This window comes from Lissotriton helveticus, chromosome 8, assembly GCF_964261635.1.
Source record: "Lissotriton helveticus chromosome 8, aLisHel1.1, whole genome shotgun sequence".
In the NCBI taxonomy this organism is placed as follows: Eukaryota; Metazoa; Chordata; class Amphibia; order Caudata; family Salamandridae; genus Lissotriton; species Lissotriton helveticus.
The window spans coordinates 927,174,926-928,278,077 of NC_136069.1; the positions used below are offsets into that span (position 1 = coordinate 927,174,926).

Genomic DNA, 1,103,152 nt, shown 5'->3' on the forward strand with positions numbered 1-1,103,152 from the left:
TAGGACAGGAAAGAACTGTATGGTTTCTATATTCGTTTATACCTGTCTTGTTGTCTTTCCAGGTCTCCCTCCCTGCTGTCCCCTTCCTTCCCTTCCCCCGCTTGACCACTCCACAGAGTCTGTGTGTATGCATTCAGACCGTGGTGGTGTTGAGAGGTGGACCATTCTAAGCAGCGTACGATCCTGAGGATTCCAGGCCACGACAGACCCGCCCTGCATCCCTTTTCTGCAAGGACCTTCAGCTTGGTTTTCTGCAATCGCCTCCTTCTGGGTAGCTTGCCTCCTGCGCGTGTCCTCTCACATCCTCCCTGACTGGATGCTTTGTTCTGTTTAATTGTTCTACCCCTTCCTTGCTAGTACAAGGTCGGTGGGTTCATGTGCACTTTTATTCTTCCCTTTTTATTTGCTTGGGTTTCTGACTCCTCTGCAGCCCTCTGAGTTGGGGTCTTTTGGCTAATACTTCAGCCTTTAGCTCCTTCCAGGGGATACGACCTTCCTTGTGGTGTTGTCTAGTTTTTTTCTGCCGTTACTCATCTGTTTAAGGACTTGTTGCCCTTTCCTGTGGTGGAGTGTGATTGTAGACTCTCTTCGTCTGCTAGGATGTTCCTCATATGTTTTTTCTGCCTCCAGGGAGGATGTTGCCTTAGCTTGCAAGGTTGCTCCTCAGAGCAGTGCTCTGCTCTTTCCCTGCTATGGATTTCAGTACCTTAGTGCCTAGCACTTTTCCAGATGGTGCTGTTCCTTTTCTATATTCATTTTTTTTTCGCACACCGTTCCTATACTCTCCACAGCTTTGTTTGTGATGGCTCCACGTTGTGGCGCGGAAAAGTTCTCCGAAGAATACTGACTTCAGTGCTCCGGGGTGGGGCTTATGTGACCTCCCAGACGTCACTCCCGCGGACGACGTCTGGGCGGGGTCACGCGGTTCAGCCTCCCCAGCGGATCCAGTCTCAAGCCTGGGGATAATTCTACGGCTAGAATCGTCTCTATCAGATACACCGTTACCAAAGGTAAGTAACTTTTACATCATGCAGGGTGCAATAAGTAGCACGAAGTTGATAATACAGAAGGGTATCAAGGAAGGTGAGAGGTGGAGGCGATAGATCATCAACTTCGTGGAATAAACTGTTCCCAAGGATAGAGGTCTGAAAACAGTTGTATACTGTGTTTATGCACACGAGCAATAGCACCCTTGTCTGAGAATAGGGGTAGCATGAGGTTGTTGGCCAGTGGGATGTAGGGAGCAATAAAGACATTTTGTCCCTGCTCTCTTCCGCAAACTCTTCCAGGCCCAGCATACGCATTCAACGGTGTAGATTTCTGCCTTAGTTGCTTTGTATGTTAAGTATAGTTTGGTCGTGGAGTGGCTCCATCCATTTCAACTGCTGTGTGGGGCAGAAACGTGATAGGGTATAGCCAGTAGTGGGTGCTTAGCGCGAATAATGCCATGTCTGGCGACCCAGTCCACCCTGCGCGAGCGGTAGGGTACGGAGCTCCCAGGAGACCCTCGGCTGTCTATCCACCCATGTCAGAGTCACTAAGTTGGATCGTAAGCACTTGAGGAATAGTGATGTGAGAGGGAGGGGGATATTCAGGAAAAGATAGAGGAACTTAGGAAGGAAGACCAGCTTCGCAATTGCGATAAGACCAGCCAGAGAGCGGTAATTTGGACCAAATGGTCATTCTCTAATCGGGCCATAGCGCGACCATCATTTATTCACCATAGTTCTTCTGGGTCTCAATGCAGCTATACAAGCACTGAACTGGCAGTAATCTGCAGGTTTCTCCGGTTTGAGGTGTGATAATAACTACTTCCTGCAGTGAGGGTGGCAGCGAGTTCGCAGTCAGGGAATCTTGGAACATTTCTAGCAAATGTGGGGCTAGCAGGGAGGAAAAGGTGGTGAGCCAATCAAGACCGAGCGCCCTGTCTCCAGGAAGTGCGCTTATTCCCTTCTTGATTTCTTACTTAATGGTGGGGAAGTCTAACTAAGTACGGTCGACCTGGTCAAGCCGGGGCACTTGTATAGTGTCAAGGTACTCATGTAGCTCGGAAGAGCCGGGAATCGGAGTGGCAGTATAAAGTTGGGCATAAAAGTAGGATATCTCATTCAATAGCTCCAGTGTGGAGGACACGGGTTAGACTAGGAGTCAAGGAGTTCAGCTATATAGCTGGACGCTGCAGTTTTCTCAGCAGACCCGCAAGGATTTGGCCCGGCCAGTCACCCTCTCCGTAACATCTAGCCTGGGCATCACGATGTAGGAAGCGAGTTTCGTGGAGGGCTTCCTTTAGAAACTCTGTGTCATGGAACCCCGATAGCCTTTAAGACCCCAGATTGCTTTGCGATGCAGGCACCTCGTATTACAACTTTGAAAGCCTCCGAGACCACAGAGGGCGATATGACCAAACCTACATTGTAACCAAAGTAGTCTATGATTTCTTTACGGATCTCCTCCCGAAACACTGCATCCTGCAACGCTTCCGCCAGTAAGCGCCATGTAAAGGCACAGGGAGTCACCTTGGGGATTTGAAGGATCAATAGGACTGGGGCATGGTCCGAGAGGGTGCGTGGCAAGTGGGATACCATGGAAGGCCAGGTCTGGACATCCCTAGAAGCTAACCAAAAATTCAACCTAGACCAAGCATTGTGGAATGCTGAGACACAGCTGCCCTCATGCACAAAGGGGTGGTACTCCAGGTGCCACACATCTTGGAGGCAGGTGTCCTGTATTATCCTGTTAAGTGTCTTTGTAGCATGGGGGTGTAGGCATCTGGAGATGCCAGAGCACTCCAGCCGCTCATCTACCTGCGTAAAGTAGTCTCCCCAGAAAATGGCATGAGCACCCAGTTAAGAAATATTCGCCCACATTTTGGAGTAAAACTTGGGGTTGCCATTATTGGGTCCATAAATGGCAGCCCATTCTTCGGTTTTTGGTGCAAGGAGCCCGCTAGGATGAAATATCAACAATATGGATCTTTAAGGGAGTGGGACGGTTGCTATGGGAGCCTTCTATGCAGCAGGAAAAACGCACCCCTGGCATATTTGGAGTAGGCAGAAGAATAGGCATCACCTTACCACTGTGCCCAAAGAGCACGGGACAAGGGATTGTGTATGTGAGTCTCTTGTAGGAAGCAAATGTCGATATTGTGTAGGGTGAGGTAGTGGTGAACAAGAATTGCTTTCCTGCGATCATTTAGACCCCGAATGTTCCAAGTAATGCAATTTAGGGTGGCCATGGTGTCTGCAAGGGAGAGGGGATGAACTTGTATGGCATGTGCAGTGCAATAAGGATTGAGCAGGTGTGGGAAAAAACGAGAAAAGTCTGTGGCATTACCTGAGGAAAAAGAGAAAAACAAGCCAACAAAACCGTATTCTGACAAACCCAACCCTGACCACCCCCCACTGACACCAACCCCAAAACTAGGTTGCAATACCCAATCCCATCCCGATCTAGCAATATATCCCAAAAAAAACAAAACAAGGCGGAAATCATTCCTGGGATGAGGAAACACCAGACATACAACCCCACCATTTGCATCAGGGTTGCTAAACTAGGAACTATAAGGGGCAATTGATGTAGGAGCATGAGAGCCACCACAGAGTATATGGAAACATATATATCAAAGGGAGCAGGTGAGAGGTCCTCAGTATGTTTTGAATATTTGATAGCTACAAAAGAAACAGGCCCCCACAATACTTGTACGTGGCGTAGAAAATGGCAATGGTTCAAGGCAGCAATTGTTCAGTCGTCACTGAGGTGGGTCTCCCGGTCATTTGCAGTCCTTGGTCACATTATTGGTGCATTTTAGAGCAGATTTTGCATTTGTAAAGAAGTGAGACTTGCCCTCGAAAGAGACCCTCGGCTTGGCCAGGAAAAGGAGGGCATAGGTTATGTCTGCCTTTTGAAGAAGTTTCTTGGTAATCAGAAAGTCATCACAAGCCGCTTGAACTGTCAATGTAAAGTCAGGGTAGAAGGAGAGGTGGTTGCCCTGGTATTGGATAGCGCCACGCTCCCTTGCCAGTGATAGGACCGCATCGTGGTCTTGGTAGTTCAACAGCCGGACAACTATGGGCGAGCTGGCGTGCCTGGGGGCGGTCGAGGGTCAAGCGAGCAATGGGTGCGCTCAACTATAAAGACTGTGGACAGACCCTCGCCAAAGAGTTTGCGCAGCAAGTTCTCAACAAAGTCTTCCATTTTGGAGATTGAGGTGGATTCGGGAATCCCCGGGATCCGAAGTTTGTTGCGTCTAGATCTCATCTTCAAATCCTCATTTTTGGCTTTGATGAGGTCAAGAACTTTGTCCATGCACAGCAGTTGTATTTGATAGAGATGTCTAGCCACAGATTCCTTAACTTAGAATATCCCCAGGCGTCAGACTGGATCCGGAAAACTTTCAGCAGCAGCACCTCTGCGCGGGGGGGGCGGCGCTGCACGACTCCGCCCTGATGCCGTCCACGGACATGACCTCAGCAGAGCCATATATGCCCCTCCCGGCGCGCTGACGTCAGTTTTCTCCTTTTCCGTGTCCCAACGCGGATCCTGGAAAACCAGCAGTTCCTTCGCCTGGTTTTTAGGCCTTCTCGACACCTTCGGCGTCCCCAGAACAGTGTGCAATGCCTTCAGGCTTTAAGGCTTGTGAAGCTTGTGCGCGTCAGATTGTAGTGTAGTTCCTATATTCCCAATAGGCTCTATGTATTGGAATAATATACACTATAGATTTGGCATAGGACTGAGGTCAGTATGTCTCTATCGAGTATACTACACTTAATTGTGTGTGTGCCAGCTAACTCAGAGGTCACTAGAAACTTTCTCGAGCAAAACAAGAAGGGATTAGTCTCTGACAACCGCATCAACATGACATCTTTGTTTCCCCTAGAACGAGTTGTGGAAACAATAGGTAACTATTTCACTCAGTCAATCGTGCATGCTTCATTCCTACAGAGTTGCACAGAAATAGTGAGAAGGCCGTTTCAATAAAAGGGTTTATTGAACAAGTCTTATTTCTCATGCAAGAGATATGAACTGCTACAATCGTTAGACAGAATGCGAAGTATAATGTATACAGCGCAAACAGTAATAAAAAATAATACTGTAATAGCATTGTCTGTTGGTATGACATGTATAAAAATACATACATAAATAACACATGCTAAAAATGCTCAACTGGTGTTTCTAAAATATGCCTACCCCAATGACCCTAACCTAGGTCTAGTACCAGGGAAGAAGTAGGTGCTGTTTAGCATAAGTTTTAGTTCTGCCAAGAATTTGCCAATGGTTTCTCTAGGTTCTAATCAGCTTCATACCTTAGAATGAGAGAGGTCGGTATGTCTTTCACGGGACTCGATTTCCCAATACCCCGCAAGGGGAATCAGAAACACTGGAGCGGGATTCTCGGCAGGAAGATGTCGGTGTCTTATCAGTGCGTCAGCTGGAGAGTTGGCTTCCTTTGGCACTTGCTGTATCGAGCTGCGTCGTGCAAGCAGGTAGTCGAACTGCACCGAACCACGCCGTGCTTTGCTATAGCTAGTGAAGGTATATTTATACCTTGAAGGTGTTTAGGAATGCCAGTATTGACGTAAAAGTCGGGCATATGAACGTCATGAATGAACCCCTAAAGAATAGTTGTTCATGCATAATAATGAGTTCTTGGAGAAATCAATATCCAGGCAAGGGGGAAGTCCCTAACGGCTTAAGAGTCTGTGACGTAGATGAACGGATGGAAGTAGCCATGCCTGTATTTGGGTAGCATGGGCTATGCCTTAATAAGGACTGGATTTCTATGCTTATATAAGGGCGATGTGAATTATACCTATATAAGGGCATGAATCAGGAAATTCATTCAGAATCTATAATCAAGCACAACACCCACTCCACTTTCTTATGTACGATGTTATTACATTCTAAACATGTTTGAACATATCTAAAACATATCTACACATGAAGTGTGAAAACCCCATTAAAAAATACATAAAATGCATTAGAATTGGTTGTACACATAAAAGATGCATTAGTGGTGTACGCATTAAAGCAATGTTTCATTCTAAGCATATTTTTACATTCGAATGCTAAATGAACGAAGCACGAAAATATGCATTTATGAAATGGCTGGTAAATACAGAAGAAAAAAGAGGCCGAAACCATGTCAGATTACATAAAACTGTTTGTTTGTGGACAAGGTCAAATATTGTCTCTTGGAAGTATTTCAAAGAAGTCTAGTTCTCTATGAATAGGTCTACTTTAAGCAAATTACTTGTGCCAAAAAATGAAAAATACAAATTTGGGGGGAAAAAATTAATCATAGGAAAAAGTTCTGTGTTTTCAAAAATGAAGGTCAAATTCAAAGTTTCTCAGAACACTGTGTGCTCAAAAGTCAGTGTTACTGCTTGGAGAAAACATGAACTCTTCTAAGTCTGTAAAAAAGTTGTCTATCATTGTAGGTGACAGTTGGATTACCTTAGAAGATTAACCGCACATAGATGTGAAGCATCGCCTTCAGCATTGGTCGTATCAGCAATGTTCGTATCGGATGTTACCTGTGTGCCTGTAGTTTCCTCTCGTACCTCAGCATCAGCATTTTGCGTCTGTGAGATCTCAATTAATGGCTTCATCAGAATTGGTAGCCGCTGGGCACAACACTGCGCATGGGCTGTTACCGGGACCAGCAAAGTATAAACATCCGTTGGCATGACTGATGGGAGTGTTAGGCAGATGTCTAGCACGCATTCTTCTCCACATAGCAGGCAGCGTAGAACAGGTAAGATGCAATCTTGACAGATTGGTCTGAATGACAGGAACCATGTGGTATCTAATTCTCGTAAACAAGTTAATCCCAAAATTTGGACGATGCACTCACAACACTTCATCTCCAATAGAGCTCTCTCTAGGTGCTTGGAGTGGCGCTGGTGATTTGGCTTGCCATATTGTAGCAGAAGGAGCAAAAATAGTATCCCTGCAACGAGTCCCAAAAGGAGAGGCAGTCCGCCAAACACAGAGTGCACGAAGTTTGGAAATATTCCGAGGACTGCTTGAAAAGGTGCTAACAGTCCGGAACATACGTTCTTAAATAGATGTACAATACCACTCATATCAGACATGTTTAAGATACAAATTAACATTTCTGAGAAATGTATAGGGCAGTTTGAAGTTAAGAGGGCATGTATCTCGGCAGAAGTCCTTGCAACTTGTAGATCATAGGTCTCTTTGGCCGAGGTCAGTGGCACAGTTTTTTGTAAAAGAATGACTTTCATTCTGCTTAAAGTATCAATTTGTATATAAGAGATGTTCAGTGAAGGCCATAATGGCGACTCCCTGGCGGTCTTGGTTTTTGGAAACAATACTTGCATACAGCAAGTGACCCTGGCTGACACAGTCACTAGATATGGTGTGCCTGGCAACATGCCACAGCAGCCGTCATCGTTCAACATGCGGTAACTCCCATTTGAAAGTTCTCCAAATATTGGATCAATCACTGCAGCTGGTGAACCTTGCAGGTGGCAGGATAAATTGTTAGAGGAACCATCGCAGGCCCTGTGTAAGTTTATACCCTTACAAAGGAGAGAACCGCTTATTGCGTTTTCAGTTTTTACCGCTAAGAAACACTTCACATCCCCCACTCCATCTGTGTGTGAATGGTAATTCCCAGGATGTCTTGATGTATTCTTTTTCCAACCTTTCCTATGTGCCTGCTGGTATGTGTTTTAGGCAATACTGAAAATGGAAAATTGTAACAGGCAGAGTGATTGTTCCATGTATAATCCGTTCAGTACCTGGTTTCTCTGCTACCGTAAATGGCAATCTTTCCAGTTTTTCAGTGCTCAGCACCGTGTAGTCTGCTCACCTTTGTGCCAATTTGATCTGTTTATCAGTGAGATTAAATTCTGAAAAACAGTAACGTTGTATTGATTAAACGCCAAGGCACATAGCCTGAATGAAGGCTTTGCAACGTCCAGCCTAATAGCATGATAGAACGTAAATGCGTCTGACCATGTTGCAACATGACTAAGTCCTGTTCCATGATGTCTATGGCAGAAGACACTATGCTGTCTAATGAATGTATCCTGGATGACAGAGTTGTTAACCCATTGTCAACTACATAGAGAGTTTTCTCTAAATGAATACAATCAATTTCTCGTATTCTTTCTGCAGTCTCTGCTTGTGTAATCTTCCATGCTTCATTATAAGCAGCATAGATACCGGCATATATAATATGTTTTTGACACACTTTTCTTGGTCGTAGCTAGAATTCCCTAAGGTCTGCACCATCTGTAAGTAAAGATATGTGTTAGTGTTGCTTTACATCCCTAAGTGTAGATCTTTGGAGCCAATCAAGGCAGAGTTTCCCTACACTGTATGTTGTTACTATTCCAGGATGCTGTCTTCGAACCTATCTTGGATCTGGCCTATTGTATTTAATCCCTTGTGTTTTGTTCAGGAATCTATCTTGACAGTTGTTTGTGTCTGTGGGCCAGATCAACCATTTTTTCCAATCTGGATCTGTTCTGTTGTAAGCAAAATAGTATGTACGTTGCCCTCCCCCTCTGAAGTGTCTTCACTATCAGGTGTAGGTGTAGATGAATTGTTCATGTCTTTGATCTTGGCTAACCCAAGGCAAGACGTCTGTTGAACAGTGTCATTCAAAAACATAATTTGCTCAGGTATTTTACAGGCTCTAAATAAACATTCTGACCCCTGCACTTGCGAATCTTTCGTACCCCAGATAGTTTTTGTCTCAATGTTGTCTTTCCAAAAGTCAAAACCTAGTCCAGACAGTTGGTCATAAAAGGCTGCAGAATAAATTGTATTTTTTAACATAGTTTTCAGTCCTGTTTTGTTTACATTTTTAAAGTAAAACGATTCTGGATTGGATAAGTTGAACTCTGAAAAGTATGGAAACTTAATGGCAAAAGTTTTTGAGCTACCCTTTGGTGGTGTAGGACAATGTTCCTATTGGTTATACATTTCTAGGCATTGTTGATTTGTGCAAGAAATGATGACCATAGTGATTATAACAATACATTTGTTCATAGTCTGAAGAACCTTCTAAATATTCATGATTAGTGAACACTGCAGACATTTCTAGGTCTGACATCATATTATTAACAGTCTAGAAGTCCCAATCATCAGAAAAGGTACTTGATTCTCCAACAACTCTGATGGGCCAAAAATGTCTTATTCTGTTCTGTCCCATGCTATGCCATCAGGTACTAACACGGTGGGGGGCGTGGCTAAGCGCGCGATGCAGCAAGACGTGCGTGGGTAGAGCTCTGGCGTGAGCTCCCCTTCCCGGGGCAATTATCTGGCATTTGCCCTACACCAGAGGGCCACAAACTCAGAGGCCGACAAAAGAACACAAGACCTCCCTCTCAGCCTGGCGCCGCGCAGCTGGGAGCCGCCGCACTGCGGCGGGAGATCTGACCTGAGGCTGGCCGAGAACCTGCGCACTGGGCCGGCGAGAGACCTCTACGTGAGGCCGGGGCTTGCACCGGTAGTACAGGCCTTGTGGAAGACGGCGTTGAAGGGCAGTAGCGGCAACCCCTGGACACGGAGCCGGCTCCGAGCGGAGACCCGTGGACAGAAGTGTGCGCTGGACTGAGAGGATCACACTTGCTGGTAGGAGGGTGCCCCGGGCGTTGGTCCCACGCGCCGAGCCTTGGCCCACGCGGCGCCCGGCCGTGGGGACATTTGCTGACTCGCGCGCCCGGCACGCGGCGCCTGAGGGAGACCGGAGTGGGTCGGCGGAGGGGCCCTAGCCTGTGGGGGTTACTACCCAGCTGAAAGCTGGCAGAAGGACACCGCGGACATTGAGGCATGTGGCCCAGGCATCAGGGTGCTGCGCGGCTGCAGGCTTCCTAAGACGCCATCTTGGAGCACACTGCGAGTGGGTAACTGCGGGCCCCACTGCCAGGTGGACATACCCACTACGACCCTTGGGCCTCGGATCCTGTGGGATCCCGGCTGACCACTGGGGAGTCAACTTCTGGGCCGGCTGAGGCGGAGACCCCTGGAGCGTGGCTGCAGACAAAAGCCACGGGCCCAGAGATCGGCCCGCAACGGACAGAGAGAAGCACTGGGGCGTCGGTGCTGACATTGGGACTCGCACCGCGGTTGAGATACGGGCTTCCCCGGAGTGCGCCCACTACTGAGAGTGACAACCTACCCTGCCCCGCAGAGAAGCGGCCTGGGGCCCCACACGGATGGTGCCGTGGGGTCTGCTACCAGCGCTCCGCCGCCGCTGCTGCCGCTGAGAGACTTTCGGGGATTGGTGTTCACAGGAGGCGAGGTGAACAGCCCTCACTGGACATACCGCTGGTCGTCGGCCCTATACGACCGCGCTGAGGAGGCTCACTCGCCTGCCCATGTCTGGAGGGGTCAAAACACGCACGGGCACAGGCGGGACGGGAGGGGCGCAACCTAGAGACAGGATGAGTAAGCTCTCGAAGCAGGGGGAAGCTGACCTAGTATCGGCCAAGCTGGACACCGTCTTGGCGGCAATGGAAAGAATGGAGGAATCATTATTGTCCACACGCACATCCCTAGAAGCAAAAATAGACGGAGTCGCCATTGACCTCACACATCTCAGAGCCGACCACAGGAAGCTCGCGGACCGCACCTCCGCCTTGGAGACCTCTATGTCAGACCCGGAGCCTCGAGTCCCCCAATCTGAAAAACACGTGAGAGACCTTCTCAATAGGGTCGAGTTCCTGGAGGACCGAGCGGAGGACGCGGAAGGACGGGCGAGGCGAAACAACATACGGATAGTGGGAGTGCCGGAGAAATGGGAGGGGAGAGACCCCACGACGCGTGTGGAGGACTGGTTGCGTGCCCTGCTGCCGGAGGGGACACTGTCACCCCACTTCGTAGTGGAGAGAGCGCACCACATCCCAACACGGCCCCTCCCGACGGGCTCAACCCCCGCCCGCTGCTGCTCCGTATTCTGAACTTTAGGGATCGTGACTCCATACTGAGGGAAACACGCAAGCTCCAGAACGTCCAAATTGACAATGCCCACGTCATGTTCTTCCCGGACTACACGATTCAGGTACAGGGCCAGAGGCACTCCTTTCTAGCGGTGAAGCGACGCCTACGCCAATTGGGGCTCAAATACTCCCTTCTGTTCCCGGCAAAGCTCCGAGTGGTGGCACAGGACAAGACTCATTTCTTTTCCAATCCTGAAGAGGTGGATTCCTGGCCAGACAGCGGCACGGATACAGCCCCGCCGAGACACACAGACGCCTTCCACCCGAGGCGTAACAGGGGCTCCAGGCGGAGAAGCAGAAACAAGTCGCCACTGGCGCCTGAGAACCGCCAACAGCCGGGCGCTGGTCCACCGGAGGAGAAGATGCATCGGGAGCAGCGCGATGCGCTACGAGTGGTTGCGGAGATTAGCGGCTCACCGGTCGCGCGGTCTCCCCCGGCGACGGACCCGGTGCCCTGCAAAGTGAAGACGAGGCAATATATGGGATGTCGGACTCGCAGCAATCATCAGATCTTCCTGATATCACACCACAGACGGCGGACCTGTTGGGCTGAGGAACTGCTGCACCACCACCCTCCCTCTACTTACTCCTGTTCACCCCCTCCCGCTGCCAGGCTGGACACTGATCATTGAGAACGCGATGCCTGGTTTGCCAGAGGCTGGCGGCCTGCAGGCACAGGGATTCCGTGCTGCGACTTGCCTGCAGGGAGAGACAGCTGTCAGCCGCAAGTCACAGTGAGTACCATCCCTGACCACATAATTGAGAGCGGCTGGACTGGCGGCCGGTTACAGTGACAATGGTGGATGACGGGGCCTGTCTTGCTGCCCGGCCTGGAGTGAACAGTGCTGCGTGGACACTGGCCCCTCGTATGGTGGGCTGGAACACGCCGGCGGGGAGACACTGTGGAACAATCACATCCCGTTGACGTCTAACCGGCCCAACACACGGCCTTCTGTGACCGACAACCACCTCCACGGGTGGGAGACTGTTTACTCACGTCTGCTGACTGATGCTGATCTTCTAGATTTGCTAAGTGAAAAGCAACCCCCCTAGACTTGAATGTTGGTTATCTTCCTTGAGTGTTTGGACGGCTGCACGTTTGGCAGCTGCCCTTTTGGTATTCTAACCTGTATTTGTTCCCCAAGTTCCACTGATATAGATACGCTCATTTCGGACATGCTATACCTTTATTCCCATAAAACAGATGCTTGTGTTTGTGTTTCAGAGGTGGGGGGAGGAGTGCTCCAGGGGCGGGGTTGGTGCCTTCGCTTCGCGGGTATAGCAGGGGACACTTAAACTAATTTAATGACAGAGTCCAAGATATGCACGTGGAACGTGCGTGGCATGCATACACCCTCTCAAAGGTATCAGATATACGCATATCTGAAAAGACACAAAGTCCAGATAGCGCTCCTGCAGGAGACTCACTTAAATGACGCTGAGACACGCATGCTGAGGCGCAGATGGCGGGTGCAACTTTACGCTACAGGTTACTCTTCGTATGCTCGAGGTGCGCTCATATGGATCCGACCTGGGACCCCCCTTGAAGTAGACCATTCCCATATAGATCGGGAGGGACGACTGGTGATGATACAAGGCAGATTAGATAGGCGCCCCATTGTGCTGGCATCAATATATGCCCCTAATGTAGGCCAGCAGCGGTTTCTCACGGAGCTATCTGAGGTCCTGTCCCCCTGGCATGGTCTCCCCTGGATTTTAGGCGGAGACTACAATTGCATATTAGACGCCGCGCTGGACCGCTCCTTTCCACCTCTCCCGGGGGCACCCATATTAGGGACCATGAAAGCATTCAAATCCTGGGCGACCCAGTGGGACCTGCACGACGCTTGGCGCAGTCGGAACCCTGACACCCGCATATATTCCTTTTACTCGAGCGCACACGACCTACATGTACGACTGGACAGATTCATGCTCACGACCGATTTGCTTCCACAGGTGACAGACACATACTACATGGGCCGCACACATTCGGACCACAACCCACACATCCTAAGCTTTGCGTGGACATGCACACATCCGCCCATCCCCACCTGGAGATTGCAGCCAGATCTGCTGTTAGATGCCCCGTTCCGAAACTCCCTGTCCACTCAGATAGGTCATTACTTCGAGGACAACACGGGTACGGCATCCACCCCCCAGGTGGAGTGGAATGCATTCAAGGTGGTGATTCGGGGGCACTGTCTGGGCACACAGGTAAATCTTCGGAGGCAGTTGGAGAGGGACTTAGCAAAGGTAGAGACGGAGCTACTGCGACGGGAGCAAGCTGTAGTTGAGGGTGGAGAGGGCGGCCCCTTAGAGCTCAGAGAGGAACACGAGCAGCTACTAGAGAGGTTACGATGCCTTAATTATGCAGCTCATTCGGCGCGCACGCACCACAGGGGGGACATACCAGGCAACCTGGCTGGTCAGCAGGGAAGATCGGATGCGCCCGGTAATGGCAATACAGACAGATGGGGAGAACTGCTTTACACACAACAAGAAATTCATGACGCCTTCACTGCCCACTATTGCACACTTTATTGTTCCTACCTACAGGCCCCCACCCACGACATTGTCGATTACTTAGCGGACATACAATTGCCGACGCTGAGTGATGCACAATGTGCAGAATTGGCGGCACCTATCACGGCGGACGAACTCCGAGAGATTATAGCCGCAATCTCCAATGGTAAATCCCCAGGCCCAGATGGTCTACCGGCGGAGTTTTATAAGGCATTCTCTGCTCTGCTAATACCGGAATTGATTTGGATGTACGAAACGGCATTAGATGACTCAACACTCCCACCCACTCTTAATGAAGCCACCCTGATCTCCCTCCTGAAACCTGGAAGAGATGGGAAGAAGTTGGGGTCGTATCGACCCCTCGCACTCCTTAATACAGATTACAAAATGTTAGCGTCTACTCTAGCGCAGAGATTGGCCCCTTTCACACCGACTCTAGTACACACGGACCAAAATGGTTTTGTACCCACTCGCAGCACCTCTTATAACATCCGCAGGTTATTTAGGGTACAGGAATACGCCACGACCCACTGGCCGAGATCGGGGTGCTTGGTGCTTGACCTGGAGAAGGCCTTCGATTCCGTGGAGTGGCCCTATCTCAGGGAGGTAATGCTGAAGTTCGGATTGGGAGACTTCACGGACATGGTCAGTCTATTATACCACGCATCGACGGTTCGTGTTCGCACCAGAGGTTTGTTGTCCGCAGCCATAAGAGTGCGGAGGGGCACGCGACAAGGCTGCCCATTGTCGCCACTGCTTCTCTCCCTGGCGATTGAGCTGCTGGCGGAACTGCTGAGGAGTCGAGGCGACACGTGGGGCATCCCCTTGGCGGACGGGACCCATGCGATTTCATTATACGCAGATGACCTGCTGCTCTATATGAATGATCTCACACAGATGCCGCAGGGACTCGCAGATGCGCTACAAGACTTTGCAGCCCTCTCGGGACTTAAAGTCAACTGGAGCAAATCCGGTGTGTATCCCTTCAGTCCCGACATGCAGGAATGTGAGGTACGACTCGGTGGGGAGCGGTTGGCTTGGCACGCTGCCACCTTCCGCTACCTCGGGATACACATTTACCGTACCCCAGAAGATATACTAGAGGGCAACCTGGTCACGGCCATTTCTTCCCTTCGGGCCCAGATGGCCTTCTGGAGAATGCTCCCCTTGAATGTACCAAGCCGAGTAGCCCTAACAAAGATGATTGTGTTACCCCGACTCCTATACTATTATTCCAACATACCGGTCTATGTCCCCACTCGCATTTTCCAAGAGTTGGAGACTATGGTACGGGGGCTCATCTGGAATGCAGGACGGCCCAGAGTGGCATTGTGAAAGCTTTATGCCCCTACCAAGATGGGGGTTTGGCGGTCCCTGACCAGAAGCTCTATTACCTAGCCGCGCAGCTGCAATGGGTGGTCGGCTGGCTAGCCGGAAGAAACCTGGGTGATACGTCCTCAATTGCCCCGGCCCTGACACACACCCAAGCTCTCGCGTTGTTCCACCCCCTGACCAGGGCCCCTCGCCCAACACAACTGCATCTTGCCGTGGCGTATCGGTGTTATAAGCGATGCTTATGGCTCACGCGGGCGGTGACACCCTATGCTCCTGCCCTTCCACTGCTGGGAACCCCCAGTAATAGAGGGACCATATCGGCACCCATGGTAGAACACTGGGTGCAGGCAGGGATAGAAACGATGGCTGATTTATATACAGATGGTGTCCTTCTTACGTTTGATGGGCTACGAGCGGACACAGGCATACCAGCAAGACAGTTCTTGTTACACGCCTCCATAGTACGCACGTGTACGGCGACGTGGGGAGGCATGTCAGAAGAACCGCAGACGCACCTCCTAATACAATACTTGCACATTATGGGAGGTGGGACGCATGTGATACACTGGCTAACGCAGGCAATGTTGACACAGACTGTTTGTGCCCTTCATTCATTGCGAGAGAAGTGGGCAGCAGATAGAGGCAGGGACTGGTCATACAAAGAATGGGAAAGGATCCTGGAGGGACCAAGTAACATTCCTCGTAACTCCCGATTCAAGATCATTCAGCTCTACATTATGCATCGAGCATATCTGTCACCGGACAGAATAAACCATTATTTTGACACTAACACATCAGAATGTCCACGCTGCTCCCTGATAGGAGCGGATATACTTCACATGCTCTGTGCTTGTCCCAGGTTGCATGCTTATTGGACGGCAGTGACGACACTACTGGTGGAGGGGACCGGGGAGGAACTACCACACACGTGGGAGGCCTGCTTACTCGGGTTGTTTAGGAGAACGAAACACACCAAAGTCCACTCAAGGTTCTGGGACTTAGGCCTTATCACCGCCAAGTGGCTAATCACCAAGCGCTGGAAACACACAGATCCACCACTACTCCGACACTGGTACACCTCTTTTAACAACTGGGCGATGGCAGAGGAGGTGACCCTACGCAGGGAGGAAACAGCAGGCCTAAGAGCCATACTGATAGCGCAACTATGGGGGGATATCCTACAGACTTTCCGCCAAGCATACACCGCCCAGGAAGATGCTCAGATACCGCCCACCCCTAATGATCCTCCCATGACAGCACCGTCATGAAGGCGGGGGGCTGGAGCGTGTGATGGGACAAAGGGGGACACCGACGTGCTGCATTCATGGCGCGACCGATGGCCATCTTCCACTGCTATCCTGAGCTGAGAGGTTCCTCCCCTGAATACACCGCCTGGTGATGCCACCATACTATGCCCCTGCCCCGGAATGGGCCGCCCTCCTTGATTACTGAACCTTCGCCTACACGGATACACGATTACGCCCACACTGCGACGGACTGACACAGCACTCACCTTCACACCCTACCGGACATGTCTCGATAGTGTATCCCCCTCGCTCTTTCCTTCCCTCTTTTCACTTCCTTATTTTTTCCCCCCTTTTCTGATCCACTCGTTCTCAAACATGCCAAGGAGCCTCATCCTGAGCTTCCTCCTATGACATTCTCCCCCTCCCCGTATGTCCAGTTATCGCTCCTGATCCCCCTCCCCAATTACCCCAGTTGGATGTACAGCAGAGAATTGACATCAGGACAACATAGCTAGCCCGATGACCAATAGTTAAGACATAGACACGGGACCTCACTGACAGTGACTGTTGACACACACGCCAGAGGCCACGGGGACACCCCACGCGTAAGCATTGCAGGACGTATCTGTCGCAATGATGCATAGTATGACGTGGACGGCCCGGGACGCGTGTCTATAGGAGTACCTACACCATGCTACATTCCCGTTATAGTTGGGAATGCATCCGCCACTACCTTCTATCATCAGACATGTTAGCGCATCATACATTGGGGCACAACTATACAATAATTGTCGTTAATCAGACAGGATGGAAGTATCAATCTTACTTGGTGGAGTCCACTTGGCCTATTGCTTAGTATCGGCCATATAATGTGGTTTGATTAGGTCGATGGACACACATCTTTTCTCCTTTTTACCAGCAAGGGGCGGCAGTAAAACTGTTCTTGATCTGTGGATTGCTAGGACAGGTACTGGTTGTCTGTGAGAAGGCCCAAATTCCTTCTTGGGGGCGATCTTTTCTTTGACTAGATCACCAAGCTTTGGGATCCAGACAGGCCTTGCTGGGACGGTCAGTTGTTCTCCAGTGGTGGTTGGCTTCAGGAACACGTGGCTTTGTTTCGCTCTTAGTTCATTAAAGTCCTGTAAAACAGCCAAACGATCTTTGAAAGCAAATGTTTTTTGTTCCACCACTAATGTCTGACAATCAAGGTCCGCAACCAACATTCTTGTCCCAAAAAGGACCTCATACGGAGTGATACCCCCTGAGAACTTCTTGGCAAGTTGTTAAGAATACGTTGGACACTTAATAGATGTTTGACCCACCCGTCACCCGAACCTAATACCCTAGCTGTTATAGATTGCTTTATGTCCCGTTTTTTTTCTCTCCACAACCGAATTTCCCTCAGGATGGACTGGACTAGAATACCGCAATGCAACGCCCAAACTGGTCATGGCCTCTTTGTAAGCTCGAGAGCTAAACGCAGGACCCTGGTCAGAATGTAGGGTGCCGATTGCGTATGTGACGATAATGACTCGCAAATCTCTTATAACAGTTTGAGCGCCCGCCGAGCGCTGAGGCCACATCCAAATGAACCTTGAACATGAATCCACTGCGACCATGATATATTTATAGTTACCATCCCTTTGTAAGGGACCACAGTGGTCCAGGTAAACGCACGCTAATGGCTTATCTCAAATTAACAGGGGCGTCTGTGCAGGACGTTTCAGAGTTGAGACTGTCATCTTTTGGCATATTTCACAATCCAAAACGTAGTTTCTGGTTTGTTTCCTCATGCTTGGCCACCAATATCTCTGTTTTAATAATGATACTGTGGCGGAAACACCTGCATGTGCAGAGGCGAGCCCTTCATGTGCTGCTAGGATTAGTCCTAATCTATGTTTCATGTTTGGAGTTACCCTAACCCCCACTCCAGGGATTCGAGCAAACGGAACATTGTTCGCATCAGTTATATATGAGTAGTTGAGTGGAAACCCTCTAGGTAACGTACTACCGCTGCCTTTGCTTGTAGCGTTGACAGCCTGCATTATTTCAATGCCTATTTTTGTTTTTGAACAAGTGATTTCAGCTACGGAAGCCGATTGCACAGCTGCCTTCGCAGCTTCATCAGCCAATGGATTCCCTTCAACGTGAACGCCATCACGTTGATGACTCAGCGTGTGTATCACATGAGTGTTTTGTAGTCCGTTTCTTAACTGAACTACTTGTTCCAAAAGCGTTTTATGTTTATTGTGCCACCTTTTGCATCTTTGAACCTGTTTTGAAGCCAATTCTGTAAATATTCATTATAAGATTGAACAGAATAGTACGAATCTCACACTATTAGTGTGGGGAATTTTGCGATCCGTATTCTCAAGTGCCATCTTGAATGCTTGTAGTTCAGCTCGCTGAGCTGTACACTCTCCTAAGGATTGAGTTTTAGTGACCATTGGTCTAAATTTGCCATCGAGCCAACGACCTTTAACGATCACGGACGCTGCACTATAGGCTTGTTTACCCCTCGTAGCGGGCTGAGCCGATCCTTCAGTATAAATTATACATTCATACTGTTCAAGAGGCAGAATTTCAGTAGACAGAGGACATTCTTGTTCATATTGTAGAAATGCTTGAGTTTTCAAATATGGATTAAAAATGTATTCAACATCTGTTGCAGTAAGAGAATTAACCCATTGTATCCATCTCGAATGTAAAGCTTTAGCATTTGGAATGCTCCCTTTTGTTACTGTCTCTAAGGCAGGTACAGGAGTTACGACCATGATACGTTTCCCCTGTGCCAGGGCTCTTTCTTTTGCTACAGCATTCTGAACAGCTGTCAGAATTTTTTCTGTTGAAGTAAATTTCATTTCTGCTTGTGTATACAAATGTGATTTGTAAGCTATCAGAACTTTTTCACCTTCGTTAAAAGTTAAGTAGGTGAATCCGCATTGACCTGGAATGATTCGGATCACTACGTTGCGTACGTTTACTCGTGTTTGCAAATGTGTAATTGCTAACATGTCTTTTTGTAGTGAACGCAAAATTTCTGTGTGTTTATGTGACCAATTTACTGTTTTAAAATCAGGTTTGATTAATTCGTAGAGAGGTTTAACCCTTTCTGCGTAGTTTAGAATGTAAGTTCTTCCGAAATTTACGAATGCTAGAATCGACAGCGTTTTTGGCGGTTGGAGCAGGGCACATTTCTCTAGAAAGTTTGATGCCAGGCTTTTGCCTTCACTTGAAAGTTCATACCCTAGAAAGAGGAGGTTTAAATGGGCAATTCCAGATTTTTTTTAATTGATTTGTAACCCTCAGAGGAAAATCCAAGTATAATTATGTGTCACGATCTTAGCCAGATAGGAGGTCTGAACGGCATGAGTGGAACAATGGGACTACATGTCCCAGCATGCCTGCATCTCTTTCTGTCTCCTTTCTTTCCTTTCGTTGCACTCACCTTCCTATTTAGGCTCCTCCCCTCGGGTTGCTCGGGGCTTGTCACCTATTCCCTGAGGTGAAGTCTATCCCAGAAGAGCCTGAGCCCGCTACCTGTCTGCAATCGTCTCGTGGACAATCCTTGGGCATTACGCGGCAATTTCCTGGAGCCGCGGGTAATGCTTTATCACCATTGAGCCTTTCCTGGATCGTCCGCTCTCAAGTCCGCGATCGCGCTGGAGCGCATACGCGAACTCTGACCTTTGGCAGCGTCTGAGCACCTCGCTGCGAGTTCCTGTCTCTCTTCACCGGCAGACCGGTGAGAGCTTCTGCCGGGTGCTTGGAGGACGTCGGTTCTCGTTCCTTTTGACCACTAAGACCGTCCCTGAGTTTTGCTAGTGAAGAAACTGGCAACTTCATAGAGGAGAGCGATACTATAGTATTCCCTAAAACTATTGGGCATTTTTTTACACCTGGATATTTGGATGTTTGGGGATACCTCCCCCGCTTCTCACAGCCTGGAAAAACTGCAATTTCCTGCACACCAAATACTGAGGAAGAAGACACCAGTGGCAGATAAGTAAAGGTTTCTAATGCCTTTCTTTTAACTGGTGACATTCCTATTCAAGTACAGGACTAAGCAGACAGTGCACGTTCTTTTGACTTTTCTTTATGTTTTCCTTTTTTGTGCTATTCTTCCTGGATCATTAGTGGCAATATATATAAGTGAGTGCTTGTCAGGAATATATACATATACTGCCAAATCACGGGGAGGTATGGGGGGGAAGTCTCATCACTGTCTTTTTGTGTCTCATATTTAAGGTACCTGATACAGATTATAGAGTGAAGTCTACCCCACCTTCAACCCATGCTGTAGATGGTTTCTGGCTGCCACTGTGTTTTGGTTTATTTCCCCCTTTTTTCCCTTCCCCTGTTGGGGTCTCACCTACCGAGTGTGTATATAACTACTCGTGGGTGTGGCCGCTAAGGAGGAAGGGAGAAACTAGCTACTGCATCGCTCCTGCTGTATCCGGCTTTGTAAGGTTAGTCTACTGACCTCACTCGTGACAGAGTGACAAGCCCACGGTGACTTACAGCCCGAGCGATGGACACTAATACTGTGCTAACTTCAGTATTAGAAACTCTTACCACATTACGTATGGAGGTAGATGCTTTCAGAGGAGAAACTCAAGAGATGAGAAATGAGATGGGAACCTTAAGACGTGAGGTAGCAGGTTTAGTACGGCAGAGTCCAACCAGTACTAGAGGGGCTAGTTACATTAGGGATTACACCTTACCCCCCCTATACATGCAGGTTCCTCTACACCGCAAGGTAGTTCAAACCTTTCTACTATTCAGGTAATCCAGCCTGTACAATTACCATTGGCCCCTCCTGAGAGGTTCTTGGGGGATCCTAAGAAATTCAGCACCTTTCTAGGGCAATGTAAACTGCACTTTATGTGTAAGCCCATGGTGTTTCATGACGACCAAGCGAAGACAGCTTTTATGATGTCTTATTTGGGAGGCAATGCAGCGAGCTGGTCTTTTCCTTTAATTGAGAAAAACGATCCAGTACTGTCCAATTTCTCTAATTTTTGTGATGAGATGCGAAAACTGTTTGATCGCAAAGCACACATGCTTTCACTGGATAAGGAACTCATCACTCTTAAACAGGGATCACAAGACCTCCTTAGTTATATCACGAGTTTCAATCGTTTTGTTATCGAAACTTATTGGCCTGCAGAAAAAAGAACATCCTTATTTTACCAAGGACTTAGAGGGGAATTGAAGGATGTTCTTGCTCAAGTGGTTCAAATGCCCACCACTTGTGAGGAGCTGATTGATTTAACGGTACAGTTGGACCACCGGTTACAGGAGAGAAAGGGCGATAGAAATCGATACGAATCACGGTATACTGCTCCCAGGATAAAAACGTACACCGAAGGAGCCTCTACTCCGAGCGATGCGACCGAACCTATGCAGATAGGAGGCGTGCGTGGCCCTCTCAGTATCGATGAGAGGAATAGAAGACGCAACTAAAAACTTTGTATGTACTGTGGAAAGGCAGGGCACTTCATTAAAGATTGTAAGACTAAATCCAAAGCTGCCAACAAAGAAGACAGAAGCGCGAAAACCATTCCCGCCATGGAGCACCTCTCCTGTATGTCTGGAAACGACCTTGCTCAAGCCTGATAGAGACCCCTTGTTTGAGCCCGACTACCAATGAAGAGGTCTTCCATGCAGTGGCCAATACAATGCAGTATTCCGTACCCCACATGAACGTATGCGTTACTATAGAATGGCCAGGAGTGCACTCCGTAATGGTACATGCATTATTGGACTCAGGGGCCACGTTCAATGTCATTGACCAGCAGTACGCGAAAAAACTGGGAGTGCCTTGTATACGGAAGGAGATCCCTGAGTCGGTGAAGGCGGTCGATGGGTCAGAATTAACATCGGGACCAGTGTGTCTTCATACACGGGTGCTCCTTATGCAAGTAGGGAAGAACCATTACGAGCATATCCGCTTTGATCTCATTGACGCCCCTCAATTCAAGCTGATATTGGGCATGCCTTGGCTTACACAACATGATCCAGTGGTTCAGTGGGCAGATCGCACGGTTACCCTTAACTCCACTTATTGTCTTAACCATTGTACCTCGGATACTGTACATGAATCTTACGCAGAGGAGAATCCAGCTGCGTTCTTACCAAGTGGAGGTAAAGAGCTAAGCGCATGCCTTATTACCACTCTACCAAACATGTATTCCCAATACCAAGGGGTATTCAGTGAACAAGAGGCCAACAAACTACCTCCCCATAGGGACTACGATTGTGTTATTGGACTGGAACCCGGGGCTAGCATACCGTGCCGCAGAATATATGCCCTCACAGAGGTAGAGACCACCTACCTGCAGCAATATCTGAAGAAGATTCTAGAATCAGGTTTCATTCGTCCTTCGACTTCGCCTGCCTCCTCGCCATTGTTCTTCATCCCAAAACGAGAAGGGGGTCTGCATACTCGCATTGACTACAGAGCTCTCAACAGGGTCACTAAGAAGAACAGGTACCCCCTTCCACTGATACCTGTACTACTGGATCAATTAAAGGACGCCCGGTTATTCACAAAACTTGACCTCCGAGGAGCATATCATCTGGTACGAGTCCGCAGGGGAGATGAGTGGAAGACCGCCTTTCGCACTAAATTCGGGCTATATGAATACCGTGTGATGCCCTTCGGCCTCTGTAACGCCCCAGCTGCATTCCAGTTTTTTATGGATGAGGTTCTAAGAGGCTTGTTCGACGTGTCATGCATTGTCTACATTGATGACATCCTCATTTATTCAGCTACACCTAAGGAACATGTCCTCCATGTGAATGCGGTATTGGAACGACTGAAGACACATGCGTTATACGCCAAATTGGAGAAATGTATGTTCCATGTCACAGAGGTGGAGTTCCTAGGTTACGTCATTGGGCCTAATGGATTGCAAATGGATCAAAAGACGATACAGGCCATAATCCAATGGGAATCTCCCTCTTGTGTAAAAACCTTGCAGAGCTTCCTGGGCTTTGCGAATTTCTACAGGAGGTTTATCCACAAATTTTCCAGAATCATACAACCCCTGACACATCTGCTGAAGAAAGGAGCTGTGTTCAAGTGTTCTGACTCCGCGGAACAAGCATTCCAGATCTTGAAGAACTGCTTCACCACTGCACCCATTCTCAGACATCCTGAAGCAAGTCAGCCTTTTGTGATGGAAACGGACGCCTCATGCTACGCCATCGGAGGTATTCTATCCCAAAGACACCCAGACACAGGACAATTATATCCTGTCACCTTCTTTTCCCGGAAGTTATCACCCTGTGAAATTAACTATAGTATCACAGATAAGGAATTGTTGCCAATCAAGAGAGCATGTGAGGAGTGGAGACATCACTTAATGGGCGCTCGACATACAGTGGAAATCTATACTGACCACCGTAATTTACTGTTCCTCAAGAGTGCAAGAGCCTTAACACCGCGTCAATTACGCTGGCCCCTGTTCTTCTCGGATTTCGATTTCATAATCAAATATAGACCCGGGCCCCAAAACGGAAAAGCCGACGCGCTGTCTAGACCCCAGCCAAGCTCCGTTGCTGATCCTTCTCGGATAGAAGACCTACCGCATATCCTCCAGACAACATCTTTTCCATCTACTGTAATGTCTATCACTAGCTCTGCCGAATTCTTGGATTTAGTAAAGGACAAAACAAATTCCATGGACAGACATGCATGGATGGCCCTAGAACCATCACAACGATCAACAAAAGACCAACTACTGTTCCATAACAAACAACTATATGTCCCCGACGGTACCTTGCAAAAACAAGCCTTGCAGTGGACCCATGACACTACGTTGAGTGGTCACATGGGTAAGCTAAAGACATTCCAAGCCTTATCCAGGTATTTCTGGTGGGAATCGATGCGCAAGGACATTAACGACTATGTCGCGAAATGCCCCATCTGCTCACAAGCCAAGGCGCAGCACCAAAAAAGCAGTGGGCTGCTACGATCTATACCTGTACCCCCTACTCCTTGGCACACAGTCTCCATGGACTTTATAGTTGAAATGCCTCTCAGTTTCGGTAACAACACTATACTCGTGGTAGTAGATCATCTGACCAAGATGGGTCACTTTATAGCTTTAACCAAGTTGCCGTCATCCGGGGAACTAGCCACAGTGTTCCTGCAACATATAGTGCGATTACATGGTATTCCCTCCATCCTCATTACAGACAGAGGATCTCAGTTTACGTCACGGTTTTGGTAGGCTCTCTGTGAAATCATGAAGATTGATGCACATCTGTCTACCAGCTACCACCCCGAAACAGATGGTAAGACGGAGAGGCTCAACCAAACACTGCAACAGTATCTCCGGTGTTTTACCTTGGAGCAGGGGGAAGAATGGAGAACATTATTGTGGACTGCAGAGTTCGCATATAATAGCGCTTCACACTCCTCCGTAGGTTGTTCCCCTTTTTATTGCCTACTAGGTTATCATCCCAACTTGCTGCCGTTCGAACAACCAGGGCTTTCCAACCATCCCTCCATCCAGGAACACCATGCACATCTAAGACAAATCCTCCTGGATTCCAAAGAACACTTAGAGGCAGCCAGAAACAGGGATAAGCTGTGCGCCGATAGGAAGAGAACTCCTGAGCCTGATTACAAGACAGGGGACAAAGTATGGTTGAGCACCAAACATCTCAAGTTTAAGGGTAACACGAGGTTGCAACCCAAGTATGTGGGACCTTATTCCATATCAGATGTGATCAACCCTGTGGCTATGAAGTTGAAACTTCCTAACACCTGGCATATACACCCAGTGCTCCATGTGTCTTTATTGAAGCCTTATCTTCAAGGGACCAGGGTTTCTGTACCTCCGGGCCCTGTGGAGGTGAATGGGGAGGAGGAATATGAAGTCCAGGCTGTATTGGATTCAAAATATGTGAGGGGGAGACTGTTTTACTTGATTGCCTGGAAGGGGTATGGCCCCGAGGACCGATCCTGGGAGCCGGGTAGGAATCTCCACTGTCCTGGGCTTTTACGGCGTTACCACGGTTTGTTCCCTTCTAAGCCTGGTGGACCGCCGAGACGTCGGTCGTTGAGAGGGGGTTCTGTCACGATCTTAGCCAGATAGGAGGTCTGAACGGCATGAGTGGAACAATGGGACTACATGTGCCAGCATGCCTGCATCTCTTTCTGTCTCCTTTCTTTCCTTTCGTTGCACTCACCTTCCTATTTAGGCTCCTCCCCTCGGATTGCTCGGGGCTTGTCACCTATTCCCTGAGGTGAAGTCTATCCCGGAAGAGCCTGAGCCCGCTACCCGTCTGCAATCGTCTCGTCAACAATCCTTGGGCATTACGCGGCAATTTCCTGGAGCCGCGGGTAATGCTGTATCACCGTTGAGCCTTTCCTGGATCGTCTGCTCTCAAGTCCGCGATCGCGCTGGAGCGCATACGCGAACTCTGACCTTTGGCAGCGTCTGAGCACCTCGCTGCGAGATCCTGTCGCTCTTCACCGGCAGAACGGTGAGAGCTTCTGCCGGGTGCTTGGAGGACGTCGGTTCTCGTTCCTTTTGACCACGAAGACCATCCCTGAGTTTTGCTAGTGAAGAAACTAGCAACTTCATAGAGGAGAGCGATACTATAGTATTCCCTAAAACTATTGGTCATTTTTTTACACCTGGGTATTTGGATGTTTGGGGATACCTCCCCCGCTTCTCACAGCCTGGAGAAACTGCAATTTCCTGCACACCAAATACTGAGGAAGAAGACACCAGTGGCAGATAAGTAAATGTTTCTAATGCCTTTCTTTTAACTGGTGACATTCCTATTCAAGCACAGAACTAAGCAGACAGTGCACGTTCTTTTGACTTTTCTTTATTTTTTCCTTTTTTGTGCTTTTCTTCATGGATCATTAGTGGCAATATATATAAGTGAGTGCTTGTCAGGAATATAAACATATACTGCCAAATCACGGGGAGGTATAGGGGGGAAGTCTCATCACTGTCTTTTTGTGTCTCATATTTAAGGTACCTGATACAGATTATAGAGTGAAGTCTACCCCACCTTCAACCCATGCTGTAGATGGTTTCTGGCTGCCACTGTGTTTTGGTTTATTTCTCCCTTTTTTCCCTTCCCCTGTTGGGGTCTCACCTACCGAGTGTGTATATAACTACTCGTGGGTGTGGCCGCTAAGGAGGAAGGGAGAAACTAGCTACTGCATCGCTCCTGCTGTATCCGGCTTTGTAAGGTTAGTCTACTGACCTCACTCGTGACTTTATGTTCATCCTGTTCAAGTGCCTATCCAAGTCATCATCTGTCAGATAGATGTCATCCACATATGACAATGCTTCACCATCATAAGTTTGTAGTAACTCTGTTACCCTTGCTGAAAATAACCCAGGACTATTCTTGAATCCCTGAGGGAGACGACAGAAGTGACCTGTGCCCCCATAATTGAGAAAGCGGCCAAATACCTGCTTTCAGGTGCAATATTTTGACAAAAGAAACCGTTAGAAATATCTAATGTAGTTTTATATTTTTTACGCACAATATTTATTCATTATCGCTCTACTGTGTGCATTTTGCACTGCAAATGTTTTGCAGCAAGAATTTAGATGTCTGTAATCCAATACTAGACGATATGTGTTGTCTGGTTTGGATACAGGAAACAAAGGATTGTTCATTGACGAGGTGCATGTTTCAAACAACCCTTGGTATTCAAGTTGATCTAATATCTCCCTGACCTGTTTTTTTGCTTCTTCCTTAACTGGGTACTGCATTTGTGCAGTAGGTTGATTTTTTAGTTGGATTTTATGGTGAGGCGATTCCTCATCCCATCCTACATGATTTTTGTATAATGCTGTGGCTTGGGCCACTGCCCATTTCCTGGCATATGTATACTTTAAATGAATTGGAATATGATTAGGGAAGGCTGGCATAATGATGTCTTCGCCATGTGGGCTCTCCCTGACAAATTGTGGTGGCCAGTCTTTTTCAGCTAGAAGAATGTCATAACCCTTAGAAAGTCGCTCCCAAAAGAGTGCTTTCACTTTTATTGGTATGTCTCCCTCCATCTGGAGTGTTATTTCATATAACCTATGTGGAGAGCTAACCCTGGTATCTGCAGTTTCAACTTCAATGTCTTCATTCAAGTCCACTGTCCCCAGAAGACCCTTCAGGTTCTGGCAAGCTATTGTGTCTTCTGCTGCGCTGTCCAACATTGTCTGAGCCCATTCTCCATTCTTGAGTTGCGTCCTCAAGATCCTCGGCATGTCTGATTTTTAGACCTGCTACCTTCTTTTTGGTGAATTGAGGTTTCTTGTTTTTCTGAACGTGTTGATCGTCTTTGGACTTCACGCGTTCTTCCTTGTTTTCTAGCCCTCCTCTTCTTTCGGATTTCTGTGACGAAGTCTGAAAGATACGAGAAGAACGTGTGTCAGTATCTTGATATCTATCAGGTTTTCTCAAATTATCCCTATTCCTGAGGTTATACCTCCTTTCGGAGGGTTCCTTTTGAGGAGACCTACCTCTGGATTGAGAAAGCTTCTCTTTAGAAGTTTGTTTGCTATTTTCCCCCTACTTTTTAGAAGAGGTAGGAGCGTTTTTAGTAAAGACCTTTTCAGGACTTTCAGACAGTTGGGGTTTCACTGTATAATTCTACTAATCTTTGTATATTACTAAGTAATTTGTCATCCAACATTGCTTCAATGTCAGGGTCAGGTATGTAGCCAGCTATAGCCGACCATGTTGCTCCTGGTCTACCTAGTGGACCGAGCCTGGTAATGTGATTTAAATGTTTTAGGGCGCCTTTAAACCAGAGCTCATGCTCCTGGTATGTAAGTGGAATTTCATTATCCTCGAAAGGAATGTATTACTCTGGTGGTTCGTCTTCTTTGTAGAAGTGAAACAAATGTGTTATTGGATTTGCTTCTGGGAAGATCATCCATGAATAGAATACCTCTGTATGGTGATATTCATGTGCCTCTATCACAAAAACTGCCCTACCACCTCTCGATGTCAGGCCATGTTTTATTAATTTTATAGTGATGGCTTTCCTAAAATTAGGAGGAATGATTACCACATTCTCACCGGTTTCTTGGAAACCTGAAAGGTTGAAAGCTGCATTGGCTTGATCAGCCGCAGCTCCACCGACTTTGGTGTGGTTATCCCCGTTTAGGGACATTTTTGTTACTAAAAGTTTGCAGAGCAAGCTCCAAGGAAACAAAGATAAGGTGCACAATATTTTGGAACACTGTATCCTTCAACGTTGAACAAACCAAAAAGCTAATAAATAGGATTTTTCGTCCTACTCAGCTATGGCGGATATTATGCCTTACCCACTCCAGACGTCTATTGGACTATTAAGAGTATGGGGTCTGAGAAAAGCACAACTGAGTTACTTTAGTATCTAGCGTTAAATTAGTGCCTTACCAAACCGTTGGGTGCCATGTAGTGTAGTTCCTATATTCCCAATAGGCTCTAAATAATATACACTATATATTTCACATAGGACTGAGGTCTGTATGTGTCTATCAAGTATACTAAACTTAATTGTGAATGTGCCAGCTAACTCAGAGGTCACTAAAAACTTTCTTGAGTAAACAAGAAGGGATTAGTCTCTGACAACCGCATAAACATGACAACTTTGTTTCCCTTAGAACCGGAACAATATCTTCAGAATCGTTGAAACAATAGATAACTATTTGGTTTTTCTGTGTTCGCCCTAAGTTGGCAGGGTATGCTCAGACGTGAGTCCCTTGCTCACTTTGCCACTGGAGTCAAGCAAGCCCGGCTGAAGACGGCTGTAATGCCAGAAACCGGTCCTGGGAAGCTTGATTCCGGTCCAGGGAAGACATGGCTTGGCAGTACGGGCTGGACTGTTCCCATGAGGCACAGGGTCAGACTGATTTGCATATGGCCATGTCTGAACTGGGGTGGCGGAGTGAGCTAAAGAACAGTGATGGATTAAACCCAGATCATTTGACTGGGGTGAGTGTTTGTATTGTCAACGCTCCGTCCATCATCACCTTTGGTTTTTCTTTGTTCGCTCCTAAAATACCCCTACCCCAATGTACCTAACCTAGGTCTAGTACCAGTGTAGTGTAGTTCCTATATTCCCAATAGGCTCTGCGCATTGGAATAATATATCCTATAGATTAGACGTAGGACTGAGGTCTACTAGGTCTCTATCGATTATACTAGACTTAATTGTGAGTGCCAGCTAGCTCAGAGTTCACTAGAAACTTTCTTGAATAAACAAGAAGGGATTAGTTTCTGACAACCGCATAAAATGACAACTTTGTTTCACAAGAATAAGAATTATCTCTAGTGTCGCGGAAACAATAGATAGATATTTCACTCAGTCAATCGGGCATGCTTCGTTTCAACAGAGTTACAGAGAAATAGAGAGACGGACATTTTCAATAAAAGGATTTATTGAGCAGTCTTCTTTCTCATGCAAGTAAAGTGAACTGCTACAATCTTTTTGCAGGTTGCAAAGTATAATGCGTGCAGCAAGAACAATATTATAAAATAATACTGTAAAAGCATTGTATGGCTTCCAAACCATGAATAAATACATACATAAATAATAAAGACTTAAAGTACTCAGCTGGTGCTTCTAAAATACGCCTACCCCAATGTACCTAACAAGTCTAGTACGAGGGAAGAAGTATGGTGTAGCATAGGTTTAGTTTGTTTAAGCCAAAAATCTATCCAAGATTTCTCTTAGGGTCTAATCAGCTCCGTACCTTGGTTTTAGATTGAAGGAGGTCTGGTATCTCTCTGTCTTTCGGACTCGATTTCCCAACACCCCGCAAGGGGAGCTTGGAAACACTGGAGCTGGATTCTCAGTGAGAGAAAGGCAGCCTCTCTGTCAGTGCATCAGCTGGAGGGCGGCTTCCTTCGGCACTTGCTGTAGCGAGCTGCGTCGAGCAAGTAGATAATCGAACTGCTCCTGAACCACCGTGTGTTTGCTAGGGCAAATGAAGGCATATGTATACCTTGAAGTTGCCTGGTCTGACGTAAAGTTGGACATAATAACATCAACAAAGAACCTCAAGGGAATGGTCGTTCTTTGAAAACTTCATGATTTCTAGGACAAATCAATATTCAAGCAAGGGGAAGTCCCTGACTGCTGAAGCCGAGTTTTCCAAGAAATCATTGTGGCTTTTTGGTACTAGTGGAAGTAGCCATGCCTGTATTGGGACTGGATGGGTTATGTCTAAACATGAGCATGATTTCTATGCCTATATAAGGGCAAGGTAGATTGTACCTATATAAGGGCATGAATCGGTAATTTCGTTCGTATTCTAAAATGCTACACAACACCCACTCCACTTTATTATGTTCGACATTACTAAATTCTAAGCATTTGTAAACATACCTAAAGCATGATGTGTAGAAATCCCTCCCCAAATACATATAAAATAAATAAATAAAAAGAGCATTAGTGCTGGATGCATTTTAAAATCAATGTTTTCATTCAAAGCATATAGTATGACATTGGATATTCTATCAAAATGAGTCATGAAATAACATTTATAAAATGGCTCTTAATTGTAGAAAAAAAAACGAGACCATTCCATGACAGAATATATAAACTGTTTAGGTTGTGGACAAGATCAAATATTGTCATTTGTAAGTGTGTCAAAGAATTCTTGTTCTCTAGGAATTGTTCTAATTTAAGTAGATTACTTTGTGCCAAAAAATACATTTTAATTTTGGAAAAAGTCAAATCGCATAAAAATAGAGTGCTAAATTTGGAAGTTTTGTTTTGAAAAATGAAGGTCAAATACAGAGTCCCGTAGAACGCTGTGTGCGTACTTCAAAAGTCATTCTTGTTGTTAGGAGAAAACATCAAATCTTCTAAGCTGGTAAAGAAATAGTGTACAACAGTAGGTGAAAGTTGGACCACATCATTAAGTAAATTGATTGCAAAAAATGTGAAGCATCGCCGTCAGCGTCAGCCGCGTTAGCAATGTTTGCAGTAGATGGTAGCTCTGTGCCTGTTGTTCCACGTATCTCACCGTCAGCAGATTGCGTCTGTGGGACCTCAATGAATGCCGTCATCAGGATTGGTAGCCGCTAGGGACAACACAATGCATGAGCCGTTAGCGAACCAAGCAAAGTATCAACATCTGTTAGCAGTGCTGATGGAAGTGTTAGACAGATGTCTAGCATGCATTCTTCTCCACATAGCAGGCATCGTAGAACAGGTAAGATTCAATCTTGCCAGATTGGTCTGAATGACAGGAACTACGTGGTATTCAGATCTCTCAAACGAGCCAAGCCCAAGATCTGTATCAATCGCTCACAACACTTTATTGCCAGGAGAGTGTTCGCTATGGTAATCTAGGCGTCGATGCTGTTGACCGGACTTGCCATATCGGAGCAGGAGAAACAAGAATAGTATTCCTGCTACGAGTCTCAAAATGAGAGGCAGGCCGCCGAACACAGAGTGCATGAAGTTTGGAAAAATGCCTAGGACCGCTTCAAAAGGTGCTAGCAGTCCCGAAAAAATCATCCTAAATACATGTGCAATACCACTGGTATCAGACATGTTTAAGATACGACCTAACATTTCTGCAAAATGTAATGGACAATTTGTGGATAAAAGGTCATGTATCTCTGCAGAGGACCTTGCAACTTACAGTTCATACGTCTCTTTGGACGAGGTCAGTGGAACCGTTTTTTGTAAAAGAATGTCTTTCATTCTGCTTAAAGTATCAATTCGTATAGAAGAGATGTTCAGTGAAGGCCATAAAGGCGACTCCCCGTCTGTCTTAGCTTTTGGAAACAATACTTGCATACAACAAGTGACCCTGGCTGACACAGTTATGAGATAGGCTATACCTGGCTTCATTCCTCAACAGCTGTGATCATTAAACATTATGTAGCTCCCATTGGAAAGCTGCCCAAAAATTGGATCTATCACTGCTGCCGGAGAACCTTGCAGGTGGCAGGATAAATTGGGCGAAGAACCGTCGCAGGCTCCATGTAAATTAATACCCTGACATAAAAGTGTACCGCTTAGTGTGTTTTTGCATTTCGTACCACTAAGAAATACCTCTTTACCCCCACTCCAACATCTGTGTGTGTACGGTAATTCCCAGGTTGACTTTATGTATTCCTTACCCAACCTTTCATAAACGCCTGCTGATATATGTTTCAAATAATATTGAAAGTGGAAAATCGTGACAGGCAGAGTGATTGTCCCATGTATTATCCATTCTGTTGCAGGTTTTTCCCAAACAGTTAATGGTAATCTATCCAGTTTTTCAATTCTCAGCACCGTATAGTCTGCACCTCTTTGTGCCAGAGTGATTTGTTTATCTGTAAGATTAAATACAGAAAACCATGACGTTGTGTTGATTAGATGCCATGGCACATATCCAGAACGAAAGCTTTGCAACATCCAGCTTAAAAGCATTATAGCACGTAATTGTGGCTGTCTATGCTGTAGCATGAGCAAGTCCTGTTCTATTATGTCAACGGCAGAGGATACTATGCTGTCCAAAGAATAAATTCTGGATAACAGAGTCGTTAACCCATTGTCAACTACAGAGAGAGATTTCTCCAAAAGAATACAATCAATTTCTCTTATTCTTTCTGCAGTCTCTGATTGTGTCGCTTTCCAAGCTTCATTATGAATAGCATATATACCTGCGTATATGAAACGTTCATGACGCCGCTTTGCAGGACCTTGTAAGAAGTCCCTTAAATCAATGCCATCTTTAAATAAAGATAAGTGTTGTTTAACCTCTGTAAGTGTAGATTTTTGCAGCCACTCAAGGCATAGTTTTCCTACACTGTATGTTGTTACTATCCCTGGATGTTGTTTCTGGACATATCTTGGATCTGGCCTAGTGATTGTAAACCCTTGTGTTTTATTCAGGAATCTATCTTGACAGTTGTTTGTGTCTCTGGGCCAGATTAACCATTTTTTCCAAACAGGATCAGTTCTGTTTTTAAGTAAAATTGATTTTACGTCAACCTCCCCATCTGTAGCGTTTTTACAGGGAAACATCCTTTACAACGCAACTTTTACCACACAGTGCCTTTACGACGCAACTATTACAACGCATGTCATTACAACGCATTGCGCTGGGGGGCGCTCTAGGATAGGGAATAGATTTAATTTACTATCCAACACCTTCCCTACTATCCACGGGGACTGGAGTTGGAATAGTAAATTAAACTATTCACTATCCAGCACCCCTAAGCGCTATGCGTTGTAACAGCATGCATTGTAAAAACTGCGTTGTAAAGGCATGCGTGGTAAAAGCATGTGTTGTAAAGTCATACATCCGTTTTTACTATTGGGTACAGGGGTAGGTATGGACGGTTTGTTTAAATCTTTGATCTTGGCTAGGCCAAGAAAGGATGTCTGTTGAACAGTGTCATTCAGAAACATTATTTGTTCAGGGTTCATGCAGGCTTTAAATAAAGCTTCTATTCCCTGCACTTGCCAGTATTTTGAGCCCCAAACAGTTTTTGTTTCTATATTGTCATTCCCGAAGTCGAAACCTATTGAGGACAGCTGGGCATAAAAGGCTGCAGAATAAATTTGCTTTGTATTTGTCAACATACTTTTCATTCCTGTCTTAATAACATTTTTACAGTAAAACGTTTCCGGATTTGTGGTATTGAAACCTGAGAAGTATGGACCTTTTTCATAAAATGTTTTGAGCTACCCTTTGGTGGCGTTGGACAATGTTCCCATTGATTATAAGTATAAACATTTCTAGGATTTGCAGATTTGTGGAAATAATGATGACCATGATGATTATAACAGTACATTTGTTCGTAATCTGTAGAGCAGGCGGCCTTTTTTGCACGCTTATCGGGTAAACTGGCAACGGTCCTGGCGGGCACGATTTTACTTGGGGGGGACTTTAACTCTGTTGTTGATGTGGAGCTAGATAGGTCACACCCCCCACTGGCCCAGTCCCCGGTGCATAAAGCGGCGAAGGGGAGGCAGAAATGGCAGGACCCATGGGGTCTGGTTGACACTTGGCGGACGCACCACCCTACTGGGAGGGTTTATTCATTTTATTCTTCACCACATGCCCTACATGTTCGGTTAGATAGTGTTTTATACTCACCAGATATACAGGGGTTAGCTCGCCACAGTGAATACCTAGCGAGGACGATTTCTGACCATAATCCATGTTTGGTGGCGGTCCAATGGACTAGGCAGCGGCAGGTGATCCCCACCTGGCGTTTGAATCCGCTGGCGTTGGAAGATTCAGTCTTTAAATCAGGAGTGCAGGACAGTGTGGAGCGTTACTTTGCTGAAAATGATGGGACAGCATTAAGTAGGGCCCTTGAATGGGATGCCTTTAAGGCAGTGATCCGGGGAGTTTGTATTTCATCCACAGCAGGGGCTCGCAAAACTCTGTTGCAGGATCTTGCGAAGTGTGAGGATCAACTACGCCTGGCTGAGCATGCCAACCATGCAGCTTCAGGGTCTCACGCTGCGGTCTTGACTGCTCGTGAAGAGGTCGCGGTGCACATGGAAAGACTCCGCTGTTTTGACCATAAGGAATACCTTGTTCGGGCTCACGCCGAGCGGGATAAGGTGGGCTCCCTGCTGGCCTGGCTGGCTAATCCGGCTGCCCGCGGTACCCCGATTTTGTCCCTGTCCACTATGGAGGGCCGTTTGGTGTATTCCCAGAAAGAAATTAATGACCAATTCTTTATTTATTATGAACGCCTCTACAGGAGTGCGATACCTGACGTATCTGGCGATCTTGAGGGTTTCTTAGCTGCGGCCCAGCTACCGCGTTTAGATCCGGAGCTGGCGGATAGCTTAGGGAGTGAGATAGCGGAGGGCGAGATTCGAACAGCGATCAAGCACATGGCTCGCCGTAAAACTCCCGGTGTGGATGGTTTACCGATCGAGTTCTACGCGACTTACGCGGACCTCCTTGTTCCACGACTGCAGGCTATTTACAAGGAAGCTTGGGACACCGGGGTGCTGCCTGCAACCACCCGGGAAGCGCTTATAATTCCGTTAATGAAACGCGGGGGGGATGCCGGATCTCGCTCTGCTTATCGGCCGTTATCCATGCTTACGGTTGACTATAAAATCTTGAGTAAGATCCTCGCGACGCGCCTCCTAACGCACATGAGGGCCCTGATCCACCCGGATCAGGCCGGTTTTATCCCCCAGCACACCACGGCGACATGTATACGTCGGCTCATTCGGCTGATGCGGGAAGACTTCGGAGAGCTACCAGAAGCTGCTGTACTTTCCATCGATATAGAAAAGGCCTTCGACAGTGTTGAATGGCCTTATCTGTTCCGAGTGCTGAAGGCGTTTGGACTGGGTGACCGGTTTGTGAAATGGACGACATTGCTCTATACGGCTGCTACGGCTAGAGTAGAAACGGGTGCCACGATATCAGCCGCGTATCCGGGGAATCGTGGGACGCGCCAAGGGTGTTCACTGTCCCCCCTCCTGTTCGCACTAGCCATCGAGCCCTTGGCATCTCATGCTCGGATGGGACAGGCGTACGAAGGCTTGACTCTGAGGGGTGAGGCCCAATATATATCTCTATATGCCGATGATCTGCTGATGTTTTTGGTGGATGTGGGCGAGTCACTACTCGGGGCCAACCGCCTGCTCCATACCTTTGGCCTACACTCAGGGCTGAAGGTCAACTGGGGAAAATCCTGCCTCTTTCCAATATCCCCCAGAGAAGATATCCCCCAGATCACCGGGAACCTCCGGTGGGAGCATCAGTGTCTCCCGTATCTGGGCACCCATATTTATCCCTCTCCAATGGATTTGTTGGAAGGCAACATGAACAGGGCAATCCGGAACCTAAAGAGTTGCATGGGGTTTTGGCGCACCTTGCCTCTCTCCGTGGCAGGGAGGGTGGCCCTGCTGAAAATGGTAGCGCTCTCTCGCCTACTGTATTTTTTCCGCACGTTGCCGATATGGATTCCAGCGTCAATTTTTCGGACGCTGCGCTCCTTGACCACTGGCTTCATCTGGGGATCGGGCAGGCGACGAGTCGCCTTGACCACACTGCTGCGTCCCAGGGTTGAAGGGGGGCTGGCGGTTCCTGACTTTGAATGGTACTACCTGGCGGCGCAATTGCAATGGCTTGCGCAGGCAGTTGCTCGGGAGTTTAGGGAGCCGGATGGTCCACAGGGCAGGATAATCCCAAGGCACGTCTTTTCTTTCATAGTAATGCGTCAGAAAATAGACTTAGTCCAACTCACCCTTGAAGAACGTACCTTTCGGCTCTGCTGGAATCGGTGCCACAAACGATCGGGTGCCACCCATCCGTATGCCCCAGAGATTCCTTTGGGAATGTGTACAGCTCTCCCGCACGGTGGCAGTGGGTCAGCGTTGGCTACTTGGGAAGATCTCGGGCTGCATATGGTTGGTGATTTATATAAAGATGGAATCCTACTGACCTACCAACAGCTGCAGGACTCATACGGGCTCCCGAGGGGAGACTACCTACTTCATGCTGCGTTGCTTACCAGCATTCAGAAACATTGGAGTACGGGGCTCTCTGAGCCACCGACTTCTATGGGCTGCCAATATGTGGTTATGGCGGTTGGTACTTTCAAAGCTGTGACATGCCTGTATAGGAGATTATCGACCGAAACCTTATTACCCCTGGAGGGCTTACGTGGCAGGTGGGAGACAGACATTGGAAAACCCATTCCTGAGTCGACATGGCCCCAATTGGTTCGACGCGCCTGGAAGGGTACTAGAAATGCTAGATTTCAATTGGTTCAGTTTTTTACATTACATCGAGCATACTTGACTCCGATTAAGATCTCACAATATTTTAGCGGCGCGTCCTCGCGCTGTCCGAGATGTGGAGTTGATGATGCTGATTTCCCCCACATGTTTTGGTCCTGTCCGGGCTTGTCGAACTATTGGAGGGTAGTGGTGGATTGTTTGAATACTATAACAGACCGACAGTTGACGGCGGACATGGGCACTTGTCTATTATTATGGTTCCCGCATACCTCCCGAACGAAAGTCACTAGCAAATTTTATGACCTGGGTTTGATTCTGGCCAAGAGAGAACTCACTATGCATTGGAAATCGACCATGGGCCCGAGTTTTTTGAGATGGGGGCGGCTATGCTTCGCTGGGCACAAGCTGAGGGAGTCCTCCGATTGCAGCAAGCCCGGCGATTAGATAATGAGAGATCCCTAGAAACAGCTAGGGCTTGGATGGCTCTGGTAGCAACACTCCAAACCCCAGCAGAGGGTTCAAGTGAAAGGGAGGGGGATAGGGATTGAGGACACACTGCCAATTGCACTTACACGCCGGAGGGAAGAGTTCACCGTGGGTGGTCTTGAGATGTTGCCCCCTTTGCATTCCATACTGAAGAGGATTTGTGAGTTCGAGAGGGTACTCCTGTAGGAAAGGTTTCTTGAGTTGGATTTTGGGCGCGCTGACAGAGGGTGGGATGTGGGGGAGGGGGGTTTCAGTTTACCCTGGCGAGCTCCAATGTCAGTTACCATTCTACGGTATATTATTGTGCTACAGTGCTACGATATTCTGCATGTTGCTTGCCATGTTTTTCAAATAACAATAAAAAATATATTTACAAAAAAAAATTTGTTCGTAATCTAATGAACCTTCTAAGTACTCATGTTTTGTAAATTTTGCAGACATTTCTAAGTCTGACATAATATTATTAATAGTTTCAAAGTCCCAATCATCAGAAAACAAATTCACTCAAGGAAACCTTGAATTGATGTGGAATCTTCAACAGCTCTGCAAGGCCATAAATGTCGTAATCAATTCTGTCCCATGCTATACCACCAGGTATAGGAACGGCTGTGATGTTCACTGATGTTAAGTCTCTTCGTTCGCGATGAGATGATTTGTGTGGCTTGAGGAGTAAGTTGATGATCTTACTTGCTGTGTCCATTTTACTATATTTTCCATCTATCAGCATTCCCAAACTTAATACAAGGATTAGCCAAAGCAGAAGAAAAAACACACTAGCAAAATCCAAAGTTCTACCCATGGTGAAACTAGATAGGTCTTTTCTAGTTGATGGAAAAGTTCTGTTGCTTGTTCTTTAAAAGATTTATTTACTAGGGTTGTTTCGGGCTCACTGGAATCCTCAGAAAACGTATCAAAGTTGATGAAATAGCCAGAGCCAGTTCTGTCAATTGTTGCTATCCGGATTGCTGGAAATTTCTAGAGCTGTTTGATCCCTTGTCATATTTGTATAGTCAGAGGCTATATCATTGTAGACAGGAGTTTCTTGACGAACTGTTATTTGGGTCTCAAGAGGCACAAGTTCCATGGCTTTGTTGCAGAGTCCTTCTTTTTGCACTGCAGATTCTTCAAAGGTGATGAGTCTCTCAGTTTGAACCTCTTGGATAGTAGCAAGATTTGGTCTTCTGCTACATCTTTGGAGTCAACTTGGCCTACTACTTATTATCGGCCACATGATGTGGTTTTACCAGGTCGATGGATCCGAACCTGTTCTCCTTTCTTCCAGCAAGAGGTGGCAGTAACACTGTTCTTGATCCGTGAATTGCTAGCACAGGTACTGGTTTTCTGTAAGAAGGCCCAAATTCCTTCTTGTCCGCGATCTTTTCTCTGACTAGATCCCCAATCTTTGGAATCCAGACAGGCCTTGCTGGGATGGGTGGTTCCCGTTCAGTGGTCGTTGGCTTCTGTAATGTGTTGCTTAGGTGACTTCTTGTTTCATTTAAGTCCTGCAAAACAGCCAAACGGTCTTTGATATCAAAGGGTTTTTGTTCTACCACTGAAGTGTGATGATCAAGGTCCTCGATAAGCATTCTAGTACCGAAAAGGATTTCATATGGAGTGATTCCACCCAGAGAATTTCTTGGCAGATTGTTTAAACTACGTTGGACACTTATTAGATATTTGACCCACCCGTCGCCCTAGCCTAATACCCTAGCTGTTTATAGATTGCTTTATGTCCCGGTTTTTTCTCTCCACTACAGAATTTCCCTCAGGATGGAATGGACTTGAATACCGCAATGCAATGCCTAGATTGGCCATGGCCTCCTTGTAAGCTTGAGAGCTAAACGCAGGACCCTGGTCAGAATGTAGCGTGCCGATTGCATATGTGCCGATAAATAATCACAAATCTTTTATAACAGTCTTGAGCAGGAATCCACTGCGACCATGATATATTTATAGTTGCCATCCCTCTGTAACGGACCACAGTGGTCCAGGTAAATGCACGCTAATGGTTTAGATGAAATTAAAAGGGGCGTCTGCGCAGGATGTTTCACAGTAGAGACTTTCATCTTTTGGCAGATTTCACATTCCAAAACATAGTTTCTGGTCTGTTTCCTCATGCGGGGTAACCAGTGTCTCTGTTTTAATAATGACACTGTGGCAGAAACACCTGCGTGTGCAGAGGCGAGCCCCTCATGTGCTGCTAAGATTAGTCCTAATCTATGTTCCATGTTTGGAATTACTCTATCCCCCACTCCAGGGATTCGAGCAAAAGGGACATTATTCGCATCAGTTATATAAGAGTATTTGAGTGGAAAGCCTTTTGGTAATGTTTTACCACTTTCTTTGATGGAAGCGGTGACAGCCTGTATTATTTCGCCGTCTATTTTCGTTTTTGAACAAGTGATTGCAGCTAAGGAAGCCGTTTGCACAGCTGCCTTTGCGGCTTCATCAGCCAATGAATTCCCTGCAACGTGAACGCCATCACGTTGATGACTCAGTGTATGGATCACGTGAGTCTTTTGTAGTTCTTTCTGTAATTGAACTACTTGTTCTCAAAGCAACTTATGCTTGATTGTGCCACCTTTTGCATCTTTGAAACCGTTTTGAATCCAGTTCTGCAAGTATTCATTGTAAGATTGAACGCAGTAATACGAATCGCACAATATGAGTGTGGGGAATTCGCGATCAGTATTTTCAAGCGCCATCTTGAAAGCTTGTAGTTCCACTCGCTGAGCTGTACAATCTCCTAGAGATTGAGTTTTAGTGACCATAGGTCGAAATTTACCACCGCGCCAGCGACCTTTAACAATCACGCACGCAGCACTATAAGCTGTGCTGATCCATCTGTATAGATTATACATTCGTACTGTTCTAGAGGCAGAATCTCAGTGGGCAGAGGACATTCTTGTTCGTATTGGAGAAATTCTTGTGTTTACAAATAGGGGTCAAAAACGTATTCAACGTCTGTTGCAGCAAGAGAATTAACCCATTGTATCTATCTCGGATGCAAAGCCTTTGCATTTGGAAGGCTTGCCTTTGTCACTGACTCTAAGGCAGGTACAGGAGTAACGACCATTATGCATGTACCCTGTGGGAGGGCTCTCTCTTTTGCTATTGCAGTTTGAACTGCTGTCAGAATTTTTTCTGTTGAAGTGAATTTCATTTCATCTTGTGTGTACAAGTGTGATTTATAAGCTATGGGTACTTTTTCTCCTTCGTTAAAGGTTAAGTACGTGAACCCGCATCTTCCTGGAATGATTCGGATCACTAAGTTGCACATATTTACGCATGTTTGTAAATGTTTTGTTGCTAACATGTCTGTTTGCACTGAACACAAAATTTCTGTGTGTTTTTGAGTCCAATTAGTTTGTTTAAAATCAGGTTTGATTAATTCGTAGAGAGAGGTTTTACCCTTTCTGCGTGATTTAGAATGTATGTTCTTCCAAAATTTAGGAAACAGAATTGACTGTAAGTTTTTCAGCGTTTTTGGAGGTTGAAGCAGCGCGCATTTCTCTAGAAAGTTTGCTGCTAGGCTCTTACCTTCACTTGATAACTCACATCCTAGAAACAGGACGTTGAGGTGGGCAATTCTTGATTTTTTTTAATTGAATTTATACCTTTCAGATGCAAAGCCAAGTATAATGGTATTCACTCTGTTCAAGTGCCTGTCCAAGTCGTTGTCTGTTAGATAAATGTCATCGACATAAGATAATGCTTCATCATATATTTGTAGTAACTCTGTTACTCTGTCTGAAAATAACCCTGGACTATTCTTGAATCCCTGGGGGAGACAACAGGAGTGACGCTGTGTCCCCATAATTGAGAAAGCGGTCAAATACCTGCTTTCATGTGCAATGTTTTGACAGAAGAAACCGTTAGAAATATCTAATGTGGTTTTATATTTTTTACGCACAATGTTATTCATTAGTGCTGCACTGTGTGCATTTTGTACTGCAAATGTTTTGCAACAAGAGTTTAGATGTCTGTAATCCAAAACTAGATGATATATATTGTCTGGTTTGGAGACAGGAAACAAAGGATTGTTCATTGACGAGGTGCATGTTTCAATCTTGGTATTTTTAGTTGATCTAAGATCTCCCTTACCTGTTTTTTATCTTCTTGCTTAACTGGATACTGCCTCTAAGCAGTTGGTTGTGTTTTTAACTGGATTTTATGGTGAGGAGAATTCTCATCCCATCCCACATGATTTTTAGGTCTCAATTAAACAGCATTGCTTTAGCAAAGCTTGTTTGTCGAGATTATAGTGAGGCTTTCAAAAGTCTACCCAAACTGCTGTAGATCGGGTACAGTTCATGTGAGCCAGGCGCGTGCACATCGCCAGCCACATTGCACAAATCGCATACCATTTGTCTGAGCCTCGGCTTCAGACTTCAAAGGAAGCCACTCCCCCGCCCCCCTCCACGCAATGCCAGAGCTTGTTTACTGGACCAGATCCAGTGTCCGCAAACAGGCTTTCATTAGACTTTGATGCCAATTGCATTTTGGGAGCAGGAAGGTTGCTGAAAATACAGCTCTGCTTCGAGATAATTTCTTCCTGTAAGGAGAATAACAAAAACCTTTCTTAGAGAAGCTTTACACCTCCTCACTGAAGGTGCGCAGTAATATTTGGGGGAACAGTAATCTGTTATTACAGGTGGTCATGCTTCAAGCACTTCCGTATTTTGAGAACAGATCAGACGAAGTGCAACAACTTTCATTGAAAAATTGACGAATTTGCAAATAAGAAACACATTGGGTCGCAGCTCGGATTCCCTCAGCTTGTTCTAGAGTCAATGAGATTTCGCCCTGGCAGTAAAGAGAATATAATTGCATAGTTTATCCCACAAATTACCGAGCCCTGCGCATTCTTCACAAACCGTTAGCCCTGTGCTTCAAACACCTCGCCTCCCTTTCTGCGCAGAGACTGTGGATACAACGGTCACTATTTTGAACACAGTGGTTGGACTCAGAATATCTTTGCAGCAGTATCCGCTGGTGCTAAATAATGCCGCATTATTTCACGATGTTGACACAATGCTCGAGGGTGTGTGGTCTAGTGGCTTCAATATTTATCTTTGTGTCCGGAGGCCTTCAGCGAGCGCTGAGGTGACAGGCACAGATAGTAATTGAAAGCTGCCTTTCAGACATCTGGCATGCGTGAGGCAAAAGGACATTGCTGTTCATTGTCTCATGTGAGGATTTCAATTAGCAAGGAAGTCACAAGTACAGCCTGCAGCAATCTTCTGTGGCCTCGGGCTCAGGAACCAAGCCATGCATTGGAGAATGGCTGCACCACAGACTTTCCGAAACAACTGGAGAGAGGTTAAATGCAGTTCACAGACCTATTTTTACAGACGAAGCCAGAAACACTTACAATGCTCTCTTCGTTCACACCTAGGTGACAATTTAAGCTTCTTCAGCACTATTGACAGTGTTGTCACATGCGCAGATGAGTGTTTTTGCCCCATTTCTGGTGGTCATTATGTCTTCGCCATTCCTAGTAGCTGCATTACCGATTCATATTTGTTGGGGGCAGTCGTCACAAAAAACGATGACGATGTTGCACAGTATGTTCTATTGCAGAGCCCTGCATATTTTAAAACTGCTCTTCAATATCATGGTTGGAGGGTATAATCCTATCTAGCACTACTTATCTACATTTCATCCAGCAATGTTCGCTTTCATTTAATACATAATTGTCGATCTTATTTTGTGGCGAAACGTATTAAGATGTCCCTGCCGAACAGTGTTTAGTTATTCTGCATTTATTCTGGCAATTCTGGTTTACAGGGCTGTGCATCGTGCTGTGTGTAAAGACCTTGCTACGGTATCACTATCACATGACTTCTTCCAAAAGAAGTATTCAAAAAGGGTTATAATGTCGTTTTATAATTGGTTATAAAAATGCATGCTTTTCATATAATAAACCTTTCAGTGTGTCTATTATTTCGGATACAGAAGTGAATGGAAGCTTTCTGCAGTGCAAATTTGCTGAAGTTGAGTATATATATATCAGCAACCCCAAAAGATTTAGGGGCACACACCCACAACCCCACACACCCCCACACACAACCCCACACACAACCCCACACACACACATACCCACACACACACAACCCCACACACAACCACCCCACACACACACCCAAACCCCCCAACACCACCCGACACAGACCCCCCCACACCCCCCCACACACACACCCACACACACCCCCTCCCCACGCACAACCCCAAACACACACAACCCCACACACACAACGCCCCATACACAACCCCTATACACAACCCCTATACACACACAACCCCCCCACGCACACCCCCACACACAAGCCCCTACACACACACACACAACCACACACACAACCAGCCACACACAACCACACACACAACGCCACAACCACAAGACACAACCCCAAACACAGCCCACAACCACACACACAACAAACCACACACACAACCCCAAACACAACACACACAACCCCAAACACAACACACACAACCCCACTAACACAACCACACACACAACCACAACCACACACAACCACACACAGAACCATATATCTATCTATGTATCTATCTTTACCCATCTCTCTCTACACCCATCTCTCTAGGACCTCCTTAACTCTCTCTACACCCCTCTCTATCTACACCCCTCTCTCTCTACACACCTCTCTTTCTACACCCCTCTCTCTACACCCCCTCTCTCTAGGACCTCTTGAACTCTCTCTATATCCCCTTCTCTCTATACCCCCTATCTACACCCCCCTCTCTACACCCCCCTCTCTACACCCCCCTCTCTACACCCACCTCTCTCTACACCCACCTCTCTCTATACCCCTCTCTCTCTACACCCCCCTCTCTCTACACCCCCTCTCTCTATACCCCCTCTCTCTACACCCCTTCTCTCTATACCCCCTCTCTACACCCCTCTCTCTACACCCCTCTCTCTATACCCCTCACTCTATACCCCTCTCAACACCCCCCTCTCTATACCCCCCTCTCCACACCCCACTCTCTACAACCCCCTCCCTACAACCCCCTCTCTACAACCCCCTCTCTATACCCCCTCTCTATACCCCCTCTCTATACCCCTTCTCTATACCCTCTCTCTACACCCCTTTCTCTACACCCCTCTCTCAACACCCCTCTCTCTACACCCCTCCCTCTCCCTCTACACCCCTCTTTCTCTCTACACCCCTCTCTACACACCCCTCTCTCTACACACCCCTTTCTCTACACACCCCTCTCTCTCTACACCCCTCTCTCTCTCTCTCCACCCCTCCCTCTTCACCCCACCCTCTCCACCCCTCTCTCCACCCCTCTCTCTCCACCCCTCTCTCTCCACCCCTCTCTCTCCACCCCTCTCTCTCCACCCCTCTCTCTCCACCCCTCTCTCTCCACCCCTCTCTCTCTACACCCCTCTCTCTCTACACCCCTCTCTCTACACCTCTCTCTACACCCCTCTCTCTCTACACCCATCTCACTCTACACCCCTCTCTCTCTACACCCCTCTCTCTCTACACCCCTCTCTATCTCTCTCTACACCCCTCTCTCTCTCTCTTTCTATACCCCTCTCTCTCTTCACCCCTCTCTCTCTCTACACCCCTCTCTCTCTTATTTATTTATTTATTTAAAGAGTTTTATATAGCGCTGGCTAGACCCGGAGGTATCAGAGCGCTTTCCATGAGATTCAACAATGTAACAGAAAAAGATCAACAATTACACATTACATCAAAAAATAGGCAATACATTAGGAGAGGAGAGAAAGAAGAGAGAAAGGTAGTGGAGGGGGGAAGAGGAGGTGAGAAAGGGAGGATAAAGGAAGAGACAACAAGGAGAGACGAAAAGAAGTCTGTCTAAAGACCGACTGGGTAGGTGACGACCAAGGAAGGAATCCACGGCCCATCTCCCCTATAGCTAAACCAAGAAGCTCCATCGGGCATCAGACAAAATAGTTCGGTCTCAAGTGGCGAGGGAAGAAGTTCACCAAAAAACAAATGGGGTGGGGACAAAGGCCAAGGGCAGGTGAGGGCAAAGGACAGAAGTTGGAAAGAGTAGGAGTGGAGAGGGAAGGGGGGGATAAGTTCAGGAGAGACGCAGGAGCTTTTGCCCAAAGTCCGCTGTGTAGGTGATGGTCAAGGAGGGAGTCCAAAGTCCATCTCCCTTTAGCTAGCGAGGTTGCTCCACCGGGCATCAGACAATAGTAACTAGGTCACAGCTGTCTAGGGAAGTAAGCAGGGTAAAGGTCCTGGTGGGTGGCGGGACAGGGACGGGCGAAGGCTGGTTGAGGTCCCGACAGTGATCAGTGAATAAAGACCAGGGGAGGAAAAAAACATTGCAGAGGGTCTCATTGAGTCGGCCATCTAGAACTCAGGCAGGGGTACGAAACATTGCAAGTTCAGATACAGTCAGTCCCCATGGATCTCTATGTCCCAGAGGGGAAGTGTTAGGGCAGCCATCTTAAGATTCGGTCGAAAACGCTGGGGCAGAGACAATTAGAGCCATTTGCTAAATAGGGATCTTCTTGGAGAACAAAAGCGGCCCCACAATGATAGGCATCTCCGAAACAGTGGGCACAGGTACAGCAACGATCATCCCGCGTGCCCAGGTCTCCTCGCACAATTTCAAAAGACCCCTCTAGGTAGTCAAGGACCAAGGGGAACAGTATTATAAGGCAACAGCTGTCCTTAACTTAATTAGATACTAACAAGCAGTTAATGAAATATAGACCACAATGTGTACTATAAGCCACAAAGTACCCAGCCGGATACTGATTTAATCAATGTAGGAAGATCAAAAAGGATAAGGTGAACAATATTTACAATGGGATACAATCCTGTATCCAATACATATATCATATAAGGAAAGGGAAAGAAATCAAGACCGGTAAGGAAAGGTAAGTCAGGCAATTTAGGGAGAGAAGGGACGCTTACTTAAAGGGTTTGTAAATAGCCTAGCTGTCCCCATGCAGTAAACACAATTTAGTGACACAATGGAAACATTGGTGTGCAACTACATAAACAGTCGACGGCGTTTCGATCCTATAAAAATGAAGGATCATCATCAGGACTACGGTTACATTTGCCTGAGTATAGGAATTGTAATTTATTTTATGCAAGCCTGCGGAAAATTGAGGAAAAGGCAAGGAAAAAATATACAAATTGGAATCAGGTGTTAAAAAAAGTGTTAAAAAAGTGTTAAAAAAGCCTACTTGAATTAGCCATACTAAGACAAACCACGCTTAATGTGACGACCTTTCATGCGTGATCGAAACTGTGTAAGGTGTCACGCACTCAGGGCAATTGTGTGACATTGGTGGTCAGCGTGTGAGGGAGGTGGGCCAAGTTAAAGGTGCTGGACGGTGGTGCAGCGAGCGTGTGGGATTACTTAATACTGAAGTCATGGAAGGGTCGGGGTGGCATACCATGCGGGCGAGCAGAGGAAGTAGCAGTGCTGGGAGCCCTGGTCAATGCCCAGGGTGTAGCAGATAAAACCAATAAAACAGTTCCTTGGAATGGAAGGACTGGGGATCCAAAGCGGCGGCGATGATTGCCGGAGGAGAAGGGAACCCGGGAGGTATTGGTGAACCTGTGGGAGGAATAGCGGAGGTGAGCAATTGCAAGGAAGAGCAATCGCGGGGGCAGTGGCGATTAGGGAAACGGCCTCTTACCAAAACCCGTGGCGAGTGCTGCCAATGGGCAGCGGGTGGTTGAAGGAACGGCGGGGATTCCGTATGCGATATTTGCGCCGATCTCTGGGAAAAGGAGGGAAAGGAGGTTAATGCCGTCCGGGTAACCCGGGATATAGGCAATTGGGAAGAGGGGTGAAGAGGGGTATGGCCTACCTTGTTACTCTCAGTCGAGTAATCCAGAGTTGCTGTCAGGCAGAATGGCTCGTGGACCGGTTTTATCAGTCAGAAACTCTTTCTGACTGATAAAACCTACCTAGTCTAGTGTAATGAGACTTTCTACTAACCCCATCAAAGAACTACAAGGCGTCATTTCTAAAATAACTACAGAGGCATTAGAGGAAGGTTTTATCAGTCAGAAAGAGTTTCTCTTTCTCAATGTTAAGTCACCAAGAACACCAAGAACATTTATACCCTCCCTATGGTCCACAAAAGCATCACCAATCCACCTGGTAGGCCTATAGTGTCTGGCTGTGGCTCTATTTTAGAGCCCCTGGGTCATTTTGCCAATTTTCTCATCAAAGACTTCGTGCCAAGTACCGAATGCTATGTGAGAGTTAGTATGGCAATGTTCAATCTGATTGAAGATCTTCCCTTTTCTGAGGGTAATGAACTACTCTGTACATTAGACGTTGAATCGCTGTACACCAATATACTACAAACAGAAGCACTGCTTGTCATACAGAATATTCTTGACTCTAGACCTAGACCCCATCGGGTACCCTCCCTCTTCATTCTCCAGTTACTGGAGTTATGCCTTACCAGGAACTTCTTTACTTTTGACCAGAGATACTACCAGCAGGTCAAAGGTACGTCTATGGGGGCTCTTTTTGCCCCCAATCTGGCTATACTTTTCATGGACTACATTGAAACACACACTATACTATCCCCCACCAACCCCTTTTCGTCTGCCATCTCCATTTGGAGACGGTATATTGATGATATTTTTCTGATTTGGCATCAAAGTATTGACAATCTCCAACTTTTCTTCCACTGGCTCGACAACAACTGCTCTGGCTTGACTTTCACCAGTACTGTGGACAAATCCGCTATTTCCTTCCTAGATTTGACCATCTATCATGTTGACGGTGCTCTCCACACTAGATTGTATCGCAAACCCACAGAGCGTAACACGCTATTGAGTTACTCGAGCAACCACCCAAGAGCACTCAAGGACTCACTACCATACTCCCAATTTCTTAGAATAAGAAGGAACTGTTTTGCCAAAGAGGATTACTTCAGGGAGGCGTCCACACTATCCAACAAATTGAAAGATAGAGGCTACCCCAAGAGACTTGTCCGAAGGGCGGTCAAAAGAGCATGGTATTATCCGAGAGAGGCTCTCCTGAGCCCCAAGCCTAAAGATACCAGCACTAAGATTGCCTGTGTTACCACCTTCTCGCCTGTTTCCAATGTTTTAAGGAAATGCATACTGAAACATTGGCCCCTACTGAACGCAGAGGTACTTAAGATTGAAAGGCCGCTATTTGCATTTCGCATAAGTTCGAATCTTAAAGATCACCTCGTGAGAGCAGCACTCCCTAGCCCCACACAGCGCCAAACACTAGATGCACATTGGGGTCAAACTCCCTTGGTAGGCCATGCGAAATGTGGTACTTGTAATGTGTGTGATTCAAAAATGGAAGGTAAATCCTTCCAATTCAATAATGTACAAATAAATTGTCAATCATTCACGAACTGTAATACCAGTGATGTCATCTACCTTATTCAATGTCCGTGCCTTGAAGTCTATATTGGGCAGACTAAACAGAAAATCAAAACAAGGATCGGACAACACCGTAGTGGGGTTCGATGCAAGACCCCCAGCGCCCCATTGGTTGATCATTTCATACAGGAATGCCACACTGAAAATGACATTAGATGGACTGTTCGGAAAGCTTTGAAATTGCCGCAATGTGGAGGAGACATGGCCCTCCTATTGAATAAGGAGGAACTCAAAATGATCATCCTAACGGACAGCATAAGAAGTGGGCTCAACAGAAATGAGGACTGGACGTCTCTCCTTTAAACCTTCACAATTGCTTTTCTTGCACATTACTGAATCGACTCTACTGTAAATATTGTAAATATTGTCATGAATTCACTGTATATTGTTCACTTCCCTTGCATGTGGTTGCCTTATCTACCCTTAGTGCCCCGGCTAATGTCCCCAATCTCCTCACCACATTGCCAACATATTCCCTAGTTGTGGTTTTTCCACCACCAAGATGGCTGTCTCATTAGTAACTCACGTTGAGACGCCACTCTCCTTCGCCACTCACAAGATGGCCGCCACACGCCTACTTAATCCCCAGTTGGATCCCTGTCTATACCACCGCCGCTAACACAAGCCATTCTGCCCGACAGCAACTCTGGATTACTCGACTGAGAGTAACAAGGTAGGCCATACCCCTCTTCACCCCTCTTCCCAATTGCCTATATCCCGGGTTACCCGGACGGCATTAACTTCCTTTTCCCAGAGATCGGCGCAAATATCGCATACGGAATCCCCACCCTTCCTTCAACCACCCGCTCCCCGTTGGCAGCACTCGCCACGGGTTTTGGTAAGAGGCTGTTTCCCTAATCGCCACTGCCGCTGCGATTGCTCTTCCTTGCAATTGCTCACCTTCGCTATTCCTCCCACAGGTTCACCAATACCTCCTGGGTTCCCTTCTCCTCCCGCAATCACCACCGCCATGTTGGATCCCCAGTCCTTCCATTCCAAAGAACTGTTCTATTGGTTTTATCTGCTACACCCTGGGCATTGACCAGGGCTCCCAGTACCGCTACTTCCTCTGCTCGCCCGCAAGGTATGGCACCCCGACCCTTCCATGACTTCAGTATTAAGTAATCCCACACGCTCGCTGCACCACCATCCAGCACCTTTAACTTGGCCCAGCTCCCTCACACGCTGACCACCAATGTCACACAATTGCCCTGAGTGCGTGACACCTTACACAATTTCGATTACGCATGAAAGGTCGTCACATTAAGTGTGGTTTGTCTTAGTATGGCTAATTCAAGTAGGCTTTTTTAACACTTTTTTTAACACCTGATTCTAATTTGTATATTTTTTTTCCTTGCCTTTCCCTCAATTTTCCACAGGCTTGCATAAAATAAATTACAATTCCTATACTTAGGCAAATGTAACCGTAGTCCTGATGATGATCCTTCATTGTTATAGGATCTAAACGCCGTCGACTGTTTATGTAGTTGCACACCAATGTTTCCATTGTGTCACTAAATTGTGTTTACTGCATGGGGACAGCTAAGCTATTTACAAACCCTTTAAGTAAGCGTCCCTTCTCTCCCTAAATTGCCTGAGTTACCTTTCCTTACCTGTCTTGATTTCTTTCCCTTTCCTTATAAGATATATGTATTGGATACAGGATTGTATCACACTGTAAATATTGTTCACCTCATCCTTTTTGATCTTCCTACATTGATTAAATCAGTATCCGGCTGGTTACTTTGTGGCTTATAGTACACATTGTGGACTATATTTCATTAACTACTTGTTAGTATCTAATTAAGTTAAGGACCGCTGTTGCCTTATAATGCAGGTCTCCTCGCACAGCACCCAGGCGAGGATGAGATGCTCTGAGTAGTCCTCGTTTCGCCGCCATTTTGGGGTCAGGCACCATCCCCGAGGAGAACGTCGAGGGGATGAAAAACGTCCTTGAAAAGAAGCGCTCCTCACAGCCAACTGGCAGCATCAGCGCAACTGTCCAAAGTCGCCCAGATTTCAGCGACAGTACAGTGGAAGAACGCCCCTCCCTCCTCCCCGGGGGAGACCTCACCTCAGCTAGGACTCGGCCAAACCTCCAGGTGTCCCACTCATCATGCAGGCAGCGACCGCAGCAGGAAGTCCCCCGATCCAGAGGTGGGCCCAGGGAGAGGGAACCGCCATATGGGCAAGAACAGAAGCTGGCGGCCGCACGGTGCAGCTCCCACAGCATTTGGCAAACCCTCACCGCTCGGCAGGTGCCATCTTGGTCTCCTCATCGGCGGGGACATCCAGGCTCGTTTCTCCGAGATGTTAGATCGGAGACGGGCGCTAGGGATCAACTCATATTAAGCCCGCACTCTGGTCGCGCCAACGCCTCTCTCTACACCCCTCCCTCTCTCTACACCCCTCCCTCTCTCTACACCCCTCTCTCTACACCCCTCCCTCTCTCTACATCCCTCCCTCTCTCTACACCCCTCCCTCTCTCTACACCCCTCCCTCTCTCTACACCCCTCCCTCTCTCTACACCCCCCTCTCTCTCTACACCCCTCTCTCTACACCCCTCTCTCTACACCCCTATCACCCTACACCCCTATCACCCTACACCCCTATCACCCTCACTCTATCTATCTCTCATTCTCACTCTATCGCCCTCACTCTATTGCCCTCACTCTATCGCCCTCACTCTATCGATCTATCGCCCTCACTCTATCGCCCTCACTCTATCTATCTATCGGCCTTACTGTATCTATCTATCACCCTCACTCTATCTATCTATCGCCCTCACTCTATCTATTGCCCTCCCTCTATCTATCGCATCACCACAGCATCACTCAGCACCACCACAACATCACTATGCGCCACCACAGCATCACTGAACGCCACGGATTCACTCGTCGCCACCACAACATCACTCAGCACCACAGTATCAATCTGTGCAACCATTCAACAACAACTGGTTCAAATATGTTCTCTCAATGTTTCAAGCTTTATTACAAATGTCACAAAAAGATGTTAATATTTCACTTCTGTTCTTGGATTTTCGTCACAATAAAATACACTGAACATAATCTTCACAAAAGTAATTTACAAAAGTTTAAGCTATTGCCATGATAAATTACAATAACTTTTATTTAGGTATTAATTATTTAAAAAAAATAAAAGCCATTGTTATTTGTAATATCAATTCATTCAAGTCACGTAAATACAACACATATTACATTACAAATGCTATAGGTGTCAAATTTGCGAAAGTTAAAACTATTGGCATTGTAAATGACAAAGCTATTAATTTAGCTATTTTCAAAACCAACACATAAATACAAAATTTGTCATTTACAATACCAATAGCTCAAACTTTCCTAATGCGAGACCTATTGCTTTGCAAATGCTTGTTATATAATGCTGGAGCCTGGGCTACAGCCCATTTTCTGGCATAGGTGTATTTTAAGTGAATTTGAATATGATTGGAGAAGGCTGGCATAGTAATGTTTTCGCCATGTGGGCACTCCCTGACAAGTTCTGGTGGCCAGTCTTTTTCAGCAGAATAATGTCATAACCCTTTGAGAGCTTCTCCCAAAAGAGTGCTCTTATTTTCCTAGTTATGTCCCTGTAACGGCGGGAGATTGCCTCCCCAACAAAACAAGGACTCCGTACCCCCTTCTGGGGATTCATGTCATGACCCCCCCTCTTTTCACAGCACGACAGCTGGATGTACCCCGAGGGACAGTGATATTCACAAGACGAGGAAAAAGACGTCGGCGGCACCATTAACTGGCAGGCTCTTGGTGAATGGGCAGAGCCTGCACCGTTCTCAAAGACCGCCGGAGAAGGCGAACAGGGGTGGCTGTTCACCGGAGGAGTTGGAGGAGAGAGCGGCGCAGAGTCGAGTGAGGAGTTGGCGAAGGAAGCAGAGGACGGAGTGGCAGAAGCGAGTGGAAGACACGGAACACCATCTACGGAGGAGAAAAGGACGAGGAAAGACCCGTTGGCGGCGCGGGAGCCAGGAGGCCATCGGCAACACGAGCCGCCCAGCCGCACACAAGGAGGTGTGTGGCTCACAGAGGTACGGAGCCGTATAGCGGGCTGGGTCGGGAGAAAGGGTGGGTCCGTGACCTCATACCCCTGTTTATCCCCGGTACTCCCTTTTACCTGCGCACCCCCCTCACACGTCGTGATAGTCTGAGCACGAGGGGAAATCCCTCACTCCCTTCCCTTGCACGCTTGTATAAAAAAACTGCCAGGACTGATACATATCCTCTCTTGCCTTTCTCCTATACGGCTCGAGACTACCAGACGGCACCACGGAACCGGACGAGCCTAACCCCCGGAGAAGTCCAGGACGTTCCCAAAGAAAGGAAGAAAGCGCCAGGAGGAGAAGTCGGAGAGAACGGAGGGCCCCTTTTTGAAAGACCTGTACTGACTACCTGTTTTCAAAAAGAAAACTAGTGATCACGAAAACCCGTATTTTGCCCTTTTCTACTCAAGCCGCTACACTGGTGGAGAATGCAGGCAGCCCAGCCATCTGTATAACCGAGATGGATGCCGTAGTACAGCAGTTGGTTAAAGGACAGGAACGCCTAGAATGGGTTATGGAGCAGCAATTACGCTCGGCAGAAGCCGATAGAGAGATAATGAAGGCAGCCATGGCCTCCAGACCGGGGGAAGCCTCCGCAACTTGGCCGACGACGGGAGTCAAGGAAGATCGGTGAGTACCACATGGGACGGCCGGCGTCTCGCTGCAAAAATACCAGCCAGGAGAGGACCCGGATTCCTTCATGCTAAACTTCGAGAGGGCCGCCAGGGCATGTGGATGGCCCCCAGCGAAATGGCCCTTCTTTTTGGCCCCTCTCCTGGTAGGCAAGGCCCAAGCGGCCTATCAAGTCACCAATCCCACCGGAAACACCCCATATACTGAGGTCAAGAAAATTATCTTGGATCATCTAGGACTGGATGCCGAGGCCTACAGGTTGCCATTCAGGAGGGAGAGGGGGGCACCGGGGGAAAACCCCAAGACTTTGTTTGTACGGCTCAAGATGGCTGCCGATAAATGGCTCACTCCCAATGTAAGTACAAAGGAAGAGATTATGGACCGCGTGTACCTTGAGCAGTTCCTAGAAGCGTTGCCTTTCGCCACACAAAGATGGCTACGCCAACACCACAACATAACCACTGCACAGGCAGTAGAAATGGCTGCTATATTTTCCCGGGCTCAGCCCAAGACCCCCTCCTGGGAGATAGAGAAATCCTCCAGAGTGGGACCAAAGATAGAGAAGAGGCCGCCCCGGGTCCTGGAACCACCCAGGTCAAGACCCTGGAAACCCGAACCTCCCGTCCATAATGGGCCCCAGTGCTTTGAGTGTGGCAATTGGGGACATATAGCCCGCCTATGTTCAAGCCGGAAGACCACTGAAGAGCCAATGGAGGTGGGATACATCCCAAAGACCGTGCTGTATTCTGCCGAGATGGGGAACACTTTTCGAGTGAGTGTAAGGGTAAATGGGACACTAATACAGGCCCTTTTAGACTCTGGCTGTAGACAGTCAGTAGTGCAATCCCTAGCCGTAAACTCTTCCCCCGTGAGCTCAAATACCCCACAGTTGAAAAAGAGTGTTTAGCAATAAAATGCGCGGTGGAAAAATTGGCCTATTATTTGGAGGGCCGCCCGTTTACCCTCTACACCGACCACGCCCCCCTGCTGTGGATGGCCCGGGCTAAGTCAAACAATGCTCGGGTCATGAGGTGGTTTCTGGCCCTCCAACCGTACACCTTTAGGTGTGTCACCGGAGGGGTGTTGAGAACACAGGTGCGGACTTCCTATCGAGGCATCCCCTTCCCGAATGGAAGGATCCGGGGGGGTGGTGTGTAACGGCGGGAGATTGCCTCCCCAACAAAACAAGGACTCCGTACCCCCTTCTGGGGATTCATGTCATGACCCCCCTCTTTTCACAGCACGATAGCTGGATGTACCCCGAGGGACAGTGGTATTCACAAGACGAGGAAGAAGACGTCGGCGGCCCCTTTAACTGGCAGGCTCTTGGTGAATGGGCGGAGCCTGCACCGTTCTCAAAGACCGCCAGAGAAGGCGAACAGGGGTGCTTGTTCACCGGAGGAGTTGGAGGAGAGAGCGGAGCAGAGTCGAGTGAGGAGTTGGCAGAGGAAGCAGAGGACTGAGTGGCAGAAGCGAGTGGAAGACCCGGAACACCATCTACGGAGGAGAAAAGGGCGAGGGAAGACCCGTTGGCAGCGCAGGAGCCAGGAGCCATCGGCAACACGAACCGCCCAGCCGCACACAAGGAGGTGTGTGGCTCACAGAGGTACGGAGCCGTATAGCGGGCTGGGTCGGGAGAAAGGGTGGGTCCGTGACCTCATACCCCTGTTTATCCCCGGTACTCCCTTTTACCTGCGCACCCCCCTCACACGTCGTGATAGTCTGAGCACGAGGGGAAATCCCTCACTCCCTTCCCTTGCACGCTTGTATAAAAAAACTGCCAGGACTGATACATATCCTCTCTTGCCTTTCTCCTATACGGCTCGAGACTACCAGACGGCACCACGGAACCGGACGAGCCTAACCCCCGGAGAAGTCCAGGACGTTCCCAAAGAAAGGAAGAAAGCGCCAGGAGGAGAAGTCGGAGAGAATGGAGGGCCCCTTTTTGAAAGACCTGTACTGACTACCTGTTTTCAAAAAGAAAACCAGTGATCACGAAAACCCGTATTTTGCCCTTTTCTACTCAAGCCGCTACACTGGTGGAGAATGCAGGCAGCCCAGCCATCTGTATAACCGAGATGGATGCCGTAGTACAGCAGTTGGTTAAAGGACAGGAACGCCTAGAATGGGTTATGGAGCAGCAATTACGCTCGGCAGAAGCCGATAGAGAGATAATGAAGGCAGCCATGGCCTCCAGACCGGGGGAAGCCTCCGCAACTTGGCCGACGACGGGAGTCAAGGAAGATCGGTGAGTACCACATGGGACGGCCGGCGTCTCGCTGCAAAAATACCAGCCAGGAGAGGACCCGGATTCCGTCATGCTAAACTTCGAGAGGGCCGCCAGGGCATGTGGATGGCCCCCAGCGAAATGGCCCTTCTTTTTGGCCCCTCTCCTGGTAGGCAAGGCCCAAGCGGCCTATCAAGTCACCAATCCCACCGGAAACACCCCATATACTGAGGTCAAGAAAATTATCTTGGATCATCTAGGACTGGATGCCGAGGCCTACAGGTTGCCATTCAGGAGGGAGAGGGGGGCACCGGGGGAAAACCCCAAGACTTTGTTTGTACGGCTCAAGATGGCTGCCGATAAATGGCTCACTCCCAATGTAAGTACAAAGGAAGAGATTATGGACCGCGTGTACCTGGAGCAGTTCCTAGAAGCGTTGCCTTTCGCCACACAAAGATGGCTACGCCAACACCACAACATAACCACTGCACAGGCAGTAGAAATGGCTGCTACATTTTCCCGGGCTCAGCCCAAGACCCCCTCCTGGGAGATAGAGAAATCCTCCAGAGTGGGACCAAAGATAGAGAAGAGGCCGCCCCGGGTCCTGGAACCACCCAGGTCAAGACCCTGGAAACCCGAACCTCCCGTCCATAATGGGCCCCAGTGCTTTGAGTGTGGCAATTGGGGACATATAGCCCGCCTATGTTCAAGCCGGAAGACCACTGAAGAGCCAATGGAGGTGGGATACATCCCAAAGACCGTGCTGTATTCTGCCGAGATGGGGAACACTTTTCGAGTGAGTGTAAGGGTAAATGGGACACTAATACAGGCCCTTTTAGACTCTGGCTGTAGACAGTCAGTAGTGCAATCCCTAGCCGTAAACTCTTCCCCCGTGAGCTCAAATACCCCACAGTTGAAAAAGAGTGTTTAGCAATAAAATGCGCGGTGGAAAAATTGGCCTATTATTTGGAGGGCCGCCCGTTTACCCTCTACACCGACCACGCCCCCCTGCTGTGGATGGCCCGGGCTAAGTCAAACAATGCTCGGGTCATGAGGTGGTTTCTGGCCCTCCAACCGTACACCTTTAGGTGTCTCACCGGAGGGGTGTTGAGAACACAGGTGCGGACTTCCTATCGAGGCATCCCCTTCCCGAATGGAAGGATCCGGGGGGGTGGTGTGTAACGGCGGGAGATTGCCTCCCCAACAAAACAAGGACTCCGTACCCCCTTCTGGGGATTCATGTCATGACCCCCCTCTTTTCACAGCACGATAGCTGGATGTACCCCGAGGGACAGTGGTATTCACAAGACGAGGAAGAAGACGTCGGCGGCCCCTTTAACTGGCAGGCTCTTGGTGAATGGGCGGAGCCTGCACCGTTCTCAAAGACCGCCAGAGAAGGCGAACAGGGGTGCTTGTTCACCGGAGGAGTTGGAGGAGAGAGCGGAGCAGAGTCGAGTGAGGAGTTGGCAGAGGAAGCAGAGGACTGAGTGGCAGAAGCGAGTGGAAGACCCGGAACACCATCTACGGAGGAGAAAAGGGCGAGGGAAGACCCGTTGGCAGCGCAGGAGCCAGGAGCCATCGGCAACACGAACCGCCCAGCCGCACGCCAGGAGGTGTGTGGCTCACAGAGGTACGGAGCCGTATAGTGGGCTGGGTCGGGAGAAAGGGTGGGTCTGTGACGTGACCTCTTACCCCTGTTTATCCCCGGTACTTCCTTTTACCTGCGCACCCACCCCCTCACACGTTGTGATAGTCTGAGCACGAGTGGAAATCCCTCACTCCCTTCCCTTGCACGCTTGTATAAAAAAAACGCCAGGACTGATACATATCCTCTCTTGCCTTTCTCCTATACTGCTCGAGACTACCAGACGGCACCACGGAACCGGACAAGCCTAACCCCCGGAGAAGTCCAGGACGTTCCCAAAGAAAGGAAGAAAGCGCCAGGAGGAGAAGTCGGAGAGAACGGAGCCACTCACCCCGAAGGGCCCCTTTTCGAAAGACCTGTACTGACTTCCTGTATTAAAAAATAAACCCAGTGATCACGAAAACGCGTATTTTGCCCTTTTCTACTCAAGCCGCTACAGTCCCCCTCTATCCTGAGTGTTATTTCATATAACATATGGGGTGCGCTAACCCTGGTGTCTGCAGTTTCAACTTGAATGTACTCATTCAAGTCCACTGTCTCCAGATGATCCTTCAAGATCTTGCGAGCCATGGTGACTTCTGCTGCGCTGTCCAGCATTGTCTGGGCCCACTCCCCGTTCTTGAGTTGTGTCTGCAAGATCCTCGGCATGTCTGATTTTTAGACCTGCTACCTTCATTTTGGTGAATTGGGTTTTCTTATTTTTTGGAACGTGTTGATCGTCTTTGGATTTCACGCCTTCTTCTTTCTGTTGTGACCGTCCTCTTCTTTCCGATTTCTGTGAGGAAGTCTGAAAGGTACGAGAGGAACGTGTATCAGTATCTTGATATCTATCAGGTTTTATCAAATTATCCCGGTTCCTGAGGTTATACCTCTTTTCAGAGGGCTCCTTTTGAGGAGACCTACCTCGGGATTGAGAAGGCTTCTCTTTAGAAGTTTCTTTAGTATTCTTCCACTTATTTTTAGGAGTAGTGAGGATGTGTTTAATAAAGACCTTTTCAGGACTTTCTGTAAGCTTAACTGGTTTCCCACCCAAACTATCTCTACCTAGTTCTTCATAGGATTTTTCGATTATTCTGGCTAGTTCATACGGTTGCTCAGTTACATCAAGTTCTCTTAACTTTTGGCAAATCGCCACGGATGCTGCCTCACCTTTGATATTAGCTAATATTATAGCTGAGACCTGTTTGAAATCTTTCAGTAATTTCATACCCAGATTTAAAGCAGGCTCTGCCCCGTATTCGTTTTAAATCTGTTTCAGGACATCTGGTATTACCGCCATGGACGGAACACCATGTGTTTTTGTGTAGATTGCAGCAAAGACTGTACCCCAAGTGTCACAGTCCTCCAGGTGTGGTGCGATCCCCATTGGTAAACAGATTGTTAGAATCCTGTGTTTCTCATGAGGTGTACTATCTGGAAATACTGCCTCGATTTGAGTAATTTTTTGAGCTATCCAGAATGGAATTTGTTCCCGTTTTGCGGGCAATTTACCAGTGACTGATTGTATAGTCTGTGGTGTTATGTTATTTGTGTTCCCCTGGTGAGGGGTTTGTTGTGGAATCCTTATAGGAGGTTGGACTGTTAGAGTCCGTATGACATATTGAACCAATTGTCTATGGATTTTGATTAGTTGTTTCAGTTGAACTAATAGTTCAGCACCTGACATTTCTTAAATGGCAGGATGTGGTGTATAGCTGGCTAGTACCGGCCATGTTGCTCCTGGTCTACCTAGTGGACCGAGCCTGGTAATGTGATTTTGATGTTGTAGGGCACCTTTAAACCAGAGCTGGTGCTCTTGATAAGTTAGTGGAATTTCAACATCCTTGAAAGGAGTGTATTCCGCTGGAGTTTCTTCTTCTTTGTATAAGTGAAACACATGTGATATTGGATTTACTTCAGGGAAGACAATCCATGAATAGAATACCTCTGTCTGCCGATATTCAGTGCCTCTATGACAAAGATTACCCTACCACCTCTTGATGATAGGCCATTTGCTATAAGCTTTATAGTGATGGTTTTCCTTAAATTTTCTGGGATGATTATAGCATCCGGGTCGGTTTCTTGGAAACCTGTAACGTCAAAGGCAGCTGGATTTACTGCAGCCCCTCCGTTCTCGCTTTCGGTCATTTTGTTGACTGAAAGTTTGCAGAGCACGTTTCAAGGAAACAAAGATAAGGTGCACAATATTTTGGAACACTGTTTCCTTCAACGTTGAACAAACCAAAAACGAATACATAGGATTTTCGTCCTACTCAGTTATGGAGGATATTTTATCCTTTTACCCACTCCAGACGTCTATTGGAGTACTTTACGGAAGAAAGGGGTCTCTGTGAAAAGCACGACTGAGTTACTCTAGTATCTAGCGTTAAAGTAGTGCCTTGCCAAACGCTGGACGCCATGTAGTGTAGTTCCTATATTCCCAATAGGCTCTGCGCATTGGAATAATATATCCTATAGATTTGACGTAGGACTTATGTCTACTAGGTCTCTACTGAGTATACTAGACTTAATTGTGAGTGCCAGCTAGCTCAGAGGTCACTAGAAACTTTCTCGAATAAACAAGAAGGGACTCGTTTCTGACAACCGCATAAACATGACAACTTTGTTTCCCAAGAATAAGAATTATCTCTAGAGTCGCGGAAACAATAGATAGATATTTCACTCAGTCAATTGTGCATGCTTCGTTTCAACAGAGTTACAGAGAAATAGAGATACAGGCGTTTTCAATAAAAGGGTTTATTGAACAGTCTTCTTTCTCATGCAAGTAAAGTGAACTGCTACAATCGTTATGCAGGTTGCAAAGTATAATGTGTACAGCAAGAACAATATTATAAAATGATACTGTAAAAGCATTGTATGGTTTCTAAAACCATAAATAAATACATACATAAATAATAAAGACTAAAAGTACTCAACTGGTGCTTCTAAAATACGCCTACGCCAATGTACCTAACCTAAGTCTAGTATGAGGGAAGAAGTAAGTATGGTGTAGCATAGGTTTAGTTTGTTTAAGCCAAGAATCTATCCAAAATTTCTCTTAGGGTCTAATGAGCTCCGTACCTTGGTTTTAGAATGAAGGAGGTCTGGTATCTCTCTGACTCGATTTCCCAACACCCCACAAGGGGAGCTTGGAAACACTGGAGCTGGATTCGCAGCGAGAGAAAGGCAGCCTCTCTGTCAGTGCGTCAGCTGGAGGGTCGGCTTCCTTCGGCACTTGCTGTAGCGAGCTGCGTCGGGCAAGTAGATAGTCGAACTGCTCCTGAACTACTGTGTGTTTGCTAGGGCAAGTGAAGGCATATTTATACCTTGAAGGTGCCTGGTTTGACGTAAAGTTGGACATAACAACGTCACCAAAGAACCCCAAGGGAATGGTCGTTTTTTGAAAACTCCATGATTTCTAGGACAAATAAATATTCAAGCAAGGGGAAGTCCCTGACTGCTGAAGCCAAGTTTTCCAAGAAATCGTTGTGGCTTTTTGGTACTAGTGGAAGTCGCCATGCCTGTATTTGGACTGGATGGGTTATGTCTAAACATGGGCATGATTTCTATGCCTATATAAGGGCAAGGTAGATTGTACCTATATAAGGGCATGAATCGGTAATTTCGTTCGTATTCTAAAATGCTACACAACACCAGGGAAGAAGTAGGTGCTGTTTAGCATAAGTTTTAGTTCTGCCAAGAATTTGCCAAATGTTTCTCTAGGTTCTAATCAGCTCCATACCTTAGAATGAGAGAGGTCGGTATCTCTTTCACTGGACTCAATTTCCCAACACCCCGCAAGAGGAGTCAGAAACACTGGAGCTGGATTCTCGGCAGGAGCATATCAGCGTCTTATAGTGCATCAACTGGAGAGTTTGCTTCCTTCGGCACTTGCTGTAGCGAGCTGTGTCATGCAAGTAGGTAGTCGAACTGCAACGAACCACACCGTGCTTTGCTATAGCAAGTGAAGGTATATTCATACCTTCAAGGTGTTTAGGAATGCCAGTATTGACGTAAATGTGGGGCATATGAACGTCATGAATGAACCCATTATTATGTTCATGCATAATAATGAGTTCTTGGAGAAATCAATATCCAAGCAAGGGGAAGTCCCTAACGGCTTAAGTCTGGTTTTCCAAGAAATCGTTGTGACGTAGATGAACGGATTGAAGTAGCCATGCCTGTATATGGGTAGCATGGGCTGTGCCTAAATAAGGACTGGATTTCTATGCCTATATAAGAGCAAGGTGAATTATACCTATATAAGGGCATGAATCAGGAAATTAATTCGGAATCTATAATCAAGCACAACAAGATGTCTGGCACTTACCCGCACCTCATCTATATGTGGTGCATCGGCGTGCACCACGACTCCAAAGAGTGTAATGCCTTTCAGAGGATGAAGCCCAAGTGCTTGAGAGAGCGTCATATTAAACTGCTGGCCGCATGGCTGTCCGGTCAAGCACCTTGGTGTCAATGATCTCCCCCTCAGGATCAGACTCGTTCCAGAGGTCGTTCCTGCAAACGTCATTCAAAGGCAGGTAAACGCAAGCACAAGCGGCAAGCACGGAGATCTTACTCCTTTACGCGTACAGCTGGCGCCTGCTCCTCTCACTCTATGCCAGGTATGGGCGCCCGGCGGTCGCTTCCTCCATGCCCAAATGGAGGCCTATTCTATTGCACTCCAGTCTTACTTTGGGTCACCCCCTCTCCCTGTAGCGCCTTTGGGTCCCAAAGAGGTGGAAGGCACTCATGTTGGATCCTCACCGGCGGATTCTTTCTCAGCACAGGCTGTGTGCATCGGTTCCAGAGCCAATATGACGCCTAGGACGCGTGTCCTCTGCAGCTTTTTGCCTCTACCAGGGCTAGTATCCGCGCATTGAATACTATGTGTGTGTTCGCGCGTTCATCCACCACACGTTGGGACTTGGTCGAGAACCTTCTCTCTTCTGTTCCAGAAGAGCCGCAGTTACAGTTGCTTTGGCTTCTGCTTGATGGCAGCGGAATGGCACCATTTTTGCTTCGTTCTTCCCTTGATGCCACTGACTCGGTGGGACGAGCTCTTGCTCGGTCTGTGGCTTTGCGCCGCCATGCATGGCGGCGCAACAGTCGTTTCCCGGATAATGTTCGGGATGCCCTCAGAGATCTACCGTTCATTGGTGTGGACCTTTTTGATCACCACATGGACTCGGCAGTCTCCCATCTCTTGTCTGGGTTGCAATTACTCTTTCACGATTCTCTGCCTTATTTTTCCAACCTATATAACACACGGGTATAGTAGGTTGCCCGGTTGATGTCCGCGGCTGTTAAGCCTTCTTCCATTTGTTAAAGTTCATCTGTATGGCTGGTTTGATCTTCTTTTCAGTCCTCTGACTGTGTTTTTTGCCCAAGAGGATCCCCTTATCACGGGTTAACACTTACCCTATGTGGGGTATATGCTGGTACTAGGTGACTGCCTTTGCCTTGGTACGCTCCTATGGAGTATTCCTCGCGGACATCCTTCGGGGAGTACCTCTCTGTCTTTTCATCTTACGATCCTTTTGTTGGCATCGCTCATCGGGTGCCTTTGGTCCCACTTGCCTGTAGTGCTTCTATCCTTTTTTTTATGGCTCACACCTTATCCGCCGATGTGCGGCAATCCTTAGTACTATGAGCACAGACGGGCAATCAGCCCTTATTGGGCTCGTCCTCCAAGGTACTAGATTAGCATTTATATCTCTTCTAAATGTGGCCTCTTTTTCTCACCACTTCTACTACAGGGTCTTTTTTCACATTCCCTGCTGCCCCGCACAGGTGTTTCCATACTTCTGCTTGGATCATACTGTGATCTTTCATGGGGTGTATTTTTTCGGAATACTTGCTTCTTGTGGTTCAGGGCACTTACATTGAGCCTGACTGTTTGCACTGTCGTGCCTGGTTCTTTCCCACCTAGCTTGCAGGGGATTGTGGTTCCTCCTGGGCAAGGGTAGGATGTTGCTTATTACCTTATCTAGTTTCCTTCTTTCTCTTCTGAATCCACCCTGTCTTGCACTGACAGTGCACTGAGGATGTCTTGCACTGAGGATGCATGCGGGCTCTTTCCTTCATGCGATGTCCGTGGTCACTGACTCGGTGTGCTTGTGCCACCACCACTATGTGGTGCCCGGCTGCCTGGTGCCCCAATTTGGCTGTTGCCCTTGTAATGTCGTATGCATCTGAGCTGCTCGCACTGCCCTGCAGGAGGTCTTTCCTTTCATTGTGTGGTTTCAACATCCACACGATGTGCTTAGGTGCCTTCCGGTATGCTTAGATATCTTACAGTGTCGCACCTACTGTGACGCTGGTCTGTGTGCCATTGACCCTTTCGTCGGTTGTAACAGACCGCCTATTTCTTGGCGTGTCTTCTATTTTACTACTGGCCTTTTGGCCATGGATTGGTCGCCTGCCAGTGTTGTCACATGTGTCTAGCTGCTGAAGCTTGAACAGTGCTTCTTCCGCTATTTTACATACTGGGCCAGTATGTGCTATCTGTCATACCGGTTGCCCTCTCTCTGGGTTTTGCTTACAAGCAATACATTGCATCTGGTGGATCTCTCACACCCTAGGTCCAGTTCCACTTCTGGCGGTTTCATGAGATTCCTTTTATCTCCAGGATATCTTGTATGCATTTTTCTTGTTCCATACAGGCACTTGCTGGGCAGGAGTCAGCCTTTTGACTCCGTTGCCCCATATATATTGTAGGTGCCGATTCAACAGTGTTTTTTACACTCTTTTGCCTGGTCGACCGGTAATCATTTTTTGCTTTCCGTCGACACCTTGGATCCGGCTGATCCGTCAGGCCCTAGACTTGGTTCAACTTCCCCTTTCGAAGTTGTGAACTCTTGCTCCAGGACGCGCATTCTGGCTCTGGGCTTTCCCTCTCTCAACCCGATATACACAAAATGGGTTTTCGTGCTGTTCTTGTCGGCTTGTAGTACCTTTGCCTTCCATTGTTCGCCGCTCTCTTCAGAGCTTCATGGTCTAGGAGTTAGCTGCGCTGAAATTACTGTCCCCTCTGTGCTTCGTCACATGATTAACGGCACTGTTTTAGTCACATTTTTTTTTCCATTTTTTTTTTATAATTCTTTTTATTAAAACAAGGCATCAAGAAAAGACACAGTACAGAAGAATCATATTCTAGTGAATACAACACCATCAGGGGTATAGGAAACCAGTATACATACATGTCAAACAAACCCTCACGGGGATGGGGGTATATCAAAAATAGCATCTTTAGGTGGTGGCACACAGATCTCTCCTCGATATTTATTCCAAGGTCCCCATATTGAGGCCCACTTTCGAGGGCGGCCTCTTGCTATGAAAACTGTCTTCTCCCGGAACATACTCCAATCTAGGTTATTCTTCCAGCTCTCAAGGGTGGGAGGCTGTTCGGATCACCACTGCTGGGCAATATCCCTTTTCGTATCATGAAACCTAATGTTGCACTTCTGTGTCTGAGAAGAGTTAAGGTCAGTAGGTTCCCATATGTTAAGGAGGCATCTCCTCGCTTCTGGTAGTAAGGAGACCCCCCAAACCTTGTGTATTGTGTTGTGAATCTTACACCAGTACTCAGTAATATATCGACACTCCCAGATTATATGGAGGAACGCTCCCACAAGACCACACTTTCGTCTACGCAATCCAGTATCCAACAACCCCATCCGTACAAGGCGGGGCCCCGTGACATAAACCCTGTGTAGTATTTTTAACTGAACAAGCCGCAGCCGTGCAGGAATGGCAACCACTTTTGGAGAGGACACAGCCGATTTCCAGTCCTCATCATCCAGTTCTATTCCGTCTCGCACCCACTTATCCCTCAACTCCCTAATTAAATCTGCCCTGTGATTAATTAGCTTCTTATAGATCAGGGAGATTGTTTTTTTCGGGGAGGTGACCATCTAAAGTTCTATCCTCAAGAGGTGCGGCTTCCTGTAGGTCCGCGTCCACGGGCAGGACCGCCTGTAATGAGTGTCGAATTTGCGCATAGCGAAAGTACTCAGATCTCGTCAACTCCAATTCAGCCTGCATTTCCTCAAATGACTTAATCCTCCGCTAGCCCCAGATATCTTTAATGGTGGAGATCCTTATCAGATCCCACTTATCGAACCCTTTCGTCTTCCAAAGCTTACTCAGCCGCTCCGAATCAAAAAGTGGGGTAGCCAGCGTCAATTTATCCCTCCATCCCAAGGAACTCGTGGCATCGTGCCAGATCCGCACAGCATGCTTAGTTGGACCTGTCAAGTCCAACTTCGTTGGCTTAGAATTCAGTGCCCTATTGTAGCTACCTCCAGGGAGGAGCCATTTATCCATAACGTAGCCGGGATCGGCGACTGGGCCATATGTTCCATGATTGATCGCGGCTAGCTGGGAAGCCCAATAGTATTGTTTAATATCTGGGAGGGCAATGCCTCCATCATACCAGGGGAGCGTCAGCTTAGCTGAGATTATACGGGGTCTGCCATCCCATAAAAGACTACGCTGCAACCCTTCCACCTCACGGAAATAACTGGCCGGCACCACATCTAGGACATTCTAAAGTGCATAAAGGAAACGAGGCAGAGACATCATTTTAAAAAGAGCCGCTCGCCCCAACAAAGAGAGCGGAAGTTTGCTCCAGTTAGTGATGTCACTCTTAAGCCTCCGCAAACGGGGAAGGAGATTCTTGGCATACCTGACTGCTGGGTCAAGAGAAATGAAAATCCCTAAATACTTGAACCCCCTAGTATTAATTTGAATGGGACAGTTTTGCGGAGGGACCGGGGGCTCTCGCCTAAGAACAAACAATAGCGATTTGCCCCAAATAATAGAGAGCCCGGAGTTTTTACCAAAAGAGGCAAGGACGTCGCACATGACAATAAGGGACTTCCGAGGATAGGTAAAATAAAGCAGAATATCGTCCGCATACAAGGAGATTTGGTCCTCCCAGTCAGGGGACCACCGAATGCCCCGGATGGATGGCTCCCAGCGCACCCAAGCCGCCAGAGGTTCCAGGGCCAGCAAAAAAAGGAGGGAAGAGAGGGGGCAGCCCTGCCAAGTGCCCCGACCAAGACGAAAGGATTCCGAGAACCGGTTATTAACAATTATTTGGGCGAGCGGCTCAGTATACAGTAAGCGCACCCAGCCAATAAAATCAGGGCCAAATCCAAATTTAGTCAGGACCACCCACAAATAGGACCATTCTACAGTATCAAAAGCCATGGTTGCATCCAGTGAAGCAATTACGGCTGGTTCCCGCAAGGTGTGGGCCCTGGCTATCACGCCATGCAACCTGCGTAAATTCATGGCCGTGTTTCTGTGGGGGATAAAACCTGATTGATCTGGGTGGATCAGTCTGCTGACCACTTTCACAAGCCTATTAGCGAGAAGCTTGGCCAGAATTGTGGGCTCAGCATTCAATAAAGAAATAGGCCTATAAGAGGCACAGTTAGTCTTGGGTTTACCCTCCTTATGGATCACCACCACTGAAGCAACTCTCTGATCCCTGGGCAAAATCCCTTTTTCCCGGGACTCGTCGAATATACCTTTAAGGTAGTGAGCCAGCTTATCGGGTCTGAGCTTGTAGAGTTCAATTGGGAGCCCATTGGGTCCCAGCGCCTTACCCGAGTTCAAAGAGCGAATAGCCTGGGCTATTTTGTCAGTTGTCAAGGCACTATCCATAAAATCGCGGTCCTCACTGGACAGACTAGGGAGTTATATACCACGAAGCAACAAATGGGAGTCCTCCGGACGATCTGAGTCCGAGGTATAAACAATTTGAAAATAAGTCGCAAAGCTATCGACAATACTCTGTGGATTTGTAAGCAACTCTCCCTCCTCTGTAACAAGTTTTGGGACAACCCGCTCAGCGCAGTCCTTTTTGTCCAACCAGGCAATAAGTCTCCCTGCCTTATCCCCGAGGTCGTAAAGCCTGCCCTGCTGCTCCCTATCAAGAACCCTAGCACTATCAGTAACCAGTGATCTATATTCAGACTGGCTCAAAAGATGTAATTTAGCCTGTGTTACCTTCTGTTCCAGTTCCCCTTCCAGAAGACCAATCTCAGTCTCTGCCTCAGCAACCTCTTTATTCCTTTCCTTTTTTGTTCCAGCTATCAGCGACAGAGCCTGACCCCTAATGACCATTTTAAAAGCTTCCCAGAGAGACATGGAGGAGGACACCGATCCTTCATTATCCATAAAATAACTATCTAGAGCCTTAATGAGGTCCTTGCGAAGTTTGGGGTTACGTAGATACCAGGGGTCAATGGGGGCCACTCTACCAGCCGATCCCAAAGCGATACAAAGCCGAAACCAAAGCTGGGAATAATCAGAGATACCCCTGGCAAGCTGAACAGCTTCAGTGATATAGGACGCTTGAGCCGCCGGAACCAGACAATAATCCAGGCGGGAGAGGCAGCCGTGGGCACCAGAATGAAACGTGTATTGCTTCTGATCAGGATGGAGCAATCTCCAGCCGTCCACCAGACCCATAGCATCAATAAATTTGGGTAGCCACCGCTGGGCGCGCCCCATATCCCGTTGGGGATGTCTATCCATAGTTCCTGAAACCACTGCGTTGAAGTCACCCCCCAAGATCAAGAGCCCAACCGGCAGTTCGAGAAGAAGCTTTCCCAAATCAACGAATGAAGTGGACTGCATACACGGGGGGACATTGACAGACAAGAGGGAAGAACACACCCTTCCCAACGACCTGTAATGCCAACATATCTGCCCCTTTTATCGTCCCAAGTGGAATCTATCACCAATGGGAGCGCCTTCCGAGTTAGGATGCCCACCCCTCTTGAACCAGATGTGAATCCCGCATGGGCTACCAACTTGTACCCCATTCTATGCATCGCCTTATGAAATGAAATGAAATGAAATAAAATTTATACCGCGCAACTAAAACCCGAAGGCATCAAGGCGCCTAACAAACAGATCAGAAAACAAAAGGCAGAGCACAACTACAAATATGCCTTCGCGAAAAGCCGAGTTTTCAGCGCCTTTCTAAATGACTGCATGGTGGGAAGGGACTTAAGTTCCATCGGGAGAGTATTCCAAGACTTAGATGCTAGCGTAGAAAAAGCTTTGCCACCCCATTTAGCTCTACGGTTGCGTGGTACAGATAACAAAAAATTGTTGGAGGAGCGCAAGTTCCTAGAGGGACTATAAAGGGACAGGATGGACCCAATCCCAGTAGAACTACCTCTAGCCAAGGCCCCGTAAGTCATGCACAGAGTTTTGAAGCAAATACGATCTTCAATAGGAAGCCAGTGTAGCAGTTTTCTGGCAGAGGTGGCCGAGGCACGTCTAGGAAGATCTAATACAAATTTGGCCGCCGCGTTCTGGACCAACTGCAAGCGCTGCAACAGACCCTTATTTAGTCCCGCGTACAGCGCATTGCAGTAGTCCAGACAGGAGCCAATAAGTGCGACCACGACTTGTTTTCTGGCCTGCTGGGAGAGATAGTGTCTAATTTTCCTCAATACATGGATTATACCCCAGCAGGTTGAAACCGTTCTATTGACCTGTTGACGCATGCTAAGGGTAGGGTCAATCAGAACTCCTAGATTTTTGGCCAAAGAGGCCGGGACAGGACAAGCTCCCAGTGAGTCCGGCCACCAGCTTGCCGGCCATATCTCCTCCTTCCCTCCAAACACCATGACCTCCGTCTTCTCCCCATTTAGTTTCAATGAATTGTGAATCATCCATTGCGCGACTGCCTCCATACAAGATCTAAAATTGGAGGCAGTCGTGCTGGCCGACTGGGAGAGAGAGACGAGGATCTGGGTGTCATCAGCATAGGAAACTACATCCATCCCGAAAGATCTAATCAGTCTAGCAAGGGGGGTCACATAGATGTTAAAAAGGGTCGGGCTTAATGCCGACCCCTGAGGGACCCCACAATGCACAGACAGGGATGGAGATAGGAAATCCCCCAACATCACCCTCTGCTCTCTCTGATCGAGGAACGAGGTCAGCAAACGCAGGGCAGACCCCTCAACACCAATCTCCCTCAGACAAGATGTTAAAACCGAGGGAGAGAGGGTGTCGAAGGCCGCCGTGAGGTCTAGCAGGATCAGGAGGGTGGTCAAGCCCCTATCGGCACGTGTGCGGATATTATCCAGCACTATGGTAAGGGCCGACTCGGTGCTATGTTCCCTCCTGAAACCATGCTGAGAGTAATCCAGCTGACCCGAACTTTCCACGAAACCCGCGAGATGCTTATTCAGATGGGTTTCAAGCATTTTCGCAGGGGCAGGGAGCAGTGAGATCGGGCGGAAGTTTTTTAATACTCCAGGGTCAAGAGATGGTTTCTTAAGCAAAGGCTTTACCACAGCCCTCTTCCATTGCTGAGGGAAGATGCCGTCCGTTATCGCCCTGTTCATAATTTCAACCAGGGAGGGAAGGAGAGATTCCCTGCACTGCTTAAGAATCCTAAGCGGACAGGCATCTAATGGGGAGCCCGACCTGGTTTTATTCAGGAGATTTTCTAATTCCTGAAGAGAGAGAGGAGGAAAGACGGCAAGGCGCCTCTCAGCAGAAACAGGTGCAGAAGCAGAAGGGAGAGAGGGCACAGTGATAAGAGTCCTCTGCAGCTCTAAACCTGAATAAATATCAGCGATCTTGGTCTGAAAGAAGAGCGCTATGTTGTTACAGAGTTGCTGAGAGGTAATAACAGGGTCCGGGGTCTGCAAGGATGAAAGGGAATCGACAATCTTGAAGAGCTCTTTCGGGGAGGAGAGTGAGACAGTGAGGGCCGCAAAATATTCCTGCTTCACCCTTATCACCTCCACCTTATAGCTCCTCAATAAGATCTTATGCGCCTCTTTGTCCCTTAGATCCCAGGTGGTATGCCAGAGACGCTCCTGTCTCCTGACTCCCTGCCTAAGGAGTCTTAAGTGCTCATAAAACCACGGAGCCGACGTTTTTTTCCTCACCGAGTAACGCAACCGGGCAGGGGCCAGTTCGTCAAAAGCCATAGTAACGGCCTTTTCGAACTGCGAAACCGCCCGATGAACGTCTTCCTCTTGAGAGGTGGACATACTAGAAATCCAGGGAGTAAGAGAGCTATTAGAGATGTTTTTAAAATTCCTCCGTAATTCCATTTTACTCAAGATTTTATTGTTTCTGACGGCAGTCGGGCAGATCACTTCAATCGGTACAGCAAAGTGATCCGACCAAGAAAGGGGAAGGGGGGCCTTTACAGCCAGCCTACCATCGTTGGAAAAGATCCCATCAAGTGTATGACCCGCTTGATGGGTGGCACCCCTCACAAGCTGATTCAGCCCACAGGCTGACAAGGCATCCAGAAGGGAGAGAATATCACTAGCCTCCAGGTTCTCTAAGTGATAGTTCAAAACTCCCAGGATCGTTAGATGTTCACTACCAAAATAGGGTTCAAGGATGCGCAGCAGTTGTTGTACATGCCTTACATGAATTACCAACTAAATGTGTTTCTTGAAGCAAAACAATATCCGGCGCCTGACGTTTAAGATACCGAAGGACTACACTTCATTTAATTTTTTTATTTTGTCCCCGAACCCATTCACATTCCAACTCAAATCCTTCAGTTCCCTACCCCCATCATCATGAATGAAAAGGAAGTAACAATCCTATGTCTGCTGTATGCAAATCAAATACCATATACTGATGCCATCAACAATCCCCACAACTGGTGAAACCACCTGAAACATAAAGAAAAAGGAAAAAGAAAAACATAAAAGATAGGTCTGAGGAGGATGTCAGAACCCCGTAACCCGGCCCCCCCTAGGATGTTATGTCTTGTGCTGATCATAATACACATTCTCAGGGAGAAAACCTCATAAAAGATCCTGAGTGCAGCCCCCCAACTCAAAATCCCACACCCCCCGAACCACAACAACACACACTATTCCTGCAAAAACTATCTCCTCCTTCACCACCCCGTCACCGAGGTTCCCTCCGGGAGGGAAGTCTCTCCAGGCAGTCCGAAGCAATTTCTGGATTGTTGAAGAACCAGACCTTTCCCTCGACCTCAACCCGCAACTTAGCCGGAAACATCATGACATACTTCAAGCCTCTATCCTGAGCCTTCTCTTAACTCCGAGGAAACTCTGACGCTGCCTCTGGAATGTATGAGTGAAATCCGGAAAGAATGTGAGCGTGGAATTCTCATATTTCAGGGGACCTCCCGATCTGGAAGCCTGCAGGATAGCATCCCTGTCCCTAAAATTAAGCACCCTCGCAATCATTGGACGAGGTGGGCCCCCCCCCCCGGTCTCGGCCTTCCCCCGGAACTCTGTGGGCCTGCTCTACAGTGAAGAAATTCCCCAACCCTTTCGGCTTCAGATGGTTGAGGATAATGTCTTCCACAAAGAGGTCAGGGGTCAGTCCTTCGGCCTTCTCCGGAACACCAATGATGCACACATTATTTCGCCGGGCCCTTCCTTCATGTTCGTCCAGCTTGGTTCACTAGATTACTAGAGGCTTTGAGATTCCGCACCTCCTGCTGCAGCTGTGATACATCATCCGTCAAGTTCGCAGTTTTAATATCTAGAGACTTCACTTTCTCACTTGTTTTGGTGAGATCGGCTCGGATAAGGTTGACCTCAATAGTCACGGTGTCTAACTTGTGGTCCAATGACACCATCTGCTGCCCAAGAGTAGTTTTAACCCTGTCAATAGCTGCCATCACATCTAGCAGCGTGGGTTCCGACGCAAGGTCCGCAGACTCTCTACTCCCGTCTTGTACTCTCCCCGACCCGGAAGGCGAGCCCCTGGGCAGTGTGTATCGGTCCAACTTATTGGCCTGGACGTACCGAGATCCCTTAGCTGTCCTGGACTGTTGCCTCTCACCCTCCGGTTTAGTAGCCATTTTAAGTTTCACACAGACAGCACTTGGCCTATCTCCACTGTAGCTACGTCAAAGAACACACCAGGCAGCTAGCCCGTCCAAACCTCCACTGGCCCGAGTGGTCGAGTCTCATCCCCACAGGTAATGCAGGTCAACTGCTACGGCCACAGGCGCTGGCAAGTATCTCCACCTCAGGGGGACTCCTCCACTGCTGCCGTCCAAGACCTCTCAGCCAACTGTGTCCAGAACTTATACTTGCGCCACACGTCGGTATTCTGACTGGTCTCCAGTTCACATCAGTATGCGTCCAAGTCTGTCCTCCGTTGCACCCCTAGCCCCCGCACTGATTATCCTCTGCGTGACATAAACGCTCCTATGGAGACCACTTGCTTGGAATCATTCTTCTTCAGAACTTCATCGTCGCCACCTTGCTGACTGTCCCCATCTCGCAGTATACAGAGTGTCGTCTCCGCTTCCCCCCCACTCCACACCCCGTCCGCCAGGCTATCTCCTCTGCACCTGGAGCAGTCCCTCTGCTCTCAGTATGCACCTGTTTCTCTTTCAGGATTGCAGTATTTCTCTTAATTTGCCCTTCACTGGCTTTCTTCTGTCCTTGGGGGGGGGGGTGACACCGGGTCGGGGGGGGGTAAGAGGGCCGCCGGCAAGCAACCCCCGCAAAGCACAAAAGCAGTGCCCCCACGTCAACCCACCAAGTTCAGTCTATAGGGCAGAGCACCTAAGTTCAGCTCGCCGCACCACCCTCTGCACTCACCGGGGGCCGCGGGGGCCGCACCACGCAGCCACAGATCCTTTCTGCCTGATGCTTATAATTCCGCCTGATGTGCCAGTCCTTTCACTGCACCACTCCACGGGCCGGGCTTCCCCCCGGCACCGCCGATGCCACAAACAGAGATCAGGGGGGAAGGTGGGGGCGAGGGAAGACCCTCACACCGCCTCCTCCGCGCACCACAAAGCCAAACCCAGTCGCTAACGGATGTCTTCCGCTCCGGGGCCCGACCGACGACTTCCGGTCACCGCCCCGGCTGTTGTTTAACTCGCGGCCGGCCACCGCCACCACTCGGGATCCCGGCTCCAGTGGTCCACTGGGCCTAAATTGCCGGAGTGCGCCGCCTCAGCCCCCGACCTTACAGCGGGACCGGAGCAGCGTCCACGCACACAGCTCCCCTTCAGCCAGACAATGCCCGATACAACGCCTCAGGATAATTGCCAGGATCGTTTGAGGAGGCGCGGGTCCCACGGAGCTACTGGCCTACGTGGCCATTTTCGATGCTCGCGTAGCTCCTCCTCCTTTAGTCACAATATTGACGGCTAAGTTCTTTCTGGAACTTGGTGGGGTTCAGTTGCAGACCCGCCTCCTCTACGGGTATGGCTTTGGTATCTATTCTAAGTTCCGAAATCTGCAGCTAGACGTCTCTATCAGATGAACGAGTTACTTACCTTCGGTAACAATGTATCTGGGAGAGACATAGTCTAGACACAGATTCCTTAACGCCCACCCGTCCTCCCCAATCTGCGAGGACCTTTTCAGGTTGGGCTTTCTATACCCGCCTCCCTCTGGGTGAATTCCCTTCGGCAGGGTGACATTTTCTTTTCATTCCGACACAAAATGCTTCATCTATTTTCATTGCTACTCCGCCCATTCTCGGGATTGGGCGGTATGCTCATATGTCATGTGTTCTTTCCAGCCCTCTGCCTGGATTGTGTGGTGTGAAATCTTTAATGTTTTTCCCCCCACCCCGCTCTCCCTCTTCGCCTTGGGGTCTTTTACCACCCTGGTGACCCATTGCCACATTCTATGGGTCTCTTATTGGGGTTACTACGTCTCTCTCTGGTAACGTCTTGTGGTGAGTTATCCTTAACCCTGTGTTCTGGACTTGTTGTCCTTCACGGTTATACATTAAGGATGTGGACTTTCTGTCGTCTGCCAGGCTGTTTTTTCACATCCTCATCTCCCTACAAAGGTGATTTGGCCTTCACTTTGTGGGGTTGTTTTTCAGAGCGTTGCTCTGCTCTACCTTTTTAGGTCTCGCTACGCAGTGCGTAAGCACTGCTCAGAGGGACCTCTTGGAATCGCTGAGCACTTTACCTGAAACTCGTGCATGTTTTGCACAGTTTCCTATCAGTACTCGTGCATTTATGGCGATTCCCTTGTGGGAGCCAGCTGCGGCGCCATCTGTTAGCAATTATTGGGCCTGCGCTGCTGGCTCCCATAAAGGAAACGCTGTACATGCACAACTTTAACTTTCGCGGCCACGAGGCCTCGCTTGTCTTTTGGCGCTGAATGCCAGAGTGATTCACGCGCTGAGGAATGTTCGATAGCCAGCTCGCCACCCCCTCGACACATACCAGAGATTTCCCTCCCCCGGCATCATGCCTTGTTCTAAACTCCGAGCCCATGGCGAGAAAGGATGGAAGTTGTCGGCAACCCGATAACTTTACTTCATAATTTAATGATAACATTAGTTTATGGTGCAGAAAACACACCGAATGGAAGTTTAGTTTGCATACACGCAATTAGATATTACTCTTAAATATCGTGAATGAATATACCTAAAGAAATTGTATAACTGGTGAGTGCTAAATTTGAAAAGGGCGCCCTCCGCCTTATTTATAAAATAGCCACCACACAGTTTACAGTTTATGTATCGAAGTGTTGGTGAAATAAACATTCTTTAAAAGAGGGCTAGATGGACAGAGACTTGAGTTGTAGGATAGAGGGACAGCGCAACCCTCATCGCATGAAAGTGAGTTTGCTCTAGTGACCAGGGCCCATTCGGCCTGTTCATTTCCCTGCCCGGTTTAATACTATGCAACATTTCTGTTATGCCGGTATCATTTTGCATAAATTGGTGTTATGCTTGCTATGTAAAATTCCATAATTTACTCTATTATGCCTACGTCAGATAACTATACGCTGTTTGTGACAAAAATTAAGCACCTGGGAATATGCACAAGCAGAACGTGAGCAGCAGATATTTGCGGTGCTTGTGTTTATTTGCTCTAATTTTTCACATGAAATGTGTGACGGTGGATGCAGGTCATGCTAAATTATAGTGGCAAATTCTAGTTTTGCATTTTGCATAAATATGCATAATTTCAGGTCATTTTTCAGAAATGTTGTGTATTTATGCAAAAGAAAAATTGCACACATTTTGCACACCCTTATTTAATACCAGATGGAATGTAGTCTGCATCTCATGCTCAATCTGAAAACTGCGATCACTCTCCAATATCCACAGGAGGTCTACGTTTTATAAAGTTTTATGTTATCAAGTTCAACTGAGGGCAAATGGTTCGATCCCTAGCTGTGCTATTTGAACACCCAAAGGGTCCAGTGCGGAGATGGGGTGTGCTTGCTAGAAAGTGCTGCAGGACAAATGGGGTGCCCTGGGAAGATGCCATGGCTCTGCCTGTGACCTACATCTTCTTTGAACAATGTAGAGCATCTGAGGCAGTGCAGGAACACTGCTATCAAGAGCCTTGGGACTTGTGTAACTGGAGGGGTAGCTGTGCTTTCTGGGAATTATGTAACTTTTGGATAGCTCTGCTGTTCGACGCCTTACGTGTGTTTAAACAAGTGTTCGATCTGTGACCTGCACTTTGGTTAACTGTGAGGATAGCTCTTGAACTTCCCAGACAGCATCCCGACTTCTCAGTCTTACTTCTCATGTAACATCCCTCATCCCTGCTTCTCATCACAACTTCTCCTTATCACCCCTCATCACATCCTTGCTACTCATCTTTCATCCCTACTTCTCATGCCTATTTCTCATGCATCATCTTTTCTTGTAATCCCTATTTCTCATCTATCGACCTTCACCACTGCTTCTCATCCCTACTTCTAATCCACCAGTCCTCATTACTGCTTCTCATCCCTCCTTCTAATCCACCAGTCCTCACCACTGCTTCTCATCCCTACTTCTAATCCACCAGTCCTCACCACTGCTTCTCATCCCTACTTCTAATCCACCAGTCCTCACCACTGCTTCTCATCCCTACTTCTAATCCACCAGTCCTCATCACTGCTTCTCATCCCTACTTCTAATTTACCATTCCTCATTACTGCTTCTCATCCCTACTTCTAATCCACCAGTCCTCACCACTGCTTCTCATCCCTACTTTTAATCCACCAGTCCTCATCACTGCTTCTCATCCCTACTTCTAAACCCCCAGTCCTCATCACAGCTTCTCATCCCTACTTCTAATCCGTCAATCCTCACCACTGCTTCTCATCCCTACTTCGAATCCACCAGTCCTCACTACTGCTTCTCATCCCTACTTCTAACACACCAGTCCTCACCACTGCTTCTCATCCCTATTTCTGATCCACCAGTCCTCACCACTGTTTCTCATCCCTACTTCTAATCCACCAGTCCTCACCACTGCTTCTCATCCCTACTTCTAATCCACCAATCCTCATCACTGCTTCTCATCCCTACTTCTAATCCACCAGTCTTCACCACTGCTTCTCATCCACCACCCCTACTTATCATCCTTGCTACTCATCTTTCATCCCTACTTCTCATGCCTTTTTCTCATGCATCATCTTTACTTTTAATCCCTATTTCTCATCTATCAACCTTCACCACTGCTTCTCATCCCTACTTCTCATCCACCACCCCTACTTCTCATCCTTGCTACTCATCTTTCATCCCTACTTCTCATGCCTTTTTCTCATGCATCATCTTTATTTTTAATCCTTATTTCTCATCTATCAACCTTCACCACTGTTTCTCATTCCTACTTCTAATCCACCAGTCCTCATCACTGCTTTTCATCCCTACTTCTAATCCACTAGTCCTCACCACTGCTTCTGATCCCTACTTCTAATCCACCAGTCATCACCACTGCTTCTCATCCCTACTTCTAATCCACTAGTCCTCACCACTGCTTCTCAGCACAACTTCTAATCCACCAGTCCTCACCACTGCTTCTCAGCACAACTTCTAATCCACCAGTCCTCATCACTGCTTCTCATCCCTTCTTCTAATCCATCAGTTCTCATCACTGCTTCTCATCCTTACTACTTGTCCCTCATCTGTCAACATTTAATTGACCATTTCGTGTTCTTCCTTGCAAGTGAAGTTCCTTGGAAAGCTGTAATTATGGTCAGAATTAAACATAGCAGTCTGTTCTTATTTTTTTAATCCTTATTTATTATAATAATTTTTTCAATCAGAAAGCTTTTTCATTTTTTAAAAAGACATTTCTGTGCATCTACAGATTTAAATATACAAAATATACAACTTTATACAAAATTTACAAACACCATATACAAGACAAATTCTGAAATATGAAACACAGCCACACAAATCTTTCGCACTTCAGTCACTCAATTCGTAATCATAAACATGAAAAAATTAACACAAAAACACAAAAAACAAAATGATACCTCTAAGGTATAGGTCAATGTCAACACAAAATGTTTACTTTTATGAAAATTTGAAAACATGACATAAATTCCAGATTTACAAAAATTCAAACAGTTGGAATGTTTATATTCAGTCTTAATCCAATTTTGACCATCTATTAATTCTGTTGACCATTGACCGTAAATGATCGACGCGTTTCGAACTCCCTAACTTTTGGGGTTCTCCTCAGGATCAGTACGGTTTCTACAACATAAAGAATAATGACCAATTAGGTACACTCTTCTAACAAGTCAGACAACAGCTAACTCGAGCAGCCACCAATCGGCTTAAAGCCACATACCTTGAGAATCCTCTCAGAAAACGTCTCACAGGACTGGTGTGATTCACGATTATATGGACACTGCAACATAAACGATACACCCACATGTCACATGCCATTCCAAGGCGCCTATAAACATCCAAATCAAAACAAACATGTACACATTCGCTCACTCACCTCGCAAGCTGAGATAATCGCTTGGAGTGTCTGCAAAGTGATGAAAAATAGGATCAGTCGTCTGGGCAGGCTTTTTTTTTAAAAGAGTCCAATATGTTAAGGGCTTAAGCCGGACTTTTGTCACTTACCCGGTGTCGGCGCTGACACACGTTAACCCTGGGCACTTCCCGGTCCGGTCTGTATTATGGTGGAGACTCAGTTTTAAAGGCTGCAGTGAATGCGCAAGTACCTGAAAGCGTAGAGATTAAGGACTCGTTATATCGCGGTCTCGTGTTTGTACGTCTTTGCTGTGTCTTGCTGTCCGGCAAATATAAGCAAACATCTGCTAGTTGGAAATTTATCACTCACTTGAATGTCTCTCCAGGATGCGGCGTCTCCAGTCGAAGCTTTTTGCTTGGCTTCATTTCTGGTCATGTGACCTCGTGTCTTTTAAAGGGGAATTGCTCATTTTGATGATCGGAGTCAAATTGAGGGGCAATTTGGCTCGTGTTTGTGGTGAACTTAATAAAAACCAGCGGGATAAATAGGCTCTGAATTCGTATTGAATCGACAAGATCTGATCCTTGTGGGACAATCAGTCAACTCCTCATTTCGATGTTTTGCATGGAGCAATGCATCATGGTCCTTGTAGTTTGATTATGGCATGAAATGGTCCTGGAGGCATGTTTAGGTGAAGGGATAGTCAGTCCATAACCAGTTGCGATGTCTTTCCTGGAAAATGGCATTGTGGTCCTTATAGTGTGAAGTAAACAGGTTCAGATAAAACATCTCCCAGTTCGTGAAAATGGGTAAAAAAAACTGGACACACGCAGTTGTATGCATCTATTGAGTTCTTAATTATTGATTCCCTCGGAATATTTCTGAAATCTCGTTTAGCCCTGTAGTGGCAGTATTAAATTTCATTATCAAGAAAGCCTCACGCTGTGACAGTTTTAATTCTAAATTACCGCCGCGTGCATCCTTTTCAATTTTCGAAATGATCGTCCATCGAAGTTCGTCTTCTTTGTGTCCATGAGCAACCCAATGTTGTACTAATGGTGCGTTGGGGACCTGACGTCTTATCCTTGATTTATGTTCGGTTATTCGTTGTCTTGCCTCCCGGGTAGTCTTCCCAATGTACAATTTTGGACATGGGCACCAAATCCCATACACTATGTTCTTAGTCAGACAGTTCGTGAAGGTTAAGTGTTTCTAATATATTCTCTCGAAAGAGAACACAGACCCTTCCTCTGTTGATGTGCAGCAGGTGCAATTGCCGCACTTGTGGTGTCCCACTATTGGAGGTAATCCCAGCATGCCTCTTAGTGTTGATTTGGGTTCTCGGGGCAGGGCTGCTCTCACAATATGATTTGCCACACTTTTTTCTTTTTTGTAAGCAAACAAGGGTGGTTCTTGCAGTTCACAGTGTAAATCTTTAACTAAATGCCAATTCTGCATTACAATCTTACGTAGTTTGTGTGTATTGGGGTTGAAAGTAGTGACACATTGTGAGAAGTTGGCCTGATAGGTGATGTTTCCAATTCTGGAACCACCTATTATCAGACCAAACAATCCCTTATGGTGTCAGGTTGTAAGTCAACCTTGTTAGACAAGCTATCCTAGGGGTAGCATGGACTAAGCAGCCTAAAGGCTTAACTTAAGAGGTCGTGTTAAGCGAGCTGTTTTACCACATACAATCCTGTAATATCAAATGAAAGGACACCACACAAGTATATATTATAAAAATATATGTGTTTATTACTAAAAACAATCCCCAGTATTCTTTATGAATAAAGGGGCACAAGCGTTAAATCAAAAGCACAGTTTAAACATACAAGTTGCACAATTATGGATGAGGGCGGGTGGCCACTCAAACCATATACTAAACAAGTGGTATAAGAGATACCAATCGAACAGTGGTTAGGCCTAGGGCCTAGGGAATCGCTGGGAGCAGTCAGGACAAGCAGTGCTGAAGTCAGGAGAGGCCCACGGGATTCGGGAGCAGTGCGGAAAGCGCACGCATGCACCAATGTTAACCAATGGTGCGTTAAAGTTACAAAGTTAAAGTTTAAGGACACTTCCGCTGAACCTAGAGGAACAAAACTTAAGACACAGACCCTAGAGATGTGTACCAGTGTGGGAACACCGGCGGAGCAAAGTTACCTCACCCACAGGAAGCGGGTGCACAGGGTCGAAGTTGAGTCGGGTTTCGTCACGCAGGCTCTTGGTGCTTGAAGCTGAAAGGGCTGCAGGCGGGGTGAAAGAAAAGTGTCCGGTGGAGTCCAAGGGTGGACTCGAGTCAAAAAGTACCTGAAAGCAGAGGGGACAGAGTCTGGGTCACTCAGCAGTGACCAGGGTGGAACCAGGACGGAACCAGGCAATGTCGGTCGCAATCAGGTCGCTGTCGAGGTGCTTCTCTCCGCTGTCACGTGGGCTCTGAGGCATCTACGACGTCCAGGAGCAGGTCACGATCTGTCCCACGCAGGCTCTCGCCGTCGGCGCTGTCGGCTTCAAGATTGGAGCAAACAACTCTTGGCAAAAGCAATCCATGCGGAACCGGGAGATTGCTTCTCACTCGAACCAGGAGGGTCAGAGTGGGGGCTCCTTTTCAGGGGAGCTGGTGCAGATCTGGAGCAACCAGATTCACAAGTCGATTTCAAGTTTTCGTCGGCACAGGGGCCACTAGCCGGCTGGCAAGTGACCGGGCCAACGCGTTGAGCCAAAAGAAGCAGAAGGGCCCCACGCAGCACTCGTCGAGTGTGGAGGGCTGAACTTCGGTGCAAGTGTGGCTCAGGGTGGGGGCTTCTCAAACCCCGGTGTACAGCTTCGAGGATCACTCGTGGGCTGCACGGTCAGCGTCTCGTGGTCAATTCAAGATGGCGTGCCCCACGCTTCCGGTCGCCTCCACGGGTCTCAGCTCTGCAGGGACTGTGGATCGGGCTGTTGGAAAGCAGGCAGGCTTGATCTCGTCGATCTCTGTCGCTCGAGTTCCGGCGGGAACTGCAACAAAGTAGACGTCGATAGCTGGATGGTGCCTGTTTGCACAGGGTGGTCACTCCTTGACCACAAGGGAGATTCTTCGGGCTTCTACGTCGAGTAGGATGTCGAAGGGTCCAGAATTTCGTTTCTTATGTTTCTTCAGGATAATCTGAAGTGCATTGGCACTGCTCCCACTCTTATTCGAATCTGGGGGGCGTGATTACCTGCTAGGTCCCCCCCTATGGGTGGGACCCAGGAAGGGGGTGGATACACCCCTTTCCTTTGATCCAGGCCGCCCTGGCACGAGGGCTGGAGTGCCCCAGAACCGGTTTGGCCGGATTATGCAAGGGGCAGCCTTGTGCGCCCCAGGCAGTGTCTGGTTTCTTTCAGACCTCCCTGCTACAATCCACTATCTCCTGTCTGGAGGGTGGTGACACCCTCCTGCGACAGGAAACCCTTTGTCCAGGCCCCATTTGGCTGCGTTTCGGTCAGCTGCAGGGGTCCAGACTCTTGTCTGTGGCAGAGGCATCCATTTTGTGGATCTAAGGCCCTTTTAGAAATTAACCGCATTAAAGTAAAGTAACATGTCTTACCCCTCTAGAGGGGTGGAATGCTATCCCCGTCGCCAGAACTGGCGAGGGGATAGTATTCCAAATCGTATGACACCTTACACGACATGTTTTGATAAAGCCAAACCAGAGTTGCTATATAACCGCGAGGATTATAATGCACTTAAGAGTATATGGTATGGCATTATCCTGAAACAGCTTAGGGAGTTGTTCCCGACAGCTGCAGACAGGCTCAGCTCATGCTAGAGCTCCATCTCACATTAAACCACGCACTCTGCCTCCAGGGTTGATGAGGCCTTCCATAGGAGTGGCTCACAGGTTTATATGTGTCCAGATATAGGTTTAGATATAGGTATACTATATCTAAGTAAGGGGTGATTACACCACCTTACCCCAGCTGAGTGATCAGCCAGTTGTGTCAATTTAAGAACCAGCCAGGGGTGGCAAAAGATATGCTGCAGCCCCTGGTAGGCCTTGGTGGCCCCTATGCCCTGGGCACCTATAGTGCATTATACAGGGGCTGACAAGGAGTCCATTTCCAATTGTGGTATGTGCCTATAGCACAGGTATCATTAATTTAGTGAGAGAACAGCAGGCTGGGGGTCTGATCAGCAGGCCCACAGCCTCAGTAGTCGAAAACCAGTGAAGCAAAAAGCAAAAATTTGGGGTGACCATAGGATAGCAGACCCTACTCTCCTACACAACCCCCCCCCCCCAAACGCAGGGACATTAAACTAACCTTGACCAGATAAGTCTTCATGTTCTAAGTGGAAGTACCTGGAGAGACCATCTGCATTACCATGGTCAGTCCCTGGGCGGTGCTCCACTGTAAAGTCCATCCCCTGTAGGGAAATGGACCACCTGAGCAGTTTGGGGTTTTCACCCTTCATCTGATTGAGCCATAAGAGGGGCTTATGGTCTGTCTGAACTAGGAAGTGAGTTCCAAACAAGTAGGACCTCAACTTCTTCAGGGCCCAAACCACAGCAAAGGCCTCCCTCTCAATGGCTGACCAACGTTTCTCTCTAGGGGTCAGCCTTCTGCTAATGAAAGCAATGGGCTGGTCTTGACCATCTTGATTAAGTTGTGAGAGCACAGCTCCCACCCCCAACTCAGAAGCATCTGTCTGTACAATGAACTGTTTGGAGTAGTCAGGACTCTTCAGGATAGGTGCAGAGCACATGGCCTTCTTCAGGTCATCAAATGCCTTTTGACAGCTAACTGTCCACTGAACCTTTTTTGGCATCTTCTTGGATGTCAAGTCATTTAATGGTATCACTATAGACCCATAGTTTTTCACAAACTTTCTGTAATACCCAGTCAGGCCCAAGAAGGCTCTGACTTGTGTCTGGGTAACTGGAGGAGCCCAGTCCTGTATGGCCTGGATTTTGCTCTCCAGTGGCTGAACCTGACCTCCACCTACTAGGTGGCCCAGGTATACAACCTTACTCTGCCCTATCTGGCACTTGGTGGCCTTGATAGTCAGGCCTGCCTTTTGCAGGGCCTCCAGAACTTTCTTCAGGTGGATCAGGTGATCCTCCCAGGTGGAGCTAAAGACAGCAATATCATCCAGATATGCTGCACCAAAGTCATCCAACCCAGTAAGGACTTGGTTCACCAACCTTTAGAAAGTGGCAGGTGCATTCTTCAAACCAAAGGGCATTACCACAAACTGATAATGTCCACTAGGGGTAGAGAATGCTGTTTTGGCTTTTGACTCCTCAGCTAATCTGATTTGCCAGTAGCCAGCTGTCAGATCAAATGTGCTCAGAAACTTGGCAGAAGCCAATCTGTCAATGAGCTCATCTGCTCTTGGAATGGGGTGAGCATCTGTCCTAGTGACAGCATTGAGACCCCTGTAGTCCACGCAAAATCTCATTTCTCTCTTTCCATCTTGGGTATGAGGTTTTGGCACAAGGACTACTGGGCTGGCCCATGGGCTCTCTGATTGCTCAATCACTCCAAGCTCTAACATCTTTTGCACCTCAGCCTTGATGCAATCCCTGACATGGTCAGGTTGCCTGTAGATCTTATTCTTCACAGGCAGACTGTCACCAGTGTCCACCACATGGGTACACCAGTCAGTCTGGCTGGGTGTGAGTGAAAACAAATGCCTGTGGGCCTGCAAGACTTGTCTGAAGTCCATCTGTTGCTGGTCAGTGAGGCTGCCTGCCAAGGCTACTCCATCAACTGAACCATCATCAGGGTTCTGAGAAAGCAGGTCTGGGAGAGGGTCACTCTCTTCCTCCTGATCCCCATCTGTGGCCATGAGCAAGCTCATGTCCTCCCTGTCCACAAATGCTTTCAAACGATTCACATGGATTACCCTGTGAGGGCTCCTGGGTGTTCCAAAGTCAACCAAGTAAGTGACTTCTCCCTTTTTCTCAATGATAGGATAGGGTCCACTCCATTTGTCCTGGAGTGCTGCTGGGGCCACTGGCTCCAGTACCCACACCTTCTGTCCTGGTTGGAACTCTACCAGTACAGCCTTTTGGTCATGCCAAGCTTTTTGTAATTCTTGGCTGGCCTCCAGGTTTTTGGATGCTCTTTCCATGTATTCAGCCATCCTGGAGCGGAGACCAAGTACATAGTCCACTATGTCTAGCTTAGGCTTTTTGAGAGGTAACTCCCATCCTTCCTTCACCAAACACAATGGACCCCTCACAGGGTGGCCAAACAAAAGTTCAAAAGGGCTGTAGCCAACCCCCTTCTGTGGGACCTCTCTGTAAGCAAAGAGCAGGCAAGGTAAAATAATGTCCCATTTCCGCCTGAGCTTCTCTGGTAATCCTTTTATCATGCCTTTTAGGGTCTTGTTAAATCTCTCCACAAGCCCATTGCACTGTGGATGGTAGGGGGTGGTAAACTTGTAGTTTACCCCGCACTCCTTCCACATTGCTTTCAGATAGCTGGACATAAAATTGGTGCCCCTATCTGATAATACCTCCTTTGGGAAGCCCACTCTTGAGAAAACTGCAATGAGGGCTTTTGCCACCACAGGTGCTGTGGTGGTCCTCAGGGGAATAGCCTCTGGATACCTGGTGGCATGATCCACTACCACCAGTATAAATCTGTTCCCAGATGCTGTTTGGGGGTCCATGGGACCCACAATATCAATTCCAACTCTTTCAAAGGGAACCCCCACCACAGGTAGTGGTATTAGGGGGGCCTTTGTTGTGCCACCTGACTTACCACTGGCTTGGCAAGTGACACAGGAGCGACAAAACTCCTTGACATTTTCTGACATATGAGGCCAGTGAAAGTGTGAAACAAGCCTGTCCCACATCTTGTTCTGGCCTAAGTGTCCTGCAAGGGGAATATCATGGGCCAAGGTAAGGAGGAACCCCCTAAACTGCAGAGGTATAACCAACCTCCTGGTCATGCCAGGCTTGGGGTCTCTAGCCTCTGAGTAAAGGAGTCCATCATCCCAATACACAGTATGGGTACCTTGGGCATCCCCAGCAGCCTCAGCAGCAGCCTGCTGTCTGAGGGGTTCAAGGGAAGGGCAATCTAATTGAGCCTGCCTCAGGTCTGCCCTTGAGGGTCCCCCTGTCCCCAGAAACTCAACCTGGTCAGGTTCAAGTTCCTCAGAGACAGTCTCCTCTTGGACTGCAGAATCAGTTTCCTCTGAAACTTGATCCTCAACCTGGGGCAAGGTGGAAGGCTCAGCCTTTCCTCTCTTGCTCCTTCTCTTGGGTTGTGGTTGGTCTATTGTTCCAAGATCCACCACTGGTTCAGGAAGGCACTTCTTAGCCTGAGACCTTGTCATTGCAAGGACATGCTCTGAAATCCCTAGCATTTCTGCATGAGTCCTGTACTCCACTTCTGACCAAGCTGAGCTTTCAAGATCATTGCCTAACAGACAGTCTACTGGGAGGTCTGCACTCACAACAACTTTCTTTAGGCAATTTACCCCTCCCCAGGAGAAGTTCACAACTGCCACACTATGGGAGGTAGTGGAGTTGCTGGCATTGGTCACTAGGTAACTCTCACCTAGTACAATCTGTCCAGGGTCCACAAAGTCAGGTGTCACCATTGTGACACTGGCACATGTGTCCCTGTAGGCCTGAGCCAGTTTCTCATTAATTAAAGGCGTCTGCCTATATTTGCCCAGGTTACTGGGACTCACTGTAGTGGACAAAGCTAGGTCCACATCATATAGGAGAACTGCCTGAGTAGGGGTTCTGACTAGGCCAGATCCTACTTCAATACCCAGGGTCAACCCTGCTACACCCTTGGACTGTGTTCCACCACTGCTTACTGGACTAGGGGTTGCAGTTGCTTTAGGAGCTGGAGTGGTGGGGACTGGATTTGTCTTGGTGCATTCACTGCCCCAGTGGGAAACTGATTTGCAGTTATTACACCAAGGCTTCTTTGGGCCATTATTCTTCTTCTTTTTGTTTCCATTCTGGGAACCACCCTCCTTACTATTAGTTTGGGGGCCTGAAGACTTCTGGTCTTTTTCTTTATCTTTCTGATTTCCACCCTTCTGGTCTGTTTTCTTCTGGTCACCACCTTGGTTCTGGGGTTTCTGCTTAATCCTTGTTCTGACCCATTTGTCTGCCTTCTTTCCCAATTCTTGGGGAGAGGTCAGATCAGAGTCAATAAGGTATTGATGCAACAGCTGGTTTGTACAGTTATTAAGGATCTGCTCTCTCATTATAAGATTGTACAATCCTGTATAGTCTGAAACTTTACTTCCCTGCAACCAACCCTCCAGAGCCTTAGTGGCACAATCCACGAAATCAGTCCAGTTTTCAGTCTGTGCTTTTTGGGTGTCTCTGAACAACAACCTGTATTGCTCAGTGGTTAGGCCAAACCCTTCAATAAGAGCACTCTTCAAGACAGTGTAGTTTTTGGCATCCTCAGGTCTAACTGTGAGGAGCCTGTCCCTCCCTTTCTCAGAAAAGGAGTACCATAAAATTGCAGCCCACTGATCCTGAGGAACCTGCTGTACCATGCAGGCTCTCTCAAGAGCAGTCATCCATTTGTGGATGTCATCCCCTTCCTTGTAGGGGGCCACAATTTTTGTCAGGTTTCTATTATCATAGCTCCTGTCTTTTTCTCTAGGAATATTGCTGCCACCAGTGGCATCTAAGCCACACAATTTCTGCTCTCTTGCCAAGGCAAGTCTAGCTTGAGCCAAGGCTACCTCCTCCCTCTCTATTTGGAGTTTGACAGCCCTCATTCTGGCCCTATGCTCTAGCTTTTGAGAAGCAGTTATGCCTCTCTGAGATTCTCTAGAGGCACTAGAAATATGAGAGTCCCCTGAGGGAGATCTCACTCTTCTGTTGCCTGGGAGAATGACATGGTTGGATCTGGGGAGGTGCTGGCCCTCTCCATTTCCCAGTAGGTCTAAGTTGGCCTGGTTAAGCCTGGCAACTTGAACCTGGCTACCCCTCTGATCCTGATTCTCTGGGTCCTCTACATCTGAGTCCTCCTCCTCCTCCTCTTCTTCCTCTTCTTCTTCCTCCTCTGGAGTGGTATCAGTTACAGGGGGGTTCACTCCTTCTCCTGATTCTAAGGGGGGTTCATTTCCCTTCTCTAAGTCATCCTGCTCTAGAATGGCTATCAGGATAGGACAGGTGGGACTTCTGCCCCTTTTTAACCCTCTTGATATGCACAAGGCTATCAAGTCCTTTCGGGTTAGTTTGTCATAGCTGGAAGTTGCCTTGGTAAGGTCAACTGTCACAGGAGCAGACCCTGAGGCTTTTCCTGTGTCAGACATGACTGCTAGTGAGGTGTAAGTGGTGCACTTACCTACACTAAGTGTTTTCCTACTGTACCTTGCTAGTGAGTTGTAGTCAGGGTGTGCTAATCCCTTTAATCTACAACTACTAAGTTCAGTAGAACTTAATATGCTAAGCTTTTGATTTATATGTACCTAGAGGTACTTGATGTGATCTTTCAATTTGATAAAAGATTGCAATGGTAAAACAACAGAAGCTCAAATCCGCACCGCTGCTCACGAATGTGAGAAGTTGGCCTGATAGGTGATGTTTCCAATTCTGGAACCACCTATTATCAGACCAAACAATCCCTTATGGTGTCAGGTTGTAAGTCAACCTTGTTAGACAAGCTATCCTAGGGGTAGCATGGACTAAGCAGCAAAAAGGCTTAACTTAAGAGGTTGTGTTAAGCGAGCTGTTTTACCACATACAATCCTGTAATATCAAATGAAAGGACACCACACAAGTATATATTATAAAAATATATGTGTTTATTACTAAAAACAATCCCCAGTATTCTTTATGAATAAAGGGGCACAAGCGTTAAATCAAAAGCACAGTTTAAACATACAAGTTGCACAATTATGGATGAGGGCGGGTGGCCACTCAAACCATATACTAAACAAGTGGTATAAGAGATACCAATCGAACAGTGGTTAGGCCTAGGGCCTAGGGAATCGCTGGGAGCAGTCAGGACAAGCAGTGCTGAAGTCGGGAGAGGCCCACGGGATTCGGGAGCAGTGCGGAAAGCGCACGCATGCACCAATGTTAACCAATGGTGCGTAAAAGTTACAAAGTTAAAGTTTAAGGACACTTCCGCTGAACCTAGAGGAACAAAACTTAAGACACAGACCCTAGAGATGTGTACCAGTGTGGGAACACCGGCGGAGCAAAGTTACCTCACCCACAGGAAGCGGGTGCACAGGGTCGAAGTTGAGTCGGGTTTCGTCACGCAGGCTCTTGGTGCTTGAAGCTGAAAGGGCTGCAGGCGGGGTGAAAGAAAAGTGTCCGGTGGAGTCCAAGGGTGGACTCGAGTCGAAAAGTACCTGAAAGCAGAGGGGACAGAGTCTGGGTCACTCAGCAGTGACCAGGGTGGAACCAGGACGGAACCAGGCAATGTCGGGCGCAATCAGGTCGCTGTCGAGGTGCTTCTCTCCGCTGTCACGTGGGCTCTGAGGCATCTACGATGTCCAGGAGCAGGTCACGATCTGTCCCACGCAGGCTCTCGCCGTCGGCGCTGTCGGCTTCAAGATTGGAGCAAACAACACTTGGTAAAAGCAATCCACGCGGAACCGGGAGATTGCTTCTCACTCAAACCAGGAGGGTCAGAGTGGGGGCTCCTTTTCAGGGGAGCTGGTGCAGATCTGGAGCAACCAGATTCACAAGTCGATTTCAAGTTTTCGTCGGCACAGGGGCCACTAGCCGGCTGGCAAGTGACCGGGCCAACGCATTGAGCCAAAAGAAGCAGAAGGGCCCCACGCAGCACTCGTCGAGTGTGGAGGGCTGAACTTCGGTGCAAGTGTGGCTCAGGGTGGGGGCTTCTCAAACCCCGGTGTACAGCTTCGAGGGTCACTCGTGGGCTGCACGGTCAGCGTCTCATGGTCAATTCAAAGATGGCGTGCCCCACGCTTCCGGTCGCCTCCACGGGTCTCAGCTCTGCAGGGACTGTGGATCGGGCTGTTGGAAAGCAGGCAGGCTTGATCTCGTCGATCTCTGTCGCTCGAGTTCCGGCGGGAACTGCAACAAAGTAGACGTCGATAGCTGGATGGTGCCTGTTTGCACAGGGTGGTCACTCCTTGACCACAAGGGAGATTCTTCGGGCTTCTACGTCGAGTAGGATGTCGAAGGGTCCAGAATTTCGTTTCTTATGTTTCTTCAGGATAATCTGAAGTGCATTGGCACTGCTCCCACTCTTATTCGAATCTGGGGGGCGTGATTACCTGCTAGGTCCCCCCCTATGGGTGGGACCCAGGAAGGGGGTGGATACACCCCTTTCCTTTGATCCAGGCCGCCCTGGCACGAGGGCTGGAGTGCCCCAGAACCGGTTTGGCCGGATTATGCAAGGGGCAGCCTTGTGCGCCCCAGGCAGTGTCTGGTTTCTTTCAGACCTCCCTGCTACAATCCACTATCTCCTGTCTGGAGGGTGGTGACACTCTCCTGTGACAGGAAACCCTTTGTCCAGGCCCCATTTGGCTGAGTTTCGGTCAGCTGCAGGGGTCCAGACTCTTGTCTGTGGCAGAGGCATCCATTTTGTGGATCTAAGGCCCTTTTAGAAATGAACCGCATTAAAGTGAAGTAACATGTCTTACCCCTCTAGAGGGGTGGAATGCTATCCCCGTCGCCAGAACTGGCGAGGGGATAGTATTCCAAATCGTATGACACCTTACACGACATGTTTTGATAAAGCCAAACCAGAGTTGCTATATAACCGCGAGGATTATAATGCACTTAAGAGTATATGGTATGGCATTATCCTGAAACAGCTTAGGGAGTTGTTCCCGACAGCTGCAGACAGGCTCAGCTCATGCTAGAGCTCCATCTCACATTAAACCACGCACTCTGCCTCCAGGGTTGATGAGGCCTTCCATAGGAGTGGCTCACAGGTTTATATGTGTCCAGATATAGGTTTAGATATAGGTATACTATATCTAAGTAAGGGGTGATTACACCACCTTACCCCAGCTGAGTGATCAGCCAGTTGTGTCAATTTAAGAACCAGCCAGGGGTGGCAATAGATATGCTGCAGCACCTGGTAGGCCTTGGTGGCCCCTATGCCCTGGGCACCTATAGTGCATTATACAGGGGCTGACAAGGAGTCCATTTCCAATTGTGGTATGTGCCTATAGCACAGGTATCATTAATTTAGTGAGAGAACAGCAGGCTGGGGGGTCTGATCAGCAGGCCCACAGCCTCAGTAGTCGAAAACCAGTGAAGCAAAAAGCAAAAATTTGGGGTGACCATAGGATAGCAGACCCTACTCTCCTACACACATACAATCCGTTTTTGTTCCTCACGTGTTTTCTTTTTTAACAATGTTTCACTTGGGACCCACCAAGCTCTTTTTAATGAATGCTTAAGCAGTTTTTTGGGGTATCCTCTAAGGAGTAGCCGGTCTAGCAATGCATTAGCATGTAAAGAATGCTCATCTCTGTTTGAACAATTTCTCCTTATTCTTAAAAACTGTCTAAATGGCAGATTCTGCTTAAGTCTTCTTGGGTGGTAGCTTGTGTAGTGCAAGGCTTTGTTCCTATCCGTTGGTTTTCGGAATAAAGTTGTCCCTAGTGTGCCTTCCATAGCGTAAACTTGGACATCTAGGAAGTTAATTGATTTGTTGCTTGCAATGTGGCTGAATTTGATATCTTCAGTGCGCATATTTAACCATGTTATGAATTCATTTAGTTTTTCATATGATTCAGACCATAAAAAGAAAACATCATCTATATAACGCATGTATTTTGTTATATGCTCTGCGTACGGGTTGTTTTTGTAAATAAAGTGGTTCTCATAAAGCCCCATAAATAAAACGGCTAGCTCCGGTGCGAAGGGGCAGCCCATGGCTACCCCTTTAATTTGAAAGAAAAATTCGGTATCAAATTCAAAGTAATTTTTCTGTAAAGCAAACTTTGCTAGTATCATGATAAAGTCTGTAGGGACTCTACTGGGTTGATCTCTTTGATTTAGAAACAGTTCCAAGGTTTCTAATGCCTGTTCTTGTGGTATCTGCGTGTATAAGGACACGACATCCATAGTCACCATTAGTTGTTTGTTCTCATCAAAATCAACAGAAGTTATTTGATTTTTGTAAAGGCAGTTGTGTCTTTAAGATGTGCCTGAACATTACAGACTAGAGGCTTCAAAAAATAGTCAATATATTTAGAAATTGGTTCGGTCAGTGAATCACAACCTGAAATTATTGGGCGGCCGGGGGGCTTTTTGGGATCTTTATGTATCTTTGGTAAAATATAGAACACCGGTGTTCTTGGGTTCTTGTTTTGTAAAAAAGATAATTCTTTTGGCCCAATAATCCCTGGCTCATGTCCATCTTGAAGGATTTTGAAAAGCTAATTTTGTAGTTCCTTAACTGGGTTGTAGGAAATTCTTTTATAACAGGTGGGATCTTCTAGTTGGCGTCTGACCTCCTCCTTATATTTGTTAATGTCCCAGAGGACTACTGCGCCCCCCTTATCTGCTTGTTTTATTACCAGGGTTTTGTCATTTTTTAATGTGAGAATGGCATCCTGTTCATCCTTACTTAAATTGAAACTGACAAAATGTTTCCTTTTTTCCAGAGCTGTAATACCTGATAGGTTAGCCCTTTCAAAAGTCAATACCTCCTTTGGGGTTTTATGAGCTGGTGGGCAAAACGAAGATTTTGGTCGAAAGCCCGTAGTTTCCGTATTACTTGCCTCAGGTGTGTCCATAAAGAATGTTTTCAAACGTAATTTCCTACAGAACTCTATAGCTTCAAGCTTCATTTTCACGAAGTCCGTTGGTCTGACCGGGACAAATGAAAGACCCTTTTCCAAAACAGTAATTTCGGATGGTGTCAGTTCTCGGTCTGTTAGGTTAACCTGTTCAGTGCTCATGACAAGGTCAACTCGTCATGGGTTTTACCTGCACTGTGCTTATGACGAGTTGACCTTGTCATGAACAATGGGAATCTGCAAGGATCAGCACCCAGCGGGAAACCCCCCTAGCAGCCAAGGTGTTAAAGAGGGATGATGTTGCTGCTAGTTCCTGTAGTACTGACGTCTGGTCCTCATTTCCCATAGTTGATTCCCGACACGTGATCTGCCTCTTCCTCGCCGCTGGCCTCTGCCTAAAAAAGATTATGGATTCTGTTGTGGATTCTGTTGGTTTCCCCTAGTGATTGAATTACTCCTTGAATCGCTAGTGTCAGTTTCTCCTCCAGATGACGAGGAAGTAGTATCTGAGAACGTAAGGAACTTATTCCTAGATCTTCCTTGATTGTCTTGGAAGAACCTTCTTTGAGTTGGTCTCGTGTAGAAATCTGGTTGCAAATACGGGTAAACAGTTTCCAAAGTGAAGTTCTTTTTATCCAATTCGAATTTGTTACTTTTCTGAGTGACTGTATAGTCCTTAAGTTCCAGAATTTCTTTTTCTATTTTTTCTAGGAGTCCCTTTGCGTCCGTAATCAATTGATTATTTTGTATTTCCGTTTCAAGGTCCGAGATCTCTTGGAGTTGTTTGAGTGAAATCCTGTGTGCTGTTTCAACTGTAAGGACCATAAGGTCCCTACTGCACTTTGTCTCTATTCCACTGAATCCTTTTTTGTATTCTGGGTCGTCTGTAAAGACCATAGGAGTGTTTTTAATCTGCAGGCCTGAGGGGATTGTCCCAGCTTGTAAATGTTGAACTAAAAAATGACCATGTAGGTCTGTCCTTATTTGTTTCTTTCGTAATCTTATCAGTTTATCTGACTCATTTTGGGTTTTTGCTGTTAAACTCAAGGTAGCGGAGGCGAAAACTGCTGGTGCTCCAATAAGATTCTGGATGTGTTCTTCACTATATGACAGAGTGTCTCTCTCAGCCATACTCTATACAAGACACACTTAGTACAAACAGTTAACACAGCACAGTAAAACACGTCAACGAAAGACAACACTTAGTGTAAAGAAAACAATACGAGGTATATTTCTACCTAAAGTGACCTCGCGAGCAAGTGCCCGCACTAAATAGTAGGAACTAAACAGGGTCTTAGCTCCTCAACAGTAAGGCTGAACCAAACTAAACAACAAAGCAATACAACTGCCAGTACTGGAAAGATTTTTTCTTTTTTGCCTAAGAAAACGCTATGAATTAAACATAGCAGTCTGTTTTTATTTTTTAATCCTTATTTATTATAATCATTTTTTCAATCAGAAAGCTTTTTCATTTTTTAAAAAGACATTTCTGTGCATCTACAGATTTAAATATACAATATATACAACTTTATACAAAATTTACAAACACCATATACAAGACAAATTCTGAAATATGAAACACAGCCACACAAATCTTTCGCACTTCAGTCACTCAATTCGTAATCATAAACATGAAAAAATTAACACAAAAACACAAAAAACAAAATGATACCTCTGAGGTATAGGTCAATGTCAACACAAAATGTTTACTTTTATGAAAATTTGAAAACATGACATAAATTCCAGATTTACAAAAATTCAAACAGTTGGAATGTTTATATTCAGTCTTAATCCAATTTTGACCATCTATTAATTCTGTTGACCATTGACCGTAAATGATCGACGCGTTTCGAACTCCCTAACTTTTGGGGTTCTCCTCAGGATCAGTACGGTTTCTACAACATAAAGAATAATGACCAATTAGGTACACTCTTCTAACAAGTCAGACAACAGCTAACTCGAGCAGCCACCAATCGGCTTAAATCCACATACCTTGAGAATCCTCTCAGAAAACGTCTCACAGGACTGGTGTGATTCACGATTATATGGACACTGCAACATAAACGATACACCCACATGTCACATGCCATTCCAAGGCGCCTATAAACATCCAAATCAAAACAAACATGTACACATTCGCTCACTCACCTCGCAAGCTGAGATAATCGCTTCGAGTGTCTGCAAAGTGATGAAAAATAGGATCAGTCGTCTGGGCAGGCTTTTTTTTAAAAGAGTCCAATATGTTAAGGGCTTAAGCCGGACTTTTGTCACTTACCCGGTGTCGGCGCTGACACACGTTAACCCAAATTGAGTCAAATTGAGGGGGAATTTGGTGGCTGCTCGAGTTAGCTGTTGTCTGACTTGTTAGAAGAGTGTACCTAATTGGTCATTATTCTTTATGTTGTAGAAACCGTACTGATCCTGAGGAGAACCACAAAAGTTAGGGAGTTCGAAACGCGTCGATCATTTACGGTCAATGGTCAACAGAATTAATAGATGGTCAAAATTGGATTAAGACTGAATATAAACATTCCAACTGTTTGAATTTTTGTAAATCTGGAATTTATGTCATGTTTTCAAATTTTCATAAAAGTAAACATTTTGTGTTGACATTGACCTATACCTCAGAGGTATCATTTTGTTTTTTGTGTTAATTTTTTCATGTTTATGATTACGAATTGAGTGACTGAAGTGCGAAAGATTTGTGTGGCTGTGTTTCATATTTCAGAATTTGACTTGTATATGATGTTTGTAAATTTTGTATAAAGTTGTATATTTTGTATATTTAAATTTGTAGATGCACAGAAATGTCTTTTTAAAAAATGAAAAAGCTTTCTGATTGAAAAAATGATTATAATAAATAAGGATTAAAAAATAAGAACAGACTGCTATGTTTAATTCATAGCGTTTTCTTAGGCAAAAAATAAAAAATCTTTCCAGTACTGGCAGTTGTATTGCTTTGTTGTTTAGTTTGGTTCAGCCTTACTGTTGAGGAGCCAAGACCCTGTTTAGTTCCTAGTAATTATGGTCAGGACAGGAAGGACAGACAGGCTTGAAATCTGCAAACTGCAAGGAAAGAAAAAAACAATTCTCACAGGTAAAGCCAACATTTTACCAAACTCTTTCCTCTGTTAGATAAAAAGCTGATATAGCCTCTCTTCAAGGGATGATTTATTTCCTTCATCATGTAGACCCATTGTTTCCCCCCCAAACCATCAGCACTTTTACCAGAGGGCTGTGTAAACAGAAAATCACTTAAGTAAAATTAAATGGAAAGCACTGGACTCCCTGGAGGCGCACACATGGTTCCATTTCCTCTTCTCTGTTCTCAAGCAGTGCGAGAAGTTGAGAAAACAGTTTTTCAGTGGGAAGATTAATGGAATGCAGCCCATTGTCTTAACTCTGATTGGCTGTTGGCAACCACTCAGTAAACAAGCATTTGCAATGCAATAGGTCTCGCATTTTCGCGAGGTTGAGCTATTGGCGTCGAAAATAACAATGCCTTTTATTTTTGTTGTAGACTTAAAAACATAAATAAAAGGCATTGTCATTTACAATGCCAATAGCTTAAACCTGTGTAACTGCGAGACCTATTGCATTGCAAATGCTTGTTCTACTTGTCAACATCCAGTGCCTGGCACTGTCCTTTATGGTGCTGTTTTTCACCTTTCAATTTCTTTTTCATCCTCTTTGCACACTGTTCCCATATTCTCAAGTTTTTGGTGGTGGCTCCGCGTTGTGACGCAGAAAAGTTTCTCCGAAGAAAACTGACGTCAGCGCACCAGGAGTGGCATATATGGCTCTGCTGACGTCCTGTCCATGGACGACATCAGAGCGGAGTCCTGCGCGCCGCACCCCTGGCGCGCAGAGATGCTGCTGTGGAAAGTTTTCCAGATCCAGTCTGACGCCTGGGGATATTCTAAATTAAGGAATCCGCGGCTAGACTATGTCTCTACCAGATACATCGTTACCGAAGGTAAGTAACTTGTTCTTCTTGGAGGCTACCTAAAGGTCCTCCGCATCCGAGAGGTGGTGTTCTAGTAGATCTAGCCTGATTTCATGCTTGTCAACTTGATTTTTTACGTAATCCAATTGACTGGTGAACAAATCCAAATTGGCGTCTATTCTTTCAGTAGGTCTAGTTCCTGAGGGCAATCATCTTTTGGGCGATCAGCAGCACCTAAGGCGTCTGCTCTCGAAGGAGAGTTTGGATTGTTTGACCTCATGTTTCCCTATGTGAGGGCCGCAGCCACAAATGATGAAGGTAAGCAAGGAGCAGGGTCCCGTCTGAGAAATGGAAAAGTTGTGGATCCAGTCGCAGGTGGGGTCATGAAGGAAGTGACCTGATCAGGGTCACCCGGGTCACTCGCGACCACCTCTCAGCCTTCCATACAAATGAAGAGTCGGTCAGACAGCAGAGAATACAAACCAAGTAAGCTTTATTAAGGATACACTCGAGTGGAGTCCAGTCTGAACATCCTCCTTGGATTGCTGGGGAGGAACTGACTTCAGCAAGAATGGTGATACAATGAGTACAGTTCAAAACCAATAAAGACCTGCCCTGACTGGAAATTTCCAGTTGTAGGCTAGTGAACAAAGGAGATGCAGAAGGATGGGTTTCGATCCTGAGACCGGGCACATGCTATCTCAGCGTCAAGTTCTCTTCTGCCGGCACCCGCCGCTCTAAGGGTGAGAGCAGGCCTATCTAGTGAGAAAGGTATGTACAGACAAAGACAGTATATTCATTAGTGCAGCGAAGCTCAACCTTGGAGAAATGAGAATGATTGTAGCTGCTTTCAGCTGGGGCAGAACATGAGAGAGACAGAAGTTAATTCCAATCATGACTCAAAATGGCAGCTGAAAAGAAAATGGTGCCTCGAATGCTAACTTAAGACATACAATGCATGGATAACTCAGCTAAAACATTTTTATTCCAACAGGCGTCCGAAGTGAGTGGTCCACTTCCACAGGAAACATGTGTCAGAGGGCGTGTGGTGCAGCACAGCAGAGATGTCAGCAGACTCCCTTCACTCCCTAGGAGGATGAATACACCAGGAGGCACAAGCAGGTTCAGCCACTGGAACCAATGCCAGTCCAGGCAGCCTCGGCAGGCAGCAGGCGTGGGCGAGGTGCCCTTTTCCCAATAGAGAACTCATGCAGGACTCCAACGAAAGGACCTCTCAGGAGCAATGACAGAGTGCACCCACTGTCTCATAAGACCGCAGAGCGACCTACCAGGGGGTTGCAGAGGAGTGGACTAGGTTGGGATTGGCCAAGGTGATGGTATGCAGAAAACAAAGATTGGGGGAAGCCTGCAGTTCGTCAAGATGCATAGGCACATCAGGGTAATCCCAGGGAACTGGTTAACTTCTGTTCCAGATGGATGGTGTAGGAAGTGCGGCAGTACCATGGGCAGCAAGGCTCTCTGGCTAAAGGATCCTTCTATAATTGACATTGTGGAGCAGAAAAACCACCTCCAGATAGGGGTTGCAAGACACGACGTGTAGCAGCAGACACAATGCTTCCAACAGGACCCAGGAGTTATGGTGATGAGGTCTGCACATGCACAAGGCAGTGGCCAGCAGGGAAGCAGATGCTGGACGGGTTAGCTGTAACAGTGGTTAACTGCAGAAGAGTAAAGGGCTGCAGTCTAACTTCCCAGCCCAGCAGCAGAGAGATGTCCTCAAGCGACACCTTTCCTCTCCTCCCCACCCCGGTGTCGAGGCTGTCACTCAAGGCCCAACGCAGTCCCAGGGAACACCACAGAGGACAGGTCGGAGTCATGGTCCCCAGCCCAAGAAATAACAAAACAAAGGGCATACCGGCTTCAGCGTGGCCCCTGGCCTCGGGAGCCCGCAACACTCATACCACCATGCATCAGCCGGCCCGGAGGTGTGCCACCCAAATCAGCCGATAGGCAGCAGCACTGTCCGATGACTGGCAAACCATCAAAGGGCCCCGCGATCACCTCTGTGCAGAAGCGCCAGGTGCCTCACCGTTCCGACTTCAATTAATGCAGGTGACACCTCCGTGTCATGGACTACAGGCTCAAGCACATGGCTGGCCGTAGCGGGCATCGGGCATTTCCTCGGGAGTCTGTAAGGACGGGGGCCGATTTTGTAGCGACGGGGCCGGTTTTGTTACCGGGTGCCGGTTTTGTGCTTCACTCCTGCAGCCCCCTCCCCCATAGGAGGCTGATCTGACATAATTGCCGGGCTGCTTTGGGTTTTCAGTCAGGCCCTGATCAAGCAGGTACCAGCATTCCCTCCACATAGAGTTATTCTGTCCTTGGCGAATCCCCAAGTGCACTGGTGGTGGCTGCCAATAGCTCACAACTGCGAGGGTCTTCCACTGCAGGCTGTGTGCCCTACTGCCTGGGGCAGCACTCTCTGCTCGACTCCCCCATATGCGGCCAGCGGCACAGTGGAAAGTGCAGGCCCATGGCCTTCCCCATCCATGGAGAAGAATGGAGGGCTAAAGCAGCACAGGAAGGGTCCTGCTGTGAAGAGGCCCCGTGCTGGCGATAGTGGGCAAGGGATCGCCCCAATGATGGTGGATAGCTGACAAAGTAGAAGTCCGGCCAGCAGAGCCCTCTAGAGAGCGGCCATCTTGCTGTCTGGCAAAACTACTCGCCCACCAGAATACAAGTTTGAATGATCATTGCACTTCAGAGGGATACTTCTTCCTGATGATTTCTTCCATTTTGAATCCTCTAACTTAAACTTCATATCGTTTATCACTGTACTGACTTCATTCAGGGTCATGTCTACCTTCCCTCCACAAAGTGTCAGGCTTCAAGCACTGTCATATAAGTCTTAAACAGATTTCAGTCTTGGAACATCGCAACCTCTTTTCTAGTCCCTGGGCTTCGAGCATGACTCTCAGTTCGTGTGAGAAATGAGGCCTTGTGTCATGCTAAGGTGAACAAGGTGAAGGAAGCCGAGCTCTATTTGGCTTACGCCCTCAAGAGGCCATATTATTCCCACCCCATGTCTCCTTCATCAGGGAGGGAAGTATTCTCAAAGGAACTCCTCTAAAGAAAAGTCCAGAGGGGGTGTTAGCTGGCACCTGACTCCACACGTTCATTGGATCTGGTGCCTATTCATTAAAACCTAGCCTGGAATTTTCAGCACCTGCATCTGACCCACAGCAAGCAACATGGTCCACATCTTTAAATCCACTCCACCCTCCTGCGGCATACCTGGGGCCCACATAGCTTTCACAATCTTCTACAATTCCACCCTTCGCAGCTTCAGCTTTGACGTTGGTTGACTTTGTTCAGAGCAGCCCCAACACTGTTCTAACATCACTGCCACCTTCAGCTGCTTTGCCGAAGACATTCCTAGTTTCCACTGGTATTTCCATTGCTACCCTTGTCACTGATGCTGGTCTTGGAGACGACTCTTACATAGAATCTATTTTGACTACCTAGAGAGACTTCATAGTCCATCACAGTGAGGATGATGACAACAAAGAGAATCAAATATTCCTGCACGCTTCACAGATAAAGGCCTTTATATTGATTTGCACATTGTTGGTGGTGGAATTTGAGCTTGATTGCCCTTCCAGCACTTCTAGTCAGGATGTTACTGCGGCTATCCACAAGGCAACACAGTGATGGACTTTTGCTCTGGTTTGAGTGCAAGGGTCTCTGACTAAAACTCTGCAGCCCACTTCCTCCTCCTTGTAGCCTCTTCTGATCTTTAAAGTGACCCTCGTTCACCTATCTTACTTGGAACAAATCTTTTCATGCTCCTATAATGTAACGTTGTTAGGGGGCTTAGTTGCACACCAGGAGATCCTAAGTCCCCTCAGCCAAACTTTCACCTGAAGGTTTGGTGGTGCAGGCCTCTCCTTGCAAGCTGATCTACAATGCCTTCCCCTCCACTCCTGATTTGAGCCCAAGTGCATGGAGAAAACATTTATTTAGCTTTGGGAGCATGGCCCTCTGCTCTCCCAGTGCCTCCCGCTTGTTGCTGCCCTTTGCTATGGCTGTGAACGAAGGCCTAACTGGTGACAAGCAGCCTGCTGGAACACATGTGCAGCACATCCATGCTACTGCTCAAAGATGGATTGATTACAATATCAGGATGATTCTTAGTGATTTAGATCATCTTTGTACTTTCAAAAGTAAGCAGTGTTTCAGAATCCCTTGCAATGCATGTTTCAATCGGGTACAAAAATTAGATAATCTAAAAGGAAAGAAATCAAAACCAAACCAAGAACTTGTGGGTCTAGACCACTCGGTTGATGTTTTGCCAATATATATTGTAATCAAACAGCAACGGTTCAAAATGATATTGACACGATGCTCTCTAAGTGGTATGCGAACAAGTGCTTGTGCAGTGCATAAAGTTCAAAACGTGAACACACAGTCCATATATAATCATTGAACAGCCTGGCCTCATATTCTGAAAAATATAGGTTCGAGGCATATGACCTGCAGATCACATACCATGCATAGATCACCATCTGGTGTTGGGCCCGGATGTTTGCAGTTTGTTATTGTCCTGGAACAAGTCTTTGGAAGTCATGAGATAGGTGACTCCTCCTTTGGACAATAGTGGGCATGGGCATCAACTCCATCTTCAGATTCCACCATCGGGCTCGGATGTGTTCAACGCGTTCAATTTCGGAATTGTTACCGACGTAACTTTCAGCGCTCAATCCTTACCCTTCTTCGGTATTGTTTTCGATCACGTTTCCTTTTTGACGTGCATCTCAACAAGCTTCTACTTTGGTTCCAGTTGTCGAAGCAGGCCTTCTGGTCTATCTGCGCAACAGGCCTTTTGGCTCATGGAAAGGACTCCCTTCAAAAAGTGTCCTCAATGTGGATCCAAGTTTCCACACGCCGATCTTCATGAGGTGTGTAACCTCTGCCTTTCACCTGAACACGAGGCCAAAGACTGTCCGGCTTGCGCCTCTTTCTGCTCCAAAAAAACCCATCAGTGATCGTCGAGCTCGAAGAAGCATGGCTCAATCGTCGACATCGATACTGGACGGTACAAAAGGGGGTGGTGATGGACGGAGCATCTGAACCAATCAAACACACACCGAGTCAAAACATCTGGGTTTGATCCATCACCGTTCTTTAGCCCACTCTGCCACCCCAGTTCAGACATGGCTATATGCAAATCAGTCTGACCCTGTGCCTCATGGGAACAGTCCAGCCCGAACTGCCAAGCCATGCCTTCCCTGGACCGGAAACAAGCCTCTGAGGACCGGTTTCTGGCATTGTAGCCATCTTCAGCCCGGCTTGCTTGAATCCAGTGGCAAAGTGAGCAAGGGACTCACGTCTGAGCATACCCTGCCACACTTATGGCGGCCAAAGCGGTACAAAAGGGGGTGGTGATGGACGGAGCATCTGAACCAATCAAACACTCACACCCAGTCAAAAGATTTGGGTTTGATCCATCACCGTTCTTTAGCCCACTCTGCCACCCCAGTTCAGACATGGCTATATGCAAATCAGTCTGACCCTGTGCCTCATGGGAACAGTCCAGCCCGAACTGCCAAGCCATGCCTTCCCTGGACCGGAAACAAGCTTCCGAGGACCGGTTTCTGGCATTCCAGCCGTCTTCAGCCCGGCTTGCTTGAGTCCAGTGGCAAAGTGAGCAAGGGACTCACGTCTGAGCATACCCTGCCACACTTATGGCGGCCAAAGCGGTACAAAAGGGGGTGGTGATGGACGGAGCATCTGAACCAATCAAACACTCACACCCAGTCAAAAGATCTGGATTTGGTCCATCACCGTTCTTTAGCCCACTCTGCCACCCCAGTTCAGACATGGCTATATGCAAATCAGTCTGACCCTGTGCCTCATGGGAACAGTCCAGCCCGAACTGCCAAGCCATGCCTTCCCTGGACTGGAAACAAGCTTCCGAGGACCGGTTTCTGGCATTCCAGCCATCTTCAGCCCGGCTTGCTTGAATCCAGTGGCAAAGTGAGCAAGGGACTCACGTCTGAGCATACCCTGCCACACTTATGGCGGCCAAAGAGGTACAAAAGGGGGTGGTGATGGACGGAGCATCTGAACCAATCAAACACTCACACCCAGTCAAAAGATCTGGGTTTGATCCATCACCGTTCTTTAGCCCACTCTGCCGCCCCAGTTCAGACATGGCCCGGCAAATAAGTCTACATATAAGCCTTCAGGCCACTCTGGATCGAGCCAGCCTACCGTAGGTGCCAAAACCCAATCCTCGGCACCGACAAAAGAGAAATCGAAACAAACCATTGTCTTTTTCCGCGCCGAAGCCTGGTTACACAGCGGCGCATTTGGCACCGAAACCCTTGGATCCGAAGAAATCCTTAGAACCGACAAAGCCAGTTGTTCCGAAAACCACTAATGAACCCTCGGATCCGAAAAAATCATCGGAACGGAAAAAACAACCGGTTCCAAAACAATCTGGCACGCAAACCTCGGATCCAAAAAAATCATTAGAGCCGACCAAAAAACCGGTTCCAAAGATCCAATCAAACCTTCGGAACCTAACAAATCTCCCGATTCCAAACCAAAGGAGCATAAAACAACTCCAAAATCAGTGCCACACAAGCATTCGGACTCAACAAAATCGACACCGAAACACCATCTTTCAGAGGAGGAGCTTTTTCGACCAGATTCTACACAAAAAACTCTAGAAATAGACCCGGAAAAGGTAATCTCAGGATTAGTCCATCCAACAAAAGGAAAATGGACAAACCTACGCCACCTCCAATTCCTTCAAAGAAAAAAGACATTGCTACTTCCCCTTTAAGGATTCCTTCTCCTCCTCCACCCTCTCCCCCTCCTTATCCATCATACATTTCTCCTATCCCATCTCCAGTACCCTCACAATCTCCTCCACCTAGAGACAATGACGGTACCCCTTGATGACCAAGGGGATGATGAACCTCTAGAGGAACTTAGTCGTCCTTACATCCTTAATGACCCATGGGACCATTATGGCACACCAGATGTTCCTAATGTACCATAAGAGGATGTCTACTCATCTAGGCCATCCCCTCCAGAGGACACTATAGGTTTCACTCAGCTAATACACAAGGCTGCAGAATACCACTGGGTGAATTTACATTCAGACCCCATAGACGAAGACTTCTTCATAGACACTTTTGCAACATCTCAAAGGTCCACCTCTGTTCTGCCAATGTTAAAAGGGGTCATTAAACACGCTCCTGAAGTCTTTAAAGACCCCGTAAGGGCTAGAGTCATTAACCCTAGGATAGAAGGCAAGTACAGGGCTGCCCCAAATGACCCTGCATACATTAAGGGACAGCTTCCCTTAGATTCCTTGGTTGTTTACAACACCAGGAAAAGGGCCAACTCTCAAACCTCAGGCGATGCTCCATCACCTCACAAAGAATCATTCTTTTGGACGCATCTGCCAAAAGAACAGCGTCACAAGCAGCCAACATATGGAGGATTCCCAACACACAGGCTTTACTAGCTAGGTATGATAGGGCGCACTATGATGAACTAGAGACCCTACTACAACATCTTCCAGATCAATATAAGACAAAAGCCCATGATCTCATACAGGAAGGTAAAGTAGTAACTAATACCTCCATTTGATGTACTCTAGATGCCGCAGATAGAGCCTCCCGAGCCATTAAAACCAGTGTTTTCTCTTACGCAGACATGCCTGGATAAGAATATCAGGGTTTAAACCAGAGGTTCAAACAACCATACTAAACCAACCTTTTGACCAAGAACACTTATTTGGGCCTACAGTGGATTCATCTTGGGAAAAGATGAAAAAAGACACGGATACCGCCAAATCTGTGGGAGCCTTGCAATCGCAAGCTCCCAGAAGTTCCTTTTGTCGCTCCTATTATAGGGGTGCCTCTAGAGGCTTTAACACCCATAACTCTGCCCCTTAATACAAAAGTCCCACACAGACCTCCTCTACCAGAGGTTATTACAGAGGGGGCTACAGAGGCAATAAACGCACAGTTAGAGGCAAGACTACCAATACTCGTACTGCCACCACCTCGAAACAATGTCTTCCCGTCGCTCTCCCCGGACTATCCTACTCCAGTCGGGGGACGATTAACTCAGTTCCTACCAGTCTGGAAAAATATCACCACAGAAAGGTAGGTGAGACAAATTATACAGTCTGGTTATTGCCTAAAGCTCACTGCCACAGAGTCCAATGTCAACAGAACATTTAACGCTTCTAAAACAAAAGGTGCTTTCCCTAATGCACAAACATGCAATAGAACCAGTTCCCCTTCACCATCAAAACACAGGTGTTTACTCCCTGTACTTTCTGATCCCAAAGAAGGATGGAACCCTGAGGCCCATCTTAGACCTTAGACCATTAAACCTATACATAACAACAGGACCATTTTTTTTCACATGGTCACTCTTCAACAGGTCCTACCCCTACTCAAACAAGGCGATTTCCTTGCCACTTCAGATCTCAAGGACGCCTACTTCCACATTGCCATTCACCCTGCTCACAGGAAATATCTTCGGTTTGTAGTGGACGGTCAGCACTATCAATTCAAAGTTCTCCCATTCGGAGTTACCACAGCACCCATAGTATTCACAAAATGTCTAGCAATGGTAGCAGCCCATTTAAGAAGACAACTGATTCATGTCTTCCAATACTTGGACGACTGGCTCATAAAAGCCAAGTCACATACTCAGTGTGTAAGTCACACACACCACAATCCAACTACTACACGACTTAGGGTTTACGATAAATCACCCAAAGTCTCACCTCCAACCCTTCCGCATCCAACAATATCTAGGTGCCACAATAGACATCTGAAAAGGCCTTGCATACCCCAATCCAGCCAGGATAGCAACTATACAGGCCCTTACAACAAAGTTCCAACTGCAACACTCGCTACCAGCTCGAGTGTTCATGCAACTCATTGGGATTATTATTATTATTATTGGGGTTGGTAAAGCGCCTGGTGACGCCTCCCGGCATGTCCCCGCGCTGTGGAGAGAGAGTTTTGCAATGTGGATCCAGAGACAGATAATTAAAGAGTAAAAAGATAGGTTTTAAACATTTTTCTGAAGGATGCCTCATCGTTCTCTTGTCTGATGTGCATGGGAAGGGTATTCCATTTTTTTGCTGTCAGAGTGTGAAAGGATCTGCCACCCATTCTAGCTTTTTTAGGGAGCGTTGTATTAAGCAGGCCTGTGCCCGTTGACCGTAAGGATCTATTAGGTACGTAAAGTGTAGCTAGATCAGACATGTAGAGAGGGGCCTTCAAATGAATAATCCTGTGGCACCAGAGGAGCGCTTTGAATAGTATCCTCTTGCCAATAGGCAGCCAATGAAGAGCAGCCAGGGAAGGTCTAGAGGGAGCTCTACGGGGGAGTCTTAGCACAAGACGTGCAGCTGAATTTTGCAGGACTTGTAATTTCCTCATGTTTTTTTCTGAAGTGCCCAGCAGCAGCACATTCCCGTAATCTATACGGGAAGTAATAAGTGCCTGAGTCATGGTACGCCTGGAACTTATCGGTAAGAGATCCAGGGTACGGTTGAGAGTTTTCATGACTCCAAAGCACTTCCCTACTGTTTTTTTGACATGGCTGTCATAGGATAGCTTATTGTCTATCCAGACACCCAAATTCTTGGCTTCCTGACTGGGAGTAGGTACGGGTCCCAAACAAGTGGGCCACCAATTGTTGGTCCATTTTGTGTTGTTCCCACCTATTATGAGCACCTCGGTTTTTGTTCCATTTAATTTGAGGCAGTGCTCATTCATCCATGCAGCAAGCTTGCACATGCATGATTTAAAGTTGTCAGCCGCGGAGGAGGGAGCTTGGGACAGGGAGATCAGAAGTTGAGTATCGTCGGCGTAAGAGACAAGCTCTACGCCGAACGATTGGACTACCTCTGCCAGTGGAGCCATATATAAATTGAACAGGGTGGGACTCAGGGCCGAGCCCTGAGGCACCCCCTGTTCTAAAGACATGCTGTCCGAAAGAAAGCTTCCCCTTTGGACCTGAAAGCTCCTGTTGGTAAGGAAAGCTTTCAGCCATCCCAGTGCCTCTTTGATGACCCCCGCTCTGTTTAGACACTGTAGCAGAATGGAATGTGCTACAGTGTCAAACGCGGCACTCAGGTCCAGCATGATCAAAGCCATGGTCTTGCCCTCGTCTGCTCCTTCCCGCAGAGTTTCAGTAGCTCTCAAGAGTGCTGTCTCTGTGGAGAAGCCAGACCTAAAGCCCGATTGTGAGGTGTGGAAGGCGTTTTGGGCTTCAAGATGGGCCGTGAGTTGGGCATTAGCTACTTTCTCTGCTAGTTTAGCAAGATAGGGTAGCAGGGAGATCGGTCGTAGGTTCTCCATTATGTCCTGGCTCATGTTGGGGTTTTTTTTGATGGGAAACACTATGGCTTTTTTCCAGTCTGCCGGTAGACAGGCCGTAGAGAAAGACATTTGAAGCAAGTGTCTAAAGTGGGGCTCTAGGACCGAGAGACTCGCAGTTAAAATTTTAGGTGGCGCAGGATCTCGCGGAGAACCAGATTTGATACTTTTACACATTTTTATCAGAGTTACAGCGGGAGGTACAGAAAACGCACATAGGCAAGGTTCAGTGCGTGTGTGGTCTACATTCTCTACAAAATCAATGCCAGGTTTTATATTATTGGAGAAATTCACATAGATGTTTGTAATTTTATCCGAAAAATACTTAGCAATTTTATTGCAGGTTTCCACTGAGTCATTGTGGGAGGTGGGATTAGCATCCACTATAGAGATTTCTTTGTAAATCTGGAAGAGCTCCTTCGAGGAGTTTTCAGCTTCCAGAATTCGGTTATTGTAATAAGATGCTTTGGATAGGCGTACCTTTTTGTAATATTCTTTTTGCGCTTTTTTATATCGGGCCTTGATTTCAGGGCAGAAATCCATGCGCCAATCTCTTTCGAGCTTCCTACAACCTGTTTTCGCAAACTGGAGCTCCTGACTAAACCACGGGGCCGTTTTTTTTGTTCTCGTGGCAGTAGTTATAGTGCGAATAGGCGCAGTAGTGTCCAGTGCTTTCGTGATACAGTCTTGTAGGTGAGCATATGATGTCTCACAATCAGAACCTTTAGGAGGGCCTGCATCAAGGATGATTTTTTCAAAGGAATCATTAGAGAAGTTTTTCCATCTCCTGCGTTTGAAACGCTGTGAGTTTTGTATATACTGTTCAGTCTTTTCTAGTTGGAGTACTTAAGGAATTATGAAGTGATCAGACCAGGGTATTGGCTTAGGAGGAGAAGTCTGAACTCCCTTCCAGTTTCCAAATACTGGGTCTAGTAAGTGACCTTGCTGATGTGTTGGATCAGTGTTTTTTAGCTCTAGATTTAGAGAGAATAACTCTGATTTAATGTCAGCCGCCTCCTTATCGAGGGGGTCGTTGAAATGGACATTTAGGTCGCCTAGCATTACAATTCGTGTTTTTCTAAGTGCAAGATGGGTTAGGGCTTCCATAAGAGTCGAAGTGAAATCATAGAGCCTTCCCGGGGGGCGGTACACCAGAATGCCTGAAAAAGAGTGATTCGGGCCAGTAATGATGGTAAAGGATGCCGCTTCGCTATGATCGACCAAGATGGGAGAGAGGGTGCATTCTAGTGGAGCTTTGGTAATAATGGCAATGCCGCCACCTCTGCCATCTTTCCTGTCCAATCTGGCAAGGGAGTATCCGGGTGGAAGGGCTTGAACGATATCGGGATCTGAACATTCATCCAGCCAAGTTTCCGTAAGAAACAGGATGTGAATTTTATCATCTTCAAGTAGATGGAATATTTCTAAACAGTGTTTTCGTAGAGATCTACAGTTAAGCAGAGCAGCTTTTAATGTATTTAAGGCACTGGTAGCAATTACATTACTGACAGGGGAAAATGTGCAAGAGGTGCAGTTTCCTAGCGATAAAGCATGCATCGAGTGGTTGTGGCATGTAGGAATGTTAAGCTGGATATCAAGCAATTCTTGTCGGCCATACCTACAGATGGTAGAGGTAGAAGAGCCAGGGATTGTGGCCCCGCGCCCCGTCCGGCCGCAGACGGGCTTGACTTTGGCTCGACTTCGGCGCGATTACGGCGCGCCAGCTGCACGCGTCCGCTGCGCGGTCGCTGGCCAACACACATTTATAGGAAGTAGGGGCAACTAGAACGCTGACCTGGCCGCCTGGAGCCCGGAAGTGCTCGGCTCCTCCTCACCCTCCGCATCAAACGCCCAGAAATGGACGCGGCGGACCGGGGCGGGAGTAGGCGACAAAGTGATTCAGCTAGGATTAGTAATCAGCCTGAAGGTGAGGTGCAATCAAGAAAAGTAACAGAAATTATTCCACACACAATTTTAAAATTTAGCTTCACTCGCAAAATTAAAATACCACGCTATGCAGTCAGCTCTTTCAGTGTGAGAATGAGGAAGAGACACAGCGCAAGCGGATAGAGTCTGCCACTGCCACCGGCAAGACTCTTCTCCACAGCGCGACTGTGCTCCACTACAGTTTAAATACAGAAGCACCTACAGCGAAACTAGAACGCTGACCTGGCCGCCTGGAGCCCGGAAGTGCTCCGCTCCTCCTCACCCTCCGCATCAAACGCCCAGAAATGGACGCGGCGGACCGGGGCGGGAGTAGGCGACAAAGTGATTCAGCTAGGCTTAGTAATCAGCCTGAAGGTGAGGTGCAATCAAGAAAAGTAACAGAAATTATTTCACACACAATTTAAAAATTTAGCTTCACTCGCAAAATTAAAATACCACGCTATGCAGTCAGCGCTTTCAGTGTGAGAATGAGGAAGAGACACAGCGCAAGCGGATAGAGTCTGCCACTGCCACCGGATGATGGCCTTTTGCATATTCATAGTACTTCATGCAAGACTCCAGATGCGCCTCTTACAGGAATGCTTAGCTCATCAGTGGAACCAAGCTCAAGGTCAGTTAACAGATCTGGTGTTGGTGGACGGCCGCACACATCGCTCTCTGCAGTGGTGGAACACCCAAAAACTTTCCAAAGGGTGACCGTTCCTAGAACTGGTTCCACAAATCGTGTTAAGAGCAGACGCATCGCTCACCGGCTGGGGAGCTCATCTACTACATCACACCATACAGGGCAGGTGGACACCACAGCAAAAGCTACTCCACATCAATCATTTGGAGCTACTAGTGATATTTCTGGCATTAAAAGCATTCCAGAAACACTTATTAAACAAAGCTGTTTTAGTCCAGACGGCCAACAATAGCGATGTATTATCTACAAAAACAAGGGGAGACGCACTTTCTGCTGCTCTGTCAACTAGCACAGAGCATATGAAGATGGGCAATTCCTCAAAACATATTCCTTTTAGCATAACATCTTCCAGGAATACAGAATCAGATGGCAGATCTATTAAGTCGGCAGACACAACAGATTCATGAGTGGGAACTCCACCCACAAGTCCTCCAACCTTTTTTCCAAATGTGGGGACATCCAAACATAGATCTCTTCGCCACACATTTAAACACAAAATGCCCAAGCTTCGCTGCCATATATCCACACCCATTGTCCAAAGGCAATGCGATATGGATGAATTGGTCAGGCAGATTTGCATACGCTGTTCCGCCGCTCCCACTAATTCCACTAGTGGTACGCAAGCTGCAACAGCAATCACTAACACCGATCCTAGTTGCTCCAACATGGGCCAGACAACCCTGGTACACAACCTTGCTGGAACTATCAGTAGTCCCGCACCAAAAACTACATCTCTCCCCACAACTGTTAACACAGAACCATGGTTTAACCTAGCGATCTGGCTCCTGAAGTCCTAGAATTTGGTTATCTCAATCTTCCACCTGATTGTATGAATGTCATCAAAGAAGCTAGGAGTCACACCACTAGAGCCTGCTATGTAGCCAAGTGGAAAAGGTTTGTAATATAATAATCTAATAACACAATCAATCCTCTAGATGTGTTTATTCAAAATATCATACGTTACCTACTACATCTTCATAGATGTGTCCTAGCATCCAATCAATCAGATTACATCTCGCTGTCATAGCAGCCTATCTGCAAAATAGACCACATTTATCATTATTCAGGGTACCTGCCATTAAAGCATTTATGAAAGGCCTCAAAAGAATAATTCCTCCAAGAGTACCACCCTCTCCAGTGTGGAATCTATACATCGTCCTCACTAGGCTAATGGGTCCTCCGTTTGAACCTCTGTATAAATGTTAGTTACAATTTCAAAGTCGCTTTCCTTGTCGCTATCACATCTCTCAAAAGAGTCCGTGAGCTACAGGCATTAACTATTCAAAAACCATTTCTACAACTCCATCATAAAGTGGTTCTTCGAACAAATCCTAAGTTCCTTCTAAAAGTTATTACTCCCTTCCATCTCAACCAATCAGTAGAGTTGCCAGTATTCTTTTCGCAACCACAAACAGTTGTAGAAAGGGCTCTTCATTCATGACGTAAAAAAAGCACTTCTCTACTACATTGATAGAACAAAACCTTTTAGTAAAACAAAACAACTTTTTGTTTCCTTCTCACCACCATATAAGGGTAATCCCACATCAAAGTCTCGAATTGCAAGATATCATGAAAAATATATTGCCACGCCTGCAAGTTCACCTGCATCCGGACCAGCCTCGCACCAGCACCCGCCAAGTCGAACACCAGCAGCACCCACCTCAAGTGCATCCTGCTCAACACCCGCTCCGTCCACAGACACGCCATCGAACTCTGGAACCTCCTAGACGCCACAGCCCCGGACGTTGCCTTCCTCACGGAGACCTGGATGAACGCCTCTTCAGCTCCCGACATCGCCATCGCTATCCCAGAGGGCTACAAGATCGTCCGGAGGGACCGAAACGCCAACCAGATGGGAGGAGGCATCGCCATCGTCCACAGGAGCACCATCCGTCTCACGACCAGCACCGACAACACCCTGACCAGCGCCGAACACCTGCATTTCCAGATCCACACCAACCCGAACACCACCCTCAGAGGCACCCTGATCTACCGACCCCCTGGACCACGCACGCAATTCAGCGAGGACATCGCCGACTTCGTCAGCCCTCATGCCCTCCCCTCCGCTGACTACATCCTCCTGGGAGACCTCAACTTCCATCTGGAGAACAACAGCGACCGCAACACCAGCACCCTGCTCGACAACCTCGCCAACCTGGGACTCAAGCAACTGGTGTCCACCCCCACCCACCTCGCCGGACACACACTCGACGCAGTCTTCTCCTCCAGCCCAGACATCGACTTCAGCCACGCCACAGAGCTTCAATGGACGGACCACAGCTGCATCCACTTCACCTTCAAGAGAACGACGAGCCACCAACACCAGCAACAGGCCACCCGCAGAAGCTGGAACAAGATCACAGCAGACCAGCTCGCCACCTCCCTGAGCCAGCACCCCCCTGCCAGCTCAGCAAACCCCAGCCAGGCCGCCGACAACCTCACGAAGTGGATCAGCAACTGCGCGGACGAACTCGCCCCACTGAGGAGCCCGCCTAGCAGACCCGGCAGCAAGAAGGCCCCATGGTTCACCGACGAACTCAAGAGCTCCAAGAAGAATTGCCGAGCCCTCGAGAAAGTCTGGAGAAGGGAACCGACACCGGACAACAGGACCTCCTTCAAACTTGCCACCCGGAAACACCACCAGCTGATCCGCGCCGCCAAGAAAACAGCATTCAAGGACCGGCTGGACAACAACGCACACAACTGCAAGGAACTCTTCAACATCGTGAAAGAGCTCTCCAACCCCAGCGCAGGAAACAACGACATCACCCCATCGCAAGACCTCTGCAACTCCCTCGCTTCATACTTCCACAACAAGATCGCGGACATACACAACAGCTTCAACAACCAACCAACGCACACCATGACCGAGCAACCACCCCCCACCACCACCCTCCACGCCTGGACCCCGATCAGCACCGAAGACACCATCCGCACGATGAACTCCATCCACTCCGGATCACCAACCGACCCCTGCCCTCACCACGTCTTCAACAAGGCCGACGCTGTCATCGCACCCCACCTGCGAGACATCATCAACACATCCTTCGACACCACCATCTTCCCTGAGAGCTGGAAACACGCCGAACTCAGCGCTCTACTCAAGAAACCAACAGCGGACCCCACTGACCTCAAGAATTACCGCCCCATCTCGCTCCTCCCGTTTCCAGCCAAAGTCATCGAGAAGACCGTCAACAAGCAGATGGCCGCCTTCCTCGAGACGAACGGATCCCTCGACCCCTCACAGTCCGGCTTCCGAGCCAACCACAGCACCGAGACCGCCCTCATCGCCGCCACCGATGACATCCGAGCCCTGATGGACAATGGAGAAACAGCGGCCCTCATCCTCCTAGACCTCTCCGCGGCATTCGACACGGTCTGCCACCGCACCCTAGTACGGCGCCTCAGCAACATCGGAATCCAGGACAAGGCGCTGGAATGGATCATCTCCTTCCTCGACGGAAGAACACAGAGAGTCCGCCTACCACCGTACAAGTCAGAGGCCTCCAAAGTCATCTGCGGCGTCCCCCAAGGATCATCTCTGAGCCCCACCCTCTTCAACGTCTACATGAGCCCCCTCGCGGCCATCGTACGCAAACACAACCTCAGCATAATCTCCTACGCCGACGACACCCAGCTGATCCTCTCCCTGACCAACGACCCCGCCGCCGCCAGAGCCAACCTACACGAAGGGATGAAAGAGGTAGCCGAGTGGATGACGACCAGCCGCCTGAAACTGAACTCGGACAAGACGGAGGTCCTCATCCTGGGCTCCTCACCCTCCGCCTGGGACGACTCCTGGTGGCCTCCCGCCCTGGGCACCGCACCCAAACCGACAGACCATGCACGCAACCTGGGCTTCATCCTGGACCCCTCCCTCTCCATGACCAGGCAAGTCAACAACGTCTCCTCGGCGTGCTTCAACATCCTACGCATGCTACGGAAGATCTTCTGGTGGATCCCCACCGAGACCAGGAAGACCGTCACCCAGGCCCTCGTCACCAGCCGACTGGACTACGGCAACGCCCTCTACGCCGGTACCACCGCCAAGCTCCAGAAGAGACTCCAGCGGATCCAGAACGCCTCAGCCAGACTCATCCTCGACATCCCGTGAACCAGCCACATCTCCGGACATCTGAGAGACCTTCACTGGCTCCCCGTCAACAAAAGAATCACCTTCCGCCTCCTCACCCACGCACACAAAGCCCTACACGACCAAGGCCCGAGCTACCTCAACAGCCGAGTCAACTTCTACGCTCCCAAACGCCACCTCCGATCAGCCAACCACGCCCTCGCCGCCGTCCCCCGCATCCGAAAAACGACTACAGGAGGAAGGTCCTTCTCCTACCTGGCCGCCAAGACCTGGAACTCCCTCCCGACCGACCTGCGCCTGACCCAAGACCACCTCTCCTTCAGGAAGAAGCTGAAGACCTGGCTGTTCGAGCAGTAGCGGCACCCCCCCCCCCCCAGCGCCTTGAGACCCTACGGGTATGTAGCGCGCTTTATAAGTGTCACTGATTGATTGATATATTATTAAAATATTACATTTAAGAGAGACACAACAATCGAGACATACATATTTGTCATTTAGAAACTTGTTAATTTGAAAAAATCAGAAAATGAAAGCGCCTAAATATCGATGATAGTTCATTGTTCCTCAAATTTAACAAAACCAAGGGGGCGTTGATGCGTTTCGGTGGAAAAATAGTGTGGGATCACCCTCTTCAGGAAAACAACATAAATTATCTCTCTAACTGAATATGCAGTGTTCATTTATATTTTATGGTGATTATTATAAGGGTGAGGGACACTGTTGACAACACAGATGTGGTCTTAGCGAATATGAAGCTCTTATCTATTTAGTTGCTCCCATGGATACTAGAGGCCTAACCTTGTAGAAGCCAATGTCGGTGAAGTACATGTGGTTATTTCAGAAAGCTCTGTAGGGCATCACCCCTACGTTCCTGTGCTCAAAAGCGTTATTCCTGTAGGTACATCAATCTTCTACCAGGTATAAGCAGAAGTACTATAAAAAACCTTTATTAAAATTTCAAATTTGGGACGTGGTAATGGTAATGGAGACTGACCAGCCCTCCAAAAGTATCTGGAAATTAACTACCACATCAGTAACATTTCCATCAGTTGTGGTAAATGTCTAATGCTCGCATTCTCGGCGACCCACATCCTACTTTCTTTTGTAGTACTTCGGCTAATGCCTGGTCACAAGAAGGTAAAAAATAACAAGTCAAAAGTATGTTCCTGAAGTCAGCAGCTTTAATGAAGAAAGAGGTAACACCTACACTTTTTTGTAAGGCAGAATGATTAGTTGTGCTGCCAGTCTGGACTTCATTGTTCTTTCGTGAAAGCATGTTTTAAGCTTTACTAGTAGTAAAGTCTGAACCATGCTGCTAAATTACAGTTACGTTTGTCTAAAACAGGGGGTATGTGTAATCTAGTATATTTGTGTGTAGCTATTGTCTTGCTAATGTGTTCTGCCTTCTTTTTAACCAATGTATATTAAAAAGTAAGATCCTAAGGTACAGTCCATTTGCTTCATCCAAGTGTGATATGCTGAGGGAGGTGGTTCCCTGGATTTTTCTGTAAAACTGCAGATATGTGAAGATAATTTGTAGTATTGTGATCGTGTCCCAGGGTCCTGGGGCCAGGCTGTCAAAGCATCATAGTTCTTGCAATCTCCATATTTCAGAATGCCTGTTTTTAAGCATTATGTTTGAGATGATTTGTTAGCATTCATTGGTCAACAGCTAGGACACAGTCATCTAGTTTTGCATTATTGTAATCACCTGTATTTTCCAGTTTGAAGAAACCTGAGTGTCATTTGTGTAGTTGTAGCATTTGATTTTAAATATTTGATTAATTTAAGGAGTGTACTGAGATACACGTTGAAGAGGAGAGGAGAAATGATCAAGCCATGATGTTGTAAATGTAATGGAGGTGATCCTTCATTTGTCACTGAGGTAGGGACTAATTTGGTTCAGCATTGCTCCATTGATGCAAGTATCTCTTAGTCTCTATGAGGGAATGCTGATAGGTTTTGTCAAGCGTTGCGTGTAGCTCCAGCAGAAGTAACACTGCTGCTCTATTCCTATCTTCATCCTTTTTAGCCCTTACAGATGCAGATCAGGGCGGCATAGGTATATCTCCTTGGATGAAAGGGTGTTTCTTGTTTCAACAGATTAGTTGCTAGCAAGGAGTTTGGAGCTCTGAGTGAAAACTTCTCTTTGCCTTAGTTTTCCAAGAAATGGCCATTTAAGATTGTCTGTAATCAGCCGGATCTATTGGGTGGAGATTGTTCTTCTTAAGGAGCAGTCGTATATAGGAAGTCGAGAGCTCTGGTGGTAACAGGGCTGTAGTTAATGAATTATTGTTTATGTTCTTCGCTGGTGTTGCACCTGCAGTTGATTGCACGATATTCTTGAAGGTCTGTGCTCTACTGGCCTTCACTACATTATGGAATGTGGAATTCAGATCATGAGTTGTATGCATGAAGTCGGTGTAAGGTGGTTTTTCTGTTCGATTAGTGAGAGCTTTTTGGTTTCTTGATGGCAGATTGATAGAACGTTCAGTCATTGGTAACAAGTAACCCGGGAGAAGTGTCAAGGTGAGCTGAGGAAACCCAGTCTGGGAGATTAATAGATGGTTAGGGATTGGAGATAAAACTTATATGTTTGAGGGGGTAGATAATATAGAGACCGAGCAGTCAACAGAGTGAAGGGTTGACACAATTAACAGTTAAGGCTATTAGGGAGGCATGTCAAGCTGTGTGAGATGGGCTAGTTATTGCTTATTAGAGGAATATGCAGTAGGAGGGGAGGTTGAAGTAGTAGAGAGTATAGCTGTGTTTGAATCTGAGAATATGTGGAAGTGGAGTACAGTGCATTAAGAAAGAGAGTGGGGAAAAAGAGTAAGACATTGTTTTGATAAGCCAGATAAAGAGTTCCTCATCTAGATAAGTGTTGCGGAAGCCTTGCTAGAGGCAGCCTAACAATAGAGGAGTCCCTCTAAATAGTAGTGAGGGAGGTTTCCCCGTGGGGTGGGGGGTGGTCCTACCCTTTAAAATGTTAAAAGAGCAAAACAATGTTTCATAGTTTTACACAGGGTGGGGGAGCATGTGGGAGAAAACTAAAAAAAAAGTTCTCATTTAAATTTGCCAATTTAAAAATCTCTGGCCTTTTATATCTAATACTTTATATGACAATTACTTGATTTCTTATGTCTAAAAATACTAGAATAAACGACCTGGAAATCATGACATGGAATGTAAATGGACTGAGGGTTCCCTGGAGAAAGGAAAAGATTTTGGAATTCCTGAGATTATCAGAGTGTAAGATTTTCTTTATACAAGAATCCTATCTACTTAAAGAGGATTGGTCATCAATTCTAAAGAATCAGAGATGGATTGAATATTGTATTTGCACTAATCAATCCTGTACGACAAAAGGGGTCACTATATTAATAAAAAAAACGGCAATGGCTGTGTTGAGTGAAAGTATAGTTGATCCAGCAGGGAGGTGGGTTATTGCTAAATTAAAAATTGATGGGACTGGGATGACCTGAGCAAGCTATTATGGTCCTAACTTGGATGACCCAGGTCCCTTGCATACTTTGCTTTCCCATTTAACAGATAACAATTGTACCATCCTAGGGAGCGATTTTAATCTGGCTCTAAATCCAAGCTGCGACTCTACATCCCACAGAGCTTTATCAAGCACACAAAAAATGAGAAGAGCGTTAAGACAACTAATGTCCGATATAGGATTAATAGATATTAGGAGCGATATTGTCACTAAATCCAAAACCAAGGGTGGGAAGTTCACTTTTTACAATAAAAAATGCGGACATAGGTCAAGGATTGATTTTTTTCATAGTCAGTGCAATAGTAAGCAGAAACACAAGCCAAGTAAGTCATGCCCCTGAGCACTTGGTGGACCATTCGGCAGTCACCTTAAAAATAGCTGTTAGTAATGCACTTCTACCTCGAAGATGCACTATTAATCGAGCGTTATTATTGGAACATAATATAATCGAAAAACTAAAAATAGAAACCAAAGAGTTTTTTAACATCAATTTAAATTCTGCCCCAATTCAAATGGTTTGGGATACATATAAAGCATGCTTAAGGGGATTGCTGATAGCCATTTCTTACACACAAGCAAAGAAAATAAAAGAAGAAACTAAAAACACGAATGTCTTGAGAAAGATCAGGAGAACGCTACAACTTTAAGTAATTTAGCTTCCGCTAAACATAAACTAGCTGACTTCCTAGAATCTATTATAAAAAAAGTGGGATGCTTGCAAACTTGCACACCATGAATATGGGGAGGGGTGTAGTAAACTTATCGCCTGGAAAATAAAAACTGACCAGACTAGAAACTGGATAAAAGATATACAATGCCCAGACACCAACAATATAGTCTCAGAAGATGCTGAAATTGAGGAGGCATTTGCCCAGTTTTTAAAAAAACTATATACAGAGGACACGATTATTGAGGATTCCACTGTGGAATTTTTTTAGCAGAGGTGGCCCTTCCCACTCTCCAACATGAAGATAAAGATCTAATAAACTGCCCCATACGGCTCGAGGAAGTAATTCAAGTAATCAACTCCTTAAAAAAGGGGAAAGCAGCAGGGCCTGACTTCATTCCAAATGAAATCTATAAGGTATTAAAGGATGAATTATCACCTATTCTTCTACAATTACTTAACTCTTCCTTTACAGAGGGTGAAAGCCCCCCTCTTTCCTGGGAAGAGGCAACAATTACAATTCTCCTAAAACCTAATAAAAACCCACGTATCTGTGAATCCTATCGACCAATTTCACTTTTAAACTGTGATCATAAAATATATACACAGATTATTACTAGACGACTGGACAAAGTAATAGGCCCACTTATTCACTTAGATCAAAAGGGATTCATGAAGGGGAGACAACTTAGTGAGCTAACTTACGATCTTATTGGAGCTATAGATATGGCCCAAAGGTATAAGTCTCCTTTAGCAGTAATGACATTCGATGACGCCAAGGCTTTCGACCGAGTCAACTGGGTATTCCTATTTAAAGTAATACAGTCCTTTGATCTGGGTGAAAAATGCCTAGCAGCAATCAAAGCTATTTATAAGAACCCCTCAGCAATAATCCTGGTTAATGGGAATTTAACTAGAGCAATACAGATTGGTAGAGGGACCAGACAGGGCTGTCTCCTCTCGCCATTACTTTTTAATATGTATATCGAACCCTTAGCCTGCAAGCTAAGAGCTTCTCAGAAAATCATCCCTTTTAATTGTAATGGATGGGAGAATAAAATTGGTCAGAAATAGGAAACTTTGGAAAGGTCTCAGGATATATCCTTAATCAACAAAAAACAGAGCTAATGAAGTGGAATACAAATTTCAAGAGTATCTACGAAAAAAAGGAGATAAGATATTTGGGTATTCAGATAGTCCAAAATATTGATAAAATTGCACAAGTTAATTTTGAAAGGGTAACAAATGAAGTAAGCTCCCAACTACAATCCTGTGGTGCCCTGTCTCTCTCCTTTTTGGGCAAATCCAATTTAATAAAAATTTCACTTCTCCCACAATTTACCTTTCTGTTTGATAGTATTCCCTTGGAGTTTTCAAAACTCTGGTTTAGAAAAGCCCAGGGGCTCTTCTCAAGATTTATATGGGGGAATAAATCCCGAGGAGTGCTCAAAAGAAACTAAGAAAGAAAAAGGAATATGAAGGGATTGCAAGCCCAGATCTATATTTGTATATGTGCGCATTTCAATTAAAGAATTTCCATCAATTGATGCTGGAGGATTCTAAGTTATCTCCCCCTTTCAAAGCCCTTACAAGAGATATTACTCAACAAGCTGGGTGCTATCTTCTAAAATGTGGTCATCCCAGATAAAAAATTTTTTTATATCAGCAGCAAAGCTTTGGCCCAAGTGAGCCGTCTTCTAAAAATTCCATATTATAATGACATTACCCCAGTTTGGGATTCCCCTGGGTTGCCACTATGTTTGACATATGCTCTGGCGACTCCCTTGAGAAAATGTGGGATCAACACCTGGGGACAACTCCTGTTTAAGGCGGAACTCATTTCCTGGCCACATTTATCAGCTATTACTGGAAATCAGTTCTCAAAGTTTAAATATCTCCAATTGCTAAGTTGGACAAAAGCAACGGAAAAAGAACTGAAAGCGAACTCGAACTTAGCATTAAAGATCTGTTCACATGGTATTAAAAAAAAGAAGTGGCAGAGTGGTACTGGATACTTGCTCAGAGAGGAGAAGAGGAGCAGGCCTCGTTTATGGAAGAAGTACCTGCCAGATGAAGATCTTGAAAAGATCGGGCAAGTATCTATGTCTCTCCTTTGTTCATGTGTAAATGCTGCCTCTTTAAAAAAAATCACCTTTTTACAGCTCATAAGGCATATTAGACCCCTAAAAAATTATCGAAAATGGGAAACCGAGCGACCAAGAGATGCCCCAAATCTGGAGGAGATGAAGCCAATGAGGTCCATATGTTCTGGAGCTGTCCGGTAATAGCTTCATATTGGAACAAAGTGGGTAAGACCATTTCTGGTATTATGGGGCTAGAAATGAAATTAACAACCTTATCTGTAATTTTTGAGTTGCCCCCAAAGGAAGTTGATGAACGAGCATTAACAAAAAACCATAAAGCTTTATTATTCACCTTCATTTTATAAGCCCATAGGGAGCTTTGTATTAAATGGATATTACCATGCTCCCCTACGGAAGAAGAATGGATCCATTCCATTCAGAGGGTAGCTCTTTTGGTTCAAGATGGTAATCCCAAGAAAAATGCTAAATTCTGGGAAATTTGGGATTATTGGGTCGAGACAGGGGCGAGACATATATAGAATCTTCTTTATGAGTAAGGGGCCCTAATCCTGTTTCTTATTTCTTTCTTCCTCCTTTCTTACAATTCCCTTCTGTTTTATATATATATGATTTCCAGGTCCTATGATTAATAATATGCAATAGACAATGTCCAGGGGACTGGTCTATTTGGTCACCCTCTATAAAAGGGGAATATATTGGCTGCTTAATGTTCAGGATTAAGCTCGAAACCTATACAAGTAGGCGAGGGTGTAACCAGACCGGTAATTTAAAACTCATCCTTCAGATACTTGCAAGGGTTAGAGAACCCGTTCCTTGAATTTGCTGAGCATATTATATTTAAATGAGGACAAAAAAAAAAGACATTGTTTTAGATTTATTAATATGATGGCAAGAAGTAGTAGTAGTAGTAGTTTGGTTAACAGGCATAGGAATAGTAGGCAAAACAGAAAGATGACATTCAAGCCAGGAGCATGAACAAAGGTAGGGCGGGTGCTGATGTTTCATGGAAATATCTAATGGGTGGGTATCTCCAAGTAGGCTTGAGAGGTCTAAAATAGATGTTAAGGGACCTACCTGAGAAGTAGAAATTGTGCATTCCAGGTGGGACCTAAAGACTTGTAGGTGGTTCTTGTGATTTATCCGAAATGTCAATAAGGTTGTTTAGGACCTGCAAATACAGTTGGGGTTTACTGTATTAAGACTTTGAGGCGTAACCAGAGGCAGAGTTAGGAGGTCCTACAGTAATGGAACAGTAAAGCAATAGGGCTGGAAGGCCCACCTAAAAGTGGAATAAGGTAGACCTACTGAGGGAACTTAATACCTCAGTATTGAACAAGAAAGGCAGTGGGTAGGAATGAGAGATGTACTCACTAGCACAGTTGATAAAAATCTATGAGGTGTCCTGGCCACTACAGCAGTAGACTAATAAGGTAGTAGGTCTGGGGGCCCACAGAGAAGCGGAATGAGGTGAGCCTAAGGAGGTACTGGGACTTTACAGTAATAAATCAGTAACAATGTAAGTCTGGGGTGCCTACCCAGAAGCAGAGTAAGGCATATCTAAAAAGGCACTTTGACTCTGCAGTAGTAGTATTGGTTACTAATAATTAGAAAAAAGGAAGTCAAATGGCCCTTACTCACCTGTGAAATTAGAGTTCTAGTAGAGTCATTTCCATGTTGTGCGGCAGAATATCTGGCCCTTGACCCTCTTTTAGGCCTAAACAGTGAGGACATCACAGGAAGACACTTATGTCCTTTCCAACCTTTACCTGGATACCCAGACTCGAAGACCTGGTTGCAGGGGTTAAGTGCTTTTGAGGGGGTAGGGGGGACCCGTGACCACAAATACAGCCCTTTCCCAGCAGGTACGCTCTGTGTGAAGTGGAGCGGGGAGAGGTGGACAGGGTGAGAGGAAAACAAGGTGGTCCTGCAGCTGGGATGGAAACGGCACTGAGAAGGTAAATGTGTATATGAGGTAGACAAATTAAAAACATGTCGCCAGGACAAAAACCACAAGGCTTAAGTAGAGGCATGTTTAAAACTCAGGCATTTGAAAGAAACACGTTAGTTATAGCTTCCTTACTTTAGAATTACCCCCAGGTATCTGACTGGATCCGAAAAGTTTTTTCGCCAGCAGTACCTCTGCACGTCGGAAGGTGGTGTCGGTCGGCTCCGTGTCTGTCGTTGGTCTCGTGGTCGCCAGGATGAAGTCGCAGCAGCTACTCAGACGCTGCCCTTGCGCGCTTACGTCAGTTCTTTCTTTTTCAACGCCAGCCAGCGCAGATTCTGAGAGAGCGGTACCTCCAGTCTCTTTTTGACTGACTTTTTTCTCGACTTTTGTCGACTTCTTTTCTGAGTCCATCGACTCCTGGTGCACAGGGGATGCCCGGCTTCATGGCATGTGGTTCCTGTACCTGACTGATGTCGGTTAAGGATCTGCACTGCATGTGTCTCTTTTGCCTGGAGCGCGACCTCGACCCCAAGTCGTGCTCTGACTGCCGGTGGATAGCGCCAAAGGCTTTGCAGGAGCGGTCCCAAAAGTTGCTTGAGCGCCGGCAGTCTAGTCCGCGCCGTTTGAGGTCCCAGTCACAATGGAGGTCGAGGGACCTGTCGCTGAGCCATCACCACTCGTCCAAGTCATCGAAGACTTCGCACTCGGGGTCAGGTAAGTCGAGGCACAAAAAGAAGTCGAAGAAGCATCGTCGCTCTTCCATTTCCCCCCGTCGGTCGGCTGACGTGACGAGGGATGCGGGCAGTGCCCCCCCCCCGAGGAGTCGACTCCGGCCTTCCCTCCCTTCCCGGGACCCAGAGCGACTCCCGCCCAACTTCGTAGGAGGGAGTAAGTGTTATATTGTTTTGGTGGTGCCCACTATGTGGGGACTTGTGGGATTGTCAGGTAACCAATCCCGCCACCCTTTGAAGCACTTACTTACTTTTGAAACTTTACACGAGCCCAGAATAGACGGTAGTGCGCCCAAATCTATACCTGGTTACCATTTTTTTTTGTTTATATTGTAGTAGATGTATATGTTATATTGTAAATTTTTAAGTAATCAAACAATAAAGAATTACAATTACTAGGCAATTAAGGGCTCTGTAAGGCGGACGCAAGGATTTGGACTAGTTTGGTGGATGGCAGTCCCACCACAGACACTTGCTACTGTTCTTCACCGCCGACTCGTAGCTTCTGAAACTCTAGGATCAGCTTGCAGATAAACATTGCCCCACAGAGCACTAGATTAGCAGTGCTTCGGATAGAGCCGGTTTAAGGTTTGTGGACATTGGAACGTGGTGAACCGAAGAGGTAAAGACCTTCTAACATTCGTAGGGCTCAATAGAGTGAATCAAAAGTCACGCGGTGTATATAGATAATGTTCGCTGCGGACACCGCGTACAAAGCAAAGGGAGGTGACACACTGGCAGGCAGAGGAAAAGGTGGGTCTAATGTATGCACAGAGGCGGTAAAAAAAATGCATTTACCTCATGTCCCTATGTAGCATAGTAATCATGCTGGGCCCTGCCCTGGAAACATACATTTTTTTGCTTTGAAAGGCAATTTAGGGTGTTTCCATGGTGCTAATGGGGAGGGAATACCCTAGGTTGAATGAGGGTGTGTGTGTGTGTGTGGGGGGGGGGTGGTGGAGGAGGGGTTAGCCATGCTAAACGTTTTTTCCTCTTTGAAAATTATATACAAAACAAGTTAGATACAAGTGCGCATTTGTGTCACATTTACAAACCCACCACTTTCCATCTGATTAAACATTAAGGGCCCGATGTAGGTAATCCCAGATTACCGATTCTTAAATACCGAATCATACCGATTCGGTATTTAAGAACAAGCAAATGGGATGTAGGTAATTTTACTGAAAAAATTACCGAATTGGTAAGTTTCGGTAATTACCGAATCGGTAAATACCGATTCGGTAATTGCCATTCATTCCTATGGGCCTGGAGGCCCATAGGAATGAATGCCAATTACCGAATCGGTATTTACCGATTCGGTAAAAGGGGGAAACATTGAAGGCTGGCAGGGTGTCACTTTGACACCCTGTTGCACCCCTCAATTGTGTATGGGCGCACATGTTGCAGACATACATGCCCTAAGCGAATGTATGTCTGCAACATGGCACTGTTGGAAAAGCAAAACAAATGCTTTTTCCGAGGTTTTCATTATTTACCACCAACTTGTACTTGGTGGTAAATAACGAATCCTAAAAGGGGAAAAGCACTCATTTGAGTGCTCCCTACATTCCAAAATCGGTAATTTACCGATGGTATTTTAAGGAATCGGTAATTTACCGATTCCTTAAAATACCGATTCGGTAAATTACCGAATCAGTAAAATGCCCACCTACATCTCATTTTCCAAATACCGGTCGGTAACGGCCGAAATTACAGAATTTTGTCCGTTACCGACCGGTATTTGCCTACCTGCATCTGGCCCTTAACATCTTCGTGGCATAGACATCAATTTCCAGGGCTGCACGATCTACAAATAATTAGATATGAGAGCGATTCGAAGGGCAGATGGCTTGTTGCAGGAGTTCATGAATCGGGTGAGCCCCGGATGCTAATTTCAACATCAGATGCCACAGAGGCATTGATTTATTTAAAAATGTTGCTCACAACTGATCCTTCGTGGATTGTACTTGATGGATTGTAAAATAACTATGACACATTTAAAATAATCAGGCAAGCGAAATTGGACTAAAATGTCTAGGGAAATTGTCACTGAAGTACTATATGAATTAATAGTAGGGCATACTCTGAAAGACAATTTGCATGTTCAGAACCCGGATATTCAACCTTGTACTCATAAAAGTGCCAGGTTTTCAACTTCCACTGGTTTCGAGTTTTTCTCACATCTGACTAGGTGCAAGTGATTGAGGTGAAGCTCAAAGCAGAAATGTTCTCTGCTAACTGTCCTGTCATTATGCGTACTCTGTTGCCCTCGGATATTCACCCCTCTCACAGCAGATATTCCAGATGTCATAGGAGAATTGAAGGCACCTTATTACAAATCAGGGCACAAGTCGGGGGTACATGCAGGTACACAGCATCCACCCAATATTTTCACAGGGTGGACGCTGTTCTCCCTGCCAAGAAGTTGGGCCCCAAAGAAATATGCTGTACGTGTCCGAGTGTAAGACACCAGGGCATGTTCAGCAGCTCCTGTGCGTTGTCTGCTTTCCATTCCCAGCAGCAACGTGCAAGCAGCAAGGGAGCTTTTTAGGTCACAACACTCACCCACTCCGCCGGTCACATGCTTGGCCCATCTTCTCCGCAAGCCCCCAAGTCTCCTTCAACCATACCACTGAACTCCACTGGACAAACCATCGCTGCATCCACTTCACCTTCAAGAAACTCACCATGCACCACAGCACCCAACAGATGCCTCGCCGCTGCTGGGGCAAAGTCACCGAAGACCAGCTAACCACGAAGACCAGCTAACCACCACCCTTGCCCAGAGCCCACCCGCCGACCCCACCGACCTCGACAACGCCGCCCGCAACCTCAGACAGTAAATCAACGACTGCGCCAACACCCTTGCCTGGATCAAGAAACCCTCCAACAGTCACACCAACAAGAAAGCCCGCTGGTTCACTGAAGACCTCCGGGCCTCCAAGCAAACCTGCCGAAAGCTGGAGAAGATCTGGCTCCGTGAACGAACACTTGACAGCCACGCAGCCCACAAGAACTCCACCCACAGACACCATCACCTCATCAGATCCACCAAATGGGCCTCCTTCAAAGACCGCCTAGACAACAATGCGCACAACAGCAAAGATCTCTTCAACATCGTGAAGGAACTCTCCAACTCCAGCTCCAACACCAACAACGTCCCACCCTCGCAAGACCTGTGAGACTCGCTGGCCACCTTCCACCGCAAGATCGCAGACATCCACGACAGCTTCAATGCCACGACCGAACCGACAACCACTGAGACCTCCGCCCCCATGACCACCATCCACACCAACTGCCTGCTCTCCTGGACCAACATCAACGACGACGACACCATCAAGATCATGAACACCATCCACTCTGGATCTCCTTCAGACCCATGCCCACACCACATCTTTAACAAAGCCAGCACATCCATTGCACCCCATCTGCGGAAAGTCATCAATTCCTCCTTCGAGACAGCAACCTTCCCGGAGAGGTGAAAGCACGCCGAGATCAACGCCTTACTCAAGTCAAGTCAAGTCAAAGATGCTTTATTCGGTATGTAAAAATACAACCATATAGCAACAGACATAATAAAACAACATATATATATTTCGGTATGTGAGAACGTACTTCCACTAGAATATGTTTACAATGTTAAAAAAAAAAAAAAAAAAAAAAAACACTATACAATTATTTCTATGTACAATATACAAAGCAGCATATGTACAATATTAATATATATTCAAATTGACCTGACAGAATGGAAAAATTCAATAACATCCTTCCTAAAGTGCAATATGCATTTAGCAGCACTAAGTCAAATATAAAAAAGGTCAACTATGTACAAATAAAGTAAAACTAAACACAAGTGCTATACCATTCTAGCAGTGCACATACAGAGTAGCAGTAATTATACAACATTCATATATGTGCAAATATGCTAATAAGGTGCAAAGTGTCAGTACCGTATTAATATATGTATAAATTGACCTGAAAGAATATAAAAATTCGATACCATCCTTCCTAAAGTGCAATATGCATTTAGCAGCAATGAGTCGAGAATTTAAAAAGGTCTAACTATGTGCAAATAAAATAAAACAAAGTGCGAGTGCTATACCATTACCATTCTGACAGTGCACAATATACAGTAGCAGCAGTTATACAGTATTCATATATTTGCAAATTAGCATGGTAAAGTGCAAAGTGTCAATGCCACCTTTCCCAAAGTGCAAAATGCATTTAGCAGCTCAAACCGGAAAAGAGATAAAGGGAATTCATATAATAATTGATTTTTTTGCAGAGATACATTTTAAAATATAAGTGGCCACATGAAAACATACATCTGGAGTCTCTAGATTAAACATCAGTTGCATCGCTGTTTGTATACCACGCGGGTTATATTTTAAAAAGATGGGTTTCAAATAAAATTTTCTAAAAGAAGTATAAAAGTTACAAGATAGCATAAAATGACAGGTGCTCTGTTTAGATTTATCATCACAAGGACACAGACAAGGGGGGCGTGGTTTGGGCGCCGACTGGGATGGCGGCGTGAGCCCGGAGCTCCGTCTCGGATCCCGTACTTATCCTGCCGTACCTCGCCAAAACGCCGGCGGAGAGCCCGGGAACCTTGCCATAGGAGCGGGTTTTACCGGGGCATACTTTGGAACGACGGCGGATGCTCCAGGGCGGGGTAGAGAGCCAGAACGGTCCTTGTCGGGGATCGCGACCGAAACCCCAGGATGGCGGCGGCTCCGGCTGGAGGCGGAGGAACTGTGGACCACGGTGCTTCCCGGCAGAGGTGAAGGGTGCGCTGCTGCCCTGGAGATGCGGCGAAACAGCGGCCCGTTGACGCGGTGGGGGCTGGGGAAATCCGTGAAGAGGTGTGCGCACGGCTGCCCGGCGGCGGGCGACCGGGAGGCCCTTCCCCCAACCGCTGTCCTCGGCTGCTGCATGAAGTGGGCCGCCTTGTGAATAGAGGGACGGAGACGGCGGGACCAGCGCTGGTCAGCAGTAAGGGACGGCAGAAACGGGGGCCCCTGGAGAAGGGGAGCGAACGCATTGAGGAACAGATCCCCGGACCAGCGGCTGGTCGTCCACTCGGCGAGGGGGCCCTGAGAGGTATCCGGCAGCTAGGAAGTGCTGGCAGTGGTGGCGGGAGGCTGGATGCCGGCCCTTGGAGGGTTGAATGTGAGACTTTTGTGGTGACGTGGAGCTGAATTGCGATTGCGCTGCCACCCACAATTAGAGTGGACAGGCGCGGGAGACGCCGGCGAACATCGTGCTGAGCGGCAGGGGCTCCTGCGGGACCAGAGTTGAAGATTGGGGCTGGGAGCTCCGCGGAGATGGAGGGACGGTGAGCTCCTTCCCCCCTCAGGCTTGACGCCCGCGCGTGATACAGAGCGCTGAGTAGCAGGGGTCCAGCTGCGGGCAACGGAACGAAGGGAGTCTGGTCGGGGGGTTTGGTTGCGACGAGGCCCGCCGACTGCCAAGGGGAGGTTGGTCCCCGAGAGGAGCGAGTGGACGTCGGCCATTTTGATCGCCTGAGGGATCTTCCATACACCGGGCGGTCTCTGGCCAAAAGGAGACAGTTAATACCCGGGGCACGCACGGTGCTGAAACGTACGGGGGCCCGTCCCCAGGGAGTTGGTGCTAGGACTGCGCAGGCTGCCTCTGGGTGCTGTCGCGACAGTCCGAGTAGTATCCAAGATGGCTGATGTCGGTGGAGCGGCGGCGGCGGGGCTAACTCAGGGTCACACGGAAAAGCCGAGCATGGATAGCACGCTCCAGGAATGCCCGGATGCTACTGCGCAGGAACGCAGACTGAATGCACGCCTCGACAACATATTGGAAGCGATTACAGCGACCAAGGAGGCGCTGCATCAAGATATTGCGCAGGTGGCCACGGGACTGGGCCTATTGAGGGCGGATCACGCCAAACTCTCGGATAGGGTGAAGGACAACGAACTGCTTCTCCAGGAGCTCAAACCGGCGGTGGTCACTGCGGAGCATAAACTGTCGGACATCCTGGCGACGCTGGAGAGAAGAGCGGAGGATTCCGAAAGTCGCAACCGGAGGAACAACGTACGGGTAGTGGGCCTGCCGAAAAAAATCGAGGGGGACGACGCAGTGGCATATATGGAGCACTGGTTCAGGTCCACCGTTGCTCCTGAAGGCTTATCTCCGTTCTTTTCAATTGAAAGGGCACATAGGGTCCCTTCTCGCCCACCCATGCAGGGTCGGCCCCCCAGACCGATGATTGCTAGGCTTCTGCATTTCAAAGACCGAGACTTGTTAATACAAAGAGCGAGAGCAGAGGGCCCCTTCCAGGTGGATAATAGCTCGGTCACAATCTTCCCGGACTATACACAGGACGTTCAACGGAGCAGAGCTACGTTTCTAGCGGTCAAGAAGGAATTGAGAGAGGAGGGAATACAATACTCGCTACTCTTCCCAGCTAGACTGAGAGTGATCCTAGACGGTGCGACCCAATTTTTCCAAACTCCGGATGAGGCTTGGTCGTGGCTGGAACTGTACAGAGCAGGAACTGACCGTCAGCACAAAAGTGGGAAGGAGAAAAAGGGACCAGTTCAGATCCGAAAGTCTCAGCGGATCCGCAAACGAGACAGGCTCAAGCGGGCGATGGGAGGAGACATGATGGCGGCGGAAAGGAAGGGAGCGCTGGCTGCGACGGCGACCATCACGGGGTCACAGCGTGGAGAGGTGGTGGAGGATTCGGAATCGGAGAGCGGGGGAAGGAAGTCTGGAGGAGAACTGTCGGAGGCGGACAGCTCTGCGGGGCCGACGGTCACACCTCAGACGGCGGATGGACTGTTCAGTGAATAAAATGTGGGCATGGTGGTGGCCCTCCACTGGAGCACAACTATGCTGATGGCTGGCCCTTGGCAGGTACTCTGTTGACACTTTCATATGGGATCACGGACAAGGGGTGAGGGTTGGCCTGCCCCGGGTCGGTGCTGGAGCAGCCCCCGTTGCCCTTAAGGCCTCCTGTGGTGATTGCCACAGGTTAGTAGAATGTGTGTGATGTTACAGGTTTGGATGGGGGCTAAAGCAGTGCTATTAGGTCCTGTCTTGGGGAATGGGGTTGGGGAAGTTTGTTGGGGTGTTTTGGGGGGAGGGTATGGCTGCAACGATGCAGGGGGTAATCTGACGCTGCTGAGGGGGAGGAGGGATGTCGGAGATGGGGTCGTTACCTGATTTGAAGTGTCTCACATGGAATGTTCGTGGACTCAGGAGTATGTCAAAGAGATACAAAGTGCACGCCTATCGTGAGGAGGGGAGTTCAAATTGCTATGTTGCAGGAGACTCATTTAACCAAGCAAGAGTGTGAAGCATTGCAAAAAAGGTGGCGTGGCCAGGTGTTTGGTACCTCGTATTCAGCGTTCGCAAGGGGGGTACTGATATGGATTAGGGCGGGGATCCCATTCCAGATCACGAGTCAATTGGTGGACCCTGGGGGTAGGTTTGTAGCAGTGGAGGGGAGACTATATGGCTGTGAGGTGGTCTTGTGTAGTGTATATGCCCCCAATGTTGATCAGGGCCGATTGTTTGAAGTCCTCACGGGATCGCTGGCCCACTTTCTGGCGGGCCCCATTATACTAGGAGGAGACTTTAACTCAATCACCGATGTAGAGTGGGATAGATCGCATCCGCCACTGGCCGACTCCCCGGTGCGCAAATTGTCAGAGCGTAGGCGGGAATGGCAGAATGGGTGGAGTCTGCTGGATGTGTGGAGAACGCAACATCCTACTGTTAGGGATTACTCCTTCTACTCGGCATTGCACGCTTTGCATGTCAGACTAGATTCCATACTGTGTAGCGCCCCCATAGCAACCATGGTGACACACACTGAATACCTTGCTAGAACCATCTCGGATCACAATCCCTTGCTGATGGCGGTGAGATGGCAACAGGCGAGGTCTGCGATCCCGACATGGAAGCTACGGCCGGATACTCTGGAGGATTTGGTGTTTGGTGACAGGATCAGACAGGAAATAGAGAGCTATTTCGGTGAGAACGAGGGCTCGGCCGACACGAGGTCGGTAGAATGGGACGCAATGAAAGTGGTGGTGAGGGGTGTATGCATGGGCAGCTTCTCGAATGTACGGACAACGGTTCTGGCAGATCTGGAGAAGGCGGAATGCGCGCTGAGAGAGATTGAGCAGTGTAGACCTGAGCGGCTGGATCTGCAGGATCGACTGTTGGAAGCGAAAGAGGTGGTGGCGAGAGAAACGGAGAGATTGCGATGCTACGACTATAAGCTATACCTCATAAAAGTCCACGCGGAGAGGGATAAGGTGGGCACATTGCTGGCGAAACTTGCTAGGCAGGACCCAAGAAGTAGCACGATTATGAGCATACGAACCGATACGGGGGAGGTGGTCCATTCCCCAACAGCGATATTGCAGCGGTTTCAGGCGTTTTACACGGGCCTCTATGATACTCAATTAGAGGTGGGACCCTCTGAAATAAGCGACTACTTAAGCGAGGTTCAGCTCCCGGTGCTAGCTGAGGAGACGGCGAAGGAGTTGGGCAGCCCGATCTCCTTGATGGAGATCAGAGGGGCTATTACGCAGATGGCCAGGAACAAGACGCCTGGGGTAGATGGCCTGCCAATTGAGTTTTATGCGAAGTATGTTGATGTATTGGCGCCTAGATTATTAGCAGTGTACACGGAGGCGGCGACCATGGGATGCCTCCCTGATTCTATGAGGGAGGCGCTGGTGGTACCGCTCCTGAAACCAGGTAGGGATGCATTGGAGGTGACATCGTATAGACCCCTCTCTATGCTGACGGCGGACTACAAGATCCTGAGCCGCATATTGGCCACCAGACTGCTGCCGCACATGACCATGCTGGTCCACGAGGACCAAGCAGGATTCATCCCTACTAGAAACACGGCCATTAACACCCGTAGACTGATCCGGATACTGCAAGGGGCCTTGAGCTCGGACTATGCCTCTGCTGTCTTATCAGTGGACATTGAGAAGGCTTTTGATAGCCTCGAGTGGTGTTACCTGGATGGGGTACTGGAGAAGTTCGGACTGGGTGGAGGGTTTGGACGTTGGACGAAAGTCCTTTATTCTTCTGCCACTGCACGGGTGCGAGTGGGCCCGCTCATATCACCCGCCTATCCGGTGCGCAGAGGGACCAGGCAGGGGTACTCACTCTCTCCCCTTCTGTTCGCTCTCGCGATGGAACCCCTGGCAGCGAAGGCTAGGTTGGGAGATTCCTTTAACGGAATCCACCACGGAGGGACTACTCATTACATCTCGTTGTATGCTGATGACCTATTGCTGTATTTAGAAAACACGGAAGAGGCACTGGAAGGGGCCATGGGGATGCTCTCCTCCTTCGGCGGTATGCCGGGACTTAAGGTGAACTGGGCTAAGACCTGTGTTTTCCTGCTGCGCACGGATATCCAGCGCCCTCCTCTTGCAGTGGATGTGATCTGGGCGGACAGATGCTTTACGTACCTGGGAGTTCGGATCTATCACGATGCGACAAGCCTTTTAGAAGGAAATGTAGGGAGGTGTATCAGGGGACTCCGTGGCTGCATGTCCTTCTGGGCCTCTCTCCCTTTGTCGGTGCAGGGTAGAGTGGCATTGTTAAAAATGGTGGCTCTCCCTCGGCTGCTGTATTACTTCAGAACATTACCTATCTGGATCCCTCAGAGGGTCTTTCGGGACCTGAGGTCGATGATTATTGAGTTCATCTGGGGGCATGGCAGACGTAGGGTGGCGCTGCATACCATGACTAGACCCAAACTCGAGGGTGGGATGGCAGTGCCGGATTTCGAACTATACTACTTAGCAGCTCAGCTTCAGGTTCTGACACAGAATGTCGCTAGAGAATTCAGGGGCCCGGATCGGACCCGTGGGACAGGTATCCAGAGACATGTCCTCTCCTATATAGTTATGCAGCAAAGACTGGCTCTACACGAGTTAACCTTAGAGGAAAAAAACCTTCGGTTGTGCTGGAATAGGAGCTTGAAGCGTGCAAGGGCGGCGCGACCCTATGCCCCGGAGATACCGATTGGGATGCTGACTGCGCTGCCGCACGGGGGAGATTGGTCGCCGCTGTTGGCATGGGAGGAGTTGGGCCTACACGTCATAGGCGATCTGTTTGTGGAGGGTGTGATGGCCCCTTTTGCGGTGTTGCAGGAGCAGTTTGGCCTCCCGGATGGGAGTTATCTCCTACATGCGGCGGTCTCTGCAGCGATGCAAAAACACTGGAGGGTAGGACTGACGGAGCCGAATACGACCATGGCATGCCAGTATGTGGTGATGGCCGCGGGAACGGTCAAGGCGGTAACCTGCCTCCAATCGCGGATGTTGAACGAAGGGCTAGCACCGCTCACGGCACTGAAGACCAGATGGGAGGATAGCATAGGCAAGCCTATTCCGGACGCGGAGTGGGGCCACATCCTGGCGCGAACATGGAAAGGTAGTAGGAATGCTAGGTTCCAGCAGGTTCATTTTTTCCTTTTGCATAGGGCTTACCTGACCCCGGGGAAGCTACGCCGGCACTTTCAAGTGCAGGACGCGGAATGCCCGAGGTGCTCGGCGCCAGGGGTTGAACTGGATCATATGATGTGGGACTGCCCAAAATTGGGTACGTACTGGTCTGAGGTGGGCGCTCTTCTGAACGCGATCACGGATAGGGAGGTGGAGTTTGATATGGCAGCATGTCTGTTACTTTGGTTTCCTCACACAGCAAAGACGAAGGTCACAAGCAAATTTATTGATTTGGGGCTCATGCTAGCTCAGAGGGAGGTTACATGGCGCTGGAAAACCAAGGAAGGCCCGGCGATTAGGAGGTGGACGAATGAGTTGATGAAATGGTCGAGATGCGAAAGTGTACTGAGGATGCGGCAGGCCACCAGATTGGGGAATGAAAGGAGCCTGGAGACGGCTAGGGCTTGGGAGACGATTGTGCAGGCTTTGTGTGATTATTTGACAGGGGATGAGGAGGAGAGACTTTCTGAGACTGCGGTTCCATGAGACCGGAGGCGCGCACACCCGAACGCTATTGAGAGCACTCCATTATGTATGTCACCGATAATCACAACCCGCATCGGCAGCAGTTCGGGGGAGGGCGGGATTGGGGGAGTTCTTTGACCACCCTGGTAGGGCTAGGGACGCGGGTAGCGATGGGAAGGGTACATTGCAAATCAACATCATAGTGTTTTAGCGGAATCCTGACCCGCAGATTAGTGGGTACAGGAGTTGCTCGCATAGTTGGCACGGCTCTTCCAGGGGGGATCTGGGGGGGAAGGGGGGGAGTAGTTGAGGGGACACAAAAAAGCAGATGCATAATTATGTTGTTGACCGGAAACCCCTCTGTAACATGATAAGAGACCTATTAATGGACTTTGTACTGACGCCGCCCGGCCTCCGGGATGTGGGCTGATGGGCTGTGTACAACCTTGAGACTGTATGGTACCTTGTATCGAGGGGGTGATGATGGTTGTGCTATCCCGATGTTTGTCCATAAATCTGCAATAAAAACACATTTCAAAAAAAAAAATCACAAGGACACAGACAAGTGCCGGGTTTCATAACCACGGGAAAAGCCACTAGGTGATGCACAATTCCTAGACGGAGACGAGTCAATACAAAACGATGGGAATTAATACTAACAACAGCAAGGTAAGTTTGGAAGCCTTCATTGAAGTTATATTCCAGGTAGAGATTGAATGTACTTTGTTTTGCATATCTTTCCATTCTAATCCCAGCTGTATATTTAAGGAGTGAGATTTTCAACTCCCGCTTCGATAGGGTAGAACCTGTTGTTGGATCTTTAAAAATGTTTAGACTATACAATATTTTGTACCAATGTTGTATATGGCTCAGCCAAGGGATATTTGATCGGCGGTCAAGTTTAATACAATCAGTAATTACATCCTGCGTAAACTTTGTCTCCTCCTTTGCCCAAATTGAGCGCCATAGGGACAGAGGACGGAGAATAATTAAATCATTAACATGATTCATATCTAATTCCCTGTATATTAACTCAGTTGAAGCCATAGCCGGGGCACTAATTAAACGTTTTAAAAACGCATTCTCCTCGCGCTGGACCAGTTTGGCACTCTTGGCATCATGCCCCCAAACCCCGGCCCCGTATATTGCTGAAGATATACATCTTGCATTAAATATAGTTAACATTTCGTAAATTCTACGGGCCCCTAATTTGGCTGCAAACCTGAAAATACAACTTGTATTCCTAACCATTTTAAAAAGAACACTTTTGTGTTCATTAACCCATCTCCCGTCTCCTGAAAAGGTGATACCTAAATAACAAAAACTACTAAACGATTCTAATCTCTCCCCATCTAAAAAGAAAGGCTTGCATTTTCTTGGTCTCTTGCCACATATCATTGTAACCGTCTTCCCTTTGTTAATTTTCAGCTTCCTACTTTCAATAAATACGTGGAATTGATTAATTAGTTGTTGCAGTCCATTATGAGTCCCAGAAAGGAGGACCGCGTCATCCGCGTATAAGAGGATTGGGATCGGGTTACCATTAATGATAGGAGCATCTGCATTAGTCTGTCTTAAAATTTGATCAACCTGATTTATAAAAAGGGAAAACAGAAGAGGAGCAAGTACGCATCCTTGTCGGATACCTCTCCTGACTTTAAAAAAGGGGGTGCACTCGCCATCTGTTCCGAACCTAACTTTACTAGATAAATTATTGTACAGTCGGGCAAGCAAATGGATGATTTCAGTAGGGGCACCCATTGCCAATAGCGTAGGCCAGAGCAGTGCGTGTTCCACCAGATCGAATGCTGAGCTCAAGTCGGCAAAGCACAGATAAAGATTACCAGTTTTAGCTTTGGTATACTTGCCGACTATGAGTTCCAGGTTCACGCACTGCTCCATTGTGCCCATTCCCCTACGGAACCCATACTGGACTGGGGATAAGATGTTTTTTTCCTCAGCCCAGGCTTCCAATCTCACTAATAGGGCTCGACTAAGGATTTTAACTGTCGAGTCCAAAAGTGAGATGGGGCGGTAATTTCGGGCCTCAGACCTAGATCCTTTTTTGTAAAGGGGTACAATAATTGACTGACCCCATGTCAATGGTAAACTATCTTCCACTGCAGCATTAAAATAACGTGTTAGAATTGGGGCCCATAGGGTCATTTCATGTTTGTAGAAGTCCATGGGTACTCCATCAGGCCCGGGTGCTTTGCCCCCCTTACTATTTGTAATTGCCTCTGTGACTTCATCCAGGGTTAAAAACAAATGCATTTTCTGCCATTTAAAACATAATGCTGTGTCTGTATTAAAAGTAGACCCATCTAAATTAAAATCAGAGTTAAAAATCTCTGAAAAATGGGCAATCCATGCATGGCAGCTGACGTGAGAACTGACTTCAGGGATGTTATCATTCTTTAGGAAGGGACCGTTGATAATTTCCCAGAATAGTTTATGATTTTTTGTTTCAGCGGCCATATCTAGTTTATTCCAGGCATCATTTTGCAACTCTTTTTTCCTAATTGCTAGAGCCAACTTATAATTAATTCGTACTTCTCTAACTCTTTCTCTGTCTCTTGGTTTGTCATCAAGCGCTCTTTTTAGCTGTTTTAAAGTCTGCGCACAATGTTTGTCGAACCACACAGTTTTATTTCTTTTAGGCTTTCTATTTCTTACGGCCAAAGAATTCTCAACCGTACTCGTAATTTTTAGAAAGTTAGAGAGTAAAGCGGGCGCTGTCACTTTTAGTGCTAGGCAATAATCAACCTCTCTACTACATTTACAGATGATATCCTTCGTCAATTTGTTAGGGTCTATTTTAATCCATTTGATTCTCATGCCGTTCGGTCTCACGGCCGTGATCCCTTGGACAGGCCTGCCATACACAATTGTTTTTGGGCCCCAGCCCATTAGCTCCACTGAAATACTATTGTTGTCACTCACAGGCTGCTCTATAACCCAGACGTTGGAGTAAACAGAGCCATTAGACACCAAAATATGATCAATATTTGAGTGGGCGTCCCTCCCTCTAAATGTGGGGCACTTTTCATTGTTTTTATTTTTTGTGCATTCTAGTTGCTCCAGATTTAATTTAGCTACCAGGTTATTCAGTGCACTTCCATAATTACTGTGCGGAAAATGGTTAAAAAAGATATTGTCACCCCCCGGATACTCTTCACGATGTCCACAGATCCCCTTCCGGGCATGACTACAAGCTTGGATGTTAAAATCTCCTGTCCAGAGTATTACAAAGCTATTTTTTGAAAGTGCGATTGCTGCTTCGATTGCACACTCAACATCCGGAACGATCTTATCCCGGTTGTGACCCACAATATTATTATAAAAATTCACAATTATTAAATTCCTGCCTTGGCTGTGTGTTAAGCGCAAGACTGACGCATGCTCACACACCACTGCATATCCCCCGGCATTAAATTCCGTTAATTTTGTGGAAACCAGAGTCAGTAGGCCGCCGTTTGCTCTACCAGCCTTAGATGCTACTGCTGCCACACTGTAGGAGGTGTAGCCTTCAACTTGAATTTGTTCTCTATGCCACGTCTCTTGTAGACATATTATATCATAACCACATATAATAAAATTATCCCAAAACGGGGTGCATAATTTTGCAGCAATTCCCGCTATGTTCCAGGTGGTAATTACAAGGGAGTCGGCATAGCTGCCTCCTGTAACCTCAGGCTGGTTAGTCAAGGATGATGTTTCTAGGCTCGCTGTCGTATTAATCTCATGTGTAACGTTTACGTTTGTCACAATTACATCATTTTTGCATGATTCATTACTAGACAACTTTGAATTTGACTCAGTTACAACTTTTACACAGCTTTGGACCCCCAACTCTTTTTCCATGATTACTGTATCACCTGCTACAACAATTTCAGAATAAAGAGCCATAGATGGCACATTCAGTCAGTCATTCTCCTCTAGTGAGTTGAACAACTGAAATCTGTTGGAAATTGGGACCGTAAAGTTGTCATATATATTAAACAATAAAGGAGGAGAAATGGGGGGAGCGTTAGGATTGTTGATATGGGCAGCTCTTGGATGCTGGAAAGAATGTGTAGTAATTTGTCTTCCCGACTGATTCCTATAAAAATAATCAAGTGGAAACAACGTAATGTTGTATTCTTGATTGGATGGCATGGGTGCATGTAAAATCGAGTCTCTCGCCCATTCTGTAGTCCTAAAATTTATAACTATGCAGTCCCCATTTATCCCCTTTTTGTTTGGTCCCACCCAACCTACCCTCTGTGTAGTAATAATCTCACTAGCCCCTCGTATTGGGAAACCACCATTTTTCACCAACCAATGTAGGGTTTTATTTTTTAAGGTTTCCTGATTTTCGAATTGAGTGGGCAGCAGTTTGGGAACATTTGCGAGTATCGCTACATATGGTCTACATTCCGGTGGTAAATTAATTATGGCTGGGATGATGTTATCTATGTGGCGCCTTGGTACTGGCAGATTCTTATTGTTATAAACGGGGTCACCTGTATTCCTCTGACCCCCTGCGGCTTTCTGCCTGGTTATTATTTTAGGGGGGGTGGTTGCTGACCTGTTCGTTCCACTTGTGGTTACTACCGAATTCACCACCATAGTAGACACACTTGGAGTTCGAGTTGCTATGCTTGATGTGTTTTTGCTCAGTCTCCCAGATGGTACATTGGTTGTAGGAGATCTGGCTTGCGTGCCTAGATGTTCTAGGACATCCAAGTTAGCTATACCCAAATTTTCTAGATTCTCTACTTTTTTACTTAGGATTTCTAGAGATCCCATTACTGGTGCGATATAGGATTTTATCATTTTGTCCAAATATTTCACCAGTACCTCAACATTGGTTGGAATTAGTGTTTCCTCTGGGTGTGTACTTCCCCTACATTGGTGTATCTCACCCTCCCTCTCATGGGATTTGTACTACTCTCTTCTTTTTCCTTCTATATGTTTTACCCTGCTTATTGATTATCAGCCTTTTCCTACTATTAGTAGATATCCTTTTAGGCGGGGCAGAACCACAATCAATTTCACTACTTAGCAAACTGATATCACTAGTTTCTACAATGGGAATAATGCCATTAGTGTCACAACCATCCAGTTCCCCTTTGTCTATAGACACATCATTCCTTGTTATGGGCTGCGGTATGGCATTAGCTGTCAGGTCAGGTGTTATTGACAGTTTACTCTCCCTATCACAGAGAACAGTGGGTTCTAAAGGTTGTGGTACATCAGATTGAATTGGGTCATACCTTGGCAAACCTGCAAAAGATTGTAACAAAAGAGAATCATGTGATATCGTTGTTTCATTTGTGATGTTAACATGTGTATTAGCATCTTTTGGCGATTGGGTTATTAAACACATACTAGCTGGTAAAGAGAGTCTCCTTTCTGTGTTTTCAATAGCGTTAACAACAACCCCAATTGTTTGCTGTAGCATTCTGTCAATTGCGGTTAGAGTGGGTAAGGGGGTTGGCGCCAATGTTTGTTTTCTTGTAGCCGAGCGTGTATGCATAGGCGTTTTTCTTTGCCACCGCTCTGCTTTTACTTTTACCCTCCATCGGAGCTGTTACAAGCTATTACTCTTTATAGTCAAGCTCAGTGGGGGATTACCTAGGTTATGCAGATGAAGACAAAGTCAAGAGGGGTGGCCCGGCCCGGTCTCCTACGGTCTCTGAGGGCCTTAGAGGGCCCGCCCTTTGCCCGGGCTTCGCCCGGCGCGTCCCGCGCGGGACGATGAAGTAGTTGTTGCTTTATGCGCCTCCTGGCGCTGCGCGCTGACGATGGGGGAGGAGACCTGGCCACAGGGCTGCTGGGGGCTGTAGTATCAGGAGCTCCCGACCGGCGGAGCCAAGCCTGGCCAGCCGGAAGAGCAGGATGATGCGCTGCAACGGCGGAGCTAAGCCCGGCCGCCCCTCGCCTCAGTGGTGCCTCGACAAGCAGGAGGTAGGCACTACCGGCGGGTCACACCCAGGGACTGCCACTCGATCCTCGGCAGTAGTTGTTGCTTTATGCGCCTCCTGGCGCTGCGCGCTGACGATGGGGGAGGAGACCTGGCCACAGGGCTGCTGGGGGCTGTAGTATCAGGAGCTCCCGACTGGCGGAGCCAAGCCTGGCCAGCCGGAAGAGCAGGATGATGCGCTGCAACGGCGGAGCTAAGCCCGGCCGCCCCTCGCTTCAGTGGTGCCTCGACAAGCAGGAGGTAGGCACTACCGGCGTGTCACACCCAGGGACTGCCCACCGACAAAAACGCCTTACTCAAGAAACCCAAGGCGGACCCCAAGGACCTCAAGAACTTCGAGCCCATCTCACTGCTACCGTTCCCGGCAAAGGTCATCGAGAAGACTGTCAATGAACAACTGACCCGCTTCCTCGAGGAGAACAACATCCTGGACCCTTCCCAGTCCGGGTTCCGCAGCAACCATAGCACCGAGACTGCCCTCATCGTCGCCACCTATGACATCAAATCCCTGCTGGACAATGGAGAAACGGCGGCCCTCATCCTCCTGGACCTGTCTGCCACCACACACTACGAACACGCCTCCACAACGCCGGGATCCAAGAGAAGACTCTGGACTGGAACACCTCCTTCCTCTTCGGCAGAACACAGAGCATCCGCCTTCCCCCCTTCCGCTCCAAAGACACCGAGATCATCTGTGGCGTACCCCAGGGCTCATCCCAACTATGTTTAACATCTACATGGCACCGCTCGCCCACGTCGCCTGTCGCAGGACCTCAACATCATCTCCTACGCCGATGACACCCAGCTGATCCTATCCCTCACCAAGGACCCCCACACCGCCAAAACCAACCTTCACAAAGGGATGAAGGCCGTCGCTAAATGGATGAGGAACAACCGACTAAAGCTGAACTCGGACAAGACGGAGGGCCTCATCCTCGGATTCACCCCTTCGGCCTGGGACGACTCCTGGTGGCTGACCGCACTGGGAACCGCTCCAACACCCACCGACCACGCACGCAACCTAGGGGTCATCCTCGACTCCACCCTCTCCATGACTAAACAGGTCATTACCGTCTCCTCCTCCTGCTTCAACACCCTCCGCATGCTCCGCAGGATCTACGACTGGATCCCCACTGAAACGAGAAGAACGGTCACCCAGGCCCTCATCAGCAGCAGGTTGGACTACGGAAACGCCCTCTACGCAGGAGCCTCGGCCAAACTCCTGAGGCGGCCCCAACGCATCCAGAACACCTCTGCATGCCTGATCCTCAACATCCCTCGCCGCAGCCACATCACACCCCACCTGAGAGACCTGCAGTGGCTCCTGGTCAACAAGAGGATAACCTTCAAGCTCCACACCCATGCACACAAGGCACTCCACAACACCGGACCAACGTACCTCAACAGACGACTCAGCTTCTACACCCTGCCAGCTCCGCTCTGCCGCTCTCGCCACAGTCCCCCGCTTCCGAAGAGTGACCTCCGGCGGCAGATCGTTCTCCTACCTCGCCGCCAAGACCTGGAACACCCTCCCCATCCACCTACGGCAGACCCAAGACCTGCTGACCTTCAGAAAACTCCTCAAGACCTGGTTTTTCGAGCAGTAGCAGCATTCCCCACCCCAGCAACTTGAGACCCTCACGGGTGAGTGGTGCACTTTACAAATTATATGATTGATTGATTGATTAGGTCGATCCTAAGGGCAGTGCGCATGCGCTGCTCGCTCTGTGAGGCATGCTGGACTGGAGTATGCTATTAAAGCCCCTCCCACTCTCCACCCATATTTGTCAGTGGCTTATGTCATTGCCCTTTGTAAAGTCTGGCTTCTGATTTGTACATAGGCTTGTTAGTCCCTCCTTAGTACCACCTTGTCTTCACTTGTAATCTTCCATGAGGACTGGCCTTTTTACTTCATTTGTTTCACGGTACGATTTATAAGTTGGTGAGCACTACTTTCTTTAATGCTCTTCCCCTATTCCACCCATTGCATTGGAGCACCCGCCGCTTTGTTTTAAATTGTAATTTGTTTTATTCAAATTACAGCGGCCGCGCTTATGCAATTACCAGTGTCAACTGTTTTCACTTTAGCAGCCGCGCTACAACGTTTTTAAATATAATTTTTTTTAAATAAACTTTAAGTGAAAGCACCATAAGTGCTTTCATTATATTGGTGGTCACGCCCCTTTGTTTAGACTCTGCTCTCGGTAACCTGAACATGCGAGCAGCATCTAAAAAAAAGGAGCGTGGCTACCATTATAGGGGTCTTGCATTTGCGAGAGTTTGAGCTCTTGGCTTTAAAAACAACAATGTATTTTATATATGTGTTCCTTTTCAAAACACATACATAAAAGGCATTGTCATTTTTAATGCCAATAGCTTAAACGCTTGCACATGCGAGACCTATTGCTTTGAAAATGCTTGTTGTTCATTATAACAGATGAGAGCACCTTCAAATATGTGAGTTCAGGATGTGCACTGTCCAAAACCTCTCTTGTGTTTGATTTAAAATCCTTGGATAAAGTTGTTCCACGTACAATAAGATAATAGGCCAAAACATAGTGTACACATGACATATAGTATACAAATATAGTGTACGCTTGTCCCTTAGTTTACTAAAAGGATCGTTATCAGGGCATGGGCAGGAATGTTTTTCTCTTAGTTTTTGATTGAAATGTTTCACTTTTAATAAGTACTTCTCAATCCAGATATATAATGGGATGTCCTAAGGTGAAACACTTGAGTTTGTGAAGCATACTTTTTTAATTTCAAATGTATTTTTATTGAATTTTTAGGAGCAAAAAAGGCAGGCAATGCAATGTAGTACAGATGCAGTAGGCAGATATGGCGAGCGAGACAGACATACATGTCTTCTCTATGAATCGACAAAGAAGCAAATAAACCATGCCCATGTAGAGATGCGTTGCCCATATTTCGGGAAAGGAGCCACGGGAAAGTGGTAATCAAACAGAACAGTAAGAAGAACCCAACCCCCCCCCCCCCTAAAACCCAACTTCACCCCCCTCCCCGACCAGTATGCCTATCGTCCAAAGCTTCCATCATAGCACATCCAGGTGTGTGTGCATCACGATGTACAGGTTCACGTTGGGTCACGTGGTTGGTCCGTGAGCTGCAGAATGCGGAGATATTTCAGGCATGTGATTTCATGAAATTCCCTGGACAGGAGTGACAAGAGCGGTTGCCAGGTTTTCTGGAATGAATCAGCAGTGTGTGTAAGTGTGGCCTGGATACGCTCCATGCCCAGCGTGAACCACAGTTTGTGTAGCCAGCCAGTGTGGGTGGGTAATGTGGTAGAGCCCCATAGTGACAGGACGTGTTGTGACGCCGCTTGTATGGCAATGCCCATCTGCTTGCCACGAGGTGAACGTAAGGGAAATGTGAGCGCGTTGGGCAGTCCTAGGATTGTGTATGCCGGAAAGCGTGGGATTTCAGTAGCAAATGTGGAGTCTATATCATCTAAAACAGCTTTCCAGTACCCCTGCAGTTCGCGGCAATCCCACAAGAGATGGGTTAGGGTGCCCTTTTTGCCACATCCCCTCCAACACAGCGCGCTTCGGAGAGGGTTGCCCTGATTGAGTCGTGCTGGGGTAAGATGCCAGTAGATGGCCAGTTTCATCGCAGATTCCCTGGCATGAGTGTTGCGAGTGGTGTGTGCTGCTCTGTAGTATATGGATCCCCATTCTTTGGGCGAGAGTGTCCTACCGAGTTCCGACTCCCAGCGTCTCTGCCCCGCCGTCTTAACTAGGTCTGTCTCAAGGGATAGCATCTTATAGAGCTCTGAAATAAGGTGTTTATCCGAGTCCTTCGACACCAGCCAGTGTTCGAAGGGTGTCATCCGTCGACCGACCAGGGGGGCACATTCCGGGTTCAGGAGCCAATGGCGGAGTTGGAAGTATTGGTACATGTGGGGTTTGGTTATTCCGTAGCCCTGCGTGATATCGGCGAGAGGGAGAAACCCCTCCATGTCAAAGAGATGGCCGGCCGAGCGGCAGTCCGTAGCCCGCCACTGTAGAAAGGCGCGAGGGTCGGTGCCCGGTGGGAATTCAGGGTTATCAAAGAGTGGAGTGAGCGGGGAAGGGAAAGTCATCAGGCCCCTCTTGACTGCCACCGAGTCCCAAATCTTCATGACGGTGCGTGTGATAGGGGAGCGGAGGAGGTATCGCGGTATATGCTGGCGGGCAAGAAACGGGATTTTCCACAGCGACGTCTGAGCCATCGCCCTGTCTTGAAATAGCCATCGCTTCTCGGATTCGGGTCTGTACCACTCCAGTAAGTAGCGGAGCTGTGAGGCCCAGAAATATTGTAGGAGGTTAGGGACTCCGAGGCCTCCCTCATCGACACTTCTATGTGCCACCTGTTTATGCAGCCGTGTGCGCTTCCTTTCCCAGATGAACTGGTGGATGGCATGTTGTAGATCGGCGAGCACGCCTGGCGGTGGCAGTACCGGGAGGGTCTGGAAGACGTACAGGATTTTAGGTAACGCGGACATTTTTACTGCCGCTACACGGCCTAGTAAAGAGAGGGGTTGTTTCGACCATCGCGCGAGGTCGGCTCGGATTTGGGAGGATAATGTTTTGTAATTGAGGGCCACCGTCGAGTCCGTGGAGGAGGTAAGGGTGATCCCCAAGTACGGGAGTTGCGTGGAGGTCTGCAGATCGCAGCCAAAGTCAGGCGTCGGGGCATTAGGATGGGCATAGCTGCCCAGGGGCAATATCAGGGATTTCCCCCGGTTGATTTTGAAGCCAGACACCGCTCCAAAGGTCTCCAGTTCCTCCAGGAAAGCTGGTACGGAGCTGGATGGTTGGTCCAAAGCAACTATAATGTAATCGGCATAAAGTCCCACCACGTGGGGTTCGTGGCCGAAGGAGACGCCGCAGATGCTGGGATTGTCTCGAATTTTCTGCACTAGGGGTTCCACATAGAGGGCGAATAAAAGGGGTGAGAGAGGGCACCCCTGGCAAGTGCCCCTTTGTATCTCGAAGGGGTCCGATTTAAGGCCACCTAGCCTGACCCGGGCCGTGGGGTGGTGGTAGCAGCTTGCGATCCACGCCTGAAATCGGTCGCCCAGACGGTATCGCTGCAGGACTGCTTGCAGGTAGGTCCAGTCGACGCGGTCAAATGCCTTCTCCGCGTCGATGGCCAGCAATACCGATTCCGACTCCTGGAAATGAGTCTTGTCCACGAGGTGCAATAGTCTCTTAGTATTGTCGCTGCATTGGCGGTTTGGGACAAAGCCCGATTGGTCCGGCTCAAGAATTCCCGGGAGGCAAGGGCCCAGACGGGCCGCCAACACCCCTGTGAACAGCTTCAAGTCCAAATTAAGTAAGGAGATGGGGCGGAATGCAGAGCAGTGCGTCGGGGGTTTACCCGGCTTGGGCAGCACTACTATGTCAGCCGCCAGCATGTCCGGCGGGATGGAACTTGGACCTTCAAAGGAATTAAACAACCTCGCTAGTATTGGAGCTAAAGTGCGGCCAAAGGTTTTATAGAAGCCCGACGAGAAACCATCGGGGCCTGGTGACTTGAGCGGGCGGAGACGTGCGATGGCGGCAAGAACTTCGTCCGGATGAATAGGAGTATCTAGGGCCTCCGATTTCGTTGGGCAAAGTGGCGTGATGTTGGCCGATAGCAAATACTCGTCGACAGCGGAAGGCGACACTCTATCCGTGCTGTACAGGGAGGCATAAAAGGAGCGAAAGGCCGAGGCCACTTGTGTCTCGTCTGCAAGGGTGTTACCGGAGTCATCCAGGAGCGTGGTAATTTTCGAGCGATGAGTCTTGGCTTTTAAGGCGCTTGCCAGGAGGCGACCGGTACGATTGCCCCCCACGTAATACGTATGGCGGAGACGAAGAGCGGTAAACTCCGCTCTGTCAGTGTCGAGACTGGCCAATTGAGCCCTAGCAGCTTTCAGCTGGCGCCAGATTCTTGGGGCGCATGTGCGACTATGAACTCTTTCCAGTTCAGCTACTCGCGGGGTAAGGTCAGCCCTTTTCTCTTTGCGAACCTTGGCGTCGGCGGAAGCGATGGCTATCAGTTCCCCTCGAACCACAGCTTTCAAGGCTTCCCAGAGAGAGGATATCGAGACTGCAGGGGTGTCGTTAGCGACGAGGTAATCCGATATGCATTTATGAAGTTGTTGAACAACGGCCGATCTCTGCAAAAGGGGCTCATTGAGCCTCCAAGAGCCAGAGTTGCGTGGACACCTGGGCACCCTGAGTGTCAGCTCCACCGCATCGTGGTCAGAGAGGGCCGCTGGGACAATGGAAATCTCGGCAATGTGAGGAACTAGTTCCGAGGAGCCCAAGAAGTGATCTAGACGCGCATATGTGTGATGTACATGGGAATAGAAGGTGTAGCGCGCTGTGGTAGGGTGCATCGTCCTCCAGAGATCTACGATGTCCCTTTCCTGCAACCATGATCTGCCTGCTTCTGAAAGCGCGCCAGTGTCACCATAGCGGTGCCCCGATCTATCCATATTTGTATCCATGACAAGATTGAGGTCCCCCCCAATGATCAGCTGAGAGTGAGGTGATTGCAGTGTTTCGGAAAGTGCAGCTTTCAGGAATGTTTCTTGACTCGTGTTGGGGGCGTAGATGGAGCCTATCGTGAATGGGCTATTTCCCACAAGGAAGGTGTGTGCCAAGAGGCGTCCCTTGATCTCCCCTGTTTTGGCTCCCACCCGGCCTCGGAAACGTCGGGTCACAAGAATGGCTACCCCCGCTTTCTTGGACGGGAGAGAGGAAAAGTATTGCTGGGGAAAGGCCCGGGAGCGCATCCTGTGCCAGTCTTTGGGTAGAAGGTGAGTTTCCTGCAACAAGCAGATGTCAGCCTCCGAGTTTTCTAAGTATGAGATGACCGCCCTCCGCTTAATCGGGTTGTTGAGGCCTTTGACATTGAGAGACAGTACTTTGAGTGCGTCAGTCATCATGTGGAAGTACGGAAACAATCGAGCACGACAGCGCTGGACGCTGTTGCGCATGACAGAATATAAGTAGCGTTTGAACCCTGTGTAGATCCCTTGGCATACTGGTCCCCACCCTCGTGCCCCGTGCCCTGCCCGCAATACCGGCCCCCCTCCCTGTCCCCCCTACCCCCCAGACCCAAAGAACCTCCCTAACCCCAACAGGACGAGCTTCCCCAGTCTCCACAGAACCCCCCTCCGCCCCGGTGTCCATCCCCCCCCCCTCCCCAAAACAATCCCCAAAACTGGAACTAGTTAGAGTCTCGGGCCTATATGTGTATGACACAGGTCCGTAGAAAGTCATTAGTAAGGGTACTATGGTAGCGGCCGAGTTGGCGGCTCCCCGACCTGTCACCCCGGGTGATTGCAGCGTGAAAGAAAACCCCCAAGATTACATTGTCTTACAGATCTGTCGCGGTGTTGTCCGCTACCTCCTGCACAGCCGCCTCTCGTTCTTGTGCGACTGTAGCTGGGTCCTGCTTTGAGACATTTCTCGGGGAGCGCCTCCGGCGCACCGTCTGCCAACCGTCCCTCGGCCGCTGGGATCAGTCATCCTGTGATCGATGTGGAGATGCGTCTCTGGATCCGGACCCCTCCGGCATTTCAATGTTCAGGAGGGCGCAGGTGTCGCGGAGTGATCTGACTTGATGAAGCGAGCCTTTCCATTTAAAGATCAGGCGAAACGGGTGACCCCAGGAGTAGGGTATACCATTGTCTCTCAAGAAGTTTGTTGCTATCCGAAATGATTTGCGTTTCTGTAGAGTGATGGAGGAAAGGTCCTGAAAAAGAGCCACAGGTACGTCGCGGAAACGGATAGGCTGCGCCCTGCGGGCTTCTCGCACAATGCGTTCCTTGAGGGGAAAGTCCGGGAGGAAGGCCAAGATGTCCGGTGGGGGGGCTGGGGCACGACGCGCCAGGCCCACTCTATGAGCCCTGTCGATTCTTATCGCGAAATCCTGAGGTTCACCCAAGATCTCCCGGAATAGTTCCTGTAAATATGCGACCAGGTAAGACTTTTCAGCGTTAAATGGAACTCCGCGGACCCTTATGTTATTCCGCCTGGAGCGGTTCTCGAGGTCTTCCGAGTGCGATTGCAGGTCCACCTGTTGTTCCTGGAGCCGAAGAATCTCTTGCTGTAGCCTCTCCACTTCCATGCTGCGTGTTTGGTCCGCTTCTTCCACCGAGGCCACCCGCTCGCCCAGGCCGTCCAGGTCTCGACGCAGCTCCCTTTGCTCCCCCGTGAGTTCTTGTTTCAGGGTTTGAAAGTCCTCCCGCAGAGTATTGAAGAGGGAGGCCAGGAAGGCCTTAGTGATGGGGGCGGTGTCATCCTCTTGTCCCTGGGGGCTCGCCTGAGGCTTCGGGGAAACCGCCGTCTGAGTCTTCTCCACCTTTGGTGCAGATTTATGCAAAAGGTCCACAATGTTTCGATTCCCTTTGCGGTTGTAGTGAGCCATGTTGTCTAAGCCAGGAAACTGCGGATCCGGACAGAGGGGGTAAGCGGGCCCGAACGACTCTCCGTGAGGTTCAGGAGCCGCTAGACCCGGTGTGATCACCGATGTAGTCGCAGAGCAGGCGTCCAGAGCCGAATGCAGCTCCCCGGCAGCTGGGCACAGACGTGCTGTAGGCGGCGTGTGGAGTCCAGGCGGGATAGCCGTGCGGGAGAACTGCAGGGGTCCCAGGGCGGGCGTGCTGGATGAGACGTGCAGGCAGCCACGGGCAGCGAGGCCGGGATGCTCTCCTCAGTGTGCTCGGAGGTGGGGGGCCCCGTTAATGGGGGTGTGCGCCGTGCAGCAGCTTTCGTGGGCGCTAGGGACGCCGGTGACCTCCAGGTGCGGATGAGCTGGCCTTAGGCGGGGGGAGCGGGCAGCCGGCCGATCGCCGAGTGTCGCTCTCAGGGCCAAAGTGAGATCCCGGAGGTGTTTGCTCAAGCCCACGTGCAACGTGGTGTAGTTGCGTAGCGTGAGAGTGCACACAAGCCAGGGCTGGGGGCCTCAATAACAGAGCAAGGCCCCGTAAGGTCAGAATCCATGTAGTTGATCCTCCGGCCTCTGAATCCATGGCGGGCCGGGGGTGGCAGGCATGAACCACGGCGCGGCGGGGCTCGGATGCTGGTATCACCGGGTGGGCTCGCAGAGCGCGCCGGCCATGCAACCCGCCTTCAGAGTGAGGCCCCGCGCCGGGGCGTCAGGTGTGGCGTTGTCCCTTCGAAAGAGCCGGCAGCGGCCGGCGGCACTCCGGTTCCGGGGCGAGGTCCCCCGTCGATGTAAAGTCCCAGATGGGGGGCTGGAGGTAGTGGGGTGGAAGTGCAGTGTGGGGGGGGCCCAGTCGCAGATGCCGCCGCCGGGTCCCCCAAGTGCGCCGGTGATGTAATCCGCCTCCACCGAGTCAGGCCCCGCGCCGGGGCCTCGAGTGCGGCGCAGCCCCAGCGGGAGAACCGGCTCCGGCGGGCAGCGCCCCGGCCCCGAAGCGAGGTCCTTTGTTGGTGCTGGGCTTCCGAGGGGGGGCCAGAGGGGGGTGTGCGCCGTAGGCGGGCAGCGGGTGGGATGCGGCAACCCCGATCGGACCCGCTCCCGCCGGAAGAGGTCCCGGTAGTGCGCCGTGCAGGCCTGGAGCCGGGGGCTAGAGTTGTGGGGACCCGCCGGGTCCTCGCGTGATACCCCGGAGCAGAGACCACCGGGCACCGGTCAAGCGGCCACCGCTGAGGCTCAGATGACTCTCACCGTCTCCGGCTGGGTCGCGCAGTCGGCTCGCAGAATGCTCTCCTTCACCAGCTCCGCCGGGAAAGTTCAGTTCCGCGCCGCCATGATGCCGGGTCCCCCGGGCTCCCCAGCGATGATCATAACAGGGTGTCGGGGTCCTCTGCAGCCCCGAAACTCGGCCAGGAGGGTGTCGCGATGGGGTGCCGCCCAGTGGTGCAGGATTAAGGTGGACTTTGGGGGTATTACAGCTAATTACACCGTGCTAAGGGGCATAGGGCCGGGGAGCCACACGAGGCACGTCTGTTCAGGCCGCCATCGTAGCCACGCCCCCCGAAGCATACTTTTTTTAATTTTAAGAATACCTTATCATATTCAAAGGTGAAGTTTGCTGAATATTTTACATGCCAATCATTTTCAAGACTCAGCTTGTGGATCAGCTCCTAGAGCCAAAGACAACCCATGGCTCAGATCTCCCTATTAATTTGTTGGCTTGCCCACCTCTCATTAGACAAGCTTTGGCAAAGCCAATAGGTCTTGCCTATGCAAGTTCTATTGGATTCAGCGTTTTTTTTATTTTAGTTATGTTGTGTGGTATGGTATGGCCTGTCATTGTATTGTATAGTATGGCATGATATTGTGTGGCCTGTCATATAGCATGGTATTGGATGGTGTGGTCTGTTGTATATTATGGTATGGCCTATCATTGTACAGCATGATACGGTATGATACGGTAAAACTTGTCATTGTATGTTGTACGTATGGTATTTGGGTGGTGGTATTGTTAGCGTGCAGGCATAAGAAGAGGAGGAAGGAAGTGGACAGTTCAGGCTTGCTTGCTACACTCATGAATTATACTGTGTTTCCAAATGTGTGCCACCAATTTTAAAATCCAGAAGCCACTGAAAAACTGTACTAGGTTTTCACAATAAATCCCAGAGCTGGAACCAGTGTCATTGAGAACATGGAGTGAGGTGGTCACCCTATTACAGGTAGGTACATACAGAAGCAGCACAAACACCCAGACGCTCCTAGTACCTACAGAGACATAGATATGAACATGCAACACAAATATAACACTTAGACAGTGACAGATAAACCATGTGAGAGCATTGTAATTCTATTGGGAAGTTTTTGAGTGTCACAGGAGACTTTGTGAACATTAAGAACTTTGTACTCCACCAGCCAATTGGCGAAGGTGCCTGACAGAGTGGTACAGTGTATCGAATTGGCACAATGCTTATGCTGTCTGTCCTCCTTCTAAGTGTCTTTAGGAGTAAGGCTTTATAACTCAGTGTGTTTGTGCCCAGATGGCTGACAATCCAGAAAAAAAGTCAAGAACTAAAATAATAAAACAATTAACAGGTGTTCCATTCAATGTGAAAAAGTATAAGTTAGGGTGCCAATAGATGAGTTCACCAAGCCTTGGCGTCACATTATCAGCAGTATGCTTGGTCCAATTGTTTCTATCTGCAGTGGGACAGCAGTGGAGGTCCAAACTGGTCTCACAGTCAAAGCTCATCATAGGCAAACTACTGGCGCTAGATTTTCACTTGCATCCGAAGTACAACTTATTGGTGTGCCAACATTTCAGGTGGCCGCTACACGCACAGACTTGTATGTTTTGGCTCTGAAACTGATATATAGAGATAAGGGCCAAAGCTGACAGCACACATTGATATGTCCATGCTATATGCGCTGAAAGATAAATCAAATGTTGTTTTGACCAGGACAAGTTAAACGCACCAGGACACTGCCCTAAAACATATGCTGAAGAATAACCAAAACCCCAATATTTCCTTAGATTTTCAACATTCCTCCAGTCAATACGTGGGATGCCTACCTGGGTTTTTCAACCTTTTGCCCCAGTTTTCTGGAAGGCAAAGAAAGGTCTGTTAGCTAGTAGTCAATGCCCACATCCTCAGAAAAAGTCTTTTGGTTGCTAGGTGATGCCCAGGACAACACGAAGATCCCTTGAGATTACAATGAAATTGAAACCATACATTTGGTCTCACACCCTATTCTTGAGAACAATCATTGTGAAAGATTTATCCTTTTAACAGCACAACAAGATCATGTCCAACAGCCTTTTACTGTGCTACCATTCCAGCTTCAGATCTTGATGCAGCACTGACACAGCAACTGTCCATGTGTGGACAATGCCCTAAAGGTAGTCTACCATAGGGACCAATGCTTCCTTTTCATATTTATCTCTACCAGCATTCAATATTGCTGCACACCTAACAGTGCTGAATGTCGTAGCTCACAGAAAGTTCTCCTGTGGTCCTGTGCTGCCCTTTTCCAAATCATGGTTAAGAACAGGGGCTCACTTATCCTGGTGGGATCCTTAAGATACAAATCTATTCTGGTGATGTGCAGCATCCCCCAAGGTCCCATCCTCTCAGCAGCCATCTTCACACTTTGCACATAATCTGTGGGACTCTTAGTGGAGGTTCAGGACATAAGCATCCATCAGTACGCAAACGAGAAGTCACACATACAAATCACAACAAAAAATGCCACTTCCTTGTTGAAGACCAACCTCACAACCAACCAAGCATGGATTACTAACTCCTATCTGAAAATGTGTCATCTTTCCCTGCTCATCAGAGTTGATCAATTTCTACCCGTAGCTGAATTCAGAACTTCCATGCGAGCTCTTGTTTTGCTGCCTCTTGATTGAAGTAATGTGATTTCTGCTAGCATCCCTGAAACCTATCTGTCCCCCTCGGCAGTATCCTTCATGATGTGGCTCTTGTCATCAAACGACTGTGAAGGTTCAACAGATTAGCACATGCACTCCAAAATATACTCTGGCTCCCAATATCCACATGTATAGTGATATCCAAATCAGTAAGGGGCAGTATTCGTCAGTACAGAGGTTTCAAAATAAATGTATTAGGAGGTCCTAAAATATCTGCAGCATCATTCATGGCTCAGGCGATGCATGAAAGAAAAAGAAAAAACAAGATCTTCTCATGTAATTCCTTCAAGAGCATAGAATACCATCAACGTAGAAATCTGGGGGATCAAAATCCTACTCCTCAAACATCACCTCATCAATGATCATCATGCCTCCAGAGATCTCCTTTGGACTAATTCTGCCTTCCAATTCTAGACTTGGCCCTCTCCTCCATTCTGTCCCATACCCTGAATCATCTCTGTGACCCTTCCTGCCACTCGTCTCAGCCTATCCCCCAGGGCACTTCCGAAATGTTCCTTACATTTGTACGATCTCCGATGCTTTGTAGCTAGGTTTGCTCTGTGTAAAGCCACCTAAATACATACACATATCATTAGCAGCTAAGAGACAGCTTCCGGCCCGCATGCATTAACTTAAAAATTTGCTGCATTAGAAAGCCGGTCATCTCAACCTAAGGTCCTTCCTTAGAAACACCCTGTGCAGAGTTCCTAGTGGTTGTGACTGTGTTTTAGGTTTGTAATCCCTGTTCCAATGAGGATTTGTCCCTCGAGTGAAGGGTAACACCAGTGGTCAGGAATTTCTGCAGTTCTCTCTGTCTGGATGCTTACTTACAACATGCATCAGCTTGTGTGATTTTCTTTTGGCTGTCATGTGGGTTGAAGAATCTTGAGGAGTTTCTAAGTTGATTGGTGCAAAAATGTTAGGTCATGTGCATGTGGGTGTGTGAATGTTGTAAAAGGAGGGAGATGGGCGGAATGCTGTGTATTCCTATTTTATTCACTAGTGAGCAGGTGCGTGGAGTGAGCGATGTCAGTGATTGGAACGCTCCCCTGCTCCAATTCCACCAGTGGCTGTTAGTCCAGGCATCAAAGACCTAGATGTTGGGCAAGATATATCTAATCACTAGTGGGGTTTCTACCTGTAACCTATACTCGTGGCATGAGTCGAGGATAGACATGGGTAGACACCATCTACCCACTATATTTAAAGGGTAGACGCTATCTACCCTGTCAAGAGGTTAAGCCCCACAGAAATATGCTGAACTTCTACTGGTTTAATTTTCTGACACTGGGACACTTTCAGCAGCGCCAGTGCGTTGGTTGCTTTTGTTCCGAGCAGCGACGTGCAGGAGAGGAAGGGCCTCATCAGATTCCAGCTTCGGCCATAACAAAAGCTGGAGTTGGAGTATCCTGGCTGGGAGCCTCACATCTAGATGCAATGGAAGGAAATCAAAGGCTCACATCTTATCACTTCACAGTACTTGAGAGAAATGCTTTTGAATTTGTTCATTCCCTGTAAATAGGACATATGCAAACACTAAGAATGTCAGATGTGTTGGTCTCCACAGTATTTACATAAATAACAATTTAAATACCACGATTTTGTTTTATTTCTTTTACAGTGCTTTAGCACTCATCCCAATACAGGATGTCAGAGTGCTTTACATCACACATACAGATTATACACTGACAATAAATCATGTGTGTACATCAATATAAAGGATATGTTACATAAGACAGTGAGGGTTACACGGTGTAGGATCCACATGTCCTTCAGAGGTCACTGTGCTATATTAGAAGAATTACAATGCATCAACTGCAAGTAACAAAATGATCTCCTTCTTAAAAGCAGTAACCTACTTGCCTATTTACATAAAATAAAAATCTGTCATTTGCGTGCTACATGCTTTGCAGGAGACATATTCACCTGCTATGCTACTTTGATTTAAAACTAGGACTAGGCAAAACACAGCTCTCTCCAGGAAATATGTTATCCTCCAGTGTTATTTTACCATTATTATTATTACCTGAGATTTAGCTGGTACACAAAGACCTCTGCAACAGGCGCCTTAACCCCATAAGATATTTTAAAATACAGACATTGCAACCAATTAAGCAGGACAGATTTACTGCCACATTTCTTCTTGTTGCCAATGTATTTGTGGCAGGATTTAAAAATATGAAATGCATCAGGGCGGCGACAATATTTTATCACAACCCCAATGCTAAATCTAATTTGTTAAATATTGTAATGCACTCTTATTCTGATAAACATATGTGAGGTCTTAAGATCTGATGTCACTTCCTGTGAGGTCACAGGTTGCGATGCCACTTCCTGGGATGCCACATGCAATGTCATGCGCTGTAATGTCACTTTCTGTGGTAAATTGTAAATTGATACTTGTATAGCACACTACTCACCCACCCGCAAGGGTCTCAAGGCGCTTGTACAAATACTGCTGTGGAACCCATCCTGGCTTTCCCTGTGAGGTGTCCACTCCTGGGCACCCCCAAGGTGGAGGTAAGGCATCCTTAGCGTTGTGGGGGCCGTTGTGGAGATTAAGCAAGCTATTGCCCAGAGTTGCAGAGTGAGACTCCATGATTGGAATAGGCACCGAGGGTAGAATTATCAGGTCCGTGGCATTTTTTGAGCCCAAGACCCGCCGAGGCGGGGAATTGAACCCTGGTCCCGGGCTAGACCTCTGCATCAGAGTCTGCCACTCTAACCATTGAGCCACATGCTGTGATATCAATTCCACTGATGTCACGCGTGGTAATGTCACACCGATTCTCCCTAGCTTGGTGAGGACCCGCACTTCTTTTTTTAGGACGAGCCTTGCCTATACTTAAAGTAAAGCGGTTGAAGCAACACAAAATGCCAATTGTGGGCGGAACCTTGAGCAAGAGAAGCAGGCCCGTCCTCCCCCTCGAAGTTCCATGGACTAAAAGAACCAAGATACTCAAACAGATGTTCCCAACAATCGGCCAGAGAACCTGAAGTGCCTTCCCTAAGATTTGCAGCCTTGCACCCAACCTCGCACCCTTTTACATAGCGCTTACTCCCCACCTCTTCTCCACCCATTTCCTTAACGTTCCACATGCTTTTTCTTCTGCATTTCCTTTCAGAGGACACGCGGATGGATCCCTTCGATGTATGTGCTGTAATACAGTTATTTATGGTTAAACGTTCATTTCACCCATGAGAATTACCGGTCTTTGTGGGAACCCTGTAAGACAAAGCTAGAAACATCTCAGGAACGCACACAACTCCAGTGCCGCTGAAAGAAGCGGTTAATTATGTGTGAAGTGAACTGCTTTGGCCTGGGCCGCCTGTTCACGGCAAGGCAAGCTCCGGTAAAGAGCTTATCGGAGCAGATTAAACCTAAAAAGAATTGTCTCTTCGGCCCCATCTGTTAGCGGCGGAGCGGCCGCACCTCTACACAACCTTTGCTTTCACACAAGACTGCGGGGCTCACGCTGTGAGATGGCGCGAAGGAAAACAAATCTGGGGGACCTCACGGGTGAGTGACTTTTAGGAGTTTCCTGTTAGTGTTTATTGATCTAGGAGCACAGCGTCATTCCGTGCTGTGCTCGTCGTGTGGTTGTCTTGCTGGCAGGTGAATTGAAGCTAATTCGACTTCGGCTGTTTTCTAGGTACTTTTGGAAACATGATGGCCTGCTCTTGGGGTGCAGCGCTGTATATAGTGGTGTTGGCCTTCGTCACAGAGGATCTTGGTGCCTTTTCAGGTAATGAAAGAACCCTGGTTGAACATTGTGCAGAGTTTAAAAGTAATAATGTGTGCAGGTGCTCGAAGATTTCTTAAGCGCTCGCGGCCGAATGTCGAGGTTGCCCAGTATTAAGCCTGTCTATTCTTGATTCAACACCAGACCTATTTCTTCCACCACCTTCCACTTCCTCTGTCTTTACCTCATTTTTACTTCCATGCTTGTTTCTTATTCTTCCCTTCCTCTTTCTTTCTCCTTTTCTTCCTTTCTCGCCCTTACTTTGGGTCTGAGTTCTGATTACCAAAAATAAATGCCGGAGGCTACTACCTCAAGCACAAATGACGTGATATGTAATTTGGAGCACACATTTCATTTTTGCTTTGGGTACCAAAGGGAAAAGGGTGTTTGGATTTTAGTAATGCGAATTCAGAATCGAGCTGCAACTGAATTCACCGGTAGACACCTAAACCCGATTTCGGGACCAGGTTACTGAATGTCTTAGTCGTTTCACTACCTTTGTGCTGAGTCTTTTTTATTGGATTTTGATTTCTTAATCACCGTCTTTTTGTTCTTGGCCCAAAAAAACTTAAAGGCAAGATTAGTTTTCCCCACAAAATATTCTCTCAATGGAAATTGCTTTTCGCAGTGAATACCGTAAATTGCTCCGAATATTTAACCTACGAGTTACCCCACGTTAGGGTTGTTCTAGACTGTTAACCCAGTTGCTATGAATCGAATTATAACTGGTTCTTCGTAATGTTAATTCGTTCATTCATAAATGCAATGCACGCAACAAGAATGTCAATATTTATGGCGCTAATTTAGTACAGCAGAATAGGGTTACTCACTGACTGTATCTTTGCCTCTAGACCTGTACAACACTCCGCTGCGTTTTGACTAAGTTTGCAATTTAAAAAAAAAACAAATATTACATATACATACATCAGAAAACTGATTGCAGCGGTCAAAACACAGGCTTATCCCTTAGAGTCCCAATGCCAGTGGAATGTGCAGAATGTGCTCATATCAATGCTAGATAATTGATTTAGCACACAGTTGTGTTGCACATAATACAAACAAGTCTCACCTTTGTGACCTATTGACTTTGCTAATGAGTTTTAGCCATGCTGCAGAGCATCACTGCTGATGTAGCTCAAAATTAGACCTTTGATGATTAAAGAGTTCTACCCTACCACAACAGTAGTAATGTGGCATGAGCAGAGTTGTACCCTCTCGTTATTTGATAGCAAGCCCCTTAACAAGTCAGAAGGAAAAGTAGACACAAGATCTACACTCCATAAAATCTTCCCACTTGAAAAACATACACACACACACACACACACACATATATATATATATATATATATATATATATATATATATATATATATATATATATATATATATATATATATACACACACACACACATATATATATATATATATATATATATATATATATATATATATATATATATATATATATATATATATATATATATATATATATATATATATATATATATATATTTGTGCAGAATTATGTAGCACAAACTCAACCCAATGACACTAGAGCACTTTACATGAGCATCAGGAACATTACACAAGGTCAGATTGTTTTTTTTAAATGTACGGGGAGTATAAGTGATGTGCCCAGGATCACAGGATATTTATCCGATGCTGGAGCTAGAACCTGGTTCCTCACTCCAAAATCTGCAGCTCTTGCCATATCACTGTATCCTTTGCCTACCACCCTCTTGCTACTGAGTATATTGAAGTAGTTCATTATGCACTCTTTTACGTGAAATGTACCATACAATACAGATTGGAAGTTTTGTAGAGGGCGTACATGCATTGCAGTCTCTGCCGTAGGCTTGCTTGTTGGATGAAAAACAGACATCGTCTTGAAGAAGTCTGGTTGGTCAGTGTGTACATTTTCACCACCCATTATCGGTGACAGGGTTTATCTTTATTGTCTCCCAGACAATTTATGGAGACACATGGTATTTGCCACCCTATATTCATCTGAAAGCTGGTAAAATCACACCGATTAGTCTAAAACAGGTGACAATGCATCTGTGATTGGTTATTATTATGGCTAAATGTCTATGTTTGAAAAAGTCACGTTAAGAGTAGCGCAGCCTGCATACAACATTGTCTCCTAGAAGTCAATGTTTGGCATCTGTGTAGCTCAAATGTTGTGACATGGGATGAGTTAAGAGGGATGGATGCTGCATTAAAATTCAAGCAGCTACAGGCACCGAAGCTAAACACAGGCAAACAGTGTCACCAGCAGGAAACAAAGAAAAAAAACAGTCCCCAAACGAACAGATATACAACCAAAGCATAAATATAAAGTAATTGGTCCCTGCTCTATTGGACTAAACAAAAGACAAAAAGGATGGACAAAGAGGAAGGATTCACCACTAGCAAGCAAGATTTTTGGAAGGACAATCCCAGTAACAAATAAAGAGCAATGGGTGGGATGTAAACTCACAAAGTGTATATAACAGGTTTTGGGGGCTCGACATAAAATGAGTGGCCTCTAGCTGCTGGCTTTAGGTAGTGTACATGCTTTTCTACAATAGGGAATCCGGGCCCATATTTACTGATATTTTGTATCAAGGTTGCATCACTTGCTTGGATCAGCTCCAATGCAATATTTATTTAGGGATTTTCAAATCCACGTAAAGTCTAATTTGTGTGGCTTTGTAAAAAAAATAATATAGTAATGCATGGCAGCCGGTAGAGCTGCTTAAGTTTACCATTAACCATTGGGGAGGCATCATATAGGTGTAGCAAGGATATTCCCATGCATCTATCAATGAAACCTAAAATCTGGAAAAGACGTATAAGAAACAAGAACCTTAATGGATTGATATCCCTCAGCGATAACATCCTACTGCCCCTGAAGACATGTCAGATGTCCAAAATCTGACAAACCACTACACTAGCTCCATGAAGAATAATCTAGACTCAATTGCACCCCTACCACATGTCTATTAAAGACTCGACACCATGGTACAGTGGGAGCTTCAACATCAAAAGACGTAATTTGAGACTAGCCGAACGTAGATGGAGATCCTCACCATCCTTTGAGCACCCCCAAACAACTGAGATCTCTTAGGAACACAAAATCGTTCGAAACTCAAAAGCAAACTTCCTCAGAAACCAACTGGATCAAGCCAAAAACTGACCAGAAAAAACATTGAGGTAGTTAAACTTCAATCTAATGGCCTACACAACTCTTTCCCAGTTGGATCTAGCTTACTACCAAATTGTGAAGAATTTGCCTCCTGTTCCCTGAATAGACAGAAAATATGAAAACTGACTTGCAGAGGGATTCGGAGTATTGTCCTCGCTTACATCACACTAGCATTTCCCCCTCACAGATGGTTGGGTCCACATATCTACCAGAGCACACCCTCAAAAACAATGCATCCTGGGAATCTTTCGGAACATTTGATCAAAGTGCAATTGTCAAAATTCGAACTGATTTGAAACACTCAAACCACTTTAACAATGCATTTCCCCCCAACTTCTTCAAAGAAGTCAAAACGTTGATACTCCCACTTTGAACTAAGATCGTAAATGCATCGCTCCTACAAGGCGCAATCCCAGACTGCCTAATATCTAGGCAGGTTACTCCTATCCTAAATAACAATGACTGATCACACTGACCTACATACATTTTTCCCAATAGCCAACATTCCCAACTCTGGCGAAGCTCCTTGAAAAGTGTGTCTGAACCCACAATGAGAAATTCTGCCTTTATGACAGATTCCAATCTGGCTTCCGTTCTGGGCATAGCACTGAATCTGCCCTGGCACACATAGTGGATGATGCTCTAAAAATGTTGGATTAAAAATAATCATGCCTACTAATCCTCCTTGACCTATGCTCTGCATTCAATATGGTTAAGAATGACTACTTGCTTCATCTACTACAACACAGAATGGGAATCTGAGGGTCCGTTCTGAAGTCGTTCATATAATTTCTTCAAAACAGAATACAAAAAGTTAAGGTAAATTAGACACTCTTTAAGATCACTCTAGTCACATTAAGGGTCCCACAATGCTCCTCTCTCTCACCCACTCTCTTTAACTTGTTCATGGAGCCACTAACGGAAATCCTAAATTCATCCAACATTCACTATCACTTGGATGCTGATGATACCCAACTTAACTGAAAGGCTCCTCCCCTCAAGACACCCAATCCCTCAACTTAACTCTCCAATTTACCTAAAATTGGCTGTCGTGCACCACCTCAAACTTAACACTTTAGAAACTGGATTTCCCCCTAATTGTAGCACCTAATCAACTATCCATCATCCATGAATTAATGAAATAACTAACAGTATTCAATTGCACTCCACAAATTATTGATTTTAGCAAGAACACTGGGAATAACTGTAGATACAAATGTAATATGCAGAAGCACTTTAGTGTGTCCACTAATGGAGCAAAACTCCAAATTAACATATTAAGAAAATTAAAACTCTTCCTCGCTCGCAAAGACTTTAAGTCCGCCATACTGGTCCTCGTGATTCCCAGGTTGGATTATGGATGTTCTACCCTCTCTGGCCTGCCTAGATCCACAATAGCCCCCTTAAGGGCCTCCCTCAACTCTGCTGAAAGGTTCATAACATGATCAAAAAGAAACAATTACATCACCCCTTATCTGAAATCCCTCAACTGGCTCCACTATGAAGCAATAATTCAATTGAACATTGCACGCATGACCCACAAAGCTCTACAATTCAATACCAAAAGCTATCGCTCAGAAACTTGAAGTTTCCGGAGGCAGAAGATTCTCTAGAAGTTCCAGCACATTACTGCTAAAAGCACAAAGATTCTTCAAAAAGAAAATCTACAACAGAGCCTTCACTAGCATCCCACAGAGAATTTGGAGTTCCTCCTCCTGAATTAAAAATTAACCCTTCTACCACATCTTTAAAGAAAGAAGTCAAACATTTATTTATGGACTCATTTCTACCACAGACCCAAAGAACTCCTACCTTCTAGTATACTAGGATTTGTCATCTGCGATAATGTATACTGTTTGCTTGTTTGGCTACCGTCTTTTTGTTTTTTTGTTGTTTTGTTGTTTTCTCTGTTTCAGCAGTGAAGTAACACCACCTTTATGTAGGATGCTGTCTTATCCTGTTCATTTCCATAATAAGTCACTACTATTAATGCTCGTTTAGCATGGTATTGTCTATTCTTATCTATTTGTCTTAACACTTGCGGTGTCACTGCCCCATCTGTGGTATTGCCTTAGCCTGTATTGGTCTAGGTAATAACATTATTACTAGTACTCGCTTTTTACGTTTTTGTCTTTTCTGATCTGTCTGTCTCAACAATGAGGTGTCACCACCCTCTTCAAAAGTGTCATCTTGAACTGTATTGTTAGATATTATGACAATATTGTTTTTTACTTCACTGCCCTCCATAGTTTTTACTATATGAAAAAAAAATCTTTTGACGAAAACCCATATTTACTAAAGTCAGTAAACACATGTGTGCGCCATAATGGTGCCCTCACCTGGGGCTGGTGTAATGAGGAGATATCATTTTTTTTCCTTGTTATTTCCTTTTCGCATGTGTGTTGCATTCTTCAGCAGACATACAAAGAGGAATAATCCTCTAAGAATATTTGTGTGCAGGAAGGTATCCCTTCAGACGCAACAACTATTCTGACCACAACAAAGACACCCTTGCATCGTGGCGCAAGAGTGCCTTAATTGGAACTGGGCAGCTACAAATGCGCAGGTGCTAGATGACAGCGGAACTGCAGCCTATCTTTGTAAATATGGTGCAGTTCTGCTCTCAACCTTCAGGAAACGCAGCACAGCAACTTCCCATGCTGCTTTGCGTTGTGTGAAATCTGAGTAAATATCCCCCCATAAAGGTAAGCCACCCTGACGAGGTCAGACTACAAAATGGATTGGCACCACATGTGGGACCCCACGACTGGTACCCTCTGTGTGTGTGCGTGTATGTCTGCATGTTTTGGAATATGAAATGTACGCCGGTAAAAATCATATCACATTGGGGCCTAAAAATAAGTGTATGAGAAAATAAACAAATAGGATGGATTTGAAATCAAATCTGAGACAACTTGATGGCGGTAGAAAACGTTACACCACCCCTTCTTGAAATCCACGGGAATGTATAATTAACTATTAACCACATTGCCCCATTTATAATTATTCACCCGAGACGCTATTTCAGACAAACACACTCTGTTACTTGCCCCCTAATAAAGCGCCAACCCCGAAGGCATAACCACTTCTGGGAAATTAGCTTCTGACATTCTGGCGTTTCATAGAAAGACATATTTGAACCGTGATTGACAATAAGCCCTGCTTTTTCACATTCGCTTTACATTATTTGTTCTTTAAAGTCCCAGGCCTTTCCTGACCTGTGTTATGTAAATGGACTATCTGTGCTCGTACTGAGCGCACCGGGCGCTCTCTAGCTTTTAACTGTTTGGGAGCCTTAAACACAACGTTTCTTTTTTTATTGTTCTTTTTTGCAATGTGCGTCAACAGTATTACACCTAGGGCACTAGCGTGAGACATAAAACGGTTATAACTAACGAGATAAAACACACATGGTCAGTGATTGGCTGCCGCCCCCTCCCTATGACCACACCAACCCCCGGACACAAGGACATCTGAACATGGTTATCTTTGGAAGGCGGGGGGTCGCGAGACCCCCCGGCCGTATTTATTAAGATATAAAACAACACATTTTAATTGTACGATATGCAGATTATACGAAAAATCAGCAGGACATTAGATACATGATTGTCAACAGGTGTGAGAGACTATCCTTAACAAAAACTCTAATACAGATTGTTTCCTAACCGAATCTAACATCCTCATCTGAAATTTAGTATACTAACATTTCTGGCCATATGGCAAGGTCGCTAACCGGTGTCAGGTCCTACTAGCTGCGCCTCACCACAAGATGTGTGCATGCGCAGCCGGGCCCGGTAATTACCCGGTCCACGCCGTGAACTCCATTTACCCACTTAAGGAGGGCCATTACTCAGCGCCATCTGTTGACATCATAAGTATGCGCGCGCGGGGTGGCTACCAGCCTAAGGAAAGCGTGACTCCTCCAACCCGCGCCCCTTTGAAGCACCAGTTACCTTGCCCCTGAAGTTCTAGGAAGGGCCAATGACCCCTCCCCCTGGGCGGGAACCTCCATAGGATGATGCCCGCCCCCTCAGACCTTAAAATAGCTGCTCACCGGTCATGACCTTACCGCATGCCCCATACCTAATAAATACGACGACCTATGGGAAAAATTCTAATGTACAGCTACCCTGTCTAAATAAACATCACGCATAACACCTTACAGCTAAAACGGGGAAAAAGGCCTAAATACCAATGCAACCAATAACATACACAGTACCATTAGCTAAAAGGGGAAAAAAGACCTAAGAGAAGGCATAACAGGCAAAATACCAAACAATTTTCTAAGCATAGGAAAAATTGGCCTAACAAACATTATATACAAATTATCGACTGAATTTAACTAATAATGCATACAACACCGCAATGTTCCAGGGATGGTGGGTGTGGAAACAACAAGCCCCGAGCGCGGGGCACCACCGGTGTGGGGGGGAGCGTCCAGGAAACAAGGAGTCCCCTGGGCGCTCCCCACCTCTTTATCGACCCCCACAGCCCGCCCCTCCGACCCAGATGTCGCACAATGCCATCCGGGTCGGGGAGGGCTCCCGCCAATCGGTGGCAGGGCGCGCCCCTGAGGACACGCCCCACCACCGAGAGGCCTTGATGGAGGGAGCGGTCGCCGCACCGCCATGCGTGCGGGGGGGCAAGAGCCCCCCCTTTTCACATGGTCAGTGATTGGCTGGCGCCCCCTCCCTATGACCACACCAACCACCGGACACAAGGACATCTGAACATGGTTATCTTTGGAAGGCGGGGGGTCGCGAGACCCCCCGGCCGTATTTATTAAGATATAAAACAACAAATTTTAATTGTACGATATGCAGTTTATACGAAAAATCAGCAGGACATTAGATACATGATTGTCAACAGGTGTGAGAGACTATCCTTAACAAAAACTCTAATACAGATTGTTTCCTAACCGAATCTAACATCCTCATCTGAAATTTAGTATACTAACATTTCTGGCCATATGGCAAGGTCGCTAACCGGTGTCAGGTCCTACTAGCTGCGCCTCACCACAAGATGTGCGCATCCGCAGCCGGGCCCGGTAATTACCAGGTCCACGCCGTGAACTCCATTTACCCACTTTAGAAGGGCCCTTACTCAGCGCCATCTGTTGACGTCATAAGTATGCGCGCGTGGGGTGGCTACCAGCCTAAGGAAAGCGTGACTCCTCCAACCCGCGCCCCTTTGAAGCACCAGTTACCTTGCCCCTGAAGTTCTAGGAAGGGCCAATGGCCCCTCCCCCTGGGCGGGAACCTCCATAGGATGATGCCCGCCCCCTCAGACCTCAAAATAGCTGCTCACCGGTCATGATCTTACCGCCACAGGCCAGCATTGTTGACCGATGATCTGGCCTCCCCCTTCCTAGCCCTAAACTTGGACCGACTTACTTAGCAAATCCCTCTAACCACGCCCAGAGATTATTAGACCACAGGACATTCCCGGCCTCAGTCAGGTGGACCCAGTCCCCCAGATACAACTGCTTGCCCCAGATGCACCCGTGTGGAATCGTCTGCAACCGGGGGGCTCGGAATAGTTTGTCCAACTGTGTGTTGATCCTCTTTACCGAGTGATTCAACGCCCTGACAGAGTTCCCCCCTCGCCACTGCCACGGGGGATAAGTTGCGACCATACTACTGTGCAGCCCGGGCAAATCCTCGTGACCCACCCAGCAGTGGAGATGATTTCCTCAATAAGGATGCGCCTACCTAGTCTGGCCAAATCATTCTCCCCCAGGTGAAGTATCACCACTGACGGGGGGCGGGCTGCTGCGCTAAGAGTCCCTGGAAGAAGCGTCTAAACTGGCTGAGGCACAGACCCCCTCTACCGAAAAAGGAGATATGGAACCCTTTCAGCGCAGCCCTTTTCTTACGGTCTCCTGAAAGAAAAACATGTTCAGCACGCCTCACATAAGAGTGGCCCACAATCCAAGTCACCAATTTCCTGTGTCCTTCCTGTTGCTTGTGCTGCGATGGTGTTGATCGTTGACGCCCGCCGGCGAGTTCCTCCCCTGCGTCACAGGTTTGAGAAACTGCAAAAGACCAGAAAGACACCAGGCGTGAGCACCGTCCTGTCACAACAAGTCAATTCGCACATATCGTTTGTAACATTTTGACGACCATCTCCCAATTCTCTTTACATTCTCAACTGGGAGACCCCTTGCTACTGCTTCAGTTGCTGCCCCAATCCTAAATGAGTGAGTGCCAAATTCCTTGGGGTCATAACCTGCCTGTCCGACTGTCAGCTCCAAGACTCGCCTAAACTGGTACCTGGTCAATGGCGTGCCATCGGCGTGACACAACCGTGCACCCCCCCGTCGTGCCCTCTCGCTGCCTGTGGAGGAACTCCACGTGGGAAACCGGGCAGCAAGGGTTGGCCCGTGCCTGGTGAAGCACTATGGTGTGACCCCGAGACTCCTGGTCAGTTTTTGACCTCTGGATTGTCACCCACATAGTATCCTCTCTGATCTTTACACAAGTCTGCTGCAGGCCGCCCAACTTGTCCCCTTATGACCCTGCGACTAATTCACCAATTCTCAGAGCCCCATAGAAGGCCAGGGAAAACGCAGCTTTAAACAGAAGTACCTCCCACTCGGAGCTACAGACACTGTGAAGCGCTCCCAATAAGGCTGTCAGCCGAGCTAGCCCAATGGGCCTTCTTCCATCTGGTGTGTGACCTTGTAGACGGCGCCAACCCCTCAACGCCTTGCGCACCATAAAGGTGTTAGTAGGATCTCGCATGCCCTTAGCCTGTGCGAAGAAGGCGACCGCCGCCCTATGTCTGCTCGCTGCCGCCACTGAGCGCCCTTGCCTGTGCATTGCTTCTAAGTATGCCACAAAGCTGTCCTCCTGCACCCACCTAGCCTCCCATTCCAGCCCCGAGAAAGCCCGGTAAGACAAAAACGCCCCTTCGTAAGCTGTCTTGGTCCTGGGGGCTATGCTAGCAACCACGAGGTCCTGTAGTCTGGGGCACCAATCTGCCAAAGTACTGCCGGGAAGTGGGCTGGCGAGGGGCCTGCTGCAGGAAGATGCTCCCTGAATACCTGCATTTTAAAGCGAGAAAGGGAATCAGCTGCATTGTTGAGGATTCCTGGGACATGCTTGGCTCTGAAAACCACATTCCATTTTAAGCACTGTAACACAATCTCCTTTATCAGGCGCAGTATGAAGGGACAGCGTGCCCCCTGTTGATTTATACATTCCACCACTGTCATGTTATCAGACCAGAACACCACTGATTGATTACATAGGTGTTCCGGCCAGACCTTCAAGGCCACCCATATCGGGAAGAGTTCCAGGAAGCCAATATTGGCGGTCAGACCCCATGCTTTCCATTCCTCCGGCCACCGTTGGGCGACCCACTTGGACCCCAAGATGGCGCCGAAGCCCACACTACCAGCAGCGTCTGTCCATAAACCCAACTCTGCTGATGTGGCGGGAGGACCGGCCACACTACCCTGCCATTAAAATCCTCCAGGAATGCCATCCATATATGCATATCCTGGCGGACCTCAGATGACAACCTCGTGCGGTGATGTTTCTCCCGTAGTCCGGTCATTGCTTGGGCAATGGAGCGTGAGAATGGGCGTGCCATTGGGATGACCCGCAGGGCAAAGTTCAGTTGACCCACTACTTCCTGGAGCTGTTGCAATGACACCTTGTCTTTGCGTAGGCATTGACGAAGCGCTGCTCTAAACCTAGACACTTTGTCCCTGGGCAACCTGAAGCATCCCTCTACCGAGTCAATTTCGATACCAAGGAATTCCAAGCAGGTGGACGGGCCGACCGTCTTCCCTGGCGCTAGCGACACCCCAAAAGCCCGCATGAGCACGCAAAATTCCTGCAATGCCCAGGCGCACTCCTGAGAGCCCGCCGCACCTAAGAAAAGGAAATCGTCTAGGTAATGCATGACCTGCTGGTGGCTCGTTGCCTGTCTCATGACCCATTCTAGAAACGAGCTAAACGTCTCAAAGTAAGCACATGAAATGGAACATCCCATGGGCATGCATTTGTCCATGTAAAACTTGCCTTCGAAATTGAAACCCAGGAGGTGGTGATCCAAAGGATGGACTGGGAGGAGATGGAAAGCAGATTCAATGTCGGACTTTGCCATCAGTGCCCCTGGCCCCAGAGCTCGCAATAACTCAACAGCCTGGTCAAATGAGGCATATTTTACACTACAAATCCCCTCATCAATCGCATCGTTCAATGATGCTCCCCTTGGTGCCGACAGGTTGTGGATCAGTCTGACTCGCCCCTCTCTTTTTTTGGTACTACTCCAAGCGGTGAACACACAAAATTGGGGACAGGCACCTCCTGGAAGGGGCCCGCTATCCTGCCCAGCGACAGTTCCTTGCTAATCTTCGCACCCACCACTTCAGGGTTATGCTTTACTGACAGTTGGTTCCTGCAATGAGCGTTACCTGTGTACCCCACCGCCGGGATCCTAAAACCTTGTGAGAAACCTTCCTGAAGGAGAGTGGCCGCTGCGTGGTCCGGGTATCTATTCAACCATGGGATTATTGCCAAAACGTCTACTGGCGTGGGAGGGCCCGAATCATCTGCACTACTCTGGCTTCCCCCTTCCCCTCTGACCGTGGTTGCCTTGTTTGGACCTGCAAGTTGTCTCGGGGTGGGATAGATGACCACAGACTGCACATGCATGTCTAAATCTACAGGTGCCCTGGGCCCTTGTGCAGGAGCGCTTATTAAAGTCCCAGCACACGCCTTTTCTCTCCGACCCCCCCCCCCTATTCTTCCCCGGGATCTCACCCCCCTGTGCTGACCGAAAGGGCTGTTGGGGTCTGGCGGTGAACACCCTGACTGTGTTAGTGGCCTGGGATGGGGCTGTGTCTCCTGAGAACTGCTTATGCCAGGACATAGAATCTACTCTGTCCCATGCCAGTGATGAGTCAAATTCATTTGCTTTCCTGAAATTAACATCATACTCTTTCCACGCATCCCCAGTGTATTGATCGCTCCACCCCACAATCCTGCTCTGGTAGCAAGCCATTGCTGCCTGCACATTAGGGGGGCGTTCGGCCGTGATAGCCGTAAGGACGGAAAAGGCCCATATCCAGTTCTTTAAAGTCTCATCAACCCTGAACCTGGAGCACTGTGCCCTCCATTCACTCGGATGCATCCATTCCTTCAATAACTTGGCCTGCTCCATTTCCCTATTGTCTAGCAGCAATGAAAAAATGTAAACTTATTTCCCCGCCCAAATCAACTCTTTCACTGCCTGCGACACATGTTGTGCCAAATTTTCACTCCTGGATGGCACCGAGCCGTCCCCCAAGAGAGGCAGAGCCACCTCCTTACCATTGATGGGCACCTGAACCGGTAAGCCTTCGACTCCCTTCGGTTGGGCGAGACTGGAACCTGTAAGTGAAGAAGATGAGGGCACCGGAATATTGTCAGCCGCAGTTGCAGCTTTAATCTTTTCTACCAACTTCGCCGCTTCTGCCGCATGATCTGATGATGCAGGGAACACACCACCCTTTTGCAACCAAGGTAACAAGGCGGCTATCTGAGATACCAACTCAACAGGGACCGGGTCCGGGTTGCCTACCGGCACCTCTGGGACCCCAAGGGGCATGTCCGGTGGCACTGGCGCCATAGCCAAGGGAGCGGGTGTCGGCGGCACACTCGGGACCGGAAGCGGTACCATGGGCGGGGGGTTACTCCCCGGAGGTGGGGGTGCTGGCGTCGTGTCCAGTACCGGTAAAGCGGGTACCGGGACAACTGGCAGAGGTGCCAGAGGAACGGATGCCGCAGGTACGGGTGTATTTGGGACCTGCACTAGGGGCATGGGGGCTGGGGCACTGTACCTCGGCTTCTTGGCCTTAGATCTCCTTGGTGGGGTAACAAAATCCCCCCTCGGCAAGGGGGCCGCTCTCTGCCGAATGGGCCTGCCTGATGGGCCTGGTGGATCTGCAAACCTCTCATTCATGCGGGCCTCCAATTCATCAACCTTCCCCAACCTCTTATTAATTGTTAGCACACCCCTGCCCTACACTCCTAGTGTTAAAACACAGGGGACCGTGTGCTTTGTACCTTCACCAGCTGGAGGATGCACAGGGGGCTATAAGCACCATGCAACCGCAACCGCAACGCCCCGGCTTCTCCGGTTTGTCAGGGGTGAGTGAACTCTAACGTAGACCCACCCGGCGGCTACCAGAAGCAGTGAAATGCAAGCCCCCGCTCACCTCTTACCGATCCAATCCTGCGTCTTTCCGGGCTGGTATCGGCTGTGCAGCTCCGTCCGCCCTCTCCCACTCCGGGCTCACTGCGTGCAAGATGCTGTGGCTTGTAATGGGAACACAAAACTTGCGATTATCTGTAATAGAAAAAGATATTAACACCTGGGAGAGACTAACTCACTCAGTTGCTGAAAATCACCAAATAAAACGAACTGGGAATAGTGTCCCCAGGGAATGGGGAATTGCTCCTGCCTTTGTTGACCAACTCTATGTCAAAAACGTGTTGTTCAATTAGATTACAGCCCAAAGCCAACACCTGGCTGTGAAATTGTACTAAATTACCGAACCATTCCTAATTAAAAAACCTATTGCCACATGCAGTATTCTCCCTCCAGTCTCCCCCCCAAGCACTGCCCCAGTTGGTCCTGCTTCGCCCCCACCACAAGGGAAACAGCGCCTAACCTCCCTGTTCGAATTCACAACCGCTGTGCGAAGGGCGGCGCTCTAACAGTTTGCCGACTTGGAGTACCCGACGACCGACACTCAGGCTTTTGCAGCCAGCAACGCTGCTCGCCCCTGTCCACCCGACAAATATCTGGTGAAACGCCGGGTAAAAAACTCAGGCGGCGCTCCGCTTTGCTTTAGCTGTAGCAGCCGGCAACGCTGCTCGTCCCTGCCCACCCGACAAATACCTTGGTCAAAACGCCGGGGAAAACTCAGGCGGCGCTCCGCTTTTACTTTTAGCCGGAAACACCTTTCCTTCCCTCGTGCGCGCTGTTCGCCCGAGAAACACCTCTCCCTCAGAACGCCTGCTCCGCTGCTGCAGACGACCGATCGGCTGAGGATCCGGAGCCCCTGAAATATAAACGAGACAAAAATTAAATAAACAACAAGCCCCGAGCGCGGGGCACCACCGGTGTGGGGGGGAGCGTCCAGGAAACAAGGAGTCCCCTGGGCGCTCCCCGCCTCTTTATCGACCCCCACAGCCCGCCCCCCCGATCCGGATGTCGCACAATGCCATCCGGGTCGGGGAGGGCGCCCGCCAATCGGTGGCAGGGCGCGCCCCTGAAGACACGCCCCACCACCGAGAGGCCTTGATGGAGGGAGCGGTCGCCGCACCACCATGCGTGCGGGGGGGCCAAGAGCCCCCCCTTTTCATACTGTGCGATAACGCCAAAATGAATCACTCAGGATAAAATATAAAAACACAAGTAGACAATCAAATCATGTTAAACTAGTTGTCACGTTGAATCAAGTAAGCTGTCAGTGGTGCTTTAAAATTAAAAAAGGGTTTACCTGCAACTGATTTCCATAACCCGACTGAATGCACCTGTAGCCATTTGCCTCTCAATATAGATCTAAAATGTCTGGGATACATCAAATCAGAGTCCACATTTGGTTGTAGACATGGTAAGAGGACGTTGGTAGGAAACAATTTAGCAAAATACTCTGACATCACACTCTCCATCGGCTTTGCTGTCCCACTAGGAATAAGTTTAATTTATTGAGAAGTGGGGTGACGTGCTCAACCTTTCTCCCACAGGAAACCATTCTAATCGCTCTATACTGAAGCTGTTGTAATCTGGTGAGAAATTTAGCAGAAATATTCATCTAGGTAGCCAGGGATTACTTTTGCTGAGGAAAGAATACTGCCTGGATTAGGAGCATCCTGTGGTAACAACGGAGTCCCAGTGCTACTATGGCTTGTAGTACCTGAAAGAGCAACGACCCTGCTCAGCGCTCCTTATTTTATCTCCCACCCTCCTCGCGTCTGCACTGTAACTAATCTGGCTGCTGTAGACATTTGTCTTGTGCTGCTGCATGGCACAATGAAGATCAAACTGCTGTTTTGTTTCACCGTTACAGAGAGCCACTGGGTGAATTCTTTTACGCTACATGCTATCCTGCTCTTTTTAACCACTGTATATCATAATTAGGCCTCCCTGTTTTATGGCATTTATTTTTTTGACATTTCTGTCTGTATTTATCCATATTTAATTTTTATCAACTTTATCTGTATTTATCCATATTTATTATGGGTTTTATGAAAAAAATAAAGCTGAAACTGGTATATTTCTGCATTTATTTAACCAATACATATGCAGTCACGCTTGAATGCCTCTCAGGTTTCAGTGATATGAACACCTGCAGAAGATAAATTAATGCACTTATATGAAAATATTCACATTTCAGTATCAGCCTTGTGCATATCTACTGCTGGTTAAGCCTCTTTACTAAAATTCTTTTTTTTACCCCCTTGCCCATCAATCTACACAGTTAATGGCCTGGCAGTCATGGAAAAGCGTATTTAGAATCACTCAAAAAGCACACATTTTCCGTTTTTATCCACATTTAAAAATAAATACAGACAAGAAATAAATGGTTTTCTGTCTGTATTTATCAGTGAAAATCAGTAAAAACGGAAAACAGGGAGCCTTAATCATAATACTGCCCACGTTTTAGGGGAATCCTTAAATATCAATAGAGCCTTCTTAATCCAGGCTCTGCTGCAAGTGAAACATTTGTCTGGTCACTGGGTGGCCTGCCTTTCACTTTGGAATCGGACTATCACCGTCCGGTCCTTATCGCATGGTAGACCATCCACCGATGAAATCTATTTATATAAATGAACACTGGAAAATTGAGAGCTCCGTTGCAGACAATTGAGTGGCTCAGGGACAATATTGCAAAATTTGTCTTTGTTTTCTCCCTTTTTTAATTTTAATTTTGGAACATTCTGTGCTCAGTGGGTGCAATGTTTTAATACCCTTTAACCCTTTTGTGTCAGGCTATATTGTTTGTTAAAGCTCCTCTCCCTCGTTATTGGACCTCGACTATAGCGCAAGCCTATAGCTGTGGTTCATGGCCTTTAATAACCAATATTGCCTCCGCAGGGTGCTATGTAGCTATATTAGAATACTTGTTCAGACTATTAGCTTTCCGATTCGCTGTCCTGTTAGCAGAGGCTTGGTGATGTCAGCTCTAGTTCTTTCTTTGGGTTTCAGCCATTTATGAATGCTTACTATAACTTCCAGAACAATAAGTGTAGCGATAAAACGCGGAATAATAACACTGTTAGACAAATATGTGCTTCTGATGTTCTCCTGGGTAAACATCCTTTACAACGCAACTTTTACCACGCAGTGCCTTTACGACGCAACTTTTACAACGCAAACCATTACAACGCATTGCGCTGGGGGGCGCTCTAGGGTAGGGAATAAGTTTAATTTACCGTCCAACACCTTCCCTAGTGTCCACGGGGACTGGAGTTGGAATAGTAAATTAAACTATTCACTATCCAGCACCCCAAAGCGCTATGCGTTGTAAAGGTTTGCGTTGTAAAAACCGCGTTGTAAAGGCATGCGATGTAATGTCATACATCCGTTCTCCTGATATGTTCCTCCGTCATCCTTGATACCTTACATTCCATGCAATGGTATAAAGTATGTTATTGAAAGTGGTTAGACCTACTGTCAGTTTATTGCTCCATCTAGTTTCCCTGGAGATGTGCTAGAATGTTCTATTCTCTGATGCTAAAGGCCAAAGTTATTTTTTTCTTTGTATTTCCCCCCTATTACGCAGCCAGATCTCTTTTACTCCCATAAAGGTAGAACCCTGTTTTTCTTTCCACTGTTAGTTATATATTACCAGTCGTGGCCTGCATGATCGAGGGTGGGGGTACGGGGGGGTGCACAGGAGGAGGTTTAATTGTAATTATACAAAAAAATTTACGTTAGCCGTCCGGACCCGGTCCCGCGTTGTTTCTGCTTCTCTGCTCCTTGCAGGAAGCAGGCAGCCTCCCTCCCCTCCCCTAAGCCAATCACAATGCTGCAATGGCAGCGTTGTGATTGGTGGGACAGCGCCCAGCCAGGCGCCTATTATGAGGCCGTTTTCTCCATGTTTGGCTGCATGCAGCCTACATGGAGGAAATGGTAGGGCACGCATGACTGGGTTGGTCGGCCCCAGAGGGCCGACCAAATAGTCGAGGCCCGCAACATTGGGATAGCCACTCCTCCCCTGCCATGTTGCAGGACCTCCCACCCCCAACCAAACCCTTCTGCTTTCTCGCAGTGCGCAGTAACATAAAATGGTATTTATATTATTTTATGTTACTGCTTCTCGCACTGCAAGAAAGCAGTGGGGTGACGCTCCTCCGCCCACATGGAGGAGCCGGCTCGCCCCTATATATTACCACTGCAGAAATCTTTTGTGCTCGGATCATTATTAATGTTTGCTGGTAAATTTGAAACATCGGCACAGAATTACTTTGTTTATTGTTAAAAATGTTTTCTTGTGATCTTATTTTTTAGTTGATGCCAAGATGCCTGAGAAGGATACCCAAGTAGCGGATGGAGCAGTAATACCTCACATCAGTGGCTGGCCTCTGGCACCGCCTTCCTTACCTCGTGGGCCTCAACCAACCCCTAGCAACTGGCAACTGGCAAAGCACTATGGAGTTTTGCATCTTCGGAAGAAGAGGGCCATTTTGTTTCCTAGTGGAGTGAAAGTGTGCCCAGAGGAAACCCTCGAGCAAGCTGTTGCAAACCATCTGAAGTATTTTAAACTCCGAGGTAAGTCGATGGAAATCAAGCAGACCTCATAATTTCACACAGGAAGCCGGTGGCTGAGCTGTATCTGCAAGTGCACCCTTGTGATTTACATAGTACAAATCCGCCATAATATGTGTCTACCAGTATGGTCTTGTAGTGCTATTGTCGGGGCAGAAGATTACTTGCAAAAGCACGTGTGTGTGAGATTGTAAAGGGTGCTGGTGTGGGCAACTCTTTTTGTGAAGGGTAGTGTTTGTGAGGGTCAAGGATGTGGTGCAGTCATGACACAGTGAACCCGACACTACATCCATGTGAACCTGTATCTTAGAATACCATAGAGGATGTGTATGCAATTTGTGATAGTATTGGTGAGGGATTGTTCGCAGCGCTTGCATGTGAGCAAGTTGTAGTGCCCACGTCTTGGAGTATGTGCCATGCATAACTCTGGACGAATCTAGAGGTATTTAGACATCATGGAGAAACTCACTTTGCAGAGCAAAAACAATCAGGTCTTTATGGCTTTACGGGATATGGAGATGTCATGAATAGTGTGGATTCATACCAACAGTGAGTACCATAGGTTTGCATCTATACAGTAAATAAGGAGCCTCAAAGGCAATATATGTTAAACTAGGCGTTCTCATGAGAAGCATGTTCTTAGAGGAAAGGCTGCATCTAAGGAGGCAATTGTAAAAGTTTTGTTTGGTGACAAAATCAAATCGTAAGTTAATGTGACCAGAGCAGTGGTCTTTACCCCCTAAATCTGTTCACAGCTTATGAAAACAGTCATCATCCTATTTTCCTTCTCACTAATGATGCAGATATCAATGACACACCTTGGACTGGACCACTTCCTTCCTTTCTAATCACATCCAGATGGTCTCCCTCCCACCTATAGTTTAGTTTGCTCACCATGTACTCTGTGGTGCCACTGAAGGATCCACCATCCAATGTACATGGGAGGCCTCAAAGTTTATCTTGAAATTGAATCCTGCAACAGACTAGGACTCATGTGTGCTAGGATTCTCCACCTCCTCATAAGCACTTGAATGACCTAGATTTCTATACAACTAAATACTAGTAGGATGGAAATCCTAATGTGTAGCTCAGTGCTTAAAACTCTACTGCCTTCATTGTGCACCCCATGGGCTTTCAGATTAAAAAAAGGGTGTGTCTTAGCTCCCCCTTTTCAATTCATATTGCCGATCTCTCACAATACCTCCTCCTACTTTAAATAGAAAGAAAATTAATCTCTTAATGTATGCAGATAACATCATCTTGTATGACCCATGTTGGACTTCAACATAAATTAAACAATTTTACTCAATACTTAGAAACTTTGAGTTTATCAATTAACATCAATAACATGAAGAGTATGCTTTAAAGACGCTTGATTCGTGTGAACAAATAAATTAGTTAATTAAAGCCCAGCAACAGGAGGTAATGCCTTGCTATACTTATTTAGGGTTATAATTCAGAGATTATTTTTTCAAGTAAAGATTATGCTAAAGTCCAGGAGGCTTTTAAACCCATAAGTGTTTACTGAAACTATTTAGTGCATACAGCAGGCAGAAAATTGATGCTTTTTTAAAGGGTTTACAGCTAAGATACCTGATGTATTACTATATCCCTTTGAATGCTCTAAAATGTCAGATTATTGTTTTTTAACACAATTTGAAAGTTCACTGTGGAAATCTCACGTGATGATGTCAAACAGTTGCTCGATCGAAGCGTTAATATTAGAATTAGACATGGATGGTTAACCATGTCAGGAATATGGCAAATTATTATGGCTGTGGTGTGTTTTAAGAATACACTAGGTATCGTCATTAAACCTTCTAATCCACAATGAACTGTCCAAATTAAATTCTAATTCAACCTTTTATTACGCCTTAAAGAAAACTGCAAATAATCTTTCAATTCAACTCGATGTAAATTCTTATGCAACAGCTAAGTCGATTTCTAAGAAATGTTGAAAAAGGCTTCTAAAAAAGGAAAGTCGATTACATGATTTTTTAATCATTGGCAAAATGTTACGAGACTTCGATTGCTATGTTCTTTTTTGCCGAATCATGATATGCAGTTTGATATAAAATTTAGATATGCACGTTCGGTTTATCTTAATTTTGAAATTGGAGGTTTAGAAATAGCAGATAATAAGTGGTGTAATTTGTTGTCGAAATGAACAAGGGAATTACATTTTTTCCTCCACCTACTCCAAGATTTGCATCATGTACTGTTTGTTTGTCTGGCGCTATCCAATGAGAGACCATATTATATTTTACCCATATTGGTTACATGTGGGATTGAAACAGATGATTTAGCCCTGGTATATACTCCTGTCACCTCTGAATTTTTGTCATCAATTGTACTGTTTTTGAACATTATTTTTAATGATTTAAAGTTGTATTACATATTTTATAGAACACACAATTTGACAAATAAATACATATGATTAGGCCCTGATTCATAAAATATGTTCCTTTACTATTTTGTCTTTGCTTAATTTGACTTAAATGAGCTTTCTTTCTAATAGGATAGCATTTAAAAACTAAGATCTTCTCTGGGTTAGGAGGTTCTGTTTGAAGAATCAAGTCAGGTTGCTAAAGCACGACGATTCAAATTTTACTTTTGAGGAAGCCTTTAGGGTGTTTGTACAAGGAATATTTGATTTAAAAAAATAGTGCCAAATGATTATTTTAAAGCAAATTTGGTCAGTAACATTAGTAAACACAAACATTTAAATACTAGTGCTTGTCGAATTTGTGGGGTCCTCACAAAGGAATGTTTGGGCAAAACGGTGCATAATGGACCATATTAGGACACTCAGTGTCTTACTTGCAGTTTTTAGCAGCAACATTCATTCTCCTATTTACATTATTAATTATTTTTATTGATATTCTGCTGCTATTTGGTTTTAAAATACGTAGCCTTATTACATTCTGGTCATTTTAATTTCTTAGTTTTGTACATGTATGATATGCATGTCTTGCTTTTATGATTATATTTTTTAACCAAATAAAGGATTACTACTCTATAGGACATTCACTTTGGTAAAAAGTGTCATCTTGTGCATTTTCAGACATTTCCAGTCAGTAGTACTAACCACATATGAAAGGTATTAAACTATTTTACACATAAATTGCAGTTCTACTCACAAGGGCGTGTTTAAGAAACATAACTAAAACTGTGCTTTTTAAAGAACGTCAGGATATCTATTTTAGTTGATATTTACTTGTTATCCACTTGTGGCGTGGAGGGAGATATCTATCACACAGGAGGTTTAGTCTGCTATTAGCTCAGGTTCAAGACTGTCAGTGTATGTTTCTTTTGGAGAGAGTAGGCACAACACTGGATCCTCCAGAAACAGAGTATATGCAGGGCCACTGGAATTATGTGATTGTGTGACTGTGACGTTTTTCGCATAATTATAGATTTTCTGCATTTGCCACATAATCCATCATCTGCTGCACAATCTACAGATTTCAACAGAAAAATATTTCTAGCTCAAATGGTTCAAAGTTACTAAATAATCAGTGCCACGTGTTGCTGTGCAGTGGAAAACCCTTTGCAGAGGTTGACTGTCCACCGTTCTGTTACTTATTGCTATATTTGGGTGTTAAAGTGGTACTAAGGAGGTGCAACCAATGCCAGACAATGTTAATAAGTGTAAAAATGTCAAAATAATGAAGTAATACTATCACAATATGTGCCACATTACGCTGCATAATTTGTCTCTTTTTGCCGTATAATTTACTCACCCCTGCCAATAATTTGGCCCTCCCCTGACTCAAAATTCCAGTGGCCCTGAGTATATTGTCAAGGAGCCCAGACAACAATATCATTAAGGCAGAGGAGGAAGATAATAGTCACACAAGCTACAAAAAGGTTCAGGAGGCTGCTAATTCTTTAACCAATCCCTTGCCAGTATAAGTGATAGTGCCGTCCTGGATCGAGAAAGGAAAACAATTTGAGAACCATCCGACAAGTATTAGGTCCTGTTGTAACTTTGATGAAGATGTGGTGTGTTATAACAATTATTTCATACTGGTGATTGGGGACTGTCCAAATATCCTGCTAAAGCAGACAGATCCAATTTTTTTGTTATATCCTGCTGATTTTCTTGGGGCTTAACTCACACTATCAAATAACCTCCTGACAATGACCGGATGGACACCTACTATTGCAGTAAGACAGAATGTGAAAAGTAAAATTATTAGAGTTTGAAAGAGAAAAGCCATGTTTTCAGTATTCTGAACCTGGGTAGTAAAAGGTAGACTGTCTAGTAATAGCACGCATAGTAACGGTAAAGTGTACCCTCTTGTTCCCAGCAAATATACGAACAGTCTTTTCTTGTCAAGTGACTTGCATGGCGAGCTCCCTCATGCTCAGCATCAGGCATGATGAAACTTCCCATACCCAGGAACATGTATGAAAATGCCACACATGTTCAAAAACACATGTAAACGGCCTCCACAGTTCAAACAGCATGTATGTGCAGTCTAAACAGTCCTAACAACTGGTAATCCCTGGCGCCTCATTTGTAGCAACAGGACACACTAGCACCCAGCTGTCCACCAGCATGTTGGTACGTTCACTATGCTATATGCCGAGCTATATCTCTGACAAGCCATGAAATTCCTAGCAGCATATCAGGCCAGTCTCCACTTCCCAAGCGACACCTGTTCCCATTCTAAACATGCCCAATAAATATGTAAGGCTAGCTTTAATATTCCCAGTAAGAGATGCAGCTAATGACCAATAGTGGTAATTTAGAATCTCCATTTTCTCTGCCTGTCATCCAAACTCTCTCCCTCTGATTATGTGGCAGTCTCTCTGTCTTTGTCTCTTCCCATTTCAGCTCTCATTCTGTCCCTTTCTCTCTTGCTCATCCTCCTCTCCATGTCTCTACCTGTCTTTCTTTCTTTTAAGTATACCTTGCTATCAGACTGCTTCACGAGCCTTCTTGTTTCCCAGTCTTCCTATTTCTCAGGTTATCCTCCCTCTCTCTCTCTCTCTCTCTCTCTCTCTCTCTCTCTCTCGCTCTCTCTCTCTCTCTCTCTCTCTCTCTCTCTTTCTCTCTCTCTCTCTTTCTCTCTCTCTCTCTCTCTCTCTCTCTCTCTCTCTCTCTCTCTGTCTCTCTCTCTCGTTCTTCCTCGTTCTTCCTCTCACTGTCTTTGAAATCAGGGGCCTATTTATGAACTGGTGTGCGTCGCTCTTGCACCACGCAAACCTTACATGTGATTTATGAATGCAAAAACAACAATTGATGGACGAAATGTTGCACAATGCCAAACATTCACCCACAGTCACAGATCTGGGTTTGATCCATCGTTATTTTGCTCACCACACCACCTCAGTTCAGACATGGCCATATGCAAACCAGTCTTGACCCTGTGACTCATCGGAACAGTCCAGCCCGAACTGCCAAGCCATGTCTTCCCTGGACCGGAATCAAGCATCCTAGGACCGTTTTCTGGCTATCAGCCATCTTCAGCCAGGATAGATTGACTCCAGTGGCGTAGTGAGCACGGGACCCACGTCTGGGCATACCCTTCCCACATAGGGTGAACAGCAAAACACACAAGATGATGGATGGAATGTTGCGCAATGGCAGAACATTCACCCCCAGTCACAGATCTGGGTTTAATCCATCGTTATTTTGCTCACCAAGCCACCCCAGTTCAGACATGACCATATGCAAATCAGTCTTGGCCCTGTGCCTCATGGGAACAGTCCAGTCTGAACTGCCAAGCCATGTCCATCAACTTGTGTGTTTTTATGTGATTTATGAAGCCACTTTGTGTGGCCCTGAGTGGCTCCATAAATATGGAGTAAGGCAATGTTGGGCAAATTGCTGCATTGCCTTACTTTGCAATGGGAAAGCTTTACATAGGTGTCCCATGGTTTTTGACGAATTCCCAGATTTACCAGAACTAGTAGACCTGGGAATGTGCCTAAAAGATGCACATTCTCAGGTGAGGCGTAATGAGGAGAAATATATTTATTTCTCTTTGTTACTTATCCTTTCTAAGTGTGCAGCATTCTGAAGCGCACATAGAGGAATATGCCTATCAGGTGTGCCTTCCTGCACAAAAAACAATAGTTCATTCAACACAGGCACCCTTGCATCATGGTTTAAAGGTGCCTGCGTTGGCGCTAGGCTTCCAAAAGGGCGCCAGCGCAGGGAAAAAGGAAGGAGTCCTCCGTATTGCTTAAACATGGTGCATTCCCGCCCATTTTCATGTCATGCATTGCAGCGCAGCAAGATGATTTGCTGCCCTGCACTGCGTGAGAATCTCGTTTAGCGGCTCGTCAGCCTCTCTCCTTCCCAGTTATGTTCTCACTCTCTTTGTGAGTTTCCTTCTCACCTCTAGTCATCGTCTCTCTCTCTGTATCTTCCTCCTTCAGTTTCTCTGTCTCTCATTCATTCAGTTTCTCACTACCGGCCTGTTTCTCAGTTGCCCTCTTTCTCCATCTATGTGTCATTCCAACAATCTCTCTCTCACCGTGTCATTCTTTTTATAATCATAGTTCTCTCTGCAGTATTCTCTTCGTTTCATCTCTTTGGGAGAGACAGCAGAATAATCACCCAAGCCGTAGTTAAAGTTCAAAGGGGTGCTTCGATAGCACAGATCTGCAATATATAATTTTGCCCTTCGCACACGTCTTACAGCCCTGCTGTTTCAAATTGTTCTTTACTCAGTTTTCATTACCACAAGAAACAAAAGCACAATTACCATTGGTTCTCCTAAGAGGCCAGCAATCGTTTCAAATGCTTTAGATCTGACATTTATCCCCAGACCGACCAGAGAACATGTATTGATTTGTTTCTCCCCTGCAGCTCCGGACACATCGCACAGGTCACACTTCTCGCTCTTCTCACGAGAAATGTTATTATGTGTTTGTCCTTCAGTTATAATGTTGCACATTCCCCTGCCTTGACTGCTGGCCAAGCATCAGAAGACGTTAACTTTTTTCCTTAGCAAAGGGTTCACAAATGTAAAAGATCGTAGCTCTCTGTTACTTCTGTACCTCACGGCAGATTAACATCAGACATGACCTAAATATCCAACGGGACCGCATCCCATATATCGATGGATGCCCTGTTACCAACTTGTTTGTACAGAACATGCAAAGCTGCAAAATCAGCTTTTTTTAAAACAAATTTTATTGACAGTTTTGAAATCAGCAGTATATATACATAGTGTTATGCAATGATGGAACGTCTGCAAGGTCCTCTCGAGTGTCCAGCCCAACCGGGCATCATCTTCCCCTCCATACCTCCTTCCTCTCTATGACTGTCTGCCGCACTATGCGCTGCTAGCTGTATGTGATTTACATCAACGTTAACAACTTAACAATTCCCCCCCCTCAGTCCCTCCTTGATCCAATCCCCTAGGGCTAGCCGGTTGAGACCCTGCCTGTGGCGTACTAGGCGCACACTCCGGATCCCCATTCTTCAGGTCATCCACCAACTCCCCCCAGGTCTGCACCCTCTCCAGTTGCCCTATGCCTCTTTTTGCATTCCGAAGCAGTATTCTATGTTCACAACTTGCCCACTTCACAAGCTCCCTTTTCCAGTTGCCTAGCCCCGGACCTGCCGAGGCCTTCCTTTTGCTAGTGAGTTTGCGCCTTGCCAATATGTATGCCAGATCTTGGAACCTGGCCGTGACCTCGGTTTTAGCGGAGTGGGGGAATAGGTTGAGCAGCACATGACTGGGGGTGCATGGGATATCCTTCTCAGTGACGCGTGCTGTCTCCCGAACCACTTCTTGCCAGTATCCCTCTATCTGTGGGCAACTCCACATCATGTGAATATAACTAGTCCCGACCTCCTGGCATCGGGGGCAGCTCGCATCCACCTGATTAAAATAGCGGTTAATTCTGTCAGGTGTAATATATGCCCTATGCAGAGTGTAAAAACCGATTAATTGGAATCTCGCGTTGTGGGATACCTTTGTGGCCCGGAGCAGCGTATTCTCCCAGTCCTTATCCGTTATAGGACTCCCAATGTCTGTCTCCCATTTATCTTTCAAACTCTCCAGTGGCCCCATGGAGTACCGCCGGATGGCTCTATAGATACATGAAACCGCTTTAATTACACCCCCAGCTAAACTTATGTATTCGCATGTAGAGTGAGTAGGGGGTTCCAACGCCCCCTGACCCCAGTGCCTGCGCATAGCCCCAGTGACTGCCCCATATAACAGAAAATGACCCTGTGGAATTTCCCAATTTGCTTGGAAGGTCGCAAATGTGAGAAGCTCTCCGTCACCGTATAAATCTCCTATCTTAGTGACTCCCGCTTGCGCCCATTCCTCCAACCCTCTCCTCTGACCCCCACGCTGGAGCGCCTCCAATATTGCCACGGACATCTCTGGGGAGTAAGGACGTTTGGTTTTGGTTTTCTGAAGACACCTGACCCAGCAATTTCTTATTACCCTATGTTCAGAGGATTTAATGGTGCGCTGCTTAATGTCACCCATGAGTGTACTCAGGACATCTGTTCTATTCGGGGTGAATGGGGGTGTCCTCTTGTCCAGATCTAGACTTCCTGCTACCCACTGTGTGAAGCGTTGGAGCTGTCCCGCTAGATAATAATTTTCCATATCTGGCACTGCTAGGCCCCCCTCTGCTTGTGCTCTGCGCAACGTAACCAACGCCACTCTGTGCCTGCTGGGACCCCAAATAAAAGTGGCCAGAAGACTGTAGAGGGATCGGAACCATGTCTTTGGGATCCACACGGGGAGCGTGGTAAAAAATATAACAATCGGGGTAGCACTACTATTTTCAGCAATGATAAGTGCCCCGCTACTGACAGGGGCAATGTCCCCCAGAACGCCATACTGCCTTTTAGAGATCGGCGAGCCCCCCCTATAGTTCCCTCCTGGACGTCAGAGAGATCATGATACACCCTAACCCTCAGATATCTAAAACAACGTGCTTCCCACAGGAGGTACCGCAGGCCCGCTGGCGGCAGAGCCTCCTTTGCTATCGGGAAGAGTCTTGACTTCTGCCAGTTGACGCAGAGTCCAAAAAGTGTTCCGAACTCGTCCAGCATGTGCCAGGCTCCTTCTAATGCCGTGACTGAGTCCTTCAGGAAAAGCAGTAAGTCATCCGCGTATAATGCAATATGGTGCGTCTGCTCTGCCAGCCTAATACCCTCACACAGCGTCCCTGATCTTGCCACACACGCCAGCGGCTCTATCGCCAGTGCGAAGAGCAGGGGGAAGAGGGGACACCCCTGCCGTGTGCCCCTCTCCACCCTGTACTGCATGGAAATGGTGCAGCCCGTACGTACCCGCGCCACAGGGTCCTTATAGAGTAACTTGACCCATTGAATGAAGCTCTGTCCCAACCCCATCCTCGCGAGGACTGCATATAAGAAATCCCACTCAAGACTATCGAACGCTTTCTCGATATCAATGGCGAAAATTGCACCCTCCTGCGCCTCTGCCCCACCCTATTGTAACACCGCGAACAGCCGCCTAATGTTCAGGGTGGTGTTTCTGCTAGGGATGAATCCCGCTTGGTCAGCATGTACCAAGGAGGTCATATGCGGCAGCAGCCTGGTGGCCATTATCTTACTGAGAATTTTAAAAATCGAGATTTAGCATCGACAGTGGTCGATATGCAAAGCACTCTGCGGGGTTCTTATCACGCTTGAGCAGAGGAACCATTACCGCCTCTCTCGTTGTGGGTGGTAGCCTCCCACTCTCCCACGTGTCCGCGTATAGTTCCACTAACCTGGGAGCCAGCTCCACCAAGTATGTGGCATAAAACTCCAGGGGCAGTCCGTCCGTGCCCGGAGTTTTCCCTCGTGCCCTAACTTGGACTGCCCCCGGTTCTCCCGTTCCGTAATCGCTGCTCCTAGTAACTCCGCCTCCTCTGCCTCAACTGTATGGAGCGGAAGACGTGCCAAGTATTCTGTGATTCTGTCTATGTCACGATTGCCAGTGCTTCTGTATAGGCGGGCGTAGTACTCCCTGAACCTGCTACTAATCTCCTCTTGCGTATGTAACGGACGCTCCCCCTGGTCATGTATCGTCAGTATTGTTCTTCCTTGCCGGGATGGGTTAGCGAGCCATGCATGTAATCGCTCAGCTTTATCCCGCTCATCATGTGTCCTATCCATGTATTTCTGGAAATCAAAGCATCGTAGACGCTCTACCTGCACAGCCACCTTCTCCTTAGCCGCCATGAGTTCCTGCCTCAGTTCGGGGTGTTCCGGCTGCCTCTTCTCTAAGTTCCTAAGTGCCTCATCTGCTCTCTCTAAGTGTGCTGTGAGCGTCATACGCACCCCAATAGATGTAGCCATGCATCTCCCCCTGATCACAGCCTTAAAGGCCTACCATTCCGTGATTCTACAGTCCGTGGTGCCCGCATTGTCAGCAAAATATTGTATGATGTGTTCCCTAGTCTCCTGTTGAAAGACCTGGCCTTTGAGTGCTTCCGGTTTGAGGCGTCATGTAGGAATGGGTTGCAGAATCCCCCCCCCTGTATCGAATCATGAGTGGGTTGTGGTCCAAGACCGTTCTGGTCAGGTACTCTGTCCCCCCCCAGCTGGGTGTAGAGGCCCGGTGTGCTTAAAAAGGTGTCTAGTGGGACGTGTAAGTCATGGGTGTGGGATAAGGTCGAGTAATCCCTATCTGTCGGATGTGCTTTGCGCCAGGCATCCACGGGCCCCCAGTGAGCCTGCCAGTCCCTAAAAGCCTGAACCCCTGTATGTACTGGAGATTCCCGAAGCGGTGGGTGCGACCGGTCCATTTGGGGGTCTGCAACACAATTAACCCCCCTCCCCCTATTAAAACCGCCCCAGTCATGTACGGTGCCAGTATCCCCAACAGCGGCTCCAGAAACCTAACGTGATCCATATTTGGGCCATATACATTAACCAGGGTGACATCCTGCCCGTCATGCCTTCGGCTACACGTGTAAAACGCCTGCCCTCTCCAGCGCCTGCGCAGTGCCTCACCCTCCTTGTCCAATGTGTGAGTCTCCTGGAGCATCGCTATTTGCACCCCTCTCCTATTTAGTTGTGAGAATATGTTATACCTTTTACTCATGGAGTGCATGCCCCTAACATTCCACAACATTATATTATAGGGGGTCTGTGTCTGCTGCATGAGTACTCATTTTGACCCCCTGGCATGCCCGAAGACCCAGAACCTCTATGCATAACATGCAAGCACCTCTTGCAGAGTAGCCTGTCTTGGCCTCTCCCCCCGTCGACAGCAGCATCCCTCCCCGTTAACCTTAATACCAACCTCTTCCTAATACTAAAAGAACCATCCCAACTCCCCCTCCCCAGGACAAGTGAGAACATCTCCCCCATCCAAACCGTGCACTTCTGTGCTCAAACAGACAGAGTTCAAAGGTGGTGGTTAGGCCAAAGTCCACCTGGAGGATTGCCGTCCTCTACGCCCCTCCGGACCCCCCCCCCCCTGGCTTACATAGCTCAGGTAGGCATCAGGGAACCCCCCCAAGTGAGATTCAGGGCTATAGTACCGACAGCCCCCTCTATCGCCCTGAGCATAGTACTGGGTATACTCGCGCGCGCGGCCCATCTCACATCAGGTCATCCGCTGATCTGGGAGTCACATGTGGCATGATCTGGCTGGCGTCTCCAACCAAACTCGAGCTGGTTTCTGAGTCCGAGTCCCTTTGTTCTTCCCCGGATGGCAATAGTGGTTCCCGGGTGTCTGCCGCACTCAACGAGGCCACCGCGGCAATCGCACTGGCCCTAGCTCGGTTCGCCTCCTCCGCCGTCGGGTGGGTCTTTGAAGCTGTCCCTCTGTCAGGTGAGCGCAGCAAGGCTTTGTCCGCTGGGCCGTTTTCCCCTCGCTGCTGTCCTCGGGGATCTTGTTCCTCAATCCAGCACTATACGTCCTGGGGGGTAGTAAAGAAGGTAGTCCCTCCATTGTGCACTATGCATAGTTTGGCCCTGAAAACCATAGAGTAGGACACCCCCATCAGGCGCAGTTTCCGCTTGACCACCGTAAAGGACGCTCTTTGCTGTTGCACTTCCGGAGAAAAGTCTGGGAAGATCCGTACCACACTGTTGTCTATTTTAAGCTGCCCTTTAAGGCGCGCCTGCCCCAGCACATGATCTCTATCCTTGTAGAACAAGAGACGGGCCCCCACTTGCCGCGGCGGCCTGCCAGGTTATGGGGCTTGAGCTGGAACCAGTGCGCCCGTTTTAGGGCAAAGAATGTGGACAACCCCTCCTCCGCCACTTCCGTGCGCAACCAGCGTTCAAGGTACGCCACCATATTGTTCCCTTCGACCTTTTCAGGAAGGCCCGTGACTCTAATGTTATTCCGGCGGGCTCTGTTTCCCACATCCTCAGCTCGCTATTCCAGTATCTGTACTCTTTTCTCTATGGCCACGAGTTTTCTTGTCGTCGCCATGACTGGTGGCCGCAAGCTCTCTATCTCCGCTTCTGTGGCCGTGACACGGTCGGCCAGTTTTCTATGGTCCGCTCGGAGGAGGCCCAAGTCCTCCCTGAGGGTGTCCATCTTAGTGTCCACCGCTAGCCTGGAGCGTTCTATGGCCTGCAGGATATCATGGAGGGAGAGTTCTTCTTGGGGCCTCCCTCCTTCTTTCCTGGGCTCAGGGCAGGAATTAGAGTCTCCGCAGTCCTCGCTCGCCCCCTCTTGCTGCTCAGTTTCCCGCATCTTGGTGTTCCGGCCCATGACGCTCTCAAGTCAGTAAGTCTCACTCCCGGCGTAGGCTATGACAGGATGAAGGTGGTTGCCGCCCTACTTGCTGTCCCTGCAGGGTGAGTGGTGACTGGCCCCCCAATGCACACTCCTTCCGTCATGCGATAGCCAAGCCACAATCCCGTTCACAGCAGAATTCAGTGCCAGTACAATAACAATGTTCATACGCCACAGCCGCTCCCAACTCCACCGCTGTGGGACCTCCTCCGACGACCCTGCCTTCTCCGTGTCCCTGACCGGTGCAAAGTCCCAGCCACCACCACCGGAGCACCTACAGCTCAGGAGATCCACAAACAGTTGATCCACGGTCCAGGCCGGCCGCTCACGGCCCTCCGTCTGTCGCTTCGGGGCACTATCTGTATCTCGCCCTCCACTTTATCAAGTCCGAGGAACTATGTGGCCAGCGACCCTGCTCCAACTCCTGCTCACTCCACCAGCCCCAACGTAGCAGTTGCAGCAGTGGAGGCTGCTCTCTGGGCACTTCTCCTGCCTGGCACTTTGCCACCCAACAGTAGCCGGTGTTTCACTGCGCCGCCTAGCAAGTCCCCTTCCGCAGCGGCCTCTCACTTCCCTGTCCCCGGGCGTCCAGGATCGCCCTCGGATACCTGGCCTTCACTGTCGTGCCCCGCCGTGAATCTGCCATGAATCTGTCCTCGGCCAGCACAATCGCCTCTCGGAGGCCTGCCCCACACACTGTGATCCCACCACGTTCAGTTCAGCGGAGGGGGCCTCACAATGCAGCTCGCAACCAGTCCCTCCGCCCCTCAATGCCTCTCTGTCTGGATCCGTTGCCTTTGCAGCGATCCGATCTCAGACCTCACCAAGCACCAGAGCCACCCAGCACTAACTCCTCGCCCTCCTCTGCTTCCCTCTGCAAGGCCTAAGAGCCTCTGCCCCGCAGCACTGCCTCCTCCCTCCTCGCTCAGCGCAGCAGTTCGCCTTCCCCCCTATCCCTCCACCATGAGGGGGGGCACCTGCCGACTTGCACTGCAGGCTGCACTGGTTGTGTTGGGGATCAGAGTCCTCATCGCGGCCGCTGTCCCTCAAGCCCCGCTCCCGCGGCTGGGCACTCACCAGGACCCGGAGTCCGCCGCAGCTCCTCCCTGTGCCTCCTTCTTACGAGCGGTAGTTCGGGCTCCTGCCGCCACCAACTGCACATGTCCCACTCCCAGGGCAACAGTGTAGGCCACTCACTCGTCAAGTCTCGAGCCCCTCTGTATTTCCGGGGCTCCATTTTGCACAGTCTGTTGCCGCAGGTCCCCGGGCCCACCTAGGCTCCTTCGTGTGCTCCCTCCGCACCAGGGACAGTCCCGGTCCCCGCCGCTGCCCTGGTCACCGTGCCAGCCTCCAAGACTTCAACGCAGGTCGACCCCCAAGCAGGTATCTAGCTCGTCTGTACCTCAGGAACCGTCACTGCCGCGCCGCCACAATCTTCCGCGGTCTGGCTAGGAGAGGGCTATCAACTCCCCGCAGCAGATGTCCCCGCCGGCCCTATACTTCCGACACCTCTGGGGCCGGCCTCCTCTGTCGGGGCTCCTCCGTAGCGGTCAGGATGAGGTCAGAGAGGGGATCACCGACGGGAGCTCCGATTCAGGCTCCCGTTTCCATCGGCGTCAGGCCACGCCGCCCTGCAAAATCAGCTTTAACCCATATTTTTATATCCATTAGCCATTTCTTCACATCTGGATCCTCTCTCCCCTTCCAACCCATAGCTATATTTCGTTTGGCTAGTGTCAAAGCCAAATCCATAATTGTATCGAGTTGTTTAGTTGCCTTGGTTCGTACCATATGCCCCAACAAGCAAACCATGGGGTCAAGCAATACTGTTCATCCACTTCCAACCAGTGTTTACATATGCAGGTACATTCCCAGACCATATGAAAGAATTTCACACATGCCTGTATGGGAGCTCAAACCTCAATATTTTACTGAATCCGAATATTTTGATCAGCCCAAAATGTACTTCTGGGGATTGAGCACAAGCGCCCCTGATCTTGCGATAGTCACCACTCTCCACAACTTCAGGCCTCACAAGCAGGGCAGGACTGGCTACCAGGTGATTTGGTGCTGGGGGCTGATTTTGTTGATGGGTACCTGCGTGTGCTTAAAATCATTCGTTTTGCTTTTATTTAGAAGCATACGCAGGTCCCCATCAACAAAATCAGCCTTAACCGCTGAGAAATCAGCTCCCAGCTTGGCAGCACACCAAAACGCTCGGTAGCCAGTCCGGCCATGCCCACAAGATTTAGCAGAGTCTTATTACAAATATTTTAAATAGGCAATACAGAGAAATGTAGTACCATGCCACGAAGGCTCAGATACAGAGTACATCGTCAGAAATCAGAATTAGATCAGGACCCAATAAGCAGGAAAAAACTCTCTAAAATGTAAATGTCGGGTACACAAGGAACACTGACTGCTTCCTTAGAGAAAAGGAAAATCTCTAAATAGTGGGTTCTCAGAGGAAAAGAAAAGTATCCCCCCCCCCAAACCAGAGGTTTTTATAAACATTTTACACATCAACAATTAGCAAAGCTGCAGATTCAGCATGGCATGACATTTGATAGCACATATTGGACAATGAGAACATAATTAACCCCTCCCACGCACATGAGCTCGTCATGAGCACAGCGCCCTGGTGCTCATGACAAGCTCAGCTCAGCTCATCATGCTCAGCTCATCATGAGCCACGGTGGTCGTGTGCTCATGACGAGCCAAGCTCGTCATGACCGTTGGAACGCTCGCACCCTGGGCAAATTCCCCTGCTGTGCGAACGTTCTAATGAAACGGGTGTGGTCATGACGAGCTCAGTTCGTCATGAGCACACGACCACCGTGGCTCATGATGAGCTGAGCTTGTCATGAGCACCGGGGCGCTGTGCGCGTCCCCCTCCCCCCAGCATGGCAGGGGAATATGCCACGCAGCCAAGGGGTTAAAAGACTTATAACACTAACCCATTTTTAAGGTAGAGGAATTGTTCCATTAGCTTCTATAGTAACAGGAGTTCGGAGATCTAAAATACAATATTAAACATTCTCAAAGGAAGACTCCTACACTAGGGTGCTAGCAAGCTGGCATCGTAATTGCCAGTTGACGTGTTCTTTTGAATGATACTTTGGGAATACAATGATAAGTTTCTTTCACAATACGTATTCTCTAACGAAAATAACCAATTGCATCACAGTGTACTGTGCTCTGTGAAAACTGTGGAGAGAGAACACTCACAGGGGGTCGTTGATTGGGAGGGTGTAAAATGAACCAATTACTAGAAACATCATTCATCTCAATATAAATGGTGTCTTTCACGAAAATGTGGCATAACTAAACAACACAAACACAAGGAGATGATGTACGGAGCGCGGAAACTTTTCAGACACTAACCCCCAGTCACAGATCTGGGTTAAATCTAAACTAAACAACGTCAATTTACACACGCCTAAACTTCATAATGATTTTTTTTCAAGTGCAACATCATGAATTCATCAGTTCTGACAATATTCTTCATACAAAAATCATTATTATGCACAAATTATTTGTTTCTTAAAATTGCACATTTGAAAACACTTTAACAACCTGCATTGATCTAGGACAGGTATCCGGTGCCCTTGGGAACGTTTTTACTATATGTGTCAGCAACAGATAAGTTTGATGTAAGTAATTCAGTTGGCTAAGCTGTAACCAAGGGTTTCTAATAACCAGCTTTGTATATTTCAGAATAATATTCCATTCCTTATCAAATTGTTCTCTCCCAAGCTTTATCCCCCAACTTCGTCTCAGCCGTGACATTACATAGACAGCAGGGGCGAAATCTGAGACCAGCAAAGTCACCACATGTCTGCCATGTGTTGGAAATTTGCTATTCCTATAGGGTCTTCCATTATTTTTTTGCCTTTTTATTGAACCCTTTTTTTTGTTGGCTGTAAACCTCTGTGCACTTTCCCCTGAAAACCAATGCGAAAGTGCTTGTACTTTCCATGATAAACATGGCAAAATTAGTATACCCCGATTGAAACATTTCATTTGCTTGTATGATGCTAATATATGGTACCATCTGTCCCCAGGGCCTGCTAATTAAATGCTACTAGTGGGCTGCAGCACTTAGTGTGCCACCTACTGCAGTAGCCCAGTAGAAAATGTTTCCTGACCTGCCTCTGCAGCCTGGTTGTGCAGTTTTAAACTGCCCTTTCAACCTAGCAAAACAAACCACTGACCGTTCTGAAACCTTTATCTTTAATACTAATAAGACACCCCTAAGGTAGGCCTTAAAAGCACACGTGGTGGAGGGCAGCCTATTTAAAAAGTGGGACATGTATATTTAATGTGCTACATTCCTGGCAGTGTAAAACATCCAAAATCAGTTTTTCACTGTGGCAAGGCTGACTGTCCCATAGGTTAACAGTGGTTCACACTATTCAGTTTGGTAATAGATAGGAAAATGGTTTAAGGAATAATTTTAATAGTAATTTAAAATCCATCTTAATAGTCAAGTCCCATTCTCTATTACAATTTTTGACATGACACTTTTGGAAAATTGCCATTTTCCTGCCTAAACCCAAAAGGCTTTCCTTGCTGAGGCCAGCCAAACGCCACTTAGCCCCTGATGGATCCCTTATAGTGATGTGTGTATTGCTCCCTGAGAGTGGAGTGGTGTAATCCTGCCTTGATGGGATAACCTTGGGGGCTGTGCCCAGCACCTTCCTGATCTTCAAGAGATGCCTGCCTTGTCACTGGCAGATGAAGCTGACACCTAGTCCTGCCTCCTCTTTGCTTGCCCTAGTCAGGCTGGCACCAAACCCTGTGGGAGTAGAGGAACTGACAAGAACTGGTTTAGAGGGGAGACAAACCACATTTTGGTAGCACTACTATTGTGGCCTGGTTAAGGCTGGTTTCTCAATTCCACAATTCCAGAATATGATTTCTTATACCCCCCTTTGCAGCCTTCCATTGACCTCACTGTAACAATGAATTTATGCCAACCATTCCCACCCTTAACCTTCAAAACCTCATTGCTCACTAAGGTGATGCCCTGGAGGAGTCCTCAGTTCACCCAAGGGTGCTCACTCTCCCACTCACTCCATTCTACCTCAGGTTCTGGCACTCTTCCCAGACCAGCGCACTACACAGCAGTTTCTCTTGCAGTCAAGGAGATGTGAGAGAAAAGTTGTGCGTGTGTGGCCCCTTCCCCAGTCCGCTTTTGTGGTGAAGTGGAGTTGAGAAAAGAGTCTGGCACAGAAGACTGAACTGTAAAAGAGATAGAATTCAGTGAACACATGCAGTCGTCTGCTAGGCTCTAAATAAATATGTTAGAAAAGGGTTTTCTGGTTGGGTAGGGTATGAACCTAGACCAGACAGAACCCTCCACTCTAGTCATGTAGTGTAGTTCCTATATCCCTGATAGGCTCTGCACATTGGAACACTATACACTGTAGTTATGACATTAGTGTGAGGTCAGTATGTCTCTATCGAGTACATTAAACTTAATTACTTGTGTGTGCCAGCTAACTCAGAGGTCACTAGATACTTCTCGAATGAACAGGGAGGGATTAGTTTCTGACAACCGCATAATTATGACAACTTTGTTTCCCTTGGAGCCGGAACAATCTCAGAATCGTGGAAACAATAGATAACCGTTTCACTCAGTCAATCATGCATGCTTCATTTCTACAGAGTTGCACAAAAAGAGAGAGACCGTCGTTTCAATAAAAAGGGTTTATTGAACAGTCTTATTTCTCATGCAAGAGATATGAACTGCTACAATTTTAAGACCGAATGCGATGTACAATATGCATAGCGTTTGCAGTATGATAAAATAATACTGTAATAGCATGGTTTGTAGCTATGACATATATTCATAAAAATACATACATAAATAACACTGGCTTAAATACTCATCTGATGCTTCTAAAAGAATCCTACCCCAGTGTACCTAACCTAAGTGCAGTACGAAGGAAGAAGTAGATGCTGTTTAGTTATAGTCTAGTTTAGCTGTAGTCCCTCTAGGTTCTAGTCTGCTCCTTACCTTAGAATGAGAGACGTTGGAATCTCTTTCCCGGGTCTCGATCTCTAACACCCCGCAAGGGGAGTCAGAAATACTGGAGCTGAATTCTCTGCGAGGAGGATGGCAGCGTCTGGTCAGTGCGTCAGTTGGGGACTTGATTTCCTTCCGAACTTGCCGTGGCGAGCCGCGTCGTGCATGTAGGCAGTCGAACTGTAGACCGAACCGTGGTTGTGAAGGTATATTTATACCTCGAAGGTGTTTAGGAATGCCAATATTGACGTAAAAAAGTCAGGCATAAGAACGTCATGAATGAACCCCTAAGGAATAGATGTTCATGCATAATAAATGAGTTCTTGGAGAAATCAATATCCGAGCAAGGGGAAGTCCTAAAAGCTTAAGAGTCTGGTTTTCCAAGAACTCGTTGTGACGTAGATGAAAGGATGTAGGTGACCATGCCTGTATGTAGTCAGCATGAGCAATGCCTAAATAAGGGCTGAATTTCTATGCCTAAATAAGGACAATGTGAATTGTACCTATGTAAGGGCATGAATCGGGAAATGTATACAGAATCTAAATCGACACACAACAGTCAAGGTAAGCTAGATACAAACCTAAGATAACCTCTGCTCACCTTCTAGTACCTTGGCACAGAGCAAGCAGGCTCACCATTGGAGGCAATGTGTAAAGTGTTTGTGCAACACACATGTACAGTAACACAATGGATGCACCACAAAAAAGACTGCACACAGGTTTGGAAACATAGGGAATATTTATCTGCATAAAATAAGAACAAAACGATAAAAATCCAATCAGTAGATCAAGAGATATCAAATCTAAACGAAGCAAAGTAAAAACAGTGCTTTAGTTGACTTCACTCCGTTTGGAGACTTTACGGTAATTCAATTTCAAGAAAGTTACAATAACTGTACAATGTCGGTGCCTCAGAGCGTCTTTACTGGATTTTGGGGGACGAAAATGCGGCTAGTTACGTTTGCTCTAGCTGCCTGCGATATGACGTGGTCAGCTGCAAAGACTGTACGGCACCTGTTATTTACAGTACCTCTGCGGTGATGCAAGAAGCCTCCTTTCAGCAAGTTGCGCTTCTTACCTGCTTGAGGACAGAGATGATGCACATAGTCATCTGGCACACCCTGTTTCGGATGAAGGGCACACTCAGTGCATCTTTGGTCATCAGGTCAATAAGGTCGGGCTGTGCACCCTGCGGGGATGTCTGCCCGGGAGGCTCCCACATCGGAGGGCAGGTTGGTGCACACACGCAGATGTGTGATTACAGCAGCTCTTGCCCTCACGTAGCGGGAAATATTGATCGATGGGACAATGGTGTAAAAAGGAGAGCTGCGGGAGCTCTTCATGAGGGAAGTGCTGATCCTTCAGGCGATTGTGTAGCAAGGAGCACTCACACTTGTGGAATGTTGCGAGGGACTGGAATTAAGCACTGCCGCCACTCCTGAGACGTACCAGCTTGTAAACAGCCCCCCCCCCCCAAGTGGAGCTCTTGTCCTAGCAGAATGGAACAATGAGCTGAAATCAAGCAGGTCTTGAGGTCTTTGATGTCCATGAGATCTCGGGGAGAACATGGGGCAAGCCAGCAAGCCAGCGGAATCACTCTGGGGGCTTGAACTCTGGTCCTCTAGCAGGGCAGAGGTCAGCAAGCAAAGGCCACCTCAACAAAGTAGGGAAGCAATTCCTTAGAAGAATCAGGAAATGCAGAGTGGCAATCCTTCAGCACAACAGCGTTTACTCCAGCAGAGTGTCTTCCAAGTCCAGTAGTGTACTGATTTCATAGGGCCATAGCCCTGAAACTTATACCCAAAAGTGCCTCTGATGTAGGCGTGCCTTTGAAAGAGTTCCTTGAAGTCCACAAGGATCTCTTTGAACCCATCCAGCCTACCAGTAGGGGGTAAATCAGCCCTTTGTGTAAGGGCAGGACACAATCTCTTCAGATGTAAATGTGCACCATCTCTCCTTCGCCCAGCCCAGGAAGATTATCAGTACGAATTGGGGATAGAGCATATAGAAGATCGCAAAGCATGTGTCCCTCTACGCCTATGGGCGAAAATGTGGTTATCTGAAGAACTAGCATTCTCTCGAGAAATTATAAAAGATTGGCAAAACTTGGCAAACTCACAAAAAATACCTTGGCTTTTTTTGTCAAAGAGAAATATTAATAAATAGGACTGGAACATTTTTACGATAGCCCTGAAAGCATCCTAGTGAATGCTAAGGTTGCTGTAAAAGAGGCCTTACATTCAAGGGGAAACGTGCGTCATCCCCATCGAGATGATATTGGTCCCCTGTACTTTTCCCCTCCCCCAATGCAATATTATTTAACATTGACCACTAATCTGCAGATTAGATTTTATTTAACTAGATTTTTGATAGGCAACGTGCATTTGTTACTGGCGTTTCCATGCCAGAGTGGTTGGGTTAATGATCTATCACCCTGTCCATGTGATAATTTGACAAGTCAAAGCACTTTGCACGTTCTCCTATTCTGCACTTTATATAAAACGGCAAGGAGCAAATTTGTAATTCCACTGCAAAAGAAAATTCGCCCTTGTACATATCTTGTTAATTTTTGTATTCACTGGACACACCTGATATTTGTAGTGCAGTAGCCAACTACATAAAAGTATCTTTGGCAATTAGAAAAAGAAATGAGTAATACATTTCGAGCAGACTCACCGTAAACACCATATGCAAAGAGTCGCATGACCTTGGTACCTTTACGAATTGTCTTTTAACACATAGTTTAAACTGTTTGTATGTTGTGATAATGTTTGTGGAAATGTTAATGAGGTCACTAATTGATACTAGGTTGCTTTCTCTGTTTTATTTGAATTTTAAGCAATGTGCACATTTTAAGGTTATGGATTCTAATTAATCTGGAAATTCTGGAGGTGTACTCGGCTGCCATAAATGCCACTAGAAAAGCACCTTAACTTAGGAAATGGCATGGCTTATAGTTTCGCTTTGCAATGTTTTTAAATGTCTGTCTAACTATTGTATATTGACAGCTGAAGCCATTATGTTTGACTCAGTGAATGAATTTTAGTAATGAATATAATGTTAGTGTATTGTTAATTGGCCTGGGTTGGAATCAGTTGCTGGCGATCTTGAGGCATTTAATGTTTTTTTTGTATTCTTTTATGGCTGGTTAAGCCGAATAAAGATTATTGATTGATTGATTGATTGATTGACTATCAGTATGCAGATGAATGCTGATGTAGCCCTTGTCACACCCAGCCCTATTTGTGTTGTGACTGTCTAGAGAGTATGCACAAAGTGTAGCTGTCATCCAGCCATGATGTGTATTAGAGGTAGGCTGCAGGCACACAGAGCAAAGTTAAGAGCAGAGAAATGTTCACTTTCTAAAAGTGGTATTACTAAAATGGTAATGTGAAATCCAGCTTTATCATTAAAGAAGATTTGTCAGTACCATTCCAAAGATATCGAACATGAAGTAGCTACTCCTTTCCATTCAGGAATTACAGTTCAAAAGATATTTTAAGTAATCCCTAATGCTAACCTATGGAAGGAGTAGCCTCACAGCAGTGAAAACGCTGTTTGTAACTACCAGGGCATATAAAACTTAAAATGTGCATGTCCTACCATTTTAGTTGCACAGCACCCTGCCCATAAGTCTACCCAGGTCCTACCTAAAGGTTGACTTATGTGTAATGAAAGGGGAGTTTAAGGCTTGGAAGGTGGTTTTACATGCCACGTTGAAGTGGCAGTAAACTGCACACACAGGCACTGAGTGGAAGACCTGAGACAGGTTTGAAACACTACTTCTGTGGGTGGCACAATCAGTGCTGTAGCCCACTAGTAGCCTTTAACTTACAGGCCCTGGTATAACGTATACCACTTTACAAAGGACTTACAAATAAGTAAAATATCTCAATCAGATCTACACCAATTACACACATGTTTAGAAAAGAAGCACGTGCACTTTAGCACAGATTAGCAGTAGTAAAGTGCTCAGAGTCCTAAGGCCAACAAAAAGAATTAATCAAAAATAGGAGAAGGAAGGCTAAAAGTTTGGGGTAACCCTGTAAAAAGTGCCATTTCCAACAAAGTATTACTAGGCGAAGGGGCACATGATGTCGCTCATCAAAGGAGAATACCGGGTTTGCAATTCTGAGAGAATCCTCGTGAGATGTGCCGCATAATAGCTCCTTGTTTTGTGTCATGCACTACTGGTACATTATCAGTAGTCGTGGCATGCAAGCCTCATCAGATAAATATGGAGGGATGTCTCCTTATGTTTGATAGCATCTCTTTTCAGACAAAAACAACAAACATGATTAATAAAGGACAACCATAGAAAATGTATTGTTCTGGCAATTGTAATGAGGAATCTTTGAGAAACAGAATTTACAAAAAGACACAGAAAATAAGTTTTCTGTTTTTAAACCCTATTTGACTTTACAGTCTAAAATATTTAGAGGTTTGGCAGTGGTGCAAAACCCATAGAATTATGAAGGGAAAAAATGATCTATTCTATGGCGTTGAGAGTGTCTGAAACAATGTCAGGAAAGCTTTCTTTGCCCCTTGCCCACTCGGGAATCAATAGGGGAAAGTCCTGGTTGCGGATGATGAAACTAACCTGTGTTTCTTCCAGTGGTGGCTGATAATTTCAGCATACGACACATGCATGCACACTCACTCACACCCATGCATTCACACGCATGCACGCACGCATACCCCCATTCACAGTTCACACTCACAAATACACTTACATTCATACATACACACATGCATGCATGGACCAAACATTAAAAAAACATGAAAAGTTACTGGCTGCAGCATCTAGGGGAGGGACGCTTCTTTGTTTCCAAGAGGGTTGAGACTGCTGCAGAGGCAGTAGTCCATGACTTGTCTTGCCACACAGTGGGATGGAGTCAATAAGAGTTGCTGCCCCTACCCTACTCTGTGATCAGATGTAAGTGATAGACGCTCGGCCTTGGATGCTTCAGGGCTTAAAATTGAGTTGCCCAAGTATGTGGCTCTCAGTGATGCTCCCCATCATTATCAGAGGGAGGTCCTCCAGGCGCTTTGCCGGGCCCACATGACTGTAACATCTTTGGTCCGGTAAAGTTCAGCTCAGGGTGCCAGGTGCCTGTGTTTTAAGCGCATACAGCACCTAGCTGCCTGACCTAAGCAAGAAGAGGGTCTGTCAGGTTGACCTTTGCTCAGCCAGACAGACACTCTTCACATCCGGAAAAAGGTGGACGGGGGAGGCAGGCCTCTGTGCCCTTAAGGACGGGCCGCTGCTGGTTTCTTCTGCTCATCTCAACTGTCCCCACAGACATGTAGATCAGATGTTGAGGAATTGAGTCACGGAGAACTCATACAAATCATGCACAACATGAATATATGATACCATCCCGCAGTCTTTCACTCTGCAGGGAATCACAACGCGGTTGTTACAATGACCGCGTTGTGATTCCGCATACCATTACTCCGCAAGTCAGAACAACGACTTGCGGAGGGGGGGGGCGCTGGATGTTGGAATAGTATAATTTACTATTCCAACTCCAGTCTGTGCGGATCCAACACCTTCCCCCCCCTCCGCAAGTCGTCGTTCCGACTTGCGGAGTAATGGTATACGGAATCACAACGCGGTCGTTGTAACGACCGCGTTGTGATTCCCTGCGGGGAGAAAGATTCATTGTAACGGCATTTACCTGCACAACGTACCTTTTTTCTCCCTCATCACCTCTGCTCCACTTGTCTCATGGCCCCAAAACAAAATAATTCAATAAATGCCTAGTGTAATCTGTCACCTCCATCAACTTAACTTGTGCGTACCTGGTGACAAGCACAAGAATATGGTGTCCTTCAACAACTCCTAGCTCCGTTTTGTCCCTACCCCCAACTCTCTTACTATAGCAGAAATGTAGGGAAGTGTAGGGGCACAAATAACAATTACCTTTTCTGACAAAGCCACTGCCATCTATGCAGCTGCCACTCTGTCCTGGGCTCCTCTCCTACTCTTGTAAGACAGCTAGGTCCACCTGGCTCACGAATTGTAGAGAACAAATCCATCTGATCTGCTGCCTTCTATGAACCAATATTTCTCACAAGGCCGAGGTGAGGCAGCGCCTCTGTCACTCTTTCATGTAGTACAGAGCTTTAAATGGGAAAAAATAAGTGCAGGTACTCATTAAAATGAGCTAGAGGTGTAGTGAGGGGCTGGGCTAAGGGCAAGACATGATGATACTTAACAACTTTTATATTATTTGCAGCACATACCAAAACACATAAGAAATGTGTTTATATAAATCAAAAAGCAACTCATTACACAAAATGAAAGAGAAATGTGATAATATGTTAACATTTCCATTCTTTGCAATAGTTGCACCTTCTTAATGTCATACCGTTAATTGCTGTTTGGCATAATACTATATATTTTTTAGCACAAGAGTAGGAAGAAACTGAAAATACCCCCACATCGTACCAAAGCTCTTATGGCACCAAGCAAATGAAGCAACTCATCATGACCCTCCCCAGAAGATATCTCATGCCTTTTCCATCAATCTATCCATTCATCCTTTCATCCTACCATTTACCTGCTGATGTCCACCATTTAACCTTTACATTCTATTGTCTCTTCAGTCTTTCAATCATTCAGTTTTTCACCATTCCGTCTATTCACCCTTCATATCTAAACCTATCCATCCATCCATCCATCCATCAATCCATCTCCAAACCTATCCATTCAGCCTTTCACTCATCCATCTCTTTATCATCCCATCTCCTCATCCATCAATCCTCTCGCTTATCCATCCGTCAACCCTTTCACTCAATCCCTCCTTTCACTCATGCATCATCCACCCTTTTTCATCCATCCTCCCTACCTTTTATTCATCCATCCGATCTTTCACTTATCCACCCATCATCCGCCCTTTTATCCAATCGTCCACCCTCTTTCACCCATGCATGCTTTCATTCATTCATTCATCCATCCATCTATTCATTCATCCATCCATCTATACATCCCCCCTTGCTCACTCATCCATCCACTTACTCATCCACTTACCCACCCACCCACCAACCCTCCCTGTTACGTTATTTATCAAGCTTTGTTGCAGAGCAGACATGTAAAAAGTGCCACACATTTTTTTTAAATTACCTCCTGAGAGTGTCTTGATTCTCTCTCTCTTTCTCTCACTTTTTTCTTACAAAAACAGGCATACACACAAACATAGCAGACACACAAAAGATTCGGATATGATAAAAGCCTTGTTATACTCTGCACCTACCATGGCTTTTTTAATTGCCACCAGGACCGGACTGGCCATAGCGTGATTGCCACTGCCAGGGGACTGGCCCTGATTCCTGTGTTTGCACGAACGCACAGGATAGTGTGAATGTGATTGACAGCTCAGGGCCTGAACGGACCCTGCTCTGTCAAGCACAGCGTGATGGTGAGCACCCGAACATTATTCAACTGAGCCCTGCTGAATAGATCAACTAGGGCCTAGATCAGGGATACAGAAGCGGCTCCTTGGCTGCCAGAGACACGTTCTACTCCTGCTCACCAGCACAGCTAATGAGCCTACCTTTTCATGAGTACCGGTACTCTCTAGGGCAGTAGAGAAGTGCTGGTACTCAGAGTGATAAATCAAAGAAGTGCCAGTACTCAGTACCGGTGAGTAACAGCCCATTTAAAGCACTGATGTTGTAGCAAGAAATAAATAACTGATGTCCACTGGGGCGGGCATGCACAATGAGCTTCACTTTACTAGGCCTGTCAGTAAATGTTGTGGGTTCTTGGTCTCTAACGTAAAGCAGGCCTTGTGGGGCTCCTGTCTGGTGTACGAAAACCTTGTTCAAAACTAATACAATGTTCTTGGGTATATTTCTAGGCAGCTCCAGTATATGGTGCGACCTAGTAGTTACTGGAGTTCTTGCTTCATCTTGAATATATAATCGAAGCAGACATTTGTATCAGATGTATTAATACATTTATCAGTGGTACTATGTTGTCATACAGAGAATGGACATGGGGCAAACGCCCTGCCTACTCCTCGCTTGTGGTGGCCTGCACTTTTAATTGCTGCGGTCTGCATTTTCCTACCTTGGCTACACATACTATCAGTCATTTTATAGCAGAGTATCGACCTAACTTGGCATATTTTTTTTTAGAAAACCGAGAGAATCATCATGTTGTTTGCAGGTTTTGGCATCATACTATGAATGTTACACTGCAATACTACTTAACCCCCTGCGCTGCATGGTTCTATCAGGGCTGATGTGGTGGTAGGCCAATGCACCACTCAGATGCTTAGTGTAGGTATTTCGCTCCATTTTCGCGATTAAAAATAGACTGAACCGATTTCGAAAATTATATCCCATTACATCTTGCCGCAAAAAAGTGCTTTTGAGAAGATGATATTTGCAACATTACCCGAAATTTTATAGTAATTAGAGGTAGAATGTTTGTTATAACACACTCCTCCTGTGAGCAGCCTTTATGTATACCCTCTTCTAGAGGGATGGACATTTTTCCTTTAATATTATAGTAAGCAGTGAGCAAATCTTTTGCATGTTGCACTTAAGCTTCCTCCTACCTGTATGAAAAAAAGCATACCACAAATTGCCCGGTTTGTAGACAGTTCGGGCAGTTCGTGGAATTCTCATTAGCCCTCATTCTGTTAGTAAGAACCAAAGGAACTGCATAAAATACCTGAAATCTGTATTTTTAGTTCTCCGCTGTAGACAGCGGATGCGCTGTCTTAAAATTACTGCTGAATCTACTTTGTGGGCTTCAGCCCGCTCATAGGCTTCCCATTTGCTGACTCCATGGTCACTCCTTTATTAGTCCTCCCCATTTGTCCATGGCATGCATGCGCATGCCTCTTCCAAGGTTTAGCCTTCCTCGAGAGCAGTGACCAACGACTCCTAAACGTCTGCTAAGGCCATTTTAGGGCATTGTTTCAGCTCCCATTTGTTATTTCTTCATGGACCAGACTCACACCATCTAGTGACATAAGTTATGCTCCCCTTTTCACCAAAGAACGTGAGCGCTAAGCTGCGTTTCATTCCTATTTGGAATCACTCTTTCTTCCATTTACACTCATTACCAATCGAAAGCACAACCTTTCAACGTGTGTCAGATGTACACTAAAGCTGAAGTTGACTAAATGGTTGGAGGCCAGAAGGTCATAAAACCCGGACTAGTTTAGGAGAATTCCTGACTCTACAGGGGTTTGTGTAGCGGCCATCTTACAATGAAAACTACAGTTGAGTCACAGTTCCAAAAAACAACTATAAAGCAGGCAAAGCGATAAATAAGGAAATCATCCATCACTAATGTAGGTGTGTAACTGTGTTTAAATAGGGATAACATTATCAACGATTTATCGTAAGTCGCCTTTACCCAAGTATCTTTTTTGCAGTTGACAAATATAGATTTAGCTACACTTAAAATGACTGCGGCTGCCACAATGCATAGTTTGCGATTCACGATACAGTGTTCTTGACAGTTGCAGTTGCCAAGGCAGCAGAAATGCACCAATCTGCTCAGTGGGCTCTACCAGACAGACAATCTCACTTCCAAAGGAAGCTATTAGCAATAAAGGATGGCCTAAACCAACTCCATGCACTCCCGAGGATGAGGTAGCGGGCAGACGCGGGTCATAGACATGCTTCTCATCTGGATACTCTATGTTCCCTAACATTCCTACAGACAAAAACGGCTAGTGAAACTGGCTGATGGACGACTGGAGGCTTCTAGTTTGGTCAGAGTTTATACATTTTTTTGGGTTTTCCTGAGGGGAGTAAAGGGAACAGGAGGCCGCTGTAATGTTGGTAGTGCCCCTTTTACGTTTATTCCCAGGCTACGTCCTGGCCCAGTTCTCTAAAAGCCAGTAACCAAGCAGTATTTCTTCAGCAGGGACACCACACTGAGTGGTGTCTATACAGTGAGGCATGAGATTGAAGAATAGCGGCAGAGCGATTGTGGCATTGCCTAGTTTTACAGTCAGGAAACCGGGATGGAACCTCGTTCCTGTAGTGGTAAGAAAGCTTAGTTGAAACCTCTCTTCCCCATGCCCGCTATATTTGATTTGGAGCATCTCTGGAACGTCTCTGTAATTAAGCACTACCATCGCCGAGATTGATTGGCTATGCCAATCCTTGTTTTCTCTGCTTTGACTCTGGGGTGAATTTGGGTAGTTTTATAGCCATTTTGTTTTCCCCCGCTGATTGAAAGAAAGGGCAATTTTTAACCATTTCGCAGTTGGTAAAAGCGTTTCGACCACCACTACCTTTACAAGTACTCTAATGTTTTCAATTTGTTGTTCCCATTGACAATGCCAACTTGCCTTTGAACCATCACCCTTGTGTCCACTCCTTTTTAAAGAAAAAAAAATGAGAAGAACAAATCAGCAACTACTTACTTACAGCATTTATACAAAATACCTAAAGAATTGCCTTTTGGCGCTTTTTTATGCAATGGTACAACCACGTGTACAAGCACTGTAAAAGTACTCAGTAATGCCCATTGCAAAACGGAATTTGGTGCAATTTATTTGCTTTGTGAGTAGCATCCCTGATGTTCCATCCAAGATACCTTGCAACCCCTCCATGGTAAGCAGCACACAGATGCACCCTCAGGAATCCCTTCCAACTTTTCTGCACTATTAATGATAAAATGGGGGTTCATAGAATTCAGGCACAACACGATCTTATAAATACACCAAATGTAACCATAAATCGAAAAGTGTAACCACATGACAACTGTTTTCATAATCTGGTTGTCATTTTTACATGCATACTGTAAACATATAACATGAACAAGAATTGCAGATGCCAATGAGTCTAGTTTTTATATGCTGCACCCTACCATCACAGGTGCACCCCGCATACTGCAATCACAGGGTCAGTAGTATTCCACTGAAGCACCTACAGTATGAGCAAGAACCAAGAAAGGGATCTGCTACTCTGGGGCATTGGATCCTGGGTACGACCAAGAGCACATGAGGAGATGAACAATGCATGCGAGACAGCACGTAGTGCTTAAGCCAGGAGCTGAGTTACTTAGTGCGTCTGCGTTATGCAAAGTGTCTTACACAAGATCCAATTAGTCATTGGCGTCCTGTGGAGTAAGTCCAACTGGAATTTAACTAACGCCTGGTAATGTAAATTCAGTAACATACACACAGCTTTGTGTTTACACAATCTGCGTTGATATTACCACCCCGTTGTCCTTCCCACATGTACTACTATAATGTACACCTGTGTGTGCAGGGATCTCTGCCACTGTGGCACAGATCTCCACACAGGAAAGATAGAAAAGCGGAGATGGAGATCTCTATTTGTAGGCTTGTAAATATCATTTTACAGTACATCTGTAGTGGTAGTTTATGTACAACAAAATATAGTTTGTAAATAGGCCCACTAGTATTTGCTGTGACCATATATAAAATAGTCATGTGCTAAATCCCTTCCTATTGCATGTGTCATACAATTCACAGTTTAAAACAACTTTGAGTTGTATGTGACAGATACTTCACAATGTAACAACTATTCCTGATGAGTTTGTTAAGGACTTCACAATGTACTGCCCTTGCTTGTTTCAGAGAGTTCACAATTTAAAACTCCTTCCTGTTGTATTTAAGAAAGCTGGTTGGGGAAGTCCTGGGGAAGTCGGAAGTTAACGGCGCCCCAATAGACTCGCTGGTGACCTTTCATTTCCGTTGACCATCACACTTGTGTCCACCTACTTATTTTAGCACCTAACTCTGAGGGTAATGAGGCAGCACAGTTTAAGGTTACTTCAAGAAGGTATCCTGGACTAGACCTTGAAAACTCAGTAACGTACAAATATAACATTCAATAAATAATTGTCCAACCAGTTATTTTCATTCAAAATGCAAAGTTCTTTAAACCGCATGCGTGCGGGCGGAATTCCGCCCGTACGCTGAGTTTTTTTAAATCGCATGTTACGTGACGAGCTGGGCTCGTCATGAGCGTGCGAGGAGGCTACCTCATGACGAGCCCAGCTCGTCATGAGCGTGGAAGGGGTTAATGCACAACCACTAAACACTACAGACACAATTTAAAATATTTACAAGATTTCTGTTGTATTTACCAATTGGAACCCCTCCTAAAGGAGCCTTGCAGAATACCAAGGGTGTAAATAAGCTGAAAATTGATATATTATATATACATAGAACATATTGTCCAAAATAATAGGCTGTAAATGCAAAATAATAATCATATGGAGATGGTTTTTTAGAAGCCATGAGGCACTACTACATACAAAGGCCTGACAGTGCAAATTACTCAAATATTTTAAAGGTCAACTTTTTGACCCCAAATGTCAACTTGAAGACTTCATCAGGATACAGTCTAAGACAGCCAAAAGAAGTAACATACAAGAGGAAAATAAAAAGTAAACCACCCAAGTAGAAAGATAAGAAGAAAAGCCAAAATTAGGAAAAGTCTGGCTTACCCAGGGACATATCCAACCAAGAATGGATCAAATGAAAAGGAAAGCAAATGCATTGTTATCTGAAAAACAACATGATGGAAATCATTAGAATGGCCAAGGGAATGAAACACTTTTGCATCCCGAATGAATAACTCCCCCCAAAAAAATCTAACTACTGGACATATCCAGAACAGTGAAAGGACCAGTAGACAAGGCCGCCCAACTGAAGCCGGCTTTGATAAAGGGCATATTTTACTAAAAAAAGAACCAATCAAACAGAAACAAGTTACAACAGACATAATCACATGCAATAAACATATTAAAAGATGTAGTCTGCATGAATACACATAACGCACAACATGGACAGAATATAATTGGGAATCATACAATACCTGGATAATCTCACAAATAACATTAGAGTAACACATGGTTTAGAAACATGTTCATTTGATGTAAGAAGGCAAAATCTATATAGTTTCATCTGACACATTGAGTCCAGTGTTATCAGAATCTAATCATTCAATCCAGTGGCACACAAGAATCAGAGCTGTCCTTTATCCCTTGTGCTTGAATTAGGTATCACATGATTGTTGGCCAACTACGTTCATTCTCGGAGTGCTTAGCGTCTTGAAAATGTTGAAATAGTGGGGCATTAACAGGCCCACATTGTAGTCTGCTCTTATTCTGTAGTGGATTTGTTAGGTAGTCATCCCTCTATATATATTATCATAGGAGCATCAAATGGCATAGACTATATTATTTGAATTACAGTTTGTATGACACATAGTTGAGAAAAGTATATCTGCATGCGTAAAGGTCCTAGTATTAAAAGATTTAAGATATACACTGCATGGGCCACATCTGTAATGGCTAGTCAAAGGGGCCAGACCCAATGTTTGAGTTAAACTGCGTAGTATGTACAATAGGGTAACTTGCCGAATGAACCAGATAGTCTCTGATATTTTTTCTATTTTTTTTTTGTTTTTTTTTGTTAAAGACTTTTATTGAGCAATCAAATAAAAATTACAAAGATGGGCCCACAACCACACGGGCTGGCCGCTAATAGCAACGCACAACATAAGAAGCAAACGATCACTTTTGTGGCCAGGCACATATCATATACCAAGTATTGCTCAAAGCATAGGACAGGACATAAAAATTTTCTGTATTAATCACAAAAACAACGAACTCTAAACAAGGCGAATGCACATTAATCAAGTCAGCCCAGAAGGCAGAGGGGAAGTCCACTAATCAGGAAGACAAAAGCAAATCAATGGGACTCGGCAAGGCCGGGGCGGGGGGGGTCAGCGGGGAGGGCAGGAAAATCCTAAAACAACATGAGAAAATTTCGGGAACGTCAGCCTAGGGAGATAAGGCAACATCGGGAGTGTCAACCAAGGGAGGGGTACAAATATCTCCACGATATGCATTCCACTGACCCCAAATCTTCGTCCACGCCCTGGGTCTGCCCCTAGCCACATAGACGGTCTTCTCTCGGAACATGGACCAGTCCATGTTATCCTCCCACACCGAGACTTCGGGCGGTCGGGATGCGCCCCAAAGTTGTGCAATGTCCCGCTTCGCGACCATGTATCCCAAGGTCGCCCATCTGGTCTGGGCCACAGAATAGTCGGTGGGCTCCCACACGTTCAACAGGCATCGTCGGGCCTCAGGTCGCAGGGCAACACCAGTCACATCAGTCATCACCGCAAGCACATCAATCCAGTAGGCTGCTACCACCGGGCACTCCCAAAGAATATGCAGAAACGTAGCACTCATCCCACAACCACGCTTGCATAAGCCATCCGGGGAAAAACCCATCACTACCAGACGCGGACCAGTTACATACACCCGGTGGAGGATCTTAAGTTGAACCAAACGGAGACGGGCGGGGATGGCGACCTCTTTCGGAGAAGAGAGTGCCGACTGCCAATCCTCGTCATCCAAGTCCAATCCGTCACCTACCCAAACCTCCCTAAGTCGGACCAATAAGTCAGCGCGATTATTAATCAGTTTCTTGTAAATAAGGGAGATAGTGCTATCAGGCAGGTGTCCATCCAGTATGCGATCCTCAAGGGGGGAGGACTCGGGCAGGGTCACATCAGGAGTCAGAACTGAGGCCAGGGCATGCCGGACCTGCAAATACCGAAAAAACTCCCTATCACTCAAGTCATATTCTGCCTTAAGGGCCTGGAAAGACTTCACTCTACCCTTCACACAGACGTCACCCACCTTACATATACCAATCATATCCCAGCGGTCAAAGCCCTTAGTAGACCAGAGACCCCCCAAACGTTCAGAAGCATATGCGGAGTCGCCATTGTCAGTCGGTTCTCCCATCCCAAACTCACATTCGCGGCGCACCACACATTGACAGCGGTCCTGGACGGGCCCACAAGATGGCGCCCGGCCGATCTGGAATAAAGCGCTCTATTGAAATCCCTCCCCGGCAGCTGAAGTCTATCCATCTCAAAGGCCGGATCTCGACCCGGGGAATACATTGCGTGGTTAATGGCAGACAGCTGGGCAGCCCAATAATATCTCTTGATATCGGGGAGCGCCATGCCCCCGTCATACCAAGGGATGGTAAGTTTCGCAAGGGCAATACGTGGACGCCCGTCCCAGATCAGCTGCCTCTGAAGACTCTCAATCTCTCGGAAATAGGTAGCGGGAATGTCATCATAAGAATTTTGAAGCGCGTAGAGGAAGCGCGGCAAAGACATCATTTTAAAAAGGGCAGCCCTGCCCAGAGGAGACAGGGGTAGCTTACGCCAACGGGCCACATCCAGTCGCAGTCTAAGAAGCGGGGGAAGGAGGTTACGCTCGAACCGGAGTGAGGAGTCCAGCGTAATAAAGATCCCCAAATATTTGAAGCCAGATTGGACAACCTGGATAGGAAACCTGTCCGGTAAAGGGGGCAAGACACCCGAGAGAACATACACACAGGACTTAGCCCAATTAATAACCAGACCCGAATTAGCACCAAACGAAGTAAGAACGTCAAATAAGACATTTAAAGATTTACGCGGGGAAGTAAGATACAGAAGAATATCATCCGCGTAAAGCGAGACGCGGTCTTCAAAATCCGGTGACCAACGGATCCCTTTGAGTGAAGGTTCCCATCGAAGCCACGCAGCCAACGGTTCCAGGGCAAGCGCGAAAAGCAACGGAGACAAGGGGCACCCCTGACGGGTCCCCCTACCAAGACAGAAGGGGACAGAAACCCGACCGTTTACCACTACCTGTGCCAAGGGTTCAACGTATAACAGCTTCACCCAACCAATAAACTCAGGCCCAAAACCAAATTTCTCAAGAGCCGCCCAAAGATAGGGCCACTCTACCGTGTCAAAGGCCATCGAGGCGTCTAGTGAAGCCAAAATGGCCGGCTCCGTCAGAAGCCCCGCCCTCGCAACAGCGCCGTGGAGACGACGTAGGTTAAGAGCCGTGTTGCGATGCGGGATAAATCCGGATTGATCCGGATGAACCAAGCCACTAATGACCGTCAAGAGGCGGTTAGCCAGGAGCTTAGCCAGGACCTTGGGTTCAACATTCAACAGGGAAATGGGCCTGTAAGACGAACAAAGGTCCCGAGGTTTACCTTCTTTGGGAATAACAACTATCGTAGCCAGACGCTGATCATATGGGAGAATACCCCGTTCGCGGGATTCCAAAAACATGGTACGAAGATAGGGCGCCACCCTGTCAGGACGTAGCTTGTACAATTCAATTGGCAATCCATTCGGGCCCAAAGCTTTGCCCGAACGGAGTGAGCGAATGGCCGTCGCTATCTCGTCCGTAGTAAAAGGGGACTCCAAAGAGACTCGGTCCAAATCGGAAACACAGGGCAGAGCTATATCACGCAACAAAAGGCGAGAGTCATCAACATCCCGTTCAGACACAGGGGTATAAACCACACGAAAATAATCCGCAAAACATTCAACTATTCCAGCCGGGTCTGTCACTCTCACACCGTTCAAAGTTTGAATCACAGGCACCACACGATTCGCCCTCTCCTTCTTATCCAACCATGCCAGTAATTTACCCGCTTTGTCCCCCACATCATACAAACGACCCTGTTGCTCCCGAAACATCAGTTTAGCCGCATCTGTGACCAAAGACTTATAAGCAAATTGTTTCAGACCCAGGGCGTGGAGTTTATCAGATGTAACATCCAATTCTAGGTCAGCCTCTATCTCAGCAATCTCCCTCTCAAGGTCCACCACCTCCCGATTCCTCGCCTTTTTGGATTCAGTAATAAGGGAAAGGGCCTGCCCACGAATCACCGTCTTAAAGGCCTCCCATAGGGACACCGCCGAGGAGACGGAACCCTCGTTGTCTAAAAAATAATTGTCCAAAGACTTAATCAAGAGATTACGGGTCTCGGGGGAGGTGAGATACCAAGGGTTGATAGGAGCCACCCGGCCCGCCGCCTCCACTCCCACCTCAAAACAAAGCCAGAGCGGAGAATGATCAGAGATGCCCCGGGGGAGGTGTCTAATCTCACGAACCGCCGGCGACTGCGCCGCAGGCATCAGGAAATAATCCAGTCTAGACAGACTCCCATGGGCCCCAGAGTGGAAAGTGTATTGAAGCTGAGTAGGATACATAAGCCTCCAGCAATCCACCAGGCCGAACGTATCCAGAAACCCACCCAGCCACTGCTGGGCCAAAGGGGTGTCCCTAGGGGGGTGACGATCATGTAGACCGGAAAACACAGAATTAAAGTCACCTGCTATGAAGAGAGTACTATCTGGGAGGTTCAACAACACACGGCCCAAATCGGAAAAGGTAGAGGTCTGTAGACCGGGGGGCACATAAACGGCAAACAAGGAAAGGGTCCGACCCTCATAGCGACCCACGAGGACGGCATAACGTCCCCGATCATCAAGGATCACCTCATCAATAGCTAGGGGGAGGGAAGCCCGAACAAGGATACCCACCTCCCTAGAACCCGTGGTAAACCCCGAATGCGCGGCGCGGCGATAGCCCCACCTATTCATTGCACGACAGGTATTGCCCACCAAATGAGTCTCCTGTAGAAAAACAATATCTGGAGACAAACGTCGTAGACATCGCAACACCACACCCCGCTTAATACGATCCCCCAGACCATTAACATTCCACGAAATAAACCTCAACCCGCTACCCCCCATCCCACACAGCAACGCCGCAACCCCCTTCCCATGAGCATGACATCAAAAACATCTGTTAGAAGATAGAATCGCCTTGAGAACACAACACACAAACATCAAACTTCCCATCCACCCACCCCCCAACAATAAAGGAAACACCCCCCACCCTGCACCCCTGCAAGAAGCTAAAAAGCCACCCCAACATGCAGTGTGCCTGTCGCCCAAGAACCCCCATTCTACAAAAAGACCCAGGAGGAGGAAAGGCTCTGGCCCGCCCGCCACCCCCACAAAACAAATAACAAGGAAAACACATAGACAATAGAGGCACTGAGGCATAGAATCCCAGAAGAAGTTACTGTACACGAGGACCCGGGCATAGACCAACAGTTCAGCTCTCTACACCACCCTCAGCACCACCCGGGTGGGCGGCGGACTCAGCCGCAGGAGGTCGGTCCGGCAGAGAGTCCAGCCAGTCATTCACAGAATCAGGCCGATCAAAGAAAAAGGTTCGGTCATTGTACTCAACTCGCAGCCTGGTCGGAAAAAGCATAGCGTAGCGCAATCCCATGTCCCGGAGACGCTTCTTAACTCCACGGAAGCCCATACGCTGTTTCTGCACCTGTTGAGAAAAGTCCGGATAAAAGTTCACCCTGGCATTCTCAAAGGCCACCGGGCCCTTCACACGTGATGCCTGCAAGATAGCGTCCCGATCCCTATAGTGGAAGAGTTTCGCAACAATAGGCCTCGGCGGGGCGCCCGGCTTACCCTGGCCTCCCGGAACACGATGGGCACGCTCCACGGCGAAGAACTTACTCAGCCCAGACGGAGAGAGGTAGTTCTGGATCAGATCCTCGACCAGGAGATCAACAGAGTGCGGTTCTGGATTCTCCGGAACGCCAACCACATGCACATTACAGCGACGTGCCCTGTTCTCAAAGTCCTCCAAGCGCCGGGTCATGAAATCGTTCACCCTACGGAGGTTGCCAATCTCCGTCTGTATCTCCGAGACGTCTGCCGTGAGGCTGGATGACTTGAGATCCAATGACTTCACCTTCTCATTGGTTTTAGATAGGTCGGCCCGAATCAAGGTCACATCAATGGCCACGGTGTCGATTTTGTGGGCCAAAGCTTCATATTGTTGGCCTATCGTTTCCTTCATCCCAGAAATGGCGCCCATGATGTCCTGCAAGGACGGCTCCATTGACGCGTCCACATTGTGGTCAACCGCACTTGGGCCAGGCAGGGCGGCTCCGGGGGACCCCTTCGCATGGGTGTAGCGGTCCATAATGTTAGACTGGACCGGGCCCCCACGCAGGGGCGTCTTGGTCTTTCGTGTCTCTCGGTCCCTTCTGCCCGCCATGTCGGAAACCGCGTCACCAGGAGACCCACTCGACCCGATGGAAATGGCCACAGGAAAGCAGGGCGTCGGGACCAAAAGGCAGCTGCAAGGGTACCACTAGGAGAGAACCAGCCTGAAAGAAGAATAAGCCAGCCAAAGGCCCGACAGCCATCTCGTGCGCCGGACCCAGCCCAGGCCAGACTCCCCAGCCAGATGTCTCAGTCTGAGGCCGAATCGAAACCGAAACTTAAGAGGGGGACCCACAAGTCCAATCCCCCTGCCACTGTTGTTCAACTCCGAGACGGCCAGAGAGCCTCACCCAGTCCCGGGCGCACCGCGAGGGCGGAGCCCAAAAGTTCAAATCGCCGTAACTTCGGCGCCCCGGGTCCAAATCAAATTCCAAAAGTCCCAGGAAGATCAGCCCAGCGTCCTCTACATAAATCCTCGTGAAGAATCAGGATATGTTCAGGATATCATGCCGGGAGTGGCGGGGGTCCGGAGAGCGCTGTGCTCACGCGGCCATCACGGATGCCCGCCAAGCTCCTCCCATTTTTTCTATTTTAAACTACAAAGCAGCAGTGTATCGTCTAGAGAACTCAAGGTCTGCCATTTCGATAAAACACTCGTAAGTTTGTTGCTCGAAGGATTGGATTGAGTAGCAAATGCAATCCTCTGTGTTAATACCGTTTTACCTGTTGTTGTCATCATCATCATCATAAAAGCTTTATTCGATCATTAAAAACAATCATGAAAGCACACACAAAAAACATTTCATAAACAATTCAAGAACAATTCTACTACTAAAATATGACCAAGTGGGAGCGTTCATTAGAGGACAGAATACTGGTTATTATAACATCATTCGGGGACAATATCAGTTAAAGAAAATACCATACTTTTCCTAGCAGCCATAGATTTCAGGATAAAAGTTGCCGTAAAGAAACATATATCGGGCTCATCTAGCGCAAATAGTAGGCTCATAGCAGTTTTGACAGTTGATACAGAGTATTTAATAAAAAGCGGCTTAAGATAGGCAATACGAAAATACATATACAAATTACAGATAAGTAAAAAGTGCATAGTGCTCTGCTTTGAGACCCCATCACATGGACAAAATACGGAGGGGTGTTTTTTTATCAAGGGAAATGCCACCAAGTTGTGTACAATACCTAATCTTAGTCTGGTAAGGACAAACTGGTGGGATAGCCTAGTAACCACCCTTAGGTATTTTTGGAAGCCAGGGCTAACCATATTTGAGTGATAAAATTGGTGGGTTATAAGCTGCCTATCAGAGTCACTACGTACTTTGGCTTTTTTCCCCAAATAAATATCTTTGAGTTCCTTCTTTGGAATATCATTAGCACTAGCTGGGTTATCTAATACATTCAAATTGAATGTTTCCCTAAAAGACATTACAACGTAATTAAGCCATGGGATCAAAGAGCGTTTGTCCAGACGAAGGTAGTCACTGATAATGCTTCTAGTAAAACCAGTTTCCTCCTTCGTCCAAATGGATCTCCAGGCCATTAATGGTCTTAACCCAATAAGATCTGTCAAATGCTCCATCCCTACTTCCTGGTGGGATAGCCCAGTAGAGGCTGATGTTGGGAGGCAAAGGAGTTTTTTTAGGAATCTATTTTCCTCTAGTTGCAGATCCCCATGACGACAGTGGCCCCAAACACCTGATCCATATAGCGCTATTGATACGCATCTGTGGCGGTAAATGTGCAGCATATCATATATGCGTCGGCCACCTGTTGGTGTCAATAGAGTGCCCTTTTTCTGGCACAATTAAGAATGTGTTTGGGATACCCAGGCTCTTTAAGGTGAGCAACAGTTGTGCTGTATGCATAAGAATTGGCAATATAGCAATGTAGTGTTCCTTTCACTGTGTTTTCTACATAGGCGCGGCAAGACCAAACTTTGGATTTAATTGTAAGGTCCAAGAAACTAATTTCATTGGTGTGGGTAGACATAGTGAACTGAATGTGAGAAAAGCATTTATTGAGACACCTGTAGATTTGTGATAACTAGTCATATGTGCTTGTCCATATTAAGATAACATCATCAATATAATATATCCATATCGTTATATTATTTAAGAATGGGTTAGTAATAATAAAAATGAACTGTTTCTCATAATGGTCCATATATAGGATAGCTGGATTTGGGGGCAAATCCTGCACCCATGGCTACTCCCATACTTTAGTAATAGAAATTGCCAAGGAATTTGAAAAACTTCCTTTCTGTGGTGATACTTAGTAGATGTATAATTAAATCTGTAGGAATCACCACAAGTGCTAGTCGAGTATCCAAACTACCTCTACTTACACTGATGGCTTCTTGTTGCGGAAAGTTGTTTATTGAGATCAAAGGGAAAGTTGTCATCATAGTCAGTGAAGTCAGTACTGTCTCTTATGTAGGTTGTCGCGTGTTTGACAAAAGCTTTAATTAAACAATCAATATATGAACAAAAGGGTAGAAACATAGAACCGCACCCTGAAAAGGTAGGACAACCAGCTGGGTGGGCGGCATCTTTATGAATTTTAGGTATAGTATAAATTATGGGGACCCGCAGTGAGACTTTGTTAATAACATTATTTTTCATTGAGGAACCTCTTGCTACACATAAGAATTTTCACAAACAACAAGTTTAAGCCTACAAGCTTTGTCAAGAAGCTCACAATGCAAAATGATACTGCCTTTCTCACAACATTAGTGAAGCATAGGGCATAGGTTTTAACATGAACATAAACATGACCATGTGATAATTCTTGGCACACCCTCAATATACACATATATGAACATCAAGGGCCAGTTTTTATCAAAGTTGTATTGCTCTTGCATCACACAAGGAAATGCAAGGGCAACACAACACTAAAGTCATATTTACTAAGTCAAGCACGGCCACCTTGCATGGCCCTGCAGGTGCTTTGTAAATCTGGAGTAACACAAGGCAGCGATAGTCACTGCCTTGTGTTACTCTATCCCGGGGAGGCATTCCATGGGTGGAGCTTGGGTATTCCCACTTATCCACTCATGGATGTCAGCGCATTCCCAGATTCACCATGAGTGGTACACCTAGGAATGCGTCAAAACTCTAGGCCTTAACAAGGAGAAATATCTCTATTTCTTCTTGATTTTTCATCTTTCTACGTGTGCTGCATTTTGCAGGATACATAAAGAGAGGAAAAAGTCTCAGAGGATTGTTTTTGAGCCGAAAGGTATCCCTTCCTGCACAAACACAATCCTGCTAGCAATACAGGTACCCTTGCACCATCACACAAGGGAGCCTGCGTTGGAGGTAGGCAGCCAAAAGGGTGGCAGCACAAGATGAGGACAGGAATGTGCCATATAATGTTAAATATGGAACATTTATGCCCTCTCTCTTTGACGCAGCACAGCAAGGTGGTTTGCTGTGTTGCGTTGCATGAAATATTGGTAAATCTGCTCCTAAGTCTCTTTGTATGACACAAAGCATTTACTGTGTCCAGACCTAAAAAGGTAGACATGTATTAAACCATTCTGTACTGAATTTGAAGGAGTGTTCATAATTTAAAGCCCCTTGCTATTGTATTTGTTCACAAGGTAAAGCCTCTTCGTATGGTGTGGGTCATGGTTTTCACAATATAAAACCCCTTCCTAGTTCAGTTGTCAGACAGTAAACAATGTAAAGCCCCTTCCTATTCTATGTGTCACAGAGTTCACCATGTGAACCCCCTTTATATTGCATTTATGAAAAATATTGCAGTGTAAAACCTTTTCCTAATGTATTTGTCACAGAGTTCACTATGTAAATTCTCTCCCAATTGTGTTCATTACAGAGTTCACAATGTTAAACCCTTCTGCAATTGTCCTCTTCGTATGGTGTTTAGCAAGGAGATTCTATTGGGCCTGTCACAGATTCACAATGTAGAATCATTCCCACTGCATTTGTCACAGTGTATACAATGCAAATCACCTTAGTATTGTTTTTGTCAGACAGTTCAAAACATGAAACCCCTTTCTCCTTAGTTGCAGGGTTACATCATACTGAACCCCTTCCTAGCATGTTTGACATGGTTTCTGTATTTACAATATGTAGAAAAATGGGCTACTGGTTGAGGGGGTTAAAACCCTACCCAAGCAGCAACCTTAATCCTTGTCAGGATGAAGTCACCCCAAATTAACGTATGCTTTATCCTTTGGTAGCTAGGCACAGAGTAGTCCGGCTTAACTCAGAGGCAATGTGTAAAGTATGTATGAAGCAATTCAAACATTGATAATGTAAAAAATCATGCAAGGAAACTCCCACACCAATTTAGAAAAATTGAGAAAAATGTAATAAATAAATTAATACCAAATGACAAAAATCCCATTAGCAAAACTGGAGATAGGCAATTTTAGAGCTATGGGTGAAAATAGCGCCTACAAGCACAAAGCAGCACAGTATTGCCCCTTTCTTAGTATGTACAGATCCAGGAGTGTATTGAAGAGTTGGTGTCTGAGGTCCAATATTTAATCCTGGTGCCTTCTCTGAAGCGGGATAAACATCTAGAAGATTCCCTTTGAAATACTTAGGTTTCCTGCCACCCCTGCCCTGGCTCAAGACTAACTACAGGGGATATGCAGCTCTTTGTGTGGAGGCAAGACACAACCTATTCATGTGTAAGTGGGGCAGTACCCAGCTTTACCCTCTCATCCTACCTGTGATGGCCCATCCACACACACCTAAGCTCTCTAATGTGTGTGGCTGTCTAGGAGAAACGCACAATGCCCAACCGCCAGCTTCACCCTGTCATGTGGCCTAGAGACAGGCTGCAGGCGCTAAAATGCTAGGGCAGGAATATGCCAACCCTGGAGATAGTTTTATTCATCACCATAAGACACTTTTTCTGCACTCTGCCCTTCACTACCCTTTCGCTATGGCTCATCTTTTCAAAAAACACCTCAGCTCCTCCCCTCAGGAGAGTTGTAGTCCAAACCATGGACCCAGCAGTCCAGGTGTGAGGAGGGAACCCAGTGATGAAGAATGTCACCCTCATGCGAGTGAGGGTTCTTGTCCTGAAAAGGTAGCTTTGTTACCCACGATTACTAGTGCAGGTGATAAGATTGGTCGTTCTGAATACACAACCAGGCGTACTATTTGTGCGTTTTTGAAACTGTACCTGTCACCAGACAATTATGTGAGAATCACCAGGATAAGGGCTTTGGCTCCACCCAAATGTTGGGAGCAAGGAGTTGATTGGTCAGAAGCTGTGTGCTTCCACAAAAAAGTGGTTGCCCTCTACGCAGCTGCTTACATTTGTATTATTTATCCAGCTGCCTAAGCTTAAACGTTCAGTGGCAAGCTCATGATATAATTCTATTAAAGTGTCTTGGATAACTAGATAATTTATAGTGTTTTTCTCTAGCAGCATCACAGATGGGAGGAGGGCAGCCTTTAACCTAGATGAATTTTTAGGTCTAACTTGACAATGCAAGTGTCCTTATGTGATCAACATAAAAGTGTTCTCAGATTCCAACTGTGAGAGGGGCTTAGAGTTAACTCGCATGTTGGCCTCTCTTTTTTTTTTTTTTTTTTATAAACCTTTATTTGAGTAAGCAAAAAAGTACAAGGATGGGCCTACAACCACACGGGCCGGTCGCTAAAAGAGGAGTAGACACATATCATATATGCCCGCAGAGGTAAAAGTCAATCAACAATGCAATACTCAACACTATTTACAGGACAAAAACAGATTTTATTTATATGAAAGAACAAACACACACAAAGGCGAAAGTATAGTACCGAAGGTCAGCTCAATGGATGTAAGGGGGGGGACAGCAACAGAAGTACAGTAGCAAAACACCAAGCACTGAGGAGCTCGGAGGGGGGGGGGGGAGGGAAACAAAAGTCAGTTCAAAAAAGGGGAGGGAGAGGGCCGGAGACACCAGCACAACCCCTATATGAAAGGTTCCAAGAACGCTTGCCTATGGAGACAGGGCAAGCCCAACAGTGCCCACAAGGGGAGGAGTACAAATGTCGCCACGGTAGTCGTTCCAGTGACCCCACACCTTCACCCATGCCCTGGGTCTGCCCCTGGCCACGTAGACAGTTTTCTCACGGAACATGGACCAATCCATGTTATCCTCCCATTTCGAGAGGTCAGGGGGCCTGGAGGCCCCCCAGAGTTGTGCAATGTCTCGCTTCGCAACCATATAGCCCAGGGTGGCCCATCTAGTCTGTGCCACCGAATAGTCCGTGGGCTCCCAAACATTCAAAAGACATCGACGAGGTTCCGGACACAAGGACACACCTGTCACCACAGCCATCACTTCAAGCACGGCCGCCCAATAAGCAGCCACCATCGGGCATTCCCAGAGAATATGCAGGAAAGTAGCACGCAAACCACACCCACGCTTACACAATCCATCGGAGGAAAAGCCCATCACCACCAGTCGCGGTCCCGTCACGTACACCCGATGAAGGATCTTCAATTGAACCAGACGGAGACGAGCCGGAATAGCCACCTCCTTCGGGGAGGAGAGGGCTGATTGCCAATCCTCATCATCAAGTTCTAACCCATCTCCCATCCACAATTCCCGAAGTCGGGCCAATAAGTCGGACCGATTGTTAATCAACTTTTTATAGATCAGGGAGATAGTGCTATCAGGAAGATGTCCATCAAGGATACGGTCCTCAAGGGGGGAAGAGTCAGGTGGAATCTCACCAGGAGCAAACACCGAAGCCAGGGCGTGCCTGAGCTGTAAATAACGAAAGAATTCCCGACCACTCAGGCCATAGTCAGCCTGGAGGGCCTGAAACGAACGCACAGAACCCTTAGAGTACACATCCCCCACCTTGGAAATCCCAATCATGTCCCAACGGTCGAAACCCTTGGAAGACCAAAGACCGCCCAGACGTTCTGAAGCATAAAGCGGCGTCGCCAACGTCAAGCGATCCTCCCAGCCCAAGCTCACATTCGCGGCACGCCACACCGTCAAAGCAGTCAATGTAGGTCCCACAAGATGGCGCCCAGCGGAGCGAGAGTAAAGCACTCTGTTAAAGTCACCTCCCGGAAGCTGAAGTTTATCCATTTCAAACGCCGGATTACGACCTGGCGAAAACATAGCGTGATTGATAGCGGACAGATGGGAAGCCCAGTAATATCTCTTAATATCGGGGAGCGCCATGCCCCCATCATACCACGGGATGGAAAGTTTCGCGAGAGCAATGCGCGGACGCCCATCCCAAATAAGCTGCCTCTGAAGGCTCTCAATCTCCCGAAAATAGGACTTAGGGATAGGATCAAAATAATTCTGGAGAGCATAGAGAAACCGCGGCAATGACATCATCTTAAACAGGGCCGCTCGACCCAGGGGAGACAGGGGAAGTCTGCGCCAACGGGCAACGTCCAAACGTAGCCTAAGTAACGGGGGAAGGAGATTACGATCAAAACGAAGGGACGAGTCCAAGGTAACAAAAACCCCCAAGTATTGGAAGCCATCCCTGGCCACCTGAAGAGGAAGTCTGCTCGGCAACGGAGGCAAGACACCAGACAAAACATACACACAGGATTTAGTCCAATTGATGACGAGGCCTGAGTTAGCGCCAAAGGACACAAGAACGTCAAATAAAACAGTTAAAGACTTGCGAGGGGAAGTAAGGTACAAAAGGATGTCGTCCGCATAAAGCGAGACGCGGTCTTCGAAGTCCGGGGCCCAGCGAATCCCTTTAAGGGACGGTTCCCACCGGAGCCAGGCCGCCAATGGTTCAAGAGCGAGCGCAAACAACAACGGGGACAGGGGGCAACCCTGACGGGTACCCCTGCCCAAGGAGAAGGGAGCCGACACTCTACCGTTTACCACAACTTGTGCCAGAGGTTCCGCGTACAACAACTGAATCCAGCTAATAAACTCGCACCCGAATCCGAATTTCTCAAGAGTCGCCCATAGATAGGGCCACTCCACAGTATCAAAGGCCATAGAGGCATCCAGGGACGCCAAAATGGCCGGCTCAGTCAGAAGCCCCGCCCTCGCCATCACGCCGTGAAGGCGTCGCAGATTCAAAGCAGTGTTGCGGTGCGGGATAAAGCCAGACTGATCCGGATGGACCAAATCCCCGAGAACCGAAAGGAGACGAGTCGCCAAAAGTTTTGCCAAAACCTTGGGTTCAACATTTAACAGGGATATGGGTCTATATGAGGAACAGAGGTCACGTGGTTTACCATCTTTAGGGATGACGACAATTGTCGCCAGGCGCTGATCATAGGGAAGGATGTTACGTTCACGAGATTCTAGAAACATGGCGCGAAGATACGGCGCCATCTTATCGGGGCGCAGCTTGTACAACTCAATGGGCAACCCGTTCGGGCCCAACGCCTTGCCCGAACGGAGCGAACGGATAGCAGTCGCTATCTCATCATTCGTAAAAGGGGAGTCCAAAGCAATACGGTCCAGGTCGGTGACACAGGGCAAAGTGATATCGCGCAAGAGTAAGCGGGAGTCAGCCACGTCCCTCTCAGAGACGGGAGCATATACAACACGGAAATATTCCGCAAAACGATCAACAATGGCAGTCGGATCAGTCACATTCTCACCACTCGCAGACTGAATCACAGGCACCACACGATTAACTCTTTCCTTCTTGTCCAACCACGCTAGGAGTTTACCCGCCTTATCACCCACATCGTACAATCTGCCTTGTTGCTCACGAAACATCACCTTAGCAGCGTCTGTGACCAGGGATTTATATGCAAACTGTTTTAGACCCAGGGCATGGAGCTTCTCAGGCGTGACACCAGATTCCAACTCATCCTCCAAAGCAGAGATCTCCCCCTCAAGGTCCACCACCTCCCTCCTCCCGGCTTTCTTGGCTTCAACAATCAAGGAGAGGGCCTGTCCACGAATCACAGTTTTAAAGGCTTCCCACAGGGACACAGCCGAAGGGACCGACCCCTCGTTCTCCAGGAAATATGCATCTATGGACTTGAGCAAGAGGGTACGAGTCTCAGGAGAGGAAAGATACCATGGGTTAATTGGAGCCACTCGGCCCGCTGTCTCCACCCCAACCTCGAAACGAAGCCAGAGCGGCGAGTGGTCAGAAATACCCCTTGGCAAATGCAAAATCTCGCGAACCGCTGACGACTGGGCCGCGGGCATCAGGAAATAATCCAGCCGAGACAGACTGCCATGAGCCCCAGAATGGAAAGTGTATTGGAGCTGAGTGGGGTGCAAAAGTCGCCAGCAGTCCACAAGGCCAAAGGTATCTAGAAACCCACCCAACCACTGCTGAGCCTGCGGAGTATCCCTAGGGGGATGGCGATCGTGAAGGCCGGAAAGCACCGAATTAAAATCACCGGCCAGGAAGAGAGTACTTTCAGGGAGATCTAACAAAACACGGCCCAAATCAGTGAAGGTAGAAGTCTGTAAACCCGGGGGAACATAAACATTAAAGAGAGATAGGGTGCGGCCCTCATATCTACCCACCAAGACAGTATACCTCCCACGTTCATCCTGAATCACCTCGTCAATCGCTAGGGGGAGGGAGGTTCGAACAAGGATACCCACACCCCTAGATCCGGAGGTAAACCCCGAGTGCGCCACAAGGCGGTAGCCCCATCTATTCATCGCATTACAAACATTACCAATCAAATGGGTTTCCTGCATGAAAACAATATCTGGCGACAAACGTCGTATACAATTCAAGACCACACTGCGCTTAATACGATCTCCCAGGCCATTAACGTTCCAGGAAACAAATTTCAACCCTCTACCCCCCATCCCAACCACCCGAGCCAAGACCCCTCATCCACGAGCAAGACACCAGAAACAGCAGCAGACACAGGAGCAATTCGCCTTGAAAACAACACACAAAAAAGAAAGAACTTCCCAGCCCCCCTCCCCCAAACTGAAAGGAAACACCCCCCACCCTGCACCCCTGCAAAAAGCTAAAGAGCCACCCCAACCTGCAGTGTGCCTGTCGCCCCATAACCCCTAGTCTACACAAAGACCCCGGAGGAGGAAAGGTCTCCGCTCCACCCGCCCCTGACAAACATCAAGAACGAAAAGTAACAAAAGAAAGATAAAATAATCACAATGCAGAGGAACGCCGGTCAACATTCCTGAAAATGTATTCAAAATAAGACATGTGAGCCAAACAGTCAGATCTCCACACCACCTTCGGCACCACCAGGGTGAGCGGCGGATTCAGTCTCAGGAGCACGGTCAGGCAAGGAGTCTAGCCAGTCATTAACAGCATCTGGGCGATCAAAGAAAAGGGTACGCTCATTATACTCGATCCGAAGTCTGGTGGGATAGAGCATAGCATAACGTAAGCCCCGATCCCGAAGACGGTTCTTGGCCCCACGAAACTCCATCCGTTGTTTCTGAACTTGTTGGGAAAAGTCCGGGTAAAAGTTCACCGTAGCATTCTCAAAGGCCACCGGGCCCTTCACCCGTGAGGCCTGCAGGATAGCGTCCCGGTCTCTATAATGAAAAAGCTTCGCTACAATGGGTCTCGGCGGGGCTCCCGGCCGAACCTTGCCCCCTGGAACACGATGTGCGCGTTCCACCGTGAAGAACTTCGTAAGGCCGGAAGGGGCAAGATGGTTCAAGACCAGATCCTCAACCAGGAGATCCACCGAGTGGGGTTCAGGGTTCTCCGGTACACCAACCAGGCGAACATTGCAGCGACGTGCCCTATTTTCAAAATCCTCCAGACGTCGGCTCATGAAGTCGTGCACCCGACGGAGATTTCCGACTTCTGTCTGGAGCTCCGAGACGTCCTTCGTGAGGCTGGACGATTTAATGTCCAACGATTGCACCCTCTCATTCGTCTTGCCGAGATCAGCACGAATAAGATTAACCTCAATAGCCACGGTGTCAAGTTTATGGGCCAAGGCCTCGTACTGTAGGCCGGTGGATTCCCTCACGCCCGAGATGGCGCCCATGATGTCCTGTAGGGAGGGCTCCGCCGACTCTTCCAAAACTCGTTCGGACGCTGTACCAGAACCAGGCAGGGCAGCTCCGGGGGACCCCTTAGAATGAGTATAGCGGTCCATGACATTTGATTGAACCGGGGCTCCGCGCAGAGGTGCTTTCGTCTTGCGCGTCTCTCTGTCCCCTCTGCCCGCCATTTTGAAGATGCGTCACAGGACAAGCCACCAGGGTCGACGGGCCCGACACCCAAAGCAAAGGATCAAAAGTACACAAAAATGAGGGGCACAACTTGGGTAGAGGTCGCCAAGCCAGCAAATAGTCCGCAGGAAAACCCAACAGCCGATCCGCCTCCAGGTCTCAGCCGCAACTCGATAGTCACACCCGTGGCCCAAGTCGGAACAGAATCGAAACCGAAACTTAGGAAGGGGGACCCACAAGGCCAGATCTCCTGCCGTTGTTGTTCAATTCCAGGACGGCTACAGAACCGCACCCCGTCCCGGGCGCACCTCGAGGGCGGAGTCCAAAAGTTCAGACCATCATATCTCAGGAATAAGAGATCCAAATCAATTTCTGAAAGGTGCCAGGCTGATCAGCCAAACGTCCTCCACACGGAGTCTTGCAAGAAATCAGGATTCAGTCAGGATAAAATGCCGGGGGCGGCGAGGGTCCGGAGAGCGCTGTGCTCAAGCGGCCATCTCGGATGCCCGCCAAGCTCCTCCTCCATGTTGGCCTCTCTTAATACTGGGTGCACGATTTGATTGTGCAGACCGTGTGGTCTTCCTTTAAAACGAGTGCATGTATTGCACTTTTTGGCTTGTGGCAAAATTTATGATGCAGTAGGTTTGACTTGGTAATGGTAGCAAGTCAATGATCATCGTTATAGGCCAGATCAGTTTGTTATCAAATGTTATGATAAAGGCACTAGGCCCGACGTATTTTTCATGAAAATCTAATGTTAAAGTCTGTAGTCATTTATGTGTGTATGGTTATGATTCTATATTAAAGCCTACAAACAGATATGGTGTTTCGAAGATTACCACAGTAGGCAGGGGTTTTGACATTAGCCACCTACTCTGTCAAATCCTGGGTCGTTTCACTGTAATGATTCTTATTAGGGTTTGTTTAGAGGGGTGGCATATTGTTTTGCAAGTGATATTTTTCTAAATATTAGTAAATACATGACTGTATGCATGATGACTGCCAGCTTATGTGCACTTGAATAGGCCTGTGGAGGGTAAAGTGTAAAGCCTATATTAAAGAATGAAGGCGTCATCAGTTCATTGGAAAAAGCATGTCAGATTTCATATGTTTGATCTGTTTATTATGAAACATTATACTACTAAAGCCATTAGTTCCAACCTACTTGTTGTGAAAAGCATGTATTAAAGACAATAGGCTTTTAAGAGAGGATTGTTATTACACTGTGTAGATGCCTGTAGGCAGGTACTTTGTTACATGGAAATTCACATATTACTATAGTAGGCAAGGGTTTTTGGTGTTGATTATCGACTCGAAAAAATGTGGGGATTGAAGATGTGCACTACATAATCTGTATTAGGCTCTGTTATGAGAGATAGTATTTTGCTTTGATCAATGTAATTTAATATATTTTTCTGACTTTATGCTCTGTACAACGGGGTTAAGTTGGTTATGATGACAAGCCAATGATAAAGGCTAGATCCCGGAATGTTTATTATGAAAAGTTACGCTAAAAACAGTAAGATTAACATATTGATTGTGAAAAGCATCCCATCTGCACCCATCCATGCCTGGACTGCGACAGGGGCCAGGACCCCTGCTGGTGCAGAGTCAGACAAGAAACACTATAATGCTAGGAGATTTTCTCACTTGCCCCTACTACTGGGGGAGATTGTCTGCATACTATGGATATCTTCAAGGGTGATACAGGCTATGGTAAGTGTGGCTTCACCCTCCTAAAGTCGATTTCAGGTGGCCTCAAGGTAGTTACTGCCCCTATACTGCTTAATGTTACTCTTTGATTTGTCACTCTATTGAGAAGCACAGGGATGAGCTATTCAACTTCTTAATAGATCACCAGCCAGATGCGCTCTTCCTCTCCAAAACTTGGCAATTGGCAGACTCGGCCCCTGATATCCTTTCCGCAATTACACAAGGCTATGCTATAGCGATGCTGGATAGACAGCTTGGCAGGAGAGAGGGATTGCGCTAATTTTCAAAAATACTCTTCCTTCTACCTTTACAGAAATAAAGATTGTGGTCTGCAAGGCTGCCTTTTTTACCTTAACTCTATATAGCACTTGTAGCCTAGCGGGTTTCCCCTTCTATCGCTCGCCTGGTTTGGCCTCGCAATTTAGAACTGCTTTAGCAGATATTGTACCAGCTTTTGCCTTACAATATTCTAATTCTTTCATGCTAGTTGGCCTCAACCTGCATTTTGGGAATACCACGTGTTGGTTGGCTGCCTCACTTATTGAAGATCTATGTAGTGTCGTGGGGGCAGGGCTGCCAACATAGACACACGGACATGAGATGTTACAGTGGTGGCCAGCAACTAACTGAAACCACGCCCAGAGCCTTTGGCTATTTATTAATTGCAGTGCGTACATCCCGCGCGGACGCTGGGCCAGCTCATTGTACTCATGTTCTCGGGGTCATTAGCTGCTACCCCCCTTCAGTGCGTGTCAGGTGGGTTGGCCTGACCCACAGGCAACATTACATTCCTTCTTTACCCAAAAATGCAAAACATTATGAACAGCATATATTGCAAACTTTTCAAATAACATCTCTCAGTCTCTGCAACTTAACCATCAGGAACAGTCTTACTTGGTTTGCCCCGGTGCATCATCTCACCAGTTCACCGTGATCGGCAGCGGGCAACAAAGTCCTGGTACCTCTGGGACGGCCGCGGATGGGCCGCAGGTTGTACCGGCTCTAACTGTCTCTAGTCGGAGGGGTCAGGAACATGTCTTCAGAGCAGTCTGCCTTGGGGGTCCCTTGGCTGTTATGCGCTTCTTGCTGCGGCAGTTCTTCCGGCTCTGGGGTGGTTAGGCCGCTCCTTCCGCTCTGGATTGGGCGAGGGCTGCGATCTTCTCCTGCTTCAGACGAGCTTCTAGGCGTCTCGTGGTCGGGTTCACCGGGTGCTGGGAATTCTTCAAAGTCATCCAGGGGAATCCTCTTGAAAAACGAGATGTTACTGGTGACTCTCTCTGGTCCCCGGGAGGCGGTGACGATGGTGCCTTTGATCCCGGTCACAGTCCATGGGTCTACCTCAAAAGGCATCCGGAACATCCTGCCTGGGTGGCGGTCTCGCACTAGCACCCGGTCGCCTACAGCAAGGGGGCTTTCCTGGGCTCTCCTTCTTCGGGGCGCGTCTTGGTTGGTCTTGGTTCTCCGCTCCATTGATTGGTTCGGAGGGGTCGGAGACGCTGCCCACGCTGGGTGGTGTGGGATGGTATCCGTCACAGTTCTGCCGAAACAGAGGTTGCTCGGGGGAATGCCGGTGATGCAGTGGGGAGTCAGGCAATACTCTTGGAGGAACTTATAGAGTGCCAGCTCCAGGGCTTGGCTGTCGGCCAGGGCTATCTGGATTGTCTTGTTTAGTGTTCGCATCAACCGTTCCACCTCTCCGTTTGCCTGAGGGCCACCTGGGGGTCACTCGGCGGTGCTTAATCTGGTGGGACAAAAGATATTCAGATAGTTCCGTGCTGGTAAAGGGTGGGCCATTGTCCGTGCGTAGCTCGCTGATGAGGCCATGAGTGGCTATCATCTTCTCCAGCTTGGGTATGACTTCCGAAGCTGCAGTGGAAGTCATCATTTCCACCTCCAGGAATCTTGAGAAATCATCTACGACCACCAACATGTACTTCCCGCCTGGGAGGCTGCCAAAGTCGGCGCTGGCTCTTTCCCACAGACAGGAGGGGGCCATCCTCCGTGATTACTGGTACACGACGGTTTGGGAGGCTAGTCGCTAGACACACTGGGCATCGTTGGACAATGGACTCCACTTGTCGGTCTAGACCTGGGAACCAGACCTTGCTTCGCAGGCGATTCTTTGACTTCAATATTCCTTGATGCGCTCCATGCGATAGAAGGGCTGCTTGTTGAGTCAGACATTCAGGCAACACGAGATGTGAGCCTCTCAGGAGGTAACCTTCCGTTGAGACGGACAGTTCATTGCCCACTTGATACAACGCCTTCAGCGTGGCTTGTGCTTCCGGGGTGCGGAACGACGTCGGGCTTTGAAGGGGCCTCCAGTCTCCTGCGGCAAGGGCCTGGATGGCAATCTGGAGACAGTTGTCGTCTTTCGTGGCTCTTATCACTTTGTCCAGGTCAATTGGGAGGGGTCGGAATCACTCAATGATCATCCTGACGTATTCTTCTATGGCGGTGGCTTCGGCCACTTACGGCTTGGTGACGGGACGGGCGTGTCGCGACAGGAAGTCGGCAGGGTTACAAGTGCCTGGGCGGTATTCCACGGTGAACTGGAACTCTTGGAGTTGTAGTACCCACTTCTCTATCCAAGGAGGAGGACGTGATGAGGACCCTTGGAATAGTGGGATGAGGGGCTTGTGAACTGTGATTACTACGAATGGGTGCCCATAAAGGTAGATGTGGAAGTGACGGCATCCCCATAAGATCGCAAAGGCTTCCTTTTTGATTTGCGAGTAGCGTTGCTCCATGGGTGTGAGGGTTCTGCTTGTGTAGGTGACGGGTGTCCACTCGCCACAGGCTTGTTGTTGAGCTAGAACGGCACAGAGGCCTGTTGGGCTGGCGTCCACCACTAGCTGTGACTCGTGCCGAGGGTCAAAGTACCAACAACACAACTGCCAGTACTGGGCTTCACTTAATACCTATTTTACAAAGATCTGTTATGAATCAAGCATATCAGTCTGTTATAATTTTCATCACTAGTTTATTTTAGTCATTTTTTTCACTAGTCAAAATGTTTTTCGTTTTTTCAAAGACATTTCTTCTGCATATACAAAATATATACAAAATATGTACAAACTAATACAAATTTTTACACTGACAAACATTATCTTTACAACTGTACACCACATCCACAACATACCATACTCACTCCATACATTCAACCCACATTCACATCACATACAATGTATACCTCTGAGGTATAGGCCTTTGTCAACAGGAGTACTTCATTAAAGACATTCATGGACCCTACGTTTTTTCATATGACTTGTGTGTTCAAAAACAAAATCAGTTGGAATATATCCTATCATGTCCTAACCAAGTCCTTCTACTTTTTATTGTTGACAATGGGCCAAAAGAGGTTGATGCGTTTCGAACCCCCTATTGCAGGGTTCTCCTCAGAACCAACAAGATTTCTACAAGACAAAAAAACACATATATACCAAATTAAAATCCCTATTCAATCTGAAAATGTATTCACTCGTAACAAAGCCACCAACCGGCTCAAGTCATTGTCAAGAGTCTGAGAGAGACAGCTTCGCGTACAGCGAAGAACACATCCAAAATCTTATCAGAGCTCCACCGGTTTTCGCCTCTGCCACCTTAAGTCTGACAGCAAAGCCCCAAAATGAATCGAACAAATTAATTAGGCTACGCAAAAAACAGATAAGAACCGATTTACACGGTCATTTTCTTGTTCTACATTTGCAAGCACGAACAATCCCGTCCGGTTTACAAACACGGAATACCCCAATGGTTTTCATTGACGATCCGGAATACAAGAAAGGATTCAGTGGGATAGAGACTAAGGCCAAGATGTAGGTAATAGCAAATTACCAAATGGTAAATACAGAGTTTTACCGATTCGGTATTTACAATTCGGTAATTGCTATGTAGGTAAATAATTCGGTATTTGCCATAGATTCCTATGGGCCTTGAAGCCTATAGGATTCATTAGCAAATACCGATTCGGTAATTACCGAATCGGTAAAATTACCGATTTTACAAGGGGGACAGGGTGTCACTTTGACACCCTGTTGCACCCCTGTTTCTGGCTTGTGTGCCATGTGACACACAGACATGCCCTTAGGGCATGTCTGTGTGCCACATGGCACAGGTGTACATGCACAGATGTGCATGTACACTGGAATTCGTTATTTACCATGGAATAGTATTCCATGGTAAATAACGATTCGGTAAGGGCCTCTGGCACTGATTACAGTGCCACCTACATCTTGATTTACAGAATCAGTAAATTTACCAATTCGGTATTTTACTGATTCTGTAAATTTACCGAATCGGTAAATATACCGATTCTGTAAATAAAATGCCCCCTACATGCCAAATCCCAAATACCGGTCGGTAACGGCCGAAATCGGCCGTTACCGACCGGTAATTGGCGACCTACATCTGGCCCTTAGTGTAGTAGGGACCTGATGGTCCTTACTGTTGAAACGGCACAGAGGATCTCTCTTAAACAACTTCAAGAAATTGCAGTTCTAGAAACAGAAATACAAAATAACCAACTAATTCCGGATTCTAAAGATCTCCTAGAGAAAATCGAAAAGGAAATCCTAGAATTCAAGGACTACACTGTAACCCAGAAAGGAAATAAGTTTGAACTTGATAAAAATAATTTTTCATTGGAAACCGTATATCCATATTTACAGCAGGATTTTTATACTCGACCAACACAGAGAAGGTTCTTTCAGGATAACCAGGGACGATCAAGGAATAAGTTCCTAACATTTTCTGACACTTCTTCCTCATCGGGAGGAGAGACGGACACGAGTGATTCAAGGAGCAATTCAGCTACTAGGAGCAACCAACAGAATCAGCAACAAAATCCCCAGCCTTTTTTAGTCAGAGGTCAACAGCGGGGAAGAGGCCGGTCACGCCCCCGATACCAACCATGGGAAATGAGGACCAGACGTCAGTATTACAGGGGCTAACGGTATCGTCTTTGTTCAACTTATCAGATCGGTTGTTATCCTCCTCAGAAATAGGCGTCCTTGAAAAGGGACTTTCCTTTGTCGCCGTAAGACCAACTGATTTTGTAATTGAAATTGGAAGTAATCGAATTCTGTAGGAAAATACACCTGAAAACATTCTTTAAAGATACACCAGAGCTAATTAATTAGTACGGACGTCACGGGTCTCCGTAAGAAATCGTAATTTTGTCCGCCAGCCTGTAAAACCCCAAAAGAGGTGATAACATTCGAAAGGGCAATACTGTCAGGGATAACTGCTCTGGAGAAGAAGAAACAATTTGTCAATTTCAATCTAACAAAGAGTGAGAAGGATGCTATTTTTTCCTTAAAAAATGACAAATCGCTTATAATAAAACAAGCGGATAAAGGAGGAGCAGTGGTCCTCTGGGACATCAATAGATACAAGAAGGAAGTCAGACGTCAGCTTGAAGATCCAACCTGCTACAAAAAGATCAATCATAATCCGGTAAGGGAGCTACAAAACGAGCTTTTCAATATCCTCCAAGAGGGTCATGAGTTAGGGATCCTTGGACCAAAAGAACTGGCCTTCCTCCAGAATAAGAATCCAAGAACACCGGTCTTCTACGTCTTGCCAAAGATGCATAAAGACCCAAACGACCCTCCTGGCCGTCCAATAATTTCAGGTTGCGAGTCTCTGGCAGAACCAGTGTCAAAGTACATCGACTACTTCTTAAAACCGTTTGTCGATAAAGTTCCAGCGCATTTAAAGGACACGACAGCATTCATCAACCAAATAAAATCTATTCAGTTTGATGAGACAAATCAACTGATGGTAACCATGGACATCGTGTCTTTATACATGCAAATACCACAGGAACAGGCAAAAGAAACGTTGAAATTTTTTCTGGATCAAAGGGAGCAACCCACTAGAGTCCCCACAAATTTCATTATGAGACTGGCCAAATTTGCTCTGCAGAAGAATTATTTTCAATTCAACACTGAATTCTTCTATCAAATTAAGGGGGTAGCCATGGGCTGCCCCTTCGCACCGGAGCTAGCTGTCCTGTTTATGGGTTTATATGAGAACAGATTCATATATAATAATAACCCATTTGCTGAATACATCACAAAATACATGCGATATATTGACAACTTATTTTTTATCTGGTCAGGATCACAGGACAGACTAAATGAATTCGTCACATGGCTCAACATGAGGACAGAGGACATTAAATTCAGCCACACTGCATCCAATAAGAGCATCACCTTTCTGGATGTTAAAGTGTACGCAACAGAAGGCACACTGCGGACAACATTGTTTCGTAAGCCAACAGATAGAAACAAAGCATTGCATTACACAAGCCACCACCCTAGAAGCCTCAAACAAAACTTGCCTTTTGGGCAGTTTTTAAGAGTATGAAGAAATTGCTCCAGTAAGGAGGAATATTTCATACATGCAAATGGCCTAATTGAACGGCTACTCGAAAGAGGCTATCCTAAAAAACTTTTAAAACACTCACTAAGAAGGGCATGGTGGGTCTCGAGGGAAACAGTGTTACAGAAGAAGATACGACAGGAACAAAAAAGGATTGTTTGTGTTACCACCTTTGGCCCTAGCACACACCAACTGCGTAGGATGGTAATGCAAAATTGGCATTTGGTCAAAGATTTGCACTGTGACTTACAAGAATCGCCCCTTTTTGCGTACAAAAAAGAGAGAAGTGTGGCAAATCACATTGCGTGGGCAGCTTTGCCCCGTGAACCAAAATCGACATTAAGAGGAATGATGGGCTTACCTCCAGTTGTTGGACACCACAAGTGTGGAAATTGCACTTGCTGCGAATCAACAGAGGAAGGTACAGTGTTCACCTTTGACAGAACACACTGGAAACATGTGACTTTCACTAATTGTCTAACAAGGAATATAATTTATGGGATTTGGTGTCCATGCCCAAAATTATATATTGGAAAAACCACGCAGGAAGCAAGGCAGAGAATCACTCAGCACAAGTCGAGAATACGAAGACAGCTACCCAATGCGCCTTTGGTCCAACACTGGAGTTCGCACGAACACAAAGAAGAGGACCTACGCTGGACAATCATCTCCAAAATCGAACAGGATCCACGAGGAGGTGATATGGAGTCTAAATTGGCACAACGAGAAGCTTTGCTAATAATGAAATATAACACTGCCACAACTGGTTTAAATGAGATTTCAGAAATCTTCAAAGGCACTCCCTGACAAACAGAATTTTGTACTGCACCGTCGACCCGACATCCAACCTTTGGGGCTATTCTTTTCACCGGAAGTTGTTCAGTATTAGCACCATCTAAAAAGCCAGTACAACCTGCCTGGTGAATGAGCGCAATCTGTCATTCTTTTGAGAAAGCGCGGCTCTGTAAGCTTCATTACGCCCTGCCACAACCCTATAGGCAGTGTCCAAACTGCATGCCAATTTTGAACTAAACCCTAATGCCCTAAGACTTGCAATATCAGCACTACTGTACACAGCCAAAAAACCTGCATTTGGAACTAGCACTACCATAATGCTTTGCGCCGGTATCAGTCCCTCGAGCAAGGAACAGGCGTTCACCTAGGGTCCAGGAGCCAAACTTTATTGACTAATGACATTACAGTCGCGAGGTATCACCAATAAAGTTGGGACGTTTTTCCCATTTGCACAGCTAGTAATTTGCCTTCTGAACCAGCTTTTCCACAATGCACTGCACCCGCTGAGTTCAAGAAACAGGGATGCACCAAGCACAAAAGTCCATTCATCTATCGCACAACCATTAATAAAGTTGGGATATTATTCAACGATGTGTTTCCCTTTAAGAAAAGCGCGGTCACGTGACCGCACCATGACTTAGAAACAAAGGAGTGTTGGTAGGAACGTCAATTCGCTGCATCGGTTATGCTCGAGACGCTGTAAGAGAAAGTAAGAATGCGGCTCAAACAAAGAAATGCCTTTTTCACTGATATAATGTGTGAATGGCCGTGTCATATGTTTCTGCTTCAATTTCCATAGGACGCAGTGCACTCGTTAATGAAGTTTTGAATCTGCTTCGGTAAAAAAAGACACGCCGGAATGAGTACCGAGCTTGGCTAAGCGACTATAACGCCAAGACCGGGTAAGCTCCGCACAGCCAGGGCTCCATTAATGAGCATACTGCTTGTCGTAATGTTTGGATACCAATCAATCGCCTTTTTTGCTCCCTTTTTCCAGGCACCCCCAGTAAACATACAACGCTTACAAGGTGAGTGCAAGTTTGCTTACTTAGCCCATATCGGGGGTTCAGTACTGATACGGGTAGTGTGTCATGAGTATGTCTGATTCTGTCTTCCATGGGTAGATAATTGGGAAAACACCACAACACCCATCTTATGAGACACCATTCACAGGATTTATAAGGTTGGCGGATTTGAGCCGGTTGGTGGCTTTGTTACGAGTGAATACGTTTTCAGATTGAATAGGGATTTTAATTTGGTATATATGTGTTTTTTTGTCTTGTAGAAGTCTTGTTGGTCCTGAGGAGAACCCTGCAATAGGGGGTTCGAAACGCGTCAACCTCTTTTGGCCCATTGTCAACAATAAAAAGTAGAAGGACTTGGTTAGGACATGATAGGATATATTCCAACTGATTTTGTTTTTGAACACACAAGTCATATGAAAAAACGTAGGGTCCATGAATGTGTTTAAGGAAGTACTCCTGTTGACAAAGGCCTATACCTCAGAGGTATAAGTTGTATGTGATGTGAATGTGGGTTGAATGTATGGAGTGAGTATGGTATGTTGTGGATGTGGTGTACAGTTGTAAAGATATTGTTTGTCATTGTAAAAATTTGTATTAGTTTGTACATATTTTGTATATATTTTGTATATGCACAAGAAATGTCTTTGAAAAAATGAAAAACATTTTGACTAGTGAAAAAAATGACTAAAATAAACTAGTGACGTAAATTATAACAGACTGATATGTTTGATTCATAACAGATCTTTGTAAAATAGGTATTAAGTGAAGCCCAGTACTGGCAGTTGTGTTGTTGGTTCAGTAGATTTGACTTAGCCTTGCTGGTTAAGAGCCAGGACCCTGTTTTGTTCTCCTGAGGGTCAAAGTACGCCAGGGTCGTGTCGGCTGAGAGCACGGCTTTGGTCTTCCGGAACGCCTCTTCCTGTTCCGCTTCCCATACCCAGTGGCTGGTGGACTTGGTGAGGTCACGAAGGGGCCCAGTCAGGTCAGACAGGTTTTTGATGAACCGCCTGCAGTACGTGACCATGCCCAGGAAGCTGCGGACACCGGTCACTGATGTTGGAGCGGGGCGTCTTGAATGTCCTTGACCTTGTCTGGGTCTGGGCCTATCCCTTGGTCGAAGAAGCGGTACCCGAAAAAGCTGATGTTCCTGCATAGGAACTCGCACTTCTCACGATGGAGGGTGAGGCCGTGATCTTGGAGCCGAGTGAACACTGCGTGGAGGCGTCTGAGATGCTCTTCCAGTGTGGGCGCATGCACCAGAATGTCGTCACTGACGTTTAGGACGCCTTCCAGCCCTCAAAGAACGTTCTTGATGATGTTCTGGAACACCTCCGCGGCGCTTGATATTCCAAAGTTAAGGCGTGTGTAGCGCCAGAGCCCAGCGTGTGTGGAGAATGTTGTGATGGGGCCCGATTCCGGGTGGAGCGGAACTTGGTGGTACCCTGACCGAAGGTCCATCTTCGAGAACCACTTCGAGCCAGACAGTTCTCCAATGATGTCGTCCACCGTTGGGGTCAGATGGTGCTCGCGTTTGATGGCGAGGTTGGGGATCCGCATGTCCACACAGATGCGGACAGCGTCGGGCTGCTTCGGTTTCTTCGCCACGACGATGGGTGACACCCATGGGGTGGGGTCGCTCACCCTCTCAATGATCCCTGCTTGCTCCAAGAGGGGCAGTTCTGCCTCTACTTTGGGCCGAAGGTGGAAGGCTATCCTTCGATGCCGGAGGGCAACGGGGGAGACTGATCTGTCGATACGAAGGAAGACAGCTGGGTTTTTTAGACATCTGATCCCATCAAATAGGTTTGCGAAGCCTTGCAGCAGATGGTCGAGGTTATTGGCCTGGACTGTGAGGGCGAAGTGGATCAGGCTGAGGTCTTGTGCTGTTCTGCACCCAAATAGGAATCCCGAGCCCTCCTGTGAAACATATACTTTGGCTCGTTGGCGGGCAGCATCGTGGGAGAGGTCCGCCTGGAATTCCCCGCACAGCCGAAGAGGGCGCCTGGTGCCGTAGGCGTAGACCTGCACTCTGGTGGGACGAAGTGTCGGAGGGTTCAGCAAGGCCCTGTATACGCTGACAGCCATGAGGTTAATGGTGGCTCCTGTGTCGATTAGGGCAGCAACCGCTTGGTCTTGCACATTGACGGTGCACATGGGTGCCGCAGGCTGCGTAGCCGAATGAGTGTTCAGCATCCTGGCCACAAGGACGGTGGCGGCGTCGGCTTCGTCGTCATCTATGTCACTGCTGGCTGGGCTGGCAGGAGACAGTTCCACTGCTCGCACTCTTCGGGGCGGGCCGTTTTGCTTCCTCCTCGGTACCGATCGGCACATCTTTGAGAAGTGGTTCACTTTTCCGCAAGCACTGCAGGTCTTGCCTTGTGCTGGGCAGGCTCCATCGTGGGCCGCGGGCCGCCACACTATCCACAGGGGCGGTTGCGGGATGATTGGGCGGGCTTGGAGGTCGCTTGCCGGGACGGTCTTGGGCGCGGTTCCGCCGAGTTGGTCTGAAGGGCGCACACAGGCTCCGTCTTGACAGAGATGGCAGGTTTAGGGTCCGTATGTGCGGCCCTGGCCTTTGACAGTTCCTTGGAGCGTCCGAGCGTTAGGATGTCCCTCATTGGCATATTGTTCTCTTGTAAGACCCGTTCTCTTAACTTCGAGGATGCACAGCCTTGGATGAATTGGGCGTGAACTTCATCGTCGTCATCCGGGAGGGTGCACGTGCTTGCTAGTTCCTTAAACCTTGCGTAGAATACATCCACCGACTCTTCCGGAAGTTGGCGGGCTTGGCGGAGCAGGAACCGCTCGTAGTCGGGGCTGGTGAATGGCTCAAAATACGCGGTAATGGCGTCGCGCATTGTGGCGTAATTTCTGGGCGGACCGCCTTCTCTGATCCTATTTGAGATCTTGTTAATGTCTGCCCCGCCAAGGTGGAGCAGCATGGACCGCCGCCGCAGATCCGCAATCTCAGCTGCCTGGAAGAAGTTCTCTAGGCGCTCTACCCACTCTTTCCAGCGTGCAGCTTGGGACGGTGGGGGCCCAGTGACAGCGAAGGGCTCCAGCAAGGGTACCGTGGCCATGGCGGTGCGAACCAGGGTGCGTCAGACCTGGGCGGTCGGCGAGGTAGGATGGCAGGAGGCAGGGTCCCAGAGGAAATCCTCAGACGGTGCTTTATAGAGGCCGTGACAGCCCAGCGGCGTGATGAGCAGGGCGGAGGTAGCAACGGCCGCCAGGAGTGCTTTGGGGTGCGCGTGGGCGTGTCAAGGCGCACACTGCAGGTGCAGGACAGGGCACTGCCGTGCCGATGCAGATGAAGAGGGTGCTGGAATGGCTCACTGCAGCACCACAAGGCAAACGCACATCTCATACATCCACTGCTGTTGATTGCAGTCTAAGGTGGTCCTTGAAGGCAGCGTGGGGCAAACGCGGCGCTCGCTGCAGTGCTAGCGGCCTTGCGCACACGACCTCACTCACCGGCGTGGGCAGGGCGTGTCACTGGGCCGGGAAACAGCACAAACTTCTTCCGGGCGCGCGCACATGCGCGGCCGGCTTGCTGCTGGGTGGAGGCAGAGGAAGGCCGCACACGGCCGAGCGCCGAGGCGAGAAAGGCATGTCACAGCGTAGGAGCCGACCGGAGCTGGGGAAGCGATGTGAGGCACACGCGCCTCCGTTGCTGGACACGACCTTCCGGGCTGCGGGGCTGTGCGCTTTGAGGGAGGCGCCACAGGGACGAGGTGGGCCAGCCGGGAGGCGACGATCGTGCCGGTAGCAGGCACGCGATTGCTAGCGAGGTGCGGCGGGGTGGCGAGACCACCTCGTCGTCAGTGTAGTGACGTGGGGGCAGGGCTGCCAACATAGACACACGGACACGAGATGTTACAGTGGTGGCCAGCAACTAACTGAAACCATGCCCAGAGCCCTGGGCTATTTATTAATTGCAGTGCGTACTGCCCGCGCGGACGCTGGGCCAGCTCATTGTACTCACGCTCTCGGGGTCATTCGCTGCTACCCCTCTTCAGTACGTGTCAGGTGGGTTGGCCTGACCCACAGGCAACATTACAATCTATAAGCTCTCCAACTTGTACAATTGGTACATGCTCCGACGCATAGGCTTGGACACACCTTGGACCCGATATTTGCTAGCTCTCCTTGTGTAAGCGTGGCTTCTCACCTGCCTGTGATATGGTCTGACCCCTTTGTCCTCCCTTTTGTGATAACTAGGTCATCTCCCACACCTTTGCCGTCTGGAGGTCAGCAGAATAAAACACTGAAGTGGGCTAAGGTTACTTCAGCTACCTTTACCGCGGCTTTGTCTGCTACTCACCCTATTGTTAGTGATTGTATTAACCCACCTAAATGGACAACTTGAAAACGATATCAGTGAGGCACTGGATGGTTTTGCGCCAACGACTATTCGTACTGTTGTCCATTCTAAGCCTTTGGCAGAAAGGTTTAAAGGAAAACTTTTGACACTTAAAAAGAAATTGTAAACACTTAGAGCATCAGTAGCGCAGAAATTATAGTACTGCAGATAAAGCCAATTACCCCAAGGCACTGAAGGACTACTGTTAGCAGATCAGTTTTTCACTGACAAATTTTTATGCCAAGAAAATCGAGCATCCCCAGACCACCTCACATGAGATTTTCTCTACAGCGAAATCCTTAACCTCCCTGGAGTGTTTCTCCACTCACATTGCCCCATCAGTGGACAGCTGCAGTCTGATTGCCCAATTTTTCTCTGATAAAATAGCTGAGATCTATGCTACTTTCCCTGAGGTTTACTCCATCGGATTCCAGGGATGGCTTTTTTAGGATTAACACTTTGCCTCTGACAGAGCTGCAAACTCTGTTACCTAAAGTAAAATGTGGTGCAACTATTGATCTGGCCTCGCTGATGATTCTGGAGTGGGGCATGGAGGCTATCCTTCCGGGGTTATGCGACCCACTTGACCTGCCTTTCTTGACAGGTCAGATTCCTTTGAAATGGAAACATGCCACAGTCGTCCTTTAGACCTATTTCCCTGCTTCTGCTGTTTTCGAAAGAGGCAGAAAAATATATGAGTCATCAGCTGATGAAACATTTTGAGCCTAAAGATCTTTTGCACAAGACTCACTTTGGTTTCCGTCCTCAGTACAGCACAGAATATACTTTGATGTTAGCATTTGAGTCTCTTAGACTCAATACTGATGAGAGCAAAACAGCAGCTTTGATTATGCTGGACCTAAGTGCAGTGTTTGATACCATATCCCATGGCCTTCTGCTTGAACGGCTGTGGTCGTATGGCACCAGTAATAATGCTTTGAGATTGCTGGTCTCCTTCCTTCAGAACCATACCTTCCAGGTAGCGCAACGTCCTTTCTCATCTAAGTTTTTTCTGCTACAGTAGGGGGTACCACAGGCCTCAGCATTCAGCCCAATGTTGTTTAATCTTTATATGTGCCCTCTAGTTGATGTGATTGAGCGTTATGGCTTTAAAATGGTGCCATATGTTGATGACACACAGCTTATTATTATTCCGACTCAGGATGAGTGATTTTTAACTGCTCATTTTAGATCCTGTATGGTCAAATTGGCTGGAACCTGCCCCGATTCCAAATCAGAAAGTTAAGAATCTCAGTGTCTAGTTTTACACCAATCTTACCTTTAACAATCAGATAGGCAGCCTTGCTGGTACCTGGTTTGGCATCCTGAAAATGCTGCAGAATATTCTAGGTCTTCTACCAGGAAAACAGAGGTCCAGGCCTTGATCACATCATGACTGGACCACTGCAATGTACTATATTTAGGTACCACCGTAGGAAGATTAAGGAAGCTTCAAAGGATGCAGAACGCAGCTGCATGCCTGCTACTAAATATCCCCAGACACTCTTCTATGGGCTAAGCACTTGCCAAGCTTCACTGGCTTCTGATGAGGGAGATCGTGGCTTTTAAAGCCTTATGCTTCTGCCACAACATTTTGAACAACAAAGCCCCCTGCTATCTGCACTCTCTGGTTAAGGCCTATTTCCCTTTTAAAAGTCTCAGATCTTCTGAAGCGGGCCTCACAATAGTTCAGCGAGTGGAAAAAACACATATGGGAGGTCGTTCTTTCAGCTACATGGCCCCTAAACTGTGGAATACTCTCCCTTTTGATCTGAGATTGGAATGCTCAGAACCAGCCTCCATAAAGAAGCTGAAAACGTGGCTATTCAGGCTTGCATAGGTTAGATCTCTCATTTTAGTTCAGGCCTTCCTGGTGTATGAATCTTCAGCACAGGGTTACTTCGAATGGAATAACCAGGCGCTCTATAACATTTTAACATAACATAGCATATATGTTAAAATCAATAGGCATTTAAGGGTGGATTGTTATTACTACAAATTGAAGCCTACAGTCAGTTGTTTTGTTGCACAGAATCTCGTATATTATCTGACTAGTCAAGGATTTTGATGTTGGTTACTCCATCTGACAAACCATGAGTATAGAAGAATTGCGTGGTTAGAGTCCTTGTTAAGCCCTGTTAGGAGAGATATTTTGGTTTGCCAACTGTCATTTTGTTCACATTTGTATTTTTCCAACTGTATGCCTGCCTTGTGGAAAAGCTTACCCTCAGTCCAGTAGGTCTGAGTTGCATATGGTGACAAGTCAACGATAACAGCTATAGTCTTGATTTGTGTGCAGGGAAATGTTATGGCTGATGCCATAGATATACCCTCTTTATAATGAAAAATTATTACAAAGGCAGAGGCCTGCTTATATATTGTTAAAAAAGATTTTGTAAAGCTAGTAGGTCAATAACAGTGGATTGTTCCACATTATATCACAGATTATAGAAAGGTATTTGGTTGCATGTAATCTCACAGATTACAATTGTAGGCAATGGTTACGACGTTGGTCACCTACTCTGACAAACCCTTGGAGTAGATTTTCACCGTGATGATCCTGGTTAGGCCTTAGTGAGAGGGGCTGTACATTGTTTTTCCAACTGCAGTTTTGTACCGATTTGTAATTTTATACATGTATGCCTATTGATCGGCAGCTTCTGCTCACGTCTGTATCCCTGGGTTGTATATAGTGTCAAAACCATTGGTAAAAGGTAGAGGCCTTATCAGTTCATTCAGAAAAGTTATGTCAGATTTCTTAGGTTTTACCTTTTTATACGGAAAAGCTATAACAAAGCTAGTAGGCCTAAGATACCTAATGTGAAAAGTATGTGTTAAAGGCGAATTGTTTTAAGAGTGAGTTGTTAGTACACTGAACTGTACATATTTATAATTTTATTATGGTATACTGAAGTTTGTCTTGTGGGAAGGCTTATGAACCAACACAGTAACTTTGAGTTGCTTATTGTGGCAAGCCAATGATAAAGGTTATAGGCTTAATTGTGTATATTGAAAAGGTACAGTAGAGGCAGTAGACCTGACATACTGATTGTGAAAAGCATATGTTAAAGTCAATATGCATTTAATGGTAGATTACTCTGTATGAAAGACTACAAATAGGTATTGTGCTACATGGAGTCTCACAGTTTACTGTACTAGGCAAGCATTGTGGTGCTGGTTGCCTCCTCTGACAAACCTTATATTCTGGTTAAAGATTTGTACAGTCAGAATCTTTGTTAGGCCCACTTAGGAGAGAGAGTATTTCGCTTTGCCGATTGTAATTATTTTATACTTTATAATTCTATGACTGTATGCCTTATACTTGCCTTTTGGAAAAGCCTATGCTCAGTACAGGACAAAAGGGCTTAGGCAAGAACTTAACGTTCTGTAAACTTGTTAATCGCACAGTTTTGATTGTAAAACAGAACAATATTGACACCTTCACACTTTTAAAGGACAAATAAATCACTCCATGTGTGTAAGGTGCTCATAGTTGTTCCCTTTAATTGTTCTCTGTCCTGATATTTCTTGTGTGATTGACTGGGTACAGGTTTGTGCCCTGTCTTGTATATTGTGTGTTATTCATGTTTTACATTGACTGAAAAGTAAATACCTAGACCTCTGCCCGGCTGGGCTTGTCGTTTTCAAATATAGCAACGACTTCGTCTATGTTTATTGATTAAGCATTATTATTTGTAAGGGACCACTGTTGCCTTAATAATATTGACTCCCAAGGTACCTTGCCGACTTCTTTGGGTTCCCTTGTTGTTTTCAAAAAGTACTGGTTGGCTCACAAGCTCAAAATATTTATGTTGCCATAGGTCTGAACAGTTTATTAGGAAACTTTATGGTAATCAGGCTTGACATATTGATCATGAAAAACTGATTTAATATCAGGCATTTTTGGGTGAATTTATTTCTCAGAAATAAGGCCTATAAATGTTTTATTTTGTTACAGGAAATGTCAAATTACCTTTTATAGGGAATGAATATAACATTTATAAAGCACTAAAACTTAACCCAAGGGCGTCAAGGCGCTAATCGGAACTAGGGGGCAGAGAAGCCGGCATGCTTAAACTGAGATCTGCGAAAAAAGCCAGGTTTTCAAGGCTTTACGAAAGAGCGAAGGAGACACCTGACCCGAAAGCTCTTCCGGAAGGGAATTCCACAACTTGGCAGCAACAGTCGAAAAGGCTATACCTCCCCATCTAGCCTTGTTAAATCTAGGTACTATTAACAGATTGTTATCTCAAGACCGAAGCTGTTTAGTTGGAATATAGCGATGAAATATTGCCTTGATACCCTCAGGGCCTGCCACATTAAAAGGCATTGTGAGTTAGGCAGAGCGCGTTGAAGAGGATCCTACGGTCCAAAGGAAGCCAGTTTAGCGTCCTGAGAGAGGCTGAAACTGAGAGAAATTTTGGAAGACTCATCACCAGTCTGGCTGCAGCATTCTGCACCAGCTGCAAACGTCGCACCAGACCTTTATTAATGCCCAAATACAGGGCATTACAATAGTCCAGTCTGGACATTATCAGGGCACTAACAGTCTGTTTGCGTGTGTCAAAGGAAAGAAAATGGGAGATTTTTCTGAGGATCCCAATAATCCCAAAACAGGTGGACACTGTCCTATTGACCTGCCTTCTCAAGGAAAGTGAAGTGTCTACTAAGACCCTAGGTTTTTCCCATGGGATACCGGGCAGGGGCAGGCGCCGAATGAGTCCGGCCACCAGTCGCTAGACCAAATGTCCAGTTTACTGCCGAAAATCGAAACCTCCGCCTTCTCGCCATTCAATTTCAAGAAATTGGCCGTCATCCAGGAGGATACTGCCTGCATACAATTCCTGAAGTTATGGGCAGAGTCTTTGATATTATGAGTGATGGACACCATGATTTGGGTGTCGTCCGGATAGGACAACACCTCCATCCCGAAGGACCTCACAACTTTAGCAAGCGGGCCACATAAATGTTAAAAAGTGTAGGGCTCAGGGAAGAGCCCTGAGGAACCCCACAAGACATAGAGTTAGAGGCTGAGTAGAATTGGCCACCTTTCACGGTCTGAACCCGGTCACTAAGGAAGGAGGCCAGGAGCCCCAGAGTAGAGCCCCCGACCCCTATCTCTCAGAAACGCTCAACCAGCCTCAGAGGAAACAGGGTATCAACAGCTGTGGTAAGGTCAAGTAGAACTAGCAGCGTGGTGTGCCCTTTGTCTACTTGAGTACGGATGTTGTTAAATACCACAGTTAGGGCAGTTTCCATACTATGAAGGTTTCTAAAGCCATGTTGTGAGCTATCAAGGAGTTGGTGCTCCTTCAGGTAGGCACTAAGATGGGAGTTTAGATAGGTTTCCAAGATTGTAGCAGGAAGAGGAAGCAATGAGATAGGGTGATAGTTTTTCAGTTCAGAGGGATCCATAGAAGGCTTCTTTAAAAGTGGCTTTACCACGGCCGTCTTCCACAAGGTGGGATACTGTCCCTCTGAAATAGCAACGTTTAATGCCACGGTTAGGTGAGGAACAATGCTTCACAACCAATTTTAAACACCTTAAGGGGGCAGAGATCCAGTGGAGAACCCAATTTAACTCCTTCTAGAAGCCGATCAGTAACATCAGGCAATAAACAAGGAAAAGTGAGAAGCCTGGAGGAGTCCTCCGAAACCACTTCTTCGTTGAGAAGAAAGATAGGCTGAGCAGGTAACCCGACGTTGGAGGCTTCAAGCAAGGAGTAGTAAATATCCATGATTTTGGTATGAAAGAAGTTGGATATTTTATCACAGAACACCTGAGAAAACTCTGATGGGTCAGTGACTGGGGGGGACATGAGAGAGTTAATGATATTAAAAAGATCCCTAGAGGTAATTGTCAATAACACCGATTGCTAATGTATGCGTAACTATGAATGAAACTAATAAAAAGAAGTTTTAAAAAAAATAATTTAAAAAAAGATCCCTAGAGGATTTCATTGACTCTGTGATCTTTGAGTAATAAAGCCCCTTTTCTTCCATAATGGTCGCTTTCTAATTCTTCAGGCACTGTTTGTGCAATTCCCTATCTGCTGGTGCTAGATCGATGCACAGTCTTTCCTGTCTGCGGCACGCCTGTATCATCTTTCTGAGTCTCTATGAAAACCAGGGAGCATAGGGCTTTCTTCTAGCTGAATAATGCTTACGCACTGGCACCAGGGTGTTTATTGCTACTGATAGTTGTTGAGATAGTTCGACTGCTGCCAGATATGCATCCTGGTGCTCAGAGGGCTGAAAGTTATGAAAGAGGTTAATAAGTGCCTCTTTGCTAATGAGACTTAGGTTTATCCTTTCCTCCCAATTGCTGTTTTCAGAAATACCACTTTGTGATGTCAAACTGTGTAGGTCAAAAGGAATGGCATAATGATCAGACCAGGCGAGGCGAATGGGTACTCCCACCAGGATTCGAGGGTCATTGACAAAAATACCATCTAGTATATGCCCCGCCTGATGGGTGGGACTCCTAACCAGCTGTGTTGGGTACCGCCTATGACAACCCCTAGGGGGAGAAGATTTGCACTGTAAAAGTTCTTGCTAGAATCTCTCCATAGATTTCTGCCAGGGTTTTGTAATAAAAAAATATTAAATAATATGTACCATCTATACATAAATATATAATGAAAAATGTATACATAGAAGTTCTTTGGGTCCACTCTTTCCTGCCATTGCTCTTTCTGAGTGACCTTTACACTTTGCTTCACCCGTGACAGTGAACTGCATTTGTTAATGGCGCTGTCTTCAATAGTCACAGGCTGTTTGGCCCTCTGAATGATGGCATTTACTGATCACATGTGTACATTCACCTGAAAGTGAATGGGCTTCAATATCGGGGATGGTTGGCCAGACCTTTAGTCTGGAATCTTCTCCTTTTTTTGTTCCCCTTTCATTTGTTTGCTTCTCCTCTTTTTATTTTAATGCTTCTTAAGAGGGTACTACAGCTCTCCAGGCAGTCCAAACATGTTGCTGGTGCTCATTTAATCTCCAGCATGCTGCATTCCACATGGCCACATCCTCTAAACCAGGAGACTAATATGGAATGCTACTGTCTATTGTGTATCATTGTTTTACCATCCCAAGATGGCTAAGACATTGGTTCTAAATGTAGGGGCCCATTCTTGGACACCCACTGCTAAGTTTGTTACTGCAACCATATACCCCATATGTTTAGAAGGCAGCATGTTTTCTGTTTACTATTGTATTATTTTAATTTACCATCTATATAATCTTGAGTTTGCGTTTTTATATTGCAGTTGTGTCAGAGGGTGAATGGAAGGATGAATCAGTGGATAGATGAATGGATGTGTGAGTGCAAACATTAATGACAGAGTAGACACATGATGACTTATTGAGTGTCTACACCTATCAGTACACAAAAGGCACTTTCATTTATAAGCCAGCCCTATTGGCTTTGCTAGCGCTTGTTTTCCATTTCCCTTTAGAGGACTAACCCTTAAAAATGTGAAACTTTGTGACTCCTCTTCTGCTTCCAATGGATGAAAAAAGGTATCAGGCAGCTCTCAAACTGTGAACTGTTTTGGGACATTAGTAGGCCTGGGTGGAGTTTCTCCGCCGCGCTGCGCAGAGTTCCGCAAGTGAGGCTTGCCCTGATTTTTAGTGGTGGAAGTTTGTCCAATGCTGTCAATTCAGCACGAATGGCACCACGGACAGTGCAAGTGGGTGCAGCTTCTTTCTGCCGCTCAAGTAGATGGTCTACTCGAGCGGCAGCTTCCTTAACACAGGTTTCTCAATGCGAGCGGTAGTGGCCTGCTGCAACTGCCCACATTGAGAAATCTCGCTGGGAGGTGGTCTTGCGTATGATTGTCCTCGCTCGTAAACTTAACGTTGGCGAGCCACGAGAGAGGAAAAACTCTGCTATGTAGAGTTTTTCAGAACTCCACGCTCTACGTGGAGCGCAGAGTGGGAAAAACTTTGCAAACTCCATGAGCAGAGCCGAATTTAATGCCAAGTCCTAGACATTAGGTGGTTCTCCGTAGTCCATGTATTGTTGCCAACGGTGATCCACGAGAACCATTTAATTGGCTCCCCAGTATTCTTTCCAATCCAGGTAGCTTAACATTACACGTTTTCAGTGTTTCACTGCTATATATTGACTTCTGACGCCTTATACAATACCTTAGTCAACTAGTACTAACCTAATTCATCAACATACTGAACGCCATTTCTTTTTTTATGTGTTGTTTGTCCCTGGGTAAGGACAGTCTTGCGGCATTCAAGGTGGTGTCTCATCCCCTTTCTTTTCTGGCAGGATCCTTTATATCGCATCTCAAACTCAGATCAGTTTTCTCATTTTTGGGTCTCGATGTACAGCGGTGCATTTGTACTACACCAACTGTTGCACCTCCTCCATTTGATTCCTTTGTGATGATGGAAACGAGCTAGAATTGTGATTAACTTATCTAGCACTTGCTTTTATTTCAAGGGGGTTGAATAGGCTCATTTCTGGTGCGGTCTTTCTGACATACCTTTGATAAAGTACTTAAAGCCCTTAATTATAGGCGAGGCTCTGATTTGCTGCATTTAGCTACTCTGATAATTGCCAGAAGCTTAAATCTGAGACCAGATGGCCTTCTATCCTGTTTCATCCCTGCGACCATTACCTTCCCCGCCCCCTGCATGCTACCCTGTGCTTCTGTGCTCCTTACTCTTAAAGCTGCAGTACTGTAGCAGAAACAGCCTCATTTTGCAATGCAGAAATAATTCTGAGAATCTCAGTGAAACCCATAAAAGTTGAATATATCCTCCAAAAATAGATATAATCATTTTGAAATAAATGTCAATGCTTTTGTCAATTGTCCTTCCTGCCAGTAGAGAGAACAGAACGTGTGCAGAAATGAGGCTTGTTTTGGGCATGCTTCACCTTCCCAGCCTCATTAAGGTACAAGCAAGCCTCGACACCGATCTCTATAATTAAGGGAGTAACTTTCAATAATTTCCTTTCTGGACAAAAAGTCAGAAGATCAAACTCTCTGAAAAAGCTGTACATTTTACAAGTGCATTTGAGGTTTCTTAGATCACTTTCTAAATCTCGTATCCTACAAGAGAAGTCAAATATACTGGAGAATTTGAATTGCTTTCTTTCCTCGACCTCTGTAGTCTGGCATAGCAGCCATTCTACTCTGCCCCTTACCCTCCAGCATTTGAATGCTGTGACAACAACTTATGTGATATCAAATATGTGCAGGCTCTTAGAATCTAGTGACTGAGGGATTTTCGGGACAATCAGATTATTTTAGAATGCAGCTGAATGTGCCGAAGTGATGCTGCTGCCAGCATTGTCAAACTGAAACTGAATGTGAGATGCTGAGGCAGTTAGTAAACATATGGAAAAGGGGTGTTAAGAGTGGGATGGATTGACTTCCATGGACAAGTACTGAGTCTTGAAAACACTGTGGAGGGGCACAGGAACAATGTCCAAGTCGATGCGCGAGAGGCATATCTACGGAAGAGTTGAGGTGAGGAGGGAGGGAGGCAGGGATGCGGACACCGGGACATATTTATGAGGGCCTTGCATCATACTTGCACCACGCAAATTGGTACATGCACAACGCAAAGCCCCAAGTTATATTTATAAAGCAACTCAAAGCCACCTTGCTTGGCTATGAATGGCTTCACAAATATGGAGTGATGCAACACAGTGCAAATCGCTGCAATGCCTTACTCTGCACAAGAGAGGTTTTTGTTGCATTTCCAGATTTACAAGGTCTTGTAAACCTGGGAATTTATCAAAATCTTACATCTCCAGAGGTGAGGCTTAACGAGGAGAAATATATTTATTCCTCTTCATTCTTTCCACATTCTATGAGTGCTGCATTCTGCAGCTCACATAAAAGGAGGAAAACACCTCTATCGATTCTTTTTGTGCAGGAAGGTGCCTCTTCCGGCACAAAAACAATCCTGTCTATCAAACTGACACCCTTGCGAAATGGTGCAAGGGTGCCTGCAATGACACTAGACTGCCAAAACCAAGCCAGTTCAGGGGGAAAGGACAGGAATGCACTGTAATGGATACATTCTTGCCCTTTCCCCGCGGCCACTAATCCCATAAATATGCCCTTCAGTTTCTCATTGAACTCACAGTTTAGGCACCACAGTTACCTGTGTTCTGTTGCAATTCTGGCAGTGTAGGACAGGTGCGTGGACTAGTCTTGCTCCTGCTGTAGCAGCTCTTAAACTGCTAGAGTTGCGGCTATGGCCTAATTTGGAAATCGAAGGTTGCGAGAGATCAGTGCAGTGATTGACAAAGCAACGCTCATTGCTAGTCTCCAGTGTCTGTGTGTCCCTCGTCCATCCAGTGGAATGCAGCTGAAACCTTGCCATGTTCTGGGAAAGCTGTACCCACCCTCTGCCTTGTGCCACGGTAAACCATAGGGCGTTTAATATGTATCCCATTGGATCCAGTGCTGAAACTCCCATCACACACAGAATCGTACTACCATAGATGTGCCACACACTCACTGCACATAAATGCACTCCACACAATCAGCTAAAAGTTCGGAGGTTCATTTTACAACAGAAATGTACTTGACAAATTTCAGTATATCACACTGTCCTTGACTCAGAGAAAAATATTACGCTTTTTGGATGAGAGGCAACATATAAATGACAAGTCACATATACATATTCAATCAGTCGACATTATTCTTGTGCCGTTATCAGTCTTTTATTTCCAGATTTTTTTTGGTATGCAAAGGAATGAGATCAGCCAACGCATTTCGGCCAGATCAGGGGCTTCTTCAGGGCTGTAATGGCATACAATATGAACAAACTTCAATACGTTTATAAAAAAGACTATACAGAGATGTTGCAAAAACAACAGAAGTTATATTAAACATGGGGCTCCATTGATAAGCAAATGACAAGAGAGAAATAAAGAAGAAGGGGTATTCCAGAAATGCTAGCGCATAAGGATCTAGAGTGCTCGAGTAGTGAGAAGGAAAGAACGAAACCTCCCCCAGGGAAAGAAGGGTTGCGTGAACCACTGTAAGAACCAACCACAGTCTCACAATGGAGCACGTTGGTGAGAAGGTGATCGAACAGACGATCAGGAGCGTGAATGTGATCAAAAAGTATCGAAGAACCGTGAGAGAAAAATTTGCAAGCTCCAACAATATATAGCGAGCACTTACAGCATGACAGTGAAGGTGAGTCAAATATTTGTGATCAAGAACAATTTAGGAACATAATAATTCTCTTAGCGGACCTGAAGAGCATACACAAAATGACATACATGTACCAAGTATTCCAAAAATATATGTTTTTATTTATATTATTTCATAAATTAGTCATATTTGAAAAAAAGAAGCGGGGTGTTTTCAAAAAATACATACAAAATATCAATAACCTCTGTGTCAGATGGTGTAGAATTATTTACATGAATAATTACTTCAATTGTTTTGTTACAGAGGATACAAAAAATTGTTTTCTTTTTCTAAAGTTCATCAAACATTTACTAAATCCTATACAAAGTGCAAAATGCTATTAAAAAATAACAACATGATTTCAGGCATGGCTTTTCTATACAATAATTCCTACGCGTGTTTCGGCTGGAGCCTTCATCAGGATCCCATGTACATATATGATTAGAAACCTAGAAAGAGACATATATCAGTATCAGTGATGCAAATTGGTCCTATTTACATTGTTTCATTTTCAATAATATTTATAGAGATCCAACATTATCATTCAATAAGTTTATAAAAAAGACTATACAGAGATGTTGCAAAAACAACAGAAGTTATATTAAACATGGGGCTCCATTGATAAGCAAATGACAAGAGAGAAATAAAGAAGAAGGGGTATTCCAGAAATGCTAGCGCATAAGGATCTAGAGTGCTCGAGTAGTGAGAAGGAAAGAACGAAACCTCCCCCAGGGAAAGAAGGGTTGCGTGAACCACTGTAAGAACCAACCACAGTCTCACAATGGAGCACGTTGGTGAGAAGGTGATCGAACAGACGATCAGGAGCGTGAATGTGATCAAAAAGTATCGAAGAACCGTGAGAGAAAAATTTGCAAGCTCCAACAATATATAGCGAGCACTTACAGCATGACAGTGAAGGTGAGTCAAATATTTGTGATCAAGAACAATTTAGGAACATAATAATTCTCTTAGCGGACCTGAAGAGCATACACAAAATGACATACATGTACCAAGTATTCCAAAAATATATGTTTTTATTTATATTATTTCATAAATTAGTCATATTTGAAAAAAAGAAGCGGGGTGTTTTCAAAAAATACATACAAAATATCAATAACCTCTGTGTCAGATGGTGTAGAATTATTTACATGAATAATTACTTCAATTGTTTTGTTACAGAGGATACAAAAAATTGTTTTCTTTTTCTAAAGTTCATCAAACATTTACTAAATCCTATACAAAGTGCAAAATGCTATTAAAAAATAACAACATGATTTCAGGCATGGCTTTTCTATACAATAATTCCTACGCGTGTTTCGGCTGGAGCCTTCATCAGGATCCCATGTACATATATGATTAGAAACCTAGAAAGAGACATATATCAGTATCAGTGATGCAAATTGGTCCTATTTACATTGTTTCATTTTCAATAATATTTATAGAGATCCAACATTATCATTCAATAAGTTTATAAAAAAGACTATACAGAGATGTTGCAAAAACAACAGAAGTTATATTAAACATGGGGCTCCATTGATAAGCAAATGACAAGAGAGAAATAAAGAAGAAGGGGTATTCCAGAAATGCTAGCGCATAAGGATCTAGAGTGCTCGAGTAGTGAGAAGGAAAGAACGAAACCTCCCCCAGGGAAAGAAGGGTTGCGTGAACCACTGTAAGAACCAACCACAGTCTCACAATGGAGCACGTTGGTGAGAAGGTGATCGAACAGACGATCAGGAGCGTGAATGTGATCAAAAAGTATCGAAGAACCGTGAGAGAAAAATTTGCAAGCTCCAACAATATATAGCGAGCACTTACAGCATGACAGTGAAGGTGAGTCAAATATTTGTGATCAAGAACAATTTAGGAACATAATAATTCTCTTAGCGGACCTGAAGAGCATACACAAAATGACATACATGTACCAAGTATTCCAAAAATATATGTTTTTATTTATATTATTTCATAAATTAGTCATATTTGAAAAAAAGAAGCGGGGTGTTTTCAAAAAATACATACAAAATATCAATAACCTCTGTGTCAGATGATGTAGAATTATTTACATGAATAATTACTTCAATTGTTTTGTTACAGAGGATACAAAAAATTGTTTTCTTTTTCTAAAGTTCATCAAACATTTACTAAATCCTATACAAAGTGCAAAATGCTATTAAAAAATAACAACATGATTTCAGGCATGGCTTTTCTATACAATAATTCCTACGCGCGTTTCGGCTGGAGCCTTCATCAGGATCCCATGTACATATATGATTAGAAACCTAGAAAGAGACATATATCAGTATCAGTGATGCAAATTGGTCCTATTTACATTGTTTCATTTTCAATAATATTTATAGAGATCCAACATTATCATTCAATAAGTTTATAAAAAAGACTATACAGAGATGTTGCAAAAGCAACAGCAATTATATTAAAACAAGCGGCTCCATTGATAAGCAAATGACAAGAGAGAAAGAAAGAAGAAGGGTATTCCAGAAATGCTAGTGCATAAGGATCTAGAGTGCTCGAGTAGTGAAAAGGAAAGAACGAAACCTCCCCCAGGGAAAGAAGGGGTGCGTGAACCACTGTAAGAACCAACCACAGTCTCACAATGGAGCACGTTGGTGAGAAGGTGATCGAACAGACGATCAGGAGCGTGAATGTGATCAAAAAGTATCGAAGAACCGTGAGAGAAAAATTTGCAAGCTCCAACAATATATAGCGAGCACTTACAGCATGACAGTGAAGGTGAGTCAAATATTTGTGATCAAGAACAATTTAGGAACATAATAATTCTCTTAGCGGACCTGAAGAGCATACACAAAATGACATACATGTACCAAGTATTCCAAAAATATATGTTTTTTATTTATATTATTTCATAAATTAGTCATAGTTGAAAAAAAGAAGAGGGGTGTTTTCAAAAAATACATACAAAATATCAATAACCTGTGTGTCAGATGATGTAGAATTATTTACATGAATAATTACTTCAATTGTTTTGTTACAGAGGATACAAAAAATTGTTTTCTTTTTCTAAAGATCATCAAACATTTACTAAATCCTATACAAAGTGCAAAATGCTATTAAAAAATAACAACATGATTTCAGGCATGGCTTTTCTATACAATAATTCCTACGCGCGTTTCGGCTGGAGCCTTCATCAGGATGCCATGTACATATATGATTAGAAACCTAGAAAGAGACATATATCAGTGATGCAAATTGGTCCTATTTACATTGTTCCATTTTCAATAATATTTATAGAGATCCAACATTATCATTCAATAAGTTTATAAAAAAGACTATACAGAGATGTTGCAAAAGCAACAGCAATTATATTAAAACAAGCGGCTCCATTGATAAGCAAATGACAAGAGAGAAAGAAAGAAGAAGGGTATTCCAGAAATGCTAGTGCATAAGGATCTAGAGTGCTCGAGTAGTGAAAAGGAAAGAACGAAACCTCCCCCAGGGAAAGAAGGGGTGCGTGAACCACTGTAAGAACCAACCACAGTCTCACAATGGAGCACGTTGGTGAGAAGGTGATTTAACAGACGATCAGGAGCGTGAATGTGATCAAAAAGTATCGAAGAACCGTGAGAGAAAAATGTGCAAGCTCCAACAACATTTAGCGAGCACTTACAGCATGACAGTCAGGACCAGACTGGGAACGAAAACCGACCCTGGTAAAGTGCTCGGCCGGCCCCCATCCCCCCCCAGGGGGCGTTGGGGGTGCGACCGAGCTCTTTGCCGGGGCCGGATTTCGGCCTATTTTGTTACAGGGCCGATTTTGCAGCTATGCTGCAAAAACGGCCCTGTAACAAAAACGGCCCCCAGGGGTCCAAAACCGGCCCCCATCCTTGCGGCGCACCGGGGGATAGCCCGGTGCCCGCAACGGCCAGTCCGGGCCTGATGACAGTGAAGGTGAGTCACACATGAGTGTCTTAAAAGCTAAAGTGAAAAAGTGCTCATGGAATCCAAGAAGGACAGGGACACAGAAGTGTCCGCTCCGTCAGCACTAAAGCCCATGCCACTTGCAAGCTACCTAAGCATTAAAGGTAGGATGGCTTACCAAATGCTGATGGTTAAGTAAGTAACGTGTCGAAGGTGTCCAGAACGCGAAATCAGCCGTTTCTGAAAGAATATTTATTTATTGTAGAATGTATATCAGGCGTAATAACAGTCAGGAGCTAAGTTTAAAAAATTAAGCGTTTTGAGACATACCTGATCAGAGTGTAAGACACTCTCGTAGTGGAGAGTGTGCCTTGAAGAGAGCAAGAGGACCTATGAAAAAAAGGGGGGGGTTTGTGAGGTGAGGGGTCTGTGGAGGTAACACAGGAAACCGTAGTCTTGGTTGAGGAAGTTTAATGTACTATCTAGTACAGAGACCTCATCCTTCAGCACACATGTTCAATTGCCTAACAGTTTATTTACTAACATTCCAAGATGAACATATTCCAATTGAGAACACTGTAGAGAGAAATCATTTCCATGGCAACAGAGAAGGATGTCAAAGGTAAGGTCAGAACACTACAGTTTGTCAATGATATAAAGGAGTAGCACAATAGAATACAGTTTCAAAGTCAGACATTATGATCTGACCTCATGTGTCATGCAAAGTCTCAGTAACAGAAGACCAACCGTATCTTGACAAACTAATGATTCATAAAAACTTAATATGCTGCCACCCTCACTTATTGTGACGTTGCCAGGCCATGGATAGTAGTTCTATGTACGCTTTGAGAGGATGAACCTTGTATCCTCCTGAGGCGGAAGCCGGGAGTTATTTGCTCTGTTTTTAAAAATTGTATGTCACTTATTTCTTGCTGATTTTAAAGCACTTACCCTCCCCTGGCACCACAGGACTCTGCTCCTGAGCTCACCGCACAGCTGTTTCTTCGCTGACAGCGGATTTCGAGCACCAAACAAATCCCGCCGCCATTGCCGGCGAGACGCGAGGCCACGCCCCCCGCCCTGCACGGTATAAAACGCTGATCACTAGCGTCTTGACCCAGAACCTTGTATACTCCTGAGGCGGAAGCCGGGAGGTATTTGCTCTGTTTTTAAAAATTGTATGTCACTTATTTCTTGCTGATTTTAAAACACTTACCCTCCCCTGGCACCACAGGACTCTGCTCCTGAGCTCACCGCACAGCTGTTTCTTCGCTGACAGCGGATTTCGAGCACCAAACAAATCCCGCCGCCATTGCCGGCGAGACGCGAGGCCACGCCCCCTGGAGGCCACACCCCCGCCCTCCCTTTCCCCTTTATATTATGTGCATTCATCGTACGCGCAGCGGACGGGCGCAGAAGGCTCGCCTAAGGCAAGCCCGTCTACGCCCGTCATCGCCAAGACATCGCCTTTCGCCTGTCCCCCTGCTCAAAATCCTCGGACTATCTATCGCTATGACAGAGAATGTCTCCATGCACTCAACTCGGGGCAGAGATGTCACAAGCTAGCTGGCTGTCTCGGACAGACTGATCTACAATGTGAGTCCTGTAACTTTGTCACACCCAAACCCTGCTTACCTGTATATAAAGCTGGTATGCCAAAGCATACCCCCCTCACGGTCCTCCAACTGAATGTCAGGTCTCTTGTAAAACACCACCCTGAGGTCAATACTCTCTTAACTGATGAGAACCCAGACATTTTATTCTTATGTGAAACCTGGCTTCAGGAAGAGCTGACTAGCATTCCAAGTCTCGCGCTGCCGGAGGGATTCTCTATGAAATCCATAAATAGAGATACCAGGGGCGGCGGCATAGCCGTCATTTATCGAACACTTTATTCCTGCTCCTTCTTGAAGGAAGACATTAAGGGACGTGAAAGTGCCCGTTTTAAAATCACTACGGGCCCCCACTTCTCCCTTTCCGGCCTTTACATCTACCGACCCCCAGGTCCCACCTCTATGTTTATTGAGGAACTCCTAGAGGTAGCTCATGCCCTAGTAGTGACCTCGGCCAATTTCACCATACTGGGAGATCTTAACCTCCACTTCGACTCCATCTCGGACCCCACCATCAAAAATCTCCTGGCAGACCTCACAGCTCTACAGCTTACTCCCCTCATCCAGACCACTACGCACTCTTCAGGCCATTTACTTGACCCCGTGTTTACCAACATCCCGGAGGCCAGAGCTGATCCACCCAAGCCCATGGGATGGACTGACCACTTTCTTATCAAAGTTACGATAATGATAAGAAAACTGCCCAGTAAAGAACTGACTCTCTCTCGTCTCAAGAGACCTTGGCATAAGTTACAAACTGATGACCTTTTCATCACGCTAGGAGAATTCCAGCACGAGGCCACTAATGATATCAATATGTCCTATGCTGCTTTCCAGGATTGGATCACTAAAGGTCTTGATATCCTTATTCCAGCAAAATGGACTAAAGGACGTAGCTCCCCCTCTAACCCCTGGTACAATGAAAATCTGAAACTTATGCGAAAAGAATGTAAAGTAGCCGAACGCAATTGGAGAAAAGAATACAAAGATTGTGACAAAGCTCTCTATCTGTCCAAATTAAAACACTATCATAAAGCCATACGCGCTGCACGTGCGTCCTTCTACGCAAGAGAAATCAACTCCAGCACCAACCCTACCAAAACCATCTTTAAATTGGTGCAAAATCTCCAAAAGCGCGACAATCTAGCCAGCTGCATCACCTCTGCACAGCAGTGCGAGGATCTCACCTCTTTCTTCATAGATAAGGTGAGAAAAATTTACAGCGCCTTCCCACAGCACTCCCCTGACCTCACTACCTCCTCTAACCACTCTTTCAAGGGCACCAGGCTAGCACTTCTACCTGAAATCTCCCATGGTGATCTAGCCAAACTCTGCAGAAAGGTTAAGTCTGGCTCTCCATCTGATCCCATGAGACCAGCTCAATTTCTTGAGTCCTTAGACTTTTTCCTTCCTTCTTTGGCCACGTTACTCAATCTCTCCTTCTCTTCAGCAGTGGTCCCAACCTGCTGTAAGCAAGCATGGGTCACCCCTATTATTAAAAAACGACTCTAGACCCCACAAAGTTGGAAAACTTTAGGCCTATCTCGCTGCTCCCCTGGGTGTAAAAGCTGGCAGAAACTCACACGAACAACGTCCTGTCCCACCACATGGCCCAAAATAACATCTTGGACCCATCTCAGAATGGGTTCAGGCCAGGTCACAGTACCGAGTCTGCCCTTTTGTCCTCCACTGAACATCTTAGGAGAATATTGGATGCCGGTCAGAGTGCTGCGCTGATTCTGCTTGATCTCAGCGCAGCCTTTGACACGGTTTCCCATAGCATCCTGCTTAAACGCCTGGAGGCCATAGGGATCAGTGACCTGGCCCTTGACTGGTTTCGTTCCTTTTTGAAGGACAGATCCTTCCGAGTTTCAGCTCCTCTGTTTATTTCCCGGCCCCACTCCATCGGTCAAGGAGTCCCTCAGGGCTCTGCACTCAGTCCATCCCTTTTTAACCTTTACGGGCAACCTCTCTCGGCTGTAGCCAATGAGTGGGACCTCGCGCTACTGTCGTACGCTGACGACACTCAGCTGGTCATCACTCTTACTGAAGACCCCTCTATCTCAGCTACGAGATTTAGGGATGGCCTGACTGCAGTTGCCCAGTGGATGACGGGCAACTGCTTACAGTTGAACGCAGGGAAGACGGAGGTGCTACTCCTCGGAAAAAATTCCAATGTCTGGAGTGACCACTGGTGGCCTTCCCTGCTGGACCCTATTCCACCGCCAAAAACTCTGGTTAAAAACCCGGGTGTTTGGCTGGACTCCTCACTGAGTTTTCAAACCCACACAAAGATAGTAGCTGCCACTTGTGTGGGCCTGTTGAGGAGCCTCAACCCTATACTCGTTTTTTTTTACCCCAAAACCCGCCAGCTCATAATCCAATCCATTATTTTCTCCCGGCTGGATTATGCAAGTGTCCTATTCTTGGGCACCAATAAAGCAGAGACAGCAAGGCTGCAACGGGTGCAGAACTCAGCGGCTAGGGCCATAGTGGGCCTCCCTCGGAGGTGCTCCGCTAGAGCCACGATACAAAGACTACACTGGCTCCCGATCGAATCTAGAATCCAATTTAAGGCACTCACCACGGCTTTCAAAATCCTCAAATCTGAAGGCCCTGAACTCCTTCGTCCACTTTTGGTACCCTGCACCCCTCACCGCAATTTCAGGTCAACATCTGGTGGTTATTCCTCGAACGAAACTCTGTCGTGTTGGGGGTCGTTCCTTCAGAGTTCTGGGAGCAAAACTCTGGAATTCCCTGCCACCGAACATCCGCTGTCTGGACAATCTGTCCGCCTTTCGGAAGGCAATTAAAACCCACCTATTCCCTCTATCTTAGGCCTTCTATCTCTTCTCTCTCTCCCGCCCCCCCCCCCCCCACTCAGTAGGCTTTTGAGGTTTTTAGCGCCGGGACGCCTCGTTGCTGGGGCAGCTGTTCGCGCTTAATAAACTTGTAACATAACATAACATAACATAACATGCTTTTCCAGTTTCTGGTCCTCGTGCAACCATAGACAGACCTACACCTCAGTGCACATCCTAGATTAGCATGATAGAAGGATCTAAAAATAAAATCAGTTTCACATGTAGTCGAGTATCCAGACCAGGGGAACTCACCCGTTTTACATGCAAGCCCCGTCCCAACCGAGATTGTCACTAGCACACACAGACTCCTGGAGAACACTGCACACACAATTCTTGGACTTTGAAATGTTAGAAGAAGGGTTATATGACCCAACCTACCCTGTGTTGCCCCTTGTAGGAATAACCCACACCAGCATATAATACTGATCGCTCTTACACTGTTCAGATTTAAAGCTTTAGGATTAGTTTTCTCCCTATGCAGCATCACAGTATGGAAAACACACAATCTACAATTAGTTGCAGCTAAAGTGCAAGTGTGCTTGGCTCTGTCTCAGCCACAATGCGCAGACAACATCATGCACACTGAGACTCCCAACAACATTACAAGGGCAAGGGATCAATAACACTGGCGTAAAAATAGCCCCCTGTTAGAACTGGGTGTCTCTAGTTGGCAATGGTATACACCTTTGACCAAATAGGGACCCTTGCTTCTAAGTTAGGGAAAGGGGATTACACTACTGGATAACCCCTGCTCACCCCCTTGGTAGCTTGGCATGAGCCGACAGGCTTATCTCAGAGGTAGTGTGTTAAGCATTTGTGAACACACACAGTAATGCAGTGAAAACACTACAGATGGACACAACACAGGTTTAAAAAAAATAAGAATTCTCTATATAGACTTAACATAAGAACACAAACTACAAAAATCCACAATACTGTACTTAAAATAGACTTAAAGATGGTATAAGTCACTTAGTTCAAGTTAATGATAAATGCGACACAGTTCTCACAAAAGTACCTGGATGCATAACGCAAAACAAGCAAAAGGCTCGCAGAGTTGGAGGTGCATCGGTTCCTTGCTTCGGGGGAGACGATGTGTCGTGCCTCAATGCTTGCGTAGAGTAGGGGATTCATCTTGGTCCTTACCGGAGAAGAGGTGATGCGTAGATTCTCGTACTCCGACCCGGTTACGATGCGGCAAGATGGCGCCTCGATGCGATGTGACAATCCGGTGCGATGCGATAAGATGACTCCCTTGATGCGACGACATGAAGATTTGATTTGATTTGATTTATGATTTATATAGCGCCCAAATCACCGCCATCGGGGTTAGAACAGTGTCGTTTTCAACAGTTTTCTGAAGGCTAAGAAGTTGGGGCATTGACACAGCTGGGAAGGGAGCTGGTTCCAGTACTGCGGGCGAGGTGGGAAAATGCTTTACCGCCCATGCAGGCTAGTTTGAAGCGTGGAACCTGGAGGAAACCTTGATTGCTAGATAGCAAGGTTCTGGGTGGCACATATCTAACCAATTTCTTGGTTAGGTAGCTGGATCATATGTACTTCATGGATTTGTGGACCATACAGCATATTTTAAATTTTACTCTCTGTTTTACTGGAAGCCAGTGAAGTTCTCGAAGTAACGGAGCAGCTGAGGTTCTGGGAGAGGCGTTGTTCACCAATCGGGCTGCGGTGTTTTGAACAACTTGCAGTGTACTGAGGGAGGATTCCTTGGCAGAGATGAGTAAGGCGTTGCAATAGTCCAGGCGACTAAGGATTAAGACCTGGACTAGAGTTTTGCCTGTGGATGTGGGTAGAAGGGGGAAAACCCTACGGAGGAGGCCAAGAGTGCAATAGAATGTCCCTGTGGTGTGGTTAACATGTTCGTCTAGTGTAAGTTTTTCACCACATGTTTGGGGAATGGGGCTGATCCTAGTGCCTCAGGCCACCACTTGGGGAACCTTTTCAATGTAGCTTCTCCGAACAGCATAATTTCTGATTTATCAGTGTTTAGCTGAAGGAGGTTCTCTCTCATCCAATGTGTGATACCCTTCATTCCCTCCGCAAAGGTGGTTTGTATGTTCGTGGCAGTTTTATCAAAGAAGAGGAGAAGTTGCATATCATCGGCGTAGGAAATGGGGATAAAGCCGAGTTGCCTCAGAAGGCCAGCCAGGAGGCCCCCTGGTGACTTTGGTGGTTTCTGAGTTGAATGGACCTAAATTTGTGGTTTGCGTTCTGTTGGTTAGAAAATCAGTCAACCATTTGAGGGCTGTCCCTCGGATGCCTATGTCCTCGAGTCGCTGGAGTAGAATCTGGTTGGAGATGGTGTCAAATGCTGCGGTCAGGTCCAGCAGCATCAGAACTACTGCTCGACCTTCGTCTGCCAGCATGCTGATATTGTCCATTACTTCCACGAGGGCCGCCTCTGTGCTGTGTTTAGGTTGAAATCCTGACTGTGAATGGTCTAAGCGATTTGAGAATTCTACAAATTCCGACAGATGCTGGTTGATATGTTTCTCTAGGAGCTTACTGTGTAGAGGGAGCAGGGAAATGGGATGGTAGTTAGAGACGTCATCCATGGTGATCTTAGGGTTCTTCCTGATGGGGATGATCTGTGCTGCTTTCCACTCTGATGGGAGGCTGCCTTCTTCCATATATCTATTGAAAATTGAACAAATGGGAGCGGCTAGTGTCTTGGATAAGAGGGCAGAGGTTTTGGCAGGTATGGGATCTAGGGGTGATCCATATTTGACCACTTTCAGCAGTGATTCCACTTCGATTGCGGTCAGTGCTGGAAAGGATTCAAGGCTTAGAGTGTCAGTAGCAATATGGGGAGGGTCTATGCTAGGGTCTGATTGGGGATGGGGACTGGAACTGATCTTTTGATAGATGGTTTCGTTTTTTTTGAGAAGTAACTTGCAATGCTGTTGCAAGTTTGGGAGGGGGCTGCCTCAGTGTGACGGGCCTTAGGGTTGATAAATGAGTTCAACACTTGGAACAGGGTGCGAGAGGACTTTCCGGCGCTTTCGAGTTGAGCTATAATGTGCGTTTTCTGAGCTAGTTTCATATTTCTGTGATATGCTGCTAATGCAGTTTTGAATTTTTCCTTTTCTCTTGGATCTTTGGAAAGGTGCCATAGCCGTTCCTGTTTCTTACATTGATATTTTTCGGATCTTAAATTGGGGGTGTACCATGGGGTCTGAAGACGTTTGGTTTTGATAGGTTGTGATTTCAGAGGGGCTAGACAGTCAATAGTAGTTATCATACTGGCTGTGAGGGATGCTAAGCGTTCCTGAGTCATGTCGGAGTCTGAGATTTTGGGAGGAATTAATATTTTGTGGAACTTAGTGGGAGTGATTTTATGCCATTGCCGGTTGTTCTTGGTGAGATGGGTATTGTGGGCTGTGTTGTCTTTCTGGCCGTGAATTTGAAAATCAATTAGAAAGTGGTCAGACCATGTCAGTGGCTGGAAGATTTGTAGGTGATGTTGGGAGAGTTGGTAAAAATTATGTATAGTGTGTGCCCTGCCCTGTGGGTGGGCTCGTTATTGATTTTTGTTAATCCTAGTGTTGATAGGTCCGTTAGCATAGCTACGGCATCTTTTTTCTTGAGATTTTAGGCGTGTATATTAAAGTCGCCAAGCAGTAAGAAATTCCTGGATGAGATTACATGGGGAGAAATGAGTTCCATTAGTTGTGAAGGGAACTTGGAAAGGGGTAAGGGGGTCTGTATACCAGTGCACCTTTCCAGCTAAGTTGGGGATGTAGGTCTGCTCTGAAGATCAAAATCTCCATGGATTCGCAACAGTGTTGGTCAGTCATGGAGATTTTAATCGTGTCTTTATATATAATTGCTAGACCACCTCCTACCTTGTGAGGCCTGTCTATGTTGTGAATATGGTAGCCCTCAGGAACTGCAACAGCAATATCGGGGTTAGAGCAAGGCTTGGTCCAAGTTTCGGTCAGAAATCCGATGTGGGGGAGAGTGGAGGATATCTGATCCCATATGTGAGTGGAGTGCTTGGGTAGTAATCTGACATTGGCCAGAAAGCAGTTCCAGACGCTTATTTTCATTTAGTAGGGGGTGGTGCGGTGTTCATTCCTGTTCGCTGGTAGTAGGACAGGGTTTGAGCTCTCGATTGCAATGGGGGTGGGTTGTGGCGATGCTCGGGGGCCAAGTAGATATTTTGCTCTGAAATTTGCATGTCTTGCAGGTGAAAGGTCCTTCTAGAATTCGAGAGGAGCTACACTCTTTGTTTGTTGGGAGCATAGGACCATTAGTATTCCTGATTCTTACTAGCTATTGTCTGGAATATGTGCAGCCGGCGCTTCCCTTATTTATCGGGTCTGAGGGAGAACCGGCAGGGGGTCTGGCTCCTGGCGATGGCCAGGTGCGGACGGGCGCAGAGGGGATTGCCTCTTGTGACCCTTCTACGCAACAGCCGCGCGCCCACTGCGCGCGTCCGCTGCGGGTTGCGCCCTGCATCTAGTTTTATGGAGGCAGCTGAACTGCTGACCTCCCGATCTGGGCTTCAACGGAAATGAGCTCTGAGTCACTTCCGGTTGGTGTTTCCTCCCTCCACACAATTGGAACGATCCGCGGTGGAATGTGGAGGCACCAAGTTATGAGTGAGCAGCGTGAGCAGAGTGGGAAAGTGCAGTAAGTGAATTAAAAGCGAGATTTTAATAACAGGTAGCGTTTAAAAACTGTTCAAAAACAATGTTGCATTTGGTGTAGGAGCCCTTTACCAGGCACTCCTAATTGTATTAGCAGGCTAGCAGCAATTATCACAAATTACTTGTCACTTTACAGGTAACCACAGTTACAGTTCTAAAGTAGTGTCCTTTACCAGGCACTCCTTGTACTTGCAGTTGTGAGCTGACTGGATTCTGAAATCTCTTAGGTGACCTCAAGCGCGTGCACGCCTGGCGCCGAACTCTGTAACTTTGGAGCCATGACAGGCCCTGCGATACGCTTCTCCAGTGATGCGACGGCGACCTCTGCGGCAACAACACGCTTCTCCGGTGATGCGTCGGGTAACAGCTTTGATGAAGGCACGCTTCTCTGGTGATGCCGCGACGACCTCTGTGGCGGTGAAACGCTTCTCCGGCGATTCAACGGCAACAGCTGCGACTGCAGCATGCTTCTTCTCATTGAGTCGTGCTCCCGGCGATACGCAGGCTTCTGAAGACTAAATTCCCAATAAGGACATTCAGGGGGAGCTGGTGGTGAAGACTTTTCTCCCTGAGACTTAAGCAGGAGGCAAGCACAAGTTCAAGCCCTTGGAGTAATATTCTTCAAGATGGTGAAAGTTCTTTGAAAGTTCCTTCTCCTCTACTTGTTATGTTATGTTATGTTATTTGTTTTTATAGCGCGCGCGAATCACCTGGGGGCATCTCGGCGCTTTACTCTAACTCACCTCCGAGGGAAGGCAGCAGGGAGGTGGATATCAACCAGGTTTAATACAAAAGTGCTTTTAAGTGTTTTCTAAAAGCAAGGTAGGAGGGGGTTTCTCGTAGGGAGAGTGGGAGACTGTTCCAGTATTTGGGGCCAATATAGGAGAAGGCTAACCCCCCGGATCGCTGGCGTCTGATGCGTGGCACTAGAAGCAGCTGCTTAGTGCAAGATCTTAGTAGACGAGAAGGAACATATCTTACCAGTTTGTTCTGAAGATAAACTGGTCCCTGTCCCTGAAGTGCACGGAAGGTGAGGCAGCAGATTTAAAAAAAGGCTCTCTGCTTGATCGGAAGCCAGTGTAGCTGTCTCAATAAGGCTTGAGAGGGGGTGCCGGCAGGCATATTCATAACCAGCCTGGCTGCTGTATTCTGTATCACCTGTAATTTTTTCAAAGCCGTGACTCCCACCTCAGCAAGCAGGGCATTCCCATAGTCCATGCGACTCATTACTAGGGCCTGCGTTATGGTTCTGCGATGTTCCGTGGGGATGAACGGCAAGATCTTCCGTAGTAGTCTTAATCTATGATAACAAGCCCCGGATATTGCGACTACCTGGCCATGCATGGACAGGGACTGGTTTAATTTGATGCCCAGATTGTTAACACATGGCTTGGCACTGAAGACACCACTGTTGGCCAACCCAGCAACACAGCACACTGGCAGGGGGGCAGTCCAACTCCTACAACTTCCTTGGCGCTTCTCCTTGGCAGAGGTTTGTTTTGTTGTTCCAGAAGTGATCTCAAGTCTTGGGGTCTGGGTCCCAATAATTATACTGCAAAATCCTTTGTCCTGTGAAGTCAGATGGTCCTGTACCTAGTCCAAACCAGTTCTGTGCAGTCCTGGAGCACTTTGTTTACATGGCTCCTTCTTTCCTTTGGAAGGGTGGGCCAGGGCCATCAGACACACCATAGGAGGTGGAGCCAGCATTGTGAAAGGTAGGCACAGTCCTATTCAGGCCCAGGTTCTACTACTCCCACCCATCTACATGCAGATAGGTCTATTCAGCCTTGTGCTGACTCCCCCTTTCTCCTGGAACCACCCCAGCCCCTGTCACTCACAAAACAGACATACAATACACAAGCTAGCAGAAGCAGGCTGGATGGTTAGGCAAGAAAATACCTACTTTCTAAAAGTGGTATTTTCAAACATATAATGTTAAAGCCAACTTCACTAAAATATGTATTTTATCATTCGGAGTTCAGGTATCCTAAATTCGAATTTCTACCATGTTCCCTGGGTCAGTTAGGATTATAAGATGTTATAATCAAACTGCCCATTCTGGCCTATGAGGATCAGGTAGCCTTGCAATAGTGAAAAAACGAAAATGGCTGTAATTCACTATTAGGGCATGCCACACACACCAGGGCATGTCCTACCTTTTACCTACAATGCACCCTGCCCTTGGGCCTACCTTAAGAGTGACTAATATGCAGAAAAGGGAAGGTTTGGGGACTGGCAAGTGGGTGCCAAGTCAACATGATAGTCACAGACTGCACACAGGCTCTGCAATGGAAGCCAGAGACACACTTTACAAGCTGCTTGTGTGTATGACACAATCAGTGCTGCATGCCCACCAGCAGCATTTGCTGTACAGGCCCTGGGCACATATGGTGCACTGTACTAAGGTCTGACAAGTAAATCAAATAAGCCAATCATGGAGTCACTAATTAATACATCAATTTAACATAGAGAGCATATGCACTTTAGCACTGAACAGCAGTAGTAAAGTGCCCACAGTCATAATACAGCCAACAAAAACAGGACAGATGAAATACAGGAGGAAGGCAGAAAGTTCAGGGATGTCCCTGCAAAAATGGCCAAGTCCAACACCCCCACAGTGTGGAGGGCCCTCGAGGTCCAGGCCCCCTCCACACCACAAATACAAACTGGCTCTGAGCTGAGAACAGAGCCTCTGTTTCTGGGACTAGGATGGGTGATGACGCTGATGGGGCCAATTCGTTTAAATATTAACAGCAGCAGTGTCACTGACATTGTCACGAAAAGCTGTTTGGCTCGCATTGCCGCTCAGTGCTGCATGCTCACATTTGTGCAAGGCACGTGTCGCTTGCCTGGGCGGTGACCACCATGCACCGTGGTCTCTCTTCAGGGTGGGTCACAGGAGAGTAGGTCAGTGGAAACTGCACAATGGGCGGGGAATCAGTGTCTACTCTGTGCCTGCCACTGCTACCAATGCCACTGTTGTGAATTAAGTGAAGCAGCCTGCAATGCAATTGGTACCCCTACACCCACCAAGATGCAGCATATTTTCAGGCACCCTGTCACAACTACCCAGTAAACCTATTGAATTGTGCTGGTGGCGGTGCAGGTTATCTGGGGTCTGTACCGGGCCGGCAGCAGTATTATTGATGCCACATTCCACCCCTCTCCCCCATTATAATAAAAACATAGCGGCACAGGCTGCTTTTCCTGTGCAGGGCCCAGTTACTGGCCACAGGGCAGAAATGTGCAGCAGGTGCCGCAGGGAGAGGGCGAGTCTTACTGTCAGGGGCATAAAGGCTTATTTGTTGTACTGCAGACATAAGACATTGTGCTTTGTCTGACCTGTCTTGTTAAATGCAGAACATGGAGTCCATAACTTGTGCCCTGTCTGAGGATGGTGTTTACTGGGCATATCAGCTTGACTTGAGAAAGTGTGTAATATGGCATTCTGCCAGGGTTTGGTATCAAAGAGGAGGAGTGAAGGGCTATTACTGCTCTAGGTAGAGCAGAAGGTCCAGTCACGACGTGCCCAAAAGATACGTCTATACCAAAATTATCGTGCTGTTCCTAATGGAAGAAAGAAATTAATACAGTCTGTGATGCAAATGAATTATGGTAGGGTAGTCAGAAGGTAACCCTGGAAATCCATTTTGTTGGATTTAATGCCCTCACACACCCTTTCAGGTGTCATGCTTCATCATTTGGGCCTGCTCCTCGTTGGGTCGGCGGTGCAATACCCAACGGGCAACAGCTCATAGAGGGGCTCTTTAGCAGAGATCTTTTTCCAACTGCCGTATGGATGAAGTGCGGGTATGGGGCCAGAACTAAGAGGTAGACGTGATGTAGTGGGTTAAAATAAAGCCAGTGGTACCGGGAATACTTTATTCAGAATGGCCACTGCCTTAGTTAAAAACGATTATCCTGGAGGAGAGTAATGGAAAATAATGTTTCCAGATCTCATCCAGAAATTATTGTAGTCCGGTCAACATGTTTCTCGCTACTGTGAAGTTTGTCTAGCGATTCTTCAGGACCAAAATGACTAACTAGCCAGTATCTTATGGTGCAGGCTACTGTCTACGCTAATTCCCTAGAGTGTGGTGTGTGTATGCTCGTATGGCTACCGCACTAATGGGTGGGGGGGGATAACAATATTATATTACCCTTCTTCAAGTTGTGATTGTCAGTACCTAGAGTTAAAAACAATCAGACAACGACAGTGTCCAGCGGGTAAAGCTTCAGGGAGATCTTCCACCATAAGGTTGGTATTTCCTGAGCTACGCTGTATGCACCTACCCTTCGCCGCTGGAACCGGGTATCATATTTTAAATATTGTGCTATTATATGTAGGCTACTGCAATATGCGTTTATAGAAGCAAGAAGAAATGTATTCTATTTAACCTGACATATATGCCCCTCCTTGACATTTTCTTTTGCACAGACAAAAGGGGCTTCATTTTAGTAAACAGGTTTGTTTATTATGCTGCTGAAGTTGTTATTGTTTTACCCCCCACTTTGAAATATTTGTGCCTTCATCCGCAAACAAAGGTGGCATTGTTTGACTAGACTTGCTTTTTGTTTATGATCCTGAACTGATTTGACCAAACACTTCATGTGCCTTCATGCTCAAAAAGGGCATATTTTTACTAAACAGGTTTGATTGTTATGCTTCTATGCTTGTTTCACTAGTCACTTTAAAATATTTGCACATTCGAAAAAGGAATTGGTGGTTTACACTGTTTGATTTTTATGCTGCTGAACTTGTTATTGTTTCACCAGTTACTTTGAAATATTTATGACTTCAAAAGGGTAATTGTTTGCGTAGAGTTTGATTTTTATGCTGCTGAACTTGTTATTGTGTTAACAGTCACTTTGAAATATTTGCACCTTCATTCACAGACCAAATGGGCATAGGTTGACTAAACTGGTTTTAGTTTTGTATGCTGCTGACTTCTGCTGTACTTGTTGTTGTTTTTACAGTCGCTTTGAAATATTTGCACCTTCATGCACAAAAGAAAGGGCCACATTTTGATTAAACTGGTTTGATTATTGTAAGCTGTTGCACCAGTTTTTGTCGACAAGTCACTTTCAAATATTTGTGCCTTCATACACAAACCAAAGTGGGAATTTTATGATTAACCTTGCTTCATTTTTGCATACTGCAGGACTTGTTTTAATCGTGTACTTTGAAAATATTTTCACCTTGATGCATGAAGAAAAGGTTTTTTTTTAACAAAATACACTTGATTTTTGTATATTGCTGGACTAGTGATTGTTTTATTATGCACTTCAAAAGTCTTAGCACTTGTTCCGTTGCTTCACTAGCTACAATTAATATAGATTCTGTATTTAGGTACTTGCCAATATGGTTTGTTTTTATTGTACAAATGGAATTATTTATGGTGTTGTTTTTACATGTATGTAATATGTGTGCCTTAAATCTTGTAATTTCATTATTTACACTACAGAAAATGATAAATACAAACAAACATCTGATTCAATGTTCGGAAGCATCCAATCAGTTTTCATCCTCAGCCTCGTTTCCCTGCCTGTTTTTGTTCTGCTTACCAAGAAAGCCATGATGGTGGAAATTGAAATTGCTTTCTCAGTTCATTTTAAATACAATAGAGTGGTTATTATCATACACAACCCCTGACAGAGGCAAGTGTGTGGCATGCAGATAATTCACAACAGTTTATTTCTCTTGGAGCTGGCGGGATGCTGAGTTATATCTTGTGTACTTCTTGTGTATATTGTAGGTCGAATCTGTAAAATTACAGGTTTGGGCTGGTCTTTCAAATTTTCAACTTATTTTCCTTCAATGTCAATTCTAATTTAGACTCTATGTAGTTGTTCTTTGTTCTTCAGCGATTAGCAGTTCCTGAGATAATAGGACCGCTCCTTGACATATTTCTGATTGATGTCTCAGTTAAGTAATCTGTTCTTCACAGTAATGTTACACATGGCCTAGCTTATATGTTAACATTATTTCTCTCTTTCTTATTAGAACTTTGAGCAAGACAATGTAGAGGCATTCCATTAAATTTTGGAGGTTTTAATTAAAAATATACCAGATTTTTTTGGCAGTGGGGCACAGTGATAGCTGATGGGCCAGGAGGAGGCCTTCCGTGTACATTGGGGGGGGGGGGGGGGGCCTCATGTTTTGTTACGCCACTGATCAATGAATGCTGCATTATACAATTATGAAGATAATGTTCCATTCTCCTGACCTGCGCTGCACACATATGTATAAGAGAGGAGACTGGAGAGATACCTCGTTCCTTCAAACACCGTATCAGATGTTTTAGGGTCTCTAGCTTCAAGTGACAGTCTCAAAAGGGGCACTGCAGGGATATTTACATAGACGAGAACAGAGTGAATTGGCTGCCTCACTCTTCTCTGGCACAGTTGATGTCCGAGGAGAGAAATGTGCTGCTTTTAAACTTATAAAGGTGTAATGCAGCACCTTATTCCCGAAAATGTTACCCAGCTTGAACTTTGTATATGAATTCATTGGATGTCATTCAAATTTGGAGGCTCACGGCTAGTTTAGGATATTTATTTTGATTGAAAATTATATTAAATGAAGTGTTTGCCATGCATTTGAATGGCCCTTAACCCCTCCCATGCTCATGACGAGCTGGCCGTGTGCTCATGACGAGTTGAGCTCGTCATAACGGCCACAACGCTCGCACGCGGGGCTAATTCTCCGCTGTGCTGAACGTTCTACAGGAAGGGGTGTCGCCGTGACGAGCTCAGCTCGTCATGAGCACATGGCCACCGTGGCTCATGACGAGCTGAGCTTGTCAAGAGCATCGGGGCGCTGTGCGACCCCCTCCCCCAGCACAGCGGGGGAATCAGCCCCGCAGGCAAGGGGTTAAGAGCTAGCTCTTTGACATGCAGTTTCCTGTCACGGACTGAAAACAGCAACTATGTTCAGCAGTATCTGTTATGCTGGTTTTAGTTCATGCCTGCTGACATCAGCTCTTAGTTTAAATCCTTTAATGGTATGGCATTTATAATAACAAAAAAAGAACTTGTGGGAGTAGGGGGGAGATGCACATGTTCTTGAAACTACATCATGGAAGTTAACCTCCACCTGCTTTAAGGGTATACATATGAAGCCATAGGTCACCGAACGGTTAAAGTACCTGCTATGGCGGGTCATATGTTGCTGGTGGGGAGCTTGGAACTACTCCTCCCAGAATTCTGTTGGTGGAGGAGGAAGGCCACAAGACACCAGCGCTATTCAATGTGCCACTCACTCCAACACCAAGTGTCATCTGTTGCTGCTGTGTCATGCGGTACTCCCGTGCCCAGAATCCTGTTGGTGAGGGAGGTGGACCACACGACACCAGCGCTATTTAGGGCACCATCAACTCCCACAGCCCTGGATGTAAACAGGTGTGCCCAGACATTTTTCTGACCTAGAACAGGCTAAGACCCGGTCCGTCTTCACTCAACATAAGCCGCAAGAAGCTGGTCTGGACCACCCCTCTTGGTTTCAAGACCAGGCATGAAAGGTATATTTCTACTTCCAACTTTAAATTGGGGAAATCTTGCTATCACCCATTGCTTCATTTGTTAACAGGCAAAACAGCTGTCTACCAGTCCTCAGCAAGGGGTTTGCATAAACCTGCTTAGCTCATTGAGTATTGAACTTTGCCTAAACAACCAGGCAGCCTATGAGGAAAGGGAAGGCAGTCAATGCCCTGCCAGAAACAATAATGCCCCAAAAAAGCTAAACCGTCCTCAAGGAATAGTACATTGAGGGAAATTGATTTTTTAATTGAGGAAGTAGAGACTATCCTGAACCCGGCCAGCAATATGTGCCCCCCCCTCCAACTAACATTTTGATTGCTAAATAACTTGCTAAAAAGCCACGCAAGGCAGCTAACCTACAGGAAAGCTCGCCCCCCCCCAGTTACCATTGGTATTGTTCACATCAAGCCTTTTAAATCAGATTCATTGCTTGCATCTAACTTTCCCTTGGTCTCATGTGACCCAACTGTGATAATTGAAAATAGTTTAGACATACTGGCATCTGTAGAAACTGATACCCTGCCTAATGAAAAAACAGAAGATGTATGTTCTATATCCAGTATTCCCCAGGCCTCAAAGAATAGTGATGTATGCTGTGTTGTGAATAAACTTAAAGCTGAGATTATGGAACTAAAGACACTTACAATTAAACTCTCAACCATCATTCCTCTTTTCCGAGACAGAGCCAACATGAGACACTGGGCAGATGTGGCCACTTAATGTGAAAGTACTGTAGACACTGGTGCAACAGACGAGAGTTGCCGTCAGCCACCTGGGAGACTGAGATCCCAGGATTCACCCTTACTGTACTCGTCTGCGACACACCCGTGTGGAAATAATTGGAGGGAAAGATCAAGTAAAATGAAAAGCTGGAATGAGTAGAGAAGATACCCTCCGGGACCAATGAGATGACAAACCAATATGAAGTAGAGAATTGGTGCAACTGTCCTGGTCTGCGAATACCTGTAAAACCGTTAGGAGTCTCATATGATTATGATAATAGGTGGCTGCATTCACGATGACACTCTGGCAGGGGGGAGTCCAGCAAAGTACAATGCAGGGCAAACAAACTGCTCGAAGTGAGTCATATATATACATAATGTGACTAAGCTTCCCAGGGGCATAAAAGAAGATGGTGATTACTTGATCAACAAAGTAATTCTTTGGATTCAGGACATGCAAAAATGTAGAGTAGCGATGCATTAAGATGTTTGCGGACTATACACTGCTCAGTGTCTGGTGATATGTGCAATTACATTAAAATTCTACTATCATCACAAAACTTGGTAGACTGACTGGTAACCATGGAGGTCCGCTCATTTCCCCCCATAGATTTGCAGATTCGTCTTAAGTACAACTCTTGCCAAGAGCCTGTAGATTGACTTAGAAAAGTAGAATATCCACCATTCTGCTCCATCCCCTTAAGTCAAACTATATGATGGCTGGAATATACTCTTATTGAATACTGCAGGGTAAAAATTGAAGCGGTCAGATCCAAACCGGGGGAATTTCATCAAAGCCTTTGATAAATGCTTATTCCAGTAGACCATAAGGCTTGGTGAATTAACCCGGTTCACGGATCTGGCTTTATTAATTCTCATGTTGATGCTGTTTCGCAGGGTTGATGGAGACCATCAGGGGGCTAGTGATTTGGGTTAAAACTTCATTTGATTGTAAAATTAAGTGGCTGGCCCTAAAGTCCCCATAAATCCATAAATCCTGGGTTTAAAGATCAGCTCACCTGAGGGCAACAATCTATTCATCTTCGATGTCTACAAGGAAGGATGGCAGAAATATGGAGTCAAAATAATATCTTGGCTCGGGTCCCATATTACATGTTACCTAGAAAAGGAACTATTGATTGTTACAGGGGACTTCAGGGTCACATTTGAGACCCTTGATAATTCTGAATATTCTTTAACGGAGGACAAAAGTGCGAAGTGGGGAATCCCACAATTAGATTAACCACCTATAATAGATGGATGGCCCTTTCAACCCAACTATTGGGAATGGCCATTAATTCCGGTTTTGGAGCATGCAATGGTTGGTCCCCCTCAGCTATAGCCGGTGCCCATATTTCTAAAGAATAAATCGGTTAAGTAGGATTCATAATATCATGTTAGACCTCCAACGCCAGCCATATATGAAGGACACAGTGGTGCTAGAGAGGGATGATAGTGATCACAATGCTCTTAACTTCACAATGCAAGGGTATTGTTCCATAGAACCAGCTCCCGTCCAGTATGGTAAACAGAGCCTTTTAAATAACAAGCGCAAAATGGTCTTATGTTAAAAGTCAGCCACACCAAATTTCCCAAATCAACTTTAAAGTTGCAGGCACAATAGATTTGATGACAAATACAGGAAATGTAGTAAAGAAGACTGCATTTATTCTAAAGACCCACAAGAAGCTGTTTGACGCTTTAAAAGCACTGTTTATCAGGGAATCGAAATCTACACCAAAACATGGAGTCCCAACCTATTGGTTTACTAAACACTGCCACACAGCTAAGTTGGCCCTCATAGCCTCTATTAAATCTAAAGACGGTGGGGAAATCAAATTAGCCAGTAAAAATGGCATGTGTACACAAACAGCAGCTAGGTCTCAATGGGAGAATAAAATGTGTCATAATTTGACCATAGCAGCTAGAGTGGGGAACACCAAATTATTTTGACATGTTGTAACCCTCGGAAGTCATCATTTCATGTCTAAGATTGACTTTCATGTTCAGCCTCTGGAATAGGTTGAACACTTTGAAGGTCTATATTTAGAAAGTAACAAGGTGCATAGTGCAATAGTAGATACCGATTCCCATGTGACAAAAGAAACATCAAGCCTCTTACTGATGGGAGAACTTGTGGGAAGGCACCAGGGCCTGATGTACAAAGCTTTTTGTTTGTGAATTGGAAAAAAGACATTTTCCAATGTACAAAGGCCCAATGTGTGGTTTGGTAATCTACTAGTGAATCGCAAATAAGGTTTGCGATTTGGTATCAGGATAAGACCTGTTTAGGGTGTGGTGTCCCTTCCTAATACCAAATCTCAGTGGTATGTATGAATATTTTCTGACTGAAATGCGGTAGAAAATCATTTGCATTTCACCACCTATTTCAAGTAGGTGGGAACCAATTCGCAAATGGGAAGAGGTTCCAAAGATACTCCTTCCCCTTTGTGAATGTTTGTAAGAGCAATGTTTGTAAGAGCAGGCAGTGGTCCCACTTATAACTGCCTGCTCATAAAAAATGGAAAGAAACTTTACTTTTTCTTTCAGAAATGCATCCCGTTTTCCTTCAAGGAAACGTGCTGCATTTCTCCCCCCAAAAGTCGCTTAATTGAGAGCACTCACAGACATGGTAGTCTGTTGACCCCAGCAGGCCACTATCCCTGTGATTTTTGTGGTTCCCAATGAGTCGCAAACCGTGACCAATCTCTTGAATATTATTGAGGCAGGTCTATTTGCGACTTACTGGGAATCGCAAAATGTGTTAAACACACATTTGTACTCTGTTGTTTGTGATTACCAAATAGTGAATTGCAAAAAATTGCTATTTGGTAATCTCAGACATTTACTTTTGTACATTTGGCCCTAGATCTTTCAACTAAGTACAATATATTCGAAAACTGTGACACTTGTAAAGGGCCATTTGTATGTGATATTTGTTGATCGTAGATCAGCTTTCGATCTGATCTCTTGCCATAAGCTCTGGAAAGCCATGGGCAGTATGGGTGTTCCTGATAGCATTCTATCAGTATAAATAAGGTAACATAATAGTTTCTATGTCCTAGTGAGATGGTACCGCAAGGGTGGCTCCTACACTAGGGCAGGGGAGCATCGACCCACTGCTTTCTCGCATTGTGAGAAGCAAAAACATAAAATGGTAAAACTACCATTTGATGTTTGTACTTCTCGCACTGCGAGAAAGCAGAAGTGTTTGGTTAGGTGCGGGCGGCCCTGCTCCAGGGCAGGAGAGGAGTGTCTTGACAACTGCTGAGTGCGCTGACAGTTTGGTCGGCCCTCTGGGGCCAAACAAATCAATCATGCACACTCTTCCTTTTTATCCATGTAGGCTGGAGAAAATGGCATTTTCATAGGCGCCTGGCTGGTAACAGTCCGACCAATCACAATGCTGCCATTGCGGTGTTGTGATTGGCTTAGGGGAAGGGAGGGAGGCTTCCTGCTTCCAGGAGAGGAGCAGACATGACACAGGACTGGGCCGGCGAAGGTGAGTTAACTTTTTTATTTTAATATTAAATTGATCCCCCCCTCATCAGCGCGACCCCTTCCCAGCGCAACCCCCCACCGCCCCCCCATGAGTCATGCCAGCCGCGACTGCACTACTCCAACCACATAAGTGAAGCAGACTGCCCTTCTAAAGACCTCCACACAATTCAATGGAATCCTACAATCCAGAATGCCTTAACACAGAAATACCACGTTCACGCAACTTCTGTGACAAGATATCCAATAAATTGATCTCAAACTTAAAAAGATTGAAGATTATCTTAAGAAGAAAGTGAATAACACAACAGTGGATCTAACCACCACAGAAAGAGACAACAATAATCATTCATTGATTAATATTTTCAATACTATATCACAAAAATATTTCCTCTTTATTATCATTGCAGCCAGACCATCATGATGACCTTCAGACCCAGCACAGCTAAAAAATCTTTAAAGATATCCTTTGCTCAATCTGTCCCGGGGAGATAGGCAGATGCCCACTCAAGAAGTCCAGGAACTAGGATAATTCCCAGCTGAGTTGAAACCTCTATGTTAGACCTCTCATCAAAACCCATCAAACTACAGAGCCATATCAAATGGACCATTGTTAGAAAAAAACTTGAGAGAGCAGTGTCTACTCAACTCTCTAGCTTTACTGAATATTACAGCTTACTCTCAGAGCAGGCAGAGGCACAGAGTCAGCCATGATATCCCGGTGGGATAATCTAAAAACTTACCGTGGACAAAAACGGAGTAGCTGCTTTGTTGCTTCTGGATTTATCAGCTGCTTTTGACACTCTGACACTACACACGACTGCAAAGGCTCCTGGAATTCATGAAAATGCTCTTAAATGGGTTGCTCCTATCTCACATACAAAGTGTAGCCTACCTATCCACTTTCACATCACCTCCTCACACACCATACCGGTCCATCATATACCCTCCTATTATTCAATATCTATCTAACCCTGTTACCAAATCTGATTAAATCATACACACTCACCTATTACAACTATGCAGATGGTACCCAAATCATTTTAGAAATGGAATCCCTGAAGACCTCTACAATTCACATCTCATTGACTGCCTTCGTGCCATAACACATGGATGCTGAATAACCATTTAAAGCTCAATACAGCAGAGACAGAGATTATGACCTGCGTACAATGGCAAAAGTGCCAGCCTACTGCCATATGTCCTAAGGAACTTGTAGCCTCTCCAACAAACATCAAGAGGAGTTAAAATCCCAGGAATAACCATGGAGTCAGACCTATCCTTGATACTGCATGCTAACAATGTCAACAAGAGCGCCTTCTACATATTTGAAACACTATGTCACATCTTCCCATATCTTTCATACCAAAATAACGTGCAAGCCATCTTCACTCTTGTAATCTCCAAGCTTGACTATGCCACCAGCCTATACCTTGGTGTCACCACATTCATTTACCGCAAAATACATCTGATCCAAATTGCTGCTGCAAGGCTTGTTCTCCGTCTTCACCCAAGAGAACACAGCACTCCAGTCCTGCAATCGTTCATTGGCTACCTATAGCTGAAGAGCAATGCCCAAGGCACTCTGCATAGTCCTCAGAGCCTTGGAAGGAAAAGGACACATATACCTACACAGTAAATTCAATCTATACAAATCAAACAGAACACTATGCTCCAGGCTTGCACTTATCATCACACCACCTTACCATACGAAATCTGTAGGATGCACTGCTTTCTCAGTCAAAGCCGCCAAGTGATCTGTCACTCAGTGCTGGACTATTCGGAGGACTTTAATATAGTTCAGCGTTGTCGATCACAAATATCTGCACAATCTCACCTCTTGTTTACATCTCATAAAGACACTCAGAAATGGGATTATAATACAAATGCCTATACCTACAGATCTTTCAAATTCTATCTCCCTCAACCATGCCATCTGAGAACCAAAACTGTACACAAAATCTCAGATTAAACAACCCAGTGCAGTAACCAGCTAGCAGACTATAGCATATGAAATACCATAATAACTGCAGAGCTGTCAAAAGCTACCAGAATACTGTAAACCATAAAACTGTGTGTCTGTCTCTCACACTTCATTATCCATATGCAACATACTGCTATGTACTGCATTACATAACATGATGACCGCACCTCAGTAGTCATCAACCAAGACATGGAAACCCTTCCCACATAAAATCAAAACAAAGACAACATCCTTCCAACCAGACATCGTACATGTTGTAGCATGCTACCCATGTAGGAAAGTGCCTCAGCCCCCCACACAGGGAGTGTAAGCGCTATTTAAATGCTGAAAATCAATACAGTACAATATTATTGATAGCGCTTAAAAATATTGGACAGGTCACCAAGAACCCTCCACCTTCCTCCGCCACTCTTCCTCTGAGCGCCATGTTGATCCCCGTCACTGTGCATGAATCTCCCTGTGATGTAAGCATTTTAAGAGTGAAGGTAGGCTGTACATGGCACATAGCCCAAGAAATATAACTGAGAAGTCTCCAAAACAGGCTATATAACTAAGGTCATGGCCTAATACATTTGAGTTTGAATCAGTTGCTTGACAAAGTCACAAAGGAAGTCTTAACCCATAAAGAATAACCAAAAGAGAAGATATTAAACTATTTATTTGTTACACTTAACCTGGGCACAAAGCTAAAAAAATTGGTTGCACTGAAAACAGCGCCATAAATTGCTAAGTTAATTTAAACTACTGCAATCTGAACAGACTTCAAATAAATGAGAGACAGTGTAAAGAGGGTGGTTGAAGAAAGGCCATCCTCTCTAAACAAATCTTTTAGACTGAATTATTATTATTATTATTAAATCGGTTTTGTACAGCGCACAGTTACCCTGGAGCATCCCAGCGCTTTGCCAAACAGAGTATTACTACAAACAGAACGGAGGCAAAGAAGATTAGCAGAAAAGGAAAGTTTTCAATTGTTTTCGAAAACGCAAAAGACATGGTTACGCGCGTAGACCTAAGGGGAGAGCATTCCAAAGGGCAGCGACATTAACGGAGAATCTCCTTCCTCCTGATCGGGTCTTTTTTACCCTGGGGACAACGATCAGATGCTGCTGGTCCGAGCGTAAAGTTCTGCTGGCTTTATACGGGACCACCATCTTTTGAAGGACTGGGGGGCCTTTGCCTTGCAAGATTTTATGCGCAAGGCAGAGGGATTTAAATTTCACCCTTTCCCGTATGGGCAACCAGTGTAGCGCCCTCAGAGCTGGTTTGGCCGAACGAGACATGGGGATGTTATATAGCATTCGTGCAGCCGCGTTCTGAACTTGTTGAAGTTTGTTCAGAGTGATCTCAGGGGTGCCGAGGTAGATCGCATTGCTGAAGTCTAACCTGGACATGATCAGACCCTGGTTTAAGAGTTTCCGAGATAGAGAAGGAATCAGGGGCAGTATTTTGCGTACCGATCGGAGGAGGCTAAAACAGACACCAGCTAGTTTAGAGGCCTGGGTCCTAAAGGAAAGGTCTTGTTCCAACCAAATGCCCAGGCTCTTGATCTCAGCCTTGGGTTCGGGAGGGGATCCTAGGCAACTGGGCCAGGCCGAGCAGGGGAGAGAGGGACTTTTTAGTCCCATCAGCATTATCTCAGTTTTAGACCCATTCAGTTTTAGTGCTGAGTCCCCCATCCAAGAATGGACTTTTGAAAGGCAAGCATGAAGTGTCTGAGAGTTGTCCGTGGATTGGAAGAGGGCGAACACCAGTTGGGTGTCGTCGGCGTAGCTCACGATCTTGATGTTAAAAGGAGCCACCACATCCTCCAAGGGGGCCATGTACACGTTAAATAGTGTGGGACTCAGGGATGAGCCCTGAGGCATACCACAATGGAGGTGGGTGGATGCCGATCGTGCGCCCCCTTCCCAGACCTGGAAGGATCTTTCGCTGAGGAATGACCTGAGCCAGTTCAGCGCGGTCCCCCTCACTCCGGCGTCTGACAGTCGCTGGAGTAACACTTGATGGTTGACAGTGTCGAATGCTGCACTAAGGTCCAGGAGGATCACTGCCACTGATCCTCCTGATTCCAAAATGCAGCGTGCCTCCTCCGTGACTGCCAGCAAGGCGGTGTCAGTGCCTTGGCCTTGGCGAAAACCTGTTTGGACTCGAGGAAATTGGATAACTGAGAGTTAACCAATTTTTCCGTGATTTTACTGAGTCCCGGGAGGAGCGAGATGGGCCTGTAGTTAGCCATATCTAGGGGGTCTAGGCTGTTTTTTTTAGGAGAGCTTTTACTATTGCACTCTTCCAATTGGGTGGAACAATACCCGCGCCTAATGAGGCATTGATAACTTCGGTAATGGGCTCCACAATGGAAGGGGCAATCAGTTTAAGAATCCTCATGGGGACAACATCCCGGGGGGAGCCACTCTTAATGGAAAGGAGGACTTTAAGGGATTCATCATTAGTGATTGGGCCAAAGGATTCCAAGATCCTCTGAGGCAAGCTCTCATCCTCCAGAGGCTCCAGTCCTATCTTGGATTGAGGTAGGGAACTCAAGATTTTTTCAATTTTTGTGTGGAAGTACTCTGCCAAATTATTGCATTTGTTTTCCAAGTTCTCCGTGGGGGCAGAAGGTGTGGGAACCCTCAAGAGTTCTTTAACCACCAAGAAAGTTTCTCTTGAGGAGTTGGAGGCATTACTAATTTTCTCCTCAAAGAACTGAGTTTTTGCTAGCCGGATGGAGAGCTTATAGCTCCTTATCGCCGTTCGGTATTCCGTCTTACTAGCTACTTCCCAGTTTTTTCTCCAGGCACGCTCTAGTTTTTTGCATGCCCTCCGCATAACCCTCAGCTCGGGTGTGTACCAAGGGGCGGTATGTAATCTTTTCTCCTTTCTTCCTGCCGATCTCATAGGGAGGACGGCGTCTAGGGTGTTCGACATCCACCTACAGAGGTCTGCTTCTGCTAAGACAGGGTCCTGCGGAAGTAGTGGGCGTGAGGCTTCCAGGCTTCGTGAAAATTTTTCCACTGATAGCCTGGCCCAAGGTCTTTCTGGTGCACCAACACTAGAGGGAGAGATGTTCTCAGATTTAATTTCCCAGGTAAAAGGGATCATAAAGTGATCCGTCCATGGCAGGGGGATCGGGGGGGCTGCTTTCATGGTGGAAATATTTGCAAAGATGGAATCTAACAAATGGCCCTTGTTGTGGGTGGGCTCCAAATTTATAAGGTCAACCCCACAGGTTTTAAGGTCATGTAGGAGGGCAGTCGCCGACCGATCTTCCTGGTCGTCGAAATGGAGATTGAGGTCTCCCAGGGTAATGAAATTAGTAGCAGAGGCGGCACAGACCATTACCGTTTCCATAAGTGAGCTGGCGATGTTTCCAATATTTCCTGGGGGGCGATAAACTAACAGCCCCGACATTGCAACAGTGGGAGAGATTTGAAAGGAGAACTTGCAGCTCTCACAGTCTTCCACCTCCCCTTTCTGGGTTCTGCAGGTCAGTGAGTTCTTGTACAGAATGGCGACGCCTCCTCCTCGACCCAGTGGTCTATCCTGGGTAAGGATTAGAAAGCCAGGGGGGAGGGCGTTCACCATATCTGCTTCTGAACCTTGCGTAAGCCATGTTTCTGTTAGAAACAAAATGTCCAACTCCTGTTCTAAAATAAGGAGGTTAACCTCAAGCGAGTGCCTGGGGAGAGATCTACAATTCAAAAGACCCAGACGTAGTGTGTGTTTTACCGCTACTTGGTTGGGGGGGTGGCATAGTGTACAGTGAGTAAAAGGTGAAAGATTCGTTTGAAACAGAGTACAATATGAAGGTGGCACGGAGCGAGCGCGAAGTAATGCAGCTCGGGAATAAGTGCGTGAGGTACTTGCTAAATTCGGCAGAGTGACTGGCCCTAGGCTCGTCTGGGCTCGGACGGGCGCAGACGGGCATGACTCTGGCATGACTCCGGCGAAGGTCCGGCGCGTCCGCTGCGCTGAGTCATGACCGTCCTTTATGCGCGCTGCTAGAGCGCGTCACTCAACAGCCCTCACCCAATATGGCCACCACAGTTCTACTAACCAGCCCTCGGCGTCTACGCTCAGCCGAGAGCTGTCCGGGGGCCGAGGGAGGGGGGGGAGGTACAGGGAGCAAGGGAGAGCGAGAGGGAGTCTCTCCACGCTTCTTCAGTCAAGCGTGTAAAGTGCGATCGTATTAAAATGATTAAAATGCTAACGCTAAAAGCGGAAAGTGCAAAGTGCAAGGGAAAGACAAGAGACCTCCCGGCTTTCCGCCTCAGGAGGGAAAATAGTCAGCTGGCAATTCACAGGAACACTGCCTCTCTGCAACCTTTATGCGCGCTGCTAGAGCGCGTCACTCAACAGCCCTCACCCAATATGGCCACCACAGTTCTACTAACCAGCCCTCGGTGTCTACACTCAGCCGAGAGCTGTCCGGGGGCCGAAGGAGGGGGGGGAGGTACAGGGAGCAAGGGAGAGGGAGAATGGCTCAGATTGAATCTGGAAAATGTCCACTTCTTGGGACTAAGATTTAGTAAAACCGGAAATTGACAATTCCAAGTAGATTAAGTGCACTCACATTGGCAAATATCTTAATATTGTTGTATTTTTATTTAAATGGATGAGCAGTCCCGTTACAGCAGCCGGTCATACTTTTCAGGCCAAAATTGAATCTTCAGCAATTTCAGGAGCTGACCAACGGGGGTCATTTAGCCACACATTGATCAGCATTGGTTTAATCAATTTCATGGCTGGACTGCTTGGCCCCGGGAGGCTGCAAACACTTGCTTGCTGCTTTTGTTACTGGGCTCCGATATTGCAGCAACACTGCAAAACTAGCCCCTAGTAACTAAACCGGCCCTCTCCACTGCAAAAACGATATGCTCATCTACCTTCGAGACATCCATGAGGTCCTGGTGGATACATTGCTGACGCTCAATAAGTTTGCGTGTGTATCAAGCCACGAGATTAACTGGGCTAAATGTTGCCTTTTCCCATTTGCTGCTTCTGCTACCGATCCTGCTCTTCAAATAAAGGCACTCTCTTGCCCTGGCAGCCCGTCGCGTTCTACTACTTGGGTATAAGAAAATATCATAGACCGAGGACCTCCTGGATGGCAATTTTACATGTGCGTTGACCTTACTGCAGGCGCAGATGGCTTTCTGCTGGACCCTACCGCTTTCAGAGGCAGACCGTATAGCTCTCACACAAATGGTGATGTTGCCACGCTTACTGTTCTTTTTTGCCAATCTCCTTCTTTATGTCACTATGCCCTTCTTTTGCTTGCTCGAACAACTGACAGGAGATTTTATTTGGCATGTTATATGACATGGGTTGCACTCACTAAGCTTTTTTACTTCCACCGATCATGTTTAAGAGTGCCGTATTTTGAACACTTCTGTCTGGCCACTCAGCTGCAGTAGATGGCCAGATGGCTATTATGCTGCCAGCCGGATGACACAGTGACTGCCTCCCCCTATGGGGGTTAAAACAATTACTACACCTTTTCAACCCTTTTCAAAAACAGTAGTACCCTACTCCCGTCTCATGCGGATCACATGCCGTTGCTTGCAGATAAGCCTTTTCCTTACCCATTTGGTGGCATCATATGCTCCAGTGCTTGGTATATCTCGAGGTGGGTCGGTCACTTCTCAGGTGGAGATGGGCCCTTGGTATGAAGTGGGTTTCCATAGTTTTGGGTATCTTTACCTGAACGCGTTCTCTTTACACTGGAGGACCTTATCAATGATGCCAAGCATCATCCAGGTCAGCTATTCAGTTCCCTTGTCCAGGCGATGGAGGTGCACTGCGGCGCAATACAGTGGGAACACATAATGCACCTAGGGATCCAATATTTGCATGTCATACGGACAGGCCACCATCTAACAAATAGTTTGCTAGCTCTTTACGTACATATGCTGCAGTGCCTCTTACCTCACTATGCCACCAATAGGACCGTGAGCTGGGCTGCCCCTGTTCCGAGAGTGGCAGAGCATCCTGGCCTACCCTGCCTTGGTGTCTCGTACGGTTGTTTCAAGTTAATTCAATGCTACATACTACATGGGGCCTCCCTCACTCCAAACAAAAACCAACCGCTACCTCCACCACACACAAGCTGTTTGCCCCCGATGCCTGTTGTCAGAATCTGATTTGTTGTCTGTACTTTGAGGGGTCTGACTCCTCCCCCACTTTGGATTGGCTTTTGCAGGCGTCATTTAAAAATCGTAGCCTGCAAATGTTTAATGGTGGGGCCATGTCCTACCTTTTCTGAGATGTTCACGTCCATGGAGTATTGCTGCGGGTACTAGCAGCGACGTGCATGCAGTCCCTATGTACAATGCTGACCTGGGAGTGCAGCCATTGAGTGTTTTTTTTTAAAGTGCACCTATGCCGCGCATTCAGTTTAATGGCGCGGGTGCCACGATTGCTTTGAGGTGTCATGCGCAGCCCTTCTCTGGCATGCGCAGAGCCACGGTTCACCATATTTACATTAACAATTTGTAATTTTTTTTATAGTGCACTCATGCTGGGCTTCAAGTTTAATGGAGCGGGTGCCCCGATTGCTTAGAGGTTTCATGCGCAGTCCTTCTCTGGCATGCACAATGCCGCAGTTTGCCATATTTCCATTGACAAGTTTTTGTGCCTTGAACGGGAGCGAGGCACTTTCTTTCACATGTGTTTCTTCTGTGAACCTCACCGAGGTGAGGCTTCCCTCACGTTGTAATTCTTTTCCTATTTAACTGTAATTGATAGCTGAATGGACTAATAGTTTTACAATAAAACTTAGTTGTGGAGTCCTCTCACATTTGCTCTCTGCTGCTCGCTGGGATGTTTAGATCTGGGCATGCCCAAGCAGCTCCTCTCGGGGGTCGTTATTTTTCGAATTGCAGTCTGCATTGCTTCCTTGTCCCGTTATTGACGTTCAGTAGAAGCTCTTGGTGATGGAGAAGGGGCGAGGACCACTCTGATAACCGACCTACAGTCTTGCGCGGCATTTAGAGAGGAGGGCTAAGCGGAAATAAACAAATACAGTCAACGTCATGGATTACCCCCCTTTTCCAGTTTTTTTCATTTTTATATAGCGCAAACTGGTGCCCCTAAGAATTGGAACGGTCTATACGGTCAATAATTACTTTAAACAAGAGGATGTTATTTATGTTGTTAAGGCGTGTGAAGATTGAGTGATTTGCCCAGAATCACAGGATATTCAGTTGGCGCTGTACATATATATTTTTTGTTTTTATTTAAAAAAAAATCTTTTTATTGCATTTGAAGAACAAACAAAAGCTCATGTGGTCACACAAACAAGCTACGAAGGCGCACAGCAGAACACAGGGGGAACGACCTGTCACATTCATGTTAAAGCAATGGGATTTTCGCACATCTAAGCATTTAATCATCTACCTCAAGCGCTGCTCGTCTAGGCTGAGGGGTTTCGCATATGTTGCCTCTATATTCATTCCATTTACTCCATATCTCCCCCCATTTTTGTGGGCACCCCGGGCTAGCTGTACATATTTTTAATACATCTCAGTTTACCCCAGAGGTTAAGTGATTCGTTTTACTATCCCTGCTAAGTACCTTTTATACACCAGATTGAGTGTCATTGCACTTTATTTTACTTTTAAGCCGGGGGGCGCACAGCGGGTCAATTTCTGCTTTAGGAAAGAACCCACCGCTGCCCTTTCCTTTGCCTCTACCCACATAGCTGCCCTCCTGCTCAGCATTCATGCCCCCCTCACCCCCGAAGAGTACCAGCAGTGGTGGTCCGAGAATGAGACCCTGGACGATGCAGGGCACTCCGGCACAACTCGTGGCACTCTGTTGGTGTCAGTCTATAAGAGGATGCTCTTTGTGAGTGGTGTTAATAACATGCTGCCTGGCTACAGAATGATGCCTGTTAACGGTGCTGAGTCTTCATTTACGGCTTTGGCGGTGCATTTGGGTCATATGTGCATCTGTTTTCCAGTGCTACAAAACCCATTCAGGATGGCTTCCTGGTATTAACCCTTGTTTCCTACGACTAGCAACCTCTGGACTGCGTGCCCCATCATGCATGGTCGTATCCACTATGGGCTCACCTACCTAATTCCTATTTTTAGACTCTATCCCATAACATCACTACCTCAAAACGTAATACAGCACCACCTCTTACTGCCTTGAAACGTATTATGCTTAAAAACTCAAGCCTCCCACGTGACTGGTTGGTTGTATGAGCGAGATATACTCTGACCTTACAAGCAGAGCGACAGGAGAGGATCAAATTGTGTGGTATTATTGACTAAATGATGTGAAAAGAAAGGCAGATTATGTGCCATATCTGGTTACAGTATTTTGCTTTTTTTATGTGTTAATAGCACAGTCTGGGCAAAGGTTCCACTTCATCAAAAAGTGTTTAACACTGAAATGCAGAAACAGGCAATTGAAAGGTGACAATTCGAGGTTTGCAAGCGGCCTTCCTTTTTTTTAAAAATGTGTTTTATTCACACCAGAGAAGACGTTTTTCCAAAAGAAACAGATATAATACATAATTACATAGTATTTCACCGTATGAAAATTAATAGTACAGATATACAATACACAATTTCACTATAAAAGAATTAGCACCGAAAAAAAACCCCAAAACAAAAATAAAGCAAACGGGTATATACATAATCTACTGCATGTGGAATACGGTATTGAAATAGAACCCAAAAGGATAGACATTGCTTGTATTGCTCATATCAGAATACAGAGAGATTATCCTCTAAAGAAAAAAAAACACTTTCCTTCGGATGTGCATCTTAAAAGTGGACACCTACATGCTTAATTCATACAGAGGGTTTATTTTACTCTTTATTGTACATTTTGTGAGTGTGGAAATGGCCCCAAAATCAGCGGCAGTATCAACGAAGGTGAAAGCAAGACTCCCCCTGAAGCCCCTGCTGTGGTGAGATCACCGGTAGCGGAAGGAAACCATTTGGCAGCTACAACAACACAGGAACAAAGAGGAGAAGGTACCGGTGCAGTAACCAAATCATTATCTGAGAAGAAGAAGGGAGGAGCAACGACAAGACCAACTGGTCCCTCTGTAGTGGACCTCCTGAGAGGCAATAGCAGCAAAGCGTCGGAGGCAGCAGCAGCTGAGACCAGAGGGGGAAAGAATACAAAGCAGGTACTGGACACACAGGCATGCAGAAGGGCATCTGTGTCTGATGTACAAAGCGAACATGTATCCCTTGTTAAAAAAGGTGGGGGTGGACCTGAAATAACACTAAGCGATGTTGAGACTAGGGCTCACCCCATGGATGCTAGTATTATCGAGAATAACACCAATGTGAGAGTGGACGATGCTGAGAAAGTAGATAATGTCGTCAACACTGGTACTGAGGCTCCGCTTCAGACAATATTGCAAGTAGAGGCAGAGATTGACGAGGGAGGCCTATGTGGTGGGGGGAAACCCAAAAAGGACTCCGAGAAGGAGCTGGATTTCTATTCTGTCTCAGATGGGGGAGAGTGGTCTGACGAGGTTGCAGACAGTAGCAACCCGGAGGCAAGCGACAGCGATCTAGAACTAGAGCCCTTAGAGGACGGAAAATCCGGGACTGTCCAGAGGAGAAGGAACACACGAGAGAAAGAACTCTCATGCGACTATACTCCCTCGGTCCAACTTACAGGCACTCCAGAGATGGGAGTGAAGGGAGGGGAAACTACGGCTGGTGCGCCGACACTAGAGACTATCATGCAGGCGATAGCTGCTCACCGTGAGGAGACCCGACAGGATGGCTGCAAGGCTCAGGCGGCAATGAGGAAACTACAAAACATGTAGCACATTCGGGGAGCAGATGACGGATTTGGAAACATGGATTTGTACCGCAGAGACAGACTTGGCAAGTACCCAAGAAATGGCCAAATCACAGGAAGCACAGATAACGGATATCCAGTGGAAAATGGAAGAAAATGAGAACCGCCAACGGCGGAATAACTTGAGCGTTCTGGGTGTTCCTGAGGGGGTGGAGGGGGAGGATGTCCGCAGATATGTCATTGATTTATTTAGAGAATTGCTCCCTGAACTCACAGACTGGAACTGGTCATTAGAAATTCAGCGGGAGCATAGGGTACCTTTTGTGCAAAAGCAGCCAGCCAGAGCAGGGTCATTCCCACGAGTTATATTGGTTTACTTCGGTAGCTTCCTGCTACGACAAGCAGTGTTTGAGAAGGCAAGGCCCAAGGCAAAACGTACTAGGAATGGGGTCTCATATTTTGTCCGTCCTGACTTCTGCCATACTACCGTCGAAAGACGGTGGAGGATGAGGCAGATGATCAAACCATTCCAAGATAAAAAGGCTCAGGCTTTTTTGAACAACCCTGCAAAATTAAAGGTTATCTGGAATGGGCAAACACACTTTTTCCTGTCCGAGATAAAAGCTAAGGAATACCTGGACAGCCTAATATCATGAGAAGGGTCGGAAAATATATGAAATAGAAATTGATGCCTTCTTTAGCACTCTGTTCTTGGGGGTTCTCTCTATTTATTTTATTTTCCTTTGCCTCTTGTTCTCCCTCTCTTTTCCTTTGAAGGCAAACTATTTAAGGTATCAAGGAAGGCCACCTATTGTAGCTACACAGCATAATTTGAATAAAAATGATGGTTTATTTACGGGCACTCGGGCTGGTGCGATGCACTCATCACACACCGACATATGTCTGAGTGTCTCTCGGAAGGGATGTGGGCGCAGGGAGTGGGGAGGTGGGGAGTGGTGGGGATGGAGGGGGGCAGGGGTAAATTTGGGAAAAAACACACACGGAGAAGAAGTCGGTAAAAGTGGAGAGGTGTGGCGCCGCGGCCAGGGCGACTGACGCTGGAATCTGGGGATCAGGGTTCGATCCCCGGCTCCGGCGGCAGGTTAGCCCAGCACCATGCGACTCTGGGCAATAGCTTGCTTAATCTTCCCGACGGCCCCCCAGCGCCTAGAGACCCTAACGGGTGATTGTGCGCTATACAAATGTGGATTATTATTATTATTATTATTGAAAGACAGATCTATAACTCGCAAAAGTGGTTTAAATGGGAAAATGCTAAGAAAATTACTGGGAAAAGAGGACCAGTATGAGTACTAGAGATGGCTGGAACTGTCAGAACTATTTTAAGATGGGGAGAATAAATATTTGTTCAATAAATGTGGCAGGACTTAATGATGTAGCTAAAAGGGGTAAACTGGGGGAGTTGGTAAAATTAAATGCATTTGACGTCATTTGTCTCCAAGAGGCCATCTCCCTTGGGGCAAAAGGCATCTGATGGTGATACAGGGGTATAATCTATTGGTAGCCACTTCACAAACTTCGAATATTCGAGGGGTAGCCATTCTGGCCAAAACTTCATTGGGCACAGTCAAGCATAAGGCAGCAGATAAGCTTGGCAGGTAGGCCATAGCCGAGCTAGGACTGGGTTTCACTATATGTTCAATCTATGGTTCAAACTATGATGAGCTCCAAATTTTTGAGGATCTTGAGGTAGAATTGGCAGCATGGTCTACACCCCTCATTCTGTGTGGAGATATGAATGTTGCTCTAGATCCATTACCTGGTGTTAATAACCAAGGGAGGTATCAAGGGCGGAAACCAAGGGTATATAGGGCACTTACATCACTTATAAAGAGTCATGGATTAGTGGATATGTGGCAGGCCAAAAAAACACCTCAGAGTTTGGCTAGCACTTATTACTTGTTTCCACATAGGAAATATGTTAGGATAGATTACTTCTTTTGTACAACAGACCTCCTCAATAAGGGTAATATAACAATCTTACCTAAGGTTATATCGGATCACAATCCGCTAGTTCTAGGTGTCCAAGTCTTAGATGGCATTAAAAATAGGGGAAAATGGACTTTCGATAAGAAGTTATTAGTCAACAGGGAATATGTCGAGCATATAAGAATATGGGTAATCAATTATTTTGATATTAACAGGCATAGTGCCTCAAGAATAACAGTTTGGGACGCGTTTAAAGCAGGTGTGAGGGGAGAAATTATTAGCTATGTGGCTAAAATCCGAGCTATACGTAGGCTGAAAAATCTGAAACTAATGTGAAGGTTGAAGGTAGCAGAGGATGAGCACTCACTTTTAATTAGGCAGGGGAGAGAGACAATGCAGAGCCAGGTACAGATACAGACTCTTAAGGCAGAGATTAATGGGTAGCCTGCAAAAAAAGCGGCAGAGGAGTTCCAGTCCCACCGTAACAACTCATATGAGAGCGGAGAGTTAGTTAGGAAGAGACTAGATCTTCGCACTAGGAAAAAGTCAGTGCAGAACCAAATCTTAACTATCAATAGTGGGGGAGGGGAATATACTGATCCGGATGGCATAGTTAAAACTGTATTTTCACACTAGGTACGGAGTTCATCTGGGGTATTAGATGATTAGGTAGTAGAGACCAAGAGAGGGGTCCCGAAGGAGACCGTAAATGTATGTGAAGAAAAGGAGGAGGGCGGCATCCTCCTTGCGGAACTAGTACTCTCACACACCTAGCAAGCTAGGTGTCATGCTTCATCATTTGAGTATGCCCCTCGTCAGGTCGGCGCTGCAAAACCTGACGGGCACCCGGAACTGGTGCTCTTTATCAGGGATCCTCTGTTCCTGCCGGTTGGTGCAGTGGGGGTAAGGGGCCTAGTATGTGTAGATGTGAGGGGAGTGGGTTAAAATAGGTCAGTTAGTCCTATTCCGTAGGTAAACTGCCTAGTTAAAAGGGGTGGAGAGGGGTTGTACCTAGTCGCAATGTGCCTAGATGTGGAGGCCCTACTCTCAAAAGATCAACATGTTTCGTGTCAGAATAGTCAGGAGGATCTGGACACTTCTTCAGGATCTGAGTGTCGTACTATCTACACAGGAAGGTAAGTGTAAAACTACATACCCCCTTGTTCTCATGGTAGACCTAGAGGTGGGATAAAAACAACATATAAGGGAGTGGACAGTACGTTTCATGAGAAATACCCTTAAGTCAGGTCACCAATATTTTCTTGGTCAGCACTTATACATCTGTTCATATGTGAAACCTGTTAAATTAAATTTCTCCTTCAAGTATACACCTTAGTGGAGTCCTTAAACAATGTGTTCAATATGTTCTAATGTGGCTTTGTAATTATTGCTCGAAGTGGTCACAGAGGCATGCAGTGTGCATAGTAAAAACCATTAAAAACAATAGTCAGGACAAAACAGTCATAGAACTCACCTATACTGTATGCAACATTATTTGCAACAGTGCTCGGCGGTATAAAAGACTCCAATTGGGTCCTAATCAAAGGGACAGACAATAGCAGCAAGGATTATCATAGCTGAAAGAATGGCCTGTAATCAGTTAAGTCGTGAGATCTAGGAGCATAAGGAGCGCAACAGCGCCGGTCTCACGATTGTTAGTCTCGGCAGCATGGTGTGCTCAACACGGCAGCCCCCAAGTGGACAAGTCAGGAGCCCATCCCCCGACAAGCCCCATCGCGATGGTTACAGTAGGGGGAGAAATACGATATGCTCGTAGCAGGACGGCGGGTTCCGCCAGCCAGCCAGGGAGATGCCCCAAAAGATGAAACCGCCTCTGCCTTTCACTCACCCATAGTCCTGAGAGTTGTGCGGGTACTCACTTCCAAGCGGATCGCTTCAGGCTGCTTCACCTACCCTGCTGCTGGTACCGGGATGGTAAAGAGTTGCCGGCGGTCGGGGTAGAAGTAAAGCCAGTTCCGTGTCACGTGGCTACAATGACGCGGGGTAGTAGAAAGAGAGGCCGGGAAATGGAAATAGTGTGTTACATGCTATCATGGCGGCCATCTTATAGTTGATGAAGATGGTCTCGCTGGTGGTTAAATAAATGGGTCTAGTATCCCATAGAAGCCAGATGTTAATAACAATGCAGTATGTTGGTGAACGATTTATCTGCCGTTATTAGAGTGGTAACAAGAATAAATACGGCGTGTCACGATCCTATCCTCAAAAATACAGTAAGGTATTCAGTAGGATGTAAGGGACGCCCGGTTTAGGTATAATCGCAGGGTCCCATTAGGGGAACGGGACTCTGCACTTGTGGTACCTCGCTAAGTAACGGTCATTACAAGAAGTGTATGCAGTGTCTGACTTATGTGTGCGTGTTAAGACGCGGTCAAGTGGTGGGGGGTAGATCAGCCCATATCAACCTGACTAAGTCTCCAGGGAGTGTTTGCTGTGGGGTCTGTACTAAGTTGCAGAATCCAAAACTCCGTTAGCCTTTGTCAGAGGTGGTGTCAAGGTTGTGTTTTGAAGTGAATGGAGTTTGTCTATGGAAATCAGTTTAAGGAGCCCCAGGGGATGTCGTCATTAAGGCCCCTGGTGTCAGTCGACAGTCTGTGTACCCATCTCTGTTCAATCCTGAACAGTGTGGCCTTGGTGATGCTTGGAAAGGATTCAAGTATCGTCCAATTTAGGTCATCTGCAGTGTGTGATGTGTCTTTGTAATGAGTGTACATTCTTGTTGTCACTTTCTGACATCGGATGTTGCTCCTGTGTTCAGTGATCCTAGTTTTAATAGGAAGCATAGTCACGCCTATGTATTTCAACCCACATGGACATGTCAACATGTAGATGCATTGTTTGGTGTTGCAATTCGTGTGTCTTTTTTTGTGTCCACGTGAAATTCTTCTGAAGGGGCAATTCCTTGGTTGCTTTTGTGAGTGGGCATACCACACATGTCCCACACGGGTAGTGTCCGGTTACTGGTGGAAGGCCCCATAGAGTCCTCTGAGGATTGGTATGTATTGGGCGTGGCCGAGTGTGTACAAGTGAATCCTTGAGATTACGGGTTCTCTTGTATGCAAATCTGGGTTTTGGAAGCTTTAATTCTCCTGTGTTTAAGATCTCCCAATGTTTGAGGATTATCTTTTTGATCCTAGTGGAATCAGGAGTGAAGGATGTTACACATGTGAGGCTGTCAGTGGGAGTTTTTTCGTGAGTTTCTAGCAAAACTTCCCTCTGGCTGTTCCTCGCCCTTTTCATCGAGTCTCTCACTTGTCTAGCAGGGTACCCCCTAGACTTCAGGTTTGACGCCAGAATCTTGGCATCTGTTTGGTAGTCTCTGACTGAAGTGCAATTGCGTCTGATGCGCATAAACTGACCAACCGGGAGATGTCTCTTAGGGTTCTAGGGTGGTGGCTAGTGTAGAGCAGTAAACTGTTTCGGTCGGTCGGTTTTTTGTACAGAGATGTTGTCAGGTTCCCAGATGTCAGGGTTATGTTGATGTCAAGGAATGGAATAGATGTGTCCGAGATGGTGTGGGTGAACTGTAGGTATTCATTAAGTCCATTAATCCACCTCACAAAATCTTCACATCCACTCATAGTGCAATGCCATAGGGTCAAAACATCATCAATAAACCGTTTCCATAGTTTAAGGTTGTTGTGATATGGATTGGTCTCACTGAAGATGTTAGATTGCTCAAAATCTGACATGTAAATACAGGCCAAACTAGGAGCGAATGTACTTCCCATCGATGTCCCCTGACTCTGATGGAACATTTTTTGTTTAAATTCGAAGTAGTTCTCTGTCAGAGCCAGGGTGGCGCACTCCATGATAAATGAAATAGGGGTGGGTGATAGCCAGTCTCGAGTGTTTAGGGCTGTTTCAACGGCCGTAAGTGTGGCCCTTTGTGGGATATTTGTATACAAGGCCTCCACGTCAAGGGTGACGAGGAGGTTGATGTCCTGAGTGTTTGGTATCTCACCAATGATCTTCAGGATATCTGTGGTGTCTCAGACGAATGATGGGGTGTCCCTGACCACCGGTTGTAAAAAGAGGTCACAGAAAATGGACAGGGGCTCTAGAATTGAGCCAATCCCTGAGACTATAGGTCGGCCAGGAACAGGGGAGACCCCTTTATGAATTTTCGGTAAGGTGTAAAAATAGGGTACCCTGGGGTCCTTGGCAACCGGAAAATCCGCCTCCTTTCGGCTTATCCATCCATTGGACTCCGCCTCATATACTAAGGTGGTAATCTCTGTGGCTAGTCTGGGCGTAAGGTCAACTGTGATTGGGGTATACAGCCAGATTCATCAACGGAAAATCGGCTCGCAAAGGGCCAGATTCTGAGAATCTGGCCCTTTGCCAGCGCAATTTTTGCATTTGGGATTCATCACCCCAAATGCAAAAATCGCAAATTGCGAAATCGCTAAATTGCCAGGAATTGCATTTAAGGAATCTCTATTTGAGATTCCTTAAATGCAATTCATGAACCATTTTTGAATTGCGAAATCGCTATTTTTGGCCGCTATTTACCACGAAGTCTGACTTTGTGGTAAATAGCAAAAACATAGAAAAATGCACTTTAGTGCATTTTTCTAAGTTGTATGTTACACGCACACATGTCCTTTGGATATGTGTGTGCGCAACATCAGTCTACATTCACATTTCAGGGGTGCTACAGGGTGTTCTTTGGACACCCCTGGCACCCTTGAAATCACATCCTTATTTGCGATTAGCAATTTGCTAATCGCAAATAAGGAAGCTGTAGAAATCGCAAATAATATTGCGATTTCTAAATGAATCCCGTTTTGCGAGTCTTTAATAGCGATTCCTTAATAATCGCTATTAAGGACTCGCAAGTCGGGACATTGATGAATCTGGCCGATAGTATCTTACATTAGACAATTGGCGAGTACACTCTATGTCATAGTCGATGGTTGACTGTATAACTGTAGCTCCACCTTTGTCTGCTTGTTTGATGGTGATTGTCTGATCCTCAGAGAGAGACCTCACCGCATCCTTTTCTTTAGTAGAAAGGTTGTAGAAGGGGGCTCGTTTCTGCGGAAGGTTTAATTCTTTGAGCACTGCTTTTTCAAAGGTCAGTACCTCTGTAGGGACCATCGTATCGTAAGGGGTGAACGTAAATGGATTTCTCAAGCCTGAGTCATCCTGCTCATTGGAAGGAGTGTCCTTAAAAAACGCTTTCAGTCTTATGGTTCGAAACCAATTGTGTATCTCACAATGTGTTTTGAAGTTGTCTGGGTGCGGTGTAGGCACAAAACCCAAACCTTTCTGTAGTACTGTCTTCTCATCATCAGATAGAGTACGATGTGAGAGGTTAACTGCTAGGTCTTCCTGCCTTGGGTCTTGCTCCTGGTGTCCATTACGCTGGGGGTTTGGTCTTGCCATTGCACCTGTTTCTTTGTTCCTCTTCTGTTGCGCCCTCTTCCTCTACCCCAACCTCTGCCTAAAAAAGGTGGGTTTCCACTGTTGAAAAACTGGGGACCTTGTTGGTATTGGGGGAATTGCCAGAACGGAGGGAGGGGTGGCGGGCCCTGGTATTGGGGTGGCCCCTGATAAGGTGGTCCATTGTAACATTGTTGGTTGGGCCGTTGGTTCCTTCTCATGTTGTTGTTCCCCCAACTCCCTGTGCTAGAGTTACTGTCGCTAGAGTCTCTCCTAACAGAATTGTCATCCAAGGAGTAGCTTGTTTTATTAGAGGTGTAATCATCTTTGAGGTATGGGTATGCCTTTTCCTTCGAAAATTTCTGGATATCTTTTTGTAATTTGGCAATCTTCTGTTGCATTAGATAATCTTTGTGGTCTGATATTTCAGAATTGATTTCTGCCAGTTTAGTCTTGTATATGGTTGTTACCTGAATGGTGGTCTTCAATGCGCCTTCGGCAATCTGAATTTTAACCAGAAGGGCATCTGCTAATCTCTTCGCAGTGATTATTATTAGTATTAACCAGTCCCTGGTGCATTTCCATGCAGTAAGTGACCACTCTTTTTTGAAAACTGGGTCATCTAAGAATAACCTAGGGAAAGTGTTGACTATCAAACCTGGTGGGGCGATATTGGCTCGCAGGTACTCGGTCATGAGGGCGCTGTGAAGGGTGATTTTTAACCATTCTCTTTTCAAAGATGTTAATGTGTTCCAATCGTCAGAGTTGGAACCAGATGATGTGTTGCCATCTCCCCCTAAGAGGGAGGGAGTTCTATCTAATATGTCCGTGACTGCATCATCACCAAAACTCAATCCTTAAAACTTTCCAAGATTACTATCAAGTGTTGTACTCTGAAGAAGCTGGTAGGGAGGAAGGTATTACATTAGATGATATCAGACAGCTGGTGACAAAAGAAGACCTGGGGCAAGTTTTAAATGACGATCTAAAGGACGAATTGGAATCTGAGATCTCACTAGAGGAAACTGAAATAGCAGTACAGACTCTGGCCACAGGAAAGGCCGCAGGCCCTGACCAAATACCCCTTGAGCTATGCAAAATATTGGGCATGACAATAATACCCCTCTTGTTAGATCTGTTTAGAGGGATCCAATACAATGGAAACATTCCGGAGTCATGGAAAGAAACCAGAATTGTTGTCTTTCCGAAAAAGGGGAAACCTCCAGACAACCCAGTGTCATATAGACCAATCTCTCTAATCAATACGGACATAAAAATGTACTCTAAGATCTTGGCGACTCGGTTAGGAAGGGTCATTGGTCGTCTGGTCTCCCCGTGGCAACATGGTTTTATACCAGGGAGGCAAACAACTGACCACATCCAAAGAGTAATCTCATTGTTTGATATCATGTCAGAGACGGGGGCCAGATGGCCATGATCCTTCTGGACGCCGAGAAGGCGTTTGACCGTGTAACATGGGAATTTTTGTGGGGGATTCTGGAGCTAAGGGGGTTTGGTCAGGGATTTATTAGAGCGATTAGAGCAATGTATCATGATCTAAAAGCTCAGATACATGTAATGGGCAAAGAGTCAGGGGAGGTGTTAATCTGCAGGGGAACCCGGCAGGGGTGCCCCTGCTCACCCATTTTATTCGCTCTATATATCAACCCGCTCGTAGAGATGCTGCTGCGGGCAGTTCAAATCAAACCTATTTGCACTAGGGGGTATCAGACAAAAATTCTAGCCTACGCTAATGACGTGGCAATTGTAACAACAGATCCCAAGGAGGCGCTTGATGAGATTACTATTATAACAGGGAGGTTTGGTAGGCTATCAGGGTATACCCTGAATAGGGAAAAAACTATTGTAGTCTGCACACAGAACGTGGAATTTGAGGATGCAAGGCGAGCAGAATCAGCAGTCTATCTAGGGGTCCGTGTCACGGCAAAAGTGGACAGGATAATTAAAACTAATTTTGACCCCTTCGATTAAAACCATAGCTTTGGAATCAAAGATGGTCGATGGGCTTCATTTGTCAATCATAGGGAGGGGTAATTTTCTGAAAATGAGAATTTTGCCGAAATGTTTTATACCTGTCGAGGTCAATTCCATTAGTTCTGGATGACACCATACTTAAAAACATCAACTCTATGCTCTCTAATTTTGTGTGGCAGTACGGGAAGATAAGGAGGTCTATGAAATTGCTGACATTGACACAAGATCGGGGGGGTTGGCAATTTCAAACATTACATTATATTATTGGGCAGCTCTGCTACACCAAAATTCTTTTTTTTGCAGCTGGATAGAACAGACAGTAGGAGTCTGAGTGAAAGAATCCCTACAATATTTGAATTAGCAGTAGGAAAAGAAGCCGCGGGGCTTCTCTTAAAACAAATGGAGCACAGTTACTATAATAAAGTCTGGTTTAAAATCATAAAGTGTGCATGGTGTATCTGGAAAAAGATATCAAAATTTATGGGAATCCCTAAAGTTGCACAATATACCCCACTATGGCACGGGTCACTCTTTTTGAAGGACACCTATGATATTATGGGACAAGAGTGGGAGAATAAGGGTATAACTACCGTTAGAGAGTTTTACGGTGGAAAACAGCAGCCGCAATTCGTGGATTTACAACAGGAGTTTGGGATACACCCTAATCAGTTTTTTAAATTGGCACAGGTTAGGAGTATCCTTACGGCATACAGACCAAGGGTGATGATCGGGAAGATTCCCCTGATGGATTCGATTAGAACTAAGTCTTGTAGAATCGGGGGCATATACAATCTTTTATTGGCAGGGATGCCCAATGCTTTAGAAAAGAACAAGGCATCATGGACAGTAAAACTGAACAATCCAGATGTAGACATCTATAGGAGTTTAGAGGTATCTGCGGAAATCTTTTTAGCTTCTAATTTAAAAGCACAGCTATATAAGACTATAATTAACCTGTATTTTACACCGGCGAAGCTCTTTTCATGGGTAAAAGAGAGGATGATCGGTGTCCTAGGTTTAGTTTAGTTTAGTTTATTTGTTTAGCATAGTTATATAAAACCATTGCTATAAAAAATCCATATTAGCACAATTATCACATCAAGAAACAAAACTGGAGAAATAAACTGTCATTTTTAAAAAAAAACCTGTACATTTAAAAACGGTCTTATTACTACCAATGTTAAGTTGCTATTAAAAACCAAAAATGAAAAGATTAGGGCAGGCGGTGCTAAACCAGGGGACAAAAAAAGTCAGTAATAAGTTTTTGGGTGGGAGGGGCAGGAAGCGCAGGAGCCGGGGATGGTATTAAGAAGTTAGCCAAGAGTCTCACAAACTTTCCAACCCTAGCAAGCTCTTGAATGTCTGTGGAGGTAAAACACAGAGACATAGCCTCCCAGCATGACCTGGTGCCCCATTTTAGAAATAAAGGTTTTAATAAATGCCTTCTGGGGGCGTCCATGGCAGGGCAACAACACAGAAGGTGCAGCCATGATTCTTTATGGTATGAGCACAGTCTACAGGCCCCCCCCTCCTTTGAAGGGGCCCATCTGTGGGAGGCCGTAGAGCACAGGCCTAAAAGGCGCATAAACATTATATTTTTCCGAGCAACTGCGTTCAGATTTTCCAATAGGTAAAGTTGCGGAACCCCAGGCTGGTATGAAACATTCAAAGGAAGCAAGACAGTTGGTGTATCTAAAGCATTTAGGTCAATCCGATGGGAGATTAGTTTCACCTGCTTGTTGATGACTTTTTTCCACACTGAGTATGGAATTGTGTCTGAAGTTAGCAGGGAGCTGTCAATCTCTAATGATTTGATGGCTTTTGTAATCTGACGATTCCACGGATTTCCAGGGATGGTGAAGATCTCTTTTAGGCAGAATTTTAGGGTGGTATCTGCTGCTTTTAATGACCTTATAAAATATTTCAAAGTGTCTGCCTCGCAGTAGATGGATTGCCTTTGTAGGCCCAGCTCCAGACGTAGTCTTGCCCTCTGAATGAATTTCGGGAGATGAAAGATTTTTTTGTGGATAGAAACTTGGGCGTGGTCAAGACTGACAGAGCATGCACCGGGAAAGGCCTGATGCCCATAGTTTAAGGCGGGGAGTAATGTGGCTTTGATCACTTTCAAGATCGGTTCTGCTGAAGGGCTGCTCAGAGACTGATTCAGTCGAGTCAGGGAGTATGTTATTGCACCTGCTCTCTTTTTCATAGCCGCTAAATGAGCTGTTGATCTTGAAGTCTCGCAGAACCATACTCCCAAGTAGTTATATTTTGCTGTTGAGTTGATCGTTACAGGCCCAATGTGCCACCTTACACTTCTCTTGTTCTTGCATCTGCCGAATATCATCACCTTGGTCTTTTCTTGGTTGATTTTTAGTGCGTTGGCCATAATATATGTATGAAGCTTACTTAATGCTCGTTGAAGCCCCGTTTTTGTCTGGTCCATTATGACAATATCGTCCGCATATTGTAAAATATGCAGATCCCATTTTGCAGAACCCAGCTTTGCGGAAGTAAATTGCTTTTCTTCAGATATGTTCCCAAGTCGGCAGTGTAAAGATTGAACAAAAGCGGGGCGAGAACACAGCCCTGCTTCAAGCTGTCTCCGGTGGCAATTTTTCTGGAGACTGTCTTAGGGCCAGTTTTAATTCGCACCCAGGTGTCCTAGGTGTGGGGGGGGGCCCGGCCACATTGATACATATGTTTTTCGATTGTGATGAGTTGACCCTTTTAAAATCTGGTATTTTGGGTTTTTGGAGATCCCTATTTGGTTCAATCATGAGTTACCTGCTACACTGGCAATCTTGGAGTATGACAGTTCTCTCAGTTGCAATAAGGAACAAGAATATTGCTTGTTTTTGGGCACAGCTATATATCGAATAATGCTGGCTGCAAGATGGAAGGATAAGGAACCTCCCACTGTCCAGATGTGGTTAGCCAGACTTTTGGGAGTCTGGAAACAGGAGGCAGCCCTATATGCATGTAGAGGCAGGAAAGCTAGAAGCCGTGGAATAAAAATATGGGCCTGCATTGCAAAGTGGAAAGGGGAGGCTGGGGGAGGGGGGGGCGCAATAATGGTAAAATGTACAATAAGGAGTAAAATATGCAAGCGGCCTTCCAATGAGCTGCAAGTGTCACTGTAGATAAATAGCAACACTTGGTAGGCGCAGTTTGGTGTGTAGTCCGCAAAATTTAAAAGTATATATGTCATGTCGCATTTGTTAATAATTTATACCTTGCACTAATTGCGAACGCATCTGTGCATCACAAGATTTCCCTGATGCACTGTGATCTGCTGCAGGCTGGAACCATTAGTTTTGGGAACCATGTTTTCAACCCTTCCCACCCTGAAATTGGTGTTTTATAATCCCCCATCCCACCCGCCCATTGCTACTTTCAATTCCCCTCATCCTCCCAACGTTGCTTTCAGTTCTTTCCCACCCTCTTGTAGTTTCTTTCAATTCACCCCCCCTCCCGTTGTTGCTTTAAATTCCCAAATGCCACCAAGGAAGAAGACGCATGCGGCACAGGGGAGCATGTATTCCTGAATCAGACTGCATGACCCAGTGTGTAGTAATTGTATAGCTATTCAATCCCTAGCGACGCATGACCCGGGATAATGTGCTGCATGACTAAATACTTATAAGGTCCCAAAAGTGAGGCCTATTGGCTATGCCAATGCTTGTCTACTCTGCCGCACTAGTCTGCACATATCTATTAACCACTGTTCTGCATGACTCTGTAAACACTGCTATGTCATTAATGGCGTGATCAACGGAAGGAAAACTGTATGATATGTCCGCAAATTGCATACTAGGCTGTATGCAGGGCCGGAATGGCAATTCCGTGCAATCCGTCGGTAGGCTGGATGGGGTGGGGGCCCGTTTGGTGACAGAGGACCAGTTTAGTTGCTGGCGCCGATTTGGACCCTGTCCCTGAGGCGTGACCGAGCAAACAACAAGCACAATCTGCATAAAATGCAGCTGCTGGTGCTGCAAACCCCATCCAGAACAGTGTCTGTGATGTCACCCGATTTTGTTTTATTTATTAAATCCACCTGTGACCTGTGCTGGGTGGCTGCACGTGATGCGCCCCACGCAGCGACGTTTACTCTTAGTGAGTCTGCGCGCCGCGGTACAATCAATCACCCTTAGGGTGGGGTCTGGAGTCCGCTCAAGCGTTACTGCGAGGCACAGAGGACTGAAAGAGAGGCAGGCCTGGAACAGAGCGTGGAGGCACCCCATAATTTAATTATTTCTTATCTACTCTAGCCTGCCCCCGTGTCTGCCGCCTGGCACCCGCAGCCACAGGTGAGTGACCGGCCGTCCCCTGCTTGAGTCTCCACCTGTTTGCATTGAATTCATGGCCAGGCTCTAGGGGTGACGCAAGACGTGCGACCGGGCCGCAATTAAAACCAAAAAAACATTAGGCCCCGGCCACGGGGCCTAACAGAGATGCTCCACCAATCTCTCAAGTTTCCCTAGGTACCTCGTGGGCCGCAGGTTCCCCCTCTCCATGCTCCATTGCCGATTTTCATCCGTTACTGCCCCTAGACACCCACCCTTTTACCCCTGATGACCTTCCCTGGCCATTGTCAATTACATGCTTTCTCTCTTCCTTCTCTCATTGCCCCTTCAACTGGCTCTCTCAGCCACCCGAGTGCCAATCCCAGCACCACGCTGTGCACGGTGCCCTCACTCTGCATCCCGCTGCTCCTTGTGTCTGCCCACGCCCCCGGCTGTCCTTTTATTGCAAATAGTTCTGTCTTCACTCTCTGCTCCAGATGCCCCCACTTAAAACTGCCATCTCCAAGTGTCAACAGGCAACCCCTCACCATGCTGACTGTAAGAGCCCCCGAATGCATCCAATACTCGTCCTAGAATCTTTCTGTATGTCTCTACACATTCCGAGTTACTGCGCCTTTTGAAAAAAGAAAATAAATAACTTGTATTGAACTAATTATAATATCTTAGGGCAAAGCATCGGTGGTATCTGGAAATGGATAAGCGATACAAACCCTGGGAACAAATGTAGGGGGCAATCATGGTATTAGCACAGAGGGAGGAGGCCATTGGTCATTGTGAACATGTCGAGGGCCATCTGTGGCACAGTGACAAAACGGTGAGGACCTCCTTGTGAGGCCCTGGGTCACTGACCTGTAATTAAGATATACACACAGACCAATTTCTCACTTATAGAACAACCACTCAATCTTGCTGGCCAGGCTTAGGGCGGAGCGGGGTGGTAACAGACTGTGTGTATATAATGCGCACAACACATTTAACCGGAGCTTCAGCTTTCGTCTTTAAGTGCAGCTGCAGTTACATTCCCATCATAGAGTCTGTGATCTGCTAGGTGGGGTGTTGGTGCCTCGGCGTTGTTCGTGGGATACCCTGAAAGGCCTCAATATGCCGGCCCGGTGAATAATTTAACCTTAAACATCTGATTAGATGTTATCTCTGGCCACCGATAAACCAATAACTATACAGCAATCAGCCTAAAATCTGTGGATAGGAGAATAAGTAAATCCTTTGGGAAAGGAAGAAATCAGATACTTTGAAACAAGTGGCATACAGCACAAATGAACGCATGACTCCACAAAGGTTTTGTCATGAAAACTAAAACGTTTTGCAAGGGTGGTGTCTTTGGGGTATGTCAAGGCAGAGCATTGTATGTTATTCACTTAAACTTTAGTCATATGCATTTATGTAAAGTGTAGTGAAAGCCAACTGTAACCCCCCAGAAGAAACCAAAGGGAAAACAACAATATTTAATTAGTCATTTAAAAAAAGATCCAGGACACAATAAAAACATTATTTATTATTTTTTTTTTTTGGTTAAAAACTTTTATTGAGTAATCAAATAAGGGTAACAAGGATGGGCCTACAACCACACGGGCCGGCCGCTAAAATCAAGGCACAATGTAAAAAAACATACGATCACTCCCGTGGTCAGGCATAAAGCAGATACCAAATGTTACTCGAAAGATAGAACAGGACATAACCATTTTCTGTTATATACATACAAAAACCAACGAACTACAAAAAGGCGAATGCATACTAATCAAAGTCAGCCCAGAAGGCGGAGGGGAAACTCACTAATCAGAGAAACGAAATCACAATCGATGGGACTCGGCAAGGTGGGAGGGGGGACAGCGGGGAGGATAGGCAAATCATAGAACAGCATAAAATTTCGGGAACACCAGCCTAGGGAGACAGGGTAACATCGGGTGCGTCAACCAGGGGAGGAGTACAAATATTCCCACGATATTCGTTCCACTGACCCCAAATCTTCGTCCACGCCCTGGGTCTGCCCCTAGCTACATAGACTGTCTTCTCGCGGAACATGGACCAGTCCATGTTGTCCTCCCATGCCGAGACATCAGGAGGTCTAGATGCGCCCCAGAGTTGCGCAATGTCCCGCTTTGCAACCATGTATCCCAAGGTCGCCCATCTGGTCTGGGCCACAGAATAGTCGGTGGGTTCCCACACATTCAACAGGCATCGTCGGACCTCAGGCAGGAGGGCAATCCCAGTCACAACAGTCATCACCCCAAGCACATCAGTCCAGTAGGCCGCCACCCCCGGGCACTCCCAAATAATATGCAGAAATGTAGCACTCATCCCACATCCGCGTTTGCATAGACCGTCCGGGGAAAAACCCATCACAACCAGACGCGGACCCGTAACATACACCCGGTGGAGGATCTTAAGCTGAACCAAACGGAGACGGGCAGGGATGGCGACCTCTTTCGGAGAAGAGAGTGCCGACTGCCAATCCTCGTCATCTAATTCCAGCCCGTCGCTGCCCCAAACCTCCCTAAGTCGGACAAGTAAGTCGGCGCGATTATTAATCAGCTTCTTGTAAATCAGGGAGATAGTGCTATCGGGAAGGTGGCCATCCAGAATGCGATCCTCGAGGGGGGAGGACTCGGGGAGGGCCACACCAGGAGTCAGAACAGAGGCCAGGGCATGGCGAACCTGCAGATACCGAAAAAATTCCCTATCACTCAAGTCATATTCGGCCCGAAGGGCCTCGAAGGACTTCACTCTACCGTTCACACAGACATCTCCCACTCTACATATTCCAATCACATCCCAGTGGTCAAAGCCCTTAGTAGACCAGAGACATCCCAAACGCTCAGAAGCATAAAGCGGAGTCGCCAGTGTCAGCCGATTCTCCCATCCCAGATTCACATTCGCGGCGCGCCACACACTGACTGCAATCCTGGACGGGCCCGTAAGATGGCGCCCAGCCGACTTGGAATAAAGCGCTCTATTAAAATCCCCTCCCGGTAGCTGGAGTCTATCCATTTCAAAGGCCGGATCCCGACCCGGGGAATACATTGCGTGGTTAATGGCAGACAGTTGGGTAGCCCAATAATATCTTTTGATATCAGGGAGCGCCATGCCCCCGTCATACCAAGGGATGGTAAGTTTCGCAAGGGCGATACGTGGACGCCCGTCCCAAATCAATTGCCTTTGGAGACTCTCAATCTCTCGGAAATAGGCAGCGGGAACGTCGTCATAGGAATTCTGAAGTGCGTATAGGAATCGTGGCAAAGACATCATTTTGAAAAGGGCAGCCTTGCCCAGAGGAGACAGGGGTAACTTACGCCAGCGGGCCACATCCAGTCGCAGTCTAAGAAGCGGGGGGAGGAGATTACATTCAAACCGGAGTGAGGAGTCCAGCGTAATAAAGATCCCCAAATATTTGAAGCCGGACTGGACAACCTGGATAGGAAATCTATCCGGCAACGGGGGCAGAACACCCGAAAGAACATACACACAGGACTTAGCCCAATTAATAACCAGACCAGAGTTAGCGCCAAACGAAGTGAGAACGTCAAATAGGACATTTAAAGATTTGCGCGGGGAAGTAAGATAAAGAAGAATGTCATCCGCGTAAAGCGAGACGCGATCCTCAAAATCCGGTGACCAACGGATCCCTTTGAGTGAAGGTTCCCATCGAAGCCACGCAGCTAACGGCTCCAAAGCAAGAGCAAAAAGTAGAGGCGACAAGGGGCACCCCTGTCTGGTCCCCCTACCAAGGCCAAAGGGAACAGAAACTCGACCGTTAACCACAACCTGCGCCAAGGGTTCGGAGTATAACAACTTCACCCAACCAATAAACCCAGGACCGAAACCAAACTTCTCAAGAGTCGCCCAAAGATAGGGCCACTCTATCGTATCAAAGGCCATCGAGGCATCTAGCGAAGCCAAAATGGCCGGCTCCGTCAGAAGCCCCGCCCTCGCAATGGCACCGTGGAGACGACGCAGATTAAGAGCCGTGTTACGATGCGGGATAAATCCGGATTGGTCTGGATGAATCAAACTGCTAATAACCGTCAGGAGGCGGGTAGCCAGGAGCTTAGCCAGAACCTTGGGCTCAACATTCAACAGGGAGATGGGCCTATAAGACGAACAAAGGTCCCGGGGTTTACCTTCTTTAGGAATAACAACGATCGTAGCCAGACGCTGATCATATGGGAGAATACCCCGCTCCCGGGACTCCAAAAACATGGTACGAAGATAGGGCGCTACCCTGTCAGGACTTAGCTTGTACAACTCAATCGGCAATCCATTCGGGCCCAAAGCCTTGCCCGAACGGAGTGAGCGAATGGCAGTCGCTATCTCGTCCGTGGAAAAAGGGGAGTCCAAAGAGACTCGGTCCAAATCGGAGACACAGGGCAGAGCTATATCACGCAACAAGAGGCGAGAGTCATCCACATCCCGGTCAGACACAGGGGAATAAACCACACGTAAATAGTCCGCAAAACAGTCCACTATTCCCACCGGGTCAGTCACTCTCACACCATTCAGGGTCTGAATCACCGGCACCACACGATTCGCCCTCTCTTTCTTGTCCAACCACGCCAGCAATTTACCCGCCTTGTCCCCCACATCATACAAACGACCCTGTTGCTCCCGAAACATCATTCTAGCCGCGTCCGTAACCAGAGACCTATACGCAAATTGTTTCAGACCCAAGGCGTGGAGTTTATCAGGAGTTACAGCCGATTCCAAGTCAGCTTCCATCCCAACAATTTCCCTCTCGAGTTCCACCACCTCCCGATTTCTCGCCTTTTTGGATTCAGCAATAAGGGAAAGGGCCTGCCCGCGGATCACTGTCTTAAAGGCCTCCCATAGGGACACCGCAGAGGAGACGGACCCCTCGTTGTCTAAAAAATAATTGTCCAACGACTTGATCAAGAGACCACGGGTCTCGGGGGAGGTCAGATACCATGGGTTGATGGGAGCCACCCGGCCCGCCGCCTCCACCCCCACCTCAAAACAAAGCCAAAGCGGAGAATGGTCGGAGATGCCCCGGGGGAGGTGTCTAATCTCCCGAACAGCAGACGACTGCGCCGCAGGCATCAGGAAATAATCCAGTCTAGACAGACTCCCATGGGCCCCGGAATGGAAAGTGTATTGAAGCTGAGTAGGGTGCATAAGTCTCCAACAATCCACTAAACCAAAAGTATCCAGGAACCCACCCAGCCATTGTTGGGCCGAAGGAGTGTCCCTAGGGGGGTGACGATCATGTAGACCGGAGAACACAGAGTTAAAATCACCTGCAATGAAAAGCGTACTATCTGGGAGGCTCAACAACACTCGGCCCAAATCGGAAAAGGTAGAGGTCTGTAGACCGGGGGGCACATAAACGGTAAACAGGGAAATGGTCCGACCCTCATAGCGTCTCACGAGGACGGCGTAGCGCCCCCGATCATCAAGAATCACATCATCAATTGCCAGGGGGAGGGAAGCCCGGACAAGGATACCCACCCCCCTGGAACCCGTGGTAAACCCCGAATGTGCGACGAGGCGATAGCCCCACCTGTTCATTGCACGACAAGTATTGCCCACTAGATGAGTCTCCTGCAGAAAGACAATATCAGGAGACAAACGTCGTAGACATCGCAGCACCACACCCCGTTTTATACGATCCCCCAGACCATTGACATTCCACGAAATAAACCTCAACCCGCTACCCCCATCCCACACAGTGATGCCGAAACCCTCCCCCAATGAGCATGACATCGAAAACACCATTAGCAAGATAGAATCGTCTTGAAAAAACAAAACACAAACATCAAACTTCCCATCTACCCACCCCCCAACGACCAAGAAAACACCCCCCACCCTGCACCCCTGCAAGAAGCTAAAAAGCCACCCCAACATGCAGTGTGCCTGTCGCCCAAGAACCCCCATTCTACAAAAAGACCCCGCAGGAGGAAAGGCCCTGTCCCACCCGCCACCCCGATCAAGATAAAGAAGGAGGAAAACACACAGAAAATAGAGGCACTTAGGCATAAAATCCCTGAAGAAGTTACGTGGCACGGAGACCGGGGCATAGACAATAAGTTCAGCTCCCTCGGCACCACCCAGGTGTTCGGCGGGCTCAGTCTCAGGAGGTCGGTCCGGCAGAGAGTCCAGCCAGTCATTCACGGAATCAGGCCGATCAAAGAAAAGGGTCCGTTCATTGTATTCAACTCGCAGCCTGGTTGGAAAAAGCATAGCGTAGCGCAGTCCCAAGTCCCGGAGACGCTTCTTGACTCCACGGAAGCCCATACGCTGTTTCTGCACCAATTGAGAAAAGTCCGGGTAGAAATTCACCGTGGCATTCTCAAAGGCCACCGGGCCCTTCACTTGTGATGCCTGCAGGATAGCGTCCCGGTCTCTATAGTGAAAGAGTTTCGCAACAATAGGCCTCGGCGGGGCGCCCGGCTTGCCCTGGCCTCCCGGAACACGATGGGCACGTTCCACTGCGAAGAATTTACTCAACCCAGACGGAGAGAGGTAGTTCTGTATCAGGTCCTCGACCAGGAGATCGACAGAATGCGGGTCCGGATTTTCCGGAACGCCAACCACACGCACGTTACAACGACGTGCTCTGTTTTCAAAGTCTTCCAAGCGCCGGGTCATGAAATCGTTCACCCTTTGGAGATTGCCAATCTCCGTCTGTATCTCCGAGATGTCGGTCGTGAGGCTGGATGACTTGAGATCCAATGACTTCACCTTCTCATTGGTTTTAGATAGGTCGGCCCGAATCAAGTTCACATCAATGGCCACGGTGTCGATTTTGTGGGCCAAAGCTTCATACTGTTGGCCTATTGTTTCCTTCATGCCAGAAATGGCGCCCATGATGTCCTGCAAGGACGGCTCCGTCAACGCTTCCACAGTGTGGTCAACTGCACTCGGGCCAGGCAAGGCGGTTCCAGGGGACCCCTTCGAATGGGTGTACCGGTCCATGACGTTAGACTGGACCGGGCCCCCGTGAAGGGGCGTTTTGGTCTTCCGAGTCTCTCGGTCCCCTCTGCCCGCCATGTTGGAGACCGCGTCCCAGGGGACTCACTCGATCAGGTGAAAATGGCCACAGGGGAGGAAGGCGTTGTAGCCAGAAAGCAGCGGCGAGGGTACCTCTAGGCGTGAGCCAGCCCGGAAGGACAATAAGCAAGCCAAAGGCACAACAGCAGTCTCGTGCCGCTGGACCCAGCAAGGGCCAGACTCCTCTGCCAGACGTTGCAGTCCGAGGCAGAATCGAAACCGAAACTTAAGAGGGGGACCCCCAAGTCGAATCCCCCAGCCGCTGTTGTTCAACTCAGACACGGCCACAGTGCCTCACCCAGACCCGGGCGCACCTCCAGGGCGGACCCCGAAAGTTCGAGTCGTCATATCTTCGGTGCCCCTGGTCCGAATCAAAATCCAAAAACCCTAGGAAGATCAGCCCAGTGTCCTCTACACAAATCCTCGTGAAGAATCAGGATATGTTCAGGATATTATGCCGGGAGTGGCGGGGGTCCGGAGAGCGCTGTGCTCACGCGGCCATCACGGATGCCCGCCAAGCTCCTCCCAATAAAAACATTATTAAGATACCAAAGGGGAAGGCCATTTGGGACGAGCTTAGTAGGAGTAAACAGGAAAGTTAACTCCTTTCCTTGTTTTGGATCTACATCTGACAACAATTATGAACTTGTAAATTCAGTGCTGGTAATGTGCCTTCTAGGCACACATTTGAAGCGGCCTGGAAATTACAAAATAAAGCTATTAGCACAGTACTGCTTATTGGGATTAGACCTGTTTTAGTTCAGCCTGTTTTGTTTCCTGTCCTTCATTTTTCCATAGCGGTCAAAAGCATTGGATACACATTCCAGTTTCCAGTGGCTGCGAAATCTCTGATAAACTTCATCACCATCTTAGAACTGCTGCTGGCAAACACAGCAGCTCCATAGAGCAAAGAGGTATGCAATGCTGAAATATTTCCACTTCACACCCAAATTCCTTTTATTTCACTTTTACGACTAGCAAGAACAGTCCATTGAGTCACGTGGTTACAGCTCTGTCCTGTGCGCTATACAGTTGGCAGGCTCAATTCCCAGCAATGTGATCACTGACTTTCATTTTTCTGAGGTAGATGGAAAATGCTCTCCAGAGTACCGACTTTATATATAAAACCGTCAGTTTGTTACTTTATTGTTTGTACTGTAGCCGTAATTCTAGTAACCGTAATATATTGTCTCGTTTCCAATGTGTGGCAGTGGAGGCCCACTGGACGCCATTTTGGATTTTTCATGCCATCACTTATGCATGCTTCTTCGTGACTGAATTTGAGGCGAGACTGTCTTTAGTGCAAGGTTTAATGTTACAGAAAAGGCAGAGCGGAGGCACAAAAGCATGTCAAAAGTCTCTTTCAACGGTCCTCTTTCACGATGATCTCCACACCTGTTCCACGTAATTAAATCAGACCTGCTTGCCCTGTCGTTAACATCTACCTACACATGTCATGTCAGAGACAAACAGACCCAGTCACGGTATTAGACAGCCATGTGTTAGAAACATGCATGTATCTGTCATGAATTATGCATTGTATCAGAAGAGCAAACACGTGTTTTTTTCTAGATAACAATTAATATGTTGTAACTGGAGCAGAAATGTTATCTTTATATTACCTTTTATACTACATAGATGCAAAATAGCTTCTTTACGTTTGGATACAATTATTATTTAGGTATTTATTGCATTTTATATCGTAAAATTATTATTAACGGTATAAAGAAGTGCTTTAATGAATACTGTACCCGGTTTTAGTATTCTTATAAATATCGATTTCTTCTGATATGTATTGTTTTATAGACTTTTTCTGAGAAAAACATTGGCAATTACGGATTGAAAAACTGTTAATCAGTTCATGTCTTTGCAGACACAAATGTTAAACATATTTGTTTCAGCAATATTTTAGCAAACGTTTATGTTTTAATATAATTTTGAAAGTGAATATAATAAAAGCAACAATATATGAAGTAGGTATGAAATTTTCCCATGAGTAGTTCTGATTGTTTTCTGTTGTAGCGTGTTGCAAATGCGGGGGCAGAGCTATTTGCTTTGAGGTTCAAGGTACTTTATTTATTTCTCGATTAATTAAAATCATTGAAAATCATCACGGGATAATCGATATGCATAACAGACAAAGGATATCAAACGGAGAATGCCATAAAGCCAATATCATATATATCAGTATTGAACTGCCGCAGTGCTAGACATTCCAATAGCGGGTATGGTCACGACGGCTCCCGGCCATCATGAGCACATGCCCACCGTGACTCATGACGGCCGGGAGCCGTCATGAGCATGGAAGAGGTTAAGACCACAGACACTTGCTCCATAAGGTAATCATTTGCTATGCTTTAAAAGTTAATACAATCTAATATGTAATGAAAAATGTGGTGAAAAATGCTCTGTTTTGGCCTTTCTGTCTCCAAAATTTTCTTGGGGGGACAAGCCCCAAACTCCCCCTAGTAGTGGTTGCTCACTGCGCTTGCTCGCTATACACCATATGGGGGCTGGTCTCACTTTTATTTTGTTCTCCCTGATTCACTACTCATGTCTGTTTTTGGTGCTCTCTGTAAGAATGTCTATGGGTACATATGACAGGGTGGGTAACCTGGTGCTCTTTAATGTCATCATCTACTATTTACTGTGCTTTAAAAGTTGATACAATTGAATATGTAATGAAAAATGTGCTGTACAATTCACCATTTTGGTCTGTCTTTTTCCAACAATTTCTTGGTGGGGAACCCCCCCAAACCCTCCTAGTAGTGGTCGGGCTCGCTTGCTGGGTTCGCTCGCTACGCGCCGTTCGGGGGCTGGTCTGTCAAAATTTGCCAGCGTTGCTTTCAGTTCCCAGTCCGGCCCTGCTGGGAGGGTTTCATTGTGCTTCTGGTAAAGAGAACAAGCTTCAGCCGCGGTTGCAGAGGCAAAGTTCCACAACTTTGTGAGCAAAGGAAAGACATTCGTCCATCCTAGTGCATACCAAGAAGAGTAAAACCGAAATAATCAACTTTTAAGGGAATTGGGGCTAAATTAACTGAAACAATGCATGGTAAAACTTGAAATCCTTAAGTTGCCTCATTTCATGTTCGAAGTTCCTCTTTTTTGGCTTAGGTACTTCAATATTTTTGGAACTGTGAAAGAAACTTCTAGCCTGGTCCATCATCGTCACCATTTTACTTTATTAGATTATAACATAAAATAATCATGAAGGTACATACAGTTACCATAAGATTACTTATAATCTCTTAAAATATTAAAACAGCCCTGTTTATATATTACACCGAAAGTGATTTCAAACAGAAAGTTGGCAAATTCCATGTGTTTTTTGACATTTGTACAGCACGTGGTTACCCAGGGGAATCCCAGTGCTAAGACACCAGGTAAGCTACGAGGGAATTACTGGAAGGGGAAAGTTTTCACAAGTTTTCTGAACTTAAGGTGGTCCGGTTCGGAGCGTATATACAATGGAATACTGTTCCAGAGTCCAGGACTGTATGAAAACAATCGGCCTCCACTTCGCGCACATTTGATTTTAGGCACACAGATTAAACCTTTTTTCCCTGACCTCAGGGTCCTATTGGGTACATACAATTGACTCCAAGTACGGATTAATGGCGGGCCCTTTCCTGCCAGTGATTTATGGATGATACAAAGAGCTTTAAAATGTACTCTTTGCTGGACAGGGAGCCAATGCAGAAAGGCCAGGGCTGGTCTAGCAGAAGTACGCTTGGGAACATTCATGATGTGAGGTTTTAAAGAGGTGGTTGAGTAATATCGGTTTGCCAGCCTTAACAGCAGAAGGGAGGGACAGGTTGGTCTCCCCATTTTCTGAGGCAGAAATAAGGCATCAAATAATCCATATGAAGAATGGGAAAGCGGCAGGCATGGGTTCCTTTCCAGCTGAGGTCTATAAGGCATTAACAGAAGAGATAGTCCCAGAACTGAAGCTTCTTTTCAACGCTATATATAAGGAGGGGGAAAAATTCAAAATTCTTGGAGTGAGGCTATTATTATGCTTATTTTAAAACCTGCTAAGGACCCGAAAAACCCTGACTCATATTGCCCGATATCTTTATTAAATGTGGATTTGAAAATATATATGGGGGATACTGGCGAGGCGATTAGCAAAGGTGGCACCACATTTGATACATCCTGACTAGAAAGGTTTTGTCCCCAAGAGACAGATACAAGATTTGACACTTACATTAATTGGAACAATAGATTCAGCGGTCGAAAGATCAGTCCCTTTGGCGGTCATCACAATAGATGCCGCCAAAGCTTTTGATCGGGTTAGCTGGTCATTTCTGTGGGCCGCGTTAGATATAATGGGTTTTAGTTCTAACTTTATTGGTGCAGTACAAAAACTATACGAACAGCCCACGGCGAAAATCCTGCTGAATGGGGTACTGACAAGAGGATTTGAAATTAGTAGAGAGACGCGGCAGGGTTGCCCCCTGTCCCCCCTTCTTTTCGATATATATATATATAGGGAGCCTCTGGCACATAAATTAAGGTTGGATGATAAGATCATTCCCATACACCAACTCCCGACCCACAGTGAAATAGCATTATATGCGGATGACCTGGTAGTATATACCTCAGATCCAACATGAACATTGGCAAGATTAGAGCAACTGACTGCTGAATTTGGTTTACTCTCAGGGTATCTAGTAAATTTAGAAAAAACTGAAGTAATGTGTTGGAATATGGACGGATGGGGGGGCAGAGTTTCCTCAGAGATAAAATACTTAGGGATGATAATTGTAGAGAAGATTGAAGAGATCAAACTGGTTAATTTGAAGCAAGTGATGAAGGGAATAGACAGGGATTTGGCCAGATGGTAAAATCTACCACTTTCTATATATGGCAGGGTTAATTTGATGAAAATGTCAGTTCTGCTAAAATTAACCTAACTTTTTACCGATATTCCACTTAGTTTCCCCAAAAAAGAAATTACAAAAATCCAAGGGAAGATCTCTAGATTTATATGGGCTTCATGGGGAGTATGGTTGTCCTGGAAAAAACTTAGAAGATCGTTAAAAAAGGGGGACTGGCACTTCCAGATATTAGGCTATATTGTATGGACTTTCAATGGAAGAATCTTCGGATGTTGGCCGGAGAACCCGAGACTACCATGTGGGGCTTAATCTTGAGTGAAATGACCAAAGAAACGGGTTGAGCTTTTCTATATGAATTTGGAGCTCAGAAATAAAAATTAAAAAAGTAAGACTGAAAGTACTCAGAACTGCTTCAAATCTATGGGTGGTAATAAAACAAATTCTCAAGATAGGGTATTTCTCAGAGTTCGCTCCAATATGGAACTCCCTGAGGAAAACGGAATGTCTCAAGGATGCTCTGAGTTTACCTCTACAACAGGTAGGAGTTGAAAAATGGGGCGACTTAACATCAGAAGGTACAATGGTCCCATGGGAAGCCCTAAATATTAGGACAGGTAGGAGGCTCTTGAGATTAAAGTATTTACAGCTAACTTCATGGGCTATGATGGCAGGGCATAAAATTGGAGGTAATTGGGAATTTGAGACGTTAAATCAGGACCCTGTACATAAACCAAAAGAAGTAGCAACGTGGTATAGAACCTTTTTGGATGCGGAAGAGGAAAAAGCTCAAGATCCATCGGAGGTATGGACTGAGGTGTTGCAGGATGGAAATAGGAAGGATATGTGGGCGGATTCAGTTAAATTGTTATATGACATAACTCCAGCAAATCTTAAAAGACACAATTTCTTTGTAATCCATAGGATATACTGGACACCACATAGACTCTCAAAATTCGTGCAACAGCCGGTGCCAAGATGTAAAAGGTGCAACTATCTGAAGGCAAATGATGTACATGTCTTTTTTTACATGCCCAGGGATCAAGGGCTATTAGAGCGCAGTAGAAAAAGATATAAACGATATTTTGGGAGTAAATATAATCTTAACTGAAATATTGGTGCTTCTAGGAGTGGATTATGCAACCCAACATGTGTTAGGATCTAAATAGAGGGGATTATTGTTTTACTTAATCCTTCTGGCTAGAAGGTAAATTTGTAAATTATGGTTAGACCCTCAAACCCCTAATGTAATTGCCTGGATGAATGCGGTCAAATGGACATGTAGATTGGATATTAAAAGTGGAAAGAAGAGTCCGGCTGAAGTATGGGCCCCTTTTCTGAATTGGCTGAATCGAAATGATAATCTAATTCGGAGCCTAGTCCAATGATTACATCAATCCATGGATTGGGGGGGTAAGTGTAGTTTCCCGTTTCCCTCCGTGTCCTCTTAAGAAGGACAATGAGGTGCTGTGGAAGGTACTGGTTGTAACTGCTTGGACCATAGAAGGATTAAGGGTGCCTCGGGTTTCGAATTGGCCCAGTGTGCAGTAACTATGGTGTAATGAGGACAAAAAACAACAACTGCAAATCTTCAACATCCATATTGAGCCGGTTCAGAGGGTTGATTTGTTATTGTTAAAAAGCATAGCAGCCCATACTTCAGTGACCTGCCTATTAGCATGCCTTCCTCCCTATTACATGGCATCTTTCACCAATAAGTGTTAATAATTTATTGTATTGTTACCTGCAGATTACTCTCAGTTGTTATTAGTGGGTGACTTCAATTAGTGGGCTAATGGCAGGAGCCCAAAAGACCAAGAATTTCTTGATCTAATGTCTGTCATCTTTAATGTTACATCAACACATAATTGAACCAACTCACATTAAAGGTCATAATCTGGATTTGATGTGGACCTTTAACACGGATTTAGCCAATTTCGGTTTTATTCCACGTACTTCGTTGGAACATTAATTTATCCGTTTTGACCTTCAGATAGCAGGCCTGAGGAAAACCGGTATTACAAAATATAAGACTATCCACAAATGGCAAAATGTAGTGGTTAAAGATATCGGACTTACCTTAAAAGAAAACATGCAAAATCTTAGAAACACATTAAATGAAGCTGAAAAGGAATTTTCAGAATGGCTGAAAGCTGCAGATGATATACATGCCCCTTTAAAGAGATGTTGTGTGCAAAATTACCCCCAAGCTGGCACCCTGGAATTAATGGAATTAAAACAGGATAAACATCAGCTATCTCTCCTGGAGCACATCTCGCAAAGTAAATATAGTGAGGAAAATAGGAAGAAATTAAAAAAGGGAATGTCAGAATATAACATTAAACTAACTTAAAGTAAATCAGCTTATTTTGAAAAAACAATTCAAGACAAAAAGAAGCATTTAAGATAATGTATGATCTGTTTTCAACCAAGAGGGTGACTAAGGACAATAACCCTTCTAAAGCCTTCTGTGATCAAATGAAATACCCTTTTTTAATAGAAAAACAGAAAGGCAATAAAAGAAAGTCTTACTAAAATGAATACTGAGGGATTACTTGTAGAGAAAGACATTAACCCTCATCACCTTACTTTCTCACCATATGATCCAATTAGCCCACAGGAACTAGTAAGAGCACCTATATCTGGTTGGCCACTGGACCCATGCCCCCAAGCATCATGGGAGACGTATTAAAGAGAATTGAGACTCATTTAAAGATATTGCTGAACCAATCTCTAAAGTCCTGCCTTGCACCACAAAACTTTTCAAAAGCTGTGGGCCTTACTTTGCTGAAAGAAACTGGGCTAGGACCCTACCATCCCAAAGCACTACCGCACAATATCACTACTTCTCTTTTTAGCAAAAATTATCATATCACATGTGGCTAGAGAAATCTGCAACCATTTGCAGAAGTCTAATTATCTGGAGCCTCAGCAAGCCGGTTTTCGTCCTGGTCACAGTACCAAATCAGTCATCTTTTTGATAATAAATGACCTGAGACAGGACGGGGACACTTGCTCAACTCAGCGCTAATTCTCTTAGACCTATCTGTGGCCTTCGAAATGGTGGATCATGCAATTCTTTTGAAGCGGGTGAAGGCCGCAAGTGATCTACGGTACAGCACTGGAATAGCTCACATATTCTTTGGGAGATTGGGTGCACGCTGTATTGCTTAAAGCGGATGTAGTACCAATTAAGTGTGGGGTGCCCAAAGGTTCCTCCTTGTCCCTCCACTTATTTAACATCAACATTGGGCATTTCATAAGAGAGCTAACTGCCAGAGGTTGTAGACTTTACAACTACAGAGATGGCTCTCAACTGTTGCTCCGCCTGAATGGATCTTTGGCAACTCAGCTGGAATTCTTAAATACCTTGAGCTTTATTTCAAATTGGATGAGCAATAATCCGTTGAAATTGAATGCTGATAAGATAAAGGCAGTAGTTCTCAGTAACAAAACTAATTTGTGGAGTGACCTATATTGTTCAATGAAAATGAAATTCTTACCTATCCCAAAAAATGCACCTACGAACCTGGGAGATATCATTGATGGCTATCTCGCAATGAAATCCCAAACTGGGCAGTGGTTTCTAGATGCATATTTATGCTAAAAATGTTAACAAAGATAACTTCTCTTTTCCCAGTGGAGGTTCTTAAAGTGATCATCATGGTAACTATTATGTCCAGAATCAACTACTTAAAGTAATATACTTAGGTCTCTCTACCAATGCTATCCACTGACTTCAAATGATACAAAATGAGGCAGCGCATTTGGTTTATAAACTACAGCACAGCAATGAATTCAATTCAAGACTTGCAGCTTCAGCTTCGAGGCATTACATGGTGCGGCCCTCACCTTATGGTTGAAAGAATTAGGAAGTATACTCCCGCCCCTTGACTTTTAAGATTCTAAAACTCAAACAATCTAGTGATTCCAACATACAGGAAGAAATACTTGGGAGGGTATGGTTTTTCTGTTCAAGCTCCAATGCTTTGGAACTCTCTGCAGGAGCAGCTGCCTCATGAAAATAATTTCATACAGTTTAGGGAGTGATCAAAAACTTTTCAAACAGGAGTACCACTGATGACTCTGTTTCTTTTTTTAAAATTTTTTTTCCATCCCTCCAAGACTCAGTGCCAGGAGATCTCATGGTGAACACAAGCTTAATTAACGTTTATTAACATAACATAACATAACACAACATAACAACATAACATGACATAACAAAACATAACAGGGTGTGCTTCCTTCATGCCTTTCTCCCCCTTTCTGCTACAAAAGACTTCAGATGATAAGCATAATGTAAAAACTGACCTATAGTCACACTCATCTTAGTTTACAAAATGGCTTGCAGTGTCCTGGGGCAGTAGTGTCCTCCTATGTCTTTAAAAGGGATTTGAAAGTAACCAAAACTAATGGTATTTGTTACCAGGAAAGAGAGCATTTGAGGTCTCTTCACAGATCCAATGGAGCAAGAGGGCCACCAGTGACCAGAGCCATAGACAACACCACACCGCCTGTGGCCACAGTGAGTACAAAAAGAGGCGGATGTGGCCATATTACCATCCACAATCATCCAATGTGAGCATATTGGAGATAGCAGAGGAACCCTTAGAGGAGCAGTGTGAATCTATTGCTCCTAGGAGTCAGGTACAAGCTGGCCTTTGATTCTCAAGTTCATTTTCAGATGAACTGGACATTTGACTGCATCTATAGTCCAAGCTCCCTGCAGCATGAACATGTCATGGGGTCTGCCCGAATCAAGGGTTGGGCCCATTGGTGATTTAAGGAGGCTGTAATAGGCCTTGCATATTGGACTTAGCAAATGGCATGCAGTCAAAGCTTGTTCACTTTTGGGCCTGATTTGGATGTCAGTTGGAGGTGCCTCTTGACCGACATTCCTGTGGTTTTTGAACCGCCTGAGCTCAAGTCGACGGTCCGAAATTGCAATTTCGATGTGACCTCATATGGTGCGGTCGCAGACTCCCATTTCCCCGGAAACCAGACGCAGCACAAGCTCCTATAGAGAAATGGGAGTTACTGTAAATCAATTCCTGCACCATGTGGCAGGCACCTCACAGTGCCTGCCTCATGGTGCAGGGATTTGCAGGGGGCATCATAGGGGCCTCCTCATCCCCAACCAGAGGCTGTGGAAGAAGAGGAGCCCTGCTAGGGGTCCCCAAAGTCACTTTCCGACAGGCTTTCCATGTCGGAAAGCCTGACATGAAAGCCTGTTGGAGACTGACATTATAATCCAGACGGCAGAAACGCCCTCCGAAGGGGATTATATGGCAGTTCCAACTGGCCGACGGGATCCTGGAGCTCGTCGGTATCTAGTTGGATTGACCGGCCGGTTTCAAATCCAACCGCCGTCATTATAATAAAAGGGTCGGATTTAAAACCTTTGATTCTGGTCGGAAAGCCTCCAACTTGGGGTCAGAGGCATTCCAGCCGACATCTAAATTAAGCCCTTTGTCTGTGTTTGCAAGACTGATGGAATTGATGTCAAAGCCAGGGTGGCTCAGCCTTGTGACCTCTGTAAATGTGTTGGGTGTTTCTTCTGTTGGTTGGCTACAGCAAACACATGTTTTTCATATGTTTTTTAATATGAAGAAGAACTCAAATTTTAACTTGTATGGGGAATAACCTTCATTTATAACCTCATGTAGAACATAAGGCAGCAACTTGACTGGCCCTTAAATCTTATCAAAAATATTTGAAAAACTGGATGGGTCACAGCACTTTAACTGTAAGCAAGAGCATGAAAAAAGAAAACCTCTTACCTTGCGCATGCGCAAGTTAAGTGTTTTTCTTTTTTCCCCCTTGTCGTCTCTTGACTCCCTCCCCACACTGCCTCACCACCCCACCCGCCCCACCACCCTGCTCTGAGCTGTATGGGCCACTCCTGGTTGAGTGTCATCTACGTAGGAGATTACGTTCAGTCCTTGGGATCTGACATTGTCTGCGAAGGGGATCATGTAGATGTTGAACAGGGTGGGGCTGAGGGAGGATTCTTGTTGCATGCTGCATACAATGTATTTGGGTGTTGAGGTGAAGGGAAGCAATCGGATCCTCTGTGTGCAAGAAAGAAGACGATCCACTTGAGGGCAGCTAGTTCTATACCTATGTTGTAGAGTCTGTTGATGAGGGTGTTGTGGGAGATGGTGTCAAATGCCATGGAGAGGTTAAGGAGGATTGGGCCAATGTTTCTCCATGGTTGAGGAATGTTCTGATGTTATCTGTGGAGGTGATCAGTGCGATCTAAGTGCTGTGGCTCGCACTAAGTCCAGTAGGTGGTTTGTTGCAGGAATTCGCAAGCTGCCGGTTGGTGGGTTTCTTGAGTACTTTGGCCGGGTAGGGGTGCAGGGAGATTGGACAATAATGTTTGAGATCGCTGGGGTTGGCGGAGGCATTTTTCAGGAGGGGTGTGACGTCTGCGTTTTTCCATCTGTCTGGGAGATTAGGACACTTTACCCCTGCACACTTTTACTCCAAGTGCCATTACCCCACAGTTTTTTACACCACAAAATCTTTTACAACGCAATGCATTACAATGCATTCCCCATTACAACTCAATTTACTATTCTAACTTCACTGGGGCGTTACTTTGGCGAATGTTTTGTAATAGTTTGCGGTGCAAATCCCTGCATGGTAAAAGATTTAGCGGTGTAAAAAATGCAGAGCAATGCATGCGTCGTAACACATGCGGGCTAACGGATGTTTCCCGTCCGGGAGGGTGCTGTGGAGATAAAGGTGTTGATGCTGGTGAGTTGCGTGCTGATGGTTTCGGTGCAAGGTGGTAGAAGTGTTGGAGGCAGGAGTCGGTGGGCGCTCAGGAGTGGATGGAAGACATGATGGCTGAGGTTGTCAGGGTGGTGAGCAGAGACCAGGCTGTAATGGTTTGGATGATATTGAATGGTTGGTTGAGGTCGTTGAAGGAGGAGTGTTGGTGGTTGAAATTTTTGTACATGTTGTTGATGGAATCATAACATGAACTATACTCCTGCAACCAGATCCTTTACAATAATAGTATTGCTTTCTAGTATTTAATCAATGATAATATCGGTTTAGTTTTCAATAATTTTAATTGGAGCTGTAAGACTTACATAGAAAACTCCATAAAGAAAAATCATGAGTGCAGTTTGATCAAAATAACTGTGAATTTACAGGCACATGTCTAAACTTTTATCACATGTGCATGAATTTCTCAGAAAGCATTATTCATGTATCATGAGGTCCAATGTGAGACCCCCAAATGGTGGTAAGCGGGAGGGAGGCGCAGAGTAATTTATATAGTTTAAAAGAACATATGTCCTCTCTCAGCAAATTTGCCCCAGTAATCATATTTTTAAGAAAATTGGACAAAAAACATCCCTCTGAGCAGAGCCAAAGAGGCAATACATCCAGTTATTGTTGTATTACTAGAATAAGGTATGTTAGTGTTTATTAATAGCATTTGCAATATGATTTACTAGTAAGTCCCCCCTATAAAGTAGTATAGCAGATACAAGGGGCCTGTATGTCAAGTACTGCTAGTGGGCCTGCAGCACTGATTGTGCCATCCACATAAGTCGCCTTTTAAACCTGTCTCAGGTCTGCCATTGAGGTGCCTGTGTATGCAGTTTACTGCCACTTCGACTTGGCATTTAAAACTACTTTCCAAGCCTCAAACTTCACTTTAATACCCATACGTCACCCCAAAGGTAGGCCTTAAGTAACCCTAAGTGCTGAGTGCCATGCAAGTGAAAGGTAGGACATGCGTGGTTAATTTTTATGTGTCTTGGTAGTGACAATCACCCTCTCAGCGGCTAGCAATAGGAATCCCTTAATACACTTTTAAGTTGTAATTCCTGATCAGAGAGGAGTAACTTTTTCATGTTTCATATCTTTGGAATGTTAATGAACTAGTGAAGTTGGATTTAACATTACTGTTTTAGAAAATATCATTTTTCAAACTGGACATTTCTCTGCGCTTACTTCTGTGTGTGCCTGACAGCCTTTCTCCAATACATGCCTGGGGTGGGGGACAGCTACACTTTGTGCATTCCCTTTAGACAGCCACAACACAGGAATAATGGGTGTGTCTGAGTATCCTTCTGCATACATCTGCCTGGGCAGGATGGAAGAGAGGGGCTATCCCTTCACTTGAATAGGCTGTGTCCTGTCCCCAAACAAAGGACTGATTGCCCCCATAGATAGCCAGGCTGACAGGACTGGGTTGAAAAGGATACTTGTTTACTTCATAGGGCTGCTTAGAAGTCACCCCCATATTAAAGACACTTTTGGGTATAAGTACTGGGCCTCTGACCCCCTAAAATCAGACACTTCTGGACCTCTAACTAAGCTCTGCCAGAAGAACTGCTGTGCTGCTTAAATGACTCAACTGGATTGCAGATCTGGGTTGCCTGCTTTTCTGTTTGTTTCTCTGCTGCCTGCAGCGATCTGGCTCTGCTAAAGGAGTGCTGGACTTTGCCTTCCTTCCAAGTGATCTCCAAGGGCTTGCTGGCTTGCTTCCTGTTGCTTGAGACTCAGGGATATCAAAGTCTCTACACCTGCTCCTGTGCCTGGCTCATGGGAAGTGGTCCAGATGTTCACAATGCAAATTTCTATGCATTTCCTGTCTGTGTGTAGCAGAATCCGCTCATCAACCAGGTTGCAGGAGTAAAATCAGCAAATTGCATTGAAACCCGCACTTTACCTCCAGGAATCGATGCATCAGACAGTTTATCGCCAACGCTGCAGCTTGGTGAGATTGATGCATGCCCTCAACTGCATGGCAGAATCTAGCACATTGCTCATCGCCTTTCGTCTCCGGCACCCGCCTTTAGAATGGACACATCAACGTCACTGTGTGGAGAAGATCGACCCATCTCGCTATTTGCGACCATGATATGTACTTGTTTACCAGAGCCAGCGTGGGTCCTGTAGCAAGCTGGCGCTCTAACGTGGTTGGCCTGAACTTTGACTTTTCCCCGGTCAGAACCCTCAACCAGATCGGCCGCAGCTGCCGCTCCTCATAAACATGGGGACAATCCTGCAGCAACAGTATCCATTACAGACAAATGATAAGGAATCAGTTTCTGTCACAGAGTTCCTGTGTCCTATGTTAACACATTAAGGGAGTCCTCTCTTTCAAAACAATACAGTGGGAAAAGTTTTGAATAACTAGGCAAACCAAATGAGGGAGCTGAGGAAAATGCACTTTTTAAAGATACTTTCTCTGCTACTGTGGACCGTGGCAAGGACTCGGGAGTGTCCCACTTAGTGAGGTCTTACATGGTTGAAAATGAGAGCATAGCCTAGAATCAATTGATAACAGTAAACTCTCATATCCATGAGATAATATCTTGAAATATAGCAGCAGGGTGTGGTAGCTTACAGCCTTGATGCGGGCAGGTGTTTTTCTCCAGTACCACTGTCAAGACCTAGATATATTCTTCACTCCATCTTCTTTTCTTACATTAGCTAAATATTTGTCACAAGGCAAGCACATTTTTATTTTTTTCTAGAAGCCTTGTACCCATGTTTAGCTAATTTATTGAGCAATGAAAAGAATCATGTTTGAACTGATCCACAGAATCAGGGGCGGCTAACAGGATGTCTGTGCACTAGGTAAGGGTACAGTCACAAGTAAAAATCAAAATGTCCCAGTCTTTTCAAGGGCGTGTGAAAATATGGATAATGTTAGGCCTATGTTAATTGTTTTCTCTTGAATAAAAATGCACAGTGTAAATAGCTTTTTGAGTGTATATGGATAGAGAAGAAAACAGAACATAAAAAGCAGCAAAAGTAAAATAGTTGCTGAGAGTGGAATACAAGAAAGCAATTTAAAAGAATGGAAATATGGGTTAGACCAAAGGGAAAGACAAACATTATAACTTAATAGCTCTAAGGTCTTGTACAACATTCTAGGTCTCTTGGACAATTGTTTAAATCAGCAGAATCGGCGTATTGCAAATGCTATTAATAAACACTAACATATCTTATTCTAGTAATGAACAATAACTGGATGTATTTCCTCTTTGTCTCTGCCCAGAGGGGTTATTGTGACATACGAAGTAGTTTCTTGATGTGGCACAAATGAACTTTGACAGGGTCAGCAGTTACAATACATCCTACATCAGTAACATGTTGGGACCTTAAAAAAGAAAGGACCTGTACTAAAAGAGCAGACATATTTTAGGTAGAAACATTTTGATCAGCGTTGGTGGGAAGGGAACATTCACTTAAAAAAGCCAAAACAACATTTTCAATTGCAAGAGTACCAAAAAGACACCAACATTCGTGAAGTGCACAGAACAGTTCAGTTTACAAAACTGATTGGCTGTGGAGGTGAGATTTGAAAGGAAGCAAACTTTTCCATGATCAGACCCCGGGACATAATCATTGGGCTTGTGATAGGTTGTGGGAGTCTCTGATTCCTAATGTCAACTGCATCAGCCATTAAGCATAGTTTCTACAGAAGCAGCAGTTTTTGAAGAATCATGCCTCAGGTGCTGCCAAGAGTACTCAATATTTCAGATCAGATACTGAAGCTTCAGATCAACAGGATTAAGTAAAAGCCAGAAAATATGGAGCTATGGGTTACAATAATCTAGTGTTTACATAGGTCAATTAATTCATTCTGACACCTGGCCCTTTAAAAAATAATTGGGTATTAAGCCATGATTATAGGGCGACTGCTAACAGCTATTTCCAGGCGGTGAGACAAACAGAAAGAGCCCTATCCAGACCGAAGAAAACAGTCGGACTGGGCCAAAAAGTGGCACACAGGATCGAGAATTCTGCCCATGGATCCAAAGTAGCCCAAGGTACACAAAGCCACAACAGTGGTGGAAGTAGGGGTAGAGACGTCCTGGCAATTGACTCGCAAGAACCTGCTCCCAGCAAAAGGGTCATTCCTGAACCTACTCTATCAAGGAGAGCAATAAAGAAGCTGAAGAAACAACTGAAAGAAACAAAGTTAAGAGGGAGACAATCGCAGCTAAGGAAGACCAATGACCTACCCCCACAAGGGGACACCAAAGCCAGCCAGCTCTACCCAATCTTCATAGCCAGAAATTGGGGCAAGAAGGGCTCTGCCATCGTCCCGCTTCCTGGAGACCAGCAAACAGCCAATTTTAGCAAGCAATCCCACTGCAACGGGCCAAAAGCCACTTGTATGTTCAGGTTGGCCCACAGGCAATGAATCAATAGCAGGAACAAGTTCTGCACCTGCTGAAAAAACCTCCCAGCCAGCAGGGGTCACAACACCGCTGCAGCCGGATGGTTCAAAATCACTCCAGCTAAGCCCCGTGCACCTGTCCGGCAACAGGAGCAATCAAGGCCAGAGCAAGAGGTCCCAAGTAGGATCTGCATAAGCAAACAAGTAAGCATAAGCCTTGGATCACACTCGGCAGGGCATGCCCTAGGAAGCGGAAAAGCGGCCCAAACCCCCGGGCACACCAGCATTTGTCCATGAGGTAGTTCTCATCCCTAGATTCCACAGCACCGGCAGCACTACATTCTGAACTGGAGCAACATTCTTCGCCTTTTCAAACACCTTGCCACCCTAGACCAGATACAAACTGGGGCTCTATAATGGGTGAGATTCCTGAGCATCAAGGGGGACACACATGGCGACTCAACAGTGGTGGGCCTGAAGCAAAAGGAAATACTACTAGCCGTCCTGAATAACTCCACACACCTCGCCAAGTGGGACATTGATGTTCAGATTCTGTTGCACCCAAAATATCCACACATCTTAGCACCAAAAAATGGGGGCAAGGGTCCTTGGTCAGTCCTGCACTGGACAAACAGCTTAGGATTCATCGGCAGAAGACGGACGGGCTCCAAGGACCCCGTGGGCATCAGGATCTCATGCCGAAATAACCATTGGGTCATCTGCGCAACACACCTCGTTCCAGATCAAACCGGAATTTCAAGAAATTTGCAGCAGCATCCCTAACAGCTGCAACACCAGGCCTGGCAGGGGAGATGCCAGTGGAGGAATACCTTCTAAGCTGCAATTAACCATAATCTCATGGAACATTGCAGGTATCAGCAAACTCGGTGAAAATGAAAACTCGAAGCAGTTCCTGGAAACAGGAGACATACTGTACTTTCAAAAACTTGGGCTTTGTTTAGCACTCCGTTGGCAGGGTACCACGACCACTATGTTCCAGCAATAAAAAGGAATCTCTTTGGCCGTCCGTCTGGCAGTCTATCAGTTTTTATAAAAACATGCAAGCACCCTTACTGAGACAGATATTAATCTGAACTCATCCGGGTTGCAAGCCCTACAGATCAGAGGCCTGAATCTCAATTTACTCCCAATGCGCCTCTTGATAATAAACTGATATATCAACCCGGCACAGACCACCATGAAATACCAGATGGAGGCACTGTCATGACAATTAGATGACCTTTTTCTTAAATACAAATTTCACCAGGTTATTCTAGATGGGGAGTTCAACTTGAAGGATCTTGATAAAGCTGTACCCCCTCCTCAGGAGCCGGGCAGGGCTGCACCCCTTCACAACCTCCTCAGTAATCACAATCTGACCACAACCCATGCACTGAAAGAAGCATGCACGAATTGCGGGCATCCCCAACCGACCTTCCGGGTCAACTCAAAAATCGACTACATCATGGTCAGTGAAGCAGTAGTGGCTAGTTTGGAAGACTTTGTAATCGAGGATAGGACGGAAAGCGATCACAGGACACTAAGAGCCGTGTTGCAGCTGGAAGTACCGTCAGCTACCATTCTCCTAGTCATCGGAGAGTCAAGATGGGACAAAAACATCCAGAGGTGGATCAAATGGTCAGACAAGACAGACATAAAGCTGAAAATCTGGTTGGATCAGAAACAGGAAGGGAGCCTATTAACGTCGCTGTCACCCATAAAGGACTGGGAGAACACTGTAGAGGACCTACCAGCCAAGATGGGTCATCCCAAGTCACAATGCCCTAGGCCCAAAGTGCAACCACGTGTTGGAAGCATTTGCCTAACTAAAGATATACGCGAAAGCAAACGGTTCCTGCGCAAGGCCCTTGCAACAAAACAAACGGAGGGTCCTTCGGTCGCATCACTGAGGGCAGCCCTTAGGAAGAAATTGTGGGAACAGAAAAAAAACCTACACAGAGAGGGAATGTCTCAAAGTTTTCTCCCTGCTTAAACAGAAAAAAAAATCAATCAGGATTATGGAGACACAAAAATCAGCTGAGCAGCAGAGTAGTCCTAAGAGAAAATGGAATAGGAGAGCAAGACTGGCTGATCCACGTGAAGCAACTATATTCAATCGCCCCTTTAAACAAAGGCAGCTCAGAAGAGACCAGTCGCGGGGTGGGACAACTTCAGCAAGTCAGTATAAAGCCAGGAGAAACGCCGCCTAGCCCTGGCAACTCCCTGTGGGTCAGAGAGACCAGTCTGAGGTGCACTGCACACTGCCAGCCCAGATAAACCCTCAAATGGTCATCAAGACCTCCAAGAACATGAAGAACGACGGGGCTTCCGGGCCCAATGGGATACCTGCATCAGTCTTTAAAAAGGCCCCCGACTTCTGGGCAACAATTCTAACTCCTCTCTACAACTATATTTTTTCGACAGCCAAAACCCCTGATTCTTGGAGGGGCTCCATATTGGTCTCTATTTTTTAAAAAGGGGATCGGTTATTAAAGTCATCAAATTACAGGCTCATCACCCTGCTCGATCTCGAAGCAAAGGCCTATGCCTGCCTCCTACTGAAGGATCTGGAGATTTGGGCTGAAGAAACAAGTATCATTCCCATCTATCAGACCGGCTTTAGGTCACAGTCATCGACCATGGGCAATGTACTGGCGCTAGCGCACCTATCAACACAGGCAGCAAAGAAGAAAAACCCTCCACTCTGCTGCTGCTTCATTGATTGTAGCACATCCTTTGACAAAGTTGTACGCAGAAGATTATGGTGGAAATTAGAAAAAGGGGGCATGCCACCAAACCTCCTGAAGGCAATTAGATCGCTATACGAAGACACTTGGGTCCGGGTTATAACAAGCGCTGGCACAGTGTCCCCAAAATAACAACGAACAATGGGCTGAAACAAGGATGCGTGCTGACCCCCATCCTTTTAAACCTGTACACTACGGATTTGAGGGATGCCCTGAAAGGAGCCTGAGTAGTAGCACCAAGACTAGGAAGCGTGAGGCTGCCGGTGTTACAATACGCCATTGCCACAGCTATAATGGTCCACACAAGGTTGGGCCTACAAAGAGCCCTAAACACACTGAATGGCTTTAATAATGACAACAACCTGACAGTTATCCAGGGGAAGACCAAGGTCGTCATCTTTGGGAGCTAAAATCTGAAAAAGAAAGCACAATGGCTAATGGGAAACCTGCAAATCAACACAGTGGCTTTATATAACTACTTAGGGGTTTGGCTCACGAAACGGGCTAAGGTGAATGTCCACCTGAAACAGCAGTGCTCCAAGGTCAATAGGGTTATATACCTGCTAAAGCCACGGAGCCAACACCTGATAAGCCCTCTGCTGGACTAATATTGACCATCTTAAAAGCAAAACTGCTGCCAGCCATTAGCTAAGGCCACCTGGCCTTCCCTGGGTCACAGGATGCCCTCCTTAACTCAGCCCAAGCCTAAGCATAAAAATCAGTTCTCCTCATTCCGAGGTCAGCGAGGAAATCACGGCTAAGATTGGAGCTAGGTCTGGCGAGCCAGACTTGATGTGCCAGGGGGAGATCATAAAGCTATATCTAAGGATTCTAAGAGCTCCAGCCAATTCTCGAAGACAACAATTGCGATCTATCTTCGAGGGGCCACGCTCAGCCTGGCACATCAGTCTTGGCAAAGGGTTCAACACACTGAAGATCGAGGAAGAGATTATACCACGGCAGGAAATTCCACTTAACGCTTAGAAAAAAGCTATAAATCCAGAAGAACGTGATACATCTTTTGACCTTGACCTCAAATCTCTCCGATAAAGTGCCGACTTAGACCAGCTGAACAGCTACTACATCATAGGTAAGGCACAACCCTACCTAAGCGTGGCCCTCATACCATAAGCCTGAAGAAAAATTCTTTCCATGAGATAAAGCATACTAGGAATTGCCGATTTTAACCTTCATGGGCCCGCAGGGGGGAATTCACAAATTGTAGACTGTGCTCCTACATGAGGGAGTCTTGGTTGCATCTCCTATGCTGCTGCCCCTACCTCAACAATGAATGCCGGCGACTCCTACACCCGATTTATATCACCAACGGAACAGAGTCGTGTAGTTAAGTGTCAGCCTTGTGCTTTTCCACAACAATCACGACGACCCTAGGAAGACAGGGGAAATTCACAAATCAGATCAGGATCGCCCTAAAGGCTGCCATTAAACACAATCGAACTTCGGTGACGAGCACTGCAAATCCAGGGGAAGAAAGCAGCCTGGCCCCCAACAGGCACTGAGGCTTTTGCTCTTCTTCACCCACCCCATTAAGACTGCGCTATTTTATGGACTTTATCTGAAGTGCCAAGGTGAACGGCTTATAGACTTTTAAGTAGACTATTTTTATGGATCATTGCAGGCTCGACAAACTTGCGTACGGTCACACGACTAGGATTATAAACCCAGATACCGGCTGATCGGGCAGGCGCAGGTGGGGGCGGCACATCTACCAAACTTAATCTGAAGTTTTATTATTTTTAGTCTGTTTATTTTTCGATTGCTTTTACTGTAATGATTTTAATTAATTGTACAGTCAATTAATACATTTTAAAAATAAATCAATATTAAGCCATTCATAAAGAAGCCGGACATGTCAAAAATCATGTCTTCTATGTCTCTACCCTGGTAAGAGTGAATGAGATCTGGCTTGACCCTTCATCAGCGCCATTGAAGTGCATGTGTTCGGGTGTGTCGTGGGCCTCAGTGCTGCATTCTCTGATGCATCATACAAGCGCATCCTTTCCTGGAAGATTATAAGCTATACTTAGTCTACGTTATTCAGAAAAACAGCAATGGCGCTGTCCCAGTGCTTCCTAAAAATAGAATATTGTGCCTGCTGTGTACTATTAGGTACTGTTTATAATCCATCCCCTTAGAAGTGCTAAATGGATTAAGTGGGGATTAAAACAGGCGGAGACCACTTAAGTAAATGAATTCATAGACACCAGGACAGGTGTTCAGCTGCCATGCTGCCCTCACAATGAACTGCCTAATTCCCAGTGCACAGACGTTTGAGAAGCTAAAGTTATCTTACGCATTATCATCACTAGGGACATCGACACATATTTTAGTCAGAAGAAAGTGAGTTTATTACAAGAGAAGAAATATTTCTCTAACAGGGCCAGATCTTTAAAGTGCATATGTGCCGGGCACTTTTGCACTGGGTGCACTTCATATTTCAGAAACCTATTCAATGACGGGTAGCAGTGCATTGGTGCAAAACTGCCACAAACGTTTGCATTGAGATGATCTGGTATGTTTAGCAACGCTTGCGTGTTTAAAGGAATGGTTTATGGTGAGCTTCACATAGATGTTAACTGTGCATTAACTTTAACAGGGTAACAATATCAATATGCTCACCTCTTTGGACACAAAAGCTGAACAGAGTAAAAAAAACTGAATTAAAATGTAATGTGTACTGTTTGTATAGAATGTTTGGGTGTAATACTTTTTAAATCGGTATACAACCTTTACAATGCAACTTTTACAATGCACTACCATTACAACAAAACTTTTACAATGCAACATCCATTACAACGCATGCATTTACAACGCAGTCATTACAACGCATGACACTACAACGCACACCACTAAAACGCATGCCATTACAACGCAGTCATTACAACGCATACCATTACAGCGCATAGCATTACAACACATAGTACCCTTACACTATCCAACACTTACCCTACTGTTGCACCCCCTGGAGTTAGAATAGTAATTTTTACCCCTACACTATCCAACACTTACCTTACATGCAATGCAATGTAATGCGTTGTAATGGTATGCGTTGTAAATGTAGTATGCGTTGTAGTGGAATGCGTTGTAAAGGTAGTTTCAAAGAATTCGTTGTAATGGCATGCGTTGTAATGGTGTGCGTTGTAATGGATGTTGCGGTGTAAAAACTGCGTTGTAAAGGTAGGCGTTGTAAAAGTATGCGTTGTAACGTCATACATTCTTTAAATCTGAATCTTGAAAAATGACAAGCTAATGGAACAATATACCTGCAAAACCCACCATTTTATTTATACATGGATTAAAGGTAAACACAAAAGGCGACACAATACTGACTTCAAATCAGGTTGCGACCAGACGTTTAAAGTGATTCTAGACCCATTTTTAGCTATCACTCAGAGATACAGTTACCACGAGACTTGGAACATACGTTCATGTGGGAGGAAGTGTGTGAATTTGCACTGGAATGGGAGCTAGTACCATACTGTTTCTGCTTCTTTCTTTTCCTTCTTGATATAGCACAGAGGTGCCAATGAGAAAGGCCAGGTGTTTGGCCGAGGGTGACTGATGGGGTGATGACGTGTAAGGTCATATTGATATTCCACTCGTAAATGAGTTGTTCTAGAATACCTCCATTAATGAGAACAAAATCTGCACAACTGCTTCTCCCCCGCCGCGACACAGCTCCTGGGGGCCCTCGAGGCGTGGGAGGAATGAGCGTGCTGCTTACTCTGTCTCGGAGGTCCGAGGAGTGCATATTGCTCACCGTTGCATTCCTGCCAACAGGGTGAACTTTGTTATAATGGCGGAGGTGGAGGGAGGCACAGAATTTGCGACGTGACTCACGGAAAAGGCGCTTTCAGTCTGTAAACCTCAATCAAACTACTCGGAGCTCCTGCCTCTGTCCAGGACATACGGGTGCCTTTTCTGACCCCAAAAGCATCCGCGGGTTCTATCCCCCATGGCCTTTCCTGACACCAGATGCTTACAACCGGACATTCCAAAAGAGGGTCCAGCAAACCCACCGACTTCATAGGTACCCAAAATACAAACCAACCTCTCCAGCATGGCATCAAGCAAAAATAAGCGCAAGCAAACAGTGGGGGACATGCTCACTCACTCTATGCCGGCCGCCGCCAAAGAACCGGCCTGGGTCTCCCATTACCCCTCCCAACCCGAGGCTGAAGAGGCCTCAGACTCAAAGCAAACTCCGGTGACCTAGGTTTTCCTGGCCTCCCTATTTGACTCAAAACAGATATTCAAGACCTCAGAAAAGCCTCTCTCAAGATATACGTGAGCTTCAACAGGACCTGTCCTAAGTTAGACAGCGGGTTTCTCCCCTGGAGGACAACAACACTACAGGAGACAAAGAGGTGGAGGTGCTGCACCAGGAGATTATCTGTCCCCACGAGCAACACAACATAGATCTTGACTCAACAATATTCCTCTCAGAGGGGCCCTATGGGCTCAGACATCCAAGAATATACCCAGGTGTTATTCCGCTCCACTTAGACTGAGAGGGGGATGCAGACCTCTGCTGGACAGAAAACACTGGGTCGGCTGATCTGCGGGCCTCAATGCTTGACTGCCAGATATACTAGCCTGTGTGCATGAATATCAAACTAAAGAGGACATTCTGAAGAAATTCCAGGCCAAACAATCCTTTCACTTCCACGGCTATTCCGTTGGCCCCTTCCAAGATATATCTCTTCGCACCCTCCAGCACCGCAAGCAATCCAAGCCAATTACAGACTTTCTGCGCTCCAAGGAGGTGTCCTATGGCTGAAGGCACCCTTTATGGTTGGTCTTTCTATGGGAGGGCCAGCAAAATACACTCAGAGATGCCCACTGCATCTTCAATTTACTAGACAACTCGTCTCTTCACTCCACACCTGGCTCCCCCGGTGGCTCTCCGCCCCCGGCGCTGACCTGGCTGAAGGCTGGCAAATGCAAAAAGCATCTCCGTCCTGGCCCTGCAGGGTGCACACAGGACTGCCAGGCAGTGCTGAACAGTCTGGCATCTGGGACTGGCAAGACCACCTTGTGAGTTGCAACTCCACATGCACCTTGGATACAGGAGGCTTAGAGTGAGCTGGGTCACCTCATATTCCTTGGGGCCTGTGGCGGTGGAGGACTAACTGATCACTTCCGAGTCCCATCTGCCTACTGCCCATTGGTACACGCACAACTCATCAACTGTCATTACCAATGGACATTAGAGATTTACAGTTTACTTGTTGGTATTCTTTGGGGAACAGTTTTTTGTTGTTTTTACTCCTTCAGTCCTTCTGGTATGCTGCTGGAGCCAAGAAGCATTCAGAGACAACAGGAGTGTCATCAGCGCAAAATGCTGCCCCCACCCCATGGCATGATGCAGGACATCCCACTATGGTGCCAGACTCTGGTATACCATCCACTAAATCAGGGTAACAAGCCTTAATGTCTGAGGCCCTATCAATCTTACCAAACGAGCTGCTGTCCTGTCTCTCCTAGAACATTCGGGTAGTGTTCTACAAGAGACCCAACTGCTTCCTAAAGACATACATAGAAGGCAGCCTATTGGTTCCCACACCAACTCTGGTTCTCTACCTCTACAAAACGGGGTGGGGGGTTGGTGATTCTTTTATCTAGAGACTTTAAGGACGAGATTCTCACTAAGGTCACCAAGCTTAGACAGTGCCTCCTGGCCTACTTATTCTGTTTGGATTCATTCCATTTTAAGCTGGGTGATATTTATGCACCCAATGAGCACTCGGAGACATTTATTACAGGCACCCTCACACCGGTACTCTGATCCCCCTAAGGTGCTATATCAATAGGTGAAGACATGAATTTAGTAATGGACAATGACCTTGACCTCGCTGGCCAGCGCTTTGACCAAACTCAGGCCTTTTCTGCCAACAGCCTTCTTTGGTTGGCCAAATGATTAAGAGACGTTTGGCACATGGCGCACCCCAAAGTACAGGAATATACGTATTACTCTGCTGCATACAAAACCTATGCCTGTCTTAATCACTTCCTATCGACTCCATCTTTGCAGACCCTCTTTCATGACACCTTCATTGCACCAGGTCACTTTCTGATCACGCCTCCCTCTCCCTCGTAGTGAGACTTGATTCATACCAGACCAGGCCATTGCGCTGACGCCTCAGAGATAGCCTGATCCAATTCCAACCCATGTTTGAGACACTGCACCGGGTGATCGCTGATTACCTGTTTATTAACGACAATGGGGAGACATCCCTTGCCTCCATCTGGGAGGTTCTGAAACTAGTCATGCGAGGGGAATTCATAGCTATTTCAACAGCAGATAACCGCTGCCAGAAGCAGAAATGCCAGAACTTAAAACTGTAAGTCACAGAACTCGAGGTCATTCAGAAATGCACAGGGGCCCCTAGAATAAGGAATGAACTGGAAAAGGCTTGACTACTTCTTAAGTGTCTAGACTTGGATAGAGCAGAATATGCCATGATACATATCAAACACAAATTCTACTTAAGGAGCAACCGCTGTGGTAGGATGCTAGCGCACTGCCTACGAGCCAAGATTCACATTGGTTCTGTCCTCTCAGTCCGAGCGGGCTCATCTACAGAAGTTCTCACCGATTCACAAATCGCCAATGCCTTCCAAATCTTCTACATACACTATATACAGCAGCTGACAATATCGGCTTTGACCCATCACAATACCTCGAGGAAATTTTGCTTATTGCCTCTCTCACAACATTACTCAGAGAGGTTGGATTCACCCATCCGGATCAAGGAAGAAATCTCAGCCTAAAACTGAGAAAATCCTAAGGGCCGGATGGCTTTTCGCCTCAATTTTACAAAGTCTTCTGTCAAGACCTGACCCCATTGCTCACACGCCTCTACAACTCCTTTGCCGACTCCAGCTCTCTCACAGATACTATGCTTGAAGCTTCCATTTTGTTATTTCAAAGTCTGGCAAGGACCCTGCCCTGCCATACAGACCCATTTGCCTTTTGAATATTGATGGAAAACTATTTATTAGCATCCTGGCCATCGCCTCAACCCTCTAAGGCCCGGCTTGGTTGAGCCGGACCAAGCGGGCTTTATCCCCACCCACCAATGTGGTGACCACACCAAACGCATTATACATTTAATAGACAAGATTCCTAGATCCCAGAAAGATCTCTCTATTGATGCTGAGAAGGTGTTTGACAGAGTACTTTGGCCATACCTGTTCGATACCCTCAAGCATTTTGTTCTTGGAGACAAATTTTGCAGTTGGGTCCGCTTCGTCTATAGTGCACCTTGGGTGACGGTGGGAGTCCATGGTGTGATGTCCCAACCCTTCTGAATACAAAGAGGAACACGGCAAGGGTGCCCCCCTCTCTCTCTTATTCACCTTATATGTGGAACCCCTAGCACAAAGAATGATGTCGAACCCAACAATTTCTGGGACACCGTTCGGCGGTGACCATCACCTTATTAGCCTTTACGCAGATTATGTGATCCTAGCCAGCACTGACCCAGTGACCTCTCTACCCTCTCTTGTCATGGAAGTCCAGGCTTTTGGAAATGTCTCTGGGTTCAAGGTTAACATGCAAAAATTCCAGATCCTAAATCTTTCATTAGCCCTGCCCCAAGATGCTAATCGCTGCTCCTTGATCCCATTCCACTCGGCCAAAGAATATATACTCTACCTTGGCATTAAACTGGCTCGCTCTGTCTCTAAAACTGTGACTATTAACTACATGGCACTTCCTCTCAAATACTTATAGACCTATCCACTTTGCACCACATTATTTACCGCTTTCATACCCTTCCATTAGCCCCACTGCCCCACACACTGCATTCCCTACAGCTAGAACTTAACAAATTTGTCTGGGACAGGAAGAAGTCCCGACTTCATAAGCACCTAATTTATCGTCTGATGCAAGATGGCAGACTTGTTGTGCCCCTCCTGGCGCGCTAATATCAAGCCTCGCAGCTCCGCTTTCTAATGGAGTGGAGACTGCTGGCCTCAGAGAAACATTGGTGCATTATTTACGAGGCCGTAGCAGGCTTTCACATATGGAAAGAGACCTGGCTGCCCTGTCGGGCCTGGGAGGACATCTACTGCAGAGCCCAGCGATTCACCCAAAACTTGGCAAGCACCGAAATGGCCTAAAAGATAGCATCCTATTGGTACCTGACCACAGCACTCTCAACACATGGAACCTGGAACGCTCAAAGAAATGCTAGCGAGGTTGTGGGGTGTGGGCACATTTCTCCACTTTCTATGACACTGCCCAAAACTTGAACACTATTGGGAGCATATTTTAGATGACATAGGTACTGCCTTTGACACTATGATACAGATATTCCCAGCCTACACTATCTTAGGGCTTCCTAACCCCCTTACCTACTATATTCAATTCTTGAAAGGGAGACACATGGCACTAGCACTACGTGCGGCCCAGCAAGTAATCATGTTCTTATAGGGCACTGACCCCATCCCCAGGTACACCGCATGGCTCCACAAATTATGATTCATATTAAAAATGGAAAAGCTGTCTCTTTCTGCTGACCAGAAAAGCGATTCCTGTGCTAACCTTTGGGCACCATTCATTCGCATCCTCTCTTCCAAATGTAATGAACGAACCTGCCCGGCTTACCTTAGATTGCTACGCCTACTCCTGATGCCCGCCTCAACGGATCACCCTGATCCTATCTAACCTCTTAGATGGCCACACCTTCCTATATAATCTACATAGCCACTACTTTGGCATGTACTCGCCACATCTCTTGAAGGAGATTGGGGGAGGGGAATTGCTTGTTCGGGGTATTTGTGTTTTCATATCTTGAAATTTTTTTAGTGACACTGCCAGCCCCTGGGTTGTAGGGTGAGAGCTGTGTTAATCAGGGTTTGTCCATTCTTGTTTTGCGCTGACTACCCACCTGGGTTGTAGGCGAAAATCTGTGTAGGTTCATGTTAAGTAAGCTATGGCTATGAATAAACATAATTGATCTATAAAGTGTAATCCGGGCAGTGCCCAACTCCTCCCCAGCCATCCGGTCAGGAAGACCCACTCCCCCTACACTCAGCCCCTTTTGTCCACTGTGTGATTCCAGTGTGCATTTCCCAGTCAGAGAACCATCACTTGCCCAGGCACCTGGAAACTCCCAGAAACTTTAGGTAGAAAAATATCAACTTTCTAAAAGTGGCATTTCTCAAATAATTTAGAATCTGACTTCATCTTTAAAGGAACCGTTTACATTACACTTCAAAAGAGTGTAAGAAGTATTTTTATAGCTGCTACCAATCTGAACTTAGCATTTAATAAATATAACAATGTAGCCAAATGATTCCCTATGGCAGTCGCCAGCTTTGCTCGAGTGAAAATCGCTTTTGGGGATATCTCACTATAAGGACATGTTTAACATTAATTTCTACATATCCTACAAATTTTTTTTAAAACATGTTTTATAAGGCATTTCTGTTACAAACTTTTTATACAGTATCGATGTAGCTCCTTAAACGTCAAACAGGATAAATAAGCGCAGATGGCAAAGACACTATGGGCCAGATTTATAAAAAAATGCTTTTGTAATTACAAAATAGCGAATTTTACTGATTCACTATTTTGGAATCGCAAAATGCAATGTATGTAGGAATTGCAAAAATGTTTGCGATTCCTTAACATTCCCTAATAGCAAATCACAAATTGTGATTCACTATTAGAAAAGGCATTCCCATAGGCCATTAGGAATGAATAGGAATGCATTAGCCAATTGTGAGTAAAAAATTGGTAATCGCAATTTGCGAATGCAAATCCAAGGGTGCTAGGGGGCCTAAGGGCACCCCTGATGCACCCCCAAATAAGGTAAGTGAGCACATATGGTGCACACACATACCCTGAAGGCACTTTCAAAGCAATCACTAATTACCATCAACTTGAAGTTGATGATAATTTGCAATTCCTGAATGCAAATTTGCATTTAGCAATTGCTTAATGCATTGCATTTAAGGAATAGCAAATTGCCATTCCCTAACTGCATTCGCAATTTAGGTAATTGCAACAAATTGAGAATACCCATATTGCGAATGCCAAAGGTTTCATACAATGCAAAAGGCATTTTGCGTTCACAAACGGCCTGTTTGTGAATGCAAAAAGCCTTGATACATCTCACAGTAGGCATAGAAACGATATAACATAATCATATAGAAACTCAGAAGTGAAATAAACTGGGATGAACTAGGTGGTTCGACATGGGCACGAGAAAGGGGGCTGATGCTGATAGAGGGTGTGAATGGGTGGTGGAGGCGCAGGTGGGGGGGGTAGTACGGATAGTGATTTGCAGTCAGCACGGATGAAAGGAGCCGGAGGCAAAGGTTAGTCATGAGCCAGGTTGAGGCACCAGAGCATTGGAGTCCAATGTGAGAATGATGGGGGATGTGGCAGTAGGGACCACTGGGGTCGTATTGAGTTATGTTTGTGGCACATGGGATTTACTGTTTACAAGGCTTTGGAGGTGGATCAGCATGGTATCCCAATCCATCGATATGGGATGTTTGTGGAAGCCTCTTGCCTCCTCTCATCTAATCACCATACTATAGGCCTCTTAATCACCATACTATAAGTCTCTGTTTAGTAGCTCAGCGTATTTCACCAGGAGACTCTAGGAGGAGCTGCTGTGTGAGCCATTTTAGCTAAAATGTCCATGAAGCGAACCACCACCCTACTGCTCTTAGGATGCTTGTATAGTCCCAGGATGCCAACATCCAAGAAATCCAATCTCTCATAGTGGGTGACGTCTGTTATGACAGCCAGAACTGCTCATCAATATTGTGTGAGGGATGGGCAGGCCCACAGAAGGTGTTGAAGATCCACAGTGTCAGGTTGACATTGGGGACAATGGAGTTGAGTATCAGGGAAGGTCTGGTTCAGTTTGGCAGGCATAAGATATGCCCTAAGCAGTATGAAGAATTGGATGTTCTTGAACCGGGTATTCCTGGGGGTTAAGTGAGGATATTCTAGTGCGAGCAACCACTCTGAATCATGAAGCTCCATCCTGAAGTCTGTTTCCCATCATTGCCAAAGCTTTATAAGAGGAAAGTCAGGTGTGCTTCCACAGGGCCTTGTATAGCCATGTAACTAGGTGCTGGCTCGTGCCCATAACAAGTAATGTTTGCCAACTGCATGAGTTTGAGGTTCCTCCTAGATGAATCCCCACATCAGAAAGCAGAACCATTCGAGCTCTCTGTGCCTAAAGAACTGGCCCACAGAGCCATCATGTTCTGCAATGTGGGTGGTCAAAAGATAAGTAGTGGACATCTAGAATGATATCCCAAATGATGGTTTTGTGTTTTTGCAAGGCAAGGACACAAGTCCTTGGATGACAGAAGTCCCAAATTAACAGGCAGACCCTGGATTGGTATTTCAGGAGCGTACAGTTCGGTATGCTGTGTGAAATGAAAGATACGGTTGATGTACTGTTGTATAATAGACACCAATCTCGGAGAGGCGTTTGGTAGTTTTGCATTGAACAGGAGTAGTTGAAGGACTTCTTCTGGTTTTAGTATACCCTGACCCAAAGTGGTATCTCAAAGAAGGGGGCCAGCTAGCTAGCATGACAATCATTGGAGTTGGGCAGCTAGATAGAATTGGTGGAGTTTATTTAGTGCTATTTGGCAGTGCCCCATGCCCCAGATTATGTTGCCGACCATGCTGTCAAGTTCTCAGAAGAATGTCCTAGATAGGATGACCGGTATGTTTATAAAAATAGTATAAGAAACACTGGAGCATTTCTATTTTTGATAGGGGTATTGTACCCTTAGTAGCTAGTGGAAAGCTCTTCCAGAATTGAATATGGGATCGTAATGCAGACCGGGCGTGAACCAAATGACCCTAATAGAGATCAGGGTCCCTAAGAACCTAAAGGCATGTGCCTCCCAAGGGGTCAGACCTCCCCCAAGGTACCTAAGTAGACAGTGGACAACTTTTCTTAATGAGAGAAAACAATTTGCCCCAGTTGACCAGCAAACCAGCCACGTCACAGAATTTCTGCAATGTCAATCTGACGGTAGAAAGCCCAAGCCGGATATCCTTGAGATAAAGCGTCATATCATCTGCATACAATGAAATCACAGGTGTAGTGCCATCCAATAGGATACCCAATAATGCTGACTCTGTCTGGATATGTATTGCAAGTTGCTGCAATGCAATAGTAAAAGTTGGAGGTGGAGAGTATTCCCTGTCTGGTGCCCCTGTTGACCGAGAGGAGGAAGACTAAATTCTACATATTCTATTCTATAATATTAGCACCATGCCTTTATGTACAATAAGGTCTACATATAGGTGACATTAATATTTAAAAGGAAGTGTATTTTGACATGTCAAATTTGCAGTTTAAAGCTGCCACACTCAGGTTACCTGTATGGAGCTACTGGACTGTACACAACTGTAGCCTCTCATACACTGCCTGCTCCTGTACGCACACGCACAAGTGTACACGTGTAACCAGCCTATTGCCCTTTACCCTAGCTGTGTTGCAGTGCCCTTATCTTAAAAGGTGGACAACAGACGCAGTCCAACTTACCATCAAATTACTAGGAATGAGACTCGGGTAGGGAGCCTCATCCAAAAAAAAGGTCCAAAATCAGGTGATCAAAAAGAAAACAGTCTAGCTATACTAAATGGGCAGAACCCATTTGCAACATTGCCACTGTTAAGATTTTAGCATAATAAGAGATATCATTATGTTGATGTATTTTCCTTGTTTAACCTGCACATATGACATGCTCCAATCCTGGCAAAATAGCTCAATGGCAAATTTGTTCCATGCAAAAGCTCGAAGTCGTCTTCAAGGCCTATATTTGAAATCTTTCAGATTTAATTTAATGTGTTTTCCCATGTTGATTAAATGAGTTGAGTTGCATGGTAATTAACATCCATATTTAAGTGACATACAATTTTATATTGCCTGTACGTAAATGGTCATTGTTATTGAAAATATACACCTTACAAACTCTCAGTGACACATATAGACCTAAATACATGACATTTATATAGGGTTTGAGAAACTAAAACAGAAAACACTTTTTTATATGTGGTGCATATCTTAGCTGCCTTGTGGGAAACTTTTATAAACAAAATATGTTTAGTTTGTGTCTGCTGCAGTCGAGAGGTTCTGGCCAAACGGCCAGAGCTGCCCACTTTGGAACCGGGGAACGAGGTTCAAGTCTGGGTGTCAGCTCAACATCCTGTCATTCTAGGCATATCACTTAATTTCCCTGCTCCTTAAAAAAAATGAATGCGGCCTTGTGTAATGCAACTGGTGTTCATGTAAAGCACTCCGAAGTCTTCGGGTTGAGTTCCCGCTATATTAAAAAATAACTGCAACAACACAAACGATTACTTCTTAGGGGTAAGATGTGTACCTCAAATCTTTGAATACTAGTTTCAGCTGTCATGATTTGGGAAAAGCAGATGGCCTCTTAGAATTTGTGTGTAAAGTGAAAAGAACTAACAAACAAAAACAAACAAATCAAGTAATTCACAGCAGTTTAATTCATTACATGAGTTTTGTAAAATCCGAAATAATTTTAGGAAAATCTCCCGATGGCTGTTGAAAATTTGATAGGAGCATTGGAGAAAAAAATTATCAAGCTCGAAAATAGTTTAAACGTAATATAGCTTAAGTCAAAAGAAAATATCAAAATATTTTATTGACAATGTTGTTTATTGTTAGAAAAAATAAAGATGCCCAGTACCTTTGTCCCGTACTGGGCATGGTAATAAATGATGTATAAAAGAGGGAATTACTTTCACAATCCCATTGAAGACTGAAAACATATTAAATATCTGTACAACATCCCCAAAGATGTAGAATTTATTGTGACACTCTGAGCACCAATTAATAAAATCTTGGCTATAACAGAGATCAGAAACCTGTTCAGAACCTTTTGTCTCTCACAGCCTCCTGACTTCAGCATTTTATACAAATATATACCCACTGGCGGTGTTTTTTGACTTGCCTATATCTATGGTGCCGTTTTACGAATCTTCACAAAATTTCCCCCCAAAAGTGCCCAGGTGTTTCTAGTTTTGTGCATAGAAAGTTTCTGGGTGATCTGTCGACCGGGTGCTGAGATAAATGGAGCGGGTCTAAAAAAAGTGTGTCTCTGATGTTAATTCCAATAGAGTTTTTATACTCGCCTGCAGCCTGAACCGCTGGACGGATTTACACCATATTTGGCAGAAAGATAGATCTTGTTGCAGAGATCACACTTTTATTTATTTGGTGTAAATGTGTTCAGTAGTTTTGGAGATATTAACGGAAAACCACATTTGTGTATCTGGGCGGAACCTAAACAAAGATCTCATGGTGGTTCTGATTTCATTTATTTGTTTCCCTAATATTTCATTCATTTGTGTCATTAATATTGTTTGAAGTTGCCCTAGGAATTTACAGTATGTAATATGTCCCTGCCTAGAGGAACTTCTCATTAGAACCAGGGGGCCCTTTATCTTTGCCTGGGTTCTGATTGGCTGCCAATTCTTCAACCAGGAAATGTTGGCTGCCATCTTGGGACCAATATACATGATATCATTCCATTGAAATGCATTGTAACACATGGCTAGTTTTGAGGGTCACAAAAAGGCAAACGTATAAAGGGTGATATCAGATTTTAGCTACCGTATAAATAATTTGTTGATGCTGCCATACTAAACTTAGGAGTTGTGGTGCTTTCTAGGGGAATTTTAAACTGTGGAAAAGCCTTCTGCCAGGATTTCATGAATCATGTTTGGGAGGCAGCTGTTTTTCATGATTTTCCCATAGAGGTTATAAAAGATGCTTACAGAAGCTAAAATAGGTGCACATTTTCTGTAAATTCACACTATGTTTCTCAGCCATGTGAAAATGAAGTCTCACGTTCCCAATAAATAATGTAAGTCCAAAAGGGGCAGCTTGTCAGTTGATTCCCTTGTGTTCTACTGCATTCTCCCAGAGAGTTCTAAAGAACAACTAGAGCGCTAACAGTCAGGGGGATAACACAGCTCCAAGGTGCCCCCTCGGCACTGAACTCTGGCCGGGAGAGCTCTTGATTGAGCCCAGAGGGGGCCCCCCTAAGTACCGTGCAGGGAGGCCTCCTCACTTTTCATTACGCCAGTGCTAACAGTGTTACTTATGACAAAACTAACTGTTGATTGAATCAAACTGGTAAAACATAAAACATTACATTTTGAAAAGGAACAAAATGAGAGGGTTCAGTTTGTCATAGAAATTATGGTTAGTGCTGAAAAAAGAAAGAATAGGAAACATTTTAAGTGAGGTCTCAAATATCTTTATGTTCTATTTCATTAAAACATTCTGACGTGCAGACTGAAACATGCATTTCTTCACCACCAGCAACCGCAGACTGTTAACTCCCTGGTGATCAGCAGCTTTACTACAGTCTTCTAATGAACAACTAGAGTGCTAACATTCTGAATTATGCCAATAGTGTGGCACACACATCTGAACTCAATCTCGATGGAATGAAAGTAGAAAACTGAAAGCCTTTTATACTGAGGATACGGCAGTAAATGAGGAAATTAGGAAACCTCATTAAAAAATAAGTCTTCCAAGATGGCCACCAGAGAAATAAAGATCCCAAATATAGCACACATACCACCCAAATGTAGCCCAAGTATAGCCCAATGACATAGGTGTGCTAAACACTTATTTTGATAGTGTCTTTGCAGTTTTATATAGGACAGACTTGGCCCAAAGGTATAGAAGCGCTTTACATCAGAATGAGTACCATTACATAAACACATTTATTTTGGTTGTAGGCATGGGGAGATTAAGTGACTTGTCCAGAATCACAGGATGTCGATCTGACGCCGAAACTCAAACCTGGTTCCCATGTTGCAAAGTCTGCAATTCTGACAGTAACACCACATCCTCTCCCTTAAGTGTAAAATATAATCAAGTGATCTACTGTATAAAAACCCTAAAGATTGCAAATTATTTAAAAGTGCTTTGCTGCTATTTGCGGAACTCAGAAACTATGTCCTCATTGTATAATTGTTTAGAGCACTACCCATAATTTCTATAGGAATAAGACCCTCTCATGGAGGAGTGTGCAGAGGCAACAAGTTGACCATGCTGTGTTGGTTGGAGGGGCATTGGCAGCACAATGGACCATGGAGGGCAGGGGAAATGGCGGCAGGGGTAACAAACCAACTTTTTTTAATCCCAAAAGGATTTCTTTTATTTGTCTTCTGCTTAAAATATCATTTTAATGTAAGGCAGTGAGGAAAATCAATTTTCCAGGTATTTTTTCTCCAAAATTTCTCTCTTACCAAGTTCAAAAAGTAATGTACATTAGATCACGGAGGGCAGGAGGAATTGGGTAGAGACGAACTTGGATAAGAGACGGGAGGAGGGAGATGGGCGGGGCACCAAACTGACATTACAGGGCAGGCATCAGGGGTTGCAGCAGCACAATGCATCACACAGTGCAAGCAGGACTGCAGTGCAGCACAACAGACAATGGAAATTAATAGGGAGGGGTAGGGCGATGCACATAGACAACAGAGAGCAGAGGGGAAAAAGAGGCAAGTGTAGCAAGCTGACCATACCGGACAGACAGGAGGGACAGTTGCAGCATAACGGAACATGAAGGGCAGAAGGAAGGGGGAGGGGCACAACAGCGGACCAGACAAGGCAGGGGATAGGGGTCTGCACATGGAAAAAGGTTGGGGCAAGAAGGCAGAGCAGGGTCAGCACGCTGACCACGGAGAGCAGGCGGGATGGGCAGTGGAAGAACAACACACCATGGAGGGCAACTGTGAGACTATAATGGCATACACCAGACAACGGAGAAAAGGTGGAAGGGGTCAGGGGCAGCAAGCTGACCATACAGGGCAGTTGGGAGGGGCTGTGGAAGCACAGAAGACCATGCATGGCAAGCAGGAGGGTTAATGACAGCACAATGGCCACAAAGGGCAAGTAGTAGGGGGCAGGGTCATATACAAACAACCATGGAGAAAGGAAGGGATGGTAGGGGCTGGACACAAACAAAAGAAGGCAGGGGAAGGGGCTTCTCAACAGACCATGCAGGGCAGACAAGAGAAGCAGTAGCAGCACAACAGAGCATGGAGGACAGAAGGGAGTGGCAACAAAATGAATCATGGAGGGCAGGAGAGAGGATGGGGCAGGGAACTTGGACAAGCCGGTGGAGGTGGCAGGAACAGGCAGAAGCCATCTGACCCTGCTAGGCAAGTGGGAGGTACATGGCAGCTCAACAGAATACTCCGAGTAGATAGGAGGATGGAAGGTCCATAGAATATGGTGGGCAGGAAGGAGGGAGCAGAGCCATGCACACAGACGTCAGAGGGCAAGGAGAAGCAGAGTGGGGACAGCAAGCTAAGCACAAATGCTAATCAGGAGGGCAATGATGGGGCATAGAATTGGGGAATGGAGGGCAGGAGGAGTGGGCAGGGACATCAAGCTAAACGGAGGTCAGTGCAGCACATTGGAGGATGCAGGGCAGGAGGGAAGGGGTTGGTGCATGGACTCAGATGACAGAGGGTAAGGAGGAGGTGGATGGGACAGCAAGCTAACTGCATAGGGCAGGCGAGAAGAGCAGTGGCAGAACAACGGGCGCACACAGATGTAATGAGGGAGCAGGGTCATGGACTCGGACAGTGGATGGCAAGGAGAAGGGGGGCAATAGCAGCAGGCTTGGATCAGGGCAGCACAGTGCCAGGCCAGGCCCAGCGTTCAACCCCCCTGCTCACTGTGCATTGTGATGGGCATCTTACTTAATGTTAAAAAAACAACTAGAAATTCACTGAAAAACACTAAGGTTACAAGGACGTTATATTTAGGAAATAGAATTTAAAAAACCTTAGAAATTCACTGAAAAAACAAAGATTACATTGAAATTCAGCAGTTATAGTTATCTGAGCTAACTATAACTTACTTTTAAACCATTTTAGTGGGTTTTCCACTTTACAAAATCATAATTTATCTTTGTAACATTAGAAATACATGTGTTATACTGAATCACATTCCATGAGGTTTTGAGTCATGTTTACATATGAGCAAGAATAGAGGTTAGTGATAAGATGGAATCTGGAGAGTGTGGAAGTGGAATTTGCTTTGGCCCCTGTAATGTGTCAGAAAGGTGGAAAATTGGCAAATAGCTGATTGCTTTCTAACTTCAAACTAGGGTGGGTGGTTGTGGTGGGAGTGGAGGTGGGCGGGAATGTATCTATTATTTGTGGCTGTGATGCAGGCGTGCATGTCCTGTCATGGTGCAGTATGAATCTGTTCCAGTAGGGACTGACAGGGACACGCCTGAATGCAAGATGTGGGAAGGACTCCACAGGGGGGGAGCCCATTTGGGACCTCAGCTCTGGGCTCTAGTTTGGGCACCTCAGTTGAGGTTAGCGATGTCATGAGTGGTTGGGCTTTCACCAAGTATTGCCGGAAGCCTTGAAGTTTGTGGCCCATTCTGTGAAGATGTGCCAATGGCGTACTCCACGCACCTCCTCGTACCTGATCGCGCCCTCCTCCGCTGTACCCCACTTGTTGACCGCTCCTGTCCAGGCCGACAGCTGGGGTCCTGCAGTTCATTGTGGTTCCTTGTTTCACTAGCAGGAGAGCTAGCGATGTGAACCGTGTCTGGACATTGCACTGTTTCTGGCGTCAGAACACACCTAGCGAGCAGGCTTCCCATGTGGCAAGTGAGCCAGTGATCTCCCATAGTGTACTTTGAACTGTGTCCCAATAGGATAGTAAGGTGGGGCAGTTCCAGAACATATGCTGGAATGTTGTGATGGTGGCCTGGCAGCGTGGGCAGAGGAACTGCGTCCCTGGCTAGAAGCGTTGGAGTCATGCTGGCTTTAGGTATGCGTGGTGCAGGAAGTTGAATTGTATATTTTAAAACTGGGAGTTCCGAAATATTTTCTTGGAGTACGCTGGGGGGCATTCCCACTCCTTGTCATGTAGTGGATACTCAAATTCTTCCTCCCATTTTTGTCTAAGTTGGGTGAGCGGCATGGCCATGAGTTCTTGAATGGCCTTATACAGCCATGTCATTCAGTGTCATCCAGAGCCCATGTTTAAGATTGTGAGAAGTACCGGCTTCCCCTTCAGATATGTCCCATAGTTATCGGCAGTCTAAGACAATTTGTCTATGTAGTAGGAATTACCCATGTGGGAGTCCACTTTCCTCCACTAAAAGGTCAAAGGTAAGGAGTTGACTGTCTGCGAACAGGGACTCCATCTCAAGGAGGGAGTTGTCTGTCCATATCTGCATGGCTTGTGCCGTATAGTGACTGCTACCTCTGGGCAGGCCAATTAGTGGTAGCAGAGTAGTGTATAGCTGAGTTCCGTGTGATAGGCGGTGGACCCGCACCATGCAGGACCTAGCTACTGCTACCTGAAGTGGATGCATTGAGAAAGGTTGGGTGCTGGGCAGGAGTAGTCAGCGTAGTGCCGGTATCAACATGGGCCCTGTCTCAGAGCTAGCCTCTGCCAGATAGCGCCCTTCCGTCCAGCGAAACAGCCACTGGAGCTGTGCCACCAGGAAATATGCTTCGAAGGATAAGGGCCCCTAGTCTCAATCTATCAGCAGCTGCATCTTGCTCAGGGCAACACTATGACGACCTTTGCCCCATATGAGGGAATTAAGCAGGGAGTCGAGTTCCCAAAAGAGGGAGCGTGGGGGATAACCAGCAGATTTGTGAAGTGGTAAGGGAGACTGGGTACTATGACCATTTTCGCAGGACTGTTCTTCCGACAGTGGCCAGAGGTAGGGTCCTCCAGAAGCCTACCTGGGCTTATATGCCTGCTAGTACCTTGTGGAGGTTGCCCTCATAGAGATCATTAGGAGAATGATAGAGTCTAACTCCTAACTAACAAGGGGCCCGCATGTTTCAGGTGAGCCTGGTGTCGCCGATCTCTCGCGTGGGGAGGTCTGGACTTAGGGGATATATAGCGGATTTCACCCAGTGGGGGGTTTTAACCCAGCTGCGGCCATGAAATCTGTGCGTGTGGTCCAGAGGGGTGTAAGGCTCATCGTGATGTCCTGCATGTATAACAACAAGTCATCGACATACAGGGACACGCTGTGGGTAGTGCCTGCTAATGGGATACCCCATTCTCTTTTCTCCCCTCAGAGGCAAATCGCATGGGGTTCCATTGCTGAAGAGGAGAGGAGAGGGGAGAGCGGGTACCCTAGCCCTGGGCCACCCGGAAGGGGGCTGAGATATGGCAGCCAAGGCGAATTCGGGATGTGAGCTTCATATACAGTAGCCTTGTGTATGCCATAAGTGTGGGACCCACTCCCATGCGCTGAAGCACTGCAAAAGTGTATAGCCAGGTTTGGGTCCCGAATGCCTTCACCAGGTCCAGGACAATGCAAGTAGTGCAGGGAAACCGGCCCTGTGCCTGATCCTAGATGTGGAACAACCTACGGATATTGTGGGAAGTATTCCTTCCAGGCACAAACCCACACTGGTCTGGGCGCACCAATGCTGGGAGGACCCGGGGGTATCGATCCGCAAGGATCTTGCTGAGGATCTAACAGTCAGTTTATAACAGTGTGATTGTTCGATAGTAAGTCAGTAGTATAGGGTCTCGATCGGGGTTTCAGGAACGAAACTAGGATAGATTTGTGCAGAGAACCGGGAAGTTCCCCACCCTTTGGCGCTGCCCTGTACATCACTTCCAACCTGGGTGCCAACTGCGTGGAGAACACATTGTAATATTCTAATGGTCCAGACCTGGAGCCTTGTCACGTGTCAATGCTTGGATCACATTTTGTACGTCTGTTGACGTGAATTGGTCAGTGGGGTCCTGTCAGATGGAGTATTTTGGGGTATGGTCAGAGGAGCCAGAAATCAAACTGCAAGTTCTTAATGTGAATGGCCCCAGGCTCTCATGGCCTCCTCTCGACCCCAGGGATGGTGCTGTTTTCACGGCTGGTCCGCCGTTACACATTTCTCATCAAATTGTCCCTGGTTGAAAACGTACTCCACAAAAGAAGAATTACAAGAATTCTTTATTTCATTCATAACCGGCATCCTTGCATTTTGGATTCATTACTTTGTCTTACGCGTTTCAGAGCTCCAGCTCCTTGATCTCAGTCATGCTTGTTAGTACACAGTACTGAAAAAAAGTAATGCTCCTTGCATGAATTGCCTGTCAAATTACTTAATTTGACTGTCAATGGCAATTTTGACGACCCACTGAGGGTAACAAAAATGAATGTGAATTTTGCACGTTGGCTTTTAAAGCTTGTGAAGGCAGACGTTTATTAAAATGACTATTAGTTTCTCTAGCTGTTGATCGTATGATTTGTATCACGTATTTTAAACTTTTCTTTGTTCCTAGTGTATGACATTTTGCATTGTAATTACTTTTTATGGTCTGGCTTGACAGCATAGCTGCCACCAGACAATTATGTGAGAATCACTAAAAGGGGTTTTGACTCCACCCACACGTTGGCAGCCAGGGGTACAGTATTCGATTGGGTTGAGGTTGGTTTCTTGCTCTGAAAGAGTGCTGGTAGACTCGTTATTTTTCTTTAATTCATGCTCTTCTTTCAGTTACACTTCAGAAACGCCAGAAGTAGTTCTGTATATAATCATCTCCTACTGATGTTCGTGTCTACGCTGTGTACGTCTTCACACCTTTAGTTGTGTGTTTTCTGTTTTTACTCATATTATGTAAATTGTACATTAGCATGTGGTATTTAATATGTCTTGGAAGGCTTTGTTTTGATAATATTTATTTTGAATTTTCTGCCGTTATATCAGCTGTTTACTACCTTCAAGGGCACTATAGTACATTAGTGATACTAAAGAGTGGCTTCACAATCACTGATTTGTTGAAGTGCTGGGAATAGCAAAAGAAGAGCTACATTTTTCGAAATTCCCAGTCTACGGAGGAACCGGTGTTAGAAATAAAAGAAAATAAGCGTTCCTCGTCAAATACATGAAAAGCTGTACTTTTAAAACGTAGGCAGTGAAAATAAAAATAAAATTGTTTGTTGTTTCTGTCCTCTAGCAAAAAGAATTCATGCTCTGTGACTCGCAAATGAAAGAGACAAGCATTTGCAAAGCAATCGGTCTCGCCATTGGGAACTTATATGTATTGAGCTATGCAGCACATTAGTCTGGGTGCTGAAACATCTACTGTTCTTTAACATGGAGGGAAAGTAAGCACCAAACTGCGTGACGCGCCAGGTATGGGAACACATGGCGAGAAATATTGCCTTTCAGCGGGAAATGGTATAGTCCAAGCTCTATTTTTTTTAAGGGTTTTATTGAAGAAAACAAGAGAAATTTACATATATCGGGTGTCATACATAAAATACAATATTGCGATAGGTGAGCGAATGAATCAATATGGAAAATTCAATTCAAAGGAGTATGCAATATCAACTTAGTTCGGTACATCAATAAGGAGAAGTGCGATCAACGATCCAGCAAAGTAGCAGCCAGCAAGGCTCTCCCACCCATAGTTCAGGATAATGAAGACAAATCGGACACCTCGATACATAAGAAAATCGAACAGGATAATCAACCCATCTCTCGTAAAAGAAACAAGCATTTGCAATGCAATAGGTCTCGCATTAGGAAAGTTTGAGCTATTGGTATTGTAAACGACACATTTTTTATTAATGTTTTATTTTTGAAAATACCGAAATTAATAGCGTTGTCATTTACAATGCCAATAGTTATAACTTTTGCAAATGTGACACCTATAGCATTTGTAATGCAATATGTGTTGTATTTACGTGACTTACATGTATTGATATTACAAACAACAATGGGTTTTATTTTTTTTTCAATAATTAATACTTAAATGAAAGTTATTATAATTTATAATGGCACTAGCTTAAAGTTAAAGCCTTACACCTCCCGATTGCAGGCATTCCAAGACACTGCCCTGTTGAAATTACTGATGACTTTCAATGTATTCTCCCGCCCCAATGACTTATCTGAGGCAACAACTTGTCTCCAACTTCTAACTCCTCCATTCACCGAAGGTGGCAAACAGCACTGTGGCTGGAGTGCTTTAAAGAAACTAAAATACACAAAGGTTGAAACCTGCGATGTACAAAATATCTTAAGCAAGGGCCACTATTCTCTTCAGAAAAGTGACAGAGCATGGAACTTGCAAGGTAATAAACAGATTTCTCAAATTATATTGTACTGTGGTAACATTGAATAACACCTTGCAACTTAATGTAATTAATGCATTTCTTAGAGTAGAGCCTTCAAATTACATTTTCTTGATCCATATTTATTTTTAATGCCATTTTCAAGTTTCCCAAACAATAGTGAGAGTTCAACAACGAAGTCACTAGCCGTATATGAGGATGCGTTCAGACCAGTGCCTTACAAGCTTTAGAACCACAACCCACTTTTCAGAACGACAAACTTTTGTGAACCACCTATCTTTAATGGCTATGAGGCAGGCAATATTTTTAATGTAACAAAAGCATTGAGCGGCAGCACAACGTCATTTTCAGACCACACATTTTCTATTGAAATAGCCACTAAATTTGTAGACATAGTTTGACTGATTAAACTATATTGCACACACATGCTAATGTGTGGAAATTGGGTTTCAGTGGATTTTTATCATTAGTGCATCACCAAGTCTTGCTTTGCTTTGATCCGATTAAAATCTTTGCTACCATCACACTGCAGAACTAGAAAAAAAACGTGCTTGATTCTGAACGCGAGCAGTTCATTTAGAGGTATTTAAATGTTGTTGCACTACAATAATCATACAGCCTTTCTGTTCACATTCTCTGTACTTTAGCAAGATTGTCACATATTTTACCTTACTTTTCTTTCTCATATTGCAAAGTTAGAGTTTATAAACAACAATGTGTTAGATCAGCAATTTATCAGAAGACATATCCTGTCATTTGACCGATCTTTGAAGTGCAGCAAATGTAACGAATTAAATACAGAGTTTAAAGGCATCTTTATGTATGTCTTGTACTTTCACTACCTACCAAAAAGGCGAGTAGCAATTCAGTTTGGAAAACACTGACTTCGATGAGTGACCATATCACACCGGAAATGCACTGAGCGACTAAGTTTAATGACTTAATTGTGGCAGACATTTTACATCAGCACAAAACGGCTACGGTAAAAGAAAAATTGAAGTTGTCATTTTCTTCCCTAAGTGGCATCTCCCACCTTACGTGTCTCTTTCATCACCATTAGGAAGAAGATGCCACCACTTTAATTAATCCCATTAAACTGGATCACAGTAACACTTGCCTTTAGTTCTCATCTTGAAAAAAACAGAACGTGAATTCCTCCAATCTTTACTCGCTCTCCTACTCTTTACTATCATTACAATGAGTCAGACACATGTCTTGCAATGCATGTATTTGCAATATAACCTCAAGGCGAGGCGGAGAGTCCCTTTGCATTTACAAAGCAAGTGTATGTAAACTAATTGAATTGGCTTCCGACATAGGTTTTAAACACACATGGCGTCTCATCCGCCCTCCTGGAAAGGTTCCCAGTTGCCTTTACGTGCACTTCGAAAACTGTTCGAGTGCTGGCTCGGCCGGAGACTAGCAGGCTATATTTTCCCTAGGAAGTATTTTTTGGTTTGCAAACCGCTCATAAACAGTGTGATTTTGTTATTTACGCGCAGGCTTCAGTCTCCAACAAGCTTTCATTAGTAGTTACAATAACTCACTGAATATCAAAAATACCCTTTAAAGAAATATCACGGTTATATCATCCACCAATATGTTTTGGCAAGTGCCCAAAGACAATACTAGAACACTTCGCCTGTGATTGTACAAGAGGGACTTAAGAGAAGGCAGAACTGAAGTTGTTAAAGGAGCTAGCAGATCGAATCCCAGCATCTCTGGGTCGATTCCTGTAGCCCTGAAGGTGGACACAATAATAACACACTTGCAGCATGTGGTGTGAGAAATGCAACTGACGCACAATGGTCACTGAAAACATCCGAACATAGTTAGCAATAGATCTACCAGGCACTCGACTTTCTAAAGAATCTATTCCCCATATCTTGACACAACAGAATTATCAGGATCGAAAACGTGACGGCGTTAATGGGCTTCAAATACCTTATCTTCTCAATGTATAGTGCAGTGAAGGGTTTATTTAACAATGGTCGATTTGATGGTTACATTGAACTGGGGCGATGATAAAGGAAGACTGTCATAATCTTGTATAAACAAAGTAAACTTTTAAGCTAGCAATCCTATTACAGGGCTTTTCGTTTATTGGAGTTTCACTCTAAGATATACGAAAAAACATAAAAACATTAGAGCGAATGACTTTAATCAAATGTTTAAGCCCTTGACGCATGCAAATGCGGAAACCGTCAGGTGGGTAGCAATTCTGGGCCAAAGATTTGAAAATGTTGGCCTTGTATAAACGTGTAGAAATGGTGAAAATATGCAGACACTGAGCACAGTCATAATCAGAAAACAGAGCGATGTGATGGATTGAAAGCGTGGGAAGCCAACATCCTGCAGTGGAGGGAACAGATGTGCACAGATGTTCAGGGGAATGATATATTGCAGCAAAGTAATGAGGCGGTGAGCTGACTGATCTTTAGAAGCACTGTTGAAGCAAGTGACAAGAGGAAAAGTTCAGGGGTGTTCTGCATCGCCTGTGAAGCGAAGCGAGATCGATCAGAATGAGGGAAGTACTGAAAGGCTCTGACAAGTTGCATGTGTTCCCACTGAGTCTAGAAACATTGAGTGGACACGTCATGAAGGTAACAAGTACAATAAAAACTCACCGCCGCAGCCCGGCTTGTACAGGAAGCCAGGCAACCTGTGTTGGGACGGGGTCGGGGCCGCAAAAAGACAGGAAGCAGACGGGAGCCTACCCCGCGCTCCTGTGCTGAAGGGCTCCTGTGCCCGTCAGCCGGAAGATTGCCGGAAGATTTGCGTGTCAGCTAGCGGGGCTCCCGTGCTCGTGGAGAGCCTCGCCTGCTGCTGAGGATGACCCGCTGCCTGCCGAAGGAGAGAGGGAGACACGAAAAGAACTCGGTGAGTGGGGTGTGAGGGGGGGACATGTGCGCGCGCGTGTGTGTGTGTGTGCGAGTGTGTCTGAGTGTGTGTTTGTGCCTGTGTGTGCGCGTGTGTCTGTGTGTGTGTGTATGTATGCATGTATGCATGCGTGTGTAAAAAGATCCGATGACTGGTGGGGGGATGTAAAGTGAAAGTAAGCAGCGCGCGTGTGGTGGCTGGCTGTGTGCGCACGCGTGGACGGAGGCGACGTGCGCGTTTGCGCACCCAAATCCGCCCGCTTTCAAGCTCGTAACACCCTCTTGTCCTTCCTCCCCTCGAGACAGACAACATTAGGTCTCCAGCTGGACACCTGCATCCTTTGGATGCAGTTTACCAGCTCGACCTAAAAAGGAAAGAAAAAAAGGCCATAGAACTAAACTAAGGCAAAATAACAAACCCCTCCCCAATCCCCCCACCCTGCACCCCTGCAATGGCTACGGCCCATCCCCACTGGCAGTGTGCCTGTCGCCCCGGAACTAGACCTAAAAGAAGGAAAAAGAAAGAAAAAGTGGAGGAGGAAATATCAAACAGGCCCCCGGTCTCCCTTACCCCCCGCCAGTAGCAACCCGCCCCTACACGTATCCAGAATAATATAATGCAACGATTAAAATCAGACGGGGGGAGCTTGTAAGAACCACCCAGCTCCCGTGCTAGTATAGGTTACAAATCCCGTATCGAGTAAAGTCATTGTTCAAACCCATCCAATCAAAGTCAACCCTGACCACTGCGATTTTTCATGCAAGCCCTGTCCGCTCGATCCGCCATCCCAATGAGAGTATCAAAGTGTTGAGAAAGTTCAAAGTCAGTACGGAAGGATTGAGGCCAGGAAAATAGTACACAAAGTCTAAGAGTTAAACGATGTCCGCTGTCCACCAAAGATAAATCGCAAGAGCGTATTTGAACCATCCAGGAGAAAAAGAGTGAGGTAACAATACTGCAGTCACTGGAGCACTCGCTCTGAGATATAAGATCATCCATGTCCATCTGGGGCGGAATCGACACCGGGCATGATGTAGATCCGATAGTCCGGGGCTTGCTAGCAGTCGTTCGGGGGTCGACAAAAGATACCAAGTCTGGCTTCAGCACGGGGTCCTCCATCTCAGACGCTTCTTGCTCCGCGGGTAAAACAGCTTGTTCCAGAACCAACAAAGGGTCCGGTCTCCGGCAGATGATATCGACCGTTACGACCATCCTCTGGATGGTGGCGGTGACCTGTGAATGGAGCTCCCCAATGGCGGCCATTACAGTATGCAGCGACGGTATACATTCCACCCGCTCCATCGCCCTTCACGAAGCGACCAAGCAGGTCTCAGAACCCCGGAGGTCGACTACTCCGGGGCACCAGGCACAGGCAAATCCGATGACAACTGTGGGCACTCTCAAAAGCGCAATCTCAACACCGTCGCCGCCAGCGAGGAACCAAGCCCATCAACCCCGGGAGCTCAACGGGGCCTCCGGGCAGCGGCTCCCCGACCACAGCAACCGATGCGTCACGCCGCCGTAGCTGAGTGAGAAGACTGCCACCGATCCACCATCCAAAACAGACAAGAAACACTCCACTTCGGGAGACCGGACGCTACCCACGTCCCGCGGCCGATGTTATTCAATTCCAACCCGGCTGGGTTAGAAATCGAGGCCCCGGCTTCAACTCTGGGCTAGGCCGAGAATGGAACACGGCGTATCTTCGTTATTCAAGCAGCTAGAAATTCCGGGATTGCACCTTTAGAGTCAGGAACACATCCGCTGCACGGGAGGCCAGTGAGAAAACAGGATAACCGTCAGGATTTGTGAGCAACTGGCGGAGGTCGGCGGAGCCGGGAGTTTATGCGGCCATCTTGGTTGCTTGCGTAGCTCCTCCTCATCCCAAGCTCTATTTTTAATATAAAATCAGGGCCTTCGGTGGTCATATCACTGAAAATACAAGATTTGCAAAAAAGATTATTGTATACAGGTGCTCGTGTAAGACAATTTCTATGGCCTGGAATCTAGAGAATGCTAAAGTGATTCTGGTATTATACTGACCTCTGCTGGTCGATTTCTATCGAGAAATTTAAATAGAGGCAGTTGCCAGAAAAATTAAAAAAAGAAAGTCACTCAGCAGAAAGCAATTCTGGTATTTTACTGGCCTCTGCTGGTCGTTTTTTTTTATCAAGACAGTTAAACAGAGGCAGTTGAACAGAAAAAAAGTCCCTAAGTGGAAGCAGACAGGTCCTAGGGCTGATCTCCGGTGCCCACAAAGTACATACACATATAAGTATATTTTACTGGCCCCTGCTGATCGTTTTCTAACAAGACAGTTAAATAGAGGCAGTTGAACAGAAAGAAAAGTCCCTAAGCGGAAGCAGACCACTCCTTGTGCTGATCTCCAGAGCCCACAAAGTACATGCACATGTAAGTACATACTAAAGTATATAAGTTTAGACTAAAGTATCTACAAAAGGTCTCAAATGCGTGACCTAAAAAACAATAAATGGCTCCATTTCTTTTTTTAACAGAATAGCACAAGAGAAACAGGTTTTGAAAACGTGTTTCAATTCCATTAAGGCTTAAAACCGGGATGTGTGTATAATAAATATACCTTCTGAGTATCTCTCTCTCTCTCTGCAGAAAGTAAAACTCTGCCTTTCTTGATTATCTGTCCCTCTTGTAACACGGAATTATGCAATAGGTCAGCATGTGAGAGCCTTTAGTCTGTTGGACTCCTCCTGAAATATGGGATGTGCTCTGCTAATTTCTGCATCTTCACCACCTTCATCAGGGATGGGCTACCAATAGTGCCGTAGTGGCACCAGGGCCCTCTTTTCCCTAATGAATGGCGGTAGTACAAAATCAGGGACGGGGGCACCAATATCCTTTCTTGAATTGGTACCCTTGGGGCCGTTGCCACTCCACTGCCTCTAAGCAGGCCCTGTCGATTCCGCCAGAAGGGTGGGCTGATGGGAATATCTCAGCCAGATGTAACTCACTCACTCTTTGCATGAGTTCTGTGGTTCTTGGTTACTAATACAGCAGCACACACATAGGACCGGTCATCTTTGTTTTGTATTTATATGCTGACGATAGGGAAGTGAGATGACAGGTCGTTAAATATATTCCTTTGACCCTCTTAAAAATTAATCTTTTTGGAATTTGTACTCAATACATTTTTTACTGTGGGAGTATTTGGTGGAATAAAAAACTGTTGCTCTAGCCTAGTAAGGTAAACAGTTGATCTTGTGCTTGTAATGTGCCCAACCACAACCAACTTACACACTTTCACAGGTGCACACTCGGATGCACTAACATTAATTCACTGACACTAACTATCTCACTCTCTGATTCACTCCCTAACTCAGCCGCAGAAGGGTTTGCTTGCACCTTCACAAAGCCACTCATACATCCCACAGTCACTCACGCTGTGCACATTCAACTATACTTTTACTTGCACACTGAGTGGCTCATTCAGTTACTCGTACACAATCTTATATATAAGTCAAACACACACTCACCTAATTCCCACATATGCATTCACTCTGTTGAATCACACACTAGCACATGGAAAACACTGATACTTCGCACACACACAGTGTTCTGCGTTCAATTGCAATCTTTAAAATCACCTCTACTCAATCAACACAAACAAGTACACACAACCATTGTCACTGGTGTGCAAATTCAATGTTACAAAACTGTGCTTGCACGCATTTGCATGCACACACACATTTAAAGATCTCTCCCTCCCAGTCACCAGTTCCCCCATACCCTTTCTTCAGTCCTCTCTACCTGCACCTTACAGGGAGCTGCGGATGTCTCGAGCCCCTCTCTCTCCCTTATTCTGTTGTCCCACCCTCTTCTCCTCAATCCTCATTACTATAAACATAACATGTTGGTGTCACAGTGTATATTAGTGTAAGCCTGTGGGTGTCACACACGTGTGAGGGTGCCTCTAAGGCGCATATTTAACAAAAGAGTGGCGCAGGGCAGTGCACTGCACTGCGTCACTGGGAAGGGGCAGGAATGCGCCGTATTTATTCAATACCACGGATTCCTGTCCTTTCCCCTTGCGCTGGTGTTATTTTGCCAACCTAGAGCCAATGCAGACACCCTTGGCCTTCGGTGCAAGTGTGCCTCCCTTTCATGCAGGATTGTTTTTGTGCAGGAAGGGGCACCTGCCTGCACAAAAGCAATCCTGAGAGGTTTTTTCCTCTTTCTATGTGTGCTGCAGAATGCAGCACACGTAGAAAGAGGGAAACACGAGGACAAATACAGATATTTCTCCTTGTTAGGCCTCAACTGGGGAGGCTTGAGATTTGGGTGCATTCCCAGGTTTACACGTCCTTGTACCTTGTATGTCTGGGAGTGCGTCACAAACCATGGGAGTTGCGTGGAAACTCTCACCACTAAATCCATTGAATGCCTCATTTGCGCAGAGTAAGGCAACGCAGCGATTTGCTCTGTGTTGCCTTACTCCAGATTTTTTAAGCCATTCAAAAACACGCAAAATGGCTTTACGTGGCTTCCTAAATCTGAATTAGAGGATTTCCTCAAACATGTACCACTTTGCGTGGTGCAAACCCAATGCAAGGCTCTCATAAATATGCTCCTTAGTGCTAGTGGGTCACAGTGCTTTGTGTTATTCAGTGTATCAATTTGCCTGTGTCACCACATAGATGTTAGTTTGGGACAGGGTAGGGTTGGATCTCAAGTGATACCACCGCATGCCCCCTCTGGGATATTAAGACTACCCAAAAGGCAGTCTTCCAGAGACTCATGGTCTGACAGGTCGCCTTCTCGGTTTGCTGACACCCTTTGAAGCGTGAGATGTTCTGAGTGATGCTTTATGCCCCTCTCTTGTTGGTTACTATAGTGCCTTTTACAGCTTTGACAGTCCATGGCATTGTTTTGAATGGCAGGCGGTATTTGCATCCAGGGAGCAGATCCTTTATGAGTAACTGATCTCCTGGGCGGATGATGTGATGTTTGGAGCTGTACAGGCGCTAATCATGTTAGTTGTTGCTTGCTCGCCAGGCATTTGAGTGGTTTGGGGGATTTGGGCAGTCATTCCACGCGGGGTGGTGGGAATTGATGATTCTTATTGCATGTCCAAGGCACAGGCGGCTAGGGACAAAGCTGGTGGTAGTAGGAGGCATCAACAAATACTCTCGATGAAACCTATAAATGGAACTTTCCACGTCATTGGCTTCCACGACTGCTCTGGGAATTACTTTTCTAAAAGTTCTCAGAAACTGCTCCACCTCTTAGTTGGCTTGGGGTCACCTTGGCATTATGTGGCAATACCTTATGTTATATGATTGAAGATACTCAGCCTATTCCCAGCTGTTCAAAGGTGGGCGTAATCGGTGCAGATTTCCTCTATCAGTCTGATGGTGGCCATTACTATTTCTACTTTCGGTATGACCTCAGATGCAGAGGTGGATTTCCACTTCTGGATATTGAGACAAATCGTTCATAAGTATGAGCATGTGCGAGCCATCGGGTAGGCTGCCAAAATCAGCACTGACACGCTATCATGGGGTGGTAGGTCCCTCCTCTGTGATGACTGGTGCTGGAGGTTCGGATTGGCCAGTTGCTTGGAAGGCAGTGCAGTCTTTGATGTCCTCTCTCACTTGTTGATCCAGGCCAGGCCAGGAAACCAGGCTTTGCTTCTAAGCTGTTTTCAGGTATTATTACCCCTTGGTGAGCTCTGTGAGCCACGTGAACCCCTTGTTGCTTCCGACTGGTGGGGCAGACTAAACAGGGTCCTTGCAGGAGACAGCCTCTGCTGTCACAGAGAGTTCTTGCCGAACATGGTGCAGGGACTGTAGCGTCAGCTTCACTTCCTCAGTGTGATGGGTAGAATGAGAGCCTAGGGTTTCCCATTTGCCAGTTCGTATAGCTCTGATGGCGATCTGTGGGCAGTCGTCTTGTTCTAAGGCCTCCACAATATCTAACAGTGACATGGGGATTGGTTTGGACCTCTCTACACTGAGGCAGACATACTCTTTGGTGTGTTGGGCTTCCTTAGCTTCTGAGTGGGTGGCTGGTCGAGCGTGGTGTGACGAGAAGTCTGCAGGATTGCAGGTGCCTGCCGGTACTACGCAGTGAAACTGAACTCCTGTAACTACAGGATCTACTTCATGATCCTCTGTGGTGTTTTAAATGTGGAACCTTTAAATACCGGTATCAGCGGCTTATGATCCATGTAAATGATGGTGGGGGTCTGTATAATTACATTTAGCAATGGTGGCATGCCCAGTGGATCCCAATAGCCTCTCTCTCTATCTGTGAGTACTGTTGCTCAGTAGGCATGACCATTTGGCTTGCGTAGGTGGCAGGGGTCCACTCCCCCCAGTTTTGACACTGGGATAGTACGGCCCCAAATCTGGTGGTGCTGGTGTGCACTGCTGGTTGAGACTCTCTCCTTGAGTCAAAGTATGCTAAGGTTGTGTCAGCTGAAATGCTTCTTTTGTGTTGCAAAAGGCTTGTTCTTGCTCCTCTCCCCATACCTATGGGCTGGTGGGCTTGGTGAACTCACGGAGGGGGCCATGAGGTCGGACAACTTCTTCATGAACCGTGCGCAGTAGATCACCATGCCTAGAAAACTGCATACCCCTGGCACTGACGTGGGAGCTGGGGCATTTTGAATGTCTTTTACCTTTTCCGGATCAGGCTCAGAGCTGCGTTGGGAGAACTGGTAGCCATTAAAAATGATGCTCCTCTGTAGAAACTCACATTTTTCTCTGTGAAGGTTTAGGTCATGATCCCTCAGTCTGGTGAATATTGCTCATAGATGGGTGAAGTGGCTGTCAAGTGTTGGTGCATGCACCATGATATCATCGCTTACATTTAACACTCCTGGGGGGCCAACTAGCATCTCTTTCATGATGTGCTGGAAAAGCTCAGCAGCACTGGATATGCCGAAGTTCAGTCAGGTGTATTTCTGGAGACCCACGTGGGTGGAAAAGGTTGTTATAGAACGTGGCCTAGGTGTACCGATATCTGGTGGTAGCCCGATCTAAAGTCCAATTTGGAAAGCCACTTTGAGCAAGAGAGCTCCCTGATGATGTAATTATTGTGGGATTCAGGTGACGCTCTTGTTTGATAGCCAAGTTTGGCACCCTCATGTCGGACCAGATTAACATGGCATCCAGCTATTTGAGGTCCTTAGCCATTACAATAGGTAAAATCCACAGAGTAGGACCTGGCACTTGTTCAATTATGCCGGCCTCTTAGAGGTGCTTCGGTTCTTGCTCCACCTTGGGGTGGCGATGAAAAGCTATCCGCTGATGACGGCAAACCATCGGTTCAATTGACTTATTGATATGCAGCTTGACAGCTTAGCCCTTGAGACACATATGCCGTCAAATGGGGGGTGAATTCTTGTGTTCGGTTGTCAGTGTCACTTGCGTGGACACTGAAAGCAAAATACACACTGTTTAAGGTCTTGAGCAGTTTGGCAACTCAGGAGTAAACTGGCACCTTCCTGAGAAACGTAGATTTTTACTTTGGTGGTTGTAGGTTGGTGGGTGACCAGCGTGAAAAACACCAACAAGCTGCAGGGGTGAGCGGGTGCCAAAAGCGTAGACCTTGACTTTGGTGGAGTGGAGAACAGATGGGGCATGAGGTTGATTGAGGCCCCTGTGTCAATTAGAGCAGTGATCGGCTGGACTTGTATCTTTAGGAGGCACTTCAGGCAGATAGGGGTGTGGTATGTGTCGGTTCGACAGATTGCACCATGTGAACTGCTTCCTGCTAATTGTCGTCCATGTCGCTTTCCGCCAGTGTGTTGTGGTGTGTATCAACAGAGTGTACGCTTTGTTTTGGCTGGGTGCAGGGTTGTCTCTGGTTGGTGCTGCATAATTTGAAGAAATGATTCAGTTTCCCGCATGCAACACATTGCTTGCCCCGCGCAGGCCAGTGACCTTGATGGGGGTAGGGACCTCGCACCACAAGCTGAACCAGCATGTCGACTTGTGTTTGTTTGCCTCCGACTTCGTCTACCCAGTGTCCTTGCTGATGGCGTTGACAGGCTTCTCCATGATGGAGGTCTGCATAGCTGTTTCCATGTGGGCCTCTTTTGCATTGGAAAGCTCTTTCAACTGCCCTAAGGAGAGGATGTCCTGCTTCACCATGTTGGATTCTTGTAAAATATGTATCCTGAGTTTTACAGACACCCATCCCGGGTTAAACTGTGCCCTAGCCTCATTCCATCTTCCTAACCAGTGTAGTGTGGCACATGTGCGCTTGAGGAAATAAAACATAGAGAGAACTAAATGCAGGGTTTCAAAACTGACTCCCCACCAAGACAGGTCATATTTATTAAACTCCTGACGTAGGACTCCAGGCAGAACCATTGTCCTGATGCTCAAGGGGGAATACAGGAAGACATGTGTGAATGTCCCAAGTGTTTGTGTCCATCATGGCTCGCGACACTACAGGGGGTAGGTAGTCCTAACTCTGCTGCTATGATCAAGATGTTGGGTGACTGGCTAGGGGTGAATTTGAGAGAAAGAGGCTTTGACCGTTGGGATCGCTTGATGTCCGGCAAGGTAAATAATGTTGGTGGCAGTGAGGGGCCAATGGTACAAAATCTTTTAAGAGACAAAGATATATTGCAAACAATTGGAACAGGAAACTGATTATTGCATCAAAGCAATTGGATGTTAAGCGCTGGGAACAGGCCTACTTTGTAGAAATCCTCATTTTGTTTTGCCTTATTCTGTCGCAACTAGCCAATAACAAAGAAGCACCTTTGCTTTGTCAACCTTCCAACAACAATACCACTGCCTGCTTCCGAACTTCAGCATCCGCCCTTTAATAATTGTTTGATATTTCTGTGTTATCTCTAGTCTTTTTTTCTGCCAAAGGTTTCTGCTCTGATGGTGCTGTAGTTATAATATATACTTGGGGACGGATGTACGACCATGTCATTTAGCGACTCGCAAATTGCGCTCAATTGCGAGTCACAATTTGAGAGTCACTAAATGGCATTTACAACAGTGTCCGAGACACTGTTAGCGATTCCTAATGGGGTCACAAATTGCATGCCTCATACATATTAAGGAGGTACTCGCATTTTGCGACCCCATTCGGAATGGCAGGCCCTCCAAGGTATGGTGGCTTGCTGGGCTCAGCAGACCTCCATGTCTGGGACTGCTTTTAAATAAAGCAGTTTTTTTAAAACAATAATGCAGCCCATTTTACTTATAGGAAAACGGAATGCATTTAAAAAAAAAAGCAAAACGGAAGGTTTTAGTTTCATTTTTTAAGGGCAGGTAGTGGTCCTTGGGACCACTGCCTGCCCCTAAAAAATAATTTCCTTGCATTCGCAAATGGGAAGGACCCCTTCCCATTTGTGAGTGCTTTACCACCATCTTCAAGATGGCGGTAAATTGCGAGTGTTTTGCGACTGCAATTGCGGTTGAAAAACATTCTTACATAGGCCTCTGAATCGCTATTGGGAAGGGACGCCCTTGTAACGATCCTTCCTAATAGCGACTTGCAATACCTATTTAGCGAGTTGCAAAAAAGTTGTGACTCGCTAAATAGGGATTGTACATGGCCCTACTAGATTTTGCATGCGCAAACAGGTCGCAACCATTTACGCGTGCAAAATAGGGTCGTACATCAGGCCCCTATATCCGTGAAGGTAACTTTAAAGAATCCACATTTAATCATTAACATTAGTTTTCATAGCTAATATTTTATGTCTCACTTTCTTCCGTGCTTCCACCGTTTCTAAACACAGTAAATAACATGTTATTATTATAATTAACCAACTTATTTGTATCAATTAATTCCTGTTTTATTTACTTTTAATTATACGTTTGCGTTTGGTACAGCATCCCTTGTTTTTAATTCTGTAAAAGCTGGCTCTTATTGTCTGAACCTCTTGTAAGCTTCTTAGGCCCTGATTATGAGTAGGTCAGTGTTTTCTGACCCCTGCACAAACTCCTGTTGTGCAAGGGTTGGAATTATGAGTTGAGTGTTATTTAATGCACCCAATAATCTCACCTTCGTTAAATTTCGGCAGGTCAAACCTGTCGGATTTCAACTGTGGAAAAATGAAAAGTATTTACCGTACCCTGCCGAGTTTGGTGCCCAAACACCAACATCACGATAAATTACATACCCTGGGGTTATTTATACAGCGCTATCGATATCACCTCGATTCCGAAGAACTCGAAATCAGGACTTTAGTCATTTTCGAAAAGCTGCCAACCTGAGTGATGCAAAGACATTCTCCAGACAGAATTCTTCTCATAGGAACAGGCACTAGAACTGTTTACTCAATGAAGCTTCTGCAGTTCACGATTTGTGCGGTAAGGTCGGGTCGTCGAGTGGACCGAATCTCAATTTATGCGTTCAATATTCCAGATCGCATTCCAAAGCCAGCGAAATTATATCATATAGATGTGCCTCCGGAGAACGAGGGAGCCTCGATATGAGGGGGAAAACCTGATTATTTAAGATTTCACATCACCCCACCATTCCTCTTCCCATTGAAAGCAATTGTGCCATAAAAAGAGAATACTTTTATTTGAGATCATGTCTTTTCCATGAAAGGAAGAAAGACCATCAAAGGTCAGTTTCTGAATTCAAGTATTTCTCTGCCTCTGTGCACACAGGCATGCCAGCTTTGTGGAAGGCTGCGTCATTGCTCAATTTGTAAAAGCATGAGTGCCGGTGCCCAAAGCTCTCTTCAGAAGCCGGCGACCAGTGCAATTAAACACCAGAGCTCCAAATTCCAAGGCTCCATTGTCTTAAATCACTTCCTGACACCATAATCCACTACCAGACCATGCCTGCCACTGTTATCTCACTCTTGCAGGTTCCTGCTTCTCCCTTTGTCACAGTTCCTGTCTTTCTCTTCAGTGTCTTTCCACTTTTTGTGTTTTCCCACTCTTGCTATTGTTCAATGTTTAATGCGGAAAAATAAGTGCTGGTCCCCAAAAAGGTATGTCGGTTCCCCCGACCAGCAACCAGTTGCTCAAACTAAGCACTGGGCTCTGCACACAAAGGTTTAGGGAAAACGCATGTGTCAGATATGTTGAGTTAATGTAATACAATTTCTTTAGCTAATTTAATAGGTACCTGTACACTTGGGAGTTTAGGCACACATTTCTGTGCCATGCATTTAAGAGACTCAAGGAGTTCAAGATTAATTCAACCCTGTTTTTACCAATTTTCTTTGTTTTTTTGGTATGCCTCTTCTTTGCAGGCAGAACATGGTTGGTCAATGGCTGCAGTGGTGCCCGGAGTAAAAACATCCAATGGATGCAGATGCAGCACAGAATGCCAAAATGTGGCTTACATTAATTGAAGTATTCTAACCCCCCAGGTTTTAGTTTTTCTCACTGAGGTACCGGTATGGCCACATTGGGTCCTGTAAATGACTATCTAGGACAAATCCCATTGATGAGGCCCAACATGGCTGAAGCAGTTTGAGCTGGTTGGTCCCATTAAGAGAGGACCTTGGTAATGTGTATATGGTTGCTCCCTATCCGCAGAGGCACAGTGCTGAAGATTACAATGAACTGGAACAAATCTCAAAATAATTACTAGTGTCGGAGATTGGTTCAAGTATTCCACTCATCAAGGTTTTTGTGTTTTCTCTTTGAAATGCCCTGAGTGCGACTGGCATTTCCAGATATGGGTCTTGTAGCTCACCGGGCTGAGGGGTCAAGCTACATATCACTGATGATGCCCAGCATGGCAGAAACGTGTCTCGGTTTACTCGTAATCCTTTTCAGAGAGAATGTGGCAAAGCATTCCTGACTGGACTGTTCCTACTAGAGGGGGATTTGGACAAGATTGTTCCCTGGCATTAGTGGCACACTGAGCGTAAAAAGATGGACTGGAATGTGGTCTCGAGTAATTCTCCGTGGTTGCGATTAATTCACTCATCAATAGTTTGCCTTTTTGCAGGCAGTGCTTCCAATGTAATTGAGAACTCTAAGGATAGCATCCTGTTGTTTTCACTGTTTGCAAATCACAAAATAGAAATTATACTGTCTACTTTTGTAATTTTTGCAATAATGTAAACATGTACAACCAATTTTATGCATTTTACTAAGGATGTTCTTTCATTGGTACTGCACTGCTTTTTGGAATGAAAATATATTGCAGCACCATAGCAAAGTTGAAAAGCCCTGCCTCTCTGTGCATGTTGAATCCAAGAACCAGATTATCCGTTCTTGAAGACCCTGATTAGGAACACGGGGCCAGATGTACAAAGAATCAATTTGCAAAAAGCAGTTGCAAATTGTGCACAGACTTTTTGCAAATCTATTCTGTTTTTTGAACTGGCCTTGTATAAATATATTGGTTCGCAAAATCACCATGCGGAGTGGGTCGCAATCTGACCTACCTCATCAATATTCATGAGGTAGATTACAAGTTATGACTCACTCTGATTGGATACTATCACAGGGATGGTGGCCTACTGGAGTCAGCTGACCACCATGTCTATGATCACAATTAAAGAAAGTACATTTTTTAGGTCTGTTGTTAACCAAAACATTTTGTTTTTCCTAAAACATCTTTAAAAAATGCTTATGCATACATGCATATAATGCTTTTAGTCAGTTCTTCTACAGCCACTGGTCTCTTACAGTATCACTCACATTTTTTTCCACCGGTCACAGCATATAGCATGGGGGAATAGGTCATCCCACTTTAGTCATTGGATTCCCTAACTGTGAATAACTGCATTTTGCTTGTGCACAATGTACACATATAGCAGTAGCGGCTGGTGTGCGGGCCGAGTGGGGTAGAATGGGAAAGGAGGGCAATGGATGAGGAAGACAACACGAAAACAAAAGGGAAAAAAAGAACTTACCTGCCGCCTTTCGCTCTTCTGCTTTGAGTTATCACTGCAGCACATGTTTCCAGATCCCCCTGCGGCCAATTCTGACGCTGCTCTCATGCTGCTAGCAGCATGAAAGCAGCTTCAGGATTGGGCCGCGAGCTCTGAATTTGTGCTCCCAAAGAGACTGGGAGCCTGTGCTGGCTGTCTCCAACCTGGCAACGTAGCACAGGTTGGAGACAGCTTGAGACAGCTCAGTGCGCATGTCGGTTTGGCTGTCCTGAAACAGCCGGCCAAACCGACATGCGCACTGATAGCAGTGCCCACCCACCCCCAGGTGCCTGCCCCTACAATGGCCCGCACGCAAGACTCAGCCCGGCCCTAGAACTTGAAAAAGAAAATGATAATAAACCTGTTTTATTACTGTGTTATTTTTCAAATTTTGAGCCTGGCAAGGAGGGCAACATTCCTTCACCATAGCATAGGAGCTGCCACTGACATATACCCAACAAATAGCCCTCTTCAGTGCCAGGGACTCATGACTCAAATAGCCAAAGGAGCCAATTTTCTCTACCTCACCCGCCACCACACCAAGCAGGCACTTACGACAATGCTCCAAGCCAGTGAAGACACACCAGCTCCACCAGCCACGGTTAGATAATGATGGTGGAGACTGTGCGAATGCTGCTTTGAGAGGCAGCACTGCACATGCTCACATACCAGATCACACATCTAATCATCATAATGCCAAAACATTATTCCTTTTAGTATTAAATATAGAACATGAGTAAACTTTCATTTAAAAAAGTTTTATGGAACAAACCATGCAGTATTAGCACGCTGTGTTCTGAAATGGATGATCATTTTTTTAATTACTAAGAATCGTGAAATGGCCTCATTCCAAAATGGCGGCCATATTCTTCAGTACTGTCCATGTTCACTCTTAAACATACCTGAGAGCAGTGCAGCGAAAAAATGTCATAGCTTTCCATAAATACGAGCCATACCATGCACCAAGTGCATATTCAGTAAGAAGAACATCCTGCCTGGAGGCTGCTATTGCAGAGTCCTAAGGGTGTTTGGTGCTTTCTCTTCATGGCGTTGTGCAGCTCACTTAGGTGAAGTTGGCCATTTTTAAACTACTTGCTGATGGAGCAATGCCTTCCAGAGCCTACCAGAAACTTCCGTAAGCTTGAGTACGTGCAGGGTGGACAAAACAGTAGTACCTCACACCGTCAGCACCAATAAGGATTTGATACATGGAATATCTTTCATTAAAAAAAATACCCACTGATGACCGCATGCTCCTTTTACTCACATGTCAGATGCACCTCACTTTATCGCGTCTTGTAACGGACCAGTAGTGCCATTTACCAGGCGGCCTCATGGCAATGGTGTTACTTTCAGCTTGTGCTACCTATTGTGCAAAGCAGAACTTTGCATGGTGGTATTTTATCACCAACACGTTAGCAATTTTAAAGGAAAACTAATAGGCCCCTAGTGCAAGTGTGATTGGCTACACACGAGAGGGCTACATGAAGGTGTCACGAATGGCTACCTGGCAGTTAAGACAACGATTTACAGGTGCTGTGGTGAAGGAGGAAATCCTGTTTTGAAGTACTACCCAGTAGGCCCATGCAGCCCCTAAATGCAGGGGGGGGGGCAACACTCCAGGGCCACCAAACCCTCAAGGCCCCCCCCCCATTCCGCCAAAGGCCAATGAATACCTCTAAGCTACAGGCGACTCAAGGGCCCTTCATCATACCCTGCAAGGGGGCCCTGCCATTATGTGTTACACCACTGGTACTGCCTTGTTGAAGTAAAGGTGTTGAGGGTGCTGCAGCACCCACTTAAATCCTTGGAGTTCAGATGGAGAAATAACAATGTAGAGCCAATTAGATATTAGTCTGAAGCATTTATTATGTGTTAAAATAAAAACTGTCTCACGATAGGCAACTTCGTTCGTGCTAATTCTTGTAAAATGAAGAGCTGTGTTTACTGTTACCTTCTCTTGTTGCAGGTAAGGACATTTTGCAATTGTAACTAGTAGCACTCTACCTGGGGCACAGGTGAAAGGAGTAGCCTACAGTATTCCACAGATTTTGTAGCACAAACAAAAATATAGATATAGTTGTGTTAGAAATAAAAGTACACATATCTCAAACATATTTTATTATTTATTTTATTTATGCGTTTTTTATATAGCGCAGACTTTACCCGAAGGTGTCAGATCGCTTCACAATAGGAGCAGAACTGATACATGAGAACATTACAAGTGAACAAATTACAAAAGCAAACGATATATTACATGAGGCAAAAGTGACAATCGTGAGCAAATAAAATACAAGAGGTAGCAAACGGTGCATTACAGGAGGAAAAAGTGACGTGTGCAGGTTACAAAAGCATACAAAGTACAAGTAGAGGTATAATACTGCAATAAATGGAGGACACTCAAACACAAGAACAAACGTTACGTAGGCAATGGTGGCACTTGTGCAAGTATCGAAAGCAAACAAAATGTAAGAGGTAGCAAACAGTGTGATACAAGAGAAACGTGACGTGTGCATGTTACGAAAGAGTACCAAAGACAGGTAAAAGGGTGGTACTTCAATAAATGGCAGACTCTCAAACCACAAGAACACACTGGGAAGGCACTTCCATAGTCATGGAGAATAGAAATTTTCTATACTAAAAGGTCTTCCTTCAGATAATAGAGAGGGCATGAATTAACTTTGGAAGTGTCTTTGAAGGAGGATAACTTTGAGGTCAGTTTTGAAGGCCTGGGAGGAGGTGGTGGTCCGGAGCTGAGGCGGAAGTGAGTTCCAGATTCTCACTGCGTTGCCTGAAAAGGATTGGGCCATCAATCTTTCCTTCTTGAAAGTGGGAGGTTCAAGCAGTAGATTTTCCGCATTTCGGGATGGTCCAGAGCCTCCAGAGAGTTTCAGTTTATTCGCCAGGTAGCGAGGAGAGGAGGAGTGCAAGGCTTTGTGGGTGATGCAGGCAGTCTTGTAGATAGATCTTGCCTCGATGGGAAGCCAGCGGAGGGTGGATAACATGGGTGTGATGTGGTCGCTTCTGTTGGCCCCATAAATGAAACGAGCTGCTGAATGGAGAACAGACTTAAGGGGGGACAGGTGGGAGTTGGGGAGGCCAGTAAGAAGAGAATTGCAGTAGTCCAGTCTGGAGAGGACCAGCGATTGGACCCGGGTTTTAAGGTCATGCTCCGGGAAGAAGCAACAAACCCCCCAAAGAAGGCGCAGTTGGTTTAGAGCAGACTTTGCAATTGAATTAATGCTTGAGAGTAGATTGAGTTTTGTGTCGAGTATGACACCAAGGGATTTTGCGCTGTCGACAATGATGGGTTTATTGTTCAGTAGATTCATCTGGTCCATCCATGATTGAACCGGGGGAGGAGAAAGTGAGGAGGAGAAGAGGAGGAATTCCGTTTGAGGTATTCAGAATCAGTTGATGTGTTGACATCCAGTTTTGAATGAAGTCCAGAGTAGAGCTTAGGACGGAGAGATCGTGAGTGGAGGCAACCTTGAGGTAGATTTGAGTGTCGTCTGCGTAGAGATGATAGTGGACCCCGGATTTACTTAGGAGAGTTCCCAGTGGTTCCAAATAGAGATTGAACAATGTGGGTGCAAGTATAGAGCCTTGAGGAACACCTTGACCCACCGCCAAAGGAGATGAAAGACTGTCCACTATTTTGATCAGTTGGGATCTATCAGAGAGGAAGGAAGCAAACCATTTAAGCACAGTGCCCTCCATGCCCATTCTCTGTTGAAGAGTGTTGATGAGGGTGTTGTGATTGACAGTGTCAAAGGCTGCAGAAAGGTCAAGGAGAATTAGAAGACAAGACCCCCCCGAATAGAGTATCCGCAGCACGTCATCAATCACTTGCAGCAGGGCTGTTTCAGTGCTGCAGTTTTGGATGAAGCCGGACTGAAAATTGTCAAGAAGATCATTGTCCTTGTTATGACGAGAGAGCTGTTTCGCAACACATCTTTCTGTGATCAACGCAAGAAAGGGTAGGTTAGTGATTGGGCAGCAGTTGTTGAGGTCATTCGCATCAGCAGTGGGTTTTTTAAGCAGAGGGGTGATCTGCCCAGTTTTGAAGGGAATAGGAAGGGAGCCTTGACAGAGGGAGAGGTTGACCAGAGTGGTCCAATAGGGAAGAGAATGGGTATAGAAGTCAATGGCAATGGCACTAGGGATGGGGTCAAGAGAATGGTTGGAGGGCTTTGTTTCGAGGATGCACTTGAGGAGGACATCTTCAGAGATGGGGTCGAAGTTCTGCCAAATGGCTAGTGATTTGCGCTCCTCTGGAGGGGTAGGATGAGCGACCTGATCCACAAGTGATTTCACTTTTTCGTCAAAGAATTCAGCGAAATCCACAGCTTTCTTTGTAGAATCCTCCAACTTGGAGGTTGGGGGAGAGCAGTTAGTATTCTTGATGAGATCAAATAGTTTTTTGGGTCTATTTTTGGCTGAGTCAAGGAGGGTTCTGAAGTGTGATGCTTCTCCAAGGAAGATGTGCTTGTGGTACTTGGATCTTGCTGAACGAAGCGTGGCCAAATTATCGGTTGAGGGCGCTTGCCTCCATTGTTTCTCCAGGAGTCTTAGGTGCTTCCTTTCTTCATAGAGGGATTTGTTGAACCAATGTGCTGAGGGAATGGGCCTTTTCGTTTTGCTTTGGAAAGGAGCAACGCTATTGATTTCGACTTCAAGGACTGAGAGGCATTGGGAGGTGAGATCGTCAACATCTAGGTTCGGGTCTAGCCTTGGAAGTGACAGCAAAGCTGATTCACAGAGGGAAACAGTGTCAATATTTTTAGTGTCACGGAACCAGGAGGTAGCCCTCTTAGGGTGGGCAAGAGTTATAGAGTGTGTAGGTGAGGAGAGAATGGGATGAGGAGGTGGTCAGACCAGTCTACGTGAATAGGGGTAGCGATAGAAAGCATGCCTGCTTTAGAAATAAAAAAGGTCCAGGATTGAGCCCTTAGAGTGTGTTGATTCTGTGCAGTGTTGGATAAGATCGTTTGTAGAGAGGAAGGTGGCCAGCAAGTGCATGGAAGAGTCTTGCAGAGAGCCCCAGTGGAGATTGAAGTCACCCACGAAGGTCAGATTGTCACTTTGCGAGTATTGGTCGCTGATGAAGTCAGTGAGTTCCTCCATAAACGAAGGGCCGCTGCCAGGTGGACGGTAAATGACATGGAATCTGAGGGGTGAGCGGTGGTGTACATCAGCAACATGAAGTGTACAATCAAGTCAGGTGATAATGCTGGCCACTACCCCCACTGCCTTGTTCGCTATCAATATATTTAAAACGTGGCAAAGCAAACCTGATAAACAAAACTGAAAACACAGGTAGCCAACAGTGCACACTGTCAGATGCCAAGGATACTGTTACTGTGATGTGCTTCATATTTCACAAAGGTGCTCCCTGAGTCACATGTGTTTCTTTTAGGAAAATAAGAATGTACACCAGGGGCGCATTATACATGTTGCGCATTTTCCTTCATTACGCTGTGTGCACCTTTTAAAAGATGCGCCGAGTGCAATGAAGGAAAATGTGCAGTATTATGATGAATGCACTCTCACGAGGCCCTGATGGCAGCACATTCATTTGAAAAACGAATTGGCTCCTTTTAATTCTCTCTGTGTTTTCACAGTGCAGGCGGCAATTATAGGTCAGTGACTGCACCCGCCTGCAAGGGGATGTCTGGGGTGTCCCCTTCTGTACTACCAAACTGACCCAGGGGAGGGCAAAGTGGGCACAAACTCCTGTTACACCCCCGTGGCACTTTGTGTAATACGACCCCAGATGTCCGTTCAACTCTCCCAAAGCGTGCCTCTATAAGGGGGATAGGAATGCAGTCAGGGAAGCAGTTAAAGGAAGACAGGGGATCTGAGGTGCTTGTGAAGCCAACCATTACATCCCTTTTACTACTGCAAAATGTTGTAGGCCTTAACATAACATAACAGAACATGTGTATTTGTAAAGCCCACGTTCACCCATGGGCCTCTTGGAACTGAATAACAGATGTTTATTGTTAACCAACTCAATGGTACTCATTTTATCGACTTCAGAAGGATCAAAGGCTGAGTGGACCCTCCAGGATTTGAACCTGTGACCATAAGAACGAACACATGCCCCATGCAGAGGACGCATTAGTCCACTAAGTCACCAGTCGTGCCAGTCGGCTGAAATGGTTCTCAATGGACTGCCAAACCAAAAAAAGAGAAATAAGGGCAGAAGCTAGAAAACAAAGGAAAGAATTTAATCTAGAGAGGAAAAAATATATAATCTCCCTAAAAGTAGAGCTTAAGAAGATGGCCCTTGATGCAAAAAGGGAGTTTAAAGAGAAATGCTGGGGAGAGCTGCTAGAATCAATTGAAAATAAGAATTTGAAAAAATTTTGGAAATTGATAAAAGCAGCATCGTCTCCCCCTACGGGAGAAATGATATGTGTCATAAGTGAGGCAGCCTGGGACAAATATATAAGGGAACTGTATGAAGCAAGATTAGTCTCAGGAATAAGAGTATTTCCAGAGTGGCAGGAAATCTCAGACGAATTTAAATTAGATTTCACAGAAGACCACATTGGAGAAATAATTAATAAGTTGAATCTAACTAGAGCAGCAGGGCCGGACAATCTCCCAGTTATAATCCCTAAATCCCAAACAAAATGGTAGGCACAGTTTTTCTCAAACCTCTTCCAAATAATCCTAACAGAGGGAAAAATGCCATCAAACTGGAAGGGGGCAATAATCAGACCCATCCACAAAAAGGGTAGCCCAGGGGAACCGCAAAATTACAGATTGATAAACCTCCTGGACATAGGGGCAAAAGTCTTCTCAAAACTTGTCCTTAACAGACTGAATGTCTGGGTGGAGGAGTACTCAATAATACCAATCGAACAGGGAGGGTTCAGAGCAGGCCATTCAACAATAGATCACTGCTTCTCCCTATGGGCAATGGCGAGGAAGTCGACGGAACAGAACGGAAAACTCTGTTGCTGCTTCGTGGACTTCCGAGCCGCATTTGACTCGGTGGACCGGGACTGTCTCTGGGAAATACTAATTAAGAAAAATATCCCCAGAGACTTGTTGACAGTATTAAAAGAATTGCACCGGGAAAATTGGGCCCAAGTTATCAGGGATACTGAGGGGACACTAACGCCAAAAATCCCTATTGGAAATGGCCTGCGGCAAGGCTGCGTACTGGCCCCCCAGTTATTCTCCATTTTTCTATCTGAAGTACCGGAATATCTCGAAGTAAAGGGTAGTGCCAGTCCAAGAATGGATGGCAAAAAGGTGTTGTGTCTGCTATATGCAGATGATCTAGTGATAGTGGATCAAACATAAATTGGCCTTCAAAGGAAACTGAATTCTTTTAATGAATATTGTAAAAAGTTGTTTTTAAAGGTAAATCTAGACAAAACAAAAATCTTATGCTTTGTGAAAAAAGCGATCAAGTTTAATTGGTTTTTAGGGGATCTTAAACTAGAATCCGTAAATAAATACCGATATCTAGGTGTGTGGTTCGATAAAAAATTAAATTGGCAAACACACCTTGAAGCCCAAAAAGTGAAGTCACAAACCTCAATTGCTGGTTTAAAAATGTTTAATCGGGATTATGGGGATAAGTCTCATCGGCCATTATTGAAAGCATTTAATGCGATGATTCCACCACAAGTCCTTTATTTGAGCGGTAAGGGAGCCTGGGACATAGAGGAAGGAAAATGCCTGAAAAAGCTCTTATCCCTACCCCTATCGGCAATGGTACAAGCCATAAGAACAGAGCTAGGGACAACAGCTTGGGGAGCGCAGGCACAATGTGCAGTAATACGTTTCTGGAAACGCCTAGAAAACGATCAAAAAATTGCACATTGGTGCCGGAACGAAATACAACGAAGTGACCTAAAATGGGCTAAAATGTGTAGGAAGAGAATGTTACAGGCCTGCGAAAATATAAAAGTGGATATGTCTTATGAGGCGCTAACTATAGAGTGCTCAAAACAGGAACTACGTACTAATGGACAAATGTTTACAAGAAGTATGGATAGGGAATATCTAGGGAACAAAATATCAGTGGATTTTATGATGAAGGCATGGACAAAGGAATCCTGGTTCCCTTACCTGGATCTATTGCCTAACATGTGGTTTAGACAAGGGATCCTAAGATTACGTATTGGGATCAACCCATGGTTATCAAATAAAGAATTTAAAACCAAAATGTTGGACCCTAATGGGCACTGCAAATGCAGGCTGGGTACAAAAGGGGACATCGTGCACTTTTTGCTAGACTGTTTTAATAATTTAGAACAGCGTAAACTTTGTCTGCGCCCAATATTTATAAAATATGATATAAAGAACAGGAGACAAGCACTTGAGCTAATAACAGAACTTCCAAGCATTGATATTGCAATCGCAGTTGGGAAATTTTTAAAAAGTTGTATATAGTGTTTTAATAAATCAGTTATAGATTTTAATGTTTTAAACAGAATTGTCTAGAGATAATTGGTTTTATGAATTTTATTAGGAAAACCATTGGAATTGCTGATAATATGTGTACCTGGTGTCAATTGCCATTTGTCTGGGGGAAGTCCATTTACACCGTTATTTTAAAGGAATGAAATTTAATGATAACTTTGTATGAATTTTGTTGACTGATAATATTTTATTGCAAGTAAGCACAGTGTATTGGTTTAAAGATTATGATCTAAATAAACTTACCTTTTGACTTGACTTGACACTAAGTCACCAGTCCCTGAGCTCTACCTTCTTGCTGTTAGACAACCTTGGGAAAGATCTCTATTAAAACAATTCCAGTTGAGCTCTATACGCTCCCTTCTTTTTTTTCCGCCAGGGCAGTTTGATCCTAAAATGACTGAGGTATGCTTTTATGACTGCTGTTTCCACAGACTCTGTAACATTTGATACTATTTTATAAATTATATGACTTTTTACGACGTAAGAATTTAGCATCAAGTTTAAAGTCCTGGGGCTTCAGTTGGTTTCGGACAGCTTTTTTACACCTGCAGTTACTACCTGATCATACAGTATTGATGGCTATTTCCTCTTTTCTGAAGGGTGCAGTATACTGGATTAAGATTATCAATTTATAACAAATTTTGTTGTAAATATGTGGGTTACAATTTCGGGTGTACCTTGCTGGAGTATCTCAGAGTTTTTAGTACTGTAATACTGTTATAATGCTGATTTTTATATGCTAAACTTATGTATCATTATTTTATATGTTTTTAACTTATCTTTTATTAATATGTCGCATAATCGAATAAAGATTAATTAATTCATTCCAACGCTTGCCTTAAGTCAACTACTTACCTGAACTTGTTTAATACTTTTTAATAGGTTAACTGAATTTATGCAATTTGGCAGACATGGAGTGCCTTCGGGATGTGACAGATTCTGAGAGAGAGATTCTTCTGTTTCAGTGGAGCTTAGTCTCCCTGTGTTTGCTTTGCTCGCCCTAGGTTGGCAGGGTATGCCCAGACGTGGGCCCTAGCTCACTCTGCCACTGGATTCAAGCTAGCCTGGCTGATGAGGGCTGTTAGCCCGAAACTGGTCCCAGGATGCTTGTTTCCGGTCCAGGGAAAACATGGCTTGGTCGGTATGGGTTGGACTATTCCCATGAAGCACAGGGTCAAGACAGATTTGCCTATAGCTGTGTCTGAACTGCAGTGGCAAAGTGAGCTAAAGAACGATGATGGATTCATCCCAGACTGTGACTGGGGGTGAGAATCTGAAAAGTTTCAGCGCTCCGTCCATCCTTTCCTTGTGTTTGCTTTGTTTGCCCTAAGTTGGCAGGGTATGCCCAGCGTGGGTTCTTTGCTCACTTTGCCACTGGATTCAAGCTAGCCTGGCTGATGAGGGCTGGTAGTCCGAAACTGGTCCTAGGATGCTTGTTTCCAGTCCAGGAAAGACATGGCTTGGCAGTTTGGACTGGACTGTTCCCATGAGGCACAGGGTCAAGACTGATTTGCATATAGCTGTGTCTGAACTGGGGTGGCGAAGTGAGCTAAAGAACGAAGATGGTTTCAACCCAGATCTGTGACTGAGGGTGAGTGTCTGAAAAGTTTCAGCGCTCCGTCCATCATCTCCTTCTGTTTGCTTAGTCTATAAATGGCAGTTTAAAATGGATTCCTGTCATAGTTTAGGTTTTTGACCCCTGAATATTACCTGCCAGTGATGGCTTTGCGGTGAAGAATAAGGAGATGGCTTGCAATAGTTGTCCAATTAATAAAATGACTAAAACTCTTACAGCACACCATCTAACAGGGGTCACCAACATCTCGCAGGTGGCGAAAGGCCTGCCAAATCCCCCAATGAGCAGAAAATAACATGGCAGACAAGTACTGTGAAAAAGTATACATACTGCAATTCCTTATCACACACTGCATAGGAACGTTTTAACCAAAAGGGTCCTTTGCAGCCATCCAAGTTGAAATACAGTGAGAGTTTGCTGATTCATTCTTCCATGTATTTGGTCGTTTATCTATTCGACTACCCACTAACTCATTTTCACATTCACCTATTCACTAGTAGAGTTGCCCCCAGCAGGTGACTCTTGTAAAGCAGGTGCTGCTCTATGTTTTATCCTCTATGCAATGCAGCGCTGTAGTTTTTCACACCGTGCTCTAGATAATACATTCCGTCTAAGGGCCGATTCAAAAAGGGCATCGGTTGCACGCGTGGTAGAGGCACAGCAGTCGTGGCAAGACCTCCGAATTGCAGTTTCTCATTGTGGAGGCCCTGCCACGAGTGCGGGCCCCCCATCGTGCCTTCTGGGCGTCTGCCATGAGTGCAAGCCCCCCCACCATGCCTGAGAGGAATCCGCCACGATTGCGGGCCCCCGCCATGACTGCGGGCCTCTGCCACGAGTGAGGATGCCCTTTGTGGATCGGGCCCTCAGCTAGGTAAGTATATTCAATTACATAGCATACTGTTTCACAGTTTGTTTCTATTGCAGTATTCATGTCAATTCAATTTCATCATAGTCTATTTTGAATAAAGAAATCATCAAAGGTATCGATCAATTCTCAAATTATCTCAGGAATTAGTTTGTTGACGTATATCAACGTTTTTCTTAACAAATGATAGTTGGTACTAGACCAAGAGAAATATCAATGGTACCTAATTTATCCTTTGCTTATCTTTATATGCTTACCTGTATGTACTATGCTTCTAAATGTCTCATTCAGCGAAGTTACCATGGCAACTCCTGCAGTAATCCTGTGATAATGTTGATTTGTTTGCATCCCACTCGGGTTTAAAGGTTTTGCACAATTACTACTCTCATGGATTATTTTTCCCCCGCACATTTCAACAGGAGAAACTAGGTGGTTTGCATAGGCAAATTATGTTGCGAAGTAGCAAGACATGCTCTTCAATACTTCCTGTTAAGCCCCATTTCGACCTCCCCAATTTGAAATGATGCAAAAATTCAGCATCACAAAAGACACCTCTGTGGAATTGGTGATTCTACCTGTGGTGTTACTACATAGGTTTACTGGAGGAGATGTAATGAACACAATAAATGGCAAGCTGCCATCTGCACCCATTGATCAATGAGGTATTGACAATTATCTCAAGATCTAGGTGAAATATATCCCTGGGTGCTGTTTAGAAGAAATGTACTCCTCAGAGCAAATAACGGTCAAAAATGCCTTCCCAAGGTTATGTACGCTCTGGTGGGCTGATCATTTTTTTAGACTCCATGAAGGTCACGGACTAATTCACGTTACAGGATCAAAAGACCAGATTTACAAAAGACACAACATTCAAATTTGCTTTTCTGAGTTGTACGAAGTAAAAACTACAGCACAGAGCCTTAGCTCTCTGGAATGGCAAGTGTCATCCCTTGAACTGGTGCTCAAACAAAGTAGCCTTTTTCAATATACAGATGTGCACCATGGGGCCATGTTGAGAGTGTGCTGTTCAGCATAGGATTTGAATTGGAAGTATACCCTTCCATGAAAATACTCCTAAATACTCCTAGGCATAGAGAAACCCAAAAAGATTCCACACACTGGTAATGTGCTGTGCACTGTAGCACCTGTGCAATCTGTCATTTTTTTGAGAAATGAGCACATTTCTCCTTGTTTCAATTGCACCTGCTTCGGTACTGTGTTAACGTTTGATGAAAAGCCCAGTATTTCTATCTTAGTAAATTGGACTTTGTGTCAAAACCTGTGGGTGTTTGCCCTGATCTACCCCAGATATGCCCCACTGAAGCAAAGTGATGCGACAAGATATCCCAGGTGGGTGCTTAATTTGTAAAACACACGTCCAGGAGCCCAACATTTTCTTAGGAGTCCTCTATCAACACCGAATGCTGGGTTTGCTAAATATACAAAGCTATCCCATTTTGATTCCACTTAATGCCTCTTTTTTCCACTACTCTACATTTCTGGTCTCTTAGTTGCACTCTAATAGGCTCATTTTGATTCCTGTTTTCTCCTTGCGTCACTGCATATCTTTCTTTACTCCCTTTTCTGCCCTTTTCTCACTTTTGCTCTCGGTCAAAGTCTGATTATGAAAAACAACGTTTGTTCCCAAAATGTGACTTCCTGTTTGTTCCCCATATAACACCACCTCCAGAAAGACACTAACACAGACAGCTTGGTGCCAGTTCATCCTCATGCTCAAAACAAAACCCTTTCACCTTTCCCCCATCCTCTGTGAAACCAGGTGGGTGCTCGTCCTATACCATAATGTCCTCTCAGATTCCACACTCACCCCACTCACATATTACTGTATCAGTCTCATGCTGAGAAATCTTGGCTATCAGTCTCCACACTCTCAACACGCATCCTTTTTGAGTCACAGAACAATCTCACCATCCATCAATTTCAGTTGCCAAGAATCCTGATAACAACTTTAAATGAAGTTGAGGAATTGTCATTTAAAAAAAATATATCTTTATTGTATTTTATCTTTTCTGTTACATAAAATCTAAACATCGGCACTTATTGCACTTGTAATAACATTGTTGGTGCTGAATTACTATATATAACAATCAAGATAGTACCTACATACAATCATAGCACAGCTCGTGTTTGAGGAATTGTTTCATGGCACACTTTATAAATCTTTGATTGCAATATATTGGGATTTTTAAACTTGGGCAACTGGATTGGGAATGATTGTTTATTGCTCTTCCTTTCTGAAATTGTGGAATGAAACAAATTAGGGTGACCAGATTCTCAAAACCAAAAACAGGGACAGGTCATAGACATAGAAGTAGTGCCAGAGTTAGCAGGAACCATGGACATAAAAGTAGGACTATTTGACAGCTGTTATCAATATAGAAAAGTGACTTCAATGACAGCCGCCTCTACAGACACAGATGAAGAATTACAGATGACAAATCAGATGTGTGACCCAGACAGCAGTGGATGTTTAAGCTAACAGCATGTGCATTATAGGTTGTGGGGTTTATGCTTTATTAATGCCAAGAACGACCTCAAAACTACTGAAATTAAATGAAATGAAATTTGATTTATAAAGCGCATGACTGCCCGGGAGCGTCCCAGCGCTGTAGAACCAAGAGCAAAACAAATGAGGAGGGTACCGTTAATTAGGGCTCAATGGGAAAAAGAAAAGTTTTGAGGAGCTTACGAAATTTCAGATGGCAAAATTCAGTTTGAATCATTGCGGGAAGAGAATTCCAAAGTGTTGCCGCGTTGACCGAGAATCGACATCCCCCAGAGCGCGCTTTCCTCACTCTGGGGACAGTGGCCAAATTTCCAAAATCAGAACGGAGAGACCTAGAGGACTTGTAGGGGCAAATGAGGTTCCTAAGGATAGGGGGTCCCTTTCCCTGAAGTAACTTGTGAGTTATACACAGGGATTTAAATTTAATTCTTTCGCGGATCGGCAGCCAGTGAAGAGATCTCAATGCCGGCTTGGCCGAAGATCTTATCGAGGAGCCGGTAAGCAGCCTAGCTGCTGAGTTCTGAACACGTTGGAGCATGTTGATGGTGGCTTCGGGTGCTGCCAGGAACTGGGCATTGCTGTAATCCAGTCTAGATAATATAAGACCCTGGATTAACAGCTTCCTAGACTGAAAAGGCAGGAGTGGAAGGACCTTCCGCACAGACCGAAGTAGGCCATAGCAAATACCAGCAGTTTTTTTTGCTTGTGTCCTGAAGGTCAGATCTTGTTCAAACCAAACCCCTAGGCTTTTAATTTCTTCTTTAGGGACGGGGAAGTCACCCATACATGGAGGCCAGATGGACTTAGGTAAAGCTGTTAATTGGTGGCCCAGGAGCATTAGCTCTGTTTTTGCTCCATTCATTTTGAGCCGGGAGTTGGTCATCGAGGAATAAATTCCAGAGAGACAGGGAAATAGATTTTCCAAGCAACTCTCTTGTTGGGATAGCGAGACGACAAGTTGAGTGTCGTCTGCGTAAGTAACTATTTTAATCCAGAACTTGCAAAAATGGGTAAAAAGCTTGCCCCATGCCAGAAGCTGAGAAGGGGAAGAGGAAGAAGAAAGAGAAAGGGAGACAAAAGGCACTATGATGCGGGAAGGGCTGAGATGGTAGGCCTGTCTGTGTCTCTGAGATAAGGGGAGGTATGAGAGAATGCCTGTCTGTGCCTCTGAGGTGTGGGTTGGGCTGTGACTATTGGCCTGTCTCTGCCTCTGAGATAAGGGGGGGGGGGTGACTGTGGCATTTTTCAGGTACAAGGCTAACTCTAAAATTGATGCAGTATATTACTGGTGATGTCCGCACTGTGCACGTGGCTGTCATACATAAGTGTCTCCTTTTGTGCAGCTTTAAAAACACCTCTAGGCACTGTCTATGCATCCATTCTTTGCTATGATAAAACCCGTGACATCATAGTGCTTGAAAACATTTCCCCAAGTGCATTTTAGGGAGTGCCTTTCTTCAGGGGGCAGTTACTTTCCAATTACAAGCCCACATTTCTGGTCATCTGGTAGAACCATACAGCGCATAGCTTCTTTCCAGGTAGGCGGTCTGAGTAGTGTGGAGAAGGGTACTACAGCACTGACATGTTGTAGATCACAGCAAGCAGAGCTCGCCTCTGACCCTGTGCATCTCACCCAACCATGTCCCATGAGATAACTGCACCGCAGGTGTATCACCGCTTCTGCATCACACAGGGCCTTCAGATGTAGAAGAAATACTACCTGAGCAGGCTTGGAGGCTACAGTAATTAGACCACATCACTACTCGTGCACTACACCCGACAGTTCTCCCAAACTCCCTTCAACCACTCATGCACCCTCTGCCCTCCAAGCTCTCCCAAACAAGGCAGTGTGCTGAATTCCCACACTGAACTCTACAAAGACCAGGTGACATGACAGAAGTACCCAGGCTTTTAGTGGGATGGAAAAACTGAGGGGGGTCTCTCAAAGGGGCGTGGCTGATGTAATTAAGGGTGAGGCTCAAAACACATAAGCTAAAAAAATCTGTGCTTAGCATAGTGTCCCGCCCGAAAAAATGTGCTGTTTCTGTCATTGTATCCAGATAAATAATAAAACAAGTAACATTACACACACAACAAGCCAGAACTATAAGCTTTGTCAATTGCTGTTAGCTGCATAAGCAAAATAAGCAACAACTTTGGCTTCTTTGTACATAACAATGAAAGTGCTTCAGTTCTGGAATGATGAGACTGTGAACGAACTATAACTGGTTTCTTTGAAGGCAGTGGAGTGCAGCGGTAAACTTTTTTTTTTACCCTGAGGGCAAAAATGGAGAGCCCAATAGAGACCTGTCACAGGACCTGTGTGAAATAAGTGAGCACCCCGAGATACTATTTAAAAACTGAGACATTTCGCTGTTTAACCCGGGCACTGTACAAATACTGGGACATTTCTTTAATGTGGAGCAAAGTGTTGGGACGCCGGGACACTGCTCCAAAAACTGGGACCAGCCAGGGAAAACCGGGACCGTCCGGGGGAAACCGGGACGTCTGGTCACCCTAAACTTAAAGCCTGAGCAAACGCCTAAAGATTTAGACACTGATGGTGCAATCTGTAGGATAACCATCAATCTAAATTCTTAGTTATGGTTCCTTCTGAGGTAATGTGCTTCTCTATTCACATTTTCAAAACAAAACATACAAATAATTGCCCTTGCATTCCTAAAGCTCGGAAGATTTAACCTGAAAAATAATTTCAAGTTGATTGAACAACTGAATTGTAATTACTATTTTTTTATATGTGCATCTTGCTGTCTATTACCACTAAGGACACATTTTCATATTTTCCCTAAATAGACTGGAATCTGCATCTGAATTTAGAAGGTGATTATGTTCTCTATGATCAGAGTATACCCTCTAAAGATCTGCAGATTCTCAGATTCTAGATGTCTGGATAGCATACATTATTATTATTATTATTATTATTTATTTATTTTGTTTGGTCCTCATGTTCTACCCTGGTCATGGATAGCATACATTATTGTGTTGAAGATCTAACAGCAGAATTCAAATGAATAATAGTTTATAGCGCTGAACAGGCTAAACACCCTATCAAAATGCAACCAATATTGGAGCTTAGAATAACCAATGTTATACAAAGATGCAAGTGTTCAAGATCTCGAAACAACACATTTACTAATGTCTGCGATGTAATACCTGAGATTCACATATTTGTGGTATGTTCTTCTGTTGCACAAATTTGGCAAAATATAGGGATCATCCCGTAAAAGAAAGCGGGGCATCACTCAGTATCTCTTAATTTGTACCAAAATGAATCAACACCTTGTGAGTTTGCTAGAATGCGTTTTCAAATTCGGGACTGCAAAGAAATAGAAAGATACTAGTACACTATTATTTAACCTTTGGCAAAATGAGAGTCATGTGATTTTGGCAGAACATTGCCTGAAGGAAGAAAGATTAGATATTTGGCATATACATAAGGAAATACTGGCACCAAACTAAGGGACAGTGTACTAGTGCTGTCTCTGATGGAGATGGCTGTATGATCTTTCAACCTCTTGACCTCTTTCTCTCACATATTACCTTTATCAATACAATTTTTCAGAACTAGCTCTACTAGAGAATGTCTTTGTAAATCACTGCTGTTTTGACTGTCATATGATTCTTGTGTCTGCATTGGGTAAGCAGTGATAATGTCTATTGTTTGGAGATGCTGTGGTGGAAATGTTGGAAAACAACTAATCTTTATGTTTAGGAAGTGAATGGTGAAGTAATAGTTTGTGACCAAAATTAGATATACTCTGAATCCAGATAGGTGATCTGCTTTTTTCCTTCCAATGTTATGAAAACATCATGGAAGCCCAAGGCTAACACTAGTGATAGGCTTTTCAACAATTATTCTATACTAGTATGAGTACTAAATCAAGCATAGAGTCCACCAGAAAACATTTTCACTCCAATGTACTTGATCAACCTGGTACCTTGAATGCTGGGAAAGAAACAATGATGCATATGTTCATGGATGAATTAAATGATCCAAGCATAAATCACTGACATTCCTTAAACTGAATGACACAAAGACTGTAAATAGTATTGGTTTCTGGGTTCCCAGGATAAAATGGCATTCTGAATAGAGAACCTAAATAAACGGAATCACTTGCAGATGCTGTAGTCTGAATGATTAACAGATCCAGCCAGACGTATCATAAAATATGCTGTGATATTTTAAACAGAGAGCAAAAGTTGAGATCATGTGGTTTTGGACAACATAGCCTTCTACTTGGAACAAAGGGGAGAAAAAGCAAATCAGACCTACTTCGTCTAACAATAAGAGACAAAGTAATAGTGCAATGAGCAACTGTGTCTCTGTTAGGGACCTAGGGGCATATGTATGAAGCCCAATTCCCGTTCACAAACGGGCGGATTCTCAGAATTGGCCCATTTGCGAATGGGAAAAGGCCTTTTGTGATGTACTATAGAAAAAACCCATCGCAAAATGGGGAATCGCCAAATTTGTGATTCCCTATTTTGCAATTGCTTTAAGGAATCGCAAATTGCGAGTCCTTAAATGCGATGAAGAAAGCACCTAAGTTGTGCACATTTGGCATAAGAAATTGCATATTACCACTAACTTACATTTGGTGGTAATTAGCAAATTCTTTGTAAAAAGCACTTTTTTACTTTTTTCAAAGTGCCACGAGGCACACATATGTATGTGCGCCACATGTGCACATATGCACATTTCAGGGGTACAACAGGATGTCCTTTTGGAACCCTTGCACCATAGAAATTGCGTGCGCAATTTGTGAGTACCTGTTGGGTACCCACAATTTGCGCACGCAATTCCCATTCATATGGGCCTATTGGCCTATAGGAATGAATGGGAAAGGATTCCTTAATTGCGACTCACAGTTTGCGAGTCGCAATTAAGGAATGCGTAGGAATCGCAGTTATTCTTGCGATTCCTACCTACATAGTTTGCGAGTCCTTAATAGCGATTCGCAAAAAATCGCTATTAAGGACTCACAATTTGTCTTTTCATACATATGCCCCCTACTGACTTATCTATGTTTTTTAAGAGTTCTAAAAATTCCACCTAGTAGTTTGAGCATTAGAATCAGTCAAATTGAACAAGTTAATATTGAAGGGTTCTTCCAGTGTTGAAAATAAACACAGCTCTCTTTACCCAGACCCACCTCGCTAACACGCACCAAAAATAAGCATTCTAGAAAGTTCTTTGAGTACGTCTGCTGTAGTTTTGAGATGACGTCTGCTGTGGTTTTGAGATGTATTGTTACACCATTTGCTGGATGGCTCGTTAAAAGTGGCCAGCCAGGGTCTCATATTTTCTATACAAGACAAAAGTCCCAACAGATGGAAAGGGGCGTACAATAATCAGGAAGCATTGCGCACCTGCAGAGAACGCACAAATGCAAGGTTACAAGAGTACCTGCACATTGTGTTAACACTATTGGTAGGCATATTGAATAAATGCAAATCAAATTCACACCTTTGATGCAGTATTGTACTCTATCTCATAACATCCCATGAGTAATCAGAAGGGGAGGCTTCATATAACTGTCTATCATGATCCTTTTCCCGGGTTGGTGAATGGGGTGGGTAGTGACAAGGTGGTTGCGGAGAAAGACCAAAATGAGATGGAGGAATTATAGGACAAGAGAAAGCATTTATATAGTGCATGTATTCCAGTCAAACACCCATAGCATCAATCCAGAAGAAATGATCAATTAGGTAATGCATAAAAGTTTAATTTAATATTACTGGTATCTAGCTGCATAAGTACTACAACGGAGTGGTCTTGATATCTTGGTCTTAATAAACGGCATATTATTAATAGCTGAGAACAAAAACTACCTTGGGGAGGGGTCAGCAGGTATCCTGCTGTATGGTGTTAATCAAAAAGAAAGACCAGATATGGTTGAACCCTTCAAGTTAGTCTTGGAGTCTTTGAATTACTCTTTCATTCGACTCCCATTCCTCTTGTGTAAATATGGTGGGTGAACTCCAGAGAGTATGGAAACCATACCTGTCATCAGAGAGGCAGATATCAATTTACTCCAGCTATGAGTGACACCAGCTATACAAGACACAACATATATTATTGCAAGTTTAGTGGTTTAGTACGCTTTTTAAAACAAGGTAATAGGCCTTATTTTAATTTCATTCCTTTTTGTGTTTTCCTAGTGTGCCAGGAAACAATGTGGGAAGTCTTCAAAATATTCTGGGACCGACTCCCTGACCGAAATGAGTATCAGAACTGGATGGAGCTGTGCCAGGAAGGCAGGCTGACTATATTTGACATTGGGGCCAATTTCAGCCACACAGAAGAGCATCTCAGCCTAATTGAGAAGGTACGTTCGGACCAGTGTGATTTAACTTTTTAATAAATACAATTCTGTGTGCTCCTACATTTTGATCAATTTGTACATTCCAGTTGATTAGTATTTCTACTTGAACATCTGCTTTTCTGTCACCACTGTTAAAAATATTTTCGGTGAAAGAATACTTTGAATTGCTTGTTTTTGTTTTGTCATTTGGAACTTCACAGCACACAAAATGTGCACTCTTAATGCGAGGACCTATTTTGAGTATTTTTGGCACACTCCTGGGATTCACTCAAACCAATTACTTCAATCTTAAGCTAGAAATTCTCACCATACTCCTGCAAATGAATTTTGCAGTCCTGAGGTCATTTTAGGGTAGCCTGTCTGGAGCCTTTTATTAGTTTACCTGAAACTGCTTAGCCCTTTTACAAATCACTTACATGCCATTCTGATATGGAAGTGAGACTCCCAGACGTCTGTCACCACTGAGGCTTGCCAACTTGTTCCCCTGGCCGAGGGCGCATTAAAGGCTTATCCATTGTCTCCTGCCGAGATGTCTGCAGTGCATTCAAAGCTAATCTTTGCACATCACGCACACCCTCTTCATCAGTAGTTAAATGGCGTTTGGTGTTGGTAAGGACGTCTGAAAAGTGGAAGTGCAGCAAGATGTGAATGTAGTCAGTGTTGTGTTCAGGCCCGGCTCCAGGATGTGGGATCTGGGTGGGCCATGAAGAAGAATGGGTGGGCCTTGAAAATAAGTAGGGCTGTCCAGAGGCTCCCAGGAGTCTGATAGCTGGGTCTGTGCATGTTGGGTGAACTGCATACCATACTATTGCCTAGTTCTGACTACTAGTTTTGCCTGTGCATTTCTAGAGGTTTAAATCTATAGGTGTGATGTGTTCTGCTCTCTCCACTTCACCCTCCTTTCTCTCCATGTCACCCTCCTCTCTCTCCATGTCACCCTCCTCTCTTCCGACTTCACCCTCCTTTCTCTCTGGTTCACCTTGCTTTCCCGACCACTTCACCCTCTACTTCCTCCCACCTCACTCTCTTCTCTCTTTGCATCATCCTACTCTCTCTCCATCTTAGCTACTTGTGTTTGTATGTCCCTTCATTTTTCCCCACTCAATTTTATATTTATTTTACCTCACCCGCCTCTCTTTTCAACTTATCCTACTTTCTCTCTCTCTTGATCACTTACATTTGTCACTGTGCAGCAGTGTATTCTGACTACACTTCATCCTTCTATTTCCACCTCACTCTTCTGTCTCCACTTCACCTATCTCTCTCCACCTCACGCATCTCTCTCCACCTCACGCATCTCTCTCCACCTCACGCATCTCTCTCCACCTCACGCATCTCTCTCCACCTCACCCATCTCTCTCCACCTCACCCATCTCTCTCCACCTCACCCATCTCTCTCCACCTCACCCATCTCTCTCCACCTCACCCATCTCTCTCTTCCTTGCCCTTTTCTCTGTTCCTCGCCCTCCACTCTCTCTTGCTTACTCTTCCCTGTCTTTCCGACTTGCCCTCCTTTTCTTCCCATCACCGTCCACCTTTTGTTCAAACTATCCTCCCTCTTGCACCCACCTCATCCTCATTACCCCTAACACCTCCCCATCTCTCAGCTTCACCTCTGCTTCTCTCCACCTCACCCTTCTCTCTCTTATAAGTTTGGGGCCTGAAGATCAGCAGGCTCTGGAATTAAGCAACACACTCTTGTACCTAATAGTGGGCTTGGAACCCGACCATAGGTTACCAATCATTGGTATCATTGTCGTTCTTCTTTGCTGCCTTTCTCTAGCTCTTTTAAAAAATGTATTTAACTTATCTCCACCCTCCCTTGTTTATTTCCACCTTCCATCCCATATCACGTCCCTGTTTGTTCTCCCCCTTCCACCACCACCCCATGTATCTTTATCTTCATGAATCTGCTGTCAGAATGTTTTTTTATTTGATTTGTTACTGTGCCACATTTTAATGCTTAATTTACCCTATAATTTCACCTTCTTTGATACACCTCCAATCTCTCTCCATTTTTCCCCTAATGTCTTTCGATCTCTCGGTCTTTCTCTCCTTCTCCTCTTTTCTGTTCTCTCTTGCTTTTACCAACCTTCCCACTGTTTTATTTCCCATTTCCCTCTCTTGTACTCTCTTTCTTCTTTCTTCCTCTCCCCCTCCACCTGCCCCGTTTCTGCAATCTGAACCTAAGAAGCACTAAGAAGCGGCCACTGTAGCCTCTTTATAGTTCTTTTTTGCAAATCCACCCCTCCTCGCCTGTTAGCCACCCATCACCCGATTGCCAATGTTAAAAGCCCTCCCACGGGGCGAGACCAATTGGTTTTGCCAATGCTTGTTTACACATGTTAACAGTGTGGAAAAAAGGCTTTACCTCATTAGTGACACGTAAACCTTTGTGAAAAGCCATCCACTGTGCAGGGTTGTATGACGATCCATCGCAAACACTCACATCGCATGCCCTTACATCGGAATTATTACACCGCATGTGCCCTTAGATCGTGAGTAATCACATCGCATACCATTACGTCGCATTGGTATAGGCATGCATGTGAAAGACCATAACATTGCATACAGACACCCCGCATGGTATTATATAGCAATTTACACTCCGACCTCAACCCTAAAGCCTAAAACAGCCCCTATACTGAAAGTAGCACTAATCCCTAATGCACGCGACGTACCCGACCCTAAACCTTAAACTTTGTACCCTACAATACGGCACGCTAACCCTTCCCTAACCCCTAAGCCCTAAACAGTAATACAAGCCTACACTCCAACCTCAACCCTAAAGCCTAAAACAGCCTCTATACTGAAAGTAGCCCTAAGCCCTAATGCAACCCCAAAAACAGCACCCATTCTCTAAGTAGCCCTAGTAGCCCTAGCGCCACCCCAAAACAGCACCCATTTCCTAAGTAGCCCTAGTAGCCCTAACGCCACCCCAAAACAGCACCCATTTCCTAAGTAGCCCTAGTATCCCTACCGCCACCCCAAAACAGCACCCATTTCCTAAGTAGCCCTAGTAGCCCTAACCCCAAAACAGCACCTCCTTACCTGTTTCACCGTTGTTCCCGCGTTGTCTCCCTCTCGTCTGTGTTCCCCGGAGGCCGCCATTACATCCCATCCCGTTGTGAATGCATGCGTTCTAAATGCGCATGCGACGTAATGGCGTGCACAGACAACGCACGCGATGTAACGTCGCGTGCGTTGTAGGTGCACGCGATGTAAACGCATGCGCTGTAAGGCATGCGCTGAGCTGGTTGTTTCCCACTGTGCAGCAACACATCACTGCGTTTTCAGTAACATTGGATGCATTATGTGGCAAATTCATAATTACGTGTAAAACAATCCAGCAGCAGAATCGCATACAAGCAGTGACCCTGGCTATAATCCATTTCCGGATATTCATGTAAAAAATGAGAGAATTTGTTGGGAGAGAATAAATGCAAAGTCACTGGTGCCCCAAAGTGGGGTGTATGTTTTTTACGTTCCTTCTATTTATATCTGAGAGCTCCGCCTTCTGTGAGTACCTCGGGAGAATTGGTGAGAGTAGGCAGAACTGCTGCAGCACATGTTGCTAGTGCTTTTCTTTGTTGTAATAGGCATTTGCTCTGCTCCTTCCCATTCTGTATGGGTGTTGTATTAGTGAAACTTGACAAGTCTTTTCACTTAAGAAGAGTCACAACTTTGCCATTGCCAGAGTTATTTTTTTCTTAATATTGTACCATAAGCAGGGCCACTGGAAATATGTGATTCAGAGGCGACAGCGTATTCAGCATAATTATGGATTTGTCAAATGTGTCACATAATCCATCACCTGCTGCAAAATTTTAAGAGAAAAGAACGTTTCTACTTCAAATGGATCAAAAGTTACTAAAAGCGCAGTGACGTCTTACGTAGCAGTGGAGACCCTTTTCAAAAGCTGACTGATCAACTGGTCAACTATCAGTTGTCTGTTGCTGCATTTTAGTGTTAAACTGGTACTAACGAGGCGTAACCTTTGCCAAGAAAGTGTTATCGTGTAAAAATATAAAAATAATGAAGACATATTTTACAAAATATGCCCCATTACACTGTGTAATTTGCCTTTTCTTACCACATAATTTAGTCAACACTGCCGCATAATTTGGTTTTCCCCGCCCGCATAATTACTATGATCTCAGACATAAGTAAAAAATAGCGTCACAGCAGAAAGAAAATAAAACAAAAGACTACTAAGATATCTGCCCTGCTTACATGGACATTTTCACTATACCAATATCCTTCACGCCGTTTCTGACATAAATCTGTTTTAATCTCTTAAATACTGTGTGACCAGAGCTTGCGGTACCTCTATGGTGGGGGTGTTTCTAGTACCCCTTCGTTTACACATTCACAGTAAACGCAACGATCACTAGTGACCTCACCCCTGCCTCCAGGCACCTAAAATAGCGCAAGGCGTTTGGCCTTAGATGTGAAAGTTACTCAATGGTGCTTTAATAGCGAGCCTGTAGGCACGCAAGATTGTCCTTGGGTGGGCCTCGGGGCTATCCTGGGGGGGCCTTGGGTGGGCCTCCGGGCTATCCTGGGGGACCTTGGGTGGGCCTCGGGGCTCTCCTGGGGGGTCCTTGGGTGGGCCACGGGGCTCTCCTGGGGGGCCTTGGGTGGGCCTCGGGGCTATCCTGGGGGTGCCTTGGGTGGGCCTCGGGGCTCTCCTGGGGGGTCCTTGGGTGGGCCACGGGGCTCTCCTGGGGGTCTTGGGTGGGCCTCGGGGGTATCCTGGGGGGGCCTTGGGTGGGCCTCGGGGCTCTCCTGGGGGGGCCTTGGGTGGGCCTCGGGGCTCTCCTGGGGGGCCTTGGGTGGGCCACGGGGCTATCATGGGGGGGGGCTTGGGTGGGCCACGGGGCTATCCTGGGGGGGCCTTGGGTGGGCCACGGGGCTATCCTGGGGGGGCCTTGGGTGGGCCACGGGGCTATCCTGTGGGGCCTTGGGTGGGCCTCGGGGATATCCTGGGGGGCCTTGGGTGGGCCTCGGGGCTATCCTGGGGGGGCCTTGGGTGGGCCACGGGGCTATCCTGGGGGGGCCTTGGGTGGGCCTCGGGGGGCTATCCTGGGGGGCCTTGGGTGGGCCACTGGGCTATCTTGGGAGGGCCTTGGGTGGGCCACGGGGCTATCTCGAGAGGGCCTTTCCCACCTGGCCCTCCTTCTAGAACCGGGCCTGGTTGTGTTGTACTGCAGAGCAATGAAGGTTCTGAATATTTAATTAACCCGAAAAGGAATGCATCAGTACCTGTCCCTAACTGGGCCACGAGGAGGTTGGTGGCTTTGAATCTGTAAGGTTTCTTGGCGCATTGTCTCTAGCCTGGGGTCCAAGGGTAATCCTGAAATCGATTCTTCCCGCTGATCAATGGACAGAATTATTGTTTAGGAATAACTCAACTGTCTGATCGCCTCCAGGTCACAACAAGCATTGCCAAAGCCTTCAGGTCTTCCTTGCTTTGAGCTATGTTGTGTTCTTTGGTGTAACAACCATGCATGAAAGGAAACCAGACACAGCTAAGGCCGGACTGGCCGCAGCAGGCACTAGGCGTTTTCCCGGTGGGCCGGAAGGGTTTTAAGTGCTGGGTGTCGGTTTTGCTACTGGGGGATGGTTCAGCAGCAGTGCTGCAATATTGGTCCCCTGTAACAAAAGCGGCAGCAGTGCCAAAGGGGAAGCAGTGCTGCATCTCGCCCCCCCCCCTCCACGGCCCGGGCGGGCAGAATAGCGAGGGCTGGTTTGTGTTCCCAGTCCGGCCCTGCATACGGTCCCTGCCTGCATAGGTACAATCCCCAATTGCGCTTGTGCACACACTGCCATGCCTTCAGCCAGGCGACACACATAGAGGGGAAGGCAGATCTGTGGGTGCTGTTTGCTTGCACGGATGGATCCGCACCTGTGTGGTTTTATACAAGGATGAATGGATGACTGCATGGCTGTGGTGGGATATGATGCTTGCTGTATGAGGAGGTGCTTGGGAATGTTCTTAGGACAGGGAAAATTGATGCATGATTTTGGAATGATAGATGAGTGCAGAGGAGATGAAGCGGGTGATGAACCCGCGTGGGTGGGGGAACGGATTTAAGTTGAACTAAGAGCAGCGGTAGAGAGGAGTAAGAGGGGAAGTATGAGGAATTAGGAGTAAGTAGGTGAGTAGGAGCAAAAGAAGAACAATAGTAGTGAGAATAGTTGTAAGAAGGAGTGAAAATTGGGGTAAGATTAGGAGAAGGCAGGAGTATGTGCGTTTTAAGAGAGTTAGTAGGAGTAAGACGAGCAGGAAAACGTTCAAGTTTAGGTGTTAGTTGAAGTAAATACAATTAACAGTATTGCGTTCTCTAATATTAGTTGTTTATTTGTTTGTTTTACTTAAAACCATTACAATCTATAGCAAAATAAACAACATTAAAATTTCATATAAAAAAACTTCAATACTTTTTAAATTTATCAGTAACGCAAGTGCAGGTAAACTACTTCAGTAGATGATAAAAACAAAGTGCAAAGTGCAATATACGAAAAACAGCAGACTTTTGTCAACAGGAGTTAGGTGCGGGAGCCAATTGTTCCCTTTTAAAACCAACACATAATTTGGCTCAGTGTACCTAGTATAAATAAATAAAAACTCAAAGAGCGGAGGAGGAGCTTCGCGCGCACCCAAGATGGTCGCGTGAGCACAGGGCTCCCGGACCCTCGCCACCTCCATCGACTATCCTGTACTTTATCCTGGTTCGGACGACGGGTGTTTATTGGCGCAGTTCTACTGATCATTTATCTGTTCCCAAAAACTTTTTTGGACTTCGGGGTCCGGAGATACAGATCGCCGCAGTTTTCTGGCCTGCTCCAAGCTGACGCCCCGAGCTATCTTGTCTGGCCTGCCGTCCAGTAAGTGAACAACAACGGACTGCCTGACTTGAGTGGGCTGGCGACCGCTTTTGGTTTCGATTCCTGTCCGGAGATCACCCTGACTTTGTTAGCTACGTAGACGGCCGGACGTGCCTATACTTTTGGTCTATCCGCTTCTGATGCCGATCTGTCGTGGCTTTCTGTTCTGAGACTGGCACCACCTTCGCCCTTTTGGTCCTGCATTTGCCACCGCAGTCACCATTTTCACCCGACAACAGGCGACCCGTACGGGTCCAGGATCTAAGATGGCCACCAAGCCAGAGAGTGAGAGGCGCAAGACTAAACCGGGCGTTCGAGGGAGTGCTTTGCAAACGAACATTATGGACCGGTACACCCTTACTAAAGGATCGCCGGGCGCAGCATCTAAACCCTCGACGGCAATGCCGGAGGACTCATCGATTGAGGAAGAGCCCTCGTTGCGGGATCTCATGGGCGCCATTACCGGTATGAAGGCTTCATTGGGGCAACAATATGAGGCCTTGACTCTTAAACTGGATACTGTGTCGATTGATGTCAATCTGATCAGGGCGGATTTGGCGAAGACAAACGAAAAGGTCAAATCCCTGGATCTCAAGACCACTAGCCTGGTCACTGACGTCTCTGACTTACAGGCTGAAGTCGGGAATCTGTGGAAGGCTAATGACTATTTCTCTGGGCGCCTAGAGGACTATGAAAGCCGTGCCAGGCGCAATAACATCCGCCTGATTGGGGTCCCGGAATCATCGACTGCTGCCTCGACGGACTTATTGGTGGAAGACCTGGTGCTGAATCACTTGGCGCCCAAGGGTCTCAGCAAGTTTTTCGCTGTCGAGCGTGCACATAGGATCCCCGGCGGCACACCTAAATCGGGTGCTAACCCACGACCCATCATTGCGAGGATCTTTCATTTCCGGGACAGAGACGCTATCCTGCAGGCTTTGAGGCAGTCTGGTCCCATTGCCTTTGAGAACTCTACTGTCAGCTTCTATCCGGACTTTACACAACAGGTCCAGAAACAGAGGCTGGGGTTTCAAGGGGTCAAGAAGAGACTCCGGGAACAGTCTATGAAGTATGCCATGCTTTTCCCGGCCCGTTTGCGGGTGGTTCATAGGGATCGTACTTTTTTCTTTGACCTGGGGTCGTGAGTGACTGGCTTGACTCGCTGCCTGCGGATCAAGAACCTTTTGAGGACTCTGGCAGATCGGATCGGGCGGACGGTGGCCCGACGGAGCAGGAGTAGATGTCAACTTTGACCCCGTACCCTTTATGTTGGCTTTGAACTGTGCTATGCTGTGTCATTAATGTTTGCATGTAATAGTCCTTTTGGGGGTGGGTGGGGGGTGAGCGGGTCCTTTCTCCTCCTGGGTTTTCTTTTCGTAGATTAGTTGGGTGGTTGGGCGACAGGCACACTGCAAGTTTATGGGGCTTTTTGGTCTTCAGCAGGGGTGCGGGGTGGGGGGTATAGTTGTTTTGACATTGTTGGGGGGACTGGGTTGTTGGTTTGAATTTTATTGTTATTTGCAAGGCGAAGGAAAGGCAAACTCCTGTTTTATGCAGTTGCTTTGGGTGTGGGGCGGGGGAGGGGCTGAATTCGGGGATGGGGGGTAGGGGACTTCAGATATTGTGTTGGAACGTGAACGGGTTGGGGGATGGGATCAAGAGGAGGGTGGTGCTACAATTGCTGAAACGTTTATCTCCTGATGTTGTCTTACTGCAGGAGACTCATTTGCTCGGCACCAAGTGCTACGCTCTGAATAGGCGTGGTTATCGCCTTGTGGCGCACTCGGGTTTCACTTCGGGCTCCAGAGGGGCGGGCATTCTGGTTCGGACCTCCCTCCCCTTGGCCATTGATGATGTCATACTGGATGATAAGGGACGATACGCCGCCATTGTGGGGCGCTGGGAAGGGAAGGTTCTTATTCTGATTTCCGTGTACGTGCCCCTGGGCCTCCAAGCCACCACATTCGCTGATCTGAGTGGACTTATCCTGGGTCTCCCCGAGGGTCTGCTTTTGGTTGGGGGTGATTTTAATGCGGTGGTCTCGGGGATGTGTGACCGTCACCCTCCCAGGGAACTGCCGAAGGCCCAGACTTGGTTGAGTGACTTCCTAGAGACGCTGGGGCTCACTGATTGCTGGCGCTTGCTTCACCCGGGGCAGTTGCAATATACCTATCATTCTGGTGCTCATGGTAGTCCCTCGAGGTTGGATCATATATTGCTGCCCTCGGCCCATGCATCCCTCATACGGGAAGTTAAACATCTGGCAAGGGGTATCTCGGACCATTCTCCGCTTTGGCTGGTGGTTGATACACGGCAGGGTTCGGCGGGCCGAGTGGCTCCGATTAACCCCTGGTATTTGAAGGACCCCAGGGTCAGGGCTGAGCTGGTTAAAACACACGATTGTTATTTTGCGGAAAATGTGGGATCTGTTTCCTCCCCAAGTTTACTTTGGGAAGCTTACAAGACTGTCATTCGTGGCCAGGCCCTCTCGTTGATTGGTAGCGTGAAGTTGGCCAACCGTGCTGAGATGGTTCGCCTTGAGGGGGAGGTCACAGCCCTGGAGGGGTGCTTGGAATCTGAGGTCACCGCTGAGGGGTTACATCTATTGGAGTTGAAACAACATGAATACAGGGCTCTGGTCACGGAAGCTGCTAAGGAAATGGGAAGGGAACAGCAGGGCCGCCTGTATGATGTATGATGTGGGTGATAAGGCTGGGAAATTACTTGCTTGGCTGGATAAGAGGGAGAATGCAAGTCGTGTCGTCCCTGTGATTGTTGCGGAGAATGGAGAGTGTTGTACTGACCCTGCTGATATTGTCACATGTTTCGCCGATTACTTCCGCGAGGTGTATTCCCAGGTGTCTGATCGCTCTGAGCAGGACTCCCACCTGCTATTGCGGGATATTGCACTTCCCAGATTGCCTGAGATTGATAGGGATGCTCTGGATGCGCCGCCTACGGTGGACGAGATTGCCGCTGCTGTCCGTTCGGTCCGATCCGGCAAGGCTTCGGGCCCTAATGGGCTCCCCATTGAGCTATATAAACTACGCCCGGACACGCTAGCTCCACATCTGCGCTCTATGTTTCTCGAGTCTTTGGAGGTGGGTTCTCTCCCACCAGACCAGAGACAGGCCACTATAGTTGTCATCCACAAAGATGGTAAACCTCGGGATCGCTGTGCCTCTTTTAGACCCATCTCGTTGATTAATGCGGAGCCTAAAATCTTGGCCAGGCTGCTGGCGACACGTTTGGCGACTGTCATTGGGGACCTGGTTCACCCTGATCAATCCGGCTTTATACCGCATCGCAACACGGCGCTTAACCTCCGAAGGTTGCATGGCGTCTTGGCACGAGCCGAGACGCTACGTGAGCCCGCCATCTTGGCGTCCTTGGACGCTACGATGGCGTTTGATACGATTGAATGGCCGTATTTGTGGGCGGTTCTTGTCAAGTTTGGTTTCGGTCCGGAGTTTGTTCGGTGGGTCAAGTTGCTTTACGCCAGTCCCATGGCTCAGGTGGTGGTCAATGGTCGGGTCTCTGCACCTTTTGCACTGGGCAGGGGTACGCGACAGGGCTGTCCCCTGTCCCCCTTGTTGTTCGCTCTCGCCTTGGAACCGCTGGCGGCCTGGTTGAGGTGGGAGCCGTCCCTGAAGGGCATTAGATGGAATTCGGAGTTTGAGGACCGTGTATCTCTCTATGCTGATGATATTCTGCTGTATCTCACATCTCCACGTAAATCCCTCATTGTACTGTTCGATGTCTTAACGTCCTTTCGCAAAAACTCGGGTCTTGTCATCAATTGGTCGAAGTCCTGTGTATACGTCCTGTCGGGAGACGCCCCTCTTCTGCCAAGTGGTTGTCCTATCGCGATTGTGAGGGATGGATTTAAATACCTGGGCATTTTTATCACTCTGAAACCTGAACTGCGGTTTGACCGGAACTTGCTGCCCCCTCTTCAGCGCCTTCGGGCAGATGTTGTCGCCTGGGGGAAACTCCCTCTCTCTCCCCTAGGTAGAGCAGCATTGTTTAAGATGATGTCACTGCCCCGCTTCCTCTACGCATTGCAAAACACACTTGACGTTGTCCCGGCTAAATATTTCCGTGAGGTTGAGAGTTTACAGAGACAACTGGTGTGGGGGGGTAGGCCCCGGATCGCCATCGCTAAACTGTCGCTCCCGTGGTACGACGGTGGAATTGCTTTGCCTGATATCCGTCGCTATTATTGGGCGTCTCAATTGGGGGCAATAAATCATTGCATGTATGGCCCTTTGCCGAATCCGGCCTTCGAGATGGACAAATGGTTGTTACCGGGGGGTGACTATAATAGAGCCCTCTACTCGAAAATCACCCCTCGAAACGTAACGGGCCCCACTAGGACGGCTGTCCAGGTGTGGAGACAGGCTTCCATGGCGCTTGGGTGGACTAATAAATTGACTCGTGCCACCCCACTGTATGCATCCGATAGACTTGGCTCTCTCTGGCAGTCGAAGGGGTTTGATAGGTGGGACGTAATAGGTATCAGCAGGATTGATGATGTTTGGACTAAGGGGAGAATGAAGACGTTTGAGGAATTGAAAACCGAGTACGCTCTGAGCGATCGCGAATTTTTTCGCTATGCGCAGGTCCGCCACACGGTGCTCTCGGTCTTCCCTTCGGGTGTGGAGATTCCGGAGTCGTCCCCGCTTGAGGACAGGGTACTAGACGGACATGTTCCTGATAGTACGATTTCGCTTATTTATAAAAAATTGATCAACTCCAGGTCTGATCTCCTGTTTTGCCTTAGAGAGGTCTGGATTGGTGATGGGCTGGAGCTGGACGACGAGGACTGGCAGGCGGCGATCTCCTCCCCTAAAGAGGTGGCCATCCAGGCGCGCCTTCGATTTGTGCAACTTAAAATCCTGCATAGAGTGTATGTGACTGGTCCCCGTTTGGTACACATGGGCTTTTCTGTGGATGGTTTGTGTCGGCGTGGATGCGGTCTCCTGGGCACCTTTTTACATATCATTTGGGAGTGCCCTGAGATAGTGCGATTCTGGACCAGTGTGCACGAGGTGATGAGTGAGGTTACGGGGGTGCGATCGATGCCGGAGGCTAGGAGATGCTTGCTGAATGTATGGGAACCGAACGACTACTCCGTATCGCAGCTTCGATGGGTGACCTTGGGCAATATGATCGCCAAAAGAGACATTGCGCAACTGTGGGGCGCTCAGGGACCACCCGGGATTCGGAAATGGAAACAAAACATGGACTGGTGCATGTACAGGGAAAAAACTGTATATATTTCCCGGGGTACCCCCCGAAAATGGGGGAAGATATGGGCTCAGTGGAACACTTACCGTGGCGATATATGTACCCCCCCTCTCCCTGACCCAGATGTTGCACCTACGTCCCCGTAACCCGAGGGTTCCTCCACTTCTTACTGTGTATTGGATATATTTTGTTCCTTCTGCCCCCCCACCATGCGAGACTCTTTCTTGATGGAAAATACGCTCATTGGTTGACCTTCCCGCTCCCACACCATGTAATGCAACGTTGTTTATATTGCTGTCTTCTCTTTTTCTTTGTTCCTTGCAAGTTGTTTGTGTTTGTATTTATAAAATTAATAAAAAGTTCCACAAAAAAAAAAAAAACAACTCAAAGAGCGCCACACAGTGCTAATCCCACGATGCATTAAAACGAAAATCTCATAAACAAGAGCCGCTGTAAAAATAAATTATATGAATAACATTGGTGCAGGAGGCAGAGACAGCACTTAAACATGAAACTTAAAACATTTAAGTGAACAAGTTTTCCTCAGTGTGCTGTGAAGCTCACGGACCGTCCGTCATGTAAGGTGCTTGAACTTATGGCTGGTGCCACACCACGGACTGTGACCACCCGCCTTAGTTTCTTAACTGCTAAGGCCACAATCTTGACTAGCAAAGTGTTCAAAGTGGTGATTAAGAGCGTTAACAAGGGCCTGCCGGCATGTTGAAGCTTCCGAAGGCCTGCACCATCTGGCTAGGTGCTTCAATCCCCAAGCTTATGAACCATAAACTTTAATGTTTCATAATTTTGAGTATGTACAGGCCAAGTAGTGTTGTTGATGCCTCAGCTGGTAAAATTTGATGATGGCCCAAGAGTACCTAGGTTTTGTCAGAATATCCATTTCAGCTTGGCGTGAGAGAAGATGTACTCAGATTTTAATGCTTTGCTTAAAGGTGTTTTTGGTCACGTGTGAATCCCAGAGCTCTCTGGCGTTCAAAAGACTTCAGCACTCCTCAAGGTACAAGGCGTGGGATTGGTGAGCACCATCTGATTGAATTTCATTCAACAGTAGGGGTTCCAAACGTCCTCCTCTAGAAAGCCAGAGTTTGTGGCAAAGATTTAGAAACCCTCCTGCCCTTGCCACCGTTGGTCAAGAAGGCCAAGTCCCAATTGGATCTGTGAGGCTGATGAGGATCTCAGCAATTGAAGAGAAGCCTTGTAAGTCTTGGTGACCAGATTATTTAGAAGCTTACCATTCCTCCCCAACAAGATCTCACTGCCATAAACCAAGAAAGATTTTAGCCCCCATTTCCCTCAGAAGTGGATCAGGGTCCCTCCCTACAATGAACTTGGCAGATTAGAGATGGAAGAGAGAAGGAGGACAAGAGCCATTGTTTCTACAGCCTCTATATGTCGAACAAAAGAGCACGTGGAGTCGATTGTAATGCCAAAATATTTGTATGTCTACTATTTCGAGATCTTATTGCCATTGAGATACCAACTACCCACCTTATTGATTTTTCTGGCCATAATGAGAATCTTGTTTTTCCTTAGATTAACATCCAGGTGGTTAGCGTTGGAGTAAGAGTGCAAAACATTTAGCAACCCCTGCAATCCGACTCTTGTGCTGCTAAGCAGAATAAGGCCACCTGCATACAGCAAGTTGCTGATATGTTCACCCCCAATCTTGGATGGGTTGCTATTTGTGTTGTTGAGAGCACTGGACAGATCGGAGATGCACACGTAAAAGAGTAATTGGGCCAACACACACCCCTGCTTGACTCCCAGCAAGGTGCCTATTTTCCTAGACATACAAGTCCAATCACCCAATTTAACACGGATCAACGTGTCAGGGTGTAGTTGTATGATTGCCTCAAGGAGGCTCTGCGGGATGCCCCTCTTCTTTAGCTTTTTCCATAGGGTCCCCTGAGGAATACTGTCAAAAGCTGCCCTAAAATTCACAAAGCAGAGGTACAGCATGGTACGTAATATTACCAACCCCTCCAATACTGCAATTACTGGGGTCGGTTTTGGAGCCTCCTTTATAAATAAGCTGGATGATGGCACCACAAACTGAGTCCAGAATTGATGAGCTCCTTAGACAGTATTCAAATAGTGGTGTGAGTTTGCTGTCCCAAAAGGATGTGTCCTGCTTGGAAAGGACCTGTGGACGCCCATGTGACAACAGGGCCCCATCAGTTTTGGACTTTGCCAGGACCAGGTTTAGCTCGTGCATCAAAAAAAATGATCTTTAGTAGGAGAAGGTGAAGCTTCCGCACCTCAAGTACTGGCAGAGCTAGGAGCTGCCGCAGTGCTTGGGGGAAAGAGATGACTTCCTCGCTGAATAACATAGCAGTCTGATTTTTCTGCAGAATCTCTGGATGCAAAGAGCCTTGCCAGAAAATATGACCAGTCAGATTCAGAGATATTGGTACTGACAGCTCTGCTTGGTTCATTCACCTGCCGATTGATCATGGACCAGAAGTTGTTCAAGTTTCCATTTTTACTCTCGTACAATACTGCTTGCTTAAGGCATTTTTGTGCCAACTTAGATTCAGATTTTTTTTGTTAAACTTTTTATTGGATTTTATATTTTGACATGTCATACATTACTTCATATTGCATATTTGACTGCTGCCGTATTACATTTAACATTAACGTTTTCATGACAATGAACAGCGGGGGTCATTACTCCGGCCATCAATTCGTCGACCTGTGGAAGGGACTTTCCGGGCACCTCTGTCAGAGTTGCCAGGGGACATGGCGAACGTGGACGCTGGTAAGATTATCGCGTGACATCGACCCGTATGTTAGTCTCTAGTCCAGAGGCCCCTGCCAGGGGTGTCAGCAAATGGCTATCCAGGTTCTGAACTGAACTAGGGGGTCCGTAACTCAGGGAATGATGGGTCGGGCTGGCAGGAGGGATGGGCTGGGGGGTCACGCAAGGCGGGGGCTAATATAGTGGAGGGCCGGGTCATGCTCCCTCCTGTGGGCTCTTTTCACCATCCTGCACAATATTGTGTGGCCCGGAGGGTGGTCCGGCTATCTGGCCAAAGTAGTAGAGGAGGTGGAGAAATGTGGCTCACTGGTTAGAGGAGGCAGACCTGGAAGCAGAGGTCAGCCCGGGACCAGGGTTCAATTCCCGGCTCGGCGGGGTCTTGAGTCCTAAAATGTCCATGGACTCGACAATTCTCGCTCCGGTGCCTACTCGATTCACGGGTTCACACTCTGCGACTCTGGGCAATAGCTTGCTTAATCTCCACAACGGCCCCTCGCGGCGGAATGCCTGGCTTTCACCTTGCGGATACCCTGCCGGTGAGGTACTGGGTTTTTAAGAACCGGCACAGAACCGGTAACCCAGCGGTGTCAGGGAATCAACACCCAGAGACCTCGGGTTCTTCCTGATCCAGACCACAGAAACTCAGAGTCTTCTAGGTGAAGTCAAAGATTAGTTTATTGGCTGCAACCAAGGTAACAAGTGTCCTAGAAGTACAATACGGGTATATTCTCAGGAGACTGCACACTATTACAAAGTCAGGCTTCTCTTCTTATACACAATTTTGGGCTCCAGGCAAAACATTCTTGGTTGTAAAGTAAATCGTTAACATATTTCTAGTACAAAGAGAAAGCAGAGTCATGATGACATGTCCATATTTCACTTCGTGCTGCCTACAACAAATCATTTTGGCAAGGCCCAACATTTCATCAGATATCACTGGACCCCTAATAAAAACGGGCACCTCCCCACCATAAAGTAAGTGAAGCAAAAGAGTGGAGATAGATGTGAGCGAGATATGGCAGGTGTGCGCGCTGAAATGGTTTTATGGTTTGTTGAGCCTAGATGCTATCTCGCTCGGCCACTGGGAGGGAACTGACCTAACGAGTTCGGCCTGGGGCAATGGTTCCAACTTGTACAGGTCATGGAAAAGTCGATTAAGGAGTATGTGTCCTTGTGGAGTTGAATTCAACTGGATTAAGGCCTATGTAAAGGGCAACACATAAATGGAAGCCAAGGGTTCAGAATGTAAATGACGATTTCGAGGTGAAATCGTTACTCGAATATGCTGAAAATACATGTACACGATGTACTCGTCATTCTCGGTCTTTTGATACCAAATTCGTCATGTTTCGACGAAGTTTTAATTCTCGTGTCCAGAATGATTATACGAATCCAGATTTTCAGAACCTCAATCCCTCCTTTTGCCCTTACATAGGCAATTAATCTATCCTCATGTCAGTCTGAGTCCAGGTCTATATTCCTAAAGTCATTGAGATGTTGCTGTAACATCATTCTAGTACTTAGTTCATCTTTTGACACAGGCTTCCTTACACATGATGTAACACAGAGGCCACATATTGCAGGAGCACACTGTATGCATAGACAGAACAGGAAAAGAATGGCTAAGACCATCCCAATGACCATCAGAATTTTCCATCCCCAGGCAGATATCAGTTCCCAGAACCATCCCATTAACGACCAATCTCCTTTATCCACATGGATAGATTCAGAAATCTTATGTAGTTTGAGATGGCCCTGTACACGGTTGGAGCATTATCTGGGATGAAAATGCAACAACTAGACTGGATCAATTTGCATACTCCACCTCGGTCTGCAAGTATAACATCCAAAGCGACCCGGTTCTGAAGGGTCATAAGTCGATCCGACTGGAGCTCAGCAGTCAAGTTACTAAGGGCACCAGCAGTTTCAGTCACGGTGGACTCAACTACCCTTGTTAATTGCCTTATGTTTCTACTGTTAGCCATGGATCCCCAGAACGGCAGAAAACCCTTTGCAAAGTCCCCAAATTCTTGACCTGCAGTGTCTTCTTTACTCAAGACACCTCTAACTACCCTTGTCCGGTGGTAATCCGCCGCTGCTGTGTAGGTGGGAGGTAACAGGAATGAAACAAAACATGAGCCCGAGAAGTCAGGGGGCAACCATGTATAGGCTCTATCATGGCAGATGAAATAAGTACCCTTAGCGGCTAAAAACGCAGGGGAAGTCTGAGATCCAAAAACATAAGTTTCTGTACAGATACTCTTCCCTAGCTGAGCTCTGGGATTCTTGCCAACACCTTGCAGACACAGGTGACCCTGATGGGGTACGATCCAGATAAGGGACGATCTTTTGGCTTGCTGTTTCTCACTTAAAGTAGTGCCATATCCGGTCACGTTCCAACCTACATATGCAAGTATCTCATCATCCGGAGTATCTTCATAAGAAGTTACTTCCTTGATCATGTCAACTATACCTTTGACTAGGGCGCTAGTCTTGAGGTTGTCTTTCACAGAACGTAGGGGTTGGACTTCTCGTGCATATATGAACATTGTCCTATATGCCCATACTGAACCATTGTGACTAAATGGCAGGACCAAATAGGGGATACCTTTATCCGTTGTGTGAGGCATGAGACCGCACACCCAACAGTTAGTTGTGTTCATTACAAGTTGGTGTTGGTGTAATAACTGAACAAAGGAGTTATTAATGAACTCTAATCTCCTATTTGATTCGTGGTCAGGCAGAGGGTGGAAAGAATGAGAGGAAACAGTAGGAGGAGGTATGGGTGATGCAGTGGGCGCAAATGTTACATGGAAAGAGAATAAAACATAACTTATCAAAAAGATCATTACGCTGGATAGCATAAAAATACACAATATTATAAAACTTTTCTTTGTCATCGTGTTACACAGTCTCTGCTTAAAGTTCATTGGTTTGGCAGGTCTCTCCACATCAGGAAACTCCATCCTCTCTAAAGTGCTGCCCGCGGTGGGAGGTTGCTTCTGCTAAATGATGCTTCCGTCAGTCTAGGGCAACTCCCTTGGACTGACCAGAACTACCGACCTAACGTCGTCAGCTGCACCCAAAAGACTTTAATCAACCGCGGCCCTAGCAGCGCAACCCGGATGGCGGTTCGAAAAACAAAAATAAGCAAGTTACCTAGATGGGAAATCTGCACTTTCAAAAAATAGGACTTGGGAGGAAAAAAAAGATATGTTTATTAGTCCATAGGTCTTGGTCTCAAATCATAAAAAGGAATCACTTTTGTTCGTTCGTTTTTCTAGGTCGAAAATTGTAGCGTCTTTTTCCTGGTATTGTCTGGTCCTGAAACAGCAGTTCAGGCTCCAAAGAGTTCAATTGTTCTGGTGGTGGCACAGTCTCTTGAAAAATTTTCTCGCTTTCACATTCAGGGTTAGTTTCTTTTACACGGTCATCGCTGTAAGGTATGACACGTGGCACAGTTGTAAGCTCTGAGTCAGTGACACCCTTCTGGACCCACTGGTCATGTGGTGGAGGTGAAGGGATTCTTTTGCAGTGGACCCCGTGGATCCAGTTGGCCTTCCCCTCCACTCGAACGGCTGACCTCGTGGAAAGAAGGACGAGATGTGGCCCGGTCCACCAGGGCTGGTCGTTCTTTGTTCTCTGAAAGTTTCTCACGAGTATCCAGGAGCCAGGGACAATGGAATGGCCTGGAGTCTCAGAGACCGGAGGCAGGGTGTTGTGGACCTGTTGATGCAAAACACGCAATTTAGCCGTCAATTCATACAAGTAATCAAGCAAAATAGGGTGTTGCAGCTCGCTGAACTTCGTGGGCCTAGGCACTCCCCATATGTTGGCTGGCCGGCCAAAGACAATTTCATAAGGGCTGAGTTTCACTAGCGAATGCACAGTCATTCTGGTGGATAGGAGTGCTAAGGGTAGAGCGTCAGGCCATTTAAGACCTGTGCTCGCTTGGGTTTTGGCCAATTTAAGTTTTAAAGTGCCATTGTAACATTCTACTAATCCAGCTGATTGGGGGTGATTTGCAGTGTGGAACTTCTGCCTAATGCCTAGCCCTTCACACGCTCTTTTCATCACACGACCCACAAATTCACTTCCGTTGTCAGACCAGACCATTCTAGGCATTCCAAACCTGGGGAAGTACTCTTTCACAAGGGCTTTCGCTGTGGACAAGGCAGTATTGTCTTTTAGGGGATAGGCTTCTACCCATCTTGAGAAAGCACAAACAACCACGAGCACGTATTTTAAGTTGTTGCACCTCTCCATGTGTATGAAATCTAGCTGCAAAACCTCGAACGGATACGTAGGAGGTGCAAAATGACCAGCTGGAGTTGGGGTTCCCCTACCAGGATTGTGCTTCAGACATACCATGCAATTCTTGACAACATTCTCCGCATACTTGGGAATCCCTGAATTCTTCCACACTGGAGCCAACAACTCGCAAATCCCCTTCACGCTGATATGAGCCATTCCATGAGCCATTGTAACCACTGCAAGCACATATGCATCGGGTAACAACCATCTCTGATGCTCTGTCAATTCAATCCAACAACCATTCGCATCCATTCTACCTGTACTCTCTCTCCACGTGCTCAACTCTTTCTCTGTGGCCTCAGCTTGGATGGACTTCACACTTTCTATCGTGTCCTCACATATTCCAACATCACCAGTCCATCTTTCAGGGCCTGTAACATACATTCGGCTCATCACATTCTTTGCTGTCTCTTTCGCGATTTCATCAGCAAATGCATTTCCACGACCAACATCATCAGTCACCTTCTTGTGAGCACTACATTTCACAATCGCCATTTGCAGAGGCAAGGTAAGTGATTCAAGAAGCTCATTCACCAACTGACCATGCTGAATCTTAGCTCCATGCGAAGTCAGGAACCCACGTTCTCTCCACAATCGTCCGAAACTGTGAGCCACGCCAAACGCATACTGACTATCAGTGTAGACGGTCACTCTCATTCCTTTAGACAATACACATGCTCTCGTTAGTGCAACTAATTCTGCGGCTTGAGCTGAACCATGTGGTATTCGTGCAGTTTCAACGACTGTGTGCAAAGTTGTGACAGCATATGCTGCAGTCACGTTACCATTTGGGAGCTTAAAGCATGAACCATCCACCCATAACGTACCATCACATTCAGCAAGAGGAGTGTCAAATAAATCCACTCTCCCTTTTGTCTCTTCCTCTGTTGTGAGGAAACAATCGTGCTGTTCTAAAGCATCTGATTCCTCTGCAATTGGTAACAACGTGGCTAGATTTAAGGTACTGCACCTTTTTATGTGCACATGGCTCGCTAGCAGCGTCAATTCGTAACTGGACAGTCGAGCACTAGTTAAGTGCTGTGTCTTGGTCCTATTTAACAATGTGTCTACTGCATGCGGGACCATCACGATTAGTGTATTATTCATTACTAGACCAGCAGACTGTCGAATAGAAACAGCTGCTGCTGCTGTGGCCCTTAAACAACTTGGCAATGCTTTAGCTACCAGATCCAAAGTTGACGAAAAATAGGCGCATGGCCGCTGTCTACCTCCGAATAACTGAGTCAACACAGACAATGCACAGCCCTCCTTCTCGTGGACATACAATGTGAACGGCTTACTGTAGTTGGGGGTACCTAACACAGGAGCCGAACATAATGCTGTGCGTAATTCGAGAAAACTTTTCTGACACTCTTCAGACCAAGGAATGGGGTTGGGTGTATTTTTACACGTTAATGCCACCAAGGGTTTGGCCAATAACGAAAAATTTGGAATCCACTGTCTACAGTACGATGTAATGCCCAAGAAAGCACGCACTTCTCTCTGTGTTCTTGGCACACTCAATTTCGCTATTGCCTGAATCCTTTCTGGGGTCAGTTTCCTTCCCTCCTTCGATAAGAGGTGACCTAAGTAGGTCACTTCTTGTCGGCAATATTGAAGCTTGGAAAGTGACACCTTGTGCTGCAGATCACACAGATGACGCAATAATGTCAATGTGGCCTTTTTACAAATGTTCTCAGTGTCTGCAGCAATGAGCAAATCGTCCACATACTGTACAAGAGTAGCACCTTTAGGTAAAACAATCGTGTCAAGCTGTGTTTTCAGAGCTTGACTGTATATTGAGGGGCTTTCACAGTAGCCTTGAGGAGCGCGTTTAAAGTGGAAGCTTCGACCTCCTAAACTGAAGGAAAAAATGTCCCTGCTCTCCTCAGCAATTGGGATGCTGAAGAAAGCATTCTTTAGGTCAATCACTGAAAACCATGAAGCAGAAGCTGGAATCATAGTCAATAATGTGGTAATGTCGGGGACAACTGGGAATTGTGGCACAACTATCTTATTCACTTCTCGAAGATCAATCACGAATCTGTACACAGGTGGCTGAGAGGGGTCAGTTCGTTTTAAAACAGGCAGAACAGGACTATTGCAAACATTGCCTCGTGTTTCTTCAATCACGTCCTTTTCAATCAATTCGTAAACAATTGCTAGCAAAGCTTTTTCACCCTCATTAGATATTTTGTATTGGGGAATTCGTGGCATTTTGACGTTGGCTTTCAATGTTACAACATATGGTAGAATTTCTAAAAGACCTACATCATTAGGACCAGTGGCCCAAAGAATATCCGGGAGAAATGACAATTCTGCTGGAAGTGCATCTCTCGACAAATACATGGGAGAAACTACTTTCTTACCTAAAGTAAGTTGTACTCCTGAAGGAGAACAGTACAAAGTCGCATACAATCTTTTTAACAAATCCAATCCTAGCAAATTTTCACCACAACCTGTTGTCAGAATAAGGGGTGCTTCGAATTCACAAGGACCAACAGAAAGAGATAAAGGGTCAGAAATCGGATTTCTAACTGGGGCACCAGAAAAACCTACAGAAACGTTCATTTCGCCAGACAAAGGTGCGCCAGGGAGTTTGGAGTGCATAATAGAACTCTTTGTAGCACCAGTATCCAACAGAAAAGGTTCTGACACACCTGATGTAATCACCTCAACGTAAGGTCCACTCTGATCTACTGGGACTGAAACAACTCCCTCTCTTTGTCTATGGCTGTCCTAGCAATCATTATTCTCCCACTGCTCATCTTCTGTGTAATAATCATCAACGTAGTATTGAGCTGTCCTGTCAGATACATTATTTTGCTGATCAAACCTGTTCATAGAGTTTTGTGGTGGAAGGGGACGTGTGTCCTGAGGGGCGTTTCCACGCCCTCTACCTCTAGGTGCTTGCTGACTGCCACGACCTCTAACACCTGAAACTCCATTCGCACTGTTCCAGCGCTCCAACAGAAATTCTTTATAAATGACGTCACAATCTACTACTACACTTACCAATCAAAACCAGGCCCATAAGAAACAATAGAGCAGCTGAAACATGAGGCGAATGGATCTGATATGTTGTTATTAAACTCTTTTCAATAAACAAGACCAGCTTGTCATTTTAAAAGTTTATTCAAACATATTCAAGAAAACTTAGGTTTTGGAACTTTATTAAGCAAACATTAGAAAAAGTCATAAAGAGAGTTTTATTTAGCATTTATAAAGAGAGCTTAATTCAAGAAAATATTATTCATTAGCAGAAATAAGTGAAAAAGAGCATTTCCAAACCCTAACTGACTCTCTGTCTCTACCCTCATTGCCTGGAAACAAAGTCTTTAAAGTCAGCTTTCCTTACGTGTATTCATCGGACAGCAGAACACGTCCCTCTGGAATCAAGAAGCGTAAGCCGAAAATCTGCTCCTTGAGCTAATTCTTATACCCTAAAACTACAGCTAAACTAACTAATTTCACATTCCAACAGCTGAATACTGGCTCCCCATTGGCTGAACCCCCCTCACGCCACAGTAAACTGTGACATCTTCCATCACGAGTCCGGGCTTTTTACACTAAGCCATTGTTCATGCACAGAGTCCTGGCAGCACTTCCTTAGGCTGCAACATTTTGTAGCAAAGATTGTTCATGAAGTGCACGAAAATGCCGCGACTCACATTCCTGGCCTTGAGCCTGTCCGTTCTGAGCTTCCCGTGGCACATTAGCAAACCTCTCCACAGAGTGCCTTTTGCAGTTCTTTTCAAAAACTTTTCACAATAAAAGTTCATAGGCTACTCATCCTTTTCAAAATAAGTTCTCATGTGGCTTTACATCAGTAGGCCTCTTTCAGAAAGCGTCAATTTTTCTGCGCCACTTTTGCTTGCGTCACTGCGCCACTTTCAGCTTGCGTCACTTTTTCAGAATGCATTATATGCAACTCTATGCTTCTTTCAGTAAACTATTATTTAAACAAACACAAAAGAATAATTAATTCAGGTAAAATAAACCCTTCTATTACCCACCCTTCCCTGCTAGTATTTAACCCATTAATAAATGACAACTAGCAGAAGCAAACAAATAAAGCAGCACATAAAATATCTACCATTCTTCATATAGTCCAGCTTTATGTTTCTAAAAGAGTAAAAGATGATTAAATGATTCACAGACAGACAATCACAACATAGGATAAACATGTAAGCACATATAATGAAGCACATGCCATGAATGATCAGCCGCATATTAATAGTGACAAAGACAAAAGGACAAACATGACAAACAAAACAATATTAATCATGTGTTATAAAACAGACTTGCAAATGCAACAAGAGCACATGTTATTAGTTCCCGCGTGTTCATGTGTGATGCAAACTTAATCTAGGTTGGATTAATCAAACAAATCATGCAACAATTCATTAATTGATTAATTCATGTTGTAGGGAATTGAATCCACAAGTCAGAATAAAATATTTTCTGAAGCTCGCTTCATCAACTCCCTCATCTGGTGATTTTAAAATCACCAAACAAAATCCAAAAATTTTAGCAAAAATTTTATAATACTTTATAATGAACATGATTCAATTTCACCTGTGTTAGTATTTCTAAAGACTTATCTCATCAGTTTGCCTACAACTCTCATATTCAGTTTTACAAAATCCTTCCAGATCTATTTCTTTCTCTTTTGTAACATGCAACTGATCTTTCAACAAAAGTGTTGCAAAAACTATAACTAATAAAGGTGTCAGTATTACACTATGTTTGTCTTGACTAGCTGACGCTTTGCTTGTCATAAAACTTCTCCTTGATAATTCCAAAAAAGATAATGACAACTAAAACTAACTAAAGCAAAATTATTAGGAACACACATATCAGAGACATCTTACAACATCCCTTAAAGATTGAACATCTTGAACTGTTATTTATAAAAACATGAAAATATTATCACTAAGCTTGCAAGAAAAAAATAAAACAACATTTTTTTAAAAATTTGTCTAAATTTTCAAAAAATTTCTAACACCCCCCTTTTTCAATTTTTTTATTTTTTATATATATATATATACCCTTAAACCTTCTAACACTTTTTCTTCGACCTTGCGTCACAAGTTATTTTCCAGCTAACACAATTTCTTCGACCTTGTGTCACTTAACACATTTTCTTCAGCCTAATGCCAAAAAACAGAAAACTTAAAATTTTAATAGGTAAGTGCTTCAATCATTGTCAATATTTTCTTCAATCTTTTCCTGACTGCTACTATTTACCTCCACTACAGGTATCACTTCTAATTTCTTTCCTGTCTCACTTTTCTTTTCATGATATCTTTGACTTGATATTTCATCAATCTGTTTCTTTGATCTGTGTACCAATTTGAATTTTAGGCTTTCATTTTCTTCTGGCCAGTTATCACCCTTTCTTGGTAATTTCTTCTTTGACTTGATCACATTATTTTCTGTTCTCCAAGCTCTTTTTCTCAATTTTCTTACTTGAGAATCTTCATCAATTTCATCAGTTTCAGTGTCAGAAATTTCAACTTCAGACTCAGGTACTTCTTTACTCGGCAGCTTAACTCCGTTAGGAATGTCATCTTTGTAACTGGTACTTGGCAATTCATTTTCTTCTTTTTCTTCAATTACCTTCAACTTCCCAGTTTTAGAATTCTTGTTCCTTCTTTCAGAGCTACTTTTCTGCTTTTCAATACTCTGCTGGTCTTGAATCGCAATCTGATCATGTTCTTCTTCTGCTTCTTTTTCTAGCAGATCTTCATCATTTTCTGAGTCTTCAGTCACAACTTTCAAGTCTTCTTTATTCAAGGCTTGTTTTCCAATCAACCTTTCCAGATGTCGACCAACTTGTCGATCTTCAAGATCTGGATTTCTTTCAGAATCTTCTTTAGAATCTGAATCAGTAGTGGCGACACTATTGGATTGGATTGGATTGGAGTAGTTTTTATAAAGCGCGATAGTTACCCGCAGGCATCCTAGCGCTGGTAGATTTGCGTGAGTGCATAGAAGAAGGAACCTGCTTTTATCTGCTAAATAAAAAAGTCTTCAGTTTTTTCCGAAATGCGAGAAGGTTGGACTCAGAGCGGAGGGAAAGGGGGAGAGAGTTCCAAAGTCTGGCCGAGTTTACAGAGAAAGTCCTTCCTCCACACCTCGCTCTTTGGAACCTGGGAATGTTTACTCATCAGGACTTTCAAGTGTAGGTACACTAAAAGTATGGCCAGTGTCAATCCACCTCTTCAGTCTTTTGCACTTCATTGCATTTGTTGTGACAAGACTAACTCGCTTCTCTTTCTGCCACCTTGGTACTAGACAATTTCTTTTTAGACGAACCTTTTTCCTGACCTTTTCACCTGGTAACAGATCATGTGCTTGCTCTTTTTCTCTTCTTTGCACTTCAGTTCCATCTTCATTAGTCACAGAAGTTACTACATCTGATAAATCCCTGCAGTACTCCAAATTGATGCTATCATTAATAGTCATCATTCTTTTCACTGGTATGAAAGCCTGTCTCATGACCTTGTCCATTATATTATCACGTGGTCTTAAATCTGTCTTTTTATCTGGTGTGACATCTGTCCATTTTATACCTGTAGCTAGGCACATTTTTGCATCTCTGTTTATAGTATCATTCTCTTGCTCCGCAACACATGACATTTCTAGTCTATGTGTACATTGGAGCTCTTGTTCAATTCTTCTACCATCTGGTAACTTTGTAACAGTAATTGCATCATTATGTAGTGTAAGAAATGCTTCAACCCATCTTGAAAACAAACAGACAATCATAAAAACGTAGCACAGTTTGTTATGCAGTGCCATCTCAATGAAATCCATTTGTAATCTGGTGAATGAATCACTCTCCTGTCCTTCTGTTCTCATTCCCACAATTGTTTTCTTAACTTTGTTCACTTGCTGGCAACACAGCTTGACCATTAAATCTTTTCCAATATGTTCCAAACTATGGTAAATTTTAGCCATGTCATCAATCATGCTGTTTGGTAAAACTATTCTGTCATCTCTGTGTGTCCAAATCTCATCCTCATCTCCATGTCTACATTCTGCTCTCAACCATGTGTTTTTCTCCTCATGAGTTGCTTCATCTTGTAAACCTTTGACTCCCTGCCATGTTTCAACTATAGATGTTAGTATTAGTGAACTCAAAGCATGTTCATCATTCTTTGTGTATGCTGCACATTTCACGTCAGCAATCCTTTCCACCAACTGAATGCCATCAATCAATCCTTTAATTAATTTTGCATTTCTGATAGGTGAACCTGTAGGAATAAATGTTTTAATCTGTTAATCAATTTTATCTGTTACTTGGATGTTTTCACTTAAAAGACCATTATATTCATTCCAGTATACTGGAAGTACACTTATTCCTTGTGATCTGTATTCCTGTTCCTTATTAACAAAATTTTGCAATGGCGGTAAAACCATCTCATTCTGCTGAATCATCACCTGTCGCTGTATTTGTAACTGTTCATTCAGCTCATTTATTTTAAACTCCTTTTCCTTTGACCATAATGTTGACTCATCAGGCTGTGTCAATTCAATCAGATCAATATCAGAATTCTCACTTGCTAGAACTGGAGTCATCACTCTTTCTTGCTGATTTGTAATCATTACCAGTTCAATTTTAAGTACAATAGATTAACGTTTTTCAGTAAAATTTTGAATTTCAGAATTTAATGAGACCTTTAAAACTGAAGAATTAATTTCATCTTTTTCAAGCACAGAGACTGTCACTGCTTCCATATTCCTCATTGACTGTTTTAAATCATTTGATGAATTCACATGATCAGGAATATTAATTCCAGAAGTACTAGGCATCTCATCATATTTTTCCGTTGCGTCACATTGAGAAGAAGTCTGAGCTGTTACTCTATTAATCTGAACTGGGACTCTTGGCATTTCATTGATCTGTTCTGGGGTTTTGCTTGCATATCTGTCCTGATCTGTATTTTCAACATCATTTTTACACTGATCTATATTTTCTACTCTGACACGTTTATTATTTATTTTCACTAATTTGGGAATCATTACTTTGCTCTCACATTTAGCAACAACTTTTTTCATTTTCCTGTACCAGGAAATCTTTTTCTCTTTCTTTGGGTAATTGTTATCCATGTTAAAAATAGTTAAATATAATTTCAATTAGGTAAATGCACTCTCTTAATTGGCCTACAACGTTTACTGATCAATTAATTAATTAATTTAACACTATCAGGTGTAGAAAAACCTTATAACTTGATCAATTTAATATATCTCCTAATTTACCTGCATCACTAATTTTAATAAACCTGGAAAGAAAAACATCAATTTGCAAAAACAGCAATATAAAATATTCAATTTACAACAACAAAACACCTAAATGTGATTGGCTATTTTTAAAATGTATTTACTTGCACTTACACACCTTTCTGCATCAACAGCTGTGGAAAAAAGAAATCCTGATGTGTTTGCCTTTAATTTAAATAAATTGTCTTGTTGTGAAAACCTTTAGACACCTTTTTGAAACCATGAAGACTTTTTCTCATGATCATTCCAATAACTCATGTTTGTGACACAATGCTATGCTGTTGAGGATGTTTCTACTTTGGTGGCCTCTCTAGTATACAATACTAGTTGGTAGGTACTATTTACTAATGTTGCTGTTATAATTTTTATTTTGTAATTCTAATGGCAATTGTTTTTACCTAATTTTGTAATAATTAATATTACCAATATTCTTGCTCAAGTCACTTTTGCTGCTGTTATCTTAATCAGGGTACCTGCTATGTTATCCAGTAATTTACAGCAAATTCCGCTTCCCAATGTTGTGGTAAATATTAAAAAACGATCAATTATTAAACACAAAGCTCTGGGCATTACCAGCGTAGAAAATTAAGCACTCGGCAAAAAGTAAACAATGTGCATCAGCACGAGTGTTTTAGCCAATCAGCGTGTGGCTGCACAGCGCTCAGCCAACCACAGTGCCTGCCAGAGCCTTAACCAATCCGGTCATGGCCCTTCTATGACACTGCACGATTTCGACCAATTAGAGCACAGCAGGTTAGCGTGTCACCAGCCAATGGGTGCGCGACTCTGCTATGACGCGTCTCCCTCTATGACGCGCGCACTCTACGACCGCAGTCAGTCTCCCTCCACACACGCTCCTCTAAATGCGTGCAACACCCGAGGCCAATACACATCCCGAGACCACCCACCAGAAGCAACAACAACAATTCAATACGAGGACATTTACAAATACAAAACTATCTACGGAGCCTCACCCAATCAGAGCGCAGCTCCTCTGACTAACACACGGAGCCTCGCCCAATCAGAGCGCGGCACCGTGTATGACGCGTCGGCGTTTACACGAATGGGAGCGCGGCGGCTGACGTAGACAGCCACTGCAGACAACTCTCCCGAAGTAGCCTCCCCCTCCTTTACAAAATGCTCGACACACACATTAGCTACACGCTTTGTTTTAAAACAATAGTGCGCATCTAGCAACCAAATTAAAACGGGGAATTCACAACTACAACTCAATGAGCCCACAACGCTACGCTTCACTTTAGGATAGTGCAACGCTCGCTAGCATACACAAATCAACTGAGTACAATCAATCATCCACTTCTTCTTTATTCATAGTGCGATCTACGAAACCAGGGAACACTTGCAACTGTAAACAGTATTTCAGGGATTAATCACGCATCAGCCAATGAGAGCGCTGCTGTGCTCTGACACTCCGGGAAACCTGAACCAATCAGGGCACCACTCAATTATGACGCTCCAGACAGTTCTACCAATCAGAGCGCGGCGGGTAATGACGCACACAGCTGCTGCAGCTCCAGGCTCTCCTCACACGGTCTCACTCCTAGATCAGCCCCTCCTTCACAATTTTCGATCGGGGCACTTTTCAATGAATTTAAATAGCGTGTAATGCTTTAAAATGAATTTGAATAATGCACAACGCCTCACAATACTTCAAAATAGCGCATTCTTTACCTTAAAGGCTCAAAAACGCTTTCCAATTATTGTTTTAAAACGCAATTAATAACTACATAAAAGGAAACCATTTGTCTGCTTCTCTAAACAAAGAGATAGTTTTATGCATACATTCAAGGATACGTGGAATAGACAACGCTATTCTCACAGAATAGTTTCATTTGCCAATAGAGTAATTTTTACTCTACCCTTCTAACAGATCTCAATCATTCACACACTTTCAAACAAGAAAAACCTGATCATACACACACGAAATCTTGGCAGGACTTGAACCAACCACAGAAAACGTCAGGCGTTGATAAGAATAGACGACGCTATCTTACCCTTCTCTCAAGCTTGAATAAATCCTACTACTCTTTTCACAGAAAGTTTTAAAACGGGCAACAAGTCCCTATGCTTAATGCTACAATTACATAGGCAATCCTCACTATACATTCAACCATGCAATCTAAGGTCCCTAAACTTGTGTTGTACGTCCACAACACGTGATATATTCTATACCACAATTTTGAAACAGACAAATGCACTGTGTAACTCTTCTAGCTACACTACTCTTGCCATGGCAAACCAGGAATTTTTCACACTGCTGGAAAAACCCCAAAGATTACATACTACACATAACAACCTGACAAAATCAAGATCAACATATGTTAGACATTAATCCTATGAATATACCTACATATATGTAATATGCATGTCAAAAACAACATATAACCGTCTGAATGCTACCATGAATTGTTCCAGCGCTCCAACAGAAATTCTTTATAAATGACGTCACAATCTACTACTACACTTACCAATCAAAACCAGGCCCATAAGAAACAATAGAGCAGCTGAAACATGAGGCGAATGGATCTGATATGTTGTTATTAAACTCTTTTCAATAAACAAGACCAGCTTGTCATTTTAAAAGTTTATTCAAACATATTCAAGAAAACTTAGGTTTTGGAACTTTATTAAGCAAACATTAGAAAAAGTCATAAAGAGAGTTTTATTTAGCATTTATAAAGAGAGCTTAATTCAAGAAAATATTATTCATTAGCAGAAATAAGTGAAAAAGAGCATTTTTAAACCCTAACTGACTCTCTGTCTCTACCCTCATTGCCTGGAAACAAAGTCTTTAAAGTCAGCTTTCCTTACGTGTATTCATCGGACAGCAGAACACGTCCCTCTGGAATCAAGAAGCGTAAGCCGAAAATCTGCTCCTTGAGCTAATTCTTATACCCTAAAACTACAGCTAAACTAACTAATTTCACATTCCAACAGCTGAATACTGGCTCCCCCCTCACGCCACAGTAAACTGTGACATCTTCCATCACGAGTCCGGGCTTTTTACACTAAGCCATTGTTCATGCACAGAGTCCTGGCAGCACTTCCTTAGGCTGCAACATTTTGTAGCAAAGATTGTTCATGAAGTGCACGAAAATGCCGCGACTCACATTCCTGGCCTTGAGCCTGTCCGTTCTGAGCTTCCCGTGGCACATTAGCAAACCTCTCCACAGAGTGCCTTTTGCAGTTCTTTTCAAAAACTTTTCACAATAAAAGTTCATAGGCTACTCATCCTTTTCAAAATAAGTTCTCATGTGGCTTTACATCAGTAGGCCTCTTTCAGAAAGCGTCAATTTTTCTGCGCCACTTTTGCTTGCGTCACTGCGCCACTTTCAGCTTGCGTCACTTTTTCAGAATGCATTATATGCAACTCTATGCTTCTTTCAGTAAACTATTATTTAAACAAACACAAAAGAATAATTAATTCAGGTAAAATAAACCCTTCTATTACCCACCCTTCCCTGCTAGTATTTAACCCATTAATAAATGACAACTAGCAGAAGCAAACAAATAAAGCAGCACATAAAATATCTACCATTCTTCATATAGTCCAGCTTTATGTTTCTAAAAGAGTAAAAGATGATTAAATGATTCACAGACAGACAATCACAACATAGGATAAACATGTAAGCACATATAATGAAGCACATGCCATGAATGATCAGCCGCATATTAATAGTGACAAAGACAAAAGGACAAACATGACAAACAAAACAATATTAATCATGTGTTATAAAACAGACTTGCAAATGCAACAAGAGCACATGTTATTAGTTCCCGCATGTTCATGTGTGATGCAAACTTAATCTAGGTTGGATTAATCAAACAAATCATGCAACAATTCATTAATTGATTAATTCATGTTGTAGGGAATTGAATCCACAAGTCAGAATAAAATATTTTCTGAAGCTCGCTTCATCAGCACGTTGTAATATAATAGGACAATTATACTTGAAATGACCCTCTTGTTTGCAATATAAACACTGGTTGGGGCCTACAGATACACGGGGTTGAGTATACTCTGTTCTTTGCGAGTTTCTCTGATAATGTTGAGGCTGCTGAAAAGTATTTTGGTAGTGATTCTGACCATTATTATTTTGATTACCACCACCACGTGGCGGATAGGCTTGTTGTAGCAAAACCTTCGTTTTCAGTTCTCTAGTTTTCTTTTCTACTCTATCTTTCTCATCTTTGTCTCTATTCTCGTAATATTGTACAGTAGCCAATATCTGGGCTGAAGATGAGACTGCCCAAGAACTTTCTGAATCTTTTAATTTTTTACACAATTCTGGAAGCAGATTGTGCACGAATTTATCGACAAACAATCTCTGACCACCTTCTGTGGTCATATCTTGACCGCTGTGGTCAACGAATGTTTCTTCAAATCTGGTGAAGAAATCTGAAAGTTTCTTCTTTCTTTTGCTTGCATGCAGACAACTTATCCCAATTTACGCGTATTGCAGGCATTATCGTTTTCATGTAATCTACTATTTTACCAGGGAGTTCTGCTATCAAAGGCTCAGGCTTGGCACCACCAACTTGTCGGGCATCTGCAGCAGTAATATTAGCCCATGTGTCACCTAATTCCTGGTCATGATCTATATGACGAATTTTACCCCATAAAGGCTGTGGAACAACATTCCCAAATAACATATCGATATCGGCTAAATTCATTATACATGACCCAGCGGTTTGCGACAACTCTTTATAGTACCCTGCAGGATTTTTACGTGGATCCGGTAATGTTTGTTTGAGTGCTAAAACTTCAGCTCGCTTCCATGGGACATGTACCCATACACGCTGGAAGTGTGGCAGAATAGGTGGGACAGCAGTCGTGTCACCCTCTCTCCATTGTGGGGGAACTTCTCTCATAGGGTATTGTCGCGCCTTTTTCCTACTGGATGTGTTAGATTCAGATGGTGACCCAGAACTGCTTCCCTTACTTCGATATGATAACAACATTTCAACTGCTTTTTCCACATCTGGACCTACAATCATACCCTCTCCGAACCTAAACCGTACACGACACATCTCTCGTGGGATGCATTCCTGATCATTGTCTTCTAAATCTTCGCAAAGGAAAACACACATCTGTTCGAAAACATATCTCTGTGTCGCTGCTTCCCATTGATGGAAGACTTCCATGACAGACTGTACATCATATTTTACGGTGTCCATGACCCATTTCCGTGCTAAACTATTCAGTGAATCTCTCTCTTGATAATCAGGTAGTTGACTTCGCAACTGTCTTCTTCCCATGTTAGGGGTCGTAGTAGGCGACCCGAAAAGAGGTAAAAGAAGGTTAGTAACAGTGCTGGCCATTTTCTGCCGAATGGAAGGTGAAACTGAAGGACAAACAGATGGAAAAACGGGGTGAGATAAGGCAGGGGCAGAGATAGCAGAAGAGGTATCAGGGGAAATAGAGGGGGCACTAGGCAAAATCGTAGAGGGAGCATTAGGAGACGTAAAAAGCACAGTAGGCAAAATCGTAGAAAACACAGGTGAAACAGAGGTGGTCGGTGGGCCTGGAGGAGGCTGCACCGAAGAAGTAGGAACCAGCTGAAGAACAGCTGGTGAGTGCTGTGGAGGAGCAGGAGGCGTAGTTTGCGCAACTAGAGGTTGCGGGGGTGCTGTGGCATTCTGCGCATAGGGGGGTGGTGAATTTAGTAAATGCGACATCAATGGGTCTTTTTCACGCTCTTTTGCTGCCTCTTGCTGAAGAGACGGCAAAACTGGATAACACTTATCTATATCTATTTTACGTTGCCTGTGCAACTGCTCATTCATCTGCTCTTCCTCATTATCTTTAAACTGCAAAGCAGCTTGCATTACTGAAAGTCCCCCTTCTCTCTTATTTTTCTTAGCTAATTTAATTTCTTTTTGTTTGGCTTCTTTACGCCATAAGCGGAAAGAGTCAAACATTGCCGGCTGGGCTTTCTTTTTAAAGAGTTTTACTTCAAGGTTGTCTAAAATTTCGGAATCAAAGCTACCATATTGGGGCCATTTTAGAACACCATCTTTCCTGGTGTATTTAATCCATACTTCGTTGTAGGTGATGGGGCCTACCCCATGTTTCACATATAGCTCGTAAGTCGGAGTTCCAACTGGAGGAACCGGACATGAGTCCTCCAATCGGGAGTCCCTATTATTACCACCAAGACAAAACAAATTTCCAAGTCTAAGACTAGGCATCTTCGCTCTCTAGTCTAGTTCCAAACTTCAAAGGATTATCGATTACGATATTTCTCGTGAATACACGAGTCCTTCGGTTTTGGTGCTTGCAAGTACCAATACAAAACTTTGTATCCCAAAGATACCAAAACTAAGTCCAACTAAGGACTGGGAGACGCTCCACTTATTCTTAACTGAAATATCGATGACGTCACCAGAAGACTCGTCTTAGTGTTTCGCTCTACCAAACTTCAAGGGTCCAAATCAGGGCGATAGCCAGGGCAGCAGTCCTTGTAGCCGTCGGGAAGCGGGGAACCTCGCAGCAAAGACCTTCGGACCACGTCGACATGCAGGGGTCGATGAGGTGGTTGGCCGTCCTCCGGAATTTCCACACGAAGCTCCTCACGATCTTCAGGCTGACTGGTACCACTGGAATCGCCCCAAACGTTGGGCGCCAGCTGAGGTACTGGGTTTTTAAGAACCGGCACAGAACCGGTAACCCAGCGGTGTCAGGGAATCAACACCCAGAGACCTCGGGTTCTTCCTGATCCAGACCACAGAAACTCAGAGTCTTCTAGGTGAAGTCAAAGATTAGTTTATTGGCTGCAACCAAGGTAACAAGTGTCCTAGAAGTACAATACGGGTATATTCTCAGGAGACTGCACACTATTACAAAGTCAGGCTTCTCTTCTTATACACAATTTTGGGCTCCAGGCAAAACATTCTTGGTTGTAAAGTAAATCGTTAACATATTTCTAGTACAAAGAGAAAGCAGAGTCATGATGACATGTCCATATTTCACTTCGTGCTGCCTACAACAAATCATTTTGGCAAGGCCCAACATTTCATCAGATATCACTGGACCCCTAATAAAAACGGGCACCTCCCCACCATAAAGTAAGTGAAGCAAAAGAGTGGAGATAGATGTGAGCGAGATATGGCAGGTGTGCGCGCTGAAATGGTTTTATGGTTTGTTGAGCCTAGATGCTATCTCGCTCGGCCACTGGGAGGGAACTGACCTAACGAGTTCGGCCTGGGGCAATGGTTCCAACTTGTACAGGTCATGGAAAAGTCGATTAAGGAGTATGTGTCCTTGTGGAGTTGAATTCAACTGGATTAAGGCCTATGTAAAGGGCAACACATAAATGGAAGCCAAGGGTTCAGAATGTAAATGACGATTTCGAGGTGAAATCGTTACTCGAATATGCTGAAAATACATGTACACGATGTACTCGTCATTCTCGGTCTTTTGATACCAAATTCGTCATGTTTCGACGAAGTTTTAATTCTCGTGTCCAGAATGATTATACGAATCCAGATTTTCAGAACCTCACCGGGGTTATCTCACAGGGGAATACCAGGACGGGTTCCCTTAGCAAGTGCTTAGAAACCGCTTGGTGATTTGCGCTATATAAATTCCTGTACATTTACATTTACATTTACAGGTGGGAAAGGGTGCGTGCGTGGGCGGATTAGCATGCTCTCGGGCCAGGTGCCACCTGGGTACCTAGCGGGGTCGCTGCGTCACTAGCTTGTGTTTGTTTAAAGTCGTGCAGGTGTGTCGCCCATTCTAGTGAAATGGGACGCCTTCGTATGCCTCGAGCCTCCTCCTGTCGGATGAGGTGTTCTTCAGCCGCAGCCCATTTCTTCACCGCCCCCCACCATGCTGCTAGTGGGAGACCTTCTGCTGCGCACCAGTACATCGCCACACTGCATTTCACTAGCAGGACGGCTAGCAGGGCGAATTTGGTCTCTACTTTCTTTCGCTTATTGGGCTTAAAGATGCCTAGGGCGCATGCCTCCCATGTGATAAAATCTGTGAGGCCTGTGACTGCCTGTAGTATGATGTGCCAACTTAGACTCAGATAATAGGTCTTTATGGCTGGGACTTTTGCAGGCTGCTCTCAGGGAGATGTTGAGGGCCTTCTTCAAACTTACAATGACAGTGGTAGGAAGGAACAATTTTAAGTGGGTCGGTAGCTGCTTTAGCTACCCTTGTACATAAACATTTTGGAAGCAGCTGGGCGGTCAATCTGATCCACTCTGCAAATGGAAATGTGCTTTCAGTAACAACCCCACTTGTAAACCAATTTTAACACATTCAGCCATGATTTTTCAGAGGGAGTCCACCGTCCATTTAAGCAGCCTAAGATTGTCAATGAAAGCTCCTTTGCTGGTGGCGCAGGCCAGAGCGTGCTCTACCATATTGGTGTCCAATCTTGTAACTTGGGGGGGGATGGTCGCTCACGGAGCCGGGCACTACGCCATCACTTTCCACAAGGTTGAGAATTTCCACGTTACATATGGTATAATAAACATATGATTTTGTTTTTTCACCTGATCTTATCCAGTTGGGCGGGACATCCTGTGAGAAACTTCCCTTTAGAGCTTTAAAGCCCAGATTATTAAACTGCTTGGCCAACAGTTCCCCCAACGGAGCTTCACTCTTTCATTGTTTATTTGCTATTTCCCTGGGTTAATAGAGTGGAAGCAGCGACTTCCCTTTCTCTCTGTTTGTTTATATATGTTCCATGAGTAGTTAAGAGCCAGCTCTATGGCCTCATTGTGGTAGTCTTGGAATATTTTAACATTGAAGTCCCCAGTTATAATGCAGTTCATTGAAGGAGGATCCCTGCCCAGTCCGCATACAACAGAAATAAGGTGGTTCACCTTTGACCTTTTTTCCTTCAAGCAAGAATTGATACAGGTATTGGTTAACAGAAGCGAATGGTTAGGTCTCCAGTTTAACAGTTTAGCTGCTTTTAGCCAATTCTGTTGCATGTCTATGGCTTGAATGAGAACCTAAAGATTTGTAGAGATATACACGAAAAGGCCTCCTTTGGGTCTGCCCTTTCTTTGCTCTTTGAAGGTAAATTTGCAGAACTCAAGTAAACCAGTTATACCAGCAATATTTATTTATTTATTTATTTGGTTTATATAGCGCACTATAACCCAGAGGTCTCTAAGCGCTTTGACAGGGTCCGCTAGGCAATTCGGAAGGATACAGCTGGTTACAGATTGAAGACAGCCCCACGCTTACTGGAAGAGCACCGTTTTAAAATTCTTTCGAAAAGACATTAGCTTGGTGTCTTTCCGCAATTCCAATGGCAATTTATTCCACAGAGCTGGGAGAGTATGTGAGAAAGCACGCCCTCCCACAGTAGCCAGTCTGCAACGTGGCTGGACAAGGAGAAAAGCTTCTGCAGATCTAAGCAACCTTCCCGGTCTGTAGGGAAGCAGACGTGATTTCATGTAGTTAGGTGCCCTGCCATAAAGAGCTTTATGGACAATACATAGCCCCTTAAACATTAGCCTCTGCTTAACTGGCAACCAATGTAGTTCACGCAAGAGGGGAGATGCATGAATGTTCCTCGGCTTTTTAAAAATGAGTCTCGCGGCCCTTGAGGGCTCACCTATCTCCGTCTGCTGAACTCTGGGAACTGAATGAGTGCAGCCTAATGCACTTTTCAAGATGGAGTATTTCCCTTACTTAGGCACAGTCAATCTTCTGTTTTGAAAGAACCACGGGGTATCCCTTTTCTTTGAAGCCACTGAGCTTGATGCCCCAGGAGTTAAAAACCTCATCTCTTGACAAGATCTTTTGCATGCAATCCAGGGAGGCAAACATCCCCAATGTCACTACACAAATGTGTGCACCCCTTGGGGTAAGAAACTCAATTGACTTAATACCCTTTGATTTCAAATGGCTGAACACCGGAATGGCCCCATTAGACATAGGACATTTTCCCGGTTTAGTATGTCGGGGGACCCGAGAGTGGTATTCCGGGATGAATAACTGTTTGACATTGGACTGATGCAAGACACCTTGCCTAGCAGTACCTTGGCTCGAGTTTGGTGTGGAGAGAGCCTGGGTACCAGTTGCAGCGTTGTAGCATCCCAAGGCTTCTTCCACCAATGTGCCACTTAGCAGGTAATCCCGTTTTGTGCCCCTCTTAGGCCAGGTGTCCATAAAAAGCACACACACTTTTTATTTTAGGGGTGCCATGGACTGACAAGGAGTCACTTGCTGTGTTGTAACTTGGATGCTTCCTGGGTTCATATAAATAAGGGATCCTGAGGGACCCCACATTACCACCGGTGGGATAAGTTATCTCTACTGGGGTGACATAGCAGGTAGCGTTATCATCAGGTTCCGCACCAGGGTACTTGCTTCAAGCCCCTTGTTTGACATTAAAAGGTAGTGTTTATAGGTATAGGAGGTAATTTAAAAATGTCTGCAAAGATCCCACCAGTATCTCTTCATCTTAACGGAGGTGTCACTTACCTGGAGAAGTGATTACCCAGGTGCCGAACCTGATTATGACGCTACCTACTATGTCACCCCATAGGAGATAACCTATCCCGCTTTTTCGGTTAATGGTGAAGGAGATGGCGATAAGCCCTGCCCACATGCAAACACAGCGCTTATTTCAAGAGACGATGTTGCAGTGACGACTTGTTGAAAGACAGAATGGAATCATCTCCCATGATATGCAGAGCTGTGGCATGAATGTTGCCTAAAAGTAAAATACCCGAGCGCCTGTCTCTCACGGCTTGAGGATGGTGCACTCATAAAGGCAAACAAATCTGTTATCGGTGGAGGATTGAGGGCGCCCAGTGCCCTGCAGCTAGAAATGGCGGGTATGCACTTACAGTGCCTGCCTGGCATTGTTTTTTGTTTATTTTGCACTGACTACCTGCACCCAGAGCCCATTGCGTTTTAGAATTCTGTGTCTTTAGAGCACGATTTGCCACCAAATAAAAATGTTACCTAGCAGCAGCTTAAAGCTTTCTGCTGTCATTGAAAGTTGCATTAACTGTCCACCAAGTTACTTCTAGAGCAAAAACACGGGACTAAGGAACGCAGTTACAGCTCATTTAGATGGTGTTACACCACCCTCGAGAAAGCAAGGCATACTTTGCACTCATAGTGCATTTAAATGAACATACTAATTTTGTATGGCCGACTGGTTTCAGCTATTTTAAGTACAGAAAGTATTGCCTTCACTTTGGGAACGGTTTGCATAAGTGAAGGCAAGGCAAGTCTTATTTACTCTCTCGTTGTCAGTATAGTTTTAGTCTGTTGGACTTTTCCGAGATTCGAAGTTCTGTAGACTGGAGTTGTATTCAAGGACGTGCCTAGAGCAAGTTGCCGTGGGCTTCAAAATATGTGGCGGCCGGCATAGCTCAGGGTGGGGAGGTGGGCATGGGGGTGTTGCGCAGATATTGGGGTGGGGGGGAACAGAAAACAGGCATCCCGGCTCCCTCCCATAAGCCATTCACAGAGCTACAATGTAGCATTGTGATTGTCTTCAGCGCCGCGACATGGCCCTCAGCCAGGGGCTGTAGGGGTGGGCGTGTTTTCCATGCAGGCTTTAATGTAGCCTGCATGGAGAAGGAGAAAGTGCGCAGGACTGGTTTGGCTGGCCCGAGAGGGCCGACCAAATAGTCACTGTGCACTTAGGTGTGGACAAACCACTCTTCCTCTGCGCTGCTCAGTGAGCAGAGCAGCCCTGCCACACGCCCGCCCGCAAAGGAAACATGATAATAACAGGATAATAACTTAAGGTCAATATAATTTTATATTTCCTTTCCACTGCTCCAAAGCAGTGGGGTGACGCTCCTCCGCCATAGCTGAGGAGCCGCCACTGTTCAAAATGATAACTGCAAAAAGAACAATTGATGGACAGAATGCAGAACAAAGTCATGCATTCACCCCAGTACAGAGATCTGGGCCTAAATCCATTGTTTTTTGCTCAGCATGCCATTCCAGTTTGGACCCAGCCATATGCAAATCAGTCTTGACCCCGCGCCCATTAGGAACAGTCCAGCCCGAACTGTCAGCCAGGTCCTACTTGGACTAGGAACAAGCATCCTCGGACTGGTTTTGGGTTTTCAGCCCTCATCAGCCAAGATAGCTTGACTTCAGTGGCATGGAGAGCACAGGACCCACGTCTGGGCATATCCGTCCAACTCGGGGTGACAATTGCAAAAAGAACAATTGATGGACAGAATGCCAAACAATGTCATGCATTCACCCCAGTACAGAGATCTGGACCTAAATCCATAGTTTTTTTGCTCACCATGCCATTCCAGTTTGGACCCAGCCATATGCAAATCAGTCTTGACCCTGCGCCCATTGAGAACAGTCCAGCCCGAACTGCCAGGCCAGGTCCTCCCTGGACTGGAACAAGCATCCTAGGACTGGTTTTGGGCTTTCAGCCCTCATCAGCCAGGATAGCTTGACTCCAGTGGCATGTAGAGCAGGGGACCCATGTCTGGGCATACCCGTCCAACTCGGGGTGACAATTGCAAAAAGAACAATTGATGGACAGAATGCAGAACAATGTCTTGCATTCACCCCAGTACAGAGATCTGGGCCTAAATCCATTGCTGTTTTGTTCACCATGCCATTCTACTTTGGATCCAGCTATATGCAAATCAGTTTTGACCCTGCGCCCATTGGGACAGTCCAGCCCGAACTGCCAGGCCAGGTACTCCCTGGACTGGAAACAAGCATCCTAGGACTGGTTTCGGGCTTTCAGCCCTCATCAGCCAGGATAGCTTGACTCCAGTGGCATGGAGAGCACGGGACCCACGTCTGGGCATACCCATCCAACTTGGGGTGACAATTGCAAAAAGAACAATTGATGGACAGAATGCAAAAAAATGTCATGCATTCACCCCAGTGCAGAGATCTGGGCCTAAATCCATGTTTTTTTGCTCACCATGCCATTCCAGTTTGGACCCAGCCATGTACAAATCAGTCTTGACCCTGCACCCATTGGGAACAGTCCAGCCCGAACTGCCATGCGAGGTCCTCCCCGGACTAGATACAAGCATCCTAGGACCAAGAGTGAACTGATTATAAAGGGTCATTTTAGAAATGATAAGCTACTGTTAGAAGTGGAATGCTGAATTTATAGTGGCAGTCTATGAGTTATATCGAAGTAAGGCACATAGCTAGCTATTGAAATTAAGACCATTGTGGAACACATCAGTTGCCATTTTCGTTTAATTTGAGCACTACACTTGCCAATATGTAATCCTGTTAAATACAGCAATTCCTGTACAGAGCCGTTTTAAACTCTGAAGTCTACCTGTATTTACAGTTGCGGGTGAGGGTCTGCCCCCATTTACCCCTCCTGTGGTGAACGGAGGGCTTGCTGTGTCACACATTGATGTGCCTTGCCCACATTAAAATCCAAATATACAATTAAGACGGACAGCAATTCATTTTATTTTCTGTTGTCTTTTATAATGTAATTGGGTTAGTCGCAGCCCCCCTGTCCAGTGAATTCTAGGGCCCTCATCACTATGTAAGGGCTAAATTCCTAAATTAAAAGCTGTGTGGTAATTATCAGGCCCTTGCAGTAACCCCCTCCCCCTAAAGATTCTTGCAGGTCAAACCTGGCTACAGTTATTGGGACAGGGAGGTGAAGCACAAAAAAATAGTCCCAATGTGTGCAATACAGCGTGTTAAATATCAGGTCTGCCTGTTATGTCTCATATACAAGCTGAAAACTCGGATTGAGGGCATAATTACAGGTAGACCCTGATAGAGCGTGAGGGTGAACCTACTCGTTTTACCATACTCACCTGGGCCCATATACATTTAACAACACTCACACTTGAACAGGTTACCCCAATACTCTACCAAGTTATAATATTTTATTTATTAGGTCCTATACCATTGACTTACCAATCCTCGTCACTAGTACCTAGGAACCTAAGGGATCAACGGATGTTAGAATAATAGGTAGAATAATAACATTTCAATAACCACAGACTCTGGAAATGTTTTAACCTTTTATCTATGTAAATTCTCAAATGTCACAGTCCATACACTATTGATTAAAATTCTTTCAATTATGAGAATGATTATGCAAAGCAGATATGAAACTTAATTTTGGCATTGAAACAAAGAAAGGGGCGAGAGAAGGAAGACGTACGATAACATAACCCACATTTAATATTTACCTAAGATGGAGTGAAGACCAACCCTGGCCACGGGCCGGGATAAAGGACAGAACCCCGGAAATGCAGGTGCCAGTAAGGATAGAACAGGCGCAGACCAGAATCAGGACAGGTACAGACCAAATTTGGATCAGGACAAGACCACCTCAGGCTAGAACTGGTACCCACAGCTGAAAGGCAAACGTCTGCGTTGGGCCCTCTCTGCAGCTATCAGTTGAACCCCGACTGGGTCAGCAAATCTTCTGACAGAGTGCTTCGCCAGCACCCCAGTTCCCGAACCCCCATTGGGTTATCGAATCTTCTGACTGAGTGCTCCGCCAGCAACTCTGCTCTTGATCACCTATGAAGTGCATTGGGTCAGTGACAGTTCAGCTATTCGGACAAGGCGGACAATCTAACTAGCTAAGCCTACTCTTGTTATACTATTTTTCAGGGTAGAGTACCACCCCCCAATTTTGATTGGACAAAAGACGAGGAGAGGTCATCACCACACCATACCAGAAAGTAACTTTCTCTCTTGAATATTGAAATTAGCGTTCCCGCCCATCAATTTTATTTTCCCATGCACTTTTATTCCACCTGGCAGTGAATGTAACAATAACGGTTACAAAGTAGTCCATATTATAGTTTAGCTTCCTCCATAAGGGTCAGGAGGTAGAGTTCCCACGAACATCTTCTAGCAAGTCATGCTTTGGCAGTGTTTCAAAGGTCAGTGCTTCATGGACTTGAGCTTTTCTGCATAGTCGCAGTTCCTCCAAAGATGGATTTCAGAAGTACGTGTCAGTCCCAAAATGTGATACATGCAAGAATAGAAAAGAAACAGTTTTAGAACACAAAAATAAATGAATGCACTTTATACCACTTATCTCTACTCTATTCCCATTACTTTATTTTAACTATTGCGTTCGATATTAGGCAGAACGAACAGCTTAGCAAAAGCAGCGGTGCAAGCTTCATGCATGCTATGATACAGAGCAGCCATCTTAGTTCTAGTGCACAGAAGCAAAAGTTTCCCTCCAAGCGGAGAAATACGTCATGTCACGTAAGTATGATAGATACTTGCGCATTAGGAAATCCCGCGTAGCAACGGCCATTTTAGTGCAAGCGGATTACAGTTAGTAAAAGCACATAGGCAAGCTTCCCTTAGATGCTAATAAATGTCATGTGGTGCAATTATTAGTACACAAAACATGTTAGTTAATGTATTAACGTTATGTCGAGAGGGTTGAGTCCAAGCAAGTCGCTTTATGTGCGAATCTTTGGTCCATCAACCCTGTCATGTGAGATAATTATCGCCACAAATGAAAATCCATCACCAAGGTGTTCGGACCTGGTTGAATGCAACGATTATTACATATTTTGAAGATTGGAAAATAACATGCAGATTTGGGTGCTTCCCACATCAAAGTACACATGTCCCTGTAAATACTTTGCCTTTTCCACATGTTCAGTTCCGACAGGTTGGACCTGCCGAATGTAACAACTGGTGCAATCTTTGTTACACCTTGTAATCACTGGATGCGATGGACATTGCAACACTCATGGGATCACCATTTCACTGGCCACTGGTCATTTGGCCTTAGGTGGAATGTACTTCGCCCTGGGCAAATGGTATTTACCATGTTTAGTAAATACCACACCCTATATTGACTCAACTTGTAATAAGGCCCTAAACAGGGGGTAAGAAAAGCTGCAAGGAGGAAGCACAGCAGGTATCAAAGCGTGTCCGAAGGTTTGATGTAGCTGGTGACTGCCAATAGGCCTTGCTTTCGTTTACTGATTTGCAGTATTTCACTTCAGGTGTTACAGACTTGTTTGCTATACTATGAATAAGAAAAAGGCTAAAATGGTGACATATAAAGTTACACAATACTACATTAACTCTAGAAGATGATCTTGCATATTAGAAAAGTAATTAGCAACTTGCTAATTGCAAAGAATAGGCGGACCTACGCTTTTTAGTGTATATATTCTGTTTCGCATGGTGGACTTGGCCAGCGGTGCACAAAACCCCTGTTAAACCAAAAGCAGTTCATAATTTGTGCCGGTGCTTTCCGACGCTCGGCACCAGCACTTAATTGTCAGCATCGGGTCTATTGACAGTCTAACACATGGTGGCGCTGTTTTGAGATCAGCACAACAGCCATGTTTAGTAAGTCTGATATACATTTAAAATGAATAATACTAGCCTCCCAAGCCTAGTATTATTCGAGTCGAGTCGATAGGTCGAAATAAAGACCTATCGACTCGACTAATACTAGCCTCCCAAGCCCTTATTATAGCTTTGTGGGACCTGAAATGGTGTGAATTGTCACACTTGTAATAGTGCAAGGGTTAGGTGTTATGTTGGTGCTGCCATTTACAGTGCTGGCAGGGTATGGGTGATGCAAGCTGCAGTGGGCTACAGAGAAGGGCCATGGCACTTAAGTTTTTACAAATTAAGCACTGACCAAAAGCTTCTTTCGTGACTCTGCCAGCACGGACTTGTGCCAAAACAACAAACACTCAAGTCTATAGATTGGATGTACTATCAGCAAATCCGACTGAGCGTGTTCAGAACTCATGCGCGAGCCTACATTCATTCAAGAAGGTTGTTGTGTGTCCTGGGATTTGTAGTTCTGTTGATCCGATTACGAAATCAAGACAAGTGCCAGATGTAAAGCAAAAACAACTAAAGTGAATTATCTACTTCTGAATGGACTTGGGAAAAGTAAGACCTCTACCTGTCAAAATGTAAATAACCATTAATGCTTCTATAGCCTTGGTAAAAGCACTGTTGGAACTCTGAGACGCTGTGTGGGGGCACAGGTTGCTAAATACACTGTTACTCTGTGAACCGTATGAACAAGAAATGCTACATACTAGTAACACAATAACTCACAGGGTCATTTAGTGCTTAGCATTCACTGATGGGGGGGGCTCCCGTCCTGCCAAAGCTGTGGTTTAACTGCCTCGTCACTTGGGTCTGCCCTTAGAGACCCTTGTCCTGGCTGCCCATACTCTACAAGGCCACCGTGGCGGACTCCCTGCCCTATTTATGGGAGGTTCTACCCACCACTGATTCTTTCTTGACCAGGTCTGTTATGTAGGTCATAGCGGCCTCGGGCACTCGGGCAGGAAAACAGAAAAATGTCCCTGAAGTGCAGCAAAACAACTCTCTGTATATCAGAGAGTGATTTTCTGTGCCTCTTCCATAAAACCCAGTATGGAGGCTTTTTAGTGAGACGCCCAGTTTAGAGGCTGATGAGAGGTATCACAGTATACTACTGACAGACAATAACAGTCTGAAAAGACTGCATCAACATGGGAGCTTGTTTTGCATGCAACTGTGCTGTAAGTGCCAGGACAATGATAGATGCCCTTTCTGAGCAGAGATGCAAGCCAGGAGGATATCTCCAGATAGGGAGGATGGTCCTTCTCTGATGGGGCTGTGACAAGGGCTTCTGCTGATCCGGCATGCTGGCGGGCTGTCTGCTGAGGCCCTCAGCCTTGTCAGGAGGATTGGACATCCTATATTGTGCATGCAGGAGTCCTTGAACCTCTAGCAACTGTAATCATTCTTTGTTTGCGGACCTTGCTATATGTAACGCTATAATAACTGCATTATTGTGACATGGTGTTCTTTGTTTTAGGTTGTGCTGATGATCACAGTCATTTAGTGACCGTCAGCAATGTTTAGTTACATAGGTATGAGTCCTAGTATTACTCTTGTATTGTGTTACATTGTTCTTGATTGTGTATGGTAATCCGGGTATCTTCTTCCATTTAAGTTCCCTTTTAGACTGTACATGTATTTATTTATCCTCAAGTCAATGTTAAAGTATTGTATACTGCTCTGACTGCCCCTGACACCTTGATATAATTGTAATACAAAAAGGTTTCAGCACTCTATACAATGATATTAATACTTCATATCACAGTTGGCTATGGCTAAAATCAATGGAATTGTGAAAAGAGAATTTACCTATGAAAAATAAAGTGAATACTGCATCAAGAAAAACATACCCCGGATTTGGACATTTGTTCTTTATGTGCTACTCATTTGTGGACTGTGATATGAAGTATTAGTATCATTGTATAGAGTGCTGAAACCTTTTTTGTATTGTAATTTGCTGTCTGAGTCTTTCCTACTTTGTGGGGAGTATAGGGGGTAGTACTCCCTGGTTTCGTGCACCTGCTGTTACTTTAGGACACTATTTCACGTATCTGAAAGAAACAGGTTAGTATTAGATTCCTTACCTTAGAATATCCCCAGGCTTCAGACTGGATCCGGAAAGTTTTGCGTAGCAGTACCCCTGCGCTTCGGTAGGTGTCGTCTGCGGCTCCACATCCGTCGTTGGCGCCGGGATGACGTCGCCGGAGTACTTAGACGCCGCCCTCGCGCGCTGACGTCAGTTCTTTTTTCCGCGCCAGCAAGCGTAGATCCGGAAAAAGCAGTACTGCTTAGTCACTTTTTGATTAACTTTTTAGAACTTTTTGATCCTGTTTCGAGCCGTAAAACTACCGGTGCTGGTCGGGATGCCCGGGTTCAAGCCCTGTGCCCATTGCAACCGACTGATGTCGGTTACCGACCCCCATCGCCGGTGCCTGTATTGCCTTGGGGCCAACCATGATGACAAGTCGTGCCCCGACTGCCGGGCCTTGACGTCGAAGGCTAGGCGGGAGCGGTCCCGTAAGCGCCTCGAGCTCCGGCCACAGTCATCGAAGCTCGGTGAGTCGACACCATTCGTGGGGCTCCAAGTCCTCAGGTAAGAGGCACAAGAAGTTGAAGAGATGACACCGCTCTCCCGACTCCCCCCGACGCGGCCGGGGGTTCGGGCGACACCGCCCACGCGGCTCCGCCGGAGCCGCAGGCGCTGCTGCCAGCTCCATACCCGCCGGTCCCTGGGCTGAACCCGACGCCGGAGGAGATCGATGCCTTCCTCATGGTCATGAGGTCGCTCTCTCCTCCGTCGGGTCCCGGCTGTGGCGCCTTCGGGCCCCGCGGCCCCGACTGGGAGCCCAAGCAGGCCAGGTGCTTCGGCCCCGGCGCCGTCGGGACCGAAGTCGTCGACGGCGGCGGGGTCGAAGCACCCCAGGGCCCCACCGGATCCGGCTCTGGATCCGGGTCGCCGCTGGTCGACCTTACGACCCTCCGCCGGCGCTGACCCCCAGGGTGTCGCCCCGGACGCCGTCCCCGGTCGATGCCGTCCCCGGTCCTTCCATCGGTCCGGATCCGGCGTCGGACCGGCATCCCTCGACGCCGCATTCGACACCGAGAGAAGAGCAATTCTTCTTTGATACGGCCCCATCCTTTGAACCTGACTATCAGGACATGGGAGGGGAGGGGGATTGGGAGGGGTCTGAGGACCCTCTGGCACGGGAGTGCCAGTTGTATCAGAATTGGGCAGTGGATCGAGGGGAGGCCAGTGGTTTGGACACTTCACCCAACACTGGCTTTGTCTCCCCTCCTACCGTGGCTACGGAGGAGGGGGCTGCTTACAGCTTGGTGCTGACGAGAGCGGCCAAGGCCTTGACTCTTGAACTCCCCGTCGCGGCCGTGAGGACTAACCTCCTCACCGAGGTCCTTAAACCGCAGGCAAGCTCTTCGGAGCCTCTACTGCCATTTAATGAGGCCCTTACTGACGTTCTGTTGGGCACTTGGTCCAGGCCCGCTACAGGTCCCCCTGTAGATCGGAACGTGGCCAGGCGCCACCGCCCTGCCCCGGGCGACCCTAGCTTCCTGTCCACCCACCCCGAGAGCCTGGTTATCCAGGCCTCTAACTCCCAGACCGCATTCCCGACTGCTCCACCTGACCGGGAATCCAAAAGGTATGAGCAGTTCGGTAAGAAGCTGTTCTCCTCGCTCTGTTTGAGTTTGCGGTCAGTCAACACCGCTTGCCTTTTGGGCCGTTATACCCACTCTCTGTGGGACACAGTCGCGGATGTCCTGCCAGGCTGCCCGGAGGAGGCCCGGGTCAAACTCGCTCAAGCCCTTGCGGAAGGGCGAGATGCAGCCCGGTATTCTAGCCGATGTGGGCTGGATACCACGGACTCGCTGGGCAGGGCGATTTCCACGACGGTGGCGGTTCGCCGCCATGCCTGGGTGAGGGGCGCCAACTTTTCGGCTAATGTCCAGAATTCCCTCATGGACATGCCGTTTGATGGCCGTCGCCTCTTTGGCGACAAGGCAGTGAGCTTGAGCGTTTCAAGGACTCCAGGGCTACGGCCAAGTCCTTGGGCCTGTCGAGCCAGTGCCAGCAAACTTCTGCCTTTCGCTCCTTTCGTGGCCAAGGAAGGGGCGCCCCCTAACGTCCTGCCAGCCACGGGCCACAGACTAACATCCAGCATGGCGGCGGACGTGGTAACCGCCGTGGCGGTGCCAGGGGACAGCGGCAAGGCCAGTCCACATCCACCCCCACAGCATTCGCCTCAAAGCCTTCCTAGTCCGAGCTTTCAGGCCCATTTGACGCCAGTGGGGGGCAGGGTTCGCCATCACCTCCTCCACTGGCGCACCATCACATCGGACAGGTGGGTGCTGCAAATCGTCCGAAGGGGCTACTCTCTCCCCTTCGAGGCGACCCCTCCAGCCATAGATGCCGCGTTGGAGTACCGACGGTTAGAGCGGTGCTTCACCTTTGTCCTGAGCCGCAGCCAGGTGGGGTGAGGTCTTTACTTCTTACAAATCAGTCAATTACTGAATTGGTAAGAAGTATCGGAACGAGTACACCTAGAAGGTTCAGGTGACATTTAAAATTAACAATGAAATCGTTCCAGTATTCTTCTTTTCTTGTATAGAACACATTATCTCACTTTAGGGTTTTTTTTTGTTTGCAGTAGCGTTAAAATTTAGGTCCTGAAGAAAGCAAGGCCGAAGGGCCAATAATTGCTGAAACATGTCGACCACGTTCCACCGCTAGACAGTTTATTATTTCCCCTGTCTTGGCTATTTTTTAACCTTGGTGTCAGGAGCTGCACTTTAATAAAATATTTTTTGCTCCTCAAACCAATTTTACTCACTTTCCTTATCACTCTTGGTATTACTTATCCCTAGCACTGCACTCTTTTTTACCCCAGCAGCCACGTTGTGAGTATATATCTTTCTAACTCACATCAACCATCCTTGCCCCACAGGAGGGCCAGTCCTTCTCTGTCGGAGCAAATAATAGGTATGGTGTTTGTCCTCGGAGCCCCAAATGATGAAGGGCGGTTCCGAGTGGTGACTGATGGGTGCCAGAGATCGGACACAAACCTGACCTGGTTGCTATAGTTCTCACTGTTTGGCTTTTTGGTAACCACCCCTGTTCTTGGTAATCACCTTTTAGATTCTGACCCTCTAATACTTTTGTGATATATAGACCCCTCCAGCCATGCCACTTGCAACTTCTGCAAGAGGAAGTTACGGCCCTCTTGGCCAAGGTGGCCATCGAGCGCGTTCCTGGGCCAAAAGTAGGGTGTGGTTATTACTCCCACTACTTTCTGGTTCCCAAGAAGGGCAAATGGGGCCTACGCCCTATCTTGGACCTGCGGAACGTCAACGGCTTCCTCCGGAAGGAGAAGTTCAAGATGCTGACTTTGGCTCAGGCCTTAACTGCCCTAGACCCTGGAGACTGGATGGTAGTGTTGGACTTGCAGGACACATATTTTCACATCCCTGTCCTGCCGGCCCACCGGCGTTACCTGCGGTTCACGGTAGGCCACGAGCACTTTCAGTTTACCGTGCTCCCCTTCGGCTTTACCAGCGCCCCTCGGGTGTTCACGAAGGTGATGTCGGTGGTCGCAGCTTGTCTGCGCAGATTAGGGGTGTCAGTCTTCCCCCTATCTCGATGACAGGTTGTTGAAGGCGGTCTCGCCCCAGACAGTCGTCAGCCACCTCCAGACTACGGCCGACCTCTTGCGCCTGCTGGGGTTCTCCATCAATGTGCCGAAGTCACACCTGTGTCCCTCTCAGAAGCTCCTCTTTATCGGAGCGGTTCTGGATTCGGTGCAGTTTCGGGTTTATCCTCCCGAGCAGTGGGTTCGGGATATTCAGGCTCTGATTCCGATCTTTCAGCCTTTATCCTGAGTCTCGGTCAGGTTGACGCTGCGGCTTCTGGGGCTGATGGCCTCCTGCATCCTTCTGGTGCATCACGCCAGATAGCGGATGCGAGCTCTGCAGTGGGACCTGAAGTTTCAGTGGGCCCAGCATCAGGGCAACCTGTCCGACCACGTCCTGATCTCGGACGGCACTGCGAGACAGTTGCAGTGGTGGCTCACGGACCGCGATTGGGTCAGCGGCAGATCCCTCTCCCTACACCGACCGGAGCACGTAGTTGTGACGGATGCATCCCTCCTGGGTTGGGGGGCCACATGGGAGAGACGGAGCTCAGAGCCCTCTGGTCTATAGCAGAGTCCCGGCTCCACATCAACCTTCTGGAGCTGCGGGCGATCCGGCTTGCACTGAAAGCCTTCCTTCCCTCTGTCCGGGGAAGTGTAGTGCAGGTGTTCACGGACAACACCACTGCCATGTGGTACTGCAACAAACAGGGCGGGGTGGGGTCGTGGACCCTTTGTCAGGAGGCTCTGCGCCTCTGGCAATGGCTGGAACACCAGGGCATCTCCCTGGTGGTTCAACACCTGGCAGGTTCCCTGAACGCCAGGGCAGACGAACTCAGCTGTCGGTGCATGATGGATCACGAATGGCGCCTGAACTCGGAGTGGCGCAAGATCTCTTTCAGCAGTGGGGAGAGCCTTGGTTAGATCTATTCGCCACAGAAGAGAATGCGCAATGTCATCAGTTCTGCGCGTTGGAATTTCCAAGGCGGCACTCGCTCGCAGACGCTTCTCGTCCCGAGTGGAGCTGCGGTCTATTGTACGCCTTACCGCCTATACCACTTCTGCCCAGAGTGCCGAAGAAGATCAGGCGCGACCGGGCCCAGGTCATCCTTGTGGCTCCGGACTGGGCACGAGGATCCTGGTAACCCGAGCTACTCAGCATGTCAGTTGATCCCCCGATTCATCTGCCTCTTCAGGAGGACCTTCTGTCGCAGAAGCAGGTGACGGTCCTCCTCCCGAACCTGTCCAGTCTCCACCTACATGCGTGGAGATTGAGCGGCGACAGTTGAGGCCATTTGACTTGCCTGCTAAGTCTGTGATGTGATTCTGGCAGCCAGGCGTCCCGCCACAAAATCGGTATACGCCTGCAGGTGGAACAAATTTGTGGCATGATGCACAGCAAAGGTTGTGGATCCCCTTTCTGCCCCACTTTCAGAGGTTCTCCTCTTTCTTCTTTCTCTTGCCCAGCAGGGCTCTGCTTTGGGCACTATCAATGGCTACCTCTCTGCCATTTCAGCCTTCTTAAGGCTTCCTGATCAGCCTTCTCTTTTCAAGTCCCCTGTTGTAAATAGATTCTTGAAGGGCATCACTCGCATGTTTCCTCCTGTTCCTTTCATGATGCCTCAGTGGGACTTGTACCTTGTTCTTACTTATTTGATGTGCGCTCCTTTCGAGCCACTTCACAATTGCCCTCTTCGTGTTCTCACTTTTAAGACTGCCTTCCTGGTTGCCATCACCTCTGCCAGGAGAGTGAGTGAGCTCCAGGCTCTTTCTTCCAAACCTCCTTTCCTTTCTGTCCATCCGGACAAAGTTGTCTTGAGAACGCGTCCCTCTTTCCTGCCCAAGGTAGTCACAGCCTCCCACATCGGGCAGTCCATCACCTTGCCCACCTTCTTTCCGCCTCAGCCTCCCTCGAAAGAGGAAGAGAGGCTCCACCGTCTGGACCCAAAACGTGTGCTCTCATTCTATCTGGACCGTACACGCCAGTTCCGGGTGGACGATCAGCTCTTTGTTGGTTATGTGGGTGCTAAGAAGGGACAGACGGTGCACAAACGGACCATCTCCGGTGGGTTATGTTGTGCATCAAGGTACGCTACTCTTTGGCTAAAAGGAGCCCCCTGTTGGGCTGAGGGCCCATTCCACTCGGGCCACGGCGGCTACTACTGCCCTGGGTAGGGGAGTCCCCTTGCAGGACATCTGTCAGGCAGCTACGTGGGCCTCGCTGCACACGTTTGCTAGACACTACTGCCTGGACAGTCAAGTCCGGAGAGACAGCTTTTTCGGCCGTTCTGTTCTCCAGGACTTTCTGGTGTGATCATTGGTTTGCAGACCCACCACCGGGGTTGGTATTGCTGGGGTATCTATTCTAAGGTAAGGAATCTAATACTAACCTGTTTCTTTCAGATGCACAAGTTACTTACCTTCGGTAACAATATATCTGTAAGAGACAGTAGTTAGTGTTAGATTCCTTATCGCCCCACCCATCTTCCCTGTTCTGCTGTGTATAAGAACTGACATAGGCGTGCGTGGGCGGCGTCTAAGTACTCCGTCGACGCTGACGACGGACGCGGAGCCGCAGACGACTCCTACCGACGCGCAGGGGTACTGCTACGCAAAACATTCCGGATCCAGTCTGACTCCTGGGGATATTCTAAGGTAAGGAATCTAACACTACTGTTTCTTACAGATATATCGTTACCGAAGGTAAGTAACTTGTGTGTTGGGTGAGATTCTCAACTGCCTCTGTCCTCAGTCTTTGTGTGTTTACCTTGATATAATTGTGTTGTAATGTATGCAGATTTTCCCTACACATCTCAGTTGAGCTAAGCTTGGACTCCTCATCTCTGCCAAATAAAAGAGTCAAAGATTGTTAATGAGCAGGTGCGGCCCATGCAGGTAAGAGCGGGGAGCAGTGGGGGAAGGGGATTTCAATAGATGACCACAAGGGAAAAATAAATAAATAAATATTTTTCCCTTGTAGTCGTCCGTCGTAATCGCCACCAACCCAGCACCACCGCCCTACCGCTCTTACCTGCATAGGCCGCTGCTGTTAATGAGCCCTAGATTTGAACGCAGACCAAGTCCCCGGTGCCCTGGTTAGTAGGGGCCAAACATTTTCAGTTTTAGAGAGACTGGTGACTCATGTGACATGGAGCCTGTTGTAAGGTCATTTCTTGTCTTCCTCCTTTTCACCCTGTCTTCCCTCTTTGTCCAGACTGAGTATATTTAGAATGTTATATGATGTCACAGAATGTAGGGTGACTCATTTTAGTCAGTTGACTTCAGGCTGAGCAGAAGGAAGCTGCTCCTGGTTGGGCCTTCATACCATCTTACCTACTGACCTACCTACCACCGTGGCTACCTAACTTATCACCTCTGTAACTGAACCATCTAATAAACTACAACCTGGACCTACTCCCTTGACTCTTGTGGAGTTTCTACTATGACAGAGCCCTGGAGCAAAAAAGCCTCATGCAGGGGAGGAATCACTAATGTTGAGGTGAGGACCGCATGTGCCTGCTCACATGACTGTTTAATAAGATAATTTCACAACAAATTGTGTTAAATTGAGAACATTTGACAGAAGCTGTATTCTTAGACTAATTCCAAATATCAACATTATTGCATTTGTGAAGGGATGTAGATTTGTTTTCACGGTCACATATGCTTTCCTTAAACCTAGAATATATGATTTGCAAATTGCATTTTCTGCATAGAGCTGTGGCTTTGAAGTAGCACAGTTTTATATTTGTTGAAATATGGCATCCAGATCCGTGCACATCTGTATTTATGTTCAAATCCATGAATATTTTAGTACTAAGCTGCCAGCAGTGAACCATTATGGGAGGACCACACTTTTTTTATGAGGCATAGGGATGGCCAAATCTTCCATTCCAAATACATAAAAGAGACCTCACTATCCACATGGGAGTAATTGTGGTATAGGCACAGAGTTTGCATACATTTCTATAACTACATCACATGGTAAATTAATTCAGGTTCTTCCTCGCTTGAGCACTCTTCTGATATCACGATAATGTATAAATAGTTTGACCAAAGATATGTCAGTTAATTTAGTCTTGATCCCAATGTCTGGAATTGTTCTACTTCATAACATAAGTTATAAAACAAAAATATGATAGTGCATCCGATTAATGGCATTCTCTCAAAACACTTGTTAACATAGTTTATGAATACAAAGGTTGTTCTAGTAATCCATTCAACATCTTGAGTTAAAATAAAAAGAGGAACAAACTTTTGAAATCCCAAAATGTGATTCTCAAAATATAAAACAACTGTGTAAATAGCACAATGCACGGCATGATTCAAACAGGGGTTTAAGTAAAAGTTTCATTTGCTTCAGGACTCCCACGTTTAAGGCAAACTGCTCAATGTCTTGGAATTTTTTCAAGAAGTCCAGGAGATGTCCTTGAACTCTGCAACTGTTGCAGATTTACAGGATCACGCAGAGGTCTTCCACGTTCAGAAGAGGAACTGTCTGGACACTTCTGAATGTGAAATTGTAACTCAATGTACAATTCTGGATGTAGAAATGTGTTGTAAATAGATTAGGTAGGCAGCAGGACACGTCTTCAGGTTATTAAGATCAGGGCTTTAAGTGGGCCGGGTCTCCAGGGGTCTGAGCACCGGCAGTTTTTTAAAAGGGGTCTCGAAACGGGTCTCTATCGGGCTCTGTTTTGTGCGCTGGCACAGACGGTCCTTTTTTTCTGGACTGCAGTGACAGTTCGAAAAAAAGAGCCAGGGCGCAAAACAGCCCGATAGAGACCCGTTACGAGAGAGCAGGCACATCAATGTGCGCTGCCCACACTGCTCACTTCTCACTAGCAGAGAAGTTATGGCATGACGTCATGCCAGGTGAGGGTTTTGGGGGAAGGGAAATCCTTTTAAAGAGTCATTTTCTTTCGGGATTTCCCTTCTCTTTCTGAAACACAAGAGCAGCAACATTGTGGAAGGGTCACCAGTGCTTTAATTGGAAGCGTTTTCAATATTATATGTAACAAGCCATAGTTGCAGCTTATTTATCTTATGCAACTAATAACAATTGACAAAGCCAATAGTCCTTACTTGTTGTAGGTAGGATGTTACTTGTTGTATCACATACCTGGATGCAATGGCAGAAACAGCAAAATATAAGTCGGGCGGCACACTTTGCTAAACACATATTTTTAGCATAAGTGTTTTAAAGCCACGCCCCTAATTACACTGCCACGCCCCTTTGAGAGACCCCCCAGTTTTTCAATCCCACTTAAAGCCCTGATTAAGATAGATTTATTAAGTTAGACAGCAGAGCAGTAAACCTCACAGCTGACCAGACCATCAACTGCCAAGGCAGGAATCTTCACATCACAGATAGAACACTGTTAGGTGGTATGGGAGACTGGTAGGATAAGAACACTAAGAAAGGACAGCGCAGCACGAGCAAGACCTCACAAACAAGAACCCACCTAACTGCTGCCAGTATCAAGAAGATAAGCAATTAAAAACCTTCATAACGCAAGAAAATCGGAAGAGTTTAGCAGCAAATGAATCCTGTGAAACATGTGAAAATATGCATAAAGCAACTGTTAGTGACTGAGAAATTTAAACAAGACATCGTGATACTGCAGCAATAACCTTAAGGTAAAAAATCTGTCATCTCAAAGAAAACCTCCTTAAGGGGAAAATGTTAACTCTAGTAATCTGCCACATGTATTGCCCAGTTACTGCCTGAACAAGTGAAACCAATAGAACCTCAAGAAAACAAAAAAGAGGAAATCAGCCACGAGCAATGAACGTTGTATTCAAAGTAATGCAGCAATCAAGTCGGAGAAAGAAAACTGCCAAAAAATATGACGAATATGAAATACAGTTCCTAAGCAAGCCTATGTCATGAACATGAGATACGCTAATAAATCATTTCAACTAATTGGAGGTTACTGAAGAGACAAGTGCTTCACTGTCCAGTAACTTTCATCCAGAAGTCTCCGTTTCCTGTTTTCTTTATTCGCCAGCAAAGACAAGCCAGGTGAGCGATCTTACTCACATTAACTGTCGACTGTTTTGCCCTTTGCGTGCAGAGAGGCCCTCCCACTGAGAAGTCATCTGTGCTCTGATGACGCATGAGAATGCTCGTAGGTCCTAGTGGTGAGGCTGTGACTTCGATGTTCTAGCGTATCGAATTTGTTAATATTATCAGCGTCTTGTCGGAGCCGTAAGTGACGTAAAAGGTCATGACGTGGGAGCAATGTGTAACGTTACGATGCCACGCAGGTCAGCCATCTTGATGACCGGTCTCCACAGTAATTAGAACAACGCAACATAGTTGTACTTTAAAGCAGCGTGAATATGGTGTGACAAAGTGATTTCCGTCGGGCCTGTGATTCAAATAAGCTGTGCTAGACACTTTCTCAACTTCATGCCAAAAGTAAAGGCAAGCGACCGTATGTATTTAAAATACTCGCGCCTTATTCTGAGAGAGCCTGCGTTTTGTGGAATTAAAAAAAAATGTCCCTTTTTGCACAAAGACTTGCGAGAGGACAAAGCATTCGTTATCTTTACAGCTAAACTTACACCTGTCAAATAGCCGTGGGACAGTGAATTCTGTCATTAGAGTGACATCTAGTGGTTTGTGGACGCATTTTATCTGGTGGCAGTGCGAGTCATCTTTGAAACACAACAAAGCGAAGCCTCACCTGATTGTACATAGTGGCATCACAGCAACTTTGAGAAGACATTCGAAGTTAGAGAATACACTCATGAGGTGTGATGGTTTTGGAGGCGTTTATGTAAATCACATATAAGTATAGTCTCTTAAGAAATGTAATGACAAGAGTGCTATTGTGAGTGAAACTGAAAATAATTTTGAAAGACTGTAAGTCAGCCACCATCAGCTTTTGGAGAGAGTACTTTATTGGATTCCAGTGCTTTACAAAGAACAGTTAAAAAGTTAGTGAAGCTGGAAAAAAAACAGGATGCCACCATTCAGAGAGACTATGAATCTCATGAAAAGTAATGCAATTGGATGTTTTGGATAGTGGCATTGTATATTGAAATATTGACCCGGTGGAAATTATAACAAGTGCAATGTCAATCTAATTTGTACCAGGATAGAGAATATAGAGTTGGATTCTAATTCCAATTCAGGGAAAATGAAGAACGTCCCAGGACCGGAAGGGGACAAAGGCCCCTATAATTAATACCGGGACACGACAATACAAGTCCAGGGACCGGCAGAACCAGAGGGGGACAAGGTAAGGTCCCAGAATCAGTACCGGGAGAGGACGAAGAATGTCCCAGGACCAGAAGGGGACAAAGGTCCCAGAATCTAACCGGGAGAGGACAAAGGACATCCCAGGACTGGAAGGGGACAAAGGTCCCAGATTTACAACCGGAAGAGGACAAAGGACGTCTCAGGACCGGAGGAGGACAAAAGTCCCACAAGCAGTACCGGAAGTGGACAAAGGGAGTCCCAGGACCGGCAGTGTTCACGACCAAGATTCGTGAAGGACAAGAGCTCCAGTACCACGACAAATTTGTGACAAGGTGGTTCTTTGAACCGGGCCCACAGTACTGAGACAGTTTGTCCACAAAAGAAATACAATTTATAAGGGAACTTAGTGGCCCAAACTACAACCCGAGGCTCACATCCCGAGGAAAAGATCCAGAACCTAGACACCTGGTCCCGAACTTGTTTTTGGACTGTAAGTAAACTGGCTCCAAATTTTTCTTCGGGAATATTCTTCCAGAACTTTTTGAGAATTGAAGGCTTTTGTTGAACTTTCCTATCTTCGACAATGAGAGGGAAGCCGTGGCGGACGAAGACTGATCGGAGGAAGTACACTGTCTCTTCCCGTTTTTGCTGGCTACAATGATGGATTGTAGAGAGTAGACTGTCTCTTTTTGTTTCTTTGTCAATTTAAGGGGAGAAGGTGGTCATCATGATCTTCATCATCTTCATGTTGATCCTTGTTTTGATTCTGTCCCTTTGTCTTTGTGATCTGGAAGTCTAAGAGGTTGCTGACCTCTTATGTGTTATATGTTTTCTTCTTCTTGTTTTCATGCTTTAACTCTTACTAGGTGTTTTAGTCTTTCATTTGTGTTTTATCTGTAAAGGGAGAAGATGTGTTGTATATTTATACTTACTTCAATATGAATACTTGGTGTCTGTAGTCCTTTCTTAGTGTTCTTATCTTACCAGTCTCCCATACTACCTAAGAGTGTTCTATCTGTGATGTGAAGATTCCAGCCTTGGCAGTTGATGGTCTGGTCAGCTGTGAGGTTTACTGCTCTGCTGTCTAACTTAATAAATCTATCTTAATAACCTGAAGACTTGTCCTGCTGCCTACCTAATCTATTTACAACAAATTGCAACAGAGCTTGCATATTTAGCTTCGTTTTGTTTCTCATCAGAGAAAATGTTTTTTTTCTGTAGAGAAATATATTTGTCTCTTTTTTCACATGTCCTAGACAGGAAACACACTTACTACTGACACCTTTTACCTTCACACTAGTAGAATTGTGTAATTTTCCAGGATGAGAATCTACCTTCAAATTGTAGATATATACCTTCAAAGGATGTTCTGAATGTTCACCAACTTATAAAGACGGGCCCACCCAGCAACACTCACAAACTTGCGCTGAAACTACATTTGTGAATATGGAAATTCAATCATACAGGTGAAATATCCACATTTGTAAATTCCCTTTGTGCTTCGTCTGCTCCATCATTCCTGATTCTGTGAATCAGGATCATGAATATTTTGTACACCTATGTTGGCCTTTGACTGGTAACATAGGATGGGATCTCCGCCTTTCAACCAGCACTGTGCGAGGGACCCTTTGATTGTTGGAGGGAGGGGGTTGTATTATGACATCAGATTTATTCCATAACTTTGACGTACTAACGTTCGAGAACTGCAATAGAGATTTTCATGTAGCACACAGTGAGCATTACCACTATCTCCAGCTGAAACACAGGGTCTCCGAGCCGCACATGCGTGACGCGGTCACCAGGGAATACACAGCCAAGGAGAATTTGGTCCGGCGGGCGGGTACCAGGAAAGGGGCAATTTCCTCATTATATGCCTTGCTGCTTGATAATATACACGCTCCTAGGGCGCAATACATGTTCTTTTGGGAACAGTTGGTTGGGCGAGACATTTCTGATGAAGAGTGAAAGCACATTTGGGGGGATCTCACTAGACATAATCACTCAGTAGTTCTAGGAGAAGCACATTATAAAACACTCCTAGATTAGTACCTTTACACCACAAACTTAAACAGATCTTCCCTGACATATCAGATCTCTGTTGGCATGGGTGTGGCCTACAGGGAGACTTCTGTCATATCTGGTGGGATTGCCCCAGTATCTGGCCGTTTTGGGAGAATCCTTTCACACATTAAAGACCTACTGGGGTTCCCCTTCCCGACGACTATGGAGGGAATTATTTTGGGCATTAGAGACCCTGCTCTAGAGCACCAATCAAAGGCTGACAAAGCGATCATGTGGCATTCTTGGGGGAGGCTAAACTTACGATAGCAGCTGCATGGAAAAAGACAGATGCTCCGGCAATATCTCTGTGGCACTCACGCCTTTGGAGAATCCTCTCCATGGAAAGGCTTCCTGACATTTTTCGGGATGGCAACAAGAACTTTGAGCATAAATGGGGCCCCCTGGTCACCTACTTGTCCTGCGGCTTACCCTCAGTGGTGTGCCCTGCCTCCTTGCCGGCTATGCACCTCTTTCAATTCTAGACCCTCTACTTATCGTTCAGGAACATAGTATCCTCTTCATGAAAGACCATGATATGCCACCCGTTGTCTCACTTGCTCAGCGTGTCACCACCACCAGGGGAGGGGAGGGGGGATGGAGGCGTTTTCTTTTTCCTTTTTTTCTCTCCTTTTCTTCACTTGTTTTTCACTGGTGTTGATTATACTTAGGGGGTTTCCCCTGTAGCATGTTGTTGAAAACCAGGAACTTCTTCCTATAACGGAAGGGGGAGTATCGAGTCCTCTTGAAATGTGAAACTGGACTGTAATTAGATAACTATTTTGTTTCAAGGTCCGATGCCCTCTTCTGTGTGACACTTACTTGTGATGCTGAATAAAAAGAGTTTGACAAAATAGGATGGGATCTCTAATTAGGTAAGGCATGGCTCTCAAGACATGGTACATAAAGCAGTATAAGTTATTTTAGCTATGGTCCAAATAAACCATGATGGCCCTAATGCGATCTGAATATCCTTCTATGCTGCCATTTGAGGTATTCTGGAGAAATGATGACAAATTTCATGGCGGAAGTCTGATTGGTTATTATTTCTCACACAAAGTATGTGCCTCAGGAGAGGGAGAATAAATGGGATAAGGGACAGCTAGTGTTATTGCCTGAATCCCTAGCCAGTAAGGCTGTTAACATGTGATAGCTCAGTCATCCCTTTCCATTTCCAAACCCTCTAAAAGTGTGTTTTGATCGTTACATCTAAGCGAATCTACTGTCTGAACATTGCAGTGAAAGTGCAAATACAAATTGCACGTTTGTATTTTTTATATCACATTTAGAAAAACGGTTATCTAACTGTGGAATAACCAGAATTACCAGAAGTGACGTCATACCACTTTAATTTACTGGTACAAGGGCATTGCTATGAATTTCTGTGTTTGAAGGACCGGGGCTTGTGAAATAACAACTATGTAATATAATTACTGTTATTCACGTGTGTCGAATAAAAAAATCCCTTTTTTAATGGAATGGAAATGGTCGTCTAATCTGAATGAAATGGGAAAAGTCCATGAGAGTCTCAAGTGTTGAATAATGCAGAATCTACTGTTTCAAAATGTTACAATCTTGGCAATGCCTGTTACTGAAATATATATAGAAGGGTCCATGGATACCTGAACATAGGTCTGCTAACCAACATGTCCACACACTTACTGGAGTATAGAAGTTCACACACATACACACACGCGCACACGCACGCACCCATGGGCTACATGCATGTGATAATTCTGACTTGCACACATGTGACATGTTAGTGTGAAACAGGTTGCATACATTATGTATGTCAACACCCTGATTCACATTTTCTCCAGTTGGTCTAATATACATCTTGGGCAGTGGCAAAAAACAAAAAGATGGTGCCCCCGGTAGAATGTAGAGAGCGCCTCGAGTCTCCCATATCTTATGGATAATCAACGGCCTTAGGCTGCATGGGACCCCCATGAACAGTTGGCGCCCCCAGCTTATCAGGGGCTGCAGGGTCCTGTGTTACGCTCCTGTCTTCGGCATCAAGTCCAAGGTACCCCTCTGCCCACAATCATGTCTTCCATGCATGTATCACCTCATCAGTGCCAGCTCTTCCCTATTATTTCTCTAGTACCACCTTCCCTCATAAGACCCAAAGTGCACATCTGCCGTCACCTTGGAACTGAAGAATCCACCACCCACCCTCACCACATGTGTTCCTGATTCTCAGTCACTGTACTCTCCGCCCCAGAGATAAAATTATGAATAGAAAACCTGGTGTCATATAGAATGTGTTGTGCCACTGAAAATGTATAAAAAGTATGGGAGAGCCATTAGTACAGAGCCATAATGATAACTTCAAAATCTCCTCATGACTGCTGAAGCAGCACCTCTTCGCCCAGGGTGGTGAGAAGCTAGATGATGTCTAGGGAATAGTAGACGGGTTGTCAGGGCCTTCAATGACTCCCAGCACGAAAGTGAATGACGTTTCAAGCTTTGCTCCCTTACTCATGAAGCTCTGCCAAAGTAAGGTTTAAGCTGCCTGCAGTGAATACCAGGGAGAGCCCTTGGTGATTAAACTTTGAACAAAGATGATTAGAATTGGTTAAGTCAGATTGCTACATGCATTAAGTTCACACCCTTTTTTTAGGACCACATGCCCATCAGTGAATAAATGACTCTCTTTCAGAACTCCATCTTTGTTTCCAATTTGATTAAATAAATACAGATATTGAATGTATACATTTGCTCCCTTATAGCCAAACATCAATACCTAAATACCAGGAATTGCCTGGAGCTCTAATAAATGGTAGACACATCACACCTTGTTTATCAACTCTGATTAGAGCAAATCATTCTGATCTGAAGGGCTTAGGCTTTTTCATATTTTTTCATTTTTGTTCCATTACATACGGGGAGATGTAGGGTTCTCTAGGGTTCTCTAATATACTGTAAATTAAATAATTGGAATTTTGAGAGCTCTACTGAAGACAATGGATCTGCAGCTGCCAATATAAACTGGTATTGGGCAGCTATTTTCAAAACTTTAAGGTGCTAATGTCCCCTGTCTCTCCCTTTCCACTGTCTATACAAATATATATGGATTCAGCAGGGGGAGGTGAAAGACAGAGCCTGGGCAGCAGGACACACTGAGCATTCACCCTTCCCTGCTACTGTAGCTCAGTCTCACTGGGGCTCCAGAATGAGGAAGGGGTGAATGCTCCCCAGCTCCTGGGTCTTTCTGGCTTGACTGAACTCCAATAAGCACTTTAGCCGAGCAGGTGAGAACCAGAGGCTAATTTGTGGCAGCCCACTTTCACAGCTCTTGATGTGAATGATTAACATTTAGCTGCTGTGGCCCTGTGCTGGGCTGTTAACTGTTGAACATTTACAGCAAGAACTGTGAAACAAAGTCGTCGGAGCCCCTGGGGAGTTCAACTCCCTCGGTCTCTGATGCCTTTGTTTTCTCAATGAGAACATTCTGCCCTCATGGGACAGAATGTTCTAATAGCTTTATAACCCACCATAGCTGAGGTATATCGGCCATTAATGGCCTACACCCTTGTTAAAGGTCCAAGCCTTGTGCTTCAGACCCTTAATGCTAGAGCTGGCTTTTATTGGCCAGAATACCAGTACGGCGGGCTATAAAGCTAGAATGTAATTGTTAACCTTATAGTAGTAATGGAAGTCTGTATCACATGAAAGCCCATATGCTTGGGTTTAAATATAAATTATTTGAAAGAAGCTGAACCCAAGTCCAAAAAACACTAAGGAGAACCTCTGTCCATATGAGGTTCAGTGGGCTGAATGGTGGTGAATACTCCTTATATTTGGCACACCCCAGACTAAAATATCCCCATCTGGATTTCCAAAAATTCAGTAAATTGGAAGGAGAGACACATTAAAGGGCTTTGCATTGAGTGTTGTAAAATGTGTATGGAGGGAATTATTTGGTGAAGATAATAAATTCCCTCAAAGAAAGTTCCAGGAAGTTGCCTCGTGGCACAGATGTGCTACTTTGAAAATAATATAGCCATATAACAGAGCTAGTGTGACTAAGTGCATTGCATCAGTTATGATAAAGATGGCAGCATGGAGCATAGATTCTATTAGCAGTGAGGAGGGTTTGAGTGGTCATAAATTAGGGCTGTAAAAATAGAATACAATAGTTGTTCTGCAATTTTGTTCTGGCAATATTACATTTACCACCGAAGTGCATATTTTCGATTGTGGTGATTTCTGGGGCAAACGGTCACTCAATATGTCTGATATTTCTTTATTGTACCTCATTGTGTTTGTACGGCACATTGGTACGCCTACCTTTTCATATAGCATGAATACCTGTTTAGATATTGGCTGAGCTGAATGTGGATGTGCAAGAACCAAACGCCTCACATGCACTTTTAATTCGAATGGAAACTGCGTAGAAAAGTGAGTCTCATGGATGTTTTAAGCGAAGTCCGACAACGCCTTGGATTATTCAAAAGGGGATTAAAGGATTATCACCCACTCCTGCTGATATGTCTGGGTTTAATGCCAGCTCTAATAAATTACATGTGTTTCTCGCCCTGGCGTACGTTTTTAGCATGACAAATCTAGTGACGTAGCAAGGGTGCTCTGGGTCCCAGTGCAACCAAGGAAAATGGGCCATCCTACCCAGGGTCGTATGAGATGCAAAATTTCTGGGGAGGACAAGGACAACCATTTAGACTTCCCACTGATGCTATACACATCACCCATTGTCTGAGAGCCACACGCTCCGTTAAACAAATACAATCACATAGTTTTGTAGTGAAACATTGATAAAGGCAAGCATGTGGTCACAGTTTGCGAGTATGCTTTAATTGTTATTTACATCCACAAAGTAATTGGAACAAATGTGAAAAAATATGTTTTTGAATCTTACGTCTTCATGCACCAAGCAAAAAAAGGTGGGACGAAAAAAAGGAAGAATAAACTGAATGCTCTTCACGACATACCTAAACCTCAAAATGCAATTGGACTATTATTGGAGTTTATTGGAGACAGGCTTTAATTGCGCAGAGCTGTAGGAGCTGAGAAATGTACACTTTCTCAAAGTGGCATATCTAAAATAGTAATGTGAAATCCAACCTTATCAGTAAAGGGGATTAATCGTTACCATTCTAAAGATATGAAACATGTAAGTGTTTCTCGCTACGAGGACATGTAAAACATAAAAGTACATGTCCTACCTTTTAGCTACATACTACCCTGCCCTATGGGCTACCTAGGGACTACCTAAGAAATTACTTATGTGTGATAAAAGGTACATTTAAGGCTTGGTAAGGGGTTTTCATACTAAGTTGACATGACAGTAAAGCTGAACAGATAGGCTCTGCAGTGGCAGGCCTGAGACATGTCGAAAGAGTTACTTCGGCGGGTGGCACAATCAGTGCTGCAGGCCCACTAGTAGCATTTAGTTTACAGGCCCTGAGTAAATGGCATACCACTGCACAAGTAAATTAATACACCAATTGTGTAAACATCAAAGTTAACATGTTTAGAGGAGAAGCACATGCACTTTGCACTGGTCAGTGGTGGTAAAGGGCTCAGAATCCTAAGGTCAACAAAAAGAATCAGCAAAAAGGGGAGGTAAGCAGGCAAAAGGTTTGGGGAAAGACCACGCTAAGGCTGGCAGGTTTAATAGTATGGTATAGGATTCTGTGTGTCTCTGAGTATTGAAGTTAGTTGGATCCCTTTTGTAGGCCGCAGGTTTAGCAGGGCACAAAAAGGAGAGCACAAATAGCTTCTCAAACACTGGAAGTTTTTCGCCTGCATTCCTGTGACTGGAGGGTGGGGAAACCCTTAATGCACCGCAAAGTATACAACACAATACAGAAACTTTTGTTGTCTAATCTGTGAGAAACTTTATTGCAGATGGATGATATGAGTGCAGAGAGCACTCAAACTGCATTATCTTGCACACAAATATAGGAAGCCCTGTGAGATAAATTTGAAATACCAATTAGCCTTGTGTGGGATGCTCACAAAAAATAGATATCCAGTCTTTGTGTGGAAGAGAGATGGCTACCAGTGTAAAACAGCCTGCTGTGCGAGACAGATATGAGATGTTCACAGAAGATAGTTATAGTGAGATATACAGAATGATCTGTGTGGGCAAAGATTAGATATGAAGTGTTAGTGATGAACACCAGAAACATAGTGTTTGTGTGTGAAGATTAGAAATTAATACAGTTGGTGGAAAGTCACAAATGAGTAGTGCATGAGATGTACTAAAATACAAAAACTTTCTTATATGGGAGGCTCACAAAAACTATCAAATGCTCAAAACTAGCAAACATGCCTTGTGCTACGATTATTCAAGCCAAAATATTGAGTATTTAATTGAAACCTTGCTAAAGACTATAATGTGTTATGTACAAGTGACATCTGGAGAGTTGTTTATTAACAGTGAAGTAATCTTTGGGGAGTACTTATTGCTACCAAGAAAAGGAGTGACCTGGTTTGGTAGTTCTGATATAGACATAATTTTCTCGAAGTGTATGTATGGTTGATGTATTTGCTTTTATGTTAAGTAGCTCAACGTCAAATCGCATCCTTTGTGTGATAACATTGACAATATTGGGGCGTTAGGAGGTGAATTATTGGTACCTGGCCTCTTTGAGGACAGTATTTGCCCAAAGGTTACAACATTTAGAGATGCATGTTTTGATTGCTTGGAGAAGCTTGAGTGAAGAGGCCCTTGATCTGGTTGAAAGGAAAACATTGAGCCATGGAGGGGTTACTGATTCACTATGCCTTTGTGAAACACTATTTTCCATATTTGATCGAATAGTGCATTGTAGATACAACCAAATAACTTCTCATTTGTGGCTGCGGTACTTTATGGCCTCATCTATTTAACCACTGTTTTTGTAGAACTATGTGTGCTGCACTTAGGCTGATGATTTGTGTCTTGTGTGACAGAGAATGTACATTGAGTTTACTATGTGCGAATATCATATATATATTTAAACCTTTAACTTCTGGAAAGTGTGAAAAGGGAGATCCAGCAGCAGGAAGAGAAAGGATTATATTTTCCTTTTGACCAGCTTTGCAGTAGAGAACATTTGTTTGTAGGAGAATCTGGGATAAGAAGACTTTGATAAACTTGGGCCATGCTTCAGAGAAGAACACAAAAACATGGAGACAAAGTGAAGCCAGCATGCATAGAGATGCGCTCTTCAATGACAAGAAAGAAAAAGAGTGTGACAATAAAGCCAACCAATAGTGAGTAGGGAGGGGGCTGAAAGAGACTTTATATATGGTGCCTGGAACACGTTAACCTAGATGGGTTTGTTTCTTTTAATCTACCTGCTCTGCGTTCTACAGCTGGCAGAGCGAAAGGGGGGTTGCTAACACTTATGTCTATTAAACTGCCCGTAGAAGTTAAAGTATTTATAAATGTCAGATGCCATTCAAAAATACTATGGTTACACCATAAAAATGGACGTGATGTTTTGTTAATTAATTTTTATAACAATTTGTTTGATTCTACATGACATAAAGTGGTTACAGAATTGGAGAGTGCAATTGACAATTTGGGTAATGATAAAGGTATTAATTTCGATATTATTTGGGTGGGTGATTTTAATACGCCTTTGTGCCCCCTGTCCGCTACTAAGGTCTGCGGGTTCAGGAATGACATAGGCGACGACTGTGTGCACTTTCCGCATAATTTGTATGGTGAGCTTTTAAATTCCTTTATAGCCAAATTCGATTTGGATGCATTGTAGTGTGCAAAAGGTGAAGAGGGAAATACCTTGCCAAAATTCACAGGCAGAAATGCCAACACTACGATTGGTCATGTTTTGGCATCTGTAAACATTGTATCCTTCTGTACCACCCCGGTGATTAAAGATCTACTAGTAAGCGATCACAACTGTATCACTTTGTCCCTAACCATATGGGGTAATAGACCCCTAGAAACCCAAACCATGATAGGTAACATAATTCCATGTAGACCTAATGATATTAGGATAAAGGGGAAAGGGGTAAACCCGGACAAGGTATTAAAAAACATTGTTACGGCCTGTCAGACTGAGATTTTTGAGAGCCTGGATGATAATGTTGAACCAACATTGATCTTAACACACTTCGTAAAATAAATGGTAATATCAATAGTATCTTGACTACGACCATTAATAAAACATTTGTGCAGAATAAAGGGTGGTTTGACAACGCATGTACTCACTCCTTGAGCCAGCTAAAACAAGCTCTGTCTAGTAGTAATAGGGACATGTTGCTTGTCAGAAATTTAAGACTGGCTTATAAAGAACAATTAAAACGGAGAAAGAGGGAGCTTCAAGAGGAGGCTTGGGACAAATTAACATTGGCTGTAGATACATCGAACAGCCAGTTGTTCTGGGAAACTGTTAATTCTCCCTTCCTAAAAAATGATGAGGCCCCCGACTTGACATCCCATGTCAGTAGTGAAGCATGGGTTGCACATTTTACCAGCATTTTTAATTCAGGAGGTGTAGTTAGAGCAGAATCCAGGGATACAGACAACTGGCCAATTATACCCCATGATATTACGCTAGCAGAGGTAGAGCAAGGAATCAACAGTAGCAAGGGAGGGAAAGCACCCGGCCCGGATGGTGTACCAGTAGATGTGTACAAAGCCTCACCAGCACTCTGGGGCCCGATACTAAATAGAGCTTTTAATGCTGCCGTAATGGAAGGAGCACCTCCAACATAGGGCGAATCCATAATAATCCCTATATTTAAGAAAGGGAATAGATCTGAAGCCAAAAATTACCGACCGATCTCTCTTTTAGATTCTTCAATCAAAATTATGAGTAGGGTCCTACTTGTCAGGTTAGAGGAGTGGGTCGAGGAAAATGGAATCTTAACGCAGTCACAATATGGATTCAGGAAAGGGCGGGGAACCCTGGAACAATGCATTAACTTGGATCTAATAATTGGTAAATATACCCGTGCAAAGCAAGGGTCTCTTTTTCTTTGCTTTGCTGACCTAAGAAGTGCATTTGATTTAGTGGACCATGCCCGGCTGTGGCTGATTTTACTGGGTCTTGGCGCTCCGCAGTCCATCATATTCTTTTTGGCAAGGCTCTATGAAAGATTATCAACATCGGTGCGCTATGGCCAAAGGGAAGAGTGTACTCCTAAATTTGAGGTCAAATTAGGAATCCGGCAAGGCTGCGTCCTTGCCCCCCTTCTTTTCACTCTCTTTATAAATTAAGTAGACGCAGCACTTAAAACTGTAAAGTCGGCAAATGGAGGGCCAAGATGTGCCGGTTCTGCTTTATCCAAATGATGCAGTACTTTTATCAAGGGCACCAATGGGCCTACAGAGGTTAATAGATAAGTTTACCGATTTTATCAAGGGTAGAAAGTTGCTGATCAATAAACCCAAAACGTACACTATGATCTGTGGCTCGAGCACTGGGAGAACGAAATCTTTCTTTGTAGATCAACAAAAAATGTTAACAGTCGATAAGTTCTGCTACCTCGAGATAATTTTTACTGGTAATGGAATATGGTCACAGGAAGTGATGAATGTTAGGTCTAGACTGGCTAAAAGGGCATACAGGGTTCTCAAGTTTGCTGTTAAAATAGGGGAGCGCCGAATTCGCGATATGTTGCACATTTACCAATCTAGATGTACCTCAATAGCACTTTACGGTGTGGGGGTATGAGGCCATTACCACCATGAAGAATTGCAAATAGAGGAAAACAGGTTCCATAAAAAGTTACTCTGTTTACCCACGTCGGCTTCCTCAGATTTAATACATAGCGAATTGGGGCTCAACTATTTGACGGATTTAATCGGGCTGAGACCACTGCTTGTATGGAGATCTATATGGCTGAAGGAAGAAACTATGTTTAATAGAAGTATTATTAAGGCTTGCCTTCACCTAGACAACTGTTTAAAGATCCTGTGGTTTAAATATATAGCAACAACATTTAAAGATTTATTTAATATAAACATTATGGAAAACCCTAATGGAGTAATTGATATCACAAACCCAGAAATAAAGAAAACATTTTTTGAGGAAGAAAAACTTTGAACGTCAAAAAATTACTGGGCATTTAATACCCAGTACGTTTTAATACTCATATCTGGAAAATGAGGGATTCCAACAATATTTAGGCCTGGTAACTAGAACTTCACATCGATTTGTTCTCACTAGAATGAGATTAGGCATTGTCCATCATCTGGTTGCATTTCCATGTGTAAAAAAGTACCCTGTTTCCCCATGCCCATGTGATGGACTTACTAAACAGAGCACTTTGCACTTTCTCCTTATATGTGACTTGTATTTGCATCTCCGTATTGCCTTCCTTAAACCCTTGTTTAAAAAATACTGCACTTTAACCACGAATGCTGCTAGGAATCTGCTGTTTACATTGCGAGAGCCAGATATCTGTTTTTTTACCGCAACTTATATTTTGAGATCAATTGATGTTAGGAAAAGTATGATGTTTTAAACTGATTTTATAGTCATGTTTGATTACTATTAACCAAATGAAATGTATAGGCTTTTTAATACTGCTTTAAATGTGCTTTTATGGTTGTTTTATTATAATCGAATAAAGCTTATTGAATTGAATTGAATTGACTTCATATATGCCTCTCAGTAGCTACTTTCTAAGACTTTAGCAGTGTCTGAAGCTAATTTAGATTGAAGGACGTGTCCAGGACCACAGTAGGTTGAGTGAAGGTGGAGGTGGAGCCAAAATTAGAATAACAATTTTCACCCTCATTCTGGCTGTGGTGAAGACCTTGTATTTTGCTCTCATTAAACACGGCATTATTCAGACACAAACAGCAATGAGTAAGGAAAAGTCTCAGAAGTGTCAAAGGAAACGACTTCTATTGTCTTGGAAGCGAGCAACTAAATTATGAGTTTGTCTGAGGAGGATCTGTCGCACAACCCAACATATTGTTTTTTAAACAAACATCACTTCTTCTAAACTGAGCAGATAACTGAATGATGGTGAAAAAATGGGTAGTTTCGCCTATTATTATTATTATTATTATTATTATTATGCGTTCTTATATAGCGCTCGATTACCCGTAGGCATCTCGGCACTTGCCTTGGGAACCCGTCCTGGTTTTTCCCTGTGAGATACCCGTACTGGGCATCCCCAAGGTGAAAGCCAGGCATCCCGCCACAGGGGGGCCATAGTGGAGATTAAGCAAGCTAATGCCCAGAGCTGCAGAGTGTGAACCTGTGACTCGAGTAGGCACCGAAACGAGAATTATTGAGTCCGTGGATATTTGGGCTCAAGACCCTGCCGCGTCGGGAATTGAACCCTGGTCCCGGGTCTGACCTCTGCTTCAGGGTCTGCCGCCTCTAACCAGTGAGCCACACTTCTGCTACACAAAGAAAAAGCAGTGAAGAACACCACAAAAGGTTAACGGACATTGGCAAATGTGAACTTTACAGTATCACTGTGGAAAATAAGAACACATGTGTTAATGCGTCACTGTCAATACTGGGCCAAAAAGTGCCCTACTACTCGTCTTTGGACAGTTTAAACCTAGGCAGATGTGAATTCATTTAGGATTCTAGAAACATAGCACATACATGCTATGGTGGGGTACTATGTTCGGACTGTGTTCAGAATATAAAATTATGCTTTAGTATTGGGGCTTGTATTTATTAGGGTTTTGTGCTAACTTGAGCTATCATGAACACTAATAGCAAAGACTGATGTGCTGGCAGTGATATCTATTATAGCTAATCATAAGTAAAAGTATGCCACTGCTGTCACCTCATGTGACAGACAGATTTGTGTGGAAAATTCTGAGGAAGTTTAAAGAGTAGCAAGGTTCACTGAGGATTTGGGGCAACTATCTGGTAGAGTGGGGACTCATATTATGTGTTTGCATTAAAGCTTATGGTCACCAAATTATGTAACTGGTGGAAAGAGTTCTCTCCATCCTACAATACCTAGACGGACGACACCCAAATCTACCATAACATGTCTTCGCTACTGGACATGCTCTTTCTGTACTTGTAAACATTTACAACATTTAAAGAACTTGTTTATTCTAAATCCACAAAACAAATTCAACTTGTTCTTCTCCAAGGACAAAACGTCTTTCAACCTGTAGGAACGTAGGATCTGCTTCTATGGTTACCCACATTTTTCGCATGGTGCAAAGCTGTTATTGACTAGTCTAACTGGAATCCTGCTAATCAGGACCCCAGTCTATTTGCTTTCTCCCTTAAATTGTTGTTGTTAGTACTTAGGTACATCCCAGATTTGATACTGGGGTACCCTTATCAGTCCCTAGTATATGGTACTAAGGTACCCAGGGCATAGGTACCCCAGAGGTCCCCCATTGGCTGAAGCATGTATTATACCACCCATACAAGACCATTCAAAATAGAACAGGCCTTTACAATCCTGAAGGCAGGGTGCTTGGTTCTAAGTGAGAGGGTACCCCTGCATGAGCAGGACACCCCTACAGCGTCCATTCTCCCGGGTTGTCAGTGAAGCATCCAATATACTATATAAAGGGGCATTGTGTAATTATGCGATGACCAATCTTGAAACTGGCTGCAGCCAATCCTATCATGTTTGGTATTAAACATGTTGGAATCGTACCCCCACACTGTAAACGGTGTGGGAGGTATGAGTCCCAGCACTGGAAGAGCCCTCCGTTATGCTCTCAGTGTTCCTGGTACCAGCCTTCTTGACCCGGGCAGCACAAAATGGTTGCTGCCGATCAGAGACATGATTCTACCCTCCTGCTGCTGAGCCAAGCCAGATCAAGGGAAGGCAGAACAATAGGAATCCTGTCACGGAGGAATTTTGTGTATTGGGGTAGGGTGGGTGCGCTTGCCAGTGCTACTCAGTACGAGTCCCAACCCTTTCCTTAGGGTACTTAAGGGCTTACCTCAGTGTAGGTCTCTAGATTTGTCTTTGTACAAAATTCAGATCAGACACCATTTTCTACTGTCTGGGCACTCTGGACTTTGCTGGACTTTGTTTGGGTTCAACTTCGTCTCCCTTCCAGTCTGCTGCATCGTCTGTGCCTCTGCACCATACAGGAACCTTCCAAGGCCTGTGGGCATCAAAGACACCTGAAGGAATCTCCCTTGGAGTGAAGGAGTCACTCCCCAGCATTCACAGGCACCGCTATTAAGTCGACCAGTCTGCTGATCCTGAGCTCCTCTGGATTCTACAAGGTTCTGCAACACAAATGTGGTCTTCCACAGCTCCCAAGGCCTGCTCTGCCTTCTCACCAGGTTTGAGGCCAGTACCCCTCATCGGGGTTGCAATAACCAAACCCCTGTGCACCGCATCAACTTGCAGTTGCAAAGGCTTAATGGTTTCCTTCCAAGAAGATCTCCTGGCTCCAAGTAGCCCCAACCTCAAGCACCTCCAGTGATCAGAATCGTTAGCCACACTGCATTGTGTGCATCGTGGCCTGCATCTTTTGGTGAGCTGTTTGAGGTCCTCTCTTGACTTAGTGCATCTGGCCTGTGGGTTTATTTGAGGGTCACTTGTTTCTTTCAAACTCCCCTGATTGCTTGGGGCCTGCCCTAAATTCCCTGCTTGTGGTGAGTCATCTGGACCTTGCTGGTCCTGCCGTTGCTCCTTCTTCAATGACTATGGTGGTTGCATTTGCCAAGGCTTGTTGGTGTTCTCACCAGACATCGACCCCTCAGCACTCGTCATCCTTCGGGGGACAGCTCGTGCATGGCTCCTGGTCTTCCTCAGCATCGCCTGGTCCTCACAGCTGCAGAGTCAAGAACATTGTCACCCATCATGCAACACCCAGCATCGGAGGGCATTTGTCTTTCAAGTCTCCTAGTCATTCCTGAGTGATATTGACTCTGTCTTCCCTCTCCTTGCAGGCACCTCTCATCTAGAATCCACCATCGGATTCCACTGAACACTTTCTCCTTCCTCAGTAGCGGCACTTTCCCGAAGTCCTCCATTGGGTTCAACAGCGGTGTGCGAGACCACTTCACACGTATGCACCTGGCTTCTGTGGTGTAGGTAACATGGGTAGAGAAGTGTGGCTCAATGGTTAGAGCGGCAGACCCTGATGCAGTAGTCTGGCCGGGACCAGGGTTCAATTCCCACCTCGGCGGGTCTCGGGCTCAATTTCCTCGGACCTGATAATTCTCGCTTCGGTGCCTATTCTAATCATGAGTCCCACTCTGCACCTCTGGGCAATAGCTTGCTTAATCTCTACAACGGCCCCAACAATGCTGAGGATGCCTGACTTCACCTTGGGGGTGCCCAGGAGTGGGCTTCTCACAGGGAAAGGCCAGGAAGGGTTCCTCGGCGGTATTCGTACAAGCGTCGAGATGCCTACGGGTAGTCGTGCGCTATACAAGTGCGTAATAATTTCATCATCATTTCATTCCTTTCATCATTTCATTTCATTTCATCCATGGGTTGGGATGGCTCTCTAACCTTCTGTCTTCCATGGGGTTTCTTGAGGGTCGACTGGGAAGGGTTCTTAATCTTTAAAAATCCAACCGCGACTTACACGTAGAGTTGTACGGAGCACACTGTTGTGTTTCCAAACTGCACACCGTCTCCGTGGGGTCTCTATCTGCTCCCCTTGGCTTTGGCTTTGAGGTGCTGCAGGAGTGTCGAATGTGAGACTGTGCCAAAAGCCGCAGGTAGATCACTGCAGATCGGTCCCATCTGCTTGCCTTGATCTACCGCTAACCTAATTGTATCTGAGATCTCTAACAGTGTGGTCTCTGTGCTAAAATCCGGACGGAAGCTGGGTAGGGTGAGGAAGCGCATTTGGTTCTGAAAAAGGAGAGAGCTGCTTGTTTATGACCTTCTCTAAAACATTGGTAAAGGATGGCAGTAGAGAAATGAGACAGAAATTGGCCATATTGGTCTTGTCTGCTGAGGGTTTGCTTAAAAGAGGAATCAACTTGGCCTGCTTCCAGCCACTGGGCACTGTAGCCAAGCGAATTGACTAATTTAGAATCTGGTTTAGAACAGGGTTGATGGTGTACAATTGGCGGCAACAATGTGAGGAGGACAGGGGTCATTTGGCGACCCTGATTTGCAGGCACTCAAGGCCTGAGCGGACTTCTCAAGTGGAATCAAGGCACATTTCTGTAGCAATTGGCCACAAGAGGGCACTAATTCTACCTGCAGTACTGTGTGGTCACCGATCCTCATCGAAGCAGTATCCGTGAGATGTATAGCATCCACAATGGTTTCGATTTTAGAGTCAAAGAAGTTGGACAATTGGGTACATAAGTTGAAAGAAGATTTTAAAGGCTGAAGCAAGGCTTCTGAGTGTGTAAACATTTGGGCGATTTTGAATATCTCATCTGGCTTGTTTTGAGACATGTCAATCTGATCTGTAAAAAAGTCAGACTGAGCTTTCTTAATTGCACAATGGTAGATATTTAGAGCCTTCTTGCCAAGCGCTTTTTCATTATAAAGGTAATGACGCCTCCAATATCTTTCAGTTTTCTTACAGGGCTTACCAAGCACTTTACGCTCCTCACTAACCCAAGAGGCTGACCGTCGTTTTCCTGAGGAATTAACATCTCTGGTGTTTAATAGATACAATGTGGTTAGCCACCTTTGCAAGCCAGGACTCGACCAACTGACATCGACCTCCATGTTCTCCATCATAGGTGGAGAGTGCTTGCTCAAGGGCAAGGCTAAACTTCGTAGAGGAGAGAGTGGCCCAATTATGAAGTGGTAGAAAGCAGCAAAACCTGTATCCGCGAGGGCCGAGGTCCTGTGACCAATGAAAGTGAATGAGAGCACGTTTGTGCCAAGTCTGTGGAATATTGTTGCATACAGAAACTAGAGTGTTAGAAAAGATGGTGTCTAAGGTGTGACCTGCGATGTGAGTGGGCTGAGTCACAAACTGTGACATATCCCAAGATGACATATGCTCCAAAAGAGGGTTGACCATGCGTGTTAGAAGATGTGTTCGCATGTATATTAAGGTCCCCTAGAACTATGAAATTCAAGTATTTCAACATATACTTGAAAGGAACTGGTCCAGGGAAGGCAGAACCCACCTTGCATGCCTGGGGGCAATAGATAAGTGCGCAAGCCAGGATTATATTAGCAGACAATGAAATTCAAAAGCCCATAGACTCATAGACATTGCTGACTTCCCATCAATCTCATCCGCTGTTTCATCACTCATCATCACGTTTGACTCCTACCTATAAACAAAATCTTTAAAGTGCCAAACTGTTACCGCTGAGTCCTGAAAAGATGAAGCCATTCTTGTCTCTTTTCTGCTACAAATACAGTCATGACTGGATTTCCACCACACCGTCCTTGTGGAAGTCTCACAAAACTGCCTGTTGCCACCGAAAGCTGTCCTACATGCCAAACTAAACTTTTTCTCTGAAATTTGGTCACATTACTCTAATTCAGGTCGACTTACATTGGCCTCTGAATAAGGCAAGAATATCACTGAAATTTGATGCCCAACTTACAAAACAATCAACACCAGTTCTCCATTAGACTTATCCTGCCAGGGCATAAGCCCTAAAAAAAGAAGTAGGGCAGTAACCAAGTTAGGCAGCATGTAACCGATATCACAGCACGTAACATTGCACGTGGCATCACAACCCATGACCTCCCAGGAAGTGATATCACAAAAAATAGCAGAATATTCTAAGACCGCACATATGTTAAGCAGATCTATCATGACTACATTTGAGAACATTGCAATATTTAACAAATTAGATTTTGCATCGGAGTTGTGACAAAAAAGCGATGCAACCCCTGGGCAAGACCACACCTCCGCTTATACATTTATTTATTGATACTCTGCCAGAAAGAAATTGGCAACAAGGAGAAACGTGGCAGATTATCTGTTCTGCTTAACTGGTTGCAAAGTTTGCATTTTAAAATATATTAGGGGCTAAGGCACCTGCTTCATAGATCTTTATATACCCAGCAAATCTCAGGTAATGATAATAAAGGTAAGATAGCTCCGGAGGTTAATGCACTTGCTGGAGAGATAGGTGTTTTGTCTAGTACCAGTTTTTAATCAAAGTAGCATAGAGGGTTAATATGTCTTCCGCAAAGCACATCATGTGACACACAGATGACAGATTTAAATTTTATGTAGATAGGTAAGTGGGTTATTGCTTTTAACACAGAGATCCTTTAGTTCCTTCCAGTTCATAAATAGTAATCCCTTATAATAGAGCACAGTGAACTATGAAGGAAACGACATGTGACTCCTACACCGTGTAAGCCTCACTATCTTATATCACACATTCTGTAAATTAATGCACACACATGTGATTTCTTATCAATGTATAATGTGTATGTGCAATGTAAAGGGCTTTGCCACCCTGGATTGGATTGAGTAGCACTATTAAAGAAATAAGACAAAATAGAGGAATATAAATTGTTATTTATGTAAATACTATGACAGGCCAACACATCTGACACACAGCATACCACAAGATGTGTGCTTAATTGATTTAAGTTGCGTAGGCTATGTCTGATACTAATTGTTCTTATGTTCTGGGGCGAGGTTCAACTGCTCAAAATAAAGCTTTGAACAAAACATTAGCCTTTGAGTGGTTGAACTGCACAGTGTGAAACAGTCGAATAAGGTTGGGTTTGGTTGCGGAGGGGAAGGATGCAGACAACAATCAACAAACTACCTCTCTACCTTTTTCCTGGAAGTGCAGATTGCAGACAGCGAGGGCGAGTCCAGCGTTCCTAGCCCCATAAGCCTTGCACTTCACCGGTTGCTTTAGCTGCTGTCTCCGGTCCTGCTGCCACTGCTCCAAGGGGACTGCAACATCTAGCCTGCTTGGCTTCTGCAGCGCTAGGCTGCCAAAGTCATCTCCAAGCCACAGGTGGGGCTTCAAAGGCGGCCCCGGGCTCCCGCAGCCTCCCGCAGCGCGGGTCCCGCATTCCTAGCCGCATAAGCCTTGCGCTTCACCGGTTGATTTAGCTGCTGTCTCGGGTCCTCCCGCCACTGCTCCAAGGGGACTGCAACATCCAGCCTGCCTGGCTGCTGCAGCACTAGGCCGTCAACGTCATCTCCAAGCACCAGGAGGCGCTCCAAAGGCAGCTGTGGGCTCCCGCAGCGCGGGTTCCGCGTTCCTAGCTGCATAAGCCTTGTGCTTCACCGGTTGCTTTACCTGCTGTCTCCAGTCCTGCAGCCACTGCTCTAAGGGGACTGCAACATCCAGCCTGCCTGGCTGCTGTGGCGCTAGGCCGCTGAGGTCATCTCCAAGGGCCAGGAGGCGCTTTAAAGGCGGTCGTGGGCTCCCGCAGCGCTGGTCCCACGTTCCTAGCCACATAAGCCTTGCGCTTCACCGGTTGCCTTAGCTGCTGTCTCCGGTCCTGCCACCACTGCTCCAAGGGGACTGCAACATCCTGCCTGCCTGCTGTGGCGCAGGGCCACCCCCCCAAAAAGTGAAGTTTTATTCTATCCACCCAACGTTGTGACTATCACTCGGCATTGTGACTTCGCCTTTGGAGGATAGTGGCTGAAATGGGCAAAAGGAAGGCAGGCACTACCCCACCAACCGTGCAAGGTGTGGGAGGGCAGAAATCACTGATGAACTATCTCACATGGGTAAGGGGGCTATTGAGGCACAACTACACTTGGGGGAGGAGACTCTGATGCAAGGGAGGGTGGGTACGCTGGCTAGAACTGATTGCACAGTTAATACATCTAATACCCCCCCTAATGGCACAAGAGATGGACTAGTAGCCCAGGTCCCCCAGAATGGATGCATCCAAGAGACCTCAGGCCATATATATGTTAGTGACCAAGATTGTGATGCACACCCACCACCTAAATGCCCTAGAAACCCTGAGACCCAGGAGGGAACTGGAACCGCAATGTGTGCAAAAACCTGAATAAGCCAGCGCCGATAAAGAAAAGAAAGAACTCATGCAAACAGGGCAAGTTGGGCGAAGGTAGGAGGGCAGACTCTATGAATGCGCTAATCGTGGGCCAGACCACTGAAATTGCCAAAATAATGAGTAAAATAGATGATTTGCATAATTATGTTATTGAGATTATGACTAAACTAACAGAAAGAGTGGGGGCCATTGAAGGTTTCTTGAGAGACTGTGACAGGGCCACCCATGGAATTACAAGCTTACAATCTAATACTAGGCCCTATCTGATAACAGTATTTAAACTGCATGAGGGTAATCCCCCGAAACCTGATGCTCCCCAAGAATCCCTTGCTCGAATTCCTGTGACTGGTAGAGCACCTCTCGATACAGCTATAGCTGTACCATCGACTACTATGTTACAGGCAAATCACAAGGATAATGGACATGTAGGAGACAAGGGACTGAAAGGACACAGGGTTGAGGGGGCCATGGCTAGGCTCGTGGAATCATCAGTAATTGTAGCCAACACACATCTTGAACTTCCTCCGGCCGCAACTCCGTACACAATAATCCTAGCTAATGTCCCGGGTCTGCCTATAACAGAATTTGAAACCTGGGAAGCCCTGCAAAATAAATAAAATAAAATAAAACCGGTATAACGAATGCACTTTTCGCAAAATTTAAAATGGCCAGATGGGTCACTTGAGTGGGAAGAGATCATAAAATTCTGCAGCGTGATTGTGTTGTTTTGACTTTTAGTGACCCATGCTTAGTACATGTTATTCTCTCTGGGATAGGGAATCCACACATTGCATATAGGGGTATTTATGTCCTACCGCTAGGTTTCTTTTGCCAGCCATTAAATGTCAAACAGCACAAAACCCAGTTTGGGGCCCCATATTCAAATGTCATAAACCACTATAATGTCCCGGTTTATAACCGGTTTGATATCCTACCTACATTCGAAGATATAGATTGACCGAGTGTAGTAGGCAAAACAAGCATTCAGGATGGTAGAGGGGCAAGGTGTCCCCTCTTTACCTCAGTAGTTAATTCTAGAGGACTTGAAACAAACAATGGCATCAACAATATTGTCCAGAGGAGTCCCACAATTATAACAACAGACTCAATGGGACTGGATACCCCAAGTACCAACATAACTAGGGAACCTGAGCGGGTTACAACTAAAGTCGATTTACACAAAATAAGTGAATGCCAAATATTATTCTGGAATGTTGCAGGGCTGTCTCTGAAAATATCCGACCCCCTGTGGCTAACTTTTGTTGAAGGATATTCTATACTGTGCTTACAAGAAACATGGATGATGGAGGAAATACACATGGAAGGATATCGAACCTTTCATACACCAGCAGTTAGTACGAGTCATGGACGCAACAAGGGCGGCCTATGTATATACGTCTCAAATACAGTGGGTGTGAATAAGCTAACTCTTAAAGTCGAAACAGTTTAATATCAGATATTAGTACTGTATGTGGAGAATAGCTATTGTGTTGTAATACTAAATTTCTACTTTAACATTCCAAAAGGGCAGACAATTGGTACATTAATGAATTTGGAAAGGGATCTGAACAAGTTGCAGGATGATTTGTCTATTGATATGTGCATAATATGGGGAGGAGATTTCAACCATTTCTTGTGCCAGCAGTGTGGAAAGGGTATCTGTGGATTAGACCAAGGGAAAGATGATGAACAGGCTCACTTTTCTCATACACAGACGGGGGACCTGTTGAATACAATTGCTTGTCAATTTGACCTAGGCTATGCTAATGACGTGTGTATACCATCTGTACCACATAGACCCACATTTAACATTAGAGTCTGCAACTATATCACCGTAAGACCATCTCCCCGCAGCTCCTGGTTCTTTTCAATGCCTCATCTCTCCACAACCCCTGCACTTCTTCACTAACACATATTACCACAACCCCTGCATCTTTTCACTGTTCAATTTCTAGGCAGAAGTACCTGCAACTCGTCACAAACACATCCCTCCATGGCCACTGTATCTCTTCGGGAGCTCATCTTTTCACAACACATGCATATCTGTCTTACCTAAATTAGACAATCAGGGCCAACTTTGGTGGACCCCTGCATCTCTTCATTCCTCCATCTCTTCACAGTCGCCTCTCCATCACTTTACAGCCACATCTCTCCACAGCCCCTTTACCTCTGTCCCATCTCTCCATAGCTTATGCCTCTCATCACTCTCAACTCAATCTCCAAACACTAGGCCTTGAATCTCTTAACTGCCATATCCCTCAACAATCCCAACTTCTCTCCATAGTCTTCAATCATTTCTCCACAATGTCTGCATCTTTTGGGTCACATTTATCCACAACCTCTGCATCTTTTCCACTGCCCCATCTCTATGGAAATCCGATAACTGTCACATTGCTGTATAGCCCCTACAAGTCATCTCAACCTTCTCCATAGACCCTTCATTATCAGACCCTGTCCCATCTCTCAATGGACATCTCATTCCTCAGATTCCCTATAACTTTCCAAACCACAGTCATCTCTTAATAACCTACTATTTTTTTCAGAACTCCCTGTTCTCTCCATTGGACCCTCATTGCTCTAACCTCTAATTTCCCCAAACCCAAGATTTTAATTGGAATTGCAATATTTAATGTTTTCACCTTCATAATGTCTTGAAAGCCCCAGCATCTCTTCACAGCATCAGTATCTCATCATAATCGGTGTAGGAAAGTAGGATCTGCTTCTTCTGGTTACCCCCACTTTTTCCTTGATGTTACACTGTTTTTGACTAGTCTGACTGGGATCCTGCTAATCAGGACCCCTGTCTATCTGCTTTCTCCCTAAAATGTTATACCTGTACTTAGATACACTCCAGATTGGATACTGGGGTACCCTTATAAGTCCCTAGTATATAGTACTCATGTACCCAGGACATTTGTATCCCTGAGGCCTCCCATGGGCTGAAGCATGTATTATGCCACCCATGAGATGCCACGCAAAATGGAACTACAGGTCTGCCAGTGCAATGTGTGTAAGCTGGTGCTTGTACCACATATGCTAGATATAGGTTTACTATATCTATAGGTCACTACACTTAAAACGTATAAGTCACCCCTATAGCAGGCCTTGACAATCCTGAAGCAGGGTGCTGGGTTTTACGTGAGATGGTGCCCCTGCATGAACAGAGCCCCTCTGCAGCCTTCAGAGACCATTCTCCCGGGTTGTCTATGACTCAGCCAGACATAGAGATAGAGGTGCCTTATATATTTGTGGTAAATGCTATCTCAAAAACGGCTGAAACAAAACATGTTGTGTTTGGTATCAAACACCTTTGAATCCTACCCCCACACCGGTAACCGGTAACCGGTGTGGGAGGTATGATTCCACCCTTCAGAAGCAAACTTTGTGGGGTCATTGGTATTTCCGGTACCAGCCTTCTCGACCCGGGTAGCCCAAAATGGTTGCTGCCGACCAGAGACACATTACTGCCCTCCTGCAGCTGAGCCAAGCTTGAGCAGGGGAAGACAGGACAATATGCATCCTGTCACAGGGAAGTGTGACCACCTTCCAGACAGGATTTAGTGTATTGGGGCTGCTTGGGTGCACTTCCAAAGTGCCCGAAAGTCTGCACGAGGGGCACATTTGGTATCCCTGTGCATAGTCCAGCTTAAACCAGTTCTGGGAGCCCGTTAGCTCATGCTCTGGTGCAAAACTGGACAAAGGACATGGAAGTATCCTCCCCACTGTCCTGACCGTCACGTGGGAGGGTCCCCTGAATCTGTCCAACCCTCTCCCGTGGGTACAAAAGGGCTTACCGGGCTGTAGGACCCCAGAATGATGTGGACAAGATTCTGATCAAGAAATAACTGACCTTCTGTGACCATGCACCACACAGGCTCCGTGCAGGATCTGTGGAGCATCAAGGACAACTGAAGGATCTCCCTTGGGGTGAAGGAGTCACTCCCCTACATTCACAGGCCCCATAACACAACTGACCGGTCTGCTGATCCTGAGCTCCTCCAGACTCTGAAGGCTCCAGCATCACAGGAGGTGGGTCTCTACATTCCATGAGGTTGAGGTGCCCTGTCATCACGTTTGAGGCCAACATCACTAGTGGAGACTGCATAACCTGAACCCCTGTGCACTGTGTACATTTGCAAGTGCATATGCTTGTTGGTGTTCTCCAACTTCTTGCATTGGGCTATTGATAGCCCCAACCCCTGCTAGCCGTAGCTTTGTGAAACTGCTAGAGGTCCCCTTGTGGCACCTGTGCCTTAGGCCTGTGGGTCCATTTGAGGAACAATCCTGATGTTCCTGGGCTCCCCTGTTTGCTCCAGGCCTGCCCTGACTCCTCGTGCTGTGGTGAGTCCCCTGGTCCTTGCTGGGCCAGACTGTAACCTTGTTTGACCTTCTTTGTGGGTTGCTGTTGCCAAGTATTGTTGGTGCTCCCGCCGGACACCGACCCCTCAGCACTCGACATCCTTCGTGGGTCTGCTTGAATATGGCTCCTGGTCATCGTCGACATCTCCTGGTCCCTGTGGCTGCAGAGTCAAGGTCTCCTCCTTCTCACCTGAAGCAGCCGACATCGGTGGGCATTCGTCTAACGAGACACTGGTCACTCTTGAGTGACCCAGTTTCTGTACCCTCTGCTTTCAGGTTCTTTCTATCAAGAATCCACCTGCGAATTCCCCCAGACATTTTTCTTCTTTCCAGCAGTGGCATTTCTTTGAAGACTCCCTTTGAGAACGACAGCAGTTTCTAATGCCAGTTTGACCCTTTGCACCTGGCTTCCCTGGCTGAGGTAACTCTGATAATTCGGTATTCACTGGTGGGGTGGCTCTCTAACCTTCTATGTTCCAAAGTGTTTCCTCGTAATCCACTGGGAAGGGTCCATAAAATTTAAAACTGTAATCCGGACTCTCCCATCAAATTCTACATAGCATGTGGTCGTGCTCTCACTCGACATCCATCCTCCGTGGGGTCCCTACTTACTCACCTTGGGTGGTTCCTTGGGGTCCCAGCAATTCTACACTATCTAGACATTGCCTTGACTCAAGTCGTGGTTCTTATACCACTATTTTAGCTTATGGTTTGGTCTCACCCTGGATCCCACTGTGTATTAGTGCTACTTGTATTTGATTCTGTGCTACAGTATTGTGTGCTTTGTGTTTATCTGTGTGTAGCAGATACTGTGAGGTATTTAAGGTGTTATAATAATAAATATATATTCCTATAACTACTGTGTGGTGTTCCTTTCATTTAAACAATGCAATTCCATTCTGGTGAAACAAGCTGCTTAACATTCCTTCAAGACAAAGCCTGAAGGCTGCTCTCCACTGCTACCACATGGAAGCTTTTAAGGTTATCTTTGACCTCTTAAATCAGGGTTGTTTGGACTGGTGCAAGGTGCTTTAATTAGGAACAGCATATACTAGGCCAACTTCTCACAATCGGCGTCTGTTGTCATCCCCACATCTCACCACAGTCCCAATATCTCACTACAATCCAGCAAATCTACAAAGCAGCATCTATTCCATGTCATAGCTCCTATCAACTGCCCAGCACATTTTTACAACCCAATAACTGTTCACAACTTGTTCATCTCTCTACAGGTGCATTTATTTATAGCCACAGCACCTGTCCATAGACTTAGTATCTCTTCCAAGCTCTAAGTTGTCTACAAAGTATCGCTCAATAGTTCCTTCATCTCTGCAGTAAAAGGGGTTATGAAGGGCAACTGGGTTTGGACATTTATTTTAACACAGCGGAATCTGTGTTGAGGAACTCTTTACAGGAAGTGAAAGGCCACTCCTCCATCTCAATAAAAGCCCCAAATCCACAAGATGGCTTCCGCTGGTCACAAAACGTCCCTTCTCTGTGTGTAACTAGCTGTAAGGGAACATTAATGAGTGGTTGAACACCTGGAAACTGGCAGACTCGTGGGCACCATAGTGCTGGATCTTCCGAATTGAGGACTCCTGGCAGGGGTGGGACAGATGAGAGGGGTATCTGTGTTCATTTTCTGGGGCCACCAAATTGACACTTAAACTGACTCAGTTCAGAATCATTTAAATCTGTTGCTGTCCCCATATATTCTTCCAAGCTTGTTCGATACTGCTATCGTGCTCGAGCTTTTGTTAGTTAATTCACTGTCTATCATTTTTGCTGGGGGATTGAGTCAAGCTGTCATTTATTTTTCTTCAAATGAAAATATATTCTCAGACATCATATGTTACATGGTGTCTCATCCTCTGAAAATGGAGATTTTGGCACGAGAAAGTCATGAAGGCCCAGATTCACAAATGTGTCAAACCATGCAGCATAGCACCCAATGTTGTTGCACTGCATTGCAAGAGAAAGAGAGAGCTGTAAAGCGCAATTTCTACTAAAATATAGCTCTAAACTGCTCTTTCTGTAGCTCTGGTGCACAATCAGACTGCAGAGTGCAAAGCACATATGTTTGCACCATAGACCATGACTGTAGCATATGTTTTTGCTGGAAGTTTACACTTCCAATGCAAAATACCATGACTATACAATCTTTAAAGCTTTTCCCACTTCCGATGTGTGCTGTACAGTGTAGTCCGCGTGGAAAGTGGGAAAAAGTTGATGAAATAAATGCATTTCTCTTTTTAATGCCTGCTTCAAACTGCCATTATTTTTTGTTGCACGGCCCTATCTAGTATTGTTAGTAGGTAAGATTTTGCATAAAAAACAATGGTGGGTCTATGGTAATCCCCATGTACCACCCATGGAAGGCCTTCTTGGCATAAAGTGATGCAATGCAGTGCAAGCTCTGCTTTGCTTTGCTATACTTTCAGGCAACTTTCCAGCACAAAACACATTTTTTAAACTGGAAAGTAAATCCAAAATAAATATTTTGTGCAGGTTTGTGTTACTTTTATGATGCAAACTTAGCACAAAATGTTTGCAATTTTTCTGTGAGGTCTTTCAAAAGAATTTCGTATGTGAGGAGCCCTTAGAGTACTCTTTTTCATGGTTGGCGTTAGCCAAAACCTTTTAATTAAGAAAAAATATATATTTACACTATACTTATTTAAAGGGACTTTCAGCAAAGTTGTTCATCCATTGATCTGTTGGTGTGTCATTCAATTTTGCTTTAGCCCAATAAACTGCATACAGCATGGGGTAGGGTTTCAGCCCATCGAAGGCCCTGGATAACTTCTTTTTAAATTACTACATTTTGCTCTTTCACAAGGAGCACATCTGCACAAAAGGTAGTTCCCTTCTGTGCCAACGTTTTTTTTATCCATTACTTTGATGTTGCCTTTGTGTTTAGAGTCTAATGTGACAGCAAGAAGCTTTACCGACTGTGAGCAAAGGCTCTTGACAGTGCTGTTGTAAATTCATTCTGGAGTGTCCTGTGTTTGACTGCTGGTATTTTACAGCATAACAGACTGTGTCCATTTGAAACGGTATGCAACGTTTACGACGCAACCATTACAACGCCGTTCCATTACGACGCAGTCATAACAACGAAAGTTGTTACAACTAATTGCGCTGGGGGGCGCTCAAGGATAGTAAATCATTTAATTTACTATCCCAACACCTTCCCTACTATCCACGGGGACTGGTCTTGGAATAGTAAATTAAAAAATTGTAATTTGTGCCCCCCCAACGCAAGTCGTTGTAACGACTTGCGTTGTTACAACCGCGTTGTAATGGAACGCGTTGTAAAAGTGTGCGTCGTAATGACGTACATCCATTTGAAACTGTTGTGTATTAAGTTATCGAAAGCTATAACCCCTTTCATGCGCATGACGTCTGGGAGCCGTGTGCGCCATGCACTCGAAATCCCTCTGGTGCAGGCACCAGAGGGATTTCCTTTCCTACCCAACAGCCTCTCCCCCTGGTTTCTGTGAAATGACAATCAGCGCGCACGTCACGCTGTCAACATTTCATAGAAACTGAAACTGAAATGAGCCTTTAGGCTCATTTCAGTTTCACTTTCTATGTGCTCATGGGGCTACCTCAGGCCCCCGAGCACGTAGAAAGGCAGGAGACATATCATTGGAAAGGGGAGCATCCCCCCTTTCCAATGGTACCACTCGCTAGTGGATCCCTAACATCATTTTTATGGAATCGAGTCAACCCCACCATGATAAATACAAGGGTTGCCATCACGAAGTGGATACAGATACTACTGATAATAACGCCTTCAAATTTAGATCAACAGTATCTGTAAGAGAATTTGTGAACCATAAACCAAGGTATTTATTCTTGTTTGGATTCCAATGAAAATATAAAACAGAAACATCAGCATGAAAACATAAATTATTTAAAGGAAGAATTTCACATTTATCAGCATTTAATTTTTAACCAGAGACAAGGACAAAGTGATCTACTTCTAACAAAAAAGCTGGTAAGGATGTCTGCGGATAAGAAATAAATGATAACATATCATCTGCATATACTGAGAGTTAAAAACATTTGTCACCATATGGGAAACCTGTAATAGCTGTATTTGATCTGATTTTAATTAAGAAAGGTTCTAATGCAAGAATAAATATTAACGGAGAAAGGGGGCAACCGTGTCAAACTCCTCTATGTAGCCAAAAAGAAGGGGATACAAGACCATTGGCTAAAATGAAGGATTTGGGAGAGGAATATAATAAAGAAACATAATTCATGAATTTCGGGCCAAAACCAAACCAGGCAAGCATTTGAAAAATAAAGGACCAACTGACTCTATCAAACGCTTTCTCAGCATCTAATGAAATTGCTGCTAAAGAGTACTTATACTTTTTGGATTTATTTAATACGTTAAAAAATAATTGGGTATTATCCGATATATGACGTCCTTTAATAAAACCACATTGTTCGTTACCAATCAAATGAGGTAATAACGAGTCTAAGCGCAGAGCAAGTATTTTTATAAACATTTTATAATCTAAATTGATCAAAGAGATGTGTCTATAATTTTTGCATAAAGTATGATCTTTGTTTTCTTTAGGGAAGAGACATATTAAGGCTTCTTGAAAGGGTCCTTCCGATTTCTGAGTAGAGATAAAATGTTGAAATAGCTGATAAAGTTTAGGAAGAAGGATCTGGGAAAAGTGAGAGTAGAATTCAATTTTAAACCCTTCAGGCCCCTGAACTTTACCATTTTTGATGGAATGAATGGTGGTCAAAATATCATTAGTTTGAGTATCATCTTCTAGGGAAGAAAAATCTACTTCAGGAGAAGAAGGAGGAGTGATAGAAGATAAGTAGTGAAGAATATCTTCTTGACGAGAGGGGAATTCAGGGGTATATAGGGAATGTTGAAAGTTAGTAAATTCTAAAAGGATATCTTCGTTTTTATGAATGCAAGTACCAGCGGAAGTTAAAATTGAATCAATTTTAGTTTGTTCTTTTTTAATCTTAAGATAATTTGCGAGAACTTTCCCAGCTTTATTTTGGGCACCATAATATTTAGCGCTGGATTTAAGCAGAATTAAGTTAGCAGCTTCACTTGAAAGTGCATTAAACGAAAATGTGGCTTTCAGAAGTGCATCCAAATCAGATTGGGATTTATTAGAATGAAAGGAAACTTCTAATTGTTTAATATGCAAATTGAGTGTTTGTAATTTTTTGGAAGAGGATTTACATTTCTTAGCTCCAAAAGAAATAATGAAATCCCTCGAAACAGCTTTGAAGGTGTCCCAAATCAGTGATGGAGAAGTATGTGGAGATTCATTTTCTAGAAAAAATGTATTTGGAAAATGTTGAAAGGCTGGGGTAAAGGTGGGGTCTAGGAGAAGGGAGTTGTTAAATCTCCATTGTTTAGAACCCACCATAGGGGGTATCAAATCTAAATTAAGAGACACAGGAGCGTGATCTGAATTCAAAATGGATCTTATGTCGGAATGTGAAATATGTTGTGTGAGGTCCTTAGATATAAATAAGTAATCTATATGGGATTGAGAGGAATGTACAGGGGAGAAAAAGTTATATTCTTGAAGGGTAGGGTGGCATAATCTCCAGGCATCAACAAGGGAGCGTTGGGTAATAGTAGATGTGAATTGAGAATGAATAGTAGAGGGAATACATCTAGATTGTGAACTTCTATCAATAAAAGGATCAACAATCATATTACAATCCCCACCAACAATCAAATACTCATCACTGTATGTCATTAGTTTGGATAAAATCTGGGGCAAAAAAGTTAATCAAAAGTAGTGGATGCATATAAATTAAAAATAGTCAAAGGAATTTTGTTAACCAACAAGGAAACTGAAACCTATCTACCGTCAGTATCCACATCTTGTGCAACAACTTGGATATCCAAACATTTGTGAGAAAGACTAGATACCCAATTACATCTCCCCAAACCAGGAGAAGCAAAAACATGGCCCACCCATTGTCGTTGAAGCTTGGATATCTCTTTTTGGTTTATGTGGATCTCCTACAATAAAACAATATCACCTTTCAAGCCAGCCATATGAGGCAAAACCCTTTGACGTTTTGTAGGTGAACCCAAACCTTTAACATTCCAAGATAAAACTTTTAACGACATCTTAATTTATCTAACAATAATTCAATAAGCACAGTACTATGGAATAGATAAAATAGTGATGAAAGAGCGAACAAGAAAAGAATAGTGTAGATAAATATCAAGGAAGAAGAAACATAATTCAAAAAGATCATGTAATAATCAATGAGAGAAGAGAGATAGAGAAGCCAGAAAGAGAAACAGGAAGAAAACCTTAGAAAATATAGAAATAAGTAGGAAAAAGGACCAGGGAACAAATATATAGTCGAATAGAGAGACCAAAAGAGGATAGGAAAGAGAAAAAATAAAGAGAAAACAAAAGGGCATACCACGAACATACAATGAAAAAACAGGGGTGGTGGAGCCACATAAGGAAGACGGCACAGCCACTCGGAAAGCTCCAGGACGAGGACGGGAAAAGGAGGAGAACATCCAGACTGGATAATAGTCATAAATCAGGAGACCACAAAAATATTACCTAGTCATAAGAAAAAAGAGAGTATATAATACATACCATATAATCTGAAAATGTATAAGAGCTAAGGGGAAAACAAATGACAATAAAGTTAAGACAGAACATTCAATCCAAGAAAAAATGAGTAAACTTCATGTTGTTTCTTCTACAGACAATTAAACTGGAAAAAATATGAATAAGAAGAGAAAAAACTGAGAAAAAACAAAGAACAACAATCTTAACACATCAATCAAATCAACGAAGAAGAAGGAATGTCCATATCTTCTTCTTTACAGTAACCCCCCAAGTGCAGCCCCCCGGGGGCCCGTAATGGGTCCCAAGGCAATTTATGCCGGCCTTTCCATGGCGTATATCGTAGATGTGTCACCATGCAATTTGGTGGCATCCCTGCGTTTTGTGCACACCTTCGGTGCTTGAAGAAACAAGCTGCCACAAAGATGGACGTTTCCAAGATTTATTCACATTTATATCATTGGCTTCATGATTATTTTCAATGTGAGTTAGTTGAGTTTATTGAATGAATTATGCATTTCTTTTAATAGCTCCAATGCATTTCGGTAGCGAACCCTTCATCGGGGAGCTCCTGTGAACAACATGAAAAAAGATGTAGCTCAGGGGGTGTGTCCGTGTTATGCTAAAATAACGTAACATGCGGGGAGGGATAGTGAAGTAGAGTGATCGACTCATGACAAGAATGTGCCTTGGATTCGATCGCGTGGATTCCGTAGTGCTCGTTGTGTGAACGTAAAAGTGATGGTCATGGTGGATTCATAACTTTATTAAGCAATGTGCTCGGAAGTGCAGTTACGTGCCTAAAAAGTGGTAGAGGATATTCATGTGTGGAACTCATGTATATCCTGTGTTGCCGGTCATCTATAAAAAATTAATGTGACGGAATGTTAAAAAACAGTAAACCGGGTCTATTTGCTGCTTGCGCAGAGCGCGCCTATGCAACTCTGTTTTTGGATTACTATAATAAAGAACTCTTAAGAAGAGAAATGGCATGGAATTTTAGATTGCAGTCCATGAAGCCAATGGGACTGAACGACCGTTTGGAATTTGCATGTTACCTTTAAAGGCGCCAACCTACGGTGCCGTATGTCGCCTACAGACCTTCCCACAGTGCAACTGTCTATTCATCTGATTCACGTATGCACTTGTTACCATTGTTGTTATTATTTTCACTGTATTATTATTTTACTGTGTTACTGTTAGCACATTGTATCTTCTTCATCTAGATCATCCATGTAACCTCACATCACCCGGTTAGTACACTTTTTTTGCCCGCCGGCATAACACACTCACCCAAGATGGCCGCCACCTTAGACCTTCTCTATTTCTATTACCCTGAATCGCGTAACCACCCATTCACTTCCTGGTCCCCGGGAGGAGAAACACCGACACAGACGCCGCTTGAAACGCCGAACACCCTAACTTCTAGTAAGTGTCGTTTGAGTAATCCAAAAACAGAGTCGCATAGGCGCGCTCTGCGCAAGCAGCAAATAGACCCGGTTTACTGTTTTTTAACATTCCGTCACATTAATTAATTTTTTATAGATGACCGGCAACACAGGATATACGTGAGTTCCACACATGAATATCCTCTACCACTTTTTAGGCACGTAACTGCACTTCCGAGCACATTGCTTAATAAAGTTATGAATCCACCATGACCATCACTTTTACGTTCACACAACGAGCACTACGGAATCCACGCGATCGAATCCAAGGCACATTCTTGTCATGAGTCGATCACTCTACTTCACTATCCCTCCCCGCATGTTACGTTATTTTAGCATAACACGTACACACCCCCTGAGCTACATCTTTTTTCATGTTGTTCACAGGAGCTCCCCGATGAAGGGTTCACTACCCGAAATGCATTGGAGCTATTAAAAGAAATGCATAATTCATTCAATAAACTCAACTAACTCACATTGAAAATAATCATGAAGCCAATGATATAAATGTGAATAAATCTTGGAAACGTCCATCTTTGTGGCAGCTTGTTTCTTCAAGCACCGAAGGTGTGCACAAAACGCAGGGATGCCACCAAATTGCATGGTGACACATCTACGATATACATTATAGACGTGTGTCGGACGGACACACCACCTGTATGTAGCACCCAACCATCCTTAAAAACGAACTAACATTAAGATAGATTCATTAAAACACGCTGTGCATCCCCCACCCACATTATCAAGTCAATTCGATATTCCGCCCACTGGAGGATAGCACGCCCATTTGAAAACATGCAGTACGACGAAATAGCCAGGTCTACAGAAGCCAGAGCTGATACTCTGGTCTTCAATGAGGACGAAACAGCTCGCATTTATGCTCTGATCAACGAGGATATAGCTACCAACACTTCCAGTCGCACTAAGGAACAATGTATCCGACAACTAATATATCTATCCAAACGAGAGATCAACCAAAAGCTGCATGCCAGCACCCTACTTAAATATCATCGCTCAATGCGGATTCCCAGAGGGTTACGGATAGCACTGAAACCGTCATTGTGCAAGAATTCGAAAACATTCCAAGACAAGTGGAACGCCATTCTAAACAAGTGTAGCCTCGACTTGATTTTACTGATAGTACAAGAACTATCGGGTATACTATCAGAACTCAATAAAGAAATCAAAGAAGTGGAATCTGAATTATCAAACATGGCAACCTCGGATGAGTTGAATAAAATCCTGGAAGACACAAAAGTACAAATCGAAAAACATATGAGGGAAATCAATGACCGAAAACTCCGTAAATTCAGGAGAGATACACAAGACTACAAATTGGGGGAGGTATACACGTGGGCAGACGTGTATGCCCAAAAAAGACGCAACAAACCATTCAACCCCCAAACAGACACATCCTCCTCAGGCAGTGACACCAGCAACAGACCACCAAGAAGAGATAACCTCAATGAACACCCCGAACCCATGAAGTCACACAGGCTACCGACAAACCATCTTCCGCGGTTCCTTTTTTAGAGGAAGGCCAGGACAATCAAGACAACCCAGGAGGGGCCGTAGAAAAAGCCAACGAGAAACAGACCTCACAATCCAACACACGGAGCATGAAAAAGAACAAAAAGAGAAACAACTAGTGATTAATATATCTGACACCATCATGACTCCTCATGAAATAAGATTACTATCCAAAGGGACATCCTTCATACCCACAACAAGAACCAACCATTTAGAACTTCAAATCAGCACATACAAATTCATAAGGAAACTCAGGCTGAGATATTTTTTTGATAACATGATCCCCCCAACCATTAAGAAACCAGACCAATTGATGGGACTTAGACCCACAAGCACGTTCGAAGCTCCCACAAGCCACAAAAGCATAGATCTCTTCGAAACGTTGGTTAAACAAGATATATCGGAACTCAACTTTAATAAATCACCACGTAGCAACATGACGCAGAAGGATCTCGACACCCTACAGAAAATCGCTAGAAACGAACACATCAAGTGTGTGAAGGCAGACAAGGGAGGCGCACTGGTCGTGATGAACTCCAGCATGTATAACCAGAAAATGGATGAACATATCCAGGACGCACAAACATATATGAAACTCCCTAATAACCCCACCAACGAATTTAAAGAGAGACTGGTGCAGATTGTTAATAAAGCACACGAGAAATCCACCCTTGACGACAGAACCAAGAAATACTTGATAGTACCATTCCCAAGAAGTCCAACGATCAACTTGATCCCCAAGATTAATAAAAACCTAATGGACCCACCATGTAGACCCATCGTTTCAACGAAAGGTTCTCTTCATGAACCAGTTGGCAAACTAATAGACCGATATTTACAACCAATCGTAAAGAACATGAAGAGTTATGTCCAAGACACAACAGACTTTTTGATGAAACTTTCGCAAGTGACATTTAACCCTAATCACCAATTGATCTTATGTACTGCGGATGTACGATCCCTCTACACTTCAATTACCCACCAAGGAGGGATAGAAGCCATCGAAAAAGCCATCCTTGAAAGTGACATAGAGGAAGAGATGCAAACATTCCTGATGGAATTGATGATTTTCACGCTCTATCATAGTTACTTCCGACAGAAGGACAACTGTACCTCCAGCTATCCGGGACCGCGATGGGCAATTGCGCCGCACCGACCTACGCCAACATCTATATGAAACTCTTCGAGGAGGAGAACATCTATGACAATCCAACCTGGATGAACAACTTGATAATGTACGCCAGGTACATTGACGACGTTTTTATCATCTGGAATAACTCGGAAGAAACCCTCACACAATCCCTAATGACATTAAATTCCGCAAATGAAAGAATACAATTCACCTGGGAGATTAACCACAAAACTATAACCTTCCTTGATGTAAGGGTCACCATTACAGAAACCGGCATTGAAACGGATCTATTCCGGAAACCCACGGATAGAAACAATACACTCCTGTACACTAGTTTCCATCAAGGATCGCTGAAACAGCACCTACCAACATCCCAAATGTTGCGAGTGAAAATACTTATTTCAAACCAATCAGAGGTTGAAATAGGTTTGAACGAAATGGGCAGAAGGTTTCACGAAAGAGGTTACCCTGAGGATACAATACAGAAGGCGAAAACAAAAGCTCGGGCAACTACCAGAGAAGAAGCACTCACAAGAACACCTAGAAAACATGAAGACAGAATTGTCCTCGTATCTAAATTTTCAACTCTAAGTGCAGCATACAAAAGAATCATTTTGAGACACTGGCCAATCTTAAGAGCAGAACAAGACTTCGGAACCACCTTCACAAAATCTCCCATTTTTGCATACACGCGCAACGCAAACATCAAAGAAATATTGAATAAAACTCCACCTACCAACAGGAAACACAAAGGCACCCAACCCTGCATGAATTGTGGGAACTGTAATTGCATCATCAAGGGCACCTCCATAAACCATCCTATGAAGGGACATGAAATCAAACTGAGAGTTACCACGACGTGTGACACACAGAACGTCATATACCTGATCAAATGCCCATGCGGCATGATATACATTGGAAAAACGGAAAGGAAAATAAAAACTCGCATCAACGAGCACAAGTCCAACATCAGAACACAGAATCCGAAATCCAATGTGGCTGTACATTTCACAGAATCCCGACACAACGTCTCTCAACTTAAATTTTTGATACTTGAGACAGTAGAAAAAGTTGAAGGAAGGGACAATAATAAAGAACTCTTAAGAAGAGAAATGGCATGGATTTTTAGATTGCAGTCCATGAAGCCAATGGGACTGAACAACCGTTTGGAATTTGCATGTTAACTTTAAAGGCGCCAACCTACGGTGCCGTATGTCGCCTACAGACCTTCCCACAGTGCAACTGTCTATTCATCTGATTCACGTATGCACTTGTTACCATTGTTGTTATTATTTTCACTGTATTATTATTTTACTGTGTTACTGTTAGCACATTGTATCTTCTTCATCTAGATCATCCATGTAACCTCACATCACCCGGTTAGTACGCTTTTTTTGCCCGCCGGCATAACACACTCACCCTAGATGGCCGCCACCTTAGACCTTCTCTATTTCTATTACCCTGAATCGCGTAACCACCCATTCACTTCCTGGTCCCCGGGAGGAGAAACACCGACACAGACGCCGCTTGAAACGCCGAACACCCTAACTTCTAGTAAGGGTTGTTTGAGTAATCCAAAAACAGAGTCGCATAGGCGCGCTCTGCGCAAGCAGCAAATAGACCCGGTTTACTGTTTTTTAACATTCCGTCACATTAATTTTTTATAGATGACCGGCAACACAGGATATACATGAGTTCCACACATGAATATCCTCTACCACTTTTTAGGCACGTAACTGCACTTCCGAGCACATTGCTTAATAAAGTTATGAATCCACCATGACCATCACTTTTACGTTCACACAACGAGCACTACGGAATCCACGCGATCGAATCCAAGGCACATTCTTGTCATGAGTCGATCACTCTACTTCACTATCCCTCCCCGCATGTTACGTTATTTTAGCATAACACGTACACACCCCCTGAGCTACATCTTTTTTCATGTTGTTCACAGGAGCTCCCCGATGAAGGGTTCGCTACCCGAAATGCATTGGAGCTATTAAAAGAAATGCATAATTCATTCAATAAACTCAACTAACTCACATTGAAAATAATCATGAAGCCAATGATATAAATGTGAATAAATCTTGGAAACGTCCATCTTTGTGGCAGCTTGTTTCTTCAAGCACCGAAGGTGTGCACAAAACGCAGGGATGCCACCAAATTGCATGGTGACACATCTACGATATACATTATAGACGTGTGTCGGACGGACACACCACCTGTATGTAGCACCCAACCATCCTTAAAAACGAACTAACATTAATAAAGATTCATTAAAACACGCTGTGCATCCCCCACCCACATTATCAGGCCTTTCCATATCGGCATCGCCGCCGTGGAAAGGCCTTTAAATTTGCACATCAAAATATGGATAGCGGTGCCATCATATTATGCCCCAGATCCGCACAACAGGCACGGCGGAAAAGCGGTGGACGGTCTTTCCGTCTGCCGAGGTACCCCCGCCATACTAATATGGCCAGACGGCGGGCGGATCGCCACCTCTGGCCCAGCGGTGGCAATCCCCCGCCATCATAATAGGCCCCTATGTATCCTTCGCTGCTTATACAAAGTTACAATAAAGTCTTGACAGCATACGTGTGAGTTATGCCACGCTTGTGTAGAGTAGCATTCTCTTTTCATGGTCCTAGTCACATGAGTGGCTCAAATACCCATTTATACCACTTCAAACTTAACACCTGCCCACTAGTGGAATAACTGAGTGGAACAAGGCAACTCAGTATTTTTACTTTTAATCTTTTTTTATTGCATTTTTTATATATATGAACAGTACATAGTACATGCATATGCACCAGCAATAGCAATGAGGAGCATCAATGCATTATGCACAAGATGCAATGAATGTTGTATACAAAAAGTGAAATGATAAAAAATGGAGAACAAACAGGGGTTCTTCCCAAACAGGGAGCATCAACAGTGGGATCCGTGCCATTTTTCAACAGGAGGAAAACAACAAAATGCCCCCGTTTGGATGGGGACTGCAACAAAAGTTACCGTATTGGGTGTAAACTCATTCAATGGGGGTTGTCAGGCTCAACCAGAAAACAGATCATGGACTGGGGGGATTGTCGCAGTCGCTGGAGATTCTGACATCTCGGGCAGTGTTTCCATAGGCACTAAGGCTGCTTAAAAGTCCATAAGAATGGCATCTCAGCTGGTTGCTGGAGGGTACTTACGTATGCCCGTATGTCCTCTCTGCTCAATGGAACATTCTTTGCCTTGTCCTAGGCCTTCATGGAAAGCTCCCAAGTAGAGACAGCAGGTGACTTTGACGATCTCCAACCATGCGTAATCAAACAGTTGGAAAGAAGTAATCCCAGGTTTATGAACCTTGTGGGGGCCCTATGTTTCTTGTCTTTGCGAGTGAGGCCCAGTAAACAGCCCTCCCAAGTAGGAGGCACTGATCTCCCTTTGCAGTCTGATAACTGAGAGGTCACACCTAGACAGTATTGGTAAAGTTAGAGACAGTCCCATAGCATGTGCACCAGGCCAGCATCAGGAAGGGAGCAGCTGGGGCAGGCAGCTTCCGTACGTGATAATATTGGTTTATCTTTTCAAGAGTAAGGTAGTCCCTACGGAGTATGTAGTGTTCAAAAAGACAGAAACATGCATTGCACCATACAAGCGCAGGAAATTTCACCATGGCCCTCCATTCTGTGTCCATGCATGGGTGTCCCAGGTCTGTTTCTCAGTAGCAACGTAGCGATGTCAGATGAACAGCAGCGTGTGAGCACAGTGACTCAGCAAACAACCTTGTCAGATGATTGCCTTGCACCCATGCTCTGAAGATATTGGACTGTGACAGGCATTGGGCATTCCTGTTGCATGCCACTGCCACATGCATCCAGTGCCCAATTTATGAAGTTATGGAGGAGGAAGTGGCCGGGCTGGAGTCCCTCATTTTTTATTAAGATTTTGAATAATGTGAGGTAGCCATCTCTGTAAAGATACCCAAGGGTGTGAAAACCTGTTTTGTGCCAGGTGGCAAGTTTCCCTCTCGGAGGTGATCTGATCTCCCCTAGGGATACCCAAGAGTGTAAGCGCAGGGGCATATGCTGGGTGGCTTTGGTTATTTGGAGATTACATTTACAACACAGGTGTGCTACACGTAGCAGCACAGGAGATGGGGACGCCTATCTGATGCCGGGATGGAATAAATGTGATATGTAGAACTGGCTCCTGGCTGGAGTTGTCATGGCAGTATCTGATCATTGAAGTCCTGCCAGCCACTTGGCCATCTTTTGTAGTTGCAAGGTCAATTAGTAATATTCAAAGTTGGGGACCGCTAGTCCCCTTTCAGTGGTTGGCAAATGGATGTTTGTGAAGTGGCACCCTACATCTCATGTTGTGCCATAGAAAGTCCCTTGTGAGTTTGGATATAGGGACATACGGGGGGTTGGCAAAATATTACAATAGGTGGGGTAGCATGACCACCTTGATGAGAGCCATCCGCTCAGTGACTGAGAATGGAAGGTGTCCAATTAAGTTTGAGTCTGGAAATTGTTGCAAATCTGAGAAATGAGGGTGGTATATCAATCAATCAATCAGGGAATTGTAAGTGCTTTACTCACCTGTGAGGGTCTCAAGGTGCGCGGGTCCATTGATCTGTTTAGCTGAAGAGCCAGGACTTGAGGGTCTTCCTGAAGGTGTTCAGGGAGGGTGTACATCTGATGTCTGCCGGTAGCTCGTTCCAGGTCTTGGGTGCAATGTGAGAGAAGGATCTTCTGCATGCTCTGGCTCTGTGGATGCATGGGGTTTCGGCCAGTGTGAGGTTGGAAGATCGGAGGTTTCTATTGGGTACGCGGAAGTTGACGCTGTCGTTGAGGTATTTGGGTCCATTGTTGTGTAGGCATCTGTAGTGTGTGACGACTTTGAATGTGACTCTTTTTTCCACAGGGAGCCAGTGGAGTCTTCGTAGGTGCTGGGTGATGTGTTTGTGTTGGGATGCCGAGTACGAGTCTGACGGCAGTGTTCTGTATTGTCTGGAGTAGGGACTTGTTGATGCCGACATAGAGTGCGTTTCCATATGTCTGGGGGAGTCGGGGGATGCCATGCAGGTATAGAAGTAGGTGATAGACGTAGACTGACACTGAGCGCAACCTGTCTGCCAATGGTTTTCCCCAGGCCTGTCCATGTTTACAAATGGCGACCACTAGCAGTTCAATGGCCAGTGCAAAAAGAAGGGGTGATAGTGGGCATCCTTGTTGGGTACCCCTGTGTATTGGGACTGGGTTAGAAAACAAGGTTCTTGATTTTACCCTCACCAGAGGTTAGGTGGAGAGTAGTTTTCAGGGTTAACACATTTAATGCCCAGTTCATAGCGGGGCAAAACCACAAACAGTAAATCCGACATCAGGCCTTTTCCAAGTCCAGAACTAGGCAGTCAGAACATGGCCAACCCCGGGGACAAGGCAACTTTATATAGTCCTACCCCTTGATATATTTCCATAAAAAAAATTGTTGTCCAGAAATTAAAAATGTTGATGTGTATTTGTATCATTAGAGAAGTCATTTAGCTTGGGAAGACATTGCTTATCCTGGAAGAATTTTTCTGGAAGACATTTTTAAAAATGGTGGATGTGTTGCAGTGATGATGTAATATTTCATGAACCACAAGACCTATATACTTTCTTTTGGTGTCAAAACATAGGTTTTGGGATTCAAGTAGTCTTAAAGAGACAGAAAATAACTCCTCAGAGCAACCCTTCCACCAGTTTCCAAAATGGCGGCTATAATAGAAGAAGAGACATATATAGAAATGAAACAAATAATAATGTTTTTTAAACCTTTCATTTATACATGAAACAATGTTTGTGATCTGAATCTGACAACAAGCACGTTTATCACTTCTGTTTCAGACAGATTTTCATACTTCACTTTATTTGTTTAGGCAATCGCTCATGGTATATGTGCAGAATGTCGAACATTTGAGAAGTTTTAAACTAGGAGGGGTTGGACACATAAGCCGCACCCAAACTAGGCCTCAAATAGTATATAACAAACTGTGTAGTGTCTGGATGCTGCAATTAGATTCAACCTTTCGAAAACTCAACCACTTTATCAAATATAGTGGTCTTAGTGATTTATTTCACTTTCATTATTTACTTCCCTCTTTGAGAAACAGTCATAGACATTGCAAGCATGTTTTACATGGAAGAACAACCTGTTCAAATTATTTGCAAAGCATTTTAAGCAGTTACAATGACACATACAAAGTAATAGACATTCAGATACAAAAACATAACAATTGATAGGCAGACCAGTCCTTCATTTGCTAATGAAAGTAAATGGCACCAATATCCTGTTTACAATAGTCAAAATATGATTCTGCCATTACAAGCTAGTTGGGATTCTGTAATAAAATAACATGCTAATTGCCATGTTTGTTGGCTACTTATAGTCTATACAACTTAATATACCTTCAAACTAGCTCGGTCAACGCGTTTAGAAAACCCTTAGTCTTTGGGGGACTCCTCAGGACCGGAATTGGTCACACACTGCAAAACAATCAAGACATAACATTTTGACGGTGACGAACGTTCTGATGCAGTCATCATTGGTTTCCCTCTCAACGTCAAACTGAGCTCTGCCTGGAGCTTTTTTTTCAGCAAGACGAACCAGCAAGGTTGATCCAATAGGTGAGTATACAACAGCAGCTTGACTCAATGTTGAGCCGGTATCATCCTTGAGCTTCTCTGACACACTTTCCAAAAAGTTTCCAAACTTTTAATTCTTGCAGTTTCTTGGTTCCTTTGGGGGGAAACCAGGGTCCAGTAGCACCAGCCAAGAGTTCAAGGACTCTGGTTTGCCCCTTGGGGGCTAGGACTCAATTTTTCACAATGCACCTGCACAGTCCAGGAAAAATCCAGTTGCAACTGGTTAGCTGGGGTGATCCTCGCTTTGGATTGGCAGGAGACTTCTTCCAGCTCCTGGGGACCTGTTGTTGATCAGGGAGCCCACTCATTTTCACTTGAGTCAGGCACTGTCCTTTCTTTGTGGAGCCTTGTGACTGCAGCCGGTGCAGTCCTTCTGAGGGCAAGCCTTCTGCGGTGTAGTCCAAGGGTCCAGGCAGGCAATCCTTCTTCTTCTGATGTTTCAGGCAGAGATCTGAGGAGCTACTGCAGATCTCCCATATTTGTCCTCCATTCTGGACTGGCAGAAGGGGGGGACACCCCAACCAATAGCGGCACATTTATCTCCCTCTGCTATGAGCACTTCCTGAGAAGAGTGGCATATTTGTGACCCAGAATAAATCTGACTTTAGCAAGGTGTTAGATTTATTGAAACCATTATTTTGAAACTTTGAATGATATGTCTAGCTAGCTCGAGTCAAAAGGTGTATTGAGTTTAATAAAGCCTTCCCATGTTAACCTATGGGGCTAGCAGCACTACAAAAGGGAAAAGTGGATTTGGCTGGTTTTTCCTAACAGGGCATATACAATATGGGTAGATCTTAGGGATGACTGAAATGTAATAAAAAGGTCGTTTTGAACTTTGGAAGTACTTTTAATTCCAAAGTCGAATTTGGCCATAGTTATCATATAAAACCAGCCTGCAAGGCAGGCCTGGCTTTAAAATGACACCAGACACCACATCAGTGCACTCTTAAGTGCATTAAGTCTACTGGTGTCTCTAAACCTACATGCCCTACCATATACTAGGGACTTACAGGTAGGTTGTCTTTGCCAATTAGAACTATACCAATTACCATATACCTTTAGAGCACTGGCCCTGGTCCTGGTTAGCAGAGCCAGGGCACTGTCAAAGTCAGTAACCGCCAGCCTCAGTCAAAAAAATTATGGTGATCAGGACAAAAAGGATGAATTTTGTAAACTGGTCAATGATGCTTGAGAACCTCAACCTAAGAGACTCTATGAGAAGCTGTACGCTGAGTGACAACTTCATATCAGGTGGTCATTCTCAGGTACAATTCAGGACTAAGAAAATGGTCTCAAACACAATTCACATCACGAGTAGCAATGCATTTTATAAATAGTAAATTGAAGATTCCAGCTTCTAGATGTTAGCCTGAATATCTTCACTACAAGTATCACTGTTCCGGTTAGTAATTTTGTCATAAACCTTGCGGTTCTAAGAAAGACGGAGAAAAAGCCTGTGTTTAAAGAGACATCACAAATTGTATATGTTTACAGTAAGATCATTTTCATGCTTGTTGGATGACACAATTAATTACATTTTGGCAACAACAATTCATGGTTCAGATCACATCACATACACATATGTAGCCCCTGGGTCATCTATATCAGAATACGTCTCTTTTACTCACAGTCTAATACCAGTGCTGGAAGCAGGAGTCCATTTTATCTGCAAAAAAACAACACAAAGAAAGTGCATTTATTCTATCATCAACCACTTTTATTTTAGCCTGTGCTTACAAACTCACCTGAGGAATCTACAGATATCATTGGGGTGTGAAAATATGCAGGTGCATGGTTCCTCTCAGCTCGAAGTGTTTAGGAAGACTCCAAATGTCCATAATGGTCAGCTTGTCCCAATTCAATAGACATTCAACATCATCCCAAGCTGTTTTAATATACATTCGGGCATGACTCTGACCACCAAACATACACAACTCTGAAGCGCTGACACAGAATTGAGGATCGCTTATAAGATTTAACCATCCAAAACTGTAAAGATGATATTTCAAGTCAGTTTGGGCTAATAAGTAATTCATACTGCATCTCTGTGCCTATATTTGACTTTGAAACTCTGTGGTGACTGCAGTATATGGATTATGTACATTTTGGGGGGGGGGGGGCAAACGTGCAAATATCACATGTTATGAAATCAGTTGTCTTACTACACTGACTATTTCACCGCCACAGTAAAATGTTTTGGTTTGGAGTATAGTTGCCTCTAAAATGTTGACTGTGACTTTCCAAAGCATTTATATTTAATTGATTACGTTATTCTAACTTAGAATATACTTTTAGTGAGTTGTTTGTGATTTCATTTGAATCCAATATGATTCACAAACAGTGCATATGTAAGAATTTTTGTTAATATCTTTAAATTGTAATTAACTGTCTGAGAGAATCAGCAAAGATATATTACACAAACAAGTTCATCTGACAACAGCACAAATCAATTTACTGAAACAATATAGGAATTAGAATTACATAACACCTCAACAGACTGCTCTGCTTTCAGGTCACACCTTTTTTTTATTATAGTGTTTCGTATTATAGCTATTAAGGAAAGTGATTTAAAGAAGTACGGAGCTCTGACTAAAATTCCCAAATGTGTAATGGCAGCAATTGAACTCACCTGATGCATTTGGGCATCCCTACCTAATTTGTGGACAGCTGCACAATTTATAGAACTATCGTTGATGGAAGTCTTAAATGCGATTCATATTTTGTAACGAGGCACTTGTAAGACCACTATTACACGGTTTTTGTTGGCCAATGTATACAATACTCAGGGATCACTATTTTAAAAAGCATATTGCTGTTGTAGAATATTATCAACTATGTCAATGTGCAATTGCACAAAACATTTAGAAATATGTAAGTATGGGCCTAATGCTCACCATTTGTGACCCACCTAAACCTCCAACAGTCTGACCCATTGCTTATGTACTGCTCAATGGGTTAGATTTGCAAGTCTTTCTTCCAAGAGAAGAACTAGCCAACTGTTTAACCTCAGGAAGGCGTCAAGAGGTAGGCAAAATAAGTTACTCCTTCTCACAAAACATTATTTCTGAATTGAAACCTTTGCTTCTAAAATTAAACTGTTTTGTGAAGAAATATTTCAGACTATACATTGGACGATTAGTAGGTAAGTAAGATTTTATCGCGTATAGTTAATTAAAACCATTACATTATTGTATTAAAAATCAAAAATGTTGTCGAAACTTTCCTATTTACAAAAGAAGGAAGAATTTGTATTGTGTCTAGTTAATTAAAACCATTAGAATTATGCATTAAAAATCAACAATTATATCCAAACTTTCCTGTTTAAAATAGAAAACATCTGTATTCAGATTAGTGATCAGCATTAATCATCCTCAGTTTCATATCTGAATTGATGTGCAAAACTACAAATGTCAACTGGATGTTACGGCTCCTCAGTTTCTTGACTAAAAACGTGTAAAAAATGCAAGTATGATAAATATACAGAATAATGCCAAGCATTAATTATCCTCATTTTCATGGATGGATTCATGTGCAAAATGCAAATATATTAATCGACAAGACGGTAGGAATGACCAAGATCGACATGACGCTAATTATACAAGCTAGTGCTATACATTAAAAGTCCTCGATTTCATGGCTGTAGTCATGTGCAAAATACAAGATGGGCTTTTTACTGGGACAATGAATAAGGTTCAGAGTTCTTGCGCAAAGGGCATTGAGACTTATAGTGTGATATATGACATGGTTGTTAATATCTGAATAGTTGTTCGTCATCAGAGTCCTTCGATAATCATGTATTATAGTTCCATACTCGGCCTTTGGTATCCTTGACCAGGATTCCAACTGTGCAACTGTGTGAGGGCGATATAGCAGTCATGCCTGTTAGTGTTATTTGTTTGATTTTTGTAACAATATGCTGACTTTATGCAAAAATCTGACAGCCATGCACGAAATCTGGAACGACTGGCTGTTCAGAAGTGACTTTACGGCCGGTCGACATGATCTAACTTGGAGAAAGCAGGATGTGTGAAGTAAATATTGCAGTCTCAGATTGTTCACCGCTGGGCAAATACACAAGAAATGTAGAATTGTTTCTTCCGCCTGTCTACACTGCTTTGTTGGTAATGATTGTTTCCAACTTGGGACCTGGCCTTGGAGCTAAAAGCACCCAATCGAATCACAAGTAACAAGTGCTGGACTAATGGTTATGTGTTGGACGAGGTACGGCTGTGGCGCTCAGATCTCGTATGTAGATAAGACCATCCAGCAGTGTTTTTTCTTTGCTATAGCAGCTTTGTCCATTAGCCAAGCTTATTGTTTTGCTGCGTTGATAACTATTTTTTTGAATGCAGTGAAGCTGTGATTGCTGGCCCATGCATCATGCATACTGAGCATTGTCAGGGCTTGATCGAGTACTGGTTGCCAGTCATTTTCTCCTTTCGGCTGGCTTAGCATTTCTGTCCAGCAATGTCAGAGTAAGGTTTCCTCTTGAGCTGCTTTTAATTCCCAACACATTTTTATTATTGCTGCCTGCCTTACCGGATATTGATTGAATAGTCCAAATTCCAAGCAAACTTGTGCTTGCGATGTGAACTGCGAAATCCGAAACGTTTGTTTGAATAGGCCTGATTGTTGAAGATTCAAAACGTTGGCATCTTGACCTTTAAACAATTCTGAGCCATAGGTGAGGGTTGGGAGGAATTTGGCGGCAACAACTTTTAGCAAATGGGAATTCAATGGACACTTTAGTTTAGCTTTTAGTGTGTTTAATGCAAATCGAAGTTTGTTTGCATGTGCTCTTCTGTTGTTTAAGTGATTCTTAAGTGTAAATCTTGAGTCAGCTACCATTCCCAGATATTTGTAAGAGACTCACTGCTCTATGCTTTTTCCTGCTGCACACCAATTTTTTTTTCCCTGTTGGGACCGGTATTTGCTGAGAAGCAGATAGTTTTGTTGTGGTTTAGCGACAGTTCGAGCTCCTTAGTGTATTTCATCAGCTTCGAAATCAGGTGCTGTAAACCTACTGGAGTCTGACTGCATAGAACAATATCATCTGCATACTGCAAACTTCTAAATTGTCGATGGGCTATTTTTGGAGGATCACTTTGGACTTCTGCGAGCCTCTTGTATAAATCTGCAGTAAAAACAATGACGAGACTAGCAGCTAGCATGCATCATTGCTTTAAACCAATATGCGTAGGAATCCTTGCTGTGTTTTTTTCCCCGTTTCCTAGTTTTATCCGAACCCAGGTTGATGTGTACAGGTTAACTATGACCCGAAGTAGTAGGGGTGGAATGCCCCATTTTGCCATCTTCTGCCACAAAAGATCCCTGGGTACCATGTCAAACGCTGCTTTTAGGTCAACAAAGCATGTGTACAATTTGATGGATTTTCGCTTTGCTTTTTCGACTAGGAGAGACAATGTCCTGGTTGTGTGATTGGGAAAATCTTGCTGGAAGTGACCCATTCTTCCAAGTCTTCAAGGAGATTTGACGCATATAATTTTGCCTCTACATCGATAAGTGCGATTAACCTGTAGTTTGCTGGTCCCGATCTAATGCCAGCTTTAAATATCAGATGTAGACTGCTACCTCTCCATGATGCCGGTATGGTATTTAATTGGAAGGCGTGGTTGAATAGTGGAGTGAAGAATTCTGCCCAAAAAGGATTATCTTGTTTGAAAAGCTCATTCGGCAGACCATTAGGGCCTGGTGCTCCACTGGACCTGAGTTTTTTTAATACTGTCTCAACCTGGTTAATTCGTAGCCAATTTCCCTCAGGCTTTGTTTCAAGATGATCATTTTTTTGGTAATGCGGGTGTGCTGATCAATATTCATCACTGAGTATTTATTGTTTTCGGTTAGGTGAGCTATCCAATCTGCCTCTAAAATGTTTGCGTTGTGTTGGTGGAAGGAGCCATTAGCTATGTTATTTATTTCCGCCCAGAACTTCTTGTTATTGTTTGATTTGCTTGTCTGCAGCAACTTTAACCATATTTCTGTTTGATGTAATTTTTTTTCCATCCGAACTTCTCGTTTGTAGGTCTTCCTTAGCTGGTATATTTGGTGCTTTGTCCTTTCTCTCGTTGCTGGAGCATTACCACGTAATGTTCCTATGTCCCAATTTACCTGCCTTTTCTTTCCTGCTAATGCGCTATTCGAATTTGATGTTATTGTCCTGGGTGCAATCTCCTGGGGCTTTTTTTGTGATTAGAATTTGGAGCTAAGCATGTTATGTTATGTTATGTTATGTTAAAATTATTTGTACCGTGCTCGCTCACCAGACGGTTTCATGGTGCTCATGACAAATGCGGAAGGTAGGAACGGGGGTTACTCGAACGCTGACTGAAAGAGGAAGGTTTTCAACATCCTACGAAAGCAATCATAGGTGGGGCAGTGTCGGAAAGCAATCGGGACGGAATTCCAGATTTTGGGGGCCAGAATAGAAAAACAGAGACCACCGTGCTTTATGCGTTTGATTTTAGGAATGACTAGAAGGTTGTGTGAGGTGGAGCGGAGATCTCTCAGGGGCACATATCGCTTCAGGCTGGAAGAGATGAAGGCGGGAGCTTGATCAGACAGAGCTTTGAAAATCGTACAACCAAGTTTAAAGGTGCAACGCTTAGCCACCGGGAGCCAGTGCAGGCTCCGCAACAGCGGCGAGACGTGCTGATGTTTAGGCTGATGGTAAACTAGGCGTGCTGCCTGGTTTTGCACCAGCTGCAACCTGTGGAGATGGTAAGCAGGGATTCCCACATACAGAGTGTTGGCATAGTCAATTCTGGACGTAACGAGACCCATGATGACAAGTATGAGTGCATCTCTGGTGAGGAACCTGCTAATCATACGTATCCTACGCAGGTGGAAAAAGCAGGATGACGTAACAGCATTTATCTGAGGCCTCATGGATAAATCACCAGAAATGACTACGCCAAGGCTCTTCACTGAGCATCTCTATCATATTTTCCCACTTAGCCCATGGCTGAATCAAATGTTGTTCTTGTGTGTTCGCCATATGATTTTTTAGGTAATTCATTACTGTACAAGCATTTTTGTCGTTCCACACAAGCCTTTTTAGATTGTATGGACTGGGGACTTCCAACAGATCGTTGCATTCAGCTGCTCTTGGAATGTGAATGCAAAGGTTGATTACCTGAGGACTGTGATCACTCTCTAGTCCATACATTATTTGATAATTGGAGATCGTTTGTAGTAACTCTGAGTCCACTATTGTATGATCTAGAACCGAGTGGGCCTACTTAGATATTCTAGTTGGTGCAGCTGGTTTATCCTGCGGAAGATGTCCGTTTAAAGTTATCATCCCTATTTCAGAAAATAGTGATGCACAAAGTTTGCCATGGCGATCTTTTTTGCAATAGTTTGTGACTACAGGATGGATGCTTTTCCCTTTAAATTAATTTTGTTATTTGATCAGATTTTGATCCTCTTGTAGTAAGAACATGTTGAAGTCACCTGATAGCACGATGCCTGCATGTGGAAAAGTGAATTGCAGTGATTTGAGCAGGGCTTTAAGGGTCACAATTTTCTCCTGTTTTACCTTTGAACCTGACTGAATATATACAATACATATTAATAGTGAATTTTTCCCATATTTGCGCAGCAAATCATTGGAAGGATTCTGTGGTAATACAATTTTGATGCATTGGATCCAGGTTTGTCCTAACTCAATCAATTCATAGATCTATGGTATGCTGGTACTAAGATATGTTGATAATCCCCCAGAAGCTCTGCCCAAGGCATTTCTCTTGGTGGCACATTGATAGAATTCTTTAAAAGCATTGATCAATGTGGGTGCCATGGACCAAGTTTCTTGAAATAGTAAGATATTAAAATCCTTTAGGAATGTTGAGAGGTCTGCCTCCTCAGTCTTACTGCCTAGCCCATTTATGTTCCTGGAGCACACTTTTTAGTTGCTTTTTCATGCCACATTTGTCTTGGTCTCAATGCCCCATTTGTTTGGAAAAAGAACCTTCCGGCTTTTGCAGGGTGATTAGATTGCTACATGATGAATAATGCACAAATTAGACCAGCTCTCCTGGGTGCTAACAGTGGATCCCACAGCTCCCCGTAGTAGTCCGTGGGCCATTGTCAATATTGGCTCAGCTGTTGAGCATAGTGGGCCAGGATACCGTTCTATTTCCGTTATTTTTATTTCAATTCCCCATTTGGCAAAGTGATCTCTATGGCACCAAATTTCCAGAGTGATTTTTGGGTCGCTCCAAGTTATGTCCGTCATTTCTCTACCATCTGCACTTGCGTGTGGTTTGTATTGTACACTTCTAATATGATTTGTATTTGAATGTTTTAGTGTTTCAATGGAACGTTTGGACAATTAGTATACGTCATTATACATAATACCAAAAAGCTATAATCCTATAACAAAACAAAAAATACGCTTAATAAATCAACTTTGAAGCCTAACCTAAGCCTAATGCTAATGCTAATGTTATGTCTACGCTTATCTGTAGCTCAGAGTTAACTCTAATAATAACCACACACCTAACACTAGTTCTGATCCTAAGCTTAAATCCAACACTAATATCACCCAAAGCCCTGTGATCTCATCTAAAAATCCTAGTAACACTGATGCCTGAAACTAAGCCTAATGCTTACTTTAAACCTAAAGCTAAATCCAAAATGAACACAGACCTTGCCCTTGAATCTAACATTAACCGTACATACCTACTCGTAATGCTAATATTAAAACTCACTCGATCCCTTACTCTAAAAATAACACTTTAATGCTAAGACCTGAACCTCAGCCTAATAATAATCTTTTGTTGAGTTTTTCTTTCATTTTGGGAGGAACTGGATGTGCTTGTTAAATAAAAGCCAGAGATCTCCTCTCATAAGCTTATACCTACAGGTGGAATTTTTTTTAAGGGAATCTCATGAGTTTTCCTGGGATGCTGAGATTGTTGTGAACTCTCAGGAACAGCTCTCGAAATCTTTGTGAGCCAAAAGTCACTCACATGTGAAAGCATTTCTGCAAGCATAAATCAATGGCAAATGTACATTTGTTGAATGCATGTGTAGATATCACATTCATTTGCATTTTCTAAGCATTTATTTTGTTTTCCATTACAAAATCGTTTTTTCCATGGAGAAACCGGCACGTACCCAACAAATACAGCGTGCATTCCCTTTTTTTTCAACTCTGGATAGAGGTTTACTCCTCCCTTTGAGATAAATATACCTTCAACTACATGAACGGTGGGAATATGTCCGCAAATAATTTGTGAATTTGAGAGTGCCCACTTTGTGGGTGTTCACTTCATTAGGCAGGCATTCACTCCCTGGAACACCCCCACAACCTGCCCCTGTGAACAGATTTGCTCAAAAGTATTATTACCTCAACCTGCAATGTTACTTTTTAGCAAATCCAATTATGTGTCAACTCATTCTTTGTGATTCTCTGATAGCTCGTACCAATTCCATTTTTGGACCACGCCCTTTTGTGAAACCGGACCATACATTTTTATTTACCAAATATGTAAATTTAAATTGACTTTACCTTGGTGCTACTAACCTTTTCTATATAACATCCAATGATTTATAGTCCTGCACCTAAATCTGGGATAAAGATGCTGCTCAGGCTAACACAAACTATATTATATTAATATGAAATTCTCCCCGTCTTTGTGGTGAAAAAAATCTACTCCTTGGTAGGAGGCGGATCTAATAATAAGCAGATCTTAAATCTAATTTTATGAAATGGTGACCCCTTTAACATCCGCAACATGTCATTTTTAATAATAATCTAACCTTTCCAGGTCTCTAGATAATACTTTATAGTATGTGTTAATAATTTCGAATCTAATATCTTCCCCCACCGAAACCAGTTTTTTCACACCCGGTTTCAACATTATTCCCAAATTTGCTAATGTCTCCAACAGAATATTGTTGCTCCTTTCTCGGATATAAAAGCTTTTTGATGGCAACTCCTTTCTCTGAAATTCATTTTGGCACTCCAACACTTACGTGAGGTCAATCCAGTATTCGAATTTAAAGGCTTAATAACTGACAGAATCTACTCCCCCGTTTTAGTTATCAGGGATTGTGGAATTAATTACTCTGTTAACTGGTGCATTTATGTTGATTTTTGATTGGCTGTGTATCTGCTTGGAGCTATGAAAATTGCAATAGACCTCACCAATTACTGTTAAAAGCAAAGCAAAGAATGATTCTTAAGTGATCTGCTGGTAATTTCTCTTGCCATTAGAGATTGTATCAGGGCAGGTAGGGCCACAATCTACAGGTTGCATTGTAGGGGTGTAATCTTTCTCTGACTATTAGATTATATTGGTGCAAAATACTATCTTTACACTGGTGCCATTGTTAGACAATGAAAACGTGCTTGAAGAATTGTACCAGCACCAATGAAGTCCATGTAATCCCAAAATGTTGGTGCAATCTTCAATGACAGTGGTGCAAAAAAGCAGAGACCTTGTGTTTTACACATCGAGTGCTTTAAAGGTAAGGCATAATATATGTTTTTTCTGGTTTGTGGCTTATCAGCTTGTACTACAGTGGCTATGATTGTGGAAATGAGTATCCCAAATCAATCATAACTCCACCACAGAAGGATGATGAAGTAGCAACCAAGGTATAATTTGGTACAACGATCAGAGCCACAATGTGTGAATGAAATCACTCACGTTCACTTTTTCTACAAGTAACCCACGTTTTTTTTTATTTCCAACAGAAACTGTCTCTTGCCAAGAAAACTACTGCAAGGTAATAATGAGATTTTTTTTCTTGAAATTTCATAGTATGAGTGGTGTTTCGGGCAGTGGAAACGTTCCAAGGAGTGGGAACTTATTTGAAGGACAACTAATCTAACACTTCAGGGGCAGATTTACAAGCCCCTTGTGCCTCTTTTGCGCCGCCGTTGCGTCACTTTTGTGACGCAGCGGCGGCGCAAAAGATGCACCATGGTGCGGGGTATTAACAACATGACGCATCTGGGAGATGCGTCACGTTGTAAAGCCCTGCGCTATAAGGAGGCGTTCCTGCGCAGGGGGGGCGTTCCTGCGCAGGGGGGGCGTTCCTGCGCAGGAACGCCTCCTAAAAGTGGCTGAGTGAAATCTACAAGATTTCACTCAGTCACTTTTAGGCCAATGCTGCGTCAAAACCCTGCGCCTGCTTGAAGCAGGCGTAAGGATTGACGCAGCATTTGAAGGATCGGGCACCCATGAGCCTTGCTGGAGCTGCGTCGCACTTGCGACGCAGCTCCAGCAATGCGCCACTTTTACGGCACAGATGCGTGACGCATCTGTGCCGTTTTTGCCTCATTGTGCGGCGCATTGTAAATGCGGCGCATCCATTGTGGCGGAGGCATGGCGCACAATAAGTGGCGCATCACTGCTGATATGCAGGGATGCGCCACTTTTTGTAAATATGCCCCAAAGTTTGTAAAGCTGAAAATATCACATGGACTTAGACCAATTGGACTTAGAAGCCCGAGGGGTTGAGTAGATGCCAGCAGGCTCTGAAAATGAATTATCCTTCATGTATGGAGGCACCTGACCTTCCATTTGTAAATAGATGTGGATGTTGTTCATTGCTAAATTAGACCAGGGATTAATGAAGAGCATTATTCCAGGAATGATCCTATGCATGGTGGCCGGAAAGCGAATCCTTGTACTTTCATTGGGGTAAGGGTTATATTTAGTGGAGTGCAGATTTGAAAAAATGACTTTTACCAAATTACTGACTTAAAAAAAGCATTTGCAACTTTATACATTTGGAAACGTTTTAAAAGTGTAATAATTGGGTTAAAAGTCCCTCAAAAAAGTGGGGTTTGCAAGAAAAACGACCTATAAAAACATTTTGTGGAGAATGTTTCCTCCAGTAAAGTTCTACAATGCAGTAAACTATGTAACTTTGTGAAAATACCACTTTTGATCTTCACGACATTTTACGGGTAAAATTAAAATTTCACACTTTGGAGGAAAGGTAAAAAAAAAAGTGAAACTAGAGGAAGGGCTAATTGTTTGGAAAGCAAGCATCTAACCATCCTTTTTTTAAAAAAATGAAACGATCTATTTAAACATCAGATCAATTAGAATTTGCTATACTAATATGGGATTTATAATCAAAGGGGTTTAGTGGTTGTAGCAGCAGAGGCGATACATGGCCTGCACACCCCCCCCCCCCCCGTCCCCTCCTCTCCCGCTGCTGGCTGTAACATCCCCTTACCAGTAACCAATAGAGTGATTTATTTGTTCAAACTAAAGTTAAACTTTACAGCAGGTCACATGTTGCACTGCTGTAAAGTGCAATCCTTCGCTTTGACGACAGTGTGCATAAAATGGAAAGTGTAAGAAGCCTCACCAATGATATCACCACAGAGCACGGATCAATACACTCAAGCTTCTATTAGCAATCAATGTTTATTATGGGGAGGAACAGTGAGGTTGTACAGTTCAAATACAGCCATGGAGCAGTTTGTTCCGCCCTCCTATGAAACATGACTGTTTGAAGAAGAGTTAGGAATTTGGAAGTAGTGGATGCATAGAGATCAAATCAAATGTTAGCATGAAAGTCTATAATTTTTAGTACAAGTACTTCCTGGTTGCACAAATGCACATCCGATGCCTCTTAAAAGTCACCTGGAATTACTTTGATGCCCTCATGTTCATGGGTAGTACTGTGAGTAGTACTGTGAGGATGGTAACTGTGATCATAATAAAAATTAGACTAGAATTGAAAACGAAACTGTGAATTTTTGGATTTGCATTGGATTTCTTATCAATTAACAGTAGTTGGTTTGTAATGCACTCCCACGTGGCCACGTATTTCACATTTGATAACCTGACATAAAAAACGTTATGAATTTGTTCACATGTTCTGATCTGTTCTATCTTTCTATAGTACAGTAGCACATCCATTGGTTAAGTTAATGTAATTATCATTGGAACTAAGTGCAGCCTCGTGCTTTGTAATTCGGAATTTTCTTGCTGTGTTATAAGGGCTAATTGTAGTATAGGTGGGTAGCCTGCCAACTTGCCAGGTCAGTGGGCATCATGTCCCTCCTAAACCCTAGGAAGAGGACTGCTTGCCATATGTACACATCGCTGCCTGTCCTTCATGAATTTCCGTGATAAAAGTGCATTTGCTGGTGCTGTAGATCAGTGGATGCTTTTTCGTTTGTGGTAAATGATACCCACAGCTCCTTATTCATTATTCATTTAGAGCTCTTGACATAGTATTTTGCTTTTCAGCAACAACACCCCCTAAACATGGGGGTTTGTTTGTGAAAAAGAATGCCCCTAACGTTCAGGACATGTCACCCTGTGTGTCAGGGAGATTTCCACAATTTTCCTTCCCAGGTCTGGAGTATATTGCATGGTACCTAGGAAGAAAAAACTGTCTGTGACACTAGCCTTGTGTGTGACACTAGCCTTGCCCTAAATAGAGGGGTGCAACCGACATTGCCAATATCTTAATTAGTATTTAATTGAGGGTATTACAATGACTAAATGGCTTAGCATGCTTTTGTACTAAATTGATAAATGTCTGTCTGTTTTCTCATTTCCCTTTTTATTTCAAGTACTTGCCGGGATTGTGGGTAAGTCACTCCATTTTTGCTTTGCTATCTTCCTTTCCGTTGAAGAGGTACTCACTTTTTTGGCTTAATGATGTGCTGATTTAAATCTCCCCGGTAAGAGAAAAGGTAGATTACTCCCCATGATTTTCAAGTAATTCCTCATTTTTCTTGATTCCCAGAATCGCAAGGACGAGTACGCCATAGCTACTCCTGCTCTCTTACACTTACTGTTGCTAATTGTCCACAGTACTGACAATCTGAAGGTTAAAAATCCTGGAAATGAGCATTTGGTTATTTTACTTTATTTGCATTTTCTTCTCCACATGAAAGACACTCCGACTTAAAGCTTTCAGCCAACACTCACTGAACATAATTGGATGCTTTGGACACTTTCCCATCATATTTGTATTCACAATTCATGTTTTTCTGGACTAGGGGCCAGATGTACGACGCTTGCATTTTGCGACTTGCAAAATGCAATGTATAACAGTGTCTCAAACACTGTTTGCGATTCCCAATGGGGTTGCATATTGCCTGCCTCATCAATATTCATGAGACAAGCACAGTTTGCTACCCCATTGGGAATGGCTAGCATTACCAGGGATGGTGGCCTACTGGGGCCAGCAGACCATCTTGTCTGGGACTGCTTTTTCAATAAAGCAGTTTTAAAAAAAAAAATGCAGCCCATTTTCTTAAAGGACAATGGGATGCATTTAAAAAAGAAAAATTAACCTTTCAAGTTAATATTTTAAGGGAGCTGCTCATAAAAAATATGTTTGCACCCATTCACAAAGGGGAAGGAGTTCCCTGGGGACCCGTTTCCGTTTGCGAATGGTTTACCACCTACTGGTGTTGGTGGTAAACTGCTAGTATTTTGCAGCCACAAATGCGGTCGCAAAACAATAGTACATGGCAGTGAGTCTCACTATTAGGAAGGGATGCCCCTTCCTAATAGCAAGAGTCCCAAACGCTATTTTGCGAGTCAGTGACTCGCAAAATAGCATTTGTACATGCAATTTCCCTTTTTTGTGGTCGCAAACGGGCCAATCTCCTGTTTGTAAGGGCAAACAACGGTTGTACATCTGGCTCTAAACGTGTTGTTTAATTTGTGTGGAGTGTTTATGAATATCAATGCACATCTTTCCTCACATTCTCACCACTAATTCTAAACAGCAGAAAATCCACCATTCTTGCAGATTTTATAGTCATAGGTGATTTTATGGTCTGATGATTACTGCCCCTTTATCTATTTTTTTGTGGTAATATATGACCAGCGACTTTGTGAATGAGGCCCAAGGAGAAAAATAATTGAACAATATTTAGGCAAATATTCTTCCAAGTGCATGTAAACATATCTCCCAGTTGAATTATATGAACTAAACGATTGTAGGGCAGTAGCCATTTTATGGTCCAGGTTTGTCATGTTCTTTTTTTCAGTTACTTTAGTCATGCTGCCTATTAACGCTTGGCCATATGTTTAGGCTTTGGTGTTGAAAAAGGGTCCATTGTTTCATGCTGGGGTAATTTTACTCAATGTCCTAAGATATGCTCATCATTCCCACTATAATTTAACCACTGGTTGGAGAGATAATGTCTAAATAAATAAATGGCAAAGAAGAACTTTAGTAGAAAAGAATTCTTGACAAGGAAAAGTCATCATGTACCCTCTCTCGAGTTGGCATGAATAACTTTTGAAAAAACATCTAAACAGACTCCTGAGGATGGTAAAAATATGAAGGCAGTCGAAACGTAGTGTAAATGTGTACTTGATAATCTACTGGTCCTACCAACTGTTAGAAACTGGGTCTCTAGTTGGCAGGAGTATGCACTCTGTCTAAGTAGGGACGACAATCCTAGTCAGGGTAAACCAGATACACACCCTCACTTAACCTGTGCTCACCCTCTGGTAGCTTGGAAGGAAGCAGTCAGACTAAATTTAAGAGGCAATGTGTAAAGTATTTGCACAGCACTTAATACATTAAAGCAGTAAAAACACCTCACAAAAATAAACAACACCAGGTGAGAAAAATAGAGCTTAATTTAATTTTAAAAAAAGATCACAACAACAAACATCCAATAAGTAGAACCAGAGTTATGAACTTTTAAAGAATATCTGCAAATATAGTGCTTAGAACAGGGTTCTCCAACCTTTACTATAGTGAGAGCTACTTCTGGTCAGTGAAAATCGTCGTGAGCTACTAAAGTCCAAGCATCTCGCGCATTTTTAGAGTCACCTACCACACCCTCATTCATTGCCTTAACGCTATTTTTTTTGTGCCCATACTGTGGTTTGAACAAGATACATAGACCTATGGAGCTGTTCAAAGCTGTCAGCAGACTGAAAACCATAACATAATAAACTGTATATCTGTCTCACACCTCATTCACCACACTGCTACCCACTGTGTCCCATAACATGATAATGATAACTGTGTGGGCGACGAGATGCTGGTAGTGACAGGACTGGACAGAGAGGTGAAGAGCCTGTTGTGGGAGGATCGGATCAGTGATTTCAACATCGGCTGACACTGAGTTTTAAAATTGAAAGAAGACATCATAAAGCACAGGGGCAGCTGAAGTTTATTGACTACAACACAAAGGCAAAGTTTAAAGCTTGCTGTAGTCAGTGAAAGTACTTCAGGACAGGCAAGCACTTTTGATTTTAACATTGGCCCCCTCCACCGTGGTAGCAGCTCAGTGCCTGCAAGAACCTTCGATTTTAAGGTCGACTGCCACCGCGCTTTGTTATTGAAGGCAGATGTAAAGCGCAGTGGCAGCTGATGTTAAAATCAAAGGCCTTAAGGCAGCCTAAACAACGAAGCCACCGAGTAATGAGGGGGTGAGACAGCGTTTCCTTTCGGGCCCTTGAAAGCCCCTTGGTTGGGGGAGGTATCATGGACGTTTCAGGCAGAAAGTTGGTGTTAGTGTACCTCCGAGGTGACCAGCAGGTCAGATAACTGTCCATCCAATGCAGCCCCCCTGCTCCCCCCACCAGCAGAGACGCAGTGCCAACCCTTTCGAAGGCAATAGGGACGAGAGCCCGACCTGTCAGCAGAGACAACACCCCAGCCTTCCTGGAACAGTTCTAATGTGCAGCCCTCTGTGCACATGCACCCCCACCCATGTGTGACCCAAACATTCAGTAGCGGAGGAGCTGCGCAGGCCTGATCTACGAGCAGCAGAAATGGTCTCCATCGCTCCTCGCCCTGGAACATACCGGGCAGACATACTTCACCCCCAGCCGAGGGGAGGGTGGGAGGCAACATTCCGGCCCCCAACACTCACAGCAGAGACAACACGCCACAATGGATGCAGGGGGGTGCTTGAAATGCATTTTAAACGCCAGGTTAGGCCCAGACTGTTTACCACACCGACCAGTAGGGCTGACTCAGGCTTCCATCTTGTAAGTGGTGAGCATCGTGCCCCGTGCTTTACCACTAGAAAGATGAGGAAAACAGTACCCACTGACTAAGCAGTGCTCCCCCAGTCCGTGACATGGTAGCAGAGGCCAAAGAATCCACCACTGTTTACTCGAGCACATCCTTCCAAGCTCCTACAACCAGGCGCTCATTGGGCTCACGGGGCTTCAGCCTACCCCCCCGACCCTCCCCCCGTCGTGTGTGTCAGCCCGGGCTGACACAGCTTTGTGGGCTGGCGAGCATTAATTGCAGCCGCACCCGAGTACTTAACAGGTCTTTAAAAGACAGTTTACTTGTAAGTGAGGCTTTTGTTGTGTGTTCCCACCTTCTTACGGCCACTCTTGTGACGGCTGGAAGAATTAGCCCCCGCCAAAATCTTTTTCAGCCCCCCCCCCCCGAAATTTGGCTCTAGTTGCCCACCTACAACAGATCGTGCGGAATGCTTGAGCCCATCTGAATGCACGCCAGGGGCCTCTTTCCAAAGTTTACTCTGATGGCAGACATTGTCACGGCTCGGCCTGTAGCATCTCTGGATGCCTCGTGGCACTTTTTCAAATGTTCAGGACAGCGCTACACACTAAAAGGGTTCACATTTAAACAAGATATGTAGCAATGCTAAGCGCTATAAGTCTTTGGGTGCTCTTAAAACTCTGATACAGCTTGCGCCTCAAGGCTTTGATTCTGGTTACTTCTGGCATCAAAGTTCAGGATCCCGTGACTACTAACTAACCATGTAGGCTTACATGCACTTAGCCCAGGGTTTTTACAAACTATCTTGCTATATAAATCCAGGCCAGGGGCACACTTACCAGTCCTGCGCAGCTTGTCCGGAGGATGAGACTTCAATTACAAAATGCGGTCCCGTGACTTCAGGAAGAACGTCACGTTCTTTGGCCCGCCCCGCCCCACCCCAGCTAAGCTCAATTCAGCCAATCTCAGCAGCTGGTATGGGTGAGGGCGGGCAAGGGCTGAAAGCCCTAAAAGACAATGAAGGGATACAAAATAAATGCTAACAACAAAGTCTTTAAATTAGAGAGCAGTCACGAGCTACTTCCAGAGGGTCGGCGAGCTACCGGTAGCTCGCGATCGACCGGTTGGAGACCCCTGGCTTAGAAACATAAAGCGCTAACCAGGGCTATCTGATCGCTCTTGACCAGGTCAAATCTGAAAATTCAGGTGGACCACGATGGAGCCTGGGTCTGATACAGAGACCAACCTTGTCCCGCTAAAAATAGTAGCTAGGGTGGAGCAAATGCATTGATGCAGAGGCCCCTCATGAGGAACAGAGGAGGTGATCCATCGGAGTTGATCCCTTTCGCATCAATTCTGATCCGCAAAGTTGGAGATGTGTCGTTGTCGAACCCCTCTCGATTAAGGCGATGCATCATCATCGAGCCGCACAGCTGGGGATGTGATGTCCTTGTCTCCGGTGGCAGCAACAATCGTCGGCGCTGAGGTGAGATGTGTCAGTTGCGACTGGTACAAGGATGGTAATGCTTGGATTTGCTGCAAAAAGATAGTAAACCCGCTTCCAAGGGCCCAGGACTGGATTGGTACCTCTTGTCAGGGTAAGTACACAGTTGGCAGAGTTCCATAAGTTGCAGGAGAATTGACGGACGTCTTTAATATCCCTGAGACTTCAAAACAGGAGACAAGCCAGCAAGCACTTTAGTTTCTTAAATTCTTGAGGCTATAGATATGCAGGTCCAGTCCTTTTAACTCCCAGGCACGGAAGGTTACAGGCAGCAGGGCAGGCACAGCAAATCAGGAGTCCAGCAGAGTGGCAGTCATTTCAGCAGTAGAGCAGTCCTTCTTTCTGGCCGGATGTCCTCAGATCCAGACGTGTATTGAGTTGGTGGTGTAAGGGGTCCAGTACTTATACCCAGATGTGCCTTTGAAGTAGGGAAAACTTCAAAGAGAGCCTTTGAAGTGCACAAGGTCCCTGCCCTTCCTGCCCTGGCTGCAGACTCACTGCAGGGGGATATGCAGCTCTTTGTGTGGGAACAGGCACAGTCCTATTCAGGTGCAAGTGTCAGCTCCTCCCTTCTATCCAGCCCAGGATCGCCCATCAGGATGCAAATGGCCAATCAGACACACCTAAGCTCTCTTTCTGTGTAGCTTGTCTAGAGGGAATGCACAAAGCCCAGCTGTCAACCACCCCAGATGAGTATTCTGGGACAGACAGAGGCACAAAGTTAAAGTAAGAAAATTCCAGCTTTCTAAAAGTGTCATTCTCAGACTTGCAACTTAAAATCTAATTTTACCATTTGTTGTGATTTTAAGTTGCGAGGCCAGAGACATCATACTCGAAATATTGATATTTTCCCAATTGTAAATTACACTTATAACATGTAATAAAGTAATCCCAATGATATTCTCTGGGAGAGATAGGACTTGCAGTAGTGAAAAAATAATTCAAGTGTTTTTCACTACCAGGGCATGTAAAACTTAAAAGCACATGTGCACATTTTTAAATACTCTTTACCCTGCACTTGGGGCTGTCCAGGGCCTACCTTAGGTAAGAACATATGTTTTAAAAAGGAATGTTTGGGCCTGGCAAGAGGGTTAATTTACCAGGTTGAAAAAACAGATCATAATTTCCGTCACAGGCTCAACAATGGCTAGCCTAAGACATGTCTAATGAGCTACTCAAGTGGGTGGTACAATCAGTGCTGTAGGCCCACTAATAGCATTTAATGTACAGGCCCTGGGCACACGTAGTGCACTTTACTAGGGACGTATAAGAAATTAAATGTACCCATCGTGGATATGCCAATGTTACCATTATTTAGGGAAGGAGCACATACACTTTAGCACTGGTTAGCAGTGATAAAGTGCCCAGAATACTAAGACCAGCAAAAATAAAGTCAGCAAAACAGGAGGTCAGAAGTAAATAAGTCAGGGCAAACCATACCAAGGGTGCCAGGTCTAACATTAACAGCACTCTTGGTATTGTATTGTGCTTTGCAGCAACAAATTCCCCAAAACAGGAGTTTTGTTAGTAAAAAAACACAGATTTTCTTTACCAATCTATTACATGGGGAGAACATGAATACTGCCTTAGGTCCTGTTCAAATGACAGTAACCGGGTGTAGAGAAAGTCATTTAATTATGTTGTATTAATTGATTTTAATAGACTTGTAAATCAAATTATTTGGTGAGAGTAAGGAGAACTACTGTATTGTTATCTCTCACGTAATATATTATGGCGCTTCTAAATAAATGTGCATAAAATACAAGACTGATGTGCTTGACAAATTTATGGTATTGCTGGCTATAGGTGTGTGAGGCAGTAGGGAGGAAAGTACACTGGTTGGTGGCGACATATTTATTTCCTTTAGCTAGTTAGAGATAATCAACAGATCATTGCATAATGAAAAATTCTGATAGAGATATATTTGAACACTTCAAGTGTTAACAACCTGTCCTTTAATTGTGTGGCTTAAATCTTTTTATTAGGTACATAGCCAAAGTACTTTCAAGAACAACAATGCAATATTCAAGTTTTCCAGCTTCTCTGTACTCCTATATTTAAAGATTTGCTTGCACATACTGTATGCTCAGTGACAGGAGTGGTGAGAGAAAGAAACAACACTAGCTCATTCCCTGGAGTGTCAGCTAAACCCTCTATCCTCTGTCCACAGTGCTCTGTCAGGGTTAATCTATTCTGTTCTGTTGCTACTCATAGTCTGCAATTGTCTTTTTGTTGCAAAAAAGTCTCTTGTCACCTAGGGGACTATGCAAGTGTACGGTTTCTCATCACTCATACACACAAACCCATGCTGGATACCAAACTGAGGAATAGCATCCTAATGCCACCAGCTCTCTCAGTGATTTGGAACAGTGACCTCTTGTATTGTATTCTGTTGTTCGAAGAGACCAAATGTGTGACTGCCTCCCTCTGTCGTCAGGATTATCCCACTGTCTGATGGTTTGTTCTCACGTTTGTTTGTTGGAAGGCAAGTCATCAGGTGGATTTCCTAGAGGGGTTATGTTGACTTCACTCCTTATTACCACTTTCAGAAATTGCTGGATGAGTACTTAGTTGTTTTCCTCATCTTCCTGTTTAGGGAAGCCCAGTATTCCCAGGTGCGAGGTCGACTATGCATAGTCTAGTGCTACTTTTTCCAGCAGGACCTGAGCTGGGATGGCATACTTCCTGAAGCTGTCTATACTCTATAAATCCTCCCCTATTTTTGAGTGCTTTTTTCACTTTCACCATGTGAGGTGAGACACTTATATCCTTCCCGTCCACCTCGTCACCGCACTCTCGCTGACCGATTTCAGGAAGGGGATCAAGACCCGGCTCTTCTAATAAGACCTGCAGCAAGTGCCTGGATACCCTTTCGGGTGCAAACCACGCTCTACAAATATGACTTGATTGATTGATTAATTGTTCCATCCCCTCATCTTGCTCTTTGTGCCTTCATACTCTCCCTTTGCGTTCTTCAGTACTTCCTTTGATTGTTGTGACTATTCAGTCACGGAGTCCCACGGTTGACTTCAGGAGCCTCATGAGGTCATGGATCACTGGCTGTAGGGGGGGTCAGGCCAAATGTGTGAGGACCCTCCATTTCACTGTCCATTCTATTGTCCTGGTGCAGAGCTGTCCGTGTCTGGCAAAAAAGTCTCTTTCTCTGGAGGTTTTCGTTTTTACTTCTTCAGGCATCATGGTGGTGCAAACTTCCAATGGGAAATACTCCTGTGTGATGTTTCGTCGGTCTCAGTTGCTCAGCTGATTTCCTAACCTATACAGTCACCCTAGGCTGCTGCCATCCACTGGAGCAGTTCATGTAGGCCCTGCATGCCATGCTGCCCCCCATTTTGGCACCTCCTGCTATTCCTGGACTCGAAAATTTGCCGCACTTAACCAGGACTTTGTGCCCTCAGTGCCGATTGACCACTTCTCTCTTTGGGGGATACTCCCCACATCTGCTGGCTCGCGCTCTCAGGCATGTCCTTCAGGCAAGCACACACTATCAGGCCATCCGCTCTCTGAACTGTAGCGCCTTCTTGATATTCCCGCTGGTGACAGGGTTTAGTGTGGTGCAGCACACAGATGGTTGACCAACCAATCCACACCCCAGCCCTTTTGCTCACACTAAGGGCCTTTGCCCCATTTCATTCACTCTGAGGGCTGCCACACCTAGCTCTGCAATGGGAGCAGTGTCCTAGTTCTGCAGAAAACCACCTGCTTAGGAGCCTAGCTAGCTCCATCACCCTCTGCTCTACTTTAGAGTTGGGTTCCCTTTAATTTTCTGGTAGTGTGCCACATAATTTGCCAGCAGCACGCTTAGATGTACAGTTGTGGGACACTATAATGTTCAAAAGGTGTAAAATGACAAAGAGGCCTGTGATTTACTTGACTGTTTGTTGATACACCATGGAGTTGCCCAATTGAGAATTATAATTATCTATCATACTCAAGACTGGTTTGAAATGAGTTTAATCTCATAATTTTAACCCAGATTCATTATTATGTTTTGTCAAGACAGTACCAGTAGTAGTCACCCATTGAGAAAGCTAAATATTGCAGACACCTTCACTATAGCTGAGCAGCATATTATAGGCAATAGTGCTAGAACAGTGTGCTCTTTCTAGCCCCTCTGCTTTACTTCTCTCAAAAGTGGCAACCACGTTAGAAAGGTGGCCACTCCTAACCACTTAGATAGCACAAAATGTAATGGGAGGAATGCATGAGTGAACCATATACACTAGCAATCACTGTGGGCTGCCTTCCAGTCCATCGTTTTGCAGCTAGTCATTGCCATTACAGGGGGTACCATATGTAAATTAGTCTTGGACCCTCTACTTAGCAATGGTCTAAGGCAAACTGCTTGTCCAGTTCCTTTCTGATAGGGAATATAAAAAACCTAAAACAGGTTTTAGCTCTTCTGGGACTCATCATTGAGCTGCAACTTGAGTCCTATGGCTCAGGTAGCTTGTGACACACATCTAGGCATTCCGCTCCTACTTCGGAAGACTCACATGGCACAGAATCGGAACACAAGCAACCCCGCACCTGTCTTTGCCTTCGCAAGCCTGATCAGTGAGAGGCAGTTTGAGCTGAATGATGGAGTGGGTTCGAGCCGGGATGCACATATAGATATATGCATCCTATTTGTGGAATGAGTATGCCCTAAAAACCTTCAGGACCATTTTCTTAGGAAACGGTCATTCGTTTAAGTTATAGGAAGGTCCACAGCATAACGTTCAGCTGGCACTACTTCCTGATTTCCTGTTCAGCATCTCCAGCTCCCTAGTCCACATTGCCTGCTCACTTCCATTCATAGGGTTAAGTTTCACATTGACTGGCTTAAAGAATGCCCACTTGCCACTGGTCTGCTGGCTCTTTTGGAGGTGCTAGTAACTTCTTGGAGGTGGGAGTGATTTCCCATCTCCGTGAGCTTCTGCAATCGACAGCTTCAGGAGAGAGTTTTGACTCATGCTCAGCTGAACATGACCTGGAACTTTGTCCTTGTTAGTCAGCAACAGGCTACGTTCATTAGCCCTTGGAGCTCTTTTCTAATTCAAGAGATTCCGCATGAAATTGAAGACAAAATTGTTTCCACAGCTACTTGTCTGAGAATGTTGTGTCAGGAGATGTGAGAAGGTGAACTCAGTCAGTGATTACTGACAGTGCTTAAGGAAATTACATTCTTACCTCCCAAAGATAAAAGGAAATACCTCCTTCCTCACCAGGGCTTACCTGCTCCCAATCCAATGCTATGAATGGCTCTTCTGTGACCCGGAGGCTCCTTTTACACAAACGTATTGTAGCTTCCACTGAAAGAGAGATGTACCGTGTGGCACAACTTTCCTGCAGTGTATTGCACTGAAAGCCTTTGAAAGCAGGCGTTTGGCCACAGGAACAGAAAGAGAAATTGGGTGTGGAGTGGGAAAATGACTGAGAGTTACAGAGGGCCCTGGCAGAAAAAGGGCCTTAGCGGTTTGCTAACACTATTTAAACTTCGGGTAGGTAGTATGGAATCGTATAAAACATATCACTGTTTTATTGGTTTTGTAATACTTATCTACACCCACTGCATATTGTAAGTTTGTAGTATTTTCCTAACACATTTTAGATAAATAGGGTTAGTGTCATTAAAACAGAGACTGAGGAGGGTGTGCACAATTGTGTTTGTACACATATTACCTTTTTCGGGTGGAAGTGGGATGATATCTTCTTGAGGCTTATTAAAGAAGCGCTCTGGGGAAATGGGGTTATAGATGATTGCACCTATCTCTCGTGCTATACTATGTAGTTTTAAGGTGCTACGGACCGGAGATTCAATGTCCCCTAAATCTCCTAGGGCAGAAAACTGTCCTTACATATACATTACATACAGCGTTGGTCCAGCACACTTATGCAGTAAACTATGCAATTTTATATACACATATCAATCATTTGGATGCAGAATCAATGTTCTTTTGATAATTCTTTCTTTATTGGATCTTCATTTAAAAGTCTGTAGCCAAAGCCAACGCGTTTCGTCCTTCACGGACTTCTTCAGGGCGAATTTACTCTGTATCGTAGAGTATCATGCACCGATGTGTCCTCTATCCTGGACAGGTAAAGTTTTTTTTGAAATATCTCAGTTTGATGGGTATTCGTGTTCTACTTGTAAGTAGGAAACGATCAGTTTTCACGATGAGAAAGAATCTCAGGATTTAGTTCTTTTTAGTAGATAGTTCGACTCGGGATATCGACCGGCTCCATGGCGTGGCGTCCTCCGTGATGGGGATCCCATTAGGGCCCGACGCTCCCCCCCGCAGATCATGGAAGGCCTTTTCTACTTCGGTTCCCCTAATATCGCGGTCCCAGTCGAGACTACTCCTCTGTTAGGACTGGCATCCAAATATCACGCAAGACGGAAGAAGCCTCTTCTTCTGAATAGGTCGTGCTGGAAGAGTATAGGAAGTGGTAGTATTTACCAAATGCATTTGCAATGTCCGGCGGAGCTGTGAGTCTGGAATGGGAGTCCGTAGCAATTTCTGCCACCACACGCCGAGCCTCCTTCCTGCGGTCACACCAGGCCAACAAACTGCATGCCTTATCATCTACATCATAGATTCTACTAAGGGTAGCCCGATGTAGCGCGATGGCTGCCTCCGTGGCGAGATCTGAGAGTTCTTTGGCTTTAACTCTAAGATGTTGGCCCACTACCTCAGAAACTTGCAATCTAACGGCACTCTCCAATTCTAGGATCTCTTCCTCTAGATGCATCATGGTGGCCGCCTTCTCCTTACGCTGCCCTGCGATTTGTCCCAAAAACACCCCTCAAACAACCGTCTTATGTGCCTCCCAGAGTAAGACGGAGGAACTGACTGAGCCCAAGTTTTCCTGGAAATACAGGTCCATTTCGGTCAAGACTTTATCCCTGATAGGGGGTGTTGTGAGATACCACGAATTAAGCGGCGCCACGCGGCCTACCGTGGGTTCCCCTACCTCCCGTCTACACAAATCTGGGGAAGTGGTCCGAAATTCCCCTGGCCAAGTGTCGTACTTCTTTAGCATTGTGTAGATGATGTGTGAGTGTGAGTACATAATCAATGCGTAACATGGTGCCATGGGGGCCCGTCAGATGTGTGTATTGGAGTTCCTCTGGGTGCAGACATCTCCAGACATCCGCCAATCCCATTGCACTTAGGAAGCTATGGATTTGTTTACGGGATAGTGGCAGGTCTTAATGGGGCCAGCGGTCCAGGGAGTCTGAAAAAATGGAGTTGAAGTCCCCCCGATCAACAAATGCTCATCATTTAAAAGTCTGTAGCCAAAGCCAACGCGTTTCGTCCTTCACGGACTTCTTCAGGGCGAATTTACTCTGTATCGTAGAGTATCATGCACCAATGTGTCCTCTATCCTGGACAGGTAAAGTTTTTTTGAAATATCTCAGTTTGATGGGTATTCGTGTTCCACTTGTAAGTAGGAAACGATTAGTTTTCACGATGAGAAAGAATCTCAGGATTTAGTTCTTTTTAGTAGATAGTTCGACTCGGGATATTGACCGGCTCCATGGCGTGGCGTCCTCCGTGATGGCGTCCATATGTAGGCCTTTATTGATCTTGGCGCCCTTCTCCTGTTCCTCCCGGATGAGCATTTGTTGATCGGGGGGACTTCAACTCCATTTTTTCAGACTCCCTGGACCGCTGGCCCCATTAAGACCTGCCACTATCCCGTAAACAAATCCATAGCTTCCTAAGTGCAATGGGATTGGCGGATGTCTGGAGATGTCTGCACCCAGAGGAACTCCAATACACACATCTGACGGGCCCCCATGGCACCATGTTACGCATTGATTATGTACTCACACTCACACATCATCTACACAATGCTAAAGAAGTACGACACTTGGCCAGGGGAATTTCGGACCACTTCCCCAGATTTGTGTAGACGGGAGGTAGGGGAACCCACGGTAGGCCGCGTGGCGCCGCTTAATTCGTGGTATCTCACAACACCCCCTATCAGGGATAAAGTCTTGACCGAAATGGACCTGTATTTCCAGGAAAACTTGGGCTCAGTCAGTTCCTCCGTCTTACTCTGGGAGGCACATAAGACGGTTGTTTGAGGGGTGTTTTTGGGACAAATCGCAGGGCAGCGTAAGGAGAAGGCGGCCACCATGATGCATCTAGAGGAAGAGATCCTAGAATTGGAGAGTGCCGTTAGATTGCAAGTTTCTGAGGTAGTGGGCCAACATCTTAGAGTTAAAGCCAAAGAACTCTCAGATCTCGCCACGGAGGCAGCCATCGCGCTACATCGGGCTACCCTTAGTAGAATCTATGATGTAGATGATAAGGCATGCAGTTTGTTGGCCTGGTGTGACCGCAGGAAGGAGGCTCGGCGTGTGGTGGCAGAAATTGCTACGGACTCCCATTCCAGACTCACAGCTCCGCCGGACATTGCAAATGCATTTGGTAAATACTACCACTTCCTATACTCTTCCAGCACGACCTATTCAGAAGAAGAGGCTTCTTCCGTCTTGCGTGATATTTGGATGCCAGTCCTAACAGAGGAGTAGTCTCGACTGGGACCGCGATATTAGGGGAACCGAAGTAGAAAAGGCCTTCCATGATCTGCGGGGGGGAGCGTCGGGCCCTAATGGGATCCCCATCACGGAGGACGCCACGCCATGGAGCCGGTCGATATCCCGAGTCGAACTATCTACTAAAAAGAACTAAATCCTGAGATTCTTTCTCATCGTGAAAACTGATCGTTTCCTACTTACAAGTAGAACACGAATACCCATCAAACTGAGATATTTCAAAAAAAACTTTACCTGTCCAGGATAGAGGACACATCGGTGCATGATACTCTACGATACAGAGTAAATTCGCCCTGAAGAAGTCCGTGAAGGACGAAACGCGTTGGCTTTGGCTACAGACTTTTAAATGAAGATCCAATAAAGAAAGAATTATCAAAAGAACATTGATTCTGCATCCAAATGATTGATATGTGTATATAAAATTGCATAGTTTACTGCATAAGTGTGCTGGACCAACGCTGTATGTAATCTTCTTGAGGCTACTTCTCAGATTTTAATTTGTGCCTACATTTACGGCTGATTCACCAAAGTGTTAAGTCAGCAGTCTGATGTACCGGACTATTTCCCTCATTATCATTGTGTTGACTTGTAAGACGACATTTAAATGAATGAATCCACTACATCATGATCAAAAAGTGTTTAAAAAGCAGACAAGAGAGTGTTAACTCACACCCACACCCTTTCTCTCCACTGTGCAATTAAAGGATCTGATACAGAGTTTATGTTGATGAATAAGTTAGACTTGCTAATCACCAGGTTGACAACACAAGACACTGTGGATTTGCATGTATGTCTGCTCATTTGACAAAACATATACAACGTTGGAGTTTCAAACATTACCTTTTGGCCATTACTTTTTTTAATTCAAACCAACACCTCCTTCGTGTATGCTGTACACTCAACTCTAAAAGATTGTCAGAGTTTCACAAAATCCATCCAGAGGGAAGAGGGTAGTATTAAACTGAGGGAGGTGATAGATGATTGGGTTTGATTCTTGAATGACGTCACATTTGACCATCTTGATGCCTTGGCTGGGTTCATAGAACTGCTGTCTGCTATCATATGTGATTGTGGTCTGGAAAAGCAGGTTTAGCATATATGTTCATGCTAGTGAAATTACCATTTCCATATTGCAGATGTTTGGGTCTCAGTTGGAGGTTGTATTCATGCTTCAGTCATAATCACTCTTGTGAGGCCCTTTCCTAAAAAAGATAACTGGACACTTTCTGCTTCTTCAGGATCAAGGCATTTCTTTCAAAAAAGGTTTCATGATTGGGCCCGCTGTCTCTGAATATTCATGATTTTCCCATTGTGTTGCCCGTCCAGTCTCCAAAGTATGATTATGCTAACAATCCACAATCTCCACCAACTCCTAGAGGGAGGCAACCTGATTGTTTGTTTGACCAAATGACAAGCTTCCATCATGGATCGCTGGATGCCAACCATTACGAAGAATGACTAACTGTTTGCATTTGATCCATGACAATATACCCCTTTTAAGCTCCTATCTTCTGACAGAAGGCATGGTCATGTGAGCAGCCCCCTTCCATGAGTCCCTGAAATTGTTGGAGGAAAGGTCATTATTCTCTGAATCTGCTTGGCAAACAAGGTTCTACTTGAGTCAAATCCATATCCAAAAAGCCTTTAGGAGACTAAAGACCATTTTAGTTTTAAAGGCATAATCAATCAATCAATCAGTGAACTTGTAAAGCGCACTACTTACCCGTGAGGGTCTCAAGGCGCTGAGGGGAGGGGTGCCGCTACCGCTCGAAGAGCCAGGTCTTGAGGAGCTTCCTGAAGGTGAGCAGGTCTTGGGTCTGCCGCAGATGGGTGGGGAGGGTGTTCCAGGTCTTGACGGCGAGGAAGGTGAAGGATCTGCTGCCGTAGGTTGTTCGTTGGATGCGAGGGACGGCGGCGAGGGCGAGGCTGGCGGAGCGGAGCTGGCGGGCGGGAGTGTAGAAGTTGAGTCTGTTGTTTAGGTAGGTTGGTCCGGTGTTGTGGAGTGCTCTGTGTGCGTGGGTGAGGAGCTTGAAGGTGATCCTTTTGTTGATGGGGAGCCAGTGCAGGTCTCTCAGGTGGGGGGTTGATGTGTCTCCGTCGAGGGACGTTGAGGATCAGCCGGGCTGAGGCGCTCTGGATGCTTTGCTATTGTTGCAGGTGTTTGGCCGGGATACCTGCATAGAGTGAGTTGCCGTAGTCCAGCCTGCTGCTGACGAGGGCCTGGGTCACTGTTCTTCTTGTTTCGGTCGGGATCCACTTGCCTATCCTGCGAAGCATGCGGAGGGTGTTGAAGCAGGAGGAGGAGATGGCATTGACCTGCTTCGACATGGAGAGGGAGGAGTCGAGGATGAATCCCAGGTTGCGTGCGTGGTCCATTGGAGTCGGCGCTGCTCCCAGTGCGGTAGGCCACCAGGAGTCGTCCCAAGCGGTGGGGGCAGGACCTAGGATGAGGACCTTTGTCTTGTCTGAGTTCAGCTTCAGACGGCTGCTTCTCATGCACTCGGCGACGGCCTTCATTCCCTTGTGGAGGTTGGTTTTGGCGGTGTGCGGGTCCTTGGTGAGGGAGAGGATGAGCTGGGTGTCGTCGGCGTAGGAGATGATGTTCAGGTTGTGCTGTCGGGCCACTTGTGCGAGGGGGGCCATGTAGAAATTGAACAAGGTCGGGCTCAGGGATGAGCCTTGGGGTACGCCGCAGATGATGTCAGTGGCTTCGGATCTGAAGGGCGGGAGACAGACTCTCTGTGTTCTGCCGGAGAGGAATATCACATCACGCTACATGTTGCATCAGAAGAGGTCTCCCATCAGGACATTATTCCTATATTATGCTTGGCCTGTTTGTGATGGAATTATTGGATGCCTATCTCCATATTTCCATCACTCAGGATTATTAGTACCTCCTGGGTTATTCCTTTGATTGTTATCATTTCCACTCCCTTTGATTTCACCTTTACAGCAATAATGTTTGCCAAGTTCAGAAGGAGCCACATTTGACTGTTCAGATCCAGCCTCCAGAGAAGGTTTCAACTTCACTTTTTTTTACTTTTTTGGAGAGGGTTGAAGGGTGTTGTCTGAATTATTTTGAAGAGGGACAGGTAGGCCTCCTTGAAGTGACTTGTCCTCATTTGTCATTTGTAGGGTGCACATACAGTTGATTTAGAGGAACTCATCTGACTTAGTTCCAGATCTGTTTACCCATAACCCAAACCATTCTGCCTCAAGTGGTTGTCACATTTTTACTGGTTGCTTATATTATAGATAATGCTTGTAATTATTGTGGCCATTGTTTTCATGTTCTTTGAAGAAAGGGCAAAGTAATTTGATATGTTATCTCAGTAACACAAGAAACCAATGAAGGTCTGTGAGGGCCGTAGTAGTATGGACTGATTTATTCAGGTTCAGAGTATGTCTGCTTGGATTTGGGCTCTCTAAGATTCAGGATCTCCCCACAGCTACAGTAGGCAAGGCATGACAGCACCAAGGCCCTTGTCAGTTCAAGGTGATGAGATAGCTCATGTAGTGGGAGATTTCTTTACAGTAACATAGGTAGTTGGTGCTTTTACCAATTGTGTAATTTGTTCTGCACAGGACAGTTTTACTTCATACCATACTACGATATTTTTGAATAATTGAACAAAGCTTGAAATATCTCTCAATTCCTCAGCCTGACTCAGTGGTAAAGGACTACTTGCAGTATCTCCATCTGTGCAATTGTCAGTATTTGACCAATTCACAAAAAAGCACCTCTTTGTCAACCAGAATAATATGTATTTCAGGCTACCAGTGTTTTTTGTGCACTGACTTCTATGACTATAACTTTAGGTAGTGCTCAGAGATAACCAGCGGGTCATTGGTCTCATTTAAGTGTTCAAGTAGGGAAGAAAATGTTAGTCTCTTCGGGGCATATCATGAATAGCAACTTACTGCCTTCATATTGGTTTTTCCTATTAATTTAGTCATGCTTTATACATATGTGCTGCGGACTAAAGCTCGGTCACATGTTTGAGCTGCTTAGGTGAAGAAAGGTACGTTATTCTGAATACTCAATATTTTGAGATATACGCAACTTTCTCATTACCCTTTAACCATTGACCAAAGAGCTATGGTCCAAATAAATAACAAACAAGACCTTGAGAAGGAAAGAATTCTTGTCCACATGGAAAAATCATCATGCACTCAAAAACTTTCTCTCTCAGTTTGTCAGAAACTCAGAGCATGGCAAAGGCTTATGATAAGTAAGCGCCAATGTCTATATTGCGTAGTCTGTTACTCATTACAATTTATAGATGCATTCATTTATTTATTTTCTTGGTTGAGTAATATGTGCTGATGTATTTAAATAACGTTTATAAAGAGAATCATTGTTTCTATTTTGCAAATAGGTATGTTTGCCTAAATAATGCAATACATTAAACATAGTTTTATGGCAGTAGGCTGCAAAGGAGGATGGATGTGCCAGAAGACACAAGGGCCCAGATTTACTAACAATTTGCTCACAGTATTGCAGCAAGACAACTTTCTGTGCTGTGTCAAAAGAAGCTAGATAGATATATTTTAGTTAGCACAATTAATAACATTCAGTCCTGTTTTTGAACTAATTCATTACCTCAGCAAACACATAGGATTATGACCATAAAAAAACTAACAGTAATCGGAAGGAGCAGCAACCACTAGAAACCCCTGACAGCAGTACGGGGAATCTAATATAGCCTTATAGCTCGCCGTAGGGGGCTATAATGGCCATTACAGGCCTGCTCCAGCCTTAAAGGCCTGAGCAGATGGCGAGGGCCTTTATCAGGGGAATTGGCCATTAATTGACATTATAGCCCAGATTTGACAATATATAAGGCAATTAGAACATTCATCCCCATCAGGGTAGAAAGTTCTAATTACTAAAACAAAGGCCTCACTGAGCCCAAGGGCATAGAAATCACCTCGGGCTCCGTGAAGCCTTTGTTCACAGCTGTAGGCCGGTCAGAGTGAAGCACTTCAAAGGAACTGGGGAAAGGATTAATTCTAAAAGACTGAAAAAGAGTATAAAACATTAAAAATTGCTTAAAATTTAATATATAGTAAACCGTTGGGTTAAAATGCATGCACTTCTGTTACATCATGCAAGCTGACAATGGAAGGCAAAAAATCGCAAAGCCATCAACTACTAAGGGCATGAATTTAGAACTCGTAAGATGGGTTACTCCATTACACCGGTGACAGATATCCAGTCTGCTGAAATATTTTTCCCATAGGAGATAATGGGATTTATATTACGACGGACAGGATATTCACCACCGTTGTGACAGAGTAACCCATCTGCCGGGTTCTAAAGCAGGCCAATAGTTTGAAATAATGAAGTTGAGGCCCAGTCCACAAGTTAATTAAAAGCGAGGTGCCACCCAAATGCTAAAGATCGAGGTGTTGAAAGCAGTACAACAGTAATTTAGAGTCTAACAGATCATTAATAAGATTATTTGTTATCATAGAGGCCTAGGATGTTTATTACAGTCATCAGAAATTCCCAAAATCTTGGCATCTGTTGCGTGGACTTTCCCTTTAGCCAGGCTTTTAGCTCCTCATTACAGGACCAAATTTTGAGGATTCTAAACATGGGGCGTAACCAAACTTTTCTATATGGGGAGAGCTCTTCACAGATACACATGATGTGGATTAGTGATTCTGTTGGATGATTACATAAGCAACATGCGGGCTCCATAGGCCCCTCCAGCCTACCATATCTGTAGCCTTTCAACAGAATCAGTTAGATATGTAGGCAGTCGCAAGGGCTCGTAAAGTTTGAGTGCCCAGCTACCATGTGAGCATTTTACCAGCTCCTCTACATCAGCCAGGGCAAAGATAATTTTTGCCTGCTTGGTGAGTGCCCTTGCTAGCATTTTGGGGGTTAGAAAGGCTTCTCAGAGATCCACCGCATCCAGATTGCATAACGCCTGCTTGAGATGTTTATTAAAAGCTGAACCTTCATGCAATATTTCTCGTTTTATAAGGCTCTTGAGAGATCTGTAGAGGGATATCTTTGCTTTGCTGCAGTAAGATAGAAATCTGGCCATAAGCATAAGTTGTTGTCTCAGGAGATTGAAACTAATCAAATTTGTGCTAACCCGGTGCACGAGGGCAGATGAAAAAGTTGTCAGTAACAGTCGCACTGTTCCCTATCCAACCAGGCAGCAAGTTTATTTGGCAGTGCAAATGGAGACAAATGGAAAGAGTAGGAGTGCCCTATATTTAATAAGATATGACGCATTACGGCTCTCCCTGTGTGCTGGTGCACTAAGTGCTACCTACAGCCAGTGCAGACACCCTGATGCCTTGGAACAAGGGTGCCTGCTTAAAGGATTGTTTTTGTGCAGGAAGGGACACCTTCCTAACAAACACGAGCAGAAATTAACAGATTTCTCCTCATTACGCATCTGTTGGGATGGTATAGCATTTTGACGCATTCCATGTTTATTATTCTTAATACATCTGGGAATGCGCCACACTCCACCCAGAGAAAACCTTCCCAATGCAGAGTAGAGCAAGGCAGTGACTTGTGCTGCCTTGCATTACCCTAAGTCATGCAGAGCTAAGCAAGCTGGCTTAGCGTGTCTTAAGAAAGCTGACTTAAGAGCATGCGTTGCCTTGTGTCTCATTGTGTGACGCAACAGCAGCGCAAGTCCACAGTAAATCTGGGCCCAGGTCTCTGTCGCCACTAGGGTAGAACATTTCTTCTGCTCTACCAGGTCATGAATTTCTAGATTGTATGGGACTGCTGTTTGAGTTTTTATGTGGCTGATCTTGAGTTATTTACATCTCTTGGCTGGTGAAGGTGTGGCAACAACTGGACTTGTCTGGGTGTGCTCTGAATAAAGTTTGGCTTTAGGATTCAAATAAGTATATCCTGTGATAAGGATAGAATGCACAGATGTTTTATCTTGCCCGAGGAGGTTTGATTTAACCTGATGACTAGGTTGTGCCTTAGAGGAAGTCAGCTGGTGGCAGTGTAAAAAACATACCTTTTTTGATTCATTATATAGGTTAAATGCAAAGGTCTGATTTTCGTTAAACTGTGGAGAAAAACTAGGTTTTGTGGTGAGATCTTATGCCTCTAGGCTGGTTGGTTTCAGCAGCTCCCTTGCCAGATTTATGGCTACACAGACAACGATAATATGAGTCGAAAAGGGCAAGTAATTTGTGTTCAGTTTGAATCATCAGTTTGTATGTCTGCAATCATTCATTAAATGTAGTTTTACAGGATTAACTTTTTGAATTTATGTTTAGTATTGCTTGTAGTAATAAAGGGAAAGTAGGCGATTTCCCATGAGTTAATGAATAACTAGGCTAAGACTGCTGAGATTCAACATGTACAAAAAGTGATGAATGGATGCTTGAATGAATCCCAGCCACTGGTAATTACTTGGACCACATCTGAATCCTTCATTAATTTGCACACCATGCCACCTCAGGTTGGACCCAGCTATATGCAAATCAGTCTTGACCCTGCTCCAATGGGAGCAGTTCAACCCAAACTGCCGAGGACTGGTTTAGCCGTTGTCATGGGCTCATCTGCCGGGTATAGTTTGGTTTCAGTGACAGTGTGCATTAGACCCACATCTGGGCATACCTGTCTCACTTTCATCCAGAAAGGCATTTGCACCTGCAGACAGGTGGTACTGGCCTGTTTTCATCCAACCGCCATGCAATACAATTGCCCTTTTACAAAATAGCAGATAGGAGACTGCTTCAACTCTCACTCAGTATAGATAAAGCAGCCGAGTAATCCGGTAAAACACAACACCGCTAACGACTACAGCAAAAGTAAGAGTACTTGTGACGACTAAGAAGAGACTCAAACAACTCACAAACTACAGTCAAACCTGGCAAGCTTGTTCAAGCAGCGATTACTTACTGCTCTAACCCGAAATTATGCTTCTTTAAGGTCTATTTTGCATAGGGCAAATTATTCTCACACAACATAATCCACACCCTAAGCACTGACATTTTTACCAGAAGAATATTGCAATTTTTAAATGCTGAGTGTAGAACTCCAGCTGAGCACCTTGATAACCTTGACAAATAAAATATTGGCACATCTGGTTAAATATCAAGGACCTAAATGATTAAGTACAGGTCAGGGTAATCAGTACAATTTACAAACCTTGGTAAACTCAGTAAGCACGCCCAACCAGTGAACATCTATGGCTCAAATCAATCTGAAACTATGCTTTTAAAATACTATTTTGCACAGCAGTAATTTCAATAAAATACACTAATACTTGAAGTATTGCCACTTTAACCAGGACTATACTGCAATCCTCATGGAAGATGGCCAATATCTGGAGGAACAAGACCCTCCCTAGCATAACTGGTTGATTGCCCCTCCTTCAGAACTTTGCTCATCAGGGGAAATCTGACATTTTACACAAACATTTAAAAAATATTTTTCTTGACACAACAATGACGTTACTTGCTGAAATTGAGAAAAAATGATATCAGATATTCTTACCTTTGTTTTAGAAGCCCAACGTTTTTTTCTTGCCAATTTGCAACAAAAACAAGGCTTTTATTTCTTTTTCAAAAATCTTTGTATAAATTATGTTATCATATGTGCTACGTATATCCAGCGGTTTTATTAATCTTGTATAATAAAGTTACTTACTTACCCACTTAGGGCGACATACTAAAGTAACTTCACTGGAGATATTGGCGGGAATACTTTGACCAGTCTTAATTACCCTGATGCACTAGTGGGGGGCGCTGGAGTAATAACGGGAGATGTTATAGAAACTATAGCTCTGATAGATGTAAATTCACCAACGGCAGTAGATCTCTCACCAGTAGAGCACAGGGGTAGGCTGGCTTTGACATCCTGGAACATAGCGGGCCTGTCCAGTAAAGTAAAAGACCCAAATTTCCTAGCATACATAGATAACTTTGACGTAATTTGTCTCCAGGAATGCTGGGAACAATCTGAGATTCATCTAAATGGGTATTGTACCTTCTTCTAATAGGGGTAGGTGCTCAGGCGGGTTATGCACTTTTATATCTAATACTGCTAACCTGTCAGCTAAATGGTTTCCCAGCAAGGGTAATAACCAGTACTATCAGGCACTTACTCTTAAGGTGGGAGGCAATCAGCTTATTAGATTGATCAACTTATATAATAATATTCCTGGGGTTGATCGCAAAAGGGTTCTAGATGAATTAAAAGAAGATCTATGTGAGGACATTGGCTCAGAGCAAGAGGGAAGGTGTACTGTGGTGACCGGAGACTTTAATTGCCATCTCTGTCCCCACGGTAACCTAGACATATGTGGCGTGGTCAACCTTAAGGGAGGTCCATGTTCTCATTTTGAGCATTCTACGCTGGGGAATTTGCTGAACAATTTGTTATTTGAGCAAGACTTGGGCTTTGTAAGCGAGCTTTGTATCACTCAGGCCAAGTTTCAACCAACTTTTAATGGCAGGGGAATAAAGTCGGTGATTGATTACACCTTGGTCACTACAAGTTATCATTGAAATGTCCTAACGTTTAAAACAGAGGACATTGCTCTTAGTGATCATTTTCCTATCAGCTCAACTTTTAGCTGGGGGGGTGAGCTGTGGCCAACCACCTAATGTAACAGAAAACCTGTATAGGCACGGGATTTCTTTGAATAGAACTAACGGCTATTCAATAAAGTGGAGTAAGGTGGACCCCATAGGGTTTCTTCAAAGCCTGGTAGCAGACTATTTTTCAGACTTTATGATCTGTCTTGGGGAAAACATAAATCCACATGAGGTTACCGCAGCATTTCAAAAAATCACCCTTCAGATCAGCAGTAAATTAATAGGGACTATACGGGGAGGGGACAACCCTAAGGATGAGGGATGGTTTAATTCCAACTGCAGCAAGGCACACTCCCATTTAAAGAAAACTCTGAAGACTGTGCCTAGAAATCCCCTAGATATCAAGTGTGCAAGAGCAACTTATAAATTTGCTCTGCGGAAACGAAAAAAGGAACTGAAAGAGGCCGCTTGGGGAGCCTTGCTTAAGGCATGCTCCTTAAGGGATAAAACCGCTTTTTGGCAAGCAGTAAACGCCCCCTTTTTCGTAGAAAGGAAATGTGACGTCATGGAGATTGCCATTGAGGAGACTGTCTGGGTCAATTATTTTACCGAGCTTTGCAAAAAAGATGACTCGGTCAATTTGAGTAGCTCTAGTACTGATCAGCCCGTTACCCTAGAGTCTGTCTCCCAACCTTCCTTTGGACTGGATATAGTCTTTTCTTTATCAGAGGTGGAATTGGCCGTTACAGAAAGTTCTAATTGTAAAGCGCCAGGTCAAGATGGTATCCCTTTTGACATTTATAAGGCTAACATCGCTCTTTGGGCACCGCTCCTGACCAATGTATTAAATAGTTATAACAAAAGCGGATTTCCTTCCACTTGGCAGGATGCGATTGTAGTGCCTATATTTTAAAAGGGCGATCGAAACGATCCAAAATGCTATCGCCCCTTCTCCTTGATCGACTCCCTAATGAAAATAGCAGGTCGAGTCATTTTAAACAGATTACAGGTATGGGCAAATGATGAGGGTGTTTTATCTAAATTTCAATACGGTTTCAAGTCTGGTCTGGGTACCATCGAACAAGGACATAACTTGGCAATGCTGATAGAAAAATATAAGACGGCCAAAAAGGGAAACTTATTCATAACATTCGCTGATCTCAGTTCAGCGTTTGACTGTCTGAGTCACGATGTTGTGTGGGACACCTTGGCAACTCTGGGCGTTGATGTAAATATTCGAAACTTTCTCAAGGAATTATACAGAGGGGCAGGGGCAAAGGTGCGCCACGGTAAGAAAGGTGAATGCACTGAATTTTTTTTTAATAATGAAGGGTGTATGTCAGGGATGTATCCTTGCACCCTTTCTTTTTAATCTTTATATTAACAGTGTAGCTGACCGTTTAACAAAATTGGCTGTGGACTACCCTCAAATCGATGGTGCTGCAGTCCCCATTCTGCTCTATGCAGATGATGCGGCCATTATGGCAAGAACCCAATTAGGTCACCTGAAGGCGTTAGCTAGCTTTTCAGAATATATGGGATCTAGGGGCCTGAAAATTAATATTGGGAAAACCCTCACTATGTGCTGCACATCAAAAAACAAGGTCGCTTGTAACATTTTTTTAAATCAGTCAAAGATAGAAAACACTAGTACCTTCTCTTATTTGGGGGTTGTTTTTAATAAAAAAGGGACATGGATCACAGCTAAAACTACTAGGTGTTTAGCTTTCTCACGTGCTATTGGGGCACTTATACAGTTCGCCAATAAGCTGGGAGGTAGGCCGACACGCATTCTGCTTGATATTTATAGAGCTAAATGCGTGTCGACTGCTACCTATGGAGCTGGTATCTGGGGTATTTTAGACTGCCAGGAAATCAAGATGAAGGAAAACAGTTTCCTCAGATATTTGCTAGCTGTCTCCAGATCTACCTCAACTTATGTCTGCCATATGGAACTGGCCATGGCTTATATTTCTGATATAATCAGGATTAGCCCTGTGTTGCTTTGGCATAAAATTTGGACCTCCACTGAAACTGACTTTAATAGGGCGATTATCATAGACTGTATGCGACATGAGGGGTCCAAAAATATACAGTGGCTCTCTTATGTCAAGGAATTCCTAATAAATATAGGGCATCAGGAATTTTATAACACGCCCGCATCCCTATCCTCCATATCCAGAAAAATGCTAAAAGAACAATGATCTGACTTTTTGGCTGACCAACGTTGGTCTATTGAGGGAAAGAAGACCTCTGTTCTGCATCATCATTCTTTAATGCAGGATTCTGCCTGGCAGCTTTATCTGTCTCCCGAGCTGGCCAGCTACGACAGAATGCTTCTGGCACGGTTGAGAATGGGTACCTATTTTAGGTTGGTTACTTTTCCAGCCATAAATGATTGGTCCAAAAACTTAATTATTTGCCCATGTGACAATTATTCTGCACAGTCTACAATTCATTGTATTCTTTTTTGTAATTTTTTTGGATGGGGAAGAAAAAGATATCTAATTCCCCTGTTAAAGCTCTGGGGCTTGAGACAGTGTAGACCGGCACTTTTTAAAATCCTTCTGCTTCAGGATGAAACGTGCCGTATCTAAATTTTTAAAATTCATTATTAGATGTAGATCCTCTATGGACTGAATGAATTTTGCACTGCGCACTAGCACTTTACGTGTAATTGAACTGTAATTTACTGAGGTTAATGAATTTGGATAGAGAAAGCTCTAGTTTGCACCTGCTTCCTGTCCCTACATTCTTATGATATTTGCTTGTATTTTCCTTTAATTGTAATCTATGTTGTACCAATTCACAATTGAATTTTAAACTTGTATGCTTTTTTATGCTGTGCTTATATGATCCTTTTAATGGTATCGAATAAAGCTATCTTTGACTTTGACAAACTAAAGTATACAAAAAGTGATGGATTGAATCCTTAAATTATTCGCAACCAGTAGTAATTACTGGCGCTGCACCCCAGGCCATTGTTACTTTGCACATTATGCCACCTCAGTTTGGACCAAGCTACACCTAACTGAAGAGCTCCAATCAGGGCAATACAGGGTTGCTTGTGTTCTGATTTGGAGGGACCTGGCTTGGCTGCTCAGGCTGGACTGTTTCTATTGGAGGAGGGCCAAGACTTGAATGTATATGGCTGGGTCTAATCTGAGCTAGCATGTTGTGGAAAAGAACGGTGGGTTGGAATGCTACCCTGAGGGAATGAAAGTGGGTAGACTTATTTAAATCATCCTCCCATCAACTTTTGTGTGTTTCAGATTCAACGTGTGGCCCTGTGGGTTGCTTTGATTTTGTGTCCATGCTCTTAAATGTAGCAATATCAGTATTTGCAAGTTAATTCGAATTTCAGTAACTCTATTCATAAGCAACATTTTAAAACAGCAACTTCGATCTTGAATATGCACTGAGAAGTGTGTGAATCTGCAGAGTCTGTGTTGTGTAAATTATCATGCTGTATATATCTTTTCAGCCGCGGTCCGTGCAGGTAACAGCGGTGGGGCCGGGTAAGTGGGGATTTCGAGGGACGGTGCAGAGAGAAAATGTTATAAATAATTCATTTTCCCTCAGCCTTGTCCCACGAAATCCCCCTTTACTCGGCCACACCGCGGTTACCTGCACGGACCGCAGCTGTATCTTTTCGACTGCGCAATCCATTATGAGAATGCCTCTCATAATTGAATTATTTTGTACTGAAGCAGCACTATGTTCGTCTTCACCTGGGCATTGTTGTATCCCCGTGCGACTTACTCAGGTCCTCATTCTAAGTTGAGTGCTGCATTGCATCTGTGGATCAGCGGTCCTTTGGCATGTGTTTTACTTATGGTATGTGATTTGGGTGGAAAACACATGCGGAGGACAGGTTGTGCCGCAATTTCCCGTGTTGCTCTGTGGTGTACTTTGCCGGATTAACATATCCCTGGCAACCTTTGTGTCTCAGTTTGGCACAAATTAATGTGAGCGCACTACATACTTGGAACACAAAAGGGGGCAGGTGAAAGTTTAATTTGTTGGACTTTATAGCACATGGGCAATGGATGCTCCTCGAATGTTGCACAAATGCATCACGAATAGGCATATGCATTGGTAAGTGAACCAATACTTGTGGCAAATTACAAACACATATTGGCAGTCCATCAGTACCCATGAGCCCATAGGTGCAAATAGGCAACTTAAGACATGCAGCAGTGGATGAAGTCAGCCTTCTGCCACATCCACAGTCCTGTTTCTGCTGCATGCTAGTCTCTACAAAGGAACTACAGTGCACCTTCACCTTAAACAGCTACAGTGCACCGTTATTCCCCATTTGAGCGGAGGCATGCGCCGTGCTATGCCTCTCTTTCGAGCTCGTTCATATTGAGCTGTAAAGTAAGGAACAGGGCGTGCATGAAACCACCTGTATTCCTAAAGCATGCTCTGCAGCATTGTGTTCAACTTAGAATTAGGGCCTCAGTCTCAAAGCCTTTTGCCAAAGGCATCAAACAATGCTGCGTTTATGTAGAACTAGCCTGTGAAGTCTTGCATTTTCCATTGTATGTTCTTGTTACTATCTGTGTCCTTCTCCTTGCCTCTATATGTATACACATGTATATTTTTGTATTCTGCCTTACGTTCAGCCAAGATGTCCCTCCATGGCTTCACTCTTGCAGGTAAGCAGCTATAGTCATCCAGCTTTTTTACTGCTGCCCAGACCCGTCAATCCTATACATTTAGCTAGTCGAAGGGTCCTGTATGAAAACTGTATATGGTGATCACATCATTCAGTTTCACTTTTCATACAGAAATATAGAGTTATTTTTAGCAATCCTCCAGGATGGTAGCGTCTTGCCTTGTGTTGTGAAATGACAACATACAATGATAAAAGTTCTTGAGCCATTTTACATTGCCTCTGCACTTTAATATCAGACAGTATTTAAAACATTTGAAACCAAGCCAGCAAAATATTACTTTTTTGCTCAGTGGAAGTTGGTGTGGGCAACTGGCCGGAAAACCATCCTTTTACAAATACAGTAGAAGTTATGAAGGTATTTGTAATCGTTTATCTTCAGCACTGACCAGTTGGCCAAATATTTTTTTTTACCTCCATCAAATTATCTTTAGCAATGCTTTACAGTACGGTACAAAAAAGGTCACAGTACAACTATCAAGATAAGAATAACAAGAAGAAAGTGGCTGTCACCAGTTATTACTTCACAACTCAAGGCAACATCCTGTGAGAAAATGTAAGAGCTTTCGGGCTGCCCCATGTTCCACTAGTAAAGGATCTGACTAGCTGAATATTCCCTCATTGTTAAAATGTGAAGGACTGGGAGAACAGTATAGCTTTATTGAGCAATATGTTGTGTAGGTGGCGAAGTACAGCATTCCACATCGTCAAGTCAATATGACAGATAAACATATGGGACCATTGCACTCACGATCACACAGAGAAATGATACTGCGCATAGAAGTAGGATCATTTGAAGCTATGAGAGAATGACTCAACCTTAGAGTGAGCAAAACTCCTCTAGGTATATTTCAAATCCAGTCTCAAACATTTAGACCCTCATTAGGATGTCGTTCAAAAAGCCACCGACAGCGGTTGGAGGCTTTCCGACCGACATCTTCGGATTGACTTCTGACTGCCATATTATGATTATGGTGGTTGGAATTTAGACCGGCCACTCATCCCGGCTGGCTTCCTTACAGACGGTGTTTCCGCCGCCGGGATCATGATGTTGGTTTCAGAAGGCTTTCAATGTCGGGCTTTCTGACATGGATAGCCTGTCGGAAAGCAACTTTGGGGGTCCCTAGCAGGGCCTCCTTTCTACCGCAGCCTCCGGTTGGGGGCTGAGGACCACCTGTGGTGCACCCCTGTAAATCCCTGCCACACAGTGCACGGATACACAGACTCCCATTTCTCTAGGGGAGCTTGTGCTATGGCCGGTTTCCGACCGCCGCACAAGCTCCCATTTCAGTTTGCAACTGCATTGTAATTGCAGTTTCAGACCGCCGACCCGAGGTCGATCAGTCTCGAAACTGCAGGAATGTCGGTTGGAGGAAACTGACCGACATCCTAATTAGGCCCTTAGTGTTTAATTCGAAGTTCATAACTGTTTTCTGTCCTCTTGGAGCAGGGTCCATCGGGGTTCTAAAACAGGGGCCTGCTTTGATCTGTTTCAGTTTTACAGTTCTTTCTTTTGGCTTTGCAGTTGTACTGGTTGCTTTGGCAATGTAGCTATAGTATCTTAAAATATTGCTGTTCTAAAAGTAAAGTTTTGAGCACACCTTTCACCTAGCGCTCATGGAGTATGTCGACATACTAAGGTTTATTCAACAGCTCCTGGATGAAGCCTTAGATTTCAAATGTTGCAAAAGAGAACCGTATGGCCAGGGTAAAGAAATGGTTGGCTGTGTGAACAATGGGTCTTTGGACCAAATATTAGATGAAAAATATTGTGGTACCGAAATACTGTGTCAAGAATCTCGAGACTCCATCCAGACAGTAATATCGAAGGTAAAAATATTGTTTTCAGTGTTGTTTTGAATTTAATTGTTAAAATATTGATGTAGTAAATATAATTGTATATGCTTTTTTGTGTGTTAATTAGTATGTAAAGTATTGCTTTTTTTATTCTTTGTGATTGTAGTTTCTTTTCTTTTATTATTTAGAAATTTCTTTAATTAATAAATGTTTATAATTTGTATTATAAGTTGTATTAATGTTTTAAAATATTTATTGAATACTTTTTTTGGTAGCCGGAAGTTGAAGTATTGGGGGATAAGTGTGGGGAGTTTAAAAAAAATTCTGTATTTAAATTGACAATTTTTTATTAATTATTTGCTAGATATGCAAATTAATTGTTTTGAATTTTGAAGTGTATTTTTTATATTTTTATATAATACTTTACCTTTTTATATTAAATATTATATATTTTAATGGAATTAAAAAAATCTATTTTTTTAAAAATATTACATTATTTTTAAATTTTGTATTAAGTAATATATTTGGTTTTGTTTGGATGTTTAAATTAAAAATATTACATTATTTTTATGAAATTTGCATACTTGTAAGAAAACACTAACAATTTAAAAGATGTTTCTAAAATAAAGTTTTGTTTATATTTAGACATTGAAATTTTTTAAAATATAAGGTTTTTAATGAAGCTATTATTGATAATTTTCTATTTTAAATGTACGCAATTGTATTTTTTAAAGAATATGAATGGTAGGATATATATTTTGGGTCAGATGTACGACAGTTTTTGCAAGTGCAAATGAGTTCGCAAACCCGTTTGCGCATGCAAAAACCTATAGGGGCATGTACCATTCCAAAATAGCGAGTCGCAATTTATTTGCGACTTGCTATTTTGGAATTGCAAGTCGCTATTAGGAAGGGGTGTTCCCTTTCTAGTAGTGAGAGCAACACCACTGCCTGCCCTTAAAAAATTAAATGTTTTTAAAAAAAAAAAAAAAGCAGTCCCAGACACAGTGGTCTGCTGAGCCCAGCGGGCCACCATACCTGGAAGGGCGTGCCATTCCCAATAGGGTCACAAATTGCGAGAGGCTCATTAATATTCATGAGCCTCTCAATTTGCGACCACATTGGGAATCGCTAACAGTGTGAAAAACACTGTTGTACATTGGAAATAGGAATAGGAATAGGTCCATACTTGGGCCTTCGGCTCCCTCTGGGATCCCCACCAATGTTGTTCTTGCGTGCCCTCCCCTTATGGTCATCCAGTCGTGCCACCATAACTTCTGTTGCTTTGTAAGGTGCTGCATCTGTTTCTCGAGGTGCTTCATAGTAGTCTGCAGGTGGACCACTTTGATCTCCGCTGCGGAGACTTTGTCTGATATTTTGCGAAAGTTTGCTTGCTGTAGGTTTACGTCTTGGGTCACTGCATCTATTTTAGGTTGATCATCCTGTTCAGGTCTGCAATTTCTGCCATTATTGCATTTAGTGAAGGTTCTTCTGGGCCCTGTACCTGTTGCCCTGAGTCCCCCATATTCTTCCTTGGGACTGTGTATTTTTCCATTCTGTTGGTATGTGTCCCTGATTGTCCATTGGGCCTCACCCAGCAGCTTTTGCATCACAGAGGCAATTACTACAGATGGGAGCTTGCTGGGCCTCTCTAGTTCCCTGCCCCGAGATCAGGAAATCTCACCTCTGTCGCTCCTCAAATGCTGGTGCCCCCCCCCAGTACTCCTCTTAGCTCTTCACTTACAGGGCAAACTTAATGGCAGGTGGGGGCTAGCCATAAACATGGAAAAGGGCCACTCCCCCCTTTCTTGTCTATCCTATGGGATCTGTTTGGTGTTTTAGGGCCAGTTGGGTGCCACCTGCAGCTGCTCATGTGATCTGGAAGGGGGCTAAATAGGTCCTCCATCGTTGTCTCCGCTCTGCCCTGGACTCCCTGCTCCTGTCGGGCATCAGAGCCCGGGAAGATTCAGAGAAGGGAGTGTGCGCCAACTCCTGTCTCCTATCCTCTTCAGCGCTGCAGCACCGCAGTTCTCTCAACTTACTACCAATGTTATTTATGTCCCAAGGTTAGGGTCTTCGGATTGCCATTCTCAGCACCTATTAACCTTGCCAAACAGGCGCGATTTTGCAGACGGACGGATATTAGGTGCAGCTCGCTTTACTCTAGCACTCCTTTATGGTTTAAATCTTTTATTGAGGTTTTATGAACAAGGAGCTTGTCTGACATACCAAGGCATACAAAATAGCAAGGGCGATGAGAGCCCTGAGCAGCTGAAATACTTGAGCAGAGAAATTGGAACAAACCAACAAAATACAGAACATAAAAATGAAATTTACTCTATCCCCCTGCCCCCAACTCCCTGCCCTTTGCTCGTCCACCGGGGAAATAAAAGTTGTGGGAGCTGGCAGAAAGTCAGCAAGTGAATAGGAAACTATGGCGCAGGCGGTTGCTGTTCAGAGAGACGCAGGAGTCACAAATACCTTGGGCAGGTGAGTCCTTGAAATTCGGAGGTAAGAAGGGACAAGAATCGTTGCCAAAGCTCTCCGAAAGTGGACCCTTTCCCAGCCAGTGTAAGGGACATCTTCTCCATTCCCAGGACATGCCATAGTCGTTGCAGCCAGCCTGTGTATGTGAGGATCTGGGAGGTATGCCAATGTGTGAGAATATTCTAGGCTGCTGAGCCTAGAGCGATTGCGATTAAGCGCCCTCTGCGGGACTTAAGTGGGTATGTTAAGGGGTTCGGAAGACCTAGTAGGACATAGGTGGGAAACCTCGGTATTTGTGTGTTAAATATTTGTCTACCTCGTCGAGGACCTGGGTCCAATATGCTTGTAAGTGTTCACAGTACCAGACAAGGGGCAACAAGGTGCCAAGCTTCCCACAGCCTTGCCAACAGTCAGCGCTGTGTCGTGGGTCCACCGAGTGGATGCGTGCAGGAGATTAGTATCAATAAGTGGCTTTTTTTCATCATAGTCTCGGCCTGTATGGTAGGCGGAATGTCGAACCCTATAGTAAAAACCCTCCCATTCTTTATGACGGAGTGGCCTCCCTAGATCTCGCTCCCAGTGAGCCTGGCTTGCACTGTACATGTATGTGTTCCTGACCAAGAGCATTTTATACAAGTTGGAGATGAGTTTCCTGTACGAATTGTGCGTTAGAAGCCATTTTTCGTATGCAGAGCGGTGTCGGTGAGCATGGGGATTGATGTGTGGGTGTAGTGCCCAGTGTTGGATCTGATGGTACCATAGTCGCTCAGCCTCAGGGATCCCTAATTCCGATTTGAACTGCTGAAACAAAATTATCCTGTCTACATTGAAGAGGTGACCCAGAGACCGGCATTCGGAGGAGCGCCAGCATGCACATGCTTCCTCACTCATACCTGGCTGGAAGTCAGGATTATGAAAGATTGGTGTCAGCAGCGAAGGGAAGGTAGTCAGTTTATGCTTAATGTTAGTACTATCTCAAGCCTCCAGGGTCATGCGGGTGATATAGTATGCATAGAGATTGGGCAACTGGTGTGCCTTTCGAAGAAAGTGGACCCTCTGAAGGGGCATGGCAGCTACCGCGCGATCTTGAAATAACCAATGTTTATCCGATTCCAGACGGTTCCATTCAACCAGATAACGCATCTGTGTTGCCTGGAAGTAAAGCTGAAGGTCAGGAATCCCAAGGCCACCTGTCTCAGGCGAGAGGACTGCTATAGCGTGCTTCAACCGGGGTTTTCGGCCATGCCATATGAATTGTGGTCTGCCGGATCCAGCCAATGGGAGGGCGGAGGGGCAGGGTTTGGAATATGTATAATATCTGGGGTAATATAGTCATTTTGGTGGCCACCACTCTGCCAATCCAGGAGAACGTGTAGTGTTTCCATTGACCCAATTCCTTGTCAATTCGTGAGTGCAGTTGAGCATAGTTGATAGCCACCGTAGCCGGAATGGAGGGTGCCAATTGGATCCCTAGATAGAGGACCAAGTCGTCTGACCATTAAATAGAGTGCTGCTTCTGGAGACGAGCCTGGGTGGAAGGTAACAGGGAGAGGTCCAGTGCCACTGACTTGTCCATGTTAACCTTAAACCCTGAGGCATGCGCGTAGCGTTCCAGTTCCAGAAAACAGGCTCTCTGTGCCGGAACCGCGTTTGATAGTGAAATCAACACGTCGTCCGCATATAAACTGATAGTGTGGATATCACCTCCAAACTTTTTTTAAAACTCTTTATTGATGACTGCTTTCAGTTAATGCAACGTACATACAGGTGTCACACATCTTATACAGTCTTTTCTAGTTTTCTCTCCTTTAATTTTAAACTACTGACACTGTGCCTCTCATGATGGGGGTGCATACAGTTCGTCTAGGATTGCGTGGACAACTCTACGTATTAGTACTATTTCCTTCCAAGTGAATACAAACTGTCATTGCGCAATCAGTCCTCAGCATGTATGCATCTGCGGTCTCATGGTTGAAGGCATCGCCAGTCCCCGTCCCTCCCAACATCCCACCCCGTTCCGTATGTCTCCTGCCATCTCTGCATAGGCTTTGCTACATTCCTGAGCCTAGTGATCGCGAAGGGCTGAAAGATCTAAATAAGTGTGAGCATCATCCCCTGGCCCACCTGAACGCACCCCGGACCAGTCTCCAATCGCGGGCACACCCTCCCCCACCCGGCCATCTCCGCTACGCTCTCACCGTTTGGGGGGGCGTCAAGTCCATGTCCTCCAGCTCCAACAGCATTAGTTCCCAATCTTGTGCAATCGGGTGTTTCCGTAGCCCCCGTTCCTCTTCCCTCCTGAGAATTGCACCCTCAGCTCTACCCCACTTCAATACTTCGGAGCGCCAGACCTCTACAGTCGGGGGTCGTGCAGATTTCCACCTCATGATCAGTGCCCTGACCGCCAGTAATAAGGCTAAGTCCGTGAGCTTCAATGGGGCCCTATGTCCTTTGGGTCTTGTCCTGTGACCAAGCAAGCAAGGTAGCGCCCCCTCTGGTATCTGCATGCCCGTGGCAGTGTAGAGTATGTGTCGGACCTGTCCTCAATAACCGTCTAGGAGTGGGCAGGACCACAGCATGTGGAGAAGACCAGCCTCCTCCTCATGACACCGGGGACAGCAATGGGAGGAGGCAGGAAACATCCTGTGCAGCCTTTGGGGGATAAGGTATGCCCGATGTAGTAACATGGCTTGAATAAATTTAAACTTCACATTTCTGGACACTCTTCTAGGGTGTTCCAGAACAACCTTCCAGGCTCCATCAGTCATAGCCTCCCCTGTGTCCAACGTCCATGTGGTCCTGAGAGAAGTAAGGGGCGTAGCAGCGAGCTCCCTAATTCCAGTGTATAACCACCTCACTAGGTGTCCCCCAGTCCCCATGTGGTGAAGTAGGTGCACTAGTTCGTGTTGCTCTGGTTTGCTATGCTGTGGGGCCCATGTAGTACGTATGTAGTGTGTCACCGTGGCATGTAGGATGTATAGTCGTGATGGGGCACCCGTGGCTTGCACAAAGGAGGCGTGATCTAGTAACGCGTCATCCCCGAACAGGTCACCAACCCTGTCCACCCCCGCATCCGTCCAGGGCTGTAATCTACGGTGTGTCAGCCGACCTTGTGGCGTTGGGATTCCCAGCAAAGGGATGTTATCGGCATACGGTGGGGTCATTGAAGTGTATGCCAGTGCTTTCCGCCAGCATATCAGGGCAGTATGCAACAGAGGGTGGCAGTCTCGGGGTACTTTGGCCTTGGGAAGTAGCAAGGAGTGCAGTTCTCCGCGTACCAACTGTTCACCGGTAAAACCGATTTCGTGCAGGTGTCTGCCTGCCACCCATCGTGATAGCCATTGTAATTGACTTGCGTAATAATAACTGCGGAAGTCTGGCACATCCAGGCCTCCCTGTCTGGTTCCCAATTGAAGTTTCTTGAGGCTTATTCTCCGCCGACCAGGACCCCAGATTAGAGTGATCAAGAGGGTGTTTAATGTATTAAAAATAGGTTGTGGGAGGAGAACCGGTAGGTTTACAAAATAGTAAAGCAAGCGGGGGAGCATGACCATTTTAGAGACAGCTATCCTACCCATGACGGACAGTGGCAGAGACATCCAGAATTGCACACTACTACGAAGACCGGTAATGGCCCGCCGAATATTGCCTTCAATCTGGTCTTCCGGTCGTCTATAAACATGTATGCCTAAATACTTAAACGTAGTCTGTGCTATCGGAATGTGGGAGGCGCCAAATAGTATGTGGGTCGGCCTTTGTCCCTCCTGGAAATAAAACCCCACCCATTTCGCTGGGTTGATTGCCAGGCCTGACACGTTTGCGAACCGGTCAAAGATGGTAGCTAAGGCCGAATGATTCTCCTCCAGATCCCGAAAATACAAAAGGATATAGTTGGCGTAAATTGATATCAAATTGGGTGTGCCACCGACAAAGATGCCCTTCTCAGCCATCCCGGTCTGGAGGGCGATCTCCAGAGGTTCAAGGGCCAAGACAAACAGCAGGGGCGACAGCGGGCAGCCCTGCCGAGTGCCACGATGTATGTTATAGCTAGAGTGTCGGGAATTCAGAACCGGGTGCCAAGAGTCCACAGGAGTGAAGAGAAATCCCCTTAACCTTCAAAAAACAACCACAGGAATGATGTGCAACATACACTCCTATAGGCGGTTCTCTAAAAGTATGGGGGAAAATTCCAAGGAGTGTCCACCACTCTCCCCAAACATGGGGCGGACTCACAGGAGGGAAACAGGTCTGTCTGGTCGCAACGATGCTGCAAGAAAATAATATGAGGGTACCAATACACTGTGCTTAACATTCACCTACAATTACATTGACATGTGATTAGCATCGCAGTTCACTTACCCCAGTTATGTCCCAGAATGTCCTTGAAGCAAGTAGTGGGTAGGGTAGCGGACTCAGGGAAACAGGAGTCCTGATACTCTGGGATGGACTACTCAGTATCACATTCACACGACACTCAGACCAAGGGAAAAATATAAAGAGAAACAAAAGGGGTAACACGGGGACTCGAGGAGCAATGGCCGGCTCTTCTGGGGCAACGAAGAGCGGAGTATCTACTCACTCAAGAGAGGCGAAACCCGGTCCGGGACTAAGCACCAGGCGGAGTAACACTCTCTCCATAGGTAAGAAGAAACTTAAAAGGGCGAGTAAAAATGACTCAAGTTTTATTCACTATGAGCCTGGATCAAAAGGGGACGATTGAAATGACTTCTCGAGTCGGACACAAGTTGTGCAATAAGGCTGTGCACACAAATGCGGGGAAATATGAACCGGCTTCTCTCACCAGCCAGGACGTGCACCAAATGGCGCGGAAAGGAAGAAGCACCGGCCTTCCTCGCAAGCCGGAGGCGAGCACTACCTTACGCGGTGAGGTCCGCGATGTGTAAATAGATCTCCGCTCAATTCTAAAGTGCTCCTCTGAAAACGGAGGTGAAGGGTTCTCAATAGGACGGGCAGGAACAGGGAAACGAGCGAGACGCTAAGGGTAATGGCGTAAGCTCGAAGCAGGAACAAGGAAGGGGGCGTGGTCACGGAAGTAAGCAAAGCGCCGGCTTCCAGGTAGAGTGTCCCTTTACGTTAGTTAGGGACCGCCTCCAAAGTTCATGATCTTTGCTGGCTCTAAGGGAATGAGGTCAAAGAGACATGCGGTTTGCATCTAGCCACATGTCAATGTCTAACTCTCGCTGCAGGTCTCAAACCCCTAACATAGAGGAGACGTGTCGACCCGTACGCGCCCGAGCCGTTGGGCGTGTGTACAACATCCTGATCCATCGTATCAGGGAGTCAGGGAGGCCAAAACGTTTCAAGACCTCAAACATAAACGCCCAGGACAATGAGTCAAAAGCTTGACGGAGGTCGAGAGCGACACAGCCGGCCATAGGAAGATTCGGCGGTGTCGCAGCCATAAGGGCGTGGAGTCTCCTCGTGTTTTGGGACGTGCTCCTCCCTGGCAGGAATCCACACTGGTCCGGATGAATTAAGGTCGGAAGGTGGGACTGTATTCGCAGAGCTATGGCTTTACTGAGTATTTTATACTCCGTAGAGAGCATTGAGAGGGGTCTGTAATTGGTGAGATCAAGGGTGTCCCGGCCGGGTTTTGGGATTGAAATAACGGAGGCTTGCATCGTCGTACTAGGCAGATGACCAATCTCATAGGATTCCTTATAAATGTTCTCCAAGACGGGGGCTAGGGTCGTAGAGTAAGTCTGGTAAAACTCAACCGGCAGGCCATCCTGACCAGGAGTCTTACCTTGGTTAAGAGAGCGGATGGCTATTTTGATTTCCTGCTGCGTGATGGGGCCGCCTATCTCTTCCTCCTCCGCTCGGGACAAGGCTAGGAAAGGCAGGGCCCTCAGGAAGTGTATCATCTCCTCTTGATCTTCCGCGGGGGGGGGGGGGAAGCGTATAGCGTACTAAGATGATCCCTAAAAGCATCATTTATGGGCGATTGTGTAGTCACCAGTCCACCCGTGCTGTCCCTAATCCGTGTAATCACTGGGGTCTCAGGACTGTCTCGTACCAGCCAAGCCAGTAAAGCACCCGACCTGTCTGAGTCAGCCTGTTGTCGTCGCAAGTAGTCTTTGTAGTCAATAACTCTCAGTGTTTCCAAGAGTTCGGCGTGTTCAATATTGCACAGTCTTAACTCCCCTTTACGATCGGGGTTCGCATTTATTTTGAAAAGAACAGTAGTGAAAAAATGATGAACCAAGTGCCAAAAAACCTAGGTAATACAATTAAATTAACATGCAGAGTGACATAAGACCGTGATTAACTGAGACCAAACATGATTTATATATCAAACAAGCTTTTATAAATTTATTTGTATTTTTTTCTCTTTTTGTTTTGTGTGGATAATGTTATATAAAAAAACAATTCAAGGAATAAATAAATAAAACACATATAGTTTTACAATACAGAAATATATACAGACACAAAAAAAGAACCCAAATGACTTGATTGTAATTGGTGGGCTGATGAAGTTAGCAAAGCGGTGGATGGTAATTGTCTAAGGTGACCGACAAGGAAGCGCGGAAGGGGCCGTCCTCCAGCAGTAACGGATTGAGTCTCCAGGTTGGCACCGGGGATGGCACCCGCCCCCAGTGTAAGTCGAGTGTCAGAGGCCTGTGATCGGAGAAGGTTTTAGCCAGATAGTCGGAGGACGTGCATTTGGACACCAAGGAGTTAGTACACAGAAATCTATCCAATCGGGTATGCAAGTCGTGTACCGGGGAAAAGTAGGAGTATTCTCTGTGTGTCGGGTAGAGTGTTCGCCATATATCAGTCAGACCATAGCCCTGCATCCATGTCCTAAAAGAGTCTGCCAGTCTGTGAACACCTGTCATCTGGAGGGGGGGGGGTGCGACCTATCAAGGGCCACGTCTAATACCATGTTCCAATCCCCCCCTAGAATCCAAGGGATGTCCCCCCAGTCAGCCAGTGCTCGCCCCACCCCCACAAGGAATGTGTCGTGATCAAAGTTCGGGGCATATATGCTGCCCAGAACTACAAGTGTGCCGTCCAGTTTGCCCTTCACTAGGATATACCTACCCTGGTCATTAACCCTCCTTTCCAGTTCCACAAAGGGAGTTCCGTATCTCACCCAAATGGTAGCCCCTCTGGAGAAAGCGGAATATGTTGTAGAGAATACAGGTCCCCTCCACTTCTTGCGCAGTGTAAGTGTCTCGGAGTCCGTTAGGTGGGACTCTTGTAGGAATACGATATGGGCGTGTTGTCGGAGCAAGAATGCATGCACTCTGTGTCTCTTGTGTATGGTGCCAAGTCCCCGCACGTTCCAGGTGACCAGCCTATATTTCCCTACAGTGTCAGCCATATTCGGTGATAAGCATCAGAAGAGACCATGTCCTTAGCCGTAGCATAAGTTCTATTAGCAATAAACCAGGAGACGTACTTCTGCCCACCCCAAACTCGAACTCTTGTGGCGCAGCTAAAGCACATTGCTGTGCCGAACCATGAAATGTAAACCATAACAAACCAAACATTGGTGCATTCGCCATTGGGGGGTGGCATAGCTTGGACGCTGTACATCTAGTCTGACAGTGCTGCGCTGCCGGCTCAACAGCGCCGCCGGGGAATTCTTTGTACAATCTATGTTTCTCTCAGTGGCCTCCATAGGGGAGGAGGGGTAGAGGAGACAATAAAGGGTGGGGGGAGGTAGGAGGGGAAAGGGGGGGAGAAAAAAGAGGGGGGGCCGCGCGCGCGTCCCTCTCACCCTCACATGCAATCGTGGGTCACAGTTCGCAAATGCCGGAAAGAACCAGCCAATAAAGTACATCCATCAAGGGTCGGGCTCTCAATGTCTTAGCGTGAATTCAGCCACAAGTGTCCCAGAGTGGAGCGCCTCCCAAAACACAGAAAGTGACCGCCGCCCCCTCCCCGTACCCCCCACCCCACCACATGCCACCATCAAAAGGATATCAGAAGAAGGCAGAGACTTAGGGCTCTCCATAGCAGGCCCCTACTCCAGTCCATTGTCCAGTAGTTCGTCCGCCGCTCTCGCGTCACCGTTGGGAACAGTAGTACACTGTGTTCTGAGTCCGAATGTGGTGTACTGTCTTCCGTGTCCGTGTTGATCAGTACGTGTTCATCGCAAAAAGAGCCCACCATGCTGAGCGCTGTCATCTGGTCTTCCCTTTGTTGTGCGATAGAGGGCTTGCGTCTTCTGGGGTGCGCCGACGATGTGGGTGAAGTTCCTCATCTATGCTCCGAGCCGGGCCCGGACCCACCAGACACCCCCCCTTGTGATGTCTCGACGCCCACCACCTCTAGCCACTCCTCCGCGTCAGTAGGGCTCTCGAAGAAATGGGTCTTGTTGTCATAGATGATCTTGAGGCGGGCCGGGAATAACAGGGTGTACCGGAGATTTGCTTTCTGGAGCTTTTTCTTGACCGCAAAGTAGGATGACCGTTGTCGTTGCACTTGATTAGTATAGTCCGGGTATAGTGAGGTTCGTTGGTTTTCATATTCAATGAGCGATTTCTCCCGGGCTTTCTGCAGGAGCATATCCCTATCCCGGTAATTTAAGATCTTAACGATCAACGGTCGCGGTGGTTGTCCCGCCCTAGGCCGTCCCGTAGGAATCCGATGTGCCCGTTCCACACAAAAAAAACGTCGACAGGCCCTACGGGGCGACATGATCGCGGAATCACTGCTCCATGAATTCCGTTGCGCGGGACCCCTCACTGCGTTCTGGAAGCCCAATGACGCGGATGTTATTGCGTCGGTTACGCCCTTCAGCATCCTCCACGCGGTCCATGAGGGTCGTCACCTGCTCCTGCAATTGCTTGATAGAGTTAGTGTGATCTGCCACCGTCGGAGTCACCTCCGCCAACGTCACCCCCTGTTCCTTCACTTTGTCAGCCAGCTTGCCGTGATCGGCTTTTAACAAAGAGAGATTAGTAGTGAGGGCGCCCAGTTGCGTTTCCATAGGTAGTCGAGAGTCTCTGATCTCTTGCAGGATCAAGTCCAGCTTGTCAGCCTGCTGATCCCCGTCCGAGGCTCGATCCAGGGGGGCTAGTACGGAGCCGTCCTGCATAGCCCCCGTCGCCGGTCCCGTGTTCGCCGGACCATCCTTCCCATCCAGCGCCCGAGCTCCCTTTCGGACCATGGTTGCCCCAGTCAGGCGCGGACAGCCCCCAAGCTCGAGGGGGTACACCAGGCAGCTCCCCGTCTGCTCTAGACGTCCTCCTCCTACCGGATCACCAGGTGGTATGATCACCTCTCTCCCTCTGCCACTCGCCGCCACACCCCACTCCGCACCTCCGTCAAGGTCGCAGCACGAAAGTCCAGGCGGTATCGGCGTCCTCCCTGCGTCTGCAGGCAGCGTGCACCGTCTCAGAGGTCAGCCCACGGGCCGTGGCAGCTCCATCGTCGGCCTCGGCAGCCCCCAGAATGATTCAGAGATGCGAGGGGGACGGCCAATCGGGGGGGGGGGGGTGGAAGAGAGGAGCAGGAGGGACGCAGGCTCGAAATCCGGTATCAGCCCGGATGGCGGCCCCTTCTCGTCCCCACACCCCCGCCAGTGAAGCGAGCAGGGTTGTAAGGTTCACCGTCACAACTCCCCCCTCAGCACCCTGCCACACAGAACAGTTCAGGGGCCTTGTCTCACGAAAGCGCGGCTTCTGGGCTCACCTTGCGCCCCCGCTCCCGTGATGGTCGTCAAGGCCTGGGGGGAACCCCTCCGTCGGACGTCGTACCCAGCTAGTGGGGCCGCAGAATAGCTCCGGTGCCTCTCGATGCCAGCAGCGGTACTCGCAGCCACAGGAGGTGGGGAGAGAAGGGAGACAGGCCGGGGGGGCAAGACGGGAGGCACGTCTCACTATGCCACCCGAGGGTCACCAGCTCCGCACCCCCACCTTCACAGCCTCCGCTGCAGGGGCCCACGCCCACGCCGGCGCTCAGGCTCGCCCCGCTCCCTCCTCCTCAAGGCCCACCGGCCCTTCACCACAACGATCGCGGCTCCCGCCGTCTCCGGGCCCCCTTCAGAGTCAGGACCGCCAGGCTGATCAGCGATCCCGCCAATGTGGGGCCGCGAGGCATCTCTTCCGGTCTGCCGCGACCGAAGCTTCTCGGCGGCTTTTCCAGCGACAGTCCCTGGCTGGTCACGGGGGGGAAGGCCGCACCCGTCGCGGGCGCGATCTCCAGCCGCCGGCTCTACTCAAGCCCCAGAATCGTTCCGGAGCCTCCTCAAGTCCCCACGGCACAGGAACCACAGGCTGCGGTCGGTGTTGGGGCTCCCCAGAGGCCCGATCAGGATGGAAAATCCCCGGCGGCACCGGAGCACTAACAGACTCCGTCCACCATCGTGGCTCGCTAGCCATGCCCCTCATCACCTTCAAACTTGATCCCTATTATGAGCAGGTTATGTCTGATTCGCTGACCCAAGGGCTTCATATAGGGCACAAAAAGGAGGGGCAAAAGGGGACATCCCTGCCGGGTACTCCTACCTATGAGGGAGGGAGTCGATGTATGACCTTTTGCTCGAACCGTGGCTGTGGGGAATCGGTAGCAATTTAAGATGTGCATTCTAAGTTTATCACCCAGCCACAACCCCGTGAGCACTTGTTCCAAGTAGGGCCAGTGGACCCTATCGAAGGCCTTCTCGGCATTGATAGTGAGCAGCATGTACTCCCCGGATGTCTGGGAGGCCTTTTTGATGAGGTGAAGTTTGGTGTTATCGCTCGTTTGGCGGTGGGGAATGAAGCCGGCTTGGTCCAGGTCTATCAACCCCGGCATGTAGGGCGCTAGACGGGCCTCTAAAATTCCGGTGTACAAATTAATGTCAATGTTAAGAAAGTAAATGGGACGGTATGCTCCATAGGCCGTGCCCTCTCTCCCTGGTTTTGGGATCACCACAATGGATGCTTCGAGCATATTGGCAGGGATCGCCCCGGCTGAGCAAAGGAATTAAAAAACCTAGTTAATATTGGGGCCACCAAAGCGCAAAAAGTGATATACAAAAAGGCAGCTGAGAAGCCGTTGGGCCCAGGGGAATTGGCTGGTTTGAGGCACGATATGGCTGATATAACTTCGCATCCTCCCCCTCGGGCTCGCCCGACCTCACGCAAATCATGCAAGAGAGGCGTGATGCCCTGAGAGCGGTGACGGAACTACACACATCCCCCCAAGCATCGGACCTGGAAAGCCAACCGCACCTGTTCACCCCTGAGAAGGACCGGGACAGTGATGGCACAATGTCAGGATTTGGTCCGATTTCGTCCTCCCTCCTTGCCGTGCATACAAAGGACGCTGCCCCGGCTGACCAACCTGGCACCTCCTCATGATGATCTGAAAGACAATCACTGTATCCTCTTTTCTTGGTTGCTTAAAGCGCTGTGCGATGTTTGTGCGCCAATGATATATGACCAGTTGACTGTATGTGCACGCGCGCAATGGACATCTCTCCTACAACAGCCCGATCCGCGAATAAGCCCGGCAGTGACACATGCTGCCTTCCCCGCAGAATCTTGTTATATTTCTCCCCTAGTGGGACACAAGTTTGGATATGCCACCCCCGGTGATATATCCCTGGTATTGGGACTGTTCCCCACCTTTGGTTCTACCTGTTGTTGCCCCCGTTAGACCCTCCCCCGCACATATGGAAGCATGGCGCGCAAGGGCACACGCAACACACATGACCTCACTGTCCTCGGGACCTGCAGGGGGGCCCCGCCCACGAGCACGATATCTCTGCAATGGCGATTCCAAGGTCGGACGTTAACGTCCTCACACTGAATGTACGTGGGCCTTCACACACCTAGCAAACGCTACTCAGTTTACTTTTACATCAAACGTATGTCAGCTTGCGTTGCACTTTTACAAGAGACGCATACCAACGCTACCGAACTGGGCCGACTACAGGCCAAATGGCGAGGGACCTTTTGCGCCACGACATACTCAGCATTCGCGCGTGGCGCCTTAGTGTGGGTTAGGCCAGGCACCCCTTTTCGAACACTCAGGCGGGTGGTTGACAGAGAGGGCAGATACGCACTATTAGAGGGAATCCTAGACGGGCAAGGGGTCCTCCTGGGCAGCATAAACGCCCCTAACACTGAGCAAGATAAATTTTGGGATCACCTCACAGGAGTCCTGGCCCAATTTACTGCAATTCCATGGATTTTGGGAGGGGACTACAATTGCACGTTGGACCCCGCTCTGGACAGATCACACCCCCCCCGCATGCTCCCCAACCCCCCGACAAGCGGAACTCTTTAGAGCCTGGGCTACACACTGGGCGCTCACTGATGCGTGGCGGCACTTACACCCACTGGCCCGTGTTTACTCATTCCGCTCAATTCCTCACAACCTCCGGGTCCGTCTGGACAGGTTCTTATGCTCTGCGCCTATCCTCCCAAAGGTAACTACATCGGACTACCTAGGTCGGATCCTCTCGGATCATGACGCCCACATTCTACGCCTGCTCTGGCGACCCCCACACCCACCGGTTCCCACTTGGCGCCTCCCTAGGGACTGCTTATCAGACCAGGTCTTCAGGGACACACACAAAACCAGCATACAGGAGTACTTCATACACAACACGGACTCTGCAACATCGACATTAGTGGAATGGGACGCATTCAAAGTGGTGGCGCGGGGGGAATGAATTAAACAGATTGCGGGGGTTCGCCGTGCACTAGAACAGACACTCCTCACATCGGAACAACGCCTGGCTACGCTTACTAAACAAACCGATGATTCGGAGGAGCACGCTGCGCTCATGGGCCGAAGCGAAGTCGGTATACCAAGCTGCCTGCGCTGATCTTCGGAAATACAATTTTCGGGCCTATGCTTCCAGAGTCCACAAAGATCGGGACAAAACGGGAGCGATGCTTGCCTGGATGGCAAGGCAGGACACCGAGATCAAACCAATTACGGATATTATCAATCCGGAAGGCGTACTAGTGCGATCTCAGGCCGAGATCCTCCTGGCGTTCCAACACTACTACGCAAAGGTATACGAGGCCCCAACCCGATACACTCCATCATGCGTGGACCGCTTCCTCGACTCGCTGACACTACCCGTGATATCGGACGCTGACAAGCGCACACTCGACACTAAAATAACACCCTCGGATGTCACCCAAGCACTACGTGCCCTGTCGCGGAACAAAGCCCCGGGGCTCGACGGCTTCCCACTGGAGTACTACTCGACGTTTTCAGTCCTGCTGGCTCCCCGATCGGCTCGGATGTTTGCGGCGGCCCTCCATCTGGGAATACTTCCCCAATCACTGCGGGAATCCGTGATTGTGACCTTCCCCAAACCCCACAGGGACCCACTCCAACTGGGATCGTATCGTCCTATCACGCTCCTGTCGGCAGACTGTAAGATCCTCGGGAAGATCCTGGCAGACAGGTACGCCCAGGTCATACGCCCACTGGTCCACCCTGACCAGTGTGGGTTCGTGCCAGGTAGGAACACCTCACAGAACATCCGCCGTGTCTTCCACGTTTAGGATCAGGTTCGGGACAGATTCCCCCGCGCCGCTTGCCTGATTATGGATCTGGAAAAGGCGTTTGACACTCTCACCTGGCCGTACCTCTTTTCGATCCTGCGTCGCCTCAACGTTGGCCCGACACTCATGGCATACACTCGACTCCTATACGCCGACCTAACAACGCGAGTGCGGATTGGGAAACACATCTCCTCTGCATTTGAGGTTCGCCGAGGCACGAGACAGGGGTGCCCCCTGTCACCCCTTTTATTTGCCCTGGCCGTCGAGCCGCTGGCGGTCAGACTGCGCCAGGAGGGACTACACTGGGGCATCCCACTCGCGGACAACACCCATTGCGTCTCTATGTACGCAGATGACCTCCTCATATATGTCCGGGACATCGAGGCGGATCTAACTCCCATAGGAGTGGCGCTGACTGAGTTCGCAGACGCCTCGGGACTCCAGGTGAACTGGGACAAGTCTACGATCTATCCCTCCACCCGCGCTTACCTCCCCGTGACGTTGGGCTGGGAACCCATAGACTCTCGTGGTCAGCGGAAGCTCCCCGGTACCTCGGTGTCCGCCTGTACCACTCTCCGGCAGACATCTTCGACGGTAATCACCGGAAGGTGCTCGCTAACCTGCGCCCGACTGTTGCCTTCTGGAACAAGCTCCCACTGGCCCCGGTAGGAGGGATAGCCCTGGCCAAAATGGTGATGCTCCCCCGGCTTCTCTACCACTTCACGAACCTGCCGGTGGTGCCACCCAGATCCTTCTTCCGGGACCTCGACTCTCTCTTAGGTACCCTTATTTGGGGCGTGAACCGACACAGAGTGGCCTTGAAAACCCTCCAATTTCCCACAACACAAGGTGGGCTGGGGGCTCCTTCCTTCGAGTCCTACTTCCTGGCAGCGCAGCTCCAATGGCTGTCGTATTGGACGGCGGACCGTTACACTCAGGAGACTTTTACCCCGACCGGTAGAGTTCCGACTCCGGAGCTCACCCGTCTTCTCCTCCCGGGCACCAAACCCCGAAGTACGTACCCCCTTCCAGTCACGATAGCGCGTCGATGTATGATGCGGGTCCACCGGATGGCCCCCGGTAGAACCCCATACTCCCCGTTACTACCGCTGGTGGGCTGTCCCAGACAGGACTCTTATTTCTCGGCGCCGATGCTGGCTGAATGGACACATTGCGCCATCACGGATATGGAGTCGTTCTTCGAGGAAGGACAGCTGAAACCGATCAATCAGCTGGTCGCAGAATATGACCTTCCCCCAGGTCAATTCCTCAGACATCGACAGCTGCTCGAGGGATTTCGACCCTACCATAATCTCAGGGCAGGTGAACCAGACACACACCCAGTAATACACGCAATCCTACACATGGAAGTGGGACGCCACTTGGTCACCTGGTTGTATAAGTCGATCCAGGAACTCTCGCACGCCCCCCTGACGGCCCTACGGGCCGCATGGGAGGAAGACATCGGTCGCGCATTACACGACTCAGAGTGGAACAAGGCGCTCGAGGCCCCTAAGCGCGTCTCTAGGAATGCTCGATTCAAAAACATTCAATACTATATACTGCACAGGGCATACCTCACCCTGGCGCGCCTACAACGGTTTTACCTATCTACACAATTCCTATGCCCCAGATGTCGATCCCCCGACGCAGATTTTCGTCACATGTTTTGGAGCTGCCCCGACCTCCACCCCTTATGGAAAACGGTGCACGACACACTGGCGGATCTCACGGGCCTCACAACACTAGCCTCCTGGGAGTCCAGTGCACTAGGCATCTTTCATGTCCCTAAACAAGAACCAGTACATAGGCGCTTCGTATCCTTGGCACTGCTGCTAGCAAACAGATGCATAGCTATGCATTGGCGATCCCCGGAGTGTCCCCCCATAGCAGCTTGGACGGGGGCAGTTTGTAAGTGGGCGGCGGCGGAGGAGGATGCCCTGAGGGAGGAGGAGGCCAGAGGTGCGCGTAAGCATCCCGTTTCCATGGAATGGGCCATGCTCCTGCATAGCTTCCGGCAGTCCCTGCACACAGAAGACCCACCTACGCCCCCCCCCTCACTCGAGTGAGCATATAGTCCCTGGTCAAGGCCCTGTCCCCACACCGACCCTCCCACTACACACACATACGGAACGCCCCCTCTCTCTGACTGCTCTACCTTAATATGAGTGCACACTGAGGGAACCCCCTGTCTCCCGACATCCGACACTTGGTTTTTCCTCTACCGTGCTCTTGCCTACGCCTATTTGCTCCCTCCCACAGTTATGTCCCCCCAGTTACTGGTAATACAGTTATAAGAACTATACAGACCCCGAGCCTATGCCACCAAGGCGGGAATTCATGTACCCACTTGTATCCTCCTTTCTCCCTTACGGAGCGCGGGTATATGACCCCAGCCTGAGAACATATCTGATTGATCTGTACTGTTTAATGGAAGAAATACCAAATTCCACAAGTTTATATACAGAAATGTTGCACGCACGGCTGACCGTGGCTGAATGTTGATGCCACGCCGGCAGTTGATCCACTATATACCCAGGTGTTATGATGCAACAATAAAAACAAATTAAAAAAAAATGGCTGATATAACTTCTTCCAGCCTGATTTCCCTCTCTAAGTGGTCTGCCTGCGCTTGAGTTAAGGTTGGTAGGTGAGCCTCCGCTAGGTAATGCGTGCCAGCGGCGTTGTCCAGTGGCACGCTTGTATAGAGTAGAGTATAGAAGTCGCAAAAGACTTTGGCTATCTCGGAGTCGCCCGTTACCCGCATGCCATCCGCCCTGCAAATTTCCTGCACCCCTTGCCTCTGCCTGGTTTCCCGAAGCTTGTGGGCCAGGAGTCGTCGCACCTGTCTCCCCTGGTGTAATACGTGTGGCATAATCCGAGGGCCACAAACTCTGCCCTATCCTGGTCTAGTGCTGGAAGCTGTTGTCGCATAGCTTGTAATTGACGCCAACCCAGGGAGCCCCAGTTCGCTGGTGCATCTTTTCCAGCTCCTTTGTTTTTTGGGGGAGATCGTCCCTCCTATGCCTACACTCCACGTGGTCTGCGGTGGAGATAGCCACAAATTTCCCTCGGATGACCGCTTTAAATGCCGCCCACTGTGACGAAAGGGAAGTGTCATGATTAGAATTATGTGAAAGGTAATCCTTGATGTCGTGCTGAACCTGCTCTACGACATCTACACGATAAAAGAGAGCGTTGCGAAGGCGCCATAGGCGTGTGGGGCGCTGCAAGGGGGGGGAGTCTGAAGGAAGCAAGGACTGGGGCATGGTCTGACAGGGAGGCGACCCCATTTCAACATCAGTCATGAGAGTGTGCATAGGCATGGAACCTAAGAGGTAGTCTAGCATATGTTTTGTGTGCGTTGGAGTAGAAGTAATACACACAACTTTGGGGGTGGGAGCAGCGCCAAAGATCACTGAGGCCTAGATCCTGCAGTCGCGCTAAGCCAGCAGCAGAAAGCGCTCCCGTCTGTCCCGTGCGCTGGCAAGACCTATCCAGAATGTTATCAAAGACAAGGTTCAAGTCTCTCCCCAGCAATAGGCGGCGATTAGCTGTCGCTGTGGCTTCAGTGAGTGCACTGTGTAGGAACTTCACTTGCCCCTCGTTGGGAGCATACACTGAACCGAGAGTGAACGTCAAGCCTCCCAAAATGAATTGATAGGTAAGGAGCCTCCCTTTGATTTCGGCCTCTTTCTGAAGGACTTTACCCTGGAATGTGCAGGAAACTAGGATGGCCACGCCAGCAGATTTAGTGGGGCTGGATGAGAAGATTTGGGTTGGAAACGTAGGATTTTAGGCGATGGCAGTCTTTTGACAGGAGATGCGTCTCCTGTAGGAGGCAGATGTCAGCCGTGGTAGTATCAAGATATGAGAGGACCGCTCTGCGTTTGACAGGATTGTTAAGTCCTCTCACATTCAAAGTGAGGATTTTAAGAGTGGTAGGCGGCATCTACATGCGGAAAAGACCAAGAACAGCGAGAGCCCGGCCCAGAGGCCATTTCAGCCATTATAGTACATGAGCGCATATATCAAAGGAAGAACCCCAATGGATATCCAAACGGTGGGCAGAGAAGGTGGACGAGGGACCCCTAAACCTAAAAAAAATTACCCCGAACAAAGGATCAAATACAAAACTTCAAAAACAGAACAGAGTCAAGAGTGAAAGTCCTTCATCACAAGATGACCGGTTGAGAATCAGTGTGCGGTCCATGTTGTGTCCAAGTGACAGAGCTCCTGCCCCGCTCGCCACCCGCCTCAGTTGCCATGATGAAGAGCAAGGTCAGCCGACCAGTTCAGGGGTCTTCTGGAGTGTTTTGTGCAAAAGCCTCAGCTGTGGAGTCGAGAACTGCGTGTTGGCCCTTAACGATCTCAGACTGGTCGGGCCCCCGGGTTTATCTCCTGCGCCTCTAGCGCTGCCAGCCCGATGGGGAGGCCTCAGGATTGGGTGCTGTGTCATAGTGCTCGTCTTTGTCCGGGGGTGGTGAGATTCCCAACAATTGGCAAGCCTCAGTGAGGGTGCGCAGCCGTATCAATTTACCGTTGTGCCTGAAGATGAGCCGGAATGGATGGCCCTAGGAGTAGGGAACACCCTGCCATCGGAGATGTTCCGTGACAGGTCGAAACTGCCGTCGCCGATGAGGGATGATGAGAGCCAGATGTTGTTAGAGCACCGGAGATTGGCCTTTGAATGAGATGGGATGCATAGCTCTGCCTTGTTGAGGATCTCCTCCTTGGTCCTGAAGTCGTGTACGCAGACAAGAATGTCTGCGGGCAGTACATTACTCTCTTGTGGGGTACCAACTCTGTGGGCGCAATCTAATTTGATGGCAGCATCAGGTGAGGCGCCAAGAACATGGTTGAATAACTTCATGGAGAAAGTAAAGAGGTCAACAGTATCTGCTGTGACTTTCACTCCCCCGATACGGATGTTATGTCTCCGGGAGCGATTCTCCAAGTCTTCCAGGTGGAGTTGCTAGTCAAGGTGCTGGTCCTGGAGTCTTATCACCTCCTGCTGAAGTGTGGACACCTCTGTGTCTCTGGTGGTGTCCCTGCCATCCTCCAGAGCAGCAACCCTTTCCCCAATGCCATCCACATCACTGCGAATATCCTTGATTTCGGAGTTGAGATCCTTCTTCACCGTTTGGAGATCCTCCTGCAGAGCTAAGGAGAGAGATTCCAGAAACTCCTGTGTTATGGGTTCCTTGCTTGATCCTCCGGGTGTCACAGGTGGCGAGCCCCCTTGGGTAGATTGTGCCGATATGGACATGTTTTCTTGGCGCACGAAGATATCTTTAAGCGACTTTTCTTTCTTCGCCCTCGTTGTGGACATATTCCGGACCTTTGCAGTCCCCAAAGGTGGTGAGGTGAGGTAAAGAGTGGTTCATGGATAGCAGGCCCAGGAAGCAGCCAGCAATGCGTGGGGACACCAGGTTAATAGTACTGACACGGTGCGGGAGCCTCGGCGGTGTATGGAAAGGCGCTGGTATTAAAGCGCGCCAGGTGATACTATAAGGGCCCATCGCTGGTCTGCCCCTTCCACTGCTGCAATGCTGCATTGCAGGAGGGCACGGATGGCCTTTCCGCAGGGGAGAACATGAAGCAGAGCACCTGAGGACGTCAAGGTGGAGCAAGGGGTGCGGGTGATGGGGAAGTGACCAACCCCCAGCTCGAGCGCACCGCAGCCGGGGTACCAGCCCACCACTGGACAATGGTGAACAAGTGGGCGGCCCAGGCGATGGTGTTCAGGGGGGCGGGAGGCCAAGCCGCGCCGGGCTACAGTCTGCGAGGCGCACTTGTATGGTGTCAGCGGGCGTTCCCCCACACCCTGGTACCTGCTAGCGTCGGGCTGTCTTGTCTCTCCCACGGAGGTATGTCGCCTGCTGGTCCGGGCCCGTCGGGGAGTCGTCCACCTGTAGGATAGGACCAGTGGCTGCTTCGGATGGGGGGGCAAGCTGGGGTGGCGACAGACCCACAAACCGCACCCAGGCCTAGCTGGACCGCTTCTGTGGGCCACCGCTACCCCTCTCTGCGTCCACCTCTAACGGTGGCCACGCGCGCCTCGGCTCCACGGTGCCACCAACAGGATGGGCAGTGTCCAGGTGTGCCGCGGAGCTGTGAAGGGCAGGTGCAGGGAGCCACTAGTAGATACGTCTCAGGCCCCGTGAGGATCCAGAGGTTCAGAAGCTGGGGGGAGTAGTGGCCCCGACCACCCAGTGCACGTCACGCTCACCTCACTGAGTAGCGCGTTGCACAATCCACAGGGATCCACAGGAGCGTGCAGGCCTGGATTCAAGCTGTGGGCCCCCTCTAGTCCACTGAGTGTTCCGGAATGCCTTGGTTCAAGGACCCCCCTGGTTGTGGGTCAGTGAGCACCAAGAAGATGGGAGTCCCAGGAGCAACTCGGGATGCGGCACTGCGCCTCTTCAGTGGGCAGTGGTTGGAGGAGCTGTAATGCAGGGTAGGCCGCAATCTCAGCCCGAGGTCGCACATGGCCGCCAGGCGTGGCGGGAACAGAAGACCGGGGGCCAGGCAGGCCCTGCAGAGGTGTACCGCTCCCTTCTGCTGCGCGGCTGTGAGTCGCGTTGGAGCCTTCCAAAGCAGTGGGGAACAGGGAGCCGAGGTCCCCAAAAGTGCGCCTCAGGGAAGCTGCCCGGCAGGTCCCGCTCCATGCGGCCCGCCGATTAGGCCAGGCGAGGCCTGCATGCCATGGCAGGGGAACAGTCATTGCTGGGCAGGGCACCCCAGGTCTCCGACCGCGCCTCGCACATACCGGTGGTGTCCGGGTATCAATATAGCGGTCAACCGGTCTGGAGCTTGAAAAATGCTTTGTGAAAACACTGCTAGGGCAGGCAGCGGGCATTAACTCAGAGCAGACACGTCCTACCTCGCCGCCATCTTGGCCACACCCCACTCTAGCACTCCTTTAGCTAGATATTCTCTTAATGTCACTCTGTAAGGCTGCACCTTTCTCTTCGACCCCTCTGTTCAGTTTGGATCGATTTTGCTGCTTTGTTCCTACGAACTTGTAGGATAGGACCAGTGGCTGCTTCGGATGGGGGGGCAAGCTGGGGTGGCGACAGACCCACAAACCGCACCCAGGCCTAGCTGGACCGCTTCTGTGGGCCACCGCTACCCCTCTCTGCGTCCACCTCTAACGGTGGCCACGCGCGCCTCGGCTCCACGGTGCCACCAACAGGATGGGCAGTGTCCAGGTGTGCCGCGGAGCTGTGAAGGGCAGGTGCAGGGAGCCACTAGTAGATACGTCTCAGGCCCCGTGAGGATCCAGAGGTTCAGAAGCTGGGGGGAGTAGTGGCCCCGACCACCCAGTGCACGTCACGCTCACCTCACTGAGTAGCGCGTTGCACAATCCACAGGGATCCACAGGAGCGTGCAGGCCTGGATTCAAGCTGTGGGCCCCCTCTAGTCCACTGAGTGTTCTGGAATGCCTTGGTTCAAGGACCCCCCTGGTTGTGGGTCAGTGAGCACCAAGAAGATGGGAGTCCCAGGAGCAACTCGGGATGCGGCACTGCGCCTCTTCAGTGGGCAGTGGTTGGAGGAGCTGTAATGCAGGGTAGGCCGCAATCTCAGCCCGAGGTCGCACATGGCCGCCAGGCGTGGTGGGAACAGAAGACCGGGGGCCAGGCAGGCCCTGCAGAGGTGTACCGCTCCCTTCTGCTGCGCGGCTGTGAGTCGCGTTGAAGCTTTCCAAAGCAGTGGGGAACAGGGAGCCGAGGTCCCCAAAAGTGCGCCTCAGGGAAGCTGCCCGGCAGGTCCCGCTCCATGCGGCCCGCCGATTAGGCCAGGCGAGGCCTGCATGCCATGGCAGGGGAACAGTCATTGCTGGGCAGGGCACCCCAGGTCTCCGACCGCGCCTCGCACATACCGGTGGTGTCCGGGTATCAATATAGCGGTCAACCGGCCTGGAGCTTGAAAAATGCTTTGTGAAAACACTGCTAGGGCAGGCAGCGGGCATTAACTCAGAGCAGACACGTCCTACCTCGCCGCCATCTTGGCCACACCCCACTCTAGCACTCCTTTAGCTAGATATTCTCCTAATGTCACTCTGTAAGGCTGCACCTTTCTCTTCGACCCCTCTGTTCAGTTTGGATCGATTTTGCTGCTTTGTTCCTACGAACTTGCTTTTCTGCGAAGGCTGAGGTTCATGCTCTTACCTCTCAGCTCTCTGTCTACACACACTCATTGAGCCCGGCCTCCCTCCGGTGTATTTTCTTGCTTCCCGGTTCACCAGGTCCGGCTCCTTCTCTTCTCCTTGAAGCGACGCAGAATCTTCAGTTTTTCACTGTTCAGGGTCCTGTCACTCCCTCGTGGCGCCACTTCCCTTTCTCCTGTGTCAAGGTGTCAGCAGGAACGGAGATGTGCACAGATGATGGCGTTTTTCGGTGAACGAGGCTTAGAACTCCGATAGTGAGCTGCCATCTTAGTCTTCTACTAGGTCACGCCTTGGGTGGATTTTTTTAGGAATTATTAGTTATGTTGTAATATATATTCAATCAATCAATCAATCATCAGAATTTGTATAGCGCGCTACTCACCCATAGGGTCTCAAGGCGCTGGGGGGGGGGGTCGCTACTGCTCGAACAGCCAGGTCTTGAGTTGTTTCCTGAAGGAGAGATGGTCCCGGGTCAGCCGTAGGTGAGTGGGGAGGGAGTTCCAAGTCTTGGCTGCCAGGTAGGAGAAGGATCTTCCTCCGACGGTGGATTTGCGGATTTGTGGGACAGAGGTGAGGGCGAGGCTGGCGGATCGGAGCTGGCGGGTGGGTGTGTAGAATGTGAGGCGGCTGTTGAGGTACTTCGGGCCCGTGTCATGGAGAGCCTTGTGTGCGTGGGTGAGGAGTCTGAACGTGATCCTCTTGTTGACGGGGAGCCAGTGCAGGTCTTTCAGGTGGGCAGAGATGTGGCTGTGGCGAGGGACGTCCAGGATGAGTCGTGCTGAGGCGTTCTGAATGCTCTGGAGTCTTTTCTGGAGTTTGGCTGTGGTTCCAGCGTAGAGGGTGTTCCTGTAGTCCAGACGGCTGGTGACAAGGGCCTGGGTGACCGTCTTCCTGGTTTCGGTGGGGATCCATCGGAAGATCTTTCGGAGCATGCGCAGGGTGTTGAAGCAGGATGACGAGACGGCGTTGACTTGCTTGGTCATCGTGAGGGAGGAGTCCAGGATGAAGCCCAGGTTGCGTGCGTGGTCCGTTGGCTTGGGTGCGCTGCCCAGGGCAGGGGGCCACCAGGAGTCATCCCAGGCGGAGGGAGATGGTCCGAGGATGAGGACTTCCGTCTTGTCTGAGTTCAGTTTCAGATGGCTAATTTACATCCATTCTGCGACGTCTTTCATTCCTTCCTGGAGGTTGGCTTTGGCAGTGGCGGGGTCGTTGGTGAGGGAGAGAATCAGCTGGGTGTCGTCAGCGTAGGAGATGATGTTGAGGTTGTGTTGGCGTGCGATGGCTGCGAGAGAGCTCATGTAGACGTTGAAGAGGGTGGGGCTGAGTGAGGATCCTTGCGTAACGCCGCAGATGACTTCGGTGGCCGCGGATCGGAACGGGGGAGGCGGACTCTCTGGGTTCTTCTGTCGAGGAACGAGATGATCCACTCCAGGGCCGCTCCTTGGATTCCGGTGTTGCTGAGGCGCTGTATCAGGGTGCGGTGGCATACGGTGTCGAAGGCTGCTGAGAGGTCCAGGAGGATGAGGGCAGCAGTTTCCCCGTTGCCGAGCAGGGACCTGATGTCGTCGGTGGCTGCGATGAGGGCGGTCTCGGTGCTGTGGTTTGCTCGGAAACCGGACTGAGAGGGGTCGAGGGATCCGTTGGTCTCGAGGAAGGCGGAGAGTTGTCTATTGACGGTCTTCTCGATGACTTTGGCTGGAAAGGGGAGGAGCGAGATGGGGCGGAAGTTCTTCAGGTCCGTGGGGTCCGCGGTGGGTTTCTTCAAGAGGGCGATCAGCTCGGCATGTTCCCAACTCTCTGGGAAGGTGGCGGATGCGAAGGAGCTGTTGATGATGTTCCGGAGTTGGGGTGCGATGATGGAGTCGGCTTTGTTGAAGATGTGGTGTGGGCAGGGGTCGGTAGGGGAGCCGGAGTGGATGGTGTTCATCAGGCGGGTGGGGTCTTGGGTGCTGACAGGGGTCCAGGTGCAGAGGGTGGTGGTGGGGGGCGCTGGTTCGGAGGTTGGGTGCGTGGTCAGTGCGCCAAAGCTGTTGTGTATGTCGGCGATCTTGCGGTGGAAGAACGAGGCGAGTGAGTTGCAGAGGTCTTGCGAGGGTGTGATGTCGTTGTTGCAGGCGTTGCATAAGTATTTCCGATATTTTTGTTATCAATGTATGTAAAAATATTTTTGGGGGGGTCAATGATATTTGTGTGTTCGATATTAGTTTTTTTTTTAAATAGGTATACAAAGTCAACATTTTTGTTCTTGATATTTTATTTCCGATAATTGTGTTTAGCGATATTTGTTGGATTGATATTATGTCAATGATCCAAACAATGAACCCTTTCTGTAAGCTAGAATTGAAAAGTAGCTTTCCAGGCAAACTTTCTATTGACACTTTCTTCAACATAGACGATTGGAAGTTTAGATAATCAAAAATCAACCTGTACTTAAACTGACCTATTTGTTAATGTCCAGCGGTCCTTACCTTCAAGGTAAACATATTTCATTTTCTACTTATTTTTCCGAATTGGCGATTCATTAACAAGCAAAATAAATGCAATACATTTACAATGTATATAAGTTAAAAATACAGACTTACTAAAATTGCTTTCGCAGAGAATATTCGGTGTACTTGAGGTCTTCTTGCCAATATCAAATGTGCACATTTATGTACAAGTTTCAAGATTTACAACAATGGCTCATCTTTGGTAACTCTGCCTGATTGATAAGGCAATCCGCAGAGAAATTAAGAGAGGTTATGTGGTTCAGTGCTTAATTAACCAACCAAACAAAATACAGTAAGTAATGCAGAACTTCAAAATCTTCGCGAAGTTCTAGAATATAGGTAACACTCTCACTAGAAAAATAAAATGATTAAGGGATCAAAATGTTAAGGCAACAGACCCCCAGTTGCCCAATAGACTCAATAAGGAAAATGTATGACATTGAAAAATAAATTGAAAACACAAAGCTCATGAAACATGAAAACAGTCCTCCAGAGGGTGAACGAGGACTGAAGTGCACCTGGGCCTAACCCACGAGTGGTTGTGGTTGGATCATAATAGTGGGTGTGCCCTGATGAAGGAGGTGCTCACCTGATTGCTGTATCCAATTTGATTTCCAGGTAGTAAACCAGAAAATGAAAAGCTGTAAACCTCAATGTGGGATAAAGTTAAATATTAGATCTTCAGGTTCGAGCGACATGTGCTGCAATGCACTTTTCCGTTGGTTGGATGCTCCAAGTTAGGACTATGAGTTATGTTTTTGTTATGTTATATGATGTTACACTACATAGGACCCTGCAATCTATATATAACATTTTTTTCTTTATTTCGTTATCACAGTCAAGTTGTCATGTCTCTTGTCACCTGTAATAACACTAACGTTGCTGCTCAGCTGTAATAAGTTATCACAGTTGAGTTGTGATATCATGATGCCGCCTGCCTGAGCTATCAGTCAAGGTGAAGGACAGGTCACAGATCATCATTAGAGGAGAAGCTTAAACAATGAAAACAGGAACTGCCTTTTCAGTCTTCTGATCTGTGTTTCTAAATTGAACAGTAATTAAAAGAATAGAGATATTTATGGTAACATGTTTATTTTTTAAACACAATGGGCAATGACAGGAAAGACAGAATCTCCCTGCATGCTTGTACACATTCTGAGCTACAATATTTTTTTGACTCACAAATAAACTAGTTTTAATAGTGTTTTGCCAAAAATTATAAATTACTTTCTGGTGTGTTTACATTTGAAGTATAGATTCAGCTTTTATTCTTCGTGCCTCTTTCTGGCATATGGTCACCGATCTCCTGTGTGTCATGCACTATACTTATAATGTACTGGTGTGGCTACTTTATATTATATTATAATATGTGATATTATATGATATTATATTGTATTATATTATATTTTAATGAGCTTGAAAATCTTCAACCGGACAAAGCTGGAGGCTGGTAATAAGCTATGTAAATGCTGGCAATTGAGTCAACTTTTTGCCTAAAATGACTTTTTTTCTGAGAATATTTTTTGCATAAACTGACTGCCTGTCAGATGGAAGAACATGTGATCAGCAGTAGAGGATTCTGATGTTCCCATTATCAATAACATTACTGATGATGAAATTACCATGTAGTTCTTTCTATAATTGGCTGGAATTTCACTTTCCTAGAGGGCAATATTTGTCACCCACCCTTTCAAACCGAGCTCTATTTAGACTAACCCATTATCAATAACATTACTGATGATGAAATTACCATGTAGTTCTTTCTATAACTGGCTGGAATTTCACTTTCCTAGAGGGCAATATTTGTCACCCACCCTTTCAAACCGAGCTCTATTTAGACTAACCCATGTCCGAAACGTTTGCAAACATATTTTGTGCAAATAGTGTTAAAGGTGTCCTGAGTTCTGCATGAAATACAATTACATAAATGCCTAGTTGAGGCAGAGCAGCAACAACAAAAAACAGTTTCAACTCAGAAGGTGAGCTTGCGGGGGCACAGGACCAAAGTAGGAGGAGGTTGGATAAGGAGGTAGGAAGGTGTTTAGTTACCTGAAGCGTCTTGATGTTTGTTTACTTAACAATAGGTATAATGGGACCTATCTCCCCTAGAAGGCAAGGTTTGTTCAGAGAGAAGGGTAAAATCAGGAGAATAACTACTTTCTGATATTTTTCTTACTCATTTGTCACTTTTGGAACTTCAAATAACCTTTGAGTTAAGCTGTGGGCAGTGGGAGCATGGACAGAGAATGTGTGTTTATCTGTGAAGTAATCTAGTTGCTGAAGTGGGTATTCTTCTGTGAAACTGACATCAATTTGAATTTTATATGGGCCTTGACATGGAGCCAATGAGATCCTTAAGTGTGGAAGTGATCTGGTCTTATTTGTGTTGTAAAGTGATTGGATGAGAAGTTGCATGGAAAATTACCATAAGAATGACGAGGGTGGACTCTGTGAAGCCAGCCAGCACACCACAAATGTGAAATGGGCAAATGCTGAATTGCGGATCAAAAAGTGTGGGGTGTCATTACAGGTTAGCCCTTGCAGAATGACCTGATCTGATGACAGTACATCTGAGATTAATTTCTTAATTCTCTTTAAATTAAAGGCATGGGTCAATGTACTACCTAGTGACTTGGCATTTGTTGCAAAGTATCAAGCAAAACATTGCCATCATGGAGATGAGTCAATGTTTCATCTTTGTTTGCAGCATGAGGATGTTGCTTTTGTTATACTATGTCTGTGATTAGAAGACTTACATATAACTCCACTTTAATCTTTGGCTTGTTTCAGTGAATTTCTAAGGTTTCTGAATATAAGTTAAAATCTTACAGCCTTATTTACATATACCTCTACTTTAGACTTTGGTTTACTCGGTTAATTTGTGTTTATTTTAACGTAAAGTAATATCTTATTACAATACGTTGGTAGGCAATCCCTGCAGTGCACAGCCTTCGGCCGTGCATTGCGAAGGTTGGCTGCAGGGCCTACTTTCGGCTTGATGCTGTGCCCAACCACATGTGGGCTGCCAAACCCCATGCAGGAGGGCAAGCCCCCATCAGCAGACAACCACCCACAGACCTCCACTCCACATTCTACAATTTTTTTAATTGCTTTCCTGATCCTGCACATCACCTGCAGGAGCCAGGAGCTGCACTGGCTCCCATGAGACTCCTGCAGGAGTCCAGAGGGCAATTGTGGCGCTAGACTTACTCCAGTTCCGTGATGAAGACTATTTTTGGTACTTTTTGGACTTTGTAACTATAGAAGGGCAGTTTGTGAATAGCAATGGGCTTACTCTGTTGCGGGTCGGTGGGTGCCCCATCCTAAACCCCTCCCTTAAACCCTTCCTTTTAGTCATAAGTATTTCGAATTTTCCAGCTACTCCCGTCTACATTTACTAAAGAAACATATACTGATGCGCAAGAGATTTCTAATTTCAAGGAGGAGATCTCAGCACAGAAAAGATGAGTGGCTGAGACCTCCACACGTAAGTGTATGAATAGCATTTTGTAGTACATTACTAGTACTATTTCAGTACTACTAAACGTACTATAAAATGTAGCTTGTGAATAATCACCTAAGTGTCTAGGTCTTTGTAGATAGTTGACTTGCCCTCTTTAGCATGCAATACAGCGCTTAGTCTGCAGATGCCTACATACTCATGCCTTCCATGTTTTCTAGTCTTCTTTTTCAGTTTTCTGATCATTCTAATATCTTTTCCTTCTTTCAGATTTCCAAAAGTGCTGATACCTGTTTGTTCGCCTACCCTGAATGTCATCAATCCTTATGTTACTTGTTTCCCTACTTGTTGTAGCTGTACTGTATTTATTGAGGGACAGGGTCCAGGATTGTTTGGACCATTTACCTTTCTTGTTTGTGCTTAGAACAGGGATTTATAAGACTCTATGGGGCATATGTATCAAATACTGTATTTGCGATTCTCAAATAGCTTTTTAAGAATCGCTATTTTGAGAATCGCAAAACGAGATGTGAAAAAAATTCGCAACTATTTAGCGATTCCTTGGTATTGAGAGTTGCAATTAAGGAATGGCTTCCCATTCATGCCTATGGGCCTAGAGGCCCATAGGAATGAATGGGAAGGCATTCACAATTTGCGAGTACCCATTAGTTACTCGCAAATTGCGACTGCAATTTCAAGGGTGCAAGGGTGTCATAAGTACACCCTGATGCACCCCTGAAATGAGCATGTGTGCACATGTGGCGCACATGCATGCCCTAAAGGCATGTATGAGCACCACATGTCACTTTGAAAAATTCAAAAAAGTGCATTTTTCAAAGATATCGCAATTTACAACCAACTTGAAGTTGGTGGTAATTTGCGATTTCTTAAGGAGAAATCGCACAACTTGGGTGCTTTTTACATCGCATTTAAGAAATCGTAATTTGCGATTCCTTAAATGCTTTTGCAAAATAAGTAATCACAAATTCTGCGATTCCGTATTTTGCAAGGGCCTTTTGGGATGATACATCCCAAAAGGCTTTTTCCCGTTTGCAATCTACCCATTTGAGAACGGGAAATGGGCTTCATACATATGCTCCTATAAGCTGCTAGGAGGTTGCTTCAGAGTGCCAGAGTGGATGAAAGTGTATTAAGTGGGTAGAGAAGGAAGGGGTGCACTGATGGTAGAAAGCAAAATAAATGCAGGGGCATTTGCAGCATCCAGAAAGACTGTTCCTGCTGTAGAAACTCCCATATTATTTTACCCTGCGTGGTGACTGGCTTGATACATTTCGGACTGTGCGTTATTACATATTGCAACTGCTCCTAAAATAACGATTAGGCTCATTGAATAAAATGACACTCCTTTGTTAATGAATGAACCTCCCACTGAAAAAATGTTTTCTTGCATTTTCAGCACAGAGACAACAACATCTTCGCAAGTAACGGAGGCTACAACGTTAAAAGGTTTGTTTACATGTATGAGTGAAAAGTAGGAAGAAGATTATGTGCAAAGGATGCACTGTACGCTTATGGTAGTACGCCTGAGAATCACACCCGATGCATGTGGGAGGTGTGACCCTCGTCAGTGCTCCAAGTCATTATTGCTGACAGAAGGCTGGCAGTTCAGAGCTGCACTTGGAGTCCTGATACAATGGCTTTGCCTCTTCCTGAACCCGCTAAGTACTATAGGGGTAAACATCTTATTATTTCCGGGTTGGTTTTTCACCTCAGTCTGACGTCAGAGTAATTCTGTGAGAGATCACAATGCCAGCAGAGCCCGGTGGAGCCATCATACAAATGAGTCCTGCTAGCTGAACACAACACTCTTCTCCACCTCCTGTGTGTAATAGGTAATCTCATGTTAAAGCATTTAGTACAGTATCACCCAATAATTAAAATGTGGGACACAATTAGTTATAAATTGGGGCTGAATTCACCCAGTTGCACTTCCACTATGGTTATTTTCAGGGAGCACAAGGTACAGTCAATTGTAATGATTTGAACTAACGTTTGTTCCCCTAGGATAGTAAAAATTAAAACACATGCACATTACAAAATGTCAGACATATTGTTTGATTTTTTCCTTTCAGACAAATATTGATCTGTATTCAAATATTCAATGCTTTTGTTCTAATCATGTTGTAATCAATAGTGTTTAAAGAGAAGTACATGTGCAACTTAACCAGTTATGTTGAAAAACGCCACCATCTTTTGATTTGCCGAAAATAGTTGGTGACAAAGCAGTTCGGCATCAACACACAGAATCCTTCCACCATGAATCTTCTCATTACAATTGACTGGAATGGGGCCTTAGTCATTAGCAGTGGCTGAAATGAATTCGAGCGTTCCACCCATCAATGTTTTATTTTACTCAGCATGATTCCTTAATTGCGACAAATGTACCCACATATGCTTCCCATGCTCACTGTAACACAGCATTTTTTTTTATGTGTATTTATAGAGCGCGAATTGCTGCCCGGGGGCGTCCAAGCGCTAAGAATACCGTGAACCCGCACTATGGCCCAAGAGGGGAGAGAAATGGGAATTAATTTAGACTGGATGAAATAAAAAGGTTTTTAGCTGTTTACGGAAGGCTAAAAGATTAGGGTTGGCTCTGAGATGCAACGGGAGGGCGTTCCAGGCCCTGGCAGCATTGTGTGAAAACGTCCAGCCTCCGGATCTAGATCTTTTTATTCTGGGAGCCACTGCAAGGAAAGTCTGACTACAGCGTAAGCTTCTATTGGGCGTGTAGTGGGTAATTAGGTCCCGAGTAATCCTGGGGCCAGTGTTCCAGAAGGCCTGATGTGCTATGCACATGGCTTTAAACATAACTCTCTGGCGCACTGGCAGCCAGTGGATGGTTACCAATCCGGCCTTCACTGACTGTCTGCGGGGGATGTCGAGTAAAATGCGTGCTGCGCAATTCTGGACTGTCTGAAGCCTTCTCAGAGTGGATTCCGGGGCACCAAGGTAAAGTACATTATTAAAATCAAGGCGTGACTGAATTAGACCTTGTACGGCTGCTTGTTTGGCTTCCAGGGGAAGGAGAGGGAGAATTCTCCTCAGCATCCTCATGATGCCAAAGCATGTGGCTGAGAGTTTTGTGGCTTGTACGCTGAAGGACAGGGATCTGTCCAGCCAGACTCCGAGACTCTTGATACTGTTTTTGGGTGTTGGCGGGGAGCCCAGACTGGGCGGCCACAGGGAGGCAGGGATGCTGAGGTCTGGGGGGCCAAGGAGCATCAGCTCGGTTTTGTCCCAATTCAGTTTTAAGGACGATAGGGACATCCAGGTCTTCACTTCCTCTAGGCACTCTCTAAGCCCGCCCAGAGCCGGTGGGTTGGCTTCCTGCGTCAGGGAGACCACCAGCTGCGTGTCGTCCGCATAGCAGGACTCAAGCTGATAGCATTCAAGCTGATAGGCTGATACAATTATTAGAGTTGATGTTTAAATAATGAAAACAGAAACGGACCTTTCAATCTTCTTATTCGTTTCTAAAATGAACAATAATTAACAAAATAGAGCTTTTTATGGCGACATGTTAATTTTTTTTAACTTTTGGACGATTACAGGAAAGACAGAATCTCCCTGGATGTCAGTACACATTCTGAGCTACAATATTTTCTTGACTTACAAACAAACAAATTTTAATATTGTTATGCAAAAGAAATGCAAAGTACTTTCTGGTGTGTTTAAACTTCACTTATAGATTCTTCTTTTATTCTTCGTGTCTGCAACCATGCTGTCTCTGTCATATGAAAATGCAAGTTACTATAGCCTTAAAGCTCTTCCTAGCGGACTATACTGGCCATTAAAGGCCGGCTCCAGCATTAAAGGCCTGAGCCGAAGGCGAGGGCCTTTAACAAGGAAGCGGGACTTTAATGGCCGGTATAGCCCAGCTACGAAGGGCTATAAGGCTATTAGAACATTCTGCCACTAGAGGTCAGAATGTTCTAACAAATAAAACAACGGCCTTTCGGAGCTCGACGGGTGTTAAATCCCCTAAGGCTCCGAGAGGCCTTTGTAAAACAACATTGGAATGTTGCTTTGCTAGCTGTTACTGGCCTGTAGAAGCTCCAAGCACTCCATTGTATTCAATGGAGTGCTCCACATTACAATGTTCTAATAAGGATTAAGTGTTTTTTGGTAAGGGTGATGGTGTGACTATGCATTATGAAGAATGCATGGTCACTGGGGTTGCTTATGTTCCAGTTGAGAAGGTACTCGTTTGATTTGATTTTTTGATTTATACAGCGCACGAATGCCCAAGGGCTTCTTGGCGCTAGAGTCAGTAGGACAGTGTAGTTTTCACTCCAGTTTATGCGCCAAGTCTATTTGTGAAGAGCCAGGTCTTCAATGCTCTTCTAAAAGATATTAGCAAAGTGCTGCTCTTTTTTTTTTTTTTTGGTTATTCCTCATATACCGATGATGGGTATTCTAGATAGGTATCTCCTCCTCTCCATATTACGATGTACCGGTCTCAAGGATTTAATCCAAAATAGGTGAGGAAAGGGAAAACCCCTCTAGGCTTAACTGTTTGCTAGGTCTACTCCATACCCTTTAAACTGGAAGATCCTTGGTTAGGTTGGAGACCAAGCGCCAACAGTACCCAGGTGAAATCATAGGAATACTCTCATCTGTTCCGCCAAGCTTCTAGGGCCGCCCAGGTCTTATCAAGGCTAGAGCTGTCGCATGCTATATCAGATACACTAATATATATGATATATTTTAGGCAGTCAGCAAAGATGGGAGAATTCTCTGACTTCCAGCCCTTACAGGTTTCCCGTCTGGCTAAAATCATTACATAAAATATGAATTTAGTCCTCATATCATTGAGCTGGTACTCTACCCCTAGGCCAAAAAGAATAATCTTGGGGGTGATGGCAAAATATATACCCAAAACTTCTGCTATAAATTCTTCAATTTTAGACCAAAAGAGCGACAATCTTGGACACTCAACAAACATATGTAAATCATCCGCCGCGGAAGCCTTGCAACGTGGACAACAATATTCCAGGTTTGTGATCCTTACCAATTTTTTAGGGGATATATACGCTCTATACAGGGTGAACCGATGATTTCGTTTTAAGGGGGATGATTTCGCCACTGTATTTAGCAATTTAAAGGAATCTCCCCATAAAGCTGGTAGATTATCCCATTGCAAAACTTCCGCTTCTCCCCACAGCTTATTAAGTTCTAGTTCTGTAACTTCATCTTTCTCATTTAGTTCCTCATACCAAAAAGAAATCTCTTTTTTCCAGCTCCCTTTTTTCTTTACCAGTTCAAATTTCGGGTTAGTTGTTAAATCCCAAGGTATGGTAGCCCACCAGCTAGATAACTGATAAAATTTGAACATGGTAAGAGTTCCATTTGTCAGCCTAAAGAGTGGATCCCACCCCAATAACTTTGAGTCATCAAGAAGATCCTGCCACTGCATGATGCCCGCTGTTTTAAGGGGGAGCGATAATTGGTCTCTGAAGCATCCAGGTGTTCCCGGGGAATCCCAAATAGGAGCCAGAGGTGTATAGTAAGGGGTGCCTAGTTTTTTTCTGACAAACACCCAATTTCTCAGAGCTGTGTCCAAAACCTTCAATCTAACCTTCTTTTAGAATTTTGGATCCCCAAATTTAAATAAGAAAGATTCGTGTCCTAGAGGAATATCATGTAGTAACGCCTGAAATAGCCGACCCAGGCAAGATGTATCTGCTTTATCGGCCATTAGTCTAAAATTTTTAAAATGAAAAGAATGGCAGTAGTGGAGAATGTCTGACATAGTGAGTCCACCTGTTTTCATTTTTCTTCTTAATTTTTTCAGGGAAATTCTGGTCGATTTAGAGTTCCATATAAAAGATCCTATTCTTCCCTGTAATTTGGCAATATCCTTGGGATTAAATGACAAGGGTATCGAGTTAAAGAGGATAGTGTTCTTTGGCAGAATGGCCATTTTAATTAGGTTTACCCTCCCGAAGATATTCAATGGCAGTCCCGACCAGCGATGCAAGAGTCCACTGATGTCCTTGTAGACTCTATCCAAGTTTACTTTGGATGTCTGAGAGATGTTCTGAACCAGATATATTCCTAAATATCTCATCCGGGGCTTCGTTTCAGGGAGTAGGTCCTCCTGATTCCACTGCATGACCTCTGTTTTTTCTTTGTTGATTCTATATCCAGAGGCCTCTCCGAAGGCTTCTGCCTGATGGAATAATCGACAGATTGATACACCGGGATTGGAAGTATACATTAAAAGATCATCCGCATATAAAGCGAATTTTAGATCTAGTTCATTCATGCGGAAAGGCTTAATTAAAACGTCCGATCTTAGCTGGATTACTAGGGGCTCTATATATAAGTTGAATAATAAGGGAGAGAGGGGACATCCCTGTCTGGCGCCGCGTGTTATTTGGACCCAGTCCGTAAGTGAGTTGTTAACAAAAAACTTGGCCTTGGGATGGAGATATAATGCTTTCACAGATGCTATAAAATTAGTTGGAATACCAAACTTTGACAAAGCTTCCCACAAGTACAGCCATCTAACCTGGTCAAAGGCCTTGGCGGCGTCGATTGCTACGATAGTTAATGGATTTTTTTTCTCCGTAGCAAAGTCGATGGACGCAATAGCCTGGAAGGTCAGCTCATTCAGCTGCCTGCTAGGCATAAAACCCCTCTGATCCTCGTGGACCACAGACTTGATTACTTTGGCCAATCTCGCTGCCAGGACACCCGCAAAGATTTTATAGTCTGTATTTAGCAGCGAGATTGGCCTGTAGGACTCAACGCTCATGGGGTCCTTATTCGGCTTCAGAATGAATGTGACCGTAGCCTCTAACCAGGTCGGAGGGATAGGCTCTCCAGCCTGATGTATTTTGTTAAATAAAGATGTAAGGATGGGGACTAAAATATCAGAACCTATTTGATACACTTCTACAAAGTGCTGCTCTTGATAGAGATTGGGAGGAGGTTCCAGATTTTAATTGTTCCCACTAGGAAGCTTCTTCCTCCCCACTCGACCTGCTTTAACTTGGGTGTCTGTAACAGTTTAGAGTGAGCTGATCTTAGGTTCCTACCTGGTGTATACCATTTCAAATGGTCTTCAAAAACTGCAGGCCAATGCCTTTTAGTGCTTTGAAGGACAGACATTGAGATTTGAAAATTATCCTTTTGGCCACTGGGAACCAATGTAAGGCTTCTAGTCTGTGGGTGACAGGCTCATGCCTGGGGTTGTCAAGTATAAAACTAGCTGCTGCGTTCTGCAATCTCTGCAGCTTCAATAACAACTGCGATTGCATCCCTACATAGAGGGCATTGCCATAGTCCAGTCTGGAAAGGGCCAGAACTGTAACTAGGGTCTTCAATGCCTCAGGCGGGATGAAAGGCCGTATTTTCCTAATCATTTTGATGATGAGCCAAAAGTTAGAAGTAAGCTTATTGATCTGGGCATTAAATGATAGTTTATCATCAACAACAAACCCACATTTTGGGCAGCACAGTTCCCATTGGATCATGGCCAAGGCTAATTGGCATATGATTTCTTTCTGAGGTGGCTTGGTGGGCAAATAACAAGGGACTGGAATGTGTCCCATGTAATCACCAGTGGCTGCATTTAACTACAGCAGTCCATACACCCTGGTTTGCTATCCTCAGTGCTGTGACCTAATTGCAACGGTATTCCAGGGCATTGATCCAGTGCTCACCATTATGTGCCATTAGATTCAAGCTGCACCATACTTACAAGGTCCCAGTAGGCCAAAACCCGTCTGAGGTTGCTTGTGTTGGTGTTCAGAGGGGAACTGGCTAGGCATTTCAGCTGTTGATTGTCCTTAATGGAGCAGGACCAAGGCTAATTTGTATGTGGCGGTTTCCTGTATGAGGTGGCATGGTCGGCAAAAAGCAATGGACTGGAATGTGGCCCAAATAATTTCCATTGATTAGAATAATTCAAGCATTCCCCCCATCACTTTTCTGTTTTCGTCTGTGCAATGCCCTGAGTGAGATAGGTATGCCCAGACTTGTGTCTCGTGCTCCCTATGACATGGGACTTAACCCCTTGCATGCTGATGACGGCCCCCGTCCGTCATGCACTGCGGTGCTCATGTGCAAGTTGACGGCTGGGGGCTGTCATACACCTGCCCACTTGCGATTTTGCCGCACAGGCGCAGAATCGCGGCCGCATGCAAGGGGTTAAACTGCAACCAACTGACGAACCCAGAAAGGCCAAAACCAGACTTGGGTTGCGTCCGTTCCCTTTCAGAGGGTACCTGGCCTGGTAGTTTGGGCTGGTCTGTTCCTATTCGAGTGGGAATTAGACTAATTTGTGTGTAGCTGGTTCCTGTCCAAGGTGGCATGGTGGGCAAACAAATTGAGTAGAATGCAGGCCAGAGTAAGTCCCAGTGATTGAGTTTAATGGAAATACATATGATGCTTCTTCCTCCTGTACAATACACACAAAGGCACATTTGTATGCTTTTTTTTTCAATACAAGTCAGTGAAAATGTGAACATCTGACAGGAACTGTTACTGCAATGAAACAAAATAATGAGCACAAGGCAGTATCTTCTCAAGAGAAGGAATGCAAAAAGTAATTGGAAAATAGAGATGCATAAATAAATGTTGACTGCACTACTTTTCTAAAATTCACGCCTCATTTTGCTAATCCTCTGATTGAGGCTTGACTTGCTACACAATGCAGCAAATGTGCAATTGTGCAACACTGGATCGAATGGCTTCTATGCCTCAGAAATAAATGACACTTTGCAGACAGATTAAAGTTAATGTGCCCTTCAGGCCAATATAAAAACGACATTTAAATGCAGTCATATAACATATCTGTGTATGTTACCGCATTCATATGCAATGGCATGTTTGTAATAAAGTCCTGCTATTATGGCTTGGAATTTATGTTTTAACTTTCTCACTCCCTTACCTAGTTCTGTGAGAGGAAGGCAGAACGGAAATGTAAACTTTTTAGAAGTTTGAGGAAACACTTAAAAGTCCCATAGTCAGGTCCCTGGGACTTGATCTACCACACATATATTTCTTAGAAACTGCATGATGATAAAATGGATGGTTTTGCTGTGTTTGGCTACATGTCATGGGTTGGTGTATTTTGCCACAAGAGTGGTGTGCAAGCAGTTTTTTCCCAAAAATATCTAAAATATGCTGTTCCTGTGTAGCCAATTTTCAAAATCCCCCATCACTATACTTGTTCCCTTTAACCTGCAGTCAAAGGTAAACAAAACTTGGATTCATTTTCTCCAATAGCAGTTTCTGTGTCAGAGAAGCTGAATAGAAATGTTAATTTTTTTTTAAAACGTTGTTTAAAATTCCGAAAGTCTTTTTCAGGGAGGGCACCATGCAAGCTAACAAGGAAAAGGGGTAACTGTCAACCACAAACATTGTTTCATAAACAGATTTTATTGGTTTTAATGAGAACAAAAGAAAGGATTGCCTCCCAGTCAAAGCCCCATAATCCCACCCATTCAAATTTCCAGCAGATTACAGAGGAGCCGCATCTTCCCCAGGCCCAGCCTCCAATGTAAAGGACAAGCCATAGCATTCCCAGCATCTTCCCCAGCTTTTATGGAACCTCCGAGGACAACCCCATGCAATATATATTGGTTCCTCTTGTTTGGCCCACCAGTTTATGATGGATCTCACATTGTATTGCTAGGTGGCACTGGCAATTTCCAGTTACTTGCTATGTCTGTCTTAGCCACTAATGCCTGCAGACTGACCAACCTCCTATGTCCCCACTCTCCCCCAAACTCATCCATAAGACCCAGAATGGCCAATTTTGGGGTCTGCACAACAGGTCTGGCCAGAATATTATCAAGTGACCTGCCTCTCCGGTGCCAATACTGGGCAATCGCAGAACACTGACAGACCATATGGTAAAAATCTGCAATCGGGGGAGGAGCATCAGTGCAAGTAGTCCCAGGGAGAATGCCCACTTGCCAGAGTCTGTGAAGTGCCATATAGGTTAAATGAAGGTAGTGTGACTGGATTAACCTGAGCCGTGCAGATATCGCGAGCTCCCGGGACCACAAGCATATTTATTAAATTATACAATATACTAAATTAGAAAGTGTGAGTAATTTATTTCGATTCTTGTTAAGTGCTCAGTGGTTGGCCCATTCCACTCTTCCTACCTTGAGAAGTTGTTCTGTTGTTTGTCGGCAGAGCAACATTTCAATCCCTAGCAGGATACTAAGTACTGGCATTTGAGGGAGGGAAAGGTAGCAGAAATAGTTTATTACTGCCATACAGACAGCACAAATCTTTTTTTTACAGGTTGCCTTTCAGTCATAGAATGTAATAAGCTATCTTCACCACTGAACTAGATTTTTGATAATATTAAAAAGGAACTTTTAATCAAGTTTCTAGCATTTTTCCTGAGATAATTGTGAAAATTAACTTTTAGTCACAACAGTGCCTCTCAGTACAAAATTGAAACTTTATATCTAGAGGTCAAGCTTTTATACTGTCAGCTCCCATTCTTGAGGGTGAAAAGGCACACCTAGGGGCGACTTAATACATTTATAAAAGTAGGTTTTGTTTACACCAGCACACTTTACTCTGACAAGTGTTACTTCTGGGCTTTATATCTGCAGCCAGGTAGGCCAAATTAATTTACCTGGAGCTATACTTTTTCAACTGTTTGTATGGGACGTATAAGTATACACTTCAGCCTGCATGTAACATTTAACTTCTCTGCCACCAGTGGATTTTCCATATCAACCTACCACTGCCCTACAGGATAGTTAAATATGCCAACTGAGTGAAGCCCATTTTTCATGCTTACATGTACAGAGCAAATGGTTTTTGACACTGAATTACAGCGCTAGAGTGCACAGACCAAAAGGGCAGTAAAAACAATGCCTAAACATAGAAAGACAATTCACGAAGATGCCTTTTTTTCACAGAACGAATGTATGTTAAGCTTCAGCCATAACATCCATGTCTGCTGACAAGGAAATGTACCCCAACTAGGAAGTCCTATGCCTATTTTGCATCTCTAGCACCTAAAGCCAGTTGAAAACATTTACATGGATGGCAATGAGGCAACCTGCCTAAATCCCGAGCTCCGCATCTCGCTGAGGGAAACCATACAAAATAATCCGTCAAGAGGTCCCAGAAAACCATGAAAACGGCTAAACACATGTCAGAAGGTATCGAGCACTCAACGAGAGGGGTGAGAACACAAACCAGCAAAACGGAGGGGTAAGAGGCATCCCGACTAACATCCCATCGGCGTACCTAAGATAGTGACCACTTTCCTCATCAAAGCCATCGAAGCCTGAAAAGTAGCAGCTGAAAAGGTACCACAAGCGAGCGCAACCGACCAATTGTAAGCGGTTCCAACCCCATACAAAAAAACAGAGACAATCACGCATTTGCGGTGGGGAGGGTACCGAACCCAGTAGCGATACCGAAACCGATACAAGCGTGGGGGCCACCATCTTGGAATAGGTGGGGCCGCAATTAAACAACTAGAACAGAAAACGGACACAAAAAAGAAAGCACGAGGAAGAAGCTGAAAAGGTACCACAAGCGAACGAAACCGGCCAATTGCAAGCGGTTCCAACCCCACACAATAAGACAGAGACAATCGCGCATTTGCTGCGGGGAGGGTACCGAGCCCGGTAGTGATACCAAAACTGATACCAGCGTGGGGGCTGCCATCTTGGAATAGGTGGAGATGCAAGTAAACAACTAGAACAGAAAACGGACACATAAAAGAAAGCATGAGGAAGCTGAAAAAGGTACCACAAGCGAGCGAAACCGGCAATTGCAAGCGGTGCCAACACCACACAATAAAATAAAACAGAGACAATCACGCATTTGCGACGAGGAGGGTACCAAGCCCGGTAGCTATACTGAAACTGATACCAGCGTTGGGGCCGCCATCTTGGAATAGGTAGGGGTGCAAGTAAACAACTAGAACAGAAAAAACGGACACATAAAAGAAAGCACGTGGAAGCTGTGGAGAATAAGAACGAGGAAGCTGTGGGGAATGAAAACGCGCTGATACAGCAACCGCGACTCCTGTAAAATAGAAACCCCGGGAACGCGGTCGAAGGCGGGCGTACAGAGACAACAAAACAACCACACGAGGAAGCGATCCATGCGAGGGAGCGATCCACTCAACAGCCCCCAATCCGTACCCTACTCTAAAAACGAAACTAAGCGCAAGGGGGCCATTTTAAAACCAGTATCGCCACGTGATGGGGAAACAATAGACGGTACAAAAGGGGGTGGTGATGGATGGTGCATCTGAACCAATCAAACATTCACACCCAGTCAACAGATCTGGGTTTAATCCATCACCATTCTTTAGCCCACTCTGCCACCCCAGTTCAGACATGGCCATATGCAAATCAGTCTGACCCTGTGCCTCATGGGAACAGTCCAGCCTGAACTGCCAAGCCATGCCTTCCCTGGACCGGAAACAAGCTTCCGAGGACCGGTTTCTGGCATTTCAGCCGTCTTCAGCCCGGCTTGCTTGAATCCAGTGGCAAAGTGAGCAAGGGACTCACGTCTGAGCGTACCCTGCCAACTTATGTCGAACAAAGCGGCACAAAAGGGGGTGGTGATGGACTGAGCATCTGAACAAATCAAACACTCACACCCAGTCAACAGATCTGGGTTTAATCCATCACCATTCTTTAGCCCACTCTGCCACCCCAGTTCAGACATGGCCATATGCAAATCAGTCTGACCCTGTGCCTCATGGTAACAGTCCAGCCCGAACTACCAAGCCATGCCTTCCCTGGACCGGAAACAAGCTTCCGAGGACCGGTTTCTGGCATTTCAGCCGTCTTCAGTCCGGCTTGCTTGAATCCAGTGGCAAAGTGAGCAAGGGACTCACGTCTGAGCATACCCTGCCAACTTATGGCGAACAAAGCGGTACAAAAGGGGGTGGTGATGGACGGAGCATCTGAACCAATCAAACACTCACACCCAGTCAACAGATCTGGGTTTAATCCATCACCATTCTTTAGCCCACTCTGCCACCCCAGTTCAGACATGGCCATATGCAAATCAGTCTGACCCTGTGCTTCATGGGAACAGTCCAGCCCGAACTGCCAAGCCATGCTTTCCCTGGACCGGAAACAAGCTTACGAGGACCGGTTTCTGGCATTTCAGCCATCTTCAGCCCGGCTTGCTTGAATCCAGTGGCAAAGTGAGCAAGGGACTCACGTCTGAGCATACCCTGCCAACTTATGGCGAACAAAGCGGTACAAAAGGGGGTGGTGATGGACGGAGCATCTGAACCAATCAAACACTCACACCCAGTCAACAGATCTGGGTTTAATCCATCACCATTCTTTAGCCCACTCTGCCACCCCAGTTCAGACATGGCCATATGCAAATCAGTCTGACCCTGTGCTTCATGGGAACAGTCCAGCCCGAACTGCCAAGCCATGCTTTCCCTGGACCGGAAACAAGCTTACGAGGACCGGTTTCTGGCATTTCAGCCATCTTCAGCCCGGCTTGCTTGAATCCAGTGGCAAAGTGAGCAAGGGACTCACGTCTGAGCATACCCTGCCAACTTATGGCGAACAAAGCGGTACAAAAGGGGGTGGTGATGGACGGAGCATCTGAACCAATCAAACACTCACACCCAGTCAACAGATCTGGGTTTAATCCATCACCATTCTTTAGCCCACTCTGCCACCCCAGTTCAGACATGGCCATATGCAAATCAGTCTGACCCTGTGCTTCATGGGAACAGTCCAGCCCGAACTGCCTAGCCATGCTTTCCCTGGACCGGAAACAAGCTTACGAGGACCGGTTTCTGGCATTTCAGCCATCTTCAGCCCGGCTTGCTTGAATCCAGTGGCAAAGTGAGCAAGGGACTCACGTCTGAGCATACCCTGCCAACTTATGGAAAACAAAGCGGTACAAAAGGGGGTGGTGATGGACGGAGCATCTGAACCAATCAAACACTCACACCCAGTCAACAGATCTGGGTTTAATCCATCACCATTCTTTATCCCACTCCGCCACCCCAGTTCAGACATGGCCATATGCAAATCAGTCTGACCCTGTGCCTCATGGGAACAGTCCAGCCCGAACTGCCAAGCCATGCCTTCCCTGGACCGGAAACAAGCTTCCGAAGACCGGTTTTTGGCATTTCAGCCGTCTTCAGCTCGGCTTGCTTGAATCCAGTGGCAAAGTGAGCAAGGGACTCACGTCTGAGCATACCCTGCCAACTTATTGCAAACAAAGCGGTACAAAAGGGGGTGGTGATGGACGGAGCATCTGAACCAATCAAACACTCACACCCAGTCAACAGATCTGGGTTTAATCCATCACCATTCTTTAGCCCACTCTGCCACCCCAGTTCAGACATGGCCATATGCAAATCAGTCTGACCCTGTGCCTCATGAGAACAGTCCAGCCCGAACTGCCAAACTGGGAAACAATAGACGGCAAGCGCTAACCACCGTAAGCGCACGCGGGACACAATGTTCGGCGCACCAATAGCGGGAGCACCCGAAATAAAGCGAAAACCGCCGGCAACATAAGAGAAGGGTGCATGTGCAGGAGGTCACCAACTAAACCCCGGATAACGAACAAAGGGAGAACTCTAAACTTTGAGGAGCTCAACGAACTGTACAGATACTTGCAAGACCCGATACATCAAGAAATGGAAACCACAACGCTAGGATCGAGCAAAAGAAGAGCATCACCTGATCCAAGATTGGAGGATGCCGATGTTCGTAACCATGAAAGGAAATAAGAATTGCAACACAGACAACCAACCAGATCTACCTCAGAAGAACCACAAGTCCCAGAACTGTGCCATCACAACAAAGCTATCCTGACCGGCGCCTACATATCCTTTGCACAATAAAAAGAGTCTACCCAGCTGCCCACCTAGTGTAGTGGAACAGGGGGTAGCATTGTATTCCAATAGTTGTTCCTTTAATGGCCAACATTGTGGGTTGCCCTTATAAGCGAAGACAACCAGCACGGACTGAGAAGAAAAACTAACTTTTGGATAAACGTTGGTCACACTCTCAGAGAGGCGGATCAGGGGATCTTGCCGTTGCACGCTCAGCATACAAAGTGAAGGGAGGGTGGGGTGGGTGAGGGGGAGCGGGGGAGATGGGGGGAGGTGGGAGGGGGATGGAGGGGTTTGTCTTGTCCGTCTTTATTGTTGTCCAGTTAGTCCCGTTTGTCCAGTATGTGCATAAGACAAAGCCTGTGTATATAGGCTACTCTACAACACCACTACACTTTTTTCCTTCTCCTTCCTGGTGCCTATGCAGCACCGATCTATAAAACCCCATGGACAAAGTGAGGGAGACCCAGAAGGTGACACACCATGGTAGAAAGAGACATCACGATTCACACACAAGAGGGCGGGATGTTAACATCCTACACACACAGACCATTCCATGACGCACAATAACCTCCCCTCCCTAACAGCTGACCTCAAGATAGTCTCCCTAAACGTCAAGGGTCTCAACCATCCAGTCAGGAGAAGGAAAATCCTAGATTATTTAGCTAAAACTAAAGGTGACATCATACTGCTACAAGAAACAAGACTGTCCCTAGAAGACACGGACAGAATAAGAGCAAAGTGGATAGGGGCGGTCGCATGCACACCAGCGACAAGAAAAAAGAAAGGAGTCATAATCATAAACAAGAAGGCCAGAATGACATTAACAGGGCAACAGCAGGACACCGAGGGGCAGGATTCTAATAACACAACTGAAGAGAGACAGTGAGACAATCCATGTAATAAACCTATACACCCCAAACATAGATGACACACCACTAACTGAACAACAAGCCAAAGACCTATGGTCAGCTTCCTCAAAGAATATGGTAACACTGATCCTTGCACAGACAAAATTCTGGCTGCTACACAAACTCTACTGGACCCCGGCCCGCCTGGCGGCCATGGGCCTGAAAGAACACGACTGCTGCTGGAACTGCGACTTAGAAAAAGGAGACCTGGCACACCTCATACTACACTGCACAAAAGTCAAGAGATATTGGAACAAAGTCTTCTCCTTCATGCACAACATCCTAGGGTGCTCCCTTAAAAAGGAGCTCTCCACCCTCACCAACCCATTCATAACAGCAGATCTACATTCACAACAAGACAGAGATCTGCTAGATCTCTTACTAACATTGGCAACAAAAATAGTCCTCACCAACTGGAAGGACACCTCCAAGGCCACATTTAAAGGTTGGCTGAACTGGGTGGCGTTCTTAAGAGGAGCAGACATCACAACACTTCGTTACACACCATGGAGAAAACCCAACAGGGAACTATGGTCCGCGCTAGACAGATTCTTGAACCCATTCGACCCACCGTGATAGAGCAGCAAACCACGAGTTTTATGTACATGACTCCCCTACCCAAGCAGGCAGCCCCCACCCCATCCCCCGTACCCCCCCAGCTTTACCTCGCAGTCAACCAACACGCACCGCAGAGTAACCTAGAGGATAGGGGCCGACCACAGCGCACAAACCAACTCAACCAGCAGCGTTTGCCAGGTACCCACCAACGGTTAAAGTCTTGGGTTACATGTTCTATGTTGTACAATGTCAAACACAGGGAAGCCAAGCCTCTGTAACCCAGGCTATCAATAACATAACCTGTACAGCAAGCGAGCCACGCGTTTCTGTATTGTATTATATGTTTGTTTAAAAAAAAACAATAAACATTTACAAAAAAAAAAACATGTACATAACTGGCCATCTATGTATTATTTATTTGTTCGAACGGATAACAGATCCATCAACAATAAAAACAATGGTAAAATACAGAATTAAAAAAAACATTTTCAAGACACATAATCATAAGACAACAGTTAATTTACAAATGTGCCTCTAATTGACTAAACTGATTCTGATAACTTAGAAACCAAAAATATTACCCATGGGTTCATGTCAAACTGACATATTCTGCAGGTTGTCTTGCAATGTCTAATCTACAGACGCTTCATAAGGGTGTAATCCACTTGTACCTTGGTTTTAAATATCCACTACGAGAAAATAACACATGCTTCTTACTTTCATTCTCTATATGACACACAGGCCAGATTGGGGAACTCACACTAGGATTCTGGCCCTTAACAGAGAAAAATGCTAAAGATAAAGTTCCCAGCCTGAGCTTAATGTAAAGTGCTCTTTTGCTAGGGGCGGTTGATGTTGTCCAAGAAAAACTGACATTTCAAATCACATTTGGATTCTAAAAAACTTTTCCTCAGTTTCTGACTACCACAGTTGGCGGTATACCTGCCATTTATCTGACTAAAGCTATTTGTGCAGCGTTTGTAGGTACCATTGTAGGGTTTTCTCAGTAACGCCTAACTCCAAAAGGTTTAAGCCAATATCTTACATAAGAAAGTGAAGACAACTACACGGCGCTAGGTCTATGGAATATTTCTCGAATGGACTCTCTTTAGGGTAGTAATTCCTCTGTCACCCAGGTGAGCGTCCAAAAGATTAATGGCTTTATGGAAATAAAATGTTGAATAGGTTTAAGAACCACATTGAGCCGCCTGGGAATGGTTGGGGAGCCCCGTGGAAAAGGATAATGGGTAAAATTCTTTGTAGTTCTAAGAAGTGCAGCCATGCTATATTCAATAATAAGTTAGCTTTTGAGAATTTGTGGAGACCAAATATTGGAATCCGACAAACATATACCCAGATAATCAAATTCATGCTCTCTTTCTAGAACAGTATCATTTAAATTCAATGAATTAAGAGGACTGAATACCACAAAGGCCATAAACAGAATAGAAGAAGCTGAATCTTTCCAATAATACTCACAGACTCGTGTGGGATTTAGACCGCAGCATGGTACTGTTAAACCTAACAGCCTTAGGGTGGTCTTCTCCCAAACTTGTGCCCGTTCTCCTCCATTTTTTTGTCCCAGTTTTTGCTGACTTTTGCCACTGCTAAACAAAGCTAAAGTGCTTGTGCTCTCTCCCCTAAACGTGGTCATATTGGTTCATCCCCAATTGACATATTCAATTTACTTATAAGTACCTAGTAAAGTACACTACATGTACCCTTGGCCTGTAAATTAAATGCTATTAGTGGGTGGGCAGCACTGATTGTGCCACTTATATAAGTAGCCCCTTAACCATGTCTAAGGCCTGCCATTGCAGGGCCTGTGTATATAGTTAACTGCAACTTTTACTGAGCATTCAAAACTACTTGCCAAGCCTGAAAACTCTTCTTTTATTGCAAACAAATCAACCCCTAGGTAAGCCCTAGGTAGCCCTAGGAGCAGGGTGCTGTGTAAGTAAAAGGTAGGACATATACTTTTATTTTTTGCATGTCCTGGTAGTGACAAACAGCTACATTCATGTTTCACTGCTGTGAGGCTTATTCCTCTCTAAAGCTAACATTGAGGAATTACTTAAAACACTTCTAAGCTGTAATTCCTGATCAGAAAGGAGGGATTGCATCATGTTTTATATATGGAATAGTAATGATAAATCTTCTTTACTGGCAAAGTTGGATTTAACATTAGTATTTTAGAAATGCCACTTTTAGAATGGGGACATTTCTCTGCTCTTAGCTCTGTGTGCCCTTCAGCCTGCCTCCAATACACGTCTGGGATGAGTGACAGCTGCAGTTTGTGCATTTCCTCAAGACAGCCACAAACATAGGCAGGCTAGGTGGGTCTGGGTGGTGCCCATCTACATACAACTGCATTCTGATGGTTCTTCCAGACCAGGAAGGGAGGGAAGGGCGGACACTTACAATTTAATAGGTAGTGATCTGACCCAACACAAAGGGCTGATTACCCCCTACTGATAGCCTGTAGCTGGGTCTTGGAAAAAAGGACCTGTGTGCACTTCAAATACCTCTCATTGAAGTCTCCACCACTTCAAGGCACATTTGAGTATAAGTACTGGGTCTCTGAGTCTACCAAGACAGCACACTTCTGGACCTGTGACCGCTCTACCACAAAGAAGAGACGTGGTGCTGCTAAAAGGACTACCCACTTTGCTGAACTCTGCCATGCTGTGCTCTTACCATGCTGAGCCGCCCAGGCTCCTGCTGCATGCTGTTCATGCAAATGGGTGAGACGGACTATACCTGCATTACATGAATCAAGAGTGACTCCAAGGGCCTGCTGGCTTGCCTCCTGCCCCCAAGTCTCACGAATGTCAAAGACTTGAACCATCTACATCTGCACATGGAAGCTACAAGCCATGGGTTTGGCCTGCCAATGATGCCATCCCAGTCCTGTACCTATGGAAATGGAGTCTTAAGGTTTTTGACAACCGCACTCACACATCCGCTTCGGATTCTGCACCTCTCTGCTGCAGAGTGGGTCAGAAGCATGACACTCACCATTACGTATAGCGGAATCGAAGCATTGCTGCAGTTAGGTGAGAGACCTCTATGCATATCGTCCACAGCGTGATCTACACAGCCTCGTGGCAATGACATTGTCTGTATCAGTGGTCCCAAGAAGGTCCCTGCTGCTTATCCGCATACATGTATGGTCAGCCTGCACTCTTGACTTTGTCCTGGCCTAGTGCGACCCGATAACTCACTTAAGCACTTATTGTCTCTAAGTGATCTTCTGACTTTTTGATCCCGTACAACTTTGCACTTCAAAGTCTAATGAAAAGATTCTTATTATTTTGGTATTGTTTTATATATAATGTCATACTTTATTTTTCTAATCTATTGTGGAGTCTTTTTGTGGTGTTTACACTGTTTTACTGTTGCACACATACTTTACACATTGCCTTTTAAGCTAATCCTGAATGCTTTGTATCAAGCTACCGAGGGTGAGCAAAGGATAATTTAGGTTGTGTGGTTACTTACCCTGACTAGGATTGTTGCTTCTGGTTGGATAGGGGGCATACTCTGCCAACCAGAAATCCCATTTTTGCCAGAGATACTTCGGAATCATTTATACAGTGTAACAGAAATGGAACACACTCATTTAAGTACAGCAGGAACCATGTTTGTGCAAAACTGCACCCTTACCTAGCTCCTCTTCTAATGGGTATTATCTCATGTAGCTTGCCATTTCTGCAAAATATTCTGCGTGGATCTGATTTAATGCTGAAAGCAGGCTAGGCAGGATTCCCTTGTTTTGCAATACAGCAGGATTCCAGAGCTTTCCAGTACCTCTTAAAGTTTTTTCGGTGACACAAGGTCAAAAGCCTTAAACCCAATGAAAGTCATGTAAAGATGTCTGGGTGTCAGGTCAATGGTCTTCCTTTTAACCATATAGAAACAGAAGACAAAATCAATAGTACTAATGCTCAACCTAAAACTAGCTTGCAAATTCAAATGTTTTTGTCCAACACCTACTTGCAGAATATGTTCTGTATATTATCAATTAAACTTATTGGCCGATAGTTTCCTGCATTGATATAAGAGCCCTTTTAGTAAACTGGTATGGTCGCTGCCCCTCAGAGAATCGGGGATCGGCGCACCAGATGCTTTTGCATTCAAAAGTATATTTATGTAAATGCTCCATACAAAAAGACTGTGAGCGAAATTCATTGCTGGGAATTTTATGTAAACCAGGATCCTTGTTGTATTCAGGAGCAAAAATGAGATACTAGACTTCAGGTGAGGGAGACGTTTTTATTCCATCTCATTACTGGTCAGCATCTTTAACAACTACCAATAATGCTTCCCCTAAAATCCTCAGAACCCAACGTTCTAGGAGGAATCAAGGAAGCGCAGGGCAAAAGGGAACAAAGGAGCGAAAGGAGTTCCTGTTAACACACATTTACATAATTTTATAACATATCTCCCCCCTTTAAGGAACCAAAGACTTTCTCAACCTTGGAGAACTATCCAAGAAGGTGTTCTGTCGCGTAGGTTAGACCTTATCCCATCTGCTATGCTGGAAGTGTCAGTCTGGGAGTCTCCAAAGCTTCCTAGCTTCCTGTCTCTGTTCCATTGTGGTCTCCTCATCTGTGGAAATTACCGCCCTAGCGGCACCTGGATTAGAGGCAACTGACTGAGGTTGAGGCAACCTGGAATGGACTGACTTTATTCCCCCATTAACCCCTGGACCTGTATCATTTTTCTAAGTGAACAGGTTAGTTTCATACTTTGACACTCTTTTCTTATTCCAACATTTACCATCTTGGATTATGATACTATTTTCATTGATTTTAACTACTTTTATTGGATTATAGTATTTGCTCATTCCTTTTACTGTTCTCTGGGGAATGCGCATTCTAACTAGGTCTCCCACGTGAATGTATTGTTCTGTGAACCTGTGCAAGGTGTTGTACTTTGACTCAGCTTTAGTTTGGTAATTGGAAATGTTGCTTTGTAAGGCCACCAACTTTTATTTGGTGCAGGAAACCTTGTGAATTTGAATTTTGGTCTTAAGCCAGGGACATGGGTTTGAAGATGGGTGTCTTCCCTTCAGTAACCAGAATGGGGACATAACAGTCAAGTCAAGTCAAAATAAGATGTATTCGAAATCACGTAATCATAAAAGCTCTAAAAATGTTACAATATCAAGGTTAAAAATCAGTTAAAAGGTAATAAAGACACTGACATAAAAACAGACATAAATAAAAACGGATGTCATCTTCTAATCAATGAGGTTTCTATAGCTGCTACCTGCATCTTATGACAGCCAATCAAATCCGTGACAATGCAGCACATATGTGTAAACTCGAAAGTGATTGCAGATAAATAAAAGCTGGTCGATATTGAACAAAACCAAGTTGTTTTAGCAAAGGCTTAATAAAACATTTTCTCAGAACTAAGTAAAATTTGCAGAAAACAAATTTATGGATGGTACTCTGCATAGAAATATTATCGCACGGGCATTTCACAGGGTCTTGCGACCAGTTATTAATGGTGGGAAAGCTGATTAGGTGATGGAAGCTATCCAGCCGAAACCGGGTCAGCACAAATCTATGGTGCGGATTGTACATGTTAGCTAAATAAGGCTGCATATAATAACTGGTCAGAATCAACAGGTTCTTGAAGACAGAAGGTTTCGTATTCTCTGAAGATAGCTGTTAGACTTGGCATCTTTTGGCGTGTTTCCCCTGAGTTTTTGCTTTCTGTCCTCCCGGTTTTCACTCTGTTTTTGCTGGCATAGTGTTTTTTAGCACTTTTCGCACTGCTGATCAGAGGTAAAGTGCAAGTGCTCCTGTAGTAAAGTATGTTATGGATTGGTGTTTCCATGATTGGCTATTTGGTTTTCTTGTCAGCCCCTAGTAAAATGCACTGACTGTGCCAGGGCCTGGAAACCAAATGCTACGCATTGGCCTGCAGCACGGATTGTGCCACCCACGTGAAAAGCCAGGAAAGGGTACCTCAGACCTGCCATTGCAGAGTCTGCACGCAGTTTGTAACTGTCATGTCGACTTGGCCCGTGCACACAATGGCCAGTTCCTAACCTTCCCTTTTCTTACATATCAGGCACCCCTAAGGTAGGCCCAAAGAAACCCTGTGGGCAGGGTGCAGTGTATGTGAAAGGTAGGACATGCCCTGGTGCGTGTGGCATGTCCTGATAGTGAATTACAGCCCCTTTCATTTTTTTCACTATTGCAAGGCTACCTGTTCCTCTAGGACAGAATGGGAAGTTTGTTTATAACATCTTATAAACATAACTGGCCCTGGGAACTAGGTGGGAAAATAAAATTAGTATGCCTGAACTCAGAATATAACGATGCGTCTTTTAGTAAATGTGATTTTTTACATTCTGTGTTTGAAAATACCACTTTTAGGAAGTAGGTATTTTCTCTCTCAGTCATCCCTTGTGCCTCTGTTGGAATGTGGGTTGCCTATCTGGGTTTTGGACAACAGATGGCTAGGCAGCAAGGGTGGCTCCCGATAGTCTAGGTAGGTCAGGGAAAGGCTGAATAGACCTGGGCTGCGATGGGGGAAGAGGGAGGAGATTTCCTTGCAACTCAAACGGCCTGGTCTGCTTCTGACAATGCCGTCTCCACCCCTGCCGGGAAATCACACCAAAGAAGGCAGAACTGGTTCTGGCTGGGCTGGGCACAGACACCCTCTGCCTAGAGGATCAAAGGATTTTTGGATACAAATACTGGGGCTCAGACCCCTGAACTTAAGAACACTTTTGGATCAAGAAGACTGCCAAGATGAAGAGCGGGTGAAGCTGTGAGGAGGGACTACCACTTTGCTGTGTGCTGTGCTGTGCTGGCCTACAGTGGCTGCTTCTGTCTTGGGCAGTGAAAGGACTTGACTGAATTTTCTGCAATCTACTTTTGTGAGTTTCTCCAAGGGCTTGAGGTAGAGCTTGTCCCCTGTTCAAGAAGTCTCAGGAACAGCAAAGACTTCAAGCTCTTCCACCCTCAGCTCTGGAGACTGTGTGTTTTGTGCTGCGACAGAAGAAAAGCAACACGACGACGTCTACGACGCCGCTGCCGACTCCTAAATGTAAATGTAAATGTCATGGTACTTATAGAGCGCACTGTCACCAGACGGTCACCTTGCGGTTTCGCCTATTCGGCTTCCTGGCACTGATACTCATACCGCTGTGGAACCCCTCCTGTCTTTCCCTGTGAAGTGTCCACTCCTGGGCACCCCCAGGGTGAAGCCAGGCATCCTTAGCGCTGTTTGGGCCGGTGTGGAGGCTAAGCAAGCTATTGCCCAGAGTTGCAGCGTGGGGCCCGTGATTAGAATAGGCACCGAGGCGAGAATTAACAGGTCCGAGGAAATTGGCGGGAATCGAACCCTGGTCCCTGGCCAGAACTCTGCATCAGGGTCTGCCACTCTAACCAGTGAGCCACACTCCTCCACATTATCACGTCCGTGTCCTGAAGGCACTGCAGAGGGCACCGCCGCAATGCCGCACCGCGACTCTAGTCTCACCGGCGACGCCTGCTGATGCCACAACGAGCCGTTGCTCGCACTGCGACCTGTGGGCACCACACTCCGCACCGCCTCACTTCACCCGAAGCCTGGGCACCGCAGATAGCATCACCGTAACACCACTCCGCAACCCTGCTCTCACTGACGACGTCTGCTGACAACACCACTGAGCCGTTGTTCACACCGCGACCTGTGGGCACCTCGCCGCCTCGCTTCACGATGACGCTTTGGCCTCTGCCCGCCGCTCCACGCTGCAATCGATGCCACTGCTTGCCCCGTGGTTCGAGGGCACAGCTCGTAAAGTTACATGACGCATCTCCTTCATCCCGCACCGCAGCCTTGGCCTACCAATGCTGGCACCATCGACTCCAGATCGTCAGCTGATGACAGCGCTTCAGCAACGATGACGCCGCTGCTTACACCGTGACTTTCCAGCACCGAGATGAGCACCGCCTTCACCTCGCAAACGTTTTTGGATCATGAAGACCACCAAGAAGAAGAGCTGGAGAAGCTGTGAGGAGGGACTACCACTTTGCTGTGTGCTTTGCTGTGTTACCCTACAGTGGCTGCTTCTGTCTTGGGCAGTGAAAGGACTGGACTGAACTTTCTGAAATCTACTTTTGTGAGTTTCTCCAAAGGCTTGAGGTAGAGCTTGCCTCCTGTTCAAGAAGTCTCAGGAACAGCAAAGACTTCAAGCTCTTCTGCCCTCAACACTTGGATCTGTTTGTTTTGTGCTGCGACCGAAGAAAAGCAATTCTACAACGTCTACGACGCCGCTGCTGACTCCATGTCCTGAAGGAACCGCAGAGGGCACCACCACAATGCCGCACTGCGACCCTGGCCTCACCGAAAACGCCTGCTGACGCCACCACCAAGCCGATGCTTGCACCGTGACCTGTGGGCACTGCACTCCGCACCGCCTCGCTTCACGCCGAAGCCTGGGTGCAGCAGAGAGCATCGCCGCAACGCTGCACCACAACCCTGGGCTCCCTGGCGACGCCTGCTGGCCCCGCCACCGAGCCGTTGCTCGCACCGCAACCTGTGGGCACCACTCACTGCCTCGCTTCACAATGACGCCTTGGCCTCTTTGACGCCGCTGCTCCACACCCAAATCGATGCCGCTGCTTGCCCCGTGGTTCGAGGGCACCTCTCGTAAAGTTACATGACGCACCGCATTCATCCCGCACCGCAGCCTTGGCCTACCGACGCCGGCACCATCGACTCCCGTTCGTCAGCCGACGACAGCTCTTCAGCAACGACGACGCAGCTGCTTGCACTGTGACCTGCCAGCACAGTGATGAGCACCGGCTTCACCTCGCACCGCGACCCTGGTCTCACCGATGATGCCATCCGAAGCCACCACCGAACCGCAGCTCGCACCGTGACACGAGGACACTGCACACCGCACCACTGCACTTCGCACCGCAGCACCCGATGCCTGCCGACGCCAGCGCTCATGATCCCAACAGAAAGGAGCTCAACCTGCAACACAAGTGACTTCAAGGGTCTTGGTGGCTTGCATCTCTAACAGGCACTGTTTGCGGGTCTTCCAGACACTGTAGCTGGTCTGTGACGCCGCAACCAGCCTGACCTGTTTGGATTTGTTTGCTCACAACGCCATGATAGTCCCGGATGGAGCTATCAACATCAAGGAACTGTTTTTAAAGCGTATGTTGATAACTGTAGATTGTTAAGTACTGTGTTGTTGATTCTTATCATTTTTGGTCTTGTATATAAAAATATTGATTACTTTTTTTAAACTGGTGTGGTGTCCTTTTGTAGTGCCTACACTGTATTACTGTCGGTCATGTGCAAATGCTTTACACACTGCCTCTAAGATAAGCCTGACTGCTCGTGCCAAGCTACCAAGGGGGGGAGCAGGGGTTATTTTAGGAGTGTAACTCCCTTATCCTGACTAGGAAGAAGGGTCCCTACTTGGACAAAGGTGCAAGCTCTTGCCAACTAGAGAGCCCCATTTCTAACAATAGCCTTGATTCATCAAATAGTGATAGGCATTTCAATTTAAGGGCTGTCCTGTGGATGGTAATCAAGAGCTCAGGGTGGTCAAAAAACTTGGGGTGGCCAATATCTACCAAAAAGTCATGCACAAATTGAGCCAGGGGATTTTATATGCGACGTAAATCTTAGTCCTTTATGATGGAACGGTTTAACACTTTGTGATCATTTGACCAGAACTTATGCCAGAGCAAGACTGTCTGGATCATTATCATGTCTGCTAGATAGGTAATTTGCGGTTCGGAGTGGCTACCGAAGGTTGAGCAGCATTAGAGGTAACTGGATATCACAGATGGCCTGCTAACCTGCTGTTAAAAAGAAACGGGAGTAATTACCCTCATATCAAAAAGATTTTCTTAATACTGTATTGTGGATTTTTGTCCTTTGGGTCTTCTGTTAAGTCTATATAAAGAATACATATTTTTTATAAAACCTGTGTGGTGTCCATCTGTAGTGTTTTCACTGTATTACTGTATGTGTTCATAAATGCTTTACACACTGCCTCTGAGATAAGCCTTCCTGCTCGTGCCAGGCTACCACACGGTTAAGCAGGTGTTATTTAGGAGTGTAGCCCCCTTACCCTGACTAGAAGTAAGGGTCCCTATTTGTACAAAGGTGCAAACCATTGCCAACTAGAGACCCCACTTCTAACAGAGGCCCTAAGCTGAAAAAGTTAAGGATAGAGGAAGACAAAGTGGACACAGTCCGGGAACAAATGTGTTTTCCTGGCTCAAACAGTGAGAATAGTTGGGTTTAACTCTGTTCTGTAATAGAATCTTCAGGGTTTAGATAAGCACAGGACTCCCTAGTTGTTAGTCAACCTTTATCTACATTCCTGACCTGGAACATCAGCGTCGCTCATTTCCAAACTAACAAAATGTAGCTGCGACATGAAAGTTCCAATCTTCACTCGGTAACTGATTAAAGAGTGAGGCTCGGTGAGCACAAACTTTATAAAACTCAGTAATTCCAAAAAGGAGAGTATGGACTATTGGGCAATTTAGATATTCCAATGGAGTCAAATTGGACCCCTTTAGTGAGTGATTGTGAGTGACTGACTTCACATACCTGGTACGCCAGACAAACATGTTGCCCGATTTTAATTACATTTTCCCATAAAAGTATTTGTCTGTTTTCCAATCCATAACTGCTCTACACCCCTTACATCATGGGGCTTGTTTAGTTTGGCACATACAGGATATCTACTAAAACTAAACAGATGTCCCCTCTGTCCTATTTAGAGTGGATCGTATGTGTACATGAGGCAGACAGTACATCTGAATCTAACAAAGTTTGGCATTCTCCACATTTCAACACATTTTAAGTGACTGACTTAGACTCTGGGGCATTAGTCATCTAGATCATTCATCTGGTTTACTCTAGGTTCACTCCCACTTTCAACATAAAATGTATAATCTTAAAAGGTAGTGCAATGTCCAAATTACGCATTACAATACCATGCAATGAATATATTACCACTATGATATACTCTTTGTAGTAGCACTTAGGCGGGCGGTCTAAATTGAAATGGCTTTGTTTCATATTAGCAATGATGGGCCAATGGCACACGTTGTTAGAGCGAGAGGTGTTTCAGGGGGTACTTCTGACTGGGTCTGGGTGGACACTACGCTCTACGGTTCTCAAATATCCCTTCTGCACTTTTTCTGCTGCAATTTGTTCGGATGTTGACCTTGAACCCCCACTTATAAGAGACAGAATGACTATGCTATCCAATATAACATATCACTATAATATAACCCTTTTCAGAGCATGTCCAGTCATCCTCGAACTGTTCATTTCGCCTAATTATCAGTGTCTGGTCTTTTGTGATATGAACAACTTTTATCTCAAAAACCTGATAAGAATATGTACATTGCTAGAAGGAATTGTCAAGTGCTATATTAATAATTCTAGTTATTGACTCTATAAACCTAGGGAAACAACCTTTGAGATCAAGCAGAAATAAGCAACTGATTCTGAAAACAAGCACAAGCAAAGACATTTGAAGAAACTGCTCCATAAAGGATTAGCTCTTAAGGGTCAAATATATGTTCTCATGGATAGAAGAGAGTTCTCCCTCCGAAGGTTTCAAACTAGTCGAGCATTTGGCCACTAAACACAATTGGAGCGTCCCACAGCTATGTGTACGACATGAAAGTATTGGACAAGTATTGCAAGAGAAGTGGAAATTAAATGAATATTCTATGAGAAACTTGCGTCTCACCCTAATGGAGTCTCAGTGGCGGTCTCTTGATACACTCATGCGAAAGAGGAATTCTTCAAATGAAAGGGCTCTTGACATCAAAAAGACACCTTACCTGTACAGGGCCAGCTTCACCCTCTCCTTGTACAACTTCTTGTTTCATACCTTCTGAACCTGTCCATTTGCTCAGGAGCTTTGTGTAGGAGCATCTGCACAATGAAAGAAGCGTCAGTTTTGCTGATAGTGAAGCTCGTAAATGGCAGTAAGGAGAAACTGTGCTGGTAATAGGCATCTAGTCCTTATTCATAATATAAATGTTTTAGCTATGCAAAAGTATTAGCTAATAGAGTAATAGACTGAATATGATCCTAACCAACGATCCCCATGCTGCCCTAAATCATCTGTGGTTAATGTTTTAAGCATACAACTAACTACTAAAACGTTGGCCTGCCACCTGCATAGAACAATCCTTTCACGGTTACCTGTACAGGCATCACATTATACCCCTGCATGTGCTGTAGAGCGCCCCTTCTTCTTTCTAGTATTATGTGCTGCAGTGTGTAACTGGGTAGTATCTTGCTACAGTTTTATGGGTTACTGTCATGAGGCAGTGCTTAATTAGTAAAACAATAACTGCCAGGGCTGTCGTAAGGAGGCCTCTGCAGATTGCACCACCCATTGCCCGGCCAGCGTTGACGGTGACGGTACAAACCCCCCTGCGAACATCACACTCCTTCAAGTGTGGCACTTCAGACTATTTCTGTCCCCCAAAGCTGTAAGAATGACTTGGGTGGCAGGTATTAGCCATTTATAATATGTATTGAATTCATAAACAACTGTTCTTTTGCTCATCTCTATTTAAAACAAACAGTGCCACCGTGTGATGGACTGTCATTAGTGCGGTTGTTGGCAATTAAGTGCCAGTGTTGAGCCAGGAAACCACACGCTCAAATTAAGCACTGGCAGTGGGCATTACCTACTGTGCAATTGTTAAACGTGGTAGTATGCCATGTTGGCTTAGAACTGATAAATGCCTTCCTTTCCTTGTCTCTTCCTATTGGTATCACAGGGGTTTACTCAGCCCTATCCGACATATGCTTCAGGCCCAGAGAGTGATTCTAATTTGTCATTGCCCTTATGGATTTGGGTAATTCAATGTACCTTCTCAGTGGTGCAGTTACAGACACACAGGCACATCACTGGAATTCTGCCTCGGACAGGAGGAGCCTGTTGACCACGGGGATAGTTTTTCTTTGGATCTAACACATTAAAAGTAATGCAAAGAATGCTTGCGAGTAGTGTAAACCACTGTCAATTGTCCTGCTCTCCTCAAGAGAACAGTCCGTACCAAACTGCCAGACAATGCTTCCTCCGGAAAGTGAAAACAAGCAACCTCAGACAGGTTTCAGCCTAATTAGGCCTTACTAGTGATCATAGATTGGTTCCTTTGGCTCAGTGAGCAAGGGATTCAGGTCTGGGCATAGCCTTGGTCGCTTAGGGCATTACATCAACCACACAAAAGGTGATGGGAAAATGCTTGCAAAATATTCAACATCACTGGCAATCGCTCTGGGTACCATCCCAACCAGTGCTTTTCGCAGACTGTGCAACTCTACGTTGCAAAAAGGGGGGTATACCCAAAGTAGTCACTGGGACCTGGGTAACTGTACAGTACAAGAGAGAGGGGTCCCAGAACGTAGTGTACTGAACAACAATTTATAGAAATTTAAGAAATATAGAAGTCAATGCACAAATATAAGTGAAGCGTTGTTTAATCACAATGTATCAACAAAAGAATTATTACACAAAATCAAGGCATTCATCAAAAACAGATTAGTGCCCCAAAGGGAGACTGGTAGGGAGGGTGGTGGTGAGAGGAGTAGTGCAAGGTTTTATGGTAGTGACATAGCAACGGTCGAGAGACCTTATTCAACAATACAATAAGTCTGCCTTATAAGAAAGCCAGATGTTATACATAAATGTCTCCAACAATAAATCAACAGATCATTCTCCCAAAGATTACAATACATGAAATATTCAGGGTGGGAGCTGGTACATGGACAGATGGTCACATGGATAAACTGTCGACGTTTCGACCCATGAAGACGTAGGCAAAGCTGGTGCCTTACTAATGGGTCTTTTTCAGGACGGGGGTGGGGCATAGTATCTAAAAATGAACTTAAAAAATGGGATATAAGTTATTTTGAATCCCGGAAGGTGGTGAGATAATATCGTACACAAGTTGCAGATTTAGGAGGGAACAGATTTACCGTGTATCATGAATGGTAATCACGGAGCATGTTAGTCAAGCGGAACCAACATCATAGGTAAATTGGGCTTCAATCAGAATGTCTAGGAATTTAAGACAAAAACGGGGAAACTCATTAAGGACAAAATACTAGCTGGGATCTCATGTGATCGGTGAGAAAGAGAGAGAGACTTACAGAGGATAGGCTTCATCACCGTCCTCAAGGAAATCCTTTCAAGGTAAAAAACCGCTGCGTTGTGGTCGGTTACTGGTGAATCTAAAGCGGGGAGAAGGGAGAATCGGGTGCAGCTAAATGCTTAGAGGATTAATCAAGTGCACGTAAAAAATATCGGCTCGTGAAACAGTCCACACGTACCTGAAGGTTAAACAGATCGCCAGTCCGTGCTGGAGCAGCATACACAAAAAATTGCCGGGATGCTCCAGGTGGCCACGATTGATCCGAGGGTTCCGGCAAAAACGCAGCGCTGCGGTCGGTTGAATGGTGAATCTAGGCAGGGAAGGAGAAAGGAAGGGTGAGCTGCACGCTGCGGAAAGTTTTGCAAAATAATGCTTGTTGAGGGAGGGGATCGCACACAAGCGCGAATCATACCGCCTCTTACCTGCTGAATGAATCAATACGAGTTTCGTCCGGAGAAATAATCACATAGTGCAGGAGTAGCTCCGGGCAGCCACGATTTGATTTAAGTGTTCCAAGGGAAACGTGACATCGGCGCGTACACGTCGTGACACGCAAAATGCGTGAACTGGCAAGGAGGAAAGACTGCGATATCAGCACAATCTAAGAAACAGCTTGCAGTGGGACGGGGTCAGAATGGATGATTTTGAAGACATTGAATATCATGGCCCAGGGCAACCATGCATTAAGTTGGAAAAAATCCTGATGCATAGATAATAGTGCGTACCTGTCACACACGACGGTAAGGCACTTGCATTGTGAAAATCATATGTTGTGGACACATCTCATATATTGTGTATGTTTTTAGCTAATATAGATAAGGCGCAAATAGACAATGGTAATAACTAGTTCAAACCACAATGTAAGAAGGGTAAGTGAAGGTTCATTCCATTGTCTAATGAAAGACGGTGTTGAAATGACTGACAGTGTGAATTTGAATGTCCTAGGATCACAGCGTTGCTACATGCATTATGTTGAAAAAGAACCTAATGTGTTGATAATAGAGCGTACCTGTTACACATGACGGTAGGGGCACTGGCATTTTGAGATTAAATATGCTGTGGACACATCACATTTACTGTTCAGGATTTGAGCAAAAATAGATGATAATGAAACACATAAGGACCTTAATACAAATAGTCAGTGATGGTAATTGGTTCAAACCACAATGTGAGAGGTGTAAGTGAAGGTTCATTCCATTATTTATTGTAAAACAGAGGCGAAACTGACTGACAGCATGAAAGTTAAATGCCCTAAAATCACAGGGTTGCTAGTTGGACAAAACTACTGTCATTTTCGTTAAGGCCGTTTTTTATTGAGTCAAAGAAGAGCATCCATTTGGATTCACGGATATTGAGTACATGTCCAATGTTGCCACCCCTAGCGCTCAGAGTGCCCTTTACAGGAACTATCCACTTGAAACTGACCGGTGGATGTCCAGCCCTTTTGAAGTGTTCTACCAAAGGGGCGCCGGTCACTACACAGTGAATCCGACTACAATGTTGCAGCATCCTAGCCTTCACTTTTTTCTGGGTCTGACCCACATAGAGGAGGTCGCAGGGGCACACAATTGCGTAAATGACATTGTTGGGATGTTTGTCAAGGCGTGTTCTTGTTGCTCTTCTGCAGACAAGTCTTTAAAAACTTTGAGGCCACCAACGAGTGAGGGGTTAATTCCCAGTCTTCCTTGGGAAACCATTGCTGTTGATATTTTTGGTCCTGTGGGGGATTTGAGAGAGTATGGCTTGGTTGTACATGATCTTTTTTCAAAATGGCCAATTGTGAAGATTGTTGAAAGAATTGACACAGAGGTCATTTTAAAGTTTTTGGATAAAATATTTGTAATGGAAGGTTTACCTGTCTGTGTGTTAAGCGACAATAGTGTGCAATTTACGTCTAAATTGGCTAAGGATTGCTTTGAAAAATGTGCTATGAAGCACAAAACAACATCTCTATATAATCCTAGTGGAAATGGTACTGTGGAACGTTTTAATAGGGTGTTAAAGGGTGTGATCCAAGTGGCCATGACTAAAGGATTAGATTGGAAAACTGAAATACAGAAAGCAGTTTGGACTTGGAGTTACTATTCACCCCACCACTGGGTTATCAGCTTTCACCATGATGAGAGGTAGGACACCCAGGTGTAAATTCAACTCGAATTGGCTTTTTGATGGCAGAGTTCAACATTAGTCTCCTATTCAAGTCAGAAGTAATTTAGAATCTGTACATATGAAAAGTAAAGAATATTATGATACATTGCATAGCACAAAACACATTCCAGTTAAAGTGGGGGACTGGGTTCGGATCAAGAAACCTGTTTGGGTCCCAAAAGAGAGAGTAAGTTTTACTCTACTCAACAGGTTGTGAAGGTTCTGCGCAATGCTGTTAGGCTTAAAGATGGCAAGGTGTGGAATCTCAAGAATGTCGCACTGGATGTCAATCATCAAATTGTGGAGCATACTCCAGAATTTCAAAAAACGTCCAATTTTGATTGGGTTGAACATTATTTTGACAAAAGTAGTCTTCAATCTCATCTGGGTTTGGGTATGTGTACTAGTGAAGTTAACCGTAATGCTCAAACCATTGTCGACGAGTCTCCCTCCACTAGTTCTGATTTTCCTACTTTTACTTTAACCAGTGGGGAAGGGTCTTCGACAGCTGATGGTAATTCTGGTGGTAATTCTGCTGCCAATTCTGTTGATACAGAATCTCATCATCAGTTTGCGAATGCTACAAATTTTACTACGTCTTTAAGTAAGAGGAGGAGAGTCCTTCCTGGATGGTTGAAAGAATATGTTTTGTGACTGAAAGATTAAATTATGTATTTTGTTTTGTCTTATCCTTATCTCCACCTTCTTTCCTTTTCTTTTCTTTTCCTCTTTTCCTGCTTCCTTACTTAAGCTTCATCATCTTTGTTTTCATTTGAAGAGAGGGGGATGTGTTGTGTAATACTTTGTAAATAGATTAGTGTATATACTTGGTTAGATTATTTCTCTATGCTTGTTTCTTTAAATGGCTCGTGCCTATCACACTATGTAGTTCTAGGAATGTTACTGGGATTCGACTTGGGCTCTGCAGTTGCGGTTGGATGCAGTACTAGGAAGTCGTGTCATCTGGCACTCACCTGTTTCCATCTATTTTTGAAAATAAATCATCATCAATCTACAGTGGCCTCAGACTCCGTCATTACAATCTGGCTTTCTTATAAGGCAACGGTGTTAGCCAACACTCGTGTGTAATGTAGCACCCCAATCAGAAAAATGTGTCAAGCGAATATATTCAATTCACTTTAGTATAAAACAGGAGTGCGCCTCTATTCTCCAGTTTTGTTTCTTATAAGGCAGACTTATTGTATTGTTGAATAAGGTCTCTCGACCGTTGCTATGTCTCTACCCTAAAACCTTGCACTACTCCTCTCACCACCACCCTCCCTACCCGTCTCCCTTTGGGGCACTAATCTGTTTTTGATGAATGACATGATTTTGTGTAATAATTATTTTGTTGATACATTGTGATTAAACAACGTTTCACTTATATTTGTGCATTGACTTCTATATTTCTTAAATTACTATAAATTGTTGTTGGACTGTGCAACTCTAGGCAGAGGCCTGTCACATGCAAATTAGTAATGACCCTCCTCTTCGACCCACTTCTTGGGATTGCTCATGCCCAAAGGGCTTGAAAGCTCACTGGCATTCTGCAACACAGAAGCATATGCATGTCAGTATGAAGTAAACCTGGTGTTTCTTAGGCCAGGGCAGGGGATTCCCACCATCAGTCTTTTATATGTAGTGTTGTGCTGTTGGACCACCACCCAGTTTCTTCCAAGAGGCCCTGTTGGGCTGCCTGGTGTATCTCTACAACCTTGATGATATTTAGCATGCCCCACCACAGAAAGACAGCCTCCTTAATCACAAGTTTCCTTCATTTGTGCTGGTGCGTTGAGGTAGGGAGGGGACCTGGGCATTGTTAATGTCTTTGGTTTCCATTACTGATGTTTACATGTTTACTCTTGCTAGATGCAGCAGCCAGCATCCCAGCACCTCAAGAGGAAACCATCGAAAGTACCCCTGTCAGCAGCTTTGGAATTCAAGAGGAACAAGTGCAGACTGTAAGCACTGTTTTATTTTACTGTAGTTATTCTGATTGTTTTCCTTTATGTCACTAGGACAAACATATTCTGAAGTCAGGGCAGTCACAGGGAGAGGACAGTTAGGTTGTTTGCCAAAGGGCCTCGCACTCCAGGGGACCACTTTCCCGGTACATGTATTTAAGTAATAAAAGCAACAAAACCCTATACCTTTGAGATGCTACAAAATCATACTGTGGTATTCCTTTTCCCATTGTACTTATCTCCCTAATTACAAGCCGCTTCTTGGATCAGAAACCAAGGAGGGGCCCCAAAAATATTTGGACCTGACCTGACCCCACAAAAGCTTATAACATATCTCTCTGAAGCAATTTCTACAGGTCATCAAGTTTGGGACTCATTTGACACACTTTCTCCATTTCTTTATTCAGCACTTTGAAACAAGTGAATCCTATTATTCTCAGCTAGCTACCATAACAACATACTACCTCAAATATACATACAATTACAAATATAGGAACATCATATGGAGTGTTCAGTGGCATCAAAGGGACGAGATGTAATGTCTGGCCAACCTTAAGTGTTTTATATCTCCTGTTCAAAATTCAAAATACCAACTTAACAAAATATACCAAAATATCATAAAAATACAGATATGAAAATAAGACATATCTTGTTCAGTGCATAAAGCCATGAAAGTGCCTAGTGCGAGGTACAGTAATTCTGTTTGCATAAGATAATAAAGGTGGGAAAGTTCTGAGTCCATACCCCTCTTTCTTCTATCTCACTATGTGCTGTGCAGCTGCAATCTACACAGCTAAACAGAGAAAAAGTTATTTGAACATCAACAAAGGATCAGTATTTCTTTACAGTGCCTAACACTGTACTGCTTTCTTGCAGAGCCATCTATGGTTATAATAGCTGTCTAACAGGTTGACTATGTATTTGCCATATGCTTTTGAGGCTGAGCTAGAGTTGTAGGGCTTCCACAGAAGTTCCTGAACCTAGCTTTAATAGGGATCTTTGGAAACAAGTTTAATCTTTAGGAGATCTTTAAATTTCTTATAATTCCATAATTGTGTGCCATAAACATCTGCTGAAACTACTTTCATTTTATACAACTCTAGGGTGAGGTTAGTCGGGGATCCTCCATTTGTAGCTCTTGCAGAGACAGCGCATGCACTGTCTCTGCAAGACATTTTGTTTACAGTTAATGAGCCACAGCCCACCAATAGCTTATCATTGGTTAGCTTCAGCATGTCTCGCATTTGATTTTTTCCCCATTTGTCACAGCATTCATGCGTCATGTTGTCTCTTGAGTTTGTCTCTCCCCTGGAGCATGGAGCAAGTACTTGTATCCTTCCACTGCTCCCGTTTTGGGAGCTACTTTTTTCAAGCACTCCATATGGATGCTTGTGTTTTCAGGCCATCTCCCATATCCTCACCCATGTTGCTGCTTTTCCCTCCCACCTCCCTGCCACCACTCGTTACTTCTACCCTCACCCCTGTTTCATTTCCCTCCACCCAACCTCATGCCTGTTTCTTCTCCCCATCCACCTTTCCCGTTGCTTCTCACACAGCCGACTGTTCTATATACGCTCTTTTATGAGGTTGTTGGCTTCGTACTCCATCCCGAACTCCACCTTTGTGATACGCATGACATTTTTTAAAAATCATTTGCAGATCACAAACTTCTCAATGTGCATATCCGTAGGGACAAGTTCCTTTAGTTGTCATGGTAGGATCAGGCAGAGCATTCATCACAGCACAATCAATGGAACGTTTTATGAAGAAAAGTAAACAGAAGTGTTAAGATTGAAGCATTATAGCACCGTTCTGGTCACAGATACTTTTGTGGCCAGCTTCTAAAATCCTGATTTGTATCTTATTTTTGTTTCCGGTTCCTGACCTCCAGCAAGCAGGGGTGGCACCTCTGTTAAGGCAGAGAAGCGTGGCCCCACTGCTTTCAAAGCAGTGAAAAAATAGAATGATAAAAACTTGGTTATTATCATTTTATTTTTGGTAGCTGCTTGGTTAGGGCGGGCGGGGCTGGGGTCACAGGGGGAGGAGCGGTGGGCTCACTCTAAGTGTACATGACTGTTTGGCCAGCCTTCTTGGGCCAGCCAAACAGTCATACTCACTTTGCATGTTCCCCACCAGGCTGCATTACACAGCCTGGTGAGGAACATGCCTAGGCTACCATTCCATGTCTGAGCGCCGAACCACGGTGTTCAACCAATCACAACGCTGCATTGTAGCGTTGTGATTGGCTTAGGGGAGGGAGCATGTGTGTGCTTCCAGTTCCTGCTTCCCTTCTGGCGCATCAACATGGAAGTGGAGGAGAGACACAGCTGACCAAAGAGGTAAGTGTTTTTTTTTTATCCCATCCCCCGCTCCACCACCCCCGTTTCCTGCTAGGTGCCATTGCCAGCAAGTAACGTCTGGTGAATGTCATGCCCTGAAAGAATATGAGCACATGACTCTGATGAGTTCTGTGTTTACCTGCACAGGAACAATTCCCTGTCACTTGGATGGCCGCTTTTCTGCTCCAAGGTGGTGTGTATGCTGATGGGCGCAGGAGCCAGGGCTGAAGCTCGCCGATAACTGGTGCTTCTGGGTTCTACCAAGCGTTTTGTAGTCCTATAAATACTGTAGTTGGTGAGTGAGCTCACCTACTGCCTTAATGATCCCCCTTCACTCATAACCCTCAACTGTCATGCATCTCTGAACTGTACTCAAGCCCTGGTTTGCATTGCAGCTTCTTACCACACACTCATATGATACTGGCTGTCAGGACATTACATGTACAAGCCAACACATTGCTTCTTCTCTAACCAGAGACATCAATTTTTAACTGCTAAGAGTTTCCATTCTATATGCAACATGTTAGACAGTGTTGGATTTTTAACAACATTATGTTGTATTCTGGGAGTTGTAGTATTGCTTTTAATACTGTTGCATGTTGTCTCAAAATTGTAACATACTTAATGTTGGTTGCTAAAGAGCCCTTACTTGTTGAAGATGTGGCGTGTGGCATGTATCCACTTGACAGCTTTGGTGGCATACTTTCAAATTTGTAGGAAGGTGTAATAAAATGTTTAAATAACTAGGAGCAGTGCTTGTCGAATAGTTTGGCTCATGAGTTCCCTTCTTGTTAATTTAAATAATGGGTCGGGGACAGATTAGTGTGTGAGACCTGTAACTAGTTTCTGCAGTTTGTCAAAAGCTATCCAGAAATGAATAACATGAATATCTCTGTTGTTTGATGACTTAGCAAAAAACTTTACAACCAGGGCAGCCAGTGACTAACACCTGCATGGACTCTCTCTCTCTTTGAGATAAGGGAAGGTTTTGTGACCAACATCCATACTGGCCGCTGTCTCAGGACTCCATTCTTCCACCGTAAAACCCTCAGCAATACATGTGGTCTGCTGAGGCTTTTGTCCATTTACCATGTGTTGTGTGGTTTTAGTTTACCCATACTTAAAAGTTTATTTCCCCAAAAAGAGCACCACAGAAAAATAATTCACAACAATCACATTTTCCCTTCTCATAAACAAGTGTTAAGACGTTGCATAAAGTGCCTCGTTAGATATGGTGGTATGTTTTCAAAAATCCTGGAATTCAACTTTGAGTGACACTTTACAGAATGCCATCCTGCTCTCCACCCCCACTTGCCATCATTGTTCACTGCAACTCACTCACCCTCCCACTCGCCAACCCCACCCAATTGGTGAAGCCAATGGCTCACCCATAGGAGAGAACTATTGGCTTTGCCTATGCTTGCTTGCCTTGCAGCATAGCACATCCCCCAGATGTTGGTTCATATTAAATGCTTTTTCTCTCAACTAGTTTAGTTCATGTTACTTTATTGGAAAAGTATATACCCAAGTAGTCAAAATACATTGTCTGCGCCAGGATGGTTCCATTTACTTGAAATGAACTTCTCAGATTACTTCTTTGGTTTATTACTATATTTTCTTTCAAATGACTGTCAGTTTTTTCAGGTACAAGTTTTAAAAAGACCTTCAAAATGTTGGCATAGACAGCTCCATCTGTGCTAATAGGACAACATAAAGGAGAACTGGAATTCTTTCTTTACCCAGAGTTCCTACGTTGAGCTTTATGTCAAGGAGAAAGGTTCCCACATCATTTATATATATAGTGTGAATCACAGAGGGGAAAATACACAACTTTACGTCAACCCCACAGTGATTGGAAAGTCATTTGTACATTCTCCTGATGAAGCATACCTTACTCATGATGTAGTCTGATAGTATAGGATTTTTCAGCTCTCTCAATAAATAATATGATGTTCCCTGTCGCTGTAAAGTTGACCAGAGAAGGAGGCCATTGACTGCATCGAACGCTGTTTTTAGATCTAAAGGGGTCAGGTTGAGTGAAGTTTTATCATTTTTAGATGTTTAGTGAATATCAAAAACAATTATAAAACCCTTTCCTAAGGCACCCATACTTTTCCTGAAGACTACTTGGAAGCCAACCAACAATTGTCGAGTCTTGTAAATGCTTTGGGAGTACTTTACCATATATTTTCACATCTCCATCAAGCAAGGAGAATGGACTATAATTTCTTGGGATCCTTTCATAAACATTGATATGATCCCTTTTTATTTCCAGGATCATGGTGATTGTGTGCAAGTGTTAATGTAGTTTACAAATTTGGCCAGAGTTAGGTCCCAAATATACACCCGAGGGTACTTGGTCAGTGCTTGCAACTTTGTTTGGGATATGGTTGTGGAAGGCAATAGTTATCCCTTACTCGGTTATATGTAAAGGAGAATAGACATTGTGTAACGTTTCATTTCTTGACTCGTCCCTACAATATGCTTCCTTCGAGTGAGTGATGCTGAGTCTTCCTAATCATTACATTTGTAAAGTGCAGAAAAATAAGATAGCCAATCTGCCTGTCCTACCACTGTCTCTAGATATATTATTGGGCCATTGTATCTGCACTTGATTAGCTCTCAGAACCTTTTGGAGTATTTTTTCAAAGCATCTTTCACTTGGTCTCAACCTTTGTTTTAAATTACTTTCTTCTTTTAATAATTAAAATGTTATATTCCTTTCCCACTAATTTTAAGGACTCATCAACTCCCTTAATTTTGTGTCTGGGTTTTAGGCCACAGCTAATTTTTATTTTCTCTTGAAGCATTCTTCATAGACCCAGTTTGGGTTTCCATCTTATTACTGCTTCTGTTTGTTACCTCCTTTTTTGTAGGAAAAAATTATTTCTGGTAGTTTTTCAAAGGTGGCGACTAGAGAGCGATCTGCAACTTCAACTTTCAGTACAGTTTCCCTGAAGAGGTTCATTGAGAGTTTAGCTATATTTGGTTTTACGCGTTTCTGACTCTCAGGTCACCATATTATGGACCATTGATTTATTGTGAGGGCTCAGCCTTTGTCATCTGGGGCTAGGTACATTTTTTAAGTAAATTGTAGTTTAGGCAGTCAAACCGAGATGGACGATAAGGGGGTTATGGTTATTTCAACTCTTTGCTGTACACTAATGACAGGAGCCATTCCCCAGGACTCAGTATTGATTAGCACAAGACTTGATCTGTTCTGCCCTAAAAGTATTTTGTGTTGGGGTGTCCAATTTTGTGTACCCAAGCCACCTATCTGATGCAGCTTTTGCATCTTTGTGATAGACAGACCAAGGCTCAAAGCCAACTTGGTAAGGCTAGTCAGGAAATCTGGAGGACTGTAAACCCCAAAACATTTGTACATTAAATATGAATTGTGGGTTCCAGGCAACAATCAGTCCTGTGAGACTACAGCATTATTTTTTATTAATGAGCTCTCAAACTGTTTTCAACAGTAAATATTTTAAAGTCTATATTAACATTAATATCCTATCTACCAACAGTGAATGTGTCGGAAAATGATGAGTTTGTCAGTCCCACAACATGTCGACACATGAGTCAGCACAAGTGAAGATTCAAACACAGCAGCTTTGATGATGGGCAATTGCATTGCATTGCAGAATGCCTATTGCTCTCTAATTGTTCAAGTCAGTTCCCAGAAAGCACAGCTTGTTGTTCCAATTGAATATTCAAGATAACAGTTTGAATACAGTTCAAGCATTGAAAAAAAGGTCTTACTCAAGGAGGTTGAATTTTATGAAAACACAGAGTCCAGTGTGCACTTAACTTAGCCAGCAGCTCTCTGACGAGACAGAATAAAATAGCTTTAAACCACCATTGATTTTGAGTTGGATAAGGTGAATTGCTGTATACGTTGATCTTATTTTTTTCAACAAAATAGGAATACAATTTGTGCACCCCATGATGAGGATGATTGTTAATGTTCCAACAAACAGATTTGAAAAGAGAGAACCAAACAAAAGAAGTAATGATTCCAAAAATAGATTTGAAGCCAGTGAATCTGTCAGATTTGATAGTTATAAAAAAAAGGAAAATGACATTTGTGTGTGTTTGCGACATGGAACAGTGTGCAAAAGATCAGCAAAATATGTTGGAATTTGAGCTTGCAGTAGTGGCTGGATCTTAGAAGTAGAATGGGCTGTTTGAACAGAAAATGTCTTGATCTCAGAGGTCAATGGTACCTCTTTCTGATTTAGAAATGCTCTGAGCTTATTTCATTTGTCAAATCACATTTCTTAGCATGTTGATTTTTGACCATGGATTGTAGAGCATAAAATTTAATTTTGCACTATTTCCTTATTTTTTTACCAGTTAACAAGTGCACACACTTTTGGCTAACTCAAAACAGTATTAAATAGTTTGAATAACCTAGCTATCATTTTTTTAACAGTGTGTGATAAAAATAAATCAAAGAAGCAGGTGTTGTGAGGAGTTTACAAGCAATGTCAGACTTCAGAGATTTGCAAGCACCATTAATAACGATGGCAGCACAAAGAAGTCCGAATACTAAAGGATTAGTACATGAAGAGGTGCTAGTTAAGGCAGGATTGCCATTAGTCCAGCAACGAAATTCAAAATGAAAACTATAGTCCTGTAGAAATGTATTATGCATGTGCTCATACTATCTAAGGGGTGCATGTTTCTGGCAGTGATAGAAATGAAAAGAAACAATAGGTGCGTTAATTACCACATGCTTCAGCTGCAGAATATATAGATCATCAGTGAAAGAAAGAGGCGTGCTCTGTTTGATTGAGAGAAGATTGTAGGGTTTTTCTTTTTAGGTAGAGCCTAGACAGCGCATGTGTTGTCTGGAAGACCCTTGTAGTAGGAAAAAACTAGAAAGAACTTATGGCCCGCCTGCTTCTTTCCTATTGGGTTATTGCATTGTCACTCCTCTTTGCTGCCTCCGTAATGGTTAAACAGAGCGATAGCTCACTTCCATTTAACGAAGAGCATCACCAACCAACTACAGTTACTCTCTGCCTGCATTGGTCATCTGTTCCTTAGAAGTACTCTTTTTATATTATTTACAATGGCGGCACCCGTGCTTTGCCTTTAAACATGTTATGCTAAAGCGCGGGTGCTTTACACACCAGTTTTCATAAAAAACTTTTTTGCACTTTGGTTTAATTTTAGTTACAACTCGGATCAGTAACTAACTAGAAAAAAATATTCGCAGCATCCGTGCTTTATCTTTAAACATGCTAAACTAAAACTCAGGTGGCGCGATTTCTTCAAAAGAAATAGCAAAAAACATATATTTTTTTCTATTTCTTAACTTTTGCAACAATAACAGGACCCACTCTTTACCTCACCATTTTTAAAGGTAAAGTGGGGGTGCCACAATTGTAACAAAAGTAAACAAATAGAGAAACAAAAAGCATGCAGCCGCCATTTTTTTCTATTTGTTTACTCTTGCTGCAATTGCAGCACCCTGCGATTTACCTTTAACCATGTTAAGATAAAGCGCGGGTGCCGCGATTGCTGCAAAAGTAAAGAAATAGAAAAAAATGTCTTTCTTTACTTTTGCAGCAACCACATGTTTAAAGGTAAAGCGCAGGTGCCGTGAATAACTTTTCTCTTTTTAATTACTAATCCAAGTTGTAACTAAAATGAAACTAAAGTGCAAAAACGTGTTTTTAACGAAAACGTGTGTGAGGGAAGCAACAAGGGGTGAGGATGGATGGCTACTGTAGAACATCTTCCAAACCTCATAAATTATATGAAAACGAACATACTTTGGAAATACTGTTTCAGAAATGGTGACTGGAAAGAATCCAAAATCAAAGTCTGCAGCGTGGTGTAAATAATCCTATGTCTGTAGCATATGCTTTCACTTCCAAACATTTCACCTTCACGGAACTGACTGAAATGGGATACCTTCCCCTTGGCAAGAGTAAGCGGAGAGGAGAAGCGTGCAGCGCACAGTAAGCCTTTCATTCTACCAATACAAACAGCCCGCGAACTGTGGAGCATTCACTCACTGCCACAAACCCTTCACGTTATGCAAATACGATGGCCCGAGGTGTAGCACCAGTGAGTAGCATGCCCACAGTGCATGTGAAAATAATATAGCAATTTGATTGGGCCTGTCACATTCTAGAGGAAACAGGTCATTGGAAAAACTATTTTATTCATGCTGGCTCAGGAGCTAATTTTCTCATTCTGAAATTGTTCTTTGAGCATTTCTTCTTTTGATGAAATCGAACAGAATGCCTAGAAGTCCCTGATTTTTCTTTATTGCTAATTTGGTTTATAAATGAGCCCTTGACAGTGGAATTATTGTCTATTTAAACATGATTTTATTATGAGTCTTAATTGTCAGCCTCTGCTTCAACGTACACATTTAAGGGAAAGCCTCACTTTCAGAAAAATACGTAACCCACTTATATTTAGTAGCTGAAATTATTGTAAATATTAAAGTAGGTCATACCATACCGCGTATGCACCACAACACAATTTTGTACGTCCTCCATAAACATTCACTGTGTAATGGACATTCCTGTTAAGTTGTCCCTGAGCCTACGAGCTAATATTTTTGATCAGACCAAGCGTTACATTGGCTATTGCTTTGTTCCAGTGAGCATTAAGTACTGACAGTTATTTTAATAGGGCAGAAGTGTCCCATGTCGACAAGCCGGTTCTGGCCACAGCGTGGAATGTGTTTAAGTTTGGATTATCCCTCAATGTGATTAACAGGTGCTTATTGTTCCCTACTCAGTGGTACTCATTGTATCTTCCTCAGGATGATGAACGCTTGTCGGTTGCAGGCCTATACCAAAATAAGTCTGCCCTGCAGGAAGCAGAGGCAACGCAGTTAAACAAGCCACTACTTTTATGGCCAGCTTTGGTGGGGAAAGCCAGTGCTGGGGTTCCAAAAATAATACCACCCGCATGCTAGAAACAACAAGCATTTGCAATGGAATAGGTCTTGCATTTACGTGAGTTTAAGCTATTGGCATTGTAATTGACAATGCATTTTATTTATGTTTTAAAAACCAAAATATAAATAAAAGGCATTGTCATTTACAATGCCAATAGCTTAAACTCCCGTAAATGCGAGGCCTATTGCATTGCAAATGTTTGTTTTAAATGGTTATCTGTCTTGTATTGTAAGGTCGAAAGGTAGCTGGGCCATGTACCAATGACCAAGGCACTTTATGTGCCTTAAGCATTTGTGTTAACCAGCTTAACTGTGTCAAATGTGTTAGTGCATGCCCATGTTGCAAAGAATTCAAGCCTTCTTGTAAATGATTTAGAGCAGGGTAGGTGATAGTAAATGTAGTATAAGTAAGTTTAGAAAGAATTTGAACACCTTTGTTAATAACTTTGAAAGTGATTTACATTATTTTCCCTTCAGCATCTCTAATTCTGTCTGAAGTTTCTCCTTCATAGTTTGCTTGTTCTTCCTATTTCATTCTTTACTGGATATAACCCTAAAAGAAGATCACTGAAATCCATATCATTACTTATTTTGGGCATATGTTGTTTCACAGAATTCCAACTAGATTGTGTCAGCCACCTTTGGATGACAGCCCTCTCAATGTAGCCCCAGAGGAGAGAGGAGGGCCCACAGGAGTGAAACTCCCTGCCAGATCCAGGGCCACCAGCATCTCAGTTCATAACCTGTCCCAGAGGAGCAGGCAGACAGGAAAGCAGAAAGGGAGTTTAGGTTGCAGATGGGCAAATTGAAAATGGAGGAGACGCTAGCTCTGAAGGAAAATATATAGGCTCATGAGAGAACCCTGAAGGAGATGGACCTGAGAGACAAGCAAACAACAGGGTCCAGCACCAATGGTGGTAGCGATGCCCCAGTGCCCAATGGAGAAAAGAGGGCCCGCATCCTCAAACACCTGATGCCTAACTTTGTTATTGGGATGACCTTAGGTACGTGGTTTGCGGCCTACAAGGTTGATCTAGATATTCACAGGGTCCCTGAGGAGGATGAAGTGGGGCAGTCTCTGCAGTCACATTTAAAATGAAGGGAGAGATGCACTGTTACCCAGAGGAAAGGGGGCAGAATGAAGTATTCACTCAGGAGGACACAGTTATATAGAAGTATGGGCCTAACCCCTGAAAAGTACAGGCAGAAGTTTAGTGACATCCAGAAATTGCCCCAACAGTTACAGGTGGATTTTGTAATATACGTTTGGAAGGCACTGTATGGTTGGGTGTAGGGCAGTGATTTAAGTGATCATAAAAGGATGTACACTTTGATTGTCAGGGAGCACATGTTCAGTCATTGTTTTACAGAGCTGCACCAACACCTAGGGGAATAGTAAGCCCACTGGGGACCCCCCTACAAGTCCTGGCTTGCAAGGTACCTGTTCAGCCTCAATGTGGAGATACTGGGCTGAAAGTCCAGTCTCAGGATACCACCCCTGGACTGGTGTATGGGAGAGTGGAAGAAGGGTCTGTTGCCCCCCTATTCTGGGAAACCTCAGCAGTCCTGGAACCCTGGAAGGCCTGGGGCATGGCTCCTGACACTGATAGCTGCCAGTGACCTCTGTTGGTTGCTGTCCTTATGGGTAGAGTTTTCCTTGGGTTGGGGACAAAGGTCTAATCCAAAGGGTGGAATGGACTATATCACTTTTTTGGCCATGGTGGTACTGTCTGCCTACTGGGATGCATCTGTGAGCAAGGTAAGGTTAGGTGCCTCACAGATAAGGTTCACAGATAAAGAGTAGGTTTTCCCATGGGGCAGTCCAGTGACTCAGGATGGATTCAACTGAGTTCAGGAGGGCATAGAACTGACAAGTGCCACTGAAGAAGAGGCCCATTTTCCATATTTTATTACCTAAGCAGTGAAGCCCATCAAGGTATTGATTAGTCTAACCTGGCATTTGGTTGGAGGGAGGACTTTGTCCCTTCTGCAGGGTCATCCCTAATGTTTTTCTCTTCAGCCCTCTTGTTTAAAAAATTTTTTGTTGGCTTTTAGGAATCTGTGTACTTTACCACAGCTTACCAGTATTAAAGTGCTTGGGCTCTCTCCTCAAAACATGGTAAAACTGACTTACATCCAATTAGCACACCTAATTTATTTTTAAGTCCCTAGTAAAGTGGTACTACATGCACCCCAGAGTCTGTAAATCAAATGCTACTAGTGGGCCTGCAGCACTGATTGTGCCATCCTCTGAAGTAGCTTTTCTAAACATGTCTCAGGCCTGCCATTGCAGCCTGGGTGGAGTTTTAAACTGCAATTTCTACCCGGCAAAATAAACAGTTTACACTTAACACAAATAGAGGGGGAATAGGGCCAGACCTTACCTCTTCCTCCTCAACCACGTTATATATACACAAACGTAAGTATAGTGAGAAAAGTCGCAACGGTTTTACAAGTATATAAAGTTAATTAAGGAGCACAGTCCCTTTCTAAAAACTTCCCTCACCCACAACAAGTTGTGGCATGCTTCATCATAGGGCTGCTACTAGACGCCTCCGTGCAGACCAACGCTGGAGGCGGAGCAATTGGGAAGGGTAGACAATACAAACAGTAAGAATAAAGGGAAAAGAAAAGGATCCTATAAAGGCGCAGACACGTAATGTTAAAACCGACTCAGAGAAATCATCATAACAGTTTTATTCCCTGATTCCTTAGTTAGAAGTAAAAAGGGTATAAGAAAACCATTGGATGGTGGTGGTGTGAGTGAGTTATGCACTCACCACACCTCGGTTCTGCATAGAGGTCAACATGTTTCTGCCGGATTCCGTCTCTATACCGGCATTCATCAGGACACGGGATCCCTATGCTACTTTTCCCTGAGGTATTAAATCCCCTTAGGTATTTGCACTGTACAAAGTGTTACTCCACCTGTAAGTCTGGAGTAGTCCAAAAGCACTCACTCATCGAATGTAAACAAGTTTATTATGATGAACGCTAGAATGGGTACGGGAGTAGAACGTGACTCCCTGAAGTCACACTTTCATCAAGGGTAGTCAGCCTTCACCTAGTCGGTCTGGGAGAAATAAACAGTTTCACAGGTCTAAACCTTCCTTTTTAATATATATGTAAGTCACCTCTAAGGTAGACCCTAAACAGACAATAGAGCAGAATGCATTGCATTTAAAAAGTTGGACATATACTTTTAAGTGTTACATGTCCTGGTAGTAAAAACTCTTACATTTATTTTTTCACTACTCTTCCATCAGATAACATTGGGCTACCTTAACACATTTGATAACTTTTGCTTGGAAACAGGTAGAAATGTCATGTTTGGCCTGTAGAGAATCATAATTTAAAATTCTTGTTAATGGTAAAGTAACTTTTTAAGTCATAATTCTGAAAATGCCACTTTTAGAAAGTTGACATTTTCTTGTCCTAATCATTTTTTAGCCTACAGTTTGAGTCCTGGGGCACATGACAAGGTGTAGTTGGCAGCTGGCTTTTGTGTATCCCTCCCAGACAGTGTCCCAAAAAGGGACTGGCTGGAACCAGGTGTAATATTGGACCCTGAGACTCTCTCTTCAGAACACTCCTGGACCTCTGGATACTATAGAAAAATAACTTCCCTGCTGTCAGAGGACTACACTGCTGCTGGAGGCCTGCCCTGCTATCTGAGAAGGAAGACTGGACCTGTTGCCTTCATCCCAGGCTCCCCGAATGACTCCAAGGGTCAGTTGTCTGACCTCCTATCTAAGCTACAGGGACATAACAAGCTCCAGAGGCCTCCTTGCAACTGCCCAGCTGATCTGCTGCTACTGGGCCTACCTGGGCCTGCAACAGGACCTGCCTGAGCTATGCTGGACTCTGCAAACGTGAGTCCCTGATCCCCAAGTGTCCTGGCCCTTGGTTGGCATCAGGGTTAAGTCCTCTGAACACAAAGGGGAAATCCTGAATTTTTGGCCTGTATCCAACTCTGAACGGGCCTGTTACTCCCGACTCTTTGCATGATCTAAACTTCGCACTACAGCATAGAAAGCCCAGTGTGTCTACCAATGCAAACCTTCAGCAACGACCAACCGTGACGCCCAACAGGATCTTCACTCTACAGCGACGACCATCCGGAATGCCTGGCCGGCTCTTTGCACTATAGCCATGATCATCTACGACGTTCTCCTCATGGCCTCCTCCATCACATACTAGACTTTTCACCCCAGACTTTGAGAACTTTTTCAGCTGTATTCAGCTCCCACTTCATAATAGTCGGCCTGAATTGGTCACTTTCCACCTGATCTAGTATGACCAGATAACCCAGATAAACATGTGTGGCGCTTTGTGCTTTTAGACTCTATCCTTACCTAAAACTCTGAAATTGCATATCTTCTGTTCTACTGATTGGATTTTTTCATTTTGGTGTCAAATAATTTGTTAAATCTTGCTCTATTTTCCAAAATTGGTGTGGGATTTTTCTTGTGTTGTGTTTTTACCGTATTACTGTTTGTGGGCTGCATAAATAAGCAAGGTTTTGGATATTTCTTGGGTGATTTGTGCGATGTACAAATAAAAAAAACATAACAACATAAATACTTTATGCATTGCCTCTAAGTTAAGCCTGACTGCTTGTGTGCCATGGTAGCAGAGGTTTAGGCACAGCTTAATTTGGTAACTTTTTGTGGTTCACGCTGACAGGGGTTGTTGCTTGAGTATGGTTTCACCCTCTCAACCAATAACCCAAATTCTCACCCAGAGAATAAATGTAAAGTAACATAAATTGCAACACAGCCTCAAAATCTCCTTGCTTGCGATTACAGATAGTTGTTCACAATTCTTTATTCAACCAGTTATTGATATAAGACATTACTGGCACTCAGCTTAGAATAAATCTTATGTAAAGTGATCTCTGGGAATAATTGGTCCATGTATCGTGAATAGAGGATAATGAGTTTAATTTCCCAAATGTGTGTCTTTAATTTACCCCCCTCCTTCGCTTTTTTGGCAAGACCAATATGTTTTCCCTTGATTAGATGTAAATTTGACGAGGACATCTTATCAGTGCTGGCAACGTGTTTAAACAGCTTCCTACATCTTCAGACCCAAATCATTCCTTAATGTTGCCATAGGTGTCCCGGATCCTATATTAAGATGGCGTCGTAAAAATTGATTCTCGATTTTCCTCGTTCCGGAGGCCTTGTTGTGCCCCCAGAGCTTGCCCCTTATGTGCTGGCTTGCCAGGGTTTCCTTTGATAGGCGTGTAAAGATGGTTTGCGACCACTTTTGTTAAAAAAACGCAGAACAGCATTCGCGTGTTGAGTCAAAGTGATTTCCATTTTTGCCTTCGGTTTAGCTCAGGACATTTCCTCATCAAGCCTTACCCCCGGGTAGGGTTGCCACCTTTCCCAGAGAAAAATACCGGCCATTTGATGCTCTTTGAAGAGTCTGCAAAGACATTAATGTAATGCAAAATAGGACTTTAAACAAAATCATATGAATTAATTTGTAACATGACTTTTCTGTCTTTAATTACCTTAATTATTTGTCATGGGTCATTAATGCAGCTGGAGAACAAATTTAAAAATGCTTTCTATTTCTATTTTCTGTTTGAAGTGTGTACAGATAAAGCCTAGAAATACCAGCTTGAGGTTATTTTGATACCAGTGGTGCCAGTAGAAAACTGGTAGGTGGCAACATTATGCCCAGGTAGTGTTAAAAGCCTACCCTCTCAACATTAGACCAACATTATTCATTTTATTACATCAAACCAATACACATAGGTAACATAGGGTTGTACAGTATTCATTTTGACCATAGGTTATAATTGTATTTACAATTCGGTACCTCCAGCACCACGTCGGATGTGTGTAGTGCCAGCAGGCAGCAACACCCATCTCCACTACACCATACCTGATGAGGATTGTGCCAGCAGGCAGCAACACCCATCTGAATTGTTTCTGTTTGGAGGTGATTACCCACCGTCTATCCCCTAGACTCAGCTACTAGGGCACTGCCTTGCACGTTGTTTACGCACCAGCTCTTACTCCAATTGCTTCTTCCAAGCACCAGCATCGCTGGTAGGGCCGGAGAGTCCAGGACCACCAGCAGGACGGCCCCCTCTCCCGCCATCCCGGAGCCCCATTGACTGTCCCCCCTGCTCAAGGATCTGATAGTCCCCGCTACTAAGGAGCCCCCTACCAATCCTCTCGGCCAGGACCCTGCCCCTATTCGACCCCTAAATTAAGGTATGGGTGGGTGGGGCACTCGGTTCAGGCTGCGTCCCGCTAGGCGCCTGGGGCGAGAGAAGGAGTAGTTTCTGTCCTGTAACTCCAGTTCTGTAGTAGGGGTATCTCTGTTATAGTCATAATCTAGTGAATAGTCCCGCCCATGTGCGTGGACCCCGGAGCAATCAAAAATAATCTCTTACAGTGTCAAAAAATGCAGAAATGCATAGACACTTAAGAGAGAATTTAAAGACAGATAATGCAGCCAAAAAAGGCTACACTGTCCAGTACTTCAACTAGAAATTCCACCACAAAATCCACAAAACAGCAAAGCCTGTACAGATTTCCCTTGCTTAACAGCAAAATCCCTCAGGAATGATAGAGAGAAGAACCTGGACAGACAAGCCCCATAGGCTGCCATTATGTGGCTTAAATAGGATACTGTGCCTTTAAGGAACCTTCCAGAACCTTCTCCCAGTATCCCAGAATGCATAGCAGGTCCAACTTAGTTTCAGTTCTTTTTGAAGGCGTAAAAAACGCCAGACCTGTAGCATTATGTACCTGAACAAATCTCCACCGGGGAGGCGGGAGGGCGGTTATGACTATAACAGAGATACCCCTACTACAGAACTGGAGTTACAGGACAGAAACTACTCCTTCTGTAGTAGGGGATCTCTGTGTATAGTCATAATCTAGTGAATAGAATGGCAAGCCCATCCCCACATCAAGCGGCGGTGGAGAGTATGAAATTACGCCACTATTGTGCGAACAAATTCCGCAGCGAAGCCTGCCCAACCTGAGCGTCTGCCCTGGCATCAGTGTCCAGGCAGTAATGCTTAGCAAAGGTATGGACCGACTTCCAAGTGGCCGCCTTGCAGATCTCTGCAAAGGGAACATTACGAAGCATAGCTGTCGTGGCAGCTTTGCCTCTGGTGGAATGAGCCTTAGGTTTACCCCCTAAGGTCTTATTAGCTTTGCAGTAACACAATTGTATGCAGGACACAATCCACCTCGAGATGGACTGTTTAGAGGTAGCAAGACCTGTCCTGACTGAGCCATAATTAATGAACAATTGGTCTGACCTACGAATATCTTTAGTCTTATCAAGATAAAACTTCAGCACCCTCCTCACATCCAGGGAATGTAAAGACCTTTCCGCTGGAGATGACGGATTCTGAAAGAACGTAGGCAAAGTGATAGTCTGATCGATATGAAAATCAGAAACAACCTTGGGAAGAAACTTAGGGTGAGTACGCATAACAACCTTAGCAGCATGAAACACAGTATAAGGTTCTTGACAACACAACGCCTGAATCTCACTCACCCTGCGGGCCGATGTAATGGCCACGAGGAACGCCGCCTTCCAGGACAGGTGCTGCAACGAAGCCTTATGAATAGGTTCAAAAGGCTCCTTCATCAATCTGGACAGCACCACATTCAAGTCCCACGAAGGCGAAGGAAGCCTGACAGGAGGGAATACTTTCTTCAAGCCTTCCAAAAAATCTTTGATCACAGGGATCTGGAAGAAGGAAGTCTGTGAAGGGCCTTTCCTGTAGGCAGTCAAAGCAGCCAGATGAACCTTAATGGAATGGACATTAAGGCCCGACTGCGCCAGATGTAGTAGATATGGAAGGATGACATCTTCCTTGCATGTCGTAGGGTTAAAGTTCTTAGACTTGCACCAGATGCAAAACCTCTTCCACTTGTAAGCATAAGAAGTCCTAGTGGAAGGTCGTTTAGCCTCCTTCAGTATGTCCATACAATCCTCTGGGAGATTCAGATGGCCATATTGCACTATTTCAGGAGCCATGCCGCCAAACTCAAAGACGAGAGGTTGGGGTGCACCATCCGCCCCCCGAACTTCGTGAGAAGGTCCGGCCTGCACGGCAGCTTCATGTGAGGAAGGAGAGACCGGTGAAGCAGGTCCGTGAACCACCACTGTCTGGGCCATTCCGGGGCAATCAGAATCATTCTCGCCCTGGATTGGGACAGCTTGATGAGAACCGCCGGAATCAGGGGAATTGGTGGAAAAGCGTACAGAAAGCTGTTCGACCAGTTGATCCATAACGCGTTCCCCAGCGTCCCAGGCTGGTAGTACCTGGAGGCGAAGCCTCGGCATTTTCTGTTTTCGGCGGTGGCGAACAGATCTACGTCTGGAGTCCCCCACCTTGCGAAGACTTCTCCCAGAACTTCGTCGCTTATGACCCATTCGTGGTTTTCCTGAATGAGTCTGCTCAGTTCGTCTGCCTGAACATTCAGCACACCTGGCAGATGGGTGGCCGTTATCGACAGTCCTCGAGCCAGAAGCCAGTGCCAGATCGCCTGCGCCTCCTGCGACAGAGTGCGCGATCTCGAGCCCCCCTGCTTGTTGAGGTAATACATCGTTGTCGTGTTGTCTGTCTGAACAAGCAGAGAGTTGGTCTGAAAGGACGGGTGAAAAGCCTTCAGTGCCAAGTGCACAGCCCTGAGTTCCAGGAAATTGATGTGGTACGTGGCCTCCGTCTGGGACCACGTCCCTTGAATCTGCAGGTCTCCGGAGTGCGCTCCCCAGCCCTGGAGAGAAGCATCCGTCACGATAGTCTGTGTGGGAATGTCCTTGTGGAAGGGAACCCCTCTGAGGAGATTCTCCTTCGAGCACCACCACTTCAGAGACTGAAGAGCATGTAGAGACAGTCGTATCTTGTCGTCTCAAGATCCTCTCCTCTGGTCCCATTGATCCTCCAAGCACTCCTGCAGCGGTCTCATGTGCAGCCGCGCATGTGGCGTCAGGAAGATACACAAGGCCATCGATCCCAGCAGAGAAGACACCGTCCTCACTGTCGTGGATGGAGTAGACATGAGAGTCTGAGCCTTCCGAAGGAGTGATAAACGTCGCTCCTCCGAAGGAGACACGCTTGCTGACAGCGTGTTGATGGAGGCTCCCAAGTACTGGATGCACTGGACCGGAGTCGGGACAGACTTGGACATGTTGATGTGCAACCCCAGCTTGTTCAAGAGAACGCACGTCTTCTGGAAGTGTGCTTGAGCTTCCGAGAAGGAGGAGGCCATGATCAACCAATCGTCCAGGTACGGGTAGACAAACACCTTGTTCTTCCTCAGGTGTGCCGCTACCACTGCCATGCATTTCGAAAATGTCCTGGGTGCAGACTTCAGCCCGAAGGGAAGCACCGTGTACTGATAGTGATTGGTGCCGACTTGAAAGCGCAGAAACTTCCTGTGTTTGCATGCAATTGGCACATGGAAGTATGCATCCTGTAGATCTATGGCACACATCCAATCTCCTCGTTGCAGCTGAGGGTAGATCTGATGCAACGACAGCATGCGAAACTTTTCTCTGCGAATCCACTTGTTTGCCTGTCGCAAGTCCAGAATAGGCCTGAACTCGTTCTTGTCCTTCTTGCGGACAAGAAAGAACCGAGAATAAAGACCTCTTCCTCTTTGAGACGGAGGTACGTCTTCTATCGCCCTTTTCCTTAGCAGGATGTCTGCCTCCGCCTGGAGCTCGCGCAGTTGGTACTACGAGCTGACCGGAGGGATCGATGGAGGCGGGCTGATGAACCGAAGACTGTATCCATTGCAAACAATATTCAGCACCCACTTGTCCTGAGTAATTTTTCTCCACTCTGCCAGAAAAAATTGAACGCTTCCCCCCACCGGAGCGGGTAACGGACGAGGGGGAAGTAACCGCTCAGGGTCGAGACTAGGCCGGGCCCTTGGTCGCGGCAGAGGACTGCTGAGTCCCTCTACCCCTCTGACGCTTCTGGAAGGGTCTTCTGTATTGCTGCTGTTGTTGCTGCTGCTGATGTTGCCCAGAAGACTGTCCCCTTCCACGACCCTGTGACCCGAACCGCCGTTGGAACTGGCGGTAGGGTTTCTTTTCCTTGGGCTTCTCCAAGCCCACCGCCGTCAGGGTCTCCGCCTCGGCCTTCATCCTGGCCATCTCGTCATCTGCGTGTTTTCCGAAGAGGGTGTCTCCAGAAAACGGAAGATTCGCCACACGTTGTTGCACTTCCGGTTTAAGTGACGTCAATCTGAGCCAAGCATGGCGCCTCTGATTAATCCCGTGGCAGTATCCATGCGCAGACAGCAAGGAGATATCTGCCGCGGCGCTGATGGCCTGGTTAGAGACCAGCATCCCCTCCTGGACGATCTCCATGAAGTCCTCTCTGCGGTCTCGAGGAACAAGGTCCGCAAACTGCTCCATAGAGTCCCACAGTGTGCGGTCGTATCGTCCCAACAACGCCGAGTCACTGGCGGCCTTCATCGAGGAGGAGGACGTACCACATGCTTTCCGTCCAGCAGAGTCAATCCAGCGGCTCTCCTTATCCGGAGGCACAGTGGATGCAGGGGAGGTGGCATGAAGCTTTCGAGCCGCCGTCACAATCACTGAATCCGGTACCGGGTCCTTTCTCAAGAAAGCTGGGTCCGAGTCTGGAGCTCTGTATTTCTTGAGGAGCCTGGAAGGCACGGACTTCACCACTGCCGGTGTTAGGAAGAGCTGTTCAGCCGGCTCGAGGAGTCCTGGCACCAAAGGCAGTAGGGGGCGAGACATGTGTTTCTTATGTAATGTCTCAAAGATCACAGAAGTAGAAGGTGTAGGCGCTTCAACCTTGATCCCCAACTTCGCCGCCCCACGCAGGAGGACCTCCTGGAATGTGCCAATATCGTCTATCGGAGACACTCTAGTCTCCGGCGAATCAGACAGCGTAGGCGAGTAAGAACGGGTCCCAGAGGCAGAACGTGACCTGGACCTACGCCTCCTATGGCGATGCCTGGATCTCGAGGAAGATCCGCGTCCACTCCTAGATCTGTCTCTTCTACCCGAGCGAGACCTCGATCTCTTGGGCCTGGGACGTTCCGTCGGCCTCCCCGGTTCGGAAGCCTTAGGCTTCAGAGGCTTCGACTTAGGAGTCTTCTTCGGCGGAGTCGGAAACTTGGGCATCGACACCGCTCTCGGTGGAACCGGGGGAAGGGGAGTAACCGGAACCGGGGCCTGCGGAGCCGGCAGAGGAGGCAATGGAGGAGGAGGGGTCGGAGCCCTCGGAGGTGGACCCCTGGGTAAAGGAGGCAGAGGAGGAGGTGCAGAAGGCTTCTTCGGGGTATATACCCCGGAATATGCCGTTCCCGGCGAACCATCATCCCGTCCGGACTGTGGGGAGCCCCCCACAGTCCTGGGCCTGGCCTTACGACCTCCTGACGCCGACGAACGGTGCTCAGACGACGACCGTGGGTCCTTCGACGTCGAGCGGCCTTTCGGCGTCGACCGTTCCACACTCCTCGACGTCGACCGGTGTCTACGTCTCGACGTCGACCCCGACCAGATGGACGAACCACGAAATCTCGACGACGGGCGATGGTGCCTCGACGGCGACCTCGACCTCTTCGTACGTCTCGACGTCGACCTCTTGGAACGCCTCGACGTCGATCTCTTTGAATGTCTTGACGTCGACGTCTTCGGCGCCGGAGACTTCTCCCGTCTCGACGGTGACCTCGACCACGAGGATCCCCTCGACGACGATGTCTTCGATGGCGAACAGCGGTGTCGCCTCGACGCCGAGCGCCGACGCCAGGTCCTCCGATGTCGACCACTCGACGCCGACGGCGACGACGAGGAAATCGACACCGGCTTCGACGGACGACGTTTTCTCAACCCAGAGCCCTGGGGAGACCGGGAACTGGCCGTGGACCTTCCTCTCGACGTCGTGGTCATCGCAACTGACCCAGACGGAGAGCTTGGGCGTGAGCTGGACTTCCTGCCCCTGGGGAGCCCCCCAGAGGCCACAGCATGGGCAGTAGAAGCCCCTCCAGACCCACCTCGAGCCTTCAATCTTCTTTCTTCAAGTCCCTGAAGTCTGATCTTCCGCCTGTCCTTCAGGGTCCTGCCAGAGAAGCCTCTACAGATCACACAATCCTCAGGGATGTGGGAAGAGGGAAGGCAGAGAATACAGACCTCATGGGGGTCTGATTTGGCCTTCTTCCTGGAGCACTCCGGGCATTTGTCAAATAATGCTGGCATTATGGACAACAAAAGAGTGCAGAGCCCAAGAAGAAAGTCACCAAAGTACTTTAAAAGTACAAAAAAATCGAATTTAGTGAAAAACACCAACAAAACCCTTGAAAAGGGAGAGCTCAATGCTCCAGGGTTCTGCTTGCAGGAGCCGGAAAAAAGAACTGAAACTAAGTTGGACCTGCTATGCATTCTGGGATACTGGGAGAAGGTTCTGGAAGGTTCCTTAAAGGCACAGTATCCTATTTAAGCCACATAATGGCAGCCTATGGGGCTTGTCTGTCCAGGTTCTTCTCTCTATCATTCCTGAGGGATTTTGCTGTTAAGCAAGGGAAATCTGTACAGGCTTTGCTGTTTTGTGGATTTTGTGGTGGAATTTCTAGTTGGAGTACTGGACAGTGTAGCCTTTTTTGGCTGCATTATCTGTCTTTAAATTCTCTCTTAAGTGTCTATGCATTTCTGCATTTTTTGACACTGTAAGAGATTATTTTTGATTGCTCCGGGGTCCACGCACATGGGCGGGACTATTCACTAGATTATGACTATACACAGAGATCCCCTACTACAGAACAAAGAGGGCTTCCTCCTTGCCGGCCAGGCCTTTTATCGTTGAGGGTCCGCCCGTGCACCTCCGGTATGCCCCTTGCCTCTGGCATTCCTGGCGACCCCTTCCAGCCTTCTCCTGTTACTGTGGCACCCTGGCTCCCGCCCAAAATGCCACTAAAGACGCCCCGCCCCTAGGCGTGAGGGGCGCCTTCTATAGTGGACATAATGCGGGCTACTCACCCCAGCCATTCCATCCTCCTTGCTGCCTCATCCACTGGCCCTTCCCTTCTCCCCCAACAAAGGCCACTATACAAATGGTTGGTATTCACTGCGTAGTTTTTTACTTCTCACATAATGTCACCATTATTGTTGATGCACTGTCAACATTAGACCAACTTTATTCATTTTATTGCATCAAACCAATACACATAGGTAACATAGGGTTGTACTGTATTCATTTTGACCATAGGTTATAATTGTATTTACAATTCGGCACCTCCAGCACCGCGACGGATGTGTGTAGTAACAGCAGGCAGCAACACCCATCTGAATTGTTTCCATTCGTAGGTGACTGCCCACCGTCTACCCCCTAGACTCAGCCACTAGGGCACTACCTTGCGCGTTGCTTATGCACCAGCTCTTACACCAATTGCTTCTTCCAAGCACTGGCATCGCGGGTAGGGCCGGAGAGTCCAGGACCACCAGCAGGACGACCCCCTCTCCCGCCATCCCAGAGCCCCATTGACTGTCCTCCCTGCTCAAGGATCTGACAGTCCCCGCTACTAAGGAGTCCCCTACCATTCCTCTTGGCCAGGAGCCCGCCACTAGGCAGAGAGCCACTGGCTCCTTTGCCCTCCCCCTGATCGCCCCTTCCTGTTCCAATTCCATAGCTATCGCTCCCAATATTGTGAGCATGAACAATTCCAACCCTGCGTGCGACAGATGCAACCCATCTATCGAATACCATTCCGTCTTAGATGCCTGATGACTCGTACTGGCGAGTATGCTAACAATTTCCTCACCTTTTGATTCAATTTTCTCACTGACTTATTCACTGTGCTCGGTGGCGCGTTGGCACCCCAGACTTGGCGCGGGAGAACTTCCGACCAAAATATAGTGGTACCCGGCAAGGACTTCCTTAAATTTGTAAGTGCTGAAAACAGAGCCTCTTTCACCACTCTCCTGCCCGTCGGGATCATGTTGTTACCCCCTGAATGAATCACCAATACATCGAACTGGCAAGCCATCCTTCAATGCCCCCATCAACTGGCCTGCAAGCTCCCCCAACCGTTGTTCTACATTCCCAACCCAATGATGGTCCACATCTTTCCCTCTTTGTGCTGCTTCTTCCCCGGATTCGACAAAGTATTGCCCTGCTCTGCGTATAAACGAAGCACCACACCAACATATCTGCATCCGATGCCTTGCCACCACTGCATAAACGTGAAAGGGGAACAAAACAAATAAGGGAACCATTAGACTGCCGCCAACTTGATTTAATTTAAAACAGCTGTGGTCTGACATAACGTTCAAAACAAGACGAACGCCATCTGCCCACCCTATTGATTGTGTCCGCAAATAGACCCAGCCGCCCCAATGCGGAATGAATGGGACGTGAAATGGGCAGTTTCCTCCCCTAACAAACATAAGGCACGTTTGCATAACCGTGTGAACTGAAATCTTGTCAAAGGCGTTCCGTCGGCATGCAATAAAAATCTAACATCACCTTTGTCAGGCCGCATCTGCATGAAAGTTACACACAAGGCCACTGGGCAATAAACCGCCCCATGCACTGCCCTTAGCAGGACCCAAGCACCTTTGCCCAACACATCTGTCTTTGACTTCCTCACTCTGACCTAGAGCACATCGCCCAACAGGACCACGTCCATCATGCCGATTTCTCCTCTCTCATCCGTTTTTGATGCTGGCACCAGTTCTGATATGCGGAAGGCCCCCAAAAAATGCCAAAGAGTAAGCTAATCTCAGCAGCTGCATCTCATATGATGAGCATACTTGCGGCAACACCACCAAGATGTTGGCCAGTCTACTGGCGTCAATGGGCCTTCTAAGGTCCTTGACACACGGAAACATGCGCTCCCACCCTTTTATTGCACGCCTGACCCGAGGGTCCTTAGTCAGATCCGGCACCCCTTGCAACCCCACGAAGAATGCAATTGCTGACAACTACCGTCTAACCAGAGACAGTGACCGCCCCTTCTCCTTCTGATGCACTATAAACATAAGCACCCCTTGTGGTGAAAATTCTTCCACCTTCCCCGCTCCCTCTATGACGCTAGATATGCCTGCCATGTCTTCTCACACATACACTTAGTCTTGGGCGCAATAGAAGCTGCTATCAGGTCAGGAGCAATGGGGCACCAATCCTCCACAGGTTTTCCAGGAAGGGCGTCATCTGACTGTCCGCTTGGGGCCATCGGGCCCTGAATTCTGTCAACTTAAAACGAGACAAGGCATCAGCTACTGTGTTGTCCACCCCTGGTACGTGCTTTGCTACAAAATACACATTGCGTCTAAGACACTCCTTGACCAAGTTTGTAAGGAAACGCAACACCCATGGACATTTTGCCTTTTGATTGTTCACAGCCATTACTACTGCCATATTGTCTGACCAAAACACACTGCGCTTATTTTCCAGCAGTGCACACCACAAATGCAGTGCCACAATGATGGGGAATAATTCCAACAACGTTATGTTGCGTGTCAAACCTGCCTCCACCCACTCTTTTGGCCAATGCTGCATACACCACCCTGATCCTAGCACTGCCCCAAAGCCCACACTGCCGGCTGCATCCGTGTGAAGCTCAAGTTCTATGCTTGTCTGCGGTGGTTGCTGCCAGATCACTGCCCCATTGAACCTTGTCAGGAATTCCTTCCACATACCCAAATCGTCCCTCACTTCAGCCGACAGCCTAGTGTGATTGTGTTTCGCTTTTAAACCTGACATTGCCCTGGCAATATTGCTGGAAAAGGACCTGCCCATGGGAATAACCCAAAGTGCAAAATTAAGCTGCCCACCAAGACCTGCAGTTGGTGCAACGTGACCTTACGTGCCTCTAAACACGGAGTTATAGCTGATTCAAAAGCTTTTACCTTCTCCTCCGGGAGTCTGCAAACCTCAGGCAGTGTCAATCTCAATGCCTAGGAAGGTTAAGCAAGTTGTTGGGCCCTCCGTTTTGTCCTCAGTGAGAGGTACTCCTAATGCCTCCGCCACCCGCTGGAAGCCCTGTAGGGTCTCCCTGCAAGCTGATGAGCCATGCGGACTCATAAACAGGAAATCATCCAAATAATGCACCACATCCTGTGTAGCCATCACGTCTTTCACAACCCATTCCAGGAAGCGACTGAAAGTTTCAAACACTGCACTCGCGATCAAACACCCCATCAGCATGCATAGGTCCACAAAGAAATTCCCCTCAAACGTAAAACCAAGCAACCTTGTGTCGTCTGGATACACCGGCAGGAGTTGAAAGGCAGCCTCAATATCGGATTTTGCCATTAAGGTCCCCTCTCCTAAACTCTGCAGCTTCTGAATGGCAATATCTAACGCGGTGTACTGGACTGCGCATAGCTCCCGATCCAAACCGTCATTGACTGACACTCCAGGCGGACTTGAAAGGTTATGAATGAAGTGAAATTTACCCACCTCCTTCTTAGGCACCAGGCCCAATGGCAAACACACCAAGTCCTTCCTTGGTAGGTGTTGAAATGGCCCGCCACCCTTCCCAAAGCTACTTCCTTCATGATCTTCTCCCAGGCCACCCCAGGATTCAGCGACACTGACCGTTGATTGCGTGGGGGGGGCAATGGAAGGTGGGGCACTAGACGGGACATGGAAGCCGAATTTAAACCCTTGGAACAAGAAATGAGCCTCTTGCCGGTTATGATAACTGCTGAGAAGGCGGGCCAGCACATGCAAGCGAATTGGAGTGGGCAGGTTGTTATGAGGAAAGCGTATTGGAGTAGGCAAGTCGTTATGAGGACTGGGCCGGCCGGGCCTTGCTCTGGGGACTAACCGGCACGATGGTGTGCTGTTCCTTAGGTTTCCCTCCTTTACTATAACATTTGTTCTCTGTGTGACCTTGCTTTCCGCAGAATGAACATATATGTCTGAATTTGCATGCTGCTCCCCTGCTGCATTCGTTATTGTTCAACTGCCAGCACGCCTGTTTCTTGTCGCCTGCCACTTTGCCCCCCGAAAGGAATGAATAGGCTTGCTGATTGGCACCGCCATATAAAACTCTGCATGCCATATATTGATCTCCCGCTGGTCCCAAGCCACTTTCGGCCTTATCGCCTTCATCTGCCTGAATTTGGTGTCATATTGCAACCAGGCTGTGCTCTGAAACTCAGAAGCTTGCCCCATAAATCAATGACATGTATCTTATTAACTATGCCACCAGCGCTGGGAATTGCTCGACCATAATGGCCGCGTAGATAGCGAAACCCGTCACCCAGTTCTTAATAGACCAATCCATCCAAATTTTCTTATGCTTCCATTCTCCCTCCTTGCTTGACCTGCTCTTCCCTGGAACCACCCCCGCATTGATCAGATCAAATACATCGACATACTCCCCCCTGAAAATCTTTTCCTGGGTTTCCGCTGGCACGTGCCATGTGATGCTCGCTGACGGGGCCACTGCTAAAGACGCGGACCCATACAGTAGAGGGCTCTGTGATAGGGGAACTTGTCCTGCTGCCCCGACCCCAGAAATTATGGAAGGCGCCGCTGTGGCAGAACCCCCCTCTGGTGAACCCATATTATGGATTGGGCCCTGTGACGTGGCCGCCATGACCAACGAGGATTGCGCCACCCCTCCTGACTGTAGCCACACATGTGCCGCCCTGATACGCTACCACTGGCACGGCAGCTTGTGTTGTGTGTGGCGCGGTGAGCACTCCCGCCCCCTCACTGTTGTACTTTGGTGCATATGTGCCACTGCCGGCATATTCAACCCAGAGGGAGCTTGTTGCAATTCGCTACCTGTGGCCAATTCTACCTCTGTCTGAACATTGTGCGCCGCAGCAACAGCAACCAGGCCAATGTCTGCACACAACAGGGGCTGGCCCAAGGCCACCACCTCATCTCAAGTGCTCGTCTTTGGTACTGCGACATGTTTGGTCTTCTCCTGTTGCCCATCCTTAAAACGTTTGGGCACTCGCCTTGTGCGTTTAGCCAATGGGGCCTCCTGCTGAGGATTTGTTCCTGACCCTGGTGCTAAGGTCTTCAGCGCCCAATCGATGCCGCCTTTCTGTGCCACCTCCCACAATGCTGACCAGGATTGATAGTCTTCCGCAGACGCCGAAGCCTTGTTGCCCCCCCTTGCCCGCTTTGGTGGCATCCCACTGATTAGAAAGATAGAAACTATCATTAAAAACTGGCCCCCATTTTTCCTCGTATTGGGGCAACAGTACATGCCACTGCGCCTCCCCTTATCCCCATGCCATGCTTATATTCGCGTCAACCGGCGAGCAATAGGGATATTCACCACCCCATTGCCCCCCTCATGACTACGTCATGCCACATAAGCACCCCCCTCCACCTGGGACACCTAGCATACCTACTGACTGACGTCCCAGTTAAGTAACACATGCTCACTTCACAAAGCGCACACCCCCGAGACATGCATATCCCCCCGAGCCATTCAGTATACTTACCGACCGAATGTCCCAGCAAAACATGCTCCTCCCCATGCTTCTGCCCCGGCAAGCATCACCAAAGTGGAGGATGTCCTGCCCATCCGTCCACATGCCATACTTTCCTTGCATTATGTGTGCAGCCATGTGTAAGGCACCATGCTGAGTTTTGAATCGGAACATTTCAAATGCAGGTAACATCATGCTTCCCCTTTTCCATGGAAAAGCATCCTGGCAGAGACCGTAGGGCATCCTGCGATACCTACCACCCACCGGGTAAATAGACCCCCTGTGACCACCCTACAGGCAATATCGTAGGGCATACTGCCATTCTCGGGGTGTCCATCACCGCCGTAGCGCTGCATGTCCTACCCATGAAATTAGGGCAAGCGCGATAAATGACCCCTGGCACCTGAAGGCTCTGCTCTGTAATCACCTTCAGCAACCACGCCCCGTCGCTCGCCCATCCATGCTGCCTCGCGCACTTCAAAGGCACCTCGTGCTTCAGGAGCACTAGGCTCAGAGGCCCGCCATTCTGGATGCCATTATTCACCATTATCTCTGCTTCCGTGCTGCACCACCGCTGGCCTAACCCACTCACAAGCTCTACGCAGAATACAAGGGCCTTGGGAGGGAGGGGTGGGGGGGGGAAGCAGACCACAAACAGATTTTGTGTGTTAAAGGCCGCTTTATTGGAACAGGTGCACATAACAATAAAAAAATCCTCGGCCAATGCCTTACAAAACTAAACAGCACTGAATAAACATTTACCTAACCCCGCCCCCTCCCCCGCCCCTAACATTTCTCGAAACCCGCCCCCACCCGAACATTACAGCATTACAAAATTACCAACACTATAATTCAATGCATAAACATATAAGCCAATAAATCTAAAACATCTGTTACACCAAAACTCCCCTGCCTGCCCCTTCACCACTTACGATCACCCAACCTCTGTAAGTACCCCAATAATCAACCTGCCTAAACAATCCTTGTCGAGGACCCCAGCTTTAAACTAAACAACAAAAACTCTGCCAACCCTTGCAAACTTCCACTAAACCCAGCACTGCACCTGCTCCAAGCGACAATACAGGAAACCTACCCTGCGCACCAGAACCAAACAAGAGACCAATAAAAGGAAAAGGAAGGAGTAAGAAAAGAAAACAGAGATAAAATATATATTCAAAAATGCTGAAAATCTCATTATAGAGAGAGGGAGGGAGGGACAAAAAATTCCCTGACTAAATGCTGCCAGCCACCAGGTCACCAAAGACAAAATGGTGGCTGGGAGCAGTAGCCCAACGCATTTATACGTTGGGCTACATTTGGGCTGTAAACAAAGAGCCCAAACACAAAATACCTGCCAGTGCTCCGCAAACCCCGCCCCCCCGCCCCTCCCAAACCGCCGGGGGGGGACCTCCCTGCAGGATCACCCAACCTCTGTAAGTACCCCAATAATCAACCTGCCTACACAATCCTTGTCGAGGACCCCAGCTTTAAACTAAACAACCAAAACTCTGCCAACACTGGCAAACTTCCACTAACCCCGCCACCTAGAAAGATGGGGGGAGGATACTACCCCCCCTTTCTGCCCCCCCAAATAACCAAATCCTTTATGCTTCTCTCGAACGCTCCTGTACCTTCAGACACCTAGATAGAACTTTTCTGCCTCCAACAAATACAGTCCATACCCAACCTGGATAAGTAGATGCCATCGCCACTGAAAAACTCAATTGACTCAAACCAAATGTCCCTATAACACACTCCCCCGAATCCTAAACTCCTACAAAATCTAGGAACCTCCAGGTTAACCTTTTTACACGCCCTAACAATTGCCCTGTGATTCCGAGCTCCCCTCCAAACCCAAGCTCCGTCTACAAAACATGGCAACAAGACCCTGTTCCCGCAGAAGAGCCAAGACCCCTTTTCACAGCCCTAAACAGCACAACACCTTACACTCCACAAAGGTCGTATTTTCTCAAATGGATTAAAAGAAAAACCGGGTCTGACCCCCAACAACCACATGTTCCAAGCAGGCACCAACTCCCTCCACAACATCCTTCCCTACCCTTTAAAAACAATTTTAAAAAGGCGCTCATTGCAACCCAACATTTCCCTGAAATAATACTGGCAGCTTGAAATGGAGCCCGTTTAACGAACAAGTGCCCCACTATCCAAATGTTCAATTCCGGGGAGCGAAGGCCCACCACTGAACCTGTAATGAGAAAAACAATATGAGAATCATGAAAAGGAGGATGACGCAAGCACCCCTTCTGCAGTACTCCGCACCTAGCGTTGGGAACAGTTGGAAAACCAGGGCCCCAGCCGCATAATGTCCCCTCTGGACCAACCCTGATTGTAAGCCTCTGTTGCTGCCCAGATTCCAAAAGAATGTGTCCCAAAATGAGACCCATTAAAACCCATGTGCCCCAATGCTTTAAGCAGCACCAAGCGTATTTTCTAGTCCGTCACACGGGCCCCAACCACATGTCGAAGAACCCTTACACCAACAGCTCCACCAGACCTGAACTGCTAACGTCTGGGCCAATGTAAAGGGCACAACGACACCGGGGAGCTGCTTCCAGCCATACACCCTCACCACTACCTCTCGGACCGTTATAGCCCAAGCCAGCCACATATGAACCATGTCTAAGAAAAGAAAACCTACTGCCAGGTGATACCTAGGTGAAACCTAGAACTTAAGAGCTCGGATACCCTAAAGGCCCCAAAAGACAACAACCCTGTTCATAAAACAAACGTACTTCCAAAACCATCCCTGCAAAATACAGGCAACGCCTCTAAACTGTATAACATCCCCAGATCACCTCCCTGACTCCTCCCGCTGACGAGCACCAGATGCCATAAATTCTCTCCAGGCCAGAGCAAGAACTGCGCAAGTAGAAGCTGACAATGAACCTACCACCAGCTGTATGACCCTGCGTTGCCTACATACCACAGATGTACCGGCATTGCGGTCGGTATCCTATCCACCTCCTTAGCCAGTCCACAGAATCTCCCCCTCTGCGAATGAGACCAAGCAGCAGCAATTTCCCTGTTCACACCAGGGATAAGAAGTGCCCTAAACGCCATATCATGCCTAATACAGCCAAGAACAAACACCCGCAACCACTTCACAAACTGCACATCCCTAGCCGACTGCTTGTTGATAATTTCCCCCGCTGCCATGTTGTCAATCCTGAACCAAACTTTCTTCTGTGCCGCTTCCTCACCCCACAGCGTCAATGCCACCAGCACAGGAAAAGGCTCTAAAAAGGCAATGCCCCTCCCACCATCTTTCAACCGCTCAGCCACTTCCCCGAAAACCAACTGCCTTGCCAGTATATACCACAACCATTGCTGCCTGCCGGGCCTGAAAATATTTGAACATCTCACTGAAAGTCATCATCTCAAACCAATGGTATTCTGTCAAAGGAATGCAAACTTGACCTCTGCATGCGCAGGTCCTCCTTCACACCAGCCAACAAGCGGATATGGAGGTGAGGCAGCTGATGAGCTGACATTGCACTTCCCAATCTCCTGCAAATAGTCCTCCCAGCCCTGTCTACCTGGCAGGCAAAAGTGATATAGCCCCACAAAACCTGGCGGTCCTTCGGTGTTAGTTTATGTTTGCCCACCTTCCTTCCAACAACACGAACATTTTCGGTTTCTTACCAACCGGCCCCCGTGCCTGCATTCCTACTGAGTCAATTTCCATGCCTAAGAATGACATGATCGTACATGGCCCCATTGTTCTCTGGTGCCAAGGGCCAACCCCAGCTCCCCCAAGAGCTCATGGAAAGTGTCCAGTGCTACCTGGCACTCCGTGGAGCCCGGGGAGCCTACAAAAGAAGACGTCTAAGTAGTGTATTACCAGCCTAGGACCAGTGTGCTGTGTAAAATACTCCTGTAAATAGGTGCTGAAACACTCAAACAAAGCACAAGACATTGAACAACCCATCGGAAATGCCCTGTCCTCATATCACGGTCCTTCAAACCGGAATCCAAAAAGACCCCAATCATCCGAATGTACGGGAAGCAAGCAAAATGGAGATTATATGTCGCCTTTCGCCATATCTGTAGTTGCGCCCGCAGTCACAACCAATGACATAGCAACTTAAACTGGGGAATATGACACTGAGGCTGCCTCCTCATCCATGAAATCATTTACTGAAAACCCCTTAAGCCATGATAGGTGTTGTCATAGTCTGTACTGACCCAATTCTTCTTTGGGAACCCCCCCAATCGAAGAAACAATCAAATCATCCACTGGGCAGCCATCATAAGGACCTGCCATCCCTCCTTCAAGGACTTCTTTGTCCAACTTGTGTTGCACCCCTGCCTTATGTTCAAATGCTGACTTCGAAATTTTCTGCCACCGCCTCTGCTGAGGCCCCTTGTAATCCCAATGAAATCCCTCTTCAAAACTCTCCAACAGGACCTGTTCTGCTTCTAAACCCTCATCTTCCCTAGACCCTGACGCTAAAGCTGTTAGTCTGACTGATGTAGAAGCTTTTGGGCCCATGCCCCTGAGATCCCTTACCTCCCCTACCACCCAGGGATTGTTGTGGTAGCCTAGATGTGCAAGCCCCTGTCTGTTGCCCCTGCTGGTTTCCTTGCGATCTGCCTCCCCAATACCTAACCAAGCGGTGTTTCCTTCCGCACTGAGAGCACTCGGGTATGAACTTACAATACTCCCTGGTGCCCATGCCTTCATTAAACTCCCCTCACGCTCGTGATCCTGACTGTGTAGCTATTGTCCTACCCACCCCTCCCCGGGTAGGCTTTCCTTGAAAGGGCCGGTACTTACAGGGAACCACTTGCGGTAAGTATAGGCCATCCATTTTACATTTTTCAACGGCACCTTAAGCCGCTCGGCCAGCTCATACCTCTCTTCCTTAGACCCTTCTTTGGACCGCACCTCCCTGTGGAGTAGCTTCAACATTTCAACGTATTTCCCCCCTTCAAACGTGCTCTTTCATGGCCAACATCAAATGCGCACCTGGGGGCTTTGCTACACCCATGTACAGGAGGTTTTTAACTTTAGCTCTTTACTCTGTAAGGCTCTTTACCTGGCACCTCCATCCAGTATTCATGCCACTCTCCACTTTAGTGCCTGATGCCACCACCTCACCAGTCCCCACACCTCGGTCCCTAACATATTTACCCATGTGGAGCTTACCACCCGGCTCCTCCCATACATCTTCACCCTTTCTCTCCACCGACACCATTTTTGGTTTGGCCCGTGGAACAACCCTCTCACTCTGCTCTTTAACCGATTCACCTACAGAGCTTACCACCCAGCTCCTCCCAAAATGACTTCACCCCTTGTCCCCACCGACACCATTGTTGGTTTGGCCCGTGGTACAACATTCTCACCTGGCTCTAACAATGCTGCTCGACCAGGCGCCGATCTCCATGCCATTTGCTCAACCGGGTCCACCGTCTGAGGAGCCCTCACCGAGGGGCCACGCTCTCTTCCGGGCCCCAACGCCACTGCCCTCCTGGGCTGCACCGCCTCCGGTGCCTGTAAAACACTAGGAGACACATGAGAAGGCACCCCCCTTCCGCATTGTCCCTCCACTCCCCTTCCTCAGGGAAGTCATCATAATCCAGTACAAACGATTCCTCTATCTGTAGAGGATCCATCAAAAACCCACACAGCGGGCCTCAGCCGACCCCACATTGCCTACACCAGCCCTAGCTGCCCGTGAAAATACTCCTGGCGGGGAAGCCGGCTGTACCCGCCAGTACTCCCCCCTGCGGTGACTGTCTGCAGCGTTCCTGTCCAGTGGCCCTGCTGACTGAGTCCTAATTTACGTTGGGGCCAGCGAGGTCGCGCCTGACCTCTGTGTGCTGGCCGTGCCGGGTTCCCCCGCTGGTACGGAATGTGCCACGCAAGGCTCCACCCTCCCTTCTCCTCATTGCATTGGGGCCGCACTTCGCCCTGCGGACTGAGTCCTGTTTTACGTTGGGGCCAGCGAGGTCGCGCCTGACCTTCGTGTGCTGGCCACGCCGGGCTCCCCCGCCGGTACGGAAATGTGCAGCGCAAGGCTACACCCTCCCTTCTCCTCGGTGCATTGGGGCCGCACTTCACCCTACCGAGTCTGCTGACCTGCAGCGCTCCTCAACCTGTGAAAAACAAGTTTGGACTGGAGTGCTGGGAGCTCCCAAAAACTAACTGGCCTACAATCTCCCCTGGCCCAAGGACCACCTCGAAAAACCGATCACCACCCTGCCTCCCAGAGCCAGAACTCACTGTACTTACCCGGGGGGCGGTGGAGGGGGAGGGGTCCCCCTCCACCACATCCCCATTCCACACAAACATCCTGAAAGTACCAGGCGCAGGGGTGGCCCCCGCGTGACGAACTCCCCTCTCACCCTAACCAGCCCCAAAAGACCCCAACCTCACCTCCTCATCACAATGACTGAAATGCTGAAATGCGCCCCTTAAGGGGGTCTCACTCCGATGGGGGGTACTAAGGTACCTGTAGACCCCAACCCCAATGCCCCTAACTCCCCTACACCCAAGAAGAAAAGGGGTCTATGCTCTCCCAAGCTGCACCCCTGCCTCCGGAACCAATTCCCCCTCTGAAAATCCAAAAGACCTCACCTCACCCTCTCCCCCCTCCAGGACCTGCTAAGGAGACACCCCCGAGGCAGAACCCCTCACCCCCCAACCTGGGCCCATTCCCCCTCCCCTGCAAAACTGCCACCCAATGACACCACCCCCACTAAAAGAAGGCGCAGGGTAAAAAAGAAAGGGGGGTTATAACATCCTTCTTACCCCAGACCTGCAGCCCCACAGATTCCTCCCCGCGCCCCACCCCGAAAAAACCTGCCCAGGAATGAGGACTCACTTCCACAGCCCTCTCGCCTTCGCCTCTCCCAGCTTCACGCGCCTCCAAAAAGTAATGGGCGCCCGAGACCTTGCTGTACCCCATCCCCCTCCTTGCTAACGAAAGGAAAATAATTCCCAGATGAGCCAGGGGCGATAGCCAGCCGGTGCCCCCCTCCCTTAAACAAGTCAGCCTGGGGGGGGGGCGTAGAATGGTTCCCAAAACCCCCTTCCCCCTCCCCCACTGCCGCCGCATACAATGTAGCCGCTGCAGAGAGAAAGGTAGCGCGCCGCTTGTCGCCCTGACCCCCCGCGCTTTCCCATCTGCATGGAGGAAGAAACAGCCCGCTGCCCAGGAACCAAGACGGGCAAAGCCTCTAAATGCATTGCCAAGGCCACGCTCTCCCCTGTCACACTCCTCCCGCCCTCCCGCAGCCCCCCGCTTATCTCGCCCCCGCTGCCTTCGCTACCGGAAATGATGCGCCAACCCGGGCCCTTTTCTAGACTGCCGGCTCTCCCGCTCCAAAACTGGGGTCATTCTTAGGCGTTTTCCGTCATGCAAGCAGCCACCGTCGCTGCTACGTCGCCAATTAATAAATCCCTGCGACCTGCTCTGTCCAGAAGCCGAAGCGCTTAGAGAAAAATAAGCTAAACTTCATCGCAAAAACTTCCCTGACTAAAACAAAAAATTCCCTGACTAAATGCTCCCAGCCACCAGGTCACCAAAGACAAAATGGTGGCTGGGAGCAGTAGCCCAACGCCTTTATACGTTGGGCTACATTTGGGCTGTAAACAAGGAGCCCAAACACAAAATTCCTGCCAGTGCTCCGCAAACCCCGCCCCCCCGTCCCTCCCAAACCGCCCGGGGGGGGGACTCCCTGCGGTCGTCCACCCCCCCCCCCAACCCCACTTCGCTCCTAACGAGCGCTATCCACGGAGGCCCGATGTTCTGGATGGGCCATTAACATAATCTTTGCCACCATACCGCACCCACTGCGGGCCTCGCGCACATCGCGGCTAAGCTGCATCCCCCAGGAAGCGAAATGTAGCGCATAAAAGCCTAAACGCCGAGCGCCCCACTCACATACGGAGCGGAGCACCCATACTTAATTAACTCACCTGCTACTCTTCTACGCTGCGAGGCCCCCTCACCCCGGTACCCAACGACGACACTCGCTGAAGGCTGGACACTCGACACTCGCTTCAGGCTGCGTCCCGCTAGGCGCCTGGGGCGAGAGAACAAAGAGGGCTTCCTCCTCGCCGGCCTAGCCTTTTATGTCCGAGGATCCGCCGTGCACCTCCGGGACGCCCCTTGCCTCTGGCATTCCTGGCGACCCCTCCCAGCCTTCTCCTGTTACCGTGGCACCCTGGCTCGCGCCCGAAATGCCACTAAAGACGCCCCGCCCCTAGGCGCGGGGGGCACCTTCTAGGAGGCATATTCCATTTAGAATCCATTCGGTGTATTTTGCTCATGAGCAACAGCACCCATCAAAGTGTTTCAGTGCGGAAACCATCTTGAAAACACGTGTCACACTAATAGAAATACATTCTGGGACAGTATGCTATTGTGACTGCTGTCTTAAGTGCAGGGTCGTCTGGACCAGAAAACTGACCTGGACACCAAATTAAAAATGGTCTCCCATTAGTGAGTCATAGGGGCTTGGGGAACATGACGGCCGGAAGCTAACGGCCGTGACGGAGCTCCTCCAACTTTGTGCATGGCGCTCTACTGTGTCAGCACACTTGCGGCTTAGCGAGCTCTGAAGCTTGTACCCTAGTCCAGTTACCTGGAAACCCGGAGCTGGTGCATCAAAACTGTGGTGGGTAATCCTTTCACTCCAGTATCGTCCGACAACCCGAGGTAGGGAATGCGGTGGTGATCGCGTCAGCACATCAGCTCCTCAGCCGAGGGGTTGAGCTTTGCGGAAGCTTTACCTGCCCAAGGTATTCAAACGCTCTTTTTTTCTTTTCTCTTTTTTTTGAAAAAAGGACTTGCTCGGTGTCGACGGAGCGGGGGGTATGCTTGTGTGGCGGGGGGTCTTTTCCCTCCTTTTTTTTGATTTTTAATTCTGTGTAGCCCCCGACAGCCTCTATTGGATAGTTGATATCAGCAGCTGATTTTGTGGCCATAAAGCTGGAAGAAAGTGTGGGGCGGTACTCGGAGCGTTTAGTGGTGTTTTTCCAGATACAAGCGCCAGTTGTCTTTTGGGCAGCTTTTCTCACGTGGCGCCTGCAAGCAAATAAAGGGCCTGGGTAGGGTAGGGTGAGAATAGGTTAACATTGATATTGGATACTGGATACTGGATAGTGGAAGATACCATAGGCGGATGGTAACGAGAGGAAGCGGTGCGCCCTTAGACCCTGCCTGGTTCCGGGAATTGGGCGCTGTTAAATCCTGGAGGTGTAATCTGGGGAGGCTGTATCAAAAAATAGGCGATTCTATAACCTTCATTTTGGGGGTTTCTGCACTGTTTAGCGACACCGTTCTTAGCCAGGAGGGTAAAGCAGGAGTAGGAGACATTTGTAGTGGCACCTTAGATACTGCGCCCTGCGTCCCTACAGTGTTTATTTACCACTCAGGGATTTCCAACAGTGGTGGAGGGGGGGAGCATTGTATGGAGATAAACAATCAGGACAATACTCGCCTACACCCAGTCCCTTCCCCAGATAATTTAGATAAGCCAGGGTCTGTGGTATCTAGTATTCTCTCGCCAGTTGGCAGGTATACTCTCCGTAACCGGGCCTCTAACCTAGTGCCAGGTATCTCTAGACCATCAATCCCCCCCCCGGTAACCTTTATTAAAGCTATAGCACAGAAAAGGAAGGTGAAGGGGAAGGGAGATCACAGCGGATCAGACACACCGCCAGGGAAAGGAAAGAGCAATAAAAAGACAAAAGGCGGGCCACCAGCTGTAGTGAGAGTAACTCCATCACTAAAATCCTATTACAAGGTTCTCTCTGCTAGTACATCAAGCAGAACAAACGAGATGGCAGCGGCGAAGGCTACAACGAGCACAATAAATGAAGATGCAGAAGCTAATAGGGAAGAGGCTCCCACTGAGGAGATAGCTAATGTGAATCCCTCATCTTCATCTACATCTACATCCACGCCTACTCAGTCTTGCCCATCCCCGCAACTGTCTCCACCTTCTACAACCAATATGCTTGAAATAGTGTGGAACTCTCTAATAGCTTTTCGGCTCTGGCTATCCAAGATATAGAGAGACCGGAGGAAATATCTGGACACAAAGAGGATGTCTCTAACAGTACCTCCCTGGATATTACAACATCTGCACCAACCGTCCCGCAAACTCTGGCAGATATTTTATTGGGTCTAAGAGATGATATAGGGAGACGGTTTACCACATCAGAGGCTAATCAGACGGCTATCCAGGCCTCTTGTGGGGCACTTGCCCAAAAAGTGGAAGAAGTCTCAAAAAGGACGGATGCCCTAGAAGCGGAAATGCCTAAGATCAAAGAAGCCCTTACTACATCTGTAGTTAACATCGATAAATTGGTCCAGCAGAATCGGGAAATGAGAGAAGATCTCGAAAGACTTGAAAATCACTCGGGGAAAAATAATTTAAAATTCTTGAATATCCCTGAGGACCTGGAAGGGAAGGACATTAAGGCATTCATTGTTGCAGTGCTTAAAACAACAGTATTAAAAGACTCCTCTGACTCAGATCAAGAACTACTGGATGACATCCAGAGAGTCCACCGTGATCCTTTTAGATCCGTGATCACTCCGGGTGATGTGGAATAACCACATGCATATCATCCGACATGTGGAGGAAGCGGACAGCCTGATTGAAGAGATAAGAACAGATAACAAAGGGCCAAGTGGAGAAAAGAGGCAGGTAGTTGGGGCCGCAGGAAAGGGGTGAAAGACATAGCTACAGAAACATGGGAAGAATTTAGTCGGGCAACTAATTGTTAGATTTGAAGTGCGCTACACACCTATTCCAGGTAACAATCGATACGGAAAATTTGATTACATATAATTTGTTTTTACACATCTTTTCACAAATATGCACGGGGTGGGGGGAGGATCCGTCTTAGAGCGGAATGCTCAGAAAAGAAAGGAGGGTTCCCAAGGGAGGTAGAGAGGGTTCGGGGTTGCAAAAGGGGGGGGGCGGGGAGGGCGTAGGGAAAAAAAAGAATAAAAATATGTCCTCATTTTATAGACACTCACAAAGACCCCAAATTAAACAACACTGCGTAGAAGGTCATATCGCTATTAAGGCAGGAGGGAGGAGATGTGGTTTTTTCTATGACTCATAATAGTATGGATTTTATATCCTGGAATGTTAACGGCCTTCGCTGTATAAGGAGACGCAGTGTGATTTTAAAGTATCTTGAGCGATCTACTACGAAATTAGTCTTACTTCAGGAAACTCATTTGAGCTCTTGCGAGAGTAAAGAGATCTTTGGGAAACTTAAATGGATTGGAGCCTTCTGTTGTTCTGAGCAGTCGACATTAAATAAGGGTGTAGCAATTTTAATCAAGGCTGGCTTTGGAGGCGTTATAAGGTCATTTGCATCAGACCAGTCAGGAAGATGGGTTCAAGCGCAAATATAGATGACCCAGCCAGCCTGCAGAAGGTACAGTTCAATCTGGCCGAAGTGCGCTCCCCGATGCTTATCGGGGGTGATTTTAATATACTTCTTGATCCATTGCAAGACCGCTCTAATTACCATCGGGCAGTTACCACTCCGAGATCTCGCCGTGCCATGATGAATATGATACACGATCTTGGCCTAATTGATACCTGGAGAGCCAAGAATGGCTTGGAGTCAGGCTTTACATACTTTACAAAAAAATATGGGCCTGCATCGACTGGATTATATCTTGATGGATAGAGTATGTCTAGAGGCCTTGCTAGATATTAAAATTTTACCCAGTATTCTGTCCGATCATGCCCCCATTTCCTTTTCAATCAATATGGGAAAGGCTAGGATCTCAACTAGTCGTAGATGGACCCTAAAAAGGGCAGCTCTGAACGATCAGGACATAGTCACAGCGATCGGCGTTTCTTTCACTAATTATTGTTTGGATAACACAGGTTCTGCCCCGCTTGAATTTGTTTGGGACGCTTATAAGGCTAATATTCGAGGTCAGTTTCTCAGCCTAACCAGCCTTAGTAACAAAAAAGAGGCAGCTAAATTTAGGACAATAGAAGAGAAAATCTCATCTTTGGAAGCGCGGAGATTAGGTACCCAAGAGGATGTCTTGGTACAAGTCTTGGCTGAAATAGAATGTTTACGCCTAGAATACCGAGGTTTATTAGACCAAAAAGTCAAGGCTCAGTGGGCTGCATATTTAATGGAAAATTACGAGTTTGGTGAGAGGGCCGATGCAGTATTGGCAGGAAAGATAAGAGCAGACCGGGTTAGAAACAGCGTCAATAGGTTAATAATTGATGGCCAGGGAACTATATCTTACAATCAGGAAGATATGGAAAAAACATTTTTTTCCCTCTTTTCGGAATTATATCAAGAAGAGGCCTCTCCAGATTCTGCTACGACTCTACGGTGGTTGGAAAGTAAGGCTCTCCCAGGTCTAGCAGAGGACGGCCGCAATATGCTTAATAGGCGCTTCACAGAAGAAGAAATAAAACTATGTATAAAAAAATCAAAAATAATAAAGCAGCAGGGCCTGATGCTCTTCCTGGCGAAGTCTATAAAACGCTCCAGGATCTTTTGGTACCAAAACTCTGTGAGCTATTTAATTATATATATAGCCCTCAGGGTAGAATTCCGCCGTCTTGGAAAGAATCTACCATTGTGTTAATTTTAAAACCAGGGAAGGACCCCCTTAGGGCAGACTCTTACAGACCAATCTCCCTGCTGAACGCAGATTATAAGATCTTCACTAGTTTTTTGGAAGGGAGATTGGCCAAACTGGTCCAGCTTTTGATCAACCCAGACCAGAAGGGTTTCATCCCGGGGAGATGCATCCATGAATTAACCTTACAGCTGATCGGTAACATTGATCTTGCCGTGGCACGGTCGGAGCCTTTAGCGGTGGCAGCCTATGACGCGGCGAAGGCTTTCGACCGTGTCAACTGGGGATTTCTCTGGGATGTTCTTACTATTATGGTGTTCGGAGAGACCTTTATCCAAACTATAAGAGGATGCTATGAGGGTGCTTCGGCGGCGATTTTATTGAACGGCTCTTTGTCATCACGCTTTAATATCAGGAGGGGTACAAGGCAGGGGTGCCCCATCTCACCCCTCTTGTTTGATCTCTATATCGAACCTTTGGCACAAGCATTGAGGCTAGATGATCAAATTACACCTTTCAGAATAAAGGAATACTGCTGCCAGTTGGCATTATACACAGACGACCTACTGGTTTATACCAGCAACCCGGTAGAGGTTTTCCCCAGAGTCGAGGAGATCATGGCAGACTATGGTCGATACTCCGGTTATCTAATCAACAATACAAAAACAGAAATAATGTGCTGGGGTGTTGACCAGTGGGAGAGAGCAACAAGAAGCCAGCTTAGGTATTTAGGCATATTAATTACATCTGACCTTAACAACATAGTGAAAATAAATCTGAAAAAGGTGGCTAAAGATATTGACCATCTATTTTCGAGATGACAAAACCTTCCGTTAACAATATATGGCCGCGTTAACTTGGTCAAAATGGTCATCTTGCCCAAAATAACCTATCTATTCAACACGATACCCTTAACATTCCATGATAAAATCTTAAGAAAGATCCAGGGGAAGATAGGCAGTTTTATCTGGGCAAATAAGAACTCTCGGATGTCTTGGAAAAAACTGAAAAGAAGACTGATATAGGGGGGTTTGGCACTCCCGGATATTGTGTGGTATGCCTTTGCTTTCCAGCTAAAAAATGTCCGCACCCTTTTAGGTAACCCAGACATTTCTCATTGGGGGCAGATTTTGAATACGATGTTAGATCAGGAAGGGGGTGGCCCTGGATTTTTGTATAAATTTGGTGCGCCAAGATTTTACAAAAAGGTTCGCCTAAAGGTATTGAAATCTGCCTTGATTCTTTGGAACAGAGCTAAGGGGTATTGGGGTATAAAATATTATTCAGATTTTGCCCCTATATGGGACTCCCCAGGTACTCCGCTATGTCTCCAGGATAACCTATCTCTATCAGTCAGGAGAGCGGGAATAACAATCTGGTCAGACTTAGTATCATCGGAGGGGGTACTTCCTTGGGAGGTTTTGCGGTCTAGGATTGGGGACTCCCTTTCAAGATTTAAATATATCCAACTCTGTTTGTGGTATTCGACTGAGAAAAACAACATCGGTGAAAATTGGGACATCGAGTCGGCGCTTCCTTCTGGCTCCGACTCACAGGAAGAAAGAAGTGGGATTTCTGTATAGGGAACTGATTGAGGCGAATGAAATTCTAGCTCCACCGTTATACCTTGTATGGAGACTTTCTGTCCTGGAGGTCCCTTCAGCTGATCTGTATAATCGCTCTCTTCAATATCTATATAGATTTGTTAAATCTGCTTCCCTTAAAAAGAATCACTACTATGTTATAAATAGGCTTTATTAGACCCCTAAAAAAAAATCAAAATTTGTCAGCCCACCTCCTGTATGCCCCAGATTTGATATGCCAGAGGCCGATGATATCCATGTCTTCTATGATTGCCCTATGATCGGTCCCTTTTGGGCCACCATTGAGAGGACATTGGAGAGTGTTTTTAAGATGAAACTTAGTTTCAATGTTGCAAGGGTTTTTTTTGGTTTGGACACTGATCTCACAAATGGGTTAAGGGAGACACAGGTGGCTTTATTTTTTACTCTAATTCTTATTGCACCCAGGGAAATATGTAAAGTTCGGAAGGATGTCACCCCTCCCCTGCATGAAAAATGGCTTCAATCTGTACTTAGAATTGCACGTTTAGAAACTAGGACACCACATAATAGGAATAGTACGGTATGGCAACCTCTGATGGAATGGGCTAAGGAAATGAGGCTGGTAAGAAACCTTGAAATTGTCCAATGATTACACCTGGCCCCAGAATAAAGGGGTAGCGGGGTCGGCTCTGGGTACAGCAAGAACTTCAACCCGGGGCTCCCAGGATGGACAGGGGTTGCGAGTGTTCATTTGTACGTGCCAAGGTGAGATGAGGACAATAAAAAAAATAAAAAAAAATAGAAATACATTCTCTGTGTCAAACAAATGCATGCTTGAACTATGAGCTAAATAAATATGTTAGTGCAATGAGTATGTTAAATCTTATTTTGCAAAAAATCATTTTGTTCTAAAACGATAAATGAAAAACCCCAGCGTGATTTTATTAATTAGTAAGACCTGAATTTATATTTTCTTGACTGCACGCTGTTCAGTAATTAATGGAGACGCAAACTGTACACACCTGTGTCTTCATTCACAATAATTCACTCAAGTTGCACAAAAATGTATGTGTGGTTGTTGGCAATTTAAGGGTGATGTTTTATATTCACCACACAACCCTCCAGAACTATAAGCTCATTGCAGTGCTTTCTTTAGTCACCAATCAAGAAGCCCACAGTGCACTATGAGTAAGCTCAACGATGATCAGAGACTTCACCGCCTCCTCAGCTTCGCCCTTTGCTTTGGCAAATCCCGTCGCTTTTCCTGCCCGGAAGTTGACACTCATCCTGCCTTCCCTGAAGGCTGCACCATGCTGATAGGTTGTTTATGCTATTTTGAGAGTCAGTCTTTTCTGTACAAATGGCCTTGGATAGAAAACCGTGAATACTGCAGAAAAAGGGTGCTGTGATTGGTCGACAAACGTTTGGTGGCATGCTAAATGAACATTTATGACTTATCACAGATTTATCACAGCAAACTTCCCAGAAGCAAAACCCTAGTGCAGCGCTGCTGATGCTATTCTGTAAGCCATCCACTGCTGATGCACCTTTGACTGCCACCCATGCTGCTGCCACAGCCCATCCCCTGTTCCTGGTAGCCACTAGCGTCTCAAAATCTGTTGACAAGGGGGTGTCGGCCCGCACATTTTGAGCACTCGTGGCAGAATTTGCAATATTCCAGAGTGCATATTCCCTTGTTAAAATCCCAGCAGGTGCCCCAGTCCCTGGCTGTGACTTTGCTACCGCCCCTGGGTGGGACAACCCTTGAAAGGGGCAATATACTATTGGCAGGCCTCTTGCTGTAAAATTGTCATGCCCAATTTTGCTGCCCCCATGGTGTGCTGCCAGAGATCAAAATCCAGCTCCCCCCCATTAAGCCTCAGGGTCCCAGGCCAAGCCACCCCCTGTGATTTGGGCCTTCCGGAAGACGTCCATGTACTTAAAAATGGCCAAGCTGTGCTCTGGATATTTTTGGCAGTAGCCGCTGGTGTAGATTAAAAATTCTGCGGTCAAATTCTCTATTGTGAGGGGTATCTTTGGCCACTTCGCCAGCATATATTCTTCATCTTTTGAACTCTCCTTGGAGCGCACCGCTCTATGGAAGAGTTTAACCTTCTCCACATTCTCCGACTTCACTCTTTCGTGGCGAACATGAGATGAGCCCCCAACGGCTTAGTAACCCCCATGTAGGATAACTTCTTTATTGGGATCGCTTTGCTGGTCCATCTTTCTCTTCTGCCCCCCAACCACCTGCCTCTGTGATTGTGCCAACCACCATTTTGCTTGCTGCCCTTTGCTTACCATGGGCACTGTCTCGTTCGTAGGTGCCCACACCCACATCTATCACATTCTTCCTCTTATGTAAACGTTCCCTCCCTTCTCCCAGCTTGACAACCCCATCCACACCTGTGGATACCAATTTTGATGCTGCTGCTATGTCCTTGGCTTTACCTGGCACCAAGGTCGGTGCCCGTACTGTTGCAGTCTGCCTCACCAGGGGCCTCTCCTCCTCCAACACCCGTCAGCCGCTCCTTGTTAGCCTGTAACACACTTGACATTGGATTAGTTGAGCCCCCCAACACTCCCTGGCTCCTCATCCCGCACTCCACCTTCTTCTGGACTATCCTCATAGTCTAGTACTGTGACCCCTAGCGGGTTCACAATTTCGCCCCCAACTGTGGCCCGCACACCCATCCTGGCTGGAAACCGACTAAGAAGTTGAAGCCGCAGTGCAACGTGCAGCATCCAGGGGGACTGAATTAAGTCATTTCTGCCACTCCACCGACACTACTTGCCGGCCCACCACAGTAGGACCGCTAGAGGCCACCCTAGATGTTCTAGTTGATGGGGCCAATGAGGTCATTCTGAACCTTTGTATGTTGGCCACATAGGGATCCCCCACCAAGATCAGGTGAACTGTGCTGGGCCCAGACCTCTCTTCCCCTCGGTGATAAGAAGCCACTCTCAGCTCTACTGAATCTAGATATCTGCGCCACTCCTGAACCTGTAAGAAAGATGACAAGACTGTTGTGCTGGTAGCCTGCACCTGCCTCGACATTTCATTTGGACCCCCATGCCTTCATACCAATCATAATGACCTCTCTCCCATGCATGGACGTCTGCACTTCTTCCACCCCCCCACACCTCCCTGGGGCTGCGGAATGGCTGCGTCTATGAAATCCTCACCTTCCATTAGCCCGTCATCCCTGTCATCCTCCTCCATGCTCCGTTCTAGCATGGACGCTACTATAGGGGATGCAGGGCCCTTCCCTGAACCTAAAGTATCCCTTCTCACCTCTACGAAGTCCTGCTCAACATCCCCTGAAAGTCCCCCTCGAGCTCCCTGGGCTTGGAGCCCCTCATTGTCCCACTGAGGAACCCATCCTTCCCCAAATATGCATCCAGCTGCGCCACCCTCTCCTTACCCCCTCCCCTCACTTCCTCCCCCAGTGGCCAAATATATCAAAGCCCCCCAATCTGCTGTTCCTGTCGGTACCAGGACTCAACAGCACCTCACTTGCACCCTGGGCATTCTCATCTGCCTAATGCAGTGTCTCCGTAGGTGGCGCAAACCTCACCACCTGCTGTTTACATAAGAGGTCTGCTTCAGCCTTGACACCACCCTCATCGTCCCACCCCAACCCCTCCTCCCACTGCCTCAGGCCTTCTGATTCCACTCCCTATGCGAGCAACTCAGGGGATTCGGACTGAATTTGAGTCAGCTGGAGCTCAGCTGATGATGCCCGCTCTTGCCCATTTCTGCTCCTAGTGGCATCATATTTGCACAGTGTACACGGAAGGGCTGCAGTGCTTCCCTCCTGGGCACCGGGTGTCCCTGTGGCCATAGCTACAACAACGTGAGAGAACAACATGAAAGGGGTGTTCCCAAATAGAACAGATCAAAGTTTAATAAATATTAACAGAATACCCATCAATTCACAAAAAGAGAAAATATATTCAAAAAAAGTTTTTAATTTTCATTTTGACAATCAACACGATTTTTTTGGGATAATAAATAAAGTGATTCCATTTGAACAATGCATAACATTTGGAAAAAATATACGTAATCAGGAACATACAAAAACAATCTAAAAACTAGGACACGCAAGAACACTTCAAAACGGACAGAAGAATAAATCCACTCATACATCAAAACATACCTTTTATACAATCAAATTCATATTCAGACATTCACATCCATATCACTACACACAAGGACAAGAAAAGCGCCGACGCGCGTTTCGGACAAGTGCCAATGAAGGCTTCCTTCATCAGGGCGCACTTCAAATATTGTGCAGACAAAAGGAGTAGATATTGTCTGTGACACGGTCCTGACAAGCGGTCCTAGTAGCAGCAAGGCTGTGTGTGGGTATTCTAAAAACCCAGTAATAACGAGGCCTCTTAAATATGTGGCTCACAATCCAAGAGTTTCATCGGTCATGAATAGCGCATATTAGAAAAGGTCCACAAGGGATCCAAATGTACGAGGGCACCAGGAATAAAAGCAGTACAAAGAAATAAATTCCAAGTATCTCAAAACGAATATCAAACAATGATGCTGTAAAGTTAGTAGCACCGGGGCCGCCAGTGAAAAACGACCTTAAAACAACAGAATTGGGCCATCCTTTGAATGAGGTGAGACGAACACCAGGGATATCGTGATCTGGCACAGCTTCAATCCCAGGGAATAAGGGGCCTGAAAAGCGGCCCGGCAGAGCACGTAAAAATGGTGTCCAGGGTCGAAGGAACCGGGAGACTCCTTCACCTGCCTGTGATACGGTAGGTCGGTGATTGAAGCTGTGCCAGATCACGGGCAGGTGAAGGAGTCTCCCGGTTCCTTCGACCCTGGACACCATTTTTACGTGCTCTGCCGGGCCGCTTTTCAGGCCCCTTATTCCCTGGGATTGAAGCTGTGCCAGATCACGATATCCCTGGTGTTCGTCTCACCTCATTCAAAGGATGGCCCAATTCTGTTGTTTTAAGGTCGTTTTTCACTGGCGGCCCCGGTGCTACTAACTTTACAGCATCATTGTTTGATATTCGTTTTGAGATACTTGGAATTTATTTCTTTGTACTGCTTTTATTCCTGGTGCCCTCGTACATTTGGATCCCTTGTGGACCTTTTCTAATATGCGCTATTCATGACCGATGAAACTCTTGGATTGTGAGCCACATATTTAAGAGGCCTCGTTATTACTGGGTTTTTAGAATACCCACACACAGCCTTGCTGCTACTAGGACCGCTTGTCAGGACCGTGTCACAGACAATATCTACTCCTTTTGTCTGTACAATATTTGAAGTGAGCCCTGATGAAGGAAGCCTTCATTGGCACTTGTCCGAAACGCGCGTCGGCGCTTTTCTTGTCCTTGTGTGTAGTGATATGGATGTGAATGTCTGAATATGAATTTGATTGTATAAAAGGTATGTTTTGATGTATGAGTGGATTTATTCTTCTGTCCGTTTTGAAGTGTTCTTGCGTGTCCTAGTTTTTAGATTGTTTTTGTATGTTCCTGATTACGTATATTTTTTCCAAATGTTATGCATTGTTCAAATGGAATCACTTTATTTATTATCCCAAAAAAATCGTGTTGATTGTCAAAATGAAAATTAAAAACTTTTTTTGAATATATTTTCTCTTTTTGTGAATTGATGGGTATTCTGTTAATATTTATTAAACTTTGATCTGTTCTATTTGGGAACACCCCTTTCATGTTGTTCTCTCATGTTCTCGCCCTGGCGGGTTGTTCCCTTGTTGTAGTTTTTTCTTGGATTCAGGGTCCCTCTGCTGTTTTAAGAATCATAGCTACAACAACACCGATGCCCAGGCCATAGCATCTTACCATTGCCGCTGCCTGCCCAGTAAATGCCCCAGATGCGGGCATGCCCACTGGAGGCAATGCCTGGCCCAAGCCGGATGGCCCTGCTCCCATCTTAGCCATATTTCGAGGGGCCGCTCTCCTGGACAAAGTGTGGTCTCTCCCACTTACCCTTGCTTCTGTAGACACTACTGTCAGCCACTTTCACGGCTGTGAGCATGCTACCACTGCCGCAGCCACACCTGCCAATACCTGCCATGCTGGGGGAGCCGCTGGCACTGCGGCCTCCCCTCTGACCTCAATGTCAAGTCTTACGGCCTCCTGTAGAAGCCACATTGCTTTCTCGACTCGTGCACCAGAAGGCTTCGCTCAAGGAACACTAAAGCTATGCCTATTAGTATATAATATTCTCACTTAGAGTGAAAACACAGAAGACAATGAAAAATTCCAAGACAATACAAAAATTGCCAAATATCTCCCTCCTACCAGGTCACCTAAACCTGTATTAATGTTGGGCTATAATGGGCTACACATGTAAGCTCAATGTACAATGGCAGTTCTAGGACTGCCCCACCCTCCCGACCTGCCCGGACGCCGAGCTCCCTGTGGTTGCCTGCCCCCGAACCCCATAGTGTGTCTACAGAGGTAAACCAGTCCTGGAGCAGATTAGTCATACAGAGTGAAATCCAGGGAGTAGGACACACATAAAAAAAATTAAAGCATTGGCAAGGACCTGGATTCTGATCTTTCTTCCATTCATATGGTTGTGCTTCTGTGACATGGACTATAAAGCAGGTAGACTTAGTCACTCCTCTCCAGAGCCATTGCCTGTGCTTGACTAATAACCTGTCTAGTCCAAAAACGGAGACCAAAAATCCTCAACATTTTCGGAAGCATTTCTCAATGATGTGCATCTCACTTCATATTGTTTTTTGTTTCAGTTTTATGCAGCAAATGTTCAAACGGAATATGCAATTTTGCTGATTCTCTGACCCGCTGTGCCGACATTCGTACCTGTACCCTTATTATATTTGTTAGGACTTATTCAGATCTTTTTTTCCCACTTACAGATTTGTATAAATCAACTAACTAGACTAAGATGGCACAAGGTTTGAATTCCAAAATGCACATTATAGATGGTGGTGCTGAAGACGGAAATAAGCACATTTTAAACAGATTTACACTGGACTATACAATTTGTTCATGCAAATGTTGAAGTTGAAGTTCCAAACTTAAAAATTAAACAAATGCTACCCATAACTCCTTTTACATTACTGGTATAATATGGTGAAATGCAAACACTGGAGAGACAGAGCATGCTTTGCTTTTGAATCTGAAATGTACTTTCAAAACCCAATGTACGGAGATCTTATAACCATTTTTTGTGGACATGTTTACAACAGAGTGGGTTGTCTGTCGGTAACATCAATAGATGAAACTTAATGACTGGGTTCTTTCAAGCTTCCTATCTGTCTAGCTGACAACTAACTCTGTGGCGTAAATTTTAAAATAGCCTATTTCAAAGTGGAAGGTCTGTTTTTAACCAAACTGTCCTCCATCTACCTGTAAGCTTTATTCTGATACAGACTTCTACAGTTAGAGGGAGTTCCTGTTCTGACACACAGACGTCCTCTTTCAAAGGGGAGTCCAGCCTTCAACTTGAAGATCTGATTCTGATATAGAATCCGCCCCTCTAAATGACATGGTCTACTGTGATCCCGTCTGCCTTTACTAAGCTGGGATCTGTTTCTCACTGAGATGCTCTTTCTGGTGTGTGAATCTGTTTTAACGCAGCCTGGGAACAATTTGAATTACCTATAACAGGAAGTGTCTATACTGATATAGATTGCCTCGTTCAATAGGTAGTAGTACCTTGTTTCTTTTGAATCCAGCATTTAACGGTAATGATTTATTCTGCTGACGAATATCCCTCACCCCTTCAGTGGAAATACTTTTCTGATCAAGAGCATTTCTGACTCAGACTCTTTGCTTTTCTGCCGCACAACCCATTCAAATGAGACTTCCCCTGTGCAGGATGTTCTTTTTAAGTACTCTTTCTCCCTTTGGCTTTCCTGGAAGAGTTAACTAGGTGTTTCTCTCTATGCCAAAATCCTGGCCAACAAGTGGCTTTCAACCAGTATTAGAACACCTCTTACCACCAGCGTAGGTGATCCTGTGCCCACATCAGGAGGCAGACATAGGCTTAGAAATGGTGGTTATGCACAGAACATTACCTTTTATTCTCCTCTGCATTAAAACATCCTATCAAGAATAAAAACAACAAGGGTGTAGATCAGAGGCCCTTTAGGACATTAACCTATCAGCCTTCCGATATTAGATCTCTGTAAAACAAATGGACTCACAAACAGACCAGGATATTAATTCATTGGTATGGCACTTGGTATAGCACTTTAAAACGGTAATGACAGAAATCGCTGATGTTCGAACAACTCTGACATCATATCCCTTCAACAGCGATACTTATATGAAAAGGCAGCTATGACATTTGCATATACACACTATTTACAGATCTATTAGTGATGCTTATCCAATGTGAAGCTCTGCAGTCAAAATGTCCCATCTTTGAACAGTATATTAGAAAAATATTTAGGAAGAATTGCTCAAAAACTTGACAATTCAATGTGAGTCTCTAGTTTTTAGTAAATTATTAGAAGAGATTAGAGCTCCAATCCAACTTCTTAGGGTTCCCAAATTAATCTGAAACCAATCATAGATAGAATCAGTTGTTGCGCAGATACATCAATTATAAATTTAAAGACAGCTCAGTCAACGCTTTTCATTCCCAAAGGTAACTTCATCAGGGCTGTGAAAATTACATACACACACCAAAAACTAAATAATGAATACACCACACCAAAACTGGAAAAAATACAATATTCAATTATACAAATAGTATATATATCCATCAGAATTCAGAACAAAACACGCTCTACACAAACTCATCTCTCCTGTAGTGTACATTCAAAATGTTTTGTAACATAAATCATTAGTGCTTTCCAAAATTTTTAGCCCATATTCTTATATGCACCATATATACATACACAGTACATAGAACATTACACATTCTAAATATTTCCTTTGCACTGAATATTTATATACATCTTGTTGCTGTTGATCAAATCTTGAAGTACAAGATATTCCCATTAATCGTACAAAAATACCAAAACAGAAACCTTAAAAATTCTTAGACTTAAATGCAGACAACAAAATGATAACATTATACATTTTCAAGGCAAAAGCTTCTTCCTTTAAAAAATAGAAACAAATTTGATCCAAGAAGCTCTTTGCGATCAGTCAAGTCAATCAGCCCTGCTTTATACTTTTGAAATTATCGATTCTAAAGAAAACGGCGAAAATTTCTCCAGCTTCTTCAACCATAAATTCAAAGAGTAAGAGATTGGTCTCTCTATCTCTATAATTGAGTCAATAGTGCCTTCACCAGAACAAACAACAGATAAATGGTAATCCTTCAAGGAGATCCCACTCTCTTATTTGTTATTCAGTATTGCAAGTCTTAAACAATCTTTTCAAATCATTAACCAGATTTAGGTTAGAATCGTCAAATACATAACTGTCTCCTTTATTCCATATCCAACTGAGGTGAATAACTCTGTCATAAGTAAGCCATACACCTTGATAGATTGAAAAATAGACAAATGAAAATGTTTCTCAAGAAGCCAGAAACTTGATCCCCAAAAGCCACACAACATAGGCCCCATTAAACTTCCTCTTTCTAGTAAAAGTTGTACAGTCCTCCACAAAACAATTTTTTAATCAGTTTATAGCTGGAAATAAACATGTGGATGACTTCCAATCAGGTTTTAGGCCTAGATGCAGAGACTGCCAGATGTTCAAATTCTTTTTGCATCATGCGCTGCTCATCCTGGATAAGGGTGATTCATATCTGCTAATTCATCGAAACCTGTGACAGGTTGCATTTGACACAGTCAACCAAACCTCTACCCTGAAACTGCTGGAGAAATGGATGTGTTTTAGTAGTACAGCCCTGACATGGTATAATTTATGTAGTATAAATTATATCTCAACCATCGTTCTCAGGAAATACATCTGTAAAACTCACTATCTAGCTCTTTGCACCTTCAACAGTGAGCATCTGAAGAGTTGATACTTTTCTTTTCTCTCTACACTCTACACTTCATAGAGGAATTCCCTCAACTCCTGTCTGAGACAATCAAGCATCTATTTCCGTCTTTACACTCATGACATATAGATATGGTTATATCAGAGAATATTAAGTAAAAAATATTGTCCTGTTAAGTATTTTAGCCAAAATATTAAGTACCACAACATTGTGATGTCAGATGCAATTAAATATAGATTCTATATTCCAAATATACATTAATTGAATATATATATCTCTTCAAGGTACTTATATGTGGGGCTAAAATAGTAAAATTCAGTTTCAAAGATTCCTGTAAAAATAGCGATAAAAGGCATAGAGAGCCAACTGTGGATATCTGGTTGTGCCGGACCGGGAAAAAGTCACAAGTTCAGGCCGACCGCAGTGGAGCACGGGCCAGTTATAGGAACCCAGGTAGGCCAGCTGAACAAAGTCCCATTCAATCATGTCTCCCCATGAGTGTTGACAATCCACACTGTGACCGCGACTCAAACTTCTCACTCACGTGGTGGGATCAAGGCCCCCCAGGTCAGCAATCCATCACTTAGGGTCGCAGTCCTCCGCTGGATCCAGTCATATGGAAGCCACTTGATCTAGGTTCCTAACATCCGCATGGCGACGCATTGGCGTCAATCAGCGGGTCTGCTGTTGCAGTCTGGAGATGGACGCCACACCTTTCTGCTCAATAAAGGTCTTCCTGAAGGGTCCGCTTATGCTCGCTTGCTTGGCAATGGCATTCCTGGATGTTTCCACCGGGTGCAGTGAAGCGAAACGATCTGACTCGCTGGGCTCATCGTAGGGCTGATCGGAAATATGTCCTCGCAGCCATGATGGCTGCCATGCCCCCTGCACACCCACTTTTATCATATAACTTGGAAATTGATGTTTTGAAAACACACAGAGCGCAGACATACTTGCAGAGCAAAGGTCCTGAGAGGCGAGAACATCTACCTATGTAAGCCAGGTACAGGGTTCACTACTAATCCCAGAGATCTATTATATATAATTGTTTTCCATGATGAGGATAGGCTTAGGCATATTTGTCATCTAATATGACAGGTCTTTTATTGTGTACCGTCTCCTAATAATGCTAATCACATTGTTGATGTGCATATGCTTTCTAATTGCAGCACAGTTGCTCCATAATAGAGCATGAGAGTTTCAATTAATATTGTAAGCTTTCTTTGTGTTTCTTTTTTATTTATTGTGGACATGTATGAGTGAGAGAACAAGAGATGATGACCTGCTACCGTGATCCCTGAGAGGGCCATGAGTGTTGTGCTCTTGTGTGCCACACCTCAAAACCATTACCATATTTATTCCTTTTCAATTCTCGTTACAAACCATGGGCCCAATTCACAAAGCTCCAAACATTTAAGTTTACAACTTTGAGAATAAAACAAAGGGCATTTACGAGTACTATCGTTATGCCTGCTCTCTGGCTGGATCTCTTCCCCGAGTGCGGGAATAAAAATAGTAGTGAATCAGGCCCACCGTGTGCTTCACATATAATCCTTCCACCAATGGGCCTACACACACATTTGATATCAATGCCTTGTCTGTGTATTTCTTCTTCTAGGTATCCTAGTAACTATTTTCTCCATATCCTTTCAACACAGGTTCTGCATGTTATCTGCATCCCCTTTTAACACAAGTTCTACATGTGTTTGTGGCAGTTTTGTACTCTGCTCGTACATATTTTTGCGATTTCTGTATCCTGCACCAAAATACCCTCCTACACACTTCTCATGTATGTTTTGTGTACAGACACACAATTTATGAACTGTGTACAAATTCAGGGTACCCAGACTCTCTGTACATATACCTCCCAATATCTCAGTGCCATTAGCATATAATATGTTGCATATATGACCTTTGCTTCCCAATAGTTAAATGTTTTCTCCCATTAATTAGAGCTGCTTAGAAGAGGTATGGTTGACATGTGGATAGTCTACCACTACAAACTTTGGGGTAGCGTTTACTGTGGAAAAACACTTAGATAGCTAAAGGACATTAGAAGAAAGTAAGAACTGATGACTACAAGATGGCAACAGTAGATAAATGAAAGTAGTGTATCCTTCCATGCCAAATAACAGTCTGTAAGCAAGTTGCCATCTTGTTTTTTGACATCCTTACTGGTACGAAGAAGGCAAGATGACAGAACTCATACAGAGGCTGTTAAAAATTATGAAAATATGGGAGGGAGACACACCCGATATTCCGTTATTTTTAGTCCCAAAGATAATTGCATTGATTGCTGCTTTAATTTGAATGTATAATGTATTAAAGAGGTCAACCCTTGTCCGTGGCTTATTTTTTAACAGATCAACAATGAAATTGAGCAGGTGACCCAGAGGCCCGTGAAGTTGATAGCAGAGCAGATGGTTGAATTCAGCATTTACCTTCCTGGAGAAAAATATAAGGTGGAACTGAGTGACAAGTCCAGTGCGGAGTATCAGGAACTTTCCAAACTGTTTATTTCTCAGGTATTATGTTCTGCTTTTCATTTGGTGCATATTTCAATTCCTGCAAGTGACCACACCAAGCAAACAACTATGACACTGGCTGAGAAGTGGAGTTGGATAAGGCATGCTTGGATCATATCATGCCACAAACTCTTACAGTGCTACTTTACCACACTGTGTATACTGCCTTCTAAGAAATTAACTCGCTTATATGTTATATCATGAATTCCAGTTCCATCTTCCAAATTCACAGAGGTTGTTTAATCTACTGCATTTTCGCCTAAAATGTAATTACATTAGGAGGCCAAGAGAGCATGGTGGGCACTGAGTACTTTAAAAATGTAGCCAGTCAGTTACAGCAATTCAGTTTCTAACGGTTCCATTTCATTAACCTCTAGCACTTGCACAATGAAAAACGTAACATTTGAATCAATACAAAGACTAACAGAGAATATTCTCATTTTAAAGTATAGTATGTGCCCTCACTACAGTTACCAGAGCTGCCTTGAGTGATACTACTGCTATTACTGCTGATGTTGTGTCGTCTGTTGCTACTAGAGCTGGTTTCCCCAATAAAATGAATATATGCTTCAACAGCTACTACTAGTGGCAGAGTGTTATTTGTCTTATGACAGTAATTGTAATAGTAAGAGTGGTTTACCAAGTATGATGACAAATACCAATATTAACACTCTCATTCCCCATAATATAGTTGCTAGTATGCAAGGCATAACTCCTCAAGAGAAACCAAAAAGGATCTGGCATCAGGAGCAGGGGCTGAAAAAAAAAGTGGTGAATCTTAAGGAACTAGAAAGCACCCAAGTACACAAAACAAGGGCACACCACTAATTTCAACAGCCACAACTAATCATGAGGTCAGGGAGATCGATAAATTCACCACAGCACAGAAGCAAATGAAAGAAACGTATTGCCGCGCACTGCCACTTGCAAACGTCTGTGAAACCGGGGACTCCGATGGCCAGCCAAAAATCACCACCATGATTGAACATTAGAAAGACTACACCAAACATGGGGTTGCCAGTCCCACTCACACCGACCATATTCAGCCAAACGAAAGGAAAAATCTCCAATCAGACACCTCTTAGCAAATCTGGAATAGCGCCAGTCCCTCCACCTGACAATGGTCATCGTGTCCAATGACACAGTAAGTCAATGACTGGGAACTCCAGACCACCTAGAAGAAGCTGCATTGTACAGCCCTCAGAGTCAAGACAGGAGCAGGCTCCTATGGAAAACAGCTCAAACAGTCCAGTAATAGGGTACAAAATTGACCCAAGCAAATGCAAGACAGCCAGCAAATCTGAGATCTTAAATTAGAGCCCCCGCCAATCAACGTTCCAGCCAACAGGCTGCACGGCAGGGCTCGGCTTAGGAAGAAGTCCCCCCCAAAATCGGCAAACTATTTAACTCATTAGGAGGTGGGGGAAAGATCAAGAAGACCAAATAGCAGAGGAACGGCTGACACGGCTCAAAACAGCTCACCTCCAGCAAATAATGCTACAGATGCAGAAGCAGGAATGAAATTCTCTGACCTAACACAAGAAGAGCGGAATGAACTGCTGGCCTCTTACATGTCAGAGAAAGATCATAAACGCTCAACAGACGATAAAGATGGAGCAGAGGAAACACCACCAACACCCAGGAGTATATCCCCCGGGAAACATGATAAAGCAATCGAACCAGCCGCATAAAAGCATTTGGCCTTCCATGTTGAAAACCATTCAATCAATGGTCGATGCCTTGGTATACCACTCAGTTAAAATGGACATATAAATTAAGGTATTGAACACCATAGCAGCCCACATTGCTGGAAATGAATGCAAAATTACCTACCTGAATATGATAATCAAAAGGGTTCAAGATAAAACAATGAAACTTACCCCTAGATGCACGTTCTCCCCAGACCTGGAGAAGCAGAGCACACTACCTGAGTTCCTGGAAGGGGCAATTGAGGATTTAAAAGCAATTAACAATCCAAAAGCAAACGAGGAACCATCCTCATGGGAGATAGGCAAAGCTGGAAGCAGGGACACCTTGGCAATCGAGCAAACAAAATCCACTGCGGATGGTCCTGCAAACAAAATCCACAGCGGATGAACCTGCACTGCCCCTCCCAGAATATTGGTCCAGCTCAATCGGGACCCCAACAACAGGAAGCCCACCAGAAGAAGGCAAGGCAGCGTGGATAAAAGTAGAGACTAAGAATGGAATAGCTTTAGGGGTAGCCATCAGAAGGGACAAACTTATGCCAATTCAATCATCCAGTAAAGGAGAAGCCCACCCCACGGCGGCAGTAGGAAATAAAACAAAATCTAAAAGAGGCCAAAACCACAAATCACTAAATACATTTTCTCCTAAAAATAATGTAGCTATGGAACCATGCCATGTTTGAAAAGCCTGGTCCCAAAATTGGAGGACACAGCAGAGATCCTTCACAATTGACTGGGGCATCTTCAGAACAAGTCACTAATGAAAAGCATCTCCCTAAGCCATCAAGCCCAGTCACTGAGATCCAAAGGGTCTGCACTAGTATTTCTGCATTGGTCCCAGATCATGCCCCAGAGATACACATGTCAAACCATCCCGCAGCTCGCATTCCAGAAATTGTTAATTGCCCTCTGGACCCAAATGGTGATTAGGACAAGACACCACAAACCCCCATCCAAGGGCTAGGCACCTTTGCTGCCAGTCACAGATGCCAAGATAATTCTGAAAAGCAAACCCACCACTACCAAACCTCGGAACAGTGAATCGTAAAAGCACTCTCTTCTTTTAAAAAAAAGGTTCTCAACATCATGGCAGGGGATGGCCTATCTCAAACGACCCAAGACAAAGAGGTGTCCCACATTAAACAGCAGGAAAAAAGAATTGACAAGGACCCTCTTGGCAGGGGAGGTAACAAAGAACCTCCTAAGCTAGATTTTGTTCACGTCATTAAAAGACAACCACCTTCGAGCAGATCCATTAATTTCAAGTTTTCCCAGGGTTCATCTGCCCCCAACAGTGACCAGCCCTATGGAGCCATAACCTGTTTGACACCTGTGGAGAAGAGCACACCAAATAATCCCCCAAAAGGACCACCAAGTGTAACTTTGTTCCACTCAAAATATCACTCAAATAGAAATGAAGATATTTTAAACCGAGGGAATATAATCAGATTGCTACGGTAGATTCCCTCAACTGCAGGGGTCCCTTCAGCCAAAATTGAGTCTGTCCAGTTTATCATTCCAGAACTAGGGCACCACTGTGACTCAACCAAGGTCACTTGGAGATCCACTGAAAGAGCTCAGAAAGTCCTAAATGAAGCAAACAATGTATGGACTGGGGTGCTATGTGGAAACCTTTTGTGAACCAGGGTATCCCCGCCCTCTGAGGAGGTCCAAAGACGCTCAGATAGAGAACACAACACTCCTCCCAATGCCCTACTTGGTCCTCAGGAAGGGGCATCACCATTGAAAGCAAATAAAGACAAACGCCCAGACCCAAACACTCACCCAATAATTCAACGCAGAGGGGAGACTTCTAGGAGCGAATGGGGGTGGATCACAGAAACAATCACCCAAAATCTACCTACGATGTGAAATGACGCCAAAGAGACATGACTGTGTCAGAGGACATCCAAACTATGACTTTGCTCATGGAACATTCACAGCCGAGGGACAAGCTAGCAGACCCGAAACACTAAGATACCTCCAAGCCTAAACAGTTATAGCTCTGCAGGAAACCTGAGCCCTGGAGCCAGTCTCAATCCCTGGCTATCCCATAGCCTGATCCCAGCCATCAAGGATGAAAAATTTGTCCCAACCAAAGATGGTCTAGGAGCATACCTGTTGACAGCACTTAAAGGGAGGAGCAAGGAACTAACAGCAGATTCTGAAAAACTCCAAGTATTGCACCTGACACTTGAAAATAATGGGAAGGAACAGGCAGCGACATTAATAAACATCTATGCCCCACCTGTGTGCAAGGACCGAGGGGAGTTGGCGAAAAAATTAATTGAAACATCTTTAAAGGGGGGGGTGGTTACACCCATGTTTGCTGCTAATAGTGACAGGAGATTTCAAAATGAGATTGCTTGGCCAGTCAACAAGAAATTAAGTCATAAAGGTCAGGACCTCCAGTGTGAAATCCCAAAACAGGCTCTAATAAACCTAGCAAAGAGCGACTCAAAAGGCCACATTTTGCTTGGCAGACTAGAGCACCTTGATTTGGGAGTCCTAAACAGCCACTTCAACTGCCCCTCGGCCCTCTCATTTTAATCAACAAAAGGACTGCTATCCCTCCTCCTGCTAAACTCAGTCTTCTCCTTTAAAATAGGACTAAGTTTTGAAAGTGATCATCTTCCCCAGGAGCTGTAACTTGCCTGCAATCTGACCGAGAACAAACCGACAACAGAACCCACAGGGTCCATTTACTCGATTGATCTAGAAAGAGTAAATGGTCCTCTGACACAATAGGGACTTTGGCACAAGAATCTGAACAGCACCTGCTACATTCTCAACAACTAAAATGCTCACTCAGTTAGAGAGCAATGGGAGGCATTCATCAATACCTTTGTGAAATAGATTGCTACAAAAGTAAACCCAGTTAGGGTGAAACTCAAGCCTATTCTGCTGAACAGCTAAAAACTAAATAAGGCTGGCGTGCTAAAACAATTAAAGTGGAAAGTCAACAGGGCCCTTTGAATAGTCTGCCAGTCTCCACTTAATTAAACACATGCCACCAACCTGAGGGCTACCGAATAAGAATTCAAACAAGCAATATGTATCATTAAGAGGTAAAATACGTAGACTTTCTGGGCTAAACTCATCTGGGAACTTAAGGACCACAAGTTGGTGTATGTTAAAAATGGCTTTGCCCTCTTCGGAATCAGTTAGGCGTGCGCTCCTGTAGACAAACCATTTTGGCCTGCCTCAACTCAACCAGAGAATAATCTGAGCTAAACTCATCTGGGACCACAACTCTAACATGTTCTAGAAAACGGTGAATGCCCTAAAAAACCCTGCCCACTGCAGATCAGAATCCAGCATCTCAGAAGAAGCCTGGACTGTCTACCTTTATGCCCACGTCAACTCGCAAATTGACACAAATGCAACCGTACAAAACTCTGGGGTCGACTACTCGCAGGGAGCTGAACTAGTAGCGAAGCCAATGTTGGTGACAGGCAGCACGTCCATCATTACTACCAACGAGATACTCCGGCAGATATCAAAGTAGCACCAGGACCAAATGGTATCCCCACAGGTCATCTATAAGATGGACCCCACAAAATAGGCTGAAGCAATGGTGCCACTTTATAATCATGTTTTAACAGGAGCAACGATCCCAGCCATATGGAGAGGCCCGATAATTTCTCCCATCTTCAAAGGAGGCATCAAACGCGAGCCAGGGAACTACAGGTTAATACCCCTCATTGAAAATAAGGGGAAATACTACGCCGGATACTACTTAAGATTCTCAGCGATTGGGCCACTTGAACTCCATTATTCCTCCCAACCAGACAGACTTCACATGGAAAATCAGAACCATTACAAATGCAATGGCTATCTCAATCATCTTCGACTCCTCCAAAATTTCTAAAACTGCCTCTCTACCTCTGATTTATCAATTATCAAGCTGCCTTTGACTGTGTAAATTGCAAAAGGCTCTGGGAAAAGCTAAATATGTGGTGTATCCCCCCTTTCTGTGAAAGCAATTGAAAACCAATATTCCAATACTTGGGTTAGAATCAAGCTGGGGAGTTGAGCCAATCTATCCAGTGCCTTTCCAACAACAAGGCGTCTCAAACAGAGGTGCGCTCCTGTAGACAAGCCATTTTGACCGGCCTCAACTCAACCAGAGAATAATTTCCCACACTGTAAAATGCCTTCAAGGAGTAGAGAGGTCCTGAAGAAGGTAAAAGCCATTTAACTGCCACATTGACACAAACCAAATCACACCCCCTCCTGCAAAATGATTCTGTGGACACTGAACATTTAGCTGAACCATAAAGTTTTTAACTACCACTTACTCTTAACTTGTTTTACGCTTATGAAAATATTTTTCTACTGTACACCTTTGAGCTTGCACTTTGCCTATTGTTTTAAAATGTTTTTAAATGACATATATATCTTGCACCAAGTCTTTTGCACATTATAATGATTCTAATTAATATAACATTAAAATTTGGGCAAAAACGTATTTTTCCTACCAGTCATTTTGAAGCTGCTACTCATGCTAATATTAAATCTACTACTGCAGTGAAAATGATGGTCCTAATACTATTACTGGTGTCACAACTAGTTTTCCACCACCATGTTTCTTTTTACTGTTCATTCTGCTCATAGTAAGTCTTCAGTTATTTTTTTTGACATGTACAAAGCGTTTTAAAATGCCGCATTTTTACTAGTTCCATTTAAATAACGTTTCTCAAAATGTATCAGTAATTATTAGATAATTAATGATGCCAATTGGCTCTCTAAATAAGAGAAAGTTCAGTAAGTACATAAATCAACAATATATATATAATAAATCATTGTGCATGTAATCATGGTTGTTCTGCCTCTGTAATAAAGGATAACCTAATTTAGCTTCAAGTAGTTGAACAATCACACTCTCTAAACATTAATAGGATTGATTCCAATACAATATCTCGCAATTGCTAGAAGCTCCTATGTATAACATTATCTATTTCAAGTGAGGTGGCCCTTCGACATGCTTTTGGAGTTAATCCAGGGTGTGGTATCCTCAATACATACAGACTACATCAGCGTATATGCTATACTTAGGCTGTCCTGTTTTCAGTTTCTATTTTTGGCAAATTCTGGTGGGGTTTTGTCAGTGTTTTCAATATCTTAAAAAACAGTTGTTATCAGTGGTTACACATTTTCACGCCACTAAAAACAACAGAAAAAGTGTTTTTCCGGTGTTTATGGAACGTTTTGCTTTTATCATTGCTTGCTTTCTGCACTGAAAGAACATGGTATATAGACAGTGTACGTATAGTGTAGATATGGTCCAAAGAGATTTTTTGCAAATTAATCTTATTGTAGTACATCATACAATACTCCTTCAGTGAGTCTTTGGTCATGTGCGCTCGCGCTTTCCTTCCTTAACTTCTGTGAAAAGGCCCTCTCAGCATTCATAGCCCCTTGGGCTGAGAACCGTCAGCTAAGGGGCACAGTTTGGATGACTCTTTCTTTGATGCCACATAAAGCACGAAATGATAAATATTTGCGTTTTAGTTCCTGGGCATAAGAAAACAGTGCACCAGAATGGACTAAAAAGTCAATAGCATCCCTCATGAACTCTGAAGATTGTAAAGATGCTTTCAGCATACCATCTAACACGTGGCAAGGATCTCCTACAGTTAATCACTTCAGCTCTGGTATCAATTTTGACAGGTCATCACACAAATTCTTTATATACATAGCTGAATCACTACAAATACAAACAATATCACTCCAATCTTTGTTGAACTTGGAAAGAACCTTTTTTGCAGAGCATAACAAGTGACACTGCGTTCCATGTTTTCCAAAAGCCTGGTGTCACGTTTTCACCACTATCCCAGATGCTTGGTAATATATATACATGTCACTATACCTTAGATTTAATGTTTAAAGCCTGAGGTATTGGCAATTCACCTACTATCAATACTGACCCACTAGAAACTATGGTCTGCTGTATTAAGGGTTTTTACCAATTCTCTGTGGGCAACTGTGATGACACATATTAGGAAAGATTTTTATGAAACTAGCCATTTTACCTATCAGTGAAAGAATCAAAAGCAGCCAAAATATCAAATGTGAGTTTGATATGTTCTGATTCTCTACAGTTTATAAAATAATTAAACTAAACCTAAAACATAAAACTAAACCCTGCATCTTTAGACCAAAGGCCATAAACTGAAAAAAGTAAAAGGAAGAAGAAACAATATTTTAGTGGCATCCCTAAATAACAAAACTCAAGCAGAATATTGTTAGCCAGTCTTTCTTGCTGCTAGCTTGTATAACAAAGTTACATTTTATTGACCCCTTCAGTAAGAACAAAATTACTCTTTCACTTTCTTTTTCCTTTCTTTAAATGGCATTTAGTTTGTGGTTGTGCAGGTGTTTTTTCAGTGTTTATATGTTTTCACCGGTGAGGGCTATTTTTCTTTCAGTGGGGTTTTATCAGTTATTATAGGTTTAAACCTAAAACCCCACAGCCTAGCTATACTTTAGGGAATCATTAGCAGATTATAGTTCAACAATAGAAATTTGCAAGGCTTCCACTTTTTGCTGATCTTGTCCAAAAGGAGAAAAGATGTCTTGACATCTCATTTCTTTTCTCCTGTGCTGATTAACTGCTTATATGTGGCTAATCTAAGGACTACAGCATGTTCCACCCCACAGGAAACTGTAAAAAGATAAACATATACACACATTAATATCTCAAACTGATGGTTAACAAAATAAGATAATTCAAAGCAAAATGCAACACGAGGGTGATGATTCCAACAATACTATCTCTCCCCCTCAGTCATCAACAGTCATGGTAATTGTTAGAAATTTCTTCCACCTAAATTCAAACCAAACTACACACTAAAGTTAAAAAAATAAAAACACCTATCATGTGTGGAACCGAAGGCTTCTTATACTCTGTCTTGAGATGTGGATGTAACTCCTCTTCATTATTCATCCCGAATGGAATTATGAAACCAGTCTGTAAAATGAAATGAGACTCAAGTCTGCATGATGTAGATGTGCAAATCCCACCTCTAGGATGCTTCTGAACTGAATCTATGCCAAAGTACCTGGTTAATGTCCAACCCCCATTGTGTGCCTCCTATAAATATCTGGCTGTGCTGTAACTCTTATCAGTGTTGGTTATAGCCCTCCCATGTTCGAGTATACACTTCTTTACACAGAAGGTTATAGAGCCTATGTATGACTACCCACTTGGGCAAACTATGACGTATACTACAAAGTCAGTCCCACACTTTATCCTCTTTGGGATGTGCCATTTCTTGTTCAGTCTCTGTAAAGTGACTGTGCTTACAAGATTTGCTCCGGCTGCAATGGTGGAAACCCTCTGTTGTTCCAACCAATTGGTCGTTTTCAGGGAGAGGTGATTATGCACTGGCATATCCTTTAATGATAAGTTCCTTTGATACATCACAGTGGAGGTACTCCCTATTTTTTTTCTCCTAGAACAGAATATTTTGTGAGGATGTCCTTTCTATTTTTTAGGATTTCTCTGAATTTGCCTGTGTGGCTCCTGATTTTATTTTTTCTCTTTAGAATGAGGTGGTTGAAAGAGAGCATCATCTCTCTTTACATTATCCACTTTGATACTTGCTTGTTTTAAAGTTCTTTGTGGATCATTTCTAGCTCGTGATCTCATGGCCATTTCTTCCTTGGTTTTCTGATACCCTTGTTCAGAGCTACAACTCCTTTAGGCCCAAAGACACTCACCATAGGGAATGCACCTCCTAAAGTAGGAGGGTGACAACTTTCTGCATGAAGAATTAAATTCCCTACTGTTTGTTTGCAGAATAAATCACTATTCAATGCCATATCAACGAGTGTAAGTCTCAAACCCAAGAAGTCAATAGTACTCTGGCTATACTGCATTATGAACTATAGATTTGCATCATTTCTATTCAATCTTGTTAGAAAAGCATTCAAATCAATCTCATGGTCCTCTCACACAAAATACACATGACCAATATATCTAAGCCTTTTGCTGTTTTTTTCCTTCTAGTAGGGTAGATCACTGCTCTAGAGCACTGACTCCTCCCACCAATCTGCCGCCAAATTGGCTTAGCTGGGAGTGAAGCAGTTGCCCATTGAAGTTCGCTGTTTATATATAATTGGCTGCCAATTCTTCAACCAGGAAATGCTGGCAGCCATCTTGGGACAAAGCTTCAGCCGAGTCCCAGAAAAAAACATTACAAAAAAAAGAAGGGCGGGCTACAGCTCTTCTGCAATCTTTAGGCCCAGGGTATGCCAGGTCCTGGTGGAATGAGCAATTATATAAAGGAGGGTTACGCACTGGCCCCCCTCTTTTGCTTGTAAGCTCCCCGCAACCGCCACCTACCCGGGGCACTTTAAATAGGTATGCACGTGAGCCCTGGGGAATGCCACCTCCCCAGAGCTAATGAAGTTAAATTATTGCAAAGGTGCCAGCACGTCCCCCTCTGCAACCTCGGGGACTACCACCTCCCTGGGGCACTTAATAATATCAATGCGGGTGGGCCACCCGGGGACCGCCATCTTCCCGGGGCAAAACATATAAAATCAATGCGGGTTGTGTCCTCCCCTGCAGCCCCAGGCAGCGCCACCTCCCTGGGGCAATTCATTATATTTAAGGGGGGCTGAAATAAATGAGGGTAGGGGTCTGCAGAGTTATGTTTGCTCTTGCTAGGTGGGAGCTGTCAGCTCCCACCAAGCAAACAGCTACCTCCCGAGGGTGGGCACCTTGAGAGGTAACAGGAGCTGGCCCTGTGACGTGGTGGACACCAGGGCAATAAATGGCTCCTCAGGGGGCCATGTGGCCCCCATCCATCATAAAACCTTACCATTTAGTTTATAGTATGCCTGCAAGCTCCATGTTAGGGCAGGGGCTGGGACCACGCGATTAAGAGGAACGAGGAATGGTTGCTGCACCATATGTGCGCATGATGGTTTGGCCGGCTGGCTTAGGCTGGCCAAACCGACATACGCACTTAGCATGTTTTCCACCAGCTGTATTGCACATCCTCCGCTGAGCCCTGTCCTCACCACCTCCCAAGGGCAAGGTTTTATGACGGATGGGGGTCGCATGGCCCCCTGTGAATCCATTTATTGCCCTGGTTTCCACCACCCCATAGGACCAGCTCCTGTTACCTCTCAAGGTGCCCACCCTCGGGAGTTGGCTGTTTGCTTGGTGAGAGCGGACAGCTCCCACCTAGTAAGGGCAAACATAACTCCGCTTTCTGTAAGCCGGAGATGTCAAACAGCTTCGGCTTGCAGAAAGCAGAGTTTTCATTTGTTTCCCTGTATGTAAATATGTGTGCAGTGAAAAAGATGAAAACATTGCTCCTCCAAGCAGAGAGCTTCTATTTCAAGCAGCTCCCTGCTTGCTGGAGCAATGCCCGCTCCTGCAGGAGTCGGGAGCTGGCTGGTACCACAGGGGCTTTGAGCCTCCCCCTGCAGTCCCATGTTGAAGTGGGGAAAGAGGGAAAATAAAAGTCAGACACAGGAAGAAAGAGGCAGAATGTAGGTCAGCAACTAGCAGAAAGAGGTTAAATACAGGTGAGAAATGAGCCAAAAAAGGCAGAATAAAGGTCAACAACGAGCAGAAAGAGGCAAGATAAAGGTCCGCAACGAGCAGAAAGAGGGAAGATAAATTTCAGAAAGGAGCAGTAAAAGGCAGAATAAAGGTCAGAAACAAGCAGAAAGAGGCTAAATAAAGGTCCACAATCAGCAGAAAGAGTCAACATAAAAGTCAGTAACGAGCAGAACGAAGCAAAATAGATACCGGCAATGAGCAGAAAGTGACAAAATAGAGATCAACAATGAGCAGAAAGAGGCAAAATAAAGGTTAGAACAGAGAAGACAGAGGCAGAATAAAGTTCAGGGACAAGCAGAAAGAGGAGGCAAAATAAGGGTCAGTAATGAGCAGACAGTAGAAAAATAATGGTTAGCAACAAGCAGAAAAAGGCAAACTAGAGACCACAACGAGCAGAAAGAGGCAAAATAGGTGTCAGCAACGAGCAGAAAGAGGCAAAATAGAGGTCAGAAATTAGCAGAAAGAAACAAAATAGAAATCAGAAACAAGCAGATAGAAGCAAAATAGGAGCCAGAAACAAGCAGAAAGAGGCAAAATAAAGGCCGGCAGTGATCAGAAAGAGTCAACATAAAGGTCAGCAATGAGCAGGACGAAGCAAAATAGATGCCGGCAACAAGCAGAAAGAGACAACATAGAGATCATCAACGAACAGAAAGAGGCAAAATAAAGGTCAGAAACGAGCAAACAGAGGCAGAATAAAGGTCAGGAACAAGCAGAAAGAGGCAAAATAAAGGTCAGTAATGAGAAGAAAGTAGGAAAATAAAGGTCAGTAACAAGCAGAAAAGGCAAACTAGAGAACACAACAAGCAGAAAGAGGCAAATTAGAGATCAGCAATGAGCAGAAAGAGGCAAAATAAAGTCAGAGACAAGCAGGGAGAGGCAAAATGGGTGTCAGCAACGAGCAGAAAGAGGCAAATTAGAGGTCAGAAATTAGCAGAAAGAAACAAAATTGAGATCAGAAACAAGCCTATAGAAGAAAAATAGAGGCCAGAAACAAGCAGAAAGATGCAAAATAAAGGCTGACAATGATCAGAATGAGGCAAAGCAGAGGTCAGAAACGAGCAGAAAGAGGCAAAATAGAGGTCAGAAATTAGAAGAAAGGCAAGATAAAGGCCAAAAACGAGCAGAAAGAGGCAAAATACACGTCAGAAATAAGCAGAAAGAGGCAAATAATGTCAGAGATGAGCAGAAGAGGCAAAATAAAGATCAGAAACAAGCTGAAAGAGGCAAAGTCAAGGTCAGCAATGAGCAGAAAGAGGCAAAATATAGGTCAGAGGTGAGCAGAAAAAGGCAGAAAACAAGCCAAGAATGAGCAGAACCCACTCAGGCACTCCCGCACCCACTCACAGAACAACTCAGACACTCTCACACCCACTTACAGATCCAGTTAGATACCCATGCACTCACTTACAGAATAACTTATACTTTTGCCTACTCACAGATCTACTCAGAGACTTACACCCTGACTCACAGACCCACAGACATACTCGGAGACTCACACACCCACTCAGAAACTCATGCACCCACTCACAGACCCACTCAGACTCTCATGCAGTCACCAACAGACTTACTGACACACACATGAAGGCACTCGCAAACCCACTCAAACACTCTCGCACCCACTCCCAGGCCTACTCACACACTCATTCACAGACATACTCATAGACTCAGGTGCCTAGTTACAGACCCAGTGTGACACTCATGTACCCACACACAGACCCATTTAGACACTCATACACTCACACACATGGAAGCACTCGCAAACCCACTCAGACACTCTCGCATTCACTCACAGACCCACTTAGACACTCACTTAGATAGTCATGCACTCACCTACTGATCCACTCAGACACTCATGCACCCACTCACACACCCAATGAGACACTTATGTAGCCATATCCCAGCTTACTCAGACACTCACACACCCACTCACACACATTGAGACACTCGCTCACTCACACAATGACTGAGATGCTCCTGCACCCAGTCACACACTCACTCTAAAAGGTTACATGTTACAGTTAAGAAATAACATTTTAAAAACCTTAGAAATTCAATTAAAAATCCAAAGGTTACAGCAAAGTTTTAGTTAGGAAATAGAATTGAAAAAACTCAGAAATTCAGTTAAAAAACAAAAGTTACAGGGACATTATAGTTAGGAAATAGAATTAAAAAAAACGTTAGAAATTAACTGAAAAAAACAAAGGTGACAAGGGCGTTATATTTGAAAACAGCAATTTGTATTAAAAATACCATAGGTTACAGGGACGTTATAGTTAGACTCAGATTTCACTCATAAAAAACCAAAGAAATTCAGCAGTTATAAATACGCCCCTTCAAGCCACTGCTTATGACCTCACATATGACCTCACTTTTGACATGGTCAGTGACATCACTGATGACATCTCATATGACATCACTGATTACATCTCAAATGACATCACTGATGACATCACTGATGATGTAATCCAGTGATTGTGAGTCTTTACGATAGTTTATGATTGTTAAAGATATATACTAAGGTACTCCAAAAGTTAAATTAGTATACTTTGTGTACCAATAATGAGTGATACTATTTCTAAAATATATTATGTGAGTAGCTATATGATTGTATGTTTCTATGTGTAAGTGTGTGTGTCTGAATGGCTGTATGGGTGTCTGAGTGGGTATGTGAGTGACTTTATGGGTGAATAGGTGTGTGTGTGAGAAGCAGTATAGGTGAGCGAGTGCCTGTGCAAGTGGCTGTATTGGTGAGTGAGTGGGTGTATGAATGGCTTTATGGGTTAGTGAGTGGCTGTATGAATGGGTGGGTGGCTGTGTGAGTAACTGTATGAAAGAGTGAGTGACTATACCTTCCCAGTGGTGTCTGCCACTGGGTAATTTAATGTAGATGTACACACACATATAGCTCTTTATTGAGCTTTTTCAACAACATACAACATATAGCAGTTCCACTTGGCATATATTACAGATATCGTTTCATAAGGTTCACAAACAACTAATACATACAGACACTGTTAATCATAATAGAGATTGCAAACTTTCCCACCAAACAGGACACTTTCTGTCACTTCGATTTTATTGAAAGCTGTTCACAAACATAGTGGTGTGTGAACATTTAAATAGAGCAGCAAAAGCAAACATAGTGGACCAACAGCATTAAGGAGTACATGTGAAGCAAGGTGACAGTGTCTCACACTTTGTTTCTGCACACTGGGAGTGTGGTAGCGGTAGGCTGGGGGTATGGTAGAGAAAGCCATAATAACATAAGGGCAAAAGCCTGGAAGCACTTTGGTCTCATATTAGACTGCAAAGGTCCCTGTAACTGGCTACCCAAGCATGTGCCGGTCTGTTATTTATGGGAAGACGAACAGGAGAAGCAAACTAATAAAACATGTTTAAAAGATCGGTGTGCTTGCCAGGCTGATTCACCACCATCTTCACTATACATGCAGTTGTTGCTATGTTAGGCAGCCCATCTCTAATTCTGGTGTAGGGTACTAGAGTCTCAGAATGTGGTTGTAAATTTCGGTGCCCAATGAGCTTAAATCTTGATTACACAGTAGCCCTCAGTCATTGATGCGTAATCCATGGCTGTATGTCAGGGAGTTGGAGGATGGCCTGTTGTATGGGTAAATCCAAAATGGATATATGAGGAATTGACCTCACACCTCTTACATGACGGGGTTGCCATATCACTGGTTTGTTCTGATATCATGTCATAATATGTGTATGAAATCTTTTATGCATGGTACTGTCAGATATGGTGGAGGGACAATCCCAAAGTAAAGTTGGTGAGAAGGATGTTACCTCACTTGTAAGTCATGAATTGTTGTACTGTTTTCCAAAGTTCACTGCTTGTTTTTCAGCTATCTTCTCCTGCTTTGACAATGGCTGCAACTAAACTTACAGAGTATGGCACCAAGCAGCTTTGAGCATGCACTTCTTGTTGGGGGTATACGCGATGGAGGGTTAACCCGAATGGTTATTTGCAAGAGGATCATTGTGTTATTAAAGTGCATTGACACAAAGACTAGGAAGTGTGCCTTCTCCTTTTATGTCAGTACCAAAATTGTCCCTTGTTAAAAGTGCCGTTCAACATAGTGTATTTTTCACCAGTGGGAAATTGTGCGATAAAACAAATAGTCCAGGCGTGGCATGAGAAAAACAATACCTCACTCTCAAAACATCTTTGCTATGGAATTTTAATTCTGATATACTTATGAACAAAAAAAGCCATAATGTTACATAAACAGTTACTTAGTCTATGCATTTTTGCCTTTCATACCCGTAAAAGTTTGCTGTTCAGCTATTTGCAGTAATATAATCATTTCTGGCTGCCTCTCAGCATTATCCTGCATGTAATTCCAGATGCACGCATCTGTTGATCTGAGCTCTTCTAAGCATTTGTCCTTCTGTGAAACATCCAATGTGACAGTAGATTCCGCCAAACCTGCACCTGTTGCTGAGATTGCACTTTGTTATATGTTTATTCATTTTCCATCTTGATATAAAAAAAATGATTCTTTTTGGGGACAAATGGTGATTCCATTCCTCTTGGAAAGATCCAAGGCTCAATTATCAGTCAGATGTTGAAAGTATTTGTGCGTCTTGCAGCCAAGGATACAATTTCCTATTGGCCATCAGAAAAAGGACAAGTTACAGATTATAGCAGAGAAACTATAATGCAGATGTTGAATGGCAATTGGGAGACAATTCAGAGATACATTAGCCAAAAGTTTCAGCTGTTACATACTGTGCCCAATTGTATGTATTCCTGAATAAATGTTTTCCTAAACTTGAATATCTTTAAAATAATATTATCATGTTCCCAAAAACAATGATTAACTTCGAAATACTACTTTGAAATTGTGAAAACATATATACTCCCTAATGTAAAATTGGCAAACATAACGGTAGTAAGGTTATCGAAAACAAAATACAGGCTGCGCTCTTCATAATTGTATTTTAAAAAATCGGTCCCCTAAAGATTTATTTTCATCTTTTGCCGTCGTGAGGCATGTTCATTTTTTCCTTTCACGCTTAGAAAAAAAATATTTAAAATTTTTAATGTATATTATGCCTTAAAATTAGCCTTTCCGGGGGCGTGGCTGGGCAAGATGGCCAAACAGACGTAGACGGTTGCGGCTCCCGGTCCACGCGCTGTTCCTGCACTTCTTTCTGGCGGTTGCGGTGTCGCTCGAGTGGCCAAAATGGACGCCTGCTGCAGCTGAACCTGGCCGGCACCTGCTGACCCAGAGATTACCTACGGCTCGCGGCTGACAGTGGCTACTGCGATCTGGCAGCCCTCAGGGCGCTCCGCCGCCCGACACCAAAATGGCGGCCTGATCTCGGGCAGACCGCGGCTTGACCACCCCTGCGGCAGATCCCCGAACGGAGAGACCTCGGCGCCCTTTTCAGGGTGCCCATTGGAGCACAGGTGTGGTGGGGCGTAATCGGAAGGGGGGGGGCGCAGGACCCGGTGCTCCTTTCTAATAACTACTGCAGATGCCTGACCCTAATATGGCGCTCCCTCTTACCAAAGCTGAACTTCTGACGATGTTTAAGGATTTCAAAACGGATCTACGCAAGGTTATCGGTCAGGACATCACGTCCTCTATTGACCAGCTCCGCTCAGATCTCTCGGAACGCCTCTCATCCCTACAGCATGATGTGGACTCCGTAGGCATGAGGGTTTTGGACCTAGAAATCCATCACCAAGAACAACAACTAATCACTGTGGAGCTCTGAGATGATGTCCATACAACTCTTCCAGGCGCAACTTAAGGCAGAAGACCTCGAGAATAGGTTGCAGCGGGAGAACCTATGCATCAGAGATCTGGAGGAGGGCGCAGAGGGGCCTGATATAGAAGCGTTTATGGTGGGCCTTTTCTTGGAGGTCACGGCTCCGCAGTCTCTTAAGATCAAACTCAACAGAGTACACCGAGTGGGGTCTCTACAGCAGGGGGAGAAGAAACAACCACGCGACGTCCTGGCCAAATTCCACTCTTATAAAACCAAGGAAGCTGTCCTGCAGGCGGCACGGGGCAAAGACTCTGTCACGTTTCAGAATTTCTCCTGCACCAACTACCAAGACGTTGCGCCTGCCACGCTGGCTAGGAGACAGACGCTCCGACCTATAACCACCAAACTGCGCGACGATAAAATTAGATTTCGCTGGATCTATCCCTTTGGTCTCAGCTTTGAGTACCAGAGTAAAAGACGGTATATCACAGATCTTCAGGAGGGCCTGGAGTTGCTGGGCATTTCTTCCAGGACGGAGGCTTTGGCCCCAGGATCTTCGCGGAGCCCAACCCCGGCGAGATCGTGTCCTCCCTTCATGTGGTCACGGGGCTCCAAACGCTGACTGTTGTACCCTGCTATGGCTCCATGAACTTGTGTGCATCTCCCCGTGCTCTGTCTTACTTTCTGGCACCGGTGAACCTCGCTACTAAACTGCAGTGGGGGCCTGCATCTACCGGGTGAGCTGAGGACAGTGTTCCTCTAGCCCCGCTGTGACCCCTGCATTGGTGCTTGCTGGTCCCCCCTTTTTTTTTTGCAGGGGGCCCTCCATTGCTACTGATTCTCATGGGTGAGACTGAGGCAGCCGCCTCACTTTTTTGACTTACTATTGGCATTCCTTAGGGGCTGCGAGGACCTGAGACGCTCAGAGTGAACTGGACATTTATGGTATGTCTAACGTAATATAATGCCTGTGTGTTTCCACCCAGATGTAGATTTGGATGCACTGGTCCACTGATTATCTTCATGCCTAAGGTTTTGCGTGTTATAATGCCCCTGAATGATTGATTCACTGGCCTGCGGGGGCAGGCGTGGACCGGGTCCCTGGACCCGAAGTCCTCCATGGTCACACCTGGGCCTCTTTGGCTTTTTGTGGGAACCATGACTTTAGTTAGTTCTTTACTTGTATTTCTTTTTCTGCTTGTTTTGTGTGGGGTTGTTGGGAGGTTTAATGGGCTGGGTGGGGGGGAGGAGTGGTAGCGGCTTTTTAACCTGGGTTTTTTCAACCTTACAGACACTGGAGCAGGTTTCAGTCAGAGCCCGAGGCATTTCGTACCCCATGATGGGTGGTCAGGGCGGTGGTATACTGGGTCCCTCTTGGTTCAGAGAGAGTGACATTCCCCCATCAGTGACATGACACCCATTACCATAGCGACGTGGAATGTTAAGGGCCTGAACTCACCTCAGAAGCGTCTTAAAGTGTGAAAATACATCATAGACCACCACCTGGATGTGGTGGCCCTACAGGAGACCCACTTATCCAGAGCGGATGAAACACGACTCAAGCATAAACAGTTCCCACTTATTTACAGGCCCTCGGCACCTACAAAACACAGAGGGGTGGCCTTGCTCTTCCGCACTGTGATTCAGCTCCAACCCCTAGGGGTTTAGGGCGATAAAGATGGACGCTGGATCATGGTTAAGGGGCTCCTGAGGGGGAGACTTTGCACCTTCATTGCCCTTTACGCTCCCAATGCGGGTCAAACACCTTTCTTACACAATCTATTGGGGAGGATCGTGGACTTTGTGGAGGGTCCCCTTATTCTTCTTGGTGATTTTAATCTAGTTTGGCAAAAGGGCTTGGATTGCACACACTTACAGACGTCAGAAGCGGGACCTTTACTGAGGAGACACAACAACGCTTCCGGGATCTTGGCCTCTTAGACACATGGCGCGCACTTTACCCTCAGACCTGGGACTACACTTTTTTCTCCCATGTTCATAGAACATATTCCCATTTGGACTACATTTTTATTAGCCAGACCTTGCAGGGCGTCCTCCAGGACGCTACAATCTTTCCCATCTTGGTTTCTGATCATGGCCTGTATTCAATCTGCCTTCAGTGGCGTGGGCCTGCTCCGGCTACTCCTAAATGCTACTTTCCTCCCTCTCTCGTGCGGGATAAGGAATCCTGCACTAAGCTCCGTTCTGCTATCGCAGACTTCTACATGTCTAACCCTCCAGAAGATACTTCGGAGTTTACTAATTGGGGCACCCTAAAGGCTGTTCTTTGGGGTGAAAGCATTGCCTTTAATGCTGCCCTGAACAAACAACGTGCTAGAGAGCGCGAGGCCCTTGAGGCTGAGTTGGCTGCTACGGAGCGCTCCCATAAAACGAATCCCACGAGACAAACACAACGTCAACTCACCGCTCTCAGGGGTAAACTCCGGGCTATTTACTCTAATAGAACAGAATACACTCTTCTTAAACTACGACACCTTTCCTACACACAAGGCAAAAAAATAGGCAAACACTTAGCTCGCCAATTGCGGGATAAGCGAGAGAGAGAATATATAGGGGGTAACCTGGACTCAACGGGACGGGTCACCCACAAGGACGAGGAGAAGGCAGCTATCTTTGGGTCCTTCTATAGGGACCTCTACGCTGGAGACTCATTAGACGAAGAAGCACAACAGGCCTTTCTCCACTCACTGACAGTGCCGCAGGTCTCTGAGGCATGGAAAGATCTCCTTACTGCTCCCATCACCTTGGCGGACGTCACCCTAGCAATTAACTTGTTAAAATGTAATAAAGCCCCGGGTCCCGACGGCTATACAGCGCTTTTTTATAAGACATTCGCCTCCGAGCTTTCTCCCCATCTTGTCTCTCTCTTCAACAAGATGGCCAAGGAGGGGAGGACATCAGGCACCATGTCAGAAGCAGTGATCTCAGTTCTTCCCAAACCAGGGAAAGACCCCCAACATTGCGCCTCATACAGGCCGATTGCATTGCTTAATCTAGATGCTAAACTTCATTCATCTATCATTGCGAAAAGGCTCAATGATCTTATGCCACTTCTCATCCATCCAGACCAGTCAGGCTTTATTAAAGGGTGTCAAACACACGACAATACCCGCAGAATCATTCACCTTATAGAAAAGGTCAACAGGTGCCATATTCTGGCAATTTTAGTGGGCCTCGATGCGGAGAAGGCCTTCGACCGGGTCGACTGGTCCTTCCTTTTCCGTGCGCTTACTGCCTTCGGTTTTTCCCTAAAATTTCTTGATAAGATAAGAGCGAACTATCGCGATCATAATTCTAGAGTGATAGTCAATGGGGTGCGCTCCGATTCCTTTCCACACTCGCGGGGGACTCGGCAGGGGTGTCTCCTCTCTCTTTACTTTTTGCCCTCAGCATTGAGTCTCTAGCCATGGCGATTCGCAACAACCCAAGCATCAAGGGCATTCCGTTTACTGGCGACTCCCACAAGATCTCACTCTTTGCAGATGACGTGCTTTTATCCCTCACAGAGCCTGATAGCTCCCTGCCAAGCTTACAATCTGAGCTTGAACTATATTAGAGACTGTCGGGCTTTAAGATAAACGCTGGGAAGTCCTTTATGCTCAATCTCTCTCTCTCACTCCGGAGAAGGTTGCCCAGCTTCGCTCCATCACACCGCTTGCCTGGGCCTCTTAGTCGATCCAATACCTAGGAGTCTCCCTGACACCAACGATCCGAGGGCTATATGGGGCTAACTTTCCTCCCCTTCATGCGCGTATCCAAGCTGAGCTCACAAAGTGGAAACCACTTTTCCTCTCCTGGCTGGGCCGCATACATGCCATTAGGATGACCCTTTTGCCTAAACTGCTCTATTTATTTCAAGCCCTACCTATCGAGTTAGACCTCAATTTCTTCCGGAAACTCAAGACCATGATCCTGCGTTTTATTTGGCAAGGGGGTCGTGTACGCTTCTCCTTCTCCTTGCTTCGCCGCCCACGCACAGTGGGAGGAGTGGGCCTGCCGGACATCCAGTTGTACTACAAGGCCGCTCAGTTGTGGGTGCTGGTTGAATGGTCCCAGAAAGAATCTGAAAAGCACTGGCTTCATATGGATCGCAGTGTGACAGGTCGGACTTTATGGGATCTGGTATGGCGCCCGCGTAGAGATAGGCCTCCGAACGCCTACACGCACCACACTATGGGACACAGTTTTGGATGACGATAGGTGAACCTCTTTCCCATCGCCCTTTACCCCGATCCACCACACCTCCCTTTTTTCTCCAGAGCTTCATGAGGACCCCTTTGATTCCTGGAAGCGGGGTAGTTGCTTAGCCCTGATCCATTTATTCCGAGATGGCGAGCCACTCACCTTTGAGGAGTACAAGCGGGAGTTCTCCTTGGAGGGTTCAGAATCCTGTCACTACACTCAGCTAATGCACTGGGTCCTTAATCCTCAAGTCAGGGAAGCTGCTACTTGTCCCCTTACAAAGTTGGAAGCCTTTCTCTCCAAGTCGTCTTCAATGAAAGGGGTGATCTCCTTTATTTACGCCTTTCTGCAGAAAACCACCACCTCACCTCGGCCCAGGTACATGAGTATGTGGGAAGAGCTGATCCAACGCCCTATCTTAGACGAAGAATGGACCCATCTTTGGGCTGATATTATCCGATTCAACCACTCCATAGATCTCAGAGAGGCGCACCTTAAAACTATGATGGACTGGTACCTGCTTCCCTCCAAGCTCCGGCGTATATTTCCTACCACTTCGAACAGATGCTGGAGGGGGTGTGGGCTCCTGGGTGACTTCCGACATATCTGGTGGGATTGCCCATCTATCCGGCCCTGTTGGGATGAAATCTTAGCACACATAAAAGGAATGTTGGGTTACCCTATCCCTACTACTATGGCGGGGGTTCTCTTGGGGCTGCGTGATCCTTCCCTAGAACATCAGACCCGTGCAGATAAGATGATCATGTGGCTATGCATTGGGGTGGCCAAGGTCACTCTGGCGGCTGCCTGGAAGAAAAAGGAAGCTCCGGCTATATCTCTGTGGCAAGCCCGCCTCTGGAGACTATTGAGCCTTGAACGTATGGCTGACATCTTCAGGGACGACTACAAGGACTTTGAATTCAAATGGGGCCCGCTAGTCGCTTTCCTCTCTCGGGGACTCCCCTCTGCTGTTTGTCCCTCTACCGCCAGGGCCCTACACCTCTTTCTGCTCTGACCGACGTACTTGTTTCTAGTGCTTTTTTCACTTCTTCATCTTTCGTTTTAGTAATGTTGCCGCCACCACGGCGGGGGGGGGGGGGTTAGGGTGGGGGGTAGGGGGTTTGTTCTTTTATTAATCGTTTCATTGCTTGCCCCCTGTTGGAGTGGGCTTGTTGAGCTACAGTTGCCTCCTTTGCCACCAGGCTGCGTCAGAGGAGAGTGATCTGTTTGACATGATAATGCGGCCACTTATCTGGCTAAACGAGGCTTGGTCAACTACCTTGGATGCTAATGCATTTCCAGCAATTTAGTGTAATTTCCATTGAAATGAATGGGCACTTCATGACGAGTTACCCTTGTCATTAGCATCCAAGTGGGGAACCTGCTCTTTGATGCCTGGCAATCCTCATTGTGGTAGGGGGACTTGCTCCGATACCTTAGCAGCTGTGACTCTCAACTAGCTATTGACTCTGATGAGGAGCTTCCCCCCCCCCCCCGCCCTCTCGCTTTTTTCTCTTTTTGTTTCCACTTTCTATGTATGCCAAGCTTTCATTATGTCTGTGTAATCCCCTGCGTGGGACCATTTGCTGTAGCCGCGAACGCCTGTGCACTGTATGCTCCTACATATTTCAAAAAAAATATTTTTGACAAAAAAATTAGCCTTGTCATTTTATGCTAGACAGTATGAGGCCTCTGTTGCCAAGTGGTGCAACAGAGTCGGAAAAATGTCAGAAATCCAAGAAACTGTTTCTGCGCTGAAATACTGAGAAGCCCTTTCTGTCTTACCTTGGAGTTTGTGAAATGCAGTACAGACAAGCCCTAAAACCTCTGGGGAAAAATAGCGTAATCTTACGTATACAAACTGATCACTTTATTCGAACTGTCATTTCGGATTCAAGTAATTGCCCTCTAATTGTCTGCCTTGTTTGATCTTAGTTCTCTACTCATTTGGTTCTTTATACAGACAAAACCCAACTAAACAAAGGAAGTTGGGGGTTCGTTAATTAACAAGTTAATTGATGCCAACGTAATCAAGCCCTTTGGAATCTATAATATCGTTACTGTTTTGTACATTTTTCTACGCAGAAATGAACAAAGACAGAAATGCGCATGCAACAAAAGTGACCTTTTGTACATCAGTATTTTATTTTACCATTTGTGCTATTAGAGTCACATGTGTAGTCTGTCGTACCCTGAAAATGCTACATGTATGACAACACTATACGGTATCCTATTTAGGCCATCGTGAATAAGATTCCCATATACATTAAAGCTCTCCCAAGTACACTTGATTTCTGCTGATTCTCTTGTTCTGATTGCCTTAAATCTGGTGTGCTTTGGTGTTGACTGTTGTAACCGCCTGACATAATTCTAAGTGAAAAACTTACATACACACTACTGCAGTGTGCTTTTTAATCTACCAAAGCAGTTTCTGTTCTTGTGGTTGTCTTGTGGAAATGTATTGTAGGATATTATCACTTTAATGTAGTACCTTTGTGTGCTAGCTGATCTGACAATTTGAAGCAGTGGCTTGGAGGGCCGATTCCTGATCTTTAGTGACAGCAAACTAGCATATGAAAAACATGATCAGCAAATTAAATTAATTGATTAATATTTGTCACAAACAATTGTCAGGGAAAACTCAAGAATTAAAACAAAATCAAGCAGCAGTGTGAGCTAACATAGACACGAAAAAAGATCAAATCAACACCTTTACTTTCAGATCTTGTTGAGATGCCTGGCGATTCTCCAAAGAGCAGCTTAGTGTGTTACTCTTTCAAATTGACTATGAATATTGTTTTTTTAATTGATATGTGATTTCTTGTAGCGTGAGATTAATCACCTTCCAATGGGAAGGGTTCTAGAGCACACAGGGGCAGATTTACAATAACTGGTGCATCCCTGCATTTCAGCAAGGATGCGCCAGTTCTTGTGCGCCACAGCTCCGCCACCATGGATGCGCCGCATTTACAATGCGGCGCACCATGGGGCAAAAACGGCACAGATGCGTGACGCATCTGTGCCGTGAAGGCGGCGCATTGCTGGAGTTGCGTCGCAAGCGCGATGCAGCTCCAGCAATGCTCTGGGGGCCCTATTTTTACAATGCTGTGTCAATCCTTACGCCTGCTTCAAGCAGGCGCAGGGTTTTGACGCAGCATGGGCTCAAAAGTGACTGAGTGAAATCTTGTGGATTTCACTCAACCACTTTTAGGAGGCGTTCCTGCGCCGGAACGCTCCCCCTGCGCAGGAACGCCTCCTTCTGGCGCAGGGCTTTACAATGTGACGCATCTCCTAGATGCGTCAGGTTGTAAATACCCGCAGCATGGCGCTGGTTTTGCACCGCCGCTGCATCACAAAAGTGACGCAACGGCGGCGTACAAGTTGAGCATGGGGCTTGTAAATCTGCCCCACAATGTTTCCAAATCCACTGTCCTCCAAATGGGAGTGTAAGAAAGCGATTGACATCTTCAAAGGGTACATACGTGGAAAGACAACAAATAGAGCTGGGCAAACAGCAAGGAGCGGTATAGGAATATTACAGTGAATGTCATACACTTAGGCACCAATAAATGTTGCTTATCATTTAACTGGAGCTGCTGGGCTATAATATTTACTTTGATGTGGTGCTCCATTTGCCGCTAATACTTTCTAGTAGTTCACAAAGTCAATTAATTTGAAAGAGCATGTTTCTACTGTAATGCAGTACTATCTAAAGCTGTTTTTGCAGTGATACGATATCTCAACGCTATTTGTATATTGTTCTGTTCAATATTAACTTCCATTCACTTTTAAGTTAATGACATCTATCATAGAACAATTGTGCATTAAACTCGCAATAGGCTTTGGCGGTTGATAGAACGCAATTAATATGCATTAAAGTTATACCTAGTAAATATGCTTGCACACATTTGCACGGCTGGTCATTAAAGGATATTTGATGTTAGTGATCGTTAACACAATTGTCCGGGCCCACCTTTCTTTCCAGCAGGAGCATCCTTGCATAGAAGATTCTGAACTCTAATTTGTAATGGAGCATAGTGCGATCAAACTATTTGAAAGGGCACCGCAAACCCAGGACTTGTATATCAGATTGTTTTCAATGAAGTTCATTATTTAAATGCGTTAGTGTAGAAGTCAACAAAGTTCTTATACCATCGCCTCTGAGAAGTAGCCTCGTACACCAAAACGAGCAAAAACACTCAAAACAACTGTTTCATTTAAAATTAAGTGTGATCCCTATGTGCATAAGCAACCATCCACATCGGTTCTGAGATTTTGTCTCAGACATCAGTTCATTTAGGCTGCCAATGTACATTTCATTCAAACGTCCTTTAGGACCTAACTATGAGGGGTTTACGCAGGGAACAGAATACACCTGGTGAAACTCAGTAACTCGAACCAGCCAAAATGTACTGGGTGAGAAGCAGACATCATGTTCCAACATATCTAGAATATGGTGCGGGAAACACTACACTGCATATTATTCCTCATTGCCCAGAAGAAAAGGCGGAATAGGGGTAATTTACTGCACCTGGTAAATATCACACATCATGTGGCCAAATTGGTATCTGGCTCAATTTTAGGCCCTGCTTACAGCTAACTGTCAGAGACATCATGTTACCAATACAACAATGCATTGTACATAAATACGATACAAATGGTGAGGCTTTTGAATCAGACCCCTTTAGCCAATGGCTGTTGGCATTTTGTATGCGCTGTCATTGGCTGGGTTTAAAAAAACATTAGAAAATCCATTAGATGGTTGCTACATATTTGCATGTTTGGTACCCAACTACGAGAAACAAAACAAAATTAGCAAAGCCAATAAATAGGTAAACGCAAGGTAGAGAAGAAACATGTTATTGACTTTGCCTAAGCTTGCTACTCATGCATGACTCATGGACTAGGGCGGAAAGTAATCAAACCTGTACCCTGTGTTGCAATCGGGTATGCGGTTGGAGCCTCTAAAGGCTTGGTGGGAACAGCACTTGAATCAGGAGTTATCTGATGAACAATGGGCACACGCTGGAGTAACGTGATATCTGTTCAGAAACTCTGGGCGGAAGTACACAGAATGCAATCCCTTTCACCACACATACTTCACTCAGAAACGTATTGAACACGTGTACTCAGGAGAATCAGCTGCATGTCTCAGGTGTGGAGAGACAGACGCTGATTATTACCATATGGTGTGGCAGTGTCTATGCACTCCCAGTTTGTGGACGGGATCGTGTGACTTACTTGGCGGGTATGTTAATACTGAAGGAGGCGACAGGATGTCTCTTAGGCGCAGTGGTACACACGACGAAAACAAAGGATGTATGCTGGTCTGTTGATGTAGCATGGGCATTGCCATGGCATGGAAGACCCCATCTGTCCCGCGAACCGGCGATTGGTTGGGAGACCTAAAGAGATGGGCACATGCAGAAATAGATGCAATGTCGAGCCATTGCATTCAGGCTGGAAAAGGTGCGAGTTTCAAGATAAGGGCTGATAAAAATGAAAGGTGGAGGCCAAATAAGATACTCGACCCCCTTGAAGAATTTGCGTAGCCAACATGTATGGACATGGGTATGTATAGGGTTGAGATATTTCAATGAGTAAAAGATTTATTCAAGGTAATGTGGCTATGTATGGATACATATGATCTAGTTCACTGCACTCATCTGCCACAAGGAACTGATAAGATAGATTTGCTGTACTTGGATTCTCCGCTCATGTTCGTTTGCAGTTTACTATATTCACCAGCGTAGCTAGGGGGGTGCGGTAGGGCGGTCCCAGGCGGCATTATTTTGCGGGCGGCGGTCGCAGCACTGGCCCGTTGCGGCGGCCTTTATCATTTATTTGAGGACACTACTGTCAGTGAGTGTCCTCAAATAAATGATAAAGGCCGCCGCAACGGGCCAGTGAAGTGCGAGCGCGCGGCTGCGCAGCAGCGCATCAAGTGACTTCCTGTTGCCCGATGCGTAAAGCGAGTGACAGGAGTGTGAAGATGCAGGCATACACTAAGGATGACTCTGAAGCCTGGCTGGGGTAATTACTTCTTTATTGAATTATATGTATCTCACACCCAAAGAGCGCCGAGCCTCTGCTCCGGCGCCGCTGCTCCCGCTGTGGTTTCGCGCTCTCTGCGCTCTGCCACGCCCCCTTCATCCGCAGCCAATCCTGGCCGCCTGCACGTCACGTCCGCCGACGTGCCGTGCATCAACTAGACCGTCTCTACATATCTCCCTTTTTTCCACACAAACATTGCAACTTACAGTCCGTCGCTCAAATCATAGTCTCTGAACCTCGTGGGCCTCACCACCGCTCTGCCACTCCGTGTCCGCCTTACTGGGGTGGTGTTGTTCTCTTCTTCGCCTTGCCTGTTTCTGTCATCACCATTCTCCTCGGCTCTTATCTCCTGCTCGCTGTTCCTTGCTTCTCCCTGTCGTTGCTCTCCTTCTCTCACTGTGATCTCGTTCTCCTGATGTTCTTGCTTCTCACTCTCACATTCTTCTGATTCTCCACCTGCCCTTTCACAGTCCCAAACAAGGATCTTATTACATCTGGCCATGCGGTCTTGTGACCATATGTTGCCGCCACTCAGCCTGGCCGCTCTTCCCTTAATTTCCTTCACCTGCAATGGCTTGCTGTATTTGCTCTCTCCTTTTCTTTGCAGAGTGGGCAGCTTCACTCTCACCCATTCTCCTTCCTTGAGCTCTGTGTCTCGCACGTTCCTCCGGGCATTATAATGTCTTGTGTATACTGCCTTGGCTTTCTCAATATTGGCCCGCACCACAGCAGGAGACCATTCACTTACTACCGTCTTTTCCTTCCATACCCGGTTGTCCTGAGTGAATGGTTCTCGGCCGCGCAGCAGCTGGAAGGGGCTGTATCCCGTACTTGTGGGAGTGATCCTGTATGCCCATAACATGTGCCATATGTCCTTCTCCCAGTCTTTGTTGTCCGAGATGGCTGCTTGGATCGACCCCATCACTACCCTATTGAAGCGTTCTACTTGGCCGTTTCCTGCTGGGTGGTATATTGATGTATGCTTCGCCTGGATGCCGTTCCTTTCCATGAAGTTGTCCCACTTTTCCGATCGGAACTGGGGCCCATTATCACTGAGGATAGACTTGGGTATGCCTTCCCTTACAAAAGTGTCTGCCAGGAATTTCACTATTGTTTCCGTGTCCATGGCTTCCTCTATCTTGACCTCTGGCCATTTCGAGAGCCTGTCAACAAGGGCACACACGTACTTCTGGACCCCTTGGGTGTCTAGGACGGGGCCTAAGATGTCGACGGACAACTCTTCCCAGGGGTTCCTTGGTGTTTCGAATGCACCCAATGCTGGACGCAGGGGTTTGAGTGTCTTGTCTGCGCCTTGGCACCTCACACATTCTCTTACATGTCATTCCGCTCTTATGTCCATTCCCGGCCACCAATAGTTCTGCTTGGACCTCAGTTTGAGCTTCCCAATGCCCAGGTGCCCTTCGTGCAACATATCCAACAGTCTGGGTATGATGTTCATTGGAGGGACGACTTTCTCTCCTCTATATACAAATGTTCCCTGATTGTCCAGGGAGAGTTCCTCCCTCACTTCAAAGTAGGGGTTAAGGTCTCTCCGGACCCGTCTCTTATCCGGCCATCCTTGAGTGATGTAAGTTTTCACCTCTTCTAACGTTTGGTCCTCTGCATACGCTTGTGTCCACTCTTGAAGGCTGATAACCTTTTCATGATCCTCCATTAGTGCCACCCATTCTTCTGTGCCGGACTTGTCCTCTTCGCTCGGTTCCATGGCCGCCGCTCGGCTCAGGTAGTCTGCTACCTTGTTTTTGGTGCCTGGTATGTGTTCCACATCATACCTAAACTCTAGGAGTTTTAGCGACATCTTCGATATCCGGGGCGTTGCCTCTGCATGGCCACTCGATGTCAGCACTCTCAGTAGCGGTTTGTGGTCGGTCCGTAATTGAAATCTGGTGCCCCACAGGAATTGTCGAAAGCGCGTGGTGGCCCACACCACCGCCAGCATCTCCTTTTCTATCACACTGTATTTCCTTTCTGTCTCACTCAGTGTGCGCGAGGCGAAGCAGATCCAAATGGGAGTGTAAGAAAGCGATTGACATCTTCAAAGGGTACATACGTGGAAAGACAACAAATAGAGCTGGGCAAACAGCAAGGAGCGGTATAGGAATATTACAGTGAATGTCATACACTTAGGCACCAATAAATGTTGCTTATCATTTAACTGGAGCTGCTGGGCTATAATATTTACTTTGATGTGGTGCTCCATTTGCCGCTAATACTTTCTAGTAGTTCACAAAGTCAATTAATTTGAAAGAGCATGTTTCTACTGTAATGCAGTACTATCTAAAGCTGTTTTTGCAGTGATACGATATCTCAACGCTATTTGTATATTGTTCTGTTCAATATTAACTTCCAATCACTTTTAAGTTAATGACATCTATCATAGAACAATTGTGCATTCAACTCGCAATAGGCTTTGGCGGTTGAGAGAACACAATTAATATGCATTAAAGTTATACCTAGTAAATATGCTTGCACACATTTGCACGGCTGGTCATTAAAGGATATTTGATGTTAGTGATCGTTAACACAATTGTCCGGGCCCACCTTTCTTTCCAGCAGGAGCATCCTTGCATAGAAGATTCTGAACTCTAATTTGTAATGGAGCATAGTGCGATCAAACTATTTGAAAAGGCACCGCAAACCCAGTACTTGTATATCAGATTGTTTTCAATGAAGTTCATTATTTAAATGCGTTAGTGTAGAAGTCAACAAAGTTCTTATACCATCGCCTCTGAGAAGTAGCCTCGTACACCAAAACGAGCAAAAACACTCAAAACAACTGTTTCATTTAAAATTAAGTGTGATCCCTATGTGCATAAGCAACCATCCACATCGGTTCTGAGATTTTGTCTCAGACATCAGTTCATTTAGGCTGCCAATGTACATTTCATTCAAACGTCCTTTAGGTCCTAACTATGAGGGGTTTACGCAGGGAACAGAATACACCTGGTGAAACTCAGTAACTCGAACCAGCCAAAATGTACTGGGTGAGAAGCAGACATCATGTTCCAACATATCTAGAATATGGTGCGGGAAACACTACACTGCATATTATTCCTCATTGCCCAGAAGAAAAGGCGGAATAGGGGTAATTTACTGCACCTGGTAAATATCACACATCATGTGGCCAAATTGGTATCTGGCTCAATTTTAGGCCCTGCTTACAGCTAACTGTCAGAGACATCATGTTACCAATACAACAATGCATTGTACATAAATACGATACAAATGGTGAGGCTTTTGAATCAGACCCCTTTAGCCAATGGCTGTTGGCATTTTGTATGCGCTGTCATTGGCTGGGTTTAAAAAAACATTAGAAAATCCATTAGATGGTTGCTACATATTTGCATGTTTGGTACCCAACTACGAGAAACAAAACAAAATTAGCAAAGCCAATAAATAGGTAAACGCAAGGTAGAGAAGAAACATGTTATTGACTTTGCCTAAGCTTGCTACTCATGCATGACTCATGGACTAGGGCGGAAAGTAATCAAACCTGTACCCTGTGTTGCAATCGGGTATGCGGTTGGAGCCTCTAAAGGCTTGGTGGGAACAGCACTTGAATCAGGAGTTATCTGATGAACAATGGGCACACGCTGGAGTAACGTGATATCTGTTCAGAAACTCTGGGCGGAAGTACACAGAATGCAATCCCTTTCACCACACATACTTCACTCAGAAACGTATTGAACACGTGTACTCAGGAGAATCAGCTGCATGTCTCAGGTGTGGAGAGACAGACGCTGATTATTACCATATGGTGTGGCAGTGTCTATGCACTCCCAGTTTGTGGACGGGATCGTGTGACTTACTTGGCGGGTATGTTAATACTGAAGGAGGCGACAGGATGTCTCTTAGGCGCAGTGGTACACACGACGAAAACAAAGGATGTATGCTGGTCTGTTGATGTAGCATGGGCATTGCCATGGCATGGAAGACCCTATCTGTCCCGCGAACCGGCGATTGGTTGGGAGACCTAAAGAGATGGGCACATGCAGAAATAGATGCAATGTCGAGCCATTGCATTCAGGCTGGAAAAGGTGCGAGTTTCAAGATAAGGGCTGATAAAAATGAAAGGTGGAGGCCAAATAAGATACTCGACCCCCTTGAAGAATTTGCGTAGCCAACATGTATGGACATGGGTATGTATAGGGTTGAGATATTTCAATGAGTAAAAGATTTATTCAAGGTAATGTGGCTATGTATGGATACATATGATCTAGTTCACTGCACTCATCTGCCACAAGGAACTGATAAGATAGATTTGCTGTACTTGGATTCTCCGCTCATGTTCGTTTGCAGTTTACTATATTCACCGGCGTAGCTAGGGGGGTGCGGTAGGGCGGTCCCAGGCGGCATTATTTTGCGGGCGGCGGCCGCAGCACTGGCCCGTTGCGGCGGCCTTTATCATTTATTTGAGGACACTACTGTCAGTGAGTGTCCTCAAATAAATGATAAAGGCCGCCGCAACGGGCCAGTGCGGCCGCCGCCGTTTGAAGTGCGAGCGCGCGGCTGCGCAGCAGCGCATCAAGTGACTTCCTGTTGCCCGATGCGTAAAGCGAGTGACAGGAGTGTGAAGATGCAGGCATACACTAAGGATGACTCTGAAGCCTGGCTGGGGTAATTACTTCTTTATTGAATTATATGTATCTCACACCCAAAGAGCGCCGAGCCTCTGCTCCGGCGCCGCTGCTCCCTCTGTGGTTTCGCGCTCTCCGCGCTCTGCCACGCCCCCTTCATCCGCAGCCAATCCTGGCCGCCTGCACGTCACGTCCGCCGACGTGCCGTGCATCAACTAGACCGTCTCTACAAGGAGGAAGTTGTTGTGGCAGCAATGAGCGCGACGCACACCGAGGAATCATTTTAAAAAATGTGTTCCTGCGCCCGGACCGCTGCCGAACCTGAAATTAATCATGCCCGAGAAAGTTGGAGTTGGTGTGTAACGTGTGAGTCAAACCATGGGCTTATTCATGTTTTTTTTAACCAGTGTGTACTTGCAGTCATTGACGGTTTTGGTTTTGAGAAAGACCAATAGGTCTGAAAGCCATGTCACGTGAAGTAGTGGGTGTGTCTGCGATATACAGGAGTAGGCCTGCCTGGTCTTTGTTGAAAAGGGAGATGTATGTAGTTGAGGTTTAGTGTGTGATGTGTGCTGTGTAAAGCATTCAAAAAGTCTCCATAGGAGGCAAGTGAGAGTTGTTTGTAGTCTGTGATGAGTAATTCAGCTGGTGTACAATGTGCGGTGAGCAGAATGTGGGCGGCATCAGAGGTGTTTATCCATTATCTAATGGCAGTCTATTGCTCAGCAAAGGCTATTTGTTTATTCCAAGATTTTTATTTACATTTTTTTCTAAACAAAATAAGACCAAACAGAGGCAACTTCGAGATGCTGGAGTAGTCAGTTGCATGGGAAATAAGTAAGTAAGCAGCATATTTTGCAACCGGTAATGCTACACGGGTTCTACAGGAGCATAATATAAGCAAAAGCACGAGCTCAGCCTCATAACACAATATGGGAAAGAAATTAAAGAAAGCAAAATAAGTAAAAGAAGATAGATGGATATGGTGATTAAATCATGATTTGTTGTTAGACTTTGATATATGATGCATAGGGGTACTAGGTGATTGTAGGCTGGTTGATGGAATCTAATGTCCCTAGGTGGATAGGAGTGGGAACTTAGTAAGCAACCATAAAGGGTGAGATGGCATTGCACTAGTATTTGCGTATTGTTTAGTGGATGTGGGAAAGTGCCTTATTTTAGATCGCTCCTAAATCTTAGGTATTCTAAAAAGTTGTAAATGAATCTAGGAAACATGTCTCATGGTATTAGCTGCTTGGAGTGAGAAGGGTGTTCAGTCATTTCCCCTCTTGTGGAAAAGGGAGGTGTCTAGATACTGACCCTAGGTTTTGGGCAGGGACATTTACGTCTCATGTAAGCTCAGTAGGTGATTTTGTGGACTATGCCAAGCCCTTCGAAGAAAATCCTCTGAGAAACTGGGGGCCATTGGAGGTGTGACATACAACGTTACTAAGCTCTGTGGCTGTAAGATGTAGAAGAAGCCTTACTACTGCCTTTTGTACACGCTGAGTTTTGCACTTGAGTAACAGAGCAAGGCCTACATACAGTCCACTGGATTCTTCTATTTCTGTCACTATGCTGGGTAATATGTGTAGATCTTAATCCTGGAAATTTATGTAAGGTTTATATTCAGTAGGGTCTTGAGGAAGAAAAAGGATGTTTTCCATATTGTTTTGACGTGTTAACGTGCGAGATGAATAGCTGGATGGAGATAAGGATGGATGGAGAGAAGAGTGAGTGTGAGCATAGCTAGGTGGGGGCGGTCTGCCACAGGCGGCACTATTTTGGGGGCGGGGCTGTCTAGACCTGGACCGTGTCATGTATGTGCATGTAACTTTCATGATCGAGGTAACTATTAGCGGCGATACTACGTGTCTCTTGGACCTCTTTCAGGTGCTCACCGTACTTTTTCCCGAGCACCCTCCCAGGGGGGCGGCACTCTGAAGGATAGCCCCGGGCGCCACAAGCTCTAGCTACACCTCTGACTATATTTATTTATGCATTTTCATATAGCGCGGACTTTACCTGAACCAGTTACATTATGTAAGGACTTCAGAGTACATGAATTACATCAAACATTCGAAACAAAAAAACTCTAAACTCCCATAAGAATTCTAATAAGTACATACGTCTAGTACAGATGCTAGTGGTTAAAGTTAGGTATATACAAGTTGCAAATTCACTCAAGATTACATTTTAAGAAAAGTTGAAGCAATTATTGTTGGAAAAATATGTATTACATATTTACAGAGCCAGAACTTCTCGCCATTGCTGGGGTTTTTACGGTACTCCTCTAGTCACAGACACAGTTGCTGCTCAAAAGTATATATTGGCTACAGTAAGCAGAAACGATGCTTATATTGTGTGGCCTAGTGTCTACAACATGATACTGAAATCAGTGGCGTAACGAAAAATAACGGAGCTCCCCTGCCCTGCAGAATGTGAAGAGGGGCAACTGAGTCCCTCATATCTCACATATATTCATTGGCCGTGGGCTGAATGGGGTCCCCCTCAAATGTTGAGGGGTCCCTGAAGTGTCGGGCCCTCCTGCGCCCCATGGCTGTAGAGGCTTGCCTTGGGCCCCTGGCTGCAATTTGTAAGACAAACTGCCTGTAAATGTCTGAAATATGATAGCTATAGAAAATGTAAAAAATTCAATAAAGAACTACTCGGCAAATATGTATTTGTTCTGTGCCTCACTGTACTGCAATAGATTCCGACGCCTCTGTTGATGTGATGTCCTTGTTTAAATACAAATGTACATAGTTACGGCGTACATAATGGTGTTTCTTCTTTTATTTATAGGTTCAAAATGTGTTTGATGGACTGTCTGGATATAAAGAGATCCATGTAGTGAGATTTAGGTAACTATTACACAATCCAAAGGTTTCCTTTTCTGGGTATTTCTTTCTAAACAAGCTGTTTCAAGCTAGTAAATAAAATCGTCGTGTACAGCAGTGTATTCGATGGTTGTTGAAAGTTGGCAACCTATATTTTACTTTTGCTCGACTATAAGCTCATGCCACTACCATTATTACTTTACTGCCCTTTCAGTTCCATTTCCGCTCTGTCCCCTGTCTCTACTCTCTGTGAGTGTTGATCCCTTCCTGGCCTCGCTGTCTCAGATTCTCTGCACGTCTCCCCTTGACCTCCCTCAAACGTCCCTCACACCGCCCCTCCCTACCTCTCATTTTCCCAAGGCTTCCTTTCCTGTAGTGTTGGCACATGCCCTCAAGGCTGCTCTTATTGCTGCAGAAACTGTTGTGCTTCATGAAGGCTGTAGGGTGCAATCCCCTCTTCCACATATGATCCCAGAATAAAGTGAACCGTCAAGGAGGCTTCCATGTGACGGTACAAATGTAATAACTATGTATGATTAACTTACGAAAGTGATCCATTTTTGTGGTTGGTTGAGTACCAATTCCACTGATTTCAAAGAGTCAGAAAATATATATTTATTTTGTGGTTTTATGTAGAATGGACTACACACAGTGGGTATCCTAGTGTTTTGCATAAGAACAGTCACAGATACATAGGCACTTTAGTTTTGCAACTCTACCTTTTGCTAAGAACATCTACACTGATAAAAAAAATACCCTTATCCTTGAATTATATATTCACATGCCATCCCTTTTGCTTAGTGCATTACATGCCTTTGTTGCTATGTCCTTTAGTGCATAATATGGTATCGCACACATTGCAATACAAACCTGTACAACTTGTGTTCACTGGTGCCATTATGATTGGACCCTTCCACAACTTCTCGGATTGTTGGATGTCTCTAGTTAGGAAAAGGAGAGAACGTTTGCAAAGCGTAGTCCAGTTCTTTGCAGGAGGGAAATGTTTTTTTAAAAAAGTTATTTTTATTGAATTTTTGCAACAATAAGAATTCAGCAATAAAGTAAAAGGGAAAGGGGGAACAAAACAAAGGGAAGTAATTAAGTGAAATGTCACCATTTTGGTTTTACATCGTTAGCAAATTGTGAATTACATTTTTACATTGTCACAATCATAGTACACTGTATGGTATCATGAACAGTCTAGTGTGGCCATGCGTGTGGCACGACCCTTAGGCTTTACTGTTGCGACCCCATGGTCTACACCCCCCCCCCCCGCTGTATGCATATAGTTCGCTGTTGTATCACAAAGAGTGAGTCCTAACCTTTACCACTGGGTTTAACACGCTTCTTCTCCTACCGTTCTGAGCCAATTGATAAATGGATCCCATTTATCCTTGGGGTGGGATCGGATCGGATCGGCATTAGCTTCCAATAGTGTGATAGTTGGTCTTTACAGTATATGATGTCCCGCACCCACTCCCTGACTGCCAGAGGTGTGGGCTTTCAGGGCCGGACTGGCTACCGGGCAGTTGTGTGTGCTGCCGAGCAGGGGGATGATTTCGTTGATGGGGACCTGTGTGTGCAAAACGAAATTCGTTTTGCTTTTTTTTTTCAAAGCGCACGCAGGTCCCCATTAACTAAATAAGCCACACCACGGAGAAATCATCCCCCTGCTCGGCAGCACAAACAACTGCCCGGTAGCCAGTCCGGCCCTGGTGGGCTTTTTCCAATGTATTGCCACTTGTGTTTTGGCCAGGAGTATCAGTAGCGCCGTTAGCTTTCTCACTGCCTTCGGGGTACTATGTACATATCCCAACAGGGCCACCAATGGGGTCTTTGATAATGTTTGTTCGGTCATATTCTCTATATGAGACAGTGCTGCGAGCCAGAAGACGGCAATTGGCCGACACTCCCGAGCAAGGTTTATGAAAGTTGCCTAGGGGAATCTGCATCTCTAGCATTGTGTGTCGGGCGTAGTCCCATACGGTGCAGCTGTGTTAGTGTGAGATAAATGCAGTGCAGATATTTGAAGTGGATAAGCCTAAGGCGGTAGTTTGGAGATAGTTGTTCCAGTTGACTACAACAAAACGACCACTGCTGGTCAGTATGTCAGTGCCTGTGTCTGCCTCCCAAGCTGTACGTGACTGTGGAATAGTAATCGGGGACTCTCTTCGTGTAGTAGTGTATAATTGTGTAATCAGTTTACGAGCTGATGTAACTGTGATGATGTGTGCCAATGCTGGTAATGCCAGAGGGGCCCCAAGAAACGTAGTGTATCTTGCCTTGCATGTCGCTCTAATCTGGTAGTATAGGAGCATGTCTAGTGCCGAGCATTGTGATGAGCTGCACTTTTCCTGTAGTGTGAGAAACGTGTACTCAGGGAAAAGATCTCCTCCAGTCATGATTTTATGTAACTGCGCTCTAAGTTTTGCAGCGTTATCCAGCAATGGCAGGATAAATGGGTTCCCTGCTATGGGCATAGATGGCGCGAACAGCATCTCTTGGCAAGCCCCTTCCAGGCCCAACTCAGAGTCTCTGTTGTGTCTATTTCACGGTTGGGCCATTTGAAAGGTTGGTATAGGGCCTTGTGTAGGGGCAGAGGGGCAACTTTGTCCAGTTCTACGGCTACATGTGGTTAAAATTGCGTTGGGTGTTGCCAGAAGTGCAGGAATTGTGCCTGGGCGCAGTAGGCATACAGTTCAAAGTCCGGAGTGCAAAATCCACCCTGCGCGAACGGTAGCGTGAGGACATTCCAAGATATCCTGGGCTGTTTGCCAGTCCATACTAGTTCAATTATGCTGGACCGAAGACGTTTGAAAAAATGCACCGTGGGTGGCATTGGTATATTTACAAAAAAGTATATAGTAATTTGAGAAGAATTATCATGTTAGTGATTGCGATGTGGTCCACCAGGGAGAGTGGCAAATGTTTCCATCTATGTATTCTGTTGTGTACCCAGTCCATGACCCTGCCATAGTTTGCTGTCCATATTTCCTGCACATCTCTGCTTATCCAAATCCCCAAGTGCCTTGTAGGTCTATCTGCCCATTTTATTGGGTATTCAGATTCAAAGAAAGGGGGGGTGCCATCCGTTAGTGGAAATATTGTAGATTTGGCCAGTTTATCTGGATTCCAGTGAGGCCTCCGTATTGCACCAGTACCCTGGTCACGGGTACGAAGTTCACCTCGGGTTTTAAAAGACATATAGTCATGTCATTGGCGTACATAGGCACGATCAGACCTCTAGAGGTGAATCCGTTGCCGTGATTTGTGTGGTGTTGTCTGAGTCACGCTGCTAATGGTTCCATGGCAATCGGGAAGAGTAAGAACGATAGTGGGCAGTCCTGACGCGTGCCCCCTGTGATTTGTATTGGTTTGGATATGAGCCCGTTTACTTTGACTCTTGCGGTTGGCAGGGTTTACAATAGTTTGATTTGCTGGATGTAGTTCGGACTGAGACCCAGCCGAGTTAGTACTGTGAAGAGGAATTTCCATTCTAAGGAATTAAACACCTTTGTGGCATGTAACAGGGTGGCTATGGCTGGCATGTGAGGTGCCAGGTAATGGAGGAGTGCAAAGAGTGTGCACAGGTTGTGGGTGGTGGAGCGGCCCGGAATAAAGCCCGATTGATCCTGGTGCGCTATTAGTGGGAGCAATGGTTGCATTCTGTTTGCTAGGAGTTTGGCAAATATTTTTGCATCCAAATGTATTAGCGAAAGTGGGCGGTATGAGTCTCATTTCTTGGGATCTTTATCTGGCTTTAATAGTGGTATTACTGTCACTTCACACATAGATGGCGGCAATATATCCTGGGCCTCCTGGTACACCAGCAGCAGTCGCGGCGTCAGTAGGTCTGCATACTCTTTATAAATTTTGGCAGTGAGCCCATCTGCTCCTGGGACCTTGTCTCCCGGTAGGCTGTTAATCACTTGTCGGATGTCATCTGCCGTGAATGAGGCGTCCAAGTACTCTCAGTGTGCCCTGCCAAGCCATAATAGCTCCAGCGAGCCTAGGTAGTCTGTTATGTCAGATACAGATGGGTCTGTTTGGGTGGTGTGTAATTGCATGTAGAATGCTGTCATGGATTGCAGGACTTCTGGTGGTGAACGGGATGGTGGTGCATCGGGGTTGTGAAGTTCCGCGATGTATGCTGATCCTCTGGGTGATCTTAGGAGGCCTGTTAGTGTCTTCCCTGGTCTATGTCCCTCGCCATATCTGAGGTCCTGTGCGTATTTGTGCATGTATTTAGTGTCCCTCTCTGCCTCTTCTTGGAATTCCGTCAGTTTGACTCTTATATGGGCCAGTGATGTGGGTGAAGGGGTCAAAAAGTATTGGCTTTCTAAATCTAGGATTTTGCTTTCAATTTTTGCCAAAGTGGATCGTATGTCTTTGAGTACCCCTGACTGTAAGGATATGCAGGTCCCTCGGATGACCACCTTGAATGACTCCCGGATGGTTCCCACAGAGTCTACCACACCCTCATTCAGTTTGAAATATTCTGTTATTTTGTTGTGTATTTCCTCCCGAAACACCGAATCAAGTAGTGCGTTGGGTGGAAAGTGCCAGGTAAATGGCTGGATGTATGGTTTTGGGACACGGAGCTGCAACAGTACAGACAGATGATCCGAGAGTGTCCTCGGGTGGTGCGAGGCGTCTGTAACCCAAGGATGTAGGTCTTTGGAGGTTAACCAAAAGTCCAGCCTGGACCACGAGCTGTGTTGCTGAGTTATGCAGGTTCCCTCGCGGGAATTTGGGTGTAGTGTGCGCCACAAGTCTGTAAGCTGATAGCCTTCAATGATATGTCAAAATGCGGCTGCCGCCTGTGATGATGTGTGCGGGATATGCCCACTCTGTCTACTAGTGTTGATAATACTATGTTGAAATCACCCCCCAATAACACCGCTGCATTTCCCAGAGACTGAATCCCATGCCATACCTGATTTAAGAATTTGGGACTATCAGTATTGGGGCCATGTGTGTTAACAATTATGATCAGCTGTTGATATAATTCACCCCGTAAAAATATATATCACCCCTCAGTGTCTATTATTGTGTGGTGTGTTTTCCATGGAAAGCCTTTTCGTATTAGTTGTTTGAATAGCTGGATGTAATCACCTCCCCTGGCGATTGGATTTTAGGTTGGGTCTCAAAGTGTTTATCAAGTGCGTTTCTTGCAGAAGGCAAATGTCTGAACCGTGCCTGGTGAGAGAAGAGTGTACTAACCTTGTCTTTCTGTAGTCATTTAGTCCACCCACGTTCCAAGTGACACATTTCAGCGAGGTCATTGTTCGGTGACATGGCTATGATATGACGGTAGTGCAAGGCTGTGCCCCATGTCACGTAATTTCACATCCATGTGGAGTGTTGTGTCTGGGGGCCTAGACCATATGTATATGACAGCAATCAGTTGGCATGGCTCTATACCTGTTAGCAACCTATAATGTGACATCTTCAACAATCTGACATTTAGCGGCAGTAAAAAATAACAGTTAACAACCCAATCCTTCCCTCCTCCCACACCAATCCCCCAATCAGGTTGTGTATACATCCTAATTATACCCCTAAACTGTAGTATATCTAGTATCCTAGAGTAGTTGGGAATTATCCCCTGGGGGAACGCTGGGTCACCAGCGAACACCCCTGCCTCATACTGCAGGGTGGCCTTGCCCGCAGAAGAACAACACAGGGCTGATTGCCTTGAATAATATGGTACATATTTCAATGGGCGAGTCCCGCCCCCCTCCTATGTTGATAGAGTGGTCTGTGATTACATTTTGGAGCCCTATTATCCCCCCCAGAGAGTAATAAATGTCTGGCGGTATGTTTGGTGTAAGCGTTGCAGCGGTGGACTTATCTGCTCGCTCTCTCAGACTCTGTACTTGTGTCCAGGACTTAGTCGATGTCGCTCAGGTGACCTTCCGATGTAGCAGGTTCAGGTGATTTCTGCGATTGGTGTGCTTTGGAGACTTGCTTTGCATAGTTCAGTGCCCCTTTTGCGTCTGTGATGATTGTGGGTTTGCCATTTCCGCTTATTTTTAGCTGGCAGGGTAGATCAATGCATATTTGGTTCCTGACTGTTGTAGTAGCCTCTTTGCCGGGAAGAACTCTCTGTGTGCCGCCTGGACCTGTAGTGTAAAGTCAGGGTACAGGAATATGATGTTGCCTTGGTATTGTATGGTTCCCCGTTCCCTGGCAAGCTGCAGTATCGCATCTCAATCCCAGTAATTTAGAATCCGGGCAAGGATGGGACGCGGTTGTACCCCCTGTGGTGGTCGTGGGCCGAGAAACATGGTTGAAAGTTTCTCTCCAAACAGTTCTTTCATCATGGCCTCTATGTATTTTTTCATGTTTTGGAAGTCTGTGTATTCAGGGATGACGGTAATGCGCACTTTGTTTCGTCGTGATCTTGCCTCCAAATCCGTATTTTTGGCCTTAATGAGGTTGAGCACGGATCCATTTGTAGTAGTTTTTCTCGCGCTTCTGTCTGCATGTCATCAGCAACCGATACCCTGGTTTTGAGTGCATCTATACGGTTTTCGTGTTTTTGGACACGTTGTGTGATCCTGTTCATACGTGCCGCTATGGTATCTATTTTGGAGTCTATAGCTTGGAGACTTGTCTTCACGTCTTTGAACATTGCACAAATGTCCTCTTCTGGGACGGTACCCATTGCTGCGTCCCCTGTACCTTCTTGTGTTCTCCCTCTGGCTGTTTGCTCGCCTTTTTGTCAAACATCAGCCGGGATTGTTTGGCATCTGCTTTTCCCATTACTGATGCGGTAGATAACTGGGGTTGGGGGGAGTATTCTCCGAGACCCCCAGCACGTCTCCTGCTTCCGCTGCAGGCGCCCACGTGTGTGTAGCCCACGGGTCCATGATTCCGTTTATCTTCATGCCCTTTAGGCCTTCTGCCCAACCTTTGACTTTGCCTGTATGACCCTATTTGCGTTTGTGGCACTGTGAGGGGGGTGCAGTACTAGTGCACGATTTCCCACTGCCCTTGCACTGACTTTCCTAACTGGGCATCGGTAGTGTTTGGTTTCCCTTGGCTCGTGATGTAGTTGGGGCTATTGCATTTGATTACTGCTGCCCAGTGTGGGGTTGCAGCCACAAATCCAGCTCAGGAGGCTGCCAGCATGCGGGCACTACCGTCTTTCTGCCGTCCAGCCCGCACCTTCAGGACACTGTAGGTGCTTTTGCTTTTTGGTTTTTAAGGCATATCGATGTCTTCCCCCGCGCAGTGCTCTTCGCAGCAAGGTGGTGGGCAGCCCTTCTTGGTGGCGGTTATATGGCCTGGTCCACCAGTTAATTATTCCGGGTGTGCAGGGTTGGGCGTCGTCTTTGGTGAGGTCCTGCCTAAAGGCAGCGTTGGGCACCTTCGCAGCGATCTCACTGTCTCCTGCAGTGCCTTATCAGTTGTCCGCCCACCGGGGAGGGTGTTAGCATGCTCCCATAGGACCCACTGCCCGGCCTCTTACCACACCCCCCATTACAGCAACGTGCTTTAATCATGATCGGAACCGCCTAGCCTCAGTGTCTCTCACCTTGCACGGTCGCGTAGGTCAGTTGTGGCTTCGTCATGAAGTCCCACTGCGGCCAGGTGTTATGGGTGCGCCGGCGAGGCTATGTCTATGTCGTTATTTGCGCCCTCTTCCGATGGTTCGTGACAGAAGCATGCTGCGTTGTGGCAGAGGTCTGCCCTGCTCCGGTCTTCCTCTGCAAGCGAGCTCCCGGCTTGCTTTCAGACCGCGCGCATATGCCGCAGTAGGCCCAAGCCTCCTTCTCGCTCACCGCAGGCTCGAATTTGCCACGTACCACCTCCTATCCTTGATTTTGGGATTTTCCCGGCTCGGGAGGGCTGGGATCGTTGAATTGCCTCTGCTTTATTTTGTGTTTTGCCTGATTATGACAGATTTATTGAGCTCGGTCGACGGAGCCGACTCAGAGTGCGGCCATCTTGCTGCAAAGCTTGGCCAAGCCCCCGCAGGAGGGAAATGTTGAGAGTAAATGAAAGGCTTGATTTTGAAACTTGACATTCTCACATGAGCTGCCTCCAACAGGGAGGGCAGGCAACTGTGGAAGTGAAAAACCCTCAAAAGACATCAAAGCCTATGTCAAAATTCATAGAAATGGGGGAGGAGGGGAAAGAGGGTACCAGGGATATAACACTCCGGGTCATGTGCAGACTATGAATGGGTACAGGGAAGGGGGTGGTTTCATGAATGGGTAAAAATGTAACCCCCACAAGGAGCTAAGGAGAGGGGCTCGAAGTCCCTGCAGTAGAGAGCTGGTCATCCCTCTGATGCGTGTCGGCTCCTAAGTCTGGAGCGGCGTGTTCAAACAGTTGGAGAGCCCGCAGCTGGGGTGGTGTAAAAAACGAGTATTCTTTTTTTAAGTTTGATTTATTGAGGAATAGTAAAAGGGGGGGAAAGGGGAGGGGGAGAAGAGTTACAATACGCAGATGGATGAAATAAGCAATACAATAGTAAGTTCATAAAAAGTAAGCATTACAAGCATGAAGAATTATGAACACAACATAGGAATACAAATACAATAGGTGAAATACAGTATATTGAGATTTAATAATTATAGCATTCAAATAAACAGGTAATAAGAAAATCACGGAGGTTTGCGTACTTCAACTGTTGCAGAATCAGGAGAGGGATGTGCAGGGGCAGAGGTAGAAAGGTATGTTACCAAAGGAAGTCAAATCAGGTCACGTTTGATAGCTAGGGAGATGGGGGATACATAATTGGTATCCAGACGATGATTAAAACAGTCTGCATTCCACCAGGACTGATATGAAATATTTGCAGCCTGCTTCCAATTAGAAGTGATGATATGAAAAACTACAGCAATGAAAAGGTCAAGTAAAGGGTAGTGGCTGGAAGGATGTGGGAGTTCCGATGAAAGGGAGCCTAGAAAAATTAATGCGGGCGAAAAGGGGACCTGAAACTGGAAAACTTGTTGTATTTGCCGCCAAACCATCCGCCAGAACTGGGCGGTCAGAGGGCAATCAAACAACATATGCTTGAGATCAGCAGAGGGGCAGGGACAAGACCAGCAGGTAGAGAGGGTGTCTGATGAAAAACGGGATAAGGGAAGTGGAGGAAATAAAGTTCTGTGATAAATGAAGTATAACGTTTGGGTAGTGTTAGCAGCTCTAGAGGTTTTATGAAGTTTAGTCCAAATTTTATCCCATAAAAGTACAGGCCAACTCTGAGAGAAGTCCAACTCCCAAGCAAGCTCAATGCGCGACTTCAGTCTATCATTGGTAAAACGAAAAGAATTATACAAAGCGGATGCAGAAGGAGAAGTCTCAAGTAAACTGGAATTGGATCTGCAGTCTAAAGGAATATCGTTGGAAGATGGAAGAGTTTGAAGATAGGAGATCAAGACTGGATAAAGAGCAGTGTAGTGCGATCGGGCAGAGGCAGGCAAAGAGAAAAGAGATTGAAGTTCCTGGAAGGAGAGAGCGGTTTTCTGAGAAAGTAGTTGAGAAATCCAACATATTCCTCGGGAGTGCCAAGTTTTCCAATAAATGGAACGTTTACGAATTTTGAGAAGGGAGTTATTCCAGATTGGTTGTTCATGAGTGGAGGGAAGAGAGGGGTACGAAGAAGATAAATAGGGGGAAAGAAGAGTGCGAGAATGTGAAATAATGGGCGTGCGAAGACGAGTTAAAGAAGACGAAAAGGACAAGAATTTGCGGAAGGTAAAAGGGGAAATAAAAGAGGATTCCATACTTAGCCAGACAGGGGGATAATGAGGCAAATTAGACGAAAACCAGCGAATTGATTGCTTCAAGGAAAAAGCACGGTGGTAGTGTTTAAAATCAGGAAAACGTACTCCTGATTGAGCTTTGTCCCAACGTAGAGAGGCAAGAGCTATTCTAAACCACTACTAACCGTGAATGCCCTTAAGAAGTACTGCGTGATAGGATGAAATTCGTTGGCTGTGGCTTTTTAAGAACGAAAACAATAAAGAAGATATTTTTCTAATTCGAGGCCTATTGGACTATAACTATTTGCAACACCATGTTCCTTCCGAGTGGTGCAGTCTTGATGTAGTTTGTCTATATAATTGCCCTAGGTTTAGAATAGGGGGGTGCCCCTGGACAGGGGGTATCTTCAGGATTTTGCACGCAAGTTAATTCATGATTTCCTTTTTTGGCTGATTATTGATAATTGGTGCCGGATCTTTTGAAATAGGTCCCCTGTCCAAGTTGTGTTTTTTACATCGTGCACTTAAAAGTATACCTAATATAAAATGTCTTACAGTCATGTTAATAAACCTTCATTCTAGACAGCAAAGGTTGGCTTAAAGTAACGTGATTGTTGGTTTATGGAAGTGAGCAATCATTGACTGGACATCTAAGTTAAGTTTTACCAGTTAAAGGTTGATTAATGCTTGTTTATAGAGAGATGTTTACCTCTTCCTTAACCACCGCCATAGTAACCCTGCTTTGCAAAAAAGGTCACACTAGACCTAAAAATGCCTGTATATATTAAGCCAATATTAACCCTTCAATTTCTACTGACTATTACAGAAACGATTCCGGTAAAGTAGGTACAAATGGGGTTGAGGGGCAGTTCCCTGGATCTGATCATTTCGTTTTTGACGGATGACACCCAATTTGTCCAGGTGAGATAGTTCAGATATACGTCTCCAGACGTTGACTACGGATCCAGTCAGAGCTCTGCTTTCTCATCCGTACTGTTTAATATCTACATGATCCACCTCATATGCCCTCCTGGTCTCCAGTATCAAATGTATGCTGAAGGTATGAAAGTTACACTGAACTATTTCAATATATAGACAGTCATGGCCTAGACAAAGGCTACAAGACCCTAGATCACCGTGAACCAGCTGTGCCTTCATTACAGTGAAGAAGAGCTTTTGCTCTGAGATCTTTAGTAGACCGACTATAGTTCTGCCCAATGGAGTATGTGGTACCATCTGAGCAAGTTCATGCTGTTAGAAAATTGGGTGTTTTATTTGACTCTATATTGACCTTCAGTTATCAAATAGCTGCAGTTTCTTAAGCTTCCCATTTCCTTCACTACTATCTGTCAAAAGTGGCTTCACTACTGCAGCTACACATCTCATTCTGTTGATGCACTTTGTGGTGTACTCCAGAATTGTTGTTATTGCTTTTTCCATTTATTCGAATATAAAGTTGCCTTAACAAGCTACCTGTAGTCCAAAATAGGGCATCAGAAATTTGTGGACTTAAAAATATGAAGGTTTGTCAGAGCACTGCAGAATATTGTGCCAGCTTTCTATTAAGGAACTACTTCATTTTAATATTTAGTAGCACTGTGAAGTTCTATACATGGCCTTATCAGGCGAATTTGATGGACTAGTAACACGCTAAGAAGCTTCCCAAGGAACTCCACTTAGCATCTGATCTTAAGTTAGCTTCCAAAAGATGAAGATACCTGAAGCTTGTGTTAGCCCCTAAGAGTAGTTAGAGCGCCCTCTGGAAACGTTACCTTCGAGACAATACCATGTTACTGTGATTACCAGATTGAAGGAGTCAAGACTGTCTCTCATGTTAAGCTAGATTTAAGCTATATCGATTTTTTTTATAAAGATATTTTTAATTCATTATTTGGTTGTTTTACTGTCTTATTTGAGGTGGTTAATTGTATGTGTTAAATGCATTTGTTTGTTTAGTATTAGCACTTTAAAGCTTGCATTTCTGGAATATATGTTCTATATAAATAAATAAACGAGACAAACGAGCCAAGAATGTCAAATATTTCTTAGGCGCATTCAGCCGAATATCCAGATACCAATCATTTGGGTCGTTTATCTTAGATGTGGAATTAGCATTTTATTTCGTAGGGTCAGAGAAGCTGACGTGAATTATTGCAAATTCATTGACAATTTTGTTTGCAATAATTAATTGTAATAAATGTTAAATTTGATTTATAAAACCTGTTGATTGGTAAGAATGTTTCTCAAAGAAAGCATATAAGTAGAGCCAAGCATATAATTAACATATGCCTGATGTAAGTAAAAAAAAATATATATTTCACCTTTTGTTTTTTTCCTGTTACTTTTCAGTCCACCGATTAATAGGAGGTAAGCCATGTGTACTCATGTATTGTCAAATGTTTTTGTTTCCAGGCTACTCATCCCTCGTGTGGGTTTATTGGAAAGCAACCCTTCTTGCTGTACTAACCTTTGCAAAGTAATATATGCACACTGACATATATGCTTAATATATATGGATGTACATGTTTATCTCACTGCATCTGCTTGCATATTCGAGAGCTAAACAAAAACACAAAAGAGCGGTATAAAATCATTACAACACCTCTGTTTAGTGTAATGCTGCTCTAAAGTCATATGTAATTCTCCTTTGCTTCTGGACAGGTCGCTTAACCGTCATCATTTTCTACATTTTGTTTTAGGTGCCATTTCTGAGCATGACGTTTCTTCATTCACTCATTCATTCATTGGTACTTGAGCAGGACAAAAAGGGGCCCTAAATGTAGACCAATTATTGTTGTCACTTTTTTTTCTTTGTATCCATACCGTCGAATATATCAGTACGAATGGTTGGATGAATTTCATTCGCCTTGTTGGTGATTCCAAAATTAAAATGCACTGAGTTTCAAAAAAATGTTTTCTAAAGCCTTATTTTAGGTGTCTTTTTTCTGATTTTGTTTTACTTCCTTTTCCCACACTCTCCTCTGCTGCTCCACCACCTCTGTTCTGATTTTTTCCTCATATCCGATCTATCAGCCTTGTCCCTTCTCACGCTACGCTTGGTTTCCTTCATCCTTCTTTGCTTTTTTATTTTTATAATGTGGTGAGGTATTTTATATTTACTTCATAGGCCACTCCTTGACACCCTTTTATATTCTATGCGATGATTCCTAGTCGTTTTGTGTTTTTGCACTTTGCAACCCCTCTCAACAATTCTTAAAGTGAACCTCTTCTCTAGTCACATTTTCCCTTTAACTTCTTATCTTGTTCCTCTTCTGTTGTAACCTGTCCTACTTTTGTTACTTGTCCCAGTAAAGATTGTGGCAGAAGTGGAAAAAAAATAGACTACTTTGTCTGCGCCCCCTTTTTTAAAAAAACTACACACTCACAAATATACATATATATGTCCCAAAAGCTGTTTCTAACCTTTTGTTTTTTTTAAGAAGTAATTGTGCATACAATGACTAAGGGCCAGATGTATCAAAGGGTTTTATCCATTCTGTGCCTATGGAAAAAGGTGTTCATACATATGGCCCTAAGTATTTATGAATTGTAAAATGTTGTAAGGGTATTTTTGCAAACATTGAATACCAGTTCAGTTCACTTTTTTCAGCAAGTCATCAGATTTGCGTAAAAAAATATTTTTAGCATGTTGTGACAACCCCAACATGAAGATTCTCCATCCTAGATAACCAGTTTGATTTTTCATCACAATGTAATATAACTCACTCACTCAAGTCAAGTGAGGTCAAGATCATCTTTATTCGCCATATTTCTGAAGTGTACAAGATTAAATAATTGACAGTACAAACAATATGATTTAAAAATCATCAAAATACAGTTATAAGCGTATAAAACATTCAAGATTTTCACAATATTGCACTTTTCCTTAATTTTAGCTGCTGTCAGATAAAAGATGCGACCGTACAATATATAAAAAGATTAAGAAATTGCTGTAACAATAGAAAATCAGGTCTACATTGAGGAAATGTAAATGTTTTTAAATATAGGCAATAACATCTTTCTCCTGGGAATTTGATAGAATAAGCCAAAAAACAAGATATGTAGAGTTTAGTGGACAGACCTCCCGTCACAAGGACAGAGGCTCAAATGAGAGAAAGTGCACACAACCAGCAGAAGTAGAAGAATAAAACGTTACTGTCCATTTAGAATCTGCGTACAGATCAAATTAGAAGTACACACCATAGGTTTTTCATTGTCAAAGTAATCTTTTTTTTAATTGAAAATTGGCATGTTAAACAGCAGAAACATAGTATAACACATGTTTTCGGCGATATGTCGTGTGATAGAACAGCATATACATCCCAGTTTTCAGGCAGCTTATTCAGGTACAGGAATATCACATTATCCAACGTCTTCTCCCTCGTCCCCCCGACCCGCTGGCGGTTCACATATCTCTCCCCAGAAGGTGTTCCAAGGTCCCCAGATTCGCGACCACTTCTTCGGGCATCCACTGGAAACATAAATAGGTATTTAAGTCACCATACACCAGTCCATGTCTCTGGCCCATTCGCAATGTTCGGTGAGGTCGGAGCCCTCAACAGTCGCGCGATGTTTCAATTTGCCACCATGAATCCCAACGAGACCCATGTCCTCTCCTTAGCTGTAAGATCAGTGGGATCCCATACATTCAACAAAATCATTTTGATGTTACATTTTATTTGCTGTCCCAGTACTCCCTCCATCACTGATACCACCCCCTCCCAGTATTTATGGATTTCCTCACATTTCCAGATTGTATGAATGAAGGTGCCCTCTTGTCCACAGTGCTTTATACAACCGCTATCCTGAGCGTATCCCATGTGGACCAGCGAGGGTCCAGACAAGTATGTCCTGTGGAGGATTTTTAGCTGAACTAGCCGGAGTCTGGAGGAGATGGCAATTTCGCGGGGAGAGGCCACTGCGGCCCGCCACTCCTCATCAGCCAAGCCGGCAACGTCATGGTCCCACCTATCACGTAGTCGTGTCAGGGGATCGGTCATATTGTTGATAAGATTTTTGTATATGAGAGATATGGCCTTCTCTGGCAAGTCACCATCAAAAACCCTATCCTCTAAAGGGGAGGAATCGGGGAGGACTGCACCCCTAGGGAGAGCCGAAAGCAGTGTGTGTCTGATTTGGAGATATCGGAACTGCTCTGAGTTGGCCATTTCAAATTCTTAAGTTGAGAGAATGGCATGATGCTTCAGAACCTCCAAAGGTCCCCGATTCTGGACATACCGATGGTGTCCCATTTGTCGAACCCAAAAGAACGCGATAGCCGACCCAGCTGGTCACAATGCCAGAGCAGCATGGCGAGAGAAAGCTTGCTCCTAGTGGCGTCCCTCCATATTTGCACAGCATGTTTAGTCGGGCCGTTTAGTCGCCTTGTGAATAACAACAATATTTGCCATTCTTTGATCCTCGGGAAGGATTCTCACCTCCTTACCTTCTTTATACATGGCAGTGAAAAAAGGGGCGATCAAGCCCGCCGTTAGTTTAAATAATTCTACGGGGATCCCATTAGGGCCCGACGCTCCCCCCCGCAGATCATGGAAACCCTCTCTACTTCGGTTCCCCTAATATCGCGGTTCCAGTCGAGACTCCTCCTCTGTTAGGACTGGCATCCGAATATCACGCAAGAGGGAAGAAGCCTCTTCTTCCGAATAGGTCGTGCTGGACTAGTATAGGGAGTGGTAGTATTTACCAAATGCATTTGCAATGTCCGGCGGAGCTGTGAGTCTGGAATGGGAGTCCGTAGCAATTTCTGCCACCACACTCTGAGCCTCCTCCCTGTGGTCACGCCAGGCCAACAAACTGCCTGCCTTATCACCTACATCATAGATTCTACTAAGGGTAGCCCGATGTAGCGCGATGGCTGCTTTTTTGGCGAGATATGAGAGTTCTTTGGCTTTAACTCTAAGCTGTTGGACCACTACCTACGAATCTTGCAATCTAACGGCACTCTCCAATTCTAGGATCTCTTCCTCTATACGCATCATGGCGGCCGCCTTCTCCTTATGCTGCCCTGCGATCTGTCCCAAAAACACCCCTTGAACAACCGTCTTATGTGCCTCCCAGAGTAAGACGGAGGAACTGACTGAGCCCAAGTTTTCCTGGAAATACAGGTCCATTTCGGTGAAGACTTTATCCCTGATAGGGGGGTTGTGAGATACCACGAATTAAGCGGCGCCACGCGGCCTACCGTGGGTTCCCCTACCTCCAGTCTACACAAAACGGGGGAAGTGGTCCGAAATTCCCCTGGCCAAGTGTCGTACTTCTTTAACATTGTGTAGATGGTGTGTGAGTGTGAGTACATAATCAATGTGTGACATGGTGCCATGGGGACCCGACAGATATGTGTATTGGAGTTCCTCTGGGTGCAGACATCTCCAGACATCCGCCAATCCCATTGCACTTAGGAAGCTACGGATTTGTTTACGGGATAGTGGCAGGTCTTTATGGGGCCAGCAGTCCAGGGAGTCTCAAAATATGGAGTTGAAGTCCCCCCGATCAACAAATGCCCATCCGGGAGGAACAGGAGAAGGGCGCCAAGATCAATAAAGGCCTACGTATGGATGCCCGGCGGAATATGAACTGAGACCAAGTTAAGGGTGACACCCTCCCAAGTTCCAGACAGGGCCACAAACCTTCCTAATGGATCCGTGCGGACTGTATCAATCGTCAAGGGAAGGGATTTGCAAACGAGGAGTCAAAATAATCTTTAGTCAGCATGATCTTATCAGAAAATAGCTGTTTTAAAGTCCCTTAAAAAATGCAAAGGCAGGACTTAGGTGTGACAAATAGAGCCAGATATCCAATCTCAGCACAGGCTTGTTTTACATAAACAAACCACGGGATATCTAGAGCAGATTGTATCTTGAGGCAATCCTTTATAACTAACTTAGGTCTCCTCCTTTCCCCATATGGAATGCCACAATAAAAGGGGGATAATTTAATTCTATCCTTAGTGTAAGGAATGCCCAATTTGGCATGGCAATTAGAATTAGCACAACCGCGTGAGACCACCAGACATTTTTCAAGCAATTATTTTCCACCTGTTGCAAGATCTTTACATTGATCATGCCTGTCCCATATTTGCCACTCATGTACTGGTATAGATCACAGATAGCTATTTTAAAGGTTTTGTTCCCAGTTTTTTTTTTTACAAAAGCTAGGTAAGCCATTAATGGAGTTATCGAAAAGCGCTTTCTTATTTGTTAGCATTGGTTTTCAATTATATTTCATTAGTAATAGGTTTCCTAAATAGGAGATAGATGTGGTTTCTGATATCTTTATAACATTATTAAGTTGAGAGGGTTTTGTAACCAGTTTGAAACCACAAACCATGGTAAAGGTTTACTCTTATTTATCTTAAGGTCTAACTTGTTCATAAAAAAATAAAATCTGAATAGTTAGGGCCCTCTACCAGTTCTAGCTACTAGGACAGCATCAACTGTGTACAATCAAATGGGTAGGGGACATGCCCCAATACAGAGAGTATCCTTTGCTCTCATCTTTAAAAAGTTCTCAACACTATTGATGTAAAGGGAGAATAAATAAAGGGCCAGGACACATCCTTTTCCTACAACCCTATGAATCGGAAAAGTGTCAGTTCATTCTCCATCTTTAGCAAAGCGGACTCAAGCAGAGGCCCACTTATAGACTTTTCTTATAAAAGATATAATGCCCTCCTCACCTCCCATCTCACTCATAATGAACCATAGTTTCGAATGAGTAACGCAGTTAAAGACTGCTGACTGATCCATGAATGAAATAAGTGTCCCCTTTTAAGCAATTGTATATTTGCCATTGACTAAGCTAAGGTTTAGGCACTGGTCAACAGTTCCCAGATCTTTCTTGAAGCCATATTCAGTATTAGTTACATTGCCAATGTCAGCTGCTCATTCACTCACTCACTCACTTACTCACTCACTCACTCATTCACTCATTTATGACAACATACAGCATGTCAATTTGCCTTTCCTCCCACATTACAACCTTTAATGTATCCTAAAATAGTGCCAAGTAAAGAAAAATGTTTTCCCTGTGGGAGATCCAAATAATCTCAAATCCAAACGGAATTCAGAGACCTATCTCACTCAGTTCACATCACTCATTCAACTATCAACATTTAGCTCGGGGAACACTCACCAGAAGGAAAAAACAATATTCATATAAAAATATACATTTTATTTCAAATAAAAAGCATATGAATTCCTATGCAATTCTTGTTAAAAACACATTCAATTTGCAATAAAAACCACCTAATGTGGAAATGGAGAAAAAATGGGAAAATACATTGGTATTTATCTTAATCTTGTCAATTCGGACCCCTGTTTGACAACACTGGGAAGGATTTTCTTTCCTTGTAACCAATATGTTTGTTGGCAACACCAAATTTAACACTTTATGATTGCGTCGACGCATTTCGGAAGCCTTGAGTGTTTATAGCCTCCTTCCTCAGGACAGTATCTATAGTTTTCTCCACACTCTGTATATCACCTAATGCACAAATAAAACATAGCCTTTAGCCTACAACCAACACATTATGAATTTACATCTCATTGTCATCAATAAAATATCATTATGATAGACTTTGATCCATCCTTTAAGACCTATACATGATGTTTACAAGGTTCCCTATACTGTAACTAGGACCTTTCTTTTGTAGAAAAGCTGTCAGATTTTCTAAACCTTGCTTACCAATAAAGCAAAACAATCATCTTATGAAACAGTTGGTTATCATTCGGTTTCTAAGACATAAATCACATGTTTTTATAGGATTCCATATGGCGCCTTTTGTTGTCCCTAGATTGTTTCTTTTAGGGTAAGAACAGTCTGGTGATTTTGGATTTACGTACAGTATAAACTATCATCTACAGTTTCCCATCGTATAGTACACAGAGTTCATAATTGATTGTCAACTTTGTCCCATGTGCCCTATTAATAAAGTATGAAACAAAAAAGACTTGTTTTTTCATATATACATTTAGTTGTCTTCCTCTTTTTTTCTGGTCAATGCTACCCCAGCTTTTATGGTGATCTTTCACACCCTTCACAACGCATGCATTCATATCCGCTCACTACTCACCCATGCAATCGCATCTTGGTGAGTTGTATCAATTATTTTTCTATCTGGGGTCGTTATTTGAAGTTTCACAATTTCCCGAAGTCCTATTGAGCATAAGGAAGTACAAAACATTAATGGATCCTAGTTTTGTTAATGTTGAAGGTATGACTTTTATTTAGTCTAAAAGGTTTTTTTAATTACCTCAATGTTTAAAAATGATGGAAGATGTCAAATGCAGTGTTATTCAAATTTGTACACTCATTTTCCATTATTTCATTCGAAATCCTATTCAAAAAGATTATTTATGGATTATCTTTTTTTGTTATTGCGGCTTTTTATACTCAAAATACCCTTCATTACACGCTATGTAGATGACCAATGTTTACCTCAAGATATTATTATGTGACAACAATCTTGTATGTTGAAACGGATATCCTTCCTGCTTCTGATTCTGCAAGATATATACATGTATATCTTTTAGTCGTTTGCACTCTTCCCAATATTTAATATAAACTCATAAATTCCCAAGAGTGCTCACCTGTTTTATAAGGAAGGTCTGTATATCTTTGTTATCTTGGTGCCCCCGGGTAGTTAATGCTCGTGGCTGCATAAGAAAACACGTATGTTTCAAAAACCGCACCATATTTGTATGCCCGCTGTTTGCTGTGGCAGTTGTTATTAATAACAAATAGTATATTGTTCAATCCCGTGTCGGCTACCACGTCTTGCACGTTTTTACTCGCTCAATTAGGTGCTTACCTTATTTAAATGGATGGCACGTATTCCCGGGGTGTTTCTGCGGCGTCAGTCAGATCACCGTTCGAAATCGAGCAAGAAACTCGTACGGCGCAAGTCGCCGCTTTTAAAACACGTAGCTGATACACGTGATCCCTGGGTTAGTCGGAACGTCACGTAATCACGTTAATCGTGCGTGTGAGTCCTTCTTTCTTTCCAAGCCCAAAGTTTTTAGCGCACATAAAACTTTATTGTTCCCTGTTTCTTGCATTGAAACCGATATATTAATTATTATGGTTTCTTCCAGATTGTCCAATTGTTTAGTCAGGAGCCCTACTTAACGATCCTAACTATCCTATGTTAGATATAAGTGACATTGAGAGTCATTATTTAGTAAGACACATTTTTGTTAACAATCCATTATACAGATGCCCTACAGTTCCCATATGCATGACTCAGAAAAACATATAAGAACCATAATGTTCAGGCATACTTTCTGTTTATAATGAGTAGTATTCAATTTTTTATTTTATTTCTCAGTTAGCCTAAATCTTTGTTACAATTCTCATCCAATCTTCTTTGGTGTTCAAACCTCGATTCACTGTGTCTAGAGTAGAGATGTACCATTGTTCTCTATTTTTCCTTTTTGTATCTATGTTGCCACCTCTTTTAGATGCAGTAATTTTCTCTATCACAAACCACGAAAACTCTGTGTGTTTGTGTTTCAATTTGGTGAAACGTTCAACCATAGGGGCGTTCTCTTTGCATGTTTTGAGAGCTGATCTGTGTTCTAACAGGCGTAATCTAATTTATCTTCCTGTCTCGCCCACATATGCCAGTTTACAGGGGCACAGTAGTATATAAACTAGATTGCTGCTTCTGCAGTTATTCAATGTTTTTGATGTTAAAGTATAGTTGTTATAGGTTAGTGTTTTAGCAACAATACAATTCTCACATATTGAGCAATTGCTGCATTTATGATTGCCCACTGCTCTGGTACCATTTATTGTCATTTGGTTGGTCTGATTTCCCTCTCTATATGTATGTACTAAGTTTTGGCGAATATTTTCATTACGCCTAAAGGCAAAGATAGGTTTAGGAAGTTTCTCCTCTTTTCCATCATTTAAGATGTTCCAACTTGAATGGATGATATTTTTCAGTTTATTACTGATATTTGAGAATTGACTTACAAATACCAATGTTGAATCTGTCACAGATTGTTTCTTTTTATTGGATACAGGGTATATCATACTTTCCCGATTATAGAATCGTGCCCTTTTGCACGAGTTCTTTATACGTTTTTTCGGGTATCCTCTATCTTTTAATTTGTCGCTCAGTATTTCTGCATGTTTAAGGTAATCTCCCATGTTGGAACAATTCCTCCTGAGTCTGAGGAATTGTCCAAATGGTACATTATCACGTTGGGATCGTGGATGGTAACTGCTGTAATGTAGTAGTGTGTTTTTGTCGGTGGGATTTGTGTACAATTCCACCTCTAAGCTGCCCTCTCTGTTTTTGTTTAATATCACGAAAATTTACTGAGTTCCTGTCGTACATTGCTGTAAATCTAAGATTCCTATCCCCTAGGTTCAACCACTCTAGGAATTCTTAAGGGTGTCTATCTGACCTTCCCAAATGAAAAAAATGTCGTCAATGAAGCGACGCCACAATAAGATGTTTTCAGAGAATGGCGCCGCTTCATTGAACACATGCTTCTCCTCGAATTTGGCTACGTATAAACATGCCAAGCTCGGCGCACAGGTAGCACCCATGCTCGTGCCCTTACGCTGAAGGAATAACTCATCCTTAAATAGGAACATGTTGTTTTTTAGTACCAGGCTAATACACTGCATGATGAAGTCTTTACTTGCAACCCCAAGGTCTACATTTTCAAGAATCTCATCAATAACCACAATGGTGTTATTCTGCGGTATATTGGTGTATAGCGCCTCTATATCGAGGGTCACCATAATTTGATTGTTGGAATTAAATGCCACACCTTCTATCATGGAAATCATGTGTGCTGAATCTCGCACATATGATTTCAGTTGTAATACCAGGGGTTTCAGAAAGGTATCTGCATATTGGCTTAGCGGTTCAAGACGTGAGCCAATGCAACTAACTATAGGTCTCATTGGTGGATTGTTTAGATCCTTGTGTATTTTTGGGAGACCGTATATAGCTGGTATCCTAGCGTCTTTATTATATAGGAAATCATGTTCAGCTTTGCAAATCCAACCTCTTTCTAATGCACTTTTGACCTTTTCTAAAACCTCTTTATTTAAAACATCTAGTCTAGAGAATGAGACTTTCTGATAGTGTTCTTTAATTTCTAATAGGTCCAACATCTTTGCATTGTAGTACTCTGTATTAAAAACAACCACCCCTCCGCCTTTAACGGCGGGTTTGATGGTGAGCTGCAAGTTGTTTTTTAATCCTATCATTGCCTTTCTATGTTCTTTGGACATGTTGTTAGTGTCAGGGTAAGTGTGTTCTAAAATCTTTCTAACTTTGGATTCCACCACTTTCTCAAAAATCTCTATATTTTTTCCAACTTGGGAAATAGCCGGTGTAAAGACAGATTTTTGTTTCAGGCCTGAAATGTTTGTAGTAGGGTTATACTCTCTGTCCTCAAAAAATTCTTTTAGTCTAATTTTTCGGAAAAATGCTTTTAGATCTTTCTCTAAGCTGAATTTGTTCACATTAGCAGTGGGGGCGAAAGTAAACCCTCTCTCTAAAACTTCTAATTCTATTTTATTAAGGGTGTGACATGAGAGATTAATAATGGGAAACTTCTGTATTTCATTTTGTTCTAGCGACGATATCGCTGGCTCCTTGTGTTGGGATATTCCTGAGGGGCCTGGTTGTGTTGGTAAATCATTCTGTTCCCTCCTCTTTGTGCCTGATGTTGATTCCTCTGGTGCTGACCTCTGTACTGGTATGGTCTTCCACCCCTCCTTTGGCGGTTCTCTAAAAAAGAGTTTCCACCATTCGGTTCACTATTGTAACCACCATTGCCTAAGGTGCTGCCTTCATCTTCGCTACTTGAGCCAGATGTCTCAGAGAATGTAACACCTTTTTTCGTGCCCCTATTGTAAATGGGTCTGTTATCGGATTTCTCTCCTCCCTGGGCTGTTGGAAATAATCTTTATTTGTATAAGGGTAGACCAATTCTAAGCTATATTTATTGACATCCTTTTTAAGTTTTATAGGTTTTTTATTTATCAAATAGTCTCTATAACCATTATACATGGGACAAAGTTGACAATCAATTATGAACTCTGTGTACTATACGATGGGAAGCTGTAGATGATAGTTTATACTGTACGTAAATCCAAAATCACCAGACTGTTCTTACCCTAAAAGAAACAATTTAGGGACAACAAAAGGCGCCATATGGAATCCTATAAAAACATGTGATTTATGTCTTAGAAACCGAATGATAACCAACTGTTTCATAAGATGATTGTTTTGCTTTATTGGTAAGCAAGGTTTAGAAAATCTGACAGCTTTTCTACAAAAGAAAGGTCCTAGTTACAGTATAGGGAACCTTGTAAACATCATGTATAGGTCTTAAAGGATGGATCAAAGTCTATCATAATGATATTTTATTGATGACAATGAGATGTAAATTAATAATGTGTTGGTTGTAGGCTAAAGGCTATGTTTTATTTGTGCATTAGGTGATATACAGAGTGTGGAGAAAACCATAGATACAGTCCTGAGGAAGGAGGCTATAAACACTCAAGGCTTCCGAAACGCGTCGACGCAATCATAAAGTGTTAAATTTGGTGTTGCCAACAAACATATTGGTTACAAGGAAAGAAAATCCTTCCCAGTGTTGTCAAACAGGGGTCCGAATTGACAAGATTAAGATAAATACCAATGTCTTTTCCCATTTTTTCTCCATTTCCACATTAGGTGGTGTTTATTGCAAATTGAATGTGTTTTTAACTAGAATTGCATAGGAATTCATATGTTTTTTATTTGAAATAAAATGTATATTTTTATATGAATATTGTTTTTTCCTTCTGGTGAGTGTTCCCCGAGCTAAATGTTGATAGTTGAATGAGTGATGTGAACTGAGTGAGATAGGTCTCTGAATTCCGTTTGGATTTGAGATTATTTGGATCTCCCACAGGGAAAACATTTTTCTTTACTTGATAGTATACTGGTGCTCGATTTCCCTTTGGGTAAAAACGAGCCCCTCCTAAAATAGTGCTACAATTCTGCCATTTAGAAGTGTAGCTAACACACAATCACTTATGTTCTCTATTGATGCACCTGCCATACAATGCTGTTTTATCAAGCAACATAGGGGACTCGTAGTTGTGTGTAAGAGCCATGCCCTACTCCATTTAGTGACCAGTGGAATCAAAATAACGAAGTGTTGATAAACAAATTACCTGACATGCGTGGAGACAAAAAATAGAAAGTCAGAAAAAAGTAATGGAGAAAAACTTAAACTAAACAAAAAGCTGGATAAGAGAAAATGTCAATGCATAAAAATGTAGGAGTATAAATCAAAGTAAAATATGCTAATAATTTGTAAAGAATGGCAAACTCTGCATGCACGCCACTGGATGGATAGTCATCACTACAAGGTATAATCAACTAGTAAACAGCTGACCTTCTACAAAAAAATGTGTAGTCTCACTGGAGTTAAACAACAGACTTCAAGTAAAAAAGCAGCCACAGGGCACGCGCTTATATAACGTTAGTCAACTTGTTGTTTTCAATAATAAGAGAATGCATTGGTAAAAGTTCAGAATGCTGTCATTTCTACAAGAATCTTGGGGATAGGCTCGAACCATTCCACGACAAAACATTACAGAACGTTAAGAACTAATCTCTTGTAAGAAGTGTGAAGGGGCTTGATTATTGATTTACTAAGTTTATTTGCGACCATTAAAGGACTTATAAAGCACCTGCCTTGTAAGCAATTATTCAAGACCCATGATTTGCTTTAGAGTACCACCCAAGCATCTCAAATCGAGAATAGTCTATGGTATATGGCATTAACATGCCGATTATATTTCATAATTAGTCTCTAGTGCATAAAAACCTTCAATTAAGTTTCCAAGCGCACCAAAACATTTGTAATAATTGCTGTGCACGTGTTCTCTACACAGAGATGGCGTGGAGGTCCATTACGCAGTGACGTTTGATGGGGACGCAGAGGCCATCAGTAATGCAACTTTGGATTTGATCAACCTTCAGTCCAATAAGGTGGAAGACAACTTCTTCAATGAGGGCGAGGATGTACCTACAGTCATGTACACAGTCAGTGATTTCAGAAATTACATTGCGGAAGCCCTGCACCAGGAGATGATGTCAACAAATTATACACTGGATATGGATCCAAATACACTGCAGCTCATCAACGGTTGGTATACAACAAACACATCTTTTGCCTGCATGCAAAAATGGTTTACTGTAATTCATAATAAACAGCTGAAAAGTGGTTCATATATAAGGGCCCGATTCACAGAACTAATCTTAGATAAAATCCTAAACGTAGTACTTTTGGTATTCACAGAAGGCATTTAGTAGTAGTAAAGTTAGGACTCCTAACTTTACTACTACTAAACTGGGTTAAAATCCTAAACTTCCTACTTTTGGTATTCACAGAAGGCATTTAGGAGTCCTAAATTTACTACTACTAAATGCCTTCGTGAATACCAAAAGTAGAAGGTTTAGGATTTTATCTCAGATTAGTTCTGTGAATCGGCTCGGATATGTCTATTGAAATACTGAAAATGGTCACAAATGTTGGTAGGTCGCTGCTCTATATTTTATTACCTGCTAGTAATGTGGATCCATCCCTAAGATGTATGAATTGGCTTTCCATCAACTCGCAAATCCACTTCAAAGTGCTATCCTTCACCTGCACTCCTATCAATGTATCAGAGGCAACCAAAAGATGCCAATTTTACCGGCCTCCACTACCCATTATCGCCCCCTCCTCACACTCAATCAGGTGCTCTAGCTTTCTCTGCTGTGGGGACATCTTAATAAAGCACTCCCTGAAAACACTCTATTACCAACTTGACATAATACAACTACAAATTGGAATGTTGCTATCAATGGTGCATCAGGTGCGGTGGCACAGGGCATAGGACTGTAAGGGTCCAGCTTGACTCCATTTATGAGTGTTTTGTATTACCAGCTACATGGTTGGGACAATTTTTAATGCTTGCCTTATGCCACTGAATGCATGATGGTAAAAATGTAAATGTTATCCACTTCTTTTTGTCATACAGAGTAAATATGCATAAAATGCACACTAACTTTCGCCATTGTATTCTTTATGTTTATTCCAAAGTACGGGTCCACCGTTGTAATTTCTATCTACTCTGCACTTTATCTATTATTGGATTGTATGTGAGTATTCATGTGACATGTATAGCGTAAACATAGCCAATGATTGAAGAGGAAGCTGCATGCATTCTGGGAGCAGAAATGGACTGTTACTACATTGATATGTAGGGTTTAAAATGGTGCATCTTCACCTCTTTCCTAAATTGGAACAAAATTTGAGCAGTCATAACGGACAAAGAGCTGTTGTTTTAGATCCTTTTTTTCTTGGCAATATATTCCTTAAGGTGAGGTTTATACCCAGCGGGAATTCAAGTGATTTGGCTTTGGGTGAAATTTGGGTTTCATACCACTGAGACGGGTTTGGACGAATTGTTCCTTTTTGTTTTCTGGAAACAGCAGTAGTTCTGTATTGGTGGTGTGGAGCTTCAAGTAGTTGCTGGGCATCTATATCTTGATGAGGTGCAAGCTGTGCAGTAGTGTTTAATGTCAGGATTCATGTGAAATCCTTCTCAGATCTCACATCAAGGCAAGAAGACAAAAGCCAAGGCAGACAAAAATCTGGGCTAGTAGGTGTAGGTCAGCTGTGGTGATGTTGATGGAGTGATTGCTGAAGTTGGTGGCTTCCAGAGGCTTCATTGATCTTGGGAGGCCAGGAACACCATATTAGATGGAAAAGGTTGAATACTTCTCAAAGCAAAATAGTCGACAAACAAGTCCATGGTGGCACCTGCCATTGATTTACATCCTCTTCTTCATTAGGATTGGCAAAAATGCCTAAAAGGCAGGCAGAGTTCACGTCTTTCTTGGCAACTGAGCGATTTTGTGGGATTTACACTGTCTCTCCTAATTTTACCCTGTTATTCCTTTTATAACACTTTTCATGATTTGGCCTTTAATTCAGGTTCCTACTATAGTTCTTCCACTGACTGAGCTTGCCATTAATATGCCTTCCTTTTTGAAACACTGATCAAGTCTCTACTGAAGTCCATATCCTCTCGCATATACCTTCTAGAGCTCTGCTCTTAAAAACATCTACGATGGCGAGTGTACAAGCATATTTATAACAGTAGAAAACTCTGTTATGACCAAATGTGACAAATTCAGTGTTTCTCTTTTTCCTCCCCCTGTGTCGCCTGTTCCTTCCTAAGTCTGGTGTTTGAAGAGGATCTGTCTGACTGCATTCCTCATATAGGTGGTCATGACATTGGATGTCTGGTGGGGAGGAGACTTTAAAGTAAAGTTGTGCATTGTTTGGATAGTGGAGAATTGTGATGCTATTCTCCGGTGAGGGGCTCCATGCAGATGTTGAATAATTGGGTAAGATGGAATCTTCAGGAACCCCTTGGGTAAAAAGGATCTTCCAGGATCAGGAGTTGCCCATGTGAATGAACCAATTTCAATTGCATAGGTAGTAGGAAAAACAATGAATGATGTTGCCATTGACTCACACTTAAGACGACAGGGTGTAGCTGTTGGTGGGCTGTTCAACACTGTGAAATGCGACTAGGAAGTCTGGCAATATCAAGAGGGCAAACTTCTCTTCATCTGTTGTCAGGCAGGCCTCATCTTTGAATGTGTAGGGTAGCTATCTCTGTACAGCAGCATGGTCTATGGTCAGATTGGCAGCCAGTCAGGAGATGGTTGGCATTAATGTGATCTTGGAGGTCAATATAAACTGCTTTTTAAATGAGCTTGCTGTTGAAGGATTGGTGAGTAATAGGCCAGATGTTTGAGTGGTCTCTTCAAGAGTGGGAAGAGTCGGCCTGCCTCGAGAGCTTCTAGGAACATTACTTATTATTGGAGGTGTTTGCAGTTTTGGGAAGGTGTAAGAGAGCTTCTTGGGAGTGAGGTTCGAGGAAGAAAGAGGTGAAAACATTGTCTTCTTTGTAGATGGATTTGAGGTAGTTGAGTATGACACTAGGTTCCAGTAAGTTTTCTTAGAGCTTTTCTAAGATTTTATTAAAAGTCATGAGCGTGGTTTAGTAAGTTATGCCACACATCATTCTAGTTATATTCAACGAGCATAGCCGTGCTTGTCCTGCATTAGCATCAGTTACATGCATTAGTTTTGCATAGTTTACAAGATGTCATGCAATAGTGATGATATGCCCAACCCACTTCTCATATTGTTGTCTAACAACCCCCTCCCTGTTTCCCCCACCTTTCCCTGCCTCTTGAGTTTCCCTTACATCATGATAACAGTTATATCATGTTTTGCTAGTATCAGGGCAAGGTCCACGAACTTAGTTAACACTTTATATTTTAGTAGTTTTGGAAATCCACGCAGGAGACACGCCAGGGGGTTGCAGGGGATTGTTCTTTCAGAGACATTATCTATGCAGGTCACTATTCCATCCCAGTGATCCTGTAAGGGTGGGCATGCCCAGACCACGTGAATCATCTCCACTCCCGCTCCCCACATCTGGTACATGCTGCATCCTGTGCTCCAAAGGACTTTTTAATCCTCCTCTGGGTTAAATATGCCCTGTGTAGGAAATAAAAGTTGATCAGTGTATACTGTGCTCTACGGAAGACCTTGGGTATAGTAGCCAGTATATTAGTCCAAGTCGAGTCTGTAATCGGGAGGTCAACACCCTTCTCCAATTGTCGCTTCAATTCCTTAAGGGGCTTGTTGATATCTGCCTCAGCGCTTGGTACAGGAGAGTGTTGGCCCTGCTCCTATTAGTCGCCGTACAGAGGACCCTGCTGCTTTGGATGGCTGGTGGTTCCGTCAGGCTAGTCCGTCAATGTCCTCTAATGGCCACTGTCACTGCTCGGTATAACAGGAACTGTCTGAGGGGAAGGTCATAGAGCTCTTCAGCTCTTCAAACAATCCTGCAAAAGATGCCAATACAGGTCACTCCCAGTTCCACCCAGTCTTTCACCCCTCCAAGCGGTCCTTCATTTCGCAGTGCTGTTAAGCATTGCAAAGGTAAGTCAGGCATATAAGGCAGGAGGGATCAGGTGCCCCACAGGCAGCACCGCCAGGCATGTTGCACAACCCTTAGTATCCCCAGGAACTCAAGTATAGGGTCAGGGCCAGAAGGATCCGGTAAAGCAAATGGAGCCCAGGTATCAGCATCGGACCTCCTGCACAGGGTGCAGACGGTTGTGCAGTCACTGGCTGAATCATTGAATTTGGGCTGCCATTCAATTGGCCTCAACATCCAGGTGATGCCAGTCCCCCATCTGATGTGGGCAGTTGCAGTTTGGTCAAGGACTCCCAGCGCTGTCCTGTCTTTGATATTAGTTCTAGTAAGAGTGAGTCCACTTCTGAAAATGTTTTTCGGGGAATAATAAGGGTCAATGTCGAGAAGTAATAATGCATGTGAGGAAGTGCCACCATCTTTGCAACTGCCACCCGGCGGCTACAGACAGAGGGAGAGTCCCCCAATAGTTCACTCTGGCAAGGAGCACTCTAACCGTTGCTCTGATGTTGCCATCCAGGATATCAAGCTTGTCATGGTATATGTTAACCCCTAGGTACTTCATACATAAGCTTTCCCAGGTTAATCTGTGCAAATCATGTGGGATAAGTTTAGTGTCAGTAAGATGAAATATTAATGTTTTCTGCCAGTTGATACAGAGACCGGAATTCGTCCCGAACAGCACCAACAGTGATATCGCCCCCGGTAGGTTCTCCCTCACATTGTTGAGGAAGAGGAGCATGTCATCTGCATAAAGTGCTATTTTATGGGAAACTCTGTCACTCCAAGCCCTGATAATAATTCCCTCTGTGTGCTCCACTGACCAGGGGTTCCACTGCAGTAGCAAATAGTAATTGGGAGAGATGGCATCCCTGCCTGGTGCCCCTCCCAAGACATAGGAGTGGGGGATTACTTGTCCTGTGCGGACGTTGGGCTAGCATAGAGAAGCCTGATCCACTGGTTGAAGCCTCCGCCTAATCCTATCTTATCCAGCTCATGATATAGGTAATCCCAATTGATGCTATTGAATGCTTTCTTGTTATTGAGGGAGATGATCGCCACTTTGTCCTCTCCAGGTCCAGCTGTCTCCATAATAGATAGGAGCTATAGAATATTTAAAGCTGCATTCTGTCCCATTATAAACACACTCTGATCTTTGTGGATTAGCCTGGACATATGAGGGAGGAGGCGAGTTGCTATTATATATGATTTAAGATTTTATAATCCATATTTAACATTGATAATAGACGATAAGATTGCACATCATGAGGTGGCCTACCAGCATTGTCTCCACCAGTGCCTCACTAGTTGTTGGCAGGAGGCTACCAGTTTCCCGAGCAGTGTCAGAGTTTCACAAGTTTTGTGGGACAGCTCCCCCACAAATGCAGCATAGAATTCCACTGGGAATCTGTTGGTTCTTAGTACCCTGCCTCTCTCGCCTTGGCCTTGATTTCCGTCCAACCTCCTGAAGGGTTACCGGGCACCCCAACTCATCGGCAGTCTCTCCATCAAGGCTTGGTAGTTCTATGGGGTCCAGAAACTCTTAAATCTATGGTTGATATCCCTTTGCCTGTGCTGTCTGTCTTTATTTTCTGAGTCTATTTCAAGTTTCAGGGAGCTCCTGGGCAATGGGCTGGCAAACACGGCTCCAGCTTTGTCCCACTATGCATGTGCCTGGGTCATTTATTGGCGGTAATGGAAGCAGCAGAGTTTCTCCGTGCAGTCCGCAAGCAACTCCCTTGCTTCTAGTAGCTGGTGCTGCAGGTCTGGTAACCCAGGGCGTGCCTTTTTCAAGTCCTGCACCCCAGCCTCCTGGGCCTCCACCTCAATTATAAGGGTTCGTCGGACTTCCACTACTTAAAGGCATCCCATTCAGTCAGGAGAGGGGCCCTTGTATGGGCATTACCTGCAAAATAGTCATGAATAGCGTCTCATATTGTCTGCTAGAATACTGGTTGCTCCAAGGTCTCTTCTTTCAGACGCCAGTCAGGAATTACCGGTCTCTTTCTGTGGCAATTCAGTGTAAGCATGATCGGATTATGGCAACTATAGGCAAGTCATGCCCCTCCAGCCTGCCTGATATCAGGACATACCTTTCATTGGGGTCAATGAGTTCACCTGTCTTTTGAAACGGACCCCAGGGCAGACCCAGGTTAAGACACCCTGGGCAAATACAGAATATGTAGTGGTGAATAATTGCCCCTTCCACCTCTTGCTCAACGCATCTCTCTGAGGGCCAGTCAGATGTATTTCTTGGAACTGGGCAACAAGCGCTCCTCTCCGTTTTAGATAGGCATGTATTTTATATCTCTTGGACATATTATTGAGGCCTCTGACGTTCCAGCTAATGAACTTGTGTGTTAAGGGGGATGCCGAAGCAGTACAAAAAGATAGTGTCACATGTCAGGCATCTTCTGGTGGTCACCAGGCTTTGTGACAGTAGTTATCCACAACTTGCCAAGGAGATGTGCATCAGAGGCAAGGTAAGCACAATAAAATAGTCCCAAAAACTTAACGGTAACAACCCAACTCCTGATCTCCAGGACTAGAAGTGAAGCCACCCCAATCTAAATTAGCCAACGAATCAGAGAATTTTGTGCATATCTCATTCTCACTATCGGAGAGAAGTGGGGGTGTCTTCTATCCGACATCTCCCAGCTTTGCTCTACACCATCCAAATATGACACAGCAAGGTTTTGCAACAAGCCTATCTCACCCTCCTAAATGGCAGCTATCAATGCAGGGCCCTCACCCCACGCATGGTAACAAAGTTTCCCCCATGGAGTAGGCACACCTCACCAAGTTCGTTGTCTTCGAATCAGTTCATCTGCAGTTCCTGGTGTGACATGTGGGAGCGAGGTGTTGGTTGTGTGGGAAGAGAGCAAGCCATTGCCTGAATATGAGGCCCATTGGTTCCCCTCGTCCTGTTCCAATGGAGGGTTCGATCTAAATCCACTCATGACCGCTACTGCTTTGACTGCTTTTTGGCACTCCTGCAATGCCTGAGCCTGGGACGGTACCACTGTAGCACTGTATTTCACTTTCTTCCTCGGCGGCCCATGATGTCTAGGCGCTTTCTCCATATCGTTGTTCATGCTCTTCTGGGGCAGATGATCTAGCCAATTCAACACCCGAGTTGGTGCTGTAAAAAAGTGTGTTGGGCCCTCATAAATGGTTCAGAGTCATCCTGGAAACAGCATTGTGTAGCTAATGCCCATCTTTCGAAGCCTCTTCTTAGCCTCGGTCAAGATGCCAGGTGTCACAGCACCTCCCTCGTGAGGTCAGGAAATATCATCATTTTCAGAGGTAGTGACGCTCTCTGACAAATTTCTGTGGTCATCTCTCAGCAGGCTGTGGTCTGTCTCTAATTTGTCGAATCTAAGTTCGAGCACTTCACGGGATGTGCCAATTGCTTGTAAGATAGTTTCCAACAGTGCACATGGGTGTTCAGCTTGTGAAGAGTGTCCTGGTATGGCCTCTGCAATGGACGCAGGAGGGTGTGACTCCTGGGATAGGAATGGCTACCTAGTACCTTTATCACTTGAATATTTGCACATTGTCACTGATATGAGAGACTGGCACTATAATGATCAAGACTACGTCACAGCCCTCAGTAACACAGTGACTTAGGGACCCGGGGGGAAGACCTCAAGAGTTTGTATGTGCTGGCATTCACCTTTCCTGGCACTGTGGCGTAATCAATATCCAAGGCTACTCTGTACAACGGTGTGTGCTTGGCTTGGACTCTGGTCCGGGAATCCCCAGGGGAGGGAGTCCTCCAAATCCCAGGTAGTCTGTTGGCGAGGCAACCAGCAACCCCGCAGGTGCATGCACATCCAGTGTGCAAGTACTGGCAGATGATGGGCAGAAAATTGGGGACATATTGCTACTGTCTTTTCCCTCTGTGTTTTAGCTGGGAGGTTGAGCTAACCTTGGGGTTGAGATTCATTTGTGGCATTAAGGACTGGGGCACCACCCCAAGCGTCTTCAGAACTCCCAATCAGGCACACCAGCTGTAGTGTTCCCAGCAAGCCTAGTACCCACCACCAGCCCTCTTCTCAGCAGGCCCGGCTTTGTTTATTTTCTACCGCCATGCTCCAATGCCAAATGCCAGGTCACTTTTTCTCCCCTGGGACGGCGGGAGCATATGGCCACCGGCTCAGCAGCTTCTTTTCCTTTACATTATTGGGCCCTGTGGTATAGCAGCCGGGTTCGAGTGGCACGCTGAGCCATGGAAGGGTTCGACCACACGCCAGGTCCTCAGTATGCACCTGGGATCCCCGGTACAGCTGTTAACTCTGGGCCCTGAAGGCTACTTCTTTGAAGGGACCTCAGGCTCCAAGCACCCTCCCGTTCCCGACGATGTATTTATTGTCCCTGCCACACCCATTTTCCCCAGATCATGGAGAGGAGGCTAGCCACCGGGATACCGCAACCTCTGTCTCCTCACCTTGTAGATGTTCTCTGCAGCAGCTTGGGGTGGGAGAATCAGATCCTGTGATTGCCACTGCAGTCACCCAGCTCCAGTACCAGAGTATCCCTACGGCCCACGCATGCTTTTGGAGCATGCCGCCAGATGCGTTCTTCCTCCCCATCTGCTCACCTCCACCCTCACCAGATATAATTTGGCGACAGGCCGTCACTGATGTCATGCCCTTGCAGTTCCGGTGCGCACGGCTAGTGATGGAGCTGTTTATCCCCTGCCGCCTGCAAGCTGTCTGGAACCTCGTCGCGCTGCCAGATGCAAAGACCAGGGGACACAGCTAGCTATCCCCCAGTTGCCCTTCTGGTGGCAAAACCGGCTGGGGTGTCTCAGGATGCTGTTGGATGGTGGTGCTCGGCCGGACACACTGCAGTTACACGTCTACTTCCATTGGCATCAGGCCACACCCCCAGCCAAGGTACAACCTTAACGTATTTCTGCTTCCCTTCCTAAATTTTCTACCTTTGCAACTTCTTAGGCTCAATCTGATACTAATGTTGCAGCAGGTCTAGCATTCTCTCCATAACCCAGTTCACAATGGTTCCTCTCACTCCTATCTCTGGAGTACTTCGAGGCTCAGTCATCTCACTACTTCTGTTCAACTTCCACTTCATCATGGTGCTGGATCGCATCTTGCTGTTGAATCTAACCCACTACAGCCATGCAAATGGCATTCAGATTATATGGTAAACACAGAGTAGTTAGACCATTCAGGACGTTCTGAGGCGTTTGATGAATGAATACTGCTTAACCACCTTAACCTAAACTTCTTTGAAACTAAGACCTTAATCTACAGACAAAGCAAGAACTACAAAACTCTATTTATATGGCCCTATAAACCCTTCCCTCAGTAGTGACATTACATGAAATAGGGAATCTACTGGTGATCATGGTCTTCAACCTCTACCTGATGCCTCAAGTGACTATACTCACAAGGAGCACCTTTTACACTGTGCAAACCTCTCAATGCATCTTCCCAGAGCTAGTTTTCCCTCAGAACATGCATGCCATTATCACCCTTTGTACTGCCTTGATTAAAGTTGACAAATAGTGTTTAGCAAGTAGCTGCAATGGTGCTCTAAAGCTTTGCTCATGAAAACAGGTCACATCAGTGCTACACGTACTTCACTGGCTATCTTCAGCAAGACACTCCACTTTCTAGGAACTGTGCATTACCCACACAGCCACCCAGTGCATGGGCAAATGATTCACCCAAGCAAAGTTTCAAAGACACAGAACAAAACGTCTCATTCCGAAGCATCATCCTCCCTCCACGAAAAAACACATTAGAATAAATGCCTCCTTCATACATGTTGCGAAAATATGAAATTCCCTCCCCACAAAACAAACTCTTTTTTATTTGATAAACAAATGTTTATTGTTTTATATAGGCATGTCATATCGAACTGACACAAAACCTCGATTGTGGCAGACATTGGAGGATTCCAGTGGTAATAATTGGCATCATCGCAACATATGCATAGCATTAACATTGGTCACATAACTCTTGTTCACAGCAGGTCTACTATCAGCTCTCAATACCATTTCCCCCATATTTCTGAATTCTTGACCACGCATCCCCATGCCCCACAGCGTGGCCTCTGCGATTGGGCACACCAGTCTACCCCGAGGAATACACTGGGCCAGCATCGGGGGCCTGGAGTTCTTCCAGCGGGCAGCGAAGTCACGTTTGGCAATAGCAGAGCTATCCCTCCAACACCCTCAAGTACTCCCATTAGTATTGAAAATGGGGGAAGGTATATGTCGAGGTTTAGGACATCATCAGAGAGATCGGACACCACCCTGTCCCAGTAGCATGCGATCACTGGACAGGACCACACCACACGAAAGATATCAGCCAGAGTCTGGGAGCAGGGGAAACATGACGGGCTGGCTGGGAAGTAATCCAGCTCAATGTAGCCTGTTCAGGGAGAGATAAGTGGTAGGTTTGAAATGTGTTTGCACTAGACTTATTTGTGAAGATATGGTAAGTACCTTGGGGGTCATCAATGCATCCTGCCAGTCTGAGTCTTCCAATGGGCCAAGTGATCCCTCCCAACGTGATTTGAGTGCCGTCATCATGTCTGGGGTGTTAATAATTACCATTCTGCAAATTTGGGGGATTCCACTCCCACCCAATAGCCCCATCATGACCTTCACCTCCATCGGACTGAGCTCTGGTATTGAGATGTCCAAGGAGATGTGCACTCGCAGTGCATGCTGTAATTGTAGGTATTTGTGAAATTGTGTGCTGGACAGGGAGTACATCTGTTGGAGCTCATGAAAGGAAGTCATATGGGCACCCCTTTAGACATTTCCCAGCAATGTGAAGCCAATGGCGTCCCATTGGCTGAACCAAGGATGCCACCTCTTTTAAGTCAATATCATGCCACGGGGTCTGATGCATCAGTTTGGACCACCACACAGTTTGTCTTTTGGCCGTTCTCCATCCGAGGAATATCAAGCGAGTAACTTCAGGGATCGAGAAGGGTATTGTGCCAGCATGTCATGACTCGGGGAAAGTCCAGTATGTGAAGTTCCAAATTAAATGCTGGGTTAGACCAGCCACCAATGAGGTAGTCATTAATAATCAAAAGTTGGGATGCTAAGTGATTCAGGTAATGGTTGGACATGCCCAGCCCATCATCATAGGGTGCATGTTGACAAGTTCCAAACGCCACACGGGACCTGGAATTATATCAAATGAAGGACCTTGCCACAGAGTTCATCTCTCGGAACCAGTGACTAGAAATTGTAAGCAGGATGTTCTGAAGGTGTTAAAGAAAATGTAGTAAGACCGTCATCTTATAAAGGGCTATCTTTCCCATAACATTCAGCTGGAGCATTTTTTAAGGTCCTTCTTTACGGGTGAGGGGTGTGATGTTAAGGGAACATGTCATTGCTGGGCCTAGGGTGACTTGGAGTCGAAAGTTAAGACGACATATAGGGATGGACACCTGCCAGTCCACACAGTCTTGTGAGAGCACCAAGGACACCAACACAGATTTACTGGGATTAACCTATAATCGTGATGCATCCACAAAAAGACTCAATCATGAGGCTTCACAGGCCGCTTACCGCCGGATTAGCCAGGTACAGGAGAGCATTGTCTGTGTATATCGCTATACGGTCCTTGTGTCCTGGAGATAGTTCCCACCCTTATACCTGGGCGTCACAATGGATAAGTCTTGCAAGGGGTTCAATGGTTAGTGCAAAGCAGAGGGATTACAAGGGACCCTGACAGGTTTCACGCCATATAGGGAAGTCATCGTATACTGCTACATTGACCTGAGCTCTGGCCATCTAATGTGAATAAAGGAGTTGAATGAGGCAGCAGAACTGGGGTGCATATCCTGCTTTCTGCAGCACAGGTGTCAGGTATCCCCAGCACACTGTATCAAAAGACTTTTTTCAAAGTTGATCAATAAAAGTGCCAAGGGAGGAGAGAGGGGATGGCGAAGTGCCACTGACACGTGGAGGTCATCTCAAACAATGCCTTGTACACCTTGCAGGCATACAACCGCATTGGTCTGGGCGAATTAGGGGCTATAGTACCCTACATAAACAGGATGCAAGAACAGTGGCAAAAAACTTTACTTCACAATTTATAAGAGATATGGAGTGGTAATCCATGCATGAGGAAGATGGAAGAGGCGTTTTGGGTATATCAACAATCGTGGCTTGGTCAATCACTCTGTAGAAGGAGCCCACTTTTGCAGCCTCATTGTAGAGGTGCAAAAGGTGAGGGACAAGGAGATCCCAAAATTTGACATGAAATTCTTTGGGGTATCCATCCGGTTTAGTGGTTTTCCCAGGTCCCATTGAGTTAATGGTCTCAGTTACCTTCTCAGCTGTGACATGCTCCTCCAGCTCCAAACGCTTGGTGGTTGAAAGAAAGCACCTCGTGGAGAAGGGATGCAATCATATCCTGTGCAGGGCATGAGGAAGCCACATAAATTGATGCTTTGTAGTTGGCGAAGTCTTGGGCAATGGCTGAAGAGGTATGGTGGGTCTGGTGTAGCCCGTCAATTATTTCTGGAACAACCCTATAGCTAGGGGCCTAGAAGCCAGCCAAGACAATAGCTTTCCATTTTTATCCACCCACCCATACACCCGTGCCTTAGACGTATGCCAGATTTGCTTTTCTGCCTCAAAGGAGGGAAGTTTAATTTCCTCTCAAACTAGCCCCTGTAGTCTGGTGATGTCTCCGTGTGGAGCATTGGTAAGCTGTGACTCTAATTAAATGGTCTGAGATTCTAGTTGTATGTGCCCTCTCTTTTCATCTGAGGATACCTTTGGCGTGTACACATACATTTGCTTTACATGTTGCGCAAAGGATGCCCGGGGATTGGACCGACTCACCATTCTCTTGGAAGTAGCATGTGATCGCTTGCCTCACCACATCTCTGTAGGTCTTGTCTTGAAGATGCCAAGCGTTAAGGCCCACATGGGGCAGTTGGAAGTGCTGGCCCCCCCAATATAAACCAGGACCAGAGCATGATCAGAGATCTCCTGTGAGAGATTCCGAGCATTAGACACCTGTAATGCATCAGGTGCGGGCATAAAGAGATAGTCAATGTGAGCATGAGTGTGGTGCACAGAGTATGTGTGTGTATACTGCCACTGTCCAGGGTCCTAAATCCTCCATATTTCGCCTAGACCCAGGGAACCCATCCAGTGTCTTAGAGGTGTGGCTCTAGCATGACGGACGTCGGAAGCCATGGAAGCAGTTGGGTCCATGGACGGGTCGGGACAATGTTGAAATCACCCCCGATAACAGTAAGTTCCGAACTAAATCATGACACCACCTCAAGAAGAGATGTCGGGAAGGTCTCCAGTGCCACCGGGGGAGCATAAATACATACCAGGTTCAAAGGATGGCCTTCCTCCAGGCCTGCAAAGGCAAGATACAGACCTTGGGTGGTCAATCCAATTTTCAGGTAACCACCAAAGGGAATGTCCAACGGAGCAGGATTGCAACCCCTCGAGAACCCCTGGCGAACCTTGTATGGTGTACCCTGTCATAGCCTATCCTAGCCAGGAATAGTAATTTCATGCCTAAGAGATGGGTCCCTGCAGCATCAGGATGGAACGGTGAAAATGTGGGCATATCGTAACACTGTGCAGCGTTTGATTTTGCCTAGAAGTCCATTTACATTCCAGGACATGATACTATAGGGATTTTTGGCGGGGCATATGAGGACAGAATAAATCAGGAGCATGGAATTCTAAGACTCCATGAGGACCCTCAAAGAAGAGACCTCATCCAGGGACATGTGAAAGTAAGTTGCCTATTGCCATTGATACAGTGTCAGATAGGTAAGACCACCTAGGGAAAAAAGGACATGAGCACATGGAAAACAGGAACAATAGCATTTTACATGCATCTGAACATTTAACTTCCCCCCTCAACTTCCCCCACCCCATACTTCCCCCGAGAAGCATCTGCCACCCCCATAAAAAATACCCAAATACAAGAAAATGTGTCCATAGTTAGGCATGGAGTGGTGGACCCCTCCTATGAGATACAATATATGTAGAGCAGCCCCTGAGCCTGCAGAGGCTTAAGAATGATGTGTTCTAATGGCAGAGGCCTGTCCAGTCATCTTGCATTCAAATAGGTGGAATGATTTGACTCAGCCGCTCTTCCAACTGGGCCTGCGCCTGGGAGTCTTCTCTATTAGTGGTGTGTGAATGCGAATCAAGTGGTAGCAAAGGGACCGGAGATCCCAAGCTCGGGGAGGGTGACACAGTTTTACTTCTACTCCTGTTAGCTCGAGAGCTGGTGCAGATCCTCCTACAGCACCAGGATGGTTGTGGACCTCCGGTGAGGTCTGCCTGGTAGAAGATAGAAGGGCATGAGGCTTGCCATGCAGCTGTTTTATGTATGTGAACCACTCCCTGGCCAACTCTGAAGTCTAAAAGAAATATGATTTGTCATCAAAAATAATTTTAAGTCGCCAAGGAAAAGAAGCATGTAGGACAGTTCAAGAGCTCTAAGCTTCAGTTTGACTGATTCATAGGAACGTCTTTTGTCCTGTACCTCTCAAGTGTAGTCCGGAAAAATTAAGATTTTCGAATTTTGATACAAGAGGTCAGGCGGACCCTTGCGTCTCACAGGATACAGTCTCTGCTTCTGAAATGAAAGAACCTCGCAATTATAGGTCTACGCTGTGCCCCCGGGTTGTTTGGGGGTGAGTACATGGTGTGCCCATTCGATTGCAAACCAAGGCGAGAGCTTATCCTGTGGCATCCAGGTTTTGAGCCACTTCTCCTGGAAAGTGGCTGATTGAGCACCCTGAACATCCTCCAGCACTCTGATAAAATGTAGATTATTGCACCCAGATCGATTTTCGGCATCTTTTGCAAGATGATGAAGTTCTTTTGTACAGGTTAAGAGACAGACTACTTTGGTTTTGATGTCTACCACCTCATTTTCTACAGTTGAGTTTCACTCATTCACTTTAGTAAGTTGGCCTGCAGCGTTATGGAGATGGTGTCTGAAGAGTGCCACATCTACATGTACTTCCCCTATCTTTGTCTCAACCATCGCCTGGGAGAAGTGTATGGCCTGAACTATTTTGTCCAAGTTGTCAGAGGATACTAGTGCGTTGTCGGATACCTCTCCCCCACCGGCCCAGCAGGAGTGGTATACTGATCAATATGTGGCTGAGAGGGGGGTGGGTTTGATGATTCATCTTTCTCCATCACTCCCAGTGAAGGCACAGTGAGAGCAGCAATGGGCCCAGGCCCATACTGTGAGGCTCATCATCACGGGGGGGAGTCCAAGCACAGGATAAGTCCTGGGCCTCCACGGATGGGAGGCAACAGTGGGGAATGCAAAAGCAGGCCAGATTGAAGGTGTAGGTATGACAAATAGAGCAGCTATTCGCTCCAGCTTGGTCGGCACAGGAAGGCTCAAAACGGCACACTGATTCACACAGAAACATCAACTGTCAAATTGCAGTCAGCTGGAGCCCAGGCGGGATAGAGATGCCAGGGCTCACCACCTCCACAGCTGAAAGTGGGGAAGGGATCTGGGCAACCCTGTGGGAGGAGGACCCACACAATAATATTTCCTCAAAGCCACGGGAGGGCCACAAGGACATCAAGAACATTGATGCATCCCTATGGAACATTAAAACATCCATATGGATTAGTTTGTCACCCCAGTAGGTGTAATAACCCCAGCAGCAACCTGGCTTCAACTTGGCCCCTTACTTGTTTGCGTGGCTGATGGGTAGGCCCCAGCACCAACAGGGAGAGTCAGGCCCAAGATGAGATCCATTGGGCAATTCAAATAAGTATCAGGCCCGCCAGGGCAGCTCCCTAATCTGGTCAGTTGGGAGAAAGGGGAGCCACCGGACAGGCCTCCAGGCCTCGCGGCCCTGCACAATAGGTGTGCAGCGCCCCTGCCCGCAAGGAGCACACAGAGGGCGAGGCATCCCCAGCACCACCCCTCCATGGGACAAGTAGGGCCTCACCCTCCGTCGGACAGCCCCCTGCACCTCACCTGACGTCACTCACCACTAGCGCGGGGGTCCAATGTTCAGTAGAGGTGCCCGGCAACACTTCAAGGCCTCCACGTAGACCCGGCCCCAAAGTCAGCTCTAGTTGCTTCATACCACACTGCCAAATCCATGGCAGAAGGGATCAGGAGTTCTCAAGGGCTCAGCTCCGCAGACCACCGGTGGACGGGAGCCCCCTTTCTGTGGGATTCAGGTGAAGGAGAGAGTCGGGCCAAGCGATCCTCACCATGGATACAGGCCCCGCGGGGCTGGTCACAGCCACAGTTCCTCTGCCGGTTGTGCTCAGTCACCTCACAGGACGTCACCCCTCAGTAGGGTGCTGCTACAGCACCTCAGTACCACCACTACTGTCATGCTAGCTGAGGTATTAGGGGTTTAGGCTGCCATGTTGTGCTTAACTCCAGTTGTGGTTCACGTTGTGGGAGTCTCGGTCTCTTGAGTTGCCCTGCTACAGCCCTGATGACTGCCTGGAGCAAACAGACACCAAGCCTGTGAAGATAAATCCAGGCACCACAGCTTATGGTGGTAGAAGACGGAGGTGTCTGGAGCACTCTGAGTGTGACTGCCATCTTGATGTCCCAAGCCATGCCCAAACAAATTCTTTATCACCTGGAATTCTGGGTGGAACTGAAGACTTGGCTTTATCCAGTCGCGGCCGGTATGACTCACGGGTGGGGGGGCGGTGGGTCATGCGGGGAGTGGGTCACGTGGGGGTAGGTTTAATTTTTTTTAAAATGTAAAAATAAAAGTTAACTTACCTTCACTGGCCCGGTCCCGCGTCTTCGGTCTGCGTCATCCTCTCTGCAACAGGAAGCAGCCGCAGGCAGCCTCCCTCCACTCCCCTAAGCAAATCACAACGCGGCAATGTCAGCATTGTGATTGGCTGGGACACTGACCACACAGGCGTCTATGGGGAGGCCATTTTCTCCATGTAGGCTGCAGGCAGCCTACATGGATAAAAGGTGGAATGCGTATGACTGGTTTAGTCGGCCCTGGGGCCGACCAAACAGTCAGCTCTCTCAGAGTGGGAAAGCCACTCCTCCCCTACCCTACAGCAGGACCGTCCACCCGCCCACCCCCCTACCAAACCCTTCTGCTTTCTTGCAGTGCGAGAAGCGGAAACGTAAAATGGTATTTGCAATACTATTTTATTTTTCTGCTTTTCGCACTGCAAGAAAGCAGTGGGGCGATGCTCCTCCGCCCACACCACTTAGACACCTATCTTGCACTGCACTTCTACTTCAGTTCACTCCAGGCTAATGGACAGCCATATGATCACACAAGGGCATTAATCTGTTTTTGTTACATACCAAAACACTTCCCCATAGATCACACTCATAACCCACAGCCTTCCAACTAGACATGCAACTAAACTAATATAAAGCTCATGCATTTTGTCTTTCATTCATCTTCTTCTTAATACTCTCTTAAGCACAGGGATAGAGAACCATGCAGGTCATCACTCAAGACACCAAACGTGTTCCCCATAGGCTGCAATGCAAGTCAACAGTGTTCCATCCAAGCCCTTACTGTAGTGTAGCATGCTACCCATTCTCTATCGCGCTTCGGCACCTTGTCAAGGGTTTGAAGCCTCATATAAACGAAAAAAAACAATACCATAGAATGAGGTTTTCCTGTATTCAGTTTCTATTTTTTTGGGTTTCAATTTCTTTATTGGTTTCAGCAAAAACAAGTGCAATACATTGCCGGCATCCATGCTTCGTGTAGCTTGTCCCACGACCCGACAGGGTGCTCGGGGCCCATTGGAGTCCTTGTAGTGTGGCGTCGTTGAGATTTGCGTTTCCAGGCAATAGGGCATAACAATGCCAAATAGATAGTAACAACAATAACAATTCCCCCACCCGCCCCTGAAAATTCCCCCCCCCCAACCAGTGTGTCGATATTGCCGAAGCGAGTGTCTTGTAGGTGTGACTCGGTTACTCTCAGATTCAGTGGTAGCGTGGCTGTCGTTAGTTAGGCGTAGAAGGCGGAGATATCGTGGGCATGTCAGTTCGTGAAATTCCTGGGAGAGAAGTGCTAGGAGTGGTTGCCAGACCGTGCGGAATGTGGCAGTGGACTGTGTGAGTGTGGCTTGAATGCGCTCCATCCCAAGTACATGCCAGAGTTTATGCAGCCACCCTGTGTGTGTTGGTCTTGTATTGGTCCCCCAGAGAGACAGGACGTGTTGGGTCGCTGCCTGCAGCGCCAGTCCCATTTGCCACCCCCTGACGGACTTCAGCGGATAGGTAAGTGCATTCGGGAGGCCCAATATGGTGTAGGCAGGGAACCTAGGAATTTCGGTATCGAAGGAACTGTTGACGTCTTTAAGAACCTCCGACCAGTACTCCGTGACTTCCGGGCAGTCCCATAAGAGGTGCGTCAGCGAACCCTCTGCCCTCAACCCCTCCAACAGAGCGGGCTCCTAGATGGATTGCCTTTGTGTAGCCTGACCGGGGTGAGGTACCAATACATGGCAACCTTCACAGCTGTTTCCCTACCTGCTGTATTTCTAGCCATGTGGTTGGCTCTATAGTATATGGATTGCCAATCTCGGAGCATCAATGGCCTCCCTAGTTCCTTTTCCCAGCGTCTTTGTCCAGCCGAGTGTTGTTCTCCGGGGGAAGGATGAAGCATCTGATAGAGGTCGGTAATCAGGCCGCGATCCGACTCTTTTGCGACCAGCCACTTCTCGAATTTTGTCATGTGCCTGCCGACCATAGGCTCAGTCTCGGGTTGCGTGAGCCAGTGTCTGAGTTGAAAGTACTGGAACAGCCATGGTGATTTAACATCATAGGCTAGGGACACCGAGGGAAGTGGCATAAAGCCCTCCAAATCAAAAAGATGCCCCGCAGATCTGCAACGAGTACCTCTCCACTGAGGAAACGACCGTTCGTCGGTGCCGGGAGGGAAATCAGGGTTATCCCATAAAGGGGTTAGCGGTGACGGAAAGGAGGTAAGCTCCCTTCTAGTGGCCACTGAATCCCACACCTCCAGTATGGTTCGCGTGATGGGACAGTTCTGAAGGTATCGCGGCCTATGCATGCGTTTGAGGAAGGGTATCTTCCACAAAGATGTCTGTGCCATTGCCCTATCTTGAAAGAGCCATCTCTTCTCTGATTCGGGCCTGGACCACTCCACCAGGAACCGCAGCTGCGCCGCCTGGAAGTATAGCTGTAGATTAGGGATTCCCAAGCCCCCCTCGTCTGTCCCCCGGTAAGCTAATTGTTTATTCAATCGCGGCCTCTTCCCTCCCCAAATAAATTGCTGTAATGCTGCCTGCAGCTTTTAAATAGTCCCGGCCGGTGGGGGCACGGGAATGGTCTGGAAGATATATAAGATCTCGGGGAGCGTCGACATTTTTACAGCTGCAATCCTCCCCAACAGCGACAGCGGGCGCGCCTTCCAATGACTAAGCTCGTCATGGATTTGCGAAGTCACTCTAGTGTAATTCAGAGTTACCGTCCATTCCGTCGACGACGTGAGAGTGATGCCTAAATAGGGGACCTGCTTTTGAGTCCACAATCCTCCTCCGTACACGGGTACTGCTTGGGGAAGGTGAGCGTTCTTACCCAATGGCAGTAGTAGCGATTTCCCTCTGTTGATTTTAAAGCCAGACACCCTACCGAAGTGGTCGATTTCCTCTAGGAAGGCCTGGACCGAGCATTCGGGGCTATCTAGGGCTGCTAAGATGTCGTCAGCATAGAGGCCGATCTGGTGGGGCTCCCCGCCAAAAGTTATGCCTTGAATATGGGGATTGTCTCGCACCCTCTGCGCTAGTGGCTCAATATACAGCGCGAATAGGAGGGGGGAGAGGGGGCATCCCTGTCTAGTGCCGCGTTGTATTTCAAAGGGATCGGAGCATTGGCCGTTGAGACGGATCCGGGCCTGTGGATGGTGGTAACAGCTCGCGATCCATGCCTGGAAACGCTGTCCCACTCCGAAGTGGTGCAAAACTTTTCCTAGGAAACTCCAATCGACCCTATTGAACGCTTTCTCAGCATCGATAGTTAAGAGTACTGAATCGGACTGCTGGAAAGGGGCTTTGTTGATTAAATGAAGAATGCGTTTGGTATTGTCGCTGCATTGCCTTCCGGGGATAAAGCCCGATTGGTCTGGTTCTATGATTCCCGGAAGGCAAGGGCCAAGCCTCGAAGCTAACACCCTGGTGAAGCGCTTCAGGTCCAGATTAAGCAGGGAAATCGGGCGGTAATCGGAGCACCGAGTGGCGTTTTTGCCAGGCTTAGGCAGCACTATTACGTCTGCTTCTAGCATGTCCGGCGGGATGGAGCCTGGGCCCTGGAATGAATTAAAGAGTTTGGTAAGAATCGGGGCTAGTAATGGGCAAAACATTTTGTAGAACCCAGCGGAAAACCCGTCTGTTCCCGGAGCTTTCAGCGTCTTGAGGCGGGAGATTGCGCTGATGACCTCCTCAATCTGTATGGGTTCGTCTAGGGAACTGCTGATCGCCGTCGTCAATGCCGTGGTAGCCACTCCCCGTAGGTAGTTGTCGGCATCATTTTCCCGCGCGGGATCAGCCTTGTATAGTGCCGCCCCTGCAATTTGTGCATCGTCGTGGAGGTCAGTCCCATCTGCATTACTTAGGGTCGTGATTTTCGAGGGGTGTACCTTGGCTCTAAACGCACTCGCAAGGAGGCGTCCTGTTCTGTCCCCCCCCCACGTAATACATGTGTCGCAGCCGGAGAGCTGCACATTTTGCCCGGTCGATATCGAGGCTCGCCAATTGAATCCTGGCATCCTTCAGCTGCTTCCAGATGTGCGGGGCGCCCGTCCGGCTGTGCACCCTCTCCAGCTCCATTACCTTGGCTATCAGGGACTCACATTTAGCCTTACGGTCTTTGGTTTCCGCTGCCGTGATAGCAATGAGTTCTCCCCTCACTACGGCCTTCAACGCCCCCCATACCGCCGTCAAGGGCGTATCTGGGTGGTCATTGATCTCCAGGAAGTCCGCAATACCTTTACGGATCTGTTGGACTGCCGCAACCTTCATCTACCCCTCGGCCTCCTAATGTCAGGGACTCGAAGTGTGAGTTCCACGGCGTCATGATCAGATATGGCTGCCGGGTAGATATCCACGTCCGTCACCTCGGGTTCCAGCTCATTGGAGCCTATGAAGTGATCAAGTCTGGCATATGTGCGGTGTACGTGGGAGTAAAAAGTGTAATACGATGCCTCGGGGTGTTTAGCCCGCCACATGTCTCTCAACCCTCTGTGTGTCAGCCACTCCCTCCCCCTCTTTGACAGTGCACCCGTGGCACCCGCCGGTGGCCAGATCTGTCCTTCTCTTTGTCCATTACCAAATTAAGATCCCCCCCAAAAGTAAGAGGGGGTTAGTCGAACACAGGGCCTCTGACAGAGCATTTTTAAGAAAGGGCTCTTGGCCAGAGTTAGGGGCATAAAGGGAACCCACTGTCATCGTCAGACTGCCTATGGCAATACTATATGCTAGAAGCCTCCCTTTGATCTACCCCACCTTGTCCCCAACCCATCCCTTGAAGTGTTTGGCAACTAGGATTGCCACCCCCGCTTTTTTATCAGTTATGGAAGAGAAAAACTGTTGGGGGAACGCCCGGGATCTCATCCTATGGTAGTCTTTGGAGAGCAAGTGTGTTTCCTGAAGTAGACAAATTGCAGCCCCCGAGTTCTCCAGGTATGACAAGATTCCACGCCGTTTAATAGGGTTGTTGAGACACTTTACATTCAGGGTGATGCGTTTCAGTGGAGTATCAGCCATCTGGGTACCGAGAGTGTGCTACCGCAGAGTCCTCCCTTCGCTTCCGCTTGGTGTCTTGCGCAAGGGCCTCAGCCCCGATCGGCACACTGGTTCCCTCCCCCCCAACTCCCCCCTCCCTCACACCCCATCCGCCCCTCCCCTCCCAATCAACTGCCCTCCTACCCCTTCCTAATCCCAACACCCCAACCTGCTCCCCTCGCACCCTAACCCCAATGCAAACACCCCATAGTCGTATCATTGTCCCAGGCCAGGTTGCTCCCAGTCAGGCCTGTGGTAATGTCACTAGAGGGAACGTGTAGAAATGGCGACCTCCTGAGGCCCCCCGTCCTGCCCCCCTCAACCCACATTGATGTAGTACAATAAGAACCCCAAGCCTAGCAAGGTCAATCAGCTGCAGTGGTATCTCTGGACACCTCCTGGATGGCCAAAGCTTGTTCCTGTGCCATCGTGGCTGGGTCTGGTTTCATGGAGGCACCAGAAGAGCGGCGGTGGCTCACTTTTTGCATTCGCCCTGGGGCGAGCGTTGCGGGCGCTCTGGTGAAGGTCGTCGTGAGGCAAGCGGCCCAGAAGCGTCCTCTGGAAGTTCGATACCCAGGAGAGAGCATGTGTCCTGCAGGGATCTCATCTGACGCAGGGACCCGTTCCATTTACAGATCAGTCTAAAGGGGTGACACCAGGAGTAGGGAACTCCCTTCTCATGCAGAAACGAAGTGACGACTTTAAACGCCTTCAGTTTTTGTAAAGTGATGGCCGACAAGTCCTGGTAAAGGGCCACAGGCTTTCCCTGGTGCTTTATGGGCTGTTTCTATCGTGCCTCTCGGAGGATTCTCTCCTTTAAAGGGAAATCAGGCAAGAAGGCTAGTATGTCCGGTGGGGGGGCCGGCACGCGTCGTGGCAAGCCGACTCTGTGCGCCCTGTCTATACGAATGGCGAAGTCCACTGCCTCTCCCAGGATTTCCCGGAACAAACCCTGTAGAAACCCCGCGACATCCGATCCCTCTATTTTGGATGGCACACCGCGGACCCTTATATTGTTGAGTTTGGACCTGTTTTCAACGTCTTCCACGTGAGCCTGCAGCTCCACCTGCTGGTCCCGTAGGCAAATGATTTCCTGCTGAAGCTGCTCCACTTCTTCTCCTTTGGACTGTTCCATCTCCTCCATGGCCGCCACCCTTTCTCCGAGACCGTCGACTTCTCGGCGAAGCTCCCGTTGTACACCTGCGATTTCGTGCTTTAACGTTTGAAATTCTTCCCGCAAGGAATTAAACAGGGATTCGAGAAAGGACTTGGTGATAGGTACCTCACCATCCCCCTGTTCACCGGGAAGGTGGGGGTTTGTCACCCTTGGCGGGGCCCTTAGTGAGCATGTCAGTGAGAGTACGTCCACCTCTCCTCCCCGAGTTGGCCATCCTTGCCCCCAGGCACGCCGGCAGTCCTCAAAGTGCCAGGGGCGGCGGTGATTGTAGTGGCTGGTGTATGCAGGGGGGAGAAACAGTCCCGGCGGAGGCGTGGGGCACCGCAGGTGGCAGTAATGCAAGGGGGGCTGGGGCCCGAACACCAGAAGCGCTGCACAGGGGGATCACCGTCTCAACTAGGCCCACGCCGCCACTCCCCACCTCCAACCGGGCGATCGCGGGCACCACCCAGGAGTCGGTCTGGGCCAGAAGTTGGAGGGTTGGTCCCAATATGGTGAAATCCTCTGAGGCTGGTTATGCGCACACACAGGGGGGGCAGCAGTCTCGGGCCGGCGGAACCGTCTGTCCAGGAGTCCCCCAGTCTCTCATAGGACTGTCGCCGTGCCTGTATTCAGTGTATGAGCTCCGCTGCGGCGTCGGGGTCCCCCGGCGGCGGCCCGCTCCCGCTAGTGCCTCTGAAGAATCCGGGTTGGCCTGAGGGGTTCGCGTGCAAGTTGCCACCTATGCCAAGCTGGGGCAGGGAGCTCTCTCAGCGTCTCTCCTCACCATGACAAGTTAGGCCTAGGCTGCCCGCGCCCCCCCCGCGACACCACCCGCACACCCCACCACCCCAGGTGCTGGCTGCTGCTCACCCCGACGGCTTGTCCCGCCAGAGGGGGGTCAGTAACTGCCCGCTCGCTGCTGGTGAGCTATGGAGGCCTCCGAGTTCCCCACAGTCTGGCAATCTGCATGCAGTAGAAGTATCAGGCCGGGCCCCCCCCCGCTGTCTAGAGTATGGCGGCGGTCGGGCCTCCCAGCCAGGACGCAGCGCCTTCCCTGCTTACCGCCTCTTCATCGCTGCCGCAGTTGGAGAGCCCCGCACCGCCGCCTCAGTGCTGATGCCACTGATGGCCACGTTAGGCTGCGTCGCTGGGCCCGCCGGTCTGCCTCCAGCCAGTCCACGGGTGGCAGGCCTGGAATCCGGGGCCTCGATTATCGCGTGACCCACAGGGGGCACCGCCGCCGCCGCAGGTTGGTCGCGGCCGCCGCAACGGAGCTTGCCAGTCACCTTCGGCTCCGCTCCCACCGGTGCGCTTGCCTCCTGTCCGCCTCCACACCAGGGCGGGGAGCGGGCGCACCCCTCGATGGTCCTAGGTCCCTGCAGCAACAACGGGTTAGGGCGAACGCTCCTCGGTCTCTGGGCTCACTCCGCCACCATTTTGTGCTCGGCAGGCACGGGTCACCAATCCAGTCTCCCAGTGGTCCTCCCCGTTTCAGATCGCGCTCAGGGCGACCGCCACAGTTCCGGGTGTCTTTGGGCTATAAAACCCGCCTGGCAGGGCAGATTGGCTGTGTTAGGGCCGGTAAAACATTGCTTTGTTTACCAAGTGGCAAGCATCTAAAATGGAACAGGTTGCAGTGCCAAAGTCACTAAAGGTATCGCCCAGCCTACTCTCAAGGAGATGTGAAACATCTACACCAATTAACCATCTACACCAATTATGCTGAACATTTGGCAGACAAGAGTGTTGGCAGACTCTAGTTTTTTTATCAATATGTGATCAAAGATCGTCACATTTCTTGCCTTCGGCATCATCACCCAGCAAAAAGTCTATAAACGGTTGCCACATGGATAATATAGTATTCACAGCCCCTTGTACTTAGAACCATCAGCTAAGTGACACAGTTGGGATGACTTTCTTTTATACCACACAAAGCACAAAATGAGAAATAATTGCGTTTTAGTTGTCGCGCATAACAAAACAGTACACAAGAATGGACTAAAAAGTCAATAGCATTCTTCATTAACTCTGAAGACTGTAAAAATACTTTTAGCATACCATCTAACAAGTGGTAAGGATCTCTTACAGGGAAGCACTTCAGCTCAGGTATCAATTTTGACAGGCCATCATACATCGTTTTCATATATGTAGCTGAATCACTGCAAATACCAACAATAATACTCCAATCTTTGTTGAACTTGGAAAAGACCTTTTTGCAGCAGCATTCCAAGTGACACTGCGTTCCATGTTTTCCAAAAGTCTGGTGTCATGCTTTCACCACTATGCCAGATGCTTTGTGGCAGCACTCTTTTCACATATACTTGTCACTATACCTTGCATTGAATGTTTAAAGGCTGAGGTGTTGGCAATTCACCTACTATCAATACTGACTCACTAGAAACTGAGGATTGATGTATCAAGGGTTTTACCCATTCTCTGTGGGTAAATTTGATAGCACATATCGGGAAAGATTAATATGAAACCAGCCATTTTACCTATCAGCGAAAAAATCAAAGCCAGCCAAAATATCAAATATAATTTTGATATTTCCTGATGCTCTACAATTTATAAAATAATTGAACAAGATCTAAAACATGCTTCTAAACCCTGCATCTTTAGACCAAAGACCACAAAACTGAAAAAAGCAAAAGGAAGAAGAAACAATATTTTAGTGACATCCATAAACAACAAAACGTAAGCAGAATAATGTTAACCCAGTCTTTCTTGCTGCTAGCTTGTATAGCAAAGTTACATTGTAATGGCCCCATCAGGAAGCAAAACATTTACTCCTTCACTCTCTTTTTCCTTTCTTTGAATGGCATTTAGTTTGTGGTTGTGCTTGTGTTTTTTCAGTGTTGATATGTTTACACTGGTGAGGGCTATTTCTCTTTCAGTGGGGTTTTATCAGTTATTATAGGTTTAAACCTAAAACCGGACAGCCTAAATATAATATAATATAATACATTGCAATACAATAAAAATCTGTATGTTTGTATATAACGGTTTAAGCCGAAAATCCATTTGAAAAGCCTTACCACAAAACATGCGATGCAGAATTAATGCAACATGAGTTTCTCTAGAGGCCTTGAAAAACAGAAACACTATTTTGTAAATAGGTTCCTAATTAGAAAAAACACATTTATCTTAAGAGGAAGCAATTTCAACCAACAAACTCTCTGGAATGCTGATATCTAAACCACCCAGAGTACTTCTCCATCAAAGTGGTATTACTGTTCTGTTATTATTGTAACACTTTTAATGCATATCATAGTATTTAGGATACGTACATTTATCATTACCCAATAAAAGTGGTGTTCCTTTTTATGACCTTGCAAAAAAAAAAGGCTGAGGGAATCCTGCTCGCTATACCAAAGGGGATGATGGACGGAGCGTTTGAGCAAATCAAACACTCACCCCCAGTCAACTGATCTGGGTTTAACCCATCATCATTCTTTAGCTCACTCCATCACCCCAGTTCAGACATGGCCATATGCAAATCAGTCTGACCCTGTGCCTCATGGGAACAGTCCAGCCCGAACTGCCAAGCCATGCCTTCTCTAGACCGGAAACAAGCTACCGAGGACCGGTTTCTGGCATTCCAGCCGTCTTCAGCCCGGCTTGCTTGAATCCAGTGGCAAAGTGAGCAAGAGACTCACGTCTGAGCATACCCTGCCAACCTATGGCGAACAAAGAAAAACCAAAGGAAATGATGGACGGAGCGTTGACAATACAAGCACTCCCCCCAGTCAACTGATCTGGGTTTAATCCATCACCGTTCTTTAGCCCACTCTGCCACCCCAGTTCAGACATGGCCATATGCAAATCAGTCTGACCCTGTGCCTCATGGGAACAGTCCAGCCCGAACTGCCAGGTAATCCTGCTGACATTCAACCCTGTTATCTGCATTTCAACATATATCTAGGACGCCGCAGCTTGTTTGTAAAATGATTTCACCTGATTAATTTAAGGGGAATATCACTGAATTTTAAGGAACAAGGAGATAAATGTAGATTACCTGCTTTTTTAATCTTAATTGACTGCACAGCTCTATGCGCCCTATTGATCCATCCAATTTTCAAGCACACATAGACTTAAAACATATAGCATTTTGATTTTATTAAAAATACAAGGTTGTTTACATTAATTTTATTTCATGTAATTTTTGTTTTACATACCGCGCATTACAGCAGTAGTGCAGTTTCTAAGCACTGTGGAGGGTGGTGGCAAGAAGGGTACGCAAAGTCATGAAGGTGAGTCATCATGTAGGACATAACAAAGACCAAAAGTCCCCTTCTTTTTTTTTCAGCCCTTCTCTGAATTTCCTCAACTCTACTTTAAGGGGATGCAGCAACTAGAGAGCATTCCTGAGGAATGTCCCTTGAACTTTTCACAGTTTTGTCCACAATGTGTGAGTCTCTCTGGCTGGGCGCAGAGTTTGCTTGGGGTAGCCTGCTTTAGGTTTGTGGCTGGCAGGCACACCACCGTTAATTTGAAGTGATGGAAAAATGTCATAGTGGATTGTACCATAAGAATGAAACAGAGGGCATTGTTTAGAGTTCAGCTGATGTGGATCATCCACCATAAACTGTAGGAGAAACTGGCCTATGTGGTTGATCTCCTCTTCATCAAAGTACTTTACCCACAGAACGAGGAGAAGCCCATGGGTCATCAGTATCATTGCACAGTTCCATCTTTGCAAACAGCAAGCATGCGGAAACAGGGTTCACCACGTATGTTTTAAAATCCTACATACGTTCCTGGCCAAATATATGGACTGGATAACTTGACGTTGATATTTCTGCGTAGATAGTGATCATTACTTTGTAGACTATGTACTGTCAATCTACATGTCAAATTCAGCCCTTGAGTAGCTTAATCTCACAACAAGTTACCTCTTCGTGTCTCTCTAGTGAAAGAAGTGCAGCCACTGGAACTGAAAGCACCAACACTTCCAGGAGTTTTACCAACTGATATCGTAAGTACTTTCTGTAAAATGTTACCACATACACGTCAGGGTGGTCTGACTACATGATCAGCAGCAGGCTCTTCATGGGTAAAGTAATATTTCTCTTCGTCTGGTTCAAAATCATCAACAACGCTGATCTCATGTGCAACTGCCTTGAATTTGTGGTCCAATGAATATTGTAAATTATACTTTTTGGAAAAAGGCAAAACAGGTACTTAATGACTTGTATGATGCTTAAGGCGCAGTTAACATTCAACATATTATTCGCATGCTATTGGCATAATTAGTGGTTTCTAGAAACGTGGGGAAGTAAGCATGACGTTATGAATAAACATTGAATTACAGGCTCACGTGGCAGTGGTTGCTCTGAGGGTTTAGACCTAACTACCATTAATAGCAAGGGTAAATATATTAAAAGGTCTGTTGTGATATAAATGAATGAGTATAAAATATTTGGAAGGACTCAAATCAGACAGGTAGAACATGGTGTCCATATCCACCAACACAGGACAGTTCTGTCAGTCTTACAGCGTTATCAACAACACTTGCGTTTTCAGTTTGATATAAAATATTTGGCATGGCATCTGCTTGACTTATACCTGTAGTAGAGTAGGGTCTGCTTTCCTATGGTCACCCCAATTTTTGCTTTTTGCTTCACTGGTTTTTGACTTAATGTGGCTGTGAACCTGCTAATCAGACCCACAGCCTGCTGTTCTCTCTCTAAATTCACAGACATGTGCTATAGGTACATGACCAATTTGGTACTGGACACCTTATCAGTCCCTGTACAGTTCACTATAGGTGCCCAGGGCATAGATGCATCCAAGGCCACCAGGGGCTGCAGCATATCTTTTGCCACCCTTGGCTGGTCACTTAAATCGACACAACTGGCTGATCACTCAGCTGGGGCAAGGTGGTGTACTCACCCCTTGCTTAGATATAGTATACCTATGTCTAAACCTATATCTGGACACATATGCACCTATAAGTCACTCCTATGGCAGGCCTTTACAATCCTGGAGGCAGAGTGCTTGGTTTTATGTGAGATGGTGCTCTAGCATGAGCTGAGCCTGTCTGCAGTGTTTGGAACCATTTCCCTACTGCTGTTCCAGTGATACTGCCATACCATATACTCTTAAGTGCATTATAATCCTCGCGGTTAATGCTAACTTTGGTTTGGCTTTATCAAAACATGTTGTGTTTGGTGTCATGCACTTTGGAATACTACCCCCTCGCCAGTTCTGGCGACGGGGGTAGCATTCCACCCTTCTAGAGGGAGAAGACATGTTACTTTACTTAAGGCGCGGTTAATCCTAACCAGAGCCTCAGCATCACAAAATGGATGCTGCTGCCCCGACACAAGTCTGACCTCCTGCTGCTGACCGAAACTTGGCAGGGGAGGCCTGGACAAAGGGTTTCCTGTCACAGGGAGGTGTTACACCACCCCAGACAGGAGATAGTGGATTGGAGCAGGGAGGGTTGAAAGAAACTATACACTGCCTGGGGCACACAAGGTGTCCCATGCAAAATCCAGTCAAACCGGTTATGGAGCACTCCAGCCCCAGCTCTGGCGCGAAACTGGACAAAGGGAAAGGGGTGTAACCACCCCCTTCCTGGGTCCCACCCATAGGAGGGACCTAGCAGGTAATCCAGCCCCTTGATTTGGAATAAAGGTAGGAGCTGTGCTGATGAACATAAGATTATCCTGACTGAAACTTTGATACATAACTCTGGACCCTTCGACATCCCACTCGACGTGGAAGACTGAAGAATCTCCCTTGTGGTCAAGGAGTGACCACCCTGTGCAAACAGGCACCATCCAGCACCTCACCGTTTGCTTTGTTGCAGGTCCCGCTGGAACTCGAGCGACAGAGATCAACCAGACCCAGCATTCCCACCTTCCAACAGCCCGATCCAAAGTCCCAGCGAATCTGAGACCCGTGGAGGCGACCTGAAGCGTGGGGCCGGCCATCTTGGAAAAACTACGAAGTGCTGACCGTGCAGCTCCCGAGGCTCCCTTGATGCTGTGCATTGGGGTTTGAGAAGCCCCAGCCACGAGCAGCTTTTGCACTGAAGCTCACCCCTCCACACTCATCGAGTGCTGCGTGGGGCCCTTTTGCATTTTCCTGCTTGATGCGTTGGTCCGGTTGCTTGCCCGTTGGCTAGTGGCCCAGTACCGACGAACCTTTGAATTTGCTCTGCTAGTCTAGTTGCTCCAGACTGGCCCTCGCTCCCCTGAAAAGGAGAGTAAGAAGCGATCTTCGAATCCTGCGTGGGTTGCATTTGCCAAGGCATGTTAACCCCGATCCGGAAGCCAACACCGCTGACAGCGAGAGCCTTTGTGGGACAGCTCGTGATCCACTCCTAGACATCCTCGGTGCCCCAGAGTCCACGTGGCAGCGGAGACCAGCTTCACAACAACCACCTGATTGCGCCCGACATTGCCTTGTTCCTTCCTGGTCACTGGCTAGTGAACCAGACTCTGTCCCCTCTGCTTTCAGGTACTCTACATCTTCGATCCACCCTTGGATCTAACCAGACTCTTCTCTACTGGCCGCCTGCAGCATCTTCATCTCCAGGCTCCATAAATCTACACGACGAAACCCGACACACTTTGGCACCTATGCACCCGCTTCCTGTGGGTGAGGTAACGATCTAATGCCGGGGCTCCTGTAGTGGTTTACACCTCTAGTGTCTAAGTTTAAAGTGTGGTAATTCTATTCCAGTCGGAAGACTCTTAAAACTGTAACTCGATAACTTTTATGCACCATTGACTTTGCATTGGTGCATGCGTGTGCTTTTAGCGCTGCACCCGAATCCCGCGGGCTACTCCCGTCCTAACTGCTGTTAGTCCAGTGTAGTCCCAGCGATTCCCAAGGCCCCAGGCCTTACCACAGTTCGAAAGGTGATACTTATACCACTTTTTTGATATATGGTTTGAGTGGCCACCAGCCCTATCCATAATTGTGCAACTTTCATATGTTATGCTGTGCTTTTGTTTAAACGCTTGTGCTTCTATACTCATAAAGAATACAGGGGATTATTCTAGTAATAAATACATATATTTTTATGATATATAACTTGTGTGGTGTCCTTTCATTTGATATTACAGGATTGCATATGGTTAAACAGCTGGCTTCACATGCCCTCTTGAGTTAAGCCTTTAGGCTGCTTAGTCCATGCTACCATTAGGATAGCTTGTCTTTTAAGGTTGACTTACAACCACCACCATAAGGGATTGTTTGGACTGATAAAAGGTGTCCCCAGAATTGGAGACATCATACATCAGGCCAACTTCTCACATTGGTGTGCAGCGGTTGGGATTTGAGCTTGCTGTTGTTTTATCATTGCAATCTTTTTTATCAAATTGAAAGATCACATTAAGTACCATAGGTACATACAAACAAAGCTTAGCATATTTAAGTTCTACTGAACTTAGTGGTTGTAGATAAAAGGGCTTAGCACACCCTGCCTACAGCTCACTAGCAAGGTACAGTAGGAAAACACTTAGTGTAGTTAAGTGCATCACTTACACCTCACTAGAGTTATGCCTGGCACAGGTGAGCAACCCATATCTCTGCCTGTTGAAGGTGACCTTACCAAGGCACCCTCCAGCTATGACAAACTCAGCCATAGGGACTTGAGTGCCTTGTGCACTGCAAGGAGGCTGAAAAAGGGTCACAACCCTACCATTCCTGTCCTGATAGCCATCCAGGAGAAGGATGATCTTGAGAAAGCTAGTGCAGTTCCCTCAGGGTCAGGAGAAGGAGTGATCCCCCCAGATAATAAGAACACCACCCCAGAGGTAGAAGATGAGGAGGTGAACCCAGACTCAGAAGGTGAAGAGTCAGATCATGTTCAAGGGGATACCCAGGTACCAGTTGTGAGGCTTAGCCAGATCAACTTGGTCCTATATGGGAATGGAGAAGGGAACCACTTCCCCAGACCCAATAACAGAATTCTCCCAGGCAATAGAAGAGAGAGATCTCCTTCCAGGGATTCTCACATTTCTAGTGCCTCAAGAGAATCTCAAAGGGGAATGACTTCCCCCCAGAGGAAAGAGCATAAGGCCAGGATGAGAGCTGTTAGACTCCAGATAGAGAGGGAGGAAGTAGCCCTGGCCCAAGCTAAACTTGCTTTAGCAACGGAACAGAAATGGTGTGGGGAGACACCCACTGGTGGCAGCATTATCCCTAAGGATAAAGACAAGTCCTATGAACATAGAAACCTGAGTAAGATTGTGCCCGCCTACAGAGATAGGGATGATATCCACAAATGGATAACTGCTCTGGAGAGGGCCTACATGGTACAGCAGGTCCCTCAAGATCAGTGGGCAGCAATCTTGAGGCTCTCCTTTTCTGAGAAAGGGAGAGATAAGCTCCTCACTGTTAGACCTGAGGATGCTAAAAACTACTCTGTCCTGAAGAGTGCTCTTATTGAAGGGTTTGGCCTAACCACTGAGCAATACAGGTTGTTGTTCAGAGATACCCAAAAAGCTCAGACTCAGGACTGGACTGATTTTGTTGATTGTGCCACTAAGGCTCTGGAGGGTTGGTTGCAGGGAAGTAAAGTCTCAGACTATACAGGATTGTACAATCTTATAATGAGAGAACAGATCCTTAATAACTCTCAGAACCAGCAATTGCATCAACACCTTATTGACTCGGATCTGACCTCTCCCCAAGAATTGGGTAAGAAGGCAGACAAATGGGTCAGAACAAGGGTTAAGCAGAAACCCCAGAACCAAGTGGGTGATCAAAAGAAGGCAGACCAGAAGGGAGGAGATAAGAAAGAAAAAGACCAGAAGTCTTCTACAGGCCCCCAAAATAATTCTAATAAGGAGGGTGGTTCCCAAATTGGAAACAAGAAAAAGAAGAATGATGGCCCAAAGAAACCTTGGTGAAATACTTATAAATCCACTTCTCACTGGGGAAGTGAATGCACCAAGAAAAATCCAGTACCTACCACTGTAGTCCCTAAGACACCTGCACCCCCTAGTACAGTTAACAGTGGTAGTGCACAACCCAAGGGGATAGTAGGGTTAACCCTGGGAACTGAGATGGAGTCTGGCTTAGTCAGAATCCCTACTCAGGCAATTCTGATCTGTGATGGGGACATAGCTATGTCCACTACTATAAATCCTAATACTTTGGACAAGTACAGGCAGACACCTTTAATCAATGAGAAACTGGCTCAGGCCTACAGGGACACATGTGCCAGTGTCACTATGGTGACACCTAACTCTGTGGACCCTGAACAGATTGTACTAGGTGAGAACTACCTAGTGACCAATGCTAGCAATGCCACTACTACACATAGTGTGGCTGTTGTTAAATTCTCCTGGGGAGGGGTAACTGGCCTCAAGAAAGTTGTTGTGAGTGCAGACCTCCCAGTTGACTGTCTGTTGGGCAATGACATAGAGGATTCCTTATGGTCAGAAGTGGAGTACAGGATTCATGCAGAAATGCTAGGGATTTCAGCACATGTTCTTGCTGTAACCAGGTCACAGGCCAAGACGTGCCTACCTGAACCTGTGGTCGATCTTGAAACAATAGACCAACCACAACCCAAGAGAAAGAGCAAGAGGGTCAAGGCAGTGCCTTCCCACTTGCCCCAGGTTGAGGATCAGAGCTCACAGGAGGATGATTATGAGATCCAAGAGGAGACTGTCCCAGAAGAGCTTGAACCTGATCAGGTTGAGTTTCTTGGGGCAGGGGGACCCTCAAGGGCAGATCTGGGGCAGGCTCAATTAACTTGCCCTTCTCTTGAACCCCTCAGACAGCAAGCTGCTGCTGAGGCTGCTGGGAATGCTCAAGGTGCCCATAGAGTGTATTGGGATGATGGGCTCCTTTATTCAGAGGCTAGAGACCCCAAGCCTGGTGCAACCAGGAGGTTGGTTATACCTCTGCAATTTAGGGGCTTCCTTCTCACCTTGGCCCATGAAATTCCCCTTGCAGGACACTTAGGCCAGAACAAGACTTGGGAAACTCTTGTCCCACACTTTCACTGGCCTCACATGTCAGAGAATACCAAGGAGTTTTGTCGCTCCTGTGACACCTGCCAAGCCAGTGGCATATCAGGTGGCACCACAAAGGCCCCCCTTATACCTCTACCTGTGGTGGGGGTGCCCTTTGAGAGAGTTGAGATAGACATTGTTGGATCAATGGATCCCCAAACAGCATCTGGGCACAGATTTATCCTGGTGGTAGTGGATCATGCCACCAGGTACCCAGAGGCAATTCCCCCGAGGACCATAACAGCTCCTGTTGTGGCAAGGGCCCTACTTGGAGTGGCAATGTGGAAGGAGTGTGGAGTGAACTATAAGTTCACCACACCCTATCACCCACAGTGCAATGGGCTTATGGAGAGATTCAACAAGACCCTAAAGGGAATGATAAAAGGATTACCTGAAAAGCTCAGGCGTAGATGGGATATCCTTTTACCCTGCTTACTCTTTGCTTACAGAGAGGTCCCACAGAAGGGGGTTGGCTGCAGCCCTTTTGAACTTTTGTTTGGCCACCCTGTGAGGGGTCCATTGTATCTTGTGAAGGAAGGATGGGAGTTACCTCTCAAAAAGCCCAAACTTGATATTGTGGACTATGTACTTGGTCTCCGCTCCAGGATGGCGGAATACATGGAGAAAGCAACCACAAACCTGGAGGCCAGCCAAGAATTACAGAAAGCTTGGCATGACCAAAAGGCTGTCCTGACTGAGTACCAGCCTGGACAGAAGGTGTGGGTGTTGGAGCCAGTGGCCCCAGCAGCTCTCCAAGACAAATGGTCTGGACCCCACATCATACTTGAGAAAAAGGGAGAGGTCACCTACTTGGTGGACCTTGGCACCCCTAGGAGCCCCCACAGGGTGCTCCATGTAAACAGTTTGAAACCATATGTAGACAGGGCAGACATGGGTTTACTCGTGGCTACAGATGGGGAACAGGAGGAAGAGAGTGACCCTCTCCCAGACTTGTTATCCCAAAACCCTGATGATGGTTCAGTAGATGGAGTAGCCGTGGCAGGCAGCCTCTCTGACCAGCAACAGATGGACTGCAGACAGGTTTTGCAGGCCCATAGACATATGTTTTCTCTTAGACCCAGTCAAACTAACTGGTGCACCCATGAGGTGGACACTGGTGACAGTCTGCCTGTGAAGAATAAGATCTACAGGCAACCTGACCATGTCAGGGATTGTATAAAGGCCGAGGTGCAGAAAATGGTTGAACTTGGAGTGATTGAGCCATCAGAGAGCCCCTGGGCCAGCCCAGTAGTCCTTGTGCCAAAACCTCATACCAAAGATGGAAAGAGAGAAATTAGATTTTGTGTGAACTATAGAGGTCTCAATGCTGTCACTAGGACAGATGCTCATCCCATTCCAAGGGCAGATGAGCTCATAGATAAATTGGCTTCTGCCAAATATCTGAGCACATTTGATTTGACAGCTGGCTATTGGCAAATCAGGTTAGCTGAGGAGTCTAAGGCCAAAACAGCATTCTCTACCCCCAGTGGACATTATCAGTTTGTGGTGATGCCCTTTGGTTTGAAGAATACACCTGCCACCTTCCAAAGGTTGGTGAATCAAGTCCTTGCTGGGTTGGATGACTTTTGTGCAGCATATCTAGATGATATTGCTGTATTTAGCTCTACCTGGGAGGATCACCTGGTCCACCTGAAGAAGGTTCTGGAGGCCCTGCAAAAGGCAGGCCTGACTGTCAAGGCTACCAAGTGCCAGATAGGGCAGAGCAAGGTTGTGTACTTGGGCCACCTAGTAGGTGGGGGTCAAGTTCAACCATTGGAGAGCAAGATCCAGGCCATACAGGACTGGGCTCCTCCAACTACCCAGACACAAGTCAGAGCCTTCTTGGGCCTGACTGGGTATTACAGGAAATTTGTAAAGAACTATGGGTCCATTGTGACACCATTGAATGATCTGACATCCAAGAAGATGCCCAAAAAGGTTCAGTGGACAGTTAGCTGTCAAAGGGCATTTGATGACCTGAAGAAGGCCATGTGCTCTGCACCAATCCTTAAGAGTCCTGACTACTCCAAACAGTTCATTGTTCAGACAGATGCTTCTGAGTTGGGGTGGCAGCTGTGCTTTCACAACTTAATGTAGATGGTCAAGACCAGCCCATTGCTTTCATTAGCAGAAGGCTGACCCCTAGAGAGAAACGTTGGGCAGCCATTGAGAGGGAGGCCTTTGCTGTGGCTTGGGCCCTGAAGAAGTTGAGGCCATACTTGTTTGGTACTCACTTCCTAATTCAGACAGACCATAAGCCCCTCTTGTGGCTCAATCAGATGAAGGGTGAAAACCCCAAACTGCTCAGGTGGTCCATTTCCCTACAGGGGATGGACTTTACAGTGGAGCACAGACCAGGGACTGACCATGGTAATGCAGATGGTCTCTCCAGGTACTTCCACTTAGAACATGAAGACTTATCTGGTTAAGGTTAAGTTTAATGTCCCTGCGTTTTGGGGGGGGGGGGGGGGTTGTGTAGGAGAGTAGGGTCTGCTTTCCTATGGTCACCCCAATTTTTCCTTTTTGCTTCACTGGTTTTTTACTTAATGTGGCTATGGGCCTGCTAATCAGACCCACAGCCTGCTGTTCTCTCTCTAAATTCACAGACATGTACTATAGGTACATAACCAATTTGGTACTGGACACCTTATCAGTCCCTGTACAGTGCACTATAGGTGCCCAGGTCATAGATGCATCGAAGGCCACCAGGGGCTGCAGCATATCTTTTGCCACCCCTGGCTGGTCACTTAAATCGACACAACTAGCTGATCACTCAGCTGGGGCAAGGTGGTGTACTCACTCCTTGCTTAGATATAGTATACCTATGTCTAAACCTATATCTGGACACATATGCACCTTACAATCCTGGAGGCAGAGTGCTTGGTTTATGTGAGATTGTGTTCTAGCATGAGCTGAGCCTGTCTGCAGTGTTTGGAACCATTTCCTTACTGCTGTTCCAGTGATACCGGCATACCATATACTCTTCAGTGCATTATAATCCTCGCGGTTAATGCTAACTTTGGTTTGGCTTTATCAAAACATGCCGTGTTTGGTGTCATACACTTTGGAATACTACCCCCTCGCCAGTTCTGGCGACGGGGGTTGCATTCCACCCTTCTAGAGGGAGAAGACCTTTTACTTTACTTAAGACGCGGTTAATCCTAACCAGAGCCTCAGCATCACAAAATGGATGCTGCTGCCCCGACACAAGTCTGACCTGCTGCTGACCGAAACTTGGCAGGGGAGGCCTGGACAAAGGGTTTCCTGTCACAGGGAGGTGTTACACCACCCCGGACAGGAGATAGTGGATTGGAGCAGGGAGGGTTGAAAGAAACTAGACACTACATGGGGCACACAAGGTGTCCCATGCAAAATCCAGTCAAACCGGTTCTGGGGCACTCCAGCACCAGTTCTGGCGCGAAACTGGACAAAGGGAAAGGGGTGTAACCGCCCCCTTCCTGGGTCCCACCCATAGGAGGGACCTAGCAGTTAATCCAGCCCCTTGATTTGGAATAAAGGTAGGAGCTGTGCTGATGCACATCAGATTATCCTGACTGAAACTTTGATACATAACTCTGGACCCTTCGACATCCCACTCGACGTGGAAGACTGAAGAATCTCCCTTGTGGTCAAGGGGTGACCACCCTGTGCAAACAGGCACCATCCAGCACCTCACCGTTTGCTTTGTTGCAGTTCCCGCCGGAACTCGAGCGACAGAGATCAACAAGACCCAGTGTTTCCACCTTCCAACAGCCCGATCCACAGACCCAGTGAATCTGAGACCCGTGGAGGTGACCTGAAGCGTGGGGCCAGCCATCTTGTAAAAACTACGAAGTGCTGACCGTGCAGCTCCCGAGGCTCACTCGATGCTGTGCATTGGGGTTTGAAAAGCCCCAGCCCCAAGCAGCTTTTGCACCGAAGCTCACCCCTCCACACTCATCGAGTGCTGCATGGGGCCCTTTTGCATTTTCCTGCTCAATGTGTTGGTCCGGTCGCTTGCCCGTTGGCTAGTGGCCCCAGTACCGACAAACCTTTGAATTTGCTCTGCTAGTCTGGTTGCTCCAGACTGAGCCTCGCTTCCCTGAAAAGGAGCACCCGCTCTGACCTTGCTGGTCCGAGTAAGAAGCAATCTTTGAATCCTGCATGGGTTGCATTTGGCAAGGCTAACTCCGATCCGGAAACCGACACCGCCGACAGCGAGAGACTTTGTGGGACAGCTCGTGATCCACTCCTGGACATCCTCGGTGCCCCAGAGTCCACGTGGCAGCGGAGACAAGCTTCACAAAAACCACCTGATTGCGCCCGACATTGCCTCGTTCCTTCCTGGTTCCTTCCTGGTCACTGGCTAGTGACCCAGACTCTGTCCCCTCTGCTTTCAGGTACGCTACATCTTCGATCCACCCTTGGATCCAACCGGACTCTTCTCTACTGGCCGCCTGCAGCATCTTCATCTCCGGGCTCCATAGATCTACACGACGAAACCCGACACACTTTGGCACCTATGCACCCGCTTCCTGTGGGTGAGGTAACGATCTAATGCCGGTGCTCCTGTAGTGGTTTACACCTCTAGTGTCTAAGTTTAAAGTGTGGTAATTCTATTCCAGTTGGAAGACTCTTAAAACTGTAACTCGATAACTTTTACGCACCATTGACTTTGCATTGGTGCATGCGTGTGCTTTTAGCGCTGCACCCGAATCCCGCGGGCTACTCCCGTCCTAACTGCTGTTAGTCCAGTGTAGTCCCAGCGATTCCCAAGGCCCCAGGCCTTACCACAGTTCGAAAGGTGATACTTATACCACTTTTTTGATATATGGTTTGAGTGGCCACCGGCCCTATCCATAATTGTGCAACTTTCATATGTTTTACTGTGCTTTTGTTTAAACGCTTGTGCTTCTATACTCATAAAGAGTACAGGGGATTATTCTAGTAATAAATACATATATTTTTATAATATATAACTTGTGTGGTGTCCTTTCATTTGATATTACAGGATTGCATATGATAAAACAGCTGGCTTCACATGCCCTCTTGAGTTAAGCCTTTAGGCTGCTTAGTCCATGCTGCCATTAGGATAGCTTGTCTTTTAAGGTTGACTTACAACCACCACCATAAGGGATTGTTTGGACTGATACAAGGTGCCCCGAGAATTGGAAACATCATACATCAGGCCAACTTCTCACAATACCCCTGATGTGTTGCTTCTGGTCCTCTGGAGTTTTGGCATCGGCTTTCACCTTTGACATGCTAAAGTGACTCAAAGTCTATGCATTCCACTAAAATGTGATCCCCTCTGCCTTCAATGCAGCATATACTGCAGTGTAACTGACTCAGGAATTGTCAGCCTACAAGGCTGACACTAAGGAGTAGATTTACTAATATTTCACTCAACAAGACAACTTGCTGGGCTGTGCTGCGTTTTGTGATAGGGAGAGAACAGAAATGCTCCATATCTACTAAGATATGACCAATTTTTTCTCTCTCCCTACACTGGTGCACTGTGTGTTACCTAGCGCCAACTCAGAGAACATTGCGCCATGGTGCAAAGCTGCCTACATTACAGATAGGATTGTTTTTGGGCCAAAGGGACACCTTCCTGCACTAAAGGAATCCTTAGTGGCAATTTACACTTTCTAAGGGCCTAAATACAATGTCGGGCCCACTCCGCTTTGGTCTTGGGGCCGCCTGACTTCCTGTTGGCGGTTCCGACCGACCTAATTACGATGCGACTGAATAGCATTTCTATTCTTTACAATGGGAGCATGCATTCTGACCAGAAGGCATGCTGTCACTTGTGGGACACCCCCGCGCCGCACGGCCACCAGCTGCTGCGTGTGCCCCTCGCCTGCCCTCTGCGCCGCTGCTGCCTCGTTCTGCCGATTGCCGGCAGGCGCCGCTGCGGTTGTTTTTGCCTTTGTCTTGCCTAACATTTGTGCCTGTATTTTATAAACTTTGTTTTTCTCCTTGTTTTTCCCTGTTTTGTTGAAAAATTGTGCCTGTTCTGTTTATTTTATATTTCCCCCGTGTTGTGGTTCCTTCCTTGCTGCCCGCCTACCTCGCCGCCCTCCGCCCTCCCTTCCCGCCACCGCCGCTTTTACCCGCCCCTTTTTCTATTCTGTACCCTCCCCGCTCCCGCCTCCCAGCTGCTCCGCCCACCCGCGCACTTGGCCTTAAATGGCGACCGTGCGACGCAGGTGAGTGTGACCCACTTGTGGGACACCCCCGCGCCGCACGGCCACCAGCTGCTGCGTGTGCCCCTCGCCTGCCCTCTGCGCCGCTGCTGCCTCGTTCTGCCGATTGCCGGCAGGCGCCGCTGCGGTTGTTTTTGCCTTTGTCTTGCCTAACATTTGTGCCTGTATTTTATAAACTTTGTTTTTCTCCTTGTTTTTCCCTGTTTTGTTGAAAAATTGTGCCTGTTCTGTTTATTTTATATTTCCCCCGTGTTGTGGTTCCTTCCTTGCTGCCCGCCTACCTCGCCGCCCTCCGCCCTCCCTTCCCGCCACCGCCGCTTTTACCCGCCCCTTTTTCTATTCTGTACCCTCCCCGCTCCCGCCTCCCAGCTGCTCCGCCCACCCGCGCACTTCGCCTTAAATGGCGACCGTGCGAACGCGCAGCGGTCACGCGCAGCGGGCGCGCCGATTGTGCGCCGAAGGCGCGCCAAAGGTAAGCCCGTCTGCGCCCGTCCGCAACCGGATCGCGACCAGCGCCAGGACCCCTGGCCCCCACCGACGGAAGCCGACCCGACGAACCTACAGCGCCGCCGACCTCATCGCACTCAACACCGGCCACATCCCAGGATGTCACCGAGCCGCCCCGAAGCACACCCACGGACCCTTCAGCTGCCACGCCTGCAAGTTCACCTGCATCCGGACCTTCCCTGCACCCGCCAAGCCGAACTCCAGCAACACCCACCTCAAGTGTATCCTGCTCAACACCCGCTCCGTCCACAGACACGCCGTAGAACTCTGGAACCTGCTCGACACCACCGCCCCCGACGTTGCCTTCATCACCGAGACCTGGATGAACGCCTCCTCAGCCCCAGACATCGCCATCGCCATCCCAGAGGGCTACAAGATCACCCGGAGGGACCGCGACAACCAGACCGGAGGAGGCATCGCCATCATCCACAGAGACACCATCCGCATCACGACCAACACCGACGACACCCTCACCACCGCCGAACACCTGCACTTCCAGATCCACACCAACCCAAAGACCACCCTCAGAGGCACCCTGATCTACCGACCCCCGGGACCGCGCACACGATTCAGCGAGGACATCGCCGACTTCGTCAGCCCGCACGCTCTCCCCTCCGCCGACTACATCCTCCTGGGGGACCTCAACTTCCACCTGGAGAACAACAACGACCGCAACACCATCACCCTGCTTGACAACCTCGACAACCTCGGACTCAAGCAGCTAGTGACCACCCCCACCCACCTCGCCGGACACACACTCGACGCCGTCTTCTCATCCAGCAAAGACGTCACCTTCAGCCACGCAACAGGACTCCACTGGACGGACCACAGCTGCGTCCACTTCACCTTCAGAAGAACGACGATCCACCACCTCCAGCAACAGGTTGCTCGAAGAAGCTGGAACAAGATCACAGCCGACCAGCTCACCGCCTCCCTGAGCCAGCACCCTCCCGCCAACTCAGCGAACCCCAGCCAGGCCGCCGACAACCTCACGAAGTGGATCAGCAACTGCGCGGACGAACTCGCCCCTCTGAGGACCCCGCCCAGCAGATCCTGCAGCAGAAAAACACCATGGTTCACCGACGAACTCAAGTGCTCCAAGAAGAACTGTCGAGCCCTCGAGAAAGCCTGGAGAAGGGAACCAACGACGGACAACATGAACACCCTCAAGCTCGCCACCCGGAAACACCACCAACTGATCCGTGCCACCAAGAAAAAGGCATACAAGGACCGGCTGGACAACAACGCACACAACTGCAAGGAACTCTTCAACATCGTGAAAGAGCTCTCCAACCCCAACGCCGGAAACAACGACATCACCCCGTCGCAAGACCTCTGCAACTCCCTCGCGTCCTACTTCCACAACAAGATCACGGACATACACAACAGCTTCAACAACCAACCAACGCAAGCCACAACCGCAACGACGCCACCATCCACCACCCTCCGCACCTGGACCCCGATCAGCACCGAAGACACCATCCGCACCATGAACTCCATCCACTCCGGATCTCCGACTGACCCCTGCCCTCACCACGTCTTCAACAAGGCCGACGCTGTCCTCGCACCCCACCTGCGGGACATCATCAACACCTCCTTCGACTCCGCCACCTTCCCTGAGAGCTGGAAGCACGCCGAACTCAGCGCTCTCCTCAAGAAACCCACAGCAGACCCCACCGACCTCAAGAACTACCGTCCCATCTCGCTCCTCCCGTTCCCGGCCAAAGTCATCGAGAAGACCGTCAACAAACAGCTGGCCGCCTTCCTCGAGACGAATGGATCCCTCGACCCCTCACAGTCCGGCTTCCGAGCGAACCACAGCACCGAGACCGCCCTCATCGCCGCCACCGACGACCTTCGAACTCTGATGGACAACGGAGAAACAGCGGCCCTCATCCTCCTGGACCTCTCCGCGGCTTTCGACACTGTCTGCCACCGCACCCTAGTACAGCGCCTCAGCAACATCGGAATCCAGGAGAAGGCACTGGAATGGATCACCTCCTTCCTCGACGGAAGAACACAAAGAGTCCGCCTACCACCGTACAAGTCAGAGGCCACCAAAGTCATCTGCGGCGTACCCCAAGGATCCTCGCTGAGCCCAACCCTCTTCAACGTCTACATGAGCCCCCTCGCGGCCATCGCACGCCAACACAACCTGAACATCATCTCCTACGCCGACGACACCCAGCTGATCCTCTCCCTGACCAACGACCCCGCCACCGCCAGAGCCAACCTGCACGAAGGGATGAGAGACGTAGCCGAATGGATGACGACCAGCCGCCTGAAACTGAACTCAGACAAGACGGAGGTCCTCATCCTGGGCTCCACGCCCTCCGCCTGGGACGACTCCTGATGGCCCCCCGCCCTGGGCACCGCACCCAAACCGACGGACCACGCACGCAACCTGGGCTTCATCCTGGACTCCTCCCTCTCCATGACCAGACAAGTCAACGCCGTCTCCTCGTCGTGCTTCAACATCCTGCGCATGCTACGTAAGATCTTCCGGTGGATCCCCACCGAGACGAGGAAGACGGTCACCCAAGCCCTCGTCACCAGCCGACTGGACTACGGCAACGCCCTCTACGCCGGAACCACTGCCAAACTCCAGAAGAGACTCCAGCGGATCCAGAACGCCTCGGCGAGACTCATCCTCGACATCCCCCGACGCAGCCACATCTCCGGACACCTGAGAGATCTGCACTGGCTCCCGGTCAACAAGAGAATCACCTTCCGGCTCCTCACCCACGCGCACAAAGCCCTACACGACCAAGGCCCGAGCTACCTCAACAACCGGATCAACTTCTACACTCCCAAGCGCCTCCTCAGATCAACCAACCACGCCCTCGCCGCCGTCCCCCGCATCCGAAGAGCGACAACAGGAGGAAGATCCTTCTCCTACCTGGCCGCCAAGACCTGGAACTCACTTCCGACCAATCTGCGCCTGACCCAAGACCACCTCTCCTTCAGGAAGAAGCTCAAGACCTGGCTGTTCGAGCAGTAGCGGCACCCCCCCCCCTCCCAGCGCCTTGAGACCCTACGGGTGAGTAGTGCGCTATACAAATGACCTGATTGATTGATTGATTGATTGTCATTGTAAAACGAAGAGGTGTCGTTTATCCCTGCACCCTGTGGCAGGCACCTCAAGGTGCCTGCCACGTGGTGCTGGGATCAACAGGGGGGCATCATAGGTGCCCACTCGGTCACCAAACGGAGGCCGTGCACCCATTGGGACCCTGCTCGGTGCACCCAAAGTCGACTTCCGTCAGCCTTTCTGTGTCGGAAAGGCCAACACAGAAAGGATGTTGGAGTCCAACATTGTAACCTCTCAGGCAGAAAGAGCCGTCCTTGGGATTACTGAAGTCATTCCCACTGTCGGACAGGCTCTCCGAGCCTCTCGGATGGCAGTCAGAATGACAGGTTGGATTCCTTTCCGACCTACACCATCCAAATGGGTTGGTCGGAAAGGAATCCGACCAGCAGATTACGACGCGGTAGGAATGGCTCCAAGCGATGGCCGAAGCCGTATCCCACTGCATCATAATTGGCCCTTAAGTGTGTGCCGAATGCAGCACACATGGAAAGAGGAAATAACAAGTAGATATAAAGACATTTCTCCTAGTCAAACATATTTCATCTTGTTACACCTCTCCCGGTAAGACGTATAATTTTGACGCAATCCCAGGTTTACTGACCTTAGTAAACCTGGCATTGCATCAAAATCAATGGGTGGATGCATTAGAAAGCACTGTTCCATCCATGGAACCTTTTCTTAACGCAGAGTAATGCAAGCTAGTGATATGAGCTGCTTTGCTTTACTCTGAATTTACTAAACTACACAAGGTGCAATTGCGTGTCTTAGTAAATCCCATTTAAAGGATTGCATTGCCTTGCGTCACCTTGCATGATGCAAAGGCAATACAAGCCATTAGTGAATCTGGCCCTAGTTTTTTTTTTATACATTTCTACCTGGTCAATTAACTGTATCTGTATTAGGTGCCCCTGATCCAGTTACAAAAGTGTCCGATTTAAAGGCTGCGTTAAAAAGTGAACATGTCTCCACTGCCTATTAAAATCTTTCTTGTGGCTGTAGTCACAAACAGGCTATTAGATGTGAAGAAATCTGAAGTTCTCTAAAAATATTTGAAATTTGACCATGTATCCAATTCAACACTGTATTACTGGCCTTGCTATCTTGAAAACATCACAGGAATATATGGGGACATCTCACAAAACATTCCTGAGTGGTGCTAATATATGTCCTTGCTAGTTAAGGCAGTGCTTCGTGCAAATGCCTTTTAGCATCATATTATGAAAGAATATATGATGATACAACGAATTCCGTTGCAACGCATGCCTTTACCACGCATGCGTTACAACGGAATTCGTTTACCACGGATAAACTTTTCCTCGAATAATTGCGTGGTGACGTCATACTTCGTTAAGAGAAAACGGCATTTTTTTCCGATTTCTCTTAAACGACGCTGACGCCGACGTGACTTATGGTGAGTTGTTTTATTTGGGGGGGAGACCCCCCCAAGCCCCCCTTTTTTTCTTTTTACCTTTACCACATATGCCTTTACTACAAACATCGTAGTAAAGGTATGCGTGGTAAAGGCATTAGTGGTAACCACGCATGCGTTGTACTGCATGCGTGGTTAAAGATTTCGGGGAAACGGCTTCGTTGTAAAGGCCGTTTCCCATTATGAAAGCAGAATTGTGAATCTGGTAATCTGTGTGACAGGTATATTGAGCGCATGTGGTCTGTTGCATTTTTATTGTACTGGTGATATGTTTAGTTTGTTTTATTGCTGTCCTCTTTTGCATTGTCTTGTTTTGCACTATGGTTGTTTTGTTATCTTCCGTGACTATTTGTTGTGCCTTATGTTTTTTGTTGTGTTCTTATTTTTCTTTCTGATGTACAATTGTTTTGCGTTCTGCTTTGCTCTGTAATTTCTTTAGCTATTGTAAAGACACCAATCACCCCGAAACTGTGCTAGAGACCATGCCTCAAATTAGCACTTCCTTTGCACGCTTTACGTGATGTGACCTTTGATAATGAACGATCCCAATAGGAAAAAGCCCACCCCGAGCTCCTAGTGCCTTTGTCCTACTCTGCCTCTGGATTGCAACGCTAACAATTTTCTTCTGTCACTAAACATACAAAGGTAAACTATTTCACCAGTATGAGGCACTACATTCGAGCTTACTTGTTGTTTATGTTGCCCTCAAAGAAACCTGTTTACCTTAGTGGGTATTCTTGTTATGGCAATCTGGGAGTTGAGTCACAGCTCACATGTAGACAGTGACCTCTATCCTGAATAGCTTACCAGCTTGATTTCCAAAACCAGTATCATCAGTTTATTTATTGAGATCTGTGATAAGAAAGGGTTATTATTAGGAGCTACCTTTCAGTTCCAAAATGTGAGGCCACTGTATCAAAAGGTAGAATTTAAATAAAGGGTAGCCTTGTACCCAACCGTTACACCATTTCAGAAAATATATTTCTTCCTCTCAAATTGTTCTAGAAAAATATAATGTAATCATTTTTAAATCCAGTCCAAAATGTGTTAATAGAGGAAAAGTGTTGACAAAGTCAATTGGTTTGTTTTTCTTTGTGATATTAAAAAGTAACTTTATACCTTTGAAGAAAAAATATTTTGCAATCCTCCCCCACAGACGTTTATTGGGATTTATAGCACATATAACTGTTATCTTCTGGTGTGTCTTCAACTTCTGTTATGTCACTTCTGACTATTATGATACTTTATAGCAGCAAGATTGCTCTGTGAGTTAAATGTGCATGACAGACATATACCCTAAACTACACATCAGCAAGGCTGACTCATCCTTTTATACATCAATGGCCCAATAAACTGAGCAAAGTTACATTGGGTAATATTAACACGTTACTTGCTGTACCTGTAAATGGGAGATGTAGGGTGTCAAACGCTATTCAAAAACAAGTTATTGTTCTCATTTTCTTGCATTTATCCAAGTGAGTAAGTCTGTCCTTACCCCCATACCAGATATCACCCTGGGAGTGGCATTCTGAGTCTGCCCTGATAAATACTTTACCTGAGGTTTACATTTCAACTTGTTCAGCATACCATGTGGAGAGGATCCTGTCAAAGTTGATCAAAAAACAGTATTCTTCAAACTTGCCTGACAGCAAACACATGCTTAGGCCTCTGCATAAAATTAACCTAGACTTAGAGGGGCATATTATCAAGGGGGTTTATCTCCACCTTTTTGGCTTTAAAAGCCAAGAAAGCGGAGATAAAATTATCTCCCTATTACCTAGCTGTCGCTAACACCAGTTAGCGACAGCTAGTAGGAGATAGCGACCATCTTGGGCCCCACTTTGCATGTCAGTGATATTTATCACTAATGACATGCAAAGTGGGCGTGCCAAGATGTTAGCGACTGGAAACAGTCGCTAACATCGCTATCTCCTATTACCAACTTATGGAGATATTCGCGCTAAGCGCGAATATCTCCAAAAGCTAACACCTGCCCTGAGCAGTTCTTAGCCATGTTATCCAATGGGTGGTGGATAACATGGCTAAGAGCATTAGCTCGGTAATGCATGAATATCGCTGACTTTTCAGCGATATTCATGCTTTGCGGCCGATTTTTATCGCATTTGCGATAAACCTTGGTAATACCAAGGTTTATTTGCGATAAAAATCGCCGCAGCACAGCGGTAAATTTTTGTCTCTAACCAAGCAATAGCGATAATTATCGCTATTGCTTGGTAATATGCCCCAGAGTTCCTTCCATCGTCCCAGTCAGTGGACCAGCTAAGACACCCTGGCAGTATTCCATGCACAACATCTCTCAGAATGATTCTCCCTCACAAAACGGATTGATTCATTCATTTTCTGTTCCCAATTGCTTTAATAGCTTGCATGTGCAGGACTGGCTTTAGGGTGGTGTGAACGACGGTGCCACTGCATTGAGCGCCAGGCTTGGGGGGGGGGGGGGGCTGTATTTTTAAATGCCTCATGGGATTAAAAGCCCGTGCTACTGAGTTTGTTATGCTCCCAGCAATTTTCAGGCAATAAAAAAACATCAAAGTAACTCTAGTAATTAATATACTAGCCTGAGAGAGATGGAGGTTTGTATAGTCACAGTTTTGTCTCACCAAAAAGTAGCGCAGAGGGTTAGTGTGTCTGCAGCAAAACCTGTGTGCCATACAGATCACAGAATTGTATTTTATGTAGCTAGCTCAGTGGTTTTTTGCTTTTGTCACAAGGATCCTTTTGTAATCTGCACCTCATAATCTGCACAGTAAGCTATGAACTGGCATCGACGAGCTGCATGCAAACTGCAAGACATAGGTTAGAAACGTCTGTTTTTCACCCGTCTTTCATTTTCCTAAGGTTGCTAAGAAAAAGTGTGCTTGGTAGCAATACATTCTTATTAATAAAACCAACCTCAACCACTCTTTTACATTTTAAATCGTGAGTATATGCTTCTCCTGACCAAGCACTCTTAAAATGTAATTCCTACCAGTACGGAACACAAGTGACTCCTACAGGTTTTAGTCCTTATTGTTTTATGTAACATTTCCTATACATTGATTTGCATACACATGATTCATTATCCCTGTAAAATGTGTGTGTGATGTAAAGTGCTCCGATACCCTACATTGGTATGAGTCATGCTATAAAAAAAAACTAAAATACATGTGAGAGGAGGGCTATGGATAGATGAAGGGCATTATTGGAGGGTGGTAGTGAGGAAATCTCTGAAGATGGAAATCACTGGAGGACACCGACGAAGATTGTCGCTCCAGGCACCATCAGCATTAATGCCAACCCTTCTTGCATGAGAGAAGTTATCTTCTCAGAAAAATGTCATAAACTAAAATAGATTACTCTCACATACTCCTAAATATACTGACCACACACTATAGTTAATATAGGCAACACTAACGTACTGAAATGATCCCTAATCTGTAGGTGGAAATTTGTTTTTCAATGCCCTTTGATTATAAGAAATAGACTGCATAAAACTGCAGGCTTCTGGGAGCGGGACAACAATTCCTCCCTATCAGTCTGTCCTCCATCAAAAATAGAAAGAAAGAGCATATGAGATTTCTCCCTCACCACAGTCCTTCTTTTCCATTAATGTACATGGTTTGGAAATGTCAATAGCATTTGCCACCAAGTGGGATCAGGGGGAGGTAGGTTAGTCATCTGGTTGATTCTCATGTTGATAATAGCTTAGATATGCTCTCTGATAAGAGAATATATTATTATTTTGTGTTTATGTTTCAGAACAATGCCCTTCAAGCTGAGTGGCTCCCAACCTCTGAAGCACCAATAAGCAACATCCTGCTAGAAGACATAACTGAAATAACTGTCACTCCAGAACATCCGCAATCTGCTGGCCACTTGGAAAATGAAATCATATCAGAAAGTCCATTTGCTGAAAACAATGACCCAAGTCGAGAGTCTGAATATTCTTTGAATTCAGAGGTGGATTTCACCTTGGCTCCTGGAGTCTCTATCCTTGAAGAAAGCACCATTCCTTCTTTGGCCACTCCAGGAAAAATACATATAGATTCTTCTGTTGACTCCGAAAAATGGCTTCCTAACCCTACCTCTTTTGAAAATGGTAAGTGTTTCTATTTTTTTTGTAAATGTATTATGAGACATTGTAGGTAATTTGATAGTTAGGCTATGGATAAGAAATGCCACAGCCTTGATGTGAGCACACATGGGCTCCAAAAAGGCTCTAACAATCTGACACACGAAGAGAACTGATTTCTGTGAGGAATCCCTTGGCCCTCTCTGTTCAATTTTATTTTATTTTATTTTGGGTACTTTAAGTCAGCTGAGTGGTTTACTAAACACAGCAGCAGATGTGAGCCAGCATAGGTTAGAAGACAAAAGAGGTACGGTGTCCTTCCTGATGCAGCGTAGCGGGTAGGTGAGCCAGATTGCTCTGAGCGAGAGCAGCGACACTACGTTGAGTGTCCACATATTCCGCTGCGGTCTGATGAAGCAGCACAAGAACCTATAAGAGCTGTTTTTTCTCCGGGGCATATTCCTACCGAGAGAAGTTGTATGTAGCACAACACACTGTAGATATTTTTTTTTAGTCACTTGGTCCTGAGGAATCGCAAACTGATCTATTAGAGACATTTATAGGCAAGAAACAGGTTGACCACTAAGGGGTAGAGCGTAAATTTTGTCAGATTAAAACAAAATAGCCCCCCCCTTCTTCTTTTACTTTTTATTCAGGTTGTGACCTCTCCAGAATAAAAATAATTATAGAGGATTCCCTTACCTGTTTTAACCCATACACCACATCTACATCTTTCTAGGCCCCTCACACCCACGGCACCTATACGGCAAGGAACAAAAGATCTCTGATAAAGAGGCCCTTTAAGGGTGCCCATCAAGCATTGCAGCGCCGGCCTGATGAGGAGCAGACCCATATGATGAAGCATGACACCTAGCTTGCTGGGTGTGTGAGGGTCCTAGTTATGAAAGGAGGTATTCCCCACCTCTCCACCACTCTGAGTACTCACCGGGTGGTCGACTTGCCACCCAGGAACACCGTACCTCTCTTGTCTTCTAGCTTTACCCAGGGCAAATATGGTGGACCTTTATCAAGCCCTGTTTGTCCCCTCTTTTGTTGAATAAGCCAGCATAGGTTGGCACAAACAGCAAAAGCATGAAGTGTTAGTTAAGACCTACATATTTAGTCCAATGTAGTTAAATTGACAAAACCAGAGTAAAAAAAATGTCACAAAAATTTTAAGTTGTAAATGCCATTATTTGCTGTTACCACGGGTCAATGGATCACCAAACACAGCACATCAAAGAGAAGCTATAAAATGCCTTTCTAACAAAGCTCACATATGTCATATAGTCGGCTATCATGGGTTTCCTAATAGCTTTTACTGCCTATCACTTACAAGCCAACAGAGTATCTCAGTATGACTTTTCTAGATCATTATATAAATCTCTTAACTCTATCAGAAGACTTAAAATGAAGGTCAGAATACATTCTTGTATGGTCATCTCCAAATAAGTTATTAGAAAGCCAATAAACACGAACCAAGTAGGACTAGGCATAACAACTGTATTCATTAAATGCCATGGTGCAGATAGATCCCTAAGCCACTATTCACCTACACCTAAGTACTTAAGAACATAATAAAAATACACAATACAACATCAACAACATACCACTCAACATAGTAGAACAGCTTTACAGAAGTTTTCAGTGTCGCACATTTAAGTGGCTAAGCGCAGTCTGCATTTGTTCTGTTGGATTAAAATAACTAGACCCCAGCAGGCTTAGATAAAGTAGAATCCACGTTGGTCACTAGTGTAGCGTCTTCCACAGCCTGGAAGCATGCACATCAACATGCCACACATGGAGTTCTGTAACAGAGGTCTTTATTCATCAGCCGACAACCACACCCTTCACACAGTGTCTCATAACTTTTATAACCATGCCTTAACACCTCCCAGCGGATTATGTAATTTGGTTTAGAGTCCGCTCAGAACCTCAAAGGTCACATCCCATTTTACCACAGAAAACTGACCCTTTTTTTGCAATGTAGGTAGCTGTAGATGTTGGGCCCTAGCTCAGTGGGCACCCAGGGAAACCTAGCACACAGGGGTGGCATGTGTGTCTCTCTCCTGCTTTTCCACCCAGAAGCCTTTTCAAACCTCAAACTTTGACTAAAGTCACACATCTTCCTCACATTTCTGTGACTAAAACCTTCTGGATTCTATGAGGAGCCACAACTGTCCTACCACCCAGCATTCTCCAAAGGTTCCCAGTCAAAATGGTACATCACTTGTGTGGGCAGTCCTAGTGCCTCTGACAGTAAACTGGTCAAAATGCAACATGGACACATTACATTTGTCCACTGAAAAAGGACCCTTTCTTTGCAGGGTCGGTAGCTGTGGATTTTGTGCCCTACTTTCATCAGTACCTAAGGAAACCTAGAAAATCTGTACATTTTTGTAAACAAGACACCTAGCCAAGGGAAATTCTGGGGTGACTTGTGTGGCTCTCACCCAGGTTTTCTTACCCATAAGATATTTTGCATGTGCCACCATTTTGTGTTAATGCCATCGGTGCCCGTGACCTGGGTCCTCCATCTTGGCTGCTTCAATCCGATTCACTTACAGCTGGACTACACCTGACTGACCTTTACCCCGAGTTGATCCCCCCCTTGGGTCTCATACACCCCTCACATCTTGCTCAGTCACCGCAACACCGAATGTTATGATTGCTGATCTCCTAGACAGTTTGTTTGCCTTTTATATTGACTTTTTGGCTCCCCTGAAGTACTTTCCCCTTTGCCGGTTCTACCTGGCCCGATCTTCTTCCCACCCTATTTTTACTTTTCCCCCCTCTACCTTCTGTTCCCCATAAGACGTGTGTATATTGTATTCTATGCTATGCTATAGTAGTTCTTGTTATTGTGTAACACTGTTTTTCCTATGTGAAACTAGGTTCCTGTAACTGATGTAATTTTGTAACTCACTAATCCTCATGTAAAGCACTCTGATACCTCCGGGTCTAGCCAGCGCTATATAACACTCTGCAAATAACCTCGAATTGTGGCTAAAAACACACATTTTCCTACTTTTATGTGAGGAAAACTATAATCGGTGGGGAGCTACAAATGCCCTACCTCCCAGCATTCACCTCAAGTCTCCAGATACAAATGGAACCTCACTTATTTAGTTAGACCTAGTATCCCCGACAGAAAGGGCCCAAAATGCAGCATTGTCACATCATATTTTTCCATTGTACACTGGCCTTTTTTTGCAATGTGGGTAGCTGTGGATTTTGGGCCTAGCTCAGCTGGTAACTAGTGAAGCCTAGCAAACCTGCACATTTTTTAGAACTAGGGAAATGAATGGTGAGATGACCTGGGTGGATCTGCCCAGATTTGCTTACCCAGAAACCCTTGCAAACCTCAAACTTTGCCTAAAAATAAACAATTTCCTCATATTTCTGTGAGGAAAACTTCTGGAAACCATGGGGAGCTGCACATTTCCTTCCTCTGAGCATTCCTGGAAGTCTCCTGATAAAAATGCTACGTCACTTGTGTGAATAGGCCTATTGCCCATGACAGGAAGGAAAGGGCCCAAAATGCGACGTGAACGCATCACATTTTTCCACTAAAATGTGGATAGTTGTCGATTTTGGTCCCCAGCTTCGCTGCCACCTAGTGCAATCAAACAAATCTGCACATTTGTGAAAACTAGACATCAAGGGGAGCCCACAGGTGTGTAATTTGCATGAAACTCACCAGGTAATTTTACCCAGAAGCCTTTGCACATCCTCAAACTTGATTAAAAACACACATGGGCTCACCTAGTTGAAGAGCCAAGTCTTCAGCTTTGTGCGTTGTGCAATAATTTAACTGCGGCACAGGTGTGTAGGGGCAGGTCATTCTAGCCTTTCGGAGTAAGGGAGCAGAAGTCACTGCTGCCTATTTTGGTGCTGCATATGAATGGAATGTGTTTGAGGACGAGTCCAGCTGAGCAAAGTTGCCTGGAAGGTTCCTGAATTCTGAGGCGGTTTTGAAGTATGCTGAGCCAGTGTTGTGTAAAGATTTGTATGGGTGTGTCAGGAGTTTAAAGAAAGTTGTGGATGTGTCACCAGTTAAATTCTTTGAGGTGCAGGATGTGTGCTTGGTGGGAGGTTGAGAGGGAGGCTGGTTGCTGTGGTATCTATGATTTGGAGTCCCTGCTTAGTTGAGTGAGGGACTGAGTATCAGGGAATGTGCAACGTCGTTGAGGTTGAGTCCTTTGGTGAAGATGAAGTGAGAACTTGTTTATCTCTACTACCTTGACTATCAGCTTCCTATCAATGTGATATTCTTGTTTTGAGCTGTTCCTTGTGTGGGCACATGACCGAACCACACAAGTCTCACAGAGTTTTTATCATCACAGGTGGGTCAAAACTGGGTGGGAGGAATTTTGCGTATTCCTGTTGATTCCAGAAGTTTTCATCACAGAAACCACATTTAACCTATACCTTACCTACCTGTTAATGTCCCTGTCCATTTCAAAGTCCTGACTAATTCTGTATACTTGGCAAGGGAACCTTTACTAATGCCTTCCGTTACTAATTACCTGAAGCTCAAGAAAACATGTCTTTCATGCTCCTTTACTTCACTCACTGTGTTGTGGGCCTTAGAATGAGGACCAAGAGTGCCTACATACTCCCTCGAAAATTGTTCTGCACGCAAAGTTGTGTGCTTCACAGTGTCTCCAGTGAACGGAAGAATGTAGGGCTGCACTTGGGGGTTTGCTAAAACAGCATTCCGTCTGTGCTTGCCCTCACATGTGCCTGTTCTCTGGTTTGGCCTACCCTGCTGCGGTCGTTCCGCTGTGTAGACTGTAATGGCGAAGGGGCATCATGACTGCCATGATAATGTTCCTCAGAATCACTGGAAGACAAGTTGTTGGATGGACCTCTACCAACTAAAAAAATCACTTCCAGATTCTGCTCCATTTTCCTGTCCCTCAGATTCTGTCTCAGTATCTGATCCTGCCTCAGAGCTGTCCTCCATAACCTTTTATTTTTTTTACAATAGCACCTCAGTCGAGAATTCTGTCCATAATTGTACTTAAAACATAGTTGATACAAGACAGAAAGTTTTCTTATTGCATACAAAATTATACATCAAAAACCATTCTAAAAACCTCATTCACTCGAACATTCGGACTATTTTGGGTTTAAAACATAATTCTTACAAACTTATTGCTTACATATCAACTTGATTCCCCCAATATTTCCACCTTTTGTTCACTTGAACATTAGACCCCACTCTTTTTGCATACGAGTGTGAACTTTATGCATCTTGTGATTCCATTGAAAAACTGAGGGAACTGTATTAGACTTCCAGATTGCCAGGAGTAATGATCTTGCAACTAAGGAGGAAGTTAGAAGGAATTGACGCTGCCCTATTGTCCTTTGAAAGGAGGATACCATAATGCCAAATAAAGCTGCATACCATCCGAAGCAAACTTGAGCTTTAGTTTTTGGCTCACTTCAACAAAGATTCCCTGAGATGGATACAAGTAAACATCCTATGGAGCTAGTCCCAGCTGGCCTGATTGCATCTAAATCATCTAGATTCTGCCAACGAATACATTTTTTGAATTTTGGCAGAGGTATAATACAGCATCCATTTACAGAAGAAAGCCCATCGCAGGTTGGCAGCTTGTTTCACCTTTTATTGATTTGGTTGTAAAACTGCCACTGAAACCTGTCTACTTTACATCCTGCAGACTATTGACTGGAGCTGGCCCAAAAAATGGGATGGACTAGGATTAGGATTAAGGTTCATCACCCTAGACCACTAGGAAAATTCTCCATTGTGAAAAACAATCTTGCACCGTACGAAACCCAAAATAAGACCAACGGTTGCAAGTATGGGTTGCTACATGGAGCCCCATCAAAAAAGAATCCACTAATTTCAGCTGGGAATGGAGCCACAGGGTTTTCTAAAATCTTCCCAAATCCTATTGAAGTGATCCATGATCATACGAGGGGTCTTATTTATAGAATTTATGGGGAGCCGTATGGAATTTTTAGGAAAGGGGAAACCGTATTTCAGATACCTCTACCGTAAGCTCTAGATAAAAATTCCCGTCACTTGAATTGGCAGAGAAGGACCTGGTCAACCAATCAAGAAGTGCAGCCTTATAATACATCTTTACATTAGGAAGTGCCAGGCCTCCCTCTTCCGGGTCCAGCTGCAACACCTGCATTTTTCGTCTGGGCTTCTTACCCTGCCATATGAACTGTCTAATTTTGATGTTCACTAACTATAAGAAAAACTGAAAACAGAAAAAGTAAAAGCAGAATAATACTAATTTTAACTAAAGCAACCTGACCCATAATAAATAAGGGGAGGTCCTGCCATGAATTGAATAGACTACAGATTTTATTCAATGTTGCTTTGAAATACAGCGGAAATAGATCCTCCAGATTTGAGGTTATTTGAATTCCTAAAAACCTAATAGGCGCAGTCGCAGAATAATAAGATTGTATTGATATCAGCAGTTCTGCTGGAGAACAATTATATAAAATGGCCTAAGATTTCGAGTGATTAATCTTATAACCCCCTAATCTTGTATACTCACTTATTAGGGAGAAGGCACACGCTAGATTAGCTTTATCTGCTTCTAGATACAAAGCCAAATCATCCTCAAATAATTTCAGGTTTGCCGCTCCTGCCACCGGGGCTGGAAGCTTGAATCTTGCTTTAAGGCACATGCAAATGGCTCTATAAATAGAGAAAATAGGATAGGAGAAAGAGGGCAGCCTTGCAGCTTTTAGTGATTTTCCCTGCCACCTTCCCATTTATGTCTATATCGGCCTTAGCGTTGAAGTATACATTCTTTAAAACCATTACAAACGTAGGCGGGAAGGCGAATTTTGTTAAAACTGAGAAAAGAACATTCTAGTGGACTCAGTCAAACGCCTTCTCATCTAACATTGTAAATGCTGCCTTCTTTTTTTCTCTAGAGAAGTAGTCTATAGCCTCGATCAAGTAAAGGGTGTTAACCAAGCTCCTACCTCGACGAAACCAATTCTTATCATTATGTATAACCAAGGAAGTTACCAATGCAAGATTATTAGCAAAAAAATGTTCATAAACAAATTATAGTCACAATTAAGAAAGCTAATTGGATAAGAGTTCATGTCTTTTTCTGACTTGCCTTTCTTCAAGCAGCTAATGACTATCGATTCAGTAAAGGTTTCAGGAATTTTGCTTCCCTTCAAAAACGTGTCAAATTATCTAACTAAAAACATATTTAGTTGAAGTGAAAACAGCTTATATACTTCAGCAGGATCCTATTGGTACGGCAAGCATTTATTATAGGGGAAGAGCTACCAGCCTGTGCTACTTCCGATAGGGTGACTGGACTAATGATAGCTTCTCCCACCCTCTTCAAATACATATCTTGAAGAATTATATTTGCTTGCAGTGATTTAAACCAGGTGAGAACTGCTTGAGATTCAACTCTATTATTAAAAACATTTATGTTGCATTATAAGTATTCTTAGCTGTCTACTAGCCCTGGTATATCTTGATTCTGCCCATCCCTCCTTTTACACTTCAACATGGTCTACTAACACAGCATAATCTATTAGCAGTGCTGCCATCTCCTTTTTGAATGTACTCTCATCCCACCACACAACCCCATGCACCTTTCTCTCCAGCCCCCTTTACCCTACCCACACCTTCCCCTCCCCACCCTATGCCTCACCCGCATCGAGCTTTCAGTCAGGGGATGCCTTTGCTCTCCCTCCTTCCCCTGAAAAGGGTGCTTTGGAATAGCACTCGGAGAAAAACATCTTCCAGATCTAGCCACAGCTTAGTAATAAATGTTTAATGATGGACAGACTGGGAATTCCTACAACTTCCTACGACTTCTCATTATATCCCTGCCAAACACATATTCAATAGTGATTAGGGATCGTGGCCACCTCTCTATCATTTTCAGCACTCCTGCCTCTGCTGCTGCTCTAGGGGGTCGTTGACTTGTCCCACTGAGTCCAGACTGTGAAATTGACCGTCCAATAACACTTTCATCTTGGATTGTTGCAGAAGAGTTGCTTGAATGCCTTGGTTCCTGAAGAGTTCGATCATATATTTAAATTTGAGTCCGCGTCAAGCTGCTGTCACGGACATGTACGAAAAAATAATAAAAAAACCTTTTCCTCGGTCTGGAATCCTTTTGACTTTGTAGCCTCTGATAGAATTCTTTCCTTTATTCGAAAATCCCCCAAATGCATCGAGAATGTAAGAGGATATCTCAAGTTCGATGACTGGGAAAAGGGGACTCTATGGGCCCTCATAATTGAAAAGTTTACCGACTTGGATTGATTCTCTGGGAGCACATATTTCTAAACCAAATCTGCAATAAACTTGATGGGATCTTGGCCAGTTTCCTGTTCTACTGGGATCCCACTGAAACAGAGGTTCGAGCATCAGGATCTATTGTCCATTTCCTCCAGTTTCATCTGGATCTCCAGAACCTCTCGTCTAGCTTTTGCTGTGTAAAGCTTGGAACTTCTTGGGAAATCTTCTAAATCAGATATTTGCTGTTCTGCATGTGTCAGCCTGGAAATAATTTGGTGGAGACTGGCATTTATGTTCCAAAGCTGAAGCTGAACTTCTGAGTGTGCTTTAAAGTGAGCATTCCCCATTTCACAGTTCATCCAAAATCTGTTAGAGAAGACCGCCCATCTCCAAGTACACCTCTGGTACTACAAACACTGCAGGTGCCATTGATGGCGCTAATCTGAGATATCCCTGAACTCCTTGTTGCCCCTGCAAGCTGTGCCTGGCATCCCCGCTCATTTTGTGCTCTAACCGCTCCATGATGTGCCAATGCATATTGTGCTGGATTAGAGGCTGCATGCAACTTTTTTTGGATCACATTCTCCAGTGCTTTGCCACAGATGTAGCTCTACCTCCTCCTGATACATTGGGGCCAAATAGGGGTTATGGGGGCCTCACCAGTGTTCATTAAGTATTGTGTGGGGAAAGTTGTGTCTTGCTGAATTGGTGAACTCCCCCCTTGCAGAGAAGTCCTTTCCTCTGATGGAGCTTTACAGGGGATGGGAGCGAGCTGCTCTGAGATATTCAATGTTCCAGGACCGGGACCTCTTGGATATGCTGGTTCGGTGGGTAGCCCTGCTGATCTAATAATGTAAGTATTTCAGCTGTTGTCACCCTTAAAGCCTGGTTGGCCCTTGGACCCATCCTTATTGTTGTTAACTTCTATGGTTTTTGAGATGCCTCCCAATGGTGGCATTTGGTGAGCTTCAGTATTTTTAGGCAGTCAGTTGTTAGCAGGAATACATCCTTTCCCTGCTGTCTCCCACAATATGAGCCACTTCTGAGCCCAAAAATGCCTGGAGGAGACGTGGTCACTTGAATTGCCCCTGAGGGGAGATCGCCCCTTGATGCCTTCTAATAGTAATGAGGTATCTGCAAGTATGCGCTTCTCGAGTGACTAATTTATTTCTTATGGTAAAGTCTGTGGTAGTGCTGAGCACGGGAGCGCAGGGTGACCACAAAATAGCCCCTCGACGATTGCTGTGCATAGGGAGGGACCCTTCTCTCCCTTAGCCTCACTGGTTGCACTAGTTGAGCCTGTCTCCTTGTGCTCGATTGAACTATGGACCACTAACCTCCACAGCAGTGCCTCCGAACTGCTGCTCACAGCAGGTACCTCAACCGGCATGGCCTCTCCAACATCGCCATGTAGCATCCAGTGTATTGATCCCCCTCCTCAGCCTCCACCTCACATGCGCTTGGACGCCATTCCCTGCTACTGCTCCACCTCAAGCACGCTGGGACACTATTCCTTGCTGCTGCGGCGGCAGCTCACAGAAGTGGTTTAGACGTGCAGCATGACAAGAGCTTCCACGTCTCCTTCGTGAACCACCCACCACACCCTGCCCTCCATAACTTGTGTTAGGGCCTGGGCAGCAGTCATTCACCGAGACACTATCTCTGCTGACTGCCTAAACCCATCCTCCTAAACCACTGTCTTACATAGAAGGCAGAAATATGGTTTTAATTCAGTCAGTGGGTGCATGTGTCTGTAAGATGTGTGCTACCGTAAATAAACAAAGACTTATCTTTTTGCTGAAACTGCAGGCTCTCAAAAGACACTAAAGAAAGAAAAAACAAAACACAGTATTAGTTCACCTTGCCACATACCTAATACCACAGCATCATTTTGTTATCGCTTATGCAAAACGTAATTGTTGGGGTGGCTGCTGGGCCATTGTCAGTATAAAAGTATTTGCCTGATGCCAAAAATCTGCCTTCGATCTCAAGAAGCACGCATTCACATAGTAGCCCCTGAAACTTTCTGTACAGGCGTGGGTCTTGTGAAAACTCAGAATGTTATCACCAGGATCACAGCAATTAATGCAGAATTATGTGGCAGGAGGGCACCAAATTATGCAACTGAGTGAACTAATTTATGTGGCAACTAAAGGCAAAGTATGTGGCACAATATAGCACATACTTTAATAGTATTACTTCATTATTTTGAGATTTGTATGCATAATAATACTGTTTGGGAAAAGCTTTCACCTAATTAATACCAGTTTAGCAATCAAATACAGAAATAAGTAACTGAGAGATGCCCAGTCAGCCTTTGCGCAGGGCCTTCCACTTCGTGGAAACACCTGTCGCCACAGTATTAGAAACACATGTTTTTAATAATATGCAGATTATGCAGCAGAATAATAGATTATGTGGCAAATTTAAAAACATAAATATATATGTATAGCCGCCAAAGGAGGTCGACCCATGTGCTGAGGGCCAACCCCCAACCTACATTTCCTTTACTTTTTTTTTTCATTGGTGGTTTACCCTGGGGGCGTCCTGTGATTCCCCTGGGGAAAACACACATCTCCTAAAAATATTTGGGGCCAAAGGGGGTCAACTTTATTGTAAAAATCACTTCTTTAAAAAAATGAGTGTCTTTCCACGGGGGCGACATGTTCACCAAAAAAGTTGGTCTCTTCCTCCCCAAACACATGCCCCCTGTGGCGTAGTATGTTTCCTGACTGTGGATCTCAGCGCAATCGCAATCTACAATTGGAAACAGTTTCAGGAAGGCATCATTGGAAAAGGGAGACTCTCTCCTTTCCAACAATGTCTCCTTGAAACCTGGGGAGGCATTGTAAGCCCCCAATACCCCACCAGTTGGCGGATAGAGCACTTATCTGGTGGCTACCATAGTCTCGGTGGGGACTGTGACATTGGCACATATGTCACACATGGATGCGAGGAAGGACTTAGGTTAAAGCGAAAGTGATTCTGCTTTGTCCTCGCCCATTTAAAAAAGAAAAGGAATCCTTTAAAGCTCTTGCTATTGTCAGCCAATGGCTTAACCGACACACTGGGGATGGTGTGAGAGTGTGGGACATTGGCTAACACCAGCATTTATGGGTTAAGGAGAAAAGGCATCCTGAGAGTAATAGTCATAATTCAGTTGACCAAAGTAGACTAATTCATCTTTTAACAATGAATTGTAGCAGGAAATGTGTAGTATAGGTTTAGATGTTTGAAGTTTGAGATGTTGGAATGGAATGAGACCATGGATAGAATGGGAGAATATGTGAGTTGTGCTTGTTCAATGTTAGAGAGCTGAGGGGGATGAAGACGGTAACATTGCCTTCATGTTACTCCTTCATTAAGAATGTTATTATCATTTTATATCCTGCTATTGAGGTCTATACATATTGCTAAAGGCTGTGAACCTGAGCTATAGAACCAAGCTGAAAACAAGGGCCTACAATGAGTGAGAGTTTCTTTAACAACCTTTTAGGGTAGGTTGGTCTTCCAGTTCTGGGTGATAGCATGCTTTGCACGTTTTAAAGAAAGGTCTAGGAATTGGGTTATGAGCCTATTCTTTTTAGTGTGTTTGAAGGATCCAAGGGCAGAGGTCTCCCATTGGTGTAAGGTGGAGCATCCTGTAATCTGTACTAGCTGTGAGGTGGCTGTTGATTAAAAGTGGGACATGGACAGTCAGGAACATAACAAGTGTAATAGGTCCGTAATTGTCAAATCATAGTAAAGGCAGCAAGAATTTGCCTTATTTACTTTAGCAGTTGAGAGTTAGGGGCTGTGGAGCACACTGAACCCAATAGGTTTAAATCTAGCATTTGTGGAGGCTATAGTCAGATAAGCAAGTATTCTTTCCCATTCCTTGTCATTGAATGCTTTCTCAAACTCTGCCTCCTACTTAGATTGAAGGCCCTTCAAGAAGATCAGTGTGCACCGGCCAAAAGCCTTGGCTTGCCTGCTAATAATCTACTGGTCATTACCCATTGAGTAAACATATTGCATGGCTGTGTGGGTTTGTATCTCTGCTGATACAATGTTCCAGTTGGTGCAAAAAAGGAATGTGTTAGTGCCCTGTATGTCAAACACTGAGCTCTGTGGGCATTATTGTTCTACAATGCCAGGTCTGGTGGCTTAGTGGACTAATGCATCCACTATAGATGCCTCTGTTCAATCTCATGGTCACAGGGTAAAATCCCGGCGGGATTCAGGACCAAGATACCCTTTGGTGAACGTGCACCTTACAAATATACATGTTATGTTACTAGTGTGACAAAGGACAGAAGGCATCTGTCTTGAAAAAGATCCCCATAGTCATTATGCCTGCGGTGCCAGTGTTTTAGCTCAGAAGATGTCAAGATACACTATTTGTCAGGAAGCCTAGAAGTGAAGTGGGATAGCAGGTGGATATTGAGTATTCTGAGCAATTTACAAGTCTTCTTCTAAAACAACAGAATGCTGTATGAAGTAAGCAAGGGTGGTGGTGGGGATCAAGCATGCACAAGGGTAGAACAGTTGCAATGGTCTTTCCATTCACCACGTGGGGAGTGTTATGACTGTGTCATCTGGGTGTTGCTCAGCCAACCATCAACAGACACCCTACAGTTGTGCTGCAAGGCAGTAGTGTTTGAAGTTCGGAGCCTCCAGATTCCCCATCTAAAGAAAGTCTTAGCTTATTCAGAGCAACCCTAAAATGCCCATTACACTAGATAAGATCGCCCAATAAGGAATCCAGGGTACGGAAAAACTTCCCCTGCAGCTATAGTGTGAGTTCGACAAAAAGATACAACATTCTAGGAAGCATTATCATTTTGGATAAAGCAATAGGACCAATCACCAAAAGCAGTAGAGTTCCCTAACATGCGGCATGAATTTGGATCATTGACACTGCCCTGGTGGTGTTGCCAACCAATAAATCTTCATCATGCTTAATTCTCACTGCTAAGGATCAAAATATTCGGTGGTGCCTTTAGAGTATGCCTTCTTCCACATCTAGCCTGGCTTCTGGTGTGTGGGGAAAGGAGAAGAAACAAACATTACCTTGCCGGTTAACTTTCAGACCAAACACATTGGCAAAAACTCAGAGTATAGGCGCGATATCAGTTTGGTTTGCAGCTACATCTCTAAGGTACAACAGAATATTATTGGCATAGAGAGAGACAGAATTAATCATGTCACCTAGATGAATGTCCCAGGTCGTCCCCTCATGACACAATCTAATAGTCTTCAATTTCATCGCAATAGCAAAGAGGAGTGGGGACAGCAGCCTGCCCTGTCTGGTGCCTCTAAAGACAGCTCTCGGATCGGAGATTTGTCACAGTTTTGACCCGTGCCATGGGTGCAGTATGAAGAAGTTTTATCATGCACTGTATAAAGGAGTTTGATCATGCATACCATAGCTCTGCCTAATCCCCACCTCTCCAGTGTTGTGAAATGGTAGCTCATTCTGGGAATCAAATGCGTTTTTCTGCTCCAGGACCATGTAGCTGCACATGGCCAGGACCCAGGGAGAGATTCCATGACCCAAAAAAGTCTACGAATAATAAGCAATATGCTAATCTTTGGCACAATGCCATTTTGGTCAGGATGAACAAGAGGGGGAAACGAGAGAAAGAGACACTCTGTCAATATTTAGCTTAAACATTTTTAATTAATATTAGGGATAGCCTATAGGAGGTGAGGTGAGTTGCATCTTGTCTGGGTTGAGCATAACTATAAAAAGAGTTTACCTGAGGGAACGGCCAGATGATTAACTCGGGCAGCTGATTGAAGCAGTTTGACCAGTTTAGAAACCAGCAGGTCAGGATATGCCTAATACAACCTCAATGGGAGTCCATCAGGGCAAGGGGTCTTTCCCAGTGCTAATGAAGGTATTGCTTTGTTTATATCAACAGAGGTTATGGGTGAATCGATCTTGCCATTGTTCTGCGGTAATCTGGGGCTGTGGAATATTATCTAGGAAATCTGCAGTGTCAGTGGGGGAGCAGTCATGGGTGGCACTATAGAACACTTTATAGTATTGAGAAAAGACTGCATGCATTTCAAGGTCTGTATAAGCAGAGTTGTCTGGTGTAAGTCTGATGGGAATAATAGGGGGTGGGTGTGTTCCTGCTTGGTTAAGCAGGTGAGCAAAGGGCTTGGTGTGTCATCTTCCATGTACGTTTTTACCTCAGGTGCTGCGAAATTGATGCAGAGTAGTCATTGAACAAAGCAGTGTGCTTGGTAGGTGCAGCTGAAAGTGTCTGAGTAGGAGACATTATTAATAGCTTGACCATCTTGATGAAGTAGTGAGCCGTTGATCACTTTTAATTCCAGTTCTAATACTTGAAGGGCATCTACTACTGCGTTTATGCATTGACCTCTAATTGAAACTTTAAATGCTTCCCATTCCATAGCACAGGAGGAGGCTGAGTTGTGGGTGAAGTCAAAGTAATCTGTAATGTGGAAAGAAGGATCTTCAAGCAGTTTTTTAAAACAGAATGTTATTATTTTTCATCAGTTATTCACCCAATACAATCGCATGTCACTTTTTCATGTATAAACAGTATTATGCATAAACAATACAGATGTCATTAGTCATATCCACTGTGTCGTCATTGTTACGATCCATTTAATAACCATTCCCCAACTATCTTCCCCCTCCCAACCCCTTACTGTAGGACCATAATTGTTAAGTTCTCTTTTTCTATATATGTTAGCTCATTCCAGGGACAAACCTGCCCATCCCCCCCGGTTCTTGTCCATCCTTTGATGTTCATTCCTCTATTCTGTATCTGACTCCTGTTTAAGGTCAAATGTGTCTTTGGGTTTCTTCTACATTCCCTTCTTATTCATGACGTGGTGGGGTCCCCTACTGAGAGCGCGCTGAGGGTGCGGACCGGCCCGAGCCTGGCTCTTGGTTTCTTGTTCCCTCTACTAGAACCTCTCACGCTCTAGCCAATTCTCTTGCTCCTATTCCTCTACACGCATTTCTGAGTAGCACCCTGCTCACACATCCTGCCCATGTTTCCAGTTCCCGCCTACACCCAGCCAGACGGGGTCCCCCCGGCGCCTCGGCGCCTTCCAGCGTTTTGTGATTTCTTGTTTAGCCAATATGAGGGTAAGGTCCAGTAACCTATCGGTGACCCTGGTTTTAGCTGTGTGGGGGAATGAGCTGAGATGGCTTAAAGCTGGTTCCCCTGCACTATTATTTTAGCCCCTGTAGCCGTGACCTCTTGCCAGAATCTATGCACCACTTGGCAATTCCCACAAAAATGTGTATCATATCTGTTCCATTTTCTCTGCACCTTGGGCAACATGCATCCTCCCTATGAAGTATCCACTAATACGCTCTGGGGTGAGGTAGGCCCTATGGAGTATATAAAAGTTGATTAATTTGAATCAGGCATTTCATAAAACTTTATAAGTTCTATCTCACCTATTGATCTAGTCAGCGTCCTTCGTCTGAGTACACAAATCCGCCTCCCACTTGTTTCTTATTGTCGTCAGAGGTTGCATGGAATCTCTGCCAATTGTTTTGTACAGGCACGTGACCGCTTTGATCTTACCCCCTGCTGTTCCTATATATCCACTTGTGGCATGGCTTTTAGCTGCCCATTCGCCGGTGTCATCTAATCACTGTGGTAACTGCTTCATATAACAGGAAATGTCCCAGCTTGCTCTAAAGTCCTCAAACAACCTGAGCGCTCATTCCTCGTAAAGATCACATATTTTAGTGGCCCCTGCCTGTACCCAGTCCTCCAGTCCTCCCCATTGTCCCCCGTGTGGCAACGCCTGCAGCATTGTCATTGGAAGGTCAAGTGAGTAGAGCACTCTGGTTTGCGTATTTTGTAAACACCTCCCCCAGCAACGTTGGACCACATGTAGTTCATTGCTACCCGCTCATGGTGCTCCGCCAACCCTCAAAAGTGTCCGCAGGAGCACCGCTCGTTCATGTATAAAGGGTCCCAGCTTGTTCTCCGGTGTCAATCTCCCCGCTATCCATTGGGTAAACTATTGCAGTTGCCCTGCCATATTATAGTATGATTCAAAGTCAGGGACCACCAGTTCCCCTTTCTCCGTTGGTCGTTTGAGAGTTGCCAAAGTCACTCTGCGTCTGCTTGTCCCCCAGATAAACAACACCAGACAAGATTCAAGCTCTCATATCCTGGCCCTCGGAATCCACACAGGTAGGGCGGTAAAAATATATAATAGGCATGGGAGGGCTATCATTTTCAACAAAGCCAATCTGCCGGCTAGTGATAAAAGGAGGGCTCTCCAGAATGCCATGCTCTTTTAGGGACCATAACATCCAACCTATAATTCCTTCTTGGAGATTGGCTTGGGAGTGATATCTCTTAGAAGAGTCTTCAAGCAGTGAGGGCTGTAACCACTGTATTGGTATCAGGGTGTACTATTCCCCAATTAAATCCAGCCCATAGAGGATTATGGTCTGAAAGAGTACACCCAAGTAGTCATATGAGTAATCAAGGAGGAAATGAAGGACAAGCAAACTATGCATTCAAGTCTGATATGTAGATCATATGGGGGAGAATAGAAGTAAACCCTGGCATCTGCTTTGCATTGTCATCATGTGTCTGTTAGTGGCCAGTGTTACAGCCAGCGGGCAAAGCGCATGTGACATAGGTGCCTATGGGAGAGGGGGAAATGATCAGTTTAAGGATATGTCTAGTACACATTTCAAGTCTCCACCGAGTATCAATGGAGTGCCAGCCCATTGTGCAAGTATGCCTGACAGCTTGTTGAGGAATTAGCTTGTTCAGAACTGCGGGCACAAATGGTGCCAATCAGAAGCAGATTTCAATAAAGATGTCTATCATCCAGAAAATAGCTTCCGGATTTATCAGTAATGGTAGTGTGATGTTCAAAGGGGACCCCAGCTTTAATCCAAGCGCAGGAACCTTAGGAGAAGGCACAACAATTTGTGGGGAAAAACCTGTCCCCTGCAATGCCTTTGAAGTTGTGTTGCTTCTGGTTCTGTGATGTGTGGCTCTTGAAGAAACACTATGTGTTTCCCTTTACACTTGAGGTAAGAAAGTCTAGCATAGAGTTTACTGGCAGTGTGCATGTATCTGATGTTCCACATGATACAATTAGTATCAGTTAATGGCTTCATACTGTTATGGTGGGTGAGGGTTGGGAGCGTAAGGCTAGACTTTAGGTCTAAACTTAGACTTCAGGTCTAAGTTTACCTTTGTGAAGGGGCCTTTAATATACCTGTATGCAGATGATGTGCTTATCTACATGAACAACTCAGCTTTAGATATAGACTCGATACTTGACCAGTTGAGGGATTTGGTGCGGTTTCAGGGTTGAAAGTCAATAAGCATAAATTGTGCCTATTCCATTTACATGAAAATGCAACAGGAATCCAACCTTAGGTTTACAACTAAACTGCACAGAATACACTTTTAGATTCCTTGGGATACAGTTTGATCAAAAAGATGGGGATACCTTGTAGGGCAACCTAGGGAAAGCAATATTGGGTATAGGGGACTCCATCTGATTCTGGAACAAACTCCTGTTAGCAGAAATCCGGAACATAGCCCTATCCAAGATGATAATAGTACTGAGACTACTTTACCTGTTTGCCAATATGCCACTAGTCATCCCTACACAGTACTTTCAAACATTAAACTCACAGCTATTGGAATTAATATGGTGTGGGGCAGGCACACTTAACTTCAACTGCCCGCTAACAAAAGAGGCCTTTGTGTGCCAAACTTCGAAAATTACTAGAAAGCAACACAACAGCAGTGGGTGTCTCGTTGGTGTGATTAAATTGAGATGAGTGAACTAGCCCGATACTTTGGTGCCACCTCTGACCAATCTCAAATTACACTTAAGTTAACTCAAAAGAACAAGGTGTAGCCACACTCTCATCTTTCAGTGGCTGCACATCACTGCTGGAAATTGAGCCTGAGCCGGACCAAAACAGTCAGGGCCTGTGCACCAGCCCTACTGATATGGTGGTACATAGAGTTTACACAATTAGCAACAAAGGCAAACTTATTGGTTTGTAGAGAGACAGCACTAGGTATCATGGGGTCATTATATGGGGGACAGCAACTCAGTGGCCCTGATTCACAAAGGCATGCATACACTGTTGTGTAAGTTTACTATTTGTTTGGTATTCAAAAACTGCTATATACATTTTTCTTATAGTAGTTTTATGTATGCAGAGACTCACTATTGTGCAAGGGTGCCTCCATTGGTGCTAGGATTTACACAGTGCACCAGCACAAGCAAGGAGCCGAAGTGCTCCATATCCTTCTAAATATGGAGCATATCTGCTCTCTCCCTTTCATGCAATGCAGAACAGCAACTTTGCTTGCTGCCCTGCATCGCATGAAAGTTTAGTAAATGTGCCCCAATGTTTCTCCACAGGGACTTATATTTTTGGACTAATTTCGAGGACCATTGTTCAAAGGATTTCATCCCATAAGTGAACTAACAGCATACTGCAGAGTCAGTCCCCTTTTCTTCTCTGCTTGCAATGCAAGATCTCTAGACTTTGTCCACCTGGACAGATCATGTCACCAATTTTGGAAAAGGGGGGTGGTGATGGACAGAGTTTCTGAATGATGCAGAATACTCTTAACAAGTCAATAGATCATGGTTTTAATCCATCACCGTTTTTTAGCTCACTGCACCATCCCAGCTCAGAACCTGGCTATATGCAAATTAGTCTGTTCCTGTCCCAGTGCATGATGGGAACAGGGCAAACCAAACTACCAAGCCAATTCTTATACTGGGAAGGAAACAAGCTTCCGGGGACCGGTTTCTGGCATCACAGCCTTCTTCGGCCCGGCTTGCTTGAATCCTGATGGTGCAATGAGCAAGGGACTCACGTCTGAGTATACCCTCCCACACATAGTGTGGATAAAACCGATTTTGGAAAAGGGGGGTGGTGATGGACAGAGTTTCTGGATGATGCAGAATACTCTTAACAAGTCAATAGATCATGGTTTTAATCCATCACAGTTTTTTAGCTCACTGCACCATCCCAGCTCAGAACCTGGCTATATGCAAATTAGTCTGTTCCTGTCCCAGTGCATGATGGGAACAGGGCAAACCAAACTACCAAGCCAATTCTTATACTGGGAAGGAAACAAGCTTCCGGGGACCGGTTTCTGGCATCACAGCCTTCTTCGGCCCAGCTTGCTTGAATCCTGATGGTGCAATGAGCAAGGGACTCACGTCTGAGTATACCCTCCCACACATAGTGTGGATAAAACCGATTTTGGAAAAGGGGGGTGGTGATGGACAGAGTTTCTGAATGATGCAGAATACTCTTAACAAGTCAATAGATCATGGTTTTAATCCATCACCGTTTTTTAGCTCACTGCACCATCCCAGCTCAGAACCTGGCTATATGCAAATTAGTCTGTTCCTGTCCCAGTGCATGATGGGAACAGGGCAAACCAAACTACCAAGCCAATTCTTATACTGGGAAGGAAACAAGCTTCCGGGGACCGGTTTCTGGCATCACAGCCTTCTTCGGCCCGGCTTGCTTGAATCCTGATGGTGCAATGAGCAAGGGACTCACGTCTGAGTATACCCTCCCACACATAGTGTGGATAAAACCGATTTTGGAAAAGGGGGGTGGTGATGGACAGAGTTTCTGAATGATGCAGAATACTCTTAACACGTCAATAGATCATGGTTTTAATCCATCACCGTTTTTTAGCTCACTGCACCATCCCAGCTCAGAACCTGGCTATATGCAAATTAGTCTGTTCCTGTCCCAGTGCATGATGGGAACAGGGCAAACCAAACTACCAAGCCAATTCTTATACTGGGAAGGAAACAAGCTTCCGGGTTTTTTTTTACCGGTTTCTGGCATCATTCAGAAGCTCTGTCCATCACCACCCCCCTTTTCCAAAATCAGATCATGTCACCATTCATCTTCTGAAGGTGGCGTTCTGGATCTCCAATGCATTCCAACTTGTCATTTAGCTGCCAGATACGTGAACGTATTACCTGTTTTCCATGGTTTGGGCCTTTGGAACATCGTTATTTTGGCACAGGATCAAGACTGATTTGCATATGGCCATGTCTGAACTGGGGTGGCTTGGTGAGCAAAATAACGATGGATTAAACCCAGATCTGTGACTGGGGGTGAATGTTTTGCCATTGTGCAACATTCCGTCCATCATCTTGTGGGTTTTGCTGTTCACCCTATGTGGGAAGGGTATGCCCAGACTAGGGTCCCTTGCTCACTAAGCTACTGGAGTCAAGCTATCCTGGCTGAAGTCGGCTGATAGCCAGAAACCGGTCCTAGGATGCTTGATTCCAGGCCAGGAAAGACATGGCTTGGCAGTTTGGGCTGGACTGTTCCCATGAGGCACATGGTCAAGACTGATTTGCATATGGCCATGTCTGAACTGGGGTGGCTTGGTGAGCAAAATAACGATGGATTAAACCCAGATCTGTGACTGGGGGTGAATGTTTTGCCATTGTGCAACATTCCGTCGATCATCTTGTGTGTTTTGTCTTATATTGGATTCAGAAGTGGTTTCAGTTTGTGCACCGACTCCTACCGAACGCATTAGTATTTTGAAACTGATCTATACATTAATAGGCTGGTTCACAAAATACATAATCGGAGTGCGTTGCAATTTGACCTACCTCATTAATATGTATGAGTTAGGTCGCAAATTTCTGCCCACACTGATTGGCTAGAGTTACAGGAATTTGTGACCTGCTGAGGTCAGTAGACCAACATTGCTTTTGAATGCAGCAATCTGTTATTTTTTAAATGCAGCCCATTATACAAAAAGGAAAACTGGAAGTCTGCTCCTGAACAATTTTTTGTCTACATTCACAAAAAGGAAGGGGTCTCTTGCCATTTGCGAATGGTTATCACCTCCCTTGAGTTGGTGGTAAAATAATACTTTTTTGGGACTGAATTTAGGTAGCAAAACATTAATGCCTAACTTAAAGAATTGGTATCTGGAAGGGATGCCCTGTACATGCCTCTTCCAAATGTTGATTCAGCATTTACTCACAAACGCAAATTGTGATACAGTAAGTATGTTTAAAAATGCCATTGTTAGGTTGCTAAGGCTCCGATTTGATATTTCGCGACTGTAAGATTGCTTTCTACATGAGGCTCCAGGTTACCAGATTACGGCTGTCACCCACTGTGAATAGGAGGTACAAAATCCCATGGGTTCTCCGCTCACAGTTATTAGATTTCCATCTATTCTTGATAATTTATATTATTGAAGCATAAGTCAGAAACAGAGAAGGTGGAAGGCTCACTTCATCCACCAGGGCAGTAAGTGGCAGCAGTTAAACACCTTGAAATAAATCACCAACTGTGGTCGTTCCTGTATCTGTCCAAGGAGTTAACATTGGGTGCTTAAACCAGTTGATGTTGGTTGGCAATCACACCAGGGTTATGGTAGGTAGATATAGTTAGCCAGGTGCAATTTTACTCACAAACTGCCTCTAGCATTTCTCAAAGAATTGCTGTTAAGATACTGTGTTTGATTTCCTCTGTAGACCCTAAGATCCGTAACATTTTTCACCTCCTTATATTTCTCATCCTATTTGATCTAGTTCTTGTGTGAGGCTACCATCCAGCTACCTTGCCATCCACTGAATCCGGGCAGCAAAGTAATATAATTCAGGGTCCAGAAACCCCAATCCACGCCTTTGTCAGTGGTACCTTTAGCTTTTTTAAGGCTACTCTATGTTACCCTGCAGCCTAGGTAAAATCCTTCAAGGTAATTTCTATCTCCCTAAACCGGGATGGAAGTAGACATATGGGCAAGTTGCTAAAGGTAAAATAGTAGTCTTGGGAACATCACTGAATTCCTATTTTATATGTAATTGAATTGCTTGGGTTGGTAGTCAGACAAAATATCGAAATTAAAATATCGATATACAATAATATCGATGTTTTAATATCGATGGTATAGAATATCGATGTGCCATAATATCGAGAGACAGAATATCGAGATTAAGGTATGTATGTTAGTAATATCGAAATTTTGTTGTTTAGTGTTATGTATTTTATTTTGTTGTTTATATGTTTGCTAAATATGTTTAGAAATGTATGTTTGAAAATTAGTAATTTTGTTAACATTTTGCGTTTTAGTATTAGAGCGGGTTGTGGGTTTATAGGGGAATAGGGTGGGAAGTAATTTAATAATAATTAATTAATTAATATATGTTTGTAAATATTTTTAATTAATAATTAATTGATAATTAATTAATATTAATTAGTTAATTAATTAATATATGTTTGTAAATATTTTTAAATAATAATTAATTGGTAATTATTTAATATTAATTAGTTAATTAATTAATATAAATTTGTACATATTTTTATTTAATAATTAATTGGCAATTAATTAATAGTAATTAGTTAATTAATTAATATAATTTTGTACATATTTTTTATTAATAATTAATTGGTAATTAATTATTATTAATTAGTTAATTACATTAATTAGATTAATTTTTTAATATATAATTTTTTTATTGTTGAATAATTATTTGGGGAAAATTAATATTAATTAGTAAATTAAATTAATTATAGCTAATGTGCTAATATATTTACTTTATTGTTATTGTTAATTAATAATTAATTGGTAATTAAATAATGTTAATTAATTTTGGGTAAAGGAGTATTTTTAGGGTTCAGGGTCAGTTTTCAGTTCTTGGGTAAAGGGGTATTTTTGGGGTTCAGGGTCAGTTTTCAGTTCTTGGGTAAAGGGGTATTTTTAGGGTTCATGGTCAGTTTTCAGTTTTTGGGTAAAGGGGTATTTTTAGGGTTCAGGGTCAGTTTTCAGTTCTTGGGTAAAGGGGTATTTTTGGGGTTCTGGGTCAGTTTTCAGTTTTTGGGTAAAGGGGTATTTTTAGGGTTCAGGGTCAGTTTTCAGTTTTTGGGTAAAGGGGTATTTTTAGGGTTCAGGGTCAGTTTTCAGTTTTTGGGTAAAGGGGTATTTTTAGGGTTCAGGGTCAGTTTTCAGTTCTTGGGTAAAGGGGTATTTTTAGGGTTCAGGGTCAGTTTTCAGTTTTTGGGTAAAGGGGTATTTTTAGGGTTCAGGGTCAGTTTTGGGTTTTTGGGGTACAGGGGTATTTTTAGGGTTCAGGGTCAGTTTGGGGTTTTTGGGGTACAGGCGTAAAGGGTAAAAATAAAATTAATTTAAATTTAATTTAAATCAATTACATGAAATTAAAAAAAATAAAATTACATTAAATTATTAAAATTTTAATTTATTTTAAATGTATATGTATTACTTTTAATTTTTTAATTATGTTTTAATGTTTTTATTAATATTTGTTAAATTATATGTATTTTAACATTATTTTTACATTATTAATAATACATTTAAAAAACTATATTTTTAATTTCGATATTTTTGTACTACGATATTATCTTTTCGATATTTTTGTACTTACCTTTATGAAGATAGGGTCCCAATATTATTGTCCTCGATATTTTTGTTGCGATATTTTTGTATTGCGATATTTTTGTGGTCGATATTATGTCATACATTCGCTTGGGTTGGATTTGGCTGAGACCTATCTAAAAGCATTAGTTTGAATTTTCTAAAACTATCCCTTCTTATGTTTACATCGGAAACCCAATCTCCTCAGGATTATTGGGGTTCCCTGCTCTGAGTTAAAATGCTGAACAACATCAACTTTAGTTGGCTTATTTTTACAGTGTAACAACCCTGCATCTTAGAGGCTCTATAAAGACTGATGATACAAGTTAAGGGAGCCTCTGGCATTCCACTTATGCCTCCTATTTGTCAGGGGTGTGAACTCCAAAGCAGCTGACTGCTTTCAGTGATCCATATATAATATGCCAGGGTTGAAAATGGTTGTCCTGTATTGGATTTCTATGTTATGCTACATTATATGCCATTTGTGTAGTACACGTATCTACCACTAATGTAGAATTACAGCACTCAAACTGTCCAGAGCAAGATCATTTACAGGAGCACCAGTATTGTTGCTTGTGGAATGTGTAGCTGTAGTATGTCCTATGTGGGGAAAGTTCAGTGTGCTGCATCAAGGCCTACCATTTGATCTGGTCATTGTGCTACAAACCTAGGGCTGCTGTTTTTGCATACATTTTAATGGGTGTGTGAGAAGGAGCTGAGTGCACTTCATACCCTATAATTTCAGTCTAAGGTGTCTATGTAGTGTATAAGGGTAGCTTTGTCGTCTTATTATTTTTTTGACAACACATTTTATTAGCATTTATATTTTGGGGACCCAGAGGATCCGGGCTATATGAGACATACATTTCAAATTTAGGATATGACAATGATACCACTTGTCCCATCTGCTGTACATGCAGTGTATAAATAAAAATACAGTAACAAAAATAACAAATCTATACAAAACTATGCGCCATTCAACATTACATTCTGTGTTGTGGTCTCCTGCATCCCCAACATTATTTACGAGTCTTGGCTGAATCATGCTATTCATGCCCATATGCCATTATTTCTTAATCATATTGACGATCTACTGAGGTGTGTGGCGCCAGTGGTAGATTTCTGTAGTTAGCCCATCTTTGTATATTTTAGTGTGTTTCTGTGGGAGCTTTGTCATCTTTAAGGAATTCAGCTGGTACTCCTATCTATGTGCTATGGTTCTATGGTTGGTTCTAATGAATACAGAAATACCTAGGAGTCAGAACAAAAGGCTCTCATCACAAACAACTACTGACGTGACACAAAAGAAGGGTGTGAGCTGGATTAATCAGTGACTACACATGATACTATATCAACATATTCACATGAGGCACATACTCAGGGTGAGAATTTTCCCATCAGTTGTCTATCTGTACCGCCACTTTTACATCATGTGGGTTCTCCTTACCCAGGAGTTGTTGGTGCGAACACATTCACACAAGTGGTAAGAGTAAGAAGACCCTTGTTTTTTAACCAGTGAACGGTATGGATGTAATATGACAACTAAAAAAAGCAGTGCAAGTGAGTAAGTGAGTGGTGAGAAGATAAAATTAGGTGAAACTGAGTAGAAGTATAGACTTTAATGTTTTCTCTCAGCTCCCCAATGTTAAAAGTGAAATAGCAGATTTAACAAAATATCTGTTCAGCAAGTGGTCGACATGTTTCTGCATATAAGGAACATTACCTATGCATTCATCGGGACCTAGTTGTTGCTACTGCTGTAAAATGAGTGAGGAAAAGTAAAAAGGAATAATATCACCTGATTGTCAGGTACAGATGCTCCACCACAATCTATAAAAAAATAATCACATTAACAGAACATAAAGGTGACAAGAGACAAGCACATTTAGAAATACACTCATTAGTAGCGTTATTTTTGTGATCATGTCAATTTTTATTTATTAGACACGTATTCACTCAGCCTACTCGTGTGGGGATCGCGCCTCACCTCACCTGGCTGCAGCTCAGGTAAATGAGGAGCACCGCTCTGTTTGTAAAAAACACATATAAACATAAGCATTACACCGTTTCTCCCATCAAGGGAAAGAGTCTAATCTTCAGACCAAATTAAAAAGAAGTGTCTGATTGTACCTCACGATCCTTCGCACCATTAGAAATTCTGTATTTATTGCCCAGATACATTATTAATGTCTTATCTCAAGATGGTACTCGGATATTAAATGTCTTGTGTGCCATCTCAGTATCTTATCTCCAAATGGTACTACGATTTTAAATCTCTAATGTCGATGGCGTGTCACTAGGGGATTTCTATCAGACTGAACTTGTCAGCAAAGATAATTATTTGGCACGATAAATCCAAAACACGCAGCCTCCGTACTTCGGCTCATCAAACAAGCCAAAGCGCATAGCTCCGTTCCGAAGTGCTGCCATACTTGAGCACCTCACAATAATATCATGTCAAACACTGCCTCTCAACAGGGGAAATGACCGTATGTTGACAAATAATACACTCGATAAATCAGAGACAAGCCACCTCTATATTTTGGCTTGCCAGGCACACTGAATTGCATAGCTCCGTGCGGAAAATGCTCCCATCCCCGAGCCCATCACGTGTTAGACTTCGCATCAGGCTAAAGTGAAAAGCACTTCTAGACGGGACATTGTCGCGCTTACCTTTCCGTCCGTGTCTCCGGGCGTTCCTCTGCGCTAAACTTGGGGAGGCACCGACCGGAAAGGGCGCAGTCTATTTGTTTAACACAAATGCATCACGTGATTACGACACATCTCACGTGTCACGCCCCTTTATTACATCACGGCGTAACACACGGAATCTCGGTTAGTGTAGTTTCGATTCCGTTTTGTATGCAAAACATTACGAGGGACTCTATGGTTGGTTCGCCTGGTGTATTGTACAGAATGGTTGCTGAGTTTCTAGTGTTGATTGGCTTGTCCTTAAAGAGATATGAAAGATCCATCAGAGGTCCCTCAGAGGTCTGAAGCTTGGAAAGTCAAGTTTGTATTGTCTTCTGAGAGGTGAGTTGGTTGTGTAATTTTCTTCAGTGGAATGGGAAGGCGTTCTAAAGTTTTCTGGCTTGGACTAAGGAAGAGCAGCCTTCCAGTCAGAAGGCCTTGGGTTCAGGGCTTGGGGCTTCTGTTGTCTTGTTGAGCTGCATGCATCTCAGTTGTCTCAGCCGCGGGCCACATATTCCAATCACATGTAAAGCTGACACTGCAGCCCGAGGCAAAAATAATAAGGGGGCGACACCCAAGCGCCCACATGGAGGAGCCACCACTGGGTAGTCCAGGCTGAAACAGGCTTGAGTATTTCGAATTGTCACTCGAAAAGGAAATAGGAACACAGCTTTATGGATAGGACAGCATTCATTCTTGCTCAAATTGTTGCTTATAAAACATTTATAACTTCATTATACGCTGATAATGTCTGCTGTAATTGCGTTATGAATCTTTCTTAAAGAATAAATGCAGCAAGTTTTTTGTATTGTGTATTAAGCTATGTGGCAATTCTCTTTTCGAGCGAGAACAGGATAGAGAGCTCTTGCAAACTGATAAATGTGTGTTTTCTATCAACTATACATAAGTAAGGATTGCAGGGAAACTGATCATTGTGAGTATATGATTAGGTCATTAAATAGCATTTAAATCTCTTTTCTTTTCTTTTTTCTTTTAGGAGTTCCAGACGTCGGAGAAGAAGAGTCAGAAGGCCTTATTTTCAGCAACAAGTTGCCTTTAGATCTGCCTGAGTCCAAAACTCCTTCTGCTGTTGTGCCAAAGGACGTTCAACCCTCCAGTGAAGTTGCATTATTCCCTGTCACCCTCGCACCAACGATGGCCTCTCAATTACACATGGAAGTCAACACTGCCATAGTGACTTCAGCAATCGCAGCAGAGGAGCCAGCAATCAGTGACAGTACCTTTCACCATACAATTGAGGACGCAGGCAATATGTTGCCTCCCTTGGTTGATGCTACTCAGATTCTGCTTTCCGACTGTAACACCATAGGCTCTTGTCCAACTGAGCCTGCTGTATCTCTGGACCCTGCCTCTATCTCTTCCAACAGTTTCGAGATGGGTGAGAGACATTTAGAGGGAAATGTTGCACCCCCAGACATACATCTTGGGAAAGAGATCTTTATTGAAGGTGGATCCGGTTCAGGGTTTGATCTTTCGGGACAAGGGTTCAATGTAAAGGATGTGGCGTGGACTACAGAGGCTCCCTTACCCGCCTTCTATCCACTGTTGGGGGACAATGAATCAGACCAGATCACGGATGAAGAGACTCCTGGGGATTTTGTTACAGATAATATCAAAGTCGTGCCCACGGATTACAGCAATGGGGATGTGACACCAATGACAGAGTTCATACAACATTCAGAAAAAGCTGATCAGTTTATTGCCACTGGACCCACACCAGACACACCAGCCTTCTTGGAGATCACCACCGAGCAGAAATCTGCTTCCTGGACAAAGGACCCTCCAGCGGTTGACCTGTTAGTGGAATCAGAGGAATCATCTGGCATGCTGGACCATTTGCTTACTGAGCCGTCATTTACCCTGGAGACGTCGGTGGAGTATTCATCTTTAGCTCTCACAAATCAAGACTCTTTCAGCCCAGCAAACCCATTCTGGCAAGCAACTGCAGAATCGTTCACATCTCAGATGCCTGTTTTGGAAGTCACTAAAACTGAAGCTCCTCTGTTGGAGCCATTTACGAGTTCATTTCAACAAGCTGGAGACGTATCAAATTTTGAGAGCAACGAGATAAACAAAGAGTATGATGCAACTGTGGCACAGCCAGACACTTCAAACCATTCAAGCCACAAGGTAAATCAAATATCAAATGCACTGTTCGGTGGTAACGAGGGTACTGATTCAATGGATGTCGGGATACAAGGAAAAGAGCCAACTGAAAGTACAAGCAGAGAGACCGAAAATGTTATCAATGAAGACACAAGAGAATCCTTAGGTATATCATCCTCTGACACCATCGTGGTAGAGCAGAACATTCTCAGAACCTCTCCGCCTGGTGAACATGTTGAGGTGACAACCAGTCTTTCTTACACAGCGGATCTAGCATCGGCTTCAGAGGCTAGCACAGAGCAACCCAGCGAAGCTCATGATGATCCATCCCTGAATTATTTGGACTTTACTAAGAACTCTGTAGCTACAGCGGCTACCATAGCGAACGTGTTGAATGAACAGGAGGTGGGGATTATGGGAGTGCATACTCCGGACGATCAAGATCAGTGGCTCAATGTTCCTTCTGAGCAGCCACCAGAGCAGAACCCTCTCACTCTCTCAGTGACGCACAACAGTGAAGTCATTCCAGACGTTGATGGCATCTCTTTGGAACTAGAAAACCTGGGCACTGTGTATTACCAACCAGAAACGAACCAAGAGGAGAGGATAATGATGACAGATGAAAATGCCTATTCTACAGAGATGGCTGGAGTCCTCTTATCCACATATGAAAATGGCATTAATATGTCAATGCCAACCCGTGCTCTTGTGGTGTTTTTTAGTCTCCGGGTTACCAACATGTTGTTTTCTGAGGATCTGTTTAACAAAAATTCACCAGAATACAAAGCATTGGAGCAACGTTTCCTGGAGCTGGTGAGATAATTAATGTTTATTGTTTATGATTCATAACCTATCGTCCTTTGATTCTATACAATGAAACTTAATCCAAAGAAAGGGAACTTTAGCAGGTAGTACGTGGCTACGTTTTATGCCACTCTGATATAGGAACTATGCATAATATTGAACTTCAATATTTAGAATCTGGGGTTAAGAAATAGATTGAGGTATAGTCATCTGGATATCAAAGGGTGACAATTAAGGAAACGCATTGAGGAGGTGATGCAGAATGAAACGTATCGAAATGAGCAAGTACATCAATTGTTTACATTTTTGTTTGTCAAAGGTATTTTAATTGAAATTTTTTGAAACACAAAAGAACAAGCGACAATCCCGCACATCATACCACGCAGGGGGTAGCATTGAGAAACAGCCCGAGAATAGCATGATAAGCCGGGTAATGCTCCCCGCGGTCAGATCTCTGGCATGCAGAGTATTTCCTTGGGAGGTGCAGTCCCTGACATGCATAGGGAATACCATACAGCTTGCAATTTAGGCGGAGGATAGCTGAAAATCTAGGGCGTGAGACCTCATATCAATGTGGCCGAGCGCCTATGCACCCCAGGCAGATCTAACAACTGTCACCTTACATTGAGTCCATACCTTCCGCGGGCAGGTGCTGAGGCACGCAGTGACATAAAGGAACAATATGAGGAATGTCGTAACGAAACACAGAATACGATCAAACCCCCTCCCCCCCTCCCCCCCTCCCCCCTGCCCAGTGGTGGTAGCTTCTTACGGAGGTCAAGGGTCAAGACCTACATTGGCAGAGACTCACAGTTGAAACAGGTGGAGGGCTCGTACGCTAGGGGGACACACTGTGGATGGAAGGCCCCTGGAGAGGAAGGCGACCAGCGGGCCCCAGCGGAACTCAAAGTTCTTAACATCATCCAGAAAGATATCAGCCATCCTCTCCACAATCTCCATAGTCACGAGTGCCAGAGGGAAGTGGCTGGTGCCTCCCTCCTCTTCCATGCCGATTCCAGGGTAAGCTTAGCTGCCCCGATGCTGAGCCACATGATCCTCTTGTCTGCCCTAGTCTGATGTTCGAGACACGGATCAAGGAGGCCCAGCAAGGTAGAGGCCATTGAAGTAGGTATGGGGTATCCCAACATATCTTTAATTTGGGCAAGAATTTCCTCCCAGAATGGGCGGATAATGGGGCAGTCCCACCAAATGTGCTGAAAGTCCCCTAAGAGCCCACATCCCCTCCAACATCTATCTGTAGTGTCAGGAAAGATCAATTTCAGCCTGGCGGGGTGTAGGTACCAATCCATCATGGTTTTCATGTGTGCCTCCCTAAGCTCCACCGAGTGATTAAACTTAGCTATGTCTGACCATAAGTGTGCCCACTCGGCGTCTGAAATGTACTGTTGAAGGACCCCCTCCCACATGGACATATATCGAGGTCTAGGGGCAATTGCAGTGGAGAGTAGGAACCCATATAGAAAAGTGATAACACCCTTCATGGAGGAAGTCTTGGCCAGGAAGGCTTCAAACTTTGTGAGAGGCCAAGTGGCCGCCTCCCTCACCTGGGGGGAGAGCGCCCAGTGAAGCAACTGAGCGTGGTGGTATCGTTCATTCTCCTGAACCCCGTAGTCCTGTCCACAGCTGTCAAAGGTGAGTGGGTCAAAGTTATGAAATAGGTGTATGAGTGCTAAGCAACTGCCCTCCCTCCATGCCGTAAAAGGGCCCTCGGTCAATGCGGGGGGGAAGGCAGGGTTAAAGTGTATGGGCGTGATGGGGGAAACAAAGGTAGTCCACCTGCCTTCCTTGGAGACTGAATCCCAAACCTTCAGGGTGGTGCTAATGGGGGTACTGATATAGGCATTCTTGGGCCTGTCGTTCCTGGGCTTCCATACCAAATCCCAAAATTGATTTCCCTGCAACGCTCCTATCCATGTGTAACCAGTGTTTTTCTGACTCTTGTTGTGACCACTCTACTATGACACGGAGTTGTGCCACTTTATAATACAAGTGAATATCAGGCAGCCCTACGCCTCCCTCCTTCCTCGGCCTACGCAGAATGGCGAAGGAAAACCGCGCTCGACCCTCTCCCAAATAAAGCGCAACCTCATAGATTTCACCCGCCGGAAGAATTCCCCATCGAGGTCAATAGGAAGGGCCTGGAATAAGTACAGTAGCTTGGGGAGAAGGGACATTTTAACTGCGTGAATCCTTCCCAGCAATGAAATAAACATGGGCTTCCATCGGGCTAGGTCGGCCTGGATCTTAACTAGGAGCCGGGGGAAGTTGGCAGAATAAAGTTTCCCCAGCGTGGGGGTCAAGTGGATCCCCAGATATTGAATAGAGGAATCGGCCCATGGAAGAGGTGTTAACGACTTGAGCCGGAGGACTTCAGATTGGGGGAGTGTGAGTTTAAGGACGTAAGATTCGTCATAATTAATTTTGAACCCCGCCACCGCTTCAAAGCGATCCAGGTCCGCTTGTACGTGGGGGAGGGAGTGGGCCGGATCAGAGAGAGAGAGGAGGACATCGTCCGCAAAGAGAGTAATCTTATGTGACTCCCCAGTGAAGGGTAGGCCTCTAATGTTGGGGTTGGCTCTCACCGCTATTGCCAGCGGTTCTATGCTAAGGGCAAAAAGTAAGGGCGATAGGGGACATCCCTGCCTAGTGCCCCATGAATGCTCAAAGAAGGAAGACAGGTGGCCATTCACCAGCACTCTGGATCTGGGGGAGAGGTAGTTTGCCCGAATCATCATTAAAAATTTGGAGGAGAAGCCGAAGGCGGCCAGTGTGTGGAATAAAAAACCCCAGTCCACCCTGTCAAATGCCTTCTCGGCGTCCAGCCCCACCAGAACTGCCAGGATCTTAAACTTATTGGCCTTTTCAATCAGGTGTATTACCCGCCGTGTGTTATCGTGGGTCTGGCGCCCCTTAATGAACCCCGATTGGTCCGGGTGTATGAGTGCCGGCATCAAATCGTTGAGCTGCTGAGCAATGATAGAGGAGTAGAGTTTCGCATCCAAATTCAAGAGGGCAATCGGCCTATAGGAGGCACACTTACTAGGGTCTTTCCCGAGTTTGGGTATGATAGATATTAGAGCCTCAGCCATCGTGCTTGAAGTCTCGCCTTCTTCCGCCATGCTGTTAACAACCGGACTAAGTGTGGGCAGAGTTCAGAGGCAAATGTCTTATAGAAAATGGCCGTGTACCCATCCGCCCCCGGGGCCTTATGGGGTTTCAAGGCCTTAATGGCAGCTAGTACTTCTTCCCTGGTGAGGGGGGCAGAGAGCGCCTCATTCCATTCTGCTGACACCTGGGGCAGCGCTATCCCCCGCAGATAGTCGCTTTGCGCGGTAGTGTCAAGGCAATCCCCTGCATAAAGGGTCTTGTAGAAGGCCCCAAAGAGCTCAGCCTTCGCCTCATCCTGGCGTGTCAATACCCCCCCCGAGTGTCTCGGATCCCCCCAATGTATTCCCGCTCCCTCTTGTCCCGAAGCTGCCTGGCAAGGTGCCTCCCTACCTTGTTACCCTGGGGTAGGAAAGACGTCTTAGTTTTAGCAGGGTGTATTCGGCCCTATTATTGTAGTGTGCCCGGAGTTTACCTCTGACGGCCGTTAGCTGCCGCAATGCTAGTCTGGAGGGGTTCTCTTTGTGCGCTTTCTCTAGAGTGGAGAGCTCCTCCTCTAACTGCTCTCTTTCCCGACCACGCTGTCTATTAAGAGCCGCGTTCAGGGCCATGCAATGCCAGCGAAAGCACGCTTTAAAGGCGTCCCATGTGGTGAAGACCGAGGTATCCACCGAGTGATTCAGCGCAAAAAACTCAGATATATTTCCTCGCAGAGTGTTACAGGAGGATTTATCCCGAACCAGGGAAGCCGGGAAATACCATCTAGGGTTGGCCTTACTCTTCGCACCCCAGTGAAGGCCCACCGCGAGCAGGCTATGGTCGGAGACGGACAATGGGAAAATCTTGGCCTCGCGGAGGTCACCTCGGAGGGACTGACTCAGGAAGAAGTGGTCAAGTCGAGAATAGGAGCGGTGGACGTGGGAGAAAAAAGTGTAGTCTCTAGATTGGGGGTACAGGAAGCGCCAAGCATCAAAAAGGCCCATATCAAAAATCTTCTGTTGCGTGTCAGAGGAAAACGTGCCCATGTCGGATCTCTGTGAGTGAGTGCTATCCAGGTCCTTCTGCCACACCAGATTAAAGTCCCCCATTATAATCAATGGCCCTTCAGCAAAATCTATGACTTTCCCCAAAAGGGTTTGGAGGAAGCCATTCTGGCCAGTGTTAGGTGCATAAATCACGAGGAAGGTGCAGAGTCTGCCCCGCAGAAGGCCCTTCACCATAACCGAGCGCCCCTCCTTGTCACTCTGTACACCCATTGGTTGGAAATGCAGGGTCGAGCAGAACATAAGGGCTACTCCCCTCTGTTTCGTGGTAGCGGAGGACCTATAAATAAGCGGAAACAGTTTGTGCTTAAGGCGTGAATCTTCTGATTTAGCCAGGTGGGTCTCTTGAAGGCCAACTATATCTAACTGGTGATGAATGATATATTTCTAAACCTTTTGGCGCTTCTGGGAAGAATTCAGCCCCTTAACATTCCACGTCCCTAGAGTTAGTGGCATAATTGATAGGACCTTCGACATTGCTCCCCAGGGGCCACCCGCCCTAACCGTCTATACTGAGTGGTCGAGTGGCTAACTCCCCTATCCTCCTTCTCCCCCAGCTCACAAGTGTATCATGCGACCGCCTGACCAGGCCAGAACCATCCCGCTCCGTGTGGCCCATCCGCCCCCCAGACCCCCCCTTCACCGGCCCACCACGTATGTGAGTTCACCTGAACCAGTTCTGTGCCGTAAACAATCAATCCCCTGCTACCACCACTACCCCCCCATCCCACCCCTCCCACCCCCCCAACACCCCAAAGAGAAAAACATAATACAAAAAGCATAAGAAGATAAGCCCCAAGGACAGGGGGACATGGCACCAGTCAATTTTCCTCCAGTTTGTGACATCGAACTCCCTCACGAGCATGGACTTAAAGCACAAGTGTTACCTCGTAGGGGTAGCCCTTTCCGGCGCCTGCAAGTGGCCCTCTCGGTCTCATGAGGCCGCCTCGCCGTCGTCTGTTGCTGCTTCAGTTACCAGGGCCACAGAAGCGACCGCGGCACCCCTCTCCTGCATGCTTGCTGATAGGTCGGGCCTTCCCGCCGACACAGGCTTGCCCACTCTCTGCCACTCCGCAGAGCGTCGCCGTCGTCTGCTAGCTGAACCGCCACCGTCGGAGGAGGAGTCATGCCGCTCCAAACCCAAAAGGTCCAAGGCCACGGCCAAGGAGCGCACCTGGACCAGCTTATTCTGCCACCGGAAGATGAGTCGGAATGGATGCCCCCAGGAGTAGGGCACCTTTTGCTCTTGTAGGTATGCTGTGACAGGTTTGAATTCCCGCCGTTTTTGCAGAGTAGAGGCCGCCAGATCCTGAAATAACAAGGGGCGATGATCCCGGAATTGAAGAGGAGTGAAGTCACGTGCCTTCCAGAGGATCCGCTCCTTCAATTGAAAGTCATGCACACACACCAATATATCAGGGGAAGGGGCTTTGGGACCTCGCGGTAAACCAAGACGGTGCACTCGGTCCATTCGTATGGCTTGCAGGTCCTCCTCATTCAGGATATGCTTGAAAAGGGCCTCCACATAATCCCTCAAGTCCGACCCCTCTCCTTTCCATGGCACTGCACGAATCCGGATGTTGTTGCGACGGGACCTATTCTCCAGGTCCTCGGTATGGGCTTGTAGATCTAGGTTCTGCTCCGTCAGGCGGATTACGTCTTGTTGAAGTCGGTGAATGTCTTCTGCCGTCCCCACGTCGTGCTCTTCCAACGTTGCCACACGCCCCCCCACTCCATCTACGTCTCTCCGCATCTCACGCAGATCAGAAACCAGTTGGGAGCACAGCTCCGATATGTCTTCTTTAATGGCCGCAAAAAGTTCAATCATGAAGGCCTTGGTCGCGGGCTCCTCGTTCTCACCCCGTCACAGAGACTTTTCGGGGACCGGCGATGTAGGTTGCGTTGCTCCCTTTGACATCCCGTCTTTCCCAGGCTTGTCTTTCTTCAGTCTGGTTGACGCCATAATGGCTGTCTCTCCGTCCCGAAAACAGATCTCAAAAGAGGTATGGGGGGTCACCACGTCTGTCTAGTGTCTCTCGCTCTCCTCGCTGCAATGAGGGTCTGTTGAGTCGTATAGCCGGTGTGGCTCCAGGCCCAATGTCCAGGCCTCTCCCAGCATACTAGGCGTTGCCAGCTCTGTTCACGACGCACCTCTCCGTCCTGTGTTCGCGTGCCAGGTCAGAGGCGCTCGCAGGGGACCACGGGCACAACCGGACCAGCGCCGCCTCGATGTCCCCCCCTCAGAGGGTCATAAGCAACCGCTAATAGTCTCCCCCAGCGGCTCCGCCGTATCACACCACTGCAGCTCTACATAGGACGCCGTCCGGTAGGTTGCCCCTTAGGGTATCACAGCGTGGGCAGTATGGCGGGGTCTCTACTGGCCAGGGCGCTTCTGCCACCAGGGTTCCGTGCACAGCGTGGGGTGCGCTCTCTCTCCCCTAGGCCTCCCGATTTGCTCGTGACCACCAGAGCTCTAGCTAGGCGGGGGGTAGTCACAAACAGTCAGTCACTCTCTTCTATTCAACCCCCAATTGTGGGCATGCACCGTCCGCCGACAATGCAGACCGCCAGTAGCACTCCCCGGCTCAACTCCTCACCTTCCTTTGAGCCCCAACGCGTGGGCGGCGCAGTCCACCTCCGAGTGAGCGCTACTCTTTCTGGGCCTCCGGCCTCGGTGCCCCGTTCCTCAGGCCTCACCGCAATCCCCCTTGCCGGGGAGGTTATGGGCCCAGTTCACAGGCCCCTCCGCAGCTCACGGCGCACCCAGGCTCCTCCAGCCTCCGCTGCCGCAAGGCTCCCACGTCGGCGGGCCTCCCAGCGACAAAGATCACAGGGGGCCCAGGGTCCGCCGCTCCCGGCAGGCAGCACCGCCTCCGATCACCTCCCAACGTAGGCCGCAGCGCGACCTGAGTCTCCGGACACCCCCCCCGGCCGATCGCAAGGCTCACCAATGAGCGGGGGGGGTCTGCACGTTAGGCCATCCAGGGTCCGCGATCGCTCCCGTTCCAGCCCTCGGGCAGTGCATTCCGCTACAGCCGCAGTCCCTCTCCTTCCCGCCGCTGGGCCTAGATCACCGCCCAAGCCACGCGCGGGTGCAGTCCGCACTTCAGATAATGCCGCTTCCGTGACAAAACGGCGAACCGGACCTCTGCGGGCAGCAACTGAGCACCGGGCAACCCGATTCCACGACCGGGTAACTGCCGAAGAGGGTGCTAGACAAGGCGATAGTTCACAAGGCGCCGGAGGGACTATAATGCACGTCCAACTCCGCCACCATCTTGGCCACGCCCCCAATTGTTTACATTTTTAAACCTGTGTGAAGACGTTTGTTCTAGGAAATGGGTTAAAATGGCGACTGTGTTGGCCTCATACATATGGAAAGTAGCAGAGATGTAGTGACCTTGGGGTATATCTATTATATAGAATTGATAACTCCCAAAAATCTAACAACTTTTTAAAACCACTATGTTGTTCATCGGAAACTGGATGAACAGGAACCACCTCAAACTGAATTTGAATAAAACTGAAATTGCCATTACTAAAAATAAGATTGACTACTGGACAGAATCATTTTGGCCTTCTGAGATGGGAATTCTCCCAATCAATAAGAAATCAGTAAAGAGCCTGATGATCTATCTATAAAGCCTCGAACTGGAGCAGTAATCTTTGCATCCTTCTTTATGCTCCGGCGAATTAGGAAAATAGCTAAATTTCTAACCTTGGAGGCCCTTGTCCAAGTTGTCATCGCCCTTGTTATCTCAAGGTCAGATTATGCTAATTTCTTATGCTCTGGCCTCCCAAAATGCCTCATCATAAGGCTACAAATTGTCCAGAATCAGGTAGCCAGACTTATTTATAAACAATCTCATTGGTACCATGTCACCCCGATGAAAAAACTGCATTGGCTACCGGTTGCACAAAGAACAATATTCAAAACTGGCTTTCTAATCTTTAACCCGTTGAGTGCTCATGACGAGCTGAGCTCACCATGAGGCACGGTTGAGCTGCACTCATGACGAGCTGAGCTCGTCACGGGCGTTGGAACGTTCGCACGCGGGGATAATTTCCCCGCTGTGCTGAACGTTCCAAAACGGGTGTGGCTGTGACGAGCTCAGCTTGTCATGAGTGCAGCTCCACTGTGCCTCATGACGAGCTGAGCTCGTCACAAGCACTACGGCGTCGTGTGCGGCCATCCTCCCCCCGCACAGCAGGGGGGAAACACCCCACAGTGAAGCGGTTAAAGCACTCAACAATAAAAGCCCGGCTTTTATTGCCTCCTGCATTCCGAAGTACACCCCCAGCCATACTCTTCACTCCAAATACCTGAATTACCTGTCCAAAACCAAATTTAAAAAGAAGAGCACTGGTGGACCAAGATTCTTTGTCATTGTGCCTAACATCTGGAACTCTGCCCCCCCAGTAATCAGATCTGTCACTTGCTATCAGAAATTCAGAAAACTGCTGAAAACCTGGCTATTCATCCAAGCATACATCCAATCATCTAGCTACAGCGTTTGTACTGTACCCACCCCAATCCAGAATTTTTAGAAGAAGGGCACCCCCACATAACCAATGAGCTCGCTATACATAGGGACAAAACAACAGTGGGTAAGGAAATTATAGCAAGCTTCAATCGAATATGCCAAAATATTCTAGGTATATAACCACTAGCTATGCTCCACACATAGATCAAGAATGCAAATTTGTTATGAAAAATATATGCATAATTTTATTTATATTCATCACTCATTTTTATATATATATATATATATATATATCTTTCTTAGATTCATCCATTAAATTCATTTCATTTTTTCTAAATTAGAAAGAATATACAATACTAATAAATATTAACAGGAAAAATAAATCACATATATCCAAAAAATTGAAAAGAAGGGATATCATCAAATTCATAAAACAACAATATTTTGATCAAGTAAAGTTGAAAATACAGTCGATGTATAATCGATGAGAGCAATGTGGTAGATGGGAGCTACGCGTGTTTCGGCAAAACTGCCTTCATCAGGGGACCGTCTATTGCAATATAACTATGAGAGACATAAAATAACATAAAGAAGTGGTTACATTTCTACTAATGTGTAGATAAATATGAAGTGTACTATCTAAGACAAAATCATGTTCTTTGTTGACTTTGAACTAAGCCGTTATTATATATATATATATATTCACTGAAAAAACCATAGGTTATAGACCATATATAGTTAGGAATTTGCATTTACAAAACCTTGAAAATTCACTGAAAAAACCATAGGTTAGAGACCATATATAGTTAGGAATTAGCATTTAAAAAACCTTATTTTACTCACACAAAACCATTGAAATTCCATATATAGTTAGTTGCACTAACTATATATCGCGCACCCGCAATCCACTGCTGATGATGTCACATATTACATCATTCATGACATGGTCAGTGACATCACTGATGACATCACTGATGACATCTCAAATGACATCACTGATGACATCACTGATGACATTACTGATCACAACACTGATGACATCATTCATGTGCTAATACGATGAACCTCTTCAGACTCTAATATAACCTTAGATACACTCAGTGTAAACAGACACTCACAGACTGTCACTCATCCATGGAGTTACTCACACACCTAGTCAGTCATGCAAAGAATCAATCACACCTCCATTTCCTCAACTATACAGTTATACACACCTTATTTATTAAAACATATACTAACACATATTTACTCTCTTATACAATCCCTGATACAAGTTCTCAACGATCCATACAGCTACTCACACATTCACTGGCTCTTATGCACAGTTATTTATATATGTCAACTCTCACATGTACTGTGTTTTACATATGTACTTACTTTGACATGTAGCACTGAGATATCCATTCACTCACCAATACACTCATGCACACAGTCACCCGCCCATACAGGTGTTTCCACATGCACTTTTGAACCCATACATCTAGTGAATCAACTGCTCACACATCTATGCACAGAGTCATACACCTCCCAGCCACCCACACACACACTCAGTCTCCCATACAAATACTTGGGCAACCACTCAATAACCCATATAGTTACTCATATAGCTACTGATCAACACATGCAGCAGTTTACAGAACAACAAACATAATGATGCACAAATTAAGACAGTTTAGTCACTAACCCATGCACTCAGAGAGACACATTTAATCACTCACTCATACAGTCATTCATGCACCTACTAAATCCTTCATCCAGACACTTATACATCCTCTCATTCTTCAATATGTAAGACATATTAAACTTTACAGAAACATACAATCACTGGATGTTGTCATCAGTGATGTAATTTGAGATGTCATCAGTGATGTCATCAGTGATGTCACTGACCATGTCATGAATGATGTAATATGTGACATCATCAGCAGTGGATTGCGGGTGCGCGATATATAGTTAGTGCAACTAACTATATATGGAATTTCAATGGTTTTGTGTGAGTAAAATAAGGTTTTTTAAATGCTAATTCCTAACTATATATGGTCTCTAACCTATGGTTTTTTCAGTGAATTTTCAAGGTTTTGTAAATGCAAATTCCTAACTATATATGGTCTATAACCTATGGTTTTCTCAGTGAATTTCATTGGTTTTTTTAAAAGCTAATATCTATAGCTGTAAAATATATTGTTTATTACGTGACGTATCACGTAGCCACGTGAGACGCCTCATGATGCGTCGCGACGTATCGGCTCTGCAGCGCAAACCAAACCCATAACGTAAGCGCGCCGGAGCACGCTTACAGATAAATATATTTTTTTTAACTTTAATTTGTCAAAATCCTCACGTGCACATATCTTGAAGCCTTGCAAAGGCACATCAAACAAACAGTCCCTACAATTTTGCCAAGTTTGCTGGAATTTTTTTTTTTATTGTTTCTCTTTGTTACGCTTACCAGGACGCTACCCGGTACGCGAACCGGACGCTCCAAAAACACAAGATGGCGGACTCCCGTTACGCTGCCGGTTAGCTGCCCGGTGAGCTGCCCGGTTCGCGTACCGGGACGCGCCTCTAGGGCGAAAAATCGCAAACATTTTTTTTTTTTACCCCGCGGGACTTTAATATCCCCCTCATCAATCCTAGGGGGTCAGGAGGGGTCTACCTTGCCCCCTTTCCTTCATTTCCCCCTTCGTTTTTCACCACATCTTGTCTCTCGATCCTACCGAGAAACAAGATGGCGGCCGCACCGGACTGTTTAGAATGTTGACAGACACCGGAGAGCCAATCAGCTTCGCTACGCGAAGTTCCGTTACGCGTAAGGTCCGCGAACCGGAGCGCTGCCCTGTCCGCTGTTACAGATATATATCTTTTTTTAAACGTTAATTTCTCAAAATCCACTGGAGCACATATATTGAGACCTACAAAAGGCACATCGGGCTACCAGTCCCTACAATTTTGCCAAGTTTCGTTGAAATCCATTCAGCCGTTCGGGCTAAAAGTGAGGCCAACCGCCCTATGGAAAACTCAATGTTAAAAACACGTTTTGGGACCCCCCTTTTTTCTCGGCCCCCCCTTGACGAACCCCCCCCAAATTTCCAGGGGCTGCTCAGAAACAAAATGTTCCATTTTCCTGAAAATTTCAGCCAATTCCGTCCACAAACGCCAAAGTTATTAGACATAGAATTTTCAAAAATCCCATAGAGAAAAAATCCTAACTATATATACCTACTGGCGACCGCCAGTAGGTAATATATATATATATATATATATATATATCCTGATTCCACTCTCAACGCCGGCTTCCCAACGAGAGAGACAGACTCTTTTCCAATTCAGCAGCCGCTGAGAATCTTTATTTTTTTCAGTTAATTATAGTGCATTGCCGTGCCAAACCAAACGCGTTTCGGCGTTCCTGACGCCTTGCTCGCTGGTAGTGATTGTGAGGTTCCCTCCATTTTTTATTTTCTAAAGTGCTACGTGATTGGTCAGTATTAGTCCATGAAAACCGAAGACATACTACATCATACAGTTCTGGGCATTCATTTAGTCACCATGATGTTAATATTCATTAAATATCAACAATTAAAACTGTTGCATATACCTTATACGTTTGCAAATCACTTGAATTTCATCATTTTCTTAAAACAAGAGAATATGTATTCTTAACCGTAATTACTCACATCATACCTCTAATCAAAGAGAGTGCCTCAAAAAATACTACTGTACATAGATATGTGCTAAACATTCACTGGTCTAATTATTAAATCAGTTCGGTTTTCATAAATATATTTCTAACCAATTGCTCCACCCATTGTGTGCACATGTGCTCATAAAGTGCAAAAATATTTGATAAAAATTGGTAGCTTTGCAATACTTCCAGCCGGAAGTATCCAATTGTTGTTACCACTTTGTTAAAAACAATTTTTTATCTATAAAAAAGAGGGATTTGTGAGGGGCAGAGGGGCGGTTCTATAATCTGTTTTCATATCTGTACAAATACAAGATTGCAATCATATACAACATCCTAATGTTTCATTTCATTAAGGGTGGGTCATTTTCTAAGTTCAATCTACATTTGTTACCATTCTGAGTTATTTTTATACCATTTCCATTTTTACCCCGAGTTTTTATTCCATTTCTAATTCAACGATGAACTCTGCAATCCCATTAATAGTGTAATTGATTACATATGAACCACTAAGATTCCTAATCCTAGGATATATATATATATATATGTATAAAAGACATGTAGAATTAAATTGTTGACCAATATTCTAGGTGCATATGTTTATATCTCAGAGTTGTAACCACTTCTTTATGTTATTTTATGTCTCACATAGTTATATTGCAATAGACGGTCCCCTGATGAAGGCAGTTTTGCCGAAACACGCGTTACTCCCATCTACCACATTGCTCTCATCGATTATACATTGACCGTATTTTCAGCCTTACTAGATCAAATTATTGGATTATTTTATGAATTTGATGATATCCCTTCTTTTCAATTTTTTTGATATATGTGATTTATTTTTCCTGTTAATATTTATTAGTATTGTATATTCTTTCTTTTTTAGAAAAAATGAAATGAATTTAATGGATGAATCTAAGAAAGAGATATATATAAAAAAATGAGTGATGAATATAAATAAAATTATGCATATATTTTTCATAACAAATTTGCATTCTTGATCTATGTGTGGAGAATACCTAGTGGTTACTTCCATTCATATACCTAGAATATTTTGGCATATTCGATTGAAGCTTGCTATAATTTCCTTACCTACCCCAATCCAGCGCCATGAAACCATTTGGTGTATGTGCGCTCTTCAAATATCCATAACATAACAGAGTAACTGAAGGCACTGAGCTAAGCAAGAGATTAATAGGATGAAATCAGTGGCAAAGAAGCTGCCATGTTTTATATGTAGCAAAGCTATCTCGGAACAGAGTACATAGAGTGAATGGCATGTTTGTGGGTGGACGACGTTTACAATATGTAAGTGGTTTGATGAATAATTTGAGCTTGATGCACCGTAGAGGAGTCATGAAGTTATGTCTACAATGGCAGAGGAATAGGGGTGAAGGTTGCAATGTTTATATTATTAAATTATGAAATTTCTTTCTATAAGAAAACCTGTACAAGCCAAATCACAAATCTGTTTGAGTAGATGCTTCTAGAAATATTGCTGAAGGTATGCCGGATGAAGTTTTAGGAAAAAAACAAGATAGCTCCTTTACTCATTATGCCACAAGTATGTTAACAAATCTTCAAGAGAGAATGAGTTAGAATAATGCAGAATGGAGTTGGGAGGTCGACAGAGATGGGGAAGGGAAATTTGTTTTTGACTATTTTCAGGTTCAAGTCAGAGGAGGCGTTCAATGGGATTCAAAAGGGCCAGCTCCTAAATTTTAATTCTGGTGCAGGAAATAATTCAGGGAAAAAGTTTTGCTGGCAAATAATATCCAGAAATAATGACGACTGTGGGGTTAATTACACGTGTTATTTATTCTCTGCATGATTTACCATGTACAGTAATTATTCCATCAGGTGGACTCTGGAATTGTGTTGCAAACCTTTGTTGGCACAATTCAGCATTTACCTCACTACCCGGAATGAGATGCAATAAGTTTAAAGAACAGGATGAAAAAGAGATTGCCACCACTTCACGTCTGCAGAAGGTGTGCATTTTTACAACCAAAGCAGGCAGTAGGTGAATTGAAACACTAGACAGCTCAGTGGAGGCAAAGGATGATATTCCAGGAGATAATTATTCAGTCAAAATTCTTTATTCGGCAACTGTACAAGTTAACCATTAAAGCACAGTACGCAAATCAGTACAATGAAAAACACCTTAAAATTGTAACAAACAGGGAGGAGCTTCGCGCGCATCCGAGATGGCCGCGTGAGCACAGGGCTCCCGAGACCCTCGCCACCTCCCGCATCTATCCTGAATCATATCCTGATTACGAAGACGGGTTATTGAAGATGCAACCCAGCTGATATAATAGCTGCTTTCAGAAATTGATTTGGACTCCGGGAACCGCAACTACGACACTTTGAACTTTTGTGGCCTGCCCCATGGAGTCACCCGGAGCTCGAGTTGTTAGAGTGCCCAGGCAGTAGTTGAACAACAGCGGTCTGCGGAGCTCTGATCACAGCCTTGGATCTGACTTTCGGTTTCGTTTTTGGGTCTTTGGCCTTATCCTATCTCAAGACTGATCTGGTAGCCTAAGGTGCAGCCGGACCCCCGTGCATTCATCGTGTGCCAACGGCTGCGTATTTCTGGTCACTCCGATATAACTGCTGGAATTCGCTTTTGGAGATTCCTGTGTGTGAATAGTGAGGAGCCATTTTTACCAGGTCTCAAAGACCCCCTCGGGGAACATTGCCCAATATGGCGGGCAGACCCGATAGCAAGAAACGAAAGACCAACACCACTCACCGGGGGGGTACTATTCAAACGAATGTTATGGATCGTTATACCCAACCCAAAGGGTCCCCCGGTGGCGCGAGTAAGACTCTGGATGAGGCAAGTGAAGGCCCTACCGCGTTTGCCGATTTAACTCTACAGGATGTCATGGGCGCCATTGCTGGTATGAAGACTCCCATTGGCCAGCAATATGAGGCTCTTGCCCTTAAGCTTGACACTGTGGCCATCGACGTCAACTTGATCAGAGTGGACTTATCAAAGACTAACGAGAAGGTCAAATCCCTCGATTTGAAGACCTCCAGCCTCACGACTGTTGTGTCCGACCTACAGATGGAGGTTCGCAATTTACGATCCTCCAACGATCTCTTTGCTCGTCAGCTGGGGGATTTTGAAAGTCGGGCCAGACGCAATAATGTACGTATTATTGGGGTCCCTGAAAAATCAGAAGAACCCGCTGCAGATCTCCTTGTGGAGGACCTCATTCTGAATCACCTCGCCCCCAGAGGCCTGAGTAAATTCTTTGCGGTGGAACGTGCCCACAGAGTGCCGGGTGGGAAGCCGAAGCCGGGTGCCCCTCCGCGGCCGATCATCGCCAGAATTTTCAACTTTAGAGACAGAGACGCTATCCTACAGGCATCACGGGTAGGCGGCACCATGAAGTTTGAGAACACCACGGTGAGCTTCTATCCGGACTTCACCCAGTTTGTTCAAAAGCAAAGGATGGGGTTTCAGGGGGTGAAGCGACGATTGAGGGACATGGATTTGAAATACGCAATGCGTTTTCCTACCCGACTGCGTGTTGAATATGAGGATCGGACGTTTTTCTTTGACCGCCCTGAGAGAGTGAGTGACTGGCTTGATACACTGCCTACGCAGCGTGAACGCACGGAACATTCTGGTGGAGCTGAAGGCGGCCCGTCGGAGCAAGAATGAGAAGTGGTTTCCGGTTTCCGAACATTGTGCATAACATACAGCTGTGGTTCGATGACTTTTATGATTGCGTGACTTATGGTGGGACACCCAGGGGTGGCAGGGGGGAATGGGACTCTTTCCTCCTCCAGGTCTTTTTGTAGAATAGTTAACGTTAGGGCGAGAGGCACACTGCAAGTTGGGTCGGCTTTTGAATCTAACGCAGGGGTGCAGGGTGGGGGGGTTGTATCAGGCTTCTGTTGGGGGGTGGAGGGTGTTTGGGTGTGTTTCATTTTTATTCAAGGCAACGTATCGTTTTACTTCTGGATCTGGGTGTTGTGTTCGCTATGGGGTGGGATCTGCATCCATTTCGGGGATGGGGGTAGGGGGTTGAAACTACTGTGTTGGAATGTTAACGGGTTGGGGGATAGGATAAAACGAGGGGTAGTGTTGCAACTGTTGAGACGCCACTCCCTAGATGTAGTGTTATTGCAAGAGACACACTTGATCGGAAACACTTGTTACGCTATGAATCGGCGAGGATATCGTCTTGCTGCACATTCTGGGTTCACTACTGGTTCTAGGGGGATGGGCATTCTAGTTAAGAACTCTCTCCCCCTGGAGGTAGACGACATAATTCTTGACGACAGGGGGCGCTATGCTGCTCTCACTGGTAGGTGGGAGGGGAAGACTTTATCACTGCTTTCTGTGTATGTCCCACCTGGTCTACAGACCATGACTTTTGCTGATTTGGGGCGGGTGGTCCTGGGACTTCCGGATGGCCTCCTGGTGATGGGTGGAGATTTCAATTCTGTCGTCTCCGGAAGAGAAGATCGGTATCCCCCCAGGGATCTTACGAGATCGCAATCTTGGCTGAGTGGCTTTCTGGAGATGCTGGGACTGGTAGACTGTTGGAGGTTGATGCATCCGGGACAGGCACAGTACACCTTCCATTCGGGTGCCCACGGTAGTTACTCCAGACTAGATTATGCCTTGATGCCTGCTGCACAGGCCTCATCAGTTAGGGAGGTTAGGCATCTGGCTCGGGGTATCTCGGATCACTCCCCACTGTGGCTCCTGATGGACGCGAAGATGGGTGCTGAGGGACAGGTGGCCCCGATTAATCCCTGGTATCTCCGTGACCCCAAAATCCGTGCTGAGTTGGTCAAGTGTCTGGATCAGTATTTTGCTGAGAATGAGGGGTCTGTATCCTGTTCTGTTTCATTGTGGGAGGCATTTAAGACGGTCATCCGTGGACAGGCACTATCCTTAATTGCTGGTGCCAAGAAAAGCAAAAATGAGGCGGTAGTCCGCCTTGAGACCGAAATAGCTGAGCTGGAAGAGGATTTGGAGCTGGGTATTACTCGTGACAAGGTTCATGTCCTCAGTCTCAAACAACTTGATTATAGGGCGTTGGTAACAGACGCCGCTAAAGTTATGAGTAGAGAGCAGCAGGGACGGCTGTATGATGTGGGGGATAAGGCTGGAAAACTGATTGCGTGGTTAGATAGAAAGGAGAGGGCGAGTCGTGTGGTTCCTGTGATTGAGAGAACTGATGGAGTGCGAGTAACTGACCCTGTTGAGATAGTTGAGAGTTTTGCTGAACATTTTCGAGATGTGTATTCCCCAGTCTCCAATTCGACCTGAGGCAGACTCCCATTTGCTGTTGCGAGACATTGCGTTGCCTTGTCTGTCAGACTCGGATAGGGACTTGATGGATGCAGCACTTTCAGTGGACGAGGTGACACTCGCTATTCGTTCTGTCCGTTCAGGGAAAGCTATGGGCCCTAATGGTCTTCCCATCGAGCTTTACAAGCTGCGTCCTGACAAAATGGCGTGGTATCTTCGTGATATGTTTCTAGAATCGTGAAACATTGGCTCCCTTCCTCGTGATCAGCGTCTTGCGACCATTGTGGTGATTCATAAGGAAGGGAAGCCTCGGGATCGCTGTGCGTCCTACAGGCCCATTTTGCTTCTGAACGCGGAACCTAAGATCCTCACAAAGTTGCTGGCAAACCGCTTGATAAAGGTAATCAGTGACTTGATTCATCCAGACCAATCCGGTTTCATTCCTCATCGCAATACAGCACAGAACTTGAGGCGCTTGCATGGCGTTCTCGCGAGAGCGGCGTCACTGCGTGAGCCGGCCATCTTGGCTTCTTTGGATGCTACAATGGCCTTTGATACAGTGGAATGGCCGTACCTTTGGGCTACCCTTGCGAAGTTTGGTTTTGGTCCTGGTTTCATCGGCTGGGTGAAACTTTTGTATGAGGAACTATTGGCGCAGATTGTTGTGAATGGTCGGGTTTCTAAGCCCTTTGTTCTTGGGAGGGGTACGTGGCAGGGCTGTCCGTTGTCCCCGCTTCTTTTCGCCCTTGCCTTGGAACCTCTAGCTGCCTGGTTGCGATGGGAGCCATCGATGAGAGGTATTCAGTGGACCCCGGAATTTGAGTATCACATATCGCTCTATGCAGACGACATTTTGTTGTACCTCACGTCCCTCGAAAATCGTTGATTGTATTATTTGACGTGCTAACCTCATTCGGAAAGAACTCCGGCCTTGTGATCAATTGGACCAAATGCTGCGTGTATGTGCTCTCGGGTGACATCCCTCCTTTACCGCGCGGGTGTCCCATCCAGGTAACGCAGATGGGATTTAAGTATCTGGGGGTCTTTATAACATTAGACCCCGTGGTTCGCTACGATCGTAATCTGCTTCCTCCGCTCCAACGATTAAAATCTGATGTTGTGAGCTGGCGCGGGTTGACGCTATCCCCCCTCGGGCGTGCAGCTCTTTTTAAAATAATCAGTACCACCTTTGGTTTTTCTTTTTAAAATAATGTCCTTGCTGCGGTTTTTATACGCGCTACAGAACACGTTTGACGTAATTCCGACAAGCTACTTTCGGGAGGTAGAGAGTTTGCAGAGGCGGCTGATATGGGATGGGTGTTCGCGTATTGCCCTTGCCAAGCTGACGCTTCCCTGGTATGACGGCGGTATCGCACTTCCGGATATCAGACGATATTATTGGGCCTCGCAGCTGGGAGCGATCAATCATGGAATGTATGGCCCAGCGTTAAATCCTGCTTTCGAGATGGACAAGTGGTTGTTACCGGGTGGGATTACAACAGGGCGCTTTACTCTAAAACTGCAGAGGGGAAACTTTCGGGACCCACTAAGATAGCGGTATGAGTGTGGCACTGTGCGAATGCGGCAATGGGATGGAGGGATCGACTGACCCGGGCGACTCCGCTTTATGCGTTGGAAAGATTGGGTAGCCTGTGGAAGGCGAAAGGATTTGAGAAGTGGGATATGATTGGTATTTGTAGGGTGAATGATCTCTGGGTCAGGGCAGGATTAAGACTTTTGAGGAGTTGAAGGTGGAATATAAGCTGAGTGACAGGGAATTATTTCGCTATGCGCAGATTCACCACGCGTTGAGTTCGGTTTTTCCTGAGGGTATTGACATCCCGGAATCATCCCCACTTGAAGATCGGGTGCTCGATGACTATGTGCCCGACAGCACTATTTCTTTGATATATAAGAAATTGATCAATGATCGAGCATACCTGCTGGCGCAACTCAGGGACTTCTGGACCAGTGACGGTCTAGAGTTGGATGACGAGGACTGGCAATCGTCGATATCCTCTCCTAAGGAGGTCGCGATCCCGGCCCGTATATGCACACCTCCCCTTGCAGATATTCCGGATGCTCCTCTTTCCCCCTGACCCGACATTCCTAGTAATGTTTAGCCTCTATGGTTTTTTTGACTCTGGTTTCTCACCTGGCCCCCCCAACACTAATGATTCTTTGTATCATACTGCCCCCAACACTAATGATTCTTTGTATCATACTGAAATGCACTTTCCTTCCTCCTTGAACACATATCCAACTGTATTGCTTTTATTGCCTTGTCTGTTTGTTCTTCATTATTAATAAAAAGAGTTTAAAAAAAATTGTAACAAACCACAGTTCCTAAATTACATCAACACTGATTTGCGATATTTAAAAAAAAAAATTAAAAGCTGTAATGGAGGCAATAGTAAATTCATCATCTAACAATTGCAGAATCATAAATGAAGGGCGACATTTTCTCAATCTATATCTTTTTAGAACAGGGCTAATCCATCTTCTTCTAGAGATTAAATACAATTTACAAAAAAACAATATATGTTTTGTGGATTGTTCAGCAGCATCGTCGCACAGGCAATTACTTAAAACTCTTGAACAATTGTTTAGTACAGGAAAACTTAAAGATCTATAAAGGATATTCAATCTAAAACATGTTAGCAAGAACCTCACATAGTAGTCAGTTACTAATACAATGTATCGTTGTATGAATGGAGTCGCCAAGACCATATAGTGTGCTTGAACCATTGGTTTCCTCAATTCTATTGTGGGTCTGATTTCACCCGAATAACACATGCATCTTACTTTAAGGTCTTTCCTAGACTCGTTACGCATAGTGTCTGGAATATTGTAGTATTCAGGATGGCCAAGTTTAAACAGGAACATTTTACCATACGCTAACCACCTTATGTGATTGACCCCATCTATCGCCAATGCGTCTTTCAGAATGAGGCGATGAAAATCTGTTTCCTCTGAGGTCCAGACTCTATGCCACAGGAGGACTGGCTGAATTTTAATAACGTCTTCCAGGTATGGCATACCTAGTTCTCGGTGGCATATATATGTAGATGTACTGTCTGGGACTGCCAAGAGGGACCTGAAATACTTGTTTTCTGCAGACTGTAGTGAGTTAATCCCTTCGTAACCCCAGATTATAGCGCCATAGATAGCAATTGCCACGCATTTTGCCCTATCGATCTGTAACAGTTCTGCAGGGGGACGTCTTCCTATTTTTCTGCTGAAATTTAATAAGACCATCAGAGATTTAGTAAAGAGCAGCCTTCTTGCTTTTATCGCCTGGAAATTAGTCAAATTTATGAAAAGTTATAAGGAGGTGCCAAAACTTGTCATTTTTTCATGGCCAATTTTCTCCATGCATAACCTTGAAACCCAAGGTAAGGAAAGTCCAACAAATATAATTGCATGTCAGCCTTTTTTGTCTCTTTGTGCTTTTTCTTTGTTTTGTGATTTTTCAACCAGTCAATTTGAAGATCCATGTTTCCAAAAACATTTGTGATCTAAAAAATACATATAACAGATTGTGAATTTTTAAAAAAATACTAAAACTACATGCGCCTTAAAGCACATACATGCTGGACTTCGACATGCCACACCTGACAATTATCAAGAACATTGAGAAAAAAAAAGATAATACCACAGAGGGACTGCTAAACCTGAGCATCTGGGGAGGAGTAGTTGGGCCCCATAGCATGGAAGGGTGATTTACTATGGAGAAGTGTATGACCCAGGGAAATGGTGAGCTTGCCGGCTTTGTAACTATGCATGTTGTGTCGGCAGACTTCAAGCGGCAACCATTTGGGAATTTTTAGGACAGGTGTTGTGATCTTATTTTCAAGCCTCTGTAATGCGTTGTGCAAAAACAACAGTTGATGGACAGAATGCAGAACAATGTCATACCTTCACCCCAGTACAGAGATCTGGGCCTAAATCCATCGTTTTTTTTGCTCGCCATGCCATTCCAGTTTGAACCCAGCCATATGCAAATCAGTCTTGACCCTGTGCCCCATAAGAACAGTCCAGCCCGAACTACTAAGCCAGGTCCTCCCTGGATTGGAAACAAGCATCCTAGGACCGGTTTTGGGCTTTCAGTCCTCATCAGCCAGGTTAGCTTGATTCCAGTGGCATGGAGAGTACGGAACTCATGTCTGAGCATACCCGTCCGAATCGGGGTGACAAATGCAAAAACAACAGTTGATGGACAGAATGCAGAACAATGTCATACATTCACCCCAGTACAGAGATCTGGGCCTAAATCCATCCTTTTTTTGCTCACCATGCCATTCCAGTTTGAACCCAGCCATATGCAAATCAGTTTTGACACTGTGCCCCATGGGAACAGTCCAGCCCAAACTGCCAAGCCAGGTCCTCCATGGACTGGAAACAAGCATCCTAGGACCGGTTTCGGGCTTACAACCTTCATCAGCCAGGATAGCTTGATTCCAGTGGCATGGAGAGCACGGAACTCACGTCTGAGCATACCCGTCCCAATTGGGGTGACAAATGCAAAAACAACAGTTGATGGACAGAATGCAGAACAATGTCATACATTCACCCCAGTACAGAGATCTGGCCCTAAATCCATCGTTGTTTTGCACACCATGCCATTCCAGTTTGAACCCAGCCATATGCAAATCAGTCTTGACCCTGTGCCCCATGGGAACAGTCCAGCCCAAACTGCCAAAACTGGTCCTGCCTGGACTGGAAACAAGCATCCTAGGACCGGTTTCAGCCCTCATCAGACAGGATAGCTTGATTCCAGTGGCATGGAGAGCACGGAACTCACGTCTGAGCATACCCGTCCCAATCGGGTAACAAATGCAAAAACAACAGTTGATGGACAGAATGCAGACCAATGGCATACATTCATCCCAGTACAGCGATCTGGGCCTAAATCCATCGTTTTTTTTGCTCACCATGCCATTCCAGTTTGAACCCAGACATATGCAAATCAGTCTTGACCCTGTGCCCCATGGGAACATGTAATGCTTGTGGCAACAGCATGTGATAATGCCTTGAGAGGGGTTAGATTGATCACAGTGAGGCCTGTGATGAGGGAGTCCCCATAGTCTCTTTGCACTATGACCAGAAACTGGACAGCTTCTTTCACATTTTCTTCAGCTAACATTTTCTCCAGCTATGAATGGTCTACTCCTGAGCAGTTTCAGTTGGTAATAACAGTCCTTTGCTATGATTTTAAACTTTGAGTTGGGAATTTCTAATCAGTTTGTGATTTAAAATTATGTTTAAGAATATGGTGTTTCTGGCAAAGATTGATGCCACACCTGAATTTATAAGGTTTAACTGACATGTGGGGCCCCTGCTGTTTCATGAATCAGAGGTAATAATATGAAATTCTATTTTATATGAATTTAACTTGAGTTCCAACTGGATCATTAAAGACTAGATATAATTTCGGTACTCTTGGAGATAGTTGATTTAATGGTGCCCCCCGCTAGCCGGATTTGTGCTTATTTCAACCTGCTGCCCTCTGGGGGACTACACGGACCAGGAGCCCATTGAAGCTGCACACCTCGGCTCACTCATTCTCCCGCCCTCAGCGCTACTTACGGCTCGCGGCCCCCGCTTCGTGGCAGCCGCTCGCTAGCCAGATTTGTGCTTCTTTCAACCTGCTGCCCTCTGGGGGACTACACAGACCAGGAGCCCATTGAAGCTGCACACCTGGGCTCACTCATTCTCCCGCCCTCAGCGCTAATTACGGCTCGCGGCCCCCGCTTCGTGGGACTCGCGCGGGCACGTGCCGGGCGAAGCCCGGCCAAGGGCGGGCCCGTTTGAGCCCGCTCGAGCACGGATGAGGACGGGACGGGTCCATCCCCTTTAATTCATTTGTCATCTACTGATTTGTGCAGAAACATTTAGTGCTCACAGGTTACATTATTGACCACCTTGGCATTTCTTCTTTTGCATATTTGTGGCTACTGACTAGTGGAGCAGCCGTAGTCCACATTCTAAGACCAACTACTTGAAACAATGACCACTACCAAGTTGGGAAAGGGTAGGAAGTCCTTGCCAGGTGGGTCTATTGTGGGGACATTGGACCAATTTTTAATCAGGGCATCCTCTGTGTTGGCACACGAAATTGAAATGACCGAAAAGAGGCTCGCAATGGAGCCCACTTTAGACAAACGGTCGTCTATGGGTATGCTGGCCCATGCGCCGTCGCCTGTTCATCAACCATTCACTGATGCCATGTTCCTGGGTGAAACTGGCGCAGGCAGCCAGTTATGTCAAGCTGCTGGTGGGTTGCCTGATATCCCTATCATCACGGACGTCGCTTCAATTGACCTTTGTACTTCATCGCGAAATGACAAGCACCCTGGACTATCAGTACAGAGATTGCAAACACGGTCCGCATCCAGGTCAAAAATGGGAGCTCACCTTCCGGGACCAGACCAAACAGTTAAAAGGAAGCGTGGAGGAGCTACACTGAAAAATAGAAAGGCGAAAATTCAGAAATGTAGCAATACAGGGGTAAGTCCGCTGATAAGTACTGTGCCTAGTCCTGCTGTACCCCCGCTTATTGAACATGTGACTGTGGCTACACTAAGCATTGGAGATGTTTCCTCTATTGAATTTGGAGAATAATTTTGGGCCAAATTGGAAACTATATTTACAAAGTCATGTCTTCCTATCTATGATAGACTTAATTCAATAGAAGACAGACTTTCACATTTAGAACTATTGTTTGTTCCCATGCAGGCAGATGGTGGTATGCGGGTTGAAGGCGGTACTGGGAACTCAGAGGGGTTGCCTGGGCATACAAACGCAGTTGTAACTAATGTTGTTGCAGCCGTTCCACTCGCCCCCACTGTAATACCTGTTGAGCTTCCGATCCAATCTAGTGTTGTAATTTATTTTAGGAATAGATGGGCCGTGGAACACATCTGTAAATGGGCTCCAGTATACTCTGCAACGCAAATTCAATCATTTCCCTTAACATATTTCTATCCTGCCACTCCAACTAATCCAAACCCTATCTTCACTAGTAGAGCTCAGCTCTGGGGGGAAAGGGAGAACCAGGGTTGTAGTGGGCAGGCAGGGTATGCTAACTGGAATGGAGACAAAAATCTCCCCCTGGCAAGGTTTTGCCACAATAACATATTTAGCGTTTTGGACCAGGTAGACTGACGGTTGAGGAGTAGTTTGTCCCCATCCCATAAGGTCAATGATACAGGTCTACTAGTACTTGGGGAAGGCAAGGCGGGCGTTGAATGCCCCATCTCCTTGCCAAGACTAGAGAGGGGTGACAGCACCCTAGAGGCACCTAGCGGGGATTAAGAACAAACTATTTTGCCCAGATTGGGACTCGTTTGTAGAGAAGCATGATATCTGCCTAATGCAGAAGACGTGGGCTCTGGATAACAACCAAAGGAGAGGTTTTGCCACCTTTAGTATACTGGCCACAACGAAGGGCAGGGGTAGGCCGTCGGGGGGACTGAGCATTTGGGTGGGTATGCACCTGGGCGTCAAAGCAGAGCTGTTACAAAGTAACTCCCTGGACATACATGTGTTCTCCTAACTCTCCCAGATAACAAACAAATTGCCCTAATTAATATCTATTCAAGGCCAACTCAGTGTGGACAGGAATCTAGAGTCATCAACCAAATGAGGGAATATATACTAACTTTTGACCCTGAAACCATCTTAATTATAGGGGTGACTTCAATTGCCAGTTTGAGCCTCTAATCAGTGCTAGTGCTGATGACTTAGATGATGAGGATCAGTATTGGCATATTCCGGAACCTCAGATCCCACCAGTTAGAGCATAGACGCCGCTGGTCCTCCAAATAAATTCATTTACTATGTCCTCTTCATTGCGGGCGTGTAACGTGAGGTTAAAATCGGATAGACCCGGCTCATCCTCCTTTAATAGAGAAGGGCAAAATTCGACCATTGATTATATTCTGGTCGAATGTAGCTCATGGGACAGGGTTCTGGATTTTCAAAACTCCTCCTGAGCCATAAAAACAACTCCACACCTAAAACCTTAAACTACCCCGACCTTCCCTCCCGTAGCTCTAAGACCCTGGCCCCTGCCCTATGAACAACCCAATTCCCCCAAGCCCTAAAAACAACCACATCCCTAAAACCTAAAATTACTCCATCCCCTGCCCTGAACCCCTAGCCCTTGCCCTATAAACAACCCGACCCCCCAAGCCTTAAGAACAAGCCCATTCCTAATACGACCGACCCCCTTTCCCCTGAGTGCTCAAACCAGGGCTCTCTGCCCTAAAAACAACCCTGACCCCCTCTGAGCTTAAAAACTATTCCCACCCCTAATCCTATCCCCCACCTCCACAAACCTCAGCCCCAGCCCCACTTACCACACAGCTATCACTCCCAATCCTTCCTCTTCCCCTGCCTTCACAGTACAGGATACGTACTCCCATATCTATTCACTGCATCAAAAAGTATCTTATCCAGTAGACACACCAAAATCAATCAAAAAGAGTGTATAGCTTGCCACTAACAATTTAACATGATTTATATATTGTTGTTAGTCCCTCAGATACCCTATTGGTGTCACGCTTTATCACTGGATCTCATCCTGGTCCCTAAAACCAAGATAGGACCAACCATGCTCCAGTCAGCACTTTGAGTATTGTCCTGCCAAGGTCTTAGAATAAAAATAAATCAGAGCAACCAGGTGCCCCTTTATTAGTAGTGCTCCTAGTATGATAAAAAGCAATACTACATGGGGTGATGTCTACGTAGATATAGACTCTACACCCTACATAAGAGTCCACATGTTTCAGCCCTAAAGTGTAATACAATAGGGTCCTGGGCTTAGTTTAATGCTTCAAAATGTCAGTGAACCTAACTTGGCTCAGTCAGGACAATATAGACATACAACATCTATAGCATTCAAAGGACAAAACTGCCCTTTCTTCAACAATGGTCACATCTTGAATCTTGTGAAAAGATACATTAAAACAATGGACTTGTATCGGTTTCAAGTTTTGCATGCACTCCATTGGTGCACATTCAAAAGCACCCCAATCAGTGAGTACATTCAAGAGAAAATCTCTGTAATTACTGTATTCAGTAGTAAAAACTAATAAAACAAAACAAAGAAATACAGCACACAGAACAAACTATGGTGTTTTTTTTTTACAGCTATCTGTAATCACTTATTTTGTAGCACATGAATGATGCGGTATCATGCAGATTGATAATCGTATACAAAAGAACTACCTACCTACCTTGTACTGCTGGGACAGTTATGCTGTACAGGAGATGTTGGGGAAATGCCCCTGCAGTCACACAATATTAAGGTTATGTCAGTAAGCACATAGTAGAAAAGCGGAAGGGAGGGAACATAAAACAAGAGAAAATATTAGGCAGTTGTCGTACTTATAATCAATGGGGATATCCCCCAAAGAGGGGCCCTTCCAATTACTTCATCAAGGGTGTCATGTCTCCTGTTGCATCTATTAAAGTCCTGTCTCCTCCCTGATGGTATAGGTGAATAGTAAAGCTGACCGCTTATACTGTGTGGTTGGAAAAGCGGGGAGGATTGCAAAAAGGCTGCCATGTCTTCGCTCTGGCACGTCTTAGCGCATGCACATTAGGATGCCAAGCTTCATGGGAAATGTAGTACAAGAGGCTTAGCTCTGGACCATGCATGCTTGGAAAAATTGATTTTAATGATTGAGCATTGCATGTCACATTGGGGGTCTACATATTTTAGAAGATTCCTTGTTCATTGTTAATGACAGGTATTCATTGACTGACTGACTAACTGAAATATTTGTAGAGCGCACGAATGCCGCGGCGTCTTGGCGCTAAGATACAGAAAGAGGGGAGATCAGGGGAGATCAGGGGGACAGCTCGGTTTAGTGAAAGAGCCAGGTCTTTAAGTCCTTTCTGAAGTTCGTTTTAGATTTTTGGGCACGAAGTGTTGGGGGTAACGAGTTCCAGATTTTAGCCGCCTGGTAGGAAAAGGACTTTCCCCCCCATCGGGCTCTTTTTTTTCTGGGTTGGCATACTAGGTCAAGGGTGGCTGACCTCAATGTACGCGAAGGTGCATAACGGGGGAGTAGATTGTTGAAGTCGTCAGGTTCCTTGCCGTGTAGAGATCTGTGAACTAGGCAGAGGGCTTTGAATTGGATGCGACATCTAACCGAGAGCCAGTGCAGCTCCCTTATGGCTTTAGACGTAGGGTGACGTCTGGAAGGCTCAGTAATGCTCTGGCCGCCGCATTTTGGATTGCCTGAAGTTTGGACAGCTGTTTTCCCCCTGCTCCCAGATAGAGGGAGTTGCAGTAGTCTATCCGGGACAATACAAGGGCTCCCATCACCGTTTTTCCTTAGTGTGACCGGGATGTAGGGTAGGACTTTCCTGAGCAGTTTGATGCTGTGGAAAGAGGTGGAAGTCACCTGATTCACCTGGGCTTTGCACAATAGTTCTTTATCTAATAAAAAGCCAAGGTTTTTGACTTTGTCAACAGGGAGAGGGCAAGCTCCTGCTTCAGGGGGCCACCATAAATCGTTCCAAATGAAAGGTTTATGACCGAACTCAATGATTTCAGTTTTGTCTGTATTTAACCGTAAAAAGTTATTGCTCATCCAGTTTTTGACCTGAAACGTTCCACCGTAGCATCAATAGATTGTGAGATGGACACAATGATTTGTGTGTCGTCAGCGTAAGACACTAATTGGAGGCCATGGGATCTGATCAGGGTCGCAAGGGGGGGTGACGTATAGATTGAATAGCGTCGGTGACAAGGCCGAACCTTGTGGGACTCCACCCGGAAGAGTAACCAAGCAGGCCATGGTGTGCCAGAGTGAGCTTTAAACTTGTTATACCCTTCATATCATGACTTTAGATTCGATCTGTTAATAGGAGACACATGCAGTATTAACACTGCTAGAGTATTTTACATGATTATGTGGGACAGCTACTTATGAGATGTACGTAAGTGGCACACAACGGTGACAATAGGACTCCTGCAGTCTCAGGGTGAGGGGCCTTAGTCAATCAGTGTAGGTATACTTTCTTTTATAAGTCAAAGACTGCGCCCACAGTGATTTTTCGTGCAAGCCCTAGTCTTAGTGTAAGGTGCTTGTGGCCACATGGGCGCTGTGATGGTAAGTGGCTCAAGAAAAGACAGGGGATAGGTTATTTGTTTTAAGTTTCCCAGATTTTAATGGTGTTATCTGGATTTTTATGTGAATTGGGATGCTCTGAGGGATTCAAGTTCTCAGAAAGGCATAAAAGAAAAAAACCAACACAAGCAGGCGTCTTCTCTGGGTTTTCTTTTCTCATTGTTTTCGGGCATCCCAAATGTCTGCTTCCCCTCAGGCCATGGGTAAGGAAGGGAGAAAAACAAAGAAGGTCGGGTAAATGTAACGTTAGGGCTTGGGGAATTGTGCTACCGACACCAATTGCTGCTGTGGAGGGAAAGGAGTGTAGGGATTTTAAAATCACCCCAAGTGCCCTACCCCCCCAAACCTCCCCACCACCCCCACCAAAATGCCCTCCCAAACGGTACTCGCCTCAGGCCATGACCCTTTTCCAGGGCCGCAGCGTTGGGACCCGGGGCGTCTTCTCCCTTCTCTTGCCCGCCGGGTATGGTAGCAGTATGCAGTGCTTCTCCGTCGTGTATGCTGTCTTCCTCCGTCTCCTTCTGCTCCTCCTTCGTCTCCCGCACGCCTTCTGGACTCCTCCGCTCCTCCTCTGTCTCCCGCACGCCTCCTGGACTCCTCCGCTCCTCCGCTCCTTCACCGTCTCCCGCACTCCTGCTGAGCAGCTCCAATGATCCCTGCTGCTTGCTCCTCCGTCGTCATTCTTCCCTTTTTGCTGTTCTCCCTCCGAGAACATCGGCGTCGACGTCACGTGATGCTCCACTTCCTGCTCCACCACTAGACCGCTACCAGCTCCTGCCAGCTCCACCTTCCGGTCCGCTCTGTTTTTCCTGTCCGCCCGCACGAATCCTCACATAGCTCAATCAAGTCCATGTTATGTCGTCATTTCGCCCTATTAGGTGGGTAGGTGGTCTATATACCCAGCCTTATTCTCTTTCTAATAATACTATATTCATATTGGGTTTGATATACATTTTTCAATGAGCATCCAGTGGCGGTCATTCTCGGAGTTTTTCATGGAAATGTGCCCTTAAATGTATGGAAGTATGCTGGCAGCGAAGATTGCTACAATGTTTGCTTACACAGAACTTCACGTTCCTAGAACTCATACCTATTTACATTTTGTTATAAAGGCATTTATTGAGGTATCCCACATTCATTAAATTGCTATTACTGTGGCCCCTCTGCTCCCCTGTGTTTTCAGGCCTAGATCAATTGTTTTGTTCGAGGTTGTAGACCTGCATATCGAACACCCTACTCAAGCAAGACGTTATGTCTCCCTCCGGAGGTCTTAAAAGGTCTTAAAGGGTTAGCTGCTCCTGAATATTCTGTTTGGGTCTCCTATGGACCAGTAAATCCCTCAAGCTAGTATTCCTTTTGAAGGAAACAGAGGTTTTCAAAGTGCTGTTCAGAATATGACCATGTCTGATGATGATTGTTTGACCGCATTGGAAATGTTGCTATATGTACTCACACACGGCAATTGCATGTTAGGCCTTTTTTGCATGTCTTCCAAAAAGGCCTCTGTATGATTTTTACGTGCTCTTGTGTTGGCCTTTATTTATTTATTTATTTTTATTTAAACTGTTTTATATAGCGCTGGCAAGACCCGAGGGTATCAGATCGCTTTACAGGAGAAAATTAAGATCACATAATATAATAAAAAATAAAAAATAAAACAAATAAAGGAAAGGTAAGATATGAGAACGAAAAGCAAATGGCAATAGATAAAAATCAAAGATATAGGCAGTAACAATAAGAACCAGACTGGGCATTAAATGACTGAGTAAGTGGGAAAGGTCAGAGTAGATGGGAGAGGGAAATAGGGGTCAGGTGGGGATTAGGGATGGAGAAAGGAGAGAAGAGAACATGAATGGGAATGAGGTGAGTACAAGAGAACCGGAGAAAGGAGGAAGGAGGAAAGAGGTAGATGTGGGGAGCTAAGCGGGGATGGCCGGTCAGGTAAGAAGCGGAGAGGGAACATGGTGACATAAGGGCCAGGTAAGGAAACATCTGGGAGGTAAACAGGATTAAGGACACCAATATTTGAGGAGAAGGTGTCGTTTGAGATCTTTTTTGAAGCTGAAGTATGAGGGGTTGCAACATAGATCTTTGGGGAGAGAGTTCCAAATGTTGGGCGAGTTACAGGAGAAAGAACGTGCTTGAGTTGATTTCTTTTTAACCAAGGGAGGGACTAGCATGAGGGTATTGGAGCTTCTCAATTCTCTGGAGCAGCCGGCTTTGTGAAGTTTTTGGGAGAGATACAGTGGGGTTCGAGGGTGCAAGGCTTAATGGGTAATGCAGGCGTTCTTGTAGATGGATCTGCCATCAAGGGGAAGCCATTGGAAACCTTTGAGGATGGGAGAGATGTGATCCCACCTCTTACTAGCAGAGATAAACCTGGCCGCAAGGTTAAGGACTGACTTGATTGGGGCTAGGTGAACTTCAGGTGTACCTAAGAGCAAAGCGTTGCTGTAGTCGAGTCTGGAGAGTACTAATGATTGGACGACAGATTTAAAGTCATCAGCATGGATGAAGGGTTTGATTTTTTTGAGGTGGAGAAGTGAAAAGAGAGCTCCTTTGGCAGCGTTTGTTATGTGAGTCGAGAGGCTGATGTTTTGGTCAATGCTAATTCCAAGAGATTTGACTGAGCTAGAGATGGAGAGGGAGCAGTGGAGAGCATTGAGGTCAGAGAGCCAGTGTTGAATGGGGAGCCAGTTATTTTTTGGGGAAAAGAGAATGACTTCAGTTTTTTAGGGTTGAGTTTCAGGTTGTTGTGATGGAACCATTGTTGAATCTTAGTTAGTTTGTCGTTGAGGTGCAGAATGTCTGCATGGGATTTAATTTTACAGTAAAGTTGGGTTTCATCTGCATAGAGGTGGTAGTTGATGCCTGCTTTCTTTAGAATGAGGGTTAGGGGTTCCATGAAGAGTTTAAATAGAAAAGGAGAAAGAATAGCCCCTGGGGAACACCCAGTGAGACAGGCATGGGTTTAGAGAGGCTACTGCTGATTTTGATTTGTTGGGATCTGTGCTGGAAGAAGGAAGTGAACCATTCAGGAAAAGAGCCATTGAGGCCAAACCGATCTTTGAGAATATCGAGTAGGGTAGAGTGGTTGACAGTATCGAAGGCAGCAGAAAGGTCAAGAAGGATGAGAAGGGAAGCCTCACCCTTGTCAAGGGAGTGATGGATGTCATCGACAATGTTGAGCATTGCAGTTTCAGTGCTACAACCCTTTTGGAAACCTGATTGAAATACATCCAGAAGGGAGAAAGAGTCAATGTGTTTGGCAAGTTGGTGCAGGATGCATTTTTCGAGGGCTTTAGAGAGAAGAGGTAGATTAGAGATGGGGCAAAGGTTGTTAAGGTCGTTAGGGTCAGCTGTGGCATTTTTAAGGATGGGTGAGATTTGGCCCATCTGGAGGTAAACAGGGATACAACCCGTAGATAGGGAGGCGTTGATGATGGTAGTCCAATAAGGCGTGATGATATGCTTTAGGTCTTGAACCATATTGGCGGGGAGTGGGTCCAGGGTATGAGAGGAGGGTTTGAGTTTGGAGATGATGTTGAGTACTTCTCGCTCTGTAACTGGGCTAAAATGAAGCCAGGAAGCGTTGTTTTGTAGTGTAGCTCCTATTTTCCCAATAGGCTCTGCGCATTGGAATAGTACCTACAGCAGTAAAGGCCTAGGCCAGACGTTAACTAGGTCTACTACTGTCGATACTAGACTTAATTTTTGGGTTTGCCAGCTAAGCTCAGAGTTCGCTAGAAACTTTCTCGAATGTTCAAGGAAGGATTAACTTCCCTGATTAGACAAGAAGGGATTTAGTTTCTGACAACCATAGAACATGACAACTTTGCTCTCCCCTAATCAAGAGTCAATCTCAAGAGTCGTGTGAGCACAAGGCAATTATTTTACTCAGTCAGTACGTGCATTCTTAGTCTCATCAGAATGTAGAGAAAAGGAAGAGACGGGCGTGTTCAATAAAAGGTGTTATTTATTGATCAGTCTCTTTTCTCGTACAAGAGAAATGGATCGATATTATTGCAATACTTATAGTTAAGTAAAGTGCATACGTTAAAAGCAATAGTACAAAATAATACTGTAAAAACATTGATATGGTTTCTGAGCCATATGATGTTTAAAATGATTAAAATATATTTACATACACATATACATTTGACTAAACGCACTCAACTGGTGTTTCTAAATACGCCTACCCCGTGTACCTGACCTAAGTCTAATGCGTGGGCGGGAATAGAAAGTTACAGTTTAAGTTAAGTTTGTTTTTGCCAAGTGAATAACTAAAGAATTCTCTAGGAGGGGTTATTCAGTTCTGTACCTGGAATTTAGGATGAATGAGGAATGGTATCTCTTTCTCTGCTCTCGATATTCCAGGCTGCCTGCGAGGGCTACCCGGAAGCGCCGGTGCTGGGTCTCTCGGCTTGAGATAGCAGCGCGTCTCTCAGCGCGTCAGGAAGGCGGGGCTGCTGCCTGCGGGGTCTGCTTCTGCTCTCTGCTTCGGCAAGTATGGCTGCTCCGTCTTGTCACCACGCGTGTGTTTTGCATAGGGCAAGGTCGGCAATATTTATACCTTAAAGGTGCCGGGATTGACGTAAGGATGGACATAGGTACGTCAATAAAGATGTCATACGACTTGCTCGTTAGCACATTCTTTACTAAAGTTCTCTGTGAAATCAAAACAATGGCCGCACGGATTATCCAGGTTGTCATAGGTTTGATTTGTTATGAGAACGTCGTATGCCTTATCAGGGGCTGGAGGAATGTCGCTTGTCTAATTAGATCTCAAGCGTTATGACCTAATCAGATAACACGTTCCTGTGCCGTAGTGTGACTGCGTCAGATAACGGTATCTGCATCATGGGGGTTTTCTTGCCTCATGGGCTGACTGTTAGTTAACTAGCTAGTAAGTTTAACCAGAATAGGGTCAGGAATAGGGGGATCGATTCAGAACCTATAGAAATACACGACACCCACTCCACGCTAACTATGGTCATATCTACTAATCTATGCATAGTATAACATAGTACAACATACTATAGAGTATAGTGTATACCTTACCACCCCAAAATACATAAATGCATTTTGAAATTTTCAAATATACTGAAAAATTGCAGTCATATATATTGTATGCACTTAAGCTATGAATTAAATGCAAAAGTAAACACGCATTTTATGCATTATTGCTTGTTGGTATATGAGAAATACACATGAAATGGCTCTTAATATGGCTATACAGAAAAAAAGTCGAAACCATTTCATCACATAAAATATATTGTGAACATACCAGCGGGCAGCTAAAGTCTATATAAAGTCTATAAAGTATCTAAAAAAATAGAAATCTTAGTTCTCTAGGAATAGTTTCTTACTTTAAGCAGAAGATCAGTGTCCCGGGAAAAAATATATAGAAAAATATTTTAGGGGCTTGCTGAAAAAAGTTGCTGTCCGTGAACTGGATTGTAATTGTTCATGTGACTTTATTTTTAAAGTTGAAGGCCGAATTCAGGGAACGCCGTGTGCGAGTTTACTCAAAAGTCTCTATTTCTGTTCCGGAGAGAACATCATATCGTTCAGGCTTTCGAAAAAACTGTCAACAGCTTCATGGGAAAGTTCCACTAAGTCGGAAATAGGGGTAACCATGCATTCGTGTGCATGATTGTCTCCATTGACATTCTGATTTGCATTGCTGACAGAAGGTCGTACCTGTTCGATGCTGCTTTCATCTTGAACTTCACTACTCTTCAATCGCAGTGGTGAAGATTCCAGGAATGCCGTCATCAGAATTGGCAGCCTTTGAGGGCAGCACAGTGCGTGAACCTTGGTAGGAACCAACAGTGTATCTGCATCCACCGGCGCATCCGATTGTAGCGTCAGACAGGTGTCTAACACGCATTCTTCTCCGCATAGCAGACACCTTAGTACAGGTAAAACACACCTTTGCCACATTGGTCGAAATGATAGAAACCAAGTCATGTTCAGGTCTCTAAGCCGGGAGAGTCCCAGGATTTTTGATATCCGGTCCCGGTATCCAATGGCTAGGATCGTATCTTCCATTGTCGTGAGATTTTGTTCTGTGACATGGGTTGCCATAACGAAAAATAAGGACTAGGAATAGGATTCCTGCAATTAGTCCCAGGATCAAGGGAAGTCCGCCAAAAATCGAATGGACGAAATCTGGAAAAATACCCAGTATGGCTTTGAATGGTGTTAATGCCATCGAAAATACTGTCTTAAATACCTTTGAGACCCCAGTGGTATCAGAAATATTTAAGATTTCGCTCAGGATTTCCGCGAAATGTACGGGGGAATTAGTTGATAATAATGTATGTATCTCTGCAGTCGTCCTTGCGACTTGTAGATCATACGTTTCTTTTGATGACGTGAGCCTTGTAGGCGTCTGAAGAAGCACTGTTTTCATTCTGCTTAAAGTGTCTATTCGAATAGAAGTAATTTTCAGACCGGGCCATGCCCTTGCCACCCTGTCTGGAAAGGAGCTGGGGAACAAAGAACGTCCACAGCACTTGACCTTCGCCGTCGTAGTGACGAGATAAGGAGTCCCGGGCATAAGACTACAACATCTGCGGTCTACAATAAGAATGTAACTCCCATTATAGAGTCTTTGAAAGAATGGTTCTATTTCAGTTGCAGGTGCGCCTTGCTGGTGACATGAAAGGTTGTATGAATTCCCTTCACAGGCTCCATGCAAACTAATACCGTTACACAGAAGCGTGCCGCTTAGTGACATAGCACAATTGTTGCCACTAAGAAACACTTTCTGTCCTTTGTTACTGACACATGCATGTGAATAGGGCAGGTTCCAAGTTGTTTTAAGGTACCCCTTTCCCAATTTCTCGTACATGCCAGCCTGTATATATTTTTGGCAGTATTGAAACCTGAAGGTTGAGATTGGAATATTTATGATTCCGTGGATTATCCATTCACTGACAGGTCGTTCTGACATTGTCATTGGTAATCTTTCTAGTTTTTCAATGCTCAAGATTGTATAATCAGCACCCTTCTGCGCCATACCGATTTGTCTATCAGTAAGGTTAAAGATTTGGAATAGTGACGTTGTGTTGATTAAACGCCAAGGCACGTAGCCTGAACGCAGATTTTGTAACGTCCAGCCAAGCTGTACAATAGAACGCAATTGTGACTGACCATGTTGTAATAACAGTAAGTCTTGCGATAATATATCGATTGCTGAAGACACAATGCTGTCCAATGAAAAAATTCTGGAGGACAGAGTCATTAACCCATTGTCCACTACAGAAAGTGATTTTTCCAAATTAATACGGTCAATTTCCCGTATTCTTTCTGCTGTCTCAATTTGAGTAACCTTCCAGGCCTCATTGTATGCTGCATATACAGAGGCTGCTATGAAACGCTTATGACGCTGTTTGCGTGGTCCCAGTATGAAATCACGCAAGTCAGCACCATCAGTAAGTAAAGTTAGGTGTTGCTTAATTTCAGGCAGTGTGGAAGTTTGTAGCCATTGAAGGCATAATTTGCCCACACTGTAGGTTGTTATTATCCCTGGGTGATGTCTTTGGGGATATCTAGGGTCTGGCCTGGTCATTTTGAAACCCTGTGTTTTATTCAGGAATCTATCTTGACAGTTATTTGTATCTGTGGGCCAGATCAACCATTGTTTCCAATCAGGATGTGTTCTGTTTTGGTTAAGTATATGGTTTATGTCTATTTCTTCATCTGTTTCAGAGCTATTGCTAAACATTGTTGGCTTTGGAATAGACGGGTTATTTAAATCTTTGATTTTGGCTAAGCCAAGACAGGTGGTTTGTTGAACAGTGTCATTTAAAAATATCATTTGTTCTGGGATCATGCAGGCTCTAAACAAAGCTTCTATACCCTGTACTTGCCATTCTTTTGTACCCCAAACACTTTTCAAATCAACATTTTTGTCCCAATAATCAAATCCAAATGTATTCATTTTTTCAAAGAATGAATCTGAATATATCAATTTTGTGTTGGTTATCATGGTTTTCATCCCTGTCTTGTTTGACAATTTGTAATAAAATGTTTCAGCATTAGTTATGTTAAAACCTGAAAAATATGAATATTTGTCATAAACGGTTCTAGAGCTCCCTTTTGGAGGTGTAGCACAATGTTCCCATTGATTATAATTTAAAACATTTCTAGGTTGTGCAGATTTATGCAAGAAATGGTTACCATAATGGTTATAGCAATACATACTATCATAATTTGTAGAACCTTGCAAATAATCATGTTTTGTAAATTTAGCAGACATTACTAAGTCAGACATCATATTGTTTATACTTTCAAAGTCCCAATCATCAGCAAATGAGTTTGGTTTTGCAAAGTCACTCAAGGAGATCTTGATTTGGTGTGGATATTTCAGGATCTCGACCGGACCATAAATTTCATAGTCAGTGTTGTCCCAGGCTACCCCACCAGGTATTGGAATTGCTGTGAAGTTGGCTGAAGAAAGTTCTGAAGAAAGTTCTCGTTTCTCGACGTGTGAAGATGTGTGTGGTTTGAGGACCAAGTTGATGTTCTGACTTGCTGTGTCCATTTTAGCATATTTTCCCTCAATGAAGCGTCCCAAGGTAAATACCATGATGAGCCAAAGTATGAGGATAAATGCACCAAAACCCACCCAAAATTCAATCCATGGAGAAATCAGATATGTTTCTTTCAGTTGTTTTAAAAGTTCCTTAGCTTTGTCTTTAAAGGATTTTGATGATGGCTGTGTCTTTTGTTCGCTGAAACCTTCAGAGGAATCATCGAAGTTGATGAAGTAACCAGATGCAGTTCTGTCAATTGTTCCAATTGGTTCAGGATTTTTGTTTCTTGCATTTTCACTTGGAACTTCATTGTAGATTGGTGTGTCTCTGCTAAATGTCTTTATTTGGGTTTTCAGAGGTCTGAGTTCTATTGCATTGTTGCATAGTCCTTGTTGTTCTTCTGTAGGCGTTTCGAATGTGATGAGCCTCTTTGATAGGACCTCTGTACTGGTAGCAAACCTTGGTGTTCTGCTACTTATTGGGAGTCCACTTGGCCTACCGTTGGTTATCGGCCACATGTTGTGGTTTTACCAGGTCGATGGATACAACTCGGTTCTCCTTTTTTCCAGCAAGTGGCGGTAGTACAACTGATCTTGTCCCGTTGACAGACAATACAGGAACTGCTTTTCTGTAAGAAGGCCCAAATTCCTTCTTTACCGCGATCTTCTCCCTGACTAGATCCCCGACTTTTGGAATCCAGACAGGTCTTGCTGGGACAGGTGGTGAATCTTCAGTGGTCGTTGGCTGTTCTTTCAACTGTATGTTGCTCAGGTCTTTTCTTGTTTTGTTTAAGTCCTGCAAAATAGCCAAACGGTCTTTGACATCAAAGCTTTTTTCTGTTACCACTGAAGTCTGACTATCAAGGTCAGAGATCAACATCCTAGTTCCGAATAATAATTCGTACGGACTGAATCCCTTCAGAGAATTTCTTGGCAAGTTATTTAGACTACGTTGGACACTTATTAGATGTTTGACCCACCCAGCTCCCGAACCTAATATCCTTTCTATTATAGATTGCTTTCTGTCTTGGTTTTTTCTTTACACCATCCCATACCCTCAGGAAGGAAGTGAGAAGATTCCCGCTGGGCTGTGCTCATTTGGCCATTCTTTCCCCCCCCCAGGCTGGATTGCCTGAGAAAAAGAAAAAAATGGTCGAACGTAGCATGCTCTTAGCGTATATGCCATTTAGACTCGCAAATCTTGTATAACAGTCCGGACGTCAGCCGAGTGCTGTGGATCTACATTATAAGTGGGAACTAGCCTGTATATGTTAATCGCAAGCCATTCTTTTTAGTGGTGATGTTATCTGCCTTGATACGACGAGGTATTAAACTGCTTCTCTCCCCACTGCGATCTCTGTTGCAGTTTGGGCAGTTTTTTACAAACATGGTGTAGTGCAGGCTCATGCCTGGCCACCAGTACCGTGATTGTAATTCTTCCAGAGAATCTTTTAATTTAAGGTGTCTGAGACCCTCGCCCATGTGTGCGTCTGCGATTAACAAGTTTCTCCTGTCCATGTTTGGAATCACTCTATCCCCCACTCCAGGGATTCGAGCAAAAGGAATGGAGTTTGCATCTATGATGTATGTGTAATTGAGTGGATAGTTGATCGGTAACGCCGAGCAGTCGCCTTTTGATGACGTTTTTACTGCCAGCAATGTTTCGCCGTCAATGTATTTTAATGTACGCTTTTTTCGATCTACGGGAGCCGGTTTACTGGCTGCCGCTGCGGCTGTTTCAGCCAATGAATTCCCTACAACGTGAACGCCATCACGCTGGTGACTCAGTGAGTGTGTCACGTGAGTCTTTGGTAGTTCTTTTTTCAAAAGAGCTACCTGTTCCCAGAGCAGTCTCTGCTTTATTGGTGCATCCGTGTCATCTTTGTAATCGTTCTGAATCCAGGTCTGCAAATCCTTGTTATATGCTTTGACGCAGAAATATGAATCTGACACTATAAGTGTCGGGAATTCGCGATCCGCATTATCTAGCGCCATTTTCAAAGCTAATATTTCAGTTTGTAGTTCTGAATAGTTTCTACTGAGTGTGATTTTGTTAATAGAGGTCTTAGTTTACCTCCGTGCCACACTTCTTTTGTAATCTCACATGTGGGATTGTATGCATGTTCTCCCCAAACGGAGGGTTGAGCATGTCCGTCTGTATAGATTACACAGGCGTAATGTCGTAGAGGCAGAATGTCGATTGGCAGAGGATACGTTTTTTCATATTTTAGATTTTTTAATTCTTCTATTTCTTAAAAGACTGTCAACCAGGCAATACTTGATAATTCATATCCTCCGTACTGGATTTTCAGATGGGCAATTCTGGATTTTTTGAAGTTGAATTTGTAACCCTCTGCAGCGAAACCAAGTATTATGGTGTTCACTCTTTTCAAGTGAGTCTCCAAGTCATCATCTGTTAAGTAAATGTCATCGACATAAGATAATGCTTCATCATCATATAGTTGTAGTAATTCTGTTACTCTCGCTGAGAATACCCCCGGGCTGTTCTTGTACCCCTGGGCTAACCGACAGAATTGTTTTTGAGTGCCATTTACTGAGAATGCAGTTACATATCTGCTCTCTGGTGCTATGTTTTGACAAAAGAATCCATTGGAGATGTCCAAGGTTGTTTTGTATTTTTTGCGCACTATGTTATTCATTAGTGCAGCACTGTGTGAGTTTTGCACTGCAAAAGTTTTGCAACATGTGTTAAGGTGTCGGTAATCCAAAACTAGACGGTACGAATTGTCTGGTTTGGAGACCGGAAACAAAGGATTGTTCATTTGTGAGGTGCAAGTTTCAATCACCCCCTGGTATTCTAGCTGATCTAGTATTTCATTTACTTGTTTTTTAGCTTCTTGCTTAATTGGGTACTGCCTTTGTGCAGTTGGTTGTGATTTTAACTGGACTTTGTGAGGAGGAGAATCCTCATCCCATCCTACATGATTTTTATATAAAGCAGGTGCTAAGGCCACTGCCCACTTTCTAGCAAGTGTATATTTTTTATGAATCGGTATTTGATTCGAGAAGGCAGGCATAATTACTTCTTCGCCATGAGGGCACTCCCTGACAAACTCTGGTGGCCAGTCTTTTTCAGCTAAAAGGATGTCATAACCCTTTGAGAGGTTATCCCAAAATAGTCCCCTTATTTTCCTAGTCTTATCTCCCTCTATACGTAATGTTATCTCGTATATTTTGTGGGGCTTGCTAACTCTGGTATCTGCAGTTTCCACTTGAAGGTATTCATTCGTGTCCACTGTCTCCAGATGATCCATAAGGACTTTGCGAGCTATGCTCACCTCTGCTGCGCTGTCTAGCATTGTCTGAGCCCATTCTCCGTTTTTCAGTTGTGTCCTCAGTATTCTCTGCATTGTTAACTACCTTGATACTGGCTACCTTCTTTTTTGGAAATTGTGATTTCTTTTTCAGTTGAGCAGGTTCCTTGTCTTTGGACTTGGCGTGCTCTTCTGATCGTCCTCTTCTTTCCGATTTCTGCGAGGAATTCTGAAAAGATTGAGAGGGACGTGTATCAATGTCTTGATATCTATCAGGTTTTTTAATATTATCCCTATTTCTAAGGTTATATCTATTCCCAGAGGGTTCACTCTGAGGTGACCTTTGTCTCGGGTTTGGAGATTTCTCTCTTCGCCTAGGAGACCTTCCTCTGGACTGGAATTTCTTTTCTTTTGGATTGGATTGTTTGTTTCCATCCCAGTTCTTTTTTGGTGAATTATTATTATTATTAAAAAACATTTTTTCTGGACTTGTAGTCAGTTGCGGTTTTACTGGTATTCCACCTAGACTATCTCTGCCTAGTTCTTCATAGGATTTTTCTATGATTCTGGCAATTTCAGCTGGTTGGTCTGCTATATCTGTCTCTTTTAACCTCTGGCGGATCGCCACGTTTGCTGCTTCACCCTTTATGTTGGCTAGTAATATAGCCGAGACCTGCTTGAAGTCTTTTAGTAATTTCATACCAAGAGTTAAAGCAGGTTCTGGACCATATTCATCTTGAATTTGTTTTAGCACATCTGGTATTACCGAAATGGATGGAACACCGTGCGTTTTTGTGTAGATGGAAGCAAAGACTGTACCCCAAGTGTCACAGTCCTCAATGTGTGGTGCGATTCCCATTGGGAGACATATAGTCAGAATTCTGTGTTTTTCTAATGGGGTGGTGTCAGGAAACACCGCCTCTATTTGGGTAATTTTCTGTGCCAACCAGAATGGTATCTGTTCCCGTTTAGCTGGAACTTTACCTAGGCAGGATTGGATGTTCTGTGGTGTAATTTTATTTGTGTTCCCCTGGTGAGGGGTCAGCTGTGGAAGTTTAATCGCTGGCTGAATTGTTGAAGTCCGCATTACATACTGAACTAATTGTCTGTGAATTTTTAGTAGTTGTTTTAGCTGTATTAACAGCTCTGCTGCAGGCATTCTTTCGATGTCTGGATATGGTGTGTATCCGGCTAAGACCGGCCACGTTGCTCCTGGTCTTCCTAAAGGACCGAGCCTTGTAATGTGATTATTATGTTTTAGGGCGCCATCAAATAAGAGCAAATGCTCTTGGAATTTGAGTGGTACTTCCACCTCCTCGAAAGGAGTGTACTCATTAGGAGGTTCCTCTACTTTGTAATAGTGGAAGTATTTTGTTATAGTATTAGCTGCTGGAAAATGTATCCATGTATAGTATACCTCTGTCTGCCGATATTCGTGTGCCTCGATTACGAATATGACTGTGCCACCTCTAGGTGTCAGTCCATTTTCTATAAGTTTTAAGGTTATAGATCTCCTTTTGGCGACCGGAATGAGTATTATATCCGCGTCTGCTGCTTGCATGGTAGCATCAGCATCTGCTATTTCAGTAGCTAATCTAGTAACCTCTCGTTCTTCATCGCTGTCCATTTTGCTGACAGGATGGTATTATGTTTATTTGCAGATCAGGTTTCTTTATGGAAACAGAGATTAGATGCACAATATTTTGGAACTGTTTTATCCTTCAACGTTGACTAGACCAAGAACCATACATAGGAGTTCCCTCCTGCGAGGTTTTGGAGGATATTATAACCTTTCACCCACTCCAGACGTCTTTGGAGTATTTGGGAAAAGGGGTCTGAGTGAGAAAGCACGACTGAGTTACTCTAAATGTCTTACGTTAGTTTTATCGCCCTTTCCAAACGCGTTGGGCGCCATGTAGTGTAGCTCCTATTTTCCCAATAGGCTCTGCGCATTGGAATAGTACCTACAGCAGTAAAGGCCTAGGCCAGACGTTAACTAGGTCTACTACTGTCGATACTAGACTTAATTTTTGGGTTTGCCAGCTAAGCTCAGAGTTCGCTAGAAACTTTCTCGAATGTTCAAGGAAGGATTAACTTCCCTGATTAGACAAGAAGGGATTTAGTTTCTGACAACCATAGAACATGACAACTTTGCTCTCCCCTAATCAAGAGTCAATCTCAAGAGTCGTGTGAGCACAAGGCAATTATTTTACTCAGTCAGTACGTGCATTCTTAGTCTCATCAGAATGTAGAGAAAAGGAAGAGACGGGCGTGTTCAATAAAAGGTGTTATTTATTGATCAGTCTCTTTTCTCGTACAAGAGAAATGGATCGATATTATTGCAATACTTATAGTTAAGTAAAGTGCATACGTTAAAAGCAATAGTACAAAATAATACTGTAAAAACATTGATATGGTTTCTGAGCCATATGATGTTTAAAATGATTAAAATATATTTACATACACATATACATTTGACTAAACGCACTCAACTGGTGTTTCTAAATACGCCTACCCCGTGTACCTGACCTAAGTCTAATGCGTGGGCGGGAATAGAAAGTTACAGTTTAAGTTAAGTTTGTTTTTGCCAAGTGAATAACTAAAGAATTCTCTAGGAGGGGTTATTCAGTTCTGTACCTGGAATTTAGGATGAATGAGGAATGGTATCTCTTTCTCTGCTCTCGATATTCCAGGCTGCCTGCGAGGGCTACCCGGAAGCGCCGGTGCTGGGTCTCTCGGCTTGAGATAGCAGCGCGTCTCTCAGCGCGTCAGGAAGGCGGGGCTGCTGCCTGCGGGGTCTGCTTCTGCTCTCTGCTTCGGCAAGTATGGCTGCTCCGTCTTGTCACCACGCGTGTGTTTTGCATAGGGCAAGGTCGGCAATATTTATACCTTAAAGGTGCCGGGATTGACGTAAGGATGGACATAGGTACGTCAATAAAGATGTCATACGACTTGCTCGTTAGCACATTCTTTACTAAAGTTCTCTGTGAAATCAAAACAATGGCCGCACGGATTATCCAGGTTGTCATAGGTTTGATTTGTTATGAGAACGTCGTATGCCTTATCAGGGGCTGGAGGAATGTCGCTTGTCTAATTAGATCTCAAGCGTTATGACCTAATCAGATAACACGTTCCTGTGCCGTAGTGTGACTGCGTCAGATAACGGTATCTGCATCATGGGGGTTTTCTTGCCAGAATAGGGTCAGGAATAGGGGGATCGATTCAGAACCTATAGAAATACACGACAGTTTTTAGGCTAAGCGCTAGGGGGGTGACCGTGAGCGGGAGATGAGCAGGATCAGAGGTGGTGAAAGGATCAAGGGGGGGAGGAGAGAAAGGTGTCAAGCGTGGTAGGACAAGGAGTGGTGAGACACATTGCGGGGGGAGTTGGAGCAAAGGATGCGTCAACCTTTGCAATTTTTTCAGAGAAGAAATTCGCAATTTTCGGAGGTGGCGGTCAACTTGGGGGTTGCAATATTATTCCTAGGGTAGTGGCATAACAAGTTTGTTAGTCAGGATGTTAGACTCTGCTTTAAAGTCACTCAGTTCTGAGCAGTTCCATCTAACTCTGAGGAATTGTCCTGTGGGTAGATTCTCATTAAGAGATCGGGGATGTGCACTCTTAAAATCCAAGACTGTTCCTCTCTGTTGGTTTTATGTACATACTTGTTTTCTATTTCCCTCTACTGCGATGATTGTTACATCTGGGAAGGACATCTGGGTGAGGATCGATGTTACTAGTAAATTTCAAGAAGGGATTGCAAGAATTCAATCAGTTTAGACGCTCATTGGTTCCATCTCTATTGCCAAGCCAGACCAAAAAAACGTTGTCAAAATAAATACGCCAAACAGTTAATTGTGTTTTATAAGGATTGTTGTCCCATATATTCCTTTTTTAAAGTGTTGGACATACAGACAGTCAAGACTGGGCGTGAAGGTGCTTCCCATTGAAATCCCATGCTTGACTACAGGGGAATGTCCCTCACATCTCTCAAATAGCATAATGGTCTCCACTGAATGGGGTAGTTGGTTCTTTTGCATGTGAATATCAATTTGCATGATACTGCATCCTTCGTGTGTTACAGAATAATTGATTATAAATAGCTATAAAAAATGCACAATCGTATTTTGTCCTGTGTTATGTATTTGTTTGTGCTGTTTTGTTGATTTCTACCTCTGAATACAATAATAATAAAGCATTTCTCTTGAAGGTGCTGTTTGCTACCTGATTGGGGTGATTATGAATGTGCATCACAGAACTGCATTTGAAGCTTGAAACTGATACTAGTCCATTGTTTTTATATATACTTTCACAGGACCATAGATGAGAATGTCATTGGAGAAAGGGCGATTTTATCCTTTATGTGCTATGCATTTTTATATATTTGTATTTGTCCTTACTGGGCCAAGTTAGGTACAATGACATTTTCAAATGACATTTTCAAGGCATTGAACAAATCGAGTCCTGATAAAAGCCTGAGACACTATGGCATGTTGACTCTTATGTAGGATCTAGGATCATTAGATCTATGACACCCCTTGTACTAATGCTTTTAATCATACCAGGAACACCACTAATAAATGGATACCTAGGGGCTCCAAAGCATTTTTATTCTAAGACCTGGCAGGGGACTACCCATATTGCCTCCTGGAAGATGGTTGCACCCGTTTTTGTCCTTGGGGAAAAGAATGAGATGATGAAGCATGACACCATTAGGGTTTGTGAGGGCCTATCAAACAATATATATAGATCATGTGAATTTGATAGGGTCAAGCTTTATTCTCCCTGTGATTAATTTTGGTAGAGATACTGGATAAATATAATGGATACCTTTTGGAGCAATGTGTAGACCTATAAGTATTTTCCTAGTCAGGATCTCAGTGCTTAATTTGAGCCTGTGGTTGCAGGTGGGGTCCACTGGCACTCATTTTTGCAATGTAGTACTAATTTTTCCTGATCAGATTCAAACCTATAGCAAAAAAGGGGAAAAGCACACAAGGGAGAAAGAATGGTGAATAGAAAGATGGAACCACTGTGACAAAGGAAGAAAGCAGGGATGCAAAAAAAACCTTCATGTTGATATGCAATAATACCAGCTGTGAGCTTCTGAGGAAAACGTGTTCTTTTACAAATTAATATTACAAATTCAGTAATTGACGTAAATCCATATAATATTCTATGCAATGGATCAGAGTGAGCTGGACTTGAAGTAGGAGGGAGCAGTGGCCGGAAAGGATCCAAAAATACATTGGTTAGTATTTGGACTTGCTACTCTTTGATGAGGATTTTTAGCTTCATCTTTGGTAGAATTATGCATGGATGTTATAATTTGAGTTGATGCTTGCGAAGTAACTGATATTGTTTTATTTGTTAACCTAAGATTAGACTTGTTAGAGATGCTAGTAGATTTTAAAGGAGCGCTCTCCAAATAACTGCAATTATTTCAGTCCCCCCCCCCCAAAAAGAAATTGACACGTTATTCGCAAAAAGAGGTTGGCAGGCAGGTCTTCGTTGTGATGAATTCATTTTATTCACAAAGGCAAATCACAGCATCATTTGTCAGCCAAGAATTAAGGGGGTCAGTAGGATGGCGGGCGGACATTGTCCGCCCGCAATCCTTTCGGGGATTGGAACCGCCCGCCGATGCTGGGGGGGTCCCGTCATTGTCATTAGGATGCGCCCGTCACAGTGGCGGGCGCATCCTGCATTCCTGACATGCCAGGAAGGCATGTCGTACACTTCCATGCACAACATGGCAGGCACAGCGCGGTGCCTGCCATGTTGTGCATGGAACTGCAGGCGGGTACCATAGGTACCCCCCATGTGCACCCCCCACCCCCCTGAATCCCAGGGGGTCCGCTACGGGCCCCCAATTGCGAAAAACGAACACCGCCACGGAAAGGCACAACCCTGCAGACATTCTAATATGGATGGGGGTGTCTCCTAGACACAGCCACCATGTTAGCAGCTTTTCCGGTCGGTCGACTCTGCGACCGGGCGGAAAACCGTCGGACGATCTTTCCGTCCGCCGGGGTCCCCCCGGCCATGGTAATGTGGTGGGGGGTAAATGCAGAGTGGGCAGAGGGTTTTTGCGGGCAGATCGCCGCCGCCAACCGGGCGGTGGCGATCCGCCCGAAATCCTAATGGACCCCTAAGTGTTAAAAACTTTTTGGGGGGTACTGAAAAAAATACAGTTATTTGGAGAGTGCGCCTTTCCCATTTCTAGTTATTGTTGTAAGGATAGGTGGTTCAGGCGGTGGACCACGGGTAGTGAGCGCTCATATGTAACTTACTTCTAATACAATTGAGAATTGTGATATTGTGCACACCAGTTCTATGCCCTCATCGTCAATTGTATAGTGTATTATAGATTTTAAAGGAATTTAAATAGCATTTCAAGTTTGTCTAGAGCAGATTTTCAACCTGTCCTTGGGGGAGATTTTCTGGTAAAGCTTCTGACACTGTTTGGTTGGGGATAGTTGAATGATGGTTGTGGCCATGTTACTTTTCTGTGGAGTTTTCAAGTATTAAATAGTTTGATAAAATCAATTTAGTATTTGTTTTGTCATTGACCTTGTAGGCTTGTGAAGCTTTAATTCTAGATTTTAAAGGAAGTCTCATAGAAGCAAGTGTTTCAGTGTGCTGGTTGGCAGCAGCATAAGTTGGGTGTTTGATCCATCCGAAGAGAGAAGTGAATCCAGTGTATCAAATTGTTTTGCTGAACGCTATAGCCTCACCTGAAACAAGAGACAATGTTTGGGTTGGTGTGATCTGAGCAGATAGACACTCTTGAGCTGTTGTGTCAATAAAGCTATTGGAAGCCCCAAGTGCCTTTTGGGATTACATTGTATAAATGATGTTGCCTCACCTCTGACAAAAGAAAATGAGTGAAGGGGTTCTGATAACACAGAATAAAATAGAAATATAACACTTTTATAAATTGCAAGATATACATATCAGTGCACTATATAATGATTTCACATGGCAGATGAAAAAGAAAGTTTCTGCATATAATTGACTTTGAAATGAATGCCCACTGAACACCTTCAATAACTCACTGGATATAGATAGCCTTTATTCAGTACGATGTTAGGTTAAAGTTTCTTATAATTTTATAACAATAACTTATGTAAAGAGGTAAACAGAAATACAAAATTCACTACATAGTTTCAATTACATGGCAATTTATAACATTATATTTTTCTACAATACAGATTAAAAGCCTACACAACCTGATTAACTTTAGATCAAGATTGGTACAGCATCAATCACCCTCCTTTTCGGAAAAACTCATATAGTTGGCAGCTTCTTCTCAGTACATACATACAAAATATGGAACACCTTTCTCAACATATAAGAATACTCAGCAATCACCTAGAACTCTGAAAAGAGTATTTTGATCTGAGGGACCATTTCACGCTAACAAAAGAGCAAAAACGAAAGAGCCACAAACAACAGTCATTCACGTTCTATTGTTTCTGTGCATTTGCTGTAAAGTTTTAGTTTCAAAAGTGTTTTTTATTGAAAATTCCAACAAGCATATAGTAAGACATCTCAGCAAGAAAAGTAAGCTCAGAGCATATATAGCGGGTGGGACAGACAAGCATGTCTTCCCTAGTACGCCAAGACAAGCAATGAAAATATGCCCAATAGGTGGTTCGACATCGTGCGTGAAAGGGCAAAAGAATGACATGAGAAAAACAACAAGAACTAAAAACCCCCTCCCCTTCCCCATGAGATCCCCCCACCCCCCCACCCCAACCAGTGTGCCCATGTAAGTCAGTATCATCGGCATTATGTTGCGGAAGTGCGACGGGACCAAAAGTAAAGTCACCGAGAGTCATCGGTGGTACTGGTAAGACGCAGAACCCTAAGGTATTTGGGGCAGGTAATTTCATTGAACTCCTTGGACAGGAGAGTCAGCAAAGGAAGCCACGTTTTGCGGAAGGCGTCTGTGGAGTTAGTAAGAGTGGCGTGGATGCGCTCCATCCCAAGGGTGAACCACAGTTTGTGGAGCCATCCCGTATGTGTAGGTTTAGTCGTGGAGCCCCAAAGTGATAGTATATGTTGCGTGGCTGCCTGCACGGCAATGCCCATCTGTCGACCACGCAGTGACTTTAGGGGAAACATCAGTGCATTGGGTAGGCCTAACACAGTGTATGCAGGGAATCTCGGTACTCCAGTTTCGAAGGTGGAGTCGATCTCATCCAGGACTTGTTTCCAAAAATCTCCCAGCTCCGGACAGTCCCAGAGGATGTGAGTTAGGGTACCCTGTCCCCCGCACCCCCTCCAGCAGAGACCGCTGCGCTTCGGGTTCCCTTGGTGTAGTCGGGCCGGGGTAAGGTGCCAGTATATGGCGAGTTTCACTGCTGTCTCTCTTGCCTTAGTGTTGCGTGTGGTGTGTGAGGCTCTATAGTATATGTACCCCCACTCTTTGGGTGACAAGTCCCTCCCCAGTTCAGCCTCCCAACGTCTTTGGCTAGGTGATTTAGCTAGGGCGGGTGAAGGTGTAAGCATTTTATAGAGTTCGGAGATGAGGTGTCTGTCTGTAGTTTTAGTAAGCAGCCATTTCTCAAAGTCCGTCATGGGGCGGCTCACTAGGGCGATGATGTTGGGGTTAGTGAGCCAGTGTCGAAGTTGAAAGTATTGGAAGAGATGGGGATGTTCTATCTCATATCCTTGTTTGATGTCCTCGAGGGGAAGAAACCCGTTCAAGTCAAAAAGGTGACCCGCAGCCCGGCATGCCGAGCCTCGCCACTGAGAGAATGCGCCTGTGCCCTCACCTGGGGGGAAGTCAGGGTTATCTAGTATGGGAGTGAATGGGGAAGGGAAAGTAGTCAACCCGTGTTTAAGTGCCACCCGATTCCACACCTGTAGAGTCGTGCGGGTGATGGGGGACCGCAACATGTATCTCGGTCTGTGGCGGTTGGCCAGGAATGGAATTCTCCACAGCGGCGTTCGCGCCATTGCCCTGTCCTGGAACAGCCATCTCTTCTCTGATTCGGGTCGGTACCACTCCACCAGGTATCGGAGTTGGGACGCCTGGTAATATCGCACTAGGTCTGGGACTCCGAGACCGCCCTCATCCATGCTCCTATACGTAAGCAGTTTGTGAAGTCGTGCTCTCTTCCCTCCCCAGATAAAACCAGACAGCAAGTCTTGCAGGGCTTTCAATGTGCCTTTTGGGGGCATAATTGGGATCGTTTGGAACAAATATAAAATCCACGGCAGGATTGACATTTTTACAGCTGCCACCCTCCCCAGCAGGGAAAGAGGTTGATTGGACCATCTCGCCAGGTCCGATCAGATCTGGGTGGTGAGAGCGGTGTAATTGGTAGAGACCGTGAGATCTGTTGAGGGAGTCAAGGTAATTCCCAGGTATGGTACTTGGGCGGCCAACTGAAGGCCACTATTGTGTCCTATGGCCGGGGCTCGTGGGCGCGCGTGTTTGCCTAAAGGTAAGATGAGGGATTTGGCGATGTTAATGCAGAAGCCCGAGACCGCCCCAAACGAGTTAAGTTCCTCCATGAAGGCAGGTATAGAAGAACCCGGGCTATTCAGGGTGGCTATGACGTCATCTGCATATAGACTGATAGGGTGGGGTTCGCGTCCGAAGTCGATGCCCTCTATCCTTGGGTTGTCCCGGACTCTCTGTGCTAGCGGCTCAATATACATCGCAAATAGGAGGGGGGAAAGGGGGCACCCCTGCCTGGTGCCTCGCTGGATCTCGAACGGGAGCGAGTGCAGGCTCCCTAGGCGAACCGTGGCTTGCGGGCGATGGTAACAGCCCGCTATGCGTGAGCAAAAACGGTCGCTAAGGCCAAACCGGCGGAGTACCTGCTGCAAGTAATTCCAGTTTACGTGATCGAACGCCTTCTCTGCGTCGATGGCGAGAAGCGCAGAGTCCGAAGCCTGAAAATGTGTTTTATCAATAAGGTGGAGCACCCTTTTAGTGTTGTCGCTACATTGGCGGCCAGGAACGAAGCCAGATTGATTTGGTTCCAAAAGACCGGGGAGGCACGGGCCAAGGCGTGCAGCAAGGATACCTGTAAAAAGTTTTAGGTCCAGGTTTAACAATGAGATGGGGCGGAACGCGGAGCAGTGCATGGGCTTTTTCCCCGGTTTAGGAAGCACCACCACTTCAGCGGCTAACATGTCCGGTGGTATGGCTCCCACCCCCTCAAAGGAATTGAAAAGGCGGGCAAGCACCGGGGCCAATTGCCGGTTGAAAAGCTTGTAGAAGCCAGCCGAGAAGCCGTCCGCCCCGGGGATTTGAGTGGGCGCATTCGAGATATGGCAGCTAGGACTTCTTCTTGGCTTATGGGGGCGTCGAGAGCCTCCGCAGTAGCCGCGGGGATTGCAGTGATGGCCGCAGTGGCTAGGTAAGCCTCAATATCCCTGGATGAGGTCCTCTCCTCCCCATATAGGGAAGCGTAGTAGGAACGGAATGCCTCGGCTACCTGGGCGTCGTCCACGAGCACCTCACCGTTGTCACCAACCAAAGTATTGATTTTGGCCCGTTGGGTCTTAGCTTTTAGAACGCTAGCCAGTAGACGACCTGTTTTGTTTCCTCCGACATAATAAGTATGTCGTAGGCGGAGAGCTGCGAATTCCGCCCGGTCGATATCCAGACTAGCGAGTTGGGCCCGAGCTGCTTTCAGCTGTTTCCACACGCGAGAGGCGCAGGTGCGGCTGTGGACCCGTTCCAGTTCCGCTACCTTCACCGCAAGGTCCTCCCGCTTGCTCTTGCAGTCTTTAGCTTCCGCTGCAGCGATAGCTATGAGTTCGCCCCGCACGACCGACTTTAGAGCTCCCCAGAGAGCCGTCATCGAGATGCCGGGTGTGTCGTTGATGGATAGGTAAGCATCAATGCAGTCACCAATGCGTTTAGTGACAGCAGGTCGCTGTAGCAAGGTGTCACGGAGGGGCCACGGGCCCCGCGGGCGGTGGTGTGTGCGGAAAGTGAGGGAGAGTTCCACTGCGTCGTGGTCAGAGAGGGCTGCAGGTATTATGGCAATCTCCTCAAGGATTTTAAGGAGGTCCGAGGAACCCAGGAAGTGGTCGAGCCTGGCGTAGGTGCGGTGTACATGTGAGTAGAATGTGAATTGTGAGGCAGTCGGATGTTGGGCTCCCCAGAGGTCTACCAGGTCCCTATCTGACAGCCATTCAAGACTGGCGGGTGACAAGGCCCCAGTATCCCCGTGGCGGTGTCCAGATCGATCGGCGTGCGGGTCCATAACGACATTAATGTCCCCACCCAGGAGTAGGGGTGTATGTATGTATGTATGTATGTATGTATGTATTGGTATACTTTTATAGCGCGTGTCTGTCACCCAACGGGTATCCTGGCGCTTTGACTAAAAGGAACCTGCTTCGCATCGTGCTGATTAAAAGAAACTAATGTATCCCAGCCTTAGGAAACAGATGGGTTTTTAAGTTTTTCTTAAAAGAATTGAGATCATTCGTGCTTCTCAATCCCAGTGGAAGAGCATTGCATAGCCTAGCTGCCGTGAAGCTAAAAGATCGGCCACCCAATCGTGATCTCAGAACCTTAGGCACCACAGCAAGGTAGGCAGAAGCCGAACGAAGGGATCTGGACGGAGTATACCAATGAAACATATTCTGTAATGGCATTGGGCCTTGTCCATGAAGAGCCCTGAATACGATACATAACGATTTAAAATCAATCCGCTGAAGGACCGGTAACCAGTGGAGGTCCCTTAGTGCCTGGGATGAAGAGTCAAAACGACGACGATCTAGCGCTAATTTGGCTGCAAGATTTTGCACTCGTTGCAGTTTTCCTATCAGGGTAACTGGTGCTCCGAGAAAAAGGGCATTACAGTAGTCCAAATGACTTACAATAATGCTTCTCACCACCTCTGGCCTGCTGTCCACGGGGAGCATCGGAAGGACCTTCCTCAACATTCGAAGTAATCCCATGTAGTTACTCACAGTTTTACTAACAGCTGCGTCCAATTGGAGATTAGACCCAAACATCACTCCCAGATTACGGACCGAAATAGCTGACACAGACGTACTCTGAAAGGAAGGCGGCCAAAAGTCCAGCGGAAGAGGTCTAGGGACACGATCAGTAGTGCAGTGTAAGACTTCTGTCTTAGAGCTGTTGAACTGCAGCGAATTCTGATTTAGCCAATCAGCAGTTGCGAGCATACAACGGTGGAAGGTGTCTAGCGTCACTGCTTCCTTGCCCTCAAGCGAGAAGACAAGTTGAGTGTCATCCGCGTAATTCATCACCGCTATGCCAAAAGATCTGATTAACGCAACTAGAGGCCGCAGATATAGGTTAAAGAGGATAGGGCTGATGGCCGACCCTTGTGGGACCCCTTGCTCCACTTTCCTGATGTCAGATTTGAAAGGAGGCAGTGACACTACCTGATGACGATTTCCAAGGTATGATGTCAGCCACTGCAGAGCAAGGCCTGTCACCCCCACTTCCTCTAACCTTTTAATCAGAATTTCGTGGTTGACTGTGTCGAACGCGGCCGACATGTCGAGCAGCACTAAAAAGGCAGCTCTACCATGGTCGGCTCGCGTCCTAAGATCGTCTAACACAGTCACCAACGCTGATTCGGTCCCGTGAGCCGGTCTAAAACCGAATTGAACCTCATCCAGACAGGACCTGGTCTCCAGATAGTTCGACAGATGTTTTGTAACCCATTTTTCCAGGATTTTTATTGGAAACGGGAGCAAGGAAATGGGTCGATAGTTGGCTGGGCTTTGGGTATGTGGGGTTTGAAGAGCTTCGGAAACGGCGCCTTTCAAGAAAGCCTCTTGACCTGTGTTTGGGGCATAAAGGGAGCCAATTGTAAGCGTTGTGTCACCTAAAGTAAAAGCGTGTGCCAGGAGCCGGCCTTTGATTTCCCCCACCTTGTTACCCACCCTCCCCCTAAAAGATCTAGAGATCAGGATCGCAACCCCGGCATGCTTCGTTGGAAGGGAGGAAAAGAGTTGTTGTGGAAAGGCTCGCGAGCGCATCCTGTGCCAGTCCCTCTGCAGGAGATGCGTCTCCTGTAGCAGGCAAATATCAGCTGCAGAGTTTTCCAAATAGGAGAGAACAGCTCTCCTCTTGATCGGGTTGTTTAGCCCTTTTACATTAAGCGTCATGACCTTAAGAGTGGTGTTTGTCATCGCGCAGGGGACAAGTGATACAGCGCAGAGTGGGCTATCGTTGTGCTATGGGAGCTTGTGGTGGTGTGTGACAGTTTATGTATGATTCGGTGTCCCAGTGCAACTGGACGCAGATAATGCGCGTGGATGTGTGACCCATCTCGGTCCGCGCACCTCCGTGAAGTACCTCTCGGCGTATGAGCAGAACTAGCCTGGCACACTGGTCCCCTCCCTGGATCCCCCCCTAACCCAACATCCCCCCCCGAACAAACCCAGAGCCACCACAGTACGCAAGGCAGTACACATAGAGAAGAATGGCAATAGGCAGTGTCTCTGTAACAAGGTCCCATCCCCCCTCCTCCCACACCCAGTCCCAACATCCCTGAAACTTGTAGTCCCAATCCCGTCAATGCGCACAGGATCGTGGTAAGGAACATTGAAGGGGTCATTTCCGATGGCGGCTTCTCCGGCCCTCCACCCGACCCACCCGCCTTTAGAGCGAAGCATGTGCGATGTGCAGTCTCCTGGTAGCAGCAGTCGTCACTCTGGGGAGGAGGTCTCTTTGATCACCTCCGCCACCGCAGTCTCACGCTCCCGAGAGATGATAGAGGCGTCTGGTTTGAGGCGCTGGTATGGGGAGCGCTTGTGGTGCACAGTTTGCCAGCCCCCCTTGGAAGAGCCCTGTGAGCTTCTGAATACCGGCTCAGGGTCAACCTGGTCCAAACCCAGGAGGTCACATGTGTCTTTGAGAGACCGCAGCTGTTGCAGTCGGCCGTTCCATTTAAAGATTATCCGGAAGGGATGTCCCCAGGAGTACGAAACCTCTTTCTGCCGCAAGAAGTCAGTGATCGGCTTGAATTCTTTCCTTTTCTGGAGAGTGATGGAAGAGAGATCCTGGTAGAGGGCGATGGGGTGGCCCTGAAACTGAGTGGGCTGGGCTCGCCGGGCCTCCCGATGTTTCCGTTCTTTCAACGGGAAGTCCGGAAGGAAGGCTAGGATGTCCGGTGGCGGGGCCGGTGCTTTACGGGGCAGCCCCACCCGATGTGCCCTGTCAATGCGGATGGGAAAGTCTTCCGCCTCACCCAGAATGTGCCTGAAGAGGGCTTGCAAGTATGCGGCAACATCAGCCCCCTCGTCTTTCTGAGGGACCCCCCGGACCCGTATGTTGTTTCGACGGGAGCGGTTTTCCAGGTCTTTGGCGTGGGCCCGGAGGTCCAGTTGCTGGTCAGTGAGCCGCAAGACTTCTTGTTGGAGTTGTTCAATTTCGGCACTCCTAGCTTGGTCAGCTTCCTCGACTGCGACTACCCGTTCACCCAGGTCCTCTACATCGTGTCGGAGTTCCTTAACGTCTCCTGCAATCTCCTGTTTCAGAGATTTGAAGTCTTCGCGGAGTGAGTTGAATAACGTCTCCAAAAAGGATTTGGTGATGGGCACCTGGTCATCCATGGCCGCAGGCAGTGCCTTCCCCGTCCCGGGGGACGGAGGGTCCTTGCTAGATCTTGGCTGTGATTTAGCTAACAGTTCGGGGAGAGTTTGGGATCCCTTCCTGCTTCTCTGCGCCGCCATGGCGCGGGAGGGCGTGAGGGCCCGACAGGCAAAAGTGCAGGTGGGAACAGTGAAGTGATGGGCGGGGGGGCAGATGGTTTGAAGGTGCCCCGGTGGTCACCCCAGTTGATGTGCGGGCAAGGTCCGGCGATGGGAATCAGTCCCCCGTCAGCTGGGGGGCAAAGAAATGGTGCCCGCCCGGGCCGGCAGGCAACTCGCATGCTGTAAAGTTTTACCGTGAATGGAGCATTTGCTATAACTTTTTACTGCAAATGGTGTGTAATTACATGAAGTGGCTATAGCGTAATTTCAGGAACTTCATGTAACAAGGGGAACATGAATTGCATGAAATCATGCCAATTATGCCGTTGTAATTTAAATTTCACCAAAGCATATTGTGAATAAGCAATTAACATTGGATAAAAAGCCTCCTGTGCACTTTCAATACCTCACTTGACATAGTTGCCTTTTTTAGTGCAAACAAAGTCAAAGTTACTTTGAATTTTTCAAATGGTACATAAGTAAAATGGTAAACATAAATAGAAAGTTCACTACATAATTTTGCCTATATAAAAAAACACCACAAGATTTTTCTACAATCCAAATTCAAAACCTACACCAACAGAAGAACTTTAGAGAACGACTGGCATAACTTCAATCATCATTCCCCATTTAAGAAAAACTTGTATAGTTGGCAGCTTCTTCTCAGTACATACCTGCAAACTAAGGGACCTAACAAATAAGGGCTCAGCAATAACCTAGAACTCCTAAAAGAAATAAAAAAGCTATCTTTTCCAGCAAATATGACTAACTTTCCTAAAGATCCTATAACACATTAGGCTGGGGCACGGCGTAGCACTGCTGCCAGGTGAGCTTGTCACAAATTGACACAAATTCTACTGGTTAGTTTTCAATATCTAAACTGATTAAGCCCTCCAGATGGAACTGCAATGAATGTAAGATTCTTTCCACATCCCTGTGTGACTCGATATAGTGACTACCCTGTGGATCTTCAAGATGCCATCAAAGGAAACATCAATGTATAACAATGCACAGGAAGCAATGATTAAGTACCTGCAAGCGCAACTGTGTTTGTTCTTAATCATTTCATTACGCCTATGTTTGTGTGGTGCATAGCTGTAATCATGGTATTACACCTATGCACCACTTCTACCCTGCTTTTAAACAACACACATGACACCAAACCTTTCCAACTTTGGGAAACAAATACGATCAACACCCTTCCATCTGTACACCCGGAGGAGGCATAGAAAGTCAATGGTAATTGGAAGTGCTTCATGATTTCTTCAGGTCTACGAAGCATTACATACATTATTCACAGAGAGAAGTTACTCACTCAACTATGGAAAACTCTATATTAATAACTAGCACAATACAATACCAGGCAAATTAGTACACTCTGTATAGAGCCACAGTGCACAAAATATCAGACAATATATCTAATAAAAAAGTAATGGCATAACATTCTCAAAATTGTAACAGCTGTTTCGAAAATATACCCAGCTCAAAGGTTTACTTATTACCAAGTGGCACATTATAATGTTATTCACCCCAATACAAGACATATGCGAACCTAATAAGAGCAAAGTTTAACTTACACTAATCCAGGGGTGATATACACATAATTTCTGTATTTATTTGTCTTTAGACTTAATAGAAAGTCAGTTAGACATGCAGTCATATATGCAATTAATATAAGAACATTTAAGCTGGTAGAGGTAATTTATGTGTGATATTTTGACAAAACCCTAACTAATGTTGCATTGAAATAAATGACGACGGGTGATCCCACCTATAGTGTCTTGTGATTTAGCTATGACAGGACCCTTTGGTTGCTGATGGACTCCATGGAACTATGATGTAATTGTTTGGGTGTAGAGAATAGAGTTCATGTTTAGAATGTTGATTTTGCAGTTACTAGCTGAGGAATAAAGACATGTAATGCTAAGCTCCATGTGGGGTGTATTCATTTACGAGTACCCAGGCTGGGCGGACGCTACATCACCGAAAAAATGTTCACCCGATTGGCTTTTCAGAGAAAGTACAATGTCCTGCCATGGAGCTGTTGATCGGGGAGTGGCAGTCCTCAGTGGTGTTACGGGGAAGAAAAAACAAGCGGTTCACAGTAGAAGTGCACCCAGAGGGTCCTTGGTGGTGCATTGGCCCAGGGGCGCCACCACGGGCTGTAGTGAACCGGTTACTGAACTTGCAGGACAGGGACAATATCCTAAAGGTGGAAAGAACTCATGGACCAAAGCAAATAGAGGGCAGGAGTATATACATCTACCTCGACTACACAGTGGCGGTGCAAAGGCAGCTGGAGTATTCACTTGTTGTTAAAAAGCACTTGCGACACTGAATCTAAAATACACATTGTATTTCCCAAAACTCAGGATTGTGGACTAAAGAGCATCTCATTTATTCATGTATGCTACGGAGGTGTGGACCTGGCTAGAATCTGGGGGATAGTCAATGCCAGTGATGGTAGGATGCATAGGTTTTGTGCCAGCAGGACACTGATGGCGTGGGATGGCCCCTACAAAGGAGCAGGCCAAGACTGAAAGAGCAAGGGTAGTGGCGTCTATACATCACAGTCAGTTCCTGGTGGCACCAACAGATGGTTGGCACTGGGGGTGGATACAGAAGGATCAGAGGAATACCAACTGGGGGGAGCTAACTAGAACCTGTGCCCCCAGTCTAAAACCTATGACCACTGATGAGATGATTTCAAAGGCATGGTAAGCCTAACCATGTTGATGTGGTGACCTGGTCCAATCAAGAGCCTGAGGACTCCTCGAGGAGCTGCCTCGAGGTGTCATGCTGCAAGTCAGTGTGCCGTGCCATGGAACAGACCACCCCCTGTTTTGCGTTTGTGTCCATACTGATGTGTCGAATATTTGCAGTGATGGGGCGACAGGCACCTCAGCAGTTGGGAATGCAGGTAATTTTAGGTCTCCAGTGCAAGGTTGCAGGGAGCAGTGTAGGGGGCATGTTTAGGATGGGGATGTTGCTGCACAACATTATAGGTATCCAACACCATATCTACTACGCGATTGGCATGATGGAGTATATGGCAGGTTCCCTGACACAGCATGAGGTTGGGGGGTGTTAGACCTGTCAGCCTTAGGGTGGTCTTCCTCCCATCTTTTTGTCTTTTGCCTCCACTTTTTGCTGAATTTGTCTGTTGGCCTTAGAACTCTGATCACTTAATCACTGTTAATCAGTGCTAATAGGTATGTGCTTCTTCCCTAAACATGTCTGTAATTGGAGTTTACCTGATTCCCTATTTAATGTACTTGTAAGTCACTTGCAAGGTGGTATACCGTATGCCTAGAGCCTGTAAGTTAAATGCTACTAGAGTGTACAAGACACAGATATACCATCAAATACAGGGGACATCGATGGGGAGCTTGTTTGCTCCCAGTCTGGCGTGTCTCTACATGGCTGACTTTGAGTCCAGACACATCTTCTGCACCTCAAATCCATTCTAGACTAACATTGTCTCATCGAGGAGCTTCATGCTCGTCTTTTGGAAAGGTGGTAAGAACAGCTGTGAATCATTTATGAACTGGATCAATACACTGAATCCCTTCCTACATTTTTCAAGTTTGGTCTCAGATTCTGAGATTTCCTTTCTGGGCCTTCTGATCATCCTCATTCAGAGACAGCTACACACTAGAACCTACAAAAAGAAAACAGACTGCAACAGTCTGCTATCCTTTGAGAGCCACCACCGAAAGCACTCCCAGAAAATGTGCTATATGGGCAGTATTTACGGCTGTGACGGAACTGCAGCAACCTTGCTGACTATGACACCCAAGCAAAAGAGCTGAGTTGTAACCTCCTGTGGAAATATCCTATGAGAGTGATTACATTTGCAGAGAAAAGAACCTGCAAAAACAACAGGAAGGCTCTATTGGAAGTTAACACCCGACCTAAGGAATATACAATGACATGTGTAACCATTTTCACAGCCCTCTCAAACAAGGTGAAATCAATTATATTGAAACATTAGAACATCCTGAAATTCAAACATCCCCACTTTGCCTTCAGAAGGACACCAAACTTGAAGAATCAACTGGTACATACAAGACCACGTATGAAGGCACTCAGTTCATAACCCACACTGTGGAACCTTCCTCCAGTAATCGGACACTACCCCTGCAGGAGCTGTACCACACGTAACTCCACTAAACACTCGAAAACCCTACAGCTAGGGTCTTTTTCTCGGACACAGAAACAGCATACTAACTGTAACACCAGAAACGGTGTCTACTTAATAACATGCCCCTGCCAAATGTACTATGTAGGGATGACAACCAGACCCATAAAAATAAAAACTGGAGAACATAAGAGCACTATTAGATGTGGATACAATGCCACACAAATGAGCAACCACTTCAGTGACCAGAAACATTCCATCATGGAAGTGACCCACGTATGGGCATACCCTGCCAACTTGCAGTTTGGACTGGACTGGGGTACACGGTGAAGACTGATTTGCATATAGCTGTGTCTGAACTGGGGTGGCAAAGTGAGCTAAAGAACGATGATGGATTCAACCCAGATCTGTGACTAGGGGTGAATGTTTGAAAAGTTTCAGCACTCCGTCCATCATCTCCTTGTGTTTCATTTAAAACTACTCGCCAAGCCTTATACTCCCCTTTTATTACATATAAGTCACCCCTAAGATAAGCCCTAGGTAGGCCTAAGAGCAGGCTACCATGTAAGTAAAAGGTATGACATGCACTTTAATGTTTTGCATGCCCTGGTAGTTACAAACACCCGATTTCCTTTCTCTCTACTGTGAGGCCTACTCCTCTCATAGGTTAGCATTGGAAATTCCTCAATACATATTTAAGCTGTATTTCCTGAAGTTGGATTTAACATTATTACTTTAAAAATGCCACTTTTAGAAAGTGGACATTTCTTTGCATGTGCTGCTCTGCGTGCCTGACAGCCTGTCTCCAATACATGACTGGGGTGGGTGACAGCCAACTTTGTATATTCCCTCTAGACATGTGCAACACAGGAAGGATAGATGTTATTGAGTACCCATCGACATACATCTGCATTCTGATGGCCTTACCTGAGCAGGATAGTAGGGAGGGGCTAATCTTGACTTAAATGGGTAGCGTTCTGTCCACAAACATAGGCTGATTTACCCCATAGATAAATAATATTATTAATAAAATAATTTATAGAGCACTTGGTTACTTCGACTGAAGTGTCCCAGCACTAAGATTACAAACTTAGGTAGTACCTATGAGGCAAGTTCCAGAATGTCTATGAACTGGTGTGAAATAGCCTGGCAGACAGGAGTAAATAGAAAGGAAAACCTCTGCACCTCAGAGAGCTGCTTTAAAGTCACCCCCAATTCAAATGTACTTTTGAGTAAAAGTAGTATGGCTCTGATCCCTTCAAATCAGACACTACTGGACTTGTAACTGAAGCTCTGCCAGATGACCCGCTGTGCTTCTTAAACAACTCAACTGGACTGCTGATCAGGAAGGCCTGCTTTTCTGTTTGTTGCCCTGCTGCTTTCTGACTCTGCTGAAGGAGAGCTGGACTCTGCTTTCACTCCAAGTAATCTCCAGGAGCTTGTTGGCTTGCTTGCTGTTGCTTGAGACTCAGGGAAATCAAAGTCTCTACCTCTGCTTCTGTGCCGTGCTTACTGGAAGTGACCCAGATACTTGCAACATGGATTTAGACGCATCTCCTGTCTGCGTGTAGCAGAATTGGCGCATCACCCCGGTACGTGAATAAAATCGGCACATCATATTGGAACCAGTACTTTCCCTCCTGAGAATTAAGCATCGAGCAGCGTATCGCCACCGCTGCAGCTTGATGAGATCGATGCATCCCCTTGACTGCATACCAGAGTTTGGCACATTGCTCGACGCCTTGCCACTCCAGCATCGGTCTTCGGAACTGATGCATCATCTTCACTGCATGAAGATGATCAACGTTTCTAGCTGTTTGCGACCAGGAAAGCTACGTTGTTCTCCAGGTCCTGCTTGGGTCCTGACTGCAGCCTGCGCTTCCACGAGGTTTACCCAAACTTTGACTTTGGCTCTGGGGGTCCCGAAATGCTACAGGGCTTTCCTACTGGAGCTAGCCCACAAAATCTCCCTGGCAGGACATCTGGGCAAAGACAAGAATGTTGTAGGGCTTGTCCCACACTTTTATTGGCCCAGGATCAAAAAATTCTCAGATATGTTCTGTAGGACTTGTGTGACCTGCCAGGCTAGTGGGAAAACAGGGCAAAGGTTTAAACCCCAATTTGAGAGAGTGGGCATCAACATTGTAAGGTCCATGGATCCCCAGACCAATTCAGGACACAATCTCATCCTGGTTCTTGTGGATCATGCCACTGGGTATCCAGAAGCAATCCCTCTGAGAACTGTGACTGAACCTGCAGTGGCAAAGGCCCTGGTGAGGATTTCTTCCTGGGTGTATTTTCCCAAGGAAGTTGTGTCTGACAGGGGCACAAACTTCATGTTTGCATAAAAGCAGCCAATGTTGAAGGAGTGTGGAGTTACTTACAATTTCTCCACCCCTTACCATCATCAAACCAATGGGCTTGGTGAGAGGTTAAACAAGACCCTTAATGGCATGATTTGTGGCCTACCTAAGGCCTTGTTAAAAACATCGGGAATCCTCTTGCCATGCCCACTGTTTGCCTGCTTGGAGGTACCACAGAAGGAAGTGGGCTTTAGCCTCATTTGAACTTCTGTTTGAGCACTCTGTTAGAGGACCCTGACTTTGATCAAGGAAGGCTTGGAGCAATCTCCCAGGAAATCTCCCAAGGATGTAGGGCCTGATTCACAGAACTAACTTAAGACAAAATCATAATCTTACTACTTTTGGTATTCACAGAAGTTAGAATTTTGTCTTAAGTTTGTCTTAAGACAGACTTAAGACTGACTTAAGACAGACTTAAGACAAAATCCTAACTTAAGTCTGTCTTAAGTCTGTCTTAAGACAAACTTAAGACAAAATCCTAACTTCTGTGAATACCAAAAGTAGTAAGTTTAGGATTTTGTCTTAAGTTAGTTCTGTGAATCGGGCCCGTAGTGAGCTACATGCTGGCCTTCAGGAATTAAATGGCTAAGTTGTGGAAGTTAGCTTCCAACAAGCTAGAAGCCAGCCAAGCTGTCATGAATGTGTGATATGACACAAATTCTACCACTCTGGATTTGCAGCCAGGTGAAAAAGTGTGGGCAATGAAGTCAGTGGAGCCTAGAGCCTTCCAAGACTGCTACACTATCCTCATATGATATGATTGGGATAAAGGGAGAGATCACCTACCTTGTGGATCTCAAGACACCTAGACAACCCCACTGGTCAATTGTCTAAAGCCTCACTTTGAGATGCTGCTGGTGACAGATGACAAGGAGGAAGAGGAGAGGGAACCTCTCTCTGACCTCTTAGCCTGCAAGGAGAAAGATGGAAGGAGTAATCCTTTCCCCCACTCTAACTCCTAAACAACAGAGACTGTTACCAAGTGTTGGGGCAGTGCTCCTCTCTGATCTCCATTATCCCTGGGACTACCTGCCTGTGTACCCATGATGTGGACACAGGGGACTGACTCCCTGTCACGAATAAGTCTTACAGGTTGTCAGATAACCTGAGGTCCAGCATAAAGGCTGAAGTGTCCAAAATGCTGGAGTTGGGGCTGATAGAGTCCTCTAGTAGCCCTGTGGGTCTGGTACCAATACCTGCCTCAATAGGCATCACACCTGAACTCAGGTTCTGTGTGGATTATAAAGGGCAACATTCTGTGACTAAGACTGCCGCTCACCCCATCACCTGGGCTGATGAGCTGATTGATTGGTTTAGGGGCTGCCCAGTATCTTTATACCTTTGATCTTACAAGGGTACTGGAAGATCTCCCTAATAGAGGGAGTAAAGAGGAGGTCAGCTTTCTCTACTCTAGATGGCCACTGTGAGGTTAGAGTAATGCCCTTTGGATTAAAGAATTGTCCTGTCACATTGCAGAGGCTGATGAACCAGGTCCTAGCTGGTACTGAGGTCTTGTCTGCTGTTTATCTAGATGACATAGCTGCCTTCATTAGCACCTGGAAGGACCACCTTTTCTTACCTCAAGGAAGTTCTTCAGGTTGCGTAACAGTCAGGCCTGTCTGTTAAGGCAAGTAAGTGCCAGATAGAGCAGGGGTATGTGGTGTAATTGGGTAACCTGATGGGCAGGGGGAAGATGCAGCACCTCAGGCCAAGATAGAAACCACCATGGCCTGGCTGTTCCTCAAAACACAAACTGAGGTCAGAGTGTTTCCGGACCTCACTGGGCACTATAGGAGATTTGTCGCAGGCTATGGTACCATTGTGACCCCCTTCCGAAAAGCAGCACAGGAATGTAAATTGGACGGAGGCATGCCGAGTTGCATTGGAATCTCCTTAATCAAGCCATGTGCGTAGCTCCTGTTCTCAGGGCTTCTGACTTCCCCAAGGAGTTTATAGTACAGACAGATGCCTCTGAGCATGGTATGGGGCAGTACTCTCTCAACTTAATGAGTAGGGCCTAGCCAATCTGTAGCCTTCATCTCTAGGAGGAACTCCACAGGGACCAAAGGTGGAGTGCTATAGAAAGAGATGCTTTTCCTGTGGTTTTGGTGATGAAGAAGCTGAGGCCATAATTTTTTGGCACTCCCTTCCTGATTCAGACTGACCACAGACTCCTCAGTTGGCTCATGCAAGGAGAGGTAGGAATCCAAAACTGCTGAGAAGGTCTATTTTCCTACAGGGCATGGACTTCAGGTGGAACACAGACCAGGGGTAGACCACTTCATTGCTGATGGTCTATCCATGTTTTTCCGCTGTAGTGAGGAGAACTTCCTAGAGACTGGATAGCTCTCCCAATTTTCAGCTGTGCAGAACATATGTTAGACCTGACAGCCTTACTGTGGTCTTCCCCCAATCAAAGGTACTTTTGGGTATAAGTACTAGGTCTCTTACCCCAACAAATTTGACTCTACTAGACTTGTAACTGAAGCTCTGCCCGAAGAACTGCTGTGCTGCTTGATGCAGCGCTACTCCGGAAATAATTTCTAGAAACCTCATCACCTTTCCCTGAAGTATTAAATCAGGCATTTACTCATCATTGGGGCCCATAACACTGCGAGTCACTCTTACACACTTTCTCTCTACTTCATGGATTGGTGAGACTCAAAGGAGAGCTGCTGGATCATAGCGGATTGTCTAAATTAAGCTAACTATTTATAATATATACATCTGCAGTTTAAATTGTTTACCATGGTTTTTCAACGAGACAATTTATTCAGACACACCATTATTATTTGTCAATGGATCGGCTAGTAAAAATTAGGCTAAGGATGAACAAGACCAGCTTAGTTCTTCATTTATCAAATTTTTATTTAAAGAGAAATCTTCTAGCATGATCTATATTTATTCTTTTATTTTATTTGTTTAATGCAAATTAAGTTTAACCCCTTCGATGCTTGTGACGGAACCATTCCGTCATCAGTCACGGTTGAGCTGTGCTGATGACGGAATGGTTCCGTCACGACCGCACCCTGTTCTGGAATGTCCAGCACAGGGGCGGAATCGGCGCCGCACGGAAGCGGTTAAGAAAAAAAAAAATTTAACTTGTACATTAATATTTCATTTCATTCAAAGCGCAGAAATATAAGCACATTATTATTGAGATTATAGGACATGAACATTAGCAAAAGACATAATAGTTCCCAAGATTCATTTCCCTATTCTCTGTAGCTATTAACCTCATCTAAAGACTCCTTGCTCATTCAAGTAAAGGTAAAGTTCAGGAAAACTGCAAAGTCCTTACGCCTCAGGAAAATTCAGCATTCCGGCAGCATGTCAGGATACACAGATGGAAATCGAAGAAAGAAGACGTTTTTCTTAAGTCCGGACATACTCTTTTATACCCTTTTCCTCTACTTAAACTATCTACAAAAGAAACTATCAGTTCTGATTGGTCAATCCAAGGGGTGGATGAGCATAACCTCATCATCTTATTGTTTAATTTCCGCAACATCAGTTCTATGAAAATGGTCTTTGTCCTTATTATATATGCTTCGCTCATGTCCTTTAACTTGTAAGTTTTAGTTTCTTTCCCACGTTTCTCAGCACCGATGTCCATTTTGTTGGCACTCAGCTGGACTTTCAGGGCACGCTGTCCTTGACCCATTCTGCACAGACACAGACATCTCGAGCTCGCCTACAATTCATTTCACTCTGCCATGCGTATTGCACTTCAATCTCGGAGTCACAGAAACGTCCATTTTGTTCTAGGCCTCATAGGCCAGAACGGGAACTATTATAGAAACAAACACAGTTAAATGTTAATTGTTGAATTATAACCCTTCTGTTTACCTCCCCTCTTACTAAAGTATCCCAGTTAGTTATTACCTAGCAAATAAAGCAACATATATGCATGATTTACTCACCAGTCTTCGTGTTTTTGCCACAAACAAGTGAACAGAAAGCACATTCATGCCGCTTTTGGTTAGTTTATAGCTGCTGCATTAATTCTGGATGTAACATCATCACTTGGTTAATCAATTATAGTTGCAACACAAGCAAATTAGTATCCCACGTGTACTTGTGTGTGTGCATTCTATTTTATGTTTTTTAATTTTCAAAACCACACGATTAGTTCATGTTATTGTTATGAGTAAGTGACTTCATGAGGGGTATACAAAATGTTGTTTTTCCACCTCGCTCCATCAACTCCCCCCTTTGGTGATTTATCACCAAATCTCTTCCAAAAATATAGCAAATTTTATCTTAACATGTTTCAAGTTCTTTTTTGATTAGTATGAATTATACTCTAGTATGTTCTATTTTTCTGCTGTCTTGGTAGAGTTTCTCTTGAATCTCCTCCATTTCTATATCACCCTTTTCACGTTCTCTTTCTCGTTTTTCTTGAATCATCTTCTTTATAGACTTTTTAATGTTACCTCTCTTTCTAATCATGCAACATAATCTTATTATCAAAATCACTATTATTATTACTGTTACTGGAATTAATATTTTACCTATAATAGAACTACCTATATCATGCAACCAATGTTTAACTGCTGAAAAACTTTTACCAAGACGTTCAAGGACACCATCAACCTCCAGTGGTTTAACTTCTTCATGCAATTCTGTAAGATTTGTAAACATCTCTCAAAGTTTTGGCTTTTATCTGGAATGTATGTACAGCAATGTTGTACTTTCAAAATTCCACCAACTCCTCCTTCTTTTGCCAAAATGATATCAAGAGCAAGACGATTTTGCATCACCATAGCAACCAATTCAGTGTTTACCATTAAAAATCTACCTGCAGTGTCTGTTGACAAACGATCTACTATCGTTGACAATTTCCGAATTTTGTTTGCATTAAAAGATATTCCCACTGCTGATATCAGTGCTCCAAAAATATCACCTATTATTTCTATTACACTCTCTCTTTTTCTACGACTTAAAGGTTTACCTATCTCATGTATCCCATTAGTACCTCTATCTGCATGAAACATTTTAGGAAAAACCAGACCTACATAGCAGGTTCCATGCCAATGATCAGGCAACTTGTAATAAGCTTTGCTCCCACAAATGAAATATATTCCAGGAAAGACTGGGTCATTACCACCTTTAAATCCCCAACCCCCTATTATACGATAAGTGTCTTCACATTGACTTGCTCCCACAAAATATTGGTCATACACAGTATTGTCTCTACGAATACATAATTTTCCTAATGATGGGGTATCTATGTTTATGGCCACATTTACATTTCGTCCATCTAATTTTTCATCCTCAGATTCCCAATATTTAGATTTAGTATGCTTCACTTTTTCATTTCTTTTATATACAATTCACCTCTCCTCAGCCATATCTAAAAATGCTTTTTCTTCATTCCACCTTTTGCAAGTCAAATTATGTCTAAAAGCATATTCATGAGTCAATACTTGAGTTTCTAGGAAAAATTCTCCCATAACTTTCGCAGGCTTAACTTTGTTCATTGCATTTATAACTTTGAGTTTTGCAAACACATCATCAGAATTTGAATAATAACAAACTTGCTATTACACTACATGTAACTCCATATGTAAGTGGAAGATTGTGGTAGGTCACCCCCTCTGACACTGATGCAGGCAATTTTACACAAACGTAGCAGTCACTAGCATCCATGGTCCTAACATACTCAGATAGTAACCTTGAAAAGGTATTCTTTGAGAAATCGCTAATCGATTTATCTTGATGAATTTCTGGCTTATACAAATGTACTTTATCAGTTTTTAATTCATCATTTTGTTCTTTCTTAGTCCCATTTGTTTTCATCTTCTCAAAATTTTCTCTAAAGGGAATAACAATTGCTATTTATTTTTATTTATTATTTATTTTAAATATTTATAAAGCGCAGCTGATACCTTGCAGGCTTCCTGGCGCTGGTGAATGTACTGCTGAGGATAGACCGGAGTAGCTAGCAGACGGGTGGGGGATTAGGGGAAGAGCCAGGTCTTGATGCGTTTCCTGAATGGAAGAAGTTGTGAGATCTGGCGTATGTCAATGGGTAGGCTGTTCCATAACTTGGCCGCTGCGACCCTGAAGGATCTGCCCCCGGTTCTGGCTTTATTGAATCTGGGCACCTTTACCAAACAGGCTGAGGACGATCGTAGGTCTCTAGTGGGAGTGTACCACAGGAACAAGGCTTGCAGGGGTCTAGGCCCGAGTCCATGCAGAGCCTTGAAGACAATGCAGAGGGACTTGAATGCCACCCGCTGCTTTAGAGGAAGCCAATGTAGCTCAACCAAGGCTGCTGTGGCCGAGGACCTTCTCGTCCAACCGAGAGCCAGCTTGGCGGCGGCAGATTGAATTCTTTGAAGTCGGTCCAGCAGCGTGACTGGGGACTCAAGGAGCAGGGCATTACAATAGTCAAGGCGACTGAGTATTGTACACCTGACTATCGATGCCCGGGCTTGTGCGGGGAGGAGTGGCATAATTTTACGCAGGGAACGTAGCAGGGCTGTGCAGATCCCCACTGTTTTTGTTACCTGGGTTTCCATACTCAGCTTGTTGTTGAGCATGGCTCCCAGGTTACGGACCGAGGAGACTGGCAGAGGTTTGTCTCTAGTCTCTGGAGGCCAGAATTCACTCGGAAGCTGGCGGGGTAGATGTGTGCCGGCACAAAACAGAACCTCTGTTTTAGAGGAATTGAACTGGAGGGAATTACTGTGGAGCCACCCAGCCGTCTCTCTTAAGCAGTTGTGGAAGGTAGTTAAAGGAATGGAGTCCTCTCCTTCCCAAGAGAGTATGAGCTGCGTATCATCAGCGTAGTTGATTGTTTTGATCCCAAACGACTTAATCAACGTGATCAGCGGGAAGAGGTACACGTTAAAGAGAATGGGGCTGATGGAGGAGCCCTGGGGGACTCCCTGAGGCACCGGAGCGAAGGAGGATTGGAATGGGGGGAGGGAGACCGCCTGTTTCCGATCCCATAAGTAGGAGTGGAACCAGAGCAACGCTGTGCCAACCACACCTGCTTCACCTAGCCTCTGCAGCAGCGTTCCATGGTTGACCGTATCGAATGCGGCAGACAGGTCCAGCAGTATCAGAGCTACTGGCTGGCCCCTGTCCGCACGCATGCGAAGGTCCTCCATGGCTGTCAAGACCGCTGTTTCGGTGCCGTGGGCAGGGCGGAATCCAAACTGGTAGTCGTCTAGGAAGTTGTTCTGTTCTAGGTGCCTGGAAAGACAAGAGCTGACCCATCGTTCCGCAACTTTGGCTGGAAATGGCAGTAGGGAGATGGGTCGATAGTTAGATAGACAATCTGGACTCAAGGAGGGTTTTTTTAAGAGTGGGGTGACAAGCGCTTGTTTCCACAGAGTGGGGACATAACCACTATGCAAGGACTGATTGCATATTTGGCGCATGGTGCCAAAAAGTTCCGTTCCAAAACTTTTCCAAATCTTTGGAGGCAGGGGGTCGAGCGGGGAGCCCGAGGTAATTGCAAGCGCCAATCTATCAAACTCGGCGACCGGGATAGGAGGAAATTCCCGTAGTCTGGTCGACAAGCCGGAGCCGAGAGGCGTCAAGATTTGAGAGCTGGAGCTAAGTCCCTGAGTGTAGGTGGCTCCGAGAGAGGGAGGTGATTTCAAGTTTTGAATGATAGTGTTTATTTTATTGATAAAAAATACTGCAAGGTTATCACAGAGGGCTTGGGTGGGGGGCTGCGTAGAAATGACACAGTCTGGATGAGTTAGGTTCTTAAGTATCTGGAAAATACTTTTCGAACTATTGGTGGCATTGGTGATGGTGGAATAGTAAAAGTTGGCCTTATTATGAGCGATAGCAGTTTTGTACGCCCGAAGGTTATCTTTCCAAAGAGTTTTGTTGGTGTCGAAATAGCCTTGCCTCCACCTTCTCTCTGCTTGTCTGCAGGCTAGTTTGAGTGCTCTCAGTGAATCATCGAACCAAGGGGCAGGAGCTCGTCTCTTTGGTTTGCCCTTTTTCAGAGGAACGAGGCGTTCAGAGATGTTTAAGATCCTGGTACAAAGGGACTGATAGTTATCCTCTACCGACTGAGTGACGGAAAAGCTGTCTGCCACCTCAAAAACCGTACCGGACGGCTTTAGTTTGTCCAGAGCTTTCCAGTCTCTATACAGAAAATCGGGGCCGGAGCTAGGAGATGATCTGCTGGTCTTGCTACTGACTATATGAAATTTAATAAGCGCATGGTCGGTCCAGCACATAGGCAGAATGTCGCTCAGCGCTACTAACTGGGGAGAGGAAAAAATTAGATCGAGCAAGTGCCCTGCAGAGTGTGTAGGTTTATTGACCAATTGGGAGAGTCCCATACCTTCACAGGAAAGTAGAAGATTATTGAGAGCTGAATCTAGGCTACCGTTAGGCCATAGGTTAAAATCGCCTAAAACGATCAGCTTATTATGAGTGGTAGCCATATTGGTAAGGGTGGTGAGGAGCGATTGCTGCTGAGAGGAGTTGAAGGCTCCCGGTGGGCGGTTGCTAAAATCAACCATACTAACATTAATAGTCCAGTACATATTAATCATAATCTACACCATTTTTCTAAAAATTGAACATTTCGTAGTTACATCGTTAGTAGTCATTTTTTTTATAACTCTATTTAAATCGTCTTTTACAGTCACAAGAGTTCCAAGCTTTGCCCTTTTCTCTTTTGTGCTTTCAGATCAAATATCTCTTTTCTTTCTTCCTTGAGTCTCAGCTTTTACTCACTTTCTTTTACCTGACTTGCGAAATTCAGGTTCTCTTGGCTGCTGTTTACTTCCTTAATAGGAGGCAAAATCATGTAAGTCCATTCAGGTGATTTATATTTCTGGTTTGGTCTCGTCACTCTTTTTGGCCTTTGAACAACCTCTATTCTTTTTCCCAGCAATTCTTTCTGACTTCTTATCTCATTTACTTGGTCTTCTGGTCTTCTTGCTTTATTAATCAGTTTGAATTTCAGTCCATCATTTTTTTTAGGCCAATTGTCTCCTTTACGAGATTTTTTTAATCTTTGGTTCTGTAATGTTATGTTCCACTCTCCAAGCTCTTTTCCTTGAACTCTTTCCCAATTGAGTTTCATCTTCACTGTCATCAGTTCCACTTTCAGTATTTTCAACAGTTTCATTTATGATGAACTTTAGAATGTGTGTTTCTTTTTCAGAATCAAATTTTTCTTTACCCAGCAGTTTCACTCTGTTAGAAACATCTCCATAACTGGTACTTAGAATCTCACCCTTGTTGTGAGTTATTTCCTCTTTTCCAGTGTTAGAATTTGGGTTCCTGCTTTCAGAGCTTTCTGACTGTTCTTCAGTATTTTCTTGATTACCAGTTTTATTTCCATTTTGTTCAATGTACTTATTGGTATCAGTTCTTACAAAATCTCGACTTTCAGGTCGATCTTCAAAATTTGGTATTTCAACAGCTTCACCTTCTCCTTCAGATGCAGAACTAGCATTCAATACCTCCAGATGTCGACGTTCCTGTCGAGCTTCAGTATCTAGATTTTTCTCTGGTTCTCCTTCAGAATTAGAATCAGTTGTGCTTTCACCTTCCTCATGTAGATTTTCAGGTTCAGGCACACAGTGTCACGGGCTTCCAACTCCTCAGGGTCAGGATGATGCTCAAATGGGGTCCACCTCCTGACGTCCCCACACTCTGACTATAAAATATACAGAGCATAGAGGCAATCAAGCGAGGGATAGGGTTAGGGAGGGAACAGCAGAGGAAAGGGAAACCTGCAACGACATAAACAAGAAGTCAATATTATATATACTCCTTAAACTACTCTCATATAATCTCGCTAAAACCAGAAAACGTACCCTAATTTGGGATATCCCGGAGGTGAACCCCGCCTCTGTCCTATGTAGATACGTCTCTGTCAATAGGGAGATGTACACACATCTATAATATAAATCAAAAGTTATCCTCATGCCACTCTGTTCTAGCGTGTAAATACTATTGTAGGATTACTCATACATACCAGGCAAATTCAGCTGGCCGCCCTCAGCAGAGATTCCGCCGATAACCGCCGCTGCGGTACTGGAAGGAGCCAGAACGGGCAGAATCCGTTTCTTCTCTATTCCTCACAGCAGCCGCTGTGAGAAGAAACAAGGAAAAGGAGTCTTCGCTCAGCCAAACGCATAGAGGGAGTTCAAAGGTTCTGACGGAACCACAGGAGCCGAGCGCAGCCACCCTCAGCAGAATAAACCAGGTGTTCTCGCTCCGTGCTGCAGATGGCGTCCTAACATAGGAAAAGACGCCGTCAGACCTAGTCTGTTCCGCTCTTCCACGGAGGAAACGAACAAACGGGCGAAGAAAGGTCTACTCCAGGAGGTTCAGAACAGCCGCTCTGACATGAAGTCCTCAGGTACAAGGTCAGAATCACGTATGACGCTCCTTGCGTTGTACGTGATCATATGGAACCAGTCTCCCCTAGGACTTCTGGGAGATGTAGTGCAATCCATATGGCAAGGTAGGCGCACAAGTTCAGCTCCGGACAGTACGCCCTCCTCCCAAGCGCCTCCTAGCACCGGGCTTATCCGGGTTCCTGGCGTAAAAAGCACGCACCGCTCGTGAAGCATAAACACCGGTACACGGCTCCCAAGAATCATCTTCTGATTGGTACCCCTTCCAGGAAATCAAGTACCAAATACGCCCCTGACTGTATCGGGAATCCAGGATACGCCATACTTCGTACTCCAACTGTCCATCCTGCATCACCGGAGGAGCAGTCCTCTGGCAGACGCCATGAGCGGGTTTCAGCAGGCCACAATGGAAAACTGGATGAATTCTCAGAGAGGCCGGCAGTTTAAGTTGGTTCGCTACGGGATTGATCCTTCGTAGGATGGTATACGGGCCAATGAATCTAGGATGAAAAATGCTGCGGTATCGGAAACAAATGTTCTTTGTTGAAAGCCAAACTCGGTTGCCCACCTGATACGTAGGACCCTCTTGGCGATGCCAATCCGCCCATTTCTTGTATGTGGACTTGGCTTGATCCAGGTGGAGTCGTATGCACCGATGGATCTCGAGAAGTGCTGTTACCTGGGACAGTACCGTAGGATGGTTTTGTACTTCACTGGGAACGACCAAAGGCAGGATGTTAGCATGATAACCAGTGTTCGCCCGGAAGGGGGTTTCGCCTGTTGATCTATGCCATGCATTATTGTAGGCCAGTTCAGCCAGACATAACAGAGACACCCAGGATCTTGCCGCTTCCTCTGCATAGCAACGCAAGTATTTCTTTAGTGTTTGATTCAAACGTTTGGTTTGTCCATCCGTTTGCGGATGAAAACTGGTCGGTAAAGCATCCTCCACATGAAGCGCTTTACACCACATGTGCCAGAATCGAGCAATGAACTGGGGTCCTCTGTCCGATATTATGACTCTGGGTAGGCCATGCAACCTAACCACATGGGTTAGCAACAGTTGAGCGGTCTGACTGGCTATTGGTAAGTTCTTACAAGGTATAAAATGTCCCATTTTTGTTAGACTGTCTACCACTACCAGGATGGCATTGTATCCCTGTTCCATCGGCAGACCGTGTACAAAGTCCAAACTAATCATTTGCCATGGTCGGCCCGGAGTAGGCAATGGCATAAGCTTCCCGTTGCTTTTGTTCTGTTCCCCTTTTTCTCAGGCACAGGCTTCACATTGTTTCACCCATAGCTCCACATCCTTTGCCATTCCTTCCCACCAGACTGTCGCTGTACTAGATGCAGTGTTTTCTTATTTCCAGGATGGCGGCCAGTAATGCGTCATGGCACCAGTTAAAGGCCTTCAATCGAAGAGTGTGGGTGGGTACATACCATTTGTTCTCGTACATAGATACTCCATGTTTGAGAGTTCGGCGTGGATCTTTCTCAGCCCATACCTTCCACTGTGCCGGAGTCCGAATGCTGATGACCTGGGTTAGGAACTGTTCCACCGTGACAGTACATACCACTTTTCCTGGATCTATAATAGCTTCCTGTACGTCTTGATGTGGGACAGCATCTTCCTCTTGTCTTGACAAAGAATCTGCCTTTTTGTTGTCAGCTCCTGGCCTAAAGGTAATCAGAAAGTCATACCCTGCAAAAAACTGCATCCAACGCATCTGCCTTTGGGCCAGGTGTCGGTGTCTTCATGAATTGAAGGTTCCAATGGTCTGAGTAAACGGTTATGGGGTGTTGAGCCCTCCAAAGATATTGTCTCCATTCCTGGAAGGCCTTTTTGATGGCCAAGAGTTCTTTTTCGGCCACAGTGTAATTGGTTTCGGCCGTGTTCAGTTTTTTGGAAAGAAAAGCCACGGGATGCAGTTGTCCGGTGGCTCTATCTTTCTGTGATAAGACTGCCCCTATAGCTACATATGAAGCGTCTGCTTCCACAACAAACGGAATATCAGATTGAGGATGCCTGAGGATGGGAGCGGTGCCAAAGGCTTTTTTGAGCAGAACAAAAGCCTTCATCGCTTCTGAAGTCCACAGAAAGGGGGTTCCTTTCCTCAACAACCTGGTGACTGGAGAGGCCAACTGTGAAAAATGTGAAATAAACCTCCTATAATAGCTGGAAAACCACAAGAAGCATTGCACATCTTTCACACTCTTAGGAATTGGCCAATTCTGAACTGCTTCCACCTTCCTTTCTGCCATCCTGAAACCTTGTGGATTTAGAATAACGCCCAGGAATTCCACCTCGGTGATGCAAAATTCACATTTACTGACTTTGCAATACAAACTATTGTCTAGAAGACGTCTAAGAACCAAGATGACATGGCTCACGTGTTGTGTTTGCGTGACGGAATAGACCAAAATATCGCCGATGTATACGATTACAAATTGGTCTAAATAGTCACCAAGTACATCATTAAGAAAATACTGGAAAGCCGCCGGGGGGTTGCACAACCCGAACGACATAACCAAGTATTCAAACAACCCGTATCGGGTTTTGAATGCAGTCTTCCACTCATCCCCTTCACGGATCCTGACCAGGTGATATGCCCCTCTTAGGTCTAGTCGGGTATAGATTGTGGCCCCTCTCACCTGGTCTAGCAATACCTGGATGAGTGGAAGAGGGTATCGATTCCTCACCGTGTTCTTATTTAATAGGCGGTAGTCGATACATGTTCGCAACTCCCCATTGGCTTTGGACGTAAAAAAAAGTGGAGAAGCTGCAGGGGAACGGGAAGGACGAATGAACCCAATGGCCCTAAAATGATCGAGATACTCTTTCAGGTGTTGAGTTTCGGGTTTAGAAAGGGCGTACACTCTACATGAGGGAAGAGCTGCCCCATCTACCAGGTCAATGCGACAATCATATTTGCGATGTGGAGGTAGGGTCTCTGCCATAGCTTCACAAAATACCTCCCGATATGATTCATACTCTGCTGGCAACTCCATTTCCTTCTCGGCTGCGGTAGCAACCATATATATATGTGCTAAAACCTTTGTGGGGGAGTCGTGGTCTTTTCAGGCAGTGGGACCTGCATTCTGGACACCGGAAGCTTATGGTCTTTAGTCTCCAATCAATGGTTGGGTTATGTTGCCATAGCCAGGGCATACCTAGTATGACTTCATGTTGAGGTGCCTCAATGATGTTCAGGGTGATTTCTTCGGTATGATCCTGAGGGTCCCCCTTAAGGACCAACTCTACCTCCTCAGTTCATTCAGTAATAGGGCCTGATTTTAAAGGGGTTCCATCTACTGCCACACTACATGCAGAGACCGAAAGCACGGCGATTTTCTCTCTCGGTTTTAGACAATGGAGTTCTGACGTCTCCAATTTCCATTGGCTCAGGAACCGTCTCTCTAAATGAAGTGGAGGAACGACCTTCATGGTCCGTTCCCATCTGTGTCCTCTCGTTTCGTCTGCGGTCACCTCCCCTATCTGCCATCCTATGGTCTAATCTTAAGGTGAGATTGATTAGGTCGGTACAGGTCGTGGGTTGAGGATCTATCTGGGTCAACACATCCTTTATTTTATCCTTCAACCCTTGATAATATAAGGACATCCTTTTATCTTCGGGCCATGCTGTCTCGACCACAAGTCGGTTAAATGCGGTCATGTACGTGACCAAGTCTTTTTTGCCTTGACTTAACTCAAGCAATTCCTTATCTGCGCTCAACGTAGTGGCCCGACGATCGAACACCCTCTCAAATTCTGTTCTAAAAGCCTCCCAATCCGAAAGGAGCAGATCATCATTCCTGACCAGGGGAACTGCCCAATTGGCCCCATCCCCTGTCAGGTAAGAGATGGCAAAGGCTACCCTGGATAGATTGGTAGGAAACGAAGCTGGTTTGCATGAGAAATGAAGGGTTATCTGAGTAAGGAAGGTCTGCATTTTGTGTGGATCCCCCGAATACCTTTCTGGACTGTTCAATGGTATGGAAATGAGTTCCTTGATCTGTTTCAATCGTTACTGGAAAACCGTATCGTGGTATGATCTCACGCAAAAGCAGTTTTGCAACAGTTGCTCCATCATTTATCCTGGTGGGGAAAGCTTCTACCCACCGAGAGAACAGACAAATGATTACCAACACATATCTGAGTCTATTACAAGGTGGCAATTCAATAAAGTCCAATTGCATTCGTGTAAATGGACCTCCCTCCCTCCCGTCCTATGGTTCCCAAGCTCACAATTGTTTTTCTTCTTGGATTAAATTGCTGACACACTAGGCACCTCTGACACAGTCTTTCGGTGATCATCCTAAATTTAGGATTATACCATGTCTGTCCGAACATCCTGATCATGGCATCCCTCCCAACATGAGCTTGACCATGGTACATTCGGGCCATATTTGAAATCGTGTCATCAGGCATTACTGGTCTTTCATCTTTGTAAACCCAGATTTCATCTTCTTCCTCTTGTCTACACCCTACTTTTAGCCAGATGTTTTTCTCCTCTCCACTAGCTTCTTCCTGCATCTGTGTCACTTCCTGCCAAGTCTCAACTACTGTGGTTAGCATTAAAGGACTTGAAACATGTTCCTCTTTTCTGTCCTGATTTATGGATGCAAGATTTCTGGCACAGTATTTTGCAATGGAATCAACATACCTATTGCCTCTGGTGATATATTCATCTTCTTTCTTGTGGGCAGCACACCTTACCACTGCTATTTTATCAGGCAATTGAATAGCATCAATCAACATTTTTACAAATTCAGCATTTCTGATGTGGGATCCTGCAGAAGTTAAATAACCTCTTTGTGACCACAATTGCCCATAATCATGGACAACCCCAAATCCATACTGACTTATCTCTTTTCCTAGCTCACATGCTCGAATCAAAGCAATCAATTCCGCTATTTGAGCAGAACGAATTTCTTTCTAACAAGATGCTTCTAGGACATCTGCTACTGTACACACGGCATATGCAGCACTCAAAGCACCCTCCTCGGTTCTCAGGTGCGAACCATTGGCAAACATCACGTAATCAGAGTCAGGCAATGGTTCATCCCTAATATCAGGTCTTGGTTTGGTACAATACTCAAGTACATCCAAACATTTGTGATCAACCTCATTTTTTACTTCTGCTTCCATAGCATCAGGTAACAATGTCGATGGATTTTTGTTCACACATCGTGAGATTGTCACATTATCTGCACCCAGAATTGTTTTCTCATATTTTGTCATTCTGTTGTTGGTAAGGTACTGAGTTTTTGTCGTAGTGAGGAGAATCTACACAGAATGAGGTACATATACCCTCACAGGAAATCCCATCACTATTCCTTCACTCTGTTCCAAACTCACACTTGTAGCTGCTACTGCTTTCAGACAGCCTGGAAAGGATTTTGCAACTGGATCCAAAACAGCTGAGAAATATGCAATTGGTTTTCTCAGTTTTCCATGTCTCTGAATTAATACTGACAATGCACATCCTTCTCGCTCACTGCAATACAACTGAAATTCTTTTCATAGTAATGCATTCCTAAAGCTGGAGCTTCACATAAGCTTGTTTTTAGCTGTTCAAATGCTTCCATGTCAGTCTTATTCAATACAATAGGGTCTCTGATGTCTGCTTTAGTTAGTCTCTGCAAGGGTTTTGCTATTAGTGAGAATCCACTAATCCACTGTCTACAGTAACCCACCATTCCTAAGAACATTCTAACTTGTCTTTGTGTTTTTGGTGGTTACATTCCTTGTATCATTTTGATTCTTTCTGCAGTGACTTGTCTGGTTCCTTTAGCAATCTTATGACCTAAGCATTGCACTTCCTTCTAACAAAATTGTAATTTCGATGAAGACACTTTGTGTCCCTCTTCTGCCAAATGGTCCAACAATGCAATAGTATCTGATATGCATTCATCTTTTGTCTTTGATGCCACTAACAGATCATCAATATATTGAACCAGTACAGATTCTCCAGGCCTGCTCAGATGTTCCAATGATTTCTTTAACAATTGATTAAAAATGGATGGACTCTCAGTATACCCCTGAGGAATTCGGCACCATGCCAAAATGCGATCTCCGAACCGGAACGCAAATATTGGCTGGCTTTCTGGGTGTAATGGAACCATAAAGAATGCATTGCACGGAGGAGGAGCTTGGCGGGCATCCGTGATGGCCGCGTGAGCACAGTGCTCTCCGGACCCCCGCCACTCCCGGCATGATATCCTGAACATATCCTGATTCTTCACGAGGATTTGTATAGAGGACACCGGGCTGATCTTCCTGTGGTTTTTGGAATTTGATTTGGACCAGGGGCGCCGAAGATACGACGACTCAAACTTTCGGGGTCCGCCCTCGAGGTGCGCCCGGGTCTGGGTGAGGCACTGTGGCCGACTCTGAGTTGAACAACAGCGGCAGGGGGATTCGACTCGTGGGTCCCCCTCTTAAGTTTCGGTTTCGTTTCTGCCTCAGACTGAGACATCTGGCAGAGGAGTCTGGCCCTTGCTGGGTCCAGCGCACGAGACTGCTGTTGTGCCTTTGGCTAGCTTATTGTCCTTCCGGGCTGGTTCACACCTAGTGGTACCCTCGTCGCTGCCCTTTTGGTCTCGGCGCCCTACTCTCCTGCGGCCATTCCCATCGGGTCAAGTGTGTCCCTGGTGACGCTGTCTCCAGCATGGCGGGCAGAGGGGACCGAGAGACGCGAAAGACCAAAACGCCCCTGCGTGGGGGCCCGGTCCAGTCTAACGTTATGGACCGGTACACCCATTCGAAGGGGTCCCCTGGAGCCGCCTTGCCTGGCCCGAGTGCAGTTGACCACCCTGTGGACTCGTCGACGGAGCCGTCCTTGCAGGACATCATGGGCGCCATTTCTGGCATGAAGGAAACAATAGGCCAACAGTATGAAGCTTTGGCCCACAAAATCGACACCGTGGCCATTGATGTGAACTTGATTCGGGCCGACCTATCTAAAACCAATGAGAAGGTGAAGTCATTGGATATCAAGTCATCCAGCCTCACGGACGACGTCTCGGAGATACAGACGGAGATTGGCAATCTCCGAAGGGTGAACGATTTCGTGACCCGGCGCTTGGAGGACTTTGAAAACAGGGCACGTCATTGTAACGTGCGTGTGGTTGGCGTTCCGGAAAATCCGGACCCGCATTCTGTTGATCTCCTGGTCGAGGACCTGATACAGAACTACCTCTCTCCGTCTGGGTTGAGTAAATTCTTCGCAGTGGAACGTGCCCATCGTGTTCCGGGAGGCCAGGGCAAGCCGGGCGCCCCGCCGAGGCCTATTGTTGCGAAACTTTTTCACTATAGGGACCGGGACGCTATCCTGCAGGCATCGCGTGTGAAGGGCCCGGTGGCCTTTGAGAATGCCACGGTGAACTTCTACCCGGACTTTTCTCAATTGGTGCAGAAACAGCGTATGGGCTTCCGTGGAGTCAAGAAGCGTCTCCGGGACATGGGACTGCGCTACGCTATGCTTTTTCCGACCAGGCTGCGAGTTGAGTACAATGACCGGACCTTTTTCTTTGATCGGCCTGAGTCAGTGAATGACTGGCTAGACTCTCTGCCGGACCGACCTCCTGGGACTGAGCCTGCTGAACACCCGGGTGGTGCCGAGGGTGGTATAGAGAGCTGAACTACTTGTCTATGCCCGGGTTTCCTTGCAGCGTAACTTCTTCTGGGATTTTATGCCTAAGTGCCTCTATTTTCTGTGTGTTCTCCTCGTTATTTGTCTTGATCGGGGTGGCGGGTGGGACAGGGCCTTTCCTCCTCCGGGGTCTTTTTGTAGAATGGGGGTTCTTGGGCGACAGGCACACTGCATGTTGGGGTGGCTCTTTAGCTTCTTGCAGGGGTGCAGGGTGGTGGGTGTTTTCTTGTTCGTTGGGGGGTGGGTTGCTGGGAAGTTTGAAGTTTATGTTTTGTTTTCACAAGGCGATTTTATTTTGCTAATGATGTTTTCTGTGTCATGCTCATTGGGGGGGGGGGTTTCGGCATTACCGTGTGGGATGGGGGGTAGCGGTTCGAGGTTTATTTCGTGGAATGTCAATGGTCTGGGGGATCGTATAAAGCGGGGTGTGGTGTTGCGATGTCTACGACGTTTGTCTCCTGATATTGTTTTTCTACAGGAGACCCATCTGGTGGGCAATACATGTCGTGCAATGAATAGGTGGGGCTATCGCCTCGTCGCACATTCGGGGTTTACCACCGGTTCCAGGGGGGTGGGTATCCTTGTTCGGGCTTCCCTCCCCCTCGCAATTGATGATGTGATCCTTGATGATCGAGGGCGTTACGTCGTCCTCGTGGGACGCTATGAGGGTCGGACCCTTTCCCTGTTTGCCGTTTATGTGCCCCCCGGTCTACAGACCTCTACCTTTTCCGATTTGGGTCGAGTGTTGTTGAGCCTCCCTGATAGTACTCTCTTCATAGCAGGGGACTTTAATTCTGTGTTCTCCGGTCTACATGATCGTCACCCCCCTAGGGACACTCCTTCGGCCCAACAATGGCTGGGTGGGTTTCTGGATACTTTTGGTTTGGTGGATTGTTGGAGACTCATGCACCCTACTCAGCTTCAATACACTTTCCATTCCGGGGCCCATGGGAGTCTGTCTAGACTGGATTATTTCCTGATGCCTGCGGCGCAGTCGCCGGCTGTTCGGGAGATTAGACACCTCCCCCGGGGCATCTCGGACCATTCTCCGCTCTGGCTTTGTTTTGAGATGGGGGTGGAGGCGGCGGGCCGGGTGGCCCCTATCAATCCATGGTACCTCACCTCCCCCGAGACCCGTGGTCTTTTGATCAAGTCGTTGGACAATTACTTTCTAGACAACGAGGGGTCTGTCTCCTCTGCGGTGTCCCTATGGGAGGCATTTAAGACAGTGATCCGTGGGCAGGCCCTTTCCCTTATTGCTGAATCCAAGAAGGCGAGGAATCGGGAGGTGGTGGACCTTGAGAGGGAAATTGTTGAGATAGAGGCTGACCTGGAGTCGAATGTTACTCCTGGTAAACTCCACGCCCTGGGTCTGAAACAATTTGCTTATAGGTCTCTGGTTACGGACGCGGCTAAAATGATGTTTCGGGAACAACAGGGTCGTTTGTATAATGTGGGGGACAAAGCGGGTAAATTGCTGGCGTGGTTGGACAAGAAGGAGAGGGCGAATCGTGTGGTACCAGTGATTCAGACTTTGAATGGTGTGAGAGTGACTGACCCGGTTGGGATTGTGGAATGTTTTGCGGACTATTTTCGTGTGGTTTATTCCCCTGTGTCTGAACGTGATGTTGATGACTCTCGCCTCTTGTTGCGCGATATAGCTCTGCCCTGTGTCTCCGATTTAGACCGAGTCTCTTTGGAGTCCCCTTTCTCTACGGACGAGATAGCGACTGCCATTCGCTCACTCCGTTCGGGCAAGGCTTTGGGCCCGAATGGATTGCCAATTGAGTTGTACAAGCTACGTCCTGATAAGATGGCGCCCTATCTTCGTACCATGTTTTTGGAGTCCCGGGATCGGGGTATTCTCCCATATGATCTGGCTACGATCGTTGTTATTCCCAAAGAAGGTAAGCCCCGGGACCTCTGTTCGTCTTATAGGCCCATTTCCCTGTTGAATGTCGAACCCAAGGTTCTGGCTAAGCTCCTGGCTACCCGCCTCCTGACGGTTATCAGCAGCTTGATTCATCCGGATCAATCCGGATTTATCCCGCATCGCAACACGGCTCTTAACCTACGTCGTCTCCACGGAGCCATTGCGAGGGCGGGGCTTCTGACGGAGCCAGCCATTTTGGCTTCGCTGGATGCCTCGATGGCCTTTGATACAGTAGAATGGCCCTATCTTTGGGCGGCTCTTGAGAAATTTGGTTTCAGCCCTGAGTTTATTGGTTGGGTGAAATTGTTATATGCCGAGCCCTTGGCACAGGTTGTGGTTAATGGTCGAGTTTCTGTCCCCTTTTGTCTTGGTAGGGGGACCCGACAGGGGTGCCCCTTGTCTCCGTTGCTTTTTGCGCTTGCCTTGGAGCCATTAGCTGCGTGGCTTCGATGGGAACCTTCTCTCAAAGGGATCCGTTGGTCACCAGATTTTGAGGACCGCGTCTCGCTTTACGCGGATGACATTCTTCTCTACCTTACTTCCCCACGCAAATCTTTAAACGTCTTATTTGACGTTCTCACTTCGTTTGGCGCTAACTCTGGTCTAGTTATTAATTGGGCTAAGTCCTGTGTGTATGTTCTCTCGGGTGTTCTGCCCCCATTGCCGGATAGATTTCCTATTCAGGTTGTCCAGTCTGGCTTCAAATATTTGGGGATTTTTATTACACTGGATTCTTCACTCCGGTTCGAGCGTAATCTCCTCCCCCCGCTTCATAGACTGCGACTGGATGTGGCCCGCTGGCGTAAGCTACCCCTGTCTCCTCTGGGCAGGGCGGCCCTTTTTAAAATGATGTCTTTGCCACAATTCTTATACGCCCTTCAGAATTCCTATGACGACATTCCCGCAACCTATTTTCGAGAGATTGAGAGTCTCCAAAGGCAACTGATTTGGGACGGGCGCCCGCGTATTGCCCTTGCGAAACTTACCATCCCTTGGTATGACGGGGGCATGGCGCTCTCTGATATCAAAAGATATTATTGGGCTACCCAGCTGTCTGCCATTAATCATGCAATGTATTCCCCGGGTCGGGATCCGGCCTTCGAGATGGATAGACTCCAGCTGCCGGGAGGGGATTTTAATAGAGCGCTTTATTCCAGATCGGCCGGGCGCCATCTTACGGGCCCGTCCAGGATCGCAGTCAGTGTGTGGCGCACCGCGAATGTGAGTCTGGGATGGGAGAATCGACTGACAATGGCTACTCCGCTTTATGCTTCCGAACGTTTGGGATGTCTCTGGTCTACTAAGGGCTTTGACCGCTGGGATATGATTGGAATATGTAAAGTGGGTGATGTCTGTGTAAAAGGTGAAGTGAAGTCCTTCGAGGCCCTTCAGGCCGAATATGACTTGAGTGATAGAGAATTCTTTCGATATCTGCAGGTCCGACATGCTCTGGCCTCTGTTCTGACTCCTGGTGTGACCCTGCCCGAGTCCTCCCCCCTCGAGGATCGCATACTGGATGGCCACCTTCCCGATAGCACTATCTCCCTGATTTACAAGAAACTGATTAATAATCGCGCTGACTTACTGGTCCGACTTAGGGAGGTTTGGGTCGGTGACGGGCTGGACTTGGATGACGAAGATTGGCAATCGGCACTCTCTTCTCCGAAAGAGGTCGCCATCCCTGCCCGTCTCTGCTTGGTTCAGCTTAAGATCCTCCACCGGGTGTATGTAACTGGTCCGCGTCTGGTAGTGATGGGTTTTTCCCCGGATGGTTTATGCAAACGTGGTTGTGGGATGAGTGCTACATTTCTGCATATTATTTGGGAGTGCCCTGCGGTGGCGGCCTACTGGACTGATGTGCTTGCGGTGATGACTGCTGTGACTGGAATTGCCCTGCGGCCTGAGGCCCGACGGTGTCTGTTGAACGTGTGGGAACCCACCGACTATTCTGTGGCCCAAACTAGATGGGCGACCTTGGGATACATGGTCGCAAAGCGGGACATTGCGCAACTCTGGGGCGCCTCTAAACCTCCCGATGCTTCGGTGTGGGAGGATAACATGGATTGGTCCATGTTCCGCGAGAAGACCGTCTATGTAGCTAGGGGCAGGCCCAGGGCGTGGACGAAGATTTGGGGTCAGTGGAACGACTATCGTGGGAATATTTGTACTCCTCCCTTTGTTGACGCACCCGATGTTACCCTGTCTCCCTAGGCTGATGTTTCCGAAATCTCTCATGCTGTTCTGTGATTTTCCTATCCTCCCCGCGGTCCCCCCCCCCACCTTGCCAAGTCCCATTGATTGTGCTTTTGTGTTCCTGATTGTTAGCTTCCCCTCCGCCTTCTGGGCTGACTTTGATTAGTATGCATTCGCCTTTTTGTAGTTCGTTGTTTTTATATGTATAAAAGGGAAAATTGTTGTGTCCTATCCGATAATTTGAGTAACAGTTGGAGTTTGACTTATGTCTGACCACGGGAGAGATCATATGCTTCTTACGTTGTGCTTTGCTGTTAGCGGCCAGCCCGTGTGGTTGTAGGCCCATCTTTGTAACTCTTCTCTGATTGCTCCATAAAAGTTTTTAACCCAAAAAAAAAAAAAAAAAAGAATGCATTGCACAAATCAATGACTGTATACCATTCTGCATCATGTGGAATTTGATATAAAATTACTGCTGGATTTGGTACAATCGGACAACATGGGACAACGATCTTATTAACCTTTCTACGGTCTTGTACTATCCTAAATGTTCCGTTTGGCTTTTTCAATCCCATTATTGGTGAATTACAAGGACTTCTTTCTATTTCTCTCAAAATGCCTTGTTCAATCATCTTATTTATTATTGGTGTTATCCCTTCAATTACCTCCGCTGCCATTTTATATTAGGGAATGTTTGGATAACTTACTCCTTCCTTTATTGAAACTTTTACAGGATCTACATCTTTCATTAATCCAATATCTTCTCCTGTAAAATCCCATACTTGTTCTTTCACTGCCTCTTTCAATTCAGCAGGTATCTTTTCTCGATCAAAAACAGGAAACAATTAATTCTTTTCTGATTCTATCATTGACATGGTAATTTTATACAAGCTATCTTCATCTGGGGTTTGGAACTCTATGCCATCTGGTGAACAATATATGGCACAGTTCATTTTACATAGAATGTCTCTGCCTAACAGGTTAACTGGACTACTATCACACACCACAAATCGGTGCATATCTTTGAAATTTCCAATTTCTACTTCAACTGGTTTTATTAAGGATGTTTTAATTTGCCTATTAGTTATACCTACAGCTTGGATTTGATCTCCCGAGAGAAGAAGGTTTTGAACTTCTACTGATCTTACAGTAGAACGGGTAGCACCAGTGTCCACTAGGAATATTACTTTTACATCATTTACTTTTCCATTCACAAATGGACCAGTCTGATCTACCTCAGGAGTGGCTCCAAGCACACACTCTTCTTCCTCTCTTAGGCACTGTCAGAAGCTATCATCGATTCACTCCCGCCTTCCTCTTGTAACCAATACTGAGGATTCACATTCACTCTGGACGCCTCTGCTGAATCCTGGCTCTGCACTGTATCTCTGCAGATTTACACCGTGTGGTAGTGGCGGTTGTGGCACCTGACTTTGCTGAGTAACTACCTGCTGCTGTTGCGATGGTTGTTGAATTACCTCATTCTGCACCTGCGGATTCAATGATGTATTTTCGGGATGAACTCTTGGTGGATACTTACACTCTTTCTTCCAATGTCCTATCCACCTGCAATTATGACAAGGATACTTTTTCTTAAGCTCTTCTATGTTCCCTACTAATTTAGGTTTATTGAAATTTCCCTTCATTTCCCCTTGATTCACATCTGTATTTTTATTTTCCAACGGTGCCACTTCATCTTCTGCTACCTTCACTTGTGCCCACATGGCTTTCTCTTTAAGCTTCCTCTGCTTAACTTCAATTTCATCACTACAGTATTTTGCATGTCTCAGTACCTCGTCCACAGAGCATGATTGCCATCCCATCAAATTATGCTTAATCATGTCTCCTATTTCTGGTCTTAATACAAACACAAATCGATACACAAAATAACTCATATCTTTTTCATTCAGCTCCTCATATCCACTGTATTGTTTAAACACTAACAACAGTCTCTCATAAAGTGCTTGTACAGATTCTTTCGGTTCTTGCAAAGTCCTGTCAATTTTTACCCAACCTGTTTCTTTTGGTGGAATTTTATTTTCCAAAAACACTATTACTTGTTCATGTTTCCTCATCACTTCAGGCGGGCGAAGGAGCACCTGTCACTCTGTCTCGAGGATACTCAGTTTTCGGCCAGTTTACTGTTATTGTGCACTCAGACCATAGACCTGCTGGTACTACTATATCAAACAATCCATCTAGATCACCCATAGTACCTTTGAAACGTTTACAAATCGATGCACAAATCGATGCACCTGTCAATACCATTCTACTGGTTTTTCTCTCAATCTGGGGAAATCATTAGTAATGGATAATATGTCCTGTCTAGTCCAAGGAACATGTACGTATCGCCCTCCCGATATTTCTCTCATAGGAAATTCATTTACTACTGTCTCTTTTTCTCTTACTGGGAATGCTAATGTAGATTTATCACTGGCTTCCTCTTTTTTCTTCTTTTTTCTTTGCCCATTTTGCTTTCCATTTATTTATATCTCCCCATCTTCTTAGTAAAACAATTAGCTCTTTTATGTGGGTCAATCTTCCTGCAGTATTCATATTTTCAAAGTCTTTTTCTGTGAAATCTACTCTGTAAGATTTCTGTAATGTTTTATTCACAAAATCTACATTTAATTCACTAGCTAATCCCTCCAATTGGTCATGTTCAGATTTAGCTTTCCAAGTAATACTTTTACACATAAACATTAATTCATCGTCTTGATATGTTTTTAATCTATCTGTTCCAATTGTTCCAATAATTAATTCTTCCATGCCAATTTTTAGCCTAGCCACATCTAATACTTTAGGTTCATGTTCTTTTACTTTTAGAGTTTTAAGCCTATCATTTAATTCTTGTTCCGACGGCCCTACTGGGGTTTGTGTTAAATCTATTTTCTCTACACTTCTTTCGGGTGTCGCAGAATCAGATTCTGCTCCGGTTGGAAACTTTTATGGTAGGCTCTGATTAAAAGTCAAGTCAGGTGGTATTATATTACTTGTACACCTAATTTCAGACAAGTCTGGATAAGTCTTTTCTCTTCCTTTTTGCAAACTCTGATTTAAAGGAATCATCAAAGTTGGTTCTTTTATTTTCTGATTTGCAAACACTGGAATTACAGGACCTATTGTTACTGGGACTGTTACAGCTTCTATATTTGTAGTAAGTTCCTGTACCCTTTCGGTTAATTCATTTGTAGAATGTATATATCCAGAAGTACTTGGGTGTTCTTCAATTTGTCTCTATACTCTTGCTACACTTCTTCGGATTTCATTATTTTGCTTAGGAGTACCAGTAAATCTAGTTTCTACCACTGGTGTGTTTGAATCATATCTCATTTCTACTCTTTCTGGAAGGTCTCTAAAATTTGAAAATCGTTTCATTAAATCTATCCTCTATAGGTGGAGCATTTGGAGTGGTCCATATAGAACCTGGTTGAAATGGTGGTGGTCTCCTAATTAATATCTCTTCCAGCACTGTATCCTCTGATTCACTTTCTCCATAATTTTTCCCTCCTGTCTCCACATTATTCCTTTTCTCTGTGCATTTTCGCCATTCTATTTCACCTGCTAATCTAACCCGATACATTCCATCACACATGTCGGCATTTCTCCATCTTCGCATCCTACTTTCATGTGTTTCTCCCTATAATTCACGTAATCTACCTTTTGGTCCTCGATGATTTTCCAACCTTTCTCGCTCTAGCTCATGCATCTCATCTTCCCACTCAACTAGTGCTTCAAATTGAGTCGGTCTAGGTCTCGGTTCAAGCTTCATAATTTTTTCTCTCAAATTTTGTAAAACTGCCAAATTAAAAGATCCTACTTCTGGAAATGCTAGCACATCATCATTCTTGGTATATCTAGACCAATTCTCTAGCCAAATGAATGTATGATAGCCATATTTCATCATCATGTAAAAGAAGCAGAAGTTTTTGGCGGAGGTAGTCATTTTACATCTCGTGTTACTATTGCCTTGTCTTTCTTGAATACGTTTTTCAATCTCTTAAACCATGAAGGTTTCTCTTTTTCTTCTCCGTAATAAAACTCAATTTTTCTGATAATATTCTGTCTTTCAAAAGATTGCGCACTCTTCCGTAAACTGCTTTGTAACACCAGCCTATCACAGCGCGGTTCACACTATCGCACCAATTAGAACAAGATACGTTGTCTTAGTGCTTAATCAATAGTCTCGCTGTTTTTACTCATGCACCAATCAGCCCTTACTCTGTCTTGGTCACGCGGACCAATCCCTGCGCGACACTTTTGACGTCAGCTCTGCTCCGGCATCTGTAGCTTCAACTGACCCCTCCTTTACAAGGTTTAACGAGAAGCCATATTTACACTTTTATACAACTGAATCGGTTAGTAACTACATAAAACAACTCCATTCGTCTGTTTCGCTAAACCAAAGTGATAGTTTTCTCAATCACACAAGTATTCTGTATTTCCAGTAGACAGCGCTTACCTCTTCTCTACCACAGAATTGTAGATTCGCCGATAAAGTAGCACATCTCTCTACCATACCCTTCTCTCAAGCTCAGGTTAAGCTCTATTACTCTCTCAGCAGTAAGTTTTAAATGAGGATACACAATGATCCCTGTACTTGAAGGCTAAGATTTTATAGACTGTCCTCACTATGCATTTATCTTTTCACACGTAAAATCCCTAAACTAGTGATATACGACGATACCACTACTTTTTTAAACAGACTATGCGATGTGTGACTTCACTTGCCACACTTCCTCTACCTGCAGACAGAGCAACTAGCTTCCCACACTTTCTGAAGTCTTTTCAGGACTACATATTACGTAATACAAAAAGGGAGACACTTCGTGGAGCCAGCGGGGGCATCTTTGTGGGGACTTCTCACCCCAGGAGACAACGGGGCAGCCAGCGTGGGTCTCAGCCCCTCCCTCACCACCGGCAGCGCTTGAAAACAACTTGCGCCTCCCGCTTCACAGGAGACGCTTCGTGGAGCCAGCGGGGGCATCTTTGTGTGGACTTCTGGCCCCAGGAGACAGCGGGGCAGCCAGCGTGGGTCCAAGCCCCTCCCTCACCACCGGCAGCGCTTGAAAACAACTTGTGCCTCCTGCTTCGTGGGAGACGCTTCGTGGAGCCAACGGGGGCATCTTTGTGTGGACTTCTCGCCCCAGGAGACAGCGTGGCAGCCAGCGTGGGTCCCAGCTCCTTCCTCACCACCGGCAGCACTTGAAAACAACTCGCGACTCCCGCTTCGCAGGACGCGCGCGGGCACGCGTGGGGCAAAATCTGGGCCAAGGGCGGGCCCGTCCTAGCCCATCATCGCCAGGAAGAGGCAGGGCAGCCCCCCCTCTTTCGTCAGAGCTACGGGACACAAGGTACTTTGTCATCCATCTGCTGGGCCCTGGTGGCTATGTACAGAGGTAGTTAAGCTTGGAGACTCCTTCAGTTTGTGGAAAGCATACTCCTAGAAAACAAAACTGGTAGTCTACTCCCTGGGGAAAACTGTCTTCGTTATGGGGATAAGGAAGTCAATGGAGGGCGGGGGCAGCAGGGAGCAAGAAAGGAAAAAAGGCCAAGAAAGTGCCCCACGCAGCCAGAAACTGTGTTCTTAATAGAATTGAGACGATTGTTAGTGAGTGTGAAGAAATCCTGGTAGCCAGTAATAGCACAGTATCGGTTGATGTCTCTAATCCCTTGGATGAGGGTTTTAGCTAATAAATCTATAAGAGTAATCCCCTCGATCTTTAATAAACTCTCCCAAAAGTCCCCCATCTGTACTGTTCATACTCCACCGGCTGATCGCTCGAAGGAATCCCCTTCAGGTGAATTCCCAAAAGTTCCAATGGTTTCAACTAATCAAGGAGCCTCATATGCTTGTGAAGTCGATAAGCTGCTCCCCTGCACAAATAGGTTTGCAGTTCTAGAGCATATTGCTGAGGGCACACCATCTGCTCTACCTAGTAAACACACTGCCACTGGCATTGCCAATGTAGTAAATAGATGCAACTGCGGTCTCATAAATGAGGGATTGACACAGAAAGTCGAGACACTCCAAAGGGAGTTGGCATCACTAAGGAAAATAGTAGAAGACTTAAAGCGTAGGGTTGATCATCCCCCTATTGCAACTAGATCATCCCTCCCGCCTCTTACTAGTTTTTCTGATACGTCACCAAACAGGCTAGGTCACCAAACCGCTAGGAGTTCCTCTGGGGGCGATGGACAGGCCACTTTCCAGGCTAGATAAACAAGGAAATGGACCCTACTCCATGGCCTCCCTGCCCAGCATTATTAGATCCTATGCTGACACTGCAAAAGCCCCAGGACCTTCAGGTACATCCTCTGGTAGAGCTAGAACCCAGGGCCACTCCAACACATACGACTACCAGAACACTCAGGCTAGGCCTACTACCCAGGGTATTAACACTCAACAGGGGGTTTGTTGCCAGTAGTATATATGGTTAAAGTCCCCAAATGCACTCCTAGGAAAGGCTATGAAAATAGTGAATCCCTAGGCAATAAAGCAATTCACTGGCTGCGCCATGTGAGGGGATGCAGGTCAATAATACGGGAAGTAAGGAGGATTACCTCAAGTAACTCCCAGAAAGATTGCATTGAGCTGCAGCTAACCAACACAGCACTCGCTGAGAATGTATTGGCTCTGGAGTTTCGTAGCTCTGCTCCTGAGCACTCAGCCACCCAGATTAGACGCTCGCCACTCTGGTCACTGGAGCATGAAGCACAAGGGGGACGGGAGAAGGGTCGGGACTTAACACAGTTGACTGACTAGTTGAGGGCCTTACGCAGAACATCTTACTTACCCATCAGGAGTTAAATACAGGGAGACTGATTTAAAACTAAGTCCCCCCAATATAGAAAGGTCAAAGGGGGAGAGATCTGACGACGATAGGGCCGGGGCCCCTGCTTGTGCAGCAGATAGCGAAGTTTGGGTTGATGGGTCTAATGTATGTATGTATGTATGTTTGGATTTATATAGCGCTTATAACCCAGGGGTCTCTAAGCGCTTTGCCTTGGGAACCCGTCCTGGCTTTTCCCTGTGAGATAGCCCCTACAGGGCATCCCCAAGGTGAAAGCCAGGCATCCCGCCGCGGGGGGCCGTTGTGGAGATTAAGCAAGCTTAATGCCCAGAGTTGCAGAGTGTGAACCCATGATTAGGTCAGGCACCGAAGCGAGAATTATCGAGTCCGTGGACATTTGAGCTCGAGACCCTGCCGCGTCGGGATTTGAACCCTGGTCCTGGGTCTGACCTCTGCTTCAGGGTCTGCCTGCTCTAACCAGTGAGCCACACTTCTCCATTCTCTAATTTGAGGGTGCTTGACTTCCTCTCCTGGAACATAGCGGGTCTCCCCAAAAAATTGTCCCTCCCTGAGTGGAATGAGTTTATTGGAAAGTTTGATGTCTGCCTGTTCCAGGAGACTTGGAGCCAGGTTGCGCTGCATAAATCTGGTTATATCACGTATTTTATCCCAGCCACAAGCTCAGGGATGGGGTGTCCCTCTGGGGGTTTACATATCTGGATCAATATCTCTCTAAATTGGTCTATCGTTTTGCACACTCCTTCATCACAAGGCATCCTTCACCTGACCAATAAAGGGCCAGCCAATGGCACAAACGTGGAGGTCTGTAATATATATGCTAGAGGGTCCCCTGGCAGTCAAGCATCGGCAACCGTATCAGAATTGGATTGTGAGCTATCTCGAATCCCACCCCACTCTAACATCATTGTAGCCGGGGATCTCAATTGTACGTACGAACCTCTGGGTAGGGAGGACTTTTTGGGAACTAATGAAGAAGACACCAAATGGTCCATACCGACTCTTAATTTAGCTCCCATTAAGAAGTGGTCACAGAGGGCCATATAAATCAATGCCCTAACATTAGAAAATAAATTATGAGCAGTAAACGGAAGGACATGCTCTGATTCGGGAGGGGCATACACCTTTAACAGGATTAGTTCCTCGTCCCGTATAGACTACATTTTATTAGATATTCGACTCTGGGGTGACCTTTTGGATATGGATGTCAGGCACACTTTGGATAACGACCACAATCCCCTATGCATGCAAATAAACAACTGTTGGTCACCCACTACAGAAAAGGCGCTAATTGTTCCTATAATGTTGGCAAAAGAGGTTCTTCTCACAAACTGCAACCGACGCCTTAAATGGCATAAGGTCTCACTCCAAGAAGACAAACTACATAACATTAGGGAACTCATTGATCAAAAGATCAAGGAGCTTGAACTAACACATGACAAACCTGAGAACTCACTCACTTTCACTTTTCCCATTTTATCAAGAAACAATAGAAAGGTTAGGATTGTTTTTTATTGTAGAAGTGAGCAGGGCTATAAAAGGGCGCCCACCAAGATCAACTAATCCCTGGTATTCACCCACATGTAGGGAAAAGAGGCAGGCCCTATCTTTAGCCCTAAGGAAAAAAGACCCCTTGGCAATTAGAGCAGCAAGAAAGGACTACTCTAGGGCACAAGAGGTAGCAAAACGCAGTTGGGAAGAGTCGCATTAGCAGGAGCTCAAGCATGCCTCACAACAGAAAGATTCCATTCTGTTTTGGGAGCTAATCAATAAAGGGACGAGAAAGGGATCTGATCTAATCCCAAATTACATCACAGGGCAACAGTGGCACGATCATTTCTCCAAACTATATTCTGGGGATGTAGGCCTTTCTCCCTCCCTTATTGAGACTTCTTCAGCCACCTCCGGGGCTCCCATACCACCTGATTTCTTTGACATTCATGAGGTTGATTTGGCAATAGAGAGCATAGCTCCTGGAAAGGCTGCGGGACCTGACGGCCTTCCTGGAGACCTGCTTCTGTATGATCCAGCCATAGGCCCATTTCATTCTGCTGTTGATGAATCGTATAGTTAGGGGACATGATGTTCCTGATTCTTGGAAGGGTGCGGAGGTAGTTACAATCTAAAAAAAGGGGAATAGGGAGGACCCTGCCAACTACAGGCCGATTAGTCTAATCAACGTGATACATAAGGTGGTTGGCAGGGTGCTCCTTATGAGGATATGGTCCTGGATGGAGGATGGGAACATCCTCTCACACTATCAAGCAGGCTTTAGACAGAAGGTGGGTACGATGGTTCAGGTGTTCAGATTTTTCATGATCCATTGGATAACAGTGGTGATTGGGAAAGGCAATTTATATCTGGCCTTCATAGATCTGAAGACCGACCTTCGACCTCGTCCCACGTGCCAAGCTCTTGCAGGTCCTGTACGAACTGGGCATCCCTCCTCCGATCCTTGATTTTATCAAACGCCTCCACATGGACAGTTATGCCAGAATCAGGTGGGGCTCACAGGGGCAGTTGACAGAGAGGGTCGCGGTGAATAGGGGGGTACACCAGGGATGCGTGTTGGCACCGACTCTGTTTTCTCTCTTTGTGAATGGGGTAGTAGACCATTTAAGAGAGGATACAGCTGATGCCCCCACCCTGGCCGGTGAGAAAACCCCAACCCTCCTATTTGCTAACGATACCCTCCTGATTTCTAAAAGTCCGTGCGGCCTGCAAAAGCTCCTAAACAGGTTCAGCCTGTTATGTGCATCGCGAGGGCTGTCAATTAAAACCAGCAAAACAAAGCTTATGACACTGCGCCCGTCGAAATGTTTTAGAAACGGCATCACCCTTAATGATACCCCACTTGAGACTGTTGAGTCTTTTGACTATCTGGGAATCAGGGTCACCAATTCAATGAAGTGGAGTCCCCACATGGCCATGATGCTCCTCAACCATAAACGGGTGAGTAATTCTAACTTGGAAAATCTTAATGAGTAGTTCGTGGAACACAAACCTGTCCGGAAACTCGAACCCTTCCTTGATTTCATCCACATTCCAGGGGACATGGCACTGTATATGAAATTGAGAATTGAGACTCTTCCGCTAAATGAAACGACAGCAGGCTGGAAGCGGCACAATCCATCATCTGTTTCTTGTCCAGGCTGTGCAGCTCCTAACGAGTCCCCCGCCCACTTCCTTTTTGCGTGCCCAGCCTATAGGACGGCTAGAACCAAATGGCTGAAACCCGTTTGTAAAAATCTTGGCACCAAGAACTATCGGGTGGCACTACGCATTTTAAAAACTGACACTTCTTCTCTTACCTTGGTCTGCGGTGTAGCAAAATATTTGGGCTCCGCATGGCTAATAAGATCTAAGCTTCTAGCGAAAAGTAGTAGCCAGGTACTGCCTATGCTCACCCTTTGTTGCACTGCTTTTATGGCTATTTAAATAGCCTTTTATTGGTTTTTTTTAGCACGTGTTTTAATATGATGTATAATGTGTCCAGTCTATTTTATTCACTTTGTTGTATTGTATAATGATTCTTTTATAACAATGAAATTAGGATGTACAAGCTTTTATGATGTTTTTGTATGTACTTTTTTCGATAAAAAATTAACAACAATAATACAAACTCAACAGATGTTAGTTATAATTCTGTACATCAAATCATGTTTATATCACTTTGTACATTATCCTAGCTATTTCTATAGCAACCAATGCTCTGCTACCAAGTTAATTTCTGATGCAGCACTACTAGGGGAAATAATTTCTAGAAACCTCATCACCTTTCCCTGAAGTATTAAATCACGCATTTACTCATCAGTGGAGCCCATAACACTGCGAGTCACTCTTACACACTTTCTCTCTACTTCATGGATTGGTGAGACTCAAAGGAGAGCTGCTGGATCATAGCGGAGTGTCTAAATTAAGCTAACTATTTATAATATATACATCTGCAGTTTAAATTGTTTACCATGGTTTTTCAACTAGACAATTTATTCAGACACACCACCATTATTTGTAAATGGATCTGCTAGTAAAAATTAGGCTAAGGATGAACAAGATCAGCTTAGTTCTTCATTTATCTAATTTATATTTAAAGAGAAATATTCTAGCATGATCTATATTTATTCTTTTATTTTATTTGTTTGATGCAAATTAAGTTTAAGGAAACAAAAAATTTAACTCGTACATTAATATTTCATTTCATTCAAAGCACAGAAATATAAGCACATTATTATTGAGATTGGACATGAATATAAGCAAAAGACATAATAGTTCCCAAGATTCATTTCCCTATTATCTCTAGCTATTAACCTCATCTAAAGACTCCTTGCTCATTCAAGTAAAGTTAAAGTTCAGGAAAATTTCAAAGTCCTAACACAGGTGGGAATGGAAGAAAGAAGAAGTTTTTCTGAAGTCCGGACACACTCTTTTATACCCTTTTTCTCTACTTAAACTATCTACAAAAGTAACTATCAGTGCATTTAACAGTTCTGATTGGCCAATCTAAGGGGTTGAAGAGCATAACCTCATCATCTTATTGTTTAATTTCCGCAAGATCAGTTCAATGAAAATGGTCTTTGTCCTTATTATATCCGCTTCGCTCATGTCCTTTAACTTGTAAGTTTTAGTTTCTTTCCCACGTTTCTCAACACGGATGTCCATTTTGTTGGCACTCAGCTGGACTTTCAGGGCGTGCTGTCTTTGACCCATTCTGCACAGGTACAGACATCTCGAGTTCGCCTACAATTCATTTCACTCTGCGCATGCGTATTGCACTTCAATCTCGGAGTCACAGAAACGTCCATTTTGTTCTAGGCCTCATAGGCCATAATGGGAACTATTATAGAAACAAACACAATTAAACGTTACTTGTTGAATTATAACCCTTCTGTTTACCTCCCCCCTTACTAAAGTATCCCAGCTAGTTATTACCTAGCAAATAAAGCAACATATATGCGTGATTTACTCACCAGCCTTCATGTTTTTGCCACAAACAAGTGAACAGAAAGCACATTCATGCCGCTTTTGGTTAGTTTATAGCTGCTGCATTAATTCTGGACGTAACATCATTTGGTTAATCAATTATAGTTGCAACACAAGCAAATTAGTATCCCACGTGTGCTTGTGTGTGTGCATTCTATTCTATGTTGATTAATTTTCCAAACCACATGATTAGTTCATGTTATTGTTATGAGTAAGTGACTTCACAAGGGGTATACAAAATTTTGTTTTTCCCCCTCGCTCCACATGTTTAAAGGACTCAACTGGACTTCTGATCCCGAAGGCCTGCTTTTTCTGTTTGTCGCCCTGTTGCCTGCTGCTCTCTGACTCTGCTGGAGTCTGCCTTCACTCAAAGTGACCTCCAAGGGCTTGTTGGCTTGCTTCCTGTTGCTTGAGACTCAGGGAAATCGAAATCGAAACTAGTAGTGACCCAGATACTTATGAAATAGATTTTAACGCATCTCCTGTCTGCATGTAGCAGAACTGGTGCATCTTCCTGGTTGCAGGAGTAAAATCGGCTCATCACATCAGAACCAGCGCTTTACCTCCTGACATCGATGCATCGGACAGCATATCACTGCCACTTGGTGAGATCGATGCATTCCCTCAACTCCGTAGCAGAATACGGCACATTGCTCAATGCCCCTTGACTCTGACACCCGACTCGGAACCGACGCATTGTCTTCACTGCGTGGAGAGATCAAAGCATCTCGCTGTTTGCGACCAGGAAAGGTATTTTGTTCCCTGGGTCCTGCGTGGGTCCTAAAGCCGGCCATAACTTTGATTTTTTCTCTGTCCAGCGCAACCTAAAGTAACCTTTTAGCGCTACTTACTTCTATATCCTTTACTGCATTTATTATTTTAAAATTAAATATCTCAACTTCTATGCATAGAATTTTTGTCATTTTGGTTCTTGTTCTGTTCAGAATATAACACTCTATTTTTTATAAATCGGTGTAGGGTCTTTTGTGCTGTATTCATTGTGTTAATGTGTTTATGTTGCACACATACCTTACAGATTGCCTCTTTAGATAAACCTGACTGCTCTGTGCCAAGCTACCAGTGGGTGAGCACAACCTATCTTTTAGTGTGCATCTAGTTTACCCTGACTGGAATTTTGGCTTCTATTTTGACTGGATGCATACCTTTACCAACCAGCAACCCAATTTCTAATATGGTGATCAGCGGTGAGAAAAGGGTTTGTGTTTGTGAAATCTTTCTTGTTCACTACAGCTCTATACTTAGACCATTCATTTTTTTTTTAATTCTCCCTGTTTGACCTTTTGATTTTTTGTAAATCATGTCTCAATCTGGTGAAACCCCACCTGCAACTGTACCAGCACCTGAAGTTTTGGAATTCAATCTGGACAGGTTAGACTCTTACACTGTGGCTCAGATGAAGATCTTTTGCAAAGATTGTACGGGCTCCGTGAGAGGCTTCATATAGAAGGGGGGGCTACAGAAAGTCTTGAGGGCCTGGGCAGAGTCTTGGGTTGTGGAGCTGACAATCTAGATGAAGATCAAGAAATTTCTGACGAGGAGGATTAGAAGATTCTGAAGCCTTCAGTGGCTCCAGACCTGCCAGTAGAGGGGGCCAACAACCTGCCTGGAGCAGGGAGCAGTATTTCCTCAAAGAACCTGGACTGTTAACAGCTTGGAAAATGGGCTGAAATAAGAAATTGTGGCCAAATACTTGAATAGACACAACCCTGGCCTAGTCCTGTCCCAAGAAGCTCATCTGGTGGGCAATAACTTTGGCTTTCTTGCCCATGGGTGGTACTGGCTATTTGTGCATGCTGGTTTCTCCACAGGATCAATGCGGGTGGGAATCCTCCGTAGATCACTGCCTTTGAACGTTATCAAAACCTAGGTGGATTCATAGGGCTACTACGCGCCCATTACCAGCTGTTGGAATGGCCTACGCTTAATGGTGGAATTTTGATACTTCCCCATGCCTTCAGGGAGATAGCCTATTGAAGCTAGGAGGCTGGATGATGGAGGCCCCTGAAGCAGTGCTGATAGTAGGAGGGGATCTGGATTTGACGTTACAGGCAACTTTGACTGAATGACCAAATCCGGGATTCGTCCAGAACAGATTTACGATTCAGGGAGTTTTTGTACACAGCAGGGTTGCCTGACATCTGGAGGGAACACAACACCTGTAAGAGGCAGTACTCTTAGGCATCCAACTCCATGAGATCGGTGTACTGTACCAGTTGGACTATCTGCTGGTGCCAATTCATAGTCTGGGAAACTTTAGGAGAACAGATTTCTTGCCCAAGGGCGTTTTGGACCAACCCCTCATACTGACGATATCCAAGACGATGCTACCCCAGTTGAGGATGATATGATGATTAGACCTCGTAGGACTGATGGACTAGGCGGTATGCAAACAGAATATCGAGTTTTAAATATTGATATGCCATTATATCAATGTTTAGATTTTGATGTGACAGAATATCGACCTGCAAGAATATCGTCAACAAGAATATCAACATGCAGGTAAGAAATATCATTTTACTTAATATCGACGTTAGTAATATCGTAAGTAAAAATATTGTTGTTTATAATATAATTTTTTTGGGGGTGTTCAGTATGTTTGTATATGTGTTTAAAATATAGCTTATCTTTCTAATGTATGTTTGAATTTTTTACAAGTAATTAATGTTATGTTGATTCATTTATAGGGGAATAGGGTGGGAGTAATTTAAATATAATATGTTAATTGATAATTTTTTAGAAGTTATTAATTAAAAAATAAATTGTTATGTTTAAGTTCCGTAGCGGGTTGTGGGTTTATAAGGGAATAGGGTTGGAAATAATTTAATACAATTTTAATAATTAATAATTGTATCAATTAATATTTTGTATTTAATCATTTATATTGTTAATTGTGTTAATTTGTTATTAATTGATTTATAATTGGTTATTAATAACTAGCTTACCCGTTGTGCGTTGCTGCGATCTCCGAAGAAAGGAAATTCAAGGAAACTCGTCATGATAACATTCAATTTACATTGTCATTTTTATTGAAACTTATTCATTTTAATATGGAAAACTTTTCAAAGTGTCGTTTTAATTCTATTTATTTATTAGAGTGCTTGTGGATACACGATTTTTTGTTTTTCCGTCTGGTGCGTACATCAGTATTCGAAAGATTATGAGGGCCCTGGGGAGCCTATATTTTAAGAAATGTTATGCCAGAAACCTTTGCGGAGTGTACTCACCAATTCCCAAAGTTTCCTTGCGATCGTATGAATGGTGTTTTAATTCTATTTATTTATTCGAGTGCTTGTGGATACACGATTTTTTGTTTTTCCGTCTTGTGCGTACATCAGTATTCGAAAGATTATGAGGGCCCTGGTGGGCCGATATTTAAAAAAAGTTGATGCCAGAAACCTTCACGGGAGTGTACTCAACAACTTCCCAAAGTTGCCCCGGCCAGCACCACTGCCCATTCTTTATCGGTCCAGGCGCGGCCTCTATCTACAGTCCATTTGTCTCCTAGGCGTTGTGACAAAAATTGTGTATGGGTATGTAGTGCTTGGGCAAGCCAGTGTACTATGTGAGAACCATTTCCCATCACATGTAAGTATTGAATCAGTAAGTGGGTCGGCAGTTCAACTGTTAGGTCACCCCAAGCTTGTGTTAGCAGACGGATAAGTGTTGCATGTGTCAGAAATTGTCCAGGAGGCATTCCCGTGTTAGCTGCCAGGGACTCGAACGATAGTAGAGTGCCTTCTGCAAGGTCTCCCAAATTTTCTAAATCTGCAGTTGTCCAACTGCCTAGCGCTGCCTCCGTGAGCATGCCTCCCTCCCAAGGCGTCCCCAACAGTGGTAAATTAGGGGCATATGGTATGACAGAACTCGTGAGTTTTAAGCTTCTCACATAGCACTTCCTCGCCACCGCAAGGTGCAACTGGTCCGGGCAGCGTTTCCTAGCCAGGGGGTGAAACAGCGCTTGTATCTGAGCCACTGTCATGACGGTGTTGCCCGAAGTCGTATCACACAAGTTCTTCCCGCTCAACCAGTAGGCCACCCATTGTAGCTGCGCTGCCAGGTAGTAGAGCTCCTGATTTGGGACAGACAACCCCCCAGTTGTCGTTAAAGTCCACATTTGTAAAGCGCACAATCACCCGTAAGGGTCTCTAGGCGCTGGGGGCCGTCGGGAAGATTAAGCGAGCTATTGCCCAGAGTCACATGGTGCTGGGCTAACCTGCCGCCGGAGCCAGGGATCGAACCGTGGTCCCCAGATTCCAGCGTCAGTCGCCCTGGCCGCGGCGCCACACCTCTTCCGCAGCATATAGCATCTTCAACGCAACTCTGGGTCGCCCTGTATTCCAGATTAGTCTCCTGGTCAGTGTTTCCAACTCCCGGAAAGTTCTGGTCGGGATATACACCGGTAGGTTAGCATAAAAGTACAACAGCTTTGGCAGCGCTATCAGTCAGCAGGGTCACGATAAATATGAATCCCTAAATAGCGGAAGACAGTTGGATACCAGACGAGTCTCTCGCCCATCACTACGATATCATGTTCTGGCGTGTCTGCAGCAAAAGAATATACTCCTGATTTTGCCCAATTAACTCGGAGGCCCGACACATCTCCGAAGTCGCTGAATATGGAGGTAAGCTCATGGGGAAAGCAAGTCAGATCTCTGACATAGATCAGTAGATCATCTGCATATAACGACACAGAGTGTATCCCATCGGCCAAAGGGATGCCCCAGTTTGCGCCAGAGTCGCGGAGTTGTGCCGCCAGGGGTTCCATCATAAGAGCAAAGATTAAGGGGGAGAGTGGGCACCCCTGCCTCGTGCCTCTGCGGACTCGGACCAAGTCCGATAGGAGCCTGCCCATGCGTACCTTGGGCCAACAGCACACATGGTTCACATATGGTACGAGGTGCATGCCAGGCTGGGATGGCGGGGGTCGTCACACAAATGACACCACTCTGGACTTCTCAGTGGCTTGGACGACTTAGGAATAGTAAAAGATTTGACAAATGGAATGCGATAGGCATATCAACGGTGGGTGATCTCTGGGGGAAGAGTAAAGTGGTCCCGTTTGCACACCTGCAGGTCCAATATGAACTTGCCTCTTCAGAGGTTTACAGATACACGCAGATCAAACATGCACTACAGACGGTATTGCCCTCCGTCACTATCGTGCCAGGCACTACCCCGCCTAGAAGATAGATTGTTGACTGAATATATGCAAAAAGTGCCACCTCCTTCACTTATCGTAAGTTGGTAAACAACTTGCCTGACCCCATGTTGGCACTTAGACTGAAATGGTCCATAGACTTGGGGGAATTTGATGACACGGAGTGGCAGGAGGCCCTATCGTCTCCTCGGGAGGTTGCAATACCTGCGCGACTGTGGTTGATACAACTCAAAGTGCTTCACTGCACATACTACACCAGAGTGACCCTCTGCAAAATAGGGACGGCTTCACATCAATTCTGTCTGCGAGACGGTGGGGAGGAGGGTACTTTCTATCATACTATTTGGGAATGTCCGAAGATTATGGCGTACTAGGTCAAGATAATGAGGACTTTATCACAAACTGTGGGGGTGTCACTGATTCCAGAACCAAAACGATGCTTGCTAAATATGTGGGAACCAAATGACCTAACCCACCCAGCGCAGGACTGGCCAACACTGGGACTCATGTTTGCTAAATGGAATATAGCGAGAAGGTGGGTGTCAGGAGAGTCACCTACATTGCAAGAATGGTCTAAAGACATGGATGAGGGGGCGTGGCCAAGATGGCAGCGTGAGAGGACGCTCTGACTCCGAGCTCCCGCCTACGGTAACACCGGCTTTGGGGCTGATATAGCTTCGGTCGGCTCACATCCCTCGAGCCGAGTGTCCCTAACCCTAAGTGGTGCCGTGCGGTGCCTGAAACAGCAGCTGAGGAGGCTTCTTTGGAGGGGTCTGGCAGACCAACGGCTGGTGCGGTCCACGGGACAGAAGATCCAGAGATCGTGCCCGGACAGCAGTGTCCTGACCAGCAGGAGAGCCCACCGGGGTGGCTTCGAGAGCTGCGGTTCCCGGCCGTGAATGAGGCAGACTGGTGTGGTGGCGGTCTCCCGTAGTGGAAGCGGGGGTGTCGCGGGAGACCGCAGAGGAGCTGCCATTTTGGTCACAGCACAGAGGGAGGTGACCGATCGGGAGGCACCTGGCGGGGTGCCGCGACTACATAGACGACCAGATAATTGCCGGGGAGGCGGCAGCAAGGTACAAGCATTGCGCGGAGGCAGACAAGGCGTCCACTCCAAGCGGGGCTGACAGCGGGGAGCACAGACGGTGGATCGGAGGAGGCCCGGAGAGACTTTTGACCGCGGAGTGCAGAGCCCGGCGGAGAGATGCCTAGCGGGCATGAACCCGGACAGCGCCTGGCAGCCCTCAGGATAGCGGCGCCCAGAGCAAGGAGCCGAACAGAGACACGGCGTGGTCCGAGCCGCGGGCCCCCTGCAAGGTCGGTGCGGCAAACGGATAGAGGGAGCTGGAGGTGCTAGGAGGCCTGTGGCGCTGAGGTACCCATAGAGACTGCTGGTAGTAGCTGAGGGTGGGCCAGCACCGGGAAGCCTGAGCGCCTGCCTCCGCGCATTGCCCCCCGGGAGCCTGGGCCACGGATGAGGCATTGAAGAGCTAAGCTGCGACTGGAGGGGCCCCGGGGCGGAGGTGGCGATACGCGACTGCCCGGAAGGAGTCGGAGGTTCGCGGGGCAGAGCCACGTTGCTGCAGGGGGGGCTGTGGCGAGTTCCCTGGGCGGTGTGCAGCGGGAGCTGGACCGAGGGGCGCCGCTTTGGGACTTGCACAGAGCCCTTGGCCGACTGGGCCCGAAACCAATTGCAGGTGCCGGAAAAGGGCCTGCCGGGGCTGGGGATGAGAAGCCAGCCTCGGGCCGCAGGGGCCCCGTGAGCCACACAGTTGTGAGCCGGAGACAGAACCTGTCCTTTGTGGAGACGGTGGCCTTGCACGGGATCCAACGCCACTGGAAGAGGGCTGCTCAGCAGAGGGACAGTGAAGGTGCAGAGGGGCTGCCATCTTGCGGAAAGGTGGACGCCCGGACGATCGGGGTCACTGGGGTAGGTCCAGTACTACAGCTGGTGAGTGGAGCGCATTGTGCTGGGGACTTGCGGGCCGCTCGGCGGACATCATAGAGGGATTGCTGGACGAGGTGACGCCGGCCCATAGACTTGCGAGAAGTTTAGGTGGAGCGGGAGACCGGGGCCCCATCGGTGAACTACTGCGGGTTCGCTTGGTGAGCGGATTGGGTGTGAGAAACATCTGACCTGGGGCAGAGCGCGCGACAGTGGAGTTGCCTTGCCAGTCACAGCACATCTTAATTGCCAAGCACGCAGACGACCACACAAGAGGCGACAAATGAGAGTTACCGCGCTGTGGTGGAATCGGTTGTACAGACACCTAGTGCCTGGTAAAAAGACTCTAGAAGAGAGGTCCCAGTGCGCTACGTAAGCATCATGTCTGGCGCGAGGGTGCGAAAGGACAAAACTGTTAAGGACCTGTTCGCTAAGTCTCAGGTGACCCAGTCACCCAAGGACATGACTGCGGCTGCCGCCCGTCAGCTCACGGGCTCTGCAGTCGGCGCGGAACCCATCACGAAGGCCTTCTTAGAATCATTATTCATGGCCTTGAGGGATGACATTCACACCTTTAAAAAGGAATTCTCGGAGGAGCTCAAGGAGGGCCGCAGAGATGTTGACGGACTTGGGGGACGTGTGATGACACTAGAGACCAAGACCGATGGACATGACACGGACATCGACGCCCTACAGCAAGAGATTCTGTGGCTCCATGACCAGCAGGTGGATCTGCAATCCCACATAAAGGATTTGGAGAACCGGTCTTGTGCAAATTTGAGGAGTAACACTGGCCGAGGATACCAAGGATCTGTTTGGTTTTTCCAGAGAACGTTTTAACCACATCTTGGGACGCCCGCTAGAGTCAGAACTTGGGCTGGACTGAGCGCATAGAGTTGGCCCCCACGAGGGCCATGTCGGCACCCCCACAGGATATCTTAGTATGTGTGCAGGACTACCGCACAAAGGAGGACATTCTACAGAAAGCCCGACAGATGCATATCCTTCAAGAACCAAACACCGGTCTTGTTCCAAGATTTGTCAGCGAAAACATTGCAAAAGAGGTGGACCTTCAAACCTGTCGCAGCACACCTCCAACAGCTCCAAATTCCTTACAGCTGGGGCCACCCACTTCGTATAGTGTTTAAACTAGACAACAAGCTTTATCGGCTCCGCTCATTGCAGGAGGCCTGTCGCCTGCTAGGGATAGAAACACCCATGGAGGAGGATGGCCCGCCGGTTCGCCCTGGTGGAGCTGTGGCCCCGGGCTCCCAGTGGTGCCAGCAAGGCAGGAGACGTCGTCTCAGAAAGCCACCTGCGACTGAGATTAAAGGAGGCCAGCGGGCTGCAGTGGAGGCAGTCGCTTCGGATCTGGCCTTGCCCACCCCAGTTGACTTTGACAGTTACGTCACTTATGGATGAGAGATGTTCGTTTTTCTTGCCGGGTCGTCGGCGGGAGGGGGGAGTGTTCTGATATGATCGTATTACCCCGGGTTAAAACGTTCCTGATTGCCTATGGAGGTGATGGACTATGGACGTCTGAACTCTTGGGTTTTTGTGGGGGAGGGGGGAGGAGAGGGAGGGGAGGGGTTTGGGGGGGGTTGGGGGAGTTGGGATGGGGGAGGGTATCCAGTGCTCCATGTCCGACTTAGGCTTCTGGATGGCATGCTCCCACTAGGCCAGGAGCCCCCTTCATGCCTTACATTTGCTTACAATACCAACACTATTCACCAGGATTCAGACACCAGCTGGAACGGATTCCTCGACAGTTATGCCTCCCACCACCCTTAAGATCTTGACCCTCAATGTGAGGGGTCTCAATGACCCTGTTAAGCAACTTGTGATTTTATCCTGTCTTGAAAATGCTCAAGCTGACATATGCTTACTCCAGGAGACCCACCTATTAGCGCGCGATTGTCATAGGCTGCGCTCTCTTAAATTTCCCACGCAGTTCTTCTCCTCCAACCCCACAAAGACAGCGGGAGTGGCGATTTTAGTGGTGCAGTGATTCAAAGGGGAAGTACTGCATAAAAGGGCAGAACTTAAGGGGAGGCTTCTGACATACCGCTTTGCCCTGGGAGGCCTCACATTCACCATCGGGTCCCTATATGCCCCAAATGAAGGTCAGGAAAAGTTTTTGCAGACTGCCTTTACTGAAGCCACAGCTACACCAGACCGACACATTATCCTGGGGGTTGATTTAAACCTGGTGTTTGATAATTTCTTAGATAGATCCAGTCAACGCACCCACCAAACAGGCGCACTTTCAGCTACCAGCATGGAGTGCCTAAGGGACCTAGACTTACACGACCTCTCACGCAGGTTTCATCCCCAGGATAGAGAATATTCTTACTACTCTAACGCACACAAAACATACGCCAGATTAGACCATTTCCTGGCCTCAGGCCCAGTGTGCACACTCACGACAGCAACTGAGATAGGCGCAGCATCACTCTCTGATCACATGCCAGTCACTGCCACACTCACACTCCTGCCTACATTACGCCCCCCCAGAGTCTGGCGCCTCAGAGACACGCTATTACATAGGGCGGACGTGGTGAAGCGCATTCAGAACACCGTTAGTGATTACCTCTCTCATAACGCCAACTCAGACACAACTCCTGCGACGGAATGGGCGGCCCTGAAGCGGTGGTTCGGGGGGAGTTTATAGCCCTTTCGACGGCGGATGACAGGGAGCGCCAGCATAAACGTGACGAACTCACGCAACACGTCCGTGAATTAGAACAAATGCACCAGAGAACTGGAGCCCCCAGAGTATGGCGGCAACTTAAAGCCATGCGACATCAACTAACGGCCCTGGAGCATGACCACGCTGAATTTGCGGCCGTACGGCTGCGACATGCCTACTACACTGGGGGAGACAGGTGTGGCCGTCTGTTGGCCAATAGGTTACGGGAAGCGTGTCAGCATCAAAAGTTTAAGGAAATAGTTCGCCCGGATGGGTCTTGGGTCTCGGAAGACGCTGAAATAGAGGAGGCTTTCAGAGCCTTTTATGCTACCCTCTATACTGACAGCCAGTTGAATGGCTTAGAGGCCGCTTCCTTCCTGGACTCAGTGAAGCTACCTTCTTTGACCGCTCCTCAAACGGAATATCTTGAGAGGGATATCCAAACGGAGGAGGTCATTGCCGCTATTTCCCGGCTTAAGTTGGGGAAAGCTCCTGGGCCAGACGGCTTCCCCGCAATCTTCTATAAGAAATTTTGCGCTGTACTCGCACCGATCCTGACTCGACTGTTCAACACGTTTGCGGAACACGGAGAAATACCGCTGGACCTTTTACAGGCTTTGATTGCAGTCATCTCGAAACCCGGGAAAGACAAGACTAAATGCGGGGCTTACCAGCCGATATCTCTGTTGAACGTGGATCTCAAATTGTATACCGGGATCCTAGCGCCCGATTGGCCCCTTACCTGCCTGGACTCATAGACCCTGATTAGGCAGGTTTTATCCCTGAGCGCCAGACAGTTTATTATTTTATTTTTTTTTGGTTTTTAATAAGATCTTTATTTTGCATAAGGTTGACATTATACAGGTTACAATTTGCGGCCACAGGGGCTGGCCGTGTCGAGAACAATCAGGTAAATTTGAACTGAGTAACACAGCCATTTAGCCGGCAACCCGGGGGTCCGGCGGCGAGTCTCATGAAACTGCATTTGTAGCCATCTGGTATCTAGCTATGTAAGTGACAGATCTTATGAGTTTATCTTTTCTTCGACAAAAGAATCATTGCAGTATCTACCCAGCATTAGTGCCATGTTAGTAATCACCCAAGTCCCCTCAAATAACCAGAGAGACAGCTATGGTTGGTCGATGGTGGGAGGGGGGGGGGATCAGCAGTAGGTGGTTCACCGAGTCAGTGTCCTTAATGCTGTCTGTGAAATGGCATAATGTGTGTTAGTATAGCTCACTGAGGCATAGGAGCAAGCGGGTATGTTCGGCAGGGGTAGTCTGCAGCCATTCCAAACAGGGCTTAGGGATCCATCAGTGCGGTGCCCGTGTGCCTTCCCAGTTTCAGTGCTGAGAGATCGCGAAGGACGTGTCAGTGGCTAATGTACTAATTAAAGTTTAATGGGTTTGTGAGGAGCACTCCGTAATAAACAATATGTTCAACCTATAAAATCGGTGCTGCAACTAATCAGGTGTGTCACGCCTGGGACTGAATACTAGTTTAAGTGAGAAAGACTCTCAACTAGTTGCGCACTGTTCACTATGTGTTATCCAACACTCATCCATGTAAACACTACGGGTGTGCCTTCATCAGGGGCTGATCTCTGGTGAACATAAGTTCCTTAGGTCACGCTAAATAAAACTGCAGAATGGTGCCCTGATCTGCGTTGAGTATGCCAATCTCCTGCGTGCTGTTCTAACCTTCTAATAGCGTCGCCACTGTATTAAACAGTAGTGCTCAGGCTCGTATCCCAGTATACTCCAAGCTGCCTTGAAACAAGACGTATCGCGCCTACGTCTTGTTTCAAGGCAGCTTTCGTAGTGCCGAAATGCATTGGGCATGAGATGAAAATGTGAAAACTATGTATTACATGATTTTTGCGTTGTGATGATTTGTAAACAAAATAAGTTTCACGATTTGAATTGATAATCAGAAAATGATATGTTGAAGTGAATCATTATTTGTATTCCGTAAAAACGTTTAGAAGCTTTTAAAAGCAATAAGTTATGAATTAAAATAACTGAAGTTTCAGTATGGTTTTGTGTTTACATGGATGAGTGTTGGATAACACATAGTGAACAGTGCGCAACTAGTTGAGAGTCTTTCTCACTTAAACTAGTGGCTAATGTACAGCGCAGCGAATTCTTGGCTAATACGTGCGAGGCTGAATGCTAGGACGTACCCCTCATAGTGTGTAGGTGTCATCGTGACTCCGTCATTCGTGGGTAGCATGAAGTCGATCGGGTGTCGCTTCCTTGTAATGTCATGTTGCATCTAGTGTCCTCTTTGGAAGTAAGGAAGGGGGCCTGGTCAGGGAACTCGACCAGCGAACAAACTATTCCCTACGCCTATACAATGGCGAGGAAAAACCTGGGGTCAGGAGGGCAGAGGGGAGAGGAGGGGGGGGAGATCCTCGTGGGTTCTCACATACGGTAGTAAGCATAAAGCGGGGCCTGGCAGGGCTTCCTGCAATGTAAGAGGAGAAGTGGGGGGGGCCTGTATCCCAGGTAGGGGCTGGTAGGCGTTGCCCGTGTCGCATAGGCAGCGGAAGCTGGCGCTCCGTGGGGCATTAGTGCAGGCCGTTTGCATGGAGGTCGTTCTCCTGTAGGGGGGGGAGAAAAGAAGGGGGGGGGCGCCTCCCTGTCAATATCTATAGTCAGCGTGGGCAGGCTAAGGCAAGGGCAGTAATGTGTGTGTAGTGTCGTAGAGGCGTCTGGTGTGTAGCGGAGAATCGCAAGTATCTGTATCTGGTAGCGCAGGTCGTGAGGTCAGAAGAGGTGAGGGGGCGGGGGAAAGGGGCGCTAGGTCGTGTCCGCTCTCTGAGTTGATTGGTATCGCTAAGGCGATCGCCTGGTGTCTCAAGTGATCCCCCGTTCCCGGCAGGTGTGCTGGAATGCCTTAAGGTAGTCGTTGCAGAGCTGGGTAATAGGGAATTTACGGAGTCCTGCAGTTTCCTCCCGGAGGAGCACCATGCCCTCCGCTCGTGCCCAGTTGGTAAAGGAGGCGCGCCAATGTTGAGTGTGGGGAGGGGTCGCGGCCTTCCAATGTTTGGTGAGCAGGCGTTTGGCTGTTATAAGCCCCATATCCCAAAAGCGTGTCCTCACTTTGTTAAGTTTCGTACGTTTGTACAACCCCAAGATGCATGCTTCCCACGTGTGCGGTATCTGTTCGCCAGTGCTGCGTGTGAGGAGCGTAACGACTTCGTCCCAATATGCTTGTATATCCGGACAATGCCACAACATGTGTAACAGGTCTGCTCCAGTCAGAGAGCAGCGTGGACAGGCAGCGTCAGTGGTCATGAAGTATCTATTTATTTTGTCGGGTGTGAGGTAAGCGCGGTGTAAGATGTAGAGTTGAATGATTTTGAAGCAGGGGTTGCGTGGGACATACGTCGGTCCGGCCAGAATTATCGCCCATTCCCCATCAGTCCAGTCCCGTCCTCTATCTGCCGCCCACTTCTCCCGTAGCGGCAATGTAGATGGCTGCGAGTGCACCTGTAGGGCCTGCGCCAGCCAATTGATGACGTGCGAGCCATTTCCCATTGCATGCAGATATTGCATGAAGTTGTGCATCGGCAATTCTGCGGTTACATCGCCCCAGGAGGCTGTAAGTGTGCGTAAGAGAGCTGCGTGGAGCAGGAACTGACCAGCCGGGAGTTCCGTGGTAGCTGCCAGGTCTACAAAGGTGAGTAGCGTGCCGTCAGCGTACAGGTCGCCCAAAGTGTCCACCCCTGCTTGTGTCCAGCTAGCTAAGCGAGGCACGGTCAGTGCGTCCATCAGTCCTGGAGTGCCCAGTATAGGTAGTATCGGGGCGTATGGTGTCGTTGCTCGGGTGAGTCGCAGACAGCGTAGGAAGCACCTGCGCGCTACCGCTAGGTGCAGCTGTGAGGGGCAGGGAGTCCGGGTTATCGGGTGAAATAGCGTGCAGATTTGCGTTTGCGTCCAGGCAGCAGTGTCCGAGGCGGTGTCCTCTAGATGTTTGCCGCTGAGCCACCCTGCCACCCATTGCATCTGCGCCGAGAGGTAGTACAGCTCCATATTGGGAACCGCCAGACCTCCTGACTCAGTTAGCATGTAGAGCTTGGTCAGCGCTACTCGGGGTCGGCCCTTGTTCCATATGAGGCCACGCAGCAGGGTCTCCAAGTCTAGGAATATCTTATTCGGCACGTAAGTGGGTATATTGGCGAAATAGTACAGTAGTCTAGGCAGCACTATCATTTTGCTAAGTGCTACTCGACTCGGCACGTTGAGGGTCAAGGTGTTCCAGAATCTGATCTGCGCCCGAACCGAGGCAACGGCCCGCAGGAGGTTCCCCTCCAGGACATCCGTCGGATTCCGATATATTCGTATCCCCAGGTAGCGGATCGTAGTGGGGTACCATTGCAATCTGCCTCCGCCCAAGCGCACATCGCATTCGGGCGTGTCCGGGCCAAAGGAATAAGCCCCCGATTTGGACCAGTTAACTCGTAGTCCCGACATCTCTTCGAAGATCCAAAAGACGTCGGTCAGGGAGGGAGGGATGTCAGTTATACCCCTGACGTACAGCAGCAAGTCGTCTGCGTATAGTGACACCGTGTGCAGGCCATCAGCTAGTGGAATCCCCCATGCAGGTCCTTGCGCCCTGAGGATTGTGGCCAGGGGTTCCATGGCCAAGGAGAATAGTAGAGGCGACAGGGGGCAGCCCTGCCTAGTGCCTCGTCGCACCCGGATGGTGTCCGAGAGCAGTGCGCCCGTGCGGACCCGGACTGTCGGCTTGTCGTATAGCAGGCCCACCATGGCTTCATAGCCTCCACCCAGTTGGAATTTCTCCATAACCGCCCCCAGGTACGGCCACTCCACCGAATCGAAGGCCTTCTCCAGGTCCAAGATCAGACATCCTGCTCTGGGCCACTGTTGGGTAGCATACTCTTGGACGCGGAAAAGGCGACGGATATTGTGGGAGGTGTGGCGGGTTGGGACAAAGCCGTTCTGGTCCTGATGCACCAGGCGGGGCACATAGGGGCCAGTCTCCGGGCTAGTGTAGAGGCCAGTATCTTGTAGTCTGCGTTTAGCAGCGCCAGGGGGCGGTAAGAGCCCATCTGCGTGCAGTCCCTATCAGGTTTGGGGATGGAGATCAGGGTTGCTTCATTTAGCGTTGAGGGTAAGGCTGCATCCTCCGATGCCGCGGCGTACATTTTCAGAAGCTCCGGGATAAGTATATCCGAGCCTGCTTTGTAAAATTCGGCTGGGAGCCCATCCGGGCCCGGAGACTTGCCGTTAGACAGGTTGAAAATGGCGTCTCGGACCTCATCGGGTGTAAGCGAGGCTCCCAGTTCGTCTTGTTGTGCAGTAGTCAGTTGTGGCATTTGCAGAGGGGCGAGATAGTCAGCAATGTCCGGGTGTGGGTGTGGCAAGCGAGAGCGATATAATGCAGTATAGTGAGAGGTGAACGCGTCATGAATCTGGTGCTGTGCGTATAATAGGCCCCTCCCCTCTGCGTGTATTGCTACCACTGAGGTCGAGCGTGTCTCTTGTGAAATCAGCCAGACCAGCAACTTGCCAGGCCTGTCACTCAGATGGTGCGTCCTCGCCGAGTGTGCTGCATAGTTAATGTCGCGAAGTCTCTCCAGAAGGCTCGCGTGGTCTGCGCGCGCCCCCTGCAGCAAGTCAGCACCGCCCTCAATGGCCTCCCCCTCTCTGTCGAGTAGAGTAGTTTCTAGCCTGGTCAGTTCACTCTCCAGTTGCTGTCTCATGTGGCCCTGTGTCCTCAAAGAGTGTCCCCGGATTACCACTTTGAAGGCGTCCCATTCTACCTGGGGGGAGGACGCCGTGCCCGCATTGTCTTCAAAGTACTGAGCAGCGCGTGTAAGGAGGGAGTCGCGGAAGGCCGCGTCAAGTAGCAGTGTCGGTCGTAGTCGCCAGGTGGTTATGGGGGGGCGCGGTTGGTCCCAGGCTATGGATAAGAAGTGCGGATTATGGTCTGAGTGCGTGCGGCCAATGTATAGTGCATTAGTCGCAAGGGGTAAGAGTTCAGTAGACGCCATGAATCGGTCTAGGCGTACATGCAAGTCATGTGCGCCCGAGTAGTAGGAGTAGACCCGTGTCCCAGGGTTGTGTGATCTCCAAACATCATGGAGGTCCCACTGTTCGGCCCATTCCAGCAGCGCCTTCGTGGCACCACGAGTCGGAGCGCCGAGAGGGGGCGGGGAGGAGCGATCTATTGTTATGTCTAATGTGCAGTTATAATCTCCACCCAATAGCCATGGGGACGTGTGCCAGGTTGCCATCTTCGTGGAGAGGTGCGCCAAGAAGCCTCCCTGATCAGTGTTTGGGGCGTAAAGTGAGACCAGTGCTATCTGTTGCCCATCGAGCCTGCCTTGCACTGCAACAAACCTGCCCTCCTGGTCTATCATAGTGTCCGTAACCGTCCAGGGGGTCCCAGGGCGGACCCATATCAGCGTGCCGCGGGCGTAGGAGGAGTAGGTTGTGGCATAGAGCTGTCCGCGCCATTTGCGGTGTAGTGCAAGAACCTCTGCCTTGTTCAAGTGCGTTTCCTGTAGCAGTGCTATGCCAATCTTGTGTCGCTTTAAGTACGAGTAGATGTGGTAACGCCTGGCTGGTGTGTGCATTCCCCTGATGTTCCAGGTGCATATTCGTGTCTCAGTCATAGCCACCATAGGTGTAAGCACCTCCAGCCCCCCCGTGCGTCAATTCCTCAAGCAGTGTCCCCCACCAGGCCCAGGATCCCGCTCCCAACGCTACACTGCCCCAAGGTTTCAGTACTAAGTGTGGTGATCTCCAGTGGTATAGAAAGGTAGGGAAAGGGGGGGGAAACATATGGCCTCAACATGGCAACATAACCTAAAATGCCAAAAGGTCGGCTGCACAACATGTCGCCGTTCAAACACTCGAATGAGCTCGTAAACTATACAGTTCAAGGGGGTGCCTTGTGGCTTATATTCCAACAATAGAAGTTACGGAGTAGTCCATAGGGAGTGCAGCGTCCCTCCCGGATAGGGTAGAAAGGCCGTTGCTGTCTGGCAGGTGCCCAAGTCTTGCCGCTCGGTGCAGTGTCAGCGGCCCTCTCAAGCCGCAGGCAGCAGGGGCTAGGCTCCCGGGGGGGGGGGGAGATCCCCCCTCTCCAGGCAATCCAGGCGGCGCCAGCTGGCTAGTATAATGCTGCTGCTGTTGTGACCAGTTCTTGACAGTGGACGGCTGGGCAGCGTGTGTGTAGTAGTCACAGTGCCTGGTCGGAGTCTAGTGTCCCAAAGCAAGTAGGGTCCAGCAGTGTGTAGCCGCGCCAATCGCCTCCCTAGGGGGGGTCTGTGAAGCACTCGTGTGGTCATGTCTTTTCCGGTGCATGGGGGCAGGTTTCCATTCGGACCAGTTCAGCCAAACAGGTCGGCAGTTTGTGGAGTGACGTCTGGGAGGCCGTCAGTGTGCTGGGAGTCTGGTATTCCATAAATTGCCTCATCATCGCTCGGGAGAGGCGCCGGGCTGGTATCCGGGGCAGGGGATGGAGCCGGAGAACTGCTCATTTCCACCACTCTGCGGAGAGCGTCCCGTTGTTCCTGCATCATCTCGTTTGCGGATGGGGAGTGAGCCGGCGATTCTCGAGCTCGGGGAGGTGTGGAAGCCCCGCGCCGGCGGCGCCTCCGCGCCCCTCGTGTGCGGTTCATGGTAGCAGTCCCTTGCGCTCTTCTGGGTACATCAGGCATGTTTTCGTCTAGCCAGGCCTCAACTTCATCAGGGTTCATGACGAAATGTGTCCTGTCTTTCGCCACTACCCGTAGCTTGGCTTGGTATTTGAGTCCGGCCTGTCGCAGTCTCCTCTTCACCTCCAGAAAGGAGTGCCGCTGTCTTTGCACTTGCACGGTGTAATCCGGAAAGAACATTACTGTGGCATTGTCAATGCGGATCTCGCCCAACTTCCTGGCCTCCCGTAAGACCGCATCGCGATCTCTGTAGTTCAGGATTTGTAGGATGATAGGCCTGGGGTTCGAGCCTGCTGATAGGGGTTTCGTGGGCACTCGGTGGGCATGCTCCACCACAAAGTGGGGCGACAGTGTGCCTCCCGGCAGTATTTCTCGTAGCCTGTCTTCCACTTTTTGATAGGGGTCCATCCCTTCCCATTTCTCCGGAATGCCCACCAAGCGGATGTTGTTCCTCCTTGCCCGCCCCTCCGCGTCCTCCGCCCGGTCCTCCAAGAATTCCACCCTGTTCAGGAGATCTTGTATGTGCTTGTCCGATTGAGTCACCTTCGGTTCCAGTGTTACCATCGCGTCTTCCAATGCCGTGGTGCGTTCCTGCAGCTTCTTGTGGTCAGCCCTAAGGTGAGTTAGGTCAATCGCCACACTGTCTATCCTGGTCTCCAAGGAGGTGCGTGTCTGTTGGAGGGACTCCTCTATTCTTTCCATGGCCGCCAGGACGGAGTCCAGCTTCGATGCCACATGGTCAGCGTCCATCTTGGATGATGTCTTCGTCGTCTTCCCCTTCACCGACGCATTCCCCGTTCCGGTGCAGGTCATCACTCCCCCAGACATGGGGCAGGCGGTGTGTGCAGGCAGCGCCAAGAGCAAGGCTTGTGCCCGTATGTGAGAGTACAGGGGGAACTGACGAGGTGGTAGGCCACGTCCGTGGCTTTGTCAGGCAATTTATACCTTCAGTGCGACCTCCACGGCGCCAGTCCGTTAGCACTGCCGCTCCGTCGTGATGCTCAGGGAGGTGTAATGAGAGGATTCGTTCCGGTCATTCCCAGGGTCCCTCCAGGGGGGGGGAGGGGGAGGGGAGGCTCCCCGCACCGGTGTCCAGCCGCCTTCTCGGGCCGCTCCAGTGTGTCCTGTGGTCAGTGGTAGCCCATTATAGCGGCTGCTGTGTTCGTCGGTGAGAGAGCAGCGGCTCCCAAGCATAAGATAGGCGTGCTTCGCCGGGCCTCGCGGCCTCTCCCACACTCTCGGCTCCCTCGTGGCGGTCCCGCAGTGTTTGTGGCAGTTAGGCGTCTTGGGCCCGCGGCGTAGTGGACCGTGAGCTGTGGTGAGTCAGGGAGTTAATCCAGTCCAGGCGGCTGAGAGGCTCCCACCGCACCCAAGTACAAACTGGGCCCCGCCAGGGCCGTCACTGCTATTAGGGCGTTCCCGAGGGCAGTGCAGTGGCAGACGCCTGGAGGCGCAGGCGGCTGTCGTTGGCGGTCGTGTCCTGCCAGTGGCCCCCAGCGCGTAGCTCCATTCTATTGGAGGGGGGGGGAAGAAGGGGGGGAGGAGGGTCCCCCGGCCCGGCAACTCACTGTGACACCACGAGGCTCCGCAGGCACCAGAGTCCCCGGCTGGCGATGTCGGCTGGAGGCAGCATGCAGCGCTGGAGGGGGAGGAGGAGGAGGGTTCCGCTTGCTTTTCGGCACCGCCGCGCCGTCCCCATGTCTCAGCACCGGCTATGTCTTCAGGGGTCGAGTGCTTGCCCTCACGCCTCCGCCTCTCTCTAGGCCCGTCCCCGCCAGGTCCGGTCCGCTTCGGATCCCGTCCGCGTCTGGCCCGTTGTCGCTCCTTCCGGTCCCCTCTTTGGCTCGGGAGGTGGGAGCAGCTGTTGCTGTGCTTCAGGAATCAATGCACCCTCCGCCGCCCGCTCCGGCCAGGAGTCAGGTCGCCTCCAGTAGGCCGCAGCGTGAGGCCCAGCAGCCCTCAAGAAGCCGCGGTCTCGCATGATCGCGTACCCAGCCGCGTCGTGATCTGGCCGTCAGCGCAGTTGGTCTCGGTGCAGAGCCCCGCGACCGATTCTGCCAGAAATCGGCCTGTGTGTGGGCAAGGGTTGCGGGCAGATCCGCCAGCAGTTTCAGGCCAGTCAGGATAGTTTTGGCCGGAGAAGTGACCCGGGGTAGGGGAGCTCAGGCAGGAGCTCTACCCAAGCATGTCCTTCTTCATTGCGTGCCAAGCCACCCTGAGCGCCAGACAGTTTATAATACCAAACGGATTATCCACCTAATAGAGAGGGCTACTCGATTGCCTGGGGAATGCATGATGTTGGCGATAGATGCCGAAAAAGCGTTCGACCATGTCCATTGGCCTTACCTGGAGCAGGTCATGGGGAGAGTGGGAATTGGGTAGAAATTCCGCACTTTTGTTTTTAACTGTTACAAATTTCCCACGGCGCTAGTTAGGGTGAACGGCTATAGCTCTGCTAGTTTTAACATCGAGAGGGGCACGCTTCAAGGATGCCCACTCTCGCCCCTTTTATTCGCTCTCTATATATGGAGCCGTTACCGCAGAAAATACTTCAAAATCAAGAAGTCACAGGGATTAAATTCGACGGCTATATTCACACAATCAGCCTCTACGCTGATGACATACTGATTTCACTAGATACCCCGCAGTTTGCCTTACCAGCATGTATAGCCGATCTAGACACCTTCGCTAGGGTGGCCGGGTTCAAAATGAACACAGATAAGTCAGTAGCTTTAGATCTCTCGCTGTCCCCCTCCACAAGATCCTACCTGCAAGGCCTCCTTCCCATTCAATGGGCAACAGACACAATTCCATACCTAGGGATACAGCTGACCTCCTCACTTTCCACCATGGCAGCGGCCAATTATGCCACGCTTTGCGGGAAAATTCGGAGTGAGATAAACCGGTGGAGACATTACCCACTCTCCTGGTTGGGTAGGATTGCGGCAGTCAAAATGACCATCTTACCTCAGATCCTCTACCTTTTTCACGCTCTCCTGCTCCGACCACCCGCTGGATGGGTCCGGCAAACACAATCCGAGCTAGCCCAATTTATCTGGCAGGGCCGGAAACCCAGAATGCGAAGAACGCTGGTCATGCTTGCCCCAGAGACGGTAGGGTTGGGGTTACCTGATCTACACAAATACTACCAAGCATCACAATTGTGATACCTAGTTGAATGGAGCAAATGGGAGTCAGAGAAGCACTGGCTATTCCAAGATCAGGCGGTGGCAGTTCGCACGCTACAAGAAATTCCCTTTCTCCACAAACCCCACCGACCACCTAACCTGTACGCCTCGTACATAACACGGGGTCCCTTGGAAGTGTGGGACGCCACCAACATTGCACACGACCTTACGACCTTCCCTTCCCCGCACACCCCCTTGGTAGATAATCCCAATTTTGCCCCGGGAACAGTGGGGTCCACTTTCGCCCATTGGAGACCTGCAGGATGCCGATCCTTATATCACATTTATGGAGCTGAGGGAGTTGTTCCCTTCCTCCAATTTAAACAAGAGTATGGCTTTCCAGAAACGGAACGGCTACGCTACCTGCAAGTGAGGCACTGGGCACTGCAACCACAAGTACGCACTAGCGCAGATAGACGGCTCCTCCCGTACGAGAGGTGGCTCATCTCCCACATGACGGATGCCAAACTTATTTCCGATCTCTATAAGATGCTGCAGGTCACATAAACGCACATAAACAACCCGGGCAAGGAGCGTTGGGAGAGGGAACTAGGTAGGACCCTCAGTCAGAAGGAATGGGAGAAGATTTATTATAGGGCCCACCACTCGGCATACCACATGGGGCTCACGGAGACGTTCACGAAAGTAGTGACATACTGGTACTATACTCCAGAACGGTTACATGAGATGGATCACAGTAGAGAGGCATCGTGCTGGCGGGGATGTGGCCGGGTTGGCAACTTGGTGCACCTGCTGTGGGAGTGTGATCAGATTCAACTTTATTGGACGCAAGTGTTAAATGAGGTGTACAAACACTTTGAAACAGAGCTCCCGTGCTTCCCAGCGTATACTCTACTAGGACTTTCCAACCCACTGGCCTACCCCTTACGCTCCTGCCGGGGTAGACAAATAGCTATTGCACTAGGCTCTGCGGTGCAAAACATACCATACTTACACATTGGCGTACCACCACCATACCCTCCTTTACAGTCTGGCTGCATAGGTTGTGGCACGTACTCGGTATGGAGAAATTATCACTCACTATGGCAGGGGAGGGAGACAAATATGATGATCTATGGCAACCATTTTTGTCACTTTTATCCACCGAATTTAGAGAAATCACTTGACCCAGATATCTGAGGTTGTTGAGACTTACGGAACCAAAGAAGACAGATTCTTAAGGCAGGCATAGATCTAGGGGAATGGTCAGAGGGAGGGACAAGGAGAGAATGGGGACAGAATGGGAGAACTGGATGGGGAGGAGGGGGGGAGGTGTTGGGACGGGGGGAGGGAGGTTTCTGAGTTTTGTTTTTTCTTTTCATTCCTACGCACCATGTGCCAGCACTTACGGGACTGTTCCCTGTTCGTTGACACGTGCTTGTCATGGCCTTTATTTGATTGTATGGTTCGATGTCACAGCTCATGACTAGAAGGTACATGGAGTGCTATCCTTGTTTTTTTGTGCTGAAATCAATAAAAACAGTTAAACCATAAAGACATGGATGAAGCTATGGTGGCGGAGAGGGCGGCATATGTGCTTCGGGGATGTCCTCAAAAGTGGGAAAGAATCTGGGGAAGCTGGAATAAATTCAGAGGGAATAAATGTGAACCACCAAGACTGGAGACTGATCAACTGTCTGATTAGGGGGGTGGGGGGCAGGGTTGTTGTATTGTACTGTTGTTCTGGTCATCCCTGAAGTCATGTATAACTATTTCATACGTGATGTGAAAGGTAATAGTGCAACAGGCTGCTAATCATTGTGTATGCCATGAGATTTTGTGATGCTCAACGTTTCAAATAAAAAATTTTTTTTTTTAAACCAAACTATTATTTAATTAAAAATTAGATTTATATTGCTGTAGCATTTTTGACCTTTTGTTTTACATTTGAATGAAAAATTGTTAATGAATTTTCATTAATACTTAACATTTTAATATGGTTTTACTATTTTTTACATTTAATACACTTTTACATTTTCCCTACTCTTTACCATAAGGAGATGTCTGCGATAGTGGTGCAATCTTCCACCTACATGTGAAAAGTTACAAGTGGTAATTTTGCACTTGTAAATTAGGCTCTATCCGTTCCATTAAGGGAGTGGCAACCTATAAGTCTACAATTTTGAGTACCATTACACCCGTAAATGATGGCTAGCCAAAAAATAGCAAAATTACTCAAAAGTGTAAGAGTAAATGTACTTGTGCCAGACTAGTCCTCAACCTCCCACACCAAGCCCACAACACACCAAACCGTAGGGAACTCAACTAACTTCAGATACATAAGTGTGCAAACTTAAAACTCCTCACCCGCACCTACATAGCATTCCAACACTGGCCCTGCCTAACTGAACAGCCGCAGTCACTTCCACCAACCTTCCAGACACCTTTGCTTTGCTGGCCCCTCACACCCCGCTCATCAGACAGCAGAGCAGGGGGCCATGCCTTCTCATACCTGGCCCCTAAAGTCTGGGACGACTTCCCACAACACATCAGAGTCTCCTTCTCTCTTCTTGAAGAAGTTGAAGACCTGACTGTTTGAGTAAACCCCCAGGGCTGCCTCACACACCTTCAGTAGAGCACCTGGATACCCTCATAGTGTAAAAACATTGATAACGTAACACTTGCAGTAAATATGCATGTGTAGATTTTCATTTGTGAATGGGGCCCTAAATGTTCCTCTCACATGGACAGGTATGAAGATAGAAACATCTCATCAGCATTCCCATCTGCTAATCATCAGCAGTAACATGGCATACTTGACTGAGACATTGGGAATTAGAATACCAGTCATACTTCACCTGACCTTCAGTGTGGGAGACACAAAGCACCTCCGTCATCCTACTAAACCTCTGGTGAGATTCTTCGATCAGACGTACACACGAGTTTCAAGGTTAAAATGAGCGTGGCAACACATGTGACCATTATTTTGTCTTTATTGACTCGTGACCCAATCTGTGACTACCTTTAAAAGCTCTGTATGTTGTTCATGAAAACGTGACAGCTGCTGCACCTCGCTATTTAGTTAGCCACAGCTGAAGCTAAGTCTCAGACCAACCTCTTTATCCAGCAGATGTTGTCTTTCTAAACAGTTGAGTATTACGGTTGTCTGGTAGTAGTGGTAAGAAATACTTCTTTTGAACCCTCACTACTCGACATGCTTTTTATTTAACACAGAGGACAGCTGTCTCTTGTATCTATAAAGCTGTTAAAGATCCCCTTTATAACCATCAGAGGCTAAACAGTTCCATTTTCGATGCAGCACCAGTACCTATTACTATCGGTTGGATGTGAGCTGTTCTGTCAATCGGCCGAACAAGTTATATTGTTGCATTAGCTATGCAGGTCCTTGTATTTCACAATTCCTATCTAGATATATCTATGTTTTTGTATTTCAGCTGGTTCCCTACCTTCAATCCAATTTAACAGGCTTCGAGAACCTAGAAATTCTAAATTTCCGTAATGGAAGCATTGTGGTAAATAGCCGGATGAAGTTTGCTAAGCCTGTGCCTCACAATGTAACCAACGCTGTGTACATCATCCTGGAAGACTTCTGCAACACTGCCTATCAAACCATGAACTTGGCCATTGATAAGTACTCCTTGGATGTGGAATCAGGTAATGTTGCTATGTCAGTAGATAAAGGCAATACAGTGTAGTATTACATGCGCAGCGTCACAATAGTGGCATATTTGGGATCACTGAAATAATATCGACTACCAAAATATCGACTACCCAAAATATCGAGGAAAATATATCTACAACCAAAATATCGAGTTTGTATGTACAAACAGGTAAGTACAAAAATATCGAGTACAAAATATCGTTTACAAAAATATCGTTTTAAAAAATATCGACTTTAATAAAAACAATGTTTAATTACATTAATATAAAAAATTAATTACTAAAATATAATTAACAATACTTAAATTAACTTTTAATAATTAAATAATTAATGAAAGTAAAAAAATAATATTTTTTTAATCATATTTCTTAAAACATATATATATATATAGTAACAAAATTTAATTAAATAATAGCCAATATTATTAACGTACAAATACAAAAGAGTAAAAATTACTATTCCCACTGCAAAGAGTGCAACAATGGATATATGACGTTACAACACAACTTTTACAACGCACTACCATTACAACGTAAGTATTGGTAAGTATATAATAATTTTTTTTAATTTAAAATATTTAGAATTATTTAAATATAATTTAATTTAATTTCATTTCATTAAATTAAATTAATGTAAATTTAATTTTACTTTATTTTTACACTGTACCCCTGTACCCCTGTACCCCAAAACTGACCCTGAACCCTAAAAAAACCCTTTACCCAAAAACCCAAAACTGACCCTGAACCCTAAAAATCCCCCTTTACCCAAAAACTAAAAACTAACCCTGAACCCTAAAAATACCCCTTTACCCAAAAACTAAAAACTGACCCTGAACCCTAAAAATACCCCTTTACCCAAAAACTAAAAACTGACCCTGAACCCTAAAAATACCCCTTTACCCAAAAACTAAAAACTGACCCTGAACCCTAAAAATACCCCTTTACCCAAAAACTAAAAACTGACCCTGAACCCTAAAAATACCCCTTTACCCAAAAACTAAAAACTGACCCTGAACCCTAAAAATACCCCTTTACCCAAAAACTAAAAACTGACCCTGAACCCTAAAAATACCCCTTTACCCAAAAACTAAAAACTGACCCTGAACCCTAAAAATACCCCTTTAATTTAACATAATTAGCAATTAATCAATTAAATTAAAATAATTACCAATTACATTTTAATTAATTAACAAATATTATTTAATTACCAATTAATTAAATATTACTACCAATTAATACATTTACATATTTAATAAATAATAATTAAATTACTTCCCACCCTATTCCCCTATAAACCCACAACCCGCTACAGGAAATACATTATTTTAATTTACATAATTAGCAATTAATAAATTAAATTAAATTAATTACCAATTAAATTTTAAATAATTAACATATATTATTTAATTACCAATTAATTAATTATTACTACCAATTAATAAATTTACATATTTAATTAATTATAATTAAATTACTTCCCACCCTATTCCCCTATAAACCCACAACCCGCTACAGAATAAAATTACACAATAATTAAAAAAAAATCATTAATTAAAAATAATTATAACATAAAATGACACTTTTCACACATATTATAACATAAAAACACTATAAAAAATTACATATTATATAAAAAACGATATTTTTTACTTTCGATATTATTTACAGTCGATATTACTTCACTTACCTTAAAAACGATATTTTGGCTGTCGATATTCTGTCCTGTCGATATTTTCTCCAAACGATATTTAAAACTCGATATTCTGTCCAAACGATATTTTGGAGTCGATATTATGTCTGTGTACCGCATATTTGATATGTTCAACATGTTTTGCCTAGAGGAAATGCTGCAAGAGTACATTTTATACATTCGGGTACTCAGACTGTCATAGGCTACCTGGTGTAATTATGTGACACTCTCTGAAGTATTGCAAACTTGGAAACGTGCTCCAAACATAAGCGTAAACCTACGAGAGCAAATGGCTACATTTCAAACAATAGGATGAGTGATGGGGAGCCCAATATTTCCTCGCTGATCAGCACACTATACAAATCCGATGCTACATCACCTCTCACCAGGATCACAGAATAAGACAGCCCAGTTGCATTTAACAATGGTTGAGAGTGCTGACATTCCTCTCCTGGAAACATGCTCGGATCAACTTTCATCATCAGTAAATTGTGTACATTTACAGAGTGGAAAACGATCTACTGTGTAATATTCACAAATTTACAGGTTTGTGGCATGCTGGAAAACTTCCCCCCTTCTCCACTTGGGCTGCTTAAGGACATCCACCAAACACAGGGACATATGGACATACAAACGTGTTGGAATATCTTCGCAATGACACACACATTCCCCTCCCTGCTTGATCCTTCTTAAACTTTTGTATCCATATTTGAACTGCACTGTCACGTAACCTGACTGCGCTACCGAATCCCTTCCTATGCTGCAGACCCTACAACCTCTGTAACCTGGAATGCCCCAAAAATAACCACACCATAATGATAGAAAAACAGAGCGCCTCCCAGTCATCTCGACAAACAGTAGGCAATGCAGCAACCACTTATTTCAAGATATGAAGGGTGATAGGGCGCTTCAACCTCTCGATGGTACCTCTATCTCTGGACCACCCTTCTAAGATGCTCTTCCCCACCTCCCCCGCCATTGGCTCACAGCCCTATAGTTGTTTTCCCAAAAATGCCATGCCATGCCTGCTAACTTACCGGCTATTGTGACAGCCGCAAAACTTTTTCCATCATTGTCATGAATAAGTTTACCACATCATCCTGTTGAACTTGACCACCATTGTCACCTCCGCGTTGCACTGCCCCCAAGTTCAGGAACTTGTGCTGAGCCAAACTATATGCTTTGCCAGTTGATGCCGACAATGAGCCAAAAACCAGCTGGATCATACACTATCCCCTACCACCCACAAGTGATCCAGCATTGCACTCTTCACTTTGTCTAACCCTGGAGCCAACCCACTGAACCGTGACCAATGAAAGCGAGAAACAGCATCAGTGATGTCATTGTGTACTCCTGGAATGTAATGCGTCCTCTACCTAACATTTTCCCTCAAGCATTCCAGCACAAAAACTCTTGGTAACTTCCATACACTAGGTTCTCTTGCAGACTTGCGGTTTAACATGTTCACCACTGACATGTTGTCAACATTGGAGAAAACTGTTTTGTTTGCAAAGTGTTCCCCCCCACAAAAAGACCGCCACCACCACAGGAAAAAATTCAAAGAACACAATGCTGCACTGCCCCCCACCCCCTGCTTCCAAGACTCTGGCCACTCCTCACAACACCACCATCCATGCCAAGACAACACGAAGCCATAATCAGCTGCAGCTTCAGAAAAACATTCAAATTGACCACTTCATCCATTTGTTTGCCCACTCCACCATTGGAACCCCATTGCATACGTTCAAAAACTGATGCCAAAGCCTCAAGTCCTCCTTCACCCTGCCGTCAGTCGCACCCTGTGGTGTGGTAGGGAGGGATGTCCCTGAAAAAGTTCATCCCAACCTCCTGCAGAAATTCCTTGCTGCCCTGATTGCCCTATATGTAAGATTCCGTTCACCTAGCGAAGTCTGAATGTCCTTCGCCTGCACCTTGGTTTTGACCAAAATAGTGTCCAACAGCTCCAAACAGTGCTGCATTTTGTCCTAATAACAAAAGGGCAACCCACTAGTCCCCAAGGAACTGGGTATAATCAATAACATAGAGAGTGATCCTTGAGGAATGATTTCATAAATCTTTCTTATTTTTCAATTGTCACTAACGTGAACTAATGAATTAACTAGACGCGAAAACACAACATTTTTATATCAAAAAGATTTCATTTTTCATATATTGAACTCTGTTTATATACAAATCAGCAATCGTCATGAGAGACAAAATTAATTGTTCAAGTACATTCTCCAAGGCAACACAAAAGTACTACTGTCAGAATTTACGAATTTGCAGTAGTATCAACACACCATTTGTAGATATGTACGGGCAATACAAATAATTCTATTTCTTATGATGACATCTTGAAGCCACAAATGGTGTAGCAGTGTCGACGTTTCGGTCTCTCCCATTTATTTCACTGAGACCATCCTTTGTTGTTGCACTCACAATTTCACTTTTCTGTACAGCACTGTCCTTTCCAATCCTTCATTAAAAACAAGCAGAACAGAAGTCTCCGTTTGAGTTCGCTCAACTTTCCAACAAGTGTCCTCTTTATTCAGAACACGGCAGTCTCAGATTCAATCAATCCTCCGTATCGTACGATTCTGGCGTCCTCAGGCAATCGAATCTCCACCCTATGAGAGTCTAACTCAATGCCCAAAAATGTAATTACCTGGGCGGGCCCTACTATCTTTTCCGGGTCCAAAGGGACTCCTAAATCCTGCATCAACTCCTGAAACAATGACAGACACTGCTCACATTCTGATGACCATCCCATAATGAAGAAATCCTCCAAATAATTGGTTACAACTTCTTTGCCCGCCACATGTACAAAACTTTTTGGCCTAAAGGAACTGAATCCCTCAAACAGAGAGCAAGAGACTGAACAGCCCATGGGCAATGCCTTGTCCACAAAAAAGTAGCCCCCAAACTAAATAGCCAACAACTCATGATCCACAGGGTGAACTGGAAGCAATTGAAAAGCTGATTTGACATCACAATTCGCCATCATGGCTATTGTATTTACCAACTGCACTGCTTTGTCCACAGAGGAGTAATTCACTTTGCTGCACCCTTCAGGGATAAAACCATTGACAGACAGTCCTTCCAGCCAAGAAAGGTCATAAATGAGCCGAAACTCACCATACTCCTCTAGTGGTACCACCTCAATTGGCGAAATCCGTAAATCCTCCAGCGGCCATTGTGAAAATGGCTCTTCCATCCTCCCTTTGCTCACCTCCTTCATTAGTTTCCTCCAAACCAGTTGCTCCTACCCCTTACAGAACGCACATGTTCTACCCAATGCCTTGCCCTGGGTCCCTGATAACACGAACGAAATCCAAACTGAAAACTAGGTAAAATTACCTTTTTGTCCATGTCTGACCCCACAATGTCCATCCAGTATTTCAAATGTTCTAACCTAACCGGTGTACAAGCTTTTATCAATAGGATTCTGACCTACTCTTCCCCAACCCCTGCTATTGTAGGCAGCCCACTGACCACTGGCACCTCCCTGTTGCCCTGAACCTCCTCCCTGGTCGCCACACTGAGTAAGCATGTGTTTTCCGCCAAATTGGGAGCATTCATGATGGTATTTGCAATATCCCTGCAAACACTGTCCTCTGTTAAAGGACCAACAGGCTCCTGCTGTTGTCACCTGTCCACGTCCAGGAGCACCCACCCCTGGATGGGTGGGACATCCTAGAAAGTGCTTGTAGATGACAGGCCAGCCACAGGCAATGTACGTAGATAGGGCATGGGCTTCGGCATTATAGTTTTCAAAAACAACTTGTAATTCAGCTGCCCCTGACAGCCCATCCTCTTCCTCCACTAGATGAGTGCGAACTTCTTGATCGTAGCGCACCTCCACCTTGCGCACCACATCCAGATATTTAAAAAGCACTACACATCTTTCAGGGTATTTTTGCAGTAGATGCTCGCATATATGAGAAAAGCTGCTGTCTAAATCTCTATGTTGGCTGGCACCCTGGGCCTATGGGACAGCTCATATTCCTCTTCCTTGGAACCGTCCTTGGCCCTTAACTTGCAGTGTAGTAGTTTAAAAAGCTCTACGTACTCCCCCTTCCAAATATGCTCTTTGGTGGCCGCTCACCTAACGACTTCGTAATGTCCATATATGGCATCTTCTTCACCTCTTTACTCTCCATCTTTTCTTCTTCCCCCACATTTTTCTCTTTCAGCCATACCTGTGGCTTGTGATTCAGTAAGCACCCCCTCCTTAACTTCCGATGTGTCCATGCCTGTTCCTTAATCCTGGACATATTTTCTTTTCAGTAGCCTGGGACCACACCCTCCTTGCTACTGCCTCTTCATTCCCTCTGCCTGCACCCCCACTTCCACAAACCCGGCAGCCCTGCCCCCATGCCCCCTGTTACCTTGCCTCAAGATCGGGCCCATGCTAAAGCCATCTGTTCTGTTGCCATGCCTGTACTCTTTTCCCAAGAAGACACCAGGGTCACAGCCGCCTGTAAGACACCAAAACGTCCCTGCTGAATATTAACGCCCCATCCCCTTTAACCTTCAGGAGGTGCTGCCTACCTCTCAGTGTCATAATCACCCTCATCCACAGTATCCCCTTCTTCCAATTCCTTTTCCTCATCCTCCAATTTCCAAGCATCCTACATAAACCCCCCCACCACAATCTGCGCTAGTGCCCAGGACCTTCCCATGCCCCTCTCTGCCATCACTAAATTGCTCCTCAAACAAGCCCTGAGGTGGGTATTACTTGTCATAATCTTGCAAGGCGGTGCATAGTCCTGTCCTTGCCTCTCTACCGTCAGGTCCCCTGCCATCCCCAGCTACAAACATAAATGCTCTGTCTAGGGACCAAGATGGACAGGCTGCACCTGACCCTCCCACCTGTGTGGAATGCAAACACATCGCCTAAACTACCTCATGTCCCTGGCAGCCGCTAAACTGTCCCTGATATGCTGGGGCACTGGTGTGACACCACGCCCATCTGCCTGGACTTCCATTCCGAAAAGCCTCTGCTCCCACCCATACCAAGGATTGCAAGGGGGGACCAGGAACTGCTCAACTGCCCCCCACACCACCATAGCATACTGCTCCCCTGGTCTTGACTGTACCAGATTGTCCCTCTGAGGTCTGTGATCTCCCCCACGCCCGCGACTCCAGGCCCCACTCCTACCACAGTAAAAGAAGGTCCTGGCTACTTTGCTTAACCGCCAGCCCACCATCCTGTCCAGTGCTCACGCCCCACCCCACATGTGCTATGTCTTGCACGCTCTTTCTTCCCACCTCACTCACCTTAGTGCCATTGGAGGGAGCAGTTGGCATATATGTAAGCTGTCCCGCTCTAACTCCCTCCCCTGCATCCACATGGGGCTGCTGTAACAGGATCTGCCTTTGGGGATTGGAGAGGTCAATCAGCAGGCCCTGAAGATTGCTGTCCCCGCCCCCAGCCTAATCAATGTGTCCCGCCTCCCCACAACACTGGTGACTTACCACGCTCCCTGGCCTCATGGAAACTAAAGGGGTCTGCACCGGGGGAAACCCACCTTCAGGGTCCCAAATGATGCAATCTGTCGAATGCCCCCCTGCCATTCACGATTGGTAAAGGAGGAAAACGGGAATGTGTGCTGCTTCGTGACATGCGTCTCCTACCTCCTCTTGGAACTACAGACTTGTATGTATGTATGTATTTGAGCTTGTAAAGCGCACTGCTACCCGTCCATAGGTTTCCTGGCGCTGTATAACTCTGGGGAACCCGTCCTGGCTTTCCCTGTGGGATGGTCCCTGCTGGGAGTCCCCAAGGTGGAGCCAGGCATCTCCGGAATTGATGGGGCCGTTGTGGAGATTAGGCAAGCTAATGCCCAGAGTTGCCGAGTGGAACCCCTGATTAGAGTAAGCACCGAAGCGAGAATTATCGAGTCCGCTGACCCAAGTCCACGACCCTGCCGCATTGGGAATTGAACCCTGGTCCCAGGCCGACTTCTGCTCCCGGGTCTGCCGCCTCTAACCAGTGAGCCACACTACTCCAGGCTTAGCTACTGGCCTCAGGCTTCTCAGTTGCACTCCTACCCCCTCTCCACCATACCCATAATCCTGGTCTCCGTGCTTTTGTCCCTGCCCAGCACAGACCCACCTCTGTGTAACTTGCAAGAGGGTGATGTGGAGGCCATAACAGCCGCCCCCACACCACCTGCTGACCTTCTTTTTGAGTGCTCCTATCCCACCAACCCGACCTGCCGCAACGCTTCCTCCGACAACAGGTCGGTCCGCCCTTCCTGCTTTAACACGAGGAGGGCTTGTTTTACCCGAGAAGGCACCTCCATTTTCAGAGAAGAAACAACAAAGTCCCTGTGCAGACCGGGCTCTCTCGCACTAAAATGGCACCCCATAACACTATTCCTCCCTACAAAACCCATTCAGACCGCTCCTCTAAACCCCTTGACCATACCCCTTGTGCCCCTCACACTTGGACACTACCACCTGCATAACATTCCAGAGAGGGCAGAGCCTTCAGGCCACTGTCACAAAACCATCACTTTCATCACCAGCAATTGTGTACATTTACAGAGTGAAAAACGATCTACAGTGTAATATTCACAAATTTACAAGTATGTGGCTATTCACCCACTTTTGACCCAGAGGTACTAATAGTTCCATCCTAACCTTAAAGCTCATAGTGTACTCATTTGTACACACTGGTGGAATTTCTAAATTCTCAATAGTATCATACAAATGTTAAACTTCCCAAAGTTAGAGTAAATGAATAAGGAGTGCATGTGTACATTTGAAATATGCTTATTTTGTTGCATGATGCTTATAATGCTTTCTAAATTGAGTCAGTGGTTAATTTGTAAAAAAAAAATAAGTGCTGGGGCTCTTGTCAGGAGGCCGCTTGCACTAGCTGATTTTTCCTGCCGCCTAAAACAGAACCAACTGCTAAACATGAAAGTGGGAGAGAATGTGGTTTAATGGCCAGAGCTGCAGACTTCAGAGCTGAGGAACCTGATTCATGTCTTGGTGTCTGCTCAACATCCTGTGATTCTGAGCAAATCACTTAATCTCCCCCTAAATTAATGTGTCCTTAACTGATGCTCATGAAAAGCACCAGTGTTGATTAAGTGCCGGTGCTGAGCACCGGAAACCACCGGCTCAAGTTAAGCCCTAGAATTGAGTCTTCTGACCTCAAATTAAGTGAGAGAAGCTACCTCCATTGAATGTACCAGGAAGGTGGGTATTTTAAGTCCTGGGAAGATAAAGTGGTAAAGAGGAGAGAGTATTTTTCGCTGGTTTAAGCATACATACTCCAACTCTAATTACAACCATTGATTTATATGTGTTCAAAAACTCCCTTGTGTAAACTTTAAGGATATATGGCAGGTCACCTCGGAGTTCCATGACCACATAGAGGCAAAAGTCCATTTATGGGTCACGGAACTCTGAGATGGCTTGAAATATGTTTATAATGCAATATAAGGGAGTATTTTATCCACTATAACATGTGGGTCTCTTGCACCCTCATTCGCTGACATGAGGCAAAATGCCATATGCAACACCTTCCTTCAGTCCTGCCTTGTATACGTGGAAGAGCAGTTTGAGTTGGCAGCATTTCTGGACGGGAAGCCAGTGGAGTTTCCTGAGGTGAGGTGTGAGGTGAGTGCGGTGGGGGAGGTGGAGGATGAGCCTCGCAGAGGCGTTCTGGAGGTCTGGAGTCTATGGAGGAGGTGGAAGGAGATTCTGGCAGAGAGTCCATTGCCATAGTCCCGTCTGCTCATGGTGAGGGCCTCTTTGGAGCTCCAATGTAATAACTTATCAGAAAGTACGCCAACAGGAACCAATTTATACAATTTAAGAAAAGGGAAAAAGGGGAACGAACAAAGTGCAAGCAAAGAGAGAGGTAAGAAAAACATACCTTTAGAATTTAACGCACTAGCGTGAATTCTACAGTGTTTCTTGTTGTTCTGCTCAAGGCATAATGAGGTGCCGTCACCATAGTGCTTGCATTAGCGGTTGCACAACTTTTAGCAACATAATTCTCTCCTAAACTCTTGCAAATTGCAGTGTTCTTTTTGCCTTGTAAATTGCTAACCCACCAAACAGTAGCAAATGGAAGCAGGTTTCGCTGAATATACCCTTAAGGGGAGCTTATTATGAAATGGCATGAGTAAATCTGAAGTGGTAAAATCAGCATAATGTATAAATGTGGAAATTATGTTTTACTCACTCAATACAAAGTGTATTCGATTTAAACAAACCATTAGAGTCAGTCCAAAACAAATTTACAAAAAATTAAATTTCATACATGAATATTCTTCAAACTATCAGTATATTGCCTACTTATGTTCTTTAAACCAATCAGTTCTTTAAAAGAATTCCAGAAGCTTTAACATATAATCAAAATTGGTTGCATCAGGACATGGCCGAGACTCCCTACCCGTGGAATAATACATCTGTCCCAATAATGGTCAATGTGGTGGTAATTCCAAAACCAGGCTTCACTTTTTCAACACCGCACAGCCTTCAGTGTTGTTCTCTTTTGCCTTTCTTTGTATACCTCCCTTGGAATGTGATTCTAACGTTTGTTTCACATACTTGCATACTGCAGTTTACACTATCAATCAGACCAGCATTGTGTTAAGTATGTAATCCCAGCCATGCAATAATAAAGGCATGATTGTGTTAAAATCTAATATATGTTAGGAAGAGGAAAAAGAATAGGCAAAGTAAACAAAGAGTGTGCTCAGACCAAAGGTCTAATACCGATAAGAAAAGTGGAACAACAGTTTGAAGACAGCAAAATCAGCAAAATCAGCGAAAGCATACTTTTTGTTCAGAAGATACATTCTAGGAAAGATTACCAAGTATTGACATTATTTGAAACGTGTACATCTCCTATAATAATTTGAACATGATGCAGAGGTAGATGGCAATCCATTCATCCGAATATAGTGCTTCGGAGAAGTGCTCCATTTGTTGGGAATATGCTGAACCTATATGCAACACTCAAATGGGCACTGATGACAATTCGAATATTCATGAATATCAAATGGGCACTTATTACAGTTAGAATATTCATGAATATCATCATCTTCATCAAAAATCTTTATTTGACTGTCAGAGACAATCATAAAAGTACATAGAAAAAACTCATTTATACTAAAAATATGAACACAAATTAAAAAAAACATCGAGTTACAGCAACATACAACAGAATTCAGAAAGCATCTAACTCTGTAACACACTTAGGGGCCCATTAGGATGGCGGGCGGATCGTCACCGCCCGTTTGGAGGTGGCGATCCGCCCGCCATTCTCCACCGCCTGCCTAACATTTCCCCTCGCCATATTATGATGACGGTGGGGACCCATGCAGACGGAAAGACCATCCGCCGGTTTTCCGCTGGTTGGCGAACCGCCCGATTGCCTAGAGGGTGGAAAAGGCCAGCAATATGGGGCAGTGCCTTACGGGCACAGTCATCCATATTAGGATGATGGCGGTAAATTGCCTTTCCATGATGGAGATTCCGCAAATTGAAAGGCATGCAGTCTTTTCTTTGGGGGCCCGTTGTGGGCCCCCAGGGCATTGGGTGGCTGCACTTGGGGGGGGTACCCATGGTACCCCCCGACATTTGCATGCACACGGTGGCAGGCACCGCGCGGTGCCTGTCACTTTGTGCATGCAAATGCTCCACATGCAGTTTTTACATTGCGGCGGGTGCTGCTTGCAGCACCGCCCGTCGCAATGTAAAATATGCGTGATGCGCCCGCCAGTGTGGTGGGTGCATCGTAATTGGCACAGCGGAACCGCCGCACCCCTGGAGGGTGGCCCTGCATCTCGTTAGGGTGGCGGGCCGACTTTGTCGGCCCGCCATCATAATGGTGCCCTTACTCATTGCTAAACAGTTGCAAAAATTGTGAAGTGTTTTAAAATGTAGAGAAAACATAAAATGCAGAAGTGAGTGGTCGGGGACACTATCACAAGGGTACATACAAACACTGTAACTACTATATAAACCTAATGGGAAACATGGGAGATAGGCAAAGTCCAATAGTGTTCAGTGCCGTTACAGACTTTCAAAATAGCTAACATCCTCACTGGGGTTTTACTCAGGAGAATACTCTCCCTCAATATTCGCCCTCTGTCTAAAATCATATGCTTATCTTGTGAATTATCCCCTCTGCATACCAAAGTAGGATTTTCAAAAAGAGAAAAATCGTCCCAGCTCTTCTAACGTTTGCGACTTAGGTCACTTTCATCCCTCTGTCACTTGATAGAAAGTCCACGCTGAACCAAAATATCAGTGCAACAGTTGGTGCAAAACTGCCCTTTAATTGATGCAAAATTGCACTGGTACTTCTTGAAATCGCTGCAGTTTGTTCAATTTGCCTATGAACAGACTACTCAAATTATTTCAGAAAACCAATGAAAATATAAATAATAAAAGGGCACTCATTTCAATACACTATGCACGTAAACGTAACTATCAAGCCAAGGGCGAGATGACGGAAAAGCAAAATTATAATAGAAAGCATCTATGTATATAGAGTCACAAATTAACTTGCTGCAGCCTAAAGATTTTGTGGTAATTAGAAATATTCAAAATGTATCTCCTAAAATTACCATTTACTCACCAAAATGACCCCACATCAGCCCATCCTTCCTTTGGCTTCAGTGCTTCTAGTAGCAGTAGTAAGTAAGTAAGCAATAACTTTATTCAGTAAAATAACCATCAAAGTGTACACAACTAAAAGTAAAACAAAAGCACTAGCAGACAGTATACACAAGGAAAATTGTACATGTAGTTCATTTTCTTTAAAAAAAAAAAGGGGGGACCTATGTGCACCCAGAAACAGCATAATCACAATATCCTTGTTAAAATTGCAATCAAAAGAATTATTAAACTTTTCCAAGAGTTCATAGTATAGTTCATAATACTCCAGGCAGTAGGATATGTTAAAACTCACAACATGACCGTACAAAGTGCGACAGATACTGAAGTGAAAGATTATAGTAAAATATGTGTTACTTAAAAAATAAACAAAACAAATAGCTAAAAGCTGCCTATACATTTGCATAATTGGCCTCGGATGTGCAATGGAAACTGTGCAACAATTGCATAAAGTGACCGTGCATAGTGCAAGTAAATAATTAGGTTAAAGCAATCAGCTAGTAAACATAGAAATCTATAGCATTTAAAACTTTTAGTCTCTTGTAATACATCGCTTGTAAAAATGTACTTACAGCAAATACTATTTTTAGCGATGTGTCACTTTTTTAAATCCTAAAACGTTCCAGCTGACTAGTGGTAGCCAAGTCACAGCTGATTGGAACTAGCCATTTGCGACGGATGGAATTGTACTCCCTGCAGAAGAACAATACATATTTCTCATCTTCATTACTCAAACCACATGAAGGGCAAGTTTTGTAATCTTGGTTATTACACCATTTACTTGTAAAAGAAATCAGTGGTAGGATCCCGTAGCGGAATCTTATGCACAACTTCCTAGGTAAAATTGATATATTAAATCAAGGAATTCTTCGTACATGGGGGAAACTTATGATCTAAAAAAGTGCTGATTAGACCCATTATGGATATTCGTAACATAACGGTTGTTAATATAAGCCCTTATCCAATTTTTAACAGTTTGTTATCTGATTTTACAATAGAGTTAGTGTAATCCCACACGTTCTGCAATCCAAGTTTAAAGAACCAACGCAAGGTGGCTTTGACCCATGAAATGTCCCTGACTCCTTAGAGATTCAATAGCTCTGTCATTGAATCTTTAAAAACTCCAAGTTCAGGTGTGGACCAAATTTGGATCCAATAAGCTAAGGTTTTTAAAATAGCCAGATTGGCAACTCTTTTTATCCCAACAACGACGTACATAGGGATTAACGGTGAGGTAGATGATAGACCTAATATCCTTCTAAAAAAATTATTCTCAGCAATCGTCAATGAATTTAAATTTCCACAGCCCCAGATCTCCGCCCCATAAAGAGCAGCTCCCTGTGCAGTTGTGCAGTAAGTTTCCAACGCAGGGGAAATTAGGCAAAAAGACGTTTGTTTGTGGAACCTTAGAATAGCATTAGATCTGTGTTCAATCATTAGTGTAGATTTTTCCAATTGGCTAGTCCACCTTAAATTATCCATAAGTCTAACCCCTAAGTAGTTAAAGCTATGAACTCTATCAAGAGCCTCGCTACCTACATAGATACTTCGACTACCCTTCTTTGACTTTTCAAGCACCATAAACTGGGTTTTCTTTGTGTTTAGTTCTAGAACTCTTGAATTGCAAAAATGTGAAAACTTATCAATTAAAATTTGGAGGCCCTTTGGAGATTTCGATAAAAGAAGCGAATTACGCAAGAAAGTAAAATCGGTATCTTCTTATTATTCAAAGCTGGAGAGTCGTTCCTGCACTGTTCTAACACATCCACAACATCATCAATATACAGGGAAAATACGGTAGGCGCTAAAACACACCCCTGGCGGACTCCTCTCTCCATGGATATATGATCCGTCAGCTTGCCATTGGGGCCCCGGCTAACTTGTGCGTAGTTGTTTACATGCAACTTTTTTTTTAGATGTGCTAAATTAACTGGGACCCCCGTATTTGACAGGGCTTGCCAAAGAGCAGCACGAGGAATAAGGTTGAATGCTGCTCTAAGGTCAATAAAAGCCACAAATAGTTTTTGTTTCTGGAGTAAAACATATTTCCAATATAAAACAACAAATCTAAAAATCTGATCTGTCGTACTAATTCTCGATCTAAAACCTGCCTAGAGGGGGATCATATTTAATTAACATTTACGCAATTAGGAAATCTCACTAAGATTTGCTTTGAAATTTTCTTTGGGCCATTATCAATGAGACTGATGGGCCTGTAGTTGGATGGCTCTCCTGCATCACCTTTTTTATATATCGCTATGGTTTCAGCCCCAAGCCAAGAATGTGGTACCTTCCCCCCAGCTGCTATAGCGTTTGACAACATATTAAGATATGAGGACCATATATGGGTTCCGATTTGTGCAGGTCACCAGACATTTTATTCAGGCAGGGGGCTTTTGCGGAATTCAGCTAATCATTTGCTCTGGATGTTTCTTCCAGACTAAAGACAAGAGAAGGGGCGTAATCCACTACTAACGGTGCATTTAAAGTGCTAGTGCCATTAAAAACCCAGGGCTCAGCTGGAGCATAAAGGTTAGAAAAGTGTAACACCCATTTATCAGGAGGAATATTATAGGGGTGGGAGTTAGCCTTTTCTGACTTAGTTAGGGCAATGAGACACTAAAATAGCCTAATGTAATTATTTATGCTGGCGTCCAAAATCTCTTGACATAAGTTATTTTCCCAGTTTCTCTTTGCTTTGGTTAGAGTGGACTTATATAAAGTTCTTGCTCCCTTAATATTGACATGGTTCCCTCTATTATAGCCTTCCTCTAAGCTACCTTTGCTAGTTTACAAGCCTTGTTAAATCATTTCTCCACCTTAGAGGGGTTAGGGATTCTAATAATACTATCTTGATAAAAATTTCCCGTAGTGCTTTAAATAAGCCAATATGGTTATCTAAAATAGGGATTACATCCTCACTTGACCCATCATATGATTCAAAAATGTTACGTAGAGTTTATAAATCTGTGGGAATAAATTAAGGTTGGACATAACATTCGGCCAAGAAACGTAACGACGATTATTTGCTAGCAAAGGAGCGGGCACTATAGTTATCTGGTGTTTGTCTTGGTTCAGAGCTAACTTTGCTAGTTTACAAGCCTGGTTAAACAATTTCTGCACCATAGAGAGGTTAGGGATCCTAACAATACTATCTTGATTAAAACAATTCCCATAGTGCTTTAAATAAGCAAATATGTTTATCTGAAATAGGGATTACATCCTCACTTGACCCATCATATGATTAAAAAAAACGTTACGTAGAGTTTATAAATCTGTGTGAATAAATTAAGGTTGGACATAACATTCGGCCAAGAAATGTAATGACGATTATTTGCTACCAAAGGAGTGGGCATAATAGTTTTCTGGTGTTTATTGTCTTGGAGAGTCGCCAGTCAGAGTTACTTCAAGAGAGTTATGGTCACTGTCCAAACGTGTCATCACTTTCATATAATGCAGGGGAGGCAACAGTCTTATATCAACTAACACATAGTCCATAGTGCTGATACATGTAGGAAAGTAGTATCTGCTTCTTATGGTTACTCCCACTTTTTGCAAATGTCGCACTGTTTTTGGCCTAGTCCGACTGGGATCCTGCTATCCAGGACCCGAGTGTATCTGCTTTCTCCTGTAAATTGATATGCATGTGCTTTAGGTACCCTCCAGAATGGATCCTGGGGTACCCTTACCAAACCCTAGTATATGGTACACCATGTACCCAGGGCAAATGTACACCAGAGGTCTCCTATGGGCTGAAGCATGTATTATGCCACCCCTGAGAGGCCATGTAAATTGACACGCCCAATCTGCTACTGCAGACTGTGTAAGCTGGTGCTTGCACCACTTACTTAAGATATAGGTTCACTATATCTATCTAAATCACTGCACTTAAATACCTATCAGTCACCCCTATGACAGGCCTTAACAATCCTGAAGGCAGGGTGCTGGGTTTTACGTGAGGGGGTGCCCCTGCATGAGCCCCTCTGCAGCCTTCGGAGACCATTCTCCGGGGTTGTCTGTGATGCAGCCAGACATATATGTTTAAGTGCATTATAACCTTGCGGTAAATGCTAACTTTAAAACGGCTGCTTGGAAACATGTTGTGTTTGGTGTAAAATACCTTGGAATCATACCTCCACACCACCCTTCCGAAGGGACATATGTGGGTCACCGGTATACCCGGTACCAGCTTTCTTGACCTGGGCAGCACAAAATGGACGCTGCCAACCATATACACAATTCTGCTCTCCTGCTGCAGAGCCAAGCTCGCACAGAGGAAGGCATGACAATAGGGATCCTGTCACAGGGTGGTGTAACCACCACCCAGACAGGATTTAGTGTATTGTGGCTGGGTAGGTACACTCTTAGAGTGCCAGAAAGTCTGCACTGGGGGCACATTTGGTGTCCCTGTGTATAGTCCAGCTCAAACCAGTTATAGGAGCCATTTTCTCCTGCTCTGGCGCAAAACGGGACAAAGAACATTGGTGTAGCCACCTCTGTGTCCTGCCCCTCCCCTAGGAGGGTCCACAGAATCTTTCCAACCCCTTCCCATGGGTATAAAGTGGGTTACCTGGCTACAGGACTTTAGATTTTACCCAGACAAGATTCCGCTAAGAAGAAACCAAATACTTCTACTCCTTCACGATGCTGGATGACTGAAGAATCTCCCTTGGACTAAAGGAGTTACTCCCCTGCTAAAGCAGGCACCTACACGCATCTGACCAGTTTGCTGCTCCTGAGGACTCTGAAGATTTCAGCAACACAGGAGGTGGGTTCCCAAAGGTCCCTGAGGTTGATCTACCCTCTCAGCGATTCTGAGACCAGTATCCCTCGTGGGGACCATTCAACCCGAACCCCTGTGCACCGTATACATTTGCAGTTGCATATGCTTAGTGAGAATTCCTGAGCCTGTGCTTTGGTCTCCAAGTAGTCCTGACCCGAGCAGTATTTGCTCCAAAGATTTCCAGCCTCCATGCCATGAGTGTCCTGTGGGCTGGTGCTTTGTAGACTTGCTTGAGATCTCCTTGCGATCCCTTGTCCATTGGCCTGTGGGTCCTGGCGGGGGTCACCTTGTTAATTCTTTGGCTTACCTGGTTGCTCCAGACGTGCCCTGACTCTCCATTCCTTGGAGAATGACGAAGGTTTCTGACACCACTTTACCCCTATGCTCCCGGCTCCTCTGGGATAGGTAACACGGGTTCTTCTGTACTCACGGGTGGGTCAGCCTTATAACCTCCTAAGTTACAAAGGGTTTGCTTGAGTACTCTTAGAACTGTCCTTAACTTGTAAATTTCCAACCGCGACTTTCCCATAGAGTTGTACGGAGCACGCGTGAAGTCGTTGTTGTTATACCATTTATTTAGTATATGGTTCGGTCTACCCCTGGATCCCGCTGTGTATTTCGCTATTTACGAATGTTCTATCAATGTAGTATTGTGTGCTTTATGCCCTATTCTCATGTAGAGACTAGTAGAGAGTGATATATTAATAAATACATATTTTTATACAAACACTGTGTGGTTCTCCTTTCATTTAATCATTTAGGAGGTGATATTCTGGTAAAACAAGCTGCTTTACATTCCTTCAAGATTAAGCCTGAAGGCTGCTCTCCATAGCTCTCACAAGGATAGCTTTCAATAAGGTTGTCTTTGACCTCAGACATCATAAGGGTCGTGTAGCCTGGTAGAAGGTGCCCACTTTAATTAGTGGACAGCATATACCAACCCACCTTCTCACAGTACAAACCCCTCTTTTAAATGTTACTGCCCTTGTGAGGTAAGAGGGAGTGCGCCCATTGCATGCTCTGAGGCCCCTGCTTAATGTGAACGAAGCCAATCCTAGTGCAACATTTGAGAAATTTTCCTTAGGGAGACCCAGCCTAGGTGGAATACCCCAGACTTCATCCTCCTCTTTTGTTGTCTCGTTTAAATAAGTTGAGGGTTCAAAGAATATATTAAAATCACCAGCTACTACAGTTTTTATGTTTGGTTCCGAATTATCTATAAAACCCTCAAGGAGGGATAGTGTGGGAGATGTATCAAGTCCCCTTGAGCTTCTAACATAAATGTTAAAACTGGACAAACAAAGTCTAGACGAGAAAGTCACAGTAATCCCCATTAGGTCCAAACTATCAATCACCATCAGCGTAGAACTGCTAGTGCAACCATTCGTATTTAAAATAATGAGTCCACCTATAGCTTATTATTTTTATTATTTATTATTGAGTTTTATATAGCAATAGCCTGACCCAAGGGTATCGGAGCGCTTCACAACAGGTTTTGAGCAAGATTCATGCAACAAAGCAGTATTCTACATATAGGTACGGAACGTCCAAGTTTGCTGAGCAGCATTGAGGTAGTGTGTGAGTCCTGAGATAACGTCATAGGGTGCATGTTTTCTTGGGGCAGATCCAATAAAGCAGAATTCAACATAGATTTGGGAGGCCAAGTGTGCTAAGCAGCATTGAGGCAGTCCTTGAGTCCTGAGATAACCTCGTAGAGAGCACAATGTCTTGGGTGGAACCACTAGGGGGGAGAGGAGCAGACAGGAGTCAGAATAGCAGGGAGGAGAAGAATGTTAGGGCTACAATGACTGGGAGAGACGACGAGCAGGTAGTTGCGTTTAGATCGCAGCTATCCATTCGCGAAGAAGCGGTTGAGGAAAAAAGAATTCTGATGTTTTTTTAATTTTGTGAAGGACGAGATAGTCCTTATGTCAACTGGGATGGCATTCCAGATTTTGGGCACGTTTCCGGTGAAGGACCGTGCTGCAGTTTTTTGTTTGCGTGTTTTCATAGGGATGAGAAGTAGGGTGTTAGAGCTCCTGAGGTTCCTTGATTGACCAGCCCTCTTGAGTTTAGCAGCCAAATACTCAGGTTTTCCTGTGTGCAGGGCTTTGTGGGTGAGGCAGGCAGTTCTGAAATTGGCACGCAGTTCGATTGGGAGCCATTTTAGTTCTCTGAGTGCTGGTGAGATGTGATTGTATTTCCTGATTCCAGTGACCATTCTAGCTGCTGCGTTGAGAGTAGTTTTAAGGGGCGCAAGGTGAGATTTTGCTATACCAGTGAGGGTGGCATTCCCATAGCCAAGTCTGGATAGCACCAGTGATTGGGTGGCTTGTTTGATATCATTGATTGGGATGAATGGTTTTATTTTGTTAAGTAGCTTCAGGTTGAGGAAGGCACTCTTTGCAGAGTTCTTGATGTGTTTGGCCATGTCATGTTTTGAGTCTACGGTGATTCCTAATGATTTAACTGAGTGGGACAGAGTGCGATTGCCTTTAAGAGTGTCCAAAGCATTTAGCCATTCTGCAATATGAGGGTTCTCGTCTTTGTTGGAGATGAGGAGTATCTCAGTTTTGTCTTGGTTGAGTTTAAAGTGGTTAAGCGAGAGCCAATGTTGGATTTCTTTAAGAGTGACATTCAATCTGTGAATGTTATCAATAGAGGAGGTTTCTAGATAGATTTGGGTGTCATCTGCATAAAGGTGGAAAGGTATGAAGGCATTTTTGAGTAGGGTGGTGAGGGGCTCCATGTATATGTTGAAGAGTTTGGGTGAGAGCACTGAACCTTGGGGGACACCCCTGTTGACAGGGTGTAGGTCAGAGGTAAAGTTTTTTATTTATATACTTTGTGAATGGCTGTGTAAGAAGGAGGAAAACCATTGAAGGACCACCTCATCAGCTCCTACCCTTTCTTGTAAAGCCTTGATGAGAAGTTGGTGATCAACCGTGTCAAAGGCTGCCGATAGGTCTAGGAGAATGAGGAGGCAACATTGGCCGGTATCGAGGGACTTGTGGATGTCATCTGTGATGTTTAGGATTGTGGTATCCATGCTATAGCCTTTTCTGAAACCGATTGGTGGGGGTCAAGAAGGTTGATGCTATCCATTTGTTGAGTCAGTTGTTGGAGGACGCATTTTTCAAAGATTTTGGATAGGAGGGGGAGATTGGAGATGGGTCTGAAGTTATTCAGTTCCTTGGAGTCAAGGCCTGTCTTTTTTAGTAGTGGCATGACTTGGCCAACTTTGAGGCATTCCGGTACGATGCCGGATCACAGGGAGCTGTTTATGATCTTGCACCAGAGCGGGGCTAAGGAGAGTTTCTGTGGTTAGTTCGGTGGGTATCGGGTCCAGAAAGTGAGAGGCTGGTTTGGAGGTGGAGATCAGTTTGAGGATCTCAGTTTCCGTGATTGGGGTTGAAGGACTTCCAGGTTTTTGTGGGGAGCTTGCAGTAGCGGTCGGCAGTAGGAGTTACTGCAGGGCGGTGACGTGGGCAGGGGGAGGGGCAGGGTGGGGGGTAGTAATGTATGGATTACGGAGTTTTACAGGTAAGTAAACATTTAAATAAATAAAACGAATTTCGTTGCGCGCACTGCATTACAATGTGATGCAGCCTGCCCCTCCCCCTGCCCAAGTTCAAGTTCAAGTTCATGTATTTATAAAGCGCACTACTCACCCAGAGGGTCTCAAGGCGCTGGAGGGAGGGGTTTATTGTTTATCGAATAGCCATGTTTTCAGTTCTTTTCTGAAGGAGATGTGATTCTGAGTAAGGCGGAGGTGGGTGGGGAGTGAGTTCCAGGTCTTGGCAGCCAGGAAGGAGAAGGATCTGCCACCCATGGTGGTTTTTCGGATGCGCGGGACTGCGGCGAGGGCTTGGTTGGATGATCTTAGTTGTCGGGTGGGATAGTAGAAGGACAGTCGGGTGTTGAGGCATTCGGGTCCAAGATTATAAAGGGCCTTGTGTGCGTGGGTGAGAAGGCGGAAAGTAATTCTTTTGTTGACGGGAAGCCAGTGGAGGTTTTTTAAGTGACCTGTGATGTGCTCTTGGCGCGGGATGTCTAATATGAGTCTCGCTGATGCGTTTTGGATGCGCTGGAGTTTTTTCTGCAATTTTGTTGTAATTCCGGCGTAGAGTGTGTTGCCATAGTCCAGTCGACTCGTGACCAGTGCATGGGTGACAGTCTTTCTTGTTTCGAGGGGGATCCAGCAGAAGATCTTTTTGAGAATGCGAAGGACGTTGAAGCAGGAGGACGATACGGCGTTGACTTGTCTGGACATTGAGAGGGAGGAGTCTAGAATGAAGCCAAGGTTACGTGCATGGTCTGTGGGTGTGGGCGCAGATCCCAAAGCGGAAGGCCACCAGGAGTCGTCCCAAGCTGAGGGGGAGGATCCTAGGATGAGCACCTCCGTTTTGTCTGAGTTGAGTTTTAAGCGGCTCTGTTTCATCCATTTGGCTACTTCTTTTATACCTTCGTGAAGGTTGTTTTTGGCGGTGTTGGGGTCTTTGGTGAGGGAAAGGATTAGCTGGGTGTCGTCGGCGTAGGAGATGATGTTGAGGTTGTGTTGACGTGCGATGGATGCGAGGGGACTCATGTACACGTTGAAGAGGGTGGGACTGAGTGAGGAGCCTTGAGGTACGCCGCAGATGACTTCGGTGGGCTCTGAGTAGAAAGGGGGGAGTCGGACTCTTTGGGTTCTCCCGGCAAGGAACGAGAGGATCCAGTCCAAGGCTTTTCCTTGTATGCCGATGTTGTTGAGGCGTTGTATGAGGGTGTTGTGACAGACAGTGTCGAAGGCGGCGGAGAGGTCGAGTAGGATGAGGGCCACTGTTTCACCGCTGTCCAGGAGTGCTCGGATGTCGTCGGTCGCCGCAATGAGGGCGGTTTTGGTGCTGTGTTTGGCTCGAAAGCCGTTCTGTGAGGGATCCAGGGAGTTGTTGGATTCAAGGAAGGCTGCGAGTTGGCTATTGACGGCTTTCTCGATGACCTTGGCCGGGAAAGGGAGGAGGGAAATGGGTCGGTAGTTTTTCAGATCTGAGGGGTCTGCTGTTGGTTTTTTCAGAAGGGCGCTGAGTTCGGCGTGTTTCCATATTTCTGGAAAGGTGGCGGAGTTGAAGGAGCAGTTGATGACATCGCGGAGTTGGGGAGCGATGATGGAGTCAGCTTTGTTGAAGATGTAGTGGGGACAGGGGTCAGAAGGTGAGCCAGAGTGGATTGAGTTCATGAGGCGAATGGTGTCTTCAATGGTGATTGGGTTCCAGGAGTTGAGGTAGTTAGTTGGAGGGGTGGGATCTGCAGGGGGTGGGGTGAGTTGGTCATTGGGAGTATTCTTGAAGCTGTTGTGGATGTCGGCAATTTTGTTGTAGAAGAAGGAGGATAGCGCATCGCAGAGGTCTTGGGAGTTAGTGATGTCGTTGGATGCTGCGGGAGGGTTGGTGAATTCTTTGATGATATTGAAGAGTTCCTTGCTGTTATGAGAATTGTTGTCGAGATGGTCCTTAAATGCTGATTTCTAGGCAGATCGAATCAGTTGGTGGTGTTTGCAGGTGGCTGTCTTGAGGGAGGCCATGTTGTCTGAGGTTGGTTCTTTTCTCCAATTCTTCTCCAGGGTGCGGCATGTCTTCTTGGATTTTTTAAGGTCATCATTGAACCAGGGAGCTTTTTTGCTGGATGATTTCGGCTGGTGTTTTTTCAGGGGTGCTAGTTCGTCCACACTGTGGGTAATCCATTGCCTGAGGTTGGTGGCCGCTAGGTCTGGGTCCGTTGCTAGGGTGGGAGTGTTTTGACTGAGTGATGCGAGGAGTTGGTCGGTGGTGATTTTGCTCCATTTTCTTCGGGGAATGGGTTGTGGACGGTTGTGGGTCAGGGTTGTTTTGTAGCTGAAGTGAACACAGCTGTGATCCGTCCAGTGGAGAGCTGTAGTGTGATCGAAGGAGATGTGCTTGCTGGAGGTGAAGATAGGGTCGAGCGTGTGTCCGGCTATGTGAGTGGGGGTGTCAACAAGTTGTTTGAGTCCGAGATTGGACAGGTTGTCCAGAAGGGTGGTGGTGTTGTTGTCGAGAATGTTGTCAAGGTGGTAGTTGAGGTCTCCTAGAAGAATGTAGTTCTCGGAGGCGAGGGCGTGCGGGCCCACGTCACCGCCCTACAGTAACTCCTACTTCCGACCGCTACTGGGAGCTTGGGTGTGCTATCTACTGTCACTGGGGGCAAGCTTTTGCAGACGGGGGTGATGCTGATGTCCGGTGAAAGCTCAATCTTGGTGATTTTTTCGTCGAAGAAGTTGGCGAAGCTTTCACACAAGTCCTTGGGGGCTGTAGGGAGGATTACGGGGGTTTGTAGGTTTGTTACTTGATGATTTTGAACAGTTCGTTGGGCCTTTTTTTTGGCGTTGACCAGGGTTGCGCAGAAGAAGGTGGATTTTTCATTGCTGATGTGTTTTTTATAAAACCTTCGGACTGCTTTGAGTTGTTCCAGTAGGCTTGATGAGTTTTGCTCCTCCATAGTCTTTCTGTAGCTTTTAGTTGTCTTCTTACATTGTTTATGTCGGTGTTGAACCAAGATCTCGAAGGTATGTTCCTGTTTTTTTTAGTTTCAAGGGGGCTACTTGATCTATAATGGATGACATGTTGTAGTTGTAGTGGGAGGTGAGTTCTGTTGTGGAAAGATTGTCCATGGAGGCCGTGAGGAGAGATTTAATCCTTCCCTCAAGGTCAGTCATGTTAATTTGAGTGAAGTTCCTAGTCCATTTCGCGGAGGTCTTGGGTGGGAGGTTTGAGTTTGATTGGTTGAGTGAGGTGGAAAATTTGTAAGTATTTGGTCGGTTCCAGTCCACGGGCAGAGTGCGGTCTATTGTGACAGTGTCCTGTTGGGCGATGATGGCGTCTAGTATCGCACCTTAGTTGTGGGTTTCCTCTAAGCAGTGTTGGGTAAGGTTGTTGCTGATAAGCGGTTCATTCAGGTTCTGGATTAGCAGGTTCTTTGCTTCATTCCAGTGTAGATTGAGGTCGCCCAGAATAAGGTTGTTCGTGTACCGGAGGGAGCAGTGGGCAATCAGGTCGGACAGGTGCTCAGTGAAGGTGGTGGTGTTGCCTTGGGGATGATAAATAGGGGACTGCCGGTTTTGCCTCCATGCTATAACAAGTGAACCCAATCAATAAATACTTTTTCTGTTGCTCACGTCTCCTGTAGCAGGCAGATATCTTGTTCAGCTATATATGCCCTCCAGTCTGAATCCACTAATTTGGACACCAGACCAGCTATATTCCAAGATAGGAGTTTCAGAGGGGGGGAGCACTCTGCCCATTCTGCTAATTTCTAGTTGAAACAGCTAATAGCTCCTCTTGACCACAATTCCCTGGGAGGTCGAAGCTATTAACAACATGGTGCTTACACCTGCTATCTACAAAATTGTTTTCCAGCTCACAAGGGGTTAGTGAAATTGGATGTAGCTCCATATAACCGTGGCTCTCTGCTAGGATAGTTGCATCTACTGACCGCACCTGATGATTGGCCGTATGGTTGATCTTTTCATCCCCAGCATAATAAACAGGCAGATTACTTGGGTCAACAAAGAAAAATTTAGGGTAGTTGAATCTGCAAACCCCACCTGATGGTTGGCCGTATGGTTGATTTTATCGTCCTCAGCATTATAAACAGGCAGATAAGTCTAAGACATCAATGCACCCTAGAACTTGAAGGGTTGAATGTCCCTGACTCGCTATTGTGGAACATAGATCTACCATCCCCGCCTGATGGTTACCGGTGTGATTAATCTCTTCATCCCCAGCATAATAACCCAGAATATTACTTTGATCATCAGGAGATAAAGCAATAACACCAGAACACACAATGACATGAGCGACTAGGGCCAGTCTACTGATTTCTTTTGGGTTGCTCGACTTCATTGGTGACTTAAGATCCATTTTAGGGCTCAGCCTTAGTCAGCCAATTTCATCCAAGGTTGCTGTAGCATTAACAGAGTTCTATAAAATTTCACGGGATGGCGGAAATGCCTTTTATCTAATACTCAGTGTTTGAACCCCATGCAAATTACAAGTGCGTAACTCGAAATTGACTAGGTTTTCAACCAGGTAGTGGGATGTGAGAGCAACCTATATATAGTCATGGGTTGGTGAGCTCGATGTGTAACTCTTGGCCAGCACGATATCGGATCTGATCACTGAGGAACATTTGCTTTCAATTCTCAGCCAATGGATAACTATATTAATCAGAGCATTTGTGTCTTCATACGTGCCAGGTTTCAGCTTTGGGACCTGAGTCATATGGATAGAGTGAGATTGGTCTAATATGGCCAAGTGGTGATCAATTTTCCAAGGTCTCCTTGATGGATTAGAAGATGGCATCAAGGGATTAGTGTTAGGCAGCATGCTTTTGCCAGTTGAGTTGTGATCTCTCGACTTCCTTGGATAAATAACCGTAGGTGGATTGCTAGTGGCATGCCTCGATAAATTCAGTGCTCTTAGTGCCCTTGATGGTTCAGAACTAGATTTAGTTTCTACATATTGAGAGCTATTTGACAACTTCCCTGGGATAGCTGCTTTCCCCAATTAGGATCTGTTATAAGTAGTGGGAATCTCCTGCTGCAATGCAGTACTTAAAGATGGAGGGGGGAGTTTGTGAATCGTACAGGTCTGCGCTATAAGCAAGGGATCTGTGGCCCCCCTCTGAGAAGCTGCATCCTGTTTACAAGAACAAAGACTAGTTGGTAACTTGTTAAGTGTGTCCGAAAATAATATGATTACACTTTTAAGGTGGTCCTGTTTGTTATCCAACCTTTCAAGATAGTTGTTCATGTCTTGTTTGGTTACATAGGCAACTTTGACAGGTAGGACTTCATTTATCTTTGGGCTCGATTTGTGGTCCCGTGGATTCAACAACCAACTGTAACAATTCAAAATGATTGTGACAAGGAACGTTTGCAATAACATTAATTTTAGGGTACAAGAAACAATCTGAGCTCGTAGTCGTAATAGTTGATGGCTTACTCAAATCGATCCTCTCTGAGACTGACCCATTTTTTAATCCCATAGATTCCGATAAATCACGAACGCCGCTAGTAATAACGTCTGATTGTTTGCAGACTTTTATTTTTAATCATCGATGGGACTATTGGCTGTTTGCTCTTCTCTTTCCCTTTGTCCCCACTAGTATTTAAAAGTTGTTCTACCTCCTCAATAAGGTTGTCAATATCAGCCAGGGATTGTGGGTTTGGGTGAGCCGCATCTGTTCTGACCTTCCCAAATTTCTTAGTTTTTTTGGCCAGAGTTTTGTTTTTAACAGCTCACCTGCCTTACATTTTCCCATTATCCCAAAGGTGCAGCAGTGCCAAAACTCAAGATACTATGCGAACCGGGAGCAAAGGCAGAGACAAAAGCAGCCCCGTAAATTCAGGGTAATCAATGAGAGAAAGAGGATGTTAATGGTACCTTAGTCGAGGGAGCAATAGGATTGTGAGATAATCACTGATTATATTATCCTCTTGGAGTCGTTAGGTCCACTGAAGATCGGCCTCCTTTGGGCTCCAACAGGCGTAGACGGGCCCACTCTTGGCCCGGGCTTTGCCTGGGCGAGCCCGTGCGCATCCCGCCCTGCGGGAGACCCGAAGCCCTGATAAGCGCCTCCTGGCGTGGAACAAACGTCACTGGAGTTGGTGGCGATGGTGGGGCTGCTTTGCAGGTTGGGGGATGGAGTCCCCACACCTTCCCCCGTAGTTGCTAGATTTTTCTGTGTTTTCTTCTGCAGTAGCAGTAATGATTGTATGTGCACTTGAATTTGTCCTATTTTATGACCAGATTTATCTATTGTCCTCCTGCACTCAATTGCACATTGGCTGATAAAACCTTTTACTCCGTTCAAGATGGTTGAAGTAATCAGCATCTACTGTGCCCACTGCAGTCAGGCCGCTAACGAAGTTCAATCTACCAGATGTGGAGTATTAAGAAAAACAACACGCAAGAGTCATATAGTTCAAATTACTTACCTAACAACAAATGTAACATGTATATTCGTAAAGCGCACGTTCACCCGTAGGCCCCTTGTCTTTTGTTACCCAACTCAATGGTACTCCTTTTATCGACCACAGAAGGTTGAAAGGCTGAGTGGACCCGCCGAGATTTGAACCTATCATCATGAGGTCGAACACAGGCCACTACAGTGGATGCATTACTCCACTAAGCCACCAGACTCGACTTCAGCAATGCAATGCATTTGATGCAAAATGTAACATACCCCAGAAGACCATTTTCAATTGAGGCCATTGAGAAACTGTAGAATCTATAAAATGCAAATTGATTTGAATCCTTTGGAAAAATATAATTTTTGTGATCAATTGAAGAGCTGTAGCAAATGCTATTTCAGGTTGGTTTCACCAAGTACTAAAATGTCACCATGCTGGAAAAGGGTAGAGCATGTCTTTTACTCTGTTATTAATCTTCACATGTACTAAATATTGTCCTGTCAACTTTTTCTGGTTTATATTTAGCAATATATTGCAACATAGTTGCACAGTTGTATGCCACATACCATTTAAAAAGAAAACCTCCCTGGATTTGCGATGAAGTTGTTATCTAATTAAGAAAAAAATAGGCATTCATACTGAATTTACCATATATTTGAGGTGTAAACCGGAATCTCAATCAGTGGCATGTACCATGATCAGAAGAATATAAATGTCTACTTTTATTTGGTTTTATAGCACATGTTGCTGAAGACGTATGGGTGTGGCTTGGATTCTTAGACAGCACTCCTCACAGTCAACTAATGCCATATTAATTTATTCGAATGCACAGAATTTGAGCATTTTTTTTGTGCAAAATCTTTATAGTTAGACACATGCGTAATGATATTTGAAACAAAATCCCATCCCATGTGATACTCTCTCGTGGCTGTCCAACCCTCCTACAATAACAGGCACTTGTAGTAACTGGGACAATTACCCTAATGGCAGAACGTATGGGAAGGTCGATAGAGTTAAAATATGCATAAGGAGTTTAGAGAAATATTGTGAATTGGATCATGGGTTTAGGAAGAAAGGTTATTAGGATATCAAATGCAAAACTGACAAAAACGTATTGTTGATATTGTTTTTATATTTAATATTAGTTAAACGTTATGCTGTCCTCAGCTTTTTTAATAGATTTTTTTACTTCCATGATTTAGGAGACCAGGCAGATCCTTGCAAATTCCAGGCTTGCAATGAGTTTTCAGAATGTCTAGTGAACCGCTGGACCGGGGAGGGAGAGTGTGTTTGTAATCCTGGTTATATGAGCATTGATGGCTTGCCCTGTCAGAGTGTCTGTGACCTGGAGCCTGACTTCTGTCTGAATGATGGAAAATGTGACGTCATCCATGGACAAGGAGCAATTTGTAGGTAAGTTATGAAACATGCTATCTTTGCCATCATCTGTCTCTCTCTCCCTCTCGCGCTCTCTCTCTCTCTCTCTATCTCTCTCTCTCTCTCTGTATAAGCAATTGGTACGCACAAACATTTCCCCAGGGACCACAACGTTTTGTCTGTGGTGTGACCGAGGTCCGCATTGACGCTAGCAGGGTGGCGGTCAGAAGGTGGAGGGGTTCTAGTGGTGTGGACGGGCTGTGGCATAATGGTTGGTGTAGTGGAAGTGAAGCATTTACATCTAGTGGCTAAATTGCATAACGGGAAAACAGAAAACCTTGTATTAGTCCTGGCAGCCTCACTTTACTAAAATGTGTGATCCTTAGGCAATTGTTTTGTTTCACTGTCTCTCCTTTACCTTTATTATCGCATATAAGAGGAACCCAAAATGCATGACTTTAGGATGTGCAATGTTCCAAACCTTCTTCTGTGTTTGATTTAATATACGGTACTGTTGTTCATGTATATTAGGAAACCAAAGAGTGATTTACAAATAATGAGACTGAGACAAGAGAAATCGCACCTATCACATTTAGGCAATCTGGTTAGAGTAATGTGGTGCTCTGATCAGGAAGAACAGTCTCATAGTCTTCCTCACAGGAGCACTATGCCCTAATAGTATTGCACAAGAGTGATCAGCATACACAATTTCTCATTCGTGGACATGTATAATGCATTTTGTTAAGACATGGGGTGCACAAACTTCATTCAAATGTTCTTTGTTTTAAAAAGAACTCCTTTATGCAAATCTTCTTCAAATCTGATTTTACAAGTAGCCAACGCGTTTTTTCTCTTCACAAGAGACTTCTTCAGGGCTCGATTTGTTGCTTAATGCATTAAGTCCTCAGAAGGTATGTTCCTTCATCTACAGCTGGCCATGTCCAAGTGAGAAGTTCTACCGGTTCCCAAAATACATTTGAACTCATTATACCATAATTTTCATTTCACTGTCAGTATCTCCCTTATTTTGCTAGTTATCGGTCTCTTAAGGTACGTATTCAAAGCCTATGTTGGCATCACAATCTTATTAGTGGTGAGCAGGAACTAGCTGACTGCGCAGCCCAGTTCACGACAGTCTCTTTATAGCAGTGGAATGTCACACTTTCGTCATCCATGAGTTGGTTAATCTGATAGACTGGCACTAATTCGATCCCACCATATTCCGCTCACTGTTACTTTATTTTTGGGTGTTTTTGGGGTCAGCCCCTAGCTTTATATATACCACAATTTCCATTCCCATGCAGTGGTCCATTTTAACACCGTTATTGATGGAGAAGCTGTCACCTTCCACTCCTGGGCTATGTCCCGTTTAGTGAGCATCAGTCCCAGACTAAGCAAGAATAATTAATATTTATTTCCACTCACATTATCCATACGGTGAAGGTGGGCCAACTGGGAAAACACAGGATCTGCCTGCCACGACAGGAACATCCCCTGACATGTGACCATCTGTGACAAAACCTCACTAATTCTGGGCAGCTCCACACTATGTGGAAGAAGGTGCCTTCCTCAGCAACACATTGGAGACATGCAGAGGAGGCAATCACCCCCATACGCCAGATGTGTTAACTACTCTTGGTTAATGTACTTATATTGAATTAGCCGGAGCCTTGCCGCTATGGCCACTGCTTTGGGGAAACCCACAATTTCCATCCAGTCTTCATTTTCAAATTCATCCACATCAGCTTCCGAAGCATCTCGTTCAAAATTTATCAGGCTGGTTAGAAATATCTTCGCAATATGATGGTCGCCCAAGTCTCCCAAGAGAAGTTTACCCTCCAAAGGTCAAATTCTTGAAGGTCTGGAAGTACCCTTATGTGTGGGGTCAGTGCATGGCGGAGCTGGAGGAATTTGTGGAATCGGCTGCAATGTAGCTGGAATTCAGTCTGGAGTGCCTGATATGACTTCAGGTCCATGCCTTGCATGACATCCCCCAACGCGGGGATCCGATGAGATCTCTTTTCCGGAATCCTCTGCCTCATAATGGTGTCTGTCCGTCAGTCTGTCCCACCATTTTATCCGTCTAAGTGTTGACTGCCACAGACTCAGGACCACCTTTGCCGCCAGGGAAGAGTAGCCCTTTTCCCCTCCCCATATAAACTGGCATGCAGGGGAGTTGCACCCATTGCCATATTATCAAGTGCATATGCGGGGCCCCACTGTATATCATACCACCAATCATTAATGATCTGGAGATGGACTGCTAGGAAATATGACTCAATATCAGCCGCAGCAATGCTCCAGCAGGAGGGAAGTACCCCTGTCCCATAGAAAGGCATTTAGAATGGAGTTCAGTTTTCAAAACCACTGTCGCAGGTAATCAAATGGGAAATTTTGCAGTTGATAAAGGAAGCTGGACAATAAGACCATCTTGAAGATCGCTGACCATCCTGTCAAGGACAGCAGGAGCTCAGACCATATCTTTATATTGTCATTCGGGTGAGTGAACATTGGTTTCATATTAGTGTTCCATGCAAAAGGCGCCACCTTGGATATATAAATGCCTAAGTATTTGAACCCTTTAGTGGCCACCTGGATACCTGCTTCTCAATCAAGTCTATGCGGACCTTGCCTCACAGCATATACCATTGATTTTGAGTCATTTAGGCGGAGGCCCAAAGTTCCCCCAAATATCCGTATTATGTTCAACAGCCGGGGTCCCATCACTTCAGGCCCTGTAATGAAGAACAAAGCATCATCAATGTATAATGCAATCCTGTCTGACCACCCGCTACCCCACTCAAAGCCCCGAACTAGCGCATCCATCTACACCCAAACTGCCAGGGGCACCATGTCCATAGTGAACAGTAGGGGGAACAGGAGACAACCTTGCCTCATTTTCCGCTGTATAGGGAAGATATCAGACCTAGCCCCCGCCATCCGCACTGACGCCGTCAAGTCTGTACATAACAATCAGAGATAGGAGAGTAATCGTGAGCCAAAGTTGAGGCACTGAAGGAGGAGAAATAGATATTGCTGCTGCATGAGGCTGAGTTGTCCACTCGCTCGCTGGGTATCAGGTTGGCTCCAACTCCATGATCTCCATCTCAAGATCAACTATGTCTTACAGTCTGTGCTGGCGCTCCCCAGTACAAGAACTGAAGTCCTCCCCGCAAAGTGTGCTCTTCAGGGCTGCCCGTAGAGTCTGAGGAGACTGCACTGTGCTTATATTATGTGCAAAATATCCATCTTTACAATCTTCCATATATTTTCGGCTCTCCGGGCTCTGAAGATGCCATGGCAACAGGCACCAACTGAACGTCATGCGCTGGTGTCCCATCGGAGGCCCAATGTCACAGGAGAGTGATCCGAAAGACCCCTGGGGAGCACCATTATATCCCACACCCAATGTAAGGGATTGCCGGAGGCCGACATATAATCTAGAAGAGAGTAATAGTTAGGAGCTGCTGAATAAAAGTTATAGCCACTTGTTAAAGGATTGTGGGCCTGTCTTACTTCAATAAGGCTCAACGCTGAGACAAAGGGAGGGCGTCTGTCCTGACATTGGAGGTAACCCCTGTGGGTTCCATCTGTCTACTGCCTGGACGATGACTCTGTTTCAAACCCCCCATCACCACAAACCCATCTGTTAGCTCATTCCAAACCAAACATTTTATAACGGAGGGTCCAAGGTGGGGGTGGGCAGGGCATATACACTCAGCAATGTGTACGTTTTCCATAGAGCATTCCTGTAACTGCTGTGTGTCTATCATATTTATCAACCTATGTCTTGAGATTCCGGCAGGGACTGTCTGCTTAATCAGGATTCCTGTGCCCCTGGAACTAAGCATGAACCCTGAATGATAAACGTTTGTGTATCCCCATCAAACCAAGCATGGGACCTTGTAACCTATAAGGTGAATCTCCTGCACTAGCAGAACGTATGTCCCATCCTCTTGGCCTGCTTCAGGACTTCCCCCCTCTTTCCCTTATCTAGTAGGCCAATTACATTCCACAACACTAATCAAATTAAATCCTATGAACACATCTGCTGCTGGGTACACATGATTTAATCTTTCTGCTTTGTCTACATCTAGGGTATGTGAGGGAGTGGACATCCGTCAGACCCCATTGTAGGAAAAGAAGAAAAACATTTAAGCATAACAATAGTAGCCATGTTACAAAACAACAGACCATCATTCCGATGTAATATTCGCTACAAGAACAACTGATATGTAACATCACCCACCAGATACTCAGAAAACCCTAAGTATCTGTTGCGAAATGTGATGGCGGCAGACCCCAGTAGGGTTCTGTCCCGGCTCATCACAATGGATCCCTGTACTCAACATGGACAAATTTGTAGGAGGGTGTAAGTTCCTGGTTATTGTGTTGTGTGGCCACCCATAGCATCATACACCATGAGGATCAAGGATAGCGCTGTCCAATATGAGCACCCCCCATTTTCACTTAGAAGATCCTGCACCAGATGCCTGAGAAGATGGGAAGCCCCCTGTAGCAACTGGCACATTGCCCATCATCTTGGAGGTCCTCCATGTTGATGGGTATCTGTGACAATTAGTAGCTGATGCCTTTTTGTTCTTATTATGCTTGTCACTCTGAGAAGAGTCAGAATCCAGGTGTGGTGGTGTATTAGGTTCATCTGTCCACTGGAATACCTCCTCCAGGGAGTCGAAAATGAGCATCTGAGACTCATACAACCCTTTGAGTTTTGGGGGTTAATGAAGCTTTTATCTGATATTTAATTTATGGAGACAATGTTTTGTGGCTTGAAAGAGCATTGTAAGAAAGGATTGATCCTGTTGCTGTATCGACCTAGTGTAGTCCGGAAATATCTTAATAACGTGCGATTGGTACATAATCTTTTCCTCTGATCGGGCATGTTTTAGGAGGGTGTCTCTGTACAAGTAATTCAGATGTTTTGCAATAACTGCGCAGGGCCTGGCCCTCGGAGGAGGCTGGCGCATCAAATCCCTGCAGGCCTGTTCAACCATGAAACGTGGGGAAAGGGCTCCCACTGGCAGTAAGTTGCAAAGCCATTGATCTAGGAAACACTCCTTAAAGGCTCCCTAACAGCCCTCTGGGAATCCCACAAAGTGCAGTTTATTGGGGCGCGTCCTTTGTTCAGCATCCTCTATAGGTGTTGGCAATTCCCTGCTCACAGAGGTAAGTTTGGACATGGTAGCCTGCAGGGTTGCAACAGAATCTTCTACCGCCTTTGTGATGCTTTCCATTACATTGCAGATGTTTTGTCGTAGTAGCAAAACCTCTGAGCCTACAGCACCTATCTTAGCATTTAGGGCATCACATGATTGAGTGATGACGGCTAAGAGGGCTGTATTATCTGGAACCATTTCCGTCTGGCTGTCTGGTGCCATCTGTAGCAAGGGGCCACCAGGCTGGGGGTATTTATCTAGAGTACTTTGTTTAGCTGATGGTGGTCCCTTGTCTTTTGTCATGTTGCACATGGAATCTTGGGCACAGTCCCCAGCTCCTGGCAAGTTCGATCTACCTCTGACCCGCCTAACCGCCACTGGAAGTCTCCGGGGTGGCACAAGCAGTCAGACCCATAGCCAGCCAAAGCCACAGGCCCACATGGTCGCCATATTAGGGAGTAGTCAGTAGGCAAGGACCAAGCCTACTATTAAGAAGGGGAACACACTATGTTGTATAGAGCACCACCACACTCTATGCTACCCCCTAGTGGGGTTTAGTTCATATATGTGATCGCTCCCAGGTAGTGGTGGAAGCCTCTTCAAACTCCCACAGTGATTGTGTCAATGGTCCAGAGGCTGGATATCCATGTGGCTGATGTCACTCCAAGCGGCTGAAACTCACCCTCAGGCTTCTCCCACCCCCGCCACCATGTGGAGTCAGGGCCTTGGGTAAGCAGAACCATGGCTATTAGAGTGGAAGGGACCCTTATGGCACCAAACTGCATGTACCAGTTGTCAGGGGAGGGTGTGGTCTTGAGCGGCTCAGTGGGCGACTGTAAGAGCACACATTAATCTAATTGTAGAGGCTTATTATGTGCTAATTATTCCTTTGCTGGTGGCAATGTCCTCCCTTCAAACCACTTGTTTGCCTCTGGTCCATCCAAGCATGTTGCTCTCTTTGGCCCTGTGCCCCAAGAATCTGGCATTACTCACCACAATGATGAGGTGTTTTGTCATGCCTCTCCACTCTGCAGAGTCTGTGGTGCAGCTCCCTAGTGTCTGTGGGCCTACCAGGGGGGCCGCCGGGTCCTGCAGCAGGCACGCCTCCATGGCCCATGCGCTCCCTGCGCCCTCCTCAGCGGGGCCTGGTGATCTTGACGGGGAATCTGGGGGGGGGCCCAGCATGCACTTCCTGGTCTGCAGGTCTCCACGACCACTCAGGCCACTCTCTCTCAAACTTCGGTTCGCACTGTCTCATGGCACCTCAGCAGGTCTGTGCTGACTCCAGGCCTCAGCCAGCGGGCGTGATAGACTGCACCTTCCCCACATTGGCTCTGCTTGGATTCCAAGTGTTGGAGCTCACCTGTATGGTGCCGCGGGGGATCCGCAGTCCCATAGCGTCCCATGTGTGATGAATCTTTGCTTGTGTGTTTGCAGGATTGTTAGGGATGGTGGATGGCAGTGCAGAGCTGAACTAAGTTGCGGCTGCGATGTCCGGTGTCCAGTCATGCCCCCTTTCTGTCTTTATTGATGTGAGCTTTTAGATTCAGGTGTTTGGACTCAATACTGGTTCAATTGATGTTGACAACTGATGTTTCTTTGGGAGAAGATTGTAGAACAATGTTACAGTTGAGGGATGAAAAAAGGAAAAACTCTGTTTTATTTGCTTGAGTTCCAAGTGGTGGGCAGAAATCCAGAATTGAATCTTGATGAGGACGTGTAGGAAGGTGGGTTATTAGTAAGTGGACGTTTGTACCTTTAGCTAGTAATAATGCCATGATCGCTAATAAGGTCCAGTTAAGTCTCAACAAAATAATCCTTGCTCAACCCGTAGCAGCTTGGCAGATAAGCAGTCAGGTTCAACTTACAATACATGTGTGTAAAGCATTTAATATCACCAAAACAGTAAATAAGAAAAAGACACAATTTAATAAAAACCCAATACCAACTTATTAAAATAGAGACTATTTTTATCTTTAAAATGACACGAGAACCACAAAATCCCATTATAGGGACCAGAAATATGAATTTTAAAACTAAATAAAAACATGTGCATTCTAGCACCAAAAGCTTTAAGCTCCACTCTCGGCTATGTGATCATGCTGGACCAAGACAAAGTCAGCATTTTAAGCTGACCATGATGGAGTGTGGTTGGATAGGTTGATGGCTGGGTCCCGGTCAAGATTTTACCTTTACACGTAGTCACTTTTTAGGAGCTTTACTCTACACAACAAGCCCTCAGGTTCCTTGGAACCGGAGTTGGCTTTTGACAATGGCGGTCTGCTGCAGCGTTATGCTTTGATGAGTCCCCGGAAGTCTTTGTCCTTAGTGTCGACTGTAAGGAGCTCCAAAGGTTTCAGTAGGACAAGCCAGCATGGTCTGGCCAGTTACTGAGTCAACAAAACCAGCCTGACTCTCAACACCAAGCTGTCCTTGTTCTGGAGCTTTTTACCAAAACTTAGCAAAAAGCTCCCAAACTTTCGGAACGTCTTCTGAATGTTTTTTTGTGTTGAAAAGTAACCAGCAGTACCAGCCAACTGTTCAGAAGCTCTGCATTGCCTCTTGGGGTCTGGGACTCAATCTCCCACAATACACTAATCCAGTTGAAGCTGCTCAGCTGGAGCAAAACTTTGGATATTGCAGGTGGCTTCTTCCAGAACTTTTCTACCTGTTGCTGATCAAGAAGTCCACTCATTTCCCTTGAATTAGGCACAGTCCCTTTTTTGTGGAGGACTTTAGTTAGAACCTCAACATTCTTTGAATATAATATTTTTACGTAAACTTGCATATAATGCGCATTGAAGTGATAGTTGATGTTTGCATGCCTCTGAATGTAGGTGACTGCTTTCATGTAGCTGTTGAATAGTGTGGGTGAAAGTATTGTGCCTTGAGGGTTTTATGAGTCAGTGGAAGTTGACAATTTTGATTTGCTGACTGCAGTCTTCCAGGAATGATAAACAACCACTGGATGACTGAGCCGTTTTGGTCCATTGTTTCTTCCAGTATTGTCAGAAAGGAGTCATGGTTCACTTTGTCGAAGGCTGCCAACAGATCTAAGAGAATGGGGAGGCAAGATCTGCCTTTATCCAACGTAAAATTAGAAACATCAATTATCTTTAGGGTTGAGGTGTTTGTGAAGTATTGCACTCTGAAATTCATCTGAAGGTCAATCAGCTGCTAATTGTTTTCCAGAGGAGTTTAGCTATGATTCCGCACTGCTTTCTAATTCCTTCTCTCCAGTTTCCTCAGCTTCTCTACAACACACAGTAACGGTACCATCACAAGCTCTAGCTGGGACCAATGATGAGCATGTAGTGAGCGGACATAGCGTGGCAAATGCAACTTGTACTATCGGGGAAGAACTTATTGACCCTGTGAGCAGTAAAGACAGGGAATTTTACTCTCTATCGGAGCAATCAGATGGAACAGATCCCGACGGTGACCTGGAAGACGAGGCGGACTTATCAATGTTTGATGAGACTACAGAGGAGACTACACCTATGTTGAAAGCTAGTCAACAGAGTGATGATAACCTGCATGAGGCGGGTGGCGAAAATTATACCATCAGGCAAAAAGGGACCCCTGAGGTCTCTGACTGGGCTTCCTTGGCGGCCGATCCTATGTCTGGTAACCTAGACCTGTCGGAGCAGGCTGGTGGCGGTCTGGGGGCCACTAGCCAAGTCTCACTTGAGGAGATTCCTAAGGCTATTTCGGAACATCGGCTAGAAGCCAGGGCTGAGCATTTAAAAACCCATAACGCCTGCCGGAAGCTCCAGAACACTGTTCGACGTCTGGCAAAGTCATGTAATGATTTCACAGATAGAATAGTAGAAGCTGAGGGCCGTATTTCTACATTAGAAGATCAAGTGGCAAATCATAAGGTAGAAATCGCAGACATCAAGGCACACAAGGGAGATGTACATATAAAGCTTGCCGATATGGAGAATCGACTACGTTGCAATAATTTGCGTATTCTCGGGATTCCTGAAGGGATTGAGGGGCAGGACACTCGCAAATTTGTAGTGGAACTTTTTGAAGAGGCATTTCCGGAGGTTAAAGACTGGAACTGGGCCCAGGAAGTTTTACGGGCGCATCGATTTCCATTTCGCCAGCGACCTGTTAGGTCTGGGCAAGCTGTTCAACACCCACGTGCTATATTGATCTCACTAAATAACTTTCTAGCAAGACAAACACTTTATGACTTGGCTAGACCCGAGAAAAAAAGATCTGGCAAAGGGACTGAATTTTTTGTACACCCCGATTACTGCCACTCCACTGTAGAGAATCACTGGCGGCTACGCCAATTAATTGCACCATTCCAATCTAAGGTCTTACAGGTTTTTCTTTTGCAGCCAGCTACTCTGAAAACGGTGTATAAAGGGCAGAACCAATTTTTTACTTCTGAGGCCTCAGCTAAGGAATATCTTAATTCTCTGGGTTGATGAGTTGATGAAACCGTGCTTTGACTAGTCAGAATTTGATTACATATGAGTATCTATACAGAAACATGCACGTAGATCAACTATTAATCAATGTTTGCTCTTTTGTCTTTTTTTCTTATATCTCAGAGATATCCAAATTTGATACGGGATTGTCCAAGCATCCGAGAATCTCTCACACTCATCGAAAGGGCGATATGCCCTATTGCCTTGGTTATTTGGGAGGGTCTCTCGGGGGGGTCCTGTGGGAAGGGAGGGGATCTTTGGGTGGGGGGTCACGGGGTGTAGTGGGGGTTACGATTTGGGGTAAGGGTGTAAAGGGAAAAATGTCAGTTCATAGCATATGTTGTAAGGTTGTAGGAGCAAGCTTATTTAGTGTTTCATGTATTAATGACACATGTCAATTTATGGGTGAATTAAGAGTTAATGGCTAGTAATAGTCTACGCTTGTGTTCATTTAACGTGTGTGGATTGAACAATGCTCTTAAGTGTAGACGAGTGATGCGGGAAGTTCGATTAATTAATCCTGATATTATATGCCTTCAGGAAACCCACGTGCCATGGGGGAATCGAAAGATATTGAGTGAACTGGGCTATACACTATTTGTCGCATCAAGGCAGGCTACTATGAATCGGGGGGTTCCAATTCTGGGTCGTCAAACGATAGCCACTATGGGGAAAAATAAAGCTGATAGTTTAGGACGCTGGGCAATTGCGGAGTGCATCATCAGGGGGGTTACAGTTACAGTATGTACGGTAAATGGCTCGAATCTGGACGAAGTTGAGATTCTTGAATTCCTAAATGTTGAGCTGTCAATGTGGGGCACACCCTTACTATTACTTGGGGATTTTAATATACACGGCGAGCCCTTTATTTGTGATCCTCAATTTACTAGATATAGCGGCCGTAAGCCACATGTTTTTAGAGCATTGCGGCAATTATTGCTTCAGCAGGTCCTAGTTGATGGGTGGCCATTGGTTAACCCGGGTGATCCCGGGTATACTCTTTTTTTCCTCCCCCCACAAAACGTTTGTTCGGTTAGATTATATTTTTTTGCCTAGGTCACTCATGAGCAGTGCCCGTATGCAGGTAATGCCACGAATTACTTCGGATCATGGCCCTGTTGTTATAGATATGCTTCCTTTTAAGATTCAGCGGGTACAGCGGTCATTTTCATTCAATAAGAAGTTGATAGCTGATGAAGAATATGTATGCCATATTCAAGTATGGGCTCAGCAGTTCCTTGATTATAATAGAGGCACAGCTTCTCAGGCGATGGTATGGGATTGTTTTATGGCTGGATTTCGGGGTGAAACTTATAGCTATGGGTGACCGTCCTGAGCTCCTCAGAAGCGGTCGCTCCTCACGCTGCTCCCTGCCCTGGATCTGGTATCGTAGCGCTATAGTGCCAGCCTGCTCTTTACCTCTGAAATTGCTCTTTACCTCTGAAATCAGTTGCGCTTTGCTCGCATTGCTCCTGCATTTATTTGTGCCTGAATGTAATTGTATCGTAGCGCTATACTGCTGAGCTGTGCATTCATTGATACTCGATTGTGCATTGCTGCCTTTACCTGCTTGATTAATCTGTGCCTGATTGTGCCGGTGACGCTTCCCTTTTCATAGCGATTGTTCCCAGTCTCGTCCTGTTTGGCCTTTGGCTTGCTGCCATTTTGTTGTTTGTTGTTGTGCCTCCCAGCCCGGCCCTCCACCCCGCTCCCGCCTCCCAGCTGCCCCTCCCTCCCACAGAAAGGTTAGGCTCTACCCTCCAGAGCAGCGCTGTGACCGTCCTGAGCTCCTCAGAAGCGGTCGCTCCTCACACTGCTCCCTGCCCTGGATCTGGTATCGTAGCGCTATAGTGCCAGACTGCTCTTTACCTCTGAAATTGCTCTTTACCTCTGAAATCAGTTGCGCTTTGCTCGCATTGCTCCTGCATTTATTTGTGCCTGAATGTAATTGTATCGTAGCGCTATACTGCTGAGCTGCGCATTAATTGATACTCGATTGTGCATTGCTGCCTTTACCTGCTTGATTAATCTGTGCCTGATTGTGCCGGTGACGCTTCCCTTTTCATAGCGATTGTTCCCAGTCTCGTCCTGTTTGGCCTTTGGCTTGCTGCCATTTTGTTGTTTGTTGTTGTGCCTCCCAGCCCGGCCCTCCACCCCGCTCCCGCCTCCCAGCTGACCCTCCCTCGCTCCGCCCCCCCACTATCCACTTATGTCAGATGCACTTGCGCGCAGCGTTCACGCGCAGCGGACGCGCCCTATGCGCGCCGAAGGTGCGCCAAAGGTAAGCCCGTCTACGCCCGTCCGCGCCTGGACCGCGCCCAGCGCCAGACCCCCTGGTCCCCGCAAAAGCCACTCCTCCCGCATAACGTACAACGCCGCAACCCTTTCAGCACTTAACCCCGGCCGACTCCCAACTTGCTACCAAGCCGCCCCAGGACTCACCCATGGACCCTTCACCTGCCACTCCTGCAAGTTCGACTGCATCGGGACCCGCACCAAATCCACACACTCCAAACAGAGCTCCGACACTAACCACCTGAAGTGCATCCTGCTCAACACCCGCTCGGTCCACAGACACGCCACTGAACTTTGGAACCTACTCGACACCACTTCGCCGGACGTCGCCTTTCTTACAGAAACCTGGATGAACGCCTCATCAGCACCCGACATCGCCATAGCCATCCCGGAGGGCTACAAGATCATCCGAAAGGACCGCATCAGCCAAACAGGAGGAGGCATCGCCATCGTCCATAAGAACACCATCCGCATCACCAACCAGTTCCGACGATAACCTTGCAGCCACCGAACACCTTCACTTCCAGATCCACACCGACCCCAAGACCACACTCAGAGGCACCCTCATCTATAGACCACCAGGACCCCGCACACAATTCAGCGAAGACATCACAGAATTCATCAGCCCACACGCCCTCCCCTCCGAGGACTACATTCTACTGGGAGACCTCAACTTCCACCTGGAAAAGAACAACGACAGCAACACCACCACCCTTCTGGACAACCTCGCCAATCTCGGACTCAAACAACTTGTTGACACCCCCACCCACTATGCCGGACACACGCTCGACCCAATCTTCACCTCCAGCAAGCACATCTCCTTCAATCACACCACAGCTCTCCATTGGACGGACCACAGCTGCGTTCACTTCAACTACAAAAAAACTACGACCCACAACCACCCACAACCAATTCCCCGCAGAAACTGGAACAAAATTACCACCGACCAGCTCTTCACATCGCTCCACCAAAGTCCTCCTGCCAAATCATCTGACCCAAACCAAGCAGCCACCAACCTCACACAATGGATCACCCACAGTGCGGACGAATTAGCACCCTTGAAAAACCACCAAATGAAGCAAGGCAGCAAAAAAGACCCCTGGTTCAATGATGACCTTAGGAAATCCAAGAAGATCTGTCGCACCCTCGAAAAAGCCTGGCGTAAAAGCCCTACCACTGACAACCTGGCCACCTTCAAGAACGCCACCCGCAAACACCACCAACTGATCCGATCCACCAAGAAATCAGCATTCAAGGATAGACTCGACAACAACGCCCACAACAGCAAGGAACTATTCAACATCGTCAAAGAGTTTACCAACCCCACCGCCGGCACCAACGACATCACTCCCTCCCAAGACCTCTGCGACTCTCTAGCCTCGTTCTTCCACAACAAAATCGCTGACATACATAACAGCTTTGGAGACCACTCCACCCCACCCACCTACAAACTAATACCCCCCTACAACAACCTTTACGCCTGGAACCCAATCACCACTGAAGACACCATCCGCCTGATGAACTCCATCCACTCAGGATCGCCAACCGACCCATGTCCCCACCACATTTTCAACAAAGCAGACTCCATTATCGCACCCCATCTCCGAGAAGTCATCAACTGCTCCCTCAACTCCGCTACCTTCCCGGAAAGCTGGAAACATGCCGAACTCAGCGCCCTCCTGAAGAAACCCACAGCTGACCCCACTGAACTTAAGAACTACCGCCCCATCTCGCTCCTCCCATTCCCTGCCAAAGTCATTGAAAAAGCTGTCAACAATCAGCTCGCCGCCTTCCTCGAATCCAACAAATCCCTCGACCCTTCACAGTCTGGCTTCCGAGCCAAACACAGCACCGAGACCGCCCTCATCGCAGCAACAGACGACATTCGAACTCTACTGGACAACGGAGAAACAGCTGCCCTCATCCTACTTGACCTCTCCGCAGCCTTCGACACAGTCTGTCATAGCACCCTTATACAACGCCTCAGCAACATCGGAATACAAGGAAAAGCACTGGACTGGATCATCTCGTTCCTCGCCGGAAGAACCCAGAGAGTCCGCCTCCCCCCTTTCAGATCAGAGGCCTCCGAAGTCATCTGCGGCGTACCACAAGGATAATCTCTCAGTCCCACCCTCTTCAACATATACATGAGTCCCCTCGCATCCATTGCGCGCCAACACAACCTTAACATCATCTCCTACGCAGACGACACCCATCTGATCCTCTCCCTCACCAAAGACCCAAATACCGCCAAAACCAACCTACACGAAGGGATGAAAGAAGTAGCCGAGTGGATGAAGAACAGCCGTTTAAAACTGAACTCGGACAAAACGGAAGTCCTCATCTTAGGATCATCCCCCTCCGCCTGGGACGATTCATGGTGGCCACCGGCTCTGGGAACCGCACCCATACCAACGGATCACGCACGTAACCTGGGCTTCATCCTGGACTCCTCCCTCTCGATGACCAGACAAGTCAACGCCGTATCATCATCATGCTTCAACATCCTACGCATGCTCAAAAAAATCTTCCGTTGGATCCCCACCGAAACAAGAAAGACGGTCACCCATGCACTGGTCACAAGCCGACTGGACTACGGAAACACCCTTTACACCGGAACCACAGCCAAACTACAGAAAAAACTCCAACGCATCCAAAACGCCTCAGCCAGACTCATCCTAGACGTCCCCCGCCAAGCTCACATTTCCGGTCACCTGAAAGACCTCCACTGGCTCCCCGCAACAAGAGAATAACGTTCCGTCTCCTCACCCACGCACACAAAGTCCTCTACAACCTAGGACCTGAATACCTCAACACACGCCTGTCCTTTTACACCCCCACCCGCCAACTTCGATCGTTCAATCAAGCCCTCGCCGCAATTCCACGCATCCAAAGATCCACCATGGGGGGAAGATCCTTCTCCTACTTAGCGGCCAAGACCTGGAATTCTCTCCCCCCCCCCACCTCCGCCTTACACAGAATCACCTCTCCTTCAGAAAACAACTAAAAACTTGGATATTCGATAAGTAAAGTACCCCCCCTCCCGCAAGCGCCTTGAGACCCTCTGGGTGAGTAGTGCGCTATACAAATTTTAAACTTGAACTTGAACAGAGGAAACAAAAAGCTGATGTGGACAAATTGTTGGCAGATTTAAAAAATGCAGAACAGGAACTCATTTTGGATATCAGAGCACATCGAGATAGCGAATTGGCACAAATAAAGGTTGCACGCTTTAATGCAAAGATCAATAGTGTTTTGAGTCGTGATATATCTCTCAGCTAGATGAATTTTATACTGACATGCTATGAGTATGGGGAAGCGGTTGGGAGATGTTTGCTTAAAGACTTCGTGGACGACAGACATCACAGCGCATTGCGACCCTACAGAACAACCAGGGCAGTCTTGCTGAGACGATGGATGGTATACTGCAGGTTTTTCAACAGTACTATACTGAATTGTATACCCAAGAATATCTTTCTCAAGATCAGATTGATCAGTTTGTGGCTAGATTTGATATACTCATGGTGGAACCCATTTTTAGAGAGGAGCTGGAAGCCCCAATAACGATGCTAGAGCTTGAGATTGCAATTAAGGCCCTCGCGCTTGGGAAAGCTACCGGTCCGGATAAATTGCCTTTAGAGGTCTATCGCTTGCTATTTCCTATCATCAAAGATGATATGCTCGCCACTTTTATCGCTGCTCAAGCTAGCAACCCTCCTCCCTCATGGGACGAAGCGAGCATAGTGGTATTCCAAAAGAAAGACAAATCCCCATATCTTCCGGGGTCTTATAGACCTATTTCATTAATTAATGTTGATACCAAGATATATTCTCAAATTTTCGCTAGTCGTTCACTTCAAGTTGTACCATCATTGGTGTCTCATTACCAGCATGGCATTCTCACAGGCAGAAGTACTGTTAACCATCTACACTGTGTGATTGCTGTCCTGGATTATGCATCTGTATTTTCCAAAGATGTTGGCTTGGTGTTTTTAGATGCTGAAAAAGCATTTGACCGTGTGACGTGGGGCTTTTTATGGGCTATTATGGGCAAAATGGGGTTTGGACCCCAATTTTTACTCGCCTTGCAAATCATGTATAAACGACCAAGGGCCAAGATCTGTGTGATAGGGCAGGAGTCATCATTTGTTTGTATCACTCGGGGTACACGGCAGGGATGCCCATGCTCGCCGTTATTATTTGCTATTTATATCGAGCCATTGTAGCAGCTGCTAGCTGCCTCTCAGTGTATACAATCAATGGCTGTGGGTGATAACTACGTTCGTGTCTTAGCTTATGCTGATGACATTGCGGTTATTACATCTGATCCGGAACAAGCACTTGGTGAAATTGAAAATATAACACAAGTGTATGGTAGAGTGTCTGGGTATAAATTGAATATTACTAAAACCCAGGTAGTGTGTACTGCTGGGCTATGCCTTAACGATTTACGTGTCACTCGCGAGGCTAAATATCTTGGTATTAAAATTAGAATATCACTCCAAGAGTTAGTCACTGTAAATTGGACTGATATATTACAATCAACTAAGCGCCAGTTGGAAAAGCTGGAGTGTATCCATTTAACACTGGTGGGGCGAAGAAACGTTTTAAAGATGTGTATTCTACCTAGGGTACTCTATTATTTCCAGACTGTACCGTTGGAGGTATCACACCTACAATTAATGATGCTGCAATCTATTGTAGATAGGTTTTTATGGGGTTGGAAATCTCCTCGTCGGGCGTCTAAATTCATGACACTCCCGCTTTCAAAAGGTGGATGGGGAGTTCCGAATTTTGCTTTTTATTATTTAGCCTGCCTTCTTCAGAACATGAAAATTCTGGTGACTGGGGGTGAACCACCAATATTTGAAAGTCCCAATATCTACTCAATGTTATTGGGATGCCAATCTCGCCAGGTGCTGCTACGTTTTCTCGAGCCAAGTTACTATAAAAGAACTAAATTTAAGACTGTATTAGCAGCATTTAAAGGATGGCGGTGGGTACGAAAAATCATCTCTCTTAATCGCATTCATTTCTCTACCCCCTGTGATTCAACAGAATTATTCCCATCTATATTTTGGGATAGTAAGATGCGGACATGGGCCGATAAAGGTATTGTTCGTTTGGGAAGTATGTTCGATGCTGGCATTATGGTTACATTTAAAGTTTAAAAAGAAAAATGTGCGATTCCACAGAATGATTTTTTTAAATATCTACAGCTACGGGATTTTATTTTTAAACATCAAAGCATTCTACTTATAGGCATTAACGACTTTCTTGTAGTCTTGAATAAACCCGCTAAGATTGGGATTTTATATAATAGTTTGCGGAGTACACAGCGCAACGATATTGATGTACAAGAGGGGAAATGGAGTACTAGACTTGGCATCCCTGACTTGTTTGTTCATGAATCAATTAATATTGCTGCTAAAATCATTTTGACTGCCAATTTACGTTCCCAACATTACAAAACATTATTTAATTTATACCACTCACCCGCTAAGATGATGAAGTGGGGAAATATCCATAATGGTAAATGCTATAGGTGTCAAACCGATATGGCAGATATTGTGCATATATTTTTTGACTGTAGTGTATTGAAACCTTTTTTTGTATCTATCGCACAACTTCTATCAAATATTTTAAATTTTGATGTGTTGATATCTAGAGAGATGATGATGCTTGGATTATGTAAAGATATGGATATTTTACCATTGTATTATCAAAATCGATACTTTTTTTATGGCTATGTCAGTTGCTCGATTGTGCATTGCCTCTATGTGGTTAAAACCTGAAGCGCCCTCATATGAGATGTGGCGGGCAACATTTTATAATGTGTTCTATTTGGAATTTAATCTTTACCGTATCAAATCATGGAAAAAGAAACAACTGGGGATTAAAATTTGGCAGCCTATGATCAATCATTTAGAAGCTTAGACTAATTTGTAGATTCATTGCTTAATCATCTTTTTTTTGAGCCTGTATGTGCCATGATAGCTTGCTTTCAATGTGTTCTAATATATATGTAGTATGATAGCTAACGGATTGATATCTATATGTGTTTGTATTTGTTTTGATTATGCTATGAACTGAATAATAAAAAAAAAAAAAAAGGAAGGGTGGATTAGTTAAGGAACAATAGTTGTTTAGGTCTCTGGGTCCGCTCCCTATTTTGTATTAATTTAGGAGTCATGTGACTTGTCCTCATTCTAGGTTGTCTGTAACGGTTCATTGTGCAAAGTATGAATTTATGATCCTCATCATCCACACTACTAGCAGTGACCCCTTTATTTCTTTCAGAACAGATGATGGTGTGGGTTCTCAAGCATTTGATGATGGTCTTAGCTTTGGTGATGATGCTAAAAATGTCGATCTGGGTGATTTCTTTGAATGTCGGCCAATGGGTCTCTGATATATGGATTAAGCCTTTGTCTTTTTGCTACCTTGTTGTGTGTGCGAGGGAATGCTCAGTCTTTTCAATCTTTTCTTGAAGAAGTTTAAGAACTCCTCACATGTTTTTCAACACATCAGTAATTGTCATTAGGCTCAGCATTGTGGCATTCTTTAGAATTTCAAAACGTTTCTTTGGTTCATTTTTAGCTTTGTTCATTACCCTATTTTTAAATAAGGATTTTGCTTCAAGGGTGTGTTTTGTGGTTTATTCTTATTGATCAGAGTATGGACAGTTTCTTTGTCGGAAGGTTTCTCCACCATCATCATTTATTCTTTCAAAAGGCCTTTCTTCCTTTCTTTACTCAGTTTCATTGAGAACCATGTCTAATGTTTTGCTTTTTTGCATTTTCAAGGTTTTAGGAGCAAGCTCATCTATCATCCTTATTACGATATTATCATATAGGTTAGTGAGGTCATTTGGGTTTAATGATCCTATCATTGTTTTGGTAGAATGGAGTCTATCATCAGTTTTCCTTCTTTAGAAATTAGTCACTCCAGCACAGCTTCTTTTCAGTGAGTCAGTGATGTACAGATTGCCTGAAATGGTTACTGTTTAGGTAAGTTGTTAGGAGAGATGTTATAGGGTCACACCAATGCAGATTGAAGTCTCCAAGAAGATGCTATTGTCTAACTTGACCTCGCTTTTCATGAAGAGACACATGTCTGTGACAACAGGAGCTGCACAAACCAAAGAAGTGATACTCTGCACCTGTGCCAACCTTCCTAGACCTGCATGAATGCTGATTGTCCTGGACCAAAGGTTGGTTAGAGGGACTCCTGTGACAGCTAAAGGCATCATTAGACTCCCCTGGACTAGTGGCACTAGTCCCCTGAAACAGCAAGTAAAAACAAAGTACCGTAACTTAAGAATCGTTCGCCATCGGGCCCTCCGAGAGATCACCCGGAAGTTGATGGAGATGTGCATTGAGGAAAACGTAATCCCCACCTGCCCAAAGTTTAAGGCAGCTACCATGTTCCCCAGGACATTGAAATAACTTACTACTGTGGGTACTGCTGCCAAGGTTTGTTGATTGGCAGCCTGGCAATCACCCCTTTAGTCAACGCTGAACCTCGAGGGAACACCGCAAAACCTTCATACGAAGTCAGAAGTCACTCTGTTGTCAAATTGTTGCTGTTTCCCACCAGCACTGAGTAAGCAGTAAAATCAGCGCTCCTACAGCTTTCTCTTCAGCACCAAGGACGGTCAGGACAACTCTGCACCCTGGCTTCTAGAGCCAGGTAAAATTTAACTGACTGTCTGGGCTTGGTCCTGGGACTCGCATCACCTTTAACCTCCTGGGGTTTCTCTCAACTTGACCTGCAAGTGACCGATTGTCACTCCCACATTTTCCCATTGACTGCAATGTAAAAGTTCTGCAGTAGTGAATAGCTGGGATTTATGTTTTTTCTAAAATCCATAACTCTGGGTATATGTATCTGATCTTGTTTGCTTTGGTGTCTAAATTAAGACAAAAATATGCTTTATTTTAATAAACAGGTGTCATATTTTTTTTGAGTCATGCCAATTACTTATTGTCCATGTTGGTACTTTGAAATGCTTAGCACATGTTCCTCTAGTGCAGCCTGACTGCTGTTTGTCAATACCAGGATTGAGCTAAGGATTTATTATTGTGACTACAAGGACCATCTTTGGGGTTTTGTGAGAGTATTGCATGACGAAGCCTAACCAGCATAACCACATAATACTCCACCTCTCTACAATCACCCAAAGGGTTACAATGTACCCTGAAAATTATAAGAGATCACAAGATGAACAGCCCTGTAGTTGCCTGTGTGACGGCTCGATACATGAAATTATGCATTGAGCAAGTGGTCGAAATGTTGGCATTTTAAATAAAGCACTTGGACTACGAACACCCAGTTGAAAGAAAGGGAATGTCAGCACCCTGCCCTTCTTTTGGGGTGTAGGCGACTGTATTGTAACAAAGTTTCTTTAAAATAATAAAACACTGCCGGCTTAACTTTAAGAATGTGTCTACTTGTTGAATCTCAGTACTTTTACTGCACCACATGAGCACTTCATTTGTCATGATTGTACCAACATATACTTTTTTTTATTTTTTCAACTAATATTGTTGAAATAAATTAGCCGATACATTTTTAATGGAACATTGAGCTTGGTGGTCTTCAATGAATGTATTGAATGCAAATTAATATGGAGGAAGAATTAATGCTCTCCAAACATAATTTGTAATGTATCTGAAACAATTTTGACAGAACCACTTCTGATCTTACTGATTATCTACCCCGGAACTGCAGAACACAGTGTTTCTACATTAGTCATTAGGCTGATTTAGAGTCACAACTGTGGCACAGTAGCCTTTCCTCCAAGCCCCCTGTCCCTTTGCCTGATTTATGTAGGCGGGTGTTGGGTATGTCAGATATGGTGCCTACTCTGGCACTATCACTGACATACTACTCTGATTACTCAATGGAGTACAGGCCATCTGAATTTTGACAATATTACTGACCTTCCTCAGTTTTCACTCTCACTTACCACTGTGAAAAAAACTGTCGGAAGGGTCATTGGGAATGTTTAAATGACCCCCACACCATTGGAGTCAACTCCCATGGTATGGGAGTTATTAGTCTTTGTATTTTTCAAAAATAAAAATCCCCTTTTGAGATTTTGTGTTTGGAAAACACAAAAACAAGTTAAAACTTTGAGTGAAGGTCACCAACTAGTCCATAAAACTTTTAAAACATTGCCCCCACCCAGGGTCTAAGCACACAGCCACCGCTTCCAGGACTGGAGGCGTGAGGACAGCGGAGCCTGGCCTTCTGTCAACCCTTCAACCCCTGTGAGCCCCCTCTCCAACAACTTCTGTTGTAGTCAAACAAAGTGCTGTTGCAGCCGGACAAGAGCGAGGAATCAGTGAACTTTTCCCAGGTATGGGGGCGAGGGACCCATGACCGGCTGATTGTCTTCGAAGTTACTCCAGTGGACCCGAGCCTACACGCCTCCTCTCCCTTCCTGACTTTGATTTCTGAACTATGTACCCCCCCGGACTTCTCCTGGCACTCTAATTCATACTCACTGGGTCACACTCATGGACTTCATTACGTTTTTTCTTTTGCCCTGCCCGCCATTTTGCTGCTGTTCTCGTTTCTTTTGCCCTGCCTGCCATTTTGCTGCTGTTCTCAGCCGCTTTTCTTAAGTGTTTCTTCCTTTTTCTGATTTGCCTTTTCTCCTTACCCTTGTATCCCTCCCACCCTCCCTTGTGTTGTGACTGCGTCCCCCCTCCGACCCCACTTAATGGAACTCTGCTCTCCTGGTTTTTTGGGTCTTGACCTGAGAAAATCTACTATTTGTATATATATATGTATATAGAGATAACTCTATTCACTAGTATATGCAGTAGACCTTTGTGCTCTCTACCATTCCTATTTGACTCTTAGAGTATATCCATCTGTATCCCTTCATTATGTATATAGAGATAACTCTAATCACTAGTATATGCAGTAGATCTTTGTACCATCTACCATTCCTATGTGACTCTTAGAGTATATCCATTCGTATCCCTTCCTTGAAAGACTTTACTACCTTTACATTTGCAATGTTTTTTTGTATCTCTTCCTTGTGTGACTTTATAACTTGTACATTTGCAATTTTTTTTTCTGTTTGTATCTTTTATGTAACGCATGTAATCCTAAATCCTTATGTATCGCAACTGGTTCTTATGTAAAGTGCTCTGACACCTTCGGCTAATGTTCGCGCTATATAAAATCGCATTAAATAAATGAAAAATAAATAAAAACAGGAACTGCCATGATGGTGGTTCCTGCCAATGTTAAGAGATATCCATCTTGCCGGCAATCAATGCACAAAAGTAGAGCTCCCAAATTCTGCATAGATAATAAAAGCTATGGGAAGTGGTGTACAATTTGACGTGTATGCATCTTAACTGGCCTCTGCCAGTAGTCCACATTTTAGGATTGTGTCTCACTTAGTAGCAACAAGTTCTCCCGATCAGAAATTTCACATGGCTCAGGTTTCCTCTTCTCTTAGTCCATGTGAAGGCATTAAATCAGGTGGTATGTGGTTCTTGGTATGATTATGGGTACCGTTTGATAAACAAATAGCTTTCTTGTCTTTAATTCTGTGTGGTTTTGCTGATGGTCTTTAGGATTCTGGACGCATTCAAAAACCTAAGTGGCACATGAATCCAGATACTATTGCATACATTTAGTCTCCCAGTGCCAGAGGATCTCTCTACTCTTTTTGAATGGAAGGTACGGAGGTTCTTTTGGTTCTTCTTTTGTTACGTTATAGCCCTACTTTCTCTCAATGTAAGTGTGTGGATAGGCAGCCTTCTTTTTCATTAGTAAAGAGAGAAGTCGGTCTTACTTAGTCTTATAAGGATTTTGATGGGTCGATGACTAAGCCCCCAGTATATAATGTGTAGTCCAAAATGGGAGATTGCTTGGTGCTGAGTAGACTCTCACATTACATGAACTAATGTTAGAGTCTGGATGGCAGGTGTGCCCTGTTCTCCTTTCATCCTGTTTACTCTTTTAGTAAAATATAGACTTTGTGGGGGTGATACCAAAATATTCTGTGCATCCAGCATGCCTTGCTGTCAGTTCACCACTGCTGTGCTATGGTGGGGCTAAGTCTGCTGAAGCAGATGATCAGGCTTGTGTCTCTGCCTCATGACGGCAGCAGCTGGTAAGGTGGCCTGTCTGAAACAGTCTTGGTGTCCTTCAGCTTTTGCGATGAATTGAAGAGAGTTCACAATGAGCCCCATATCTACCATTTCCAGCCCACAAATGGGTGACAAGATGAGTGTAGGCAGTGGGTCGCATTGGGCCTACTATGGAACTGTTGGGCCCTGTGATTGCTCCATCTTGGCGATGACAGCAAATGCAATCTTATGCTTTTTGGGGGCTCACTCCCTCATCATTCTGCCACTCAATGATTTTCCTAAGTCCACCTCTTATCAAAAAGATATTCGGCCACAGGCAATCTGAAGGTGGATTGATTAACCATTTCATGGCGAAATCTGGTAGATTCACCTATATAAATGGAGACCCTTAGTCTGCATTTTAAAAACTATAGTAGAGTTCCCATTGTTCTTTATTCAACTTGATGGGCTACCTACTGCAATTATTAGGTAGTTTGTGTATTGGCTATATTTATGGATTCTTCCTGGTTTTAGACCAAGTTGCTCTATGTCTTGAATAAACATTAGGAAATAACTATGATCTGTAAAAAAAAAGTATCAAAAAACATACCAACACCCAGGCCACAATTCTCTCACTGACGTTCATTAACTCTCTAACTCAGTCATTCACGCATTCATTCAGTTCAGTAACTGCTGTGGGACATTGTTCACATGCACCGGGGTGCAGCATTCATCACTAGTAACAGTGCCTTTCTGAGAAGACCTGACCACCTACACCATCCTTGTTTCCTTTGTTATAGGAGTGTCCTTGGTGGATAAAGAGGAGTTTTTAGACCATGGTCAAAAACAATCTTTTTCAAGAGTCTTGCCTGCTGTGTCATTGTGCCCGGGCTCCCTGGTGCAGTGATCAAGATTGATAGCTAGCTCTACCCTTCCAGGCAGTCTTGGTGTTCTACCTCTCCCCCATCTGATTTGAACATTCACAGATCATGGTGGTGTTTATAGGCTATGGCCAGGGACTCTAAACACATAAAAGGTGATGAGAGGGATGCTTGTAATAATTATAACTACTGATAATTGCTTGGGGGACCATTCCAACCGATCGTACATTTACCCAACATGCCACCTCAGTTTAGGCCCAGCCATATGCAACTTAGGGCTAGATGTAGGTAAAAAGGTTTTACAGATTCTAAAATACAAAATTTTCACCGATTCGGTATTTTAGAATCGGTAAAACCTATATCGGTAATTATTCAGTATTTTTTACCAAATCGTAAAGATTCGGTAATAACCGAATCGGTATTTCCCGATTTGGTAATTGCCATTCATTCCTATGGGCTGGGAGGCCCATAGGAATGAATGTCAATTACCGAATCGGTTAATACCGATTCGGTAAAATTGTGAAATAGTCAAGGGTTGTAGGTTGTCACTTTGACACCCTGTTGCACCCCTGATTAGTGCTTGTGTGCCATGTGGCACACATACATGCCCTAAGTGCATGTATGTGTGCCACATGGCACAGGTGTAAATGCACATATTTGCATTTACATAGGAATTCGTTATTTACCACCAACTAATAGTTGGTGGTAAATAAAGAATCCTTAAAGCCCTGTAGCACTGTTTACATTTCAAAATACAGATTCGGTAATTTTACCGAATCGGTAAATTTACCGATTCGGTAAAATTACCGATTCGGTAAAATTACTGATTCGGTAAAATTACCGAATCTGTATTTTTTCATGCCCTACATCTCAGTATCCAAATACCGGTCGGTAACGGCTAAAAATTGGTATTTTCGCCCGTTACCGACCTGTATTTGGATACCTACATCTGGCCCTTGGTCTTGATGCTGTGCAAATAAGAACAGTCCCGCTCCAACTGCCAAGCCAGGTCTTCCTTGAACCAGAACACAAGCAATCCACGGACGGTTTTGCCCTGATTTGGGCTCATCAGTCAGGTGTATCTTAGTTCCAGTGAGCATGGGGCCCACTTCTGGGAATACACTTGCCACTTAGGCCGGTACAGCAAACACACAAAAGGTGCAAAAGGACTTACCTCTGGCAATCACTCTGGTAGCATTCAAACCCATCATCCAGCCATCTGCAAATCATTAAGAATAGTCATGCTATGTGGCCTTGGTCATCCCCTCTCCTTCTAAATATACATAGGCACACAGTCATGGGGCTATAGTGTAAGGCCAAGTACTCTCCATCCATGCATTCCTACCAACTGTTTTACATTGCGCCTTTGCTCCAAGCTGCAGTATCCATTACAGGTGTGTCATCCATAATGGATGGTCTTGAAAACCTACTATTATGTAATGTGCATGTGGCTATGGACATGGTCCTAGGAATTTAGTAAGTACTCCTGGTTTTGGTGGTAGTGTTGAAGGATTCACTAACGTGCCTCCTCACCTGTCAGCCATGTCTACATTCCCACATGCGGAGGAGCATTGCACTACTGCTCCAGATTACTCCTAGGTACATTGTTTTCACTTCCTGGGTGACCTTATCCACCTCAACTTACCTGATTCCATCTGCTCATATGTGTTCTCAGCTGCATTCATGTCCCTGGATCTTCGATTTTCTTTCTCAGATTTATCTATTTCTAGATCCCTTCCAGCCATGAATATTATGTTAGTGCTTTCTGGTGCAGTGGCCTTCACCATATCACGGTGTAATATTTGCTCGGCCTCCCTCTCTGCTTACATCTATATTTGTGCACTATAATTGCAGAGAAATACTGGCCTTGGTCTTGGACTTTCTATTTCCCATGCCTTCTGTTGCAGGCCATTTGCAATAGTAAACAAAGGTAGACCTGGATGCAGGGATGAACATTAGGCCTTCTTCTTGCTAGTCAGCAGTCATACCGTCACCTTTGTTGTCTTCCATCCATGTCCTAGCAGAGACCTATACACCAGAATCTAGTACTTTCAATCTCTAAATGACTGCATGCTACAGGAATGACACCTGTGCTGAGGTGTGCACAGATGGTCAGGGGTAAGCTATTGTCATCTTCCCCTCCCATCTTTTTATTCAGAAACTCAAGCTATAGCCTAGAGATTGCTATTAATACATCTGTGTGTGCTACAGGAACTCCAGCAAGCTCTCCAAGGTACCACTCGGTTTCTGATCTTCATCCCTACTTTCTAGCTACTTTTCGAATTCTACAACTTAAATGTTTGCACAAAATGGTTCTAGGATATGTGGTAAACTGTGAGTTTCCTTTGTGGGCATGACAATAAAGGCAAACACACAAACACACTCTGATTACTAACATGAATCTTCACTCAATGAGCAGCAGACAAATCCGTCCATCAGTCCAAAGTTTTTTTTATTTCTTTAATGCTTCCTTAGTTTACCTTTGGAAACAGTAAACATATTATGGTTTTGAAAGCCCCCTGGGTAAGATTTTTAGTATAAACATCTGTCCTCTGGAATCCTATAACTATGAACTTGATGGCGAAACAGGCCTTCTTTAGTTCTGCAAAATACAATCACAGCCATTAAAGGGTACTGTTGTATTTTCAACTATCGGACATTTGAAGACGTTTTTGTCTGCCTATAGAGCCTAATCTTTTGCCTTATAGAGCCTAATCTTTTGCCTTTTCCTTTCTCTTTGTTTCCCTGGTTTATGATTTCAGATGCCGTGTAGGTGAAAACTGGTGGTACAGAGGAGCGCATTGTGAGGAGTATGTATCAGAGCCTCTTGTTGTTGGGATTGCAATTGCTTCCGTACTTGGCTTCCTTTTTGTAGCATCGGCAGTTATCTTCTTCCTGGCAAGGACTCTTAGAGGACATAACACAAAGAGTGACAAAGAAGACTCTTCCGGGTAAGCACTGACTCATAATAGAACATGGGATGGTTCTTCTGGCTTTCTGTGACAAAAACAAATCTGTGAAGTTTTGGAGAATCCGCTTTTGATTAAGACCTACAGTATCTGAGAATGAGTTGTTCTGTATATTTTTAGGAACTAGAAAACACTGGGATGGCCACATACGATGCTTTTCCAAAACTACATAACAGTTTTACCTTAAATTTCCTCTCTGTTTCTGAATTTCTAGTTTGAAATGTATACAGTACAACAGTTATGATGGTTACTGTGCTGGTATTTGTGTCAGGCAGCAGTGGGTCCCAATTCTCGCTTAAAAGCTTGACGCACAGTGTGTTTGTGGGAATATCAGCCTGTCATGTGGTGATAAATGATCTTATGTAAAAATAATTTGGGAGGAGTTAAATCTCATTGTATGTTATAGAAGTATCTCTACTTTCCGTCCATAAAGAGCGAATTCCATACTATTGTATTTTAAATATCATACTATAAAGTATATATATATATATTTAAAAAAAACTTTATTTATCATTATATTTCAGTATTACATGTTACAAGCACATCATGTAGGTGTTACCATTTCTCTCATACATCACAAAGAACTATAAACACCCCCCCCCACCCTCACTTTAGGAAGGAAGCCATGACTACGGGTGAGCATCTTACTTCAAATCCCCATAACGCAAGTTCTAAGTCAAGTTATAGGCACAGTGGATACGTGAGTCAGTCATGATATTACAATTAAGATACAAGAGTTACAGTTATCAGAGTTGTCAACAGCAGGAAGTGGAAATGACTCAGCCAGTACAGGAGTTTCAAGGTAGACATAGTAAGTAAAAGTTCAAAGCATGCAGTTCAAATAGGCGTCAGCACATTTGTGATAAATAGGAGCTTACACGTCTGCCCCCCTCTCATCAGCTTCCTCTTCATCCTCCCCTTGATGCGTCCTGAGGTATGCCAAGAATGGGCCCCAAATGTCCCTAGGCCTGGAGTGTAGGGGCATCAGTTCCGCATATGCATGTAAATTCTCCTTCCACAGTACAATGTCCCTTATCCACCCTTTAAACTGGGGCGCCCTGCCTCTCCCCCAGCGGCACGCCACCTGTCGCTTCGCCAGTAGCAGACCCAGCGATAGTAACTTCCTGTGCGGAGTGGGAATGTGTGTGGTCAGGCCCAGGAGAGTGGTCAGTGGCGACGTTGCAATGGTGATTCCCAGCATGTCGGCTAGCGCTGCTCGGGCTTCTTCCCAATACTCCGCCACTCTAGGGCAGCTCCAAGCAAGATGTAAGAAGTCCGCCGGGCCCTGGCGGCACAGATGGCATTTGTCATCTGCCGCAGTCCCAGCCTATGTAGGCACTCCGGCGTGTGATATAGTCTGTGCAGAAACTTAAAATGAAGTATCCTGAGTCTGGTACTGCCGGAAATGCGTTCTCTCTGTGTGCATGCAATCTCCCACTGCTCATCCGTGAGGGGAACAGTCAGATCTTTGTCCCAGGCCGCACGAGCCCTGGTCGGTTCCTGGGGAGGAGTCGACCTGCATCTAGTATATAAGATAGATATAGCGTGTTTTAACGTCTCACCCTGTAGCATCAAATGCAGAGATTGAAATATCTCCGGTTCCGCCGGGAAGTCAGGACAAACGTCCTTCACACACTGTTTCAGCCTCGTATAGAGGAACAGATCCATGAATGCAGGTGGTTCTTCACCGAAAAATTGATCTCGAGTGCGGAATTTCCCATCAAGGAACAGGTCTCCACACGTGTGATAGCCAAGGCGAACAAGCATATTTTGACATATTTTCTCAGCGGTGACCTTCAATAGCGGACACGCTTGTAGTGGCAATTTGGGGGAATATAGACGTGTGATGCCCTCGGCCTTCGCCAACCAGTGAATTGCCTTCACAGTGCAGTCCACCGTAGTGGGGTCACGATTACCGGGCTTATAAGGGGCAAATACATACCCCGCCGGGGGGACAGGCGTCATGTGGCCGTCTTCCACAGCCAAATGAGGCATGTAGGGGGGGGGGTAAAACCAATAGGCCGCGAAATGCGCCTGCGCGCTGTGGTAGTATTGTTCGAAATCCGGCACGTCAAACCCGCCAAACCTATATGGCAGCATCATAGTGTCCAGCTTCAGGCGTGCCTGCTTCCCTCCCCAGATTAGCCGCACAAGTTGTGTCTTAAGAGTGGCAAAGAAATGCGCCCCGGGGTAGTAAGGAATGTTCGTAAACAGGTATAAGAATTTAGGCACTATCACCATTTTGATGAGCGATATGCGCCCTGCCATTGACAATGGGAGCTTAAGCCAGGAGGTGATGTTATCCGTTACCTTGGAAATTACCCTGCCATAGTTGGACCTCATAAGCGTGTCTTTATCTCTGGAAATATAGATCCCCAGGTAGCGAAAGTCAGATTCTTCCCACTGTAGGGGGAAGTCCAGGGGCTGGGAGATCGTGCGGTCAGTCAGCGGGAACACAGCCGATTTACCCCAGTTCATTTGTACACCCGCAAATGCTCCAAATTTCGTGATTTCACGCAGCACAGGGTTGAGATTTTCCCCTGGGTTGCACACGTAGAGGGTGATATCGTCTGCATAAAGGGAGACGAGCACATGGCGGGTAGGGTAGTTGAGACCTCTATGATTATGATGCTGACGCAGTTTAGCCGCTAAGGGCTCGACTGCAATAGCAAATAAGACGGGCGACAAGGGGCATCCCTGTCTCGTCCCCCTGTTTATCCGAAAGGGGTCAGAGCGCGCCCCATTTAGCAGCACTCTAGCCAATGGCGCTTCATACAGGAGCTTGATCCACCTAAGAAACGGTCCTGGCATCCCCATGTAGGCCAGAGTCCCAAACATGTAATCCCATTCCAGGGAGTCAAACGCTTTGGTAGCGTCTAGAAAGACGGCTACCGCCGCGCATTTAGGGTTGATGTCTTGGATGATCGCAAGCAGTGTGCGCAAATTGTGCGAGGTGGCCCGATTAGGTACAAAGCCCGCCTGATCAGACAAGACTAATTTTTCAAGTAGTAGATTCAATCTGGTGGCAAGGACTTTGGCTAATATTTTCGTGTCACTGTTCAGCAAAGATAGGGGCCTATAAGAGTCGCATTGATTGGGGGTCTTACCAGGCTTAAGCAGGGACAGTATGTGCACTTCTCGCATAGTGTCTGGGAGTACGCCCTCTTCCAGCGCTTCATAAAATACTGCCTTAAGGATGGGGGCTAGGATGTGGACATAGGATTTGTAAAAATCGATGGGGATCCCATCCGATCCTGGGCATCTGTCAGAGGCCATGCGCATTATGGCGTCCTTAATTTCGTCTACCTCAAGATCGGCCGGCAAGAATTTTTACTGCCCTGGGCCTAGCCACGCAAGAGCCACGTCCTCAAAGTAGCTCTCTAGTGACACCGTAGCACTGCGTTGTGAGGTGTAAAGCGTTTTATAATACTCGGTCAGTATTTCCAATTGTTCCGGCAGCAATCTACTCGTTCCACCTTGGTCATCTTGAAGTTCCGTAACATAGTTTTGAAAGCGCGGAGGTCGCACAGCCCCAGCCAATGACCGGCCCGGTCTATCCCTTTCCCCATATCTCCTCGCAGAACCTGGCTTCCCTCGAAATTTACATTCTCGCTCAGCTTCCTCAGTGTATTCCAACAGTTTCTCCCTAATACGCGCTTGTATGGGGGAGGGATCTGCAGCGCTCCTAGCCTCTCGCTCCAATGCTTTCAGCTCAATCTCCAAAGTGTGTAGGGTACCCCGCAATGCCTTCAGTATGCCCCTCCTTAGCAATGCACCAACCTCTGACAGTCACTTTGAAGGCCTCCCAAACAGTTGTAAGACTTGCAACTGAGCCAGTATTCCTAGGGAAGAAGTCGACTATCTCCTGCTCCAGTTCAGACCGAAAAGCAGCGTCCTGCAGATGTGAGGGATTCAGCCGCCAGCCAAGATAGGGAGCAGTATCTACAGGTATTTGCAGGGAGAAGTGCACAGGGGAATGATCTGAAAAAGTCCTAGCCATATGCGTCGCCCCTCGGACCCAGTTCGTCATTCCCTTCGCCAAAAACACATAATCCAGCCGAGCCCAGGTGTTATGAACAGAGGAGTGGTGTGTGCACTCTTGGTGTGACTGGTGTAAGAAGCGCCATGCATCAATTAATCCCTCCCCTTTGACTATGTTCTGCAAGGCGCGCTGAGAGATGGTATAATGTGCCGGTGTGGCCTGTGTCCTGTCCCATGCCGGATCCACTACGGTATTGAAATCCCCTCCCCATATGAGATATCTACACCCCAGCGTTCTCACCTTGCCATGTAACAGTTGCAGGTAGTGAGGGTCATCCACATTAGGCCCATAGTAGTTCACAAAAGCAATGTCATGCGTCTGTAGGGAACCCCACAACAAGCAGTACCTGCCATCTGGATCTTCGTCTCTCCCCCTTTCCACAAAATACAGCCCATGTTTAATCAAGATAGCCACCCCCCGTGCGTAGGAGGAGTATGATGCAAAACAACCATGCGAGGCCCATCTGGATGCAAATTTAGGGGTGGATCCTCGTGCCAGGTGCGTTTCCTGCAGGAAAGCAATATTAACATGGTGTCTATCCAAGTATCCTAGTACTTGCCTCCGTTTTCGGGGGTCATTAAGCCCTCTCAGATTCCACAACATCACGCTAACGCCTGGAGTAGTATCTACCTGCCTATCCTGCATTTACAGAAAAAGAAAACAGTTGATCTCCCGCTGAAGACACTCTTCCACACGCAACATTCAACCACTCGACTCACACATCCCTTTTGGTTCCCAACCCGGCCATTCCCCTCCACTAACTGAACATCCCACCTTAAACTGAACTCCCCGCCCTCCCCTGTCCTCCCACACCGGCTGCCCCAACCTGCCAGAGAATGATATCCCCCCCCCAATCGAAAACCTGTCCCCAGATGTCAACATGCACCCAAAGGAACCAATGAACCGTAACTAAATAAAACCCAGTGGTGTTTGCCAAACAAGGGGTATTGCCCTCAGTGGGGGCTGCTAGGAACTCCCGCCAGTACCGTCACACCTCCCTATTTCACCCATCTACAACCACCTGGGTCTCAGGAGTCGCTTTGACGGGACGGGGGTGGGCGGCCAAGAGTCATATCGTGCTTCAAGCAGTATTAGTGTCATACTTCACCCTCCCGATGTTCAGCCATAGGGCTCTCAGGCCCGCAGTCCCAGCATCTTCAGGTGGCAATCCTCAAGAGGGTTCAGATAAAGGCGAGTTAGAACGCGATCTCCTCCTCCTAGCTGTCTCACGAGATGCTGATCGCCTGTCTTGTTTCAGGAAGTCCTCCGCCTGCTGGGGCCTTGAAAAGATATGTTGTCGGCCTCTGTGATGGATACGTAGTCTCGCAGGGTAAAGCATCGCGTACTGGATGCTGCGGGTTTGATGTTGTTTTTTCACTGCTTGGAACTTTCGACGAGCTTCCTGCACCATTTGGGTGAAATCAGGGTAAAACGATAAAGTGGTATTCTCATGTCGCACTTCTCCCTTTTCCCTTGCCAGGCGAAGAAGCGTGTCCCTGTCTCTGTAATTTAGGAATTTCATAATGACCGGGCGCGGCGTGGCACCCGGAGGGGGCTTTGGTGCCAAGGAGCGGTGCGCGCGCTCAATAACAAGATGTGCCGAGAAGGCGTCGTGGCCAAATACTTCAATCAGCAACCGTTCCATGTAGTCCTCCATTCGCCCTGTATTGGTGGTTTCGGCCCGGCCCAGCACGCGTACATTATTTCGTCGGGAGCGGGATTCCAAATCCTCATTGCGTTCAGCAATGACATTTAGGAGTTTGTCCATTTGTGCCATGTGTCGTCTGCTAGTCGCTGCCCCGTCCTCCAAATCCGACACTCTCTGCTCTGCTCCCTTAATACGTTCCTCATGCCCATCGAGCTTCGCCACCACGTTTTCCAAGCGGAGGGTCATGGAGTCTATTTTTGAATCTATACACGTGAGGCTTTGCTGCATACTGACCAGAAGGGCCTTCCAGCTGTCATCCCGTGGTTCAGGGGAGCCGGTTGTGCTCTGGGTGCTGGAGGTCGTCCCTGGCATTCTGCGTGTGTCAAATGGAAGTTTAGACTGTCTCTGCTTCGGTTTGCCCATCCCGGCTCGTCTCTGGGCGCCTCACCAAGGCGGACCCAGACAGTAATGGTGCGCGGCACCGGCAACAGTCGGCGGTTCAGGAGTATCAGGGCCAGGGGGGCAAGTGTCACAGCTGCTCACTCTCTATGCGCCCCACCACCAGTATCCAGGGCAGATTGTCCTTCCCCAGCAGCGCTGCAGATATCTCTCCCCTTGTGGGCTGACCGTTAAAATTCAACTGTGTGGTGCAGGGGGGGGCAGAGGGGACTGCAAGGCTTCTCCAAGCTCGCCACCGTCAGATGTAGCGCTACGTGTTCTTCCCAAGTTCAGTCACCCCCTCCTGTGCATGTCTGCTTCTCCTTTAGTTTGTGAGCGGGCAGCGCTCAGCAATTGCCTGGCCGATACGGCTGCCGTCCACAAAATGGCGGCCGCGGCGCTCCTCCGCCAAGGGCCGCACCGTTATTCTGCCGCTTCGCCTATTGCTCACCACCCTCTGCAGCAGGTGGTATCGGTGGCCTCTCCTCCAGGCCCTCCGCAGCGGCCGCCGGGTCCAGGGGTAGTGCGTCCGGATATCAAGGGGCCGCTGCGTGCAGGGCGCCGCACACAGCCGGCCTGTGCAGCCCCGGCCTCTCGTAGACGTGCGATCCGCCCTTGCGCTCCAGTACTGCGCGTCTGACCGGCCCCAGGGTCTTCGCCAGCCGATTTCAGGACGATCGTAGCAGCTGACGAGCCGGTGTTCACCCCAGGGCTGCCGAAGGTATTCCGCCAAGTTTCGATGCGGGTTAGGGCGATTTCAGTTAAGGCAGGATGAGGATTAAGTGCCTATTTACTCCCGGCCTGGCGAGAGCTCTACTTAATGGCGGCCATATAGGTCAAGCGCCACCTAGCGCCCCTTATCATACTATAAAGTATATATGTGTGAATAATGTGAATAATTTGTTTTGATAATGTGTAATGTATGCACTTTAGCGACTTATAGATAACAGCTTTCACTAGGATCTTCTTATTCTGAATTGCGACCTCTCTTGTAACATCCTGTAATACATTGTAACTGCTCTACTAATCATAAAAAACAGCTTACTGATTGACCCCCTTTCATATTAATTGATCTTGATACAGTAGAATAAATTATTTTTAATACAAAAATCCCAGCTCTATGTTTTAACCTGACCCTCCTAATTTGTCTAAAACTGAACACTCTGCTGTTATACTACAGGGGAAAATTATGGATTCCTCTGTAACCTTTGGTGCTGTCCCTGCATCAAATCTGCATTAACCTATCAATCGCCAAACGCTTCATAACTTTCTCCTTCCAACACAGTCCATTCTTTTTGCCACCTCAATGCCATTTTTCAAGGTTCTATTAATTTTCTCAACTGTCCCATTACTTTTACAGTGATTGAGTGCACCAAAATGATGGTCAATCCCATTATTCTCAAGAAACTCTCCCATATAGTTTGAACAGAACTATATCCCATTGTCAGAAAGTAGTGTCTTGGGTAACACTTCTCCATTAAAGACATCCATTAAGAATCTGACAATGGCGTTGGCACTAACATCAGGAACAAACTTTATCTCTGACCATCTGGAGAACAAATCAACTAAGACCAGAACATACGGAGTATTCACCTTACCCCTCAAAAGCCCTACTATGTCCAAAGCAACTCCTGTCCACAAACCTTCAGGGAGTGGGCAGCAAAACAAAAGAGATTTCCTGTGTTTGAGAATCTTGCCACTGATTCATCATGGCATACCCTCTCTTATAGTTCTACTAAAATATCCAAACCCCGCCACCAGAAGTCCAATCTTAATTTTCCTTTAGTTTTTAAAACACCAAATAACCATCATGAGCCAAATCAACCAGTATTGACTGCAACTTTCCTGGTGGGATCAATTTTGTACCTGAATATGCATCAATCAACTTCCTCCAGGTCCTCTTTGACTATCCAATATGGTCTTACCTGTTCCCAATCTTTATGTCTATCCCACTTTCCTTCCACCAGCACCTTCCTTACTTTACTCAAGATGACATCACAGTTCAACTCTTTTTTCTGAACACATTCTTTAATTATTCCTTCCATAGTCACTCAAACATTATCTCTTGGCCAGTCATTAATTTCGTCAGAATACAACTCAACTTCTTCCACATCAACCAATCTTGAAAGACAATCTGAAGTATTATTCCTTACAACAGGCGTGTATTCCACCTCAAAAGTGAATTCCTGAAAACCAGTCACCCATCTCCTAATCCTGCTAAATATTGTATCCAAGTCGTTTTTAGTGTAAACTTCTTTTAATGGTTTGTAGTTCAGTCTCACTCTGAAAGGGTTGCCCCAAATGACATTTTTTAACTTATCAAGAGCCCAATTAACAGCCTTGGCTTCCTTTTCAATTATAGAGTAATTGCCCTGATCTTGTCGCACAGCTCTAGAGGCAAAAGCTATGTTTTCTCTTCCAACCCATTCACTTAAAGCAGTTCAGCCTCCAGACCTTTTGAACTCGCGTCCGTTGCAATCCCATCTCTACCATGAAAAAATGCTTTGAAATTCAGGCCATTAACCAACTATTTATAAACACTCTCAAATGTATCATTGCACACTCTGTCCCATAGATAACAACCTTTGTTTTCTAACAGCAATCTTATGTGGTAAGTTCTACTAGTCAGATTTGCAATGAATTTACTATAAAATGTAATAATTCCTGAAGAATGTCAGCAATTCCTCTTTATTCTTTGGAGCTACTAGTAGTTTACACCATTCCTTCTTTGGGTGAACTCCTTCCCTATCTATTTTATGACCCAAATAATCAATTTCTTCACCTTTAAACTTGCATTTCTCACTTTTCACTGTCAAATAAAACACCTTGAATTTTGTCAGAACTGCTCTCTCTTTTATTTAGCTGAATCTTCGAACTTCCATAAATCAAAACATCATCTTGATAGGAAAACACCTCTTGAGTATCCGCTAGTAATGTTGACATAACATTCTGAATACATAGGCTGCTGCCACTAGATCAAATGGCATGTGTTTAAACTTAAACACTCCCATAGGTGTTATGAAGGAAGTCAGATTTTGTGATTCTTCATGTAACCAAACTTGATGGTATGCCATTTTTAAATCAAGTGTGTTAGAAATGGGGGTCTCTAGTTGGCAAGGGTTTGCACCTTTGTCCAAGTAGGGATCCTTCATTCTAGTCAGTATAAGGGAGATACACTCCAAAAACTACCCCTGCCCCCCCCCGGTAGCTTGGCCCGAGCAGTCAGTGTGTAATGCATTTCCACATAACCAACAGTAATACAGTGAAGACACTACAAAAGAGCACCTCACCAGTTTAGAAGAATATCCAATATTTTGATATGCCCAAAACAAGACCAAAAATGATATAAATCCACCATACAGTACTCAGAAATCTTCAGTAATCAAAATAGACTTGAATTATAGTTCCTTGAAGTCGATACTTCCGTCGTGAACAACAAATCCAAACAGTTCTGTCTGTCCGCGATGTTGTGTGCCAGCTACCGTGTTGGGAAGACCCCTAATACAGTACCTTTAGAAATGTAAGGCGTCGGCGACCTCTCGATGAGCCCCGAAGGGCCGGCGTCTGCAGGTGTCGGTTCCGGAGGTCAGTGCAGGAGTCGTCGGGTCCTTGAAATCACACGCGTTGCAGATCAAACTCCTCGATGTTGAAGTCAGGAGCGCCGGTGTTGGCAGGTGTCGGAGCTCCGGTGCGTAGTGCAGCGGTGTGGCGTGCAGTGCCCTCAGGTCGCAGTACAGGCAGAGGCTCGGTGATGGTCATCCAGCGGAGTCGGTTAGACCAGGGCTGTGGTGCGAAGTGATGCGGTTCTCGCCGCAGTGCTGGCATGCCACGGTACAAGCATTATCGTTGCTGAATCGCTGTCCTCGGCTGACGAACAGGAGTCAATGGCGTCGGCCATGGCTGCGGTGTGAGGTTAGGATGGTGTGTCGTGTAACTTACAAGCGGTACCCTCGAACCATGGTGCAATCAGCGGCATTGATGATGGTATGGAGTGTCGTTGGGGATACCAAGGTGGCATCGTGAGGTGAGGCGGTGCAAAGTGCAGTGCCCACAGGTCGCAGTGCAAGCAGCTGCTTGGTGGCGTCGTTGGGGAGACCAGGGTTGAGGTGTGTGGCGGTGCCCCCTGCAGTGCCCTCAGGACACAGAGTTGGCAGCAGCGTCGTAGACGGCGTCAGGTTGCTTTTTCTTCTGTTGCAGCACAAGACACACAGTCCCCAGTGCTGATGGCAGAAGAACTTGTAGTCTTTGCTGTTCCTGAGACTTCTTGAACAGGGGGCAAGCGCTACCTTAAGCCCTTGGAGAAACTCAATAAAGTAGTTGAGCCCAGTCTTTTCAATGGCGAAGACAGAAGCAGCCACTGCAGGCCAACACAGCAAAGCCCACAGCAAAATTGTATTTTTTTCCTCACAGCTTCTCCAGCTCTATTTCTTGGCAGTCTTCTTCATTCCAAAAGAGTTCTAAAGTTCTGGGGTCCGGGCCTCAAAATGTATACTCCATATCCCTTTGTACTCTCAAGCAAAGAGTGTCTGTGCTTAGTCCAAACCAGTTTGGTCCTCTCTGGCCTAACTTCCCAGTAGGAGGTGGAGACAGCATTGTCTGCAGCAGATCAGGCCCATTCGGGTGCAAGTAAATCTCCTCCCACTAATTTATATGCAGCCCAGGTCTATTCAGCCGAGCCCTGACTCATACAGATTCTATGGAGCCACTGCGCATCCCCAGCCCCTGTCATTCCAAAGCTAGACAGTCAATAGACATCCTAGCAGAGGACACAGGATGACTAAGCAAGAAAATACCTACTTTCTAAAAGTGGTATTTTCAAACACAGAATGTAAAAATCACCTTCCCTAAAAGATCCATCTTTAGATTCTGGGTTCAGGCATACTAAACATTATTTTGCTATCTGGTCCCAATAGGAAGTTATATTTATAAGATGTTATAAATTAACGCTCATGCTCTCCTATGGGCCAGATAGCCTTTCAAAAGTGAAAAACGGAATTGGCAGTATTTCACTATCAGGACATCAGGGCATGTCCTACCTTTCACATACACTGCACACTGCCCACAGGGGTACCTTGGACCTTGCTTAGGGGTGACTCACATGTTAGAAAAGGAAAGGTTCGGGCATGGCAAGTTGGTGCACCTGCCAAGTCGACATGGCAGTACTGTACTAAACACAGACATTGCAGTGGCAGGGTTGAGTTACCTTTACAGGGCTACTTGTGTGGATGGCACAATCAGTGATGCAGGCCCACTAGCAGCATTCGATTTACAGGCCCTCTGCACACACAGTGCACACTACTAGGGACTGACTAGTAATTCAAATATACTAATCATGGAAACACCAATCCATAATACAAATTTCACAGACAGCATATGCACTTTTACACTAAATAGCAGTGGTGAAGTGCCCAGAGTCCTAAAACCAACAACAGTAGGTCATGAAAAAATATGAGTAAGAAGCAAAATGTTTGGGGATATATGGGGCCATCTATAACAAAGTGTATAAAAAAAATACTCCCTGTAAGAACTGCCAGCATCTCAGAATTGTTTAACAATGAAAACGTATTCACCATATCTTCTGTGTTCAATGCCTTAGTTCAACACACAAGTTAATCAAGTGAATACTCCCATCAGCTTTCTTGGCCACTACAATCAGTGCCGACCATTCTGCGGCTTTTCAGGTTCAAGCACCTCCAAACTGCACTATTTCTATATTTCCACCTTAACCGCTCCTTGCAAACTAATCGGCAATTTTGTTATTTTTGTTGACACTGGAGTAGCTAATTCTTTTACTAAATCCTCTGCGCATATGTTTTGAGACAATCCAGATTGCTGCTAAACACTCCTCTATAAAAAAGTCATACATTTTCTAACATCTAGATCCACTGTCTGCCCCTGAATCTGTGGGAACACATTAGGCTCAAGATAGACACCTAACTCTGTTTGATCGGGCCAGACTAAAATACTATTTTCCCTTAGTGAGACATCATTCCTGGAAGCATGAAACCTATCTTTGTTTTTTACTTTTACTGTAAAGTTTCTCATCATCTTTATTGGACTGCTGATCAAGAAGGCCTCTTTTTCTGCTTCTTGACCTGCTGCCTGCTGCTCTCTGACTTTGCTGAAGGAGAGCTTAATTCTGCCTTCACTCCAAGTGTGCTCCAAGGGCTTGTTGGCTTGCCTTCTGTTGTTTGAGACCAAGGGATATCAAAGTCTCTACCCCTGCTCCTGTGCCTGGCTCACTGGAAGTGGCCCAGATACTTGCAACATGGACTTCAATGCAGATCCTGTCTGCATGTAGCAGAACCTGCGCATCGGCCCGGTTGCTCGAGTAGAATTGGCATATCGCATCGGAACCATCACTTTGCTTCCTGAGATCGAGTGTATGGACGCTGCTACAGATTAGAAAGATCAGCACATCCCCTTGACTGTGTGGTAAAATCTGGTGCATCGCTCAACGCCTCTTGACTCCACCACCCTTCTACGGAACTGATGCATTGCCATCAGCGCATGGAGAAAATCGGCACATCCTTGACTTGCAGGACCCGCATCGATGCATCCCATGACACACCTTACTGTTGCACCAGGAAAGATAATTTGTTGACCGGGGCTTGCTTGGGTATTGTAGCAGGCTGGCACTCCATTGTGGTCAGCCCGAACTTTGACTTTGCCAGAGTCCAGCACGACCTCAAGTAACCCCTAAAGCGCTATTTGCTTTCAAGTGCCATTTTTGACTTATTCTTTTGAAATTCAATATTTTAACTTCTGTACATTGGATTGTTGTAATTTTGGTATTGTTTTGTTCAGAATATAATCCATTGAGCTAAAACTGTGTGGGGCTTTTTTGGTGTATTGATTGTGGTACTGTGTGTGTTTGTTGCATAAATACTTTACCCATTGCCTCATTAAATAAGCCTGACTGCTCTGAGTCAAGCTACAAGAGGGTGAGAACAGGTTTTCTTTTAGTGTGTATCTAGCTTACCCTGACTAGAGTGGTGTTTCCTTCCTGGTCCAGGTGCATATGTCAGACCACCAGAAATCCAGTTTCTAACAAATATGCATTCTTTCATTCTTTTAGAAGACCAAGTGACAGCTTGTCCTCAGTAGAAAATGCAGTTAAATACAACCCCATGTACGAGAGTGACACTACTGGATACAGCCACTACTATAGAAGATACCCCCAAGTAACCTCCAACAGTTCAACCAGTCCAGAGATATCAACCGACTTCAGCAGCGAAGAGATCAGGCACATATATGAAAACAGCGAACTTACTAAGGACGTAAGTTGAAAACCCTTCTCAGTAAAAATGCAATATTTCATTTTGAAGGACTTCGTATGTCATTGACAGAGTCATAACTTCCCCTAGAAGGGGTCAGAGAAATGAAATTATAAGGGTTCAGTTTAAGGAAGGTTTAAGCACATGTGTCATAGTGCAAAAAAAAAAAAAATGACTGTCCTTGTGGTCGCCAGGTCCCTGCCTCGAGCTCTCTAATAACATTGCAACCGATGATCCAGGGTTTTAATCACACTGGAAATTCCTCTATCTGCGATTTCTGCACAGAGAGCCTGCACTTTATTCTATTTGGCACAAAGAATCTGCACTTTACCTTCCCCCCCAGCCAGTGGCGTAACGAAACTTGAGGGGGCCCCCCTGCAAACTTCATGGAGGGGGCCCCCCCATTCTCCGTGCCAGTCTAGAGCTCTCAGGTCATCGACCCGCCATACTGCAGGGGATGCGGGGCTATTGTTACGCCTCTGTCACCAAGCCAGCCGTTATAAGTAACACTGGATGGTGGAGTCAAAGATTGGGCGTAGTCTGCCAGCAGGCTATCATAGGTGGTGGTCCATTCATTACAGGGTCCCTGCCATCAGTACGCCGGGGAAGTTTGCCCAATTTTAGGAGGGTTTACTGATTCAGACTCCTGTCATGATATACAACATCGGGCCCACTCATCATTCAGTTTTGATAAAAGTGCATCCACTGCTCCTTCTCGTTTCCGTTTTAAAACATTAGACAAAGCGACAATGCAGTATTTCAAAAGCAGATGTCACTACAAAGAGCACATTTTGATAATACATTTTTATTAGTAGACAATAACAATCGTAAGAGGCATTGCATAGCTTCATACACACTTTGACCCCAATTCCATCACAGTCTCTCTCTCTCTCAGTGAGTCAGTCTCTCTATCTCAGTCAGTCAGTCTCTCTCTCTCTCAGTCAGTCAGTCTCTCTCTCTCAGTCAGTCAGTGTCTCTCTCTCTGTCATTCAGTCTCTCTCAGTCAGTCAGTCTGTCAGTCAGTCAGTCAGTCTCTCTATCTCTCTCTTTCTGTCAGTCTGTCAGTCAGTCAGTCAGTCTCTCTCTCTCTGTCAGTTTCTCAGCCAGTCAGTCTCTCCGTCAGTCAGTATTCAGTCTCTGAGTCAGTCAGTGTCTACTCTCTCTCCACTCTATCTCTCTCTCTCCGTTTTCTCTCTCAACTCTTTCCACTCTATCTCCACTGTCTCTCCCTCCACTGTCTCTCCCTCCACTGTCTCTCCACTCTCTCACTCTCTCCACTCTCTCTCTCTCCACTCTCTCTCCACTGTCTCCCTCTACTCTCTCTCCACTCTCTCTACTCCCTCTCTCTCCACTCTCTCTCTCTCTCCACTCTCTCTCTCTCCGCTCTCTCTCTCTCCGCTCTCTCTCTCTCCGCTCTCTCTCTCCGCTCTCTCTCTCTCCACTCTCTCTCTCTCTCCACTCTCACTCTCTCTCCACGCTCTCTTTCTCTCCACTCTCTCTTTCTCCACTCTCTCTCTCCACTCTCTCTCTCCACTCTCCCTCTCTCCACTGTCTCTCCCTCCACTGTCTCTCTCTCCACTGTCTCCCTCTCCACTGTCTCTCACTCTCTTTACAAACTCTCTCTCTCTCCACTCTCTCTCTCTCTCCACTCTCTCTCCACTGTCTCTCTCTCCACTGTCTCCACTCTCTCTACTCTCTCCACTCTCTCTACTGACTCTACTCTCTCCACTCTCTCTACTCTCTCTCTCCACTCTCTCTCTCTCCACTCTCTCTCCACTCTCTCTCCACTCTCTCCACTGTCTCTCTCTCCACTGTCTCTCTCTCCACTGTCTCTCACTCTCTCCACTCTCTCTCTCTCCACTCTCTCTCTCCACTCTTCCTCTCTCCACTCTCCCTCTCTCCACTCTCCCTCTCTCCACTCTCCCTCTCTCCACTCTCCCTCTCTCCACTCTCCCTCCCTCCACTCTCCCTCTCTCCACTCTCCCTCCCTCCACTCTCCCTCTCTCCACTCCCTCTCTCTCCACTCTCTCTCTCTCCACTCTCTCTCTCTCCACTCTCTCTACTCTCTCTCACTACTCTCTCTACTCTCTCTACTCTTTCTACTCTCTCTCTCTCTACTCTCTCTCCTTTCTCCCTCCACTCTCTCTCCACTCTCTCTCTCCACTCACTCTCTCTCTCTTCACTCTCTCTCTCTCTACTCTCTCTCCACTCTCTCCACTCTCAACTCTCTCTACTCTCGCTCTCCACTCTTGCTCTCCACTCTCCCTCTCTCCACTCTCTCTCTCTCCACTCTCTCTCTCTCTCTACTCTCTATCTACTCTCTCTCTCTCTCTCCCTCCACTGTCTCTCCACTCTCTATCTCTCCACTCTCTCTCTCTCCACTCTCTCTCTCTCCACTCTCTCTCTCTCTCCACTCTCCCTCTCTCTACTCTCCCTCTCTCCACTCCCTCTCTCCACTCTCCCTCTCTCCACTCCCTCACTCCACTCTCTCCACTCTCTCTATCTCCACTCTCTCTCTCTCCACTCCCTCTCTCTACATTCTCTCTCCACTCTCTCTCTCTACTCTCTCTCTCTCTCCACTCTCTCTCCACTCTCTCTCCACTCTCTCTCTCCACTCTCTCTCTCTCCACTGTCTCTCTCCACTGTCTCTCTCCACTGTCTCTCTCCACTGTCCCTCCACTCTCTCTTCACTCTCTCTATCCACTCGCTCTCTCTCCACTCTCTCTCTACTCTCTCTCTCTACTCTCTCTACTCTCTCTCACTACTCTCTCTACTCTCTCTCTCTACTCTCTCTACTCTCTCTCTCTACTCTCTCTCCTTTCTCCCTCCACTCTCTCTCCACTCTCTCTCTCCACTCACTCTCTCTCTCTTCACTCTCTCTCTCTCTACTCTCTCTCCACTCTCTCCACTCTCAACTCTCTCTACTCTCGCTCTCCACTCTCGCTCTCCACTCTCCACTCTCCCTCTCTCCACTCTCTCTCTCTCCACTCTCTCTCTCTACTCTCTATATACTCTCTCTCTCTCTCTCCCTCCACTGTCTCTCCACTCTCTATCTCTCCACTCTCTCTCTCTCCACTCTCTCTCTCTCCACTCTCTCTCTCTCCACTCTCTCTCACTCCACTCTCTCTCACGCCACTCTCTCTCGCTCCACTATCTCTCTCACTCCACTCTCTCTCACAAAGGAGTGTGCGTTGCCATGGGCGTCCGCAGAAATGTTTCCGGGGGGGGGGGCACATTCTTAACTTCATCACCATCCCCCTTGCACTCTTCTCCCCTCTGCCTTGCACCCTTCTCGCCCTCCCCCTTGCACCCTTCTCTCCCTCCCCCTTGCACCCTTTTCTACATTGCACCATTCTCCCCTCTGCCTTGCACCCTTCTCCACTCTGCCTTGCCCCTTTCTCCCCTCTGCCTTGCCCCCTTCTCCCCTCTGCCTTGCACCCTTCTCCCCCTCCGCCTTGCACTCTTCTCCCCCTCCGCCTTGCACCCTTCTCCTCCTCCGCCTTGCACCCTTCTCTACCTTGCACGCTTCTCTACCTTGCACCTTTCTACCCTCTGCCTTGCACCCTTCTCCCCTCTGCCTTGCACCCTTCTCCCCTCTGCCTTCCACCCTACTCCACCTCCGCCTTGCACCCTTTTCTACCTTGCACCATTCTCCCCTCTGCCTTGCCCCATTCTCCACTCCCCCTTGCACCCTTCTCCTCTCCGCCTTGCACCCTTCTTCCCTCTGCCTTGCACCCTTCTTCCCTCTGCCTTGCACCCTTCTCCCCTCTGCCTTGCACCCTTCTCCCCTCCGCCTTGCACCCTTCTCCTCTCCGCCTTGCACCCTGCTCCTCTCCGCCTTGCACCCTTCTCGCCTCCGCCTTGCACCCTTCTCCTCTCCGCCTTGCACCCTTCTCCCCTCTGCCTTGCACCCTTCTCCCCTCCGCCTTGCACTCTTCATTTACCAAAGAGAGTGGGCCCCTCCCACCCCCCACCGCGGGGGCGTTTGTTACTCCCCTGTCTGTGGCTAGTTAATGACCAGACTTATTTTTCAAGAAGGAAGAGTTGGAAAGCTCTTACCGTTTGGAAGGGTAGAGAAGTTCAGAATTATTGTAATTATGGAGGAATTGTTTTATCATTAGAAAGGTTGTGGCTATAAACATTTTCAGAGTTGAGTTTTTTTGTGAAAAACATATTAATGGAGAAATAGTAAGCTATGGCCAAGCCTGAACACAAGAGACTTCATTTAAGGCACTGTGTGACACAAAGTATAAAGAGGAAAATAGTTTACATTTAACATGAGTACATTAACTTATAGCAGGCGATGTGTGAGATTTGTTTAATGTGTATCCTGTTTATTGAAGGGATGACACTTTAAGCCTTTCATTCACACTATCTGTGCAGAAGGGTTTTAATTTTGGCACATTCTGTACATTCCACACATGTTGAATATCTATATTTTTATATAAAAGTATTTGTATTTGAGTAGCATATGTTTGGCTGATGAGAGATGTAGTTAATGTATGGTCTTCTGACTCACTAAAAACACAGGTAATAACTCATGTTGAATTCTATTCCGTCGTTTTTAGCTCCATCTGTGCCATAACACTCAAGGATTAGTCGTACAGAAATCAGCCTTGGCCCTGCCAGAAAGGGGCATTTCAACCCAATCTGCCCGGCCATGCCCCCTCAAAATGGAAGAATAAGAAATTCCAGTTTTTTTTGGCCTGCTTGTTGGAATTGGCGGAAGAGTTTTTGTAAAATACCTGCAGAGATTTACAATTTTTGGGACTTAAAACCCACAGACATCCTTGGAGTATTTACCCCAAATTCTTGGAGATGGCTTTTATCCACAGTCGCTGGCTATGCCTTGCCCCACAGTCGCTGAAATCTTGATCTGTGGGAATGCTCTCTCTGGGGGCCACCACTCCCTCCCTTGTCAGGGCCCTGAGCAGTGCTCGGTGCTGCCTCCTGCTCTCTGGGGCCCCCACCCCATCCTCTTTCCGCTCTGACTGAAGAGAAACAATGTATGTTGATACTTTGTTTCTCTTTAGTCAGAGAGAGGGGGCGAGGGGCTCAGAGCAGGCTGCACCTGCTTCAGATGAGACTGGACTGAGAGAGGCTTGCTTCAGCGCAAGCCTCTCTCACAGCCCTCAGAAGAGCTGAGGGGGCCCGGGGCCCCCTTTATTTAATGAAGGGAGTGAGGCCCCCCGCACTGCGGGGGCTGCGGGGGCGTTTGTTACGCCCCTGCCCCCAGCCAGGGATTTTGACCCGATCAAGCCATAAACCAAAAAAACGATTTCAATCTCTGGGTCTCAACTGGGCTGGAGACCCTTCCATTTGCGATCCTGGAGCACAGCACTTGCACTTTATTCCCATCCGGGAAGCACTGGCTTCTGATCTTCCTCCAGTCAGGGACCTGGAACCATTATACACTAGTGATGTCACTCTGAAAATGTTAATCAAACTCTCTTTGACTTTATATGAGAACTAAAGCACACATAAAATCGGATAATCTGATTCCCTGTCTATTTACCTATGTTTCTTTTTTAATGTAAACGGTTGCAATGATTTCAACTATTCACGCAAATAAATGATTATTTTATCTTATCTCATTGGGCGATTGAGCGCGAACGTGCCCGGGCACAATAATATTTAGCTGCGGCATGTCTTCGAGGGAAATTAGGGCAGCCACCTACATGAACCATATCAGAACTATCAGAAAGAAACATGGTCTGAAATAAATACCTAAACATAGTTTACAAAATAATATCGTCCCATCTGGTGTAGAATTTTTGTTTATTAATTCCAAAGGGGTTACATTTTTGCAGAAGATATTTAGGACACACTACGTAGGTTTGACGATACTTAGAAGCGTAGCAGGAAACATACCAAATAAATATACTTTATACTGCTAGTTGCGCCCTATTTGACTGGAATTTAAACCCTTAAAGTACATTGCCCTTTGTGTGTGCTTTTGCCAGCACAGGTGGTCATCTTTGAATATTTTTTATTTTGTAAAAAAACATTCAAAAATGAAATCCACATAAGCGCTTGCATATGCAAGCACATGCATAGGTGGCCATGATGAGGTGAGAATAGAATAGGTAACGTTCAAAGTGGCATCTATGCAATTCATTCCGATCTATTGTAACACTTTTTACGAACTGACTGGAACTTAAACTAAATATTTTTCAATGGTTGTTTATGACATAGGCCCTGCAAAATATAAAATGTAATGCAACATCTAATGCTCCTCATTGTGCATAAGGGAAAATGAGTACCTGAGAAATAGGATAAAGGTGAAATGCATTGAACTGCCATAGTAACGAACAGCTACAAGTCAAAATCTAACAGATAATACAGAATTTGAATGAGTGGGTCTAAAAAGTAATTCTCTTTACTGATATTAAAAAGTATTCTATCATGCTAGTTGCGCCCTATTTGACTGGAATTTAAACCCTTAAAGTACATTGCCCTTTGTGTGTGCTTTTGCCAGCACAGGTGGTCATCTTTGAATATTTTTTATTTTGTAAAAAAACATTCAAAAATGAAATCCACATAAGCGCTTGCATATGCAAGCACATGCATAGGTGGCCATTTTTTAACACCTTCGCTGCAGTATGAATTCTGCTGCGGTGCTGGGACATTCCAATCGCGGGCGTGGCTCGGATGGCCCCCTGCCTTCGTGTGCATGCGCCCTCCGTCACTCATGACTGCCGGGGGCCGTCATGAGCACGGAAGAGGTTAATAGTTTTTGTAAATCTTTATTACAAAAAAATAATCGAAATTGCCACAAGAATGTGCTCATTTGTGTGCATCAATGTGCATGCACAGATGGCCATTTCTTAATGTTTTTTTGGTCAAATATCTTTTTATTGGTTTCAAAGATATAGGAATAGACAGAAATGCAAGGCAACATGTAGGGGAAGGAGACCCCAATGTATCATGTCAGCCGAACATAACAGTGTGCTAAAAGATCTTATACAGTTTGTGAACTAGGAATTGGCACATTATGAATATTGTGAACCTATAGCTCCCAGGTTTCCTTCGGATCCTAAAATTACCATCAAGGTTGTGAACCGGTGGGAATTACACAAAAATATTCTTATTGGTTAGTCTTACCCTACCCCCCCGTAGAGCAAAAGAAAAACGAAACTTAAACTAAGTTGTCACAGTCAAAGAAAAAATTACATATAGTTGCTGGGAAAGGTCGAGGCCCAGGGAGAAGGGAACCCCTCCGTCCCGGAGCCCTGTCCACAAATCTGGAGAGTCAGTAGGAGCTCTAGATATGAAAGAAATGTAGAGCTCGTAGCCTCAGACCACAAGCAAACAGGGGCAGCCCTTCAGATACGTATTCTGCCAGGGGGGCCCACCCATAGTCAAATCCCTCTACAATGTCTGCCATTTTCTCCATCGCCAATGCCTGTCAAAATCTGGCGTGCCATTGAGTGAGGGAGGGGGCCTCTGCTCTCTTCCACGCTGCCGCTACGGCCATCTTAGCAGCCCCAAGGCAGAGCCACATTACTGAGCGGTCCCCTTGCATCTGGCACTTCAGGTTGGAATCCCAGATCCCCAGGAGCATGTGTTCTAGCATATCTGGAATCGGGTAACCCAAGATCTGCTTGACCTGTGTGAGTACCTCCTTCCAGAAGGGCTTGATGTGGGGGCTATCACACCAGATCTGCCTAAAGGCACCCAGATGCCCGCATCCCCTCCAGCACCTGTCCGAAGCGTTAGAGAAAATGGTGTGAAGCCTCTGGGGGTGTAGGTACCATTTATACATGATTTTGTATATAGTGAGGACCATTGGTTCTTCTGTAATGCGGTATCCAAGAGTGTATTCCAGAATCTTTGCTGTCTAGGGCCTGCCATATCTGTGGTTGTAGTACCCAATGCTTAAGCTGCAAAAAGTGGAATTTCTCAGCAGGCTGAAGCTGAAAGGTCTGGGCACATTCTGGGAAGGATAATAGTTCCCCTCTCAAACAAATGAGAAAACATAAGACCCCCCCCCCCCCTCCAAACCTCAAAAGGACCCTTGTGTAGTGCCGGAGGAAATTCGGGGTTGAAGTATATGGGCATGTATGGGGACGGAAAGGTGGTGAGGGGAGTGGATCGGTTCAAGGCATCCCAAACCTCTAGGGTGGTAGCCATGGGAGTACTGATATAGACATTGCGTGGACGATGCTGTTTATGTTTCCACAAGAGCTCCCAGATCGTTCTCCCTGTTATTTGTCTATCAATATGAAGCCAGAGTTTTTTTGATTCCCGCAGGGACCACTCCGTGATCACCCTCAATTGGGACGCTCTATAGTATCCTAAGAAGACTGGTAAGGCCAACCCTCCCTCCTCCCTAGGCCGGGCCAATACTCGGTTGGAGAACCTTGCCCTCTGCCTCTGCCAAATGAACTTGATGATCATAGTTTTTAATTCAGAGAAAAGTGCCCGGTCCACGGGGATCGGAAGGCCCGGGAAGAGATACAGCAAACGCGGGAGAACGTACATTTTTATAGCGTTCATCCACCCTATCCTGGAAAGGTAGGCCGTCCGCTATCTCACAAAGTCCGCTTTAAGCTGGCACAACAGAGGGGGGTAGTTAGCTCCATAGAGGTGCTGCAGCTTGGGGGGTGAGCTTTATGCCCAGGTATGTAATGTCTTTGTGGGGACTGCGGAAGGGGGTCACGCCCTCAATAGCCAGCATGGTATCCCTAGGCACTGTAAGCTTAAGGAGGAAAGATTTTGAGAGGCTCACCTTGAAGCCCGAGGCCTTTTCATAGGAGGTGAGTTCAGCCTGGATCGCTGGGAGAGAGGATTGTGGTTTCGTGACTAGAAGAAGCACGTCACCCGCAAAGAGGGATATCTTATGTTCAACCGTGCCAAATGGGACTCCCCCTATATCCGGGTTGGAACGTATGCGCTCCGCAAAGGGTTCGATGTTGAGCGCAAATAGGAGGGGGATAGAGGACACCCCTGACGGGTGCCCCGTGGGAGGTTAAAAGGTTCCGAGGCAACCCCATTGACCAGGACCTTAGAGCGTGGCACAGAATAATTTGCTCTGACCATGCCAATAAAAGTCTAGAACCAGCGCAAAGTACGGGTCATAAAGGCCCAGTCAACCAAGTCAAAGGCCTCTCTGCATCCAGCGAGAGAAGGACCGTAGGTATTGCCTTCCTTTGTGCTTTCTCCATGATGTGGACGACTCTTTATAGGTTATCATTGGTTTGTCTCCCCTTGGTAAAACCTGCTTGATCGGCCTGCACAAGGAACGGCATGATGTTTTCCAGGCGGGCGCCCAACATTTTTGAGTAAAGCTTGGCTTCCAGGTTTAGGTGCACTATTGGCCTGTAGGAGGCGCAGTGAGAGGGGTCTTTCCCTTGTTTGGCAATGACGTAGATCTGGGCCTCACCCATCAAGGGGGGTCACCTTATGCTTGGCAGCAATGTAATTGAAGAGCGTTACCAGGCAGGGGACAAGTTCAAGAGCGAAAGTACGATAGAAGTGGGCATTAAGACAGTCAGCACCAGGCGTTTTTTGGAGCTTAAGCAAATAGATCACCTTCTGAACCTCCTCAGCAGTAAAGGGGCTACTCAGCTCCTCATTGGTTGAGGCGGAAACCTGGGGGGAAGACTTATTATCATTCTCGGCGGTGCGCAGTTCACTCTCGAGAAGAAGGCATTCCCCCTTGCTTGCGTCTTAAGCGTGGCCTCTAGTTCAATGCATTTCCCTCTAATGACGGCCTTGAAGGCATCCCAGTTATTGGCTAGGGAGGTTTGCTTCAGGGTGTTGAGATCAAAGAAATCTGTGATTGCTTTTCTGAGGCCCTCCCCGAGGAGTCTATCTCTGCACACGTAGTTGGTAAAGTACCACCTGGCAAATCTGGAACGTGGGGCATGCCAGTCTAAGGTCAGCTCTAATGGTGCATGATTCGAGAGGCAGATAGGGTGAAATTGGGTTCCCATCACAGTATAGAGAAGGGACTGACTATCCTGGAGTATGTCCTATGTGAGTGTGAGAAGAAGGAGTAGTTTCGGGTCCTGGCGTGGGTCGGTCTCCAGGCATCTACTAGTCCCAACCCCACAATTGCTTCTTTCAGAGTTTTGCTGAAGAGCCCCCATGTTGCCCTTTGGGAGTGGGAGTTGTCCATCGCCAAGTCCAAAATCATATTGAAGTCTCCAACCAATAGAATGTCACCCCGTGCAAACCCCTTTAACGCGCCAAGAAAAGATAGCAAGAAATCGTGTTGCCCTGTGTTAGGGTCATAAACCGTGGCTATGGTACAAGCCCTCCCCCCAACTCACCCCTGACCATCAGATACCTCCCCTCCTTGTCGGTTTTCATGTCATGATGGTGAAATGGGATCGAGGTATGAAAGAGGAGTGCCACCCCGTTGTGTTTTGTGTGTGCCGAGGAGCAGAAAATCTGTGGATAGGCACTACGCTTCAAGCGCTGTTCCTCCTTGCAAGGGAGATGTGTCTTCTCCAGAGCAGCAAATTTAATCTGGTGATCTAGCAGAAATTTTCAAACCTAGTTCCGTTTGTTAGGGGAATTGCGACCCTTCACATTCCAGGTCAAGCAGTTAACCCCCATCATCTAGTGTACACACCTTCAGCTTGTTGCAACCTTTGACCTCCGGGAAGCTCTCCCCACCCGACCACCCCCCTCCTGTGCCAAACTGCACTAATCAAAAATCAATGCATAAAGGACCGTGACACCCGAACAATATGAACAAGAACCAAAACAAACCACAACTGTAAGTTCGTAGGCTCCCTACCACAAGGGAGAACCATGATGCGAGCATTCCTTGGGGCACACCAAATTCCACCTCAAAGGCCCATTGCGTTGTTACATAGGCACCAAAGTGAAGATTGCTAGAAATATCCCTATGTGCCGACAATGGCTAGGGCATCCTCGGCCCCCACCACCCCCTCCCCCGTCTCAATCGACAAGGTGGGCAAGGTCCCAAGGATAGGGAAATCTTCATCAGTCCGGAGTGTTCCTGCCTGGTCTTCGCTGCTGTAGCCACTGGCCCCCCCTTGCATCCTTAGACACCTTGGGTCTTCCACCCCCCTGGAAATTGATGCTTGGGTTGTATTTGGCGAGTCGATGCCCAGAATGGAGGAAGCCTCACCCAGATTAGTGCAGTGATAGTTCTTGCTATCCAGAGAGAAGGCCAGTCCAAGGGTGTAAGTCCATCTATATTTCACTTTGCGGTCCCGGAGAGCAATCGTGACTGGGTGAAATAGCTGACGTCTAGCAAGTGTGGCTTGGGCTACATCTCGATAAAGGGAGCACGTTGCGCCCTGGAAGGATACCTTGTCGGTTGCTCGCGCTTTTTGTAGGACCTTCTCTTTGATTTTGAAAGAGCTCAATTTTGCCAGAAGGTCCCTAGGCTTTTTGGTTTCACCTGCTGTACGGGGACCGACTCTATGGACCCATTCGAGAGTACATCCGTCTCAGAGTCGCCCAGTACTGACGAGAAGAGACCCACCATGAAGGCTACCAGATCAGGGCCTTTGCAGCCCTCCTCCAGGCCACTCACTCGGATGTTGTCCCGTCGGGAACAATTTTCAAGGTCCTCACAGCGTAGTACCGTAGTTGTCAGCTGGGATCTCAAGTCCTGGGAGTGGGCCTCCAAGGGACATACGCGGTCCTCCAGCTCCTGATATTTTGCTTTCAGATCGAGAGCTTCGGTCCCTATTGAGTCTACATCTGCCTGCAACGCCATCATTCTGCCCCCATTTCAGCTTTGAACGCATCGAAGGAGGCCCCCTTGTCAGCCTCAATGTCGTCTCTAAGTTCCTGTTTAAGTTCACGCCGTGAGGCCATCAAATCCTCGCGTGTGAGGGCCATGGCTACTTCTGGGGACGTTACCCCTTCACTTGTCGGACCTTTAGGGGTGTGGGTGAAGAAGCTGGAGACTTTTGTAGGTTGTGCATTTTTGGGTGGCATAGGGACCCGTGCCCGCTGCGATGACGGAACTGCTTCGTCGTAGAAAGGAGAAGAAACCCCCACTTCGGGGTGGACTTAGGCTTTGCCTCGACACTCCTTTGCTGTGCCCCTGCGTTGGCTGGTCCGGGGCGCGGAGACGCGGAGACAGCGCTGACAAAGCAGACCCCTGCCGAACCAAGCCACCACTCTTGGGTAAACCTTCCCGGGACTCGTCAGCTGTCTCCTGGGTTGCTCTTCTCCAGGGGGCTGCCCCTCTGGCTCCCGATATCCCGTCTACACAGTGTGACTTTGCCCAGGGACAGTCCCCCTCTGACCACTCCTGCGCTGGACCCCACCAGCATAGAATCCCAGGGGAGGTGACCACGTCCTCGCTCAGCCACCTCTCAGGGACTCAGAGCCTCTCCCCACTCTGCTGATCGCTCTCTCTCCGGTGTGGTGCCACTGTGCCTCTCGCCACCGCAATCTCGTCTGCGAGCTCGCTTGCTGGAGCATGGTAGGGTCAGGAGCCCCCCGGTCACCACAACATGTTGTCCGAGGTTGAAGCGGCACCCAATGCCCGGGGCCACAGAGCAGGGCACCCCCATGAGGTCACAAAATGGCGTGTGTCCGCCACCATCTTAGGGTCAGGCGCCCAGCAACTAATGAATGTCCCCATGGACCTCGTTCTCAGCAGGGGTGCCCCCCTCCACTCCCTGTACCCAGCGATCTTCTCTCTATCAGGCGTTAAGATCGCTTTGCCACCGTGGTCCCCCTCATCCGGCGGGGGTCCCGACCAGGAGCGCATTCTTCACAATGCAGAAGTCGCCGGCGGGCACCATACAGCTTCCTTGCTCTCCACGCCATCACCACTGCAGGGGAGGCCGGGGCGGTGAGCAGGTGTCACCCCCGGTCTCCGCTCTCTTGATGGGTGCCGCGGGGCTCCCCTTAGGGCCCAGAGTCCCCGCGTTCGCAGTAGCGGTTAGACCCGGGAACAGACGCCATTTTGAGAGGCACTGAAGGCTCCTAGCTCCAAGCTGGTCTCGCCTCACCACACGGCCCCCGGGGCTTCCAATTTGCCCCCGAAGACTCTGTCTGCCATCAGAAGCTCCCACAAAGCAGGGAGGTTGGCTCTGGGTGCTGCAGGTGCTGTGTATCAGAGAAAATGTATAGGGCCTGGAGACGTTGAGTCCCTTGCTCACTTTGCCACTGGATTCAAGCAAGCCTGGCTAAAGACGGCTGAAATGCCACAAACCGGTAATAGGAAGCTTGGTTCCGGTCCAGGGAAGGCATGGCTTGGCAGTTCGGGCTGGACTGTTCCCATGAGGCACAGGGTCAGACTGATTTGCATATGGCCATGTCTGAACTGGGGTGACAGAGTGGGCTAAAGAACGGTGATGGATTAAACCCAGATCTTTTGACTGGGTGTGAGTTTTTGATTGGTTCAGATGCTCCGTCCATCACCACCCCCTTTTGTACTGCTTTGTTCGCTATAAGTTGGCAGGGTATGCTCAGACGTGAGTCCCTTGCTCACTTTGCCACTGGATTCAAGCAAGCCTGGCTGAAGACGGCTGAAATGCCAGAAACCGGTCCTAGGAAGCTTGTTTCCGGTCCAGGGAAGGCATGGCTTGGCAGAACAAAAAAAAGGGACGATTAGGTTGAACACTGGCCCCTGCAGCAGATGCATTTGTCCACTGAGCCACCAGAACCGGCAATCACACATCTCTCTCTCTCTCTCTCTCCTCTCTCGCTCCCTCCCTCCCTCTCTCTGTCCCTCTCCCTCTGTCGCCCTCTCTCTTCCTCTCTCGCCCTCTCTCTCCCTCCCTCTGTCTCCCTCTGTCTGTCTCTGACTGTCTCCCTCTGTCTGTCTACCTCTCTCTGTCTCCCTCCCTCTGTCGCCCTTCTCCCTCAGTCTGTCTCCGACTGTCTGTCTCCCTCCCTCTGTCTGTCTCTCTCTGTCTGTTGCCCTCTGTCTTCATCTCTCTTTCTCCCTCTGATTCTGTCCCTCCGTCTCCCTCCCTCTGTTTCTGTCCCACTGTCTCCCTCCCTCTGTCTCCCTCCCTCTCCCTCTGTCTCCCTCTTGCTCTCCCTCTGTCTCCCTCTGTCTGTCTCCATTTGTCTCCCTCCCTCTGTCTCCCTCCCTCTGTCCCCCTCCCTCTGTCTCCCTCCCTCTGTCCCCCTCCCTCTGTCTCCCTCTCTCTCTCCCTCTGCCTCCCTCCCTCTTGTTCCCTCTCTGTCTCCCTATCTCTGTCTCTCCCTCTCACTCTGTCTCCCTCTGTTTCTCTCCCTCTTCTTGCCTCTGCCTCCCCCTGACTCCCTCCCTCTGTCTTTGTCTCCCTCCCTCTGTCTCCCTCTCTCCCTGTTTTCCTTCCTTTCCCTCCCTCTGTCACCCTCTGTCTCCCTCCCTCTCTCTCTCCCTCTGTCTCCCTCCGTCTCCCTCACTGTCTCTATGCCTCTCTCTGTCTCTTCCTTTCTATGTCTGTCCCTGTCTATCCATGTCTCCCTCCCTCTGCCTCCCTCTCCGTCTCTCTGTCTGTAGCTGCCTCTATCTGTCTGCCCCTGTCCCTGCCTCTATCTGTCTCTGTCTGTGCCTGTCTCTGTCTCTGTCTGTCTCTATCTCTGTCTGTCTCTGTCCCCCTCCCCCTCTCTCTCTGTCTCCATCTGTCTCCCTCCCTCTCTCTCTCTCCCTCCCTCTGTCTGTCTCTGTATGTCTCCCTCCACCTGTCTCCCTCTATCGATCTCCCTCTATCGATCTCCCTCTATCTGTCTCCCTCCATCTGTCTCCCTCCCTCTGTCTCCATCCCTCTGTTTCCATCCCTCTGTCGCCCTCCTCCCTCTGTCTCCCTCCTCCCTCTGTCTGTCTCCCTCTGTCTATCTCCCTCCCTCTGTCTGTGTCCCTCTGTCTGTCGCCCTCCATCTCTCTCTCTCTGTCTCCGTCCCTCTGTCTTCTTCCCTCTGTCTCCCTCCCTCTGTCTCCCTCGCTCTCTAGCTCTGTCTCCCTCTGTTGGTCTCCCTCTGTCTCCTCTCTCTCTGTTTCCCTCTCTCTCCGTATCCCTCTCTCTCTGTGTATCCCTCCCTCTGTCTCCCTCCCTCTGTCTATCTCCCTCTCTCTGCCTCCCTCTCCCTCCCTCTGTCCACCCTGGACTCTCTCCCTCTGTCTCCCTCTCTCTGTCTCCCTCTCTCTCTCTCTCTCTCTCACTGTTTCCCTCTCTCTCTGTCTCCCACCCTCTGTCTGTCTCCCTCCCTCCCTCTGTCTGCCTCCTTCTCTCTATCTCTCTCTCTCTATCTCTCCCTCTATCTCTCTCTCTCTCCCTCTGTATCCTTCTGTCACACTCACTCTGTCTGTCTCCTTCTCTCTCACTGTCTCCCTCCCCCTCTCTCTCTGTCTCCCTCCCTCTCTCTCCCTCTGTCTCCCCCCCCTCTGTCTGTCTCTGTCTGTCTCCCTCCATCTGTCTCCCTCTATCGGTCTCCCTCTATCTGTCTCCCTCCATCTGTCTCCCTCCCTCTGTCTCCATCCCTCTGTTTCCATCCCCCCGTCGCCCTCCTCCCTCTGTCTGTCTCCCTTCCTCTGTCTCCCTTCCTCTGTCTGTGTCCCTCTGTCTGATGCCCTCTATCTCTCTCTCTCTCTGTCTCCGTCCCTATGTCTTCTTCCCTCTGTCTCCCTCCCTCTGTCTCCCTCACTCTCTAGCTCTGCTCCCTCTGTTGGTCTCCCTCTGTCTCCTCTCTCTCTGTTTCCCACTCTCTCTCTGTATCCCTCCCTCTGTTTCCCTCCCTCTGTCTGTCTCCCTCTCTCTGCCTCCCTCTCCCTCCCTCTGTCCACCCTGGACTCCCTCCCTCTGTCTCCCTCTCTCTCTGTCTCTCACTGTTTCCCTCTCCCTCTGTCTCCCTCCTTCTGTCTGTCTCCGTCTGACTCCCTCTGTCAGTCTCCCTCTGTCTGTCTCCCTCCCTCTGTCTCCCCCTGTCTTTCTCCCTCCCTCTGTATCCCTCCCTCTGTATCCCTCTATCTGTCTCCCTCCTTCTGTCTGTCTCCCTCCCTCTCTCCCTCTCTGTCTCCCTCCCTCTGTCTCCCTTTCCCTCTGTCTGTCTCCCTCCCTCTGTCTGTCTCCCTCTGTCTGTCACCCTCTGTCACCTCACCCCAGCTTCCTGGGCACACACACATAGCTGCACTTGAGTACTTCGCAGGTCTTTAAAAGACCATTTACTTGTTAATGAGGCTTTATTGTGAATCGCCCGCCCCCATAGAGCAAAGTGTCTCGGAGTCCACGCTGCTGCGGTGGGGTGTGCTGACACTCTTTACATTTTTTTTTTTTAAACACAGGTTCAATGTCTGCAAGGTCCGCGGGCTGACAAGAAAGGCTTGTCGGGCCGCTGGCAGCCCGCAGGCCCTACTATGAGTACCTGCGGTATAGTGTATAATAAAAATGTAACCCTCCAGAGAAGCACTGCTTATATCTAAACACTAGTCCATGTAGGCTTTAGACTTTGGAGGACCTACACGAACTAGCAAATACATGTAAAATACAGCATTAAGTGTTGCCTGTGTAATGACCAAGCTATTTTTTAATCAAGCATTGCATAATAGTTAAGCAAAGTCTAATGATGTAAAGAATATAAAGAAACGTTTAATAAACTCAAATGCCCTATAGAAGATTTTTGTGTGAGTAGATGTCCTGCACACTCTAAACTGAGGAAATTTTTTAATAATTACTAATTTAAGACAGCAAAATTGAATTTAAATGTATTGAAGTAGGGTGTGCGTTATGCTATAAAATTGTACATCTGTTTTCTATTCTTCAGGAAATTCAGGACAGGATACGCATTTTAGAACTTTATGCTAAGGATCGACAGTTTGCAGAGTTCGTGAGACAACATCAAATGTAAGATTAATCAATGTATTATTTGTGAGGTTCAGAATCTATCTGTTATCCAAGATTATCCACTGATGCTATTATAAGTTCTGAGATATTACTAAAGAGAATTTGCTTGATGCACTAAATGGCCTCTTAGCAAATATTCTATATTAGAGATCCATTCTTAGGTAGGTGAGGGGTGAGTTTACTGCCAGAGAAAATCAACACTAAATTTAGGATATCATATAAACTTCTGACTGTTTTTTTGTAGTAAACTCAAAATGTAATAATATTGGTTTTGAAATACTAACTGTAACACACAATGTTAATGGTTTGGAATTCTATAAGCGTCTCTACAATGTTTTATCATCTGATGACAGATCTTTTCTTTGTTTGATTTATGTAAGTGTTCAGTTTCTATTCCTCATTTTGGATAATTCCTATAAGTGGTTTGACATTAATTAGGAAGGTGTCTCTGAATGCCTTTCGCAAAAAGTTTTCTCCATTAAGATGAGTTCACAAACTAATAGATCACAGGATGAGTGCACCTATCAGTCCCCTGCTGGGGAGATATAATTTCATTAACAATATATTTTTAGCATTTAAATTGAGGTGAAAAATCAGTGGTTACCAACGCATCTATTCAAACTTTACACATTTTATTTTTTGAGAGAATTCTTCATAAAGCGTTCATACATAAAGTGCAGCAAATCATTTCCTGTAAAAAGTAAGCCAAGTGCATGAGAAAGCTCGGGCCCACTTAAACATCCCTAATCATCCAGATTCTTTTTTAGTTGCTTGAGAGGCAAGAGGGAGTAAACGATTTTGATTTAATCTCATTACAGTGAAACCAATTCAGATACACAATACGTATCCCACAACTAAAAAATTTGATTAGTAAGGTTTAATTATAAATTCAAACACAGATTGATATAAATCAATCTTAGCATCACAGTATAGAAATATAGGACACACAGAATAAGCCCAAATCTCCTAAAGATATTTTTCCTATATAACAAAACGCAAGCAACTAATTCAGTTATAGCAATGTAAATGCTGAGGAATAAGAATAGAACATTACATTGCATCAGTTGATTTTCAAAGGTAAGCATGAGCATGCTGTCTTTCCCTACACTGCCTTCAAAGGGACAACTCTAAACTAAGAAGCATTGCATAAGAATGGATAAAAATGGGTCAGTTGTCTGTCTTTAGTAGAAGAAACTCCAACTAAGGACCATGTAGCAGGAAGCCACTCAAAGCAAAAGAAGAGGTCTAAACCTCATTAACTTCTAAAATGTGTTTTTGTTCCTCACTAAGTTACAGCATAAGCTATTAGTTGCTTTCAAGGTAAATCATGTGATCAACTCAGTAACATTCAAAATTCCAGCACAAATCGACCACTGGCATCAATTTCCCATATTGATAAGTTGCTAATTCATTCGTCCTTGCCCATTCCTCTTCTCCTACATGGGGTCTCACCTCCTTGCTCGTTACCACGTTTTTCCTTGCCAAATCCTTCTTCACATGCCTCGCTATCTCACTGAACCACAAACCCTAAGATTTGTCCGCACCTGCAGTAAGAACAAAAATGCAAGCAAACATACTCTACATTGGAGGTTAAATATGAATTTGATGTGAGATCTTAGAAAACACCTACAAAATACAAGAATATGCTAAGATTTGAGTGGTGTGAATTGAGAATCATCTCTTGACAATATCCCACTTGTTACAGTTGTCTTTTTTCTAACCCTGAACCACATTTTTTACGAGAAAAGCCTATTGATCCATATGAAATGTACCACCTTGAACAACATATGACCAAAGTAATCCCAAACATTATAGTTTGCAGATCTATATTTATTATACATTAATTAAATTCTATTTGTTTTAGGTCTATGGATGCGGCCAGGAAAGCAAACCCTACCAGTTAGTTCTTCTTTGCCTCTTTACAAGGTAAAAGTCCAAACCATAGTTTGAGATATATATATATATTTTTTTGAATAATGTTATGTTATATTGATTTGTATTGCACACTAATCACCAGAGAGAGTATCCAGGCGCTTGGGCAAGGTGTGTGGTCCTAAGGTGCTTATAGGTCTTCAGCTTCTTGTGGAACTCAGTAAGTGAGGAGGAGGCTATGATGTGTTGATTCACGTATTTCCATGTCTTTTAGTGTTATGTAGGAGAGTGAGCAACCTCCAGTTTTGCTTTTGTGGATGCGGGCCATGTGTGCGAGTGAGGCACAGTATAGGTGTCTGGTGGGTTGGTGAAAGTGTATGCGACTGTTCAGATATTTTTCTGGTCCTGTATTGTGTTGGGCTTTGCATTTGTGTGTGAGAAGTTTGAATTGGCTGCGCTTGTGACTGGTGAGCCAGTGAAGCTTCCTGTGTTGCGGTGTGATGTGGCTGTGGCGTGGGAGGTCAAGTATGAGTTTAGCAGCTGCATTCTGGATGATCTGGAATCTGTGAAAGAGTTGTTTGGAGATTCCAGCATAGATAGTGTTGCCATAGTCCAGCCTGCTAGTGATTAATTCTTCTGTGACAGTCCGTCTGGTGTTCTGAGGCAACCATTCGAAGATCTTTCTAAGCACGCTTAGGATGTGGAAGCAAGAGGTGCACACTGCGTTTACTTGAGCCATCATATTGAGTTTGTCACCTAGGATGATTCCTAGAATTCTTGCGTGGTCTGTGGGTGTGGATGCTGGTCGTAGCTTCAACAGCCACCAGATAGAATCCCACAGGGAGATCTTGTTGTTAAAGACCAGTACTTCTATGTTACAAATTGTGTTTCTTGTTGGCAGAGGTATGCACCCTGTCCAAGCAGGAACCACATTCCTATTCGAGGTAAGTCACAACACACCCTAAATTATACCTGTGCGCACCCTCTGGTAGCTTGGCATAGAGCAGCCAGGTTTAACTTAAGAGGTAATGTGTAAAGTTGTTGAGCAACACTTCAAACAGCAACACAATGAAAATACCACAAAAAGACTCCACACCAGCTTAGAACAATAGTGAAAGATTTTATAAATAACACAAGACCAAAATGACAAAATCCCAATCCGTAGAAAATATTAATTTTTAAAGATTTTGTGGAAAAATAGCGCTTAGAAGTAGTACGAGCTTAAATAGTAAATTGGGCACACTGGACTAGGACAAAGTCAAGAGGGGACCACTATCGTATGCATGCCAGATACAGGACCCACTCAGGGCAAACATAGCAAAAGTACGTTGATCGTGGTCACCAGCAACGAGATGCATCAGAGATCCCCATGCAGTAGGGTTGATGCGCTGGATTTCTCCAGGCTATGGCGGGGATGCGTTGGTTCCATGAGAGATTCACCGGTTCAAGACGCGCTGTGTCGGAATGCAATGCACTGCTTTTCCCCACATTGTAGAGACGATGCATCAATATTCTCCACACAGTGGCAGCAATACATCCAAGTGTGATGCTTCGATGAGTCATTTCAAATTGGCACAATGATGTTGAAGTATGGGTTCTGACAGTTGCAGAACATTGAACTCACTTCCAAAGGCCCACAAGTGAATTGGCACCACTTGGCGGAGCAGGACTCACAACATACAGAATCCAGGTGCTGGTTAAATGTTGAAGAGAGACGTCTTTGATATCCCTGAGACTTCAGAAACAGGAGGCAAGCCAACAAGCCCATGGATATCCTTTGGTTCTGGGATGTAGAGATGAGATCCAGTTCCTCTCACTCCCAGGCAGGGGGCAGCAGATAGCAGGCCAGTACAGCAAAGTGGTTCAACAAAGTGGCAGTCTCTCCAGCAGCATGACAGTCCTTATTCCTGGTAGAATGCCCTCACTTCCAGAAGTGTTCTGATTTAATGACATCAGAAGTCCAGTACTTATACCCAGTTGAGCATTCAAAGTGGGCAAGACTTCAGAAAGATGCTGTGAGGTGCACAGCACCCTTTTCGTTCATGCCCTGACTCCAGACTCACTACAAGGGGTATGCAACCTTCCTCTGTGCGGGGGCAGGACACAGCCCTTTCAGGTGTGTCAGCTCCTCCCACCCATCCTGTTCAGGGTGACCCATCAGCATGTCACTCAGCCACACCTCCCCTTCCTTTGTGTGTGGCTGTCTAGAGGGAATGCAGGAAGCCAGTTGTCGTTAAACACCAGACCTATATTCCTGGGATGGGCTGAAGGCACCAAAAAGGTCACACTAAGAAAATATAAACCTTCAAAAAGTGGCATTTTCTGAATAGCAATTTAAAAACCAACTTCACCATAAGTTGTGGTTTAAATTGTGATTACAGAGACCACAAATTTGGGGGTCCCATATCTTCCCAATTGGAAGTTATTCTTTGTGAGATGTAATAAGATAATCCCAATTTTACACTATGGGAAAGATGGGCCTGTGGTAGTAAAAAACAAATTTAAGAGTATTTCACTACCAGGAAATGTAAAACTTAAAAGTACATGTCCTACTTTTTATATAAACTGCAGCCTACCGTTGGGCTGTCCAGGGCCTACCTTAGGGGAGACTTGTATTAAAATGGAAGGCTTGGGCCTGGCAAGAGGATTAACTTACCAGCACGACACAGCAGTTTAAAAACTGCACACACAGGCTCTGCAGTGGCAGGCCTGAGACATGTTTAAAAGGCTACTTAAGTGGGTGGCACAATCAGTGACTTAGAAGTAAATTAAATATACCAATTGTGGATAAGCCAATGTTACCATGTTTCAAGCAGAGAGCACGTGCACTCTAGTACTGGTTAGCAGTGGTAAAGTGTCCAGAGTCTTAAAGCCAACAAAAACGAAATCAGTACAACAGTCAAAACAGGAGATCAGAAGGCAAAACGTCAGGGGTCAAGGATGCCATGTCTAACATTCTGTCCTAGCAGAGTTGAACTTCAGGCAGTTGGTTCGCATCCAGTCTGCTAACAAGGTCGTGGTACATACAATTATGTTTACGCATGCAATTTATGATTTATTATAGGTGTTCCTTTCAAAGTGTGTTAATAAATTGTTGATGGAGTACGAGAGGGGCAGTGTGGTGTACTTCACCTGGAAAGGGTCTTTGTAGCATGCTTCTTGGGAGTTAAGAACGTGCCAGCTCATTAAAATTAATAAAATGACAAGTCATGTCATGGAACAATGTCAGACCTGAGTTCTTACAACTCTCACTAGAGTTTTAAAATAAGAACAAAAGACTGTGTAATCTCTAAACTTGTGTTTTTGGATGCATTCCTTCAAACTAGCATCAATGTCTACAAGAGATGATCTTTTGCTTTAGATGTCCCAGGCACTCTGTACTTGTACGATTCGCAACTCGCTACAATTCATCTCTTAATTTAAAATGTCAGTATCTGTTCAAAGATATATAACGTGATGCTAGAGAAACTCTAGTGTCATCCCTGAGTAGGCACACATTGATTGTCGACCTCCCTTCAATGAAGAAAAAACGACTTAAATGAAGTTCCTTATGTTTCTTGATTTTATTTTGTTTTTCAAAATTTCCTTGTTTCAAGATTTACTTAGAATACGGCAGATTCACATAACTGAAAATTACATCATTTTTCAACGTTGCAGTTCAGACATTGTCTAATGAGTATGTCCAATGCATTTCGGGCATTTTGAGACCTGCCCTTCATCAGGGACTTGACACTAGAAGCAAAAATGAATATAAACATAATTTAGTAAATTTATGGTAATCAGATAGGCAAACATATATGGCTGTACGCATTATATCCTAAAAAACATTTTGTCCACAAGAACGATTGAACAGCAAGCACTATGCAACACAGTAATCGTAACAGTTAGTACAAAATTGTGTTTCTGACCGTTGGGGCAGAGTTATACATGTGACGAAAAAAAGTGGCTCGGTGTATCACTTACATGCCTGTGTTCAGGATGTTGGGTGAAACCTAAAAAAACAAAGGTTGCAGAAAAGCGGGATTAGAACCACTACTCTAGATATAAGGTGGGTCAAAGTTGGTTCTTTTACCTAGCAAAGGGATATAAACTAACCTGTTGAAAATCGGTGAAATGCTTTCGGTCCGGTAATCGTCTCCGCCAAAACGCCGGCTGAACACTTTGGTTTGCCGCGTTCATTATATTCAAAACAACTAAATCATGTGACTAGTCACATGGGTCTCGAGACACTGAAAAAAGACTATGATCAGGAAAGGTCTACTCGTGTTACAAGAAAAACTCGTATATGAAGTTTGTTTAAAAGGGGAAATGTAGACAGCCTGCTTAATTGCAAATATATGTTAAATCCTTTTATCAAAGCGGGAATAGCAAACGTATAAATTAATCGTTTGATTATATAAAAAAATCTAAAACTGGGGGAAGGTTCGAACTGCGGTGAGAGCAGTCAGAAGTCCTGTGCGCTATTACTAGAGCTATGAGGAGGGTGATGAGAATCGGGTTAAGAAAAATAGTGTCAATGTGTGTGGTGATGGGAAACGAACACAATGACTACAAGCAGGTATTTAGAGCAATACAATCATAAATCATAAATAACATGAGAATTCAATCCTCTCGTTGAGTCCTGTAGGTTTCTGAGTCGATAATTTGTGAATCCAGTAATTCTCTCTTTGCAGCAGAAATTTATTATTGTCTCTACCTTCAGTTTTCAACACAGTTTCAAGAACTATAAACTTGACTTGGGAGACGTTATGCTGAGACTCCACGAAATGTGCAGATAAAGCTGATTTTAGGTTTTTCAGACGGATGTTTGATTTATGTTCAGTTAAGCGTACTTTCAACTTACGTTCAGTTTTTCCTACATACAGCTTCCCACAGGGACACTTGATGCCATAGATCAGATTGCTAGAATCACAGGTTGCACTGACTTTAAGTTTGATAGGATATCCTTGTGTAGGATGATTAATGATGTTTCCTTTAATGGTATTGTTACAGTTACCGCAGTTTAAACAAGGCTTTGTTCCAGAGAATGAACCGGACTGTATTGATTTGTATTGAACTAATTCTCCCAGATTCTTGGCTCTGGTAAATGCGAAAATCGGTGGTTGACAAAATGAATTTCTGAAATCTGGTTCCATATTAAGAATAGCCCAATGTTTGTTGATGATTCCCTTGAATTTTTTACTGCTAGTTGAGTATTTTGAAACAACTACTGTTCGTGTTTGTTCTTTTTTGATGGTAGGTGTTAGGAGTTGGGCTCTATCCATGTTCTCAATTCTCTTTTTAGTTGTTTCAATTAAGGTCTTCGGGTAACCTCTATTGGTAAATTTGGTTGACATTTCCAAGAGCCTCTGTTGAAGGGTGGTTGAATCTGAGGTGATCCTTTTAACTGAGTTAAAAGGATCACCTCAGATTCAACCACCCTTCAAACAACTAAAAAGAGAATTGAGAACATGGATAGAGCCCAACTCCTAACACCTACCATCAAAAAAGAACAAACACGAACAGTAGTTGTTTCAAAATACTCAACTAGCAGTAAAAAATTCAAGGGAATCATCAACAAACATTGGGCTATTCTTAATATGGAACCAGATTTCAGAAATTCATTTTGTCAACCACCGATTTTCGCATTTACCAGAGCCAAGAATCTGGGAGAATTAGTTCAATACAAATCAATACAGTCCGGTTCATTCTCTGGAACAAAGCCTTGTTTAAACTGCGGTAACTGTAACAATACCATTAAAGGAAACATCATTAATCATCCTACACAAGGATATCCTATCAAACTTAAAGTCAGTGCAACCTGTGATTCTAGCAATCTGATCTATGGCATCAAGTGTCCCTGTGGGAAGCTGTATGTAGGAAAAACTGAACGTAAGTTGAAAGTACGCTTAACTGAACATAAATCAAACATCCGTCTGAAAAACCTAAAATCAGCTTTATCTGCACATTTCGTGGAGTCTCAGCATAACGTCTCCCAAGTCAAGTTTATAGTTCTTGAAACTGTGTTGAAAACTGAAGGTAGAGACAATAATAAATTTCTGCTGCAAAGAGAGAATTACTGGATTCACAAATTATCGACTCAGAAACCTACAGGACTCAACGAGAGGATTGAATTCTCATGTTATTTATGATTTATGATTGTATTGCTCTAAATACCTGCTTGTAGTCATTGTGTTCGTTTCCCATCACCACACACATTGACACTATTTTTCTTAACCCGATTCTCATCACCCTCCTCATAGCTCTAGTAATAGCGCACAGGACTTCTGACTGCTCTCACCGCAGTTCGAACCTTCCCCCAGTTTTAGATTTTTTTATATAATCAAACGATTAATTTATACGTTTGCTATTCCCGCTTTGATAAAAGGATTTAACATATATTTGCAATTAAGCAGGCTGTCTACATTTCCCCTTTTAAACAAACTTCATATACGAGTTTTTCTTGTAACACGAGTAGACCTTTCCTGATCATAGTCTTTTTTCAGTGTCTCGAGACCCATGTGACTAGTCACATGATTTAGTTGTTTTGAATATAATGAACGCGGCAAACCAAAGTGTTCAGCCGGCGTTTTGGCGGAGACGATTACCGGACCGAAAGCATTTCACCGATTTTCAACAGGTTAGTTTATATCCCTTTGCTAGGTAAAAGAACCAACTTTGACCCACCTTATATCTAGAGTAGTGGTTCTAATCCCGCTTTTCTGCAACCTTTGTTTTTTTAGGTTTCACCCAACATCCTGAACACAGGCATGTAAGTGATACACCGAGCCACTTTTTTTCGTCACATGTATAACTCTGCCCCAACGGTCAGAAACACAATTTTGTACTAACTGTTACGATTACTGTGTTGCATAGCGCTTGCTGTTCAATCGTTCTTGTGGACAAAATGTTTTTTAGGATATAATGCGTACAGCCATATATGTTTGCCTATCTGATTACCATAAATTTACTAAATTATGTTTATATTCATTTTTGCTTCTAGTGTCAAGTCCCTGATGAAGGGCAGGTCTCAAAATGCCCGAAATGCATTGGACATACTCATTAGACAATGTCTGAACTGCAACGTTGAAAAATGATGTAATTTTCAGTTATGTGAATCTGCCGTATTCTAAGTAAATCTTGAAACAAGGAAATTTTGAAAAACAAAATAAAATCAAGAAACATAAGGAACTTCATTTAAGTCGTTTTTTCTTCATTGAAGGGAGGTCGACAATCAATGTGTGCCTACTCAGGGATGACACTAGAGTTTCTCTAGCATCACGTTATATATGTTTACTTGACGTCGGTAGGACCCGCGACGCCTCCTGGTAGAGCACCAACGAACAGTAGAAACTATCTTATAAATTGAGTTTAAACTTTGAGCAAATATCAGCTGTGCATCAACTACTACAAGTTCAGTATCTGTTCAAAGAACAGTATGTGCTGCTAGGGAACACCACCCTCTGCAACCACCACCAGCTAAGAAGCAAAAACTTGTGTGTGTGTGTGTGTGTGTTGGCTGCACTCACGCAAACCAGCATTAATTTATTTTATCTTGAATAGGCCTGTCTGTCAGTTCACTCTTGTACTGTATACCTTCTAGCTGTGTATTTTGCAGACTATCTTTTATTCTGCAATTGCACGTTGCTGTACCGCATGTCTCATGGCCCAATGCTCTATTGTCATTAAAATGACACATGTGGAAAACAATTTGTCACATTCAGGGCCAGACTGGGAACAAAAAGCAGCTCTGGCAATTTTTATCAGACCAGTCCTCATCCTGCACATAGTGAGCCAGCCTGAACACGACAAGGGAATGATTTTTCTTTGGGTGGAGGGGCTTCTTCACCAGTAAAGTGTAAAAAACAAAAATTGAAATTTACTTTTTACAACACATTTTTCATTATAGAAGCCTGTCCAATTATTTAATGTTTGTATAAAGTTTGGAGGCAGGGTTGCATGAATGAATAGCTGGTTGGCAGCCGAGGTCGGTGGGTGAATTAATTCAAGAATGGATGATAATTATACTGAAAGCATTAATCTTTGATTTAAAGTGGGAGAAAGACATAGATAACCACGTGGTGACCAAATTGCACTACCTGAAAGCAGGAAAGCTTGCATTAATCTCAGCTTCCACTTGACCACAAAGTGACATGCTAGGCATTTACATTTTTTCCAGTGCCTCCTTTTGCTTCATCATCACATGAAAGCACCTTTAACTACATTAGTATAGGGCGTGCTATGTGAAACTGTAATGTTACTCCATCTATAGTAGGCCTGATTCTGAGTTTAGGTGGTTTTTAACACACCTTATAAATAACGATACCACGGGATATATTTTTTTAATCAATCAATCAATCAATCAATTTGTAAAGCGCGCTACTCACCTGTGAGGGTCTCAAGGCGCTGAAGGGAGGGGGGGGGGGTGCCGCTACTGCTCGAATAGCCAGGTCTTGAGGTGTTTCCTGAAGGTGAGATGGTCCTGGGTCAGTCGTAGGTGTGCGGGGAGGGAGCTCCACGTCTTGGCTTCCAGGTAGGAGAACGATCTTCCTCCGGTGGTGTTTCTGCGAATCCGAGGGACGGTGGCGAGGGCGAGGCTGGTGGAGCGGAGCTGGCGGGTGTGAGTGTAGAACGACAGGCGGATGTTGAGGTATTCGGGGCCCGTGTCATGGAGCGTTTTATGTGCGTGGGTGAGCAGCCTGAACGTGGTCCTCTTGCTGACAGGGAGCCAGTGCAGGTTTCTCAGGTGGGCAGATATGTGGCTGTGGCGAGGGATGTCGAGGATGAGTCGTGCGGAGGCGTTCTGTATGCGTTGAGGCGTTTCTGAAGTTTGGCTGTGGTTCCTGCGTACAGGGCGTTTCCGTAGTCCAGTCGGCTGGTGATGAGGGCCTGGGTGACCGTCCTTCTGGTTTCGGTGGGGATCCACCGGAATATCTTTCGGAGCATGCGCAGGGTGTTGAAACATGAGGACGAGACTGCGTTGACTTGCTTGGTCATCGTGAGGGAGGAGTCCAGGATGAATCCAGGTTGCGTGCGTGGTCCGTGCGTATCGGTGCGGTGCCCAGCGTCGTGGGCCACCAGGAGTCGTCCAAGGCGGATGGCGATTGTCCGAGGATGAGGACTTCCGTCTTGTCCGAGTTGAGCTTCAGACGGCTGAGCTTCATCCAGTCTGCGACATCTTTCATTCCGTCCTCGAAGTTGGCTTTGGCGGTGAGGGGGTCTTTGGTGAGGGAGAGTATCAGTTGGGTGTCGTCGGCGTAAGAGATAATATTGATGTTGTGTTTGCGTGCGATGGCGGCGAGGGGGCTCATGTAGATGTTGAAGAGGGTAGGGCTGAGTGAGGAGCCCTGGGGTACGCCGCAGATAATCTTGGAGGCCTCGGAGCGGAAGGGTGGGAGGCGGACTCTCTGGGTTCTGTCGGAGAGGAACGATGTGATCCAGTCTAGGGTCTTTCCTTGGATCCCAGTGTTGTAGAGGCGGGTTATTAGGGAGCGGTGGCAGACGGTGTCAAAGGCTGCCGAGAGGTCGAGGAGGATGAGGGCGGCTGTCTCTCCGTTGTCCTTCAGGATGTGTTTTTGGGGAATAACATGAGGATTGTGCTGCTTAACACACCAATATTTGCATGATAAAGTAAATACAGTATATTTTTCCCTATTAAACTTTGGCAGGTTTAATCTGCCGAAATTTAATGTAGGTTGATATTTAATGCATCTGATAATTATCAGGTGTGTTAAATACCTTCAGTCCATGTGTAAACAGGAGTTCACAATGGTTACAATTAACCGACCCACTCGTATCAGGCACATGGGGGCAAAAGGCAACTCACTCTCCTTTAAATTCTGTAATAAAATAGTCAGGGCAGTGGTGTTCAGGGCATGAACGTTTTTTAATTCATGATTAGAATCACTTTTAACATTTACCATTCCATGTAACGGTATAATCAAATATACTAACCTGAAAAGAGTTGAAATGGCAACTTCATAAAAAATAAATTGTTTGGCATTTTTTTTTATTTTTTTTTATTCAAATCATTTTTTATTGAAAACCATTAATACAAAGGGAACAAAACCTACATACATGAAATAAAGGAAATAAAGGGGATAAGAACGAAAAGAAAGTAAATGAAATGACAATAGTAATGGGTCCGACTCAAATAATTTTTGAGAAAAGAGGGGACCCCTACAAATATTATTACGTTTGCTACGCGTAGGGCATACTAGTCATTAGAAACAGGAGAGAAATTGTAGCAAACACTTTATAGTTCTAGTGCCATTTCCTATAGGGTAAATCTTTATAATAAAGCAGCAAATGTGACAAAATGATAGAAAATCAATAGATAACCAATTTTTATGAAAATGATATTCATTTATTTATATATTTTTTCCTTTTCCTCCCTTTTTGATTTCTTTTTTCATATATATTTTTTCACAGTTTTTTTATAAACACTCAATTCATAAAAAACATATATATAATTTTAAATCAATTTGACATGTATTGGACAACATTGAGAAACAACAAAACTATAAACAAAAAAACTTCAAATGACTAGATGTTCAAAAGATTATTGAAGTTGGCAATGCGGTGGGTTGGAACACTACGTGCGTTTCGGCCATTGCCTTCATCAGGAGACCGTCATTTGCAACAAAATAATATAGACACTGAAAAAAGTACAAAATTTGGTATCAGAAACACACACAAGTTATACTGCTATACAAAATTATAATATACCCTTAGGCTCGGTCATTTCTTTAAATAACATACCAATGGATACAGTTTTTTTCTTCATTGTCAGGCAGCTACAAATTTATCTAGTCTATAATTAATGGGTGATAGTTGTAAAAAAACCTATACTTTAAAGGGACATAGTTTCATGTTCGTTGTGTACCTTTTAATTTAAAAACAGAGAATCATCTATATAGATTGCACATAGCTATATATCTGAAAATACATGGACATCTTCAGAAGCAGATACATATCTTTATCAAGCTAAGCTAAATATCAGAGACACTGAATATTTCCTACAATAGTTGTTTTTGGTCAGTGAGTGACAAGAAAAGAGTCAAGGAAGAAAATAGGGGAGAAAGACGGTTAGACTCAGAAGTGACACATATATATTTTATAAAGTATAATTAGAAAAAAAAATTAAGAAAATTGTTTTGGGTCAGCAACCTAACAAAAGAACCAGAATGAAGAAAAATGTTAAATGTCAACTGGTTATGTTTAACCTAGATATATATTTTTACTTACTAAAAAATCCGTATCGGACAAGGCGTCTGTGTTGAAGATGAGATATTTATAGAAAGATGCTTGATTGACAGGTTCTTATTATTTTAGCACAGGTTTCTTTGTTTATGGCCACAACCTGTGCAGTATTTAAATGTTAAAAAAACAACAGAATTATGTCTAATGACAAAGGTTGATTAGTTGGCAATTTGATTGGTTAGAAAACAGAATTGCAATACAAGACTTGAATTATAACTTACTCGAGTATCATTTAAGTTTTCTTTACTCGTTGAGTGTTGAATAAAAACAGATTTTCACATAAGGTTCCACCTAAACTAATTAATTATACCTAGGAAAACAAATCCAAAGGTGACTATATTAGTTACCTTGTGCTAATAGTGTCAAAAGGCTGTATATGAAAAGACGAATATTATTATTTACCAATTTTTTTCTTCAGGCATCCAAAGAGAAAGGCTTTTTATTCTTGTTTTCTTTCTCTATTCTCTTTGGATAATTCTGACAAAAAAGACAAGTACAGTACCAAAACTGATGTGGGTACTTTAGATTGTAGATAGTCTTTTTATGCAAGGGTATAGATTCCTGTATCGAATACCATGTGAAGAAAAAATTCACTTTAGTTGTATCGATTATCGGTATATAAACGAGGGTGATTTAAAAAAAGAAGAAAAAGCAAAAGGGTTTAATTATTCCGCTTATCATAATTACCTGTGAAAAAAATACGACAGGCGTATTATCCACATGAGACCTATTGGGTTTGATAATGCTTGTGGCTATGTTCAGATCATACACTGGGTCTCTGAAAACGAGACAAGCATAGAGGAGAGATGCTTTAAAATTAAAGATACATAGCGACTGAGTCTCTCTATGTTCGTTCATAAAGGGCAGCCTAATGCGTGAACCTTACCTCGGTATCGATGTAGTGTAGCTTGTATCTGGGGTTCTGGAAAGAAGAAAAGCCACAGTTCGTGTTCGGATACGACGTAAAATGAAAACTTCAAACTCCGTCTATATTTATATGCCTCAGGATGATTGAATTAAGGCTAAACTCGGAACCGGTGTATTGTCCCTGGAGTCAAAAGAACGGTTGCGCTATACATTACGTAGATAAAGGCCGACTATTTTCATGGATACTACATGGACATAGACATAGGACTAATCTAGGGATATATCAAGTTCGGATGTAAGATTCGAACTTAAACACATCTTATTATTATTCTGCCCATTATATACACTAAAATTGCGTATCAAATATGAAAGAGTGTTTTAAATATTATTGCATCATATAATTGTTGACCAGATCTTAAAATCACGGCGTCTCAAGATAAAAGACGGACTACTGAGAGATGACGCCATATTGGATATGAACGAACGGTTTGAACACAAAGTACTGGACAGATCTACCATGTACCGAACAACGGGGACAAGCAACAATTAGTGCTCATAAGATTAAATACGACCAGACTAAGCTGATTTTATATGATTGCTTGTTCCCATGGAATTTCAGAGTTCAACCCAGTTGTAACAGTGTCCAAAATAAAAATCCAATATACTTCTCTTTTTTTCCTTATTTTTTCTGGACAGAGGCCTTCTCTTGTCTTTATGTTTTCAAGACTCAAATAATACATTCAAGTTATTCATTGCATACATGTTGACATGCTCAAGTGCCTATTGATTACATCCAATGCAGGCCACATGATGAGAAAACAGCAGTGAACAAATATATATATGTTACAAGTGACCATATAAATAAGCAGTTTGATTACATACAATACACTGAGGTTACAATGAGGTTACATATATTACCATGATAGGATGGAATCACGGAGGGTCAAATGAGAATGATGAGGCATCTAGGGATGTCCATAGTTTTGATTAGACTTACGCCATGGAGTGGAATGGCGTGCCGGGTTGTCCGCACCCCTTAAGAAGGACAGCCACTCTTGCCAAATTCTAAAGGATACATCTTTAGCGTTCTTCTATTTGCATAATATGACTTTACAGGCTAAGGTGAGCAGGAGGTCCAACAGGTGTCGGTCGTTAGCGTTGACTAGTGCTGGGTCCAGGACGCCTAGTAAGATATATGAAAATTCCCTTGGAGGGTTAATGTTGAGGATGTGTCCTAGAGTCCCCTCACTCACCGGGGTTGCCCCACGGTGACATGCTTCATCATTGGGGCCATCCCAGTTCTCTACGAAAAGGGGCGTGCTGCGACAAGGCGACTACGCTGGAGCACTGGTTTTGTGAGATGACTATGTGTGGTGCAAGTGTGATAATGGTGGAGTGGGTGTGGGATTAAAAATACCGTGCTAGTGGGCCTCAACAATTTATTTCGCTCCTAGTGTGGTATAAAAAATTTAAAAAGGGGTAACACTGTATTCTAACTTTTACTGAGCTAGATCAGTGTTAAGGTCAACATGTTTCAAGCTCCCCCAAGCTTTTCTTCAGGACCATACAGGGTCCAGCCCTGTATTGCCACTCCTGTTTCCAAATGAAAAAAGTGTTGCTAAAAAATATATATTTTTACAATGAACGCTGTTGTTAATAAAACATGCGTGTTGTACATACGTTTTGTATTTCACTTTGTTTTCTGCAAAATAGAACAACAATTGTTAAATAATGGACATCCCCTTCCAAGAAGGGGAACAACTCACAAGCATCTCACTCCAACTAGGGCGTGAGTGTGCCCATGGCATCATATTGACACGTGCTGGTTTTCAAGACGGTGTTGAAAAATAAATCACTGTGAATAAAGTGGTTTAGTGGTTTCACACATAAAAACATATAAACATATAGACTAAATGTGACTATTGACAAAACACACAACATATACACACGAAATAATATGGCAGATGGTCATATTTACATAAAAGAGTGTATGGTTACACCCCATGGTCTTAGGCAAGGGCAGGAACGCCTCGTGGAAACATTGCTGAAAAAAGGATTATCAAATTGCAGAGTTAGGAGGTTTTTTTCTTTTCTTGTTTGCCCATTCGGAATTGCCGACTTTCTTGCAAAATTACATAGTCCATACACTTACTTCCTATCGGCAGACCCGCTCGGTACTACCTGGTTGCTTCCTCACCCGACCGCATACTGATCTGGAGCCGGGCTCGCGGTGTATTTAAAACGCGTGAGCTTCCGGGTGGCGGGAAACGCCTTTGTTTTGCTAGAGCGCGCATTGGGGCGGCCATATTGGTAGGATGCGATCGCGCTCGGCGCGAGTGTAAGTTAAAAACAGTGAATATTACCGAGTACCGCTGGGTACAGGGATATGGAATCATTTAGGGCGCTAATGTGGATAAGGGCGTCCTTGCACATGAATTACAATTCCAGCATGTCCGATTATCTTTTAGGCGGAGTTTAAAAAGTTTGTCAGGAGTCCAGTATGACCTATTGAGTAACATGTATTTAGTCTGAGATAGAATAATGGATATTTTATTCGAGAAGGCGGTGCTATATATTTTATCCCATTCAAACAAGATATTGGTGGAGTTGATTTCGGATTCCCATTTGGCCTCATTACGTTTATGTGCCTTCCTAGGGTTAGGTAATAAGAGTTTGTATACTCTGGAGACGGTGTGCCCGCTTTCAATATTAGTGATAATTGAGAAGCTAGCGATGGCTCATAGGGTTTAATGGAACCTGCAGAGAGAAGAGCTTTCAATTTTAGAAAGTCGTAAAAGTCCATGGGAGTTAAATTGTGCTGGCTCTGAAGGGTTGAGAAAGGTAACAGGTGGGGTCCTGCATAGAGATCTTTAACTAAATTTATACTTTTCTGAGACCAGAGCTCCCAATAGAGCATATTACCTTCAATTCTCAGAGAGGATTTCGCCATAGAGAGGCTATATTAGACTTATTTACTTTTAATTTATGAAGGAGGTCTATTCGTAGGCGGACTCTTCTGGTGTTAAGGAGAACATATCGTGAGTGAGGAAGATGGGAGAGATCCATGGTGAGGAGGGCAGATAAAGGCATTTTATCAATGATTGACTTCACTATATCTAGCCAAATTGGTGTATAGTCTGGGTGTACAGTCTACAAATTGGCTCCTTGCTTGCAGAGAAATGCCATTTGATAATTCCTGAAGTTAGGGAGACCCAGACCGCCTTTTTCTTTAGATAGCTGTAGTTTATTCAGTGATATTCTGGGTTTCTTCCCCTGCCACAGGAATGTATTGAATAGTTTATAAACCTTGTTCAAGAAATCAGAGGAGAAAGTCATCGGTAGCATGCTAGCTAGATAATTCACCAAAGGAGTTACCATAATTTTCAGAGTTTCGGCTGTGCCCCACCATGAAAGATATTTAGGGGACCACCCTTCTAGTAATGTGGAGATCTTTTTGAGGACAAAAGTTTTGTTAGTGTGAAGAGTAGAGCTCTAGTCTTTAGCAAAGTCAAGGCCTAGATACTTAAAAGTTTTTGGTTGCCATGACAGGCCAGAGTCTCCCATAATCTCTTTGTTACCGAGGTTATTTAGGAGTTTTACTTCAGTCTTATCTTTGTTTAGCTTGTACCCGGACACACTAGAGAAGCTTTCAATTGAGGACATGAGAGCAGGAATAGCCTTATCAGCCTCTTCAGAAACCACTAAAACGTCATCGGCGTAAGCGGTAATTTTCACCGTATAGTCATTAAAGTGGACCCCTGAGATACGGTCGTTGTTCGTAATGTGAACTAAGAACGGTTCAATGGCGAGTAAAAATAGTGAGGGAGAAAGGGGGCAACCTTGTCTAGTTCCTTGTTGTAACTGGAAGGATGGTGAGATCGAGCCACCTGCACGGACTCTAGCCCAGGGGCTAAAATATAGAGACATTACCATCTGCGTTAAATTTTCTCCAAGCTCAAATTTATTCAGTGCCACTTCTAAGCATGTCCAATCAACTTTGTCAAAAGCCTTTTCAGCATGGAGCGTGATGGCTACTGTAGGTGATTTAGTAAATTTTGCTTTTTCTAATACATGGGCCAAGATCCTGGTATTGTCGCTGGATAGTCTATTCTTTAAAAAACCAACCTGTGAGGGGTGAATAAGTTTGGGCAAGAATTTTTGTAGACGGTTAGCCAGAATCATTGCAAAAATCTTACAATCTATGTTGATGATGAAATCAGTCTGTAATTTTTTGGAAGTGTCGGGTCTTTCCCTTCCTTAGGTAGAACTGCAATGATGGCTTCAGCCAGAGTTCCTGTGACTTTACGTGCCTCACTGATTTCGTGGAACAGATATAGGAGTGGTGGAGTTAAAAGCGAGGGGAAACACTTTTTTTGCGCTAAACCCATCAGGGCCAGGGGCCTTCCCACATTTAAGCAATTTAATTGATTTTTCAATTTATAGGCTGGTTATTGGGCTGTTGAGTTCTAAGTGCTCCGATTCTGAGAGGGCTGGCAGGTCATGCTTGTTCAAATAATCCTGAATCTTAGTATTATCTACCTCTTTGTTCTTAGAATATAAGGTATTATAAAAATCTTTGAAGATTTCAGCTATCTTGTCTGGGTCAGAATGTGCTACGCCATTGTGATCTTTTATACTATTAATCGCGTTTTTCTGTACTTTAAATTTTAAGTAGACAGCTAGGCTTTTACCTGCCTTATTTGATTCACAGAGCCTGAATTTAGTTTGCCTGTTAATCCATACCCCACCTCTATTGCTTATTATTTTATTATATGCATATTTTTTGTTCACCAATTCATTCATTATTAACTAATCCCTAGATGCTATGTGCTTGCTTTCTAGGGGTGAGATCTCCTTTTCTAAGTCGTCAAGGGCCTTGCTGTATTCCTTATTTACTGCTGATCTGATTTTAATGGTTTCACCCCTAATAGTACTTTTCAGAGCCTCCCAGCGGTTTAGGTCAGACGTGTCATTCTTTTTATTGTGCAGCAGGTAACTCTGGATTGCATTTTCAATGAGTTTCCTATGTTGTTCTTTTTCTAACACCTCATCATTCAATCTCTAAATGGACTGACGACTGGACTGGACTGTTTTACGTTGGAAATAGAGAGTGAGATACAGGAGTGATCAGATACCACCCTGGGCTCTATTGATGTCTCCACGATTCTAGCGGTGCCATTACTTATGATAAATAGGTAATCAATATGTGTATAGGAATTGTGAGGTGGTGAGTAAAAAGAGTACTCCCTACTTGTGGGGTTTTGTAATCTCCAAGAGTCCAGCAAATTGAACCGGGAGCAGAGGTTAGTAAAGGCTTTATGGGAATTGTTGCTGCGATGAGCGCACCGTGGGACCCTGCCTAGAGCCGGGTCTAGAGGTAGATTAAAGTCCCCCGCAAGGATAGGCATAGCCGAATCTGGGATAGATTCGATTTGTATAGTTAGGTTGTTCCAGAAGTCTAGTTCGCTAGTATTAGGCGCGTAAACATTGGTAATATAGAACTCTATGTTGTCCTTAATCAATTTAGTTGTGACCCACCTCCCGTTAGTGTCGGCCGTGTATGCTCCTATTTCAATGTTTGACTTTTTTGCTATAAGGGTCAGAACACCGTTTTTCTTACCTACTGCCTCAGAACCTACAACTTCATTGTAAAATCTATTTTTAAGTGTATTTAATTGTTTGGCGTCGATCTTTGTTTCTTGTAAAAGAACAACATCCCCTTTCTGTCTCTGAAGATAATCCAAAATCTTCCTCCGTTTAACCGGATGGTTAAGACCTTTAATGTTAAGCGAGAGTATTTTCAGGTTATTCAGCATAGAAATCCCTAGGGGGGTTTTGAGCGTGGCGTGTGACATCATAAATATGTTATAAGTTTGATCCCAACTAAATCAATACCACTGCTGCTATTAAGGTCTAAAGACCACCGTCCCACGTGAACTGTCAGTGTGTGCAGGTCGTATGTAGAGGTGTGTAACTGTGAGGTATCAACTGTGCAATTAGTATGAGCACTATTAGTGTGAGCACTTTTAGGGACCCCAACGCAACTACCGAACAACATGTACCACATGTATCGCGTGTACCAGGTAGGCCAGCGTATATGACTCAAACAGACATGATGCGTTACACATTGGATCATGGAGATAGATGAATGAGTGCTGGAGCACCTCTCCAGGTTGAAACATGGGGCCATAGTTAAAAGTCGAAAATTGGCATTCGAGCAAAGAAAATACCAACATACAGACAAAAGTAAGCAAAATGTAATAGCAATACATAAAAATACCCAAATTGAAGTCGAACCTGAACCCCTCCCAGTCCTTCCCCAACCCCTCCCACCCCACCCTGAAAGGAACTAGTAGACATGGCGACAAGATGAAAATAGCTCCCCTCCCATGGCAATAAACTAACCATGTTGGACTATTGAATCAAGTCCCATGTTCAGAACAGCGGATGCTAATTGCGTAACTATTGTTAACTAAATGACTAGTGTTAACTAAATGTGAGGCAGCCATTAATGTGGTCTAGAGGGGGTACGTAGCGTGTCACAGTCATTAATCTGACTGCCTTTACTCCTGCAATTGTTCCTATTAAACCCTTTATATCTGACAGTTTTAGCAATGTACGTTGAGGACTCGGTTATATCTGAACCCCGAAAATAAGCAGCATCGTGTTAACCAAGATCTAGCGTTAGGATGATGTACATATGTAAATGGGAAACCACCTGAGCACATATCAGTAGGAACCAGAGACTAATATTGTCCCCACCTAGTAATGTTCCAAACATTAAGATTCTGCCAAGACATTTCAAGCAATAGTGAAACAGCTTCAACCAACCAAAATTTTTTAACACGTTACAGAATAGCGAACCGCAGCCATATAGTGACGAAACTTAGGAGGATATTCCAGTGTTTGCAGAGAAAGCACCAGTTGTTGTCGTGGCCATAGAAAGCTCATCCAAAAGTTTGACACCCTTTCGAGGGAAGAACCTAGTTGATACTCTACTAAGGCATATCAAGCAGTTGTAAGACAGCTACAACAAACAGAATTGAGAATACATTACAGAGCAGTAAAATCGCATCCATGTATTGAGGCCATTTCAGAAGGATATTCATGTGCTTTCAGCGGAAGGACCAGGCGTCCATAGAGAGTTCATCCGGGCCAACGAGGAATCTTTTGAGTCTCTGGGGATCTGTAAAAACCTGTGGAACCCCTTGGATGACCACACGGAACCTTGCTGGGCCTGCAAAACCAAATTGGTAGTTTAAGGAGCGTAATCTGGGTCGAAGAGCAAGAAAACCTTTCTTTATGTCCACTGTCTCCTTACTGTAGTCCTGAGAGATAAAGATTTTGCTGGATTTCCATTGAATATGATTGTTTTTACGCATAAAGGCCAAGATTTTTTCAACATGTTGGTAGCGCAGAGGTTTGCATACGATTGGTATTGGGCCTTTTTGGTTAGGAGTGATTCTGGAGGGAAACCTATGAGCCCGGTCAAATCCAAGCGGATGATGGAAGGTTAGATTAGTTGCTTGTGAAAAACAGGATTCCAAGAATGAGATGCAAGAACTGGAAGCATCCTCTGAACCCTTCGGAATTCCGAAAATGCGTAGGTTCCTTCTCCGATTTCTGTCTTCTAACTCAGATAGCCTCCTAGTCAGGGAATCTGTTGTGGTTGATAGGTTTTTGAAAGATTTGCAGACGTTAGTCTCCGTGTCTTCTAGATGACTTATCCTGGCCTCTGTTTCGGTTAGCCTGGTGTTGGTATCTCTGATATCCTGTCTGATTGCAGAAATTTCTTCCTTTGTAGATTTTGCCAAGTCGTGAACTTCTGCCAATTTATTCAGTATTGTGTCCATTGTGACTTTGATGTCTTTTTTACCTTTAGTGGGTGAGTCAGGATTTGGTGGATCGGCTTTAAGTCTCTTGAGGTTTTTTTGCTTCTTTTTCACCCATGTTGAACAAGCTGTGAGAGCCGAGTTGTTATGCAAGCAGTATTTTCCTAGGGAACATCCATCTTCCGGTTGTTCCTGACAGTTGTGCAGCTGCTCCTCGGAGCTAAATAGATGGTGGTTAGTGACTGGTGGGGAGAACACTCCACGGAAAGATCTCAGCACTAGTTAAGTGGTATATTTATGACAGGCGGAGGAACCACAGTGTTAAGAACCCTCCATCAGGCAGCCATTTTAGGGTCAGGCAAGGCTAGTGTTAGACATAGGTATTTTAGGCGGCAGCCATTTTAGAACCAGGCATGAATGAAGATGGTAAAGTACATTTCTCAGATATGAAAGCAGTATGAATGAAGATGGTAAAATAAAATTCTCAGATATCACACTGCGTCAGAATCATGCATGCCAAATACATGATAGCAGAAGGACGCCAGTAGCCTGCATCTGCACAAAGACACCTGTATCTAGCTTAGCAGTTGCCCTCTGAGTAGACTCCACCAACATAAACCACAGGCAATACACAGTGCTAGTTATGTGTTATTGTCCATCATTGGGATAAACTTAGACTTGGAAGTAGCTGTTGTTAGTCATAAAAGTCAGCCTGCTGCTCGCCTGTTCAGATCACTGTAATCTTGTCTTGTTGCAAATGCTCAATAAAAATATTTCATACTAAAAGCAGAGAAGCTATAAGAGGGCCAAGGGTCAGCCCGACGACCGGCAGGCCAGTCAATGGAATGGGTGGGTGCCAAACAAAGCCAAAACTTGTGGAGTCAATGTTATACACAGCAAGCCGCCTACAACCCTGGAAGGGCCGGCCGCGTCATAAAAAAAGGGGGAAAAAAACACTGTGAGGCTAGAAAGCGACCATCGTATCCGTCGCTAGAACTTCCAGTTGATGAAGCCTGGATCCAAGAACGGTGCTGAACCGCTCGATTCTAGCCAACGTGCAGTCTTATGGCTACCCAACGCCAATGCGTTCCTCTGGTCTTCGAGGGCGTGTCGCACCTCCGCCCTCCGGCTTACTCAAAAAGAAGAAAGACCCCCCCCCAACAACCCCATCCCAACCCCAAACTCAACGAACCCCCCCTATCCCCGCTGCCCCACAACTCCCTCCCCCCCCATGCTCCCTCCCCTTTGGTCCATGGTCTCTAAGTGTCCCTTCATGATCTCATCCAGTCTTCAGAGCTGATCCAACCTCCTTGCCCTTAGCGTCGGTCTCAGTCAACCTCAACAATCGGAGGTATCTCGGGCAGGTGACCTCCACAAACTCAGAGGACAACAAAGCTAAAAATGGCTTCCATAGCTCAGCATAGCGAGCCCCTTCCCCTGCTCTGGACAACGAAAGCCTCTCCATGCCCAGAACCATCCAGAGGCGGTGGAGCCAACCCTGGTGTGTAGGGATCCGCTCCGATCGCCAGTGCGCTACAATATTCTGCATTGCCGACCCCAGCGCGATGGCAATCAAGCGACCCTTCCGGGATTTTAGCGGGTAGGTCAGCGCATTAGGCAGCCCCAAAAGGACATAGGAGGGGAAGCGTGGGATGTCTGTGTCAAAATGGGTGTCTACATCCGTTAGGACCTGACGCCAGTATTCCTGCAAAAATTGGCAATCCCAGAGTATGTGAACTAGCGTGCCAACCTGACCACAGCCTCGCCAGCATAGGGGATCCTTGCCACTGTCCATCTCATACAGGCGCTCGGGAGTATAATACCAATAAGTCGCTACTTTCGTGAGAGTGTCTGTGAGCCCCATATGGTAGGCCGAGTGGCGCGCCCCGTAGTACACCCCCTCCCACTCCTTATGGGAAAGGGATCTCCCCAGCTCCCGCTCCCACCGTACCCTACTTGCGCTGTAAGTGTATCTGTGTTTGTGCGTGAGCATTTTATAAAGATCCGAGATTAACTGCTTGTCTGTAGTGCGAGTGATCAGCCAGTTCTCAAATGGCGTCAGGCGTCTGTCCGCTGCGGATCTCACAGTGGGGTTGAGCGCCCAGTGCCGGACCTGTAAGTACCGGAGCCTTTCGGATTCCGGTAGGCCGAACTCCTGACGGAACTGTGGGAAAGGGACTACACCCTCTGGGCCATACATATGATGGAGAGCACGACAACCGGCCGGTTTCCAACGTGCGAATGCGTTCCCGTCCATCCCCGGATGGAAGTCCGGATTCTCGACGATGGGGGTGAGAGGAGATGGGAGGGTGGTGAAACCAAGGGGAACTCCCACTCGGTCCCAGATTTCCATCGGGACACGCGCAATTAAGGACGCATAGAGATTGGGAGGCCTGTGTTCTCTGTGCATGAAGGGAATCTCCTGCAAGGTCCTCCCGACGACCGCCTGGTCCTGGAACAACCAGTGTTTCCCGGATTCCCATCGAACCCATTCCACCAGGAAGCGCAACTGCGTCGCCTGAAAATACGTAGCCAGGTCCGGAATCCCAATCCCTCCGTGTTCAGGTGCTAGCATTGCTATCTGCAGCTTCAGACGAGGCTTCCTCCCGTTCCACATAAACCGCGATAGGTCCGACTGCATCAGTTTTATCCAACCTCTCGGTGGGGTAAGGGGGATCGTGCGGAAAAGGTAAAGTATTTGAGGAGGACCGTCATCTTGACGGCCGCAACCCTACCCAGCCATGACAGTGGGTAGTGTTTCCACTGTCCCAACTCGCGTCTGATCTTTTGTCTCAGTCGGGAGTAATTAATATCTACGGTAGTCCGTAGAGAGGGCGCCAGTTGTAGGCCGAGGTAAGGGACCGCCTCCGAGGCCCATTGTATAGGGAACGTCTCCTGTAATCGAGAGCGCGTGGCCGACTCCAGAGACAAATCGAGAGCCACAGACTTGGTCATGTTAACTTTAAAGCCCGAGACTCGGCCAAACTGTGCAAGATCATCCAGGCACGCAGGTAGAGAGCTCCGGGATCGGCTAACGATATCAGCACATCGTCAGCATACAGGCTTATGGTGTGGACGTCCCCCCAAACTTGATTCCCTGCACCTTCGGATCAATCCGAATTAGCTGCGCTAGAGGCTCCATATACAGGGCGAACAGCAGGGGGGATAACGGGCACCCCTGTCTGGTGCCACGTTCGATCGCAAACCGGGGAGACGTGTGGCCATTGACTCGGACCGCGGCGGAAGGGAATTTATAGCAGTTTAGTACCCTAGTTCTGAATTTAGGTCCCATGCCGGCCTTTACTAACACTTTCTCCATATAGGGCCAATGCACCCTATCGAATGCCTTTTCGGCATCGATTGCCAGCATCATGTATTCGCCTTCCGTGCGGACAGCCTTTTCCAGAAGGTGAAGGGCCCTCTTGGTGTTGTCGGAGGTCTGTCACTCCGGAATAAATCCGGACTGGTCGGGGTCAACTAGCCCCCCCATGCAGGGTCCTAATCGGGAGGCAAGGATCCCGATGTAAAGCTTGAGATCCACGTTTAGGAGAGAGATGGGTCTAAATGCTCCACAATCCGCGTGGTCCTTGCCTGGTTTGGGTATCACCGCGATTGACGCATCCAACAAGTCTCTCGGGATCGCACCGTCCTCCGCGAAGGAAGTAAAGAGTTTAGCAAGCAGAGGGGCTACCTGGCCACAGAATGTTTTATAAAAGCTCGCCGGAAAACCATCCGGGCCTGGGGCTTTGCCCGGTTTGAGACGGGAAATAGCTGAGATCACCTCCTCCGGGCGAATGTCCTTCTCTAGACAGCCAATCTGGTCTTGTGTCAGGACCGGCAGCGGGATCCCTGCCAAGAAATCTGCTTCCGCCTCTGGATCAGGTGGGTCAGCCGCATATAACTCCGCATAGAAGGCGCTGAAGGCCCCAGCTATAGCCTGGTCTCCCGTTACAAGCACGCCATCCCTCCCTCTCAATTCCTGGATTTTCCGCTGCTGGGTAAACGCGTGCAATTTGTGTGCCAGGAGGCGCCCGCATCTGTCTCCACCTGTGTAATACGCGTGACGCAGTCGCAAGGCTGCGTATTCTGCCCTATCTAAATCTAAGGCAGCAAGTTGTTGGCGGGCGGCCTTCAGTTGCCTCCATATTCTCGGGGCCCCTGTCCAGTTCCCTAGTTTTCTGGGTAAGCTCGTCCCTTTTGGCCTGGCGTTCCGCATTCTCCTCTGAAGAGACAGAAATAAACTCCCCTCTGAGGACTGTCTTCAGCGCTGCCCACTGTGTGGCCAACGTGGTGTCAGTGTTGCTATTATGAGAAAGGTAATCCGTTATTACAGCCTGGATCTTGGATATCAACACCCTCCTATGTAACAATGAGTCTCGGAGACGCCAGACCCTGTTTGAGCGCTGCGTTGCCGGCCTAGAGAGGGTGGCAGTGACCGGGGTGTGGTCAGAAAGAGAGGCCGTGCCAATGTCGACGCTAGTGACAAGCATCTGGGTAGCAGTAGAGACAAGCATGTAATCAAGGCGCGCGTATGATTTATGAGCAGCCGAAAAATATGTGTAGTCTTTCTCCCCGGGATGGAGCGCGCGCCAAAGATCCACCAACTCCAAGTCCCGCATCCGAGCCACGCCTGCAGCTGATAGCGCCCCCACCTGTGCAGTGCGTTGACAGGACCTGTCCAGTAAGTTGTCGAAAACCAAATTCAAATCCCCACCCAGCATAAGGTAGCGGTCTGTCATGTCAGTAGTCGGTGAGCGCCCTGTGCAAGAACTTTTCTTGGCCCTCATTGGGCCCGTAGATCGTGCCAATCGTGTAAGTCAGGTCCCCTATTGCGAACCTATAGACCAAAAGACGGCCTTTAAAATAAGCAAGCTTACCCAGAACCTTACCCTTAAACTTTCGCGCCACCAGGATCGCAACCCCCACCTTTTTATCAGTGCAAAGGAAAAGAATTGAAGGGGGAACTTGCAAGACTTAAGCCGATGACAGTCCCTGGCTAGAAGGTGAGTCTCCTGTAGGAGGCATATGTCTGCTTGCGATTGTTCTAACTGGAGCAAGATCGCTTTGCGCTTAACTGGATTATTCAGGCCCCTCACGTTCAAAATGAGGACTACCAGATCATCCTGTACCATCTAGAGATGTGTATCTGTGACCCCGCCATGCAAGCCGTTCTGCGGAGTCCCGCTCGGGCCCCCGAGCCATCCCTCCCCCCCAGCCACTAACACATTGGAGCATTGACCATACTTCCCTGCACGTTGAACCATGGACCCAACGCCCTCCCCCCCTGAGCTCCCCCCTTTCCCACCCCCCTAACTAGCCCCCCCCAACATGAAGAATACAAAAAAAACCCATCATGTCCAGCATCCACTAGTGTAGATGCACAGTAACAATCAGTTTCGGGGGAATGTGTCCGAGTCCGTTGTCTCCTCTCCCGCTGCCGACCTCTTTGGTCTCTTCCCCACGGTCCTCAGTAATGCCACCGCTTGCCGCGATCAACAGTCAACCGCTGTCCGGGCCCGCCAATTCCGTCGCTGCTGTCTCCACCGCCGCTCGTTGACCCTCTTTAATCCCTTTCATCGGTGGACGCTTCGGCCTGCGTCTCTGCCGCTGCTGTTGCCACTGTCCGGTGCGGTCCACTTCGGCTGTCCCCTTGGCGGGCGACCCCTCCTCTACAATCGGCTCTTCGATGTCCAAAAGATGGCATGCCTCTCGGAAGGACCGCAATTGGCAGACCTATTGTCCAACCTGAACACTAAGCGAAAAGGGTGTCCCCAACTATAGGAGATGTTGCGTCGTCTCAGCTCCGCCGTGATCGGTCTGAAGGACCTACGTTTTTCGAGAGTGATGGCCGCCTAGTCCTGATATAGGGACGGAGAGTGAATCCCAAAGGAGATAGTACCCATCTGGCGGGCTTTGCTGAGGATCTCTTCCTTGGTGCAAAAATCCTGCACGCAGACTAAGATATCAGCCGGCGGAGCCGAAGCGGCTCTGGGCGGGCCCGTCCGGTGCGCCCTATCCAGGCGGAGTGCTGAGTCCGCTGGCCGGCCAAGCACGTGGTTGAACAGGCCTTGCGTGAAGTGGAATAGATCCTCCGTGTCGGGGGTCTGCTTCACCCCCCGGATTCGGATATTATGCCGCCGGGACCGGTTCTCCAAATCCTCGACATGGGATTGCAGGTCCACCTGCTGATCATGAATGCGGATGATTTCTTGTTGCAGGGCCTCCATTTCAGTGTCGCGCCCCTCGCCTTTAGCCTCTAAATCTGCCACTCTCTCTCCTATGGCATCCGTGTCGCGGCGGACCTCTCTGATTTCCTCCTGTAACTCCCGCTTCAGAGCGTGGATGTCCTCCCGCAGCCCCCTGAAGAGGGACTCCAGAAAGGCCTTAGTGATAGGCTCCTCGGCAGACGCCGCCAGAGGCAGGGAAGCCCGCGGCCATCTTGTCGGCACCGGCCCGCTGACTCGCCGCGGTGGGGTCCGTCCGCTTCCCTGACGTAGGGGGGTTGAACAGGTCTTTGATGGTTCTATCTTTCCGTCCCCGAACAGAAGACGTGCCCCGCGGGGTACACGGCCAGGCCGCGGCTGAAGCTGTTCGATGAGGCAGGTCCGGGCTTCAGACAGGCGGAGGGGTCTGGTTCCCCACCTGAAATCGTGGGACCGTCAACTGTCCCCATAAACTCTCCACAGGGCCCCCGGCGGCTCCCTCACGCACCACGCTGTCGGCGGGGGGTGACCGAGCCCAAACACACACTCAGCCCGGCTCACGTCACTCCGCCCTCCTCCTGTCGGTGTCCCGGCCACCAGTCCAGTCTTAGGCCTTACTGGCCCGGCCTCCGTTCACAAGAGTGGGGTCCCAGCGCAGTTCCCGAAGGCGCCCCACGGGGGTCCACCCCTCGCTCAAGGCGCCGTCCAACACGGCAACCGGCAACGTGCAGAAAGTCTGAACCCCAGTGGCCCACCAGTCCAGCCCCAGGACCCCGGACCGATCCCACCGCACTCCTACCGGCGGGGATTCAGGTCCAGCCGTCCAGTCACAGCGTCTCACCGGCCCACCAGACCACAGGGCTGATCGCGCTTCCACCGGTCGGGCCCCCGCCCGCTCTCTGCACCTCACCTCGGGCCGGTGTCTTCCAAAGCCGACGTCTGCTCGGAGGGCAAATGGCGCTCCACAGGAGGGCCTCCTCACTGCACCGCACCGCTCCCCTTCTCTGAATGCCTTGACAGAAGCCACTCCTGTCTCTGGCGCACCTAGGCGGCGGCAGCGGGTCTGCAGTAGCCCCCGGGAAGCTCCACTCCAGGGGCCTCACGCCGCAAACGCGTGGGCCAGACCCACCGCCCGCTCACCAGCTCTTGCATAGCAGGGCTCCGCCAGCGTCGCTCCCAGGCCGGGCACGCTCCACCTTCACCCTCGGCCACGCCTCCTTAGTGCGTCCTGCCTCTAGGCCAGACCGGGCCGCTCTCGGCCCGCGCCTTTCTCGACGGCTACAAGAGCCCCCAAAGCACCGCCAGGAATCCCTCGGGTGCAGGACCGGTCCGGGCAACCAGCGCTCCTCGGGGGTGTCCCTAAAACGGGGGTTGAGGTGCTGTAAGGAGTGCTATAGTAGCGGCTGGCGGTGGGAGCTCCGGGAAGCACGTCCGCGCACACCGCCATCTTGGCCACGCCCCCCAGATCTCTGCTTTTATGCATTAAAACACACAATAATGTTTCCCAGCATTTTTACAGCCATCAAGGCTACATCACAAAAAAGAAGAAAGGGCATCTGTTGTTTGGATCGTCTGAGTGTAAGCGCCGCCGCAGAGGTTAATTATGTTGTGCCAGTAATCTGAATAGTCGAGATCCCTAATGAGCGCCAAGTCCGCCCGCCATTTTGGGAGCAAGCGTTCGCTTCAGCCAGTAGAGTCGGGCAGTCCGGGTGGTCAGATCTGCAACAACGGACTGCAGAGCTTGCCCTAAGCTCGTTGTACTGGGCTCCGGACACCTCACCTCAAAAGTGTAGGGCAGCAGTAGCTTGGGGCCGCAGAAGATCGTCCGCTTCTCGTATTTGTCAGACGGGATCCGACGTGAGCGGAGAGGCTCGGAGTTTCAGGCCGATCGTTCTCACCTGGAACAGACTCGCAGCTGCATCGGAATTCTTCACAAAGCAAGTCCTCACATTCCGACAGCGATACCTGGTGCAAGAGTCGTCGCTATCTCGAAATTACGCATAGAAATGCAAAGGGAAAGCAGCGCCACGGGAGGAGGTAATAGCTTACACCGCCATCTTCTCTGGCGTCCAAACCACACCGCCAATTGTTTGGCATATTTAAGTGTCAGTGGGATAGCAAAATAAGGTTAGTAAAGTGGAATATACATTTTTTTGACAGCTTTCAGGTGATGCAGCTGTAGAAAATATGTACTAAATAGTAGCGCATGGAGTTGAAAGGTGAATGAGACCCATTTTATGTAGAATAAACAAACATTACATAAACCCCATCTTTATGTGTGGACTTATATCTTCAATACTCTGGCAAGGAGAGAAAATCTGATGGAAATATGCTAATAAAGTCTTTAGCTTCCCAACATCTTTGAAAACAGTCTGCATTACTGTATTTAATTTAGTACCTGAACATTATAATACTTTAAAGCTAACTAATCATTTCTGCACAGGACTCTCTGAGCCAAGTATTAGCAGACGCCTTACCTCCCTTTCTACTGGTGGGCAGCAGTTATCCTGGTCCCAGGGACCTTGCAGAAGACAGGAACCAAACAACTACAAGAACAAATGGTTTTGAAGCGAACACGCATTAAAACCATTTGTTTCGCTTTGTTTGTAATGCGCCGAAGAGCTAAAGGCTCATCCGGCACCCAGGAACTAAACCGGCCCCCTCAGCTGTAAAAGGTCCCCACCCTGTTAGCCCACCGGAAAAATGTCCAGTGCCCGGTATGTCCAGTCTGGGCCCCCTCACATTTAGATTTTGTACTTCATGATACATATTTTTGATGGATAAATATTTCACCAGATTTCTCACGCTAAAGGTTACAGACTTGACTGGAACACTTTTCCCCTTCAGTCTCTCTCCAGATATGCTAGGTGGTAACATATGGATTCAACTGCAACGCTGTTTGCCTGGTGTAATTTCATTGAGAATTAACGGGTGCCAACTGGCATGCTGCTATATAGTTTTCTTTTTTGGTGCTGCTTAGATGGAGGTCTGGCACTCTCTGTGTGCGCTGCCAATGAAATTTCTTTCACAGAAATATCACAGTTTAAATCATGTTGCCAATGCTTCGAGTAGGTGTGCTTGTCAGATGCACTTAGACTCTGTAAATGGTATTTAGACTTGGAAAACAATGTTGCGGATTGGCACTCCTGTGCTTTAATGCTCCTGAAAACCATTAGGGAGAGAGAGGCCATGTTACTTTAGGCTATGGCATACCTTTAAGTAAGTAGCCCTACATCAAAGAATCTTCTAAAAGATTTTCCCACAAAAAACAGAATAATTGGCTTAGGAAGGCAAAATCCTGTTCTTCCACAAGGAAACTGTGGTGGTAGCATATCGGTTTTGCGCTTGGAAAGGATGAGTACTGCAAACAGATCTGTTTACCTGTGCCACTGGAGTGATGCCTACTGGCCGTTTATGTAAAGGAACTCACCCTTGGTCTACCGGCTGACCGTGGGTACTGCCGGACAACGCTTGATACTTGAGTGTGTGTGTGTGCCGGAATGTAGGTGTGCATGTGCATGGTACATAACATGAATACCTGAGAGTTCCATTTTGGAAGTCCAGTCACTGGAAAGGCTAGTGGATCTGAGAACTTTAACCCCAGAGAGGAGATGTTGATTACTGACATTTCTGAGGGGTAGTGTGGGAATACATACACTAGAGGAAGGGAAGCAATCAATCAATCATAGCATTTGTAAAACGCACTAGTTACCCGTGAGGGTCTCAAGGCGCTGGGGGTGTGGGTTCCTGCTACTGCTCGAAGAGCCAGGTCTTGAGGAGTCTTCTGAAGGTCAGCAGGTCTTGGGTCTGCTGTAGTTGGGTGGGGAGGGTGTTCCAGGTCTTGGCAGCGAGGTGGGAGAATGATCTTCTGCCCGAGGTCGCTCTTTGGATGAGGGGGGCTGCGGCAAGGGCGAGGACGGCGGAGCGGAGCTGTCGGGTGGGGGTGTAGCAGAGTCGTCTGTTGAGGTACATTGGTCCGGTGTAGTGGAGTGCTTTGTGTGCGTGGGTGAGGAGCTTGAAGGTTATCCTCTTGTTGACAGAGAGCCATTGCAGGTCTCTCAGGTGGGGTGTGATGTGGCTGCGGCGCACATCGAATGTCTTTTTGATTCCAGGAAGAGTTACTAATCACTGAGGCCTGGGCTTCTTGTCAGGCGAGATGGTGGGAATCACAAGGTTGGCACAGATGGACCAGGTAATATTGAAAGAGGGGAAGGCTTATGCTATTAAACGTTTGTGAAGCCTATTTCAGTAGTGGCTGGCAGCTAGGTCTGATCCCCAGTTACTTCCTGGGCCTGTGTTATGGGTTAGTCAAATTTGGAGACTCTTCTGCTGTGGCAGGCTGCCCTTTTTGACAAAGGATAGGGCAGAGGAGAAGGCACTTCAAAGAAGTTGACATTCACAACACAAATATCAAAGGACCAAGCACTAAATCACATCCATGTCTTGATTTGGGCTTTATAGGTAAGAGCATGAGTTCCACAGGTTGTTGAACAGCACTGTTCAATGATGGGGAATCCCAGTAGCAGGTCGCAGTAGGTATGGATTGAGGGCTCGAGATCTTGCCGAATGTGTGACTACAGATCCGGCGCCCTCACGGGATTCATGGAGCTCACTCTGAAAGTATCAGTGAATTTTGCAACTTGAGGAACACCTCCTTTCTCAGTTAATGCACCTTAGCACATGCGACACATACTGGTCTAAACAATATTACACTTGACGATCACTAACCTTTCTACGCACATAGGTCCTGACGAAAGCCAGTATACTAAGGAAACTAGATGAAACATGTAGACTTCACAGGATATTGGAGACATAACTCAACCACCACACATATCCGCCGTTCTGTTTTTAATACTCCCAAAGGCCCATTATTACATTTCCTTAACTTTTCGGGACCCATGGGACAGTTTTCAACCTACACTCATTCACTTCACTGCACTCTCACTGTACAAAACCCGCTCCGCTGTAATCAGACGTGGAAGCACACCCGAGGTGCACCTGGCGCCTTGGGTGGGACCCGATGATGAAGCATGCCACCAACTAGGTTGGTGGGTGAGGGTCTTCATAGAAAACAAATGTGTTTTCTTCATAAAAGAAAAAATAATAATAATTCCTCCCAGACATGGATATCTAGCTTCCACCCAATAGCTAGTTCTCATTGATATGTATTTACCCAATGATGGAGCTCAACTGGAGGGAAGATCACCAAGACTTCTAGCTGTTGGAACAAGGACTAGGGACCAAGGCTTGCTAGTCACCCTGCTGGGTGATGGGCCATCAGGAAGTCAAGCCAATTTGCCCTGACACTGTAGCAACATCCTTCTGCCAGCCAACACCAGCAGAACCTGTAAGGAGGAGGAGACCACTTGGTGGGAGTGAGGCCCTATGGGGATCCTGGAGAGTGGATCCCAGTGAGCGAAATGTGAGGTGCCCAGTCTAGCTGAGACCGACGGGGGAGTGTGAGGCACCAATCTGTTCTTGCAAAGTCGGCATCCCCTGTGTGCCAGAAGGGTACACCATGAAACTAGGGCAATCGCCTTTGTGTATATGAAACTGGCAAACCACATGTGCCAGATGGGGCCTCCGTGAAACTAGGGCCAACTCCTGTGTGCACAGAGGGGCCCACTGAGAAGCTAGAGCTGTTGAAAGTGTGTGCCAGAAGAGTTGCCAACCCCTGTGTGCCAAGAGAGGGCCACCTTGAAACTAGGACCGTCACCCTGTGTCAGCAGATTTAGAGACCTCGTCTACCAATAGGGGCCCGATGTGAAGTCAGGACCATCACCCTGGATTGCTGTGTTTCTAGGCTGCCTGGAAGGATGTCCAATATCGACGGGGAATGACCAAAAGCTGAGGAGTCCCGACACATCATCGGGAAAAGACAATGAGAGGTCACGGGCCTTTGCCATCAGAGGACCTGAGCCCCTGAAGATGATCCATGGTCCTCCTGCATTTGTGGCTTCCATCAGGTGGAGTACGACTGCTCATCAGACCTGCAGGGGACTTGCATTAATGTTGCATGTAACGCTGCTGAAGTGAACTCTTAAGTCCAAACGTAGACATTGTTGCGTGTGTACCAAGTATGAGCCACATCTGAAAGGTATGTCATTTTTTTATAGGAAATATCCAGCCCTACTTTAAAAGAAAGAGGGATATAGGAATACTATCCAGGACATCAATAGTACACCAATCCTTACAAGACTATGGATATTATTAAAACTGTTGCTTCTATGCTTTGTGTGCTTGCATTAAAATAATACATTTCATAAAAGCTAGTATTTGACTGGACAATCAGCTTATTGTGGTTACTGTTTGTATTTTGAGTCTTGCACCTGTGTATGTCACAACCCCTACGTTAGACCCAGTAAACTCTGCTTCCCCTCGGGCCTGTTGAAATAATTCTGACAGATTCAGAGTCTTGACTCTGTTCACCAATGTCTTTCTCTTCCTTTTTTTGTCAGGGAAAATCCAGACATTAAAAAATACTGGAGATCCTGGCTCCATCCCCTGAACTGGTGCAGTTTAAAGCCTTCTGACTGGCAATGCTGGATTTATTCCAGATAGCTCCTGACCATCTGGGCAAATCCCAGGGGTAACACTGGTCTTGCAGGTTTTGTGACTCCAGCATCTCCCCTGATGCCTCCCAATATTCCACCTCAATGGGCTATGGTGCCGGTGCTTGGTGCTTAAACAATCAGAGACTGCAAATATACTGTCTCCCATTTAGCGAGTGCATCCTTCAGCATGCACACAGATACTGCCCTCAGAACAGGCCCAGAAGTACACAGGCAAATAGCTAGACAACATAAACCTGTCCCAGGTGACCCACAATATCTTTCTTCTCATGATTCAGCAGAAAGCCTGATAGTCAATGATTCTTCACCCAGATTGAACCCAAGTATGTTTCCCATGGCATCTTCAGGGAGTCGAAGACAATTGCTTATATGGGGCCTAAAGTCTTTGCCTCTGGCAACCTCGCCTTCCAAACAGTGAACACCGCCTCCTACCTGGCTCATTACATTCAAGCTCTTGGGAAATTGGCAAAACTCACAGACATCATCTTAAAAAAGTTATTTACTAATTTAGTCATTAATCATGCCTCCAAACAGTTCCTGAAGTACGGTCTGGACTTTCCCTACACTGTAGCTCAATTTATAAGCACGGACATGATGCAGCATCACCATGTTTAGATATGTTTATCAGGCTTCCCAAAAGGTGTCCAGGCAAACTCATGGACATGCGTTATGGAGATAAGCCTTACTTTTCCTGAGAGCACTTCAAAAACAGATCTAATGCTTGATCTCTGAGTGTAGCCTCCCCAGCGAGGCTATTCCATTAGCATTACAAAAAATTGCATAACTGTCTTTGTTAATCAGCAATAATCAATCCCAACTTCCAATGAGATATTGCTTTGAGACGTATTCATAAGATGGGGAACCTGCAAGAAGAAAGGTGCTGGAACAATGAGAAATGATGAAACTTCTCAATGCTTCTGAGGGGCGAAGTCGATGTGGGCAACATGTCTTGTATATTGCTGTGTAATAGTGCCAGATGTGTATAGTAATAATTCCATGAACCCTATTGAAAATGACTTCCAGTATTGCCCCTCCTTGACTGGAGTCCTGGTGGCCTTTGATCAGTTTGATTTTCCTAAGAATGTTCCAGTTTCAAACACTGCATTAGTGAGGCTGTGTTGCTTCTTCACCTGAACCACCTTCCACAGACACCCAGAAAGGTTATCGGGAATAAACATCAAAATCAAATCGAAACCGAAAATAGAACCTCAAAACCTAAAGAAGGCCAATACACATTATAGAAATAAACAACCTATACAACTAAAAACTAAGCAACTGACAAAACTAAATTGTTTCTAAAGAGTAAACAATAAATCTAATGGTCTCCTTTCCTCTAGTCTACGGCTGCTCTGCTACATTCTTGCACTACCTACCTAAACCCACAGAAGAAGCACAAAGTTAAGGTGTATGTTTACACTTTAATTCTTGCATTCCATGTTAAGTTAGGACACGTAGTTGTTTTTAACTAGTAAGAATTTCTTGTTGGTCTACTGACTACCCCATTAGATGCTGTTTTTGCTGAGAAATGGGCTGCCATTTTACTATTGTTCTGTAGACCTCAATGCATGGTCTTCACCTACACATTATAATGCACAATTCCTTTACCTCGGTTTCTGTAATAGGATTCACACCATAATAGTTTATCCAGTGTAACGTTCAGTTAATTTCATTCTCTGATTTTGCATAACCTACTATTTCGAGGGGATGAATTAGATCAACATGTTTCTTTGAAATTCTGCATAGCCACCAATAGGAAGCACACCGATTAATAGTTTGTTGTTGCATTACCTCAAGCTAAAGAAGAATAAGGAGGGAAATTAGGAACATTATGGAGACATAACTCATGCCCTTTTTCCAGACTGCGCTTTCTACAATGTATCAAAAGTTATAAAGTTATAGTCCTCAATGCTAAAACAAGATCTAATGATGTGTAACGTGAAACCTCTGTAGAGTCTGTGAGTACTAGGAGACCCAACAGCCTAATAGTGTGCCGTCTTACAGTTTGAGACTGCATCCTGTCCTTTTTGACATTAAAGATTGCTAACAATTTCCGAACATTCTACAAAAAACCTATTTCCTCATCCCCATTTTGAGCGGGAACCATGAGATAACAGTGGTCGTTCAAGTGCCTATTTTAAGATGTATTTCTTCCTTTTCATTGCTACTCCTTTAACCACCCACTGTGGTTACCAGAGCTGACTGTGTGTGATGCAGGATTTGGGGGAAGGGCTGCGTAATGCAGAAGGTTTGGCCTTAAAAACACTTCCAATAATCAAGGACAAAGTACAAGTATATGCAACATTTTTGGTGGTGTAGAGGACGTTGTTTCTTCATGATGAAATATGTTATCCTGGGAGGAATAGAAAAAAATAGAATCAATTTCAAGGTTTCTTTTTTGCAGGTTCCAACGTGCATCTATTTCCTATTAAATGGTCATTAATAATGGTGGTGTGTCAATTAGGGCGCTGGGGCATTGACCTACTAGTAATTTCTGGCCCCTATTATTCATTAGTTCTTTTACCTGGCTTTTAATTTAATCCCGGGCTGCGCCCGAGTCTTTAGCTCAGCGGCTCAGTGTGAAGGGGTGGAGCGTGGCAGCCAGCAGGTTGACTCCGGCGTCATCATGCTGACTGACATGTCATTGTCAGCAGGGGGTGGTGGAGCCGAGCGCAAAGAAGCACAAGTGCGCATGTTGGGTTTGGGTCGGAGAATTTCTCTGACCCAAACCCAACATGTGGACTAGTAGTGTTTGCTCTGGCTGGCGGCTGCACACTATGAGAGTGAGGGTTTATCACCTCTGTAGCCCTCTGTCTCCTAATGAGCAGCGGGTATCCCTGCTAAGCCAATCCTGGAGCTGCTGGAACAGCGTCTGTATTGGCTGAGAGGGGTTGCCACACTGCGCCTCTCACAGTCCGGAGCGCACATGAGGTGTGGGGGGGGCGTAAGAGGCTCTAACTGAGTATGGCCAATCCATGTCATGACTTATTGCAAAGGCATGCAGTGATTGGCCCTGCTCTCTGTCCCTCCCCTCAGGGCGTGATGGTCCAGAGCAGAGACACGTGGGCTGGCCTCGTGCACGTGCAGTAGTACAGTAGTCAACTCGTCATCAGAACTCGTCGTCTGCAGTGTTGAGTGACTGGAGTCGATCCAGTCCTGTGTAAAAAAACTAAGTAGGTAGGTGTGAATGCCTTTTATTACTTTTGCTTACCTCATTTTTGGTTTCATAAAAACTTAAAATCCCAATCTTCCTACTTCTAGCAATAGTGTGACCTGCCTTGGTAAGAACATTGCACTACTATTTTCATTATTAATATACCTAATTGATTTAAGCGTGTAATGATGTAAATATTTGTAATTATTGGCACGTATCAAATTTATGACCTCTAGGCCGCACGCATCAGCAGTGTTCTTTGCATAAGAACAAACTGAGCCCCGGCCGTGAGCGATCATTCAAATCAAGTCGAATAGTGTTTGAGTGCTTCAAGCTTTGTCAATCCATAGAATTTGACTCACAATATGTTTCCTTGCTGAACAGAAAAAATGTGGGGGAAGGTTATGAATCGGGCTAATAAAGGCAGGCTGGTTTGCAGGTTAAGGGGGACCATGGGGAATAAAACACGCTTCGAGCCAGACTGCGCATCTGAAGTGCTGTCCAGGATTACGGCTGATTCCATTCTTCAAGATTTTAGATGACAAGTTGAGATGTCAGAAACAAGGATTTTTATGGATTTGGATCTACCTACCCACGGTAGTGGGGAAGCTTCCTTGTGGTCTACTTGCACTCCTTTTCCAAATAATTCAACCTTGCAGTTGATTGTGCCTCTCCTCTCCTTGATTTTAACCTGCCTGCTTCGTCCTCCCTGCCTTTTCCTCTCTCTAGCTCCCCTCCTCTTGCGTACCTAGGCCACGTTCAGCTACCACCACTCCCAATGAAACAAGTCATTCCTCCACCATGCTGAATGGTGACTACTGAACCTGTTTGTTGGTTGCCTGCAACATGCTTTCTACTGCACTGTGACTGCGCTAAAAGTACCTGTCAAGAGTGCAGAGCAGCTGGGAGCATGGTGAGTGTGGAAGGTAAAGACAGCAACTCCCTTCAAATGCATAGTCCAAGTGCATGGTGGACCCCAGAAGTGAAGCCACAGATAAAGATCCTGCCGGTGATAGAGAATGATTACCTCACGCCATAACACTGAGCTACATTGTTTCTCATTGTGGGGGTGAATCCCCATCTTTGGAAATTACTGAAATGTTGTGTGACTTTGAGCAGGCGATATACTTCACAATGATGAGGCAAAGTCTCTCTACTGATAATTACTATGATGTGAGGGAGGCTTGTTTCACCTGTGTTATTGATTGACAAAATGCTTGGCTAACAATCCTTTCGGCATCCTCCGATTTTCACCTATCAGTTACTCTAGATCTGACGGCGTGTAAGTGCTTTAGGTGAGTGATGTGTTGCAGTTGTTTGGCCTTGCATACCTGTTACTGTGATTGACTACTCTTACTTGTGATGCGTGTGTGGAGTCAGCTGAAATGCATTAGAAAGTTTAAAGTCAAAATATTATTTGAATCAATGAGCAGAGATGTGATTTTGTACCTTGAAATTACGCCAGTCTGTCTCCAAGATTTGTTTTGTTTGGTTCCAGAATGACCACCACACTGTCATTAGAATGTGATTGACTTGCACAGGAAGCATGTTGAGACCTTCTTGCTTCATTTTCACATCTTCCTACCTAACAGTGCTACAGTTACACAAACTAATGACATGCACAACATTAACCTCCACGGTTAATAAATTGACAGAAAGATTGACTAATAGACATTTTGTAACTCGCCACCTATCAGTAACCTGGATCCAGCAGATGGGTGTGTACTTCTTTGCACTGCTGACTCTCTCAAGCATTGGGCCTCCTTTTCTTTGTGGAGTCTTTTGTCTGGTGGTCCTTGTGTGGATTCACTCAGAAACCAAGACAAACTCAATATGTCATGAATAACAGTTACAGATCTCAATTGATGTATAGTGGGCTTATCCAAAATGTGAATGATGCCTGCAAAAAGCAGCAGCTATGGGAGCCTGACATATTAGCCCTTTCTGTGCTCATTATGTACTGTTTGTGTAAGCTCTGACAGGCATAACGCTGTGTCTGACAGACTTAAATAATTCAATGTCAGCACTACGTCATTTTTAATAGATCTACTTATTTCCTGGACTTGAGCCCTTGAATTAAGCATACACACTTTAGAGGGCTACCTGAGCAGGTCCTGCTTCAGATCTCTTCTTAATACCAATTAATGTATCCGTTCTCTTCTTTTTTAGGAAGTGAATACAAATGAAAGACAGTACAGAATGTATGGACGCTGAAGCTGATGATTACCTCACTCTTGCCATAATAATGGATTACCGGTCCAACCATGAAGGATCGACCACAGCCCAGTGTGGCATCTGCAATTATACTTTGTGGATTCAAACTAGAAATTCTAAAAAATGATTCGCATCTTTTATTCTTTTTATTGATTGACTGTGTGTGTTTTAGTGATGCTCCCTTAGCACAATGACTAAAAGAGGTTCCAAAGGTAGGATTTGTTCTCAAACAGTACGAGTAAGTTGGGGATCATTAGCTTCAATAGATCTTTAAATGAAAAGTGGTTTGTAGCAGACAGTCCAAATGTGCTGATCATCCAGCGAAGGTCAATGACAGTGTCAGCTTTCGTCATTGAACTCACAGTTTTGGTGGTGGACATTTACACCTCTCTATGAGTGGACACCTGTCCCATTCTTTTCTCTCCTGAAGAAGCCATTAAAAGTTTCTGAAGCCTTTGTCAGTAGCTCACTACATGTTGGAAACAAATGTTAGTAACATTATATTGTTTTTCATCATAAGCTCGATATACTTGTGTTCTTCCATAATTCATGCAATCTTGTCAACACCGATTCATTCCCTTTTTGAGACACAATGTAATCACACATTTGTAATCATGCCTTTTTGGATCATGAACATGACAGAAAAAAAGATCTTTGGGATAGATATGCTGTATCGTGACGCAATTCAATGACATGCATGGCGCTCAGCTCTACGTATGCATTTAGACGTACAAAACTGGCTGACCACAGTCGATGAAGATTTTGGTCCTCAGTGTATAAAAATAGGTCAGTTTATATGCATAAAGCGTACAAATTCTGAAGAATGTGGGCCAGGTGTAGGCTGCATGCTACATACTAGCACCTACTCTGCATTGTTGTACCTGACAAGAGCTAGCTCCTGGTTTGGATACGATTAGCCTCTTCCATCTTTAAAAATAGTGTGCGAGACACAGTACCCCGCCTTCCTCGTATATTTTGTACAACAATACAGGCATCAAATGGGCTACCCCTATGCGCTGTCTCTCTCTCACAATCTCATCTTATTTCACCTAATGCTAAGTCCTTGTTGCATACATTGACCGACTTCATATGTATTATGCATATCATTCTGTTTCACAGTGTATCATATCAAAGAAATGGCACTGTGACACAAGCTTGGCTGCATTCCTGTTTAACATCTGATAACTCAGCAACTAGTGTTTTTAGTTTGGTGACTTCATGGAGCCATGCAGGGCTCTAGAGGTACAGCTGCTTAGCTTTCAGAAACTGATTTTTTTTTTAGATATTTTGTACGAACTGATGATTTTTTTTATATTTCTGTATTTACTATATTTAGTTCAAACAAATAGTTTGAACTATATCTAAATAAATGGTTTATTTTCTTGTATTATCTAATATCTACATAAATTCACAAGGAAAAAACTATTTTCTCTGTGATTCACACTTTATCTCGAAATCAGAAATATGTTTGTCTTCTTTTGTTATTAGGGCATAAACAAAACATTTTAAAAAACTCTTTTTTATCAGATATCTCTACTTCTTCTTTTTCATAATCAATTCATTCTTTGACAGCTTGCTGCGAGGTAGAAATTCTTGCTAATCGTCTCTGCCTACTTTTTCTCCGTGCCATTTGCTCATCTCTGAGGTTTTAGTGGCTACAAAACTGTGGTTATTGCACCCACAGTAAAAAGCTACAGCAGTAGGCTTATCGTCATCTACAGCGAAAAGGACTGGAGAACAATCATTAGCCAGGTCCTTGTTGAGAATAGATTCACCATTCATCCCCAACGCTACATTGTGATATCTTGTCCCTCCATTCTGTGGTTAGAATGTTTAAGTTCTCTCAGAGGTAAATTAAGATTTTATTTTTATTTTTTATTATTTTAATGTTACGTTATTAATTTGCATAGCACTGATTTGTGACTGGAAGCCACTTAGTAGCACTAAGGGCCAGTGGTACTAGTTACTGGTTGCAGAAAAACTGGTTGCAATTTCCGACCAGTAGTTTTCCAACCAGTAAAGCGTTTTATGAACCAACTTATGTACTAATAGGTCGGTTCATAAAATTCTGATTCAGTGAGGGTCCTATCCTGAGTAATGGGATAGGTCGAAGACTGGTTGCAGATTGGAACTCACTCTGATTGGAGACCGTCACTTGGATAGTGGTCTGCTAGGATCAGCAGACCATTATGTCTAAGATCACTTTTCAATAAGGTAAATGTATATCTTTTTTTATTGCAGCCTGCTTTCCTTTCAGAAAACAGTGTTGCATTTACAAAAAGATGGGGGTAGTCTCCTAGACCACTTCCTACTCCCCAACAAACATTGATAAAGGGGAAGGGGTCCCTACAGGACATCATCCATTTTGGGAATGGATTGTCACTCTGACTCTGGAGTCAATCACTTTTCAATAATTTGCAACCGGATTTTGGATGCAAAACATTGATGCATTGCATACTGAATTGGTATTTGGAAGGGACGTCAACAACATGCCCCTTTCAAATACTGAATCGGTGTAGAGTCGCTATCCCATTTTTTCAACTGGTAAAAGTTTACAGAGTTCTAAAATATTAGTACATTTTACAAAAGGACCAGATGTACAAAGCATTTTTACAATTACAGAGTCTTGAGAAAGTGAAGAGTATACTTTTCATGGCTTCTTTGGTCGAGTCAGCAGTTGCTGAACAAATGTAGGGGTAGGGAAAGCTCTTCAATGAGAAATATTGAAAAAACGGTATGTTTTATTTTAGATGTGGGTTTTACAGACCTCTATGAGTCAGTCTAGGGGATTTACAGTTCATATTAAACAACAGGAAGTTCAGAGCTGAAAATAAGTGCAGCTGCTAAAACAGCTGTACGTTGGAAGCAAAGACTTTCCTGGGCCTTATAACGTGACATATGCTGTTTCTGGGACATCAAAATCGACAAGGGACTGAGATCATTACGTAGATTAGAAGGTATAGGGCTCAATCGACTGGCATTTATAGTACTGAACATCCACACGGCTAACATCTAAAGCCTGTAATATTCAATACAAAGTGACCTACATGACATCAGACAGAAGGTCTACGTGTGTCTACTTATGTCTAACATTTTGTGTAATTATTAGGCTTTTGAAAATATGGCACTGGAGACGTGAATTGAAAAGCATGCACTGATAAGCATCCGCACCTCTTACTAGTCCTACCAACAAACAGTTGGGAAAACAACACACTAGCAGCAGGAGTATTTAAAAAGATGTGCATTCTTTGTCACATTAGGATAATCTCCATAAGTGTAAGTGTCACTGTCCTGGAAGCATTTGAAATGGAAGAGTTACCAGTATTAGCATATGTTCCACCTGGGAGAAAATAGCAACACAGCCTTCATTTATAAGTGAACATTTTTGATATTTCATTGACAAAATAGATTTTCTATTGGAAATTACTGTAAGATATTTATGGTTAGACAGTTTTCTTGGTCCACTTAAGAATGCTGTAGAGCAGCGGCTCTTAACTTTTTGACTTATGCGGACCCCACTTAATCATTACTGGAATCTGAAAACCTCCACTGACTCATTACTGGAAATCATCGATCCCCACTGAGTCATTAGTGGAAGCCTGGTATCTCGACCTAAGCAATTCCCATGACTTGAACCTCAGAACAAACCATAAAATTATAGAAACAAGTAATCATCAAACAAATACCCAAATTTAATTCAGAAAGAACTATAAACTTATTAAAATTAAATCTCCTTTTAAACTTTTATAAATTTGGTTTCTAATTCAAAATGATGAAGCGATATGCTAAACTTCGGCATATCACTTTGTCTTATTTACACCTAATACATGCTTTCTTTCTGTTGGCGCTTCAACTGAGGCTATCCATCATCCATACTATAGTCTTTTTGCTATTACCACAAATGTATTTCTATACTTCAGAAAATTAAATAATATATGTAGATTCATAAACAGTCTCAGACCCCCTGAGTAGCACCAGGGGTCCACGGACCACAGCTTACATTTGCAGATGTCTGGTGTGCAAAATGTTGGGACAAGTGTGGTTGTTCCATTTCAGCATGGCACAAAATCTTGCGCCATGAAATATATCACAGATCTACATCATCACATGGTGTATACAGTTGACAGCCCTTTTGAATCTCCTACCTGTGAAGGTGAGGTTCCCATGTAAAAGATAAGCAATCAATGTGAGTAGCTGAGCACCGTTGTAAAATTGAGGCATCATAACCTTAAATTTTTTTGTACACATTCTTCTGCCCTTTCATGTTCAACTCTCCAACTTACCTATCAATGTTTGCCTTGTTTTATTAAAGTGATCCATACCTCACCATAGGCTGGATTCCCTGTTACAGCAATGTTCATGGTATGTTAAATCTTTAAAGATTGCTTGAACTCCCACATTTCTTGCTGCTATGGAAAATGCGAGGAAATTATGTCCTCAGAATCTAATCATGGCTGAACTATTGAGTGAAGTGATTGGTTTTCATACCCCAGTGCAAGTACTAACATCTATCTCACAAGTCCAGCTCTGAATACTCCCCTCTTTAACTTGAGCAGCTGAAAGGCAGGGAACTTCAAAAGGCATGTGAAGTAGGAGGGAAGGGTATCAAATGGAAGGTATTTCTGCAGTTCTCATTAACAGAAGAACACCTGTGTCATTAAAAGCCTGACAAAGTACACTGATAGATTTGGAAAAAACACCTTTGGATCTTGAATCAATAGCAAGAACAAAGTAGGGCATTACTGGACAAATGCTGTTGACTTCATCATAATTTTGCAGTTGCATTCTGCACATGCCGAAACCATTTAATTAAATGCCTGGAAAGGTCCCAGATGAAGGCTGTTAGTCAAGGGGTAATGATACAATCTCACTCTGAGTTGTGATCCTACAGTGATGATTCTCGAAGCATCTCCCATCGTTGCCGGGCCAGAAGCCCAAATCATCTGGGTTTTCAAGGGTCCCTTACCATCTCTATCCATGCCCAATGCTATGGAGATGGATGTGGACCAGGATACCCCAGGGAATCTGCTGGTGGCTTAAGTCATGCTGATGTTGCAAGACCTGTGCTTGGATCTGAGGGAGTCCATTGCAGCTCCTAAAAGAATCCTTCTCATTGTAGCGCTATCCAGAGGAGCAATCTAAGCTGCTGCTCCCAACCACACCAGCATGGTCAGGCTGATACTGCAGTGCTCCTACTATCACATTCTCAAACAGCATTGTTATTCCCTCTCCATGCAGTGGGGACACCCCTCATGCAACCACAGAAGTCCATATCCCTTCTTTGTTGATGACTCCACACACAGCATCCACACCTTCTTATGTATGCCTGTGTAGAGAAGGGGTCCCTTCAAAGTAGGAAAAAATGCACATTGCGTGTACCACACAGTGACCGTGATGAATAAATTGTCAACCTACTCTTATGGATCTCCAACCCTTCAACTACATTGAGGTTACCACTCTAAGCAATAGGAAAAGCCTTATGAACAAAGTTCCTTGTTTTCCCCACAGTTGACACAATATAGAAACATGGTAAAGGTTGGTTGAACAGTTTGTGACCTTGGAAGACAGTAGAATGCTGAAACAATATAAATTGATCCCGTATTCCTGTTGTTATCAATGGCTCTTATTGAGAGACAGTAGTATAAATAACTAATTCATAATTCGGTTACTCACTGTGCCTTTGTCACAGTATTGATATATTGCCTCCCACTGCTGTTATGTCACCAAAGAATCTGCTCGCTAACTAAAGACCAGAGCATAGTTGGGAATGCTTAATAACTGTCTTCTGAGGTTACCCTACTTCTCCCACCTCCCTGTATTCTTTGCAGCAGAGTGACACCCGCGTTAATCCATCTCCCTCAGGCAGTGGCATAACGAACCTTGAGGGGGCCCCCCTGCAGGGTACGTGAAGGGGTCCCCTCCAGACTCAATCTAGAGCTCCCAAGTAGAAGTGCGGTGCTGAAGGGGCCCCCTGGAGGGTGAGGGCCCCCCACGCACCACGGGGCTGCCCTCAGGTACGTAGCCATCGACCAACATCCTAGCTGATCCATAAGATCCACTATGCAGTGAAAGATGATCGGTGGGGCATGCATAATATAAAAATGTAGATGGCCAGCTGTAAAATTGAGTTTTCCACCTAAAGGATCAAAGAGACATCACAGACATTCAAACTTCACTTTCATTGTTTAATTGAGATAGCGTTTTCAGGCTGAAAAATTTAAATTGGTGGTAACCTATATACACTACAAATTCTGAGGTGCCATAGTTATAGGTACATAAGTATTTTTGATCCCATACAAGAAATGTTGTCCCTAAAGGTGCATCGGTTGCTGTTATTTTGTGATGTTAGTTGTTTTACAGACATTCTATTGCTATTTAAAAGAACAAAAATCTGCCAAGTGTCCCTGTAGCCGAAACGTCTTTGTATTTTCCATCTTTGTTGATATTGAAAGCAGAGCAGCCCATGTGACAGAGTGGAATGGGAAAGATCTGGAGCTGAGATGAAGTTAAGTTCACAGGGAATTGGTGGAAGTAGTCAGAAGCCAACATTACTACTGTTAACCTTACTATACTTAAGCTAGGAATAACTGGAAATCTTCAGTTAGTATAGTTTAGTTTGAATTCCTCTGAATGTAAAGAATGTAAAAAAGGGCAGCAATATCTGTACATTTATTATCAATGGGTAGTTTGCTAATGGTCTGCTACCACTGTTTTCAAATCAGAGAAGACATCGAAAATAAAAAATAAGCCATTTTTTATTTAAAATGTGTGATCTGGTTAAAATGCCTGTACTTGAATATTGAGGAAGATGCATTGATATCTTAAGTGAGAACCAACATACAGCGGGAAACAACAATCTCTGATTCCTGACATACTCAAGGTGCTTGTTGCTTCTAAGGCAGAAGAAGAGGCCACTATAATATGGTGCTGTAGCGCACTGATATTCACTGTGGTGTGTTGCTCTTAACGTATTGACATTGGTTGTGTTGGGATTTTATTGAATTTGCAAACTGCTAACAAATGTCAAATTATGTTTTTTTTTCTAATCGGTTATGTAGTTTTAAATGTGTCAGATAAAAAGAATCTGTGTTTTCTGCATGTGGGTCCTTAGCAGTTACTTCATACAAGTGTGAATTCTGTATTTTTTATGTACATAAATTTTAAATATTCAACTCTCTAACTGTTTATTTGTAGATGTCTGATTTCATATGTCCTACGAGCAATATGATCCCTTGCCATCATATAGTTCCATGGTTCATTCACATTTTTATAAGTATAAACACCATTAGACCCTCATTATAAGTTAGGCGGAATAGGGGGAGGTATTTTTCATATATGATAAATACCATTACGCCGAAGTGAAGTACTCATCACATGTGGTGAATACCTTCTAATCCTACATTTGTCTTGCAAATGAGGTTTTACATATGGAAATGATATTTAACACACCAAATTCTGCATGTTTAGCCTTTTTATGGGCCTTTCCCTGGTAAACTTCGTGAAGTTTAACCTGATGTAACTTGTCAGGGTAAACTGTGAAGGTGTGATAATCACACTACCCATAATTACGATCCCTGTGTAAACATTCTATTTCATTGTTTTTATATCATATGTATCTCTCGAGACAGGGACCAAACATATGCAAGCCAGTTTTGACCCATCCGCAGAAAGGACAGCCCAGGCCAAAAAGCTCGGTTTTAGCTTTGGAATAGGCATATTAAAAAATTAAACTTTTGAAGAGTCATTTTAAAAATTATAAGTTCCACAATGGGTCACCACGCTGTATTTGCACCATATGTTGACAGATTATATGTGTCTGTAATGAAGAAATATTTTGACCTCATTTATAGACTGGCTCCATATCTTGTCTGTGAGGCAGAGGATGGGTTCAGTATCCAGTGTTTATTGGTTTATGAGCACACCATGGTTTTCCAACATTTATTCATGGTCTTGTATTGGGAAAAAGGCAAAAAAAATCTCTCAATGTCATAGACGGGTTTAAAGGGCTTCTGCTGGCATGTGTTTTATTAAGGTTGCCAAGGACATCCTCTAGTGCTCAAGGATTGGATTTGGGCTATATAGTTAAACCAAATTAATTTCACTGGACATTAATAGTTATTTGTATGTATTAATAATACTAGAAAATACATGTATTAGATTCCAGCTGTCAGAGACCATAGAAGATGTGTGTTTTAGTGTGATCATATGTATTCTGACATCTGGGGATTCGCATAGTGTAAGAGAAAGGCTACATGAAACAGCCACTTTTTTGTATCTTCAGATTCAACTGCATATTTGAATCTATATTACTACTGCTGTGTTTATCCATATCTATGAATTAATTTGGGGCTATCATTAACTAAGAGGTTAATATGGCTCCACGACTCAGTGGCTGCAATGATAATATATTTCATTGTAGATTCAATAAATATTTTTGTACATATGGTTGAAATCGTTTTTCTACAATAAATACATATTGTTTCAAGAATGTATCTGTATGTTGTCCTTCTTATCCAAATACATCTTCCCAATTGCAAATTTGCAAATGATTACTGTTAGTATCAAAGGTTTTGACTGGATCGATGAACCTTTCTCCCATGGTCGGTACATTATTTAATTTGTAAAAACAATTAAGTTCAGTGGTAGGAAGTTCTACTTAGGAGCCTTCTGCCAATGCTACTGATTACCAGCTTGGCCATGTAACAAAGCTGCCTCATTTTGACTCCACCTCATGTTTCTTTCTTCCCCAATGCTACACTTCTTGCTTCCACAAAAAATAAGTGAGGTTATCAAGCAATGCAAGGCTACCGTGCATGGCCCTCCATGATTTGATACATCTACAGGAATGCAAGATAGCATAAATCGCTGCCTTTTGTTGCTCTGCAGCAGGAAGCAATTTCATGGGTTGAGTGTGGGTGTTCCCAACGCATCCACCCATGGATAATGGGGCCTTCCCAGATTTACCATTGGAGGTAGACCTGGGAATGCAGTAAAATGTTACGCCTCTCCAGGTGAGGTGAAAAAAGGAGAAATATATTTATTTCTCCTCATTTGTTCCTCTTTCTACATGTGCCGCATTCTGCAGCACACATAGAAAGAAGAAAATGTCTTGCAGGATTGTTTTTGTGCAGGAAGGTGTATAATGGTAAACGCAGCACAGTGTTTGTTTATGTTTGTTTATGTTTAAGTATTTCTAGAGGGCATGGCTGCCCGTGAGCGTCCCAGCGCTGATGATGAGAACAGGCGTGGACACATGAGGAGAATTAGGGGAACAGCCAGGTTTTTAGGAGTTTACGGAAGGAGGCTAGATTGAGTTGAGCATGAATTTCCAAAGGGAGTGAATTCCACAATTTGGAAGCATTATAAGAAAAAAGGCGGCCTCCAGCTCGAGCTCTCTTAATCCTAGGTGTCAGGGTCAGGTGGAGGTTCATAGACCGAAGGGTTCTGTTTGTTGTGTAAGGAGCAATAAGATCTTTAAGAATGGGTGGGGCCTTGCCATGTAAGATTTTGTGAGTTATACAAAGGGCCTTGAAGTATACTCTCTTGTATTGGCAGCCAGTGAAGTGCTCTAAGGGCCGGTTTGGCCGAACAACGATTGTTGGTGCCTGTGAGGATCCGGGCCGCAGTGTTTTGCATGACCTGCAGTTTAGCTGTCACTTTCTTTGGTACCCCAAGGTAAAGGGCATTTCCATAATCCAATCTGGACAATATCAATCCCTGAATCAGGAGTTTCATGGACTGAAAGGGGAGCAGGGGTAGGATTTTACGGGCAGTACCAAGGAGACCATGACAGGTTCCGATTGTTTTCCTTGCTTGAGTACTGAGCGTAAGATCTTGATCCAACCAGATCCCAAGGCTTTTGATGTCAGATTTTGGGATGGGAGGAGTGCCCATACCGGGGGGCCACAGGGTCTCTGGACAATATTGGGACTGCTTGCCCATGACCAGGATCTCTGTTTTGTCGCTATTCAGTTTTAGCTGGAACTTGTCCATCCAGCTAGTTATATCCCTAAGGCAGGAATACAAGTCGGTGGCAGTGTTGTTCTTTTGGTTAAGGGATACGACGAGCTGAGTGTCGTCAGCATAGGTCAGCAGTTTAATTCCATGAGAAGCGACAATTTTTCCAGGGGAGACATGTATACGTTGAAGAGCGTAGGGCTCAACGAAGAGCCCTGCGGGACTCCGCAGTGTATCGGGGTCACTTTGGAGATGTAATTGCCCTCCGCCACCTGAAAGGAGCGGTTGTGTAAAAAAGATCTCAGCGAGGACAATGCAAGTCCGGAGATGCCCAGTTCCCTGAGCCATTGGACCAGCGTGTGATGGTTGACGGTATCGAAGGCCGCACTCAGATCAAGGAGGATCACTGCCACTGATCCTCCGGCGTCAATGATCTTCCTGGCCTGCTTGACTACTGCAACCATCGCTGTCTCCGTGCCCTGACCCGGGCGAAAACCCGTCTGTGAGGGCATGAGTAATTTGCTTGATTCCAGATAGTTAGACAGCTGGCCGTTAATGAATTTTTCAGTCACCTTGCTGGTACTTGGCAGAAGGGAGATTGGCCTAAAGTTGTTCAGATCCAGCGGGTCTAGATTCGGCTTTTTTAATAAGGCCTTAACCACAGCCTTCTTCCAATTTGGGGGGACAATGCCCGGCGAGAGGGAGGAGTTTATCACGTTCACCATTGGGGCAAGAATGGTGGATGCAACAAGTTTCAATGCCTTCACTGGGGCTGGATCTAGCGGCGAACCACTCTTGATTGACTGAAAAATAGGCGAGATGGTGTCCTCAGTAATTGGAGTGAACACATCCAGTCCCGTCTTAGGATCCTGTAATGGTGTCAAGAGCGGGTCCAGTGGGTTGGCCGGATTATGGGGAGGGAGTTGTTTCAAAATATTTTGGATCTTCTGCTCAAAGAATTTGGCTAATTCATTACATCGGTTGTCCGAAGGGTCTACCAGGTGAAGGGGCTCCGGGGTTTTTAGGAGTTTCTTTATAATTTGGAAGGTTTCTCTCGATGAGCTAGAGGCTGCACTTATCCTTTCTTCGAAGAACACTGCTTGCGCCGCTTTGAGGGCCTTCTTGTAGTTAAGAATATTAAATTTATATTCCTTCTTACTGTTAGGATCGTAGTCCTTCCTCCAAGCTCTTTCGGCTTTTTACAGAGTTTTTTCAGGATACGCACTTCCTTTGTAAACCAGGGCAAGGTGTTTTTTTCCCGTGGTTTAGGGGAGATTTTTTTGGGAAGGACTGTGTTCAAAGAGTTTTCAATTGATACAGAGAATGTGGTGTCCAGATCTTTGGGTTCTGCTTCGAGGAGGGGGGAGAGAAGCTCTAGTGCATGCTTCCAAGTTTAGACCAAGGGCGTGTCGGCCTGCAGGGAGCTAACCTGGAGCGGGGCGTGGTCGGAATCCACCAGCTAAATGGAATGAGCATGTGGTCGGACCACGGTATCGGAATTGGTGCCATTACTTTAAGATCCGAGATGTTTGAAAAAATGGGGTCCAGCAAGTGCCCCTCAGAGTAGGTAGGTATGTGGCTCCCCAGGTGTAGTTGATGAGATGCTAAGTCTGCTAATAGTTCAGAGGCTCGGCTGTCACCCCTGTAATCGAAGTGGATATTTAAATCCCCCAGGATCATAAGGTTGGGGAGAGTACCAGCCAGAGCCATTGAAGTTTCCACAAAGGAGCTACAGAATTGTCCCATCGCCCCTGGGGTCAGTAAATTAAGACTCCTGAAAGAGATTTACATGGGGCGATTTGGATTGTGAAATGGATGTTTTCACAGTCAGCAAGAGGACTGCCGTGAAGCCGGCAAGAGAGTTTGTCTCTATAGATTATGGCTATCCCATCTCCCCTCCCCTTGACTCGGTCCCAGTGTTGTATTAGAAAGCACGGCGGCAACGCCTGGACTATGTCCGGGTCCGAGTCTGATGAGAGCCAAGTTTCTGTTAGAAACAGTATCTCCAGTTTATGTTCCTCTAGGAGCATGTAGACTTCCTGAGCGTGCCTAGGTAGGGATCGACAGTTTAGCATAGTCATATTAAAAACAATCTGGGCTGGAGGGCAGGGCTTAGGGGAAGGAAGCCTATACGGGCAGTGATCACAGTAGTTCCCCTGCCCATCGACTGAGATAGAGTGGGCACAGGGGCACAGGGGAGGCTGGTTCAGTAGGAATAGAGAGTCCCTAGAATAGACTTGGATGGTGCGCGCCATAGGGATTGGCGTACTAGGCCCTAGGCTCGGTCTGGCGCGGACGGGCGCCGATGGGCTTACCTCTGGCGCCCCTCTGGCGCGCCATCGGCGCGCCCGCTGCGTGTACGACGTAAAGAGGGCATTTAGTAGTGTGAGGGCCAAATCGCCCGCAACACTAGAGCGCCGACCGTTCCTGCCCCAAGATGGCGCCTGTGCAAAATGATGCTTGCTTGCCTCGTCCTGCGGTCCAGGAGACCCCAAATCGGCCACCAAGGTGCGTGTGACCTCGGGAGGATCGCGTGAAGGTTAGGGGTACGTGAATTATCTTTTTTTAAAAGAAGTGTCCCAATCACACAACCTTCTAGAAATCGCTTTAAAAATTGCAGTAAATCACAATGTAATCAATTTTAAAAAAATGGTAAGCCCTTGGCTCCCGGCTTCCGCCTCAGGAGTCGCGAGTTCTATCAATGAGGCTTCGTTTCTGTCAGCCCTATATGTAGTGTGAGGGCCAAATCGCCCGCAACACTAGAGCGCCGACCATTCCTGCCCCAAGATGGCGCCTGTGCAAAACGATGCTTGCTTGCCTCGTCCCGTGGTCCAGGAGACCCCAAATCGGGCACCAAGGAGCACGTGACCTCGGGAGGATCGCGTGAAGATTAGGGGTACGTGAATTATCTTGTTTTAAAAGAAGTGTCCCAATCACACAACTTTCTAGAAATCACTTTAAAATTGCAGTAAATCACAATGTGATCAATTTTTTTTTAAAAATGGTAAGCCCTTGGCTCCCGGCTTCCGCTTCAGGAGTCGCGAGTTCTATCAATGAGGCTTCGTTTCTGTCAGCCCTATATGTAGTGTGAGGGCCAAATCGTCCGCAACACTAGAGCACCGACCGTTCCTGCCCCAAGATGGCGCCTGTGCAAATCGATGCTTGCTTGCCTCGTCCCGCGGTCCAGGAGACCCCAAATCAGCCACCAAGGAGCGCGTGACTTCGGGAGGATCGCGTGAAGGTTAGGGGTACGTGAATTATCTTTTTTTAAAAGAAGTGTCCCAATCACACAACTTTCTAGAAATCGCTTTAAAAATTGCAGTAAATCACAATGTAATTAATTTTTTAAAAAATGGTAAGCGCTTGGCTCCCAGCTTCTGCCTCAGGAGTCGCGAGTTCTATCAATTCCCGCCCTTTCACGCAGCACAGCAAGGTGGCTTATTGCATTGTGCTGAGTGAAAGGATGATAAATCAGAGCGTAAATGCATAGAAAGTTCATATCTGTTTTTTTGCTGTACTAATATGATAGACAGTATCTAATCTTGAGAAAATATTTAAATTGCTACAAAAATAAACATTTTCAACCCCACTCCTTCCCTAACGTCCAATCAAAAGTCTTTATTTTGGTTTTACAGTACCATAAAATAAAGAAGCACATAGATCTTGCATGGCAATAATCAGAATAAAAGGCACTTAGATTAAAATACTTCCTACACAGGCTTTTGATAATTTAAAGGAAGATAAAAATTAGGATAAAAAGCTTATCACAAAGATACAATATGTACATAGTGACTCACTTTCTACCACCCTACTCGTGCGTTGAGATCGGAATCTTTACTTCTCGCGGCTGTTCCGCGTGTGAAGAGGGCTCGCCTAGGTGGCCGCTCCTTCAGTCTTCTGGCCCCACAGATGTGGAATTCTTTACCGCTCCCCTTGCGGGGGGCGACCAGTCTTCTTGAATTTAGGAAAGGCCTCAAAACCTGGCTGTTCTCTCAATAGGTTTGCCAGTAGCCCTGTTTCTTTTGTGGACTTTTAAACTGTTTTTATCTGTGTTGTGTTATTCTGAAACCAGCTTCACCTTACCTAAAGCGCCGGGATTCTCTTTTTGAGTAACCGTTGCGCTATACTAAATAATAAATAACATAACATAACATAACAATATAAGCATATTTCAATATTTAAAAGATGTGTCCTAACATCAAAATTAAAATAGCAAGCAATCCAAATATTTACAATCCAAAGTGCTGGTGCGAAATACACGCCCATCTGTTCAGATCATTTGGGTTTCAATTAATTTACTTCCTTCAAGTCAATAGGGCCCTCCTTCTAATGGACCATGATTTACCCAGAGATTTTGCTGTTGCACAAGCAAAGAATGGTCTCGCGTCTGACTTCAGAATACGTAGGGCTTCTTTGTGACTATGTGTCCCTGAGTATCTAGACACAGGGGTAAGCCATTTCCTTCTGGGTCTGGTGTAGGCAGGGCAAGCAAAAAATACATGGCCTATTGTTTCTTTAAGGCAAGGGCAAGAAGGACAGCCCTTGGGCTGTGATATATTTGTCCTCCAGGTATTAGTGAAGTCATTGATAGGAAGGCAACCATGTCTAAAGTGAATGTATAATTTCCTATCTTCTGGCACTTTTATTAAATCAAGGAAGCTTTCTAGCCGTCTGCTAGATTTAATATCAAAGAACAGGTCAGTTAAGCGGCCTTCCGTGTATTCATTAAGTTCTCCTGTTCTACCCAGGCACAAAACTGTGATTTTAGTGTGTCCCTAGAGTATGTGGGAGGGTGACCTTCTAGCTCCTTGGGCACACCTATGTCCGCCCAGATGGTATTTATGATTTATATAGTTGATCCACCCAATTTTATGGTTTTTGACCAGGGCAGAAACTTCACTAAAAGCAGCTGCATAGGACATCAGTTCTGGAGTTGTGACTAATCTGTGCCAAAAAAGCAAAGGGCGTAAGCTCACCAGATCATTGATAGACTTGACACCCATATCGAGTTTCAAGGGAAGGAGGGGGGTGCTCTGTGGGAGTGATAACAGACTTCTAAGAAACTTATTTTCTATTATCGAGAGGATGGTAACATTTATAGAGCCCCACAGTTCGGCTCCCTAACATCATATCTAAATATGTGTTGTTTAATGTTGATTTAAACAAGTAAAAAATACCATTTGCCTTACGGCTAAACTGAGCCTCGACTTGAATTAAGGGGAAGCGGCAAGACAATCAGTACAAATTGATAATGCTGTTAACTTGTCTGTAAACTTGGCTAATATTATCTCAGAATTTAAGTGATCCTGATTTGTCTTCAAAAGTAGAATATGCATTGAAGCATGTGGGGAAAATCAAGCCTACATGCATAAAATATAGAAAATTAAGAGATAAGCTTGAGTTTTCAATATTTCACTCTAAACCCAAGGAGAAATACATCCATGTGATTTACTTCATACCAATCTATAACTTTATGTTTTTCCTGGCCCCCAAAATGATCTTCCCTTGCTTCAACTGCTAAGCAGGGGTAATGGGGGATCCATACATAACATGGCCTCTCCTCCTGTGTCCCAAATTTAAAAACAAATACAAGACCCCCTGCTAACCAGCTTCACCATTATCTGTGCCTTTGTTTTCTTCTCTTCTAGAAGATGAGCCCCTTGTTTTCCAGAGCTGCTCTAAGGGGCTCTAAGAGACCCCAGTCAAGGAAGCCTGAAATTCCTTTATGACGTAGCAACAGTAATTTACAAGTTCTGATACCCACTGCTGTTATATTATAGCAGTGAATTACTGGTTTTAAAATTCAGTCATTCACACTAATGGCTCTCTATGAGAGCCATGCATAGAAAGAAAATTATTTATTGTAGAATCCTGTGAGGACAGAGGTCTTTAAAAGTTCTCCATCTATAGAGGCACCAGCAATCCGAGCAAACAAGTTGAAGAAACAAAATGTGTATGAGTTAGGTGATGTGTTTGTAAGAGTATTGGAAAACCAATCAATCAATCAATCATTACATTTATAGAGCGCGCTACTCACCCGTGAGGGTCTCAAGGCGCTGAAGGCAGGGGGGTGTCGCTACTGCTCGAATAGCCAGGTCTTGAGGTGTTTTCTAAAGGTGAGATGGTCCTGGGTCAGTCGTAGGTGCGCGGGGAGGGAGTTCCGTGTGTTGGCTGCCAGGTAGGAGAAGGATCTTCCTCCGGTGGTGGTTCTGTGAATTTGTTGGACGGTGGCGAGGGTGAGGCTAGTGGAGCAGAGCTGGCGGGTGGGGATGTAGAACGAAAGGCAGTTGTTGAGGTATTTGGGGCCCTTGTCGTGTAGCGCTTTGTGTGCATGGGTGAGGAGCCTGAACGTGATCCTCTTGCAGACGGGGAGCCAGTGCAGGTTTCTCAGGTGGGCGGATATGTGGCTGTGGCGAGGGATGTCGAGGATGAGTTGTGCGGAGGAGTTCTGTATGCGTTGAAGTCGTGTCTGAAGTTTGGCTGTGGTTCCTGCGTATAGGGCGTTTCCGTAGTCCAGTTGACTGGTGACGAGGGTCTGGGTGACGGTTTTTCTGATTTCGGTGGGGATTTATCGGAAGATTTTTTCGGAGCATGTGCAGGGTGTTGAAGCAAGATGACGAGGCGGCGTTGACTTGCTTGGTCATCGCAAGGGAGGAGTCCAGGTTGCGTGCATGGTCCATAGGTGTTGGCGCGGAGCCCAGTGCTGTGGGCCACCAGGAGTCGCCCCAGGCGGATGGGGATTGTCCGAGGATGAGGACCTCCGTTTTGTCTGAGTTCAGCTTGAGGCGACTGAGCTTCATCCATTCTGCGACGTCTTTCATTCCTTCCTTGAGGTTGGTTTTGGCGGTGTCTGGGTCTTTGGTGAGGGAGAGTATCAGTTGGGTGACCTGAAGGTTTTGTATGTCAAACAGGAGTAGGCACTGAAGTCTTTTTTTCCTAGATTTGGAAAATTAGCTGCAACAGAAAAACTTAGGACACCTATCAGAGGGATAACAAACACTATGAGTAAGCTGAGCCCAAAACCCTATCATGTTCATGAGCGCAATTGGGGAAAAAACAATGGAACGCAGAAGGCGAGTGCAGCGAGGCGAGTACACAATATCTATGTCAGCAAAAAGAGGTGCAACAAACTTGAAACGTGGATGCAACATACAGTAGCAGACACAAGAGGGATATTAAACCACTTGAGGTTAACCAACCAAGCTCCCAATAAAGCCATAGGATAGTTATTTACATAGAAATAGAAGAATGTCTTGCACCAGGTAGCAGAATGTATGCCATTAATACTGATGATGAGCACAACAGCAGTGGCATCTTGTTGTGTTAGATGAGCATCACAGTTGTAAGTATGTGACATTAAAATACCAGTGTTTCTGCTACTCATTATTACAACATGTTGCCAATGTTTTCTACATTCCAGAGGCCAGTTCTTGCACCACAATTTGTGGGCCGCTATATGTAATTTCTGCAGTACTTTCAAGCATTGATTGCATTAGTTGAGGCTTTTAAACTCACCTCCATATTTATGTTCTGTTTCAGCTGAACCGTTTACCATATTGCTAGCTTGAAGCCTGAAGTTAGGCACCATAAATCTCAAAAGTTGAGTTTTAGTGTTGAAACATATCCATTAAGAAAGGGTGGGAAGTGGAAGTTACATGGTGGGAATTAACTGAGTTTGTGGCCACCCGCATTATTATTTTAATGGATGCTCACAAACTCGTCCCTGACCCCTTCGCACCATGGAAAAAGTTGGGGATTCACTTCTGCCAAGAGAAGGATTGCATGCCTTTCCAGGCTTCTCTTCTTCTCACACCAAAATTTGGCATACAATGTTTTCTTTTAGAAGCATATTTCCCCCATAGACAAATGCCCCCCAAAAATTAGCAAATCCATTTGCTCGGGTGCTGCCAACTTTCTCATTCGAAAATATGCACGCATATCTTTCCAAATAAATAGAATATGGAATAGAAAATGGAAAATGGAATTCACATAGGTTTTCAAGGAGTGTACCTGGAAAACTGGGTCTATCAAAGGTTTCCAGGTTTACCTATGCACTGTTGTACACCTGAAGATTTAGGACTTTCTTTGAGGACCGAGCCCCCAGATCCTAGATACCGCATCAAGGGACGCAGGTGAAGGAATAGGACAGAATTGACTAAACATGCTACACAAAGGTCGCCTTAGCTTCCTTGACTTGTACAGGAACACATTCACTTTACATCTATTGCTTATCTGATTCATGCGTACAAATTAACTACATGAACCTATTGGAAAATATACGATCTATCTTTCTCACTGCATTTGATGAGATCTTACAGAAAATGGAACTCTACATTGCAACAAAATGGTTTTATGAAAACAAACTAAAGGTGGAAGTGTTTAACTTAGTCTTAAAAAAGGGGCGGTGCCAGAACAGCCAAGAGGAATGAAATGTAACAGATTGGAAACACTCAAGATTAATGTTTTACATCATTTACCATACGTTTTTCGTGAATTGGATTGGATTGCAAGCCTACTTTGAAATGAGTACAGAACAAATTGAAATTTTCCCGAGGAAGGGGATAGAAAGAAGAGTGACAGTGAACATACTTTTTTATAACTTGTCTTTAAAGTGGCACAGGGCTGGTATAGGGAATAAGGGAATACAATATCGCAGTTTAAATAGCTAGACTTTTTATTGCCTCTGTGAATAGTCATTGTATCTCTCTCTGTTCTCCTGCATTTTTTTGAGACCCACATTTGAAAACTGGAGGAAGTTGGATTACAGAATGATGTCTGACATGTTTGAAAAAAGGTCCCTAAAGTTAATTGGTTTGGATGAAAATGTTCATCACCTCATCTTCATGGTGAAAGCGACCTAGTATTAGGCTTTTACAATACCCTCAGGTCAAGAAGCAAAGAGAAATGAATACTTTTTGAATTAGTTTGATGAAGTTGAATGAGAGAGAATATGCAATGATGTGTCACGTTCCTTAAATGTGTGCGCAAGACAACTGTGAGCTATAAAACACTATATGGTTGGTGTGAGAAGTTGGCCTGATATATGATGTTTCCAATTCTGGAACCACCCTGTATCAGTCCAAACAACCCTTATGGTGTCTGGTTGTAAGTCAACCTTATTAGACAAGCTATCCTAGGGGTAGCATGGACTAAGCAGCCTAAAGGCTTAACTTAAGAGGTCGTGTTAAGCGAGCTGTTTTACCACATACAATCCTGTAATATCAAATGAAAGGACACCACACAAGTATATATTATAAAAATATATGTATTTATTACTAAAAACAATCCCCAGTATTCTTTATGAATAAAGGGGCACAAGCGTTAAATCAAAAGCACAGTGTAACATACAAAGTTGCACAATTTTGGATGAGGCCTAGGGGCCACTCAAACCATATACTAAAAAAATGGTATAAGAGATACCAATCGATCAGTGGTTAGGCCTAGGGTGTAGGGAATCGCTGGGAGCAGTCGGGACTAGCAATGCTGAAGTCGGGAAAAGCCCGCGGGATTTGGGTGCAGCACGTAAAGTGCGGCTTGCATCAATGTAAAGTCAATGGTGCGTAAAAGTTACAAAATTAGAGATTAAGGACACTTCCGCTGAACCTAGAGGAACAAAACTTAAGACACAGACCCTAGCGGTGTGTACCAGTGTGGGAACACCGGCGTTGCAATGTTACCTCACCCACAGGAAGTGGGTGCACAGGGTCTAAGTTGAGTCGGGTTTCGTCACGCAGGCTCTTGGTGCTTGGAGCTGAAAGGGCTGCAGGCGAGGTGAAAGAGAAGTGTCCGGTGGAGTCCAAGGGTGGACTCAAGTCGAAAAGTACCTGAAAGCAGAGGGGACAGAGTCTGGGTCACTCAGCAGTGACCAGGGTGGAACCAGGACGGAACCAGGCAATGTCGGGCGCAATCAGGTGGTTGTAGAGGAGCTTCTCTCCGCTGTCACGTGGGCTCTGGGGCATCTACGACGTCCAGGAGCGGGTCACAATCTGTCCCACGCAAGCTCTCGCCGTCGGCGCTGTCGGCTTCAAGATTGGAGCAAACAAGACTTGGCAAAAGCAATCCACGTGAAACCGGGAGATTGCTTCTCACTCGAACCAGGAGGGTCAGAGTGGGAGCTCCTTTTTAGGGGAGCTGGTGCAAATCTGGAGCAACCAGAATCGCAGGTCGAATTTCAAGTTTCGTTGGTACAGGGGCCACAAGCCGGCTGGCAAGTGACCGGACCAACGCGTTGAGCCAAATGGAGCAGAAGGGCCCCACGCAGCACTCGTCGAGTGTGGAGGGCTGAACTTCGGTGCAAGAGTGGCTCAGGGTTGGGGCTTCTCAAACCCCGGTGTACAGCTTCGAGGGTCACTTGTGGGCTGCACGGTCAGCGTCTCGTGGTCAATTCAAGATGGCGTGCCCCACGCTTCCGGTCGCCTCCACGGGTCTCAGCTCTGCAGGGACTGTGGATCGGGCTGTTGGAAGGCAGGCAAGCTTGATCTCGTCGATCTCTGTTGCTTGAGTTCCGGTGAGAACTGCAACAAAGCAGACGTCGATGGCTGGATGGTGCCTGTTTGCACAGGGTGGTCACTCCTTGACCACAAGGGAGATTCTTCAGTCTTCTACGTTGAGTAGGATGTCGAAGGGTCCAGAGTTTTGTTTCTTATGTTTCATCAGGATAATCTGAAGTGCATTGGCACTGCTCCCACTCTTATTCGAATCTAGGGGGCTGGATTACCTGCTAGGTCCCCTCCTATGGGTGGGACCCAGGAAGTGGGTGGATACACCCCCTTCCTTTGATCCTGGCCGCGCTGGGACGGGGGCTGGAGTGCCCCAGAACCGGTTTGGCCGGATTATGCAAGGGGCAGCCTGGTGCTCCCCATGCAGTGTCTGGTTTCTTTCAAACCTCCCTGCTACAATCCACTATCTCCTGTCTGAGGGGGTGTAACACCGCCCTGCGACAGGAAACCCTTTGTCCAGGCCCCCTTGGCTGAGTTTCGGTCAGCTGTAGGGGGTCAGACCTGTGTCTGTGGCAGAAGTATCCATTTTGTGGATGTGAGGCTCTTTTAAAATTAACCGCATTTCAGCAAAGTAACATGTCTTCTCCCTCTAGAGGGGTGGAATGCTATTCCCGTCACCAGAACTGGCGAGGGGATAGTATTCCAAATCGTATGACACCTTACACGACATGTTTTGATAAAGCCAAACCAAAGTTGCTATATAACCGCGAGGATTATAATGCACTTAATAGTATATGGTATGGCATTATCCTGAAACAGCTTAGGGAGTTGTTCCCGACAGCTGCAGACAGGCTCAGCTCATGCTAGAGCTCCATCTCACATTAAACCACGCACTCTGCCTCCAGGATTGATGAGGCCTTCCAAAGGAGTGGCTCACAGGTTTATATGTGTCCAGATATAGGTTTAGATATAGGTATACTATACCTAAGCAAGGGGTGATTACACCACCTTGTCCCAGCTGAGTGATCAGCCAGTTGTGTCAATTTAAGAACCAGCCAGGGGTGGCAAAAGATATGCTGCAGCCCCTGGTAGGCCTTGGTGGCACCTATGCCCTGAGCACCTATAGTGCATTATACAGGGGCTGACAAGGAGTCGATTTCCAATTGTGGTATGTACCTAGGGTACATGGAATCCATTATACAGAGAGAGCAGATGGCCTGGGGCCCTGATTGGCAGGGAACCAGGTCAACTAAGTCGAAAACCAGCTAAACACAAGGCAAAAAATCTGGGGTAACCATAGTCAGGTAGCCACCTTCCTACATAACCCCCCCCCCCCAAACGAAAGGAGATAAGGCTATCCTTGGCCAGGTAAGCCTATATTGCCTGAGTGGCCATATAAGGAAGTACCTGCACTAGCATGGGTACCCCCTGTCTCATGGTCCACTAAGCAGTCCCTCACCCTTGGGGTATTAGAGGGTCTCCACCATAGGGAATCACTACCTTGGGTGTGTTTATGCAAAGTCAAAGGCTGGTTTGGATATGGAGTATTGAAGTGAGGCTCCACTAATTTAGGGCTCAGCTTCCTCCAAGTATCTTCCACCATGTGTGCCTTTCTTTCTTCAACTGAGTTGCACTGTGCTCTCAGGGTCAACCTCTGGCTACCTAAAGCTGGAGGCTGGGTCCCTCTGTTTGGCTTGCTGGAGGGACAGTTCAGGTTTGGGCCCTTTGGGTCCCAGGTTTGGCTGTGCCCAACAGAATCCATCTGTGGGAGGTCCCTAACTACTTTTAAGGGGGGTCCCTCAGGAGTTTTTTAAGTTTTCACCTCACTAGGGCTACTAGTTTTGGCGCCCCTAATCTGTTGATGGGGGTGCTTTATTTGACAGGGGGCCCTCTGGGTCTCACTGTCCTTCTTGTCCTCTGCAGCCCTGGGCTGACTAAGGCAAGGTAGAGAGGGGCAGGTTACCTGCTCCAGACTGGGTCCCACCTGAGAAGGGTCCACTGCCATCAGAGGCTCTGTCAGGCCAGGCTTAACAACCTCTGGGGCAGTTCCTTCATCAGGGGTAGGATCAGTTCCCTGAGGAGGCTGATCCTGTCCTAATGTCTGGTGAGGGGAAGATTTCTCTTCCTCCTCCATGCTCTCAGTTTGTGTGGAGTTATCCATCATTTCAGGCTTCACAACACACATATCAGTTTGAGTTTGGGCTGTGGCCATCACAGCCCCACCAACCTTTTCAGGAGGGGACTCAGTTTGGGTTTCTGCTGTTATCATAACAGCTTTGCTATTCTGTTCAGGAAGAGCTTTTGCTAAAGATGGGGCAGAGAGTTGCTCAGTCCTACCAACCTTTTCAGGAAGGACATCTTGAATTGGGGCTGTAGCCATTACAGCCCCACTAACCTTTCCATTGGGATTTACCATTCTAGAATGGGTTTCCTGTTCAACCTCAGCCCAGGCTGAGATTTCCAAATCATTACCAAGTAGGCAGTCTACAGGCAAGTTTGATGACACTGCCACTCTCTTTGGGCCAGTGACACCTCCCCAGCTGAGACTTACTACTGCCATGGGATGATTTGTTTGGATTCCGTCAATGTTTGTTACCTGGTATGTGGCACCTGGTAAAAGTTGCTTAGAGGGGACTATACAGTCAGCCACCATGGTGATGCTAGCCCCTGTGTCTCTAAAGGCTTCAACTTTCAAACCATTGATGATGGGTTCTTGTCTATATTTGCTCAAAGTATTTGGGCAATCAGAGAAGTTGGCAAACCCCATGCCAGTCTCATAAACAAGATTATTGGGTGAGGGGGACCTGGATAGGCCAGGGTCCACCTGTGCTCCAAAAGTAAACCCACCCAGATTCCTGGGTGTGCTCCCACTTCCTGGGGGATTACTGCTGACAGTAACAGGAGGTGTTGGAACTGGCTTTGGAGGTATATTTTCTTTATTGCCATTATTGGGGCAACAGTTGTCTGTTTTGTAATGCCCAACCTGTTTACAGACATGACAATAAGGCTTTCTCTGAGTTGAAGAAGTGTCTTGGGACCACCCCCATTCTTGGAGTTTTGGGACCCTGGGGAAGTCTTTTCCTTACTTTTATCCTCACCCTTTTCTTGAGGCTTGATAGACTCCTTCTTCTGGTTACTGTCCTGATTCTTAGGCCTAATCATGGTTCTGACCCATTTATCTGCCCTCTTTCCCAATTCTTGGGGAGAGGTCAAATCTGAGTCCACCAGGTGCTGGTGTAAGAGCTGGTTCTGACAATTACTTAGGATCTGCTCCCTCATAATCAAATTATACAATCCTGTGAAGTCATGTACCTTGCTGCCATGTAGCCAACCCTCCAGAGCCTTAGTAGCACAATCTACAAAATCAGTCCAGTCCTGTGTCTGTGTCTTCTGGGTGTCTCTGAACTTCAACCTGTACTGTTCAGTGGTTAAGCTAAACCCATCTATTAGGACACTCCTCAGGACTTTGTAATTGTTTGCATCCTCATGTCTAACAGTGAGGAGCTTATCTCTCCCTTTCTCTGAAAAGGAGTACCATAAGATTGCTGCCCACTGTTCCTCAGGAACCTGCTGTACCATGCAGGCTCTCTCAAGAGCAGTTATCCACTTGTGGATGTCATCCCCTTCCTTGTAGGGGGGCACAATCTTTGTCAGGTTTCTACTATCATAGGACCTGGGTTTCTCTATAGGAAGTTTGCTGCCACCAGTGGCATCTAAGCCACACATTTTCTGTTCTCTTGCCAAGGCAAGTCTAGCTTGAGCCAGGGCTACCTCCTCCCTCTCTATTTGGAGTTTGACAGCTCTCATCCTGGCCTTATGCTCTATCTTTTGTGAGGCAGTCATGCCTCTCTGAGATTCTCTGGAGGCACTAGAATTATGAGAGTCCCCTGATGGAGATCTCACTCTTCTGTTGCCTGGGAGAATGCTCTGGTGGGACCTGGGGAGGTGCTGGCCCTCTCCATTTCCCAGTAGGTTTAAGTTGGCCTGGTTAAGCCTGGCAACTACAACCTGGTTAACCCCTTGATCCTGATCTTCAGGTTCATCTAAGTCTGAACCATCCTCCTCCTCTTCCTCCTCTTCTTCTTCCTCCTCTGGAGTGGTATCAGTTACAGGGGGGTTCACTCCATCTCCTGACTCTAAGGGAACTGCATTCGCCTTTTCTAAGTCATCCTGTTCTAGAATGGCTATCAGGGAAGGACTGGTGGGACTTCTGCCCCTTTTTAACCCTCTTGAGATGCACAAGGCAACTAAGTCTTTGTGGGTTAGCTTGTCATAGCTGGAAGTTGCCTTGGTAAGGTCAACTGTCACAAAACCAGACCCTGAGGCCTTTCCTGTGTCAGACATGACTCTAGTGTGGTGTAAGTGATGCACCTACCTACACTAAGTGTTTCCCTACTGTACCTTACTAGTGAGTTGTAGTCAGGGTGTGCTAATCCCTTTAATCTACAACTACTAAGTTCAGTAGAACTTAAATATGCTAAGCTTTTGATTTATATGTACCTAGAGGTACTTGATGTGATCTTTCAATTTGATAAAAAGATTGCAATGGTAAAACAACAGCAAGCTCAAATCCGCACCGCTGCTCACCAATGTGAGAAGTTGGCCTGATATATGATGTTTCCAATTCTGGAACCACCCTGTATCAGTCCAAACAACCCTTATGGTGTCTGGTTGTAAGTCAACCTTATTAGACAAGCTATCCTAGGGGTAGCATGGACTAAGCAGCCTAAAGGCTTAACTTAAGAGGTCGTGTTAAGCGACCTGTTTTACCACATACAATCTTGTAATATCAAATGAAAGGACACCACACAAGTATATATTATAAAAATATATGTATTTATTACTAAAAACAATCCCCAGTATTCTTTATGAATAAAGGGGCACAAGCGTTAAATCAAAAGCACAGTGTAACATACAAAGTTGCACAATTTTGGATGAGGACTAGGGGCCACTCAAACCATATACTAAAAAAATGGTATAAGAGATACCAATCGATCAGTGGTTAGGCCTAGGGCCTAGGTAATCGCTGGGAGCAGTCGGGACTAGCAATGCTGAAGTCGGGAAAAGCCCGCGGGATTCGGGTGCAGCACGTAAAGTGCGGCTTGCATCAATGTAAAGTCAATGGTGCGTAAAAGTTACAAAGTTAGAGATTAAGGACACTTCCGCTGAACCTAGAGGAACAAAACTTAAGACACAGACCCTAGAGGTGTGTACCAGTGTGGGAACACCGGCGTTGCAATGTTACCTCACCCACAGGAAGTGGGTGCACAGGGTCTAAGTTGAGTCGGGTTTCGTCACGCAGGCTCTTGGTGCTTGGAGCTGAAAGGGCTGCAGGCGAGGTGAAAGAGAAGTGTCTGGTGGAGTCCAAGGGTGGACTCAAGTCGAAAAGTACCTGAAAGCAGAGGGGACAGAGTCTGGGTCACTCAGCAGTGACCAGGGTGGAACCAGGACGGAACCAGGCAATGTCGGGCGCAATCAGGTGGTTGTCGAGGAGCTTCTCTCCGCTGTCACATGGGCTCTGGGGCATCTACGACGTCCAGGATCGGGTCACGATCTGTCCCACGCAGGTTCTCGCCGTCGGCACTGTCGGCTTCAAGATTGGAGCAAACAACACTTGGCAAAAGCAATCCACGCGAAACCGGGAGATTGCTTCTCACTCGAACCAGGAGGGTCAGAGTGGGAGCTCCTTTTTAGGGGAGCTGGTGCAAATCTGGAGCAACCAGAATCGCAGGTCGAATTTCAAGTTTCGTTGGTACAGGGGCCACAAGCTGGCTGGCAAGTGACCGGACCAACGCGTTGAGCCAAATGGAGCAGAAGGGCCCCACGCAGCACTCGTCGAGTGTGGAGGGCTGAACCTCGGTGCAAGAGTGGCTCAGGGTTGGGGCTTCTCAAACCCCGGTGTACAGCTTCGAGGGTCACTCGTGGGCTGCACGGTCAGCGTCTCATGGTCAATTCAAGATGGCGTGCCCCACGCTTCCGGTCGCCTCCTCGGGTCTCAGCTCTGCAGGGACTGTGGATCGGGCTATTGGAAGGCAGGCAAGCTTGATCTCGTCGATCTCTGTTGCTCGAGTTCCGGCAAAAACTGCAACAAAGCAGACGTCGATGGCTGGATGGTGCCTGTTTGCACAGGGTGGTCACTCCTTGACCACAAGGGAGATTCTTCAGTCTTCTACGTTGAGTAGGATGTCGAAGGGTCCAGAGTTTCATTTCTTATGTTTCATCAGGATAATCTGAAGTGCATTGGCACTGCTCCCACTCTTATTTGAATCTAGGGGGCTGGATTACCTGCTTGGTCCCCTCCTATGGGTGGGACCCAGGAAGTGGGTGGATACACCCCCTTCCTTTGATCCTGGCCGCACTGGGACGGGGGCTGGAGTGCCCCAGAACCGGTTTGGCCGGATTATGCAAGGGGCAGCCTGGTGCTCCCCATGCAGTGTCAGGTTTCTTTCAAACCTCCCTGCTACAATCCACTATCTCCTGTCTGAGGGGGTGTAACACCGCCCTGCGACAGGAAACCCTTTGTCCAGGCCCCCTTGGCTGAGTTTCGGTCAGCTGTAGGGGGTCAGACCTGTGTCTGTGGCAGAAGCATCCATTTTGTGGATGTGAGGCTCTTTTAAAATTAACCGCATTTCAGCAAAGTAACATGTCTTCTCCCTCTAGAGGGGTGGAATGCTATCCCCGTCGCCAGAACTGGCGAGGGGATAGTATTCCAAATCGTATGACACCTTACACGACATGTTTTGATAAAGCCACACCAAAGTTGCTATATAACCGCGAGGATTATAATGCACTTAATAGTATATGGTATGGCATTATCCTGAAACAGCTTAGGGAGTTGTTCCCGACAGCTGCAGACAGGCTCAGCTCATGCTAGAGCTCCATCTCACATTAAACCACGCACTCTGCCTCCAGGATTGATGAGGCCTTCCATAGGAGTGGCTCACAGGTTTATATGTGTCCAGATATAGGTTTAGATATAGGTATACTATACCTAAGCAAGGGGTGATTACACCACCTTGCCCCAGCTGAGTGATCAGCCAGTTGTGTCAATTTAAGAACCAGCCAGGGGTGGCAAAAGATATGCTGCAGCCCCTGGTAGGCCTTGGTGGCACCTATGCCCTGAGCACCTATAGTGCATTATACAGGGGCTGACAAGGAGTCCATTTCCAATTGTGGTATGTACCTAGGGTACATGGAATCCATTTTACAGAGAGAGCAGATGTCCTGGGGCCCTGATTGGCAGGGAACCAGGTCAACTAAGTCGAAAACCAGCTAAACACAAGGCAAAAAATCTGGGGTAACCATAGTCAGCTAGCCACCTTCCTACAGTTGGTTTGTAAAACCTGAGAAACGCAAGCCATATATGGGCAGGTACTATAAGAGTGACGGTGAAATGGTTACTTGCATGGTGGACATGTAAGAAAATGAAAATGTTTCGAAAGTAAATGATGACTGCCACATAAAGAACACTGGAAACCGCATTCCGAAGGGCCCAGACTAGTACAGATATGCCCGCAAAAATAATAGCAAAAACTACAACAGAGATATCACATTTATTGTTATTGGTCATCAGGGTCAGTGCACAGAAAGCAACATATTTAATCAAGGATAACAGGAAAATCCATGATATTTTGGTCGTTTTTTTTAGCTGTATTGCACAAGAACACCAGGTAGTTACATATTCATCACTTTGGAAGCATCTGCAAGGAAAATATGTATAAGAACGCAAACAGTCAATCAATCAGCATTTCTAAAATGCAGCTTATCACCCCGGGCGATACCTAGGTGCTGGGGTGTGGTGAGCCTCAGTTGAACAGCCAGGTCTTAACTCCCTACCTAATGTCACTGAGTGAAGTGAAGGTTGGGAGGCGGAGTAAGAAGGTAATTCCCGGACTTGGCGGCGAGGAAAGAGAAAGAACGAGCTTCACTGAGAGTTCGCCGGATGTAAAGGACGTGAGTCAGGGTGAAGGAGGCAGATCGAAGGTGTCCGGTCAGTTGGTGGAAGGTCAGGCGATAGTAGATGTAGGAGGGTGCAATGTTGTGGTGAGCCTTGAAGGCGAAGGACAACAGTTTGAAGTGGTATCTCTTCTGTACAAGTAGCCAGTGGTGGTTTCTGAGGTGGTGCTGATGCTGGTGCATCTGGGGAGGTTGAGGATGAGCCTGGTTGTGGTGTTCTGTATGGTCCGTAGTTGTTTAAGTGGCTGGATAGTGGTTCCGGGGTACAGTGAATTCCTGTAGTCCAGTCAGCTGGTGACAAGGGCTTCAATCACAGTTTTCCTGATCCACCCGAAGATCTTGTGAAGCATGCAGAGGATGTGGAAGAAGAAAGAGTCTACTACATTGACCTGGTGCTTCGCGGAGAGATCGCTCTCAAGGACGATGCCGAGGTTGCGGGCGTGGGTTAGGTGAGGGTCCGAGTGCAATGGGCCACCATTTGGCATCCCATGGCTAGTTGCTCCTTCTGAAGATGAGAACTTCTGTCTTGCCAGTGTTCCGTTTCAGGCAGTTGAATCTCATACAGTCGGCAATGTTAGTCATGGCTTTCTGAAATTGCATCTGGTGGTGGTGGTGTCTTTCATGAGGGAGAGATGAGTTGGGTGTCATCCGTGTTTGTGTTGAGATGATGTTGAGTCTGTAGGTGCGGACGATGTCAGGCAATGGAGTCATGTAGGCATAAAAGCATTTGGGGCTGAGGGATGGTCCTTGGGGTACCCAGCAGATGATGCTTTTGGGTTTGGATGTTAATGGTGGCAGGCAGATTTTCCTTGTGCGCCCTGAGATGAAGAAGGAGATCCACTTGAGGGTGTTGAAAGGTCAAGTAGGGTAAGGATGTTGAGGTCACTGAGGAAGATGTAGTACCTGGAGTCAATTGCCAGGGGGCAATGACTTTGGAGATGGTGTTTCAGAGGACGGGGGTCCAGGGTTTTGTAGGCAAGGGTTCCTCAGATGGTTGTGTTTGCGTCAAATCAGATTTGGAAGTTGAGGTATTACATGGTTGATGAAATAGCGCCTTCGGTGGTGGTGCTTTGGAGGGTCTTCTTGTGGATGATGGTGATGCCTCCTCTGTGTTTGATGGTGCAATCTCTGTGTATCATCTTCTAGGCATGGGGCATCATGTTCACAATGACGGTGATTGAGGATGGTGTGAGCTAGGTCTTGGTGATAAACATCATGCTGGAGGTGGAAGTGGCAATGGTGTTCCAGATTTCTGTGGCGTGCTTGCAAAGGGACCAAACATTGAGCAGCATGCACTGGAGCTGTACTAAAGGGTTGGAAGTCAGCTGTGTAGTTGCGCCAAGGGTTTCGGTGCTGTAGGTGAACCAGAAGCGGTAACAGGTGAAGGGTCCTCCGTGTGTCTTGGGGAGGTGGTGCAGCAGTTGTTGTGGCCTCTGGGGGCCAGGAGCTCGGTGATAGTGTGGCGATAGTTGGCAGGAGAGCTAGGGGTCCTGGCGCTGGGTGCGGTCACGGCACAGACGGGCTTGCCTTAGGCATGCAGTAGTGCTGGGAGGTGGGTTGGGCTGTCGGAGAGAATGAGAACTGTACAACCAGCGTTGGGTGAACGGCAGGATGAGTGCACCGAGGGGACCAGAGGAATTAACAAAAGTGGCCTAAATAAATAAAATAAACATAAAGCTAACACCAAAAACCGACTGAAAAAATAACTCAACGAAATGTGCAAAAAGCTTTGAGCACCAGGAATTGATGGTTTGACCAATCCTGAGGGTCTCAGGACTGGCCGCAGGCACCAGAGTATGGGGCTAGGATGAGGCTGTGGGGAGCGGCGCATGACCAAGGAGGTCAGGACCTCTCCAGTACCTGGTTATGTTATAATGTGCATACCTCTAGAGTGCAATATCACCTAGGAAGGTTTTCTGATGCTGAGCAGGTGTGAGTCCAGCCAAACATAGAGCCTAGTGGGACTGCTCGAAAAGCCAAGTCTTCAGTTTTGTGCAGAATTCAAGAAGGGAGGAGGAGGCTCTTATGTGTAGTGGCAGGTAATTCCACACTTTATGAGCTATATTGAAGAATGTTTGACCACCTGTCTGGTCTTCCATTTGCGTGGGATGTATGCAATTAGAAGTCTGGACCAGTGGAGGTCTCACAAACGTTTTTGAAAGCAGATGCAATTGTTGAGATATGCTGGACTAATATTGTGTAGTGCAGGTTGGGTACAAAAAGAGTGCTGAGTTGACACAGGTAGAGATAGAGGATGCATCAGAGAAAGTTGTAATAGAGAATAAGCAGAGAGAAAGGAAAGTGTGGGAGAGAATGTTGAAAAAACAGAGCTGGATATAGAGTGAGGTACTAAAAAACGAATAACATAGTAAGCAAGATAAGGTTGAGGGAACAGAGTTGGAGAGAGAGTGCTGAAGTAGAGATAAAGCTGAGAAAGAGGTAGAGAGAGATGAGGAATGGAGTGGAGTAGAGCGATGAGGTAAAAAGAGAGCTGAGTTTAGAAGTGGTGACACTAATGGAGGAAAGATACAGTACGATTAAAACAAGGTAGTGAGTTTCAGCGAAAGGCATAAGGGGGAGTGTGAGCTGAGGCAGATGGAGGGTAGAGAGGTAGAGAATTGAAGGTACTCACAGAGGGGTAAAGAGAGAGGATGTAATTAAAAGAGGTAGAAAGCAGTGGAGGACACAGGTGTATTGAGAGAGAGAGAGGTGAGGTAGACATAAGTAAAGAAGAGAGAGTTGAGAGAGGGGTAAAGGTAAAGAGATGTATAGCAAGTTAGAGAGAAAGACTATTGTGTGATTAGGGTGGTGTAATTTGCAGTTTTGTAAAAATATTTTGGCAATATGAAAACTTCTTGAGCATTTCATTTTGATTTTCTTTATCTGCGCTGTATGCATGGCTACTAATGTCAATCCTAATGTAGGTGTGACACTAAAGAAGCCGATTAAGCCCGCTCCGCTGCTGGCCCCCGCGTCCCAGCGCCACCGGGAGTCCAGTCAATTAGTGCACCCGTGGGGGGACGGCACACACCCACTGCCTTGGGATTAACCTGCAGGTGTGCTCTCGTTACCTCCAAGGGGCACAGTCAGCACTGAGGAGGGCAGGTGGTGCTGGACTTAGTGGGAAATTCTCCTCCGACCCCAGCTTCTGCTGCTGTAACTCCCGTCTGTGAACTGGGACCTTTACTGTGGCGGTACACTGTCCCCAATGCGGCCGACCACACAATCTAGCGGCATATCCGTAAGGAGCTTGACTCATCCACCGCCTCTCAGTAGTGTAGTTCTGATCCGAGCGCAGACCTCAGCACACTCTCGGCCTCCCCTCCGTGTGCGGGCCCTAACCACGGTCTCTCATGTTGCGGACAGCCACCCTCCTGCGCGCCAATCTCAGCTCCGATAACTACTTCAGGGCCCCGCCTCCGACTCAGTAGAGACCTCAAACTCCGCCGGCTGCAGCGCTTCGAGTGCCGCTCTCAGAGCCTTGATGTTGGGCTAACCAGGTTCCCCGTACGTTGCGGAGACACCTCCGCTGCCCAGGTCACAGATGAAGCAGTCAGAATAGATGATGGGGAGAAAGGTCGACGTAGCCACCCCCCCCCCATTTCTTTAGTTTTTAAAATATTTTTTTGTTAATATTTTGTTTGTTTTTAATTTTGAACTTACTGGAGTGAGAATATTCATTGTTACCCCTCCGCAATCCAACACTTTCCCTACTGTTGCACTGATTAGAGTTGGAATAGTAATTGTTACCCCTCCGCTATCCAACACTTTCCCTATTGGAACACTTATTGGAATTGGAATAGTAATTTTTACCCCTCCGCTATCTAACACTTTCCCTATTGTTGCACTGCCTGGAGTAGGAATAGTAAATGTTATCTCTCCGCTATCCAACACTTTCCCTACTGTTACAATTATTGGGTGGGATTAGTAAATGGTATCCTCCGCAATCCAACAATTTCCCTACTGTTGCACTGACTAGAGTGGGAATAGTAATTTTTACCCTTCTGCTATTCAACACTTTCCCTTCTGTTGCACTCATTGGTGTGGGAATAGTACATTTTATCCCTCGGCGATCCAACACTTTGGTTACTGTCACACTTATTGGAGTGGGAATATTAATTTTAACCCCTCCTCTATCTATCTATCTATCTATCTATCTATCTATCTATCTATCTATCTATCTATCTATCTATCTATCTATCTATCTATCTATCTATCTATCTATCTATCTATCTATCTATCTATCTATCTATCTATCTATCTATCTATCTATCTATCTATATATCTATCTCACTTTGTCGATAGCTGGCTTGTTTCTACATGGGTAATCTCATTTGCTTTAGGGACTGTGCTCGGATTTCTGGGGCGAAACAAAATAAAGTAAATACATCATAGAACACCATGACTCTGAATTAGAACTACAGGCCATGTTGCTCCTGCAGTCTCTCAAAGGAACAACTTGAGCCTATCACCAACATGAACGCAATGTGAATACCAATGGAACAAAGTAACTGTCAGTATGTCTCTATCGAATATACTAAACTTAACTGTGAGTGCCAGCTAGCTCAGAGGTCACTAGAAACTTTCTCGAATACACAAGAAGGAATTAGCCTTTGACAACCGCATAAACATGACAACTTGTGTTTCTCTAGGACTGGAACAAATATCTTCAGAGTCGTGGAAACAATTGATAACTATTTTACTCAGTCAATCGTGCATGCTTCGTTTCTACAGAGTTGCAGAAAAATAGTGAGACCGGCGTTTTCAATAAAAAGGTTTATTGAACAGGCTTCTTTCTCATGCAAGAGAGGTGAACTGCTACAATCGTTAGACGGAATGCAAAGTATAATGCGTACAGCGCAAACAGTAATATAAAATAATACTGTAATAGCATTGTCTTGTGCTACGACATATATAAAAATACATACATAAATAACACCGGCTAAAATACTCAACTGGTGCTTCTAAAATGCGCCTACCCCAATGTACCTAACCTAGGTCTAGTACCAGAGAAGAAGTAGGTGCTGCTTAGCATACGTTTTAGTTCTGCCAAGAACTGCTAAAGGTTTCTCTAGGTTCTAATCAGCTCCATACCTTTAGAATGAACGAGGTTGGTATCTCTGTCTCGGACTCGATTTCCCAACACCCCAAAAGGGAGTCCGAAACACTGGAGCTGGATTCTCGGCAGAGGAGGACAGCTTCTTGTCAGTGCGTCAGCTGGAGAGTCGGCTTTCTTCGGCACTTGCTGTAGCAAGCTGCGTCGGGCAAGTAGGTAGTCGAACTGCACTGAACCACACCGTGCTTTGCCATAGCAAGTGCAGATATATTTATACCTTGAAGGTGTTTAGGAATGCCAGCTTTGACGTAAAGTCGGGCATATGAACGTCATGGATAAACCCCTAAGGAATAGTTGTTCATGCATAATAAGTGAGTTCTTGGAGAAATCAATATCCAGGCTAGGGGAAGTCGCTAACAGCTTAAGAGTCTTGTTTTCCAAGAAATCGTTGTGACGCTGATGAACGGATGAAAGTACCCCTGCCTGTATTTGGATAGCATGGGCTATGCCTAAATAAGAACTGGATTTCTATGCCTAAATAAGGGCAAAGCAAATTGTACCTATATAAGGGCATGAATCGGGAAAATTAATTTGGAATCTAAAACGCCATACAACACCCACTCCACTTTCTTATGTACGACATTTCTTAGTTCTAAACATGTGAAACATATCTAAAATATATCTACACATGAAGTGTGAGAATCCCACCCAAAAATACATAAAAATGCATCTGAACTGGTTGTACACATAAGCATTGGTGCTGTGTGCATTAAAGCAATGTTTCATTCTAAGCATAGTTTTACAGTTAAATGCTAAATAAATGAAATATGAAAATATACATTTATGAAAATGGCTCGTAAATACAGAAGAAAAAAGCTTAAACCATTTCATGTCAGATTACATAAAACTGTTTGTATGTGGACAAGGTCAAATATTGTCTGGAAGTATCCAAAGAATTTGTGTTCTCTATGAATACTTCTACTTTAAGCAGTTTACTTGTGAAAAATACAAATTTGGAGAAAAAAAAGTAATCATGAGAATAAGAGTCCCAAAGCTAGAACTTTGTTTTGAAAAATGAAGGTCAAATTCAAAGTCTCTCAGAACACTGTGTGCCAAATTCAAAAGTCAGAAGATTTTATGTTTTCTCCAAACACTAACACTAAGGGCCAGATGTAGGTCGGCAAATACCGGTAGGTAACGGCCGGAATTCGATAATTTCGTCCGTTACCGACCGGTATCCAGGAAATGAGATGTAGGAGTGTAATATTTTCCGAATCGGTAAATATGAGTCGGTATTTCTCCGAATCGGAAAATATGAGTCGGTATTTTACCGATATGGAATATTCCGATTTTACAAGTACCGAATTCTTAATTACCGAATCGGTAACTAAGAAATGGTAAAATAATGGGCATGGAGATGTAGGAAACCCGAAAAATATCGAATTTAAGGAAATTCGGTATTTAGGAGTTGGTATTTACCATGGATTGAATGCAGGTGGTAACCAGGTGCAGGCTATAAAATGAGGCCCAAAATGCAACAGTGTAACCAGAATGGTGGCTTCTACGTCATTGCAAGGCGGCAAAGACTACAGGCAGCAGGAGAGAAGGAATGGGTACGAGAGGAGCAAGTGTACAGGCAGAGGATAACACTTTTCCAACTGACAGAGCCTGAAATACTCCAAAGGTACAGGCTACATCCCAAACCATCCTGACCCTGATCAGGGACCTACACCTACTCCTGGAGCACCCAACACCAAGAGCGCACACATCCCACCCCATGTGCAGGTGCTCGGCAGCCTACACCTGCTTGCCTCTGGGCGTTACCAAAGTGTGATAGCTGCAGTAGGTGGTGTGTCCCAGAGCTGCCTGTCCCGTTTCTTCAGGAGGTTCCTTAACGCCATGATGCAGAGGATGGAGCATTATATTTCATTCCCTGACACACCAGTGGAACTTGCAAAGACCAAGAATGATTTGTATCAACTGGCACACTTCCCTCACGTGATAGGCTTCATAGATGGCACCCACATACCACTCTGCCCACCTGCAGCCACAGAACACATATACAGGAACCAGAAGTCGACGCACTCCATCAATGTGCAGGTCATATGCAACGCTGGAAGCATCATCACAGATATCGTGGTGAAATTCCCTGGGAGTACCCATGATTCGTACATATTCCAGAATAGTGGGATATACACACGCCTAGTTGCCGGAGATTTTGGGAACGGATACCTGCTAGGTAAATTACATTGACACACCCTGACAGTCACAGTAGATGAATGTATCATGATAATGCAACTAATGGCAATTTTTCTCCCCCCCTAGGCGATAGTGCATATGCCCTGCGGTCCTTTGTGCTCACCCCCTACCTCAACCCATCCACCAGGAGAGAAAGGCGTTACAATGTGGCTCACAGATCTACATGCAACGTTGTGGAGCGTACATTTGGACTCCTCAAGAGCAGGTTTCGCTGCCTCCACAAGAGTGGAGGGGCACGCCAGTACACTCCAATCCTGTGCTGCAAAATCATTGCGACCTGTGCCACATTACTCAATCTTTCCACCAAGGAAGGCACAGAGGTGGAGATCACACATCATGAGGACATTGATGATGACACAGAACAGGCAGAGCCCTATGCAACAGGAGCAGCATCAGCAACAGATGGGAGACTAAGACGGGCAGAGATCACACAGCAATATTTCTGATTGAGTAATGAGACACAGACAGGCTAAGAATATGATGTACGTAGTTTAATTTTCACTACGCCTTACCAATCATACCACACAATAGTAACAAAAAATATCAATGTCCATGACTGGGTTGTCACAGTTAACCCCACCGTGACCTGTCCTTTGGGTTGAAGGCATAGTTACTGTTTCCGTCCACTGATTACAGGGTGGGACTGACGTGGCTGTGTTTCACGGCTTTCGGTGTTGCCTGGCTCTGTGGATTGACACCTGCCGCTCCTGCGTATTTCCGGAACAGGAGTGCTTCCGCCACTCCTGCTGGTGGAATCTTCACTTTCCCCCACACATGTGTCGCCTCTAGTGGCTGTCTGTTGCGTAAGCATTAGCTCCATGGCAGAGGTCACTCTGCCCATCCCCATAGATAAATCGGTGCAGCAGTGCACAATTGCATCCTGCATCGATACTGACCGTCTGCACAGCAGGGAGGTAGCAGTTGCAAAGCGGTTTAATGCTTTGGTCTGCTGGCGCAAACCCACGCGAGCCTTGCGCCTCTCCAAGTGGTCCCTGTCCAATTTGTCGCACAGGACTGTCATGCACTGGGTAATGTCTGACATGCCATTAGCCAACGACTGCATGCCGTCAAAAATGTTCCCTGTGCCCTTGTCAATGTTATCCAGCTTGTTGTTAATGGTGCGCACCTGCCTCTGAACATCCATCATTGCCTTTGCCTGCAGGCGCTGGACCTTGACCATGGTGCCCTCCAGACCACAGAAGACCCCCTCAACGGCCTGCCCTTCAGCTCTCTCTCGTGCCCTTCGGACTCGGACACTGGCCCGCACAGCTCTTGGAGTGGGCTGCTGCTCAGCGTTGGCTGACTCTGGTGGATTGCTTGCCAAGTCACACTCCTCCTCTTCCTCCTCAGATGTTTCTAGGATGCGGAGAGGGGGCACATCAAGCCGCCTTGCCCTTTCCTGCACAGGTGACGGTGTAGTTGGTGTGGGGGACTGTGCTGCTGCTATTGACTCCTGACTCCCAAACAAAATAGGTGACTGAGGCTGTGGTGTGGTTGTTTTCTCAGGTGTCTTGGCTGCCTGCTCAGTGTTCTTCCCTCGCTGAACTGTTCTGCGACCAGCTTCTTCTCTCCTCTTCTCCCTATCCATTGCTGTGCTGCACGATGACTCTCCTGTGGACAGACATGGACATTGTGTCAGTGGAGTAGTTCACCTGTGTGTCTTGATTTTATCACACTACTATCACACATTTGCCTGCTCCTCCTTTGCTTCTGCTAGTAGTGTGTTGCATCCCTTGCTGTATGGTATGCTGACTGCATTGCTTTATCTACATATGACTACATCTCCCATGAAGCATTGCTGGGCATTAGTAAAACCTGTTCTGGTGTGTGATGTAGGCACACAGAGTGGGGAAGGGGAACAGGGAAATGGGTTGTTGATAATGTCCATGCTTCTTACCTTGTTTCTTTGCAGCTCTGGCGGTGCTGTCAGCGTCCCCAATGGCAGTGAGTCGTGGTGCTCGGTTTCTGCCTCCCCCTGTTGCTGCAGCTTCTTTTCTGTGGGCAGCTAGTTTCTTTTTGGTGATAATACGAAGGTCATACCACCTTTTTTTTAAATCATCAATTTCCCGGTGGGTGACCCCGATGGCATTTACCTTTGCTTGGATATCAATCCAGGTAGTGCGCTTGACAGACTCTGCAACATGCAGAGACTGTTTGCCAAAGATTTTGCAGTAGTGTTTCACCACCTCTTCTACCAGCACCTGCAGTTCTTCAGGGCTGAATTTCAGTTTCCTCCTGCGGTCTGCTGCATCCCTCTGGCCATCCTGGGTCTCCATTGTGCTGTTCAGGTAAGCTCAGGGAAGCCTGCTCCTCTGTCTGTCCTCCTGCTCTCCTGACTGTTCAGTTTCTGCACCTGCATGGGTGTGGACACTCCCAGGTACTGGGGAGGGGTGCTTGATTCTGATTGGTTGATTCCACTGTACCTTTGTTTTTGGGTGTGGTTGGTGTTTCTGATTGGTTCACAGGCTCACATGTTTGTCAGTTTCAAATTTCCCTGTGGGTATTTACCGAATCGGTAATTTCCGATTCGGTAAATTCCTATTCGGTAAAACCCATTCATTCCTATGGGCCAGGAGGCCCATAGGAATGAATGGGTTTTACCGAATCGGTATTTACCTATTCGGAAATGTAACGACCGGGGTCGGGGACAGGCACCCACAAAACACAGTACCAAAATGTAAGTGCAAAGGATTTAATGGTAATGTAAAGGGTAAAGGGAAACAAACAATACAGATAGTTTTCTGGAATCACCAGTCTTAAATACGTTACCCCACTCACAGCTCTGGTGGTTCACACCGTCCTCCGCATGTACATCGGTCCCGATGTACGCCAACGGAGGGAACTGTGCTAATTAGCGGCCGACAATGCCGTTCGATGGCTGTGAGGGGTCGTTACTCGCAATAGTAGGGCAGCAGTCTTGAGGAACGTGGGAGTCGCCCAGCCGGGTTCTCTACCACTCGTTCCCGTGTGAGTACAGGGAGCAGCCGCTCTACCTGTATCCTTGGAAGCTGTTCTCTAAGCTGTGCCCAATGGACTGTGACGCGGCAAACACCTCCCGGTGTGCGTCTACAGTATCCTGACAAGGTATCGTGAAAAAGTGAGGAGGTCGAGAGCAGCCGCTCGATCGGACCTTCCCCTTTCCGCCAAGACCGCGGAGACGCCGCAAACTCCTCCCGGAGTGCGTCTCAACGCGCTGTCCCGGACAACTCTAGTATGGGGGCTGGGAGCTTTGGCTCACACCAACCTCCGTTGTTCTGACCTCGATAAGACCCACGGACAGGGCTGGGAGCGTCCGCTCCTACCAGCCTCTACCCTGGACTCTGATCAGGACCACGCTGACTCGTCCGAGTCAGAAGGCGCCCTACCGCGCGGACGCCTGCTACTAGGATATAAACAGAGACACGGGGCTAAGAGCGGGAGCTCTTTCCTACCTCCGTTCTCCCGAAGATCCTCAAAAGCCCAAAGTTCCAGGTCACGGAGCGCTCTACTCCAGGGTATGTCGGCGTAGGTGTCTGAATATCCGACACAGCGTCCTTTCCTTTTCCGCCTAAATAGGCGGTCCTTCAATGTTATGCAACCTGAATTCCCGGTGTTGCATAATCCATTCTCGCTAGGCATTCTGGGAACTGTAGTCCGCTCTGGTTGCGGCACGCTGAACCCGTCGACGGTGTAACGGGGGAAGGAATTCTTGACAGTACATCCCCCTTCCATCCTCACCGCCCAGCAGGGCCAGCACGAGAAGAGAATCGGCGATGAAAAGAAGACACCAAGCGGGGTGCGTGAACCCCAGCAGCCGGCTCCCACGACTGCTCTTCCGGTCCATACCCCTTCCAGTCCACGAAGTACCACAGTTTGCCCCGACGCCATTTGGAATCCAGGATGCCCGCTACCTCGTATTCTACCTCCGAATCCACCATCACCGGCACCGGAGACACCCGTTTCGGTGAGGATGAGGGTTTCAACAAGGAAACGTGGAACACTGGATGGATCCGCAAGGACTGGGGTAAGCACACCCTCACGTTCACAGGGCCGATGCACTTGTTGATACGATATGGGCCCATGAATTTGGGGTGGAACATGCTACACTTCCGGAATCGTATGTTCCTTGTAGAGATCCAGACATAGTCTCCCACCCTGTATACAGGCCCAGGCCGTCTCCTCTTGTCCGCAGATGTTTTGTACCTCACCTTGGCCTCATCCAGGAAAGCACAGGAACGTACCAACGTGTTCTTGATGTGAGCCACCCTTCGGCCGTGGCTGGTGGGTTGCACTCCCTGATCGGATGAACAAACGGTAAGAACTGGGGGTGATGCCCGTAGTTGCCGTAGAAGGGGGAGGTCTTGGTGGTACAATGTGTGGCGTTGTTGTATGCGACCTCCGCTATCCATAGCATGTCCACCCATTCCTCCTTCCCCTGGTCGACAAAACTGCGCAGATATTGCTTGAGGGACTGATTCAGGCGTTCCGTTTGGCCATCCGTCTGGGGGTGATAGCTCGTAGATAGGGCTGACCTAACGTGCAACGCTGAACACCAGGTCTTCCAGAACTGGGCGGTGAACTGCGATCCCCTGTAGGACACTATCACACTGGGCAGGCCGTGTAGTCTCACAATGTTCCTTAGCAACAACGATGCCAGTTCACCAGCCGAAGGGACTTGTTTGCATGCGATGAAGTGCCCCATTTTGGTGAGGTAGTCCACCACCACCAGTATCGCCGTATTCCCTCGATCCGATGGTAGACCCACTATGAAATCGAGAGAGATGTTTTCCCACGGTCTGTTGGGCGTGGGTAGAGGTTGGAGAAGTCCTTGCTCTCTTCTGTGGTCAGCTTTCATGGTAGCACACACGGAGCATGCCGAACCCCATTTTCACACATCCGCTCTCATGGCTGGCCACCAGAATTGTCTTCCCAAGTTCGCCACCGTTTTCTCGAATCCCAGATGACCCGCACACGGCGATACATGGCACCACTCGAAGGCCTGTCTTTGGAGCAGAGGCGTGGGTAACAGCAGACAGCGGCCTCTCACGGGTATGCCATCAATCACCCTCCATTCCCTGTGACTGAGGAGCCACCTCCTCCACGTGAATGAGCGAATCCCCCTCTGGATGCCTCTTAGGAACGTATCAGGTTGAATAACCCCTTAGACCACTTGTGGGGGAATGATTGAATGTTCTGTGACAGGTTTGGGTTCCTTGTTGTCTGATTGCCGTGACAGCGCGTCCGCTTTCCTGTTCTCGGTTTCAGGCCTGTAGGTGATGTGGAAGTGGAATCCAGAGAAAAAGATCATCCAACGCAGCTGACGGGGAGAAAGATGTTGGGTTGCGGTCATGAACTGCAGGTTCCTGTGGTCCGTATATACAGTGACAACGTGTCGAGCCCCCATCAGCAGATGTCTCCACTCAGCATCCTTGATCGCCAGGAGTTCTTTCTCCGCAATATGGTAGTTGCGCTCTGCGTCGTTTAGTTTCCGGGACATGTACGCCACGGGAGGGAGCAACCCCGTTCCTGGACTTCGTTGTGACAGTATGGCACCCAGTGCCACGTCGGATGCGTCCGCCTCCACCACGTAGGGTAGTTCCGGGTCTGGGTGAGCCAGTACTGGGGCTGTACCGAAGGCCTTCTTCAGGGCCTCAAAGGCGTTCTGCACGTCCTGGTTCCACTCGAACACCTGGGATTTCCTTAGTAGTTGAGTGATTGGTGCTACCAATCCGGAAAACCCCTTGATGAACCGCCTATAAAAGTTGGCGAAGCCTATGAAACTCTGGACGTCCTTGACACCCCGTGGTACCGGCCATTCCTCCACTGCTCTGATCTTTCGCTCCGCCATTTCCTGTCCTCCTGGACTCCGCATCACCCCAAGGAATTCAACGGAAGTGACATGAAAGTCACATTTACTGAGCTTACAGTATAACATGTTCTCCCTTAGCTTCGGTAGAACAGATGAGACGTGTCGCACGTGATCCTCTTCCGTGTCCGAGTATATGAGGATATCATCGATGTATACGACGACGTATACATCCAACACCTCCCGGAACACCTCATTCAGGAAGAACTGGAAGGCCGCAGGGGCGTTGCAGAGCCCGAACGGCATGACGAGGTACTCAAAAAGGCCGAACCGGGTCTTGAAGGCCGTTTTCCACTCGTCGCCGTCCCTCATGCGCACTAGATGGTAAGCCCCCTTGAGATCCAGTTTGGTGTACACCCGAGCCTTTTGCACCTGTTCCACGAGAACGCTAATGGTAGGAAGGGGATATCTGTTTTTAATGGTTATAGCGTTCAAGGCCCTGAAGTCCACGCACGCCCTAAATTCACCGTTGGCCTTCGAAATAAAAAAGAGGGGCTATGCGGCCGGGGACTTGGATGGTCTGATGAAACATAACTCTAGGAGTTTGTCTAGATATGAACGCAGATGTAGGTTTTCGGGCTCGGCGAGGGCATACAGTCTACCGCTGGGAACGCTTGCTCCTGGTACCAAGTCGATCTGACAATCGTATATCCTGTAGGGTGGGAGCACCTCCGCCTTCACTTCGTCAAAGACGTCTTCATAACCGCGATATACGATAGGAAGCGTAACGGGTTTCCAGGTTGCGGTGACTACTGTATGTCTTTCGATCTGTGGGGTGTCTTGCGGTTCCAGATGCATACCGCACCGTTGTTTGCAATAAGGTGAAGACATTTCGAGGTGATGCGTGGTCCAATCCACCAAAGGGTTGTGCTTTTTGAGCCATGGCAGTCCCAATATGACTCCGTACTGTGGTGCTCTGATGATACTAAAATCGATCGTTTCAGCATGCCTTCTGCCGAACCTCACCGGCATCTCTCCTGTATGATGCCCGATGGGTCCGGTTACCAGACGTCTCCCGTCTACTGCATAGACGTCTTCGGGTCTTCCTTTGGGAAGGAGAGTGATCCCCAGTCTCTGTGCCTCGTTGTAATCCATGAATAGACCTGTGGCCCCCGAATCCACCATGGCCACCACAGGGAGCCATTGATCCTGGACCCCTTCGTGCACCGTGATGAACAAATGCTGTCTTCCTCGTTGGTTGGAACTAGACATGGAAGGGATGTAAGTGTGACTCCAAGAGGCCCCTTCCGTATTCTTGGAGTCCATCAGTTTTCCGCCGGTACGTCTACTACAGCCGTCACCGGCCTGTTTGTCCGGTACCCACTGTTCTTGGGCTTGGCAGGACACTCACGGACGTAGTGTCCTTTCTTGCCGCAATACAAGCAAAGACCCTGTTTCCTGCGTGATTCCTTCTCTGCTGTAGTAAGGCTAGCTCTTATGGCTCCGATGTCCATGGGCTCGGTCTTGGCGGCGGAGCTGGTTTCAGGGCTCCCCACCGAGAGGTGAGAAGGCAGAGCCTTTCCTTTCTTCCTGTGGTCGCCTCTTCTCTCGCCTAGCCGGTGGTCCAACCGCAGAACCAGACTGATGAGGCCTTCACAGGTCTTGGGTTGGGGATCTATTTGAGCCACGACGTTCTTGAGCTCGTCGCACAGTCCCTGGTGAAACAATGCTGTTTGTTTGGCGACAGGCCACTTGGTTTCAGCCACCAGCCGATGAAACGCATTGAGGTATTGCAACAAGTCGTTGTTACCCTGTCTCAGTTCTAGCATTTCGCGATCTGCGGTGTATGAGTCCGCCCTACGGTCGAAGACTCGAAGGAATTCCTCGCGGAACGCCCCCCAGTCACACAACAGGGGGTCGTCCCTGCTCACCAATGGAACCGCCCATTGCGCCGCATCTCCAGCCAGATAAGACAAGAGAAAATCCACCCTGGCTTGGCTTGTAGGAAAGGCCTTTGGTTTGCAGGATAGATGCAGCGCTACCTGTGTGAGGAACACTTGTACCGTGTTGGGGTCTCCGCTGTACCTCTCTGGTGTAGCCAACGGCACGGAGAGAGGCATCTCAACTACTACCGCAGGGGCAACGACTTCTGAGGCAGGACCAGGCATCAAAGGGTCTCTCTGCGTAGCGTCCAGCCGTGCCATCACGTCTGCGGATTCTTGCCTAGACGCCGTTAGTTCGATCTGTATAGTAGCCAAAGCAGCTAATACCTCCTCTAATGTGGCCATGTCTGTCACCCGACCGGGGGATAGTTATATGAAGAGGGTCGGATATTTTGTAACGACCTGGCGTTCCCGGGGTCGGGGACAGGCACCCACAGAACACAGTACCAAAATGTAAGTGCAAAGGATTTAATGGTAATGTAAAGGGTAAAGGGAAACAAACAATACAGATAGTTTTCTGGAATCACCAGTCTTAAATATGTTACCCCACTCACAGCGCTGGTGGTTCACACCGTCCTCCGCATGTATATCGGTCCCGATGTACGCCAACGGAGGGCACTGTGCTAATTAGCGGCCGACAATGCCGTTCGATGGCTGTGAGGGGTCGTTACTCGCAATAGTAGGGCAGCAGTCTTCAGGAACGTGGGAGTCGCCCAGCCGGGTTCTCTACCACTCGTTCCCGTGTGAGTACAGGGAGCAGCCGCTCTACCTGTATCCTTGGAAGCTGGTATCTAAGCTGTGCCCAATGGACTGCGACGCGGCAAACACCTCCCGGTGTGCGTCTACAGTATCCTGACAAGGTATCGTGAAAAAGTGAGGAGGTCGAGAGCAGCCGCTCGATCGGACCTTCCCCTTTCCGCCAAGACCGCGGAGATGCCGCAAACTCCTCCCGGAGTGCGTCTCAACGCGCTGTCCTGGACAACTCTAGTACGGGGGCTGGGAGCTTCGGCTCACACCAACCTCCATTGTTCTGACCTCGATAAGACCCACGGACAGGGCTGGGAGTGTCCGCTCCTACCAGCCTCTACCCTGGACTCTGATCAGAGTCCGAGTCAGAAGGCGCCCTACCGCGCGGACGCCTGCTACTAGGATATAAACAGAGACACGGGGCTAAGAGCGGGAGCTCTTTCCTACCTCCGTTCTCCCGAAGATCCTCAATAGCCCAAAGTTCCAGGTCACGGAGCGCTCTACTCCAGGGTATGTCGGCGTAGGTGTCTGAATATCCGACACGGCGTCCTTTCCTTTTCCGCCTAAATAGGCGGTCCTTCAATGTTATGCAACCTGAATTCCTGGTGTTGCATAATCCATTCTCGCTAGGCATTCTGGGAACTGTAGTCCGCTCTGGTAGTGGCACGCTGAACCCGTCGACGGTGTAACGGGGGAAGGAATTCTTGACAGGAAATTACCGATTCAGTAAATACCGAAATCAGATTCCGAGTCATTCTGAATCGGTAAATTTTACGGATTTTTTACCTACATACCAATTTCCAATTCTAAAATACCGATTCGGTATGAGTCGGTATTTAAGAATCGGAAAAATCAAAATACTGGAGAAGTGTGGCTCAAAAGTGGAGAAGTGTGGCTCAAATGGTTAAAGCGGCAGACCCTGATGCAGAGGTCTGGCCCGGGACCAGGGTTCAATACCCGCCTTGCTGGGTCTTGGGCTCAATTTCCTCGGACCTGATAATTTTCGCCTCGGTGCCTATTCGAATCATGGGTCTCACTCTGCAACTCTGGGCAATAGCTTGCTTAATCTCCACAATGGCCCCAAAAGCGCTGGGATGCCTGGTTTCACCCTGGGGGTGCCCAGGAGTGGACACTCACAGGGAAAACCAGGAAGGGTTCCTAAGCGGTATACAGACAGCGCCGGGACACTACCTCAGGGAAGTAGCTGTGCGCTCTATAAATACCGGTACATTTACATTTACATCTGGCCCTAAGTCTGTAAAAAAATCATCTACCATTGTAGGTGAAAGTTGGATTACCTTGTTTAGAAGATTAACCACACGTAGGTGAGAAGCATCGCCATTGCAGTGGTTGCATTAGCAATGTTCCTAATGGATGATACCTGTGCACCTGTTTCCTCTCGTACCTCACAGTCAGCATTTTGCGTCTGTGAGATCTCAATGAATGCTGTCATCAGAATTGGTAGCCGCTGGGGACAACACAGTGCATGGGCTGTTACTAGTTCAAGCAAAGTATCAACATCCGTTGGCATGACTGATGGGAGTGTTAGACAGATGTCTAGCACGCATTCTTTTCTGCATAGCAGGCAGCGTAGAACAGGTAAGATGCAATCTTGCCAGATTGGTCTGAATGACAGAAACCATATGGTATTTCATTCTCGTAGATGAGGTAGTCCCAAAATTTGGACGATGCGCTCACGACACTTCATTGCCAGTTGAGTTGTCTCCATGGAGAACTGGGTGTCACTGGTGAATTGGCTTGCCATATCGCAGCAGTAGGAGCAAAAATACTATCCCTGCAGCGAGTCCCAAAATGAGAGGCAGTCCGCTAAGCACTGAGTGCACGAAGTTTGGAAATATTCCTAGGACTGCTTCAAAAGGTGCTAAGAGTCCAGAAAATATGGTCTTAAGTTGTCAGAACTCGAAATAACTCAGGGCTTACCAACTCCTGCACAGGAACAGAGATGCTAGGACCCAAATCCCTCCCAGCAATGCTGGCAGGTCTTTATACAGAACCTCCCATCATCACTTAAAGGGACGGGGGAATTGGATAAAATAACTAAACAGAGAAGAGACTAGTCCGGTTTGGGCTTCCACAGTCAGCTACCTTCGGTACTGCCTTACTCTGATGGAAAACCTAAAAGTAATAACACATCATTACGATTCCAACCTCCTACTCTCTACTAAGATCTACTCTTTAGTTTTCTCTCACCCAGCCGTGTGTTGCTGGACCTCAGCTCCTCTTCTAATATTGATAACAAATTCTATTCTCCTCTATAGTTGTCACTGAGATAAAGAAGAGACAAATATTATTTTAACCTTCTTGGAAGCCTTAACTAACTATTTCTATTTATTATAATAGGTTTACTTACTTCACTAATAGTGGAGTTCCTTTTCTAAATGGGGTTCAGTAATTCTCCGTATTAGGTAGCTGCTTTTTTATGTCTAACCCTAGCCTCTTATTGTCTCTCTCAGGCTGGCAGAGTTAGTCATACTTCGTGGTTCCTTGAATTGTATTTACATATATACATTAGGTTTTCATTTCTCTTGCAGGACTGTGTAATGTCCGTTTTTTCACACTCTTCTTATCTTTCTTTGATTAAACAGAAAATAAGCTGTACTGTTTCCTTTCCGCACAGGTAAGTAACTTTATACAAACTATAGTGCTGAAGTCTTTAAGTTTTCACTTAGCTTTTGTCTTCACGCTCTGAGTTCCAGCGTGGCGTCCTCTCCTCAGAACTTGATAATTGAACTCTTCTCCCTCCGAATATTCGCTCGACGCTCGCTGTTCTTCTCCTCAGGCTTGCTGATGAGCGGCAATTACTCAAAACGTTCTGCAAGGCTTACTCGGCAACTCGCGCTTGGGTTATGTGCCGAGTTCCGAGTTGGATTTAGTTCTAACTCTGTGAACGCTCAAAGAAATAACTCTGATACCGAAAATGACTGTGACTTCAGGAATTTAAGAATCTCTAGATAAACAAACTCTTCTAGTCAGGTTCTTCTAGTGAAGTGCGAATTCCGTCAGGTGCTCGCGCTGCACATAGGCTCAATGCAGCTGGGGACAGAAAGACTAGAACGCTTACTGGGCATCTGTCGTGACCACCGTGGTGGCCATCTTGAGTCTCCAGGTCCGCACCTTCTTTACCCAAGCATTTCTAGCCACATCTCGTCCAGTTTGTGTTGTGGTTGGGCAATGGAGGATGGGACCCAGGGTTCGGGTCCTGACATAAATATAGGTACAATACCGCTCGTATCAGACATGTTTAAGATACGACTTAACAACAAACTGCCCTGTCCATTTCTCAGAAATGTTAAAAGGGCACGTATCTCGGCAGAAGTCCTTGCAACTTGTAAATCATAGGTTTCTTTGGCCGAGGTCAGTGGCACAGTTTTTTGCAAAAGAATGCTTTCATTGTAACTTGTTTTTTGGAAACAATACTTGCATACAGCAAGTGACCCTGGCTGACACAGTTACTAGATATGATATACCTGGCAGCATGCCACAGCAGCGGTGATTGTTCAACATGAGGTAACTTCCATTAGAAAGTTGTCCAAAACTTGGATCAGTCACCGCAGCTGGTGAACCTTGCAGGTGGCAGGATAAGTTGGTAGAGGAACCATCGCAGGCCCCCGTGTAAATTAATACCCTGACAAAGGAGAGAACCGCTTAGTGCATTTTCACAATTTTTACCACTAAGAAACACTTCCCAGCCCCCCACTCCAACATCTGTGTGTGTACGGTAATTCCCAGGATGTCTTGATGTATTCTTTACCCAACCTTTCATAAGTGCCTGCTGGTATATGTTTTAGGCAATACTGAAAATGGAGCAATCACTCTGCCTGTTACAATTTTCCATGTATAATCCATTCAGTAGCTGGCTTTTCAGCGACTGAAAATGGCAATCTTTCCAGTTTTTCAATGCTCAGCACCGTATAGTCTGCTCCCCTCTGTGCCAGTTTGATCTGTTTATCAGTGAGATTGAATTCTGAAAACAGTGACGTGGTATTGATTAAACGCCAAGGCACATAGCCTGAATGAAGATTTTGCAACGTCCAGCCTAATAGCATGATAGAACGTAATTGCGACTAACCATGTTGCAACATGACCAAGTCCTCTTCCATGATGTCTATGGCAGAAGACACTATGCTGTCCAATGAATATATCCTGGGTGACAGAGTCGTTAACCCGTTGTCAACTACAGAGAGAGTTTTCTCTAAATGAATACAATCAATTTCTCGTATTCTTTCTGCAGTCTTTGCTTGCGTAATCTTCCATGCTTCATTATAGGCAGCATAGATACCGGCATATATAAAACGTTTATAACGTTGTGTTCTTGGTCCTAGCAAGAATTCCCTAAGATCAGCACCATCTTTAAGTTAAGATAAGTGTTACTTTACATCCTTAAGTGTAGATCTTTATTGCCATTCAAGGCAGAGTTTCCTTACACTGTATCTTGTTACTATTCCTGGATGCTGTCTTTGAACATATCTTGGGTTTGGGCTATTGAATGTGAAACCCTGTGTTTTGTTAAGGAATCTATCTTGACAGTTGTTTGTGACTGTGGGCCAGATCAACCATTTATTCCAATCTGGATCTGTTCTGTTGTGATGCAAAATAGTATGTACATCTACCTCCCCCTCTAAAGTGTTATAGCTATCAGGTGCAGGTGTAGGTATGCACGGATTGTTCAGGTCTTTTATCTTGGCTAACCCAAGACAAGACGTCTGTTGGACAGTGTCATTCAAAAACATAATTTGCTCAGGGATGATACAGGCTCTAAACATAGCTTCTATCCCCTGTACCTGCCAATCTTTTGTACCCCAGACAGTTTTTGTCTCAATGTTGTTGTTCCAAAAGTCGAAACCTAGTTTAGACACTTGTGCATAAAAGGCTGAAGAATAAATCTGTTTTTTATTGGTCAACATACTTTTCATTCCTGTTTTGGTTACATTCTTAAAGTAAAATGAATCTGGATTTGATACATTGAACCCTGAAAAGTATGGACATTTTCTCTAAAATATTTTTGAGCTAACCTTTGGTGGCGTAGGACAATGTTTCCATTGGTTATACATTAATACATTTCCAGGCAGTGTTGATCGGTGGAAGAAATGGTGACCATAATGATTATAACAATACATTTGTTCATAGTCTGACGAACCTTCTAAATATTCATGATTTGTGAATACTGCAGACATTTCTAAGTCTGACATCATATTATTAACAGTCTCGAAAGTCACAATCATCAGAAAAGGTACTAGATAAAACAAAGTCATTTAATGAAATCGTGAATAAGTGCGGAATCTTCAAACAGCTCTGAAGGGCCAAAAATGGCATATTCAGTTCTGTCCCAAGCTATACCACCAGGTATAGGAACGGCTGTGATGTTCACTGACGACAAGTCTCTTTGTTCATGATGTGACGATTTGTGTGGTTTGAGGAGTAAGTTGATGTTCTTACTTGCTGTGTGCATTTTGACATATCTTCCATTTATCAGCATTCCCAAAGTTATTACCAGAGTCAACCAAATTAGAAGAAAAGCACCCCAACACAATCCAATGTTCAATCCATGGTGAAACCAGATAAGTCTTTTCCAGGTGATGAAAAAGGTCTGTTGCTTGTTCTTTGAATGTTCCTTTTTGCTGGCGTCGTTTCAGGTTTGCTGGGATCCTCAGAAAACGTATCAAAGTAAATGAAATAGCCAGAGACAGTTCGGTCAATGGTAGGGATTGCATCAGGATTTATTGAAATCGCTGGAACCACTTGATCACTTGATACATTTGTGTAGTCTGATGCTACTTCATTGTAGACAGATGTTTCTTGAGAAACTGTTATTTGGGTTTCAAGAGATACAAGTTCCATTGCTTTGTTGCATAGTCCTTTGGGCACTGCAGATTCTTCAAAGGTGATGAGTCTCTCAGTTTGAACCTCTTGGATAGTAGCTAGAGCAGGGCGTCTGTTACTTGGTCGGAGTCCACTTGGCCTACTGCTTAGTATCGGTCACATGATGTGGTTTGACCAGGTCGATGGACACAAACCTGTTCTCCTTTTTACCAGCAGGGGCGGCAGTAATACTGTTCTTGATCCGTGGATTGCTAGGACAGGTACTGCTTGTCTGTAAGAATGCCCAAATTTCTTCTTGTCCGTGTTCTTTTCTCTGACTAGATCCCCAAGCAAAGGAATCCAGACAGGCCTTGCTGGGAAAGTTGGTTTTTCTTCAGTGGTGGTTGGTTTCAGGAACACGTTGCTTTGTTTCGTTCTTATTTCATTTAAGTCCTGTAAAACAGCCAAATGTTCTTTGATATCAAAGGGATTTTGGTCTACCACTGAAGTCTGACAATGGAGGTCCACTACTAACATTCTGGTCCCAAAAAGGACTTCATATGGAGTGATACCCCCTCGAGAACTTGGAAGATTGTTAAGACTATGTTGGACACTTATTAGATGTTTGACCCACCTGTCGCCCGAGCCTAATACCCTAGCTGTTATAGACTTCTTTATGCCCCGGTTTTTTCTCTCCACAACCGAATTTCCCACAGGATGGAATGGACTAGAGTACCGCAATGCAATGCCAAAGTGGCCATGGCCTCCTTGTAAGCTCAAGAGCTAAACGCAGGCCCCTGGTCAGAATGTAGCGTGCCGACTGAATATGTGCTGATAAAGACACGCAAATCTTTTATAACAGTTCAAGCGTCAGCCGAGCACTAAGGCTGCATCCAAATGAACCTTGGGCACGAATCCACTGTGACCGTGATATATTTGTAGTTACCATCCCTCTGTAAGGGACCGCAGTGGTCCAGGTAAATGCAAGCTAGTGGTTTATCTGAGATTAACAAGGGTGTCTGCGCAGGATGTTTCACAGTAGAGACTTTCATCTTTTGGCATATTTGACATTCCAAAACATAGTTTCTGGTTTGTTTGCTCATGCGCGGCCCCAGTATCTCTGTTTCAATAATGACACTGTGGCGGAAACACCTGCATGCACAGAGGCAAGCCCTTCATGTGCTGTTAAGATTAGTCCTAATCTATGTTCCATGTTTGGAATGACCCTGTCTCCCACTCCAGGGATTTGAACAAACAGAACATTGTTCGCATCAGTTATACACGAGTATTTGAGTGGAAACCCTTTCGGTAAAATTTTACCACTGTCTTTGCTTGAAGCATTGACAGCTAGCATTATTTTGCTGTCTGTTTTCGTTTTTGAATGAGTGATTGCTGCTACAGAAGTCATTTGTACAGCTGCCTTAGAGCTTAATCAGTCAATGAATTCCCTGCAATGTGACGCCATCACGTTGATGACTCGGTGTATGTATCCCATGAGTGTTTTGTAGTCCTTCTCGTAACTGAACAACTTGTTCCCAAAGCAGTTTATGCTTGATTGTGCCACTTTTTGCATCTTTGTAACCATTTTGAAGCCAGTTTTGCAAGTAGTCATTGTAAGACTGAACACAATAATACAAATTGCACACTATGTGTGTGGGGAATTCGCGATCTGTATTTTCAAGTGCCATCTTGAACCCTTGTAGTTCAGCTCGCTGAGCTGTACAATCTCCTAAGGATTGCGTTTTAGTGACCATTGGTCTAAATTTGCCTTTGCGCCAACGACCTTTACCGATCGCGCACGCCGCACTATAGGCTTGTTTACCCTTCCGTAGCAGGTTGAGCTGATCTGTCAGTATAAATTATACATTCATACATATCAAGAGGCAGAATTTCAGTAGACAGAGGACATTCTTCTTCATATTGTAGAAATGCTTGTGTTTTCAAATATGGATCAAAAGCTTATTCAACATCCGTTGCAGCAAGAGAATTAACCCATTCTATCCATCTCGGATGTAAAGCTTCAGCATTTGGAATGCTCGCTTTTGTCACTGCCTCTAAGGCAGGTACAAGTGTAACGACCATAATGTGCTTACCCTGTGCGAGGGCTCTCTCTTCTGCTACTGCAGTTTGAACCGCTGTTAGAATTGTTTCTGTTGAAGTGAATTTCATTTCTGCTTGTGTATACAAATGTGATTTGTAAGCTATTGGTACTTTTCACCTTCGTTAAAAGTTAAGTACTTGAATCGTCCTGAAATGATTTGTATCACTAAGTTGCGTCCGTTTATGCGTGCTTGCTAATGGTTAGTTGCTGAAATGTCTGCTTGTAGTGAACACAAAATTTCGGACTGTTTTTGTGGCAATTTACTGTTCTAAAATCAGGTTTGAATAATTCGTAGAGAGGTTTAACCCTTTCTGCGTAGTTTAGAATGTAAGTTCTTCCAAAATTTAAGAATCCTAGAATCGACTGTAAGTTTTTCAGCGTTTTTGGAGGTTGGAGCAGCACACATTTCTCTAGAAAGTTCGCTGCCAGGCTTTTGCCTTCACTTAATAATTCATATCCTAGAAAAAGGACGTTTAAATGGACAATTTTATATTTTTTTTAATTGAATTTGTAACCCTCAGAGGCGAATCCAAGTATAATGGAATTCACCCTGTTCAAGTGCCTATCCAAGTCATCATCTGTCAGATAGATGTCATTTACATATGATAATGCTTCATCGTCATAAATTTGTACTAACTCTGTTACTCTTGCTGAGAATAACCTAGGACTGTTCTTGAATCCCTGTGGGAGACAACAAAAGTGACACTGTGTCCCCATAATTGAGAAAGCGGTCAAATACGTACTTTCTGGTGCAATTTTTTGACAGAAGAAACCGAAGTATAGCTACTTCGTGTCATATTAAAAAAAGAATAATCTTGAATAAAGAAGTTACACTACGACCTGCTTTTTCTGTTTCAGAAAATTAGTTTTTTTACAAACATATGTATTATTGAGCGGAGTGCCGAATCACTGTTTGCTAAGACATATATACACCCCATTTGAGACCTAGAGCATATCTCACTGAGCTATCTTCCCACGGAAAGGGTTTTTGATCACAGTGTAGGTGTGTAATTTATGCTTGACTTGTTATATACAGTATCACACCATGACATACTTTCCGTGAACGTGATGCTGTAGGAAAGGGAGGAGACAGAGGAAGAAAAAGAAGCAGTATCAGGGAAAATTGTGTAGAGAACGGGAGTTTATAACAATACATTGACACTTGAAACTATGTTAACTTGGGTCATGTTGTGTGGTCTACTTTCACGGTGGTGAGGTTTTCTTCCGGGAGTTGGATCTACCTCCTTGCTTTGAGATTTAATATGAGTGCAAGTTGTCATGGTTGTCAAAATGCAATACTAAACTTCATGACACAGGCGAACGTTACACTCAGGCAACACAGCTAACAAGATTCTCTGCCTTAACTCAGGCAACACAAATATCCTACCAAACAAATATCAGCACCAAAAATACCTACTACAATAACCTCAACCTGCTTTTACACTGTCTACATACCTTCAAAATGTCCATGTTACTTTCGTCATTAACAATTTAGATATTCCCATAAATAGCACTTCCAGCCATGCTAACATTATGAACCAGGTTAATTTACTATTCCATTTCCAATTCCAGCAGGAAAGAAGTGCTTGGTGATGTCTTAGTAGGTAGTAATGAAGGGCAGGTCACGCTGAGATTCAGATGGATTACATGGAAGACAAAGCAAGCTGTGCATGTGGTGGATGGGGTAGGTTCTGTGGTAATTCGGGGAATAGCATACTTTAAGCTGCAGTTGCAAGCATTTTCTTTTGGTTAAAGATGACTTCTCTGTCTAACCGTCGCAGGATGGTTGTCTTCTGAGAAAAAGTAGGGGAACTGTTGGTCTAAAATGTTAAAAGTATGGGAAAGTCGTGCCCCTCAGATCCCCCACTTCGACCATTGCCCTACCCTGGTGGGCTATTTGGCGCTGGGGACAAGTACCTAACCAGCAGCAACTAGGCACAAACAGGGCCCTGTGAGTAACAAGAAAAGAGGCTAGTGAACAGTCAAGGCTTACTTTAGTAGGTGGCAGAGAAATTGGATCCCAGACATAGTCTGACACAAATAAACATACACACATTGAATTGTATGCTACATGAGTGTGATGAGTATTAATACAGTTAACAGGGCCTAGAGACCAGGCACGTGGTACTGTGTGCTACATAAGTGCTGTTGTTATTCCTACCATCATCATCACAGCACTTCTAGCATCACAAACACAACCCCTGACAAATAATGCAATTCTCTGTAATCCAGGGTGATACAGCCAACCTATATGTGGGAATCAGACTGTTCAAGAAGCTAGGATTTAGTGCAAAGAGAATAATACACACTTGTATAAAATGGAAAAAAGCTTGCAACAACACTCACGAAATCTCAGATCCGGCAGACACAATGAATTTTGATTAGAATCGCAGATTTAAATCTTCCTTCCTTGGAGTTGCATAAATTACATTGAGATTAAACGCGCTAAACATATTTTTCCAGCATTATGTGCCATGTCTTGCCTCCTTTCCTCTGATCTTAAAGAACATGTTGCATTTGGGTGTTGCTGTATGTGATTGTTTTTGAGGAAAATGCGAAGGCTAACGAGCTAGATAAATGTGAGATTGACAAGAGAATACAGTCAGAAAGGGGGTAAGACGTGCCCTTCCAGCTTTCCTGCCCAGGGGATTGCAGAAAGTGCCTGGCGCCGGTGGCATGATTTCTCGGAGTTGCTCATGACAAGTTTATCAACCGTCACGGTGACCAAGCTCAAAAGAAAAATCAGCGTTGGTTACTTACTGCCTTTATTGAGAAGAGGCCTACTGTTGCACACTGCACGATTTGCTGGCTGCTTCAAATAATAGTACTGTCATGCTGAACTGCCTGTGCCAATGCGTCGTGACTCATGCGTGTGTGTCAGGGTCGTGGAATTTTAAAAAAAGGTTACACACGCACGCTACTGCAGCGGCTGCCACAGTCCCACAGTACCAAATCCAGGCCAATCAGTGGCCCGCCCCCGGCAACACTTAATGAAGGCAAATTAGCATGCATTTATTATTAGCTCTGTCTTTATTCTTTCATGTTAAAATATACACGCATAAATGACTGTTTCAAGTAGGTGTGCCATCTTCCAATAACAGGCCCTATCATGGCCTCAATTATGGTGACACACTTCTTTTTGTAACTTACAGCAGCTTGATTCTTTTTACATGTGATACTGCTAATGCAAACAATTGAGTCCCCGTGTTCACAATAAAAATATTTCCCGTTTAATGTACTTACTTATGCAGATGCCGTACTGCGAGTCTCTCCAAACTTCAGTGATCACGGAATTCTACGAGAAAGGCAGCACAGAAAATTACCTTACATCTATGCATCTGGTGAAACCCGATCCATCAGCCAAGGTCTCCTGCCCCTACCACAGCTCCATACATGACGAATGTTCGGAGCTGGGTGTAGGAAGGTGGATACCTGACTATGGTTACCCCAGATTTTTTGCCTTGTGTTAAGCTGGTTTTTGACTTAGTTGGCCTGGGATCCTGCTAATCAGGGCCCCAGGCTATCTGCTCTCTCTATAAAATGGACTCCATGTACCTTAGGTACATACCTAATTGTATATTGGATCACTCTTGTGAGTCCCTGTATAGTGTACCATAGGTACCCAGGGCATAGGTGCACCCAAGGCCTACCAGGGGATGCAGCATATCTTTTGCCACCCCTGGCTGGCCATCCAAACTGACACAACTGGCTGATCACTCAGCTGGGGTAAGGTCGTGTAATCACCCCTTGCTTAGATATAAGATTCCTATATCTACCCTTATATCTAGACACATATACACCTTTAAGTCACTCCTATGGCAGGCCTTAACAATCCTGGAGGCAGAGTGCTTGGTTTTATGTGAGATGAGGCTTTAGCAGGAGCTGTGCCTGTCTGCAGCTTTCGGAACCATGTCCTTATAGCTGTTCTAGGATATAGCCATACCATATACTCTTAAGTGCATTATGAACCTCGCGGTTAAATGCTAACTTTGGTTTGGCTTTATCAAAACATGTCGTGTAAGGTGTCATACGCTTTGGAATACTACCCCCTCGCCAGTTCTGGCGACGGGGGTAGCATTCCACCCTTCTAGAGGGAGAAGACATGTTGTTCCTACTAATCCCGGTTAAAGTTAACCAGAGCCTCAGCATCACAAAATGGATGCTGCTGCCACAGACACAAGTCTGACCTCCTGCTGCTGGGAGTCCTTCCAGCGAGGGAGGCTTGGACAATAGGTTTCCTGTCTTGGGAGGTACGAGCACCACCCCAGACAGGCCATAGTGTATCGGGGCAGGGAGGGCTGAATGAAATGAGACACTGCCTGGGGCGCACAAGGTGTCCCATGCATATTCCAGTTCAAACCAGTTCCAGCCCCAGCTCTGGCACGAAACTGGAGAAAGGGAAAGGGATGTAACCACCCCCTTCCTGGGTCCCACCCATAGAAGGGACCTAGCAGGTAATCCAGCCCCTAAATTTGGTTTATAGGTAGGAGCTGAGTCCCAAGACTTTAGATTGTATCCTGACTGAAACTTGAAACGAAACTCTGGACCTTCGACATTCTACTCAACATAGAAGACTGAAGAATCTCCCTTGTGGTCAAGGAGTGACCACCCTGCACAAGCAGGCACCACCAAGTGATCATCGGTTTGCTTTGTCGATGCTCCCGCCGGAGCCCGAGCACAGAGCCTGACAAGACCCAGACTTCCAGACTTCCAACAGCCCGATCCACAGTCACAGCAGAGCTGAGATCCGTGGAAGTGACGAAAGACGTGGGACCGGCCATCTTGGAAAGCCAGCGAATTGCTTTCCGTGCAACTTAAGAGGCACCCTCGAAGTAGTGCATTAGGGATTGAGAAGCCCCAGCACCGAGCACTAACTGCACCGAAGATCAGCCCTCCACACTCCACGAGTTCTGTGTGGGTTCCTTCTGTATTTTCCTGCTTGATGCGTCTGTCCGGTCACTTGCCCATTGGCTAGTGGCCTCTGTGACAACGAAACCTTGAATCTACACCACTGGTCTGGTTGCTCCAGACTGGCCCTTGCTTCCCTGAAAAGGAGTAGTCCATCAGGCCTTGCTGGCCTGATAAAGAAGCCATCTTTAATTCCTGCGTGGGTTGTCTTTGCCAAGGCTTGTTGACTCCAATCCGAAAGCCGACACCGCCGACAGTGAGAGCCTTTGTGGGACAGTCCCTATCCAGCTCCTGGTCATCGTTGACACCTCCTGGTCCACGTGGCTGCAGATACAAGCTTCACAACATCACCTGATCGCATCCTGACATCGCCTGGTTCCTTCCTGGTTCCATCCTGGTCACTGAATAGTGACCCAGACTCTGTCGCCTCTGCTTTCAGGTACTCTTCATCCTCGATCCGCCCTTGGATCCAACCGGATACTTCTCTACTGGTCGCCTGCAGCATCTTTTTCCAAGGCTCCATAGGAATCAGCGACAAAACCCGACACACTTTGACACCTATGCACCCGCTTCCTGTGGGTGAGGTAACGCGAGTACTTCGGTGCTCCTGTGGGTATTGACTATCCTAGTATCTAAGTTTTGAGTAGCTTTTCCCTAGTCCAGTCGGAAGTGACCTAAAAGAACTAGTTTCCAATTCTTTTGTTCCCATTTGTAACTCTATGGTAACTCGTGTGTGTGTAAAGACTCTGCACACGCATTCCGTGGGTCTCCTGCTCCCTAACTTTTGGTAGTACAGCATAGCCCCAGTGATTCTCCAGGCCCTACGCCTATCCTTTGTTCATGCGTGGTTCTTATACCACTATTTTAGTATATGGTTCGAAGTGCCCCTAGGGCATTACTGTACTTTGTGCAACTTATTGTATTATAATTGAGAAAATTGGTATGTGCTGGTGCCTCTGACCTCATAAAGAGTTCAGAGGATTGTGTTAGAAATAAATACATATATATTTTGATATACAACCTGTGTGGTGTCCTTTCACTTGGTATTAAAGGGGTTACATATGGTACAACAGCTGGCTTCACATGCCCTCTTGAGTTTAGCCTAAGACTGCTTTGTCCTTGCTACCACAAGGATAGCTGGTCTATAAGGTTGACTTTACAACCATCACCATAAGGGTTGTTTGGACTGGTGCAAGGTGCTCACTAGAATAGTGAACATCATATACCAGGCCAACTTCTCACACTGTGCACTGCCTCAGCAGCACTCTTCATTGGGGACTCTGATGAAAGAGTGTGAACACTACAATTGTTTTGTGTCGTGCAGTAGTTGATTCGAGTTGGCACTTAGGTGTAGACCCGGTGCCGGTGCTGAGCACCAGAAAGTACCGGCACAAATTAAGCACTGGGTGAGGCATAGACCTTGCGCACCAGTACAGCCCGCCCTGGTTTGTTACTTATTACAAAGAGGCATTTCATGGAACTTTTAATAACTTTTTATTCTAACCATTAACAAAGGAATGTTCCCTGTGACGTTATATCTAGTTATACTGCCACCTACATACATGCCCAATCATACAAGCCACATACAGACTAAATGTGGTGTTTTAGTAAAAAGTATCTCTTCGTTTATTGAAAGATTATTTTGCTTATACACCATAAAAACCTAAATTAATACATACACATTCAATTTCATTAAAAATACATGCAGTTTCATAGAAAATGAGAACACAATTTTAATTCACTGTCTCAATCTAAGTTAAGTCACATTATTCAATATAACAATTTAGAGAGAGGCACATTTCCTTATGATTCAAAACACATGAATTTTTACTATTACTTCAATCCAGTTGATCACATATAGATAAAGCATGTTATTAGAAACATCTCTCAAAATACAGTATTATAAATAGAGTATTGTTTTATTATTTTTAATTGGATTGTATTTTTGAGTGATGGTGATAATATACATATACAGCAGGTGATTATAAACAAGTGGATTGAAGCAATAGTAAACATTCAAGTGTTTTGAATCATAAGGAAATGCGCTTCTTTCTCAATTGCTATATAGATTAATGTGACTCACATTAGATTGAGATAGTGAATTAGAACTGAGTTTTCATTTTCTATGAAACTGCATAGATTTTTAATGTAATTGAATTTGAATGTATTAATTTAGGTTTTTATGGTATATAAACAAAGTAATCTTTCTAAAGGAGGAGATACTTTTTACTAAAACACGGCATTTAGTCTGTATGTTGTGGCTTGTATGATTGGGCATGTATGTAGATGGCAGTATAACTAGATAGAACGTCACAGGGAACATTCCTTTGTTATTTGTTTCAACCGGTTCCCTTTGTGCTAGAAGTGTTTCTCTCTTTTGTTTTGGGATTTTCATTCTAACCATGACTGCTTACAGGTTTTCAATGAAACCCATTTATGTTGGCAAGTTAAAACCAGATCTCATTAAAACACGTTTAGACCTCATTCAGTCATTGATTCATGCAGTACATTGTGAGCCATTCACTTTGTGTACCTGCAGCATAAGCAACTGTCCCAAAGAGAAACATTTCCTAGGCAGTAAGCACCAAGGGCATTACATTAATCTGTTTTTAACATGATGTGGGGGATAACCCAAGCTCAGTGCAATAAATCAACAGCTAATTAAAACATATAACCTTCTTTTTTTATTTAAATATATCTAGAAGATGAAGCATTAGAAAGAAAAAATTCAGAACAATTACATAAAAGTGCATATACATCAAATACAACGAATTTACCATGGGCTACGATCGGTAAGCACTTTATCCAAAACAATGAAGACATAAACATATACATAAAAAACAATACACATGAAGGTGATTCTTGAGAAGTTTATAAAAAAGTTATAAAAACGGGGCAATTGATATTTTGTGGCTGAGTGGCGGCAATTCTCAGAGTTCTCAACGCGCATTTCGGCACAGGGCGTGCCTTTATCAGGAGAGCCACAAGGGTATATCCTAAGGATTGATCAAAGAGAATATATATATTTTTGTGGATCTGTCAATACATGATTAATTTCACAAAGGTTAGGATATAAACATTATTGCACTGAGCTTTAAAAATGTATAAGTGATATTAGTCTACTCAAAGGTTGCCATGAGACGAGAAATGGACAGAAAATGTGATTTGTGTATCTAATAGTCAAAAGCCATCACCAAAATAGATGAGATTAAGATTTTTTGTGAAAAAAGAGATTAAATCACCTCAGTGTTTTTCTAAATTATGAAGCACATAGATTAGAATAAGATTCAAGCTGGTGATCACCAATAAGACCCATTAGTGTCAAGACAAGAGGGTAGGGACTTACAAAATAGGATCGGTTACAGAGGCCAGAAGTCAGTCAGTCAGTCAAAACACTTTATTCGATTATTTAAAATCATAAAAGACAAGATTACAAACATTTCATATATGTAAAATCAACAATAACAATCAGTATACAATAAATACCCATCATTCCATTTAATAAACAATAAAATCAGACAGGATTGTTAAGGATAGCTAATCTTTTAGTTTTGCTCCGAACAGTAGCCACCAAAAAACTGGCAACACAAAAAATGTCGCAAGTGCTACTTAACATCTGTAAATAAGTGAGAGCAGGCCTAACTTGTAGAAAACCTGCCTCTCTTAATTTTGGCATTACATTTTTTATCCGAAAGTCAGAGTAGAGCTCACAAAACATAATAAAGTGCAAAGTGTCCTGGGTTGAAAAAATATCACAATGACATGGATTAGAGTTTTCAGATTTACCACAAGTAGGAAAAAAACCTAAAGTTAAATGAAATAAATTGAATCAAAATCTAATCAGAAGCTGGGGATGAAAAGGTCTAGTTATAATTTTTAAATACGGCTCAAGTGAGGGAGTAGTTAATAACACCTAATTGGCCTTTACAAAAGGTTTCTTTAGGTCCTGCTCCTCACGTTCCATTGCTAACATGTTTAAAAAACTAGTCTTTGTCCAGCTCACATCCTCCTTTTTAATACAATCCGGTGACGTGTAAATCTCGGGGCGCCCTAGTCTTGTAAACATTAGTCTTACATACACAAGCCAGGGAACCCTGTTAGCTTTATCCATAGATACACAATCACCTAAAATCTGATGATTCAATGTAATTTCTTGGTTTAGCCTGGTCTTTACCCAACACATCAGTGGGGCAATTTACAACAAATCAGTTACATATCCCAACCCTAGTTCAGTATGTATTGAAAAGGTTGGGGTAGACTGGGGTACTGAGAAAAGAGATCTTAAAAACTTGTTTTCTGCAACTTGGATACTGTCCTGTGATGTGTAGCCCCATAAAGAGGAGCCATAGGTGGCTATAGCCAAACATTTAGAATTATAAATTTTCAAAAGTGCCTCCACTGGTCTTGCCCCCAACTGCTTTGCAAAACCCATGAGTGCTGAGGCAGACCTGGCTACAGCATTACTTTTGAGCTTCTGTTGGGGGCCCCAGGTTCCTCTTTCATCAAAGAGGACCCCTAAGTATGTAAAAACGGGCAACTTCGTGACCTCAACTCCATTACAAAAAAATGAAGATTTTGACTTCAATTTCCTACAATGTTTCCCAACCACCATGACATGTGACTTCTTGATATTTACTTTCAAATCCAAGGACACCATAAAGTCCCCAAAGTAGTCCAACAACCTTTGTAGACCAAGGCCAGTACGTGCCAATAAAACAGCGTCATCCGCGTATAGGAGAACCGGGATTACCGAGTCTCCTATACGCGGAACATCCAAGGAGGCCCCTCCTAAGGATTTCTCCAGAGCATTAATATATAAAGTAAAAAGGAGGGGAGCCAGGATACATCCTTGCCTGACACCCTTCTCTGAACTAAAATAACTAGTGCATCTACCATCCCGTGTAACCCTGACTGACGCTAGAAGACCCCGGTGTAAGACTGCTAAAAAACTTAACCAAAGGTGGATCAATGCCTAAGTGCAATAAAATTGACCACAGTCTTGCCCTATTAACCAAGTCAAAAGCTGAGGAAAGGTCCATAAAACCCATATAAAGGGACCCTTCCTTAGCTTGTGTATATTTACTAATCAAAAACTGTAGATTCAGGCACTGATCAAGGGTGCTTCTCTTTTCCCTAAAACCGTATTGGAGATTCGAGAGGACCCCCCTGCTATCTAACCAATCCCTGAGTTTATACAAGATGACTCTGCCCAAGATTTTTACTGCTGAGTCAATCAAGGAGATTGGTCTGCCCCCTTTTAAAAACCGGGATGATAATGGATGTAGCCCAGGAGGAAGGAAACCCATTTGAGCCTAAGGCATTAAAAACATTGGTTAAGATCTTAGCCCAGAATTTAGGTATATTACCATACAAATCCGCCGGGACCCCATCTGGGCCCGGTGCTTTATTTTTTGACATATCCAGGATTGCTCTTTCTACTTCAGTCACTTCCAAGGTTATGGGTGGCAAAGGCTGTGTAGAAATATTATCATCTACCAGAGGCCCCAGGCCCTGATTGCCATAGATCTCCCTAAAATGTAATAGCCATTGATCATCTGGAATGATACAATCCAGGGATATGTTCTCTTGCCCCGAAAATAAGGGATGGTTAATAGTTGACCAAAATTTACCACTGTCCCGAAAGACTTCAATTGATAAAAGATTGTTCCACGCTTCATCTTTAATTTCTGGTTTGCGTTGGGCAATAGCCAATTTGTATGTTTTCCTCAAACTAGCAACGGATTCCCTGTTTCTTGGTCTTCCCTTCAGGGCTTGAAGCAGAGCACCATGAGCCTTGGAGCAGCTTCTGTCAAACCATCTTTCTTCCTGATAAGGTCTTAGTTTAGTTTTAACCTTTAAATCATTTGCAATCTGGCTACATATGGCAACATAAGCACCAATTATCTCCGAGCTAGGAGCAGAACTATCTAAGCATATGGCTAAGTTCACATCAGCCTTAGAGAAAAAATCCTCATCAAATGTTTCAGGAACTATCTTAGAAAACTTGAGCCTCCTCCCCTGGTCTTTTGTAGTCAGGTGACTTACACCTAAAATTCCACTATCCCTAAAACCCAACGATTCTCCTGATTCCACCTCCAGAGTCACCCGATTATGGTCACTAAACACAGATAAACACAACTTTATTAGACACAACCCTATATAAAACACAGGAATACAAACAATTATAATCAATGACAGTACCTGTGTCATTTCCTTTAAATGTAGGGACCCTCTCCTCACCATCACTAAAACCTGACTCAAAAAGATTCATGTTAGCTAGAAGATCCTCCAGAGCCTCTCCCTGTCTACTATGTTCAAAATAAGGGACCACAGAACAGGGAGGCCCCTGATGATCATCTATATAACAGTCCAAACTACATGGGTGAATATTAAAATCACTCATAAGGATAATATCGAATGCAGTGTTTTGTTTTATTCTATATTCTGACAAAAAACAATCCAGGGAGACCAAATGTTGATTAATACACTCACTCTCTCTGACATTATAAAAATTGATGAATAATATTTTAGACAAATTGGGCGTAGCCCGCTCAACTATTAAAATATTACTAGAGCCTGACTCCAACATCTTTAAGGAACCATTCAGTTTTAAAGAACAAAGGAGGATTAAACCTCCTTTCGATCTACCAACTGTCCCTGGGATTGCAGGAACAACAAAACCTATATAGCCATCCAGGCAAAAGTTCTTAGTTGTGTCCCATGTTTCCTGCATGGCAATAATGTCATATTGTTTTATAAAGTCTAACCAGATGTCATCATTTCTCTTAGACCTAATTCCTGCAATATTCCAACTTAGAATTTTGCAGGAAGTAGCTAGATTTGGCTCCACTAGTCTCTCCACTGGGTGCTGGGCAGTATCTTCCAGTCAATCATTGTCGTCCAGGTTTGTCAATGGGGTAAGATAATTAATTAGAGCTATTTCCGTATCCTGTAGTTTTGAAAATTTTAAAAATGATTGTGGGGCTGCTTTAACACTCTCAGTTCTCTGGGGAGGCACCCCTGCTACTTGGGGCTGGGGAATATCATTCAAAATATTTGGGGCCAACAAAGGCCTCTTCCTAATAGGCATAGATGAGTATGTAGCATGTGCGTTCATCAGACCCTCCATGATTTCGCGATTTGCCGCGAAATCGGCACTTTTGTAAAAATGCTGCGATTTTTACAAAAGTGACCGCGAAATCAGCACTTTTGTACAAATGCCGCGATTTTTACAAAAGTGCCTACGAAATCGGAAGGTGATTGGGCACTGAAGGAGACCCCATTGACGTAGGAAAGATTTGACCCTGGGGTACCGTTCACTGCTACCGGTCTGTCCACTCAAACGCATTCTTGCATTACTTGAAAACACGCCATCCTGTGTGACTTGGAGTACATCTGGGTCATTCTATGTTATGCAAATATTCTACACGAGGTTGAAACTAGCATGTATGCCACATGTAGAAAACTCGAACATAAACACGTGCACCGCTGCTCGAATACATTATTGGTGAAGCATCTAGGGCCACTGTTGCGTATTTAAACACACACGTGATTAAGTAATGTGCCCACCGCATCACAGTGAAGAACAGATGTAAACACATGCACTTAAACAAACACGACCCTCAAATACACATAAACAATTTTAAAGGACTATCAATGAGGAAAAATACACAAATACAATTTCGCCATAAACATTCGCTCTTTCGCTCTTCTACACACTCGTTCCTAACAACTATACACGCCTCCAAAAACACATACTCGAGCTGCCAAACACACTGTTTTACTCACACGCTGTTATAATGAACACACACAAACATACTCACATTTTCAGATGCACTGAAAGCATAAAACACACCCAACAAATACACACACAAAATAGCCAAAGACACATACGAAAACAGATACTACGAAAAATGTATTCACCGCATTTTGCCTTTTACAGTTTCGTATGCGGCCTATTTATGCGAGAGTGTGACAAGCTTCGGTGTTGAAAAGGGCTGCTGCCCTTTCTTTGCTCTGCTTTTCCTCTTTGCACCCTATTTCTTTCCTGCCTGCCGCTCTGCACTCCTTCTATCCTTTCCATCTCCTCTCACCTCCGTGTGGTCCTGTGTACTTTGAATCCTCCCTGCCAGCCCCCTTGCTTTCTCCCATCCCTTCATTCGTTCTTTCACCCACCCACTCATTCTTCCACCCACTCATCTATCCATCCATCCTTCCTCCCTTCCATTCAATATTCCTTCCATCTTTCCCTGATCTCGGAACTTGCCAACTTACCTTGTTGAACATTTCTTCCTTTTGAACAGATTGTACCAGGTTAGCTGTGGATGGGGTGCAGTGCAGAGAGTAGACTAGCTGTCTTGCCTATTTTTTTCCGTTCTGGTCTATATTATTTTTGGCTCATAAACTTTAAGTACCAGGTACATGAAGAAATGAAGCGTATTTGAAGAGCTATTTAAAGTAATTCTAAATGTTTATTAAAGCAAAAAGAAGAATACTTATAAACAAATGCTTAGATTTTAACCAGTTTATTTTCAGTTTCCTGCAGTTGATATTTTCATCAGACTGGTATTTTCTTTTACTCAGAAAGTTGGCACCGATGCCATCCTCACCAGACTCGGAATTCCCATAGGGCTTCCCAGCCCCCCCCCCCCCCCTCAATCCCATTTGTGTCTCAGCCCGGGTAAAAACAGTTTCCATTGATTTAAGCTGCGAATGAATGATTATGAGTAAAATAAAGTGCCGCAAAAATGGCGCTAAATTTCCATATTTGTGCTGCTAAATTTCCATATTTGTGCCGCAAAATTTGCTAATCCATGCCGCTATATCCTAGGGGGTCTGTGTACAGCTGATGGTGGATAAAAATAACCCAATGGTAATGGTCTAATACCAACATTTTCTAACTCTGAAACATCCCAGAACAATCTATCTGCCACATTACGTCTATTAAAGTTCACTACCACACAATCCCCTTCCACACTCTTAGGGCGACGGACAATCCAGCCGACCCTTCTGGCCATAATAATGCTAATAATGCTAGATGCTATATCTGAACCCCCACTGCTATATTGTATACATCAATTTCTGGACTGCCTTAGGAGATTCAACCACTTCATCACCTAATGGGGGTACTCCTGTAAGAACAGCCACCAAAGGAGCAGCTTCTGGGGGAAGATTAAGATTGATGCCACAAGGATTTATTCGCCTTTTGCTAGCACTGGGATACCTGGCGATTTTCTCTCCAGCTGTATTGTTGTTGCCCACCCTTTGGGCGTTACAGGGAATAAAACTCCCAATATCGTGTTGTGAAGTATTACCAATGGCACCCAAACTCACATTATTAGATGTTTTAGTAAGTTGATCCTGGGTTAAAGAAGAGCTAGTGATACAAGAGTGACTCTCCTTATGCCCAGGTTTGGGAATATGATCTTGCTGGGCCTGTGTAACCAAGTCTTGCTGACCTCTATACTGCATTATAAATGAGTCAATTAATTCAAATTTTTTCAAAAGACCTGTAACACAAATATTTAGAGTATCTACAATGTCCTTAGCAATGCCAGCTAAAGCTGGTTCCAGACGTGAGTTAAACATCTCCTCCACCATATCACCCAGTTTTTTGGGGATATCACAATCAGTATGATGTGAGACAGCTACTTGTTTTAGCCGCTTTATGCACTTCTTGGTTCCTCTTCGTTTCCCCAAGTTACATTGTGCTGTTCATCCAAATCGTTCTCCCCCAGGGGACTGACTGTCAGTGAACACCTCACCAACAGCTTCTACTATACCACTTTGAGTCTCAGTCATGCTCGTGGAATTAGTTATCACCACAACCGGATCTAAAGGTACCTCGGTCACAGGCACAATATCAGTCACTTCACATACAGTTGAGGGGAGATCCAATCCCAACTCCTTCTCCGCATTGGCAATCTCCTTACTTAAAACCCCCACAGCTGATGTCAAATAAGAAATGATGGAATCTGACTTCCTCAGCACCTTTGCCTTTTTGCCCCCCTGCTCCCTATTGTTCTGCTGTTTCCGCTTACCCATTTGTAGGCGTTAGAGGCATTAGAGGGGTAGCCCAGCCCGGCCTCCTTCGGCCTCCGACAGCCACAGATGGCCCGCCCTTTGCCCGGGCTTCGCCCGGCGCCACCCGCGTTGCATGGGGGCGGGAGCGCTTTCAAGGTTGGTGCCGGCGCTAATGTGACGTGGCTCCCCTGCGACCCTGGAGGGGCTACTGGGGAATGTAGGCCGTTCCCCTCACAGTGTGGAGATGATGATGAAAAGACGTTCCCCTCACGGCAAACAGGTAAACACAAAAGCGCGTCCCGGAGGCCAGAAGAAATCCAATGGTCCATGGGAGAACCCACAAGTGAAAAATGGTCATGATTTCCACTATTGATAACCTATAGCGAGAAGATAAGTGGCAGCAATTGAAATTATTGGAGACTCCAGTAGTACATTCTAGGTGCCTCTCTCCACTATCTGTGGTTATTTTAATTAAACTATATTATTTCATTACTGCACGGTCAAGTGAGTGCCATTTCCTGCATAAAAAGAGTGATGTTTATGATATGGACATGACTGAGGGTAGTCACATTTATGATGAGCAGGGCAGTCAAAATCTGCCGAACTATGAATAGGTGCAGATAAACTTTCAAAAGTTGGTGGGCAAAAATAAGTGGATATAGTAGTTTGCCTGGTAACAGAGGTGAAAGTAGGCCAAAACTGGTCTCACCCTATCTTCTAGTTGTTAATCAGTGCTCAAAGGTAAAGTAGACACACAGTCCCACTGGGATAGTTATGGCATCAAGAAAGAAAATAGCCATGGAAAGTGTCCAGTCAGGAGCCGATAATTATCCTGCTCCAGAAAAGCAAATAATTTAAAGTTAATATATCAAGCGAGTGGACACGGGAGGACCATGCTGGTTATAAGAGTTCCGGAATTACCTTGATAAAGGAGATGCTGCAAAATGCAGAGATCGAAGTAGACGATGTGTCTATTTATGAGTGGAGATGGCCTACCTCATATCCCGGAATCAATAAATTGTGCGATAGAAATGCTACAGAGTTGAAAAGCAAAGCGGATATAACCGTTAATTATAAAGGAGTCGGGAGACTTCAAGGGGGCAGTATACACTGACACATGTTACGGATGGACACCGGCGGACCATGTGGGTTATAGGAGTTCTGGAATTACCTTTATAAGGAGATATTGTAAACTGCTGAGATTGAAATGGACGCAGGGTCCGTTTATGTGTGGAGACAATGGGCCTTGCTTGTCGGCATCAAATATTAATGCGATATAGTTGCTGCACAGATAAAAATCAAAACAGAAGTAACTGTTAATTATAAATGAGTTGGGAAGCTTCAAGGGAGGAGTATAAACTAACTTTAACAATGAGGCATGGTTTCTGGCGACAGGTGGTTCGAGTAATGTACTTACTAAGAGGAGGTGTGTGTGTAGTCACTGGGAAACAGCACATTTGTAGTCCAATAGTATATTTAGAGGATATACAAGCTGGGTTATCAGGGAATAATGCGGGGCTACGGCAAACTCGTGCTGTGAAAATATAAGGGAAGTGTAAAAAATGAGTTAGTATGTCGTGGAGTGCGACTGCTTTGAGTTACCAGTAGTTCACAGAGGATAATTTGGGGTCAGTCGGGTAAGTTAATAAAGTGGAGGGAGAGTTGCTTACCTGTCGTGGCCTCTGATATAGATACAAGTGGCCTCCATAACCGGGAGTTGGCGTGTGAGCCGGGGCTATAATTGAGTGCCCACCCACTGAATCACGTGGTGTAGGGAGTGTAGGCAGGGAAAACAGACTACGCGATATCGCTGTCTGTGGGGAATAAAAATGTGCCAGTCTCGAAGAGTATTCCAAAAAGGCTATGAGAGTGTTGAAAATGTATATGATGATACTATGAAAGAGGAAGTAAAAAAATATATTGTGTGGGAATTAATTTATTGCGGAAACGGATGTTAACTACCAGTGGCCCAGTAAATGAAATGAGCCAGGATCAATGTGATTGTTCAAGGTATATGTTAAAGTGTGTGCCTAAAAATATAGGGGCTGTGGCTGAGAGGAGGCTACTAATGAGTAGCTAGCAAAGGGGCTATAGAGTAAGGAAGTGGTGTACGTTACTTCCAAAAATTCAATATAGTATTTACATGAACGGTTTAAGGGCGGTCAATGATTATACACAGTTTTCAGGTGTTGAATAGAATGGCATTTTCACATGGGCGGTCCATGTTGAGTCCCTGTTTATAGGTGTTCAGGCTAAAGATCCAGAGGACCTCGTGTTTTTTCCTGATGTTTTCGCTTCTGGGCTCAATGTTATTCTGAATTTTCTCCAGGATATACCACTTCATATCCTTGTTGGTATGCTTAAACTCAAGATAGTGTTTAACCTTTGGTGCATTGAGTTTGGCAGTGTGGATCGCGGACCGATGTTCTGTTAACCGAGTGGCGCCAGCTCTGCTGATTTCCCCTACATAACCCAGATTACAGGGACAGGTTATGAGGTAGATGACATTGCTTGTTTTGCAGTTACACATGGTATTAGATTGAATCAAGTACCCATTGTGTGTTTGGGAGCTTCCTTTGATGGCACCCTCACATGCCTTACATTGAGAATGCAGACATCTGTAGGTACCTACGATCGGTGCGTTTCCATCAATAGTTTTTTGGACAAAAGTGGTGTTCTTATCAAAGCGGGAGTGTACTATGAGATCCTTGATGTTTTTGTTGTGCCTGGGTGTGAAAAGGGGCTTTCTGAATTTCTTGTCAATGAGTTGGTCAGCATTAAGTATGTGCCAATTTGCATTTACTATTTGTCTTACCCTGGTATTCATAGTTGAATGTTTGGTGACACATACTATTTCTTCTTTTTTGTTGTTAATTGTCTTGGATCTAAGTAGGGAGTCCCTATCATGGAAACGTGCGTGTTTAAGGGCCTCTCACACCAGCCGTTGTGGGTACGCTCTGTCCAAAAATTTCTGTTTCATAATGACGGCTTGGATGTCATAGTTGGCCAAATTGGTGCAGTTAAGTCTTAATCTGAGAAACTGCCCAAATGGGATACTCTGTTTCTGGGTTCTAGGGTGTTATCTCTCAAAGTGCAGAAGAGTATTTCTGTTTGTGGGTTTCGTAAATAAATTCACCTCTAGATGGTCCTCGTTACACTGTATCAAGATGTCTAAGAATTCGACTTGATGTTTATTTATGTGGCTAGTGAATTTAAGATTCACATCAATAGCATTTAGCCATAGCAGAAATTCTTCCAGGTTTTCTAGAGTGTCTGTCCATATGAAGAAGATGTCTTCAATATAGTGGGACCAGTTTTTTACTGATTCATAGAAAGGGGCTATTTCATTGTGAATGAATTTCTGTTCGAACAGGGCCATGTATATATTAGCTCACAAGGGTGCCATAGTGGCCCCCATGCTTACTCCTCTGATTTGTTTGTAGAGCTGACTGCCAAATACAAAGGTATTTTCTGTGAGTACTATCTTTAAACATTCTAGTACAAATATTTTAGGACAAGGGATATGATAGATGTCAATAAACCATGAAGTGGCTAATAAGGCTTCCTGCTGTGGGATGTTACTATAGAGTGACTCTATATCTAGAGTCACTAAGGTGTCCAGGTGCTGATTAAAAGGAAGGTTTTCTACCATGGTTATCATGTCTCTGGTGTCCTTGATGAATGAAGGAATTTTAGAGATGAAGGGATTCAGCCATTCATCTGTGTATCTAGATAGAGGTTCAGTAATGGACCCTGGCGTAGATACAATGGGTCGGTACAGGGGATCTGAAACGTTTTTATGTATCTTACGCACTCCATATATACAAGGCATTTTCATTTTGGAAGTAGTGAGATAATCATGTTCTTTGTTAGTTATCCCTCCCTTGGTGAGCGCTGCTTGGGTCAGTTAGCCAATGGTGGATCTGACCCGATTGGTGGGGTCTCTCGCTATTTTGATGTAAAAATGTGTGTCATTCAAAAGGGTGGGCATTTTTTGTTCATATGTGGTAGTGTCCAAAATTACTATTCCACCCCCTTTATCGCAAGTTTTGATGGTCAAGTTTTTGTTCTGTTTAAGAGAATTTAGACAGGTGAATTCATCTTTGTCTAAGTTGTATTTGGGTTTAGGTATGAAGCGAGTAGATACATCAAGGCGCTTCATTACTACTTGTTCAAAGATGCCAACTTCTGGGCCAAGTTGGTCTATGGTGGGAGTAAAGGTGGAGGGCACTCTAAGGTTGGTGTTCATGGTGTCTTCTGTATTATTGTTTTCATTTGCAAAATATGTTTCTAATCTAATTGTGCAAAAAAAGGCTTGTATGTCCATATATAGTTCAAATGTATTTGTGTAACAGTGTGGGACATATGATAGGCCTTTAGAGAGCAACTTGGTACATGCATGATCAAGAGTTTCTGAAGAGAGATTGAAGATGGGGATGGTAGTGTCTACCTCCAATATTGCCTGCTTCTGGTTTCTAGAAGGTGCGGGTTCTCTATCTGTAGGTAATTCCCTCTCATTTGTGGGACAAAATTCCCTCTCATTGGTGATTGAAAGTGTACTCGTTGTCGCCCTCTGCGGGGCCCTCGCTGGGCTAAAAAAGAAGGCTGGTGGTTCGAATTATAGGGGCGACTATTTCTCGACTGATCTTGGAATTGGGGGTTAGTTTCTCCCTCTGAATCTGAGGTATCTGAGAACGTTCTAACTAGAGGTCTTGCGTTGAAGTCGTTAGATTGTAAGTTGTTTTGATAGTAATTCTCCTGTAGGTAAGGGTAAGTTTTTTCTATAGAATAATATCAAGATCTTTTTTCACTTTATCCATTTTCCTTTTTATTAGGTAGTCAGAAAATGATGCTAATTCTTTATCCGCCTCTTCTAGCTTTTTCTTTGCTTCTTCTAGGGAATTGTTTTTTCTTATTTTTTTCTTCTAATTCAAGCAGTTCATTCTTTCAGGCAGCTAGTAATTCCTTGACGGTTTCTATGATTAGCATCATTAAATCACAGGAGCATCTATTTGCTATCATGCCCCACCTTTCTAAAATCTTCCTGAACTCTACAAAAAGGCCGGGAATGTTTCTTATTTTTAGGCCTTGAGGTATGACTCACACTTTTAGATAGTATAGCATGAAATCCCCATGGGCTTCTAGTCTTTTAATCTTTATTTTTAGATTTATGAGTTGAATTGAGTCATCATTATGCTGTTTAGATATATTGGCAATTTTGCCAAAGGAGGTGCTAGTACCTACTAGAAGAGCAAAATTTTCATCTGAGAAGCCAAACGTTTTAAATTGTTCCATGATGGGGAAAGATGGGCGCTAATAAGACAACCGTTCTACGGAGAAGGGTCCTACGGTGAACAGAGCAAAAGAGCGGAGGGGTGAGAGATAGGAAGCAAAAGGCGTGATTAAGAGGACATGTAGCAATAGAGGTGAGTATGACTGGAAAACAATGATATAACAACAACAGGACGGTCCCTCACAGACAAGCTGTGGGTAAATAATGTAGAAAACTAGGACCCCCTGTTTAGTTCTAGTACTCCTAGGACAGGGCAAAATTCCAAAGAGAAAAATGTCCTAGGCAGTAAGTATCAAGGGCATTACATTCATCAACAGCTAATTAAAACATATAAAATTCATTTTTTATTGAAATATATCTAAAAATGAAGCATTAGAAAGCAAAAATTCAGAACAATTACATAAAAGTGCATATACATCAAATACAACATATATCAAGGGCTGCGATCGGTAAGCACTTTATTTAAAACAATGTAGACGTAAACATATACATAAAACAACAATACACATGAAGGTGATTCTTGAGATGTTTATAAAAAAGTTATAAAAACGGGACAATTGATATGTTGTGGCTGAGTGGTGGCAATTCTCAGAGTTCTCAACGCGCCTTACGGCACAGGGCGTGCCTTCATCATGGAGAGCCACAAGGGTATATCCTAAGGATTGATCAAAGAGAATATATATATTTTTGTGGATCTGTCAATAAGTGATTCATTTGACACAGGTTAGGATATAAACATTATTGCACTGAGCTTTAAAAATGTATAAGTGATATTAGTCTACTCAAAGGTTGCCATGAGACGAGAAATAGACAGAAAATGTGATTTGTATATCTAGTAGTCAAAAGCAATCACCAAAATAGATGAGATTAAGATTTTTTGTGAAAAAAGAGATTAAATCACCTCAGTGTTTTTCTAAATTATGAAGCACATAGATTAGAATAAGATTCAAGCTGGTGATCACCAATAAGACCCATTAGTGTCAAGACAAGAGGGTAGGGACTTACAAAATAGGATCGGAGGCCAGAAGAAATTCAATGGTCCATGGGAGACACAAGTGAAATATGGTCACGATTTCCACTATTGATAACCTATTGCGAGAAGATAAATGGCAGCAATTGAAATTATTTGAGACTCCAGTAGTACATTCTAGGTGCCTCGCTGCATTATCTCTGGTTATTTTAATTAAACTATATTATATTATTACTGCACGGTCGAGTGAGTGCAATTTCCTGCATAACAAGAGTGATGTTTATGATATGGACATGACTAAGGGTAGTCACATTTATGATGGGCAGGGCAGTCAATTCAATTCAATTCATGAAGCTTTATTCGGTACATACAAGATGACCATAAAAGCACAACAACAAATAAAACAGATAAAACATGATTACATCAAGGGTTAAAACATGATTCTTAAAATAACATACTCTTTCGTGCCCTAATAGACTGATTTAAAAAAGTAGCAGTAAAAAAACAAATATCGGCAGTTTCCAGATTAAATAACAAACTCATTGCCTGGTTCACTGTACATACACCATGATTTAAAAACAAGGGCTTCAGGTAAGCTATCCTAAAATTCAAATACAATTTACAAATCAGTAAGAACTACAGGGTGCTTTGTTTGGTGATGCCATCACATTGGCACGGCCCTATTGGATGCTTCTTAATACTTGGCTGGGCCACTAAGTGATGTGCTACTCCAAACCTCAGTCCTGTTAGCACAAACTTGTGGGATGGTCTTGTCACCAAGCATAAATATCCGGGAAAACCTTCATTGATTTTATATTTACTAAAGAACTTAACTGTGGACAGAGAACCATTTACTGACCCTCGTTTCTCGGCCTGATGTGCCATAAAAGTTACTTTCAGTTCGGCTTTTGGGATCAAAGAAGCGGCACCCGGGTCAGTCAATACGTTTAAATTAAAAATTTCTAGGAAACAATCAGCCACATATCTTAACCAAGGAATATTGCGATATTTATCCAAGGATAGACAATCCTTAATGACTGATCTATTTAACAGCTTCTCGTCCTGTAGCCAAATTGACCGCCAGATCATAAGTGGCCTCAAGGATAAGACATCAGCCAGATAGTTAATATCCAATTCCCTGTGGATCAGCTCCGTAGGGGCAGATTTTGGCAAACATAAAAGCTTTTTTAGGAAGGAATTTTCCTCCACCTGTAACTTATGATTGCAAGTATAGCCCCATAATCCTGCTCCATACGTTGCAATGCTAACACATCTGGATTGATAGATATGGAGCATATCCTTTGTACGTCTGTCCCCGACTTTTGCCACAAATCTAAAAACACCATATGCATTTCTAGCTATTTTATTACTAATATTCATAAATTCTTTTGTCCACTGTCTGTCCTTAGAAAAGGTAATACCGAGATAACAAAATTTACCCACATCTTGCACCTTTTCCCCCTCAATAAAAAAGGCCTTAGAAGTCCTACTTCTGTGCCCATAAGCCATAGTATGTGTTTTCCCTTTATTAATGGAAAGTTTCCTATCCTTGATAAAAGTCGAAAATCTGTCCATCAGATGCTGTAATCCAATAGGGGTTCTAGAGAGGAGAACAGCGTCATCGGCATACAATAACACTGGGACAGAATTGCCTTTAATCTTGGGTGCATCCGCATTTATAGTTTTTAAAATGGTATCTATTTAATTGATAAACAGTATAAAAAGTAGAGGGGCTAGTACACACCCCTGCCCAATATCTGCCGAACTATGAATAGGTGCAATAAACTTTCAAAAGTTGGTGGGCAAAAATAAGTGGATATGGTAGTTCGCCTGGTAACAGAGGTGAAAGTAGGCCAAAACTGGTCTCACCCTATCTTCTAGTTGTTAATCAGTGCTCAAAGGTAAAGTAGACTCACTTTGTCTTTAGGTGCATAAGCAACTGTGTCATGCCAGGTGCTTGCAGCACTAAGCCTTGCCTAACGCAGGTGGCCCAAAGGCTCAAAACATGCTTGTGGCTAAAGCACTGAAAGTAAGCATGCACATCCACTGAGCTTTGTACTGAGATGATCCGCAAGCACTGGCGTCTGCCTGAGACCACAGTGACCACAAGCATAAGAGCTGGAGTACAGGCTCTGCACCATGCCATTAGTCCAGTTACTCGTTGCTAGTGGCTGCACAGTAACAAGAAACTGACATTAATAGACAAAGGGGCAGATTTATGAAGGCCTTGCGCCGCCGGTGCGTCATTTTTAACATGGGAAAAAGTGACGCACCGGCGGCGCAAGGCCTTCATAAATCTGCCCCAAAATAGGCTAAAGTATAGATGCTGCTGAAACTGATGAATTGTGTTTTAAATAAGTCGTTAACACTCACTATTGTTTATAAACACATAGAAGCATAAGAAGCTCAAAGCACTGCTTAACACACCCCAGTCCTTTCCCTCCCTCCAAACAATACTATAAAAATAATGGAATTTGTTGTGATGGTGTGTTAATACATTTGACTTTTTAGCAAATTTAACTGAAAATGTTGCTGTTATGTGCATTATTTTAACCCAGTTTCTAAATTATTCTCTTGGTCGTACTCGCCGAACCCTTGAGATATATCCAGTGCTGGAACCTGTCTTTGAGTTCAGATTTCGAAGCCTGCTTTCTACATGGACATCAATTCACCGAATTGCCAGAAGCAGTGAAAGTGCTATCACACACCCTTTGACCTCCATGACAACACAGAAAGTGGCATCATATTACTTTTGACATTGAATTGAAAGACGTGATGCCTCATGACCCTGACCTTGATCCTGATGACATCACAATAATTGATGTCCTAAAGCCTAGTGTTTTAACCCAAAGAGAAAATACATTGATAACTTGAAATAACACTCAAAACAAAGATTTTAAAAAACAATGTTGGTCATATTCACCAGTATTAATCGATATGGATCATATATTGGCCTATGAAGTATCAGCTTGTTATACTCCTTATCATTTGTAACACATTTTGATTTTTGATCACTTGTAAGGAACTATCACATTTGACAATTTTGCAGGTGTTTTGTTCAAACACAACCTAACACCTGCCCTATAAACAGGGGTCGCAGTTGCTGTCCCTTGATTGTGAATGGTGTCCACACAGGCAGAAAGTGGACTAGAAGTGGCTTCAAAGTTTTGTCAAAATATTTGTAGGATCAATATTTGTGGGATTTTTAAATGTGTCCAAATATTCCAGAACTGGGTTCAGAGTCGGGTACAGGTGCTTTAAGTCGGGTATGGTGAGGTCTCTGTGTTTGTAAAAATCCGACAGACAAAAATCCACACACTCCTTCCCTTTCTGTTTTGATAATCCTGGAAATTAGCTTTCCTAGCATAGACGCAGCG

General features: G+C 45.8%; 1 protein-coding gene across 1 annotated transcript; it reads left to right on the forward strand.

The window, feature by feature from the left end:
• Positions 1–154,655: 154,655 nt before the first annotated feature.
• On the forward strand, positions 154,656–969,797 carry LOC144773828 (interphotoreceptor matrix proteoglycan 2-like). Its single transcript, XM_078658923.1, has 18 exons — positions 154,656–154,734; positions 172,434–172,694; positions 381,374–381,540; positions 491,603–491,634; positions 555,437–555,486; positions 588,528–588,619; positions 642,798–642,959; positions 677,657–677,715; positions 697,296–697,313; positions 702,351–702,604; positions 730,318–730,382; positions 751,367–751,706; positions 779,062–781,004; positions 900,819–901,038; positions 929,340–929,550; positions 956,174–956,362; positions 963,027–963,035; positions 969,587–969,797. The coding sequence occupies exons 1-18, from the start codon at positions 154,656–154,658 to the stop codon at positions 969,795–969,797; spliced, it is 4,362 nt and encodes a 1,453-aa protein (XP_078515049.1).
• The last annotated feature ends 133,355 nt before the right edge of the window (positions 969,798–1,103,152 follow it).

Excerpts from the sequence above, each read along its gene's own strand:
- LOC144773828 (XM_078658923.1), top strand. The coding sequence starts at position 154,656 with ATGATGGCCTGCTCTTGGGGTGCAGCGCTGTATATAGTGGTGTTGGCC. Across the intron at positions 154,735-172,433 it reads GGATCTTGGTGCCTTTTCAG|TTGATGCCAAGATGCCTGAG; the intron begins GTAATGAAAGAA and ends CTTATTTTTTAG. Across the intron at positions 172,695-381,373 it reads GAAGTATTTTAAACTCCGAG|TGTGCCAGGAAACAATGTGG; the intron begins GTAAGTCGATGG and ends GTGTTTTCCTAG.